A 1153433-nucleotide genomic window follows, 5' to 3' on the forward strand; every position below is an offset into this window, starting at 1 on the left:
ATTCGCCGTGCCGCCGCCTTGCTTCCTGCTTTACTCGCCATGATTGGCCACAGCAGAGGGCCAATTAGAAGACTCTGGGGACTGGGGGCATCATGGGAAATGTAGTTCCTTAAGAGTGGCGACCCCAGTGTGTCCACAGACACCATGCTAAATCCCCCAGCACGCAAGCACTCTGCTGGAGGGGGGGGTTACAAAAGGAAAAAACAGAATACTGGGCTCATGCTGGGGGAAGCCAGAGAGAGCCAGGCTGTACCCACACAACCAGAAAGCCACGCTGCACCCAAACCACCAGAGAGCCACGCTGTACCCACACCAACCAGAGAGTCACGCTGTACCCGCACCAATCAGAGAGCCACGCTGTACCCACACCAACCAGAGAGCCACGCTGTACCCGCACCAACCAGAGAGCCACGCTGTACCCGCACCAACCAGACAGCCACGCTGTACCCACACTAACCAGAGAGCCACGCTGTACCCACACAACCAGAGAGGGAGTCACACTGTACCCGCACCACCAGAGAGAGCCCCGCTGTACCGGCACCACCAGAGAGGGAGCCCCACTGTACCCGCACCACCAGAGAGGGAGCCCCACTGTACCCGCACCACCAGAGAAGGAGCCCCACTGTACCCGCACCACCAGAGAGGGAGCCCCACTGTACTTGCACCACCATAGAGGGAGCCCCGCTGTACCCGCACCACCAGAGAGGGAGAAAGACCAAGCCGCTGCCAGGGTACAGGCATGCTACACTACTGACTAGAGTCACCCCAGTGAACGTCCAGCCAGAGGGATCACTGTTGCGGTTTCACCAGGTCTGGTAGGAGGGCCTGTTGGCCATTATCCATTACTTATCCTAGGGACTGAGCCATTAGGAAGTGTCTAACCTGATAACCTCCCATCTATGCTGGCAGCAATTATTGCAGAAAATTACACCAAATGCTGAGAGTTTTGAGTGAGGAAACTGACACTAGTGCTGAGGTTCATTATTTCGTACACTGGTACAGATGCTGAAGTTTTTATTCTAGAAATCTGCACCGATGTGGGGGGTTATTATTGTTGCTACTGACACCAATGCTGGCGATTTTTATTGTGGAAACTGACAGCAAAGCTGGAGATTGTTATTGCAGAAACTGGCACTGATCCTGGGGGTTGTTATTTCCTTGGGGGGGGGGGACTTTCTTTTTTATATGATATTGTTATTCAAAGTTCCTAGTTGCTTGATAGTTGCATCAGGTTTCTCAAACCTTTGCATGCCTGCGCTTTAGGTGATAATGACTAAGCCCCTCCCCTTCATGACATTGTCAAAAAGGGACCGAATATGGATGACCTTAAAATGATGCCCCCCTGAAAAAAGTTCAGCGGACGCCCATTGTTGTGGGGCACATGGGGCTGTGAGCACAGACTTCAGAAGCTGTCACCAGACAAGCACCGGGTTTCAACTACCTATCTATGTAGAATGGCGGCAGGCGAATCACAGATGAATTTACTCCACAGCTGAAACTAGAGAAGCAGGATCATCAAATGTGTTAGCCTGCTCCCTACACTGCCAGCTTCAGCCTGCTTTTATTTAAAAATAATCCCAACTGGCTCTAAACTCTGCCTTGATAAGTGGCTGCTGGTGCTACATCAAGCTGTTAAAGGGTTCTTTCTTACACTAGCCAACACTAACCTACATGAAAAAAGAACAGATTTTTACGGACATAAAATTTCACTAAAGCCTCATACACACGCACGGTTTTCTCTTCAAAAAAAGCTGCTGGGAGAGCTTTTTTCCCGAGAAAACCGTGAGTGTGTATGGTTTCTCGTCGAGAAAACTGCCTGTAATCTCAACGAGAAAAATAGAGAACCTACTCTCTATTTTCTTGTCGTGATTCTCGGCAGTATTTTCCTGCCGAGAAACCCAAGCTTCTCTATACTTTCCTGCCTCCATGCTCGATGAGACTTTGGCGCATGCGCGGTAGTTTCCAAGGCATAGTGTAGGGTGTAGCAAGATAGAGGCGACGGCATCAAATGTGACGAGCGCATGCTCGTCGTAGTGGATGACATCACTGCTTTCTTGCCATTCAAAAGAACGGTGGTTCTTTTGAATGGCGCGTGTGTACACTCAGCAAGCAAGAAAGCTTGCCAGGAATCTCGTCAGGAAAAACTACGTTTTCTTCCTGACGAGATTCCAGGCCATGGGTACAGGGCTTAACATACATATACTGACAGCACAGATTACTGAAAGCACAGATTTTTACAAACTGTCAGTAAATTTACTGACGGTTGTAAAGCTGGATCACATGCATCTTGGAGCATCTACACCTTTGAATCCATTGGTTTTCAGAAAGGATGATACACATCAGGTTCCAGCTCATTATAACCCAAAGTTCTGACTGTGATATAAGGGTATTCTAGGCATAAACATGGCACCATTGGTTAAGCAGGCAACGGTGAAATCCTCACTTAATGACAGGTGAGCAGGGTGACTCCAATTGGAAGATGACTCATAGGAGTGGAAATGCTTGCACGGAGTGTAGGGAGGAAAATAAAAGGCACATAGCGTAACTCCGCAACAAAGGGGAAGTTTAATAATGGTAAAAAACACTTACAATTTTGTAGGCATTAAAGGACATCAATGTAGTATAGTGCATGGCAGCAGTAGAGTCCCGACGCGTTTCGCTACAACTAGCATCGTCTGGGGTAAGACTCTACTGTTGCTACCATGCTTTAAATAAGAAATATGACCTGTTTGGGAACACTCCCCTGGGGGATCACCCAACGAGAGTGCACTTCCGGGTCACCGCCTCACACACTGTTCACACACATTGCTGCATAGATAGAACATATAATGTGCGGAATCTGTAATACTTTATTTTAAAAGTTTATATTAAAAATAGGGCCAATAAAATGAACAAACCAGGTTATGCATAAGATAAATAAATAATGGCACCTGTTGCACGAGTTGAATCCATATCATAGTCTCGTGTGCGCCGGGGGCTAGTAACTAGGACCAATGAAAAAGGTCTACGTCACTACATGGCGCCATGGTGTGAATGGCCAGCCAATGAGCGACGTTGAAATCCCGGTCACATGACTGTATCTGGAGGACGCATAAACAAACTCTCCCCAGATGCGTCATTGGTCACATAGATGCGGCGTAACGCCGCATAGTGACGGTGATGATGGGCGTGTTCACGATGTTGTAAGGCAATCAACGCGTGCGTGCGTGTATACGCGCACACGCGTTGCGTTCCAGGGTGGATAAACGTGGAACGCTGCGTTCCACTGTGCGTTCCAAAAGGTCAAAAACAACATAGACGCCAAACGGCGGTAGCTGTTCACAACAGAAACCCAGGGAAAGATCGATGGAGCCAAACCACCCAACCTCCACTCAGTGGAAACACTAGATTCAAATAATTAAAATATATATAAGAGCATATCTGCTACATTATAACGCCAAAAGGGAACAACAAGTCTTTTGAGAGAAATGTTATATATCAAAATCCCTGAATATTGGACATTACACTTCCAATGAAGATACTTAAAATATAAAATATAAAAATAGATCAAAATTAAAAAAGGGGAAAAAAATTTCCAATCGATTATTAATTTCTAGAAGAACTATTGTTTATGCATATAGGGTACAATATGTGCAATAGTGTGTCCAGAAAGTGACTCTGCATGGACGAACCCCCAAGAAGGTTAGTACAATATATTAATAATACACACCATTACATATATTTACATGAGAGAAATAAAAAATTAAAAACACATTTGTAAGAAAGAAAAGAAATAGATCAGCTAACACAAATCCACATTGTGTGGACGACAAATATACCCAAGTATACCATAAATGGTACCAATAGGGTTCAATCTATGGAAAAAACTTTGAATAATGGTTGAGACATTATCAAAACATTTAACAGAATATTTAGGACTTGTTAATGAAAGAATTGATGTCCCACTCTACATTCAGGCCTGATGGTATGTGAGTACATAACTCATAAATCCAGAATGTCTCGAGTTGGGACACCCCACGAGTTTTTGGGCTACCTCTCCAGGGGGACACAAATTGGTCAATAATAAGGAATTGTGTGCCGTTGGGATTCTGGGCATGGTGTTTTTTATAATGCCTGGGTACAGTATGATGAATATCACCAGCTATAATAAGAGCTATATGCTCAGCAACTCTAACAGAGAATTTCCGAATGGTGCGACCAACATATTGTTGGCCGCACGGACAAGTGATAAGGTATACCACGTACTTGGTTGAACAGGTACAAAAGTGTTTTATGGGGTAAATCTTCCCAGTCACTGTGGAACGAAATTCAAGATTTTTACTTCTACTGGAGATGTTATATTTGCATACTGTACACTTTTTACAGGGATGATAACCAACTAGCTGGAAAAAGAAGGATGGGCGTGTTGGAGGGTTGATAATATTCGGGGCTATCTTGCTCTGAAGGGTTGGTGCCCCCCTGAATATCACCCTAGCCCGTTCAGGTAGAACCGTTGCAAGAACTCGGTCATTTCTTAATATGTTCCAATGCTTAGATAATATGGACTTGATCAATTTATGTTGTTTAGAAAAAGACGTCAAAAGGGCCCATTTATAACTCTCATCTTGTTCCCTTTTGGGTTTAACCTCCAAAAGAGAGCTTCTATCAACTTCAAAGGAGGTTTTGAGAGCAAGTTCAACGTTGGCAGGATCATATCCCTTATCAATAAATCTATGCTTGAGAATGTTAGCTTGCACAGAAAAGGTGTCCAAGTCAGTGCAGTTCCTTCTCAGCCTAAGGAACTGACTTCGCGGTATCGAATTCAGCCATGACGGATGATGACAGCTATCGATGGGGATAAAGCTATTCCGGTCCGTTTTTTTAAAAAATGTTTTGAATTGGAACCGATTGTCCACAATGCTAATCTCTAGATCCAAAAATTGAATTGTATCTGTACTGGCTGTGTAGGTAAGAGATATCCCCCTATCATTAATGTTCAGACAGTTTATAAAGGTCTCGAGAGATTCGAGACTGCCATCCCATAGGAGGAGGATGTCGTCTATGTACCTCGCCCAAAAGACCAATGAGGGGGTGTCATAGACATAAACGACATCCTCCTCCCACTTGGCCATGAACAAATTAGCGAGGCTTGGGGCGTATTTGGCCCCCATAGCGACTCCTCTCTGTTGTAAATAAAATTGATCATTAAACCAAAAATAGCTATGTTTTGTGGCAAATTTTAACAATTCCATTATATAATCTGTCTGAAATGAAGCTAATGTAAGATCTTTTTTTAAAAAATAATGTACGGCTTCAAAACCTATATCATGTGGGATACAGGTGTAAAGGGATGCCACATCGGCCGTTGCCATAATAAAATTACCCTTTAACTCGACATTTTCTAATTTATTTATGGTTGCCCTCGTATCCCTAAGATAAGACGGGGTACGTTGTACCAAGGGTTGTAAATAATTATCGATGTATCTACCAATTCTAGAAGTTACTGAGTCAATCCCACTCAAAATGGGTCGACCGGGTGGGTGTACAGGATCTTTATGAACCTTTGGCAAATAATATATTGTCGGTATCCTAGGGACCGTGGGAACTAAGTATTTCTTTTCTTTCAAGTTTAAAATCTCTCTTTCGAAGCCACTATTGACTAGTGTTTGTAACTCTGTTTTGAACCTGGATGTGGGGTTAGAGGCCAATTTGAGATAAGTATTAGGCTCATCAAGTAATCGTAACATCTCAGTTTCGTAGTCAGGTTTGTCAAGGATGACTATGCCGCCTCCTTTGTCCGCAGGGCGGATAATGATGTCCTTGTTCTGACATAAGGATTTCAAACCATTGCTGGATACAGGATGATGAGAATTGCGTCTCTCAGGTATCTCTGCTAGATCTTTCAAAACAAGATCTCTAAAAATATTAACTGCGGCCGCAGCAGGAACGGATGGATTAAACAATGAAGGATTCTTAAGACCTGAATGAACTGTACCGGAGGTGGCCGCTCTAGGTTCGTTTCTAATAGGATTAGTAATTAAGTACCGTTGTATATTAATCTTACGGATGTATTTTTGGACGTCAATAAACGTTCCAAATTTATCGAGCCGTTTTGGAGGGGCAAACTTGAGGCCTTTATCCAAAACCGATAATTCATCCTGCGTAAAGATTTTTGTACTCAAATTAAAAACTCCTTCTCCTTTTATGTGCGTCTTCTTTTTCCTCTTCTGAACTCTCTTCCCCCCTCGGGTCCCTCTCTTTGATCGGAACCCCTTACATTTGTGGCTTGGTCCACATGAAAATCCCGTTCAACATATGAATCTTGATGGACTGGGGTAAAACCCCTATTAGGTGGTTCATAGTGATCCCAGCTACGGTTATAGTAGCTATCATTACGAACTTCACCCAAAGGGGAGAACCTGTTGTGAACCGGGATTTGTTGAAAGCCATAATAGGGAGAGGGTTCTCTATAGGGACCTAATCTCTCTCTATGTCTTGCGGGGGAAGGTCCATACGATCTATCATCATAATTATATTGATGATAGGATGGATGGGAATTACCTCTGGATTGTCCTCTGCTTCCTCTATTGCCCCTGGATTTGCCCCTCCCTCGATGGGGCTGACCAGAGACATGAGGGGAAGAGTGTTGAGCCCTAGGTTGGGAGGAATATGTTTCACCTACCCGGGATACTTGCATTGATGGAACTCGTAGAGTGCTAGTAGTACCCTGGCTAGTGGAAGGGGCTTCGTTTAAATTAGAGGCATTACCAGAAGGAGATGCTGTGGCTGGAGTTGAATCCATGTCAACACCTGATGTAGTTGAGAAAAGTTTTTGCCAATGGAAAACAGTATGATTTCTATAATCACTTGCATCTCTGGCATACTTTTTATGTTTTTTTAACTTTTGATCTCTGTCTTCCTTCTCCAAGAAAGATTGGAGGCTGGTTGAAAGGGATATGTACTCAATAGATTTTTTATGAGATAACAATTTCTCCCTGAGCTCCTTTATCTCTTTATCAAGTACAGCCAACCTAGTCCTCTTTTTTGAGATCAAGACACCTAGAAAAGCCAGTCCAGCATCATTAAAATACTTGAACCAGGAATCTATTTCTAGATCCCCTTGTTGCGGTTGTACCTCCCACCTGAGACTCCGTGGTACCATTCGATCAGTGAGATACTGATCCAAGAATACAAGGTCCCATTGGAGGTGCAACTCGGATGACATCACATTCTTGAGTCTGGTGAAAAGACCCCCTATCTCCGAGTCATTTCCCGTAATGGTGAAGACGCCATCGGTGTCCACCTTACGTGAAGCTCTATAATCAAATACATCCATGTGAAAAGTGGACTCAGAGAAGTGATAGCAGCAAAAATTCAATCACAAAGAACCAAAATTTAAAAAATAAAAAATAAAAAATAAAAAATAAATCTGCGCTATCAAAGTGGTGGAGCAGCTGCATACAGTCCAGTGAAAAAAGGAAAGCAATACAAACAAAAAACAAACAAAGCAGCGCTGGGGGAATGAAAAAAAGAATAAACAATAATGTCTATATAAAACGCTTATATGTGTAAACATAAAATGTATAAGTCCATGAATTGGTGGAAATAATCTTAAACTGAAAAAAGGTCAATAAGTGTGTATGAAAAACACCTCAGACATATATTCCAATTCCTTGAAAAGACAAGTCCACAAAAATAAACGTGAAAGGTGAAAATAAGATGATCAGTCGAATAATAGTGACACAACACCCACGGTGATCCAAAATAAACTGTGATGAAAGTGATATCGCCCGCCACCGATAGCAATGGAGGCTTACCGGATGTGGTGGACCCAAATGAGCTTATGCCCAAAGGATCAGTAAAGCTTGTCGAGTTAAAGGGTAATTTTATTATGGCAACGGCCGATGTGGCATCCCTTTACACCTGTATCCCACATGATATAGGTTTTGAAGCCGTACATTATTTTTTAAAAAAAGATCTTACATTAGCTTCATTTCAGACAGATTATATAATGGAATTGTTAAAATTTGCCACAAAACATAGCTATTTTTGGTTTAATGATCAATTTTATTTACAACAGAGAGGAGTCGCTATGGGGGCCAAATACGCCCCAAGCCTCGCTAATTTGTTCATGGCCAAGTGGGAGGAGGATGTCGTTTATGTCTATGACACCCCCTCATTGGTCTTTTGGGCGAGGTACATAGACGACATCCTCCTCCTATGGGATGGCAGTCTCGAATCTCTCGAGACCTTTATAAACTGTCTGAACATTAATGATAGGGGGATATCTCTTACCTACACAGCCAGTACAGATACAATTCAATTTTTGGATCTAGAGATTAGCATTGTGGACAATCGGTTCCAATTCAAAACATTTTTTAAAAAAACGGACCGGAATAGCTTTATCCCCATCGATAGCTGTCATCATCCGTCATGGCTGAATTCGATACCGCGAAGTCAGTTCCTTAGGCTGAGAAGGAACTGCACTGACTTGGACACCTTTTCTGTGCAAGCTAACATTCTCAAGCATAGATTTATTGATAAGGGATATGATCCTGCCAACGTTGAACTTGCTCTCAAAACCTCCTTTGAAGTTGATAGAAGCTCTCTTTTGGAGGTTAAACCCAAAAGGGAACAAGATGAGAGTTATAAATGGGCCCTTTTGACGTCTTTTTCTAAACAACATAAATTGATCAAGTCCATATTATCTAAGCATTGGAACATATTAAGAAATGACCGAGTTCTTGCAACGGTTCTACCTGAACGGGCTAGGGTGATATTCAGGGGGGCACCAACCCTTCAGAGCAAGATAGCCCCGAATATTATCAACCCTCCAACACGCCCATCCTTCTTTTTCCAGCTAGTTGGTTATCATCCCTGTAAAAAGTGTACAGTATGCAAATATAACATCTCCAGTAGAAGTAAAAATCTTGAATTTCGTTCCACAGTGACTGGGAAGATTTACCCCATAAAACACTTTTGTACCTGTTCAACCAAGTACGTGGTATACCTTATCACTTGTCCGTGCGGCCAACAATATGTTGGTCGCACCATTCGGAAATTCTCTGTTAGAGTTGCTGAGCATATAGCTCTTATTATAGCTGGTGATATTCATCATACTGTACCCAGGCATTATAAAAAACACCATGCCCAGAATCCCAACGGCACACAATTCCTTATTATTGACCAATTTGTGTCCCCCTGGAGAGGTAGCCCAAAAACTCGTGGGGTGTCCCAACTCGAGACATTCTGGATTTATGAGTTATGTACTCACATACCATCAGGCCTGAATGTAGAGTGGGACATCAATTCTTTCATTAACAAGTCCTAAATATTCTGTTAAATGTTTTGATAATGTCTCAACCATTATTCAAAGTTTTTTCCATAGATTGAACCCTATTGGTACCATTTATGGTATACTTGGGTATATTTGTCGTCCACACAATGTGGATTTGTGTTAGCTGATCTATTTCTTTTCTTTCTTACAAATGTGTTTTTAATTTTTTATTTCTCTCATGTAAATATATGTAATGGTGTGTATTATTAATATATTGTACTAACCTTCTTGGGGGTTCGTCCATGCAGAGTCACTTTCTGGACACACTATTGCACATATTGTACCCTATATGCATAAACAATAGTTCTTCTAGAAATTAATAATCGATTGGAAATTTTTTTCCCCTTTTTTAATTTTGATCTATTTTTATATTTTATATTTTAAGTATCTTCATTGGAAGTGTAATGTCCAATATTCAGGGATTTTGATATATAACATTTCTCTCAAAAGACTTGTTGTTCCCTTTTGGCGTTATAATGTAGCAGATATGCTCTTATATATATTTTAATTATTTGAATCTAGTGTTTCCACTGAGTGGAGGTTGGGTGGTTTGGCTCCATCGATCTTTCCCTGGGTTTCTGTTGTGAACAGCTACCGCCGTTTGGCGTCTATGTTGTTTTTGACCTTTTGGAACGCACAGTGGAACGCAGCGTTCCACGTTTATCCACCCTGGAACGCAACGCGTGTGCGCGTATACACGCACGCACGCGTTGATTGCCTTACAACATCGTGAACACGCCCATCATCACCGTCACTATGCGGCGTTACGCCGCATCTATGTGACCAATGACGCATCTGGGGAGAGTTTGTTTATGCGTCCTCCAGATACAGTCATGTGACCGGGATTTCAACGTCGCTCATTGGCTGGCCATTCACACCATGGCGCCATGTAGTGACGTAGACCTTTTTCATTGGTCCTAGTTACTAGCCCCCGGCGCACACGAGACTATGATATGGATTCAACTCGTGCAACAGGTGCCATTATTTATTTATCTTATGCATAACCTGGTTTGTTCATTTTATTGGCCCTATTTTTAATATAAACTTTTAAAATAAAGTATTACAGATTCCGCACATTATATGTTCTATCTATGCAGCAATGTGTGTGAACAGTGTGTGAGGCGGTGACCCGGAAGTGCACTCTCGTTGGGTGATCCCCCAGGGGAGTGTTCCCAAACAGGTCATATTTCTTATTTAAAGCATGGTAGCAACAGTAGAGTCTTACCCCAGACGATGCTAGTTGTAGCGAAACGCGTCGGGACTCTACTGCTGCCATGCACTATACTACATTGATGTCCTTTAATGCCTACAAAATTGTAAGTGTTTTTTACCATTATTAAACTTCCCCTTTGTTGCGGAGTTACGCTATGTGCCTTTTATTTTCCTCCCTACACTCCGTGCAAGCATTTCCACTCCTATGAGTCATCTTCCAATTGGAGTCACCCTGCTCACCTGTCATTAAGTGAGGATTTCACCGTTGCCTGCTGATTGATCGTTTGGTGTGGTTCGGTCCACTTCCATACTCAATTGAGTTACAAGCTTTACTGATCCTTTGGGCATAAGCTCATTTGGGTCCACCACATCCGGTAAGCCTCCATTGCTATCGGTGGCGGGCGATATCACTTTCATCACAGTTTATTTTGGATCACCGTGGGTGTTGTGTCACTATTATTCGACTGATCATCTTATTTTCACCTTTCACGTTTATTTTTGTGGACTTGTCTTTTCAAGGAATTGGAATATATGTCTGAGGTGTTTTTCATACACACTTATTGACCTTTTTTCAGTTTAAGATTATTTCCACCAATTCATGGACTTATACATTTTATGTTTACACATATAAGCGTTTTATATAGACATTATTGTTTATTCTTTTTTTCATTCCCCCAGCGCTGCTTTGTTTGTTTTTTGTTTGTATTGCTTTCCTTTTTTCACTGGACTGTATGCAGCTGCTCCACCACTTTGATAGCGCAGATTTATTTTTTATTTTTTAAATTATGGCACCATTGGTTAACTTACAAAGTAGAAGGGACATGAGACAGACATGCCCAAAATCACTTGCTAGTGATTAGTCAGAAGCAGGTGGGGTCTTGGAGGTGCTGAAAACTTTATAGTTTAGGGAAGGGACTTTAGAAGTCTACATCTGAGACTTAAAACTACTGAGTAGACACTGCATGATCTGATATAACTATACTGACAATGTTTCTATTGACTAAAGTTGTCCTTTAAAGTGGTTGTAAACCCTTTACAACCACTTTATTCTACAGGTAAGCCTATATTAAGGCTTACTTGTAGCTACCCAGGATATCTCCTAAACCGTGCAGGTTTAGGTTATAAATATCCCCTGTCCCCTGCATGTGGCAATGTGATCGGCACATGCGCACTGGAGAAATCTGAAGCAATGGCACCTATGTGCCGTTGCTTCAGTCCGTGTGCCATTACTAGCGGCTCCCACGTGCATGCCAACCACAACGCCGGAGCCACGATACCAGTAGTAAGCCCCAGGAGAGATGACGGCGGCCAGAGGGGGATACGTGGATGGCTATGGGGGCTTCGATCTGAGGTAAGTAATACATAATTAGCTAGTATGTTTTTTTTTTGTTTTTTTTTAGGGTTTGTAACCACTTTAACATAGATGTAAGCCCCAACTGAATGACATGACATTTGACATTCTATGAAAGCACAGTTTATCATAAACATCAGCTTTACATGTACTTCAGTGATGACTGTATGTCATTTCACAGGACCGGTTTCCTGATGGTGACAACAGTGGTACATGCCTGCAGAAAAAAAAATGTTGAAACAGCCACTTGTAGTTTGCATAAAAAGCTTATATGACAGCATTACAACACAGGCGCAAATTGTGAGACAGGGACAGAGTGTTGTCACTCAGTAAAAAGTGCCAGAATAAGGACGTTCATTTCGCAAAAGACGTCCACAGCGCGGCTCTCAAGTGCTGAGTGGACGTCTTTGCACGTCTTTTTCTGTGCATTACCCGCGCGCACCACTGGGGGGCGCGCAGCGGGTAAACACTGTGCCGGCGCATCGCTGGGAAGCCGATGCGTGTACCTGGCGGCCGCGATGTCCGCCGTGTACACGCTATCGACGGTGATAGCAGGGACGTGGAGCTCTGTGTGTAAACACAGAGCTCCACGTCCTGTCAGGGAGAGAGGAGATCGATCTGTGTCTCTTGTACATAGGGACACAGCATCGGTCACCTCCCCCAGTCAGTCTCCTCCCCCCACACAGTTAGAACACACCCAGGATACACATTTAACCCCTTCCTCACCCCCTAGTGTTAACCCCTTCCCTGCCAGTCACATTTATACAGTAATTAGTGCATTTTTATAGCACTGCTCGCTGTATAAATTTAAATTGTCCCAAATTTGTGTCAAAAGTGTCCGATACGTCTGCCGCAATATCGCAGGCCTGACAGAAAAAAAAATCGCAGATCGTCGCCATTACTGGTAAAAAATAAAAAAATTAATCATAAATCTATCCCCTATTTTGAGGTGCTATAACTTTTGTGCAAACCGATCATATACGCTTATTGTGATTTTTTTTAACAAAAATTTGTAGAAGAATACGTATCGACCTAAACCGAGGAAAAAAATATTTAAAAAAAAAAAATTGGGATATTATTATAACAAAAAGTAAAAAATATTGTGTTTTTTTTCCAAATTTTCTGTCTTTTTTTGTTTATAGCTCAAAAATAAAAATCGCAGGGATGATAAAATACCACCAAAAGAAAGCTCTATTTGTGGGAAAAAAAATGATAAAAATATAATTTGGGTACAGTGTTGTATGACCGCGCAATTGTCATTCAAAATGCGTCAGCCCTGAAAGCTGAAAATTAGTCTGGGCACGAAGGGGGTTTAAGTGCCCAGTAATGAAGTGGTTAAAATAATGCTTTTGAAATGACATTAACCTTTTAACATGAGATTTTAATAAGTGGGTGTACATAAACTTTAACTACTTGCCTACCGTGCCAATTTTGACACTTCTCTCCTTGACATGTTTCACTACTTTTGGTAGCTTCTTCAGGAGATTTACATGTGTCGAGCACTAGCTACTGAAATATAAAAGAATATAATGAACAAACATAATACACAAATGATACTCAAGAAACAAAGAATCAAAACACAATATACAAAATAAATTCAGTCCCATAATGGCTGGATTCACAAGTTATTTGTTAGTTACATTTGTAACTAACAAATAGTAATTAGTAATGAGTAATGAGAGCCAGCAATTACCTGTATGTAGATGGATTTGGTTTAAAAATATAAAATAGACCAACAAGTCAAGAGGAAGCCCGGAGATAAGGATCAATTGGTGTGCCATAGAGGAAGGCATACAGAAAATGTGTGGGGAGTTTATAAGCCTCATGATAATATATGACATCATTTTAGGTCTTATGAAGTTTCAGTGAGAGGAAAAAAGAGGGTGTTTTTCTGAACAATCTCTTTATCCACCTTTTGTCAATTATGACAGTCTCTATATTTATATAACAATTATTAAAGCGGAAGTAAACCCATCTATTTGATAGTTTAAAAAAACAGTTAACATTCCCGGCATGCCGGAAATGCTAGATGTCACATTTGCTTGTGCTCTCAACCAAACTGTCAAACCATCCAATGGCTGGTTTTATAACTGATCACATGTGCAGCATCATTGTGGCAGTTGCAGATTAAACAGAGGCCAAGATGGCAGCTTCCTTGGCTGAAAATAATAGGAGGGTTTACTTCCACTTTAAATCACTCACTAAGCTATCTCCTTCCCAATCCAGGTGGATTCCAAATAACTCTCCAGTCCTTTGAGTATGTCTTTTCTGTATGCCTTCCTCTATGGCACACCAATTGATCCTTATCTCCGGGCTTCCTCCTGACTTTTTGGTCTATTTTATATTTTCAAACCAAATCCATCTACTGTACATACAGGTAATTGCTGGCTCTCATTACTAAGTTAGTTCTTGTGATTCCAGCCATTATGGGACTGAATTTATTTTGTATATTGTGTTTTGATTCTTTGTTTCTTGAGTATCATTTGTGTTTTATGTTTGTTCATTATATTCTTTAATCTTTCAGTAGCTAGTGCTTGACAAATGTAAATTTCCTGAAGAAGTTACCAAAAGTAGTGAATCATGTCCACTTGCACACTCTGAAATTGTATGCCTATGCATTAGATGGATGTTATTCTGTCAATTGTAACTTTTATAAAATAGTAATAAAAACATTTTTGATATATCTATGTGTATATGTTCGCACCTTTAAAGTCCCAAATCTCCTCTCTATATTTTGATTAAAGGCATAGTTCACCTTTACTAAATAACTGCCTATGCAAATATGGGGTGTCTGTAGATAAAAACAAACTTTGCAGCTTAGACTAAAGTTGAATAATGACCTTCCTATAGGTGTAGGCCAGTTATGTACCTCCTGAATGAAAAACAAATAGAGATCACATCATCCTGTCCCGCCTTGTTTCTAGGAGGTTGCTAAGACTCTTAGCTGTTACTCTTCACTCCACCATTACAGAAGTGACCTCATTCTAAACTTGGAGCAACTGCATCAGGGGAAAAAAGCGTATGTGAGGGGTTTGAATAAAAAAAAAGAGCTTGCTCCTGTGATGATGGGGGTGTGAACAATTTAACGGATCGCTGCTCCAGGTGAGTATGATAATCCACCAGAAAGGAAGGGCTGGGTGCTAGGTCCGTCTCACAACCGTGAACATGTAGACAAAATAAGAAAAATTTTCTTCACACCAACATCCATCCATCAGGTTTTTTAACCACTTAAGGACCGCCTAACGCCGATATACGTCGGCAGAATGGCACGGCTGGGCACAATCACGTACCTGTACGTGATTGTTAAATGCCCAGCGGCGGGTCGCGCACCAAGCCCGCGACATGGTCTGAAGCTCCGTGACCGTGTCCGCGGAACCCGCGGACCCGATCGCCGCCGGAGTCCCGCGATCGGTCACAGGAGCTGAAGAACGGGGAGAGGTGTGTGTAAACACACCTTCCCCGTTCTTCACAGTGGCGCTGTAATTGATCGTCTGTTTCCTGATATAGGGAAAGGCGATCAATGACGTCACATGTCCAGCCCCGCACCCCTACAGTTAGAAACACATATGATGTCACACTTAACCCCTTCAGCGCCCCCTAGTGGTTAACTCCCAAACTGCAATTGTCATTTTCACAGTAAACAATGCATTTTTATAGCACTTTTTTCTGTGAAAATGACAATGGTCCCAAAAATGTGTCAAAATTGTCCGACGTGTCTGCCATAATGTCGCAGTCACGAAAAAAAATCACTGATCGCCGCCATTAGTAGTAAAAAATTATTTTTTTATAAAAATGCAATAAAACTACCCCCTATTTTGTAAACGCTATAAATTTTGCGCAAACCAATCGATAAACGCTTATTGCGATTTTTTTTTACCAAAAATAGGTAGAAGAATATGTATCAGTCTAAACTGAGGAAAAAAATGTTATATATTTTCGGGGGATATTTATTGTCACTCTATTTTTGTTTATAGCGCAAAAAATAAAAACCGCAGAGGTGATCAAATACAACCAAAAGAAAGCTCTATTTGTGGGGAAAAAAGGACGCCAATTTTGTTTGGGAGCCACGTTGCACGACCGCGAAATTTTCAGTTAAAGCGGCGCAATGCCAAATCGCAAAAAGGGGCCTGGTCCTTTACCTGCATATTGGTGCGGGTCTTAAGTGGTTAAAAAAACTGTCACCAGGACTATGACAATGGACAATGGACCAAGGGGTGACAACGTTTTACGCATACATTGTGGGGGTTTGAAGAAGCACAATGTATGTGTGAAACTTCATCACTCCTTGGTCTGTTGCCATAGTCCTGGTGGCAGTTTTTCAATAAACATGTTGGATGGATGTTGGTATGCAGCAAATTTTTACTATTTTGTCACGATGGGGGTGAACAGTAATAGTGAGTCTCTTAACCTGCCTGGCGGTATTCCCGAGTCTGACTCAGGGTTAGATTTTTGTGCTAGGATCGGTAACCCCGAGTCAGACTCGGGCTTGCCTCGCTGGATCCACAGAGAGTGTTTACTTACCTTGTCCCTGGATCCAGCGATGCCACCGCGCTGTGCGAGCGAGGTCCCGGGACCTCGCTCGATTCACACAGTGCCTCTGTGTGACGCCGATCTCCGTTCCCTGCGACGTTACGACGCACGGGAGCGGAGAACGGCGCCAAATTCAAAAATGTAAACAAAAACATTACATACAATATACTGTAATCTTATAGATTACAGTACTGTATGTAAAAAATACACCCCCCCCCCCTTGTCCCTAGTGGTCTGCCCAGTGCCCTACATGTACTTTTATATAATAAAAACTTTTTTTTTCTGCCTGTAAACTGTAGATTGTCCATAGCAACCAAAAGTGTCCCTTTATGTCAAAAATAGTTTCAGAGCAGCTAAAAAACAGCGATAATAAATTATAATCACTTGCAGAATTGTGCGATAGCGATTTGTGGGGAAATTCGTTATAAAAAAAAAATAATAATGACAGCGACAATTCTGCAACTGAGCAAATTTCAGTGATTTTGATTTGATTACATTATTGAATCATTTTTATTATAATTATATTATTACTTGTTATAATTATTTATAATTATTTATTATATTATAATTTATAATTTTGTTTTTAAAAAAATGTCATACCCGGGATGCCTATTAGAATCTTGTTTGGTCAGATTTAAGTGAGTTATTTCTAAAAATTACAGGCCTACAGTATAAAACGCCAAATTTCCTTGCAAATAATGGTACCGCTTTTAGCACCTTTTTTCTGAAAGAATCATACCGCCAGGGAGGTTAATGACATCCTAGCAACAGTGAAGCACCAAATTAGGCCATATCTGGGAGTGTTTTAGGATATACAAATGTCCTACACCTATAGCAAGGGCACTTGCTGACCCACCACAGTAATTATATAGCAGAGCGCCCCTACAGTGACCTCTGTGTCCACCACACACAGCGGATTAAAGTTACTGGTAATCGGTAGCCAGGTATCATGTGGTCGCTATGATTGGTCATAGTGATCACATGATAACAATGTAAACAACTTTGAATGGATTTATGAATGGATTTATATTCATAAACAGCTTGCTCACTGTTGTGATCTGGGATTGGCCCACAGCAATAAAAGGGCACCTGGCTACTTGTACCATAGGATTAGCTGTAGCCAATCACAGATTGTAACAACAGTAATGTTTACTGTTCATCAATGACACTTTGCAAAAGAAGTATCTTAATTCTGATGGTTTTCTTTTTGCCATATGGTACTAACTATGCATCATCGCCTATGTACAGGTTTGCTGTAGATATCCTGCCAGACCAGTGTGTTAAAATTATATGAGGAAGTGGACTGACATCTAGATAGTGGGAGACCTGTGGATGGAATGTGGTGTATCTGGATTTTGAAAAAGCATTCAATACAGTTCCCCACAAATGCTTAATCTACAATCTGAGATCTGTAGGCATGGACCATAAGGTCTGTTCTTGGATAAAAAACTGATTACAAGGGTGTGTCCATAGGCTGGTGATAAATAAAGTGTACTCAGACTGGTCTATAGTGGTAAGTGGGGTACCCCATGGCTCTGTCTTGGGACCAATTCTGTTTAATTTATTCATAAATAATATAGGGGATGTAATAACTTAATCTCCCTTTTTGCGCACAACACACAAAGATATGTAGGGCAATAACTTCACAATAGGATATAGAAATTTTACAGAAGGACATGAACAAAATTATTGAGTGGGAAACAACATGGTAAATGAGGTTTAATGGGTGGAGAAATGTAAGGTCATGCACTTGGGGGCTAAAAACATAAATGCAATCTGGGGAGGAATCAAGGATGGGGAAAGATCTGGGGTTTCTAGTAGATAACAGACTGAGCAATAGCATGCAATGTCAAGTTGCGGCTACCAAAGTCGGCAGAATTTTAGCATGCATAAAAAATGGGATATACTCCAGAGCTAAAACTATAATCCTGCCTCTTTATAAAACTCTGGTTAGGCCACATCTGGAGTATTCTGTCAAGTCCTGGTCACCAGTCCTAAGAAGGGATGTGCTGGAGCAGGATAGAAGGAAAGGCAAAAAAAATTATAAGGGGACTTGAGGACCTCAAATACGAGGAACGACTACAGGCACTAAATTTGTTCTCGCTGGAGAAGCGACGCTTGTGAGGGGGCATGACAGTGATTTACAAATACAGGCTCTCCTCACTTAAGGACCAGGTTTTGTTCCAGAAACCAGGTCGTTGAACGAAGAGCCACAAGTAATCAATATTTTAAGCACTACTGTACTGTACTGTATTCTGAAAAAAAGGTCTAAACACAAAACTCCAACTCAATAACGTTGTTTTGATTTGCATAAGTACAGAACACAAAAATATAAACAACAAAAATTCTGTACTGTACAATACAATGATGTACAGTGCATCGCTCGGGTCAAGAGAGCTGGTCGTAAGTCTGAGCGGTCGTTAAACAGGTAGGTTGTTAAATAAGGAGTATCTGTACTTCAATGGTGATTCCAGCATAGGAAAAACAATATTCAGTCTCAGGGAGTGTAAGGCCTTGTATACACGGTCGATCCAAACCGATGAGAATGGTCCGACGGACCGTTTTCATCGGTTCACCGCTGAAGTGGCCTGACGGCCTGATATGCGTACACACCATCGTTCCAAAAACCGATTGGGTCAGAACGCAGTGACGTCAAACACACGACGTGCTGAATAAAACAAAGTTCAATGCTTCCAAGCATGCGTCGACTTGATTCTGAGCATGCGCAGGTTTTGAACCGATGCTTTCTGTACTAACCATCGGTTTGGACCGATCGGGCAGCGGTCCATCGGTTCGGTTTTGAAGCATGTTTTAAAATTTTGGACCGAAGGAAAACAGACCGATGGGCTATACACACGGTCTGGACCGATGAAACTGAACCTCGGTCCATTCTCATCGGTTTTGTCCAACCGTGTGTACGGGGCCTAAGAGGACACAGGGCCACACAATGAGATTGGAGGAGAAGCGGTTTAACCTCAAACTGTGCAGGTTTTTTTTTACTATCAGGGGTGATAAGGATGTAGAAGTCTCTACCACAATTAGTGGTGGCACTGGGAAGAATTGATATTTTTTAAAAGACTATTGGACGTGCATCTAAAAGAACATAATATACAGGGATAGGGGTAATAACTACTGGCACTAACACATGTACACCTACATAGGTTGAACTGGACTGTTGTCTTTATTCAACCTTACCTACTATGTAACTAGGTAACTATGGGCCAGATTCAGAGAAGAAGTACGCCGGAGTATCTGCTGATACTCCGGCGTACTTTCAAATTTGCCGGGTCGTATCTTTAGTTTGAATCCTCAAACCAAGATACGACGGCTTCTGGCTTCGATCCGACAGGCGTACGGCTTCGTACGCCTTCGGATCGTAGGTGTAATACTTTGGCGCCCGCTGGGTGGAGTTTGCGTCGTTTTCCGCGTCGAGTATGCTAATTAGCTGTTTACGGCGATTCACGAAGGTACGCGCGGCCGTCGCATTCTCTTACGTCGTCGATAGTCAGCTTTTCCCGGCGTATAGTTAGAGCTGCTATTTTGTGGCCTATATTTAGACCTGCCATGTTAAAGTATGGCCGTCGTTCCCGCATCGAATTTCACATTTTTTTTTTGCGTAAGTCGTCCGTGAATAGGAAAGGACGTAACTCACGTCGACGTTCAAAAAATGACGTCGATGCGACGTCATTTCGCGCAAAGCACGGCGGGAAATTTCAAAACGGAGCATGCACAGTACGTTCGGCGCGGGAACGCGCCTAATTTAAATGATACACGCCCCATTTGAATTAGGCGGGCTTGCGCCGGACAGATTTACGCTACGCCGCCGCAAGTTTACAGGCAAGTGCTTTGTGAATCAAGCACTTGCCCATAAAACTTGCGGCGGTGTAACGTAAATGCAATACGTTACGCCGCCGGAATTCTACGTGAATCTGGCCCTATATGTATAATCAATATGCTAGAATATATGCTTTGCAATTCCCTTTTGGCAGCAAAGTTTTCTTTCACAGGAAGCACAAATCTGATGAAACTAGAAAGGCAAGAGAAGATTAAATATACACATTTGATTATTCCAATGCCATACCCTATTTCAGTTGTTTTTGAGAGAAGTAGAGATGTGCTTTAGCTGTTCCTTTGAAGATTATATGGCGTTATCACTATTAGTGTTACTTTATTTTCTCCTGCAAGTACACAGAACAAATGTTGGCACATTGCAAATAATAGATAATGAAAAATAATTGTCAAAGCACTCATCTAGCACACATGCGGTCTATCTTTTAAAGTTGGTAATCAAGTTTAATAAATCTCACAAAGAAATTGACATAATTTTGAAATAGCTTTCTTAATTATTTGAAATAATTCTGGAAAACATTATGCGGTGCAACAAAAGATAATATGTGTTAATTATTTTTCAGGTACAATGCTGCCTGCCATCACTAATCCCTGTCAGAACATGCAAAACACTATTTTCTTTTTTAGCTCTACAGCTGTCATACCTACAAAGATATCAAACCTATTAAGCCCTGAAGCAATTATCGTTTTTCTTTTTAGAACATTTTTGCTTTTTACATTTTTAGACCAGTCTTTGTTGCATTTTCAAGAGAGTATATCTAATGAAAAACATTTTCTGAGATGCCGAAAAGGATCTGAAAGGTCAGATTTAAAACAGTTGATAATTCATTATTTAAAGATTTAAACACATGCACACACATAACCAAAACTTCTCAGCTATAACACTGGATTCAAAATGACATTCTTGTGGTTAAAGAGTGAGTATGCTACATTGGAAAGTGGCAATGGATAATTTAACACTTTGCTCCACATCAGGAACTCCAATGCTTTACTACAGATGGTAAGGAGTATTACAAAGGACTTTGATCATTCTTCTGATTTTAGCATACATTTGGACAAATTAAAAATGTTACCACTAGCTAATCCTTAGGGCTTAGCCTCAAAAATGTGAGTAGCTTTAGACAGTTATAGAATTACCAATACACAGCATACAGTATACATGAGTTTGTCCCTTGTATTGTATCAACACAGTAAAACAAAATAAACCTTATTAGCATGCCAATTGTTGGTATTTAACATCTTTCATAAGAGGGGTGTTTTCATATGTCTTGTAGTATCTAAATACTCTGAAACACAGGTTTTCGATTTATTTTTATTTATTTTTTTACATGTCGAACTCAATGGATTGTGTCTTTTTCACCCTGTTATGCATATGACTATGCTACTTAGGGATCCACTCTCTTTGTTTTCTTTATTTTGACCAACAAAAATATTAGGAATGTTTATATATTGTGTGAATATTGGAGGCTTTTTATGAGTAAGTGTCAACTAATGAATCAAATTCAGAAATGAGATTGATTACTACAGAGAGGTGTGCATAAGCTTTATGGCTATGAGACAGAAGGGTTTAGAACAATAAACACTTAGACAATTATTGTAACACCACATGGTTGGTACCCTAGGGTGCAAAAACATATCTTCAAAAAATGAAGGGATTTGGAGGGTAGGGGATTATAGCGGTGCCAGAATAGAAACCAGACATGTATTTTATTTAACAAAAATAAGAAATTTTATTAAATTTACAATAAGATAAAATCTGGTTCAAAAGACAATAGAACAAAACAGATCGTGGGAGCTGTACATAGAGATGAAGTTGCGGATCAAGTCTACCCTACTAGTTTCGCCAGTCACTGGCTTCGTCAGGGGATTTAAGACTAGATCATCTCAATAGAAGGCTCTAAAATAGAACAGAACAAATTTAACAATTTCATCAATTTCATGAATTACAATAAAGTCTATAGATTTTTACACACAATTGATTCAAAGCAAAATAGTTTGGCTAGGACAAGTGGCGAGGCATCAAAGAACGTGGTCCCATTGGAACTGGTGCAAAGAGTAGCCCGTTGATCCCCCTTTACCCAGGTACTGAACCACCCTTGGTAAAGCAGGTGGGCAGAGATATCCTTAGGGTAGATAGATGGAGGAACCTACCCTTTGCTCCCCATGCGGCCCGATAGGGTGACCCCTCGGAGTGGATGGTGAATCCTAACCCAAAAGTGGCAGCTAGGGTGGATAGTAAAAAAGAAAATTAAAATTGTATATGTATGAAAGTAAGGCCACATAATATACATAAAGCTAATATTCTAATAAATATGACGATAATTTTAGTCATAATGAAAAAAGGGGTATATATATGGCCACAGCCCACCTCAGGGAGTGATGATTAAAAGTCAAATAGAACAAGCAGAGAATAGATGCAGGGACACTGGACTGGCAGTAATCAATGTATGTCTAAAGAAAAATAAAGGATAAGGAATATATCCAGGTACTAGATAACAGAAAAATAACAAATAAAGAATAATGAGCAAGATCTGTCTATTTGCAAAAAATATTTAAGACAGAACTTACAGGGCGACTATGGACGGCCTGGTTGCAGGGTAGAGTTCAAGTTATAGCAATCGCATCAAAATAGCTCAGTATGGAGATCAGGGAATGATCCTTAAGGCCCCGTACACACGACCGAACATGTCTGCTGAAACTGGTCCGCAGACCAGTTTCAGCGGACATGTTCGGTCGTCTGTACGTCCGACCGGACAATTTCCCGGCAGATTGGACAGGTTTCCAGCGGACAAATGTTTCTTAGCATGCTAAGAAACATGTCCGCTGGAAGCCTGTCCGTCGGACATGTTCGGTCGTCTGTACAGACTCACCGGACATGTCCGCTCGGCTGAAAGCCCTCGCAAATGCGTCGAAGTGATTCGACGCATGCGTGGAAGCATTGAACTTCCAGGGCCGCACACGTCGCCGCGTCATCATCGCCACGACGGCGCGGCACATCACAGCGTATCGTGTACACGCGGATTTCTGTTTGATGGTGTGTACAACCATCAGACAGAAATCCGGCAGCGGACATGTCCGATGAAACCGGTCCGGCGGACCGTTTTCATCGGACAGTCCGTCCGTGTGTACGAGGCCTTAGAGAAAGACACAGAGGAGAGAGAAGGTAGGTTAGTTGAATGCTCCTTAGCAGAATGCCAGAGAGAGCCACAAGAAGAACCGTAGCATGATTCCAGTAACAAGGCTTACTGTTGATGAGATAAATCAGAGCGACAGTGTCCCTGCCAACAGCAGAGAGACTGAAACGAGCGAGGCCATTTATAGCCCCCTCTGTAAATGGCCCTGCTCGTTTCAGTCTCTCTGCTGTCGGCAGGGACACTGTCGCTCTGATTTATCTCATCAACGGTAAGCCTTGTTACTGGAATCATGCTACGGTTCTTCTTGTGGCTCTCTCTGGCATTCTGCTAAGGAGCATTCAACTAACCTACCTTCTCTCTCCTCTGTGTCTTTCTGTGAGTCTAAAGGATCATTCCCTGATCTCCATACTGAACTATTTTGATGTGATTGCTACAGTATAACTTGAACTCTGCCCTGCAACCAGGTTGTCCATAGTCGCCCTGTAAGTTCTGTCTTAAATATTTTTTGCAAATAGATAGATCTTGCTCGTTATTCTTTATTTGTTATTTTTCTGTTATCTAGTACCTGGATATATTCCTTATCCTTTATTTTTCTTAAGACATACATTGATTACTGCCAGTCCAGTGTCCCTGCATCTATTCTCTGCTTGTTCTATTTGACTTTTAATCATCACTCCCTGAGGTAGGCTGTGGCCATATATATACCCCTTTTTTCATTATGACTAAAATTATCGTCATATTTATTAGAATATTAGCTGTATGTATATTATGTGGCCTTACTTTCATACATATACAATTTTAATTTTCTTTTTTACTATCCACCCTAGCCGCCACTTTTGGGTTAGGATTCACCATCCACTCCGAGGGGTCACCATATCGGGCTGCATGGGGAGCAAAGGGTAGGTTCCTCCATCTATCTACCCTAAGGATATCTCTGCCCACCCGCTTTACCAAGGGTGGTTCAGTACCTGGGTAAAAGGGGATCAACGGGCTACTCTATGCACCAGTTCCAATGGGACCACGGTCTTTGATGCCTCGCCACTTGTCCTAGCCAAACTATTTTGCTTTGAATCAATTGTGTGTAAAAATCTATAGACTTTATTGTAATTCATGAAATTGATGAAATTGTTAAATGTGTTCTGTTCTATTTTAGAGCCTTCTATTGAGATGATCTAGTCTTAAATCCCCTGACGAGGCCAGTGACTGGCGAAACTAGTAGGGTAGACTTGATCCGCAACTTCATCTCTATGTACAGCTCCTACGATCTGTTTTGTTCTATTGTCTTTTGAACCAGATTTTATCTTATTGTAAATTTAATAAAATTTCTTATTTTTGATAAATAAAATACATGTCTGGTTTCTATTCTGGCATCGCGATAATCCCCTACCCTCCAAATCCCTTAATTTAACCAAACCAGGGATGAGGTGCCGTATCTTCATGAGGACCTTCGATCACTAGCCTCTCATCATATCTTCAATACTAAGGCGTTCTTTTGCAAAGTGCCAGTGTTGGACCCCAAAACACTGCAACTTCAGGTGTATGAGTGATAGAAGGTATGCCTTATTTGGCTAATGTAGAGCTGAGTGTCTCAGCTACCTATGGTATGAGAGTGGTGGTATTCCAAGCCTTTTGCAAATTCCTGTGCTTGGCAGTAGGATACTGGACTTTTGGTAAAATATTAATAACTTCTTAATACAATTCCTTTGCATGAGAGGACTAGGGAGATGACCCCTTTCATAAGCAGCAGGTGTAACAACTGTAACAAGGGCCTGGTATGTTTTTAGCTTGATTTAGATATGCCAGCACACCATATTATTTTCTTCTCTCATCCTCTACAATTTTTTTGGCATGCAGTTATACTGCAGTGGGCTTTAATTGCATTTTGCTAGAAAATGTACCAAAGAGGTAACAAGCAGAGCATCTTATGCTTGGAATGATCGCTCTTGTATTAAAACAAATTGTAAGTGTGCTGTCTCTCTTTAATTTGTAAAGCACTGCACAAACTGTTGGCGATATGTACATCTTGATAATAAAAACAATGACAATAATTAATAATAATAATACTCTTATACAATAAAATGCACAATCATACAGCTATTTCAGTTAACCTTACCCTAGCTTTGTGTGGGGGTTGTTTACTAAAATTATATGGTGCAAACTCTGGTGCAGCTCTGCAGAGAAACCAGTCACCTTCCCAGTTTTATTGTCAAAGCTTAATTGAACAAGCTAAAGTTAGAAATTGATTGGCTACCATGCAAAGTTGCACCAGATTCTGCGTGCACCCGTTTAGTAAGTCTCCCCCTATATTTCTATAAAACACTGCACCTGCATAGCCCCAAAACAAAGAGAAGTGAATGTAGCCTTGGTGAAAATGGGAATACTTTTTAAAATTATTTTTATTATTATTATTTTTATTATTACTATTATTTACTCTTACTCCTTTTTCCTTGATCTACAGTATGTGCATATCAACTACTGTAAGTTATTAATCGCAATGAATATTGTATTAGTACATGGTACAGCATACTTCGAATGTACCCCATGAATATTGGACTGAGTATATTTCCCTTTCTTTTTCCTTTCTGTTTCCCTTATGAAATTCTAATAAAAATATTTGACAAGAAAAGGGGAATACCTGGAGACTCTGTCAGGTCTCTGTAGATGTCTGAGTTCATGTTCAGGGGATATTTTAGTTCAGAAACAGATTTACCCAACTAGGTTCTGTTTCAATCCTCACTGTCATATTCAGCAAGCTTTTACTAGGCTTTTTAGTGGTCTTACCATATATAAACATTATATTTTGTATTATAATATTGTAGCGCTACCCCTGAAGGAGCCGCTGGTTGAATTTGGGGATCGGCCTATTAAGTTACCCTGGCGTTGTCTAGGGGTGTAATTGTAGAAACAAACAGTGAGCGAAGGTCCAGACAGTGAATAAAGGTTTTTTCCAATGCTTTATTTTCCAGGCCAACACGGCCAACATCAACATCAATTGAGAAGGACAAAGTTGATGAATAGAGAGAGATGAAGAACCTTGCAGTATCAGGCCTGGATATTAAATAGAGCAGTCAGTACTGCTCTGCGTAGTACCAATTTGTAACTCGTCGCCACTCCAACTGAGTGGGTAAAATGCCCCCGGATATACCCTTTTTTACAGGCCTGGCAGCCGAGATGTCACTTAGGATTTCTGGGAGGAACGGGCCCCTTGAGTAGATAGGCGGACGCCTGTATCCGTCACAGGCACTCCCGATGGTGTAAATGCACTGAAACCCCTCGGTGAAGTGGTTGGAGGCCTCAGCCTCGGAGCGGCAACGCCCGGCTGTCGGAAGGCAGACATCTTTTAGCAATGATCCGTCTTGCTCCAAGAAAAGGTGGGTCTGCTGATTTTGGCACGCTAGTAGGCGTTTCTCCTCCCCATTTGGCGCAAAATCACACTGCACGTCTCACGCAGGGGAGGGCGGCTCCGCCCACTTGGAAAAACTTGTCCGGACACGCTGCAGGCGCGTGCTAGGCCGCACGTATGCCCAAGCTTAGCGATGCAAGGTTAACCCCCTCGTTGCCGGACAGTTCTAGTACACAACACTGGACACACTTTTCGCTCCTTAAAAAATAATCACCCACTTGCTGGTTGCCAACAGTAACAGCCGAATCCCGAACGAGCCCCCACATTTAGCGCTACCCCCAAAGGAGCCGCTGGTTTAATTTGGGGTTATCTAGGGGTGTAATTGTAGAAACAAACAGTGAGAGAAGGTCCAGACAGTGAATAAAGGTTTTTTCCAATGCTTTATTTTCTAGGCCAACACGGCCAACATCAACATCAATTTGGAAGGAGAAAGTTGATGAATAGAGAGAGAGAAAAAGAACCTTGCAGTATCAGGCCTGGATATTAAATAGAGCAGTCAGTACTGCTCTGCATAGTACCAATTTGTAACTCGTCGCTACTCCAACTGAGTGGGTAAAATGCCCCCGGACAGACCCTTTTTTACAGGCCTGGCAGCCGAGATGTCACGTAGGATTTCTGGGAGGAACAGGCCTCTCTCACAGACCCGGCTCGGGCCTCTGCCACAGGCCAATTACAATAACTGAGCTAGATAGATAGATGGAGTGAATCCTCCCAGTAGATTTCTGCATCGGTCACCAGATGACAGCAAACATACCTGTCAGTACTCTGGTCACCGGATCCCCAATTGGTTTGTTTAGGCTCTGTTGGACGACCTGCCTCCGGGTCCTCCTCAAACCGACTCCCCAATTGTACGGCACCCAGCCTGGGATCCTTTCAATAGAACTGGGAACCCAGCCAGTCACTGGGGTCCCCTTGCACCTCCGGATGAGGTCCCAAGTAGTCTGCAATTATGGCCAGGTGGGCCACGCAAAGATTTTAGAAAACATGAAACCAGTCACAGATATACTCCTCTCCAGCACGCCCCGCGAGGGAAAAACTCCTCTGATTGGCTGCTGGAGAAACTTACTCTGCCAGAACCCCTCTGGCGCCAACTGCTGGCCAGGGATAACATTGCATCCCTGGACCACAGACTGACCCAGTGGACATTTCTGGAATGACAGAAGTCCCAAAATTTAAACAAATAGTGAATGGGAGCAAGGTAACTCTCCCATTTCCCACTAACTTTAGCGTAGTGCCAATACGTAAGTAAGGTGGCGCTACAAAATATAATATGCATGTTTTTATTGGTTGAACTAGATGGACTTTGTGTCTTCTTTAAACCAGACTAACTATGTAACTATATGTAGGTGGTTCACTCAAATGAGAGCTTCCTGCCCACTTTTCTTAAAAAAAAAAAAAAAAACGTTTACCTCCACAGGGGTTTTTAGCATCATAACAACAAAACATACATTTTACACTCTCCTGGCTATCCAGACTTCGTAGTCCTTGAGCCTGTCTCCGCATAGACCCACCACATTATCACATTCAGCAAACCCCAGACCAAAGCTATGTGGTTCTACTGGGAACAATTCCAACTGTCTAATAAATATTTGCAATTCTGTAAAGCCCCCTTCTGCCCACTCTGTGGAAAACTCCCTTTGGACATCCTCTCCTATTTTTTTCTTCCTACCCTGTGAACCGTTTATCCATGGCATTCCTCTTTCTACTTTTGCTAATCCCCCCCACACTTATTAAATTATAAAAAAATATGTGATCATCAGACTCTGTTGTGCACCTGAGGATATACCCTTTGTAGAGGCACAAGATGTGGATCTTGATGTCTAGTACAACAAATAGTAATGGGTATTGATCTATGTATATTCACAGGGCTATTGCAATGTGTTCCCTTTCCAATTGCAATGTGAACTTAATGCTATAACTTAATGTTATGTTGAATTTTGATGTGAACCTATAAATAAAGAATTGAAAAAAAACAGACATCCCTGAGCCCCTCAACCTGCTTAAAGGGAGAAGCCTGGATGACAACTAACCCTTCTGACACCACGACAAGGCACACCACTGTCACAAATAATACAATACTATACATTTCAAGACATACATTATGACTTTTAAATATCCTGGGACCGATTTATTAAAAATATGTTCGTTTCAAAGCGAAATTTTGCTTTGAAAAAATAATCTTTTCTTATAATAGTGAATTAGGTGACGTGCTAAATTCAGTCGTCCAATCCTGTATGAGCAAAAATCCTGTTTTCTTTTTTTAATTGTTCTTGCACATGATTGGTATTCTTTGCAAAGTAAATGTCCCGATTGTTTAACCAGATTTGCTAGGATCAGTGAAAATTCACTTTAAAAGTAAACATGGGGTGTCACTAAGTTCCATCATGTGGCAAAGATATAACATTTAGGATACTGTACACAATGACAAGCATAAAGAGTTTGGGGGGTTTATGACATCATATAATTGAGATTCATATGATTTATATATATATATATATATATATATATATATATATATATATATATATATATATATATATATATATGTAAATCTTTCAAAGTATCCCGTACCTATCTTCCATTTTATCACAGTATTACATATTCTATTAAAGATAACGAAGGACCTCCATTTATTTTTGCTGTGCAATACTTTATTCAAAGTGTTTGCTTACTTGTATGCTTCTTTTCTACCTGTACATGATTGCCCCATTATGCTACACACTTCTTACGGCAGTTGCATGATTGATCTCCTGGGTACTACAAAAGTATATGATTGCTCATGCTCCCTCTCTTCATCTTCGCCTTCTTTTGTAGAATTTTGTGCTGCTCCTTTCTTTGCCTTGCAAGTGGTGTCTGTTGGGGTTCCTGGATGAGTTCCAGAATTAATGTAACCTCCTCATCTATATTTACAGGCCGTTCTGTCTTTCTTACTTGATGCTGAAGCACTGGTTTATCGGAGGCTCTAATTTCCTCTGAGATTGCTGGAGCAGCTGGTGGTGGAAGTGACTGCTGGAACAGATGGTACATTGAACTTGTAAAAGAAAGGTAAGCATTGGTAAGTATCTTAAAATGTTTATTTGATGATGCTTCTAAAATACTGTAAAACTGGACCATAAAATAAGCTATTATTACTTTAAGTGAGAATCACAAAGGTGTGTATTACTTTACCTGCAGTGTCATCTACAGTTGAATGTCTTCTTTAAAGATTAGTAGATGTGTTTTGCAGAGATGGATAGATAGACAAATAGATAGAGTATATAGATTGATCTAGATCAATGCAAAGAAACATATGCTTGCATATCATTAATATATTTAAAGGGGTTGTAAAGGTTTGTCTTTTATTTTCTAAATTGGTTCCTTTAAGCTAGTGCATTGTTGGTTCACTTACCTTTTCCTTCGATTTCCCTTTGTTTGAATTTCTCACTTCCTGTTTCTCCTCAGTAAGCTTTCCACCATCATCCGAGCTGTGGAAAGTTATTTAGAACAGCTTACTGAACAGCTTGCTGAGGAGGAACAGGAAGTTAGAAATTCAGACAAAGAAAACAAAGAAAAAAAAACATTTAGAAGGGAAATTTAAGGAAAAGGTAAGTGAACCAACAATGCACTAGTTTAAAGTAACCTATTTAGAAAATAAAAAAATGAACCTTTACAACCCCTTTAAGACTTTTGATGTTGTTTGTAAATAGTGCAGCCATATGTATTCATTATTACATGTACAGATTATGGTCTCTACTTAGTAGTACTGCACAATGCTTTTGTTTTGCTGCTCCAATCTCTCAATGCAAGTCTATGGGTCATGTGTGATCTGACTGATTTCAGTTGGACAACTAAACTAATTTCAACAGCATGTGAATCAACAGTCATTAAACAGGAAAAAATAATCACATTCTCCAATATATAGATGACTGGGTGCTTACTAATCTGCAAATAAAAGAAAATAACAAACCAAGTGAGTAAGATACAAAGAATTTTCTTCCAACTGAATATTTAAATTATTAACTCAAAATCGTGCATATAATATTGTGGCACATTATTATTGTTGGAGAACAATCTAGTATAGTCTGAAAATTTCTACACATCTGGTTTTACAACGAAATGACACTTGCAATCCCATGGTTTTCTAGAAAGGCACAGAGAATTTTGGCCCCAGGCAAAGGCTACATAGCAGGGGGTCTGGCTCATGTGTGTGTATAGAACAATGAGATCTACAAGCAAGCTTGAAGACTGTCATAGAAGCTTCAAAGAGTTTGACTGTACATGGACTGCAATACCGCCCCCACAGGCCAAGTACGATTGGTCCAAAGGCATATGGGTTGGCAATGGGTGGAGTTTGAATGAGTAATGAGTGAGTTTTGTAAAAAGGGTTTGGAACACAGAGCTCAGTCTATTCTTTTTGATGCAAGCCTAACACGAGTCTGTGTCTATAATGTCATCCTGGGACTCTGACGGCCATATTGGGCCTAGCCATGTGGCCGAGGCCTGCGCTCTCTTTTACATCTGAGCACAGCTAGTGAGGGTTACAGAGAGGAGTGTTAAGTATCTTTCATTATTAATATTTTGATATAGACTGTATCTGATATCTGTTGTTAGGACATGTTTCCTATTTTTAAAGGAATAAATGTAATTTGTGCTAAGCAACTGTGTCAGTCTTTATAACTAGTATTATAGCATTTGGCCTAGCATATTCTCTGATAGGTTAAATTAACAACAAGGGATCACACATTAATACATTTATGCGATAGCTATATATTTTATAGGTTACATCAGAGGGTATATATATTATTATATCGCATTCTTCAATTATATACACATTTTTGGATGATTGCTATAATTGTAGTACTGGCTAGACAAGTACACACTGAAATATTTTGTTTCAGAATTTAGTTTTCGTCCGAAAAATACATTTATTTAGTTACTCCGGAAATTTGTTTTTATTTATTTTGTTTCGTTAAAAAATGCATTCGTCCGAAAATCCGAATAAATTAAGGTCAAATCTGTCATTGAAGGCTTATGGTGTCCGTCGAATGTTCTAAGAAGATTCAACGGAGCAGCATTTCCAGTCGAATGTTCCACCTACAAGGTATAGAAGAATTCGAATGTTGTATGACTAGTAATAATTATATTTATAAATGATTAATACTACTCAACCATTATTCAAATTCTTCTATAGCCTATGGGCCGAGCATTTGACCGGAAATGTACGATTGCGGTGTCGTACAGTTTAGCTGCCTGTTGAATCTCCTTAGAACTTTTGACAGACAGCATAAGCCTTTAATGACAGATTTGACGTTTGTATATTTTTCGCTGTTCATGTCGAATGGTCTACAGCAACACTGTCTCTATAATGTCGAATCTTTTCTCTCTATGTCAAATCTTTCCTCTCTATGTAGAATAATCTTGGACTTATAGAGTTAAGGTTAGGCACATTTGACCGCAGATTGACACGGATTGCTATTGTCAGCGTCATGTTGAATCTCCTATCTATATCGAACTGTTGTAGCAAAGAAAACGAAAATAAAGCATTTTTTTATGTCCGATCTTTCGGATTTCAGATTCTGTGTGTTAGTTTTCGTTTGTTAAAACGATAACGAAAATACCCGAAATTCGGACAAAAATGCATTCGGACGAAAACGAATGCACATGTCTAGTACTAGCATCCTATTTCTTTGGAGTTGAGACTGGCATAAAGTAATATTAAGAAAATAACTCAAAATTAGCATTTTTGGAGAAAAAAACACTATAGTTCCCTTTTAGAACATGTTTTGTATTTCTATATGACTACATCTGAGCAAAGAGTCTTACTGTTAAACAATTCTTTATTAAAGGGGAAAAAAATAAAGGCTCCAAACATTATAACTTACATATCTTAATAATAATAGCAATGTGTTCCTATCCTACAAGGTAGAACTAATTTACTCAGCAATATATATATATATATATATATATATATATATATATATATATATATATTATTTCGTATCAACATATTAATCTGGGTCTTTCTCCTTCTCGGTTATTAACTCTTAAACACACGTTGCCTAATCCCAGTTTCCTAATCTAGAGTTTTACCCCCTTCTATGTAGTAATAGGAATTCTGAGCCTTCTCCTCCCTTCCTATTTCTTTTTTTTTTTTTTTTTGGAAAGAAAAAAGAAGGAAAAGTAAAAAAGAAAAAAAAAAGCCCCACCCTCCTCCCCTTGACCCCACACTTACCACTTACCTAACCCTCAATCATGGTCCCTGTGGTTCCGGCCCCCCTGCAGTCTAGCGGTCTTGGGCAGTAGACTGTTCCTGTCCTGATCACACCCATAGACCTGCTCTAGATGTGAAGACATCAGGAATAGTCAACTGTTGGATGATGGGGGAGCGCTGTTTGTGGGTGGATCGGAGGATCGGGGGAGTGTACAGCTTTTTTCCTCACCCCTAGACAAAACAAGCAGTTGACACATTCAGTGCTTGCACAGCCCCACAGCATGGGGAAACTTTTTTTCGCAATGCGGTGGCTTTAACATTGTTTTAGCTTAATTTGGACTTCTATTTAGAACAAACGGGGTCTATTTAGAACAAAGGGATCTAACATTGCTTACAGTGCAGAATGAACGCAATATATGAAACGCTTCGTTTTCGTTTTTGAGAAAAGGCTATACTCAATGTTAAAATAACACAGGAGTTTCTTCTAATAATAAATGTTCTTCATAGTAAATAAAAGCAGTTCATCTCTCACAGTTGCAAATGTCTTTTGGGCATGATACTATAAAGAACCCATGATTTTTCTTGATCTTAGTCCAGGGAAAAGTTTGGATTTTATACTGTGAGATATTGACTCAATTTATTTACTTTTTATACAGTGCTAGAAGCAGTTCTGTAAAATGAGACCCCCACAGCAACAGAGAGAGCTTTTGCACGCAGCCAGCCTGTATAAACTTCAAATCACTATCAAACACTTCAAATCAACTAATATATAGCAAAGGCCTGACTTTTGGTACAATGCAGCTAATGTGAGCAGAGCAGTCTATTATGCAACCTGGAATTTGTAATGCTTATTTCATAGGTTTCATAGGAAATATAAACAGTTCATACATCAGAGGTGCAAATGTCTTTTGGGCATAACGCTATAAAATCATGAGTTCCCTTCATCTTAGTCTAGGGAGTTTCGAGTTATGACCATGAGATATTGATTCAATTTATTTCCTTTTTATACAAGGCTAAAAGCATTCTTTGTAAAATAAGAACCCCACAGCAAACAAATACTGTCAAAATTAAATTAAAAAGCAGTATAAAGTATTCACTATAGCTAAAGTATAACATTTTAGCTGCAGCAATCCAGTGCCAATAGAGCAGTCATCTCAAAACTAATGCTGAATTCAATGGTTCCCAAAATCATTCCACCCATCTCCTGTAAACCCAAGCTATAACAGAGGCACCCTCTAGGATTGCAGCATACCGGCCTGGACTCACATGACTATTGTGCTGAAATGCACTCACACATCATCACATGAACGTGCCATTCAGCGCAGAAGTAAGGATGGTCCACCAATGCCATCAGAGAGGAAGAAGAACCCCTGATACCATAGGACTGGCTAGATGACCCAAAATTGGAGATCTGCTTTACATTTTTGGTATCCTCTGTTACACGAGTTACATTTTTGTTAGTTGCTTGTAGACAGGTGAGTGACTGCGGCTGCCTGTGCACCCAAGGAACAGTGCAGAGCTAGAAGTATGTAGTGAGCTGGTGAGCTGACAGTGGTAAACCAAACAATCAGTCTGATCACTGTTTATTACTGGCACTAGGAAAGAGCCTGGCATAGAACTAATGTGCCCTCTGCCATTGACTCTGAGGGCTGTCTTTTGATGTCCACCTTGGACATATACTGTGTATATATAAATATATCTCTATAGATCTATTTCCATATACATCACAAAGAGGGGGAAGTTTAGACAGGGACAGGAATTCAACTGTTAGGAAGAGTTAAGCCCCATACACGGGGTAGGACTTCAAACAAACATTTTCATGGGTTTTTCTTTGAAGGCCGTTGGCCGGGAATACCCATAGCATACACACGGCAGGACTTTTTCTGAAAACTTTCCCAAAATCACGTGATTTTTCTGCTCTTTTCTGCCCTTTACCGCCACCCTTTGGTCAACTTCTGCTATTGTTGGCTGATTTTAACATTGGTTCTGGGCATACGTGTTTGTACTTTGGACTAAAGTCCGATAAATTTCTGTACACACAATAGGACTTTGCACCGTAGGACTTTTGTTGCCGAAAAGTTTGTCTGTTTGCAGAGCGAACTTTTGTCCGATGAAAACCGTAAAAGTTTGTCCGATGGAGCGTACACATGATCAGATTTTTTTGAAAACCTGCTCATTTTGAAGTTTGTCGTCAAAAAGTCAGATCGTGTGTATGGGGCTTTAGATGTACACAAAGAGACAGGTTTCTGATGAATAGGGACAACATGGGCATCAGACAGTTTATTCTGCAGAAGGGTCAGTGGAAGAAGGAAGGAGAGATTTCATACATCTAAAGCCTTGGATAGTGAGAGGAACAACACGTAGCAGATGGGCCCAGGAAAGCACTCTTCGCTAAGAGAGTCATCTGGAATGCAAGTTTGCCTGAAAAAAACACTTAAGCACTTCATAATTTGTCAAAATTACCATTGTACATGCTTTACTGTTTGCAGGTGAATAACAATTTGCAGAAGATTTACTCCCCTTCATGACTTGGACATGTTTTGCGATACGGCACTGTATTGCTTTAAATGACAATTGCGCTGTCAAACAATGCTGTACCCAAATACAATTTATGACAAATAGAGCTTTCTTTTGGTGGTATTTGATTACAATGCAGTTTTTATTTTTTGTTTATAAACAAAAAAGAACATTTTGAAAAAAAAATATATATATATATTATTATTTTTTTACATTCTGCTATACAACATATCCACTCTTCACGATTTGACCCAGCACTTCTCTCCCTCTAGTACGTCTCTGCTCCCCCCATCCCATGGACTCCTTTCATATTTTATTTCCCCTCTTATTCTTTTCCCTCCCGTTTTCTTCCTCCCTACTACATCTATTCTATTCTTCTTTCGGTTCTCCCTTCTCTTTTCTGCTTTTTCCTACTCTCTCCTTCTTTTTCTCTCTTTCTTTAAATTTTTCTGGCCCACGGTCTTGGTCCTGTCGGAAACGGACACATGCTCTATAGAATAATTTTTGTTTTTTTATTCTTCAACTACCGACAGATAATACACAAAAGACACACAAGCTCCTGCACACGGGTGGGTTGTCCGACAATTAGCCACTATTTTCACATGGGAACTTCCACAAAATCAAAACTGGTAACAAAGGCCTTGCTGCCCTTCAGGGACTGGGAACATCCTAGCAGAGAACAAAAAGAAGAAAAAGAAAGGCGCACCAGCCTAGTGTAATACCGTTTGACAGTTTAATAAATAGGTAAGATAAAATAAAACTATTCACAAACGAGATAGTAAAAAAGGCTTGTCAACAACGGTATGATGATAAATATCCCTCGAGCCGCAAACCCGGATAGGGGGGAAAGAGGTATGTCACTGCCGGCTGACAAGTTTCAAGGCAGCATAGGCCTCTTCATCAGAGCTCAGCAGTCGAATCATACCGTTGTTGACAAGCCTTTTTTACTATCTCGTTTGTGAGTAGTTTTATTTTATCTTACCTATTTATTAAACTGTCAAACGGTATTACACTAGGCTGGTGCACCTTTCTTTTTCTTCTTTTTGTTACCGACAGATAATACTTAACTTTATACATTCTCTGTGAGTTTTTTTTGGAATGTTACTGTTTGGTACTTCACTTTGTCATTTGTTGTTACCCTAGCCTAGCATGATTCTCTTTTAATTGTCTTGTGAACAGATGTCAACCTCCAGCTGACCACACGCGATTAAGCCCCAAGGGCTTCTTCGAACTTTGTGCCTTGGACTGATCTTTTCGTTTTTAGCAGTTTATTTTTATTTATTTTCCTTTTTTACAACTATGTTTTCTTCTGGGCTGTGTCCACAACCATTTTCGTATCATGCTGTTGTTCTATATTTTTTTCAATAAAACCCTTTGTACAAGAAAACATATCCAATAAAATAAAAAATAAAAATCAAATTTCTTTATCAATTTAGGCCAAAATGTATTCTGCTACATATTTTTGGTAAAAAAAAAAAAAAAAAAATCCTACAAGGGTAAATTGATTGTTTTGTGTAAAAGTTATGGTGTCTACAAACTATTGTATATATACTGGAACATTCTGATACTGACACTTCTGACAGTAACCAGTGTCACTAATACAGCGAACAGTGCTAAAAATATGCACTTTCACTGTACTAATGACACTGGCTGGGAAGGGGTTAAACATCTAGGGGCCATCAAAGGGTTAACTGTGTGCCTAGCCAGTGTTTTTGTGTACTGTGTTAGTTGCTCTTACTAAGGGAAGAGATGGATTTGTATTCCCTATTTGGCAGGGATACAAAATCTATCCTTTCCCCCCTGTTAGAATGGAGCTCTGCCTTGTTTATGCAGGCAGAACCCCATTCTGTGTCTCTGCCTGGTGGACATCCAGTGCCCAGTACCCGCAGATTGGCTTCTGCTGGGAATAATCCCAGCAGAAGCGGCCTGCCAGTGGTCCCCCTGTAGACAGAAGTGCAGAATAGTGTATATATCCTGTATGTATGTATGATCCTGCACAGTAAATCTGCTATGGGGCAGGCAGTCAGTAACTGGATAAGGAGAGAAATCCTGTGTTGTTGTAACTGCAGATTACTCTTAAGGAGTAACTCCTCTTTTGTTGAGAAAAAAACCTTTCCCTCTGGGTGATCTATGTATCTTGTAGGGATTTTAACAAACTTTGTTGCAGATTCCTAACGTTTGTTATTCTGAAGGAATCGCTGTTTGTTTGTCCACATGCAAAGTGAATCTGCATGGGAGTGATTTTATCACTATCAATCAGCTGCTGCACCTGCAGGGCTCTAATGAGTAAAGTGGCAAAGTTTGCATCCCTTTGGGAGCATCTCACCAGAAATAATTTTTTTGTTGAAGGGAATGATCAAAATCTGATTTGCATCTTAGAGTAAACTGGGAAAATCAGTAAGCCAATCACACAAGCAGGAAATTACATGTGTGGGGGTGTTCTGTACACCATTTGTGTACAGAATGCCTCCAGGTAGCCATATTTACGAAAAAAAAAAAATACAGAGCTGAAGATTGAAAAGGAAAGGTAATTTTTAATAACATTCAAATATAATATGACTTGTGTTGAAAATGTATATGCTATGTATATATTTTTCTTTTTTATTTGCTATTTTTTTCCCACGAAAAAGTGGAGTTACTCTTTAAATAAAACACCTAAAAGAAACCTGTTGCTTGTTTTCTCCTAACCTCTGCCACATGTTATGCACTCACTACAGACTTTTCTAGGGCCAGGTAATAATAAAAGCTGACCTTCTCATTTACAAATCGCTTTAACCCCCCTGGCGGTGTTCCCGAGTCTGACTCGGGGTTAGATTTTTTGGCTACGATCGGTATCCCCGAGTCAGACTCGGGCTCGCCTGGCTGAATCCACAGGCTTGGTTTACTTACCTTGTCCCTGGATCCAGCAATGCCTCCCCACTGTGTGAGCGAGCGGGACCTTGTTCGATTCACATAGTGTCCTCCTGTGCCACCGATCTCCGTTCCCTGTGACGTTACGACGCACGGGAGCGGAGAACAGCGCGAAATTCAAAAAGGTAAACAAACACAATACATACAGTATACTGTAATCTTATAGATTACAGTACTGTATGTAAAAAATACACACCCCCCTTGTCCCTAATGGTCTGCCCAGTGCCCTACATGTACTTTTATATAATAAAAACTGTTCTTTTTGCCTGCAAACTGTAGATTGTCCATAGCAACCAAAAGTGTCCCTTTATGTCAAAAATGGTTTTAGAGCAGCTAGAAAACAGCGACAATAAATTATAATCACTTGCAGAATTGTGCGATAGCGATTTGTGGGGAAATTCGTCATAAAAGAATAAAAGTAATGACAGCGACAATTCTGCAACTGAGCAAATTTCAGTGATTTTGAGTTGATTACATTATTGAATAATTTTTATTATAATTATATTATTATTTGTTATAATTATTTATAAATATTTATTATATTATAATTTATAATTTTGTTTTTAAAAAAAATTCATACCCGGGATGCCTACTAGACTCTTGTTTGGTCAGATTTAAATGAGTTATTCCTAAGAATTACAGACCTACAGTATAAAACGCCAAATTTCCTTGCAAATAATGGTACCGCTTTCAGCACCTTTTTTCTGAAATAGTCATACCACCAGGGAGGTTAATAAAGGAGAAAGTAAAACAAATGTTATTTTAAGAGTGAAAGGCATGCATCTTTAAAACCAATTTGCAATGTGCTTGAAGTACCAGTATATTCACCTAAAAAAAATATATACCGGTATACCGTATCTATTTATTTATTTTTGTCTACTGTCTGGTAAAGTTTAAATTTAAAAGATCTGATCATATATATGTATAGCTGAATTTGACAGTTGAACCGTCAAGTTCTGAGTCACCTTTCAGGTGATGTAAGAAGACAACAGAATCTGAAACTGAAATAACACTACATGACATACAATCAGTGAGTGTGGTCACCTTGCTGAGCAACCAGCTTATTCTGAAAAGTTAATCAATGAAATCATACCCTACATTCAAAATATATAATTACAGTTTTACTGAATCCTGACAGATGTTGCACTCAATAGCTAGAATAAAAAAAATATTGAGAGAGGTTCATCAAATCTTTCTTTTTTTTTTTTTCTCCATCACCATAGCTAAGGGACCTGTTTATAAACTGCAAACTGAATTGGGATCCTTGCTTCTTCTTTGATTGTCTTACCGAGTTAACGTACAAAAAAAAAAGCATAAGTATGCAGTATTGCAATACCATGTGTAATCTTAACCTGAGACAAAATAATATACAGTAGTACCTTGGATTACAAGCATAATTAATTCCAGAAGTATGCTTGTAATCCATAGCACTCATATATCAAAGCGAGTTTCCCCATAGGAATCAATGGAAACTCAGATTAATAATTCCAGTGTCACTGCTAGTGTATGCAGTATGCATGTGACCAGAGGTGGGAGGGGGCACCTGAGACACTCGGAAACACTCAGATACGCTCGGAGACCACTCAGAGATGCTCAGAGACACTTGGGAACCGAGTGTCTCTGGCACCCCCCACCTCTGGCCACATGTTGTACTGCAAATCGAGTCCGAATTAAAAAAAAAAACTGCTTGTATTATGAAACGCTCGTAAACCGCATTACTCTCATTCTAAAGGTTTTACTGTAATTGTTTTCTCCCCCATTGTTGTACTTCTAAGTCATCTCACATCTAATGTTCTCCTGAGGCCCCGTACACACGACCGAGTTTCTCGGCAGAATTCAGCCAGAAACTCGATCGGAGCTGGATTCTGCCGAGAAACTCGGTCGTGTGTACACTTTTCAGCGAGGAAGCCGACGAGGAACTCGTCGGGCCAAATAGAGAACATGTTCTCTATTTCCTCGTTGTTCAATGAGGAAAGTCGGCCCGCCAAGATCCTCGGCGGCTTCAACACTGAACTCGACGAGGAACTCGATGTGTTTGGCACGTCGAGTTCCTCGGACGTGTGTACGGGGCCTGATGGTCTCCAACAGTCTGCCAAAAGTTTAAATGGTTGAAGGGGGAAGTAAATAAATCAAGCAATCAGCCCCCTCTTTTTCTTCTGTTGCCTCTTTTGCTTTGTTTTACTGGTTTACATTGTTTGGGGGGGCACTTTCTCTATGCATGTGCTTTATAGGCTGTATTTGGAGCCAAATGACAGAAGAACCACATGAATGAGTGGAGGAGGTGAAGGCACAACTGCACAGTGAGATCTCATGAATATTTATCGCAAAAAGGAAAGCAATAGCAATCATAATGAGAAGGAACACAATGGGAAGATCCTCGGCAATATTGTTTCGGATCTCGTCCACTTCTCTTTGAGTATTTATAGCTCTGTAAACTGGGTTTAATAAGCTGAGAACTATAGATTAACAAAACTGAGAGTTTTTACTTCCCTGATTTTTTTTGTGGAAATCAGGGGATTTCAGTGGCACTACACCCTTTTGGCAAAATGCATTGGCGTCAAAAGGAAAGGTAAATTAACACGTGGTTTATTGTGTGAAACAGGCATCAAGAAATTCCGACAGCAAAAGTCAGATGGAGCATACACACGGTTGGAATTTCCGACCAAAAGCTCACATCAGACTTTTCTTTTTTGGAATTTCCGATCATGTGTATGGGGCATTACAGGTTGAAGCCAAACTCCAGCTCACACTTTATAAGTAGTAAGGACCAGTTCACACCATATGCATTTCCATGCAGTTCCTGAAAAAAACGCACAGAACTGCATTTGATGAGAACAGGCCATTAAAGCTTTTTTTTTTTAACAGTTTATTTTCTTTTGGATCAAGGCCCCGTTCACACTGCAGCAGTTTGCAGGCGCTATTGCGCTAAAAATAGCGCCTGCAAACCGACCTGAAACAGCGGCAGCTGTTTCTCCAGTGTGAAAGCCCAAGAGCTTTCACACTGGAGCGGAGAGCTAGCAGGAACACTCCAAAAGTTCTGCTTGCCGCATCTTTGGAGCGGTGAAAGAGAGATGTGTTTACCGCTCCTTCCCATTAAAGGTGCATTGCCAGCGGTATTAACCATTTTTTGTCTGCTAGCGTGGGCAAAACCGCACTGCTAGCGGCCGAATATCGCCGCAATTCCAATGGTAAAGCGCCACTAGAAATAGCCTAAATGTTTTACATAAATAGATTAAAGCTGTTAGTGGTAAATGGTTACAGGTCAGATCACTAAAAAGAAAACAAAAACAGGAAAATAAATGCAGTCACCACATCTAAGAATTGGTAAGCTGCAATATAATAAATATTTTCTTTTGGGTTTACTGCTTTAATTTAAGGTAAAACACAAAAAAATAAAACAAAACAGCACTATGGCATATTTTATCTGAAGTGTTTTTTTTTTTTTCTCAGATTCTTCCATTCACAAAAACAAGGTGGACAGAGGAATCCTCCTTCACTATAATATTGGATTTTGACAAGGGGACCCAGCAATGTCAGAATACACTGATCAGACAAAAGTTTTCCAACTTGTCTATTTGACTAAAGTTAATCTAATGCCGCGTACACACGACCGTTTTTCAGGTTGTAAAAAAGTATGTTTCTTTTTATGTAATTAAAAACTATCGTGTTTGGGCTCCAGAGCATTTTTCACGATGTAAAAAATGTCCATTAAAAATTTAGAACATGCTCTAATTTTTCACGACGTTATTAACGTTGTCGTTTTTAACGTCGTAAAAAATGGTCGTGTGTGGGCTTTAACGACTTGAAAAAAGCGTGCATGCTCAGAAGTAGGTTATGAGACTGGAGCACTCGTTCTGGTAAAACTAGCATTCGTAATGGAGATAGCACATTCATCACGCTGTAACAGACTGAAAAGCGTGAATCGTCTTTTACTAACACGAAATCAGCAAAAGCAGCCCCAAGGGTGGCGCCATCCGAATGGAACTTCCCCTTTATAGTGCCGTCGTACGTGTTGTACGTCACCGTGCTTTGCTAGAGCATTTTTTTTAGACCATTAAAAATTTAATTTTTTACAACCCGAAAAACGGTCGTGTGTACGCGGCATTACAAACAAGGATGACCACACACCAATTGAAATTCATCTGCTTCCTGTTGAACCAGCCACATTTTGACCCGTCTATGGCCAGCTCTGAGCTTTAAGTTTTAAGCCCCACATGATCCGAAAATCTTCCGAAAAATGCTGCTTTCGAAACGATCGTACGATAATCGGATCGTTAGTACAGAGCTTCCGAGAGCCGATCGGGACAGTACATCCGATTTCATTCTATCGGACATGCACGGAAATTTTTTTCGTACGATGCCCGATCGTACGATTTTCATTTAATCAGTACAGCTGTCGTTCGAAAATGCAATACAAATGCATTACAACACATGACATCACTTACGATTTTTTATTCTGCCGTACCAGAATTTTCATGACTTTAGTAAACTCATCAGATTCGACATGAGATTAGCATACAAAAAAAAACGGACGATCATTCGTCCAATAATCGGATCATGTGTACCGGGCAATACATTCAGTAATACAGTCATACAGTAATGTTTTTGATATTTTTTGTTTTTCCAAAATAATTGTTATCATAACTTACCTGGATCAACCACTTCATGGTTTTTCCCCCTTCATGGCCAGGCATTTTTTGCTTTTTGCCACTGTGCTATTTTAACTGTCAATTGCACGGTCATGCAACACTGTACACAAATTTAATTGTTGTCATTTGTTTTTCACACAAACAGAGCTTTCTTTTGGTGATATTTGACAAGCACATTTTTTTTTTTAAATATATAAACTAATAAAGACCAAAAAACACTGGACCAGATTCACAGAAGAGATACGACGGCGTATCTCCTCATACACCGTCGTATCTCTTGTCGTATCTATGCGGCTGATTCATAGAATCAGTTCCGCATAGATAGCCCTAAGATCCGACAGGTGTAATTGACTTACACCGTCGGATCTTAGGATGCAATACTTCGGCCGCCGCTGGGTGGAGTTTGCGTTGTTTTCCTGCGTCGGGTATGCTAATGAGCATTTACGGCGATCCACGACGGTTTTCGCGTTCGTTATGTCGTCGCTAGTAATTTTTTCCCGTCGCAAAGTTAGGCCTCGTTTTACATGCCTTAACTTTACACGAGCCATGTTAAAGTATGACCGTAGTTCCCGCTTCGAATTTCAATTTTTTTTGCGTAAGACGTCCGGGAATCCGAAAGTACATTACGCATGTCGCCGTTCAAAAAAATGATGTCACTTCGCGCAAAGCACGGCGGGAATTTCCTAACAGAGCATGTGCAGTACATCCGGCGCGGGAGCGCGCCTAATTTAAATGGTACCATTTGAATTGGGCGGGCTTGCACCGGATGTGTTTACGATACACCGCAAGTTTACAGGTAAGTGCTTTGTGAATCAGGCACTTACGCTGAAAACTTGCGGCGGTGTAACGTAAACGGGATACGTTATGCCGCCGCTAGTGTACGTGAATCTGGCCCACTATTTTCTACTCTCTTCTATAAAATATATTCAATAGAATCTAATTTATTCATGAATGTAGGCTAAATGTATTCTGTTACATGTCTTTGGTAAAAAAAAAAAATCCCAATAAGTGTATATGATTTGGTGTGTGTGTGAATGTTATAGAATCGACAAACTATGGTATATATTTTTGAAAATTGATCAATCCTCATGTATTGACGGACTAATTTTTTGAGGTGCTAAAATATCAGGACAGTACAATTACCACCCAAATTGCCCCGGTTTGAAAAGTAGACAGTCTGATGCATTTAGTAAGAGACATGGTGAGTTTTTTGAAGTTTTAGTTTTCTGTCAAATTTAATGGAAAATTTAAATGTTTTATGTTTTACTTTTTTAATTTTTTTTATATATATATATATATATATATATATATATATATATATATATATATATATATATATATATACTTTCACCGGTGCCGTATAGTGTTATCATATGACTGGTATGGCGGTGATCAGGGATACTGAATGATGACAGCACTTGTCATCATAGTGACACTGGTCTACTAGTACAGTGGGGTAATTTTTTTTTTTTTTGTACCATGTGATTGCTTTAGGCCAATCACAGATCCCAACAGTAAGCAAGCTTTTCATGAATGGAAAGCCATTCATGACAGGTTGTTTACATTGTGATCGTGTGATTGTTATGACCAATCGTAGCGATAACAGGATAGCCGGTTACCAGGTATTGGTAAAAGTGATCCGCTGTAATCAAAGGATGGTCACCCTGCATGCCCCAGTGGGCTTGCAGCTCATTCCTAAACAGGAGCAAGCTTAATCACTTATATATACGTGACTGAGACTGCCCGTGCTGCTCCACTGCAGTATATCTGCAGCGGCAGGGCGGCAAGTGATTAAAAAAAAGTAATGATATTGTATACCATAATAAACAGAAGCAACTTAATGTAAAACTAAGAAAACAGTATTAGAATGTGCATTTGACCATCTTGAACGATAATATATTAAGGTGACATAAAGTTAGTTATTAATGATTTCTTGACAGTCATATAAAAAGCGGTACTTGTCAATGGAATAAAAGTGTTGACAGATCTGTTTATGTACTAGACCTGGGGCATTGTTTGATGGCCTTCAAGTGACTATAAAGTTGTTCTAAAGTCATTACTTATGGTTTAATTTATTATGCTTACTCATGCCTGTCACTTTTTCAAATTACCTGCAGAAGAACAGCTGGTCTGGAGATTTAAATAAACCTATTTATGTTCCTTTTGCTTCCAAACTGTATCTGTCATAATGTGACAGACCTTCTTACCTCCAGTGTGAGTTTGTTTAAAATTTATATGTTGCGGATTGCTTTTCTCCAATAAAACATTAGGGACCTTCCCTCATTAATCCAAACTAGCAGAAATGCAGACTACCACAAAATACATCAACATTTTAAAAGTTTAATGAAGTCTTGTAAAATAAAATCTTATATAATAATTGCAAATGTCAAAGTTACTGACAGATATTTAGATAAACTGGTTTTGCAATATTCCTGCTATAACACAGACAGCATTTCTACATTGCATCTTTACATTCCCAAAGAGTTTTCAGGAAATTTAAGACACCCGGGCCGCCTAAGAGCACCATCCACCTGTAATATAGACAAAGTTTTGCTGCTCAAAAAACAACTTCAAAAAGTGGAAAACTAAAATTATAATCAAGTTCCTGTCTTAAGCATACCTTTTACAAAAATAGATTTATTTATAAAACAGTGAATGTGACATTCACCAATATTCAAAGGTGGTTAAACCCATATTCCAGGTATGCATATTTTGACATATTTGCATCTGTCCAACTAGGAACAATGTAAGTATGCATTGTCATTCCCATCCAATCCCTGTGGAAGCTGAACATCGCTATAGTAGGCACAAAATGAATTGGCCAGGTATGGCACATACATACTTACATTGGTCCAAGTTGGATATTGAAGTGGCTGGCAAAGAAGATTGGAAGAAGAAGAATGGGTGTGCTAATATAGGCACTCTGGACAAACTGTTGCGGGACCAATTCATAGGAGAAGTCAGTGCAGGCTCTGAAAGAATGGGTGAGGACCCAACTTTCTCTCACATTCAGTGAGGTGGTAGAGGAAACAGTGGCCCAAGAACAGGAGGAATGCGAAAGCCATCTTAGCCGTGACACGTGATTGAGTTGGTGTATCTTAGAAAAGAGGCCTTTGACTGCTGTCTTCAGTTTTGAAAGATTGTACAATTAGATTGCAGTATTTGAAATGAAACCTATTCGTTTTACAGTCAATGTTATGTCATATATTTTTTTTTTCTAAAAGTTTATAAATTGATATTGAGATTAAAAAAAAAGAAAAGAAGAGGCCTTGACTCCATTTCCTCGTTTGGCTATACAAACAGCCATATGAGAACATAGCCTCAACAAGAGATGAAAACAGTCGAGCAGGAATTACCTCCGTTCTCAAAAGGGGGTTATGACTAAGGCCTTAAGGTACTTAATTTGTACCTAGGAATTCTATTGCAGAGAATACCAACAGCAGACAGCGCGAGTGAATGTTGTCAGAACACCACCCAAGCAAAAGCTGTTTTTAAAGGGGCTGTAAAGGTTTGTCTTTTATTTTCTAAATAGGTTCCTTTAAGCTAGTGCATTGTTGGTTCACTTACCTTTTCCTTCGATTTCCCTACTAAATGTTTTTTTTTCTTTGTTTGAATTTCTCACTTCCTGTTTCTCCTCAGTAAGCTTTCCACCATCATCCGAGTGATGGGAAGTCATTAAGAATAGCTTACTGAACATCCTACTGAGGAGGAACAGGAAGTGAGAAATTCAGACAAGGAAAACAAAGAAAAAAACATTTAGAAGGGAAATGGAAGGAAAAGGTAAGTGAACCAAAAATGCACTAGCTTAAAGTAACCAATTTAGAAAATAAAATAAAAACCTTTACAACCCCTTTAACTTTACAGCAGAAAGGTTGCCTAGTCACTTACCGTCGGGGTCCATAAGAAGCTCCAAGGGGCCTCTGCTATGTTTGAACCACAAAGAGACATGGAGGTGGCTGGAGAATAGTTGACAGATTGAACCCTTTCCAAAGTTCATCAGGGTAGAATGCTGGTTCAGTTAATTAACCTGGGGACCACCCCCATTCTGCTGCCCAACCAGATGATCACAACAGACATGTAGAAGACATTGTGTGAACTTACAATTACAGAGTGCACTGGGCAACTGGATACACCCCTTTTTTCTGATGTTTGAATGTAGTGGGTGACTACCAGTAGAATTGCTGCTGGAGACAAAAGCCCCCCCCCCCCCCACAAGCCCAATGAATAGGTCCAAGTACAGTGGAAACAGCTGAAGAGGGCCAAACAGGTGGTTTTCAAGCGATACAAGAACATGGTGGAAGAGTTTTTAACCTTTTCAATTTTTATGCACTTTTGTAATAATTTTTTAGACTTAGAAAAAAACAGCACAAAAAATATCAACTTAGAAAATAAGAGACAGTAAGTAAGATACAAATTGTGCTAAGTGTAGTCCTTTAATAGTCATGTACTTCAAAGATATTAGTGGTCACCTTGGAATGCTTTACTTGTTCAGTGAGGCGTAAAACCACCTTCTGAATATTTAATTTCCTGAAAAGTAAGTCATCCACACATTTGTAATATCTACTGAAATAGACTTGTTTTTGTGTGCATATTAAAGACTGCTGAAATATTCGAATACATTGTGTTTCTCAGGCCCCGTACACACGACCGAGTTTCTCGGCAGAATTCAGCCAGAAACTCGATCGGAGCCGTATTCTGCCGAGAAACCCGGTGGTGTGTACACTTTTGGCCGAGGAAGCCGACGAGGAACTCGTCGAGCCAAATAGAGAACATGTTCTCTATTTCCTCGTTAGTTAATGGGGAAACTTGGCTCGCCGAGATCCTCGGCGGCTTCATAAGGAACTTGACGAGCAAAACGATGTGTTTTGCTCGTCGAGTTTCTCGGACGTGTGTACGGGGCCTCAGTACTACAGCGCATGAAAATAAAGCATTGCAAAACTAAGCAGGATTAAAATATATATATTTAGTAATATTAAAATGGTGGTTCTGAGATTTCCAGGGTGTTCCCAAAGCTAATCTAATCCTCTACATAAGAGAAAAAATGTTCTTTGTAAGCAAGACAGGGAATCAAAATAGTGCTTATTGTTGTAATAACAAGCTGAATATAAGATTCCAGCAGTAATGAAAAGACACACTCCCCAAAATATTCATACTGTACAATGTTTCTGTGTTTAATTCTAAACATGTAATGGGTATTTGTGACAAAACAAGGTACAGTATATATATATATATATATATATATATATATATATATATATATATATATATATATATATATATATATATATATATATCATAGTAAGATTGCCATTGCTATTAGTCTTCCATAGTCAGTACATGAAACAGAACCAGAAAGGTGTTTTCCTTGTTCTGCATGTATGAAAATCTGTCAGTAATAGTGGACGGAAGAACACAAGCACAAGAGTCAGGGTCCTTGCTAAGAATCATAATGTTCAAGACTAGGGATGAGCTGAACACCCCCCCCCCCCGCTCCCCCGTTTGGTTCGCAGCAGAACATGCGAACAGTCAAAAAATGTGTTCGAACACACGAACACCGCTAAAGTCTATGAGACACTGCATCGCTTTAACTGACAATTGCGCGGTCGTGCCACGTGGCTCCCAAACAAAATTGGCGTCCTTTTTTTTCCCACAAATAGAGCTTTCTTTTGGTGGTATTTGATCACCTCTGCGGTTTTTATTTTTTGCGCTATAAACAAAAATAGAGCGACAATTTTGAAAAAAATTCAATATTTTTTACTTTTTGCTATAATAAATACACCCCAAAAAATATATAAAAAAAAAATGTTTTCCTCAATTTAGGTCGATACGTATTTCTCTCCCTATTTTTGGTAAAAAAATCGCAATAAGCGTCTATCGATTGGTTTGCGCAAAATTTATAGCGTTTTCAAAATAGGGAATAGTTTTATTGCATTTTTATTTAAAAAAAATGTTTTACTACTAATGGCGGCGATCAGCAATTTTTTTCGTGACTGCGACATTATGGCGGACACTTCGGACAATTTTGACACATTTCTGGAACCATTGTCATTTTCACAGCAAAAAATGCATTAAAAATGCATTGTTTACTGTGAAAATGACAATTGCAGTTTGGGAGTTAACCACAAGGGGGCGCTGAAGGGGTTAAGTGTGACCTCATTTGTGTTTCTAACTGTAGGGGGCTGTGGCTGTAGATGTAACGTCATTGATTGTGTTTCCCTATAAAAGGGAACACACGATCAATGACGGCGCCACAGTGAAGAACGGGGAAGCTGTGTTTACACACAGCTCTCCCCGTTCCTCAGCTTTTGGGACCGATTGCGGGACTCCATCGGCGATCAGGTCCGCTGGTCGTGTGTACGCGGCATTAGATTTTGCCAGTAACAGTATTTCCAGGTGCAGACTGATGTTAAGCCACTTCCTCCGCAACACTGTCTACCTGCCGTGTGAGCTGCTTCATTTGGCTGTTTGGCCACCCATAAGTTCTGTGCATACCTCCTTTAGAGCTCATAGGCAGCCTGACAGCCAAATGAAGTGGCGAACAAAGCAGATTGACAACATTGCTGCTTATAGAGAGGCAGCAGCTTAGTGGTGTCAGCCTTTTGGGAGTGCTGTTACTGTCAGGATTCCCATAGAAGAAACTTTGCACCACATTCTAAAACAAAACATACTACATAAGGAGGCATAATGCCAAATATATTGAAAATACATTTTGAATTTATGTACACTTTAATGTATTGCAGCTCTACTAATCAAAATATATTTTACTTTTAATTTACTGTAAATACATACAGAAGATTCAGTGTAATTAATTCATGATCCGAGCCTTTTCATCTTTTTCTCAAACTAATGCCAGAATTCTGCATTTTAATTTAATATCGCCTTTGGTAACCAGATTTGATTGCTTGCTATAATCTCAACATAGCATATGCAAATCAAGCTATGTGACCAGATGTGCATGCCTTACATGTCTTACAGTGACTTGTCATCCACTTTGATGTTGCAAACATGTAAATATTATTTTCTACGGGGTTGAATATGAAGCAGCTGAGTGACTCTTTGTGAGCATTTAAAAATATGCTTGTCTTGTTGTACATTTCTGCCTGGAATGTAAAATGTCTTTTATTTGCTCTTTTTGTCATTCTGCTGTTCAGATCAGGAAAACCGCAGTAGTTGCAATGGAGTTAAAATGACGTATGAAAAGTCATACTGGGATTTCAAAGTCAACCTGCCCCAGAATAAATTAATTTTTTTTCTAGGCCAACTAATGAGTTTCAAATAAGGCATGATATTTAGTTCATTTGTGCTAAGGATATAAATGTATTCCAGATCACATATCTAATGATGCAAAATATATTGAAAAGTATAAAGCTAATGCATGCTGCAAAAAAAAAATATGTTGATAGTTTAAGACCAGGATAAATATATATTTTTTCTTTTTAAATGACATTTGTGACAATGTTTAGATTTTATTATTGTATATAATTATTATAACCACTTAACAGTGACTGGATTCAGTGATTTGCTTTAATAATAGAAATGACTATAAAACAGAATGTTCAAACAGATGAAAACCTAGATACAGCAATGAAAAACTTAAAGCAAATTAATGTATTACTAATTATATAAAAGAGAAGTGCGTTTTTAAAAAAAACAAACATACAATACTGACCTAGGTGGAAGCAGCATCTGTCCAATACAGTGAAAATACTAATGCGCAAACCAAAAAATAAATAATAAACTAAGTAGCTGCCAACATAGATGGTGTTCCCACACAGTGTAAATAATAAAATGAATAATGTGGCGCTTACTCAAAATGTGATTAGATATATCTTCAAATAAATACTAGGGCCCAGATTCACGTAGGAGGGCGTATCTTTGTGCGGGCATAGCGTATCCTAGATACGCTACGCCGCCGTAACTTAGAGAGGCGAGTACCGTATTCACAAAGAACTTGCGCCCTAAGTTACGGCGGCGTAGCGTAAATGGGCAGGCGTAAGCCCGCCTAATTCAAACTAGGCTGGTAGGGGGCGTGTTGTATGATAATGAATCGTGACCCCACGTAAATGACGCACCTAACGAACGGCGCATGCGTGCGCATGCTCAGTATAACGTTGAATTATATCCGTAAATTATGCCGGCTCAATGCTTAGTCGACGTTACGTAACCTACGCCCATCCCCATTCACGTACGACTTACGCAAACGACGTAAAATACGACGCTGTTCCGACGTTTCCGACGTCCATACCTAGCATGACTTACCCCTGCTTTATGAGGGGTAAAGTTACGCCGGTCGGATGCCTTACGTAAACAGCGTATTTTAATATGCCGGGCGCAAGTACGTTCGTGAATCGGCGTATCTAGCTCATTTGCATATTTGACGCAGAAATATACGGAAGCGACCCTAGCGGCCAGCGTAAATATGCACCCCAAGATACGACGGCGTAGGATACTTATGCCGCTCGTATCTTGGCAACCGTGAGGCGTATCTGATTCTAGGAATCAGGCGTGAAGATACGACGGCGCACATTCGGACTTACCACGGCGTACGTGGAGATACGCCGTTGTAAGTCCTTTGTGAATCCGGGCCTAGATGTGTAACTATACACAAGTAACGTGTTCTGCATATAAAGTACAGTGCAATTTCCAAAGTGACAAATGCAGTGAATAAATATCATATGCAATAAAGTGCAAAAATTCCAAAGTAACAATGTAGTAAATACATACAATAAACATGCCCAATCTCAAAGTTCATGATATAAAGTGCTTGTGCAGAAAAATGGAATCCAATCAATTTAAATGCTTCCACCATCTGTAGTGCGCCCAGGGCCGCTGATAGACCAGTACAACTGGCCCTGTTGTACTGGGCCCGGCCAGCAGGGGGGCCCGGGCAAGCTCCACAGAGAACTAATTAATGTAGAAAAAAAAACACCTCCACAGCCCTGACCGAACATCGTTATACCCCATCCGCAGCATCCCAACCCTGTGCTTTTTACGTTTTTTTTTTTCCCCTGATAGCCCAATACCTGCAGTGTTTGGTTCGTGTAGGTGGCAGCAGGAAGGGACTATTTTTTTGTATAGCTGTGACTCCAGGCAATGAGATCATTTCTCCAGGGCTACCCAGCCAGATAGATATTACGGCTTCCACTAGTAATGATAATCTCCTTACAGGTCCTTGCTTCCCATCATAAACAGTTTACATGTAACAAAGATAGGTCTCCATGGTGTAGTATTTCCATATAAATTTATTAAAACAAAGTAGCAACTTACAGTTAAAAAAGCACTGTTCAGCTTAACAAACAGATACCCTTGATGAAGTCACGTGAAATGTCTGGGTTGGCAGGGGGCAGGCCCCCTCAAATACCAAGGGTCAGCTAAGCTGGGGCAGTGAAGTTTAGGTCGAAGAAGTAGATGGAGTGTTAGGAGGTTGGCAGAGACCCTTGAAGGTAGCCCCCTAGTCTGGGGGGGGGGGGTGACCTCGGGTGCGGAAGGGACCCTTTTAGTGGCACTTTTCAGCCGTTAGCGGGTGGTTTTAACTTACACTCACATTTTTGCGGCACTTTCAAATCACTTTTAACTTCCTAGCGGTATTCCCGAGTCTGGCTCGGGGTGGAATTTCAGTCCATTAGCGGTATCACTGAGCCAGACTCTGGATCGCATCGCAGTATTCAGGCAAAGTAACTTACCTTGTCCCCTGGATCCTGCGATGTTTCCCTGCTGTGTGTGTGAGCCGTCATCTCGCTCGATTCACACAGTGCCCAAGTGCAACCGAGCTCTGTTCCCTGCGACGTTGCAACGCACTGGGCGGAGATAGGCGCCAAATTCAAAAACAGTAAAAACACACAATACATGCAGTATACTGTAATCTTACAGATTACAGTACTGTATAAAATAATTACAGTCCCTAGTGATCTGCCCAGTGTCCTGCATGCACTTTTATATAATAAAGAATTTTTTTTTCTGCCTGGAAACTGGAGATTGTCCATAGCAACCAAAAAGTGTCCCTTTATGTCAAAAGTGGTTTTAGAGCTAGAAAATAGCGATAATAAATTAGAATCACTTGCAGAATTGAGCGATAGTGATTTGTGGGGAAATTCGTCATCAAACACTGAATATAATGACAGCGACAATTCTGCAACTGAGCAAATTTCAGTGTTTTTGATTTGATTACATTATTGAATAATATTTATTATTATTATATTATTATTTGTTATAATTATTTATTATATTATAATTTATGATTTTGTGTTTCAAACGTTATCATACCCGGGATGTCTACAAGACTCTTGTTTGGACAGATTTAAGTGAGTTATTCCTAAGAATTACAGGCCTACAATATAAAACGCCTGATTTCCATGCAAAATTATGGTACCGCTTTCAGCACCTAAAATCTGACATAATCATACCGCCAGGGAGGTTAAGACGCTTTGAAAGCATTGCCCATTCATTGTAATGGACAGGGCCTTTTGGGAGCTCTAAATACAGCACTCCCAACCCACCCCAAAGATGCTGTTTGCAGGACTTCTGGTAACATCCCACAAGCGTACTGCCCGTGTGTGAAAAGTCACACTGCAGTGAATGGGAGGCGGTTTTGAGGCGTTTAGCAGAGGCTATTTCCATCGCTAAGGCGCTTGAAAACCGCCCCGTGTGAAAGGGGTGTTACACTTGCAACTCTCTTAGGAAGTGTGCTACACACATGGAGAGGGGCAAATAAAGAGCAATGTCTCCTTCTCCGTGTTGTTGTAGCTCGGCATTAGGCTACACCTGTAATTCTGATAATTATGACAATTACAACATTAAAAAAGTAATATTAAATGAAGAAATTAATAACAAGTGTAAGTATACAGTGATTGCTGACATTATCATACATGGGACTATATATTTTTGTCCTACTACAGCATGAAATATATTATAATTTTTAAGTGCAGCTATATAGCAATTGTTCACATAATCACACATGGGAATATATATTTTTTGTTCTACTACAGCCTGAATTATATTATAATTTTTAAGTGTAACTATATCACAATTGCTCACATAATCATACATTGGAATACATGTATTTTTTTGTTCAACTACAGCCTGACAGCCTAAATTACATTATCATTTTCAACACAATACCTTTGTGTAGATAGCCTACTTATGCGTAAGAGAGGCACCTAAAATGACTTTATAACTTGACCACCACCTACTAGTAAAGTACAGTTTGCCACTGTGATGTGATATAATTGAATCACAACCTTAATGTAACCATTGCTGTCATCTCAACATATAATAAGCATTAACAGCATGTCCATATACAATTTAAATCGTCATGTACTATAAAGTCCCCAAGAACAATGATATTAAGCACACCATGCCTGCCATTCTCAACGCAGAACAACACATTAACTAGGTTAGACTTCAGTAGGAGATCTGCAGCAAGAATAATGCTTAATACCAATCTTCCTAGCATACAGCCCTATTTCATCATGCACTATTGTCATACTCAGTTACAATGAAACTTAATTGGCTTTCCTACGTCTTTCTGCAATTACATTGTTAAAGGGTTTCATTTTAAAAGCATTCATTGGACAAATTACATGAAAAGTAATTGTGAACAAGTATTTTTAGGTATTTATTTTATACAAAAATGAACATGTTCATTATACATTCTAATTTATAGCATGTGACTTTATACTATATTCCCAGTATTTAGTTACAAAATCACAGGTCGATCTTCCAATAACTGATAATGTTTTTCCAAAACTAATTTTGCTAAATTAAAAAAGGTGATGGTGTCTGCGCTGTTTAACAGAGAAAAGGGGGGAGGGAGGGGGAAAAGGAGATAGATAATGTGACTATAATACACTCTATGGGGCAGATCCACATACCTTTACACCTGTTCCGCGTACCAGAGATACGCTACGCCGCCGTAACTTTTCCGGCTTTGGATTTGAATCCTGAAAGCTTGCGCGCCGAAAGTTACGGCGGGTAATTCAAATCGGCGGGTAGGGGGCGTGATTCATTTAAATGAAGCGCGTCCCCGCGCCGAATGTACTGCGCATGAGTTCCGAAATTTCCCGCCGTGCTTTGCGCGAAATGACGTCGCAACAACGTCATTTTTTTAACTTAGACGTGACTTACGTCCATCCCTATTCACGGACGACTTACGCAAAAAAAATTATTCAAATTTCGACGCGGGAACGATAGCCATACTTTAACATGGCAAGTCTATCTATACGCCGCAAAATAGCAGCTTTAACTATACGCTGGAAAAAGCCGACTAGAGACGACGTAAGAGAATGCGACGGCCGCGCGTACGTTTGTGGATCGTCGGAAAAAGCTCATTTGCATACCCGACGCGGAAAACAACGCGAACTCCACCCAGCGGATGCCGAAGTTTTGCATCTGCGATCCTAAGGCGTACGAAGCCGTACGCCTGTCGGATCGAACCCAGATGCCGTTGTATCTTGATTTGAGGATTCAAACTAAAGATACGACTCGGGAAATTTGAAAGTACGCCGGCGTATCAGTACATACGCCGGCGTTCTTGCTCTGTGGATCTGCCCCTATATGCATAAAAATTGTCTATATAGACAACCAAATATTTCAGATCTCTGCCTGGATCGATAAGTGAAACAAATATCTCAGAGAAACATGAATTACATAAATTACAATAAAGTGAGTGCCACACTATACACAAACAAATAAATAGTGCATATATATGTAGACTTAATATAATAAATAAAAGCCAAGCAAAGTCAGCATAGAATACGTGCAAAAAAATATTATATATAATAATATAATAAATAAATAAATATATATGGAAAGTCTCTGAGTGGTGGTCCCAAAAAAACAAGTGTTGAGAAATGAGGAGCTTCAGTGTGCAAAGGACACCTCTTGTGACTTCTTAGCAGCTTACCTCACAGCTGATGCTCTAAAGACCTGATAATTCTCAAGGGATACACATCCGATAATATAATCAGCCAGATGGTAGGAAACCCAAACCAGTGAGTATCTAATTTAACTCTTAGGCTGCATTCACACCTGAGCGTTTTGTAGCCTGAAGCCTGAAGCTATAAAACGCTAGAGGGGAAAAAATACATTATTCTCTATGGAGATGGTTCAGATCTCCACTCCAAAACGCCTGAAGCCGAACGCCTGAAGCTCAAACAAGTTCTGGACCCTTTTTTGTCACGCGAATCGGGCTGATTTGGGCGTTTTTGAACGTTTGTATTCCCATAGAAACTAATAGAAACGCTTGATTCAAGCGTCTAGCGTGACAACGAGCATTTCTACAGAAGTTTTGTTGCTTAAATCTGTTCTGTGAAATAGAATATTCACCCAGGAAGAAGATAAAAGTCTACAAACATAGCAAAAAATAATGAAAGAGATGAGCATTTTTCCTATCGGCTAAAATAAAAAACGTTGAAGTTCCAAAACGTCAGACAACGCTGTATGCAAATGCGCGAATACGTGTTAATACACGCGACAAAACGTGCGACAAAACATCTGAAAAAACGACAGAAAACGATACGCTTAGGTGTGAATGCGACCTTACACCAGCTAGACTAAATGCCCAGCAGATATAGAGAGATTCTCTGAGTGGTGAATCCAGGAAACCAGCACACGTGTTGGGGGTAAAAACTCTACAAGTGCACACACCTCCAGTGATGCCAAGCAGCTTACCTCAAAGCTGTTTTAATGACAGCTTATAGCACCTCATGTAACACAGCAGATACTGCGATGAGCTCATATGCGGTCAGGGGAATCACTCTCGGATGATACCATATGGAAAGAAAAGGGATGTATATAGTGTAACTCTGTTACCCCAAAGTAGATTCAGATGGTAAACACTTGTCCCCACGAGCGCCGGGCTCGCAAAAATCCTTATGTTCCTCTTAGATCTCTCCTACTCCCAGTGTACAGCAAAGCGTACTCGAAGGGTGGCAGTATGGTCAAGGAAAAAAGGAAAGGAAGCACATTGCGTAATCCCATAAAAAATGGTGCACATTTATTGGTAAAGAACGGTAAAAAACACTTACATATACTTCAGCGCCGTGACTCAAATGCCTGCCGTCAGAGTGCTGAGTCTAGTGCTCCAATCCCGACGCGTATCGTCACGTGACTTTATCAGGGGAGAATTTTGCTAAATGAATATCTCATATAATGAATTTGATAGCATAATTTTCACAAATCTAGAGCATTGCGGTCATCTGATGTTCACACTGCTTGCGGTATGTATTGCTGTCATTCTAATATAAACAATATTATTTAATCCAACCAAGTAGGCAAACATGAGTAGTAGAAGTCTAATAGCCATTACTATGGGTGGTGTAAAAATATATGTAGAAATAGTTAATAAGGTTTAAGGGCCCATTTACACTTTTGGAGTTTTTTTAGGGCACAAGTCACATGCATAGTAGAAACCTGGTGTGCAGATATTTATATAACATTTCATGTGAATGCTAACTTTGCACATTTATAATTACATAATTTTAGAATACCTCTGAGTACCTGACATAGATAACTGTAAAACATGTTGATTTAAAGAGTAACTACACTTTTGTTGGAAAAAAAACAAAACAATCCCCTTTGGGCGATCTATGTACATTACAAGGTTTTAAACAAACTTTGTTGCAGATTCCTACCGTTTGTTAATCTTGAGAAATCATTGTGTGTTTGTCTGTGCCCCTGTAGGAAAGTGAATCCAATGGGAGTGGTTTCATATTTATCAACCAGCTGCTGCACATGCAAGGCTCTAATGAGGAAAGCTGCTGGGCCTGCATCCATTTAGGCCTGTTCCTATTGGAAACATGATTAGACATGATTTCCTATAGGGAGTATCTCCCCAAAATTGAAATTATTGTTCCAGGGGATAAATGAAATCTGACATTTATCTTGGTGCAGACTTTTGGGAAAATCAATAAGCTTATCACGCAAACAGGAAATTATGTTTCTGGGGGGTGTTCTGTACACATTCTGTGTACAGAAAACCATATTGCATTATGTTTTCAGAAAATTACAGAGCTGCAGATTGAAAAGGAAAGGTATTTTTTAATAACATTCAATTACAATATGTCTTGTGTTGCAATTGTGTACACTATATTATTTTTTCTTTATTTGCTATTTTCTCCCCCCAGTTGGAGCTAACCTTTAAGCAGCTCCTACTCTGCTGCTCCAGTAAACATAGTTGCATGACCATATTTAACTCCTCTGTGACCACACTATAGCCAAATGATGCCAGGAAGCCATCATATGACGTCCTCCCATGCTCACGCTGCCTGCATGTCCCCTGCACGGTGCATCAGCAGTGATCTGTGATAGCTGTGCTCTTCGGACGCATCTGATCACAAATTAGGGTAAAGAGCCAATGACGTCAGGACTGTCCGGGAGCCCTAAAACCGAGCGAAATTTCAGTGGTCTTCCATCCCTCCTAAAGGGGCTAGCCCCAAAGCCTGTCTCGCAGGAAAACTGACAGAGTGAAATATAGAAATCTACCTGGGGGTGACCGCTGGTCCACCCGAGAGGCTCAACCCACACCATTCATTTGGGAACTCTATGTGAATATGCGCGGTGCCCACCGGGACCTTCGACCAACCCCTCCCTTGTGCTCGCCATTGGCCCTCTGGTAAAGGCTATAAAACCGGAGGCCACCAGAAAGATGATCACTTCAAAGCAGGGACATGCAGTCAGGGGAGACAGGTGAGGCAGAGCATAAAAAAAATCGAGCTTCGAGGGTCGTAGCTCGGCCACCTGGGGTCGCAGAGACCCGGAATTTGGGGGGTAGCTGAAGTCCTACCCCACCACTGGTCAAAATGGGGCTTCTGCCACCTATAGTTCTGTAGATACTATCCAGAGATAGCTTCTGGCAGACTGCTTCTTGTGCAGGCTGTGAGAAGCATAAATACAGAGCAGCCAGTTTAAATACTAGCTGTCACACTCTGTTTGCAGCAGACTGAGAAGATGACCTCACAGTGCCTCTCACTTATTGTCAGAAGCACTGAGCTTAATGGACAGCTTGGAGCCTTGGACCAATGGTAAAGCACCATTGGAACAAACTGTCCAATAAAAATGCTGCAGTGGAGGCTGTCCTCTCACTGCAGTGTCATGGAAGGGAGCATGTGTCTAAAAAACATATGCTGCCTTCCAGCCCAGCCTTCTTAACCTCCCTGGCGGTATGATTATTTCAGAAAAAAGATGCTGAAAGCGGTACCATTATTTGCAAGGAAATTTGGCGTTTTATAATGTAGGTCTGTAATTCTTAGGAATAACTCACTTAAATCTGACCAAACAAGAGACTAATAGGCATCCCGGGTATGACATTTTTTTAAAAACAAAATTATAGTACACAGTGGTGCAGTGAGTAGCACTTTCGCCTAGCAGCAAAAGGGTCGCTGGTTCGAATCCCGACCACGACACCATCTGCCTGAAGTTTGCATGTTCTCCCTGTGCATGCGTGGGTTTCCTCCCACACTCCAAAGACATGCTGGTAGGTAAATTGGATCTTGTCCAAATTGGCCCAGTATATATATGTATATCTGTGTGTATGACTGTGTGTCCCAAGCGTGTCATGATCCTACGGAGTAAAATGACCGCACCAGCCAAGCAGACTCTGGCTGGAAAAAGCGCCCAGAGGCGATTCAGTTCGCATGAATTGCGCTATACAAGTCATTCATTCATTTATAATATAATAAATAATTATAACAAATAATAATATAATTCTAATAAAAATTATTCAATAATGTAATCAACTCAAAATCACTGAAATGTGCTCAGTTGCAGAATTGTTGCTGTCATTATATTTTTTTTCTAGCTGATCTAAAACCATTTTTGACATAAAGGGACATTTTTGGTTGCTATGGACAATATACAGTTTGCAGGGAGAAAGAACCGTTTTTATTACCATATATAAAAGAACATGTAGGGCACTGGACAGACCACTAGGGACAAGGGGGGTGTGTATTTTTTACATACAGTACTGTAATCTATAAGATTACAGTATACTGTATGTATAGTGTTTGTTTACCTTTTTGTATTTGGCGCCGATCTCCGCCCCCGTGCATCGTAACGTCGCAGGGAACGGAGATCGACGGCACACAGGGACACTGTGTGAATCGAGCGAGGTCCTGCTCGCTCACACAGCGCGGTGGCATCGCTGGATCCAGGAACAAGGTAAGCCAGCACGCGCTGCAGGCTCTGCATAGCTACCCCGAGCGTGACTCAGGGATACCGATTTCAGCACAAAAAATCCACCCCGAGTCACACTCAGGAATACCGCCAGGAGGGTTAACTAGAAGGAAAAAGCATGGGTTTCTCACACAGTTGAGAGGGAGAATGACTATCTGCTGCCTGCTGAAAAGGTACTGTTTTAATCACGCTAAATCATATATTATTATGCTATATGTTATAACAATAATTTATTGTTTTTAGATTTACTTTGAAATTACTGGTTTGAAGTTATAACTTCAATCTTCAGTTATTTGTCTGTTAAGCCACCTGCTTTTTGATAATATAGTAAATTACCTTAAAAACAATATATAATAACTATTTGTATTTTACTTACTTATGGTAATTAACCACTTGCAATCCAGGCCAATTGTGACATTTCTCTCCTTTTTTTGCTAGAAAATTACTCCCAAAGATAATATAATTTTTTGTTTTAGCAGACACCCTAGGGAATAAAATGATGGTTGTTGCAAATTTTTATGTATTTGTCCGCAAATACAGAGATTGAACTGTTTACCCCATCCTCCAGGTCGTTTATGAACAAATTAAATAGGATTGGTCCCAGGACAGAACCCTGGGGGACCCCACTTTCCACCCCTGACCATCCCAAGTACTCCCATGTTATCACTACCCTCTGAACTCGCCCTTGTAGCCAGTTTTAAATCCATGTACTCTCCCTATGGTCCATGCCAACGGACCTTACTTTGTACAGTAAACGTTTATGGGAAACTGTGTCAAATGCTTTTGTAAAATCCAGATACACCAAATCTACTGGCCTTCTTTTATCTAGATGGCAGCTCACCTCCTCATAGAAGGTTAATAGATTGGTTTTAGGTAAGGTAAGTATTTCATAATGGTTATTATAAGTGTCACCGGTGCAAAATAAATATATTAAAACTGTGCGTGATCTGCTGCAATACTGTATAAACCCTCAATAGAGGGATTAGATGTGCATAAGAAGAAAAGTGTTACTGCGCTGATCTGACTCTCCAAAGAATACACTCTCTGGGGATGTGTTATATACTGTGAACTGTTTTAGTGCACAAACAACCATATATAAGAGAATATATTGTATCAGGTACAGCTATATACCCGATATACTATGTGGATAAACTTGTGTAAATCAATCACTCGTATACCAAAATGAATAAATGCAAATAAAATGTAAAATTCAATATATATATATATATAGCATAAATAGTGCAGTGAGCTCAATACTTAAAGTGTGCCCCAAAGTTTGATGTCAGTTTAAGCTTCAATACACCATAATATTCCTATATGGAAAAATGGCCCTTTATGAGGCTCAAGGCTGGCCCCAGTGAAAACGAAAAGGCAAAACAAAAATACAAACAAAAAAACAGGAAACAGAAGTGAAAAAGTCCCAAATATAAAATACAAAATGCACCGACTGCGCTGGAAAATCCAACCCTGAAACAACAGTCAATATTTATATTGCCCCATGTGGTCCAATAGGATATGTGGGTTCAAATGCTGGTAATACTGGTTACATATAGAAAGGTGCAACTGTCTCTTCCACCCGACAAAGATGTGCCACCATCACCAATGGTTGAACTCAACACTCACCAGACCCCGGATAATAAAAAGCCCCACAATGGTGTCTTTCTTATTCCGTCACTGGTATTTCTCCTTCTCCCTCTTACAAGATGTCCTTATTTCCTCAAAAACAAGGGGCTCATCATAGTGCAGTATGTAAAATTAATTTATTAAAATATTAAAAACAAATGCACTTACAGAAAAAGGTGCCTCTGACTGGCACTGAGTATCTTTGGCAGTGTCAACCGTTTTAGCCACTGACCAGCGTTTGTATGATGTCTCGGAAGGTGTACAAGCCCCGCTCCTGACCTTGTGTATTGCTACAAACGCCAGTTTAATTCCACTTTAACAATTTCTCAAAAATGCTTTGGATCACCTTGTTTTCCATGGACATATCAGTCATGGTATAAACTTAATTAATATGATAGCCATTAATTATAAATAATGGAATATAATTATTCTCTGTTTACTATGACAGGCAATTATCATTTGTCTCATTGATTTATTGTTTGCAAATATCCAAAGTCTAACACCTACTATGATGTTATGACCTAACCTATTCATTAGATGTTAAATGAAGGTGTAAACACTAAGGAAAGTTAGAACTCTCATGTCACATAATGAAAAATAACCATGATAAATGGCATTTTACTTAAAAGACAATTTGTTCTTATTAGCTGAAATTGAAAGGTGGTTCAAATTCAAGGGAAAGACATACTGGAAAAATATAGGTATTAAACAATGATAGTGAGGTTGCATTGATATACAGTTTAATTCAACAATACTCACCTTAAAATGTATACAGATCCCTAATAAACTAATAAACTGAAAAGTTAATAATGATGAAGAGTGTAAAACTTCTTCTAACATGATGAATATGTATGTATGATTTTCCCCTCTTGTCACAAATATGTATAGCATGGGCCTCTAACATAGTGGATACTTTAGAAAGAAGTACACAGTGACATCAATACTATTATGTGTAATGTGTTGCAGACAAGGTTATATTACGAGAGCAACATTCAATTTTACACTAACATGCAACATAAAGCATCACTAGTTGTGCAGCCAATTAAGATGACTGTTGGGTTAAAGAGTAATCACGTGAGAAACTTTCCAATGCGCTGCCTACAATCAACTGTGGGGCATTTGATGTGGCTTTTTTTTAAGTAAAATAGTCTTGTTGTACACAGGAGTTATTGTGTTGCCCCTTTATAGAAGGTTTCCTCTTTAAGTTCTCCCAGGACAGGGGATGGTTTGATTTCCTTCCTGGCAGGATCATATATAAGCTTGGGGTGGAGCTTAGTTAGCGGAATCCAGAGGGAGCCCAAGTTTGCTGAAGAGAAGAGCCAAGGGAGAGAGATGGTGTGAAGATGTATTTCTTTGCTATCCCTGAATGGGTGCAGAAGGCACACTTTCACAGATGGAGAAAATGCTTATGACTGACTTGCACAGATTTTTTTTTTTTAAATGGTTATGTACTACCTCAATAAAATTGAGTTTAACCCAGCTTGTGTATGCTTCAAATGTCTGGAGTTGATCCTTAGTACCCTCGCTGTGGTGAAGTTGAATAGTACCATGTTACACCTATGCTAGGCTAGTGCCTCTCATGAGGCCTGACACAAAAAGCATCCCCAGCTAGAAGAGTGTCATTGCTACACGTGACCAGGATCATGGTGATTGGGTTTACAGGCCACTCCATGTTTTTGATACACTACCTATAGGGTTTTGGACTGTGTAATAAGCCTTAGTCTATGTAAGGAAAAGAGAGATGACTGCACACCACAATGAGATGGATAATGCTCAATTATTCTTTTATTGTCACCATGCCAGATGAATGACAGAAACAAAAGTTTTTTAATGTGTTTCACATAACCTGTTTGTGCTTGTTCACACCAGCTTAGTGTACCTTTATTCAGGCGGGTCCCAGAGAGGAACATGTGGATGTGTCAGTCATAGATTCAGGGTCCGCCCACACTGTGATCAAGGGAAACCAATGCAAGTTAAAGCGGTGGTTCACCCTTCTTAACAACAGTGCAGCATTACATTCGGCATAGTAGAGCAAGCTACAGTATGCCTGTCTGTATTTTTTTATCTCCGTACTCACAGTGCTATTGTACATTCAAGATTCCGACTCCCGCGGGGAATGGGCGTGCCTATGGAGAGGGAGGATGATTGACGGCCGGCTCTGGCACGTCACGCTCCCCGAAGACAGCCGGAGTAGGTCTCGGCTCTTCACGGCGCCTGCGCACAGGCTATGCGCAGGCGCCGTGAAGAGCCAAGCCTATTTCGGCTATTTCCGGAGAAGCGTGACGTGCCAGGGCCGGCCGTCAATCACCTTCTCTCTCCATAGGAACGCCCATTCCCCGGAATCTTCAATGTACAATAGCACAGTGAGTACCGGGATAAAAAAAATACAGACAGGCATACTGTAGCTCACGCTACTATGCCGAATTTAATGCTAGAGGAAAAAAATAATGTTTTTTTTTATATAGGGTGAACCCCCGCTTTAAGATAGATATAAGTTACTGCATACAGGTGAACATGGCAAATGAACAAACAGGCAGATAAAGAAAATATGACCTCTAACTGACCAGAATTTATTTTTACCATACCTAGCAAATTTGTGGCTAAATATCTGAGAATTTAAAGTAGAAGAAATAAAGCGTTGACTTGTACACATGATCATCAGTGAAACTGCAATATTTGAAAAATTGCTTAATTGATGCATATCATTGTGTTAACACAATCTTGTCTATTAATGTCACCTTGTACTTGGTCATGGGCAAGTGCATTTATGCACACTAGGGGCCAGATTCACGTACAATTGCGCCGGGGACACGTAAGCCATTTAAGTTACACCACCGTAAGTTTTCAGGTTTAGTGCTCGATCCACAAAGCACTTACCTGGAAACTTGCGGCTGTGTATAGTAAATGCGTCCGGCGCAAGGCGGGCCAAATAGAATGGGGCGAGTACCATTTAAATTAGGCGCGCTCCCGCGCCGGACGTACTGCGCATGCTCCCGTCGCAAATTTCCCGACGTGCTTTGCGCAAAATTACGACGCGCCAACGTTTTGTGAATCGCGACATCAAAAAAGATTTACGCCGGGAAAAATAAAAGATTTAAAAAAAATTCAAAAGCGACGCGGGAAAGACAGGCATACTTTAACATGGTGGAGTACTTTTACACCATGTTAAAGGTGCCCTATCTTTGCGACGGAAATCTAACACTCGCGACGACGTAACGACGGGAAAAATCTTCGTGGATCGCCGTAACTCCTAATTTGCATACCCGACGCTGGTTTACGACGCAAACTCCCCCCAGCGGCGGCCGCGGTACTGCATCCTAAGATCCGACAGTGTAAGTCCATTACACCTGTCGGATCTTCTGCCTATCTATGCGTAACTGATTCTATGAATCAGTCGCATAGTTAGAAACAGAGATACGACGGCGTATCAGGAGTTACGCCGTCGTATCTCTTTTGTGAATCTGGCCCTAGGACACCAAAAAAACAATTTCAATCATTGCATTGGTTCTCTGTTTCCAGCTGATCCTATGATTCAAGTTTTGCCATGTCCTGATTCTCTGCCCTCCCATTTCTGACCCTGCTAGGACTATATTTAAATGTGTTGTTCCTGGCCCAGCTTTGTAACTGGACTGGACTAATCAGAACCCTTATCTGGTTTTCTTGACCTCGACCCTCTACTATGTGTTTTGGTTATTGATTTTCTCAATGGACCTGGCATAACTTCTTGGGTCCCCGTTGATTTAGTTCAGTGATAAAATTGCTAATTTGATATCCTGACTTATTTCCCTTCATACATGGGATGACTTGTGGTATAGGACAAAGACTGTTCTTCCTGGGGACTTTTTCTGTGAGTCAATTTCCTATTGAGCTCCTTGGTGACTCTCTTATTCATTGTCTAATCTGGACTTGGCATTGGAGCTGTATATATGACATTACTGACAGTTGGAATTCTTTGCTGGGACTGTTTATTGCACACCCTAGAAACTTCATTGTGCTATGAGACCATATTATTATTTTTTGGTGGCGTAATACTCTATTATAGACTGGTTCTATCTAACAGGTGTATTATAGACTGGCCCCACTAATTATTTAATTTGTTTGGTTTCCTTCCATCCAGTCTCCTTTGGATTTCACTCCAAAGTCAGCACCTCCTCATTGAGGAACTTTCTCTTATTATAAGAACTTAATTTAAGATTTTTATATTTGCATGTGGTTTATAGTTTGGTACATTTTCTTTGTTCAAGTTTGCCCCTTACATCCTGGTGCCATAACCATGACTATTTTATAACTTTACATTTATCATCATTAAACCTCATTTGCCACATAGGTGCCCAATTAAACAGTGCATTGAGGTCAGCTAGATGTTATTCCACTGCATAGCTTGGTGTCATCTGCAAAGACTGAAATGGTGCTCTTAATCACAGACTCTATATCATTTATAAATATATTAAAAGGAGGAGCCCAACACTGAACCTTGAGGTACACCACTAATTACCTTAGACCGTTTAGAGCAGTGGTTCTTAACCTGGGTTCGATTGAACCCCAGGGGTTCGGTGAGTCAGTCTCGCGGGTTCGGCGGAGGTCAAGACACACACCCGACTCATATGATTTGTGATGACACGCCCCGCTTGTCCATCATTGGCTGCAGGTGATCGCGCAACATCGCTTGGCCTATCTGTGCTGCAGGGAATTTGGGGAGCCCAGTAGTCGAATTGTAACTGTCGTGATGGTACGTCGTGTGATTTCTTTCTTAACCTGCCTAGCGGTATTCCCGAGTCTGACTCGGGGTTAGATTTCTGTGCTGCGAGCGGTAACCCCGAGTCAGACTCGGGCTCGCCTCGCTGGATCCACAGGGAGTGTTTACTTACCTTGTTCCTGGATCCAGCGATGCCACCGCGCTGTGTGAGCGAGCGGGACCTCGCTCGATTCACACAGCGTCCTCCTGTGCCGCCGATCACCATTCCCTGCGACGTTACGACGCACGGGAGCGGAGAACGGCGCCAAATTCAAAAACGTAAACAAACACATTACATACAGTATACTGTAATCTTATAGATTACAGTACTGTATGTAAAAAATACACACCCCCTTTGTCCCTAGTGGTCTGCCCAGTGTCCTACATGTACTTTTATATAATAAAAACTGTTCTTTCTGCCTGCAAACTGTAGATTGTCCATAGCAACCAAAAGTGTCCCTTTATGTCAAAAATAGTTTTAGAGCAGCTAAAAAACAGCGATAATAAATTATAATCACCTGCAGAATTGTGCGATAGCGATTTGTGGGGAAATTCGTCATAAAAAATAAAAAAAAATGACAGCAACAATTCTGCAACTGAGCAAATTTCAGTGATTTTGATTTGATTACATTATTGAATAATTTTTATTATAATTATATTATTATTTGTTATAATTATTTATTATATTATAATTTATAATTTTGTTTTTAAAAAAATGTCATACCCGGGATGCCTACTAGACTCTGTTTTGGTCAGATTTAAATGAGTTATTTCTAAAAATTACAGGCCTACAATATAAAACGCCAAATTTCCTTGCAAATAATGGTACCGCTTTCAGCACCTTTTTTCTGAAAGAATCATACCGCCAGGGAGGTTAATATTTTAATCCCTTCATACTAACTATGTCGAGCAAAAAAAGAACATGGTCGGACGAATATGTACAATATGAATTCACATGTATAACGCAACGTGATGGAATTCAGCGTCCTAACTGCATGATTTGCAATGCCAAGTTGAACAATTCTAGTCTAGCACCGGCAAAACTAAGAGAACACTTCCTTAAGCTGCATGGAGATGGAAAATACAAGAACACATGCTCGCTGAATTCAAGGTGTGGAGAGCCAGATTCGATGAAAAGGCTAGTCTGCCTGTTCTCGGCTTTGTACCCATCAACAAACCGATCCTCATAGCATCGTACGAAGTTGCTTACCTGATCGCAAAGCAGGGCAAACCACACACCATTGGTGATACACTCATAAAACCAGCTGTGTTGAAGATGGCAAATATCATGCTGGGAAAAGCGGCTGAAGTTAAGTTATCCCAAATTCCTCTTTCAAATGACACCATCAGCGACAGAATAGAGGACATGAGCAAAGACATCTTGGCTCAAGTAGTTGCAGATCCGATTTCAAGCCCGGCAAAATTCAGCCTTCAACTCGACGAGACCACAGACGTTTACAATCTAAGCCAGCTTGCAGTATTCGTGCGCTATGTGAAAGATGACGTGATAAAGGAAGTTTTTTTATTTTGTAAGCAACTAAGGCAGCCGATGTGAAGAAACTTGTGGATGACTTCTTCAAAGACAACAATCTTTCGTGGGATATGGTTTCTACAGTTTGTTCGGATGGAGCTCCAGCCATGCTGGGAAGAAAGTCTGGTTTTGGTGCGCTAGTGAAAGCCGATGCACCACACATCATTGTTACGCATTGTATTCTGCACAGGAATGTGTTGGCAACAAAAACCTTGCCTCCAAAACTGGCAGAAGTATTAAAAATTGTAGTGGAATGCGTGAACTATGTGTGAAATAGTGCTCTGAGGCACCGCATCTTCAGGGAGCTGTGTAAAGAAATGGGATCTGAATTCAAGGTACTTCTGTACCATTCTAACGTTTGGTGGTTATCCCGGGGACAGGTGCTGAATCGTGTTTTTGCAGTGTGTGTGGAATTAGCCCTGTTTTTGCAAGAGCACCAACATTGTCATGCAGATTGCTTCAAAAATTCTGAGTTCATTCTCATTTTAGCGTACATGACTGATATCTTCGCAGCTCTCAATCATCTCAATCAACAGATGCAGGGCGGTGGAGTCAACATCATCGAAGCGGAAGAAAACCTGAAGGCTTTTCAAAAAAAGCTACCGTTATGGAAACGACGAATAGAGAACGATAACTTCGCAAACTTTCCCCTGCTAGACGACTGTGTAAGTGAGATCGAAGATGTATCTGGAATCTGAGACATTTCTGCACCTGCGGAACTGAAGCAAGGAATTGCTATGCACTTAGATGAACTTGCAAAGTCTCTCGACGGATACTTCCCTACAAGAGAGTGATATCCAGCATGGGTGAGACAGCCATTCACGTTTAGTGTTGAGACAACAGATGTCAATGATGAATACCTCAATGAAATCATTGAACTTCAGCAGAGCCAGGTTCAACAGCAACTCTTCAGAACAACAACGCTCTTAACGTTTTGGGGTCAACAAATGGTAACGAATGAAAAAAGGACACAAGGGGATAGGGAAAGTGCTGCTCACCCCTAAAAAGATAATGAAGAAGGAAGGGCTCCCCAATGGGGTTTTTAGGCAGCAAAAAATATATAAGTAATTACAGAGACGTACCAATTTGTTGTATAAAAGTAGAAAAAATATATTTAATAAGTAGAAAAATTGAAAAGTTGTAAAACAATGAGCTCTGGTACAGTTTACATTGAGAACACATACATGTAAAAATATAGCACCAAAATTACATGACACTGATCAACATGAATGGCTGATCTTCGAGTCAAGTTGTTCCTGACGTGTTTCGACCCCCACATATGGGTCTTCTTCGGAGGAAAAGGTATATGGTGCAAACTATAATGGAAATAGATATATAATAGTAAAGTACATAATACATAGTACAGTTTAGGTGAGGACAAATACATTTAGAGTATATAGTTACCAACTCACAGGTTGTGTTTCTCAGTTCTATTTAGACCAGAGTAAGATTAGAATCCTGAGGATCCCTGGTTACTTGTCTCCATACGGGTGGTTGGCACCCCCAAAAAGGGCCTCAACGATGCTCCACATAAACGGCCTACAGGGACCCACAGTATAGCTGGGTAGGATCCAAAGGTCCAGCCAGGGAGTGCGGGCCGGACAGGTGGAGGGGGAGCCCAGCAAAGCACCTGCCAAAAGTGATGCCTGTTTGAGAATTCAAATATAAGGTAGTTTCAGTGTCTGAAAATCTATATTGTTAATTTGTTTATTATATAGGTAGATGGCGCTAGACATGCACATAAGGCCCATTATAATAATGTATATATGGGATAGAACTTAAGTGTGTCATGACAATTTTAAAGTTAGTTAAAAATATGCACAGAATATATTAAGTATTATATAAACTAATGAATTGAAATTAATAGTGCAATTTATAAAGAAGGGTATGTTGGCAGAGCAATAAGAATCTAAGACTAAATGTAAATTAGAGTGCCGAGGTGGATGAATATTGTGTGTGATAGTGACAAAATTACAAATAAATATGTGTGGTGTTGGGGGGGGGAGGGAAGGGAGGGGGGGTGAAGAGCAACCATCAGATTGTGAAGTGAAAGGGGAAAATGGTTAGGAAAAGAGAAAAGAGTTTAAATAAATGATGGGAAGATGAAGAGATAATAATAGTAATGAGATAATAAATAAAATAAAATAAAGCTAAAAAATTTAAAATAGATAAAAATAAAAAAAATGAATGAGGAAATAGTGAAGTGGAAAATAAGAAATGAATATAAAAAAAAGCCCTGTTTTTGCAAGAGCACCAACATTGTCATGCAGATTGCTTCAAAAACATGTTTTAATGGTTTTGTTCTTTGTTCTTAATGGTTTTGTTCTTTAATGGTTTTGTTTATTTTGTGCACCAATTTTAGCGTACATGACTGATATCTTCGCAGCTCTCAATCATCTCAATCAACAGATGCAGGGCGGTGGAGTCAACATCATCGAAGCGGAAGAAAACCTGAAGGCTTTTCAAAAAAAAGCTACCGTTATGGAAACGACGAATAGAGAACGATAACTTCGCAAACTTTCCCCTGCTAGACGACTGTGTAAGTGAGATCGAAGATGTATCTGGAATCGGAGACATTTCTGTACCTGCGGAACTGAAGCAAGGAATTGCAACGCACTTAGATGAGCTTGCAAAGTCTCTCGACGGATACTTCCCTACAAGAGAGTCATATCCAGCATGGGTGAGACAGCCATTCACGTTTAGTTTAGTGTTGAGACAACAGATGTCAATGATGAATACCTCAATGAAATCATTGAACTTCAGGAGAGCCAGGTTCAACAGCAACTCTTCAGAACAACAACGCTCTTAACGTTTTGGGGTCAACAAATGGTAACGTACCCTGTTATTTCTTGGGCCTAGTACACACGAGAGGATCGATCCACGGAAACGGTCCGGGGGACCGTTTCCGTGGATAAATCCTCTGGCGGATTTTGATCTCATGGTTGTACTAACCATGAGATCAAAATCCCTGCGGAATTCCCTCCGCGGTGACGTGTCGCGCCGTCGCCGCGATGATGACGCGCCGACGTGCGCGACGCTGTAATATAAGGACTTCCACGCATGCGTCGAATCATTACGACGCATGCGAGGGATGGATTCGGACGGATTGATCCGGTGAGTCTGTACAGACCATCGGATCAATCCGCTGGACTGGATTCCAGCGGATCGATTTCTTAGCATGTCAAGAAATTTTGATCCGCTGGAAATCCATTGGCCCGAAAAATATCCGCGGAAAAATATCCGCTGGATCGTACACACCAGGGGATCTATCCGCTGAAAACGGTCCGCAGATAAATTCCAGCGGATCGATCCTCTCGTGTGTACGGGGCCTAAGAAAGCTCTGGAGATTTTCATACCGTTTGTTACAACATATCTTTGCAAGCAATCCTTTTCGAGGATGCTGGACATAAAAACTAAGAAAAGGAACAGACTTTGTTGCGAAAATGACATGAGAGTGGCACTTGCCAAGGTAAAGCCGCGCATTTCTGAACTAGTCTCTGAAAGACAACAGCAGAAGTCACACTGATTTTCAGTAAATATTCATTATTATGTTTTTGTTTTTGTGTGAAAATCATGTTTTAATGGTTTTGTTCTTTGTTCTTAATGGTTTTGTTCTTTAATGGTTTTGTTTATTTTGTGCACCTATGTATAAATATATATCTAAATATATACCTATGTTTTGAATTTGAAAAAATCATATTTTATTTTTCCAATTAAGAAGGGTTCGGTGAATGCGCATATGAAACTTGTGGGGTTCAGTACCTCCAACAAGGTTAAGAACCACTGGTTTAGAGTAAGAATCATTATTAACCACTACTCTTTGAATACAGTCTTTTAGCCAGTTTTCTATCTATTTACAAACTGATTTTTCCAAGCCTGTAGACTTCACCTTACACATTAGCTGTGTGTGGGGAACTGTGTCAAAAAATTTTGCAAAATCCAAGTATACTATATCCACAGCCACTCCTTTGTCTGAGTTTTTGCTTACCTCCTCATAAAAAGATGTCAGATTTGTTTGGCAACTTCTGTCTTGAATCAATGTCTATTGCGAGCCGGAGCAGGCACCCGTGATATCATTAGGCTTCCTGTCTCACCTGGAGCAGCGAGTTTATTGTTTGGATAGGTTTTAGATATACTTGATGGGAAGTATATGAGAGGTCACCATCAACATAGCATTCTCCTATCACGATACAAGACAGTACTATAATACAAAATATACAAATATAAAATGACTTATGTAATTCCTCCTACAAATCGCTATATTAAATGTATTTTTGTGCATGTATATACCTAGCGCTGACATGATAGCATCTAGCAGCTAGAGGATCTGTTTCCTGCCTGCATCTGTCCGGGGGCTCCTCCGTCTCTCGCATTTGAGAGGCATTTTCTATGTCTGGAGCGCAGGACGTAATGCGTTCCAGCAGAGTATTTACAGGTTTTTGCGTCATCCTGGGGGTTGATTCCACTGTGATTCGCATCACCTGGTGACACACTTAACAGGGCGTGCTTGTGTGGTAGAGCCACACCTCTGATGACATCCACTCGGATGAAACAGGCTGGCTATGAGACACAAGCACGCTGAATGCCACAGGTGTTTTGTTTTATGATGATTGTTCTTATTGACTGTACATGTAAGTTGTTCCAATAAATCCTTTCACAAGTGAGACGGGCTTCACTGTATGCTGCTTTATTTCCATTTGGTGATATCCCCTTGATTGGGTGAGATGCCTACTGACTGCTGGAAGTTTTGTTGCTGCCTGGGACAAGTGAATGGATGCAAGATTTGCAGTGTATTTTAACCATCTGCATACCAGTGATTGAAGAGTTCAGATGCAATCCCTTGGGAAGTTATTAATCAATGCCTATAACTTGCTGATATCTGGTAAGCAGATTTGATTCTCATGTGGTGTGGTGTGCTTCCCTTTACACATTGAAAACTGGTGATGGGAATATCATCTTTCCTCTTTTAAAAAACTTCAAAGAATGTTTCTTTTTATTAGCCCTGCATGTGGACTTTTTATATTTTTATATTTGCTTATGAACAAATAGTGCTGGCTGCTTTCCTCTTCCAATATTAGTACCTTTTTCAGTAGCGCAGATACCTACCTGTTTTTATTTTTTTATAATACAAAATAGACTTGAAAGTGGTTAATAGTTAGGATATTTTTACATTTTAACTTTGTACAGAATGCACCAGGAAAGGCTTTGCACATTGCAATGTAGCTTAGATTTCCCAAAAGACTGTTCTGGGACTCCTAGAATCTACAAGTTATTCTGACTAGACTGTGGAGATGGTGTATGTTTAGCCTCCAGCATCACTAGTTTCTGCTTTATCAATGTGTATGAAGCTTCAATGAAAAATTGAAATTTACTTACGTGAAATACTCATTCTTAAGCTATATACAGGTATATCACTTCATACAATATTCATAAAAGAAAAAATAATAACATCAACAATATAACCAGAATATCAAATGGATATTTTATTATTTTCACCTTCAGATATAAAGCTGGGACACCTCTATAAATATGTAGAAGTGAGATTTCAATTGTTTGCGCTAAAATCTTATATATAAAAAAAAACTGAAAAGAAAATATTTCAATTTTACCATAAACGATATCAAATGAAATATATTATATATATTAAACTTATTAAAATAGCAATAGAAGAGACATTGGACGTAGCATTAGATCTTTATTCTTCTATGCAATAGATCTATAAAAGAGATAAAATCTTTGCTTGCTTTGATACATTTTTATGTTTCTTTTTTTTAAACTGTGTACTTACAGACTTCTCGAATTTTATTTTTCAAAGAAAAAAAAAACTTAGACAGAAAGCTAATGGAAAACCACAGACAGACAAAAAATAAATTAAAAAACCTTACAAAGACTCAAACACTTCCCAACTGCACCATACAGAGATGTACAGGTATTGCTGTTTTTGTTAATTTTCTATCGCTTCCTGTCTCAGCAATTAAGAGTCTTTAGAACTGGAAGAATAGGGAATTTTCACCAACACGCAAAATTTTGGATTAATCCTCTACATACTGCTTTATATGCCCTTGCAAACATCTAGCAAACTTTTAAACAAAAACAGGGACCCGGTATTGCAATATGTCTTTAAGCTGGCCAAATGTGTCCAATACCTACTCTACTTTCCAAATGCCAAATTCGTCCTTGAAGGAAGGGAGGTTACCGTTCCAGATGGATGCAATGAGCAATCAGTGTCCTCTCAGAAACTATGGGTGCTTGCAATGCACGAAGCAAAAATGGGGAGAAAAATGTATGGACAGCCACACTTCGGAAAAACCTTTTTGGTTGCCTTTATTGGTAAAAGGATAAAAAGCACTACAAATCACGGCAGACTGTGGGATGTACAGCTAACGCGTTTCACACTAAGATCTAGTGCTTAGTCATAGCTAAAACATAATAAAATATACACCAAATATATACTCTCATTCAAAAAATGACATGGTCCACAATAGCCAATGATGAACCGCTGCTAATCATATCAAAACAACCAGCAGCGGTGACCATCACACACAGGTGTGGACACGTGAAAAAAAACCAGTGAATTAAATAAAACCAATGCACATATACATAAAAAGACCATAATGCAAATCATCTGTGGTGAATCAAAGGATTATATATATGTGTATAATGAAACACATAAAATCCCATCATAAAGTCAGTGCGCATGATGTGTGTAAAATGAGGACATAAAATGAAATAAGAATACAAAAAAAAATGTATAAATGCAAAAATTGAGCAATCTAAGACAAGTCACGCAGACTTGTAGACATATTAGTGATCATGTGTGTGTGTGTGTGTGTGTGTAAACACCTATAAGTATGCTCAATGATAGGCTTTAATAATAATAATAATAAAAAAATAACAAATACAATTATTTTTCTGTGAAATCACAATATGTGAAAATATGAGAAAATGTGCATAAATGTGTGTCAAACTAAACGTAAATAAATGTGTATGAGACATAAATATGTGCATCAATCAGATGACATGGGTGAAAATAAAGATATATGAACACAAATGTGTATTGTGATGTGTGAAATTATCCCATGTTATCGATCTGGAAACAAAAGTGCCAAGAAAAATGGTGTGTAACAAAAATGACTACTTGATGCACCGGCATATACATGCACATGCATGCACTAAAATCCATCTGTTCATATATATTTAATTGTATACTATTAAAAAATCAGATCAACAGAGGACATTCACATTACGATCTGTTGATGGTGCGATGTAAAAAACACCAGTATCCAGACCGGTCTTGTATGTATAAAAACACGCCAATGCATAATCCGATCTCAAGAGGACCCCACTGTTGCTAAATAAACCCATAAAACATATAAATAAAATAGTTTCACATGTAAAAAAGCAATACATATTTTCTTGAGATGCATCCCAATAATGATACCAAGATAGAGTACAAAAGAACCATTAGAGCCGTCAAAAAATAGTCATTATGCTTCCAATTACACATGTTATCTAAAAACATAGGAAACAATTCCTGTACAACATAAAGCATAAACCTGCACTCATAGATGAATGGAGGTACATAGAGAAGACGTTTTTGGTCACATATATATATATATATATATATAGTCTCATAAATGTGTTTCAAGGGCTCAATGTGTAGCTAAACCTCGTTGAGTTATTGTCCCAATAGAAACAAACAAATAGAGTCCTTTCCTTATTCTGGTATCACAATTAATAGCCCTAAGATGAAGAAGGGGGGGAAAGGAAATAAAGACAAATGACCAATAAACGTCTTGTATTTTAGTAGAGCCCTTAAGGTGTATACACTGTTTGCATTTTTGTATCCCTTATGATTATGTATGTCAAAAGTATGACATATGTATTCATATGAACTGGAAGATCAACAATGTAACTAGCCAGGTGGTAAAAAGTATCGGAAGATCATAATAGACTAATTGACACACCATACTGGAAGACATATAATATATGTCTATATCTCAAATCTCAAAATGCCATTTGAAAAATGCCTTTTTAAGAGAGAAGGAAAGGAGATTAGATCTAGAAAGTGCTGCTGGAAGGAGGGACAGGAGGGCTCAAATGCAGGCGGGAGGTTCACCAAAATTAATCATAAAAATGGGAAACATCCCACTCAAAATGCAACCTCGTTGGTATTCTTGTGTGGAGAGAAAATATCCAATAGACCTGCATAACCTTCTAAATCTGTCACTTCCTCTTATTGGGGTGGTGATTTTCTCAATACCTTGAATAGATAAACTGGACACATCTTTAGAGTGTATGGTATTCCAATTGTTGGCCACATTGGTGTTATGATTCTTGTCGATATCACACAGATATACTTAATTTTTCGAATTGTGCGGCCCACATATTGAACTTGACATGTGTCACAATTAATAACATACACTATAAATTTAGGCCGCGTTCACCTGATCGGTTAAACCGAAGAGAACGGTCTGATGGACCGTTTTCATCGGTCCAAACTGATCATGTGTGGGCGCCATTGGTTATTTATCCATCGGTTAAAAAAAAGCCAACTTGTTTTAAATTTAACCGATGGATTCCTAATCGATAGAAAAAAAAACGATCGCTAGTAGGCACGCATGCTCAGACTAAATTAGGGGACGGGAGCGCTCGTTCTGGTAAAACTAGCATTCGTTATTGAGATGGCACATTCTACATTTTTTAAATTAGTGCCTTGTTTATTGCAGCACATTTTTTTCTTTGTTCCATTGCTAGAATAAAGACGTTGTTTTGCTGATGGTATTTAGACAGTTCTCCCATACTGACTTCTTTTATTTTTGGCTTGTGATCTCATGAATAATCCTTTTTTTAAAAAAAAAAAAAGCCAGATCTCCAAAATAATTTTTTGTACTCCACATCTTTTTTTTTTGTTTTAAGTTTCAATTTTTTTTTATCAAGTTATCACATTTTTTTTTAAATGTCACTTTTTTTTTCAAGTTATCACAACAAAATTGCCCCCCCCCCAAGGAGGTTGTGTCCTTTGTTAATGTTTTATGGCTATTCACCAGAAAAACACAATAGACAAGTATTTAACTTAAATTAAATCTCCATTTATTGTGGAACAAAAAATTTAACATGAAGGGCAACAATTGAGCAATCAGCCAAATATATCAACAAAATCAATAACATGAGGAGTCCCTCTAATTTGGGTCACAATGTGCTCTCCAAATCCCAGAAATCAGAAGCAGCAGCAGATGTCATACATGACCCCAAGCTGTGGTAATACAATAACCTCAATTTTCTGGCAGATCAGCTTGAAGCCAGGGAATCACTTTCTAGTCTTCCTTGCAGCCTTCCTTCCACGGCTCCCTGCAGTGTTCCTTCCACGGCCCCTTGCAGGTGGTGAGAATGTGGCAGCAGGAGGAGGAGGAGACTGGGCCGGGTCACTGAGTTGTGTGTTCAGTCAGCAGGCCCTTTCTTCCCCTCTGAATCACAGATACAAAAATATCCTCTGCCAGGGCCCGTTGTCGCTCATCCATTTTTTGCAGCTGGTCACTAAGGTGGGTGCTGTAGCCCTCAACAGGGTTAAGGGGGGCCCTCATGATGGAAGCTGCCTCCCTAATGACCTGCAGATACTCCTCCTCCAGCTGGGACATGCGCCTCTGTCTTTTTTTTTTAAGTAATATGGTCTGGCATAGCAATGGCCCCCCTACCCGTGAAGTACTCCACATATATATCACGGGACTCTCAAGCAGTTCGGGGGGGCAATCCAGTATGACCAGGCCAGTAAGGTTCTCTGATGATTGTCTGGCCTCAGGCCCAATGTTTGAATGGTAGGTCTCTGAATGCCTGCGCAAATCATTTTGAAAAATGCAGCAGGTAAAAATGACAGTGTTCAGTTTATATTCCGCCATGTGTATGGCTGTCTGGAACAGGCGGAATCGGCTGGCCATTATCCCGAAGGCATTCTCGACAACCCTCTGGGCTCTGGGCAGCCTTAAATTAAAAACCCCCCTCTCCGGGGTGAGGGTCCTCTGGGGAAACGGCCTCATGAGGTGTGGTCCAAGCCCAAAAGCTTTATCCGCGACAAACACAAAAGAGTCCCTCCACATTGTCTTCATCCCGTGGCAGGGCCAGGCCACCAGTCTGCAGACGTTGGGCAAACTCCGTCTGCGCAAATACTCCACCGTCGGACATCCGGACGTTCTTCCCCACGTCCACATACATAAATTCATACTGTGCCGACACCACCGCCATCAACACAATGCTATGAAAACCTTTGTAGTTAAAATAGTATGACCCCGAACGGGGTGGCAGCACTATGTGGACGTGTTTTCCATATATTGCCCCTCCGCAGTTAGGGAAGGGCCAATTGGGAAGCCACAGTCTGCCATTCCTGTGGCGTGGAAGGAAACTGTGGAGTCAAACAAAAAAAAATTAGTACTTTGGCACATAAACATTGCAATCGCAATACAAAAGACATTCTTGTCCAACATCAGTATAACATTTATTAGTGGAGTGATAATTTCATGCCAAAACTAAAATAGGCCCACTTATCAGACTCCATACCCCTCTGTTGGGCCAATAAACATTTTAGGGGGGGGGGGCAGAACTACAATGGAGCAGACAATAAACAAGTTGGAAACAGACTAGGCTAGGTGTGTTTGGGCCTAGGATAGCATGTTAGTGAAGGGAAATATGCATGTAGGCCAAAAATGGATCATTCAAAGCTTACAACATGCATGGGGACAAAGGGGACATTCACAGCATATTACAAACATGGTAATTAGAGAATGATGCAAAAAATACAAGACATTAGCATACATTAAAGACATAGATTGTGATGTGAAAGGAGACAACTTACCTTAATATAAACCTTCTGCATCACTTGTATGATGGCAGAACACTTAAAACAGAAAGCAATCAAGTACAGCAAGGCCTGTAAAGAACGAACTGCAAAACAGAAATCGAGCGGACAGGAACACACTGCAAAACAGATACGACCTGACTGCATGCACTGAAAGACAGATACGAACCCACAAGCACAAACTGAACCCGAGAAAATAATCTGCAAAGCACGGAGACTGAAAAGCGCAAATCGGCTCTAACCAAACTTTTACTAACACGCTGTAACGCGGAATCAGCAAAAGCAGCCCCAAGGGTGGCGCCATTGGATTTGACCTTCTCCTTTATAGTGCCGTCGTACGTGTTTTACGTGACCGCGTTCTGACACGATCGTTTTTTTAACCGATGGTGTGTAGACAAGACTGACCATCAGTCAGCTTCATCGGTTAACCGATGGAAAAATCCATCAGATTATTCTCATCGGTTTGACCGATCGTGTGTACAGGGCTTTAGTGTTACAGTTGATAAACTGTTTAATCTAAAAGCTTTTCTCTGTGGTGTAGGAGTGTTTGTGCTGACCTGTTTTGATATGGCAACAATAATTACAACCCTTTGTGCCACATTTAAAGGTCCCTTTAAATTGTAGCCAATTGGTTCCCACTGGCCTACTTTGGAACAGACTGGGAGAAAGTATGCCTCCTAGTGTGGGGGCCCTCCGAGATACTATTTTAACTCCTTTATTTAATATTTCTTGATAGACCCCATCATCATATAAAATCTGAAGATATTTATTAATATTCAATTTAAGGTGCTTTACTAATACAAAGCCAGTTCACCCTGAGAGAGCATGTGGCTGGGGATTCGGATTTTAGTGCCCCCTCCCCCATCCTTGCACCCAAGGGTGATTGACGCCAGCCCTGCCAGCCAGCATGGTCTGGAGTAGGGATGAGCTCCAGCGTGTTCCCACAGTCCACGTACAGAGCCCGCCAGGAAGTCTGCACGGCACTGAGCTAACCACAGGCAGGGAGACATTTCCCCATCTCTGCAGCCGAACATCGGGACAATGTCTCCCTGCCTGTGATTAGCGCAGCGCCGTGCAGACTTCCTGGCGAGCACTGCACGTGGACTGTGCGAACACGCCGGAGCTCATTCCTAGTCTGGAGATAGGTTTCCTGTCCCTAGGTAAAATGGGGTTCTGCCCTTAGGGGAGATGGGGTCCCCATTACTAGGTATATGGGGGCCCCATCCCCAGGGGTGATAGGGTCCCTGTTTCCAGGTAAGAAAGGGTCCCTGTCCCCAAAGGAGAAGGGGACAGGGACCCTTTCTTACCTGGAAACAGGGAATGCAGACATTAAAATGGTGGTGGCCTGCGGCCCGTGGTTTTGACAACCCCTGTCTTAAGGTTTGACGTATGTCTTCCTCTGCTTCTATACCTCCAAAACTGCCAGAATCCTCCTCCCTCTACTCTTGTGTGTTCTGTGGCGTTGCAAGAATGGTGTCTGTATATAGCAGGCCTTGAGAGGAAAGGAAGTCCTCCTCCTCCTCCTCCCTCTACTCTGCCTCGAGTTAAGTAGAATCTGTTTGTAATTTTGAACTGGTACTTTTTTAAAGTGTAGCTCTACCCATAAAATCTATTTTTAAGCTTTTCTAAAAACATAGAGAGGGGTTATCACCCCTGTAAACATTTGTTTTGATGTCTGTGTGCATCTGCTCAGAAGATTGCAATTCACTTTCTGTCCCAATGACAAATGATGTTTTGAAAATTTGGGTTTTTTAGTGAAACAAGGATTGGTGATAAAGCATCAGTGGACAGGAGACACCTCTTACAGAAGAGAATTTCCCTTCCTAGGGATCTCCTCTCACTTCCTGTTGTCTCCTTCCGTTTGCAAGTAGGAGTCGTTTGTAAGTTGGATGTTTGAAAGTAGGGGCCTGCCATATATACTCTGCAGAAATTTGGGCCCTAGGTGTTGGTGTTGCCACAACACTGTAAGCCCTCACAGTTAGTCTTGGTGGGCACTGGAACGCCCTTCTGTGTGAACTATTATATCAAGAATTGTAATTACATGCCATTGTTGAACAGTGGCAGAAAAATTGGGCCTTTGGTGCTGGCGCTGGTGCCACAACTCTGTAAGCCCTCACAGTTACTCTTGGTGGGCACAGGAATGGGCCCTGCTGTGAAATATTAGATCAAGAATTGTAATTACATGCCCCTGTTGAACAGGGGCTGAAAAATTGGGCCTTTGTTGGTGGTGGTGGTGGTGCTGGTGCCACAACACTGCAACCCCTCACAGACACTCTAGTTGGAGCGCAGGAATGAGCCCCCTGCAAAGTATTGCATCGAAAATTGTAATTACACGCCCCTGTTAAACAGGGGCAGAAAAATTGGGCCCTAGGCACTGGTGCTGGTGCCACAACACTGCAACCAGTCACAGATACTCTAGTTGGAGCGCAGGAATGAGCCCGCTGCAAAGTATTGCATCAAAAATTGAAATTACACATCCCTGTTAAACAGGGGCAGAAAAATTGGGTCTTAGGCACTGGTGCCACAACACTGCAACCCCTCACAGATACTCTAGTTGGAGCGCAGGAATGAGCCCGCTGCAAAGTATTGCATCAAAAATTGTAATTACACGCCCCTGTTAAACAGGGGCAGAAAAATTGGGTCTTAGGCACTGGTGCCACTGCTGCCACAACACTGCAACCCCTCACAGATACTCTAGTTGGAGCGCAGGAATGAGCCCGCTGCAAAGTATTGCATCAAAAATTGTAATTACACGCCCCTGTTAAACAGGGGCAGAAAAATTGGGTCTTAGGCACTGGTGCCACTGCTGCCACAACACTGCAACCCCTCACAGATACTCTAGTTGGAGCGCAGGAATGAGCCCGCTGCAAAGTATTGCATCAAAAATTGTAATTACACACCCCTGTTAAACAGGGGCAGAAAAATTGGGTCTTAGGCACTGGTGCCACTGCTGCCACAACACTGCAACCCCTCACAGATACTCTAGTTGGAGCGCAGGAATGAGCCCGCTGCAAAGTATTGCATCAAAAATTGTAATTACACACCCCTGTTAAACAGGGGCAGAAAAATTGGGCCTTAGGCACTGGTGCTGGTGCCACAACACTGCAACCCCTCACAGATACTCTAGTTGGAGCACAGGAATGAGCCCGCTGCAAAGTATTGCATCAAAAATTGTAATTACACGCCCCTGTTAAACAGGGGCAGAAAAATTGGGCCTTAGCCACTGGTGGCGGTGCCCAGAACCAACAATGTTCTTACAAGCTATCAGCAAGATCATTGAGGAGGAAAAGTATATTTTTTTTCCAGCACCCATCAGTATCTATTATCAAAGGTTGTCTGGATTCATAGATTATCAGATTATGGTGTAATCTAGGATGTGACATAGTAGTACACAGTATACAGTATGTATAGCGTCCAATCCCTGTAACAGGTACTTAAGTCATTTACCACTTCATGTGATTCATTTTGGCACTACTTAATCAGCTTGTCTCCTCAGAACAAGAGGAAACTGTCCCACCTAGAGGGATGTGAATATTAAAGTGGTTCAGACATCTAATAGAAACAAACCATATTCCAGTGTTTTATTCCTCTGCTATCAGCATGAATCACTTCTGACACATTTTGCTGATACCAAGAGAAAAAAGGTGACAAAGGAGGGTGATCCAGATGATTGACAGCCTCAGTTCTCACCCTGTGTGCTGTGAGGAGGAGGGGGGGGGGGGTGATCCTTCCCTCCAATCTGCCCTCAGAACTTTCTGCACTGATTTCTGTACATGTAATTTCAGCTCCCTGACCCCTTTTTTGTGACCTCTTAGACAAGCTTTATAAATTCTTGGAATTTGATGTAGAAAAGAGAAGACTGCAAATAAACAGGTATAACTTGTGTATGAGGATTTGTTTCATCCCTGTGTATCACATGAGGCCAGTCACTTTACTGGGTGTAAGTAAAGGTTTACAAACACTTCAAGCCAAGAGAGAATGGGGATGGGGAGAGAGGCGCCAAGCCGCCAAAGGTGTAGCAAGTTTTATTAGTAGAAAAAGTTAAAATACAAAGCATATGCACTCACAAACATCACTGGTGGTAAGCATTGAAAGAAGCTCCATGTAAAAGTCATCAATTCCAAATCCAGTCCACACCAGAGCAGCTGACAGGAGTGTTGCGAAGCCGAGGCAGGATTCCAAGCAAGCTGGCGGGGAGCCATAGCAGGAGACTTGATCTGCCAAGGAGCTGTCAGAAAGATGTCAACCATCCGGGGTGCTGTCAACCATCAGAACACATTTCGGAAGCCAAACCTCACCTACTTTATTAGCCTGACATTTACCCTAACCTCCAGGGATTATATACTCACTGCCATTAACCCTATTGTGCCCAAACAATTGTTAGCATTGACACATTAACCACTTGCCTACTGGACACTGGTACCCTCTTCTTGCCCAGGCCAATTTGAGCTGTTGCACTTTGAATGGCAATTGCGTGATCATGCTACACTGTACCATAGGAATTTTTTTGCATTTTTTTTTCCACACAAATAATGCTTTCTTTTGGTGGTATTTAATCACCACTAGATGTTTTAGTTTTTTGCTAAATAAATGAAAAAATACCAAACATTTTGAAACAAAATAATCTTTTTCATAGTTTGTTATAAGGTTTTCCAAACAGGTAATTTTTCTCCTTCACTGATGTGCAATAATGAGGCTTCACTGAAGGGTACTGATGAGGTGGCATTGGTGGGCACTGATAGGCTCTACTGATGGGCACTGATGAGGTGGCACTGGTGGGCACTGATGAGGAGGCACTGATGAGGCTGCACTGATAGGCAGCACTGATGAGCACTGATATGTGGCCCTGATGGGCACCGATCAATGGCACATATGGGCACTGATGGGCACTGGTAGGCAGCACTGATGGGCATTAAGTGGCACTGATGGATACTGATTGGCAGCACTGGTGGGCTCTGTTGGGGCTGCACTGATAATCAGGACATGTAAGGATGTAGGTGGGTGATGACAGACCTTCCTCCATGTTCCCTATTAACTTGTGCGCCACATAAGAGGACTACCCCTGGGGTACGTTTTTCTGGGCTACGTTAGCCAGGGTCACTCTCCTTACACATAAGGAAACTTTGCTTTTTCATCAATGCCCTGGCACAAGGATGAGACTGCCGTAGAGGTATACCCAACCTTAAGGCGGGCCTCTGCTTCCAGACATGAACGGGGAGAGGTAGTGGCAAATGCTGGACAGGTGGATTTAGACATAAGCTCAACGTGCCCCTCCTAAATGCAATCTACAATGAGAGGTGTACATTGACCTAATTGCCAGAAGAATTGGCATTTTTGATTTGACAGATTCAAATCATTGATTTCAAAGGGATTTGGGGTTGGCATCCAAACACCTTTGAAGTTTGCCGGAACCTTCTCAAAATGAAGCCAGGGCAGTTTGACTCATCCATAATCGTCGTATTAAATTTAGAGTATGGGCTCTCCTGCATAAGGCAGGGCCGCTATACTTTTATTGTAATATGTTCTGTATGCATTTGTAAAGCCCCATACACACCATCAGATTATCTGCAGATTTTTTTCTGCAGATTTACCAAAACCATCTAATAGGAGGTCAAACCTTAAGAGTTTCAATTTGTATGCAATCAGGCAGGCCCTTGTACTACATGGTTTTGGTAAATCTGAAGACAAAAATCTGCAGATAATCTGATGGTGTGTATGGGGCTTTAGATCCCTATTCAAAAGGGGACTCAAAATATTAAACACCTGATATTCTGCTAGTGTTATCAAATATTTGACTGTCACAGTAATTCCATAACATTATCCCATTTAACTCACATACAGTAAGTTCTGTATTCTCAACATTAAAACCAAACTCAAAATAATACAAGAAAACTCATAAGGGTCGATTTACTAAGAGCAGATAGGTTGTCCACTTTGCAAGGGAAGGTGTGTCTAAGCTCATGCCACTGTTTTTCTCAGCTTTGCAGGGCATCTGCTGTTGGATAATGACTACAAACATATACAGTATGTGTAGTCATTGCAGAACTGCTTTGCAAACACCCCCCTTTGCACACACAAACATATACACACATAACAAAGAATTTCGGCATGGTTGCCAAATTTGGACACACTTGGTTATTTTGAAAATTATTTTTGATTGAATCTTATTTTATTCTGCTATTAGTTTTTTTGTTACACATTGAAATTAATTTAGAGAGAGGATCTCCCAGAGCATCTTCTTTTACATACCTCCCAATTGTTCTGGAATCGCAGAGACTGTCCCGAAATTTCAAGTAAATCCCAGTGCCCTGTGACTCTGGGCTGAATCCCGCAGTAGAGCCCAGTGCCAGAACAAGGTATGTGCCACCCTGCATCTAGCAAATCTGAGACTGACACGCTCAGTGCCCAGCCAGCACAGTTCCCCCCATCTTCCCGCCCTCTTGCCCACCCACTCTACACCCTGTACGACCCCCTGTGTTTGCCCACAACCTCTGGCATGCAGCCAATGCTGTGCCTGTGAAAGGTTTGTGTAGGCGGGAATTTTAAAGCAGTGCTCCCCATGTCACTGCCTGAGCCTCTGGAGACCAGCCAGCTTGGTGTGACTGAACTCTGCCCTCTCTCTCTTCCTTCTATCTAATCCTTCCCTCCACATTATATATTGATCTTTCCTGCCGTCCATGTACAAGATCGATCCTTTCTTCCTGCCTTTCATTTACCATAGTGATCCTTCCTTTCTGCCTTCCATGTGCCATAGTGATATTTCCTCCCTGCCTTCCATATACCATAATGATCCTTCCTCTCTGCCTTTCATGTACGATAGTGATACTTCCTTTCTTTTATGTACCATAGAAAATAGTTTCTTCCTGCCTTCGATGTACCATAGTGATCCAACCTTTCTTTCTACCATGTACCAAGTAAAACTTCATTTCTTCCATGTACCACAGTGATTCTTTCTTCCTGGCTTTCATGTGCCATAGTGATCCTTCCTTTCCTCCATGTACCATAGTAATCCTTTGTTTCTTCCATTTACCATAGTGATCCTTTCTTCCTGTCGTCCATGTTACATAGTGATCCCTCCTTCCTTTCTTCCCTATCCTATAGTAATCCTTCACTCTCTCTCCCTAAGGATTGGTTCACACTGGAACACAGTGCAAAAAAGGAACATGTTCATTCCTAACACTGCATGTTTGCGGCCACCAAACCATATGATACTGCAATACTATGAAGATTGTTATGATTTAAAAACTAGTGCTTTGCAGAGCATCCCCATTTACTTGAGTGGGTAGCGGTCGGTGGCCAGTTGTTTCACCACTGTCCTTAAGACCCTCCCACTATCATGTATGTACACACACACTTTTTGCTGCCGCGTCACTATATCCCTTAAATGTCCCTCACTCTCAAGTTCAAAAGTTGGGAGGTATGCTTTTACTCTGCTATTACTATTATGTTACGCTATGGATACTTTGAGGTAAGTGTTCTATTCCACTATTGTCTGTATTAATCCCTTTGATGCCAGGTCCGTACGCCGCAAGCAGCAAGGTAAACAGTGGTCACGTCAGCACGCCGCTCCTCCCTGGGAGGAGCGGCGTGCTGACGTGACCACTGTTTACCTTGCTGCTATCCGGAAGGACGAGCGGTTAGTGAGAGCCGGCCGGCTTCAGCTAAACATACACGCGATTTTTTATTCCACAAGCATGTGAGTGCAATGTACTTTTAATATAAATAAATGTTTTTAGTGACGTTATCACACTATATTGGCGTTCTTTCATTTCATTGGATCACCCTGAATGGGAACTCTGACCGAGTGAACTAAGGTGGAACGTATAGAGGGACATTACACAGGAGGCTCCGGGAAACCTTACACAGGGCTGTTAGCCACACGCGCTATTGATCTCATTCATAGAGATCTATTTTAGCTGGTAAGCAGATGTGTAATAAGAGGTGGAGGTTTCATCTATTCTGCTCTTTGGCGAGGTTTCCTTCGGATCTGTCTGGCACTGCTTTTTAGACATTTTTGAATTCACAGAATTGGACTCTATGGACTAATTGTCATTCACTTATACCTTGATATCATACAGTCACAGTGTCATATTTGCACATTATTATATGTGAATTTAACATTTGTGTTTATTATTCTATCACTCGAATATTTGACAATCATGCAGCGCAGCTTTATTATTTTTTATTGTTTATGCTATTGATGTTTATATCTGACATTATTTTTGTTGCAGCAGCACGATTTGCACAATTGAATCAGTTTGTGATTCAATACCCTTTATTTAATTATTCACTTTTTTGAGACCTGCGCAGTATTTTTTCCACACATTTGCACATTACATTGGTAGCCACCAAATCCAGTGCCACCTCACTTGGTGTAAAAGTATCTAACTGTGTTTTGATATGTTTCTGTGTGCCCCCGCTTGTGTGTTAAATGTTTAGCTTATTAGCTAGGCACTCCTTTATTTTCCATGTGCTGTGTTAGCCTCAGCATTAACCTTGATTAGTTAAAAGCCTTTACAGAGTCAGGAGGCTTTAAAACTCTAGTCTCACATCTTAGCATTTTTATGGCCTGTGTTTCCACGGGCACGGCAGCTCATTCATTTCAATAGTTCCTGCAGGAAAGGGTGCATGCACTTTTTTTTAAACGGAGCCCGCAGGAAAATCACATGGTCATTTTGACCATGCTATTTACTTGTGTTTCCTGCACCCACATACGCACTGCAATTTTACATGTGATTTAGAATACATGATAGCCTCGCTCATCTTCTGAAAGTAGCGTGTTTTCACTGCGGGTGCGGATATCATAAAAAGATAGAAGAGTGACGGCAGAAAAAAGTCGAGTGAGTCTGTCCATTTTTAATATATTTTTTTGCCTTTTTTTTTTTTTTTTTAACTTTTTTGCCGGAGTATAGATCTGTTTGTCCCAAGCATGTTTGAAGCCATTTACTGTTAACTGGCTCACTACTGTACCTCTGCTGGATGTTTATTCCAAGCATCAACTACCTTTTCAGTAAAATAATACATTCTAAAATTTGTTTTGAATTTTCCTCCAGTTAGTTTGAGGTCATGTCATGTCTCGTGTTCTTGATTTTGGTTTCATGTTGAAAAAACTGTCCTCCTGATGTATTTAAAGGGTTCAATCATGTCTCCCCTTTCCCTTCTTTTCTCCAGACCATATATATTAAAGTGGTTGTAAACCCTAAAGCCTCGTACACACGATCAGTCCATTCGATGAGAACGGTCTGAACCTATGAAGCTGACTGATGGTCCGTCGTGCCTACACACCATCGGTTAAAAAAACGATTGTGTCAGAACGCGGTGACGTAAAACACAACGACGTGCTGAAAAATACGAAGTTCAATGCTTCCAAGCATGTGTTGACTTGATTCTGAGTATGCCTGGATTTTTAACCGATGGTTGTGCCTACTAACGATCATTTTTTTCCCATCGGTTAGGAATCCATAGGTTAAATTTAAAGCAAGTTGGCTTTTTTTTAACCTATGGTTAAATAACCTATGGGGCCCACACACGATCCGTTTGGACCGATGAAAACGGTCCATCAGACCGTTGTCCTCTGGTTAACCGATCGTGTGTATGAGGCCTTACAGACCACGTTTTACCTACAGGTAAGCCTAGATTAAGGCTTACATGCAGGTGCAAGAAATATATCCTAAGCCTACACGGATATTTACACTAGAGACTTGCGCATCGTGCTGTTTCTAAAGGAGTATGTGCCGTGAGTGGTGGCTCCCGCGTGCATGCGTCATCGCGGCTCCGGATTGCGCATGTGATTTGCTGGAGCCGCGATACCCGGAAGTGATGACGACGGAGGAGGGGAACGAGGACCGCTGGGGGGGCTTTGATCTCAGGTAAGTAATTCATAATGAGCTAGCATGCTATGTATACTTGCTCATTATGCCTTTGTCTTGCAGGTTTGTTTTTTTTTGCAGAGGGTTTACTTCCTCTTTAAGTTCCTGAAGTCTCTCTCGATATGTTTTATCCCCCAAACCTTTCACCATTTTTGTTACCCGTCTCTGGACATATCAATATCTTTTTGTAAGTGAGATCTCCAGAACGGAAAAACACTATTTTCAAGATCTATATAGGAGAATCAGAACCTACTTCCTCCTGCTGGTGACCAACTCGACCAACTCAAAGAACTTGGTCTGCAGCAACTGATAAAGACTTCAACACATGCGTCAGGTCACATTTTGGACCTCATCTTCAAACAAAACATGAATATCAACAAGCTGGACAACAGACCTTTACCTTGGATGGACTACCACGCCATCAAATTTATATTAACCATCGACACCATCCTTCAAAAGCCCAAACTCCCAACAACAATACACTGGGCAAGATCGCAGAAGAAACTACACTCTGAGCTCTTCAAAACCACACTAGCGACAAAAATAGAAGTACCAAATCTGAACCACTCAACGGATCAAACACTCAACGGCTTAAACAAAGCATTACTAAAAACAGCAGACACAGTCGCTCCAAAACGTAGAGCTCTCAGCCGAAAAAACAACTTGGGCTGGTTTAACGACACTCTCACTCTACTGAAACAAGAACGCAGAAGAGCTGAAAGAGCCTGGAGGAGAAACCCATCAAAAGAAAACCACACAAAGTACAAAACCCTCACCAAGAATTACCACAAAGTGATCTTTAAAGCTAAAAAAGAACATTTCGCAAACATCATCTCAAAAGCCCTAAACTGTCCACGGGAACTTTTCAAACTAGTCGCTAAGACGATGAACCCCTCCTGCTTGGAGCCCCCTGCAAGCGAGACACACGAATTCTGTAATGAACTATCTGACTTTTTTTTTTACAAAATCGAAAAGATTCGGGCTACGGTTCAACAGGAAAAAAACACCAACCCCATTCAGATAAAGCAAGAAGAAGTGATCAACATAAATAGTCCATGATCGACGAATTTCGAGCTGGTCCCAATTACCATCGACACCACTAAAAACATCATCGGAAGCCTCCGAGACAACACATCACCAAATGACATCATTCCTACAAAACTCTTGAAAGAATGAACTAAGAATGCACTAACATACCAATCGTTCAGAAAAGGGATTGTTCCGATCACCCTCAAGCAAGGCATAATAAAACCCCTCTTAAAGAAACCCAACCTCGACCCTAAAGACCCAAACCATCGCAGACCGGTAAAAAGCCTGAACACCATCTCCAAGATCATGGAGAAAGCAGTAGTACAACAGCTTCAGCCCCATCTGGATGACCACAAACTCCTAGATCCCCTACAATTGGGTTTTCGCCCTGGCCACGGCACAGAAACAGCTCTCCTCAAGATATGGGATGATGCCCTTGAAGCAGCAGATGATGGAGAATCATGTCTCCTAGTGGGACCTCAGTGCAGCCTTCGACACGGTAGACCACAACATATTGCTCACGCGACTCAAAGAAGTAGCCAGAGTCTCTGACTCGGCCCTACCGTGGTTTGCATCTTTCCTAGAAAATCGCACTCAGACCGTGAAACTAGGAGGCTTTACATCAGAAACACGGACCATTACATGCGGAGTCCCTCAAGGATCACCCCTGTCACCTGTACTCTTCAACATCTACATCCGCCTGCTCCTCAAAATCATCAGCAAACAGGACCTGCGCTACCACTCCTATGCTGACGACATGCAGCTTTACCTTCGAATCACCAACAAAAAAGACCAATATCATGAACTTGGAAAATGCCTTACACCGATCGACAATTGAATGACTGAACGCTCCCTCAAACTCAACGGATCCAAAACTGAACTACTCATCCTTCACACAAATCGGAAATCCATTTCTAGGACCACATGGACACCACCCACCATCCTCGCACAAACCATCGCACCAAGCAATAAAGTCAAAAGTCTCGGAGTCATCTTTGACTCAGACATGACGATGGATGCACAAATAGGATCAGTCGTCAGCGGTTCTCATCATCTGCTCCGCATGCTACGTAGACTCATCCCCTTCATCCCGGAAAAGGACACAGCAGTAGTGGTTGGAACTATCATCAACTCACGACTCGACTACGCAAACTCCCTCTACTTAGGACTACCGAAATACCAGATTTCACGTCTACAAGTCATCCAGAACACGGCAGCCAGACTGGTAACAGGTAAAAAGCTGTGGGAACCAATCTCTCCGATCTTGAGGTCCCTCCACTGGCTGCCCATACAGGACCGGGTGACATTCAAGACACTCTGCCTCACGTACAAATGTACACAGGGTAACGCTCCTCAATATTTAAGTGAGAAAATAAAACCCTACGTCACCAAGCGCGTGCTCCGGCCAACCAACCAAAACCTTCTCCAAATCCCTAAATCCCGCTACAAATCGAAGGGAGAACGTAGATTTGCAGTCCAAGGACCACGGCTCTGGAATGCTCTACCCACTACCATCCGCTTGGAAGAAAACCATCGGGCTTTTAGGAAAAAACTAAAGACCCACCTCTTCTGAAGGACCTGTACGACACTGGATACCAAGCGCCTTGAGGCGATTAAGTTCGCATTTGTTGCTCTATACAAGTGAGGGATACTCACTCACTCACTCACCCCTCTAGTGATGCATCCTAAAATTCTATTCTCTTTTCCCACTGCCTGGTCACACTGTTTGCTCATTTTGCAATCACATACAAAGTACCCCCAAATCTTTTTCCTCTGTTGTACTAGCTACCACTGTACCCCCCAATGCTGTACTCTCTCAAGGGATTATTTTTCCCTAGGTGCAATATTTTACATTTTGAAACATTGAACTGCAGTTTCCACTGCTTTGACCAATCTTCCAGCAATGCCAAATCATGTTTCATGTTATGAATCGCAACCACATGCATAGGTGTGAACCTACAGCAACAGCTCTTATGCCCTGTACACACGATAGGTTAGTCTGATGAAAACGGTCTGATGGATTTTTCCATCAGTTATCCGATGAAGCTGACTGATGATCAGTCGTGCCTACACACCATCAGTTAAAAAAAACGATTGTGTCAGAACGCGGTGACGTAAAACACAAAGACGTGCTGAAAAAAATGAAGTTCAATACTTCCAAGCATGCGTCGACTTGATTCTGAGCATGCATGGATTTTTAACCGATGGACGTACCTACAGACAATCGTTTTTTTCTATAGGTTTTTTATCCATCAGATAATTTTAAAACAAGTTCCTATTTTTTTAACCTATGGATATGTAACCGATGGGGCCCACACACGATCAGTTTGGTGTGATGAAAACGGTCCATCAGAGCGTTTTTATCAAACTAACCTATCGTGTGTACGCAGCATTAGTGTCAACTAGGTCTGAGGAGGTGTACTATTTGTATAAAGCAACATTTGAGTAGAACAGTGACAGCAATAGCTAACAATCATCTCTGACTCCACGTCCCTAATTAAATGATCTACCAATCTCTACTTTTTTGGATGTCAAGGATTTCAGCAATTTAAAGGACTCAGTACTTGGTTGAATTTGAGGGTTCTGTCCTAAAAGTAATTAGAATCATTATTTAATTGATAAGGTTTGCACAAGTGGTGTTTAAAAATGATTTAATAATAAGATCAGGAATGTCTATATTCAACTGATCTTTAACATTTATATGATTACAGAGTTGTAATTACTAGCTAAACATTTGGCATTACTGCTCAGGCTTCATGAAATAGTTTTGTTGCAGGTGAATTAAAACTATAAATCAAGTGACTAAAGTGACATTAAATGATATCATTATCCTCCAAATATAAACCATACATATCTGTTATATAATGGCCCTGTAATCTATTTTTAAATCAAATTGCTTCGTACTGTGAATTCTATTTGTATATGTAGTGATGAGGTTTATATGCTTTTTAATACAGTTTGCTTGTGAGTGCATTTTAATGGAATAAATATAGTTTTTTTTTTTTATGGAAACTGCTACACTATGGAACTGGTTTAATTATCTTTTACATGGGGGAGCCTGCATTCATGTATAAGTGGAAGGATTGAACAGGTGGTCTTGGGAAAAGCAGAGATCTAGTGATTCTTGGTTGGACATAAGGATTTTGTGTTTATTTTAAAAGGATTAAGGGATATGCACAGTTTGGCATGGTTTCTAATGTGAGTGTATATCACACTTGGAGAGAGTTATATTTCAAACCGTACTACACTATATTACAGTTTTTTTTTTTTTTTTTGGGCTTCAACCAATCCAATGTAGGGTATTTGAAGAAGCAATGCCCAGGAATGGATAATTTATATACCGTATTAATCGACTTTTTTCCCCTTAAAATCAGCGGAAAATCGTGGGTGCGTGTTATACGCCGATCCCTGCTGTCTGAGGGAAGAGGAGCGATCTCCTCTTCCCTCACGCACAGCCACACATCCTGGCCCCGCATTGGACTACTGTACTGTCTATCATATGAGCAGGGGCAGGAGGCGTGGCTGTGCGTGACGGAGCGCCGGATACACAGGATGGAGATCACAGCTCTATGTAATTCAGCAGCACTCGCATGAGTGATGGAGCGCCAGGTACACAGGAAGGAGATCACGGCTCTATGTAATTCAGTGGCGCTCGCGTGAGTGACGGAGCGCCAGGTACACAGAAAAGAGATTGCGGCTCTATGTAATTCAGTGGCGCTCTCGCTCCCCCTCTTCCCTCAGAGACAACAGAGATGATCTAACATTAAAAAGGTAAAAACTGCAGATTGGCACTGAACAGGCAGAGCATTTTGATAAATTTATAGGCTGCAGATGGGCACTAATCAAACTGCATTGAAGATCAATGCTACAGTTGAGCACAGATCAGGCTGCACTGAAGCTGCAGATGAGCACAAATCAGGCTGCACTGAAGCTGCAGATGGACACAGATCTGGCTGCATTGAGGCTGCAGATGGGCACAGATCAGGCTGCTCAGATACCATTATTTTGCTTCTAAGGCCCCGTACACACAGTCAGTTTGGTCCGATGAGAATGAACCGAAGTTCATTTTCATCGGACTAAACCGACTGTGTGTATAGGCTATCAGTCTGTTTTCCTTCGGTCCAAAATTTTAAAACATGCTTCAAAACCGAACCGATGGACCGCTGCCCCATCGGACTAAACCGATGGTTAGTACAGAAAAGCATCGGTTCAAAACCCGCGCATGCTCAGAATCAAGTCGACGCATGCTTGGAAGCATTGAACTTCGTTTTATTCAGCACGTCGTGTGTTTTACGTCACCGCGTTCTGACCCGATCGGATTTTGAACTGATGGTGTGTACACACATCAGGCCGTACGGCCACTTCAGAGGTGAACTGATGAAAACGGTCCGTCGGACCATTCTCATCGGTTTTGTCCGACCGTGTGTACGGGGCCTAAGTGTTTTTTTTTTATTTTTTTAAACATTTTTTTCCTGAAACTTCCCTCTTAATATGGGGTGCGTGTTATATGCCGGTGCGTGTTATACGCCGATAAGTGCGGTAGTTGAAGAAATTAAAAAATCTGGTAAGGTGTATGGAGTGAGAGTGGGGTGCACATTCACAGGCAGTGGAAATTTTAATTTTGCATATGGGTTACGCACTTTAATCTATACCTGAATGTGAGTAGTGAAATGTCTCAACATGTTTTGGATATTTAAAGAGATATTACACTATATTGGGCTTTTGGGTGTTTATTTTATAAATGTTTCATGCTCACTCTGAAGGGAAAAAGAGAAACATTCCCAGTAGGATACACAATTGGAAGAATACACCAAAAAGAAAAATCAAGAGGGTTACACGTAAAGCTTTCTTATGATGGTGGAGGGTAAGGCCTCGTACACACGATAGGTTAAACAGAGGACAACGGTCTGATGGACCGTTTTCATCGGTCAAAACCGATCGTGTGTGGGCCCCATAGGTTATTTAATCATTGGTTTAAAAAGAGCCAACTTGCTTTAAATTTAACCGATAGGAAAAAAAAACGATCGTTGGTAGGCACAACTATCGGTGAAAAATCAATGCATGCTCAGAATCAAGTCGACGCATGCTTGGAAGCATTGAACTTCATTTTTTTTCAGCACGTCGTTGTGTTTTACGTCACCGCGTTCTGACACAATCGTTTTTTTAACCGATGGTGTGTAGGCACGACTGACTATCAGTCAGCTTCATCGGTTAACCGATGAAAACGGTCCATCACACCATTTTCATCGGATGGACCGATCGTGTGTACAGGGCTTAAGAGTATATAGGAAGGGACCACATAAGTAAATTCTATAGTTACATACAGTAGTTAGTCAGGTTGAAAAAAGACACAAGTCCATCTAGTTCAACCAATAAAAGGGGAACAAAAATTATTTAATCCCATATACACAATCCTATACCCACAGTTGATGCAGAGGAAGGCAAAAAAAAAAAAACACCAAAGCATGATTTAATTTTCTCCAGCAGGTAAAAAAAATCCTTTGCTGATCCCCTGAGAGGCAATATTCTATGGATCAACATTACCTATAAATGTTATATTATGTACATTTAGCAAATAATCCAGGCCTTTCTTAAAGCGGGGGTTCACCCAAAATCAACTTTCTGCCATTAGATCCAGAATACTGCTGACATCTGCAGTATGCTGTTTTTTTTTTTTTGGTACTTATCATTTTATCAGCCGTTGTTATCCGGCTTCGAGCGGGGATTCCTTCCGGGTATAGGTGTTCCTAAGCCAAGCGGAGTTGATTGACGGGCTGCTAAAGCGCGTCACGCCTTTCGAAAATACCCGAAGTGACACTCGAGTGTTTACGGCGCCTGCACAGTCAGCTCTACACGGCAGGCGCTGTAAACACCCGAGTGTCACCTTAGGTATTTTTGGAAGGCGTGACGCTCTATAGCAGCCCGTCAATCAAATCCGCTTGGCTTAGGAACGCCTATTCCCCGCAGAAATCCCTGCTCGGAGCCGGATAACAACGACTGATAAAACGATAAGTACAAAAAAAGAACAGCATACTGCAAATGTCAGCAGTATGCTGGATCTAATGGCAGAAAGTTGATTTTTGGGTGAACCTCCGCTTTAATTGCTTGCTGACCAGCGCACGACGATATACATCGACAGCATGGCACGGACAGGCAGAAGGACGTATATATGCATCCCCTTTAAGAATTGGCATTGTGGACATGCGCCCGCTGTGAGGTCCGTGAGCCTGACTCTATGTCCATGGGCATACCTGCGATCATCTCAAGGAGAGGAAGAAAGGGGAGATGTTAGTGTAAACACAATATCTCCCCGTTCTGCCTAGTGAAACTGTCACTGATCGTGTTTCCTGTCATCGGGAACAGCGATCAGTGCCCCCTAACAGTTAGAAGCACTCCTCAAGTCACACTTAACCCCTTCAGCGCCCCCTACAGGTTAACCCCTTTACTGCCAGTGTCATTTTTACAGTAATCAGTGCATTTGTATAGCACTGATCGCTGTAAAAATGACCATGGTCCCAAAATGGTGTCAAAAGTGTCCGATGTGTCCGCCATAATGTCGCAGTCATGATAAAAATCGCTGATCGCCGCCATTACTAGTAAAGAAAAATATTAACAAAAATGCCATAAAACTATCCCCTATTATGTAGACACTATGGGCCGGATTCAGACAGCCCTTACGCTGACGTATCTTCTGATATGTGTCGTATCTCTGCGCCTGATTCTTGAAATAAGATACGCCTGAATTTTGGCTCCATCCGACCGAAGTAAGTCTCCTACGCCGTCATATCTTGGGTGCATATTTACGCTGGCCGCAAGGGGCGCTTCCATTGTTTTACGCGTCAAATATGCAAATGACCGAGATACGCCGATTCACGAACGTACTTGCACCCGTCGCTGTAATCTACGCCGTTTACGTAAGGCTTACGTCCGGCGTAAAGTTATTCCACCTATAGGAGGCGCATCCCATGCAAAGGTATGGACGACGGAACAGCCATCGTATTTTACGTTGTTTACGTAGGACTACGTGAAAAGGGCTGGGTGTAGGTTACGTTCAGTGATTCGGCGTATCTTAGGCGTTAGGTCCAACGTGATTCTGAGCATGCGCACTGGGAAGCGCCCAGGGGACGGCACATGCGCCGTTCGTTCGGCCATTCATTTGCATGGGGTCACGGTTCATTTAAATAGATTACGCCCACTTCCTTCCTACTTTGAATTAGGCAGGCTTACGCCGGCCAAATTACGTTACAACGTTGGGGGCAAGTGCTTTGTGAATACTGTTCTTGCCTCACTGATTTACGTTGGCGTAGCACATATGAGATGCGCTACGCCAGAACAAAGATGCGCCGATCTACCTGAATCTGGCCCTATAACTTTTGCGCAAACCAATCAATAAACACTTATTGCGATTTTTTTTACCAAAAATATGTAGAAGAAAACGTATTGGCCTAAACTGAGGAAAAAAACGTTTTTTTATATAATTTTGGAGGATATTTATTATAGGAAAAAGTAAAAAATATTGATTTTTTTTCAAAATTGTCGCTCTATTTTTGATTATAGCGCAAAAAATAAAAACCGCAGAGGTGATCAAATACCATCAAAAGAAAGCTCTATTTGTGGAAAAAAAAAGGACATCAATTTTGTTTGGGAGTCACGTTGCACAACCACAATTGTCAGTTAAAGCGACGCAGTGCCGAATGGCTGGGCAGCAAGGCACTTACCAGGGTCTGAGGGTCTTTTCCTCCCTCCTCCCGAGCATAGGCAGAATCTCGTTCTCAGCACCTTTGCCAATGGACAAAAGCAGCGATATCCCTACTGCGTTCAGCCACAGCCCTCCCCTGTTCTCCCAGGCTCTCCCATTCCATCTGGTCGGATTGGCAGTGCACAAAGAAGGAGGAACATCAGTTTCTCCCTCTCCTCTGTGAAAACTGAGGCCTTAAGTGATGAAGATTTCATCACTTCCAGTATTGGTTCTGCATTTACCTGGCCTTGGAGGGCAGAGGAGGGATCAGGGGTCTAATAAACCCTAGATTTCTCCATAAAGAGGATATGTCACTACCCAAGGTATCACAAGGGATGATAAATATCACTAGTTTTGTTAGCTGTTTTTTTTTGTTAAGGTTATCTGAAAGATGGGTTTCAAATGTTTCGACAGGGACGCAGTTTCAGTGCTTGCCATAGGCGCCATTTTCACTAAATACGCCTCTGCATCCACAGCCACCCCTCTGCCCAAGGTTTTATTTACCTCCTCATAAAAAGAAATCAGATTTGTTTGACAACTTCTGTCTTTTTATGAACCCATGCGGTCTGTTGCTTAAAATACTTTTTTTTCCCATCAAAAAACTATCAGTGTGGTTTTCTATTAAACTTTCCATTATCTTCACAGCTATAGAAATTAAACTAACAGGTCTATGATAAAGACTTTGATTATTTTTTAAATATAGGCACCACATTGGCCTTACGCCAATCCAGTGATACCATGCCAGTCATTAAAGAGTCCCTAAAAATTAGAAAGAATGGCTTTAAAAATGACAGAGTTCAATTTTTTTAAGATCCGTGGGTGTATGCCATTTGCTTCAGGTGCTTTATTCACCTTAATCTGTCTTAAGATATCTTGAACATATACATTTTGAGCCGTTGTGGATCATTCGGTACTGTGTCAATATTTCGGCAGATTTCTATGCGATGGAGTGTACTCACCATCGCATTGAAATCCGCGTGGAAATCCTCTGGCGATGACGTGTCGCGCCGTTGCCGCGATTATGACGCGGCGACGGGCGCGACGCTGTCATATAAGGAATTCCACGCATGCGTCAAATCATTACGACGCGTGCGGGGAATCCCTTTGGACGGATGGATCCGGTGAGTCTGTACAGACGAGCGGATCCATCCGTTGGGATGGATTCCAGCAGATGGATTTGTTCAGCATGTCAGCGAAAATCCATCTGCTGGAAATCCATCCCAGGGGAGATTTATCCGCGGATAAATATCCGCTGGCGTGTACACACCATAGGATCTATCCGCTGAAACCCATTTGATGGGATTTATCTGCGGATAGATTCTATGGTGTGTATGGGGCCTAAGTCTTGGAGAGTAGCCCTCATCCTTGGAAAATGTGCTCTTAAAGTTAGGTGTTTTTATATTTGCATATAGAATTTTTTTGACACCTAGGTATAATGTGAGCACATAGTATTATTTTAATGATAGATGTGTGAGCAAACACACTACACTATATAGTTTTCTTTTTTTTTTTTTGGAGATTGTCACGAAGATAAAGGCAAGATCATCATGCAAAACTGGTGTTCCATCATGTGAGATATAAAGAAATGTAAGAACTTGAACTGGCATTTATGCACTTTATTGGCACATAAGAGATGTTGCTTTACATTTTGGAGTACACTTTATGGACTTCTTTGGGAGTATTGTTGGCAAGTGCTGGTTTTGAATGTAGAGTACTGTGGTTTTCTACATGCAGTTGGACCATGGAGAATTAATGTACCCACTAGATCACAGCAACAAAAAAGGAACTTAGATATTTGGAAAAGGCTGAAAGCAATTGAAGATACATACTTAAATCGATTTTTTAAAACCAGAATGTGGTGTAGACAATGTCCTTCCATTGTTATTATATTAATATTAGTTATTAGAAGCCAAGGAGCAGGAAGAGTGCAACAGTTCTAAATTTAGAGGATTTTATTCATGGGAGTTAGCCCAGCGCAAACTGTAAATACAGACATTGTAATAGATACAGAATGATCAAATATTTATAGCTATTATGAGGAAGAAGTGATAGGAAATATGTTATTCTAACTGCAGCAAAACTAAATTACACCTATGAATTTATGTAAGAATAAAATGATTTTCTCCAGAGTGAAAAATCTCGTCAGTTATAACAAGAAAGTACTGTAACACATAGTATTATTCATGGAATAGGTTTTTTAAAACCAGCGTGTAAGCTGTCTCCATATTTTATAGACAAATGCCTGGCCCGTGACTCACAGACACTATCACCTTCATGAACTATATTGAACAGAGTAGTTATACGAGGTGGAAAGGAGAGAATTAAAGGTGAATTCTTCGGAGACATAACATGCTGACACAAGGCCAGGGCAATGCATTGCAGTTTTTTATATTCAATTGCTTGAAAAGCAGACTGTCAATGTAAATATGTTCCATAATTTAACAGCTAGTGTGCTTAATGTTCTTTTGAAGCTACTGCCCTTGTAAATCAGTTTATTTTTTGAAAAGAGCAAGAATAAATTGATAGACTGGCCACAAAGGGGAACTGATACACATATCCAGATAAAAGGGTAATATGTGCATTTGTTACCTTAGGCTGCTGCCAATTGCAAGCTCACTTTGCAGTTTATGGTAAACCTGTATCGGTCTCAACCATAAGTAATAAATTAAGACTGTAAAGGTGCTACTATAAGGTGCAACATCACACTTTTATTCTAAAAGCTCTTACATGAGTCCCTATGTAAATACAATTTTCCAAATGTTACTTGAAAAACATAGGCACCGTTCCATATAGTTGAACTTGGGACACTTATTTGTGGAAAGCAGGAAGGTGGTGTGTCTATTCTACTGATACCCAATTGTACCCAATTGTCTGGGGTTCTCACAGTGTTAAATAGGCTCTTTAGGCTTTGACTAGAAAATTATTTTTGTTATATATATTAAAAGAGTTGTACTGTATACTGTTGGGTTTGCTTTTTTGTATTTATTCAGCACTACAAGCTTTTCCTTAGTTCCTCAATTCTTGGTTTATTTTTGATGTTCTAAATGAAATCGACAACTACAACATGTCAAGGTCAGAAAAGGTGAGCTCTGGACCAAATTAAGAAATTGTAATTAAGATCTATGCCCACTTGACTAAGTTTGACATTGTAATCAAGATCAGGAAACTGATATACCAATTTATATTTGGAAGTCATATCATGAGGCAATAAGGTAATGGTCATAGGATGTATCAATGGTCAAATCATAATAAGTATAAGTGGCAAGAAAGTTAATATATTGAGTTCCATTGACCGTTGAAGCAGTCTAAGGTCTAAGCATGAATTTGAGCAAGGTCTACTGTCCTATTGGAAAACCAGAATGACCCCTTTTCAAAGCATCACTCAGGAAAGGGGAGCCTGCTTTGTGTTCTTTAGTATAGACATGTTGTATTACACTAGTGACCTATACACTATCACCAATTTAATTTTTGACCTTTTGACTTAGGTCTCAATTTCAGGGGAGCTGCTTATCATTTATTATTTATGTATTGTTTATCACATCTAAATCAAGATTGGGGCTAGGTAGTTGTTGGAAGATTTCTTCAATGTTAGTCTGCCGACTAAGCATGAAATTAAAGACATCCATGGCTGCGCAGATAAAAACTATAGAATAGCTTGTGATATGAGAAATGTAATATCTCGCGCCAATAAAATTATATATTAATGTGATAAACAACACATAAATAATAAATGATAAGCAGCTCCCCTGAAATTGAGACCTAAGTCAAAAGGTCAAAAATTAAATTGGTTATAGTGTATAGAGGGGGCGCTAAAACTAAATAAAAGTAAGCAAGTGATAACTATAACAATAATATAAGATGGTCCGTCTGAACCAACAATAGCATAAAAATAAACATTGGCAAAAAAAATGTCACAATTTAAAGTGAATGCAAAAAATAAATAAATAGTCCATTCATAAGTGTCCGTGTCAGATTAAACTGAAAAATACAGTGCTGGAAATTCGATGTGAGAGATGTCCACCTCCACCAAGAAGATCCCCCAAAAGTGCACTAATGGATGGCTTCTTACCACAAGGTGTTGACCTAATTGGTTAGAAAAGGTCAAATAAAGCATTGGTCACAAGCAAGTCAAAGGTGTCGCGATGGGGGCTTGTTATGCACCTAGTGTGGAAAATTTGGTTTTAAATAAATGGGAAGAGGAAACCATATTCAATGATAGTGAACATGCTTTGATATACTATAAAAGGTATATCGACGATATATTATTGATGTGGGAAGGTTCCAAACCTGCTTTAGATAAATTGATATTGAAAATGAATATTAACCAATATGGTCTGAGGTTTACTGTAGAGTTTAGCCTTGTTTGCATTAATTACCTGGACCTAACACTATATAAAAAAGGCGATCAGGTTGGCACTAAAACCTATTTCAAGCCTACGGACAGAAATGGGTTCGTGCCCACCTCTAGCTGCCATCATCCAAAATGGCTGGGAGCAACCCCCAAGGGCCAATATATGCGTATCAGAAGGAACTGTGACCTAATTACTGATTTTAACCAACAAGCAAATATACTTACAAAGCGTTTTGTTGAAAAAGGATACTCTCTACCTATGTTACAGGCCACTCAAAATGAGGTGTCCACTATGGACCGTCTAACCTTGCTTGAGTCTAAGGGGGGCACCCCGCGGGTTGATCAGGTGCCTTTTCTTTCTGGCTTTCATAGACAGTATAGGTATGTGGAAAATATTTTCAAAAAATTTTGGCCTATCTTATTGAAAGATACGGATTTGGCCAAAATATTACCAACTAAACCTACTTTCATATATAGGAGAGCTCTGGGCCTTAGAAATAAGATTGCGGCAAATGTTCCAGATCTACCAGAGAAGCCTTTAACCTTCTTATACGGATCTGCCTTTCACTATTGTACCCGATGCAGATCATGCAAAAATACTAACAGACAAGGAAAGAAAAAGAGTAAATTCACCTTCTTTGTCACCCAACAGGAGTTCACAATAAAGCCCCTCATTACCTGTCACTCTGAATTTGTAACTTATGTTTTAGAATGTCCTTGTAAGTTACAATACGTAGGACGCACAACCCGTGAGCTCAAAGTGCGAATCAACGAACATGTGGCGAATATAATGAAAGGGTTCCCCAACCACAAAAACTGACCTTTTATGGCTAGACAGGGTTACTAAACATTGAAGAGGCACTGATCTCAAAAAAACTGTCTCTCAAAACGAAACAGAGTGGATACATCGTTTAAGGACGATGCAGCCGTTAGGGTTAAACATTGAGTTGGATTTAAACAGTTTTTTAACTAATGAATAATATACATTTTTAATGAATTTTTATTGACCAATATTGGTTTTATATATAAAATAATCTTTTTGTATCGTTTTTTATGTAATTTTTATGTATTTCTAAATGCACTTCCTTTATAATTTATGTATTTTTTATAGCGTTTGAGTATGGAGGTTTTGAACGGGGTACATATGTGACCTCATTAATAGTTGCATGCCTACCATGCAATTTCCAATACTTACGTCTATATATTAAGGATTGTGTCGGATATAAGATGGGTTAATACTAACTGTTTGGACTGGGAACATAGGCTAATCCCGCCCATTTTAATAGAAAGACCAATTTCTATGGGTCTAGTACGTGGCCAGGTATGCTTCCTGATGACGTGTCAATCACGAACCGTACGTCGAGGCGCCTGGTTACGTACGCACAAACGACGCACTTCCGGTCCCGCTGGGTCTCTGGCTTGGAACGCACGCCAGCTTCCCAGCCAGGAACTCTCTCCACAACTCTATTTGCTACGCTGACTAGCCTCAGTGCCGGGTCCAAGGCACTACACAAGTAAGAGGCCATTTGGCGATGCTGTATTTATGTTACATTTTATTAAATAGTACTTCACTATGGTGGTTTCCCTCTCTCTTTGTTCAACATCATGAGAGTGCTTGAACTAAGGAAATGTAGAGTAGCGCAGCTGAATCTTGGAACTGGTTTAGTGACCAATTCTTTATTTGACCTTTTCTAACCAATTAGGTCAACACCTTGTGGTAAGAAGCCATCCATTAGAGCACTTTTGGGGGATCTTCTTGGTGGAGGTGGACATCTCTCACATCAAATTTCCAGCACTTTATTTTTCAGTTTAATCTGACACGGACATTTATGAATGGACTATTTATTTATTTATTTTTTGCATTCACTTTAAATTGTGAATTTTTTTATGCCAATGTTTATTTTTATGCTATTGTTGGTTCAGACGGACCATCTTATATTATTGTTATAGTTATCACTTGCTTACTTTTATTTAGTTTTAGCGCCCCCTCTATACACTATCACCAATTATGATTTTTGGGCACCAATTTTTTGGGTGAAATTGAGGGTGCACGCAATTTTAAGACATGGAATGTTTGGTATGTATTTACTTGGTGCAACTTCATCTTTAATTTTTTAACCAAAAATGAGTATTATATGGTGTATTTTGCACTAAAATTTATTTTATTATATTTGTTCCTGAAAATTTGCATTTAATAAACAGTTGCACGAATATAATGTGAAATAAAAATTTGAAGCTATCACCTTTTTATTCTACAGGGCATCTGCTTACAGAAAATATATAATGTTCTGGGGGTTTATGTCATTTTATTGCCAAAAATTATGATTTTTCATGTATGCAAAAAATTGCTCTGGAGCCAAACTGGTTAAACTGATTGTACTTTAATTTACACTATTTGTAAACTAACATATTTGTTGCACATTATAATTGTATTAGATGTGTATAGCACTTTTTGGATATTTTGGTGTTGATATTCAGTACAGTTTTCTATGTATTTATAGTATTGGTAAGTGTTTTGTTTTGTTTTGATTTAATTTAATTAGTGTCAGCTGGCAGCATTATTATTATTATTTATTTTTCCATATATTTGAGCAAAGGATTTGTGTGTATATTGTGGTTGCACTGATTTATTTTAGAGTAGTGGGCGTGGCTACACATTTTGAAGGCCCTCCTTTGTAAAGCCTCAAAGTGGCTTTTAGTTTGACAAAGAATGTCAGGAAAGGGTTCACCCACTAGTGGTGCTGTTGGTCCTGTGGACCAGTGTCCTCCAGGTGTTCTCTTGCAGCCAGGAGCTGTGATAAAGGATCTTACCTGCTGGTGACACTGTCTGATCCATGGGCTGCAGTATCGGTGTCCACCAGTGGGTGTATTCTGGCAGTGTGGGGCAGGCAGCACCTCCTGCGTGCAGGTGTTACCTGAGGACAATTATCACAAGCCCTCACATGCTTGCCTTGGTATCTCTCTTCATGACCTTGAGCCTGCAATCCTGACCCTGACCCTGACCCTGCACCTGACCTGACCTGACCTGATCCGATCCAATCCCTATCCTGAGCCCATCCTGGACCTGCCCCTCCTGTTACTTGGTTATCTTGGATCCCTCTCCTGCAGCCTGTCCATCCATCCTCTCCCTGTCCTGTTGTTTTCCCATCCATACCCATCTGCTGACATCCCCGTGTATGACCTTGATCTGGCTTTGTTTACGATTCCGGTATCTCCCCATTATTTGTATATACTATTTGTTGTTTGTGGTTGGGCACTTCTTTTTTTCACTTGCTTGTCACCTTTTTAAAGGGGTTGTAAAGGTAAAATTGTTTTCACCCTAATGCATCCTATGCAATAAGGTGAAAAAACATCCGACAGTACCGCATCCCCTAGCTCCCGTTTTACTTACCTGACCCCTCGAAAGTCCCACGCTCGTCCCCGTCATCCTCTTCGGTTCCCAGCCTGGCCGTTGATTGCTACACTGGATGGATTGTCCCATATTGTTGTTTTGGTCAAGGGTGATACATATTCTGACAATCCTCTATAAACAGCCGGTATCCATGGTGCCCCTGCCAAGTTCCTCTTCTGCCAGCGTTTTCTCCACTGATACCCATCCTTTACTATCTGTATCATGGCACCAGTTCATAATGCGAACCAGGGCCATGGCTCTATAGTAGATCCCCATATCCAGGAGGCCTACCCCTCCCTCCCCCTTTGGTCTCCTCAGCATCTCATATGCCAGTCTGGGGTGTTTATCTCCCCATACAAATTTTAAATAAAAAAACGGCATGGGTTCCCCCCCCAGGGGCATACCAGACCCTTAGGTCTGGGATGGATTGTAAGGAGAACCCCCTCCTGAGCCGTACCAGGCTGCATGCCCTCAACATGGGGGGCTTGGGTGCTCTGGGGCATGCGGCCTGGTACGGCTCAGGAGGGGGGGGGGGCGCTCGCTCGTCCCCACTTCTTTCCTGACCGGCTGGGTGGCGTGCTTGGATATGGGTCTGGTATGGATTGTGGGCGGTCCCCCGCTCCGTTTTTTCGGTGTAGGGGGTTCTCCTTACAATCCATCCCAGACCTAAGGGTCTGGTATGCCCCTGGGGGGGAACCATGCCGTTTTTTTATTTAAAATTTGGCGTGGAGTTCCCCCTCATGATTCATACCAAACACCGCGGCTAGAATTGGTGGGAATCCAAGTCGGATCCCCGTCGCTTATATGACGCGCTCGCTGGAATGTTCTTTTTCTATTCCAGCAAATGCGAGATGTCGGCATCATGTCGCAGAGAATCAGCACGACGCCGTTGTGCTAGAAACACATTCTCGGTGACAGGTATTGTACATGTATATAGGTAGAATAACCCCTGCTAGTTGTTACTTGGAATGTAAACTTGCTATCAGTTTTTTTTTCTACTGCAGGTTGCAGGAAAGAAATGTTCACAATTCCCCCATTAACACAGACAGTGCTGACAGGGGAATCCCTCATGCTGAGCAATTGTCTGCACCCAGCGGGGCGGGTGGGGGGAGGGGGCTGGTACAGGTGGTTGAAGCTGTCCCCACTGGGAGAAGACAGTGATTATTGTTAGCGGTTATAGCAGCCACTCGCGATAATCACAAGTGAATCCAGCAGGCTGGTTTTACCCAAGTTAATTGATCAATCAACATGGTACATTCAGCCTGCCCACACATGGTTTGAATCTAGGCCAGTTCCTGCTGAACTGGCCAAGATTGGAACCGTCTATGGCCGGCCTAAAGCCTCTTACACGCAATCAGATTTTCAGACGGGACTTGTGTGATGACAGCCTGTTGGTGGAAAATCCCACCGTTTGTACGCTCCATTGGACAATTGTTGTCGGATTTTCCCACGGACAAATGTTCGATGGCAGGATTTTAAATTTTCCATGGGCAATGGTCTGTTGTCAGATTTTCTGATCGTGTGTACAAAAGTCCAAAGTACAAACAAGCATGATCAGAATCAATGCTCACCAAACACATTAGCAGAAGGTGTCCAAAGGGTGGTGCTAAAGAGCTGAAAAATCACATAGTACATCCAGTACGTCACTACAGTCGTGTTAGTTGGCCAACAATTGTGTGCCGTTTGTATGCAAGGCAAAATTCAGGCACACACCCTTCGGACAAAAATCTGACGCTTTATCTGCGGAAAATCTGATTGTGTGTACAAGGCTTTAGAGTCCGTTTAAGATAGGAAGACAAATAAGACTGGTTGCCATACGGAATGCACTGGGAATGTTTGAACAGATTTGGGGGGGGGGGGCTTTTTAGAGAATCCAGGCTAGCAACTGTAAGTGTAGGTGATGCAGGTAGTTTCAAGTCTAGGCATGTGTGGACCACGTCAATAAGGACTGAAATGATATCCTCAGGTTTGGAGTTATGTCTGCAGACCATGGCTCCTCCTGTACCAACCCGTATATTCTAGTAGATATCTTAAATGTTTCACTGTCCAATAGGATTTACTGTGGAAACTATGCAGTTTAAATGTGTTAGTAAGCTCTTCTTAAAATGCTTGACATAAGGTGACAACTCATACGTCAAACTATTTGGTTTACAAGTTTACAGCTGTTTACACTTCTGCAGATTTAGGTGCAGTGACAGAAAAATGACAAAATACAATATGTTCTATCTCCCAAGAAAAGATGTGTTTGGAAACTGTTCTGTGATTAATAGGCGAGAATGGAAAATGCTGATTGCTTTCACTCCCAGCAGGGTTATCAACTTCCCATCACTTGTATATGTACTAAGGGGAGGCAGTCTGCAAATATACACAACTTGTAATGTCCTGCTCTAGGTTATCATGGTCACCAGCATCTCTTATCAGAAACTGTAATTCATTTCATGGGCCACCTTTTTTCTGTAACATAGAGATAATTACAAAAAAGTATATTGAAATTTTACATCCAAATAAATTAAGTTTAATGAGGAAATACTAACTTATACTAACAGGAAAATTCATTTTTTTGACAAATGTAAAGCAGAAAAATCAGTTTTGTTAAATGGTATCCAACATATTCTGATGTGTACTTGTAAGCTTTTGAAATATCCACTTGCTCAACCAGGATTTTTCTACTCAAAATTGATATTCACCTTACTTACTGGCAATGAGTTCATCAGACAAGAAAATTAGGAAAATCCCCACCAGGAATATAGACAGAAATACAACTGCCTTTTTAAAGTAAAGTAGGGGAAGGGTAGAACCCCTATCAGATTTATTGATGTCTGTCTACCTGCTGCAGATTTTCCCTCACTTTCTTTGTAGTAAAACCATTAACACCATGTACTGACAGTAAATCTTTCTAATGCTTCCATGCTCTATAGAAGACTAAAAACGTAGTCTGGGCTTACACTTTTGTTTAATTATGTGTTAGAGAATACAACAGTAGTTGAAACACACTAGCCTCATCACACACTCCAAGATTTTTTGGAACATAGCCAGGACCTGTCTTGAAACACCCAAACAGTGGCGAAGGGTATAGACTAGAGATGGGCCGAACACCCCGGTTCGCACCAGAACACGCGAACAGGCAAACAGTTCTAGCAAATATGAGAACCCTATTAAAGTCTATGGGACACTAGGTAAGCAGGTAGATACAATCTTATTATGAAATGTCAGGGGTTTGCATGATTCCAAAAAAAGGACTGCTTTATTTACTTTTTTTTTCGCAACAAAACCCCACTGTTATATGTTTACAGGAATCTCACCTTACGGATGATACTGCTCGATTGCTACGTATGTCTAAATATCCTGTGCAATATCATTCGTTCCATACTAGATACTCACTGCATTTATTGAACAAGCTGTGCATGTAGACTCTGAGGGCAGGTTTATTTTTTTAATGGGGAAATGGGAATCTCATATATGTGTCATTGCTAATATATATGTACCGCCACCCTTTACGTTGATGGTATTACAATGTCTAGCTAGGTTCCTGGTTAAACATCCCCAGCTCCCTGTATATGTCCTTGGGGACTTTAATAGTGCAATGGATATCTCCTTGGATATACTCAAAAAATTCTCTCTACAGGGCCCAAGGGTATATACCTCGCTAGCTAGATTTGTGACTGAGTTGTGATTGGTAGACCTGTGGAGATGTAAATCTCCTCTTCAGGCCCAGTTCTCCTGTCACTCCCTGACTCTACGCTGTCTCGTATAGATTTTGCTCTGGGCAATAACTTAACGCTTCCCTTTGACCCAGTGGTGACGTACTTGGCTAGGGGTCTGTCTGACCACTCCCCGGTGCAGGTTTCCTTGGACCGCCATAAAACATGTCTCCCTATGCATTGGAAGATGAACCCCCTATGGCTCCAACTATTTACTGATGTAGAGAGCAAGCGGATGTAGATCCAATACTTTTTGGATGATAATAAATCATCAGCTGCGCCTGGAGTGGTATGGTACGCGTTAAAAGCCTTTATTAGGGGGATGTACATAAAATAAATTAGTTTCATTAAAACGAGGAATAGGCAGTGGGCCAAGGATGCTGAAAGGGCGGTGGAGAAAGCAGAGGAGATATACTTGCTGGATCCCACTCCCGAATGGGGGAGGGAGTGGATAGATGCACAAAAACTTTACCGTACTATTCATCTACAACAAGCTGATAAAAAAAGATTTTTCACCTCCCAAAATTATTTTGAGGAGGGGGAAAAAAATGGCCATATGTTGGCAATGATAGCTAGGTCACAGCAGCCATCTCAAGTGGTCCACAGTATCACGACATCAACACAACTGACTGTCACAGACACGCCTTCTATATTGAAGGAATTTCACTACTTCTACCAAGACTTATACTCCTCTAAGGTGATATACCCAGTAGAGGATTTGATGCGTTTTTTGGAGTCTATTACACTCCCCCAACTTAAGGAGACGGATAGGGAGCATCTTAATGCACCCCTTACCCTTGAAGAACTCCAGACAGCGTTGGCCACTTTTCCAATCTCAAAAGCCCCGGGCAATGATGGATTACCAATTGAACTATATAAAAAGTTTGGTGGAGTGCTCCTACCGGAGCTACTCCATACGCTCAAAAATGCATTTGACTCAGATTCATTGCCTGGATCTATGTATGAAGCTGTAGTGGTAGTAATACTGAAACCAGGGAAGGAACCCAATAATCCTGATTCATATAGACCTATTTCATTGTTGAATACGGACTTGAAACTTCTTACCAAGGTAATTGGCATGCGACTTTCGGCGGTGGTGACTACACTAGTGCATCCGGATCAGTCCGGCTTCATACCAAACAGATCTACAAATACTCTCAGACGATTTTTTTTAAATATGCAGATCCCTATTGACAACCAGGGAAATAGAGCTATACTCTCATTGGCCTCTGCCAAGGCTTTTGATAGCGTGGAATGGGAATACCTGTGGAAAGTATTGGAGAAGTTAAATTTAGGTGAGGGAATAATTTCTTGGATTAAATTACTGTATAAAGCACCAAAAGCGTGCATGCGGATAAACAATACCCTCTCACCCTCATTTGATTTATATAGGGGAACGAGACAGGGCTGCCCCCTCTCTCCTCTGCTTTTCGCCCTGGCCATAGAGCCCCTGGCGGTTGCTATAAAGGGGAATCCAGATATACAGGGTTTTAGGCGGGGAGAATTAGAAGATAAACTGGCACTATATGCAGACGATGTGCTGCTGTTTTTGGGTGATACGTCTGTATCCCTGGTTCACCTCATGAAATTGGTTCACACCTTCGGAACATTTTCCGGTTTTAGAATTAATTGGGATAAGTCCATCCTCCTCCCACTGGACCCACTTCCGGGACCTTTGCCGCAGATTGCGGACCAGATTAAAGTTGTGGATACATTTAAATATTTAGGTATTATGGTTCACCCTAATTTAGAGCAATATATCAAGTTGAATGTGGAACCTGTCTTAAAAAAAATTCAGGAAAAAACAACTAGCTGGATCAAGCTGCCGTTGTCCGTGGTTTGGCGCTGCAACCTGATCAAAATGATTTGGAATCCTCAGTTACTTTATGTGCTCCACAGTGCCCCCATCTGGATCCCTGCCCATGTTTTTAAAAGATGTAATACCATATACCGGGCACTAATATGGAGGAAACAAGTCCCAAGAATCAAATTGGAAACTTTACAGGAGACGAAGGACTTGGGAGGTCTAGCAGTACCGAACCCATTTTTCTATTTTTTGGCGGCACAGCTACAACATTTGACAGGATGTCTATGTCCAGAGCCCTTGGATCCCATTAGAAATATAGTGTTTACCCAGGTAATGGGGAACAACCTGGTGGAATGTATAGAGGCGGGGGAATTGGGTGCTATGGACCAATACCCCACTTTTATACTTATAGATAAGGTATGGAACAAAACTAAACAGCATTTGCAATATATGGGATATACTAACTGGTCACGTATATGGAAGAATAGTAACTACCCAGAACTAAATAAACTACACAATTTTTCCAACTGGGAAAGACGGGGGATAAGGTATATTTCACAACTATACTGCAAAGTCATATTCTGGGACTTTCAGTCCCTGCATGCGGAATTTGACTTGCCTAACACGTCCTTTTTTCAATATCTACAACTGCGACACGCTATTTTAGCGCAGGCCACGACCTCCATATGGGAGCTCACCAGACCGGTAGTGCTTATGAAATTAACTATGGCGCCCTCCAGGAAACGACAAATCTCGTCCGTGTATGGTTCTCTTCTTGATCATGTCTCTGGGGCAATGACATTGAGATGTAGAGCTGGCTGGGGGGACGATATAGGACAAGTCTCTGATGAGGAGTGGAAAGTAATACTGGGCAATGTTCTCAAGGTATCATTGTCATCAACTCAGAAGCTTACCCAGCTTCTGCCCCCGCTGCCCCCCGTTCTGCCCCCGCTGTCTGGTGGACAACGGGACACTTGTGCATATGCTGTGGAGGTGCCCAAAGCTGCAGCACTATCAATAGCATATGGAACCTTCAATTGCCTATTGATCCTAAACTCTGTCTGTTGGGGTGGTTAGATGAAGAGAGGTATTGGCCACATACATCTACCGCTGTTCTTAGGGTTCTGTTTTTGGCCAGGAAACATATTGCTAGGAAATGGCTGTCCGTAGCGGCCCCCACACACATAGAATGGATTACATCGGTAAATGATTCTCTCCAGGGAACAACTTACGTATAAACACCGGGGTAGTCCGGGGAAGTTTGAGAACATATGGGATCCCTGGGTGGGTACCCAAGGCTTGGTACCATCGCGGCTTGTGCAAAGCAGGATCCATGGAGATAGAGCTGCAGCGGCTACTTTACTTAACTAGATGGTGGTATGGAATAAAGATTTAATCGGTAAAAGAGAAGGGGAGAGTCACTAATGCCTTTGAGTAGCTTATCAAGAGAGATATGATATATGGTGTTAGGCCCCTATGGAGATAGCTCCCCTAATATAATATAACATAAATGCTCTTGGACAGATTGAATACATTACATGTAGTGTTGAAGAGTATAAATGTGGCGTATTGTTTCTTTCTGTGTCCCTGATGATATTCGAAATTTGTTTTGTATTACATTCTGAAGGGCTTTTTTAAAGGGAAAAAAAGGGGGGGGGGGGGAATAGAGAAAAATGTTTGTATATGTCTTTTATATGTCTGTTTTGCAACTTCTCAATAAAAAAGTATCTGATTAAAAAAAAAAAAAAGTCTATGGGACACAAACATGAAAAATCAAAATTGCTCATTTTAAAGTGGGACATGTATCAATGTAAAAAAAAAGTTTTTAAAGCAATCATATTTTTAGGAACAGTGATTTTAATAATGCTTAAAGTGAAACAATAACAATGAAATATTCCTTTAAATATTGTGCCTGGGGATTCCCCTTGTCTACCTGTAAAGTGGCACATCTGTGCGATGTGCAGAATAGTGCCACAGCAATAATGACCTTTCTATAGGAAAACATGTCATTTAAACTTTCTTGCGGCTGTAATGTAGATGAAAAATCAAGGGAAAAAACAGAATAGGGTCCCCCCCCCCCCCCCCCAGTCCACACCAGGCCCTTTGAGTCTGGTATGGATATTAAGGGGAAATCAATGCCAAAATGTAAAAAAAAAATTGGCGTGGGGTCAAAATCCATACCAGACCCTTATCTGAGCACCCAACTTGGAGGTCAGGATGCAGGGGGCGAGCAATCGCCCCCCACCTGAACCATACCAGGCCACATGACCTGAACAAGAGTCTCTTCCTGACAACCCTGGCCATTGGTTGTTGGGGGTCTGCAGGCAGGGGGCTTATCAGAATCTGAAAGCCCCCTTTAACAAGGGGACCCCCAGATCCTGCCCCCATCTATGTGAATGGGTATCGGGTACATTGTACCCCTACCCATTCACCAAAAAAATGTCAAAAAGTAATGACTGTTTTTGACAATTCCTTTATTAAAAGAGAAAAAAAAAGTGTCTCATGATGTCCATCCATCTTCAATCACGCCGCCTGACAGACCCGAAAAATTGAAAAAACTCTGTCTCCAGGGGAGGCCCCCTGGCGACTACTGTCTTTTTGCTTTGACAGCTCTTTTATAGGCAAGGGTGGGGCCACCCATTGACTTAACTGGGTGACCCCATCCCTTCTGACGTCACATGATTTCATAAGGGGCGGGTCACTTGGTTATGTCACCGGGTGGCCCAGCCCTTGCCTATATAACAGATGTCAAAGTCAAGAGCCAGCAGTCACCGGGAGGCCTCCCATCGAGGCAAAGCTTTTGATTGTTTAATAAAAGAATTATCAAAAACTGTCTGTTGTGGTTTTTACTTTTTGACACTTTTTTTGTAAATGGGTATGGGTACCCGGTACCTATTCACAAAAGGGGGTGGGACCTGGGGGTCCCCTTGTTAACCCCTTCCATACAGGGCATTTTCACCCCCTTCCTGCCCAGACCAATTTTTAGTTTTCAGCGCTGTTGCACTTTGAATGACAATTGCGTGGTCATGCAACACTGTACCCAAACGAAATCTTTATGTTTCCCCCCCCCCCACAAATAGAGCTTTCGTTTGGTAGTATTTGATCATCTCTGCGGTTTTTATTTTTTGCGCTATAAACTAAAGAAGAGCGACAATTTTTTTTAAAAACACAATATTTTTTACTTTTTTATTTAATAAATATCACAATAAAAAAAAATAAAAAAAAAGATTTCCACGGTTTAGGCCGATACGTATTCTTCTACATATTTTTGGTAAAAAAAAATCGCAATAATCGTATATTTATTGGTTTGCGCAAAAGTTATAGCGTCTACAAAATAGGTGATAGATTTATGGCATTTTTATTTTACAATTTTTTTTCTAGTAATAGAGATGATCTGCGATTTTTTATTGTGACCGTGACATTGCGGCAAACACATCGGACACTTTTGACACGTTTTTGGGACCATTCACATTTATACAGCGATTAGTGCTATAAATATGCACTGATTACTGTGTAAATGTGACTGGCAGGGAAGGGGTTATCCACTAGGGGGCGCTGAAGGGGTTAAAATGTTCCCTAAAGTGTGTTCTAACTGTAGAGGGGAAGGGGACTCACAAGGGGAGGAGACCGATGTGTGTTCCTCTGTACTGGGAACACAGCATTGGTCTCTTTACCTCTGACAGGAGGTGGATCTGTGTGTTTACACACACAGATCCACACTCCTGCCGCGATCACCGGCAATCGCGGGTGCCCGGCAGAATTTGCGGCCGCCGGGCACGCGTGCCGGGTCACGAGCGGTGCCGCGGACGTGCGCGCCCTAGATCGCCGGGAACAAAAGACGTCATATGACGTCCACCCGGATCGAGGGAGGGTTCCTGCCGGCGTCATTTTACAATGTGCCGGTAAGGAAGGGGTTAAATGGGGTTTCGAGATTCCGATAAGCCCCCCACCCGCAGCCCCCGATAACCACCGGCCAGAGTTGTCGGGAAGAGGTTCTTGTCCTCATCAACATAGGGAGAAGGGGCATTGGGGGCAAACGACCTGGTATGGTTCAGGAGGGGGGGGGCGCTCGCTCACCCCCTCCCTTTTCTGGCCTGCCAGACTGAATGATAGATTTTCTGGCCTGCCAGACTGGGATAGGGGGATGGTTTGGATTTTGGGGGGATCCACACCAATTTTTTTATTTTTTTTTGGCGTGGAGTTCCCTGTAAAATCGATGCCAGACCCAAAGATCCTGGTATGGATTTTGGGGGGGATCCCATGCTGTTTTGTAAAAAAAAAAAAAAAATTGGCGTGGCGTTCCCCTTAAAATCTATACCAGACCCAAAGAGCCTGGTATGGATTTTGGGGAGGGATAGCCCATCATTTTATTTCTTAATTCTGTCATAGGGTTCCCCTTAAGCACTTCAAAACACAGTATTGTATACTTTGCACTGCACTATATACTCTGCACTGTATTATACTGTATATAGACTACACTAACTGCACTATATATTCTCCACTGTATTATATATACTACAGTTGTGGCCAAAAGTTTTGAGAATGACGCAAATATTAGTTTTCACAAAGTTTGCTGCTATACTGCTTTTAGATCTTTGTTTCAGTTGTTTCTGTGATGTAGTGAAATATAATTACACGCACTTCATACGTTTCAAAGGCTTTTATCAACAATTACATGACATTTATGCAAAGAGTCAGTATTTGCAGTGTTGGCCCTTCTTTTTCAGGACCTCTGCAATTCGACTGGGCATGCTCTCAATCAACGTCTGTGCCAATTCCTGACTGATAGCAACCCATTCTTTCATAATCACTTCTTGGAGTTTGTCAGAATTAGTGGGTTTTGTTTGTCCACCCGCCTCTTGAGGATTGACCACAAGTTCTCAAGTTCTCAATGCCTTATGGCACGGTGGTCCATCGTGCTGGAAAATGCATTGTTCTTCACCAAACTGTTGTTGGATTGTTGGAAGAAGTTGCTGTTGGAGGGTGTTTTGGTACCATTCTTTATTCATGGCTGTGTTTTTGGGCAAAATTGTGAGTGAGCCCACTCCCTTGGATGAGAAGCAACCCCACACATGAATGGTCTCAGGATGCTGTAAATTGTTGACATGACACACTACTGATGGTAGCGCGCACCTTTTTTTCTCCGGACAAGCCTTTTTCCTGACCCCAAACAATCGGAAAGAGGCTTCATTGAAGAATATGACTTTGCCCCAGTCCTCAGCAGTCCATTCACCATATTTTCTGCAGAAGATCAATCTGTCCCTGATGTTTTTTTTGGAGATAAGTGGCTTCTTTGCTGCCCTTCTTGACACCAGGCCATCTTCCAAAAGTCTTCGCCTCACTGTGCGTGCAGATGCGCTCACACCTGCCTGCTGCCATTCCTGAGCAAGCTCTGCACTGGTGGCACTCCGATCCCGCAGCTGAATCCTCTTTAGGAGACGGTCCTGGCACTTGCTGGAATTTCTTGGGCACCCTGAAGCCTTCTTCACAAATGCAGGGAAAATTTTTTTATGGGATTAAGTTAATTTTCATGGCAAAGAGGAACTTTGCAGTTAATTGCAATTTGTCTGATCACTCTTCATAACATTCTGGAGTATATGCAATTTCCCATCTCAAAAACTGAGGCAGCAGACTTTGTGAAAATTAGTATTTGTGTCATTCTCAAAACTTTTGAGAAGTATCAGATCAGTGTTGGCGGTGTGGAGAAGAGGAGGGTACTATGTTACATGTATTCTGGGCATGTTCAAAGTTGAAAGAATTTTGGAAAATGGTTACGGACACGGTAAAATAAATTACAGATGTGGAGCTAGGAGTAAATCCAGCTACCTATTTATTACTTGATTTCCCAATTTCCACGGCCAAGTTTAAAAAATCCCTGCTTAGACACCTACTGACCGCAGCAAGAGCATGCATTCCAATTTTGTGGAAAAGCACAGCTACTCCTACCAGACAACAATGGCTAAGTAGAGTAACAGAAATCTAACAGATGGAGAATCTGACCATGGGAATAAGAGAACAAGAGGAGAAGTATAGACAGATCTGGATCCCATATATAAGATATAGAGACTGGGATCTTTGAGGGGAGAGGAGGGGAGAGAAGAGAGGGGGACAACGGGGGAATTGTTCCCCTTCCCTTTTTTTTTTTGGGGGGGGGGAAGGGGTAGAGGGAGGTCAGGGAGGACAGGGAAGGGTTTTCTGGGGGTAAAGGGTGAACATAATGTTATAGCTATATGTGTGGATAGATAAGGGAATTGGAGATTTGGATAAGAGGAACAATGTTTGTTGAGAAAATGCTAAGACATTGTTAATCTATGTAACAGTATATATAATCTACATATATCTGTAAATGAAGTAACTAAGTATGGGGGAAAAAAATATATAAAATAAAGAGTTAAAAAAAAAAAAAAACTTTTGGCCATGGCTGTACACTGACTGCACTATATACTCTGAAATGTATTGTATAGTATATACTACACTGATGGCACTATATACTCTCCACTGTATTATATATACTACACTGACTGCACTATATACTCTATACTATCTTATATATAACATACAGACTGCACTATATACCCTGAACTGTATTATATATACTATACGGACTGCACTATATACTCTGAACGGTATTATATATACTACATGGACTGCACTATATACTCTGCACTGTATTATATATACTATATGGCAGGGCTCACATTTTCAAATCCTGAGCTACTAGCCAGACCTCAAGGGTTACTCGCCACCAGTTGCCCCGCCCAACCCCTACCTTGCCCCGCCCCTAAACACACCCTCATAAATTATCTCATGAAATGACACTTAAAGGTTTTATGCAGAATTAAGTTATAAAAATAAATATTAACAACTTTATCCGTGGCCAAAAATGCAGCCTGCCCGTGTCCACTAATGCAGCCATGTGTCCCCAATGCAGCCTTCTTTCCCCAATGCAGCCTTCTGTCCCCAGTTGTGTCCCCAATGCAGCCATGTATCCCCAATGCAGCCTGTGCTCACCAATGCAGCCGTATGTCCCCAATACAGTCTTATGTCCCCAATGCAGCCTTGTGTCCCCAAATGCAGCCTTGTGTCCCCAAATGCAGCCCTGTGTCCCCAAATTCAGCCCTGTGTCCCCAATGAAGCCTTGTGCCTCCAAATGCAGCCTTGTGTCCCCAAATGCAGCCATCTGTCCCCAATTGCAGCCACCTGTCCCTCTAAATGCAGCCTTGTCCCTCTAAATGCAGCCTTGTGCCTCTAAATGGGGCATTGTCCCTCTAAATGCAGCCTTGTGCCTCTAAATGCAGCCATATGTCCCCAATTGCAGCCATCTGTCCCTCTAAATGCAGCCTTGTGCCTCTAAATGCAGCATTGTGCCTCTAAATGCAGCCTTGTGTCCCCAAATGCAGCCTTGTGTAGGTCCCGATTGGAATACCTGTGTACTAGGGAAAGATAGAGCCATCACCGCCGCCACTGGGTTGATCAACGCGCGGGGAACATACCAGCTTTCATTTCAATAGCTGTGTGTTCCCTGCTGCGTGCCGTCATATACAGCCCCTCCCCCTTGTCCGGGAACTTTGATAGACAGATCACCCGTCCAATCCTGGGACGGGTGATCTGTCTATCAAAGTGTCCGGACGAGGGGGAGGGGCTTATATGTAGGCGCGCGGCAGAGAACACACAGCTATTGAAATGAAAGCTGATATGTTCCCCGCACGGTGATCAATGAGACGGCGGCGGTCTCCTCTCTCTTCCCCCACAATCACCCCCCCCCCCACTTCTAGGCAGCCCACACTAGCCAGCCCTCAAAAAAAAGAACAGGACCAAAACTTTATAAGCATCTCTTATAAGTCACCTCAGTCAAGATTCTCAGCTTGTTTTAATGTACACATTTAGCATTGGTGTTTAAAGGATACCGTATTTATCGGCGTATAATGTGCATCGGCGTATAACACGCACCCCAATTTTAGGAGGGAAGTTTAAGGAAAAAACATTTTACATAGACAGGAGTATTGGTAATATCTTGCTAACCTAAGTCATAATATTGCTTTAATCCAGGGGTCTCCAAACTCCCTCAGTTCAAGTTCGACTTCCCTCAGTAAACAAGTACCCCAGCAACTGACTTAAGCAGGCTGCAGAGATGAGTATTGAAACAATAGAAGAACCTAAAATACTTTAAAGCGGTGTTTCACCCTAAAAACAAATTTCTAGCATGCCATCAGGCATACTAGCGCGATCTACAGTACACCTTTCTTTTATTTTTTGGCGCCGTAATTACAGTTTACTGCCGTAGTGAAGTTTTAGACACCCCGCGGGGAATGGGCGTTCCTATGCACACGGAAGATGATTGACGGCCGGCTATGGCGCGTCACGCTCCCCGAAGATAGCCGAAATAGGACTTGCCTCTTCACGGGGGTATACGGCGCCTGCGCACAGACATCGGAGCTGATTGCGCAGGCGCCGTGAAGAGGCAAGTCCTATTTCGGCTATCTTCGGGGAGCGTGACGCGCCATAGCCGGCCGTCAATCATCTTCCCTGTGCATAGGAACGCCCATTCCCCGCGGGGAGTCTGAAACTTCATTACGGCAGTAAACAGTGAGTATGGCGCCAAAAAATAAAAGAAAGGTGTACTGTAGATCGCGCTAGTATGCTTGATGGCATGCTAGAAAAAAAAATGTTTTTTTTAGGGTGAACCCCCGCTTTAAATGATGGGGGGGGGGGGGGAATTCACTGCTTCACAATCCTGCAGAAGCCATTAACATTACCATATACCTAGAAATCAAGTGACATGGTTTCTGAGGAGGGAATCTTATTTTAACCTTACCTCCTTTCCATCGTATGTCAAGTTATGAATCGTTGCCGCTGAATTACAGAGCCGCGATCTTCTGTGTACCGGGCGCTCCATCACTCACAGCCACGCCTCCTGGCCCTGCTCATATGATAGACAGTTGCCCAATGTGGGGCCAGGAGGCGTGGCTGTGAGTGACGGAGCGCCCGATACACAGTAGATCGCAGCTCTGTAATTCTGCGGCACTCGTTCCTCCTCTTCCCTCGGAGACGGTAGGGATCGGCGTATAACGCGCACCTGTGATTTTCGCCCTATTTTCAGTGCGCGTTTTACACCGATAAATACGGTAATTAAACCCCCAAAAATGTTATGTACCTCAATTTACCTATCCTTTGATGGTAAGTTTTGGCAAGAATAGAAGATACTTGTTGATCTTGCCAGAATGCAGTGTCCATCTGTAACTTCCTGTGATCTAAAACTTGAAAGCATAAAGCAAAGTTATAAAACCCCTAATCTTCCTATCATCCATGTAATGGAGATAACCAAAGGTAGACATGTTTGAAGCAATGCTGCAAACTCTCCCTGCAACCTACTGCCAAACTTTTGTGGAGAAAGAGGAACAACGTTATGCGCTGACTGCTTTCAGAAAGTCTGGACAAACATGGGTTCAAACTAAACCCAAGCCGAACCCAAGCTCATCCCTATGAATCATCACCCATGTCCTAGAAGCTACAGTCCAAACTGCAAATGACAAAGGTGGGTTTCCAATGTGCACAACTTATTTAAGATAGATCTTTCCATAATTCTTTCTCAGAAAACTATTTGTCTGTGTAAGTCCATACTTAAAGGGGTTGTAAAGGTACACTTTTTTTTCCCTAAATAGCTTCCTTTACCTTAGTGCAGTCCTCCTTTACTTACCTCATCCTTCCATTTTGCTTTTAAATTTCCTTATTTCTTCTAAGAAATCCTCACTTCCTGTTCTTCTGCCTGTAACTCCACACAATAATGTGAGGCTTTCTCCCTGGTGTGGAGTGTTGTGCTCGCCCCTCCCTTGGATTACAGGAGAGTCAGGACGCTCTCTATGTTGCAGAAAGAGAAAGGAGCTGTGTGTTAGTGGGCATCCTGACTCTCCTGTAGTCCAAGGGAGGGGGCGAGCACAACACTCCACACCAGGGAGAAAGCCTTGCATTACTGTGTGTAGTTACAGACAGAAGAACAGGAAGTGAGGATTTCTCAGAAGAAATAAGGACATTTAAAAGCAAAATCGAAGGATGAGGTAAGTGAAGGAGGACTGCACAAAGGTAAAGGAAGCTATTTAGGGGGAAAAAAGTACCTTGACAACCCCTTTAAAGTGATTCTAAAGGCAGAAGTTCTTTTTTTTTATCTTAATGCATTCTATCTCAATCCAAAAGTGCCTCGGCCGTCCGGGACTCTCCCTCCTGATTGGCTGAGACACAGCAGCGGTGCAATTGGCTCCCACTGCTGTCAATCAAAGTCAGTAAGCCAATCAGGAGAGGGGGTGGGGCCGAACCACCGCACTGTGTCTGAATGGACACACAGAGATGTGGCTCGGCTCGGGTGTCCCATAGCAAGCTGCTAGCTGTTAGGTTACTCGACAGGAGGGAGGGCCCAGGAGCGCAGGCGAGGGAACTGAGACAAGGAGGATTTGGGCTGCTCTGTGCACAGAGTGGGTAAGGATAAGATGTTTGTTATTTTTAATGGAAAAAAAATATGAGACTTTAGTATCCCTTTTAAGAATTATCCAAAAGATTTTTCACATTCTCTGCATAATACTATTTTGTTTACAGATGTATTTCTTCTTTAACTTAAATATAATTTTCATATATTTTCTAGAGGAAAAAAAATGAATACTTTACTAATAGTGTCAACAATGATAATAGAATAGGCATGCTAGATCAGAGCACTTGAAATTTCTTACTGCAGCAAAGAGGAACACAGCTGAAGGAATCAAGGCTAACTATTTGGAGAGATACAGCAGAGACATGCATTATTAAGTGATTCAGCTCTTCACAATAGCATGATTAGATTAAGATTTTTTGAGAATGCTATTGATTTGCTTATATCCAGCCCACATACATTTATAAATGACAATGGAAAACAGCCTCATGCAAGTATTCTATCATAGTGTTGTCAAGATCTAAAAACAATGCAGGGTTCCATAAATCTATAACACTTTGCCCAAAGTTAAAACATATCACTGTGTAAAATACTATTTAATAAAAAGGAACAGCTCTGTGATTCATTAATTTCATGATTGTGGCAAATAATATAAAAAAGAGAAAAACAAAAGTTATATTTTTACATAGATAAATGGGTACACTTTCTGGGTTAGTATAGCCCTGCTACATGATACACTGGATACAAGTGGTTTTAAATGAAAGTGTAATCAGCCAAACTTGTTTTTTTAAAACAGAGAAGAGTGAGACCCTCTGTAAGGCCCCATACACACAGGAGGATTTATCCGCGGATACGGTCCAGCGGACCGTTTCCGCTGATAAATCCTCTCGAGGATTTCAGCAGATTTTAATGCGATGGAGTGTACTCACCATCGCATTGAAATCCGCGCCAAAATCCTCTGGCGATGACGTGTCGCGCCGTCGCCGCGATTATGACGCAGCGACGTGCGCGACGCTGTCATATAAGGAATTCCACGCATGCGTTGAATCATTACGACGCATGCGGGGGATCCCTTCGGACGGATGGATTCGGTGAGTCTGTACAGACCAGCGGATCCATCCGTTGGGATGGACTCCAGCAGATGGATATGTTGTGCATGTCAGCAAATATTCGATCTGCTGGAATCCATCCCAGGGGAGATATATCCGCGGAAAAAGATCCGCTGGCGTGTACACACCATAGGATCTATCCGCTGAAACCCATTTGCTGGGATTTATCTGCGGATGGATTCTATGGTGTGTACGGGGCCTAAGGCTTATCTTGATGTCCTCTCTGTCCCAATGATTAATGGTGATAAATGGTAATAAAGCCAGGGTAGGGTGCCCACGTGTCCCGGATTGCCCGGGACTGTCCCGCAATTGACATGTCTGTCCTGGGTCCCGGGCAACTTCATTCCGGGACAACCAAATGTCCCGGAATGAAACAGAGGACACAGCCACCCCTTACTAACCAATTACTACATTACTACCATGGAACTGGTTGCTAGGGCCAGCGCTGCCTGGCATCTTGCAACCAGTGACAATTTACTCTCAGACAGTGGGACCGGGAGCGAGGCCTGCGCCTAGTGCAGCACTGCTGTCTCTGCCCACCTTGGCACCTCCGCCTTCTCTAGCACCCAGCGGTAAGCCGCTGGGACTGGTGTGATCGTCACTCTACAGATAGTGACGCCACTCCTTTCCTTCTACTCATGTGGCTCATGCAGAGGAAGTGACAGCAGCACTGCATCTGGTGGTAGGCTATAGGTGGCAAGCGGCACTTCATCTGGTGGTAGGCTATGGGTGGCAAGCGGCACTGCATCTGGTGGCAGGCTATGGGTGGCAAGTGGCACTGCATCTGGTGGCAGGCTATGGGTGGCAAGCGGCACTGCATCTGGTGGCAGGCTATGGGTGGCAAGCGGCACTGCATCTGGTGGCAGGCTATGGGTGGCAAGCGGCACTACATCTGGTGGTAGGCTATGGGTGGCAAGCGGCACTGCATCTAGTGGCAGGCTATGGGTGGCAAGCGGCACTGCATCTGGTGGCAGGCTATGGGTGGCAAGCGGCACTGCATCTGGTGGCAGGCTATGGGTGGCAAGCGGCACTGCATCTGGTGGCAGGTGGCACAATCACCTGACAAATAACCCGCCGCCAAATTCCCCATCAACCCCCGAGACTACATCCCCCCCTCATCTTTTTTTGGGGAAGGTGAGAGAGGGGGTGTGTCCCTGAATGGCAGTTTGGAAATGTGGTCACCCTAAGCCAGGGTGAGTAATGCTAGACAAACCCAACCCTTTTACCACTTACAGGCCTGTATCCTCAATATCCTGCAATCAGTCTGGTGCCAAGGCCTTGGAGTTTGCTCTTCCACTACTGTAATCCACCATCCATATAATGGGCCACACACCAAAGGCATTCAACTTCAGGTTTATTGCAATGACAGCACACTGCTCACTCCCATCCAAAGCTATGCTCCCCATATGCATCACCCACAACAGGGCTTATTCATGGGGATAGTGGCTATTGAAGGGGAGCAAGTTTGGATGTGTAATGACAAGTAGACTCTGCCTTACTTATCAAAGGATATTGAATAAAATAGATAGCAACCCTAGGAGAAAAGTGTATCAGGGTAATCAGATAGCAAGAAAAGAGTGTGCATTGCTAATTTAATTAACCCCGGCAGAATGGCATGGCTGGGCCCAATCAAGTACAGGTACATTGCCCTTTAAGTCCCCAGCCAGGCCCGATCGCCACCGGTGTCCAGCGATCAGGTCACACAGCTGAAGAACGGGGAGAGGTAAGTGTAAACAAACCTCTCCCCGTGCTTCCTAGTGAGCCTGTCACTGATCGTCTGTTCCCTGTCATAGGGAACGACGATCAGTGACATCACACGCCTAGCCACGCCCCCCTACAGTAAGAATCACACACTAGGGCACACTTAACCCTCACAGCGCCCCCTAGAGGTTAACCCCTTCACTGCCAGTGTCATTTTCACAGTAACAGTGCATTTTTATAGCACTGATCGCTGTAAAAATGACAATGGTCCCAAAATAGTGTCAAAAGTGTCCGATGTGTCCGCCATAATGTCGCAGTCACGATAAAAATCGCTGATCGCCGCCATTACTAGTAAAAAAAAATATTAATAAAAATGGCATAAAACTATCCCCTATTTTGTAGACGCTATGGCCCGGATTCACAGACAGCGGTGCACATTTATGCCGCCGTAGCGTATCTCCTGTACGCTATGCTGACGCAGCGCAGAGAGGCAAGCATGGAATTCACAGAGCACTTGCTCCCAAAACTGTGCTGGGTTTCCTAGGCGTAAGCTGGCATAGGTGGAAGTGGTCGTGAGCCATGCAAATGAGGCGTGACCCCATGCAAATGATGGGCCGCGTGCCAGACAGATACGTATAATGAACGGCGCATGCACCGTCCTGTGCTCGCATCCCAGTGCGCATGCTCACAAACACGTCGGAACAACTGCCTAAGATACGCCGGATCACTGCCTACGGCGTGATTGTAACCTACGCCTAGTCATATTCACGTCCAATGTAAACTACGTAAAATACCCCGGCTTGAGTTCCCTGGTGCAGACCTTTGCATGTCTGCTGCTGAGTTACTCCTGCTTTATGGGGCTTAACTTTACGCCGGACGTACAACTTACGCGCACATCTCGTAGCCTGTGTCAGGCGCACTTAGGTTTGTGAATCGCCGTATTTCCCTCATTTGCATATTTAAATGGCTAAACAATGGGAGCGTCCAGCCTAAATGTGCGCCTACTCTACGCTGGGGTAGGCAAGTTACGTCGGCGGGTTAAAGCCAGTTTTTAGGCGTATCTTAGTTTGTGGCTCCGGCGCACAGATACGACGGCGCATATTTGCACTTACGCGGCGTATCTCGAGATACGTCGGCGCAAGTGCTTTGTGAAGCCGGGCCTATATCTTTTGCGCAAACCAATCAATAAACGCTTATTGCGATTTTTTTTTTACCAAAATGTAGAAGAATAAGTATCGGCTTAAACTGAGGAAAAAATACGTTTTTTATATATTTTTTGGGGATATTTATTATAGCAAAAAGTAAAAAATATAGAATTTTTTTAAAATTGTCGCTCTAATTTTGTTAATAGCGCAAAAAATAATTAAATACCACCAAAAGAAAGCTCTATTTGTGGGAAAAAACTACAGCGCAATTGTCAGTTAAAGCGACGCTGTCCCGAATCGCAAAAAGGGGCCTGGTCCTTTAGCTGCAAAATGGTCCAGGGCTTAAGTGGTTAAGGGTGGGGTTAATTTAAATAATAGTTGTGGTCATGGGCATCCGCAGAACATTTTTCAGGGGGGGCTCATTTTAAGGTCACCCATGCTCCTCCCCTTTTTGACAATGTCATGAAGGGGAGGGGCTTATTCATAATCACACAAAGCGCAGGCATGCAAAGCTTTGAGAAACCTGATGCAAGAGCTTAATAGAGGAACATTTTATACTTAACTGACAATAATTTTATTTTCCTGATGCAAGCATGACAGCATATACGTATGGGTAGGCTCCGCCCCCTGCCCTATCACAGGACCGGTTATACTATAAAAGTAGGTCTCCTCCCTGCCTTCAGAATTCTCATCACTTAGTATCTCTGCGAAGCCACGTTCTCGGGAGGGACCTATATGCTGTCATGCTTGCATCAGGAAAGGAAAATTACCATCAGGTAAGTATAATGCCGCGTACAGACGGTCGTTTTTTGTGATGAAATAAAACGACGTTTTAAATCATGAAATAAAACAACGTTTTTGAAACTTAATTTTCAAAAACTACGTTGCCTACACACCATCGTTTTCTCAAAATGCTCTAGAGCAAAGCGTGGTTACGTTCAGCACTCTTTTCCATTGAAGCTCGCTTCATAACTTGCTTCTGAGCATGCGCGGGTTTTAAACGTCGTTTTAGCTACACAAGGTGATTTTTTATGACACAAAAATGACTTTTTGAAAAACGACATAAAAAATTAAAGCATGCTTGACATTTTTTTTGTCGTTTTTCAGAAGACATAAAACAATGTTTTCCCCACACACACGGTCATTTTAAATGACGTTTTTAAAAATGACGTTTTATTTCATCACAAAAAACGACCGTCTGTACGCGGCATAACATTTTCCTCTTTCCTGACACAGCATGACAGCATATATGTATGGGATGTACCAAATCACCAGACAAGACGGATTCTTATGGAATGGTGTATTGACTTTAGGCCTGTAGTGTGGTAGTGTTCGTAATACTACTCTGTCTGCTAGGAGGGAAAGGTAGTACGGTGGCTTGCAGCCTAGGGCTTGTATGTCTGACACCCTCCTGCCTGAGGTGATTGCCGTAAGAAACACCGCTTTTGAAGAGATGTTCCATAATGGTCTTGACTGCCCTATGCTAAAGGGGGCTTGTGATAGTAAGTCCAAAACTATTTGGAGATCCCATGGTGGAACATATGATCGTTCTGCGGGACAAATTCTTGCACATGCCTTTAAGAACTGATAGATCAGACACTGTGATGCCCACTTCACTCCTGACAATGCTGTCAGGGCTGAGATTTGTGCCCTCAGTATGCTAACACTGAAGCCTTTCTCTAGACCCTGTAATGTTTGGGGGACCAGCTTGATCGCAGGACACAGGCTAGTTAAATCAAAACTATGGTTTATTAAACTTAAATGGCTTAGCAGCAGCAAAAACAAAAGAAATAACAGTCTCACCGACTTGTACAGCTCAGAACTGCTATCGCAGTTAAATAGTCCTTCCAGGTAAGTCCTTCAGTAGCAGGTTTTTAGGCAGGACACTGCCAAGTCCTTTCACAGCTTTTCATAGCTTTTCATAGCTTCCACAGCTTTCCTTGTCCACCATTCACCATGCATTGGACTCTCCTACACTCCTTCACTCTCACCTGCACTTCCTGTCTGCTTTAAACTACTTCCTTACACAGGTGCGTTAACCCTTTCCATTCCCTTAAAGGCACCACAGTCCAAACAGAGGGGAAATATAACGTCCTTCCAGGACCCAGCCATGGCGTCCTGTACATATCCCCCCCCTGTGCCCCAACGCCAAGGAGGTGGAGGCAACAGTGGAGCTCAAACAATGGACTCGGGAGAGGGCATCTGCATTTTGATGCAGTCTCCCGGGCCTATGCTCCACTACAAACTTAAATTCTTGGAGCGCCAGGAACCAACGTGTAATCCTGGCATTAGTCCCTTTACCCTGCCTCATCCATGTTAAAGGGGCATGATCAGAAATGAGCCTAAACTTCCTCCCCAAGAGGTAATACCTGAGGGAATCCAGAGCCCACTTAATGGCCAGACACTCTCTTTCAATAATAGCGTAGTTTTTCTCCGCTGGTGTCAACTTTCTACTGAGGAAGACTACTGGGTGTTCCTCACCACAAACAACCTGTGACAACACAGCTCCCAATCCTACATCGGAAGCATCAGTTTGGACAACAAACTCTTCTGAAAAATTGGGCGCTATCAAGACAGGGTGTTGGCACAGTGCTGACTTGAGCACCAAAAAAGCCTTCTCAGCGTCTGCATTCCACTCCACCATGACCGATTTCCGACCCTTAGTCAGATCGGTCAATGGAGCCGCCAATGTGGCAAAGTTGGGTACGAACCTCCTGTAGTATCCCACCATGCCCAGGAATGCACGTACCTGCTTTTTTGTGAGGGGGCGGGGCCAACTCTTTATAGCCTCTACCTTGCTGACCTGAGGTTTCACCACCCCTCTACCCACAATATAGCCCAGGTATTTCACCTCCTCCATTCCCAAAGCACATTTTTCAGGGTTTATTGTAAACCCCTCTTTCCAGAGAGAGTCCAGTACTGCCTGGACTTTGGGCAAGTGTGACTCCCAGTCTCTGCTAAAAATGACTATGTCGTCCAAGTACACTGAGGCATACTCCCGATGAGGTCGTAAAATCCTATCCATTGCTCGCTGGAACGTGGCTGGAGCAGTTTGCAGTCCAAAAGGCATTCTTTTGTACTGAAAACTCCCCTCTGGAGTAGAAAAAGCAGTTTTCTTTTTAGCAGCCTTAGTTAATGGGATTTGCCAATACCCCTTGGTAAGGTCTAATGTTGTGATATACCTAGCTGGACCTAGTCTCTCAATAAGTTCATCTACCCGGGGCATGGGGTAGGCATCAAACCGTGAAACTTCATTAAGCTTCCGGAAATCATTGCAGAATCGCAGAGTCCCGTTGGGCTTTGGTACCAACACAATCAGGCTCGACCACTCACTCTGCGATTCCTCAATGATCTCCAGGTCCAGCATCTTCTTTACTTCCTCTGAAACGGCCTTCCTTTGAGCCTCTGGGATGCGGTAGGGCCTGACAAAAACTTTGACTCCAGGTTCCGTGATAATATCATGCTCTATGATACTAGTTAGCCCCGGCAAGTCTGAAAACTTCTCTTTATTTCTCTGCAAGAACTCCTTTGCCTGCTGACTTTGGTATTTAGATAGGGTATTTGCTACTTGGACACTCTCCACCCCAACCTGTGGCTCAAGCCTTGCACTAGCCAGGGAGGTCACCGGTTCCCTGTCTGTCCAGGGCTTTAACAAGTTGACATGATATATCTGATACGGTTTCCTCTTGCCTGGCTGGTGGACTCTATAATTGACCTCTCCCACTTTTTCCACAACTTCAAAGGGTCCTTGCCACCTGGCTAAGAACTTACTTTCCACAGTGGGAATTAGCACCGCTACTCGATCCCCCACTTGGAAGTGCCTTATTTTAGCAGCCCTGTTATAGACCCGTCGTTGAGCCTCCTGGGCTTTTTGCAAATGCTCTTTGACTAGCGGCATCACGGTTTGGATCCTTTCCTGCATTTGGGAGACATATTCCAGGACACTCTTATGCTGAACAGGTTCACTTTCCCACTCCTCTTTAACCACGTCAAGAAGTCCGCGAGGTCTCCGCCCATATACCAACTCAAAGGGCGAAAAACCCGTGGAGGCCTGGGGCACTTCCCGGATAGCAAACAGGAGAGCTGGTAACAGGCAGTCCCAATCTTTCCCATCCCTTTGTACCACTTTCTTGAGCATAGATTTAAGGGTCTTATTAAAGCGTTCCACCAACCCGTCCGTTTGGGGATGGTAGACCGATGTGCGTAGCTGTTTAATCCGGAACAGCTTACACACATCGGCCATAACCCTTGACATAAACGGGGTACCCTGGTCTGTGAGTATTTCCTTTGAGGAGGTATTCCGCAGGGGTAGCGCCTCAGGATATCGGGTGGCATAGTCAAGAATCACCAATATGTAGGAGTGACCTCGAGCTGACTTTAGCAAGGGACCCACTATATCCATGGCTATCCTCTCGAATGGGACCTCAATTATGGGCAGAGGGACCAAAGGGCTCCGAAAATGAGTCACCGGAGCGGTCAACTGACAGGTCGGACAAGAGGTACAGTATCTCTTTACCTCTGCTTTCAGACCTGGCCAGTAAAACCGGTCGGTGATCCGTGCCTCCGTTTTTTCAACTCCCAGGTGTCCCCCTAACACATCGTTATGGGCCAGGTCCAGAACCTTTCGTCTATATTGTTGGGGTACCAACAATTGCTCTACCACATTTTCTCTCTCCTTGGTAACCCGATACAGCAATTCATTATATATTGCAAAGTGTGGCCACCTCTCATTCGCACCTGGCTCTTGGGGAACCCCATTTACTACTACCACTTGTTCCCGTGCATGGGCCAAAGTGGGGTCCTGCATCTGAGCAGTCCCAAATGCCCCATGGGGAACACCCAAATCCGGCAGCGCAGGGGTAGAGGCCACTTCCTCATCCTCTTCCCCCAGCATTACCTGAAGTGGGAAAGGCTCCTCCCCCTTAGTGTTTTGGTAGGTCTGTGGACCACATATCTTGACATCCTCAATAGTATCAACACTACTTTCATCACCATTAACCCAATCATTAGCATTTTCCCCATCTGGGTCCACATTAACGTTTGGCAGTTCAGGGTTATCCCTCTCAGCAGCAGGAACAGGGGGGCTAGTTTCTCCCCAGTCTCTGAACTGTTCTCCTTGTTGAGATGGTGGAACGATATACAGTGGTGGAGGACCTGCTCGGACCTACCAAGCGCATAGGGCCTAGTCTGCCACGGCCTGTTCGACCAACTGCTGCCCTTCGAAAGGATGTTCCAAGGAGCCCTGGGGCAAACACCCCGGAAGGCCAAGAGACACTCCCGGTACCTTTGCAGCGTTCTGTTCCTGTTCGGAGAGGAGGGGATGTACAATGTTGGCGATGTCATTCCTGGGGTCATACCCGGGCACACTGCCCATTGCAAGAGGAGCCCATGGAGTGCGGGGTTCTTCGGAGGGGGTCTTTTTGTGCCCGCATTCTCCACCAGTGTAATGTTTGGGGGACCAGCTTGATCGCAGGACACAGGCTAGTTAAATCAAAACTATGGTTTATTAAACTTAAATGGCTTAGCAGCAGCAAAAATACTCGCCTGTTGGTGGCCCAGTTAGCAGCCCAGCAAGCAGCCCAGCAAGGGGTTATGCAGGCTCAGGTGACTGCCTTAAAGGAAGCGGTGCAACAGCTGTCTCAGGTTCAGGAGCCAGCGGCTGTTGCCCCTGGCAACCAGGTGACTGTGAGGGCAAGCCATTTTCTACAGAAGTTGTCCCTGAGCGATGATGTAGAGGCATTTCTTGCTACGTTTGAGAGGACAGCGGAGAGAGAAGGATGGTCTCAGGACCAATGGGCCGGCCTCATTGCTCCTTTTCTCACTGGAGATCCTCAAAAAGCCTACTTTGACCTGCCACCAGATGATGCTAAAGACTATCAAAAGCTAAAGGCAGAAATTCTGGCTCGTCTGGGGGTGACTACGGCCGTTCGGGCCCAACGTGTACACCAATGGAAATATCGTCCAGATCGGCCACCCCGGTCTCAAATGCATGACCTGGTGCAACTAGTAAAAAAATGGCTGCAGCCTGAGGTGTTGTCTGGCCCCCAAATTGTGGAGCGGGTCGTGCTGGACCGATACCTGAGGTCCCTGCCAGATGACCTCCAACGGTGGGTCAGCCATGGAGACCCCAAAACAGCAAACCTCCTTGTTGAGATGGTGGAACGATATACAGTGGTGGAGGACCTGCTCGGACCTACCAAGCGCATAGGGCCTAGTCTGCCACGGCCTGTTCGACCAACTGCTGCCCTTCGAAAGGATGTTCCAAGGAGCCCTGGGACAAACACCCCGGAAGGCCAAGAGACACTCCCGGTACCTTCGCAGCGTTCTGTTCCTGTTCGGAGAGGAGGGGATGTACAATGTTGGCGATGTCATTCCTGGGGTCATACCCGGGCACACTGCCCATTGCAAGAGGAGCCCATGGAGTGCGGGGTTCTTCGGAGGGGGTCTTTTTGTGCCCGCATTCTCCACCAGTGTAATGTTTGGGGGACCAGCTTGATCGCAGGACACAGGCTAGTTAAATCAAAACTATGGTTTATTAAACTTAAATGGCTTAGCAGCAGCAAAAACAAAAGAAATAACAGTCTCACCGACTTGTACAGCTCAGAACTGCTATCGCAGTTAAATAGTCCTTCCAGGTAAGTCCTTCAGTAGCAGGTTTTTAGGCAGGACACTGCCAAGTCCTTTCACAGCTTTTCATAGCTTTTCATAGCTTCCACAGCTTTCCTTGTCCACCATTCACCATGCATTGGACTCTCCTACACTCCTTCACTCTCACCTGCACTTCCTGTCTGCTTTCCCGCATCCGCGCCAGACCAGGCCTTATTCGCGGCCGCCGCAATTAGGAAAGACCGCAGCTTCAGCCGCGGTCTAGCGGCGCACCGCAAAAAGGAGCACTGACAGCCTGGAAATTTTCCTGGAATTGTCAGGGATCATCCCCCTATCCCTGGAGGATCCCATCCTCCCCTGGATTAACAACCAGCTCATACCCACCAAGCCAAACAGCCCCCAAACCTGAGGCCTGTAGCCCGGTCGGCGGCCATCTTGGTACTCCTCAGCTACAGTGACACCCTTCTTCCCCCCCTCCCCCCCCCATTCCAAACAGTACTTGATCCAGGGTTTCGTCCGATCGCCTTTCAGGGATCAGGAAGGAATTTTTTTCCCTGCGGCAGCAAATTGGCTTAGCACTGCCAGGGTTTTTTTGCCTTCCTCTGGACCAAGGCCAAGCGAGAGGATTCAGCGAATCTTCCCTCTATTGCAATTAATCCCCCCCCCCCGGTGACTGGCAACAATGGTTAAACTGCGATACTCTGCAGAAACGATTTGGGGTCTGAGACAATTCGCAACAGTATTACCAGCCGTCACCAAAAAGGCCTTAAAAATAGACCAACTTTTGAGATTCGATCGACGATCGACCATCAAAAATTTCAACCATTTAACCCAGCTCAAGCACATATCATGTGCTTTGATCAACACAAGATCGGCAGTAAAACACCGATCAGAAATCCACGATTTCTTACTACAAAACGATCTAGACTGCCTCTTTATCACAGAAAGCTGGCTTTCAGACGACTGCAACACCATTCTTGGAGAATTGGTGCCAGAAAATTATCCAATTATAACGGAAAACAGAATAGGGCAAAGAGGAGGAGGCCTGGCGGTGATCCATAAGTTTCATATTGCAATCACTAAGCCGGTCCTTCAAAATCCTCTTCCATTTATGGAAACCCTTACTCTTCAACTTCAAACTTCCCACCAGGAGACTGTTCACATTCTCCTCTGCTATAGGCCACCTGGGCCAAAATCGCAGCTTCTACCATCTTTAACGGAGTTCATATCCACTTATACCCTTAACAGCAAACACCTTTTGCTGCTCGGGGACTTCAATCTGTGGGCCAACTCCTCACAGGATCCCATTGCGGATGCCTGCATCGATCACCTGGAAGGATTAGGACTACAGCAACTTATATGCAGACCCACGCATGCTTCAGGTCACACACTTGACCTAATTTTCAGACAAAATCTGAAAATAAACATTTTGGGAAATGAACCTTTGCCATGGACAGACCACCATGCAATTAGTTTCATAATTTCCAAAATTCCACCAGTTATAAAAGCACCCAAGCCGGTGACAATACACTGGGCTAGATCTCAGAAGAAGCTCCATTCGGAACTCTTCAAATCTACCTTGGGAAACCGAATCGAAACTATTCATCCTCAGTTAACAGCCTCAGATACACTGGATGCCATAAATGCAGCTCTGCTACAATCAGCCGACTTAGTAGCACCGAAACGCAAAGTCCGCATCCGGAAAAAAAAGTCCGGCTGGTTCAACAACCAGCTGTCCCTACTGAAGCAAGAGCGCAGAAGGGCGGAAGCCGCCTGGAAAAGAAGCCCTTCAGAAGATCACCTCATCATCTACAAAGCAATAACAACACAATATCATAAAGAAATCTTCAAAGCCAAGAAACATCATTTTTCTATGACGATTAACAGCGCCATGAACCGCCCCGAGAACTCTTCAAGATGGTCACCCAGACCATGAATCCGGGATGTCTTGAAGTCCCCAATTCAGACACCCAGATTTCTTCATCGACAAAATCGAAAGAATCCGGGTAAGTATTCTGCAAAATAATACCCCCCTCAGCCCCCTCTTCAATCAACTACAAAACACCAACAGAAACCTTCTACAATCAACTAAGTTCACTCTGGAACCCATCTCCATCGATACCACCAAAAATATCATTGGTGCGTTGCGGAACAGCACAGCACCCAATGACATCATTCCCACCAAGCTGCTGAAGGAATGCGCCGACATTCTGGCGCCTCCCATCACACAGCTTATAAATCAGTCATTTAAGGAAGGCATAGTGCCATCCCTGCTGAAAGAGGGCACAATCCAGCCCATCTTGAAAAAACCTAACTTGGATCCCAAGGACCCAACTCACCGCCGCCCCATAACAGGCCTAAATATTCTCTCCAAGATAATGGAGAAAATAGTGGTACAACAGCTGCAACAGCATCTGGATACCCACAATCTACTCGATCCATTTCAATCAGGTTTCCGTCCCGGACACGGGACAGAAACGGCCTTACTCAAAATATGGGACGATGCCCTCGAGGCCGCAGACGAGGGAGAATCCTGTCTCCTGGTTCTGCTAGACCTAAGCGCAGCCTTTGACACAGTAGACCACAAAATGTTACTGATGCGACTGGCCGAGGTAGCCAGAATCGCAGAAGGTGATTTACCATGGTTTTCCTCCTTTCTTGAAAACCGAGTCCCCCAAGGATCCCCCCTGTCACCGGTACTGTTCAACATCTATCTTCGCCCTCTCTTTGATATTATCAGTAGCCAAGAACTACTTTATCACTCTTATGCAGACGATACGCAATTGTATTTTCGCATCTGCAACAAAAAGGATCATCATCTCAGTTTAGAGAAATGTCTCTCTTCGATAGAAAACTGGATGACTAAGAGTTATCTTAAACTCAACAGTTCCAAAACAGAACTTCTTATGTTTTACGCCAGCCGAAAGAGTCAACTGGCAACAACCTGGACACCGCCGCCCATTCTGGGCCAAAGCATCACCCCTAGCTCCAAAGTCAAAAGTCTCGGGGTCATCTTCGACACCTTCATGACAATGGACGCACAAATAGGGTCAGTAGTCAGCGGATCGCACCATTTGTTGCGCCTACTACGCAGACTTATTCCATTTATCCCCAAAGAAGACGTAGCAGTCGTGGTGGGAACAATCGTGAATTCCAGACTGGACTATGCAAATGCCCTTTCCTCGGGCTCCCAAAGTACCAAATCGCTCGTCTGCAAGTCGTACAGAATACGGCCGCCAGACTGGTGACTGGGAAAAGGACATGGGAATCAATCTCACCTTCGCTGAGAACCCTTCACTGGTTGCCAGTAAAAGACAGAATTGTATTTAAAGCACTCTGCCTGACACATAAGTGCATCCATGGGAAGGCGCTGCAATATCTTTGCGACAAGATAGAACCTCACAATACTAATCGCGTTCTGCGATCCACTGACCAAAATCTGGTCAAGGTCCCAAAAACCAAATACAAGTCCAAAGGAGAAAGAAGGTTTGCTTTTCAAGGTCCGAGACTATGGAACGCTTTACCAACAAGCATTCGGTTGGAGGAAAACCACCTGACTTTCAGAAGACAGATTAAAACTCTGCTCTTTTGATGTCATGAGACACGAAACATCAAGCGCCCAGAGGCGATTCGGTTCGCATGTGCCGCGCTATATAAGTTTTTCATTCATTCGATCATTCATAACTGCTGCATCCACAAGAGGTGGTGTCTCCAGAGTGTGCATATCTTCTGTCTTAAATAGATACATGCAAGTAAACCTGTTGAATGGTGACACCTTTCTGTCCACCTTCTCCCATTCCTCCTGATTGATATCTTTTACCTCTTCTATGAGAGGAAATTACAGTCTTGTCTTCTTTAACTGGGGATAGTATTTTCTTGTTTTAGTGGGTTGAACTACTTCTTCCTCCCACCCGAGTGCCTCTCTAACTGTCTTCACTAGAGGTTGTACTGAGGAATATCTGAAACCTATGCTGCTGTACTCTTGCTGGGATTCTTCTCCAGAGCTGGACTCTGGGGATGTATCTCTTGCTCTTTGGGTCGCGGTTCGGCCCTCGCTATTCTCCTTAGGTTGACTAGTTGTGCCTGTTAAGTCCTGTATAGACTACTTGACCGTTTGCTTGATCATCCGGACCATTTCAGCTTGTTGCTGCTTCTAGTAGGCAAGCTTTACAAAGCATTTTCCCTGTAAGGGGCCTTAGCCCACATCCCACACAGAGATCACCTCTGGGTTCCTTTTCCTGATGTGTGTATTCTACTATGTGCTGGCTCTGTTGGCAGGCTTTAGAGTGTGTAGCCAACCTCTCAGAGCTTGAGCCATGTTGGTGTTGCATCTCCTTGCTCTTGGAGGGGTATTGCGGCTGATGAGGGCTAAAAACAAATTTACAGCCAATCAGTATGTGCACTCTTTTTTAGGATGTCATACAGACACATGTACCTACCTGCCCTCACCTTAGAATATGTGGCTGGTCTCTAGGAGAGCTCATCTTGACTCTGGAATTTGAATTAGGCGGGCTTACGCCGGCCGATTTACGCTACTTACGGAGCAAATGCTTTGAGAATACAGCACTTGCCTGTGTAAGTTGCGACGGCGTAATGTAAATCGGATACGTTACGCCGCCGCAGAGATACGCCGCTGGACGTGAATTTGGGCCTAAATGATTATCCTTAGAAAAATGAACAATTCTATTAAACCCTCTTTGACGTATTGTTTTGAATCTAGAGTCTTTGAGACCTGGCTGAAATGCCGGTGTTACTAGTATCGGGGTCATCGGGCTAGGGTATTTTGAGATGTTTTTTTTTTTTTATATTTTTTTAGTTACTAATAGAGTAGCACCTATTGTCGGGTGTGTTCTTACTTCTCTGGGTATCTCTTCTTCTGGTGTCCATACCAGGTCATCTAGTGGTATACTGTATCTATCTTTGTCTGCTCCATTCGTATCAACGGTTTCCCCCGTCCTGTCTCGCACCATTTTACTATTCTACCCAAATGGAGAGCTTCTTGATATCTCACTGGGTCCACCATTTTGAGAATGGGCAGCCCTCTGCACGTTTATTGGTGTTTTACTTGATAGCTCTCCTAGACCAGATACTTGCCCCCCTTTTCCTGGATCCTGAGGGGGGAGGTCTCCCCCATATAGGCATCTTGCTTCACCCGGAAGTAGTGCCACCAACATTTTTTTTTTTATAAACTCTTTGGGCTAGATTTAGCTATGAATTACGCCGGCGTATTTATAGATAGGCTGCGTAAATTCAAAGCTGCGCCGGCGTATATTTTTTCTGTATTCAGAAAGCAAGATACGCCAACATTAGCCTAAGATCCGACTGGCGTAAGTCTCTTATACCGTCGTATCTTAGGGTGCATATTTACGTTGGCCGCTAGGTGGCGCTTCCGTCGTTTTCAGCATAGAATATGCAAATGACCTAGATACGCCGATTCACAAATTTACGTACGCCGGCGATATTTTTTTACGTCATTTACGTTAGGCTTTTTGGGCGTAAGGTTACTCCTGCTATTAGGAGGCGCACGCAATGTTAAGTATGGCCGTCGTTCCCGCGTCGAAATTTAAATTTTTTACGTCGTTTGCGTAAGTCGTTCGCGAATAGGGCTGGACGTAATTTACGTTCACGTCGAAAACCAATACATCCTTGTGGCGTACTTTGAAGCAATGCACACTGGGATATGTACACGGACGGTGCATGCGCCGTTCGTAAAAAACATCAATCACGTCGGGTCACCAAGAATTAACATAAAACACGCCCCCTCATCCACATTTGAATTACACGCGCTTACGCCGGCCCCATTTACGCTACGCCGCCGTAACTTAGAAGGCAAGGGCTTTGTGAATACAGCACTTGCCTCTCTAACTTACGGCGGCGTAGTATAAATACGATACGCTACGCCGCCGTAACATTGCGCGCCCCTACCTGAATCTAGCCCTTTATTTTCTTAGGTTTCTCAACATTGTTTCAAATAATCATACATATCTTAATTCCACATTCTGTGTTGTGCTGGATTATGTTTAAAAATCCCCATGTGCATAACTATATAATATCCTATTAATTATAAATAGCAAGTTTACCCCACTGTTTTAATCTTTGATTACATTTTGGTCATTAGTTGAAAAAGTATGCTTGTATACATTACACAATGGCAAACAGGCTTGAGTAGCACATGAATCATTCAGGTGCATTTAGTACATTTTATCGTTGTGTACTGTGAACAGTCTCCCCAGCCAAAACAAAAGTCATTTTGCTCTAGGGTGACCAGATGTGATAGCACCAGTTAGCAGATCTCGCACATATTGAAAATAATCCTGATCTCCGGTGCGCTTGTATATACCTAGTTTGAGGTCTGCCAGCAAATATGTGTACAATTCAGAAATCCAATACACTTAAAGGGGTTGTAAAGGTTTGTCTTGTATTTTCTAAATTGGTTCCTTTAAGCTAGTGCATTGTTGGTTCACTTACCTTTTCCTTCGATTTCCCTTCTAAATGTTTTTTTTCTTTGTCTGAATTTCTCTCTTCCTGTTCTTCCTCAGTAAGCTTTCTACCATCATACGAGCGGTGGAAAGTAATTTAGAACAGCTTACTGAACACCTTACTGAGGAGGAACAGGAAGTGAGAAATTCAGACAAAGAAAACAAAGAAAAAAAACATTTAGGGCCAGATTCACAAAGGTTAGCGGATCTTTAGATCCGTGTAACCTATGTGTTTTAAGATCCGCCCTCGCAAGTTTGTGAGGAAAGTGTCAAATTCACAACACACTTACCTCCAAACTTGCGACGGCGGATCCTAACTCCCCCGGCGGAATTCTAATTCCGCGGCTGGGGGAGTGTACTATTTAAATCAGGCGCGCTCCCGCACCGATTTAAATACGCATGCGCCGCCTGGGGAATTTCCCGGCGTGCATTGCTCCCACTGACGTCAATAGGACGTCAGTGGTTGCGACGTGAGCGGGACTTGCGACGCGCGTGTTCGTGAATCGGCGTACGCAAACGACGTAGGAAATTTCAAAATCGACGCAGGAACGACGGCCATACTTAACAATACTTACCCCTGCTTTTAGCATGGGTAAGTATACGACGGGTACCGCGCTACGGAAACGACGTAAGAACACCGCGTCGGGTCCGCGTACGGTCGTGAATTTCGCGTATCTCGCTGATTTACATATTGTAAATCAGCGGGAACGCCCCCGGCGCCATTTTTAAATCCAAAAAAAGATCCGACAGTGTAACACAGTGTGACACTGTCGGATCTCAGCCCTATCTATGCGTATCTGATTCTATGAATCAGGTGCATAGATAGGACCAGTAAAAATCAGAGATACGATGGTGTATCTGAGATACTCCATCGTATCTCTTCTGTGAATCTGGCCCTTAGAAGGGAAATAGAAGGAAAAGGTAAGTGAACCAACAATGCACTAGCTTAAAGGAACCTATTTAGAAAATAAAAAACAAACCTTTACAACCCCTTTAAGGTAAACCTTTCCTAAGGAAAAATAATACATTTACATTACTAAATTAACCACTTGACCTCTGTAAGGTTTTACCCCTTAATGACCAGGGCACTATTTGCTATTCAGCATCGTGCTACTTTAACTGGAAATTGCTCAGTCATGCAACACTCTACCCAAATTACATTTATAGCATTTTGTTTCACACAAATAAATACTGAAAAGTTTGAAAAAAACATGTTTTTATTAGCTTCTGTTATAAAATTTTGCAAACAAATAATCTTTCTTCATAAATTTAGGCCAAAATGTAGTCCACTACATTTTGTTGGTAAAAAATAATCCACATCAGTGTATATTATTTAGTCTGTGTGAAAGCTATAATGTCTACAAACTATGGTATACATCTATTTGAAAATGGATCAATCCTTATGTACTGACTGCCTCATTTCTTAAAGTGGTTGTAAAGGTCCATGTTTTTTCACCTTGATGCATCCTATGCATTAAGGTGAAAAAATATCTTACAATTAGCGCCACCCCCGTTTTACTTGGCTGAGCCCTGGAAGTCCCGCGTCGTAAAGCGTGCTCTTCCTCGTCTTCTCCGCTCTTCATTGGATAGATTGATAGCAGCGCAGCCAAGGGCTCACGCTGCTGTCAATCAAATCCAATGATGCGGGCGCCGGGAGCAGGGCCGAGTCCTGCAATTAGCGGCTATGGCCAAATACAGGACTCGGGAGCGCGCCCGCAAGGGACATCGCTTCCCAGAGGGCGTTATCTGAGGCGGGAAGGAGCCGAGACAGCCACCGTGGGATGCCAGAAAACGAGGATCGGGGCCACTCTGTGCAAAACGAGCTGCACAATAGAGGTAAGTATGACATGTTTGTTATTTAAAAAAAAATAAAATGTGAACCTTTACAACCACTTTAAGGCCCTAAAACGACCAGGACAGCACAAATATCCTCCAAATGGCCCCTTTTTGGAAAGTACTGTAGACAATTCAAGGTATTTAGTAAGAGTTGTGTTTTTTGAATTGTATTTTTTACATAATGTCATCACAGTAGTTCAGTGCCACCATAGTGACACTGGGGTAGATTCAGGAACAATTTCCGCCAGTGTAGACTGAGATGCGCGGCGTAAATGCCAATTTGCGCCGGCGTATCTCCGCGCCGTATTCAGCAAACAATATTACGCCGTAACGTAGATTTTTTTTTTTCGTTTGGACCTTTCCACGCCGGTGCGGCGTGGGCGCCCATTTACGCTGGTCTGAACTAGCGCGGCCCTGGTTTTTCTATTTTAAATATGCAAATGAGGGAGTTGGTCCGATTCAGCAAATTACGAATTGCCGGCGCAGGCTACTCCCGGTGCGTGTAACTCTGGTTTGCAGCGGAAAGTTACCCTTTATAAAGCAGGGGTAACTTTACACCAAACTTGCAGAGGTCAGCTGGAGAGCAGCTAAAGCAGCAGCGTTACAAACGACCTGAGCAACAACACTTGCTGGACAACACATAGAGGCGGTCCCCATGTTGGGAGAGGCCCTCAATAATTACAGCCCTCTCCTCTGGGCTGAAATTGGTCATCCGCCCACCTGAGGATTCCTCATCAGCCATAACTGCCCCACCACAATGCAAACCACCTAGCTTGGAAAAAAAAAGCTTCAGTACATTTGCACCTGCAGGGCTGAAGTCTGGGCTGATTCATGGACTGGGCTTTGGTAGTGGGTCGGCGTAGCTCAGGGATCACGCCGGGGCGCAGTTCTGAGCATGTGCAGATTGGGGCATTTACCCCTGGATGTCACTGAGCATGTGCGGTCTAAGATGCGCCCCGGCGTGACCCCTGCGCCACGCTCCCCGCTTCATTAGCATAGGGAGCCACCCATTTTATTCTACCCCGCCTTACGCCGCGCTACGCCGCCGTACGCCGTGTAAAATCCGCCACGCCGGGGCAAGAGACAGGAAAAAAGTTTCCTGAATCACTAGCATGCCTCTCTGCGCTGCTCCGGCGCAGTGTAAAAAAGATGCACTGCGCCGGACCAAAGATCCGCTGATGTTCCTGAATCTGGCCCAGTGTTCTACTTTTTTTTACACCTTGATTGCTTGTTACAGTGATGATCATTGTAACAGCAATTGCTTGAACTGTCATGAATGGCTTGAATTCATGACTAATTGTTTATTATTGTGATGCTGTGATTGGCCCACAGCAATCACATGGTACAGGGTGCTGTGATTGGCCCAGGTACCATGTGATCACTGGTAACCACATATTACACACAGGAGTAAACAACAATGTCATGAATGCATTCCATGCAGGATTCTTGTTTAGTACGTGACAAGTAATTACATAGCGATCTGAGCCAGTCACAACATCCCGATACTGAGCACCGCAATCCTCTTTGTCCACCGGACACAGCCGTTGCAGAGTGTGCGGCTACACACCCCAGGGAAGGCGCTCAGTGTGCATGAGCAGGTATGTCACAGTGCCTGAGGGAGCCCCCTACCAGTAGTAAATGTACTGCTGTCGGTCGGCAAGTACATGCAAACAGCCAGAAAGTGTCAGCCTGTCATTGATTTATGTAGTCTTCCTGTCTGCAGCTGATCACAAACACCTGGCCACACTCACAGCAAGAAAACAGCTGATCTTGGCGGTGTACCACCTTGAACAGCCATGTGATTGAGGCCCTAAAAGTAGTTTTTAAATGCAAGCAGTGTAAATGCCTGAATATTATATAGATAGTACAGTGCTACTATTAAAAACAGACAACGTCTGACAAGATACATATATATATATATATATATATATATATATATATATATATATATATATATATAACAATTAAAGATAGACAGAGAAAGGGTCAAAGCAATCAGACAATCAGAGCTGGTCAGATAAGTCCATAAAGTCCTTAAGTGGAGACCAGTAGTTGCTGGTGCTCATAAAGATGTGACAAAGAGAACTTAACCCTCAAACAACATGGACAGCCTCTTACCGAATACATTTTACATTGTCTGTATTTTACTTGACATTAGCCTTTTACAGCCCACTTTACAAAGGAAGGAATAAAATCACAAGGAGCCATTCAGTAGCATTCCAGTGCAAGCAGTATGCTAATTGGAGAAGAGCACATAGTGATTGAGAGGTGAGTTCATCAGTTTGCTGCTTCTTCTTTCACTGTCCAGTTGCTGACTGTAGGAAAAGAGAAGACATTTAAGTGTTAGCGCAGCAGGATAAAATAATATCCCCTACCCTGCTACAGGGCCTTGGTGTAATCACCATGACTAAGCTCCGAGGGGCAGAGCGAAACGTGTTGGGGCGTGGCATGGTCAGAGTTCAGGCTGAGGTTGCCACTCCACTCATTTCTGTAGGACACCATAGATGTTCAGGGGTCACTCTTCTTCCTTAGAGCCACTGCAGGAGCCAGGACAGGCTCCATACCCTGCCAGCACTCCAAGCCAGTGGTAATCAACCCTGTCCTCAGGGTGATTGCAGTATTCTAGTCTGCATCTCCCCAAGGTAATACATAAAACCTGGCCTGTTAGTGGGCCCTGAGGACAGGGTTGATGACCATTGCCCTAAGAAGCAGGTTGCGGACGCATTGGTTTGCATACCCCTCTTCTACCAAGCCTGAGCAGAACACTAACCATTTACAGGTCACAGAGCCTTGGCGTTAGGGTGACCACATTTCCAAACTACCATTCGGGGACACCCTGCCTTCCCAAAAATCAGCTTGTGCTGTAACGAATCACAGCACAGTGATTGGACACAAGAGGCAGGATTTATGAATTCTCCAATCACAAGCAGGTGGCGGGGACTGTGCTCCTCGAGGCATTCCTGGCCAGGACAAGTACTGTCAGTGAGTAAAGCGGTGATGCGTCTGCCTTTTTTGGGGGCATCAGATTGGCTTGGGGGGTGGCTGTGTCCGTTTCATTCCGGGACACTGTATTGTCCTGGAGTGAATGTGCCCGGGGTAAGACCTGCAAAATGCGGGACTGTCCCGGGCAATTCGGGACACGTGGTCACCCTACTTGGCGTGTGTTGGAGCTGTGTAATTTAATGACTAGATGGACAGATATACAAATCTTTTGTCAGGCAAGTCAGCTGTTTACCTGGTATTCAGCTTTAAAGGAGTTGTAAAGGAAAAAATGTTTTGCCTAAAATTAATGTCTGCAAGGTAGACAGACAGAATAGTGTAATGATTCTGTTAAAATACGAGAAAATACCTATTAACCACTTAACGACCGCCGCATGTACATATACGTCGGCAGAATGGCACGGACAGGCAGAACAACGTGCCCGTACGTCCCTGCCTAGACGTGGGTCAGGGGCCCAATCGCGACCACCCCGGTACATACGGCGGTCGTTAATCGTGTGGGAGCGATCCGGAATGAGGGGGCGGCTATTTGTTTCTAGCCACCCCCTCGCGATCGCTCCCCGGAGCTGAAGAACTGGGAGAGCCGTATGTAAACACGGCTTCCCCGTTCTTCACTGTGGCTCCGTCATCGATCGTGTCATCCCTTTTATAGGGAGACACAATCGATGACGTCAGACCTACAGCCACACCCCCCTACAGTTGTAAACAGACACTAGGTGAAACATAACTCCTTCAGCGCCCCCTGTGGTTAACTCCCAAACTGCAACTGTAATTTTTACAATAAACAATGCAATTTAAATGCATTTTTTGCTGTGAAAATTACAATGGTCCCAAAAATGTGTCAAAATTGTCCAAAGTGTCCGCCATAATGTCGCAGTCACAAAAAAATCGCTGATCGCCGCCATTAGTAGTAAAAAAAAAAAAATTCATAAAAATGCAATAAAACTATCCCCTATTTTGTAAACGCTATAAATTTTGCGCAAACCAATCGATAAACGCTTATTGCGATTTTTTTTTCCAAAAATATGTAGAAGGATACGTATCGGCCTAAACTGAGGAAAAAATAATGTTTTTTTATATATTTTTGGGGGATATTTATTATAGAAAAAAGTAAATATTGCATTTTTTTCAAAATTGTCGCTCTAATTTTGTTTATAGCACAAAAAATAAAAACCGCAGAGGTGACCAAATACCACCAAAAGAAAGCTCTATTTGTGGGAAGAAAAGGACGGAAATTTTGTTTCGGTACAGCATTGCATGACCACGCAATTACCAGTTAAAGCAGTGCAGTGCCAAATTGTAAAAACACCTCTGGGCATTTAGCTGCATATTGGTCCGGGGTTTCTGTTCTCACATTCACCTGGTTTGCATCGTATGTTCATGGAAGAACTACATTTCCCAGTATGCATTGCGGCACGCCCAGTAATTCACACCTCCTTGAAGTCTAACACGTAGAGAGCATCCTCCTGCCGCACAGATGTAGTTCCCAGGAGGGGGCGAGCACGTCACTGACCACTGCAGTAAAGCCTCCCGTCACGGTGGTGAGTAATAATCAGACAAGCAGGAAGTGAACAGACCAGAGAAGAAATAGAGCAATTTCTGAGCAAAAACGAACAATGAGGACGTGAAAAGAGGAATGTCTGCAGGTAAAGGATGCTTATTATGAAAAAAAAAAAATTCCTTTACAACCCCTTTAACACCTATTGGATGTTGAAGAAAACATGGGTTTTCTATTCTGGAAACACTAAATAACCCATTAACTATTTGCAAAAAGAAACAGCTTTGCAGGTTTAATAATTTTCTATATTCTTTCATGGTTATAGTTATACTAGAATATACTAATGGACTTAAGACATCTTAATGGATAACTCATTTATCCTACATTTGCAAATCCCAAACTTTTATATATGCTGTACTTCAAATAATTACCACAGGGTGTCACTACACGCTGATTGTGCTTGGTTTATCGAAACTTGAAGAGAAAGCAGAGGCGATCAACAGTGAAGAGACGCAAAGTACATTTATTTCTTCATTGTCGTATCTGACCGCCATCAACCGGTTAACATTTATTTAACATGTGACTTGTTTAAACATACTGTTTTTATCGGTTTTCTGTCAATACATTCAGAGAATGTTTGTTTTTTTAAACATGATTAGTATTTAACCTGAAAAAGTGAAATCAAAGCTATAAATGAATATGTTTCATGTTGTGCAATGAACTGATGTAAATTCACACCATGGGGCTCATTCACACATTAACTGTCTGATTATGGAAATAACTGCAGGTTGCGATCTTAAACAATAATAAGGGAACTCTCCTAAAACACCATTGCTCTAGCTGGCATGCTGATCTAAATCACTGACCTGCCAGAGGATAAGCATGGCAGTGAGGCAGCAAGTTTTTTTTATGAACAGCAGCCTACATAGATCTTTCTAAAAAATATGTTAACCATAAATTACAGGTAAACTTAAAGGGTAATTCCTCTTTCCTGCTTGTGTGATTGGCTCACTGATATTCCCAGAAGTCTGAATTAAGATACAAGTCATATTTTAGGCATCCCTTGCAACAAAAATTTCATTTTTGGTGAGATACTCCCAATAGGAAATCATGTCTAATGGGGTGCAGACGCTGATATTTTCCTCATTAGTGCCCTGCAGGTGCAACAGCTGGTTGATAACTATGAAACTACTCCAGGGATGGACTGGCCATTGGGACTACAGGGAGTTTCCTGGTGGGCCGATTTCAGTGACAGCGGACTGTCACCCCCTCCGCTCCTCTGTCTCTCCCTCCCCGCAGCGCTCACCTGGGGGGAACAAAGAAGCAGGAGGAGGACCAGAAGAGCAGGGGGGGGCAACAGGGGAGCATGGGGGGAGGGGACAGACAGCTGACGCAACAGCTATGGCCTGGGAGTTTCTCACTTCTGTCTTATCTTGTCCCATAAGGGGGGGGCACCAAACTAATTCTTTGCCCCGGGTGAAATAATGTCTAGCTTCCCCACTGGTACTGCCTAAAAGACTTTGACAGGTCTCTCCCATGGGGGCCTGGTAACTCCCGCACCCCCCCTCCCCCGGCCACCCAAGCCCCCTCTCCCCCTTCACTAGCCACCAGCCGTTCTACTCTAATAAAGTAGAACGGCTAGTGGCTAGTGAAGGGGGAGAGGGGGCTTGGGTGGCCAGGGGAGGGGGGGTGCGGGAGTTGTCCGGCCCCCATGGGAGAGACCTATCAAAGTGGACCAGTCTGGATAAAGTCCAGGGCCAAATTTCTGTCCCAGTCCAGCCCTGAACTACTCCCATTAGATTCACTTTCCCACATGGACACAAACAAACACACAGGGACCTCTTCAGAGTAACAACAAAGTTTGTTAAAATCATTGTAATGTACATAGATCACCCAGAGGGGAATGTTTTTTTTTCCTATCAAAAGTGGAGTTACTCTTTAAGGAAAACTTATAACAAGACAAATAAGGAGACTTTGACTTGGAACAAGTGTGTAAACCATAGTCAGTCAGGAAAGTTAGAACTCTGGATCTGTATAATATTAAAAAAACATTAATGCCTTTGGATCAATATGACAGCCAGGCAAAAAGCAGTTTCAAAATGAGAGCTCTGCAATGCCAGCTTCTACATTTTCTCACCAAGGCCTTGTTCACACCTGGTGCTTTCAGGTGTGTTTTTTTTAACCCCCCTGACGGTAAACCCGAGCGTGACTCTGGGTAGGTTTCCAATGTTAGGATCGGTATCCCCGATCACGCTCGGGCTGGACGTGCAGAGTGTGCAGCGGCGCGGCTTACCTTTCGCTGGATCCACAGGCAAGTTACTCACCTTGTCCCTGGATCCTGCGATGCCTCCCCGCTGTGTGAGCGAGCGGGACCTCCTCGCTCGATTCACAGTCTCCCCGTGTGCCGCCGATCTCCGTTCCCTGCGACGTTACGACGCATGGGAGCGGAGAACGGCGCCAAATTCAAAAAAGTAAACAAACACTTTACATACAGTATACTGTAATCTTATAGATTACAGTACTGTATGTAAAAAATACACACCCCCTTGTCCCTAGTGGTCTGCCCAGTGCCCTACATGTACTTATATATAATAAAAACATTTCTTTCTGCCTAAAAACTGTAGATTGTCCAAAAGTGTCCCTTTATGTCAAAAATGGTTTTAGATCAGCTAGAAAACAGCGATAATAAATTATAATCACTTGCAGAAATGTGCGATAGCGATTTGCGGGGAAATTCGTCATAAAAAAAATAAAATAATGACAGCGACAATTCTGCAACTGCAAATTTCAGTGATTTTGAGTTGATTACATTATTGAATAATTTTTATTATAATTGTATTATTATTTGTTATAATTATTTATTATATTATAATTTATAATTTTGTTTTAAAAAAAAAAATCATACCCGGGATGCCTACAAGACTCTTGTTTGGTCAGATTTAAGTGAGTTATTCCTAAGAATTGCAGGCCTACAGTATAAAACTCCAAATTTCCTTGCAAAATAATTGTACCGCTTTTGGTACGTAATTCCAGACAGAATCATATCGCCAGGGAGGTTAAATGTATCCTAATTGCATGCAATGGAAAAATCATTGTTTTACCACTACTTTCACTGGGTTCGGTTCCAGTGCCATCAAGTAAAAAAGTACAGCAGCATGCATTTATTTTGCACCAGAACACACTGGAATGCACATTTTATTAAGTAAAAATGCATTCGAACGCAAAGCAAATGTACTACAAATGCATTAAAACTGCATTAAAAGCACTGTAAGGCTCCATGCACACTGGGCTTAAAAAAAACTCCAGTTTCCTTGGAAGAAATAAAACACTCATACAGAAAGTTTTTTGTACAAAGTTTAGATGAGTTTAGGAGAGTTTTGTGCTTTTTTTCTGCCAGAAAGCTCCAATCACAAACACAAATCAGAAAGGTTTTTCCTGTCTCTAATGCCGCATACACACGATCGGAATATCCGATGAAAAAAATCAGATGGACTTTTTTCATCGGAAATTCTGATCATGTGTGGGCCCCATCAGACTTTTTTCCATCGGTGTTTAGAAATAGAACATGTTTTATTTTTTTCCGATGAAAAAAAACGATCGAAAATTCCTATCGTCTGTGTGCAACTCTGACGGAGAAAAAAAACATGCATGCTCAGAATCAAGTCGACGCATGCTCAGAAGCATTGAACTTAATTTTTCTCGGCTCGTCGTAGTGTTTTACTTCACCGCATTTTGGACAGTCGGAATTTAGTCTGACAGTGTGTATGCAAGACTGATGGAAGTCAGCTTCATTGGATTTTATTCCATCAGAAATTCTAATGGTGTGTACACGGCATTAGACCACTTTCACACTAGGGCGTTTTAGAGCTGGAAATAGCCTCTGCTAAGCGCCTGAAAACTGTCTCCCATTTACTGCAGTGTGACTTTTCACACTCAGGCGGTGCGCTTGCGGGGTGTTCCGAAAAGTCATGCAAGCAGCATCTTCGGGGGGAGGTGGAAGCACTGTATTTAGCGCATCCAAATCGCCCTGCCCATTGTAATGAATGGGCAAAGCAACATGGGAGTTTTTAACACTTTCTTTGGGGTTAAAAGCACCCCGCTAGCAGCCGAAATGCAGCACTTAAACAGCAACTAAAAAGAGCAGCGCTTTACCGCAAACGCGGCCCCAGTGTGAAAGGGGTCTAAACTAAGGTGACCAGATTTTTAAAATGAAATCCGGGGACATTTTTTTTTTTTTACTAGTAATGGGGCCAATCAGCGACTCTCTGCCCATTGCCGCCGATGCCCGCCTTACAGCCTGTCAAGTCTCACTCTCCGGGCCCCCGGCTACTACTGGGTGGGGAACGGAGGAAGATCACTCCGGCAGGGAAGGCAAGGAGATAGGCAGGTGGCTGGCCGGGATTTGAGCCAAGGCAGAAGAACATGCGAGCGGAGCTGAATGGGCATGCCCCCGAAACTGAAGAAATATTCCCTCCGCTCCGGCCAGCACATGATCATAAGAAAGGGGCACAGATAATGGAAAAAATACACCCCCCTATGCTAGTAGGAGCGGCGGGTGGGTAATTTTTTTTTTTTTATTATTATTCTGTACTGACTGTCTTTGAAATTGCCCCAGCCCCTGTTCAAATCCAATCCGGGGACAAAACCGGGGACAGACTTGGTCCGGGGACAGTGTCCTCAATCCAGGGACTGTCCCCTGAAACCGGGGATGTCTGGTTACCCTAGTCTAAACGTTGAGCTCGAAATTTGCTTATAATCGTCCTAATATGCATGGATACATAGGATGACATTAGCAGCTTCTACAGGCAAAACACAAAACTCCTGTGAAAGCATCAATTTTTAAACCAGTGTGTATAGAGCCTAAACGTGCATAAGGAAACACAGTCCGAATGCAAGCTTTGTGTTTTTAACTAGCCGTAAAGATTTATTATACTGGATATGTACAGTATATGCTTATTTAGATGCACACAGTGTTTTAAAGATAGACCATGTTTTCTACAAAAAATATAGAATATTAAAAATATTTTTGGAAAACGGAAAACTAGGTACCGTATTTATCGGCGTATAACATGCACTTTTTTACCCTGAAAATAGAGGGTAAACCATGCCTGCGTGTTATACGCCGATATCTGTTTTTTTTTTTACCAACAGGGGGCGGGGACCGGGTCGGCCGCCCCGCCTCTCCTGGCCATGGGACGGCGCTGGCAGTAGGCTTTGAAGTTCAGAGAACATTGCTGACGGTCCTTTGTCATGTGCCGCTCCTCCTCTGTGAACTCTGAGTGTGGATCTAAGCCTCTGCATACCTTAATTGGCGCCGCTCGTTGTGGCTGCTCTCCTCCTCCCACTCCGCCTCCTCCTCGTGTGTAGCTTTTGATTAGAGGAGGAGAGCGGTCATGTGACCATCAATTAAGGAGACAGGAGCAGTCACATGACCGGGTCCACGAGAGAGAGCGGCATTGATGGAGGTATTTTTAGAACTTTGCTTTGCAGTGGGAGTGATGCAGGGGGTTTTCTCAGCTTTGGAGCGTGCTGGCAGCGATGCCCCTTTACCGGCGCTGGGAGTGCAGGGGGGGGGTCTTTAGAGTGAAAGGGGGCTGTGTTGTTGTACAGGGGGCTGTAGTGTTGTACAGGGGGCTGCAGTGTTTTACAGGGGGCTGCAGTGTTTTACAGGGGGCTGCAGTGTTGTACAGGGGGCTGCGGTGCTGGCTGTGATGTTGTACAGGGGACTGCAGTGTTGTACAGGGGGCTGCGGTGTTGTACAGGGGTGTATTATGCAAGGGGTCCATGTATTATGCAGGGGGTCCGTGTACTATGCCAGGGGGCTGTGTAAAGTTTTTTCCTGAATTTCCCTCCTAAAGTTAAGGTGCGTGTTATACGCCGGTGAGTGTTATACGCTGATAAATACGGTATTTCATTTGTGTCTATCTATCTATCTATCTATCTATCTATCTATCTATCTATCTATCTATCTTTTTTTGGACCTCTCTTCTAGGGGCCTTGTTGTCACATAATTTAAAATCTTGATTTCAGCGAAAACCTTGACGCTTAAAGTGTAGAATGAAAAGATTTCCCTGTAAAGAAAAGGTATTAAGGTAAGCTGTTTTTACAATGTACATCTCCACTGTCTTCAAGAGATGTGATACCTGAAGAATCCTCTTTATTAAATACACTTTCATAAGTGTTCCCCTGCTGAGTGCTGTGGTTCTTTCCTCTGGATCCCACATCATTACTGTGTCCTGCAGCACCATAGGGGTTGGTGAAAGGAACCACAGAGAATTGTCTGTGCACCTTCGTTCTTGAAAAGAGTGGAGATGTTTCCTGGAGTTCAACTTTAAGGGAAAATGTTAGATGTTACAACCTCTCATTAAAATGATACTCCACTTTTTAGGGGAAATAATTCATCTCCAGATAACTATATAAACTGTATAGATTCTGGCAAACAGCAGTGCAGATTTGCATCTTCTTCTACAATGTAGATAGAGTAGTATATTTAATTTTCTAACCTAAATTGGAACGGTATGGTGTTTATAAGTAAAATATGAACAACCCTGTCCATTTGTATATTTGGTATAAATTGACCTAGGTCAGGGGTGTCCAAACTTTTTTCAAAGAGGGCCAGATTTGATAAAGTGAACATGCGTGAGGGCCGACCATTTTGTCTGACATTTTTTGAGCCATTAAAATAAATGCAAATTAACTAATACACTGCCCAACAAGCATTCTCTTGCCTTTGTGGCTGTGTGTGGTGAAGAGTCTAATGCCCCGTACACCCGATCGGAAATTCCGACAGAAAAAGTCCGATGTGAGCTTTTGAACAGAAATTCCGACCGTGTGCATGCTGCATTGGACTCTTGCTGTCGGTATTTCCGCCAGCAAAAGATTGAGAGCCGGTTCTCATATTTTCCAACGGAAAAAAATCCAATCGGAAAATCCGATCGTCTGTAGCAATTCCGACGCACAAAACTCAGACGCAAAGTTATAGCGTCTACAAAATAGGGGATAGTTTTATGGCATTTTTAATATAATTTTTTTTTTTACTAGCAATGGCGGCGATCTGCTATTTTTATCGCGACTGCGACTTAATGGCAGACACATCGGACAATTTTGACACATTTTTGGAACCATTGTAATTTTTACAGCGATCAGTGCTATAAAAATGCACTGGTTACTGTGAAAATGACACTGGCAGTGAAGGGGTTAACCATTAGGTGGCGCTGAAGGGGTTAAGTGTGTCCTAGGTAGTGATTCTAACTGTTAGGGGGAGGAGCTGCCAGTGACACGTCACTGATCACTGTTTCCGATAACGGGGAACAGTAGATCAGTGACATGTCACAAGGCAGAACAGGGGAATGCCTTGTTTACAAAGGCATCCCCCTGTTCTGCCTTTGCCGACTGCAATCGCAATCGAGGTACACTGGTCGCTATGTGGTTAATAAAAATCTATTGACAATCAAAATACCTACCCACCTGCACAGCAAACCCAATGTCGTCCTGTTACAATACACTGTTCAGGTGACATAGACTGGGTCCCACTCCCAAGAAATCATGTTGGTCCTCTTCAGCTAGCTGCCTATTCTAGGTTTACAAATAGAGCTTTTTTTTGGTGATATTTAATCACAACTGGGTTTTTATTGTTTTCTATATACAGTTGTGCTCATAAGTTTACATACCTTCACAGAATTTATGATTTCTTGGCCATTTTTCAGAGAATATAAATGATAACAAGAAAACATTTCTTTCACTCATGGTTAGTGTTTGGCTGAAGCCATTTATTATCAATCAACCGTGTTTACTCTTTTTAAATCATAATGACAACAAAAACTGCCCAAATGACCCAGATCAAAAGTTTACATACCCCAGTTCTTAATACCGTGTATTGCCCCTTTTAACATCAACGGCAGCTTGAAGTCTATTGTGGTATTTGTGGATGAGGCTCTTTATCTTCTCAGATAATAAAGCTGCCCATTCCTCTTGGCAAAAAGCCTCCAGTTCCTGTAAATTCTTGGGCTGCACGTTTGAGATCTCCCCTGCGTTGCTCAATGATATTGAGGTCAATAGACTGAGATGGCCACTTATTCTGCTGTGACCAATGACAGGTTGATTTGGCCTTGGCCTTGTGTTATCATTCATATTCTCTGAAAAAATTCCCAAGAAATCATAAATTCTGCTAGGGTATGTAAACTTATGAGCACAACTGTAGATTGACCACATTGATGCACTGAAATTTTGCAGCCAAAAATGATCGCCCCAAAATAGGGTTATTAGAGTTGTGCCAAAAGAAAAAATAGTGCCGATAATAGCTGACGAAACCACCCACGATTTTTCCTTGCTTCTGGTGTGTTTTTCATTAGTCATGTGACCAGGGCCACCATCAGGAATTATGGGGCCCCTTACAGGCATGGGCCCCCTGGAGCAGAGAACCGAGGGGGGGGGGTGCTGCCGCCTGAAATTGAGAAGCGGGGGGGGGGGGGGCTGCAGTGAATTGAGAAGCGGGGGGGGCCATTTACAAAGAAAAGAAGAAACAAAGAAAAATATATATATAAAAAAAGGGGGGGGGGTAGCTCTGGGGACCTCTGAGCCCTTTAATAAAAAGAAAAAAATATATATATAAAAAATATATATTTTTTTTTTAAAAGGGGGGTTGCCACCTGGGGCCCTGGGGACCTCTGGGCCCTTTAATAAAAAAAATATATATATATATATATATATATATATATATATATGTGTGTATATATATATTATATATAAATATATTATATTAAAAAAAAATTATAAAAAGAAATTACAAAAAAAGGGGGGTTGCCATCCGGGACTTCTGGGCCCTTTAATAAAAATAAAAAAAATAAACCTCTGGGCCCTTTAATAAAAAATAAATAAAAAAAATATATAAAAGAATAAATAAAAATAAACATTTATTAAAAAAAAATAAAAAAGGGGGGGTTGCCATCCAGGGCCCTGGGGACCTCTGAGCCCTTTAATAAAAAAAAAAAAAAAAAAAATAGATAAATAAAAAAATAAACATTTATAAAAAAATATAAAAAAGGGGGCCCTGGGGACCTCTGAGCCCTTTAATAAATAAATATTTGTATATATATATATATATATATATATATATATATATATATATATATATATATATAAAAAAAATAAAAAAAAATAAAAAAATAAATAAAATAAGAAAAAAAGGGTGTTTGCCATCCGGGGCCCTGGGGACCTCTGGACCCTTTAATAATAATAATAATAATTATATATATATAAAAAAATATATATAAAAAAAAAGGGGGTTGTCATCCGGGCCTCTGACGATCTCCGTGCCCCTGGGGATATCCGGGCCCCTGGGGACCTCCGGACCCCTAAAAAAAAAAATTGGCCCTTTAATAAAAAAATATATTAAAAAATATATATATTTTTTTATAAAAAATAAATAAAAAAGGGGGGGTTGCCATCCTGGGCCCTGGGGACCTCCGGGCCCCTGGGGACCTCTAAAAAAAAAGTTGGCCCTTTAATAAAAAATAAAATAAAAATAGATTAAAAAAAATGTATAGAAAGAAAAGGGGGGGGGGATTTCAATCTGGGGCCCTGGGGACCTCCGGGCTCCTTACAGGTGTACTGCCTGTACCCCCCTGATGGCGGTCCTGCATGTGACTGAAAAGATTCATCAAAAACGCAACACTGGTGCATTTTGATGTGTTCATGCCGATCCCAGCCCCTCCACAGCTTAGAGCTCCAGTGAGTGTGGAGGAGCAGAGCAGGAGAGCTGCTGATTGTCAGCAACTCTCTGCTCGGGGAGCTGAGAGAACCGAGCCATTGATGGTGTTCGATGGCTCAAGTTTCAGTGCAGAGACAGCGGGGGACAGATGCAGCACCGGATCAATGCTGCATCCACCATACTTCTCTTTTTATGTCTAAACCACTGTCAACAAAAGTGAGTACATCAATAGGTGTCCAAATTGGACCCAATTAGCATTTTTCCCATGTGACTAGTTAGTGTTACAAGGTCTCAGGTGTGTTAAATTTGGTATTATCACTCTCACTCTCTCATACTGGTCACTGGACTTTCAACATGGCACCTCATGGCAAAGAACTCTCTGAGTATCTGAGTATCTGAAAAAGATATTAGAAAAATCATTATTGCTCTATATAAAGATGGCCTGCAGAAATGCGAGAAACTCTCGCCCTTCCTATCCAGGCACACACCTATTCAAGGGAATCCCTGTTTTCCCCCAGGATTGGACTGCCATGTGTATGATTTGTGGGCTAAGAATGGACTCAAACACTTTTTCTCCCTTTGTGATATGGACTCCGGTCAACCACTGGCCTTTTCAGCCATAGCCAGCAAATTTTCCTTACCGAATGCTCACTTATTTTACTTCTGGCAATGTACCAACTTTATACGTGCCTCTTGCAGGGAAGCAAGCATCAGATTTAAAGCATCCATCACCGACGGCCTGCTACAGTCAGGCTCTAACACTATCTTAGGTGTATCTATAAATCCTTGCTTCGCAAGATTACCCCCCCTCTAGCATCCTCTTCTGTTACACACTGGGGCAAAGACTTTCCATATCCGGAACTAACCGAAAAACTCTTACAAAGATACATCAAACTCACCAAACTGATACCCTGCGAACACTGGAGAGAAACCCAGATGAAAATTCTACATTGTGCATACATTCCTTTCCTCAAAGACAAAACTAACCCCCAGTCTACCCTTTTCCGCTTTGCAACCAGCCCAAACCTACTCTAACTCACCGCTTCTGGTCCTGTTCATTCATCTCTTCCTTCTGGCAGCCAGAGCTTTTTTTCTCAGAAAATAGGTGCAGGAACTCAACCACGACTCCGTTCATATTTCACAAACAGTAGAAGGGTCTTAAAGGGGCATTAAATACCAGGATTGCATTACATACAGAGTGCAGAGTTCAGGGGGGTTACACACAGAGTCCAGAGCTGTCACTTGTAAACACAGAAACCAGACTTCTGTGTTTACAAGTGATTGTGGTGAGCAGGCACCAAAGGGTCTGAGCCAGAGGTTGTGGAACTGAGTTCCCCCAAGTTCCCCCTGAAAAAAAGCCCTGCTGGCAGCAAGTCATTTTTCTCATCGAGGCAGTCACCCTGTTGCACCTCCCCAAAGACCCCCTACTTCTGATCTTCGGCTACTGGGACAAGCAATTTTTAACCTGGTCTTCCAACTCTGACCGGCGTCACAAAGAATGGATCCTCATTACCCTATTTGCAGCAAGGAGAGCAATTCTGAAACACTGGATTTCCCCTTCCTCCACCTACGATATCTCTCGTCAAACAAGAGCTCCACATGCAACTCCACAAGGAAAAAATCACGACAGATTTTAACCATCCGACAGCAAAGCAACATTTTTTTTTGAGATGGGGAGCATTCATGGCTGCAACAAATCAGTCTGACCCACACAAGTCCTTGCACAGCCTTTTTCGTCTATTACAAAACTCTCCTGACACATCCAGATGACGACTCATCAGCCTGAACTTCCTGGGTCTTTCCCCCTCACCCACACACCCTCCAGTTGTGGGTAGGCTTGTTTCACTCCTTCGGCATAGGCTCGCTATTTACGATCTATTTACGATCTTATTGATATGTGACCTCATGAACTGCTTATTATTGTATGCACAATGGAAAATGATGCAGGTTCCCCCTCCCTCCCCATGTTTACCTCCCCCCTTCTTTCCTCCCCCTTTTATTCTTTTATTTTCTCTAGTTATACCCAGCTAATTTAGGCCAAGACCATACAGTGGTTTACCGGGACAGGCTTTGCCATGGTCGACCAAAGAAGTTGAGGGCATGTGCTCAGCATCATATCCAGAGGTTGTCTTTGAGAAATAGATGTATGAGTGCTGCTAGCATTGCTTCAGGGGTTGAAGGGGTGGGGTCAGCCTGTCATTTCTCAGACCATATGCCACACGCTGCATCAAATTGGTCTGCATGGCTGTCATCCCAGAAGGAAGCCTCTTCTAAAGATGATGCAAAGTCCGCAAATAGTTTGCTGAAGACAAGCAGACTAAGGACATGAATTACTGGAACCATGTCTTGTGGTCTGATGAGACCAAGATAAACATATTTGGTTAAGATGGTGCCAAGCATGTGTGGTGGCAACCATGTGAGGCGTACAAAGACAAGTGTGTCTGCCTACAGTCAAGCATGGTGGTGGGAGTGTCATGGTCTGGGGCATGGTCTGGGGCTGCATGAGTGCTTCCGGGACTGGGGAGCTACAGTTCATTGAGGGAACCATGAATGCCAACATGTACTGTGACATACTAAAGCAGAGAATGATCTCCTCTCTTCGGAGACTGGGCTGCAGGGCAGTTTTCCAACATGATAACCACCCCAAACACATCTCCAAGATGACCACTGCCTTGCTAAAGAAGCTGAGGGTTAAGGGTTATGGACTGGCCAAGCAGGTCTGCAGACCTAAACCCTATTGAGCATCTGTGGGGCATCCTCAAATGGAAGGTGGAGAAATGCAATTTCTCAAAGATCCAGGAATGGAAGAGGACTCCAGCAACCTATGATGCTCTGGTGAACTCCATGCCCAAGAGGGCTAAAGCAGTGCATTGAAAATAATGGTGGCCACACAAAATATTGACATCAATTTGGACATTTTCACTTAGGGGTGTACTCACTTTTAGAAATTAATGGCTGTGTGTGGAGTTATTTTGAGTCTGCAAATGTACACTGTTATACAAGCTGTACACTTACTACTTTACATTGTAGCAAAGTGTAATTTCTTCAGTGTTGTCACATTACAAAAATAAATAATAAAAAAAAAATCAAAAATGTGAGGGGTGTACTCACTTTTGTGAGATACTGTATTTGAAAATTAATGACCCCTTTTTGGAAAGCAGACAGTCCAGGGTATCTAGTAAAAGGCGTGGAAAGTTTTTTCAAGCAAATGGGGAGGGACTCTGCGCACAGAGGGGGTGACCCTGAGGTTCAGTACAACTAGCCCCATTACTATATTGCCCTGACTTTGTGGGTGATAGGGATGGTCAGGTGTTGTGGAGATGGCGTATGCAGATAGTATAATCTCTATATACCACCTGTACAAGCCTCCGGCCAGATACACAGAGACACACACACAGCTTAATCGTCCTCAGGCACACAGAGCGGGACTGCCATGTCATGCACAGCAGTGTTTTTATTCCTCTTGTGAGTACCTGTCTTCTTTTGTAATAAACTGCATCCATACTACTGCACTTAGAGGCACTGAGCTTTTTCCCCTTATGGCAAGTTTTTTTTTTTTGTCACGATTTTTGGGAAAATTAAAAAATTAAATACATTTTGTTTCACAATTTTTTGTTTTTTGTTACATACTGTCACCAGTGCAGTACAGTGCACTGGTGTGACAGTGATCAGGGATACTGACTGGTAAACATATGTAAAAATAAAAATAAAAAATCTCATTTTTTAAACATTTATTAACCTTTTTACCTTTTCTTGTTTTTTTACATACTGTCATCATTGTGACACTGTACTACTCTTTTTTTCTTTTCCTTTACATAGTGATTGCTTGTCACAGTGATAATCACTGTAACAGCAATCATTTGAACTGTCATGAATGGCTTTATTTCATGACTCATTGTTTACTATTGTGATGTTGTGATTAACCTTCAGCTACCACATGGTACAGGGTGCTATGATTGGCACAGGTACCATGCGATCACCGGTGATCAGTCATAGATCACATAGTAGTAAACAATGATGTCATGAATGGATTCCGTTCATGACTCTTGTGTACTACATGACTTGATCACATAGCAATCATGTGGTCTCTCGACCTCTTAAGCCCTGTACACACGATCGAATATCTGATGGAATCTAATCCGATGGATTTTTCCGTCGGATATCTGATGAAGCTGACTTTCATCAGTCTTGCCTACACACCATCAGTCAAAAATCAGACCGTGTCCAACGCAGTGACGTAAAACACTACGACGTGCTGAGAAAAATGAAGTTCAATGCTTCTGAGCATGCGTAGACTTGATTCTGAGCATGTGTGGATTTTTGACCGATAGACTTCCACACAGACGATCGTTTTTTTTTTTTTGGTTTTCTATCGGACAATATTTCCCTTAAAGCGGATGTGCCACTAAAAAACTATATTAAAAGCAAGCAGCTACAAATACTGCAGCTGCTGACTTTTAATATAAGGACACTTACCTGTCCTGGAGTCCAGCGGTGATCGCAGCAGATGACGAGCCGATCGCTCGTCACCCTGCTGCTCCCCCCTCCATCCACGGTGAGGGAACCAGGAAGTGAAGCGCTCCGGCTTCACTGCCCGGTTCCCTACGGCGCATGCGCGAGTCGCGCTGCGCCCGCCGATTGGCTCCCGCTGTGTGCTGGGAGCCGAGTGTTCCCAGCATACAACGGGGGGGCGACGGGAAGCGGAGAAAAAACCCGTCCTTTGCCCGTATCGTAGGGCCGGAAGTGGGCGCAGATACCTGTCTGTAGACAGGTATCTGCACCCCCCTCCCTCCTGAAAGGTGTCAAATGTGACACCGGAGGGGGGGAGGGTGCCGATCAGCGGGACTCCACTTTAGAGTGGAGATCCGCTTTAATAATCGCTTGGAAGAATATAAAAACAGAGCTAGAAGGTCTAATCTGCGAATCCGTGGTGTACCAGAATCTATAACAGATCTCCTTCCCGCCATTACTACACTATTCCATGAACTAGCTCCTGCAATTCCTGAGGAACAATTCCTTGGAAATGGATAGGATCCACAGGTCACTAGCTCCCAGAAAAGAAGATGGCCCCCCAAGAGACATTATCATTAAACTTTATTATTTCAAAACTAAAGAACTACTTCAGGAAGCAGCCCGCTATAAAGATGCTTTGATCTTCCAGGGACACAGATATCAGGTGTTCCAAGACCTTTCACAGCAAACCCTAACCAAAAGAAAGATGATGAAACCACAAATACAAATCCTTCAATACAACCACATTTCTTACCGATGGGGCTTCCCCTTTGCTCTTCATTTTTCATATAAAGGCACCTACTATACCTGCAAATCTGCTGAAGACCTTAATTCCACAATTCATGAACTTCGTCTTTCCGTTCCTGAAAATACAACAGAAGGCTCCAAACGAAGAGCAGCCTCAGGATCTCCCTCAGAGCAACATGCCATTTCAACTCTTCAAACTCATCCCAGCACTCATAAGAGGAGCCGCTTAATTGCCCCCCCAGCAAGCTACTGCAGAACAAATGGACTAAGGCCCCGTACACACGATAGAATCCATCCGCAGATAAATCCCAGCAAATGGGTTTCTGCGGATAGATCCTATGGTGTGTACACGCCAGTGGATCTGTTTCCGCGGAGAAATCTCCTCTGGGATGGATTCCAGCAGATCGGATATTTGCTGTGATGCACAACAAATCCATCTGCTGGAATCCATTCCAACGGATGGATCCGCTCGTCTGTACAGACTTACCGGATCCATTCGTCCAAAGGGATTCCCCGCACGCGTCGTAATGATTTGACGCATGCGTGGAATTCCTTATATGACAGCGTCGCGCCCGTCGCCGCGTCATAATAGCGGCGACGGCGCGACACGTCATCGGCAGAGGATTTCAGCGCGGATTTCAATGCGATGGTGTGTACACGCCATCGCATAGAAATCCTCTGAAATCCTCGAGAGGATTTATCCGCGGATACGGTCCGCTGGATAAATCCTCTCGTGTGTATGGGGCCTTAATCTCATCTGATTGGTGATATAAATTGTATAATCATATATAACTGACTCTGTCTGTTATAAGGACGTCTGAGATAGAATATTTCTGTGTCTCAGTAGATCTCCTCATTAGTAGATTCCCTTAAAAGTTCTAGTTCTATACAAGATTAATCCCCTTAGACAAATTGTTATAAAAATTAACTTATAGTTATGCCGTACAGATTGATGAGTCTGGGCTCCATGTGGTACACAACTTTAGGGATCTTATGACTCTCTCTGTATTTTCTTCAAATGTATGACCTAACGCATGAGAGTCTGAGTTTTTTTTATAAATCCCCTATGTCATTATAAGGCCCCGTACACACGACCAAACATGTCTGCTGAAACTGGTCCGCGGGCCAGTTTCAGCAGACATGTTCGGTCGTGTGTAGGACCGAGCGGACAGAATTCCAGCAAACATTTGCCCGCCGGGCCTTTTCCCAGCGGACAAATATTCCTGGACTTGTTTTAAAACAGTCCGCTGGAATCCTGCCCGCTTGGACATGTTCGGTTGTCTGTACAGACCTACCGTACATGTCCGAGCGCCCGCCATCCCTCGCATGCGAATGACTTTGACGCATGCGTGGAAGCATTTAACTGGCAGGCCCGCCCACGTCGCCGCGTCATCGTCGCGGCGACACCGCGGACACGCCCCGCGTATTGTTTACGCGCGGATTTCTGTACGATGGTTAGTACAGCCATCGTACAGAAATCCCCGGGCAGACATGTACGGTGAAAACGGACCGTGTGTACACGGCCTAAGACTCCCATTAGTTCAACATGATTTGTACGTGTTATTTAAATAACCCTGACTCAGATGAGGCATAGTAACTTTCTAATATCCTATTGATCTTAAGGAATATATAAATACGTTATTGTTTCATTTACTTTTATCCCTTTAAAACTTGTTCAGTTCTATGTGTTTTTTACAAAGTTTTATAGGTTGCTAGGTTCTCATAGACAGTCCACTGCACCTCACACTCGATCCTTAAGTGCCTGGTATAATATACCAGACATCCTTTGGACGTCACAGTACCCATTGTGTGGTAATTGATACCACACATTGGATACTAGCTCCATTTCGGAGCAACATTTAATACTTTCTATATTAAAACTTCTCTCCTTCATAAAATGTAGGTTTTAATTTGTACCACCACCCCCTTGAATCTCTATTAGACCTATATTTAACCCTTACTCCCCGTCTCTCCCCCCCCTTTTTTTCATACTCATCTCCAGAGTATTTATATAATCTCCTAACATACTGTATATTCTCTTGTCCCACTTTGATTTTTGAACATGACCTCACTAAATGTACTTACACTTAATGTGCAGGGTCTCAACTCCCCCCCTCCCCCCAAAAGAACGAAAGCCTTTCAATTTTTCTCCTCTATTTCAGCACATGTTGTGTTCTTACAAGAGACCCATTTTACTACTCACTCCTCCCCTAAATGCTGCCACCGTTGATATCCCCAAATATGTAAAGCCTCAGCCTCTACAAAACAAAGAGGTGTCATTATAGCGTTCCATCACACTACTCCATTTACCCTTCATGCTGAGATAGCAGACCCAGAGGGTCGATACTTGCTACTTGAAGGTTTACTGCTGGATGCTGAAATAACCATTGTAACTTATTATGCACCAAACAAGAATCCTCTTTCTTTTCTTTCACATCTGTTTACTGTTGTAGACACACATAAAAAAGGGATGCTTATAATGTGTGGTGACTTAAATCAAGTGATTTATCCTTTCTTGGATAAATCCCCTACACCTTCTACAAACCTTCGTCCCACATACCAACACCTTCTCTACCAACATTCACTTTTAGATACTTGGCGTGAACAACACCCTAGGAAAAGACAATATACCCACTATTCTCACCCCCACAAACAATTCTCTCGAATTGATCATTTATTTACCAATATTAATTCCGCACAACTTATTCTTCACTCACTAATCACCCCATGCACCTGGTCAGACCATGATGCAATTATTACCACCTTCTCCTCCCTTGTCCCTAAACCCAACTATCGCACTTGGAATATAAATGACATCTTTTAGCTTCCTCTACCTATAGACAAACTATTGAAAATGCCATTCAAGATTATACTACAATCAATTCTCTGCCTGAAATAAACCCACTGACACTCTGGGAAGCCCACAAACCTACAATAAGAGGAATTTGCCTTGGCCAATCAACCTATCTCAAAAAAACAAAACAAAATTACCCAAACATAATTAGAAGAGACATTCTACAAAGCCTCGGAGGACTTTCAAAAATCCCCTTCCCTAAGTAACAAATTGACATATGACAAAGCTAAGTTGGAATTAGATGTCTTTTTAACGGATTCGGCAGAAAAAATCCTTAGGAAATCTAGACATACACTATACATGAAAGCGAACAAACCTACAACCTTTTTAGCCTTGACTCTACGTAAAGCAGATCACATCAGGAAACCAATTTGGTTACAAATTACAAAAAATAACTATTCTAGCAATATACTGAAAATAGTAAATGAGTTTCGTAGAAAACTTGCTGATTTATACAAAGACACCCATAAATGTGATCAAACTAAACTAACCTCCTTTTTATCCAATATCCAACTTCCCTCTCTCAACTCTCATCAACATGACTCTCTTAAAAAGTCCATTACAACAGAAGAAGTACTATTAGCTATAAAAACCTTGAAAATACATAAACACTCTGGCCCAGGTGGCTTTTCAGCCACTTATTACAAAAGATTCTCTACATTACTTTCCCCCCTTCTAACAGAAGCTTTTAACTCTCTCCTCTCAGGGCATTCGTTTAATCCAGAATCCCTGCTAGCTTCTATATCAATGATACCAAAGCCAAACTCTGATGACACATCCTGGTCCAATTATAGACCTATTTCTGTACTAAATTTAAACATTAAAATACTAGCTAAAGTTCTGTCAAATAGACTTAATCCAATAATAGGAAAACTAATAAATAAAGACCAAACAGGCTTTGTTCCTTCTAGACACACAGGAGATAATATAAGAAGAGCAACCCTCCTTGCACATATGGCACGTACCCGACGCATTCCTGCCTGTTTCATCTCTATCAATATAAAAAAGCATTTGACAGTCTATCTTGGGATTATCTAAAATCTATTCTCCAAAAATGGGGCTTTGGAACTATTTTTTTTACAATGGATATTATCACTATATGGTAATCCAAAAGTGTATGTTTTATATTCAGGATTCCGCTCTGAACCCTTAAAAATAGAAAGAGGAACCAGGCAGGGCTGCCCTTTATTCCCACTCCTTTTCGCCCAAGGGGTTCGGTTTTTTCTGATTTATCTTACCCTTTGCATGTTTAAAATTATACTATAATTTATAAGTACACAATTGGTACTTCTTAAATTATCTTATTTCATTATTATTCTATCTTATATATTATAGTTGTATATTTTGGACAAAAAGTTATTGTCTTATACTTGCTTTATATTTCCTTTTACACAATTGTAGAGAAGATAAAAGTTATACATATACAACTACTTAAAGGGTCACTAAAGGAAAAACTTTTTTTAGCTGAAATGACTGTTTACAGGGCATAGAGACATAATAGTTAACTGATTCCTTTTAAAAATGATTAAAAATTGATAAAAAAAACAATCATATAATGTGCCTGCAGTGTAGTTTCGTTTTTGCTGTTGTTTTCTGGTTCTCTGATGTACAGAGAGCCACTAGAGGGCAGTCAGCCAATAGAGAGCAGTGATACTTTGTCTAAAACTCCTCAGCACCAATCCAGTTTCGTTTTACACACAATAATCACATTAGTGACCACCGTGAGAAATCTCCCAGCACTGTGGTTATCAGGAAACAGGCAACCAGCAAGTGTCCAGAACAGAGAGGATTTACAGCAACATGAAAGCAAAAACGAACAATGAGGAAATGAAACCAGGACTGCAGTAAGGTAAAGGAAGCTATTTAGCTAAAAAAAAAAATTCCTTTAGTGACTCTTTAATTAAAAATGTGTATAACCAATATGTATTATATTGTGCAATCTTCAATAAAATATTTGAACCAGGAATGCAGTCTGAAAAATCAGAAACTCAACAAGGAGATAATATTACATTTACTAAAAAAAAAACCTTCATCTATTGCACAACAAAAAAATATAAAATACAGTTAGAATTCCTGTATAAAATATAGTACATTTAACACTATTAGCAATACACTTTACATTCACAAAGGCATTTAACCATCCTTCTATTTTTGTGTGTATCTACTTTTCAGCAGCTAGGTCAATATCAATAAAACTACATTACTTTTTTTTCTACCTTTCTCTCAACAGAGATTTCCGTATCTTCCACATAGCTTTTATTGTTAACATTTTCAAACAATGTAGGACAAGGTATGTTTGCCTAAAATTCTTCTTTATATATATTTTATATGCTTTTCAGAGAAATAAGAAATGAAATCTTGCACAAAAGGTTATTCTAAATCCTTGCTCTATATTAAAGCAGTCTTAGGAGACCATAGCTTATCATATTCCATAAAGTGAAAACAAACCATACGCTTGTGAAATTCATTTCAAAGCCATAAGTCATATCATGAAACTTGGATCTCATCATAAGAGTTTACTGATATTCAGAAAAGCAGGCCCAAGCAGTCCTGGTGTTGGGCTGCTAAGTCTGAGAGTATTAAAAGTACACTCATGAAAACTGATAACATTTTATCAGTCTGGTCTTGACAAAATTTGCTTTCCAGTGGAAGAGTTGGAATTTGATGGTTTTAGGGCTCCAGCAAGGTAGTGCTTGACATGGAACTTACCCTTTATTTGTTAAAATGTGGCCACATCCCTCTACCACCTTACATGACATACATATTTAAGCTATTTGGATGTGAGCACAGATTTTTCTCCAGTTCTGTTGTATAATATGGGTCAGACCTGAGCCTGCAACTCTCCTTCAACTGTGTCAGTTCAACATACATATGTCCGTTAAAGTATGCTATGAGCAAGTAAGTGTTTTCCACAGTAGAATAGAGACTAAAGGTGAGCTTGGGTGTCCTCTAAACTCATCTCTAGCCAAACTCTAAACTTCCGCTCTTTTTTTACTTCAATTAGTTGTTAGTTGGGTCATTCCCACACTACAGCTCATATAAAAAAAGAGGCGTGAATGGGAAAAAAAAGTTTGGGGTTCAGCTAAAGATGATTTTGGAGGACCCCCCAGCTCATCGCTAGTAGAGACTGGTCATCAAGGGATCACTTACTTAGCCAGCTTGGACATGTTTTATAGTGTATGGCAGGAGTCTCCAAACTCTAAATAAAGGGCCAGTTTAGTGTCCTTCAGACTTTAGGGGGACTAGACTGCGGCCATTGGGAATATACATTTTTTTGGGCATCAGTGGGAGCGAACAGTGACCCATCTTTGGTATTGGGAGAGGAATAGTGCCCCATTGTTGGTGTCAGTGGGAGAAATAGAAAGATTTGAAGATTTGTTTGTGTGGAAGAATGGGCCAAAATCACACCTGAGCAATACATGCCACTAGTTTCTCCATACAGGAGGCATCTTGAAGCTGTCATTTAAGTATTAAATATATTTCAGTTAGCGTATTTAATACCTTTTTCCCTGTGTCATTCCATTTTATTACACATGTAGCGCTACCCTTACAAGGGCCACTGATAGAATCTATACCCAACTGGTTGCCCCGACTCTGAAAATCCTTTGTCACCTCTGACACCCTGGGTTCAGTAATTTTTACCAACTGTCACCTATTGTAAGAAACTTACACAATACCAGTCAGACAGTTCAAAATAGTTTACTGTGGAAAAGGGGACACATAAAAGTGTAAAACATAACACTGTAAATCACAAAGTTGTTTTTGTCTGAACAATATAGTACTGTTTATAAACAAAATTTGTAATTGGTAACCTTTTGATAGTAAAGAGAAATGCAAATTATACAAAATTACCCAAATTGTGCCAGACCCTGTTTCTGTCACAGTAACCTATGTGAACAGGTTGGCAGAAGGATAGGGAACTGACACTTGATTTACTATGTCAGGTTCACTCCCCTCTGTTTCCTCAACCCACAGACCATTAACATCAGTACAACATGACAAACATTTTGCAAACTATTGTGTTTAAATTGGCTTTCTCCTTTAACTAGAGTTCCAGAGAAAGTGAGAGAAGACCCTTTACTAAAAAACAACTTTAGTCACTTGAGCAAATAAAGAGAGGATAAAGGGGTTAAAGTGTTACTCCTTGGAATCCAGAAATCTTCAGCTAGCCTAGAAGTGTTAAGAATAAGATAATCCTTGATTATAGAGTAAAGCAAATTTATCTGATCTGTGGTGTATTTTACTTCACACTCATCCTGCTGTATATGACTGGAATATTATTTTATCCAATAAGATAGCTGGTGTTAAAGATGTGAGCAGGATATAGATGTCTGAATACAGTGTTAGTTAGAGTATGTGAACTAACTTCCAGTGGCACCACAAGTACCAGAAAGCTGGATTGGATAAAGGATATCTATATGCAGTGTCTTAACAGAATCGAAATGGGCAAATGCCCGCTCTCCACACTAGTTACAGAAGCTGCTGGCAACAATGCAGGTGATGATGAAGACTCTTTTAGGAACTCCCTCTGAATCCTGGCTCTGAGAATGGCATCTGACCACATCACACCATGCCACGGCCTACCCAGATCTGAATTGCAGGTGTCGCTGGAGGATCTGGAACAGTCTCCAGGCCGCTGTAGGTGAGAAGCGATGCTGTTCGCAGAGGTCCAGCTGGATGCAGCTGTAGGACTGCCCACTATGCAAGCCACAACTAGGCAGCAGCTTACATTGACACAGAGCTTCTGCTGGCAGATCCAAGCCGGTGTCCTAAGAGAGCGATCTAGGCTGCAACCCTCCTCGTTATATCCTCTCCCAGAATTCTGTTCTCTTCTTCTCAGAAATCTGGTAGCGGTAGTTCAGGCCAGTCCTGCTACAATTAAAACTTCAGCATTCAGAACTATACATCCCACGATGCTTTGCTCTGCTCTAAGTTTTGTCTAAAAGGAAAATGACACAGGGAGTCCAAGCCAACACTAGAGGGAGACAACCTGTCAGAAACCATGAATCAGACCGAGACAGAAGTACAGTTAAACCACACTGGTTTAATAATAATAATAATAATAAAAAGATAAACAGAGTAAGCGTAGTCAAAACATAGCCATAGTTAGGAACTGGATCGGATACTTAGACAAGCCAAAGGTCAGGGAGCCAGTGATGAACGTAGTAGAACAGCAAGCACGATCAGGAGCCAGAAGAGATGTCATCCAAGCAAAGTCTTCAACAGGCGGAGAAAGTCTCTGTGATGTTGACCAAGGCGAAGGCAGAGAGCAAGTGAACTCAAAGGCTTAAGTAGGCAGGACTGACGAGCCAGATCAACAACAGGTGAGTCACTGTGGAGAGATAGGAGTTGGCAATTAGCCAACAGCTGAGCGGCCAGCTCAGAGAAGGAGGGGATGAACCCAGCCCTGACAGTACCCCCTCCTCAATGACCCCTCCCCCTTGGAGGACCACCGTGCTTGAGCAGAAAACGTCTTAAGTGGAATACAATGAGACATTTTCAAGAACCGGTAAACCACCATAAGAATAACTGTGTTACCCTGGGAGTTGGGTAACTCCACAATGAAATCCATAGACAGGTGGGTCCAGGGCCTCTCTCCATTGTGTATGGGTTGTAGGAGGTCCACTGGAAGGTGTCTAGGAGTCTTACCCTGAGCACACATGGAACAGGCAGCTACGAAGGCGGTTACATCAGCACGTAGACTAGGCCACCAGAATTGTTGGGAAATGGCCCAAAAGAGTTAATTCCTCCTAGGGTGGCCAGCAGCCTTGGGAGAATGGTAAGTCTGGAGCACGGCAGTATGGAGACACTCTGGGCAAAGCAGCGGTCACACAGCTTCTCAGGGGGAGCATCGACTTGAGCAGCAAGAATTTTGTCACCCAAAGGAGAAGTAACACTGGTGCGGACTGTAGCCAGAATACGATCAGGAGGGATCACAGGAACCGTAACCGACTCCATCTTGGAAGTGGAGGAAAATTGTTGTAAGAAAACGTCAGCCCCTACATTCTTAGTACCAAGTAAGAATGAGACAATGTAATTAAAACTTCACGCCCTTCTGGGAGAGAGGCGTTAAGCCTCAGACAAGAATGTGAGATTCTTATGGTCAGTAAGAATGAGAACCGGCACAGTGGTACCCTCAAGGAGATTGTGACGGTATTGGTATGATATCCCCGTCAACGTTCCCTTCTTCCCATAACGAAAATCACCCCAATATTCCACGAGGAGGGATATCCCTGGAATCGCTCAGAAAGCCACACATGCCAAGCTTACTGCTAGAACAAGACAGACTTTAATGGTTTTTCTTCTCAGCTTTTTATACAGTCCAAGACATTGAAGCAACAATGAAATCTCCACCCCCCCTAATCACACACTAAGGCTAATTACTAAAACATTCTAGACAGGTCGGCACCGACCGACAATTATCATGTCTAATCACTGCACATTCCTTAAACAACAAACCACCTTCACACACTGAGTTTCCTAAGCAGACGTTTCGTCTGCTTCCAGTTTGACACCTATTAACACCTCTGAGAATCACTAGGTTGTAGACAGCGTTGTCACACAATTAAAGGCCTTTCACAAGCTAGCCTTATTTAACATATGAACAGTGTTCACAGAGAGAGATGAATCACACATGAAACACCTGTTACCTGTAACCCACAGCATTAAATTAGCAGGGAGAGCATTAGACTGAAGCATATAGGCAATTGCATCACAATGGCCCCCCCTTTTCTCCCTGCTACGGCAAACCCGGTTGGACCTTCCCTGGTCCAGTAGGGTTGACGGGTTCAGAGCTTTTAGTCCGAGGTTAACTCCGTTTGGCGTAACTGACCTCCCTTGGCAACTGCTTCAGACTCAGGTATGCCACCGGGTCGTCAGATCACACGCCGTTCAGTCCCCAAGTCTTTGTGCGATCGGCAGAGTCACCAGAAGTCAGTGTGAAGACGGCGAATGGGTCTGTGCGCCGCCATCTAGGTGTCCCGCTATGGGAGGGGCAGGTTATGGCTCTGAAGTGACAATCACAGGAGATTCATAAAAATAAAAAGTTATATTTGTTGAAATGCTGTTGCACTGGTGCTCAGAGTCCGGGGGGGGGAGGGGACTCAGAGCCCCATAAGGTCAGCCACCCCCTGCTCCCTCCGCAGCCGCCGGTTCTCCTCTTTGAGCTTCTCCCGCTCCATCTCCAGTTCATGGAGCCTGGGGGGGTCAGCCCGCTGTGACCTCAGGTGGTTGTTCTCCTCCTCCATGCGGCTTATGCACTCCTCCAGCTCTATGTACTCACGGATCAGATCCTGCTTGCTCATGTCCTGCAGGCTTTCCACGTGGTCCTTCATCATCAGGAACTGGGTGGTGGTGTAAGGGGCCACCGGTGGGCCCTTGGCGAACATCTCGGCCCGCATCTGGGGCGCCCGCTGCGATTCCATCTCCTCCAGTCGCTTCTTCTCCTCCCAGGTCCGCTGGTTATACGGCTTCCAGGACCTCTTCTTCTTGAAGGGTGGCCGGCGGTGCCTCTTTCTGCCCAGCTCCCTCCAAGGCCCCTCCGGCTCATGGCTGTCGCCCATGACCAGCTGACAATGGTGTTCCCTGTTGTCCGTAATAACAGATTGTACCATGAGGGCTTCGTAAGGGGTGCCCAATGGTTCTTCCTGACCCAGCTCCTGGGGATCCCAAGCCGAGTCTACACAATGGGCTGCTGCTGGTGGGCGGTACCCAGGTTGAGACCAATTTGACCTGGTGTTGTCATTCATGGGGCAATTCTGCTTGAGGTGACCCAACTGTTTGCACCGGAAGCAGCGTTGTTCGTTGTCCTCCTGGCGTGGGTAGCGAGGGCTATATGTCATCGGTCTGTTAGGCGGTTGGTATCTAGCGGCTGGTGGGTGTGTGGGCGCCGTTGGTTGTGGGGGTTGTACCCGTGGTGTGACCTGGTTTGTCTTGCGAGTATCCGCATATTCATCCGCCAACTTCGCGGCCTCTGGTAGAGTCATGGGCCTGCGATCTCTCACCCAATCCTTGACGTCCGTCTGGATGTGATTGTAAAATTGCTCCAGGAGCATTATTTGCAAAATGTCCTCTGCGGTGGTGGCCTGGCTGCTGTTAGCCCAGTTAGAGGCCGACCGGGACAACTGGCATGCCCATTCCGCGTAAGAGTCTTTCGTGGTTTTGCGTGAGTCCCTGAACTTCTGTCGGTGGGACTCTGGGGTTACCGCATAACGAGCCAGGAGCACTTCTTTAACCCGGGCGTAGCTATGGATATCCTGATCTGGCACGGTCCGGAAAGCATCAGAAGCTTTGCCTGACAGTTTGCCTGACAATATTGCAACCCACTCTCTTCTAGCTATTCGGTGCAGGTTACATTGTCGCTCAAAATCCGCCAGGTAGTTATCAATCTCACAGTCCTTTTCATCAAAAGCTTTAAAAGCGCTAAACGGAATCTTCCTTGCGTCTGCTGTGCTGTACTCACTGTTCGGAGAAGGTGCGGCTGCTTGTTGGACTGCTGCCAGTTTTAACTGTAGTTCTGCGTCCCTTATTTGTTTATCCTTCTGTAGCTCTGCGTCTCTTATTTCTTTAGCCTCCTTCGCTAACAGGTCCATCACTCTCAGCACCACATCTGCCGTTGGGTTCGGGCCGAACCACGCTAGCTTCTCTCTCATTAGCTTGTTGGCTGGCGATTCCTCCTCCTGAATCACTGGTGTCTCCATCTCTTGTACTGCTGGCGTTGCTGCAATCCCGTCTTCCTGGTCTATCTCCATTGATTCTGCTATGATGACCCGCTTGGTTTTGTTGCTAGCAATCCTTCCACGAACTTCCAGTAGTTCTTCCAGTGTCTGCTTGGAATCCGGGTGTGAAGGGGAATAGAAGGGAAAAATCCCACTGCTGCCAACCAATTGTGACGGTATTGGTATGATATCCCCGTCAACGTTCCCTTCTTCCCATAACGAAAATCACCCCAATATTCCACGAGGAGGGATATCCCTGGAATCGCTCAGAAAGCCACACATGCCAAGCTTACTGCTAGAACAAGACAGACTTTAATGGTTTTTCTTCTCAGCTTTTTATACAGTCCAAGACATTGAAGCAACAATGAAATCTCCACCCCCCCTAATCACACACTAAGGCTAATTACTAAAACATTCTAGACAGGTCGGCACCGACCGACAATTATCATGTCTAATCACTGCACATTCCTTAAACAACAAACCACCTTCACACACTGAGTTTCCTAAGCAGACGTTTCGTCTGCTTCCAGTTTGACACCTATTAACACCTCTGAGAATCACTAGGTTGTAGACAGCGTTGTCACACAATTAAAGGCCTTTCACAAGCTAGCCTTATTTAACATATGAACAGTGTTCACAGAGAGAGATGAATCACACATGAAACACCTGTTACCTGTAACCCACAGCATTAAATTAGCAGGGAGAGCATTAGACTGAAGCATATAGGCAATTGCATCACAGAGATGTCTCCATTCCTTCTGGGCTAAAATGATCGCCAACAGCTCTCTGTAACCCAATCTCGTAATTGCACTCCACATCTGACAGTTTCTTGGAAAAGTAGCCACACGGATGCATAGCGCTCTCAGAGCCTGCAGTATTCTGACTATCAGTAATTAACAGAACTAAATTGCATTTACCTAGCAACAAAATATAAAGACAGTCTTAACTTCCTTTTTTTTTCTTTTTTTTTTTTTTTAACTGGGGAAAGGTTAGGACAGATTTGTACTGCTTTCGGGGAACCATTTTAGAGATTTCCCCTCATTTACGCTAGCTTTGTTTTTGGAGAGTATGGGAATATTAGAACTCATGACAAACTTTTGTTGCTGTCTGTGATCCTGTTACAAGTTTTTCCTTACTTCTTTTCTGGTGAAACTGTTGTCACCATGACAATAAGTGAAGGGATATCTGTACCTTAGCGGTTCGGCAGCGCTGCCCATTGATTTCAATGGGCAGGGGCGCTTTAGGAGTGATGTATTCACCGCTCCTAAAGAGCTGCAAAGAAGCTGCTTGCAGGACTTTTTTGACGTCCTGCCAGCGCAGCGCCCCAGTGTGAAAGCACTCAGGTTTTAACACTGGGATTGCAGCTGAGGCTTTTTTCAGGTGCTTTACAGGCGCTATTTTTAGCGCTAAAGCACCTGAAAACACCTCCAGCGTGGAAGGGGTCTAAAACATTGAGTTCAGCTTTAAAGGACATATAAAGACAATAATTTACATTTCCTGAGCTTTTTTAAAATCAAATTGAATAAATGAGCATCATATTACCTTTATGAAAATATGAGCACCGTATTTTCTCTACAAACATCAGGTACATATAAATATATATTTTATATATATATAAAAATACTTAAAAAATGCTGTAAAAAATGCCATGCTATGTTCTGAATGCTGCCTCTCTTTGATCGTCCTTTTCTCCTCTTTTCTGAACTTGGTGTATGCATTAATAGCAGTATTTCAGAGGCTTCATGTGAAGCATGCTTTACTTTGTGAAGATTACATTTCACAGAATATATTGTGGCTAGCACTGCTGGTATCATTTAGGGGGTGTTATCTGCAAGGACTGAACTCCAGATAGGAGAAGTGGAGTTCTCCTATGATTGAAACATAAGGGCTGCCAAGAAGGTGTGGTTAGAGATGACTGTAGTACAGTAAGTTATGGCATTGGTATGATTTGTAGATTTGGAAATATGTTTTGGGTGTACATAGAAATATAGTATATATCGCATATAGAAGCAAGGATTTCTGTAGCTGACATGTAAAGACACTTCCATAATATGCTAACTAGGTCTTTGCTATAAACTTCTTGAAAGTTTGGGCCTGTGATAAGGCTGTTTTCAGGTTTGCAAAGCATTGTCTGACTATACATTGTTGTGGAAAATTCTATAAATGTATGTTGTCAGATGTTCCCCCAGTGTCGATTTTTCTGTAATGCGCTTAAAGGGAGCGTATTCACGCATACAGACGTTGGTGGAAGGCCATTGGCGCAAACACCTTTTCATGGACACAGCAGATTTGCGAGCTCCTTTTAAGGATGTTCAATTATGCCTCAGCAAGGGACTGGCCACTTCTTGTTGACTGCATTAAATGACTCCGAGTGGACAGATCTGCGTACATGGAAACTGTAGCATAACTATACAAAAATTATGGTTATCTGATCCATGATTTAAGTATGGTTTGCAACATTGGCAACAGTGGTTTGGTTTGGTTTGCACACGGCTTTGTGCAGGGACCATGCTTTCTGATTCCTTTGTCTCTCACAGAGCATGGTCACTGCCCCCAGCCGTTTGCACACACCACTACTAGCATTGTTTGAATCACATGTCTGTGATTGGTTCTTTTGAAAGTATACAACCTGTCTGGCTGTTTTGTGAAGCCACACCTTTTGTTACTGATGTTGACCCTATATAATAAACAAACAGCAGGCTGCTCGAGGTCAGTGATGGCTGGGAGCTATGGATGAGAACATTTGGTGAGGTCTCTTGACTTGTATGAATGGCAGGGAATATATGGTGAGTGCATTTATTTAGCTTAAAGATGGATTATTTCATTAAGACTGAGTATGTGCTTTTAGCACAGGGCAAAATGGCAGTATGCTCTGCGTACAGCCGATTTTGCCATTACAACATATGGAAACAGCTGTTGCGAATTTTCTTTAAAAGATACATGTTTAGTTTATTGCACTGAAAGAGCATATACTTATTTGATAATATTCAATTGTGACATCAAATTTAGAAAGGGGACCTAAAGTGGTTGTAAAGCCACTGTGTCTTATTGCTAGAATCCACCGTGTTACACTAAGTTATGTGCCCCAGTGTGTGTACTTTATAACAAATATGACACTTTATACCTTATTTTATAGCGCCACTCTGCGCTCACGTGACTGCCTTCCACTCTCCTCCCCAACCTGATAACTACATCGGGAGGAGCTGATAATCTCCTGCTGACGCCAGCTGGGTGGAGGGGAGGAGAGAACAGTAGGAGAGTGACAGGCGATCACTTGAGCTCCGAGTAGCGATAACATGTAATATATATAGCAGCATATTTTTTATAAAACGTGTATACTTTCAGAGACCCCCTCTACATCTGTCCCATGACTTCCAGGCTAGGTCCCTAGGTACTCTGTGCCACAGGTCCGGCCCCAAACTACAGGGAGCTGGCTGCTAGTGAAGGAGATGAGCACCACAACCTTTCACTACTAGATTAACTGTCACTTACTCCAAGTCATCTATTCCCTGGCTGGTTGGGTGCCTTAAGCTATGATACATGTACTGTTGTCCCTAGCAACTGTAATATGGCCTACACTAGACATAAAACTACCTGCTGGACTAAAGTGCACCAGGCATTAAACCGTTAACAATACCGTTACTGAAGAAAGGCAACATATAGGTACAAATCTTATCAGGCCATTTCTCTCATAAATTCCTGGTGCTCTAGTTCCCATAAGGTAATCATACCTGAATAACAGCAGAGAGTCTTTAGTGTCCATTAGCAGCAGAGTCCATTATTGGAAAATAATCCACCTGAGGTAGCACAGAGTCCAAATGGTCCATATTTGGCAAAGATCCTTTAAAAGGCTGTGAGTCCAAGATTGGTAGTTAAGAGTCTTTAGGCTCTCAGTTCCTCAGGGAACCCTGAGTGCCCCCCCCCCCCCCCCTCAACTTGGGACGCGCTCTAGCGGCATAACAGCCTACATCTTGTCAGTATCCTCAGCAGCTCTTTCTGGGTCACTGAAGAACCCCTTTTATGTGGATCTGTGGAAAATTGGTGTTTAAAAAAAACAGCCAATCAATTCCAGAGATCTAACACACATCTACATTGTAACAGTTTCACAAGAAAGATTGCAGACTTGACCCAAATAACTGCAGAACATGGGTCCTTAGGGAAGTTGTTATCACTGGACTGATTAAAGGTAAAGTTTGAAACTTGACAAGCACTTTTCTTAAAACACCTAGGCTAGAAATCATAGAAATTCAATGACTTAATGATTAAACAGATTACTTTTATTTTTGATCACTTTTTGTTTTTTTAAGCTTCAGCTTGCAAAATAACTTACATGTTTTACTATAATAAAAAGACATGCTACATACTAAAAAAAATTTATACAAAAAGCTTTGAGGCTTTTTCCAGGTTCAGAGCAACATTTTTATATTTATAAAACTGCATTACAGCATGTTTTGGTACAGCCTACTGTGACAGGAAGTCAGGTAAATCTGTGGGTGTTGTCACAAACGGGACATACATTTCTGCCTTGCTTAGACAATATGCTAATCATTATTAGGCGTTGGCTGCGAGAAATAGCCAGACAAGGTCTAAGGGCGTTGAAAGACTCCAGCTGTTCACGATGCGGCAATTAAGGCCCCTATAAGTAGTCCAAATGATTACCACTAATGGGCTGCATCATTCCTAAGGCTTTGTGAGTAGGAGAGCAGCGTGCTGAAAGTCTCCTGAGAAGGTGAGGAGAGGATTGATTTTTCTGTGTGATAAAAATCAAAAGACTATTGTTTTGTGCTAAATGTCCAGCACTGTCTGCCCAGCGCTAGGCTGTGTTAGACTCCATAGATAGGTTCCTGTGTGGAAGGTAAACACCCAGAGTGGCTAGGGTTTATTTTATGTTTGATTTTGTTTATGCTGTTTGGATGCTTGCAATTGTTTTCCAGCAAGATGGAAAAATAAACTAAAAACTTTGTTTTCAACCATCTTCGACTGCCAGTCTGTATAAATTCAGTGTGTGGTGAACCCATCCAAGGGGTCACACACCCCGCTACCGAGTTAACCCCTCATACTACTCATAAATTGTGCTAAATCGGGTCCACTAACTAGTACAAGAAAACAGGCTAATACATTTTATGAAAGATCTGTCCTTTCATACGTTTTTGTCATATTACTGTAGCATACTGCATAAAACAGAATGCAATATATAATGTATGGTATTTTAAATCAGCAGGAATTTTAAGAAGAGAAATTAGTTTCATAACTGTGGTACCTATGGGATTTCATGGTTTATGAGTAGCTGAGATGACTGGATAGCCTCGGGAATAAAGGCAAGCTACCATGCCTTGAATGAGTAAGCGGTAATATACAGTATGATTCCAATATACATTTTATGTACGGTATGTGGTACATCTCGCTGGATCATAAACAGGTTTGAGACAGTAACAAAATATAAGCTTACAGACATTGGATAGAGAATCGCCATGCATGCATGGTGTGAAAGTCAATCTTTAGATGACAAGTTACAAATATGCACTTTGGCAAAGAAAAATGGCAGTTCACTTTGTAAACATCACCATCTTTAAGGTGTAAACAGCAGTGGTTGGCCAGAATGAATCCAACTCAGCAAATCAACTCTGCCCCAAGAAAAGATAGCAGGGCATGTTTAGAGAGGTTAAATAAAACATCCTCAAATGCTCAACCCCTGCCAAACAGACAGATCAGGCAATATGCATGAAGGTAGGAAACTTTCTGTTTAACAGGCTCCCACCGCCCTTCCCCATACTTACCCGAACCCCATCATGATCCAGTACTGTGCTGTAATGTGAGAGCGGTGGCTATCCTGGTTTGTCCCTCCTCCCTGGGCAGATCGATAGCAGTGGAAGACATTGGCTTCCACTCCTGTCAATCAACTCCAGTGATGAGGGAGCAGGGAGCGGGGACGAGTCCATTAGCACAGACACAGCAGCGAGACCCAACAGCGAGCCCACAGGAGTGCTCCCCAATGCTGGATGCAGGAACAAGATTCAAGTAGATCCTTCCTTTCACCAGCCTACCTGGAAGACTACCTGTGTTTACTTAAATAGTCAGCGCCGGCTAAAGCAAGTATAGACAACTTGCAATGGATACAGTGTGAACATAAAAAAAAGCTTCAGTCAAACCCTGCATAATAACCATATAATAAAATCAAGTGTAACCCGCAATCCTGCCAAGCTGGCAGGAACGATGTACACAGGCTTTCCAGCTAGAGTTAGGGAGAGCTGCCTGCTAGCAATTGTAAGGGAGATTTTTCACCCCCCCTCTTTCTTCCTGTTTTCACTGACTGAGATAATGTAATATGAGCTGACACACACAGAGATCTGTATTCAGTGGCCTCTCTTGTGCCCCTATTGGTCAGAAGAGGAAAACCAAATTAGGGCACAGTTACAACAGCTAATGGAAGAGATTGTACTGAACTGCAGGGAGAGCTGCAATGGATTCTGGGACATGCAGTTCCCACACAAAACAGCCCCATAGACTGGTATACAGGGAGAACTACAGACCACATGATGCTCTGCTGACAGGAAAGTAAAAGACTCCATTTTGTTTCCTGAGGTAAAGTTCAGTCAGCCATTAGGGCATCAACCTGTGGCCCTCCAGCTGTTGCAGAACTACAAATCCCATCATGCCTCTGCCTTTGGGAGTCATGCTTGTAACTGTCAGCCTTGCAAAGCCTTATGGAACTTGTAGTTCTGCAACATCTGGAGGGCCACAGGTTGAGCACCCATGCATTAGGGAGTGAGGACTCAGAAACCAGACCTGAGAGAGAGGTGCTGTCTCTCAGATGAACTCTCTGCACGATTCCGGCCTCTGCTGCCAGTTGGGGAGTCCAGCCTGAGAGAGGGGGATCCCAGGTGAATATTGAGGCAGATCTCCACCAACGGTAAACTGTTCCAGTGTGAACCATGAAAGCTTGTCTATTCCGGGACGTTCGTTTGGGTCCTGATCGCAGGCTTTGGTGAGAGGGCATTTCTGCCCATATGGAGGGAACAGAGACACTGCACTACAGAATAAGTTATTTGAACACTGTATACAAACATCATTGCCGGTAGTGATCTTGCTGACACTTGTCTTGATCTTGCTAGTCAGTCAGAGCCAGTCAGTGGTGGAGTAGGACGCTTCTTTACGAGTCTGCTCTCACCCAGGGCCTAGTCAGACAGCCAGCTAGGCAGGTTCTCCCAGCCAACTGCTGCAGCAGCATTCAGATCCCAGGCACCCAGGATTTTTCCTTCCCCTTTGGCCTCCGGCTTCCACCACCACACACAGCAACCTGCCACAGGTAAGGCCTAGTAAGATCTGGCCTTCACTTCTTCCCCCTACCCTGGGACGGTATGCGGCCATCCTTGTCAGGATAAGCCGCTGCTCTGGCCCAGGCTATGGCCCGACCCCCCCCTCGCGGCCTAACAGCCCCCTGCCTGCTCCCCTCCACCACCCACCCCACCCTTTAAACATCGGGGCACTAACTATCCACATCTGATATCGCGGCAGCCGCATCCAGTAAAGGCCGCGGCTTCAGCCGAGGCCTAGCGGCGTGTCCGCAATCTATTTTCAAGCCCCCTCTCAAACTCCTCCTAATACCCGGTCACCGAGGACGCCCCGCAGGCACCCCAGGATCCCCTCCTGCCTCCCCCCTCGGCTGCCCCAGTACTCCAGCCCCCGACTCGGGCCTAGTCCCGGTCGGCGGCCATCTTGCTACATCCAAGGTATAGTTCCACCACTATAGCTCACCCCCACCTCCCTTCTGCTGCCCAGGATTGCCTACCACATGTGATCACAGGCGGAACACACTTCACCCACCCATCAGCATTAATTGTTTACTCAGTATTGATCCAGGGTTTTGCCGATCGCCCTTGAGGGGTCAGGAAGGAATTTTTTCCCCGGACGGTGCATATTGGCCTGCACGCCTGTTTTTTTTTGCCTTCCTCTGGACCAATTGGGGAGGGAAGATCGATGAGTGGTGGCCCACTGGAAAATCTTTCTTCCCATCCACCCTGTAGCACTACAAGTGAGTGAGTGAGTGAGTGAGTGAAAAACTTATATAGCGCAGCACATGCGAACTAAATCGCCTCTGGGCGCTCGTTGTCCATTTATCCTGTGTCATCAAAAGAGATGGGTTTTGATCTTTCTTCTAAAAGCCAAGTGGTTCTCCTCCAACCGAATGCTGGTTGGTAAAGCGTTCCATAGTCTGGGACCTTGGACCGCAAATATTCTTTCTCCTTTGGACTTGAATCTGGCTTTGGGTATCTGGAGTAGATTTTGGTTGGTGGATCGCAGAACGCGATTGGGGTTGTGAGCTTTTAGTTTTTCGCATAGATATTGGGGGGCATTTCCTTGAATACACTTATGCGTCAGACAGAGTGCTTTAAAAGCAATTCTGTATTTTACTGGCAACCAATGAAGGCTTCTCAGTGAGGGTGAGATTGATTCCCAGGGTTTTATCCCAGTCACAAGTCTGGCGGCCGTATTTTGAACGACTTGCAGACAGGTGATTTGGTACTTTGGGAGTCCCAGATAGAGGGCATTTGCATAGTCCAGTCTGGAGTTGACAATTGTTCCCACCACGACTGCAATGTCTTCTTTGGGAATAAAAGGAATAAGTCTGCGTAGTAGGCGCAGCAGATGATGCGATCCGCTGACTACTGACCCTATTAGTGCATCCATTGTCATGTAGGTGTCAAAGATGACTCCGAGACTTTTGACTTTGGCGCTAGGGGTGATGGTTTCGACCATAATGGGTGGGGGTGTCCAAGTTGTTGCCAGTTGATTTTTTCGACTGGCGTGAAACAGGAGAAGTTCTGTTTTTGAACTGTTGAGTTTAAGATAACGCTTTGTCATCCAGTCTTCTATCACAGAGAGGGATTTCTCTAGACCGAGATAATGATCCTTTTTGTTGCAGATGCAAAAATACAGTTGTGTATCATCTGCATAAGAGTGGTAAAGTAACTCTTGGCTACTGATGATTTCAAAGAAAGGGCGGAGGTAGATGTTGAACAGCACCGGCGATAAAGGGGATCCTTGAGGGACTCCGCAGGACACAGTGCGTTTTTCAGAAGTGAAAGGCCCCAATTTCATTATTTGTGATCGGTTTTCCAAAAAAGAGGAAAACCAAGATAGATCACCTTCCGCGACTATGGCTACTTCAGCTAGCCGAGTCAGTAATAGTTTGTGGTCTACCGTGTCGAAAGCTGTGCTTAGGTCCAACAGTACTAGAAGGCAAGATTCTCCTTCGTCTGCGGCCTCGAGAGTGTCGTCCCATATTTTGAGTAGTGCTGTTTCTGTCCTGTGTCCGGGACGGAAACCTGATTGAAATGGATCGAGCAAATTATGGGTGTCTAAGTGATGTTGCAGCTGTTGTACCACTACTTTCTCCATTACCTTGGAGAGGACATTTAGGCCTGTTATCGGACGACAGTGTTTTGGGTCTTTGGGGTCGAGGGTGGGTTTCTTCAAGATAGGTCTGATTATGCCTTGTTTTAGGCAGGTAGGCACAATACCTTCCTTGAATGACTAGTTTATAAGCTGCGTGATCGGCGGTGCCAGGATATCGGCACATTCCTTCAGCATTTTGGTGGGGATGATATCATTCGGCGCTGTGCTGTTTTGCAGGGTATCGATGATGGTTTTTGTGGCCTTGATGGAAATAGGTTTTAAAGTGAACGTTGTTGATTGCGGCGACATTATCTGGGTATTGAGCGTATGATTGAGGGGGGAGTTAATGGGAGTTCTATTTTGCAGAATGCTTTCATGGATTCTTTCAATTTTTTTCATGAAATAATCCGCTAATTCATTGCAAAATTCTTGGGTGTCAGAATTGGGGGCTTCAAGACAGACTGGATTCATGGTCTGGGTGACTAGCTTGAAGAGTTTGCAGGGACGGTTGAGGGCATTAGTAATGATATTGGAGAAATAATATTTTTTGGCTTTAAAGATTTCTTTGTGGTATTTTTTTGTTATTTTCTTATAGATGGTATAGTTTTCCTCTGAAGAGCTTCTTTTCCAGGCTGCTTCCGTTCTTCTGCATGTGGAAGGTATGACAGTGAGCAGTATGTACAGGAGAAGAGTGTGGAAGGTATGACAGTGGGCAGTATGTACAGGAGAGGAATGTGGCAGGTATGACAGCATGCAGTATGTACAGGAGAGGAGTGTGGAGGGTATGACAGCCGGCACTATGTACAATAGAGGAGTTCATGAAAGTTGGCAGTATGTACAGGAGAGGAGTGTGGACGGTATGATAGTGAGCAGTATGTACATGAGATGAGTGTGGAGGGTAAGACAGTGAGCAGTATGTACAAAAGATGAGTGGGGAGGATATGTTAGTGGGCAGTATGTACAGGAGAGAAGTGTGGAGGGTATGACAGTGGGCACTACGTATAGGAGAGAAGTGTAGAGGGTATGGCAGTGGGCATTATGTACAGGAGAGAAGTGTGGAGAGTAGGACAGTGAGCAGTATGTACAGGAGAGGAGTGTGGAGCATATGATGGTGGGTAGTATGTACAGGAGAGGAATGTGGCGGGTATGACAGCGTGCAGTATGTACAGGAGAGGAGTGTGGAGCGTATGATGGTGGGCAGTATGTACAGGAGAGAAGCGTGGAGAGTAGGACAGTGAGAAATATGTACAGGAGAGGAGTTTGGAGGGTATAACGGTGGGCACTATGTACAGGAGAGAAGTGTGAAGGATATGACAGTGAGCAGTATGTACAGGAGAGGAGTGTGGAAGGTATGACGGTGGGCACTATATATAGGAGAGAAGTGTGGAGAGTATGACAGTGGGCATTATGTACAGGTGAAGAGGATGAAGGATCCTGGTAAGGAAAAATGTAAAGGTTTGTGGAAGGATGTTTAGGGACTGCGTAGTGGTTAAGTGGGCCATGCATGGATTGAAATTACGCCAATTAAGCAGAGACCAGCCATAGTCGATCTATGTATGGGCTAGCTGGTTTTACACAAGTCAATCTATTAACCAACTTGAGTACAACCAGCCTATTATGTTTTTACCAAAACAATCAGTGCTGCCAGCTATGGTTAGCAACACTGATCATTGTATTCAATGACAGAACACAATAACACTGCAGGAGTGATTCCCCCATCCACAGGTCACAGGTGAGAGGGTGTGTGGGGACAGGCTGGGCTGGGTGCTGGGTAGGCACTGGCTAGTATCAGAGCCAGATACACACAGGTTACATACACCACGATCATTAGAGCGAGAGCAATAATTATATCACTAGACCTCCTCTGTAACTCTAAACATGTAGCCTGTAAAAAAATGTAAAGCATCGCTTAGTATACAAAAAAAATCATGCCAACTATTTTTTTTATTTATGAATGAAACAGTTTCTTTAACCCCTTCCATACAGGGCATTTTCACCCCCTTCCTGCCCAGATCAATTTTTAGTTTTCAGCGCTGTTGCACTTTGAATGACAATTGTGTGGTCATGCAACACTGTACCCAAACTAAATCTTTATGTTTTTTTCCCCCCACAAATAGAGCTTTCATTTGGTGGTATTTGATCATCTCTGTGGTTTTTATTTTTTGCGCTATAAACAAAAGAAGAGCGTCAATTTAAAAAAAAAACACAATGTTTTTTACTTTTTTTTTTCAATAAATATCACAATTTAAAAAAAAAAAAAAATTTCCCTCAGTTTAGGCCGATACGTATTCTTCTACATATTTTTGGTAAAAAAAAAAAAAAACGCAATAATCGCATATTGATTGGTTTGCGCAAAAGTTATAGTGTCTACAAAATAGGTGATAGATTTATGGCATTTTTATTTTATTAATTTTTTTACGAGTATTGGCGGCGATTCGCGATTTTTTACTGTGACTGTGACATTGCGGCGAACGCATCGGAACACTTTTGACACGTTTTTGGGACCATTCGCATTTATACAGCGATTAATGCTATAAATATGCATTGATTACTGTGTAAATGTGACTGGCAGGGAAGGGGTTAACCACTAGGGGGCGCTGAAGGGGTTAAAGTGTTCCCAAAGGTGTGTTCTAACTGTAGGGGGGAGGGGACTCACAAGGAGAGGAGACCGATGTGTGTTCCTCTGTACTGGGAACACACATTGGTCTCCTCACCACTGACAGGAGGTGGATCTGTGTGTTTACACACACAGATCCACACTTCTGCCGTGATTACCGGCAATCGTGGGTGCCCAGCGGCAATCGCGGCTGCCGGGCACCCGCGCCGGGTCACGAGCGCTTCCGCGGCGCGTGCCCTAGAGCGCCGGGAACACAGGACGTCATATGACGTCCACCCGGATCGAGAGAGGGTCCCTGCCGGCGTCATTTTACAATGCTCCGGTAGGGAAGTGGTTAAAAAAAAATACGTTCAAAAGATTGCTGCTCAAATACCGTGTAACATAAAAAGTTGCAAAGACCAAAATGTTATTCCATAGGGTGTCTGCTAAAACAATATAATAATGTTTATGTGTTCTGGGTAATTTTCTAGCAAAAAAAAATGAAGATTTTTACATGTAGGAGAGAAGTGTCAGAATTGGCCTGGGTGGCAAGTGGTTAATTACTAGAAGTAATATATAAATAATTATTATAAGCACTGAGTTCATCCTCTCAGTCTGCTGCAGAGTGTGTCAGCTTGTATTTAAACTGGCCGCTCTGTATATAGCTTCTGACAGGCTGCGCAAGCAACCCGCATCTCCGGAACCATGACAGGAGCCCCATATTTTGACCAGTGGTGTGATAGGTCTTCAGCTACCTAGCCCTCTAGTCACCGAGCTACAACCCTTGAAGTTGATCTTTTTTTGGGGGGGATTTTTTTTTTTTGGGCAAGGGGGTCTGGAGCTGCAGCTCCAATAACCCCTATGTTAATTCAGCCCTGAGCACACTTCCAGTCAGCTCCTCCACATTGACACTTTCCTGTGTATGAACATGTGACATTATTATGTTTCTTTTAATTTGGTCATCAATAAAACAAGACTTTTTTTCCCAGGAGTTGCAAATTGATTGTGCACAAATAGAAAAGACTATCATTCGTTTTTTGTTGTTGAAGTGCCTTGGTATGTTGAAAAACACTGTTCTATTAGCATGGTAAAGCCATACCTCCCAACATTTTGAGATGGGAATGAGGGACACCTACTACCAAATGTATTTAGGCATATGACACGCCCCATGCCACAAAGGTTAATTAAATCCACAAGGGCTTTTTTTATTTTTTTTACTACTACTACTCCTTTATACTGGATTTATGCAGCAATTTAGAAATCAGATGAAAGGTTTAACACTGGGAAACACTTTTTGAAAGATAAAAAGTGCATTTTATATACAACTATATAGATCCAGGGCAGGTGCTACCACTAGGCAAACTAGGCAGCTGGTGAAGCTACATTTGATGGGCGCTGGTGAGGCTACATTTGATGGGCGCTGGTGAGGCTACATTTGATGGGCGCTGGTGAGGCTACATTTGATTTAACTGGTGAGGCTACATTTGATGGGCGCTGGTGAGGCTACATTTGATGGGCGCTGGTGAGACTGCATTTGATGAGCGCTGGTGAGGCTGCATTTGATGGGGGCTGGTGAGGTTGCATTTGATGCATACCTCCCAACTTTTTGAGATGAGAATGAGGGACACCTATCAGTATGTAGGCATAGGGCACACCCCTTGCCACGGCCTTAAAGGAGAATTGTACAAAAAACAAGATTGGTTAAACCCAGAAGTGCTTTTTTTACCACTACTATTCTTTTGTATTGGCTTTTGGAATTTACAAATGCAGCAATTTAGAAATCAGATGAAAGGTTTAGCACTGGAAAACACTTTTTGATAGATAAAAAGTGAATTTTATGTAGCATTACCCCCGAAGGAGCTGCTGGTTGTTTGGGTGGCACATTTACCTCATGGCTCCCCCGAATTCATAGGGGGTGAATGATGCGTATTGCATTTGGTAGAAGTAAAGGAATGTCCGCAACAGGTGTTCTTTGCTGTGCTCCTTATTACCCAGCCGGGTAAAAACAATAAACTTGTGGTGAGGAAAGTAAAGTTGAAGCAGAGGAGAAAACAGCAGATTCAGGCGTGATGATAGGGAAATAGTCCTGCTCCCAAGCGTAACACTTCTCTGCGCCACCCCTGCCTGAGTGGGTTTAGTGTACCCGGACAGGCCTCTCTCACTGACCTGGCAGCCGGAGTATCACTCGGACAATTGTAGGAAAAGTCTCTGCCACAGACCCTCCTTGGTGAGCTTTAGAAAGATACATCTGCCGCAGGCCCTCTCTGGATTGCATTCACGGAGATATCACTCCGTAGATGGGTTAGGCCTGGATCTCCTTCAACTTGTCGCCCAGGTACCGACTGACAGGTGTTCAATCCCTCAGTGTCCTGCTACCTTGATTCACGGTGGTTTGTCAAGGCCCTTTTGGATCGCCAGCCTCTCAATGGCTCTCCTCTGATGGACTCCCCACCGAACAGCAATACAGCTTGGGATCCTCAAAGGTGGGAACCCAGTCACTCACTGGGTCCCCGTCGCTGTTCAGATGCTCCGGGCCAACATGGTCCCGGAACCAGGAACACCGCGTGGCACGCACGCCCCGGCCAGGTAGGCCATAACGCCAGGGCGCCATGATGTGGTCACCCTAAAGGTAGGTGCCACACTCGGAGAAGAAGACCCAGAACCAATGGCGTCTGCCTCATAAATACCCCTCCCCAGCATGCACAGCAATGTCAAACCCTCCTGATTGGCTGCTGGGAAAGAGCACCCAAACCTTGACTCCACTGCTGCCACCTGCAGCACTGGGGTTGGAAGAACACCCCAGCGCAACAGAATAACCCACAGCACAGCCCAGCTGAGACAGAGACCCTGTTTTGCACTTAACAATCTGGATCAGAGTTTAACTACACTCTGATCTACCCTTAAATTTAACTAGCACCGGTACCAGGCGCTACACACTCCCCCCACTTGAATAGACACTGTCCTCAGTGTCTCAAGTAAAGGCATTCACTCCTGAATACTTGACCTGAATCTACATAACAATAGAAAAGGATAGTAAAAGGGAGAAAATAGAAACATTTTAAAACATTATCATGTATGCATTTATGTACAGTGATACAAAGAAAATTTTACACTCCTGACTATCTATTCTGCCTGTTCTCCGACAGTTGTTGATAGCTGGTGAAACCACCTGCAAAATGAAATTGGAAGAACCCAGAAAAACATATACATTAACTATTATACATTTTTGGTCCCTGAGCGGTGAACTGGAGCTGCACCTCTGCCAACTAAGGTGCAACCCCCTTTCCTTCCAGAGAGACACATCCAAACATCTGTACATATACAGTCACTAAGGTTGGAGTTGAAACTGCACCCTCTTGTCAGAATGCAAAATTTCCCTTCCTCCCAAAGTGACATTCAATAAGTGCTGAGATATAAAAACAACAATAATCACATTTATATTTTATTTTTATTTCTCTCTGCTGCAAGGCTAAGGAAGAAAACATGGCCACGTACAATCGTTTGTTTCTCTGGTGGTGCCAGCGGTCAGCACCAGGGCTGTGGAGTCGGTAGATAAATGTTCCGACTCCGACTCCTTAGTTTTATGTACTTCCGACTCCCCGACTCCGACACCTCTGTATTAATATGCGAATGTATTTTATACAATCCTTGAGGGAAAGGAACGCAACCTACCACAGGACTACTGGCTGGGAAGCCAACAGTCTACTGTATTGCACAGTTTAAGCAAAAGACAAACACAATGAAAACAAAGTTTTTTTTTTTTTTTTTTATTAATCAATCAAGTGGCTGGATAGTAGCAGCAGGCATAAACATCAGGAACAGGATCTTTACCAGTTCAAAAATACAAACCACATTATTTGGTTGTTTTAGAACAAAAACAAAGCTTATCTACAATGAACCAAAAACAAAGGCCCAGATTCAGGTAGATTTGCCCATTACTTACACATGAGCTGCTCAGCTGAATTTCTCTGCGCTGGAGCAATTTTGCCAAATTGCCACCTGATTCAGGAATCGTTTGTTCAGTTAATTTGCTCCTGTTTAAGGCAAAGCTGAGGGCGCAAGGCCGTGCAAGTCAAAGTGGGTGTGCCCCTATGTAAATGAGGAATTTTCGGCTCAGCAGAGGTTTGCGCCGGGCGCGCGCATGCGCAGTTAGAGCGCTGCCGTCTGCGCATGCGTCAAACTGCGCCTAGCCTAATTTCAGGGCAAATCCTGCTCAGCTGCTTGCACTGAGCAAATAAATAGGAGCAGACTTGCGCAGGTTCTTTGCTGAATTTCATCCTGCTTTTTCCAACCCCCCCTGAGCAAGGAAATTCAGCCCATTTGCAAGACATGGCACCTCCCAAAGGGACCAAAAAAAGGAAGGCCAACTTTGTGGCTGCGGAGATGGACATCCTAATTGCTGCACTCCAGCAGCATAAGGAAGTCCTATATGGTGCCCAGCGGGCAAACACCACCATTGCCCAAAGGAGGGCTATATATGAAGCCATTGCCCTGGACATCAATGCCCTGGGTAATGAAGTGCGTACCTGGGATGACATCCAGAAGAAATTAAACGATATGAGGCGCAGGGTCCGGGATAAACTGGCTCTTATCAGGAAACATACCGGTGGCACGGGAGGTGGGCCGCGATGTATGATCCGGCTCAATCAGGAGGAGCAGCTTATTGCCCAAATGTTCATGCAGGAGCACGTGGAGGGACTTGAAGGGTACGACTCCACTGTTGGGAACTTGGGGACTGGTAAGTTATTTTTCTTTCATCATGGGAGGGGGTACAAGTGAACATATTTGTGGGTAGAAGTGAAGATGTAAGTATTATTTTTCTTTCATATCTGCTGTGCATCATGGGAGGGGGTACAAGTGAACATATTTGTGGGTAGAAGTGAAGATGTAAGTATTATTTTTCTTTCATATCTGCTGTGCATCATGGGAGGGGGTACAAGTGAACATGTGAGAAGTGTGTTGCACCAGCAAAATATTTTGTTTTGGTGTCATCCACAGGTGGTGATGAGGAAGAAGAAGCTGGGCCGTCTTCGGCTGCGGCTCGACCCAGCCCATCCAGACCAGAGCCAGGGGTCCAGTCAGGCCCCATGGACATTCTGGCTATGCTGGTCCAGGAGGAGATCATACCGGGGACAAGTATGGAGGAGCAAGTTGTTTTGGAGGAGGATTCCTTTTTCCTCATCCAGGAGGACTCTGGCTCCCTCCAGGAGGATACCACCATCCCTGTGCAACCCACCACCCCCCCGCCCAGCACGTCATCCCCCTCCAGGGCAAGCCCCTCCCTCGTGGACCCCTCCCCTTCTCCCTCTGTCCGTGGCCGAGCCTCTCCTCCCAGGAAGGCTCTGTCCAAAACGAGGCATATACCCTCCAGCCTCCGTGACGGTCTGCTGGAGGAGCAGGCCCTGCAGACCCGCCATATAGGGGCCATGGTGGGAGAGGTGCGTCGTCTGGCGGACAGCATGGCATCCACCTCCACCTCTATGCAGCATGCCCTCACCCTGCATGCGGACCGGGACAAACATGTCGCACAGAGCATGGGGGAAATTAGTGGCAACTCTAAGGCCATAGTCACCTGCTTGGTGGCTCAGGAGACCACACCAGCTTTATTAAGCATGATGACAGCTGCGGTGGAGGCCAATACCGCTGCTGTGCAGGCCAACACCGCTGCAGTGCAGGAGGAGGCGAGAGTTACCCGCCGGCATCAGCGGGATACCACCACCCGCCAAATGCGGATGTTGGCCCAGACCAACACCATCCTTGCCCGCCTGGCCAACGCCATGGAGGGCATGCAGCCACCACCTGCAAGGAGTGTGGAAGTAGGGGTTGATGCTCCTCCCCCCTCCTCCCCCCCTCCATCCCCACCCCATGCCTCCTCCGCACCACGGAGATTGAGGAGCCGGAGCCGGGCCACAATCTGTAAAACCTAGAAATGGTTTATATTAATCTTGAAATGTAGTTATAGGCTTAGCAAATGCAAATCAATTCAATGTAGAGTTCTAAGGAAGAGAATTGCCTCTGCCAGATCCTCTTTCATAAAGGCTCTTAAGTCAGACTTTATTATTTTTAGGGCTGAAAATAATCTTTCGACACTGACTTGGGTGGGTGGCATTGCAGTAACTATTCTGGCCACATCACTAACGATCTCTGGATAAACAAGGATGGCTTTTTCAACAGTAAGTTTTGATGAGCGATCATACTTTTTAACTTCTTTTAGTGCTTTATAAAACTCCTGTTGGAATTTTTTCCACTCTCTAGTCCTGCAAAAAACATATTTATTTAATCCCTTATCAGTGAGAGGCTAGGTTACACATGGACGCTGCGTTCCCTGTAAAAGCAGAACACAACACTATGGAAAGTATAAGTATTGCAGCTCCTAATTGTGCGTTGCGTGCCATATAGTGAAGCACATGAAAAGCATGCTTCTTCACGGTCACTTAACGTGTTCGTTTTGCGGTTACGTGAGGCACTGCATGCATTGGTCTTTATTCTTACAGTAGAGAAGTCATTAATTATAACTTTTTGTGAATTGGGACATTTAAACTTGCTTTTTTTTTTATTCCAATCTAAATTTAGTAGGAGTCGGAGTCGGAGTCGGTGCATTGTTTTCCGACTCCGACTCCAGGTGCCCAAAATTTCCCCCGACTCCTCGACTCCGACTCCACAGCCCTGGTCAGCACGCTGGCACCACCAGAATAAGGCAGTCCACCGCTCATTTAGGACAATCAGTAGAAAAAGAGAGATGTAAAAAACTATTCCCTCCTCTTCTTTCTTTTTCCTGGTGCTGTGAAGAAGACGGCAAGACCATATCCTTACTAACTTATCAAACCCTCCGAAGTTTCGCACAAACAACAAAGTGTGGATCCGGTGGAATGAAAACAAAAACTGGAAAGGGGCAACAGTTCCCGTCGGTAACTTCTTTAAAGCAGCAAATAAAGGTGACAATGCAGGCATTGGGCCTACTTGTAGAACCTTGGATCACGCAGAGTAATAATGTCCCCTCGCTGATTTGTAGTGGTTACAGAGAAAACTTGATCCACTTTCCCGGGACATTTAAGAACCACTCTTTCGCTGAAAATGTACCGGACAGGTCTCCAGTCTCTCAAGCAATCTTCGAACTGTTGGCTGACACAATCAATCGCATGTGCAGAATAGCGGTCTGTTTTGAGTACTCCCAAGTATTCCCAAATGGCATCCTTGTACCAATCTTCTCAATCAAAGGCATGAGAACTGGAGGCACATAGGGATATTCCTACCCATAATCGATAGCCACGCTTTTCATGAGGATACATTGTAGGCGAGCCAATTCCGGCAAAGTATGTGGGTACCCAAATCCTTGTAGGACATTAGCGTCAGGAGCTCTCTTCAGTACGGGCAGGGGAGCAGGTGCACATACACGTCCTCCGACAAAGATACTGGCTGTATCATTCTTGCTCACAGGCAGGTCTCGACCACAGCCGTGGGAGGCCTGAGCGGGACCCATTTTAGCAATAGCATGCCACACAGAGACCACATTGGTTAGAGCTGTCTCCGGTACAGCATCTGCTTCCACACTGGGCACACACTCTTTATCATCCACATCTCTTACCTCCGGTGACACGGTTGGGGTAGCAGCCGATGGCAGGGTAAGCGTGCATGAGACGGTCACCACCTCTGGATCAGCGACTACTGTAGTTGGGGAGGGTTCCGGCCATGGGCCCTCTTCTTCGGCGGTCACAGTCCCAGTGATCCAGTCCACCTTGTACTCCTGGGGAGACTCAGGCAGTGGTTCCACTTAAAATAGGTAACTCCGGCATCTCTTGCATCTGGCAAAGGGCAAAAGACGGACGGCCAATTCCAAACAGCGGGGGCAGGACAGTCCGAGGGCCTCCACGCTACCGCTGGAGAATAGGACGAACTTCCCCTGGGTCCGCAATCGAATTCCGGTATCTGTCAGGGGGACTCCAGCAGTAGCAGACATTGCGTTGACTCCTGGCATTGGACATCGGGAGTCGCAGCTTTCCAAATGGCGTTGATGGCACAGACATGTTCGCACGATCTTCTCTCGTGGGCGGGCAATCACTCTGTCCTTTGGCGCAAAAATCAGTCTTCTTCTCACGCAGGGGTGGGTGACTCCTCCCACCTGAGTTCTTTTTTCACACGTGGCAGGCGCAGCTGGCTTCGCCGCACATGCTCCCAGCTTCAATGTCGACGTTAACTCCATTCCTTACCAGGCACAATTTAACACACGACAATTCCTTGAATTAATGGCAGATTAAACTTATGAATTTGGGTATTTGGAGGTAAACGCCTATCCCGGACGAGCCCCCACGTGTAGCACTACCCCCGGAGGAGCTGCTGGTTATTTTTGGGATCACGCTCTGTGATTAACCCCTTAAAGTTGCTCAAAACCCTCCCTTGACACACCTGGTAATATGAGAGTTCTGAGTCCCAGTAGCTTGTGCGGAAACACAATATCCCGTTACACTACAACAGATTATGTAAATAAAAGAGGTTACCTTAAGCGAAAGGGGTCTTGCAATATGAAGGATAGGCTGCACACAAACTTCAAGATAACCAAAGTAATGTTTTACTTAAAGAAGAAACAAAGGAACATGAATAAACAGTGACACTCTATTTTGCAGATCCCTGCAATATCAGTAACAATGTTAACGTTTAAGTGTGAGCTAAAATGCAATGTCAAATAGACCTGTGTGAGCTCACAGCAAGAGGGGCCTCATCAATAAAACATGTACATTAAAATGCCCTCTTACCAAACCTCACCCAGCTCTCTTCCCCTCTACAATACCATATAAAGTGATAGAACTGATTACTCGGTCAACAAGCAATGCAATGAATGTAGCGAATATTTAACTCTAAATAGATAACCCTTAGATACTATAACTATAACCAATCAGGATGGCCTGGCGTCCCAGGCCAAACTTCGATACAGTCTCCTGCTAACAGTTTGTGCACTTGTACGGTGGCATGCGGTGGCGCGCAAAGAACAATTTATAATCCAAAAGGGTAATAGTAAACTGCTAAAAGTCTCCTGGATAGTCAAACCACAAAGATGGATATCAACGATCCGCTCTTCTGCAAGACAATCAGTACTTTCAGGCAAGTGCCCCTCTTACCCAACCGGTTCAGGCCTTGTCCATCTACGGCACACCACCCGGTCGGTCAACAGTCTTCGGTCCTCAGACAGGTCGCAGGGTTACTGGGATCTCGTCCGATGACTCCGGCAGAAGCTCCGTCTCAAAGCCGTTCCTCCCGGGCGTATGTAGGCCTCAAATGCGGCCTACTCCCCGTGGAGACAGCCCTGACAGTGTCCTCCTGGGTTGAAGAGGCGGTCCAGAGAGAGAGCGCCAAACATGTCCTCTCCCTTAAATTACCTCCCTCAGCAGGCGGTGCGGACAGCTGCTCTCTGGATAATGTAGTTCATTACAGGCCAGGGCAAATGGAGTCTCTTCTCCTTCTGAACTCAATCCCCCAACATTCACTGCGGTACCAGAATAAAATGTAAACAACAAGTGGCACTAGCTCAACTCGGCCACAGGAGGGAGCTGAGATCCTTCACGATCAGCAGTGGTAGTCTTTTGTATCACATCAGAAAGGGCGCTACCCTGCTACATTTATATACAGCTATATAGATCAGACCAAAATGAGGGACAAATGAGGAGCAATGAGGGACAGAGGGACATTGCTCCAAATCAGGGACAGTCTCTTGAAATCAGGGACAGTTGGGAGCTATGTTTGATGGGCGCTGTGAGGCTGCATTTGATGGGCGCTGTGAGGCTGCATTTGATGAGCGCAGTTGGGCTGCATTTGATGGGCGCTGTGAGAAGTGTGGAGGATATGACGGTGGGCACTATGTATAGGAGAGGAGTGTGGAGGGTATGAGTGAGCAGACATTGCTCCAAATCAGGGACAGTCCCTCGAAATCAGAGACAGTTGGGAGCTATGTTTAATGGGCGCTGTGAGGCTGCATTTGATGGGCGCTGTGAGGCTGCATTTGAAGAGTGCTGGTGAGGCTGCATTAATGGGCGCTGGTGAGGCTGCATTTGATGGGCGCTGGTGAGGCTGCATTTGATGGGCGCTGGTGAGGCTGCATTTTATGGGCGCTGGTGGGGCTGCATTTGATGGGTGCTGGTGGGGCTGCATTTGATGAGCGCTGGTGAGGCTACATTTGATGGGTGCTGGTGGGGCTGCATTTGATGGGTGCTGGTGGGGCTGCATTTGATGAGCGCTGGTGGGGCTGCATTTGATGGGCACTGGTGAGACTACATTTGATGGGCGCTGGTGGGGCTGCATTTGATGGGCGCTGGTGGGGCTGCATTTGATGGGCGCTGGTGGGGCTGCATTTGATGGGCGCTTGTGAGGCTGCAGTGATGGGCACTTCATTAAAAAGGTGGGGTAAACTTGGGCAGGGAAAAGGGGGTGGAGTCAGGGGTGAAGCAAGGGGGGCATGAGAAAAATAAGGTTTCGCCTAGGGTGTCAATAATCCTAGCACCAGCCCTGTATAGATCAGATCAAAATTTGGGACACATGAGAAGAAAAGAGGGACATTGCTCCAAATCAGGGACAGTCCCTCTCAATCAAGGAAAAGTTGGGAGCTATGGATAAAGCCACAACAAAAATTCCATCAAATGTTGAGCAATAAAGATTACATTATTTCTGAAAAAAAATCAAGTATTCAAAAATTGTTGTCTAATTCTGATCTCCAGTGTATTTATATTATATATATTTCAAATCTTGTGAGAACAAACCTGAAGTAAAACCACCAATGCTGAGCGTAGCAAAAGAAACATAGAAACACATCATGAAAGTTGTAGCAGAGCGGATGTGCAGATGTATTAGGAGATTTACGGCGCGCAGTGATCTAGGTGACATACGGTACCAGGAAGTGAGTGCTGAGTGTGTGGACACTATCAGGAGAGAGGCTTCAGATCAGCACGAGGCAGTGCTGGGGACTAAGCAGTGCTCGGTGGGTGAGATAAAGTGTATTCACACAGTCACATAGAAGGCAACATAGACTGCTGGTCATTGTGATGCGGGGAAGTCTTGTGCTTACTATATAGTGATGTTGCATGGAGGACATGAATGGGAGCTGCCTGTAAGGACACAGGTTCCAGTCACACATGAGTGTATTGTAGCTCAAAGATCCGAAATTCTTCACTTCCCAAATCCCTAGAGCGCCTGTGCAGGTAAATATGACCCTCATGTGGGTGTACACTTCTGTACAAACATGTGAATGAGGCATTAGGGCTCATTACTACTAGTGGTGAGCAACACAGTGGCTAACTAATTGGTCAGCACTCCTGCCTGGCAGCATTGGAGTTGGCAGTTCAAATCCCAGCCATGGTACCACCGGCATGGAGTTTGCATGTTCTCCCTGTGCCTGCCCGCTCACTAAGGATGAGCTCCAGCGTGTTCCCATAGTACACATGCAGAGCCCGCCAGGAAGTCTGCACGGCGCTGTGCTAATCACAGCCAGGGAGACATTTCCCCATCTCTGCAGCCAAGCATCAGGAAATGTCTCCCTGGCTGTGATTAGCACCGCGCCGTGCAGACTTCCTGGCGGGCTCTGCGCGTGTACTATGCGAACACGCTGGAGCTCATCCTTACCGCTCACACTCCAAAGACTTGCTGGTAGGTTAAAGCAGAGTTCCAGCCTTTTTATGTTTATTAAAAGTCAGCAGTGATGTGGCCGCCCGGAGTGTCCCCCCCCCTCCGTCGGCACCTCCATGTACATTGTGGGCACCCGGCCGTGACAGCTTTCGGCTTCACGGCCAGGCATGCGTGAGTCACGCTGCGCTCTATGAGTGGACAGGCGATCTCCTGGGACCTGTCGCATGCTCCAGGAGATCGCCTAGAGGGAGGGGCCACCAAAGGCGAAAGGAGGAGTTGCCTAGTCGGCCTGTAGGTGGGACAGGAAGTCCCACTCCTACCGAAGCCCCCATCCCCCCTCTCCAGCCGTCGTTTTCATTCTTAGTGTGGCCACCCGGCCGGGCACTCACTGTGCATGCTCATGCGGCGCTGCGCACTGTGATTGGTCAGGCAATCGCCTGGGACCTGTCGCGTCTCCCAGGCTATCGCCTCCATGGAGGGGCCGCTGTAGGCGATATGACGTATCGCCTAAGCGGTCCCTAGGCGGAAGGAGGAAGTGGGATTGTGAGTTAGGGACCATAGATTGTAAGCTCCTCAAATGCAGGGACTAAAATGAATGTACAATATATGTATAAAGAACTACATACATTTCAGTGCCATATAAGTACCTTAAAGGGTTTGTAAAGGAATTTTTTTTTTTATCTTAATAGCTTCCTTTACCTTAATGCAGTGCTGTTTTCATGTCCTCATTGTTCGTTTTTGCTCTCAAGTTGCTGTAATTCTTCTCTGATCTCCACACTTCCTGGTTGTCTGTTTCCTGATAACCACAGTACTGGGAGCGTTCTCTCTGCGGTCACTAATCAAGGAGGTGTGATTACTGTGTGTCTAAAACCCCATAGCACCAATCAGTTTCGTTTTCCAAACCATCACTGCCCTGTATTGGCTCTGTACAGCACAGAAGCAGGAAACATGCAAAAACTAAACTAGAAACTGCAGGTACATTATATGATTGATTTTTATCTATTTTTAATAATTTTTAAAAGCAATCAGTTAAAGCGGGGGTTCACCCAAAAAACTTTTTTTAACATTACATTCAGCCGAGTTGTCAGAATGACAATCGGCTGTTTTTTTTTATTTTATCCCCGTACATACTGTATTTTCACCGCCGCTTCCGGGTATGTCTTCTGCGGGACTGGGCGTTCCTAATTGATTGACAGGTTTCCGACCGTCGCATACAGCGTGTCACCGAAAGAAGCCGGGCTGCGAGTCGGCTCTATATGGCGCCTGCGCACCGACTTTCGGCAACTCGTGACGCGCAGTATGCGACGGTCGGAAGCCTGTCAATCAATTAGGAACGCCCAGTCCCGCAGAAGACATACCCGGAAGCGGCGGTGAAAATAAGGTATGTACGGGGATAAAATAAAAAAAACAGCCGATTTTAACATTACATTCAGCCGAGAATGACACATTTTTTTTTTTTTTTTGGGTGAACCCCCCCCCCCCCCCCCCCCCCGCTTTTACTTAGTTGTGACATGACACTACTCTTATATCAAGACATTGCTTGTCTATCAAGGCAAAATGTATTAAAACATTTTGCTTGTCTTGCAAAACGCTCTCAAACCAAGGTTTTACTGTACATAACATTTTTGGGGGTTTAATTATCCTTTAAACACCAACGCTAACCAATTAAAGCGGGGGTTTACCCCAATTTTTTTTTTAAATTGCATCTAGCAGAGCCAGCATACTAAGGACATTACATTTCGGCAGGTCATTTTTTTTTCTTTTTCTCGGTACATACCTTTATATCCTGATGTTCTCCAGGGCTTCCGGGTTCCGATGACTGCAGGACTAGGCGTTCCTATCCTTCCGTTCGCAATTGACGTCTTGTGAAACAGGTGACCTGTCGCACAACGCGCGTCACCAGATATCTGGAAATAGCTGAGCTGCGAGTCGGCACTATACGGCGCCTGTGCAGTCAGCTCTACGCGGCAGGCGCCGTATAGTGCTGACTCGCAGCTCGGCTATTTCCGGAAATCTGGTGACGCGCGTTGTGCGACAGGTCACCTGTTTCACAAGACGTCAATCATCGAACGGAAGGATAGGACCGCACAGTCCCGCAGTCATCAGAACCCTGAGGCTGGGATAGGAACGCCCAGTCCCGAAGTCAACAGAACGCGAAAGCCCTGGACAAAATCCGGATATAAAGGTAAGTACAGAGAAAAAAAAAAACCTGCCAAAATGAAATGTCCTTACTATTAATGTAAAAAAAAAGTTTTTAGGGTGAACCTCCACTTTAAGGACCGCCGCATGTACATATACGTCGGCAGAATGGCACGGACAGGCACATCAATGTATCTGTACGTGCCTGCCTTCCCGTCCGTTAGCCTGTGGGAGCGATCCAGGATGAGGGGGCGGCTGTTCGTTTCTGGCCACCCCTTCGCGATCGCTCCCAGCGAATCACCTTCCGCCTCTGCCTGTGTAATGTAAACACAGGCAGAGGAAGTGATGTCATCTCTCCTCCTGGCAGTCTTTTCGTCCGGCGAGAGGAGAGGAGACATCACACGTGAGTTGCACCTAACAGTACACTGACACCAGTCACACATAGGCACACTTAACCCCCCCAGTCACCCCCAGATCATCCCCCCAGCCACATTGTCACTGATTGCAGTGATCATTTATTTACTGATCACTGCATTTAGTGTCATTTGTGACAGTAAAAAGTTGCAGGGCAGTTAGTCTTAGGCCCCTTTAGGTTCAGGGTAGCCCCCTACCCCCCCTAATAAAGGTTAACCCCTTGATCGCCCCCCAGTTAACCCTTTCACCCCCTATCGCCAGTGTCACTAAGCAATCGTTTTTCTGATTGCTGTATTAGTATCGCTGGTGCCGCTAGGTAGCCAGTTATTTTTTGAGGTTCGCCACCAGGTTTTTATAGCGTTGGGTACCCCCATACATTTTCTAAATAAAGGTTTTAACCCCTGATTGCCCCTAGAGTTAACCCTTTGCCCAGTGATCACTGTAAGTGTCACTGGTGACGCTGGTTAGCCAGTTAGTTATTTAGGTTCGCCGTCAGGTACCCCCATATATTACCTAACAAAGGTTTTAACCCCCTGATTGCCCCCTAGTTAACCCTTTCACCAGTGATCACCGTATAAGTGTTACGGTTGACGCTGGTTAGTTAGTTTGCTGTTTAAAGCATCAGGGCACCCGCGGTTTATAACCCAATAAAGGTTTAACCCCCTGATCGCCCCACGGGTGATATCAATTACATTTTAGTGTCAGTCAGGGCCTGCGTCACCCCAGGCAGCGTTAGGTAAGTGCCAGTAACGCTTAAACCCACGCGCAAAGCATGCACCCCCCCTAGTGGTATAGTATCTGAACGGATCGATACCTGATCTGATCAGATCTATACTAGCGTACCCAGCAGTTTAGGGTACCCAAAAACGCATTGTTAGCGGAATCAGCCCAGATACCCGCTTGCACCTGCGTTTTGCCCCTCCTCCCACCCCACCCAAGTGCAGTATCAATCGATCACTGTCCCTTACAAAACACAACACACATAACTGCAGTGTTCGCAGAGACAGGCCTGATCCCTGCGATCGCTAACAGATTTTTTTTTTAAGCGTTTTCTACAGTCGCTGACAGTCGGGTGCTTTTTTTTTCTGTGAATCATCACTAGTGTACCACTAAATTTAGAGCCCAAAATGGCAAAGCGAATGTACACTAGTCCAGAAGCCTACACGTTTCTGAGCATGACAGATAGTGAAGAGGAGGTCACGCATCTGTCAGATTCTGGCTCAGAATATAATCCTGTAGACGACAGCGGCTCCATGCCAGATAGCTCTGACGACAAAGTTGTGGTCCCTGCTAAGGCCAGGCGTACCCGACCCCGTTCTGATGTTGTTGAGCAGCAAGAACCGCAGGACCCTTGTATGGAGCAGAGAACCAGTACTAGCGCCGCTATTCCTTCTGGGGAACTGGCAAGCACCAGCGGCCTAGTACACCCTGGTCGTTCATCCAGCACTGCAGTATCACGTGGTGACGTGGCGAGTCCCATAAGTGCAGTTCAAGCTGGCGAGGTGGCAAGCACAAGTAGTGTCCCGCTGCCACCAATAAGAAGAAAAAGACAGGCCTGTCGTGCCCATAGTGCCCTTCTTGCAGAATTTGCCTATCCTGATTGGGTCCCCACCACTTCTGCAGAACCTGTACTTCCCCCATTCACTGGCCAACCCGGTATTTAGGTGGAAACAGCTGATTTTACGTCACTTGATTTTTATTTGCTGTTTTTCACGGAAGATCTCTACAGGGAGTGCAGAATTATTAGGCAAATGAGTATTTTGACCACATCATCCTCTTTATGCATGTTGTCTTACTCCAAGCTGTATAGGCTCGAAAGCCTACTACCGATTAAGCATATTAGGTGATGTGCATCTCTGTAATGAGAAGGGGTGTGGTCTAATGACATCAACACTCTATATCAGGTGTGCATAATTATTAGGCAACTTCCTTTCCTTTGGCAAAATGGGTGAAAAGAAGGACTTGACAGGCTCAGAAAAGTCAAAAATAGTGAGATATCTTGCAGAGGGATGCAGCACTCTTAAAATTGCAAAGCTTCTGAAGCGTGATCATCGAACAATCAAGCGTTTCATTCAAAATAGTCAACAGGGTCGCAAGAAGCGTGTGGAAAAACCAAGGCGCAAAATAACTGCCCATGAACTGAGAAAAGTCAAGCGTGCAGCTGCCAAGATGCCACCTGCCACCAGTTTGGCCATATTTCAGAGCTGCAACATCACTGGAGTGCCCAAAAGCACAAGGTGTGTAATACTCAGAGACATGGCCAAGGTAAGAAAGGCTGAAAGACGACCACCACTGAACAAGACACACAAGCTGAAACGTCAAGACTGGGCCAAGAAATATCTCAAGACTGATTTTTCTAAGGTTTTATGGACTGATGAAATGAGAGTGAGTCTTGATGGGCCAGATGGATGGGCCCGTGGCTGGATTGGTAAAGGGCAGGGAGCTCCAGTCCGACTCAGACGCCAGCAAGGTGGAGGTGGAGTACTGGTTTGGGCTGGTATCATCAAAGATGAGCTTGTGGGGCCTTTTCGGGTTGAGGATGGAGTCAAGCTCAACTCCCAGTCCTACTGCCAGTTTCTGGAAGACACCTTCTTCAAGCAGTGGTACAGGAAGAAGTCTGCATCCTTCAAGAAAAACATGATTTTCATGCAGGACAATGCTCCATCACACACGTCCAAGTACTCCACAGCGTGGCTGGCAAGAAAGGGTATAAAAGAAGAAAAACTAATGACATGGCCTCCTTGTTCACCTGATCTGAACCCCATTGAGAACCTGTGGTCCATCATCAAATGTGAGATTTACAAGGAGGGAAAACAGTACACCTCTCTGAACAGTGTCTGGGAGGCTGTGGTTGCTGCTGCACGCAATGTTGCTGGTGAACAGATCAAAACACTGACAGAATCCATGGATGGCAGGCTTTTGAGTGTCCTTGCAAAGAAAGGTGGCTATATTGGTCACTGATTTGTTTTTGTTTTGTTTTTGAATGTCAGAAATGTATATTTGTGAATGTTGAGATGTTATATTGGTTTCACTGGTAAAAATAAATAATTGAAATGGGTATATATTTGTTTTTTGTTAAGTTGCCTAATAATTATGCACAGTAATAGTCACCTGCACACACAGATATCCCCCTAAAATAGCTAAAACTAAAAACAAACTAAAAACTACTTCCAAAAATATTCAGCTTTGATATTAATGAGTTTTTGGGGTTCATTGAGAACATGGTTGTTGTTCAATAATACAATTAATCCTCAAAAATACAACTTGCCTAATAATTCTGCACTCCCTGTATAGATCTATTGTGGACCAGAGTAATTTATATGCTGGTACTTACATCGCCGCCAATCCCCAGTCCGTCCTTGCCAGAGAATGGAAACCACTTACGGTTTTCAAATTTAAAACCTTTCTGGACCTTTGCCTCAACATGGGCATACACCAATTTCCGAAGTTGCAGACTTATTGGTCCACAAGACCATATGCCCATATTCTCTGCTTCCATGGCCAGGAAACGATACGAGGAGATCCTGTGGTTCTTGCATTTCAATGACAATGAACTTTGTCGTCCACGTGGAGACCCTGAATACGACCGGCTCTACAAAATTCGGCCCCTCATAAACCACTTCAACAAACGTTTTGCAGCCTTGTATAATCCCCAGCAAGTTGTTTGCGTTGATGAGTGCCTAATTAAATTTTCTGGCCGCTTGTCTTTCAAGCAGTACCGTCCCAGCAAGCGTGCCAGATACGGGGTCAAGCTCTATAAGCTTTGTGACAGGGCAACAGGCTACACATGAAGCTTTATGGTTTATGAGGGCAAAGATAGTCGGGTAGAGCCGGAGGGCTGTCCAGATTACATAGGGAGCGCTGGCAAGATTGTGTGGGACTTGGTGTCACCCTTATTCGGAAAGTGGTACCATTTATAAGTGGACAATTATTACACCAGCGTGCCACTTTTTAGTCACTTGTTTGATCGTCAGATTGGAGCATGTGGCACCGTGCGACCTAATCGATCGCCGGGGCTTTCTCCAGCGGCTTGTAGATTCCCATCTTAGCCTGGGGACGAGAGCCTGCTGCAAGTGTAAAAATTTGCTCGCTGTGAAGTGGTGGGACAATAAGAATGTTTTCGTTTTTACCACCCTTCACGCAGACACGACAGTACAAATTCGTACGGCGGCTGATGTTGTGGAGAAACCTCTCTGTGTCCACCAATATAACCAAAATATGGGAGGGGTGGACCTCAACGACCAGTTGATGGCGCTGTATCATATTGCTTGTAAGGCGAGACGCTGCTACAAAAAAGTGTCTCTATTTATTTCAATTGGCTTTGCTGAACGCTCATGTCTTATACAGTGCTTCAGGACAGACTGGATCCTTCCTTCAATTCCAGGATGAGATCATCTTAGAACTCCTGTATCCAGGCGGTTCTACACCTCACCATCCCCTATCAAATGCAGTAAGCCGACTGCATGAGAGGCATTTTTCGTATGCCCTCAAGAGTACCCCTATCCAATGAGCCCCCCAAAGAAGATGTCGTGTCTGTACCAAGCGCGGATATAGGCGTGACACAAGTTATTTTTGTCCCCACTGTCCTGCCAATCCTGGTCTTTGTATTGGTGAATGTTTTGAACGCTTCCACACACGAGTGAAGTATTAATGTAGGGTAAAGCATTTCACAGGCTAGGCACACTTACACAGGGTCTCCCAAGATGCCATCTAATTTTGAGAGACCCAAACCTGGAACCGAAAAGTTGAACAGGTACAGTTGCAAAAAAAAGTGTTAAACAAAAAAAAAATTTAAAAAGGAAAAAATAAAAACACAAAAAAAATATATAAAAAAAAAAATAGTTGTCGTTTTATTGTTCTCTACCTCTCTATTCTCTCTCTATTGTTCTGCTCTTTTTTACTGTATTCTATTCTGTAAAGTTTTATTGTTATTATGTTTTATCATGCTTGCTTTTCAGGTATGTATTTTACTTTACTTTTTTCAGGTACGCCATTCAGCTGTTGCGTGGATTTATTTATCTTGACAGCAACAGCGTTTGCTCCCACGATTTATAAAGCCGTGACTCCAGTGCTGTAGGAGGTGATTTTACCACCACAGTTAAAAAAAGAGCATATATGCCGAAGCACGGGGGCAATAGGGGCGGAGGAGCGATTTTGCGCCTAATGCTGCGTACATACAGTCGACATTCCCAAGGAGGCTTTCCCGTGGAAAAGTCCGACCGTGTGTACTCGGTATAACTTTTTTTGCGGGAGGATGCCCCCATGCTTCGGCATATATCTATTTTAGGCACAGGTTGCGTTAAAAAATGTTTTCTTTTTTACTATGTTTTTTTTTTGGTATTTGCTTTGCAGGTATGGTATGGTCTTACTGATATACTGTAATGTTACTTTGTTTTAATGTTAACCATCATTTGCTTAGCAGGTACGCCATTCAGTTGCAGCGCGGATTTATTTATTTATTGACAGCAACATCGTTTGCTCCTACGATACATAAAGCCGTGACTCCAACGCTGTAGGAGGTGATTTCACCACCACAGTTAAAAAAAGAGCATATATGCCGAAGCATGGGGGCATTAGGGGCGGAGGAGCAATTTTGCTCCTAATGCCACGTACATACGGTCAAAATTCCGACGGAGGCTTGCCCGTGAAAAAGTCAGACCGTGTGTACGCGGCATACCTTTTTTGCGGGAGGATGCCCCCATGCTTCGGCATATATAAATGGTGCATGTATGCCCATCATTAGAAGTGGGTGGATGAAGGGAGGTATTCTAATGGTGGGCATACCCACCGATCAATCTTTTTTTCGTTCAGCCAACAGGCTGCATAAAAAAAGATTACAATACATGTCCAACAAGAACCATCAACGTATGGTATGTTGCTGGACTTTAAATGGTTATACCAGAATGATGCCTGCAGGTTTAGGCATCATCTTGGTATCATTCTTTTCAGTCAGCGGTCGGTTTTCATGTAAAAGCAATCCTAGCGGCTAATTACCCTCTAGACTGCTTTTACATTCAGTGGGAGGGAATGCCCCCCCCCCCCGGATATAAACAGCACCATTGAGAAAGCATTTTATCACACCGATCTTGGTGTGGTCAGATGCTTTGAGGGCAGAGGAAAGATCTAGAGTCTAATAGACCCCATTTTTTCCAAAAAAAGAGTACCTGTCACTAACTATTGCTATCATAGGGGATATTTACATGCCCTGAGATAACAATAAAAATGGTAAAAAAGAAATAAAATGGAAGGAACAGTTTACAAATAAAATAAAAAAAGCTAAATAAAAAAAAAGCATCCCTGTCCCCCCTTGCTCTTGCGCAAAGGCGAACGCAAGCGTCGGTCTGGAGTCTTTGTAAACAGCAAGTGAACCATGCATGTGAGGTATCACCGCGAAGGGCAGATCGAGGGCAGTAATTTTAGCATGTAAATCTAATGTGGTAACCTGTAAATGCTTTTAAAAATGCATGTAGTTTGTCGCCACTGTGCGTTTGTGCGCAATTTTAAAGTATGTCGTGTTTGGTATCCATGTACTCGGCCTAAGATCATCTTTTTTATTTCATCAATAATTTGGGCAATATAGTGTGTTTTAAAAAAAAAAAAGAGTATTTTTTCCCCAAAAAATGCGTTTGAAAAATCACTGCGCAAATACTGTGTGGGAAAAAAAAATGCAACACCCACCATTTTAATCTGTAGGGCCTTTGCTTTAAAAAAATATATAATGCTTCAACTTAACTTTCTTGCAAAAAAAAAAAAAAAATGTTTTTATGTAAACAAACAGTGTCAGAAAGGGCTTTGTCTTCAAGTGGTTAGAAGAGTGGGTGATGTATGACATAAGCTTCTAAATGTTGTGCATAAAATGCCAGGACAGTTCAACCCCCCCCCCCCCCCAAATGACCCCATTTTGGAAAGTAGACACCCCAAGCTATTTGAGTGGCATGTCGAGTCCATGGAATATTTTATATTTTGACACAAGTTGCAAGAATCTTTTTTTTTTATTTTTTTGCGCAAAAATGGTATATTGCTCAAACATGCCATGGGCATATGTGGAATTACACCCCAAAATACATTCTGCTGCTTCTCCTGAGTACGGGGATACCACATGTGTGAGACTTTTTGGGAGCCTAGCCGTGTACGGGACCCCAAAAACCAATCACCGACTTCAGGCTTTCGAAGGGTGTGAATTTTTGATTTCACTCCTCTCTACCTATCAGTTTCGGAGGCCATAGAATGCCCAGATGGCACAAAACCCCCCAAATGACCCCATTTTGGAAAGCTATTTGCTGAGAGGTATGGTGAGTATTTTGCAGATCTCGCTTTTTGTCACAAAGTTTTGAAAATTTAAAAAAGGAAAAAAAAAAACACTTTTATTTTCTTTCTTTATTTTCAAAAACAAATGCGAGCTGTAAAATACTCACTATGTCTCTCAGCAAATAGCTTGGGGTGTCTACTTTCCAAAATAGGGTCATTTGGGGGGGTTTTGTGCTATTTTGGCATTTTATGGCCTTCGAAACTGTGATAAGTAGTGAGGAGTGAAATCAAAAATTTATGCCCTTAGAAATCTTGAAGACGGTGCTTGGTTTTCGGGGTCCCTTATGCAGCTAGGCTCCCAAAAAGTCCCACACATGTGGTATCCCCGTACTCAGGAGGAGCAACAGAATGTATTTTGGGGTGCAATTCCACATATAACCATGGCATTTGTGAGCAATATATCATTTAGTGACAACTTTTTGTAAAAAAAAAAATGTTTTTGTCATTATTCAATCACTTGGGACACATTTTTTTTTCTCAATGGACTCAACATGCCTCTCAGCAATTTCCTTGGGGTGTCTACTTTCCAAAATGGGGTCATTTGGGGGGGGGGGGGGTTTGTACTACCTTGCCATTTTAGCACCTCAATAAATGATAGGCAGTCATAAATTAAAAGCTGTGTAAATTCCAGAAAATGTACCCTAGTTTGTAGACGCTATAACTTTTGCGAAAACCAATAAATATACGCTTATTGACTTTTTTTTTTTTTTTTTACTAAAGACGTGTGGCTGAATACATTTTGGCCTAAATGTTTGACTAAAATGTTGTTTATTCGATTTTTCTTTATAACAAAAAGTAGAAAATATAATTTTTTTTCAAAATTTTCGGTCTTTTTCAGAGGCAATCAATTGCCATCAAAAGAAAGCTCTATTTGTGGAAAGAAAAGGACGCCGATTTCGTTTCGGGAACAACATTGCATGACCGCGCAATTACCAGTTAAAGCAGCGCAGTGCCAAATTGTAAAAACACCTTGGGTCCTTTACCTGCCTAAAGGTCCGGGTCCTAAGTGGTTAAAACAAGCTGAGAATCTTGACTGAGGTGACTTATAAGAGATGCTTATAAAGTTTTGGTCCTGTTCTTTTTACTGTATAGAGGTGCAGAGGTCCTGTTTTGTGATGGGAGGAAATATACTTTTAAAGAATACTGAAGCTTATATTAACCGCTTGCTGTTTTACTGCGGCAGGTTGGCTCGGCTGCACAAAATCATGTAATATAACGTGATGTTGCGCTGCGCCACCTGTTTGCACCTGGTGCTGATGCGTTTGCCTGGCGGGCGCAACCACCGCCAGGCACCCGCGATCGCTCGTAACGCACAGCTCCCGGTTCTTTCGGGGGGAGAAATGACTGATCTATGTTCATACGATGTATGAACAGCGATCTGTCATTCCCCCTTGTCAGTCCCACCCCCCTTCAGTTAGAACACACTTTAGGGAACATAACCCCTTGATTGCCCCCTAGTGTTAACCCCTTCACTGCCAGTGACATTTTTTCAGTAATCAATGTGTTTTTATAGCACTGATCGCTATTAAAATGCCAATGGTTCCAAAAATGTGTCAAAAGTGTCCGATGTGTCTGCCATAAGGTCGCAGTACTGATAAAAATTGCAGATTGCCGTCATTAGTAAAAAAAAAATGAATAAAAAATGCCATAAAACTACCTCATATTTTGTAGACGCTATAACTTTTGCGCAAACCAATTTAGTAAACGCTTATTGCGATTTTTTTTTTTTTTTTTTTTTTTTTGGATTTTTTTTATAAAAAATATGTAGAAGAATACGTATCGGCCTGAACTGTGAATTTTTTATTTATTTTTTATATATTTTTGGGGGATATTTATTATAGCAAAAAGTAAAAAATATTCATTTTTTTTTTTCAAAATTGTCACTCTATTTTTGTTTATAGCGCAAAAAATAAAAACCACAGAGGTGATCAAATACCACCAAAAGAAAGCTCTATTTGTGGGAAAAAAGGACGTCAAATTTCTTTGGGAGCCACTTCGCATGACCGCGCAAATGTCAGTTAAACCGACGCAGTGCTGAATCGCAAAAAATGCCCGGTCTATGACCAGCAAAATGGTCCGGGCTGAAGTGGTTAAAGTGAAGAAAAATTGTAAAGGGACGCACTCACATTGCCACATCTGTGTGTGTGTGTGTGTGTGTGTGTATGTATATGTATATGTATATATATATATATATATATATATATATATATATATATATATATATATATATATATATATATATATATATTATGGAACGGAAAAGATTGGTGCTACAAGGGACACCAAAAAAGGTTGGACTTTGTAGGCATAAACAACAATGTGAAGGTTTTTAGAAAAAATATAAAACAATTTATTAGAAAAAGTAATACATGGTATAATCACATAAATGAACAATATGGTTAAAAATCATGTAGGATGATAAAGTATACATAATGACTCCTTTGCATATTGATGCGTTTCACCGTGAGGCTTCTTCAAGGATATGAGCAAGGTTCAAAGAAGAAAACAAGTCTCACTATCTGGGAGTGGACTTCTAATATATGAGGGTCCAATGGACAAAGTATTCCAAGATAGTGAGACTTGTTTTCTTCTTTGAACCTTGCTCATATCCTCGAAGAAGCCTCACAGTTAAACGCGTCGATATGCAACGGCTCACTATGTATACTTTATCATCCTACATGATTTTTAACCATATTGTACATTTATGTGATTATACCATGTATTACTTTTTCTAATAAATTGTTTTATATTTTTTCTAAAAACCTTCACATTGTTGTTTATGCCTTCAAAGTCTGACCTTTTTCTCAAGTCGTCTTCCAGGACGGCACAATGAGAGATGACTGGCTCCACCTGACAGGAAACACAATCAATCAAGAGGTTAAAAACCCCGCCCCTCACCGTGCTCCTCGGTTTTTGATTGTGTTTACCCACAGCGAAACCGTTTGTTTTTTTGTCCTGTTGTCATGGACATGCAATAATGTCTGGCAGCTTACCTTCTCCTCATGTGTCCATTAGAGGCCTGACCCTCTTCTGGCTGCCTTTTTATCATCTCTCCTTCCTATATGGCCCCACCCCAGGCCATCCCAGGAAGTCTATATTAACTGTTGCACTGCAGGTCTGCTTTGCTGTTCAACCTTGTTGTTAGCTTAAGTTCCTGTCTGCAGTGTGCTACATTTATCTTCCTGTGTACCGTTTTTGGCTCGTCCCTGACTTCTGTTTTCTTGTGACCCTGACCTTTTGCCTGTCCCTCGGTTACCCTTGTCTGCCTGTTGCCCTGACCTCGGCTTACCCATCACTATCGCTTGTCCTGGTTGCTGCTTCCCCTCTCTCCCTGCGGAGCGTGACCTAGGGGATCCCAGGGGTCGTGACCTGGATCTAGCTGCAGCGAAGGCCATCCTCACCACTAGAGGCTCTGGTGAACACAAAGCTGGGTCTTAGACTCCCCGCCCTGGGGTATCTTGGGCTCACGCTTCCTCTATGATTGCAGCAGTTGGCTATAGGGTTCAATACCCTGTGGTGCATCCCTGACCCGAACGGGGTGCACTTGTCACCTGGCCACAGGTGACCTGACACCTGCGGACCTGAAGGCCTAAGGCCGGAGGTTTCCCCCTGAGCACTGGAGGACCCTAGGTACAGTTTTGTTCCTAGTACTCCAGGGCTGTTCTTTCCTCTTTTCTCCCCTCTACCTGCTGGGTGTCCTGTCTGGAGGGGGGATTGGCGCTTCTGCAGTGGGAACCCGGGGCCGCCTGCCGGGTCTATTGCACGCTTTATTAAGCATTCTTGTGTATTTTTATTAGGGTTGTCCCGATACCACTTTTTTAGGACCGAGTACAAGTACCGATACTTTTTTTCATGTACTCGCCGATACCAATTACCGATACTTTTTTTATGTCCCCCCACAAATGCAGCCATGTCCCCCCATAAATGCATCCATGTCCCCCCCCCCATAAATGCAGCCATGTCCCCCCCCCCCATAAATGTCTCCACAGAAAAAGCCAAGCCCCTCCCCCCCGCCGCCTAATTAATCAGCGCAGGGAACATTACAGCTTTCATTTGAATAGCTGTGTGTTCCCCGCCGCGCCATGTATAGACGCTCCCCCTTGCTCGGATTGGACGGGTGATCTGTCTATCAAATTCCCAGAGCAAGGGGGAGTGTCTATACATGACGAGGCGCGGCGGGGAACACACAGCTATTCAAATGAAAGCTGTAATGTTCCCCGCCGCGCCTCGTCATGTATAGACACTCCCCCTTGCTCAGGCACTTTGATAGACAGATCTCCCGTCCAATCCGAGCAAGGGGGAGTGTCTATACATGGCGCGGCGGGGAACACACAGCTATTCAAATAAAAGCTGTAATGTTCCCCGCGCTGATCAACTAGGCGGCGGGGGGGCTTGGCTTTCTCTTTGAGGACTGCTCGGCTCCGCTCTCCACCCCCTCCCCACCCGCTCACTAGAAAAAAAAAAGTATCGGGTTTGGCATCGGGAGCATTTGCGCGAGTACAAGTACTCGTGCAAATGCTCAGTATCGGTACCGATCGGGACAACCCTAATTTTCTCCTACGCCTTCCAGGACGGCACACCAGAGAGATAAGGGCTCCTCCCACAGGAAACACAATCAATTGACAAGTTTGTTATAAGTTCCCACCCACCCCCTTGCTCCTCAGTATTTTGATTGTGTTTCTCCCGAACACAGCGGCACGTTTGTTGTTTTATATTACCTGGAGACGGTGAGGTCGAAGGGTACCCCTGTTGAGGCAGGTTCAGGGAGGCCGGGGAGAGCTGAACTAACCTGTTGGCTTCGGTCGCTCACAGGTCGCCACAAAGATATGCATGGGCGCTCTGAGCTGTGGTGAAAAAGCCATCGTCCCTCTGCAAAAAAGCCGCCACGATACTGCTCTCTCCTTCCTGGGGGGGTTGCCACTAAGGAGCATTGCGCTCCAAGCCTCTCTCTGAGAGAAACGGGAACCGCGCCACCGGAGCGTGGGCGTTTCCTTACAGGGCAACCCGGAAGTGACGCTTCGGCGTGGAGAGCAGCGTGGAGCGGTGGGGTCGGCGGCGGATAAACCCTAACACAGGTACCGGCAAGCCAAGGACCCAGCCAACCTCCTCATGGAACAGGAGGAGAGGAAGGCAAATGTGATTGCAGGCAGATCCAGGTCGGGGTGTGGTGAGTACTAATCCCCCTTGGAAAGGGAGGAGGAAAGGGAGTGAGAGCTCCTGGCTTTCAGGGGTCTGAGATCCCGGAGCCAGCCAGAACAGGCTGGAGTATATTTCTCAACACCTTTTCCCCTCCCCAGTACAAACCTGCAGTCCTAGGGGAGGACAGAGTAAAGTGTATATCTCTTGTCTTTAATCTCCCCAGCGGAGCCCAGGAGACCCAAATAAACAATCTCCTGCCGCTACAGGGCAAAGCTCCTCTAAAAATAAATGTGTGGGTACTGTAAGGATAAATTCCCACCCAAAGCCCTTTTGCTAAGAATTTTTTAAAAACTTTCCGTGTAACCACCAGGCAGCCAGTAACTTAAGGTCTGACATAGAGGAGCTTATCCCTAGAGAGGACACATCCTCCCAGGAAGGCCTTGTCTGAATGGGATCTAGTGCCCTTCCCCCCGCTTTCACAGTCATTCCCTCTAGTCCAGTAAAGGAAACTAAGGAAGACAGGGAGGTTAAGGGGGAGCCGAGCAGAATAGGACGCCCCATTCACCCTAGTGGATCTGGGGGGACTTCTGCAGGGAAAAATCGGCCTCTGAGGACCTTATAGAAGTCCCTAGAATAATCTCATATAAAGGCCTGAGCAAGGCTCAATCCAGGGTGGTGGTTTTTTATCCACTCCATTAATCCCTAAAGGATTAGAGCCAACTGCCATGAACCTGACAGCTTACAATGGTGCTGTTAGAGGTTTTTAGCCCCGCAAAAACCTACCTCCTAAACTCTTAAAGGGGGGTGGACAGGCACTCATAGGGGACATCTTAAATGTATATATATTACCCTTGAGGAGGTTGCTTATTAGTGGCAACATCTTCCCAAGTTCCAACAGGTGTCTGATTGCCTATCATCTCCTCCTTACACTGCTACTATATCTATCAGTGTATAAGAGTTAATCAATAAACCTCTGGTGGCTTAGGCAACAAAACCACCAGGGCTGTATGAGAAGCAGAAAATGTGAGCCTGAAACCCTTAATTAAGAGTTTTTTCTCTGCAAACCTCTGTGCTAAGGCTATGAAAATTAGCCTGTATTTAGTATGAAGCCCTACAGGTGTCTGATTGCCTCCAGCCTAAGATTGTGATCACCTCTGCATTAGAGATCTAATTGATCGCTGGGTCTGTGCTCGTTAAGACCTTAAAGGCCTGGACTCGCTCCCACCTGTGTGTATGGATCAGCTACAACTACTCAGACTTATGCATGGTAAAATAGCAGCTACCACTATTGTGGTATGATCACACACCTCAGACTTCCATTATTGGAACTACCATATTCCTCCACTGAGGGAAGGATTAGTATCTGGAGTTCAGGCTCTGCCTAGGATAGATTGTTGGCCTGACCGCATCAGAAATGCTATCCTATGGCTCACTAGAAATGCATAATGTTGATTATGTAATGGCACACAGTTGCTTACCAAAACGCATAACATTGATATGTTGGTAACACTTCTATTGTATAACCATACACCATTGCTATTCAGAAATGCTCAACATAGTTTACTGATAGTAATATTTCTGTGGGTTATGCGACTTTACAAGGTTGCTAGTCAGAAACGCACAACATTGGAAGTTTATCTTGTGTCTTTTCTGTTATATAAATATCCTATGGTTCATCAGAAATGCATAATATTGACTATGTAATGTTACACTACTGCTTATCAGAAACACATGTCTTTGAGTGACTGATAGCGACATTTCTGCTGGTTATATGACTGTACAATTTTGCTAATCAAGAAAACGCACAATATTGTAGTGGATATTTATGTAGGTTAAGTGACCGTACACGGTGGCTATTCAGATATGCACTGAATTAAGCTTTCAGTTGCTAGTGACATTTCTGTTGATTAGATGACCCTACAAGGTTGCATTAAGTAACACATTAAGTGGTCAGCAACATTCTGTTGGTCATATAACTGTACAAGTTTCTAATCAAAAAATGCATAACATTGTATTGCTGGGAATGACACTTCTGTGGGTTCAGTAACTGTATACTGTTGCTATTCAGAAACGCACAGCATTGGGCGTCTGGCTAGTGACTTTTCTGTTGAGTGGCCGACAACATTCTGTGGTATAGCTGTGCAGGTTCTCTAATCAAAAAATACACAGCATTACTGGCAGAAACGCACAGCATTGAGTTTTTACTAAGTGACATTTCTGCCGGGTATATGACGGGGTTGTCTTGTTAAACAGAAATGCACAATGTTATTGTTGGTAACGTTTCTGTCTTAGGTCCCATACCCTGTTAATGATTTGAAGTGTGTTGGTGCCACTCTCTGGTCATGACTGCAGGTGGTCTAGCACCAGCAATACACAGTTGGGGGGCACATATGTCTTTTTGTGTGGTCATACTGGCTATGCGACTGCTTTTTCGTGACCATCGAAAATACGCAAGAGGTGTTAGTAATTTTTCTGTTGGTTATAGGACCGTACTGCGGTCGGTATCAGGAATACACAACACTGAAGCTGTCCTTGTCTTCCTGTTTTTGAACTTATTACCTTAGTTTGCTGTACATCAGAAAAACACAGCATTGGAAGGTGCCCGTGTCTTCTGTGTTTAATTACTCAGAAAAACGCCATAATTGCTATTGTCCTTTCAGTTGGATGAAGGACCCTAACCTATTAAGCATCAGAAGCTCACATTGGAGCCTCTGTCCCTTCCCTTTGCTTAGGTTACATGGTATCTTATTACATATTAGAAATACACAACATTCTAAGTTTGATTTGTGTCTTCTATGTCCTACAGGTGACTGTATATCAGAAAATATAACAGTGAAGGCTGGGTGTGTCTTCCTGTTTTAATGTTCCATATTAAACCTAAGCTGGCTACCCTTCAGAAATTTTAAGATTTATGACCTGTATATCTGTGATATTAATTATATATCTGTCACTTTATTTCAGACCTTATTTTCCATACACATGGAAGGAACAGGATTTCTGATGGCAAAAGATTCAGTCCTTTACATCTAGGCATGCCCTAGACCGGAACCCAGTAGGGTTATAGGACACTAGAAGAAGGTCATAAAAATCACCTATCATGGTTATAAAAAAGAGGGGTTACGCTGTTAGAAATTGGTTGCTTGAGGATACAACATCAGAGCTTATCTGACTAGTTCACCCAATCCGATAAATTTACAGCTCGGTATGTATCCTTCAGGTCACCCCATTGGACGAACTGGATGTGACTAACCAATATTCGTTTCTTACTCCTACTATAGAACTAACCCTATGGTAGGGATCTGCTTAACTTGGCACTCTCTGGTGCCTGGAGTAGATTATGCACTCAGACGCCGTGTATTTACAAAATATTGTATTTTGTTGGCGTGCGGCACTCACGTAATTTGCCCTGAGAGTGTAGGGCGAATTGTGCCTGCGGGTTGTGCACAGGGGTGCGGTGGAGAGTTGCTTCCCCTGATACCTTTTGTTTTATATGCCAAAAAATGCAGTGGTTACTCGCAGTTCTTACCAGGCTCCTTCATGCATAGTTTAACGCATCTGCCAGCAGGACTATAAGGAGCTGGGGGATATAGAACAGCTTCACATCTGACATGTCAGCATTCAGATGGGAAGAGAACCAGAAGTTGGAAATGACCAGGGGGTGATTGGACTTACTTGCCAACAGGCTTGCATAGCAGCCGTTTTTGACCTGTCTAGCAGTGTGCGTTGGAGACAGGGGGTGGAGACAGGGGGTTGGTCGGCACAAGTGGGCGGGCGCAGGAGTGAGCCACGCCAAGACATCCTGTGGACCTGACACTGACCAGTAGGTGTCCTCTCTATAGAGGCACATGCATTCTGATGAATGGAGGGGGGCAGGTGAACTGAAGGGGAACCACCCCTCCTTGAAGGTGCAGGAACACACCAAATGCCCTACTTTGGTACATACCTGCCCAGTCATTTGAGTCCAGGGAATAAGCTTTCCATAATCTAGTATCCTTGAGTGGGTTGATTTCCTTGTTTCACCATGACTATGGCGGACAAGAAGGGGACCCACAAGGATTGTCCGTCAGGAGACCCTTTTTTTCTAAACCATTCTCCTGAACAGACCACTGGCTTGTAACCAGATGTTTTTTCTTGGTCGATCAGAGTAGTTCCTTGTGCCACAGAACAAATCTCTGATTAAACTTTTTGATGGTCCTATGCAGCAATTGCAGACATTATTGACCACGATGGCTAGAATATTGGCACAGCCAATCCTTCTATCTTAAATAATTCACAGGCTCTCAGATTTTTCTTTGAGAGCACATGCCACCTAGGTCCTGCATCCGAAATGGAGACAGGGACATAGGTGGAGCGGACCTGCAGGTCAATTACATGATCCAGCTAGGATACCTTCATCACACACTAGGTAGTGTAGGTGGTGAAACAAAGTCAGACTCTGACATTTAGCAGAAAGACCTTGCAGGCAAGGGTCCCACCCTAAAGTAGGCCTGAGTTCTTTTATATCCTCTCTGGTGTGCCGTCCTGGAAGGCGTAGGAGAAAACCTACGTTAGATCTACCGGTAACGGTATTTCTACGAGCCTTCCAGGACGGCAGGCCTACTACCCACCCTATGTAAAGAAAGGTAAGCTATATGCTAAATGGTAAGTACCGATGGGGTGCCCCTTGTGAACCAGTTCAAGATTACTTTATTAAATACTGAGGAGCAAGGGGGTGGGTGGGAACTTATAACAAACTTGTCAATTGATTGTGTTTCCTGTGGGAGGAGCCCTTATCTCTCTGGTGTGCCGTCCTGGAAGGCTCGTAGAAATACCGTTACCGGTAGATCTAACGTAGGTTTTTATGTTGCAGGAGAGGACGTCACTGCCCAGGGGGTTGCTAGTCGTTCCTCTAAGGCCTCGTACAGACGAACGCGGACCGTTTTCATCGGTTATGTCCGCTGGGATCATTTTGTCTGATGGCTGTACACACCATCAGACCAAATTCCCCGCCGACAGACGACGCTGTGACGCGGCGGCGGCGATGACCTGGAAGTTCAATGCTTCCACGCATGCGTCGAATCACTTCGACGCAATGCGCTGGTTCTCGGGCCAGCGGACATGTCCGATGAGTCATACTGACCATTGGACATGTCCGGCGGACATGGTTCCAGCGGACATGTTTCTTAGCAGGCTAAGAAACATTTGTCCGCTGGAAACCTGTCCGGTCGGCCGGAAAATTGTCCGGTCGGCCCTACACACGACTGAACATGTCCGGAAACTGGTCCGACGGACCAGTTTCAGCGGACATGTTCGGTCTTGTGTACGAGGCCTCAGGGTCCTGCCCGCTCTAAGAGATGCGGTTATTGTAATGGGAAATTGCCCTCTGATTACTCCAAGCCCTTCTGCTTTAGATGTATCCAGAAGCTAGCGGGAAAGGAGTCTTCTCAAGTTATGAGACTTCCTTTCTGTTTAGACCCAGATGCTTGCCACTCTTAAGGAATTTCAAGCATCGCTTAAAGCTAAGGAACCTGAACCCCAGACTTATAGGGAGGGCTCCTCTTCTCAGAAGGGTTCCTCATCAACCAGAATGGTTGATGAGGAACCATTCTTCACCCCCACCCCTGGCTTCTACGCTGCCTTCCGCTGGGGCCCCCGGGCTTCGCCGTTTTCTGCCGGGGGGTGGGCTGAAGTAGGGTGAAGTAGACTCGGAGATCCCTGACCAGGGTCTATCCGATGAGGGTCTGGTGGCTAGTCAGGCAGATGAGGAGGATTCCCGACCGGGAAAACATATATTTTCTCAGCCGATGACATGGAAGGTCTCCTCAGCTTCTGAGGAGATACAGCAGCCGGCAGAAAGACCATCCGCACAGGATAGAATGAATGATAGAATGTACCAAGGCCTAGCGAGACCCCAATCTAGAGCCATTCCGGTACACCAGTCACTCAAGGATATCATCCATGGAGAGTGGAAGGAACCTGAAAGGAAGCTTCTAAAGTATAAAACTTGGAAGCGTAGGTGCCCCTTTAAGGAGAAGGACGAAAATAAATTCTTTAAGATGCAAAGACTGGATGCCTGCAGGTGTCCAAACAGTCCGACCTCTCATTTGAGGATGCGGGTAACCTTAAGGATATGATGGATCGGCGTGCCGAGACCACCTTGCGTAGAGCTTGGAAAGGCCAATGCGGCAGCAATGAGCCCCGCGTTGGCTTCAGCTTGCAAAGCTAGAAACGCGGATGCATGGATTTCCAAGTTGATGGACCGTGTTTCTAAGTCTAAGGAGGTGCTAGACTCGCTACAGCACAGTGGCTTATCTAGTAGATGCTGCGGTTGAGACTGTGCGGACCACCGCAAAGACGGGAGCCCTCTTGAACTCAGCTAGAATAGCTGTATGGTTCAAGACGTGGGACGATGATAGTGCATCCAAGACCCCTCTATGTGGTCTCCCATTTGAGGGCTCCCTCCTTTTTGGTGCAGGGCTCGATCAGGCTCTGACGAGATCTACTGAAAAGGGCAAAAAATTCCCCACCAAACCTAAAAGGGAAAAAATATTTTTTCTTAAAAGGCCCCCAGGGTAGGAACCGTTTTCTAGACAAAAAGTCTACCGGTAATAAGCGGTGGGGCTTTGGAAAGGATAAACAAAAAGGAAGTATCCTCTTTTCCAACCAAACATCCAGTGATAAAGACTCTAAGTGACCGGAGAGCTGGGGAAGGCTTTCCCATTTTCTCTCCAGGTGGGAAAGTATAACTTAAAGCCCCCATATCCTCTGTATTGTAAGGGAGGGCTAAAAGCTGGAGTTTCTTCACTCCCCTCCCCCAAAATTCTTTCTAACACATTTACCCAGAGACCCCCTCAAAGCAGCAGGTCTTCTGCGGAATGTCACAGAGCTAGCAGAGCAGGGAGTCGTGCTGGTGCCTGCGGAGCAACAGGGACTGGGAGTCTATTCCCATATCTTCTTGTTCCAAAGCCATCAGGGAAATTTCCAGCTTATAATCAACCTGAAGCCCTTGAATACTTTCCTCCGTCACAAGAAGTTTCGAATGGAGAGTGTATACACCCTCAGGAAGCTCCTTCTGAGGGAGGTTTTTATGATAATGATCGACTTAAAGGATGCTTATCTACACGTCCCGATCTTCCCAGGGCACCAAAGATTTTTCAGGTTTGCAATCGCCTCTGCCCAGGGAATTCAGCATTGGCAGTTTGCTGCCCTCCCCTTTGGACTGGCTTCCAGTCCAAGGGTTTTCACAAAAGTCCTGGCGGAGGTGGTTGCTTTCCTGCACCTGCAAGGGATAGCGATAGTCCCCTATCTCGACGATCTGCTTCTTTACAACCAGAGTCGAGATCTTCTCCTTGCAGACCTGGCCAAGGTCGTGAGTACCTTTGGAATCCCTGGGGTGGATCATCAACAGGGAAAATACTTGCTGGTTCCGGACCAAAAGAAGGTTTACTTGGGGTTCCTGGTGGATTCCTTAGAAAGGAAACTTATTTTACCCCTGGACAAGGTTCAGGGTCTCATGACAGCGGTCAGGTCTATGTTGGAGGTAGGGGAATCCTCTTTCAGAGATATCATGAGGCTACTGGGTCCAATGATCTCTTGTATCCCAGCGGTGCCGTGGGCTCAGCTCCACTCCTGACCTCTCCAATATTTCCTCCTTTCCTCCTGGAACGGGAGAGACACTAGACGACAGAGTCTCCATCCCAGATGTAGTAAAGGACTCTGAGGTAATGGCTTCTTCTTTAGAGGTTACAGGGGGGTCGTTTGTGGAGTCAAACCGACCCCATCAGGATAACTACAGACGCAAGTGCTTGGGGGTGGGGGACTCACTTAGACAAGCTTCGAGCCCAGGGTTTCTGGAACCAGGATCAGAGGGGCGCTTCCTCAAACTTCCAAGAATTATTGGCTTTCGGAGAAGCCCTAAGGGCGTTCGAGGAGAGATTTCATGGCCGGGAGGTCCAGATTCTGTCCAACAACTCGACCCCTGTATCGTTCCTGAATCATCAAGGAGGCACCAGGTCTCGCGCCCTTCTGACCTTGTCTCTGGAGATCCTGAGCTGGGCAGAGCTGCGGATCTCCTCTCTCACGGCAGTCCACATAAAGGGGGTTCACAACTTAGAAGTGGACTATTTAAGTCGTCAACCAATTCAATGGGAGTTGAACCCAGAAGTGTTTAACCTGGTGTGCCAACAGTTCGGCAAGCCAGAGATAGATCTCTTCTCCCGCAAGGGAAACCGAAGAGTAAAAAGATTTTCCCTCTCTCGGGAGCGAGACTCAGAGGGAGTTGTCCCAGGTGTGGAACTTTCACCTGGCTTATGCCTTTCCCCCTCTAAGCCTAATTCCGAGAGTCTTACAAAAGCTGAATCTCACAGAGGGCAGATTTATTTTGATCGCCCCTTGGTGGCCCAAGAGGATCTGGTTCCCCACTCTGGAGAACTGGTCGGTAGCTCCTCCTCTCCTTCTACTAGTTCGGGCAGACCTTCTTCGTCGGGGTCCGGTCTATCATCCAGATCCCAGCTTCTTAAAGCTGATGGCCTGGTGCTTAAAAGGCAGAACCTGCGGGAGAAGGGCTGTTTTGAAAGAATAATTAACACCCTCCTTTCAAGTAGAAAGGAAGTTACCAGGCATATCTACGCCAAAGTCTGGGGGGGTCTTCTCACGCTGGTGCCAACAAGAAACTTCGGTCAACCTGGATTTTCTCCAGGATGGAGTTGATCTGGGGCTCACCACCAAGACACTGAAAGTTCAGGTGGCAGCCTTATCCTATTTTTTGGACAGAAGATTATCTCTGGACCCTCTGATTAAAAGGTTCCTGACGGCCAGAGATAGAATGTCCCCAGTGCAGGTCTCTAGAGTCCCACCCTGGAACCTTTCTTTAGTATTGGAACAGTTAACTAAGGCTCCGTTTGAGCCAATAGACCGTATTTCAGTTAAATTGCTCACATTTAAGTTTACCTTTCTTCTGGCGATTAAGACAGCCAAAAGAATAGGTCGATATGCAGGCTCTGTCGATTAAGGAGCCATTTTTTTATTTATTTGATGACAGGATTGTTCTTAGATAGGACCCCCTGTACCTTCCCAAAGTAGTATCTAAGTTCCACAGAACACAGGAAATAGTACTCCCATCCTTTTGGTCAAATCCTCAGAATGAAAGAGAGGCCTCCTTTCACTGTCTGGATGTCAGACGGTGTCTGTTATTTTATCTGGATAGAGTAAGCGAATTTAGGAAATCCAGCCACTTATTAATACATTTTTCAGGACAGAAAAAGGGCCAGCAGGCATCTAGAGCATCAATATCTAGTTGGATCAGGCAGACAATCTCCCTAACTTATGAACAGGCTGGTAACACAGCCCCAAAGGTTAAGGCACACTCCACTCGGTCCCTGGCAACCTCCTGGGCAGAAAGGGCCGGAGCTTTGGTTGAACAGATATGTAAAGCTGCGACTTGGTCAAGCCAGAATACATTCTTAAGGCATTAGAGTGGAGCTACTGCCACCTCAGGACTTGTCTTTCGGTATGAAGGTCCTGCAAGCAGTCGTCCCGCCCTAAGGTAGGCCTAAAGCTACTTGCTTCTCTCTCATTGTGCGGTCCAGGAAGACGACTTGAGAAAAGTAACCAGTTATACTTGCCTGTAACAGTGTTTCTGTTAAGTCTTACAGGATGGCAGGCCTACTTCCCACCCTCTTGGTAAGAATATTGGTTTGTATAAGAGTTGTCGGGTACATTTCTTTATCGTACATCACGGGACACAGAGCGGCATATTCATTACTATATGGGTTATATGGAGTACCTTCAGGTGTTGACACTGGCAATCTCAAACAGGAAATGCCCCTCCCTATATAACCCCCTCCCATAGGAGGAGTACCTCAGTTTTTACGCCAGTGTCTTAGGTGTTAGTCATGGTTTAGCTTGCCTCCGCATCCTTGGGATTAGGTGAGCTACCGGTTCTGTCCAAAAAAGCCTCAGCGCTAAAGTGGTCAGTAACCGGACCCCAAACCCTTGGGGTATAGCCCATAATGCTTTTCTTTTTAGAGAGCTGGACCCTGGGCCCAGAACTTAGAAACCTTTGGGTGCCTAATGTTTTCTGTTGCCAGGGTGCTATATGGGCCCAGGACAGTGGATCCTTCATAGGAACCCAGGGCCTGAAGGTCTAGACATCCCCACGGAGATGGTGGAAGATTGGGCCTCTTGCTTGGCAAAGTCCTGCGGCATGGAGCAGGTAAGTGAGGGGAAAACTTGCGGAACTTGGTTCTTAGCAGGTTTTTTTCTGGGGGGTCACAGGGGACATGCCTAAAGTTATGCACTGCATCTGGCAAACTAGTCACATATCATAAAGATAGGATGGCTCTATATGTATTATTCCCCATAAGATGTGACCTCCCTTGTAGTGTTGGAAAAGCATTGAGTGGGGCCTGTGTGATATAAAAGTATATGTGTGTGTCAGAGAGCTGTGCTTACCTGCAAGCCTCCAGGCGATGCTCCATTCAGTCTTCCTCCTCAGAGCCTGCAAAGCAGGCAAAACGCTGACCTCCTCGTGGTTCCAGGCTGCAGGCTGCAGTTTGCTGGAGCAGAGAGGTCCCTTCCTCCCAAACCCCCCCCCCCCCTGTCGGGAGGGGCATTTCCTGTTTGAGATTGCTGGGGGGGAAGGGCGGGTCAGTGGCTTAAGGAAGGGGCGGCCCTTCCTTGTTTGTTCCATTCAATACTTTGGAACTGGGGAAGAAAGACCAGAGCGGCAGCACGGGGCGCCGAGGACACACAGTGGCCAGAAAGGATATTGCAGTCTTCAGAAGACTGTTTTTTCAAGCCTAGAAATAGGCTGTTTCTTTTCCATCTCATAGCATTTCTTTGCAATACTACTCAGGGGGACAGAATGTTTTTTCTTTCCTGGATTTGAAACAAAAACCAAAAAAAAAAAAAAAAAAGTCATCTAGGGGAGAGGAAGCATTTTTTATCCCCCAAACAGGTGTTTGGGCAATTAACTTTTATAGTTCCAAATACCAATAGGTAGCAGGTGTACCTCGGTATTGTACCATGGCATCCGGGTCAGAGGGTACAAGAGGTGGGGATTCCCCCAGAGAGTCTGAGGTCTCGGACAAAGTTATGCCGCTGCTTTCCCCACAGGGAGCCTTGGGGCCATCGGGATCTGGGGCTGGAGCTGGCGCGGGTCAGTCCAACCCTAAGATGGTCACGGACAAGGTATTACTCACCTCTTTAAGAGAGATGGAGAAAAGAATGGGAAAAATGATAGCCACAGCTATGCGGGGCAGTAAACGGATTAGATCTCCGTCGCCCGAGCGCGGACCCTCAGAAGAGGAGGTCCTTTCCTCATGGGAATTGGACGACCTCTTGGACAAGGACCAAGTAGGTTCAGGGATCGAAGATCCGGATACAGAGGAGTCTGGAGCAGTCTCCCAAGGGGAGAGCTGGTGGATTCAAGCCTTAACGGACTTGGTCCATAATGCATTCAACTTGCCAGTACCAGATCTCCAGGTATCTACGGTTTCAGCTTTGGGCTCACTGAGGGCGCCTCAAAGCAATGCAGTATTTCCGATCCACCCTCTACTAGAGGGAGTTTTGTTCCAGGATTGGAACAAGCCAGATAAAATCTTCTTACCACCTAAAAGATTCTCTGCCCTATATCCTATGGAAGATAAATTTTCCAAGAAATGGGCTACTCCTACAGTGGACGCAGCCATCTCATGTATTAACAAATCATTAACATGCCCTGTAGAAAACATACAGGTATTCAAGGATCCAGTTGATAAACGCTTGGAAGCACTACTTAAGAACTCCTTCACTACTGCAGGGGCAGTAGTACAGCCAGCCGTGGCTGCGATTGGGGTTGCTCAAGCATTATCGGATCAAGTTAAGCAGATGCTTAAACTTATTCCTGCCCAGCAGGCAGAAGAATTTTCGGATGTCCCTAGGGCCATATGTTTTACAGTAGACGCAATTAAGGATTCTATCCAGCAAGCGTCACGTTTATCGTTATCCCTTATCCATATGAGAAGACTCTTATGGTTAAAAAGCTGGGAGGCCGAGCCCCCATGCAAGAAGCTCCTGGTAGGGTTCCCCTTCCATGGAGGACGACTCTTCGGAGAAGACCTAGATAAATACATTCAAACCATTTCAAATGGCAAAAGTACTCTCTTGCCAACTAAGAGGAAGTTTCAGGGGCCTGCGTTTAAACGACAGTACTCCCCTGGGCAGGGGCCCTCTAATGCCAAACAGTATCGACGGCCTCCTGCGAAAGCAAACTTCGGCTTCAACAGCAAATCACAAGGACAGGCTGCTAGAGGCAGAAAGCAGTGGGTTCGCAAACCAGCAAAACCAGCCCCCAAGCCGACCTTATGAAGGGACGCCCCCACCCACGAAGGTGGGGGGAAGGCTGCGACTCTTTTCAGAGGTTTGGGAAGCCAGCATTCCCGACGAGTGGGTACGGTCTTCCGTGGCCACGGGCTACAAATTAGATTTCCTAAGGTTTCCTCCTCTTCATTTCCAGGAGTCGAGGATTCCAAACGATCCGGAGAAAGGAGCCGCATTAATGTCGGCATTAAATCATCTACTTTCCCAGGAAGTAATAGTAGAGGTACCAGTCCTGGAACAGGGGCTAGGTTTCTACTCCAACCTATTCATCATCCCGAAGTCCAATGGAGATGTCAGGCCAATTTTGGACCTAAAGATGGTAAATACATACCTAAAGATCCGCTCATTTCGGATGGAATCCGTGCGGTCAGCAGCTACCACACTCCAAAAGGACGACTTCATGGCGTCCATAGACATAAAGGATGCCTACCTTCATCTTCCAATTTATCAGCCACATCAAAAATATCTACGCTTCATGGTGGCTTCGCGTCACTTCCAATTCGTGGCGCTTCCCTTCGGGTTGGCTACGGCCCCCCGGGTGTTCACGAAGGTCCTAGCTCCAATCCTAGCCAAACTAAGGATCCAAGGGGTCACGATCCTAGCATACCTGGACGACCTCCTAGTCATAGATCACTCGTCTCCCGGCTTGGAGCGAGCAGTGGCCCTCACGGTCCAATACCTCGAGAAGTTCGGCTGGGTCCTAAATCGAGAAAAGTCAGCTTTCCTGCCCACAAGGCAGTTGGAATATCTCGGCATGAGATTAGACACAGAACAACGAAGAGTGTTTCTACCTCTGAGGAAGGTCAAAGCCATCAAGGAATTAATCCTACTGGTTCTAAGCAAGAAGGAACCGACTATTCGCCTATGTATGAGGTTACTAGGCAAGATGGTGGCCACATTCGAGGCGGTACCATACGCCCAGAGCCACACTCGCATCCTGCAGGCAGCCATCCTGTCAGCATGGAGCAGAAGGCCACAGGCCTTGGATATCCCGTTGCCGCTCTCATCAAGAGTCCGACAAAGTCTGTGTTGGTGGTTAGACCCTCAGAATATACTGAAGGGGAAGTCTTTCAGCCCAGTGGCTTGGAAGATAGTGACCACAGACGCCAGCCTGACGGGCTGGGGAGCAATTTTGGATGGTTGCACTCGCCAAGGTACTTGGGCAACGCCAGAGAAGCAGTTGCCCATCAACATCTTGGAGCTCAGAGCTGCTCGACTAGCCCTCAGGGCTTGGATGTCAAAATTGCAGGGGTTCCCGGTGAGAATTCAATCAGACAATGCCACGGCCGTGGCATACATAAATCACCAAGGGGGAACCAGGAGTCAAGCCGCTCAGAGAGAGGTGAGCTTGATTCTCCTATGGGCAGAGGCTCATGTGCCCTGCATATCGGCAATATTCATTTCAGGAGTGGACAACTTTCAGGCGGACTTCTTAAGCCGCCAGACTCTTTTGCCGGGGGAATGGTCTCTGCATCCACAAATCTTTCAAGCACTCTGCCAAAGATGGGGAGTGCCGGACGTGGATATCATGGCATCGAGACTCAACAAGAAGCTAGACAGGTTCATGTCCCGCTCAAGGGATCCGATGGCCTGCGGAACCGATGCGTTGGTTTGCCCTTGGCATCGGTTCAAACTTCTTTATGCGTTTCCCCCGCTCCAGTTACTACCCCGCCTGCTGCGCAGGATCCGGGTGGAGCACATACCAGTCATCCTGGTAGCTCCAGCATGGCCCAGAAGGGCATGGTACTCACTAATCTTAAGGATGGTAGTGGGAGACCCTTGGACTCTTCCTCTACGGCCAGACCTGCTATCGCAAGGTCCGATCCTCCACCCTGCCTTACGGCATCTAAATTTGACGGCCTGGAAGCTGAATCCCTGATTCTCAGGGGTAGAGGTCTGTCTCAGAAAGTAATCTCTACCCTAATCAGAGCCAGGAAACCGGTCTCTAGGGTGATTTACTACAGGGTCTGGAAGGCCTATGTAGGCTGGTGTGAGTCCAAGCGATGGCTTTCTCGCAAATTTACCATCGATAGAGTATTAAGTTTTCTCCAGCTAGGAGTGGATAAAGGATTGGCATTAAGCACAATCAAAGGACAGATTTCTGCTCTGTCAGTGTGGTTTCAGCGGCCGCTGGCCACCCACTCGCTGGTTAAGACCTTCCTTCAAGGGGTCTTACGTATTAAACCTCCAGTTAAATCCCCGCTTTGCCCGTGGGATTTAAACCTTGTTCTGTCAAGTTTACAGAAACAACCGTTTGAGCCGTTGGCTGAAATTCCTTTGGTTTTACTGACAAGAAAGTTAGTATTTTTGGTCGCCATAGTTTCCGCAAGAAGAGTATCGGAACTGGCGGCCTTATCCTGTAAGGAACCATATCTTATTTTTCATAAGGACAGGGTCGTTCTCCGCCCTCATCCTTCCTTCCTTCCTTCCTACCGAAGGTTGTATCCAGTTTTCATTTGAACCAGGATTTGGTATTACCATCCTTCTTCCCTAAACCTACTTCCAGAAAGGAAGGGTTGCTGCATACCTTGGATATCGTCAGGGCCATGAAGGCCTATCTTAAAGCTACAAAGAAGATCCGGAAAACAGATGTGCTGTTCATATTACCGGATGGGCCCAAGAAGGGGCAGGCAGCTGCAAAGTCCACCATTTCTAGGTGGATTAAGCAATTAATCACTCAGGCCTACGGCTTGAAAGGGTTGCCTCCTCCAGTATCATTAAAGGCTCATTCTACTAGGGCCATGGGCGCCTCCTGGGCAGCACACCACCAGATCTCTATGGCTCAAGTTTGCAAGGCGGCAACCTGGTCTTCTGTCCACACGTTTACAAAATTCTACCAGTTGGACGTAAGAAGGAAGTCTGATACAGCCTTTGGGCAGGCAGTGCTGCAGGCTGCAGTTTGAGACCCTCGGATTCCGGGGGCTCCTCTTTTTTGAGTTAAATTTAAAATTTAAGATTATTTTTCTCAACTAAGTTGGATTTATTATGATTTGAGTATTTCTCTAAATTAAATCCTTTTGTCTTGGAGATGTTCTCCCTCCCCTCATTGTGAGCATTGCTTTGGGACATCCCATATAGTAATGAATATTCCGCTCTGTGTCCCGTGATGTACGATAAAGAAAAAGGGATTTTTAATACAGCTTACCTGTAAAATCCTTTTCTTGGAGTACATCACGGGACACAGAGCTCCCACCCCTCTTTTTGGGGACCATTTTGGGAGGCATACTGCTTGCTACAAAACTGAGGTACTCCTCCTATGGGAGGGGGTTATATAGGGAGGGGCATTTCCTGTTTGAGATTGCCAGTGTCAACACCTGAAGGTACTCCATATAACCCATATAGTAATGAATATGCCGCTCTGTGTCCCGTGATGTACTCCAAGAAAAGGATTTTACAGGTAAGCTGTATTAAAAATCCCTTTTTTCACTCCTGTGCACTGGTGTGGGTCTATACTTTGTCACAAACTGAGGAGCACGGTGAGGGGTGGGGCTTTTAACCTCTTGATTGATTGTGTTTCCTGTCAGGTGGAGCCAGTCATCTCTCATTGTGCCGTCCTGTAAGACTTCCCACAAACACCGTTACTGGTAAGTGTAACTGGTTACTTTTGTTGTCTTTTATATTAAAGTGGTTGTAAACCCATGGGAAAAAAAAAACTGCAAGACAAAGGCATAATGAGCTAGTATATAAATACTTACTTTAGCTCGAAGTCCCCGCAGCAGTCCTTGTACCCCGCTCTGGCCACCAACATGTCTCCCGGAGTTCCTTCCGAGTATTGCAGGCTCCGGCGCTGTATTTGGCCGAAACCGCTATGACGTTGGCACATGCAGATACAGGGGATATCCCCTAAACCAGGGATCCTCAAACTACGGCCCTCCAGCTGTTGCGGAACTACACTTCCCATGAGGCATTATAAAACTCTCACATTCAGACATAACTAGGCATGATGGAAATTGTAGTTCCTGAACACCTGGAGGGCCATAGTTTGAAGACCCCTGCCCTAAACCGTGCAGGTTTGGGAGGAATCTGGTGTAGCTACAGGTAAGCCTTATTAACTAAAAAAGAGCAACATTTTTTACTTTCTGATATAATACATACCCAAAAAAATATAAAAAGACAAATTTATTCATCAGTAGCGTATATAGATTGGTTTGTGCAAAAGTTATAGCATCTACAAAATAGGGGATAGATTTATGGCATTTTAATTTTTATTTTATTTTTTACTCGTAATGGCGACAATCAGTAATTTTTAGTGGTACAGCGACATTGCAGCGGACAGATCGGACCCCTGACCGACGGTTTTGAAACTTTTTGGGGAACCGGTGACATATTACAGTGATCAGTGCTAAAAATATGCACTGACATTGTACTAATGACACTGGCAGGGAAGGGGTTAACATCAGGGGCAATCAAAGGGTTAAATGTGTAACGTTTCCCAGTTTGTGTTTTCTGACTGTATGGGGGAATGTGTGACTGGGGGAATGTGTGACTGGGGAAACGCACAGATCTGTCTTCCTTCTTAACAGACAGATCTCCGTGTCATCTCCTGACAGAACGGACATCTGCCTTTACTTCAGCAGATCCCCGTTCTGTGTCTGTAACGAATGATCGAGGATGGCCAGTGGGCATCGAGTCCACTGGACCCACTGAATGGCTTCCCCCCTTGCTGCCCAATCGGAGTGCTTGCATGAAAGCTAGTGCACAAATCGCCGTACCGTGCTCCTCCCTCCGGGACAGCAAACGCAATCACCCAAATTGCTTTTTTTTTTTTTTTTGCATGCTAGTCTCATATCGAAAATTAAGAGGTTACTAAAGTTACGAAAAGTCTTGTAAGACAGACTACAACTTTTGGAAGTGCTATAATGTAATGTATTTTTCATTTCCGAGCATGCGTGGCTTGGTCTTCCAATTTTTTTTAATTTTTTTTTTTGGACGAATACTGTACTAATTGAAAAAATATTTCACTCTATCGTTCGATAATTTTTTATTTTTATTTTGTCCCTTTTGGATATTGTTGCATGAAATGTCGATCGGCTCTCGTAAGCTGTTTACTACGATCAGGTTATTGTACGATCGATCCATCTGATTTTCGTATCCTGTGTATTACGCATAAGATTCCCCCTCACTTCCTGCCCTGATGACCATTATGTGAGCCAAAATAAAGAGCAGTATAATCTGGCCGAGGTTCTCCACTTCATTTAATCTATCCAAGACAAGAAAATGTTGGGGTTGGAGGTCATGTTTGGAGCTGTAATTGTGCATCAGATGAATGTTTTTGCAGTTTTGGCTGCAGTTACACTACTGCATATGTGGAGTCCTTGGCAGGGGTGGACTGACCATTGAGTCACTCGGCACTGCCCGAGGGCCCCATGTCACTAGGGGCCCCATCAGGGTTGCCAGGCTCAGTAAAACCAGGGACAGTATGTAAAAAATCTATGTTTTTTTTTTTTTTACATCTGTCCCTGATATGTCTGAAACCAACAAGCTTCTGATGTGAAATTCCTGAGATTTTAGCTGCCCCGCCTCTGCACTGCCTCCTGGCTTGGAGGCCATCTGTAAACCCAGGGGCCCCATAGTCTTCTATTGCCCAGGGGCCCCATGAGTTGTCAGTCTGCCCCTGGTCCTTGGTTATCTCAAAATGTTAAATCCAATAAAATTATTAACTGATTTTTGCCTCTCCGTAAAGTATGTGAAGTGCTAATTGCTCTGTCATCAATTTCCACAGAGACTTCCTAGAACTACAATTCAGATTGAATTGAATGTTGGAATCAATTTAGTTGATATTTTTGACAAGTCGCACAAGCCATAAAGATGTACATCTAAATGACAGATATGGTACTGAGAATCAAGAACTTTGGGATATATGGAACGTATAATGTAATTTTCATTGATACCTCATGAATGTCTGATTTAATCAGGTTGTATACTGCAGTACATCTAGAAGAGAAGGACACATCCCTGTATTTTAAAGGGTAAATCCACTTTTGTGGAAAAAAATCTAGCAAAAAAAAGATAGATAGATAGATAGATAGATAGATATTATGCATTACTACTACACAAGCCATATTGTAAATGAATGTTATTAACCACTTGCCGACCGTCTCGCGTTGATATACATTGGCAAAGTGATTCATTGTCGCGAATCGCCATATGGGTACTTCGGTACCTTTTGACCACCTCGATACAGCCCAAGCCATTTTTCAGCTTTCAGCGCTATCACACTTTGAATGACAATTGCGCGGTCATGCTACACTGTAACCATGCACAGTTTTTGTCAGTAAATATTGCAAATAAGTATTTTTTCTCCTTCACTGATGGGCGCTGATGAGGCAGCACTGATAGGCTGCACTGATTAGGTGGCACTGATGAGGAAGCATGAATATGCCGCATAGATAAGCGGCACTGGTGGGCATAGATAGGTGGCACTGATGGGCATTCATGGGCAGCCGTGATGAGCATTGATGGGCAGCACTAATAGCCAGCACTGACTGGCATCACTTGTGGGCACTGGTTGCTGGCACTTTTGGGCACAGATTGGCAATTATGGGCACTGATTGCTGGCAGTGGTGGGCACTTAATTGTAATCAGGGCACTGATGATCAGTGCCCTGATTACGTACCTATCTGTCCTCTGTGAGGAGATGCCACTGATCGGCTCTTTTCCCACTCTGTCAGTGTGAGGCGAGGAGAGCCGATTACCGGCATCTCTGCGTTTACATGTGACCGGCTGTGATTGGTCACAGCCCATCACATGGTTAAAAATCCGCGGCTCTTTACACAGATCGGGGTTGCGCCTTGTCCTAGCAAAACGGCGGGGCACGCAAGAGCGGTCGTTCTGGGCGGCCTTCATGACGTCCACCCAGAACGAGAGCTGCACCGCCCAGCCGACGGTGGGTGGCAAGTGGTTAAGGGCGATAGCAGCCACGTGCTCGCTGCACAGAAGGCGTGATAGCTGCTGACCACCCGCAATCGCGCGCACGAGAGCAGGGATTTGTGTGTGTAAATACACAAATCCCTGTTCTGGCAGGGGATTGGAGACATATCGTTTGTTCCCAATAAGTAGGGACAACAAAATGTCTCCTCCCCCAGTCAATCCTATCCCCATACAGTTAAAAGCACTAACTACGGAACACATTTAACCCCTTGATCACCCCCTAGTGGTAACCCCTTTCCTGCCAGTGACATTTACACAGTAATCAGTGCATTTGTATAGCACTGATCGCTGTATAAATGTCATTGGTCCCAAAAAGTGTCCGATCTGTTCGTGGCAATTTCGCAGTACCGCTAAAAATCGTAGATCACCGCCATTACTAGTAAAAAAAAAATATATAATAAAAATGCCATAAATCTTTCCCATAGTATGAAAGGGGCCTAAGCAGTATTATGAAAAAGGGTATCCTTTGTCTTGAATTATACAGTGATGGTCCTGACTGCTAGTTTCATGGGATTTGTTGCGAGTTTGTGTAATGTCATTACGGTGTTATTCACTGTTCTATTCGTTGGGGGCTTCCTTAAAGGGAGAGATCTGCTGCAGGGAGTTCAGTTCCTCTTTTATAATTGTAGATATTTTCTATAGGCAAAAACGTTGGTCTTAAAGAGGTAGTAAAGTGCTGCCTTTTTTTCCCCTGACATGCAAAGTAAAGGCATAATGTGCTAGCATACGAGCAGAGTATGTGAAAATTGCCTGCAAACTAAGCCCTCGTCTTCCTTCTGGGTTCACAGACTCTGGCTGTGTGACTGACTGGAGCCACTTGACAGCACTCCCGCTAGGGGTGCGCATCTTCACTGGTCTCACGATTCGATTACGATTATCTGGTATTCAATTTGATTCCACGATATATCACGATTACTGCCAAGCTCCCACTTCCGCTTGTGCCGTCTAGGCAGCCCTTCCTCCCTGCAATCTTCTGGGACACATCACAGGTCCCAGAAGATTGCCCGGCTATGCAGGACAGCGCAGTGAGACATGCGTACCCGGCTGTGAAGCTGCAAGCTGTCACAGCCGGATGCCTACAGTAGTATTGTCAGCACTGTGGACAGGCGGGGGAGAGAATGGAGGGTTCGAGTGGCCACGTCGCTAAATTGTGGGATAGGTGAGTGTCTTTTTGCGCACACTCGTGGAATGGTGAGTGTCTTTTTGCGCACACTCGTGGAATGGTGACAAACTACGGTACCTAAAAAAAATATCCATAGGCGACGCTTTAAAAAAAAAAACGGTTACCAGGTTAGAGTTGCAGTGGAGGTTTAGTGCTAGAATTATTTCTCTCGCTCTTACGATCGCAGCGATACCTCACGTGTAATTTGAACGCCGTTTACATATGCGGGCGCAAGCTCACTGGGACAGGGGCTCTTTGAAGAAAAAAAAAACTTGGGGTATTAGGGTAGACCTTAGGGTATTATCCTCCTTTCTAGGAGATTGACTAGGCAGAAAAACCGCATGTTAAGTGTTAAACACTCCACACAGTATAGTACCTTCCAGGGGCAGTTCCCCCGGGTACATCCCTCATCCTCTGCTTTGCAGCTTCAGTTTTCAGCCTAGCAAAGGAGATGACATGGCATCCTCAGGGCCCATGTGCTCGGGGAATTTTTTTGCTATTTTCCTTTTGTTTTCCTGCATTTTTGGATCCTGTGATCTACAATCAACTGCCGACTGGGTGACAGGCTGGATCCTCGATCCTTGTAGTCCCCCCCAAGTTCGGCCATCGAGCGTGTGCCGGCCTTTAGCTACACGCTGGGCCGTCCACGACATGCCCCGTTGCTCCAGGGGTGGCCGGTGAGCTATACGCTCCAGGGCAAACATATGACCCGGCTCTATGTCTGTGTCAGTGTGCCGGGCCGACAGCCATGCCGTAACTGCGCGGACGTTGGTTCTGTCTGGGAAGCCGGTGGTCGCAGGACGGGTAAGTAGCAGTCCCCTTGCTTTGGCAGGGTGGTGCGGCTGGTGCATTTCTGGGGAGGTCGATTGGGGGTCCGCCCTGCTTTCCTCTCTCCCTTCCTCTCCCTCCTTTCCCCACATTCTGGGTGGCGGGCGGCCGTGCGGTGGAGGATCCGCCTGGGGGGCTCCATCCAGTGGCTGGGGGCTTTGTCTGTTTGGGGGTGCTGTTTTGCTGCCATGTTTGCGGGGAAGGCCTTCCCAGGGATCCCGGGTGTTTTTTTACTGTGTTCACTGTAGTGTGTATTTTTACTGTGCAATCCCGGCTGCCATTTTGGCGGCGCCGGGCGCCTTTATTAGAGTTCGGCGGCCATTTTCTTGAAGCCCACATGCTCTTTTTGCATGTCGGCAGCCATTTTGAAAGGGGTTTTTGCCTCTTGTGGCTAAAATAACGGCGCAAACAGCTCCAGCACACTTCCTGAGGGACGGCGCAGCACGGAGCAGCGCTCTGGGGCAGACAGCAGCAGTACAGGCCTGGTCGGGTGGTGAGTCCTCTGGGGGGTCCCCTGTTCTCTGCTGCGGCCGGGAGGGTGGCCTGTGGGTCTTGCCTTGCACTCCAAGGGTGGCAAAAGGGTGGGTTAGCATGGCGTCCGAACCGAATGCTTCTCCCCCAGACATGACAGAGTTAACCCTTAGTGCCCCTGTGGATGCTATGTCGGCAGTCCTAGAGGCATTTGTTGCCAGGATTGAAGCGGCGTGTGGCCAGAGGGGAGGTAAAAAGCACCCCCGCCTTCTTCTGGGGATGCCTCTGACACGGAATCGGGCCCAGCTACTGCTCCCGGCCCTGGTTCTGAGGTGTCAGAGGATGCAGGCCTAGTCCACACGGACAGTGAGGATGACTCTGCTTCAGGGTCAGCGCATGATAGGGCGCTAGTGGGAGCTCTTATCACTGCGGTGCGGGATACTCAGAAAATTGAGGATTCGGCTGAGACATCAGAGGTGTCGGTCCCTTTTGGGTTCCGCAAGCCGGCCCGCACTGCCAAAGTGTTTCCTTGTGTTCCTTATCTGGAAAAAAAATTGTACAAGGAATGGGATCGGCCGGAAAAGGTTTTTGCTGTTCCAAAATGCTTTGCGGTCCATTATCCTTTTGAGGAGGACTTCCTGAAAAAGTGGACCTCTCCTCCATCAGTGGACCCCCCTGTCCAGACTGAACAAGGTGACCACGTTGCCTGTGGAAGGTGCTCCCGCTTTCAAGGACCCCGCAGATAGGAGAGCTGAGGCTGTGGCCCGCTCCATGTTCACAGTGGTGGGGTCGGCGGTGAGACCGGTCTTGGCCGGGGCTCTAGTGTCAGACACTTACTGAACAGGCAAAGTTGTTGCTTCAGGAGTTGGAGGGGCATCAAGCCCCTCCGAACTGTGTGACGCTGGCCGACCAGTTGGTGCAGGGCCTAAAGTTTGTCTGTGAGTCAGCCCTGGATACGCTTCCCTTGCTCTCCAGGGCCTTGGCCTACGCGGTGGTGTTGCGCCACCTTGTCTGGCTGAAGTGTTGGTCTGCGAACCAGTCTTCTAAGAAGGTCTTGGTGGACAATCTGGTAAAGGTAAGGAGCCTCGCCGCAGACAGGGGCCCTCCTTTACCGCCCCCAAGCGTTTTTTTCGTCGGCCCGGTGCGGCAGGTAAACGTTCCCAGGGCGCTAAGGTGCCCGCTGAAGGGCAGGAGCGCCCCTGGTTCCGCAAGCCCAGCAAGCCTGCGGACAAACCTGCTTCCGCATGAAGGTCTGCCCCCGCCTGTCTCTCTGGTGGGGGGCCGGCTTCGCAAATTCGCGGCTCGTTGGATGTCACTTCTTTCCGACCGCCGGGTTTGCAAAGTATTTTCCTCAGGGTACAAGATAGTTTCAAGATCTGCTGGTCAGGGGGGTGATCGTGCTGGTTCCTTTACTAGAACGGTTTCAGGGGTTTTACTCCAATCTGTTTGTAGTCCCCAAGAAGGAAGGGGTCCGTCCAATCCTGGATCTCAAGGCCCTCAACTGTTTTGTCAGAGTGAAAAAGTTCAGGATGGAGTCGGTTCGCTCTGTAATAGCGGCACACCATCAAGGGGACTTTCTGGCGTCCTTGGATATCAAGGACGCGTATTTGCATATCCCCATATGTGCAAAGCACCAGAGATTTCTGCGCTTTACGGTCGGGGAGGACCACTTTCAATTTGTGGCCCTTCCTTTCAGCCTGGCTTCGGCGCCAAGGGTTTTTACCAAGGTGCTCACTCCGATTCTGGCCCTGCTGAGGCAGCGCGGGATCACTATTGTAGGATACCTGGACGACCTTCTCCTGAGAGCTTCTTCAAGCTCAGAGTAAGGCCCCTTTCACATTGAGGAGTTTTTCAGGCGGTAAAGCGCTAAAAATAGCGCTGCTATCCCGCTTGAAAAACTCCTGCACTGCAGACTCAATGTGAAAGCCCGAGGGCTTTCACACTGAGGCGATGCGCTGGCGGGAGACAAAAAAATCTCCTGTCAGCAGCATCTTTGGAGCGGTGAGAGGAGCGGCATGTATACCGCTCCTTCACCGCTCCTTCCCATTGAAAACAATGGGAACCGCGGCAATACCGCCCGCAATGCGCCTCTATAGAGGCGCATTGCGGGCGATATTAACTCTTTATCGGCCGCTAGCGGGGGTTAATACCGCACCGCTAGCGGCTGATACCCGCGGCAATTCCGGCGGTATAGCGCCACTATTTTTAGCGGCGTTATACCGCCACCGCAGCTCCCGCCCCAGTCTGAAAGGGGCCTTAGAGGTGGATGTGTCTATCACCTGCCAGACCCTCTGGGAATTTGGTTGACTGCTAAATGTTCAGAAGTCGGTGTTGGTACCGTCTCAGCGTCTGGAATACCTGGGGCTAGTCCTGGATTCCTCGGTGGCGAGAGTTTTTCTTCCCACGGAGAAATTACAAACACTGCAAACTGCGGTGAGGCGGTTGGCGACCCAGAAGTGGTCGTCGCTTCGCTTTTGCATGCGAGTTCTGGGTCTGATGGTGGCCTCCTTCGAGGCGGTTCCATATGCTCAATATCACACTTGTGTGTTACAGAGAGAAATTCTGTCACGTTGGGACGGCTCTGGATCACCAAGTCCGGGTGAGTCGCCTGGTCTGGTCCCCCCCAGTGTGGTGGCTGACGTCTCCGGTGCTTCGGGCCGGGAAGTCTTTCCTTCCATGCCGTCTCTCCGGCTGGGGGGGAATCTGGGGTGTTCAGTCAGCCCAGGGGCGCTGGGCTCGGGAAGAGTCCCGCCTGTCAATGTCCTGGAACTCCGGGCGATCAGGCTGTGCCTCTCCAAGTGGTCTCTGAGACTGCGGGGCCGCCCGGTCAGGATTCAGTCGGACAACGTCACGGCTGTGGTGTATGTCAATCATCAAGGGGGCACACAGAGTTCGGCTGCAGCCGCGGAAGTCGCTCAAATCCTCCGGTGGCCCGAAAAGAACGTTCCGGCACTTTCGGCTGTATACATTCCGGGCGTAAAGAACTGGCAGGCGGACTACCTAAGTCGCCAAACGCTAGACCGAGGAGAATAGTCGCTACACCTGGATGTGTTTCAGAGTCTCTGTCTGAAATGGGGCACTCCAGACGTGGATCTTCTGGCGTCCCGACTCAATCGGAAGGTGTCACGGTTCGTGACCTGGTCAAGAGACCCATGGGCGGACACGTCGGACGTGTTGGTGGCACCGTGGGGTCACTATCGCCTAATCTACGCCTTTCCTCCTCTGAAGCTTCTTCCTCGTCTGCTATGCAGAGTGGAAGCCGAGGAGATACCAACAATCCTAATTGCTCTGTATTGGCCTCGCCGTCCCTGGTAAGCAGATCTAGTGCATCTGGTGGCAGATGTTCCGTGGCGCCTGCCACTGCGAAAGGATCTTCTGTCGCAGGGTCCTATCTTTCATCCTGCTTTACAGTCGTTGGCTTTAACAGCGTGGCTATTGAGAGCCAGGTGCTGAGGGACCAGGGTCTGTCGGATTCGGTAATCTCTACCATGCTGCGGGCGCGGAAGTCTACTTCCCAGAAGATTTACCATTGTACGTGGAAGGCTTACATCTCTATGTGTGAGATGAATTGGCACCCCTGTGCGTACGTGATGTCCCGGATTCTGCTGTTCTTGCAGCGTGGGTTGGATCAGGCTCTCGCCTTAAGTACGATTAAGGGTCAGATTTCGGCCTTGGCGGTTTTCTTTTAGCGACCCTTGGCGGCGCACTCTCTGGTGCGTATGTTTGTGCAGGGGAATCGGCATGTGCCCCCGACTGTGCGTCCTCCACTGCCTCCGTGGGACTTCAATTTAGTCCTCTCGGTGCACCTGTCTGCTACGGCTCGGTTTCGAAAGTTCGATTCACAGTTCGTGTCGGTAACTGGTTCTAAGAAGGGTATGGCGGTCTCGTCGGCCACCATTTATAGGTGGATCAGGCAGGTCGTGCTTCAGGCCTATGCCCTAAAGGGGCAGGCGCCCCCCTTCCCGGATACGGCACATTCGACCAAGGCAATTGGGGCCTCTTGGGCTTTCCGCCATCAAGCGTTTGTTTTACAGGTGTGTAAACAGTGACCTGGTCGTCAATCCACACCTTCTCAAAGTTTTACAAGGTGGATGTGAGTGCATCTTCGGATGCCTCTTTCGGCCGCAAGGTCTTGCAGGCGGCTGTTTAACGTTGAAGTTCCTCCGTTGAGGAGCTCTGGTTTGTTTGGGGTGAAGTTGGTTTGCTGTGTTTTGCCACCCCTCGATTTTTTGACACTGCCCCTAAGGTCAATTGCTGCTGTGTCCGTCCATGAACGGAAGAGAAAATAGGATTTTTATACTCACTGTAAAATCCATTTCTCTGAGTTCATGGACGGACACAGCACCCACCCCTCCTTTGTTTGTACTGCTTGTTTACGAACTGAGGCTGCAGAGCAGAGGAGGAGGGATGTACCCGGGGGAACCGCCCCCTGTGAGGTACTATACTGTGTGGAGTGTTTAACACTTAACATGCTGTTTTTCTGCCTAGTCAATCTCCTAGATAGGAGGATAATACCCTAAGGTCAATTGCTGCTGTGTCCGTCCATGAACTCGGAGAAATGGATTTTACGGTGAGTACAAAAATCCTATTTTTTTTTTTTTTTTACATTGTGTTTTTTATTTTTTAAATGTTTGATCACTTTTATTGCTGTCACAAGGAATGTAAATATCCCTTGTGACAGTAATAGGTGATGACAGGTACTCTTTAAGGAGGGATCTGGACCCCAAATCCCTCCTTAGCACTTCAAGTATTCAGATGGGCAAAAACGGCGATTCTGAATACTGTCTTTTTTTTTTTAAACTGGCGCCATTGGCAGCTGAGTAAAACGGAAGTAATGTCGCTTCCGTGTTTACATACAGACTGGAACAAAGCCAACTCTTTGTTCCAGTCTGTCTTTAGCCGCCGGAAGTAGCGGCTCGTGGGACGGGAGGCTCGGTCAGGGTGGCGGGAGGGGGGGTGTCCCCTCCCGCTCCTCCGGGATAACAACCGTGTGGCTTTTAGCCGCATCGGTTGTTATCACTGGAAAGCCGACCGCCCGCTCTAAAAACTGTACTGGGATGATGCCTGCAGCTGCGTCGCTCCTATTAGAACGGTTCTGGTGAATAGAATGGGACGCGACTTGTCAGGCGGCTGAGTCTCCTGACGAGTCGCCCCAGTGTGAATCGGCTCTCAAGGAAGTGAGTAAATATGCAGATGACCTGATTTATCAAAGTGTGAAATATGTTGAAGGAGAAGTGTGGGTATCCCAAAAAACAAACAAACATACGTACTCCCCATTGTTGCAGCATAGGTCCAATGCTGCAGCTGTTCCCTGCACTGGGGACTGAGTGATCACATGACCATTGGTCTTCTCTGAGCAGAGTGTGGTGACGGTGGCTGGCTCAGGCTCTCAGTAGTGCATTGAGAGGCTAAGCCAGCTAGCAGTGAGGCCTGGAGTAGCTCTGACGCTCACTCTGAGCTGATTCTAGGTCACAGGAGTAAAAATAAGGACATTCCTGTGACTCAGAAAAGAAGTATGGCTAAAAAAAAGGTTTGATCATATTTCTCTTCTAAGGCTAAGTTCACCTATTTAAGGATAAAATAAAAAATGCACATATTTTTGTAGTTAAAAAAATATGCATTTATTTATTTATTTACTTTTCCCACAGGAGCCTGCCAAGAGTTGCATCCGCAATCAGTGGATCACAGGTGCAGTGTCATGCTCCTCCAGACATGTCCTCCAACTTTATTGTTCATACCTCTTTACTGGCTTTCTGTTAGTTGGCTAATGAGGGGAGGTGTTGGAGAATTTTACATGCTACACTACAAATACGGGTGTACCATGTTCCAATAATGAGCTTAAATTAAAGTTAATTCCACTGTATTTGATTGGGTGTTTGAATTGCATTCAGATGCAGTCACTTCAGCTCACTAAAAATCATATCCATAGAGGAATTAACACTCAAACAGAAAACAAGAACAAAATTGTTGGCAACAGAAACCAAGATTTTGCCTTTCATTTTTTTAAAAACAAACATAAAAAGATACAAGCATGATTGCTTACCATGGACAATAACTTCTCCAATTTTAGTGCATCATCCCCACAGTTAACGATTACAAATATGTTTTTAATAGGTGCAAGAAGGCCAACTAATCACAACTTTGTACCTTGGTGCTGTTAGACCAACCTTTCTCAACTGGGGTTCCTTGAGAAGTGCTGGATTGATCTCCAGCCCACACTGACCATCAAATTGTAAAGGGATGTTTTTTTTTTTCCTTTTTTTTTTTTTTTTTTACTGAGAGGCCACTACACTGATCAATAGTCTAAGGCAGGGTTTGACAAATTTGCTTGGAATCTAGGAGCCAGCTAAAAAAGTTAGGAGCCAGAAAACGCACCCCGTCCCGACGAGCTCGCGCGCAGAAGCGATCACATACGTGAGTAGCGCCGGCATATGTAAACGGTATTCAAACCACACGTGAGGTATCACCGCAATCGTTAGAGCGAGAGCAATAATTCTAGTTCTAAACCTCCTCTGTAACTCAAAACATGCAACCTGTAGAATTTTTAAAACGTCGCCTATGGAGATTTTAAAGGGTAAATGTTTGTCGCCATTCCATGAGCGGACACAATTTTGAAGCGTGACATGTTGGGTAGCAATTTACTCGGCGTAACATTATCTTTCACAACCTAAAAAAAAATTGGGCTAACTTTACTGTTGTCTTATATTTAAATTAAAAAAAAGTGCGCTTGTAAGGCCGCTGCGCAAATAAGGCATGACAAAGTATTGCAACGATCGCAATTTTATTCTCTAGGGTGTTGGAATAAAAAAAATATATAATGTTTGGGGGATCTAATTAGGGGGAAGGAGATGGCAGTGAAAAATTACATATATTCTAATATGTACCGGTAATCAGATTACTGATATTCTCCAGCTTCAGTCCTTCCTCTTCACAATTTCATGGAAGTTCCTCTTTAAGACACATGTATTGCCAAAGAAATTGTGCATGGATTTTTTTTTTTTTTAGCAATGCAGGACTGTGGTCTGAACCATCAATACAAACCTCGTTGACAAGTAAAACAGCAGTTCTATGCTGTTTTACTTGTAATGCCAACGGCCACCACCAAATGGCACAGGCCACAGAAGGAAGCTTAGCACTTCACAAGGCCGCAAAGCCGCGGCCTCAGTTTAACGGCCGTTGCGGGCCCGCCGATCGCACGGGGGGGGCGCACTGTGCCTCCGTGCGCCCGCGCCTGCGACTGGCCGTAACTGAGGCCTCGGCTTTGCAGCCTTGTAGGCCGCAAAGCGGCGGCCTCAATTACCGGCGGGCGCCAGGTCACAATTTCTTGTCGCAATTGCGACCTGGCGCCCGGATTTTGTCGAGCCCTGGTCTAAGGGGGCACTTTCTCTATCAACCAGTAGAGTAAGCATGCTTAAAGTGTTGTTAATAATTTATCTTATTCAGTTCTTCATTAGTTATCCCACACTGCAGGTGCGGCGCAGTGCACCTGTGACTTTTGTGTGGGTCAGCTGCACTTTGCCACAGACTTCCATTATATCCTGCAGGTGTGGCACACTTTCTGAAAGTGCACCAAATGCGCAAGTAATAACAGAAGTCTAAAATAAAGGGGAGAGGTGCCTCCAAGTGCAGGAGTACTAAAAAAATTTCAGTCATACAATTTAGCAACTCACATTTTAGAAGAATTAGAAAGGCACATCTGTAAGTAAAGTCCCGAGAGATAACGTCGGTGGGAAGTCAAGTTCCTCTGCTCCTGTCTCCGCAAGCACTCAGATTCCCGCTGGTCACCACTGTGATGGGAAGCTGGCCATATGGTGGAGGAGTCCAGAGTGAGGCTTGGTGCACAGGTGGCTGGGTGGTTTGTAGAGATGTCACTGGAGTATGCTCGGTGCATGTGTTGCAGCAGCCGTGCTCCTTTCAAGCAACACAAGTGGAATACAGGACTCTGGCATGGTGCAGCTAACCCTGTGGATCAGTTTTTAACCCCTTCCCTACCGAGTCATTGCAAAATTACGTTGGCGGTTCACCCTCCCTCCGGGTGGACGTTGTATGACGTCCTGGGCTTCCCAGGCGGCTAGGAGGCACGCGTGCGCACCCGCTGCATCGCTCGGGACCCGGTGCACGTGCCCCGTGGCCACGATGTCCGCCGGGCACCCGCAATTGCCCACAATTACGGCAGGACAATGGATCTGTGTGTGTAAACACACAGATCCATGTCCTTTCAAAAGGAGAGGAGACCGATGTGTGTTCCTCTGTACTGGAAACACACATTGGTCCCCTCCCCCTACAGTTAGAATCACTCACTAGGGAACATATTAACCCCTTGATCGCCCCCCTAGTATTAACCCTTTCCCTGCCAGTCACATTTACACAGTAATCGGTGCAGTTTTAAAGCACTAATCGCTGTATAAATGTAAATGGTTCCAAAAACGTTTCAAAAGTGTCCGATGTGTCTGTCGCAATGTCGCTGTCACAATAACAATCGCAGATCACCCCACTACTAGTAAAAAAATTAAAATGCCATTAATCTATCCCTTATTTTGTAGATGCTATAACTTTTGCGCAAACCAATCAATAAACGCTTTGTGATTTTTAGTTGTTTTTTTTTTGCCAAAAATATGTAGAAAAATACGTATTGGTCTAAACTGAGGAAAAAAATTGTTTAAAAAAAAAAATTGTGATATTTATTAAATCAAAAAGTAAAAAATATTGTGTTTTTTTTTTCAAAATTGTCGCTCTTCTTTTTGTTTAAAGAGCAACAAATTAAAACTGTAGAGGTGATCAAATACCACCAAACGAAAGCTCTATTTGTGGGGAAAAAAAACATTTGGGTACAGTGTTGCATGACCACGTAATTGTCATTCAAAGTGCGGCAGCACTGAAAACTAAAACTTTGTCTGGGCAGGAAGGGGGTGAATATGCCCTGTATTGAAACGGTTAAAAGCAGCCCAGTAACCACTGCAGAACAGATATGCCCATATGATTTTAGTTATAAACGTACCTTTAATAACATTCTTCCATTCAGGTATCGCCGACTGTTGCTGTCCCAGACAGAGTGCATTTGGTATCACTTCATCTATGACAGGAGCCCATGCTAATAGGAAGCATCGGTTTATGCGGCTCTGCTCTGTAGCCGATTGCTTCCTCTACTGCACCTCCATTCACAACACTGATGCTCTGGGATGGCGGGTCGGTAACCCATGATCTGGGCTTGCCAATTCAGAGCAGGAGGTCACAGGCCACATCAGAGGACACTGCGGGCCACTGGTTGGGCACCCTGCTCTAAAGGGTGCATGTGATTTCAAATACAGAACCTTGGCATTTATAAGAAATAAATATACTTTACAACACAAATGGGTATAAGTAATATAATGTTGTTGATTTGCCTAAAAATGTTCATTTTAAAGTATACCTGTCATATCTTGGAGCTTGTAAAATACCGACCGAAATCAAATACAGATACATACATACCTTTTAAGTGGGTGCAGGAGTCTCCTTCCATACTATCCTATTGACCATTCAAATGCTCATCTTGGTGGTGTGCTGATAGGAAGGGGTGGCAGACTGGTGGAGTGGGGCAAGCTCTCAACATTACCAGGAAGTGATGACATTTGCATATAATCACACTGGAGATGGCTTTGAAGGTAGGTCAAGACACTGTTAGCCAGACTCAAGAGATGGCCAGCCTTCTATGTTTCTAGTGGCACACCACCAAGATGGGGGGTCACTTTAATGGGACGTAGGAGCGTATAGAAGGCCTGAAAACTCTTAACACTACCAAGGAGAGTAAAAATTTGCATATTAGACTTTTACAGCCGTTTGGGTTGGAGCACCTTAAAGTGGATGTAAACCCACTCTCATCCTTTCTAAACTACTGCCATAGTGCTGATCTATAAGAATATAGATGCCTCCTGCATATATCCTTACCTGTCAAATGTCTCCCCTCTGTTATGAGACCTGAAAAACTGCAGATTCTGTGGGTGGGTCTGTTGTCCGGAGCTCGGTGGGTGAGTTGTGATGTCAGTAGACTCCCCGCCCTCCTCTACACTCCCCTTGTCAACATTCATTTTTTTGTGTATTCCTTACACTAAATTCTGCTATGATCACTAGCATCCAGTCAAAATCCAGAAAAGTAACCACATGACTTCAGAAAAGGAGTGAGGGTGGTAATTAAAAAAATAATGCCTGTCTCCAGGCTAGTGCATGAGATATGTAAATAACCGGTCATTCACAGCAAGGGGGAAGAACGGACAAAAGTTTTCTCCTGTTTGTCCGTTTATCTCACTGAAAAATAAAAAGAGGATTGCTCAGAGCTGGATTAACTCTTTGTGGCAAGACTGGGCACAGATGATAGGAAATCTTATACTATACGTTGTGACATCATAAAAAAAATTCACTTTAAGGTGCCCTTCATTTGATTGCTGCACACCTCTTACAAGCTTTCGAAAGTGCAAGTTGTACTCTTTTATATAGCAAGAGAACTGTGCAAAATGATTGACAAGAATAGATTTATTCAGATGGGAATAATATGATTTAATAGTATAAAATCTGAAATAAATGATGAAAAGGGATTAAAGACAGACACAACTTTGTATTTCAATGAGTGTGAACTATGTAATGCACTAGAACTGTAGTTATGTTACTGCTGAAGGCACACTATGTGATCCTTCAGAAGGTGATCTCAGTTCTCTGCTGGACATCCATCGTCTGGGGTGAGAGCTCATTTACAACTCTAGATAGAAAAGATATGTAGCTTCAAATTCCATTTTCACAGAGTTGTGTGTGAAAAATAGCACAGCTAAGCAAATTGAATAGCTGCAACCAGAATGTCACAAAGTTATCATAGAGCAAAGGCTTCAGTATGAGATTCCTTTTATTATTCCACACATCCTGGACAAGCTATAATTAAGTGACATAACCTATTTAAAGCTATGTTGTGATAAAGAAAAACTAATGGTTTGTAATTAAAACACATTATTTATACATGTATCTATCTCCAGGTGAAATTAATACACTAAGAATGGAAAGAGAGTTTACCCCCCTTAAGTGTCTCCAACCATCAGGTAAGAATTTCTTTCTGCTAAGCCAATGTGTAATGTAGAACCTTAGCAATCGGTTGCATTTCATTTGCATTTGCATTTCATTTTCTAGTTCTGCTATCTTTGAGAGCTTATCGTTTTAGTGGTTACATTTAAATTGATTTAGAATATCTATCGTTTTTCCAGTGTAATTATGACTGATGCAATTAGTCTCTGCATGTTACGTATTCTGCTTTCCCATATGAAAGGGACCAATAAGCTGGTTTATGTCAAAGGTATTTTAATAGGATTCATGGCCAAGGTTAGGTTCATATCTATGCAGGTTGCAGTTGATGCATTTTTCCGGTGTGTTTTGTGGTGCATTTTTGATGCGTTGTGCATTTTTTAGCTTTTTTTTATTAGCTAATGGGAAAATATGACCGTTCTATTCATGGAGTGCAACTTTCACGCAACTTTACACTCTGACACTCAAGTCGCATCAGTAGTGCAGGAATCTTTGTGTGTCCAATGTCGCATGTTAGGGTTAGGGCTTAGGGTTAGAGATAGTGGTAATTGTTAGGGTTAGAATTGGCCGTAATCATTCGGGTTAGAGTGAGCAGTAATGGTTGGGGCCCTTTCACACGGGCTGTCTGATCAGGTCCACCTGTCAATTTTTCATGTGGACCTGATTGGACACTCCATTGACCCCTATGGGGCAGCGGATGTCAGCGGTGACATGTCAGCTGACACCCGCTGCTATGCGATCCTGTCTGCCAAATCCAGACAGATGGTGGTCATATTTTCCATCCGTCTGGCGAAACGGATAGGCGGAACGTTTTCATCCAATCTCCCCATAGAGGAAAGCGGGATAGTGAGTGGAAACAGACTTGTCGTCCGCCTGCTTAGCAGGGATCAGCAAATCGATCTGCCTGTGTGAAAGGAGCCTTAGGGTTAGCGTTACCCGTAACCGCTGCGGTTAAAGTTAGCAGTAGTCGTTGGGGTTAGAGTTAGCGGTATTCATTAGAGTTAGAGTTGGCAGTAATTGTTTGGGTTAGCGTTCCAACCTTGACAATTACCACTAGCCCTAACAATTACCTCTAACTCAAACCCTAGAGCTTAAAGGAAATTTTTTTTTTGGCTAAAATGACTGTTAAAAGGGTATAGAGACATAATAGTTAACTGATTCCTTTTTAAAAATGATTAAAAATAGATACAAATCAATCATATAATGTGCCTGCAGTTTAGTTCTTGTTTTTAAACTAGTTTCATGTTTCTGTGAAGTACAGAGATACACAGAACAAAAACAAACAAACACAGGGCAGTATTTGTTTTTAAAATGAATCTGATTGGTTCTGAGGAGTTTTCGACACACAGTAATCACACCTTCTTGATCATGGACCACAGTGAGAAGCTCGCATGAGTTTTTTCATAAGAAGCCAGACAAGCAGGAAGTGTGGAGATCAGAGAAGGATTACAGTTACTTCAAAGCAAAAACGAACAATGAGGACATGAAAACAGGACTGCAGTAAGGTAAAGGAAGCTATTTAGCTAAAACATTTTTTTCCTTTAGTGACCCTTTAACCCTAACATGCGACTTTGGACACACAAATGTTCTTGCACTACTTTTGATGTAACTTTGATGGGACTTGAGTGCCAGAGTGTAGAGTTGCGCTGAAGTCGCATCATAGTCACTGTCTATGAACAGAACTGTTAGCATTACCTGCTGGTCAAAACAGCTTGGTCTCAGCATAGGAGAGAAGATGCGGATGGATCCAGCAGAATGGTAGGTAATCCGATCAGATATAAAAGAAACAACAGAAAACACGATCTCAGTGTAGACAGACTGTATTTTATTCCAGGGGGAAAAAAGTTCACTATACAGCAAAAATCCTGAACTGGACAATAGGCACAGGGAAATCCACTGGAGGACTACCGTCTGGTATAGCGAATGAGATAAAAATCATAAAAAAGCATGGCATGTAGCCGTGGTGTACAGCTGCAAACAGCAATGGAAAGGACGCGGGTGACGTCGCAAAGCTCCTCCCACTTGAGCACGTTATGTCCGATTGGACTTTGTCAGCGTTAGGTGGGGCCAAGGCGTCACCCGACTTCTAGATATACAGACGCGGTAACCATGGTGTGAGTCCCAAACATTTGCACAGGCCATGACATGGAAGCCTGAGTGAGAGGAAACTCGGCCATAACAGGAAGCCTAAGTAAGAGGAGACTGGGCACACCAGCCATAGCGTGACAACACCCATGGAAACTCGGCACACCAGCCATAAGGTGACAACACCCATGGATACACCGCGCCGACTTTTAACAGTATTAAATACACTCCCAATGAGGAGTATACACGGCCATTATATTAAAAATCATAAACTTACACCCGCGGTCTTTCCTATGTACACTAATACATCATAGATGTATATGACAACTATAAAACAATAATCTAAAAGTTCATATGTATAATGCATCACATTTTAACACACTGAGAAGAGATCATAAGGAAATGGCAAAAAGAGCATTGAATCAAACAGAAGAAATACATAATAATAAAATATCAAAGACCATATATACCGTATTTATCGGCGTATAACACGCACCGGCGTATAACGCACACCCTCATTTTAAGAGGGAAGTTTCAGGAAAAAAACTTTCAACAGCCCCTTTTATATTCCAAAGCCCCCCTGCACATTACACAGACCAAAGCCCCCCCCCCCCCCCCTGCACATTACACATAGATCTCAGCACATTACACATAGATCTCATCACATTACACATAGATCTCATCACATTACACATAGATCTCATCACATTACACATAGATCTCACCACATTACACATAGATCTCATCACATTACTCGTAGATCTCATCACATTACACATAGATCGCAGCACATTACACATAGATCGCAGCACATTACACATAGATCGCAGCACATTACACATAGATCGCAGCACATTACACATAGATCCCAGCACATTACACATAGATCGCAGCACATTACACATACACTACACAGCATTGTCTCCCTGCACAGTACAGCTCATTTACATTACACAGCCCCCTTGCACTCCCAGGAGACTGCCAACATATTGTAAAGTTTAAAAATAAAGCACTGCCAGTCCCTTCTACATACCGTAGCCTGTGTTCAAGCACTGACAGTTCCTTCTCATTCATACTGTGTTCCCCGGCTGGTCACATGATCGCTCTCCTCTCATGTGACCGCTCTCCTCCTCCAATCTGAAGCTACACTCGGAGGGGGAGGAGGAGCAAGAAGAGGAGAGAAGGGACGAGCGATTTTTAAGTACGCTGGCGTCCCAGGACCAGGAGAGGTAGGATGGCCGGCACGACACCCCCGCCCAATACCCGCTCCCCCCCATTGGTAAAAAAATGACATCGGTGTATAACGCGCACCCCCGATTTCCCCCTGATTTTAGGGGGGAAAAAGTGTGCGTTATACGCCGATAAATACGGTAATCATTTATTGGAGATGAAGCAGTTGAGATCAAACAACGTTCAACCCCCTCGGCACCAAAACTTGGCTCTCATGGATCCAAAATGACTCACACTGGCTGAGTTGGCGGATGAAGTTCCCCCCTCTCCAGTGTGGCTGGACCCTCTCTAGACCCCAAAACTTCAAACACCTTGGATCCTTATTATGAAAATATCGGAAGTGTTTAGATACATTATGGGTCCTTGGTCCTTTAATAATGTTGTTAACATGCTCTCCAATGCGCACATGGAGAGGTCTAGATGTCCTCCCAATGTACTGTAATCCGCAGTCACACTGGAGAACATACACAACCCCTACAAGTGATGACAAGTGATGAGGCTTTTGATAGGATAAGTGTTCCCTGTGGTATTGGCTACAAATTCCTTCCGTTTTTTAACGGTTTGTCTGCATTTCTTGCATGGTGGACACCTCCCACATGCATAGAAACCAGTTAGGAGTGGGAAAAACCCCCCACTTTTACCACAGGGGGGGGCTATGACATCCCTCAGTGTAGGTGCCCTACGGTAGATGAATCTGGGGCGTGGTGGTAAGATAGTACCCAACACCTGATCCTTCTGTAAGATGTTTCATCATTTATTTTTTCAATTTTTTTATGTTGAACATTGTAATCTAGAATGATCCGAAGTTGAGTACTGTCTGTTTTTGGTGGTGACCTAGGACACTGACCGGCTACCAAAGGTGCACGATTCATATCCCCAACCTTTTTGATTTCGCTAGCAATCTCATCCTTATTATATCCCTTTTGCAGGAAACGTTGCGCAAGGATGTCTGATTGTGCAAACAAATCTGACCCCAGGGTACAGTTACGTTGCAGGCGAATAAACTGGCCCCTGGGGATATTGCACAACCAAGATTTGTGATGGCAGCTGTCTAGGGGTATAAAAACGTTTCTGTCAGACTGTTTAAAGAAATTCCTGGTTTTGTAGCCAGAACCAGCTCTAAAAATCTCAAACGACAAACTGGAGGCATCGGAGCTCCAAGTTAGCCTGATGTATTTGTCATTGGCCCCACCCACCGCTGACTAAGTCCAATCGGACGTAACGTGCGTACGGGGGAGGAGCTTTGTGACGTCACCCGCGTCCTTTCCATTGCTGTTTGCAGCTGTACACCACGGCTACATGCCATGCTTTTTTATGATTTTAATCTCATTCGCTATACCAGACGGTAGTCCTCCAGTGGATTTCCCTGTGCCTATTGTCCAGTCCAGGATTTTTACTGTATAGTGAACTTTTTTTACCCTTGGAATAAAATACAAACAGTCTACACTGAGATCGTGTTTTCTGTTGTTTCTTTTATATCTGATCGGATTACCTACCATTCTGCTGGATCCATCCGCATCTTCTCTCCAATGCTGAGACCAAGCTGTTTTGACCAGTTGGTAATGCTAATAGCCCATCCCATCTGATCGGATTACTTACCACTTTGCTGGATCCATCCGTGTCTTCTCTCCTATGGTGAGACCAAGCTGTTTTGACCAGTTGTTAACGCAAATGGTCCATCCCATCTGGTAAGGAAGCATTTCTCTTGTTGGTGGCGGTTACATCACTTTCATTTGTAGAGTTTTCGCTGTATCACTGGGTGTCATCTTTAGTAACTTTTATATGGACTTTTATTGCACTGCACTTACATATTTTTTTCATTTGCTACATTTGAGGTCGTGATTACCCTTTATTTTGTGTTCAGCTTGCAATATTTTTAGTTTAACTGTATTATTTGTGCACTGATTATGCATTTATTATTTGATGCACACCTCAGATTTGATATGTCAACTCCTCATCGCCTGTTTTAACCACTAAAAGCCTGCAACACTGTGTCCTGAAAGTATAACTAAAGGCAAAGCTTTCTTTTTTTTTTTTTTTTGTTCTTATTAATAATGGTATAATCGATTTGCTTGGTGGTGAGGAGTTGGAACCACTGTCATATTTGTATTGCTGTTTTTGTCCCTATTAGGGAGGGAGGTTCACTCTTGCTAATTGTCCTGATCTTCAATGTCTCCGGAAATAAAAGTGAGGGTAAACCCAAAAATTTTAGTTGCCACCAGAAAAGGAATGGAGTGGAAACTTCCCTGTAGGAACACTTGTTCTGGTGATGAATGTTTAATTCTAGGCTAACACAGGCAGCAGTCTCTACTGGCCTCTGAAGGCTATTGCAGTGTAGATTGCTTTTCAGAGGGTGGTAGACGAGCAGGTTCTAGGAATTCAGAGAGAAGATACTGTTGCCTCCTAAAAGCCTGCAATATTGCGCTGCAGCTGTGAGCCAAGCATTTACGGCACGGTCTTATTGACTTAAAGGATAAGTTCACTTAATAAATGCACATTTATAGGTAAAAAAAAAAGGGCATTTTATAATTTTTTTTTAGTAGGAGCCTGTTGACAGCACCAGCAGATCGGTGTATCTGTGTCAGTGTATCTGTTTACCCATACATCCCGTACGGGTTACCGATACTCCCTGACAGGAGAACTTAATGAAATACCACAGCAGCGTGGTAGTTCATTGAGAACTACAAGCTGACAGCCGCTAAAGATGATGGGACTTGTAGCTCATTCAGACACACAGAGCTGTTTTCAAACCGTGACAGCTAGTATGGGGAACTTCTCCCCCATACTGCTGTCGCAGGGATGGGTGCAGCGGGCTGCAGCACTGGGAACATGTTGCATGTCCCACCCTAAAACTGGGGTGAGCATGCAACCTGTTCCCAAAGGTGCATTTATCCTTTTAAATGGGTGAGTTTGACAGGCAGTGCTACCTCCTAAACTTGGCAAGCCAAGGTAAATTTGCCACGGGCACAGAATATGCACCACCCCGCCCAGCTGCCTTGTAAGGCTTTTAGGGGGGCTGTAAAAATACGGCTGAACCGATCAATTTTACAAAAAAAAGAGTTCAGACGCTGGAGATTTCCACGTTTCAGACGCTAAACGCGGTACCCGCATTTAGCCTTTTTTTTTCGTTTATAGGCATTTTTCGTTCGCCCATTTAAAAAAAGAAAAAGCAAACGCGTCAAAACGCAGCTACACGCGGCAAAACAAACGTTTTAAACGTGGGTTACCATCTGTCAAGTTTAATCATTTAGGAGCAGTTGTAAAAACGTCATGTGTACATGGAGCCTTAAGCTTAACGCCAGGGCCAGCAAATATTGGCTAAATAAGGCCCCTTTCACACTGGGGCGGGAGCCGTCGGAATTGCCGCGGGATTCGGCCGCTAGCGGTGCGGTATTAACCCCCTCTAGCGGCCGATAAAGGGTTAATACTGCCCACAATGCGCCTCTGCAGAGGCGCATTGCAGGCGGTATTACCACGGTTTCCCATTGTTTTAAATGGGAAGGAGGGGTGAAGGAGCGGTATACATACCGCTCCAAAGATGCTGCTAGCAGGAGATTTTTTTTCTCTCCTGCCAGCGCATCGCTGTATGTAGTGGGAGGACCTGCTGGGTCCCTCCCACGGCTCTGCTCTCTGCATAGACTATATATAGCACAGTGATGATATCACTATTATGTGTAGATGGTAATAAGTGTTTAAAAAGGTATTTGCTACACACAAAGTGAATTTATATCCTTTATGGCCATGGAGAAATATACACTGCTCAAATAAAATTAAAGGAACACTTTTGAATCAAAACTCCTGGGATATTGATCTGGTCAGATAAGTAGCAGAGGGGGAGGGGTGTATACAGAAGGGGTTGTTGATCAGTTTTAGCTGCTTTGCTGTTAATTGAAATTAATAACAGGTGCACTAGATGGGCAACACTGAGACGACCTCCAAAACAGGAATGTTTTTTCAGGTGGAGGTGTCTGACATTTTTTTTCCTACTCATCTTTTCTGACTGTTTTTAATTAGTTTTGCATTTGGCTAGATGCAGTGTCACTACTGGTAGCACGAGGCAATACTTGGACCCTATAAAGGTTGCACAGGCAGTCCAACTCCTCCAGGATGGCACATCAATACGTGTCATTGCCAGAAGGTTTGCTGTTTCTCCCAGCACAGTCTCGAGAGCATGGAAGAGATTCCAGAAGACAGGCAGTTACTCTAGGAGAGCTGGACAAAGCCGTAGAATGTCCTTAACCCATCAGTAGGACCGGTATCTGCTGATGGAGGAACAGAATGAGCACTGCCAGATCCCTACAAAATGACCTCCAGCAGGCCACTGGTGTGAATGTCTCTGACCAAACAATCAGAAACAGACTTCATGGGGGTGGCCATGCATCCTCTAGCCTGCTCTGTGCTCACTGCCGGACACTGTGGAGCTCGATTGGCATTTTCCATTGAACACCAGAATTGGCAGGTCCGCCACTGGTGTCCCATGCTTTTCACAGATAAGAGCAGGTTCACCCATAGCATATGTGACAGACGCAAAAGGGTCTGGAGAAGCCGCGGAGAACTTTATGCTGCCTGTAACATCGTTCAGCATGACCGATTTGGTGGTGGGTCAGTGATGGTCTGGGGAGGCATATCCATGGAGGGACACACAGACCTCTACAAGCTACACAATGGCACCCTGACTGCCATTGGGTATCGGGATGGAAACCTTGGACCCATTGTCAGACCCTACCTACGCTGGTGCAGTGGGTCCTGGGTTTGTCCTGGTGCACGACAATGCCTGGCCTCATGTGGCGAAAGCATTCAGCCAGTTCCTGGAGGATGAAGAACTTGATACCATTGAATGGCCCCCACGCTCATCTGACCTAAATCCAAAAGAACACCTCTGGGACATTATGTTTCGGTCCATCCGGTGCCGTCAGGTTGCACCTCAGTCTGTTCAGGAGCTCAGTGATGCTCTGGTCCAGATCTGGGAGAAAATTCCCCAGGGCACCATCCGTTCGCCTCCTTAGGAGCATGCCATGATGTCAGGCATGCATACAAGCACTTGGGAGCTATACAAACTACTGAGGACCATTTGAGTTGTTAGAATGAAATTTCAGCAAAATGGACTAGCTTGCTGCATAATTTTTTTCACTTTGATTTTCGGGGTGTCTTTGAATTCAGCCCTCTGTAGGTGGATAATTTTTATTTCCATCAAATGATGTGCCATCCTTTCATTCCTAACACATTACCCAGTCCGTATCAGTATAGACAGCCCTCAAAATTTCCACTCGCCTACTAGCATTTGGCGAGTGGATTTAAGCTGGGGGCGAATGATGACTGTAAGGTTGATGGTGTTCCTCTGAACCCGGGTTGGACTCTTGGGTGTGTGGGAGAACCTTTGATGCGCATTGGATAATTAAAAGCCACTCTGTATTATGGTGGATTTCAACTAACACTGGTTTATTTGTCACACAGCATATTTATGCATTCATCATTAGGAAACCCCCCCCCCCCCCCCCTGCGGTGCAACCAATTACAGCAGGACACAATGTTTACACAATACAATAGCATGTTAGGTTTCAAACAACATGTATACTATTTTGCCTGCAGGTAATTCTATTGTCTTCAGTAATGATACACTAGCTTCAGATAATCAGGTATTTCCTGATAACAAACACATTCTTGTTATGTTTATGGTGCTAACTGCAGGCTAAAATCTTATCAATCTAAGTTAAATGCCATCTACACATTCTTCTGCGGTCTTCTCTATGTAGGCATACAAATAAATTATTTCAAATTTATTCTAGTTAAAAACATAAAGGGGTACTCTTTCAGAACCTTACAATGACAGGGCTGCATGACCAATCTCCCTCCAATCTGTGCCTACACTTAGAGTCCCGATGAGATTGGCGGCCGAAGAGGAAAGGTGCATGCTCGGGAAAAGTAGTCTGGTGAGCCGCGCACAGGCAGAGCAGTACACAGGTGCTCTCCTTACAATTCTCATTAAGCCATGGGACCTAACAGTATGACCTCTCTGAGCCTGCCCCCCTCCCCCGGGCCCGACCAATGTAGCTGGAGAGCAGAAAGTAATGAGTGAGGTGGAGGATTGCAAAAATTACCACTCCGGTGCAGCGCTCACTGAAAGTTGCCCTGACATGAGAGCGGCAGCCTTCTAGTTTGTGCAGTTTTCTTCTCCTTGTGCTCTATGTAAGTGTCCAACAGTTTAGCCTGAGCACTGTGAACAGACTGGTCTCAATGTGTGCTGTGCGCTGTGCTATGGTGTCAATGGCTGTGCAGTTGTGTGGATCTCAGTGCTGGATTGTGCTCCCTCCTGCTGTGCTGCAGCTCCTCTCTTCTCTGCCAGCCTGAATAAAAGGGGGAAGTGGGGACATGCAAACGTGGAGCCGCACACACAGGCTCCTGATGATGAGATGAATGGGAGAGAGAGAGAGAGAGAGGATGGATGGGAGTTGCAGAGGAGACAGCAAGATAATGGGGAAGAGACCCAGTTATAGTGCCCTGTCCCTCTGGTCTGCCCCCAGTGCCCTGTCCCTCTGGTCTGCCACCAGTGCCCTGTCCCTCTGGTCTGCCACCAGTGCCCTGTCCCTCTGGTCTGCCACCAGTGCCCTGTCCCTCTGGTCTGCCACCAGTGCCCTGTCCCTCTGGTCTGCCACCAGTGCCCTGTCCCTCTGGTCTGCCACCAGTGCCCTGTCCCATTTTTTAAAGTTGTTGTTGGTAATATTTAATTTCTCTTATAGTCCATGGACGGACACAGCTCCTTAAATCTTGACAAGTGGGTTATGTTCCCTGTTTACAGGAGAGGACTAGGCAGAAGCATGTTAAAAAGTTAAATACATGTTACATTAACAGAGTTGAACAGCCCCGCCCAGGGGGCGGTCCCTCCAGACATAACCCTCCTCACTGCAGCTTGCAGCCTCAGTTTCGTTCTGCCTAGCAAAGGAGAAGGACGTATGGCTCCCTTTGGGCCCAGCGCCCTGAGGAGAAATTTTATTTTATTTTACTTTTTCTTGAAGAATCTTCTTTCAACTGTCGGCTGAGAGACAGGCTGGATAATATAGATCCTTGTAGTCTACTCAGTCCGACCAGAAAGCGTGGGCACACCTTTGCAAAGAGGCTTGGTCTGCCACGCCATACCCCATGACTCCTGGGGTGGCCGGTGAGCTTTGCTCCGAGGTCCACATATGACTGAGCTGTGGTGTTGTCTCACTCACAGTGGACCGGGCCGACAGCTACCTCCATTTCGGTTGTAGTTCTGTCAGGAATGCGTCAGCGAGTCCTCGCTTGGACGGGTAAGTACAGTCCCTCCTGCTTCGGTGGGTTGGTACGGCTGGGCATTCCTGGGGTTCGGGGGTCCCTTCCCCTTACTTCCCTGCTCCTTTCCCTTGCTAACATTGCCGCTGTCAGGGGGGAGGGGGCCTTCCTCAGGGGACTGTGTTATCTGGCCTGTGTTTTTTCTTTTTTGTATTGGGCTTTCCTGTGAGGTAAAAAGCCCTGTGATGAGCACAGATGTTTATGATTATACTTCAGCAGACGCTGACTGATTGGTGACACCTGTAATGGTTTTGCTTTTAATGCTGTATCTGTGTCTTATCCTTAAATAAAACAGCCCTAGGAGGCTTTTCCTGTTTAAACACAGGTCCCTGCAAAAGTTACCTCACGGTTCTTTTCCTCTCGCAGGCAGCGCTGTGCAGTCTCCTCCTGAGGGAGTCCCCTGGTTACCCCTGGTCAGCGCAGCAAGTGGGTGAGAGGCCCTGAATAGGGCTCTAGGAGCTTTTGTCTATTTGTATGGACAGGTGTGCATATTATAATACACACTATATGTAAATATTGGAGTCAGTATCTGGGTCCTTCCCCACATGCTGGTGGTGGCAGCAGGTGTTAGCACCTGGGATTCCCACAGAGTTTTTATTGTTAGTCCTGGACACAGTTTGTGCCAGGGTGGGGTGGACTGCGGGCAGGTGGTAAAAGAGTGCCCCCTTCCCCCGCTATCCCCTGGGGAATGCTCTGTTATGAAGCCATGGACCAGGTACATAGTTAAAAAAAAAAAAAACAGAATAAGGCATTTATGGGTGCGCTTTTTACTGCTGCAAGGGACTCTCCTAAGCTGCATAGTGCAGCTGGGTTTCCGCTGAGTGCTCGGTCTTTTTTGGATCACACAAATCAGACCGCTGTGTAGGTTTTTCCCTTCTGTGCCCTTCTTTGATAATTTCTGAGATGCGGAATGAGAAAAGCCGCTGAGGGCTTTTGTAGTCCCTCACCGCCGGGCGGGAACCCCCGCTTGTATGGATCTGACTGATGGAAGATCCAAAGTACTGACCCGTTCCATGTTTACCATGCTGGGGTCTGGCTTGCGGCCTATTGTGACCACTACACTGGGGTCTCAGACGGCGCTGGCGCCATTTTTTGGGAGGTTTATCAATTACATTGAAAACTCCCGTTGGCGCCCATTTTGTCGTAGCCGCGCTATGGCGCAGCTTACATTGTGCCGGCCATTTTCCTGTGGCCGCGTTCTGAACGCTCGGTGGCCATCTTGGACTAGTCCTGACCCCTAGTGCTGTATACAACTCGCAGAGTGAGCATTTTGCACCAGACAGTGGAGGAGCACCGACTCTCTCCTGAGGTTATTAGGCTAGCGGACCAGCTGGTCCAGGGCCTCATATAGGTCTGTGATGCTTCATTGAATGCTGCGTCCTTGTTTTCCAGGGCGTCTGTTTCAGAATGGTTTTATGCACACGGTGGTGTAGTGCTTAACTCCATTACTTGGCAGCAAGAGAGTCATTGGTTCGTATCCTGACACTGACGTCAATCTGCCTGGAGCTTGCATTGTCGCTCCCTGTGTCTGCGTGGGTTTCCTCCCGGTACTCCGGTTTCCTCCAAAGGCATGTGTGCATACACCTACATAATATACATACACACTATGTGTGTGTATTATTTAGGGGCAACCCTCCCAGGCCGTCAAAGGCCCAGCTGGGGGTCTAATCCGTCCCTGGGTGCAAAAGCCAATCACGCCGGCACCCAAATCCTGCCAATGTAATTAGCCTTCCCTCCCTGTCTCTAGGTGGGAGGGGTGGCTTGCAGGTTCACAATTCGGTGAAACCTCCCTGCTCTCCGACCAGTGGGTCTGCGAGGTGGTCTCTTCGGAGTACTAGATAGGGTTTCCTCCTATCCACAGAACAAAGTTCTTTCCTTGTGTCTTCCTCTCCCGGCCTGTCGGTCTGCCTTGGGCAGTGTGGGATTTGCTAAGCTTCGGGGTAATTTTTACCTTTTCTGCAGGACGAGAGTTTTGCGGTTTTCTATGGGCCTCAGGCCTTAAATACCTTTGTGAATGTCGGGTAGTTCGCATGGAATCCATTTGTTCGGTGGTAGTTGCGCTCCATCCGGGGGATGTCCTAACGTCCTCGGACATCAGGGACGCATACATGCATGTCCCGTTTTGCGCATGTCAGTGTTTTTTTTTTTTTTTTTTTTTTTTTTTTTTTTCCATAAAGAATTTTATTGACATTTTTTTTCATATGACATACATTGGATCGGCTCCATGAGCCCAAACAAAAAAAAAGAGTCGTACAGGTAGATTTCAGCAAAACATAGATGCAATATAACTGAACAAGTTTGCACAATAACTAGGTTCCTGGGTGCAATGATTTGTTTGGGTGGGCATATCTTAGAAGGGTTGAGACAGAGAGAAAGAAAGAGGAAGAGAAGGGGAGAGGGAGATAGAAGGAGGGAGGAGAGAGCAGGGAGGGAGAGAGAGAGAAAGAAAAAAAAAAAAAAAAAAAAAGGAAAAAAAAAAAAAAAAAAAAAAAAAAGGGGGGGGACGTTAAGGAGAGGAGAGTGGTAGGTGGAGAGGGAGGGAGGGAGGGGATGCTTGGGTAGGGAGGAAATGAGGGGGGATGAGGCTTAATGAGGAGAGGGGGTACAAAAGTCACCAACTACCCTCTCCAGCATCCAGTGGTCAGAATGCTACTGTGCGTCAGGCCAGTAGTGTGAGGCTGAATCTGCGTCCAGGTTCAAGGGCAGTAATACCACAAAGTGATACTAATCTGCAGTATTAAGGAGATCTTTGTATGATTGAGAGTTTTTAAAGGTTGTCCATGCATTCCATATAGCAGTGAATTTAGAGATATTATCTGAGGCCGTGTAGATCAGTTCCTCCATCTCAGCGACACGGTTTATTCGAGATGCCCATTCAGCCATGGAGGGTGGGGATGTTGATCGCCAATGTACTGGTATGCACATCCTAGCAGCATTAATCATGTGCATTGCCACCGACTTGAAGTACCCCCCCTTGGAGATTTTAGAGAAATGTAAAAGGTATTGTGCTGGGCAAAATTCCAGAGGGAGTGAAGACACCATTTTTGTCACGTCATGTACTTTGTGCCAGAAGGGTTGGAGCGTTGGGCACTCCCACCAGATGTGAAGAAATGTGCCGCGTTCCTTGCCGCATCGCCAGCATTGGTCAGAGACCGACGGGGAGAACTTATGGAGCAGGTCTGGGGTTCTATACCAGCGGGTTTTCAACTTGTACCCATTTTCCTGGATAGAGACGTTCAAGGATCCTTTGTGAATGTACAAGTGTATACGGTCCCAGTTCTCCTCGTCTATCTCTGAGCCCAAGGCAGAGTTCCAGTATGAGCGTTCTGAGCTTAAGAGTGTGGAGGACTCCCCAAATAAAGAGGTGTAAAGCATGGATATGACATGATTTTGGGGTGTCGAGCGAGAATGTCAGTGTTTTTTTCTGTGCTTCGTGATGAGAGAAGGGTCTCTGTCAGCCTGTGGCCCTCCCTTTTTGATCTGGCGTCGGCACCATGGGTTTTCAGCTAGGAGCTTGCACTTATCCTAACTTTGTTGGGACACCGAGGCTTTGCCTCATTGGCTACTTGGACGACTTTCTTCTGAGAGCAGCTCCTGTCTCCGACCTAGTGGATCGGTTATTCCCATTCAGACCCTCCGAAGATTCGGGTGGGTGTTAAACGTTTAGGCCAGAAGGTGTAGCTCAGTGGCAGCAGACCTGCCCTCCATGTGTGCGACCCAGGGTTCAAATCCTGGGCATGCTAGGTTCCGACTCAGCGTTGGAGTATCTAGTGTTGATCCAGACTCCTCGGTGGCAAAGGTCCTTCTTCCCCTGGAGAAAATGCAGACTCTTCAGTCTGCGGTGAAGGTATTGGCATCACGCAATCGGTCTTCTCTCCGGGCGCCTGCTGGTTTGGGGCCTGTGGGTAGCCTCCTTCAAGGCAGTACTGTATGCCCAGTTCCACACCTTGGTTTTCCAGTTGTCCATTAGATTCCTGTGCTCCACCTAGTCAGAGTCTCTCTGAATGGTGACAGAGATCCCCGACTCTTCGGTCCGGGAAGTTGTTTCTTCCTTCCAGTGGTCGGTGTTTACGACGGATGCCAGCTCACGGGTTGGGAACCTGGGGGGTTTACAAAACTGGGGGGTCCAGTCGGCTCTGAGTCGCTGGACTTGGGTGGACCTACGGCCACACTTCCCTGAATGTGTCTGGTCTCGGTAGCTACCCAGGGTCGGGCCTGGCTAGTGTCTGGTGGAGAGACCGCCTCGGAATACCAGGTGTTGTCTACTGTTCATTGTCCTACTATTTTAGGCGATCAGGCTATGCTTCTCCTTGTGGTCGACCGATCTGGTTTCAGCCGGACAACGCCACGGCTTCGGTCTACCATCAGGTATGCCGGCAGGTGGACTACTGGAGTCGCCCGATGCTGGACCAGGGCGACTGGTCTTTGTGCTTGGGGTGTTTCGGCTCCCTTGCAGGAGGTGAGCCTCACATGGCATGGATCTCCTGGGCGCTCGTCTCCGCCGCAAGGGTGTCAAAGTTAGTGGCCAGGTCTAGTGATCTGGTACAGACGCATCAGTCGTGCTGGTTGCCCTGTGGGGTCTGTATTGGTGATTTTTTGCCGTTCCTCCATGGTAGTTGCTTCCTCGGCCCCTCCACAGAGTGGAGGCTGAGGAGATCCCAATGATTCTGATCGCTCCAGATTGACCTTGGCGTCCTTGGTACGCTGATATCGGGCGCCTGGTAGCGGAGGTACCCTGGCGGTTGCCAGGGCAGGAGGTTTCTCTGTCTCAAGGTCCCATACTTCCTCCTGTTGTACAGTCAATGACTTGCTCAACATGTTTATTGGAAGCCAGACTTCAGGTGACCGGGGTCTGTCTGACTCGGTCATCTCAACAGGGCACCGTAGTCTTCTCCCGCAGGATCTACCGTCACGCCTCTCTTGGTGCGAAGGGATGAAGTGACGTCCACGGACGTACTCGGTGTCCAGGGTCCTGCTGTTTTTTTTTTAAAGCTTGGAGTGGATCTAAAAATTGCTTAAAGCACCGTTTGGGGGCAGATTTCAGCCTTGGCTGTGTTCTTTCAGTGGCCTTTTTGCGGCCCGTTCCCTGGTGGGTCCCCTTTTTTTGTGTGCAGGGGGTTTGTCATATACTTTCCCCTCTTGGCCCATCTCTTCCCCCATGAGTTTTGACTCTGGTGCTCTCGGTTCTTCAGGAACCTTCCTTTTGGAAACATCAGAGAGATTTTCTCTTGACACTATCTCAGAAGGTGGCCCCTTTAGTGGCCTTTACCTCTGTTAGAGGGGTTTCTGAGTTGGCGGTCTTGTCTTGCAAGCCGCCATGCTTGATCCCCCATAAGGATTAGGTGATGGTGCGCCCACGACCTTCCCTTCTTCCGAAGGAGGTTTCGACCTTTCATATTTTAGGCGTGGTACGCGCTTTGCGGGTATACCAGCCTACTACGGCTCCGTTTCGGAGCTTCTGACTCTCTCTTTTGTGTCGGTGTCTGGTTCACAAAAGGGCCTGGCGGTCTCGTCGACCACCATTTCTCGGTGGATCAGGCAGGCCGTCATACAGGCCTATGTTCCTAAGGGGCGTGCCCCCCTTTTCGGTCACGGCACTTTCGACCAGGGCAATTGGTGCTTCCTGTTTTTTTTTTCCCGACATCATGCGTCGGTCTCACAGGTGTGCGAGGCGGCGATTTGCTCGTCCGTTCACGCTTTTTCCAGAATTTACATGGTTGCTGTGAGTGCATCTTATGATGTTTTTTTCAGCCGCTAGATTTTGCCGGCGGCTATTTAAAGTTGCACCTCCTCCATTGAGGAGCTCTGCTTGTTTTGGGGTGAAGTTAAACTTGGTTTTACTGATATATTTCCCACCCCTCGTTTTTTGACACTGCTTGGGGACGTCCCACTTGTCAAGATTTAAGGAGCTGTGTCCGTCCATGGACTATAAGAGAAAATAGGATTTTTTGTACTCACCGTAAAATCCTTTTCTCTGAAGTCCATGGACGGACACAGCTCCCACCCCTCCTTTTTAGGTTTGTACTGCTTGTTACGAACTGAGGCTGCAAGCTGCAGTGAGGAGGGTTATGTCTGGAGGGACCGCCCCCTGGGCGGGGCTGTTCAACTCTGTTAATGTAACATGTATTTAACTTTTTAACATGCTTCTGCCTAGTCCTCTCCTGTAAACAGGGAACATAACCCACTTGTCAAGATTTAAGGAGCTGTGTCCGTCCATGGACTTCAGAGAAAAGGATTTTACGGTGAGTACAAAAAATCCTATTTTTGTAACTTGATTCTGCATAAAACATTGTCATTCCATGAGATAATCTACGAGGGCGTGTTTACGGGTGCAATTAGGCACAGGGCAGTGTATGAATTAGGTGGGGCAACTGGTGGCGAGTAACTCTTGAGGCCTGGCTAGTAGCTCAGAACTTGAAATTTTGAGCCCTGAGTATAGATATCCAGCATGAGATTTTTGCCCGTTGAGATCTGATATGTTTTCAAAGTGTTCCTTTAATTTTTTTGAGCAGTATATTTCAACAAAAGCTTTTGTTCCAGTAGTTAATCTTTAAAGGGTAATTAAGGAGGTTTTCATGGTATAAAATTTAAGTACACTTGCTGTGACAGATGACTGGTAAACATCCAAAGACCCCCACCCCATTCTCGGCTTCACACTATCTCTAATCTGTATATATTTTATTAATCATCAAATCATAAAGAGCTCCTTGTGTTTCATCGCTCTCATTTACTGCAATAGAAAGTACTAATAACTTCTCAGTTTAGGCATTGTTTATTTGGGTTTTAAGTCTCTAAAAGAGTTTTTTTTCTTTGTTGGTTTTCAGCAGACACTCCAAAGATGCCTGCAGATACATTTTAGCTGCTTGTTAAACTATTATCAAGTTCCTCCAGGCTCCCTGAAGCCAGTACATAATCCCCAATGCACACTAATAATGCAAGAGTGAGCTGTGAAAAAGAAAAGCTTAATCTATGCATTCAGCCTCTTCTACCGTTCTTTTGTTGTCGGGGTACTGTGGGGTTGTTTAAAGTTTTTTTCCACTCAAATAAATATCTACGTGTTGTTTTGGCGCTAGCAAGATGAACTGTTTATTGGCTTCTTATATACTGTACATGTCTTGGACACCAGTGGTGAGATATTCCCACCAGAATTCCCAGTTCCATCCAGCTGAGTGCCCAATATAAAGCTAAATGATGGTGTTATGTTCCCATAGCAGATTCAGTCTGGTAGGATAAACAGATAAATAGTTAGTGATGCCGCAAGAGATTGACACCTTCATTATGGTTAGTGGGAGATCAAATCTACTATGGGGAAATTTCACCACTGGAGTCTCTGAGAGATAAGGGAACAGCAGGTGATTCAACACTCCTGAATTTATTATAATTTAGTACTGGTTGGGACCTGAATGCAGACAACCCCAGAGGTAACAGATTTCCTTACCAGTTAAAGGTTTCTGCAGTATGTGAGGGCTTTCTAGAACTGAACTACTAAACAAAAAATTGTAATGTTACGGTATATTTCTTGCTAGTTGCCTAGTTGTCTCTTGATTAACCACTTCAGCCCCGAAAGACTTACCCCCTCTTTCATGACCAGCTAATTTTTTGCGATACGGCACTACATTACTTTAACTGACAATTGTCTGGTGCGTGCGACGCTGTACCAAAAAAACTGATGTCCCTTTTTTTCCCACAAATAAAGCTTTCTTTTGATGGTATTTGATCACCTTTGCGGTTTTTATTCTTTGCACTAGAAACAAAATTTAAAAATATATATATTTCTTTATCGTACATCACGGGACACAGAGCGGCATATTCATTACTATATGGGTTATATGGAGTACCTTCAGGTGATGGACACTGGCAATCTCAAACAGGAAATGCCCCTCCCTATATAACCCCCTCCCATAGGAGGAGTACCTCAGTTTTTACGCCAGTGTCTTAGGTGTTGGTCATGGTTTAGCTTGCCTCCACATCCTTGGGATTAGGTGAGCTAACCGGTTCTGTCCAAAGGCCTCAGCGCTAAAGTGGTCAGTAACCGGACCCCAAACCCTTGGGGTATAGCCCATAATGCTTTTCTTTTTAGAGAGCTGGACCCTGGGCCCAGAACTTAGAAACCTTTGGGGGCCTAATGTTTCTGTTGCCAGAGTGCTATATGGGCCCAGGACAGTGGATCCTTCATAGGAACCCAGGGCCTGAAGGTCTAGACGACCCCACGGAGATGGGGGAAGATTGGGCCTCTTGCTTGGCAAAGTCCTGCGGCATGGAGCAGGTAAGTGAGGGGAAACTTGCGGAACTTGGTTCTTAGCAGGTTTTTCTGGGGGGTCACAGGGGACATGCCTAAAGTTATGCGCTGCATCTGGCAAAGTAAGTCACATATCTTAATGATAGGATGGCTCTATGTGTTATTTCCCCATAAGAGGTGACCTCCCTGGTAGTATTGAAAAGCATTGAGAGGCTGTGTGTGTGTGTTCAAGAGAGCTGTGCTTACCTGCAAGCCTCCAGGCGATGCTGCATCGGTTCTTCCTCCTAGCCTGGATGACAGGCAAACGCTGGCCTCCTCGTGGGCTCCCTTCCCCCCCCCCCCCCCCCCCCGTCGGCGGGCGCGCGCGTCCCCGTGTTATGGGCGCAATTTCGCGCCGTTAGCTGAGGGGGGAAGGGCGGGTCAGTTGGTTTAAGGAAGGGGCGGCCCTTCCTTTCGTTCCATCAGCTCAGTTTATGCTGGAACTGAGGAGGAAGAGACCAGAGCGGCAGCACGGGGCGCCGAGGACACACAGTGGCCAAAAAAGATATTACAGTCTTCATAAGACTGTCTTGAAGCCTAGAAATAGGCTGTTTTTTTCTATCTCAGCAGTTTTTTTTTGGCAATACTACTAAGGGGGACAGAATGTTTTTTCTCTCTTGGGTTTGAAAAAAAAAAAAAAAGATCCATTAAAGGGAGAGAACGCATTTTTTATCCCCCAAACGGGTTTTTGGGCAATAACTGTTTATAGTTCCAAACACCGATAAGCTAGCGGGCGTACCTCGGTATTGTACCATGGCATCCGGGTCAGAGGGTACAAGAGGTGGGGATTCCCCCAGAGAGTCTGAGGTCTCGGACAAAGTTATGCCGCTGCTTTCCCGAGAGGGAGCCTTGGGGCCATCGGGATCTGGGGCTAGAGCTGGCTCGGGTCAGTCCAACCCTAGGGTGGTCACGGACGAGGTATTGTCCACCTCTTTAAAGGAGATGGAAAAAAGAATGGAAAAAATGATAGCCATGGCTCTGCGGGGCAGACAACGGAATAGATCTCCGTCGCCCGAGCGTGGACCCTCTGAGGAGGAGGTCCTTTCCGCAGGGGATTTGGAAGACCTCTTGGACAAGGACCAAGCAGGTTCGGGGATCGAGGATCCGGATACAGGGGAGTCTGGGGCAGTCTCCCAAAGGGAGAGCTGGTGCGTTCAAGCCTTAACGGACTTGGTCCATAGTGCTTTCAACTTGCCAGTACCAGATCTTCAAGTATCGACTGTTTCAGCTTTGGGCTCACTAAGGGCGCCTCAAAACAACGCAGTTTTTCCGATCCATCCTCTGCTAGAGGAAGTTTTGTTCCAAGATTGGATCAAGCCAGATAGAATCTTTTTGCCACCTAAAAGATTCTCTGCCTTATATCCTATGGAAGATAAATTTTCCAAGAGATGGGCAACCCCTGCGGTGGACGCGGCCATCTCATGTGTTAACAAATCTTTAACATGCCCTGTAGAAAACATACAGGTGTTCAAGGATCCGGTTGATAAACGCTTGGAAGCACTACTTAAAAACTCCTTCACTACTGCAGGGGCAGTAGTGCAGCCAGCTGTGGCTGCGATTGGGGTTGCACAAGCATTATCGGATCAAACTAAGCAGATGCTTAAACTTATTCCTGCCCAGCAGGCAGAAGAATTTTCGGATGTCCCTAGGGCCATACGCTTTACGGTAGATGCGATTAAGGATTCTATCCAGCAAGCGTCACGTTTATCGTTATCCCTTATCCATATGAGAAGACTCTTATGGTTAAAGAGCTGGGAGGCCGAGCCCCCATGCAAGAAGCTCCTGGTAGGGTTCCCCTTCCATGGAGGACGACTCTTCGGAGAAGACCTGGATAAATACATTCAGACCATTTCAAGCGGCAAAAGTACTCTTTTGCCAACCAAGAAGAAGTTTCAGGGGCCTGCGTTTAAACGACAGCACTCCCCTGGGCAGGGGCCCTCTAATGCCAAACAGTATCGACGGCCTCCTGCAAGATCAAACTTTAACTTCAACAGCAGATCGCAGGGACAAGCTGCTAGAGGCAAGAAGCAGTGGTTTCGCAAACCAGCAAAACCAGCCCCCAAGCCGACCTTATGAAGGGGCGCCCCCACCCACGAAGGTGGGGGGAAGGCTGCGTCTCTTTTCAGAGGTTTGGGAAGCCAGCATTCCCGACAAGTGGGTACGGTCTTCCGTGGCCACGGGCTACAAATTAGACTTCCTAAGGTTTCCTCCTCCTCATTTCCAGGAGTCAAGGATTCCAAACGATCCGGAGAAGGGAGCCGCATTAATGACGGCATTAAATCACTCCAACCTATTCATCGTCCCAAAGTCCAATGGAGATGTCAGGCCAATTTTGGACCTAAAGATGGTAAATGCATACCTAAAGGTCCGCTCATTTCGGATGGAATCCGTGCGGTCAGCAGCTGCCACACTCCAAAAGGACGACTTCATGGCTTCCATAGACATAAAGGATGCCTACCTTCATGTTCCAATTTATCAGCCACATCAAAGATATCTACGCTTTATGGTGGCTTCGCGTCATTTCCAGTTCGTGGCGCTTCCCTTTGGGTTGGCTACGGCCCCCCGGGTGTTCACGAAGGTCCTAGCCCCAATCCTAGCCAAGCTAAAGATCCAAGGGGTCACGATCCTAGCGTACCTGGACGACCTCCTAGTCATAGATCACTCGTCTCCTGGCTTGGAACGAGCAGTGGCCCTCACGGTCCAATCCCTCGAGAGGTTCGGCTGGGTCCTAAATCGAGAAAAGTCAGCATTCCAGCCCACAAGGCAGTTGGAATATCTCGGCATGAGGTTAGACACAGAACAACAAAGGGTGTTTCTACCTCTGATAAAGGTCAAAGCCATCAAGGTTTTAATCCTACTGGTTCTAAGCAAGAAAGAACCGACTATTCGCCTATGTATGCGGTTACTAGGCAAGATGGTGGCCACATTCGAGGCGGTACCGTACGCCCAGAGCCACACTCGCATCCTGCAGGCAGCCATCCTGTCAGCATGGAGCAGGAGGCCACAGGCCTTAGATATCCCTTTGCCACTCTCATCAAGAGTCCGACATAGTCTGTGTTGGTGGTTAGACCCTCAGAATCTAGTGAAGGGCAAGTCTTTCAGCCCAGTGGCTTGGAAGATAGTAACCACGGACGCCAGCCTGACGGGCTGGGGAGCAATTTTGGATGGTTGCACTCGCCAGGGTACTTGGGCAAAGCCAGAGAGGCAGTTGCCCATCAACATCTTGGAGCTCAGAGCTGCTCGACTAGCCCTCAGGGCTTGGACGTCCAAATTGCAGGGGTTCCCGGTGAGAATTCAATCAGACAATGCCACGGCCGTGGCATACATAAATCACCAAGGGGGAACCAAGAGTCAAGCCACTCAGAGAGAGGTGAGCTTGATTCTCCTGTGGGCAGAGGCTCATGTGCCCTGCATATCGGCAATATTTATTCCATGAGTGGACAACCTTCAGGCGGACTTCTTAAGTCGCCAGACTCTGTTGCCGGGGGAATGGTCTCTACATCCACAAATCTTTCAAGCACTCTGCCAAAGATGGGGAGTGCCGGACGTGGATGTCATGGCATCGAGACTCAACAAGAAGCTAGACAGGTTCATATCCCGCTCAAGGGATCCGATGGCCTGCGGAACCGATGTGCTGGTTTGCCCTTGGCATCAGTTCAAACTTCTTTATGCTTTTCCCCCGCTCCAGTTACTACCCCGCCTGCTGCGCAGGATCAGGGTGGAGCACATACCAGTCATCCTGGTAGCTCCAGCATGGCCCAGAAGGGCATGGTATTCACTAATCCTAAAGATGGTAGTGGGAGACCCTTGGACTCTTCCTCTACGGCCAGACCTGCTATCGCAAGGTCCGATCCTCCACCCTGCCTTACGGCATCTAAATTTGACGGCCTGGAGGCTGAATCCCTGATTCTCAGGGGTAGAGGTCTGTCTCAAAGTAATCTCTACCCTAATCAGAGCCAGGAAACCGGTCTCTAGGGTGATTTACTACAGGGTCTGGAAGGCCTATGTAGGCTGGTGTGAGTCCAAGCGATGGCTTTCTCGCAAATTTACCATCGATAGAGTATTAAGTTTTCTCCAGCTCGGAGTGGATAAAGGACTGGCATTAAGCACAATCAAGGGACAGATTTCAGCTTTGTCAGTGTGGTTTCAGCGGCCGCTGGCCACCCACTCGCTAGTTAAGACCTTCATTCAAGGGGTCTTACGTATTAATCCTCCAGTTAAATCCCCGCTTTGTCCGTGGGATTTAAATCTTGTTCTGTCAAGTTTACAGAAACAATCTTTTGAGCCGTTGGCTGAAATTCCTTTGGTTCTACTGACAAGGAAGTTAGTATTTTTGGTCGCCATAGTTTCCGCCAGAAGAGTATCGGAACTGGCAGCCTTATCCTGTAAGGAACCATATCTTATTTTACATAAGGACAAGGTCGTTCTCCGCCCTCATCCTTCCTTCCTACCAAAGGTTATATCCAGTTTTCATCTAAACCAGGATTTGGTATTACCATCCTTCTTTCCTAAACCTACTTCCAGAAAGGAAGGGTTGCTGCATACCTTGGATATTGTCAGGGCCATGAAGGCCTATCTTAAAGCTACAGAGAAGATCCGGAAAACAGATGTGTTGTTCATTTTACCGGATGGGCCCAAGAAGGGGCAGGCAGCTGCAAAATCCACCATCTCAAGGTGGATTAAGCAGTTAATCACTCAGGCCTACGGCTTGAAAGGGTTGCCTCCTCCGTTATCATTAAAGGCTCATTCTACTAGGGCCATGGGCGCCTCCTGGGCAGCACACCACCAGATCTCTATGGCTCAAGTTTGCAAGGCGGCAAACTGGTCTTCTGTCCACACGTTTACAAAATTCTACCAGTTGGACGTAAGAAGGAATACTGATACAGCCTTTGGGCAGGCAGTGCTGCAGGCTGCAGTTTGAGACCCTCGGATTCCGGGGGCTCCCCTTTTAGAGTTAAATTTAAAATTATTTTTCTCAACTAAGTTGGATTTATTATGATTTGAGTATATCTCTAAATTAAATCATTTTGTCTTGGAGATGTTCTCCCTCCCCTCATTGTAAGCATTGCTTTGGGACATCCCATATAGTAATGAATATGCCGCTCTGTGTCCCGTGATGTACGATAAAGAAAAAGATTTTTAATACAGCTTACCTGTAAAATCTTTTTCTTGGAGTACATCACGGGACACAGAGCTCCCACCCCTCTTTTGGGGACCATTTTGGGAGGCATACTGCTTGCTACAAAACTGAGGTACTCCTCCTATGGGAGGGGGTTATATAGGGAGGGGCATTTCCTGTTTGAGATTGCCAGTGTCCATCACCTGAAGGTACTCCATATAACCCATATAGTAATGAATATGCCGCTCTGTGTCCCGTGATGTACTCCAAGAAAAAGATTTTACAGGTAAGCTGTATTAAAAATCTCTTTTTTTTTTTTATTTTATGCGATAAAACATATCCAATAAAAAAATGTAAAAAATCAAATTTCTTCAATTTATGCCAATATGCATTCTGCTACATATTTTTGGTAAAAAATCCCAATAAGCGTTTATTGATTGGTTTGCGCAAGTTTTTACTAGTAATGGCGGTGATTTTTTTTTTCAGTGGGACTGCAGCGGACAGATCTGACATAAAAAAATAAAAACAGTGGTGATCAACCACTTCAGCCCCTGAAGGATTTGCCGCCGTAATGACCAGGCCATTTTTTGTGAGACGGCACCGCGTTGATTTAACTGACAATTGCGCTGTCGGGTCACGTTGTACCCAAACAAAATTGATGAGCTTCCTTTTGGTGTTTGATCACCTCTGCGGTTTTTATTTCTCTTGTCGTTCATGGACGGACACAGCTCCTTAAATCTTGACATTTGGGTTATGTTTCTGTTTATAGGAGAGGACTTGGCAGAACATGTTTATCTTAAAACAAGTAACTTTAACAGAGTTGAACAGCCCTGCCCAGCATGTAGCTCAGTTTTTTCTGCCTAGCAGAGAAGAACGATGTGGCTCCCTTTGGGCCCAGAGTCCTAAAGAAATTTTAAATTGTATATTTTTTTTTTTTTGTGATTCTTCTATCAACTGCAGGCTGGGTGACAGGCTGGATATTATAGATCCTTGTAGTCTCCCCAGTCTGGCCATCGAGCGTGAGCAGTCCTTAGCTATGCACTGGGGCGGCCATGACATACCCCATGGCTCCAGGGGTGGCCGTTGAGCATATGCTCCGGGGTCCACATATGACTGGGCTGATGTTGTCTCACTCACAGTGGACCGGGTCGAAAACTACTCGGTACCATCGGCTGTGGATCGGTCAGGAACGCGCCAGCAAGTCCTCACAAGGACGTCTAAGTACGGTTCCTCCTGCCTCGGCAGGATGGAACAGCTGGACATTGCCGGGATTAAGGAGTTCTCCTGTCCTCCCTTTCCCTGCTCTGTCGCCCTTTCCCCTCCTGCCCCAGAGCCTGCTGCGACGAGGGTGTACCTGTGGGGGGGCTCCGGGTCCCTGTGGGGCGCCGGGGTCCGCTTTCTGTGAAGGAGGGGGGTGTGTCTCCTGGGGAGTCTCTGCACGACCTTCTTGTCCACATTCCAGGGCTCGGGTGCCATTTTTTGCAGCGCCTACGCCATTTTTAGTGTGCCTGCTTTCTCTATTGAAAATTTCCATTGGCGGCCATTTTTGTCGTGGCCACGCTGTGGCGCAGGTCGGTATTGCAGGCAGCCATTTTCTTGTGGTCCGCACCCTTTTATCTACACCGCAGTGTAGAGGCCGAGGGGATCCCAGTGATTCTAATCGCTCCGGATTGGCCCCCGGCATCCCTGGTACCCCGTCCTCATGCGCCTGGTAGCGGATGCACCCTGGCGGCTGCCAATGAGGGAGGACCTTCTGTCTTAAGGTCCCATACTTCATCCTTCTTTACAGTCGCTGACTTTAACGGCATGGCTATTGAAAGCCAGGTACTAAGAGACCGAGATCTGTCGGATTCGTTCATTTCAACCATGCCGAGGGCACGGAAGTCGTCTTTGCGGAAGATCTAACATCGCACTTGGAAGGCCTACATTTCCATGTGCGAGGAGATGGGAGTGGCGTCCACGGACGTATTTGGTTTCCAGGGTCCTGTTTTTACAGCGTGGAGTGGATCAGAAACTTGCCTTAAGCACCATTAAGGGATAGATTTCAGCCTTGGCTGTTTTCTTTCAACGACCCTTGGCGACCTACTAACTGGTAGGTACTTTTGTGCAGGGGGTTCGACATGTGCTTCCCCCGATTAGACCACTGCTTCCTCCATGGGATTTGAATCTGGTGCTCTCGGCTTTTCAGAAGCCCCCTTTTTGAGAACATTCCTCAGATATTCCTGTCTTGACGCTCTCTCAGAAAGTGGCTTTTCTAGTAGCCATTACATCTGTCAGACGTGTTTCTGAGTTGTCTTGCAATCTCCTTACTTGGTACAACACAAGGATAAAGCGGTGCTACGCCGCAGCCTTCCTTTCTTCCGAAGGTAGTTTCAGATTTTCACCTGAACGCGGACATTGTACTACTTCCGTCCTTGTGTTTATGCTTGCCCGCTCACACAGAGCGGCACCAAACCTACTCTTCTGAGGTCCCCCTGACAGTGCTTCTGGCTCCTCCTCCTCTGCCAAGTGCCCTAATAGAAAGCTGCTTTCTATTGGGGCATTTGTGGGCTTGCTCCCCAGCCTTGCTGTCTGCATCTGTTGACACAGACATCGGAATGTGGCCCTGCCTCCTCCTCGCTGGCTTTGATTGACAGCAGCCAATGGCTCCCACTGACTCAGCAAAGCCAACGAGACTCAGAGGTGAGGGGAGAGAGGAGCTGCAGATGGGCACAGCGCTAAGTCAAAGGGGGGGGGGGGGGGGATACTGGTGCCTAGACATTTTTTACCTTAATGCCAGAAATGTTTAGGTTTTAGAACCACTTTAAGCCTATATCTTCACATGTATGCTGATTTGAATAGGCTGCTGTACCTGTGGGAAATACATGGAGAAAGTCCCTGGTCCTTCTCTAAAACTGCAGCCATGCTTTGGCACCATGTGGTTCTCATTTCCACCCACAGGAAAATGCTCTATGTTGTCTGATGCAATGGGGTGCCAATGGGGGACCCCTTGCGCATCTGTCAAGCAGCAACATATTTTGTCTATGGGCCCCTACAGGTGTAGGAACACATGCGACTTACATGCACTCCTACACATGTTTGAACCTAGACTAAGGGCTTGTTCACACTGGAACGCGGTGCAAGTAAGGCGTGTTCTGTGGGTGTTTGCCTCTTTGCATGTGAACACGCTGCCCTTGCGAGACGCATGTGATTGCAAACCAAACACCACTCGCAATGTGTTTGAGGCCACCAAACTGCTCCGTACTCCAGTACAATGCAGTTTGGTTCACTGCGATTTGCAAAAGTAGCGCTTGCATTACTTTTTCAACGCATTTTGAAGCCCATTTAAATGGGTTGTCAAAACTGGAACGCAAGAGACCACATGGAAGCACACGCGTGCTTTGATTATAAAGTCTTATAACTAGCATTAAACAGATTGAAATGTAAGCTATTATCAATGTGATAACCTCTCATATGAAACAGTACGATGTGGCAAGGCTTCCTGTAACATTTTTTTTTATAAATTATGATAAATAATAAGCAAAATGTATATATATTAATTTGTGTTGGGAAGCTGAACTTTTTTTCCCATGTATTAAACTTTGAAAAATGACAATGTTTTAAACAAACATAATTTGTCCTCTAAAAAGAAAAACAAAGTTACTCATATTTCATTGTAACATGATTTGAAAACAAGTGGGTGGTGTAATATTTGATTGTCTCTTGCGTTTCTAATGCAGAATGAGTATGAAATGATCACTTCTGGGAAAATGTCACCCTTTGCGACTTCCTTCAGGAGGAGTTTACCGGACTCATAGCCTGTATTCTCTAAAGTCAGCATTTTCTTCCGTGATGAGATGTGACTCTCCCAATCACATTCAGGCAGATAATTCATCCGTTCAATCTTAAAAGCAGGTCAAAGTAATTTTACATTCGTCAAAGAAGAGTACAGAATTTGCCAAGCTGGACAAGACGAGATAGCTATTTATGTGCGAAAGTCCTCTTTCTTGTAGAAGCACATGCATTAAATATTGATTTCCCATGTGGTAACTTGCATGATTTGTTCTTGTAGAAGCATTTTGCCTTTGGGAAGTTGTCATGCCTACCAAGGAAGGCAATCAAAGACATGACTTTTCAGAAAATCGTCTGTCTTAATTCATGCACAAGAGCCCCTTGTTTTTTTTTAACTGCTGCAAATAATAGGCATTCCCTTGAAATGAAGAAAATGAAAAGATGTTCTTAAAAAAAAAAATTCCAGACGAGCCCAATATACCTTTAGAAACATTAGGAACAGTTAATTGCTTTCATTTAACAAATAAAACATAATCCGGTTGAAGTATCCTCATTATTTTTCTACTTTGCAGGAGAGAGAATGCCTTATGGAAAATTCATTTTTTTTAATGTGTAAAAGTAATGCAAATGTTATTAATGGAAGTTTATTTTATGTCTGAAATCTCTAATAGGTTATTTTTCTAAGTACAAGGAGATATAATAAAGCTGAAATTACTGCAGGATTATAGGTTTATTATCCTTGTGTTAAAGCACTTGGCAAATAAAGTACGAAGCTTTAAAAATATTGTAGGTTGTGACTATACAGGTTGCTGCATGGTAACTGAGAGACAGGAATGTATTATCAATTACAGTCTGTTCTTAAATGGTTTGTATTATTTCACACAGAATTTTTAAGATGTGGGCAGAGGCAGAAGATTTTTTATTTTATTTTTAAATAAGAAACCTAGTATACTTTGCAAGTATGAGGTAGCTGCTTTGGGCCCCACAACAATGACAGGGCCCAGGGCAGCTTCTCCTTTTGCCCTGCCTTAATGACATCCCTGCATGTCACCATTGGGCCATCTGCACTGCTGTTCTGCCTGAAGACCCAAACCTTTTAATCGTTGCAGCAGCAAAAGTTCAGAGACCGGAAGACAGTTTCCAGAAAAGTAGATCATGGAAGGAAGTGTGATTTACACGAGCTTTCCCAAACAGTGCTGGGTAACTCTCTTCCTGGAGTTCCCCTTATATTGATATATAATTAGCATACTACTGTATATTTAAATAATATGGAAATAATCTTATCCAAAATGCATGAAAAATAGCCACGTTCATTTTCTTTTCTTGTGATGCACGTTCTCTTTTGTTCTTCATATAGTTTTTATTGGACATTATTTCTTTTGAAGTTGTCGTATTTTTCATTTGTTGAAGCTGTATTGCCCTTGTTACAGCTGTAAAATTCACTGCTGCAGCTGACTTGCAGTTTTTATTCTTTATACATCATTTTGTTGTACAGTAGAGGCTGAATAAAATACTGCAAAGTTTCACTTGTGTGGTAATTTGTAAATAAAAAATCAAATTGCACAGGCTAGAATGTTTATTGCCACCTTCCCCATGAGCTGTATTCTTTTTCTGTAAATTCTGCCTTTTGATACAAAAGGAGATGCAAGGGCAAAGGTGCTTGCAGTAGATATGCGATAAAGAATGCACAAACAGTGCATCTGCGTGGCTTCCATAATAATGCAGCAACACACCGTTTAGACACATTGCAATAAGATACATTTGTGAGGACATGTAAGTGGTGCCCTATGAATAAAGTAGTTGCAAAGGCTGGATTTTTTTTCTCCAAAATGTGCCTTTTTTGTGCCGTGGTATTGTGCAGAGTGGTCACAAACCTCCTCTTCTGGGGTCCCCCGCCGGTGATCTTGCTTCCTCCTCGTCTGTCTCTTCCACTATAGCAAAATGCTTGCTTTAGGGGCAGACGTATGGGCTTGCTTCTGAGCTTGGCTGTGTGTATTTATAGACACACACAGTGTGCAGCTCTTCCCTGCCACCTGCTCCCTCCTCACAGGGTTTGATTGAAAGCAGCAGGAGACAATGGCTCCTGCTGCTGCCTCTGTGCCTGTGAGGAGAGAAAGAGAAGAAAGCACTGCTGCAGATTGGCAAATCGCTGGATCGAGACAAGACTTGTAAGTGTATAGGGGGGTGAAGGGGCGATACAAACACTGGTAAGGTTGCACCAATACCGGTATCAATGCCAATACTGAGTATTTTCACAAGTACTCGTACGCTTGAAAATGCTCCAATAAACAAAACCAAAATTAATGGGCTCAAATTGCACTGCAAACGATCGCATGCAAAACAAAACCAAAGAAAATTTCCAGCTCCACGTGCCCAGCCAATCTGCTACCAACTGAATTATCCTGTCTAACAGCGTTAAAAAACGGGGGTTAGTTAGCACACATTTGCAAATAGAGTGCATCCGGAAAGTATTCACAGCTCTTCACCTTTTCCACCTTTTGTTACGTTGCAGCCGTATTCCAAAATGGATTAAATTCATTATTTTGCTCAAACTTCTACAAACAATACCCCATAATGACAACATGAAAAAAGTTTGGTTGAAATCTTTTCAAATTTGTTAATTTGCAAACACAGAAATCCCATGTACATGGGATTCCCAGCCTTTGCACAATAATTTTGTTGAAACACCTTTGGCACCAATTACAGCCTCAAGTATTTTTGAGTATGATTCTGCAAGCTTGGCACTGTACATGCGTAAACTGCAGAGCCGTTCCAAGGCACCCCAATATTTCTGCAGTTCTAATGAGAGCCTCCATAGTAGAAGCACATGCATTCTAATGGCTATATAGAGGGTAGATGAGCCTGGAGGTAGCGCAAACAGACTTGTCATAATTTTGAGCCTGGGAAACTGCATGCAATTCAGACAGGAATCGCACCACGTTTCACTTCAAATCACATGCAATTCTTTGCAGTGCGATTTGAGCCCATTCATTTTGTATGGCCTCAAATCGCACCGCAAAGGTATCGGTACTCAGTATCAGCGAGTACTTGACCTAAATTTTCGATACTCGTAAAAATCTGGTATCGGTACAACCCTATATACTTGTTTTACCTTAATGCATGAAATGCATTAAGGTAAAAAATGTCTAGCCTTAAGAACCACTCTACTCTGCTCCTCAAACTCAAACATTGTATGTAAACAAAAGTTATTCTGTGCCTGTAATAAAAATAAAATTAAAAGTATCTTTGCTTACTGTCCCCCCTCAGACTCCTCAATCTGCAATCCAATATTGGTTGAATGATGGCCTCTGTCATTTAATCCACTTCCTCTGGGCATCAAGGACTCGCCACCTGTGGATGTGTCACCAGGCTACGGTGGACTCTCTCTGAAAAATGCTGCAGAGAGCGGCGCCATGTCATTTACTTTACGTTGATCTCCTCCTCATTCAACTCCTGCCTACTGTCAACAGAGGACCTGTGACTTGGCGCTCCAAGGGGTGCTCGTCAGGAAGGGGGTTTGGAGCTGGTGCTGGATTTTAATGTAGCTCCTCAGACTCACCATGCTCCCTGCTTCCTAAACTTGGTTGGACTCCTCAAAAGTGGAATTGTTGCTTTTAATAGCACTTTGGATTGATTAGATTTTGCTGTAGATATGCTGTGTGCAGAATTAAAATTGTATACATTCTCTTGCAGCTCACCGTGTAATTAATCTGAGGCTACATTTTTTATGAGGCGATACCAATCCCTAGCTCCTGCGTTCCATACCAGGACAAAGCCATACGAAAAAATGTATCCTGGGATGCAGGCCTACATATTTGACAGTCAGGGTTTTAATGACAGAAATGACCTTGATGGACATGTAAAGACCTCATAAAACTGCCAATAAAGATAGCTGCGCTACCCCTTATACTCTTAACCATATATGTAGTGCCACAATTCATAAGGAGCAGCATTAAAGTGCTAACAGTCCGAAAAAGTGCAAATTGCTTCAAATAAAGTGCTCTGATTCTTGGACAGAAAGTTACTGTGCTCCGTGCTTCAAAAGGAAAATGCCCCTTCCTGTCACTGCTCTCGTGCCCTTCTAGAACCGAACTCACCGCAAGTTGTTGACTTCCTAAATATACACTGAGGTGCGTTAACACCAAGTCTAAGTGACGTAATGCAATGCGTCTGTGCCCCTACATGTTTCATCATCAGGAGGCGTGCCGCAGAGTACTATGTCGCCTCCGCTTGGTGAAACGCACGCTGGCTCCGGCGTGCATCAGAGCATTGAAGCAATGGCATTCCAGTACATTAATACAAATAAATAATGGTGCGTGCTGTCACCTATACTAACTGTAATGTATGGCTGCTGCTATCACCAAATGTGTTCCTACATTAAAAGACAATAAAAGTGTAGTGTGTGATAGCGCTGCCTAAATAATTATAGTTAAAATATATATATATGCGTGTGGAGTATTAGTGTTGTGGATGGTGACTTGCCACAAGAGGCTGACCAGAGACATCAAGTGCAGTTTAACCAGTGACGGCTGGTGCTCCATTTTTTGGGGAGGCGGAAAACAAACCACCCCCCCCCCGTTCGAGTTGGTCAGTTATCAGATCCCTCTCCATGTGGGTGATACTCATGCGGTCATAATTTCATGGAGTGCTTCATCCTGTCCGGCTACCGGAGGCTGCATCTGACCGCCCCAGAGTGCCTTGCCTCCATCTTCCAGCCCACCAGTGAGACCCTGAATTTCTGGACACACTCCATCTTGCAGGAGTTCTTCCTGTCCAGTGAGCTACCGTTTACCAGCACGGTGCTGCTGCCGCTGTGGTGCTGCATCTCCGGAGTGCTGCTGACATTTGCCATGAGATGCACAGCCCATGTGTTCAGCTGCCACCTGCACACCGCCTTCTTCCTGGACTATGCATTCATCAGGCCTTGATTCCCCCCCCCCCGTGCATCCTCCGCGGTACCTGCCAATACTGTTGCTTCTCTTCTTGGCTAATCGGGTCTCATTACCTGATTCCTGATTGGCCAGGAGGAGAAGCAGGTAGACAATAGCGAATATTAATTCGATATTGTCAAACGACTAGGTGGGTTCAGGGCACAGAGCTCTGTGTCCTGAACCCATCCTTTTTTTTAAGCCAATTGGAGCCCTAGGATCTTATGTGCTTAAAAAAAAGAATAACCTTTGGAATCCATGCATCTGGCGCTCTGCATGTAGATTAGGGGCCGGACGCATGGATTAGGGGGGCCGCCCCTGTGCCCCTAATGGAGCTGCCGCTACTGAGTTTGACCTACTTCAGAGGTCAACAATTTGCGGTGAGTTTGGTCCTAGAAGGGCATGAGTGGTCACAGGAATGGGCATTTTCCTTTTTTCAGCACGGAGCACAGTCACCTTTTGTCCAAAAATTGGAGCACTTTATTTAAAGCTGTAGGTGTAGCGCAGCTATGTTCGTGGTTTTATAAGTAGGTTGTGGTTGCACAACGGAATTGGCAGCAGATTCCCAAATAATATTGGTTTATTCAATATTTTTTTTTGCACAGATTGATATTTGACATGGTTTGAGGTAGAACAGCTATTGCATAATCTCAAATATAAAGACCTCAGCACAATAATTTACAAATACAAAATCTTTGCGTCGTTCCTATTCGGGGCCCCAATAAACTGGACCATAAAATGTATTTGTTTTAGGTTTATAAATGTTTGCCCTTTATTCCAGGTAATTTCTGGGTAGTTAAAATACTCGATTATCATTGTCCCAGCCCTTGTAGCCCTTTCCATCTTTGCAAGGAGCTGAGTCTCTACCTCCTCATTAACTTTGGGAAGTCTACAACAAACTCCAATGATAACCTTTTGCTTCAGACTCCTCACACTCTCAACTAGGTCCTCTTTCACACGCGCTTTGAGATCACTTCTCACATAGACACAGACACCACCACCCCTCCATTTTACCCTGTCTTTCCGAAAGAGAGCATAGCCAAGACTATTAATAGCCCAGTCATGAGAAGAATGAAGCCAAGTTTCAGCAATACCAATTAAATCATAGTTCTCCTCGTGCACCAGAGCTTTCAACTCGCCTATTTTGCTCGGCAGACTTCTGGCATTGGTGAACAAACACTTTAATTCATTGTCAAATTTTGCAAACGCATGTTGCATTTTTTTTTTTTACAAATAGTACCATTTCCAATACACGATTCAAACCATTAGTGGGCAGTCTGGATCGATCAAACTTGGCTACAACCAGCCTGCCGGATAATCGCTGTCTTCTGCTTGCTTCCCCTGCCTGTCGCCCCCCAGGAGAATACCATTGCTCCACAGGAGGAATTCCACTGTCCACACTATCTGTATTGATTGGGGAATCGTGCAAATTTCTTTCCTGCAAAAAGAAATGTGCACGGCATGTGGCCTGCCTAAGGAAACATTTGAGATAACCTGGCAGATTTTCCAATTCTACTCACTCTATGCGAAACAGAAAAAAAAAAGTTGTAAGCTTAAAAGGATCCGTGCACTTTAAAACCAAGGGCATGTATCCCTTTTCCTGACCTATCCAAAACCACCCCCTCCACAGCTGCACACTAACTTTGATCTGACTGACGGTGTTCTGCCATTTGCTTATATCCAACAGTATAGTGTTCACTGCCCTGGCTGCAACTGATTTCTATGAAACTGTGTCCCAAGGCTATAGACGATGGGAAGCAGTCCTATAGAAGTCTATGAGGCTATAATGCCTGGACAGTGAAGACTTGTGGTGCTGGATGCAAACAGCAGAATTTTGGGGGGAGGTGGGTTAGGTCAGGGAAAGGCTTTGCACTTTGTTTAAGGGCCATTTTAAACTAGAATCGCACAGGAATGTGGTCGGCAATCCTGTGTGATTCCTGTGAAATCTTCTGTAGTGCAATTTGGCAGCTCATTGAATTGAATGGGACGCAAATTGCACCAGACCGCACAAAAAGTGGTGCATGCAGTACTTTGGCAAAATACGTCACACTTGATTGCATGACACTGCTATACCTTTCTAAAATGTACTGGCGATGTGGAAAACGTGCACGGAACATGCTTTTCCTGCACGAGTTCTGGTGTGAACCAGCCCTTAAAACACACTCATTCAGAAGAAGAGCAGAGATGGCCCATGGAATGCAGTAACTTTTATAGCTACAGTACTTTAAAAAATAAATAAAAAATAAGCTGTTCTTGGTGCAGGTCTTAATTGTGTTGCCTACTATGCCTTTAGCCCATCACCACTTGTCTTTAAACTGCCTTACTGAATAAGCCCCTTTTATATTTTATGCATCTTATTATGGATAAGCTAAAGATCAAAAACCATGCTGCACAAAGTACCTGCATGTTTTCATTTATCTTAAAGCGGGGGTTCACCCTATCGACGGGAAAAAAAAAAAAAAAAATTATTTTACCTTAAAATCAGGCATTGTAGCGCGAGCTACAGTATGCCTGTCCCGAATTTTTCCCCCCCATACTCACCTTGTAGTCGTCCATCGAAGATACCGGGGAATGGGCGTGCCTCTGGAGACGGAGGATGATTGACGGCCGGCTCTGGCGCGTCACGCTTCTCCGGAAATAGCCGAAATAGGCTTGGTCTTCACGACGCGTGCGCATAGCCTGTGCGCAGGCGCCGTGAAGAGCCGAGACCTACTCCGGCTGTCTTCGGGGAGAGTGACGTGCCAGGGCCGGCCGTCAATCATCCTCCCTCTCCATAGGCACGCCCATTCCCCGCGGGAGCCGAAATCTACGATGGACGACTACAAGGTGAGTACGGGGTTAAAAAAATCGGGACAGGCATACTGTAGCTCGCGCTACAATGCCTGTCTCGATGGTAAAATGTGTCGGGGGGGGGGGGGGGGGGTGAACTACCGCTTTAAGAAAAAAGTCTGCCGTTTCTTTTCATTAGCTGTACAAATTGAGCGCATTTTTATTTCTGTTTGCACTGTAACACAACTCCACAGGAGATGCTTGGATCTGTCCAACGCTGGAAAATGTTTGAAAATAAATTCATTGGTTTGTTGACACTATCTTGCACTCATTTGCATTTCTGCTTTCCTTGACTGAATTTGTGCAGAGCTTGCAGAGCTCTACGTCTAAAAATGTTGTTTTTTTTTTTTGCCAGCTGTAATTTAAAGTATACCTGTATTTAAGTAGTAAAGAAAAGCTATAAGGTTGAAGGTTACTAAAAGGCCGCACTGTACTAGGTTCTTCCAGTGATGCAGGCTTTAGTGTATTTTGGGAAGGGTCAGTAGATCTCCAAAAGACTGTACGGTTTGAGCCTCATGTACATTATTTTTTCTTCTTTCTTTTCTTTTTTTTAATTCGTCGTGTTGTGAAACCGGAAGTGACATCACCTGCTGGGTGCGGCTTTTGTCAGGAGGGGAGGTTTTTGATATTTAGCTTAATGCCCATTTTACAGGCATTTGAGAAAAAATCTGCCCTTAAATGCCCATCTGTTAGTCTAAGGGGTTGATTTACTAAAACTGGAGAGTGCAAAATCTTTTGCAGCTCTCCATAGAAACCAATCCGCTTCCATTTTTTTTTTTTTTTTTTTTTTATAGAAGCTGAAGTTAGAAGCTGATTGGCTACCTGGCACAACTGCACCAGATTATGCATGCTCCAGTTTTAGTAAATCAAGCCTTATGTGTTTATGCATACATAGGTATTTAGAGGCAGGAGCGTTTTCGGTGCCAAAATCTGCACGCTTTAAAATTGCATTCAGTAGAGGAGCAGTTGGGCAGAAAAAATAGCCAACACATGTAAACGTTCCTTAAAGCGGGGGTTCACCCTGTTAAAAAAAAAAAAAATGTTTTTTTTTATTATTCCATTACTTTCGGCATCGTAGCGCGAGCTACGGTATGCCGGTCCTAAATTTTTAATCCCCGTACTCACTGTGCTATCGTTGATTGAAGAATCCGGGGAATTGGGCGTTCCTATGGTGAGAGAAGGTGATTGACGGCCGGCCCTGGCACGTCACACTTCTCCGGAAATAGCCGAAATAGGCTTGGCTATTCACGGCGCCTGCGCATAGCCTGTGCGCAGGCGCTGTGAATAGCCGAGACCTACTCCGGCTGTCTTCGGGGAGCGTGACGTGCCAGAGCCGGCCGTCAATCATCCTCCCTCTCCATAGGCACGCCCATTCCCCGCGGGAGTCGGATTCTTCAATCAACAATAGCACAGTGAGTACGGGGATTAAAAATTTAAGACCGGCATACCGTAGCTCGCGCTACGATGCCGAAAGTAATGGAATAATGAGGTGAAGGAGGGTGAACTACCGCTTTAACATCATACACGTTTAACTCTTGAGCATGCATTAATTTCAATGGTCAGAACAAGGTAATATTCTGACCAGTGAAATGATTGAACACCAAATGCTTGATGCACCTGAATGTGTTGAAAAACATTTGAAAAATGCGACTTTAGGCGTGTTTTTAACACTGCTTTTCTCCTGTCAGATTAAAGGCATTCAGAAGAGCCTAGTGTGCATGATCCCTAATATCAGCAATGAGTATACTGCTACAGCAGGTTACTGCTGGTTTTATCACTTTTAAAGAGGAACTGCAGTCTGCTCACATAATCTATATATATATATATATATATATATATATAAAACTCAACGTGTGTATGTATGCATGTATGTATGTTCCAGCATCACGTCCAAACGGCTAAAGATATTAACATGAAACTTGGCACACATGTTACTTATATGTCAGCAACAAACATAGGATAGGTGGTTTAACCCTTACCCACCCCCATTTGCCATGGTCGGGGTTTTTCTTTAAAGTCCCATTCAACTCTATGGGAAATACATGTTACTTCATAACTTCCAAACGGCTGTACATATTTCCATAACACTTGGTCACATGTTACTTATATGTCCACTTAAACTATAGGATAGTTAATTTATCCCTTAACTACCCCCATTTGTGAGGGTCGGGGTTTTTGTTTAAAGTCTCATGCAAATCAATGGGAAATGTATGTTCCCACATAACTTCTGTACGCCTGGAGATATTTCAATAATACCTGGTACACATATTACTTATATGCCAAATAAAAATATATGACAGTTAAATTTACCCTTACCTACACCCTTATATAAAAGATGGGTATATTTATATTACTATGATTTTCCTCCCCAAAAGGTTAAGATAGGAAGACCGGGCAACGCCGGGTATTCAGCTAGTTTGTAATAAAAACATCTTTGCCATTATGAAGTTTCCCTCCAACCACTTTGCATATTTTATATATACTGTGATTCTGTACTTGCCAAATATGCTGCAGAAATCTTCCTCTGCTAAGTCTGGCTTCAGCCATTTTAACTGTGGGCAGCTGACGCTGCTGTCTGTTCACTTCCGGAATTTACAGAGATGCACACCTCCAGCTCTGCAGCTCTCGTTGGCCCTGAGAGAGAGAGCTGTGCATGATCTCATAAGCCTAGGCTTTTTACCAGATAAGAAAGAGGAAGCGCGCTGTATACGTATAAAATAAACCTTTTACTAGCCAAAGTTGAAACAACAAGGGCAGAAGATTTAATGGATGGAAAGTTGAAAAATTACTGAAGGTGTTTATCAAAATGTTTGATCAAATGATACAACCCTTCAACTCGCCTCAGATTATGTATAACCCTACTTGTCTGCATATTGAAGTACATCCACAGGAGTGCAAATGTCAATTACAAGATCCAGCAATGCGACCAACGTCTATAGTAAATTCACCTGTCTGCAAAGTGTGAGGTACATGAGAGATCTAGTTTTCCTGATACAGAACTCCTAATTTTAAGGGGCTTCTGATGAGGGACCTGCACTATCATGTTGCCAACAGCTACCAGAGGTTGCAAAACTTGTTGCAAGACTTGAGGGGAACAATCAAGGTTGTGGGTACATTATATTTATTTGATTATGATTAAGTTTAGAAAGGTTTATTTTTTTGTACAGTATATACATATGTTTTGCAAATTATAGCTGAATTAGGGGGAAAAATGATCATTGCAATTGGGCTCTACCTGCACTGCAGTATTTAACCCCTTCTATACAGGACATTTTCACTCCTATTCCTGCCCAGACCATTTTTTTTAGTTTTCAGCACTGTTGCACTTTGACAATTGCGCGGTCATGCAACACTGTACCCAAATTAAATATTTGTTTCCCCCCCCACAAATAGATCTTTCGTTTGTTGGTATTTGATCATCTCTGCAATTTTTATTTTTTGCACTATAAACGAAAGAAAAGCGTCATTTTTTTTTAAAAACTATAATTTTTTATTTAATAAATATCATTTTTTTTTTAAAAAACATTTTTTTCCCTCAGTTTAGGCCGATACATATTCTTCTACACATTTTTGGTAAAAAAATTGCAATAATCGTATATTGATTGGTTTGCGCAAAAGGTAAAGCGTCTACAAAATAGGTGATAGATTTATGGCATTTTTATTTTATTTATTTTTTACTAGTAATGGCGGCGATCTGCGATTTTTATTGTGACCGTGACATTGCGGCGGACACATCGGGCACTTTTGACACGTTTTTGGGACCATTCATATTTATACAGCGATTAGTGCTATAAAACTGCACTGATTACTGTGTAAATGTGACTGGCAGGGAAGGGGTTAACACTAGGGGGTGCTGAAGGGGTTAAAATGTTCCCTAAAGTGTGTTCTAACTGTAAGGGGGAGGGGACTCACAAGGGGAGGAGACCTATGTGTGTTCCTCTGTACTGGGAACACAGCATCAGTCTTCTCACCTCTGACAGGTGGTGAATCCACACTCCTGCCGTGATCACCGGCAATCGTGGGTGCCCGGTGGACATCGTGCCCGGGTCACGAGCGGTGCCGCGAACGCGAGGGAGGGTTCCTGCCGGCGTCATTTTATAATGGCCCGGTAAGGAAGAGGTTAAATGCTTACTTTGCCTAGAAGGAACATAAAAAGAAACTACATCTACCTTATTTTTTTGCTTCCACAGCCTTCCTTCCAACTACACAGTTGGCCCTCTGAAGCCACTTCTGTTGGTCGCAGGTATTCTAATGTTATCACATATAGCATAGTACTAGCAGTCCTGAATTGTAAATGAGAGCCCTGAGTGCCTGCCCCCAACTAGGAATGTCAAATAGAGGAGGGAGAGCACCTGCTGCCAGAGAAGCGAGGACTAAGGTAAGTATAGTTGCTTTTTCAGTTTCCTTTAGATATAAAGAGCCTTTAACTCTTGCAGTGCTGACGTGGAGCTTTCATTACATTCATGAAATAGGTCTCCTAGAACATTGGGTTATCTAATGAGTCAGTAAAGCAGTAACAGTAATGCCTAGTACACACAATCAGAAAATCGGATGACAAAAACTGTTCATTAGTACAAAGCTTTCGAGAACCGATCATGACAGTTCATCCAACAATATATGAAGGGACAGGTACAAAAATGTTTCTCATATGATGCCAGATCATATGATTTTTGTTTCATCGGTACAGTATTCGTCCACGCATTTTCGAAAACGAAAAAATACATTACAATACAACACATTACATCACTTCCCAAGTTGGATTCTGTCGTACAAGAATTTTCGTAACTTCTGTTTTGATACGAGACTAGCGTGCAACAAAAGACGGATGATCGTTAGTCCGATAATCTCATTGTGTGTGTGTGTGTGTGTGTGTGTATAAGGCATAATGTGTGTAAACGTCAGTTTGAGCTGTAAACAGACCTTTTACAGCAAAAATTTTATATGCAATTTTGCCTACCCAATTAAATTATTTTAGAAATTATTTGTTTGCGTAAGTCGCGAATAGGGCTTTGCGTAGAATGACGTTCACGTCGTAAGCATTGGCTTGTTGCGGGTTAATTTCGAGCACGCGCACTAGGATACCCCCACGGACGGCGCATGCGCCGTTCAGAAAAAACATCATTTACGTCGGGTCAAGATGTATTCGCATAAAAAACGCCCCCATCTCATCCATTTGAATTGCGCGCCCTTACGCCGACACAGATGCACTATGCCGCCGTAACTTACGGCGCAAATTCTTTGAGAATACGGGAAATACGATGTAAGTTACGGCGGCGTAGTGTATCTGAGATACACTACGCCGGCCGCAAAGAAGCGCCGCGCTTCGTGGATCTGGCCCTTTGATTCCAGAACAGAACCTCTTCTGAGAAAATACATTTTTTTCTCTGCATCAGCTTAAAACTCCAAAGCCCCTCACCATACTCTTGTGAGAAGCCTAGGTGACACATACAGACTGTCCCCAATCTTGCCCACCAGTGCCTTACAGTATACATAAAGGAAATATATTCAAACTGCTACTAATTTCCTTCAAATTACTTTGTACCAAACTAGGTTTTCACATACACTTGTTTTATAGCTGCATATTGCATTTATAATTTTGCTTGGTTTATTATATACTGCTGACATATTTCTGCCTGCTCAACACTTTGATTTAATTTATATATTTTAGTAACTTGTATAGATTATGTTGGTCTCCATGTGCTAGTCACAGCAGCAATCGTATTACGTTTTGCAGTATGTAACCTCTGCCATAGTTTCATTTAGCTTGGTTTTCATTTCATTTTAATTAGCTTCATTATTTTTTCTGGGCAAAATGTTTGGTTTATCTTCTCCATTGAGTAGTCTAATTGTATCTTACTTGCCTTAAGTAATATCTCGTTAACTTTAAAAAGCCATCTTTTCCAGGCCATCTACAGAATTAATTTCCTGTTTTTGCACTGATGTTAAGTCTTTATTGTACACCCCAAACTTTTAGATTACAATTTTTATAGTTCTTACCGTTTCCTTATAGAAAAAAAACTTATAATAGACCATATAAGCCACATAAATACCAAGCTTCAAGCTTTAAAAGATGACGATAGTTAAAAGTATAAAAAGGCTAATGCAGTTGTAAAATGAAGGCTAAAAGTTGAACAGTATATACAGTATATACCTTAGGCATGAGATGGCAAAACACAATCATTTCTTTTTAGCCATGTTGGCGATTACAGCTCCTTTAGTCATAATTTTGCACTCTAGGGATTAACAAACAAGCAACCAAAGTGCATGCAATCTGTTTTTAAAAATTTTAAAAAAATGCTAGAAAAGTTATGCCACCAAATATTTTCCACTTCTCCCATAGAATAGACAGAATTCTTGCCTTGAACACAGCCTGTGACAGATTGCGCTGCCCCGCGAGCGTTGCTTTCTGAGAGGATATCATATGAAGTCTAGTCAGGATGGGAAAGCCACCGCCTGCCCGTCATTCTGTGATAGGCCAGGTGGAAATGTGTTAATGCATCTGGTGTGAACAGACCCTTTGGGTAGGCCAATGCGTGTTAAAGATGTGTCAGTTTTAAAGTGCATCTCAAGTAAAACTGGAGGAGGCAGTTGAGCAGCAGTTTTCAGGCATTTAGGAGGTGATACTACACTACTGCTACACTGACTTAATTAGGCATGCACCTCCCCCTGCCAAACATGACATGCCAAGTTAAATTTGCCACAGTGCAAAGCATCACTGTCATTGCAATATGTGTGGCCCTGTGCGGCCATGTTGTTTCATAAGTAGGCAGTTGGAGAGGGGTGATTAAAACACAGATTGACCACCTGTTTTTACTGCTTGTGAGCTTAGAAGTTACATTTCCTTCCTGTTGCCTCTGGGACAGGAATTCAAGGCACATTTCTCTAATGATACACAGACTTCAAAAAACAAACCTCTTTGTTTTAACCCTTCCCTACTCTATCCAATATTAAAAGAAAAGTTGTGGCAATGCATGCACTTTAAACATGAGCTTAGAGTGTCTACTTAGCATTTCTATGAATTGCTTGTTATTACATCCAGAGATTGTCTGACATCTTATCTAGGGCAAATCTGCTTTCCCCCCATCTTTTAGTTGTAAAATTATTCACCACCCATGTTTGTTTAAGATGTCAAAATCGCAACAGGCTTGAGTGGTGCCCTGCCCTCCCTTCCTGCTGTTATTGCAAAACTTTTCACCTTTAAAGTGGTTAATTATGTAATAGTTTTTATTTTCACCTTAATGCATTCTCTGCATTAAGGTTCAAAAATACTTTTTATAGTAGCTCCCCTAAATACTCACCTGAGCACGATCTCAATCTATCGCTGTGCATGTCTGCAGCAGCTCTTCTAATCTCACAGGCTTTGCTGAGAGCAGTGGGATCCGTAGGTACAGGGCCAAGGTTCATTCTATGGTTTCCAGACCCTGAACACCCCATGTAGGGGGTATTTTTACCATGGTGACTGAAGCCTGGACCCTAATAGACTTAGCATCACGGATAAGGTAAGCCAGGGTTTGTTTTTCTGGACTTTTAATAAAGCTATCCACAGGCCTTAGGATGCTGTGCAGTTTTGAGGGTGAATGTTTGTGAGTTATTCACATTATTGTGGTAACCCAGGCCATTTTGTCATGAAGGCCCCATTCACATCTAGGCAACTCTCATTTCCGGATCATGCTAAAAAGGCGCCAAAATGGCCAACACACTTTTGGGTGTCATTCGTTGTTAATGGCACCCAAACGTGATAAAAAAACTGATGTTTTGTCTCAACAAAATGCTTGAAAGATACAGAAGTTGGCTTCTAAAAGGGTAAAGGAGCTTCTTTGGGGCACTTTGGGAGCAGAGGGCAGCCTATTTGTCAATTATTGGTAGTGCAAAAATGCACAAAACATGATGCTCCCACATTGACTTCCCAGCACAAGCAACTTTTAAAAATTGGCTTTCCAGAAGACATGTTTCCACCAAGAATGCATACAGTACATTGCTGCATTCCTGCATCCATCTTCTACAGAGACACTGCCACAGGAATTTGCTCAATGCCTGGGTTATAGCATCTCTCTGGACATGCAAAACTCCTTAGTTCCTGAACCATAAGTACACCTAAGGTACCATAAGGATCCCCTCACTGGCAATGATGGATCACAAGCGCAAGGTATCTTGCACTAAAGGCCAGAATAACATGCTTTCTTCTGATGTACTGCAGGAAACACAGAACACCCACCAGGGTCATAACTGTCTCCTTGTCCCAGAGTAATGTCCTATACTGACACCACTCTACTCGTCTGAATCTAGCTCCCTCTCAGGCATGCACTATGCAGCCTGTCTGACAAAAGTAGGTTTTTCTGCCACTATATCTGACTTAATATTAAATCGGTTGTATACCCGCAATACGTTTTTTTTTTTTTTTTTTTTACAAATGAAAGGCAAAAGGCATAATGAGCTACTATGCACCGCACACTAGCTCATTATGAAATGCTTACCTTGGAACGAGGTGTGGAGAACTTACCTGGTCCACACCGAGCGAGATGTCATCTTGCCTCGGTGTGTCTTCCGGGTATCGCCACTCCAGCGCTGTGATTGGCTGGAGCGGCGATGTCGTCACTCCCGCGCATGCGCATGGGAAACTTCATTCCGGCAAGGTTCGGCGGCTGCCGGGCCTTTAGCTGAGGATCCCCGCTGTGAATGCGCCGCTGCAATCAGCGGCACATTAAGAGGGGAATATCTCCTAAACCGTACAGGTTTAGGAGATATTCTTTATACCTACATGTAAGCCTTTATTATAGGCTTACCTGTAGGTAAAAGTGGTAGTAAAGAGTTCAGCACTTCGGTTTTCAGCACCTTTGGTTGCCAAAAGCGCTACCCATCATCCTTTCTCCCCAAACCTTTTTAAAATTAAAGATATGGAGGAACGTGTACATTTATTTTGTACCGCAGGCAATAGAAGAGTTTCCCTCCCCTGAAGCTTATGAGGTACAAATATGGCTTCATGCCAAATGCTCTCCACTTTGGCAGTGCATAATAGTCTTTGCCAAACAGCACCTGATTCTCTACAACTAAAACAGACCCCTGTGGGTACTAAGAGATTGGCTAAGTTTAAAAAGATTTTCTCATAAACATGCATAGATTGATTGTGCACTTTATGAGGACTGGAACAACCATGAAAAGGTTTATGCGGCTCCTAAACTTTTGCTGATGTTTATCCCGTGGAAAAGGAAATTAAAAAAAGTGGTCTGTTCTGGTAGTGGATCCTGCCATTTCAGTTCTCAACAAACATTTTACAGTTCCTATTGAGAATGTTCCCTCCATGAGGGATTCTCATGATAGGTGTTTTGAGACCTTTTTAAAAGTCTTATTTGCTCTTGCAGGTCCAGCCCCGCAGCTGGCAATTGCTGCTATGTCTATTCGCTAGGTTATCGCCAACTGGTCGAGAATCAGGAACACCCTGCTCTCTTAGAACAATGATGCTTTCATCCCTTTTGTTTTGTATTGATGCTGTCCTCAACATGAAGGGGTGTCCGACTCCTCTGCACTGTTTTTCTGGTGCTGGGAATCCGGTTTATCTTATACCTCCTGTCTGGTGATTACTGAACTTGGCCTGTTACTGATACTGAACTCTGCTATCTACTGCTCTGGGTTCCCTCATAACTACGCTTCTGCTTACCTCACCTGCTTACCTGACACCGGTGTCTTATCGATCTGGTTCCGCCATCAGGTTCCGTAACTGACTGCGCAGACTCCGCGCATGCGCAGTAACAGGCCACGAAAATAGCCGAACTCAACAGCTGATCGTCAGCTGTTAATGCGCTCGGCCATGTTTGCCAGACAACACAGGCAACCCACTGATGATTGGTCAAAAAGAAGGGGGCGCTATTTCCTAACCAATGAGCGGACTAGGAGGTGTGTCCTAAGGCTGAAAGTTACAGCACCCAGTGAGTGGTACTAAGCGGTTGTGAATGACGGTATGCCTCGGTGTGTGGAAGGAGGAGAATAGGATTAAGTCTCCGGGAAGACCTGAATGTGCATAGCCACTGTCTGTAGACTGCTAAGCTTGCGTTCCAGGCTGTGTATCATAAGGAATCGGGAGCGAGCGCATCTACAGCTCACGAACAGCTGTTCCCGCTCGGAGGTTTCCGTCGGCTCAGCTTATGCCTGCGCACTGCAAACGGAACCATATCGATAGCTTGAACCAGCTCGGCAGATCACCGGCACTCCAAAGTTAAAATCCACTGTGTCAAGCTTCCTGGCTACTGCCACCTTCCATTGCCTTAGCAGAAATTGTACAAGAGACTACCCTCATCGTCTCAGGCTCAGAACTGTAAACTAAAAATCCATTTGGATTGAAACTTTGCATTTTTATTGCGGTGCACATGAGGCCGTAGACTTGTGTGGGGAGAAAACTAGTTCTAATGCAAACAAAACATGGAACAAGGACCATCATAAATGGGAATTTATATGGCAACAGATAATATGACCTAAATTAATTGCATTTTAGGGTGTTTTGTTTAAATGTTTACTATTCATATCACAACAATAAAAAAAAATAAAAAAAACATGATACAGGTTTCTTACATTATGGAGTTGTTGGAATATGCTGCCACTCACAACTTTTTCTGGTACAATGGCCAGTTTTACAGGCAGGATAGGGGTGTCGCTATGGGGGCTAAAAATGCCCCCAGTTTGGCGAACCTCTTCATGGCCAAGTGGGAGGAGGATGTCGTCTGTGTCCAAGCTAGGCCCCAGATAGTTCTGTGGACTAGGTACAAAGACGACATCCTCCTCCTATTGGATGGCACAGAGGGTGACTTATCACTCTTCATGGAGTCCCTCAATTTGAATAACGGGGATCCATTTGAGCCGCGAGGCGCGTCAGGAGAAGATAAACTTCCTGGATTTGACCATTTCTGTCAGTAATGGTCGTTTTATTACATCAACGTTTTTTAAGGCCACTGACAGGAATGCGTTCATCCCTAAGGATAGTTGCCATCACGCCTCGTGGCTTAAGTCAGTGCCTAAAAGTCAGTACCTTCGGTTAAAGCGGAATTGTACTGAACATGCAACTTTTGTTGAACAGGCTGGGGTTCTGACACAAAGATTTTTAGAAAAAGGCTACAGAATTTTTATCTAATACTTTAGACTCGGTTCATGATGTGGATAGAACTGACTTATTGAAAGTTAAAACCGATAAAGAGATAAATAAATAAATAAAAACTTCTGGAGTCCCTTCATCATTAATTATTCTTGCCAGCATGCCAATGTTAAACATATAGTTAGTAAGCATTGGCACATTGGCACATCTTAACCAGTGACAACGTTCTCAGGGATTTATTGCCCAATAAGCCCCAGGTGGTTTTTCGGGGAGCGCCCTCCCTGAAGGATAAACTAGCCCCAAACATTTTGAACCCTCCTAGTATGGATTCAAGTTTTTTTTCAGGCCTAACAGGATATTATAAATGTGGCAGATGTCCGGTCTGCTCCTTGAATGGATGTGGATCCAGGAGAACCGCCACATTCGGTTCGACCTGTACTTCTAAAAATTATGCCATCAAGCCTTTTATTACGTGTATCTACCACGGGGTAGTATATATGCTCCAGTGCCCGTGCGGCCTGCAATATGTGGGCAGGACTAAACGCCCCTTGGAGGTTCGTCTAAACGAACACAATAATATTAGATTAGGCTACACCAAACATTCAGTGTCCAAACATTATCTAACTGCACATGATGGAGATCCTAAGAATACCATCTTTTTGGGGATCGATAAATTCAGCCCCCATTGGAGGGGGAGTAATTTGGTAAGAACTATATCCAAATTAGAAATGTCATGGGTGTATAAACTAAAATGCTATATTCCTTTTGGCCTGAACATAGATGTCGATATTAGTTGCTTTATTGACAATTCATAAATGTCAGATAATGGAAATTTTATTTTTTTGCCCTTTACAGTATTGTTTGTTACGTTCATGATTTTCCCCTTTATTGGGTTTTCTGATGCCACCCATAGGCTGAGGAGTGAATTTATGTAATAACTGCATAATCTGTTGCAAGCTCGATGTGGGTCCCATCCAGCTGCTTTTTATGTTAATCTTTATGTATTTTTCATTTTTTACTTTTTATTTTTAATTTGTTTTATATATGAATTATTATGTGGTTGGGGATTATTAGTTGCCTCGACCATGATGTTTTATTTTTGGAGGTGTACAGCTGAGCATCGGTGCCTTTTTTGCATCAACCATTTGGGTGTTTTTTCTTTGCTTTAGCTCCATCCAACATTTTGGGTGTCCAGTGATGACTAACTTTGTGTTTGTTGGCTTTGTTAGATCAGATTTGACACATAAAGTGTTAGCTGGATTTCCATACTTTCAGCTGATTTACTACCGTGTTTCTCCGAAAATAAGACCGGTCTTATATTAATTTTGGCTACAAAAAACACACTAGGGCTTATTTTCGGGGTAGGGCTTATTTATTTACTGTATTAATATTGTATACGTATAAAGTGTGCAATAAGTCTCAAGTCTGTCTGGCTGACAGTCTTAAAGTGGTTGTAACCCTTAAAATCCTGTTCCTTTTTTAAAAGCATGAACTAAATCAATAAAAAATCTTTATAAAAATGTCCTAGGTCTTCTCCTTCCCTGCCCCCCCCCTCCCCCCTCATTGTCATGTCAGGAGAAAGTATCTAAAGTACCTTATAACACCTTTGTAACAGCTCCCTCGTCTTCTCTGAGTCTGAGGAGAAAAGAGATGAGCCGAGAGTGTCGCTGACATCAGCCTGCTCCATGATCTGAAGAGGGAGGGGCGGGGCAACATCAGCATGGAGGAAATGGAAGAACCAAGATTCCCTCTGCCATCAGCGCGCTCCGTGAACTGAAGAGGGAGGGGTGGGCGACAGCAGGGAGGAAATAGAAGAGCTGAGATCCCCTCTGCCGTCAGCCCGCTCCGTGAACTGAAGAGGGAGGGGCGGCCGACGTCAGCGGGGAGGAGGGGGGGAAAGAGAAGAGCCGAGATCCCCGCTGACATGATCCTGCTCCGTGCACAGGAGCTGCAGGTGTCAGCCGGGAGGAGAGTCAGTGATGGGTGTAAACGGGAGATGTTCAATACAGTAACAATCGGAGACACTGCCACAGTTATACAAAACGGATTATAGGATTTTTAATGAAATTTACTAGGTTTTATTTTCGGGGTAGGGCTTATATTGCAGCCCACCCTGATAATCCAGCTAGGGCTTATTTTTGGGGTAGGGTGTATTTTCGGGGAAACACGGTATGTTTTTTTTATGACATTTATATAGGCTTACTTGCCAGTTTCCTTCTTTTTACCAATAAAGAATATTTTTCGATGATGCATTCGGCATATATCGTGCATAAAAAGGTACGATGATGCTTCGGGATTATAAACACAAGTGCGGTAAGATTAATTTCTTTCCCATTTTTTAACTTACTGCAGGGTAATTGGAGTCTAACATCTCTGCACATATTGTGTTTCCACTAGTTAAGATGGCGGAGGTGCGGCTGGGTGTGATTCACATCGAGGCTGTGCCATATGACCTGTGTATAAATGCGGTGACTCAGAACGCCGCCTGTATCCCGTGACCACGTCCCCTTCGCGACGAAACGTAGGGAGGTGACGTTCTGACGTCACCGCGCTTTGTGATCTGACCCAGAACATACGGACTGTTTGTTTTGAGAGCCGGCCGGCTTATTTTGCTGGATGCTTTATATCTGCTGAGTTGATGTAAGTGCAATTCCTTTTACTAGGTATTAAACTTGAGGATTTTACACTATGCGAGTCCCTTTATCCTTTCTATATACATCCTGTGTTGGCATACCGATTGAGACCATCCACCACTCTGATCATCCTGAGCTGGATACACCTTTCTAGGATTGTTCCGTGTATGCTGTATTTGATCTCCTATAATTTAGAGATCATTTAAATTCGGTAAGAGGCAGTGTGTGATCTTGGTGGAAGTGTCTTTCTCATCACCTTTTTTCCTGGGATGTTTCGTTGACCTTTTCACTTGGGAGACCATATATTATGAACTTTCTTTCCTTCGTGGTGGACTTTACATTGGATCACTGTTTATTTCGCGACTGTTTACTGATTATTTATATGTACACTTATGCATTCAATGTATCACATGACTTAAAATATTGACTAGTATATTCACTTATAGTCACTATTATTTTGTTTAATTTATTTTTTTGTCAGCTGTTTTCAGCACACAGCGCCAATTAAGTTATATTAGCGTGACCTTTTTTCTGTATATATTCGGACATATATATGTACTTCCCACTTTAAAGCACCACCCAAATTTTAATCTTTGTATGAATCAGTCCCTTGTTACAAGTATAACAATATTTGGCATAAAAAAAAAATAGTCTTCCTGTTTGTGGCTAGTCACTTGTTTGCCTTTCCCTTGAGCACTCATTTTACAAAGCCCTTGTTTAGGTGCAAAGAGTGGACTTGGCTTATAGTTTTATAAACTGCAGTGTGCTGAGTGATAACAACAAGACCAAACTTCCTAATACATCAAAAGGAGGCACTTGGCTAGGCAACACTTTTTTTTTTATTTTTTCAAAACAGATGAACTATTACTCTGGCTTACAGTGGTATAAATTTACACACAAGCTTTCGTTAGCAAAGAGGATAAGAGAAACCTGAAAAAACATGGTAAAAGTGAAATTTTCTATCTATCTATCTATCTATCTATCTATCTATCTATCTATCATATATATATATATATATATATATATATATATATATATATATATATATATATAGAGATATATAGAGAGATATATATAATCCCGACCATAACAAATAAAGAACATATGTACAAAACCACTATTTCCCGTAACAGGATAAAAAAAAAGCTAATCCTACAGAGTCTTGGAAGGGTCACCTTTTTGTTTCTATCACCAGGAGGTAGGGGACCATGCAACTAAATCATGGATACTCAAAGTTGTTTACCAATAGAAGTCAAATTTAAAAATATGCGAAATTAACTAGGGCACATTCTCCTTTTAAAGACACTATACAGAATATAAGAAAGATAGTGAATTGAAATACAATTTTACACTGGCTTACACAGATGTCTAACATTTATAAACCTCAATTATTCACTTGAGAGAAGTAAAAGATGTGAATCATTTTTAGACTAGGATGGTTCATTACACTTTTATTGCAGTCCGTAAGACTGTTATACTGGAAGTGGGCTTTTATTTTTCCATTTGAAGATGATTTTTTATATCCAAATGCAAGAAAAATCAAGAGGGACTCGTTTTTTTCAAAGTTTTGTGGCCATATAGGGGCCTCTTGGAACCTTTGTTTACAATGGTGTCTTTTATCTATGACAGATACTTTTTTATGGAAGAGATATAGAAACAATATATATTTTATTATTTGCTCAGGGAATCAATCACATGTCATATGTATCCGTTCCATTCCAGTAATTTTATGTGCAACTGGTGGCACAGAAAAGAACCCAACAAAAAGGTTCCATTAAAAGTTAAGTCCATCTCAGTGAATTATACTTGGGGTGTATAAGGGCATAAGAGACCCAAACTATTTATTTTGCAAATAAAACTACTATTCCCCCCCATCCATCTATTTCCATATTCATACCTTGGTAGAATGTATATAGTTCTCACCTGAATATAATCCATATTCAACCAAATGGCTAATTTTCTGTTGATACTGATGCCCAGCAACATCCCTCATGTAAAATGTAAATATATGTTTTTATTCATTCAGACCAAGCTTTAAAGCAAATCAGTGGTGAGAATATGTATTTAAATATCGGTCTATGAATGTTAGAGGACTTCAGGTGCCTGCTTGCAGCATCCTATCATCATGTGTCCGATGTGTCTGCCATAATGTTGCAGTCACGAAAAATTCACTGATCGACGCCATTACTAGTAAAAAAAATAATAATGAATCAAAATGCCATAAAGCTATCCACTATTTTGTAAACACTTTAACTTTTGCACATACCAATCATTTAACGCTTATTGCGATTTTTTTTCTTGTTTACCAAAAATATGTAGAATACATATCGGCCTAAACTGAGGAAGAAAAACATTTTTATATATTTTTTGGGGGATATTTATTATAGCAAAAACTAAAAATTTTTTATTTTTTTTTTTCAAAATTGTCGCTCTATTTTTGTTCATAGTGCAAAAAATAAAAACCGCAGAGGTGATCAAATACCACCAAAAGAAAGCTCTGTTTGTGGGAAAAAAAAGACGCCAATTTTGTTTGGGAGGCACGTCACACGACCGCGCAATTGTCAGTTAAAGCTGCAAAATGGTCCGGGGCTTAAGTGGTTAATATAAAAGTAAGAAACATAATACTAGTGCGATATTTTGCACTGTTTTTGATAAATGAATGCATTCATATCTGTCTGATGGATGTAGTAGAAATTCTCAGGTGCACATCAGATATTTTGGTTTACATTTTTTTCCTTCATGTGCTTCATCTGTGAAAATAGTTGATCACAAAAATAGGCGCTGCAGAAAACTGATGACTTAAATAACGCGATTGTGAAGTGTGGGAGATTTTTCTTTGAGAGGATAAAACGTATAAAAGTCCAGTCACATTTTTTTTGCCCGCATATGTCCGCTAAGTGCAATGCGTTTTTACAAAATAACCCCCCCTCCCAACATTTTTAAGTAAGTTTATGAAATTTGTGTTTGACCGCATTCATAGACGCAAGTCGCCTTCATCATATCATACCTTTTACCACTTCCCCTCCTCCTCCCTTTAGCTTGTAAGCTCCATGAGGGCCTGCTTATTCCTTCTGTATTGAGCTGTATGATAATTGTACTGTTCCCCCTCTACATTGTAAAATGCTGTGGCAACTGTTGGCGCTATAGAAATCCTGTATACTAATAATAGCCGTCTGTGTCCACAGGTGGTTGGCCCGTGGTCCCTTAGGTTGGACACCACACTTTAGCCTATAGCTTGAGCACAGCTGAACATCCTCAAATCTAGTACTAGCTTTTGAAAAAAAAAAGACTTATTTTCTAGAAACCTCTCCGCTCTAATGCAAATTCATTCATGTTTAATAATAAGTGGAATTGTTCAGATCCGGGATTCTACTGACGCTATTACCCTATCATGTAGCACTCTTCTAAAACCATCCTGCACATGAATTATTTTTCAAAACATATTTGCTGCATAAAGCTGCAAAGATTGTAAAAATAAGAGGATTTATTCTTCTGACTTATTTGAGATGGCAAGTTCTAGGTCAGTTCATATCGAGAGGAATAATTATGTGTCTGTGAAGAATGAGTCGTTTTTCCCTGGCTGCTAAATTAGACAGCTGCTATGGATTACATGTCATGCTTCTTTCACACACCAGTTTACTTCCCACTGCTAATCCTAGAGCTACTTAGAAATGTATGTAATTAACATCATCACCTCTACTTTATCATATATGAAACTCTGTCACATTGCTTTGTTTGCGCTTGCTTCAGTTCCAAATAGTTTTTCTGAGCGCATTTTCTTTTGGGCCTTGTATAACAAAGTTTATGATATGTATATTTAAGGGAACAAGCAACTCCACTAGGATTAGAAATGTTATATTGGAGAACTGCTACAACAAACATCAGGAAATATATATGCCTGAAGTATAGGATGGTGACTTTGTTTCAAAGCAAACAATAATAAAGGCACAAACTCGTAAAACTGTGATTCTTTGGAATTGTCTGGATTTCTGAATGGTGACTAGAATTTGATCTGTTCTTTGTAGCCATGAAAATAAAGGCAACACGGGCAAAGGCCTTCCTAAAGACTGATGAAGACGTTCACAGAAATTATTCATCATTCACTTTTTTTTTTTTTGAAGTTGAGGAACAAAAAGGCATATTAATTTTCTGTTTGTTTTCAGATGAATGTATGGTAAAATACCGTCTTATAAATTTAATTGTATGTATAGCCAAATCCATTCTTGTTTAGGTTTTGATTGATCAGGGAAGGGTTAAAGCCCCTTTTAAGTTTATTTTTCGTTGTCCCTGGAGATCCAGCCGAAAGTGGGAGAAAATGTATACAGAGTGAGGAGGAAAAACCCCCTCCATTCACACTTGTGTGACTTATCATGCTACTTCGGGTATCAAAGGCAATTGACAAGTAGTTCCCCATGTTTTTCAATGATAACCATTCATATATGTGCGACTGCAAAGTAATTCACTACATTGGTCCAACTTTTATGGGTCATAGACTTCAATTTTAACCTTCAAAACTTGCATGAAAGTCATATCTGAATGATATACAATGCAACAGTTATCCATTATTACTGGTCAGAGCCAAAGTTGCGGCAACTTTGGAGTCATATAAGTGTAAATGGAGCCTTAGGACCCTTTCACACTTATACGACTTTTCCCATGATTTGGGACTGCAAAGTCGCATGACAAGTCATTCTCCATGATTTTCAATGACTACCATTTATATTAGCACGACTTTAAAGTAGTTCCTGCACTACTTTTTTTCTGAAGTCGGATCCCTGTATTAACAGATCCAACTTTGGCATGCGACTTGTGCTCTGATGATCTTGAAGGGGATCTCCACGCCAATTCATAATTTTTTTTTAAAACCGGCATGGGTTCCCCCTTCAAGAGCATACTAGGCCCTTCGGTCTGGTATGGATTTTAAGGGGGTTCCTGCACGCCGAAAAAATACTAGACCCTTATCAGAGCACGCAGCCCAGCCGGTTAGGAAAGGGGGTGGGGACGAGCGAGAGCCCCCCTCTCCTGAACTGTACCAGGCCGCATGAGACTTCAAGTCGCAGGGCAAAGTCGGATCCACAGTCGTATACTGTTTTGTTAAAATAGCGGCTGGGAAATCGTGGCAAAATCCGCACAGACCCCCCTTACGTCGGAGTCCGCACAGACCCCCCTTACGTCGGAGTCCGCACAGACCCCCCTTACGTCGGAGTCCGCACAGACCCCCCTTACGTCGGAGTCCGCAGGGGAAATGCTGTAGACTCTGGTGTAAAGGGGAACTCTGATATAAGGGAGTCTCTGCTCACCAAAGCCCCCCTCTTGCATCAGAGTCCACATAGCACCCCTTAAATTTGTTTTATATATAAACTGGGAGGCAGGACAAAGGGGGAGCTTACTCACCCCAGGATGGAGGCTCAGGGGCTGGCTGCTTTCACATCTCCCCAGAGATGTGTGGGCGGTGCAGACACAGGGGGTGTGGGCGGGGAAGACGCAGGGGGTGTGGGTGGGGCAGATCGGAGTAGAGATTTGGCGGGGAGGAGGAGGAATTGTCCGAGCCGAGAAAGGAACTGTCAGTGTCGGCTCTGAGGCTGAGCTGTGTGTGAGAGACACACAGCTCAGCCAATCTGCCGCTAACATCACTGGTAGTTGCGCTGGAGCCGGAGATGACACAGGCATGGCCGCATAGCGTTAGGTGAGCGGTAACTGCGACCAGTGTGTACCCTGTCTAGGCCGCTACTTTCCTTTCCGCTGTGTGGCCTAATCATCAGCAGGCCAGGGAGCGGGCAGCCCACCTGGCAAATGCCCAGTTTGCCCTATTGCCTGTCCAGGCCTGCCTCACATCCAGTAATGAATCCAGTTTGGTCGGGGTGGATGGGGCATGAGGCATGAAATTTCATTTGATTCGTCAACATTTTTACCAGTATCTTAATTTTTGAGTTTAGTAAAGATATGGGAGATAACTTTGGGGGACAGTGGGATCTTTACCTTCCTTTGGTATCACAGAGATGTGCTCTAATAGCGCCTCTGGGGGAATTATGTTGCCATTTTCTAAGGAGTTAAAATACCTGCAAATGGAGTTAATCCGTAAAGATGTGAACGTTGCGTAATATGCTTTAGTGAATATGTCCGAGCCTGGGCTTTTCCCATTATGCAGCGATTTCACAGTAGAGTCAATCTCTGCTGTAGTGATTGTGGATTCTATATCTGACTGTTGGTTGTCAGGACGGAAGGCCAATCGTAGACAAATAGTTCCGAATCTCAGTCAACCTGGCAGCCTTAGCGCCAGGAGTCAATCTGGCATTTAAATTATACAGCTCTGCATAATACAGGAAACAAAGGTGATAACTGTGCTAACTATGTATTACTGTGTATTATACCACTTCTATTTCAACAGTAAATATTCAATATTATTAAAGTGCCATGATGTGCTTTAGAAAAATAAACAATTATATTGAATATTCCACACAGCCATGTGTTTTCAACATAGTGAAATATAAAGCAAAAATTTATGATGACAAAGACAAAATAAAAAAACTGAAAAATCGAAAAATGTAAATGTAAAAAGCGAGAAATACAGTCCCAGTGCTGCTCTTCAATGCTGATCAACTACTTGCCGTGTGCTCAATTCCTCATCCGTGACTGAACAAAGCTATTTATCCACCAAATTGTGAAGACACCACCACCTTCTGAAATGGTCACTTACCAGAAACAAGCTACATGTGTTTCCCATCGGTATACCAATATTTACTTCTTAAACATTCGTGCTGGCTTATCTCAGGATCTCATGTAAAAATAAATGGTCATAATTGTGCAATATATTTGCTATTTATTGATAACATAAGGTAAAACATATTCCAGTCACAGATTTCAGTTTCTGGAGGCCAGCACAGAGCCTTTCCAGCAGTGTATATGGGGCTGATATGTCGGTGTGTGCTCCCCTGTGGCTGGCGTGCAGTCCAAGCCTCGCTATCGTTCGTGTATAGGCAGGAAGTGATGTTGGCGTTACCCAGAAGCCTCTACGTGTTTCGCAATCAGTGTTGCATCTTCAGGAAGCCCCATATACACTGCTGGAAAGGCTCTGTGCCTGAAATTTGTGAGTGGAATATCCACATCTCTGGCAAACACATGTCCTAAAAGTGTTCGGCCACTGTCATGCAATATCTAGGGCCTTCTAAGCCAGCCCGTCCAGGACTGAAACCGAGTCAAGGCCCAAATTTGAGTCTCTGCTGTAAGGGCCAGGATTTCATCTGTGGCTGGAGTAATGAATATAACACAACATAACTGGGGTGAAGAAAAAGGATTATAAACTGGTCAGACACATCATTCTCTGGACCAGGGAAAACATTCAATCATATCTGTTTAAGAAGTGCTGTTTAGGACAGGCAGTGAGTTAAAAAGTATAATAAAATAAAAATTCAGCCACCACATCCAAGGACTGGTAAGCTGTAATGCTATCAATGTTTGTTCTTGGATTTAGATATGCTTTAAAGCGGTGTTTGGGGCCTGAAGAATGTGGAAGAGGGGAGACATTTTTGGCACGTGTAATGTGTTATGTCAATAGTCTCTCTTCTTCCAGGCGTTTCAATCCCAATATTCAAGACTTAGGCTTTCTTAAAAGGTACGAAGTTTTATTCTTCAAGATAGACAAGCAAAAGACAGTGCTTTCATAATTACAGCTGGTAACACATGGCAAGATGGTAATTCAGAAGGAGGAATTAGATGGTACATCTTTCTGCTGGATAGGGTCCCTTCCCCCGATACTTCCATAGTGAAGGCTTTTTGCAGGGTGGGCTTCCTACCCCCATCTCCCTGTAGGGTCGGGTGACCCCAGAGTTCCTTCACTAACTACTCAAACCACATGGATTCTTATACTATTGTTAAAGCCAAGCTAAGCATAATTTACATTCAGAATGGCTCCAAGAAAGGTGGTGATGCTCCTGTCACAAACGTAACACCCACTTGTGTATATTAAGTAACTTAACTCCACCCATTGTCTTGACGTAGAACTTCAAGAATAGATGTTACATACACAGCAAATGACCTTTTCTCTTCTCCTCAGCAACCTTCAAAATTGCCATGTTTAAATATTGATTCTCAGAAACTTTTATCACATAAAATAGTAATAAATTCAAAATCTAACAGGGTCGTTATCATGTTGGATAACTGTGGCCCAGTCTCTGAAGGGAGGGGATCATGCTCTGCTTCAGTATGTCACATTACATGTTGGAATTCATGGTTCCCTCAATGAACTGTAGCTCCCCAGTGTCGGCAGCACATATGCAGTCCCCAGACCATGACACTCCCACCACATGCTTGACTGTAAGCAAGACACACTTGTTTATGTACTCCTCACTAGAGGTCGACCGATATATCGGTTGGCCGATATATCGGCCGATATTTGGCGTTTTTAAATTAATCGGCATCGGCCGATTTGTGCTTTAAAAAAGCCGATTGATAAGTTCAGCAGCGCGACTTGCAAAAAGCTTCTGCAATACAAGTCAATGCAAGTGCTTCCCGTAGAAGATTTCTCTCTCTCTCTCTCTCTCCTGGGCAGACTGCCAAGTTTTAGAAAAGTTATACAATGTTGCTACTTATCAATTAACTGAACTCCGTGTAGGAGAATTCTCAGTTTAACCATTTAAAGGCTAAATCTTTTTTTACATTTGTTGCTTACAGGTAAAAATCCTGTATTTTCTGCTAGAAAATTACTTGGAACCCCCAAACATTATATATTTTTTTTTAGCAGAGACCCTAGGAAATAAAATAGCGATTGCTGCAATATTTAATGTTACACGGTATTTGCGCAGCGCTCTTTCAAACACATTTTTTGGGGAAAAAATATACTTTAACAAATAAAAAACCAAACAGTAAAGTTAGCCCATATTTATTTATTTTTCGACCAAAAGTTTTCATTACCTGTTTTTGTGTTACATTTTATATATATATATATATATATATATATATATATATATATATATATATATATATATATATATATATATATATATATATATATATATATATATATATATATATATAACATATTAGGCTGGCTTCACACTGAAGCGTCAGCCGCGGTGACGGTCTAGCCGCGCTATTTGTAGCGCGGCTATACCATCGTTTTTACCGCGATATTCGGGCGCTAGCGGTGAGGTTTTAACCCCCGCTAGCGGCCGAAAAAGGGTTAATACCGCCCGCGTTGCGGCGGTATTACAGCGGTATTACCGCGCTTTCCCATTGATTTCAATGGGAAGGCGCGGTATAGGAGTGGTGAACACATCGCTCCTATACCGCGGTAAAGAAGCGACTAGCAGGACTTTTCGAGCGTTCCTGCTAGTGCGCCGCTTCAGTGTGAAAGCCTTCGGGCTTTCACATTGAAGAGTACAGGGCATGATTTTTCATGCGGTATAGCAGCGCTATTTTTAGCGCTGTACCGCATGAAAAACGTCCCAATGTGAAAGGGGCCTTACACAAAAACAGGTAATGAAAACTTTTGGTTGAAAAAAAATAAATATGGGCTAACTTTACTGTTTAGCCCAAAAGCGCCCGAAAAATCGGCTTAACATATCGGCCCAAAAAAAATCGGCATCATAAATCGGCTATCGGCCGCCGTGATTTCTAAATATCGGCATCGGTATCGGCCAGAGAAAAACCCATATCGGTCTACCTCTACTCCTCACCTGGTTGCTGCCACACACGCTTGACGGCATCTGAACCAAATACGTTTATCTTGGTTTTCACTTTCATTTTCATTGTCACAGCAGTTTAGACATGAATGGCTGTGTGTTGAGTTACTTTGAGGGGGACAGCAAATTTACACTGTTATACAAGCTGTACACTCACTACTTTACATTGTAGCAAAGCAGTGTTGTCACATGAAAATATATAATAAAATACAAAAATGTGGGGGGAACTCACTTTTGTGAGATACTGTGTGTATATATATATATGTGTGTGTGTGTGTGTGTGTGTGTGTGTGTGTGTGTATATATGTGTATGTGTGTGTGTGTGTGTGTGTGTATATATATATACAATTTTACACTTCAGACTAAGGCGATTCTGCTGTGATTACTCACAACAGAAGCCGATCTGCGGGTGCTGGACCCCGGATGTCCACTGGCACCCGCCGATCATCGAGCAGAGACACAGAACAGAGTTCTGCCTATATAAACAAGGCAGAGCTCTGCTCTGACAGGGGAAAAGTGATGGATTTTGTGTCCCTGTAAAATCAATTACTTCCCTTATTAAAAGCAAAACACAGTTTACTCAAAAACACTGGTTAGGCACACAATTAACCCTTTAATTGTCCTAGATGTTTAACCCCTTCCCAGCCAGTGTCATTAGTACAGTGACCGTGCATATTTTTAGCACTGATCACTGTATTAGTGTCACTGGTTCCCACAAAGTGTAAAATGTGTCCAAATATCTGCCGCAATATCGTAGTCCCCCTATAAGTCGCCGATCGCTGCCATTACTAGTATGAAATAAATAACTAAATCAAAATTCCAGTATATATTTGATAGTTTGTAGATGCTATAACTTTGTGCAAACCAATCAATATACACTCATTGGGATTTTTTTACCAAAAATATTAAGCAGAATACATACTGGTTTAAATTATGAAGAAATTTGATGTTTTAAATGTTTTCATTAGATTTTATAGCAGATAAGTAATGCATTCTATTTTTTTATTTTTTTCAAATTTGACAGTCTTTTTTTGTTGTTTGCGCAATACCACCAAAATAAAACTGTATTTGTGGGCAAAAAATGACATACATTTTATTTGGAAAGAGCGTTGCATGACTGCGCAATTGTTAAAGTAACGCAGTGCCATGTCGCAAGAAATGGCCTGGTCATGAAGAGGGGTTAAATCTTCCAGAGGTCAAGTGGTTAAGGTTCCATCCTAATTCTTTCATCTATGGTTGTACATCTAGGGATGTCTGAAGTTTGTCAGCATCTACCATAGTTGAGAACAGCTTAGTCTGCACAGTACTGTATGTTGGTGTATTTGAAGTGACTGGGCAGAACTCCTGCTAATTGAGGAATGTTGTCATCACACAGTAATACACACTGTTTTTTAATTTCCATCACTTCATATTAAGCAGTGCCAGCTCATACACAGCAGTTGTTTTTCCCAATCACTTCTTCATATGTATAACTGTTTTACCATAACAAGTTATTTAACTATTAAAGAGAAGCTCCAGCCAAAAAATAAAATCTGTTTTCAACCAGCTGTAAAGCTACTGCCTAAAAGCAGAAGATTTGCTCAGTTGTTAGTGCTTTAACATTCTATATTTCCATTGCTACATTTAACAAAGCTTTTTATAGGGCCAATGGGCAGGAACACAGCCGTTTCACAGTCATTCTGTAGATCTTCCATCTTTTCAATATGAATCCTTTTTTGTGTTGCTTCCTGTGGAATTCTGTATTGGTTGACCAGCAACAAGAAAAGTTTGAGAGAGAATGGTTTTGAGGCTATTTGGACTTTAATGGTACCATACAGAGGCTATACATAACCAATATATTATAAAAATATTTTATTATACAAACATCTCTAAAACAGCATACAAAAACATCTAAAATAATATTCCAAAGGGCATATCTTGCACATTCAGTTCTATACAATTACAGATGAATTTAACAGCAGGCAATGATGATCACTCAAATCATGTCCCATCTATTAAATACATATTGATGCTCTACATGTTTTGCAGGAAACACCACCGCTTCTTCAGGTGCTTGTAGTACAGTATTTATAGAGCAAAAATCATATTTTTGGGGCTACAAATAGGAAAATGACAAAGTCAGGTAAAATGCCTGCAAGTACCTTTTGATACCCTTTAACCACTTCAGTCCCGGCTGCCCAATGACCAGGCCATTTTTTGAGATTCGGCACTGCGTCGCTTTAACTGACAATTGCGACGCTGTACCCACACGTCCTTTTTTTTTCTCACAAATTGAGCTTTCTTTTGGTGGTATTTGATCATCTCTGTGATTCAATTTTTTTTGCGCTATAAACAAAAAAATATGGTGACATATTGACTGGTGACGTGGCTTGGCGAGGAGGTGAAGATGCGATGAGGCAGCCCGGGTTCTGGAACAGCCGCTGTAACGTCAGGTGAAGGTGGTGGGCAGTAACGCGTTTCAGAGCATGCACGGCTCCGTCGTCAGACCCATCTGATGGAGGAGGGACTCTGCAGGCAGCTCTCTCTCTCCCCCAGACGAGGATTACAGTGATCTGCAGGAGGATCAATCATCATATGCACTATCTTGTAAGTGTTTTTAATGCCATTGTGCCTGTAATAAATCTATTAACCATTGCACTTAGAGGCGCCTTTCACTTTCCTTTTTGACCCTCCGGAGCTGCTTCTTCACTACATAGTGCTGCATTCAGTGCCATCTCTCCACTGCTACAATGGACTGGATACCCATCCTCAACAGAGCACCCTCACCTCTCCCTCTTTTCTGTAACTCAAATAACCACTCGTTGCAATCAAGGTATGCAGAATACCATGTCTGAACACACAACACCTCAAACCTTAAAGAAGATGGGTTACAGCAGCAGAAGAACACACTGGGTGGAATTCCTGTCAGCTAAGAACAGAAAACTACTAATTGAGGCTACAATTTACACAGGTTCACCAAAATTGTACTATAGAACAGGCCTCAAAATTTCAAGTCCTGAGCCACTAGCCAGGCCTCAAGAGTTACTTGCCACCAGTTGCCCCACCTAATTCATACACTGCCCTGCGCCTAATTGCACCCGTAAACACGCCCTCGTAGATTATCTCATGGAATGACAATGTTTTATGCAGAATCAAGTTACAAAATTAAATATTACCAACAACAACTTTAACAAAATGGGCACTGGGGGCAGACCAGAGGGACAGGGCACTGGGGGCAGACCAGAGGGACAGGGCACTGGGGGCAGACCAGAGGGACAGGGCACTAGAACTGGGTCTCTTCCCCATTCTTTTGCTGTCTCCTCTGCAACTCCCATCCATCCTCTCTCTCTCTCCCATTCATCTCATCATCAGGAGCCTGTGTGTGCGGCTCCACACTTGCATGTCCCCACTTCCCCCTTTTATTCAGGCTGGCAGAGAGGAGAGGAGCTGCAGCACAGCGGGAGGGAGTACAATCCAGCGCTGAGATCCACACAACTGCACAGCCATTGACACCATAGCACAGCGCACACTGACAGCGCACAGCACACATTGAGACCAGTCTGTTCACAGTGCTCAGGCTAAACTGTTGGACACTTACATAGAGCACAAAGAGAAGAAAACTGCACAAACTAGAAGGCTGCCGCTCTCATGTCAGGGCAACTTTCAGTGAGCGCTGCACCGGAGTGGTCATTTTTGCAATCCTCTACCTCACTCATTACTTTCTGCTCTCCAGCTACATTGGTCGGGGCCCGGGGGAGGGGGGCAGGCTCAGAGAGGTCATACTGTTAGGTCCCATGGCTTAATGAGAATTGTAAGGAGAGCACCTGTGTACTGCTCTGCCTGTGCGCAGCTCACCAGACTACTTTTCCCGAGCATGCACCTTTCCTCTTCGGCCGCCAATCTCATTGGGACTCTAAGTGTAGGCACAGATTGGAGGGAGATTGGTCATGCAGCCCTGTCATCACTCACCCCCAGCTTAAATCCACTCGCCAAATGCTAGTAGGCGAGTGGAAATTTTGAGGGCTGCTATAGAAGATTAGAAAAATGTTGCCTGGTCTGATGAGTCTTGATTTCACCTATGACGTTCAGATGGTAGGGTCAGAATTTAAAGTAAATTTGACAGCATGGATCCATCCTGCCTTGTATCAATGTTTCATGCTGGTGGTGGTGTACTTGTGTGAGGGATATTTTCTTGGCACACTTTGGGCCCCTTAGTACCAACGTTTAAACCCCATAGCCTACCTGGGTATTGTTGCTGACCATGTCCATCCCTTTATGACTACAGTATGCGCCTCCTCTGATGGCTACTTCCAGCATGATAATGCACCATGTCGCAAAGCTCAAATCATCTCAAACTGTTTTTTTGAACATGACAATGAGTTTCACTGTACTCCAATGGCCTCCACAGTCACCAGATCTCAATCCACTAGAGCACCTTTGGGATGTGGTGGAACAGGAAATTTGCACCATGGATGTGCAGCTGACAAATCTGCAGCAACTGTGTGGTACTATCTAGAGGTCGACCGATATATCGGCAGCCCGATATATCGGCCGATATTTGGCAGTTTTGGAGAAATCGGCATCGGCCGATTTTTATCCAAAATTAGGCCGATATTTAACATGGCTGCTAGCGATGCCACGGCTCCGGAGCTAGGCCGAAGCCACGGCCTTTCCTGATGCTGTGACCGCGGAGGCAATCCGCGTATTGCCGCCGCGGTCACAGCATCAGGAAAGGCCGCGGCTTCGTCCTAGCTCCGGAGTCGCGGCCATCTTGGTACACCCAGCGCGGCAGCCAACCTGTAACAGCCAATCGGCGGCCGCCGCTGCCGACATCCTCCACTGTAAAAAAAGCGTCCCCTGACGTGCTGTGCACCCTGCCTCTGCCTACAAACCCCAGAATGCAGCGCAGGCCGGTAACTCAGGGGACAGTTTTTTCAGAGTGGAGGATGTTGGCAGCGGCCGCCACCGATTGGCTGTTACAGGCCCGCTCTGCATTCTGGGGATTGTAGGCAGAGGCGGGACAGCACGTCAGGGCCAGGGACAATGGAGCTTTCTTGTGCTAGGAGATGCCTGGAGCGCTCTGCTGGTGGGCATTGATGAGGTGGCACTGTGGCAGTGAATGACATTGGGCTGTACTGGTGGGCACTGATGTGAGGCACTGATGAGGTGATGCACTGGTTGGGACTGATGAGGTGATGCCCTGGTTGGCACTGATGAGGTGATGCCCTGGTTGGCACTGATGTGGTGATGCACTGGTTGGCACTGATGTGGTGATGCACTGGTTGGCACTGATGTGGTGATGCACTGGTTGGCACTGATGTGGTGATGCACTGGTTCGCACTGATGTGGTGATGCACTGGTTGGCACTGATGAGGTGATGCTCTGGTGATATGCACTGGTGAGATGCGCTGGTGGGCAATGATGGGGTGCATTGGTGGGCATTGATGAGGTGGTACTGATGGGCTGCACTGATGAGGTGGCACTGATAGACACCAATGAGGTGGCACTGATAGGCTGCACTGGTGGGCACTAATGAGGTGGCACTGGTGGGCACTAATGGGCTGCACTGGTGGGCACTAATGAGGTGGCACTGGTGGGCACTGATGTGACACTGACAGGCTGCACCCCACCTCTCCACCCTAAACAATTATCCCCTCTCCACCCTAGGTTTTTTGAGGGGAAAAAAAATCGGCCGCAAAAATCGGCAACACATATCGGCCGCCCCAATTTCCAAATATCGGCATCGGCCAGAGACAAACCCATATCGGTCGACCTCTAGTACTATCATGTCAATATGGATCAAAATCTCTGAGGAAAATTTCCAACACCTTGCTAAATCTATGCCACAAAGAATTCAGGCAGTTTTGAAGGCAAAAGGGGGTCCAATCTGGTACTAGCAAGGTGTACCTAATAAAGTGACCGGTGAGTGTATATGACATGGAGTTCCTTTGAATTACAACAGTGCCAAAGACCCAACACCAAACCAACACTACTGTGTAATAAAACATAATAAAAATATGCATATGCAGTGTATCACTTTGTTTTCAGAGCCAATTCAGCCAAGTATACCTGTATTTACTTTATAAAAATAGTTCCTATTCAAATATGTCATCAGTTTTATTCATACATAAACTAAGGTTAAAATTATACGGTCTTTTGCACACAGGAGTAAACGCTGCCTTTTTTACTGTTTTGAAATGAGATGCATTGCTGTCTATGGAACAATGCACACACTGAGTAAAGATCAGTAATACAGCGATGAGTATAGAGCCATAAAACCAAAATAGAACCCGTTTTTTTTTTTTTTTTGTTTTGTTTTTTTTGAAAGGTGTTTATTTTTTGTTTTTTTTTTGGTTCAATAAGTTTTTATTGAGAATAAAAAAGAAGGAAAACAGTGTACCAACATACAATACAAGGTCAGAATAGGAAGGTACATCAACCATCAAGAAAAGTGCATGACAAGCAAGTATAGGAACATGGTGCAGTGAACATCCGTAAATACACTACAACAGACCATAAGGTACCTCACAGTGCATGCCAGCCAGTTAGACATTACAATCTGACAGTGAGGCCTACACACAGATTCCGATTCTCTCGGAAGATACATACCTCCATGCTGAAACATTTGGTAAAACGGTATGTATAAACAGAAGAGAGAAAGAGACAGGAGAAGAAAGATGAGAAAAGGACAGGGGGAAGCAGGGGGAGGGGGGTTTGACCAGCCACCGCAGGATGCCCACTAAAGCGGATATGTATTCCTACCATTCAAACACTAAGCAGTTTGTGCCATAACTTCCGCATATGTAGATGAAAACTTGAAGGCGAACCAGCAGGACCATATTTTATGGGCCAAATCGGATTTATTTCTTAGCGTTAGCGTACTACTTTCCATGTGGTAGATGTGATCGACCTCTAATAACCATTGGCGTAAGGTGGGAATCTTCTGTTGCTTCCAAAATTTAGGTATAAACACTTTGGCCGCATTGAAAGGTGTTTATAAGTTTTGCAGTTAAGCATAGAATTCACAGTATAATACAAAAAAGAATACTTGAAAAGAAAAGAAAAGGACGGGGGATAACAGGAGATCAACTATACATTGCCTAAGTACTGTATTTATCGGCGTATACCGCACACTTTTTTCCCCTTAAAATCCGGGGGAAATCGTGGGTACGTCATATACGCCGATACTGCTGTTCCCGGGTGCCGCCGAAATAGACCGAGCCGAGTGTACTGCGCACTTGGCTAGGCTACGCTCGGCTCCGCCCGCAGCCAGGCAGGAGGAGCTGAGCGCCGCACTCGGCTCGGCCACAGCCACGCGAGAGGAGCCGACCACACAGGAAATCCGGCTCCTCTCGGCTCGGCAAAGGCGCCAAATCCAAAAACGGACACTCACAGAGCTGGACGGACCCCGCGAGGAAGCTGCAGACGGATACCTCCAAGGCCGCAGACGGAAGCCGGACAAGGCCGCAGATGGACACAGGGAAAAATGTAAGGTTTTATTTTTTTCCTTAAACTACCTTTCTAGATTTGGGGTGCGCGTTATACGCCGGCGCGCGGTATACCCCGAAAAAATACAGTATATATTTTTTTATATATATATATATATATATAGGCCTAAGTGACCCAGTAAAATCACTGATATGACTTAATAGGCACATACACCATCCCAGAGCCCTGGGAAGGTATCTCCCTATTCCTCCCCCCAACAGGGGAGGATGGGTCAATGAGTTAGAATACAGTAGAAGGAAACCATAAAAAAAGCAACAGCAGACACACACACACACACACACACTCATTCACCCTGATGCACCTTAAATCTAATTAGGTCCCAGCTCACCTCGCACCTAAGTTCAATTGACACAAAAGTTTGATGGTACCCTCACCTCCGAAAGTGTAGGAGTGTCATACACTACAGACCAAACCAAGCTACGCCGTCTGAGACGACAGGACAGCACCCCAAAATGAATTAGTGACATCCAGCCACGGCTGACAAATTTTAGTGAATTTCTTTATACAAGCCCTACTCATATATTAGCTTGAGCTTGGGGAACGCACCGTTAATAATGCGATAAAGGGTTTGGGTTGCTGGAGGGTTCACATCCTTCCACTGCAACAATATAACCTTTCGGGCATAGTACAGAATCGTGCTGAATAAAATTCAAAGGGTGGGTTCTGTGTACAAAATCGTTAAATATACCTAAAAGTGTAACCTCCGGGGTATAGGAGGTGCAAGTTGATTCTCAAAAAGATCCCTCCAGTAGGAAGCCAGCCCCAGGCAATTCCAGAACATATGAAGCAAATCTGCCTCAGCTAAAGCACATCTAGGGCAAGCAACCAAAGTGATATGTCAATTGGAATGGAATCCTGAATTTGATGCGTTAAGATCCAGAGAGGGCTGAGTCTCCAGGTCCAAAACGCGGGTCTATGGCCCAAAGTCAAGGTTACCTGTACTAGTGGTCAGACACCGTCTGGAGGGATATAAGCTACAGACCGAATTAATGGAAGGAGACCCCTAGTGGTCAACGCGTAGTCCAGCCTGGAAAGGGTACAATAAGATTTAGATTTGCATGAGAAGGTTTTATCAGTAGGGTATTTCCAGCGCCAGAGATCTATCTACATATCCATAGGCTTCACGCCACTTGAGAAATAACTTAGATTCGGACACGGAGGGCCTGAGCCTATCCAGGGCGGGTTGCAATACTGAGTTAAAATCTCCAATAAGGAGTGTGGGATAAACTGGTAAGGAGAAGAGCTTTGTACTTAGATCTGTAAACACCGCAGCCGTGACCAGAGGAGGGACATAAACCGAGGCCAACAATATATGAACCCCATATACAGAGGCATGTAGGATAATAAATTGACCTTTGGGGTCTGTCACCACCTGATGACAGGTAAAAGGAAGCCCCTTATGAATCCAAATCGCCTCCCCCGGGCATAATTGGAATATGTGGAGTGATAATTATGGGAGACCCTGGGTTTCTTTAAAGCGGAGGATCGGCCAAATTTTTTTTTAAAAGCCAGCAGCTACAAATGCGGCAGCTGCTGACTTTTAAAAAATGGACACTTACCTGTCCAGCGCACCGCAAAGTCAGCAGCTGAGGCTGAACAATCTCTCGGTCTTGTGGCTTCACTGCCCAAATCCCTACTGCACATGCGCAAGGATCGCGGCGCGCCGTCACTGGTCCCCGCTCTCTTTCAGGAACAGTGTTTCCCAGAAGCCAGGGGGGGGGACTGATTGCCCGTGGGGATCCGAACCCGGAAGTGGTGCAAATACCTGTCTCAGATAGGTATCTGCACCCCCTCCCCCCTGAAATGTGTCAAATGTGACACCGGAGGGGGGAGGGATCCAAAAGGCGGAGGTTCACTTTTTGTGTGAACCTCCGCTTTAAGGCCAAGACTTTCGAGCCTGTCAGGTGGGTCTCTTGTAAACACAGGACATGAGGTTTTAATTGTTTAATCCATTCAAACACCAAGGCCCTTTTGAATTTTGAGTTCAGGCCCCTGACATTCCAGGGGCAAACAATCAAATCAGCCATAGTGTACTAGAAACATTTGGGGATGGATAGGGAAGGGGGAGGCAGAACCGTCCAGAATCCGGTCATGGCCACACATAGTAAGTGTAACATCAGCGGTGCATTTACATTCATCCATCCACACAGCACACACACAGCAACAAAACCAATATAGACTTAAGTATAGGCTGCCAAAAGGCAGCAACAACCCTGCCCAACTCCTGAAAAACAGAGCAGGCTTAGACCCTAAACTTGTACCACATGCGGGGCGCATGGCCTGTTTCAAGAAAACACCCCAAAAAAATCGAAAAAAGAAAAAAAAGGGAAAAATTTCAAGAACTAGAAAAAAATCAGTCAGTGTTCAACCAAGAGGAAAAACGGGGACCAACATCTTGTCCCTCATTGCAGCTCAAGCCAACATAGTCTAGGAAGGCTTGGGACTCTCCTGCAAGAAAAAACATGTTAATGAGTCAAGGCACACAGTAGAAAAATGGTCAAAGTGCCACAGTTCCTGTTAGGAGATATGTATACTGATGAGTTAAGTTCAATTTCCCTCGGGGGGGGGGAGCTGAGGAAGCCTTGGCAGCGATTCCCACAGAGTTCTCCTGCAGCTTCTGCTTGAATTGCTGAAATTGGGTTTGGTTGCGAACAGCCACGGAGTAATCTGTAAATAGCGAGACCGATGCATTGTTGATTCTGAGGCTCCCCTTCAGACGAGCAGCACGGAGAACAGAATGCCTGTTGCTGTAGTTTAGCATACGAATCCCCATGGTGCGGGGAGGATTTCCTGCTGGGACAGGCCTACCTGGGACCCTGTGGGCCAGTTCAATCACGAAACACGCGGATAGATGGATCGCGGCCAAACTCCTGTTCCAGCCAGCTCTCAAGAAAAGCCACCGGGTCAGACCCCTTCATCCATTTAGGGAGACCCACCAACCGCAGATTGTTCCGGGCAGTGATCTTACTGCCATATGTGTTAAACTTGGGCAATATGAGATTGACAGTGTCCTCTAGTTCACTAATGCGGCGTTCGGTCACAGTAACCCGAACGTATCTTTTGCACGTCTTGCTGCATAATGGCAAATTCAGTCTTAATTTCAGCCACCTTCCACATTAGATCTGCGTGGTTTACCTTGATGGTGTGAAGCACTTCAGATAGAGTAGACCTAGACGCGCCATCTGCGCCACCCCCCTCATGTTCAGCATTGTATAGTTGAGAGGATGTGTGTGGAGGGTCCGGGACACCCGAGGAGGACTGCGGAGAAGAATCCAGGGCTTCTTCGAAGAGATCATGGGTAGATGCAGGTGAGACATAGTGTGCTGCGGCGGCCATCTTGGCCGGAGCGGGTAGTGACACTCATCTTCGGCGGTGGTTGCTTCTTTCGGTTGCCCATCCACCAGGAATATATACCTCACAACGAAGCTGGGACTCTCAGCATCAGGGTAAGCTGTATGTTTCCTCAAATAGGCTGGTTACGGCCCAGGATGGCAAAGGATTTTAGCAGGAGAGACCGGAGCTGCTCGGAGATGCGTCCGCTCACATGCTCTGCTAGGCCATGCCCCCAAAATAAAATATTTTTACATCTGGGTGCAACAAATATGCACTGAAAAGTGCTTCGGAAGCACTGCAACACGGGCGCTTCTAACCCCTTGTTCAGCTGTTAGCAGGGGGGTTAAAAGCGCTGCTTAAACTACTAATTAGCTTTACTGCTATTAATTAGCTTTATGCCGATAAAGGTATGTATGTATGTGTGTGTGTATATATATATATATATCAAAACTGAAAATTTGGGGAAAAATTATTTTTTTTACTTTCTCCTATGAAACATATCCAATAAAAAAAAATGAAAAATCAAATTTCTTCATAAATTTAGGCCAAAATATATTCTGCTACATGTCTTTGGTAAAGAAAATCCCAATAATTGTATATTGATCGAAAGTTATAGCATCTACGATGAGATATATACTGGAGTTTTTGTTATTTATTTTTTTTATGCTAGTAATGGCGGTGATCAGTGACTTTTAGTGGGACTGCGTTAGTGCAGCGGGGAACTGTCTAACCGACACTGACATCACCAGTAAAACTAATAGTGATCAGTGCTGATAATATACACTGTCACTGTACTAATTAAACTGGCTGGGAAGGAGTTAACATTTGGGGGCAATCAAGAAGTTAACTGTGTGTCTACAATGTTTACTGTATATTGTTTTTACTGAGCGATGTGCTCAGTAACATGCAGTAGGCGGTCTGTAAGTGGATAGGCATGTTTGCGTGAGTATATTACAACACTGGCAATTACACACCTTTACACACCTGTACTCAACATTACTAAGGTCTTTACACACAGTTTTTTTTACTCAGGGACTTTCTGTCAACAAGTTCCAGAGTAAACATCATGCCGCCCATGTGCAAGGGGCTTACCAGTCCATAGGGCAAAAAAGTGCAACCTAACTTGTGCCACTTTTTTACATATACATAGGTATGCAGTAGGTAAGGTTAAATAAAGACAATAGTTCATCCAGTTCAACCTGTGTTGGTATACGTGTGTCAGTGTCGATAATGATTTCCCATATGCGTGTATGTTGTGTTCACTAAGATGCACATCCAAGAGTCTTTTAAAAATATTAAGACTCCCCGCTGACACCACCAATTGTGGAAGAGAATTGGACATGCTTTTTGCCCTGACAGTGAAAAACCCCCTGCCCCGCTTAAAGCGGTGGTTCTCCCTCAGTGACACGATTTTACCATCGAGACAGGCATTGTAGCGCGAGCTACAGTATGCCTGTCCCGATTTTTTTACCCACGTACTCACTGTGTACTCGTACATTATAGATTTCGGCTCCCGCGGGGAATGGGCGTGCCTATGGAGAGGGAGGATGATTGACGGCCGGCCCTGGCACGTCACTATCCCCGAAGACAGCCGGAGTAGGTCTAGGCTCTTCACGGCGCCTGCGCACAGGCTATGCGCAGGAGCCGTGAAGAGCCAAGCCTATTTCGGCTATTTCCGGAGAAGCGTGACGCGCCAGAGCCGGCCGTCAATCAACCTCCGTCTCCATAGGCACGCCCATTCCCCGAGGGGAGTCGGTATCTTCGATGTACGAGTACACTGTGAGTACGGGGATAAAAAAATCTGGACAGGCATACTGTAGCTCGCGCTACAATGCCTGATTTTATGGTAGAAGAATTTTTTTTTTTTTTTTTTGGGTTTATAGGGTGAACCCCCGCTTTAAGTTTAAATCACTTCTCCAATCTAATTGTGAACCCTTGTGTCCTCTTGCACTCCCTGAGGCTGAATCGTTTTTTTTCCTACCCTGGGATCACCATTGAGGTATTTGTATATTGCTATCATATCTCCTCACAAGTGTCTCTTCTCTTTTTATTGTTTATTTTTTATCCCCTGTGATTTTATTGGTATATACTGTATTCATCACAGTAATGCAGATAGCCTTGTAAGCGGCCTGTGGCTTATCCATATATTTTCAAATGTGTGCAACCAATCCTCTGCTTTTAACAAACAAAGTTAGACAGTTGAATTCGTCTTGCAATTTGGTTGCCTTTCATCCTGCCGGATCTTTGAGTATATCCTAAGTGGTATCTAGGCTGTCCGTGCTATGGCCTTGAGGTGAGCATTCTATACCACTAGAGGTGTGTGCACCGAAGCTTGCTCTTCCCTGAAACTATGGATTCTTTGGTTTTTCACCACACTTGTTTACAGCTATCGAGAACTGCACTTTTAAACACTTTATTTTGGATGTGAGACTTTCACTTGTATTTGACTTCACAGTTCTTACAGTACCAATCTTGGACATTTATTTTGAATACCGTGTGTACCCCATTTTATTCCTGTGTTTATCTATTTTTCCTGTATGGACTTTGTTGCACATTGTTAACCTTTCTCAGATCACCTACCTCCACAGTTCAGATTGGACACTGCTTGTAGGGACCACCCCGCCTTACTTGGTGGGATTTAATGATTACTGTTTCTTGTTTTTTGTTTTATCCCTCCACACCCACACAGCGCAGTCACTATTACTTATTTCAGATATTACCCATTATTGTATTGCCCAATAATTAGTTCTCCCCACCCATAATTGGGATTTCAGTCTTGTATGACCCTATAATTCAGGAAATATTGGCATAGAGAGCTGGGTTTCCCACTTGACCTATGACCTACACTATATTGCCAAAAGTATTGGGACACCTGCCTTTACACGCACATGAACTTCAATGGTATCCCAGTTTTCGTCCATAGGGTTTGATATTGAGTTGGCCCACCCTTTGCAGCTATAACAGCTTCAACTCTTCTGGGAATGCTGTCCACAAGGTTTAGAAGTGTGTTTATGGGAGTGTTTGACCATTCTTCCAGAAGCACATTTGTGAGGTCAGGCGCTGATATTGGATGAGAAGGCCTGGCTCGCAGTCTCCGCTCGACTTCACCCCAAAGGTGTTCTATCAGGTTGAGGTCAGAACGCTGTGCAGGCCAATCAAGTTCCTCCACCCCAAACTTGCTCATACATGTCTTCATGGACCTTGCTTTGTGCACTGGTCCAAATAATTTGTTGGAGGGGGGGATTAGGATGTGGGGTAATTTTTCAGGGGTTGGGCTTGGCCCCTTAGTTCCAGTGAAGGGAACTCTTAAGGAGTCAGCATACCAAGACATTTTAAACAATTTCCTGCTTTCAACTTTGTGGGAACAGTTTAGGGATGGCTCTTCTCTGTTCCACATTTTTGCGCACCAGTGCACAAAGCAAGGTCCATAAAGACCTGGATGAGCGACTTTGGAGTGGAAGAACTTGACTGGCCTTCAAAGTCATGACCTCAACCTTACAGAACAGCTTTGGGATGAAGTCAAGAGGAGACTGCGAGCCAGGAACTTGACTGGCCTGCACAGAGTGCTGATCTCAACCTGATAGAACATCTTTGGGATGCATTCAAGCGGAGGCTGTGAGCCAGGCCTTCTCGCCCAACATCACTGAATGACTTCACAAATGTGCTTCTGGAAGAATGGTGAAATATTCCCATAGACACACTCCTAAACATTGTGTACAGCCTTCCCAGAAGAGTTGAAGACTATGATGCCATTAAAGTTCATGTGCGTGTAAAGACAGGCACCCAAACACTTTTGACAATATAGTGTATTTCTAAAATAGTCAATAGATGTTTGTACCCGGTAATTTAATTATAAAAAATGTCTTGTGGGTGCTGCTATAATGCCAACAATTGTACAACGATCCTACGTTTTTTGCACCTAACTTTGACAGGAACAATTTAAATGCAATAACATTCACTGTCAAGTAAATCTAACTCACTTATTTGCATTTTTATGTTTTTTACTCCGCTTCTAAGTGTTTGAATCTTAAGGTTGAGGTTGATTGATTACCACATAGGGCTGTGCGCTTTCTGCAGATTTCTGAACATTTGATGTGTCCACTAAGATCGTAATGGTTTCTAACTGCAGAAAATATGCAATTGTAAAAATATCTTTAGGTTAATTTGAAGAAACTATGTTTCTCAATGACAAGGATCTGCCTGAACCAGTGGAACTGCATATATTAAACATTATTGTGCCATAGATTTCAGATATTAAAAGCCACATTTGGATAGACATTTAGCTGTCCTTGTTCTGTGAAACGGTTTTTTTTTTTTTTTTTCTTCGCTTTTTATCATTTTTGCTTTTAAATCATGCTATACTTGAAATGCACATCAATGCAAAAATATATTTCAAATTCAAAGTGCTTGTCTTATCTATTCAGCTGCTTCAAAAAGGAAGGGTTTAGCTATTATCATTTCTGAAATTACATGACCTACAATAGCATCCTATGAGGTAAGATATTTGACCAGTAATGGCTACTCACTGAAAATGCTAAATAATGGAAAAGTAAAAAAAACATATTTTTTTAATCATACAGTGCAGGACACAGGACCTTAGTCCCCATTCACATTTATGCGGTATGGGACAACCATTCATGTGAACTACTGTGGGTGTCAATGTTAAAGTGGAACTTTAGACAGGAAAAAAGTCCTGCTTAGATCACTTCAGGCTGGCCCTTTTTGCAGGTGTAGCTATGCAAAAACATTAAAAATAAGTGTATATATGGTTTAAAATCCAGTAATATACTGTCTCACCCTGCTGTGCACATACTTGCTCTCTAATTTTAGATACTGCTAAGTTTGTAGAGGCCAATCTGCTGACAGTCTTAAAGCGGAATTAAACGCTTCTATGCTTTACAGCCAATAAAGCTGCTTCTGTTTGATCTGAAACTGCCATGGTGCTGCACATGTGACTAGATATGACAACAGTTAGGTTGAGGACACAAGCAAAGGTGACAGTTAGCAATCCCAGCATTCCAGAAATGTAACAGTTTTTGACATCTTTTTGACTGTTTTTTACACTCGCAAAAAAAAATATTGATCTCATCAAAGTCGCATAGAAATCACTTCTTATTTTATAATGATGCAAATTCAATGGGGTTGAAATCGCAAGGGCTTTGCACTAAAGTAGTGCAGGAACCTGTTCCACAGTTGCACTGTGCCCAGTCACATTAAGCACTTAAGGACCGCCTTCTGCACATATACGTCGGGAGAATGGCACGGCTGGGCACATGTACGTACAGGTACGTCCTGTACTAGTATCCAGCCGCGGGCGCGCGCCCGCAACCTGGTCCGAAGCTCCAGGACCGCGGGTCCCGCGGACCCGATCGCCGCTGGAGTGCGGCGATCGGTCCCCGGAGCTGAAGAACGGGGAGAGCCGTGTGTAAACACGGCTTCCCCGTTCTTCACTGTGGCGGCTGCATCGATCGTGTGATCCCTTTTATAGGGAGACACGATCGATGACGTCAGACCTACAGCCACACCCCCTACAGTTGTAAACACACACTAGGTGAAACAAAACTCCTTCAGCGCCCCCTGTGGTTAACTCCCAAACTGCAACTGTCATTTTCACAATAAACAATGCAATTTAAATGCATTTTTTGCTGTGAAAATGACAATGGTCCCAAAAATGTGTCAAAATTGTCCAAAGTGTCCGCCATTATGTCGCAGTCACGAAAAAAATCGCTGATCGCCGCCATATGTAGTAAAAAATAAAAAATTATAAAAATGCAATAAAACTATCTCCTATTTTGGAAAACGCTATAAATTTTGCGCAAACCAACCGATAAACGCTTATTGCGATTTTTTTTTTTTACCCAAAATAGGTAGAAGAATACGTATCGGCCTAAACTGAGGAAAAAAAATGTTTTTTTATATATTTTTGGGGGATATTTATTATAGCAAAAAGTAAAAAATATTGCATTTTTTTCAAAATTGTCACTATTTTTGTTTATAGCGCAAAAAATAAAAAGCGCAGAGGTGATCAAATACCACCAAAAGAAAGCTCTATTTGTGGGAAAAAAAGGACGCCAATTTTGTTTGAGAGCCACGTCGCACGACCGCGCAATTGTCTGTTAAAGCGACACAGTTCCAAATCGCAAAAAGGGGCAAGGTCATTTAGCAGCATTTTGGTCCGGGTCTTAAGTGGTTAATTAGACCGGGGCATCATTGAAAACATTGTGATTTCCCTTGTCATGTGATCCTGTGTTGTATCAGAAGTTGCACTAATGTGAACCAGGGCGCAACGTTCTGTTAAAAATGTTATCCAAACAATTGCAGTTTTCAACTTTCAATGCTGCTTCCTTGAATTTCAGGTCTTCCCAGGTAAGCGTTAAAACAGTAGTTAACCCCTGAAAAAAAAAAACCTGCAAGACAATAGCATTAAATTCTACAATGCATCGCATGCTAGCACATTATGAAATACTTGCCTTAGAACGAAGCTCCTATAGCTCGCCTGGTCATCGCTGAGGGGGCTGACATGTTCCCTCTGCGGAGATATTCATTTTACCTACAGGTAAGCTCTATTATAGGCTTACCTGTAGGTAAAAATGACCAAGCGGGTATACAACCACTTTAACAGTGGACAATACAGTCTTCAGTCAGTCTGTTAGCGTGGAGAAGGGGGGAGTAGGTGAACTTCTTGTCATACTAGCCAACAGGGCTGTTTGTTTCTTTTGATTCACACAATGTAAGGAGACTCAACTCTAGTCCCTTCATGCAAGGGTAGCTCCATAGAACACTGCACAAGAAAGGAGCCACCCTAAAACAAGAAGCCTGGGGCACCAAACATGTCAACTGCTTAATCAGGAACATAGGCAAGGAATAAAAAATAAAGAAGTTGCTAGTGTCCTTATGTGATGGGAATCTTCTCTCTACTGAGAGAAGTTTACCTCTTTTAAAGTTATGACCTTTTCGCTTAAGATTTTTCTCTTAAGCTTCCTAGCTGCTGCATAACCACTGTGGTTCCCTCTCTCTGTGCAGATTTCCAGATTAGTTGACCCCTCAATAGGGCCTTGGTTCGGAACTGCACCCAGACACCACCTGGGAGAAGAATATGATTTAACCTTTTATCTTTAAGACCATACAATATAATAGGGGGTGTACCATCATCCTAGTTTAATGATATAGATTGAGGGGTCTCAAGGATTCCCCACAAACCCTGAAACTCCAGTGAAAAAATGTGGGCAGGGAGGACTATACCGGTACTTGGTGTATAGGTTCAGAAACCTGAATACTTCATATTGAGTAAATTTAAGAAAATATTTATTTACATATAAACATTAGGACAAGAAATAAAAATTACATTACATTAAAACATATACAAAAATACAAACTTGACCACAATCAGGTCACCGGATGTGCAATCCCCCATTTTATACAGACGGGGTAGGGTATCGGGGAACAAATTGGTATCATGAGACCAACAGTCTCTAGTCTCCACTAGTTTCGCTTTCGCTTCGTCAGGAGACGGTCTGAAGGCACAGAGTTCCTTGGCCCCAGAGAGAAGGGGGGTCCCAGTTGGACGGTGAGTGGGTAGGTCACTCGTGGACCAAGACCAAGTCTAATAGAACAGACCTATGTGCCCAGACGGGCATAAGTTGCTAAAAAGGGTAATGGGTCCCTGGACATAGGAATCCTGTATGCAGCGTGTGTGGATGCTTGCAGGAATGGCCCCAAAATGAGTGGCCAATGCAGAGGACTGGTAATCAATCAGTCACCAGTCCGAGAGAGTAACCAAAAAACAAGCTTTCTATATTTGATGATAGACTTATGTCCTGGGACCTGGCTCCGGTCCCAGGACATGTTTTAAAGCGGTGGTTCCCCCTTAAAAACAACTTTTTTTTATTCCACTGCCCCCCCACATTACAATCGAATTAAGGCTCTTATTATTTTTTTGCTGCTGTACATACCTTGATACAGCATCTTCACCCGTGCATCTGGGTTGCGAGTCCCGCGGGAGTGGGCGTTCCTCACATGCTGTTGATTGACGTTTTGCCCAAAAACGAGCTCTCCCCTGTCCCGTAAGCCGCGTCACGATTGGCGAAAGGAGCCGAACGGCGATGCGCATGCGCAGTATAGCGCCGACTCGCCGTTCGGTGCACATTCACACTCAGTGCTCCACCTCTCACCCATTGGCCAGCAGCGGCAATATGATCCAGTGCGGGCATTGGCATCCAAACTGCAGCTCAGCACATGATGCCCCCCCCCCCATAAACACACTACGTCCCAATAACTGTCCCTCCCTTGTCTCCGCCCTGAGTGCAGGAGCAGAGAGGGTTTTATGGGATCTGCCGGAAGAGGCGCTGTTCCACTTGTAAACATGGTCAGTAGATAGCAGTGCGCACAGGGCCAGTGCCACAGGTTCTACCACATTACAGCTGAAAAAAAGCCATGCACTTAAAGGGGAAGTAAACTTCCATCTTTGAATGTTAACCACTTGCCGCCCGCCCTATTACAAAATGACAGCGGCAAAGTGGTTTCAATATCCTGACCAGACGTCATATGACCTTCAGTCTGACACCCCGCAACACTGATCTAAGTAAAGAGTCTCTGACAGAGACTCTTTACCACGTGATCAGCCGTGTCCAATCAATGATCGTTCTTATAGGCGGCAGGAGGGGACACCCCCCCCTCCCGCCGCCATCAGATGCTTCTCCGAGCTCTCCCGTGCCATCGGGGGCCCGGAGAAAGAATCTCCCAGCGCCGGATAGGAAGCATAGAGATGACTAGTGACCAGTCTCTATGACCGTCGGAGGCCCAGGCGTGATGTGATGACATCACGCCTGGGTACCGGAATGTAAACAAAGCCGCAAATGCGGCTAGTAAGCATGAGATTGGTGAATTTTTTTTCATGATCTCATGCTTTCCAGCCTGGAGGAGAGATGTGGGGTCTTATTGACCCCGCATCTCTCCTTAAAGAGGACCTGTAACACACCTTTCCTATTACAAGGGATGTTTACATTCCTTGTAATAGGAATAAAAGTGATAAAAAAAAATGTAAAAAATGAAGTAAAAAAAAATATTTTTAAAATGCCCCTGTCCCTGGTAGCTCACGCTCAGAGGCAAACTCACACGTAAGTCCCGCCCACGTATGTAAACGTTGTTCAAACCACATATGTGAGGTATCGCCGCGTGCGTTAGAGCGTGTGTAACAATTCTAGCACTAGACCTCCTCTGTAACTCTAAACTGGTAACCTGTAAATTTTTTCAAAGCGTCGCCTATGGAGATTTTTAAGTAACGAAGTTTGGCACCATTTCATGAGTGTGCGCAATTTTAAAGTGTGACATGTTAGGTATCTATTTACTCGGCGTAACATCATCTTTCATATTTTACAAAAAAATTGTTCTAACTTTACTGTTTTATTATTTTTTAATTAATGAAAACATTTCCTTTTCCAAAAAAAAAGGCGTTCTAAAAATGATTGCGCAAATACCGTGCAAGATAAAAAGTTGCAATGACCACCATTTCATTCCCTAAGGTGTCTGCTAAAAAAATATATAATGTTTGGGGGTTTTGAGTAATTTTCTAGCAAAATAATGATATGTACATGTAGGAGAGAAGTGCCAGAATAGGCCCGGTATGGAGGTCGGTATAAAAGCCCTGTATTGAAGGGGTTAAACAACTGTTTAGGTAACATGTCCTTGATGAAACCAGTGCCTTCTTGTGTCAAAATATAATGTGACAATTCAACATATAGCTGCATGCTTTCATTATCCCTCTACAATTTTTTCATGATTGAAACTCTTCAGGTGAAATATAAAGCATCAAGCAGATAATAAGTGCTGTGGTTTCGCTTTCCTCCATTGAATTTTATTGTCTTGTTTTGTTTCCCAATGCATGCATTTGCTGTGTCTATTTGCACAACTGGTATCCAGTAGAGGATTAGCCTTAAGTACTATTGGTTTAATTAAAAATAGTTCTGTTCATGCTTAAGAGATTTTGCGATAAATGAGAAAATGTCAAGTACTTCCTGTTTTCATTTCATAGACTCCAAGCTATTAATTTTCAAATGGTGTTTATCTTGTGGTGCTTTTGAATCCATTTATTGCTAGCTGGGTCACGTGCAAACTTTAAACGGAAACAGTGTTTTTATTTTCTTGGAAAATCTTGCACATGTTCTGTATTCTTTAACATTATTGCAAATACCCAGCCCGGATTAAAGAAATTACAGCAAAATATAGGCAATGTACTTTCAAGTATATCTAGTTGAAACCTGTACTTTAATAAATATACTCTGGAAATCCTAATTGCCTGGCTTTTTTCGAATCACTGACCTGGAACAATTGCTGTATGTAAACCAGGAGTTTATTTGTGTTCGGAAAATGACATTGTTAAAAATTGTTTTGTTTCAAGTATATATAGGGGCAGATCCACAAAGAAATTACGCCGGCGTATCTATTGATACGCCGCGTAATTTCAAAGTTCCCGCGTCGTATCTTTGTTTTGTATCCACAAAACAAGATACGACGGAATGAGGGATCGATCCGACAGGCGTACGTCTTAGAACGCCGTCGGATCGTAGGTGCATTTTTCCGCCGGCCGCTAGGTGGCGTTTCCGTCGAATTCTGCGTCGAGTATGCAAATTAGCTAGATACGGCGATCCACAAACGTACGTCCGGCCGGCGCTTTTTTTTACGTCGTTTGCGTTCGGCTTTTTCCGACGTATAGTTATAGCTGCTATAATGAGGCGTACTCAATGTTAAGTATGGCCGTCATTCCCGTGTTCAATTTTGAATTTTTTACGTCGTTTGCGTAAGTCGTTCGCGAATAGGGATTTGCGTAGAATGACGTCACCGTCGTAAGCATTGGCTTGTTCTGGTTTAATTTCAAGCATGTGCACTGGAATACCCCCACGGACGGCACATGCGCAGTTAAAAAAAAATTCATTTACGTCGGGTCACAACGTATTTACATAAAACACGCCCCCATCACAACGATTTGAGTTGCGCGCCCTTACGCCGCCAAAGATACACTACGTCGCCGATTCTTTGAGGATTCGAAAAAAAAAGTAAGTTACGGCGGCGTAGTGTATCTTAGATACGCTACGCCCGGCGGAATAATGCGCCGCTGATTGTGGATCTTGCCCTTAGTATTTATGTATTATATATAATATATCATGGTATATTATAATAGTTCAAGTGGATGTAAAGGTAGAAGTGTCTTTATCATACATCACGGGACACAGAGTTGGGCTATTGTTCATTACTTACTGGGTTATATGCCATCTCTAGTTGAAAGCACACCTGTAGATCAAAGGTCTTAGACAGGAAGTTCGCCCCTATACAACCCCTCCCTTACAGGAAGTACTTCCGTTTTTTACCAGTGTCTGCAAGGTGGATGGACACGTTTGTTTGAGCTCTCTAGAGCTCCAGGTCTTGAGTCCTAAGAATGGTTCTTACAATGAATCAAGGGATTCACTGATCAGATCCATTTGAAGAAAAGCCTTGCAAAGAAGATGCATGGAGTCTGCAAGGTTTTGCCTGTAATGTGACCTTCGGGGAGCTGGACCCTGTGTAGTGGAATCCTGGACACTACAGAGCTAAGGCATTCCTGCAGGGTGCTGTACAGGTCCAAGGGAGTGGACCCTCAAACATGAAAAGGGTACCTAGTCCCTGAAGGTCCCCAAGTGACAGAACCCGCCATGATGGGTGAAGATTGGGCTCTTAGTTTCCAAGGCTACCCTACACCTAGATGAGTAAGTGGAACCCCCTTATTTACTTATTGTGGGGTGCCCCAGGGATTGTAACAATCTGTCAAACTAGCTAGACACTGTACACCTGGGTGGTGGTGACCATAGGGGGAGTTTTGGGCTAGCTGGTGTGTTTTGTGTAGAAGTACCTTGTCTTGTTGTCTCGGATGCTTACTTATGGATGAGTCCACGGACAGGGGTCTGCCATTGCGCATGAAGGTTCACCATGGCACGCAAGATTTCGCAGCTGTAATGGTGGCCATGGTGCATGTGGCTTCGCTGCGCAGAACTATATGCGCTGTAGCTCTATGGATACTTCATATTCTCATCGCAAAGTTTGGGTGCTGCAGCAACAACCAGCTGGATACTGGTTCAAGTCACAAAATAGATATTTGCCAGCACACCATGGATCGACAAAAAGTAGCATCTAAAAAGGTAGTTTATTGCATGATCACAACATAAGAGTGCAATGTTTCGAAGTCACGACCCCTTCGTCAGGCATGTGATTACATGATCTTATGTTGTGATCATGCAATAAACTAACTGTTTGGACGCTACTTTTTGTCGATCCATGGTGTGCTGGCAAATCTCTATTTTGTAGCTCTGTGGATGGCACGCTAAGATTTGTTTCATGCGCATACACAACTGCACATGTCCGCCGTGACCATGCACATGCTTGCACACACTTGCGCAGAACATACTGGCACACAGACAGCCTTTTTAAACTCAGGTGGCTGACATGCGGTGCTTCCAAGGGACAGATGTGGGATGCAGAACAGGCTCTAAACTAGTTCACTTCAGCAGTTCATTCCTTCTTACCCTGGTGACGAGAGTTCTCCAGGTGTTGGTTGGCAGGATTGTTGCATAGGGGCTTGGTGAGCTCTATTAAAGGGTCTCTGTTCTGGGGTAAATTTTAAACCCAGATACTCCCTTTTTGTGGCTTGCAATGTCTTTAAAAAAGAGTAGCGGGGCTAACACTACAGGGAAGGGCACATCTATGTCGTCAGTAGCTCCTGAGTGAGTGAGTGAGAAACTTATATAGCGCAACACATGCAAACTGAATTGTCTCTGGGCGCTTGGTATTCATTCCCTGGGCCCTCAGAAGAGATGGGTTTTGATCTTTCTCCTGAAGGCCAAGTGGTTCTCCTCCAACCGTATGCTGGTTGGGAGCGCGTTCCATAGTCTGGGTCCTTGGACCGCAAATCTTCGTTCTCCTTTGGACTTGTATCTGGTTTTGGGTATCTTGAGTAAATTTTGGTTGGTGGATCGCAGAACGCGATTGGGGTTGTGAGCTTTTAGTTTTTCGCATAGATATTGGGGGGCATTTCCCAGAATACACTTATGCGTTAGACAGAGTGCCTTGAAAGTGATTCTGTCTTTTACTGGCAACCAATGAAGGGATCTCCGTGAAGGTGAGATTGATTCCCATGAGGAATTGGCCCAGAGGTTGAAATCCCTGAGCAGCAGGAGGTGTTTGGTGTTTAGGGTATAGGTGGAGATGAACTCTGTCAATGACATGAGAAGGTGCGTTTTTGGACCCGGTGGTCTATAGCAGAGTAGAATGTGAACAGTGTTCTTGGGATTTGTTTGCAATTGCAGAGTGAGGGTTTCCATGAATGGAAGTGAGTTCTGAAGGTCTGGTTTAGTGATTGAGAGGTGAGTCTTATGGATCACTGCCAGGCCTCCTCCTCTTTGCCCCACTTTGTTTTCTGTTAGAATGCGATAATTCTCTGGCACCAATTCTCCTAGAATGGTGTTACAGTCGGCTGTGAGCCAGATTTCTGTGATAAAGAGGCAGTCTAAGTCATTTTGTAGGATGAAATCATGGATTTCTTGTCAGTGTTTTACTGCCGATCTTGTGTTGACCAAAGCGCATGATGTGCTTCGGCTGGGGTGGATGCGTGTAGTTTTTGACTGTTGATCGTTTCTTAACAGTTGTTTATTCCTTCGAGCTTTTTTGGTGACGGCTGGTAATATTGAGGCGAATGGCTTTAGACCCCAAATGGTTTCTGCAGAGTATCTCAGATTAGCCATAATCGCAGAAAACGCTGGGGAAGGTGATATCGTTCAGGGAAGGTATTTGATGATGATGGGAAGGAAGATTTTCAAGTCTCCTACTTGCTAAACTGTCCTTCCCCGTTTGATCCAGAGGAAGGCGAAAAAAATGCTAGCCGTGCAATGCCAATCTGCCACGACAGGGGAAAAAAAATTCCTTCCTGACCCCTCAAAGGCGATCGGGAGAGCCCTGGATTAATCACTAAAATGGCTGGGGGTGCAGGGGATAAAGAAACTGGCTGTTTCTCCACTATGTTGGGCCGCAGCCACGGCTTATCCTGAAAACGACGGCCGCACAATGTCCCAGGGGAGGTGGATGGGACCTTACCTTGATGATGCCTGTGGGAGAAAAGAGGGGGGCCAAAAGGGAAACAGAGGGGCGCTTACCTGGTCCGATGCGCCGGGGGGCGGGGGCCCTGCCTGTCTGGCGCTAGGAGCCACACGTCCTACTCCTAGGCACGTGTGCCGATTACTACTAGCACCAGTTCTAGCCCTTGGGGTGGGAGCAGACTCGGCTGTTGCTGGGTGCAGTAAGATGGTCCGCCGTTTCCAGAGGTACAGGCCGAGGGGGCACTGCAGGAAAGCTACCAGGTGGTCCAGGGGTCGAATCCACAGGAAAAACTGGACTCAGGGTATTCAGGGGGGAACCTGGATTGCTGGAGGCCGAAGCCGCAGACTTTCCTGGAGGATCCCGCGGGTGAACCGGTGTCAGGTACGGCGGCGATTCAGTGGTCCGATCAGCTCCGATGGAGGAGGAGGGCTGGATCCTTAATGTGGGGGATGGAGGTACCGAAGCTAGGACCGGAGGGGGGTGCCCGGCGGCGGCAGGTGACGGCCTCGGCGTCGGCGATCTGGGAGGGGTGGGGGGGTCTCCGGCTGGAATTGTGGGCGTTTCCCCCTCCGAGGTTTCTAAGATACAGCATTCCTTCATATACTCCAAAGAGAATCTTATTGTTTCAGGAACTAGATCATTTAGTGCATTAGGGAGTGATTATACAGGTCCCTGTACCTGAAAGGGTAGCAGGGTTTTATTCAAACTTATTTAGGGTTCAAAAACCAAATGGAGACACCAGGCATATCTTGGATCTAAGATCCCTGAGCCAACATCTATTAATCCAGTCCTTTCAGTCTGCCCGCTCAGTAGTAGCCTCGCTTCAGATGGGAGACTTTTTAGCCTCCATCGATATCAAGGACGCATATTTACACGCACCAATCTTTCAACCTCATCAGAGATTCTTGTGATTTGCAGTAGAGAAACTTAATTTCCAGTTTGTGGCTCTGCCCTCCGGGCTTGCCACAGAACCTCGGCTGTTTACAAGGGTCCTAGCACCAGTACTGGGTCTTTTAAGGGCCCAGGGAATCTTGATGCTCAAATACTTGGACGGCCTCCTGCTCAGAGACCACTCACTACAGGCCTTAGAACGAAGCTTAGCCTCCACAGTGTGGTATATATAAAACCTGGGCTGGGTCATAAATACCAAAAAAGTCAGCCTTGAGACCAACTCTGAGTCTGAAGTATTTAGGTCTGAGTTCAGATGAGTTGAGTGGCATCTTGATATAGTGCTATCATTTACACTGTAGGATGTCGACACGCTTGAGTGTATTGGGGTTTGATCCTAGATATCCCAGGGATAGAGAACTGCAAGGCAGATTATCTCAGCTGCCAGCAGATCTGTCCAGGGGATTGGTCCCTACACCCAGACGTGTTCTGGGAAGTTTTCCAGTGATGGGAATGACCAAATGTCGATCTCTTGGCATCCAGGTCCAACAAGCTACATCAGTTTGGGTCTCGAACAAGGGACTCCCTAGAAGTCGGAGAAGACACTCTGATAGTTCCATGGAGCCAGTTCTCTCTGGTTTATGCTTTCTCCGATCCCTCTCCTCCCACACTTGTGCAGGGGTTCCAGTCATCTTGGTGGCACCAGCCTGACCCAGAAGGCCATGGTTCACAGAGATCGTGAGATTGACAACAGATGGGCCATTGACGCTTCTGCGTCGCCCCTATCTACTGTCTCAAAGGCCAGTATTCCACCCCAATTTCTCTAAATTTTACGGCATGGCAATTGAAGCCAGGATATTAAAGGATCTTGGCATCTCGGGACCAGTGGTGTCTACTTTAGTGAATGCCAGAAAAGTGGTGTGATGGAGTTAATAAAATGATTATTTTGTGTTTGTTATTTTTCTCCTAAACCACTTGAATATTGCTTTTCTTTCTTATATTGTTTTATTTCTTGATCTATCTATCTATCTATCTATCTATCTATCTATCTATCTATCTATCTATCTATCTATCTATCTATCTATCTATCTATCTATCTATCTATCTATGTGTGGGTGTATACAATAGTGTTATCTTCCTTGAATAAAGTTATGACAGAGTTACAGTAAATCTCAGCCCGGAGTGAAGACAGGAGACAGATGGTTTAACTACTAATCCTAAACAGCGGTTACTTCTCACTCCTTCCGGCCCCCTCCATCGAGTGAAGAAAAGATGGCCCCTGTGAGTCTGAGTGAAAGACCTTGTGTCAAGAATAGACAACACAAGAAGAAAACCTTATATGGACTAAGCCAGGGGTGCCCAACCAGTGGCCCGGGGGCCACATTTGGCCCGCGGAGCCCTCTGATGTGGCCCGCGACCTCCTGCTTTGGGATAAAATAGAATACTGTTATTAAAGGTCAGTTTTATTAATAACATCACAGGTATATATGGGTATATCTGTTCTGCAGTGGATTCTGGGCTGCTTTCAAACTGATCCGCAGGTGCAGAGCAGTGCACCTGTGGGTTACCTGCACTGAGCCATAGACTTCTGTTACCTGCGAGGTTGGTGAGCTTTCTGAAAGTGCACCAAACCTCTAGACTATAATAGAAGTCTATTGCAAAGTGCAGTCTATTGCGTTGCACCAGCGGTGCGCGTAAACTGCAGCACATATGTGTGAAAGCAGCCTTGGGCCCCTTTCACACGGTCAGTCTGACCCAATTGAACCCTCTAATCACCTCTAAGGAGTAGAAGATGTAAACCGATTTGTGTCCTATCAGCCCGCTCCGCTCATTGTGGCCCACGACTGGTTACCAAGTCGCTTAAGTGGCCCTCGCTATTCAAAAGGTTGGGCACCCCTGGACTAAGCGAATCAGATGTGCTCATATGAATGATGTCATTCTGTCTATAAAGCTGTGATAATAAAAAAGGTTCTGCCTCTTTACGGTTGGACACTGAAGGAAGCAGACTGTCCCTCTCTTTCTGCATGCTTTCAAAATTTGGGTCAGAGGCAGTTTTAGGTTGCTCTGGAGTTGTGCCAGGGGACGTCCATTTCAATTTGATGCGCCAACGTGAGGCTTTGGCTTCTTGACCAGACGCAGTGGACCGAGATGTGGATGAAGTGAGCCTGTTCTGACAAGGAGACTGATCACCTCCGAGGCATATGGTAGGTGAAGTTTATTTTTTTACTCTTTCGCCTACTTTACCCCCTCGCAAGCGTCCACCCTAGTAGTTTCCCTCCCCTGAGCGGCAGCCCATGCCGTTCTACCGTCGGATTGCACAAATCCAAAGACATACTCGTCAGCATGGAGGGACTTAGCCAGCTTATGTAAAATTAAAGCAGGTGATGCATACTGGCCCATAATGAAGAAACATTTTAATAATGCCCGGTTGGAGAGCGAGGTCTCATATAACTCAGGCGTTGTATTTGTTACAGGAATGGGCTAGGGGTAAATTAGCAGATCAGGCAACTAGCATTCAGGATGTTACGCAAGACCCGGCGGAGTCAGTGTAACAATTTTACATGAGACTCACTCAGGTCTTTACTGATTTGGGATTCTCTTTACATACAAAAGCCCATTATCAAATGCTGTCAAGTGCTTTTGTAGCGGGCTTGAAAGAACCGATACGGAAGGGGCTGATAGTGGCTCGTCCAGAGTATAGGACATTACCCTTAGAAGCCCTATTGCCTGTCGCAAAACGTCTGGAAATACAACAACCACTCTAAGAGGTAACACCCTTAATGACTGTGACTCCCACCCAACCACTAACTGTGACTCTCACCGCGACAATGACTGTGACTCCCTCCCAACCACTAACTGTGACTCCCAACCCGTCACTGACTTTTGCTCCCAGCCCGCACGGAGACCCCCTGTTATTTTCTTTAATTGCGGAATTCTGGGTCACTACAAGAGGGACTGAAGGGCCCCCTGACAGTTCAAATGATGCCCCCCCAGTATGACCGCGGGTATGATCAGCACTCGAACTTCGGGTATGATCAGTACCCAAACTTCAGGTATGATCAGCGCCCGAATGCCAGGGCTTTCCCTCCTCCTCCCCGAGGGGAGCAACCACAACCCCTCGATTAGGGAACCGGCAAACCTGTGTCCTCTGCCTCCTCCCCTTCCCTACCAATAATGGCCATTTCAACCTTGTCAAGGGTGGGACCTCTAGCAAACATTTTAATTCCTATAGAGGGACACCCCACCCATTTCATCATGGACACAGGAGTTGCCCAGAGTGTTTTACGGGAGGCAGAAATCCCCAACCCCTTCTACTTATCCTCCATAGACGTGTCTTGTGTGGGAGTGGACAGACAGTCTAGTTCCAGCCCCCTCACAAGACCACTACAGGTGGGTACTACCCCCGCATTGTTAGCAAGATTTGTGGTCTCGAACACCTGTCCCCTCAATCTCCTGGGGGCGGATGTCCTTTCCAGGCTTCAGGCCTCCATCTTATATAATGCTGATGGGTCTATCTCCATATCCACTGCCCTGAGTGAGGGTGACACGTCAGCATTATGTTCCCTCCCTATCCTGATGGCCCTGCAGGTTTCACCAACCCCTATCCCAGATCATTTCCTTTATCAAATACCGTCCTGCCTTTGGTCCACTGGTCCGGAGGATGTAGGTAGGTTGTCGGTTCCCTCCTTCTAAAACCAGGAGCAGTTCTTCCCAGAAGGGCACAATACCCCCTCAAACCAGTCCAGACTCAGGCGATTACTGAGCAAATTGAAGTCTTGTTGGGGAATGGTGCCCTGATACCCTGTACTTCCCCTTCCAATACCCCTTTGTTTCCAGTTAAGAAAAAGACCCCCAAGGGCCATCCGGATAAGTTTCGGTTGGTACAGGATCTTAGAGCAGTGAACGAGGCTACCATTTTGGAGACACCACTTGTCCCCAATCCACACACTTTTCTGTCAGGGGTGCCCACGTTTGCAAAGTTTTTTTTACGGTCATTGATTTGTCGATTCTTTAGTGTGCCATTGGACCCCTCCTGCCAGTACTTATTCGCATTTTCCCACGCTGCAAAACAATATACTTGGGCAGTTATACCCCAGGGGGCACAGAACTCGCCCAACCGGTTTACCAATGCCATGTCCCTAATCCTCACCAACTGGGATAACCCCCACCCGGACCTGGTTGTGGTTCTGCAGTATGTGGATGACCTGCTCGTCTGTGCCCCCTCTCAGGAAACGGCGAAAAAATCATTTGTGAGCCTCCTGGTGTATCTAGCTCAACAAGGATGCAAGGCCTCCAAAGAAAAACTACAGTGGTGCGCTTCCCGTGTCGTCTTTCTGGGTCATTGTATTTCTCATGGCGCAAAGCACATTACGCAACAACGTGCTGAAGCCATCCAGGCCATTTTGCCCCCCGGTAACGCCAAGGCCCTACATGCATTTTTGGGACTGATCTCTTATTGCAGAGCCTGGATACCTGTGGCTTCCCTTCTCATGCAGCCATTGTATGACAACCTGCAATGTGACCCCTTTGCGCTGTCCGAAGAAGCGCTTACTAACTTTCACCTTTTGAAAAAGGAAATCGGCTCTGCTTCTGCACTCGGTCTCCCTGATTATGGAAAGCCCTTTCGCCTGTTTATTTCTGAGACCCAGGGCCACGCCTCGGGGGTGTTGACACAAAGTCATGGACTCCGTAACCGCCCCATTGGTTACTATTCAGCCTGCCTAGACCCAGTTGCCATGAGGCCCATCATGTCTCTGAGCTGTTTTTGCTGCCCAGGCCTTGTTGGGCAAAACTTCAGATATTGTCCTGGGTTATCCCCTACAGCTGCTAGCCCCTCACGATATCTCTGCCATTTTGAATCAGGTGCAACCCAAGCATATATCCTCTGCCCGCCACCTCCGGTTACAATGCACTCTACTCCTGCCTGACAATGTCACACTACTTCGATGCCAACAACTCAACCCTGCTACTCTTCTTCCTCTTGTCCAAGGGGGTATCATGACATGTTTTTGGACGAACAGGAAGAAGAGAATGATGCAGACCTACCTGCTTCTACCCTGGATGAACATGATTGTTTTGAACTCATGAAGGCGGAACCCACCTGTGACGGTATCGGTATGATATCCCCGTCAACGTTCCCTTCTTCCCATAACGAAAATCACCCCAATATTCCACAAGGAGGGATATCCCTGGAATCGCCCAGAAAGCCACACATGAGACCAGCTTACTGCTTGAACAACACAGCGTTTTAATCGTAAGAAACCAGAGCTTATATGTGGTTACAACTGTTACAATGACAAATCTCTGCCCCCCCTCACACAGTGGGGGGTCTTCAATACAGCTCCTTTGAAATAAAGATATTTCTTTGAACTACTCAGTATCTAGCCGGTTCGGCACCGCATATAGAGAGATAATTATCACAAGGAAGCAATCAGCATAATTAACATGAGCCACTTATCTAATCACAGTAACCAGTAAACACAGGGCTAGAACAATTAACATTTGAAACAGGGCTAGCTGCAGAAGAGTAACTACAATTAACAGCCTTAAAGCGGTAGTTCACCCTGACCCACATGATGTTACCATCGAGACAGGCATTGTAGCGCGAGCTACAGTATGCCTGTCCCGATTTTTTTAACCCCGTACTCACCTCGTAGTCGTCCATCGTAGATTTCGGCTCCCGCGGGGAATGGGCGTGCCTATGGAGAGGGAGGATGATTGACGGCCGGCCCTGGCACGTCACTCTCCCCGAAGACAGCCGGAGTAGGTCTCGGCTCTTCACGGCGCGTGCGCACAGGCTATGCGCACGCGTCGTGAAGACCAAGCCTATTTCGGCTATTTCCGGAGAAGCGTGACGCGCCAGAGCCGGCCGTCAATCATCCTCCGTCTCCAGAGGCACGCCCATTCCCCGGTATCTTCGATGGACGACTACAAGGTGAGTATGGGGGGAAAAAATTCGGGACAGGCATACTGTAGCTCGCGCTACAGTGCCTGATTTAAAGGTAAAAGAAAATTTTTTTTTTTTTTTCCTGTCGATAGGGTGAACCCCCGCTTTAAACAAGCAGGGAGGATTAAACTGAAGCATATAGGTAAAAAGTCCATCACAATGGCCCCCCTTCTTCTCCCTGCTCCGGAAAAGCCGGTTGGACCTTTCCTGGTCCAGTAGGGTTGACGGGTTCAGAGCTTTTAGTCCGAGGTTAACTCCGTTTGGCATGACTGACCTCCCTTGACAACTGCTCCCGACTCAGGTATGCCACCGGGTCGTCAGATCACACGCCGGTCAGTCCCCAAGTCTTTGTGCGATCTGCAGAGTCACCAGCAGTCAGTGTGAAGACGGCGAATGGGTCTGTGCGCCGCCATCTAGGTGTCCCGCTATGGGAGGGGCAGGTTATGGCTCTGAAGTGACAGTCACAGGAGATTCATAAAAAGAAAAAGTTATATTTGTTGAAATGCTGTAGCACTGGTGCTCAGAGTCCGGGGGGGGGGGAAGAGGGGACTCAGAGCCCCATAAGGTCAGCCACCCCCTGCTCCCTCCGCAGCCGCCGGTTCTCCTCTTTGAGCTTCTCCAGCTCCATCTCCAGTTCATGGAGCCTGGGGGGGTCAGCCCGCTGTGACCTCAGGTGGTTGTTCTCCTCATCCATGCGGCTTATGCACTCCTCCAGCTCTATGTACTCACGGATCAGATCCTGCTTGCTCATGTCCTGCAGGCTCTCCACGTGGTCCTTCATCATCAGGAACTGGGTGGTGGTGTAAGGGGCCACCGGTGGGCCCTTGGCGAACATCTCGGCCCGCATTTGGGGCGCCCGCTGCGATTCCATCTCCTCCAGTCGCTTCTTCTCCTCCCAGGTCCGCTGGTTATATGACTTCCAGGACCTCTTCTTCTTGGAGGGTAGCTGGCGGTGCCTCTTTCTGCCCAGCTCCCTCCAAGGCCCCTCCGGCTCATGGCGGTCGCCCATGACCAGCTGACAATGGTGTTCCCTGTTGTCCGTAATAACAGATTGTACCATGAGGGCTTCGTAAGGGGTGCCCAATGGTTCTTCCTGACCCAGCTCCTGGGGATCCCAAGCCGAGTCTACACAATGGGCTGCTGCTGGTGGGCGGTACCCAGGTTGAGACCAATTTGACCTGGTGTTGTCATTCATGGGGCAATTCTGCTTGAAGTGACCCAACTGTTTGCACCGGAAGCAGCGTTGTTTGTTGTCCTCCTGGCGTGGGTAGCGAGGGCTAGATGTCATCGGTCTGTTAGGCGGTTGGTATCTAGCGGCTGGTGGGTGTGAGGGCGCCGTTGGTTGTGGAGGTTGTACCCGTGGTGTGACCTGGTTTGTTTTGCGAGTACCCGCATATTCATCCGCCAACTTCGCGGCCTCTGGTAGAGTCATGGGCCTGCGATCTCTCACCCAATCTTTGACATCCGTCTGGATGTGATTGTAAAATTGCTCCAGGAGCATTAGTTGCAAAATGTCCTCTGCGGTGGTGGCCTGGCTGCTGTTAACCCAGTTAGAGGCCGACAGGGACAGCTGGCATGCCCATTCTGCGTAAGAGTCTTTCGTGGTTTTGCGTGAGTCCCTGAACTTCTGTCGGTGGGACTCTGGGGTTACTGCATAACGAGCCAGGAGCGCTTCTTTAACCCTGGCGTAGCTATGGATATCCTGATCTGGCACGGTCCGGAAAGCATCAGAAGCTTTGCCTGACAGTTTGCCTGACAATATTGCAACCCACTCTCTTCTAGCTATTCGGTGCAGGTTACATTGTCGCTCAAAATCCGCCAGGTAGTTATCAATCTCACAGTCCTTTTCATCAAAAGCTTTAAAAGCGCTAAACGGAATCTTCCTTGCGTCTGCTGTGCTGTACTCACTGTTCGTAGAAGGTGCGGCTGCTTGTTGGACTGCTGCCAGTTTTAACTGTAGCTCTGCGTCCCTTATTTGTTTATCCTTCTGTAGTTCTGCGTCCCTTATTTCTTTAGCCTCCTGTAGCTCTGCGTCTCTTATTTCTTTAGCCTCCTGTAGTTCTGCGTCCCTTATTTCTTTAGCCTCCTGTAGCTCTGCGTCTCTTATTTGTTTGGCCTCCTCCGCTAACAGGTCCATCACTTTCAGCACCACATCCGGCGTTGGGTTCGGGCCGAACCACGCTAGCTTCTCTCTCATTAGCTTGTTGGCTGGCGATTCCTCCTCCTGAATCACTGGTGTCTCCATCTCTTGTACTGCTGGCGTTGCTGCAATCCCGTTCTCCTGGTCTAGCTCCATTAATTCTGCTATGATGACCTGCTTGGTTTTGTTGCTAGCAATCCTTCCACGAACTTCCAGTAGTTCTTTCAGTGTATTTCTTTTAAGCAGGGTGTAGCAGCCTTCCATTCACTGTTCCCAGTGTCTGCTTGGAATCCGGGTGTAAAGGAGAGTAGAAGGGAAGATCCCGCTGCTGCCAACCAATTTGTGACGGTATCGGTATGATATCCCCGTCAACGTTCCCTTCTTCCCATAACGAAAATCACCCCAATATTCCACGAGGAGGGATATCCCTGGAATCGCCCAGAAAGCCACACATGAGACCAGCTTACTGCTTGAACAACACAGCGTTTTAATCGTAAGAAACCAGAGCTTATATGTGGTTACAACTGTTACAATGACAAATCTCCGCCCCCCCTCACACAGTGGGGGGTCTTCAATACAGCTCCTTTGAAATAAAGATATTTCTTTGAACTACTCAGTATCTAGCCGGTTCGGCACCGCATATAGAGAGATAATTATCACAAGGAAGCAATCAGCATAATTAACATGAGCCACTTATCTAATCACAGTAACCAGTAAACACAGGGCTAGAACAATTAACATTTGAAACAGGGCTAGCTGCAGAAGAGTAACTACAATTAACAGCCTTAAACAAGCAGGGAGGATTAAACTGAAGCATATAGGTAAAAAGTCCATCACACCACCCATCTACCCTCTGTCCTTGATGCCTCCTATCCCAGTGCCTCAACTCACCTTGTACTGTATGTTGATGGCTCCAGATTTACAGATTATTTTGGCAATTACCATACAGGATATGCGGTTACCACAGAGACTACAGTTATGAAAGCCGCCTCACTCCCAGCATCCATATCTGCTGAAGAGGCTGAGCTTCATGCCCTTACAGTAGCCTGCCAGCTTGCAGAAGGACGAACACACTGGGCGTGGCCCATGACTTTGGATTGATATGGAAGACACAAGGCTTCTTGACTACAGCCGGTACCCCAGTGAAGCATGGCATGGCAATAGGTGTGCTCCTGACAGCATTCCAACTCCCAGAACAAGTAGCAATACTCAAAATTAAAGCCCATGGGAAGATAACCACACCAGAAGCCAGAGGAAACCACCTGGCCGATGAAACAGAAAAACAAGCAGCCATGACCCCCTTAGGGGCTGAAACCACAGACTTTGTGGGGATATATCATCCACAGCCAGAAGCGGTAAATAAAGCCCTACTTAAGAAAACTCAAACAGACGCTGCAGACCAAGAGAAAACTACATGGAGCAAGATGGGAGCAGTACGGATGGATGAGCTTTTGACTGTAGGAACCCACCCATGTCTCCCCAGAGCTGTGGGGAGACATGGGCGCATGGTACCCAGCTGTGGTACAATGGGCCCATCTCTCAAAGACTTTGATGAACTCACTCATAAAAAAACATTATGTAGCTCCAGGATTTACTACTTTAACTAATCAGTACTGCAAGTCCTGCCACACCTGCCTAGCATGCAATCCCGGAAGGCTAGAGAAACCACCCCCGAAACATTAAGCCAGACCACTCTACCCCTTCAGGAGGATACAGATTGACCACATACAAATGCCAAAGAGTGGTAGATTTGAGTATGCCCTGGTGGTGGTAGACATGTTCTCAGGATGGCCAGAGGCTTATCCAGTCGCAAATCACACAGCGAAAACCACAGCTACAAAATTGCTTTTGGAGGTTGTTTGCAGATATGGGGTAACCAAGGTGATAGAGAGTGATCAAGGCCCTGCGTTCACTGCTACAGTTACAAAAGAAATATGGCAGACTCTAGGTACCACATTAGCATTTCACACACCTTACCACCCTTAGAGTAGTGGGAAAGTGGAAAGAATGAACCAGACACTTAAAACCTGAATGCTGAAAATAGCCAAGGACACAGGTATGTCCTGGCCAAAAAGTTTGCCAATAGCCTTATTCCGTGTACGGTACTCCCCAAGGGGGAAACATTCTTTATCCCCTTCTGAAATCTTGTTTGGGACAGCCCCTAGATTAGGTTGTTATTACCCACAACAGTTGCAATTACAGTCTAAAACTTTGGTAGATTCTGTGACCGCTCTTGCAAAAGAATTAACTAATATTCATGCACGAGTATTTTCTTCCATTCCAGATCCTGATTTAGATACCGGTACTCACAGTATACTTCCTGGTGATTGGGTGATGGTTAAGAAGTTCCTCCGAAAAAATTCTCTGGAGCCAAGATATGATGGTCCGTTCCAAGTGTTGCTGACAACAGCTACTTCAGTTAAGTTGGCCGGAAAGAACACTTGGATACACGCATCCCATTGCAAAAAGGCTCCAGTTCCTGAGGACTGTGCACCACCCGCATCAGAATGAAGTTTATATATCCTTTTTTTTTTACAATGACAACTGTGTACTGAGCATATCAGAGAAGCAGATCGTATGATGCAATTCTGGTATAATTCATCAAACATACATGTAGCTACCTTTTATATTTGATTACTGTGCTATATATGTCCCTTTACCTCCAATCGTATGGCAGTGTGATGTGTACCGACGGCCGTTTGTTGTCCCCGTAAACATATATCTATGTGACGCAGTTGAGGATTGTGACAATTGGGAATCTGTTGGTTGGAATACAGGTGATGACTGGGGACATAGGCCACAGAGTGCCCTGAACAAAAAAGACAAATATGGAGAGTCATTACTTAGCAGACTGACCTTATCAAAAACAGGCATATGGTCAGGTGGTGAGACGGAACATAGCACACAACTTACCCTAACCATAAGAAATCCCAGTCCTACGGATGCAGGCACATATGTTATAGGGGTACGGTATGGTGGAGGGGAGAAGGGACCACATGGACAGTTCCAACTTAAAGACATGTATAATTCATCTGAATGGCAGGCCCTTCAAAGAGCAAGTGATCCCCCTGAACCACATGTAAATATGCGCACCCTAGGAGATATAGTGGCCATAGCTGATCCCACATTTGAAGACACAATGGCAGCAGAGACTGGTTTCTCGGATGTCAACCTGTGGCTCGAATGGATGAGATATAATGCAGGGAAACCTAACCGGTCCAACTGTTATGTGTGTAGTGGAGCTAAACCCCATTTGGGAACAGTACCATTAAACATACCTCACACTCAAGAGGAGTGTTTTCTGAGCCTGTTTACCAATACTGCCACTGATTACTCCCAGTGTGAAACATGGAAAAGGGAATACCCAATAATAACTAAGACATCAAGTCCCGGGGAGGTTATCACTATATATCCCGGTAATTACACATATAATGGGAAATACCAGGGAGCAGGGAAGTTCTTGGGTAACTTCTCTTGGGGATACTGTGCCTCTTACAGCAGTGTATCCGCAGATCTGGTCAAAATCAAACTCAATCTTTGGGAGACGTGTATTGGATCTGTGGGGACATGAAGATTAGGACTAAGTTAACCAACAGATGGACAGGGGAATGTGCACTTGCTAAAGTCATAATGCCCCTGCACATCTTTTCTGGAGATGACCTAGTAGCAAAGGGGAAGCACTCCAACAGGGAGCGTAGAAGTGCTCCAGCTGGTAGTTTTGACCCTCATGTATATATAGATGCCATAGGGGTCCCAGGGGGGGGTCCCGGATAAGTTTAAAGCAAGAGACCAAGTAGCTGCAGGTTTTGAGTCCCTGATTCCCATAATCACTATAAATAAGAATGTAGATTGGATTAATTATATTTACTATAATCAACAGAGGTTAGTTAACTATACCAGGGATGCACTCCAGGGAATAACTGAACAACTAGAGGCCACATCACAAATGACTTTCCAAAATCGCATGGCCCTAGACATGATTTTAGCTGAGAAGGGTGGTGTATGTAAAATTTTACCTGAGACAAGTACATGTTGTACGTACATTCTGGACAATACAGGTCCGAATGGTTAGGTAACCTTGGCCATTAAGAAATTAGAGGATTTCTCAAAAGAGTTAAAAAGAAATTCAGGGCTGACAGATCCCTGGGACCAGTATTTTGGGTGGATGAGTGGGTGGCAACGCATTTGTACTCAGATAGGTATAGCAATTTTGTTTCTGCTTATATTGGTTACGATAATGTTTTGTTGTATTCTGCCCTGCATAAAGAAGCTGTTAGGAAAAGCAGCTGAAGAGGTAACTCCTACTTTTTTGAATTTAGGTGATATTGGAGATCCAATGAAGGAGGAAGAAGAGGGACCGTATCCTCCATTACAGTTCTTGCCTGTTAAAAACACACACATCATTCTTAAGTAAGGGAAAGAATAGTGTTTGACCGCCTCCTGATGTTTCGTGGGTAAGGACTACAGATAAGCCCTGTCTGGTCGCTATGCGAAACACAAAAAAGATGCTGATAGGGAGGCCAAACACAGGGACACAGAGAGCATAGGGACAGTACTGATAAAATAGTAATTTTAAGGGGGGACTGTGATGGAGTTAATAAAATGATTATTTTGTGTTTATGTTATTTTTCTTCTAAACCACTCGAATATTGCTTTTCTTTCTTGTATTGTTTTATTTATTGATATATATCTATGTGTGGGTGTATACAATAGTGTTATCTTCCTTGAATAAAGTTATGACAGAGTTACAGTAAATCTCAGCCCGGAGTGAAGACAGATGGTTTAACTACTAATCCTAAACAGCTGTTACTTCTCACTCCTTCCGGCCCCCTCCATCGAGTGAAGCAAAGATGGCCCCCATGAGTCTGAGTGAAAGACCTCATGTCAAGAATAGACAACACAAGAAGAAAACCTTATATGGACTAAGCGAATCAGATGTGCTCATATGAATGATGTCATTCTGTCTATAAAGCTGTGATAATAAAAAAGATTCCCCCTCTTTACAGTTGGACACTGAAGGAGGCAGACTGTCCCTCTCTTTCTGCATGCTTTCATAATTTGGGTCAGAGGCAGTTTTAGGTTGCTCTGGAGTGTGCCAGGGGACGTCCATTTCAGTGGTCCCTATGAAGAACTATTATAAGGTCTGGAAGACTTATATTGCTTGGTGTGAAGCCAGAAAAAGGCATCCTTGGAAATACATGATTGGGAGAATTCTCTCTTTTCTACAGTTAGCTGTGTAAATTAGATTGGCTTTGAGTACAATCAGGGGTCAGGTTTCAGCCCTGTCTGTATTCTTCCAAAAGTCTTGTTGGGATTAATGGGGTTAAAAGAATATATATAGGCCTTCATATTATATATTTCTTTCATACTAGGCTTTGAGCACACCTAAAGCCATCTTGTATAAAGTATTTTTTTAAGAGGTTAAACTAAGTTCACTGTCTTTAAAGAAGAGGTTTTTCAGTCTTACAAGTGTAAATCTGGTCTATACCACCTTCCCAGGTTATAAATTAAAAGGTTTAGACACTTAAAATAAACAAGATAAGAAAATGGTAAGAAGCTCTTGTTTCACATTTTGCATGAACGAAACAAGAGGGCTTATTCACAAATAGGCTATCGTATTGTGTATTTTAAATAATGTTTCTTTCATAATATCTTAGGTTTTATAATAACTAATACATTGCTATCAATGCATATATATATATTATTATGATGAAAGTTGCAAACATGATATTCTATTAATGAGACTGTCTATGAATAACTGCCATGCCGCGTACACACCATCACTTTGTGTGATGAAAAAAAAACGCCATTTTTAAAAACGTCAATTTAAATGACCGTGTGTGGTGGGAAAACGTTGTTTTATGTCAAATCGTGCTGCATTCCTGGCAATGGTGGGTGCATTCCTGGCAATGGTGGGTGCATTCCTGGCAATGGTGAGACTACATTCATGGCAATGGTGGGGCTGCAGATGGGCACTGACCCTTATTTTGCTTCACAGTTCTTTATTAAATGTATTTTTTTTTCCTGAAGCTTCGCTCTTAAAGTGAAGGTGTGTGTTGGACACCAATAAATACCGTATATCCAAATAATACGCCTGAGCTCATCTCTTTACTCACACACAGCCACAAAGGCAAGAGAATTCTTGTTGGGCAGTGTATTAGTACTTGGGTACACACTTAGACCAAATTTTAATGGTTCAAAGAATGTCAGGCAAAATGGTCAGCCCTCACGCATGTTCACTTCATCAAATCTGGCCCTCTTTGAAAAAAGTTTGGACACCCCTGTATTAAGGCGGCCATTACAGTATATTGGTCTTGGTACAATTTGATGATTTGTGTGATATACAAGATACAATGGCTGGTACATATTCAGTCCAAACAGTGAAAAAGTCTCTCACATGCTCTATCCCCATACTTGAGAGGAGTAGCAGAATGTGTTTTGAGTTGTAATTCTAAGTTTACCTATGGTGTGTATGAAAAATATTTTATTAAGTTGACAACTTTGTGTAGAAAAATGCATTTTAGTTTTCTTTCCACATTTTCCAAAAACTTATGGCAAAAAAAGATGTATTTAAAAGACCCACCATGCTTCTTAAAAAATATGTTAGGGTATTTATGCACCAAAATGTGGTCCAGGGCCTCCAAAAATGTCACTAAGACCTCTTCCACACAGGCGGACTCCGTCGCTACGGAGTCCGCCAGCTCCGGCCGGCTCAGCAGGAGATCTCTCCGCTGATCTCCGCTGAGCCAGCGGATGACAAATCCCTCTCTGCTCACTGCTCATCTCCTATGGGGAGATCTGATGAAAACGAACAGCATTTCCGTTTTCATCAGATCTCACCCGATCCGATCCGCCATGGACGGATAGGGACGTATTACCATCTATTCGATTTTAACGGATCGAGTCGGATGTCAGCGGACATGGCATGGAGCGGTCCATTTTTTTAAAGTTAGCAGCTGCTGTATTTGTAGCTGCTGGCTTTTAAGAAAAAAAAAATTCAGGTGAACCACCGCTTTAAGAAATGTGATAGGTAGTCAGGAAAAGGTGCCCCTTTGATTTCAGACCCCTCTATGTATCTAGGCTGTGCAAAAGTCTCACATGTGTGAGCAGAATGTGTATTGAGGTGTAATTTTAGATACGCCTATGCTAGCTATATACAGCCTATGTTGTGAGAAATAACTTGTTAAAGGTTCAACTGTGTGAAGAAGAATTTTTTTTTTTTAAAGTAATACTAAACCCACATCATTAAGATTAGTCTGTATATGCAGTAAAGCAGGGGTAGGCAACCTCAGCCCTCCAGCTGTTTTGAAACTACAAGTCCCATGAGACATTACAAGATCCTGACAATCACAGGCATAACTCCTAGAGGAAGAGGAATTTGTAATTTCACCACAGCTGGAGGGCCGAGGTTGCCTACCCCTGCAGTAAAGCATGCATGTTATACTTGCTGTAGAACCTGTAGGAGTTAATCCTCAATTTTTTATTTATTGTTTTCACTAGTAATGGCGGCGATCAACGATTTTTAGCGGGACTGCGTCATTGCGGTGGACAAATCTGACACTAAAGTGACACTTTTTGGGGACCAGTGACACCAATACAGTAATCAGTGCTAAAAAAATTGCACCGTCGCTTATAAATGACACTGGCAGAAAAGGGGTTAACATCAGGGGCGCTCAAAGGGTTAAGTGTGCTCCTAGGGAGTGTGTTATAACTGGGGGGGGGGTGCTGTGTGCTTAGCAGAAATACAAGATCTCCATTTTCCTCTCTCGCAGAACGGCGGTCTGCCTTGTTTACATAGGCAGAGTGCCGTTCTGCCTCTCCTGTAAACAATTGGCAGGGTTTAGCTAGCACGCATTTGCAAACACATTTGTAAGCTGCAAGGCCTCTTCACAGCACCCTGTGTAATACTTGCAGTCCTAACACTGGGCAGGAGCCATCGCTTTGTTACTGGTGTAATTTGGTCTGGGGACACACTGGGCACTTTTGCTGCCATCGTGCTATGTGCTGGGTGACCAGTGTGCCCTCTGTGCCTTTAAGAAGGACTGGGCTACCTCCAGTCCCACCTGCCCCTCATCTATCCATTAGAATGCATGTGCTCCCACTTTGGAGACGCTCATAAATTCAGTAGTGTTAGGACTGCAAGCAATACACAGGGTGCCGTGAAGAGGCCTTGCAGCTTACAAATGCGTTTTCAAATGTGTGCTAACTAAATACCCGTTTTTAACGCAGACTGTTGGACAGGTTAATTTGGTTGGTCAGCAGACTGGTTGGTGAGTTAGGCTGGGATTGCTCCCTGGTTTTGTCTAAAATAACTCACCATGCCTCTTACTAAATATCTTGGACTGTTCACTTTTCAAAAATGGGTCATTTGGGGGATATTTGTTCTGCCCTGGCATTTTAGGGCCTCACGGATTGAACTATGCAGTCATTACATCAGGATTCTTTAATATTAAAATATACAGTATATACCATAGTTTGTAAACTCTATAACTTTGACACAGACTAAATAATATACACTGATGTGGGTTATTTTTTACCAAAGAGATGCAGCAGACTACATTTTGCCCTACATTTATGAAGAAAAAATATTTATTTGCAAAATGTTATCACAACAACTAGGAAAACCTTATTTTTTTCAAAAAGTTTTTTTTTTCCTGTGGTGATTAAATAACAAAAAAAAAGGCATTGCAGACTTTCAAATGGTTTTGTTGTTTTATCTCGGTATAAGTGTAGTTATATTCCCTGTGTCATTTGTTTGTCTTACCTTGTAATGATGGGCAAACATGTTGTGGCTGCAGTTTGTAGTGTCGTGGCTGATGGACCATGCATTAATCCACCTAAGGTATCCCTATTCTCCAGGGGAACAAGCAACTTCTTGTCCCAGCTCACATAACATTCAGTGCATGCCTAGAATTTTCTCTGTTCCATCACACATGTGTAAGTGATAATGGATGGGGAAAAAAAAAATCTCTTCCAGCATGGTAAGCTCTGTTAATGGCTCTCACCTGAATAGCATTAGTCTGAGGGAGCCAGGGATTTTGAGATGTGTAGTTTTTTCACAGGAAATGTTGGTTCTTAGACTACAGACAGAGGTCATACATTAACCTGTGCAGTGACATGCCACATGTTTCAAACAGAAATGTCTGACTGAAATTTGATGATTTACTCTACTACTACATAGGCATGTGCATGCAGAGCAACAAATTACACCATGGAACTATATATTATCAGTGCATATCTTATGAATGTGACAACAGTTGGTGAAGGTATGAAGGTTTATAATGCCCTTAAAACATTATTAAAATCACTGCTCCCTGCCAAACTGAATTTGTTTAACACTTTTTGGCTTTGGTACATGTTGCCCAGTGCTGTACCCAGCCCCATAGGTAATTTGTTTGACAATCCCCTGCCTATTAGCCCAGACAATGGTTATTAGTAATTCTTTGACATTTTAACCGCTCCCATTGACTTCAGTGGGATACATATTTAGCACTCGAACTTTGGTAATGTGCGCAGAACTTCATCTCAAACTGAACCCAAGTACATTCAGCTTCTCCCTACTTGAGTAGAAAAACATTTTCATGAACATTGTCTTTTGAAAATTGCGTTTGAAAGACAGCTGCGCAAATACAGTGTGACATAAAATATTGCAACAACCACCATTTTATTTTCTGGGTCTCTGCTAAAAAAAATATAATATAATGTTTGGGGGTTTTAAGTAATTTTCTAGCAAAAAATACTGATTTTAACTTGTAAGCAACAAGTGTCAGAAAAGGGCATAGTTTTTAAGTAGTTAAACTGACCTCATTTACAGGCTGAAGTTTATTCCTTTGATCTAAAACAGGGTTCTCCAAACTAGGGCCCTCCAACTATTACGGAACTACACGTCCCATGAGACATTGTAAAACTCTGACATTCACAGACATGACTAGGCATGATGGGAATTGTAGTTCCTGAACTGGAGGGCCATCGTTTGGAGACCCCTGATCTAAAAGAACTAAATAATACTTTGTTTATAGTTATCACCCAGCACTGACAATATTGTTATTAAACTTTGCAGGCTGCCTGTTTTTTTTTTTTTTTGCAGCTGTCAGCTGTCAGCTGTGAGCAGAGAACTCAATGAATCAAGGAAATTTTGATCGTGAAGGGGTTGAATCGAGATCAATTTTTTTTTAACAATTAATCGTGCAGCTCTACTATAACTTATCGCCTCATCTTTATCTATACAGTATTATGCTTATGACAGTGTACCATATAATTTATGAAATATATTACTTCTCACATGAAATATAATAATTTAATAATCAAACATACAGTATGAAATACGAGTATAGAAAACTTTGTGTAACACATGCAATCGCTGATCTTTTATATGCTCTTAGGAGCCAAAGTCACCATAGCCAGGAACTGGAAAAGGCACTCGGTACCAATCACAGAAGTGCAACGCAAGATCTCCTGGATCATGGCCCAGGGGAAAATTGTCAGCAACCTGCTAGACAAAACTCACAAATTCAAATTAATCTGGAAGCCCTGGGCATACTATGTTGGTATACCATTCTATCCAGGCTCATAGATGACCTTGATTCCTTCGCTACTCTCTAGGTGACCTACCTTCCTGTTGACTCTTTACTCCTTACTGTCAATCTTTTATTTTTCCTCTTCTCTTTCCTTTTTCCTTCCTTTTTTTCCCCTGGAGACGAAGCATCTCCTTTTGGCTGACACTCTTGTAGGCGGATTTTGGCCGATGACACTCAGTCAGCGCCTTAAAAACTACAAAGGCCTCAGGCCATAACGTAAGGCACACAGAGTTGGATAAACAATACCATAAAGACCTGAATGTTTGGTTCCTTTGATCATACTACTCAACACATCCCCCACAATTAATTTGTGTACCCCCAAAGGGGGTGTGTTTCCTCAGTGGGACTTTTTGCTTGGGAGACTGGTTAATAAGTAGAGATAATAGACTGACTAGTCATCAATTTTAGTATCAAAAGAGTATCAAATTTTGTTAGGTATTGTTGTTGATAGACATCACATAGAAACTAGTATTACAACGTGGGGTAAAAGCATCCAAATGACCAAAAAGGAAGGAAAGTGCAGCCTGGGGCATACAATTTGTCAGAGGCGTTTAACATCAATGATAACAAAGCATAAGGAAAAGAAAAAATATATATATTATAGCGACAAAAATTTCAACGAAACCCTCAGACAACTGTCTAATGAGTACAGACAGATGTGCCAACGTTTCGAGGCTATGGAGAGTAATTCCTCTTCATCAGGGCAAGGGTGGTGCAGGACTGTCGCAGTACAATCTAAAGATGAAAAATAAAATAAATAAATATATATATAATAAATAAATACAAAGTACAGAGAACAATAATCAAATGGCACTCCCTCACCATGGCCCTCACTGTGTATGGAGTAGTGCCCAGAGACACACACATAGGCAAAAGGCCCCAAACATCACCAATAATAATTATTAATTAATTTCTGCTTACAACTTATAGTTTTAGTAATATAACAAGCTAGGAAAGTATGTACTAACCGGTTAATGTATATACAGTCTCTCTCGGGAGGAGATAGAAGCTGCTGTAATGCCGGTTGAAAAAGTATGTCCAAAGGCCATTCAAACAAGTTTATTCACACAATATCCTCGTATGGGAAAACATGTGGTCTAAAAAGTATAAAAAAAGCAAACAGAAAAGAAAAAATCATAATGTCATACATGGTCAAGGAGTGATAAACTGGTTAATAGTACCAGAGAAACTTGTATGCATTGCATACAGTGTGGTGTGTACTAAGTACACATGTTGGTTTCGGATATTAGGGTGTTAGAGGAAAATGACAACAGGGGGCGGCATTAATGTGCGCAAGGTGATAGGTCAAAATAAGTAAAAAAATTATTAAAATAATAATAAATATAAAAAGAGTTGCTGGGGAGTAAGATCGGGTGCATTTATTTCTAATAGGACATATCTGCGGAGTACCATAGAGAAAAAGAAAGACAAGAGGGGGATATATAGGGGGCCCCCCACCGTATCAAAGAAGTATATATGTTTATGTGTGTTTAATCACTAGTAATGACGGACAGGTAGATTGATAGTATACCTGCAGGTGCTGTCAGAGTAGAGACAACGTCATAGGGATTATTAAACCAATGAAGGTGGATCATGGTACATCATGTGATGACAAACTCAGGCAGACTGACACTTATATAGATTTATTTCAATCCTTAACATAAAAGGAAATACATATGAAACATAGAAATGCACAGTAATGCATATTGTTCTATGTGCAATCATATGTAAATATAACAATATAACATTATAGGCAAATCGTTGTAAACTTGCTGCCCCCTTTCGACTGACCATATTTACTGTCAGGAGTGGTTGTCCTGGACCGTCTTCTCCACAGTGAGTTCCCGTTGGGGTGGAGAGGCGGCCCATTATGAGCAATCAATCTCCTAGTTTATCACCTGTTACATTTTTGGTCAGCTGCACAGGGTCAACTTTACACAGCACAAGGACATTATGATTGAGTGCGTATGTCACCCTGATCTTGAGTTAGCCCCAGGTCCTACCCTCCCTTCGGCTGGGTCAATGTAATCCTACTTTACCTAGTGGTCAGTTATAAATGTTTGTTGTTGTTATATACCTGTTTGGGGTACTGTAATCTCATCTGAATGCCTTACCTGAAATTGAAAGTAAAATGTATTCTTGTATATTGTAAAACAGAGTTCGACAATTCCCAGGCGCCAGGTTGCAATTGCGACTATAATTAGCGACCTGGCGCCTCGGGTGAGCTGGGGTATCCTGCGTCTCCGTTTCCCCCCCGCCGCGCAATCGCGGAGCGCTGCTCCAGCCAGTAATGGAGGCCGTGGCCTACTGCAGGCCTATAAATTCTACTGTAGTCTGGCGCCATCTTGTGGTCGTCGCTGGTATCACAAGAGACAACCAGCAATACTAATTGGGATTTCTGCCTGTATTTACTGCCCGCCCATCTCCTTCCCAAAGTGGAGAAGAGCAGGAAGTGATTGTGGCCGTCATCTGGCGCCTTTTGCCTAATGGTGAGTGTGGGGGAGGGGGGCTGGTTTAAATAGCTTCATATAGTCTTTTTTTTAATAGCTTTTTTTTATTTCAAGTAAAAACTTTTTTTTTTTCTTAATTAAAATGATTTTATTATTTTTCATTTCCCTGCTTGGCCTCTTTCACCTCTTTTTATATATATTTTTTATTCTAACACCCTAGAGAATAAAATGGCGGTCGTTACAATACTTTCTGTCACACCGTATTTGCGCAGAGGTCTTACAAGTGCACTTTTTTTGGGAAAAAATACACTTTTTTTAATTAAAAAATAAGACAACAGTAAAGTTAGCCCATTTTTTTTATATTGTGAAAGATAATGTTATGCCGAGTAAATTGATGCCCAACATGTCACGCATCAAATTTTTACCCCTTAAAATCTCCATAGGCGACGTTTAAAAAATTCTACAGGTTGCATGTTTTGAGTTACAGAGGAGGTCTAGGGCTAGAATTATTGCTCTCGCTCTACCAATTGCGGCGATACCTCACGTGTGGTTTTAACATCGTTTACATATGCAGGCAAAACATTTGTGTATACATACATCATATTTATTTTATTTATTACAGGCACTTGTATAGCACTGTCAATGCAGGGCTTTACATATATATCGCAAGTTCCCATAAGTCCCTGCCCTTAAGGAGCTTACAATTATAAATGCACCGGTATATTTTTTTTAATAACCAATTTTTAATAGGAAAGCAGAGGGACTGTCAAGAACACAAGGGATTTCACACAAAGAAAGCGATACAAAGAGAACAGGATACATTTTCATACATGGTACAGCAGACACATATCAGGAATATGACATTTTTGGATGACCTAGTCTTTAACCACTTAAGATCCGGACCATTATGCAGGTTAAAGACCTGGCCCCTTTTTGCGATTCCACACTGCGTTGCTTTAACTGACAATTGCGCGGTTGTGCGATGTGGCTCCCAAACAAAATTGGCGTCCTTTTTTTTACCACAAATAGAGCTTTCTTTTGGTGGTATTTGATCACCTCTGCGGTTTTTATTTTTTGCGCTATAAACAAAAATAGAGCGACAATTTTGAAAAAAAAACAATATTTTTTTACTTTTTTGCTATAATAAATATCCCCCAAAAATATATACATAAAAAAATGTTTTCCTCACTTTAGGACGATACGTATTCTACTTATTTTTGGTAAAAAAAAGCGTTTATTGATTGGTTTGCGCAAAAGTTATAGCGTTTACAAGATAGGCATTTTTATTAATAATATTTTGGCGGTGATCAGCGATTTTTTTTTTTGTGACTGCAACATTTTGCCGGACACATCGAACACTTTTGACACATTTTTGGGACCATTGTCATTTTCACATCGAAAAGTGCTATAAAAATGCACTGATACTGTGAAAATGACAATGGCAGTGAAGGACTTAACCACTAGGGGGCGCTTAGGCGTTAAGTGTGTCCTAAGGGAGTGATTCTTACTGTAGGGGTGCGTGGCTGTAGGTGTGACGTCACTGATCGTCGTTCCCTATAACAGGGAACAAACGATCAGTGACACTGCCACAGAGAAGAACGGGGAAGGTGTGTTTACACACACTTCTCCCTGTTCTTCAGCTCCTGTGACCCGATCGCGGGACACCAGCAGCGGTCGGGTCCACAGGCGCAGTCACGGAGCTTCGGACTGGGTCTTGAGCGCGACCCAAGGCTGGGCTCTTAAAGCGACGTACAGGTACGTGCCTGTGCCCAGCCGTGCCATTCTGCCGACGTATATCGGCGTTAGGCGGTCCTTAAGTGGTTAATTTGAACTGTTAGCCTTTTCCAACTTTGAAAACTAAACATCGTGCTGCAGAGCAATACCAACGTTTCCTGCTATTGACTTAATTGGCCAGAAAAAGCTCTGTGTGAATTTATCATCTTGGCTTCTGTGGTAAACCCCACCCAACAGGCCCTCCCCGTGTTCAATAGGAGCACCACAGTGGCCATTAAGGACTCTCTTATTATATGGCTGGGAGGCAGATGGGTGTGACTGAACTCAGAATATGGTCAAGTAAGCCCCTAAAATATAGTGGTGTACTTACAGGCATATGAGGGAGCCTAGGCAGTCCTGTTCCCACAGCCTTATAACCTTACATCTACTGTACATGTAAGGCACTGCTGACTAATATGGTCTCAGGAGATTTGGAGTGAGGTTTACTGATGTCATTAATGTGCTGCTCTCTGTTCTTTATGCCAGAGATCTGTTTTCATGCCTTTTTATTTAAGGGGCTATAGCCCACTTATTTTATACTTTTTTTTTTTTTTGCTAAACATACAAAAAAAAGTCTTAAAACTTTGAGAAAAAAGTTATGCTTATTTTCCTTATTATATCTTGCAAATAATAATAAAAAAATTTGACGGACTCCGCTTGTTCAGCAGGGATCGATCCACTGATCCCCTCTAAACGGGCGGATGACAGGTCCATCTCCGCTCACTGTGCAGAGATGGACATGTCAGAGCCCTGATCTCCTCTATGGGGGATCGGATAAATATGGACTGCCGACTGTATCATGGGAGCGCGCCTGCAAGAACTAACCCATATGCAAGAGAGCTTGCATGAAGGGGGTTAGTTCTTGTGAGGAGGAGCCGAGACAGCCGCCGAGGGACCCCAGACCAGGTTTCAGGGCCACTCTGTGCAAAACGAGCTGCACAGTGGAGGTAAGTATAACATGTTTGTTATTTTAAAAAAATTGCCTTTACAACCCCTTTAATGAGCCTGTTGCACAAATCACTTTATTACACTTTATTTATGACATCTATGGCTGCTATGCATATTTATATAATCCATATTTAGCACTATAATTTTTAACTGGCTGCTTTCTTCTGCTTGGGCCTGGCACACACGCACAATCTCTTAAAGTCATCATCATGTGCGATTGTGCGTGTGTGCCAAGCAGAAGCAGCCAATCAAATATAGTGCTTAATATGGATCATATAAATATGCATAGCACTAGCAGCCGTAGCTATCATAAATAAAGTGTAATAAAGTGATTTGTGCATATATAATTCGAGATTTTCCTAGCTTGTGACGGAAAATATTGATTATATGAAGACAGGAGGCGAGTATCTTATGCATTATCTTTCTTTAATAATGCCCATAGCAGAAATACAGTAAACATTTATTGTAACTTAAAAGAAAAAATTCAAAGAACTACCCTTCCCAGCAGTCCCTGGGCCAGCGTAGCCCCTCCCAGACCATAATCTATATAAGGGACTGTCTGAGGTAACCTATTCCTCTTTCTTCATGCGAATTAGTGTAAACAGGAACCGAAAGTCCAATTAGACATCTCCGCGGCTGCCGGGACCTTCCGACCGGAACACAACATCTGAATCTGGAGGAAACGAAAGGACAAGGCCAACACGGACCAACTTCATCCCAACGGGGACTATAGGAAAACCAAAACCATTCGGAGCCGACCGGTCAGTCGTCTTCAGGAACATGGACCAACGGATTCAGTCAACGGCATCCCGACTCCGGATCTGGAACGTAGTAGGAGCCTCCATCTGCGGTGAACTAAACCCATGGATCGAAACGGAACAGCAATCCCGACGGGGTTAGTGAAAACGAACTCCCGGGGCGTACCAGCCTCCGACTTGCAGGGTGTGTGGTTCAACAGTCTAGAACGAGAGAGAGACAACCTCGTGACAGGGTTGGGTCGGGAGGGAAGATACTCGCCTCCTGTCTTCATATAATCAATATTTTCCGTCACAAGCTAGGAAAATCTCGAATTATACCTCAGACAGGAGGCTCATATCTTATGCCAGTTCAAAGCTATAACAATGCATATATAGATGATAACAAATTAAACAACTACAAAATTGATATAGATATGTGTTCCTCCGATCCAAGCAGAATTGGCAGAAAGCAATCGTGGTTACCAGTCCGCCGCTAGCCGTAAATCCTATAGGGAGCCGCCCGGGGTGATGACCTAGGAGCCACCGCTCCTCTGGAGGGGTGGGCGCCCAACGGGGTTACGTAAGACCCTGCCATTTCCATGATTGATCGTACCCCTCTGGCTAGCGTAGCTGAGGAAACCGGAAACTGAGGTTTAGCGTAGGAATGAGGAGTAGGAAGAGATGCGAAGATCGCAGTGGGACCGTGAAGGACTAAGAAATCCGTAGACAACGGAGTACGATGTGCGGGGAAGAACGGGTAGAAAAAACCGATGAAGTCCCGCCGCTGTCCTACGCACGACGGAAAAACCCAGACTCTCCGAGGCGGGATCCGACGCCTGGAATGGCCAACGTCGTGACACCCGATATGCGTCTGACGGAATCAGACACGAGGGGGCAGTAGCTCAAACGACAATAACCTCCGACAGAGTGAGATTGTCCCCCCAGTCCTGGCGTGTGGTCAGGACCACTGATCACCTCCCAAGAGCGTTGATACCCTGGGTGTGATGGGCGTTGAAACTTAACGCTTACTAAGTCGGTACACCATGGGTGTTATCCCACCGGTAGTAAGTCTACAAGGGAGCGGTAGTCCGAGTTCGCAGCGCGGAAGGCGCAGGGGAGCTATAGGACCTCCCGGACTCAAACAAGTCCACCAGGTAGTTGGTCATCTCAGACGAACGCCTTCATGAGGTTAACTTGTCGTTGATCACCAACTAACCCAGAGTCCTCCGGATGATCGAAATGTATATCTAGTCCCAAGGCCTAGATCAAGGCAAGTGGAACCCCCGTTATAAAAGAAAAGGTCGCTGTCCGTGACCGACACCCCGAAAACCCAACCATGCGAAGAGAAGTAGGACGTGCGTCGTGAATAGAGGGTGCAGATCCCTGTACAGACTGGGGAGAGAAAGGATCCCATAAGGGAGCAAGGGCCAGGAACACTGACCGGTGCAGTCGTCAGTCGATGGAATTGGGCGGGTAACGAGAATTCCAATCTAACACCATAGCGGAAGTGCCTGGGGTACATTTCGCAGCTGGAACGATGTCGCGTTCTAGGCAGAAATGTCAGAGATCTTGCTAGATCTCTAGGATTTTGGGTCAAGGACCCCCCAAGCAAAGGTCGTACTGGACCGCGGATACGGTGTCCATACGCAAGAACACACCGTAGGTGGACGTGTGTGGCATTAGAGTCCTGATGGCAAGACGGTCGTCAGGATTTTCACGTGTGAACGTGCAGCAGAGACTCCGTTGTGGGCCACGCCCCTCCTGTGGACGAGGGACCGCATCGAGTACCCCAACCGAGGTGGTTGGCAACCTATTCCAAGATGAATCCGTCGTGGAGTTGCAGGTGGACCTGCCGTGCCGTCTGTCGACCTGACGTAGCCACCACCGTAGTTCAATTATGGCTTCCGTGTCCAGAGTGACGACGTCTGCACAGTGAAGCCCCTGGCAAAAACGTAGGGACTGAGACTCTGAAGGTCTCGATAGTGAAAAGAAGCTGGACAAATGGCCTGGATTAACGCCGGAAACAGGCCGACCAGGCGAGCCAGTCCGCGTAAGGATACCCGTCGTTAGCCCAGCACGATACTGACCTCGTGCAAATGGCGGCCAAGTGGTCATGGGTAGCCGAAGGATCACTAGGTTGGTGTCCACCAAGAACCCTAAAACTCTACCTCCTGAGATGGGGAGAGGATAGATTCCCCGTGATCTATGGGGAACTGTCCCGGAGGCGTGTTCGTTCGCCAGGCGAGGGGTACGAGCCATTAAGAGTAGGTCGTCCAAGTAGATAATCAACCTCACCCTTTGTGTCGCAGAATGTCGTCACTGTATACAGTAATTACGAGAGATTTCTCAAGTTACTACCGGACGATAACCGCCCTCCTTTCCTGACCAGGAAGACGTTGTTGGGGAAACCCGGGGAGAGCGGGTCCGTCTCCACTATCGTTTGGGTGAACCAGAGGCCCTGCAATTCGTTGTCTATTAGGGCGGTGTTCAGGTCTGAAGACCGAGGAAAGAGGGACTAGGTCCATCTCCGGTCCTATAATCCTGATAGACCGGCACTGTACCGTGTTAGACTTTGATGACGTTTGGGCTCATCCGGGATGGAATAGAGCCCTACCGTCTTGGAATATCTTAATCAGCGTGATCCCGACTAGCCTGCCCTCGGTGGTCGGACCGGGGTCTGATTCGGCTAGGTGAGACAGCTGGGGAACAAGCCACGTTAAGATTCGAGCGGCGGTGTCCAGTCGGACCCGTAGTGTCCACGCATCCCAGGAGGCGACCGCCCGTTGGGCCCAGCCCCGATTTGGGACAGGTCAGTCGGCTGTTCAGCGGCGTGGCCTGCTCACTAAGGTGTGGGATGATGGTGATAGGTCCCAAAGATCCAAGGCCCTGGTCTGTATGATCCGAAGGACCTCTCTATTCCCAGCTTGGGGGATTTCCCGTGTATGGTGGGATACCCCCAGGGTATGGGGTTCACCTCGGGAGTGTGCACAGCCATAAATGGTAAAGGAAGGGGGTTACGCCATGAAAATGATTCGGTGAGTTTTTCGACCGATCTCCGGGTCCATTATGTGATATATTGGATCACCTCGGGCGGAGGTGCCCAGTCATCGGAGTGTGGATGGCATATCGCCCCTGGATCTATAATGGCGCTCTACGAGAATCCATAGAGTGTCACCCTGGGAACAGGGTTGGCGTCGTCATAGAGCGCCATGTGCCCACTGCCCTAACACTCATCATCATTCTCATCATCTACAACCTCAGACTCAAGGTGTTAGCCGCCTCAGACTCCGCGGACAACTCTGGAAGAGTCCACGAATGGGTCTGGCTTAGTCCGTCTAACGGATCGCTGCCTCTGCATGTGCATCTCCCCGAGGCTCGGGGGTCGGTCGGAGTCTGGGAGGGCAGTGGGTCGGCAGTCCGGGTAGGGTACTGCCTGGGACATATTATTTACTTCCCCTGTCGGGGAGTCAAGGGCCACAGAAACGTGGCAGCGTTTTGGAACGCCCAGCCCTTCTCAGGGGCGGTAGACCGTTGCCGGATGGTCGAGGCATATGGTGTGCAGGCGGGGGTAACCGACGCCATGGTCGTAAAGATTGGTCTACCGATCAGTTTTGGCAACTGTGTAACACTGTTGAGATTTGGCCTCCTAGGACTGTGTCCACCCTATCCGGGGTACCGGCATGAACAATGCCATGATATTCATTAAATTGTAGAATCTTTGTACAATTCAATACAATTTTTTATACATATTTGTATAATTTATTTATATAATGAATATATAATTTGTATAATCCATCTATAATTTATTATTTGTAAAATTGAATAATGGATTTAGTTATATATTATAAGTAATAATATATATTAATAATAATATCATTAATAATAAATGTATTTATTCATTCAATCCTTAGATAGTTATTTAATACATTATTTATTAGGAGTATGTTGTAGGGAATAAATTCCCCGGAGATAAACATGCTATAATTTCTTTATTTAATATATTGATTTATTGATCTATCTACATATTGATTATTTATTTATTAGGATAAATAAGGTATATGTTCTAGGGAATAAATTCCCCAGAAATATAATTTGAGTATATATTGAATTATTTATTGTAGATTCGGTTATTTAAATTATTTAATTTAATTAATTAATTTATTTATTTATTTATTTATTAGATATTGATTCATTGGAATGAAATATATATATTTATATATATATATATATCTGAAAGATGTACTGCCATCTAGTGGTTGAAAGCATGGTGAAACAGCAGCAGGTTCCTGGCTACGACACCGCTGGGAAGGACATCCTGCGGTGTGAGGGGAGCCTGACGAGATTCTAACTCCAGAGGCGAAGTCTCGCGAGACTACGGCCTCTGGAGTTCTTATTGGCCCGAGGTTGTGAGGGACGGAACGGTTGATGAGAACCGTTCTCCCCCGTCTCGCTCTCGATACCGAGAGAGGCACCGAAAGAGAGGAGAGGAGGAGAGGAGCGGCCGCGGCGGAGACCCCGCCCCCCACCTGAGCGCGCAAAGGGGAGCGTGGGGAGGGAGGGGGGGGGACAGTTGCCCAGGCATGGCGCCCGCCGAGGGAGCGAATGAAAAACAGCGCGGATCCCGCACGGACGCCGCAGCGCTCCGGCGTCAAAGAAAGGGAAAAAACCCGAGCAAAGAATCAAAGAATTGGAAACAAACAAACGTGGCCTCTCAAACATATCTGCCTGACACCGCTCCGGTGTCAGGCAGACAGAAATAAAGCGCAGAAACGGGGGATAGCAGGGTAAACCCCCAGTATTCCACATCTTCCAAAAACTACAGAACAATCAATTCCGACAAAATACCTGACACCGGGGATTTCGGTATCAGGGAGGAATTCCAGGGAAACTCCCCATGTTCCACAATACCTCAAACATATCAGTCAAGACTGAACAAAATCACTTGACACCGGGGCACTCGGTATCAGAGACCATATATACAATCAAACAATAAAGGTGCATGAAACACCTATCTTGTAAATAATAAAGATACAAGAAGTACCTATCCTGTAAATAATAAAGGTACATGAAATACCTATCTTGTAAATAATAAAGGTACATGAAATACTTATCTTGTGTGCTCTGCCATGAGCAGAAAGAAAGAGGAATAGGTTACCTCAGACAGTCCCTTATATAGATTATGGTCTGGGAGGGGCTACGCTGGCCCAGGGACTGCTGGGAAGGGTAGTTCTTTGAATTTTTTCTTTTAAGTTACAATAAATGTTTACTGTATTTCTGCTATGGGCATTATTAAAGAAAGATAATGCATAAGATATGAGCCTCCTGTCTGAGGTATAATCCATATTTAGCACTATAACATTTAACTGGCTGCTTGCTTCTGCTTGGGCCTGGCACAGTGACACACACACATGCACAACATGATGATCAATCATGGTCATCAATCATACCTGCTAGTGTGTGGTGGTGACGTCACAGTCTCAGACCCCCGCCTGGGGGAGATGCTGGCCGCTCAAAGAGGGTCTCTTACATCCTTACATCATGAGTCACGTCACTGGTCACAGAGAGCCTGGGGGAGAAGATGATGCCGTCCGCGCAGTCGGCGCAGAGGAGGGTAGGCGGAACATTACCTTTTTTCCCCTCCTTGCCAGGAAGTCATTGTGCGCCGCTGCTGCGCACGCCTGTCGCTCAAGGCCGCCTCCACACAGCCTAGCCCAGGGGTCCTCAAACTTTTTAAACAGGGGGCCAGTTCATGGTCCCTCAGACTGTTGGGGGGCCGGACTATAGTTTAAAAAAATATGAACAATAATTCCTACGCACACATCTTATTTGTAGTGCAAAAAAAAAAACAGGAAAACACTATTTAATATTAAAAAAATAATTATTTTAATCAACACAAACTTATCAGTATTTCACAGACTCCCCTCATCACAGATCCCCTCCCCATCACAGAACCCCCTCATCACAGAACCTCTTCATCACAGATTCCCCCTATCAAAAAGCCCCCATATAAGGTCATCCATCACAAAGCCCCCCATAAAAGATCATCACAGACTCATCTATTATTACAATGTAATATAATATTAAAGCGGTAGTTCACCCCCCCCCCCCCCGACACATTTTACCATCGAGACAGGCATTGTAGCGCGAGCTACAGTATGCCTGTCCCGATTTTTTTAACCCCGGACTCACCTTGTAATCCGACATCGTAGATTTCGGCTCCCGCGGGGAATGGGCGTGCCTATGGAGAGGGAGGATGATTGACGGCCGGCCCTGGCACGTCACTCTCCCCGAAGACAGCCGGAGTAGGTCTCGGCTCTTCACGGCGTCTGCGCACAGGCTATGCGCACGCGTCGTGAAGACCAAGCCTATTTCGGCTATTTCCGGAGAAGCGTGACGCGCCAGAGCCGGCCGTCAATCATCCTCCGTCTCCATAGGCACGCCCATTCCCCGGTATCTTCGATCTACGACTACAAGGTGAGTACGGGGGTAAAAAATTCGTAACAGGCATACTGTAGCTCACGCTACAATGCCTGATTTTAAGGTAAAAGAAAAAAAATTTTTTTTTTTTTGGTCGATAGGGTGAACCCCCGCTTTAAATAGTTAAACTCACCATAATGCAGAATGAGTGGGAGCCCTGATGTCACTGCCCCCAGCCAGCGGAGTGCTCTTTACATCTCAGGTGTCACTGTCCCCAGCCAGCGGAGTGCTCCTTACATCTCAGGTGTCACTGTCCCCAGCCAGCGGAGTGCTTCCTTACATCTCAGGTGTCACTGTCTCCAGCCAGCGGAGTGCTTCCTTACATCTCAGGTGTCCCCAGCGGAGTGCTTCCTTACATCTCAGCTGTCAATGTCCCCAGCCAGCGGAGTGCTCCTTACATCTCAGGTGTCACTGTCCCCAGCCAGCGGAGTGCTTCCTTACATCTCAGGTGCCCCCAGCGGAGTGCTTCCTTACATCTCAGCTGTCAATGTCCCCAGCCATAGGAGTGCTTCCTTACATCTCAGGTGTCACTGTCCCCAGCAGAGTGCTTCCTTACATCTCAGGTGTCACTGTCCCCAGCGGAGTGTTTCCTTACATCTCAGGTGTCACTGTCCCCAGCGGAGTGCTTCCTTACATTTCAGGTGTCACTGTCCCCAGCGGAGTGCTTCCTTACATCTCAGGTGTCACTGTCCCCAGCGGAGTGCTTCCTTACATCTCAGGTGTCACTGTCCCCAGCGGAGTGTTTCCTTACATCTCAGGTGTCACTGTCCCCAGCGGAGTGCTTCCTTACATCTCAGGTGTCACTGTCCCCAGCGGAGTGTTTCCTTACATCTCAGGTGTCACTGTCCCCAGCGGAGTGCTTCCTTACATCTCAGTTGTCACTGTCCTCAGCCAGCGGAGTGCTTCCTTACATCTCAGGTGTCACTGTCCCCAGCCAGCGGAGTGCTTCCTTACATCTCAGGTGCCCCCAGCGAAGTGCTTCCTTACATCTCAGGTGTCAATGTCCCCAGCCAGAGGAGTGCTTCCTTACATCTCAGGTGTCACTGTCCCCAGCGGAGTGCTTCCTTACATTTCAGGTGTCACTGTCCCCAGCGGAGTGCTCCTTACATCTCAGGTGTCACTGTCCCCAGCGGAGTGTTTCCTTACATTTCAGGTGTCACTGTCCCCAGCGGAGTGCTTCCTTACATCTCAGGTGTCAATGTCCCCAGCGGAGTGCTTCCTTACATCTCAGGTGTCAATGTCCCTAGCCAGCGGAGTGCTTCCTTACATCTCAGGTGTCACTGTCCTCAGCGGAGTGTTTCCTTACATCATAGGTATCACTGTCCCCAGCCAGCGGAGTGCTCCTTACATCTCAGGTGTCACTGTCCCCAGCCAGCGGAGTGCTTCCTTACATCTCAGGTGCCCCCAGCGAAGTGCTTCCTTACATCTCAGGTGTCAATGTCCCCAGCCAGAGGAGTGCTTCCTTACATCTCAGGTGTCACTGTCCCCAGCGGAGTGCTTCCTTACATTTCAGGTGTCACTGTCCCCAGCGGAGTGCTTCCTTACATCTCAGGTGTCAATGTCCCCAGCGGAGTGCTTCCTTTCATCTAAGGTGTCAATGTCCCTAGCCAGCGGAGTGCTTCCTTACATCTCAGGTGTCACTGTCCTCAGCGGAGTGTTTCCTTACATCATAGGTATCACTGTCCCCAGCCAGCGGAGTGCTTCCTTACATCTTAGTTGTCACTGTCCCCAGCCAGCGGAGTGCTTCCTTACATCTCAGGTGTCACTGTCCTCAGCGGAGTGTTTCCTTACATCATAGGTATCACTGTCCCCAGCCAGCGGAGTGCTTCCTTACATCTCAGGTGTCACTGTCCCCAGCGGAGTGTTTCCTTACATCTCAGGTGTCCCCCCCCCCCCATTAAAGCCCTTCTATATCCCAGCAGCAGTGTCTCCGCCGCCATTACTGAAGGCTGAGGGGGAACAAATTAGAGGCAACCATTTTCCAGAAGACCACAGACGAGTTATAAACAAGAAGGAAGCCTGCCGAGTGGCTACAATAGGAATTGAGTGGTGGCACAGCCCACCCGCTACCCCTTTCCACAACAGATAACAAATGACAGACAGACAGACCAGGGGCGGGGGGGGTGGACGGTGCCGCAGATACATTTCTATTGTAGCCACTCGTCAGGCTCCCTTCTCGTTTATAACTAGTCTGTGGTCTTCTGGAAAATGGCTGCCAGCAGAGACAGTATCTCTGTTGGCCGCGGACCTGCAGCGGCGAAAAATAGTACATTACAGTGCCGCCGCCTGCGGGGGGGGCTATGTTAATGCGGGGGGTGGCCGCCAAAGCAGAGAAGTCGCCGCAGGAGCGGCGCTGCCCCTTCACCCACTGCCACCCGAGGCCTGGCCTTGTGGGAAATCCGGCCCTGGGTGTACCTGATCTGTCCCCATGTGTGAAAGGGGCCTCACTGATGTGCGCTGATGCCGCGTACACACGGTCGTTTTTTGGCATGAAATAAAATTACATTGTTAAAAACGTCATTTAAAATGATCGTGTGTGGGCTTCACATCGTTTTCTGTCTTCTGAAAAAAATCCGAACATGCTTACATTTTTTATGTCGTTTTTGAAAATATCTTTTTTTGTGTTGTAAAAAATAATCGTGTGTGGGCTAAAACGACGTTTTAAACCCGCGCATGCTCAAAAGCAAGTTATGAGACGGGAGCGCTCGTTCTGGTAAAACTACCATTCATAATGGAGTAAGCACATTCATCACGCTGTAACAGACAGTAAAGCGCGAATCGTCTTTTACTAACACGGAATCAGCTAAAGCAGCCCAATTATAGTGCCGTCGTACGTGTTGTACGTCACCGCGCTTTGCTAGAGCATTTTTAAAAAACGATGGTGTGTGGGCAACGTAGTTTTTTATGATAAAGTTGGAAAAACTTCGTTTTTTTTTCATGATGAAAAACGTTGTTTTCTTTCATGACAAAAAGTGATCGTGTGTACGGGGCATGATGAGGCTGCACTCGTGGACACTGATAGTCACTGATAGGCTGCTGCACTGATGAGCACTAATGAGGAGGCGCTGATGAGGCTACGCTGATGGGCACTGAGGGGGGACACATATTAAAGTTTTTGTGCAATATACTGAGGTACATAGTTTAGTGTACAATATTTTAAACCCAATTAAAACACACAACACCTTCCATATGAACAGCAGAAAATATGAACTGGTATATAGTACTATCTACTGCTACAAAACTAGAGATACCAGACAATTTTATGATGGTATTTACCCTTGCCTTCATGATAAAAGCGTATTGATTAGCTTTTTATTCCCGAAAGCACACTCTGAAAGCCAAAAAAGTGCATACTGCATAACAGCTGCCTGCATTCATCTCCATATTTAGCAGGCATCTTCAGATTATCTCTCATTTATATTTGAATACATCAAGTACGTACCAGTAAGTTCTTTCAATTACTTTTATGCTCCATGGAAGACACCTCATAAAAGTCAAATGGTTGGAGCCATCTGCTGAAGTGATGCGAAGCTAGTTAATTGAATCAAACCGCACAATTGATTATCTCAGCAGCTTTCATTAAAATGTGTTGGTGAGCAGTCAATATAAATACCAGTCAAGGACTCACCAGTTCAGGTATTGACCATACAAGTGATGAATTTCGCTATCTTAATAGTTGCAGATGCCTGTCTCCATGGCTTTAAAGGTTGTTTAAATTATTTTGCACCTATGTATGTAACTTCCCACTTGTCAGCCATATGTCGTCTTCCAGTACTTTTAGATTTTCTTTGGAAGTCTCGCTGTTTGTTCCATCATTAATGAGCTGTAGATCAGTTGGCTCATTCTGTTGTAATGTTATGAAAAGTTTGTAACCACAGTGGACCATTGTACAGTTTATACAGCTAGTTGCAGCAATAACACTGGAGCAGTTGCACTATCTATAGTAAATGGTAGACAGAAAATAATTAGACTCTTTGCCAGAAGAAGAAAGTTCATGTCTCTATAGCTACCCTGCTAATATACAGAATAAAGAGAGAAACGGAGAAAGGAGCTGTGAACAGTGCTCAGTGTGAGTGCTGCACTGCTTTATAGTGCCTTCTGTTTTTTTTTTTTATTATTTATTTTTGAAAAACACAATGGATGATTCATGGGGCAGAAGAAGCAGATCGCAAGTACCTATGATCGTTTATTATTTTGATCTCTAGAAATACTCTGTTCATTCTGGTTTCTGTCATATATCATCCTCCTGGTTGGGTCTTTCTATGTATATAACAAAAATGCATTAGACCATATTATTTTATTTTGTCATATGTTCTGGAGCTTTTGTGGGCTGTGATTTTAGGATGTATGTTCTCCTTTAGGCTGAATTCACATCTAAGCCTGCATGTGGCTCACAGCAGGGGTCCGGTACGTCCCTGTTCACCGTTTCAGCACAATTTTTTGGGCTGAATTCAGACCTGAAATAGACCAAAAGACGCACAGGGCTCCTGTGCAAATTGAACCGGCTCCATAGAGAGCCAGTCACAATCTCTTGCTATTGAGCATTGGATGAACATACGTAACTGTTAACTATTAGGCTTCATTTCCATGGACGTTTTTACAGACACTTTTTTTAGCCTTTTTTACAGCTTAAAAACACCTGTCCATGTTTTTTTTTTTTTTTTTTTAGCTGGAGCTCAAAAACGCCACGGTAGCATTTTTGAGCGTTTTTTAACGTCTGGCGTTTTTACAGCTCTAACGCTGGAGCTTCAGAACACACTGGTCCTGGTTTTTTTTTGCAGCTTAAAAACGGCTCAGCCATCTACAGCTCAAAAACGTCTTGGTGGGCATGAGGCCATAGACTAACATGGAGAGCCGTTTTTAAGCTGCAAAAAACGCTCAGAAAAGTGGCTGTAAAAACGTCCATGGAAATGAAGCCTTACTCTAATATGCTGATTTGTTGGCTGCTCTACCTCCTTGTCCACCTCTGCCTTCATAGTGAACACAAATACATGTGGTACAGGAGAAATCAGTTGGGTAAAGATTGGGAGGGATTGGTTAAAACCCCTGTTGGGTTTTGCCACTCAGGAGTAACCCAGACACTGGGGGAGATTTACTAAAACTGGTACATTTACTCTTGTGCAGCTGTGTATAGTAACCAATCAGCTTATAAATTCAAGCAATATATAACACAGAACCATCAGGTAGTGTGTGAGTCAGCACTCACTGACAGCTATAAGGTGGACCATAAGGGATCAACAACAGGGAAGGGGGGGGGGGGCAACAAGATATACCCAAAACAAATTAATAAGAATTGGTCCATCCAGTCCATAGGAGAAGTCCACAGGACGGATGGATCCACAGGTGGATGGGGATTGGACACAGAGTCAGTGGCAGCTCCAGCTCCTAATGTATATGTGGATGTAAACCCACTCTCATCCTTTCTAAACTACTGTCATAGTGGCTATCAATAAGGATATACATACCTCCTGCATGTATCCTTACCTGTCAAATGTCTCCCCTCTGTCTGTTATGAGACCTGAAAAACTGAAGATTCTGTGGGTGGGTCTGTTGTCCGGAGTTTGGTGGGTGGAGTCGTGATGTCAGTAGACTCCCCGCCCTCCTCTACACTCCCCTTGTCAGCATATATTTTCTCCTGTGTATTTCTTACACTAAATTCTGCTATGATCATTAACATTCAGTCAAAACACAGAAAAGCAACCACATGACTTCAGCATGCCCAATCATGCTGAGGTGTGGAACAGCCAATCCTGTGGAGTGGGGGTGGGAATTAAAAAATAATGCCTGTCTCAGGCTCGTGCATGAGATATGTAAATCACCTGTCGCTCACAGCAGGGGGAAGAATAGACAGGGTTTTCTCAGTTTGTCTCACTGAAAAAAGATAAGATGATTGCTCAGAGCTGGATTAACTCTTTGTGGCAAGACAGGGCAAAGATGATCTGAAATTCTATACTATACATTGTGCCACCCCAAAAAAATAAAAAAAATAGGGTTTACATCCACTTTAAATAGAATGAAGGAAAATGGACATGATTATAGAAAATCTTTAAAAATGATAAAAAAAGTCATCAAGTGAACGGCTGCATAGTACATTTTATAATTTTTAAAGTTTTTCTTTTTATAATTGTGCCCATTTTCCTTTATTCTATTCAATATCCTTTTTAGCTCGTTGCCCGCTGTGCTATAGGCTCACTTGTGCCATGCTATAATAGCTACATGTTAGAGATTGGATAACAGCTAAAAAAGTTATAGCCATTATAGCCCTGTTGATTGGACGACTGGACACGCCCAGTCTCTGTACTAATTGGGTGTTTTTTTGTTTTATTCTGTCCCGACAGTATACATTTTTAAATAGTTTAGGCACTGATCATGTAAGAACTCTTCGGCCATTGGATCACATCCTCAGCAAGGTAGCAAATACCCCAAAAAACTTTTTCAAACTACACATGGCATGTGTAGGATGCTCTGTCCTTCTGCCATGCTGGTGCTTCTCCCCTCATTCTTGCCAGTAATTCCCATCAAATTAGGGCTTGTTTACACGTGACTGCATTTCTTACTCCTATAGTGTTAGTATAGGTGTTAGACTTGCATTAATGAGCTTTAGTATGGGCATTAGACTGGTATTTTACAAGCCTTAAAGTGCTCCCCAAATGCCCTATGTGCAGTTTTGAAGCATTTGAACTGACCACCGCACGAACATTGGCAGAATGGCACAGGCAGGCAAATGGGCGTACAGGTACGTCCCTTTGAATTTGCCGCCCCTGGCACGAGCTCCATGACTGTGCCCTATGGACTCGATGTCCGCCGGTATCCCGCGATCGTGTCATGGAACGGCAGAACGGGGGGATGCCTGTGTAAACAAGGCATCTGCCTGTTATGCCTAGTGACATGACACTGATCTACTGCTCCGTGTCATCGGGATCAGTGTCGTGTCACTGGTATCCTAGCCCCCACACCGTTAGAATCACTCCCTAGGACACACTTAACCCCTTCCTTGCCCCCTAGTGGTTAACCCCTTCCCATACTAGTGTCATTTACACAGTAATCAGTGCATTTTTATAGCACTGATCGCTATAAAAATGACAATCGTCCAAAGTTACTGCCATAATGTTGCAGTCATGATAAAAATAGCTGATTGCTAGCCATTACTAATAGAAAAAATGAACAATAAAAATGTCATAAAATTATCCCCTATTTTGTAGACACAATAACTTTTGCACAAACCAATGAATAATCACTTACTGCGATTTTTTTTTACCAAAATATGTAGAAGAATACATATCGGCCTAAACTGAGGAAAAACGTACGCTCATTTTTTTGTTCATAGCGCAAAAAATAAAAACCACAGAGGTAAACAAATACCACCAAAAGAAAGCTCTATTTGTGGGGGAAAAAAGGACACAAATGTTGTTTGGGAGCCACGTCGCACAGCCACACAATTGTCTGTTAAAGCGGCGCAGTGCCGAATCGTAAAAAGTGGCCCGGTCATTTGGCAGGAAAATCCTCCGGGGCTGAAGTGGTTAAGGTGCGTTAAAACCGCTCCACAAATGGGATTATAGAGGAAATTTATTTTAACACCCCACAACCGCACAGCAAACACCTGCCAAAGCATTTGGGAAGTGTTACCATAGACTTGAATGGGAGGCATTGAAAGGGTTCAAACGCCTCCTGACTCAAAATGAGGCTTCAATTTTGAAGTGAAGCAATGCTAACGCTTCTTGTTTTGATAATGTGAACAGCACTATATGCTGTCCATTGTATCATTTGCATAGGCATTCAAGGGGCATTAAAAACGCCTCCTTTAATGCCAGTGTGAACTTGAAGTTGCTGTATAAATATTTTGTTCGTATTTAAACCTTTTTTAGGCTGTGCTTCCCCATTCACTGTTTCAGGTCAGATTTCAGTCCAAATTTTTGGCTGAATTCCGATCTGAAATTGACCAAAAGACGCACAGGGCTCCTGAGCAAATTCGGACCGGAGAGATGTGAACCGGCTCCAGAGGCGGACTGGGCCAGGGGACAGGGATGCGTTTTCCCCCTGGGCTGCTGTGATATGCTCTGCAAAGGCTGCCTTGTCGCCAGCTGAGAACCGCACATGCACAGTCTTTGAGCTGGCCGAGTGTGGCAGCTATATCCAGCACTGTGAGCAGCGATGTCTTCTCTGTCTCACAGCCCACAGTCTGTGTTACAGAGCCCAGTCCCTCACACCCTCCTCCACACAATTGGCTGGCAGAGGCTGCTCTCTCTTTCCCCGCCCACACTATGGCCAGCCTGTGTGCTGACTGTGAAGAAGATGTGTGGGCGGGAAGTTCAATCCAGGCCTAAGGCTGCCAGCCCTCCCCTGACAGGCTCCATAGAGAGCCGGTCAAAATCTCCTGCTATTGCAATTTCCCACATCCAATTCACAATAGTGTGAACCCTGCCTTAAGCCTTAGTTTACCTTAAAGCGGTTGTAAACCGCATAAACTTTTATTTTTTTTTCAAACCTGCAAGGCAAAAGGCATAATCAGCTAGTATGCACCGCATAATAGCTGATTATGACATACTTACCTCGGAACGAGGTGAAGAACACTTACCTGGTCCACGTCGAGCGAGATGTCATCTTGCTCCGGTGTGTCTTACGAGTATCGCCGCTCCAGCGCTGTGATTGGCTGGAGCGGCGATGACGTCACTCCCGCGCGTGCGTGCGGGAGATTTAAAATCAGCAGGGTCCAGGGGATGCCGGTCCTTTCACCGTGGATTCCCCCCTGCGCATGCGCCGCTGCAATCAGCGGCGCATTGCGAGGGGAATATCTCCTAAACCGTACAGGTTTAGGAGATATTCTTTATACCTACAGGTAAGCCTTATTATAGGCTTACCTGTAGGTAAAAGTGAAAAATAAGGGTTTACAACCACTTTAATCAGTCCTAATTGGCTCATTTTTTCCTTCTTCCCCAAACTGTTTTTCCTGATGATTTGTTTGGGGTTTATTTCAGTTTTTTTATGAATAATATTTATATATTTTTTTTCTTATATTTTTTTTTTTAAGTGTCACAAAAAAATATATACTTTATTTCATTTCTAAATAGCTCGGTGCCAGAATCACAATTTTAGCTTAAAGGGGTTGTAAAGGTAATTTTTGTTTCCTAAATATCTTCCTTTACCATAGTGCAGTCCTCCTTCACTTACCTCATCCTTCCATTTTTCTTTTAAATGTCCTTATTTCTTTTGAGGAATCCTCACTTCCTGTTCTTCTGTTTGTAACTCCACACAGTAATGCAAGGCTTTCTCCCTGGTGTGGAGTGTCATGTTCGCCCCCTCCCTTGGACTACAGGAGAGTCAGGATGCTCTCTAAGTTGCAGATAGAGAAAGAAGCTGTGTTAGTGGTCGTCCTGACTCTCCTGTAGTCCAAGGGAGGGGGCGAGCACGACACTCCACACCAGGGAGAAAGCCTTGCATTACTGTGTGGAGTTACAGATAGAAGAACAGGAAGTGAGGATTTATAAGAAGAAATAAGGACATTTAAAAGCAAAATCGAAGTGAAGGAGGACTGCACTAAGGTAAAGAAGGCTATTTAGGATTTTTTTTTTTTACCCTTTACAGCCCCTTTAAATTTACACAGAATAAATGATAGAATAAAATGTATACTTTATCTACTGTGACAATATTTTTTTAAATGATTAGTGATCAAAGTAGAAACAATTTATTTTTTGTTACGTTTTTGTGTATTGATTGCATAAAAAGTGAAATAATTTTTGCAAGGCAATAAATCCAAAACAAAACCTTGTTTGTCCCAAAAACAACATACCGTATGTTCTATTATGTTAAGTATTAGCAAATTTGCTGTAGAATTAAAAGGCTCATAGCTGAAATGCATACAATTCTCTATTGCATGGGGGATTTACAGTATAGGTGTGAGAGGTTAAGTGTTTACAGGGACTATGACATGCAATCAGCCATTAACTGTACTTTTTTTTTTGTTTTGTTTTTTTAATCCTTCTCCACCTCAAATTTTTAATTACAGTGCAGATTTATAACAGTTTTTTTGCTTGTAGCAATAACTGAGAAACAGGCAGGGGCGGACTGACAACTCATGGGGCCCCCGGGCAATAGAACATTATGGGGCCCCCCGGCTTACAGATGGCTACCATGCCAGGAGGCAGTGCAGAGGCAGGGCAGCTAAAATCTCGGGATTTTCACATCAAAAGCATGTCGGTTTCGGACATATCAGGGACAGATGTAAGAAAAATACAGGTTTTTACATACTGTCCCTGGTTTTACTGAGCCTGGCAACCCTGATGGGGCCCCCTAGTGGCATGGGGCCCTCGGGCAGTGCCCTGGTGCCTCAATGGTCAGTCCGCCCTGGAAACAGGTGATACTTTTACTTTCTCATAATTTAATTAAATGCATTTTGTTAATCAGGTTGCTGCCCTATAGTCAGCGGATACAACTACAGATATAGCTTTATTTGTAGAATCTCAGCTTTATACCAACTCACAGATATATATTGTTTTGCCAGTTTTGTGTGCACCAAGCTATATTGGCCAAGCTATAACCTGTATATTCAAGTGGAAGTTAGGTGATGAAGCTTTTCCTTATCCCAAGGATGCTCCATAGGGATATACTGGATCTGTATGTCAGACAGGTGACAGTAGCAGCTTGGTAAAAAAGACAAGGTTAACTTACTACAGCCATACTGGGGGGCAGGTAGATCTTGTAGAGTACAAAAAAAAAGTGCCTTATGGGGGGGGGGGGTGTCAATGTTGCCTTAAAGTGGGAGTTCACCCGGAAAAAAAAAATTTAACCTTAGATTAATGCTCATTTTGTCAAGGGGAATCGGGTGTTCTTTTTTAAATCGAAGCAGTACTTACCGTTTTAGCGATAGATCTTCTCCGCCGCTTCCGGGTATGGTCTTCGGGACTGGGCGTTCCTATTTGATTGACAGGCTTCCGACGGTCGCATACATCGCGTCACGAGTAGCCGAAAGAAGCCGAACGTCGGTGTGGCTCTATACGGCGCCTGCGCAGCGACGTTCGGCTACTTTCGGAAAATCATGACGCGATGTATGCGATTGTCGGAAGCCTGACAATCAAATAGGAATGCCCAGTCCCGCAGACCATACCCCGAAGCCACGGAGAAGATCTATCTCTAAAACGGTAAGTACTGCTTCGATTTTAAAAAAAAACACCCGATTCCCCTTCACAAAACGAGCCTCAATCTAATGTTAAAAATTAACTTTTTAGGTGAACCTCCACTTTAAATGTGAAATGTCCACTCAATTATGAAAGAGTAACCTAGCCGCACATACTTCAAAATAAGCAAAACGATATAAAGTTTAAAGATGCCATGAGATGTAGTAGAGAATGCTCTTATCCTCCAGCATTTCCCTTTATTAACATTTCCTGTTTTTCTTAGTGCAAGAAGAAAACCGTGTGCATTCTAAACTAATATTTCAGAATAAGCCTGTTTAAAGTCACTAAATGAAGTTGGTACAGCGATTACAGCCAAAAAGCATTTTGAGGCATAAATGCACCAAAGTCAACCTTAAGTACCGTAATAAACCAGATATATAATCAAAATTATTTCATGACAAGAGCTTTTTTGTGTGGGAAAGTTATAAAGCCACTTAAAGCATAAAGTTTTATATCAAGAGCCTAAATTAGGTTTCACTAAGAGATATTGCTTCTTTAAAAAGAAATGTTCGCTAAGACGCCCAAGTTACTTTGGCGAAATGTAGATTTATAGGACTGAAACACTTATTCTCAATAATTCTTAATTAGGTCTGACAGCTTTAGTGTTAAGACTAAAGGAAATGGCTGAGAAGACAGGCTGAAAACAAGGCCAATTCCTTGTAGTCCCATAGCTAGTCTTTATTTACAGGTTTTGCTGTATTTCTTGGGGATAGGGAAGCAGTAGCTGTGTTTTAATTATACATGATGTGCAACACAGCTCATCATAACTAATAAATACAGATACTATGTGTATTGGCATCGTCGTTGCTTTGCAAAGTTAATTATGCCTGAGCCATAAAATGCCAGCTAACCTAACACAATACTTACATGATTGACATTCATCAGCTAGCATTTCTTGCAATCATGAATCTTTACCCTTTACTGAATGGCATTATACAGTGTTGCAGTGTAGGTTTTTTTTTTATCTAAATAAGTGAAAAATAAATTGCTTTGTGCTTTACTTCTATAACCCATGTTATAATGCTTTAATGACTTTATCGTTTATATTTTTTTCTTCATCCTAGTGTTTATTTAAAACCTTGTATTTGTAGTTATTTTAGATTAATCTTGTATTTGTAAACTTGTAAAACAACCCATTCAGTTTAAATTGAAATAAAAGGCAAAACGTGTGTATAGATATAAAAAAAAAACATTATAAATAAGTTATAAGTTATAAATAACTTTTTTAATTGTTGTTCCCTTTTTTTAAGTGATCACATTCCCTGTTATCAGCTGCATTAGAGCTGGGGAGAAGCAACAATACCCTGATATTCCCAGAAAATGGATTTGTGTCTGTGTGTGGGGGGGGGGGGATATGTGTCAGGACAAGTCTGATCTTTGGAGAAGAGCAGGCTGAGTTTCCAGCATAGCTAGGGAACTGACCATGTTGTGTTCTCCGGCTTAGTGTGGTCAGTTTTTATTGGGAGAGCAGAGGGACTGGCAGGAACACCAGGGATTACGCACAAAGGAAGCAATACAATTAGAACAGGATACTTTGTCATGCAAGTACATGGTACGGCAGGCATATATCAGGAATCTGAAATGTTGGGGGTAACAAACGCTTTAAGGAGCATATGCTGACATCCAGCTATAAACAGAGGCTCAAGTATAGTTGGATTATGTAGCAATAAAGTGTTCCATTGCACAAAAACTAGGAAAATTAAGCTTTGTGCTAGCCTTACCAAGGATGCTATAATGCACAGTAAGCTAATGATCCTCCTAAGTGACCAGAGACTACTGATAAATTATTACAGGAAGTTGCAGACAGTGAAATGTGAAGAAATGGGAAAAATACCTGCGCTAGAGCCCAAAAAGAAAAACAACAAAGCTCCTAGCACTCAAACAAACAAAGTCAAGCATACATAGTGAATAAATAGTGCAGCGCTAAAGGATCAAAAATATAAAGATACACACTGAAAATAACACAATGTGAATGGTGAACTGTGAATAAATTTATAATAAATAAGAACTAATAATAAAATAGTTTGAGGAGGCCAATAGGCTTAAAAAAAACAATATAAGAAGTCCATGTGAAACAAACACAATGAAGAAACATTCTTCCCATTGGATGGCACAGAGTACAAGAGAATCAAGATGTCTGATGTTACTATCAAACTCTTCACAGAATGAACAAATTGAGTACTCTTACCAAATCAGGTGGACTCATCTGTTATACAACAGTGGGTCATGCGAGTTTGTTATCCCAGATGGTCTGGATCAGTATTGGAAAGTGTCCTTGTGGTCCCAGGGAGCCTGAATCAATCCTGGACGTGATGGTCCGCCGGCAGACTAGGGTATGTAGTTCACACTCCTCCACTGTCAGATGGATATCAAGGTGGATCCATGCAAACTCCAAGAAATTGAGAAGGGAACAGAAAGAGATGCTCCCAATGGTGCAGGTCAAACCAGATATGGTTCATTTATAAAAAAATGTCATACAAAAATGACAGATAAAATGGTGATCACAGGTAAAACATGTAAAAAGCAATGTGGGGTGCAGTAATGCTCGCCCAACGCGTTTTGACTCAAACGGTCATCAACTGAGGCATGAAATGTGACCATACCAATTAAAGTAAATTTGTCTGAGCGAAACAAGAAGGGTACCATTGTTGACCTCTCTTGAAATGCTAGCTTGACTATCATGCTAACTGAATGCTTAGGATCCAAAATCTCACAAGACCATCCTGTACAAAGCTAGAGTGTGTTGTCACATACTCCATATGTTCCACGGGTCTGAATGGTAGAACAATGTTACCCTTTCCTGTGTGAAAGTCAGCCATGAATATATTTCCGTTTCTGCAGTTGTCACACGGCCGTACACACGGTCGGACATCCGACAAACTTTCCCTTGGATTTTTGTCTGAAGTGAGTTGTCCGGTCACACCCATAGCATACACACGCTCGGACATTTCTGCAAACTTTTCTAAAACTTTCCCAACATCACGTGGTTTTTCTGTTCTTTTCTGCTCTTTACCGCCACCCTTTGGTTAACTTCTGCTATTGTTGGTTGATTTTCACATTGGTTCTGAGCATGCGTATTTGCACTTTATACAAAAGTCTTTTTTAGACGTAAAGTTTGTCCGTTTGCAGACCAAACTTTTTGTCCGGTGAAACCCGAAAAGGTTGGTCCGATGGAGCGTACACACGATCGGACAAAATTGAAAACCTGCAGATTTTGACGTTTGTTGGCCGAAAGATGCCGCCAGTTGGAATAAAAAAAAAAGAAAATTGTTTTTCACTTATTGATCATACTTGCCTACAACATTGCTTTTTTAATATTTTTGTTGTGGGAACTGCCCAGCACCACTCAATTTCTGCCCAAAGTCTTCATAATTTTATAACATGACACCCCACACTACCTTCCATCTAAATGTATTACAAAGGTTATTCACGGTCTGTCAGGCTTCAGGTGCCTGTATATAGAATAAATGCAGCAATGCAGTGCCAGGAAGTCTGCACAGTAAAAATTGTGGAGGAAAGAGGTTGTAGGTAAGTATTTATACCAGTGTTTCTCAAGACGCCCCAACAGGTCATGTTTTCAGGCTTGCCATTATTTTGCACAGGTGATTTTATCAGTTTCACTGCCTTAGTAATTACCACAGTTGTTTCATCTGAAGGAAGTCCTAAAAACATGACCTGTTGGGGTGCCTTGTGGACTGAAGTATAGAAACACTGATCTATACTGAAAGCCCGGGCAGACAGGAGGAGGAAGAACAAAAAAGTGCAATTATCCGTAAAAAAAAAAATACAAGAATGCAGTATTTTAATTGTTCACGTAGTAAAGAATATATTTGCTTTCTAGTACAGCAGTGATGGTTGAAAAGCATTTAAAATGTTACCCTCAATTTTCTTACAAAAAAGGAAAACGGAATAGAAGATGTCCTTGCCCTATTTTTTGTTTTTATTTGTTCTTTTGTTTTTTCCTTTTTTGTAAAAATATATTTTTATTACTAAAGTACTTAAAAAGGATTTACCTTTTGTCCTGCCAGTTTTATACACACACACAACACAAACCATTGCCAAGTTAAACATATATACTCAGTGGAAACTAGAATCACGTGAATAATCTATTTTTTTTTGTTTAATGTGTTTTAAAATTAAAAGCAGTTTAACATATTTTGAAACATATTTTTTTAATTGTTTCACATTTCCAGTATTTCATATTTTTTTAATTGTTTCACATTTCCAGTATTCCATATATTACGATGCTGGCAAAAAATAATTGCTGGTTAAGTCTTCAGTTGCCATTCTTCAAAAGCTTTACAATCAGATGTTTAATTTTCTTCCTGGTGAAAATTGCTAATCAGCTTCTAATCATTTGAAATACCAGCGCATTAATTTAATTAAGTGAACATTTATCTTTCACTACAAGAAACAATAAATATTTATCTCGCAAGCAGAAGCTATTCTTTGCTGAAGTGTTTTTGTCGTAGAAGTGCAAATTGTTTAATTCAAAATCTATGCATGTCACAGCCATTCAATTTGACAAATAAAAATGCTGAAAATTAATCGTAACTTGTTCACAACTGTTAGAACAGCTTGTTATGTGCAGAGACATCTGTCCAGTGACTGTAGCATAAAAACTTGCTGCTATTTCTCATGTTAAAAATGGGTTCCAGGAAGATCATAAGACAGTAAAATAGATGTCCACTTAAAAAAAAAACATAAATTCCCCCCTGCCCTTTTTAGTAAAGCAGACCTTCAGTAAATTTGTCATCCTTCCATCTTGTTGTTTTAAATTTGGATAGTAATTTCTTTTTTCTGCCAGTAAATACTTTATACAGCGCGCTTCTTGTTTCTCGTCTGGTCATTAGCCTAGGCTTATGACATCATCGTGAGAGTTTGCCCAGAAGGGAGGGGACGAGTCATAAGAGGGACAATGAGAGCTGCAGAGCTGGTGGTGTGCCTCTGTGTGTCTGTGTAAATCCAGGAAGTGAACAGGCAGCAGCTTCAGCTGCCCACATTTTAAAATGGACGCAGCCAGACTCAGTGGAGGGAGATTTCTACAGCATATTTGGCAAGTACAGAATCACAGTATATATAAAATAATATGCAAAGTGGTTGGAAGGAAGCTTCAGAATGACAAAGATGTTTTTATTACAAACTATGTGAGCAGACTGCAGTTCCTCTTTAAAGACTGAAGTACACTTACTGCCATTGGCCATTCTATGCTGATATCATGTGCAACGCAGGCATGGTAATTGACATATCCTTACATTTAAGCCTTTTCTATTCCTAATGAGAAGGGCAACTATGTGTTCTAAAGGGCTTTATTTAAAAACACCCTCCATTTAAACTCACTTTTATATTCTTGGTCAATTCAGAGAGGTAATGGTCTTTTTATAGCACCACATTGCATTAGATTGGTTGGATGAAGGCTGCACTCTATATGCAAAGGATTGACATGGGAGAGGTGGCTGCATTCTTTTATTTGTGTAAAACAAATACATTTGCTCCACTGTTAGCATGAAGCCAAATCTTCTAGTCGGGTTCATAGGAGTACATCTGGATTGGACTTTTTAGACCGTTACAGGACAGAAGTTGGCATAAACACCAGTTGTCCAAATGTACATTATACCGAAAAGGTTATGTTGTGCACTTTTAGGCCTCGTACACATGATAGGTTAACCAGAGGACAACGGTCTGAAGGACTGTTTTCATCGGTCCAAACCGATCGTGTGTAGGCCCCATAGGTTATTTAACCTTAGGTTATAAAAATGGCAACTTGCTTTAAAATTTAACAGATGGATTGCTAACCGATAGGTCAAAACCGATCGTTAGTACGCACAACCATCGGTTAAAAATCCACGCATGCTCAGAATCAAGTCGACGCATGCGTGAAAGCATTGAACTTCGTTTTTTTCAGCACGTCGTTGTGTTTTACGTCACCGCGTTCTGACACGATCGTTTTTTTAACTGATGGTGTGTACGCACGACGGACCATCAGTCAGCTTCATAGGTTAACCTAGGACAACGGTCCTTCAGACCGTTGTCCTCTGGTTAACCTATCGTGTGTACAAGGCCTTAGTGGGAACCTGAATTTTTTTATCAATAGTTTTTTTTAATCCAGAAACTGGCTTTACAAAGAATGGTGTGAGTTTGTATGTTTTCCAATACACAAACAAGGATTTGAGTCCATGTAGCCCAACTCCAGCTTGGACAAACATTTTAAATGGAAAGTCCCCTGAAGCTGCTAATAGAAAAAGGGGTAGCTCAGGTTGCTATTTTTTTACCTGATTTTCAGTGCTGTCCTATGACTAATTCAACTATCCAGCACCGATCCTTTTTCAGGTTGCATGATGCCTAACCTTATTCACCTCACTTCCTTCTGAGCCCAGGGCAACACTACAAAGTTGCGGACCCCACCCAAGACATCTGCAGAATTTGCAGTCTTTTTGTAAAGGCTGGAGTGTTTATCCCAAGGCGTGTGTGGAGGAGGGAAGGGATTATTGTTAAAGGGTGGCAGAGATTGCAAGCCTGGAGTTGTGATTTATTTTGGGTTAAATATTGAATTCTAGCTTATAACATATTGCTGCTGTTATTGCTCTCAGCATAATCCCTAATAAAACGACTTGTCCTTTATGAACCAACAATACAGATTTATTGGTATCTCTAACATAACATCATAATCAGTAGAGTCTTTTTCTACTAAGCTCTCAGTATCGTAGCTAGAAGAGTGGGTGCGCTAGTTAAATTTTGAAGTATTTAATTGTTGGTAGATCACAAACCACAGGATTGACTGTTTGGCCTGGATTCACATACATCGGCGCATATTTATGCGGGCGTAACGTATCTAATATACGCTACGCTGATGCAGCACACAGAGGCAAGCACTGGATTCACCAAGCACTCGCTCCCACTCGCTCTTAAAGATACACTGGGTTTCCTCGGCGTAAGCCAGCGTAGGTGGAAGTGCGCATGAGCCATGCTAATGAGGCGTGACCGCATGCAAATAATGAGGCAAGCGTCATAGAAGTACTTAAAATGAACGGCGCATGCGCCGTCCCGTGGCCGCATCCCTGTGCGCATGCTCAGAATCACGTCGGAACTACTCCCTAAGATACGACGGATCACTGCCTACGACGCGAACGTAACCTACGCCCAGCCCTATTCACGTACTACGTAAACAACGTAAAAGACAACAGCTTGTGTTCCCTGGTCTATACCTTTGCATGAGTTGCGCCTCCTATATGGGGAATAGCTTTACGCCGGACATACGACTTACGCAAAAAAAAAAATAGATTTATTAACATGTATCCTATAAGAGTTGTTAAAAAAGAAAAAAGAGACAATACATAAAATAAAATTATAAAAGAAAACTACAGTAGCAGCTGCAGTGGCAACACATTAATCCAATAAAAGTCCAGAAAGGGTCATCACATCTCACAAGGGACGTGTATGACTGTAATATATAATAGGACGAAGATTAGCTCGACATGTTTCGCCGGGACCGCTTCTTCAGGAGCTAGTAATATCTCTAGAGAAAAACAGACTATTATTGGTTTGGTTTACATAACATTAAAAAAATGAAAATAAACAAACAATTAGGGCCCTTTCACACGGGCGGACGAACGGACCGTTTATTACAAGTCCGATTGCAGACGTTAGCGGATGATATAGAACTTAATTTAGTATACACGTGCATTACAGCACCATTAGAACCAGTCAGGACATGCGAGTGGAACAGGGAAGCACCAGAACCATCAACACAAAGGAACCACATGCATCAGGCCCAGCAAGGAGATGTGGGGACACACCCGGTAGAGTGAAATGGGAAATTATAGTGTTTCATAGAAAAAATATATATATGTGGATGTTTAATTGATTAAATACATCAATACAATATGGTATAACATCCACAGTTAACAATAGAAAAAAGAGAAGAAAGGGGGGGAAGGGATAACCAAGAGGGAAGTGTGCACTTGTGAAGGTATGTAACATCAACCACGCTAGTTAAATTATCCACTCATTCACAAATAAGAAAATGTAATCACTGGGGGAAGCTATATTACAGAAGAGGTATACCTTTAAAACTGCGTGCTAATGTGATCTACGAAAAACATTTTGAGACTTTGAAGGTACCAAAGAAAAGTCACACAATGTAATTTTTATTAATAAAAAAAATTAACAGTCATAACATTGTGCAAAATTCAGCACAATAAATAAGACTCACATGTAGCAAAACATCCTGAAAATCCATGCACTTGTTACCCATATTGCCTGTCCAATATTCTAAGTGATGAGAACACCATCTTCTAAAATTACATTGCCTACAGTATAATTGCAACAATATCGAAGAAAGAGATGTTTTACTGAATATTTCCAACTTCCTCAGGAGTTAATGGAAGTTAAACAATCTAAAGTGCATAAGAAATGTAAACAAAAAAGGGGTTCAACACATATTGGGGAAATTCTACAAGTAGAAAACTTTTAATTCATCCATCTTCATGATAATTGAATAAGTGTAATAAGTATGTTCTTGGGCCAGTTCACACCAGATGCAGTTTAATGCACATTTTTTCCACACTAAAAATGCATGCACCGTGTTTTCCATGAATTCCAATGGCTCTAGTTTACACTATGCAGTCAGTTTCCGGTGCAGAAACTGACCGAAATTTACTGTATTGGTTCAGAAAAAACGGAACTGCATGGAACTGCATCTGGTGTGAATTGGCCCTTTATTTAATATTATCCATTGTTCTTTATACCTAGGAAAAAATCTCATAAAGAAATGTGATTTGAATGATTAGGCAGTAATAAAAAAGTAAAGTAAAGGACTTTAATGCATTGATGAATTATCCCAAATCAAAACAGATACATTTGTTCATACGTTTGAGCATTTTTTAATAGATTAAATTAATTAAAAATATTTTTCTTCAATAAAATATCTTTGCAAATCTGTTTTGCAGTAATCCGTTATAAAGAGAACTATTTTCCTGCTTAAAACAATATAAAACCAATTAATTCTCCACGAATATAATGAAAATACAGCAGAACATCTAATGTTTAATAACTTACAACCCCAATTCCAAAAAAAGTTTAAAATCTATATAAATACAGAATGCAACTATTTACAAAGCTCATAAACTCATATTTTATTCTCAATAGAAAGTAGACACCTTAAATGTTTAAACTGAAAAATATGCACAAATACATATGCAAGATGCAGCTTTTAGCACATTTTATATGCCACGTTTCCTGCCAGCAGTTCTGGTGTTCAGAGGTTCTTTTTCAGATGCCCAGTATTCATGAGGCCTATTAGTGCTTGTTGTCAAACTAAAGTATTGTCCTTTGATCTGCACTTATGGCAGTTCAAGCAGACCTGCAATTGTAAAAGAAAGTAATAAAAATCATTAGTCAACTGTTTGTTCTTTTTTTTTTTTTATATATATATATATATATATATATATATATATATGTCAATGTTTTTTTTTATTTTTTGTCTATTTTGTTTGCTTTTTTAGCATTACAGTGTAAAAATACACAAAGTTTAAGGAGCCTATTAATTCATTGGTTAAAAAAAAACGTGTTAATGTACACTGATGTCACCTGTAGCAATTCAGAACAGTTGACAATTTTAGAATATTTTGTATTCTTTTTATATTCTTTTAAACATACATGTACATATCATTGCACATAGTGGTTTGAGTGAGTTATGCAAGGAGCTCCATAACATTTTAAGAATGACAATGTCATTGACCAATAATATGCTTTTTGTGTTTATACAATACATTAGTGCATTTCTATGTATGTTTTTGCCATGATTTTGACCTCACTGTAAATTCATAGACAATAAGAAGTCGGTTTATTTTAGTTATCTGTTGGTAGGATTCTATCACCGATGTCACACGTTGATCAAATTTTGTTTTTCATAATGATGTGTCTTGAGAGATTAGATAGAAGTGTGAAAATAAAGCGTTTTTTTTTTTTTTTTTTGCAAGGTTGCAATCTTATGTCTAAAGATTCCAGTGTAATCCACTTCTTTGACCTGAGGTCATTTTCTTTGCAGTGTGTGAATTGCATTTGGGTGTGGGTGGACCTTGCAATGAACTCTTATTTATTAGCTGGTGGAAATACTAATTATCGCAATTATGCTGAACAAGTGACATCAGTATGTCTATGATGGAATATTGGTGCCAGCAACTTATTTTTACAGTAGTCTAGAATTCTATAGATATTTTAACCACTTAAGACCCGTACCATTATGCAGGTTAAGGACCTTACCCCTTTTTGCGATTCGGCACTGCGTCGCTTTAACTGTCGTGCGATGTGGCTTCCAAACAAAATTGGCGTCCTTTTTTTCCCACAAATAGAGCTTTCTTTTGGTGGTATTTGATCACCTCTGCGGTTTTTATTTTTTGCGCTGTAAACAAAAATAGAGCGAAAACGTTGAAGAAATTGCAATATTTTTTACTTTTTGTTATAATAAATATCCCCAAAAAAGATATAAAAAAACATTTTTTTCTTCAGTTTAGGCCGATACGTATTCTTCTACCTATTTTTGGTAAAAAAAAAACGCAATAAGCGTTTATTGATTGGTTTGCGCAAAATGTATAGCGTTTACAAAATAGGGGATAGTTTTATGGCATTTTTAGTAATATTTTTTTTTTTACTACTAATGGCGGCGATCAGCATTTTTTTCATGACTACGACATTATGGTGGACACATCGGACAATTTTGACACATTTTTGAGACCATTGTCATTTTCACAGCGAAAAGTGCACTGATTACTGTGAAAATGGCAATGCAGTTTAGGAGTTAACCACTGGGGAGTGCTGTAGGGGTTAAGTGTGACCTCATATGTGTTTCTAACTGTAGGGGGTGGGGCTGGACGTGTGACATCAGTGATCATCTTTCCCTATATCAGGAAACAGACGATCACTGACATTGCCACAATGAAGAACGGGGAAGGTGTGTTTACATACACCTCTCCCCGTTCTTCAGCTCCTGTGACCAATCGCAGGACACCGGCGGCGATCGGGTCCTGCGGCCGAGGTCACGGAGCTTCGGACCGGGTCACGAGCCCTTCTGCCGACGTATATCGGCGTGAAGGGGTCCTTAAGTGGTTAAACCATACTATGCACTTTATATGCCTATGTGTGTATTTGTATGAGTTGGATGTTTTTATCGATTTTTTTTTTTTATAAGACCTCTTAACTTATTTCTCTCTTCTTGCAGAACATTTGAACTGTGGGCTTATTATTCTTAATCAACCCCTGAACAGCACTCTGTTGATTCAACTATGGCGTAAAGGTACTAGATGCACTGTTTACCAATGCAAACAATATCTTTGCTGTGTGTGATCATATAAATTCAAAATGGACTCTCAATTGCTAATTAAATTCTCAAGTTGATTTGCTTCAAGAATGATTACAATATTATACATCAAATTGCTATTATGAGAGCTCATCAACGGAAATAAACCAGGCAATATGTTATCTACTGCACACATTGAGGTGTCACTTCCCTTCGGTTTATAAAAAAATCCTGTCTGTTAGTGATATACATTGCAAGGATGATAGTAAACACCACTACAGAATTGTTTGTTCTGCTTGGCTAGAAATTCACACCTCTATTCCACTTACTTCCTTCGTCCTGTGTTCCCAGTGGGAGGGTCTGCGTCTCGTAGTGACATAATTGGTCCCAGTGTGCTAATAAGACACTCTGCTGAGAAAACCAGTGAACCAATCATGTTAACAAGAAATGACTTCTCTAGGAACATTGTGTACACACCTACAGTTGCAGTGCATACAAAAATGCAGCATTTTGTTTTTGGGAGCTTTAGAAAATGATAACTGGCTACAATTAAAATTAAATGATAGTTTTAATAAATTTAAATAACAAAATGGCTTCTATTGATATATGTTCTATACCACTTTCTCTTTGAAAGGATCATGCAGCCACACTTTTAATACAAAAGAAAATATGGGAGCCAATAGGTTCCCAACCGACACAAATCAATGACCAAAAAACAAATAAACTACAATTAAGAGCTGCGTGTTGTAAAGTGTAAAAAAATTAATAAAAAAAAGTGAAAAGAATTATAATTTTGAATTATAAAAAATACATAGGGCTAGATTCAGAGAGAGTTACGCCGGCGTATCAGTAGATACGCCGTCGTAACTCTGAATCTACGCCGTCGTAAATTTAAGCGTATTCTGGAAACCAGATACGCTTAAATTAGGCTAAGATACGAGCGGCGTAAGTCTCCTACGCCGTCGTATCTTAGGGTGCATATTTAAGCTGGCCGCTAGGTGGCGCTTCCGTTGATTTCGGCATAGAATATGCAAATGAGCTAGATACGCCGATTAACCTGCCTGGCGGTGTTCCCGAGACTGACTCGGGGTTAGATTTTCCTGCTACGATCGGTAACCCCGAGTCAGTCTCGGGCTTGCCTCGCTAGATCCACAGGCACTTTTTACTTACCTTGTCCCTGGATCCAGCGATGCCACCGCGCTGTGTGAGCGAGCGGAACCTCGCTCGATTCACATAGTGCCTCCATGTGACGCCGATCTCCGTTCCCTGCGACGTTACGACGCACGGGGACGGAGAACGGCGCCAAATTCAAAAACGTAAACAAACACCTTACATACAGTATACTGTAATCTTATAGATTACAGTACTGTATGTAAAAAAAACACACCCCCCCTGTCCCTAGTGGTCTGTCCTGTGTCATGCATGTCATTTTATATAATAAAAACCTTTCTTTCTCCCTGCAAACTGTAGATTGTCCATAGCAACCAAAAGTGTCCCTTTATGTCAAAAATAGTTTTAGATCAGCTAAAAAACAGCGATAATAAATTATAATCACTTGCAGAATTGTGCGATAGCGATTTGTGGGGAAATTCGTCATAAAAAAAAAAAAATAATGACAGCAACAATTCTGCAACTGAGCAAATTTCAGTGATTTTAATTTGATTACATTATTGAATAATTTTTATTATAATTATATTATTATTTGTTATAATTATTTATAATTATTTATTATATTATAATTTATAATTTTGTTTTTAAAAAAATGTCATACCCGGGATGCCTATTAGAATCTTGTTTGGTCAGATTTAAGTGAGTTATTTCTAAAAATTACAGACCTACAATATAAAACGCCAAATTTCCTTGCAAATAATGGTACCGCTTTCAGCATGTTTTTTCTGAAAGAATCATACTGCCAGGGAGGTTAAGAAACGTACGTCCGCCCGGCGCATTTTTTTACGTCGTTTACGTTAGGCTTTTTCCGGCGTAAGGTTAATCCTGCTATATGAGGCAAATCCAATGTTAAGTATGGACGTCGGGACAGCGTAGAATTTTGTGTTGTTTACGTCGTTTGCGTAAGTCGTTCGCGAATAGGGCTTTGCGTTAATTACGTTCACGTCGAAAGCATTGACTATTTGCAACGTAATTAGGAGATTGCACACTGGGATACGTTCACGGACGGCGCATGCGCCGTTCGTTGGAGATGTCATTTACGTGGGGTCATGTTTTATTTACACAAAACACGCCCACCTCTTCAGAATTTTAATTTGGCGCGCTTACGCCGGAAGATTTACACTACGCCGCCGTAACTTAGGGTGCAGGTTCTTTGTGAATCCAGCCCCAGCCTCACTAAGTTACGGCGGCGTAGCGTATCTGAGATACGCTACGCCCGCACAAACTTACGGCAGGCTATCTGAATCTAGCCCATAATGTATAAATCCCACATGTGAATAACATTCTCAGTGAGTATAGGAAAGGTTCCTCTCCACCCTCATGCAGACACACAATGCACTCGCCAGACTTTTAGGCCCAAGTCAGTTTTCCATCCCCATTGGGCCAAAGGCAAATTCACCCCCACCTTTTATGATGATGTTTATTCCGAAATGGTACAGCTTTGCAGTGGGGCCACACAGGACCACTAATCTTCCATGAACAAAAGGAAAGCAAAAAGAGGAGAGAGAAGCGCCAAGCCAATCCTTTAAACAGCTTAAGAATGTATTCAGTATATAAGTATAAAACAACACTAAAAACTTGCGTGAAAAATGTTGGAGCACTTGCAGAGTGCTAGAGCGGGTGGGAACTTCCACATGCAGTGTCACAGGAGCACAGGAGAGCCGCCGGAAAGTCTATAATTAGGGGTCCACGAGCATCGCACGTTAGCCGCAGCCCAAATAAGCCTCATGGAGATGTCGGCTGTGTGTCTCTGCCCTGGTTCACATTGATGCTACTTTGAAATCGCGCTACTTTACTTGAAGTATCGTGATTTCAAAGTAGCAAGGTCAGCGCGATTTCAGGTGCTACTTGATAGACATTTGTGTGGCTTCATGCACAGATGTCTATTGAAATCGCACCTCAAATCGGCAAAAGTAGTGCAGGAACTACTTTTGCAAATCGGTGCGGCACCGCAAAATCGGTATCGTACCGATTGGAACAATGCCATTGCCTCCAATATGCTACGACTTTGATCTCTCAAATCGCATTACAAATCGCTTCAATGTGAACCTAGGCTCTAGGTGGGAGTGGTCCAGGGCTGCAAACTGGGGAGCTGCCTACATGCTGTCTGGCCAATCAGAATGCTTCTCAAAGGCACAGTCTTGTCTTCTTCATCAGCGGATCCTCTAACAGTCACATCACATTTATATAGAAGATACAATTAACCCACTCTGAGCCACAATTAGGGTGTCAGCTGGGAAGATAATGATTTAAAAAGCTAAATACTATAATTGTTAAAAAGCAAGTGTACGATTTAGAGACATGATTTAAAATGTGTAATATATATATATTATATATATAATAATTATATGTGTGAAAAATGTGAGAATGATATATATATATATATATATATATATATATATATATATATATATATATATATACATACATACATACATACATACATACATACATACATACATACATAAAGATGAAAATGAGAAATAACGTTACCGGTCGGTTTGGATAAAAGGAACATTTGATGGAATAGGTCCTAGGTGGGTAAATGCCTGAGTGTGTACCTTGTTGTAAAAAAGGTAAAAAGGGTGCATAAAATGAACTAGATGCAACAGTGATACATGTGTATACATATAATTACACACACACACACACACACACACACACACACACACACACACACGTTGCCGCTGGGGGATAACTATACCAATAGGCAGAAGGTTACAGCAATGAGAATACATGAGTTGTGACTGTAATTCAAATAAAGGTTGGCTTGTTATTTGAATGGGAAGATAACTGTTTGGGGAATTCATAAGGGTCTGTAAGGTATATTGTAAATACAAAAGAAAAAATATTACCAGGAAGAGGGAAATACAAAAACAAAAACAAAAAAAAAAAGATTAATCTTCCATACCTTTTTGGAAGAGAAGAAACAATTGAACTCCTTAAAAAATAACGGCACAGTTAATATTAGACAGACTGACAAGGGGGGAGCCTTGTCATTCAGGATAGATATGATTATCTGACTGAAGCCTATAGACATCTTGAGGACACAAGCACTTATGAAAAGTTGGAGGGTGACCCGGTTGGCGCATATAAGGAAGCCCTTAAATCCATGTTAGATGAATCATACAAGGATGGGGACATATCTGAGCCTGAATGGCATTTCCTTTTCTACCCTTATTCTCTTAGGCCGTATTTACCGCGATATTCGGCTGCTTGCGGTGCGGTTTTGGGAAGGAGCCGTCCTGCTAGCACACCGCTTCAGTGTGAAAGCCTTTGAGCTTTCACACTGAAGAATGCAGGGCACAATTTTTAGGCGGTATAGCAGCGCTATTTTTAGAGCCTGAAAAACGTGTCAGTGTGAAAGGGACCTTGCAGTTTTTGTATCATATCCCCAAAATCCAAAAGGATGCACCCAATCCCCCAGGCAGACCAATTATATCTGGTATTGACAGCCTTACTAGCCCAATGGGAAACTACAGTATATTGATAATTTTCTCCAGGAACTGGTAGTGCAACTCCCTTGTTATGTCTGCAATTCAGGCCATATGCTAGAGATTTTAGCCCAATACCAATGGCAGACAGGATACTGTTGGCTATCACTGGATGTGGCCTCACTATATATGTCAATCCAGCACCAGTTTGGACTACAAGCTGTCCAATATTTTCTGGCACGTGAAAACCATATACATTCCAGGCAGGCCTCATTCATTGTACATAGCATTGCATACACCCTGACACACAATTACTTTGTTTTTCAGGATGTCTATTACAGACAGACAAAGGGCACAGTCATTGGGGACCAGGTTAGCCCATGGCTATGCCAATTTCTTCATGGGATATTGGGAGCAGTTTCAAATTTGGTCCAATAATCCCTTTGGGGCGAACTTGGTCCTGTATGCCTGCTACATGAATGATATTCTAATTAGCTGGGATGGTAGCGATAGACAGTTGGAATCCTTTTTGGCCTACTGCCAGAATAATCTATTCGGGATTGAGTTCACTCATGTGCTGAGTTCACTCATAAAAACCCCAAACACACCTCCAAGATGATCACTGCCTTGCTAAAGAAGCTGGGGGTAAAGGTGATGGACTGGCCAAGCATGTCTCCAGACCTAAACCCTATTGAGCATCTGTGGGGCACCCTGAAACGTAAGGTGGAGAAACACATGGGGCTAGATTCACGTACCTGGGCGCATCTTTTGGCTGGCGTAGCGCATCCCATTTGCACTACGCCGACGTAACATAGTGAGGCAAGGCCAGTATTCACAAAGCACTTGCTCACTAAGTTACGTTGGCGTAGCGAAAATGGGCTGGCGTAAGCCCGCCTAATTCAAATTAGGCAGGTAGTGGGAGTGTTACATGTAAAGTAACCGTGACCCCATGTAAATGAATGGCCGTTGGTACGGTGCATGCGTGCGCATGCTCAGAATCATGTCGCAAATACTCCCCACGATACGACGGCTCAATGCGTACGACGTGAATCTAACTTACGCACAGCCCCATTCACGTACGACTTACGTAAACGACGTAAAATCTGACGGCAGTTCCGACGTCCATACTTTGCATGGGAAGCGCCACCTAGAGAGGTGTTTTATCTTTACGTTGGCGTATGTCTTACGTAAATGGCGTAGCTTACTGCGACAGGCGTACGTACGTACGTTCGTGAATCGGCGTATCTTGCTTATTTACGTATTCGACGCGTAAATCAACTTAAACGCCCCTAGCGGCCAGCGTAAATCTGCAGCCAAGATACGACGGCGTAGGAGACTTATGTCGGTCATATCTTGGCCAAATCTGGTTTCCAGAATACGCTTAAAGATACGACGGCGCTCATTCGGACTTACAACGGCGTATCTACTGATACGCCGTCGTAAGTCTCTCTGAATCTAGCCTAAAGGCTCTAACATCCACCAGCTCTGTGATGTTGTCATGGAGGAGTGGAAGAGGACTCCAGTGGCAACCTATGATGCTCTGATGAACTCCACGCCCAAGAGAGTTAAGGCAGTGCTGAAAAAAATGGTGGCCACACAAAATATTGACACTGGGCCAAATTTAGACTTTTTCACTTAGGGGTGTACTCACTTTTGTTGCCAGCGGTTTAGACATTAATGGCTGTGCATTGAGTTATTTTGAGGAGACAGCAAATTTACACTGTTATACAAGCTGTGCACTTACTACTTTACATTGTAGCAAAGTGTTTCGTCAGTGTTGTCACATGAAAAGATTTTGCGCAAACCAATCAATATACGCTTAATACGCCTATTATTTTACCAAAAATATGGAGACCAATTGTATTTTTCATATGAAAACGTATGTCCTTTTCTGCCTCAATGTAGATTGGGACAGACATTAAAGCCAGAGATCAGCGTAGTCGGCAAATTTGCACTGTTATACAATTTCTTCAGTGTTGTCACATAAAAAGATATAATAAAATATTTACAAAAATGTGAGGGGTATACTCACTTTTGTGAGATAATATACCCCTTACAGAGGTAATATTCAAGGTGGGTGCCTGCACAGAGACTGGATCAGTAGCAGGGGCGGCCTGCAACACATGTTGTACCGAAATAGCCACAGTGGGAGGATCCAGGTGAGCAGTTAGCTATGACTAAGCAATTATTGATAGTACGAAACGCGTCAGTTGCTCATCCCTGTATCTTTTTGCTGTGATTTGTAGTGCATTTATCGTTTTAAAATAAAGACAACCATCAAGGTTTATTTGGAGTGCGGCTGTTCATACCTTCTTTTCCACTAATTGCCTTGTGCATAGCCTGCACCCTTGATCTTCTGAGAGGAAATAGATCAGTTAAACACATCCACCTGGAGCAGTAACCCTATACCTCTTAGAGAGGTAATATTCAAGGTGGGTGCCTGCACAGAGACTGGAGCAGTAGCAGGCACGGCCTGCAACACATCTTGTACCAAAATAGCCACAGTGGGAGGATCCAGATGAGCAGTGTGAATCGGGAGCATCTGTAATGCTATGGCAAACTGATCCATGCAGTGATCCTTCTCATTCAACCTGGAAAAAATATTATCACTAGATGGATTGCCTACATCTTTAGAATTCATGGCCTTCGCCTACTGTCAGGAACCATGAAACAGACAGAGACAGAAAATGCAGTAAAATCACACCTTTTAATAAAATGGTAAAAATGGTACAACTGGTAAACATAGTCAAAACATAGCATGAGTTCGGTAGCCAAATCGGGTAGTCAGAACAAGCCAGGAAATCAGGAAGCCAGAGATCTGTGTAGTCAGAGGCAGCAGACAGGATCAGGAACCAGAAGGGATGTCAGCCAGGCAAGTCTTCAACGGGAACACAGCAGAGAGTCTCTAGATATGTTGACCAAGGCGAAGACATTGAAGAAATGAACCAGGAAGTTTAAATAGCCAGAAGGGGCTGGCTGTGGGCTTGACTGATGTGCAGGAGATGATCAACAGGTAAGCCACTGGAACGATGAGTACTGGCAATTAACCGACAGCTGAGCAACCTGAGCACAGAGAAGAAAGGGATGAGAGCCCAGCCCTGACAAGCTGGTTATTTGCACTTTCTCGAGACTTTCCACCTTTGCATTGTGTATTTCCCTAGTAGGGGGCTTTTTTCAACCACCTTGGAGGAACTTGATGATTTATTACTTTTTTCCAAATGTAGATTCCAATGTTGTTATAAGACTATCCGAGTTTCCTTTTGAGAACCAGCTGTACATTGTTATCTACATCTCCATTTTTTCACTGTGAAACCATGTGTCTGTTATCTATGCATTATTTAATATGCTTAATAAACATTTATTGAAACATATTTTTTTTAAACAAAAGTAGAGTTACCCTTTAAAGTTAAATACAAATATTACCATGCTGTAGTTACCAGGACTCACAAATCACATTTCATAAAGCTTATAATAATCCACAGGCACTTTCTAAAATGTCAGATTTCTTATCTGCATCATGTACAAAATGTCAGTAAATACAAACAGATATTTTCATGGTTTCTCTGAGTGTATCCCTGAATTTAATTTAAAATGGTAAGAAAATCATGAATGTCTAAGAGACTATTTTCATTTTTCACTAATGGTGTTCTATGTGTGGGCTTTTTTTACTGTAACATTTGATATGGAAACACAACTAAGCAGCAATAATTAGCATAGGCATCTTACATGCGTGGATTAATGTCCCTTTTTCTTAGCTTTGGATATGGAGAAGGTCTAAACACTTGAGTTTTATTGTCTTTCTCTCTTTGGAGGTGCCCCACTTACCTGGTGTGCTGGCTGATTTCCAATATCGAAGTAATACAATTCTAGCATTAATAGTTTGCAGCCATTTTCTGTCTACATGCATAGACTCCAACAATGACTTCATGTTATATCTCAGGGTGGGTTTCTTGATGGTTTCAACGGTGGACAATATCTGTGCATGTTTGTAGAAATGGTCTCTTTTAGTCATGTGATTGGGCATGGGTTTTAAAGTGGACTTGAATTCAAAAAGTGAAGATTTTCTATGCTATAGCTTTTCTACATGTTTCCTAACTATGCTGAAGCAGTACCCTGAAAACGTACCTTTTTGTCTAGAATTCTTCCTGTACCTACATCCTCATCACTGTACAGTATATATGCATTGTAATATTAACCACTTAAGCCCCAGACCATTTTGCAGCTAAAGGACCAGGCCTATTTTTGCTATTCGGCACTGCGTCATTTTAACTGACAATTATTGACAGTAATGCGATGTGGCTCCCAAACAAAATTTACATCCTTTATTCCCACAAATAGAGCTTTCTTTTGGTGGTATTTTATTTTTATTTTTATATATTAAATATCCCCCAAAAATATATAAAAAAAACACTTTTTCTTTCCTCAGTTTAGGCCGATATGTATTCTTCTACATATTTTTGGTTTAAAAAATCGCAATAAGCGTTTATTGATTGGTTTGCACAAAAGTTATAGCATCTACAAAATAGGGGATAGTTTTATGGCATTGTTATTAATATTTTTTGTTTTACTACTAATGGCGGCGATCTGCGATTTTTATCGTGACTGTGACATTATGGTGGACAATTGACATATTTTTGGGACCATTGTCATTTTTACAGCGACCAGTGCTATAAAAATGCACTGATTACCATGAAAATGACAATGGCAGTGAAGGTGTTAATCTCTAGGGGGCGCTGTAGGGGTTAAGTGTGCCCCAGTGTGTGATTCCTACTGTAGGGGGGCGTGGCTGGGCATGTGACGTCACTGATCGTTGTTCCCTATGACAGGGAACAGACGATCACTGACAAGCCACTAGGAAGAACAGGGAAAGATTTGTTTACACTTACCTCTCCCCGTTCTTCAGCTCTGTGGCCCCATTGCGGGACACCGGCGGCGATCGGGTCCTGCGGGCGCGGTCATGGCGCTTCGGACCGGGTCACGAGCGTGCCCCTGGCTGGGTTCTTAAAGGGTAACTGTACGCCCTTGTGCCCAGCCGTGCAATTCTGTCTATGTATATCGTTGTGAGGCAGTCCTTAAGTGGTTAAGGCGCTGTGCCTCTAACCGCTAGTCTCAGAAGATATGGAATGAGGCTTGGTGATGCCATTCATTGTTATCCTTGCTGGAGGCTCTGAGTTGAGAAGGTAAATGCATGCCTCTATGAAAATGGCTGCCTCCATACAGAGACACATTGCAGAGCAAAGAATGGTAAGTTGATAATGGTAAAAGAGACAACAGGCAATATTGGTAACTAGTCCTAGTCCTTTGACCTACCATTTTGTAAACTTTAAGGCCTCGTACACACGACCGAGGAACTCAACGGGCGAAACACATCGTTTTCCTCGTCGAGTTCCTTGTTAGGCTTGTCGAGAAACTCGACAAGCTTGCTTTGCGTACACACTGTCAAGCCAAAATCACCTCGTTCTCAAACGCGGTGACATACAACACATACAACGGCAGGGGAAGTTCGATTCCACTGGCTAAACTCTTGGGGCTGCTTTTGCTATTTTCATGTGTTTGCGAGTTAAATAAAAGTTTGGTAAGAGACGATTTGCACTTTTCAGTCTGTTACAGCTTTAAAAATGTGTTATCTCCATTACAAATGCTACGTTTACTCCTGTCTCATACTTTAATCTGACCAAGCACGGGTTTCTTAGCATACAGACGTTCGAGTTTCTCGTCGAAAACCAGCCCGTCGAGGAAATAGAGAACTTGCTCTCTTTTTGGCTCGTCGAGTTTCTCGACAGTTTCCTCAACGAAAATGTACACGACCGATTTCCTCGGCAAAAAAAATATCTCCCAGCAAGGTTCTTGCTGGTTTTTGCAGAGAAACTCGGTCGTGTGTACGAGGCCTCAGAGTTCATTTCCACTTTAAAGGTTGTCCAACTTTAATTATAGAAGGTTATTTTTCTGGATGTGATGTAAACTTCAGTCAATAAAGATAAATACAGAAATTGTTTTCAATATGTGGAAGAAAATCTTTTGATACAGATTTGTTTTGGTAAGACAGACATGCTCTGCTGCAGGAGAGGACTTAAACCACCAAGCCATTTTTGCTTTAACTGACAATTGCGTGGTCGTGTGATATTGTGCCCAAACAAAATTGACGTCCTTTTTTTCCCACAAATAGAGCTTTCTTTTGGTGGTATTTGATCACCTCTGCAGTTTTTATTATTTGCGCGATAAACAAAAAAAGACAGACTATTTTGGAAAAAAAAGCAATATTTTTGACTGTTTGCTATAATAAATATCCCCCAAAAATATATAAAAAAAAAAATACGAACTTCTTCATCAATTTAGGCCAATATGTGTTGTACATATTTTTGTTAAAAAAAATTGCAATAAGCGTATATTGATTGGTTTGTGCCAAAGTTACAGCGTCTGCAAAATACAGGATAGGTTTATTTCATTTTTTTTATTATTATTTTTTTACTATTAATGGCGGTGGTCTGTGATTTTTTTTTTATTGGGACTGCAACATTGCGGTGGACAGATTGGACACTTTTTTGGGATCATTGACATTTATACAGCAAACAGAGCTATAAATAGCCATTGATTACTGTATAAATGTCATGGTAGGAAAGGGGTTAACACTAGGGGGAAATCAAGGGGTTAAATGTATGTTTTAGGGAGTGATTCTAGCTGTGGGGGATGTGACTGCCTGTGGGAGGAGACCGATTGTTGTTCCTAAGCAGTAGGAACAACAGATAGCTGACAAAATGGAGGTCTGTCTGTTTACATTGACAGCTCTCCGTTCTCTCCTACTCGGGTGCAATCGCTCCTGCATCACGTGCCGCGTGCGCCCTGTACTTTTTAAATTGCCCGCCGTACGGCTACGGCGATTTGTGCAGGAGTGCCATTATGCCGACGTCACTCGACTACGGTGGTTGGCAAGTGGTTAAGTGAACCTCTGCCCAGATCAAACACAAAAAAAAATTCATACTCGTAAACCCCTTTCACACTGAGGCGTATTTCAGGCGTTTTAGCAATAAAAATAGCGCATAAATAACGCCTGAAATACTCCTGCTCCAGCATTCTCAATGTGAAACCCTGAGGGCGATGCGCTGGCGGGAGAAAAAAAAATCTCCTGCAAGCAGCATCTTTGGAGCGGTGAGGAGCGGTGTGTATACCGTTCCTTCCCATTGAAAACAATGGGACACCGCGGTAATACCGCCAGCATTGCCGGCAGTATTAACCCTTTTTCGGCCGCCAGAGGGGGTTAATACCGCACTGCTAGCAGCCAAATACCGCCGCAATTCCGACGGTATAGCGCCGCTAAAAATAGCGCCGCTATACCGCCACCACACATCCTGCCCCAGTGTGAAAGGGGCCTTAACAAGCAATAAAAGCACCTTTAAAACATGAATGGTTTGCTTTAACACATTACAGGTTAATACATGGCATCGTACCAATGTCAATGGGCCCTTTGTATAGAAATAAAAAGGCTTGTGTCTAAATTTATTTATATTCAATTAATAAAATTGAATGTCTCCATTAAAATAGCATGTTTCTCTATCAGTCACCTCTGATCATCCCTGTGCTGAGGATCCAATGCCATGTTGATCAGTAAAAAGAGAAAAATGCAAGCTGAAATATATTTTTAATATACCTTAAAGAAGCATCACTGGAAGAAGATCTTTTCAGAATGTTAAAAATATATATTTTTTTCTATATAAATTGATGATTTAGATGTATGTTCTCTGAGCTATAGACACCTAAATTAGTATTAGTTTATTTTGGCTTTGAGCCCAGCAGTGTTATTTTTTTTTTTTTTTTATAATTGAATGCTAAAAACTAGTCACCACAGGTTGCTTCCATAATTCATTTTAATGGAGTGGAATGCTTTCGTTTTGAAATGTTGTAGCTCATCATTTATCTTATTAATGTTTGTTAGTTTTCATTTTTTAAGTTTGTTTGAAGAAGTGAGTTTATCTGATGAAATGAGTTTTAACTGCAAAATTAACAAGATATATTAGACTACAACTTTTTTCTTTTAGCTAAACCATAAAGCATCCAAATCACATGCAGTTAGTATAGTATGTATGATATATTTTTTCTTTTAGCAAAGTATCCTCCTATACAATTCAGATTTACAAATTGTCAGATATGGTACTGTCTTTTTTACAGCATAGCAAACACCATAGAAGTGTATTATTATTCAAAGTCTTAAAGGGGTTGTAAAGCTTTGCGTTTTTCCACCTGAATGCATCCTATGCATTAAGATGAAAAAACATTCGATGCTTACAAGCCCCCCCAGCCCCCCAGTTTACTTACCTGAGCCTTCGGAAATCCTGTGTCGTGAATGCGTTGGCTACTCGCCCCTGTCTTCAGGCTGTTCTTGGCTCTTCATTGGAGATTGATAGCTGCTGTCCATCTAATCAATGACCGGGTGGGGGGGGGGCTGAGTGATACAGTCGGCAGCTATAGCCGCCGGCTGTATCACGGGAGCGTGACCGCAAGCTAACCCCCTCAGTAGAGAGTTTCCCATGAAGGGGGTTAGATTTTGCGGGGAGGAGCCGAGACAGCTACCGAGGGACCCCAGAAGACCAGGATCGGGGCCACTCTGTGCAAAACGAGCTGCACAGTGGAGGTAAGTATGACATGTTTGTTATTATTTTTTTTATATTTGAACCTTTACAAGCCCTTTAACAATGACAACACCAGTCAGTACAGTTGGCCACATTTAAGTACTCAATCTGGTACTTTCACCTTCGCCATAACATATCTTATAATTTTTTTAACTTGTTTTTGGTCTCACCAGTTTAATAATATCCCAATGTCCACACTCACAAACTGTAAAGCCCTGTACACACGATCGGTTTGTGCAATGAAAACAGACCGATGGACTGTTTTCATCGGACAAACAATCCAGTGTGGGCCCCATCAGTTTGTTTTCCATCGGTGAAAAAAAATAGAACATGTTTTACATTTTTCCTATGGATAAAAAAATGATAGAAAAGTGGAAGTTCATTGGTCAAAAATCCATGCATGCTCAGAATCAAGTCGACGCATGCTTGGAAGGATTAAACTTCATTTTTCTTAGCACGTCGTAGTGTTTTACGTCACCGCGTTTTGGCACGGTCGGATTTTTGACTGATGGTGTGTAGGCAAGACTGATGAAAGTCGGCTTCATCATATAACCACTTTTGGGTGGAACTCCCCTTTAAGCCTCATTCTGTACCTAGGCAAAATTCTCTAAGATCTGTTGTTTAGATTTTGGGATTGAAGAGACATACCTCAGTGAGATTTTTTTATGGGAGTTTTGGGCCTCTTTTGAGTCCATCCCATTTGCTCAATTCCATTCAAAGCCCCAATGCCACATTGTGTTGGCCTAAGCCCTAGAAAAAAAAATGCACTCCTTTTTTTTAACCTCCATATGTACCTTTCTAAGCACCTCATCACATCTGGAGCATCTATGTAAACAAGATGTGTCTTGTTCTTCCAGCTGGACATCAAAGCTTCTATGGATGCTGATTTTTTTTGCAAGATTCTTGCAGCAACACTCTGCATTGGGTCCATTGACCCTTTTTATTGTTGGGCCTTTTGGCACAGTTCGTTTGCTTTGTTGTTGCCCACCCTTTTTAGTCATTGCTTGTCCAATCACCTAAAGGTAGCAGCCCACAGTCTATGAATACCCAACTTGTGTCCTGTATTGTTCTCCCAAGATATTGGAAGTCAAATTTCCTCTTTTTCTACCTTGGATCTCAGTGAAGGATTCTGAAAGCCAGACAAAACATCAGTATCAGCAGCAGTTTAGCATCCTGCATCGTGTAGTAGAATGTTTTTAATGGCGGGTATTGCATTTTAGTTCTCTTTGAACTAGAAGAGATATTTTTAAAAATCTAAAGAAAAGAACATGTAAAGAAATGTCCCATACAGACTAATTTGTCTTACCCTTTATTTTATGGGCAAATTCAACAAGGTGTCATCTGCTAGTATGGGAAACCGGTCTCTAAGTCGACCTGACATTTTGCAACAAAATACAATGTGAGTTGTCAGTCTCTAACTCCATGTGTCCCATATGAATTTTAAGATTTTCACCAGATGATTCCTTGTTGTGCCTGATCTGAACTTATGATTCACTTTTATTATTTCCGCACTTTTATTATTTCTGCACTGCTTTGTGCCTTTTCTTAACTCTCACAAGAAATTTACAGTAAAAATGTTGAGGAAAGTTGACAGATGAGCAAGGCCTTGCAGACTCTTTAATTGCAACTGTTATTTCTTAAACATAAACTTTTCAATCAACATTTTTGAAGTGACAAAGTCTTTCTACATACAAAAAAACACATTCCATTTCCCATTGGATTTCAAAGAAGTCCATAAGGATGCTAATGATAATTTGTTCAATTGTTCTTGGTCATTTACTCTCAACACATTTTTATCTATCTCAAAACTCCACTCTTTAATCCCATTTCTCCGTAGTCACATATTCATCAGAACTTCTATATAATCTAATGTTTCAGGTACCATATTAATTTGCATCTATTTAACTGGCTAAATTAGTACTGGGATTATTTTGTCTTCATTCCAGATATCTTTAAAAGTTGTCCCTAGAGAAATGAAAATGTGTCTTAAGAAAACCATTCTATAAATACTGCATGGAATAACAAATTAATTTTGCTTAATTAACTTGGATGAAAATGGCCATTTTGCATTGCAGTAGCAATAAGCTATTAACTTTGTGGACAGCAACATACTGAGTAAATCTAGAAGCTTTAGAGCATTACGTTTCTAAAATGGTTGAAGTTGCTACTTTTAATTATGTTTATTTGGTATTGCATTTGGGTATTTGTTTACAGCCTGCATTTTCATTAACAGATTGAATGTTACTGAAAATTACTCACTTAAATATGTGCATTCTCACTGTTTAAGCATTCAGGTTTCAGTAGAGTATAGCTTTTCTCCCTCAAGGTTTTTGAACTTTCTCCTGGAAAGAGGCACTCAACAATTTATAGCCTGCTGTTTATAAATATGAATATTTATGGATGTAGCTCCAGAATAGCTTTTAAATCACTTCAGATATCTTTAGTGCAGGATTTCCCATATCACGTAGCCCCTTTCACCATGGCAAGTTAAGCCTCGTACAACACGATAGGTTAAACAGAGGACACCGGTCTGATGGACCGTTTTCATTGGTCAAACCCGATCGTGTGTGGGCCCCATAGGTTATTTAACCATCGGTTAAAAAAAAGCCAACTTGCTTTAAATTTAACTGATGGATTCCTAACCGATAGGTCATAACCATCGGTTAAAAATCCACGCATGCTCAGAATCAAGTCGACGCATGCTTGGAAGCATTGAACTTCATTTTTTTCAGCACGTTGTTGTGTTTTACGTCACCGCGTTTTGACACGATCGGTTATTTAACCAATGGTGTGTGGGCGCGACGGACCATCAGTCAGCTTCATCAGATGGACTGATCGTGTGTACGCGGCTTTAGAGAGTCAGGCATGGTCCTCAGTTATATTGGCAGCAGATTTGATTTCCAAATAGAGATGTGCGTTAAAAGAATTGTACAAATATATAAAAAATTTAAAACAAAAGAAACAATGTATATGGAATATAGAAATTAAGGGAAAAATTTAAACCAAGAACAGTGTGCACTCCATAATAGTATTACTTTTACTAAATTACAAAGACCTGGTATTGCAAACACCTTGTGCATGAACATAAACTAGAGGGCCCCAGGATCCACAGACCCACATTTTAGCACTGATTTCAGCTAAAAAGGCAGTACTTGATCCCACTTTTCTACTGGTCCTTGTGATGCCAGTGCCTTAATAATTTTGTGTAGCACAATTTGGTGAAGCACACATTATGTGACATTATATATACTTGTATATTCATGTTGAAAATATGCACCTGTTAGTTTACTGTGTGACTGGAAGCTAAAGCAGGCCACTGGGAGCTCCTTGTATTTTGGCTGTAAGCCAAAATCTTTTCTTCGGGCTTTGCACATGATTCCTTCAGCTCCCGTAGTGTACCCATCAAACTAAGTTGACAGTTGTCAATTTTTTATTGTAACAGCCAATGGTTTTGCGGCTATGCAAACCACTTCTTACCACCACATAATTGATTTTGGGTATCGTGTAGATTAAAAGACTTGCTTTGGTAGGAATTGGCCCCCTCAAGATAAGTCTTCTCCCTCTCCTTTCCAAAAAAAAAGTGAAGAAGCTTGGAAGAGCTGAACTGTCATGTTTGTGCACCCGGTGGACAAAGCTGGTTCCCTAAAAAACAGTTGGAACAAGCATGCATGACTGTTCTTGATTGTCTATAGGCACCTGTATTATGTGTTGTGCAGAACAAATAACCATACTTACATTACACCCCTGAACGCAGCATGTTTTATTTATGTGCAGTAAATGTTCTGCACAACCGTCTGAACTGCACCAGAATTTACATTGGAGTTTAGCATGTAGGTGGAGTTGAAACATGAAACAAATCTAATTGCCTAATTTTGTAGTCGGTTTACATGGTATGGCACAATACATTAAAGAGGAAGTAAAACGCCCACCCCCCCCCCCCCCGAAAAACGGGGGAAAAAATAACCTGCAAGAGAAAGGCATAATGAGCTACTATGCATAGCATAGTAGCTCACTATGTGGCACTTACCTGAGATAGAAGCCCCCGAAGTCCTCCTCATTCCCCTCCACCGCCGCCGCCATGTCTCCTCGCATCTTCTTCCTGTTATCGCCGCTCCGGCGATGTGATTGGCCGGAGTGCGATGACGTCACTCCCGCGCATGCAGTTAATGCCATTGACAAAAACGTCACTTTCAGTGTGCCTGCGCCTTTGTCTACGGCGCGCATGCGCCGTAGACATCGGCGCCTGTCATTTCTGAAAATATCTCCTAAACCTTTTAGGTTTGGGAGATATTTGTTGCACCTACAGGTAAGCCTTAATCTAGGCTTACCTGTAGGTTAAAGGGGTTTACAACCACTTTAAGGAGCTTTGACTATCTCATCATTCAGAATTATTCTACATATGGAATGAAAGCACAATTCCAGTTTGTGCAGCTCCAGCTGCTATATCTCTGCTACTGCTGGTACTGTCCCCTGCAGACTCACCGATCCAGCCATGCACCATCATGACGCATACGGGTTTAATGTCATTCATTCAACTTTTTGAAAGCAAGATGGAAAAGGACACCCCACCCCCCTAACCTGTATTCAGAGGATAAAGCTGCTAAGAGCAAAGCCACATCATTGTATGGTGTTACTCTCTGCAGAATTTAGGATTTACCCATCCCTGGGATCAAAGAGGACCTGTGATAACCCTGGACTGGACTGAGGAAAGTGGAAACAGGATATTTATTTCTTTTTTAAAGGTGGTGGGAGTGTAATGTGAAATGGGGTGGGGGGGGGGGGGGGGGCAGGGGGGGGGGTATTAGGCTTTAAGATTGTATCTCAGACTACTGATTTCTTTGCCCTAAAAAAGTTTTTGCCTTGCCATTATGCCCTGCTGTAATATTGAGACCTTGTCATTGGAGACGTTTATAGCTGCAATTAAAGTCACATGAACTAATGTACAGTTGGAGAAAATTGAGCACTATTATTTAATTCTCTCAGAAATGTTTTCTACAGGGAAGAAAACAGGTTCAAAGTGTACAATTTTTCAAACGGAACTTTATTTTTCTAAGATGATTGAGACCTTTCTCTGAAACCACTCTTTCAATAATTAAATAGCACGCTTATAATAAAAGTTCTTTAAAAAATACTCAAGAGAAATTTTCTGCAAGAGAAAGCAGTCTTATTAAAGTCCTAATAGATAAAACTGAATTAATGTAAAGTAAATTAAAGACCACAAGCAAAAAGAATTTCTTCCTGTTCATTGTTGTTCAGAAGTAATTTATCAGTTCTGCGTTTACAATGTCTATAAGCCCTTCAGAAGTCATCTTAATTGCAGTTTTTGGTCTGTTGGAGATGCAGAATTGTTCTTCCTGTCTTTCCTTAGCTACATATAATATTGAAATGGCAAGTCTTATTTAGAGTACAGTTTAATATTTGTAGGTTGCAGGGGTCTTCTGTAAGTCATTTTATTATATTTGTTTAAGCCTAGGTTCACACTGCTGCGAATTCAAAAGCGCGGTAAAATGCGCAATTTTGCCGCGATTTTTCCCGCGATTTGCCGCGATTTCAGCCGCAATTTAATGTAAATCGCGGCCCGAAATCGCAAAAAGTAGTACAGGAACTACTTTTTGAAATCGCAGATGCGGCGTCGCACTGATTAGGACAGTGCCATTGCCGACAATTGCCACCGATTTGAGATGCGATTTGACATGTCAAATCGCATCTCAAATCGTTCCAAATCGTACCCAGTGTGAACCAGGGCTAAAAAGCAGTCCTACATAATCACTAGCATACATGAATTTTAATTCAAGCACTCTGTCATTCATTTCTCATATGTACCCAACATATTGCATAAGGAGAAATAAAATACAAACAAATCAACTCAAAATATTAAACTGTGACTATGTGAAAAATCAGAAATTACATATATGATGTCACCTGTCACCTGTCAGTAACAGTATTATCTGTTGATCCTGCCATTAGGTCCTTTCTTTTTTTTTATTTCACAGCACAGTTTCATTATGTTTAGATGAGATCAAAAAATTATCCTTTTTTTTAAAAATTGCTACTTTTTTCAGATTGGGCATGTACATTTGATCACAATTTTACCTATGCTTGTGGCTTTGGAGACGATAAAGATTTATTTATTAACCTGGGAGGAGTGTTTTGAGGCCAGTTCTAAAGTAGTTATCTCCTCTAGGGACAAGCTGATCCAAACAAAATTTCTGCATAGGGTGTACTTTACGCCTCAGAGGCTGCACAGAATTTACCCGCTCCGTTCTCCGAACTGCCCTCGATGTCAATCTCCTGAGAGCACCTTTTTACACATGTTCTGGACCTGCCCGAAGCTGGCGAGGTTCTGGGCTGCGGTGGGTGAGACTATTAATTTCCGCCTTCAACTTGAACTACCCTTGTCGGCGGAATTGGCCCTATTGGGTGTACAGGATAATGAGCTGCGGCCCAGATATACCAAGACGTTGATTTCTTTGCTGTTCTTCTATGCAAAAAAATTGATTTTGTTGAAATGGGTCTCCCCCTTGCCCCCCATTGTGGGCTCCTGGGAAAATGCGGTTAACGCAGTATTTCCATTGTATAAGTTGACGTACATAAGTAGAGGGTGTCCTATGAAGTATGAGAAGGTGTGGCGGCCTTGGACTGATCCCTCATATGTTGCTAACCCCTGAGTTGTGCGCAGATGAGCTATCCCTGGCACCATGGGCGGGCCTCCCCCCCCCCTCCTCCTCCTCCCCCCTCCCCCTTCTCCCCCCCTCTCCCCCCTCCCTGCTTCAAGGCGTTCGCTCTTGTGCCTGTGGTGTTGTTTATTGAGCAGTTGCCTGCTGTCTTATTTGCTTGGTATGACCTCCTTCTCTCAAAAAGTGTGCCTTATTATTTATTATCTTTTTTTTATTTTAAGCTGTATTGTGTCTTGTCAACCCGTGTGTTTTCTTTGTTTTTTCCTCGGTATGTAATCAATGTATTGTTCTGCTCTTACCCAGAATGATTTGTCATGTACCATTCTTGTGTTTTTCCCAATAAAGACCAACCTTGTTGTTAAAAAAAATAAAAACAAAAATAAAGATTTATTTATTATAGGCAAAAACACTGTTCACTTTGCAGTTGCATTTTTGAAGGGCCTTACCAGGGATTTTGTGAGTGTGGTGAAGTTTCACTTTGTAAAGAGAACCCAATCACATGCAAGGAAAATGCAATTAAAACAGTATTTTTGCTTCCACGTGATTTAATGTTGGAAGTCAGCAGAGCTTCCCCTCATTCACTGAACTCTGGAACAAATTCTCTTGCAGACTGAACCTATTTGACTATAGTAAATCAACTCCTATGGGTCCCTTGTGTGTCATAATGACTCAATTTATATACTAACATAACACTACTCCTGCACTTATAATACCTTAGACAACACAATTTGTGCCTTATAATATGAAGATCACACCTCAGTACAATTTTTCTTTTCCTTCCCATTAGCTTTTCCTTTGGCTTAATAGGGATTTAGAAAGTAAGATACATTTCTTGGTGAATAGTAACAGAACAGATCTCTGTGAATGCATTATGATATGTTGTAGGAAGTCTGTTCATATCAATTAAACATGCAAAAGAGATCCAGAGGAGCCACTAGTGAAGCAGGGATGACAAACAATCATTTTCTGTATTGTTATTTTGTTTGTACAACTCATCCCAGTCCACACACATAATAATAAAGCCATCTGTCTGAATTAAGTTTGTAATGTTTTGATTTTCCTTTCATAATGCCAAAATCAATTGTGATATTATCTTTATTTCCCATAGGCTCTTTTGTCTCATTTATTTCCCCTTAACAATACCGCCTAAAATTTTATATGAAATTACTTTTTATACAAAATAGATTTTGAAATCCAGCTGTATTAAAATCTCATATCTCAAAATGTTTAAGGGCAGGTTTGATGCTGCAAAATATACTTGAATAATTTTGTTTGCATTTTAATAATATTTAGTTTTTTTGACAGTCACAAGATTTTTATTTTTATCACTTTAAATATTATAATGAGAATTTGCATAGAATAATGCTTTTCTTTCTAGGTTTCTTTTTCTTATTTTCCTATTTCAAGTTACTGCATGCTTTGGTTTCAATGTCGGGTAACCACTGAATTTAAAATCCCTTTAAAGTAGGGTTGTCCTGATACCACTTTTTAGGACCGAGTACAATTACCGATACTTTTTATCAAGTATTCGCCGATACCGATTACCGATACTTTTTTTAAATCTCATGTGACAGTGGCACATGTGTCAGTAGTTTTTTTATTTTTTTACAATTTTTTTTATTTATTTATTTTATTACAATTTTTAGTTTTTACAATGCTTCCTTGTTTTAAGGGGGGGGGGGGGGATGGACAGTGTCAGTGTTGTTTTTTTTTTTTTTTTACAATAACATTTTTTTTTTTTATTTGCAATTCCTTTTTTTTTTTTTTTATCATCCCTGTTGGGGGCTTTGGTGAGATATCAGGGGTCTTAACAGATCTCTGACATCTCTCCTCTGAGACAGAGAAAGGGACTAGGGACACAGATTCCCCAGTCCCTTTCTCTGAAGCCTCAGCTGTACTGAAAATGAATGGAGAGAAGACAGCGGCTTCTCTTCATTCATAAACTGAAACATTGTAAACACAGTTTACGATGTTTCAGTTATGTGAATGTACAAAGTCATCACTCCATCCTGACAGATCGTCTCCATCCAGGACACGGCGGCAGCGCGGAGGGGCGACATGGCAGCAGGACACCGCGGCAGCACGGAGGGGGGACACGGCAGCAGCACAGAGGGGGGACACGGCGGCAGCACAGAGGGGGGACACAGCGGCAGCATGGAGGGGGGACACGGCGACAGCACGAAAAAAGAGACGGCAGCATGGAGGGACACGGCAGCAGCACGGAGGGGTCACCCGGCAGCAGCATGGATGGGAGCACACGGCAGCAGCACGGATGGGGGCACGCGGCAGCAGCACGGATGGGGGCACATGGCAGGAACATGGAAAAAGAGATGGCAGCACGGAGGGAGATGGCAGTATGGCGGGGGGCTGGAGGAGGATACAAGGACAGTCAGCGGTGATCAGTGCTTGTAACTCCCCCACCGCACTGATCACCCTGACTGTCCAGGTATCGGCTGAAGCATCAGAGCATTTGCCCGAGTACAAGTACTCGGGCAAATGCTCGGTATCGGTACCGATACTAGTATCGGTATCAGGACAACCCTACTTTAAAGTCATGTTACAACCAAAAACGTAAATTTATTTTATTGGCATTTTATGTGATAGGCAACACAAAGTGGCTAATAATTGAGAAGTAGAAAGAAAATGAAAAATCATTTTCAAAATCTTTTTACAAATAAATAGGTGAAAAGTGTGGTGTGTATTTGTATTCAGCCCCCTTAAGGCCTTGTACACACGATAGGTTAACCAGAGTACAACGGTCTGAAGGACCGTTTTAATCGGTCAAAACCGATCGTGTGTGTGGGCCCCATAGGTTATTTAACCATAGGTTAAAAAAAAGCCAGCTTGCTTTAAAATTAACCTATGGATTGCTAACCGATAGGTCAAAACCGATCGTTAGTAGGCACAACTATCGGTTAAAAACCTGCGCATGCTCAGAATCAAGTCGACGCATGCTTGGAAGCATTGAACTTCGTTTTTTTAGCACGTCGTGGTGTTTTACGTCACCGCGTTCTGACACGATTGGTTATTTAACCTATGGTGTGTAGGCGTGACCGTTGTCCTTAGGGGTGCAACGGATCACAGTTGATCCGTGATCCGAACGGGTCACCCCCTTCGGATCGGAACACACTGTGATCCGCGGATTGCCACGGCTCCGGAGCTAGGCCGAAGCCGCGGCCTTTCCTAATGTTACGGCGGCGGCTCCGGAGCTAGGCCGAAGCCGCAGCCTCTCCTAATGTTATGGCCGCGGCTTCGGCCTAGCTCCGGAGCCGCCGCCGTAACATTAGGAAAGGAGGGCCGCCGCCGGGTGTACCAAGATGGCCGCGGCTCCGGAGCTAGGCCGAAGCCGCGGCCATCTTGGTACACCCGGCGGCGGCCCTCCTCTGTTTACACCCACAGAGGAGGAGCCCGCACTCGTGGGACACACCGCTCGGGGAGTGTGTCGAGAGAAGGGGGGTCACTTCACTGTCCTAAAAGAAGGGGGGTCACTTCACTGTCCTGAGAGAAGGGGGGTCACTTCACTGTCCTGAGAGAAGGGGGGTCACTTCACTGTCCTGAGAGAAGGGGGGTCACTTCACTGTCCTGAGAGAAGGGGGGTCACTTCGCTGTCCTGAGAGAAGGGGGGTCACTTCGCTGTCCTGAGAGAAGGGGGGTCACTTCGCTGTCCTGAGAGAAGGGGGGGGGTCACTGTCCTGAGAGAAGGGGGGGGTCACTGTCCTGAGAGAAGGGGGCGGGTCACTGTCCTGAGAGAAGGGGGGGGTCACTGTCCTGAGAGAAGGGGGGGGTCACTGTCCTGAGAGAAGGGGGGGGGTCACTGTCCTGAGAGAAGGGGGGGTCACTGTCCTGAGAGAAGGGGGGGTCACTGTCCTGAGAGAAGGGGGGGTCACTGTCCTGAGAGAAGGGGGGGTCACTGTCCTAAGAGAAGGGGGGGGGGTCACTGTCCTGAGAGAAGGGGGGTCACTGTCCTGAGAGAAGGGGGGGTCACTGTCCTGAGAGAAGGGGGGGGTCACTGTCCTGAGAGAAGGGGGGGTCACTGTCCTGAGAGAAGGGGGGGGGTCACTGTCCTGAGAGAAGGGGGGGGTCACTGTCCTGAGAGAAGGGGGGGGGGTCACTGTCCTGAGAGAAGGGGGGGGTCACTGCACTGAGAGGAGGATGGGTCACTGTACTGAGAGGAGGGGGGGTCACTGTACTGAGAGAAGGGGGGGGTCACTGTCCTGAGAGAAGGGGGGGTCACTGTCCTGAGAGAAGGGGGGGGTCACTGTCCTGAAAGAAGGGGGGGGTCACTGTCCTGAGAGAAGGGGGGGTCACTGTCCTGAGAGAAGGGGGGGTCACTGTCCTGAGAGAAGGGGGGGTCACTGTCCTGAGAGAAGGGGGGGTCACTGTCCTGAGAGAAGGGGGGGTCACTGTCCTGAGAGAAGGGGGAGGGTCACTGTCCTGAGAGAAGGGGGGGGGGGTCACTGTCCTGAGAGAAGGGGGGGGGTCACTGTCCTGAGAGAAGGGGGGGTCACTGTCCTGAGAGAAGGGGGGGTCACTGTCCTGAGAGAAGGGGGGGGGGGTCACTGCACTGAGAGGAGGGGGGGGTCACTGTACTGAGAGGAGGGGGGGTCACTGTACTGAGAGGAGGGGGGGGTCACTGTACTGAGAGGAGGGGGGGTGTCTGCACCGAGGGGGTACTATAGTTGGTGGGGGGGAGATTTTTTTTTTTTTTTGCCGATCCGAAAAATGATCCGATCCGTGACTCCTGATCCGAGGAACGATCCGAACCGTGAGTTTTTTGGTCCGTTGCACCCCTAGTTGTCCTCTGGTTAACCTATCGTGTGTACAGGGCTTTACTCTGATAACCCTAACTAAAATCTAGTGGAACCAATTAGCTTCAGAAGTCACCTAATTAGTAAATAGAGTCCACCTGTAATTAAGTCTCAGTATCAATACAGATATATATATATATATATATAAAACTGCATGCAGGGCACTGGACAAAGCACTAGGGACAAAGGGGAGGTGAAATGATTTGATACAGTAATGTAAGATTAGAGTGTACTGTATGTGTTATGTTTTTTGTACTTGTTGAATTTGCCTCCGGCTCTGCCCCCATGTGTTGCGACACTCACAGGGAATGAAGCCCAGCACACAGAGCATCAGGCGGATGATCTGGCGGGGGACACAGCGGGGGGGGGGCATCACAGGATCCTGGTAAGTAACCTGAACCAGGATTCTGTAATGCAATCCTGAGTGTGTCTCTGGGTTACCACTAATGGTAATGAAATTGCACCCCGAACCATGCTCAGGATTACTACCAGGAGGGTTCAATACCACCAAACAAAATCTCTATCTGTGTTAAAAAATTATAAAAACATTTTGTATGGGTACAGTGTTGCATGACTACGCAATTGTCATTCAAAGTGTGACAGCACTGAAAGCTTAAAATTGGCATGAGCAGGAAAGTAGTAAACATTCCCAGTAGGAAAGTGGTTAATTATGTGTTTAAATGTAACATTTTATTGAGCAAGTAACCAATAAGGTAAAATTGGGAACAAAGCTAGAATAAACTCATACAGCTGAATTGACCATAATGACTCCTATTCACTGTTTCCATCTCTGTGTGACTTGACTAAAAAAGCATTAGACTTTCCATGAGGCCAACCAAGCTTATTTTAACAGCCATTAAGCAGGAGATGTAAATCATATTCCCTACTTTACAAATCTGTGTATGAAATGGAAAAAAAAGAAACTGCAAACAACGGTATGACTGTTAAATAAGTGCTTATTACACATTGATGTTGAAGATCAATGCAAATATGTTGCTGATAATACTTTATAGCTTCCTCTTAACTGTTCATCATGAATGCCTTACCAGACATAATCAATATCAATCTACGTATTCATTTATTATACATAGTAAGTTGATACCAAAGCAGAGTTATGCATCATAGTACAACAAAAAAAGTTAATTTTTTTTTAAAGCGGAAACGGGTTGTAAAGGTACATGTTTTTTCACCTTAATGCATTAGTGCCCCCCCCCCCCCCCCCCGAGCCCCTGTTTACGTACCTGACCCCTTTGAAAGTCCTGCGCCGTGAATACGCTGGCTTCTCGGCTCATTCATTGGTTGATTGAAAGCGGTGCAGCCATTGGCTCACGCTGCTGTCAATCATATCACTCTCTGCACAAATTTTTTTTATTTAAATATGCTCAAAAACCACAATGGATATAAATACACTTTCCCTGGAATGTAAAAGTGGCGCATTTTAGAACTACCTGGATTTGGTGCACTAGTGATTATCAAAACTAAAAATGTCACATATGCTTCATGAATTTGACACAATACAAGAAGGATTACCACCACCTTTATTGAATTCCCCCATTTGTGTGCACCAAATGCCTTTGCAAACTACTGTACTTTCACCTTGTTAAAGGAGAAGTCCAGCCTGGGCTTTTTCGGCTGGGCTTCTCCTCTGGGTCACAGCAGTGCAATTAGTTTTGCACTCCTGTGACCTGTTTTCAGCGGAGAGCGGTCTGAAGTCCGCTCTCTGCTGACGTCACTGCCATCAGTCGGGGCAGCGCGTCATTACGACTTCCCAAGTTGGGATCAGCCAGCTGCCCTGATTGATGGCAATCTCAGCGTATCAGTGAGCCGCTGAGACAACCTCTCCCCGCCCCTCCACTGCTCAGCGCTCCAATGAGCGTGAAGAAGCAGAGAGAAAAGAGGCTGACAGTCAGCCTCTTTCCTCTCAGGGATCTGTGAGAACCGAGCCAGTGGCAATGTTCGGTGGCTCGGTTCATAGTGCACATACAGCGGGGGACAGATGGAGCATCAGTCTGATGCTCTGTCCACCGAGGTAAGTATACATATGGGAAAAACTCAATTCCCATACTTCTCCTTTAGTAGAGGTGACATTATTATGCTGCACATTGCTTGTGCAGACAGCAGAGCTGTGGGTGGGACCCAACCAGTCCACTCACTACAGGCTGTCTGCAGAAAACTACAGGAGGGGTGGGCACAAGACAAATCGCCTTATATAAGGATAGAGAGCAGCAGTGGCTGTACTTTACTACAGGAATATGGAAAAAAATAAGGCTGGATGGCCGCACTCCTATGCAATCACCAGGTGTGAAACGCATTAGATGTTACTACCATTTGCTAAATGATGTACTGTTTTTACTACACGGAATAGAGGTGATTGCATTGAAGTGCGGCTGTCCAGCATTTATTTTGTTTCCATATTTCTAATGCAAGCAGGTCCGGCACCCACCTTTTGCGGAGACAGCTGAAGCCTCGTACACATGACTGAGGAACTCGATGGGCGAAACACATAGTTTTCCTCATCAAGTTCCTTGTTAGGCTGTCGAGGAACTCGACAAGGCAAGTTTCTCCATTCCCGTCGAGGAAAAAGAAGACATGCTCTCTTTTTGACTCGACGGGATCCTCGACAGTTTCCTCGTCGAAAAATGTACACACGACCGGTTTCCTTGGCAAAAAAAAAATCCCAGCAAGTTTTTTGCTGGTTTTTGCCGGGAAACTCGGTCGTGTGTACGAGGCCTGAGTAGTAGGAAAGGTAATTATCCTTTGAGCAGTGTTCTACTTGTCTTTACTACAAGAAGCTCCTGCACAGAGGCAGGGTTTTACACTGGATTACTGCACCGATCTGATGTCTTCTCTCTTGTCATTGACTTGTATTTGGTTCTATTCGACAAGTGATATAGATCGGGCAAAAACTACTGTAAAAAAAACTTTCATCAGTCTGCTAAAACACAGATCTGTGCATTTGTTTGCTTGGCTTCATTCTGTCAGGAATCAATTGATTATACTCCACTATTCAGTTCACACAAAATGAAGGAAAGAGAAAGCGATACAACCTTTTCCACGACAGGTTATATTTATGTTGACAGATTTATTAAAGTTGCGTTTCCAAGCAGCTTGGAATGTGGAAACATCTGAGATTTAAGTGCAAAATCAAATGCGGTGAACTTCTGGCAGTAGTATCAGTGTCCTATCTCTTGTAGTTTTATTTATATTTATATAAAGTGTGGTACAAATTGAAGGCACGAGGTAAGCCTGTAGTCAGACAGATAATAAACCCATATCATTCAGCATGTACTGTATGCAATCAGACAATCAATGAGAGACAATAAACCTTTACCGGAAATTGTCCTTACTGCAAACCAATGCACGAGTACTGTTCACGTAAACACAATAGTGTCATTCTTTGTCTATTTGTCTAATTATCTGTATTTGTTTTTGTTGTTTCATGCATTGATCCTGGATCTCTTTCTTTAAAGATTTTATCGTATGGAAAGGTGGTTCTAACGGAACCTAAAAGCCCACCATTTAAAGCATATTAAAGGGCAATATGTCTTCTTAAAACAGAAGGTATTCACATTTAAAAACAAAGTAAACTTCCTCTGCTGACATTTACCTATAGGTAAGCCTATAAAAAGGCTTACCTATAGGTAGTGTAAAAATCTCTTAAACGTATTTACAATACATGCAGCCAGTGACATCCCTGGCGCATGCGCTCTGAAGGAACGGCCACGCGCATGTGCTGGAGTGATGTCATCGCAGCCCTGGCCAGTCACAGAGACAGAGTCCACGGACCTCCAGGAGCAAGATGGATGAAAGTGGAAGTGGTTGCAGCGCTGACATTGTGGTGCTGGAACAGCTTTGTTTTAAGGTAAGTGTCACATAATGTGCTAGTATGCAATGCACATTATGACTTTACCTTAAAAGCGTTTAGCGGTATACAACTGCGTTAATCATTGTGACCACCTCATGCAAATTAACGTACCTGTACGTTCGGTACTTTGGCGTTAAATACCAGGCTAGCTATAGCTATAAATATGGCTAGCTGCCATAACCCTGGTATTTTCAGGAGTGGCATGTGGTTCTCTTTAAGACAAAAGTAGTCTCTGTGGTGGATTTGCCCCTTCCTCTCCCGCCACACTCTGGTCGTCCCCGCCGGTAGCGGCGGAGACAATCACGTCCACTCCCCTCTCTGCCTGGATGCCGAGTGAGGGAAAGATGGTCCCCACTCGGCTCCATAGCATTGGAGGGCGAACGCGACGTTGAATGTCACTTCCGCCCAATGCTCTTAAAGGGGATTTTTTTTTTTTATTACATTTAATTATTATTATTTTTTGTGTGTAAATATGAGATCTGAGTTTTTTTTGACCCCATATCTCATATTTAAGAGGTCCTGTCATGCTTTTTTTTCTATTACAAGGGATGTTTACATTCCTTGTAATAGGAATAAAAGTGACCCACTTTTTTTTTTTTTTAAAAGGACAGTTTAAAAATAAAAAGTAAAATAAATAAGAAAACATTTTATTTTTTAAAGCGCCCTGTTTTGCCGAGCTTGCGCGCAGAAGTGAACACCAACGGTGTTCAAACCACACATGTGAGGTATCGCTGCAGACGTTAGGTTGAGAGCAATTATTTTAGCACTAGACCTCTTCTAAGTCAAAACTGGAAACCTGTAGAAATTTTTAAACATCGCCAATGGAAATTTTTAAGTGCCAAAGTCTGTCACCATTTCACGAGGAGGCGCAATTTTGAACCGTGACATGTTGGGTATCAATTTACTTGGCATAACATTATCTTTCACATTATAGAAAAACATTGGGCTAACTTTACTGTTTTCTTATTTTTTAACTCAAAGTGTATTTTTTCTCCCAAAATTGTGCTTGTAAGGCTGCTGCACAAATACGGTGTGACATAAAGTATTGCAATGACCGCCATTTTATTCTCTAAGCAGTATACTCAATGTTTATCTGTCACTCCAAATGGAGTAACATTTAAGGGTTTAATCTGTGGCTGTAATAGTTGGATGGTGATGTATCCATAGGTTGCGTGGTTGGAAATAAAAAAGAGGTATTAAGGGTTAAAAAGGAAGGCAGCCATTCTTTAAAGTGTGTGCAGAACTCTGCAAGACATGTAAGGAAAAAACAGGGAGGGGGGAGGCACCGATCTGAGTGTAGTATTAAAATGATGACTTTAATAGGATACAATTAAAAACACTTACAAGATTACAGAAGATGCATGCTCGTCAAGGTAAAGTGTAGTCCTGGCATTCCACATGGCTTTGCGGTCCCACCGGTGTTCTGGATAGCTGGAAAGAATTAGGCAGCTGGCTAGAATCGATCACAGTGTTTCTCCAAAAGCAAGAAACCAGGAAGCTCCACACTGACCAGCATGGACCGTTGGAACAGGAAGTGATGTCACCGGTGTCTGATTGGACCAAGGCAGGGCTGGAATCCTGTCAATCAGGGCTGCAGTGGTGAAGGCTACGCACTTGGAGCTGGCTGCTCCTTCTATTTTGTGTCTTAAAAAAATATAATGTTTGGGGGTTCTAAGTAATTTTCTAGCAAAAAAATATATAATTTTACCTTGTAAACAACAAGTCTCAAAAAGAGGCTCAGTCTTTAAGTGGTTAAAAAAGAAAAAGTGATATGCACTCATTTTAGGATAGCGGGCATTACATAGCTCTTAGGGGTTGATTTACTAAAACTGGAGAGTGCAAAATCTTGTGCAGCTCTGCATAGAAACCAGTCAGCTTCTACGTTTTTTTTTTTTTTTGCCAAAACTTAATTAGCTGCTTGCCGACCAGCCGCCACAGTTTTACGGCAGCAGGTCGGCTCTGCTGGGCGAGAGCACGTAGCTATACGTTACCTCGCCCAACAGCCAATAGGGGCGAGCGGGCACCTGCGATTGCTTGTTACAGAGCTCCCGGTCCTGTCAGGGGAGAAATGCCTGACCGTCTGTTCATACAATGTATGAACAGCGATCAGTCATTTCCCCTAGTGAGGCCACCCCCCCTACAGTTAGAACACACCCAGGGAACATACTTAACCCCTTCCCCGCCCCCTAGTGTTAACCCCTTCCCTGCCAGTGGCATTTTTTTTGTAATCAATGCATTTTTATAGCACTGATCGCTATAAAAATGCCAATGGTCCCAAAAATGTGTCCGAAGTGTCCGCCATAATGTCGCAGTACCGGAAAAAAAAACGCTGATCACCGACATTAGTAGTAAAACAAAATATTAATAAAAATGCCATAAAACTACCCCCTATTTTGTAAACGCTATAACTTTTGCGCAAACCAATCAATAAATGCTTAGTGCAATTTTTTTTACGAAAAATATGTAGAAGAATACGTATCGGCCTAAACTGAGGAAAAAAATTGTTTTTTTATATATTTTTGGGGGATATTTATTATGGTAAAAAGTTAAAAATATTCTTTTTTTTTTTTAAATTGTAGCTCTATTTTTGTTTATAGCGCAAAAACTAAAAAACGCAGAGGTGATCAAATACCACCAAAAGAAAGCTCTATTTGTGGGAAAAAAAGGACGCCACTTTTGTTTGGGAGCCACGTTGCATGACCGCGCAATTGTCAGTTAAAGCGACGCAGTGCCGAATCGCAAAAAGTGCTCTGGTCTTTGACCAGCAATATGGTACGGGGCTGATGTGGTTAAGCAAGCTGACGTTAGAAACTGGCTACCTTGCACAGCTGCACTAGATTTGGCATGTTGGATTTTTTTAAAAAAATAAACGATTTTCTATTCTATTCAATGATAGGAGAATTGTGTGAGAAATATAATCGATAAAGAAATGAGCATGAGTGCAAGAAAAGAAAATTCCCTGAATGAAAAGGTTACCGACCACAATTTTTTTTTTCTGTAGCAGCACGAGGTGAAATTGAAGGCTTGGTTGTTCAGAGAAAATTTGTTCGGACTTTGACTCATGTATGACCTGCATTAGTGCATATGTTAAAATACAAATTTAATTCCGGAGAGAGGTTCCGGGCATAATTTTTTATTATCTAAAATTAATCACAATAAATATTCCCTAAAACATATTAATAGCTCCCCAATCGTTCCCGAAATCATTGCAAACACTTGCATTATATCCTCCAGCTCATGTTGTGGCTGTATCCATCATATGTGTGGGCATGTGAGCCCAGTTTTTTTTTCTTCCTGGTTTTCAGGGAGAGGTGCATGCTGGGCGATTTTTTTTTTAGGCACAGTAATGCTCATAGACTCCTGGGGAATGAGTGTCATCATTTCCCAGGATGCAATGGGGTCTTGGGACAGGAAGTTGAACCACCGCAGACCAGAAACTAGGCAGATTACGGATTATTATTTTTTATATTAAAGGCAATCTGTTAATAGAAAGTTCATTTTTAGGGTGGAACTCCGTTTTAAGTAAATTTCTTAGAATTGATGCTTTGGAAATAACTTCTGTTCTAAAGATGGCATACTGTACTTTGTATTTTGTGTTTTTTTTTTGTGCTATTGGGGAGTGGGGAGTATGGCAACATGGTAGCTCTCCCTTTCAAGGGAATGCCCTTACTCCTATGGGCAGAGGTCAGTGCCTTAATACAATTTCCGAGTCCTCAAAGACTCTGCTGCCTACAATCCAATTTGGCCTACACCCTTCATAGCCAGGGGAACGGCATACATGCCTAAAGCATAGTTTAGGTATTAGACCTTTGGTATGCCCGACTGTGCCCTACAATGAGTAGTGGAGCTGTAGTGTTGTTGCTTAACCACTTCCCGACCTCCTCATGTACATTTACGTCGGCAGAATCGCACGGACAGGCACAATCACGTACCTGTACGTCCTCTGCTAGACGTGGGTGGGGGGTCCGATCGGGACCCCCCCGGTACATGCGGAGGTCGGGTCCGCTCGGGATACGATACGGGACGACGGCGCGGCTATTTGTTTATAGCCGCTCCGTCGCGATCGCTCCCCGGAGCTGAAGAACGGGGAGAGCCGTGTGTAAACACGGCTTCCCCGTGCTTCACTGTGTCGGCGCATCGATCGCGTCATCCCCTTTATAGGGGAGACACGATCAATGACGTCATTCCTACAGCCACACACCCCTACACTAGTAAACACATACACAGTGATGCCTAACTCCTACAGCGCCCCCTGTGTTTAACTCCCAAACTGCAACTGTCATTTTCACAATAAACAATGCAATTTAAATGCATTTTTTGCTGTGAAAATGACAATTGTCCCAAAAATGTGTCAAAATTGTCCGAAGTGTCCGCCATAATGTCGCAGTCACGAAAAAAAATCGATGATCGCTGCCATTAGTAGTAAAAAAAAAAATAATAAATAAAAATGCAAAAAAACTATCCCCTATTTTGTAAACGCTATAAATTTTGCGCAAACCAACCGATAAACGATTATTGCGATTTTTTTTACCAAAAATAGGTAGAAGAATACGTATCGGCCTAAACTGAGGAAAAAAAAATGTTATATATGTTTTTGGGGGATTTTTATTACAGCAAAAAGTAAAAAATATTGCATTTTTTTCAAAATTGTCGCTCTATTTTTGTTTATAGCGCAAAAAATAAAAACCGCAGAGGTGATCAAATACCACCAAAAGAAAGCTCTATTTGTGGGGAAAAAAAGACTCCAATTTTGTTTGGGAGCCACGTCGCACGACCGCGCAATTGTCTGTTAAAGCGACGCAGTCCCGAACTGTAAAAAACCCTTGGGTCTTTAGGCAGCATTTTGGTCCGGGGCTTAAGTGGTTAATATTTATCTAAAAGGCACAGCAAGCAAATTCATAAATGAATTACACTGCAGGTTACACTATATTAGTCTTTAGGTAGTGGGTTCTTGACTATTTTGATGTATATCATTATAGATGCATATATAAAGCTCAATCCCAGCCAATATTTTAGTTCACATTAAGCAGATCAGAGTTAGATCCTTGGGTCAATGTTTCTATTATGGAGATGTCCCATCACTTCTTGTCAAGACAGGAAAATATGGAAAACCTCTGTTGGAGAGACAGAAAAAAAAAAACATTTTTATAGCAGAGTGTGGAAGGGTTAGAACGGCTTGAAATGTTTTATTTTTGTCTGTGCCTTCCTGTTAGTGATGCATGCACCTCCATTTTTTTGTGTGTGGGTGTCACATGGTCAAGAAGTGAGGAAAAATCTCCCCAATGGGGTCACAAACGGAAATAAAAGCCTGACAGGATATTTAAAGTTTTTACCCTATTCTAAAACCTTTCCAGTACACTTTGTTGTGGGAAAGAATGCATTAACGCACGCGTTACTGCAAAACATGGTAACTCATGTTATGTTTCCAGGGCTGTTCATTGTCAATGACACCTCAGCGTACTACAGTTTTTTCAGTTCCGTATTGGCAGTCCATTAATGCAACACACCAGAACAGACAGGAGTAAATAGACCCTTATGCCTTGTACACACGATCGGAATTTCAGATGAAAAAAGTCAGACAGAATATTCCGACCGTGTGTGGGCCCCATCAGACTTTTTTCCGTCGTAGTTTAGAAATGGAACATGTTTTAGTTTTTTTCCGATGTAAGAAAATCCGATCGGAAATTCCAATTGTCTGTGTGGAACTCCGACCGAGAAAAAAACATGCATGCTCAGAATCAAGTCGACGCATGCTCGGAAGCATTGAACTTCATTTTGCTCACTCTTCGTAGTCTTTTACGTCACAGCGTTTTGGACGGTTGGAATTTGGTCTGACAGTGTGTATGCAAGACAGCTTGAACGGAATTCAGATGGAAAATTCCATCAGATTTGATCCCATTGGAAATTCCGATCGGGTGTACAGGCATAAGAGGTTGATTTACCAAAGGCAAATATACGGGTCACTTTGCAAGGGAATATTCCCCAGAGTTTAGTGAATAAGGTGAAGCTCTGCTGATTTCCATCATGTGCAAGCAAAAAGCCTGTTTAGTTCCAAACTTTTTTCAAAGAGGGTCAGATTTGATGAAGTGAACAAGCGTGAGGGCCGACCATTTTGTTGACATTCTTTGAACCATTAAAATTCGATTTAAGTGTGTTTGTTCGAGCACTAATACACTGCCCAACAAAAATTCTCTTGCCTTTGTGGCTGTGTGTGGTGAACAGATGAGCTTGGGCGTGTTATTTGGATATGTCTATATATCTATCTCTATTTATAGATGCATATATATAATCTCTCTCTATTTATAGATGCATATATATATATAATCTCTCTCTATTTATATATATATATATATATATATATATATATATATATATATATATATATGTGTATGTATATATATATATATATATATATATATCTTTTGTGGTTCCCAACAAATCCCAGAGCGCGTCTGAGGACTAAGGATAAGCTTGGGCATGTTATTTGGATATATATATCTATTTATAGATATAGACAGGGCTTTTTTTCAGGGGGAACTTGGGGGAACTCGGTTCCACCACCTCTGGCTCAGACCCTTTGGTGCCTGTTCACCACAATCACTTGTAAACACAAAAGTCTGGTTTCTGTGTTTACAAGCAACAGCTCTGCACTCTGTGTGTATCCCCCTGAACTCTGCACTCTGTATGTAATGCAATCCTGGTATTTAATGCCCCTTTAAGACCCTTCTACTGTTTGTGAAATCTAAACGGGGTCGTGGTTGAGTTCCTGCACCTATTTTCTGAGAAAAAAAGCTCTGGATATAGATATATCTTTTGTGGTTCCCAACAAATCCCAGAGCGCATCTCAGGACTAAGGATGAGCATGGGTATCTTATTTGGATATACCGTATTTATTGGCGTATAACACACACACAGGCGCATAACAGACACATTCACTTTAAGAGGGAAGTTTCAGGATTTTTTTTTTATTTTAAATAAAGAACTGTAAAGCAAAATAAGGAACAGTGCCCATCAATGCAGCCTCACCATTGCCATGAATGCAGCCTCATTGCCATGAATGCAGCCTCGCCATTGCAATCAATGCAGCCTCACCATTGCCATGAATGCAACCTCGCTATTGCCATGAATGCAGCCTCGCCATTGCAATCAATGCAGCCTCGCCATTGCCATGAATGCAGCCTTACCATTGCCATGAATGCAGCCTCGTCATTGCAATCAATGCAGTCTTACTATTGCCATGAATGCAGCCTCACCATTGCCATGAATGCAGCCTCGCCTTTGCCATGAATGCAGCCTCGCCATTGCCATGAATGCCGCCTCGCCATTGCCATGAATGCAGCCTCGCCATTGCCATGAATGCAGCCTCGCCATTGCCATGAATGCAGCCTTACCATTGCCATGAATGCAGCCGTACCAGTGTAATCAATGCAGCCGTACCAGTGCAATCAATGCAGCCTTGCCAGTGCAATCAATGCAGCCTTGCCAGTGCAATCAATGCAGCCTTGCCAGTGCAATCAATACAGCCTTGCCAGTGCAATCAATGCAGCCTTACTATTGCCATGAATGCCGCCTTACCATTGCCATCAGTGCATTATGATCGATGCCCATCTGCAGCCTCAGAGGGGACAGGGAGGGGGCAGGACGAGTGCCAACAGATTGCATACAGTAGAATCTCCTGTTTACTTGGCTGCCCTGGGGGCCACAAAATATATATATATATATATATATATATATATATATATATATATATATATATATATATATATATATATATATATATATATATATATATCCAAATCACTAGCAGGGGCATATTAGTCTTTGTTTTAACTGCTAATTGTTGTACGACTTGACACGTGAAGTCACATGACAAGTCAAAATCCATGTATTTCAATGTTCCCCGTTCTAATTGGTGTGACTCAAGTCACAGCGACTCCAAAAAAGGTTTTTGTACTACTTTGTTCCGACTTCGGTGCAACTTAATCTGTAGTTGCCATTAGTAAGTCAACCCCTTATTCTGCGCACACACGATAGGTTAGTCTGATGAAAACGGTCTGATGGACTGTTTTCATCAGACCAAACCGATCGTGTGTGGGCCCCATCGGTTATTTATCCATAGGTTAAAAAAATAGGAACTTGTTTTAAAATGATCTGATGGATAAAAAACCTATAGAAAAAAATGATCGTCTGTGGGTACGTCCATCGGTAAAAAATCCACGCATGCTCAGAATCAAGTCGACACATGCTTGGAAGCATTGAACTTCGTTTTTTTCAGCACGTCGTTGTGTTTTACGTCACCGCGTTCTGACACGATCGGTTGTGTGTACAGGGCATTAGTGTTTAGTGTTCACCTGGAAATGCTACATCATTTAGAAATGAATATCATTGGGTTGAATCAGTCACTGGCTGTTTACATGTCTTCTAATCTTTTTATACAGTATACCTTATCTACTATTCTACCCACTACTATGGCTTTATGGAAGGTATCAGTGATTACTTCATAGTGCCAACATCCTAAACTAAAGACAAGAAAAAAAATCCCCTTGGATTTGGACTTTAAAGGCACTATTAAAGTAGAAAAATCTTTAATTACGCATTATTAAAATGAATAACATGGAGTGTACATAACAACAAACAACTGATAAAACACCAACTGTAGCATGGTAATGGTATAGAGAAGATATCCTACTACTTTTATACATTATCTATAATATGCTCTTTTGGACTCTACAAATTTGTATTATGTTGTTACTGTGGAGACACGCAACAATGAGTCCGATGTTTTTATTATTTTACCATTGTGATTATATTATGCTGATATGCCATTATGTTACTTTATTACTATGTACTATGTTATGGAATTAAGGTTTTCTTGTTTTAACTATATTATATTGCATGTATTCTGCTATTTTGCAAGATATATGGTCACTAATATGGTTTATCCACCAAACATCATCATTATTATGTTGTGTTGCCTCCCCTGGTGCATGCTTCACAGAAAGTTTCAGACCTTTTTTTCTCGTATATTCAAATGCCGGGGGTAAAGGTACATTTTGATGTCCTCATATAAAGTCCCAAACCGTTTCTTTTCATTGTCATAAAGAAGAGAAGGATCCAAGAAGCGGTTCAGGGCTGTATCAGCTATATACATGTTGACAATTATAATTTTTCAAAATAATAAATTTAAACGTATTTCTTTTTTTTTTTAGCTATTATCAAAGCCTGTGCTGATGGGGGTGCAAATCGTCTATATCATATCACAAATGGTCAGCAAGATGAGTAAGTTAATATTTTTTTTTTACCATAACAGAGTCCATACTTATGCTTTATACTGTATTTATCAGATCGCTAGCACATGTACACATATTGCATTAACAAACACAATAAAAAAATGTCGCTAGAGTAATGCAGTCAACTAAAAGTCATTAATAGAGAGTCCATAAAAGTCCAACATGGTACAAAGGATGAATGTGGCAGGTAGGTGATAAAGCTCAGCATCAGTGGCAGCACCCTTAGAAACAAAGCAAGATCTCTGCAGGCATGTAAAGGAAACACAAGAGGGGCACCAGACTAAGTGCAGAGTTTAGATCACCTTCATTTATTAAAATTGGCAATTCACATATTAGTATATAAAAGCAGGCATGTGGGAAATATCCATGGCTAGGCATAAGGATTCATGGCAGTGTCTGTTTCCAGGGTGGTGAGGTGGCAGGAGTCAAGACTGCAGGAGACGGCCAGCTGTGGTTGTAACCAGCGTGGAATGCAAGATGGTGCCAGGCCATAACTGACGTCAGCAGGGGGGGAGTGTGCTGCCGTGGACTGGGGCGGTAACGCATTTTGAAACTTTTGTTTCTTCTTCAGACCTCGTCTGACATCAATTTAGGCCAATGTGTATTCTGCTACATATTTTTGGTAAAAAAAAATCCCAATAAGCATATAATGATTGGATTTTCCAAAAGTTATAGCGTATACAAACTATGGGATATATTTTTGGAATTTTTATTAAATGTTTTATTTTTGACTAGGAATGCCGGCGATTATTGGCTTATATCAGATTGTGGCGGACAAATCAGACACCTAGCTGACAATTTTGACACTTTGTGGGGACCAGTGACACCAATACAGTGATCAGTGCTAAAAAAATATGCACTGTGACTGTACTAATGACACTGGCAGGGAAGGAGTTAACATCCATGGTGATCAAATGGTTAAATGTGTTCCTAGGGAGTGCTTGCTAACTGTGGGGAGTGTTTTCACTTTAGCAAGACAGTTCCTGCTTAGCAGGAAGACAGGATCACAGCATTCCCTTGTCTCAGAATGGCGATCTGTCTTAATTACATAGGCAGATTGCTGTTCTGCCTGTCTCCTGGCGAACATTGCATCCGCCAGTGAATAATGTGTGAAAAAACTCAATGCGCTACTGTGAGTATACAGTTATGATAATAAAGCGGTGATCATAAATAAAATATATCTGAGGCAGCTATATCTAAGAGTGTTCACATAACACAAAAATCAAAATATAAATAAACAAGTGATAAGCGCTTCAAATAGGTGACCGTGATCACAACAGAGGATAATTCCAATAATGAGTGCACAAATACAATAAATAACTGCACTGTGATAAGTGAAATAATTATCAACTGGGAAAGAACAACCCAAAAATAACACAAGGATGTGAACCTGGAATGGTAAAAATAAATGAATCTCTGTGCAATTGAAAGTGTCCAGAAATAATAAAGTGCAAATGCTGAAGCTTCAAAAAATGAATAAAAAGATCAGATATGACAGACAGTCTTTAAACCAGGTGAGTCTGAAGAGGTAAACTTCTAAATCTCTATTTTCTTCCCTCAAACGATTGGTGGACTATCCTCATAGGTAATGTAATGCCCTTACCTGCAGGGTGCTATATATAAGCATATAGTATGATCTCTACTATCGATGATCTTGCGTCCCCAGCTGTGGATCACTCCTGCTGTTCCGGCTGTTGGATATCTCCAGGCTCCGTGGTCCAGGGTAGGGGTGAGATGAGGGGGAGAGAGAGAAGAAAGAGTGCCTCCGATGGTGTAGTAGGTTTAAGCTTGAGCGCATTTATTGTGGCAAAAATATAAATGAACAGAACAGGGATGGGCGCATGCAGTAGTACTTTTAAATTTCCCGGGGACGCGGCGTTCTACGTACCGCCTGACGTCCGATGGCCTCCGGCTTGTGCGGGTGTGTATCTCGGTCTGACTCCCTACGGCGTTACGTCACGCACCTCGTGACTTCATCAGGGGAACCCTATTGGCTGTCAGGCCGTCAGTTAAATAGTGGCAAACCGGAAGTAAACAAGCTTCCATTTTCTTGTAGTCCATATCTATAGACATGGTAATAAAGGAAGCAAATGTTGTTGGACATCGCTGAACAATGCTAAGTTCTGTGGATATACAATCCAAACTACAAAGTAACAGAACTGCAGTTCATAAGGCAATAAAGAAAATACAAAAATAATTATGAGAGTACTTCTCATTATATATAAAATAAAATAAAATATACTGGCCATGTATATGTTTAAAAAGCGCAGAGCTCAGATGTGTACATTCTGTAAAATGTTAAAATGTGATAGATAGAGATTGATAAAAATAAATTAAAAATAGGAATAAAATAATAAGGTGAAGGCATTTATAGATTGTTAGGTACAGGCCTTGTACTGACAATTGATATGTCTAATGTTTGTGCAAATGCACAGATCAGTGTAAATGTCTTCTAGTTAATAGATCATAATTAGACCACATACTTAATCATTGTGTCAATATAATATTAAAATCATTCAGGTTGACTAAAATAAATATAGAATAGAGCCGACTTGAAAGGAATAGTAATAAAAATATATGTATAAAAATACAAGTGGAAAGGAGAATAGCAGTAGAGTGTAACTTCCTGCATACATGCATATGGTTATGTATCTATAGGGGTATGTACATGTCAAACTCTTATTAAAGTATTATTGAACGTGGTGTGATGGACAATGGGGATTCTCGTGAAAGAGAGTCTCCCACAGTTGAAGGTCCATGCGACAAAGGGCCAGGGTGTCCCGGGAGTTGAAATGTAATAGTACCATGGGTGGGTCCACCGACACCCCCACAAGCCCAAGGCCACCACACACATTATGACATACCCTATCAATGGACACTATACATGGGAAACGTGAATACTCCATATACTAGTGTTAATATTATACTGTATATAAATAGGATAGAGTATAATTAAAAGTTGTTTAAAAAACAATTGAGATCGAAATCCACATTCATACCCCCTGGAGTAAGTGTGTTGAGGGTATGTATCCAGCGGGATTCTTTCTGACTAATAACCCGTATCTTGTGGCTACCTCTCCAAGATGCCTTGTATTTTTCTATACCCCAAAATTGTACGAGGGAAGAGGACTTTAGGGAACAGGCCCAATTTATTGGAAAAAGGTTTGAAGAAAAGGGTTATGATAAATCCTGGATAAATGAACAAATACGGAATGTACAGGAACTGGACAGAAGACCTATGCTTGAAAATAAGACAATCGATAGAAAATCTCAAGCAAATTTGGCACCTTGTCTTATATTGGACTATAATGTCCAATATAGAGACATAAACAAACTCATCCAACGACATTGGCATGTGTTACTCAATGATAAGGATCTTAACACAATACTGCCCACTAAGCCTAAGATCATATACAAACGAGCTCCAACCCTTAAAGATATGTTAGTCAAATCTGTGATTGCCTCGCCCCCGAAACCAATGTTTTCTTTCTTTAATGGAAAGGGATTTTTTCCATGCAGGAACTGTTTTGCCTGTAGACACGCCAAATTATTTCAAGGCAAACGGCAAGATTTCATTGGTACCAACACAGGACACACACACCAAATAAGAGATTTCATTGGATGCCACACGGAGGGTGTTATATATGTGCTCCAATGTAGTTGCAACCTACAATATGTGGGCAGGACAAAAAGGAAACTCAAATTGCATCCGCCAGACCCGCTAATTGGCTCCTGCTGTGTCCGGTCACAGTGGGAGCGGGTGGCCCCAGGCCTGGAAGTGCAGAATCACATACAGGTATGTAATTCCGCCCAGAGAGGCAGCCCTGCCGCAGTAAATGTGTGTTGGTCGGTCAGCATCTGGTTAAGCAGAAGCCTTGGAGAAAAAAATGGATGTTGTTTTTGTTTTGTTATGTCGCATGAAATTTGCACAGCAATTTATCAAATGTAACTTTTCAGGAAAAAACACACTTTCTTTTTTTATGGAGAGATCAGGGTTCTTCTGGCCTCTTTAAATAAGCAAATCAAAACTGTAAGGCCCCATACACACGAGAGGATTTATCCGCAGATACGGTCCAGCGGACCGTTTCCACGGATAAATCCTCTCAAAGAAATCCGCTGATTTCGATGGGATGGAGTGTACACACCATCCCATTGAAATCCGCGCGGAAATCCTCTGCCGATGACGTGTCGCGCCGTCGCCGCGATTATGACGCGGCGACGGGCGCGACGCTGTCATATAAGGAATTCCACGCATGCGTCAAATCATTACGACGCGTGCGGGGAATCCCTTTGGACGAATGGATCCGGTAAGTCTGTACAGACGAGCGGATCCATCCGTTGGAATGGATTCCAGCAGATGGATATGTTGTGCAGCACAACAAATATTCGATCTGCTGGAATCCATCCCAGAGGAGATTTCTCCGCGGAAACAGATCCGCTGGCGTGTACACACCATAGGATCTATCCGCAGAAACCCATTTGCTGGGATTTATCTGCGGATAGATTCTATCGTGTGTACGGGGCCTTAGTGATAAAATCCTCATCTTTTGTGGTTTGTGATGTCACAGAAGGGGGAGGAGCAATATCAGTTCCTTACTCTGTGCAGTGCAGCCAAAGTCGCCAGTTGGAACAGTGTCGGGTTCTCTGGTCCCAAAAGCAAGGGGGGTCCCCCTTCTCCTGTCAGTACTGGGCTTTCCTGTCCCAAAGGCAAGGGGGTCTCCCTTCCAACGCCTACAAAAGTAATTGCGCCTCAACTATGATCCCAGTAATACCACCTTAATATGAGGCTATATATATATATATATATATATATATATATATATATATATATATATATATAGTGGTATTGAGGTGTTTAAAAAAATTATTAAAATCGAAAATACATTTTGGAGGCAAAAGTACAGAAAAATATGAAATGCATACATGCAGAATATTTGTTACCATTAATTATTTTATATTTAATTGCTATGTGCCCTTGAACGTGCTAGAAAATCTAACTACTCCATGACAAACAAATGGAGTCATCATGTGCGGTATGGGGTATACCATCCAGTGGAGGATCGACAGCGGTTTGGGATAACTTATTTATAGTAGACTGTGTATTATAAAAACCTTTTTAAGGTCAGGAGACGTATGAACCTATTCAAGTCCTTAAAGGAAAGGATTAGGTGGAACAGAAGGTGCAAGATTTAAGCCACGGCCAAGCAGCAAAATCTCATCAGCTGTAAGGGTATGTGTAGATAAGTTGAAGATCTTTACAGTACTGTACTCTCTTATTTCTGGGGTCTGAATTGGGATCGCCCACCTCTTCCCGACATCCTCTGCCCCTTATTTTCTTGTTTGTGGCTTGATCCAGGGGAAGTCTGGCACAAAAAAAATTCAGATGGGTCAATCTGGTGAGCTGTTGCGGGAGATGTTACCAGAGGGGAGTTTGGTCCAAAGGAGATGGATGAGCTGGATAATTAATTCTGTAAGGTGGTAGTAGGCATGGATGTGGTATTTGTAGCAACCGCATCAGTAAAATCAGAAGGAGATGATCGTGGCACCAAAGTAGTTGATGTAGATGCATGGGCAGATTTTGAGGGGGCTAGGCTCAAACTGAACCTGGGAGACCGAAGGTAATGGTAGTTTCTGCTTGTGTTTGAGATTTTTTTCTGTCTAGGTTTGGAGACTAGCATAGGTGATGGATTTGCAGTAGACCTCTTTTTTTAGGGTGTAGCCTGTCTTTGAGGCATTAGAGATGGTGGATGATGTGCCGATGAAGCCTGATGGGTAGTCACTGAGGGGGGCACATGAGTCAGTTTCCATGAGCGATGAAATGTGTTTTTTGATGGGGAGGACTGCCACTGCAGAGCTGTCTTTGTGATCTACCTGTCGGCTGCCCGCAGTCGAAGGGTAGATCACAACCAATGGCATGACAACCCAAGCTGTTCTGTCAGGTAAATGTGTCAGAAGTGACCCATGCAGAGAGAGGAGAGATCAGAGAGGAGCCACCCTTGGTGCTTTGGATTTAGGCTAGTACACGCTATAGTGAGATGTGCTTTGTTAATTTTTCATGTCTGAGATTTATAACCACATTAGATCCAGGTCCACTTTAATGTTATCAAATTGTGAACAATGCAGCTTGACATTTTAGTCTGCTGTTGCTTTATTTTTCAAAATATAATTTGCCCTTGTATATATAATTTGTAAATACATTTTGACCTTACTTACAAATGTAAAAGTTTACATGCTTTGATGCCAAGACCCCTTTCACACTGAAGATGCTTTTCAGGTGTTTTAGCGCAAAAAACAGCGCCTGTAAATCTCCTAAAAAGCACCACTGAAGCCTCCCCAGGAACAAAGCCTGAGTGCTTTAACACTGGGGCGGTGCGCTTGCAGGACTGGAAAAAAATTCCTGCAAGCAGCATCTTTGGGGTGGTATACACCGTTCCAAAACCGCCCTGCCATGTAAATCATTGGGCAGCGCTGCCGAAGCTCCTGCTAAGTGCTCCAGCAGCGACACTTTGCGTGCGGTTTTAACACTTTTCCTCGGCCGCTAGTGGGGTTAAAAGTGCACCACTAGTGGCTGAAAAGCGCCACTATAACAGTGGTAAAGCGCCACTAAAACTAGCACCGTTTTACCGCTAATGCGGATGCGCTAGCAGCGTAAAAGGGTTTTAAATGTCAGAAGTAAAGCATTTCCTTTGTCTTAGTTTTAAAACTTGCCTTTTCAATTTATACCCAGATATATTTCTTTCATGAAAAAGATCATTTAAATAGTTATTTCTGTTGTGTAGCTCTCCATATCCATTGCTACAATTTTCTTTGTATATTGTTCCCAAAAGTACAAAGTTCGAGAATACATCAGCCCTTTATAAATAATGAATAATTATATAGCTCAAATACACAGAAGTTATTAGATTTCCCATGACTTTACTACATAATTGGATAGCTGTACTGCAGCTCATATTTTCATAAATAAATGCCGAGCTACACAATGGCAACCTTTTATTGTAGCCATAAACTTTACAAAAACAGAAAACTGCAGTAAACTAACACTGTTGCACATTTGGCAAAGTCAAATAAATTTTATTTTGATGTAAAAAAAGTTTGTCTTAATGTTCTGGATTAGAGAGATTGTGGGTAATGATATGCTTAGAAGGTATTATGTAGATAAGAGCTGCCAAAGTAATTCCATGAATAAGGCTACATGTTGTTCAGACATGATTGGCTGAAATATGGTATCCTTATATTTTGCACTTGTTTACGGCTTTTCTCAGACATGACATGGCATGTCTTTTGGGATTAACAGCTTTGACTTTTTTTGCTATTACGCCACTTGAGTGCTTTTATTATTTTGACTATTGCCTGCTATGTTATTTTACAGTATATTGATAATACTTGCATGGGGTTTAATTAAATGGATGATGTTTTTGTCATCTAGGGGGCCTTTGTGCCACAAGCTATAATCTGTGTGGATAATCATTTGCTGCTTTTTGTCAGTGGTAGACAAAAGCTTACAAGAAAACTCTGTACTTAAAAGAATAATGCATTATGAGCTAATCACAGAAGGTTTGCTTCCTATTTTATGGATTAGAATATTGTAGATATGCATATCTTATACATAATCTTTGCAACCTAGTTTTCTTTTTCGTACATCATGGGACACAGAGCCACAATAATAACTAAATAGCTTATATTCCACCTTTAGGTAATTGGCACTTGACACTGACACACCCAAGACAGGAAGTTCCCCTCTATATAACCCCTCCCATACAGGGAGTTCCTCAGTTTTTTTGCCAGTGTCTAAGGGATTGGTCATGATGATCCCAAGCCTCCTTATGAAGGGGCGCCCCCGCTCGATCGAGTGGGAGGGAGGCTTCTGCGATTCTCAAGGGCTTGGCAGGAAGATATTCAGGACAGATAGGTCATCTCCACAGTATCTCTGGGTTACAAGCTGGAATTTAGGGAACTTCTGCCATCTCGTTTTTTAGGATCGAGCGTTCCAAAGGACTCGGTAAAAAGAAGGCCCTTATTTCTAGCTTTAGACCACTTGCTGTCCCAAGGGGTAATCATAGAGATTCCCTCACAGGAGCAGGTTGTGGGGTTCTGTTCAAACCTCTTTAAGGTTCCAAAACCCAACTGAGATGTCAGACTTATTCTAGATCTCAAGGATCTAAATCAATTCCTAAACATCCACTCTTTTCGCATGCAGTCAATACGCTCAGTGGGTTTCCACCCTACAAGGGGGAGAACTTCTAGCTTCAATAGACATCAAAGATGTGTATCTGCATGTGCCTATATTTTCCGCTCACCAAAAGTTCCTGCAGTTTTGTCATGGAAGGCGTTTCAGCAGTGTGACGATCAGCAACAATGGCAGTGGAATCCAGGTCCAGCGCGTGGGCTTCATACGCCCTTCCACATCTACCGCCGGAGCTGGAATATTCTTTGTAGAGAAGAAGGATCACTCCTTACGCCCCTGCATAGACTACTGGAATTTAAATAAAATTTAAATAGAGAACGGGTATCCTCTTCCTCTGGTTCCTGAACTATTCCAAAGACTTCGGGCTGCTTTCATCTTCACCAAGCTTGATCTCCGCAGGGCTTATAATCTAGTCCGCATTAGAGATGGCGACGAGTGAAAGACCGCGTTTCGCACCCGATTCGGGCATTTTGAATACCTGGTTATGCCCTTTGGCCTTTGTAATGCTCCCGCCACCTTTCAACATTTTGTGAACGACATATTCAGAGACTATCTTGACCTGTTTGTCATAATCTATCTGGATGACATTCTGATCTTCTCCTCCTCTCTATCCGATCATCGGGATCATGTCCGAAAAATATTAACCCGGCTTCGTCAGCATAGATTGTACGCCAAATCTGAAAAGTGTGAATTTGAGAGACAGAGCATTCAGTTTTTGGGATTAATCATCTCGGTAGAAGGTGTTAAAATGGATCCTCAGAAAGTTACTGCCATCACGGACTGGCCGGCTCCCATCGATAAAAAAACGATCCAGCGCTTTGTGGGATTCGCAAACTTTTATCAAAAATTCATAATGGGGTTCTCCACCATCATTGCCCCCATTACAAATTTAACTAGACAAGGCACCCGGTTCCAATGGTCCCCCGAAGCTCAGGTCACTTTTGCTACCCTAAAGGACCTGTTCGTCTCAGCCTCTATCCTGAAACACCCTGACCTACCCTATATCCTGGAGGTGGACGCCTCTGAAGTGGCAGTTGGAGCGGTGCTCTCTCAGAGACAGTGACCTAAGGCCCTACTTCATCCAGTTGCATTCTTCTCTCGAACATTGTCGGAAGCTGAGAGGAATTACGACATTGGAGACGGGGAACTCTTGGCAATTAAAGCTGCTCTCGAGGAATGACGCTACCTTTTGGAGGGTGCAGCACATCCTATCCTAATCTACACCGAACTTAGAGTATCTGAAGGTTGCTAAAAGACTGAAACCATGCCAGGCCAGGTGGGCACTCTTTTTTACCCGGTTCTCTTTCCACATCACCTACAGACCTGGGTCAAAAAATACCAAACCGGACGCACTCTCTCGGATGTTTAATGGGCCTGAGACCTCTTCATCTTCAGACACCATTCCAGCTCCTGGAAACTTCCTCATGTTACAAGGGGACCTCCTGTCTCAAATTAAGCGAGCCTCCTCAGAAGCTCCTCCACCATCAGATATTGTCTTACAGTTAAGGGATGGCCTGTTATAGAACAAGGGTAGGATTTTTGTGCCTCAGCAACTACGGGTAGCAGTCCTCAAATTCTGTCACAATTACGAATTGGCCGGCCACTTTGGCGTACACAAGACGTCCGAGCTTCTCCAGCGTACCTTCTGGTGGCCACAGCTGCTTCTGGACTGCTGAAGTTATGTTGAATCTTGCACCACCTGTATCCAAAACATGGGCAACAGAACCAGAGCTTGGGGGTTATTGAAGCCATTACCTGTTCCAGAGAAACCATGGAGGATGATATCCATAGATTTTATCGTCGAGCTATCCCCTTCAGAGGATTATACCGCCATCTTTGTGGTGGTAGATAGACTTACCAAGATGGCTCACTGTCTGCCTATGGTGGGAAAACCTTCTGCCTCTGAGATGGCAAAAATATTCATTAAGGAGATAGTGAGACTCCATGGCATACCCACAAATATTGTATCTGACCGTGGGGTGCAGTTTACGTCAAGATTTTGGAGAACACTATGTGGAGCCCTGAAAATTGATCTCTCCTTCTCGTCTGCATACCATCCGCAGACCAATGGCCAGACTGAACGCACCAACCAAACGCTTGAGCAATATTTGCGTTGTTTTTCACGTTTTTCTCAGGATGATTGGGCCTCTCTATTGCCCCTTGCAGAGTTTGCCTATAATAACTCTGTCCATTCCGCTACCAAGCAGTCTCCGTTTTTTGCTAACTACGGTTTTCACCCTCTGTTCCTATCGAACAACATTCCAGAATGCACAGTACCGGCTGCCCAAGAAACTCTGGACTTCTTTTCTGCTAACAATAAATTACTCCAGGAGACAATGGTGAAAACCCAAGAATATAACAAGAAGGTGTTTGACAGGAGGAGGAGAGGAGAACTTAATCTAGCGCCAGGGGATCAGGTCTGGCTGTCTACCCTGAACCTGAAATTAGCATGCCCATCCAAGAAATTGGGTCCAAAGTTTGTGGGTCCCTTCCAGATACTTAGAAAGACTAACGAAGTAGCCTACAAATTAAAGTTACTTGCCTCTTTCTGGATTCACCCAGTCTTCCATGTGGCACTACTCAAACCTACAGTCTCAGACTTCTTCACCAACCGGAATACCGGACCTCCTAAACCAGTACTTATCGATGGCGAAGAGGAATTCGAGGTGGAGTCCATCCTGTATTGCAGGAAGAGATGTAACCAGGTTCAATACCTGGTTAAGTGGAAGGGCTACTGTCCGGAGGATAATTCTTGGGAACCAGAGACCAACATCCATGCTGAAAGACTGATCCTGGCCTTTAAGAGAGCCTTAAAGCCCTACCCTTTGGATTGCGCTTTGGCTTCTGATCCGCCCGCCAGTGTTTGATCCGGTCTGCATCACCCTGTTTGTCTCCAGCTCCACGAGTGCCACACTACTGTCTGCTGTTTCTGGCTTGCTGTCTGCATCCTGCTAGGACTCCGGTGCACCTCCAGTATCTGCATCCAGCCTTCCACTCAGCTACCAACCAGGCGCTTGTGTCCCTCTGAACTCTTGACCCTTGTCTACTCTACCAGGGGCTCCTGAGTCAGAGGCTTACGAGAGCCTGCTCCCTGCACGTTGGGCTCCGCTACCAGGTACGTGACAGGTTTGCAGTAGAACGCCACTTTCAATTTGTGGCTCTATCCTTCGGTCTAACTAGCACACCCCAGGTATTTACAAAGGTTCTGGCCCTGCTCCTGGCAATGCTAAGGGCTCAGGGCATATCGGTAACAGCTTATCTGGACTACTTGCTACTGGTGGATCAGTTGGTGGCACGCTTGAACTAGAGTGTGCTCAGCACAGTCAAATATCTGGAACACCTGAGCTGGGTTCAACTTCTCAACCTAGATAAATCATCCTTGCAGCCAGTGCAAAGGCTGGAATACCTGGTTTTGGTCATAGACACAGCCCGAAAACAGAGTATTTCTTTCCCAATCAAAGGTCAACTCTATATGGGACCTGGTCCAGGTAGTCAAGGTAAAGAAAAATCCTTCTGTTCGCCTTTGCATGAGCTTATTAGGAAAGATGGTAGCCTCATTTGAGGCTGTTCCTTATGCCCAGTTTTATTCAAGGCCATTGCAAAACGGCATCATGTTTGCTTGGAACAAAAGGATCCAAGTCTTGGACTTGCCAATGTATCTGGCACCAGAGGTATGCCAGAGCCTCAGTTGGTGGTTAGTAACCAAAAATTTGCAGAAGGGATAATCCTTCATTCCAATTGCCTGGAAGGTTTTGACAACAGTTAGCAGCATTTTGGGCTGGGGAGCAGTCCTAGAAGAGGCTACAGTCCAGGGGAAATGATCCGAAACCAAAAAGACCTTGCCCATCAATATCCTAGAGATCCGGCAGTACGTTTGGCCCTGAGGGCCTGGACACACAGGTTACAGGATTGTCCTGTCAGAATACAATCCGACAATGCCACAGCAGTGGCCTATATCAATCACCAAGGGGGCACCAAGAGTCTCACCCCCCAGAGGGAGGTGAAGCATATTCTGCTTTGGGCAGAGAGGCATGTACCCTGCCTATCGGTAGAGTAGAGAATTGGCAGGCGGATTACTTAAGCCGCCAAAAGATGTTCCTAGGGGTACCCTGGATGTAGATCTATCGGCTCAAGGTTCAACAAGAAGTTAGACAGCTTTGTGTCAAGGACAAGGGACCCACTCGCATGCGGAATGGATGCGTTAGTAATCCTGTTTTCTCTGATCTATGCGCTCCCTCCGGTTCAGCTCCTACCGTGACTTTTTTACAGGATCAAAGAGGAAAGAAAACCAGTGGTCTTCGTAGCTCCAGTGTAGCCCAGGAGACCCTAGTATACAGAGAAGATGAGAATGGCAGTAGGGGACCCATGGGACCCAAGGCATATGTTTCCTGGTGTGAATCCAAGGGTTTGCACCCTAGAAAATATATCATTGGTAGAATCCTTGCCTTTCTACAGTTGGGGGTGGAAATGAAGCTGGCCTTGAGTACCATCAAGGATCAGGTCTGGTCCTTTGTGCACGTGGGATTTGAATTTAGTTTTGTCTGTATTACAAAGGCAGCCTTTTGAACCAATACGTCACATTCCCTTGGTCCTTTTGACAAGGAAATCATTTTTTATGGTTGCTATATCCTCTGCTGGAAGGGTATCAGAATTTGCAGCTTTTTCTTATAAGGAGCCATATTTAATTATCCACAGGGACAGAGTAGTGTTGCGTCCTCACCCAACCTTTCTGTCTAAAGTGGTGTCAGGGTTCCATCTGAACCAGGATGTTGCCCTGCCTTCCTTTTTTCTAGAACCACGTTCTGCGGAAGAAAAATTATTGCACTCTCTTGATGTAGTCAGAGCGATCCAGGTTCATCTGAAGACGATGGCTCAGATACGGAAAACTGATGTTTTGTTTGTGCTGCCAGGTCCCAAGAAGGGCCAGGCAGCGTTGAAATCTACTATCTCTAAGTGGAATTGACAAGTTATTGTTCGGGCTTATGGTTTGGAGAGGAAAGTTCCTCCTTTTCATGTGAGAGTGCACTCTACCAGAGCAGTAAGTGCTTTATGGGTGGTGCATCACTAGGCCTCCATAGCTCAGATCTGCAAGGCTGCAAATTGGTCTCCGGTCCATACATTCACTAGATTCTATCAGGTGGATGTGAGAGGACATGAGGATGCTGCTTTTGGGTGCAGTGTGCTGCAGGCAGTAATATAGGTCCTCACGTCTGATGGCGATCTGCCTTGATCTGTGTCTCCCTCCCCTCAAGTTAGCATTGCTCTGGGACATCCCATTTAGTTATTAATTTGGCTCTGTGTCCCGTAATGTACGATAAAGAAAATAGGATTTTTATAATAGCTTACCTGTAAAATCCTTTTCTCTGAGTACATCACGGGACACAGAGTTCCCTCCCCTCTTGGTGTGATACTTATTGCTTTACTACAAAAACTGAGGTACTCCCTGTATGGGAGGGGTTATATAGAGGGGAACTTCCTGTCTTGGGTGTGCCAGTGTCCAATCACCTGAAGGTTGAATGTAACCGATTTAGTTATTATGGCTCTGTGTCCCGTGATGTACTCCAAGAAAAAGATTTTACAGGTAAGCTGTTATAAAAATCCTATTATAAAGCTCCAGATAACTATTTTGTGATTTTTGTCATAGGGAATAGGAGTTTGCAATTCATAATATAACTTTGGATGCTGGTAAATTAATCTTATACTGGCCAATGAACAGTTTGTCGGCTGAGTTACCATAGATCTCACCATACACAATGGTGGACCTTTCAGGCAGGAATGAGCTTTTTTTTTTACCTTGATCCTGCTAGAAGTCTACTGTACTTGTGGTGTGATCAGCAGTCACCTGCAGCATGGTCCTCTATCTTTGGAGGGGCCGGGGTCAGGCACTTGCCTGGGAATAGGTTCTCCATGATGTACTGTTAATCTATTGCTTTTCTCACTTTTTCTCCTGCCCTTTTTACGTTCTTCTACTTTATTTCAGCTGATCACTCTTCTACAATTCAGGCTTTATTTTTATGCAAACACGTTTTCTGTTTTTAGGTGAGCTGTGTACATGTGCACATGAAAGGGGGAGCCCTCATAGGTCAATATTCTAATAAAAGAGCACCCAAATCGAAATATCTCTTTTCAAATGCGGTGTTCAGTTTGCTGATGCTGTTTATATGTGATCTTGGTTTTGTGTATTGTTGTTTTTGCCCGTTCTGTCCTCAGAGAGTTCCGTGTAAACACTGTAAATGTTTAGTTTTTGTTGCTGTCTTTTGTGTGATAGTCTTAATCTGGATAGACCCTTCTGTTGCAGATTTTTCACTGAATACACCTTCTCCTCCCTCAGCTTAGACTACTCTACAATTCCTAACCTGACTTAGCTGAAACGAACATTTCTGTCATGTGTTTATACTGCTCTACTATATTCCACCCTGTTTTCTGTTTCAATATTTTTATTAAAGGTTTTCACAAATAAAGTATATCCCAGTATTAACCTCTTCCGGACCACCCCACGTACATTTACTGGGGCAGGGTGGCCTGGGTGCACAAAATCACGTGCCTGTACATGATTTCGTACACATGGTTTAGGGGGGCGAGCTGCTTACGCTGTGATTGGACACAGCAGGAGCCAATCAGCAGTGTGCTGTTGTAAACAAAGCACACCTCTGATCTGTCAGGGAGGAAAAGTGAGAGGTCGTGTTTCGGCTAAGCTGAATCCCGATATCTCTTTTCCTCCAGTGTAACACTCCCCCCCCACAGTTAGAAACACCTCCCAGGGAACACATTTAACCCCTTGGATGCCCACTAGTGTTAACCTCTTCCCTCCCCCCCCCCACACACGGGTTTCCACCATGAACATAAATGACATTCAGCCTCCTGGCTCTCTGTAGTTGCACTGCTGCTGAGGCATTTTGCCTTGGTTCTCCACACCATCTAACACCGCACCTTAGGCTCAGCTCTCTTAGACCCTAATAGAACAACTTGATTGGTTATTGTGCACAGCTGCTCCAGATTATGTCTGCTCCAGTTTGAGTAAATTCCATAATACAGCCATAAAAAAAAACTGGGTATACAGCAATACACCAATAAAATGTAATATTTTTTCATAAAGTTCAAACAAAAAAAGGTCAATGCACCAGTAAAACAAGTAGTTACTTCTCATCAGATAGCTGGCAGGGAATAAGGCTTCATGTACACCGCTGCTGGTAAACGGACGTTTAGGAGCAGTTGAGCATTTCTTTTCAGCTGCCTGAACTCTCCTCTGTTATCTTACCAGTACATGTACACAAGGGTCATTTAAAGTTATTTCTAGGCAGTTGAGTTTTGGAAAGCAAAAAAAAAAAAAGCGCTCAGGACAGATGTTCAGAGGCACGCCAAACGCCTGTAACAGCTTGTAAGCACGTGTAAACGCGGTAAGTCACATTTAGCCGCAGTTCATTTATAGGCGTTTTACATTTTTGACTATTTGAAAAAAACAAACAAAAGAAACCTTCTAAATGTAAATGCGGCAAAATTGAAGTTTTTAAATGTCGGTTACTATCTGTCAAGTTATATCGTTCAGGAGAGATTGTAAAATGTCCCGTGTACATTAAGCCTAAAGGAAGAGTCGGAGAAAGGGCACACATTTGAAAAGATATTTTAGTGGCCTAAGTGACAATATCAGAATGGGTACCAGACAGTCACAAAAAACACTTTGAGGGTCTATGCATAAAATATTTATTGTACATGTGACAAAATCCACACAATTAGAACCCAAATTGTCATATTGTGCTAATATATGTTGTTTATATATGGTCATCTCCACTTAGTGGTCACAATGTGTTTTTTCCCCCAATTTAGGTATTTATGGTGAAATGTAAAAAATGCAATGGGGTATTAAACCTGACAAATGTATTAGGTATTCCCATTATACTGCAACCAAAAAACTGCAGATAACAATCTGTAAATAATAATAACAACTTTATATGTACTGGATATACACATGCACAAATAGCTTAATTTGATATAATTAGGGAATGAATCTCTTGTGTGTGTGATAAGTGGAGCTGCTGAAAAACAACAAATTCTCCATATAAAACTGTGTTTGACGTGTATATTATAATGGGATATAGATTATAGTAGATGAAAAGTGATGTCTATGAGATCCATAGTAAATAATGGTGATGTGTATGAAAATGTTATCTGGAATAAATGACCTAATGTGATGTGTGATAAAGTAAAATTAATAAGTAATGAATGTGTATCTAATAAAACTGGATGCAATACAACCTATATGAAATGTGATAAAATATAGTTAGTGTGTTAATAAAGCCACAGCTCTAACTTCATGTGGAACTTCACTTCTCACACTGAAGAGAAAAATATATATTATATAGCAAAATAAATATCCCAAACACCTTTTATCACATTCCATATAACAAAGTCACATGACATCTTTAAATCCCTCCCTGCTGCACTGTGAGATCTGGAGGAGGAGCAAGAAGGCATAACGATAAAGGTAGTAAAGAGTCTTTCGAGTTGGGCTTTTTGGCAGAGTGGCTAGAAGAAAGCCATTACTTTTAGCAAAAACAAAATGGCACATTTTGAGTTTGCGAAAAGGCATGTGGGAGATTCCCAAAATGTATGGAGGAAGGTGCTCTGGTCTGATGAGACCAAAATTGAACTTTTTGGCCATCAAAGAAGTCGCTATGTCTAGCGCAATACCAACACATCACATCACCCAAAGAACACCATCAGCATCATTTTGTGTGGATGTTTTTCAGCAGTCGGGACTGGGAAACTGGTCAGAGTTGAGGGAAAGATGGATGGTGCTGAATACAGGGATATTCTTGAGCAAAACCTGTACCACTCTGTGTGTGATTTGAGGCTAGGACGGAGGTTCACCTTCCAGCAGGACAATAACCCCAGACACACTGCTAAAGCTTGAGTGGTTTAAGGCCAAACATGTAAATGTGTTGGAATGGTGTAGTCAAAGCTCAGCCCTCAATCCAATAGAAAATCTGTGGTCAGACTTAAAGATTGCTGTTCACGAGCGCAAACCATCCAACTTATAGGCGCTGGAGCAGTTTTGCAAGGAGCAATGGGCAAAAATCCCAGTGGTAAGATGTGGCAAGCTCATAGAGACTGATCAAAGCGACTTGAAGCTGTGATAGCTGCAAAAGGTGGCTCTACCTTTTGAAAAGCAAGGGCCACTTAAGCAACTTGGTAACCGGAAGCGGGCCATACTGTAATGAGTGGAGTGGGTGGATGGCAGCCCACTCGGCTCTATAGAGCCCACTCTACTTTCAGCAAACCAAACTCGCAGGTAATAGAAGTCTATGGCTCAGTGCAGGTAACCCACAGGTGCACTTCTCTGTACCTGTGGATCAGTTTGAAAGAAGCCCAGTAACCACAGATATGCCCATATATACACACACACTGTGATTTTAGTAATAAAAACGTACCTTTAATAACAGTATTCTATTTTATTCCATCCCAGAGCAGGAGGTCGTGGGCCACATGTGGCTCCCAGGCCACTGGTTGGGCACACCTGCTCTACAAAGTATTGACTCTAATGCCGCGTACACACCATCACTTTATGTGATGAAAAAAAACGACACTTTCTGTGAAGTAAAAAATGACGTTTTTGAAACTTCAATTTTCAAAGACGAAGTTGCCTACACACCATCGTTTTCTCACAATGATCTTGCAAAGTAAGGTTGCGTTCCACCACGTTTTACCATTGAAGCTTGCTTCATAAGTAGCTTCTGGGCATGCGTGGATGAAAAAACGTCTTAGAAAACGACGTTTTTTGCTACACTCGGTCAATTTCTGTGAAGTAAAAAGTGCACTTTTGAAAAACGACACATAAAATTGAAGCATGCTTCAATTTTTTTTGGTCGTTTTTTACAAGACATAAAACAACGTTTTCCCCCACACACGGTCAATTAAAGTGACGTTTTTAAAAACGTCATTTTTTTTCATCACATAAAGTGATGGTGTGTACGCGGCATAAGGCGGTGAATAGTTATGCACATTGACATTTTCTGTTATTTTGTCCTATTTGTTGTTTGCTTCACAATAAAAAAAATGTTGTGGGCATGTTCTGTAAATTAAATGATGCAAATCCTCAAACAATCCATGTTAATTCCAGGTTGTGAGGCAACTAAACACAAAAAATGCCAAGGGGGCTGAATACTTTAGCAAGGCACTGTATAATACAGGGTATACATGTCTGTTTTCTTGTATTAGTTTTTTTTTTTTTCTAACTGATGCAGCAGACAGCATATGCTGGCTATACTGTCTACTGAACTCTCATTTTCTAACTGATGCAGCAGACAGCATATGCTGGCTATACTGTCTACTGAACTCTCATTTCCCCTGGTGCTGTTACTTATCCAAACTTGTACAGCTTCTCGGTTGTTAATTGTGCTTTATTTTCCATTTATCATTCACCCTTCATTAGTAAGATAATATTCTCTTGTGCAAATACTTTATCTTATTTTGCATCATAAATCAAACTTAAAAGAGCGCTATGGCTAAACGATAGCATTTTCTGCTGTGTCACTTTTATCTATAGGGATAATTACTAAAATAAATAAAAAATATCGGTCTCCTTTAAAAAGATAAAAATGCATGTGAATATTTTTGTAGTATATTGTCTGAAGCTTAAAATGTATCTTTCGCTTGACCCTTTTGGGACAAGCCAAGATGTTTTACCTCATACTGTAGCCTAGTCACTTTGTTATAGATACTGGCGGTTCTCACACTCCCCAGCTGCCCCATTCTCTTACTGGAGCACTTGGAAATACTGAATGCTTCTGGGTATACGAAATAGGTGACTGCCTTTCCATTTTTACACAGCCAATCACCAGGTCCAAACATTGTCGTGTGGGGGCAGGTTCTTAGTCAAAGTTGCAGGGGTTTTGATGGCTCTACACAGTGGCAGGGGAGAATAGGGAAGTAATGTCCAGAAGCCCAGAAGCGATTCAGTTCGCATGCGCCGCGCTTTATACGTTTTTCATTCATTCATTCATTCATTCAATGTATCAGTAGCAGAAGAGATGGGCTATAAAGAGAACCTGTTATTTTGCCTTGAATTTAAAAAGTGACAGCTTCAGTTTAATGAAAGCATAGAGAGCAAAACTGGAGGAATGGTCTGTGTTAATTAATTATACGTTTCTGTTTTTTTTCCTAACCCAATGGCATATGGTTAGTAGATATTGGCCACAATTAAAGCCTAACTTTGGGCATGGGAAAATTAGCTACCCGTATATACTCGAGTATAAGCCGACCCGAATATAAGCCAAGGCACCTATTGTACCACAAAAAATGGGAAAATGTATTGACTCGAGTATAAGCCTAGGGTGAGAATGCAGCAGCCACTGTAAGTAGAAAAGAGGGTCAACAATGCCAATTTGCCGCCTCACTGTGCCCATTTGCATGCTTTAGCCTCACTGTGTCCTCGCTGTGTCCATCTGCATGCCTCAGTCTCATGCCTCAGCCTCACTGTGTCCATCTGCATGCCTCGGCCTCATGCCACAAGTACCTTGATCGGCATTATCTCCTGGCGCTGTGCCCATGTAAAGAAGAGGCTGCAGGAGATTAGGAGCACAAATATGCAACAACGACCAGGTGAAAGAAAGTATTTTTATTTTTTAAATTGGCCATTTTAGTCTGCTTTAGCACCTTAAATGTCTGGCAAGAATACCTGGCACTTCCAGATATAAGGGAGCATTTGACCTTCTCCCCAGTGACCATGCCCAGGCTTAGCAGACAGTTGACCTAGGAAGTGACATTACTGTTACCCCCTGGGTTGCTAACACAGCTGATATTTGGTGGCAAATGCAGAGGATGAAGAAGCAACAAGCAAGCACAAGAAAGGGAGTATAAAGGTGTACAGGGGATTCGGTTTGCAAAGACAGTGTAAGCAAAACAAGTATCCAACACAACATTAATCTGCGAGACTTTCCTTTTATGTAACAACCTAAAAGTAATTTGTTAGGGCCAGTACTGTGCTGGAACACACACTTTATTAGCTCACCATATATATGCCCATCTGCAGTCTTCTTATCTCCCGCACTGTGATACATTCAGTGTCATCGGCGGCCATGCAGTGTAACCAAGCGCCGCCTCCTCCTCGTCCTCCTCCGTGATGGAGCACTGACTCGGTTTCCCAGCAGTGAGTCAGTGTTTAGCCTATTACGGACGAGGAGGAGGCAGCGCTTGGTTACACTGCATGGACGCCGATGATACTGAATGTATCACAGCGCCGAGGGATTAGGCTGCATTGGAGGATTCGAGTATAACGTGAGAGGGGGATTTTTAGCACAAAAAAAATTGCTGAAAAACTCGGCTTATACTCAAGTATATACAGTAATTTTGTTCCCCAACCCCTGCTGATAAACACATTGTGCTTGTTTTCTAGGGGATGATCTAATTCAGATGAATACTTACCCTAATCCATGGCCCCACAGTCTTCTTCTCTGTCAGTTTTGGTTGTGAAGACCATTCCCTCAAAGTCACTCTTTTTTCTGGTCTCCAACCAGTCTTATCCCCTTGTCCCTGCCCCAGTTGTCAACATCATCATGTACAATGCAGCACCGGTGGTCACCATAAGAGAGTGACCTAGGAATGTCAGACCACATTCTGATGCTGCAGGACAGTTGCTAGGTCAGTGCAAAGTGCTAAAATGTCTGCCACTGTCAGCCAGGCCAAGGTTGCCATCTTTGGTACATGCAAAACTGAACAGGATGAAGGAGTGTTGTGACTTACTTAAACCAATAGGTTCTGTTAACATTACAATTTTTTTCTTTAATCTTGTAAATATAGTAGCTTTTTGCTGTTTTGCGTCAAAAAATAATTATTTATCATACACATTACCAAAGTACATTGTAAAAATATTGTTATAATGCAGTTATCAACAAAGTTTGCAAATCATATAAGAAATGCTGGCATCTCTTCTCAAACAAACTGACAGCCGTCAAAGTAAACTTGAAGCCACTTTGCTCACTATTGTCCTGGTTGTTAAGCTGTGGGGTTTGGCTCCCATTTTGCCAGCCAGGTACAGTCAGGGCTGGACTGGGACAAAAATTTGGCCCTGGACTTCATCCAGACTGGCCCTCTTTGACAGGTCTCTCCCATGGCGGCTGGACAACTCCCGCACTCCCCGGGCCACCCAAGCCCCCTCTCCCCCTTCACTAGCCACTACTTTATTAGAGTAGAACGTCTGGTACTGGTACTTTTATAGGCAGTACCAGTGGGGAAGCTAGACATTATTTCACCAGGGGGAAAGGATCAGTTCGGTGCCCCCCCCCTTATGGGACAATATTAGGCAGAAGTGAGAAACTCCCAGGCCATAGCTGTTGAGTCGGCTGTCTGTCCCCTCCCCCATGCTCCTCTGGTCCTCCCCATGCTTCTCTGTTCCCCCCAGGGGAGTGCTGCAGGGGGGGGGGTAGGAGGTGAGCGCTGCGGGGAGGGAGAGGAGGTGAGCGCTGCGGGAAGGGAGAGACAGAGAAGCGGAGGGGGGTGGCGGTCCGCTGTCACTGAAGCCGGCCCACTGAGCCATCGGCCCACCGGGAAACTCCCTGTAGTCCCAATGGCCAGTCCATCCCTGGGTATAGTGGATTGTTTGAGTCCATGAACATGCATAAAACCTTAAGTTAATGCACAAGCGTAAATGTGAAAAAAAATACCTTGGGCTACTATCACACTGAAGCACTGGGTGCGTCGGCGCTTTACCGTAGCTTTTGCCGCGATTTTCGGACGCTAGCGTTGCGGTTTTAACCCCGCTAGCGGCTGACGGACCGTTTTCATCGGTCCACCGCTGAAGTGGCCTGATGGTCTGATGTGTGTACACACCATCAGTTCAAAATCCGATCGGGTCAGAACGGGGTGACATAAAACACAACGACGTGCTGAAAAAAACGAAGTTCAATGCTTCCAAGCATGCGTCGACTTGATTCTGAGCATGCGCGGGTTTTGAACCAATGCATTGGTGTACTAACCATCGGTTTGGACCGATCAGTTCGATTTTAAATCAAGTTTTAAAATTTTGGTCCAAGAGGACCAAAGACCGATGGGCCGTACACACGGTCGGTTTGCACCGATGAAACTGAACTTTGGTCCATTCTCATTGGTTTTGTCCGACCGTGTGTACGCGGCCTTAGACCAAGTTTACAGGGCAACATTGTTTCTGATAGTCCTCGGTGCTTGATAACGCTCAGAATAATTGTTGGAAAATCTCTGTACAACCTAGCACGTTTTTTACTCTTCGAAGTAGAAAGAGGGAACAGGGTGCTAACTGTGCATTTATCTCATCAGTGTCTTGGAAGTACCACAAGAAAGTTACACTTCAGTGAGCTGCAGATGGCAGGCAGATATTTATATACATTCACTTTGGAGACATCTGTCTTTCTATAGTTAGACTTTACAGCCTTATTACAATTATTGTTTTTCTCATACATATACAATACATCATCTATGAAAGAACTGCACAACTATAGAGCATACAGCAAGAGTTGGGTGGTGAGTGCATCAGCAGAGAAAGACACTGCAGAAGTAAAATTATTCCAGATTGGCTAGTGGGTTGTAGTCAAAGCTGTTATCAAAGACCTCTATGGGTTATTTTTTATGAAAATAAATAAAAAAGATAGTTTTCTTGCATTTATTCCTGCAAACAATCATTTTTTTTTATGTCATTAAAAACTATCGTGTGTGGGCTTCAGAGCATTTTTCACAATGTAAAAAATGGGCATTAAAATTTTCGAACATGCTCTAATTTTTCATGACGTTTTTAAAAATGGTCGTGTGTGGGCTTTAACGACGTGAAAAAAAACGTACATGCTCAGAAGCAAGTTATGAGACGGGAGCACTAGTTCTGGTAAAACTAGCGTTCGTAATGGAGATGGCACATTCATCACGCTTTAACAGACTGAAAAGCGTAAATCGTCTCTCACCAAACTTTTACTAACACAAAATCAGCAAAAGCAGCCCCAAGGGTGGCGCCATCCGCATGGAACTTCCCCTTTATAATGCCGTCGTACGTGTTGTACACGTCACTGTGCTTTGCTAGAGCATTTTTTTTCACGATCGTGTGTAGGCAAGGCCGTTTTAATGATCGGGTTGAAAAAAACTTTGTTTTTTCTAGACCATTAAAAATGTCATTTTTTTACAAACCGAAAAACGGTTGCCTGTATAACAATTTGATAGTTTTCCAGTTGTCTATGTAATACAGTACATTCCTTCTGTGTGTGCTATATTGCAGAGACCTTGTCTTTTCAATTCCTTTAACTTAATATGTACAACATAGATGCATGTCTTTGTCAGCTATTTGATGCCCATTTCAATACTTATAAAAACAAAAAAAGTTCCCTCTCTGAAATAGAGTGATTGAACATAGCCAACACTGGCTCTATTTCTTGTTCTATAAAACGTGTCTTTGGAGAGCTGGCCTTTCTTCTATACACATGTTTATTCAGAGTATTATGAAAGCACTGGGGTAAAAAGAGAAGGAAAAAAAGAAGAAATTTAATAGAATGGATAACATTTTTTACTAGCATATGTAAATAAATCCAGTCCTGATTGTGAGTTCAACTTTCTTTTATTTTTTTAATTTATAATACGAACTGGCTCCAGAGGAGAACAGAAAATACATTTATAGGGAATGTATAGTCTTTGCAATTATTTTTTTTTAAATTACTGTACATGTGTAAACAAGCACATTAAACATTATGGCCCGGATTCACATAGATTGGCATATATTTGTGCGGGCGTAGCGAATCTCATATGCGCTACGCCGATGTAACATTGAGAGGCAAGAACAGTATTCACAAAGCACTCTCTCCCAACGTTGCGCCGGCGTAATGTAAATTGTCCGGCGTAAGCCCGCCTAATTCAAAGTAGGAAGGAAGTGGGCGTGATCCATTTAAATGAAGCTTGACCCCATGCAAATGATGGGCCGAATGAACGGCGCATGCGCGTGCATGCTCACAATCACGTCAAATTTACTCCCTAAGATACGACGGCTCAATGCCTACGACGTGAACGTAACCTACGCCCAGCCCCATTCACGTACGACTTACGTAAACGACATAAAATAAGACGGCTGTTCCCTGGTCCATACCCTAACATGACTTACACCTGCTTTATGTGGAGTAACTTTACACCAGACGTACGTCTTACGTAAACGGCGTAGATTACAGCGACGGTCGCAAGTACGTTCGTGAATCGGCGTATCTCGGTCATTTGCATATTCGACGAGTAGATCAATGGAAGCGCCCCTTGCGGCCAGCGTAAATATGCGCCCAGGCTCCGACGGTGTAGGAAACTTACGTCGGTTGGATGAAGCCACAATTCAGGCGTATCTAGCTTTAAGAATCAGGCGCATAGATACGATGGCGTATCTGTGCACTTACGCGGTGTATATAAAGATACGTCGACGTAAGTGCTTTGTGAATCCGGGCCTATATGTATTAAAAATGTTGTATATACACTGAGGGCTAGATTCATATAGAAGTGTCGTATCTCAGATATGTTACGCCACCGTAATTTAGGGCGCAAGTTCTGTATTCAGAAAGAACTTGCGCCCTTAGTTACGGCGGCGTAACGTATCTGTGTCGGCGTAAGCCCGCTTAATTCAAATGTGGATGATGTTGCCGTGTTTTATGCATATTAACTGTGACCCCGCGTATCTGGCGTTTTTTGAAAAAATCCCAGTGCGCATGCTCGAAGATCCGCCGCAAAATGTCATTGCTTTCGACGTGAACGTAAATTACGTACATCCCTATTCGCGAACGACTTACGCAAACAACGTCAAATTTTCAAAACTCTACGCGGGAACAACGGCCATACTTAACATAGGATAGGCCTCATATAGCAGGGGTAACTATACGCCGAAAAAAGCCTAACGTAAACAACGTAAAAAAATGCACCGGCCGGACGTACGTTTCTGAATTGGCGTATCTAGTTAATTTGCATATACCTCGCTTAACTATATGGAAGCGCCACCTAGCGGCCAGCGTAAATATGCAGGCCGCTAGATACGACGGTGTAAAACACCTACGCCGGTCGTATCTTAGGGAAATCTATGCGTAACTGATTCTATGAATCAGGCGCATAGATACGACCAGCCGGACTCAGGGATACACCGGCGTATATCCTCTCTGAATCTAGCCCTATATTAATAAAATTATTGGGACGCCTGCCTTTACACACGCATGAATTTTAATGGCATCCCTGTCTTAGTTCGTAGGGTTTAATATTGAGTTGGCACACCCTTTGCAGCTATACCAGCTTCAACTCTTCTGGAAAGGCTGTCCACCATCTTTAGGAGTGAGTCTATAGGAATGTTTGACCATTCTTCCAGAAGTGCATTTGTGAGGTCAGGCACTGATGTGGACGAGAGAGACAGGCTCACAGTATCTGCTCTAATTCAACCCAAAGGTGTTCTGCCGGGTTGAGATCAGGACTCTGTTCAGGCCAGTTAAGTTCCTCCACCCCAAACTCGCTTATCCATGTCTTTATGGACCTTGTTTATGAACTGGTGTGCAGCCATGTTCGAACAGGAAGAGGCCATCCCCAAACTGTTCCCATGAAGTTGGGAGCATGAAATTGTCCAAAATGTCTTTGTATGCTGACGCCTTAAGAGTTCCCTTCACTGGAACTAAGGAGCTAAGCCTAACCCCTGAGAATCAACCCTGCACCATATTCCCCCTCCACTAAATTATTTTGACCAATGCGCAAAGCAAGGGCCATAAATGGATGAGCAAGTTTGGGGTGGAGGAACTTGACTGACCTGCACAGAATCCTGACCTCAACCCAATAGAACACCTTTGTGATGAATTAAAGTGGAGACTGCGATCCAGGCCTTCTTGTCCACATCAGTGCCTGACCTGGAGCTAAAAGGAGTATTTGTCCTTTTAGCTCCGCTTTAATGTATTTGTGAACACACAACTACAAGAAGACATTTTAAAGCCTCGTACACACAATCAGTCCATCCGATGAGAACGGTCCGATGAAGTTGACTGATTGTCCGTCGCGCCTACACACCATCGGTTAATTAACCGATCGTGTCAGAACGCGGTGACGTAAAACACAACGACGTGCTGCAAAAAAATAAGTTCAATGCTTCCAAGCTTGCGTCGACTTGATTCTGAGCATGCGCTGCTTTTTAACCGATGCTTTTGCATACTAACGATCAGTTTTGACCTATCAGTTAGGCGTCCATCGGTTCAATTTTAAAGCAAGTTCTCTATCGTGTGTACGAGGCCTTACACAGCTTACTATTATTTCTTTTCTTTCTTAAAAAAATAAATAAATGTTTACTACCTTTAGCCAAATGTTATATTCCACACAACCTCCAAGCTCTCCTTTCTTCTTAAAGCAGGGAGCATGTACGCGTAGTGGGCAGTATGTGACATCACACACAGCGGTGAAGTATGTTCACCATCTATGAGGTCTGCAGTTTTGACAGCAAGACTCCTGCTGGGAGCCATTATGAATCATTGTGTGTTGACATGAGACCCAAACAGACTACGGGAGAAACAGACATGGCATCCTGTATCTCCTGGGAGTAATTCCAGGGACGCAAACCGACCATGTTGCATGGATCTGCCTCTGTGCTTAGCATGCTCAGTTTGATAAGGGAACCAAAAGGTATTGGCAGGATCACCAGATATTTCGCAATAACAGATAAAATAAAACATTTAGGGGCTATATTGATTAGGAAGTAAATAAATAAGCCGACACATGCTGTATTTAAGGAATCCTTAGTTTGCTGATAGGAATAGTGTTTAACCAAAGAATCCACATCCGCAGTTCTTACCTTATACAGGGGCTGATTTACTAAAACTGGAGAGTGCACAATATGGTTTAGATGCAGAGATGCACCAATAAGCTTTGAGTTTTTGTATTTTTGTCAAAGCAAAATTGAACAAGCTGAAGTTAAAAGTTCATTGGCTACCAAGCACAGCTGTACCAGGTTTTGCACTCTCTAGTTTTAGTAAATTTACCCCACAGTTTTCCTAAGCAAATACCTGCTTGAGCCATTGAACTTTCTTAGCTGGTGATCCTGCAAGTAACAACATTTCCCATTTCAGGATGACCATTCTAAGCCACTGCATCACAACTAGCAGCAGCGTAATCAGCTTGCTGTGTGAGCTCACCTTATTGACTCATGGGCTGCCATCAGATAGATCAACTGAAGTAGCTTACACTACAGGCTGATTTGTAAGGCAGTTGCTCAGCCTGCAACTGTAAGCGCTGTTACCAGTACGATCTCCTGTAAAAAAAAATAAGTTGGAAACCAATTTAATCAAAAATCATTTGTTTATAAAATGTATACAGTGAATCATGATGTCAATCATAATGAAAAAATAGGCTTTGGATTTACATATACTTTAAGAAGTGGATTTATTATTATGTTGGTGATACTCAGCAGTTATAAGTAAAAAATACTACTACAGTTTATGCTGGTAAAGTATTTGACTGTTTTTGTATTCACTTGTTCTCCCCTTTTTATGTTTTGATTAAAAGAACAGATACTTTAAAGGCAGATACTTTTAGCAGCATGCATCTCTAGATCTACTGTTTTTTTGACATGAGGTTTTGCCTTAGTTACCTTTTCTAAAGTATTTTTTTTTTTTTTTTTATAATGTGCTCAGTTTGAATTGCTGTGGTTTGTGCCAGCTTTACTTTAAGCAGTTAATTTGTTAAGGCTCATGCCACCTAGTTCAGTACACCAAATTACTTGTGTATTCATTATATAACCATATAAGATAAAATGTTTCCTGACAGCCTAATATCATCTAAAATGTATATCGGCGCCCAAGGTCACTTAGTTCTCTTGGAAAGGTTAATTAAAACCAAAGGAAATGTATTATGATGTGATTAAATAGTAATGAATAGGAAGACATGAAGTGCTTGGCATAAGATACAGTACTGTTCTGATCGCTGCAAAATCAGAAGCAAATTATCTTTTTATTTTGCCGGATGCTGTAAATCTTCCAGTAATTTTTCTCTGTAATTTGTTTTACTGCATACTTCATTGGGAGAAACATAAAGCGGCTAGAACTGATCAGCATATATACCATTGTAATAGTCTCAAGAGACACATATCATGTTCAAATAATACCTCTGATACATAAAGATAATGTTAAGCATATGAGAAAAATCAATGTAAGGTGCCCCCTTCAGTGTTATGTATTATACTGTGCTGCAGAGAACACTGTTATTAAAATGTTACGTGCTGATCTTTCTTAATATCTCCAATGCCAAAGGGCTTGCAAGCTGTTTTCATATAATATATATATGCCTGTGCAGTAACAGACAGGGGTTAATCAACAAATCAATCTGATAGTTGTAAAAGCATGCCTGCATATTTAGTAGCAGCTTATGTTAAAAATAAAATCATCCTTGAGTTTTTTGATATGTGTCATTATTAGCCATAAGCACTATTTGAAAGTACGTGAAATACTGTAGAAGGCAGTCTAGATGTAATTTCTTAAAGAAACCCTGTCAGTCCCTCAGAAAATCCTACTTAAAGTTTCCTGTAAGAGAAAAGCTATTATACTCCGCTCTGAAAATCAGCATCTCCTGCCTTCTCTCCATTCCAGCTCTGTAGTCCCCAAAGGATTCTTCGTTATTCAGCAATGTTCGATACTCTGCATGCCCCACTGCATGCTGTGTGTAGTTATCCATTTAAAGACTCATTCCACCTTTAAGACCATGTTACATGTTATAAGAATATTTTGAGCAAAATATGGTGCCTAGCAGACCCCTCCACATACAAAATGCACCAAAATGTTTTATTTTGCACGATACTGTTTATCAATTGTGAGTTTTCAGGAAAAAAACACAATATAATACATTTTAGTGAAAACACAATATAATACCCATTTTTTGTTCAAATATTGTATTGAGTTGTGTTAAGTAATTGAATAATAATTGAAATTTGAGAACCAGCTCTCAATCTTTTGTTGGCGGAAATTACGACAGCAAAAGTCCGATGGAGCATACACACGGTTGGAATTTCCATTCAAAATCTCACATCGGACTTTTGCAGTCGGAATTTTCGATCGTGTGTACGGGACATTACACATTTTGTGGTGTTTTTTATTTAAGCAAACCTGTTATTCCACAGATCCCCACAACTAACTTCATGTAGAATAGGCTGCAGGGCTTCTCAGAAGACCAAAACCTGGGGAGTCATATTCACAAGCACCTTTTTTTAAAAAAAACAAATTTATTATGACAAAAAAGTGCATACATGTTATTGCATACATCCAAATTGTCAATGTTAACATGAGGGTGTACAGTAGTCAGAATACAGACAGTTCAAAACAGGTGTCATGAATAATAAACATAGGGGGAAAATAACAGAAAAAGAAAGAGAGCAATATCTGGCGCCGACCATGTAGGTCATCTAGACCTGTAACAATACGCCCAGCTAGGGGTAAGCCACCTATCTGGCAACACAGACCCAAGGCGCCCTACGTACAAGTATTGGAGTCTTGTAGCCAACGATCCAATATTTTGTTGTATTTGGTCAGGCATTCTCTGTTAATATACATAACCTTTTTATACAGTAAATTATTATTGACCTCCACCTTCCACTCCACCAACCTTGGGCATACGGGTCGAATCCAATTCCACAGGAGAACAAGGGCTCGTGCAGGAATGTCTTTGCTTATTTGTCTATTGTATCTGGAAGCACCCAAAGTAGGCATTGTTTTGGGTCTAACGTGACCGAAGAGCCCATGTAATCGTGCATAAAGGTTACAACTTTCTCCCACAGGCCTTGTATTTTGGGACATGACCATAGTAAGTGAAAGAACGTACCCACCTCCCTCCCACACATCTGACAAAGGGTAGATTGGGTGCTTCTATATCTGGCAACTCGATGGGGGGGGTGAGATATGCCTGATGGATAATATAAATTTGAGTCAATCAGTCGGAGAGCTTGGGTGAGACAGCCTTGCAAGATTCTAAAGCCTCTTCCCATTCCTCATCCTCCAAGGGGCCTATCACTCTCTCCCAGCGAGGTTTGAGTTCATACACCAATTTGGTGGAAACAGGGGTAGTGAGCATACCGTAGAAGACCGATATTAATTTGCGGGGGTCAGTACTTTTGATTATAGCCATAAATGGATTAAGGGCAGACTGCGGGGTGGACTCCGAAAACTGAGCCTGGGCCGTGTGTCTCACCTGCAAGAATCGAAAGAGCATGTATCTGGGGAGTGAAAATTATTCGCTAAGCGTGGTGAAAGTTTTGAGGGTACAGACGGTCTGCCTTTTTAAAAAAATGCTGGTATATGCACGACTGTGCAACAGTTTTATGCAGGTGTAAAAAAAATGCTGCAAATGAACAATGCTTTCATAAATAGAAGTGTTCATGTATATTTTTTATCATTTAACAAAATGAAAAGTAAATGAACAGGAGAGAAATCCAAATTAAATCCATATTTAGTGTGACCACCCTTTGCCTGCAAACCAGCATCAATTCTTCTATTCTATGTACACTTGCACTCAGTTTTTGAAGGAACTCGGCAGGTAGGTTATTTCAATCATCTTGGAGAACTAACCCCAGGTTATCTGTGGATGCAGACTGCCTCAAATCCTTCTGTCTCTTTATGTAATCTCAGACCGACTCGATAATGCTGAGATCTGGGCTCTGCAGGGGCAAACCCATCACTTCCAGGACTCCATGTTCTTCTTTACACTGAAAATAGTTCTTAATGACATTGGCTGTATATTTGGGGTTGTTGGCCTGTTGCGGAACACATTTTTGGGCCAATCACACGCCTCCAAATTTGTATGGCATGATGGATAGGTATCTGCCTGTATTTCTCAGTATTGAGAAGACCATTGATCCTGACCAAATCTCCAACTCCATTTGCAGAAGTGCCACCCCAAACATGCAAGGAACCTCTACCATTATTCACTGTTTCTTTCAGGCACTTGTTATTGTACCGCTCTCCAGCCCTTTGCGATTAAACTGCCATTTGCTAAAGCTAAATATTTCACATTTTGAGTCATCAGTACAAAGCACCTGCTGACATTTTTCTGCACCCCCGTTCTTATGTTTCCATGCGTAGTTGAGTCGCTTAGCTTTTATTTTCATGTGTCTGGCAAGTTCTTGGAGCTGAGACAAGCGCTAATTATCAAGTTGAATTATTGGATAGCCACTGGAGAAGGGGGGGGGGGGCATCCTGTCAATACTTGTAGCCTGGGGGACAGAATATTGAAAGTGATTGAAGTGAAAGTACACCTTTAACGTGTTTTAGATTTGTAGTAGAAAGGTAGCCAAACCTTTTGTGGGCTTGGAGGAGGGAACTTTTAAATGTGCTGGGGGCTGATCGGAGGGGCAAAAGATTGAAGACAATTGTCAGGACTGCAGCAATGACAAGGCATCGGCCACAATAGCTAAAAGTAATATGACAGGGCCGTACCTGCATGAACATGAAGGGTTTGGAAAGGGCCTCCGTGATAACGTCACAGGAAATAAAACTTGAATTACCGCCATATAGGAACGTGAAAGCGCCTATGCATGCATGGACACATAGCCCAACATAGTGGGGCATTTAGAGGCATTAAAAACAAAACCTCAAGACACATAAAATGGGTTTTTGTAGCTGCAGTGTGCATGAGGCCTAAGGCCCCGTACACACGTCCGAGGAACTCGACGTGCCAAACACATCGAGTTCCTCGTCGAGTTCTGTGTTGAAGCCGCCGAGGATCTCGGCGGGCCAACTTTCCTCATTGAACAATGAGGAAATAGAGAACATGTTCTCTATATGGCCCGACGAGTTCCTCGTCGGCTTCCTCGGTAAAAAGTGTACACACGACCAAGTTTCTCGGCAGAATGCAGCTCCGATCGAGTTTCTGGCTGAATTCTGCCGAGAAACTCGGTCGTGTGTACGGGCCTAACTGTTTTTTGTGGTTGGGGAGGGAAGTTTTAAAAAATATTTTCTTGGAATTCAGATTTTAAGTTGTTCTTTATTTGATTGAAACAATTTGTTTATCAATTTAAATGCATACGCATTTTTCTAGTCACCAAACAGGAAGTGAACAGCAATCTCCCTAGTGGGGTCAAAGCAATAAACAATATCTGAATAAAAAATGCTGAGGCACGCATCAACACTGACCAGTTCTGCTGTAGATTTCCTAGACAACAAAATGCTGGTCAGAAGACATATTTAGAACCCTGATGTAGCAGTGCCCCCATTTTATGCATAAACCTTTGTTTGCGCCATTAACCACTTAAGACCCGGACTAATATGCAGGTTAACCACTTGCCGACCGCGCCATAGGCATTTTACTGCTACGGCGCGGTCGAGTTGTTCTGACAGGACGTCCCTGGGACGTCCTCCCAGAATGCTCCACTCGCGCGCCCCCTGGGGCGCGCTCCTGGAATCATCCGTGAGCGCCGGGTCTAGAAGACCCGGCGCATCACGGATCGCGGTAAATAAATAATCTGCAATACCCTGCGCAATACTCTGCAATACCCCTATAATCTGCAATACCCTGCGCAATACTCTGCAATACCCCAATATTCTGCAATACCCTGCGCAATACTCTGCAATACCCCTATAATCTGCAATACCCTGCGCAATACTCTGCAATACCCCTATAATCTGCAATACCCTGCGCAATACTCTGCAATACCCCTATAATCTGCAATACCCTGCGCAATACTCTGCAATACCCCTATAATCTGCAATACCCTGCGCAATACTCTGCAATACCCCTATAATCTGCAATACCCTGCGCAATACTCTGCAATACCCCAATATTCTGCAATACCCTGCGCAATACTCTGCAATACCCCTATAATCTGCAATACCCTGCGCAATACCCCAATATTCTGCAATACCCTGCGCAATACTCTGCAATACCCCAATACTCTGCAATACCCTGCGCAATACCCCAATACTCTGCAATACCCTGCGCAATACTCTGCAATACCCCAATACTCTGCGCGATACTCTGCAATACCCCAATACTCTGCAATACCCTGCGCAATACTCTGCAATACCCCAATAATCTGCAACACCCTGCGCAATACTCTGCAATACCCCAATACTCTGCAATACCCTGCGCAATACTCTGCAATACCCCAATACTCTGCACGATACTCTGCAATACCCCAATACCCTGCGCAATACTCTGCAATACCCCAATACTCTGCAATACCCCAATACTCTGCAATACCCTGTGCGATACTCTGCAATACCCTGTGCGATACTCTACAATACCCCAATACCCTGCGCGATACTCTGCAGTCTTCCCAGCCTAGATGTGAGATGTGGGGTCTTATTGACCCCGTATCTCACTGTAAAGAGGACCTGTCATGCTATATTCCTATTACAAGGGATGTTTACATTCCTTATAATAGGAATAAAAGTGATCAAAAAATGTATTTTTGGGGAAAAAAGTGTCAAAATCAAGTAAATAAAGTAAAATGAACAATAATTTTTATTTATTTTTTTAAAGCGCCCCTGTCCCCGTGTGCTCGCATGCAGAAGCGAACAAATACGTAAGTCCCGCCCACATATGAAAACGGTGTTCAAGCTACACACGTGAGGTATCTCTGCGAACGTTAGAGCGAGAGCAATCATTTTGGCCCTAGACCTCCTCTGTAACTAAAAACATGTAACCAATAAAAGTAATTAAAGCGTCGCCTATGGGGATTTTTAAGTAGCGGAGTTTGGCGCCATTCCATGAGTGTGCGCAATTTTGAAGTGTGACATGTTAGGTATCTTTTTACTCGGCGTAACTTCATCTTTCACGTTATGAAAAAAAAATTGGGCTAACTTTACTGTTTTGTCTTTTTTTTAACCACTTGAATACCGGCCGCATGTAAAATGACGGCTTCACAGTGGCTCTGGAAACTCAACAGGACGTCAATTGACGTCCTGGATTCCTCCGGCCACTGGGGGGCGCGCGAGCGCGCCGGCGGCGGCGCGCGCGCCCGGCGCGTCCCCGAGATGCCGATGCGCGTGCCTGGCGGTCGCGATGTCCGCCAGGCACCCACGATCAGCAGTGACAGAGCAGGGACGTGGAGCTCTGTGTGTAAACACAGAGCTCCACGTCCTGTCAGGGGACAGAGGAGACCGATCTGTGTCTCTTGTACATAGGGACACAGATCGGTCACCTCCCCCAGTCACCCCCCTTCCCCCACAGTTAGAACACACCTAGGCTACACATTTAACCCCTTCCTCACCCCCTAGTGTTAACCCCTTCAATGCCAGTCACATTTATACAGTAATTAGTGCATATTTATAGCACTGATCGCAGTATAAATGTGAATGGCGCCAAAAATGTGTCAAAAGTGTCCGATGTGTCCGCCATAACGTCGCAGTCCCAATAAAAAAATCGCAGATCGCCGCCATTACTAGTAAAAAAATAAAAATAAAAAAAATAATAATAATAATAATTCTGTCCCATATTTTGTAAGCGCTTATTGCGATTTTTTATTTTTTTTTATTATTTTTTATTTTTTTACCAAAAATATTTAGAAGAATACGTATCGACCTAAACTGAGAAAAAAATTTTTGGAAAAAAAAATTTGGCTATTTATTATAGCAACAAGTAAAAAATATTGAATTTTTTTTCAAAATTGTTGCTTTTTTTGTTTTAAAGCGCAAAAAAAAAAAAACGCAGAGGTGATCAAATACCACCAAAAGAAAGCTCTATTTGTGGGGAAAAAAGGATGCCAATTTTGTTTGGGAGCGACGTCGCACAACCGCGCAATTGTCAGTTAAAGCGACGCAGTGCCGGAAGCTGAAATTTCACCTGGTCAGGAGGGGGGTATATGTGCCCGGTATGGAAGTGGTTAAGCACAAAACAGTTTTTTTTTAAAAACACGCGTTCAAAAAATTTCTGCGAGATAAAAAGTTGTAACGGCCGCCATTGTATTCTCTAGGGTCTTTGCTAAAGAAGCATATATAATGTTTTGGGGTTCTATGTAATTTTCTAGCAAATAAATTATGATTTTTACATGTAGGAGAGAAATGTCATAATTGTTCTCGGTGCTCCAGAACGCCTGATGGCGCTCCCTGCATGTTGTGCCTCTGTATGTGGCCACGCTGTGTAAAAGTCGCACACATGGGGTATCGTCATACTCGGGAGGAATAGCAGAATGTGTTTTGGGGTGTAATTAGTGGTATGCATATGCTGTGTGTGAGAAATAACCTGCTAATATGACAGAAACAAGTTTTTTATTTATTTTTTTACAGAATTTTCAGTCGTTTTTCTTCTATAGCGCAAAAAATAAAAAACCCAGAGGCGATCAAATACCACCAAAAGAAAGCTCTATTTGTGTGAAAAAAAGGACACAAATTTCAAATGGGTACAATGTTGTATGACTGAGTAATTGTCATTCAAATTGTGAGAGCACCGAAAGCTGAAAATTGGTCTGGTCAGGAAGGGGGTTTAAGTGCCCAGTGGTCAAGTGGTTAAGGACCTTGCCCCTTTTTACGTGGCGTCCTTTTTTTCCCACAAATATAGCGTTTTCTTTTGGTGGTATTTGATCACCTCTGCGGTTTTTATTTTTTGCGGTATAAACAAAAATAGAGCGTCAATTTTGAAAAAAATTCAATACTTTTTCACTTTTTTGCTATAATAAATATCCCCAAAAAAGATATAAAAAAAAACATTTTTTTTCCTCAGTTTAGGCCGATACGTATTCTTCTACCTATTCTTGGTAAAAAAAAATCGCAATAAGCGTTTAACGATTGGTTTGTGCAAAATTTATAGCGTTTTTAAAAATAGGGGATAGGTTTATGGCATTTTTATTAATATTTTTTTTTTTACTACTAATGGCGGCGATCAGCGATTTTTTTCATGACTGTGACATTATGGCGGACACATCGGACAATTTTGACACATTTTTGGGACCATTGTCATTTTCACAGCAAAAAGTGCTATAAAAATGCATTGATTACTGTGAAAATGGCAATTGCAGTTTAGGAGTTAACCACTAGGGGGTGCTGTAGGGGTTAAGTGTGACCTCATATGTGTTTCTAACTGTAGGGGGCGGAGCTGGACGTGTGACATCATTGATCGTCTTTCCCTATATCAGGGAACAGACGATCAATGACACTGTCACTGTGAAGAACGGGGAAGGTGTGTTTACACACACCTCTCCCCGTTCTTCAGCTCCTGTAACCGATCGCGGGACACCGGTGTCCCGCGGCCACGGTCACGGAGCTTCGGACCGGGTCGCGTGCGAGCGCGATCCACAGCTGGGCTTTTAAATGTGACGTACATGTACGTGCCTGTGCCCAGCAGTGCCATTCTGCCGACGTATATGTGCAGGAGGCGGTCCTTAAGTGGTTAAAGTACATTGTATAACAACCAGAACAAACATGTAAACTAACCATCAACCACTAATAATAATGCAATCAGGTTGTCTGCCTAGGGTTACCACCTTTTCTTCAAGCCAAACACAAACACTTTAGCAGCCTGGGACACCTTTTGGTGCTCCAAAGAGAGTAGTAATGCGGTGCACATTGCGTGCCACAGCAAAGTGTGGGTGTGGCCAAATTGCTCTTGCCGAATCTGCCCCCAGATAGCCGTCTGCAGCTCCCAGACGGCAACAGATTTATGTGTGACCATCTTGGTTACTTCGGGAGCCACAGCCTGGTCTAAATAATGTGTTCAGGTTTCAGTCCGCCTGAAACCCAGACAGATGATTTAAAACCTGGACTGTCCGGATGAATCCTGGACAGGTGGCAACCCTATGTCTGTTCTGATTGAGTGCAAACCAAATGTCTGCAATAATGAATTAAGGGATTTGTACCTGCAGGTTCCTTTTTAAACATATATGTGATGCTACAGTGGGTGACCACGAGATTGTATTTCCAGCGCAATCCCACAACGGGGGCGCGGAGGGTCAATATCGCCGATGCAGAGCCGCAATTAGACACAATATCGCAGTCACCTACTGTAGAGTTTTAAAATCATTCACATAATAAGCTGATCGTAAATAAATAAGTAATGAACGTAATATTTCTTTTTGATTACTGAAAATATTAGCCCTTTTCACATATGGGACTCAGACTTTTTTTTTTTTTACATTTCTTTTGAAAATATTTTTGCTGAAAGTAGGTCTTGTCAGTATCTGCCAGTTTCCTGCCTAATATTGACTGAGATACACTTTAAATCCTGGCTTCATAAAGACGTGTAAACACTGACAAGTGTGTCAAGCAATTTCATCTTCTCTAGCTGTGAGACTCTAAGGTGTTAGCAACTGATATTATGAACACACTTGCTCTATGCCAGTGGGTGACCTTGTGTACTCCAACCAAGCAATTAGGAACATCTTTGCTTCCTGGATTTTTGCTACCTAGATTTAATATTTCCTTGCAAAGTATGCTGCTTTTTATTTTCCTTGTACATACATAGTTTAGGAATATTACTTCTTGTTGCATTATATGAGGTATTTTAGCTATATTCAATTTCCTGTTCACTATATTTACAATAATAGCAGTCATCCTATAGTTTAAGGATGCTGCTAAAAAACAAAAACACCTCCTTTTAAAGAAAGTTATAGTATTGCAACTTCTCTTTTATTACATATACTGTAAGATAAGTTCAGCTTGAAGTAAGTAATCTAAGCAATTTGTGTTAAAATGGTTTTGTCGCTTATCCTAATATTGAAAAACAAGGCATGCCTGTAAATTGGATTGTAAGTTCATACCTCTCTATCTGCCCATGCTGTTAAAGGGACACTAAAGTAAAAAAAAAAAAAAAATTAATAACAAAAATGTCATACTTGCCTCCACTGTGCAGTTCGTTTTGCTCAGAGTGGCCCCGAACGTCCTCTTCTGGGGTCCCACGGCGGCTGTCTCGGCTCCTTGCCTCAAGAGCTATCCCCCTCTGGGAAGCTCTCTACCGAGGGGGTTACCTCGTGGGCACACTCCTGTGTTATACACTTGGCGTGCATAGCTACAGAGTGTATAACTCGGCCCTGCCCCCGGCGGCCACGTCACTGAATGTTATTGACAGCAGCGGGAGCCAATGGCTGCGCTGCTGTCAATATATCCAATGAGGAGCCTTTCAGACATTGACGCATGATCGTGCCCACGGAGATTTGGGGCTCAGGTAAGTAAAATGGGGGCTCGGGGGGGCCAGAGAGTGCAAGGTGTTTTTTCACTTTAATGCATAGGATGCATTAAGGTGAAAACACACAAAGCTTTATAACCCCTTTAAATACTGCTCTGTTCAAGACAAATCTTACCTTGAAATTTGTTCTAGAACTAATATCTTCAGAAGTGTGAATCTCCTGTGTTCTCCTGTGTTCAGACGGGTCTCCTCAATCCCCCTTGTTACCACCAGGCATAGCACGGGATCATTTACACTTGCTTTGACTTTAAACACATTAAAGCTCCTACTGCTTCAACATGATTTTTTTTTAGCTTTAACCACTTCAATACAGGGCACTTTCCCTTCCTTCCTGCCCAAGCCAATTTTCAGCTTTCGCTTTTTAAACGACAATTGCATGTAATGCTACATTGTACCCAAACAAAATTTTTAAAATTTTGTTCTCACAGGGGGGGCGAGGCTACCGGGCTTTCTGCATGGACGTGTAGGCAGAGAGCTCCGCGCCATTCGTAGGGGAATCAACTCACCGAGGCTCCATCTACGGCTCTATCCCCTCCAGATCGCTCCACCGGATCGCCCAGCATCCCGAGATGGCTCGCAAGAGAAAAACGGCTCCGCAGGTACAGAAGCTGTCCCACTTCTTCTCCCCGGCGTCCCGCAGCCTAGTCCAAGATGGCGCCGGCGGCGCCTCGCCGTCCTCCTCCAGTGGCTCCGGTTCGGCCCCTACGAGTCCTAACCCGCTCCCAGGTGAAGCACATAGGTCCCCCGAGGCCTCCTCACCCCTGGTGCGCAGCCCAGCAAAATCTAAGCCGCGGCTTTCCCCTGAATGCTCCGGTGGGAGGGTGGACATGTTGCAGGACTCACTAAATGACACCAGGGAGCTGGCGGCACCCATTAACTCTTTCCCCACTGCTGACAAGCCGCTCTCAGACACCATGTTGAAAGACATGCTGGTGTCCCTCCGCAGCTCCCTCCATGCGGATATGATGGAGTGCATGAGGGGTTTTAAAGCTGATGTGCAGGAGTTGGGGGGCAGAGTGGATCATGTGGAGCAGAAGATGGGGGAGTTTGCTTCATCTTTTAACTCACTGGTGGATGCCCATAACGACCAGGAGGATGAACTGGCTTGGCTTAAAACAAAGGTCTCGGACCTGGAGGACAGATCCAGGAGGAACAATGTTAAGATCCGTGGTGTCCCTGAATCTGTCCTCCCCCACCAACTGCAACAATATGCACAGGACCTTATGAAGTTGCTGGTCCCCGATCTGTCAGACGCTGATCTGGCAATTGACAGAATACACCGCCTGCCTAAGCCGTCCTACCTCCCCGAGAACATACCCAGAGACGTTTTAATGCGGGTACATTTCTTCCAAATAAAGGAGCGCTTCATGATGTCCTTCAGGAAGAACAAAAATCCGCTTCCCCAATATGATTCTGTTCAATTATTCGCCGACCTCTCACAATATACAATGCAAAGACGCAGGGCTCTTCTTCCGGTCACAAAAGCTCTACGCAACCATGACATCGTTTATAGATGGGGCTATCCGGCCAAACTCACCGTCACGAGAGACAACCACTCATCCGTGGTCAACAACCTCACAGAGGGCTTGGCCCTCCTACGTTCTTGGGATATTGTGCCGGCGCAGATTGATGGAGACCAGCCCTCTGCCTCAAAGGTTTCTACCCAGGACTCATGGCACAAGGTGACCCACAAGAAGAAGAACAAGAAACGTCTCTCTTAAGTGCCTCGGTTACTTCAACAGTTTGATACTACATGTTACCCTACTAACTTTGTTATTTTCCCCCCCGTGTTAAATGAGCAGACCCCCTGCTCCCAGATTCTCAAAAGGATCTCCCTTTTTATCGTTCGACTTGGTTCTGATCGAACTACTTTGCTGTTTAAAGACCACTAACCCATGTGGCATTGTTTTGTTTTTCTTTTCTTTTTTCTTTTTTGTTCTTCCTCACCCCCTACCTAGAGATGGACTTCACCCCATGGACCAGGACTTGACGAGATCCTCGCCTCCGGAAACAACACCTTGGCTTTCATCCCTGCTACGCCAGCTTCTTCAACCTGAGGTACTGTTACATCTTCACCCCACGTTGCTATGGTTCTTAACGTAATTTCCTTTAATGTGCATGGGCTGAACCACCCTGCTAAAAGAACTGCTCTGTGGAAAGAGGCTCAGAAATTACAGGCGGACATCTTGTGCATACAGGAATCCCACTTTTTATCCTCTAACCCCCCTTGCCTCAAACACAAAAACTTTCCCCATGTGTTTTGCGCCTCAGCCCCCAATAAGAAACATAGAGGGGTCGTCACGGCCATAAGAGACTCTGTTTCGTTTAAACTAGGGGAGGTGGTCTCCGACCCAGCGGGCCGGTTTGTGATTCTTGTGGGGGAGTTTAACAATCATATGTACACTATTGCTAACCTTTACGCCCCCAATGCCAATCAGGTCAGGTTTGTCAACAAAGTCTTTAAGAAAATACTTGATGTTAAAAAGGGTAATGTTATTATATGTGGTGACTATAACATGACGGTTGACTACAGTGTTGACACTACATCTAAATCCAAACGCCCCTTCCCCTCCCTACACCCTGCTCTTCTCAGAGAGGACTACTACGATGTTTGGAGGTGTCAGCACTCTAGTGAACGGGACTACTCCTTCCACTCGACCAGACACAATACCTACTCCCGTATTGACATGGTGCTTGTCGACAAGGCTCTTCTCAGGGCGGTCACCTCCTCCGCCATCCACGACATCTCGTGGTCTGACCACGCACCTGTCTCCATTTCGCTGGCGGAGGGGATGACCCCTAGTCCTGCTTACATCTGGAGAGCAAATGCAGGGGTATTCCAAACTCAGGCCCAGGTGAACGCTATCACCAAGCAACTGAAAGAATTCTTTGAGTTGAATGAAGGTTCAGTATCTGACCCGTCAGTCTTGTGGTGCGCCCACAAGGCCTTCATTAGAGGGATTCTCCTCCAAATCAGCGCTAGACTAAAACGCCAGAGAACTCTGAAGATAGACCTTCTTTTGAAGGAAATCAGATCTTTGGAGGTGCAAAATAAGGCCTCGCCAACTCTATCCCTGTCAAACAAATTGGTTGGCCTTAGGTGCGACCTTCGGCGATTATTCCTAGAATCACATAATAAATTTGTTAACGCCCTGAAGCTAACGTACTACTCCTCTGGGAATAAGGCTGGCAAATTTTTGGCACGGCGCCTGAAGGACCAGAGAACTCGTACGAAAATTCCTTTCCTCCGCAGCCCACTTAACAATAGCAAACTGTATGACCCGAGAGATATTGCCAACTCTTTCGCAGACTACTATTCCGCCCTGTATAACATTAAAAAGGATAGCTCCACCCCACAACCCTCAGATCAAGACATACAGAACTTTCTAGCCGACATATCCCTCCCTGCCCTGTCACCTACACAACTCAATGCACTCAATGCTCCCATCACATCTGCAGAGATCCAGAAAATTATATCTAAGATGCCCCTAGGCAAATCCCCTGGCCCTGATGGCCTACCTAATGACTACTATAGAACGTTTGGTGAGATCCTTGCACCCTCACTGTGTTCAGTTTTTTCACAAGCCATGGTTTCTGCTAGTCTCCCTCCTGAGATGATTTCCGCCTATATTGTCACAATCCCCAAACCTGGTAAACCTCCCGATGTTCCCTCAAACTTCCGCCCCATTTCATTATTGAACACAGACGTTAAGTTATATGCCAAGATTCTAGCCCAGAGACTTCTGACTGTCATTCCTTCCCTAGTTAATCCTGACCAGTCTGGCTTCACTGCGGGAAGACAGGCTTCAGATGCCACCCGCAGGATCATAGGGGTTGTGCAATGTGCTTGGACCTCTCGGATGCCTTCTCTGCTCCTCTCTCTGGATGCGGAGAAGGCGTTCGACAGGGTCCATTGGAACTATATGTCCCATACCCTAACTAAATTCGGGTTCCAAGGCCCCATTATGTCTGCTATTCTGGCCCTCTACTCGCACCCCTCAGCCCAGGTTTTCACATCCAATTGTCTCTCAAGACCCTTCCACATATCCAACGGGACGCGTCAGGGATGCCCTCTCTCTCCCTCCATTTTCAACCTCCTAATTGAACCTTTGGCAGAAAAGATTAGGGCCCATCCCCATATCACTGGGTTCTCTATCCAAGGTATATCCCATAAAATTAATTTGTTTGCTGATGATATCATCCTGTCCCTAACATCTCCGTCATCATCACTCCCCCATGTTCAGGAGGTTTTGCACTCCTTCAGCAATATTTCTTACTATAAAGTGAACGCCTCCAAATCAACTATCCTACCTATGCACCTACCAACCCCCGCCCAAGCGTATCTAGAAAAAACCTTCCCCTACTCGTGGGCCAAGAAAAGCATATCATACCTAGGTCTTCAGATCACAGCAGACCCTCACGGACTGGCGGATGCTAACTACCCAGCGCTAATAGCGAAACTCAGTAGGGAGTCGATGCGCCTTTCCAAAATAGAACTCTCCTGGGTTGGGCGTCTTGCCTCCTTTAAGATGTTGCTACTTCCCCAGATCCTGTACATATTTCGCACACTCCCTATTCCCTTAAAAGCCCCCCATCTCCGTTCATTAAACTCTATCCTTAGGTCCCATGTTTGGGGTTCACGCAAGCCCAGATGCTCTAAGACACTCTTAACCAGACACAGGTCAGTCGGGGGTATGGGCCTAACGGACATAAGAGACTACTACCGTGCCTCCCTTCTAAACCAGCTCAAAGTGTGGTTCACAAACCCCCAGGCGTCCCCCTGGTGCAGTATTGAGAGATCCTTGAGTCCCACCAAGGACTTGGTCTCCTTGCTGTACCTGGACAGGTGGAAACCTTTTCCTCTACATTGGTTGCCCTTGTCTCTTCGGGCCTCACTGGAGGCCTGGAGGGACCTTGGGAACAGGACCGATCCCCGCGACGCGTTGGTGGAGGTACCGGTCCCTATTGACGTCTTAGAAAGCGCAATCCCCAATGTTAGTCTTAGAAGTTGGAAAGACAAGGGCATCACACAGATATCTCACCTCTTCAGTGCTAACCGCATTTCCACTTTTCAGTCCCTTCAGGCTACATACCACCTCACTCAATCAGATCTGTACAGGTTTTGCCAAGTATCACATTTCCTTAGCTCTGTCAGTGAACACAGAATACTCCTCCCAGACCAGGTTTGGAGGTTCTACGTATCCACATCCCCCTCCACCAAGGGGATTCCCCTCTTCTACAATCTTCTCCAGCACAGGCGCTCCTTTGTCAAGTCCCCCCCATTCCTGAAATGGGAGGAAGACTTGGGCACTGTCTTCACAGACCTTCAATGGCGAGTGGCCCTCAACTCGGTATATAAAGCATCCAAATGCACTAACCACTGGGAACTTGCCCAAAAAATTGCCCTAAGGTGGTACCTTACGCCATACAGAATGTCTAAGTTCTCCCAAGACAACTCCCCCTTGTGCTGGAGGGATTGTGGAGAGGTGGGTAATATTATGCATGTCTTTTGGAAATGTAAACATTTAACAAGCTTCTGGAGGAGTCTGTTCAAATGTATATCCTCTATTACTGGGGTTCTCACCCGACCAGGCCCTGCGCTGGCCCTACTTGGTCTGAACATTGACTCCTTCCCCCCTCAGTTCCGTACTATAGTGACACATCTGTTACTAGCTGCGAGATCGTTGATTACCCGGAACTGGAAGTCCTCCACAGTCCCAAATCTCTCAGATGTCATCACCTTCACTCGTAACAACTATATATATGAATCTCAAATAGCCTCTAGAATGGGCCAGAGGAGAAGCTTTGACAAAAATTGGCAGATCTGGAGAGAAGTGTTTGGTGAGTGATCTTACCTCTGGTACACGGCTTTCTTGATGATAATGTAAAGCGAGCGGTGGCTCTTGTCACGTCCTGGTACGACTACTTCTCCTTATCGTAACCAGATCTTGTGATCCATCTCACCCCTGTTCATGTCCTCCCCCCATTTCATTTCGTTTCATTTTATTTTATGTTTACTATTCATATAATTATATTCACCTTACTCGACTACATACCATTCCAGTACTTAGTCCCTCCTCTCCCCCTCCCGCGGGTGGTCTTCTGACATTGGTCCCTTTCCTGACCTCTCGGGGAGGGAGTATGCAGGGCTGTTAATTGTTAGTGGTTGCACTTTCCCAGTCTGTATAATATGTCTCTCAGATGTAACAGTTCCTGCCTGTACTGTAGTGGAAATGTGCTCCTATGATTATGATATTTGCCTTTATTGCGTCCCTGTTCTCACTGTGGTCCAATGTCTCGTGACTTCTTGACGCATTTGTTTATATGTTTGTAAAACTGAAAACTTTTCAATAAAAATTTAATTGGAAAAAAAAATTTTGTTCTCACAAATAGAGCTTTCTTTTGGTGGTATTTGATCACCTCTGGGATTTTTATTTTCTGCAAAACAAAAAAAAAAAAAGACAGACAATTTAGAAAAACAAAACAAATATATATTTTTTTGTTTCTATTACAAAACTTTGTAAATAAGTAAGTCTTCTCCTTCACTGATGGGCACTGATGAGGCAGTACTGAGGGGCACTGATGCACCGATAGGCGATACTGATGGGCATTGAAAGGTGGCACTGATGGGCATCACTGATTGGCAGGCACTGGCAGGCATTAGTGATGGGCACTGATTGGCATCAGGTGTGGCCACTGATTATCATCAATTGTGGGCACTGAGTGGCATCCCTGGTGGCCATGGGTGGCATAGCTGGTGGTCACAAGTGGTGGGCGTCCCTGGTGGTCTCCATCAGAGAATATTTTCCTAGATCGGAGTTGCACCCCCAATTGCTGCTCGCCGGCTCATTATCCTGATCACGTCATATGACGTCAAATCAGGATAATTAAACCACTTTGCCGACATAATTTTGCTATATGGTGGGCCGCAAGTGTTTAATGAAGCTTAGCAAATGCCCTGTGTGTGTTGATTTTTGATTTGTTTGAAAGGGGCCCAGTAGAACCCCCAGCTCAGTAGTACCTCCACTCAGCAGATTCCCAGCTCAGTAGTAACGCTGCAAAGCAGATTCCTGGGCTCATTGGTACCCTTGCTCAGCAAATCACCAGCTTTTGGTACACTCATTCAGATTCCCTGCTCAGTACCAGTTCTGCTGATTCCCCACTCAGTAGTAACCACCAGCTCTGCTGATCCCCCTCTCAATAATAAACTCACACTCAGTAGTAAGTCCCAGCTCTGCTGATTCCCCACTCGGTAGTAAACCCCAGCTCTAGTGAATCTCTGGTTTGCTGACCCTCCCCTCCCTGGTCCCCACTTACCTCCTACTATATTGCTCCCACGCTGTGTGACCTTGCTAGATTCTCTTCCTCTGGTCCCCCAGCTCTACTGATCCTTCATCGCTCAGTCCTCTCTCTTTGGTCTCTGCTAACATTCCTCTAAAGCATTCCTATGCTGCACACCATGTGGGCCGTCTGCTAGTTGCTCTGCTACAGTCCAGACCCTGCTCGCCTTCCTACTGTTCTACACTGAACACCAGATGTGATGTATGCACATGCACCGGAAGTGACTGCTGATGTCTTTCTGACTTGCTTGTTGGTCTACCAGTGCATTACTGGTAGACCTGCAATACCTGCAATACCTCCAAAACAAAGCAAGGCTACGACTTAATAAAAGCCTCTCAAAACCTGCAGGTGCTGTAAACAAGCTTTGTCAAAGACTTCTATGGAAGCTTTAAAGATGCTTTGAAGCACCATGGAAGTGACATGGGGTATAGTTTTTTGAGGAAAAGCAAACACAATGTGTAAAAAGAACTCAACGGTCAATCCTCTTTGACCGGTTTCCACTCGCTTTGCACTCTAGCGTACCCATTTTGCACACCCTTAGGGATCGTTTACACTTTCTTCAGAATATGGCATTGGTCATGCTTTTTCAAAGCACTCTGAATGTCAATCAAAGCCCCTGTTCCTAAATAAAATGGTTAGCTTACAGTCCTGTTTACACGTTGTGTTTGCTTTGCTTCAAAACTATACCCCATGTCACTTTCATGGTGCTTCAAAGCATCTTCAAAGCCTCTATAAAGGTCTATGACAAAGCTCACTTACAGCACTTGCAGCTTTTGAGAGGCTTTTATTAAGCCTTAACCTCACTTTGTTTTGGAGGTATTGCAGTTACGAGATATCCCAGAATGCACTGGTAGACCACCAAGCAAACCAGAAAGGCCTCATCAGCAGTTACTTCCCTTGCATTAGAATATATTTTAAAAGTGTCTGGTGTAGACATCACATCTGGTGTGCAGTGTGGAACTGTAGGAATGTGAGCGGAGTCTGGACTGGAGCGGAGCAACTAGCAGACGGCACACATTGTGTGCAACATGGGAATGCTACAGCAAAAGGTGAGCGGGTATCAGAGAGTGAGGACTGAGCGATGAAGGATCCACAGAGCTGGCAGACCAGAGCAGGGGAAACTAGCAATGTCACATGTGGTGCACAGCATTGAAGCAATATAGTGTGAGGTGAGCAGTGACCAGAGAGCGAGAACGAGTAGCAAACCAGAGGATGAGCAGATCTGGGGGTTACTATTGATTGGGGGATCAGCAGAGCTGGGGGTTACTATTGAGTGGGGATCAGCAGGGCCGGGGGTTACTACTGAGTGGGGATCAGCAAAGCTGGGGGTACTACTGAGTGGGGCTTCAACACAGCTGGGGTACCAATAAGCTGGGGGATCTGCTGAACAAGGGTAACAATGCTGAACAAGGGTACTAAGGAGCTAGGGATAAGCTGAACGAGGGTACTACTGAGTCAAGGTTCTACTGCGCCTTAACATACACAGAGGGCATCTGGCAAGCTTTATTAAATCTTCAAAAGAGCATCAAAGAAATTACAAAAACACATTAAAAAAAGCATGTTGAAGCGGTAGGCGCTTTGATGTGTATTGATGTCGAAGCAAGTGTAAATGAGCCCTAATAATGCCTAATGCCCCGTACACACGACCTGATTTTGCATCAGAAAAACCTTGGATGGTTTTCCCGATGGAATTCTGCTCAAGCTTAGCTTGCATACACACGGTCACACAAATGTTCTCGGAACTTTAGTGCGTCAAGAACGCGGTGACATACAACACTACGACGAGCCGAGAAAATTAAGTTCAATGCTTCCGAGCATGCGACGAATTGTTACAAAAGATAGGAAATTTTTCCGTCTGAAAATTTGAGAACCTGCTCTCAATCTTTTGCTGGTGGAAATTCCAACAGCAAAAGTCAGATGGAGCATACACATGGTCGGAATTTTCGTTCAAAAGCTCACATCGGACTTTTGCTGGCGGAATTTCTGATCGTGTGTATGGGGCATTAGTCTTGTGTGCTGACAACACACAGAATGTATGCAGACTGAATAATGTCAGCCCTCTCAGTTGTCTTTTACTAAACAACTCAACCACTCCCAGATCTATACAGCATGCCAGCTACTCCTTTTAAAGTCCAAGATAAGAACTAGGAGGACTGTTTGAGATATTTCAGTCAACAGGTATTTTTTACCTCTCAAACAGATCTATGATTGCTTCCAATTGTATATTTAACAGACCATAAGGGAGCAAATAAGAGAAGTTCATAGTTATGGTTTACAATGCAGTATGGCTACTTTCATACTGCTAGCAGCAAAGGGTTAACAGCGCCCATTTCGGCAGTGGTGCCCATTTATTTTAATGGCAGGGGCGCACCGCCCGAAAGACCCTGAAAGTCTTGCAAGCGCACCACCCGATTATGAAAGCACTCGGGCTCTCACACAGGCTGCAGGGGAGGCGTTTTTCAGGCACTTCACAGGTGCTATTTTTAGCCCAAAAGTGCCTGAAAAACGCCTCAGTGTGAAAGGGCTCTATATGTTCTTTCTAATCTACTGCAAACAGGGTCCATAGAAGGGCAGAAGGACTGTGATTCCTTAAGCCTGTGCTGAATAATTCACTCTCTGCTTTCTGCATCATCAATCTCATTCATACTTCCAAAGCTGTTTGATTGAGTCTGATTGGCGTCATGTGATAAACTTCTTGGTATTGTAAGCAGGTTATAAGAGAAAAAGGAGGGCGCTAGAAAGTGATTATAAAAACACTCATAAATATTAAATATACTAAAGTGAGAAAAATACAAATCATAAAATTCTCCCAAGTGGATAAACCAGTGATATACAATTAGTGGTAATAAATCTTTAAAATAAATCACCAAAAATTATTGCACACATAATATAAGTCCATAAAGAAAATGTTTGACTCTTTCTAAGGAAAAATATACAAAGCAAAAAAGATAAAACATTGTCCCAATTAAAAAATAAAAAATAAAAAATTGATTAATTTCCAAAATCCATCCACCAACAAAAAACAAAATCTTGCTGTAAATGGATTATTGTCCAGACAGTGCAAACTTGTTCCTTCACCATACGCAAGGATAAGACACCCAACGTGCACAGATGGGGAATGTGCTTACCAGACTCAATGGATCTTTTTGATTAGAAAAAGATCTCATGCGCTTAGCAGGAGCGTGCCTGCACACTTGGCCATAAACGGGGGATGTGGGTATTGGCTCAAGACCTCCATTGCAGATATGGAACATGAAATGAAAAAGCCAAAACTTCCATAGTGCAAACCATTTAATAAAATAATAAAATGACAGAACAAAAAAGGCCGAATGCCCGCTTACATTAAAAGGTGCCCAACCCGGCACTGGGGCTGCAGACTCGTAAGGAAAAGCACTTGTGGTTCCTCCACTTCCTCGACTGTGTGCGTTTCACCAGTCGGAAGCTCAAGCCAGATTGCCGGATGTGACTTAGGGAGTACACGTGACCAGGCTGCGCCACGACGTACGTTTCGTAAAATTAAAGTCTTCAAGCAGGCGTCTTCAACCACGCCACGCTTTCTATCCCTGCAATGGAGGTCTTGAGCCAATACCCACATCTCGCGTTTATGGCCAAGTGTGCAGGTACGCTCCTGTTTAGCGCATGAGAACTTTTTCTAATCAAAAAGATCTATTGAGTCTGGTAAGCACATTCCCCTTCTGTGCACTTTGGGTGTCTTATCCTTGCGTATGGTGAAGGAACAAGTTTGCACTGTCTGAACAATAATTCTTTTACAGTGGGTGACCGCGATATTGTGTCAATCTCGCTCCCTTTCTTGGCGAGATTGACCACCTACGAGCCCCACGTGGGTAGGTACCAGAGCATGATGGGACTGTGACATCATAAGAGAGGCCTATATAAATCGGATGCAAACCGCGCACCCGGCATAACAGCTGGAAGAAGCGTCGTGTCAACATCGGAAGAAAAGAAGAAGACGTCACAGAAGAGCGGGCTTGCGCCGCCGCTAGTAATTGAGCTAACACACGAAGATAGCGGCGGCCAACCCTGAAGAAGAAGGCACCGGAGAGCGAGCGGGAGAAGAACCGGGGAGCGCCGAGATGATAGCAGAGAAGATGGGAGAAGACCCCCGGAGAGCGCAGAAGACCCCCGGAGAGCGGAAGAAGGCCCCCCCTGGTAAAAGAGCTAAAGAAGAGAGGGGGCCCTCCGGAGCTGACTAATAAATTACTTTAAAAACCCTGTGTTGTGTGTTTATTTTCTTTTACACTTTGCCTACAGGTGAATGGGTAGGGGTACGATGTACCCCATATTCATTCACCTAGGGTGGGGGGCTGGTATCTGGGGGCTCCCAGATTCCGATAAGCCCCCCGCCCGCAGACCCCGACAACCAACGGCCAGGGTTGTCGGGAAGAGGCCCTGTCCTTATCAACATGGGGACAGGGTACCCCCTGCCCCAGAGCACCCAACCCCCCCATGTTGAGGGCATGCGGCCTGGTATGGCTCAGGAGGGGGGGCGCTCGCTCGTCCCCACTCCTTTCCTGACCAGCAGGGCAGCGTGCCTTGGATACGGGTCTGGTATGGATTGTGGGGGACCCCCACGCCGTTTTTTCGGCGTAGGGGGGTCTCCTTACAAACCCTACCAGACCTAAGGGCCTGGTATGCGCCTGGGGGGGAACCCATGCCGTTTTTTAATTTAAAATTTGGCGTGGAGTTCCCCTCAGGATTCATACCAAACGCCGCAGCTAGAATTGGCAGGAATCCAAGTCGGATCCCCGTCGCTTCTATAACGCGCTCGCTGGAATGTGCTTTCTCTATTCCAGCGAGTGCGAGATGTCGGCACCCTGTCGCCGAGAATCAGCACGATGCTGTCGTGCTGGAAACACATTCTCGGCAACAGGTACAGTACAGCAAGATTTTATTTTTTGTTGGTGGATGGATTTTGGAAATTAATCACATTTTTTTTTTTTTTTCAATTGGGACAATTTTTTATCTTTTTTGCTTTGTATATTTTTCCTTAGAAAGAGTCAAACACTTTCTTTATGGACTTATATTATGTGTGCAATACTTTTTGGTGTTTTATTTTAAAATTTTATTACCACTAATTGTATATCACTGGTTTATCCACTTGGGATAATTTTATAATTTGTATTTTTCTCACTTTAGTATATTTAATATTTGAGTGTTTTTTATAATCACTCTCTAGTGCCCTCCTTTTTCACTTATCACTTCGTAGTAAGAATTCTATTTTTTACTATTAGAGGAGCAGCTTAAAAATTGAATTTAATTAATCACTTTTAGATAATTGGTGCGGATTTATTCTTTTTAAATTGTAAGCAGGTTGGCTTTGCTCCTTATTTGTATCACAAGCATTTCTCCTCAGTTTTGTACTTTTAAAATCCCACCATCTGAAATTAAAAGAAATTTGTGAGGACAGCTATATGTGGCAACCATTGCTGGCTTTTGCAGCTGCACAGCTGACATCCTTAACCACTTAAGACCCTGACCAATATGCAGGTTAAGGACCTTGCCCTTTTTTGCGATTCGCCACTGCGTTGCTTTAACTGACAATTGCGCGGTCGTGCGATGTGGCTTCCAAACAAAATTGGTGTCCTTTTTTTCCCCACAAATAGAGCTTTCTTTTGGTCATATTTGATCACTTCTGCGGTTTTTATTTTTTGCGCCATAAACAAAAATAGAGCGACAATTTTGAAAAAAATGCAATATTTTTTCCTTTTTGCTATAATTAATATCCCCAAAAAAGATATAATTTTTTTTCCCTCAGTTTAGGCCGATACATATTCTTCTACCTATTTTTGGTAAAAAAAATCGCAATAAAGTTTATCGATTTGTTTGCGCAAAATTTACAGCGTTTACAAAATAGGGGATAGTTTTATGGCATTTTTATTAATCATTTTTTTTTACTACCAATGGCGGCGATCAGCGATTGTTTTTGTGACTGCGACATTATGGCGGACACTTTTGACACATTTTTGGGACCATTGTCGATTTCACAGCGAAAAGTGCTATAAAAATGCACTGATTATTGTGAAAATGACAATGGCAGTGAAGGGGTTAACCACTAGGTGGCGCTAAGGGGTTAAGTGTGCCCTAAGGGAGTGATTCTTACTGTAGGGGGCGTGGCTGTAGTCGTGATGTCACTGATCGTCGTTCCCTATATGAGGGAACAGACGATCAGTGTCACTGCCACACAGAAGAATGGGGAAGGTGTGTTTACACACACCTCTCCCCGTTCTAAAGCTCCTGTGACCGATCGCGGGACACAGGCGGCGATCGGGTCGGCAGGTGCTGCGGTCACGGAGCTTCGGAACGGGTCACAGCTCCTTTCTCTGTATGCAACATAGAGAGCGTCCTGACTCTCCTGTAGACCAAGGGAGGGGGCGAGCACGACACTCCACACCAGGGAGAAAGCCTCCCATTACTGTGTGGAGTTAAAGACAGAAGAACAGGAAGTGAGGATTTCTCACAAGAAATAACGACATTTAAAAGCAAAATCGAAGGATGAGGTAAGTGAAGGAGGACTTCACTAAGGTAAAGGAAGCTATTTAGGAAAAAAAAATAGTACCTTTACAACCCCTTTAAAACAGCACTGCACCTGGGGAGGATTCTCACAAACTGGCAGCCTGATCCCACAGTTACAGAAGTTTGCCATTGTAGATGATGTTGCTAGTTGGATAGAAAAATGTCCGTGGTCACAGGTTATGGCCCTCATTTTCAGTGGAACTGTGAACAAATTTATTGGGAGCAGGCTACACATACTGTCCCGGGAGCAGGCAACTATTCCACCCCCCTTCCCCGTGGACTGGGCCCCAAGGCTATGCCCCCCCCCCCCAATATGTTCTGATTACCTGAAGAATGTGCATCCATGTCCTACATATTGAATGGGGTTTTTATACACGCCAAAGCAAACCAGCGCTGAACTGGTTAATGTGAAAGAAGCAAATGTTATTTCTTAAAAGTAGATGGTATTTGAGAACATTACAGTTAATAGTTCCCAAATGAAAATGTGTAGAGAGAAAATTAATGCATCAGTATTCTAAAGGACATTGGTAGATAGCCCATTATGCTCTCTGCAGGTTAATAAGGATTACATCTTATTTATGTAAACACTGTAGGCTTTGAAATGCTTTCCCATTCTAATTAAACGTATGGCTTGTTGTCTTTTAATTGAAACTCCCCTGATAGTATTTTTGCTATTCACAGCAATTACCCATTTTTTTCATCCCCCAAGTGTAACTTGTAACAAATGTTTATCTTAAATTATTTCATGATTATGCCTTCTCTTATTCTGAATCCTGAATGAAATATACTTTTAAGTCTGCTGAAGATGAAAATAGAAGGTGACATTCCATACTTAATGTGTTTGTTGTAATGTTTTATAACTTTTCTGTTTCTCAATAATAAAGAAGAGAAGGACGGGCTTGCACTAGCCTTAATGGTGTTTTTTTTTTAATATTTATCAAAGTTTTCCACCCTAATGCTATATTTTCCCCTGAAATAAACTCTAATGCCCTGTACACACGATCGGATCATCCGATGAAAACGGAAAGAAAAGTGTAGCTAACCCTGCGCTGCCAATGTGAGGTGAAGCTGCTAACACGGCTGTTTTGAAAAAAGCAAAAACAAAGTGGAAAAATATGTGTAGCGCTTATACAATGTGAATCATAAAAATAAACACTGAAAATGTAATGTGATAATTAAATATAACATATGATTATATAAAAAAAGTTGAAATGTACAACTAGAAGTTGGGTAAAAAAAAATATGAAAAATAAAACAAAGTCCATATGTGATGAGATTCCACCAAGTGAATGAGTGAAGGGTTGTCAAAACATAAATTAGTGACTTCTTTCTTGTATGGTGATGACCCGCCACCAGTAGAAATGAAGGCTTACCGGAACAAATGGACTTAGGGGGACATATGCCTCCAAAAGTCAAAACGACGCGTGTCACAACACTTCGTCTTCGTGTCACCAGACGAAGTGTTGTGATACGAAACGCGTCGGAAACGACTCCACTGCCGCCTCACTTGTATATCCAAAAACGTGTGATACTTCAGCCTACATGTAAGTGTAACAGCTGTAATAAATCTTTTTATTGATTTAAACAAGATTACGCTATGTGGCCACTTTTCTCTCCTATCTCTTTATATTATTGACATCATTTGAGAGACAAGCTCTGGGATTTCATTTTCCATCGCATGACCTGGTTGCATTTGAATCACCATTCATCAGAGGTCACGATGTGCATAATAGCATGATCCTTCCATCTACTGTTGGCAACCATACTTAATATAAGCTCATTTTGACTTTATAGGCATATGTCCCCCATAGTCCATTTGTTCCGGTAAGCCTTCATTTCTACTGGTGGCGGGTCATCACCATACACGTAAGAAGTCACTAATTTATGTTTTGACAACCCTTCACTCATTCACTTGGTGGAATCTCATCACATATGGACTTTGTTTTATTTTTCATATTTTTTTTACCCAACTTCTAGTTGTTGTACATTTCAACTTTTTTATATAATCATATGTTATATTTAATTATCACATTGCATTTTCAGTCTTTATTGTTATGATTCACATTGTATAAGCGCTATTTTTCCATCCGATGAAAATGGTCATGTGGATTTTTTCATCAGATATCCGATGAAGCTGACTTTCATCAGTCTTGCCTACACACCATCAGTTAAAAAAAACGATCGTGTCAGAACGCGGTGACGTACTGTAAAACACAACGACGTGCTGAGAAAAATGAAGTTCAATGGTTCCGAGCATGCGTCGACTTGATTCTGAGCATGCGTTGATTTTTAACCAATGGATTTCCCCACAGATGATCGTTTTTTTCTATCGGTTTTTTAACCATCAGATAATTTTAAAACAGGTTCTACATTTTTTCACCGATGGGAAAAAACTGATGGGGCCCACACACGGTCGGTTCGTCTGATGACGGTTCATCAGACCGTTTTCATCAGACGAAAAGATTGTGTGTATGCGGCATAACCGCACATTTATAAATACTGACTAAACCTAATCATATTCCTTAATTTAAGTTAAAAAGTATACCTACCTCTCATGGATCTCACAACCAGCTCATCTACCACAGGTAACATAGTGCCTCTCTGCTGCGTTCTGGGAAGGCTTCATCATCAGTGGCTTCAGGTTCCTGGACTTCATAATTGTCTCAAGAGTACAGCATTTTATTAATCTCTGTGTATGAATTACCCACATCTCACATGATCCATAAAGTCCCATGAGATCTTGGTAATTATTTCATAGCTTTATGTTTCTTGCTTCTAGTGTAGTCTTCTTCAGTGGGCTCACTCTGAGACTTTGGAACCAGAAGCTGTCTACAGATGCAAAAAATAAGAAGTCGGAAGTCTTCTCTTTTGCTAAGCTTGAATCTATCCATTTCCATATAGGTGGGTGGCGTGAGAGAGGGGGCGGAACCCGGGCACCCCTAATGGACAGGTCACACTGGTGTGGACTATACTAATGTACTCAGTCTAGAGAAATTAACTTTCCCCGGCAGTCTGTGATTGCAAACAAGTAATGGTCACAAGGGATTCTACGTCATTATGACGGAAATAACTAAAATCCAATGAAAGAAATGGCAGATCAGAATAAGTAAGACTGGGGAGGAAAGAGGTTGATGATGCTGGACATGGGCAGGATCTGACATGCTACAGCTTTTAATGCTCTTTATTCAAAACTCACAGCATTCAGTTCAACTGTGCACAACTGAAGGTAAGACTAGAGTTGAGTTTTAAAGTGTATCTAAACTCAAAAGCAAATATTGATAGTTTTGTGGCCTACCAGGTCTTGTTTGTGATGGCTTCATTTGTTTCCTTTTTTCACACTTCTTTTTTCTTTTTCTTTTCACCTGGTAATCCTGCCGTTAAAACAAAAAAAAACACAACTAGCAGGTTAAATGAAAGAAAATGTATTCAATTCCCCCATCCACACAGGAGGTGGATGAAGAAATCCCTCCTGGGGCGCTATTGTATTTTGACAGCAGGGAGGCTTTCCTGCTATCATCGTACACTCATCAGCACTGCTCGCTATAGCTGGCGGCACTGATCAAGTTTAAATCTTCCAACAGGCTTGTTGTACAGAAGTGGATCGAGATATCGACTTCTGGACTACCAGCCAGGCCAATTAGTGAATGCAAATTTGGCTAATCCCTGCTGAAGCAGTGTTGTCACCCTTGGAGAGGAAGTGTTTTAGGACTATATAACACTGTGTCAGTTATACAAAAAAATCCCACTGGTAGCGCTACACCATGCGACAGTGATACACAGTGTTCTGTGTTATGGAAAAAAGTACAAAAAACCTTCTGTGCAGCTGTCAACCACTAGGAGACATGGGCAATAGAACAGAAAAACAAAAGATACAGCGCACAGTGGTTTAGTAGATATCACTTTATAGTCTTTAAAATATTGAAAAACGAAAACATGAACATGAACTGATAAAATAGCAGCAAAAATAGCATAGAGTTAAATGAATGGATAACATCTGATTACAGTCCACAGTGCATGCACAGAAGTGGTATATTGATGGTAAAGTTGAAACCAAAAAATCACTATGGGGAGATGGCAAAAAGTACTTCCAAACAGTGAGCACACTGTAGTGTGGGGAGATGGTACGATACCTCAGCAGCAGCTCTCACGCCTCCAAGCAGGAAGATGGGACAGGCAGTAGAGGGATAGTATCCACGCCCGGAGCAATCGATGGTGCAGCTCTAATGCAGGGAGGGGTATTGCAAGTCACCCGGATGTTAGAGAGGGGCCGATGGGAGCGGGATCCCCCTCACAGCTGAGGTGTGGAGCGGCGGGGAAAGCCTTGAATAGACGCAGCCAAGCCGAGCCAATGACGCCGCCGCGTCAGTCAGAGCGAGGAGGGGCGGGATCTCCACAGCATCACATAGAAGAGGGAAGGAAGCGGTGTCCGGACGCCGTCCTTCAAAGATCATGTGACACCAGGGGCCAATCGAGAGGGCAGAACCCAGGCAATAGGGAGACAAGCGCTGGCGTCGCTGTAGGAATTCCCAAAATGTCAGTGTGCAATAATAAAGCACTTAGAGGCTTCTGTGAGCATCAGAGGGCATCAGAAATGGTGGGAATGAGCCGTGACTGACATGTTTCGCGTCCCAGACGCTTTGTCAGGGCTACATAACACCTCCTTCTCTACTCTATAACAGAGGGAGGTGTTTTGTGCTCCACAGAGATAGCAGCAAACAATACTAACTGATAGCAGACTAGAGACAGAGAGCACAGGAGGTTACCAGCTCACAACATTTCTGGCTAAATTTACAGTTTTTCTTCTTTTTTTTTTTGCACTTGTTGAACCTATATAACAAAATGCGTTCAATTATATATTTAACAGACTAAAATGGAGCAAATAGAATAAATCTATTGTTAGAGTTTACATATACTTTAACTGTATACTATAATACATTGAAAAGGTTTTGGAAATAGAGCTTTTAAGTATAAGAAAAAGCTCAAATGTTTAAGAAGAATGTTTTAGGTTTGATAAAGCAGAAAATTAAAGCATATAAATTGATGCATGCACAATTTTAAATGTTTGGTATCTATTTACTCGACACAACATCGGCTTTTGTCTTTGTAATAAAAGGTCCAACACTGCTTGAGTGCTTTCGTCACATACCGATTCCTCCCAGTCTGAATATAGGTATCAGATATTCCAACCGCTGAGAACCACAATCAAGGCAATACTCGTTTGGTTGCTCAACATGAACTGATTTATTTGCGATGACACACAAAACCTAATTAACATGAGCTAGTTGTCTAATCATTTACCCAGACTTGATGACTTGGAGATATGACCTTTCAGGGTAGACTTGCCGTCTTCTCACTCACAACTTACAATACACATTGTAATAGAATGTATAAATAACTGACTCCATTTTATTTAAGTAGAAATTAACTTTTCAATACGTGTTTTGACATAATTAGCTTAACTAACAGTTTGCATAGAAACCCACCCTGCAAGTCATTGCGGTTAAAGCTGATTAATCGAGCAGCCTGTTGTGTAAGAAAAATCATCAACTAGTTCTTGTTAAACTAAAATTCAGCAGTTTTGATCATGATAAGAAAATACTGAGTTTGTATAACTTTTCCGATGATTCTAATCGCTCCAGGTTGGCCTCGGCATCCTTGGTACGCCAATATCGGGCGCCTGGTAGCGGAGGTACCCTGGCGGTTGCCAGGGCGGGAGGTCCTTCTGTCCCGAGGTCCCATACTTCCTCCTGTTGTACAGTCACTGACTTTCTCAACATGGCTATTGGAAGCCAGACTTTAAGAGACCGGGGTTTGTCCGACTCGGTCATCTTAACCATGCTGAGGGCACCGTAGCCTTCTTCCGGAGGATCTACCGTAGCACCTGGAAGGCCTACATTTCTTGGTGCGAAGAGATGGAGTGATGTCCACGGACGTACTCGGTGTCCAGGGTCCTGCTGTTTTTAGAGCTTGGAGTGGATCTAGACATTGCTTAAAGCACTGTTTGGGGGGCAGATTTCAGCCTTGGCTGTGTTCTTTCAGTGGCTTTTTGTGGCCCGTTCCCTGGTGGGTACCTTTTTGTGCAGGGGGTTTGTCATATACTTTCCACTCTTGGCCCACCTCTTCCCCCATGAGTTTTGACTCTGGTGCTCTCGGTTCTTCAGAAACCTTCCTTTTGGAAATATCAGAGAGATTTTTCTCTTGACACTATCTCAGAAGGTGGCCTCTTTAGTGGCCTTTACCTCTGTTAGAAGGGTTTCTGAGTTGGCGGTCTTGTCTTGCAAGCCGCCATGCTTGATCCTCCATAAGGATTAGGTGGTGGTGCACCTGCGACCTTCCCTTCTTCCTTTCAGGTGGTTTCGTTCATTTCACCTTAACGAGGACATTGTACTTCCATCCTTGTGGCCTCGGCCGGCGCATCCTAAGGAGGTTGCGCTACATACTTTGGATGTGGTACGCGCCTTGCGGGTGTACCTGCCTACTACGGCTCAGTTTCGGAGATCTGACTCTCTTTTGTGTCGGTGTCTAGTCCACAAAAGGGCCTGGCGGTCTCGTCGACCACCATTTCTCGTGGATCAGGCAGATCGTCATACAGGCCTATGCTCTTAGGGGGCGGGTTCCCCCCTTTCCAGTCACGCCACTTTCGACCAGGGCAATTGGTGCTTCCTGTTTTTTTTCCGACATCATGCGTCGGTCTCACAGGTGTGCAAGGCGGCGACTTGGTCGTCGACTTGGTCGTCCGTTCACGCTTTTTATAGAATGTACATGGTTGCTGTGAGTGCACCTTCTGATGCTTCTTTTCAGCCGCTAGGTTTTGCAGGCGTCTGTTTAAAGTTGCACCTCCTCCGTTGAGGAGCTCTGCTTGTTTCGGGGTGAAGTTACAATTGGTTTTACTGATGCTGTTCCCACCCCTCGTTTTTTGACACTGCTTGGGGACGTCCCACTTGTCAAGATTTAAGAAGCTGTGTCCGTCCATGGACGATAAGTGAAAATAGGATTTTTGTACTCACTGTAAAATCCATGGACGGACACAGCTCCTTAAATCTTGACAAGTGGGCGGTCCCTCCAGACATATCCCTCCTCCCTGCAGTATGCAGCCTCAGTTTGTAACAAGCAGTACAAACCTAAAAGGAGGGGTGGGTGCTGTGTCGTCCATGGACTCAGAGAAAAGGATTTTACGGTGAGTACAAAAAATCCTATTTTTTTTCCTTTAGAAATGTCATTTTTCGCAGGGACTCTTCTAAACACCAGGAAAAATGCCCCACTTTACAGGCATACTGTAGATACCCCCCAGGTATGAAATTTAAAAGAATATTCTACTTGTATTGTTTCACTTTAAGCATTATTAAAATCACTGCTCCCAAAAAAACTTCTGTTTTTAAAACTTTTTTTTTTATGCATTGATACACGTCCCCTGGGGCAGGGCCCAGGTCCCCAAACACTTTTTATGACAATAACTTGCTAAATAACCTTTAAAATTAGCACTTTTGATTTTCCACGTTCGTGTCCCATAGACTTTAAGGCCGGGTACTAACGAGCAAACATGTACGATGAAACCGGTCCGTCGGACCGTTTTCACCGTACATGTCTGCCCGAGGGCTTCTGTACGATGGCTGTACTAACCATCGTACAGAAGTCCGCGCGTAAAAAATACGTGGGGCGTGGCCGCGTTGTCGCCGCGACGATGACTCGGCGATGACACGGCGACGTGGGCGGGCCTGCCATTTAAATGCTTCCACGCATGCGTCAAACTCATTCGACGCATGCGAAGGACGGCGGGTGCTCGGACATGTACGGTAGGTCTGTACTGACGACCATACATGTCCGAGCGGGCAGGATTCCAGCAGACGGTTTTAAAACACGTCCAGGAATATTTGTCTGCTGGGAAAAGGCCCGGCGGGCAAATGTTTGCTGGAAATCTGCCCGCTCGTGCCTACACACGACCAAACATGTATGCTGAAACTGGTCCGCGGACCAGTTTCAGCATACATGTTTGGTCGTGTGTACGGGGCCTAACAGTGCTCGCGTGTTCGAACCGGGGGATGTTCTGCTGCGAACCAAACCAGGTGGTGTTCGGCTCACCCCTACTCATCGGCTCTCCTTTCCTCACACAGTGCCATGTGACAGCATGTGAGGAAAGGAGTGCTGATAACCAGCAAGCTTGTTTACTTATAATCAGCTGTGATTTGACAAAGCAGATCACATAGTAAGGGGCAGCTGTGTCCAAATAACACAGCGATCACAGAGCACGCTCAATGCATGCCCCAAGGGAGGTGTGTTCTGGGAGGATGTCAATGGACTCCCTCCCAGAACAAGAGAGCTTTAGCCATCTTTCGGCTATGATTTGGTAATAAAGTGGTTAAATACAAAAGGCATAGTCCTACGTGAATCCTGGTATTCTTTGTTCATTTTTTCTTAGATCTGTTCATTAACCCATCAAAGAACAAATCCTGCACTTTGCTCTATGCAGAAGTTTTCTGTATTAACCACTTCCCGCCCGGCCTATGGCCGATTTACGTCCGGGAAGTGGTTATGAAATCCTGACAGGACGTTCTAGAACGTCCTGCAGGATTTCATGCCGCGCGCGCCCGTGGGGGCGCGCATCGAGGCGATCGGTGATGCGGGGTGTCAGTCTGACACCCTGCATCTCCGATCTCGGTAAAGAGCCTCCGGCGGAGACTCTTTACCACGTGATCAGCCGTGTCCAACCACGGCTGATCACGATGTAAACAGGAAGAGCCGCCGATGGCTCTTCCTCACTCGCGTCTGACAGACGCGAGTAGAGGATAGCCGATCGGCGGCTCTCCTGACAGGGGGGGTTAGCGCTGATTGTTTATCAGCGCAGCCCCCCCTCGGATCGCCACACTGGACCACCAGGGTGCCCACCCTGGAGCACCAGGGTGGGCAAAAAAAAAAAAAAGCTAAAAAAAAAAAAAGTCTAAAATAAAAATAAAAAATAAAACATAAAGAAAAAAGATGCCAGTCAGTGCCCACAAATGGGCACTGACTGGCAACAATCAGTGCTGCCACCCCAGTGTCCATCAGCGCCACCCCAGTGTCCATCAGCGCCACCCCAGTGTCCATCAGCGCCACCCCAGTGTCCATCAGTGCCACCCCACAGTGCCCATTCATGCCCAGTGCCCACCTAGCAGTGCCCATCTGTGCCACCCATGAGTGCCCATCTGTGCCGCCCATGAGTGCCCATCTGTGCCGCCTATGAGTGCCCAGTGCCGCCCATGAGTGCCCATCAGTGCCGCCTATGTGTGCCCATCAGTGCCGCCTATGTGTGCCCATCAGTGCCGCCTATGTGTGCCCATCAGTGCCGCCTATGTGTGCCCATCAGTGCCGCCTATGTGTGCCCATCAGTGTCGCATACCAGCGCCGCCAATCAGTGCCACCTCATCTGTGCCCGTCAGTACTACCTCATCGATGTCCATCAGTGCCATCTCATCGGTGCCCATTAGTGCCGCCATATCAGTGCCCGTAATTGAAAGAGAAAACTTATTTACAAAAAAATTAACAGAAAAAAATAAAAACTTAATTTTTTTTCCAAATTTTCAGCCTTTTTTTAGTTGTTGCGCAAAAAAAAAAAATCGCAGAGGTGATCAAATACCACCAAAAGAAAGCTCTATTTGTGGGGAAAAAAGGACGCCAATTTTGTTTGGGTACAGTGTAGCATGACCGCGCAATTGCCATTCAAAATGCGACAGTGCTGAAAGCTGAAAATTGGCTTGGGCGGGAAGCTGCGTAAGTACCTGGTATGGAAGTGGTTAAGGACCAGTCGCTTCTACTTTCTCTCCTTGTGCGGGGTGACTGGTCTTGTATCCACCCCCTTGCAGTTTCTGCAGGAAGCTTATTGTAGGTGACCTTGCTGGATCCCCACACATGACACTGTTCTCTGTACAAGTTATGTACATCACAGTGAGGATCTCACTGCAGTTTTTACAAGGTAATATGTGGATTTAAAAGAACATAAAGTATGATTTATTCATAGAGAATGTGACTTAGCAGATATCCTTGCAGCACTGGGATTTCAGTTTCAGATCCTGGTCAAAACACTATCAATATGGAAATATATATACAGTATATATACAAATCCACGCTTAGGATAATTGAACTGCTGCCTTCCTATATAAAAATTTCACCTAGGTGAAATCCAGTGAATGAATTAGAAGAAGAAAGTGAAAAATGGTGCTGTTTAGTGGACAAATACCTCAGGGGGGGGGGGGGGGGGGGGGGGGGGGGGGGGGGGGGCGGGGGGCTGTATGTGCAAATGAAGTGTTATTCCAATACGTCTATAATTAAAATATCAGGTAGGTAGATGTCACTACCAGATACAGTATATGAGTTACAGTGCTTTAAAAATATTCTAAAGAAAAAATCTATATAAATACTCATTATTGTATGCTCTTCAATAAATAAATAATGTGAATTAACTGTGCAAATGTTCACAAAATAATAATAATTCAAAGTGACATGTTTCCTCCAAATTAGTGACAATATGTGCAAACTTGATTCATGTATTAATGCTTCAACTTATTTATATATACTCTTAGTAAACCAAAAAATTTAAAATAATAAATCAACTATAAAAAAGTCCACAAGAGAATCCAAAGTGACATGTGCTTCATCCAAATTTCGTGACAGTCTGTGCAAAATTCATTTGTGACAAAAAATTGCTTGTGGTGACTGTTCGCCTTCGCGAAGCGATAAACAGCACTACCGGTTTTCGATACACCATCCGTGGAACGCACGCTCAATACATAGCAAGCGCGGCTTCCTTGTTTGTACCATCTAGCTGAGCATTGGAGCTCTTTGATTTTAAAATATTTTTTTTAATTAAACCTAGCTTGTTGCAATATCACACTTATATTAATTTCTATGTGGATACCTGGCCGGAGCTTGCACCACAGAGAAGGATTCAGTAGGATTTTTTTTTCTCTTCCTTACCTGTGGATGGATCTTCTTACCTGGATGTGAGGAGGATACCGTGCACGTGGGATTTTTCGGTTTGGAGTGGATTCCTGCTTAATGCTTTTTACCCCTGCAGGGGTGTTTCCTCCTTTATTTCAAAGACATGCTGGTTGGTTAATTGGTATAGTATAGTATTTGTGTGTATGTATGCCAAATAGGAACCATAGATTGTAAGCTTCTTGGGCACAGGGGCAGATGTGAATGTATAGTGTGTAAATCACTGCATACATTGCCAGCACTATATAAATATATATATATATATATATATATATATATATATATATATATATATATATATATATATATATACGCACTTTGTGACTATTGCAAAATGTATATAAATGATATTTTCCTGTTTGGCATTCAGCTATAAAAAAACAAGTTACATTTGGAACAGATTTATTTTTTCTTCTATTTCCATATTTTTCAAAGGTAATCTATTACTGGCCTAGTGTGTAAGACCAGTGAAAAAGACATCATGTGGAGATTCGAGTTTAATCTTCTAAAACTTAGATCTGAATACATACATTCCACTCTAAATCAGCACAGGAAGTCTGTGCTTTGTGCATCCTCAGTCCATTTACATTGAGTAATTGCTGTCACCTTTGTGTGAAACATCTATAAAACAATAACTTGAAATGAGCTTGTTGTTTAATGGATTCACTAATCAAAATATGTAGCTCATCTGACAATTCTCTGTAATTGAAAGATGCAAAACCTGTAATTTTCTGTCATAAAAATCAGGCAAGCTCACCACGGTAGTCATCCGATAATTGAAGCCAGGTCTTTTAGTCTGTGCGCACAATACGGCCCATTATACACTCGTTGCTCTTATCGTATCCTTATAACAAAGCGATGTGACATGAGTGTTGTTTGTGATTCTAAATGGCTGATATTTTGGCTACCACATGTATTCTTTTTTTTTTTTTTTTCAAAATTGATTAGCTGAATGAGAAGTTGGAACATACGTAGAATACATGAGGCTACAATGCTGTTCCCCTAGTTGTAATCTTCCCTCAGCAATAAATGAATTAAACATTACCTCCCAGCTTCATCTCTGAAGAACTGCATTGAGGAATCAGAATACAGCAACTTTTCCTCTGAAAATTACTGCCTGGAGATTTATGTGTTACCTAATATGAATAGTACACTATGCTAATCTGAAACCAGGAATGGGTATGTTATACAGAGTTAGATTAGTTTAGCTTGGACCAATGTATATACTATATGTACTGTATAAACCATAGCTGGCTGATCCCTGTAAGCTGTAAATCACTTCCATACAGTAGACACCGCTACTCCGCTGGTTTCCACTTGCTTGTGGGCCCCGTGATGGGCAGCCAGCCTGCTATATTGCGGATACAGGAGGTTGGCTAATTGGCATGGGAGCCATTTATAACATGTTTTTGTGTTTTCTGATTGGACAAAACTAACAGGCGGCGCAGTGACATCACTCTCTCTCTACCTCATCCAATCAGATAACACTTTGCATTGATCTAGAAAATGCAAAACACTCTCTGAATGGCACCTACAGTATGCCAAGCGGATGACGACCTGTGTTTAGAATGCCACTCGGCACAGGACCCAGCAGCAAGTGGAGATCAATGGAGTAGCAGTGTCTACTTCAGTGATTTCCAGCTTCCTGGAGGATCGGCCAGGTATGAATATATATGGTTACATTGGTCCAAGATGGACCAATGTAACTGTGTATAAAATATACATACATTAATTGATCTTTAAGGATACCTTCTTCCGAACATATTTTCACATATGGTATGTCCAAAACTAGACTTTATTTCTCCTGCGTACTTGGTCATAATCAAACCATACAAGAAAGGGACACCCTTGTCCCAGCCAATCATATTTAAGTAATTAGGTTATACAAGTAATATTCGTCACAATTATACACCGTGCATAAAATATAACAATCTTCTTTGTGCCCTGCAGATATCTAATTTCTACTGCAGCTTATCTAATGTTTATCATTTTTTGCCTAGTACACAATAACAATGGCAATGTTTCTAGCTTTTCCTAGAAGCTCAAGGATACATAATCATACAAGCATTAATCACTAAGGGGGAACTCTAACCGCCTTATAATGCATTATTAGTATAGGGGAACTATAGCCTATCAATGCATTGATATCTATGGAGGAACTCTAACCGCCTTTTACCTCGCACAAAAGAGCTCTCAGAAGACCTACGATTAAGAATTGTTGACTTGCATAAAGCTGGAAAGGGTTATAAAAGTATCTCCAAAAGCCTCATCAGTCCATGGTAAAACAAATTGTCTATAAATGGAGAAAGTTCAGCACTGCTGCTACTCTCCCTAGGAGTGGCTGTCCTGTAAAGGTGACTTCAAGAGCACAGCGCAGACTGCTCAATGAGGTGAAGAAGAATCCTAGATTGTCAGCTAAAGACTTACAACAGTCTCTGGCATATGCTAACATCCCTGTTAGCGAATCTACGATACGTAAAACACTAAACAAGAAAAGATTTCATGGGAGGATACCACAGAGGAAGCCACTGCTGTCCAAAAAAAAACATTGCTGCACGTTTACAGTTTGCACAAGAGCACCTGGATGTTCCAGAGCAGTACTGGCAAAATATTCTGTGGACAGATGAAACCAAAGTTGAGTTGTTTGGAAGAAACACACAATACTATGTGTGGAGAAAAAGAAGCACAGCACACCAACATCAAAACCTTATCCCAACTGTGAAGTATGGTGGTGGGGGCATCATGGTTTGGGGCTGCTTTGCTGCATCAGGGACTGGACGGATTGCTATAATTGAAGAAACAAATAATTCCCAAGTTTATCAAGACATTTTGCAGGAGAACTTATGGCCATCTGTCCACCAGCTGAAGGTCAACAGAGAATTGGTGTTGCAACATGACAACGACCCAAGGCATAGAAGTAAACAACAACAGAATGGCTTAAACAGAAGAAAATACGCCTTCTGGAGTGGCCCAGTCAGAGTCTTGACCTCAACCTGATTGAGATGCTGTGGAATGACCTCAAGAAAGCAATTCACACCAGACATTCCAAGAATATTGCTGAACTGAAACAGTTTTGTAAAGAGGAATGGTCAAAAATTACTCCTGACCATTGTGCACGTCTGATCTGCAACTACAGGAAACGTTTGGTTGAAGTTATTGCAGCCAAAGGAGGTTCAACCAGTTATTAAATCCACAGGTTCACATACTTTTTCCATCTGCACTGTGTGTTCAATAAAAAAACATAGTAACATTTAATTCTTTGTGTGTTATTAGTTTAAGCAGACTGTGATTGTCTATTGTTGTGACTTAGATGAAGATCAGATCACATTTTATGACCAATTTGTGCAGAAATCCATATCATTCCAAAAGGGTTAACATATTTTTTCTTGCAACTGTATTTATGTTTATTACATTCAGCATGGATGGACAAATCTACCACTATTGTGTCTATTGTATTAGTAGTATATGGCCAGCTTTAGATCCTTTTTTTTCCTGTGTGTACCCACTGAACATATGCACCCTCATTTACTGTTTCAGTGACACCTGGTGTATTTTTTAAGAGTTGAATGTTCTTGTTATTCCATTGCTGGGGTACATTCTCCATTTATTCCTATGGGGACTACACTAGGAAGCAAGTAAAACTGTCACTTGTTCCTTACTGCATTCTGTAGAGAAAGGAACCAGAAACAGGAGCTCTGTGTGTGCCTTTGGTGTCACTGATGCAGAAGGTAAGGGGAAATCTCTCCAAGTCGATTGCAATAGTAATAAATACACAACAGCTTATCTAACCCCTCCCACATTTTCCAAAAGTGAGAAATAAATATTTGTATTGATTTTAGCTGTAAAGTGAATATGAGCTTTCCCTATATATACATCTACTGTATCTTTACTTCATTTAACTCTATCCTCTATTGTTTTGCCTTTTGGTGCAGTGTTAATTTTGACGTCAAATTAAAAAAAAAATTGTCATAGTCTTTTAACTAAAATGCCATTTTAGTTTTAGTCATATTTTAGTCATCTGAATTGTTTTAGTCATATTTTAGTAGACTAAAGTGGTATTTATTTAGTAGACAATTTTTTTTTTTGTTGACAGAATTAACACTGGTAATAGGTTCACTTTAATGCTGGCCTTTGTATTAGCTAATACTCGCCTTTGTACACCCACTCTCTGCACTTCATCCCTCATGACCATTCTTGCACTTGGCAATTGGCTGCTTAAGTAACAACGCCATCAGATGGGGGTTGGAAGAGAGTCTTCAGTCTTGTGTAAGCTTAAAATTGAATTTACATGGAGCTTGCAGGAAGTTTGGTCTTGTTATTGAAATAAAGAATGGTAAAATTTGCTGTGGTGGCAGGCTTTCAAGTGAACCTGCTGCTTTGCCCGGTCTTGGCAAATCACAGGATAACGTTAAATTAAATTTAAAAGACCCCTTTCTGTATAAACACCATGCCCAGCAGCTTACATTGGTTAACCACTTGACCCCCAGGCCTTTTGTATTTTTACACTATCCCTTTAAAAAAATTGGGCCCCATTGTTGGTTTAATTGGGAGAAATAGTTCCTCGTCGTTGGTGTCATTGGAGGGAATTGTGCCCTATCATTGGTGTCATTGGGAGGAATAGTGCTCCATGGTTGTTATCATTAGAAGGAATTGTGTCCCTTCATTGGTGTCAGGGGTGTTAATTAAGCCCTGTTGTTGGTATCAGTGGATAAAACAGTGCCCCATAAGCTGGATAAAAGCAAACAAAGGGCCGCATCTGGCCCCTGAGCCAGATGTTTGGAATCGCTGCTCCAAAGGATGCCATAGATAAGATTCCAAACTTGCCTTTATGCAGTTCTGCATTTATAATGTAATTGAAGGAACAGCTTTGGCTGCAGCATTATATTTATAAGTGTAATGCAGACAATATTGGCATAAGGGAGTTCAGAATGACCTTGTATCTCTTTTTAAACTTGGTGGTGGATATGATTTGAGGCTTGCAGATCTAGATGGGGAGGAAGGCGCCACCAAGGGAAGCACAAAGAGAGCAGCCTTAGAGGAAGACTTCTGCTGGGAATTATATCTGTATGTCTAACCACAATCTGAGCATTGCAGATATTTACTTTTTTACAGTAGGGAGATTCTGAAGAACAGACCACATACACATCTTTACTTCATTTAACTCTTTCCGTTTCTATTGTTTTGCCTTTTGGTGGTACCTTTTTTGCTTTGTTATTAAGAAAATACATGATAGTTTTTTTTGTGTTACACCATGACACATTTTGCTTATTTTAAAATAAAATGTTTAATTTCTATAACTGATAGGTCTTGATAAGCATCAGTATTCTTGTTATGCCTAAAAACTGAATATATAAACTACGCTTTCTTAATAATTTAGACTTAGTTTAAAAAAAAAATACTGAAACAGTAATGCATAATTTATCCCTCTTTTTAAGATATTTGCCAGATTTCATCAGTGGTGACTTTGATTCTCTACAGCCGTTGGTGAAGGAATTCTATACTGAAAAGGTACTGTGTGTTCCCGCAATGTATCTGCTTTCACAAAACAGTCCAAAGCAATCATTTAGCAAAGCCACATTTGTCATAGTTCTCTGGTATATTTGAGAGATACGGTATGCTTAGATCTTTTTTCACAGTTATGTTCTTCTTTAACCATTTTAATACGGGACACTTCCACCCCTTTCCTGTCCAGACCAATTTACAGCTTTCAGCGTTGTCACACTTTGAATGCCAATTACTCAGTCATGCAATAACGTGCCCAACTAAAAATGTATTTAATTTTGTCAGACAGATAGAACTTTGTTTTGATATAAAATAGTTGCTATATATAAATGAAAAAAAAAAGAAAACATGTGTAGCACTACCCCCGTAGGAGCTGCTGGTTAGATTTGGGCCTGCACGTTACCTTAACATTCGTCATCTAGGTGAAGAAAGTCTAAAAGAATTCCAATGTCCACACAAGATGTAAAACCTCCAACTGTCAGGTTTTATTATTTTGCTGAAAAACTTGTGAAGAAGGTTGAAGGGGAAGGTTTAGGTACACGGTACAGATCACTGGGGAAAAACCCCTTAAACTCCGATGTCATTCACCACTCCACTCTTGAGTGGGTATTGCTCACCCGGATTGACCCCTGTCACCTGGCCTAGCAGCCGGAATGATGCACGAACCAGTTCGAAAACAGTCTCTGCCACAGACTCATTAAGAACAAATTTTAACAGTCTGGAATCCTCTGCCACAGGATGTAATACCCGAACTTCCAGCCTTACAGTTAAAGTGCCTTTAAGCCGACCCGGCGAACTGTAGGACAACTTGAGTTGTAGATCCTTCCTTAATAAGGTTACCAGGCCTATCCCGAGACATAAGCTTTTTGCTTGGTCTCCTCCAGGGCAGGTTCTCCCCTGGTTTCCTTCATTAAGTGTAGCTTCCTTCACTTAGATGGACAGCTTAGGATCCCTCTTGATTCGTAGCCCCCAGCCAGCATAACTGGGCCTACTGGTAGAGATGCAGCCTCGGGCCAACGTGGTCCCAGATCTGAAAATCATACAACACATACCTCGTGCAAGGAGGGCCACAAGGCGAAGGACCCCAAAATATGGCGTCTGCCCTTTAAGTATCCCTTCCCGGCATGCACAGCGGGGTACCACTCACACATGGGCTGTTCCCGAGGAAAGACACTCAATGACCTATGACTTGCCCTTATTCCAACACTGGCCTGTGGGGGTATCGCCACCTGCAGGCATCAGTGGGAAAATGCTATCAGGCACAGCCACTGCCAGAACAGAGGCCAATTTAGAATAAATCATACAGTCTGAGCCACACTATTGGCTCAGACACCCACTAAATTTAGCATAGCGCCCAGTCATTTGGGAGCAGGGCGCTACACATGTTTTTTTTTTTTCATTTCTGTTATAATCATTTGCAAATAAATAATCTTTCTTCATATACTTGGGCCAAAATATGTTCTGCTACATTTCTTTAGTAAACATAACCCAAATCAGTGTATATTATCTGTGTGAAAGTTATAGAGTCTACAAACTATTGTATAAATATTTGAAAATATTATCTCGCAATTAATAATTTATTTTATAAAAATAAAAAAATACATGCTGTGACCAGAGCAATACAGTGTCACTATAGTGACACTGTACTGCTCTGGGGAGGTGATAGTTTTTCCCCTACTATGATTGCTTATTACAGTGATTATCTAATCACTATCAGCTATAAGAAATCATTTTTGTGAATGTCATCCATTCATGTGCCATTGTATACTATTGTGATGACCAATCACAGAGATTGCAATAGTACACATTAATGGCGATGAATGACAAGGCATTGTGTATTATTGTCATGTGATCGATGTGATTGGTCACAGCTATGATATGGTACAGGAGCCAGCCCAGTACAACAATCAGTCTTCAGGTAACAGATCATGCCACTGTACGTCCCCTAGGGCATGCATGAGGTATGTGAGTGGGAGGCTGTCATATGATGTCCTTCCAGGAAAATAGCGCTCCTACCCAGCCATCATTTTACGAAAGTCCGGGCAGGAGGTGGTAAATACATTCAAAAACAAAAAAAATAATACATTGATTCTCAACGGCCCCTAGATGTGGCTGCATTAAGTTTTCTTTATTATGATTTTTTTCTTTTATTTTCACCTGGTGATTCAGTCACTAAGTCACCTCCTGTTTTAGGGTGGCTATGCTCACTCCCCCACTCTGTAGAGGAGCAACATGACTACCCTTGAAAAGCCTTTATGCACAAGTCATGTTTTTCAGTGATCAACTATCAACTATCAGCAAATGATAGTTTGAGTCACATTAAACACTGTTTAGATGAGGACTGTCAATATGGAACCTTCAGAAGAATATTTGTTTGTAAAAATCTAAATTAGATGTAAAATATATAACAAGACAGCATTGAAAATGTATTGTTAACAATAAAAAAAAAGTTTGCAGTAAAAAATAAAAAATAAAAAAACTTTGAGACAGCTTATTCTGGGAGGGCATCCATGGACGTCCTCCCAGAATCTTGCTCCATACTCTGCAATACCTCATCCATACTCTGCAATACCTCATCTATACGTTGCAATACCTCATCCATACTCTGCAATACCTCATCCATACTCTGCAATACCTCATCCATACTCTGCAATGCTCATCCATCCATACATACTTTGCAATACTCATCCATCCATACCCAGCTATACTCGGCCATACCCAGCTATACTCGGCCATACTCAGCCATCACCATCCACGGCTCATCCATGCCACATCAATTTGCATCCATGCCACTACAGTGCCTCAAAGCGTAAAAGTCAAACTGAACTAGACTTGGGGGTTATTTGTACTTTCTTGGCATGTTAGGGTCTCAAGAAATGAGATAGGCCGACAGTACTTTAGGTGTGATCAATTTTCCGAGATTGGCACCATAGTTGTGGACTCTATAACTTTCACAAAGACCAAATAATATACACCAATTTGGGTTATTTTTACCAAACATATGTAGCAGTATAAATTGTGGCCAAAATATATGAAGAAAAATTACTAATTTTCAAAATGTTATCAATTAAGAAAAATTATTATTATTTTCAAAATTTTCGGTCTGTTTTCATTCATAGCGCAAAAAAATGGTAAATATGGCCCTGTCCAACTTTTTTGAGACGTGTTGCTGCCATCAATTTCACAATTACCTTATATTTTCCCAAAATGGTACACTTTTTTTAAACATTTGATATGTTTTTTATTTTCTTGTAAAATAGTAAAATTTGGGTTTGAGATTTGCAAATTGTTGCATTCAGTTTTTATGTAGTTGTTTACATAGCGTCCCAACTTTTTTGGAATTGGGGTTCTATAAATGAATCTGTTAGGCTTCATATATACTAGCAACTTTTTTTTGCCAAAGATATTTAACTTTATAAAAGCATATGTGCCAATGTACACATAGGGCCAGATTCTCAAAGGCGTTACGACGGCGCAACACCATTAGCGCCGTCGTAACACCTCATCTGGCCCCGGGTATCTATGCGACTGATTCTCAGAATCAGTTTCGCATAGGTACCCATTAGATCTGACAAGCGTAAGGCTGTTACGCTGTCAGATCTTAAAAGTAATTTTTTTTCCCGCCACTAGGTGTCGCATCGTCGCTTTTCCCCGTCGTCTATGCAAATGAGGTAAGTACGGCGATTCCCGAACATACGCGAGGTCGACGCAGCAAATTAACGTCGTTTGCGTAGCGTACCCGACGCGTAAGGTTGCCCCTGCTAATTAGCAGGCGCAACCAATGTTAACTATGGCCGTCGTTCCCGCGTCGAATTGAATAAAAATTACGTTGTTTGCGTAAGACGTCCGTGAATGGCGCTGGACGCCATTTACGTATACATCTAGGCAAATGACGTCGGGGCGACGTCATTTAGCGCAATGCACGTCGGGTAATTTACCCGACGGAGCATGCGCAGTACGCTCAGCGCGGGAGCGCGCCTAATTTAAATGGTGCCCGCCCCATTTGAATTGGGCGGGCTTGCGCCGAGCAATCTAACGCTACACCACCGCAAATATCTCTGTGTAGCCTACAGCAAACAGTCACATTTTAGCTTTCATGTTTGTAGCGCATGAGGCCATTGTAACTGGCTTCTACCCATACTGGAATTATCTTCGCTACAAGATTATTCACACTTTACCCGACGTGCTGCATCAGCCAGAGATTAAAAGGTCCCAGAGCAGAACAGAATAAATAACTGGCTGAATGGACTACAAAAGATAATTGGTTTAGCAATTTCAATTCAATGATCACTATTAATAAGCATCTCTGTCAGCGGTGATATTCTCTTGGTACATCATATGCATATATTACCTCACTGTGTTGATCATTTCTGAACATTAACCACTAATTTGATTCTAAGATTTCATAATATACATGTCCATTAGGAAAATACATAGCGTATCTAAATTTATGTATACATATTAAAGAGTTAATACTTGTATAGTACATTGTTTTGTGATTTTGTACGTATAATTGACTGTCAGTGTTTTATTCTTGTATTTTTTATTTTATTTTTATGTTTTAATATATTCTGTTCACAATCTATTTAGACTTGGAAAAGAAAATATTAGCCTAAAAAAAAAAAAAAATCACCGCTTCACAGTCGAAGCGGCACTGTGGCCGGGCGTGACAACATAACATCGCACCCGGCCGGAAATCTCTGTGATCATCATCTGGGGCCAGCGGATCCTGTCACAGACTCACCGATCACAGCAGTGAGTTGGGAGAAGCTGCCCGTAAGAACGATCAAGCAGCGGAACAGCCACTATGATCGTTCCTTTGGTGCAGGGAACCGCCGGCTGAAACCGGCAAAATATAAATGATGCCTGTAGCTGCAGGCATAATTCAGATATACCACCATAAAGCCCAGGACGTCATATGACGTACCCTGGGCGCCAAGTGGTTAAAGTGATTGTAAAGCTTTTTTTTTATTTTATTTTTTAAATAACAAACATGTCATACTTGCCTCCACTGTGCAGTTCGTTTTGCACAGAGTGGCCCCGAACACCAGATTCTGGGGTCCCCCGGCGGCTCTCGCGGCTCCTCCCCGCATCGTAACCCCCTAGGAGAAGCGCTCTCCCGGGGGGGGGGGTTACCTTGTAGACGCGCTCCCGAGTCCATCATACAACGTCCATAGACTCCGAATGTTAGGACTCGGCCCCGCCCCCAGCGCCCGTGTAATTTGATTGACAGCAGTGGGAGCCAATGGCTGTGCTACTATCAATCTATTCAATCAAGAGCCGAGAACCTCAGGCAGAGGGACAGCGTTTCCCTGCCGTGCAAAATTCCAGGGCTTAGGTAAGTAAAACGGGGGGTGGCTGGGGGCCCGGTTACTGGCAGGTGTTTTTTCACCTTAATCCATAGGATGCATTAAGGTGAAAAAAAATGAGAGTTTACAACCCCTTTAATCTGAGAACACACAAACAATTCTAATTTATTTTCTCTTTATTGAATACACTCATTAACCACTTGCCCTCTGGAAGATTTACCCCCCTTCATGACCAGGCCATTTTTTGTGATATGGCACTGCGTTACTTTAACTGACAATTGCTCGGTCGTGTGACGCTGTACCCAAACAAAATGTATGTCCGTTTTTTCCACAAATATAGCTTTCTTTTGGATGTATTTGATCTCCACTGCGTGTTTTTTTTTTGCACTATAAAAATAAAATACTGATAATTATGAAAAAAATAAAAATATTTTTTACTTTCTGCTATAAACATGTCTTTTCCTGTTTACACTGTAATCAGCTGTTATTGGAGGCTCTTTACTTTGATTGGAGATGCAATGTATCAGACTGACACACCACCAATCACTGCATTGCGCGCCCCTGCAGGTGTGCAATCATGGTATATCCTGCTGGACATCATATGACGCTCAGTCAGAATAACTGAACCACTTCCCGGCCATCATGTTCAAAAAAATAAATGCATGTTTATTTATACCAGGCTCCTGCAGACTCTCACTAAAGGGGTCTGCTTGTACCTCCCATACAAGCAGAATGTTGCTGAAGAGCAGGAAGATCAGTGAACTACGAGAGCGCTGATCAGCACCCTCTCAGTTCATTGAGAACTACAAGCCATCTGCCACAATGGCAGACGGTAGTTGTGGTTCATTCACAGAAATTTGGTTTTAAATTGTGACAGTGGGTGCGAGGGAAGGATCCCCCACCCACTGTCAAAGCCTAGGATCAGGGAGGAGGGCACTTCTGGAGCATGTTACACTCTAAACATGGGTGTAAAGTGTAACATGCTGCCAAAAGCCTTTAAGATTGCTGATCATAAGTAAAATCAGCAGATATGAACCCTGCCTCACAGAAAGGAACTCTCTGAAGATATATGATATATAAAAGTAGTTGAGCTTCATAAGGCTGGAAATGAATAGAATGCAGTCTTAGGGCCGGATTCAGAGAGATCGGCGTATCTTTAGAGCGGCGTAGCGCATCTGATATGCGCTACGGCGACGTAACATAGAGAGGCTCGTACTGTATTCACAAAGCACTTGCTCCCTTTCTTGCGCCGGCATAACGTAAAATGGCCGGAGCAAGCCTGCCTAATTCAAAGTAGCAAGGCAGTGGGCGTGTAGTATTATAAAGAAGCGTGACTCCATGTAAATGCATGTACGAACGAACAGCGCATGTGCGCGCATGCTCAGAATCACGTCACAAATACTCCCTAAGATACAACGGCTCAATGCGTACGACGTGAACGTAACTTACGCCCAGCTCTATTCACGTATGACTTACGTAAACGACGTAAAATCCGACGGCAGTTCCGACGTCCATACTCTAAACGACTTAGACCAGCTTTTTGGTGGTTTAACTTTACGCCGGAAAAATGCCTTATGTAAACGACGTAGATTACAGCGACGGGCGCAAGTATGTTCGTGAATCGGCGTATCTTGCTCATTTACATATTTGACGTGGAATTTCAAAGGAAGCGCCCCTAGCGGCCAGCGTAAATATGCCCCCAAGATACGACGCCGTAGGGGACTTACGTTGGTCGTATCTTGGCAAAATTCAGGCGTATCTCATTTAAAGAATCAGCGCATAGATACAATGGCGCTTATTTGGACTTACTACGGCATATCAGTAGATACGTCGGCGTGAGACCTGGTTCACACTGGGGCGACTCGTCAGGCGACGCAGCCGCCTGACAAGTCGCGTCCCATTCTAGTGAATGGAACCGTTCTAATAGGAGCGACGCAAGTCTCTCCGACTTAGAAAAAGGTTCCTGTACGACTTTGGGGGCGACTCGGGGCGATTTGCATTGACTTCTATACAGAAGTCATTTTGCAAGTCGCCTTGGAAGTCGTCTTCAGGTCGCCTGGCCGAGTCGCCCCCGAAGTCGTGCCGCCCCTGTGTGAACCGGCTCTAAGTCTTAGTGTTTAGGAATTCATTAGTCACTAGTTAGACAAGTTGTTTATAAATGGAGACAGTTTAGTACTAGTAGAGTGGCTACTCTTATAAGAAGTAGGTGCTCAGCCAAGATGACTGCCAAGGCACAACACAGAATCCTTAGTGAGGTAAAGGAGAACCCACAAGTAACAGCTAAAGACTTGAGGACATCACTGGAACTGGAAAACATCCCTATTTATCCGTCACAAGTCTTTGAACAGACAGGGTGTCCATGGACTCTGCTCTCTTAACAAAAAAACAAAAAAAAGGTTGCCAAAGAGCAGGTTAACAAACCACAAAACTACTGAGAAAAAGGTTAGTGGACTGATTAACTCCTTACCCGACCAGCCGCCACACTTATACTGTGGCAGAATGGCTCCCCTGCGCGAGCCGTCATATCTGTACGTTGGCTCTTTAAGACGCTGTAGCTCGCTCGTGACAGAGGTCTGGGCTTTGACTAGGCCATTCCAACACATTTACATGTTTCCCCTTAAACCACTCAAGTGTTGCTTTAGCAGTGTTTTTGGGGTCTTTGTCCTGCTGGAAGATGAAGATCCATCCTAGCCTCAAATTACACACAGAGTGGTACAGGTTTTGCTAAGAATATCCCTGTATTTAGCACCATCCATCTTTCCCTCAACTCTGACCAGTTTCCCAGTCATGACTGATGGTGTTCTTTGGGTGATGTGATGTGTTGGATTTGGGCCAGACATAACGTTTTCTTTGATGGCCAAAAAGTTAAATTTCAGTCTCATCAGACCAGGGCACCTTCCTCCATACATTTTGGGAGTCTCTCACATGCTTTTTCGCAAACTCAGAATGTGCCATTTTTTTTTTTTTTTGCTGAAAGTAATGGCTTTCTTCTGGCCACTCTGCCATAAAGCCCAACTCTATGGAGCATATGAATAATTGACATCCTATGTACTCCAGTCTCTGCTGTGGAACTCTGCAGCTCCTCCAGGGTTACCTTAGGTCTCTGTGCTGCCTCTCTGATTAATCCCCACCTTTGCTGGTCCGTGAGTTTTGGTGTGCAGCTGTCTCTTGGCAGGTTTGCTGTTGTGTCATGTTGTTTCCATTTGGTTATGGTAGATTTGATGGTGCTCCTAGAGATCATCAACGATCTGGATATTTTTTTTATAACCTAACCCTGACTTGTACTTCTCAACAACATTATCCCTTAATTGTTTGGAGAGTTCCTTGGTCTTCATGGCAGTGTTTGGATAGTGGTGCCTCTTGCTTAGGTGTTGCAGCCTCTGGGGCCTTTCAAAGGTGTGTATACTATATGTAATGACAGATCATGTGACACTTAGATTGCACACAGTTGGACATAATTTTACTAATTATGTGACTTCTGAAGGTAATTGTTTGCACCGGAGCTTTTTATGGACTTCATAACAAAGGGGGTGAATAGAAACGCACATACCAATTATAATTTTATTTTATTTCTGAAAAATAGTTTAATGTATATATGTTTCTAATTTTACTTGACCAACTTAGACTATTGTGTTCTGACCCATCACATATAATTCAGATAAAAAAAAAAATATTGAACTAAAGGCTGTAATGTAAAAAGTCAAGGGGGTGAATACTTTTACAAGGCAATGTATATGTTTTATAGCAGAAAGTAAAACATATATATATTTTTTTTTAAATGTCGGCTTTTTTTGTCTATAGCAAAAAAAAGAAAAAAACGCAGTGGTGATTTATTTGGGCACAGTGTTGCACAACCACGCAATTGTCAGTTAAAGTAACCCAGTGCCATATCACAAAAAATGGCCTGGTCATGAAGGGGGGTAAATCTCCCAAAGGCCAAGTGGTTAACCATTTGCTTACTGGGCACCTAAACCCCCTTCCTGCCAAGGCCAATTTTCAGCCTTCAGCACTGTCACTTTTTTTTTTTTAACAATTTTTATTTGCCAAATGTACATACAGGACATGAGAAGTTGTATACAAGGTATAGTCATAAGCATGTAAAACATCAAGGTATGTCAATAGAGAACTCTTTCCCCTTTCTAATTCTGGGTTCAGTATATTTTTTAGTACAAATAGACGTTTTTTTGTTTTTGTTTTTTAAATAAAAACCAAAGTATCAGGCACCTCATGTGCTCATATAAAAGAAACATAATAATTTAAACTTCATATAACAACGGAGGTTAAGTCCTCCAAACCTTCTTGTGCTTTGTGCTGTTATTCATTCAATCCCAAACTTTCACATTCCCCTCTCCCATGTCATAGCAATTACCTATCAGATAATAGCAAAGAAATGAAATCCTCTCAGTTGTCAGTTTATACCGTATCCTTAGAATCAATCCATCTTCCCCAAACTTTATTACATTTCTTAGGACAGCCCCTTGATTCATACGTCATTTTATACAGTGTGACATTGGCATTGACAAGGCCTTTCCAGGCAGCTAATGTGAGATACTCTCTCTTAATCCAGTTGAGAGCAATAAATTTCTGACAGTTAAACAGCAGTCTCAGTAGTGTTTGTGTATTATTACTCATTACCTCATCCTCTATGATGCCAAGGAGTCCCAACAGTGGACTACAGATATTCGGCAGATCAAATGTGTCAGCAATAAACTGGGTCACTTGCGACCATAGGGGCCGTATCCTATTACAATCCTAGACCATGTGTATAAAGGATCCCTCTGCCATTAAACATTTATGACAGGTGGGGTTATCCTTCCTTCCCATTTTATACAGCCTTAACGGATTATAGTACATTTGATGCAAATATCTAAGTTGTATCACTTTGTCTCTAGCAGAGATAACGGTGGGCGTATAAGAGGTCAACACCTCCCCCCACTGTTCCTCTGCAAGTTCTGGTATAATATTGATCCACCTCTCTCTAAGTTTCTTTTCTCTTGGGTTTATTCTATCCATGAGTGAACTATAGTAGGTAGAGATCAATTTATTGTGCTCAGGAGCAACAAGGAGCTTTTCCAGTTTAGAGTTTTCAAGTGGTACTCGTTCTGTCCCAAACTAAGCATGAGCAGCATGCTTCAGTCTGGTGAACTGAAATGCCCAGGAGTCGGGTATGTCTAATTCCCTACGTAGTTGTGCAAACATTTTTAGTTCCCCATTATATAGTTGGTGGAGATATGTGAGTCCAAACTTTGCCCCCCTATACCCATCCTCCAGATGAAAAAACTCCCTCAAACAGGGATTAAACCACAGCGGGGCATTAGGTAAAAGGTGCAGAGGGGCGTCGGCTATATGTTTTATACACATCCCCAGTATATGTTTAGCAGAGCCAAGCATCTCCCTGCCCCCCACCGTAGGTACCTCTCCCCTAAAGAAGAAGTTCAATAAAGTTTCGTTGCCACAGCTGCTTCAACCGCAATAGCAGCATTGTTCAGCTGTGGAAACATGTGCCAGTGTATGTGTACTAGTTGCGAAGGCCAGGTTGTAGAAGTGCAGCTCAGGCGCCGCCAAACCTCCTCTCCCCACCGGTAGTTGTAAAAGTTCCAGGGAAACTCTAGCTGCCCTAACGCCCCACAGGAAGGACGATAGCAGGGAGTTAATGTAGCGAAACGTTTTTTTAGGGATATACAGTAGGTATTTGTGATATTGTGTTTTTAGCACGACAGCATCGCGCTGATTCTCGGCGACATGGTGCCGACATCTCGCCGACATCTCGCCCTCACTGGAATAGTGACAGCACATCCCAGCAAGCGCGTCATAGAAGCGACGGGAGATCCGACTTGGATTCCCGCCAATTCTACACGTGTGCGGCGTTTGTTATGAATCCTGAGGGGGAAGTCCCCGCCGGATTTTAAATAAAAATTCGGCATGGGTTCCCCCCTCAGGAGCATACCGGGCCCTTAGGTCTGTTATGGGTTGTAAGGAGAGCCCCCCCTACGCCGAAAAAACGGCGTAGGGGGTCCCCCTACAATCCATACCAGACCCGTATCCAAAGCACGCTACCCGGCCGGCCAGGAAGGGAGTGGGGACGAGCGAGCGCCCCCCCCCCTCCTGAGCCGTACCAGGCTGCATGCCCTCAACATGGGGGGGTTGGGTGCTCTGGGGCAGGGGGGCGCACTGCGGCCCCCCCACCTCAGAGCACCCTGTCCCCATGTTGATGAGGACAGGGCCCCTTCCCGACAACCCTGGCCGTTGGTTGTCCGGGTATGCGGGCGGGAGGCTTATCGGAATCTGGGAGCCCCCTTTAATAAGGGGGCCCCCAGATACCGGCCCCCCACCCTAAGTGAATGGATATGGGGTACATCGTACCCCTACCCATTCACCTGGAGGAAAAGTGGTAAAAACACAAATAAAAAACACAGGGTATTAAAATATTTTATTAGTCTGCTCCGGAGGCTCCCCCTGTCTTCTTTAGCTCTTTTACCAGGGGAAGCTTCTTCCGATTTCCGGGGGTCTTCTCCTGCTCTCCGGGGTCTTCACCGCTCTTCTGTGACGTCTTCTCCGCTCCGGGGGGTCTTCTTCTATGTTCGCCGCTCTCCGCTCTTGACTCGGCGCACCCCGGTTCTTCCTCCCGCTGTCCGGTGCCTTCTCCTTCTTCCGCTGTTCTGTGACGTCTTCTCCTCTTCTTCCGCTGTTCTGTGACGTCTTCTACTTCTCCCTTCAGGCCGCTGTGCTGTGACGTCTTCTCTTCTTCTCTTCTCCCGATGTTGACACGCCGGCTCTTCTCGCTGCAATGACGGGTGCGCGGCTTGCATCGGATTTATATAGACCTCACAATCCCATCATGCTCTGGTACCTACCCATGTGATACCTACCCACGTGGGTAGGTATCACATGGGTAGGTACAGAGCATGATGGGACTGTGAGGCCTATATAGGTCCGATGCAAGGCGCGCATCCGTCATTTCAGCGAGAAGAGCCGGCGTATCAACATCGGGAGAAGAGAAGAAGATGACGTCACAGCCCGGAAGAAGAAGAATACTTCACAACACGGAAGAAGAAGATAGACGTTCAGCGCTGAAGGAGAAGGCACCGGACAGCTGGAGGAAGAACCGGGGTGCGCCGAGTCAACAGCGGAGAGCGGCGAACATAGAAGGAGACCCCCGGAGAGTTGAGAAGACCCCCCGGATAGCGGAGAAGACCCGTCGGGATAGCGGAAGAATAAGCCCCCCCGCCGAAGACGCCGGAGGAAACCCGCTGGGGGGTGGGGGCTTTTTTAAAAGCGACCCCCCCCGGCGGTGGAAGAGAACCAGACGGCGGCCCCCACCCACCCGAAGACGTCAAAGAAGAAGCCCCCCCCTGGTAAACAGAGCTAATAAAGAAGACAGGGGGGCCTCCGGAGCAGAAAAATAAATTATTTTAAAAACCCTTGTGTGGTGTGTTTATTAACTTTGACATTTTTCCTCCAGGTGAATGGGTAGGGGTACGATGTACCCCATATCCATTCACTTAGGGTGGGGGGCCGGTATCTGGGGGCCACCTTATTAAAGGGGGCTCCCAGATTCCGATAAGCCTCCCGCCCGCATACCCCGACAACCAACGGCCAGGGTTGTCGGGAAGGGGCCCTGTCCTCATCAACATGGGGACAGGGTGCTCTGAGGTGGGGGGGGCCGCAGTGCGCCCCCCTGCCCCAGAGCACCCAACCCCCCCATGTTGAGGGCATGCAGCCTGGTACGGCTCAGGAGGGGGGGGCGCTCGCTCGTCCCCACTCCCTTCCTGGCCGGCCGGGTAGCGTGCTTTGGATACGGGTCTGGTATGGATTGTAGGGGGACCCCCTACGCCGTTTTTTCGGCGTAGGGGGGGCTCTCCTTACAACCCATAACAGACCTAAGGGCCCGGTATGCTACTGAGGGGGGAACCCATGCCGAATTTTTATTTAAAATCCGGCGGGGACTTCCCCCTCAGGATTCATAACAAACGCCGCACACGTGTAGAATTGGCGGGAATCCAAGTCGGATCTCCCGTCGCTTCTATGACAGCTCTGTCTCCATCGCCTTCAAGCCAGCTCAGCGCTGGCTCCCGCGATGGGGCTCGTAGGTGGTCAATCTCGCCGAGAAAGGGAGCGAGATTGACACAATATCGGGTTCATCTACTGTAGATCGGGGCATTAGAGAGCACATATAGGAATTTTGGCAAAAAAAATATTTTAAATAGATTAGCCCTACCCAGTAATGAGTCATGAGCCCTAAGTGTAGCCGCCAGTGGCTCAATAGCCAGGGCAAACAGGAGAGGAGACAGAGGGCACCCCTGCCTCGTCCCCCTGTGGATCTGAAAAGTGTTTGATATAAGGCCATTTACTCGAATACTAGCTCAGGGTTCTTTGTACAATAGCTTAACACAGGAGACAAATTTCGGCCCAAAGCCCAGCTTAACAAGAAGGGAGAAGAGATAGTCCCATTCCACCGAGTCAAACGCTTTTTTAGTGTCTAATGATGCTATCACTCTCTTGCCTGTATTCTCATGTTGAATCTGTAAGTTAACATATAGCCTTCTAAGGTTCATTTGGGTATATCGGCCGGGTATAAATCCCACCTTGTCTGAGTTAATTAATTTGAGAATCACCGATTGCAATCTACCGGCCAAAATTTTGGCCAGCATTTTGACATCAGAATTGATCAGGGAAATTGACCTATAAGATTTACATTCTTGCAGATCCTTCCCTGGCTTTGGAATCACCTCAATCAGGGCTTCACGCATAGATTCTGGGAGTATACCCTCCTTTTCTGCTGCTGCAAGGACCCTTTGTAAATGTGGCGCCAAGTTCTCCCTGTGCAATCGGTACCAGTCGGCCGGAAAACCATCAAGTCCAGGCGACTTACCAGGCTTGAAAGAGGAAATGGCGCCACATATTTCTTCCTGTGTTATAGAGTGCTCCAGGTTAGCACTATCTTCTGAACTTAATTTATCTAGATAGGAAGACAGCTCCAAGTCTGTATGTCGGGGTCTGGGACTGATAAAGGGTCTCGTAGAACTCCAGAAATGTGTCCAGAATACCATGAGAATCTCGCACCACCTCCCCATTGGATTGTCTGAGTTGTAGGACAGTGATTGGAGTATAAAGCGGTTTTGCCAAGAATGCTAGCAGACGACCACTCTTATCCCCAAATTCAAAAAAGGATCTGGTCTGACGTAATTGCTGTTTTGTAGTTCGTTCAGTCAAAAGCAATCTGTACTGTCTCATCTGGTCCTGCCAAAGTTGATAAGTATCAGGAGTTGGTTTCTGAATATACTTCTGTTCAGCCCTAGTCACATTAAATCCTGCATTTCGTATATCCGAATTTAAAGCTTTAGAGAAATCACTTGTTTCTTCAGTAAACATCCCTCTCATAGTCGCTTTAAAAGCCTCCCACTGATTATGAATCGATGTGTCCGCCCCGTTCTCCCTCCAGTAGTGGTCAATATCGGTCTTACATGACAGGGTAATAAATTCTTCCTGCAGCCATCCTACATTCATACCCCAGTGCCTCCTCCCTTTTGGAGCACCTAGGTCCAAAATGACCTCCATCGGGGAGTGATCCGATAAGGCTCTAGGGAGATATCGGACGCTAGATATGATCGGAAGCCCATCTGTAGGGGACAGCAGTAAGTCTATTCTAGACAGTGTCTTATGAGTCTCTGAGTGACAGGAGTATTCTCTGACTCCAGGGATTTTTGACGCCACACATCCGTGAGAGCGTAGCTCTCCAACCATGTGGAAAGAGTATGATGTGAGGCAGAGATACATCCATGCCTGTCGAGATCTACATCCGACACTGCGTTAAAATTCCCAAGCAATAACAGTGGTCCCTGTGCAATCATCACAGCCTCCCTTAAAATACCCTCTATTACCTGAGAGGAGAAAGGGGGTGGAATATACACGCAGACCAATGTTAGGAAAAAACAGTAGGACAATACCTGAGCAACCGATAAACCGTGCACCCATTCTGAAGAGACCAAAACAAAGAATATCAACAGCACACAGCACAATTAAATAAAACAAGTTAACCCTTCCCTTCCCACCCTGCACACAACCCCAACATGTCGTGCGCCTACATCCCATAACTAGAAAAGCAGGTGACCTCGGGGGGGTCACAGGTCAGTAGCAGTAGAATAGTAGCCACATAACAGTATGCAGCTTGTCTTGAAGGAGCTAAGTAGCGTCCATGACAATATCTAACATATCCCTTAGGGTCCCTCCGGTCTAAAGGGATAAATCAACCAGTGTAGCTGAAAGAAAAAACACAGGAAAAATAGTTTGTAGTGAAAATAGTAACTGTAAAGACAGTCCATCTAGGAACCAAAAAGGGGTCCCAAAAGAAAACAAAAAGAGCGATTAGGTGAATCACAAGGACTATTTCACAGTCAGTCAGCTTGAAAAACTGCGCAGGAAATCGCACAGGAGAAACATAGTGTCTGAAAATAAACATAGGGCCACCCCGCTAGGGAACAGGAAAGTGAGTGCAGGCCATGCATCACAAGTGTAAAGCAACATCAAACTGTCAGTGGTGCGCAGCAGGGCTAGAGCGCCCCCTGGCGTCCAGTCAGCTTGAAGCCTCAGTTGGAGCGTTTAAAAAGAAAACCTTGCCTCTGTCTACCACTCTCAATTTTGCTGGGTATAGCATACTGTATGCCAATTGCAGCTCCCGCAGCCTTTTTTTCACATGAACAAAGCTGGCTCTTTGCCTCTGTGTAGCTGCCGAAAAATCCGGGTATATCGAGATGCGATTCCCATTAAATTGCAGGTCTCCCAAAGTGAAAGCTTCACGGAGGATACTTTCCCGGTCTCTAAAAAGCAGGATCTTTGCTATCACCGGGCAAAGATGGGAGCCAGAAGGGGGAGGTTTAGATGGAATTCTGTGTGCTCTTTCTATAGCGAATAGACGGGAGAACGTGGTGTCAGCCATATTTTCTTTAAGCCACAGTTCTAGGAAATCCTCAGGTGGTTTTCCCTCTGCCTTTTCAGGGAAACCTACAAAACAAAGATTATTCCTCCTCTGACGGTCTTCCAATTCTCCCAGCTTGTCAGTGTGGGCAGTCACCTCCCTTTGCACAGCTTGCACCTTGCCTTCTAAGGGGCGAACTACATCTTCCAGGTCACTAATTCTTTGCTCAGCACTCCGTGGCCCTCTCCCTGATATTCTGCACATTTTGCTTAAGGAATGACATTTCTGCCCTCATGCCATCAATGTGCTCTGTTAGGGTGGATTGGCAGGTGTATATTGCTTCCATGATCTGTTTCAGGGAGGGCTCTCCAGCATCACCTGCCTGCTAAGTTTCCCCCTGATAGGTGGCACTGATGAGGCAGCACTGGTGGGCACTGATAGGTGGCACTGATAGGCAGCACTGATGATGAAGCACTGGTGGGCACTGATAGGTGGCAATGGTGGGCACTGCTTAGCAGCAGTGGGTCTGGAGTGTGTGGGACCGATGTCCCATTTACTCCAGATGGTAATCTGCTTTTTTTTCTCACCCTGTCAGCATGAGGGGGGGGAAAAGCAGATTACCGGCTCTGTTTACATTGCGTAATCAGCTGTCATTGTCTGACACCTGATCACGTGGTAAGGGGTCGGGATCAGCCCCTTACTCCGATCTGTGATCAGCTGAGTCTCATGGACTCGCTGATCACAGAGCGAGCCACATGCCCGCAGGCATTGCATGCACAGGAGGCATAGGCATGCGCACAGGGTGTGCCAGGTGTGCCCAGGCACAGCCTAATCACCCTGTGCAGAACAGATTCTCCCTACTGACCTGGCTCCCCCTCCTTCCCCCTACAGCACTGCCGGCTTTCCCCCCTCTCCCACCGTTTGTTGCTGTGGATGTTTTAGGATGAGTGGGTGAAGGGGCCAGTAAATATGCCATATGCCGGCCCCTTCCCTTTCTGAAAGAACATCGTGAGTGATCAGTAGAGTGTGTTTGAGCTTTGGGGTGCACACCCTAATGCCAAAGGCTGCGCACACCTGTGACAGGAGGACATACATGGACACCCTCCTGCCAATTTAGGCATGCGGTGTAGCCATCTTTAGGCCATAGCGCGGGCGGCAAGAGGTTAATGTCACTTTAAACTGGTCTTGGTATTTGCAAAAGTCAGACACTGGGGATAGAATTTATCAGAACAGGAGCAGACAGGATCTGGAGCAGCTGTGCATGGAAACCAAACAGCTTCTGTCTTCTGCTTGTTCAAGCAAGCTTCGAAAATGAAAGATAGAAGCTGATTAGTTGCCATGCACAGCTGCCCCAGTTCTGATAAATTCCCCTATGAATTTGCATCTTTAATGAGCAGAGAAATGCAATAGGGTGCTGATAGCAGCAAGGGGAAAAAATGTTTTACTAGGTGATGGATGTTTGGATATCATCCAGAATTACAGTGATAGAGTAAAAGTTTTGAATGGAGAGACTTTTCCAGTCTCACAACTCTGGTAAATGACAAATGTTTTTACAACTGCATTTGGAAAATCTTATCTCCCAGTTTTTTGAAGTGTGACACAGTATGAGAACAGATTTAAATGGACATGCTTGTGCAGCTTAGGAATTTACATCAACGGTTTAAATCAATTCAGTGGAAGGAAGCTAAAGTATGAAACATACCGTAGATGTATTTAAGTTTGTGAATAAGATAACACAGAAGCCATTCCAAATGATGACTGTTGAACTGAGCCTTAGAAACATGTCAAACACTTTAAAAGAAGAATTGGCCAATATATCATTCCATCCTGGCATGATTAGTTTATAATTTCATGTTTGTTTATGATCAACTCTGAAAGAAAGGCTCCATGATTATTCTCTTTCGATGTATATCAGTGGTGTCCAAACTCGCAGGCCGAATTAGGCCTTTTTCTAGCCTTTTTCTGGCCCTTGGGCACTATTCATCCCACTGATACCAACAATGAGGCAATATTCCTCCTACTGATACACAACATTTACATTATTCCTTCTCCCAATACCAGTAATGATACATTATTTTTCCTCCTATTGACCAGGAAATGTCAGGTCTCACACTAGACACATGCATTACCCCAGCGTTTCACAACCTTTTTTCAGTCAATGCACCCTTTAAAATTTTGGTCAATCTCGAGGCACCCTTTAAAACAATGGACCGTCCTGAGGCATATCCATCCTAAAATTAAAAACGGTTCTAATAGTGGTGCAAGCTGGTACTGACTAGTATTCCAATGTTTCTCTTTTTCCTCAGTTTTTCTCCATCACTCAGTTAATGTGATCCCAAAACTGATGGAGAGAGGCAGGGGAGGGTCAAAAAATTTTAAACAAACATTACAGGATCTTAAAGTTAGAACAGAGATTAGCTCCCTCAAGTTACATTTAGGAGGGCGCGTACATTGAAGAACATTCTAGCCCCCAGCAAATTATCTACGACAAATAGAAAACCCCATTATGACATTAGATTTTTTTTTGATAATAAAGTAGGGATTTTTCAATGTAGGAAGAGGGGGTTGTCTCGCATGCCAACTTGTCCCCCTTGGTCAGGCTGAAATGAGTAATAATACTGTTAAAATATCAAACAATTCATCACATGCTCCACCAAGTTTGTTAGTTATGTTCTGCGGTGCCCCTTCGGCCTACTTTATGTAGGAAGCACCTTGCGCAAGTACATAGGTGAGCACTGAAGATTCATACATAAGCACTGTGATAAGCATAGTGTCCCTTGCCATTTCCTCCAGGCACACAGCAAAAACTTCAGTTGCATGGAGGTAATGGCGATCAAAGCCAAATGAGTTCCCTTACAGACAACGAAAGGTTTTCATACCTTTGCAGGAGAGAAGCATTTTGGATTTATTGTTTGTGTTCATTGTCACACAATGGGGGTTACTTACGAAAGGAAAATCCACTTTGCACTACTAGTGCACTGAAAGTGCACTTTTAAGTGCAGTCGCTGTAAATCTGAAGGGGACATGCAAGGAAAATAATAAACAGCATTTTAGCTTGCACATGATTGGATGATAAAATCAGCAGAGCTTCCCCTCATTTTAGAGCTTCCCCTCATTTTATAGCTTCCCCCAGATCTACAGCAACTGCACTTACAAGTGCACTTGTAGTGCAAAGTGGATTTTCCTTTAGTAAATCAACCCCATTGGGTTGAATGAGGACCTAGAACTACACAATGTCCTATGATGATAGTGTATTTTTGCATTGTGTATGTTACACATGTGTGGAGATGCATAGACAACTTACCGTATATATACTCGAGTATAAGCTGAGTTTTTCAGCACATTTTTTTGTGCTGAAAATGCCACCCTCGGCTTATACTTGAGTCACCTTTTTGCGCCTGATCTCCCGGATTTTAGGACCTGGTGCCAGCCGGCCGTAGGTTCCCTGGACCACAACCATGGCACACATGTAGCCCCACTCCTCTATAAGTGTACAAAGTTTGTTGTCCGGGGGACCTATGGCCGGGGAGCACCGATTTTTCGATGCCGGGCACCCCTATAGACTCCCATGTTAAACTGTAATTTTTCCGGTGACTTTGGGGACCCGGTACCGGCCAGGCTTAGGTCCCATGGACCCCAAACTTTGCGCACATGTAGCCCCATTTCTCCGTTACAAGTGTGCAACGTTTGTTGTCTGGAGGACCTACGGCTCGGGAGCACAGATTTTTCAAACCTAGGCACTAATAAAGACTAATTTTCAAACAGTCCTGTTCACTGATGAGTGCCATGCAACCCTGGATTGTCCAGATAGATGGAATAGTGGATGGTTGGTTCCAACATGGCTGCAACGTCAGTTGGTGGTGGTGGAGTCATGTTTTGGGCCGAAATCATCGGAAGAAAGCTGGTCGGCCCCTTTAGGGTCTCTGAAGGTGTAAAGATGACCTCTGCAAAGTATATGGAGTTCCTGACTGACTACTTCCTTCACTGGTACAGAAGGAAGAATGGTGCTTTCCGTAATAAAATCATCTTCATGCATGACAATGCACCATCTCATGCTGCAAAGAATATCTCTGCATCAATGGCTGCTATGGGAATAATAGAAGAGAAAGTCATGGTGTGGCCTCCATCCTCCCCTGACCTCAATCCTATTGAGAACCTTTTGAGCATCTTCAAGCAAAAGATCTATGAGTATGGGAGGCAGTTTACATCCAAACAGCAGCTCTGGGAAGCTATTCTGACATTGTGCAAACAAATTCAAGCAGAAACTGTCCAAAAACTCACAAGTCCAATGGATGCAAGACTTATGAAGCTGCTATCAAATAAGGGGTCCTATGTTAAAATGTAACATGGCCTGTTAAAATGTTTAAAAAATGTAAATGATGTTCAAAATTTGATTGAAATAGCTTTTGATTTCAGTAAATATGCCGCAAACACAAAAAAAGAAAATGTTCAGTTCTTTACAATCTATAAAGTGTTTTGAAACTAAAGCCACGTACACACGGTCGGACCTTTGTCCGACCAAAATCAAATTGGAATTCCGATGGAGTAAAAGAGAACATGTTCTCGATCTAAACTCGGACTCATCGGAATTTCCGATGGAAATAATCAGATGGGGCATACACGCGGTCGGAATTTCCGATGGAAAAAGTCTGTCTGAGCGTAATAATTTATAACAGTGCGCTGTAAGTTTTTTATTTTTAAAAAACTGTTATCATTAGGAGGTTTGTTCAGTAAAATTTGAATTGTACTCTTATGCCGCGTAAACAAGATCAGAATTTTCGACAAGAAAACCGCAGATTTTTTTTCCGACGGAATGTTGACTCAAACTTGTGTTGCATACACACGGTCCCACAAATAATGTCGGAAATTCCGAACGTCAAGAACGCGGTGACGTACAACACTATGATGAGCCGGGAAAAATGAAGGTCAATGATTCCGAGCATGCGTAGGATTTTTGTGCGTCGGAATTGCATAACTTTTCCCGTGTGAACCAGCTCTCAAACTTTTGCTGTTGGAAATTCCAACAGAAAATGTCCAATGGGGCCTACACACGGTTGGAATTTCCGACCGAAAGCTCACATTCAAACTTTTCCTGTCGGAAATTCCGATTGCGTGTACGCAGCATTAATAGTTGATAACATGAGAATTATGCTGACTGTTGTTTTAATTATTTAGGTAAATTAGAAAAATATCATTGGCATAATAATTTGGAACAGGGTGTAAGCCAAGATAATTTTTTAAAGTCTGCTCAGTCCCACCTCCACAGTGGGCTTATAAACCTTTGTTTGCCTCTATTCCCGTGACTTGATAAAGCTCATGTGCGTGAAACCGATAGTCACGGCAACAGGGGGCACTTGCGTTCCACGCTAGCCACGGCTGCTTCCCATCTTGGACATGTCAGTTATGTCCAGGAGTCCAGCGAAACCCTCTGCCACACCCATCATGGCCATTTCTGGTCATGTGGACAATGCTGCCTAGTCCACAGTCGCAGTGACGTTATCCATCCAAGCCAGCGGCTCTGGCTCACCACACACACTGCAGGTTGTTATACATTGCAGCATCCATGGTCGGCACCCCTGTCTGGATTTCCTGGACTGTCATAGTGATCCATCATTAACGTTGCCAATTTTAACTTTGTACTGTGTATTACTTTTATTTAACTGTTTCTTTTGAAGAAACATGTGGTTTATTGCAGCCACCATTCAATACTTCCCAGTCCAGCTTCTGAGCGCTGTCAGCCCCATTATCTTCAAGGATGCTATGCAGAAGACTGACATCCACTGAGAAATGTCATTGGTCGTAAGAAGGTTGGTAGCTAGAAGGTCATAGTCATGCATACACATGTACGGATCCTCACGGGATCCATACATGTGAAAGGGGCCTTAGGCTTTGACAATGAAATCTGGAAGCTGATTAGTTACTAAATTCTGTGCGCACCAATTTTAGTAAATCATCATAATAGATAGTATACCTACAGTTTTGAAAATCTCTTATTACTTTTCTTTTTCTTGTAGGGATGTGAACTAATTAACACACCAGATCAAGACCATACTGACTTTACAAAGTGCCTTTCAATCCTACAAGATAAAATTATTCAAAACAAGCTTCAGGTAATTACAAAATATTTTTCCTGCCTGCTTAATTGACTGCAAAATTTGGCAAATGAGCAATACTTCCCCCCCCCCCCCACAGTTTATACGTCACCCCTTGGGAGGGTCGTGGTATAATGACATCACTTTTAACAATACAATTTGCAAACTTGATTCCATGGTACATGAATATTTGATACATTAAATTTTAACATATTTACATGAAATGTAGGTCATAATGAGAGTAACTAGAAGAGATGGCAAAAGAAAGCCAACAGTGAGGGTCCAGAAAGCGGCCAACAAACACATGTCTATAGTTGTCTACTGCCAGTGAAAAGATAAATGTGCTATTGTGTTACAAAGACATTTACATAGTGTAATAGCATGCATGTCTTTAGAAAAAGACATACGATGAAATAAAGGTATCTAGCTTGTTACAGTGTTTCTTGCCGTCAACGACACTGATACAGAGTATCTTATTAACATATTATGATTCATTATATGTTTCTTTCTGTAGCAGTCTTAATTACAGAGAAATGACTATGCATGCAGTCACAGTGAAAATAGTGTATTACATTTATGAAACAATGCATCATTTCTCTTTGAATTGACTGATGTATGTTTATTGCACCACCTTCAACAAAGTTAAATATTTGGCTAATGCACAACTAATCAATATATAAATGCTAATGCAGTGGCACATATGTTCAGGGCGTATGCATTTCCCTCTCATATTAAACACTTGATCTCTGGAAGGTTTTACACCCCTTCATGACCAGAGAATTTGTTTGCTATTCAGCACTGTGCTACTTTAGCTGGAAATTGTGTGGTACGCAAATTAAATTTATGTTGTTATTTTTTTTTCACACAAATAGTTTTCTTTTGGTGGTATTTGATCATCACTGTTTTTTTTATTTATTTTTTGTGATATAAACAAAAAAATGTTAAAGACCAAACATGTTTAAAAAAACAAAAACAATGTTTTATCATTTCTGTTATTAAATATAGCCAATAAAATCAAATTTCTTCTTAGATTTTGGTAAAAATGTATTCTGCTACATGTTTTTGGTGGAAAAAAAATCCTAATAAATCTATAATAATTGGTTTGCATTAAAGTTATAGCATCTACAAAATATATATTTGAACATTGATCAATCCTGATGTACTGATGGCTAGTGATGTCGCGAACCAAATATTTCGAGTTTGCGAACAGCGAACGTGAACTTCCGCAAATGTTCGCGAACGGGCGAACCGGGCGAACCGCCATAGACTTCAATGGGCAGGTGAATTTAAAAACCCACAGGGACTCTTTCTGGCCACAATAGTGATGGAACATTTGTTTCAAGGGGACTAACACCTGGACTGTGGCATGCCGGAGGGGGATCCATGGCAAAACTCCCATGGAAAATTACGTAGTTGTCGCAGAGTCCGTTTTTAATCCTTAAAGGGCATAAATCACCTAACATTCATAAATTGTTTGGAATAACGTGCTTTAAAACATCAGGTATGATGTTGTATCGATCAGGTAGTGTAAGGGTTAGGGTTAGGGTTACAGACAGGCTTAGGGTTCACAGTGACAGACCAAACTCTGACAGACCAAACTCCCTGTTTAACGCACCGCAAACAGTCCATTTGCACAACCGCAAACTCCCCATTTACACAAGGTTGGATACCAAGCTAGCCATGTCCCGTTCCTTGTCCTCACTGAAGTCATTGAATGTCTCTTCCTTCACCCAGCCACGTACAACACCAAGGGTCCCTGAAAGGTGACAACAAGCCCCCTGGGACGCCTGCTGTGGTTGGTCTTCCACCTCCTCAAAGCCACCTTGCTCCTCTGACTCCTCTTCTTCAGACTCCTCTCTCTGTGTTGCCCCTTTACATTACACAGCCCCCTGCACCTCTGGACCCCTTTACATTACACAGCACCGTGCACCACTGGACTCCTTTATATTACACAGCACCGTTCACCTCTGGACCACTTTACATTACACAGCACCATGCACCTCTGGGTCCCTTTTTATTACACAGCACCCTGCACCACTGGACCCCTTTATATTACACAGCACCCTGCACCACTGGGCCCCTTTACATTACACAGCACTGCACCACTGGACCCCTTTATATTACACAGCACCCTGCACCTCTGGGCCCCTGTACACTACACAGCCCCCTGCACCACTGGGCCCCTTACATTACACAGCCCCTTGCACCTCTGGACCCCTTTACATTGAACAGTACCCTGCACCTCTGGACCCCTTTACACTACACAGCACTGCACCTCTGGACCCCATTACATTACACAGCACTGCACCACTGGACCCCTTTATATTACACAGCAGCTTGCACCACTGGGCCCCTTTATATTACACAGCAGCTTGCACCACTGGGCCCTTACATTACACAGCACCCCACAGCTCTGGACCCCTTTACATAGCACCCTGCATCACTGGGCCCCTTTATATTACACAGCAGCTTGCACCACTGGGCCCTTACATTACACTGCACCCCACAGCTCTGGACCCCTTTACATAGCACCCTGCACCACTGGACCCCTTTATATTACACAGCAGCTTGCACCACTGGGCCCCTTACATTACACAGCACCCCACAGCTCTGGGCCCCTCTACATAGCACCCAGAACCACTGGACCCCTTTATATTACACAGCAGCTTGCACCACTGGGCCCCTTTATATTACACAGCAGCTTGCACCACTGGGCCCCTTACATTACACAGCAACCCACAGCTCTGGGCCCCTCTACATAGCACCCAGCACCACTGGACCCCTTTATATTACACAGCAGCTTGCACCACTGGGCCCCTTTGTATTACCCAGCAGCTTGCACCACTGGGCCCCTTACATTACACAGCACCCCACAGCTCTGGGCCCCTTTACATAGCACCCTGCACCACTGGACCCCTTTATATTACACAGCACCCTGCACCTCTAATCTAACTAAACTATACAGTGTATAAATATATGTACAACTCCTGGGATGCAGGTTCAGAATAAATCTAAAGTGGATGCTGCCCTAGAGGTGGGAGGGTCAGGGAGGGAGGGTATGCTGCTGACTGGCTGGAATGTGTCTGCTGACTGTGAGGTAGAGGGTCAAAGTTTGCTCAATGTTAATTAATAGGAGGCGGGTCGAACATCACATATGTTCGCCGGCGAACGTGAACAATCGATGTTCGCCGGGAACTATTCGCCAGCGAACAGTTCTGTACATCACTATTGATGGCCTGTCTGATTTATTAGGCCAATAAAATGCCAGGACAGTACAAGGTAAGAGACATGGCAAGATTTTTGTCCCAATTTTTTTGAAAATTAAGAAATTAAATAAAATGTTTTTTTTTTCCCACATGGTGTCACCAGTGCAATACAGAATCATCATATGACTGGTGTGGCAGTGAGTGATCAGGGATACTGACTGGTGACAGTATGTAAAAAAAAAAAGTAAATTTTTGTTTGAAATTGATACCAAAATCTTTTTTTTGTTTTTAAAAATAACAAACATGTCATACTTACCTGCTCTCTGCAGTGGTTTTGCACAGAGCAGCCCAGATCCTTCTCTGGTCCCTCTTCAGTGCTTCTGGCCCCTCCCACCTGTCGAGTGCCCCCACAACAAGCATCTTGCTATGGGGTACCTGAGCCAAGATGTTGTTCTGTGTGTCCACTCCGACACAGAGCTGCGGTTTGGCCCCAGCACCTTTCCGTCATGATTGGCTGACTGACTTTGATTGACAGCAATCAGGAGGGAGAGTCCTTCATGGCTGAGACACTTGTGCACATCGCTGGATAGAGATGGAACTTGGGTAAGTATTAGGATGGTGCTGCTGCAAACAGAAGGTTTTTTATCTTAATGCGTAGAATGCATTAAGATAAAAAAAAAAAAAAAACTTCTGCCTTTACAACCACTTGAATTATAATTTAAATTTTTTTCCTTTTTTTTAGCATTTTATTTTTGACATGCAGTGATTGGCTACAGCTAATCACATGGTACAGGGTAATCATCATGTAATCGCAAAAGAGGCCAGGGACCGCAATCCGCTGTGTCCGGTTGACAAGCAACATGTGCCCTCCTACAGTAAAAGTTCTGTCTTAGGTCTTAAGTTGGTTAACCAAACAGTGCCTTGAAAAACTATTCATAACCCTTGAAATTTTCCAAATTTTGTCATGTTACAACCAAAAACGTAATGTATTTTATGCGATAGACCAAAACAAAGTGGTACATAATTGTGAAGTGGAAGGAAAATATTAAATGTTTAACATTTTTTTACAAATAAATATGTGAAAAAGTGTGCCGTGTATTTGTATTCAGCCCCCCGGAGTCAATACTTTGTACTTTCGCTGCAATTACAGCTGCAAGTCTTTTTGGGGATTTGTCTACCAGCTTTGTACATCTAGAAAAAAAGCTCAAGCTCTGTCAGATTGGATGGAGAGTGTCTGTAAACAGCAATTTTCAAGTCTTGCCACAGATTCTCAATTGGATTTAGGTCTGGACTTTGTCTGGGCCATTCTAACACATGAATATGCTTTGATATAAACCATTCCATTATAGCTCTGGCTGAATGTTTAGGGTCTTTGACCTGCTAGAAGGTGAACCTCAGCCCCAGTCTCAAGTCTTTTGCAGATTCTAACAGGTTTTCTTCTAAGATTGCCCTCCATCCATCTTTCCATCAACTCTGACCAGCTTCCCTTTCCCTGCTAAAGAAAAGAAACCCCACAACATGATGCTACCACCACCATGTGTCCGCAGTGTTAGTTTTCCGCTACATTTTGCTTTTAGGCCAAAAATTTGAATTTTTCTTCTCATCTGACCAGAGAACCTTCCACATGTTTGCTGTGTCCCCACATGGCTTCTCACAAACTGCAAACAAGACTTCTTATGGTTTTCTTGAAACAATGGCTTTCTTCAGTGCCACTCTTCCATAAAGGCCAGATTTGTGGAGTGAATGACTATTACTTGTCCGACATATTCTCCCACCTGAGCTGTGGATCTCTGCAGCTCCTCCAGAGTTACCATGGACCTTTTGGCTGCTTCTCTGATTAATGCTCTCCTTGCCCAGCCTGTCAGTTTAGGTGGACGACCATGTCTTTGCCATACTCTTCATTTTCGGATAATGGAGTGAAAAGCTTGTTTTTTTTTTTTTTTTTATAACCTAACCCTGCTTTGAACTTCTCCACAACTTTATCCCTGACATGTCTGTTGTGTTCCTTGGCCTTCATGATGTTCTCTAACAAACCTCTGAGGGCTTCACAGAACAGCTGTATTTATATTGAGATTCAATTACGCACAGGTGGACTATATTTATTAAAAAGGGAACTTCTAAAGGAATTTTGTTCTACTAGATTTTAGTTAGGGGTATCAGAATAAAGGTGACTGAATACAAATGCATGCCACACTTTTCAAATATTTATATGTAAACAATTTTGAAAATAATTTATTATTTTCCTTCCACTTCACAATTATCTGCCACTTTGTGTTCATTACATAGTTAGTCAGGTTGAAAAAGTCCATAAAGTTCAACCATAAGAAATAAAATAATAATATCGTACAATCACATATACCCAATTCTATACCCACAGTTGATCCAGAGGAAGCAAAAAAAAAACAGCAAAGCATGATCCAATTTACTACAGCAGGGGAAAAAAATTCCTTCCTGATCCCCCATGAGGGAATTAGGATATTCCCCAGATCAACTTTACCTATAAATCTTAGTACCCAGTTATATTATGTACATTTAGGAAAGTATCCAGGCATTTCTTAAAGAACTTTACTGAGCTGGCCAAAACCACATCTGGAGGGAGTCTATTCCACATTTTCACAGCTCTTACTGTGAAGAAACCTTTCCGTATTTGTAGATGAAATCTCTTTTCCTCTAGACGTAAAGAGTGCCCCCTTGTCCTCAGTGTTGACCGTAAAGTGAATAACTCAACACCAAGTTCACTATATGGACCCCCTTATATATTTGTACATGTTGATCATATCTCCCCTTAATCTCCTCTTCTCAAGAGTGAATTCAGTTCCTCTAATCTTTCTTCATAGCTGAGCTCCTCCATGCCTCTTATCAGTTTGGTTGCTCTTCTCTGCACTTTCTCCAGTTCCCCGATATCCTTTTTGAGAACTGGTGCCCAAAACTGAACTGCATATTCCAGATGAAGTCTTACTAATGATTTGTACAGGGGAAAAATTATATCTCTGTCTCTGGAGTCCATACCTCTCTTAATACAAGAAAGGACTTTGCTCGCTTTGGAAACCGCAGCTTGGCATTGCATGCCATTATTAAGCTTATGATCAACTAAAACCCCCAGATCCTTCTCCACTACGGAACCCCCCAGTTCTACTCCTCCTAGTATGTATGATGCATGCATATTCTTAGCCCCCAAGTGCATAACTTTACATTTATCACCATTAAACCTCATCTGCCACTTAGTCGCCCAATTAGACAGAGCATTGAGGTCGGCTTGTAAATTGGCGACATCCTGTAAAGACGTTATTCCACTGCATAGCTTGGTGTCATCTGCAAAGACAGAAATGTTACTTTTGATCACAGACCCAATATCATTTATAAAGATTTTTTAAAAGTAAGGGTCCCAACACTGAACCTTGGGGTACACCACTGATAACATTGGACCATTCAGAGTAAGAAACATTAACCACGACTCTCTGAATTCTATCTTTTAGCCAGTTTTCTATCCATTTACACACTGATATTTCCAATCCTGTAGACCAGGGATATGCAATTAGTGGACCTCCAGCTGTTGCAGAACTGCAAGTCCCATGAGGCACTGCAAGATTCTGACAGCCACAAGCAGGACATCCAGAGGCAGAGGCATGATGGGACTTTTTTTACAACAGCTGTAGGTCCGTTAATTGCATATGCCTGCTGTAGACTTTACCTTACACACGAGCCGTGTGTGCGGTACTGTATCGAACACTTTTGCTTTTGTGTTGGTCCATTACATAAAATCCCAATAAAACATATTTACATTTTGGTTGTAACATGACAAAATGTGAAAAATGTCAAGGGGTATGAATACTTTTTCAAGGCACTACGATATCAACAGAGCATAACCTAATTCGTAAGAAGCTAAGGGAAAAATCCCTTGCAAAGTAACAATTATTCAACATCCTATTTGCCTTTAGTAAATCATCCCAATAATGTTAACAGGGGCCCTTAAAAATAAACAGTGTTGTGGGTACCAAATAAGGACAACAGATTGTAAATGAGAAAAGCGAAGCATTTGGGAAGAAATATTACATGGAAAAAACAGCTATGAAGAGTGAAAAATCAGTTGTTCCGAAACAAGAAATATTGCACGACTGTTGGAATCTATTTTAACTGCACAAAGACTGTCTCAGAGACTTCTCAGAATTGTAAGCAGTGGTGTTATAGAATATGTTTGGCTTGTGTTAAATGCTAAAAGATAGAGTAAACAGATTCTTTAAGCCAACAACTATAATCTTTGCAAAAACTGACCCTTGTAAATCACCACCAACAAATACAAAGGGAGTGAATTTGCTCATAAACAAAATTTAGGAAATTTAGATTTGCCTTTAGTAATTCAAACCCACGTTCGACATGCATTTTTAGTTGGCGATAACATGCTGTCTATATAACGGTGGGTGAATAAATCCATTATATTTAATTGAGCAACATTGGTTGTTTGCTACTTTAATTGTTATTTTTTTTTGTTATTGACTAAAAACTGTTGGTAGTCTTTTATATCTGTGACTTGGCTGAGAGTTATGCCACGTACAGACGGTCGTTTTTTGTGATAGAAAAAAACAACGTTTTATGTGATGAAAAAAACAACATTTTTCAAACTTCATTTTCAAAAACGATGTAGCATACACACCATAGTTTTTTCCAAAAGCTCTGGCAAAGCGCGGTTACATTCAGCACGTACGACGGCACTCTGTTCCATTCAAACTCGAGTCCTAACTTGCTTCTGAGCATGCGCGGGTTTAAAAACGTTGTTTTAAACGTCTTTTTAGCCTACACACGGTCATTTTGTATGACACAAAAAACAACGTTTTGAAAAATGACACGAAAAATTTAAGCATGCTCGATTTTTTTTTGTCGTTTTTCAGAAGACATAAAACAAAGTTTTCCCCACACACGGTCATTTTAAATGACTTTTTAAAAACATAGTTTTTTTTCATCACATAAAGCGACTGTGTGTACGCGGCATTAGAGTAGAGAGTAGTTAAGTGGAGTCATCTCATCTCAGCCAAAGAATGGTCGATCAGATAACATTGTTATGTCTAAGGCCCCTTTCACACTGGGGTGGCAGGCACGGTGGCAGTATAGCGCCGCTAAAAATAGAGGCGCTATACCGTCGTAATTGCCGTGGGATTTGGCCGCTAGCGGTGCGGTATTTACCCCCGCTAGCGGCCGTAAAAGGGTTAATACTGCCCGCAATGCGCCTCTGCAGAGGTGCATTGTGGGCGGTATTACCACGGTTTCCCATTGTTTTAAATGGGAAGGAACGGTGAAGGAGCGGTATACATACTGCTCCTCTCACCGCTCCAAAGATGCTGCTTGCAGGAGATTTTTTTCTCTCCTGCCAGCGCATCGCCTCAGTGTGAAAGCCTTCGGGCTTTCACATTGAGAAGGCTGGGCAGGAGTTTTTCAGTCGGTATTTAGGCGCTATTTTTAGCGCTGTACCACCTGAAAAACTCCTCAGTGCGAAAGGGGCTTAAGGCTGGATTCGCACCTGAGCAAATTGCATGCAGATTTCCCTGCATCCAATTCTCTCCCTTTGGAGCCTGTTCACATATCTCTGTGGCAGTTCCGGAGCCACTTGGACAGGAGTCCTGTGCATCTTTGGCCCTGTTTCAGGGCTGAATTCAGACACAAATTTGGCCCTGATTCATCTCTGAAACCAAGGTAAGAACCCAGACTAAAGCCCAATACACACTATTAGATTTTCTGCAGATTTTTGTCTTCAGATTTACCAAAACCATATAATATGAGGTCAAACCTTAATGCCGCATACACACGCTCTGAATTTCTGACAACAAATGTTTGATGGGAGATTGTTGTCGGAAATTCTGACCGTGTGTAGGCTCCATCGGACATTTGCTGTCTGAATTTCCAACACAAATTTGAGAACTGGATCTCAAATTTTCCAACGACAAAATCTGTTCTCGTAAAATCCGAGCGTGTATAGTCATTGTATAGACATGTATAGACATTCTGACACACAAAATTCCACGCATGCGCTGAATCAAGTACGAGACAAAACCGCTCGGTCTGGTAAAACTAGCTTTCGTAATGGAGATAGTACATTCGTCACGCTGCAATTTTTTTAATCTTTTAATGCAGTGCATTCTCCTCTTCTTTCTGACAAACTGATTTCTTTATTTCTCGTAGTCTCCTGAATAATCTTTTTATTTTTTTTAAGCCAGATCTCCATAATAATGTTTAGAATTTATTTCTATAGTGATCTCCTTTTTTTTTTATCAATATCTCCTGCCCCTTCACTAATCAGTGCCTCCTCATCAGTACCCCCTCATCAGTGCCCATTAGTACTGCCTATCAGTGCCCAATAGTGCTGCCCATCAGTGCCCCCTATCAGTGCCCATAAGTGCAGCCTCATCAGTGCACATCAGTGAAGGAGGAAAATTAGTTTACATAATTTTATAACAGAAACTAAGATTTTTTTTTTTTTAACTTTCTGGTCTTTTTTTAATTTGTTTAGCAAAAAATATAAAACCCATTTGTGGTTAAATACCACCGAACAAAAGCTCTATCTGTTTTAAATTATAAAAATGTTTTTTGGGTACAGTGTTGCATGACCGTGCAGTTGTCATTCAAAGTGTGACAGCACTGAAAGCTGAAAATTGGCCTGGACAGGAAGGGGGTGAACGTGCCCAGTATTGAAGTGGTTATTGATAGCTTCACCTCCCTCTTATTTTAAGACACAGACTGGAGGGGCGTGACACAGCCTTGAAATCAAAATAATAAAGATTTGATTTCAAATATATATTTATATGACAATGAAAAGTGGAACCTCCGCTTTAAGCATTCCTTGCCCCCTTACATGCCACCTTTTGGCATGTCATTTTTTTGGGGGGAGGGAGGGAGGGGGGGTGGGTTCTTAGTTTTGAGTGGGACTTCCTGTCCCTCTTCCTGCTTCTGACTATGGGCTGCCTAGGCAACTCATTCTTTCCCCTATAGGGTGACCCCTCCCTCTGGGCAATCTTCTGGGACAGGTCCCAGAAGATTGCCTGTCCACTTTGAGAGCGCAGCATGACTCACGCATGTGCAGTGCGTGCCCAGCAGTGAAGCTGCAGGCTGTCACAGCCGGTTGCCCACAGTTTCAATGGAGGCACCGCAGAGAGGAGGGGGAGAGGAGCAAGGCTCCGTGTGGATCACTGGACCATGGGACAGATAAGTGTTTTGTAGCTGCTGATTTTTAATAAACAACAAAAAAGCCCCCACTTTAAAAACAGTGTATTGTTATTATTATTTTTTTTTACTCTGTATTCCAAAGGCTGTTTTTTTTTATTTAGCACATGTGAACAGCAGCAGGGGACTAGAAGCTCCTCCTGCTTATGTTTTCTTGCAGACAGGCTGGGAAAGAGCTGGGTCATGTAATATCTGTATATCGATTAGGAAAAAGGTACTGGAATTTTTTTTTCATTAAAATAATTGCAATGCGATCATTCATATACAGACAGAAGGGACAATGTAAATTAAACAATGTGTTTAGTACCACTTTAAGGGCTTTCTCGCTGCACTTTGTACAGTATGTTGACATATTTTCTTCTTGCATAAGATATAAAAAATTCAGGCAAAAGCCTGATTATGAGATCTGAAACTTTCATACATGATGTCCCAAATGGCTTCTAATGCCACGTACACGGGTTGTAAAAAATGAAAAAAAAAATGTATGTCATTAAAAATGATCGTGTGTGGGCTCCAGAGCATTTTTCACGATTAAAAAGAACATGCTCTAATTTTTCTCTACGTTTTTAATGTTGTAGTTTTTAACGTCGTAAAAAATGGTCGTGTGTGGGCTTTAACAACGTGAAAAAAAAACTGCGCATGCTCAGAAGCAAGGTATGAGACGGGAGCGCTCGTTCTGGTAAAACTAGCGTTCATAATGGAGTAACACGAAATCAGCAAAAGCAGCCCAAAGGGTGCCGCCATCCAAATGGAACTTTCCTTTAAGGCCTCGTACACACGACGGGACATGTCCGATGAAAATGGTCCACGGACCGTTTTCATCGGACATGTCCGCTGGCGGATTTTGGTCTGATGGCTGTACACACCATCAGACCAAATTTCCCGCGGACAGCGAACGCGGTGATGTGGCCGCGCCGTCGCTGCGACGATGACGCAGCGACGTGCGCGACCCTGGAAGGCCAATGCTTCCACGCATGCGTCGAATCACTTTGACGCATGTGAGGGCTTTTGCCGAGCGGACATGTCCGGTGAGTCGTACAGACGACCAAACATGTCTGACGGACAGGCTTCCAGCGGACATGTTTCTTAGCATGCTAAGAAATTTTTGTCCGCTGGAAACCTATCCGATCCGCCGGAAAATTGTCCGGTCAGCCGTACACACGACCGAACATGTCCGCGGAAACTGGTCCGCAGACCAGTTTCAGCGGACATGTTCGGTCGTGTGTGCGAGGCCTTATAATTCCATCATACGTGTTGTACGCCACCGCGCTTTGCTAGAGCATTTCTTTTCACGATCGTGTAGGCAAGGCCGTTTTAATGATCGGGTTGAAAAAAACGTTGTTTTTTCTAGACCATTAAAAATTTCAGTTTTTACAACCCGAAAAATGGTTGTGTGTACACGGCATTAGTCTTTGGTATCATGAGTTAAACATATATTATTGTAGTAAAGTATTTAATCTAAAATACAGTCCTATACAAACTTGTATGATTTTGTTTATTTAAAATGGTATTGAGCTCTAAATTTGCTTAGCTTGATGATCGTTTATATTCTAGTTTGTTCCTTTTTGTTTTTTTTCCAACCAGCTGTATATATTTATTCAATTAGTCTATAATTTTTCCCATGGTCATTTCTTTGTTATATATTCATTTCAGCATCTCTGTGAGAAGCTGTAAAATGTGATTTATTGTTTCAGAGGATTGTCTTTTTGTATTTTAATCCTGGCATGTGCTATCTGTATAAATTGAGGGAAAAAAAAGTCCTTTTTTTGTTTTACGTGATTCAAAAGTAAAGGTGATTCAAAAGTAAAAATAAAGCTATCGTAAACACAAAAGTGAATGTACCAATCTGTGTTCTTTTTTTCTCTAATTTATAAAGATATTTCAGATCTGTTTCCTTGGCAATATTATTTCTCATTAGAGGCATTGTGCCTTTTTTTTGGCCAATAAAATTACGTTTTTTGTTTTTTTGCTTGCACAACATCAATTGTACAGTCTTTAACCACCTCCCACCTAGACAATTGCTGGGTGCAAGGTGGCTTTCTTGTTCTAGGACGACGTCATATGATGTCATCCCACTTGCGTGCATCTCCGATCTCCGTAAAGACCTGATCACAGTTTAAATAGGAAATACCAGTTATCGGCTTTCCTCTCCTTACATTGGCAGCGTGTGAGGAGAGGAGAGCCGATCAACAGCATTTCCTCACAGGGGAAACCTGCATAGATAATCGTGATGCCAATCAGTGCTACCTTTCAGTGCCCATTAATAATGCCTATCCGTGCAGCCTATCAGTGCTGCATATTAGTGCCTCTTCATCAGTGCCCATTAGTGATGCCTCATCAGCGTGCATCAGTGAAGGAGAAAAATACTTATTCACAACATTTTCTAACAGAAGCTAAGAAAACTTTTTTTATTATTTAAAAATATTCTGTCTTTTAAAAAAAATAACAAAAAGTAAAAACCCAGTGGTGATTAAATACCACAAAAAGAAATCTCTATCCGTCTAAAAAAAAATGATAATTATTTAATTTGGGTACAGTGTTGCATGAACACGCAATTTTCATTCAAAATGTGACAGTGCTGAACGCAAAAAAAATGGCCTGCGCAGAAAAGGGGTGAAAGTGCCCAGTATTGAAGCAGTTAAAGTGGTTCTAAAGCTCAGTTTTTTACCTTCATGCATGAAGGTAAAAAAAACTTCTCTGTGCTTCAGCACCCCTAAAGCATACCTGAGCCCCATTGTGATCCAGCGCATGAGAACCTTGGTTCTCCAGGGACACTTCCTCCTTATTGGCTGAGACTTCATCAGGAGCCATTGGCTCCCGCTGCTGTCAATCACAGCCAGTGAGTCAATGAGGAGAGAGAGAGTGGGCGCTGAGTGGCGGCTATATGTTTAAATGGCCACGCAGAGCCAAGGCTCATGAACGTGCCTGCTTGGGTGCTAAGAGCGCAGACGAAGGACCCGAGAAGAGGAGGATGCAATGTGCAAAACAACTGCACAGAGCAAGTAAGTATAACATATCTTTTTTTTTTTTTTTTTAAGGAAAGCCTTTAATATCACTTTAAGAGAAAAGAACTCACTTAACCTAATAAAAAGTGAAGGTAGAATTAAAGCGGTTCTCCATCCTAAAGTGAAGTCCCGCTGATCAGAACCCTCCCCCCTCCGGTGTCTCATTTGACACCTTTCAGGGGGAGGGGGGTGCAGATACCTGTCTAAAGACAGGTATTTGCACCCACTTCCGGCCCGGCATTCACGGGCAAAAGACGGGCATTCCGTCACATCTCGCCCCCCCCCCCCGTTGTGTGCTGGGAACACTCGGCTCCCAGCACACAGCGGGAGCCAATCGGCGGGCGCGGCGCGACTCGCGCATGCGCCATAGGGAACCGGGCAGTGAAGCCGCAGCGCTTCACTTCCTGGTTCCCTCAGCATGGATGGCGGGGGGAGCAGCAGGGTGACGAGCGATCGCTCGTGCTCTGTTGCGGACGGCGCTGGACTCCAGGACAGGTAAGTGTCCTTATATTAAAAGTCAGCAGCTGCAGTATTTGTAGCTGCTGGCTTTTAATATTTTTTTGGGGTGGAACATCCGCTTTAAGTAAATAATATAAATATTATTATTTAGTAGGTGAAAAAATATATTCAAACAGAGAATGGTGCTGCTGCTCATGAAAGCCTAAATACTTACGCCGGCGTATCCCTTTTGTGGATCAGGCCCTATCTACTGATACGCCGTTGTATCCCTGTTTCTATCTATGGAACTGATCCACAGAATCAGTTTCTCATAGATAGGCAGAAAATCCGACATGTGTAAGGGACTTACACTGTCGGACCTTAGGATGCAGTACCGCAGCCACCGCTGGGGGCATTTCTCGTCGAAATCCAGCGTTGGGTATGCAAATTAGCACTTACGGAGATTCACAAAGCTTTTACGCTTCGTTTTTTCTCCGTAAGTATTAGTTTGCCGTCGCAAAATTAGGGCTGCTTTTACAAAGTGTAAAGTTAGTACACCATGTAAAAGTAGACCCTTCTTTCCCGCGACACTGTCAAATTTTTCTTTAAATTTTTTTTTTCCCGACGCAACTTTTTTGACCCGGCACGATTCACAAAACTCGGCGTAACGTAATTTCGCGCAATGCACGTCGGGAAAATAACATCGGGAGCATGCGCAGTACGTCCGGCACGGGAGCGCGCCTAATTTAAATGGGACTCGCCCCATTAGATTAGGAACGCCTTGCGCCGGACGTATTTAAGTTACACCGCTCAAAATTTCTAGGTAAGTGCTTTGTGGATCGGGCACTTAGGTAGAGATTTTGCGGCGGTGTAACTTAAATGGGAAAAATTAAGTTACGCCGGCTTTTTGTGGATCAGGCCCTTAAAGCCCAAAGAGACATACAAATAATAAGCGTGCAACCAAAACAAATGATTAAGTGAGATTGACTAACTCAATATGTTTGTGCATATACAATGCAAAAAATAAAACCGTGAATAAAATGTTACCAAAGTAACTATGTATGTTTGTGCATATAAATGCACAAATAAACCAGTGAACAAGATGTTATCAAAGTAACTATGTGTTAAATAACCACTGTGTAAAAAAATGAATAAAAACAAAGTCCCAAACATAAAGTGAGGAAATTGTTAGCAGTAGGACACTTCTGGGGATTAATCCAATAATCACTGTAATATTCAATGGCATATCTAGAAGAAGCCTGGATCTTATTTTCAGCCAAATGAGTGTGATATTACTGCCGCTTACCAGACTGGAAGGATCTTAGGTTAAGGAGATCTATAGAGCGTGTGCATCAGCCTGCCGGCTACGGTAACAGACCACTTTGATCAGGGAGGGATGCTTCCGTCTTGCTAGGCACTGGATCTCAGAATGGTAAATCAGCAGGAAAAAAGCAATAGAGTAGACATTTGTGTATCTAGAGGCATTCGAATGGCAGTAATATCACACTCTTTTGGCTGAAAATAAGATCCAGGCTTCTTCTAGATATTCCATTGAATATTACAGCGATTATTGGATTAATCCCTAGAAGTGTCCTACTGCTATCAATTTCCTCACTTTATGTTTGGGACTTTGTTTTTATTCATTTTTTTACACAGTGGTTATTTAACACATAGTTACTTTGGTAACATCTTGTTCACTGGTTTATTTGTGCATTTATATGCACAAACATACATAGTTACTTTGGTAACATTTTGTTCACTGTTTTATTTTTTGCATTGTATATGCACAAACATATTGAGTTAGTCAATCTCACTTAATCATTTGTTTTGGTTGCACGCTTATTATTTGTATGTCTCTTTGGGCTTTAAGCATTCTCTGTTTGAATATATTTTTTCACCTACTATATAATAATATTTATATTATTTACTTAGTTTTACCTTCACTTTTTATTATACATTGTATAAGCACAAACATACTGAGTTCGTCAATCTCACTTAATCATTTTTTTTGGTTGCGCGCTTATTAGTTGTATATTTAATATCTCTTTAAAGTGTAAATTCTCATATTTTTTTTCTTATAAAAATAACATACATACACACCTGCTCTGTTGCAGTGGATTTTCACAGAGCAGCCCAGATCCTCCTCTTCTCATGTCCCTCTTCTGTTCTCCTGGCCCCTCCCCCCTGTTCAGTGCCCCCACAGCAAGCGGCTTGCTATGGGAGCACCCGAGTAGAGTCACAACTCCACACACGGACCCCCGGCCCGGCCCTGCCTCACCCCCCTTTCTCCCCTGATTGGCTAGCTGACTTTGATTGACAGCAGTGGCAGCCAATGGTGCAGCTGCTGTGTCTCAGCTTATCAGAAGGGAGAATCTAGGATGGCTGAGACACTTGTGGACATTGCTGGACAGAGAGATACCTCAGGTAAGCGTTAGGAGGGCTAAGGGGGGCTGCTTCATACAGAAGGCTTTTTATCTTAATGCATAAAATGCATTGAGATAAAAAAAAAAAAACACTTTAAGGCTTGAAAAGGGCAACATTATGTTCTCTGTGAATATTTTGAATCAAATAAATATTTTCTGTCATAAAACCATAATGTAAATACACATCATCAGTTCATTGTCTTTTTTGAAAAACATTTTTTTTTTCCTTTTTAAATGGAGAGCTGCAGATAGACTCAAATCAAAGCTGTTAATGAATATTAGATGGTGGCTGTCATGCATGCATAACCTAGCCTTTAAACAATATTTCTGCAGACATGCCAGTGGGGGGGGGGGGGATGCGGGGAAGGTGTGTATAAGTGGGTGGGCAGGTTGTTCTTACAAGTGATCCTGTCACTTTTTCCTTCTTGGGGAAAGTTATTTTAAGAAGACTCTAGTAGTAGTATTACATAGAAAAAACTACATTGAACAGCGCTTGATCCAAAACATGGTGTAGCAGTGACCTAAAATATGTATATATAAATGTGTGTATCACCAAACAAAATAAATTAAGTATTTTTTAGCCACAGTCACCTTTGGTACGTGCTGATGATCTATGTATCATTTGAAAACATCTGCCTTTAACTCAGGAATACAGGCAGGAGGGTGTGCTTAGCTGAGAAACCCCTCCCCCTCTGAAAGAAAAAAATGCCCATGAGGACTCCTGGAGAATCATGTATGACATCATTTTAGGCTAGGCCAGAAACCAGCATTCTAATACTGCCTCAGATTATGTTCCTTGTAGGACCCTACCAGTCCTTATACCTCCTAAATGCTTATGCTCTCTGAACTCCCTGTACAAACATATTTTTTGTGGAATCACAAGAGAGCTTAAGGTACACATGTATTAAACATAGATAATTTATGGGGTGTGGGTTTTATAGATATTGCTGACTAACTCATCTCAGGCTGCCTAGATCAACTCAAACACTGGTTTTAACCAGTGAAAAACCTCTATCATTGCCTGTTGGTAGATCTTTGGCAACCATTATGCCTAAAACCCTTCCCACCTTCGATACAATCCTTTACATATAGCCTGGAGATCCTTGGGCTCTACTTCCCAGCACCATTCCTCTGTATCCTCACTGAAAACTCTAGTGTCTTTATTAGATATGTTTATGTTTATACCTTATTTTTCTACCAACTCCTGGAGCCACAAAGACATTTCTGTATATTTTGTTGGCTGTGCTGTTATCTGGTAGTGTTAATTTAGTCAACTAAAATATTTTCGCCAACTAAATTACTACTATTTTAGTCAACTAAAATACGACTAAAACAATTTGGATGACTAAAATACAACAAAATAAAAATGCATGTTAGTCAAAAGACTATGATTGAAACAAAATCAAAATTTGACATCAAAATTAACATTGTTTTGGATTTTCTTTATTGTCATTATTATTGTGTACCCTAAAATATAAATGTAATAATAAAAAAATAAAAAAATAAAAAGATTTACCATGGCACTCCGGAAGGCTTATTTTGTCTGGTGTGAAGACAGATGGATAAACCCTAGGAAATAATCATTTATTTTACTTTCTGCAGTCTGTTCTTGACCAGTGTCTGACCATCATCTGGCCCTTATTACCCTCAATAGAGGTTTCTACCTTATCCATTATCTTCTAGAAGCCTCTTACTTTACAAGACTTTTCTTTAAAGTGTTGCCCACATAAATTCCCCAATCCATCCTTCTGCGTCTCTTTACAGACCCTTGCCCTCATGGTCTCCATTGGGTCTATTAGGCATGTTTTCAGTTGCCAGTCCTTTTTCTAAAGAGCCTTTTCCTGTTTTGCAGGGGGCAAGATGGCTTTCAGAACAAAAACTTCCTGTTCAAGCTTATGAAGCTTATGCTAAGCTGCCACCACTGTGCAGGCCTTTTTTTTTTGGGGGGGGGGGGGGGTTGGCAGTTCTATTTGATGTGTTGTCCACCTCCAGGGTGATGTGGGGACATCCCATTGTCTATGAATACAAGTCCTGTACTGCACGATTAGGATAATGGGAATTTTGACTTACTGTATTTGCTGGCGTATAAGACTACATTTTACACTTAAAAAAACTGGCCAAAAAGCAGGGGTCGTCTTATACACCCGGTGAGCTGCTTGGATGCCTGCTGGATGTGCGGTAATACTGTATGTAGCTTTGGCTACATACTGTATATACCGTTTAGCCAATCCCGGTGAGCGATTTATTCATATAAATACAGAGCCTGATTTGATTGAAGTAACAACCTCTGCCAATCCGAGCAGCCTACATACAGTAGCCTGCTCGGATTGGCTTTGAGAGTCAGAGAGGCGTGGGCTGATGATGTGTAAGCCTCTGCCAATCTAAGCAGGCTTTGTATTCATTAATAAAATACATCGCTCTGTATGAAAATAATTTCCTGTCAGAATTGAGAAGTATACAGCAGGATCTACGCAGGTGGGAGGCCCCCACCATCTCCTGGTTTGGTCGGGCTTCAATCTTAAAGATGACAGTGCTCCCCCGCCTATTGTACAAACTCCAGACTATCCCGATTCGTTTGCCGCCCTCCTTTTTTAAAGCTTACAAGCATATGTGCAGAGCCTTTATTTGGGGCTCTAAAGTGGCGCGAGTGAGGTGGGCAAAGTTAGTACTACCAAAGTCGAAAGGTGGAATTGGGCTACCAGATTTGCAGAGGTACTACTGGGCAGTACACCTGGCCCGGGTAGTAGACTGGAGGCTCCATACTAATTATAAGGGCTGGGTGTTGCTAGAAAAATTGATTTCGGGTACTGAACTCCACTCCCTCCCCTGGTTCTCGAAGAAACACTTTCCGGCTGCTGTCAATTCCCACCCGCTGGTTGGAGCGACTCTACATGCCTTTGATAGGGCGTGCAAAATTCACTCTCTTTCCTCCACATGCTGTGCGATCACACCTCTCAGGGGCAACCCAGATTTTCCTCCTGGCATGGAAGGGCCCTTTCTAGCAGCGGAATGGCCTTACACAGAGATGCAGGCCAAACACTTCTTTTCCAGAGGACGGTTTCTCCGACAGGGCGAACTAGCTTCATTGTCCACCACAAAGTCGTTCCCCCTTTGGGCCTATTTCCAATTGAGACATTTCCTAGACAGTCCTACAAATAGGGAAAGCTTCGCAAAATCTCCTACTGTTCTGGAATCACTGTGCGCTAGCTCCTCTCCCCAGAGTCATTTAATTTCGGGACTTTATCCCGCAATGTTCGGGGAACCTTATGCTTCTCTGAAATCGGAGCCTGCCTTTTGGGAGGCTGAGCTGGACACAGTAATAGATGATGCTGCTTGGGATCGAGTGCATCTTTATATTCATAAGGGCTCCTTAAATGTCCACACGCAGGAGAACGCTTACAAAATCAAAACAAGGTGGTACAGGACTCCGGAAATACTGCATAAATTTATCCCGACAGTCTCAAACCAGTGCTGGAGATGTGAGCAGGATCTGGGCTCTCTCCTCCACATCTGGTGGACATGCCCACTGATTCAGTCGTACTGGAGAAAAGTCCATGAAGTGGCAACTGAAATAACTTCACTTCCTCTGGAATTCACGCCAGCGCAATACCTCCTACACCTATCCAAGATCTCCAGTAAAAAATATTATAGATCATTAGCTATGCATTTGATCAATGCCGCCAGGCTGTGTCTACCTGCACACTGGAAGTCTAAGTCACCCCCCTCCATAAAAGAATGGCTGGTGCGGGTTGACCAGATAGCAATGATGGAGGAGCTGATTTGCACCAAGCAGGACAGAATAGCTTGCTTTTCGGCGACATGGACGCCCTGGCTTGACTACCGGAAATCGCAAAGTTACCAGGACTTGACCCGAGACAACCCTTGATGAATACGTGATAGGTTGCTATACCTTTCATGAGGCCTACACTCTACTGGAGAGGGCAGTTGGTGGTGTTCCCACCCCCTCTCCACATCCTCCGCTTACAGTGCCCCCATCATCTGCTCCATCCCCCTCCCCCTCCCTCAACCACACTCCATCTTTCCTTTTTCTTTTTTCTCTTTTCTTCTCTCTCCGCTCTTTGACCATTGTCTATCCTGTCTTTCTTTTTTCTTCTCCCTTTTCACTTTTGTTTTCTGATTTCTCTTTTTTTTTATTTTTTTTTTTATTTTTAAATTTTTTTTTTTTTATTTTTTTTTTATTTTAGTCTTTTAGTTCTAGTTTTCACACGAACCCTGGAAGTGTGGACTGACATAGAGGTCGGTCACATCCAATAATCCTTCTTTAGCTCATAGTACCTTTAGAAGCGACTTTAAATATTATGTTTCTTCTATGGTTCCCCTCACAACGTAACTCAGGCAGGCCTGTTATACACTGCCACATATTTTTTTAACAATACTACCCCAGACGTTGATACGTGTATGTGAGGCCACCTGATAACCACCACATGGAGACGGCGTTCATTGGATCTACTCCTCTTTTGTCTTTTTTTGTTTTCTTATGAATGCAAAACTCTGTGTATATTGCTAACTGGAATCTTTTGCCTAGCACTTGGTTATATGTATGCTGGCACTACTTGTATTACCTTTGAAAACTTTCAATAAAAATTTATTTGTGGAAAAAAAAAAAAAAATACATCGTTTGCCGTGATTGGCTCCAGCAAGAATGAAGAAGAATATGGCTTCAGAAGGAAGAAATATGAAGCGTCGGAAGCCTCGGAAGGGGAGTCTTATACGGTGAGTACAGGCAAAAAATCTTAAAAAGCTGTAAAATTAGGGGGTCGTCTTATACGCCCGGTCGCCTTATACATCGGCAAATACGGTACCTGTAAATTCCTTGCCTTGATTAATCGGAATGTCTGTGAGCAAGTTTAGGAGTTGTCACTAGCAGCAGCCCTATCAAGTTATTTTGCCAGTATCCAATCATCTGAATTTAGGGTCTGTGTATACAAGTTGTTTCCTGTACTGTACTCCAAGATATGGAACTTACGGGTAAGTCAAAATTCCTATGTTTGTACAACTTGGCAAAAGAGGCTCTTTCTCTTCAGCAAATCCAAAGCAGTGTTGTCAGACCTACCATAGAGATGTTCTGTAGTACACCAGCAAAGAAATCAGGCATGGCTGATAACACTGCTTGAAATGTTATTAACAATCACATTTGTCAGCCCCTTCAGGAAGTGTATTGCACTGCATTTTTATTTATTTTTTTGCCAAGAAAAAGCACCTTCTATCAACTTAACACAGTTTTTTTGCAGAATGACCTGTAGTGACACTGAATATTGCACAGCCATTGTTTTAAAGTAAATAAGAGTGTTTGGCCTTATATATTTGATAAAGCCAGCGCATAAAACAATTTGGTTTGCACAAGCAGCTTTAAATTGCTTTTTTTCTTTTTATAGGGGAGTTACTTTACTTAATTGTAAAGCTTTCAAGCCCATACTGGTAGCCCCTTTTAGTTATAGAGGGTTTTAGACCCCTTTCACACTGGGGCCATGGCCGCGTTGTCCGGTAAAGTGACACTCATTTTAGCAGTGCTTTGTGCCACTTTTAATCCCAAAAGAGTGTTGCGGCACTTCTGAAGCACTGCCCATTCATTACAATTGGCAGGGGCGTTTTGGGAGCATTGTATACAGTGCTCCCTACCTGCCCCAAAGAGGCTGCTTGCAGGACTTTTACGAATGTCCCGCAAGCACACCACCTTGGGTGTGAAAGCACCCATTGCAGAGAATGGGAGGCAGTTTTCAGGTGCTTTACAAGCGCTATTTCTAGCACTAGGACACCTGAAAACTGCCTCAGTGTGAAAGAGGTTTTAGTGTGTTTTCAGAGACTATAGTTTGTATGCACCTTACAATGCTTCTGTAATGAATTAGAATGTGGAAAAACTAGATATTACATAAAATTATGTTTTGTGAGGCCCCATTCACACTTGCCAATTTGTAATTCCAAATTGTGCCAAGACGGGCGATGCACCATTGGGTGTTGTTATTCTTAGATTCAATAAGTTTTTATTGGTAACATTTTCACAGATATGTGTGCATTGAACAACATAAGTTGAGAGCAATATAACATAAAAAGGCAAGAAGGCAAAAAGGAGAAAGAATTTTCCACATAGTGCTGGCACATATCGGACGATACTACTATAATTTTTCACAAAATAGTCATAAAATAGTCACAAAATAGTCATAAAATAGTCATAATGCATAACTCTATCTATGAATCCCCCGTGGAGCCCATCGCCCGGAAGGCCAGGCGGACAACGCCGGGCGGCGACCCCCGGCGGACCCCCCAATGGGATCCAGCTGTGTCCACCGAGGGCCCCCCCGGCCCAGCCCGCCCCGCCCCCCACACCAGGCCCCAGAGCCCCCCACATCCAACAATAATAGATGCGTCAGGGCCCCCCATAGAATGCATGTAGAGGGTTGTCCTCCAGGGGAGCCGTGAGAGTCGGTGGAGGAGAAAGAAGAGGAACGCAGAAGGGAGGGGGAAAGAAAAAAGGAAAAAGACAAAAAGGGAGAAGAATGGAAAAGGAAAAGAGTAAGGGTAAACCTTAAGTACTGAACTTTTGAAATGTGGATCCGCAATCAGCCCTAGTATCTTGCATTTATTAAGACTTATGGTTAGAACTTAAACAATATCAACCTTATATCTCGGAGAACCACTCAGTCCACGCTCTCCATCGCCCGTGAGCTTCCATAGCCCTGCCTTGGGATGCTGCGAACATCCGTTCGTAATCAATATGTGTACTGGTAGTTGTGATTATCTCCCGCATTGTGGGAGCTGTGTGATCCCTCCAGTGGCGAGTGATTGCTAATCTAGTACTCATTAGAATATGGGATACAACTGCTCTATTAGTTTTTGGGATGAAGTCTAATCCCAGTGAAAGGACCGCTAGTCCCGGGGACAGCGGCACCTCCTCCCCCGTCACCTGGGCAGCCAGGAAGAAGACCTCCTCCCAAACTGGACGAATGACGGGGCATTCCCACAATATATGGAACAGAGTTCCCACCAGCCCACATCCTCTCCAGCATAGAGGAGAAGCCTGTGGACTGAATTTAGATATCCTATACGGGGTCAAGTACCATCTTAACACTATTTTCTGATGTAGCTCTCAAAGATTGATGCTCCTGGTGGAGGAGTTGGAGATACGGATAGCTCTCTGCCATTGATCTGATGTATATGAGGCTCCCATGTCTCCCTCCCACGCTACTATATTGGAAGATTTTACAAATACTAGTTTGTTGTTCAAAACATTGTAAAATAGGGATATTCCTTTAATCTTAGTGAATTGTTTGGACAAATAAAGTACGATTTTCCATGGGAGTTGGATCGAGAGAGACGGACCAGTCCTAAAGAAATGGTTCAAACGTAAGAAAGTGAAGTAGTCAGCCTCTCCCAAGCCAAACTCCACCTGGAGTGATCTAAACGTTTTCCCGCTTGGGCCTATCATTAGGTCAGATATATTGACTATTCCCTTATTGGGCCAATGGGCAATGTTTAAGTCTGGTATGATGCCAGTAAGGCATGTTACCGGTATTGGGAGAGACGTTTTGGTGTATTGCGAGTGGGAGACCTTCAGAAGTGCCTCCCAGGCCTTCAGAGAGGCCACCATTGTAGGGGATAGCCCGTCAGTGGGTACGGCTCTAATTGCACGTGCCATTAGGAGGTCATGTAGACTTCCGTGTGGATATTGAACTTCCTCCAATTCCCGCCATCTCGTGGAAGGCGGGTCCGGGAACCAAGTCCTCAGCTGTGCCAACACAGCCGCTGTATGATAGTCCTTCACTACTACATTACCAACCCCTCCAGCTCCTTTAGACGTAATCGAGTTCCTAAATGCACACCTTGCTTTTTTACCCGTCCACAGAAATCGGTTGATAAGTGCCTGGATTTTGGTAAAGAATGAGTTAGGGGCAGGAATAGGGAGGGTCCTAAATAAGTAAATAAGCTGTGGGAGGACCATCATCTTGAAGGCTGCTAAGCGGCCTGACCACAGCATCTCGGACTTAGCTAGCTCCTGTAGTTTACCCGGGAGAGAGGCCAAGAACGGGGTGTAATTATTTGCAAATACTTCCTTTGCCTTGGCTGGTAGTACAATTCCAAGATACTTAATGCCCCTAGTGCTCCAGGCGTATGGAAACCGCGAACCGAGCGTCCTCCGTACAGTATCATTGATACCCATCCCCAAAATAAAGGATTTATTCTGGTTGACCTTATAATACGAGATCGTCCCAAATAATTGAAGTGCCTCATGTACCGAAGCCAGGGAAGTGACAGGATTTGAGAGCATCAAAATGATGTCGTCAGCAAAAAGACTGATAGTATGTACAGTATTAGAGGAAGGGAAGCCGCTAATGTCTCTATGTGACCGTATATAAGATGCGAGGGGTTCTAGAATCAGATTGAAAATTAAAGGGGATAATGGGCACCCCTGGCGGGTACCGTTGGTAATAGCAAAAGGTTTGGAGAGTGTCCCAGAGGTGAACACTCTAGCTGAGGGTGCTGAATAAAGAGCTAGTATTGCCGCACAAATGGGGCCCATGAAACCAAATTTCCTGAGGACCATCTCTAGATACCCCCAATGGACCCTATCAAAGGCCTTCTCCGCATCCAAAGCGAGGAGCAGAGAAGGCCTTTGCTGAACCCCCGCGAGATGAACGATATTGACCAATCGTCTCGTAGCGTCCGAGGCCTGTCGCCCTTTGGTGAATCCCACCTGATCCGGATGGATCAGTGTGGGCAGTATGTCCACCAATCGACCCGCAATAAGCTTGGCATATAATTTAAGATCATTGTTCAACAGTGATATAGGCCTGAAGTTGGCTGGGGTGTCAGGAGTCTTCCCTGGCTTGGGCAAGGTCACAATCAGTGCCTCCAGCATTTCTGGGGGGAAGGACGAAGAGGCGGCAGCTTTGTCGAACACCTTTAATATGTAAGGTGTCAGGGTGGATTTAAACAGCTGGTAATATTCTCCCACAAATCCATCAGGTCCCGGGGATTTGTTGGTCGGCAGGGAGTCAATGGTTTTGTGTATTTCTTCTACCGTAAATGGGGAGTTTAGAAAATTTAGTTGTGATGGGGAAAGTTGTGGTAGGGAGACTTTATTAAGAAAGTCATTTATCGAAGAGATAGTGGGTTGGGGCGTATTTTTGTCGTCCTTCAGGTTATAAAGGGCGCCATAATATTGACTGAAGGCATCTGCCATATCTTGGGGGTGGAGTAGTTTTGCTTTGTGCTCGGGGTGTAATATATGAGGGATTCTGGCTTTAATCCTACGTCCCTTAATTCTATTGGCCAGCATCCTACCAGCTCTATTGCCCTGTGCATAATAAGTCATTCTCAACCTCTTGGAATGCCTCTCAAAGTCCTCCAGTAGGAGAAGCCTGAGATCGCTCCTGAGTTGCATTAGTTTAGTAGAGATTGTGTGAGTGGGTGCCTGTTTGTTTTCCCGATCCATCCTTGCGATTTCATCGGTGAGGGTTTTTATTTTTAAATGCTTCTGCCTCTTTGCCCTGGCCCCCAATTGAATAAGTATACCCCTTAAATAGGCTTTGTGAGCAGACCACAAGGAGAATGGGTCTTGATCAGGTACATCATTTATAAGAAAAAATTCCTTCAGGTGATTTTCAATAAGTAGTCTGTTGGCGGGTTGTTGTAACAAAAAGGTGTTGGCCCTCCATACAGGGGATGGATTGGCAATGGAGCCATCTCTAAGAGTCAAAGAAATTGAGGCGTGGTCTGACCAAGATATGTCGTTTATAGATGATGAGATGGATCTGGTTAGGGTAGGGTAATCCGTCAAAAACAGATCTATTCTCGTGTACGTGCGATGCGGGGCCGAGAAGAAGGTGAAGTCTCTTTCACCTGAATGGTGACATCTCCACACATCAAATAGTTCTGCCTGATGGATCGCATCCTGTAGCGTCACTCCTGCTCTAAGTGCCTTGGACGTGGTGTCCATGTTTATGTCGGGCACAGCATTAAAGTCCCCGGATAGTAGAAGGAGGCCCCTTTTGACGGGTTGTATTTTTCTTAATAGCTTATTGAAAAATTGAACCTGGTGAGCGTTTGGAGCATAGACGTTCACAATGGTGTAGGCAACTGAGTTGATATCGCAGATCAGAATCAGGTATCTACCACCAGGATCAGCTATTTCCTTGTGCAGGGTAAAGGTGACCGTGTCCCGAATGGCAATTAGGACTCCCTTAGTTTTGGTGTCCGCATTCGCGGTAAATACATTGGGGAAATTTCTGTGGGAGCACTGAGGCGCTAAATCTCTACTGAAATGCGTTTCTTGAGCGCATATAATGTCACTTTTGTGTATTATAGCTTCCCTCCACAGGGACTTTCTTTTTACAGGGTGATTCATACCTCTAGTGTTGATAGACAAAACCTTAATCACCATTAGTAGTAACGGGAGGTGATGTTTTGTGTGGCAAAGTCACATTTGGGAGACCTGAGGTCCCTCTGGGTGGTCTAGACATCAGTAGATGAGTGTGTCTGGCGTAAAGGTTACTCACTGTGGTCCCTGGTCGGTAAATTCTCTCAGAGGTCTGTGGAGGTATTTGAGTTTTGCATGTTGGAGAGCGGGTGGAGCTTCCGAGCAGATTCCATCTCAAGTGGTCAAGTGTGGCTGTGTAGATCCAAAAACAAGAAGGAAAAGAAAGGAACGAAAAAACAAAACATGAAGTTAGGCGAAACATCAGCAAACAACTAGCCATTACCATGGCAACAGAAGAACGCTCGTGAGGGCTATGCCCGGGTGCAGCTAGACGCTGCTCAGGTGTTAGCGGGGATAAGTTCATGCCCAGGAACCATTCAGGGTCCCACGAGTTTTCGATAAATCCAGGATTAGATCATCATCACACTTGTAGGAGAACGTAGGTAAAGCTTAAAAGGAAAGCACCAAACTTAAAAGAAAAAAAAAAAAAAAAAAAGAACTCATTTGTGTGATCTTGCATTTCTATGTGTAACTTGCTTCCAGACAGGGGTGACTGCATTGTTATGCAAGGTTGGTTTGTCTTCCTCTCTAGGGGCTGGCAGAATTTCCCAGGTTTTTAGTAAGGCAATACCTCTGTCGACTGAATCTACATTGAATGACTTTTCTCTATAAGTGATGATGAGTTTGGTGGGGAAGCCCCACTTGTAGGAGATATCATGGTTTCTCAGAGCTTTGGTAATTGTACCTAGATTCCTCCTTTTTTGCAGAGTATGTTGAGAGAGGTCAGGGTAAAATTGTAAGTTTTGAAACCTGGAGGGGATTTTTTCATTCCTGCGCATCGCCTGCATGAGCTGTTCTTTTACATGGAAAAAAGTCATGCGCAGGATCACATCCCTAGGGATGGCAGCAGGGAGGAAGGATGGTTTTGGGAGCCTGTGGATCCTATCGATAGTGAAGTCCACGTTGTTAAGGTCAGGGAGGAGAGACGAGAACAGATCGATCGCATACGATCGCAGGTCTGGGGGTTGCACTGACTCGGGGACCCCCCTTATTTTCATGTTGTTCCTCCTGGATCTGTCTTCGAGGTCTGCTAACTTATTCCTGATCCATTCATCATTCTCCTCCTGCGCTTCACTTGCATCCACCAGACTGTTAATGGTGGAGGCATATTCCCCCATCTTGGATTCTATGTGTTCCACTCTGCCCTCCACTTCCCTCAGTTCACCACTCACTCTGTGTATACAATTCACCATGTCTGCCTGTAGTGAACTACGTAGTGTCACTAGCATGTCTCTGAGGACTGTGTCCATCACAGGCTGGTTAGAGGTAGGGAAAGTTGCAATAGAGTCATGTAACTCACGTGTGTCCTCCCCAGAATCCGTGGCAGGGCTCGTTGCAGGGCCGCATCCAGCGTCATCCAGCCTCATCCGAGTCTTTGCTGGGCTGGCTGATGGTGAGGGTGAAGAGGTATGGGCGTCGGGAGAAGCCCTCTGTTCCCCACCCGAATATCGAGGCCCTCCGCTGCCTTTGGCCTGGTGTGTAGGCGCGGGAGTTGAGGTCGCATCGGCGCCATCTTGCCTGCCCCCGTCACGCGGTACTGTGAACATGTCCATCAGACGCTGGGGTTTCACGGAGCCTTTCCGTTTGTTGGTCATCCTCCCAGTGTGTGCCCGGTTCGGATCGCACCCTTTTGGGGTCAGTTTTGTGCCCTGGATCGGTCGTTTAGTGCCGCTTCGTTCTCGTGGGTGGAGGAGCTCGCTCACCACGCTACCATCCGGTCCCGCTCGGGTGTTGTTATTCTTAATGGTACCTCAAACATGGCGCAATTTTGCCACGATTGTCGAGCGTTTACAAATCATGCAAGGCTTGTCGCCCAAAAAAGTAGCAGGAGCTTCTTTAGGGTGACACTAAAGGGGAGAGAATTCAAGCTGAAGAAAAGACAATATGAGGAAATCATTTCTACAAGTCAACATTTTTGTCAACATTTTTGTGTGGCTCGTAACTTATGACTAATTATTTTGTGGGTCAGCCTAACCTAAAGCAGTGATGGTAACATGCATGATGAAGGCAAACACAGTATAGTGAAAGAGTCAATATCAGTACCTGATTTTCCTCATTAATATATTGTATAACTTTTTCAAAAATGCACAGAAGGTATATGCCTTGAATTACCATAATTTATGTTTAATTCTGAAATGTTATGCCTGCTAAAGGATTATTATATAATAAGCATCTACAGAATGTGATTTTTCTTATGCTAACCTCTAGTGCCATTATGCAATGGTACCCATATGTATTATGGAAATGCTTAGATGAGAAAATTTCTATATGATAAATTGTCATTCTTTATGTTATCACCTTAGCTATAAGTATGTTAATGCTGGAGATGCTTTAATTAATTAGCTTTTTAGTAAGTAGAAAGGCTGTGTGCTTCATTAAATCAGATAACTCCTGCTGCCATAATCTCTTGACTGATTCCCTAGCCATTTTTAAATTTAGAATAGACCTCCTTGAGTAGGGTCTCATAAATCTTGTGGTCAGGACATTAGTTGTTACCTAGCAAAGTGACACACCCAGAATGCATCTTTTGCCTTTGAAAATCCTCAATGTGCATTCAAAGAAAATAATTTAAAAGAGGTCATATTACTCAAAAGCATTTTCGCACAGTTAATATAGTATAATATAATATACCAGTAGTTATCAGTTTTGCCAAATGCTCAGAAATAGTTTGAAAGCTTATAAGTGTGAAAAAATTATAAATAAAGTTGTCTGTAAAAGTGATATCCATTTGACTAGGAGCAAGTCCTAATGACCTTGTTATGTGTTAATCTGATGCAAGCTAACTTGTTTAATAGTCCGTTGACTCCAAATGACAGGAGCTATTTGTATTACATAAACTCTGCAGGTCTGAAGCCAACCTGCCTTAGCAGTGCTTTCTGTTTGACCGTTACTGTAATCCAGATAAGCCTATTAGACAGTGTCGTTTTTTATATAATATTTTTCTTCTCCACAGTTAAAGCCCAACTTTGGGCATATTTTAAATGAGCCCTCAGAAGGTGTTTAAAAATACAACAGCTCTAGCTGCAATACTCCCCTTCTTTACAGTGCTGCTTCCCATTGTAATTGATATCCACCACTAGATGTGGAAATGCGGTGAGTGCAGGGTGTCATGTATCTACCCCTTGAGGGGAAATCAGCGCTGCACCCTGCACTCATAGTGTGATAATATAGAGAATAACGCTAACATCATTACATCAGCACTGCTTTCTGCATGGATGAGGACTGGTCAGCCCTGGGGAAGAGGCAACAGAGAGGAAAAAGACCCCAGCATTTCTTGTGACCATCCTAAAGACATCTGAAAAATATGAAAACATTTTCATAAAATGCAGCTGAGGAGCACCCAGTGGGCAAAGGGATGGAACTGGCAGGAAAGGGGGAAGGCCAGAGTTGGGTACTAGCACAGAAAAAAAAAAAGTACCAACTGTTTACTTGCAGTGTGTTTTGGTTCCATTAATATATATTGTTTTTATTCACTTGCAACATACCTGGAAATTTGCTAGAAATATTGACTACTCCAGGAAGGGTGAAATCCCTTGCACAACCCCCTCCTTCCCTCTTTGTATGTCATTGTGCTCTCCGCTACTGTGTATAATTACTGTCAGTGCTTGCCTAGCTCCTTTGCCCCTCTCATCACCTTAGTTTATCTTGCTTCTTTATCTATTATGGATCTGCCAAGGAAGAAGCAAAGGGGAATATAAAGTGTAATTTGAGCTCTGGGTCTGCTGATATTACATCCAAGATGGTGGCATCCAGCAGAAGTCTCTGAGCTTATGGATTCTACACAAGGAGGGCATTTACATGTAAAACACATTCTTAAATTATGTAAAAGGCACATACATATGATTTTATGGGAAGATTTTTTATTAAAATCAATAGTCTGGTGACAGGGTCTTGTTAAAGCTGAACTGTGTGTAGTTATGAAAAGACAAAATTATTGCAGTTACAGGTATGTGTTTGTTAAAAACATCTTTTAAAGTGTTTCTAAAGCCAAACATTTGTGTATTGCAGCTTGCTAGTCCTCAGATGTAGCGGTTGTCTCTTTTCATCAAATAATCCTGCAAATAACACACTTAAAGTAGTTGTAAACTCTCTACATTCACTTTTTCTCTTTATGATATACAGTGCTAATTGCTGCCTGTAAAATTCCACTTACAGGTACAGTGTCTTTATAATCCATCCTGCAATTTTTATTGATGTCACCGATTCTTCATTTGTTTAGGCTAAAATGTATTCTGCTACAAGCTTTCGGTGGAAAAAATCCCAATAAGTCTATATTGGCCTGTGCGGAAGTTATAACATCTACAAACTATAGTATATAGTATATGTACTTGAATTTATGCAATTGTAGACGCTATACTGTAATGGTAATGATCAGCAACTTATAGTCGGAGTGTGATGGGTTGGAGGGCAATTTGGGGCTAACAGACGCTGGCTGGGAGGGTCACTAACTGACACTAACGTCGCTAGTCACACTAATACAATGATCAGTGATACTCTACACTGGCACTGTACTAATGGCACTGGCTGGGAAGGAGGTAACATCTACAACAGGTGAAATGTGTACAGCTTTTACTTACTAATCTGGCTGTTTTTACTCTGTTTTTCAGAGAGAAGAGACAGCCAGATTACTGTTCTCATGTACACAGACTTCTGTGTATTTATAAACACAGAATTTTGTGTGTGATTGGATGCGGCCAATCAGCAGGTTTCAGCCAAACTCATTGGCTGAAATCTGCTGCCAAACTCGTGCTGTGCCCAAAAAACCTGGAAGAAAGCCGATCATGTACTGTACATGTACGTAACTGTGCCTGTACCTGCCAGGCACTCACAGTAAATATAAAAGGTGGTTAAATGTATGTTTAAAGCTGAATTTCAGGTAAGTTTGGACCAATGTATGTATGCATATTCAACTTATAGTCTCCTTTGGAAGCAGAGAATCACTGTAGAAGCCACCACTACTACAGTGATCTAAGCTGTCGACCGGATCCTGTGCCAAGCAGTTGCCCTGCTGTATAGTAGCCAGAGAGGTTATCTCAGCATGGAAACCATTCAGAGAACACCTTGCATTGGAGGGGCAGGGCAGTGATGTTTTGATCAATCAAAGAATACTTTTCATTAATGGAAAAAAAAAAGCAAAAGTGTTATCCGAATGATGGCTGTGCTGAGAGAGCGACCTCCTGTAGTTACTGTGCAGCAGGACAGCCGCTTGGTACAGGACTCAAAATACAGCAAGGTTACTACAGTGATTCTTTCACTTCCATGGTGATCAACCAGGTATGGAATATGTATACTTACATTGGTTCAAGCTGGAGTTTGTCTTGCTATTAACCTCATGTGGATTCCCATTATAGGAGAATTTAGACTTTGGTTTGGAATGGCAACTTTAGCAGACAGTCAGATGTGCTGACAAGAGGACAAAGTAGAGTGAGCAGAGAGATAACCTTGTCTGGTGCTTCTGCTCCTTCATTGTTTAGTCACAGGTTGGAGGGAGGAAATTGACTAAGTTGCATTGCACAACTGCAGTAGAAAAGAGCCTGATCACTAGCTTAGCAATGCCTTCTGACAGGACTGTGTAAGATAACTGGATTAAATGGCTTGTTTTTGTATCTGAAATATCAACAGTGATGTGGGAATTCATGAGGATGGTGATTTTTTTTTTTTTTTTTTAGATATTACTAGTTTTAATGTTTTATCCCCTTACTGGCAGCCCACTGTCATATGATCGGATGGTCATAACCTATTGTGAAGTAGTAAAAGTGTAACTCTACTTTTGTTAAGTAAAAAACATTCCCCCCTGGGTGATCTATGTACAATCATTGCTAGGATTTTTAGCAAACTTTGTTGCAGAGTCCTACCTTTTGTTATTCCAAAGATATAGCTATGTGTTTCTCTGTGTCCATGTGCAAATGTGAATGGGACTGGTTTTATAATTATCAATCAGCTCATGCACTTACAGGGTTCTAATGAGGAAAGTTTCCATCCCTTTGGGAAATTATATTTTTGTTACAGGTAATGCTTAACATCCTATTTGTATCTTAGTGCAGACTTCTGGAAAAATCATTGAACCAATCACACAAACAGGAAATGACATATCTGGGAGGCGTTCTGTACATTATCTGTGTACAGAACTCCTCCAGGTAGCCATATTGCTTTGCATTTTAGAGAAAATTACAGCGCTACAGATTGAAAGAGAAAATTCATTTTTAACAACATTCAATTAAAATATGACGTGTGTTGAAGTTGTATATGATATAGGTTTTTTTTTTTTATTTGCTAATATTTTCCCCACAAAAATGTACACTGCTTGTGGTAAACGGACGTTTAGGAGCAGTTGAGCCTTTTTTTCAACTGCTCCTGAACTCTCCTCTATGTTATCTTATCATTACATGTACACTGGGTCGTTTATGCCTTGTACACACGGTCGGACTTTTGACCATGCAAAAATCCGCCATGAGTCTGACAGAAGTCCGACGGAAAGAAAGAAAACAGGTTCTCTATCTAAGGCCGTCGGACTTTCGAAAAAAAAAGTCCGATGGAGGCTACACACGGCCAGACTTTCCTAGAAAAAAAGCTTGTCTGACTTTTTTTCTGGGAAAATCCAGCCGAGTGTACGAGGCATTACAGTCATTTCTAGGCAGTTGAGTTAGAGGTTTTGGAACGCAAAAAAATGGTTTCAGAAGCTGTGTTTAGAGGCATTTCACAGCTAAACACATTAACTCGCTTTTAGCCGCATTTCGTTTATAAGGCATTTTCCATTTTTAGATGTTTTGAAAAAAAAAAAATATATATATATATATAGAAACGCAAACGCGGCATGTAAACAGATGTTTTGAATGTGAGTTACTATGTGTCAAGTTAAATCGTTCAGGAGAGGTTGTAAAAACGGCCCATGTACATGAAGCCTTATGCCGCCTACACACTTTTTTTCTGGGAAAATCCAGCCGAGTGTACGATATGAAATTAAAACATTTTGGTTAGGACAGTGGCCTAGTCCTCTCCCTTTAGTTTCTGGGCATACCCCCTTTTTACCCGCGTACAGCAGGATCCCATTAGGGGTGTGTGGGATGAAATGGGGGGGTCCATAGACAGAGTTTCTCAGAACTGTTTTGTCTATCCTCCGGTTCACTCAACTACATTGAGTCTGTTTTGTACATATTGGAGATTACTTTTTTTTTGTAACACCTACTCACATACTCTCTGGTCACTATTCTACAATTTTTATATCTTTTTTGTACCAGTTGATCATATGTGCTGTCTCCATTTCTGTACAATTGTTAAAAAAAAAATTTTCTCTCTGAATAAATTATTTTAAAACGTACGCAAAATGCACAATAAAATGCATTGCAGTGTGCATGAAAATGCACATCAATTAACTTAATTTTCAGTGCATTACAGGGAGTTTTTATGTGCAGTATTCTGTGAAAAAACCCTCATACTGCTATTGTTTATTTGATATTTATGTGTTGGAAAACATTGTAGTAACTTGCATCAGCAGCCTACCTTACCCCGTGTGACACTACAGTAATTATTTGATGTGATATGTCATTCATCACCTACAAATTGCATGGTATGAGTCTTCTCAAGTGCATTATTCATCTCTGTCACTCACTCTAAAACATTTTGATAGCAGTAAATCTACCATTACATATACACCTCAAGTTCTAATGAGTATGACTTGTTTTAAAGAGAAGTTGCCAACTTCACTGGACAAAGAAATTGTTACAATTTGTGGCCAAAGTTTTCCTTTATTGTATGTCAATCAAACAGTAATTGCTTTGCCCCTGAAGCCCTGTCTGCCATCCCCTATTATGTCATTATTGTCTATGGTTCTAGTTGTCTTCCAGCAGAATTTCTACACTCTGCCACTGTATATCGCATTTACAACATTTTTCTTAGTTGTATATTTATACTGCAACATTTTTTCCTTATTGCTGCTAAATAAATGTTTGTTAAAATGGAACGTTAGCCCAACCTGTTAAATTACATTTCTGATAGCGTGGACAAGTGTTTTTAAGGTTTGTCCAGTTTATATTGCTGCATGTCCACATTGGGGAGAGATTTCCCCCACTTCCAAGACTCATGCCGCGTACACACGATCATTTTTCGGCATGAAAAAAAAAACGTTGTTTTTCAAAAATGTCATTTAAAAGTATCGTGTGTGTGGGCTTCACATCATTTTTCAGGTTCTGAAAAATGACGAAAAAAAAAAATTCGAACATGCTGCATTTTTTAACGTTGTTTTAAACGATGTCGTTTTTCGGGTTGTAAAAAATTATCGTGTGTGGGCTAAAAGGACATAAAAAAACCTGCGCATGCTCAGAAGCAAGTTATGAGACGGGAGCGCTCGTTCTGGTAAAACTACCATTCATAATGGAGTAAGCACATTCATCACGCTGTAACAGACAAAAAAGCGCAAATCGTCTTTTACTAACACGGAATCAGCTAAAGCAGCCCAAAGGCGAATGGAACTTCCCCTTTATAGTGCCGTCGTACGTGTTGTACGTCACCGCGCTTTGCTAGATCATTTTTTAAAAACGATGGTGTGTAGGCAACATCGTTTTAATGATGAAGTTGGGAAAACATTGTTTTTTTTTTTCATGCTGAAAAATGATCGTGTGTACGCGGCATTAGTCTACATCCAGAGTTGTATGTCTATGCGCAAGTTTATGCAAGTAAATCCTCATATAGCGTTCAGCCAATCACTGCAGTTGGAGGCTGACCAATGCACCTGTGGCTCCCCTAAACAACTATTTACGCTCCATGCATACCGAAAACCCACTTGCAACCATGTGCATAAAGCATAATAAACATTTGTTTTAAAGCTGAGTTCCAGCCACAATTTCACTTTTTAAATATAAATACCCCTGTAATACACAAGCTTAATGTATTCTAGTAAAGTTAGTCTGTAAACTAAGTTCCGTTTTGTAAGGTTGTTACAGCATTTAGACACTTTATAAAATAGAAATTGACTGGGGCCATCTTAAGTGTGGGCATCATGAAGCCAAACTGTATGACTTCCTGGATTTCAGCCTTGCAGATCTCGCACATGCTCAGTGCTGCACAAGCAGTGTAATAGGATTCAGATCAGGTTTCAGCACCTGTGCTGTCCAAGTCACATGATTCTTCGAGACTGGGGAGTGCACAGACTCCTGGAAAGTTACACCCACTACATTCCCAGGAGTCTTTGCAGTGTAGGTTAGGAAGCTTAAGCACCTAGGTGCAGAAAGAGGGAAGATTAACTATTCTGCCTAGCAACAACACTTTGAAGGCATCTAAAAAAAAAAAAAAAATCTTAAAGGACTAATGACATTTTTTTAAAACTTCTGATGTAATGTTATATTTATGGGTGAAACTCCACTTTAAGTTCTAGTCATTCCAAAGTCTCCTGAAATAAAAGAGAAGAATGATGATAGAAATATATGGTTTGGAGTCATACGCCTGTATTTCTTAATTGTACTTGAATGTTATTTGTGTACTGTCACTTAAAAGTTAAACTAAAGACAAACAGCTAAATATACAGGTAATGGATTTATATTTCTGTCTGTTTCTGGGATGGTGCTGTGCTTTATGAATGCCTAAGCAAGGGGAGGGAGCTGAACACAACACCAGGATTGGTGTCAGTATTAGACCCAGTTCCTCTGCAGCTGCTGAGAGTTCATATCCCACTGTACTTCTGGCAGAACTTTTTGGAGCTAATAGGAAAGAATCATTGAAAGTAAGACTATTCTAGTTAGAAAACGTAATACTTGTCTAAATATGAGGTTTTAGTTGCATTAAAAGTTTACAGTGAACCTAGCCTTTCTATGCAACATCTGTATATAGAGGCTTTCGGACACTGAAAAATACTCTGTCTCACATGACACTGCTCTCTCGCAATCCCTGGCAATGGAGACCATGGCAATATTTTATAACCACTGATAGTTACTGATCGGAAATTTGTATTTAACAAAATATTAAAAAAAAAATACAATTTAGTCCACCTTTGTAACACTGTAAGACCTATAAATCAGTTTGACATACTCCTCATTCCCTCATCACCCTTCCCCAGGAAGTGACATTCTCTCCTTGTACCATAAACTTTTTTTTTACCCCCTCATTTCAATACTATTAAGAAGCAGCATCATTCCATTTCTGTTCTCTGCCGCCTGTATACCTAGCGCTGAGGGATCAGCCACCTTCAGCCACCAGCTCTTTGCCCTACCCCTCCAGGGCGGGCTGTGCAGGGGATGGGAGCAGCTGACTCAGTCTGCCATCAGAGCGCTGAAAGGCTGAGCCAGCTGCCGGTACAGGCACCTGGGCAGATCTTATCATTACATTTGGGATTTCTCCAGAGCCTTGACCAGCTGAGCATTTGTTGATCAGAAAAGCATTTGATATAGTTCCACATAATGATCTAATAAAAAAGTTGTACAAGCCAGGACTCATTCATTAGATTGTTCAGTAGATATGCAGTTGGTAAAATGATAGACATCAGAGTGTAGTTGTAAATGGGGTTAATTTGGAATATAGACCAGTCACTAGTAGCGTGCAACCACGCTTTGTACCAGATCCTGTTCTTTTTATTGTGTGTGTAAGAGATATAACTAAAGGGTTGGTGTGTGAGGTATGTCTTTTTGCTGATGACACAAAGCTGTGCAGTAGGGTTGAGGTGTCTATAACATTGACATGATTTGGCATTGCTGGAAGATTGGTCAAATCAGTTAAATCCTCTAAACATAATAATGTACGAAGGGACAAATCATCCCTTGATAGTATGGGATGAGTGTAATATTATGGGTGTAGTTTGGCCAGCACTACAGAGGAAAAAGGTTTGGGGGATATTTATTTCATATAATTGCAAAATGAGCATAGTGTGGTCAGGCAGTGGGATCACCAACAGGAGACTAGATGTCCTGATTTCCCTATATAGATCTTTATTTATCACCAAAGGGGACACCAGCAGACAAAAGGAGGTCCTGATTTCACTATATAGAACTTTAGTTAGAGCTCATTTAGAATAATGTGTCCAGTTCCGGAGACCTCAGTTACAAAAATATATCGATAAGAGTCCAGATACGGACAACAACAATAGTGATAGGTCTGATGGATGTAACATATTAGAAGAGACTTCAGAAACGTAATATGTACAGTTTGTAGAAAAGTTCAGTTCAGTTGGACAGTATTTTCAATGTAAAGCTAATAACAAGAACAAAAGGACTTGGTCCCAGGATAGCAAGAAGAAAGAAACCGTAAGTGGATTCAAACATGCTAGGGACAAACCTAGACGTATACTCTTAGGCCCCGTACACACGAGAGGATCTATCCGCTGGAATTTATCCGCGGATCACTTTCAGCGGATAGATCCGCTGGTGTGTACAACCCAGCGGATATTTATCGGGCCGATGGTTTTCCAGCGGATCAAAATTTCTTAGCATGCTAAGAAATCGATCCTCTGGAATCCAGTCCAGCGGATTGATCCGATGGTCTGTACAGACTCACCGGATCAACCCGTCCGATTCCCTCCCTCGCATGCGTCGTAATGATTCGACGCATGCGTGGAAGTCCTTATATTACAGCGTCGCGCACGTCACCGCGGAGGGAATTCCGCGCGGATTTTGATCTGATGGTTAGTACAACCATCAGATCAAAATCCGCCAGAGGATTTATCCGCGGAAACGGTCCTCCGGACCGTTTCCGCGGATAAATCCTCTCGTGTGTACTAGGCCTTAGTCGTATTTCTATGAAATATTCCAAATACTTTTTGGACTGTGAAATTAACACATTTATGTTTGTGTTCTGTTCAAAAATCAATCATTAAAGCGGAGCTCCACCCAAAAGGGGAAGCTCTGCAAGTTTGCCTCCCCCTTTCTGCTGTCACATTTGGCACCTTTCGGAGGGCGTGGGTACCCTTGTTTTGGCAAGTACCCACTCCAACTTCCGGCTGATCTTGCCACGACAAAATCGCAGTAGGGAACCGGCTGTGAAGCTGCTAGGCTTCTCTGCCAGTTTCCTTTACAAGAAATGGTGGTGGCAGTACCCGAGAGTGCCAATTGAAAAATTGGCTGGGATGAAAACACCCCTGGATTCGTGGACAGGCAAGTGTCCTAATAATAAAAGTTAGCAGCTACAGTATTTGTAGCTGCTGACTTTTATTTTTTTCTGAAGGAGCCTGGAGCTCCTCTTTAATATTAGCTAAGTGTCATGGTTCCTCTCTTGTCAGAAAACAAAGGTTATTATTATACATAGCATGCTGAGTTTCATTTAGATATGATTTATTAGTCATTTATTGAAATATAACAGGTTTTAGCACTGAGAATCCCAACAGGATATTTTATGCAGGCTGTCAAACTTTAGGCATATTCTTTGTTTTTCCCTTCCTTCGTTACTGCAAGGAAAATATATAAAACTTTAGAATTCTATTCTCCAACTGCTCATTGTACTTTTCTCTATTCACTTGGGTTACATTTAACTGCCTTATTAAAATGTACTTCTCTATTATTGCTTTTGTCAGATCATTTGTTTTTAATTAGATTTGATTATTTTTTTTTTTCCTCTGTAGCCTGAGAACGCCCTTTTTTTCCTTTGCATTAAAAGCATCAAACTGGCAGAGCACAGAAATTCATTGTTCAAAGCCAACCATGAAGCATTTTAATCATTCTTTCTATGGCCTCCTCCTAGTCGTCTTACTTTGTATGTATGTTACCAGCATACATAACATCACAGTTGTATTGTATCAGGCTTTATGTTGCTAACAAAAGATGTCTTTATCAGTGCTTTTGGACTTACACCTTTTACTTTTGTGGCTGAAGGAAATCATTACACTCTCCATTTGTGTTAAAGAATAAAAAAAGTATCTTTATATAAAGTTTTTTTTAATTATTTAAAGGCATGTCTTTTCACCCTTCTTCGAGTGTCCATGTCACTCCCTGGAAGATGTGAACAGTTCCTATTGGCTGTCCTTTCAAAGTCCTGTCAGGCTTTATAATAATTCAGCCATGGGATCAGGGCCATGCTGTCAATGAGGCCAAATTATGTACTTGTGGAGACACAGTTGAGTGGAGGGGGTCACTACTGAGACTTGAGTATCCATACTGGCCCCAGTGCATACCAAGTCCTGTTTGTTGTTCAGCCTCCGGGCTGTCAATCGCTGTTGGCTGTTATGTTGTTGTAACACTTCTAACTCACTAAATCATATAACACATTATGTATATTGTTTAATGTAGTAAGTTAGAAGTATTATATGTGCAATGTATACCTGTAGAAACATATTACAAACTCTTCACTGGGTCATGTAACTGTCAGAAATACTTTGCACAGGAGAAGAGCTGACCCTAATCTGAGTTTTTGAAATGTAAAACTAAAAAGATCTAATAAAGTGTGTCATAGAAGTTATTGTATGGCAATAATCTATCACTGGAACTGGTTAAGAATCTCAAAGTGCTGAAGAAATCTTAATAGACTTAACTGACACATTACTTGTGTCCATGTCAACAATATGCAAATGCATTCCCTGGGCAAACCTGATAACCCAAATAATTACTTGTTGGCATATGAGTTACGGCTTCTGTCTGGGGAGATGTAAAAAGAAAGTCATGTCAATTTCAGCAAACCCAGCATCTATGTTATGACCTTTTTCCTATTGGTGCTGCAGATTGTATACATGCACCATCTAGTGGCTGAAGAGTAGTGGCACAAAGGATGTTAGGTTTCATTTATCTTCATCATCACGCTATCATTCAATAGAACAACATTAAGTAGTTGCTGGATTTTTCCATACCAATAACTTATTCAAAAAACTCGAAGAGCTTTTTGCATTAAGGGTCAATCACTTGGATGCGATCTCTGCATGAGCGATTACTTGCAAATAGCCATAATTAGTTGTAGGGGCCAGCAGATTCCCATTGCTTTCAATGGGGCTGCCTCCCACAGCTAATCATGGGAACCCCATACTGGGATTCTCACATCTAATCGGAGGCAGGGTACGTTAGCAGGTGTACCAAAATCGCACATACAGTGTAGCGCAACTGAAAAAAATCGTGGCAATCCTCGGGGTATATAATGTACCAAATACGTGTGTAAAAAGTATTATATTCCAATTAAATAATTAAAGTATATCAGTGTCCAAATAACATAACAAAAATGGCAATAATATAAAACAAAAACAGTCCTTGGAAAATATTTAAAAATCTACCATAGATTTAACTGTGCAGCTTCAATGTCACCCTACTGATGAAGTCCACACCCCTGGATGTAACTTGTAGAGGGGGGCGAACTTTGGAGCCATCGTGTGGCCTTCTCTTAGAGACTGTTTACTGTTTGCTGTTTTCTGCTGGCACAGCTTAAGTGTCAAGTATTGTAAGTGGATTCTTTTATCCTTCTTAATTTATACTCAGAGAGCAGTAGATTGGATATCTTCTATGTTCACATTTACACCAGTGAGTGTTGAAGCTGATCACTTGACGTAGGAAACTAGGAGAAGTGAGGACATTTGATTATATCCTTGCCGAGAAAACCGTTCAGGTGTACGAGGCTTTCAGGTTTCTCGTCTGGAAATCTGGCCAGAATCTCGACAAGAAAAAAAGTGAACTTGCCCTCTTTTTACTTGTCGAGATTCTTGTCGGCCTGTTTCCCGACGAGAAACCCGAGAGTGTGTATACTTACCTGTCGCCGTGGAAACCCGCGCATGCTCAAAATGACTTTGACGCATAGGTAGGGTGAATCAAGATGGTGGCGACGGCATCGAATGTGACGAGCGCATGCTCGTCGTACGCGATGATGTCACCGTGTTCTTGCCTTTAAAGAGAACCGCGGTCAGTGTGTACACTCGGGCGGCAAGAGATTCTTGCCAAGAATTCTTGCCCCTGTCCAATAAAAATGCCCTTATTGGATTACGCAAAATTTTAAATTACATATATTATGCTGTCTATCACTAGCATTAACCCAACAGATTTATTACCTGTTGATCTTGGACACCCCTGTCCTATTGACACCCCCCTCACCATGCTTTCCATGCTCTGCTGTCCCAAATATGGGCCCAGGACCAGTATGACAGGTGTTACTGGTTTGGAGAGGAGGGAGACCAGCAAACATCCATTTGCTGATATTCCCTAGCTAGAATGAACCTAAAAGTGATGTGTAAAAGGACACTTTCAGTTTCTGGTGTCATTAGCTTTAATGGAGGGCAGGTGAGACTTTAGATCTCATCTGATGTCTCAATAAAGAGAACCTTAAAAATATTATGTCACATAGGGGACCTTTTGTCCCCATGGGGCATTAACATAGTTTTAGTGAAAGCAAAAAACAGTAAAGTTTAGCTCGCCCCGCCCCCTTGTACATGCACACACAAATTTAAACACCTGTCGGGAGAACCTATGTATGAAATTGTCACTTGCAATACACTGTTACAGATCACTGTGCACACTGGAGGTAGAGCAATACTTTTAAGCATGTGATTCATGGTTAATTCTAAACTGATGACTTGTAGGGGATTTTAAAGTGTTGCCTATGGAAAATTTAGAGTACCGAAGTTCATTGTCGTTTTGTAAGTACAGTACATGCAAATTTAGAGAGTGGCATGCTGAGTATTTATTCAGCACAAACAAATATTTTATTTTTTTTATATATATTTTACCAAACAATTGGGTAATATATTTTGTGTTTGTGTGTCTTAAAATACCTTTAGTGTATTTTTTACTGAAATGTTGCATCTGTTAGAACAGTTGAACAAATAGTGTGTGATAAATTAAATTGGAACTATCACCATTTTTATTTTCTAGGGTCTCTGTTTTAAAAAGATATATAATGTTGTGGGATTTAACTAATCTTCAGGCCTAAAATTATTTAACCACTTGCCGACTATTGGCGTCTTCCCAGAGCACTGTGCTTACTGCGGCGCTCTGTGATCTCTGCGTTCTTTGGATTGGGTAATCGCAGTGGCTCTTTACCAGGCGATCAGCTGTGTCCAATCACAGCTGATCATGATGTAAACACACTTGCCAGTTATCGGAAGGGGATATTTACACTGGTAATCAGTGCAGCCCACATAGTGCTCATCAGTACTGCCTATCAGTGCCACCTCAGTACCCGCGAGTCGCGCCTCATCAGTGCAGCCTATCAGTGCCCATTAGTGCTGCCTGTTAGTGCACATGAGTGCCGCCAATCTATGCAGCCTCATTAGTGCATCCTCACCAGTGCCGCCTCATCAGTGCCCATCAGTACACTCTATCAGTATACCTGTTTGCTAAATTTTATAGTAGAAACTAAGGAAAAAAAAAACTGTGGTGATTAAATACCACCAAAAGAAAGCTCTAATTGTGTGAAAAAATTGTAAAATTTCCATATGGGTACAGTCCTGCATGACCGCAGAATTGTTATTCAAAGTGCGACAATGCTGAAAGCTAAAAAAGGGCCTGAGCAGGAAGGGGGTGAAAATACCCAGTAGGCAAGTGGTTAACCTTTGTGCCAAAGCATCAAGATGCATGTTGCTGGACCTAAGTACAGATCATTTTGTTTCCCTTATATTCAAATTTTATTTAAAATATACCAAATACCATACATTAATAGCCTCAATGCTTTAATTCTATCAGTTGTAATAGTAGAGAATATTTTAATTGGAATTCAGCATCTGCAAGTTTTGTTTTCCCATCTCCCCAAAACAAATTTATTTTAAGCTAGTATAAAAAATATGAACTTTTTTGTTAACCACGTACCTGATTGGTAAATTCCCTTAAAAGTAGCTGCAGTGAAATTACTGTGCAACATTAAGTGAAAATTACATGAGTTACTACCATGTGTGTCCTTATTACATAAGATTCTACATTGATATTGCACATTAGGAAAGATTAAATATTATGCTGCAGGAGCGAAGTGCTTCTCTGAGGACTTCATTACTTTGTTAGTAGCAGTACAATGAATGTGTTCAATATGTACTTTATTTCTATTTAACATAAATCTAATAAATTGTACTAGGATTTTCAGAATCTATAATAAATTGCACAGAAATAAATAAATGTAAGTTTACTTTAGAATAAAAAGGCACACTGGAGTAGGTAATTTCATACACAAAGTATAACAATTCTATGCACTATATACAGTATAGCAGCTCACAAATACAGACAACTCTGGAGTATGGCCACTTAGGCAGTACACAGGTGAATACTAAAACTGTCTTTTGTTTAAAAAAAACTAGCCAACCATTCGACACTACAATGTAATCCGTGTATGTGCATCTGGCTTCTTTGCTCTTGCAATGCGACAATATAAATAAAGAATGATAAAAACAAGAAAAGAACTCCCCACTGATGTCACAAACTTTTTCTATCATGTGAAAATATAACCTACAATACAGTGCATTGGTTTTACCAATTCTCTGGCTAACAATATACTGTGGCGCAAGCCAAGGCTGCTGGCTACCCTGGGGACCCTCAGAATTTACATTTGGTGCTGTACCAGTAGTTGATGTGTTTGATAACAAAAGAGTATGATTAAGCACAGAGGCCGCGATTCAGATACATTGTCGTATCTTTGAGCGGGCGTAACGCATCTTCCATGCACTACGCCAACGTAACATTGAGAGGCAAGTACTGTATTCAGAAAGCACTTGCTCCCAAAGTTACGTAGGCGTATCGTAAATGGGCCGGCGTAAGCCCGCGTAATTCAAAGTAGCAAGGCAGTGGGCGTGTTGTATTGTAATGAAGCGTGACCCCATGTAAATGCATGTCCGATCGAACGGCACACACGCGCGCATGCTCATAATCACGTCGCAAATACTCCCTAAGATACGTCGGCTCAATGCTTTGTCGACGTGAACGTAACTTACGCCCAGCCCCATTCACGTACGACTTACGCAAACGACATAAAATACGACGCTGTTCCGACGTCCATACCTTAACATGACTTACCCCTGCTTTGTGAGGGATAAACTTACGCCGGACATACGCCTTACGTAAACAGCGTAGATAAATCCGACAGGCGCAAGTACGTTTCTGAATTGGCGTATCTAGGTCATTTGCATATTTGATGTGTAAATCTACGGAAGCGCCCCTAGCGGCCAGCGTAAATATGCACCCACGATACGACGGCGTAAGAGACTTACGTCAGTCGTATCTTGGCCAAATTCAGATGTAACTGCCTTTATGAATCAGCGCATAGATACGACGGCGCTCATTTGGACTTACGACGGCGTATCTGGAGATACGCTGTCGTAAGTCCTTTCTGAATCCGGGCCAGAATATTTACTTTCAATAATTGTTATTGGTTTTAAAACAAGAGTATAAACAATCAATACACGAGAAAAGGCATTGGTTGCCACAGGTAAGATAACTATACAAAAACATTGAGCTATCAAGGGAGAATAACCCTAGAAAAAAAAAGTAGGGGGGAACATACGATAGCATTGCTGTGAGTATAACGTACCAAGTAGTGCTGTGATCCTGAAGTCTCTAGAGGAATAACCCTGGGTATATCATTTTGTAAATGAGGCTTTGCATTGTCACCAGAGGCACAATTTAGAAATGATCCCCTTAAACAGTAAAACATTATAACATATTATTTGTATTCTCTATATTGAGGGTGTGTTCAGAGAATAAGCATGAATGGAAAATGTTACCCCACTGTTCAGAATGTTGTGGATTGAAAGTACCATAAGGTCAGGAGGCCTGCCCCCCTGAGCTGGGATCTTGTAAGCAAATAGTCATACCACCCCATCAGCGGTGACAACTTACTGAGCAACCAGAGAGTCCGGTAAAGGTGGTAAAAATCTGGAACCATTGTGTAAAAGGAGGAGTTCAGGGAGAGATGGAAGGATAGATAGAAAAGGAAAGGGAAAACAGAAGATTACAAAAGAATTGAGAGATGCCTGTGCGGGAGGTCAGAAGTCATTAGCTTGATAAAAATGGTGAAGAAATTAAAATAAGAAATCAAGAATTAAAAATAGAAAATAGATGCTGGATTAGAGGGTAACGCTCATAGAGGTAGCCCAGGGTTCCCAGGTCAGCTAATAAATTTTAACAGAATTTTGAAGGATACTTGTCATTTTCTCTTGTGACATTAACCAAGAGATTTTCCGTTTTGCCTTGAGAAATTAGATGCTACTGCTCTTCCAGGCCCGGGCGATCATGATTTTAATCCCAAGTAGGATAAACCTAATCAGGTTTTGAGTAAATTTAGAGGTTTTAGCTATTTGTTGATTGAGAAGAGCTGGCCTGGGGTCCTGAGGTACGAGGCCTCAGTGAGTGGAAAATTGTGTTCCAGAACACTCTGATTCTGGGGCACTGCCAAAAGATATGCAGTAGTGAACCCATATGCCCACAATCTCTAAAGCATAGGGGGGATACAGTTGGATACATTTTTGCAAGGCAAGCGGGTACCAGGTACCAACGGAGCACAAAATATTTAATACTGGACAGGACCAGATTTATTCTGCCTGAGTCTGAAGGCCAACTATCTTATGCATCCCACTTTTACTCTGATCGACTAGTTAGTCTTGGCATGAAACTTACATAATCAGACACGCACAAGACATGCTTACACAAGAGGCAGAGAGAATATTACTGATGAGTATGGCAAAGACTCATTATACTCTGTTAGGCAATTTGGTTCTAGCGATGTAGACCCAGCAAAGCCAGGAAGATGAGGACAGGAGGAGCAGTTGCCCTAGCAATGGGGTTTATGTGATTTCATGGCGCGGCAATGCATGACGAGCTGTACCCACCAGCAGAGCAGTGGTGGGATGCTTTGTGCTTTCCAGCACTCAGCAGTAAAATAGACTACACTGTCAGGAAAAGTAAGCTTTACCTGACAATGCAAGTAAAGCTCCAGCCTTTTTGAGAGAGAGCAACGGGAGCAGGTAATTAACCCCTAAGGGCTTAAATTTTATTCTTACTTGCCACCAATCTGTGATTTAAGTAGCACCACAATTGAGCACCAGTGCAGGAGGATGAGTGGTTAACAACACTGACTACTAATGTGGGGGGATTAATAATAATGCCTCTGACACCAATGGGAGTTAGTATTGTGGTCACAGATACCATTTAGGGGTCTATTGCTATGGTCTCCAGGACTCCAGCAAATATGAGTGGGTTACTATTGCAGCCACTGGTGCTGATGCTGTTGGGCCTGCATCCCTAAAGGCTGAATTCACACCTATGCATTTTTTGTGATTTTTCTCCCTGGTGTGGAGTGTCATGCTCGCCCCCTGCCTTGGACTACAGGAGAGGGCGAGCACGACACTCCACACCAGGGAGAAAGCCTTGCATTACTGTGTGGAGTTACAGACAGAAGAACAGGAAGTGAGGATTTCTCAGAAGAAATAAGGACATAAAAGCAAAATCGAAGTATGAGGTAAGTGAAGGAGGACTGCACTATGGTAAATGAAGCTATTTAGGGGAAAAACATTGTATCTTTACAACCCCTTTAAGTCTAAATATGCTCTAACAATCATATTGTTGGAGTATATGTACAAACAAAGCCTGCATCAGTGTTCACATGCTTTGTTTTATTATAGAAGCTATTGCCAGGGCTGCTCCAACACCAACTGGGATGGTCCCAGCAAATTCAGACAATTTAGAAGCCGTGCTGGAACAATGGGGCATACCATGTACGGTATACCCAAAGTACTTTTGTTGAAAACAAAGTGTATCCCTCCAAAATGATTTATTTATTTTCCCTGAACTTTTCTTTAGCAACTAATATATATCTTATTTATGTGTAATACTAAGATATTAATAACTATTAGTATATGAAGCACAATACACTTACACTGGTAAAAACTATTACTTTTTTATGTCAAATTGGTTTATTTCCTTTCTTCCTACTGTGCATCCTATGTAAACAACATGTTCTCTCTTTATGCTTTCTTGAATAAGTCATCAAATAAACAAATGTCAAGCTGTGATGCTTGTTTCTGATATGTTCTCGGTTATTTCCAAATGTATCTTTGTCTTGTGTATTTACACACTTTTATATTCTTTATTAAGGTGGATGTCATTGTTGTTCTGGGTGGACTTGGGGGACGTTTTGACCAGATTATGGCTTCAGTGGAGACACTCTATCATGCTGTCAAAATCACCTCCATCCCTGTATTAGTGATTCAGGATTCATCTCTTATCTATCTTCTGCAGCCTGTAAGTACAAAACTGTCAGCTCTCCTGACAATCATTGTTATAAGTTTATTTGCCATACAGTGGATATGTGATGATTTATATGACATTCATGTCTTATTCCTGTCATGGAAGGATCATTAACTATTTCATGCGCAACCGTCAAAAAGTTTTATGTTGAAAAAAAGCTAATGCAACAGAACAAGAAACATTATGAAGTACTCACCAAAGTGTTTATGAAATAATTTTAAAGCCTGCAAGATATTCACAAACCAAATATATGCAGGCTGGCACAGGCTCAGTTGGTTGAGTAGTTGATAGTTCTGACCAGCTATTGATTTGGAACAAACTGGAAATGTTGGAGGTCAGGGGAAAATAGTTCTTTCATTGCCCATAACTCTCTTATGCCAAAATGATAATAGCGAGATCCACATAGACCGTGATTGTGTCTTATTAAAGCTGTAGTAAACCGCTGCAGTTAAACAAAACAAAAACAAATGTAAGGCATCCCATGCTAGCAGATTATGAAATACTTACCTTAGAACAAAGCCCACCAGTGGCACGCTGTCACTGCTGACAGGGCTTCCATCTTCCCTTGGTCTTTCTTCTGGGTTCACGGGCTCTGGCTGTATGAGTGTCCGGAACTGGCTGCATCCACAGTGAATATATTCTAAACAGTGCACATTTAGGAGATATTTATTTTACCTACATGTAAGCCTTATTATAGGCTTATATTGGCAAAAACAATTATTTGATCCCCTGGAGATTGTGTAAGTTTGCTCACTAACACAGTAATGAAGGGTCTATAATTGTTTTCAATCGGTGCAGTTTTTAATGATAGAGACAGAATATCAACCAAAAATCCAGAAAAAAACACATGATACAAATGTTATAAATTGAGTTGCAGCTCAGTGAGAAAAAATAAGTATTTGATCCCCTACCAACCAACAATAATTTTGGCTCTTACAGACTGACTGCAGTATGTGTTCATGTGGTACAAATATTAGTCCTTTTAATTTGTTAAAGGTGCTCCTAGCGACAACTTGTGTGTGTATAAAAGACACCTGTACACAGAATTTCTTTCTTCCATTCAAACCTCACCATCACGGGCAAGACCCAAGAGCTGTCAAAGGATGTCAGGGACAAGATTGTAGACCTGTACAAGGCTGGAATGGGTTACAAGACCATCAGCAAGAAGCTTGGAGAGAAGAATACAACTGTTGGAAGAAACACAAAATAACCATAAATCATCCTCGGTCTGACGCTCCATGCAAGATTTCACCTCATGGGGTAAGGATGACTGTGAGAAAAGTGAGGGATCAGCCCAGAACTACATGGGAAGAGGTTGTGAATGATCTCAAGGCAGTTGGGACCACATTCACCAAACAAACCATTGGTAACACAATACACTGCCATGGATTGAAATCCTGCAGCACCCGCAAGGTCCCCCTCCTCAAGAAGGTACATGTGCAGGCCCATCTGAAGTTTGCCACCGAACATCTAAATGATTCAGAGAAAGATTTGGGAGAAATTGCTGTGGTCAGATGAGGCCAAAATTGAGCTCTTTGGCATTAACTCGACTCACCATGTTTGTAGGAAGAGAAATTACCCTAAGAACACAGGCCCGGATTCACAACAGAGTTACGACGGCGTATCTCCGGATACGCCGTGGTAACTCTGAGTTGCGTGGTCGTATCTATGAGCCTGATTCAAAGAATCAGTTACGCATAGATTTCTATTGGATCCGACCGGCGTAAGTCTCTTACGCTGTCGGATCTTACCTGCGTATTTACGCTGGCCGCTAGGGGCGTGTACACCGATTCACGCCTAGAAATATGTAAATCAGCTAGATACGCGAATTCCCGAACGTACGCCCAGCCGACGCAGTGCAGATACGCCGTTTATGTTAGGCTTTTCCCAGCGTAAAGTTACCCCTGCTATATGGTGGCGTACATGCGGCGTATCAATGTTAAGTATGGACGTTGTTCACGCGTCAAATTTTGAATATTTTACGTCGTTTGCGTAAGTCGTCCGTGAATGGGGCTGGACGTCATTTACGTTCACATCGAAACCAATACTTCCTTGCGGCGTACTTTGGAGCAATGCACACTGGGATATTCCACGGATGGAGCATGCGCCGTTCGTGAAAAACGTCAATCACGTCGGGTCACAAGTTATTTACAAAAACACGCCCCCCTGTTCCAAATTTGAATTAGGCGGGCTTATGGCGGCCTATTTACGCTACGCCGCCGCAACTTACGGAGCAAGTGCTTTGAGAATACAGCACTTGCCTATAACGTAAATAGGATACGTTACGCCCGCACAAAATTACGCCGATCTACGAGAATCTGGCCCACAATCCCTACAGTCAAGCATGGAGGGGAAACATTATGCTTTGGGGCTGTTTCTCTGTTAAAGGTACATGTTGACTTACCCGCATTGAGGGGCCATCTTCCCTGAGCCGGAATACTGAAGATGGGTCGTGGGTGGGTCTTCCAGCATGACAATGACCCAAAACATACCACCAAGGCAACAAGGGGAGTGGCTCAAGAAGATGCACATTAAGGTCATGGAGTGACCTAGCCAGACCCTAATACTATAGAAAATGTATAGAGTTGCCAAGTTGCCAAGTGACAGCAAAGAAACCTTATGGATTTAGAGACGATTTGTAAAGAAGAGTGGACCAAAATCCCTTCTGAGATGTGTGCAAACCTGGTACCAACTACAAGAAACATTTTACCTCTGTGCTTACCATCAAGGGTTTCTAAATACAAATTCATGTTCTGATAATGGGCATATTTCTGAGCTCCCATTAGGAGACAGGTTTGCGATTTCGAGGAGACGGGGGGGGATGCTCCCCCAAACACAAGGAGGTCTTGGTCAAGGAGACAGTAGGGCTTCATACAGGTGCTATTGAGAGACCAGGACATGGGCTTGTGCAGTAGGATGCCGTAACTAAAGGCTGAGAGCCTTAGCTGCACAGTTACAGCACCTGATTGGTGCCATGTCCCCGGCCCCGGCTGGCTCCTCGGCCAGGCTCTTGCTGCTTGGCTCAGGGGCTGCGTCGATACCAGAGGGACTTGAGGCCCAGCGATTTCAGAAACCTAACAAAAGAATGCCCACTTTTGCACTTATCCAGAAGGTTTGGAATAAGGCGAGGCAGCTCCAGGGGGTCACAGGGTTCACTGAATTTAGTCTGATCTGGGAGAACAATACATATACTGAACTGGCCAAACTAGATCAGGGCCCTAGATGGCGCCTTCAGGGCATAACACTTCTCAAACAGGTTTTTCGCGGTGGTGCACTGCTCCCATTTAAAACGCTACAATCCAGGTTTGCACTTCCCCAAACCATGTTTTTTTACTACTTACAGCTGCAACATGCAATTAGAGCCCAAGGGGGTGCGGTGGAGTGGGCTCAGTCCCCCACTCCGGTTTTCCGCATCCTAAGAGCCGCATCTGAGACTAAAGGTATTATTTCACATTGTTACAACATGTTGCTTGACTCATTTTTGGAGGTGCACCCCATGAAAGTGGCAGATCAGTGGGAGGCAAATGTCGGACCAAGAACAGGGGAAATGTGGGAGGAGGCGCTGCAGGCAGTCAACAGCTGTTCGCTCAACGTAGCACAGAAGGTATCTCAGTTGTACATTCTACTCAGGGTCCATTATACCCCGGTAAAACTCTTTAAAATGGGTGGGGTCCCCGACCCGATGTGTAACAGGTGCAAGGTAATGTCTGGTGATCTGATTCACCTGCTCTGGCGCTGCCCCAAGCTCCATAGGTTCTGGAAGGGGGTACTGGATATGCTTAATTCTGTGTTCCAGACCTCCGTTCCCCTGGAACAGGTATATTGTCTGCTTGGAGTATTGGAGGGAGTGGTAACGGAGGAGTTGACTCGAATGGCATTCAACAGAGCATTGTTCCAGGCCAGGAGGGCCATTCTCCTGAAATGGAAACTGGAGGCACCCCCCACACTCAAATTTTGGTTGACACACATGGGCAGGATGCTTATTATGGAGAAGTACATATATCAGCACAGGGGAAATGCGGGCAAATTTGACAGGATTTGGGATGCATGGCTTGCCACACCTGGCTTGAGCCCTATGGAACTTGTTCAGATGAGGCTGCTGGGTGGTAATTAGACTTGCCTGTTACGGGCAGGTGGGATTGGAGGGCATGCTACTGGGTATGATTATTACCTGCTAGGTTCTTAAAGGAGAGACTCATGTGTAGTGCACTATATATGTTATGTCTGATATGTCATATTGTTTTTTCCCCGTATGTTTTGTGAGCAATGAAAACTTTTCTGATTTAAAAAAAAGGCTGAGAGCCAGGATAACCCAGGGAGTCAAAGCTGGTTGAGACAGTCTGAGGGACCAATTAAAAGCCAAAGGCCAAGGTTTGGTGCCTGATCAGTGTCGCTGCTGAAGAGAGATCCAGGTGTCTCGGTATTATTTTGACTATGTGTGTTTTTAGCCTAGGTTCACACTGCTGCGAATTCAAAATCGCTGTAAAATGCGTGATTTTACCGCGATTTCGCGGCCGCGATTTTGCCGCGATTTCGGCCGCAATTTAATGTAAATCGCGGCCCGAAATCGCAAAAAGTAGTACAGGAACTACTTTTTGAAATCGCAGATGCGGCGTCGCACTGATTAGGACAGTGCCATTGCCGACAATTGCCGCCGATTTGAGATGCGATTTGACATGTCAAATCGCATCTCAAATCGTTCCAAATCGTACCCAGTGTGAACCAGGGCTAAAAGGTGAAGACCCCTGCATGGAAAACCCTGATGTAAATACTTTCCTTTCTTTTTAAATATGAGTGTGCTGGCAAGCCTTAAAACCACAGTTTGGACTTGCATGGCTCACTAAAATTGCCAGAGCTGAATATGTGACGCTTAAAGTGGATGTAAACCATATTCATGAAATTTGAGCTGGGCACATATATCTGCAGTATTATGTTATATCTCTTTAAAGCCCTATGGTTCCGTAGCTTTGTCCTGCTCCGTTCCTATGTTATCAACCTGATAACTTTTGACAAGCTCTCTGAGACAGGAGCCTGAAGTGTGTGTCCGGGGATGTTGCTATAAATAGAATAGAACAAAGCTAAACTAGTCACAGGCACGCTCTGTATGTGTGTGGAGGGGGTGTGTGCCTTTCCTCCAATTAGCTGTCTGTCTCTCTGTGTATAGCAAGTATCCACGCCCACAGGGGAACCAGGAAGAGAAAATTCTAACAGGACATGAACTTTCTAAACAGTATATAAAGCTGAGGACAGAAGATGTACATGTAAAACTTATGTAGGGAAACTTCATAACTGTGTATCATCTAAGGCTGTTCACTTCACTGGGTATATGTGAGGGTTTACATCCACTTTAAAAGTTACATTGATTCCAAATTTAAATATTTGGGACTATCTTGGTGCCAGATACAGATCCAGTCAATTTCAATGAGAAAACAACAACTTGTATCACAAAAAGTATGTCACAAATTGTTAGATATACTGTACATCGAAAGATAAAATCATATAGGCTATATGTTGCAAAATGCACAGAGAAACGTAAAAAAAAACGCTTCATCCTAAGCCTACAGTCCCTCCTTTAATCATACTTGACTGTTCAATTCAGCATACATCATAATAAGACTGTGTTTTCTATATGTGTTTTGTGGCATTCATTCACTTCCTCAGCAGAGTGTGGATGAAATGTATATATAATAATAGATTGGTATCATCTCAAATACATATATATTATATCCATCGAACATTGATAAGAGATGTTTACTGACATTCATGTTACACATTACAAAAACCCTATGATAAAAAGATTTTTTTTTTTTAGTATAGTCCTTTTTCTGTGTAACATAAATGCATATTTATGCAATTTCTGACATAACTGTGCACAGCCATTGATTTGTATGAGCAAACGTACGCAGCACCTGTGGCTTCCCGGCTAAAAAATACACCCAAATATTTACATAAGGTCCCAGGCACCCTTAGCTGGTACCAACAAGCTGAGCTGAATACTAAAGTTCACTTTCAAACCTCAAAGGGATTCTATCTCTTGCCAGTTACAATATATGTGCAATCCACCAAATATGGAAAACCCTCTGTGGGCAGTAGAGCAAATCATGAAATATGTCCTTCATTATAAATACACCTCAAGTGTTCAAAAGTGCAGATATTGGTTTAGCCTGTGTTTGGGGATGTTAGCACTCAGACCATGGAGATTAGCTAAAAAAAAAAAAAAAAAACACCAATGCAATACAAATGGTAAATACATAAATACGTACACACACATACACCCACACAGGTTAAGTGGTGTTTTATTCAGCCATACCCACTATGCGCACTTAGGGCCAGATTCAGGTAGAGCGGCATATGTTTAAGCGGGCGTAGCGCAGCTCATATGCGCTACGCCAACGTAAAATAGAGAGGCAAGTACAGTATTCACAAAGCACTTGCTGCCTAAGTTACGTCGGCGTAGCGTAAATGGGCCGGCGTAAGGCCGCCTAATTCAAAATAGCAAGGCAGTGGGCGTGTAGTATTATAATGAAGCGTGACCCCATGTGAATGCATGGCCGAACGAATGGCGCATGCGTGCGCATGCTCAGAATCACGTCGCAAATACTCCCTAAGATACGTTGGCTCAATGCTTTCGACGTGAACGTAACCTACGCCCAGCCCCATTCACGTACGACTTACGTAAACAACGTAAAATCCGACGGCAGTTCCGACGTCCATACCCTAAACGACTTAGACCAGCTTTTTGGTGGTTTAACTTTGCACCGGAAAAACGCCTTACGTAAACTGCATAGATTACAGCGTGAATCGGCGTATCTCGCTCATTTACATATTTGACGCGTAAATCAACGCAAGCGCCCCTAGCAGCCAGCATAAATATGCACCCAAGATACAATGGCGTAGGAGACTTACGTCGGTCGTATCTTGGCAAAATTCAGGTGTGTCTCATTTAAAGAATCAGCGCATAGATACGACGGCTCTCATTTGGACTTACGACGGCGAGAGAGAGAGAGAGAGACTTGTAAAGCGCAACACATGCGAACTGAATCGCCTCTGGGCGCTGTATCCATTTCATGGGTAAGGAATCCCTTGACCTCAGAAGAGATGGGTTTTAATCTTTCTCCTGAAGGCCAAGTGGTCCGACTCCAGTCGGATGGTGGTTGGTAGTGCATTCCACAGGCGAGGTCCCTGGACTGCAAATCTTCGATCTCCTTTGGACTTGTATCTGGCCTTGGGTATCTGGAGGAGGTTTTGATTGGTGGATCGCAGAATGCGATTGGGGTTATGGGCTTTTATTTTTTCGCATAGATATTGGGGGCGTTGCCTTGAATACACTTATGTATTAGGCAGAGTGCCTTGAAAGTGATTCTGTATTTTACTGGCAACCAATGAAGGGATCTCAGTAAAGGTGAGATTGAATCCCATGGTTTTTTCCCAGTCACTAGTCGAGCGGCCGTATTTTGAACGACTTGCAGGCGAGTGATTTGGTATTTGGGGAGTCCTAGATAGAGGGCATTTGCGTAGTCGAGTCTGGAATTGATGATTGTTCCCACCACGACTGCAATGTTCTCTTTCGGGATAAAGGGCGTGAGTCTGCGTAGTAGGCGCAGCAGATGGTGGGATCCGCTGACTACTGACCCTATTTGTGCATCCATTGTCATGTAGGTATCAAAAATGACTCAGAGACTTTTGACTTTGGTGCTAGGGGTGATAGTTTTACCCAGAATGGGTGGGGGAGTCCATGTTGACGCGTGGTGATTTTTCCGGTTAGCGTGAAACAGGAGAAGTTCTGTTTTCGAACCATTGAGTTTAAGATAACTGTTTGTCATCCAGTTATCTATTAGAGTGAGGCATTTCTCTAGTCCAAGAGAATGATCCTTTTTGTTGCAGATGCGGAAATACAGTTGTGTGTCGTCTGCATAGGAGTGGTAAAGTAACTTCTGGTTACTGATGATTTCAAAGAGAGGGCGAAGATAGATATTAAACAATACGGGCGATAAGGGAGATCCCTGAGGGACTCCGCATGACACCGTACGTTTTTCAGAAGTGAAAGACCCCAGTTTCACTATTTGTGATCGGTTTTCCAAGAAGGAGGAGAACCAGGGTAAAACACATTCAGCGACTCCGGCTACTTCAGCTAGCTTAGCCAGTAGTAGTCCGTGGTCTACAGTGTCAAAAGCCGCGCTTAGGTCCAGCAATATCAGGAGACAAGATTCTCCTTCGTCCCTCTAGAGCGTCATCCCATATTTTGAGCAGCGCCGTTTCTGTTCCGTGACCCGGACGGAAGCCTGATTGAAACGGATCAAGTAATTTATGGGTGTCTAAATGCAGTTGCAGCTGTTGTACAACTACTTTCTCCATTACCTTGGAGAAGACATTTAGAGCTGTTATGGGCCTCCGGTTGTTTGAGTCTTTGGGGTCGAGGGTAGTTTTTTTTAGAATTGGTTTTATTGTACCTTGTTTTAGCAAGGTGGGCACCATGCCCTCCTTGAATGATTGGTTAATGAGCTGCGTGATAGCTGGTGCCAGTATATCGGCACTTTCTTTCAGCAGTTTAGTGGGGATGATATCATTGGGTGCTGTGCTATTACGCAGAGTCCCGATGATGTTTTTAGTGGCATCGATGGAAATGGTTTTTAGAGTGAATTTTGGTGGTTGCGATGGATTTATGTGGGTATTAGGTTTGTGATTTGGGGGGGAGTTGGTGACGGTTCCATTTTGCTGAATACTTTCACCGATTTTTTCAATTTTATTAATGAAATAATCTGATAATTTGTTGCAAAATTCTTGTGAATCAGAATTGGGGGCCTCTAAACAAGCTGGATTCATAGTCTGAGTGACCAGCTTGAAGAGTTCTCGGGGGGCGGTTAAGGGCATTTGCGATGATGTTGGAGAAATTATTTTTTTTGGCCGTGAAGATTTCTTTGTGATATTTCTTTGTTATTATCTTGTAAATGGTGTGGTTTTTATCTGAAGAGCACCTTTTCCACGCAGCTTCTGCTCTTCTACGCTCTTGCTTTAGCAACGTCAGCTGGTCATTAAACCAGCTGGAGTTGTTTTTCCGGATGCAAGTTTTGCGTCTTGGTGCTACTAAGTCAGCTGACTGTAGTAGTGCCTTGTTGATGGCGTCAAGTGTTTCTGTGGCTGTTTGTTTTTGTTGGGTTGTTTTTATTTTGTTCCCTAGTGTTGTTTTGAAGATTTCCGAGTGGAGCTTCTTCTGAGATCTAGTCCAGTGTGTTGTCACCGGTTTTGTCGTTTTTTTTGGGCTGGCATTTTTGGTGATTGTGAATTTGATGGCATGGTGATCGGTCCATGGTTGCGGCTCATTTCCCAGGACGTCAATTTCCAAATCTTGTTTGAAAATGAGATCGAGCGTATGGCCTGAGGCATGAGTGGGGCCTTATATTAGTTGCTGCAGACCTAATCCTTCCAGATGGTCGATGCAGGCGTCGGCTACGGGGTCCAGGGAGGAGTTTGCCCAGAGGTTGAAATCCCCAAGCACCAAAAGGTGTTTGATGTTTAGGGTATATGTGGAGATGAATTCAGTCAATGACGTGAGAAGGTGCGTTTTTGGGCCTGGTGGTCTATAGCAAAGTAGCATATGGACCGTATCTTGGGGATTTGTTTGCAGCTGCAGAGTGAGGGTTTCCATGAATGGAAGCGAGTTTTGAAGGACTGGTTTGGTGATCGAGAGGTGAGTCTTGTGGATCACCGCTAGGCCCCCCCCTCTTTGCCCCACTCTGTTTTGCATTTGAATGCGATAATTTGCTGGCACCAATTCTGCTAGAATGGTGTTGCAGTCGGCTGTCAGCCAGCTTTCTGTGATGAAGAGGCAGTCTAGATCGTGTTGAAGGATGAAATCATAGATTTCTTGTCGGTGTTTTACTGCCGATCTTGTGTTGACCAAATCGCATATTATGCGCTTGGGCTGGGGTACCTGCGCGTAGTTTTTGACTGTTGATCGTCGATTGATTCTCAACAGTCGCTCATTCCTTAGAGCTTTTTTGGTGACAACTGGGAGTATAGAGGCGAATTGTTTTAGTTCCCGGATGGTTTCTGCAGAGTATTTTAGGTAACCTATGGTCGCAGAAAAAAACGCAGGAAAGTAATGTTGATGGGGGGGTCTTATATGGTGATGGGTGGAAGACTGTCCAAGTGAGCCGTCACTCGTTGAGTCTTCTCTCCCCGATTGGTCCAGAGGAAGGCGAAAAACCCCAGGCGTGCTGTGCCAATCTGCAGCGATCGGGGGAAAAAATTCCTTCCTGACCCCTTAATGGCGATCGGTGCAACCCTGGATCAATTGGCTAGGGGGTGTGGGGGGGGGTGTGGGAGTCCTGTTTTTTTGTGCTGTGTCTGCAGCAGCCGAGAGCTGGGAGGACCCTGCCTGGCTGCACTATCCCTGGGGAGAGCCGACTCATTTGAGAGCGTCCTGCTCTCATTATCCCTGGGGTGAGCAGACTAAGATGAGAGCGTCTGCTGCACCGCTGAATCTATATATCAAGAGTTCCAAATTTATTAGCTGCAAGCTTGTTCTGGATCAGTGATTGAAAAAAATAATGAAGACTCCTGTCTTACCTCCTGTTTCAAACTCCTGGTTTTTAACTCAGGCACTTTTGGTCAAAGAATGCACTTCTGGTTAGAGAGTCCACATGTGAAGCCACCATCAACTAGGAGCCAGCTCCTCTGGGAGCTTGTACAGCCACTTTATACTCACCTGTGAAGACCTGTGAACAAACACACACCTGTGAACAATTAAACCCTCCCCTTAATTAGCAGAAAGGAAAAAGAAAAAAGCTGTTTAAAAAGTGTCAGAAAAAGAGGGGGAAAAAATCTGCAAGCAGAAGCAGATGATAGCAAACTCCTGGTTTTTAACTCAGGCACTTTTGGTCAAAGAATGCACTTCTGGTCAGAGAGTCCACATGTGAAGCCACCATCAACTGGGAGCCAGCTCCTCTGGGAGCCTGTACAGCCACTTTATACTCACCTGTGAAGACCTGTGAACAAACACACACCTGTGAACAATTAAACCCTCCCCTTAATTAGCAGAAAGGAAAAAGAAAAAAGCTGTTTAAAAAGTGTCAGAGAAAAAGAGGGGAAAAAAATCTGCAAGCAGAAGCAGATGATAGCAAACTCCTGTTTTTTAACTCAGGCACTTTTGGTCAAATCAGTAGATACGTCGGCTTAAGTCTCTGTGAATCCGGGCCATAGTAGTTTGTAGGCTGCAGGGGCCCAGGTGGTAGGCACAGTACACACAGGGTGAAGTTGCAGAAATTGTAATATCAAAATATTCCAACATACAGCAACAAAGTCTATGCAGAGCTTAGAACTGGCAGCAACACTCGCAGAAGCTTATACAGTACTTGCAAAGAGCGATGCACTACAACCTGCAGCCCTGGCAACATTCCTTACGCTGCCACTCCTCTTCTGGAACCTCTCCCTACGCTAGGCACGCTCTCCTTGTCAAGCAGATTCCTGTCCCTAACCTAGCCACACACAAAATATGTGCCGAATGCAGTGGGACAGTGCTTTTTATAAGCAATGCCACAGGGGTCACCAGGGTGGCAGCATCCAATCGGACAGCAGTCCACCCAATGACACATTCCAAGGGGAATGTCCATTCCTTCTTCCTCCACTCTGTCTGCCAGGCAACTGCAACAGCACCACTTGTGCAGGGCGTCATACTGCACCTGCCTACAAGTTACTATGTAACCACTATGTGTGCACTGACGTGTTTCACTGCTGGTCATGGTGCAAGGGGTACCTGGTATGAAGCAGACACACAAGCTTTGTATTGGTTTAAATTGGCAGTCTATTTATACTGCTCAAACTTTTTTTTTTTAGGTTTTGGATATCATTTGAAAGCAAATGCCAAGCTTGTTCTTGATCTCTGTGACCTCCCTGGAGAGATTTACCGTCTTTATTTATACTGGTAATCACTGTCTCTGGTATAGAAAGTTAACGTAAATGAAATATTTTAATGTTTTCACAGAAGCAGGAGGTAAGGGAAATCTTCCAAGGGGGACATTAAAAAAATCCTGACAGATGCTTTAACCCTACCCTATCCAAAATAATAAAAAAAAATTGTCAGTTAAGCCATGTTTGTTGAACCCACCCCGTTCCCCTCCCTCCTTCTTCTCTGTTCTGTTCACTTCCTGCTTGTCTGATTGTTACTCACCACCATGAAGGGAGGCTTTACTGCGGTGGTCAGTAACGTGCTCGCCCCCTCCTGAGAACTACATCTGTGTGGCAGGACGCTCTCTACGTGTTAGAGAATTCAAGGAGGTGTGAATTACTGGGCATGCCACAATGCATACTGGGAAATGTAGTTCTTACATGAACAAGCGCCGCAAACTAGGAAGTGAATGAGAGAACAGAAACTAGAATGCGGGAGGTGATAATGATGAAGGAATTTAATAGATATTTACTCGTTTTTTAACAGAATCATTACACTATTCTGCCTGTCTACCTTGCAGACATTAATTTTAGGCAAAAAAATGTTTTCCTTTACAACTCCTTTAACATTAAAAAGTCTCTGTACCAGTATTTTATCCTATGTAGAAATGTGTAAATACAGTAGCTCTTGAACATTATAGCTGCTTACCTTAATAGCATACCCTTGTGATGAAAGGTGAAGTAAAAGTCTCATGCCTTTGTAAGTCCTGACTGACTTCTAGGTTGGTTCTTTTAGGACAGTGAAGAGCAGACTAAATATTAAATATACATGTTAATTATAATAATTCAGAAATGTATAAAGTTTCCAAAAAGTAATTTCTGACAGTGCTCAGAATTCATCCATAGAAAGACATCTTTAGATGGAAAACATCTGAGAACTCAGAATATATCCCATTATAGTAGCTTGTTTATTTCATGGAAGCTTAGTTTTGTAAACCGAGTCTGTGGACAATATTTGTGAGATGTAAATATTTTTCTGGGAGCACTCAGCTAGAATGTATAAAGATTAAACTGCTATAACACAAAAACACACATTTGGATATGGATGACTATATGCTCAAAACAAATATGCAACTTAAAATGCAAATTTTAGCTTTTCTATTACCACCAAGAGCTGTTAAGAAAATGCAACATTTACAATAATGTGTACTGTAAAATGTTTTGTGAAAAAGTATTTAAAAAGGAGAGCGCTAAGAGACAATCAACTAGTCCGCAGATTAAAGAGAAGTTAGTAAAGCCCAAGGGATTTTACAGTATGTGGGATTTATTCCCGTAAGACGGCAGCTTGGTAAAATCTTTCAGCTGTAATTGTACTAGAAATACTGTAGGCTTATATTTAGAGGTAATGAGACAAGTATGGTGTGACATTATTACTACTGGCTCTGCAGGGTAGCTAATTTATACCCCAGTAGGTAGGCAATACACATGTAGATCTCTCACAGAGAATGACAGTCGGTGAGACATCTTTCTATAATTGATTGTGCTATTCTGTCAGGACCTGCTGTAATGTTAATCTTGCATAGAGACGTGCATATGTGTAAAGCATTAATTTCTGGTAGCTTTTCACTCTCTTTAATTTTTTGCTGCCCACATAACACATATATGCACCCTCAAAGAAGCTGGGCTATAAGACCCACACGCCGCACATCTGGGGGAGCTTTCTATGCTGAGGGGCAGATCCTCATACATTTGCATGGGCGCAGCGTATGTGAGATACGCTACGCCGCTGTAACTTACCTTGCAAATGTTTGAATCCTGAAAAAAATTGCGCCGTAAGTTACGGCGGCGTAGTGTATTTCTCGCGGCGTAAGGGCGCAGAATTCAAATGCGGTGAGTAAGGGGCGTGTTTCATTTCAATGAAGCGCGTCCCCGCGCCGAACGAACTGCGCATGCCCCGTCCGTCAAAACTCCCAGGGTGCATTGCTCCAAATGACGTCGCAAAGACGTCATTGTTTTCATCGTGAACGTAAATGGCATCCAGCCCCATTCACGGACGACTTACGCAAACAACGTAAAATTTTCAAAATTATACGTGGGAACGACGGCCATACTTAACATTGAGTACGCCACCAGATAGCAGCTTTAACTATACGCCGGAAAAAGCCGAACGGAAACGACGTAAAAGAATGCGACGGCCGCTCGTACGTTCATGGATCGTCGGAAAAAGCTAATTTGCATACTCAACGCGGATTACGACGTGAACGCCACCCAGCGGCCACCGGAAAATTACGTCTTAGATCCGACGGCGTACTAAGGCGTACGCCTGTCGGATCTAACACAGATGCCGTCGTATCTTGTTTGATGAATACCAAAACAAAGATACGACGCGCAAAATTTGAAATTACGTATCTGTTGATACGCCTGCGTCATTTCTTTGAGGATCTGCCCCCATATGTTCACTCTCAGCACAATGAGAGGTAGCTCTCCGTCTCTGCTAATGACTGGTAGCCAGTGGAACTGGCTTGCACTCATGTGACCGCTGTAACAGTCACAGTGGTCACATGGTCAGCTGATCCTTCCCTCCCTTGATGTAAAGACCCTTTTAAAGATATGCCAAGGCTGCATGGAAATGGGGTCAAGTTATGTTGAGAGAGTTGTTTTTTTAACATTGATACCTAATGATACTACCAGTAAGGGACTTTTTCCATTAGACCCCTTTCACACTGAAGCGTTTTTACAGTGTTTTAGCGTTAAAAATAGCGCTATTAAAACGCTCATAAAATGCTCCCCATGCATCTCAATGGACCCTTTCACACTAAGTCCTGCAAGCAGCATCTTTGATTCAGCTTTTGGGCACTGAAAAAAACACTCCAAAAACGCCCCTCTCTATTGAAATGAATTAAAAAGCGCTGTAAAAACGTCTTACCCTTTCACATTGAGGCACTGCAAAAAAAACTAAAACGTTTTGGGCGCTGGCAGTGTGAAAGGGCTCGGAAAGCACTCAGGCTTTCACATTGGGATTGCAGATGAGGCTTCACTCGAATAACGCTCCAATAACGATTGAAAAATGCCCCAGTGTGAAAGGGGCCTAAAGGTGACAACACATACATTTTATTTGCCTTTGCAGTAGCAGCAATGTCAGCCTAGGCTATGCTGTCCTGTTTATTGCGAGTTACAATGCAGACACACAGCATGCCTGCACGCTAAACCATAACCTTACTTCAGGACCCCTATGCATGCCTGCCTTCTACAGAAGCAACACAAGGTATTATGGGGCATGTAGTGCTGGGAAGACTGACTATGTCACTGCCAAGGGGTTTGCACCTGAGGCTAAGACATTGGTGCACATACCAGAAGTAGCACAGATTTCAATGCATGAAAAAGTAAGTGGCGTTATTAGTATTATTAGTATTTAATCCGTAAAGTGTTATTAAAGCCTCCATTTTATTTTTTAATCAAGTTCAGCTGCTGATCAGTAGGCTTACCTGGTATGCCTCCTTTTCCTATGTCAAATGTTGCCTTTCCTACAGTTCCTGCTAATTGCTGGCCTTACTCTCCTTTCCCTTACAGTACCTTATGGAGCCATCCTTTCATGCACAATCCTGGGATTAGGACTACTAATGTGATAACACTGTCTGCCCCAACATGGACAGGTAGTCCAAGCTTTAACCCCCTTAGCGGTATCCCCGAGCGTGACTCGGGGTTGTTTTTCCATGCTAGGATCGGTATCCCCGAGTCATGCTCAGGGTAGATGTGCAGAGCGTGCAGCGGCGCGGCGCGGCTTACCTTTCGCAGCATCCACAGACAAGTTACTTACCTTGTCCCTGGATCCTGCAATGCATCCCCGCTGTGTGAGCGAGCGGCGTCCTCGCTCGATTCACAGTGTCCCCGTGTGCCGCCGATCTCCGTTCCCTGCGACGTTACGACGCACAGGGGCGGAGAACGGCGCCAAATTCAAAAAAGTAAACAAACACATTACATACAGTATACTGTAATCTTATAGATTACAGTACTGTATGTAAAAAATACACACCCCCCTTGTATAATTTTTATTATAATTATATTATTATTTGTTATAATTATTTATAATTATGTATTATATTATAATTTATAATTTTGTTTTTAAAAAAAATTCATACCCGGGATGCCTACTAGACTCTTGTTTGGTCAGATTTAAATGAGTTATTCCTAAGAATTGCAGGCCTACAGTATAAAACGCCAAATTTCCTTGCAAAATAATTGTTCCGCTTTTGGTACGTAATTCCAGACAGAATCATACCGCCAGGGAGGTTAAATGGTCAAAAGAACCACCTCTGATCCTCCTCCCAGTGCGATGATGGACAGTGACTCCCAAGGCAGTGCACATCAGTTTAATCAGATTATTAAGGGACACACACATTTACTAGTGCAATGTCTTTTTGACAAGGTGCAAAGATCATGTCACGTCTGATGATCTTTACTCAGCGCATGCCCTGCTGCACAGAGGGTACTGCTGTAAACAGCTCCTATAGTAAGTGCCTTTACAGTACTGTTTGGAATGACATGTTTTAGTACACTTAAATTCCTGCAAACAAAAATAATTTTAATTGGATTTTATTTTATTTTAACTATCAAATTTTTGTAAATCACCTGGAGAATTAACAAAGCTTCTTGCACCATGTTAATGTCAGGAATTTCATGCAGCAGATTAACACAGCAGACAGACCTGTTGCAGTACTATATGTGTCACCCGCACCTTTCTGTTTGAGAGTGAAATAGAAACTAGTGCAGGTCTGACAGAGGGAACACAGCAGTTTCACATATAGTAAATTGCTGCAGATTTCCTGCCAGGTCTGACCTGTCATTTGGGATATGAGCTGTCAGTAGACGGCCAGCTCTCATCCCTCTCTCTGCTCATGCAGTGATTACACTACTAGATGAACAGTGCCGAATGGATTAACATTCATCCTCCCTCCTCCTCTCTCCCACTCTGAGCTGAGCAGAGGGCAGGGCCAGGCAGAAGGATCACAGAATGCTGTTTCAGCTCTCCATGCCCTGTTCCTCATATCACAGACATGGAGAAACATAGAGCTGATCACTCCTAATTAACAAAGGGGCTTGTGCCACTTTTGATAATTAAGAGCAGCATCTGCTTCATTTGTTATCCTTAGATGAGTGGTGCAAGCTTGCGCTTGCACCACTCATCTAAGGATTGCACTTGCACCACTCTGTTAAAGGAGTTGTAAAGGAAAATGTTTTTTCGCCTAAGACCCCTTTCACACTGAGGAGTTTTTCAGGCGGTACAGCGCTAAAAATAGCGCTGCTATACCGCCTGAAAAACTCCTGCCCAGCAACCTCAATGTGAAAGCCGAAGGGTGAGGCGCTGGCAGGAGAGAAAAAAATCACCTGCTAGCAGCATCTTTGGAGCGGTGAGAGGAGCGGTATGTATACCGCTCTTTCACCGCTCCTTCCCATTTAAAACAATGGGAAACCGCGGCAATACCGCCCGCAATGCGCTTCTGCAGAGGCGCATTGCGGGCGGTATTAACCCTTTATTGACCGCTAGCTGGGGTTAATATCGCAGCGACCGAATCCCGTGGCAAATCCGACGGTATAGCGTTTTATTTAGGTTCGCTTTTGTTTTCTTCATAATTGTGTCTATTAACAAGGGCACATTAAATTCTGATAACAATCTTGACATTTAAAAGGGCACAAGGCATTTGCCAAGCATCTGAAAAGAAACCAATGCGACCAACAATAATAAATCTTCAATGCAGAAAGCTATTTCTTTGAAAGTTAACCTTGTACCTTGGGCTGAGGAAGTAATGAGCCATAGATACCTAAGGCTGGTATACTGGCACCACCATTCAGCAGTTTGCACACAGACATCATGATCGATGAGAACTGTAGACACCAAGAATTTTAGACTCATTATTTATATGAAATGCAACACAGTGATTTCACGACTACTTTAATATAATAAATGATTGATATACAATGAAAATCCCAGCCACTTAACAGTGAATTGGGTGTAGAGAACTCAAGTTATGAAATGAAATGTAGGATGAAATTTAGTATTCTTTTTCCATGGTTGTAAGTGTGTCTTCAGAGTTGAATCCTGACTTAGTAAGCTCAGATACTGTTTTTTATTTGGTGATTTATGTGACATCATATTGCGTGCCACATATAATAGTCTGAGTTATAGGCCAAGACTTAGCCAGAAAGTGCCTAGTCAACCACAATATAGATATGTGCTACAGTGCATTCAGACACGGCCAAGACCACACTTGTAGCTGGAAGGATGATATAATAAAATGTAATGTTTAGAGTTAGATTCTAATATTGGAGGAAATAAGTGAGTTTAGGTATGTAAGATATATACAGTACCTTGAAAAAGTATTCATACCCCTTGAAATTGTTCATGTTACAATGAAATACATAAATGGATTTTATGTGATAGACCAACACAAATTGGCACATTATTGTGAAGTTAAAGGAAAATGATAAATGGTTTTCAAAATGTTTTACAAATAAATATCTGAAAAGTTTTTAGTTGTAACTTTACAAATTGTGGAAAATGTCAAGGGGTATGAATGCTTTTTTGCTGTTTCAAGGTAGTGTGTGTGTGTGTATATATATGTATGTGTGTACAGTGGGGATCGAAAGTTTGGGCACCCCAGGTAAAAATTTGTATTAATGTGCATAACGAAGCCAAGGAAAGATGGAAAAATCTCCAAAAGGCATCAAATTACAGATTAGACATTCTTATATGTCAAAAAAAGTTAGATTTTATTTCCATCATTTACACTTTAAAAATTACAGAAAACAAAAAAATGGTGTCTGTTTGGGCACCCTGCAGAGTTAATATCTTGTACCCTTTGGCAAGTATCACAGCTTGTAAACGCTTTTTGTAGCCAGCCAAGAGTCTTTCAATTCTTGTTTGAGGTATCTTTGCCCATTCTTCCTTACAAAAGTCTTCCAGTTCTTTGAGATTTCTGGGCTGTCTGTCATGCACTGCTCTTTTAAGGTCTATCCATAGATTTTCAATTATGTTGAGGTCAGGAGATTGTGAAGGCCATGGCAAAACCTTCAGTTTACGCCTCTTGATGTAATCCCCCGTGGATTTTGAGGTGTGTTTAGGATCATTATCCATTTGTAGAAGCCATTCTCTCTTTAACTTCAGCTTTTTCACAGATGGCATCAAGTTACCATCCAAAATTTGCTGAAATTTTTATTCTGTTCCTGATGACTGCCATTTCTTAATTACATTCCTAACAGAGGATATTGACATCTGAAAACGCTTTGCTTACTTCTCATAGCCTTCTCCAGCTTTGTGAGCGTCAACTATTTTCAGTTTCAGTTTTCTAGACAACTGCTTAGAAGAACCCATGGTGCCGATTGTTTGGGCAAGGTCAGATGAGTCTGGGCATTTAAAACCTTTGAGATTGACATCACCAGGTCTTCCCAGATGATGATTGAGAACAATCCATGACACTGGCAGGTCTCAGCTTTGCAAAGGGAGCAGTGCATGCTATAAATTCTGCAGGGTGCCCAAACTTTTGCAGACGCCATTTTTTTGTTTTCTTTAATTTTGAAAGTGTAAATGATGGAAATATAATCTAACTTTTTTGACATATTATAAGAATGTCTAATCTGTAATGTGATGCCTTTGGGAGATGTTTCCATCTTTCCTTGGCTTCGTTATGCACATTAATACAAATTTTTACCTGGGGTGCCCAAACTTTCGATCCCCACTGTATTTATATATATAATGTATATACACACAGTATCTCAGAAAAGTGAGTAGACCCCTCATATTTTTGTAAATATTATATTACAGTGAAACCTTGGATTGCGAGTAACACGGCTAACGAGCGTTTCGCAATACGAGCCGTTCTAAACTGTTTAGAAATGCTTGGAAAAACTCGTAAATACTCCAATCCGAAGCCTTTCCGAGTTCAGCTGAGCTGTCCCCCGGGCCTTTCCGAGTGTTTCTGAGGTTCTCTGGTGCCCCCCTCTGGCCACATGCGGTATTGCATGCCATAGGAGTCAGTTCAAAACAAATTATTTTCATTTCCGTTTACTTCTATGGGGAAACTCGCTTTGATATGCGAGTGCTTTGGAACGAATTATGCTCATAATCCAAGGTTCCACTGTATATCTTTTCATGTGACAATACTAAATAAATTACACTTTGCTACAATGTAAAGTAGTGAGTGTACAGCTTGTATAACAGTGTCAATTTTCTGTCCCCTCAAAATAACTCAACACATAGCCATTAATGTCTAAACCACTAGAAACAAATGTGAGTACACCCCTAAGTGAAAATGTCCAAATTGGGCCCAATTAGCCATTTTCCCTCCCTGGTTTCATGTGACTTGTTAGTGTTACAAGGTCTCAGTTGTGAATGGGGAGCAGGTGTGGTAAATTTGGAATTATCGCTCTTACTCATACTTGGTCACTGGAAGTTCAACATGGCACCTGATGGCCAAAGGACTCTCTGAGGATCTGAAAAAATAGTTTCTCTACATAAAGATGGCCTAGGCTATAAGAAGATTACCAAGACCTTGAAACTGAGCTGCAGCACAGTGGTCAAAACTATACAGCGGTTTAACAGGACAGGTTTCATTCTGAACAGGCCTCGCCATGGTCGACCAAATAAGTTTAGTGCATGTGCTCAGCATCAAATCCAGAGGTTGTCTGAGAGGAATTGACATATGAGTGCTGCCAGCATTGCTGCAGAGTTTGAAGGGGTGGGGTGCAAGTCTGTCAGTGCGCAGACCATACACCACACACTGCATCAATTTGGTCTGCATGGCTGTCATCCCAGAAAGAAGCATCTTCTAAAGATGATGCACAAGGAAGCCCCTCAAACAGTTTTCTGAAGAGAAGCAGAATAAGGACATGAATTACTGGAACCATGTCTTGTGGTCTGATGAGACCAAGATAAACTTATTTGGTTCAGATGGTGTCAAATGTGTGTGGCGGCAACCAGGGGAGAAGTACAAAGGCAGGTGTGTCTTGCCTACAGTCAAGCATGGTGGTGGGAGTGTCATGGTCTGGGGCTGCATGAGTGCTGCTGGCACTGGGGAGCTACAGTTCATTGAGAGAACCATGAATGCCAACATACTGTGACATACTGCAGCCATGCATGATCCCCTTCCTTCAGAGACTGGGCCGCAGGGCAGTAATCCAACATAACGGCCCCAAAGACACCTCCAAGAAGACCACTGCCTTGCTAAACTAGCTGAGGGTAAAGGTGATGGACTGGCCAAGCATGTCTCCAGATCTAAACCCTATTGAGCATCTGTTGGGCATCCTCAAATGGAAGGTGAAGGATCGCAATATCACATCCACGATGACATCACTAGCTCTGTGATGTCATCATGGAGGAGTGGAAGAGGACTCCAGTGGCAACCTGTGAAGCTCTGGTAAACTCCATGCCTGAGAGGGTTAAGGCAGTGCTGAAAAATAATAGTGGCCATACAAAATTGCTTTGTGCACTTGGTGGAGGGGAGATTATGGTGTGGGGTGTGGGGCTTGGCCCATTTGTTCCAGTGAAGGGAACTCTTAAGGAGTCAGCATACCAAGACATTTTGGACAATTTCATGCTCCCAACTTTGTGGGAACAGTTTGGAGATGGCCCCTTCCTGTTCCAATATGACTGCACACCAGTGAAGAAAGCATGGTGCATAAAGACACGGATGAGCGAGTTTGGGGTGGAGGAACTTGATTGGCCTGCACAGTCCTAACCTTAACCCAACAGAACACCTTTGGGTTGAATTAGAGTGGAGACTGTGAGCCATGCCTTCTCATCCTACATCAGTGCCTGACCGAACCAATGCATTTCTGGTCAAACATTCTCATAGAAACACTCCTAAAGCTTGTTATTGAGGCTGTTATAGCTGCAAAAGGTGGGGCAACTTGATATTGAACCCTGTGGACTAAAACTGAGATGCCATTAAAGTTCATGTGTGTGTAAAGGCAGGCCTCTCAATACTTTTGGCAATAGAGTGTATATCTAAATAGAGAAATTGTGTCCAGCAATGAATTCAGGAGTAGAAATAAGCTGGTATTTGTATTACTGTTTGTCCATATTGCAGGAGAGCTGGAAGAGGGCACAGCTCACACCTATTTCCGGTTCTCTCCTCCTCTACTTAGCAAGTAGATCTGCTAGGCTGGAAAGTTGGCAAGCAATTTCCAATGTTCTCTATTGACTAAGGGTAAGATAAACCTAAAATGGGCGTATTCTTTGACAGAGCATTTGTCAGGTCCTAATGGATATACTTTTCAGATGAATAAATGATCTTTGGGGATGTGATTGTTCCTGAAGAAACAGTCAAAAGCCCTTTTCTGTAAGCACTTTTAAATCAAATTCTACTGAACATTTTTCAAGTTGCGTAGTCATTGGATTAGTACCAATGTTCATTGTAGACAAGGCAGTTAACCATCTATAAAAAAAGAAAAAATGTAGCAATGTGGAGTTTAGACAGTAGGGATTCAAAAAACAGTAATGTCCTGTACACACGATCGGTCAATCTGATGAGAACGGTCTGATGGATTTTTCCATTAGTTAACCGATGAAGCTGACTGATGGTCAGTCGTGCCTACACACCATCAGTTTAAAAAAACGATCGTGTCAGAACGCGGTGACGTAAAACACAACGACGTGCTGAAAAAAACTAAGTTCAATGCTTCCAAGCATGCGTCGGCTTGATTCTGAGCATGCGTGGATTTTTAACCGATGGACATGCCTACAAACGATTTTTTTTTTTTTTATCGGTTAGGTATCCATCGGTTAATTTTAAAACAAGTTTCAAATTTTTAAACTGATCATAAATAACCGATGGGGCCCACACACGATCGGTTTGGTCTGATGAAAACGGTTCATTGGCCGATCGTGTGTACGCGGCATAAGAGACTGTAGGAAATGGTTATCTCCTCTGCCAGATGGACCAGTAGCTGATATAATAAAGTATAATAAGCATCTGTAAAATAAATGTTTACAATTGTATAGAGTGATGCTGGCATCTTCAATAGAGATGGATACACATTTTATAGCTACAAGTTATCTTACATCTTTATAATAGAACAATGTTAAGTAGAAATGAGAGGTGTCGACACCATGGTTGGATACTACTTTGGGCATTGATGTCTGAGATTCGCTACTTGGGTTTTGTTCCCTAGTGGGGACTCTTGGTCAGTGTTGGTTCGCTCTTCTCCATTTTTATGGGAACGTCTGAATATCAATCGGCTATTTCCTTTTGATTTGGTTTGCTTCCTGGGCTCCAGAGATTTCTGGTATTCTGGGGCCTGGTGAGTGAACCCTTTAAACGGGGGGGAATTTAGTGAGGAGAAACACTTAGTTGACCTCAGACATATGTGTTCCCAGTTGGGGTGTCTGGTTCGACGATTATTTTTTTTCCTGTTCTCCTCAGAGGTATCCCTCAATGCGATTTGATAATACAGTTTAAGACCGAGGAAGTTCTTAGGGCCATATCCACAAAAGAGATACTCCGGCGTAAGCCGTCGTATCTCTGGTTCTAACTTTGGAACTGATCCTCAGAAGCAGTTTTCCTAAGTTAGGCAGAAGATCCGACATCTGTAAGGGACTTACACTGCCGGATCTTAGGATGCAGTACCGCATCCGCCACTGGGGGCATTTCGAGTCGAAATGCCTCTGTTAGTATGCAAATTAGCACTTAGGGCGATCCTCAAAGCTTTTGTACCTAGTTTTTACGCCGTAAGTGTTAGTTTGCCTGGTGTAAAACTAGGGCTGCTTTTACAAGGTGTAAAGTTAGTCACACCTTGTAAAGGCCCATTCAAGCGACGGCATTTGGTATGCATTCCCGAGGGAGAACTCCATGCCAATTTTCAATGAAAAAAACGGCATGGGTTCCCCCTCAGGAGCATACCAGGCCCTTAGGTCTGGTATGGGTTGTAAGGAGACCCCCCTCCGCCGCAAAATTGACGTAGGGGGTCCCCCTACAATCCATACCAGACCCGTATCCAAAGCACGCTACCCGGCCAGCCAGGAAGGGAGTGGGGACGAGCGAGCGCCCCCCCCCCCTCCTGAGCCGTGCCAGGCCGCATGCCCTCAACATGGGGGGGTTGGGTGCTCTGGGGCAGGGGGGCGCACTGCGGGCCCCCCCACCCCAGAGCACCCTGTCCCCATGTTGATGAGGACAGGACCTCTTCCCGACAACCCTTGCCATTGGTTGTCGGGGTCTGCGGGCGGAGGCTTATCGGAATCTGGGAGTCCCCTTTAATAAGGGGGCCCCCAGATACCGGCCCCCCACCCTAAGTGAATGGATATGGGGTACATCGTACCCCTATCCATTCACCTGGAGGCAAAAAGTAAAAGTTAATAAACACACAACACAAGGCTTTTTAAAATATTTTATTATTCTGCTCCGGACGCCCCCCCTGTCTTCGTTATTAGCTCAATTACCAGGGGGGGCTTCTTCTTCCACTCTCCGGGGGTCTTCTCCGCTCTCCGGGGGTGTTCCGCTCTCCGGGGGGGGCTTCTCCGGACTCCGGGGGGCTTCTTCCATCTTCTCCCCTCTTCCGCTCTTGACTCGGCGAACCCCGGTTCTTCTGCAGCTCTCCGGTGCCTTCTTCTTCAGCGCTGGCTGCCTGCTATGTTTGTGTGTTAGCTCGATTTCAAACAGGCAGCCGGCGCGGTCTTCTGTGATGTCAGGGTCTTCTGGTCTTCTGTTCTTCCTATGTTGCCTCGTCGCCTGTTGTCGCTGTAATGATGGAAGCGCGCCTTGCATCACATTTATATAGGCATCGCCGTCCCATCATGCTCCGGTAGGTACCCACGTGGTGGGTGCCTACCCACGTGCACCCACCACGTGGGTACCTACCGGAGCATGATGGGACGGCGATGCCTATATAAATGTGATGCAAGGCGCGCTTCCATCATTACAGCGACAACAGGCGACGAGGCAACATAGGAAGAACAGAAGACCAGAAGACCCTGACATCACAGAAGACCGCGCCGGCTGCCTGTTTGAAATCGAGCTAACACACAAACATAGCAGGCAGCCAGCGCTGAAGAAGAAGGCACCGGAGAGCTGCAGAAGAACCGGGGTTCGCCGAGTCAAGAGCGGAAGAGGGGAGAAGATGGAAGAAGCCCCCCGGAGTCCGGAGAAGCCCCCCCCGGAGAGCGGAACACCCCCGGAGAGCGGAGAAGACCCCCGGAGAGTGGAAGAAGAAGCCCCCCCTGGTAATTGAGCTAATAACGAAGACAGGGGGGGCGTCCGGAGCAGAATAATAAAATATTTTAAAAAGCCTTGTGTTGTGTGTTTATTAACTTTTACTTTTTGCCTCCAGGTGAATGGATAGGGGTACGATGTACCCCATATCCATTCACTTAGGGTGGGGGGCCGGTATCTGGGGGCCCCCTTATTAAAGGGGACTCCCAGATTCCGATAAGCCTCCGCCCGCAGACCCCGACAACCAATGGCAAGGGTTGTCGGGAAGAGGTCCTGTCCTCATCAACATGGGGACAGGGTGCTCTGGGGTGGGGGGGCCCGCAGGGCGCCCCCCTGCCCCAGAGCACCCAACCCCCCCATGTTGAGGGCATGCGGCCTGGCACGGCTCAGGAGGGGGGGGGGGGCGCTCGCTCGTCCCCACTCCCTTCCTGGCTGGCCGGGTAGCGTGCTTTGGATACGGGTCTGGTATGGATTGTAGGGGGACCCCCTACGTCAATTTTGCGGCGGAGGGGGGTCTCCTTACAACCCATACCAGACCTAAGGGCCTGGTATGCTCCTGAGGGGGAACCCATGCCGTTTTTTTCATTGAAAATTGGCATGGAGTTCTCCCTCAGGAATGCATGCCGAGCGACGCTGTCATTTTTTTTTAAAATTATTTGTTTTCCCGGCGCGTCTTTTTTTCACCCGTCGTAACTTTAGTGTCCCGTCGCAATCCACAAAGCCGCCCGGCGTCAATTACGTTCGCGCGATGCACGTCGGGAAAATGACGTCACGCGCATGCGCAGTACGGCCGGCGCGGGAGCGCGCCTCATTTAAATTGTAAACGCCCCCCGGAGAGGAGGAACGCCTTACGACGGCGGCACTTAACTTACACTGCTTGAAATTTTTACGTAAGTGCTTTGAGGATCAGGCACTTAGGTAAAAACTTTAAGTCAGTGTAACTTAACTGCTGAAAGTTAAGTTACGCCGCCTGGCTGAGGATTTGGCCCTTAGTAACCGGTCACATCTTCATATTAAGAAACGTTCAGTTTCTTTTTTTTTTTTTTCATAACATGGCATCTTACTTTGTTTTCTTTTATCATTTATTTTGATGTATTTTGCTCATTCACTTATTTGCATTTGTCAATTTATGCAATGTAATGTACCCCAGAGTGAAATGGGGAATTTTTGCTGTATTGTACTGCCTTTCAATAAATTCCTCTTTAAAAAAAAAAAAAAAGAAAAGAAATGAGAGGTGTCTTTCAAAAGCAGATTATTCCTAATAGCACTACGCAGTTTAAACAGTTGCTGTGGAGAATAGCAGGTTAAAGGGAGGTGTAGTTGCAGAGTAACTTGCATAATTAGAGTATTTTGAGGAATCTAAGCTCCAATCCATTGCATGTCTCATTAAACTGGTTAACATTAGACAAGTTAAAGCCACCCACGTTCTTCCATTGGTAAAGTTTTGTTATAGAAATACTGTATGTTGGCATTTATTTTACCATGGAAAGTGAATCACAGCCTTAGTCAGAAATTTGACATCTTTTTGTTTCAGAAGATATGGTATGGATTGTAGCAGATACAGTAAGTGAGCAAAGCTTGTTATTTTGATGAGGGGAAGGTCTTCCTATGCCTTCAGCTCCCTCAATATCTTGTTTATTAAAGAAGGATTGTTGAGATTATACACCAAGATCGATTTTTTTATTTAACTTTACCCCTAAATATCATATAAAATATTTGGATATGGTAGAATTGGTACACTATACCCAGGACCTATCTTGAATATGTGTAAGTGGTAGAATTGATCCATAAACCCCAATTATTAATTGTTTTTCATTCCATTAATATGTTGTGGATTTCTGGTATATCTTGGGATGGGTGGGAGGTAAATATTGTCAGCAAAAAGTGATATTTAATTTTTTTTTTTTCCATACTGAAACCTCTGCAGAATAGTTCCAATAGCAAATTAAGAGAAGAGGGGAGGGAGGCTATTTGTTCCATGTACCTTTTACATAGTTACATAGTTATTCAGGTTGAAAAACGGCACAAGTCCATCCAGTTCAACCAAAAAAATACAATCCTATACCCACAATTGATCCAGAGGAAGGTGAAAAACCCCAGCAAAGCATGATCATATTTGTTACAGCAGGGGAAAAAATTCCTTCCTGATTCCCGGAGAGACAATCAGATTTTCTCTGGATCAACTTTTTTTCCCAAAAAATCCAAGTTTATTAAAATGTATAAACAGGCACATAAGTATTTGTAACAATGGGTCAACATTCCCCATACATTCTTTGGCAAAAAAAAAAACAATTATGGTTATCCAAATTCGCTCCATTCCCTTCAACAGGTGTATCCCCCGGCATTAGCATACAGAGATAAACCTTCCGACCCTGTACATCAAAGAAAACAAAAAAGAAAAAAAGCAAGAAAAAAACACAAAAGGACCTTCTGTATGGATCATACATCTGCTAGGTCCCAAATGGCTTCCCCCCCGTCCTTCCCCTCTCATTCACACCCCATGCTTTGACTCCTCTGTACTCAAACTGTGCATGTTTCACCATCTTCCAGCCACCTGTCCCATACTTGAGAAAATTTTTGCGGTCTCCCTCTATGTGTATAAATCATTTTCCTGTAAGGGAGAATAGCATTTACATCCTTTTTCCAATCCCTCAGCGTCGGCGCCTCCGTTTGCATCCATACCTTGGCCACTGCCTTCCTAGCCAGGAATAACGTTTCATTCATAAAGATTGCTTGGTACTTTTCTATATCCACATCGGGCAACAGTCCCAACAAACACAATTTTGGGTCCATTCCCACCGGGGATCCCATGTTATCATGTAGAAATTGAGTCACCTGCAGCCAGTATGCTTGTACATCCGAACAGTGCCACATCATATGGTAGAAGGACCCCTCCTCAACCGCGCACATGGGACACCTAGGGCTCCTATTGGTCCGAAACTTCGCCACTCTCTGTGGCGTGATATATGCCTGGTGTAGTATATACAGTTGACTTAACCTGTCTGACAGCTTAGGGGACGCAGCTTTAACCCCCTCCAGCACCTCTTCCCATTCCGTGTCCTCTATGGGGCCTATGTCTCTCTCCCACTTTAATTTGGCTGTCTGCGCTATCTTGCTAGTCCTACGTCTCCTAATGACATAGTAACAGTTGGATGTGAGCCCAGTGGATTCCCTCCCAAAAATCACATCCAACACCTGTGGGGCACTCACTTCTATACCGGTTGGGCCCAGCTGGGCTCTAAGTGCGTGCCTGAGTTGCAAGTATCTAAAGTGGAGTTGCGGCGGAAGGGAAAATTCCTCCCTGAGTCTATTGTATGGCTTTGGGCCCGTGTCCAACATAACCTGGGAGAGATACAGTATCCCATACGCAGCCCACACCCCTGAATCTGGGACCGTGTCTAACTCTGGCAAGGAACTATTTTTCCACAGCGGGGTATGTGTATGTATGTGACTCTCTCCTTGTTTTTTAAGGCCTACATCCCATACCTTTTGATGGTGCGCTAGCATTTCCGCCCCAAATCTAGTGGTCCTGCATCCTCCATGACCTCTTCTAAAGATTGCCTGTATAGGAGTATGTAGAGGGCTATCCGGCTTATTACAGACTAGGGACCTATACCTCTGCGACTCTGACGTGTTAAAGTAGTAGAAATGCGACAATTGCGACGCTATGTAATAATCCTGCAAATCAGGGAGTGAACACCCTCCTTCTGTATTCGGATTTTGCAGTATACTCCATGCCAGCTTATGCCTGCCTGCTCCCCACACAAAAGAATTTAAGATAGCTTCCAGTTGTTTAAACGTCTTAAGGGGTATATAAAGGGGAGCATGCCATACCATGTATAGGATTTTGGGTAGTAGGATCATCTTGATCAAGTTTATTCGTCCCATCACCCCTAGTGGTAGTTTCGCCCATGCCTGTGTTCTAGCTTTAACCACTGCAAATAGCGGTTCCACATTCAGAGGGACATAATCTCTAAGATTCCTTGTGACCATTACCCCTAGGTATTTCACTTCAGCCACTCTCTGTAGTGGTAAGTCATGCGACACTGCAGGGGGGGGGAACTGATCCAGAGGGAGAATTTTGGATTTATCCCAATTAATCCGTAAGCCTGAGAATCTCCCTACCTCTTCTATAATATTCAGTGCTGCTCTTAATGAGGGGCCCTGGTCCTCTAGATATAGAATTGTGTCATCCGCATATAGGCCGATCTTTTCCCAGGTGTCTCCCTTCCTGAGTCCCACCACCTCCGAGCTATGTCTGATGGCAATCGCCAACGGCTCTGCTGCCAGCGCGTATAACAGCGGAGACAGGGGGCATCCCTGTCTCGTACCTCTCTCCAGGGAAATCTGTTCTGATAGCCACCCATTCACGAACACCCTTGCCTTGGGGGTCTGGTAGAGTAATTGCACCCATTTAATGAATCGCGGGCCAAATCCATAGCATTTCAGACATTCCCACAGGTATAGCCACTCGACTGAATCGAATGCCTTGGCTGTATCCAAAGCAACTACCACCCGTGTTCCTACATTGTCATGCTGCGCTTGAATGTTCATAAATAGCCTCCTGATGTTCATTGCTGTGTTCTTTCCTGGCATAAACCCCGTTTGGTCCCCATGAATCAGTGATAGTATCACCGAATTCAATCTAGATGCCAGTATCTTAGCTAAGATTTTAATGTCCACCGGAAGCAAAGATATTGGCCTATAAGATTCCGGGTAGTGATGATCCTTGCCCAGTTTAGGAAGAACAATTATCTGTGCTTCCTGCATGGAGGAGGGGAGGGTTCCCGATTCAAATATAGAAAGGTATAATGCCCTCAATCTGGGGATTAGTGTTTCTGAGTACGTAGTATAAAATTCTAACGGGAGGCCGTCTAGACCAGGAGCCTTGGACTTGGCCAATTGCGATAACGCCGTGGCTATATCCTGGGTGGTAATTGGGGCTTCCATCATCTGCACTTGTACCCGGCTCAACTTTGAAAATTGTAGTGTGTGCAGATAGGCTTGTATTTCCTGTGGCGTGTGTGTACATTGAGATCTGTATAGTTCCTCATAAAAATGTCTGAACCTATCAGCCACCACTGGGGGGTCCGCAATGATCGAGCCATCCGGCTCTCTCAGTGAGACCACCACTGGCGGCCTATCCTCTAGGTGTGCCAAATACGCCAACATCTTCCCTGCTTTCTCCCCATGCTCATAAATTCTTGCCTTACTGAAAAATATACGCTGTTTGGCCTTCTCCATATGTAGCTGCGTTACCATCCTGGTCTGCATTTTAACCTTGGTCAAATTCTCTATAGTGGGCTGATTATTAAAAGCAGTCTCAAGATCCTGCAACGCGCCTTCTGCACTATTCATAACTACTTTGGAGGTCTGTTTAAGCCTACGTATCCTGATGTCTAGTACTTTACTCGCCTGCGTCTTGAACGTATCCCATCGGGAATTAATATCTGTGTAACCCTGGCCCTCCGGAAGTAAAAACTGTAATTCCCTCTCTATGCTCTCATGTTCAGTCAGGGCTGTCAACCAAAAGGGGTTGAGCCTCCACCCCCTCACAGGGGCCCTGTCTGGCAATGATACCTGTACCCAACATGGCGAGTGGTCGGACAGAGCCCTAGGAGCAAACCCGGCCCCCCCCACCCTCGGCAGCAGAGTTGCCGAGACCAACACGTAATCAATGCGAGACATAGTAGCATGGCTGGTTGAATGGCATGTATAGGCCCTACTCTTGGGGTTTCTTTGTCTCCACACATCCACAACCGCAAATTCTTTCATCAGACGTCCCATTCTGGTCAGACCGGGGGGCCCCACATGTCCTCCCGGCATTTCTGGTCTATCCAGGCTAGGGTCCATGACCATATTGAAATCCCCCATCCACACAGCCGGCACCGTCGGGTACTTAGCCATAAATGCCAACCCCAGTGTGACGACTTCCGAGCTGTATGGAGGGGGGATATAACATGCTATCAGCACCATATGCATTCCCCCTATACGTACATATAAGAATAAATACTTCCCCTGCTGATCCGACTCCAGTGTAAGTAATTCAAAAGGGGTGGCCTTTGACACCAGCAATGAGACTCCCCTGGAGAAACTGGAATGGGTACTATGATAGGCCCATCCAATCCACGGGCGCTTCAGTGCAGACTGTAGATGACCGGTAACGTGCGTTTCTGTTAAGGCAATAATGTTCGCTTTTTGCGCTTTAAGATATGCTAGGGCCGCCGTACGCTTAATTTTGTTTCTCACCCCCCTCACATTCCACGTTAGAAATTTAATAGAGGTCATGGTACCATAAAAATTAGCTTTCGGGGTCGGATCTGCAGCACTACAATCTCATACACCTGTGAATCTTTCATGCATCTTTGGATATCCCATTTTCCTGTTTTAACATATGTACTTTGCCATATCCCAACTATAAACCACATACTCCAATACAACAACCGTTCAGGGACCAAACAGTGGCCCTGGTCTTTCAAAACTCCCCACCCCCCACCCAGCCCAGCACCTCCCCAACATGGTGTGAGCATACATTCCCCAACCAACAGGACCCATGTGAAAAAGAAAAAGAATACTTCTTCCAGCAGATAAATCTGTCTGGAGGCACGGTTCTTAGGTCCTGTGTGTATCATGGCTAGACCATTATACACTCGTCTAACGGGACGATTATTCACTGAGCAATGCGTGGATTCGATACTGGGAAAACATAACATCTCCCAGATTGTATTGTTCATTTGCTCCTCTGGCTCTCCAGAACCTGTGCTCTGTACCGTCCCCACCGCTTTAGTGTGCTGTTGCAGGATCCTTGTCTTGTCCACTGCGGCATAAAAACATGTCTGAAAAGGGGCTTCCAGCCCCCCCTCCCCCCGGATCCCCGGAGGGGTTCAACACCAAATCTCAGGCCATCCCCGATGCAGTCCCACACTATTCCCCGGGCCCCATGTCCAAGATCCCATAAAACAAAACCATTTTAACACCCCCTCCCCCCGAAATGGGGGATGAGGGACAGTCTAAAAGCAATGTCCCAGTCTATGAGCCACTTATTATTCAGCAGCAAGTTCCATTTGCAAACCTTTATACAGGATAGGGGGGGGGGTTTTGCCTTCCTCCTCACCACGTGCAGTCTATCCCCGTCCCCCCCGTGTGTTACTCACAAATTTTCCATAGCAGGCCTCACTCCTGTCTCCCTTTCCGATCCAACCATTCAGCTGCTGCTGCTGGGGTTTCAAAAAATAGTACACGTCCATCTTCCTCCACTCGCAGTTTGGCTGGAAATAGCATGGCATATTTTAAATGCAACACACGCAGGCGACGTTTCACATCTTGAAATTGAGACCTCTTCTTCTGCACTTCAGTAGAGAAGTCCGGGAACACTGCTACCTGGACATTCTCCACCCGCATATTCCCCTTCTCCCGGGACAGTCTCATGATTTTATCCCTGTCACGGAAATTCAGGAACTTAGCAATAAATGTGCGGGGAGGGGCCCCTTCCGGAGGTGGTTTCGCTGGGATCCTGTGTGCCCTCTCCACCGCAAACATGGCGGAGAACTCCTCTCTCCCATATATTTTAATTAGCAATTGTTCCAAGTAGTCTGCTGGGTCTCTGCCTTCTGTGCGCTCCGGTATCCCAATAAAGCGCAAGTTACAGCGGCGGAGTCTGTTCTCCATTTCGTCTTGGTGCGCGTGTAGTTGTTGAAGTTGGCGCTGCACCCCCTCCGCCGCCCGTTGCATGGGATACAGCACATCCTCCGCAGCTCCAATACGTTCCTCTGTCTCTTTGACCCGATCCCGGACCGCAGACAAATCTTGTCTCATAAGTGAAATATCTATTTTCACTTCATCAATCTTGGTTGTCAATGTCCCTTGCAGTACCGCTATGGCCTCCAGCACTTTAGCCGTCTCCGCCGCGTGGCGATCCGCTCCCGGAGGTTGGTCAGCGCCATCTTTGGCCTGCTCCTCTCCCCCATCGTGGCGGTATTTAGCCAGTTTGTCCGCCGCAGCAGCTGCTTTCTTAGGTGGGGACATGCCTCCCTCCTATCCCTATGTTTCCAGGTAGTGTTCAGGGAGTTTTGCAGCAAAATTAGTCAGCCAGGATACTTTGCAGGATTGTCAGCCAGAGGAGCTCCTTCCACCCACGTCCTACTCCATCGCTTGCCAGGCCACGCCCCTCTCTGGATCAACTTTAACTATAAATGTCAGTACCCAGTTATATTATTTACATTTAGGAAAGAATCCATGCCTTTGTTAAAGCAATCTACTGAGCTTGCCAGAACCACCACATTTTCACAGTTCTTACTGTGAAGAAACCTTTCCCGTATTTGGATTCTGTATTTTAGAGTTTAATGGGATCAGACAGGTGACATGGGGTGTTAACTTTTTCTGCTGGGAATTTGTACATATTTTGGCGGAATTTAGTTATATTTTTTTTTAACAAGAGAGTTACATGACCTTTAAATTTGATTGTATTCCTTACTTTGAATAGCCACTTAAAATGTACATTATCAAACATCTTTTTGACATCAAGAGTAATAACTTCCAGATCTTCCTTGGGGTGTAATTTTGAATACCTTAAAACAAAAATACCCTGGAAATATTTGAGACTGCTGAGACCTTTTATAAAACCTGTCTGTGTTGGGTAAATTATGTCTGGAAATATGTTAGGTAGTCAGCCTGCAATTAAGTTTTAGAGAATTTTAGTGTTGACATGTACATGTGATATTGGTCTGTATGAGCTTGGTTGGGATAGACCTTTTTTTTTTTTTTAAGTAGTTTGATATGCTTCTCCATACCAGTAGGCAGATATGCACTCTCTCCAGTCCTGTGTTAAACAGTTTAGTTAAAAGTTATTTGCTAGAGTGTTACCATAAGTACCTTTTTCAAGCAATAAAGCTTTTTTTATCATCTGTCAGCCTTCATCACAACAGCCTTTGAACCTTGCAGCGCTCTTGCTGTAGACTCACCACTGCAACTTTGCTCTCGCTAGAGACTTGCTATGCAAATTTGAAAAAAATTGGAAAAGTTTCAACTAGAACTTGTGCTTCAATTGCTCTGCAAGTGTACAACTTGCCAGTGAAAATGTGCAGCAAGTTGCCACAAACTTTTGGCAAGTTATCCTTGCAATGTGGGATATAAATGGCTAAATCCTTCTTGAGTGAGTGAGAGACTTGTAAAAGCACAACACAAATGCGAACTGAATCACCTCTGGGCGCTGTATCCATTTCATGGGTAAGGAACCCCTTGACCTCAGAAGAGATGAGTTTTAATCTTTCTCCTGAAGGCCAAGTGGTCCGACTCCAGTCGGATGGTGGTTGGTAGTGCATTCCACAGGCGGGGTCCTTGGACTGCAAATCTTCGATCTCCTTTGGACTTGTATCTGGCTTTGGGTATCTGGAGGAGGTTTTGATTGGTGGATCGCAGAATGCGATTGGGGTTATGGGCTTTTATTTTTTCTTGATGATTACTTCTTCACATTAAATGTGTTGTAATAAAAGTTCCTTATTTTATCCACCCATGCAAAATGCTTGGATTTAGGAAAATAGACATTGATTTTTAATAGGGCCCATTCTCAACCTATGCATCATATTGCAGTGCAATCGAAAATGTTTTTGAATTGGTGGACTCATTTTGACTTTAAAATAAATTTAAATTAAATATTTTAAAAACATAATGCATCAGAAACAAATGTCAATGCAATGTGCATGAATGAATGTGAGCTGTGACTCTTCCATTTGACTCTCATTTAAAAAACAATAAGGAAATTGGGAAAGTCTTTGCATTATCTGCCACACAGAAGAGGACAAGATTCTGCAATAAAGATTAATTTCAAATATTTGTAGCTGACATTTTGACTGCTGTGGCATGTTATTGTGTTTGCCCCTGTTGCCTACTAAATCTGAATCTTAAGAGATGTATTTGCCATTTTATTAATGAACCCTTTCTATACTTTGTTACTATGGGATTAGCTTTATAACACTTGTTTCTAATTGAAACAACTAGATAGCATCTTGTAAACCAGCGTGTTTTCCCAGCTATGTTTATCAGGCTACACATGCTTGGTATAAATAGCTTCAGGTCTCGCATACATACTTTCTCATTTTCTGGTACTCTGCTTCTCAGAAGTGTAGAAACATTAGCTTCTGTACACTGAGCATAAATTATATTTTATCTCTGATTTTTATGGCAGTTTGTAATACAAGGTAATAGGATTTATGACCAAGAAATGAGAAGATGTCCAGAAGGTAATGAGGCTTGTCTTTTACATTATACTGAACTGAATATAGCTTTCCCCAACGCAGGGCTCTAACACAGAGAAGTGGGAGTTGACTTTACTACAGTTGTACTTAAACTACAAGCTTTTTAACATTTTGGAAGGAAAGACAGCTACTTAATTTCTTTAAAAAAGCCTGGGGTGTTAGGAAAATTATGAATATTAGAATGGGATAGAAGTGTGTAAAACTGCATTTAATTTGGTATAAAAATTAATAACTTTCTGAACCCCAGATTTTAAATTATTTGCTGTAAGGACAGAGCTCATATGGGAACTGACCTCGCTCAAAGCCAAGAATCTAATTGTTTTTTTTAGCATTAGATTTCAGACATTTTCCAAATGAAGATGTCAATTACAAGGCAGGCATTTCTTCCCTGGGTTGCTATAATGAATAAAATCCTCTCTTAACTGTCCATTATGTTGATTATTTATTATGGGCCACAGAAATGAGTAGGTAAACAAGAATAAAATTGCTTATTTTATTATATTTAGGGCAACAATAAATTCAAGCTGGCTATACACTTGTAGAATTTTGTTACATTTTTTTTTTAAGAACATTCCTTTGAGTTTCGAATCATTAATGGGGTAAAATTGACAGTTGATTTTGACCGTGGTGACAAGAAATTTCAAAAGATTACGATAGAATTTTTTTAATCAAATATCAAACACATTTCTAACAGTGTATGTGGTTTTCGGTAAAGTCCATAATTTTCCAAATCAAATGTTAAAAGTACTTTCCAATGACTTTTGTCAAGCCATTGAATTTTTGTGTGATTTTTCATGCAAATGTTTATTTGAAAACCTACTAGTGTATGGGCAGCTTTAGATCAGTAGGTGCAGATGTACCGGCCCAGCTTTGGGTGAGTGGGTGCAGATGTACTGGCCCAGCTTTAGATCAGTAGGTGCAGATGTACTGACCCAGCTTTAGATCAGTAGGTGCAGATGTACTGGCCCAGCTTTAGATCAGTAGGTGCAGATGTACTGGCTCAGCTTTAGATTTGTGGGTGCAGTTGTACTGGCCCAGCTTTAGATCAGTAGGTGTAGATGTACTGGCCCAGCTTTAGAACAGTGGGTACAGATGTACTGGCCCAGCTTTGGGTGAGTGGGTGCAGATGTAGTAACCCAGCTTTAGATCAGTAGGTGTAGATGTACTGGCCCAGCTTTAGATCAGTAGGTGCAGATGTACTGGCCCAGCTTTAGATCAGTAGGTGCAGATGTACTGGCCCAGCTTTGGATCAGTTGGTGTAGATGTACTGGCTCAGCTTTAGCTATGTAGGTGCAGATGTACTGGCCCAGCTTTAGATTAGTGGGTGCAGTTGTACTGGCCCAACTTTAGATCAGTAGGTGCAGATGTACTGGCCCAGCTTTATATTAGTGGGTGCAGATGTACTGGCCCAGTTTTAGATCAATAGGTACAGATGTACTGGCCTAGCCTTAGATCTGTAGGTGCAGATGGTGCAGATGAACCAGCCCAGCTTTAGATTAGTGAGTGCAGTTGTACTGGCCCAGCTTTAGATCAGTGGGTGCAGATGTACTGGCCCAGCTTTAGATCAGTAGGTGCAGATGTACTGACCCAGCTTTAGATCAGTAGGTGCCGATGTACTGGCCCAGCTTTAGATCTGTAGGTGCAGATGTACCGGCCCAGCTTTAGATTAGTGGGTGCAGTTGTACTGGTCCAACTTTAGATCCATAGGTGCAGATGTACTGGCCCAGCTTTAGATCAGTGGGTGCAGATGTACTGACCCAGCTTTAGATCAGTAGGTGCAGATGTACTGGCCCAGCTTTAGATCGGTAGGTACAGATGTACTGGCCCAGCTTTAAATGAGTGGGTGCAGATGTACTGCCTATTGAGCTTGTGTCCTGCATATAGAACAAAAGGCATTGGGAGATTATCTTGGGTAAACCTAATCTAGAGATAACAGCAGCTGTTTGTAAAGAAAGGGGTCTATATTTTATTGCTGACCGTTGGACTCTGGCAAGCTGCCACTGAAAATATGGATATACAAATACATGGAGCAGAAATAATGAGCATAAAGGAATGGGATGAGTAAATCATTTTTTCCCCCCCAAATAAACTTTTTTGGGCCACTTGCCATTTATTTCTGGTGGCTAATTAAGGCTGATCCTCCTGTCAGGATGTAACTTCTACTACCTGGTTTTAAAGTGGTCATAAACTCTTACGTATACCCTTACATATACCCGTGTAGTGACTAGGCTCAGGTGATACACAGAGATTAAACAAATCCTTTCACATAAGTTGTACTTGTTTATTTGCAGTCTTGTATTTTCTATATCCTTTCAAAGTACTGAGTATTAATGCTTTTCTGAGAGGTCATAAAAAAAGGAGCGGAGAGCTGAAGTTACACTCATGCAGAGCTCAGATAGCTGATTGGAGGGGTGTGTGTCCCTTCCCTCCAAACAACACACTTAAACAGTGTGATGGCTGTCAATCTGCTGGAGATCCCTCTGCTTTCACCATTTTTCTTTTGGTGTAAGAAAAACTTGTCAGAAGTGACTCATGCAGATAGCAGAGGAATGAAGCAGTAGACATAAATGACAGTGCTCTGGATAACTGTTAAAGCTTTTAAGTTCAATACATTGTGATAGTGACAAGCTAGATTTTGCTTACAAAGGGGACAGAGCCCTGAAACATGTAAAGGCCCCGCCCATCCTCGACATCACAGGCCTGTTTTGACAGCTGTATCTCTTCTCATTGTGGTCATGCACACTGCCGGTTTGCCTGCTGAGCCCCAGCTGGGCTGGATATCCATACTGTGCATAATGCTGCATGTGTGGCTTGGCTACATCCATATGTTATCTACTTGATGCCTGCCATTCTGCCTGGGCTCTTGTATGCTGTTCATCTATATTTTACCATGTAACTGTACTATATACCAAAAAGTGTTGCTTTTGCTGTTTAGCTCCAGTGCCCTCTGCTTGCTCTTTTCCCACACACTGGATTTGCTCCTGGTGTTTGGGTGCAGGCAAATGTGAACCCACCTTAAGCAGTATTAACTTGTATTGTAATACATGCAGGCCAGCTTTGTTGAAGTGATTCCTTTTTTGGCCAATCTCTGCTGTACTTTTCAAAATGTTAAATAGTTAATACTGGACATTAAAGCATGCCATGAGCAATGCATTTTGCACATTTGAAAAGGGATTGACTTTTGGAGTTCTACTTCAATGGTGTCAGTTAACCCCATATTGGCACTATGCGGCCCAAGTATGCCAGGAGCAAGTAATCATTTGGTAGGTTGCAAAGTACAGGAACTGGCCAGAGAGGGATCTATTTGACACAGTCGGCCTGCTTGAACATGCATTGCAATATATGCAAAACAAGAATTCATGTTTTTTATGCAAACATTCACCAGCAGTAGGTAAGGGTCTATAGCAGTGTGCAGACAGTTCATTAAAACTGTTGTGTGTTAACATTTAGTCATACCCCTTTAGCACAGCCTATAAGATTATGTAAACTTGCCATTTATTTTCTTTGGTTAAGAGTTTCCTATACATGCACCAAGGGTAACAGATCAGTTCCTGTTAAATTCCAATGACAACATTTTGTGGATAGGGGATATGTTTGGTGTTATGCCGCATACAGACAATTGGACATTCTGACAACAAAACCGTGGATACATTTCCAACAGATGTGGGCTCAAATTTGTCTTGCATACACACGGTCACACAAATGTTGTCGGAAATTCTGAACGTCAAGAACGCGGTGAGGTACAACACGTACAACGGCACTAGAAAAGGGAAGTTCATTACCAGTCGTGTTAGCAGAAGTTTGGTGAGAGACGATTCGTATTTTTCAGCCTCATGCTTTTCAGTCCGTTACAGCGTGACGAATGTGCTATCTCCATTACAAACGCTAGTTTTACCAGACCGAGCGCTTCCGTCTCGTACTTGATTCAGAGCATGCATAGAATTTTGTGTGTCGGAATTGTCCACACAAGATCGGAATTTACGAGAACGGATTTTGTAGTCGGAAAATTTGAGAACCAGCTCTCAAATTTTTGTTGGAAGTTTCGACAACAAATGTCCGATGGGACCTACACACGGTCGGAATTTCCGACCAAAAGCTCCCATCGAACATTTGTTGTTGGAAATTCAGAGCGTGTGTACACGGCATATGGGTACTAATGTAGATCTACATGTATTTAGTACACTGGTCCAGAGTGGAATGAACTGAGAGTTCTGGTCTAAGTGTGCACGTACTGATAGTTCTGTACTGTGCACATGCTGAAAGTACAAGAGTAAACATTCATACATACTGAGGGTATTGGTTCAGAGGTGCACATACTAGATAGTGGTCTAGATATTCATGTAGTGAGTGCATTGGTCTAGAGCTGCATGTATGAAGAATTCTGGTCTGGATATGCACTTACTAAAATTACTGGTCAGAATGTTAAAAAGGGAGTTAAACCTGTGGATTTAACGGTTTCCCAAATAGTTACATTCAAGGCATCCTGTGAATGATAACTGTCTCAATCATGTTTTCTCAACAGAACTGTCAAGCCATCAAATGGCTAGTGTCATAGCTAATCACATGTGCAGCTCCATGACAACTGTATATCAAACATAAGTTAAGATGCCATCTTCCTTGGCTATATACGACAGATTGGTTTAGTTCTGCTTTAACCACTTCCGGACTGCCAACCGCACATTTACTGCGGCAGTGCAGCCCGGCTGCACGATCCAATGTACCTATACCTCAGTCCATCTATTAGATACAGTAGGTGCACGCATGCCCGCAGCAAGAGTGTGCCCGCAGCTCAGGTGGACTCAATGTCCGCTGGCCACTCGCGATCGTGGTACATGTAAACAAGGTGGATCCCTGTTTTGATAGGAGACAGCACTGAGATTGAGTGTTCCTAGTAATCAGGAACAGCGATCTCTGTGTTGGCCCAGTTTTTTTTTTCAAAATTGACGCTCTTTTTTTGTTTATTGCGCAAAAAATAAAAACCACACACTACTAAGGGGCCCCAGTGACTTACTGGGTCCCCCATCTACTAAGGAGATCCCAGGCTGTATGCCGCTCGGTGGGGGGTCAGCTTGAGGAGAACCCGGAGGCAGGTTGTGCAATAGGGCTTGAACGAACCATCGGGGATCTGGTGACCGGGACATTGACAGGTAAACTTCAACTGTCACCCGGTGACCCTAACTCAATTTACTGGGAGGATTCGCTCAATCCATTTAGCTCATTGAAGTACTAGGCCTGTGGCAGAGGTCCCTAGAGCCGGGTCTGTGGCAGAGGCCTGTTTCTCCCAGCAACCTAAAGTGACACTTCGGCTGCCAAACTCATGGCAGGAGTTTGTCCGGGGGCCCCTTCACCCACTCTGGCTAGAGTGGCGACGAACTGTGTTTATTACTACTGAGAGCAGGATTGCTCACTTCCCATCCAGGCCTGATACTGCAAAGTTCTCTATCACTTCATCAACCTTTCCTCTCTACCTCATGTTGATGTTGGTCATGTTGGGCCGAGAATAAAGCATTCAGAAAACCTTTATTCATTGTCTGGACATTCACTCACTATTATACTCATCAACTTCACCCCTAGAAACGGTAAGAGGTAACTTAATATGCCGATCCCAAAAAACAACCAGCGGCTCCTGCGGGGGTAGCGCTACATCAGTTAAAGTGACGCAGTGCCATATCGCAAAAAAAATGGCCTGGTCTTCCGGGGGTTGAAGTGGTTATATTCAAATTTGAAAAAATCCAAGGGTATTGAACTTCAGGCATTAAAGTTAGTAAAAAAAAATCCTCAATTTCAATGATTTCTATATTTGTGGGACAAGAATATTTTTAGGAAGTTGGCTCCCGCTGCTGTCAATCATATCCAATGACGTAGGGGGCGGGGTCGAGTCCTGCATTCGGCAGCTATGGATGCCGATTGCAGGACTCAGGAGTGTGCCTGCAAGGTAACCCCCTTAAAGTGGTTGTAAACCCACATTTTTGACTTTTGCCTACAGGTAAGCCTATAATAAGGCTTACCTGTAGGTATAAAGAATATCTCCTAAACCTGTACGGTTTAGGAGATATTCCCCTCGCAATGCGCCGCTGATTGCAGCGGCGCATGCGCAGGGGGATCCTCGGCTGAAGGTTCGGCACGCCGGAATGAAATCTCCCGCACGCATGTGCGGGAGTGACGTCATCGCTGCTCCAGCCAATCACAGCGCTGGAGCGGTGATACCCGGAAGACACGCTCGGCTCTGCATGGACCAGGTAAGTTCCCTACACCTCGTTCCGAGGTAAGTATTTCATAATGAGCTAATATGCGGTGCATACTAGCTCATTATGGCTTTTGCCTTGCAGGTGTAAAAAAAAAAAATGTATATGCGGGTTTACAACTGCTTTAAAAGAGCGCTTCCCAGATGGGGTTATCTGATGCGGGGAGGAGCTGAGAGAGCCGCCGGGGGACCCCAGAGAAACGGTGTTCGGGGGTTCCCTGTGAAAAATGTGGTGCACAGTGGAGGTAAGTATAACATGTTTGTTATTTAAAAAAAATAAAAAACAAACCTATAGTGTCACTTTAATGTCTCATGATCATCAAATATATTTGTTTAAATTCAAGTAGTGTGTGTAGTACCTGAATTTGATATAAGCGCTGTGCTAAGGAGTCAATCAGTTGTGCTGTAGTGCTTATGTGTTAACATGGGTTCTAAAGGCAGAAGGGGCCAGATCCACAAAAACCTGACGTAACTTAAAAAATCCCATTTAAGTTACACTGCCTTAAAGTTTCTACCTAAGTGCCTGATCCACAAAGCACTTATCTAGAAATTTCAGGCTGTGTAACTAAAATTCCGCCGGCGCAAGGCGTTCCTATTCAAATGGGGCGAGTCCCATTTAAATGAGGCGCGCTCCCGCGCCGGCCGTACTGCGCATGCGCGAAGTTACGTTACGCCGAGTTTTGAGGATCGCGACGGCTTAAAAAAGTTGCGTCGGGGAAAAAAAAAAAAATGACAGCGGCATGCATTCCTGAGGGAGAACTCCATGCCAATTTTCAAAGAAAAAACCGGCATGGGTTCCCCCCCCAGGAGCATACCAGGCCCTTAGGTCTGGCATGGGTTGTAAGGAGACCCCCCCACGCCGAAAAATTGACGTAGGGGGTCCCCCTACAATCCATACCAGACCCGTATCCAAAGCACGCTACCCGGCCGGCCAGGAAAGGAGTGGGGACGAGCGAGCGCCCCCCCCCTCCTGAGCCGTGCCAGGCCGCATGCCCTCAACATGGGGGGGTTGGGTGCTCTGGGGCAGGGGGGCGCACTGCGGGCCCCCCCACCCCAGAGCATCCTGTCCCCATGTTGATGAGGACAGGACCTCTTCCCGACAACCCTTGCCATTGGTTGTCGGGGTCTGCGGGCGGAGGCTTATCGGAATCTGGGAGTCCCCTTTAATAAGGGGGCCCCCAGATACCGGCCCCCCACCCTAAGTGAATGGATATGGGGTACATCGTACCCCTATCCATTCACCTGTAGGCAAAAAGTAAAAGTTAATAAACACACAACACAAGGCTTTTTAAAATATTTTATTATTCTGCTCCGGATGCCCCCCCTGTCTTCGTTATTAGCTCAATTAGCAGGGGGGGCTTCTTCTTCCGCTCTCCGGGGGTCTTCCACTCTCCGGGGGTCTTCCGCTCTCCGGGGGGGCTTCTCCGGACTCCGGGGGGCTTCTTCCATCTTCTCCCCTCTTCCGCTCTTGACTCGGCGAACCCCGGTTCTTCTGCAGCTCTCCGGTGCCTTCTTCTTCAGCGCTGGCTGCCTGCTATGTTTGTGTGTTAGCTCGATTTCAAACAGGCAGCCGGCGCGGTCTTCTGTGACGTCAGGGTCTTGTCTTCTGTTCTTCCGATGTTGCCTCGTCGCCTGTTGTCGCTGTAATGATGGAAGCGCGCCTTGCATCCCATTTATATAGGCATCACCGTCCCATCATGCTCCGGCAGGTACCCACGTGGTGGGTGCACGTGGGTAGGCACCCACCACGTGGGTACCTACCGGAGCATGATGGGACGGTGATGCCTATATAAATGGGATGCAAGGCGCGCTTCCATCATTACAGCGACAACAGGCGACGAGGCAACATCGGAAGAACAGAAGACAAGACCCTGACGCCACAGAAGACCGCGCCGGCTGCCTGTTTGAAATCGAGCTAACACACAAACATAGCAGGCAGCCAGCGCTGAAGAAGAAGGCACCGGAGAGCTGCAGAAGAACCGGGGTTCGCCGAGTCAACAGCGGAAGAGGGGAGAAGATGGAAGAAGCCCCCCGGAGTCCGGAGAAGCCCCCCCCGGAGAGCGGAGAAGACCCCCGGAGAGCGGAAGACCCCCGGAGAGTGGAAGACCCCCGGAGAGCGGAAGAAGAAGCCCCCCCTGCTAATTGAGCTAATAACGAAGACAGGGGGGGCATCCGGAGCAGAATAATAAAATATTTTAAAAAGCCTTGTGTTGTGTGTTTATTAACTTTTACTTTTTGCCTACAGGTGAATGGATAGGGGTACGATGTACCCCATATCCATTCACTTAGGGTGAGGGGCCGGTATCTGGGGGCCCCCTTATTAAAGGGGACTCCCAGATTCCGATAAGCCTCCGCCCGCAGACCCCGACAACCAATGGCAAGGGTTGTCGGGAAGAGGTCCTGTCCTCATCAACATGGGGACAGGATGCTCTGGGGTGGGGGGGCCCGTAGTGCGCCCCCCTGCCCCAGAGCACCCAACCCCCCCATGTTGAGGGCATGCGGCCTGGCACGGCTCAGGAGGGGGGGGGGGGCGCTCGCTCGTCCCCACTCCCTTCCTGACCGGCCGGGTAGCGTGCTTTGGATACGGGTCTGGTATGGATTGTAGGGGGACCCCCTACGTCGATTTTTCGGCGTAGGGGGGTCCCCTTACAACCCATACCAGACCTAAGGGCCTGGTATGCTCCTGGGGGGGAACCCATGCCGGTTTTGTTTTTACAAATTGCCGTGGAGTTCTCCCTCGGGAAAGCATACCAAATGCCGTCGCTGGAATGGGCTTTTACAAGGTGTGACTAGTTTACACTTTGTAGAACCAGCCCTAATTTTACACTTGCAAAATAACACTTACGGCGCAAAAAGGAAGCTGGAAAGCTTTGTGGATCGCCTTAAGTGCTAATTTGCATACTAGCAACGGCATTTCGACTCGAAATGCCCCCAGCGGCGGATGCGGTACTGCATCCTAAGATTCGGCAGTGTAATTCAATTACACATGCCTGATCTTCTGCCTAACTTTGGAAAAAGCCTTTTGAGGATCGTTTCCAAAGTTACACACAGACTGAACAGCAGTTAAGTCGGAGTATCTCTTTTGTGGATCTGGCCCAAGGTTTTTACCTGAATGCATTCTAGTACAGCTCCCTCACCCCAGACCCTCTTTATACTTACTAGAGCCACATCTTAATCCAGCAATGAGCATTATTAATAATAATAATAATAATAATAATAATAATAATAATAATATATTTTATATATATATATATAATAATATATATATAAAAAATAAAAGAAATAAAGAAATATATAAAAAAAATTTTTTTTATAAAAAAGGGGAGTTGTCATCCGGGGCCCTGGGGAACTACGGGCCCCTGGGGACCCCCAGACCTCTAAAAAAAAATTGTCCCTTTAATAAAAAATAAAATAAAAATATATTAAAAAAATATATTTTTTTTATTTAAAAATAAATAAAAAAAGGGGGGTTGCCATCTGGGGCCTCTGGGCCCCTGGGGACCCCTAAAATTGTCCCTTTAATAAAAAAATTGTCCCTTTAATAAAAAATAAAATAAAAATATATTAAAAAAATATTTTTTTTATTGAAAAATAAATAAAAAAAGGGGGGTTGCCATCTGGGGTCCTGGGGGCCACCGGACCCCTGGGTACCTCCGGACCCCTATTTTTTTTTTTAAAGGGGGGTTGCTTTGGGCCCCCAACAGTGACAGGGCCCTGGGCAGCTGCCCCATTTGCCCTGTGGTAAAGACGGCCCTGGTCTCATCAAATATATTTGTTTAAATTCAAGTAGTGTGTGTAGTACCTGAATTTGATATAAGCGCTGTGCTAAGGAGTCAATCAGTTGTGCTGTAGTGCTTATGTGTTAACATGGGTTCTAAAGGCAGAAGGTTTTTACCTGAATGCATTCTAGTACAGCTCCCTCACCCCAGACCCTCTTTATACTTACTAGAGCCACATCTTAATCTAGCAATGAGCAGCGGCTTTCCCAAGTCCCTCTCTCCTCATTGGCTCACACAGCAGCAGAGACATTGGCTCCTGCTGTTGTCAATCACAGCCAGTGAGCCAATGAGGAGCAAGTGATAATGTCCATTCACAGGCAGGAGCATGGCTTGTAATGGAGCCTGCTCGAGGGCCCCCATAGCTTTAATAGGAGTTGAGATCAAGTGAAGGGAAATGAGCTCATTAGTCTGCTGCTTCTTACTTCCCTCTCTAATTAAAGGGTGGGAGAAGGAAGAATACATTGCAATAGGTATTTCCTGCAGCAGAGAAACATATGGCATTCTTCCCTGCCACACAGGGCTGTGTTGTTTGGGAAAGCTGTGCAAATCTCAGGACAGGATTAACAAAAATATAAATCCTGTGACAAGTTAGCTAACTATTTGCCTAGAATTCAACTTTAAAACAAGAGACTGAATACAAGGAGAAACATTAGTCCAGGAAGTGGATAGTTCCAGAACATTTTCCATTGGTAAAAGCAGAAACTTCTGTACTAGCAGGCATTTTTATCAGATGCTTAGTATATAGAAGTGGAGTGTAGTACATGAGCCATCGATAAAAAATGGAATGTAAGCTTTTTAAAGTTAAGCCTTTTCACTAGATACGCGACTGTTGGCAAAGAAATTGCATTTATTTTGAAAGCCTGCTTTTTTTAGATATTTGAATTACATATTAAATGTTATGACTTTAACAACAACCTTTTTACTTTCTATATAGAAAATATGCATAGAGTATAGAGTTTGGGCATTGCAGAAGCTTTTTATTTTTCACTCCTATGTAAATCAGGAACTATGTGTATATAGACTTATTTATTTGCACAGTTTCAGTAGTTTACTTTTTTTTTTTTTTATAAATTAGGGAAAAAAAGAAATATGAATAGGATTTAAACTAGAAATGAACAGACCAGTATTGTCTCTAATACACTGAGAAAATACTGCTTCTTCCTGCCCATTATGCAGACAACTGTTCACCAAAGCTTTAAATTACTTTGTGTAAGCTGATGGAAATTTGCATGAAGATGCAGACATCTGATGGACTTTGGGAAAGCTTTACATCTTCACTGACAGCATCTCTTCTCTGTTCTGTCATATTCTATGACACGCAGCAAAGGAAGACACAGCTAATGTAGCTTCATGTATAATTCCCCACTGTTCAGCAGTTACATTCATTACAAGATGTTATGGTGGGTGCCATTTTAATAAGACCCTCTCCATTGTCTGCAGACACATTAGCCCATCAGTGAGCCTTCATAAAGTGCCATAATAAAGAAAAGATGCAGAGAGCTGCCTGTGACTAGAGCTGCAGGATACGTTAAATATTTAACTTCAAAGTTCTGTTGGGGAAGAAATGTTCTTTTCATTTGAATGCGTTCCTTAGCGTGTATGCAGTAGTCTGCATTTAAAGGGAATGTATAGTCTTTACAATTTTTTTTTTTTATTTTCATGTAAAAGAGCTGATGTTATTTTTTTTTTTTTTTTAATCCAAAAAACAAGTTTATTGATCATAAATTTGTCACTTACAGTCCAAAGTACCGTAATCATAAACAATAGAGCCGATACATACATGGCCATGTACAAAACATTCACAAGTGTAAGTATAAAACAACATTCTGACAGGTCCCATGGGCCGCATCCCGCCCTCACACCTCAACCCATCTCTCTAGCCCAAGATTCTGTCCATGACCAGGTCGTTCGGGGCTAGCCCCGGCGTTCCCAGCCACGAATCCCAGAACCGTTCAAATTTTCCGGAGCAACCCCTATGCTGGTATATGACCTTTTCCATCCTTAACGTGCTACCGAGTGCAGTTATCCATTCCCTAACCGTGGGAGGCTCCTCGGATATCCAGTGCCGCATAATTAGTTTCCTGGCCATGAACAGGGCCCTGGTGATGGCCTCTCTAGAGTGGGGTTCCCACTCCAGCTCATCCAGAAGATTCAGGATACACTGCTTAGGGTCTAATGGGATTGAGACCTGGAACACCGCGTTTAGCGTGTCTATCACACCCGCCCAGTAGGTGTGCAACTTGGGGCAGCGCCAGAGCATGTGTATCAAATCCCCATGGTCTCTTTTACATCTTGCGCATGTCGGTGTGGGCCGCACCCCCATAAGATGCAATCTGTGGGGCGTATAGTATACTCTTAGGAGTATATACAGTTGTGTGAGTCGCTGTGTCACATTTAGGGAGCAGCTGTTAACTGACTGCAGGGCCTCCTCCCACTGCTCCTCCTCCAGGGGGCCTACATCCGCTTCCCACTTCTTCCTAACTGTCAGAGGGTGTTTTTTAAGGTACCTGCAAAGCAGTACACTATAGCTCTGGGATATAAACCCTTTAGACGTTTCTGCGCTCTTGAGCTGGGAGAGGATTGGAAGGGATTCCACATGCCACTCTGAGGCCCTGGATTGGGCGACAAATGCGTGCCTAAGCTGCATGTAGTAGAAGAACATGCTCGCTGGCAACTGGTATGTCTCCCTCAGCGTCTCAAAAGGCAACAGACCACCACCACCCAGAATCTGTGATAAATAACGGATCCCATATCTCTTCCACCTTTCCCCTTGTTGCAGTTTGGCCAGTTCAGGATACGATTCATTTGCCCAGATAGGGCTAAATTCGGTGACCCCCGAGGCCCCTTGTAAATACTTGGCTTTGTTCCATATCTTCTGTATTAGGCTATAGGTGGGGAAGTTTTTATGGGATCTTTCAAAGGCCAAGGACTCCAGTGCTGTCGGGATCGACTCTCCTCCCACCGTCCTGAGCATAATATGCTCAGAGGCGCTGGGGACCCTGTCTGACTGCCCCCCCTCTAGTACCATGGTACCTATTAAGTGCTGCAGTTGCGACGCCAGATAGTACAGCCAAGGATTCGGGAGGGCCAGCCCCCCCTCCTCCTTGGGGCGCTGCAGGTGCTCTAATTTTATCCTGGGTGGGCGGTTCTTCCATATCAATTCTCGAAAGATGGTGTTAACTATCCTAAAGGTCTTTAGGGGGATAACCACCGGGGAATTGTGCAGCATGTAGAGCAGTTGGGGCATTAGAATCATCTTAATCAGATTCACTTTGCCCGCAACTGACATACACAAAGCATTCCACGTCTTAGCCCGGGAGCGAAATCTAGCCAGCAGCGGGGAGATGTTCAACGAGCCATATTCCCCAATACGCGGCGTCACCTGTATTCCTAAGTATTTAAAGGTAGTGGCTACAGGGATACCACCCACACTGTCTCCGTGTTGCAGCTGGGTGTCATCCAGAGGCATCAAGGCAGACTTAGACCAGTTTATTTTAAGGCCCAAAAACTCCCCAAATTTGACTACCGTTTCCATTGTCCTGCTCAGGGATTGCTCCGTATCACCTAACAGGATCATCGTGTCATCTGCGTACAGCATCCCCTTCTCCTGTCTATCTCCATAGCAGAAGCCGGTGATACCCCTATGGTCCCTAATCTGACTCGCCAGTGGCTCTATTGCTAGGGCAAACAGCAGGGGGGACAGTGGACACCCCTGCCGCGTACCCCGGCCCAGAGCAAAAGACACAGACACTCTCCCAGCCTCTCTGATAGCCGCTTGGGGGAGATGGTACAGCAACCGCACCCAGGAGATAAACACCTCACCGAATCCGAATCGCCGCAGCACCCCCCAGAGATACGGCCACTCCACGCTATCAAAAGCCTTCATAGCGTCAAGCGACAGCAGAGCTCTCCTCCCCAAATTATCTGCCCTGGACTGCATGTTAAGAAATAGCCTTCTGAGGTTTATGGCTGTAGATTTGTTGGGCATAAATCCCGCCTGATCCGGGTGTATGACTGAGGTAATTACTTTATTTAACCTGAGGGCCAGCACTTTCGCAAGGAGTTTGATATCAGACTGGAGTAGTGAGATCGGCCTGTATGAGGCCGGATCCACTGGGTCCTTGCCCGGTTTAAGGATTAGTACAATGTGTGCCTTAGCCATGGAGGATGGGAGGGCACTAATCTCCCTTGCAGCATTAAATACCCTCAGTAGTCTGGGCAATAGGATCTCTGAGTATTGTTTCTAGATCTCCATGGGTATTCCATCACCCCCTGGAGCTTTACAGTTGGGGAAGGTCGCCACTGCCTCATGTAGTTCTTTTAGGGTCAAGGGAGAGTCCAGCTCCGAGCTCTGGGAAAGGGATAGACACTGAAATGCTATGCCGTCCAAATAGGCGGACAGCTCCTCAGTGCTACAGGTCGAAGCCGGGCGATACAGCTGTTCGTAAAAATCCGCTAGTGTCTGTATGATTAGGTCGGGAGTATGAACCAATCGCCCAGCTACGGTCCGCAGTCCCCCAATAGCTGGGGACTTCTGTTCAGAGTTCGCTATCCTAGCCAGGAGACGACCCGTCGTCTCTCCCTCCTCAAAAAATGCAGTTTTGGTGAAAAAACTTTTTTTTTCGGCCGCGGAGACGAGCAGGTGCTCATACGCAGATTGAGCAGACTGCCACGCCCCTCTACCTGTCTCAGTGGGGTCCTGGACATACTTAGTCTCTAATGTGTGGACCTGCATCTCCAAAGCCTCCCTGAGAGCCTCCGAACGCCTCTTAACCTTATTGACCTCCCCACTGAGCAGACGTTTAAGGTACAATTTGAAAGATTCCCATTCAGTAAGGATAGATTCTGGGCTGGGCTGGTCCGTAAAAAACCTCCGGATGCTTCCCTCTAGTTCTTCCGGGGCAGTAAATAACTGAAGCCAAAAGGCATTGAACTTCCAGGGTGCTCTGGGAAGAGCAGATGGATGAGACACCGTAAGTGTTATTACCATGTACGAGTGGTCCGAAATACATCTAGGTCTGTAAGCCACATCAGAAACCGAGGGGAGCATCGCGGAATTACCCACCGCCATGTCTATCCTAGATAGCGACCCGTGAGCCTTCGTAAAACATGAGAATTGTCTAGCTGTGGGGTTTCGGTGTCGCCACACATCCAGCCAACCCACCTCCCGTAACAACCTTGCCAACGGGGTGGCCCTGTGTGGGTCCGCCCCGGGTGCCGGGTGTTTATCCAGCCCCGGGTCCAACCAGCTATTGAAGTCCCCCACAAGAAGCATCGGGAGATCAGGCCTACCCTCCAGGAATTCCAAGAGGAGCCTCAACACCCGAGCATCAAATGGGGGAGGAATGTAAACACACGCCAAAATACAGTTCAAAATTCCCATCCGACAATGTAAAAACACAAACCTCCCCTCTGAGTCAACTTTAGAGGCATATTCCTGGTAATCCAGGGATCTGTGTACCAGTACACTCACACCCCGAGAAAAGGAGGTGTGAGTGGAATGGTAAGCCCTACCCACCCATGAGTATTTCAAACAACTTGTGGTATCATGTGTCAAATGCGTTTCCTGAAAACATAAGATAGCAGGGTAAAACTTCTTCATACATGTAAACATCATTGTGCGTTTCAGGGGGGAGTTCATGCCCCTAACATTCCAGGAGATCAGGGGGGTGTCCTCCATTGCAGAAGCAAAAGTAGTACTCGGGCATGAGGGGCGATGCGGGTAGTCTTACACGGTAGCAAATTATCAGATGGCCAAAATAAAAGAAATAAAAAAGAAAGAAACGGTAGGTACAACAATATTCCCTTGGACTGTAGGACAATGAGTACTTCAAAATATAACCAGGCACAACGGTGCCCCCAAACATTAGTGCAATGGTGCTTAGGCAGGCCCCATTCGGGCAAGCCATCCCAATTCCCGGGAGGGCCCAGAAGGAGCCCAAACATGGTCAGGCAAAATGCCAACAGGGCAAGAACAGGCACTCTAACCCAGCTCAAACGTGAGCCCACTATTCCCCTCAACATCTCAGCTGAAGTCTTATTCAGTTGCATGATACAGTCACAGTTTGTTTCCTAGCGCTTTGGAAAAGTGAAGATATTTCCCCGGCATCTGGTACAAAAGAGAGAACCGGACCTGCAAGCAGGATAATTCAAAAGTCAGAGCCGCAGTTCAACAATATGAGGAAAGTAACATGCCCATTGCAGAAGCACAGTCAGTGTGTCACGGATCAAGCCATGGTCAGTCTCCTCCCGCGTCAGCCCTGCGGTGGCGCAGGGCCTGTTCATTATGATCCAGCCAAGCCATAGCCTCCCTGGGGGACTCAAAAAATTGTGCATGCCCCTCTGCGGTTACCCGCAACTTGGCCGGGTAGAGCATGGCATATGGTAGCTGTAGGGCCCTCAGGCGTTTTTTGACATCAACAAATCTTGCTCTGCTCCTCTGCACTTCGGCCGAGAAGTCCGGGTAAAACGACACTCTGACCCCATTAAAGGTTACATTTCCTCGCTCCCGTGCGCAGCGGAGAACCGCCTCTCTGTCGCGGTAGTGCAAGAGCTTGGCCAGCATCGACCGGGGGGGGCCCCTTGTGGGAGGGGTCGGCCCGGTACTCTATGGGCTCTCTCCACAGTGAAAAATGGCGAGAATACTTCCCTCCCGAACACTTCTATAAGCCAGTTCTCCACAAACATGGTAGGGTCTCTGCCCTCTGTCTTCTCCGGGAGGCCAACAATGCGTATATTATTTCTGCGTAAACGGTTCTCTGTGTCCTCGGCTCTGCTTAGCGTATCCTGGGCCATACGATGTGCCGCTCTGACTTCATTCGCTATATGTGGGAGCTTATCTTCCAGGTCACTTACTCTGCTCTCAACCGCGGTTGCTCTCTCCCTGACTTTTTGGAGATCCTGTCTCAGAAGGGACACCTCCTCTCTCAGGCCCCCAAACTGCTCCTTCATGTCAGCATTGCCCACCTGCACCGCCTTTAGTATGTCTGCCAGCGTCGGTTGCCCCACATTGTCTTGTGTATCATCCGAAGGGGGGGAGCATCAGCGTCTGCCTCTGCCCTGGAGCTATGGGGTGTTTCCTCCGCCTCATGTCCCCACTCTAGCTGCGCTGCACGGCCTCCACCTCCTCCGCCATCTGCCGATCCCCCCGCCCCAGTGCTAGCAGGGCCCTTGAGCTTTTGGGCAAAAAAGAGCATGTCCCTCGGCTGCTCCTTACCCTGAGTCTTTGGTGGTTTCCTTGCGGTGCCTTCCTTAGGCTTGTCAGCTCGTGGTGTGCGCTGTGAGAGGGCCGCGGCGGCGCCATCTTGGATGTCCGGTCCCGTCATCTCCGCCGTTCCGCAGCGGGTCTTTCCCCTAGTACAGAGGGCCGGGGGTGGGTCCGGGCGGTGCAGGGACTTGGTAGCCAGCTGATGGGTCGAAGGGAGCCGGATCAGAGACGCCGGGGAAGGATCGGTATACGGATCAGGCAGGAGCTGTGAGAAGTGCGTCCTCTCACATGCCGGTCTTGGCCACGCCCCCGATGTTATTTTTTTTTATTATTATTATTATTTTATAACAGCAAATGGGTTCATGGGTAGGTGTGGCTTTTGGTGTATGGGTGATTCATAACACACTAATACGATTGCTGGGATAAGTTTGTAATGTCAAGAAAAGTGATCAGTCTGGGGGGGGGGGGGGGTTAGGTGAACAAGTAGGAACAAACCATAGACCATCAGGCCCCCAGCACACAGGGATCCTAATTAAAGGATAAGTTCACTTTAAAAATAAATAAATTATAAAAGCACATTTTTGTTGTAGGTAAAAAAAAAATTGCATTTATTATTTTTGGTTGCCGGGGTCTAGAAAGCATTGCACCAGCGATCAGGAGATCGCTGATGCCATGCAGGCCTTTTGCACACTGCCAGTGTACGGGCTTACCTATACACCCCATACGGGTAAGCCAATACTCCCTGACAGGAAGACTCAAGGAACTACCACAACGCTCCACAGCGCTGTTATAGTTCATTGAGAACTACAAGCCGACAGCCACTAAGTATGTCAGGGCTTGTAGGTCATTCGGACACATGGAGCTGTGTATCTGAATGACATGGATGTGTGGGCAGAGCTCCACAAAGCCTTGCTGTTTTTTAAACAGTGACAGCTGGTACAGGGATCTCCTCCCCATACTGCTGCCGCAGGCAAGGGGACCAGTGGGTGGTGGCTGCAGCACTGGGTACACGTAACAAGTCCCACCTTAAAATCAGGTGAAACATGTAACATGTTCCCAAAGGTGAACTTATCCTTTAACTGTTGTTTTCTCAGGAACTTGTTGACAGAAAGTCCCTGAGTAAGACAAACTGTGTGCAAAGACCTAAGTAATGTTGAGGTGTGTAAATGTGCGTAAGCATATAGCCTTTTTTTTCCCAGTGTCGTAATATACTTATTTATATTCGCGTGAACGTGTATGCTAAATTACTGCACTCAAGCGTAAAAATTTAAAATTTTTGTCCCTCGTCGCTGTATTACTGATCTTTACTCAGCTGTGTGCATGATACCATCAACAACAATGCATCCCAATCAAATCAGTAAAAAATAAAAAATAAACTCCTATGTGCAAGAGGTTTAACAGATGGAAGAGGAGGCAGAAGGGTGGTTTAAACCTGAAAAATAGCCTCATCTTGTACAGTTGTACTGGTTCATTCCCCTTACTGAAATAGCTTACTCTGATTTAACTGCACACTGCCTGCCATCCCCTTCCACCAGACAAGATCTGCATGCCATGCACATAAACCCAAGGATGAATACTGGGTTAAGAATGTGATGAAAATGGAAATGTTTATTTTTATTTGTTTAACAACAACATTACCATGTTTAAGCAGATTAAACTTCAGCTTTAATGTAGTTTTAATGTAAATTGATGAGGTTGGAGGGCAATAGTGGTAACAGAATGACTTATTGATTGAGGTCTTTAGGGGTACAGAGAAGGAAGGCTGGGTTGAAGTTGTTGATTGCAAGGAGGGAAGGACAGGGGACAGCTAACCATGGAACATTGTGAGAGGCACGGAGGGTAAAACAGGAGCTGATTGGGGACAAATGTGGGAGAGGAGGAAGGGTGAAGATGATCACAAACAATTTTTTTGCGCATAGAGGAAGATGAACAAGATCAAATCTTGGACCACTGGGAAGATAGGTAAAATAGGGCTGGGTGCTGCCAAAGGGTGTGTGTGGGGGGTGTGGAAGGTCAGCTGATTATGTTCTACTATAGAACAGAGGATCTAGTCTTCTACTGGGAGGTGAAAGGGAACAGGGCCGAGTCATGCTGTCTGTGTCAATGGATGCAGCAGCGGAGCTCGGGAATGAACACACACGAGTGCCCCCATGTGAATTGGCTTCTCGTGGGGGCACTGAACAGAGAGACGGGAGCAGTGGTGGGGGACCTGAGAAGAGGAGGTTTGGGGCTGCTCTGTGCTATTCCATTGCACAGAGCAAGTAAGTGAAGAGAGGTTTGTTGTTAAAAACAAATTCCTTTACAATCACTTAAGTGTCAGTATGTCTGTTTTAGAACTAGACGTATCAGACTGACATTCTGTACCCCAATAGATTATACAGTATCTGACAAAAGTGAGTAAACCCCATTTTTGTAAATATTTTATTATACCTTTTCATGGTGACAACACTGAAGAAATGACACTTTGCTACAATGTAAAGTAGTGAGTGTACAGCTTGTATAACAGTATACATTTGCGTTCCCCTCAAAATAACTCAACACACAGCCATTAATGTCTAAACTGCTGGCAATATTTTGTGTGGCTACCATTATTTTCCAGCACTGCCTTAACCCTCTAGTGCATGGAGTTTACCAGAGCTTCACAGGTTGCCACTGGAGTCCTCTTCCACTCCTCCATTGTGACATCACAGAGCTGGTGGATGTCACAGTACATGTTGGCCATCATGGTTCCCTCAATGAACTGTAGATCCCCAGTGCCGTCAGCACACATGCAGCCCCAGACCATGACACTCCCACCACCATGCTTGACTGTAGGCAAGACACACTTGTCTTTGTACTTCTCACCTGGTTGCCGCCACACACGCTTGACACCATCTGAACCAAATACGTTTATCTTGGTCTCATCAGACCACAGGACATGGTTCCAGTAATCTATGTCCTTAGTCTGCTTGTCTTCAGCAAACTGTTTGTGTTCTTTTTTGTTCATCATATTTTTTTGGATTAAAAACAAAAGTTTATTGAGTTATTCAACTTTTGTACAGGGAAAAAAAAAGGAAAGTTATGCAGGGAAATTGTACATTGTAATGTATATAATGAGTATAATCTTACAGCTCAATAAACTACATATAGTGCATCATTTTTAGAAGAGGCTTCCTTCTTGGATGACAGCCATGGAGACCAATTTGATGCAGTGTGCGTTGCATGGTCTGAGCACTGGCAGGCTGACCCCCCCCCCACCCCTTCAACCTCTGCAGCAATGGCTGGCAGCACTCATACATCTAGTTCCCAAAGACAACCTCTGGATATGACGCTGAGCACGTGCACTCAACGTCTTTGTTCGACCATGACGGGGCCTGTTCTGAGTGGAACATGTCCTGTTAAATTGCTGTATGGTCGTGGCCACCATGGTGCAGCTCAGTTTGAGGGTCTTGGAAATCTTCTCATAGCCTAGGAAATCTTTATGTAGAGCAACCATATTTTTTTTCAGGTCCTTAGAGAATTCTTTGAAATGAGGTGCCATGTTGAACTTCCAGTGACCAGTATGAGAGTGTGAGAGCGATAACACCAAATTTAACACACCTGCTCCCCATTCACATCTGAGACCTTGTAACACTAATGAGTCACATGACATTGGGGAGGGAAAATTTGGACATTTTCACTTAGGGGTGTACTCACTTTTACAGCAGTTTAGACATTAATGGCTGTGTGTTGTGTTATTTTGAAGGGACAGCAAATTTACACTGTTATACAAGCTGTACACTCACTACTTTACATCGTAGCAGAGTGTCATTTCTTCAGTGTTGTCACATGAAAAGATATAATAAAATATTTACAAAAATGTGAAGGGTGTAATCACTTTTGTGAGATACTGTAGCTTCCAGACTACACTCTAAAGGAACTAGTACACCTCTGAGGCAAAAGATTTTCATTTGTAAAAATTGTAAGACTTCTTGAAGTTAACGATGCGCATATTGTATATTAATGAGCAACTTTAGGCAAATGGCCATTAATCACACTGTACCAACGACAAACTCTTTGACTGTGGCTTTGACTCATTTTTGTGCTTTATCAAAAAATATATTAACGGATATTTTTCTTGTATCCAGTTATTATAAATTACCCTTTTTAACAGAAGTATTATCTTCTCCAGCCTAAGAAAGTGAGACTTTTTCATCTGCAAAAAAGAAAAATACATTTTGCAATTTTGGTGATGCTTTGCTCATTTAGAGGAAATGCTCTCAGTGGAGCTATTATGTGAAGAAGTACGATGACACTCATTGCTCTTGACCTTCATAAAACCTTGCTGATGTGAGCTGGAAATGGGGAGCTAGGACAAAAGCCTTAGGTGCTTTCTGACTGATTCCTGTTCATAGACATGTGAAATATCAAATTCAATTTTAAAGACTATAAAAATTATGTGAACAGTGACCTTTTTTCTCGTTCATGTGTGATAAAAGCCCTTTTCTGTAACGTCATCAACACACAGTGTGCACTGTAGGCAAAAACTATTCAATTGAAATGAATACACATTACCTGTAATGCTGGCCATCAGAGGCAGAAATCAGTAAATAGACCTCAGTAATACTTGAAAACTTTTCCGCTTTTTTTTCAAAGCAGGGATGATTTAAGGAACTTTGTGCAATGGGAAATACAGAGGTTTCCATATCTGATCTACTTCTGAAAATGTTAGTCTCTGGCCTCAATACTTTCTGAGTCACTGGCCTCAAACAGTCAGTGACTCGGTGACAGTCTAGAAAAGTCACAATTCATTCTGGGTCAGTGACTCCGAAAGTATCAAAGCCTTTTGATCAGTATAACAGTCAGGCAACTTGTATCCTTAGAATGAGTGTTAAGCAAAGGGAAGCATACATATTATCTCAACAAAGGATTCAATTGACCCTGCTACAGAATTATAAATTAGAAGAAAGGTTGTGCTGTAAAAAAATATATACTTATCTGTTCTGTCATTAGTGCTGCAGGTCTTTGCTCTGTTTGTGAGCAATGATGCTTGGCGTATCCTCTATATTCAACACCATTCCTAAATTGTTTGATTTCTTGTCCCCTGCTAAGCGAAGCTGTTTCTTCTGTCGGCCCCTTATTACTGTGTCTATACAGTGATGTAGAGGCTGGTGGAGGGAAGACCAGCAGACGAGGAATCCGACCTTCCCAGGAGTGTGTTGGGTGAAGGGGATTCTTCAGACGCTGTAGCTCTTAAATCATTCACACAGGTGGTGAGACCGGTAAGAATAATGTCTCTTATTAACACATTTATTTTCTGTTGGGTTCACTTAAAATTATGTCTAACCACAGGGATGCAGATTCACAGTGAATCAAATTAGAATTAAGATAGGTTTGCTTATCCTTGCTGTTACTAAACATTGCACTACCTAAGGAAACTATTAACCCTTTTTTCATATCTTGAATATGTAGTAAAGGGATTATTCTTTAAACTGTTTTCTGAGCTAACCGCTGAACCCCTTTGAAAAAGTTAGTTGCTTGGTTACTGTGACAGATCCATCCAGCACCCCGCCTGGGTGCTTCCTTCTCGATATACAGTCTTCCCCCAGTCTGGACCCAGGAACCAGGCATTTTAGCTGAGCACACAAGACTAGGTGACACCAGTTCAGATGCAAACTGGAACTCACTTTATTCAAACTCAGACACTACCCCCCCCCCCAGGAGGACATTTCCCTCTTGTGAATATTAGCATGACAATGTAAACTGTAATTATCAGCCAACATAAACATTATGCTAATTCAGATATATTGTATAGTAGGTAGTGCTGCACTGCTGGAGTGTGTGTGTGAAAACACTATGGCCCGGATTCACAGACACTGGCGCATATTTATGCCGCCGTAGCATATCTCCTTTACGCTACGCTGACGCAGCGCAGAGAGGCAAGCACTGAATTCACAAAGCACTTCCTCCCAAATCTGCGCTGGGTTTCTCAGGCGTAAGTCTGCGTGGGCGTGAGCCATGCTAATGAGGCGTGACCCCATGCAAATGACCCCTCCACAAAGTAGCATTGGTTGCTAAGATGCTGTCAGCTGTGCAGCCGCCAGCATCTTAACAAACAATGACCTAATTCCAGTCCCATTCAGCTGCCAGATGGGAGATTCCTCTCTTTGTCTAAATATGGCAATTTCCATATTTGGGTATTTATATCGCCAGCATCCTCACCTCTTTGTTTACATTCAGCTGGCGCTAGAGGAATCTTTAAGCCAGCAACTGAATGTAGCCAAAATGAGTCAGTGACTGCTAGGATGCCTGCAGCTACCAACTTCATAACAACCTAGGATACCTGTCTGAGAATCTTTCAGTCATAAAAGTTTCCCAGCATACATGTCCCACTCTGAATACTGGTATTTCTCTGTATGCCAGCTTGGAATTGGGCTTAATTACTGACAGTGTTCTTTTCTGTGAACTTTCACTGCCATAGCTACAGGTTTATAAGTAGTGGAAATAAGAATTGTAAAGATAACTCGCACTGCCTATGTAAGAAGAGCGAGTACTGGAGTGTGGCTTTTACCTTTACAATTCTTTGATGGGGAGCGATGTCGGGCTACAGGAGCCAGACTCCAGATTGTACATGCAAGGACAGGAAGAGCGGGTCTTGGAGCAGTGCTGTAGAATGGATATGTTTTTTTCTAGTGCAAATGGGAACTATCCAAATTTGATGCATATGTTGGAAACTGTTACAAGGCTTCTCTGAATTAGGCGCAGGCCAAGTTAAAGGGGCCATACCGCCATAAAAGTGTTGTAATTGCCTTATTGAATTTTATCCTTGGTGAGCTGAAGGGGTTGGAGAAGCTCACGGCGCCAATCAGATTTGTTGCAGTGCCTATTGACAGAATGATAGAGTAAAGTAACAGATATATGAGCTCACCTATGTGCTGCTTATGGTTTTGTGATCCATTGAGAGGGTGGGGGTGAGGAAGATACCTGTAAGTAAAAAAGAAACTGCAACAGAGAGAGACGAGCTCCCCTCCTGTCAGGCAATGTGTTGCAGAACTGTCAATTTCAGAAATGAATAGACAAAAATATAACCCTTGTGGCAGGTAAAACACACTCACATACAATATGCGCATTTCATTTGTGTATTTAAGCCGTTTGCCCAGATCTCAGCCTTAATCCAATAATGTTTGTTAAAAAAATACTGTATATTGTATGTTAATGATCACATTTGCTCCTAATTGAGTTATTTGTTACTGAACAGTCACTGTTGGAATTTGTCATAAAAATTGGTTTAGCCAATTTAGGAAACTGATTGAAATCTGAACAGCATTTTTAAAATAGGACAAAAGATCAGTACATATTAAACAGAGAAAGAGAAACAAACATACAAATAGAATGGTTCATGAAACAAATATTGATTGAACTAATAGAAGTAAACAATCTGTAAGAATTCTATTTTGCCACTGGCTGCAAGTAATAAATCACAATGTGAAAACCTGCCATGGTACTGGAATCCAAGCAGTAGTTATTTAGCAGCAAGATCACGTCAATGGAGAATATGGGATGCATGGATTATTAATACATGCTAGATTAGGGAATTCACATGTGCAGAACAACTGTTCATTTTTTTTTATTATTAACTTTTGCTATAAATTACTATTTCCCTGAAGTGTGCTCAGGTGAGTTTACCATTTTAATTATTTCAATTGACAACTATTAGGTAGATTCAGTAAGAGTTAGGCCGACTTATCAGTAGATAAGTCGACTTAACTCAGAATCTACGCCGACCTATGTTTAAGTGTATGCTCAAACAGAGATACGCTTAAACATATCTAAGATAGGACGGCTTGCGCCATCCTATCTTAGGTTGCAATATTTTGGATGGCCGCTAGGTGGCGCTTTCATTGCGGCCGGCGTAGAATATGTAAATTAGTTTATACACCGATTCACGAACGTACGCCAGGCCGCCGCAGTCGATTTACACCGTTTCCGTAGCGCATTACAGGCCTAAAGTTATTCCATCTATTAGGTGGAATAACAATGTTAAAGTATGGCCGCCGTTCCCGCCGCGAGATTCAAATTTTTTACGTTGTTTGCGTAAGTCGTCCGCGAATCGGGATTTACGTAGTTTACGTCCACGTCGAAATCAATAGGCCCGTGCGGCGTACGTAACCGCAATGCACACTGAGAAATGTAGTCGCCCGGCGCATGCGCAGTGAAAAAAAAACGTCAAAAACGTGAGGTCAAGCCTCATTGCCATCAAACACGCCCCCCTCCAAGTCATTTGAACTTGGCGCCCTTACGCCCGCCCGCTTTAGGCTACGCCGCAGTATATTAGCAGGCAAGTATATTGAGAATAATTACTAGCCTAGCTAATTTACGGCGGCGTAGCCTAAACAGGCTAAGCTACGCCGCCGCAAAGTTAAGCCCATCTCTTTGAATCTACCTATATGTGTTCAATGTGTATGTAATTGAAAGCAGAAGTAAATGATTTGATGTTTAAATGTAATCACTAAAATTGCAGGATTAAAATAGTGCATGCAAACTTACTAAACTTTGCATCTATTGGCTGTTCCAGAAGGTCTCCCAGCTGCTGGCACAGTGTAGAATTCTCTGCCACCTCTTGGTTTCAGCTCTTTTAGCTGTACAGCTCAGAGGTGATATGTTTTCCACACTCCCCTCTTAGTAAGTCATTATGCGCTTACATGTGCATAGAAAACAGAGACTGTCACCGCGCAGATCAATGCGGACCATCCTAGTCCTGCCCTGTATTCTCCCTTCTCATTTGCATGACAGCTACACTTAGTGACAAAAGTAGCTGACAAAAGAGGCTGATAAAAGAGCAGAAGAAAGGAAAAAATTAGGGAAGGATCAAACCTCCCTATTACAGGCCTGATTCTTAGCAAATATTGAAGATATTTTTTTTTTCCTCAGAAAACTTTCATCAGATGGTAGTACCACCTTCATCACCTAATTCTGAGGAAGAGACTATTCAGGATGGCTTATGGATGATATAATATATAAATAATACAAAATGTAACATGGGTTATGACCCAGGGCACAGTGCAGTTGAGGTTTAGGACTTGTCCTAGCCTTTGATCGGACAAAGAATGGGCAGAAGATCAGAAAACTGTACACACTTGAGGGTATGTTCACACTAGCCGCTGCATTACAAAGCAATGGTTGGTGTGCAGTGCAATCTGGCCAAGATCAGCACGTTGATGATGCACAGATCCTGAAGCATTGCACTTCCTTTCCTTTTTTAAACAAACTTTATTGAGATGTCACACAGACATCTCGTAAAAGTCAATTCAGTGGACTGCCTCATGCTGTGCTTAAAAAAAGGACTGCACCACACACTGCCTACCCACCACTGTAATGCAGTGGTGTAAACTAGGAGGATAGGGAGACAAGACATTTGCCTTGTCATTTGTAGGACTGCACTGGAATAGGCGCTCGACACAGTCCTACTATGTGGTGGAAACACAACCGGACAGATGATTAAAGTATACGTGCAGCACTTTGTGTACTGCCATTCAGCAATAATTGACCTTAATTCAACCATAGGCCACATTGTGAATGCCCCGAGCACTCTTTTATGGTAATAAGATTCCAGGCAAATCAAGCCCATGTGTGTTTTCCTTCCTCAGTCACTTTAATGAGCTCAAACAGACACAGGTTTAAATGATGGAGAGGTGGGTGGTGACGGCATGCCCTCTACCTCGTCCAATCAAGGAATACTTTGCAAACATTCATAAAATGCTAAATATTCTATGAATGGTGCTCATGCTGGGTGACTGTCTCCTGTGTCCAGAATGCATCAGGCTGGCCAATCAGCATGGGACCCAGAAGCAAGTGGAGATTAGTGGTGTCTACTTCAGTGATTTCCAGCTTCCAGGGACATCAGAAACAAATAAGTACACTGCATGGAGATGCCAATCAGTTTCAATACTTTATTCTATCATGAAAGACAATAGGTTAGCACCGTGGACATACACCATTGACGCATACATACAAAAGCATGATTATTCATAACAAGAGGATGCTGGGGGTTTTACTGCTTAAATGCTCAGGTGCACTCTCACAGCATTAACCTCTGCTTGACATGAAACCCACTTTTGCCGGGTACACATGATCGGATTTTCCATCGGAAAAACCTTGGATGTTTTTTTGATGGAATTCCGCTCAAGCTTGGCTTGCATACACACGGTCACACAGAAGTTCTCTGTACTTTCGTCCGTCAAGAACGCGGTGAGGTACAACACTATGACGAGCCGAGAAAATTAGGTTCAATGCTTCCGAGCATGTGTCAAATTGTTTCCGAGCATGCGTTGTAATTTTGCGCGTCGGAATTGCTACAGACGATCAGATTTTCCGATAGGACTTTTTTCCATTGGAAAATTTGAGAACCAGCTCTCGATCTTTTGTTGGTGGAAATTTCAACAGCAAAAGTCTGATGAAGCATATACACGGTCGGAATTTCCGTTCATAAGCTCACATCGGACTTATGCTGTTGGAATTTCCGATCGTGTGTACAGGGCATTAGATTGTAAGCTATAATGAGCAGGGACCTCAGATTCCTCTTGTACCAAATTGTATTGTAACTGCCTTCATTTTGTATAGTGTTGCGCAAACTGTTGGCACTATATAAATCCTGTATAATAATAATAAAAATAAAAAAAATCATTGCACTTAATCCTTTACATATGTGGAAACCAAAATAAAATAAATGGAATAGAATTATAAAAAATCTAAATAAACATATAAACTCCTACATCTGTGGTGGTCATGTCCGGTTATCTAACTTTTTTGGAAAGAAGTTCACCCATTTATACCTAGCATTACAACATTTTCCCCAGACTATACCCCTGCCCAATTTCTCATTCACCATACATCTTTATCACATACTTCATACCTCTGACAGTTCACTTAATCAATGCAGCAAAAATGTGTATACCTCTACACTGGCATAACACAACCCCCCGCCCGACCATAGCTGACTGGTTCAGATGTGTTAAGAAAATCGCTAAAATGGAGGATCTTGTCCATCAGTCTAAGGAGCCTCCTTTGAATATTTAGGAAAACTGTTTCCTCAATGGAATTTACCTAGATAATGAATTACAGCCATAATACACTGTAATCTCTAACTGTAATCTCTAACCCTGTTGGTGGAGAAGGGAGGGCTATTCCTTAAATCCTTAATTATTTTACTTTTCATTTATCTACACCTCTACCCCTTCTCACTACCCCCCCCCCCCCCAATTCCTCCAGTAATTCATTTTCACCTATGTGTTCTTAATATCTCCCTTAAACAGCACTCTTCTATAATCTTCTTAGTCGCTTCCCTTACCCCCGTAACCACCCCCCAGCCCTTTCCCTTTAGCCTTCCCCCACCCCCTCCCCCTCTTTTGTCAGGTAGATACTCTAGCCAGACCTGGTTTACTCAACCGATGCTCGGGTTATCCAATATACATTTAAAACTGAAAAACTAAATAAGAATGTATGTTTTGATACAGGTTATGTTTTCATGTTTTCTTCTCGTTTCTTCCTGAGTTGTCATTACTGCCTTCCCTTTTCTGGATTGTGATTTTTTTGCTTATATACACTGATGTTGTATATGTCTCTCCCCTGTTTTTGTGTCTGTACTCCCCAAAACTCAAATAAAATTATTGGAAAGAAATAAAACATAAAAAATATACATGAAAAAAACTAACATAGCTAGTAAAGAAAACAAACACATCATTAAAAACCATAGCTCCATCTCAGTGTGATTCCAGTGATAAAAAACAAGAGGAGGGTGATGCAGGATCCCATGCAGAAAAGAGGTTAAAAAAAGAAAAGAAAAGGACGTAAGTAATTCATAAAAATGTGTCACGTCCCATTCAAAATTGAACCCGTCTGATGTGTGGGTTTTCAGATGAAATATCCAAAAAACTTCTCTTATGCATAGGAGGTGAAAAGCATTCCCACCTCTCTTAGGGGCACACACTTTTTCTACCACCCATACTGTAACAGCCAAAATATCTCCTGCATGAGAGACATTGAAGTGCCGAGCCACATTCGTAGCAAAATTATTTTCTAAACTATATAAATGTTTTTGAATGTGGTCCCTAAGATGTCTTATTTTCCTTCTGACTTACTGAACATGACATATCTTGCATTTGATCATATACATATATACCCGAGTATAAGCCGACGCGAATTTAAGCCGAGACACCTAATTTTACCGCAAAAAAATTGGAAAACGCATTGACCTTGAGTATAAGCCTAGGGTGTCCATCTGCATGCCTCACTGTGCCTCACTTTGCCTCACTGTGTCCATGTGCATGCCTCATTGTGTCTATGCCTCACTGTGCCCATGCCTCACTGCGCCCATGCCTCACTGCGCCCATGCCTCACTGCACCCATGCCTCACTGCACCCATGCCTCACTGTGTCCATGACTAGACTGACGTTTAACATGGGAGTCTATGGAAGGGGTGCCCGGATTTGAAAAATCGATGCTCCCCAGCCGTAGGTCCCCCACACAACAAACTTTGCACACTTGTAGAGGAGAAATGGGGCTACATGTGTGCCAAGTTTGGGGTCCAGGGGACCTACAATAGGCCAGTACAGGGTCCCCAAATTCACTGGAGAAATTACCGTTTAACATAGGAGTCTATGGAAGGGGTGCCCGGCTTTGAATAATCGGTGCTCCCTGGCCGTAGGTCCCCAGGACAACAAACTTTGCACACGTGTAGAGGAAGAGTGGGGCTACATGTGTGCCTGCCGGTACCGGGTCCCCAAAGTCCGGGAGATAAGGCGCAAAAAGGTGACTCGAGTATAAGCCGATGGGGGCATTTTCAGCACAAAAAAAATGGGCTGGAAAACTCAGCTTATACTCGAGTATATACGGTATACCACATGGTTAGTATTACAGTTAAAAAGGAACCCATTCCAAAATTCTTGCTATATGCTGGTAACTTATACATAGGCATCTAACTGGGATATGAATATTGGACTCAATGCTTCTTTGGTACTTTGCCAAAAGGTTTGTCATCCTGAGTTTTAATTCCATTTGGCATGTTAGTTGACTGTATTCTTGACATGTTATTGGCTATATTATCTCTGTATGTTTGATATTATTGTTTATAATCATTACTATGTTTGATTTTATGACTGAAATAAAAGACATGTCACATATTTTGTTGTCAGCAACAATCACTGGCCTGTCAAATCTTAACATGATTATTCTATTAATTGTATAATGACTTGCTGTGAATAATCACAGACATTTTACATCTCGATGATATCAACAGCATTCTTAGTCTTTTTGACTTGGAAATGGAAAAACATGTTCTTGATAGGAATTTTTAACATAGCTGTCAACATTGTAATAATTGCCGGGGGACACTACTGCACAGCTGACATATTCTAAGCTTTTCAAGAACCGTACGTCAAAGAACGATAGAACACCGTAAGATCCATACGCACATATATGGCATGTTTAGTATATAGACATACAAACACTTTTTATGCATTTCAAACAAACTTCTTTTATGAAATGTACTGTATCTTAAGATTTTGGAGAACATTAATAGATAATAAGATTTAAGTCTGACATGCATTTTTTTTCTTTTTTTTATAAATTAAGATACAGTTTTCACCATTATGTACACATTATGTTTCAAGGTGATCACATTTACAGTGCTAGTATAAAAACTGTGACTGGGCGTTAATATGCAATGCAATGTCAAGCTTTCAGTGCTTTTAATCCTTTCCTTCTGTATTGGAGCTTCTGACTTTCAATCAGCAGCTCTCCTCTCTGCTCCTCCATGCTCACTAGAGTGCTGAGCTGTGGAGGGGCATGGATCGGCCGTCTCAGTCTCTCAGCAGCTCGCTGTGAGGCTGAGACAGGCATCAATCCAGGCACCTGGCAGGTCCAGATTTCATTGTCGTGCTCACTGCTGAAATCAAGTCAAAGGATTGCAAAACGAATTGCACTCCTGTGACCTTTAGGAGATGTGCAGACAAACGAGTTTAGGCTGAACTTCTCGTTTAACCACTCACTGACCAGCCGTACGGTGGTCGGGACAGTCACACAAATCGCTGTAGGTGCCGTAGCAGGCCGCTGTACGGCAGAGGACCCGTTGCGAGAGCCAGAACGGGCATCTGTCAATGTAAACTGACAGATCCTCGTTCTAACAGGGGAGTTAGAGAGCGATCTGCTGTTCCTAGTGATTAGGAAGAGGGATCTTCAAACTACGGCCCTCCAGCTGTGGCGGAACTACAAGTCCCATGAGGCATTGTAAAACTCTGACATTCACAGACATGACTGGGCATGATGGGAATTGTAGTTCCTGAACAACTGGAGGGCCGTAATTTGAGGATCCCTGTGCTAAGACATGTATGGAATAATCCATTAACCTGCATTGAGGAGGAGGAGTGTCAGTGATGTTTTGAAATCCCTTTACATGAAAGAGGAATGGATTCTGAATTTCTTTGATGCATATTGATTCTAGGAATGAGGTGAGAGTTCTGTGAGCCTGTTGTTTTAGGATATCATTGAAGTATAGTCAAAGCTACCAAAATAGTTAATATGCAAATACAGTGATACCTATTATAAATAAGGTGCCAAATGTGATATTAAACCGCTCAAAAAAATAAGTGAAAATGTAAATCAACAAATATAATATTGGTACAGTGACATAGTGAAAAATAAATAAATAATCCACCCTCTAAGTGAGTCAATATATAAGTGTCCAAAAATCCGTGCAAAAATCGCATCAAAAAATACCAGGTTGGCAAATAAAGTCCATGAACTGTCTAAGTGAACAAAAAAATATATATAAATAGTTCATAAATGGAGAACAAAGGAAAAGAAAAAATCCTTCCCGATCTTCAATAAGTGCTTTCACCACACCACAGTGACTGCGTGCTTCCACCACCCATCAGAAATGCAAACTCACCGCAACAAATGGCCTGACACTTTCGTGTTTAGGCACACAGGCTTGTTAACTGACCCCCTCAGTTTAGTTGATAGAACTCCTTCTTTTCATATAGAGTGGAGCATTCAGTTAAACAGATGGAGATCCGAAGCAAAAAGAAAACTCCAAGATAACAGCCATATGCAAATAAGAAAAAGAGAGCACAATAGTGTGATACTGTAACACAACTTTTAATAACACACTACAAATCTCCCAAAGAATGCACTCACAAAGGTAACTCTTGTTACAAGCAGTGTATAAATCCAAAAACTGACACGGTGTAAAACAAAAAATAAAGATATCCTCCAGGTGAACTAGTGGTCACAGCGGACCAACGAATAGCCCAAGTGTTACTCACAGCCCTTGTGCAGGTGTACTGGAGCTGCTGCTTAGGTAATTGAGCTGGTGGCAGATTAGACCATTCCACATTCAAGCTTAGAAAGTTAAGGTGTGCGGTTGTGACTTCAGTAATCACTCCCCGACATGTTTCATCAAAATGATTTCTTCATGGGGTACTCTCTTTTTTACACCACTACTCCAAGAGAACGTTCATTTACAGCTATACTGGTGGAGCTGATTATAGACACTTTTTTTCCTTTTTATTTATCACTTTTTTTAGCTATATCGGACTACTATTTTTCACAGATCATTTATAGCTTCTTATTATTATTTTTTTTCACTTTTAGATCACCTTGCTTTCACGTTGTGGTTGCAGTTTGTTTATTACTGTTTATACACTTTTTGAATATTGCGCAAAATCACCTTTATATTTATAGATGGCTGATATCAAAGACAAATACAGGTGGTTTTACTGGATGCACTTAAAAATAAATATGTTTAGTGATCTGTAATGTAAACATAACTACAATTATTGCCAATTTTCATATCTGCTTGGAGTTCAACTTTAATCATTTTTTTCCTATTTTTTAATTTGTCACAGTCGATTATTTCAATAATGCCATTATATTTTTGACATTACAGTTACAATTACAGTCTCTGTTTGAGAGACCAATTCATTTTTTCATATAATATTATTACTTGATATTAGATTTAAGCCTAGATCTGATCCCAGAAAGGTTTTTCTTTTTTTTTTTTTAATAACAGTGAAGCACTTTTTCAAGTATTATTGTAATTTTATTCACCTTAATTGGGTATACTCAATGTGGTGAAAGCTGTGATGTTGCAAGGCACCATAAGCATCTGTTTGATGCCGCGTTGTTTTTAAAAAACGTAATTTAAAATGATTGTGTGTGGGCTGCACATCGTTTTTCAGGTTCTGAAAAAGACAACATTTGTTTTCGAACATGCTGCATTTTTTAACGTCGTTTTAAACGATGTCGTTTTTCGGGTTGTAAAAAATTATCGCGTGTGGGCAAAAATGTTGTAAAATACCAGCGCATGCTCAGAAGCAAGTTATGAGACGGGAGCGCTTGTTTGGGTAAAACTACCGTTCATAATGAAGTAAGCACATTTATCATGCTGTAACAGACAAAAAAGCGTGAATCGTCTTTTATTAACATGGAATCGGCTAAAGCAGCCCCAAGGCAAATGGAACTTCCCCTTTATAGTGCCGTCGTACGTGTTGTACGTCACCACGCTTTGCTAGATAATTTTTTAAAAACGATGGTGTGTAGGCAACATCGTTTTAATGATGAAGTTGGGAAAACGTCGTTTTTTAGACATGCTGAAAAATGACCGTGTGTACGCGGCATGAGTGTCCTGTTTCTTATGTCAGGAGCCACACGTAGCAAAGTGCAGGATCACCAATGCCTCTATTTTAAAGGAGTGCAATGAGAAATAAGGATAGCCATCAAGGAGGGGAAAGGCAACAAAGAATAGAGAAGAGGGGAGATGGGAATCAACAGACAAACTCATCCAGTTTTTGCCATGATATGCTACAGCTCCACAACATTTTATGATGGTCTTTTGGATATTAGCAATGCTTTCTGCTCAGAGACCTGTGGTTTTACCCTTTAACCCTTTCATAACTGTTCATCCGTAAGCCTTACATGCTCAGATCAGAAGCATTGGACAATAAGGCCCGGATTCACAAAGCACTTACGCCGACGTATCTCGACATATGCCGCGTAAGTGTAACTATGCGCCGTCGTATCTGTGCGCCAAGCCCACAATCTGAGATACGCCTGAAAATAGGCTTCATCCGACGGACGTAACTTTCCTACGCCGGCATATCGTGGGCGCATATTTACGCTGGCCGCAAGTGGCGCTCCCATTGATTTTCTATGCACATATGCAAATGAGGGAGATACGCCGATTCACGAACGTAGTTGCGCCCGGCGCAATAATATACACAGTTTGCGTAAGTCGTATGTCCGGCGTAAAGGTATTCCCCATATAGGAGGCGCAACTCATGCAAAGGTATGGACCAGGGAACACAGCCGTCGTATTTTACGTAGTTTACGTAGTATGTGAATATGGCTAGGCATAAGTTACGTTCACGTCGTAGGCAGTGATTCGATGTATCTTAGGCAGTTGTTTCGACATGATTCTGGGCATGCGCACTGGGATGCGGCCACGGGACGGCGCATGCGCCGTTCGTTTTAAGTACCCAGAAGCATACTTTTTGACTCTCTAAAATAGTAAAGAAGAACACTTTATCATTATGTAGGCAACGGACACTCCTATAGCATACTGTACATAGGGGGCTGGTTTACTAAAGACAAATAGGCTGTTCACCTTTCCCTTAGCTAAGTGCATGAAGTAAAGCTTTGCTGATATTTTTATTTCTTGCAGGAGATTGGGTATTCTTTGCAAAGTTCATTTTCACAAAGGGAAAAAGGGAACCACCTTTTCCTTTAATATATCGCCCCTATAGCCTTTCATGAGTGGTTGCAAAGATTTTGAGTGTCAAGAATAGAGTGTCAATCTACAGTTACAGCTTGCATCTGCCATTACTGTATAGACTTGTTTGAGTGCTCAATACAGAGAATAGTCGTGGGAATTATGGGCCAGATCCTCAAAAGAGATACGGCGGAGTAACTGCTGTTACTCCGTCGTATCCCTTGTCCTAACTATGGAACTGATCCACAGACTCAGTTTCCCATAGTTAGGACGAAGATCCGACATGTGTAATTGAATTACACTGTCGGATCTTAAGGATGCAATTCTAGGCCGGCCGCTAGGTGGCGAGGCCATTCCGGCCGGCGTAGAATATGCAAATGACCAGTTACGGCGATCCACGAACGTTCCGACGGGCCCGTCGCTCTAAATCTACGTCGTTTACGTCGAGTTCCGCCGCGTAAAACTAGGGCTAAGCCCTAGTTGTCTTAAGCCATGTTAAGTATGGCCGTCGTTCCCGCGTCGAATTTTAAATTCTACGTCGTTTGCGTAAGACGTCCGTGAATGGCGCTGGACGCCATTTACGTTAACGTCTAAGCAAATGACGTCGGAGCGACGTCAGTTAGCGCACTGCACGTCGGGTAATTTACCCGACGGAGCATGCGCAGTACGTCCGGCGCGGGAGCGCGCCTAATTTAAATGGGACTCGCCCATTTGAATAGGAACGCCTTGCGCCGGACGGATTTAAGTTACAGCGCCGCAAAATTCCAGGTAAGTGCTTTGTGGATCGGCACCTAACTTTAGAATTTTGCGGCGGAGTAACTTAAATCCGAAAAGTTACGTTGCGCCGCGGCTTTGTGGATAACCCCCTATAAGCCTGAATAGAATAGTCACATTAAGAGACCAAGTCATAGTAGTCTGAAAGTGCCTAGAGAAGAATCCTGACCTTGGGTGCCTGAAAAGTTGGCTTTTCATAATATTATTTGGGATAAATAAAAAGACCATTTTTTACCACTGCACTGCTGTACTTGTTTTCAAAGTCATAGGAGATATATCCTTTTTTTAACACAGAGCAATGTTCTCGTTGGCAGGCAGATTAATTGTTTTCATATTGTTGTAGGAAAATAGTCCAAATTAAAAACAAAATATACTCTGTGTTCCAAAAATATGACTATAATAAAAAAAAAAAAACTTGTCAAAAAATGTTTGCATTTATTTATCAGACGTTTATTAGCTTTTTTATTATGCTTTTATATATATATATATATATATATATATATATATATATATATATATATATATATATATATATGTGTGTGTGTAAAAATATATGGATGCTAAATTTGTTAGATGTACTGTATTCCCATTATAACATACAATCAAAGAGAAGAACATCAACAATATGGATTTTTAAAAGTACAATCGTGTGTGTGTGTGTGTGTATATATATATATATATATATATATATATATATATATATATATATATATATATATATATATTATTTTCTCAATGCAAATACTGTTGGAATGTTCCATTTTGTTAATAGCCAATGCACACAGGGGCTTTTTGAAAATCTCTTCTCCTAGCAGGAGAAAAGCAGTTTAAAAAACTCACCTAAACTGCGTCTTTGCAAACGTGTTTAGGCAAGTTACGCATACGTGCGTTTATTTCCTTGACCGGAATATTAATTTATTCTGGCCAATTAAATAAAACACCCGCACGCGCTAAACAAGCCTAGTGATTAGGCGTGTTTTGACTTTTTTGTATGCCAAAATGCTCCTCCCATGAATGCGCAAGTGATTTTTTTTTCCTGCCTCTAAATTTCTGTAAACACCTATGGTGTGCTTGAACACATAGGGTAACATGAAGGGAGTTTAATGTGGTTGTAAAGGCTGCATTCTATGCATATAATGTAAAAAACCTTCAGTGTGCAGCTCCCCCCTCAACCCCCCCAATACTTACCAAAGCATGATCTTTATCCAGCGATGTGCAGGAGACCTCTGATTGGCTGAGATGCAGGAGCCATTGGCTCCCACTTCTATCAATCACAGTCAGTGAGACAGGAGCAAGGGGCCGTAATGAGTCATGCTCTCTGTGTCTTATGGACTTGGAACGAGCATGCACAAGTGCTCCCACAGCAAAAGGCTTGGTATGGGGGCACTTGGCAAGAGGGAGGGGCCCAGAGCACCAGCGGGGGACTCGAGAAGAGGAGGATTGGGACTGCTCTGTGCAAAACCACTGCGCAGAGCAGGTAAGTATGATATATTTGTTATTTTATTAAAATAAAAATTCTTTACAATCACTTTGTAGTAAAATATTGTTAACAATAAAGCCCAACTCCAGGATATTAACGTTTCCTCCCATCCTTCTCTAACTAACCGCTGGTATGAAAAAAACTGCCTATTTTTCTTACCTGAAGCCACATTCACATGATGATCCTTCTCTCTTTGTTGCTTTACTACCTGTGGTATTTCTTTACTGCCTGCGTGATGTGACCACCTCCTGTTGATGGAGGCAACACTTCAGCACCCATGTCCTCTCTCATAAGCTCCAGAGGCAGGAGAAGATAACAAGCAGGGAAAAATGTCTGGTCCCCAGGGCAGCATAATACCTTTGCTCCTAGAGATGACTATGATTTTGATCCATTACAATGCAGGATAGCTTAGGAAGAGGTGTTTGGAATCAAGGCTAAGGAGTAAGGTAATTGATGCACAATGCTCTATTTAAATAAAAATGTTGCCTGGGGTTGTGTTTTAAATATTTATTGACACCTCAACCTGCTACACATCATTAATATCTTCTGCTACATCATTATCAGTTATAATTATGCATTAAAGATATCCACACATATCAAGCTGTGACGAGGAGGCAGTTAAAATTCTTGATGCATTTTGTTCACTTCTTTAGGACAAAGTTGAGCATGTTTAAAATGTTATCAAGACCCGGATACCAATTAAAAAACCTTAAAAATCACATGTGTGCAACCCATCAATGTCTTCTGAGTGGGATTGGAATGGGGGCGGGGGGACCCAAGAAAAATTCTAATGAGAGAGGAGCATGCCCACCCCACTTGAGCCTTAAAGTGATTGTGAACGTAAATAAAATAACATCAAACATGTCCATACATAGGTTCAAGAAAGGAAGAGTAACCCCTGGGAGTCGCACATCCTAGTGTCCTACTGCAATGAATAGAGTGGCAACCTCAGCCTAGACTCCATTCCCCATGACTAAATTCTGGAGGGCAGAGTGAAACGCATTGAGGGCATGTCCTGTTCGGAGTCCAGGCCGAGGTTGCCACTTCATTCATTGCAGTAGGACACAATAGATGTGCGACTTCCAAGGGTTACCCTTTCTTTCTTGAACCTTTTCAGGAGCCAGGCCAGGCTCCATCCCCTGTCAGCAATCTAGCAGCAGCTGCAGATGCACTGTCCACATACCCCTCCCACCTATTGAGCCTAAACAGCCCACATACTTTTCCCATATCTATACTTATCTGCTCTGTGCACAAACCTCCTCTATTCAGGTCCCCCACTGGCACTCCTGGCCCCTCCTCTTTGTCCAGTGGGAAGCAGCCTCACAGACAGCGGGACTTGGTGCCAGCCTCGCCTTCGTCACTGTCTTTGATTGACAACACCGGGAGCCAACGGCTCCTGATGCCCCAGCAAAGCCAGCGAGACCTGAAAGTGAGGGGAGAGAAGAGCTGCAGACCTACACAGCGCTGAATCGAATGAGGACTTAGGTAATTAAAGGGGGGGGGGGCTTCTGACACCTAAACATTTTTTACCTTTGATGCAAAATGTTTAAGCTTTACAACCACTTCAAGTAAAAGTGGTGTATCTGATGGTTGCTTGCTCAATAAAAAGAGTTCAATGCTTTTTTTCAATTCCACAAAAAGAAGTTCTACCTAAAGGAGACCTATTGTATGAAGAATATACAGACTGCCGTAATTGAACTTCTGAAAATGCTAGATGTCTGGCTGTCATGATGATCCAAAGGTTTCAATTCTCACTGAATCACTTACTCTACACAAAGATGTAGCAAACAAAATCAGAACTAGTGATCTCTATGACTATGTATTTCCACATATATGCAGGAATATTAGTAACCTGAATCTGTCATTCACAGAGACCCAAAAAAAAAAGAAAATTACAATGGGAGTGTTTTGGTTAGCTTTACAATACATATAGTCTATTAACATTAAGGCGGGCCAGTTTCAGCATACATGTTCGGTCGTGTGTAGGCGCGAGCGGGCCGAATTCCAGCAAACATTTGCCCGCCGGGCCTTTTCCCAGCAGACAAATATTCCTGGACGTGTTTTAAAACCGTCCGCTGGAATCCTGCCCGCTCGGACATGTACGGTCGTCAGTACAGACCTACCGTACATGTCCGAGCGCCCGCCGTCCCTCGCATGCGTCAAATGACTTTGACGCATGCGTGGAAGCCTTTAAATGGCAGGCCCGCCCACGTCACCGCGTCATCGCGCGTCATCATCGCGGCGACGACGTGGACACGCCCCGCGTAATGTTTACGCGCGGACTTCTGTACGATGGTTAGTACAACCATCGTACAGAAGCCCTCTGGCAGGCATGTACGGTGAAAACGGTCCGACGGACCGGTTTCACCGTACATGTTTGCTCGTTAGTACACGGCCTAATATGAAAATATATATATAGTACAGTAATTGGATTAAAATGTCAAACATTATAGTAGGAGTTTCTTTGAAAGTATAACCCTTGTTTATTATAGGCTGACAAATGTATACGCATATTAAAAATTACATTTTTCCCATTATATAATTAATCTATTTTGATTATTATTTTAAATACTGCAATATAGATACAACATTAAACCTAAAGCTCTACAGATGGACACTGTAGCCTGAAGGTGTCAGTGTTCATCTGGAGGCTGAAGGCTTTTGTTTTTCTGACGAAGCCTGCATCTTGCATGCAAGCAATATGTCATAGCTCATATGGTGGTTACATAATAACGGAGAAGTATAGCCAAAGATATTTTGGATGTATTCATTCTCCTATGAATCAGAGAAGTGCAGTTTGTTCTGCACTCCTGTGACCTCTTTATAGCTGACAGTAGGCTAAAGTCTGCTGTTAGCTGAGGTCACAGAGCCACGCCATGCTCTGAAAAGATCCCGACCATATGGTTGGGATCCACCCAGATGCCTGGACCGGCAGATGACTCAGCCTCTTAGCATGCCGCTGAGAGCCTGAGCCAGCCGCTTCCGCCCCCTGCACAGCCCAGCACTCCAGTGACTACTGGAAGGACAGAGCAGTAAGCCAGTGACTGACAGTCTGCATACTGAAAACAGAGAACTTGGCAATCAACAGTGTTTGATAACTCAGTTCTCCGTCCGCCGGACATGTCTGCTGCGTCCGCTGCCGGATTTCTGTCTGATGGTTGTATACACCATCAGACAGAAATCCGCGCGGACACGATACGCGGTGACGTGGCTGCGCCGTCGCCGCGACGATGACGCATCGACGTGCGCGGCCCTGGAAGGTCAATGCTTCCAAGCATGCGTCGAATCACTTCGACGCATGCAAGGGCTTTCGGCCGATCGGACATGTCCGGTGAGTCTGTACAGACGACCGAACATGTCCGACGGACAGGCTTCCAGCGGACACCATCTTTGTTTCTATTGCTTCATAAGGTCATAGCTTGATGGAAAGCAACATTTTGAAATTGATGGTAAATTTGCAGGAGACTTGCCACCACAACTGTATGGGATGATAAGCTTTCTTAACACTACTTTTCTGTGAGTGTTTCTAACCACTTTTTTCAATAAAAAACTGGCGTTACTACATTTACAACCCCTTCTCTTCTTCTAAACTGAGTATTATATTGCAGCACAGGTTCTTCAGGAGCTCATGTTTAAAACAAGGAAGTCTCAAGTAGACATAACCTAACGTTGTATGATTGACAATTCTGCCCTGCTAGGGTTCCCCTTTTAAATAAGCAAATTCAGTACCATGTTTTAATGCTTTTCATTTTGTGGGACAATAAAAAAGAATCTTTGTGGACTTGAATGACAGGTAGTCCAGATCCTTTGTCACTAAAGCTGACCGGATCTTTTAGAAATAAAAAACTATATGTCCACGGGGAAGACATTGGATCTTTTAGGAGAACACATATCTCTGTTCTCTAAATATCATAACAGTGATGTAATTTGACATGACAGTCCCAGGGTGTGAAGTAGCATTTGAAAGAATATTCTAGATAATGAATGGTGCATTTTCAGAGGTCAAATGCTGCACTTCAAGGGATTTAATGAAGACAGACACTTCTACCTCCTTGTCTGACAGTTGCTGTAAGTAGTATTAACGATGCTTGGCATGAATGTCACTACAACATGTGTTCACCAAACAGACATCAAACCTTAAACCACTCAAAAGCACAGGAAGAATAAGATTCTGCAAACTAAATAATCACTGCTGTGTAAAAGATGGCAGCTAGTCCTTGATTTACATTGTATTTTATGCTGCTCTGTTTTACTGTTCTTGTTTATTCCTGTTAAAAGCATATCTAAAGCCAGGCACACAAATGTTATATATTACAGTATTAGTCTTTAGATGTTGGGGCTTCATTAGTTTTATATGCTTTTTCATTACTTTTCACCTGGAGATTCGGCCAGTAGGGGATTCCTGTCTAGATGCATTCAGCAACAGAGCAACATAGCCACCCTAGGCCAGAAGCATTATCAACCTGTGGAGAGGGTAGTGTTAAGCTGGCCATACACTATACGATTGTCTTATTAAATTTTCTTTAGATTATTAAATTTTCTTTAGATTTGCCTTCAACTATGTAGTTAAAGACCTGCCTGATTGCATACAAATTTAAAGTGTTTAGATTTGACCTCATATTATATGGTTTTGGTAAATTTAAAGGAAAGTTATACAAGAAAATGGTATAATGTATGGCCAGACTAAGAGGGACTAGTAGATTTAGCCTAAGGCTAAAACCTTTAACCACTTGCCAACAGCTGGCAGTCATTATTCAGATATCAGCTTTTTCAGCCGGCGATTCTCTGCACCATAAGAATGATCATAGGCAAACCCCCCTCCCGCCACCCTTCGGTGCTTCTACCGACTCACCGCTGTGATCAGTGAGATGGAAAACAGATCCGCCGGCCCTGGATGTTCACCATAGAGATTTCCAGTGGACCAGATGGTCGCCGGAGTCTCTGATTGTCGGAGGCTGGGCGTGATGTTATGACGTCACGCCCAGCCTCTGCATTTAAAAGAACTGTGCCGCCTCAGCTGGAAAGCCGTGATCATTTTTTTGATTCAGGCTTCCCAGCCTAGAGGTGAGACATGGGGTCTTATTGACCCCATATCTCACTGTAAAGAGGTCCGATCATGGCATATTCCTATTACAAGGAATGTTTACTTTTTTTTTAAAGTGTCAGACTAAAAAGTAGAAAGTAGAATTAACAATAAAAAAAATGAAAACGGTGTTCAAACCACACATGTGAGGTGTTGCTGCGAACATTAGAGCGAGAGAAATTATTTTAGTCCTAGACCCCCTTGTAACTCAAAACATGTAACCAGTAAAACCAATTAAAGCCTCGCCTGTGGGGATCTTTAAGTACCGAAGTTTGGCACCATTCCACAAGAGTGTGCAATTTTGAAGCATGATATGTTGGGTATCTATTTACTCAGTGTAACTTTATCTTTCACATTATGCAAAAACATTGGGCTAACTTTACTGTTTTTTTTTTTTTTCCAAAAAAAATGCATTTGAAAAATTGCTACACAAATACCATGTGAGATAATTACTGCGATTACTGGCATTGTATTCTCTATGGTCTCTGCTAAAAAATCATATATAATGTTTGGGGGTTCTATGTAATTTTCTAGCAAAGAAATATGATTTTTACATGTAGGAGAGAAATGTCAGAATTGGCCTGGTTTGTAAAAAAAAAAAAAAAACAGCACATAAAGAAAAAAAATAATATAGCGTGTACAATTATGATACAATTATAATACAAGGCTACATGGCATTGTTCTGTACACAGAATGTGTACTGACCACTCTCCAGAAACATAATTTCCTGCTTGTGTGATTGGATCACCAATTTTCCCAGAAGTCACAAGTCAGATTTCAGACATCCCCTGTAACAAAATTTTTATTTTTGGTGAGCTATTTCCAATAGGAACACATCTCAAGGGATGCAGACCCAGCAAATTTCCTTATTAGTGCTCTTAAGCTGCCACAACTTACTGATAATTATGAAACCACTCCTATTAGACCTACATCTGAACAGAGGGACAGACAAACACACAGGGATTTCATCAGAATTACAAACGGTAGGAATCTGCAACAAAGGTTGTTATAACCCTTGCAATGTACATAGATCACCCAGAGGGTAATGTTTTTTTCTCAACAACAGTGGAGTTGTGCTTTAACAACTTTACAACCAAAGCCATTTTTTAAAAAAAAATTCCACGTGTTAAAATGCATATTTTAGGCCTGAAGATATGTTAACCCCCCAAACAATATACATTTTCTGAAAGCAATGGTGGCAGTTGCCATTGTTTGTCACGTGATATTAGCACACATGTTTATCAAATACAATTTGTCATAATTTTTTGGTAAAATATAAAAGATGAGATTGCAATGGGTAAAGAAAAAAAACAACAACATGTCAAGCAACTTACGTTGGTAACCAAATCGTCCACTAAAAGATCTTACAGGTCATCATTTTGGAGTTAAGCATGAATGATGGGCCATGTAACATGTGTACAGTGCCCTGAAAAAATATCCATACCCCTTAAAATTGTCCATATTTTGTTATGTTACAACCAAAAACATGAATGTTTTTTTGGGGATTTTATGTGCTAGACCAGTGAACTTCAAACTGCGGCCCGTGGGCCGAATGCAGCCCTTTGCTTGCCTTTATCTGGCCCTTGGGGCACTATTCTCCCACTGATACATTTGTATTCAGCCCCCTTTACTCTGATACCCCTGGTAGAAAAGTGGTTATGCAGTTACAGCAGCCTTTTTTTTTTTCTTTTGGGATATGAGAAAAAACATCCTCCCATAGTTTTTTACCCTCCTGGATTGTAAGGTCTAACGATGGATTCCTCCTGTATTGAATTGTACTGACTGCCCTAACATTGTAAAGCACTGAGCGCTATATAGACCCTGTATTATAATAATCAGTGTAAAATAGTTTGTCTCCAACCCTTATACTGCCAATAACAGATCTACTGGCAAAATCAATAGGTAATATCAGGGGGGGGGGACTAAAAAAAAAACATACTGTGGCTTTATATTGTGCCAAGAGTGCATTTATGGAGACATGTAAAGTTACAAATAATTCTATTTAATTAGCTTTCATTTTTAATTTTGATATTTTGATGCTGTCAGTATGTGTCATACAGTATATTGTAACTACTCAGAAGACTAAAGTTACTTTTTTATAATTGTACTTCATTAAAAATGCAATAAGGAAGCTTAAACTGTGAAAATTATAGCAGTAATTTGCATGACATGTAGCTGTGATTATAATTCAGGTTTTTGTACTTCATGTATGCATGCCTATTATTAAAATGTTCAAGTTACCCTTTTCATTATGTAAGATTTAAATGGTGTGATTTCTATGGCTATTATTTATGCTTGAATAATTTTATTTTATTTTGACCATCGTTTATTTAATCTTTTATTTTGCACATTAAATCAAGAACAATGTAACACCTGTATATATTAGTGATATATTTTTTCATTTGAAAATAATAATTCATTATCATTAAATGTTTCTTATGACTATGTACCAATTCTAATCTAATTGTCATTATAATGTAATTTTACGACACAGTATATGTCTTTACTTTTGTATAAACGGTGTTTGAACAGTTAAGTTTGTTCCCATATTCACACTCTTCTTTTCTCTCACTCTTCTTTTGTTTGATTACTATTTTGACTTGTTTTGGATACGACTTGAAATGAATAAAAGGGCCAAATAGAAAAAAAATCAAAAGTTGTTCATACACACATCATGTGAAAGCAATAGAAAATAAATGGTCATATTTTTAATGTTTGTCAGATCTACTTACTTGGCACATGGCTCCCTGCTTCAGTAAGCTTCCTCAATTCATGTGACCAGTTTGCCACATCCTCCTGCTACAGGATTAATACAAGGTTATTAGCCCTGCACTGTCCATGTTGACACAGAGGTTCTGCCCAAAGACCAGAGCTTCGAGCAGTGGAGCCTGCTGAATCAAGGGTTAGGTAAATAATACACCCTCTTCTGCAACCCCTACTGCAAGTTTTTTTTATGTGCCTTGATTTGGACTTTAACTGCCAGCAACACTTTTTTTATGGCTTTTGGCTCTCTTTTATACTTACCAGCTTTGTGCAATGGATTTGCACAGAGCAGCCATGATCCTTCTCTTGTAGAGTCCCTTGCCAGTGCTGGTAGCTCCTCCTCTTCTTCTTCATAGTGTGCCCACTTAGGAAGCTGCTTCCTATTGTGACACACCGGTAGGCTCGATCACGAGCCATTCTACTTGAGCCGATGGCTTCCACTGCATATCAATCTGCCCTGTGAAAAGGGAGAGTGCAGAGAGAGGGAGGCTGCTCTCAGGCACAGCACTGGATTGAGATCGGCTCAGGTAAGTATAAGGAGGGCTGGCGAAACTTCGAGCGTGCGCAGTAGGGAACTGGCTATAAAGCCGAAAGTCTTCACTGCCAGGTTCCCTTACCAGGAATGGTGGCGGCTGCACCAGACACCCAATCCGAAGAGGGGCTGGGGTGCCGACATTGTGGGTTCCTTGGACAGGTAAGTGTCCATATATTTAAAGTCAGCAGCTGAAGCATTTGTAGCTGCTGACTTTAATTTTTTTTGTGGGGGAGGGGGGGGGGAACCTCTGCTTTAAATTAAAAATAAACTTTTTATTTTCTTACATTTTTGTGTATTATTTTAGTGTACCAATTAAGAACCTTATACAGTATGGGCTAGATTCATAAAGGAGTTACATCAGCGTAACTCCAGATACGCCATCGTAACTCCGAATGCGGGCCGTCGCATCTCGGCGCCTGATTCATAGAATCAGATACGCCTCAATGTTGCTACGCCGCTGTAACTTACTTTTTGAAGCTTCGAATCCACAAAGAATTTGCGCCGTAAGTTACGGCAGCGTCGACTATCTCTCGTGGTGTAATGGCGCGCAATTCAAATGCGGCGAGTAGGGGGCGTGTTTCATTTAAATGAAGCGCGTCCCCGCGCCAAACGAACTGCGTATGCTCCGTCCCTAAATTTCCCACCGTGCATTGCGCTAAATGACGTCGCAAGGACGTAATTGTTTTGACGTGGACGTAAATTACGTCCAGCCCGATTCACGGACGACTTACGCAAATGAATTAACATTTTTTAAATTATACGCGGGAACGACGGCCATGCTTAACATTGTGTACGCCACCAAATAGCAGCTTTAAGTATACGCTGAAAAAAGCCGACTAGAGACGATGTAAAAGAATGCGACCACCGCTCGTACGTTTGAAGACGCTATAACTTTTGCTCAAACCAATCAATATACGCTTTTTATTATTTTACCAAAAATATGTAGAATACATAGCCTAAACTGAGGATTTTTTTTTTTTTTTATGTGGGATATATTTTATAGCAAAAAGTAAAAGATATTGAGCCAGATTCAGCAAACACTTACGCTGGCGTATCTACAGATACGCAGCGTAAGTGAACAGATGTGCCGTCGTATCTATGCGCCTTATTCTCAGGACTAGATACGCCTGAATTCTGGCCTCATCCGACCGACAAAAGTCTCCTAAGCCGTCGGATCTTGGGCGCATATTTACCCTGGCCGCTAGGGGCGCTTCCATAGATTTACGCGTTGAATATGTAAATGAACTACATACGCCGATTCACGAACGTACTTGCGCCCGTCGCAGTAAGCTACGCCATTTACGTAAGTCGTAAGTCCGGCGTACAGTTATCCCTCATAAAGCAGGGGTAAGTCATGTTAGGGTATGGACGTCGGAACAGCCGTCGGATTTTACGTCGTTTACGTAAGTCGTACGTGAATGGGGCTGGCCGTAGGTTACGTTCACGTCGTTTGCATTGAGCCGTCGTATCTTAGGGAGTATATGCAATGTTATTCTGAGCATGCGCGCATGTGCCGTTCGACCAGCCCTTCATTTACATGGGGTCACGGTTCATTTAAATGTAGCACGCCCACTACCTGCCTACTTTGAATTAGGCGGGCTTACGTCCAACCAAATTACGCTACGCCGGCGCAACGTACGGGGCGAGTGCTTTGTGAATACTGCTCTTGCCTCTCAGAGTTACGTCGGCGTAGCGCATATGAGATGCGCTACGCCGGAACAAAGATGCGCCGAGCTACCTGAATCTAGCTCATTGTGTTTTTTTTTTTTTCAAAATTCTCGCTCTTTCTTTGTTTATAGCGGAAAAATTAAAATTTTGTTTGGGTACAGCATCACACAGCCGTGCAATTGTCTGTTAAAGCGACCCAGTCCCGTATCGCAAAAAAAATTGCCTAGTCATTGAGCAGCTAATTCTTCCAGGGCTGAAGTGTTTAAGATGATGATCTGACTTTAATCCGACTTCAATGATATTTAATGGGCTGAAGTAGGACCAAAGTAGTGCACAAACCATTTTCAAAGTCGGACCGACTTGTGTCGGACCAGTCAAGACGGCTCTCATAGGGAAACCCTGATTTATACATGTTCTCCTAAAGTCAGAGCATATGTCATACCATTGTGAACTAGAGCTGCACAATTAATCGTTAAAAAATTGCGATCTTGATTCAACCCCCCTGACGATCTCCAATGCAGAGTTTGCCGATTCTTTCATATGACATGTGGAGAGACTTTATCTGCTCACTGAGCTGTCAAAAGAAAATATCCGGGCAGTCTGCCAAGTTCTTAACAGGAAACATTGTAACTAATGCTTCCTTCTTACAGCAAAGGGATATACTTATTTGTGTAAAGAAAAAATCCAACATAAAACATTGTAACTAACTTCCTTCTTAGAGCAAACCTGTGTAAATGCAGGAAGTTTAACCACTTAAAGTCCAAGGCCCAGATTCAGAAAGAATGGCGTAACTTTCAGCGGGCGTAGCGCATCTCATATATGCTACGCCGCCGTAACTTAGAGAGGCAAGTACCGTATTCAGAAAGAACTTGCGCCCTAAGTTACGGCGGCGTAGCGTAAATGGGCCGACGTAAGCCCGCCTAATTCAAATTATCAAGGCAGTGGGCGTGTTGTATTACAATGAGCCATGACCCCCTATAAATGAGGGGCTGAACGAACGGCGCATGCTCAAAATCACGTCGGCTAGAATGCCTAAGATACGTCGAACACTGCCTATGATGTAAACGTAACTTACGCACAGCCCTATTCACGTACGACTTACGTAAACAACGTAAATTTCGACGGTCGTTCTGACGTCCATACCTTAACATGACTTACCCCTGCTTTATGAGGGGTAAAGTTACGCCGGTCGTACGCCTTACGTAAACAGCGTATATTAATACACCCCGCGCAAGTACGTTCGTGAATCGGCGTATCTAGGTCATTTGCATATTTATAATGGGAACGCCGAATGCGTCCAGCGTAACTATGCGCCCACGATACGCCGGCGTAGGCAAGTTATGTCGGACGGCTGAAGCCATGTTTTTGGACGTATCTCGCTTTGTGAATCAACGCAAAGATGCGATGGCGCACATTTGAAATTACGGCGGCGTATCTGGAGATACGCCGACATAAATGCTTTCTGAATCTGGCCCCAAATCTTTTTTTAACACTTGTTATGTCACACTGTATTTGCAAAGTGGGATTTCAAATGCAATTTGTTGTGGAAAAAATACACTTTAATTAATAAAAAACAAAAATGAAACAGTAAAGTTAGCCCATTTTTTTTTTTTTTTATGTGAAAGATGATGTTACACCGCAAGAATCGTGATCTATCTTCTAAGCAAAAAAATTGTGATTCTCATTTTAGCCAGAATCGTTCAGCTCTACTGTAAACTGTGTCTTAAGGACTGTTAGATGCAAAAAAAAATTATTTGAAAAAATGTAACTGAACTGATGACGCGAACGGTCTGCATGCGTGAAAGGGGCCTAACTCAGTCGTAATTATTTAGAGGCCTATGTCCTGTGCTATATTCTAAAACTGATTTTACCAGTAAGTTAAAAATCTTGTTTGCTAAGACATTGCTTCAGCCCAAAAAAGTCAACTTCCAAAAGTATATTCACTTTTTTATTCTTGTACAGAAAGCATGTCTGTTACTTACAGTATTCACACAGCTCCCAACATTTTTAAAGTTGGCCTGCCCAAACAGAAAATTCTAACTCGTGGCAGAACTGATCCAACTAAATATTACAATACTTGCCTTTATTATTCCGTTATAAGGCAATAGATTATTGTGACCATTTTAATTTTCTATAGATAGATTGCCATGTAATATGCTGTGGTACCTAACTACATAATATACACGTGTAATTCTTCTAAATATAAAGCAGCACTTTTAATTTTGGTCTGACAAATACAAGAAACAAGTAGCTATGGTATGTTTTTTTCCTTACGTTTTTCTAAGAAATTTTATATCAGTGTCTGAAGCCTCTTTCTTGATGACACTAACGGATGCTTGTCCCTTGGGAGTGGAACCCTCTCAACTGTTATCATTTCTGACATCTAACCAATCATTGTCTAATCTTGACAGCAGAGGACACACAATCTAGTATGAAAGACACAAAAGTTATCTAGCCTTTCCCTTGGGGAAACAATGTAAAGAAACAACAGACTTTCTTATTTTTCGGTGCAATGTAGAGATCAACGTTGTTGTGTGATTGATGATCTGCAAGAGTACAGTGTACAGTACATACAAAAACATTAACATATAATGAAACAATTTACTTTGTTTATAATATGACATTGATAAGCTGCTCTGATGTGTCAGCTTTGGTGGTTCAGGTCATTAATTTATCTCCATCCTGAATTGCACTGCCTTTGAACACTATGGGGGAGATTTACTAAAATTGGTGCACACAGAATCTGGTGCAGCTGTGCATAGTAACCAATCAGCTTCTAACTCCAGCTTGTTCAATTAAGCTTTGGCAATAAAACCTAGAAGCTGATTGGTTACTTTGCAAAGTTTCACTGGATTCTGCGTACACCAGTTTTAACAAATCTCCCCTATATGTTTAAAGTAGAACTATAGGCAAAACTTTTTTTTTTTGTTCATTTTTGATAGCGTAAGAGAGGGTTAAAACCTGTAAAATATTTTGATATTTGTGTTCCATGGTGGGAGATTTATCTTAATTTTCTGACCCATAGCCTAAACAGGAAGTCCCCAAACATGGGAGTCCTGCTAATAGCACTAATCAGTGGGGTACTTACCTAGCTGTACTAGGGGGTATTGTCTGAAAACACTATCAAGAAAACTACAAAAACAAAAAATTTGAAAAACAAAACACGCAAAATAAAAGTTACCTACAAAAGATTTGGGCCCCCAGGTCTGCAGAACTAGCATTGGAAGATTTCCCCTCTATTACTTGTTTTGGGGACAACCCAAAATTTGGGATTTTCTTCTACTTTCACCTTTGATGGTAGCAGTAAACAGGATGAATAGAGAGGGTGAATCTCCCTAACAGGGGACTTAGACAGCAGTAAAAACTTGACAGGTGTTCTAAACCACCTCTACTAAAAAAAAAGAAAAACCTTTTGCCTTTAGTTATACTTTAAGTTATAGTGAACAAAAACTGTGAACAGAGGTGGGCATTATCTGCATCTCTGTTGGTCCTTTAACATGAGATAAAGTGGTCAGTTGCAGAAGGGTATTGGTCAACCGTTGACTTTGTAAAAATAAGATTTTCTTTTGTAAAAAATGACAAATGACAGAGGCCAGGTGTGCTGTTGATGTCAATAAAGGAATGTTCAGGCACCCTGCTTTAAATTCCTGAGGCTGGTTTAAAGAAGAACTTCAGCCTATCCCTTCCCCCTTAATATTTGTTTCCCCTTGCTTTCCTAATACTGTGTTCTGCACGGTAAGGATAATCACCTCGCCAGTGGATCCAGCATTGAGCTGCTGGGATCTCTTCCACCTCCCCACTGCTGACTCCTCCAGGTGCAGGTGTGCTAGGCCCACCTCCTCCTTCTTTCTAAATAAGGACTGCATGTTATGCATCCCAGGAGGCACTGGGGCAACTGCACCATTTGCCTAGGCAAATGATGGAAGATGGGGAGCGGGCCAAGGCTTTTGGCAAGAAAAAAAGGTAAATAAATGGAAAAAAAACTGGCATCTGTGCTGCAGATGGAGGAGAGGAGAGAAGGAGAGTGCTGTGGGAGAGAGAGAATGAGAGTGGTGTGGGATGGAGAGAAGGAGAGTGCTGTGGGAGGGTAAATGTCCGCTTTTAGGAGACAGATTTACCTATGTTTTTTGAAAGCGATGACAAACATTTCCAATCTAAAAATGGATGCTGATGCCACTAACTAGCCAATGGTAGGTGAAACAAGCAATCCAAGCAACCATGATTATTTTCTAGAATCTAGGGAAGATTGGCATGTAATAATACCACATCCAACAAGGCTTGGAGTTAATCTGACTGTTTTAAATGTTACATAAAACTTTATTGAGATGCGAAATGGATGTGGGCAGTCTCAAACATATTTGGTGGGACTGCCCGGCAATAAGTGAATTCTGGGATAGAGTGAGAGAATATGTGAAGCTCATAACGGAGACTAGAATTGTCCTAGACGCTGCCTGCTGCTTGCTTCATATCACTAATTTCTCTCTCAAGAGATACAAGAAATCGCTGACCAAACATTTGTTGAATGCTGCCAACTCCCTTATTCCGCTCGCATGGAAAAGCTCCAGGGTGCCGTCTATTAAAGAGTGGCTCAGAAAGGTGAATGACACATGTTATATGGAAGACTCCGTTGCCCAATCTTCAGGTAGAGTGGAACAATTTCACGATACCTGGTCCCCGTGGTTTGTTTTCAAAACTTCTCAGGCTTACCTGGGGGCTTTACCTCCTTGAAGTTATTACAATTGAACCTATAATCTAACAGATCTCTGGTCCTAATGTCACAAGATCCCTGGTCACCCCTCCCCCCCCTTCCTTCCCTCTTCCCTCTCATCTTTAGTGTCTGTCCACACTCTTTTGCTCCCCTCTTCTCTCTTTGCATGGTTTACATCGACAAAAGTGATGATTGCAGACAATTTAACACATATCACGTTTTGAACTCCAGATGAACAATGTTGGTCCCCAACTTTTTTTTTTATTATTCTTTTGGTTGTTCTACTAAAATAGTTATGGGACTGATCCTCCCAACGTCACTCTCCATCCAATTATCTTGATTCTAGTATCTATGTATGTTACGTTGTAGTTTGGTCCAGGCCTAGTCATACGATACTGATGTAATCTTTGTCAACTAATTTGGATTTCACTGTCTTTATACATTGTAAAGCGTTATAACATACTTCCAATAAACTTGAATGTTTAAAAAAAAAAAAAAAACTTTATTGAATCTGCCATTATGGCCTTTTTAGATGCTCAAATTAATATTGATTGGCTGAAAAATTAATATTGATTGGCAGTAAACTACTTGCAAATACATTGTAGCATACCTCCACAATCCATGGGTCTCACAGTCCAATGTTTGTGCAGGTGAGAGCTAAACAGTAGTAATTAGATCTAACACTGACACAAAAAGGCAGAGCATTCACAAACACAGAAAACGCATGGGGGAATGGCAAGGCATGCATTGGACAGGTAGTTGTCTTGTCCCCTAAGCACATTGGGACAGGCTAGCTGAATCAATACATGGACATACATGAACGTGATCAGCAATGACACTACAAACTTTAATCACAACATGTGAGCCCATATGACAAGGTAAAGCAAGTAAAAAAAAGCCAGGGAAAATTAAAATACTATTGCCTATTTAAAACAATGAAAATGTTTCAAAGTGCACAATGCCTTTAAAATGATGTCCATTTGTAATAAGACAAATGTAGTATATGTAATCTTAATGTAATAAGAAAAAAGTTATTTTAGCAGCAATAAACCATGTTAATGTTAGTGGAAAAGAAAAATATGTTGAAGATTCCAAAGATTATTTTATAGTAGTAGACAAAATAGATGTGTTAAAAAAAATATATATATTTAAAAAATGCATGCAGGGATAAAGTAAAGCAGCACATACTGAGCCTGAAGCTTACAACTCAAGCAAGAAACAGAAAGGACAGTTTTAACTGGTGGCCCAATTTGCCATTCCTTTCCTATACTGTTTTCTCTTTTTGTGTGTGGCTTAAAGCTGCTGTGAGACAGTGATAGGTTGCATTGTTATACCTGAACTAGGGTTTTAGTTTTAGTTTTAGTTTTAGAACTAATGATGCCAATCTCACATGGAGACAAAAGTACTCAGCCACTGTGAAGAATTTCCCATGCTATGATTTGTCTCCACCTGTCACTTTGTGAATGCTCACCTAGGTCCATCCACTAAATCTCATCTGCAGCTGCTTATACCCTCAAAGGTTGGCATGACAGTTCAGGCCATAGATTGTGTACAGCTTGAAAAGTGTTTTTTGACATAAACCTGAACAGGTGACAATAGCAGCTTAAACAACTGTGTTCAGCAACATAATAATGTTCTTCTGCCTCGTGTCCTGACAACTCATATGACATTAAACAGTACTAAATTGGTTATGAACACAAAAAGCTTAAATGTGTCCGGAAAGTCAAAAGTGGGCCATGTAAGGTACAAAAAATAGACTTTTTAAACAGTGAATATAGTGCTGTATATTGTTTAGCTAGCAAGTAATACTTTATGATATGTGCGATGCATGTAAGTAAGAACTGTTCATCTCTCCTACCTTTTATACCCCTTAGACTAGAGTGATTTTTACTTTTAATGCTATGAGTTATTTATTTGTGGATAACTTGAGATAACAAAGTAATGCATACACTGTTTTGGAGAGCATTTTAAACTTTCTTTTGGCAATATTGTCTTGCAATTTTTTGTACTTTCTTTGCAATTTATAGACCAAGAGATGAAAACAAAAAAAAAGGGCTTGTTTTTTATGTTGAGCAGTGTTATTTTTAAATTAGGTAATTTCTGCAAAAAAAAAAAAAAATTGTAATGCAAAAATTAAACAACATTAATGAAAATAAGGGAAAACCATGAGGAAATAGCAGAAGGAGAGGCATGAGATAATTAGGGCTAAATATGGGTTAGAAATGGGGGTAAAAAGGAACACATTTTATTTTTACTTGGAAGAGTTTATTTGTCATATGCATACCTTCATCTAAATTGGAATTAAACTGAGTAAATATAATGTAACAAAACATTGAGGTTGATTTACTAAAGGCAAATATGCTGTGTACTTCAAGTGCATTTGCTCTAGCTCTGAGGGGAAGCTCTGCTGGTTTCTAGTATTCAATCATGTGCAAGCCAAAATTGTGTTTTTTATTTTCCTTTCATGTAATTGAGTATTCTTTGCAAAGTGAAACTTTACCTCATTTACTAAGCTCTGGAGGAAGTGCACTTGGAGTCAGAGCCGGCCCTACCATTGGTCCCAGTGGGTCCATGGGACTCAGGCAACAAGTTGAGAGGGGCAACAGCACAGATTCGGTGAAAGTGTTGCGGCCTGCTTTACACAGCGCTGTCCTGCACAGCCACGGCACTCTAACTGAGTCTGCACCCGATATTTCAGTGACAGCCAGAGATCAGTGTGAGAGTGAATCTCCTCTTTGCTCCGCCCATATGATAGAGGTTGTAGGACATTTCTCACACAAGCTCCTGAGCAGGGTTGGCGCCAGGTGAGTGCAGGTCATGGAGAAGGAGAGGGGGAAGTGTAGAGAATTGAGAGTCGGCATACTGATCGGCCGATCACAGAGCTTCCATCCCCCAATCCAGCACCAAGATCCCTCAATCTTCCACTGACACCCCATTACTGAACAGAGTGATCCAGAGGGGTGACAGGGACAGCCAAGGCTGAAGGAGGAGAGGGAGGAACCATGCACAGCACAAGGAAGCTCTGCATATACTACCCTAGCCTGTCGATATGCCCTAGTAGTCTGTCTATACTACCCTAGCCTGTCTATATACTACCCTAACCTGTTTATATACTACACTAGCCTGTCTATTTACTACCCTAGCCTGTCTATTTAATACACAAGCACTTGACCGAGCTTCACACTTATGTGTTTAGTGCAAAACATTCCTGATAAATTTATCTTTAGTTTTAATTATCATAATATAAAATAATGGATGGGTGGGCCTTTTGGTGGGTGTGTTTTTTTTGGGGGGGGGCAGCATTTTATTCTTGGACCCAGGCAGCACTATGTCTTGGGCCAGCCTTGCTTGCAGTTCACAGTAGATTTTTCTTTAGTAAATGAACCCCATTGTATTTCTCAATAACACTTCTGCAAGCGACATACAGAGCAAGTCCCAACTCTCATTTTGATAGTTGGGATTTGCTGGCAATAGTGACCAGGTAGCCACGTCAGGGGACAATGTATGATATACTGTGATAATGAGGCCTGAGCACCATCTGTGTGGGTAAACTCAGATGGCTTCCTGCTCAATTTGGCACATGCACATTGCCGCCCCATTGCAATGTCCTAAGAAATATGTTTACTTTGGTTTCACAGCAAACTTCAAGGGAGCAAGCATTCACTCAAATAAGTTATAAATTATATTTTTTTCTGAATTAGGGATATAAACAGTGCCAATTACAGAGAGTTAAAGTGAAAGTAAACCCATTGATCTAACAGTTTCAAAAAAATGTTGCATTTCTGGCACGTGCCAGAATGTAACTGCCACATTGGTTGTGCTCTCAACCAAACTGTCAAACCATTCAATAGATGGTGTCATACCTAATCATGTGTGCAGCATCACGGCAATTGAAGATTAAACAGAGGCCAATATGGCAGCTTCCTTGGCTAAAAACGATAGGAGAGTTTACTTCCTCTTTAAATTGTGTAATATGTACAATGAGGAAACCGTGAATTCCATTAATTTGTAGTCAACCCTAAACTATACTTTACCCTGATTTTAAAGTGGTATTAAACCTAAACATAAAATTCAATATATTGCAGCTTACTATTTAATAGATGTGGCGGCTGCATTTGTTTCCTTTTTGTTTTAGGCTTTTTTTCCCTCTGTTTTCACCTGACAGAGTACACAGCTCGGTTGCTCCTTTTTCCCCATCCTATCTTGCATGATCAAGTCTTTCCTCACTTTGTGTTAACAGGACTGGGGCAAGAAAGGATAGAGGGCAGGAGGTGAAGTGGGGTGGGGTTCTTTCTCCTCACAGGATCAATTTCTGGCAAGCTAATTAGTATTGGGAAGCTCTGGTACTTTGTACCCAAATGATATGACAGACCTGGAGTGTGACTGAAGCTTGGAATGTGTGCAGGAATCTGCAAGTGAAAGCAAGAGAATAGTGTGCAGCCCATTTAACATGTATGTAGCTGGAACACCATCTAGGTGAATGGTAGTCGTGGCCATGCAGGTAAGATTTGTCAGATAAGACCTAAGGTGAGAGGCTGTGCAGAGAGGCAGAGGGGTTCTGGAGTTGTCGCTTCATCTATTCAATGTCACAGACTCCTCCCCAATTTCTCCTCACATGATCAATACCTTTCCAGCTAATCAATATCAGGAAGCTCTGGTACTATGTCAAGAAAGGAACACATGTCAGGAGGGCTGAAGAAGCTCTGGTACTATGTGCTCTAATGATATGACATAACAGACCTGCAGGGTAACTGAAGCATTGCATGTGCACAGGAGTGTACAGATGAAAGTAAGAGGATAATGTTTGACCGGCTCAACTTACTTACAACTAGAACACCATCCAACAACTTGTTCAAAATGATAACACCAAAGACACCAACATCTTGTGCTTAATTATAGGGGCTGTGCACAAGTGACCTGTCAGATGAGCCCTTAGGTGAGAGGCTGTTTGTGGAGAGGTGCTGGAGTGGTGACCTCCTCTATTTAATGACACAGACTCCTCCCCCCACCCTGAAAATAAATGGTGCCTTCTGCAGCTGTAAAATTGCTACTACTGGGGATTAGGGGAGAGGGAGCGCGTAACCAGATGCCTGAATGGTCCATGTATATGTGAAATCTGTTTATCCATGTATGAAGAATGTATATGTGCATTCTATGGACAATGTATAAATGTGATGAAGCATATGGTTGTCAGCAACAAGTCTGGTAAATGCCTACTTGTGGTCAGGCAATGGGGCATATGCACTCATCCTTTAAGTGGGGCCAGGATGCTTTGTGACCTCTTAACTCTGCGTTATTTGAATGATTAATTACATCAGTGATATTGATTATTTAATCGATTAATGCATGACAGTGCCTTCAACATGCAAATAAATAATTAAATATAATTAAGACTAATTAATTGTTCCCTGGAAATTTTGACTATGCAGATATTCTTTTAAGTACAATAAAATTGTGTGAAAGTATGGACTACAAAACTAGAAGAATAAATGAAAATGTATTTTACAATTAAATTATTGACAATCGCTCATAGGATTAATAGTATGACACAGACACAGCAACTCTATATTCCACCAAAAAATCCACAGTTTATATGGTCAAAGTATATATGGTCAAAGTATATATGCTAGGGATCTAGATTGGGTAAAATAATTTTTCCCTCTTAGACTCATAACCCAATATCACTAAACCTAGCAGACCATTAAATCTGTGTTGAACAGACTATACCTGTTATTCCCCGACAGTAGGAGGAAGGGGCTGAGTCTTACTAGATGTTGTGCCAATACAGCCAAAATTGTATTATCTAATCCCTAGGGGTTTGATACCATGAGCGGAATATCAAATTAAACAAGCAAAATCTATTGCAAGTAGAACATTACATTTAAGAAAGAAAATTTGAGAGCATGCTATCCCACATTTGTTGTCGGAAATTCCAACAAGAATTGTCCGATGGAGCATATAAACGGTCGGATTATCCAACAAAAACCCTGCCATCACACAATTGGTGTCGGAAAACCTGATCGTGTGTACGGGCCTTAAGAAATCCCTATATTGTGTTTTCTGAGAAGTAAGTGGATTTATTTGATTCAACCTTTAGAGGATAAACTAATTGTAACCTTAGAATAATCTTAATGTCCTAATTTACTTAGAGGGTATATAATCATATCCCTTCAGGGTGTTTTTGGCATTTATGAATTTTTATTTTTTGTATAATAGCATCTTATAGTGGAACTTTACTCTCCCAATCAACATTTTTAATCTGGCTGATGTCAATAAATAGCATACAATATTGAAAAGTTAAATTCACTTCTCTTTTAATTTTAAGACACTTACAGAGATTCCAGAATGTTGTTATTTGGTTAATGGTTTAGGACTTCTTAAGGGGAAACAGTAAAGTGCAGGAGGGTTATGCCGCGTACACACGATTGATCAAACCGATGAGAACGGTCTGATGGACAGTTTTCATCAGACCAAACCGATCGTGTGTAGGCCCCATTGGTTATTTATCCATCGGTTAAAAAAATTCAATCTTGTTTTAAATTTAACCGATGGATACCTAATCGATATAAAAAAACGATCGTTTGTAGGCACGTCCATCGGTTAAAAATCCACGCATGCTCAGAATGAAGTTGACGCATGTTTAGAAGCATTGAACTTCATTTTTTTCAGCACGTCTTTGTGCTTTACGTCACCGCATTATGACACGATCGTTTTTCTAGCTGATGGTGTGTAGGCACGACTGACCATCAGTCAGCTTCATCGGTTAACTGATGGAAAAATCCATCAGACCGTTTTCATCGGATGGACCAATCATGTGTACGCAGCATTACAGGGACTCTAGGTCAGCTGGGTACATACTCTGTCTCTTCACAATAGTAACATTTCTGGTTTATAAATACCTTGTAAACATAGAATAGGTGTTTTAGAGGAGAGTGTGTTTTCCTTAATAATAAAACTGGCAAGTTTGTTAATGCCTTTCAAACATAAGACAGTTTCTTCTTATTCAGGTGTTGTCTGAGAATAAAAGTATCCCATTGTCCCAGATTGACTGTGTCTTTGCAAGTAATTGTTGAACAATTCTTCAGGTTTGTGTCGCTCTTGAGATAGGTAAACATTCATATGACACATTCGATTATTGGCCTATCCAGTTTTCTGACCCCTAAACTCTGCGCGTTACTTACTCCTGTCTCCTGAGCTCTGTGTAATACTTAATCCTTACCTCTGAACTCTGTGCACTGCTTAATCCCTGACCCCTGAACTCTGTGTGTTATTTACTGTATATACTCAAGTATAAGTGGACCCGAATATAAGCCGAGGCACCTCATTTTACCACAAAAACTGTGAACAATTATTGACTCGAGTATAAGCCTAGGGTGTCCATCTGCATGCCTCACTGTGTCCATGCCTCACTGTGCCCATGCCTCACTGTGCCCATGCCTCACTGTGTCCATGACTAGACTTACGTTTAACATGGGAGTATATAGAAGGGGTGCCCGGCTTTGAAAAATCGGTGCTCCCCGGCCGTAGGTCCCTGATACAGCAAACTTTGCACACTTGTAGAGGAAGAATGGGGCTACATGTGTGCCAAGTTTTGGTACCGGGTCCCCAAAGTTACCAGATAAATTACAGTTTAACATGGGAGTCTATAGAAGAGGTGCCCGACTTTGAAAAATCGGTGCTCCCCGGCCTTAGGTCCCCCAGACAACAAACTTTGCATAGTGGGGCTATATGTGTACCTACGGCCGGCCAGTACCAGTACCAGTACCAGGTCTCCAAAGTCCGTCCAGGAGATCAGGCGCAAAAATGTGACTCGAGTATAAGCCGAGGGGGGCATATTCAGCACCAAAAAATGTGCTGAAAAACTTGGTTAATACTTGAGTATATACAGTAATCCTGGCCTCTTACTCCTGAAATCTGTATGCTACTTTATTCTGACCCTAACACCCTATATTTTACACTCTCTTGGCCCATAACAGCATAAATTCAGTTTTTTTTTTAGCTATGCCATATGAAACCCCACCCACAGTTTGGCCATACCTACAATTTGCCATTACTGACTACACATGCCACATCATTCCCCTTCTTACAATGCCCAAGGTATTTTGTCTTTATACCTTCAAAGCCAATTTAGGGCAATGTAAAAAATAGGGGTGTAGTTTTGTGGGATGTGGCTATCTATGAGGGTGTGGTTTTGTGGGAGGGGTTAGTAGGGTGCCCCCGAATCTCATTTTGAAAATCAGGTGACCTTAACCCATAAGCATAATTGGTTCCCAATCTTTCAGTAAGTTAAGCTTTAGTCGGGAACTTTAATATCAAACTACAGAGGATATTGGATGTGCATGCATTTGTATAACAAACATATTGCTGACCAGCTGAAGTAGTGTACAGCCTACAGCTTTTCTTTATTGGAAGTCTGATATACCCTTTCTGTAGAGGGGAGGATTTTACACCTTCATTAATTGGTCCCACTTTAACAGTTAACTGTTTTAGTGTAGGTTAAAAAAAAGTGCACTTCAATACCAATAAATCCTTAGATGAACCGCTAGCAAATGAATTTTAAAATGTGTGTTATTCATTCCAGAAGATAGAGCATCTTAGCACAGTGGGGTCAACTACATTTGAACTCTGTTGCCTAATTTATTAGATGAGTACAGAGTTCACTCTGCAGTGATACAGTACTTTGTCTTATGGATTTATTATAGAACACAATTTCCATTGCTCCATTTTTTGCCTGAGCCTATTGGCACTATGCCTAAGTTCATTATTGTGATCTTTCTGAAGCTGGCTTAGATCTATCCTCATTTAGAGGAACACCAGAACAGATTTATATGTATTTTTTATAGGTATGTCTGTTTCAGATATTAAAACAAATATTAATAGGGGACATATTGCACTTTTCATCAAAATGAGTTCCTAAATAACTACCGTATATGATTATAGTGCTTAATAAATGGAAACAAAAGTGTATTTTAGGTGAGTGCTTATTTATTTTAGTAAGTATTATAGCATTCTCCTTGGAGTAATTCGAACAGCTCTTTATATAAGGGATTTTAATTATCACCTTTAACCATAGGGTTCCTGCAAACATGACTTCATGCTGCTCAGACATGAATTGACTGTCCTCTGGGGCACTTTATTTTTCAATTGCAAAATCAATGTTAAGCCTAAGATAAAAGAAGGAAGAGGAGAGTGATTCAGTCAGACACTGCTGGGGCTACCTATATCAATAGTTCTCTAACTTATTGCTGCCCCAAAAAGTGGTTGTCTGTTGGTGGTCTACCTGACCACATAAACATGAGATTGACACCTAATCTTGTCAAAAAACAATGCACTTGGCAATTGCCATCTAATGTGCATGGGCCTTCTGATCAAGAGGGTCAGTAAATTATTGTCACTGTGCCGTACAGCTAAACAGAAAGCACAACCGACCTACAGGTATATTCAACAAATATGGCTCTCCAAATATACAAATGTAATTTCAAACTACAGTATATAGAGAAACACATATTCTTTTTTTTGTTCACTACACGGTACAGAATTCAGTGGATTTGGGTTATACTGCTGCCTTCAGGAGAATTTGGACACTGGAAAACAAGAAAACAGCAATTTTTAGAGATTGTCTGTCATCTTTAATCAAGACTTTATCCACATCCTGATCTCGTTATGCAGCTATCAGGATCCTCCTATCCTCAGCAATAACTTTTGAGGCCATACCCAGACCCAATGAACCGAAAATCATGGGGCCAGTCTGGAATGGTGATCTTTGGCAACTGAGCTTTACTTGTGATGTTTTCTAGACCTCTATGTACCGTGCTAGTTGTAGATCACTTTCCAGGTCCAGAGCCATGGCACAGCTTCTGGTGTGACACAGTTTCGAAGTAGGCTGTTTGGGCTGAGCATCAGGGGCTATTTTATTTATTGGACCCATTGAGCTGCATTATGATGCCTGTTTTTTTCCATTGCCCCCAAGGTAATGGTTAAAATGCTGAGGAATTAAGTGCTGCATCATTAGGTTCACTTTGTTCTTGCCTTCAGCGGGATGTAGAATATTTTATTTGCTGCACCTATATGCAGGAGATGTGCAGTTCCACCCCAGTTAGTCAATGCCTTGCCTTTGCGGCTTGTAGTTCCTAATGAACTACCAATATGCTGATGAGCACTTTAATAGCTCATTGATTCTTCCTGTCATTCAGTAACTGCCTGCCCATACAAAGTATGGGCAGACAGCTACTACACAGACAGTCCACAGGAGCCTGAGATTGCACCTGTGATCTGATGATTACCGAAGGCTTTACAGGCTCCAGAAAAAAACAAAAACATTTTGTTTTACCTTTTTTTGTTTAGAAAGGTGAACTTATCCTTAAGATGAGCGGTCCTGCTGAATCAAGTCTCCCAGACTGTCAATCAATTAACAGTTCCAGGGTAGCCTGCAGTGTTCCCTCTTAAGGACCTGCACTGAGAACCTGCAATGTCTTCCCTGCTTAAAGTAGAAGCAAAGGCATTGGTGCTCTTGTATCTCTTGTATCTCTGTGTGATCAGTGCAACTTGATCTATACCTTTCATCCCCTAAAACTTAGTCTCCCTCTGCTACACAGAATCAAGATAAGTGGCATTCTGGTGACACTCGTAGCTCTCAACTGACCCAGGTTGGAGTAGGGTTCTGACCTGATTGGCAGAGGTGAACCCATTCACAGAACACAAAGCTTTCTGTGAATGAACAGCGGAGGGGAGGGGCAGGCAGAGATGCCAGGTATGAGAAGACAGTGTCTTTCCTCTCAGAGAACCGGGAGTATAGTGATAGCTGTAGTGCTTATGCTCCATAAAACTGTAATTTGTAAATAAAAAAGTCCATGAGGCATGCGCCTTATTGGACTTAATTCATAGTAAGCTAGTACATTTCTGGAGTTCAGCTTTAAAGCACTGATCATTCTTGGTAGGGATGAGCTCAGGTGTGTTTGAATCCTCATCTGAACCTGCCCCATTATCTGATCTGTAGCCACACATATACAAGGGGCTTCTGATTGGTGTAATGGTGTGTATTTCATCATCCTCTGCTAAAAATATGTCCTTGCAGTGCCCCTTCACAGCTACTGAATACTGTCCTGAACAGCTGTCTTCTGGCGCACCTAACTGTAGCTGCTGCTACTGAGAAATGTTGGCCCACTCATCCGCCTGCTCCTGCTCCTCTGCCATTTATAGAACTTGTATTGCTACACTCCCACAATGCAGTGTGTTCTGTAAATGGGCGGAGAAGTACTTGAATGTCAGGATTTCACTGCCCATTCACAAAATGTAATTGCAGGACTGTATGCATCGTAGGACTATAGTTAATGATTAACCTCTTAGATAAAGGATACATTTAGTTAGTTTAAATATAGTACCATCGTCCTGAGAAATATTGAGTAGAGGTAGGGCTTACAGGAGCCCAATACCCGAAAGACCAAAGAAAAAAAGGTGCCAGTAGGACTATTGCGGTACAAAGTTGAGTAGGTGAACTCACACAGAGTAGATAGAATACAAGTTTATAAATTTATTATCATGGTATCAAACAAGATAAAAAACAACAAAACAACATGGACAATAAAATTGAAAAGTATTGTGATAACCATACAGGTCACCGAATGTGGAACTGTAGTGATACAAATTCTGTGAAGTGCAGAAGGGATAGGCAGTAGGTGTGACTTTATGGGTAGCAGCAAGGGTAGCATACAGTGTAAGTACCTGAATGTGACCTGGTATCTTCTTTTAATCCTTGTACAACAGGCCTTGAGTAAGAGGTACAGTATAAGCATTACAAAGAGCTAGTCAGTTCATGTGCTGACAAAAAAAGTATGTTGATGAGAAGAGAAGCCAAAGTAATATAGAGCAGAGCTTATCATTGTGCTGCATCTCCTTCACTTCCATTTACAAGGTGAGGTGGGTTCAGAGAAATTGGGTGGAATTGTGCTGGTCACCTGTGTATTGCATATATGAGTACATTGAGTAATAGAAAAAAGTACTGCATGGGGAAATCTCTAAATTTCAGGCAATTTTTCAGCAAAAAAAAATAGTTTTGCTATTTTATTGTTTGATAGGATTAATTTTTATCCTAATTTTGGCTGGAGTTCTGCTTTAAACTTAACATAATGTTTAATAGTCATTTAATACTGCTAAAGGCTAAAATCAAAATTACCAATGTCTTAAAACTTTGAAGGGACTGTTTTATTTGTTCTTCTAAAGTAGATTCTTAAGAATTATTTTGGAAGTACAGAACAAAGTAGTATTTAAGCCACATGCTTACTTTACCACTCTGAGCGACAGACCTATTCAAAATCAGTCCTGTATACAAAAGGAAAAATCAGGACACATCAGCAGTTTGTTATAGAAGGCAAGCTTTAAATTATTATTACTGAAAGACTTGAATTATTTGGTAATGGTACTGGGAAATCTTTTCATCAATCAAATTTAGATTCGCCCCAGTTGTACAGCACCATGACTTTTATAAATAATCCCCCTTGTGCTTTGGAATCAGTTCTATTGCACTGGTTTGTACAAGTTGAATTTAAAAGCATGGGCATGTTGGAAATTGCCTATTCAAATAGCAATTTCCCTGGGCAAGAGCCAGTGCAGTTTTTAAATGTGACTCTTTGATTCCACATCTGAGACTAATGCTGTGTGAGAGATTGTTGACTCAACAGGTTAGTATGGAAACAAGAAACAATGTATTTCTAGATTATTAATGTAAAACCTCAGGTTGATATGGAACTGTGTTTTTCAAACAATTCATGAACTGCAAATTTTCAGCCTAAATATATCGAGAGCACAAATGGCAAGTGACAGCTTTTTATACTGATTATAATTTTAAATGTGGACACTTTTTACAAGCCCATGCTGTGGACTTTTACAAATGGGAAAAACAAAAAAGGAGACTCGAAAAATGGTTAGGCAGGTGAAAAGAAGCCATATTAAATTTGTTCTTCTGTTTTATATTTTTCACTGCTTCTATTTACAGTCAGCTTTGATTGTCAAAATCACCTTCTTCATGAAAAAGCAATCTGGGGGGAGCATGCTCCTATTATTTGGCACTTTACTGGTTGTGGCAGTTAGATTAAAACTGAAATTTTAGAGTTGTCATCTCATTGCTAGAGTGAGCGAGAAAATTAAAATATATGTAAACCCTGATGCCCCGTACACACGACCGGTTTTCCCATCTGAAAAAGTCTGATGAGAGCTTTTGGCTGGGAATCCCGACCGTGTGTATGCTCCATCGGACTTTTTCCAACAGGAAAACTGCCACAAAAAAAAGAGAGCAGGATCTCCTTTTTCCCGTCAAGAAAAAATCCTAGCAGGAAAACCGTTTCTCTGTATGCAATTTCAACGCGCAAAAAAATGTGCATGCTCAGAATCAAGTCGACTCATGCTCGCAATCATTGAACTTTTTCTTGGCTTGTCGTAGTGTTTTATGTCACCGCGTTTTTGACTGTCGGAATTTGGTGTGACCGCGTGTACGCAAGGCAAGCTTGAGCGTAATTCTGTCAGGAAAATCATTGTTTATTTTTTCCGACGGGAAAACCGCTCGTGTGTACGGGGTATGACACACTTCTCCTATTTGGTCCCTTTTTAAAGCATTTTGCTATTTCTAATAAGTTTACAAAAAATAAAAATTACCAGTTGATCTTGACAGAAATCTTGTAAGCCAATAACTTCCTGAGCTATATGTTTAAGCTGATTTATCAATTACATTGATATAAAATTTAACAAGTAGTGGCACCAACCAAAATTATTGCTAAAATCCAGATAAAGCTGCCCCCTTTTTGAGTGAACTAACCACTCATATACATGTGAAACAAAATAAACATAAAAGGACGGCACTAATTCATCATACCAAAAATCAAAACCGATAAGAATTCAAGGAAAAGAAAAAGTCCACATATCCAAAAAGAAGGTGTTCAATAATGTGAGATAGGTAATTTTTTAAGTGTCCGTGCTCCACCAACACTCGTGTGAGAGAAAGAACCGCCGCTCCAGATGATGTACCTTAGTGATAAATAAAATAGCCCAAAATCCAGTGGGTGCAGGCAATGCACGGAGCATAAATGGGAGGAAAGAAATTTTGGACAGCCGCACTCCAATAAAAGGTAAAAAGGTGTTGCCTTTTATTTTGGTAAAAAATACTACAAAAGCAAGAAAAAAACAGCAAACAGTGGGGTAATAGAGCTAACTAGTTTCACATTGATAACCAATGCTTAGTCATAGCATTGGTTATCAATGTTTCCTATGCTTTTTCTATTCCTTTGGGCTCCGTTCGCATATGCCATGGCTCACAGCATGGGTTCGGTGCATCCCTGTTCACTGATTCAGTCGTGAATCAGGTCCGAATTTTTGCCTGAATTTTCACCTGAATTGGACCAGAAGATGGACAGAACCCTTCTTCAATGCAGACTGTGGCCGTCCCAGAGCTGTGTGAACCAGCTCCATTGAGAGCCCGTTACACTCTCCTGTCATATGAATTTGCATGTATGTGAACCCGGCCTAAAGCTTGCTGCTTCCTAAAATAAATTGGAATTTTGCAAGCAGTTGATATAGTGCTTGCAATTATTGTTCAGCAGCACACAGGGATTTTCTTTTACTACTGTTTAATGAATGAAGTTCTAATTAGCAATGCTGAATAATAACTACAGTGGGAATACTACTCAGTTTACTGGAAATTTATGTATTTAGACCCTTTGTGTGCTGATTGGGTGATTGATTGGCTTGGACAAACCAAATAATAGTGGGAAATTTCCCTTTGGTAAAACACATAGGAGCTGTTTTATGAACACTAGAGTTACGCCCCATGCACACTATACAGCTTTTGTTGTCCAATTTCCTTTAGATTTAGAAAAGCCATGTAGTGCAAGGGCCTGCCTGATTGAATACAAATTGAAACGCTTAAGGTTTGACTTCATATTATATGGTTTTGGTAAATCAAAAGGAGAAAATCGACAAAAAATTGTATAGTGTGTATCCAGCTTAAGTAAAAATGGCACAAACATGGAAGTGTTTGTAATAAAACCAGTTTCTTGCCTTCATTTAAAAGATGAAAATTGACAGGTCGCAATGGGAAACTGCTCCAGTTTTCTTTGTCTGATTGCCTATAAGTCAGTTCCCTAATTTGACAGGTTGAAAACTGTCAGTCATTTCACTTTCTGTCACTGTATTGCATGTTCCATTGATATGCACTGTAATATTGTTATATAAGACATGGGAGAAAAAGCAAATTTGTAAGTGTAATATTTTCTTTATCATTTGATGTCTGCCACAGGGAAAACACAAATTGAACGTAGCAACAGGAAGAGAAGGGAAATGGTGTGGCCTCATTCCTGTAGGATCTCCATGTCGTTCTGTGACTACAACTGGCTTAAAGTGGAATCTCAGTGAGTAAACTTAGAATTTTATTTCCTATTGTCTAAATATCATTTCAATTAAATAAATAGTAATTAATGTTACTTTGAGGTAGCAGCAGAGGTTGCTACGATAATGTTAATTTGAGGTAGCAACCCTGTAGTTAAATGAACTACAGGGTAGTCAATTCCCCTAAGAGCACTTTCACATCTATGTGTTTCAGTAACACGTTACTATGGCCAACAGAAGCTCAAATACAGGTGTCATTCTGCCTGGCTGGATTTTTCATGAAGTTGGTTGAATAAATGGTTGATAAGCCTTGTAAGACTTTACTCCCAACCTCATGTGGCTCCTGAGACATCAAGCACTGCATCATGTGAGAAAGGTTGCATGCTTTCTGATATACAGAAATTGTTGGCTATTCTGAGGCCTTGTACTCACGACCGGATCTGTGCGCTGGAAACTGTCTGCCCGACAGTTTCCGGCGTACAAGGCTGATTTGTGTTTTGTTCCGCTGGCGTGTACACACCAGCGGACCAAATTCCCGTCGTACCGGAACGCGTGCACGTAAACTACGTACGACGTCACTATAAAGGGGAAGACCAAAGTTAATGGCGCCGCCCTCTGTTCCTCTTTTGCTAGTTACGTGTTTGCTCGTGTTAGTGAAGGTTTGGTTAGAGCTGATTCGCGCTTCTCGGTCTCCAGGCTTTGACAGCGTGTATTCACGGGTTCAGTGCGTGTGCTTGCGGTAACGTAGTTGTCATTCGGCTATAGGCAAGCAGGTTGTTTCTGCTTTAGCAGTTGCATCCTGTGCGCTCGTATCTGTTTGTCACGCGTTTGTCGCAGGTAGTGCTGGATTTGCGAGTGCTTTCTGTTTCAGTGTGTTCTTGACTGACCAGCCGGCCGGTTTGAAGCCATGATGGAGCAGCAGCGTCAATTTTCGCGAGTTGGTGCTGTTTATGGGATGGCTGCTGGATATGTTCATTTGTCCAGTACTTTGGCCAGAAACAGGGGGCGGAGGCGTTTCTGGACCAAGAATTGGTTGCGCCAGCGTGACCAGTTCTCACATATGCCTCTGCTTAGGGAACTCCAGGAGAATAATCCTAATGACTTTAGGAATTTTCTCCGCATGACGGACCCCGTATTCAACCGTCTGCTGGATCTTCTGTCCCCCTATATCACGAGGCAGGACACTGTGATGCGCCAAGCCATCACGGCCGAGCAGAGGCTTATTGCCACGTTGCGGTACCTGGCGACTGGGAGGAGCCTGCAGGACCTCAAGTTCTCGACAGGCATCTCTCCGCAGGCGCTTGGGGTCATCATACCGGACACGTGTGCTGCCATCATCAAAGTTATGCATGAGGAGTATATTAAGGTAAGTTTCCTGGCTCTAATAATGTGGCCAACTAACTTTCTTTTTATTTTCCCAGATATGCTGTGTGTTTAACTAACGTTACCTTTTCTCCCTATGCATGTTGATATCAGCTTTACATGTTTTATTCTTGGCCTACCTGCATATTTGTCCCTTACCCAATATTAACCTGTCCAGCATGCTATCCTAGGGACAAACCCACCTTGCCATTTTTTCAAACAGGACTTTTTGGTTTTTGTGCCCCCCCCCCCCCCCTTCAAACTTTTATTGTCCCCATCAGAGGGCTGTGGAGTCTCTTAATGAAGTGGCCCTATATATTTCATTTCCCAAATTCTCCATGCACATTTTTCTAATGCAATTTTAATACTGTGAACTGTCACAAGGATGCTTGTAGGATGTATTTGTTACAAAGTACTAAATCTCTAATTTTGTTTGTCCCCACAGCTACCCTCCACACCACAGGAATGGCAGTCTGTGGCTTCCCAATTTGCCCAGCGGTGTGATTTTCCAAACTGCGGTGGAGCAATAGATGGGAAACACGTCCGCATTGTGCCCCCACCCCGCTCGGGGTCGTACTATTATAATTACAAGGGTTATCATAGTATTGTGTTGATGGCGGTGGTGTCGGCACAGTATGAGTTTCTATATGTGGACGTGGGGAAGAACGGCCGGATGTCTGATGGGGGAGTGTTCGCACGGACTGATTTCTATGATCGTCTCCAAGCTGGTGGTCTGGCATTGCCACCAGATGAAGATAATGTGGAAGGACTTCCGTTTGTGTTCCTAGCGGACGAGGCTTTTGGGCTTGGTCCTCACCTCATGCGGCCTTTTCCCCAGAGGACCCTCACCTCAGAGAGGAGTGTGTTTAATTTTCGGTTGGCCAGGGCTCGGAGGGTAGTCGAGAATGCCTTTGGGATACTCACCAACCGGTTCCGCCTGTTCAGGACATCGATACATCTGGCGGAATATAAATTGGACACCGTTGTATTTGCCTGCTGCATTTTGCACAACTTTTTACGCAGGCACTCCCAGACGTACCTACCCGACATCGGTTCTGAGGCAAGACTACCCTCAGATCCCCTTCCCGGGCTGGACACTGGTCGCGCTGGCTTGGCCCCCCAATCAGCTCGTGAGGTACGCGACAAATATGTTGAGTACTTCATGGGTCGGGGGGCCATTGCTATGCCAGATCATATTTCTTTCTAATTCGGCCCCCAAAGAAAGGAATATTCTAAAAAATAATAAATAATTAGACCATTGGACTTTATACAGTTGTTTGTCATTAATGCTTTTTCTCTTTTTCTGTCTTCCTGGTTCTCTAACTAACTTCTTCAATTGTAATGCATAATTGATTTCTCCACTTTTAGTAACTAACCACATATTGCACAGTATTCACTCATCTACAAACAGGGTATTGAGTCTAGAAATAAGAAGCAACTCCATTTGTAAATGTTGAGGTCAATTTTTTTTTATTTTTGCTTGTTCATGACCCCAAAAATAATTTTATATTTTTTTCATTACTCCCTGCTTTTGTACTTAGGAGTCTTCAAAATTTTTTTAAAATTTTATTTTTTTTTTCAGGTAATTCAACCAAAAATATTATGCAGATTATACATTTATTAACAAGTTCACTTTTTTTTTCATCAAATATAGTTAGATTTATTGTTTACATATATATATATATCTAGATTATATTTGGTGGGGTGTTTACCGCCTTAATTTTTTTTTTGGCCATATTTTTTAGGCACAAAAAACAATAATTTTTTAACCATTTTTTTTTTTTTTGGTGTGTTTTTCTAAAAGAAAATTTTTAGGTGAGAATTTGGAGTCAAATCTCTACTTCACTAAATTCAGTGATTAGAGAGATTTATAATTCTATATATATATTAAAAAAAATTTTTGGCGTTGTTTATTCTTTATGGTCTAAACTTTATAGTATCCCAAAATGTTCAACATGGTCAAAAAGTAACAAAATCCAATTCAAAAAATATAAAAACTCACAACAGCAGTCAGTCATGGTGTGCTTTCACACTGGAACACGCCAAAATTGGAAGATACACACATTCAGTGCAAACTCGCCAAATGTCATTGGTTCAACAGACAAATGGCCACATGTGCTATCTGACATCATGGGTGATCAATGTCTGTGTTTTGTGGGAGCAAACCCTTCCTCTCAACTACTTGAGGATGGAGGAGGGGGTTGGACCCACAAAGCACAGACATTAGATATTCTGTGATGGCAGATAGCACATGTTGGCACACTGTGTGTGTATATTCAAATTTTGGCGTATTCATTATTCAAACTGTAAAAATGTTTGTGGGGGCGGGGGATGGGCGGGGGGTGTTTCAGTCTTTGACACGGCCCATCATGTCAATAATGTTCTTAAAATTAGATTCGATCACCATCATTCTTTGCCGCATATTGTCCATTTCCGTGCTGCATTCCAAAAGGACATTTGTTACATTCTGTTCCATGAGAAACATCCTTTCACGCATATTGTGCATTTCAGTGCTGCACTCCATTACCTGCTGAATAATTATAGCAGCACTTGCACGTGAAAATATTGGCACACCATCCTCCTCCCCTAAAACAACAAAAAAAAATGGCATTTACAATATTATTTTTCAATGAGGCCTATCTACATATGTTTTTTGGAATCAAGCTAGGGTGACACTGACCTGATGGGCTTCTCCTTTCCACCTCTTCGACATCTTCTATCACTCCTCCTTCTTCCACCACCTCCCCATCATCTTCTATCACTCCTCCTTCTTCCACCACTTCCCCATCATCTTGGACTCCTCCTTCATCCATCAATCCACCTTCTTTCAATTCGCCAAATTGTTCTTCCGCCACTTGCCCTTCATCTGCTATGACTTCTAAGTCCAAAATTACTTCTTCCTCCTCTCTTCCTTCCTCCTTTCTTCCTTCCTCCTCTCCTTCCACATCCTCCTCTCCTTCCACATCCTCCTCTCCTTCCACATCCTCTTCTCCTTCCACATTCTCCTCTCCTTCCACATCCTCTTCTCCTTCCACATCCTCCTCCTCCTCCACATGTTGAGATGGCAGATTTTGGCCTTGTCTGGCCCTCTCTGCCTCCTCCAAATGCTGGCGACTTCTTTCCCCTGAAATAAACCAAAAAAAATGTAGACTCATCAGCACACAGATATTGGAGAGCATAAATCGCACACATTGCTTAGAAGATGCTTTCATTTAGTTACTTTTATCTTTCACCAAACCTACATTTTGCAATTACTTCTATATGGCAAGCTCTGATCCTGCCCCTTTTTAGCAAAGTGACACACATGGATGTCCCCCCTAAACTGTATTTCTGGGAGACCCTACCAAAACCCATTTTTGATTTGGGGAGACACAGGTGCTCTGCATTGCAGATGTGAAAACATCTGCTTTATTACCACTGTTTTTAGAATGAATCCTGTTTGCCTTTCCCATTCTCATACTTTTTTTTTCTAGAACTAGCTTTTACACAATGTTTACAAACAAAGTTTTTGGCCAGTGAGCCATGTCCAGGTGTGTTGTTCCTGGAATAACCGAGCCTTTCTGATAAACTATGTGATGTTACGTTGTTTACTAAGAACACTGTTTGTAAATATGTAGTTATTTATGTTCTAAAAAATAAATAACAACATGTCTTTAAAATTACAAGCTGGCCAAGGAGGCAGATGGTGAAATATACATGGCAACACATTATTGCAGACAATCACCACCCCCCCCCCCCCCCCAACCCCAATATATATTTACTTACTTTTACGCAGAATTTTAAGTATTTTCTTCATCTGATGTGGCTCCCTCAATTTTAAGTCTGACCATCGTTTCCTCAGCTGTTCCTTGGACCTGGTGATCCCAAACATCCTCTGCATTCTCCTCGCCACCTTGTCCATAATATGTGCCTTTCGGCGGTTAGGGGTCTTGTATGGCCCTAATTCCCCATCATAGTCCTTCTTTCGCATGATGTAAACTAACTCCACCATTTCCTGGAACCGCATATTAGTGGCTTTATATCTTCTTTTCCTTGATCGGGACGTCCCTGCCTCTGTCCCTTCACTTGTGGCATGAGAGCATCGTGCCCGCTCGTGTGACATCGCCATCTTTCCTTTCCCACAGAGATTATGGGCGTGGAAAAGATGAATTCTTACGCCATGGGCGGAGAAGAGGGCGGCGTTTAATACATACGCGGAGTGTAGAGAATGCAAACAACGTGTTTACGTCCGTTACGCGGAGAATCTTCGAGCGCATCCAGAACATACACAGTTAACGCCATATTTCCTAAACTCATTGATTAGGGGCCTCGCAAAGGTGACGAGGGCGGGGTTTCATAAATACGCGGAGTGTTTAAAAGGTTTACGCCGTGATTACGCATCTTACGCGGTAATTAGGCGAGCGTGAGAAACGAGGAGCGAGAGACAGGAAGGTAAGGAAATTAAAAATGTGATCAGCAGAGGCCTTGAAAATGTAGACACATGGGATGGGGGTTTGGGCTGTTGGTTGCACCCTTTTTAAGCTATTCTGTCTATGGGGTACCACAATGTTATTTTGGTATCCAAATGCTTTTGGACACCTCACAAAATAGAGATGTGAACAATGCTGTACCTCATTGACAAGTTTTTGAATGGTGTATTCAGATCAGGCAAAGTATTGTTCAAGTGTTGGTTGTACAGAGGTCATTAGGAAGTGTCTTTTATGTCATCCATTGTCAGGGGCATGAGATTTACACATGAAAGAGTGCCTAGATGAATACTGTCATTTGTAAGCATTGTTTATTTTTCTATATTAAAAATATTTACTGCAATGTTAACAATGGCTCTGCATCTAGCAAATCAATGTTTGGTACAACCAATGCGGCCGAGCTGCCAATCATTGTTTAAACAAGAGAGACTGTGTTTGTAATTAGATATAGGTAATAAATTTAAAGACACATATTATATCAAGGTCAACGCTGATCCTTTTGAATATTTATTTTTCTTTGCTTTATGTTTTTTGAATCTAGACTCAAAAAAAAATATCATATTTCAAAAAGTAAAATGGACCAACTACAAACCAAGGAAGCTATAGAGGCCTTACTACAAAAATATCAGGACACGCCCATCCTGTGGAATTCAAAACACGCATTATATTGTAATAAAGATGTACGAGCGGCAGCACTAGAAGAGCTAGCAAACTATATGCAAACATGGGTGCCAGGATGCACTGCCAACATGGTGAAGGATAAACTTGCCAACCTCAGAAGCACATACAGGAGAGCATACAAAGCTAATAAAATCAAAAAATCGGGAGCAGCAGCAAGACAAGCAAAGGAACCCAAACTGTGGTATTATAAACAGATGGCTTTTTTGCGGGACGAAATGGAAGGCAGGAAAACGATGTCCAGTCTTTCTTCCAACCTTTCCTCCATGCTACCTTCCAGCGGACCTTCCCCAGATGACCACAGCCCTGCAGAGTCGGAGGAAGAGGGCCTGGCTGACAGAGATGCAGATCTGCCACCCTTCGATGAGGAGGTATAGTAGTTTCCTCTATATTTATGGCGTAAATAATTCTTGGTGGATTAATGATTAGATATTGTAAAAATAAAACCAAGCTGGAAAAAAGCAAACAAAAAGGTGTACAGACAAATAGGTGTCAGGGATGACAACTGCAGGGGTCAGAAGTAGAGTGTATTCAAGTAATAATGAACAGAAAATACTGAACGAAAAACATGAAAATGAGTGTGGTTTTTTTTAGCGAAATTGTAAAAAAATTCTTTTTTTTTCCACACAGGAAGAAGAGATCAGCCAGGAGGTGGCAGATCCTCAGGTGTCTGTCAGCCAGGAGGAGGCCGGGGTCAGTGGCAGCCAGGAGGAGGCCGGGGTCAGTGGCAGCCAGGAGGAGGCCGGGGTCAGTGGCAGCCAGGAGGAGGCCGGGGTCAGTGGCAGCCAGGAGGAGGCTGGGCCCAGTGGCCTGCAGCAGGTCCACCCGGCCAGGAGAACCACCACCAGCCAGTCTTCTCCCCCCCAGGTGAGGCCATCAGGCCGAAGGAGGCAGTTGAGGCCTGTGGAGGAGGCAAGCCTCCGCATGATCCAGGAGGCAAGCGCCATCATGAGGGCCCCCCTCAACCCCACAGAGGCCTTCAGTGCCTCATTGGCCCATGATTTAAATGAAGGGGAGGAGGACCAGAGAAGACTGGCAAAGGCCCTGATGAACCAGGTCCTTTGGTGGATGCAGAGGGGCCTGCTGACCCCAGACACTGGGCTATGTGACCCGGCCCGGCTTGCGGAACACCATCCTCCTGCTGCCACATCAACCCCACCTGCAAGACCCCGTGTTCGATCCGCTGGAAGGCTGCCTGGAGGGAAGGCTGGAAAGAGGAGGAAACGTTGATTTTCTGCCTTCCATTTCCTTCCACATAAAGGACATCGTGTTTGTACTACCACAGTTTGGGTTCCTTTGTTTGTGTGCTGCTGCTTCATATTTTTGTGTTTGGCTCCTGAGGCTTGGAAGTTTATCCTTCACCATGTTGGAAATGCAAGTTTGCATATAGTTTGCTATCTATTCTAGTGCTGCCGTTCTTTTGATTTTTTTGTGATGACATTTGCCTGAATAAAAGGCCTTTTGCTTTCATTTGAAAACATGTCTATTGTTTGATATACTGTGGGGATTATTAGGCAGCAAACCTTTAATAAATATACAATGGGTAATTTACAAAGGACACACTCCTTGGGGGGGGGGGGGACATTTGGTGTGCCAACATGGTTTAATATTCTCTAATGAAACACCAAAAAAAAAAATAAATTTTCAAAAAACATGTAAAAAAAAAATAGTTTAAATGGTGACATAACTAGAAACAAAAAAAAAAATTAAAAAAAAATGAACATTCCTTTACAAAAATGACTACTCTAAATTATGGAGGACCACCAACCAAAACACACGTCTGGCATAGAAAACATTATTAAAGGATTACATCACAAGCAAGAAATGTGACATTTCAGTATGGGACAACTCTATTGAAATTGCATCAGCAAGAGAACGGGGTTATTCTAGCAAGAGAAGAATTAATAAAACGAGGCTTTAAAATGTGGTTTAGTGCGCCTTTTTAAGACATTGTTCTCTTGCTAGAATAAAAGGTTTCTAATGACGAATGTGCCATATCCCAAAGAAACGCGAGTTTTACCTGAACGAGCGCTCCCGTCTCCTCATTTGGACTGAGCATGCGCGGGGTTTTTGTACGCTGCTTTTGTGTACAGACGACCGAACATGTCTGACGGACACGATTCCAGCAGACTGTTTTAAAGCAAGACCAGGAAACAGTTGTTCGTTGGAAAACGGTCTGGCCGACGATTGTTTGCTGGAATTCTGTACGTTACTGCCTACACACGAACGAACATGTCCGCTGAAACTGGTCCGCGGACCAGTTTCAGCAGACATGTTTGGTCGTGAGTACGAGGCCTGAGAGATCCAGTAGGCAAATGGAGCAGTGAATGTTATGCCTTGTACACACGATCAGTCCAAACTGATGAAAACGGACTGAAGTCCAGTTTCATCAGTCCAAACCTACCGTGTGTATGCCCCATCGGACTTTTGTCCTTCAGACCAAAGTTTTAAAACTTGCTTTAAAATCGGACTGATGGACGCCTGACCGTCGGTCAAAACCGATGGTTAGTACACAAAAGCATCGGTTTAAAACCCACGCATGCTCAGAATCAAGTCGACGCATGCTTGGAAGCATTGAACTTCGTTTTTTTCAGCACGTCGTTGTGTTTTACGTCACCGCGTTGGACTCGATCGGATTTTGAACTGATGGTGTGTAGGCACATCAGGCCATCAGACCATTAGACTTCAGCCTTCAATCCATTTTCATTGGATGGACTGATCGTGTGTACAGGGCCTAAGGGTTAGTGGGAGGGAAATAGGGGTCTTATCATGGGAATTTATCACTATTCTCTAAATGATCAAAGGGACAGGTTTAGGCGGCCATACATGGTCCGAATCTCCACCAGTTCAGCAGGAACCGGGCGAGGTTTGAACCGTTAATGGCAGGCTGAATGTACCAAGTTGATCAATTTATCAAACTTGGGTACAACCAGCCTGCCCTGCCAGATTCTCAGGAAATAAATGTGCACAGTGTATGGCTGACCTTACTTTAAGGTGGTTGTTAGCTTCTGACATGAAAAATGAACAAAGCATATCCTTCTATGTACTTGTCTCAATCCAAAGCACTGAGTGTGATTTGTCTGCTGGTTCCACCTGTATGAGTCATTTCTGACAGGCTGTGGGGGGGAGGGGGCATCCAACACACAGCCTATGATTGACAGCCTCAACTGTGCATAGTTCCCTATTAGGCTGTGTAGAGGGGGGTGTCCCTTCCTTTCACTAATTCCTCAGATTACTCTAAATTCTCCTCTCTGAGCTGCCCCTGAAAGCTCAGAAAAACTGTGTAAATGTTGTACTTTAAATTGCTGCAGATAAACATGTAAAACTTACAGTATGTAGTATGTAATCTCTGTGTATCACCTGAGGCTAGTCACTTCAGTCGATGTATGGTAAGATTTTACAACCACTTTAAGCTCATTATGAAGAACATAAAATGTGAATTATTATAGAGTATTTTCATACTGTCATTGACACTTATTAACAATTCCTTACTTTTCACAGTAATATTTTAGTACATTGGCATGCACTACATGATCCTTTGTTCTGTTACAATTAGAAAAGGCAAATAATCCCCTTGTTACTATTTAGACATGAGTTTTTACTCCCAAATAATTTTATCATCATGTTAGTTTAGATGAAGGAGAGAATTTCTACTTATTTTGTCTATCTGCATTTTAAGTATTCATTCCTGGCTGAACCATTGTATAGTGTTTTAGTTTTCTATTGTGTTTGTTCAGCAGGGTGACAGAAGGAAGCTGCGTGTTAACACTAGACAGGAGGATTGCTATCCATTCATTAATGAGCCCTTTTTTTAAATAATAAAATGAGGTCAGATGTGTATCCAGGGCTGGTGGTAAAGAACATGTAGCTATAATACCCTTTGACTAAAGCTACAGTCTGTTTTTTTTGTTAAAAAAAAATTTAAACACAATTTTCTCATTGCAAAGTACAGAATGTACAGTATATGTTTTGTTTCCTAAGCGTGTATAGTGATACCTAGCTGAGTTACATTTTTTTTTTTTTAATATTCTTTTTGATACAGGAACTTTTTGGACTACTGTGTATTTATTGTTACAGTGCGTTGATCATGAAGCTACTGGTGTTCCTCTAGTATATGTCTTGATATTACTTCCTGGATATGAAACTAGGGACTTGCACCTGATCCCTAATTACCTTCTATACCACTTTTATTGAATTTCTTTCTTTCAGGTCTTGTTCAAATATCCAAAGCTTGGAGCCAAATGTAATAACAAAAGTATCTTCTATGTTTCCCAATTGTCTTAAAGCAAACCATAGTCTTGTTGTTGTTTTTTTATATATACATGTAAAATTGATGAGCTCGAATCCAGTGTTTCTCAACCTTTTTCCAGGCAGGGCGCACTTTAAAAGTATTTTCAGTCTCAAGGCACCCCAGTCAAAGGCTTGGTTCACATTACTGCATGTCGAGGAATGCATGTAAAATCTTTAGCGGACATGCAGGAGTGTCATTAATATTTAATGGTACCCTGTGCATTTTCAGTGTGGCACAAAAAAGGGGGGGGGGGGGGTCTGGGACTTCTTTTCCTTTGTTTCTATGAGATAGGGCAGCAGAAGTGGCAACAGCCAGATGCATACACCTGCTGTGGCCGTGGCTGGACGTATACCCCCAGGTAAATGTGGCTGCACTGCAACTGCCCAGTGATACTGCATTTTAGGGGTTAAAAAAGGCAGTGAGCAGACAGCATATTGCCTCTTTACCATCTGTCAATTGCCACCTGAAAAACATTCTGAGCATGGATCACGTTTCAGAGTCCTTTCTGCTATTAGCGAGTCCTGAAAAGGCATACGTACAGACACACACACATATATGTATGCAGTCATGACCAAAAATATTGGCACCCCTGCATTTCTGTAAGATAATGCACCACTTCACTCAGAAAATTGTTGCAATTACAAATGTTTAGGCATTCTCATGTGTATTGCTTTCATTTGTATTGGTATAACACAAAAAAGTGGAGAAGCCGAAAGCCAAATCAGACATGTTCCTCACAAAACTCCAAAAATGTACTGGACAAAATTATTGACACCCTCAATTTAACCACTTCAATAGCGCACACCGTCATATGACGTCCACAAAGGGGATCTCCCATCCGGCGGCGATCCTGTGCACCAAAAGAACGTTCATAGCGGCGGTTCTGCCGCTTGATCGTTCTTATAGGCGGCGGGAGGGGACATCCCCCCTCCCGCCGCCATCCAGTGCTTCTCCGGGCTCCCCCGTGCCATCGGGGGCCCGGAGAAAGGATCGCCCTGCGCCGGATAGGAAGCATAGAGATGACTGGTGACCAGATGGTCACCAGTCATCTCTATGACCGTCGGAGGCCCGGGCGCGATGTGATGACGTCACGCCTGGGTACACGTAAGTAAACAAAGCCGCAATTGTGGCTAGTAAGCATGAGATCTGTGAGTTTTATTTCACGATCTCATGATTTCCAGCCTGGAGGAGAGATGGGGGGTCTTCTTGACCCCGCATCTCTCCTTAAAGAGGACCTGTCACACACTATTCCTATTACAAGGGATGTTTACATTCCTTGTAATAGGAATAAAAGCCATTAATAAAAAAAAATGTAAATAAAAGTGTAAAAAATAAATAAGTAAAATAAAAAGTAAATAAATAAAAATAAATTAAAATGCCCCTGTTCCCGGTAGCTCACGCTCTGAAGCGAATGCACACGTAAGTCCCACCCACGTATGTAAACGTCATTTAAACCACACATGTGAGGTATCGCCACATTTGTTAGAGCATGTGCAACAATTCTAGCACTAGACCACCTCTGTAACTCTAAACTGGTAACCTGTAAACATTTTCAAAGCGTCACCTATGGAGATTTTCAAGTAACGAAGTTTGGCGCCATTCCATGAGTGTGCGCAATTTTCAAGCATGACATGTTAGGTATCTATTTACTCAGCGTAACATCATCTTTCATATTTTACAAAAAAATTGGGCTAACTTTACAGTTTTGTTATTTTTTAATTCATGAAACTATTTTTTTCCCAAAAAAAGGCGTTTGAAAAATGATTGCAAAAATATTGTGCAAGATAAAAAGTTGCAATGACCGCCATTTTATTCCATAGAGTGTCTGCTAAAAAATATATATAATGTTTGGGGGTTCTGAGTAATTTTCTAGCAAAAGAATGATGATTTGTACAGGAGAGAAGTGCCAGAATAGGCCCGGTATGGAGGTGGGTATAAAAGCCCTGTATTGAAGTGGTTAATATTTGGTAGCACACCTCTGAAATAGCTGAAACAAAGCTATTTTTGTAATCATGAATGAGTTTCTTACACCTCTCTACTGGAATTTTGGACCACTGTTTTGTTGCCAAGTGCTCTCAGATTAAAAGGGTTACTTTTCTCAACTGTTAGATCTTGCCAGTTCATTACTCTCCAGCACTTTGTCTTAAACCATTTCTCTGTGCTATTTGACGTGTGTTTTGAGTCATTGTCCTGTTGTAAGGCCCATGACCTTTCTGACACTGGGCCCTGCAGACCCCAGAATTCTTTGTAGTGTTCAGATTTCATAATGCTATGCACACAGTCAAAACATCTAGTGCCTGAAGCAGCAAAGCAACCCCAAAACATCAGTGAATCTCCACCATGTTTGACTGTAGGGACTGTTTTCTTTTCTTTAAAGGCCTCATTTCTTTTTTTGGAAACAGCAGAATTATGGGGTTTACCTAAAAGTTGTAATTTTGTTTCGTCTGTCCACAGCACATTCTCCCAAAAGGAATTTGGCTTCCTCAGGTAGGTTTTGGCAAACTGTAGTCTGGCTTTTTTATGTTTCTGTGTCAGTAGTGGGGTCCTCCTGGGTCTCCTACCATAGCATTCCTTTTCATTTAGATGCCCCAGCAATGCCACATCTGTGCCCCAGCAGTGCCACATCTGTGCCCCAGCAGTGCCACATCTATGCCCAAGCAGTGTTACATCTGTGCCCCATCAGTGCACATCTGTGCCACAACAGTGCTCTACAGTGTCCCATCAATTTACATCTGTGCTCCATCAGTGCCCAGCAATGCCCCATCAGGGCACATCTGTATATGCTTCTTCTTCTTCTTCTTCTTTTTTCTGCCTATTCTATAAGTTTACTGCTGTTGCTCCATTCTTTTATGTCATCTTCCAGCCTTATTTTTGAGAGGACTTGACTCTGACACTCTGCATCTGATGTTACTACTGTGGACTGTGTGACCCCTTGATGTGGGGTCCCCATATTCGCCACGACAGACTTGTACTATATGGGTCCGCGCACATGACTTTGTCCTGGAATTAATAGTGATATTATAAAAAAACTCCTGAAGAAGCAGGTGTTTATCCGTGAAACATGTCGAGTGTCCAATACACAGATGGTATATGCTAAGTTGACCATGGTTATTTCCTAGTGTCACTCCATCTGTGATTTTATAAAGTTTAATGTTTAGGACACTTTTTTTTTCTTTTTTAGATGCATGTATGTTTAAACTTACTTTTGGAATAAAATTAATATTTTATATTTACCTTGTGCATGTCAAGCCTTTGTACCATGAAAGTTCATAATAGCCTCAGCCCACCATTTTCTCTATATTGGAGAAAGATGGTTGTTGCCTACAATTTTTTTTATCATATTCTGTAGTCAGTGATTGCTGTTATGGGTAAGCAACTTGAATCCTGACATGTTGGGAGCACATGTCCAGGCCTGTCTGACCTACATAGACAGGCCGCTGAGCCAAACTGACATGTTGGTGAAGTTGACGAAATTGGAGATTGTGAAGGGAAAGTAATATAGGGTGTCAGAACAGACTGCTGTGTTAAACAAATAGCAGTCTATATGTGAGCAGACAACAGGTCCAGTCTGGTGATTGAATGATCTAGCTAAGCAGAGAGAGTGATACTGGGGCAGCTCTCTCCAAAGGAGCAATAGCCAGAGCTTTGTTACAAAATAGCCAGGAGACTGAAATACTTTGGAGTTTGTTGTTATGCTAAATTACTCCTGCACGAGCAGAACACTGTATTACTTTGACATTTGGATGAAGAAAAGTGGGCAAAAAAACATAAATGCCTTCTGCTGAGAGGACTTGTAAAACTCTCCATTTGAAGCAAAATCTCACAGTATATAATATTGATGTTGGCTGTAAGCTGTAGGTCACTGAATTCTTCCCTTCTGTGAGTAAGTGGAAAAAGTTTAACTAAGAACCCATCCTAATTATAGTGACATTATATAAAACTACTGTATTTAGGTGTGCTTAGCATTCTGTGCCACTACAACCACATGTTTTTTATGTGTAAAGTGTAATATAATTTGAGGTAACTGTGTCTGTACAGCAGAGAGTCCAATTTACAGTCTGGGCTAAAAGCTGACAAGTGCTTCTCACTCGTAGTTGACTAAGTGGAGGTCATTTAAACTGTTTGGCAAGATGCAGGGTGGAATACGTTTGCCGCTTTATGCCATTTCTGTGCTGAACAGGTTTACAGCTCTTAAAATAAAAAAATAAAAGCAAAAAGCTATTTTAAGGTGTATGTTAAAGTGGAGTTCCACCCATAAATATAACATAACATCAGTAGTTTTAAAAAAATGTCATTAGTCCTTTACGAATTTTTTTTTTTTTTTTAGATGCCTTCAAAGTGTTGTTGCTAGGCAGAATAGTTAATCTTCCCACTTCCTGCACCTAGGTGCTTAATGCTTCCTAACCTACACCGCACAGACTCCTGGGAATGTAGTGGGTGTAACTTTCCAGGAGTCTGTGCACTCCCCAGTCTCAAAGAATCATGTGACTTGGACAGCACAGGTGCTGAAACCTGATCTGACACTGCTTGTGCAGCACTGAGCATGTGCTAGATCTGCAAGGCTGAAATCCAGGAAGTCATACAGTCTGGCTTCATGATGCCCACACTTAAGATGGCCCCAGTCAATTTCTATTTTATAAAGTGTCTAAATGATGTAACAACCTAACAAAACGGACCTTAGTTTACAGACTAACTTTACTAGAATACATTAAGCGTGTGTATTACAGGGGTATTTATATTTAAAAAGTGGTCGGAACTCCGCTTTAAGCCAAACTTTATTTTGGATACTGCTGACAGATTCACATTGTTGTCGTTGTCCCCACTGGAGAGTTTTAAACTCTTTATAAAACACTGAATACATGCATACATTCTGTCTTCTAATCTTCCAGGTCCATATGTTTTTAAATGACAGTGATTGATTCTCCACCACAGAATGTTTAGTGAAAATCACATTCGCTGCTTTAAAAATAGATCTCTAATGCCGCGTACACACGATCATTTTTCAGCATGTCAAAAAAACGAAGTTTTCCCAACTTCATCATTAACTACTTGCCGACCGCCCACCGCCGTTATACGTCATCACTTTAGAGATGAATATCTCGGTAACGGTAGCAGCTGCTGCCACAATCGAGATATTCATCTCTTCTGTGGGCGGCCGTGTTAACGATAATGGCGGTCTCCGCGGCGAATCCGCCGCGAGATCGCCGTTATCGGTGGCGGGAGAGGGGCCTCCCGCCGCTGTTCCGCACCCTCCGCCGCTTACCGGAGCCGTCGGTAGCGGCGGAGGAGATCGCGACCATCCGGCAGCTGAGCGGGGACGAGACTGAAGGAAAAATCTCCTTCGCCCGTCCCCATAGCTCCGCTGGGCGGAAGTGACGTCAAAACGTCAGTCCCGCCCAGCGTCTTAAAGAAACATTTTTTTTTTGTCATTTGAAAAAATGACATTTCCAAATTTTTTTTTTTTTTTTGCATTTAAGCCTAAATATGAGATCAGAGGGCTTTTTGACCCCAGATCCCATATTTAAGAGGACCTGTCATGCTTTTTTCTATTACAAGGGATGTTTACATTCCTTGTAATAGGAATAAAAGTGATAATATTTTTTTTTTTTTTTTCAGTGTTAAAAATTGTAAAATAAATAAAAATAAATGCGAAAAGCAAAAAAAAAATTTTTTAAAGCGCCCCGTCCCGACGAGCTCGCGCGTAGAAGCGAACGTATACGCGAGTAGCGCCGACATATGAAAACGTTATTCAAACCACACAAGTGAGGTATCGCCGCGATCGTTAGAGCGAGAGCATTAATTTTAGCCCTAGGCCTACTCTGTAACTCAAAAAATGCAACCTGTAGAATTTTTGAAACGTCGCCTATCAAGATTTTTAAGGGTAAAAGTTTGACGCCATGCCACGAGCGGGCGAAATTTTTAAGCGTGACATGTTGGGTATCATTTTACTCGGCGTAACATTATCTTTCACAATATATAAAAAAATTGGGCCAAATTTATTGTTGTCTTATTTTTTCATTTAAAAAAGTGAATTTTTTCCAAAAAAAGTGCGCTTGTAAGACCGCTGCGCAAATACGGTGTGACAAAAAGTATTGCAATGACTTCCATTTTATTCTCTAGGGTGTTAGAAAAAAAAATATATAATGTTTGGGGGTTTTAAGTAATTTTCTAGCAAAAAAAAATGGTTTTGTCTCGTAAACACCGACTCTGAAAAACAGGCCCGGGGCTAAAGTGGTTAAAACGATGTTGCCTACACACTATTGGGCCAAATTCTCAAAAGAGATACGCAGACTTAACTGCTGTTCAGCCTGCGTATCTCTGTGCCTAACTTTGGAAACGATTCTCAAAAGGCTTTTTCCAAAGTTAGGCAGAAAATCTGACATGTGTAAGACACTTACACGGTCAGATTTTAGGATGCAGTACCGCATCCGCCACTGGGGGCATTTCTCATTGAAATCCAGCTTTGCGTATGCAAATGAGGACTTAAGTAGATTTTCAAAGCATTTCAGCACTTTGATTTCTGCCTAAGTTCCGAATTTGCCGGCGCAAAATTAGGGCTGGTTTTACAATGTGGAAAGTTAGCCAAACCTTGTAAAGGCCCATTCCAGCGACGGCATTTGGTATGCATTCCTGAGGGAGAACTCCACGGCAATTTTTAAATTCAAAACCGGCATGGGTTCCCCCCCAGGAGCATACCAGGCCCTTAGGTCTGGTATGGGTTGTAAGGAGACCCCCCCACGCCGAAAAATTGACGTAGGAGGTCCCCCTACAATCCATACCAGACCCGTATCCAAAGCACGCTACCCGGCCGGCCAGGAATGGGAGTGGGGACGAGCGAGCGCCCCCTCCCCCTCCTGAGCCGTGCCAGGCCGCATGCCCTCAACATGGGGGGGTTGGGTGCTCTGGGGCAGGGGGGCGCACTGCGGGCCCCCCCACCCCAGAGCACCCTGTCCCCATGTCGATGAGGACAGGACCTCTTCCCGACAACCCTTGCCATTGGTTGTCGGGGTCTGCGGGCGGAGGCTTATCGGAATCTGGGAGTCCCCTCAAATAAGGGGGCCCCCAGATACCGGCCCCCCACCCTAAGTGAATGGATATGGGGTACATCGTACCCCTATCCATTCACCTGTAGGCAAAAAGTAAAATGTAGTAAACACACAACACAAGGCTTTTTAAAATATTTTATTATTCTGCTCCGGAGGCACCCCCTGTCTTCGTTATTAGCTCAATTACCAGGGGGGGCTTCTTCTTCCACTCTCCGGGGGTCTTCTCCGCTCTCCGGGGGTCTTCTCCGCTCTCCGGGGGTCTTCTCCGCTCTCCGGGGGGGCTTCTCCGGACTCCGGGGGGCTTCTTCCATCTTCTCCCCTCTTCCGCTCTTGACTCGGCGAACCCCGGTTCTTCTGCAGCTCTCCGGTGCCTTCTTCTTCAGCGCTGGCTGCCTGCTATGTTTGTGTTTTAGCTCGATTTCAAACAGGCAGCCGGCGCGGTCTTCTGTGACGCCAGGGTCTTCTGGTCTTCTGTTCTTCCGATGTTGCCTCGTCGCCTGTTGTCGCTGTAATGATGGAAGCGCGCCTTGCATCACATTTATATAGGCATCACCGTCCCATCATGCTCCGGTAGGTACCCACGTGGTGGGTGCCTACCCACGTGCACCCACCACGTGGGTACCTACCGGAGCATGATGGGACGGTGATGCCTATATAAATGTGATGCAAGGCGCGCTTCCATCATTACAGCGACAACAGGCGACGAGGCAACATCGGAAGAACAGAAGACCAGAAGACCCTGGCGTCACAGAAGACCGCGCCGGCTGCCTGTTTGAAATCGAGCTAACACACAAACATAGCAGGCAGCCAGCGCTGAAGAAGAAGGCACCGGAGAGCTGCAGAAGAACCGGGGTTCGCCGAGTCAAGAGCGGAAGAGGGGAGAAGATGGAAGAAGCCCCCCGGAGTCCGGAGAAGCCCCCCCGGAGAGCGGAGAAGACCCCCGGAGAGCGGAGAAGACCCCCGGAGAGTGGAAGAAGAAGCCCCCCCTGGTAATTGAGCTAATAACGAAGACAGGGGGGTGCCTCCGGAGCAGAATAATAAAATATTTTAAAAAGCCTTGTGTTGTGTGTTTACTACATTTTACTTTTTGCCTACAGGTGAATGGATAGGGGTACGATGTACCCCATATCCATTCACTTAGGGTGGGGGGCCGGTATCTGGGGGCCCCCTTATTTGAGGGGACTCCCAGATTCCGATAAGCCTCCGCCCGCAGACCCCGACAACCAATGGCAAGGGTTGTCGGGAAGAGGTCCTGTCCTCATCGACATGGGGACAGGGTGCTCTGGGGTGGGGGGGCCCGCAGTGCGCCCCCCTGCCCCAGAGCACCCAACCCCCCCATGTTGAGGGCATGCGGCCTGGCACGGCTCAGGAGGGGGGGGGGGCGCTCGCTCGTCCCCGCTCCCATTCCTGGCCGGCCGGGTAGCGTGCTTTGGATACGGGTCTGGTATGGATTGTAGGGGGACCCCCTACGTCAATTTTTCGGCGTGGGGGGGTCTCCTTACAACCCATACCAGACCTAAGGGCCTGGTATGCTCCTGGGGGGGAACCCATGCCGTTTTTTTCTTTGAAAATTGGCATGGAGTTCTCCCTCTCAGGAATGCATGCTGAGCGACGCTGTCATTTTTTTTTATAATTATTTGTTTTCCCGGCGCGTCTTTTTTTTCACCCGTCGCAACTTTAGTGTCCCGTCGAAATTCTCAAAGCCGACCGGCGTTAATTACGTTCGCGCGCTGCACGTCGGGAAAATGACGTCACACGCATGCGCAGTACGGCCGGCGCGGGAGCGCGCCTCATTTAAATTTTAAACGCCCCCAGGAGAGGAGGACCGCCTTACGACGGCGGCACTTAAGTTACACAGCGTGTAATTTCTACCTAAGTGCTTTGACGATCAGGCACTTAGGTAGAAATTTTAAGTCAGTGTAACTTAACTGCTGAAATTTAAGTTACGCAGAGTTTTTGAGAATTTGGCCCCATTGTTTTTAAAAATGATCTAGCAAAGCGCGGTGACGTACAACACGTACGACGGCACTATAAAGGGGAAGTTCCATTCGCCTTTGGGCTGCTTTAGCTGATTCCGTGTTAGTAAAAGACGATTTGCGCTTTTTTGTCTGTTACAGCGTGATGAATGTGCTTACTCCATTATGAACGGTAGTTTTAACAGAACGAGCGCTCCCATCTCATAACTTGCTTCTGAGCATGCGCAGGTTTTTTACGTCGTTTTAGCCCACATGCGATCATTTTTTACAACCCGAAAAACGACATTGTTTAAAACGACGTTAAAAAATGCAGCATGTTCGAATTATTTTTTTTGTCGTTTTTCAGAACCTGAACAATTATGTGAAGCCCACACACGATCATTTTAAATTATATTTTTGAAAAACTACTTTTTTTTCATGCTGAAAAATGATCGTGTGTACGCGGCATAAAATTCCAAAAAATATATATTTTGAAAATCCGAAATTTTGTGCGTTTTGTGATCCGATGGTGCCACCATTGACCAATTTGACCAATCAAGCCTTCAATTTCACCTCATGATACAGAAAAAAAGATTTGATTTTTTTTTTTTCATTTCTTTTTCGATTATATTTTTCACGCGATTCTCCCATCATTGATTAAAAAATAAATAGTTTTTAAAAAAAATTCCAACATGTCCATTCACCCAAATTCAATGGCTGCAAGAAAATTCTTAGATAAGATTTTCTAAGAATTTCTTAAGTCAGGCCAAATTCTGAAATAATTTTCTTTCTTATTTTCGCACCATTTGTGGGCTGTAGCAAAGGCTGATTTTCATGCGGCCATCAAATTTGAGTGATCGTGTATGTTGGATTTCTAATCAATGATGGGAGAATCGTGCGAGAAATATAATAGAAAAATAAAGGCGAATAAGCTGTGACCTGGAAAGAAACAAAGGTTCCCAACACTTCTGGTCGAATTTAGAAATCAATAGTGGCACCATGGAAATAAAAAACGCACAAAATTTCTGATTTTCGACAGAATGTTCGTTAAGAATTTGATCCATGTATGGCCGGCTTTAGCCCCCATTCACATGCTTGTGACTTGTCATGCGATTTGACAGTTCCAATTTGCATAAAAAGTCGTACCCCATTGCCGGCAATGGAACTATTCATTATGCCGCAAACCCATGTCGCAGCGATTATGGAAAATGTCCCTGCACTATTTTTCACCGTTTTCTTTGCAACTTGCATAGATTTCTGTTAAATGAAGTCACAAGCAGCAATGAAATCAGGGGTGGAAATGGCACTGATGCGCGGCTCTAAAACAGTGCTGAAGTAGTCGCAATTTCAAAGCCGCACCGGTGTGAACCAGGGCTTAGAGTCCCGGAGTCCTGGTGACCATTGTTTGTAGAGTTGAAAGTGAGGGGAAAAAAAGACCAGTGAGACATGTCAAGGTGTTGTCTGGCATATTGTAATCAGGATTTTTTTTGTGGCATTGGTGCAGTAGAAGCTTCTTTCTGACAATTAGACCAAATCATTTTTGTATTGTGCTCCTTAAAAACAATCACAATTTTTTCCAAAGCAATCTGCATTTCTCCTGAGGTTATCTGTGGGTTTTTATCTGTATCCCGAACAATTCCTCTGGCATTTGTGGCTGAAATCCTTCTTGATCTACCTGACCTTGGCTTGGTATAAAGAGATCCCTTGAATTTTCCACTTCTTAATAAATTCAACAGTACTTACTGCCAGATTTAAGGCTTTGGAAATCTTTGAATATCCTTCTCCATCTTTATAATGTTTCATTACCTTGTTTTGCAGGTCTTTTGACAGTTCTTTTTTGCTCCCCCTGGCTCAGCATCTAGTCTGATCAGTGCATTCAAACTCATTGACAATTTATACACAGACACTAATTGCAATGTAAAAAGCCACAGATGTAGGAAATTAACCTTTAACGTTTTAACCTGTGTGCCTTTTGTGTCTGCAACAAGGCCAAACATTCCAGGGGATGGAAACTTTTGATCAGGGCTCTGTGGGTGATTTCTGTTATGATTTACAAGGGCGCCAAACAACTATGTGATAATAGATGGCTTCATATGATCACTATCCTTAACAATTTCAATACTGGGCATTTTTACCCCCTTCCTGCCAAAGCCAATTTTCAGCTTTCTGCGCAGTCACTTTTTGAATGACAATTGTGCGGTCATGCAACACTGTACCCAAACTAATTTTTTATCATTTTGTTCACACAACTAGAGATTTCATTTGGTGGTATTTTATCACCACCAGGTTTTAATTTTTTTGCTAAATAAATGAAGAAATACAGAAAATTTTGCAAATGTTTATTTGTTGCTGTTAAATTTTGCAAATAAAAAATTGTTCTTCATAAATTTAGGGCAAAATGTATTCTGCCACATTTCCTTGGTGAAAATTACCCAAATCAGTGCATATTATTTAGTCTGTAGGAAAGTTGAGTCCACAATGTATGGTATATATCTAAAAATGTATCAATCCTGATATACTGACGGCCTATCTCGTCTTTGCCAGGACAAATACCCCATAAATTACGCCTTTTTGGAAAGTAGACAGTCCATGGTATTTAGTATGAGGCATGGCGTTTTTTTTTTTTTTTACATATTGTCACCAGTGCAGTACAGTGTCATCATATAACTGGTGTGGCAGTGATCAGGGACACTGACTGGCGACAGTGTCCCTGATTTTTTTGTTCTTTATTACTTTTTTTTTTACAATTTTTTTTATTTTCACAGTGTGGCCAGAGCAATATAATGTTACCATAGTGTCAGATACCAGGTGCTGGAAGACAAGGGGAAGGGGAGGAAGGGCTTCCTTTGCAGCTAAGTTCTAGATTCATCTGAAGGTGAGACAGGAAGAGTCAGGCACAAAGCAGCACAGGTCGCCTGCAAAGTTGCTTGCCGAAGGACTCAGAGATACTGCTGATGTAATGACTGGAGGCTGCAGGCAGGTAGCGCTTGTGAGAAGTGACAGGTCTGCGGGAACGCTGAGACAAAGGAATAGTCAGTTCAAGCCATAGGCTGGTAGGGGGCGTGTTGTATGCAAATTAATCGTGACCCCACGCAATTGACGCTCCTAACAAACGGCACATGCGCCGTCCGTGAAAGTATTCCAGTGTGCATGCTCCAAATTACGCCGTAAATAGTCAATGCTTTAGACGTGAAAGTAACTTACGCACACCAAAAGCCTTAAGTAAACGACGTAAATCAATGCGCCGGGCACACGTATGTTTCTGAATCGGCGTATCTAGCTCATTTGCATATTATATGCGTAAATCGACGGAAGCGCCCCCTAGCGGCCAGCGTAAATATGCACTCCAAGATACGACGGCGTAGGAAACTTACGCCGCTCGTATCTAGGCAACAGTGAGGTGTATCTGATTCTTTGAATCAGCCGCAGAGATGCGACGCCTCACACTCAGAGTTACGATGGCGTATCTGGAGATACGCCGACGTAACTCCTTTCTGAATCCGGGCTAGGATCTGGAACCAGGTGGATAACAGTGCAGGCTAAGTCAGGTGGGAAGCCGAAGTCAAAACACAGAAAGGCAAGCAAAGACAATTCATAAGACAAGCCAAGGTCAATGAGGCAGGCAGGAAATAAGTCAGGAACAGCCGGGTCGGTAACAAAGAATCACTGAAGCAATGAAACACAGCAAGCTGAAACTCAATCAAGCAACTTCAACCACTGACCGACTTTATTATTAAGGCCCATGTGAAGTGCTGGTGGAAAAACTGGGTCCTAGAGTCCTTCTCGTGCTGTTGGTGCCTTGACACATAGTAACATTGTAATACCCTGGGGAAGTGATTTTACGCTATAATATAGCAGTGAATTACATTGCTATAAGCAAGCATTGTACTGAATGAAACTGAATAATTTTGTTTGTTTTGTTGTGATTAGCTGTGATTGGTCAAAGCTAATCACATGGTACAGATGGCCTGTGATTGGCCCTGTCTGTCCCATGGGATCACATTGACCAATTACTGCTAGCAACACAATTGTACAGAGTAGATGACATTAAAGGAAGCCATTCATTGTTTACAACTGTCATGTGACCTGCTGTGATTGGTCACATAGTACTGACAGCGAACCGATACACTATCAGTCACTGGTTGTGTCCGCTGGACGCAGGTGGTGACAGATCATGCAGGTGCGTAGCCCCTTCTGAGAGGATGTCATATGACATCCACTCAGAACGGTAAAGCCACCGGCCAGCTATCATTCTGCTATAGGCTGGGTTGAAAGGTGTTAAATAAAAGAGTTTTTTGGCATGATCAGTCATATTTTCAATATTGATGCCAAAATTTCACGATTTCCGCTAGGATATGCAAACTTTTCAGCACAATTGTACTTAAACTTTGAAGCCCATTGATCTGTATAGGGTCATGTGTGCTAAATGGCATGACTGGCATAATAACTTATACAGTTTATTTTGTTACTCCCATTAGATTTGGTCAGAACAGGGGCACAGACAGAGTTTTTTTTCAGAATAACAAAAGGTAGGAATCTGCAACAAAGTTTGTTAGAATCTTTGTAATGTACATAGATCCTTGTAATGTACATGATCTATGTACATCCTTGTAATGTACATAGATCACCCAGCGGGGAATATTTTGTTTCTCAACAAAAGTGGAGTTACGCTTTAACTGCTTGCCAACCAGCCACTGTCGCTATATGGTGGCAGGTTGGCACGGGATGATCTGTCAGTGTAAAAGTTAGAAACACCACCCTGGGGAACGCTTGATCCCTATTGTTAACCCCTTCCCTGCTAGTGACATTTATACAGTAATCAGTGGCTATCTTTAGCTCTGATCACTGTATAAATGTCAATGGTCCCAAAAAAGTGTCCAATCTGTCCGCCGCAATGTCGCAGTGCTGCTAAAATCACTGATGACCGCAATTGCTAGTAAAAAAAAAAATGATAACATTTTTTTTTTAACAACAAATATGTAGAATAATACATATGGGTCTAAACTGATGAAGAATGATTTTGTTTATGGGGGGGGGGATATTTATTATAACAAACAGTAAAAAATAGTGTTTCGTTTTTTTTTTCAAAATTGTCACTCTTTTTTTGTTTACAGCGCAAAAAATAGAAACCTCAGGTGATCAAAAGCCACCAAAAGAAAGAGCTATTTTATCTTTTCTACATTAAAGTTAGTTACTTCTCTGTCCATCCTTGTACAGTGAGCTGCACGTGCAATGCTGAAACAATGCCACACATGCACTGGTGTCAGCAGACTCTTAACCCCCAGCCCTGGTGTCAGTGGACACACTATTAACCCACAGTATTTTTGTAAGCTCAAGCACTATTAACACCCAGCATTGGTGTAAGCGAAAACACTATTAACTCTCAGCATTGTCAGCGACACATTATTAACCCCAATTATTGGTGTCAGCAGACGCACTATTAACCCCCAGCATTGATGTCAGCAGACGCACTAATAACCCCCAGTATTTGTGTCAGTAGATGCACTATTAACCCCAACATTGATGTCAGCGGATGCACTATTACCTCCAGCATTGGTGTTGGCAGACGCACGATTATCCTCAGTGTTTGTGTCAGCGGACGCACTATTTACCACTGGCATTGGTGTCAGCGGATGCACTATTAATCCCTAGTATTGGTGTCAGCAGATGCACGATTACCCCCCAGCATTGGTGTCAGCGGATGCACTATTAACCCCCAGTATTGGTGTCAGCGGAGGCACTGTTAACCTCCAGCATTGGTGTCAGTGGACACACTATTAACCCCTAGTATTGATGTCAGCAGATGCACTATTAACCCCCAGCATTGGTGTCAGCGGGCACACTATTAACTCCCCAGCAGTGGTGTTAGCAGACGCCTTATTAAACCCCCAGGTATGGTGTCAGCGGCACACTATTAGCCCCCAACATTGGTGACAGTGGACGCACTATTAACCCCCAGCAATTGGTGTTAGCAGACGCACTATTAACCATCAGTACTGGTGTCAGCGGACACACTATTTACCCCCAGTATTGTTGTCAGTGATGCACTATTAGCCCCCACAATTGGTGTCAGCGGACGCACTATTACCCCCTTGTCTATGTCCCTGTCACAAATTTTCCCCCACTCTCTATAAATACCCCCCACTCTCCACAATTACCCCTCACACTCTCCAAAAAATACCCCCTCTTCATAAATTTCAACTCCAGTCACCCCACTAAGGACTTTTCCCCCGCCTCGGTGTGATGGCTTACTCTCCTCCTGGTAGTCAGCTGGCCTGATCTTCTGCATCCTGAGTCCTCTCCTCCTGTCAAATCCTTCAACACAGCCTAGGGCACCCCGAGAATGGCCAACTCCACTCCAAACCACAATCTCCCACCCTGATCAGAAGCCAGATGGGTGACAACAGGAGCCTGGTTCTGGGGCCAGACACAGCCTCCGAGGGAGCTCAGCTCTGGTCCTTCGATCAGTGTCTAGGTGGGTGGGGTGATGGACAGATCTTCCTCTACTCTGTGCTCTCCGCTTGCCTGTGTCTGTGTCCTGTGCTGTGTGCGCCGGGCTGCAGTAGCATGCAGGGGAAATGAGAGCGAAATCTCCCACTATGTGAGTGCCACTGCCGCATATGACCCCTTGGCCCACAGGGGGGGCACAAGGGGGTGGCAAGGAATAACCCCCCCCCCCCCCAGCGACGCCACTGCATTCAAGGCATGCAGTGAATGATAATGTTAGTTACTTATGCTCCCAACCCATCTCTCAAACCATCAAATGACTGGTGTCATAACTGCATACTTGATCACGTGTGTAGTAGCACCATGCAAACTGCAGTTTAAAGGCTAAAATGGTAGCTTTTATGGCTGTAAAAGATAAGAGGGTTCTGTTCCCCTAGAAGCTGTTACAGTAACAGTTTGTATTCTCTTTTAGAAAAAAGGTTTAAACTATATGACTAAAATTTGTTGTAAGCACCCTTGTAAGAACTATATGATTTGTCTCGGCAACTCTAAGTGCCAACTATTGCCAGGCAGTTTGACCTGTTAAGTAAGTGGAAAAATAAAAGATCTATGTAATTTTCTTTATTTTGCTCATAGTTACACTTTAGGTATTCTGAAACACTTCAAAAATATCTAGAACTGAAGAGCCCCTAGTATTGAAACCTCGTGATTTTAAAGACGATCGCTATTTTGTGCAATCATTGTCCAGTTTTCTAAGGGGCTAGCAAGAGTCTATTAAGCATGGTACTATTGACTGACTAGCACCAACTTTGAAATAACAGAGTCACTAAATAATAAGTAAAAAAAGAGGGTGATGGCAATAGCTAGTGTCTAGCTATGTTGTTGGCAACATTGTTTGCGGAATGCACAAATCAGTGTTAGTAAACCACTTTATTTTTGTCAGGGTTGTTGCAGTACGGAATTTTTTCATTCTCTCTTACTATTTGAATTTCTGAATAACAGCTGCAGGGTCTTTGGTGTTCTTTCAAGATGTTTCTGTGAAACTAGAGCTTATTTGATGCTCCTTTTCTATTATCTGTATTACTTTTTTAGGACAGAAGAAAAAAATCATAATGTATTTTCAATAGAGATGTGGTTAAAATAATGACCTATTTTCTATATTCTTCTGGCACAAGTCTAGCATTACTTGTGATTGATCATTCAGACACACAATTTGGAAGTTCTCATTGTGACAGATTTAACTATGAATTTTATAAACTCACTAGCCGCTGGCCTGGCATATTGTTAATGGGTTAGTCAAAATAAAATATGTCTTTACCATCTAGTATGGGAACTATAGTGATTACATTTATATACAGAATTGTATGCAACAGAAAAAAGATTATCTTTGCAATTCAGAAATATATCAGCTTAAAACTCTTTGGGCTCATCATGGATTACATTTTATTGCAAGATTTCCCATCATGCCATTCATTTCCCTGCATTGTGCAAGGGCTTTCTTTTTTGTGACCTGCATTGCATCAGAAGTTTAACCTACCAATTTTATACTGTAGTGCTACCCCCATAGAATCTACTAGATAGCTCTTTGCCTCGACCTGCTCCAGAATGTCAGCCCCTCTGACACACCAGGTTGTGTGTACAAACATACAATATTGCTGATTGTAATACTTAGTACCCAATAGTAGTGCTATATCAAAGAAAACAGGCACCAAACCAGGTAGTAAAGGCAAATTTAATAGATAGGCAAGCATAATATGGATTAACAATGGTAATAACGTGCTAATAGCTTGATTCAGATAGCTTTACGCCGGCGCCGTCCTAAATTTAAGCGTATTCTGGAAACCAGATACGCTTAAATTAGGCTAAGATACGAGCGGCGTAAGTCTCCTACGCCGTTGTATCTTAGGGTGCATATTTACGCTGGACGCTATGTGGCGCTTCCGTTGAGTTTGGCGTAGAATATGTAAATGACTAGATACGCCGATTCAGAAACGTACGGGCACCGGGCGCATTTTTTTCCGTCGTTTACGTACGGCGTAAAGTTAGTCGAACAAATAGCTGGCCTAGTCAATGTTAAGTATGGCCGTCGTTCCCGCGTCGAAATTTGAAAATTTTACGTTGTTTACTTAAGTCATCCGTGAATGGGGCTGGACGTAATTTACGTTCACGTCGAAACCAATACGTCCTTGCGGCGTACTTTGGAGCAATGCACACTGGGATATGTCCACGGATGGCGCATGCATAAAACACGCCCCCCTCATCCTCATTTGAATTAGGCGCGCTTACGCCGGCCCATTCCCTCCGCTCTGACCAGCACATGATCATCAGAAAGGGGCACAGATAATAAATAAAATACACCCTCCTAAGCTAGTAGTAGCAGCAGAGCGGGGGTGTGTAAATCAGATTTTTTTTTATTCTGCACTGACTGTCTTTGAAATTGCCCCAGCCCCTGCCAATCCTGGACAAAAAAACGGGGACAGTGTCCTCAATCTGGGGACTGTCCCCAGAAACCGGGGATGTCTGGTCACCCTAGTTTAAGTGCCAAGTAAGTAAGTGGTTAAGCAGCTTGGCCCTTTCGCTACTGTTTGTAAATCAGCCTCAATGATTTGTCATCTGGTCATAGACGGTTCGAATCTCGGCTGGTTCAGCAGGGTACAACCAGCTTCCCAGGTTTAGTGGCTGTAGCCACTAGAAATAATCACTGGGCCGGATTCAGATAGGTTAGCCGATCTTTAGATCCGCGTAACCTATCTTATTTACGTTACGCCGCAGCAAGTTTTTGAGGCAAGTGCTTTATTCAGAAAGCACTTGCCTGTAAAGTTGCGGCGGCGTAGTGTAAATCACCTGGCCGAATTCAAATACGGCGGGTAGGGGGCGTGTAATATTTAAATCAGGCGTGTCCCGGCGCCGAACGAACTGTGCATGCGCAGTCCTCAAAATTTCCCAGCGTGCATTGCTCCAAATGACGTTGCAAGGACGTCATTGGTTTCGATGTTAACGTAAATTACGTCCAGCCGTATTCGTGAACGACTTACGCAAACAGCGTAAAAATTTCAAAACTCGGCGCAGGAACGACGGCCATACTTAACATAGGATACGACGCACATACCCCTCATATAGCAGGGGTAACTTTCCGCCGGAAAAAGCCGAACGCAAACGACGTAAAAAAAAATGTGCCCGGCGGTCGTTCGTTTCTGAATCCGCGTAACTCCTCATTTGCATATTCAACGCGTAAAAGATACGGAAGCACCACCTAGCGGCCGGCCTGGAATTGCAGCCTAAGATCCGACGGTGTAACACAGTAACACCTGTCGGATCTTGGGGATATCTATGCGTAACTGATTCTCTGAATCAGTCGCATAGATACGACCGGCCGGCCTTAGAGATACGACGGTGTATCAGGAGATACGCCGTCGTATCTCCTATCTGAATCTGGCCCACTGTGTTCTCTCGGACAGCTTTTACCGCCGGGAGAATACAATGTCTTGGTAGTAGGGATTTCCCTGTCAACACTGTCTGTGTTGATCGTGGAATTGTGCAAATTTCTTTCCTGCTATCTGTGGTCTTTGGCCTGCCTTAGGCAATAAATATATTTTTTGGTGCTAAAACATATCATAGCCAGTAAAAGTCAGAACATGCCATCAAAATCAATAAAGAACCTAGTTAGCAATCCTATGTGTTTTGTAATATGCCATATATCACAGAGGAGTGTAACGGAGCATGCCATCTGTCACTAAATCCTCCATCATAAAGAACCATCACCTCTTCAGTGGTCTGTGCCTTGGGGTTTTCTTAAGAGCATCATCTAAATAGCTTCTGAATAATGTAAGATGCAATTACATGTTTCTACATGTTCTTGTCCTAGCTAAGCCTTTTTTCTTACATATAGAAATACATTTACTTCCACTTAATTATTTAGTGCTTGTAAATTCCACAGTACTACAGTTATCTGCAATCATGTTGAGAAAGGAGCTAAAGCTAGTACTTTCTTTCTTTTTACTGCCCACCTTTGAACCAGCCGTGTGGGTCCAGGGTCAGGAAGGATTGTAAGTACCTCAGTACTTTCTTAGTTAATATCCCTGTACAAGTATACAGATCAGCAGTTTTGACTTTATTTTTATTTCACTAATCGTGTATTTAATATGGGTCAGTGACTTAAAAAAGCTGGATAGTCCTTTTGTGATATGAATGTTTCATCATGGACTGGAACTGATGTTTTTTTTATGGAAAGCTGTAATATAAGGATTTGTTTATGAGTATAATTTACATGTAAACAGGACATGAATACAATAAATACTAATATGTAAATGTGCAAATATTGACATAAAAAAATATACCCAATTAGGTGCATATAAATTATATATCAGCACCAAGGCTGCGTGAAAAGGTAATAAAGTGCATGGGTGCTAAAAAAATATAATACATCTACTAGTAGCTACAATGGACATAGGTGTCTATTTATGAAACTGTGAACAGCGGTGATCCTGAGGATCGCCATTGATCACAGTCTATAAACGGTTTATGAAACTGAGATAATCGGGAGAGAACATGTTTGAACTTGTTCTCTCGCCCATGATCTCCGCACATTGAGAATCCTCATTGACTGACACAGAAACGGCCAGTTTATGAAGCTGCGATATCAGCGCTTCACTGGTGATCTGTGTCACAATTCACCCTCCCTGATACGCCAGCTCAGAGGTGGAGAATCGGGAGTGAAGAGAGGATCTGGGGGGTTCTGAGGGGGAAGAAGGAAGACTAGCTCTGAGGAAGGGGGTGCTCCCCCGAAATGCGTTAGCTGTACCCCGTGTTCTGTGCATGTCCATGCACTGTGTTTATGGCCTTTTGTTAGTTGCATTTTGTGAGTACCCACTTTTATATATTTTTATTATTATTAAATTATCTCTGGTAATGCACTAGGTGTGCGCGTCTTCCATTTCTGTTTTTCTCGAAGAAGGAAGATTATTAACTTTTTTCACTGCTTCATAAATGGACACTTAAGTGATCAAAGGCAGAATGCAATGAGAAAGAACAAGTCCAAAAACATCCATGTTGGAATGAACTCACAACCCACTAATTGTGTGAGGGAGTAAGTTGATAGTCTATGCGAATAAGGATGATGGTGGGCAACCGTCAGTCGAAGAAACACCCAGGACTGTGCATCCACAAACCAAGGAAAGGGGGAGGCACTTCTTACCAGAAGATGTGGACACACGCCATCGGCGGTGAGTCAGACAAGCTTGGAATGGAAACGGGATCTTAAACCACGGAAAATCCAAAAAACACCAACGAGTCTTGCATCCGTGAGATGGTAGGAAGTTGGGTCATAAAAAAGGGTCATAAAAAAGGAAAAAGAAGGCTTCCATGTGGCATAAATCAAAAATATATGGATTTATTTAAAAAGTACTGGCATCATAACGATGTGTACAATAAAATCGGTGTGATCACAACATAATATGAACAAGCGCAATGTGCAGAGCTGGCAAGCAGTAATCTGATGTGTTTCGTCCTAAAGAAATTCAACTGGGGTGTAGTCCTTTAGGATGAAACATGTGGGATTACTGCTTGCCAGCTCTGCACATTGTGCTTGTTCATATTATCTAGTGATCACACCAATTTTATTGTACACATCGTTGTTATAAAATAAAGACTAACTAGCTACTATAAAATTGCTTTCTTATGCCCCGTACACACAATCGGAATTTCCGAAGGAAAAAGTCTGATGGACATTTTCCCTCTGATTTTCCGATCATGTGTAGCCCCATCTGAGATTTTACATCGGAAATTCCGATGAATTCCATCAAAGTTTAGATATAGAATATGTTCCTTTTTTTTTTCGATGGAATTCCAATGTGATTTGGCCGGGCAAAAGCCTGATCGTGTGTATGCGGCATTATGCCGCGTACAGACGGTCGTTTTTTGGGATGAAAAAAAACGACGTTTTAAAAAACGTCATTTAAAATGATCGTGTGTGGGCAAAACGTCGTTTTATGTCTTCAAAAAAACGACCAAAAAAAAATTCGAACATGCTCGAATTTTTTGTGTCGTTTTTCAAAACGTCGTTTTTTGTTTCACAGAAATTGACCGTGTGTACCAAAAAACGACGTTTAAAACGACATTTTTAAACCCGCGCATGCCCAGAAGCTAGTTATGAAGTGAGCTTCAATGGAAAAAAGTGGTGAAACGTAACCTCGTTTTGCTAGAGCATTGTGAAAAAACGATGGTGTGTAGGCAACGTCGTTTTTGAAAATGATGTTTCAAAAACGTCGTTTTATTTCATGATTTAAAACATCGTTTTTTTTCATCACAAAAAACGACCGTCTGTATGCGGCATCAGAGTACTTGTGCTATAAGCCCCTTCTTTTGTATGCTGTCAATGGTTTTGATCTAATTTGCCAATTGTGTATAGAGTTGCCCAATTTTCTTACAACTTTTAAAAGCCACTATACAATTTTTCTAGTTCACTAGTCTGAAGTTCACAGTTTAATAAATACATGGGCATAAGGTCAGCAAAGTCTATGAGAAAACCAGCAAACCACAAAGTTGTGAACCTGGGTCTTTTTATAAGAGACTGCTACTAATATGGAATACTAAATTAAAGTACGTTTTAGCAAACTCCGCAAAGGCATTCAGGCAATACCAATACGTGACATGGCCCATTTATGGCTTTCTTTACAATACTTCGAGAGCTAGAACAACAGCTATGACGGTCTTTATCTGTAAACACATTTGCAGTTCTATATGGAGAACAAATATGTCTCATCTTGCTCATAACAGTGTACATCAAAGAATACTATTCATTTTAGAAGCATAATTATTTCCTATCACAGAACCTTACTGGATGAAAACTGTTAAATCAGCTTATTTTGACAAGTAGGGAGGCAGACAGAAAATATAGAAATGATTCTGACATAGCTAAAGCAAATGAATAATTGACCTCTCTATATGTACTCATTTGTCATTTCTGCCATAAATATAGTTTAATTGTTTTCCGTTCCTATTGTCCAGAAACAGCCATAATAAATGTGATATGTCAGGATGCTAAAGCATTTTCAGGACCCCAGAAGAGGGGGAGCTTGTAGTAGTAGAGTGAGTTATTGCTTCTTGAGTCAACACCAAGATGATAATCAAACTAGTTCATGGGAGGAGAAATCTTATATTTATTATGTCTTTCCCATATCCTTTAGATGGATTTATTAAGCTCAAACAGAATCAAGCACAGAATGTTGTTTGCAAAACTATATGTGCACTTAGAAAAAGGGCACTGAGAAAAATAAAGAGGGTTAATGACCTTTTTAAAATGGAAGTTGCCTGGCTACCTCCCACATCAGTATTTTAAGTCAATGTCCCAGGCTATGCATGCAGAAGGTAAATGCTGAGTTAAATCAGGAGACTTGATCTGCATACCTTTTCTAGGTTATGGAAGCCATAAAACAAGCTTGACAGGCCAGCGACCTTTAACGGCTTCCGTGCTGCCTACCACATATATACTGCAGCAGGGTGGCCCGACTGCGCGTAATCACATACCTGTACATGGTCTGGGGCGCACGCTACCTCTGTGATTGGACACAGCGGGAGCCAATCAGCAGGTCTGGTGGACACAATGTCCACCAGGAAGCCAGCAATCGTTAGTAGAGAGGCAGAACGGCTGTCTGCCTATGTAAACAAAGCAGATCGCCATTCTGTGAGAGGGATAGGGAGAGAGATCTTGTGTTACTGCTAAGCAGAAACTCTGATCTCTTTCTGTCCCTAGTTAAAGCACTCCCCCCACAGTTAGAAAGCACCCCATAGGGACACACTTAACCCGTTGTTAGCCCCTGATGTTCACCCCTTCCCTGCCAGTGTCATTAATACAGTGACAGTATATATTTTTTAGCACTGATCACTGTATTTGTGTCACTGATCCCCAAAAAAGTGTCAGGTGTCTGATCTGTCTGCTGCAATGTTGTAGTCCCACTAAAAATCGCTGATCGCCACCATTCCATAAAACGATCCCATCGTTTTCTAGACGCTATAACGTTTGCGCAACCAATATACACTTAATGGAATTGTTTTAACAAAAATATGTAGCAGAATACATATTGACCTAAACTGATAAAGACATTTTTTTTTTTATTTATTGGATATGTTTTATAACAGAAAGTAAAAAATATTGCAGGGAAAGGTATAAAACCAGACACCACATCTGCATGAGTAGGAACGCTGTTTCCTATGGCAACAGTCTTGTAATGCCTAGTACACACAATCATTTTTCCCGTCTGGAAAATTGCCATGTTTTCCTTTGGCCAGGAAAACCGGACATGTGTATGCACCTTAGTAGTTTTCCTGACAGGAAAACTGCGGTTAAAAAAATTAGCACATGTTCTCCTATGGGAAACACTGCGAGGGAGCATTCACACGGCCGGTTTTCCCTACCAAAGTTCTTCTGGCAGTTTTCCTGTTGGGAAAACCGGCCGTGTGTACAGGGGAAAGGGGACCGAGCCGGTTCCCGGTTTTCCCCTCGGTTTTCCTGGTGGTCTTTTGACCGTCGGGAAAACCGATCATGTGTACTAGGCATAACAGTTTCTAACAAAGGTTGCAATGAATTCTTTCACTTCTTCTACAGTCTCCTATTGTAGAACTTCACTTCACTGAGCTCTCAGCCTTTCGCTAGACTTACTGATCCACTGCCACTGGATCCCCTGAGCTCTTCCAATCTAGCACTCAGTATCTTCCTCAAGCATCACCCCTGCTTCACCACTGGGTCACTGGCTTGGCACTCACAGATACTGCTCAAGCTTCACCCTTGCTGACACGTCAGGTCCCTGGCTTGGCACTCTACAAGCGTCACCTCTGCTGTTCCACTGGGTCCCTGACTTGGCACTTGCTGATACTTTGCCACTTTTTCACTGTCCCCAGTTGGCGAGAAGTCTGCTCTGGTACTGGCCTCAGCTTACTCACAGTGGTCTCCAGTAACAAGGTGGATGGCCCCTTAGTGGCGACAGCTTCCCTTCTACCTCCGACCATGACTGGTTCCCCCGGTCAGTGAAACCGTTACTTCTGGTTGGACTACAAGACTGCAGTCCCAACCCTGCACTGCTTCTGGATAGGCCCGCAGATAGCCTAGCAGCCAGATGTCCATGGGATAGGCCTTAGGTTTCTGGCCTAGCAGCCCAGGGCAGTACAACACACGTTCATCGAGACTGTTGTCCAGGTGGCACAGAACCCTGATCACCTGACTCCACCCAAATAAATAGTCTCTCCCAGCTGGCCAAGGGACCCAAGAAAATCCCTGCCCATTGGCTGAGACACCCCATTCATTCCTAATCTGTCCTTGCAATGCCCTTGTTTTATCTAATGTCACCGGATACCCGGCCATCTAGTGACAAAAGAAAGAAGTACAGCAATTCCAGAATTGGGGTGAAATCAATTGACCTCCTTACAACTGGCCAAGGCAACTATCACTTGGCAAATAAATGTAATAGCAACCCTGCCTAAACATCAGGGTGCTACATCCACAACATGCAAAAGCAATTTTGCCTTAAAGGAAAAAATCAAACTGATCATGAAGTTGTGGTGGCTGCATTCATTTTCCTTTTCCTTTTCCTAGTGATTTGGCCAATCACATAGCTCCTGTATTACAGTGCCCCACTGTGGATCAATGGGCACAGCGAGCATCTTTGGACAGCAGCATCGAAAGTCTGGTGGGAAGGGATGTGTTAGTCCTCATGTACACTGCTGCTGGTAAACAAACTTTTAGAAGCAGTTGGGCATTTTTTCAGCTCCCCCTGAACTCTCCTCTGTTATTTTATCAGTACATGTACACAGAGTAGTTTATAGACGTTTCTAGGCAGTTGAGTTTAGAAGCATTTTTTGGAGCACAAAAAAATTGGTTCAGATGGATGTTCAGAAGCATTTTAATCGCCAAATGCCTGTAACAGCGAATAAATGATACTAAATGCAGTAACTCGATTATCATTTTAACAAACAAAATAAAAAAAATGGTTTTCCTTTTACAAACGCTTGTAGACGCAAACAAAGCTAAATGTGGCATGTAAATGCAGCTAAACAAATGTTTTTAGGTGTCAGTTTTTAGCTGTAAAGTTAAATAGTTCAAGAGAGGTTAAAAAACGTCCCATATACATAAAGTCTAAGATGTACTAGCAGATTGGAATAGACTAAGACCCCTTTCACACTGGGGCGGGAGGTGCGCTGACGGTATAGCGTTGCTATTTTTAGCGGCCCTATACCGTCGGAATTGCAGCAGTATTCAGCCGCCTCTGCAGAGGCGCATTGCCGGCGTTATAGCCGCGGTGTCCCATTGTTTTCAATGGGAAGGAGCGGTAAACACACTGCTCCTTCACCGATCCAAAAGATGCGGCTAGCAGGACTTTTGGAGCGGTCCTGCTAGCACACCGCTTTCACACTGAGACTGCAGGGCAAGAGTTTTTCAAGCAGTATTTAGGCGCTATTTTTAGCGCTAAACCGCCTGAAAAACTCCTCAGTGAGAAAAGGGGCCTAAGAAATTGAAGCCAAACCTCCAGCTAATACTAGCAGTTACAGCAGACAGGTCTTTTTTCCTTTAGGGATAAAGGTTTTTCAGAAATAAATAAAAGCTGATCATTGCAAGCATCCTTGTCAGTGCTGAATAGTTTGTCTCATCTCTATAACTGAAACATTCTGCAGGAGAGCTTGTACTTTTATAAAACAACTGACTTACAGGCTGGATAACCAGATAATAGAGGAAAGAAAGCCTAAACAAGAAAATGAATGCAGGCGACACATCTAAGAAATGGAAAAGGGCCATATAATAAATGTTGGCTTTTGGGTTTAATACTACTTTAAGATGTTTTATGACAGCTGATGTGTGTTTTAGTGGTTGCTTGCAAATATTTAACATTCCTTTTGGATTTGTGGTGTGTTCTCCCTGGACAACATGCTTTTAGTTTAAATCTTCTCACTTGCCTGACAATATTCAAACTGAACCTCAGGAGCCAAAAGCAATCTCAGGACTGGAAGGGCCTTGGAAATAAGCTGATGAAACAAATGTGCACTGTGGCCAGATATGTTATTGCAAGGTCATGAATGACACAAAAATAAAAGCTGATAACAGCGCACACTGGCAGCCACCACATTTGTCTAGTAGATGCGGGCATGTGCTGTTGTTGGCTTTTCTTGTTTTGTGAATGATTGGTGCTGTTTCCCATCTGCTGTCATTTACAAAACACTAACCTCCAGCTTCTACTGTATCCATCTCCTCTGACCAAGCTAATGGCTGCTAGAGAAGGTGGGCTTAGTCTTGGCTGCAGAACGAAGAGGGGGCCGTGGGAGGTCGCAGGCTCTGCTTTTTCTTTGTACATATGTAGCAGAGGGGGTACAGGGATATTTGTTTCCAAACCACAGCAATGATTTTAGCAGGGATAACAAGTGTCATGTGCAGATGGCACCTTGGGGTGTTAAAAAATACTTTCTGACTTCCGGTGAGAGTTCTTCTTTAAGTGCCTTTTGTGTGCTTTTAGCAACAACAACAACAACAACAACAACAAAAAACTGTGGAGATTAAATACCACCAAAAAAAGGCAAAATCTGTCCCAAAAAAAAAAATTAACATTTTATTTGAGTACAGTGTTGCATAAAGGAGTAATTGTCATTCAAAGTCTGAGAGCACTGAAAGCGGACAAATGGCTTCTGCAGGAAGAGGCTGAAAGTGTACTGTCTTGAGGTGGTTACGTTTTGGCTTAATGCACTAGAGATAATTTTAACATTTTTAAAATATTGTTTAAAACTTAAGCCCCGGACCATTTGGCTGACCAAAGTCCAGGCCACTTTTCGGCACGATTCGGCACTGCATCGCTTTGACAATTGCGTGGTCGTGCGACGTGGCTCCCAAACAAAATTGACATCCTTTTTTTCCCACAAATAGAGCTTTCTTTTGGTGGTATTTGATCACCTCTGCGGTTTTTATTTTTAATAATATAAACAAAAATAGAACAACAATTTAGAAAAATTCAATATTTTTTACTTTTTGCTATAATAAATATGCCCAAAAAATATATAAATTATTATTTTTTTCTCAGTTTAGGCCGATACTTATTCTTCTACATATTTTTGGTAAAAAAAATCACAATAAGTGTTTGAATGATTTGCGCAAAAGTTATAGAATCTACAAAATAGGGGATAGTTTTATGGCATTTTTATTGATAATTTTTTTTACTAGTAATGGCGGTGATCAGCGATTTTTATTGTGACTGCGACATTATGGCGAATACATCGGATACTTTTGACACCATTTTGGGACCATTGTCATTTTTACACTGATCAGTACGATAAAAATGCACTAATTACTGTAAAAATTACACTGAAAGTGAAGAGGTTAACCTGTAGGGGGCGCTGAAGGGGTTAAAGGGGTTGTAAAGGTAAAAAAAATCACTAAATAGCTTCCTTTTCCTTTTTCACTTACCTCATCCTTCGATTTTGCTTTAAATGTCCTTATTTCTAATCCTCACTTCCTGTTCTTCTGTCTGTAATTCCACACAGTAATGCAAGGCTTTCTCCCTGGTGTGGAGAAAGCCTCTTGAGGGGGGAGGGGGCGAGCAGGCAAGTCAGGACACTCTCTACTTTGCAGATAGAGAAGGAGCTGTGTGTTAGTGGGAGTTCTGACACTCCTGCTCGCCCTTCCCCCCTCAGGAGGCTTTCTCCACACCAGAGAGAAAGCCTTGCATTACTGTGTGTAGTTACAGACAGAAGAACAGGAAGTGAGGATTTCTCAGAAGATTTAAGGACATTTAAAAGCAAAATCGAAGCATGAGGTAAGTGAAGGAGGACTGCACTAAGGTAAAGCAACCTATTTAGGGATTTTTTTTACTTTAACAACCCCTTTAAGTGTGTCCTAGGGAGTGATTCTAACTGTTAGGGGGCATGGCTACGAGTGACACATCACTGATCGCTGTTCCTGACATGTCACTAGGCAGAACGGGGAGATGTTGTGTTTACACTGACATCTCACTGTTCTTCAGCTCTGTGACACTATCGTGGGACGCCGGTGGCGCGTGCGCGACCACACGGCGGCAAATTATAGGGGAAGTACCTGTATGCTCATTTGCCCAGCCTTTCTATTCTGTCGAAGTAAATGATTGTGCAGCGGTCCTTAAGCGGTTAATGTTAGGAAAGGTAAAACAATGCAAAAACATTTACAGAAAAATATATTACAAAGAATAAGAGACAATAATACAACAGAAAAATAAAACCAGATCAAGAATACAAATCTGTAACACCAAGTCCTGGTTTCCTTGCATTTCAGGCATAAATTAAATCAGCATCTTGGCTCTAATGAAAAAGACTCTTGGCTAATACTGTTCATTTGATGGTAAAGAAGGACTCCAGACTGCTGATGCGGCCTCTTATTTTTGGTGTTTGAGAAGGGTTTTAACCGGTATGATCGAACTACTTAGGCGGTCTGAGGAGTGGCCACAGGGATGTCTAAATGCTATAATATCTTTGGATGCCTACAGGTTTCATTTTGATAACCACTATATTATTTTCCAGAATGTGGGTTTTGGATGCCTATATCAACTAGGACAGGTGGTTCTTAACCCTGTCCTCAAGTACCCCCAACAGGCAATGTTTTGGGAATTTCTCTTAGGCCCCGTACACACGTCCGAGGAACTCGACGTGCCAAACACATCGAGTTCCTCGTCGAGTTCTGTTGAAGCCGCCGAGGATCTCGGCAGGCCAACTTTCCTCATTGAACAATGAGGAAATAGAGAACATGTTCTCTATTTGGCCCAACGAGTTCCTCGTCGGCTTCCTCGGTGAAAAGTGTACACACGACCGAGTTTCTCGGCAGAATCCAGCTCCGATCGAGTTTCTGGCTGAATTCTGCCGAGAAACTCGGTCGTGTGTATGGGGCCTCTAGATAAAATAGCTGTCCAAAATACCAAGTCTTTGATTTAAAGCACCTGTGTGAGAAAAACCTGCAAACATGGCCTATTGGGGGTAATTGAGGACAGGGTTGAAAACCACTGAGCTAGGAGATGAATTGTCTCCTAATATAGGTGTATTTGTTCTTAAAGCGGTAGTTAACCGCTGAAAAAAAAAACCTGCCTGACAATGGCATATTGTACTAATATGCTTCGCATACTAGCACATTATGAAATATTCACCTTAGAACAAAAGCTCTTCCAGTGGTGTCTGCTCACCACTATGAGGGCTGACATCTTCTTCCTTCCTTTCTTCTGGGATCACAGGCTTTGGCGCTGTGAATGGCCAAAGCTGAGATGACATCACTCCTGCCCGTGTGCATGGGAGCCCTTGGTTCTGGCAAAAAGCTCTGAAGGTCCGGCACAGACCATTAGAGCACATGTGCCTCTTACGTCAGCAGTAGGGATGTCCTCATTGTCCCGATGCTCGTCTGCAGAGATCGGGAAATGTCTCCCTGCCTGTGGTTAGCACAGCGCTGTGCAGACTTCCTGGCGGGCTCTGCATGTGGACTGTGCGAACACTCCGGAGCTCATCCTTAATCAGCAGCTGCATGCAGAGTGAATATCTCCTAAATGTTGCACGTTTAGGAGATATTAATTCTACCTACAGGTAAGCCTTATTATAGGCTTACCTGTAGGTAAAAATAACAAGCAGGGTTTGCAACCACTTTTAGATGCTGGTAATTAATTAAAACGTGAATATTAGATATATTTATGTATGTTAACTCAGGAGTTAGAAAACACAACTAAACTTTGACACTACGTTGAGAGCTAGTCAGCCAGGAATGTGTATTCTGTTTTCTGCAGGCGAAACTATTTTATGATGGGACAAAAATCTGGCCTAATGCTGTTAGCCTGTGTGGATGTCTGCTGCCTCGAAACTGGAATGTTCTATGATGGCTATTAAAACACCGGGCTTCAGATACTTAATTGCTGCTAAAGTAGACACAACCCCTATGAGGTCATTAGGTCCTAATATTGGGATTTCTAATAGGCTCAATTAATGGGATATCTGTTTTGATATCTGTTAGTTAAGATGCTAATGCAATTTTCAGAGGCTCTGCAGCACTGATAATATTTTTTTGGAATGTTGTGAAAAGGTTTTTTTATTATAGGTGAAGCATTTCTGGTGTACTCTCTTTGGATTGGGAGGGGGTGAATGGATCTATTCTATGTTGCCTCTACAGACAGAATCAAATTTGAATCTGACCTTTGTCGCAGCCTGGGGGATTTTAAGAGAATAAGGGTATACCAATGTAGGAAAATGTTTGAAGCTTACAGATGTAACATCACATTTGAAAATCAAAGTTCTTCCCCTTTCCCCCAAGGGACAAAGTACTTGCAAAAACAAACGCCAGAGGGGTGTGGCCTGGCGAGCAATGGAGTAAGACGCGAGTAGAAGGAGCTCCTCTTGCCACATATCTTGTTTACCAGCCTGAACGTTTATCCGGGTCTAATATTACCCACAAACCTGCCTAGGGACTCCGGGACCGGAGTGGCTCATGTCACCATCAAAGAAGCCATTCGCTGTGGTGGAAAAGCTGGCCAAGTATCGGCATGAGAGGGACAAGGAGCAGGCCAAAGATGGCGCCGATGACAATCCGGGGGAGGATTACCATGCTGCGGAGACGGCGAAAGTGTTGGAGGCAATAGCTGCTTCCAGGGCACCCTAAAGGCAAAAATAGACGAATTGAAGATTGATATCTCACTCCTGCGGCAGGACCTGTCTATGGTGCGGGATATGGTCACTGAGACAGAGACCCGTATCAGCGCGGCGGAGGACATGTTGCACCCCTTGCAACACGCCACTGAGGACATGCAGCGCCAAATTCACATGCTACACTCCCACCAGGACGACATGGAGAACAGGCTCCGCCACTGTAACCTTCGGTTTATTGGATTGCCAGAGCGGGCGGAGGTCAAAGACCCGGCTGAGTACCTGGAAAATCTCCTTATCACCACGTATGGGCGGGAGGCATTTTCGGTTATGTTCGCGGTGGAGAGAGCACACCGCATACCAGCGAAGCCCCCGCCTGCAGGAGTACCTTTATTGCCAAATTTCTGAATTTTAGAGACAGGGATAAAATTATGCGTCTCTTCAGAGAGAAGGGAAACATACAGGTGGGGAATGGCCACGTGGCGGTGTTCCCAGATTTTTCAAATGAAGTTCAGAGGAAGAGATCCCAATTTAAGGATGTAAAGCGTCGCCTCAGAGTGCTGCACCTCAAGTATGCGATGTTGTTCCCGGCCAGAGTGGAAGAAGACGATCGGGTGCAATTTTTTGACACCCCTGCTGCGGCTGCGGCCTGGTTGGATCGCAAGGGGAGGCCAGGGTAGTAACAACCCCGGGTGATTGTGAGTACTGTTCCCTGAGAGTATGGTGGTATTTATCTCTAGCCCCCTCTGCTCCCTGCCTGAGGCCCGGATGTTAGGATCACAAATAAGTTCTAAGGATCTTCTCTTTTGGGGGCTCCCTTGAGGTGGAAGCTGCTCCCTCCGGGCTTGGGGGGGAGGAATCAGACTCCCCTTTGCCGTATCTATGTGCCACAGCGGACGTGTTTGAGATCCGCTGGTAATATTGCTGGAACTTTGTCGTGGGAATCGAGAACAGTATACTTGACAGCAGGAGGAGTGAAGACCTGACTCTTTTGAGTGTACTGTTTATCCCCCGCTTTCATACCACGCATTGTTCAGTGAACAATCGCCCCCATGGGAATGACTGGTTTTGTGATAACATGCCAAACACCGGAATCAAGATATGTGCCTCCAGTCAGAGTTTGCTACTGGACGTTTCTTACTTTGTTTTTCTTTTTTGGGTATCGGATGCTCTCACCAGGTTGGGGAGGTGTTGAGCTGGGTGGGAGGGAAGTTGCCTGTTGGCAGGGCCATCGTTGTGACCCTAAATGTTTAGAAAATGGTTTATTCTGCTTTGGAGATGTGATAAGGCTATTATTAGTTGTTGATGCAAGTACCGATGACCTTGGTATACAAGGGATAATATTATTGCCCTATAATATAGCGACCCTTCTTGGTCCGACTCATTAATTCTCACCTGTTGATAACATGACCTCAATCAAATTTTTGACACAGAATGTTCGGGGTGTGAGAGACAAAATTAAGCGCACTGCAGCTCTAACATATCTAAAATCACAGAGGGCAAATGTAATAGCATTGACCGAGACGCACGTTACTGGTCACTTGCAGTCCGCTCTGAAGCACCCTTGGATAGGCTGGGCATATCATAGCACGCACACCAGCTTCTCTAGGGCAGTTTCGTTATTCGTAACTAAGGCCACCCCATTTCAGCTGATATCTTTGGAGTCTGACCAGCAAGGTAAATACTTGTTTATACATGCCTCTATAGGTGGAATACCTGTTTTGTTGATTGTCTGCTACATCCCCCCCCCATACAGGTTGGAGGTCGTCACTGCGGGCCTGGCATTTATGGCTAGGCACCCGACGGTTTCTGCTGTGTGGATGGGGGATTTCAATATGACTATGGATCCTTTTATGGATCGCCCGGCACAGGCTGCTGGGGTGGCTGGAGAGTCCAGACAGACCAGACTGAGCCGCTTGCTGAAGGAATTTGCCCTGATAGATATATGGCGACTCAGGAACCCCACAGTTAGGGCGTACACGTGTCACTCAGCTAGCCACGCCACTATGTCTCGCATGGACTACATTATCGTTTCTAAATCACTCCTGCCAAGAGTGGTTGAGGCTGGCTTTGTGCCTAGGGCCCTGACGGATCACTCGCCATGCTGGTTGCAGCTGTTCCTCCTGGGAAAGGCCCCTCAATGAGTGTGGAGGCTTAATCCATACTGGTTGACTGCTTTGACGGATCATGACAATACTGAGTGAGAACTGAAGTTTTTCTTTCCTGACGGCCAGGGTTCTACTTCACTTAATTCCCAATGGGATGCGCTTAAACTTCATGCGCGTAGGGTGCTGGACACTAAGATAAATAGACTTAAAACGTCTTCCAAGGTTGTGGTGAGCATGCCTGAGGATACACTACAGAATTTAGAGGAGGCATATAATGCTTAGCCCACCCCCGAGAACCTCACTAGGGTGAAGGTACAGACCAGGGTAGTTTCACAGCTACATATGGAAAAGGCCAAACAGCGCATGTTCTTTTGTAAAACACGGGTCTATGAACATGGGGAGAAGGCAGGGAAGATGCTGGCCTATTTGGCGCATTTAGAGGATAGGCCGCCGGTGATGGTATCTCTGGCTGAGCCGGATGGCTTGGTTATCACAGGTTCCCCTGCAGGTAGCTGATAGATTTATAAAGTTCTATGGAGATCTATATAGCTCCCAATGCCAACACACGCCACAGGAGATCCAGGCATACCTGCACACATTCCAATTCTCACGGTTGAATTTGGAATAGGTCCAGGCACTGGAGGCTTCTATCACCACACAGGATATTGCCACAGCACTATCACAACTGACCAAATCCAAGGCTCTGGGGCTGGATGGCCTGCCCTTCGAGTTCTACTCTACGTATTCCGAGACGCTTGTCCCTAAGCTAAAGGCCCTATTTGACTCCATATTTGAACTGGGTACACTCCCCTCTTCAATGCAGGAGGCTCAGATAATAGTCCTTCCTATGCCGGGTAAAGACCCACAGCATCCAGAATCATATAGACCTATATCTCTGTGGCCAGTGGATATTAAGATCTTGGCCAAAATACTATCCTCTAGATTGAACACAGTAATTCTCTCCTTGATCCACTCAGATGAGACTGGGTTTATGCCAGGAAAGAACACAGCAATGAATATTAGAAGGCTGTTTATGAACATTCAAGCCCAGCATGATAATGTGGGGACTAGGGTGGTGGTTGCCCTGGATACGTCCAAGGCGTTCGACTCGGTCGATTGGCTGTATCTGTGGGAATGCCTGAGATGCTATGGGTTCGGTCCGAATTTTATTAAGTGGGTACAGCTTCTCTACCAGACCCCCAAAGCTAGGATTTTTGTTAATGGGCGTCTTTCTGATCAGATTTCCCTGGAACAGGGCACGAGGCAGGGCTGCCCCCTGTCGCTGCTGTTATATGCCCTGGCAGCTGAACCATTGGCCATTGCCATTAGAATGAGCCCAGAGGTGTTGGCCTTAGGAAAAGATAGGACTATATGCAGATGATACGGTCCTGTATCTGGCGGATCAGGGTCCTTCGCTGCAGGCAGCATTAACCATCATAGAGAAGGTCGGCAGGTTTTCAGGCTTGAGGATCAATTGGGACAAATCTCGGATTCTCCCTCTGGATCAGTTCCCCCCACCGGTGATGTCCCCAGAGTTACCCTTGCAGAGAGTGGCAGAGGTTAAATACCTGGGGGTGAGAGTTACAAGGAACCTTAGGGACTATGTTACCCTTAACGTAGAACCTTTGTTTGGCACTCCCCTTTGTACATTCCTTTAAAAGTATTTAAACAGATGGAAGCAATTCTAAATTCTTTTGTGTGGGGTTCGGGTCGGCATAAATTAGCTTGGCATACACTTAAGAACCCCACCCTTGAGGGTGGATGCTCCTGGATGTTCAGGAATACTATATAGCGTCGAAACTTTACCACTTGTATTATTTTAACACGTCTGAGTCACAGAGATATAGGTCGTTAGTATGTAACAAACTGGGCAGCCCTTTTCACACTCCAATTCAGGCAGTATTCCGGAGGGGACACAGAGGCTGCAAGTCATCCCACTTCAATATAGAGAAAATTCTTGTGCGCTAGCCAAATAAATTTAAAGGAAATCTACAATAGGGGGGGAAGTAGTGTAAAAAGTGTGTGAAATTGCTGCTCAAATCTACAAGTGTACAAATCACTAAATAAGAAATAATATAAAAAATTATGAGCGCAGTATCAAAACCACCTACTGCGCATAAGTGATACTAGCTAAACAAGCAGTATATATACCTAGTGACGTGTCATCCACAATATTAAAGTGCAAATGCAAAAGATGTGCCAAACAAATTGCTCCAAACAACAAGTATTGTTGTGTGTAAACAAAGAAAAATAACCAAAAACAAGGCTAGTCAATACATGAGTGCGGTAGCTTTAAATGATGATACAGCAGCTTCCTGAGCAGACAATAACATCCATACGTGTCTCCAGATACTGTCAGATGATTAGGAGGTCTTCAGGAAAATGGAGGCTCACAGTGGGGACAGATATTCATCAGGCAGATATAACCAGAAAGAAAAAAGCTCCCATAGTGAAGTAAGCAAGACTGACTATTTTAATAAAAATAGATGATCCTCTGATGAAGCCATGTGACGTGACAACACGCGTTAGGAAATATATACGTGACCGGAAGTGACATAGGAGTCCGTCCGTCCGTACATGCCGTCTTTATCCTCGTTTGGTGTTTTTTAAGCAGTGTAAGCATTTATATTTTTATTAAAATACTCAGTCTTGCTTACTTCACTATGGGAGCTTTTTTCTTTCTGGTTACCGTATTTATCGCGGTATAGCGCGCTCCCACGTATACCGCGCACCCCTAAAGTTGCCCCTGAAATTCCTGTAAAAAAAAAATGTTATATGATTTTATTACTTACAGTTTTGGTGTCTTCCCAGCGTCCATCGTCCGGTCCGGCGTCCGTCTGCGGCCTCGGTGGTGTCCTCCCGGCTTCTCCAGCGCGCGCCTCAAGTCGAGTCCCCGCTTCCCGCGCTCAGTTCGAACGCCTCCGCCGACATATACCGAGTGCAGTACACTCGCGTACATTCGGCAAGGCTCACGCTCTGTGACGTTTATGCGTGAGCACGAGCGAAGCCGAGCCTAGCCGAATGTACCTGAGTGTACTGCACTCGGTATATGTCGGCGCAGGATTGCAAACTGAGTGCGGGAAGCGGCTATCGGCGTATATCGCGCACCCACGATTTTCCCCTTATTTTAAGGGGAAAAAAGTGCGCGATATACGCCGATAAATACGGTATATCTGCCTGATGAATATCTGTCCCCACTGTGAGCCTTCATTTTCCTGAAGACCTCCTAATCATCTGACAGTATCTGGAGACACGTATGGATGTTATTGTCTGCTCAGGAAGCTGCTGTATCATCATTTAAAGCTACCACACTCATGTATTGAGGTAAGCGCTCTGTGAGCCCATATAACAAGAAGATCTACAGTTGAAGCATTTATATTCATGGATGGAAGCATTTGAAGAGTTTTATTGATTTCACTCACTAGACTGGACTCATTACAGCCTTGTTGTTGGTTATTTTTCTTTGTTTACACACAATACTTGTTGTTTGGAGCAGTTTGGCACATCTTTTGCATTTGCACTTTAATATTGTGGATGACACGTCACTAGGTATATATACTGCTTGTTTATCTAGCATTACTTATGCACAGTAGGTGGTTTTGATACTGCGCTCATCATTTTTTATATCATCCCACTTCAATGCAGACATGCTGTTGCACCACCAAAAAATATGGAATATAGCCCTCAAAAAACAGGACAGGTCACATGTTCATTCCCACACTCCGCTGTGGGTTAATGGATGCCTGCCCGAGTTGAGTACAGTGCCTGATCCACAACTCTGGGCGTCATATGGGGTACCTGTCTCAGATCCTGACGGAGTCCGGACTTAAGTCCTTTTCAGTACTCAAGGAAGAATTTTCACTTCCACCACATTTACTGTTTCGATATCTGCAGCTTAGGCATGCGATCAGAACATAGTTGGCCTCTATTACTGTTGATCTAAATACTCCACCGGTGCTTAATACTATCTTCGGAGTGGAATCAACCAAGCTCATATCCAATACAGGCATACCCCGCTTTAAGTACACTCATTTTACATACACTCGCGAGTAAGGACATAACCGTGAGTGTATGTAAAGTGCCTTACAAGCACTGTACAGACATTTTGCAGCCGCAGTAGAAGGAGCTGAAGCTCAGAGAGCATAGCCCGCCCTGTTCCAGTGTGCCCCTGACACCCCCACTACAGCCCCTGAGACCTTAACTACAGCTCCTAACACCCCCTGATCCCCCACTACACCCTATAAGTGATAAAAGGTATTGTTTCACTTTAAGTACATTTTCGTTTTACATACGTGCTCTGGTCCCATTGTGTACTTAAAAGTGGGGTATGCCTGTATATACTACACTATCCGAATGCGTAGGATTATTAAGGTATCACAGAGAGCTAAGGTAATGTGGGAACAGGACGTGGGACCTATTGAAGACGCAGATTAGGGTGAAATTCTGGAGGGGGTTAAAACTGCATCCCCCAAACTATCGGATAGATTGACACAATTATATATTCTTCACCATGCTTATCTTACACCCCTGAGACTGGCGAAGTTTCAATCCACAAGAAGCCCCTTGTGCCCCATGTGTGCACTGACTGCAGGCACATTTTACTATCTGATAGGCCTTGTACAGACGAGCGAACATGGCCGATGAAAATGGTCCGCGGACCGTTTTCATTGGACATGTCTGCTGGGAGGGTTTGATCTGATGTGTGTACACACCATCAGACCAAAATCCCCGCGGACAGAGAACGTGGTGACGTAGACGACACCGACGTTCTCTGACACGGAAGGTCAATGCTTCCACGCATGCGTCGAATCAATTCGACGCATGCGCGGGATTTCTGGCTAGCGGACATGTCCGATGAGTTGTACTAACCATCGGACATGTCCGACGGACAGGCTTCCAGCGGACAAGTTTCTTAGCATGCTAAGAAACTTTTGTCCGCTGGAAACCTGTCCGCTAGGCCGGAAAACTGTCCGGTAGGCTCTACACACGGTCGGACATGTCCGCAGGAAACTGGTCCGACGGACCAGTTTCAGCGGACATGTTCGGTCGTGTGTACAAGGCCATATGGCACTGTCCTGATGTACAGACTTACTGGCTGCAAGTGACACAATTTCTTCATGGGGTCTCTGGTGGGCATGGACCCAAAGTTATGTCTTCTGAGTCTATTGCCAGACATCGAGGTAGATAAATACCAGGCTATCTTTATATATGAGGCGTTGTTCCTGGCTAGGAAAGTAGTGGCCAAGGCCTGGATGCAGGCGGTAGCCCCATCATTGAGGCACTGGAAGAAATAAATAAATACTACCCTTCCGTATAGGAAAATGATTTACACCCATAGGGGGCTACCACAGAAGTTTTCCAGCTTTTGGGATAGGTGGCTGGAGGACGGTGAAACCTGTACTGTATGATCCAAATTATTTTTGGGGTTTGGATGTAGAGAGAAGATGTCCCATTTAGGAAAGTATGACAGAACTGTTTATTTTTGATCCCTATTTGGTTGTGGTTTATTCTTTTTTATCACTATTGTTTCTGATATGCCCAATAATACATGGAACTGTCTGTGGTCTACTGTTGGATTAACATAAGACGTAAAGCTGTAAAAAAAAAAAAAAACGCCAGAGATGCCGGTGTGTTAGTGTGGGTTGGGGGTAATGAAAATTGTTTTAATTTCTCTAAACATAAACTGCTGGACTTTGGGGGAAGGTGGGCATGTGTTTTTTTTTCAGCTAGGTTTACCAAATTACTTTGTAACAGGTGATTACCATAGCTTATAGGTGTTCCATCACAATGTTTTGCAAAGGTAACTTTACTTTTTCATGAGTGTTATCTTAGTGTAGTAGGATATAGGATCTACGATTGTTGGCACCAAGAAAAATCTACTGTGAATTTAGTTGCCCTTTGTTGCTTGCATAAATTCAAATGATTCTGTGGGGGGAAGTGAATTTATAGGAACACAAATAACAAGAATGGTGGCTAAAAGCCCTTGAGGAACATTAAGACAGAGCAGATTCAGAGCAGCAAAGTTTTCTGTAAATCTCAGGAAACAAGCATTTCCAAGCTACGGTGTTTTTTTTTTTCTTTGTCTGCAATGTAGCCTTGGGAAATCTGTTCTTTTTGCTAGCTACCTTTAGTGATCTGGTGTTTACTTTTAGACAATTACTTAATATATAATAGCACTCCAGAGAGAACACTAATAAAAGATGCTTTCATGGCCAAAGCAACTAGTTACAGGTTTGAAATATATCATCATATAATTTGTGATGCACTGAAAAGCAGAAAGCTATAGAAGTAAATTTGGAGATTAAAAGTTGCTTCATTAATTTTGTCTTTATTGGCAAGATAGATTCTCAGTTTAAGCATTATTGGAACACTACTGTTGTCCAGATTAATAGTAGCTGTTCTAAAGCAACAAAAGGCATGTTGGTAGTGTTGGGTTCTTCTGATATACCGTACAGTAAGATTTACTCTATTTATAACACGGTTGCATAGGTTGAAATGAAGAAATGTGCACTTTGAGTTTAATAAAATAAATAAATAAATTAAAACATAAATGGCACAATCTTCAGCACCTCTGACCAGCATCTTCTTACTCCTAACAGATTTTCCACAGACTTTTATGGGGCCATTTCCCAATGCAGCAGTCACTTGGGAGGCAGTCCCACAAACCTCTAAAGCATTCTATTGCACATTTGCAGCCAGAAGAATAAATAATTGTGGTCAGAGGCAATAAAGAGTCTTGTGGGCTGGATACCTCTCATTTAGGTAAATATACATCTAGGGTGGGTGGTTGGCTTAGGTCATGTGGGTGAGGTTCAGGGGAGAATTCAAAGTGATCAAAAACATCCCTAGCATTGGTTCAGACCACAATAAAAAAATTATATATTTTATTCCTTTTTATGCTAAGGAAAATAAGATGTGACAGGAGTTGATCTTTAAGGCCGGGTACTCACGACCAAACATGTATGGTGAAAGCGGTCCGTCGGACCGTTTTCACCATACATGTCTGCCAGAGGGCTTCTGTACGATGGTTGTACACACCATCGTACAGAAGTCCGCGCGTAAACAATACGCAGGGCGTGTCCGCGGTGTCGCCGCGTCGATGACGCGGTGTCGCCGCGACAATGACGCAGCGACGTGGGCGGCCCGCCTTTAAAATGCTTCCACGCATGCGTCAAAGTCATTCGACGCATGCGAGGGACGGCGGGCGCCTGGACATGTACGGTAGGTCTGTACTGACGACCGTACATGTCCGAGCGGGCAGGATTCCAGCGGACTGTTTTAAAACAAGTCCAGGAATATTTGTCCGCTGGGAAAAGGCCCGGCGGGCAAATGTTTGCTGGAATTCGGCCCGCTCGCGCCCACACACGACCAAACATGTCTGCTGAAACTGGCCTGCGGACCAGTTTCAGCAGACATGTTTGGTCGTGAGTACGGGGCCTAAGGCTCCATCCACACTGGGCTTAAAAAAATGTCTGTTCTCTTGGGAGTAAAACATGCTCATATATAGCATTTTTTGTACAAAGTCTAGACGAGTTTAGAAGAGTTTTACGTTTTTTATGCCAGTAAGCTTCAATCAGGAACGCAAACTAAACGTTGAGCTCAAAATATGCCTCTAAATGTCCTAATGTGCATTGACACATAGGATAACATTTAGCTGGTTCTACAGGCAGAACACAAAACTCCTGTAGAAGCAACATTTTTTTTAAACCAGCGTGCATAGAGCATTAGTGTAATTTTAGGGGGTAAGTGTTTGAAGCTAATTTTCAGTCTTAGGGTGTGGCTAAAATGGTAGGTTGGAAGTTAAAGTTATTGTAAACGATCATCTTGGAAATAACCCATTCCGTTCATAGAAATAGAAATGTAAGGCAAAACGTGTATAGATCTAAAAAAATATATGAATACCTGTTTTTCCCTTTGTTATAAGTTATCACATTCCCTCACCTGCATAAGAGCTGGTGAAGGAGAAGCAGCAGCACACTAAGATTCCCAGTGAATGGTTGTGCAGCTGGGGCATTTCAGGACATGTCTGATCATTGGAGCAGAGCAGGCAGAGTTCCAGGCAAAGCTAGAGAAGTGATGATGTTGTGCTCTCCTGCTTAAAGGCTAAGTTCACCTTTGTTCACCCTTTTTTTCTAAATTCCAACTCCCCTATGTACCAATATAGCATTAATGTACTTCTTTTGCAAAAATAAAACAGCTTTCTTTTTACCCATACTTACCTCACTCTCTTCATGTATGTTTAAAAACCTTGCTCCATTACTTCTGCCTTACTTCCTGGACAGACTTTAGGTCATGACACAGGGAGAAGTTGACCAGCTGATCTCATAAGCACACACCCTGCATCATCTCCCCTCAGCTGGTCAACTCCTTCCTGTGTCATGATCCAACGTCTGTTCAGGAAGTAGGGAAAAAGTAATAGAACAGGGTTTTTTCTTTTCAAAAGAAATACATTAACCACTTAACCCCCGGACCATATTGGTGTTTAAAGACCAGGCCACTTTTTGCGATTCGGGACAACCTTGCTTTAACTGACAATTGCGCGGTCATGCGACATGGCTCCCATACAAAATTGGCATCCTTTTTTTCCAACAAATAGAGCTTTCTTTTGCTGGTATTTGATCACCTCTGCGGTTTTTAGTTTTTGCGCTATAAACAAATTTTGAAAAAAATTTATATTTTTTACTTTTTTCTATAATAAATATCCCCCAAAAATATATAAAAACACAAGTTGTTTCCTCAGTTTAGGCCGATAAGTATTCGTCTACATATTTTTCGTAAAAAAAAATTGCAATAAGCGTTTATTGGTTTGCGCAAAAGTTATAGCGTTAACAAAATAGGGGATAGTTTTATGACATTTTTCTTAATATTTATTTTTTACTAGTAATGGCGGCGATCAGTGATTTTTTTCGGTACTGCAACATTATGGCGGACACTTCGGACACATTTTTGGGACCATTAGCATTTTTATAGCGATCAGTGCAGGGAAGGGGTTAACACTAGGGGGCGAGAAAGGGGTTGAGTATGTTCCCTGGGTGTGTTCTAACTGAAGGGGGGGTGGACTGACTGGGGGAAATGACTGATCGCTGTTCATACATTGTATGAACAGACGGTCAGGCATTTCTCCCCTGACAGGACCGGGAGCTGTGTGTTTACAAACACAGCTCCCGGTTCTCGCCCTGTAACAAGCGATCGCAGGGTTCCCGGCGGCGATCTCGCCCACCGCGCCGGGATCAGGGACGAGCGGGGGCGTGCGCACGCCCCTATTGGCTTAAGCGACTTGGTAACTGCAGAGCGGACACGAACACAGCCCACTATACTTTTTTTTTTGCGGATTGAATTGGAGGTAGGACACAAGTTGGTCTATGTCTGCCTCTACTTAGATGTGAATGGAGGGTCCAATTGGTCGGACTGTCGGACTGACCGCAGTGTACCTTTTGGCTTTCCTGCACTTTGCAATAGACTTAGACTATTATATTCTGCAGGTTTGGTGCACTTTCAGAAAGCTCAGGGATAGAATTATGAAATGTTTTTCAATTTTTTTTTTACTAGTAATATCGGTTATCTGCGATTTTTATCAGGACTGCGATATTACGGCGGACCCATCGGACACTTTTGACACATTTTTGGGACCATTCACATTTATACAGCGAACAGTGCTATAAATATACACTGATTACTGTATAAATGTGACTGGCAGGGAAGGGGTTAACACTAGGGGCGATCAAGGGGTTAAATGTGTTCCCTGGGAGTGAATCTTACTGTGGGGGGAGGGGACTAACTGGGGGAGGTGACCGATGGTTGTCCCTATGTACAAGGGACACAGCATCAGTCTCCTCTCCCTGACAGGACATGAACATCGCGGCCGCCAGGCACGCGCATCGGCACCTGAGTGACGCGGCAGGTGCATGCGTGCGCGCACCCCCCAATGGCGGGAGGCCCGAGGCCGTCAATAGACGGCCTCCCGGCATTGTAGAGCCACCTTGTGGCTGTCAAACTACAATGGCCCGGATACGAAGTGGTTAATACCAATGTGTTTTTGCTATGTTGACAATTTTTATTAAAGAACCCTTTTAACAAATGATCTCTTTAAATACTAGTAATTTGCTGTGAAAAAAACCCACTGGGGGAATTTTCCCATATTGTTACCAGAAGTAGTGTACCCTTCTCTCCTTTGCAAGATTTCCCCTCTATTTCTGTTCTGGTGACAACCCAACCCATAGACAACTATAAAAAAATAACAGGTGTTCTAATCCTTCTTCATATATCCCAAACTAAAAAATTTTGATTTTAATTAAACTTTATGGGCCGGATTCACAAAGAGTTACACCGGCGTATCAGTAGATACGCCGACGTAACTCGAAATCTAAGCCCGTTGTAAGTTTAAGTGTATGCTCAAACTGAGATACACTTAAACCTAGCTAAAATACGACGGCCTGCGCCGTCGTATCTTAGGGTGCAATTTTCCCGCTGGCCGCTAGGTGGCGCTTCCGTTGATTTTGGCGTAGAATATGTAAATTACTAGATACGCTGATTCACGAACGTACGCTTGCCCGTCGCAGTAAAGATACGCCGTTTCCATAAGAGATACGCCGCGTAAAGATAAACCTGCCCCCTAGGTGGCGTAGCCAATGTTAAGTATGGCCATCGTTCCCGCGGCGAAATTTGAAAATTTTACGTTGTTTGCGTAACTCGTCCGTGAATGGGGCTGGACGTAATTTACTTTGACGTCGAAACCAATGCCGTCCTTGCGGCGTACTTTGGAGCAATGCACACTGGGAAATTCCATGGACGGCGCATGCGCCGTTCGGGAAAAACGTCAATCACGTCAGGTCACCAATAATTAACATAAAACACGCCCCCTCATCCTCATTTGAATTACGCGTGCTTACGCCGGCCCCATTTACGATACGCCGCCGTAACTTAGGAGGCAAGTGCTTTGTGAATACAGCACTTGCCTCTCTGACTTACGGCGGCGTAGCGTAAATACGATACGCTGCGCCGCCGTAACAATGCGCGCCCCTACCTGAATCCGGCCCTATGACTTTAGAGTTTAGGTTAAGGATGGGAGAAGAATAGGGTTAGGTATTTGTGGGAGGTTAACTTATAGGAATATTATTTAGGTTGGGGTTTTCGGGTGGTGATAGTGTAGTTAACTTTTTTGCATTGAAGGTCCTGAAGCACAAAAATGTACTGACGCTTGACTAAAAAAATAGGTTGGTGAAAAATCTATTGAAGAAATGTGATGGTGATGGAAGTTTGAAACAAACTGATGGCATTTTGAACCCCTTGGTGTCGGTGTCTCCCGACCCTTTAACAGGTTTAGGATGCCAGGAGGTGGGGCGGGGTTTAGACCCCTTTCACACGGAGGTGTTTTTCAGGCGGTTTAGTGCTAAAAAAAAGTGCCTAAATACCGCCTGAAAAACTCCTGCCCTGCAGTCTCAATGTGAAAGCCAGAGGGGCCTAATGATTATGTGATTACTGTGATTGGCTGTCAAGATGGTCACATGATCGGAAAGCGGAGCGCTCTCATCACAGCTGATTTTGCAATATTGCACCAAGGCCCACCCCCCGAGAGGCCGCATATTTGTGTGCGGCCAGCGCCAAGAGGTTAATATCAACCTAACTCCCAGGCTAGTTCCAAAAACTGAATTCTTTCTACATTGGAACAATGTATATTTTATTATAAAAAGTATAAGCCATTTTCTAACTGGTGGTCATTTGTTACTATGATTTTCAGTAATTTGTTATATTGCCTTTAACTATGAATGTACTGTCACTTTTAAACATGTCTGGGAAGAACGGTTTTTACTACTGATTCTAATGAAGAATAATTATGAAGCCAACGAAAAATATTTTGGCTATAGTATATATAAATACTAATTTTTTTGATATTTTTTTCCCAGTTTAGAACAAAATATTGTGCTAGTTAGAAGCTATCGGCTCTCTAAAGCGTTCCTTACTATGAATGTCAGTCTGCTCTAGTGCTAATCATTGTTAGCAGTGTTCTCTTTTGTAAGCTCTGAACCTCTTGGCATACACTGAGCATAAATATTTGTTGCTGCTCGTTGATGAATAATTATAGCACAGTTTTTGTTATTAAAAGATATGAAACAGCAGCAGGGGTAACAAATAATAATTCTTTGATTTAGTGTGTTTATTGGTAATGTTTATTTTATTCAGTCACCAGTTGACGGCTGTTATTTTTATTTATGAAATAAGCAGTTCTGAAATTGCATTTGTATGCTGTGCCCAGACTTGGCAGCTAGTTAAGTCATCATTCACATAAAGTGTAGCATTTCTATGGCCATTGCTGCACTTTAAATGGTTCCTGGCCACCACTGCCTATGATCAGACCTGCAGTTCCCAGTTATGGCTGGTATTGATAGCACAATTACTGGAAAGATAAAGGTTATGCATCCATGATTTTTATTTATTTTTCTCCAGAACCTATTCTAGAAAGTGAAATAATGGAGACCATAAAGCAAGGTGAGAACCTTGTTTAGTGCCATGCCTAGTGGGTGCTTCTGACACTATATTCTCATTGCATCCCTCAATGGGAATGGCCTGATTACATGCATACAGTGTGATTAGTACACAATAAGGTTTGCCCATAGGTATTCATTTTAATTTATTTGTATTTCTACAGCATTTTTTGTCCTGGGGACTCTAAAGCTTAGTTTACACTTGAGGTTGAGTGGCGGTAAAAACAAGTTGAAAGCTGCAAGCCCCTGCAAGCTACAAAGGCAGTCATACAGGTGCATAAACATAAACAGGTTGCACTCACAATGTTTTCCTCACTTTGCTGCAGGCTTTTAGGGCTTAATACAGGCAGTCAAATGCCTTTCTAAAAGCGATTCAGTGCAGATAATTTTTCAGAGGACAATGCTTGTGTAAACAAGCCCATAGCGCTTAATAATACAATATTGGAGTTCTAGAGCAGGTAACATCTCTAATGTTTAAAGTGGTTGTAAACCCTTACATACACCCAGTGAAGTAACTATCCACAGGTGATACACAAAAATTCAATAAATCCTCTGACATCTGCAGTCTTCTCTTCTCTACATCCTTTCAAAGTGCTGAATTTTAAAGCTTAGGTTTAAAGGTAAGCTGCCATAGGGGAAAATTGTTACAAGAGTACCTGAGTCCTAGATATTTCAGAAAAGGGGCATATAATTATATAAGAAAAAAGGCAAAAAAACTGCGCTGATTACAAAGATCAAATAAAATTAAATTAAAAATAAAAGGCAGCAACTAGCGTGCGATACACAGACAAAACTATAAAGGAAAAAAAAGCTGCACCAATACATTATAAGTGATACTAATGCCAGGTCTCCTAGGCTCCGTTGTATATAAATAAATAAACAAAAAAGTCCCGGTAGCCACTTGGCATATAAGAACACAAACGATCCTGAAGACAACACCTCCGTGAAATCTAAACTGTTGCACACTGAAGTGAGGACCCACCACCGAGATATAAAGCCGCTTACCAAAGGGCAAGCTTGATTAGCAGTCGGCTATAGCCCAGCCGCGGCCTTTACTTTAGTGGACTCTCAGGATCACAGGTTTCCAGGAAAAACAAGAGCATCCAGCACGATCACAAGCTCATCCAGATGGCATAGATGGAGAGAATACACACCATAGTGTAATTCCATAAAACTAGTTTTTATTTTAAAGATAAAATGTACTTACAAGACAGCAGATAAAATCATGCAGTATAAAAACACAGATGCCGGCCGGCAACAAACGGAGCCCTTCCTCCTTAGCGTGGTGACGTCACTGCGTGTCCTTCCAGACGCGTTTTGTCATTCCGTAGACGTTTTCAATTGGATAGGGCGCAGCAGTAACTCACCTCATATATACCGTATACCCAAGCCTCGTTGTGAAGTCCGGATCGATAGCAGCACAAGCGTCATTTTAGCTATGGGGAAAACTGCCAGCACCATACGCTGAATTACAACGCATTATGCGCTCGCAGTCAAATATAACAGAAAATCACTAAAATACCATCTCCATAGTTCGGGCAGTCCAACCCCTCATGCTAGCTCATTGTATACACCCAAAAAAATGCTCAGCCTATTCAGCCATGGCAAACTTAGGGTCGTAATACAACCATGGGGTCAATTCAATTTAAATTACTGTAGTGTTTTTATCCACTGCATCATTCTAGGTCCTATTCTCATGCTTTCTAATGTATTCATCATAAATCTTTTGAACGGCAAGAACGAGGTGACATCATCAACACAACGAGAATGCGCTTGTCACATTCGATGCCGTCGCCACCATCTTGCTTCACCCTACACTACCCTTGTAAGCTACCATAAGTTTGCAGTGTGAGCACACTGGCTTACTGTCACCTCCGCTGCTCCTGGTCCGCGCTGTCAGCCTCGATTTCCCTACGGCGTTACGTCACAGTTCACGTGACTTCTTCAGGGGACCCTGCAAACTTACCCTGCCTTCTTTGTTTTTATTTGTGTAAGAGTCCAATTTTTACTGTTATCAATAAACTCCCTACCGAGATTACTACACTATTGTGGCTCTTTCTCCTCCTTTTGGGCTCGGGTTGGAGTGATCCCCCGCCGCCCCCCTTCCCCCATTTCAGCTACTTTTAACACCAGATTGAGCGGTACAGTGGATCAGTCGTTTGGACATCCAATAAAACTGAGGAGACAACCACTTGATTTATGTGCCTAATTATAACATCTGGGAGGTGAGAGTTTTGGGAGACAGGTGGAGGAGCACATACATGGTTCAATAATACAACTTAACCAGGGGAGGATCTGAGATTTGGACTATCAGGAGGACTGAGAACCTCCCATTCATGGGAACTAATATATTACCTTTCCTTTAATTTTTTGCACTATTGAACCATTGTCATCACGGACATTTATGGTCTATACACCACGGATTGCACTTTATTATAGAACAGCTGTTTCCAAAACAGTTCACGTTTTAGCACTTTAGTACAGAGTGGTTCTATATGCATTTCCATTTCAGCAGCTGTGCACATTCATAGTTTCAGTCACTGTTTGTCACAGGATTGTTTATATGTCACTTTATTTTAATTTATATATATCTGATTTTGCACGTTTGTAGTATACCGCTTGCCATTTTGTATGGACAGTATGATACATGGTGTCAACACTATTTAAATGTATGTTTGAACTTTAGCGCTAATCATTTATTTACTTATGCGACATTATGGCGGACACTTGGGACACTTTTGACATATTTTTGGGACCACTGTCATTTTTATAGCAATCAGTGCTATAAAAATGCATTGGATTACTATAAAAATGCCACTGGCAGTGAAGGGGTTAACACTAGGGGGCGGGGAAGGGATTAAGTATGTTCCCTGGGTGTGTTCTAACTGTAGGGGGGTGGGACTGACATGGGGAAATGACTGATCTTCTGTTCATACATTGTATGAACAGAAGATCAGCATTTCTTTCCCTGACAGGACCGGGAGCTGTGTGTACACACACAGCTCCCGGTCCTCGCTCTGTAACAAGCGAACGCGTGTGCCCGGCGGCGATTGCGCCCGCCGGGTACACGCCCCTAGTGGCCTACGCGAGAGCCGACGTATAGCTACGAGCTCTCGCGCAGGGGAGCCGACCTGCCGCCGTAAAACGCTGTTGGCTTTAGGTTCATACCTAAATTATTATTTCTTTTTTTAGACCAGAAGTTAGTGTCAGTGTAATTATTCAATTAATAAGCACACTGGCAGATTCAGCTACACATATCATCTATTTGGGAAACTGCTTTGTGCCCATGTTTTCCTCTGTTGGTGACGGATTGTTTTGAAGCAAGCTAAAGTTGTGATATATAGTTAACTAGCATCTGAGACCATGATAGCCCATGACTTGAATAGACAAAAAGAAGAATGCAATGGAATCAAACTGAATGGTTACAATGTTTTTTCGATGTTCCTGCATAAACAAACACACAAATCTTACGTGGATGCCATCCTGTTTGTGCATTGTTTGAATAATACTTCATAAGGACAATGCAAACTCTCTAAGCCCGCTGCCTAATACGATGCTAAATTCCTAAATAAATGTAAGCACCTGAAAGTTACCAGCAGCGACCTCATTAAGAGGAGTGCAATAAATAGATATGCGGCATTTGTGCAACATAGAGAACAGAGTAATTAAATTGCAAATTAAATGTACTCTCTGGTGCAGTGTTAAAAGATTAGTACTGCAGGGTAAACTCTAATTTAAATAAAAGAGCTGATTTCTTTAAGTGTGGTGGACATGTATACTGCATATTACCTTTGCAGAGAACAGGAAAGACTATTGACTGGCAGCACCACCTACTGTTTGAATTCAGTGCAGTGTGTTGTTAAGATTTTACTTTATGTTCCGCAAGCTGATAAGTGATTTATGTTGGTAATACTTATTCACATATTTTAAGGGAAATCTATAATAAGAGAAATATGTCCCATGCCAGTGGCGTAGGCTCTTTCTGGATAAATGACCTAGAACAGGTAAGCAAATCAAGAGCTATGACTTCACTAGCCGCATAATTGTTTAGGTAAAGTGACACAGAAATTGTATAATAACCCCTTTGTACCAGCCCTTGCATCCCTTTAAACAGTTTGCAACATGGGGGGGGGGGGCAGAAAGGATCGGTGACCACTGTCACAGTGGTCACATGGTCAGAAACTGTATGTGACAGCTTGGTCTCAGCACGCTCTCAGCATATAGACAACAGGCTCTGAGGAAGTTAGCGTTGAAACGCGTCAGTGTGGCATCATCACGCACGTGACGTCTCTGGCTGGATCACAGCTAGCAGGCTTGTATAGAGAGGGAGGTGGCTGTGACATACAGCATTGAGTGGGAGGGGAGACCAACCAATGCCGGCTTTCAGTGGATCTGAGCGGAGCTGCATGATTGAACATATCCATACGGAATGGGAGTTTGACATGTGCTTTAGGCGGTGAGACTGTTTATAGATTCCACCTTTTCGCATTCATCCACAATTGGGACTCTATCCCTGAAGGCCCACTTGATATCAGCTCACCCACCTTACACAGAAGCAATAGTCTCTTTACCTTCCTCTGGAAGAGCAATTTATTGTTGCTGGACTACCCGTACTCCTCATTATTTTACCCAGGGAGGATTCCTGACGGCTCCTCTCGCCGTCTTGTCTAAAGCCTTGTACACACGATCAGTCCATCCGATGAGAACGGTCTGATGGACCGTTGTCATCGGTTAACCGATGAACCTGACTGATGGTCCGTCGCGCCTACACACCATCGGTTAAAAAAACGATCGTGTCAGAACGCGGTGACGTAAAACACAACGACGTGCTGAAAAAACCGAAGTTCAATGCTTCCAAGCATGTGTCGACTTGATTCTGAGCATGCATGGATTTTTAATCAATGGTTGTGCCTACTAACGATCGTTTTTTTCCCATCGGTTAGGAATCCATCGGTTAAATTTAAAGCAAGTTGGCTTTTTTTTAACCAAAGGTTAATTAACCTATGGGGCCCACACACGATTGGTTTTGACCGATGAAAACGGTCCATCAGACCTTTGTCCTCTGGTTAACCTATCGTTTGTACGAGGCCTCACAGTCACATTATGTGCTCTCTAGAGTATGTGTACCTTACCTCAGTGATCTTCAAACTATGGCCCTCCAGTTGTTCAGGAACTACAATTCCCATCATGCCTAGTCATGTCTGTGAATGTCAGAGGTTTACAATGCCTCATGGGATGTGTAGTTCCGCAACAGCTGAAGGGCCGTAGTTTGAGGATCCCTGCCTTACCTGGTAATGGCAAACTTGGCTTTATCCTGGATACCTTGGCTGAGGTAATGCAAATTCCATCTGCTGAACTGAGTTTATATGAATATTACACAGGAGTGATTGGCTGTTTGCGCAGCTGCGTATCCTGTCTTTAGACAACATTGTCTTTATTTTAATTGTGGTAGGTGAAGGATTTAATGGTTGCTATATTTTTTATACTGTGCTCATTTTTCAATTAAAGCTGTGTTTTTTTTACTCAACCAGAGTGTCCCATTGTGACTGTTTTGGTAGTTGTTGTCTTCCTTTTTTGTACTGTTTGTTTCTGTCACGTGGACTGCACCGGTTACAACCTATGTATCGTGAGGTGACAAAACACTCAGGTGTGAACAGGGGACATTTAAAATTAATGGGATTGTGCTTCTTGGGCATTTTTTGGGCATTTTTCTCTGGCGTTTTACGAGCTGAAAACACTCAGGTGTAAATGCAAACTTACAGGTGTTTTTCTCCTTTTTACATTGGTGACCTTTTGACCTGTAAAACATTGCAGGAAAAAATACAGTAAAAATGCTCAGGTGTGAATGCAGCCTAAGGCTGCATTCAAACCTCAGCGTTTCATTTTTAGGCAGAAAGTCGCGTGTTTTTGCTTTGCTTTTACCGCCTTTTTTGCCACGATTTTGCACAGGTCTAAAGGTCACCAATGTAAAAAGCAGAAAAACACCTGTAACTTGCCCAAAAAGAAGCTTATGTACTTTTTTGAGCTTCAGGTGACAAAACACTAAGATGTGAACAGGTGCCATTGAAATTAATGGGATTTTTGCATGTTGGTAGTTTTTCGGACGTTTTACTAGCTGAAAAAAGCTCAGGGGTCAATGCAGGCTAAAGCTTAAATCTCTGTGCAGACAAAAAAAAAGTCACGCATTTATAGATTACATTATTAAATAATAGTTGCAAGCTGGGTAAGTACCTGAACTTGACCTAATATCAGCCTTTTTCAGTCCTTGTACAGTAGCACTTTAAAGTGGTTGTTAAGCTAATCTAACCTGTTTGCACCATCAGCACTGCCTCCTATTCTAGTGTCCCCTTCTAAGTAGGTTTTTTTTAAATAAGTGCTGCAAATACCTCATTTCAGAGTGGAGATCCCCATCACATGACCAGCCAGATTTCTCCCTTTGTCCTCTGACAGATGCAGCGGGTGGGGCCTGAGATTACTCCACTGATGTCAGGAGGGGAGGAGAGATCCGGCCGGTCATGTGATCGCGATCTCCGCTCTGAAATAAGGTATTTGCAGCATTTACTTTTATAAATTATACACAGAGGGGGACACTACAATATGAGGCAGCACAGTGGGTGTATACAGGTTAGTGTTATTTAAGCAGTGGAGGGGGGGGGGGCAGCACTGTCGCAAGTTGACAGGCAGGGAGGGAGGATGGAGAGAGCACAGAGGAGACAGATAGCAGGCTGCCGATGACATTGGCACATAAACTAACCATGGTGTCAGGGCTCAGCAGCCATGATACACTGTGGTCAGTTTACATAGGGGAGGGCAGAACTGGCAGGATCAGCCAGGTTTTTTAGGTTTTACAGGGGGCCAAATGACACAGGACACGCACTGTTTCATTTAACATGCTTTAATGGAGCAGGGTCCATTTTTTGGGGGGGTTAACAAACACTTTAACTGGGGGAGGAAGAAGCACTAAAAGAAGCCAATCAGTTCATATGCTAATATAGAGCCTAGAAAGCAAAGTGACAGAGAGATGAGCTCCAGTGCCGCTACTTCTGAGACTGGGGGTGTGTCCATGACAGCCTGGGCTCCGAGGAAGCAGATCGAATAATATTGACCATCATTCAATCTGGAAGGCAGAGAACATCTAGTGGTGGTAAAAAATAAATAAAAAAATGGGGTGCAAGCCTGGATTGCATATACATAAAATGGCAAAGGCTGTTTAATCTTTTTATTGGCTACATTTTTTTTACTGGAGTTCTGCTTTAAATCAGCATGACAGCCAGCTAACTATTTAAGGCACATTTTTTCTCCCACATAGAAGGCAGATGCCATACTTGGTTCATGCTTCATACAGGGTCAGCATCCACCAATAAAGATGACTCAGTGATGTTGTCCCAATAGGTGATGGCGAGGGTATGGTTAGACTTATGACAACATGCACATAAGATCCTTCTCGTTTATCATATTGTTACAGTATATTGTAAGTCGTTGATCGCCGATTACTAGTATAAAAAATAAATAAATGAAAATTCCAGAAATATATTCTATAGAATAATATATTTGTAAATGTTATAACGTTTCTGTAAACCAATATACGCTTATATTTATATATTATTTTTGTTTTACCAAATACATGTAGCAGAATACGAATTTGGCCGAAATTTATGAAGACATTTTTATTGGATATGTCTTATAGCAGAAAGTAAAAAATATTTGTTTGTTTGTTTTTTTCAAAATTGTTGGACTTTTTTGTTTATAGCACAAGTAATAAAAATCACTAAAAGAAAGCTCTATTTGTGGGGAAAGAAATTACATAAATGTGTTTTTGGGTACAGCATTGCCTAACCATGCAAATGTCAGGTAAAGTAACACAGGGGGTAAAATCATCTGGAGGTCAAGTGGTTAATGTGAATGTTTATCTAAAATATATGCCAATTTATAAACTTTTTTTTTTATGTATAAAAACCTGTTTTGATTGGACAAATTATTTTAAACTGCTGAAATGACCTAGAACTATTGCCATCTGTTCAATGTTCATCTGCTGAATCAGCCACCTATTGCTGCCAGGTGTCCAAACTAAACTATACAGCTGATTTTAGGCTGCAGCTGCATGAGATTTAAATTACTTGCTAGTAAAAAATAAAAATAAAAAATTACTCTTGTGCTGTTGAGTTAACTGTCGAGAAGAATTTAAGGGCCTGATCCACAAAAACCCGGCGGAACGTAATTTTTCCTATTTAAGTTACACCGCCGCAAAATCTCTACCTAAGTGCCCGATCCACAAAGCACTTACCTAGAAATTTTGAGCGGTGTAACTTAAATCCGTCCGGCGCAAGGCGTTCCTAATTTAATGGGGCAAGTCCCATTTAAATTAGGCGCGCTCCCGCGCCGGACGTACTGCGCATGCTCCTGACGTCATTTTCCCGATGTGCTTTGCGCGGTTTTACTTTGCGCCGGGTTTTGAGAATCGCGACGGGCGTAAAAAAAAAAAAAAACGAGTTGCGGCGGGAAAAAAAAAATTAAAAAAGAAAATGACAGCGACGCGGGGTAGAAGGGTCTACTTTTACAAGGTGTAAACAGTTTAGGCCTTGTAAAAGCAGCCCTAATTTTGCGACAGCAAACTAATACTTACGGAGAAAATACGAAGCGTAAAAGCTTTGTGGATCTCCGTAAGTGCTAATTTGCATACCCGAAGCGGCATTTCGACGAGAAATGCCCCCAGCGGCGGCTGCGGTACTGCATCCTAAGATCCGACAGTGTAAGTCCCTTACACATGTCGGATCTTCTGCCTATCTATGTGAAACTGATTCTGTGGATCAGTTCCATAGATAGAAACAGGGATACGACGGCGTATCAGTAGATACGCCGGCGTATCCCTTTTGAGGATCAGGCCCAAGATTCTTGTTTAAATCTCACTTTGCAGCCACTGCTTAAAGTGGTTGTAAAGGCAGAAGGTTTTTAACCTTCTGTGTGCAATAGCCCCACTCAGCCCCCTAATACTTACCCGAGCCTATCTACAGTAGATCCAGCGATGTTGCAGGAGTGTCTCGGCTGCCTGGGACTCCCCTCCTAATTGGTTGAGACAGCAGTGCAGCGCCATTGGTTCCCACTGCTGTCAATCAAAATCAGTCAGTCAATGAGGAGATATTTTTGGTAAATAAAGTCACAATAAGCGTTTATTGATCAGTTTGCACAAAAATTATAACATCTACAAAATAGGGGATAGTTTTATGGCATTTTTATTAATAATTTTTGTTTACTAGTAATGGCGGTGATCAGCGATTTTTATCGGGACTGCGACATTATGGCGGACACTTTTGACACATTTTTGGGACCATTGTAATTTTTACAGCGATCAGTGCTATACAAATGCACTGATTACTGTGAAAATTACACTGGCAAAGAAGGGGTTAACCATTGGTGGCGCTGTAGGGGTTAAGTGTGCCCTAGTGAGTGTTTCTTACTGTAGGTGGGATGGGCTGTGTGTGACAAGAAGGTGATCACCGCTTCCGATTACGATTACTTGTTTACATCAGCATCTCCCCGTTCTTCCTCACTGTGAGACAATCGCGCGTCCACAATGTCACGATCTTAAAAGGGGACGTATATATACCTCCTTCTGCCTGTCTGCCTGTCCGTGCCATGCTGTCGACGTATATAGTCTCCTTAAAATTATTTGGAAAAAAGTTTGCATTGCAACCAAGTTTGCCTGAAAAGAAAAACAAATGAACAAGCAAATCATGACAAGGTGAATGCTGTAACCTGTATTGAGAGGTAATAATAGCTATAAGTGTTACACCTATAGATTTCTTAGCATGAAAAAATATTAAGTTTTCCTTAGTAGATTTGCCTGAAAAGTACCAATAAGCATAGAAGGGCAGTTGACCATGAATGTAGGCATGATCCAACCATCATGTTTTCTGTCAGACTACCCTACAAGCAGCCAAGTCTCCTGTCATGTCAAAAAAAAAAGGGGCATTTTCTGTTTGTCCTAGATGTTCCCCCTATGAGCGATCAGCAGGAAGGTGTCTTCCTGGACACAAAGACATAAGATACTCACCTAGTTTGGTAGGCTTGAATGGACAGCGAGCTGAACAGTCCTTGCATATTTGGAACCTGTGACCCATAGATGATCCAGAGGAAAGCAAAAAAAATCTGGTGCAAATTTGCTGTAACATGGAAAAGAATCCTTAGACCAGGGGTCTCCAAACTGCGGCCCGAGGGCCAGATGTTAAGTGTGCCCTAGTGAGTGTTTGCTAGCCATTACCTGGCCCTTGGAGCACTATTCCTCCCACTGACACCAACAATGGGACAATATCTCTCACCGATACTAATGATGGGATACTATTCCTCTTACTATTATGGGCACTACTCCTCCTATTGACCACCAACCCCAAGGCCATTCTTATTCTAACTGATGCTGGGCCCAGGACATTTTCTGCCCCCCCCCCCCCCCCGCTGGCCACAATCTGGCCCTCTTAAAGTCTGAAGGACAATAAACTGGCTCTTTCTTTATAAAGTTTGGAGAACCCAAAGGATATGTATCTGCTTCCCTCCTGGACAGCAGGAAAGACCTAGCCTGAGGTCAAACTCTGCTAAACAAAGTAACTAATTTTTACTGGTGTTCATCTTTAAATAAGTGATATTTTAACAATACTTTTAAATATTCTAGTTAGGATTATAGGTTATATAAGATCTTGCCATGAGCATACTTATACTTAACTTTACACAGTCTTTACTGGTATGGGTGCTGAGTTACAGACTCTTAGTTTCATTTCTGATTCAGTTGATTATGATTCTCGCTGTCTCATTTTAATCCATAAGTGTTTTGAGGCAGTAACTACAGCTGGGATTGGCATTCGATAAATGGATGCTAATTGTAATTGATGAGCAACTGATGACACATTCCTTGAGTTTATCATTATGAGCTTTCACATTCTGCATCAGCCCAGCCAAGAATCCATCTTTTCGACAGGTATTACTCTGTAATGTGTGAAAGATACAAATGATAAGGGACTTCACCTCTATATTCTTGAAAAATATCAGCTCGTTTGTCTTGTTAGACCTATACCACTGTGGCGTGTTTAAGAAGCTGTGGTTATAGATTGTTATGAGATGAAATAGGAGTGTACATCAGCATATAAGGAAATACATTAATATGTTGTAACAATAATGGCAGCCTTGCTTCCCTTGCCTCTTTGGGAACACAGGACCAACTGGATGGATTTCTATAAAAAAGGAGAATCTACACAGCAATTAAAACTGAGCTTCAGGCAAATGATTAAAACAGTATAATTTCATGCAAGTGTATTATATGTATAAGGCCCCGTACACACGTCCGAGAAACTCGACGGGCAAAACACATCGTTTTGCTCGTCGAGTTCCTTGTGAAGCCGCCGAGGATCTCGGCGAGCCAAGTTTCCCCATTGACTAACGAGGAAATAGAGAACATGTTCTCTATTTGGCTCGACGAGTTCCTCGTCGGTTTCCTCGGCCAAAAGTGTACACACGACCGGGTTTCTCGGCAGAATACGGCTCCCATCGAGTTTCTGGCTGAATTCTGCCGAGAAACTTGGTCGTGTGTACGGGGCCTCAGTGTATTAAATGTATTCTTGTGTACAACTAGTACAAAACTTTGTGGACACCTGACAATTACATCTACTATATGGCCGAATGTATAAGGAAATTATGGGTTCTGGTCATTCCAATAATTGGTATAGTTAAAACTACAGTATGCAAAGACATTTTACACAATTGTGTGTTTCCAACCTTGTTGCAACAGTTCAGGGAAAGCCCTTTTATGTTCCAGTATGACCGCGCCTCTATACTAGGGTGACCAGACATCCCCAGTTTCAGGGGACAGTCCCCTGATTGAGGACACTGTCCCCGAACCAAGTCCCTGGTTTTGTCCCCAGATTGGATTTAATAGGGGGCATTGGCAATTTCAAAGACAATCAGTGCAGAATTAAAATAAAAAAATTTGAATTACACCCCCCCCCCCCGCTCCGCCGTGCCTACTAGCATAGGGGGGTTGTATTTTTCCCATTATCTGTGCCCCTTTCTGATGATCATGTGCTGGTCGGAGCGGAGGGAATATTTCTTCCGTTTAGGGCGCATACCCATTCAGCTTCGCTTGCATGTTCTTCTGCCTTGGCTCAAATCCTGGCCAGCCACCTGCTTATCTCCTTGCTTTCCCTGGAGGAGTGATCTTCCTCCACTCCCCATCCAGTAGTAGCCGGGTCCCGAAGAGTAAGACTTTCAGAGGCTGTGAGGCGGGCGGCGACAGGCAGAGAGTCGCTGATTGTTGCCATTACTAGTAAAGAAAAAATATGTCCCCGGATTTAATTTTAAACATCTGGTCACCTTACTCTATACACAAAGCTATGTTCATAATGACATGGTTTATAGAGCTTGCTGCAGAGGAACTCCAATGGCCTGCATAATAAGAATGCTAATCTCAACCCCCTACTGAACACTTCTGGGATGAAATAAAATGCCTAGAACCAGGTCTTGTCAGCCAGCATCAATACCCAACCACACAAATGCTCTGGGCCAGTGAGCTAGGGTCATAATACACATTAACATCAGTAATAACAGTCATAGTACACACTGACACCAATGAGAGGGTCAGGGTATGATGGAAAGTCTTCAGAAATGAAGATCTCATTACAGAAGGCTAGGAGATGGAGTAACTGAAAGGAGTATGTGGGAGTGCGTGAAGCTGGCAGAATTAGGCAGAAGTGTTCTAGGTGAGACTAGATGACAGGGAGGAATGTGTAGTGTGAAGAAGCGAGAGGAATACTGTGCAACATTGTGAATTTGAGCCTGTGAAACCATAATAATGTAGGAAAGAGATTCAGGCAAGACAGAGATACAGTAAAATGTAACAAAATTAATAATTTAAATGAGAAGCAGCGAGAGTAGTCGTAGGAAAGGATCAGCTCAGTGTTCAGTCTGATGTAAGTTTGGATCGAACACTGGCTGTTCAGACGTTCACATGAATGCCAGATGTTTAAGGTGTTCGGCATGGGTGAACGTGACAGCTTCCAGGTGTCAATGGTTGCTAAAGCTCTTTATATAGCTGATGACAGCTGTCATTCGGATTTGTGTAGCATCAGAAACAGTCACATGTGGCCGGTTGTTTGGGTTCTTGTACTTCTTTTGGGTGACAGTCATCAATTTTGTTTGCGTGGTTTTACTGTGATTTGTCAGGCGACAATTGCAGTGAAATCGCACCGCGATCAGGGTGCCATTCGAAGAGACAGGGATCGTGATTTCCCACTTTTTTGAACCACAGGCAGAATCGCAGCAATTCCCCCCGCATTTTAAATTGCTTAGATGTGAATGGAGCCTGATGCCCCGTACACACGATCACTTTTTGTGATGAAAAAAAAATGTCATTTTTTATCATGAAAAAAAATGACATTTTTCCAACTTCATCATTAAAAATAATGTTGCCCACACACCATCGTTTTTGAAAAATGACGAACAAAGTGACGGCACTCTAAAGGGGAAGTTCTATTCGCCTTGAGGTTGCTTTTAGCTGGTTACTTGTTAGTAAAAGACGATTCGTGCTTTTTTGTCTGTTACAGCGTGATGAATGTGCTTACTCCATTATGAATGGTAGTTTTACCTCCCGTCTCAAAACTTGCTTCTGGGCATGTGCGGGTTTAAAACGTCATTTTTGCCCACACACGATCATTTTTTATGACACAAAAAATGACATTTTAAAAAATGACATAAAAAATTCAAGCATGTTCGAATTTTTTTTTTGGCATTTTTCAGAAGACATAAAATGACATTTTGCCCACACACGATCATTTTAAATGACATTTTTAAAAATGTAATTTTATTTCATCACAAAAAGTGATTGTGTGTACAGGGCTGGTATGGATTCTTAGGAAGAACTTTACACATCAAACTCAAGGGGTCTGGTATGCATTTTGGGAAGCAGGTATTTTTTTTATTCTTTCTGTGATTCTGCCCATGATTCGAAATTGCAGCAAAACAAAACAAAGATTTGGAACAGAAATCAGTCTCCTCCTCCAGGCAATCCCATCCGGATTCAGAAAGCACTTACGCCGACGTATCTTCTGATACGCCGCGTAAGTGCACTGATGTGCCGTCGTATCTATGCGCCTGATGCTTAAAATAAGATATGCCACGGGGGCGTGGCCTGCGGCGGAGCTGAATGGCGGCTTAGAACCGGAGCTCCGCATCCAGCTGAGATCTAACGGCTAATATCGACCCTCCGGACCCGATTTTCGGCTGCTACACCTGGCGTTCCAGCTCTGGAGACCTCCGGGAGCATGTCTAGAAAGAGGAAGGAGCAGAGGAAACCCCAGCGGCTAACGGACTTCTTCTCCCCTAATCAGCGTGGAGGTAGGCAAGATGGCGCCGCAGCAGCGTCCACACCAGATCACACAACACGTGCAGGCAGATCTGAGTTATCCTGCGGAGCCCAGGACAAGTCCCCTCCTGGCACCATGCAAACTCCCTCTCCCTCCTCAGCGTCGGGCAGCCCAGCCAAAGCCAGACCCAGGTTAGACAGAGAGGGATCCATGCTGGCAACTAGCCCTATGCCTGAATCAGGAGATGACACCCGGGAGCTGCCAGACTCCATTGAGTCCTTCCCCACCGCCCACCAACCTGTAATAGACACTGTAATGAAGGATATGTTATTATCCCTGAGAAGTTCACTGCAATCAGACATGATGCAGTGTATGCACAGATTCCATTCAGATTTGCAGGCTGTGGAGACCAGGGTGGAACATATTGAGCACAAGATGGGGGAGTACGCCGTCACTATCAACGACTTGGTTGACTCACATGAGGAGAGGGAGGGGGACACAGAATGGATCAAAGCCAAGCTCGCAGACATCGAAGATAGAAACAGACGCAATAACATGAAGGTAAGGGGGGTCCCCGAGTCTGTTTTGCAATCCGATCTGCGCTCTTTTGCCTCCTCCCTATTCAAGGAACTTCTCCCAGACCTTTCTGACCTAGAGCTTACAGTGGACAGGATACATAGACTGCCCAAACCAGCCTTCTTGCCTGAACAGGTCCCCAGGGACATTATCCTGAGATTCCATTTCTTCCATGCTAAAGAGCAGTTAATGGCGGTTATGCGCAAAAAAGAGAAGATCCCCTCGCAGTATCAGAATCTGCAGTTTTTTGCAGACCTATCCCAGTATACTCTGCAAAAGAGGAGAAATTTAAACACCATCACCAAAGCCCTCAGAAATCATAAAATCATCTACAGATGGGGTTACCCTGCTAAATTATCCGTCACCAGAGAGGGCCACACGCACAATGTGGACACCCTGGAAAAAGGCATATCTCTGCTGGAGGAGTGGGGAATTCTCCCGGAAGAAGCGGATGCTCCAACACCCCCCTCTAGATCCAAGGCACGGTCTGATCCCACATGGAAAACTGTTACTAACAGGAACGCCAGATCACACAACTGAATCCGGATGGGGTACCTACCTACATGTTCTCTCCTGGTAGGAGTCTCGGAGAGCCCTTAGGCCTGAACTTACCCCCACTTAATTTGTGCAGCTTGTTGCTGCTCTCAGGTATCCCTTCTAGGGATCATAGGGTTCATACCCAGCTCATGTTGGCTACACGCCAATTGTTTGACTGTTTTTGTTATTTTTTTGTTTTCTTGTTCATCCTTTTTCCTTTTGTGTTCCTCCTTTTTTCTACACACCACCCTCAAGTGTTGCTTCAACGTTACAATCACCACCTACGGCTGAAAAGATTCCCCCCACATGGAGACAGTGAGGATCCGGGACTCTTCTACTTACCTGCCATCGTACGGAACACCTTTCCCTTATCAACTAAACGTGAGTGTTCTCTTGACCTCTTCTTGGTTCAAATAATTTCTCACTTGCCTTACTTAGAATGGCCACTGGAGGGAGACCTTCTCCTAGTAATGAATCCCCGCAATAATTCACCACCAACCATCCTACTGCTATTACAATGGGGGTAAAATTTCTATCGATTAACTCTAATGGCCTAAATCACCCTGTTAAGAGGAGGTCCATGTGGAAAGAAGCCACTTCTAACCGGGCAGACATTTTATGTGTGCAAGAAACACACTTTTCCTCACTGTCTCCCCCTCAGTGTTCACATGGTCGCTTTCCACATATCTTTAAAGCCAATTCGCCTAACAAAACGAGAGGAGTCCTCATTGCCATAAGAGACACGGTTGCTTTTACATTACATGAGGCTATCCTTGATCCGGGGGCCGCTACATCGTTTTGATATGTGACATTAACACCATCACGTTCACCATTGTGAATGTCTACTCCCCAAATAAGCACCAAGTTCGTTTCTTCAATAGAGTAATGGCCAAGGTAGTGAAACACTGAAAGGGGAAGCTGGTCATATGTGGAAATTTTAATGCAACCCCAGACCCGAGTATCGACTCATCCTCAGGAGCCAAGCGCTCGAGCCCGTCCTTGACAACCTCAATACACAATCATGACTTATTTGACGCTTGGAGGTGCCTTCACGCTGGACAACGGGATTTCACGTTTTTTTTATCGCCCCATGGGGCTTACTCCAGAATTGATCTCTTTTTAGTCGACCAGCTCACCCTCTCTAAAGTGTCAGACACTGCCATTAATTCGATCACGTGGTCGGACCACGCATCCATTACCCTCACCCTTGATGATGGCATAGCTGACAGTGCACCGTCTCTGTGGAGGGTCAACTCATTCTTGCTGCAGCAGGTTGAGGCTAGGAACCACATCGAAAGACACTTGCATGATTTTTTTAGTACCAATGTTGGTTCTGTTCAGGATCATTTTGTATTATGGAACGCCCATAAGGCGTATATCAGAGGCATTCTCATTCAATTGGGGGCGAGGGCTAAAAGGCAGCGGCAGCAGAAATTAACAGACCTAACTAATCAAATATTCATGCTTGAAACATCTAACAAACAAAATCCTTCCCCGGTACTCTCCCAAAAACTAACCTTACTGAGACATGACCTCAGGCTCCTGCTACTGGAATCATTCGAAAAATCGTCACGTAGACTGAAAATGACGTACTATGCAAACGGTAACAAGGCAGGCAAATTATTGGCCCACAAAGTAAAAGGGGTGAGACACAAATCCAAAATACCCTATATTATCCATCCCGTTAGCAAATGTAAACTCCACCATCCTCAGGATGTGGCAGAGGCTTTCAGCCACTACTATAGCTCCCTGTACAACTTAAGAAATGATGAAGATACCTTCCAACCTGATCCAGAAGCCATTGGCAAATTCTTGCAGGGCTTGAATATCCCATCTATATCTCCTGATCAACTACGATCTCTAAATCTGCCCTTTAGCATAGAGGAAATCCGTAAGGTTATCGAGTCCCTCCCTAAAATAAGATATGCCTGAATTTCGGCTCCATCCGACCGACGTAAGTCTCCTACGCCGTCGTATCTTGGGTGCATATTTACGCTGGCCGCAAGGGGCGCTTCCATTGATTTACGCGTAGAATATGCAAATGACCAAGATACGCCGATTCACGAACGTACTTGCGCCCATCGCATGAGTATACGCCGTTTACGTAAGGCGTACGTCCGGCGTATAGTTATTCCACCTAAAGCAGGTGTAAGTCATGTTAGGGTATGGACGACGGAACAGTCGGCGTATTTTTACGTCGTTTACGTAAGTGGTACGTGAATGGGGCTGGGTGTAGGTTACGTTCACGTCGTTGCAATTGAGCCAGCGTATCTTAGGGCGTAAATTTGACGTGATTCTGAGCATGCGCGCGAATGCGCCGTTCGTTCGGCCCTTCATTTACATGGGGTCACGCTTCATTTTAATAGATCACGCCCACTACTTCCCTACTTTGAATTAGGCAGGCTTACGCCGGCCAATTTACGTTACGCCGGCACAAGTTTGGGAGCGAGTGCTTTGTGAATACTGCTCTTGCCTCTCAGAGTTATGTCGGGGTAGCGCATATGAGATGCGCTACGCCGGCACAAAGATGCGCCTATCTACGTGAATCCGGGCCTATAACTTTTGCACAAACCAATCAATATACGCTTATTGTGACTTTGTTTTACCAAAAATATGTAGAAGAATATATATCACCCTAAACTGATGAAGAAATCAGTTGTATTTTTTTGGGGGGGATATTTATTATAGAAAAAAGTAAAAAATCTTTTTTTTTTTTTCAAAATTGTCGCTCTTTTTTGGTTTATAGCACACTGATAGACCGAGTTGGAGAGGTGGTGTGATAAACTTTGCATAACATGCTGTCCACTCCCTCCTCCCAGCACCCTCTTAGGCCCCGTACACACAGTTTCCGCGGACATGTCCGACCATGTGTACGGCCTAGCGGACAGGTTTCCAGCGGACAAAAGTTTCTGATGGTTAGTACACCTAATCGGACACGCTGGTTATGATGTGTAACCAGCGTCCCGAAATCCCGTGCATGCGTCAAATTGATTCGACGCATGCGTGGAAGCATTGCACTTCCGTGTTTGAGAACGTCGGTGTCTTCTACGTCACCGCGTTCTCTGTCCGCGGGGATTTTGGTCTGATGGTGTGTACACACATCAGACCAAAAGCTCCCAGGAGACATGTCCGATGAAAACGGTCCACGGACCGTTTTCATCGGACATGTCCCCTCGTGTGTACGGGGCCTTACACACTTGCAGAAAAAAAGAATGGAAAACTGTAAATACTTTTTTTTTTGTATTGTTTCACTTCTTTGCTTTCTAAAATCCTTGCCTAGGTGTCTGGACTTTAGGGATTATTAAGTATGTTTCTTTTCTTTTTCAAGCAAGGATAATTGAGAGAAATTTTAAAATTATATGTAGGACACCTAGGGGAGAATTCATCTTTAACTAACAAAGAAAATTGTGGAATTGGCCTGTTCTGTGTTCCTTAATAATCGGCCCTTTCTTATATGCAATTTGCTGATTATTAGTTACTTGATCAAATTTCACTTGCCATTTTTTCTTCTTCAACTGTTACAGAAAAAAAAATGTCTTAGTATATTATTATGGTTTACGAAATTGCTGTAATTTAGCTGTTTTCAAAGATGTAAATGCATTGCTCGTTTTTAGAAAAAGTGAAAGAAAGGTAGATCCAATTCCTTTTTAAGTTAAAATTATATTTTTTAATTAAATCTACTCCGTTGTATGCCGATATAACCTTATTTATTGAAATGACAGTTAAGCATCTGACCTATTTTCCAATCAAATCCTGGTTGCTTGCAGTTTGTTTCTTGTAAGTTTGTAAGGTGAACTTAGCCTCAGTGCTAATTTATTGCAATTGATTCTCTGTTTAAGCTTAATGGCATTTAGGCATTAAGTGAATGAAACAACTGATTTACACATTTGTTAAATTGCTTTATCATCAGCAAACTGTAGGCATGGTATAGATTATACAGACATATGTAAAACTAAAAAGATTTGTGTAGGACTTTATCGCGTGCAGCACTTTACAGTGATTTGTAAGAACTTGTGTAAAGCAATTTTACTTTGGGATAAATGCAGACATTTCCCAGAAAATACTTGCCAACAGTCTTGATTACTCTGTATGTGACACAACTTCAAAAACAGGGAAGTAAAGCTTCCCTAAAGATTTAAAGCATAATTCGGCCCCTTTCACACAGGCTGTCCGATCAGTTCCAACTATCAGTTTTTCAGGCAGACCTGATCGGACCCTCCACTCTCGGCTATGGTGCGGTGGATGTCAATGGACATATGTCCACTGTCAGCCACCCCCATCCGATCCTGTCTGCCAAAAACGGGTGCATGGTGGTTCTATTTACCATCCATCTGGCAGATCGGGTCAGGCAATCCGATTTGATGGAAACCAGGCAATCTGTTTCCATCCAATTGCCCCATAGGGAAGAGCGGGACTGTGTCTGTATCTGCTCTGCATAGCTAAGTGGACATGAACCTATAATTTGCCTGCTCAACGGGGATCAGTGGAGAGATCCCCTACTGAGCAAGCGGATTCCACTTAGCGGTGGCACCCGTGTGAAAGGGGAGTTACTCTTTTAATCAACATTAACTATTTTTAACCGACTCCTGTACATATATGGTGGCAGGATGGATCTTCTGCGCTAATCACCGTATATATATATGGCCGCTCCTTTAGGAGCCATAGCAAGCACGTGCGCGAGCCCGCAGCACAGTGGGGGGCCCTATGCGCGTGGCAGGCGCAATTGCCTCTGGCCACCTACGATCGCGGGTATGAGAGCCAGAGCAAGGATTTGTGTGTGTAAAGGAAGGAGATTGTGGGTTATGGATCTGGTTGGAGGTGTGGGGGGCGGCGAGGTATGATTGGTTGCATGTATGTGTGTATATGTATGGGTGTGTTTGTAGTGGGCTGGTATCTCTACTGCCTATTGTACTATGACTTACTGTAGTGGGGCCCTATGTGGTCCACTTTGAGTACTCTGTTTTATCTGTTGTTTTAGTTTTCCTCCGTTGAGAAACTAGGGTTCAAAAAATATTCTAATAATACCATATAGCCCTGATTTGTTATAGTTTCTGTACACTGATTTATACATCTGATGTGACCGTTTATGAATATGTTGGATAATTGTATTTGTAGAAAATCAATAAAAAAACTAGGAAGAACTCTCTGGCTCCTCCTCTAGTCAGTCACACCTCCTCACAGTTACAAACACACCTAGGGAACACAGTTAACCCCTTGATCGCCCCCTAGTGTAAACCCCTTCCCTGCCAGTGACATTTATACAGTAATCAGTGGCTATTTTTAACGCTGATCGCTGTATAAATGTCAATGGTCCCAAAAAAGTGTCAAAAGTGTCCGATCTGTCCGTCGCAATGTCACAGTCCTTGATAAAAATCTCAGATCGCCGCCACTAGTGAAAAATCTTAGATCGCCGCCACTAGTGAAAAAAAATATTAATAAAAATGCCATAAATCTATATCTTATTTTGTAGACACTATGGGCCAGATTGATGTAGATTTGCGGCGGCGTATCGTATCCCGTTTACGTTATGCCGCCGCAAGTTTTCCAGCGTAAGTGCTTGATTCACAAAGCACTTGCGTGTAAACTTTCGGCGGCGTAGCGTAAAACCGTCCGGCGCAAGCCCGCCTAATTTAAATGGGGCGTGTACCATTTAAATTAGGCGCGTTGCCGCGCCGAACGTTCTGTGCATGCTCCGTTTGGAAATTTCCCGCCGTGCTTTGCGCGAAATTACGGCGCCCCGACGTGTTTTTTGAACGGCGACGTGCGTAACGTACTTTCATATTCCCGAACGTCTTACGCAAAAAAATTATTATTTAAAATTCCACGCGGGAACGGCGGCCATACTTTAACATGGATGGTCTAAATCTAAGCCATGAAATAGCAGGCTTAAGTTTGCGACGGGAAAAACCGAATAGCGTCGACGTAAGAGAATGCGATGAACGCGCGTACCTTCGTGGATCGCCGTAAACAGATAATTTGCATACCCGACGCCGGAAAACGACGCAAGCTCCACCCAGCGGCCGCCGGAGAATTACACCTACGATCCGAAGGTGTACGAAGCCTGTCGGATCTATGCCAAAAGCCGTCGTATCTTGGTTTGAGGATTCCAAATCAAGATACGACGCGGCAAATTTGAAAATACGCCGGCGTATCAGTACATACGCTGGCGTATTTCTGCTGTGAATCTGGCCATATAACTTTTGCGCAAACCAATCAATATACGTTTATTGCGATTTTTTTACCATAACTATGTAGAAGAATACACTCTTCTTTTGTTTATAGCTTTTCCTGTTTTTTGGCCTACGCCAAAATGATATGTAGCGCCCCCCTTTTTTTTAGTTAGTGGGGCGCTACGCTAAAGTTAGTGGAGTGGGAGATGTAAGTTGCTCCCAACTCACAGATGTTTAGTTTGTGCTGTTGCCAGTTTGGGACTGCCTCCTAGGTCAGTCTGCGTGCCAGGGGTGTGTTGTCACCCCTGGACGACAGTTGGCGCTAGAGGGGTTCTGATGGACCTATCTTTCCACAGCAGCCAATCAGAAGAGTTTTTCACTCTTTTGGGCATGCTGGCGGGGGGTATATCTGTGGCAGCCATCATAAGTAGATGTGCTATGCGGGGCCCGAGTCCAGGTGCGGATCCACCTTCAGGGTGCGCGCTTCCATGGGCCCCGCCATCGAGGCTTGCCTGACCGGAGCTGCATACCAGGCAGAGTCTCACCTTGATGCTGAGAGGGACCCCAGCGGCTTGCTGGGTTCCAGATCCTAAGCTGGGAGCTGTACGATGAGGAGTCTGCTCGGAAGAACCTAAATACAGAGGTTGTCTGCGAGGCTGGGACGTACCATCGGGGATCCGGTCACCACGCCACACGACAGGTACATTGCAACTGTCCATGGGGGACCCTAAATTGTGCTTACTGGGAGGATTCATCAGTCCTAATCTTTAACCATTTTCAAATACCTATTAGGCCTGTCCAGAGGCCCTGTTTCCTCCCAGTGACTTTATTTGCAAGTGACCCACCGGCTGCCAGGCTAAAGTTAACTACCTGTCCGGGGACACTTTACCCACTCCGGCGGGAGTGGCGACGTTTGAGCTATTTGTACTGACAGCAGGCTTGCTCTCCATGCTTTGATATCCAAGGCCTGATACCACAGTTCCCTCTTGCTCATTAACCCTTTCTCTACTGTGTGCTATGTTGATGTTGGCTATGTTAGCCTTGGAATAAAGCATTGGAAAATCCACGCTGTTGTCTGGACATTTGCTCCTTATCCACACTCACAAGTTATACCCCTAGACAAGAGAACTTGGTAACTTAATACGCCGATCCCAAACTATTCGGCGGCTCCTTCGGGGGTGAGCGCTACAGATATCATACATTATAGGAGTCTTCATGGACAATTTATTACTTTTATCTGAAGGAGGGCTTTCTCAGTTAAGCACACCCTCCACTCTGCATGCCTGAGCCAAGGGCAGATGGATTCCAGGAAGTTAATGCTACACAAATCATCTGCCCTTACTCAAGATGGCTGCTGCTAGAAGTGCCAGGGGGTGTTTTTTAAAGTGATTTCTTAACAAAATAAAGCATGGGGGCATGGATAGATAGGTGAGTTTTCTTTGAATATGAAAACTAAATTAAATCTTGTTTTGTGTTTGTCATGCACAGATACAGTCAAGTTCTACTTTGAGGCCCCGTACACACGACCGAGTTTCTCGGCAGAATTTAGCCAGAAACTCGGTCGTGTGTACACTTTTCAGCGAGGAACCCATCGGGCCGAAAAGAGAACATGTTCTCTATTTCCTCGTTGTTCAATGAGGAAAGTCGGCCCGGCGAGCTCCTCGGCAGGCTTCCACACTGAACTCGCCGAGGAACTCGATGTGTTTGGCACGTCGAGTTCCTCGGTCGTGTGTACGGGGCCTAACACCCATTTATTTTATAGTCAGTAAGATAAAATAGAGTAATAACTTAATCCAGGATTCCACTGTTTTCCTCCCCTTTCTGGCTTTGATGACCAGTTCCCCGAACCTGCTTTCCTTACCGGCCAACAACTGGTCTTGTAGCCAACCCTCTCATCTACAGAATGTCAATACATACGAGGGCAGTACCAGCAATGTAGCTTTTTCCCACATTTGAGTGCTGGAGATAAAAGGATCCTGCTGTCCGAGGACCCTGGATTATGATAAATAAACCTCTATGATCTCATCCCCTAGACAAAACAATCATTAAATCCTTTATTAGCTTGAGAAGGGGGTTGGGTTAATAGTTATCTGAGAATGCCCAGATTTTAGCATTCAAATCTTACAGTCTTTTTAATAGCCCTATAATCAGATATATTTTTCATGTTAAGCTCATGCATTCTAAGCAATGTCTTTGTAAAATGTACACGTTTTTAACCTGTTGCTGCCTGCATAACGTAGTATGTGTGGTGACAAAAGGGTGGGCTTTAACGCTCACACACCTCACCTATGTGTTGCTGGACAGACAATCTTTCTGTGCCGAGAACTCACTTGCTGCTTGCTCCCAGCACCCGATCTTGTGACAGCCAATCACAGCAATTGCGTTATTGCTGATGCCTCCCACCCCCAGGCGTGCAGACTTATTATAGGGCCAGGGCTGGGTAAGGAGGGGTTGGTACCGTCGTATCTTGTTTTGAGGATTCAAAACAAAGATACGACGCAGGAAATTTGAAAGTACGCCGGCTTATCACTAGATACGCCGGCGTACTCTTTGTGGATCTGCCCCATAGCGTCTACAAAATAAGGTATAGATTTATGTCATTTTTTTTTTTTTTTTACTAGTAATGGTGATCTGTGGTTTTTATTGTGACCGTGACATTGCGACGGACATATCGGACACTTTTGACATGTTTTTGGGACCATTCACATTTTTACAGCGATTAGTGCTATGAAACTGCACTGATTACTGTGTAAATGTGACTGGCAGGGGAGGGGTTAACACTAGGGGGAGATCAAGGGGTTAATATGTTCCCTAGTGAGGGAACTGTAGGGGGCGGGGACTCACAAGGGGGGGGACCGATGTGTGTTCCTCTGTACTGGGAACACACATCAGTCTCCTCTCCTCTGACAGGACATGGATCCATGGTCCTGCCGTGATTGCGGGCAATCGCGAGTGCCCGGCGGACATTGCGGCCACCAGGCACACGCACCGGGTCCTGAGCGATTCGGCGGGCACGTGCCCCCTAGCCGCCCAGGAAGCTCAGGACGTCATATGACATCCACCCAGAGGGAGGGAGGGTTCCCGCCGACGTCATTTTACAATGACTCAGTAGGGAAGAGTGTAAAAAAGCCAGCTGTTGCAGTATGTGTATGCTGTCTTTTATTTATTTAATTTTTTCGGGCAGAACACCGCTATAAGCTTTGTTATACCATACTTGGTTGTTGATACATTTCTTGTTTTAGAGAATACAATCACTTTCATTAATGTGAAGAGAATATAAATGTCTTCATGTTCTATATATTACCATCCAGCTAATGAACGTTTCTTTGGAGCAACAGTATTTTGAGACAAATCCAATATATTGGGAAACATCTGTGTGACTATAACATCAAACTAATGTCTCACTTAATGAAATAAGTTTTCCAATTATGGCTTTGCTGTCACCAAATTACGATCATTACTTTATCTAATCTCTTTACCTTTGGCAAACAAGCAACTTAAGAATATATGGGAATTGTTATTGTTCAAAGCTTTTGCTCTCCTTATTAATATATTTAGCAATTGAACAGCTATTTAGGATGGGGCTGCTTGTGTTTTTAATAAGATCAACAAGAAAACACTGTAGAGAGATGCATTAAATTGGAAAGCTTCAGATATTGCTAAACCATGAGAAACGGAAAACTTGTGCCGTAAAGATGTGAAGATTCCATATATGGCACAAACTTTATTAGCAAAAACATCCCTGGTGGACTTTGGATTGACGATCACACTAATGGGCTTTGTAACTTCAGCATTTCAAAGAGAAAGGCTGATTTTTGCAGTAATAACCTTTTCAAAAGGAACTCCTTCTCCCGGAGAGTGATGGACGATTTCACACTGTTCCTCACAGCAGGCATTTAAATGTGTTAAATTGAAATGCAGACGTCCAAGAACAGGACTTGATGTCTGTGGACTGCGCTGGAAGCACTTTTGCATTTTTTTTTCTTTGTACACAACTTTCATGGTGTGAAATGACTTGTTCTTTTTAATTGCTTAAATGTTTTCTTTACATTACCAGGAGATTAATGATCCGCTTTCCGAAACTTGTGTCTGTATTGTAGGACTCAATCAGAAGACTCATGCAGTGCAGTGATCCCACTTCCCATCCTGTCCCGTATAGTTTGTGAAGTGTGAGAGGAAGGGCTGGTTACATTCGGCTAAGGTGGTCTAGTTTCCTTGTGTTAAACATCGGAAGAAAACAGAGTTTGTAGAAGGCATGATGTGTTTTTGGATCAGTAAAGCAACTTTTGTCAATCCTCAAGTAACATAGTTTGCAGCTTTCCCCTGACCAAGCCTGAATTTGCCTCTCAACATTGTTGCTTTGCTATCCTTGTTTTTCAATGTGAATGCCAATGCTGTATCCTGGCCTAGGCGAACAAGGCCCACTCCTAGGGCAGCACGGAAAGAGAACCCGCCGGCTTGCTCTACACTGTTAGGCCCCGTACACACGACCGAACATGTCTGCTGAAACTGGTCCGCGGACCAGTTTCAGCAGACATGTTCGGTCGTGTGTAGGCCCGAGCGGACAGGATTCCAGCATACATTTGCCCGCCGGGCCTTTTCCCAGCGGGCAAATATTTCCGGACTTGTTTTAAAACAGCCCGCTGGAATCCTGTCCCCTCGGACATGTTCGGTCGTCTGTACAGACCTACCGTACATGTCCGAGCGCCCGCCATCCCTCGCATGTGTCGAATGACTTCGACGCATGCGTGGAAGCATTGAACTGGCAGGGCCGCCCACGTCGCCGCGTCATCGTCGCGGCGACGGCGCGGACACGCCCCGCGTATTGTTTACGCGCGGATTTCTGTATGATGGTGAGTACAGCCACCATACAGAAATCCCCGGGCATACATGTACGGTGAAAACGGTCCGGCGGACTGGTTTCATCGTACATGTATGCTCGTCTGTACACGGCCTAAGTGTAATGCAAGCTGCTTCTAATTTTGACTGTCCTATCTTCCTGGACCACAAACCTTCCTCATTGTGCTATATGTTTTCTGCTGCACCATTGGCATGGTTATATCGTCTTAGTCCTCTTCATAAAATTATCAGAAATTTGTGCTTAAAGTCGATCTATAGGCAACACTTTTTTTTTTTCATTTTGGATAGAGTAAGGGAGGGTTATAGCCCCTGTCAGTTTATCTTATACCATCCCTGTCCCACTGCAGAGATTTCCCTTCACTTCCTGCTCCATAGCCAAACAGGAAGTGAGAGGAGATCTATGCAAATTAAGGGCATCCAATGCCCCCAGGCCCTAAGAACTAGTCTCCCCACTCCAAAATTTCAGGGTGGGTCTTAAACATAAAGGGGTGTGGCCTTGACAGGAAGGGGTGGGTCGTATTTAAATTAGGGGGTGCACAAGTTTAGTCAGGCCTAGGGCAGCACAAAACCTAAATACACTACTGGTGAATGCCACTATATTGTTTTTAATCCAGGTAACAGGGTTGGGTAAGGAAAGCTGCCAATCACTTTTCTTCCTGACTTCCCAGAGTTTGCACTGTTTGTCATCAAAGAGCAGTCACATGAAAAATATAACGCATAGTGATGGGCAGGGCTGCAGAAACACATCACCAAAGGAGGGTCACTTGAGCTCAAGAAGTGACACTCATTGACAATTTCTGTATACAATTTTTAGCACCAATATCTGTGGGTAGAAGGAGCACTCTGCTGATTTAGACTCCTCTAGCAGTACATCATTAGGTTTGGTAGGCTGTAGGTAAAGTGGGGGAGTGGGCACCAATTTATTTTTCCATGGCAAACATGAGTTGTTTTTTATTTATCCAACATAAAAGCGTGGTTTGTTAATGATGTCACATGCACTATTGATTCAAGTGTGAATTTTGATTGTAATGTTTTTAGCTACAGAAAACATAACAATATAATAAAGAGTGAGGGTCATGCTGGATGGGCAATTTATTTTTCAGTTACTACCATTCTTTTTTTTTTCTCGGCGACAAGCTCAATATCGGCAACCACTCTGTGTTCATCTATATGGCTTAACCACCATTTTCTGAAAAAGAATGATTTGTAGCAGTGAATGCTAACATAATGATAAAATGGGGGATGTGGTGGCGCTTGCAACAAAAATCACTAAAATAATGTATATAATAAATATATAAGAGATATAACAAAATAGACTCCGCCTCCTGGTATTGATTAAAAGTGTATCACTCTAAACCGGAATACCATCCAACAAAAATAACCATAAAGTGGAGGATATTGAGAGTGAAAAAATAATGAAATATGTGTGACCAATGTGCCAATGACAGCACAATAGTCTAAATAAAATAGCAAACTTCAATCTGTGCATACAACATTTCCTTCAAATATAATTATGATAGTCCAAACAGTGCTTCATCCATAAATCGTGCAATGTGCAACTATGCAAATAAATAAATAAATATCCAATGACCAACTGTCCACAAAATATTGCAAATAAATAAATGTGAATAAATCCGATGATAAAAAACAATCCAAAAAGTGCTAAAAGTGAAAAAAATATATATATAAAGTCCACACAAGAGTCCCTGTGTAAAAAAGGTCCCAATAAAACTATAAAATAGGAATCAATGTCCAGTGCACAAATCGTGCAAAAGTGAAAAATAAAAATCCAGTGGCTAATAAATATAATGAGTTTCTAAAGTGCATCTGTGCTCAGGTTGCTGTGACATGCAGAGTAATTGTGATTGCAGTCAGCCCGATTCTCCACGGTGACCAGGAATATAAGTGCTAGCCCCTTACCTCAGGGAGGCTAATAAATATATATATATATTTTTTTCACTTTTAGCACTTTTTGGATTGTTTTTTATCATCGGATTTATTCACATTTATTTATTTGCAATATTTTGTGGACAGTTGGTCATTGGATATTTATTTATTTATTTGCATAGTTGCACATTGCACGATTTATGGATGAAGCACTGTTTGGACTATCATAATTATATTTGAAGGAAATGTTGTATGCACAGATTGAAGTTTGCTATTTTATTTAGACTATTGTGCTGTCATTGGCACATTGGTCACACATATTTCATTATTTTTTCACTCTCAATATCCTCCACTTTATGGTTATTTTTGTTGGATGGTATTCCGGTTTAGAGTGATACACTTTTAATCAATACCAGGAGGCGGAGTCTATTTTGTTATATCTCTTATATATTTATTATATACATTATTTTAGTGATTTTTGTTGCAAGCGCCACCACATCCCCCATTTTATCATTTACTGTCAGTGTGTGAGCACTATTAGTGGTGGCTGCTGCATATTTATTTATTCTATATTTATTCTGTTCTTGATTAGGTTGGTTTGCGCATTAGTTCCCCCCTTATTTCAATGCTAACATAATGATGTAGCACAAGTCTGACCTGTAGCTTTTACAAAAGGCTTTTTAGCAACAAATCATCATCAACTTTAGATATTACTTCGCTAGCTACAAATGTATGTTAATTGTTGGCAATAGTGATTTGGAGAATAGTTCTTTTTGAGTTTAGTTGTATGTTTGGGGTCATTGTCCTTCTGCATTGTTCATGTATGTAATGATATTTATTTAATTATCATAAGCCTACATGCTGGATAAATATCTGCCTACACTTTTTAGCATTGAGGAAACAATCAGTTCTGACCAAATCCCCAAATCCATGTGCAGAAATGCACCCCAAACCTCTGCCATGCCTCACTGTTACCTGTAGACACTAAGGGCCAGATCCACATAGATCGGCACTGGCGCAGCGTATCTAAGATACGCTACACCGTCGTAACTTATTTGGCTTTGTTTCAAATCCACAACAAATTCGCGCCGTAAGTTACGGCGGCGTAGTGTATCTGTGGCGGTGAAATTCAAATCGGCGATTAGGGGGCGTGATTCATTTAAATAGACGTGACTTGCGTCCATCCCGATTCACGGACGACTTACGCAAAAAAAAAAAAAAATCTAATTTCGACGTGGGAACAACGGCCATACTTAACATGGCAAGTCTATCTATACGCCGCAAAATACCAGATTTAACTGTACGCCGGAAAAAGCCGTCTAGAGACGACGTAAGAGAATGCGACGGCCGCGCGTACGTTTGTGGATCGGCGGAAAAAGCTAATTTGCATACCCGACGCGGAAAACGACACGAACTCCACCCAGCGGACGCAGAAGTATTGCATCTACGATCCGAAGGCGTACGAAGCCGTACGCCTATCGGATCAAACCCAGATGCCGTCGTATCTTGGTTTGAGGAAAGTACGCTGGCGTATCAGTAGATACGCCGGCGTACTCTCACTGTGGATCTGGCCCTAAGGCTGGGTTTACACTTATGCCAATTGAATGCAGGTTTCTCCGCATCCAATTCGCATGACAGTAGAGTGTGACCGGCTCTCATTAAAGCCAGTTTACACACTTCCGGGGCGGCCACAGGCTGGACAGGGTCCTTTTGCTCTTAATCTGGTGTAAATTCAGGCAATCAGTGGACATGGACGCACCAGACCCTCTGCTGTGAGCCACAGCCACAGCAAGTGTGAACCCAGCCTTATTCTTGTACTCCTCTCCATGCTCCCCTTCTGTTACAGCCAGATATTTCTAATTTAAACTCAGAGCACCTGCTGCCATTTTTCAGCACACAAAGATGTTTTCTCGCATAGGCGAGTCACTTGTCATTGTTTTCACATTGGAGGCATCGATTTTCAAACATTAGTCTTTAATCAACACCAGAATAGATTTCTCCAGACTATAGATGGGTGAACTAGGATCACATTGGTTTCTGCCATGTCTGAGCAAGCTTGTTGTAAAATCCAATGATTGTGGAGGGGAAGACCACTTTCTGATATCCCAGTTTTGCTAACTGTGGGCTTCCTTCTCCCTTATTCTGATATGGTGATCACATGGGAATAAACACAGAAACTAGCAGAAGCTGTGTAATTAAATTGTTGTCAGAAAGCCCAACACCTGTGGCGATAGGTTGCCATTGTGTGACCCATTGTGGCTTGCCTAATTTTTACTGTCTTTAATGTTTTTTAGAGTAGGGTCAGGGTGTGCAGGAAAGTGGCAACAACAGAATGTATAAAGTCCAGATTCAATTTTATTCAGACTTTTATTTCGAATGCCTTAGAGGCTTAACTGGCATCTGTGGCAATCATACTTATTACCACCAATTCAATACAAACTTTGTCCAATGGTGCAAAACCCTGATGAAGGGGGATCCATTGAACCCCTGAAATGCATTTGGTTTTTATGACTTAAGAGTCTGAATAAAATTTAAACTGGCTTATTTACAGTAGGTTCTGTTTTTGTCTTTGTTCACCTTGCACATCCATAACTGGCGCAAAGTACCTTAGGCTATTCCTCTTGAGAGAGCACCCAAAGGAGAATCATTCCCTCTACACTACTCAGGCCCTGACTGAGAAGACCTACTTCTGTTAGAACGCCCCATTCCTTTCTTCGATGTCACTGATTTCTACATCAGCTTCTACTGCTGCTCAAGGTAATCTGGCAATTAACATCCACTTTCCAAACACAGGAGGGGTGCTAGCCCAGCTCGCAGCTGTTAATGTACCATAAAAAAAAACAGGAAGGCTGCTAATACTTCAGAGAAACACTTTATTTATTCAAAAACATTCCATAAAAGCAGCTCAATGGTACAAACATACTCATTCTGGAAGAAGCACAGCAAATGTGAAACATGCATTTCCTGCCTCTGTAACAGCTCTGGTGAACGGGAGTAAACCACAACTGCGGCTAGCAGGGATTTCAATGCACGCCTCTATGTGAGATTTCAGTACTAGGCCCCAGGCATCACTCCAATCAGAGATCAGGAGTTTGGGGGGTCACTACATCATCTCTCTCACATATATGAATGCGTTGAACTTCTAAGGGGGGAGGTATTACAACATGCGTCCAACCCCTAGCGTTAAAAGATTAAAATGCATGTGAAGATTCCAATGCACATCTGTATGCAAGTGATTATCAAGATCGGACCCCAGGCGTCACTCCAATCAGAGAACAGGAGTTAGGGGGTTCTCTACATCATATCACCTTTAACATACAGAAAAGCATTAGGCCACTAAGGGTGTTGGTATGAAATATATCAACCCTTAGCATAGAAAAGATAAGGTGAACATGTTCAGTAACTTAGGGCATGAGCCCATAAATAAGTAAGAACTTATGTCAAGCATGTAGTAAATGGGAATTATGAAGGCAACTAATAGTTGCGTAAGAGAGGCAAATATAGCTCAGCTAAGTTGAGTATGTATGTCAGTTTAAGATACTCTACAGCGGACAGCTGGAGACACACTAAGTAATCCTAGGCAGCAAAATAGTATTCAATAATCCAAATTTAAATACAGTACTTCATAAGGGCAATAAGTGAAACAGGTAATTCCAAAGAGTGGTTGTTACTTATCCATTTTGCAGGGATTAGTGTTTTTCAAGAGTATTGCAGCAGCAATGGGATTCTTCTATGGAGGGTGTCAGCAAGGAAGAACTCTTAGGTTGTCCGCAGCGACTCTTAACGAGGTTAGCAAGGGAGCTCCAGGATTCAGTAGTGCAGGATGGTCTCCAGCTCAGGGATGGATGGTAGCTGTAGTTTGGTAGCAGCCAAGCCGGCTACAGCCGACAATAATAGAACAGTGTGCAGTCTGCACACTGTTCTCTTTATAGGCAGGTAACAGGTGCCTTGCAACCAGTTGTGATCCATAGTTTAAATGGGCTGAGTGTTGATGCTGATTGCGTAACCCAGTCATTCCAGCAGCAAGAATCTGCAGATTCTTGTTGCAGGAATGCAGTGGCTGCAACAAATTGGCCGTGTGAAAGGGGCCTGAGGGTTTTAGTTGGACCCCTGGGCATGCATTGGGTCTAGTCGCTTGCCTAGTTTACCTTATAGATGATCCAGCTCCATTCTGTGTCATTGTGTTGGTCAAACTATTTCTGGGTCAAGGACTGATAGTATTGATAACATTTTCCTCGTGGGGTCCTAAATCTTATGGCGCGTACACACGACCGTTTTTCATGTCCTAGAAAAAACAAAGTTTTTCTCGACGCAATTCTTGTCAAGCCTGCCTTGCATACACAAGATCGTGAAAAAAAAATGCTGGAGAAAAGCGCGGTGACGTACGACGGCACTATAAAGGGGAAGTTCCGTTCAGATGGCGTCCACCCTTTGGGCTGCTTTTGCTTATTTCGTGTTAGTAAAAGTTTGGTGAGAGACGATTCGTGCTTTTCAGTCTTCGTGCTTTTCAGTCTGTTACAGCGTGACGAATGTGCTATCTTTGCGCTAGTTTTACCAGAACGAGTGCTCCCATCTCATAACTTGCTTCTGAGCATGCATGTTTTTTTCCCGTCGTTAAAGCCTACACAGGATCATTTTTCACGACGTGAAAAACTACGCAAAAATTTAGAGCATGTTATAAATTTTTAATCGACCATTTGTCATGTCGAGAAAAATGCTCTTGAGCCTACACACAATCGTTTTTAATAACATTTAAAAAAAATGTGTTTTTCTTGTCATGAAAAACGGTCATGTGTACGCGGCATTAGACGGCGGCAGCTAGAACCTAAACCCACCATGGTTGCCCAAAAACTAAATATCCAAGTTATTAAAGTGATTGTAAAGGATTATTTTTTTTAATATTAAACATGCCATACTTCCTGCTCAATAGTTTTTCAAACATGGGCTCCAAACCTAGTCTTCTGAGGTCACCAACCAGTCTTGGCTCCTCCTCTTTTATGAGTGCCCCCACAGCAAGCTGCTTGCTTTGGGGGCACTTGTGCAAGCTCGATCCTGAGCTGGGCTGTGTGCACCTATTGATGCACACAGTGTGGCTCGGCTCCCCCCTCCTCACATGATTTGATTGACAGTAGCAGGAGCCAATGGTCCCCGCTCTTCCTTTGAGTCCTGTGAGAAGAGAGAACAGCTCTGGATTGAGATCATGCTTTAATTTGCACATTTCTACCAAAATGTCCTAGTTACGTCTTCTCTCTTTTTTTCGGTTTTGTATAGTAAATAGAAATTGTAGCAACATACAATGGTAATTACCGGGATCAGCAAAATCATCATGCCATGTTTATAGTTAATTGTACCCTTACAACCTCATAATTGTACTCGCATTATGTTCCAGGATTCATGGGGTTTTTGTTTTATTTTGTCAAACTATAAATCAAATAAACACCAATAATACTAATGTATGTTTTGGCATCAACATGGTAATTTTACTATAACAGGCTTACAATGGATATTGTTTTTTCATTGTCTGTGTTATTAATTTCTTATTTCAATATGCAAATAACTTTTAACTTAATCTTTTTACATAGTAATCATATGTTTAAACATTTCCTGACAGTTATTGCTAAAAACCTAATTACTTGGTAATGACTTGTATAATTCGACATTAGTTGCAGTGCAGATGCATATGTTTTAATAATTGGTAAAGTAATTTAATCAAATGTCTCCATTTTCATTTTAACTGGGCTGGGTATGGTTGATTTGTTTATTTTTTACTTGACTAGTACGGTTCAAAATGTATATTTCAACATAAGTCTCCTCAAAGCTAGTGTTTTATATTTTAGTAAATCTTACTGTATAAGATATAGTAATATACAGTATATTACTGTATTAAATGTTGTGTGCAAAAGTTTCAGCTTTACTAAGGGCTTCCTGTTATTTCCTTGTACGTTGCCTGTGTCTGTCATTATTATGTGTCAGGAAATCTTTTGACAGAACTTGATTTGTTATATATGTATTTTTGCTGCCTTTATTTATATAGCTCTGACATATAAGACATTGCTTTATGAAGTACATGGGGCCATACACATGTCCCCATCTCCCAAATCAGCTCCCAATTTAATCAATTTATAGACATAAATCGATGCCATTACACTAGACTGCTGTGTATTTATGTATCTCAGTCACCTTGAGAGTCGGTTCACACTAGGGCGACACGACTTCCAGCGCGACTTTCAGAGGCGACTCCGTCACGACTTGAACATGAACCACAGGGCGATCTGGGGTGATTTACAACACAACTTGAAGTCGTCTCCAGGACAGGAGACTTTCCAGTGGCCAATAAAACAACAATCAGCTCTGGGAGAGGGAGGGGGAGGGAGGGGGGCAGGAGAGGTTTGCCTGAGAAATGTATGTTATCTTCCTGGAAAGTAGCTTCAGATAAGACAGTGATCCGACTTCTGAGGCGACTTCCATTGAAATCAATGGGTACAAATCGCCTACAAGTCGGATTGAAGTAGTACAGGAACCTTTTCTGAAGTCGGATCGCCTTGAGTCGTGTGTATTAACACCGCTCCCATTCACTTCCATTGTTTTTCTCTACAGCGCGACTTGGGACGACTTGAGGCGACATGAAGTCGGATCGCAAGTCGCCCCAGTGTGAACCGGCTCTTATGCTGCAATGTTTAAAGTTACTCTTTAAAAAAAATCAACAAAAATGTCCTTGTAGAAGATCATAGTTAATACTCACCTGCCCCCACGCCACCAATATTCATTAGATACTGTGGCTAAAGAATCTTTTTAATCGGACTCACTTTTGGGTGTATGGGAAGACTGCACTGTGCACTGTGCTTTCCTCAACTAGTCCCTGAAGTGATGAGCATTTGTCAGACAGTGAAGAGGTGTTGTATCGCCTCCCGACCACTTGTTTTATCTCCTGCTGGATTTTGCTTCTAATCCCCTTGTTACGCGGCCTGGTCACATTGCTATAATCTTTTTATATAGACTATAAACTAAAGGACTCATGAATAAATAGTTTCAGAACGAATCATCTGAGTTTCCATTATTTCTTATGGGGAAATTTGCTTTGATATACAAGTGCTTTGGATTACAAGCATGTTTCCGGAATGAATTATGCTCGCAATCCAAGGTTTTACTGTATAAGTAAAGCATAAGTAATAATTGGTACTTACTACATATTTTCACTGTGTAACAATATGCAGCAGGTATCTAGTATTTTTTTTTAAATAAAATAAATTGGGCTAACTTCCCAAAGACCTGCTCAGGTTACACAGTATGGTTGGCTATTATCCAGTCTTAGGTCTCATTCATATGTCTTATATGACCATGGAAAATAAAGTATAACATGAATACCTACATCTGGCATCCCAGGTGTTCCAGTCTTAGTTGAACAGCCTGAATGATGGGCTGAAAAGAACCAAGGCTGTCCACTGCTGTTAACATGTATCCACGTGAATCTGCACATCCTTTGGGTTTCCTAGCTCCTGCTTTCCCTCGTATTACTTGTATTCTGTGACTGACTTCCAATGTACTGACCTTGGCTTTATGTAGCATGTTTGCCTGCCTGCCGAGTGGCCTGACTTCATATAATTTCCTGGATAATTTTCTGTCTCCTGACATCTGTACTCTGCACATGCGAGTGGTCTCTGCATCTTCAGCTGGGTGTACCTGGGTGCCACGACTTGGTTCTAGCCTGCTGGTAGTCCATCTCCATCATCAGGGGCCCTAATGAAGAAGCAGACTGGGGCTTAGACTCCACGCCCTGTGGAACCCCAATGTTGGCCTTCTACAAAGGCTCACTACCATAGGAACCTGACATGCCCAATCACTGCCCCCCCATGTGACAGACTTGGCGTCTTCTGAATATCCCAATGTTGACACATAGGGGGAGAAAGGTGCCCTAGCTCTGTGTAAGCTTTAATATTCAGTTTGAAAATTATACAGGGTTATTTTCTGTGTACTAGGACCGAACAGATGGAAGCAAGAAAATGTGAGTATGGGTGAATTGAATGACCCTTTTACTGTACCCTGCATGGGCAAAGCAAAAAGTAATTTTAAAGTGGACCTGTGCTCTGCCAATAATTGTCAATGCATCAATTGTGCTTTATTGCCAGGTTCCACTTGCAACTTATACATACTTTACCCTACCATTCTGTTTGGTATATAATTCTCGGGGACTTTTAAGCAGAACTAAACTCTTGCAATCAACTATTTTTAATCCTTGCATTTGTAAATAGATAGGAATGTATATTATATTATATTTGCGTGTTTTAAACTTTTTTTTTTTTTTACATTTTTTTAGTTTCCTCCTGGTTTCTAGCCTAGGCCAAAATGATGCCATACATCCCAGGAGTCTACATGGTAATTTTTCCTTTCATATGGAGATGGGGAAGATAGTCTTTTTCAGCTAAGCACGCCCTCCTGCATGCATGCCTGAGTTGAGGGCAGGTGAATTTTAGGAAGTAAATGCTACACAGATCATTTGCCGTTGTCCTCCTCCTCCTGAGACTCTGTGGGCAGTGAGTTCAGTATAGTACACAGGTAGGGAATTCAGTGCTAAACTGCTGTGCGATCCAGTGCAATGGTCCCAATGTGAGATTTAATCCCTCATTATTTAATCATATCATTAGTGAGTGAATTGATGTGGTTTAACCACCTCCCGCCCGAATAATAGACAAATGACTGCGGGCAGGATACTCTCTTGTTCTGGGCCGATGTCATATGATACAGTGCGATCTCAGTAAAAAGCCAATGATGCCGCTTTTTACCCATGTGATCAGCTGTGCCCAATCACAGCCGATCACATGTAAACAAGGAAGTGCCGTTTATTGGCTCTCCTCGCCTCACACTGATAGAGTTTGAGGAGAGGAGAGCCGATCAGCAGCATCTCCTCACAGGGGATACCTGTACAGATAATCAGGGCACTGATTATCAGTGTATCCCCAATAGTGCCCAGCAGTGACCCAATCTGTGCTCATCAGTGAGGCCATTCTCTGCCCCATCAGTGCTGCTTTTCAGTGATTGGTCATCAGTGCCACCCATAAATGCCCATTAGTGCCATCCATTAGTGCCACCTATCAGTGCCACCTATCATTGCTCATCAGTGCAGCATATCGGTGCCTCCTCATCAGTGCCGCCTCATCTGTACCCATCAGCGCAGCCTATCAGTGCAGCATCAGTGAAGGAGAAAAATTACTTATTTACAACATTTTCTGACAGGAACTAAAACATTTTTTTTTTTTCAAAATTTTTTGCCTTTTCCCTTTTTTTTTGCAAAAAAAATAAAACTAAGCAGTGCTTAAAGGATCACTAAAGGATTTTTTTTTTTAGCTAAATAGCTTCCTTTACCTTACTGCAGTCCTGGTTTCATGTCCTCATTGTTCGTTTTTGCTTTGAAGTTGCTGTAATTCTGCTCTGATCTCCACACTTCCTGGTTGTCTGGCTCCTTATGAAAAATCTCATGGCAGCTTTTCGCTGTGGTCCAAGCTGTGTGTCTAAAACTCCTCAGAACCAATCAGATTCATTTTAAAAACAAAACACTGCCCTGGATGTGTTTGTTTTTGTTCTGTGGGTCTCTTTACTTCACAGAAACATGAAACCAGTTTAAAAAAAAGTGAAACTACAGGTACATTATATGATTGAATTTTACCTATTTTACATCACTTTTAAATGGAATCAGTTAACTTTTATGTGTCTATACCCTGTAAACAGTCATTTCAGCAAAAACATTTTTTTCCTTTAGTGACCCTTTAAATGCCACCAAAAGAAAGCTCTATTTGTGGGACACAAAAATGAATCTGCGTACAGCGTTGTATGACCTCGCAATTGTCATTCAAAGTGTGACAGCGTTCAAAGCTGAAATTTGACCTGGCAGAAAGGGGGTAAAATTGCCCAGTAGGCAAGTGGTTAAAGGATAGGTTCACCTTTGGGAACATGTTAAATGTCCCACATGTTTTTAGGGTGGAACATGTAACATGTTTCCAATGCTGTGGTCGCTGCCCGCTACCCCCCTCCCTGTGACAGAAGTACAGAAAGAAGTACACATGGCCGCGTCATTCATTCACACAGCTGTGTGAATGAACTACAAGCCCCAACATCCTTAGCGGCTGTCGGCTTGTAGTTGTCAATGAAATACGAGCCGACAGTAGGGGTTTGATTTCTTCCTGTCAGTGTATCTGCCTGCCCGTAGGGAGTGTATGGCACACAGCTATACTGACAGATCTGAAGGAGACCTGCATGGCACCAGCGATCTTCTGATAATAAATGCACATTTTTACCTGCAAAAAAATGGGCATTTATTTTTATTTTTTCTAAAAGGTGCACTTATCCTTTAATGATCTAAAAACCAAGAATTTATCTTATATAAATAAACCATAGTTATTTTGTTGTTTTTCAGATCTGAGTTATACAACGTATTGGGAAAGTAAACTATGACAAGCCTTTGTAATAACATACAAATGTATAATATTTTCTCTTCCTATTTTATTGCACTATGGTAAAAGTTTGTTCTTACATTACTGCATTGTATCCTAGCAGAGCTGACACTTATTGGCATTTCATATTTCATCTGGTGGCTTTGCCCAGTAATAACCATGTGTTGCGTTGATTGTATAGCCCTGAGGAATAAAAGATAACAGCGTTTCATCTCTTTTCGCCGTTTCGTCTATATCATGATCTTTTACTGCAATCTGTTTTGACATTTTCAATACTGTATTCCTCTTTCATACAAAAACAGGATTTTACGAGTAAGGATATAAATAAAATCCCTAATTGTCAAGCTTCACCTATTGCCTACTTTTTCGCTGCTATTGTTTCCTTTACGAAAAGCATAACTGCTGTGTCCTTATCAAGCCCATTCATATCAAATCTGATCTGTCGTATTGCTGTCTTTCAAAATTCACAGCTGCTTTCTGTGTTTAGTCCAGGAGTGTGGATGGATGTCTTATTTGACTTGCTTATGAATACAGTTAAAGAAACTTCCAGCCTTGCAAACTTTTTCAGCGTGGAAATTAATGGATTTTTTTCGGAATGGCGATACTAGCAAATATATGGTGTTGCCGTGCTATTTTATCATTGTATAAAGTAGACATTGGGTGATCTCTGAAAAGAATAATACAATGCTACTCTGCTACGGAATGAATTATTTTCTGTCAAAAAAAAGTACAGAGCTGAGTTATTCAGTGAGAATATTACAGTGTCCCCAGCTGCTTTTTATATAATAGAATGTCTGATTTTATTTAAGGTGGGCACTAAAGAAGATGTAATGTGGTATTAATGCAACAGGATTGGAGCTGTTAGACTCAATTGTCCTTGCAGTTTAGCAGTTAAAGTATATGTAAACTCAATCACTAAAATCTCATATAAGCTTTCACATGTTAATGTAATTTTAAAAGTCAAATTCAACTTCTATATCAAAATGGAAACGTGAGTTCCTGCCGTGAATGTCCTTGTTCGGCACTTCAGTTATAATCTGATAATACTCTGTCCCTGTTTCCCAATTGTGCTCAAGCATTGTCCTTTCATGCTGACTTTGGAGATTACAAGTTGCCATTTTGATGAACATTAAACAGGCATGGTTCACTGTTGTCACCATCGGGAAACCCACCTAGAGAAAAACAATGAGGTCATTGCTGGAGCGCTTGTATGTAGATAGGATGTGGCGGCAAATAGGCTGCAACAGATGAGCAGCACTGGGATGCAACAAAGGGTAAAAAAAGTAGAAAAAGCATCAGTTGTTTGTGATAAACAGTGCTTTAGCAAACTAAATGTCAACTATTTGGTGTATAGTTTAATAAAAATGTAACTGCACAAGAGTTGATAGCATAGGCATGTGCAGGGGGTGTGCCTGGGCACGCCCTAAGCCTGGGGTGCGCAACCAGTGGCCCGCGGAGCACTCTGATGTGGCCTGCGACCTCCTGCTCTGGGATGGCTGGTTGGCAAGCCCAGATTGCAGGTTGCCGACCTGCCAGCCGAGAGCATCAGTGTTGTAAATGAAGCCGGTGGTAGCAGAAGCAAGTGACTTTTCAGAAAGTGCACCACACCTGCAGGATATAATAGACGTCTATGGCAAAATGTAGCTAACCGGCGGGAAAACCACAGGTACACTGCGCTGCAATAGACCGCAGACCATCAGTGTAAAAGCAGCCTTAGGCCCCTTTCACATGATCGGTCCAGCCCAATCGGATCCTCCATTCACCTCTATGGAGCGGCAGATGTAAACTAACTTTTGTCCATTAACACCTGCCTACCTCCAATCCGATCTGCTAAAAAAAAGAAAAACAGAAGTGGATCTGCCCCTTCTATCTGATTGGATCGGAGGGCCCATAGAGTAGATTGGGCTGTGTCTGTGTCTGCTTTGCATATGCAGACTGGACACAGACCTGTCATCTGCCCACTGCCCTCATTGTGGCCCACGACTGGTTACTAAGTCACTTAAGTGGCCCTTGGCTTTCAAAAGGTTGGGCACCTCTGCCCTAAGTGCAGTGCCAATTTGTCCTACTGCCCGGGCTTTCCTCCGGTGTTGTGTCCCCCCTCCCCCTGCAGTGCTGCTGGCTTCCCTCCTCTCCCCCTGACTGCTGTGGGGGGTGTTTCAGGACGGAGAGCGGAAGGCACTAGTCAATATATCATTTACCAGCCCCTTCCTTTTCTAAATGAATACAGAGAACACACTCACTGCGTTCATTCATAACTGAAGCATAGTAAAAATTGAAGCATAGTTTACTATGCTTCAATTTGTGAATGAACAGAAAGCCACTCAGCACAGACCACTTTCCATTCATTCACTGTTCAGTGCAGCTGAGGCTGCAGAGAAAGCCATGTGTGTTTGAGCTTTGGGGTGCACATCCTAATGCAAGTATGCTTTTATTAATCTGTGGCAAGTATCTGTGTTCAGTTCAGTCTTTGTGTTCTTGTTAAACTCTTTCATCCTATGTCCTGGATGTACACAGAGCCTTGAATTCTGCTCAAGTTCAAAATAAGTCCCTCCCCTTCAAATGCTAATCTACGCCCCTTATAATTCAATGTTCAAATGTTGGAGTAGCTGCTGCCTACTTAAATTTTAGCAATTTTATAGCTAATTAAGAGTTAGAGCTTAGTCCGAACTTGAGCTGAAGTTGAGGCCCCACTTAGAGCCCGGGCCAAGGACTTTAATTGATTCACAAAGACACATAGATTTATTTAAAGACTAAAATAAAGTGCCTGGGGGTTAATAATGTTGTTAATGTAGAATAGTTTTGGGGCAGGTCAGTTTGAGTTTAATGCAAATAAAGATTGTAGGACAGTCACGTGCTTCCTGATGTGCTTGGAGGGAATGGTAGATGGTACTTTTTTGATTGACAGTTAACATCTCAGATGCATATAAACTTCAATAGTTTAAGTTGCTACCAGCACTTGTTGTACATATGAGATTTTTTAGGACCCTAAGTTGGAAAACTATCCTGGTATCTTAAAATTGTGGCCACAAATAACAGACTATATAGATTAATAGGATACAATCATATACAGTGCCTTGAAAAAAGTATTCATACTCCTTGAAATTTTCCACATTTTGTCACGTTACAACCAAAAACTTAAAATGTATTTTATTGGGATTTTATGTGATAGACCAATACAAAGTGGCACATAATTGTGAAGTGAAAGGAAAATTATAAATGGTTTTCACATTTTTTTGGAAATAAATATCTGAAAAGTGTGGCGTGCATTTGTATTCAGACCTCTTTACCCCTAACTAAAATCTAGTGAAACCAATTGCCTTTATAAGCCACCTAATTAGTAAATAGAGTCCACCTGTGTGTAATTTAATCTCAGTATACAGTAAATACTGCTTTTCTGTGAAGCCCTCAGAGGTTTGTTAGAGAACCTTAGTTAACAAACGGCTTCATGAAGGCCAAGGAACACATGAGACAGGTCAGGGATAAAGTTGTGGAGAAGTTTAAAGCAGGGTTAGGTTATGAAAAATATCTCAAGCTTTGAACATCTCATAAAGCACTGTTCAATCCATCATCCAAAAATGGAAAGGGTTTGGCACAACTGCAAACCTACCAAGACATGGCCTTCCACTTTAAATAACATATCATCTCAAACACCTGAAGAGCTCAAACCCACCTTTGAACAACAGTGGGAAATCATTTTTAGACTGTAGAATAATTTGATTGATGGTGTTATGAGTTAATGGAGGGATGTTTGTAACAAGTTGTTGTTTAAGGGCTCTTTCACATTGAGCTTCCGTACAGGTCCGCCTATCAGTTTTTTTTGCGGACCTGTACGGGAGCTCCGTGCTCCTCTATAGAGCCGCGGATGTCAGCGGTGACATGCCCGCTGACAACCGACCCGCTCCGATCTGCCAAAGTGTGACGGAGGAAAAACCTACTTTTCCATCTGTATGCCTGATCGGGTGAACACAAACATACGGTCCGTGTTCATCCGATCCCCCCCATAGGGGGGAGCGGAGAAAAGACAGGGGATCAACGGAGGCCTAAGGGTCATGTCAGCCTCCTATGATGTTTATGTGTAAGTTTTATAGTTCTTAGAAAATTATGATTTTATAGACACATAATTGACCTTCATTTTTAGTACCTAAAAAAAATCACAAACAGTTGAATCCTACTTTTTTGTGTGTCTGGTATAAAGTGATAACAGGACTCCCCTAGTTAGGGGTTATTACCCTGTCATCTTTATTTGTTTTTTAAGTGGAGGGCCATCTGGTCTCCTCGTAGCAGTAAGACTGTGGGCTAGATTCAGGCAAGGGGTGCGCATTGTTACGGCGGCGCAGCGTATCGTATTTACGCTACGCCGCCGTAAGTTAGAGAGGCAAGTGCTGTATTCACAAAGCACTTGCCTCCTAAGTTATGGTGGCGTAGCGTAAATGGGGCCGGCGTAAGCGCGCGTAATTCAAATGAGGATGGGGGGGTGTGTTTTATGTTAATTCTTGGTGACCCGGAGTGATTGACGTTTTTCCCCGAACAGCGCATGCGCCGTCCATGGAATTTGCCAGTGTGCATTGCTCCAAAGTACGCCGCAAGGACGTCATTGGTTTCGACGTGAACATAAATTACATCCAGCCCTATTCGCGAACGACTTATGCAAACGACGTAAAAAATTCAAAATTTGATGCGGGAACGACTTCCATACTTAACATTGCGTACGCCTCATAATAGCAGGAGCAACCTTACGCCGAAAAAGCCTAACATAAACGACGTAAAAAATAGCGCCGGGCGTACGTAAATTTGTGAATCGGCGTATCTAGGTCATTTGCATATTCTACGCCGAAAACGACAGAAGCGCCACCTATTGGCCAGCGTAAATATGCACCCTAAGATACGACGGTGTAAGAGACTCACGCCAGTCGGTTCTTAGGCTAATGTCGGCGTATCTTGCTTTCTGAATACAGAAAGAAGATACGCCGGCGCAGCTTTGAATTTACGCGGCGTATCTATAGATACGCCAGAGTAATTCAATGCTGAATCTAGCCCTGTGTGTTTATTTTGTTAAAGAATAAAATACAATTATAGTGGTCTTTCTCTTTTTTAGCTTTGATCCACATTCAGCTTTAAGTGCTCATTTGGGTTGATTTTAGAAGCATATTGTGTAAAATATCTCCAGATGCTCTCCCATGATTTCTAAGGGTCTGCTCAGCCTGGTTGCCTCCAGCAGACTACCAATATATAAAGTAAGAAGGGATATGTACTGTACATAGTGGCAGCTATGGGATTTGTGTGTTGGTATTTTACTCTTGTGTCAGCTGCTAATGGGTTTCTTGGGTTGATTTTAGAGGCATTTAGTGTAAACTACCTCCAGAAGATTTGGAAGGATCTGCTTAGCTCAGTAGCCTCCAGCAGACCACCAGTACGTAAAGCAAGAGGAGAGGTGCACATAGTGGCAGCTTAGGAATGTGGGAGGAGTTGGTATTTTTTAGTTGTTTATTCTGAAGGAGGGGATCATTGCAATGGTGATGTATACATCTAGATGCTTGGGATGGGTGATAAACCACATTTTCTGTACAGCCTTACGCCAGTACTGGTCAGGTTTCTTGATATCAGGGGCTTCAGGTGCAGCCCCTGACATCCCCAAAGGACCCCACATAATATCCAGTAAATTCAATGCTACAGAAAGCTGTTGCAGACTTACTGAAGGAGTCATTGGAGACTGGGGACAGGCTTCAGGAGACAGCCATAGCCTGCAGAGTTGCAGACACTTTCTAATTCAATGCTTTCACATTTGTCCTCCCTTCATCCTCTATAAAAATCACTTGTGCCACATTTGATATTTCTCTCAGCAAGATTCATTATAGAAAATCAGTGAAAAAATTTGTAAAAAGAGAGAAGGAATACACCTCAAAAAGTAATGTGCTGGGAAAGAATTTAACATTTTCTATTAGAACCCAGTCTAGAGAATATTGGTTGGGTACAGGAGGTCTCTACAATATTTACATGTGTCTGAAAACATACCCTCCTTAAATAAACGTGCTATTTTGCAGGGAAAAATGTGTTTATTACATTATGAATACTAACATTTTTGATGGTGCTCAACCTATATATTAATCTAGACAAACAACACAGAAACAGCTCTAATGTTCCTTTCACTGATATCAGCCAACATGACATGAACTGGTGCAGATCGTATAAAACAGTTTGTCAGGCTACAATATGCTACAGAAAAATGACAACCGATTGCAGAAAGGATGCTTACTCACTGTGACCAAATCTAAACCAGGTAATGTAACATGGCTTCAGCTCTGCTCACCACCTGCAAGGGTGAGGGACCTCTCCTGTGGGTGGATAGCAGAATTGAAGCCATCTTACATTACCTAGTTTAAGCCGGCCATACACAGTTCGAATTTCAAAAGAATTTTCTTTTAAAAATCATATCAAAGAATTTTCGTATGAATTGCGCACCATTAGTGGGCTGCAGCAACAGCCAATTTTCGTGCGGCAATCAAATTTGAGGAATCGGACATGTTTGACATTTTTTGAAAAACAAACGATTTTCTAATCAATCATGGGAGAATCGTGCAAGAAATGAAATAGAAAAAAAAATGCGCATGTGCAAGAAAAGAAAATTCCCGGAGAGAAAAGAATATTCCCGTCCACAAAAATTATTTTCTGTAGCAACATGAAGGCTTGGTCGGCCAAATTTCGAAAATCAATGGTGGCATCATCGGATCACAAAAAAATACGAAATTTCTGATATTGAAAAGAAAATTAGTTCGAAATTAGACCATGTATGGCCTGGTTATAGTGAATCGGAGTCCTGTGTGCGATCGGTTTCCACTTTTCTTTACTATAAATTATTGTGTCGCAAATTTTTGGGCAAATTTATTATGTAAAATACTGTTATTTCTCTAGCGGCCAGTAAAGTGTTGCTTTATTTTTAATATAAAGAAACTGCATTGACTTTGGTTGCATCAGTCATCGCCACTATTGTTAACACTATTTTTAAAACTTAACACCAGGATATTTATAGTGAATTGGTGTTTGCGTAGTATCTATTTTTGCTAACTATTCCAAGTGTTTTTAAAGCATTATTATGTGTCTTTGGAATATAAAGTATTAGTTGTCTGATATGTAAGCTTTCGCTAACAGGAACCCAGTTGTAGTCCTTGGTGCCAAAAGTGGTTCTCCATGATAAGGTCCCTTGACACTAATAAACACATTTACCCACCTTTGAATTTGACACTAACCCTAATGCCGCGTACACACAGCCGTTTTTCTTGTCCTAGGAAAAAACAACGTTTTTCTCGACGTGATTCTTGTCAAGCCTGCCTTGTCTACACACGATCATGAAAAAAAAAAAATGCTGAAGTAAAGCGTGGTGACATACAACACGTACGAAGGCACTATAACTATCCATACTCCAGGAATATATACATCTGCCCCCATAATGTTACCACACACAGGATGGTTGTCCTCTCTTACCTGACTATACATCAGGCAGGCAGACCCGTCCGCAGAGTAGCTGATGGACACGTGTGCAAGGGAAGATGATACAAGCAGGCGGGCGGGTGATGATGACATCAGCGAGCCCCTACTCGGCTGCCGCCGGGTGGACCAAGATGGTTGTGGCTCTGGAGCTAGGCTGAAGCCGCAGTCTTTCCTATGGCCGAGACCACGGAGCTCACTCCGCAGATCGTCCTCGATCAAAATTATTTTAATCGATCAAAGAAATTAACGATTAATCGAGCAATTAATCGTTAATTTCCGCAGCCCTAAAAAATTCTAATTATTACCAGAAAATAATAAGTAAAAAAAGAAAGAAAATGGAAGGAGAGAAGAATGGAATGGAAGGGGTCGGCGAGGTCAGGCCGAGAGCCTCCACCACAACTAGAGAGAGATGTATTTGTTCCTATTGTTCTAGTCACCATGGCAAGAGTACCGTATTATCAAAAGATGATGGCATAGCATATGCGATCCAGGGTTTCCACATTTTCTCAAACTGAGGGATCATGTCCGTATCTATAGCTAGCATCTTGGCATGGGTCATAGTGTTGTTCATTTTAGTCACCGCTTCATTTACCACTAACTTTGAAGATCTCCATTCTTTTGCCAAAGTCTGTTTAGCTGCTGTGAAAAGCTGCAATAGCAATTTAAATTGAGAATACAAAATACCTTCTGGTTTCAAGTAGAGAAGTGCCGTGGCAGGATCTAAAGGAATATTCTTTCCACTTAGTATTGATGCAATCTTGAATATCCCTATCCAAAATATCTGAGCTTTCGGAACACACGATCGTTTTTAATGACATTAAAAAAAAGAAATTTTTCACATCATGAAAAACGGTCGTGTTACTCAAAGCCTTACTCCAGGTTTCTTGTGACTTGAAATAGTTTGTTTTGACCAAGCTGGCCCAAATGGACTAGATACTTCATTAACAGATGTTCCCGCTGGGATGACTGTATAAACTATGGCCCGGATTCACAAAGACTTACGCCGACGTATCTAATGCGCCTAATTCACAGTACAAGATACGCCTGAATTTTGACTTCCTACGACCGACGTAAGTCTCCTACGCCGTCGTATCTTGGGTGCATATTTACGCTGGCCGCTAGGGGCGCTTCCATTGATTTACACGTCGAATATGTAAATGAGCAAGATACGCCGATTCACGTACTTACGCCCGTCGTTTATGTAAGGCGTACGTCCGGCGTAAGTTTACCCCTCATAAAGGAGGGGTAAGTCATGTTAAGGTATGGACGTCGGAAACGTCGGAACAGCCGTCGTATTTTACGTCGTTTATGTAAGTCGTACGTGAATGGGGCTGGGCGTAAGTTACGTTCACGTCGTACGCATTGAGCCGTCGTATCTTAGGGAGTATATGCAACGTGATTCTGAGCATGCGCGCGCATGCGCCGTTCCATCGGTCATTCATTTACATGGGGTCACGGTTAATTTCAATACATCACGCCCACTACCTGCCTACTTTGAATTAGGTGGACTTACACCGGCGCAACTATGGGAGCGAGTGCTTTGTGAATACTCAGCTTGCCTCTCAATGTTACGTTGACGTAACGCCTATGAGATGCGCTACGCCGGCACAAAGATACGCCAATGTACCTGAATCTGGCCCTATATGTAGCTGATTCTATAAGGTGGTGATTTCTATCCCACTCTCCGAACAAAATTGAGTCGGACAGAGTGCTGCTCAACCTTTCACACGAAGCCTTGTATTTCATCAGTAAACACAAGACTTCTTCTGATTGTGACTCCCACCTGCCTACCTCATCCAGTCAGAGAAAGCCCTGTATTCATTGTTGAAAAACAAAGCTTCCTATAAATAATTGAGCAGCGCTCAGCCCAGCTCAATTTTTTTCTGAGAGGCAGATGCCTATAAAGCGCTGATGGGGGGGCACATCTGTTAGTGAAGCAAATACTTTTTTTGGACCAACTATTTAAAGCCACAAGAAGTCTTGGCTTTAAATCCTAGCACACTCCCTTTAACCCTAATATTAACCCTTCTTGTACCCCCAACACTCACCTTTAAGCCTATGCCGCGTACACACCATCACTTTATGTGATAAAATAAAAATGACGTTTGAAAAACATCAATTAAAATGACCGTGTGGGGAAAAACGTTGTTTTATATCTTGTAAAAAACGACAACATTTTTTTAAGCATGCTTCAATTTTTTGTGTCGTTTTTCAAAACGTCATTTTTTGTGTCAATTAAAATGATAGTGTGTGGACAAAACGACGTTTAAAACAATGTTTTTAAACCCGCGCATGCTCAGAAGCAAGTTATGAAGCTAGCTTCAATGGAAAAGAGTGCTGAACGTAACCACGCTTTGCTAGAGCATTTTGAAAAAACGATGGTGTGTGGGCAACGTCGTTTTTGAAAATGAAGTTTCAAAAACGTCGTTTTATTTCATGATTTAAAACGTCGTTTTTTTTTCATCACATAAAGTGATGGTGTGTACGCGGCATAAAACCATTGTTCTCATTATTCCTAACAACCGTTTACTCCTTTACATTAAAATTGACAGTAGTATGATTTTGACAAGTGTTTTTCTCCATAAAATCTTGGAACTAAAGGTCATCCTGCCTTCTTCTCCTAGGGCTGGAAAATCATCATGAGAAAGTTGTGAACAAATCAAATCTATAAAATACCTTTAAAAACAAGTCGTGTGTTTGAGTTGATATACCCAGCTCTTGTGCACATTGCTTATAAAATATGCCCGCTTTATGCATTCAGTGCTCTCAGTCACAAATCTATGCTTCTTTCTTGCTGTGACAGAAGCTGTTGTGATGAAGAGTAACTGGAACTTATTTATGGAACTTGCAGTCTAGCATAGATACAGCTGCCAGTTCATTTTCATCTGTTCACATTTTCTTGGGGATAAGATAAATATTTTACTGAAGCTACTGAAATCTTTTCTGTTTCAGGGCTTGCTGTAACCCATACAGAATAATGGTAAAGAGAAAAAAAATCCTTAAAAAACTGTCTTTTTCTTTGATACATGACCTTGGATTGTTTTTTATTAATGTGATGAATCATCTCAGATTTTCTTTTCCATATCATTAATTTTGCGAATTAACGCAGACCCCCTCCGGCACAGAAAGAACAGAATGAAATGAAGGGTTCATTGTATTAAGTAAAAAAAGAACAGTTTCATTTTCAGTGTTCCCAGGAAAATATGCTTAAGGACAGGTGTACACTAATAGCTTTTTTCTTGAAGGAAAAACTCCCCCTTGCCACATGATTTTCACTTTGTCCACTTCAAAACACAAGGTCATCTCCTCTTGTAGCTCTCTTGTTCCAGTTTGTTAAGATCACTCAGAAAACCAAAGTTTGTACGGCTAATAGAATATTAGCATTCCTTTTAAAAAACAATATGAAGTCAAGGGGCCCCTTGACATTTTTCTGCTGCAAGGGTTAAGTGCTTGTTTAGGTCTAGGGGACACAGAAAATATCTACTTACCCGATCATCTGCTCCTCTGCACCACTAGACTGTTCCCTGCTCCATCTTCTCTCCATACTCCAGCAGTCTAAGGTGTTGGCATACTCAAGATCAATGCAGGGCCCAAAACCATTAGACATATGGGGCCATATTCAGGTAGGGGCGCGCATTGTTACGGCGGCGCAGCGTATCATATTTATGCTACGCCGCCGTAAGTCAGAGAGGCAAGTGCTGTATTCACAAAGCACTTGCCTCCTAAGTTTCGGCAGCGTATCGTAAATGGGGCCGGCGTAAGCGTGCGTAATTCAAATGAGGATGAGGGGGCGTGTTTTATGTTAATTATTGGTGACCCGACATGATTGACATTTTTTCCGAACGGCACATGCGCCGTCCGTGGAATTTCCCAGTGTCCATTGCTCCAAAGTACGCCGCAAGGACGTCATTGGTTTCGACGTGAACGTAAATTACGTCCAGCCCCATTCACGGACGAGTTACGCAAACGACGTAAAATTTTCAAATTTCGACGCGGGAACGACGGCCATACTTAACATTGGCTACGCCACCTAGGGGGCAGGTTTATCTTTACGCGGCGTATCTCTTACGGAAACGGCGTATCTTTACTGCGACGGGCAAGCGTACGTTCCTGAATCGGCGTATCTAGTAATTTACATATTCTACGCCGAAATCAATGGAAGCGCCACCTAGCGGCCAGCGGGAAAATTGCACCCTAAGATACGGCGCAGGCCGTCGTATCTTAGCTCGGTTTAAGTGTATCTCAGTTTGAGAATACACTTAAACTTACGACGGGCTTGGATTCCGAGTTACGTCGGCGTATCTACTGATACGCCGGCGTAACTCTTTGTGAATCCGGCCCAATGACTCCAAAGGATAGTCCACTCTCCACTGCCAGAGTGCAGAGGTGCACCATCTGCCAGGGGTGAGTAGGATCAAGTAAGGTACAGTGCCTTTACTCCTCTGTAGTGTAAAGAAGCAGTTAACCCATACAGTGCAGTCTTTAAAATAATGCAGCTTAGTTCACATGACCTACCTCAGCACTGCCACAACAGGGGTTCGGGAGAGTTCCCTGCGCATATGTTGGATTCTGAACAAAGGTGATCGTTCATTCCTGCTGTGCTGTAGGTGCAGTCAATGGTCAGAGCATCTCAGCTTCCCTGCCAGGTTTGGATGGATTTGTCAGGACGGTAGTTTTCTTTTGGACAGGCTTAGGGAAGGCTGAGACCAGGCTATAATTTATGTTATGTAGACTAAACAGTTTTTTTTAAGCTGGACAAAGCTTTTTACACTACTTAGTCCCCTTGACATCACAGTAATATTTTTGTTTTAAGGTGAACTTGGCCATTAACCATCTCCTTCAACTTGAATTTATATATTAACCTCTTCACACCAACTGAATGCACATATGCAGCCTCTCGACATGTGGGCCATCATGCCGAGTGGCTGCATATATGCGGCCCTGTGTAAACTACATACCGCGCTGAGAGTGTGCTCTCAACGCGGTAGCTGATGGCTACCGGTAAGCTCCCAATGCTTACTAGCGATCGGGAGCTTTCTGATCATGTAACTACTGTGACTGCAAATCACAGTGGTCACATTGCAGTGGCGGTGCGTCCGTAGGGACGCAGGAGCGCCGCCCCCTCTGGCTCGCTCACAGCCAGTAAAATATACAGATTCATACACTGTATGAATCTGTATATTTTCGCCGCTGCCGCCCACTATTCAGCTGGCCGGATGTTGAGCGCCAGTCAGCTGAATAACGGCAGCTGACTGGCTGTGTGGAAGTGCCTATCAGGGCCAGCGGCCCTGATAGGCTGTCCGAGTACAGCCCTGAGGCTGTAGTCGGCTTCCGGAAGCTCATCCTCAGGACGTACCGGCCGTACGCCCGAGGATAAGACTAACAGGCGTCTCAGCCAATCAGGTAACTTGATTGGCTGAAGCGTCATCGAGGGCGGGACGAGGGACATCGAGGGACGTAGAAGCCATAAAGGTAAGTGCCAGGGGGGGGGGGTACTGGGCATGGTGGCTACAAGTGGGGGCACAGTGGCAACAATTGGGGGCACAGTGGCTACAATTGGGGGCACAGTGGTGACAATTGGGGGCACAGTGGTGACAATTGGGGGCACAGTGGTGACAATTGGGGGCACAGTGGCAACAATTGGGGGCACAGTGGCGACAATTGGGGGCACAGTGGTGACAATTGGGGGCACAGTGGCTGTGTTTGATGGCATAGTGGTGACAATTGATGGCACAGTAGCTGCGTTTGATGGTATGGCACAGTGGCTGTGTTTTGATGGCATGGCACAGTGGCTGCGTTTTAAAGCATTGGCACAGTGGCTGCGTTTTGATGGCATGGCACAGTGGCTGCGTTTTGATGGCACGGTGGCTGCGTTTTGATGGCATGGCACAGTGGCTGCGTTTTGATGGCACAGTGGCTGCGTTTTGATGGCACGGTGGCTGCGTTTTGATGGCATGGCACAGTGGCTGCGTTTTGATGGCACGGTGGCTGCGTTTTGATGGCATGGCACAGTGGCTGCGTTTTGATGGCACAGTGGCTGCGTTTTGATGGCACGGTGGCTGCGTTTTGATGGCATGGCACAGTGGCTGCGTTTTGATGGCACAGTGGTTGCGTTTTGATGGCACAGTGACTGCATTTGATGGCATGGCACAGTGGTGACAATTGATAGGTACAGTGAGGCTGCAATTGTTTTTTTTTTTTTTTCGTTTGCGCCCCCCCAAAAATTTTAAGCACCAGCCGTCACTGGGTCACATGACCCAAAAGCCTGCCTCCGCCTTCCGGCGTTTAGAACCCATTAAAGGGTCGGGAGGCAGCTGGCGGGAAGGGGTTAAAGGTGGAACTTTATATTGATGGGCAGATCCCTTGCGAATGTGCATGCATAGGAAACACGTCAGGAGGGGCCTACATGCTGACGTCATCTACGCTGTGTCCTTGTGGTAGGATTGTGGGCCACCTTTAGCATAATTTGGGCTCCTGTTGGTGAGATTTTTTTGCAGAGAGTCTGTCCTTATTGGAGTCTACCAAACCACCTTACAGATCTGAACAGGATGTCACCATGCTCCGCAATAACAGTTGAAGGCATTTCTACTTTTGCCATCTGGTGAGTGTATATATTGATGGAGGGACTTCATGGTTAAAGGGCACCTGGTAGCACTTCTGGTCTAAGTGTGTATGTCTATATGCTGGAAATGATCTACTCTGATGCGGTTTAGGCAAAGATTTTGGATTCAAAGAACATTTTTTTGGTCATGTTACAATCTTATTCATGGGACTATATATGTTTTCAAAATTAATGGACATTTATTTTACCGTTTTTCATTAGAAAGCGCTGCATTATATTTGACTTTCTATGATTATTTGAAGGTTGTATATTTACCTTTTATGTGCCAGCTGCTACACATTTGATTTGGTGCTCGCTTTTATTTCAAAGATGGAACTTGACTTGCTTCTTTTCTTGTATAGCAGCTGGTCAAAAAAACGTAGTACCTGCGGAAGGTGACAGGTCCTCTGGTAGCGAGGGTGTTCTGGCTCCCTCCTTAGTGGTCGGTTCTCCCAAAGGATCAGGGCCCGCACCCGCGTTAAGGAGACTGCGTGCACCTAGTGAAGGAGATAAGTAAGTGCACGCATGAGGTAAGTGCACGCATGAGGTCTGCGCTAGGTGCACGGCGGGACCCCATTCTGTCACTAGGATGTAGGTAGCAGAGTTGCTCTGGACTGGTGAAAAGGGCATAGGCTTAGCACTGTCCCTCCTAAATGCAACATGCATCGAACAAGGTGTATTGTAAAATGACATGGAACTCTGTATATTTAACTGCTGCACACAGCGAATTGCTTATCTCTAAGGATTATCTCTATTTATTTATTTTTTTGCCTTTGTCCAGGGAATCGGGACTGTTTTTTGCACTATGAAAACTTGGCCGCCGCCGATCCTTCCGGCTAGCAGGTCTCTTTCCCCGTGTGTTCAGTGGAGAGGGGAGGCGCCTCCGTTTTTTGCAGCTAATCAGCTTCTCTCTTTAGTGTACAAGTAGACAATTTGCTTGTACACTGAAGCCAGATAGCTGCACGAATCAGAGGCCCCTCTCCTCTCCACAGAACACATGGGAAAAAGACCTGCCAAGCTCGGCCTCCAAAACGAGAAACGGGTCTTAGGTGGTGGAGATCAAATCATACAAGAGGGACTGGTGGGGCACCTGTGATGTAAGGAGGGACTGGTTGGGGCACCTGTGATGTAAAGGACTGCTGGGGGCACCAGGGACTGCTGGGGGCACGTGTGCTGTGAGGAGGGACTGCAGGGGGGGGACCTGTGGTGTAAGGAAGGACTCTGCTGGGAGCACCTAATGGCATCTGGCGGCAAGTGACAAGCTCAGGGCTTCCACTGATTCTGCATTATGGTGAGTTGAACTATTTTATTTTATATTACAATGTAATAATACAAATAATGCACTTCAATCATCCTGACATCATACCAACCATGGTGACGTGATGATTAAATTGATAACACAAGGTGTTTGGAATATCTTTGCCTGATGATGGTTAAATTGTTAAACTCTCTGCAATACACATATTTCTATTATGGTGTAGGATCTAGGCCTGCTGTCCCTCCATCACTCTTTCTTTATTGCCCTCTTTTTCTCTCTCTCTCTCTCTCTCTCTCTCTCTCTCACCCCCTCTCTCTTTCTCCCTCTCTCTCGTTAATCTCAAAAACCTGTCCCTATACATTTTTATACAATATTGGCAACTATAAAAGTGGTTATAAACCCTAAAATACACATAGATAAAATTTCCCAAGTTGTGGGGACCCCTAACAGTAAGATTATTTTTGTAGCGTGGGTTGTTAGCACCCAAGGCAAGACAAGTAATTTGCACCCTTAACCCATAGACATTTAGTGCTCCCTGAGTCCCTTCCACTCGTACAGTATTAAAACCCCTTCTGGTAAATTTTAGGATGTACCACTTTTTCCCTTGGTTCTCCTTTCTATCCCTTTTATCTCTCTCTATCCTAATTTCTTTTTTTTCCCACATCCCTCTCTCTAGCCGTCTTTCTTATGCTTTCTCTTATTCTTTCCCTCACTTTTTATTTGTTCCTCACCCTCTTTTCCTCTCCCTTCCATGTATTCTGAATTTTTATTCCTTCTCTCACTCCTTGGTGGGGGGAATGGGATGAGTGGCAGTGCTGGGTGGAGTTTTGATTAGCCAACTTAGGTGCTCGTGATTAAGATCATCTGCTGGTCCGAAAACTGTAGTGAGGACATTTAATGGCAACTATAATCACAAGTAGTGTTACTCACTGTGTCTCCGACTTTGTGGTGTCTCGCAGCAGTGACACCTATGCCAAAATCAGGAGATAGGGTCTCCTCCAGCCCCTCCCACTTCACATTCCTCACCTGTCAGCTGACCTCTAGTCTCTGCCCCCCAGCCATGATGTGAACTGAATGGGCAGCTGCGAAGAGGCTGAGTGGGCGGCCGCGGGCTCCAGGAACAGCCCAGGATTTGGTGACCCCTGGCAAATTGTCATTCGACCCCTGAGGGGGTCCCGACCCCCAGGTTGAGAACCACTGCTATAGAGGGATATGCTCTATTCAAATGTCATGTCTGAGGTTTACAACCACTTTAAATGAACAAATAAATATAACGTATTTATCGGCGTATAACACGCAAAAACTTTAAGAGGGAAGTTTCAGGGAAAAAAAATTTCACAGCCCCCTGCGTATATCACACAGGCACAGTTTACACTCTATTTTCAGTGTAAAAAGTGAGTGTTATACGCCAATAAATACAGTAAATAACATTTTAGTTGTGTAGTCGGTGATGCATCAAAAGCCATAGTGCCCAGTCCTCCTTCAACTCCCCCAAACTATTCCACCAGGTGCCCAGTATTATCTTAAAACAGATTGAAGGCTCACCAGTATATACTGACCCCTTATAAAAGTAGGTTACAGGGTTAGCGAAACAAAATGCTCTAATACAGCATCTAATTTTCCATTTTTTGTAGGGTGTTGCTGGTAACAATGTTTTTACAGTGTGATTTCTAATACAGAAACAAATATAGAATATTAGAACTAGTATAGAAAAGGGTTGTGGGTCCCACCAGGGACATTTTCTGGTTCAGGAGCTTGGCAGCCAGCTTAGGAAAAGAACAGCTATATCTCCACTGCTCACCAGACCAATCTGGGGCACCCGTATTTGCAGCAATGGATGGATGGCGCCACCACGTTCAGCAGAGAAAATATACTGCCCGCAAACCACAGTCTTCTTGAAATAAAACCACCTTTGTCGGGCATGTCACAAAAAGTTGCAACATTTTGCAACCTACAGAGGAGGGTGCCTTTGTTGATGATTAACATAATTTTGCCCGATGAAGGGACCCTCTGGAGGTTGTGAAACGTTGCACCTTTATGTGACATGCCTGATTTATGCTAATAAAGACAATTATATTTTTAGAAGACTGTGGTTTACTCACAGTATGGGCCAGATTCACGTAGAATTCCGGCGGCGTAACGTATTGCATTTACGTTACACCGCCTCAAGTTTTATGGGCAAGTGCTTGATTCACAAAGCACTTGCCTGTAAACTTGCGGCGGCATAGCGTAAATCCGTCCGGCGCAAGCCCGCCTAATTCAAATGGGGCGTGTATCATTTAAATTAGGAGCGTTCCCGCGCCGAACAAACTGCCCATGCTCCGTTTTGAAATTTCCCGCCGTGCTTTGCGCGAAATGACGTCGCACCGACGTCATTTTTTGAACGTCGACGTGAGTTACGTCCTTTCCTATTCACGGACGACTTACGCAAAAAATTGAAATTCGACGCGGGAGCGACGGCCATACTTTAACATGGCAAGTCTAAAGATAGGCCACGAAATACCAGCTTTAACTATACGCCGGAAAAAGCCGACTAGCGACGACGTAAGAGAATGCGACGGCCGCTCGTACCTTTGTGAATTGCCGTAAATAGCTAATTAGCATACCCGACGCAGAAAACAACGCAAACTCCACCCAGCGGGCGCCAAAGTTTTACACCTACGATCCGAAGGCGTACGAAGCCGTATGCCTGTCGGATCGAAGCCAGAAGCCGTTGTATCTTGGTTTGAGGATTCAAACTAAAGATACGACGCAGCAAATTTGAAAGTACGCCGGAGTATCAGCAGATACTCCGGCGTACTTCTTCTCTGAATCTGGCCCTATATTTCTTTGGACAACACCAAAATTACTTTTTCAATTAAAGACAAGAAATTTGTGAATAATATGTATTTGTGGATTTGCCTAGTGTTTACACACAGACCTGGACAATAAGGTAGCACAAAGAAATAATTTTAGGTTTAGCATGCTCATAGACACCTACAGTACTGTATTAAATTAATCTTTCACTAATTTGATTACAGGAACATATAACTTGATTATGATCTTAAACAAAATCAGCATTCTTTGCAATGACATATGGAATAAACTGGATAGATTCTACACAACATAATGAATCATTCTGGTAAAACGACAGCTTGGATACCTCTAATTGTTCTCAGATATGGGTTAGGTTATAAATCGGCCCCCTTTTTAAATGAAGTATGTTGACATGCATGAGTAAACACTGAAGTTAGTGTGAAACGTGTCAGCTGTCCTAGGTTCCGTTCCTGTACTTGTAGTGCCTGTTTCCAGTTTTTTACATTAAAGTTACGTTGGATTGGAGTGCGGCTGTCCTGATCATCTTTTGTTCTTATGTTGACATGCATATTTGGAAGTGGGATGGTTGTATTGTTCCTGCGCATATACCAACTAAGGCCAATGTCAGGTTAATGAAAGAGCATGAAATAGCTGTAATCCTTATCAGGCTTTCCTGCGTCCTAGTAAGTGACCTTATCCAATGCTAGCAAGTAGATTTTCTTCTATGAATCACCTAATAACATTTACAGACAATTTTAACTCTGTGTGTTTTGTTCCTATTTTGGCGTTTATCTATGCAAAACATGCAGTTGGTTGTTTTATTTATTTATTGTTAAGTTTATGGTCTTTCTGTATATATATAAAACTGATTTCAGCTACTGCTTTAACGCCACCTAGTGACAGATATTTAAACTGTTTTGGAGAATATTTTTACAAGTAAAAATGGCTATCAAGCGCAGGGTAAAACAGTAGCATTTCTATTAAAGGATCTTTGTCTTAAAAAATATATAAATATATTCTAAAACTTTTTACAGCTAATATATCTAAATGAAAGTTTGTGTTTTATAGAGATTTTTTTCCACACTTGCATTCAGACCAAGCTTATTGACAGTGACAGTGACAGGGGGTTTAGACAAACTATAATGCCCCGTACACATAGGGGCAGATCCACGTACATCGGCGCATTTTTGCGTTGGGCGTAGCGTATCTAAGATTCACTACGCCGCTGTAACTTACTTTTTTTTTTTTTAATCCTCAAAGAATTTGCGCCGTAAGTTACGGCGGCGTAGTGTATCTTTGGCGGCGTAAGGGCGCACAATTCAAATGGATGTGATGGGGGCGTGTTTTATGTAAATGCGTCGTGACCCGACGTAAACAACGTTTTTTTTGAACGGCGCATGCGCCGTCTGTGGGGGTATCCCAGTGCCCATGCTCGAAATTAAACCGGAACAAGCCAATGTTTACGACAGTGACGTCATTCTACGCAAATCCCTATTCCCGAACGACTTACGCAAACGACGTAAAAAATTCAAAATTCTACGCGGAAACCACAGCCATACTTAACATTGAGTACGCCTCATAATAGCAGGGGTAACTATACGCCGGAAAAAGCCGAACGCAAACGACGTAAAAAAATGCGCCGGCCGGACGTACGTTCGTGGATCGCCGTAACTAGCTAATTTGCATACTCGACGCGGAATTCTACGGAAACGCCACCTAGCGGCCGGCGGTAAAAAGGCACCTAAGATCCGACGGCGTACTAAGACGTACGCCTGTCGGATCGATCCCAGATGCAGTGGTATCTTGTTTTGTAGATACAAAACAAAGATACGACGCGGGAATTTTTAAATTACGCGTAATTCTTTTGTGGATCTGCCCCATAATCGGAATTTCCAATGGGATAAAATCCGATGGAATTTTCTGTCGGAATTCTGTTCAAGCTGTCTTGCATACACACTGTCAGACCAAATTCCAACCGTCCAAAACGCGGTGACGTAAAACACTACCACAAGCTGAGAAAAACGAAGTTCAATGCTTCCGAACATGCGTCGACTTGATTCTGAGCATGCGTGTGTTTTTTTTCCGTCGGAGTTCCACACAAATGATCGGAATTTCACAACAACAGGTATTTCTAAACTCTGACGGAAAGAGGTCCGATGGGGCCCACACGCAATCGGAATATCCGATGAAAAAATTCCATCTGACTTTTTTCATCGGAAATTCCGATCATGTGTACAAGGCATAACACTGAGTTCTGAGGGTTCACAAGCAGTTGTACACACCCCTGTGAGTGTTATAGTTTGTGCCAACCCCTGTAAATTTTTGCAGGTCAACTTGGTTTCAGTGTAAATGTAGAGACAAATAGAAATGAATGTACTCAATACTGTTATATGTATTATCTGCATAGCTATCAGCCATGTAAGGATTTTAATACAGTAAAGTGGATCTCTGCAAGAATGTATTTCCAACAATAGTTAGAAATGTGTGGATATAGTTTAGAATTAAAGCATATCTAAACCCAAGTAATCTATTTTAGCTTTCAGTTCTGTAGATGTGATGGTGTTTTTTTCCAAGCTTTGGGGTAGATTCAGATAGATCAGCAGATCTTTAGACCCGCGTAATCTATCTGATTTACGATCCGCCGGCGCAAGTTTTAGAGGCTAGTGCTGCATTCAGAAAGCACTTACCTGAAAACTTGCGGCGGCGTATCGTAAATCCCCCGGCGGAATTCAAATTCCGTGGCTAGGGGGAGTGTACTATTTAAATCAGGCACGTCCCCGCGCCGATTTAACTGCGCATGCACCGCCGGCTAAATTTCCCAGCGTGCATTGCTCCAAATGACGTCGCTAGGTTTCGGCGTGAGCGTAACTTGGGTCCGGCCGTATTCTGAATCAACTTATGCAAACGACGTGAAAATTCAAAACTCGGCGCAGGAACGACGGCCATACTTAACATAGGATACGCCGCATATATCAGGGGTAACTATCCGCCGGAAAAAGCCGAATGCAAACGACGTAAAAAAAAAGCGACGGACGGGCGTTCGTTTCTGAATCGGCGGATCTCCTCATTTGCATATTTGTCGCGTATACAAATGGAAGCGCCACCTAGCGGCCAGCGGGAGATTGCAGCCTAAGATCCGACGGTGTAAGTCACTTACACCTGTCGGATCTTAGGGAGATCTATGCGAAACCTGATTCTATGAATCAGCCGCATAGATCCGACCGTCGGATCTCAGAGATACGACTGCGTATCAGGAGATACGCCATCGTATCTCTATCTGAATCTGCCCCTTTGTTTTTTTTTATTTGGTGATCCTGCCAATATTACACTTCATGGGGGGTAACAACACTCACACAGTGTACTCTATGGAGAAGTAGCCATGTCACCCTAGGCCACACTCCTAACAAACTATAAATGCCTCCCCCTCTCCTCTTCCCCATAGATGTTCTGTAGTTAAAAATAAAAAGATAGCTCATAAATCTGATTAGGGTTTGAAGCTTCAGTTCAGTACATAGGAAGTAACAAGGACATTGGAATTTTAGAAGAATCAACAGAAATGTTCTGTAAAAAAAGGAAACTAATACAGCCACCACATCTAATGACTGGTAAGCTTCAAAATAAAAAAAATGCTGCTGGTTTTAGATATTCTTTAACCACTTGAGCCCCGGAAGGATCTACCCCCTTAATGACCAAGGCATTTTTTTTTTATACAGCACTGCGTCGCTTTAACCACTTCTATACCGGGCCTATTTTGGCACTTCTCTCCTACATGCAAAAATCATAATTTTTTTGCTAGAAAATTACTCAGAACCACCAAACACTATATATGTTTTTTTAGAAGACACCCTAGGGAATAAAATGGCAGTCATTGCAACTTTTTATCTTGCACGGTATTTGCACAATAATTTTTCAAACACCTTTTTTTGGGGGGAAAAAAACGGTTTCATGAATTAAAAAAATAACAAAACAGTAAAGTTAACCCAATTTTTTTGTATAATGTGAAAGATTAAGCTACGCCGAGTAAATAGATACCTAAGTGCCTGAAAAAAGAACACTGTGGCAGGAATAACAGATAGTATTAAAAGGTACAGATTTTAAAATACTGAAAATTACTTTTGAAATCACATAAACATGCTACAAATTTTGACATTTTAGTGAACTACTTTGCATGATCTCTAAACCCGCCCAAAAAAGTTAATATGCAGTATTGCATCATACTTGTCCTTTGAAGTGTTGGCTGTATTACGTTTTATTTTTTGGAAAGGTCATGTCCTTGTAATTTAAACTTAAACTACAATCTTATCTTCCTTTAGTAAACTACTAATTCCCCCACCCTTATGTAATGTAGAATGTAGAAGAAGATAGGAAGACATGTTTGAAGTCCAGCCTGGATGACAACCATAGGTACATTGAAATTGATAAGACTAGCTATCCTAGGGGATTACATATGTGAGTAATGTGCTCTGAGCTCAATGGCTGTAATTCAGCTTACTAACCTAATATATTAGTTAATCATTCTTTCATAGCAAAGCTTAGAACGTTTCTTGCTGTGTACAAACTTTCCCTGTGACCAATCAGAGTGATCTCCTGCACTTCATTGCAAAGAACATTTTAATTAATGGCCTCCCAGTAGGGGGACCTTGCCCTGGAGGATTTTTATTTACAGTAGGTCATTTGGGAATTTGTAAGAGCCTTCTTAAATTGTACCATAATTCACTGGCAGAGTTATATCTGCTAAAGTCTTCAATATTTCAAGGACCTAAATATTAATTATTTATATTATGCACCTTTATTGTGTATTTTTTTTCCCATACATCATGGAACACAGAGTCAGGCTAATATTCATTACCTGCTGGTAGGGATGAGCTTCGCGTTCGACTCGAACATTGGCTGTTCGATTGTTCGTCGAAATTCTAACAAAACGGGTCGTTCACGCCAAATTCGAGTGACGCGTCACGGCCCATAATTCACTGCGGCATTGCGCGCTGATGATTGGCCAAGCATGCACTATGACCCGCAAAAAATGGAGAGCCATAATTGGCCAAAGCCAGGGTGGCTTTGGCCAATTATGGCTCAGGGCTTTAGCACACGCCCCACATTATAAAAGGCCGCCTACAAGGCGGCCTGGTGTAGTGTGTTGCGGCATTGTTAATGAGAAGATCAGTCCCATAGAGAGAGAGAAAGACAGTGTATTTTTTACTAGATAGATAGATAGAGCAGGCAGGCTAGTCAGTATAGTTAAGTTTACAGTGTGTAGAGAATATATACATCCCAGGTGTTGTACATATATTTATACACTGTATAGTTTAGCTAGATCAGCTATTTCTATTTGTCAGGCAGTTGATTGTGCTAGCTGCAGTGTTCTAATGTGTTGTATTGCCCGTGTGCTGTATAGTTTGCACCTAAACGTATTTGGTGTTTACTGCACTTGTGCTGTATAGTTTGCACCTAAACGTATTTGGTATTTACTGCACTTGTGCTGTATAGTTTGCACCTGAACATACTTGGTGTTTAATGCACTTGTGCTGTATAGTTTGCACCTAAACGTACTTGGTGTTTACTGCACTTGTGCTGTATAGTTTGCACCTAAACGTATTTGGTGTTTATTGCACTTGTGCAGTATAGTTTGCACCTAAACGTATTTGGTGTTTACTGCACTTGTGCTGTATAGTTTGCACCTAAACGTATTTGGTGTTTACTGCACTTGTGCTGTATAGTTTGCACCTAAACGTATTTGGTGTTTACTGCACTTGTGCTGTATAGTTTGCACCTAAACTTATTTGGTGTTTACTGCACTTGTGCTGTATAGTTTGCACCTAAACGTATTTGGTGTTTATTGCACTTGTGCAGTATAGTTTGCACCTAAACGTATTTGGTGTTTACTGCACTTGTGCTGTATAGTTTGCACCTAAACGTATTTGGTGTTTACTGCACTTGTGCTGTATAGTTTGCACCTAAACGTATTTGGTGTTTACTGCACTTGTGCTGTATAGTTTGCACCTAAACTTATTTGGTGTTTACTGCACTTGTGCTGTATAGTTTGCACCTAAACGTATTTGGTGTTTACTGCAAGTGTGCTCTGTAGTTTGCACCTAAACCTACTTGGTGTATACTGCAAGTGTGCTCATTAGTTTGCATCTAAAGCTACGAGGTGTGTGTACTGATTTTGTCCTCTTCAGGCTATTATAATATCTGGAAGGACAACAAAGAGGGGCAGAGAGTCACGAGGGCAAGCAGGCTCTGCATCTAGAGGCAACAGTGGTGGTGGTGGACACGGTGCATCCTCTTCAGCACGTGGCCGTTGCACACGCTCGTTCTTCTTTTCAGGAGCTGGCCGTGTTGAGCCTCAACATGCAGACAAATTGGTAGAGTGGATGACCAAGCCATCCTCATCCTCTCTCACCCAGGCTCAGGGTGCTTTGTCTGGCAAATTAGCTGCCAAGGCGTCCTCTTCCCTCTGCTCAATGGCATCACTTACTCCTTCCCTAGTCCCACCATGTCCTCCTGAGGAGTCCCCCGAACTGTTTCAACACAGTGTTGGGTACATGCTGCATGAAGATGCGCAGCGTTTTGAAGGCTCCGATGATGGAACACAGATAGAGGAAGGCAGTAATGTGAGCCCAGAGAGAGGGGGTGCTCGAGAGGGACAGCAATCTGGCAGTCATGTTCCTCCAGCTGCAGCATACTGCTAGGTTTTCAACATTTATGAGGAGGGAGGGGATGATGAGGTCACTGACTCTACGTGGGTGCCTGATAGGAGAGAGGAGGAGGAGGAGGACAACGTGTTGCCGAGGCTTCGGTGTCCAGGGAGCTGTCCAGAATCCCAGGTGGCTAAACAAAATACATCACCAGACACAGCACAGGTTCAGACTTGGGTCCTGACACTGTGTTAAATATAAGTAATTATTTTCTTTTATATAAATGATATATAAGAAAATATATTTGTCATATCTTATCATGGTCCCATATTCATTTTGTCCTTTACTGATCAAATTCTTTATTTTCTTTTTCTAGTTCTGGCTAGAAAATGCAAGGCAAAATCTGATTGTTATGACTGCTGCTTCTAAACATGTGAAACATATTATTTGCCCAATAGGACCAAGCCATATTAATTTCACTCAGCAGCTTATTGATTTATTTACCAAAAATACATAGTTATTTATATACTCTATGTGCTGTATGTGTATCCTAAGTTCTGTACCTGAATCTCCCCCTTTCTTTGCAATTTTTGCAGAAATCTGCATATATAATTTATATTTTAAAGAGTGAAAAAGTTATCCATCTAAGTGCCATTTTTACCTTTCCCAATATAAATAATTCTTTGACAGCTGTTCAAATGTATAAAGCTAATGCGGACCAGGTTTTTACAGCTAAATATTTGAAAATACAGCCTTTTCAATCTTTTATTGAAAGCAATGTTTTAAAGGCAATTATGCTATCAATTTATTTTTTCTTGCCACAGTAAGAACAGTTCTAATTCTGGTTCCTGTTAGAAAATAAAAGGCAAATACCGATTGTTTGTTATGATTACTGAAGTTTTCATTCTAAACACTTTAAACTTTACAACATAATGATATTTGCCCAATTTGGTCACGTCATATTAATTTCACTTAGCAGTAATCTGTTATATATATTTTTCTTTATAGCACATTTACCATCTCTGTGACGCTATTACCTTTCCAAATATAAAGGACTCATTGACAGTCAATCAAATATATAAAGCAAATGTAGGTCACGTTTTTATAGCTAAATAATTGAAAATACAGCCCTTTCGTTCTTTTATTTAAGTAATGTTTTCCAAGCAATTGAGCTATCAAGTTTGGCTTGCCATAGTGAGAACAATTCTAAAAGCTTGAATACCTTTGAATAAGATTAAAGGCCTTTTGTAAGACAATGAAAAGGAGCTGTCTAATTCACACTGGCATTATATCCCAATACCCAACTGTAGATCAATTAAGAGTGTGAAAAAATATGTCAGATGCATTGAGTACGATTAATGACTAGGATTTATGTCCTTCATAAAGTGCACGTTACATTCCTTTATCGGCATTACAGAGACAGCATCAATTCTTAATTAAAAAAGAAAACAGGAAATAAGAGAAGCAGGCTTTATCCAAAAATGTGTGTTTCCTTTGTAATCTGTCAAATGAAGAGATAGGTGTTGGAGATTAAAAGTAATTTTGCTTTGTGATTTATTTATTTTTATTCTCTTTCTAACTTGCCTTTGTGCATGAACTATTGATGGTAATAAAACAATACTTTTTATGCATATTTTATATGTTTACATGGCTGAAAACATAGACCCAAGGATTATTTTTCACTGGTGATGTTTGTAAATGTATTCACTAATGGTGATAAAACCTGGGTGTACAGATCCCACAAATACAGATCGGAAACCCTGACCTAAGACTGAACTAAAACATGACTAGTTTCTTTTTTTTCCCCACAGTAAAAGATTTATTAGGAAGGAAAGTGTAACAAAAATACAGATTATGGATCATTAGGGAAGTACAAGCAATCCATGGCATAGGAGACATCACGGAGCATGAAATTGTAATATTAAGTAAAAAGAAGACATTTATTAGATATCGAATTGAATGAATCACTTTAGGCCCCATGCACACGAGAAGCTGGTAAACGCTGGTAATCGCGTGTTCAGAGGCAGTTGGACAACTTTTTCAACTGCCCCTGAACACATTCAATGTTATCCTATTCACACAGTCTCGTTTATTGTCGTTTTTAGGCAGTTGCGTTTAACCTCGTTTTTCCAGAAGCAAAAAAATGGGTTCAGACGCAAAAGTTTTCCACGTTTCAGATGCCAAACGCGGCAAAACGCGGTACCGACGTTTTGCCACGATTTCGTTTATAGGCGTTTTTTAAAGGTGACCTATTTTTTTACATTCGAAATCTCAAAAATTATGGCAAATGATGAAAAACCATTAAAAAAACTGTAATTGCTTGCATTGCATTGTGGACAATCCACAACTTGTGACAGGTGACGTGGCCAGGTGACGTGGCCAGGTGACGTGGCCAGTGGACAATCCACAACTTGTGGCAGGTGACATGGCCAGGTGACGTGGCAGGTGAAACTGGCCAGGTCATGTGGCAAGTGGACAATCCACAACTTGTGGCAGGTGATGTGGCCAGGTGACGTGGCCTGGTGACGTGGCCACTGGACAATCCACAACTTGTGGCAGGTGATGTGGCAAGTAACATGGCCAGATGATGTGGCAAGGTAAAACTGGCCAGGTCATGTGGCAAGTGGACAATCCACAACTTGTGGCAGGTGATGTGGCCTGGTGACATGGCCAGGTGACAATCCACAACTTGTGGCCAGGTGACTTGCCAGGTGATGTGAACAGATGATATGGCAGGTGACAAGGCCAGGTGACGTGGCAAGTGGACAATCCGCAACTTGTGGCATGTGACGTAGAAAGTGGTCAATCCGCCAGTTATGGCAGGTGACGTGGTAAGTGGACAATCCACAACTTGTGGCAGGTGACATGGCCAGGTGATTTGGCAAGTGGATAATCCACAACTTGTGGCAGGTGACATGGCCAGGTGACGTGGCAAGTGGACAATCCACAACTTGTGGCAGGTGTCGTGGTCAGGTGACATGGCAAGTGGACAATCCACAACTGGTGGCAGGTGACGTGGCCAGTTGATGTGGCAGGTGACGTGGCCAGTGGACAATCCACAACTTGCGGCAGGTGACGTGGCCAGGTGACATAACAGGTGATGTGGCCAGGTGACGTGGCAGGTGATGTGGCCAGGTGACATGGCAAGTGGACAATCCACAACTTGTGGCAGGTGACGTGGCCAGGTGACATGGCAGGTGACGTGGCCAGGTGACGTGGCCAGTGGACAATCCACAACTTGTGGCAGGTGGCGTGGCCAGGTGACGTGGGAAATGGACAATTCACAACTTGTGGCAGGTGACGTGGCAAGTGGACAATCCGCAGCTTGTGGCAGGTGATGTGGCAAGTGACACGCTAAATACAAGTACACTGCTGCTCTCTCAGCTGCTACTCACTCTGGTCTCACAAAATGACTGAAATGGTTAAACAATACTGTTTTTTAAACTGCCTAATTTTCACCGGTTTCGTTATTTACAATTTCACCATGCATACAATTTTCATTTTGGTACTGCTGCACTCACACTACAAGAGGGTGGTCTGGAGTCTGTTTCAGAACGACTCTTTAGACAAGGTTTTGTCAAATATTTAAAAGCAGCTGTTTATGGATGTCAACAGGGTCATTTGACCTTGAAGAGTAGCATGGAGGGGGGGGGGTTTCCTCAGTTAGACGGGGGTGACTGGGATGATCTTTAGGAAATTATGTTTTCCAGATTGGCATCAATTAGAGACCATCTCATCCAATCTACATCAAATATACCTCAATCCAGCCAGATTGGCTAGTATCTTTCCCTCCCAGTTGCCCTGTTCCTGGCAGTGTTAATTTTGTTGACTAAAACATTTTAGTCAACTAAATAAATATTATTTTAGTTGAATAGAATATGACTAAAACAATTGAGAAGACTAAAATACGACTAAAACTAAAATGGCATTTTAGTCAAAAGACTAAAATGGGACTAAAACTAAAATGCCATTTTAGTCAAAAGACTAAGACTAAGAACTAAATTTAAATTTGACTTCAAAATTAACACTGGTCTGTAGTGCATGTTCATACCTCAATACCATAAATAAGAACATAAAGAAGAATCAATTTTTCACTCTAGCAGTAAATAATGAGTTTCAAAATTGTAGAGAAATGTTAACTAATGCATTACAATTTAATTACACCCATTAGATTTTAGACAACTAAAATGAGTTTTAGTCGACTAAAATGTCCTGGAGATTTAGTCAACTAAAATCTACTGGAGATTTACTTGACTAAATACAACTAAAACACTTGCAGAAGGCTAAAATGGGACTAAAACTAAAATGCAATTTTAGTCCTAAGACTCATGCCGTGTACACGTTTTTCGGGTTGTAAAAAAATATGTTTTTAATGGTCTAGAAAAAACGACGTTTTTTTCAACCCGATCAATAAAACGGCCTTGCCTACACACGATCGTGAAAAAAAAATGCTCTAGCAAAGCGAGGTGACGTACAACACGTACGACGGCACTATAAAGGGGAAGTTCCATTCGGATGACACCACCCTTAGGGCTGCTTTTGCTGATTTCGTGTTAGTAAAAGACGATTTGCGCTTTTCAGTCTGTTACAGCGTGATGAATGTGCTTACTCCATTACGAACGCTAGTTTTACCATAACGAGCGCTCCCGTCTCATAACTTGCTTCTGAGCATGCGCGTTTTTTTCACGTCATTAAAGCCCACAGACGACCATTTTTTACAACGTTAAAAACGTCTTGAAAAGTGAGAGCATGTTCAAAATTTTTAATGCAGATTTTTTACATCGTGAAAAATGCTCTGGAATCCACACACGATCGTTTTTAATGACATTAAAAAAAAATACGTAATTTTTTACAACCTGAAAAACGGTTGTGTGTACGCGGCATAAGACTAAAACTAAATAGAATTTTGCTGCCAAAATGAACACTGGTTGCTGGTGGTGTACCTCACCCAGGGTGGACTTTATACATATGTTTTGGGACTGTGCGGCTATACAGAGGTTTTGGCTGGAGGTTACTGAATGTATAAAGGAAGTTACTACACTCTATGTTATACCAGCTGTTGAAGAGTGTCTCCTAGGACTAGTTGATGCCCTGGCCTCTGAGGCTGCATTCACACCTGAACGCGGCGTATTGTACGGCGATTTGCCGCGACAAATTGCGGCGTTTTGTCCCGCGATTTGCCCCGACAAAACGCGGCGTTTTTTAGCCTAAAATACGCCGGAGGGGTGATTAAACATTGTCGGCTATGCCGAACACCGAAGCCGCCTGAAAAAAAGGGTCCGGGACTTGTTTTGAGCTTCAGGCGTACGGCGTTTCGGCGTTCGGCGTGGAGATGTGAACCATCTCCATAGCCAACAATGTTAAATCACCCCTCCAGCGTATTTCAGGCTGCAATGGCGTTGGGCTTCGGGCGTAAAAACGCCAAGGTGTGAATGGAGCCTAAGAGAGTAACACGTAACCTTTTGACATTACTATTCTATTATGCTAGAAAGATAATGGTTCCCTCTTGGATAAAGCCTGCACCTTCTGCTGCTCCGGCCTGTAAGGCACTTATTAATAAAGCCCTTCCTTTCTATAAAGCAGCGTATACTAGTAGGGGAATGCCCAATAAATTTGATAAGTTGTGAGGTGGGTGGATGAATAGTGTATTTACAGTGTCTGCATAAGTTGGTATGTTATTAAAGCGGGGGTTCACCCTATTAATAAATAAAATAAATAAAAAATACAATTTCTTCTAGCATAACATGATGCATAGTAGCGCGAGCTACAGTATGCCTGTCTTTATTTTTTTAGTCCGGTACTCACAGTGTAATCGTAGCGACAAGATTCCGACCCCCCTCGGGGAATGGGCGTTCCTATGGAGAGGCAGCATGATTGACGGCCGGCTCTGGCACGTCACGCTTCTCCGGAAATACCCGAAATAGGACTTGGCGCTTCACGGCGCCTGCGCATAGTCTGTGCGCAGGCGCCGTATAGCGCCGTGAAGAGCCGAGACCTGTTCCGGCTGTCTTCGGGGAGCGTGACGTGCCAGAGCCGGCCGTAAATCACCTTCCCTCTCCATAGGAACGCCCATTCCCCGCGGGGAGTCGAAATCTTGTCTCTACGATTGCACAGTGAGTACGGGGCTAAAAAAATAAAGACAGGCATACTGTAGCTCGCGCTACTATGCCGAATTTTATGCTAAAAACATGTTAATAAGGGTGAACCACCGCTTTAAGCTTCTGGTTTTTGCAATATTGTATATATGTGGAATTTGGTATTGATATTTTAGAATTATGTACAGAGTTTCCCTTAATATAGGGTGGGTATTTCTGCACTGTATGAAGAGTATGTTTTTTTTTTCCTCTAGACCAATACACTGTTATTAGAATTATGAGCCAGTAAAAGTGACATCATAAAAATTTTATTTTGAGTTAAATGTGCAGTGGAATTACTGTTATCACATATGTATATTAGCCTTGGAGCTATGTTGTTGGCCTTGTGCTGAGGCCTCGTTTGTTAAGTGTGTCGCCTGGTTGTCAGGCTGTCCTTAAATGTTTGTGTTTCTTCTTTTTTGTATTGTTATGAAAATACCAATAAAAATGATTTTCCAAATAATAAAATAGGAACATAAATCATGCCGTCCAGGTTTTATGATATTTGGATATGGAGTCATGCGCAATAGCTATTGACCTTTCCATATCATAGATGTCATCTGTTCTTTGAAGCCTGTCCTTAATAGTCAGAACAGAGGTAAATTTCAATTGCTGGGGTATAGGTGACTTGACTGCATTTAGCAAATGTTTAAAAAGAGAGCGTTTGTATTTTTTCTGTGAAAGTGAATTAATATGTAGAAGGCAACATTCTGGGGTATGGTAGATATTTGTTTCCATGATGCGGTTAATCGGGTGAAAAATGTGTTGCCAATATTGGGTGATCAGAGGACAATCCCACCAGATGTGCAACATCTTACCCTGAGCTTGCCCACATCTCTAGCAGTTATCGAAGGCCTGGGGGAACCATCGTTTATGTTTATCAGGGGTCGCATACCACTTGGCAAGAGTCCTCGTGCCAAGTGAATACTTACAGTAGGTGATATTGTAGTTCTATCACGAGCCCATCACGCTGGTGCTCGGCGCTGCAGCTTGTACTTGTCGCGCTTGCTGTCCTCGAGACCATCCGCAATGGGCTTGCGATGCATTCTCAAACTGTTGTTGCTACATGTAACCACGGGGTGGCGCTGGACAAAAACCATTGTGCGCATGTCGGCTTTTGTTCAGTCCTCCTCTGAGACCCCGGTTCGATCCCAGCCAAATCCAATAGTTCAGGCGGCGCGGGACATACATACTGATGTCTTATTGCATTATGCATTATGATGGCAGTGTCTGAGGGATGAGTGCAGCCAGTACAGGGACAACTACTGTACAATTCCGCTTTACCTGATACAGTGGCACCAATCAGTTGCAGTAATACTACAGGACTAAACTGTGATTGATTGGTGAAAATCAAATTTACTGCTTTACATATACTGTATGCCCTTCTGTGTCATCAAGTAAAACTGCTGGTGGTCCATCAGCAGCGTGTGAGGCCCCATACACACCATAGAATCTATCCGCAGATAAATCCCATCAAATGGGTTTCTGCGGATAGATCCTATGGTGTGTACACGCCAACGGATATTTATCCGCGGATAAATCTCCCCTGGGATGGATTTCCAGCAGATGGATATTTGCTGACATGCTCAACAAATCCATCTGCTGGAATCCATTCCAACGGATGGATCCGCTCGTCTGTACAGACTTACCGGATCCATCCGTCTAAAGGGATTCCCCGCACGCGTCGTAATGATTTGACGCATGCGTGGAATTCCTTATATGACAGCGTCGCGCCCGTCGCCGCGTCATAATAGCGGCAACGGCGCGACACGTCATCGGCAGAGGATTTCAGCGCGGATTTCAATGCGATGGTGTATACACGCCATCGCATAGAAATCCTCTGAAATCCTCGAGAGGATTTATCCGCGGATACGGTCCGCTGGACCGTATCTGCGGATAAATCCTCTCGTGTGTATGGGGCCTCAGCCTTGTAACACCTAGTGTCCAGAGTTCGATTCCCCAGTTAACTTTTTTATTTTTTTTTGTGTCTTTACTTAATAGAGTACAGTCCTGTATATTCGAGTACAGTCTGTACAGTACCTATACTCCTGCAGCCTTCACTATTATGGAAAAAATCTTTGCAAAATCACTGGAAATCTCCTCTGCTTGCGCAAATGTGCCAAAGGACACTTCCTGGTATTTTGGGGGCGTGGTGGAGTCATTTGGTACATCTTCCCTCACATTATGATGGCAGTGTCTGAGGGATGGGTGCAGCCAGTACAGGGACAACTACTGTACAATTCCGCTTCACCTGATACAGTGGCACCAATCAGTTGCAGTAATACTACAGGACTAAACTGTGATTGATTGGTGAAAATCAAATTTACTGCTTTACATATACTGTGTGCCCTTCTGTGTCATCAAGTAAAACTGCTGGTGGTCCAGCAGCAGCGTGTCAGCCTTGTAACACCTAGTGTCCAGAGTTCGATTCCCCAGTTAACTTTTTTTTTTTCCCGCTCTCTAACACTGAGCACTGTGCAGGCATTGTTCTATTGCTCATCTGTGTGTCCTTGGAAGACAGTTCAAGACCCCAAACAGATTTTAACACCGGTATCTGTCCCTGTTTGGCTTTCTTTCTTGTTTTTTCTTTTCCTTAACTAAGCATACATTGTAATACATTGTAATTATGGTTACTTTGGTTTCAACAGCAGCTAGTGGTTAATATACTCCATTTCGCTCTAGCAGGCAGGATCAGGCAGTAGCTCTATAGTCTACTGTACAGTAGATCATAGTGACCATTCTTTCAATGGGGATACCTACTGTACAGCACAGTACTGTTTTCCAGGGTTAACTATTTATGATGGATTTCCCTCCACTTTGGACAGATTGCTTTATTTACGGACTGGAGAAGGTCTACTGTAACAGAGTGGATAATGGAAGTCGCTGCGGCTTTTGTCCATGTCCTCTGCTGCCTGTACAGTTTTTATATTATCATGCATATTCTGTGCTCTTTAGACTACTGTACTGTACTTGGAGGCAAAGCAGTGACGTAGCTACAGTACAGTACAGGACTCTTGCAGGTGACTTTTAAATACTGGATTTGCTTTTATTTTATTTGTTCGCGCACTTTGTTGGGAGGGGAGAGGGTGGTCTATGGCCATGTGTGCGACAAGACAAACTGTTATCGATAGACTGAAAGGTACAGTACAGTACTGTACTGTACAGTACTCTACTCTACTGTTCAGGGTTTTGTTAAACTTTGCCCATTTACTGTATTCTTACCCTTTTTTTTTTTTTTTAAGAAACCATTCAGCCTGTTGACCAGCATGTTTATTTAGATTTTTTTTGCGGTGGTGGTGGTGTGTGAATTTGTCACTTTTGTTTTCTAATTAAATTTGTTATTAGGCAGATATCTTTATGGACTGATTTTTTGTATATTAATTGTATAATTTTGTATTCTCCCAAAAAAAGCTAATAAAAGCTACATTTTAAAGATACCTATACCTTTGAGTATTTGTGTGTTTTTTTTTATTTATGTTTAATGTGTACAGTTTTATTTTGTATTCTCCCAAAAAAAGCTAATAAAAGCTACATTTTAAAGATACCTATACCTTTGAGTATTTGTGTGTTTTTTTTTTGAGTATTTGTGTGTTTTTTTTTTATTTATGTTTAATGTGTACAGTTTTATTTTGTATTCTCCCAAAAAAAGCTAATACAAGCTACATTTTAAAGATACCTGTACCTTTGAGTATTTGTGTGTTTTTTTTATTTATGTTTAATGTGTACAGTTTTATTTTGTATTCTCCACAAAAAGCTAATAACATATAGTATTGTAATGTTGAATTACAATAGAATGACACGTGTGCATTATAATGTACAGTACTGTAGGCACAGTACTGTAGCTTACAATAGTACTCTAACACCCCCCCCCCCCCCCAACAACTCTGCCAGTTGGGGTTTGGGGCTAGTTTACAGGCACCCCCCATGGTGCCAATTCTCTTCCCTCTTTGGCTCTCAAGGTTGCAATGTGAATAGAGTGGGGGGAGGGGGACTGTAATTTAAGCTTGCTGATCGAGCCAGAGCTGTGAGAAAAAGGAAAACAAATTCTGTTACAGTACTGTAGGCAGGCCACAACTGTAGCACTGAAAGGTGTCCCTCCTCTCACCCACACCATCCAACAGCACAGAAAAATGGTACAGTGCTGTACAGTACAGATCAGTGCACAATATTCTACTTTACTGAAGTTCAAACATACACAAAAGGCACTAGTTTTTTTCACATATAATGTATAGTTTATTTCTGCAGTGTTCACAGCACATTAACTACTGTACAGTACAGGAATTCATTAACTTTACATATTGGTTGCTGCACCATTCCTCTCAATCACCACCGGGAAAACTTTCTTTATGTGGTCAATTGTGTCACAGCAGATTTGAACGGTCAGAATGTCTCTCCAAAACTTTAGAATTCCATCAATCAGCTCTGCCTTGTTTGTCGGTTTGTGTACCCTTTTGAGGTACCCCTTCAGATGTGCCCACACCATCTCAATGGGGTTCATATCCGGTGATCTGTAAACACAGTGAACATACAGTACTATAGTTAAGTATCCCTTGCTACTGTACTGTACACAGTACTGTATGTTTTTTGTACAGTATGTAATTCTGATCAATAAGTATTTGTAATAAATATTGGTTAAATAATTAAAACTGGAAAATGAAACACAGAGACTAAATGTTCAAAATGTCATAACAAATGGACTAAAACTAATGTGAAAATTATGTAAAAAAAAATTACTGTAGAAAATAAAATCTTACTCTGGGGGTGTCCGCAAGCAGTTAACCCCATTACTGGCCATAAATGGTGCAGCACAAGAATGTTTCGTTATTACACGGCATCCGTCTGGGTATACTTGCTTTAAGTATGGAATCAGCGCGTTGGTGACTATATGTTCTTTGAAAAATGCGGTGTCCATAATACCTGTAAGAACAGAAGATGCACGACATTAAAGCAATCAAATAAAAAGACTAAGGTAGTTGTACAGCGATCAGGTTGTGGCAGCTGTACAGTACTGTACCTTCAAATAGCACCAATGGTCCAGGTCCAAACTTTGAGATGCCACCCCACACATGGATTTTAATGGGATGTTTTGGCTGCGGCTTATTAGACAGGTGTCGTTTTTTGTGGAAAGCCATTGTATTGAATCTCAAAAGAGAAATTGTGGATTCATCGGTGAAAAGCATATGATGGAAATTTTCGCCTGTCTCCAACCAGAGCTTGGCGTGCGCCACCCGTTTCTGCTTATTGATTTCTCTCATCATAGGTGAAAACCTATGGTAACAATGTACAGTACAGTAAATACGGATGAGTGATTGTCATATTTTTTAAAATCACTAGTAAATATCTACTGCACAGAACAGTAAGTGGGGTAACAGATTATACATTAGTTATAATAAATATTAAACTATTCATACTTAGCTCCACGCCACTGCCAACCTAAAGCCCGACGGACTTTGAGAACAAGTCCTTTACAAACGCTAATCCCATGTTCAGACAGCAGCAACCTCTGTACTTGTGCAGCAGTCCGTTCATTATCCTCACGCATCAATGTGTCAATATGCATAGACAGAACTCTGCAAAAAAAAGAGGGGTGGTCAGGCTGATTTTCTTAAAATCATGTTTTTTGTTAAACAAAAGAACAAAGGAACGCTCAGCCGCAGTGCCCACACTCCCTGCATAGGCAGAGGAAACAGAAAAATTCAGTGCCTGACAGTGCGCTATGGATTCTAATACTTGTGGTTAGAAAAAAAATTACAGACAGATTAGTACAGTACTGTACTTACTTATCCAGATGTTTGATGGCACGTTTTGTTGGATGTGCCTTGCCACTGGCGTGATATTGCACGACTCTTAGAGATGCTTGTATATCCCACGTCAGAAGCCATGACTGGATCTGTTTCATGCTATGCCCGGCAAGACGCCTCTCCCGCATTCGTCTGCTTATGTCCTGGGAAATCATTTTGGATTCACAACTAAAATCAGTACAGTACTGTATGCACAAATCCGGGAAGATACTGTAGACGATACTGTAGAGCAATGGGAACTGTTAAAATACAGTAGGATGCTGAGTCTGCACAGTACAGGTACAGTACACTACTATATATAAGGGAAATGTTTTCATGATGGCAGACACGCCAGACATGATGGCACCAGGACTGTAGATGAACAATGGCTGTTGGGGACAAGATTCACACCTTTTCCTAATTGATGATTGCAATTGTAGGTGCACCTCCCTGACACCTGGCCCCAGACACCTGGTCCCAGACACCTGGCCCCAGACACCTGGCCCCAGACACCTGGCCCCCAGACACCTGGCCCCCAGACACCTGGCCCCCAGACACCTGGCCCCAGACACCTGTCTCCCAACAAGCCATGATTATTTTAAAAGCCAGAAGGTTTCAGATATTGATTCAAACCCTTGCTTACAGTATCTGCAGGTTGTACAGTACACTACTGTACATCATGTGTACTGTACAGTGTATTGGGATGCAAGCTGCGAATTTCTACGGGAAAAGAGATACAGTTATGGGGCAGAGGCGTACCGTCCCTTCAGCTGTTGATCGGCCTGTCTTGGGCAGACTATTTCCAGTCAAAAGCAACAGGAAGGTTGCAGAGAAAAAAAAGGAAAATGTAAATCCGGTCCCTCAGCCCAAGAAACCGAGACGAGAGAAAAAGAAGAATTCAGTTATTGGTGAGTTACTGAACAGTTCATACAGTAATACCTTTGCTGAGTGAAAATGCATGTACATTAAATGTATTGTACTGCAATCTAATGTACCTATAATTGAACTTTCTATAGAGATACAGTACAGTATTCAGGTATATTTTGTAATCTGGTAATCTTTACTTTGTTCCTCCCTTCATAATTGCTGAATTGAATGAACTGACCGCAATACTGTATTTATAATCAACAGTTTCTGAAGAGGGACTGGCTATCGCAGAACGGCTGAGGAAGGGAGAAGAGCTTACATTCTGCCCAACACCTAAATTCCATGGACTCCAAGCTGCACCTAAAATCCATGCACTGTTCGTTCCATCAGAAGCGCCTGCAAGTAATGTAACCCCTGCACAGCCAGTGACACTTGAAGTGGACAACTCGCCTGCGCTTTCTGCAGCACCTGCATCCGGAGTGCCTGTGCGCACTGTAGTCCCTGCACAGACAGCAACACTTGATGCTAGTCCTGTAGTATTACTGCAACTGATTGGTGCCACTGTATCAGGTAAAGCGGAATTGTACAGTAGTTGTCCCTGTACTGGCTGCACCCATCCCTCAGACACTGCCATCATAATGTGAGGGAAGATGTACCAAATGACTCCACCATGCCCCCAAAATACCAGGAAGAGTCCTTCGGCACATTTGCGCAAGCAGAGGAGATTTCCAGTGATTTTGCAAAGATTTTTTCCATAATAGTGAGGGCCGCAGGAGTATAGGTACTGTACAGACTGTACTCGAATATACAGGACTGTACTCTATTAAGTAAAGACACAAAAAAAAAAAAAAAAAAAAAGTTAACTGGGGAATCAAACTCTGGACACTAGGGGGGCTGATTTACCAAGCCTTTACTCCATGACTCATGGAGTAAAAGCAGGAGTAGCAGCCGTTTGGCCATTTACTAAAGAAATACGCTGCTAGTGCAGTGTATATCCCTAGTTACTAATGTGCTCCGTGCGCCCAGGAGAGGGTGCATTGTGCACCAGTACAGACCTGGCGCACGGCACATTGAACTGTAAATTGCGGGGGTTTGGGCGGGAGTTTATTAGGGGGGGAGGTGGGGGGATGCAGGGGAAGTGAAGTGACATGTGTTTTGAAGTGTTTGGCGGGCCGAATTGAAAGGGAAAGTGTTTTTTGAAAACAGATCCCCGTACGCTTGCACAGTGCGCCTGAGGCATACTGGGCATGCGCAGAGAGATGCCGCTCCTGGGACCCGCCCCCCTCTGACGCCACAAGTAAACTCATATGAAAGTCCGCGTGTGGCATATGTGCGTCAGAGGGGGGCGGGGTCACATGAGTGTGACACGGCGGGAACTTCAATTGGAAGCTGCGTCATCTTCTTCTCCGGGCGGCGCGATTGAAATTGAATTCCCCCGCTGTGTGACGCTCTGTGACCCCGCCCCCCTTTGACGCACATGACCTTCTAAGGAGTTTACTTGTGGCGTCAGAGGGGGGCGGGTCCCAGGAGCGGGAACACGGCGGCCAAATCAAATTCAAACGCTGAGTCCGGGGAAGAAAAAGATGGGGACGAGAAGGCTGGCGGACCGAGAAGAAGACCGGAGAAGACACAAGATGCGGACGAGGAGGCTGGCGGACGGACGGAGAAGAAGACGTCGGGCAAGATGCGGGACCAGAAGGCTGAAGGACGGACGGAGAAGATAGAAGAAGACGTCGGGCAAGATGTGGACGAGAAGACCCAAGAAAGAAGCAGCGGAAGAAACCCGAAGGAAAGAAGAAAAGAAGATTTTATTAAAAGATTTGTCAAAAACCGGCTACTGTCATTTTTAACACTTTGACATTTTTTTTGGGGTGAAATGGTAGAGGTACAATGTACCCCATTACCATTTCACATAGGGGGGGGCCAGGATCTGGGGGTCCCCTTTGTTAAAGGGGTCTTCCAGATTCTGATAAGCCCCCCGCCCGCAGACCCCCACAACCACCGGGCAAGGGTTGTGGGGATGAGGCCCTTGTCCCCATCAACATGGGGACATCCTCCCCATGTTGAGGGCATGTGGCCTGGTGCGGTTCAGGAGAGGGGGGGGGGCCGCACTCTGTCCCCCCCTCTTTTCTGCGACCGGCCAGGTCAACTTGCTCGGATAAGATTTTTTTTTCAATTTGGGGTGGAGTTCCCCTTAAAATCCACACCAGACCTGAAGGGCCTGGAATGGATATTTTCCGGGAACCGCACGTCTTTTTTTTTTTTGGTTTTTACGGCGGGGTTCCCCTTAATATCCATTCCAGACCTGAAGGGCCTGGTAATTTAATTTGGGGGAACCCCTACACATTTTTTTGTTTGTTTTATGAATGAATCCCTTTAGAATTGTCAGAGCCGACAATTCATTATAGCCGCGTGTGAATTTTTAAATGACTTTTTTCCTTCTGAATGTCATTTTGTGCAGGGGCAGTTCTAAGTGCGGGAAAAATGCGCTATTTCACATGCTGACATTACACCCCCCCTAGGTACGAAATTTAAAGGAATATTTCACTTTTATTGTTTCACTTTAAGAATTATTAATTTCACTGCTCCCGAAAAAACGGCCGTTTTAAAAAATAAAAAAAACATTGATACATGTCCCCTGGGGCAGGACTGAGGTCCCCAAACACTTTTTAGGACAAAACTAGCAGATTAGCCTTTAAAATGAACACTTTTGATTTCTCCCATAGACTTCTATAGGGAGTTTGGCGCGGCTTTACATATTACTTTCAATGCGCCGGCTGCTACGCTGGTTCATGCGCCCAATTAAGCCTCCACCCGGAGTACTAATTAACGCATGAACCAGCGCAGCGCACAGAGCATAGTAAATCAGGCCCTAGGTGTTACAAGGCTGACACGCTGCTGCTGGACCACCAGCAGTTTTACTTGTTCAAGCGCCCAAGAAATTCACACACTCTTCTGCAGCCACAGTAGTACTGTAGTGTGACGACAAATAGAAAACAAAGCGCGCATGACACCTAGCGGTGAAAGTGATTTAGGCAGGAATCCAGAGGGGGAAAAAAAATGAATGAGCGACACAGCTCGGTGCTGTCTCACGTGACAGGGCTCACAGAGGGTCAATATCGCCGATGCAAACCCAGTTTTATGCACATCTCGCGGTCACCTACTGTATGTGCCAAAACACAGGCTTCCAGCCATTGCTGTTTTAGAATATCAATGTGCAAAGCAGATTCCCATAGGGCCCTGAACTTATCTGGGTTTTCCATCCATTACCTGTTGCAACCAAGAGTATGAGTATGAGTTGCCTTTAAGACATAGTAATTAAAACGCTGTTAGAGGTCTGGTAAAAAGCTTTTTATTCTGTTGATTGGTGAAATAACTGCGTATTTGAGAGCATGTCCAATGTGGGAGTATTTCAGTGTGGAAATCCACTAGTTCTGGTCTCGCTTTGAAACAGTGTTACGCTAGAAGGGGAGCGCCAGACGCTCTAGTAAGGATCACTCTATTACACACCCCAGGAGAAAAGTCTGGGTTATTTGCCTGAGGAGTGAGTGGAGATAATGAAATATCGCCTTTTAAGGTGATTTGGTGGAAGGCCTGTAATGTGCCACCCATTAGTGGGGGACATAAGAGGGTTTAGGGTACTGTGACTGTGGAATCCAAGGAGGGTAATCAAGTGGAGTTTGTGAAAAGGAACGTTCTAGGTTAACCCAATCCTTAGGCCCGGATTCAGAAAGAATGGCGTAACTTTCTGCGGGCGTAGCGCATCTGAGTGAGTGAGTGAGTTAAAAACTTATATAGCGCTGCACATGCGAACTGAATCGCCTCTGGGCGCTTGTTTGTCCATTTCTCCTTTGACCTCAAAAGAGATGGGTTTTGATCTTTCTCCTAAAGGCCAAGTGGTTCAAAGTCGAGGGCCTTGGACAGCAAATCTTCTTTCTCCTTTGGACTTGTATCTGGTTTTGGGTATTTGGAGTAGATTTTGGTTGGAGGATCGCAGAACGCGTTTGGGGTTGTAAGCTTTTAGTTTTTCGCAAAGATATTGGGGGGCATTTCCCAGAATACATTTATGTGTCAGACAGAGTGCTTTGAAAGTAATTCTGGGCCAAATCCTCAAAAATCCTGCCTAACTTAACTTTTCCCATTTAAGTTACACTGACTTAAAATTTCTACCTGAATTTCAGGCCGTGTAACTTAAATGTCTCCGGCGCAAGGCGGTCCTCTTCTGCAGGGGGCGATGACAATTTAAATGAGGCGCTCTCCCGCGCCGGCCGTACTGCGCATTCTCGTGACGTCATTTTCCCGACGGGCAGCGCGCGAAATTACGTTACTTCGGGCTTTGTGGATTGCGACGGGACAATAAAGTTGCGGTTAATCGGGTGAAAAATTTGTTGCCAATATTGGGTGATCAGAGGACAATCCCACCAGATGTGCAACATCTTACCCTGAGCTTGCCCACATCTCTAGCAGTTATCGAAGGCCTGGGGGAACCATTGTTTATGTTTATCAGGGGTCGCATACCACTTGGCAAGAGTCCTCGTGCCAAGTGAATACTTACAGTAGGTGATCCCGATATTGTAGTTCTATCACGAGCCCATCACGCTGGTGCTCGGCGCTGCAGCTTGTACTTGTCGCGCTTGCTGTCCTCGAGACCATCCGCAATGGGCTTGCGATGCATTCTCAAACTGTTGTTGCTACATGTAACCACGGGGTGGCGCTGGACAAAAACCATTGTGCGCATGTCGGCTTTTGTTCAGTCCTCCTCTGAGACCCCGGTTCGATCCCAGCCAAATCCAATAGTTCAGCCGGCGCGGGACATACATACTGATGTATTATTGCATTATGCATTATGATGGCAGTGTCTGAGGGATGGGTGCAGCCAGTACAGGGACAACTACTGTACAATTCCGCTTTACCTGATACAGTGGCACCAATCAGTTGCAGTAATACTACAGGACTAAACTGTGATTGATTGGTGAAAATCAAATTTACTGCTTTACATATACTGTATGCCCTTCTGTGTCATCAAGTAAAACTGCTGGTGGTCCATCAGCAGCGTGTCAGCCTTGTAACACCTAGTGTCCAGAGTTCGATTCCCCAGTTAACTTTTTTTTTTTTTGTGTCTTTACTTAATAGAGTACAGTCCTGTATATTCGAGTACAGTCTGTACAGTACCTATACTCCTGCAGCCCTCACTATTATGGAAAAAATCTTTGCAAAATCACTGGAAATCTCTTCTGCTTGCGCAAATGTGCCGAAGGACTCTTCCTGGTATTTTGGGGGCGTGGTGGAGTCATTTGGTACATCTTCCCTCACATTATGATGGCAGTGTCTGAGGGATGGGTGCAGCCAGTACAGGGACAACTACTGTACAATTCCGCTTCACCTGATACAGTGGCACCAATCAGTTGCAGTAATACTACAGGACTAAACTGTGATTGATTGGTGAAAATCAAATTTACTGCTTTACATATACTATGTGCCCTTCTGTGTCATCAAGTAAAACTGCTGGTGGTCCAGCAGCAGCGTGTCAGCCTTGTAACACCTAGTGTCCAGAGTTCGATTCCCCAGTTAACTTTTTTTTTTTCCCGCTCTCTAACACTGAGCACTGTGCAGGCATTGTTCTATTGCTCATCTGTGTGTCCTTGGAAGACAGTTCAAGACCCCAAACAGATTTTAACACCGGTATCTGTCCCTGTTTGGCTTTCTTTCTTGTTTTTTCTTTTCCTTAACTAAGCATACATTGTAATACATTGTAATTATGGTTACTTTGGTTTCAACAGCAGCTAGTGGTTAATATACTCCATTTCGCTCTAGCAGGCAGGATCAGGCAGTAGCTCTATAGTCTACTGTACAGTAGATCATAGTGACCATTCTTTCAATGGGGATACCTACTGTACAGCACAGTACTGTTTTCCAGGGTTAACTATTTATGATGGATTTCCCTCCACTTTGGACAGATTGCTTTATTTACTACTGTACTGTACTTGGAGGCAAAGCAGTGACGTAGCTACAGTACAGTACAGGACTCTTGCAGGTGACTTTTAAATACTGGATTTGCTTTTATTTTATTTGTTCGCGCACTTTGTTGGGAGGGGAGAGGGTGGTCTATGGCCATGTGTGCGACAAGACAAACTGTTATCGATAGGCTGGAAGGTACAGTACAGTACTGTACTGTACAGTACTCTACTCTACTGTTCAGGGTTTTGTTAAACTTTGCCCATTTACTGTATTCTTACCCTTTTTTTTTTTTCAGAAACCATTCAGCCTGTTGACCAGCATGTTTATTTAGATTTTTTTTGCGGTGGTGCTGGTGTGTGAATTTCTCACTTTTGTTTTCTAATGAAATTTGTTATTAGGCAGATATCTTTATGGACTGATTTTTTGTATAATAATTGTATAATTTTGTATTCTGTTTTTTTTAATTTATGTTTAATGTGTACAGTTTTATTTTGTATTCTCCACAAAAAGCTAATAAAAGCTACATTTTAAAGATACCTATACCTTTGAGTATTTGTGTGGTTTTTTTTTTATTTATGTTTAATGTGTACAGTTTTATTTTGTATTCTCCCCAAAAAAAAGCTAATAAAAGCTACATTTTAAAGATACCTATACCTTTGAGTATTTGTGTGTTTTTTTTTATTTATGTTTAATGTGTACAGTTTTATTTTGTATTCTCCACAAAAAGCTAATAACATATAGTATTGTAATGTTGAATTACAATATAATGACACGTGTGCATTATAATGTACAGTACTGTAGGCACACTACTGTAGCTTACAATAGTACTCTAACACCCCCCCCCCCCCCAACAACTCTGCCAGTTGGGGTTTGGGGCTAGTTTACAGGCACCCCCCATGGTGCCAATTCTCTTCCCTCCTCGGCTCTCAAGGTTGCAATGTGAATAGAGTGGGGGGAGGGGGACTGTAATTTAAGCTTGCTGATCGAGCCAGAGCTGTGAGAAAAAGGAAAACAAATTCTGTTACAGTACTGTAGGCAGGCCACAACTGTAGCACTGAAAGGTGTCCCTCCTCTCACCCACACCATCCAACAGCACAGAAAAATGGTACAGTGCTGTACAGTACAGATCAGTGCACAATATTCTACTTTACTGAAGTTCGAACAAACACAAAAGGCACTAGTTTTTTTCACATATAATGTATAGTTTATTTCTGCAGTGTTCACAGCACATTAACTACTGTACAGTACAGGAATTCATTAACTTTACATATTGGTTGCTGCACCATTCCTCTCAATCACCACCGGGAAAACTTTCTTTATGTGGTCAATTGTGTCACAGCAGATTTGAACGGTCAGAATGTCTCTCCAAAACTTTAGAATTCCATCAATCAGCTCTGCCTTGTTTGTCGGTTTGTGTACCCTTTTGAGGTACCCCTTCAGATGTGCCCACACCATCTCAATGGGGTTCATATCCGGCGATCTGTAAACACAGTGAACATACAGTACTATAGTTAAGTATCCCTTGCTACTGTACTGTACACAGTACTGTATGTTTTTTGTACAGTATGTAATTCTGATCAATAAGTATTTGTAATAAATATTGGTTAAATAATTAAAACTGGAAAATGAAACACAGAGACTAAATGTTCAAAATGTCATAACAAATGGACTAAAACTAATGTGAAAATTATGTAAAAAAAAATTACTGTAGAAAATAAAATCTTACTCTGGGGGTGTCCGCAAGCAGTTAACCCCATTACTGGCCATAAATGGTGCAGCACAAGAATGTTTCGTTATTACACGGCATCCGTCTGGGTATACTTGCTTTAAGTATGGAATCAGCGCGTTGGTGACTATATGTTCTTTGAAAAATGCGGTGTCCATAATACCTGTAAGAACAGAAGATGCACGACATTAAAGCAAAAGGTAGTTGTACAGTGATCAGGTTGTGGCAGCTGTACAGTACTGTACCTTCAAATAGCACCAATGGTCCAGGTCCAAACTTTGAGATGCCACCCCACACATGGATTTTAATGGGATGTTTTGGCTGCGGCTTATTCGACAGGTGTCCTCTTTTGTGGAAAGCCATTGTATTGAATCTCAAAAGAGAAATTGTGGATTCATCGGTGAAAAGCATATGATGGAAATTTTCGCCTGTCTCCAACCAGAGCTTGGCGTGCGCCACCCGTTTCTGCTTATTGATTTCTCTCGTCATAGGTGAAAACCTATGGTAACAATGTACAGTACAGTAAATACGGATGAGTGATTGTCATATTTTTTAAAATCACTAGTAAATATCTACTGCACAGAACAGTAAGTGGGGTAACAGATTATACATTAGTTATAATAAATATTAAACTATTCATACTTAGCTCCACGCCACTTCCAACCTAAAGCCCGACGGACTTTGAGAACAAGTCCTTTACAAACGCTAATCCCATGTTCAGACAGCAGCAACCTCTGTACTTGTGCAGCAGTCCGTTCATCATCCTCACGCATCAATGTGTCAATATGCATAGACAGAACTCTGCAAAAAAAAGAGGGGTGGTCAGGCTGATTTTCTTAAAATCATGTTTTTTGTTAAACAAAAGAACAAAGGAACGCTCAGCCGCAGTGCCCACACTCCCTGCATAGGCAGAGGAAACAGAAAAATTCAGTGCCTGACAGTGCGCTATGGATTCTAATACTTGTGGTTAGAAAAAAAATTACAGACAGATTAGTACAGTACTGTACTTACTTATCCAGATGTTTGATGGCACGTTTTGTTGGATGTGCCTTGCCACTGGCGTGATATTGCACGACTCTTAGAGATGCTTGTATATCCCACGTCAGAAGCCATGACTGGATCTGTTTCATGCTATGCCCGGCAAGACGCCTCTCCCGCATTCGTCTGCTCATGTCCTGGGAAATCATTTCGGATTCACAACTAAAATCAGTACAGTACTGTATGCACAAATCCGGGAAGATACTGTAGACGATACTGTAGAGCAATGGGAACTGTTAAAATACAGTAGGATGCTGAGTCTGCACAGTACAGGTACAGTACTATATATAAGGGAAATGTTTTCATGATGGCAGACACGCCAGACATGATGGCACCAGGACTGTAGATGAACAATGGCTGTTGGGGACAAGATTCACACCTTTTCCTAATTGATGATTGCAATTGTAGGTGCACCTCCCTGACACCTGGCCCCAGACACCTGGCCCCCAGACACCTGGCCCCCAGACACCTGGCCACAGACACCTGGCCACAGACACCTGGCCCCAGACACCTGTCTCCCAACAAGCCATGATTATTTTAAAAGCCAGAAGATTTCAGATATTGATTCAAACCCTTGCTTACAGTATCTGCAGGTTGTACAGTACACTACTGTACATCACGTGTACTGTACAGTGTATTGGGATGCAAGCTGCGAATTTCTATGGGAAAAGAGATACAGTTATGGGGCAGAGGCGTACCGTCCCTTCAGCTGTTGATCGGCCTGTCTTGGGCAGACTATTTCCAGTCAAAAGCAACAGGAAGGTTGCAGAGAAAAAAAAGGAAAATGTAAATCCGGTCCCTCAGCCCAAGAAACCGAGACGAGAGAAAAAGAAGAATTCAGTTATTGCTACAGTTATTGGTGAGTTACTGAACAGTTCATACAGTAATACCTTTGCTGAGTGAAAATGCATGTACATTAAATGTATTGTACTGCAATCTAATGTACCTATAATTGAACTTTCTATAGAGATACAGTACAGTATTCAGGTATATTTTGTAATCTGGTAATCTTTACTTTGTTCCTCCCTTCATAATTGCTGAATTGAATGAACTGACCGCAATACTGTATTTATAATCAACAGTTTCTGAAGAGGGACTGGCTATCGCAGAACGGCTGAGGAAGGGAGAAGAGCTTACATTCTGCCCAACACCTAAATTCCATGGACTCCAAGCTGCACCTAAAATCCATGCACTGTTCGTTCCATCAGAAGCGCCTGCAAGTAATGTAACCCCTGCACAGCCAGTGACACTTGAAGTGGACAACTCGCCTGCGCTTTCTGCAGCACCTGCATCCGGAGTGCCTGTGCGCACTGTAGTACCTGCACAGGCAGCAACACTTGATGTTAGTCCTGTAGTATTACTGCAACTGATTGGTGCCACTGTATCAGGTAAAGCGGAATTGTACAGTAGTTGTCCCTGTACTGGCTGCACCCATCCCTCAGACACTGCCATCATAATGTGAGGGAAGATGTACCAAAGGACTCCACCACGCCCCCAAAATACCAGGAAGAGTCCTTCGGCACATTTGCGCAAGCAGAGGAGATTTCCAGTGATTTTGCAAAGATTTTTTCCATAATAGTGAGGGCTGCAGGAGTATAGGTACTGTACAGACTGTACTCGAATATACAGGACTCTACTCTATTAAGTAAAGACACAAAAAAAAAAAAAAGTTAACTGGGGAATCAAACTCTGGACACTAGGTGTTACAAGGCTGACACGCTGCTGCTGGACCACCAGCAGTTTTACTTGTTCAAACGCCCAAGAAATTGACACACTCTTGTCCACAGTAGTACTGTAGTGTGACGACAAATAGAAAACAAAGCGTGCATGACACCTAGCGGTGAAAGTGATTTAGGCAGGAATCCAGAGGGAAAAAAAATGAATGAGCGACACAGCTCGGTGCTGTCTCACGCGACAGGGCTCACAGAGGGTCAATATCGCCGATGCAAACCCAGTTTTATGCACAATCTCGCGGTCACCTACTGTATGTGCCAAAACACAGGCTTCCAGCCATTGCTGTTTTATAATATCAATGTGCAAAGCAGATTCCCATAGGGCCCTGAACTTATCTGGGTTTTCTATCCATTACCTGTTGCAACCAAGAGTATGAGTATGAGTTGCCTTTAAGACATAGTAATTAAAACGCTGTTAGAGGTCTGGTAAAAAGCTTTTTATTCTGTTGATTGGTGAAATAACTGCGTATTTGAGAGAATGTCCAATGTGGGAGTATTTCAGTTCTGGTCTCGCTTTGAAACAGTGTTACGCTAGAAGGGGAGCGCCAGACGCTCTAGTAAGGATCACTCTATTACACACCCCAGGAGAAAAGTCTGGGTTATTTGCCAGAGGAGTGAGTGGAGATAATGAAATATCGCCTTTTAAGGTGATTTGGTGGAAGGCCTGTAATGTGCCATCCATTAGTGGGGGACATAAGAGGGTTTAGGGTACTGTGACTGTGGAATCCAAGGAGGGTATTCAAGTGGAGTTTGTGAAAAGGAACATTCTAGGTTAACCCAATCCTTAGGCCCGGATTCAGAAAGAATAGCGTAACTTTCTGCGGGCGTAGCGCATCTGAGTGAGTGAGTTAAAAACTTATATAGCGCTGCACATGCGAACTGAATCGCCTCTGGGCGCTTGTTTGTCCATTGGGTTTTGATCTTTCTCCTAAAGGCCAAGTGGTTCTCCTCCAACCGAATGGAGGTTGGTAAAGCGCTTCAAAGTCGAGGGCCTTGGACAGCAAATCTTCTTTCTCCTTTGGACTTGTATCTGGTTTTGGGTATTTGGAGTAGATTTTGGTTGGAGGATCGCAGAACGCGTTTGGGGTTGTAAGCTTTTAGTTTTTCGCATAGATATTGGGGGACATTTCCCAGAATACATTTATGTGTCAGACAGAGTGCTTTGAAAGTAATTATGTCTTTTACTGGCAGCCAGTGAAGGCTTCTCAGTGAGGGTGAGATTGATTCCCATGGTTTTTTCCCAGTCACAAGTCGCGCGGCCGTATTCTGAACGGCTTGCAGACGAGTGATTTGGTACTTTGGGAGTCCGAGGTAAAGGGCATTTGCATAGTCAAGTCTGGAGTTAACAATTGTTCCCACCACGACTGCTATGTCTTCTTTAGAAATAAATGGAATAAGTCTGCGTAGTAGGCGCTTTATGAGGGGTAAAGTTACGCCGGACCGCCGCATTACGTAAACGGCGTAGCTAAATCCGACGGGCGCAAGTACGTTTCTGAATCAGCGTATCTAGCTAATTTGCATATTTTACGAGTAAAACTACGGAAGCGCCCCTAGCGGCCAGAGTAAATATGCACCCAAGATACGATGGCGTAAGAGACTTGCGTCAGTCGTATCTTGGACAAATTCTGGCATATCTGATTCTTTGAATCAGGCGCCGAGATACGACGCCTCACATTCGGACTTACGACGGCGTATCTGGAGATACGCCATCGTAAATCCTTTGTGAATCTGGCCCACAGTATCTACATGGCAGTTCCATTCGACAATTCTAGCAATGTGGATGGCGTGATAGTACTGTTTAAAATCTGGGAGGTCCATGTCTCCTTTTTGTTGTTTTCTTTATGTGCCCAAACAAAATGAGTTTGAATCATCTTCAAAGGTTTAACTTCTTGAGGCCCACGCTATAGCCGAATGACGGCTACAGCGCGGACCTGAAAATCCAAGTGGACGTCAATTGACGTCCGCCCCTTTGCTCGTTCCCCGTGCGTGCTCCCGAGCGTGCAGCGGGGAAACTCTGTGCTGGCCGTGTCCCTTGGACACAGCCAATCACAGATCGCCGTGAACGGCCAATCGGATTGGCCGTTCGGTAGGCGATCTGTGCGGCCAATGAGAGATGATCTCATATGTAAACATATGAGATCATTTCTCATTGCCGGCTCTCACAGACAGCGTCCTGTCAGGGAGAGGAGACCGATCTGTGTCTCTTGTACATAGGGACACAGATCGGTCACCTCCCCAGTCACCCCCCTTCCCCCACAGTTAGAACACTAAGCAGTATACACATTTAACCCCTTCCTCACCCCCTAGTGTTAACCCCTTCAATGCCAGTCACATTTATACAGTAATTAGTGCATATTTATAGCACTGATCGCAGTATAAATGTGAATGGTGCCAAAAATGTGTCAAAAGTGTCCGATGTACCGCCATAATGTCGCCGTCCCAATAAAAATCGCAGATCGCCGCCATTACTAGTAAAAAAAAAATAATAAAAAATAATAATTCTGTCCCCTATTTTGTAGGCGCTATAATTTTTCGCAAACCAGTCGCTTATTGCGATTTTTTTTTTAGTTTTTTTACCAAAAATATGTAGAAGAATACGTATCGGCCTAGACTGAAAAAAACTTTTTTTAAAAAAAAAATTGGGATATTTATTATAGCAACAAGTAAAAAATATTGTATTTTTTTTCAACATTGTCATACTTTTTTGTTTATAGCGCAAAAAATAAAAACCGCAGAGGTGATCAAATACCACCAAAAGAAAGCTCTACTTGTGGGGAAAAAAGGACGTCAATTTTGTTTGGGGACCACGTTGCACGACCGCGCAATTGTCAGTTAAAGCGACGCAGTGCCGGAAGCTGAAATTTCACCTGGGCAGGAGGGGGGTATATGTGCCCAGTAAGCAAGTGGTTAAAGAGGTTGATGGGATACCAAGGCGGAGTGCATGCATGAAATAAAGCAATCTCGGCAAGATTGTCACTTTGGTTATAACTGCTCTACCAAACCATGAGAAGTTTTTAGCCATTCAATTTTTAAGATCTCCGTTGGCCAAAAGTAGTGAAGGGAAGTTGTGTGCAAACAATTTGCTTGGGTTAGAACTAGTAAGCCATACTCCCAAATATTTTAGGGCAGTAGATTCCATTTTTTTTTATTATTATTATTCTTATTCATTTTAAATAGTTTACAAATAAATACATTACAAAAGATAATATAAAAAGAGCAATTGAACCACATACACACCACAATAAATAATAAGACCATAACATAAATATTAAACATATAGACAGATGTTTTCCTAAAACCCCTTACATTTATCTTAGCAGCAGTAATCATTCCCTAATACGGAGGATATGGACCTCAGGAGAGGGGTGGTCGCCTCAAATCTGAGTGTATATGATTCAACCAATCTTCACCAAGAAAATTTAGTGGTTACCAGGTCTTTACACCTTTACCTCGCCTTTCTCATCCTCACCCCCTTTTCCTTCTCCTGCCCGCCCGCCTGCCCCAACTTTATGTGTTATGATGTGGAGAAAAAGAAAAAAAATCCAATAGTGATATTGGGGAAGAAAAAAACGGAGAATAACTTTCATCCTTTTCCATAATACCAAAGATAAAGGGCATTTGACAGGATGGATTGGGATTATATGCTCATAACTTTACAGCATTTAGATTTAAGCCCACATATGTATAGATGGAGAGAAGCATTATATGCTAAACCATCTGCTCAAGTTCAAGTGACTGGAACTCTGTTCCACTTTTTTATTTGTTTATATATATATATATATATATATATATATATATATATATATATATATATATACAATAGAAATGCGGCAGGGATGCCCTTTATCTCCTTTACTTTTTGTATTATCCCTGAAACCCCTCTTAGCGACGATCTGGGCCAATCAAGTGATACAGGGCATTGAAATAGATGGTAAGGAACTTAAGGTTTCTGCATTTGCAGATGATTTTATGCTCTTTGTATCTAACCCAAGACAAACACGGCCTACTATCCTAGCATAAATAGATATGGGGAGATTTCAAATCTAAAGGTCAATGTAGAGAAGTCTGAAATATTAAATGTCTTAGTTATCCAAAGGGAGTTTAGGGCTCTTAGACCTATGTACCCATTTGAATGGAAACTGAGAGGCTTGAATTACTTGGGTATAAAATTGTCTCCCTTAGTGAAGGATTTGTATCAAGATAATTATTATATTCCTCTTCTAATTAGAAATAAACATGATTTGAATGGTTACCCTACCAGCGGGCTATCCTGGATGGGCAGGATTAACCTGATAAAAATGCTGGTTCTCTCGAGAGCTCTCTATGTATTCCAGACTCTTCTGATAAATATACAGAGGGCCTCGTTGGATCTTGTTAGATCTAAAACAAATGGAGGACTAGCTCGCCCTGATTTTGAGACCTATCATAAAGGCATCAGTCCTGGCGAGAATAGTTGACTGGTTACATAGCACCTCCTTTACAGTAGAACCTATTAAAGCCTGGGATAATCTACATAAAAGCATGAAATGACAGTACAATAGTCATCTAATGCCACTCTCAAGTACAAACTATTTACAGCCCGGGAAAGAGAAATTGGACAACCTCAGACTGTCTGAGATTAAAGGACGTATTGAAGAGGAATGCCCTTTGTTCATTAAGAGCCAGATATGGCACTTCACCATGGAATGTTTGGAGAGTTAAGCAACTTCAGCATTTTGTGGGTTCATTGCCAAGACCCCTCCGCTCTATTTGTGAGTTTAACACATCGAACAGGGAGGGCCAACTAAACACAGTGGCTCGGATTCTCAGAGGACTTACGCCGGCGTAGCGCCATGTACGCCGTCGTAAGTCTAAATCAGAGCCGTCGTATCTATGCGCCTGATTCCTAGAATCAGTTATGCATAGATTTCTATTACATCCGACTGGTGTAAGTCTCTTACGCCATCGGAGCCTAACTGCATTTTTACGCTGGCCGCTAGGGGCGTGTAAGCTGATTTATGCGGCGAAATATGTAAATTAGCTAGATACGCGAATTTCTGAACGTACACGCGGCCGACGCAGAAAAGATACGCCGTTTACGTTAGGCTTTTTCTGGCGTAATGTTGCCCCAGCTATATGAGGCATAACTGCGGCGTACCAATGTTAAGTATGGCCGTCGTTCCCACGTTGAAATTTGAAAAAGTTACGTTGTTTGCGTAAGTCGTCCGTGAATAGGGCTGGACGTCATTTACGTTCACATCGAAACCAATGACGTCCTTGCGGCGTACTTTGGAGCAATGCACACTGGGAAATTCCACGGACGGCGCATGCGCCGTTCGGGAAAAACGTCAATCACATCGGGTCATAGTACATTTACATAAAACACGCCCCCCTGATCCAAATTTGAATTAGGCGGGCTTACGCCGGCCGATTTACGCTACGCCGCCGCAACTTATGGAGCAAGTGCTTTGAGAATACAGCACTTGCCCGTCTAAGTTGCGGCGGCGTAACGTAAATCGGATACGTTACGCCGCCGCAGAGATATGCCGCTAGACGAGAATCTGGCCCAGTATCTCTAACATGTCTGGACCCAGGGGTTTCAAGTCCTGTGAGTGAATGGGAGCTTAAAGTAGATATATGTACTGCCAAAAATTGTGTTCGTTTTCGTTTTTCATTCGTTTGTTTTTGTTTTTTGTTTTCTTTTTGTTTTTCGGGTCACTCGTTATGATCGAAATGTGTTATTTTGAATAAATTAGTAACTTTGAAAAAAAATTAATTTGTTATGTTCCATTCGTTTAGATGCAGTATTCATAAATTCGTAAATCTGAAAATTTGGAAATCCAAAGGTTTGAAAATTTGGAAATCCAAAAATGCGAAAATCCTAAATAATAACTAATATTAACTAACTATTAAATAATAGGTATTATCATTTCCTTTCAAATTTGGCTTTTTATGAACATGACGAATACAAATTTATCCGAAGTTACAAATTATCCAAAATAACAAATGCTGCATCTAAATGAATGGAAGAATGAATAATAATAATAGAACATTTTTACTCTTCTTATTATTATAATGTAAATATCTTTATAATAGAAGAAAAGCAATACAGGATCTCTTAAATATGATATCTGGGGTCAAAAAGACCCGATAAAAGTGTTCTTGCTGCGAATCTGCCATAGAGACCACTTTTATCTGAAACTGGGCCGCTCACTGAAGAAGAGGATACTGAGGTTAGGGCAGCTAGCTGTTGCCATAACAACGATATTCCTCTTTAAAATACCGACGTATATTGTGAGCCGCCCTGGAAGTGGTTAAATTGGTTTTCGTTAATTTGAATATTTCTGAATTAACGAATTTGTTGAATTTCATCAAAAAACTAATTCGGAATGAAACTAATTGCAAATGTCTAGCTTCAACTAGATCAATCCATCTCAGAAGAGCTAAAGTGTAAAGCCATAGATTATGCACACTCCACCTCAATAGATATGAAAATAAAATAAATTAATTCTAAATTGTTGACTAGGTGGTATTATGTTCCATCAAAATTACATAAGATCAACTCAGGGCAGCCATTGGAATGTTAGAGGGAATGTGGTGGTGTGGGAACGCATTCCCATATATGGTGGTATTGTTCAATTATTCAGTAATACTGGAAAAAAATTTAAGATGATAAGTAATTCTGAAATTGGGCGAGATCCCTGGCAATGTTTATTTCACACCACTAGCGAGTCAAGGGGGGAAAAAAATGTCTATACCATTTTGGTTGAAAACAGCAAAGGTAATATTATTATTATTATGATACAGGATTTATATAGCGCCAACAGTTTACAATGCGCTTTACAATATAAAAAGGGAGACAATGCAGTTATAATACAATAAAATACAAGAGGATTAATTGGGCCCTGCTCAGAAGAGCTTACAATCTAATAGGGTGGGGCAGGTGGTACAAAAGGTTGTAACTGTGGTATTAATCCCAAAATACTGGAAATCAAAGAAAATGGCAACTATGTTGGAGTGGTTTAGAGAAGTAGATAGAACCAGATTAATGAAAGAGTTGGTACAAAATGATTCCTATACAAGGTTTCATGAAATCTGGGGAAGTTGGATTGAGTTCAGTCTTTGGTTTATATAATACTTGTAGGTAATTTAAATGCAATGGAGGAGGGGAGAGAAGAAGAGGTGGTGGAATCCCCATAATATGGCAAGGAGATAGTGGGCATGAAAGTGGAAAGAGGTGGCTTGGGGATGAAAATGCATTTAAGCAACACAGTAGGCTTGCTTAATATTTCCTCTCAGTGGGGAGCACACCCTCTCCTCCATACTATCCTCTCTGTCATGGTGTGGGGTAAAGGGGAACTTCATTAAGGATAGACAAAATATATATTAATAGTAATATGGAATGGAGGTTTATTTATTGACTGCCAACATAATGCCTATTATGGGCCAGAATTGGTGTCAGGGAGGGAGGGAGGGAGTGTGCAGGGGATGGAAGGGTGTGATTATAAAGTAAGGGATGGGAAAGGGGAAGGAGTAGATTCCCATTTAAATGGGCAAAGTTGTTGTATGTCCAACAGCTTGCCTGTGTCAAGGGACATAACTGAAATTCTGAAAGGCTGTCGATAGATTAGGCACTGAGGTGTGGGGCTGTGTAAAAAAAAAAAAGAAGTTCCTTAACCTAGGCCGTGGATTTAAACTGTTTGCCATGTACCGTTAAGCCTCGAATAGAAGTATTGAGATTCACAGTGCAAAGGATCCCAGGGTTCAAATAAATAATAATGGTGACAATCGGCAGCCATGTCTCGTTCCATAGTCTATCAATAAAAACATAACTATTTTCTATGGGTTACAGATTTTAAACATCATTTCTTTATATTTATATTGCTGTATTACAAAAAGTAGTTTGCATGGTTAGCCATATCTTGAATGTTTTTTAGCAGGATTGGGCCAAATGGTTCTAAGTTTAGTTTCTATAAAACTGCAAACTTCAAATGATGCTGACTATAGTCTATGAGACTGAATCTAGTAGTATGAGACTCGTTTTGTCTGTCTGCTTTTGTGTAATCTGTCTACCCTATAATAAAGTGATCCTGCTGAACCTAATCTCTCCTATAAGGGACTCAATAAAAACTAACAAACCAGGGTTGGCAGAGAGGAATGACTCTGTATGTCATTACGACATACCAATGTAGTTTGTCGAATAAACTAAGAATGAGGAGCTGTGTTCATTGAATACCAACTAACAGATTAATCCCACATTAGCTAGAACTTTATATCTAGCTATTGCACAGCAAAAACATTCCACTGCAGTGATCACACTGCAAAGTGTTAGTAGTCCAGAAAGACAGATTTAAACGTTGCTTTATTTTCCCATTGACAGCTTTTTTTACATGCAGCCATAAGAGGGTTCAGCAGCAACTCTTGTTTGGAGGCAACTGCATCACTGCTGTTAGTTTCCTAGAGGGGGTGACATTGTTGCAAATGCAGAAATTTAAAATATGCTGAATATGAAATTCTGCTGCTGGGAACTCATTTATAACATGGGGCATTCCCCAAGAACTACACCCCCAAGAACCCTTTGCCTACATATAGTATTTGGGCAGGCTCATGGGAGACAACGCAGAAACATTTTTTTGATGAAAAATAAACCAATTTGTACATGTGAAGTAGGACAGAGAAGGGTGAGAGATAGGTGGAATTCAGGATTGCCAAATCCTGATGACTTTTTTACTGACATATTGCCTTGTTTACTGACAACCTCAAATATGACAAACTCCTATTATTTGTTTAATTATTTTTTATTGAAAAATAGAACATTCAAAAAACACAGAACAGAGAGACGTAAGCAAAACGGGACAATCAGATCTTACCAGCTAGTCACACAATAGTAATCTTAGGAAGAAGCACAGTGCGGAGATGTCAGTATTCTCTCCGTAATGTCCTTTACACACATCAAAAAACATTGAGAAAAACAAGAGAAGAAAAGAAAAGGAAGAAAAGAGAAGGGGGAGAAGAGGGGAAGGAAAAAAAGGGGGGATGAAGTGGAAGGAAAGGGGGGGATTATTCGCCTCGGTCCATTCTCTCCCATAACATATGATCAACAAACATCACATTACTTAGTCTGAGACATAATTTCCGCGTAAGCGGGGGTATATTTTAAGGCAAACCAGCAGGACCATATTTTCTTTGCCAAATCAGACTTGTTTCTAAGGGAGTGCGTAAGGTCGTCCATATAGTAAAGTGATGGTGAACCTTGGCACCCCAGAATGCTCAACTACACTGCAGAGTGCATGAGCATCATGGGAAATGTAGTTCCAAAACATCTGGGGTGCCAAGGTTCTCCATCACTGATATGGTACATAGGGTCAACTTCTATTAGCCATTGGCGCAACGTAGGTATGGTCGTTTGTTTCCAGTAAAGGGAAATAAGTGCTTTTGCTGCGTTAAGCAGGTGAGGCGTCATAGATTTTTTATATGTTTCCACTGGTTTGCCTGTACAATGTAGTAACACTAACCATGGGTCGTTGGAAATCTCGAAACCCAGGATCTCTTTCGCATAATGTAGAATGCAGTACCACCAAACGTGAGCATGTGTTGCTTGCTCGCCGCATCCCCTCCAACACAGATGCGACGTTTGTGGGAAGGATTTATGGAGCACCACTGGGGTGTAATGCCACCTGGTCAACAGCTTGTAATTCACTTCTGCAGTTTTGGAAGCCATGGAGGAGGTATGAGTCATTAAGAGAATAGTAGATCGTTGGATTTCTTAGAGCTCTTTGTAGAAATCCTTCTCCCAATTATTGAGGAAGGAGGGGTCCCTTGTGGAAGTTAATGTTTGCAAGGCTTAATAAAAGTACGAGATGGGCTACTCCACTGGTTGGTCTTCCACAAAAGCGGATTCTACAGGAGTCAATTCCGAGATGGACCGCAAAGGCTTTGGAAGTGAGCAAACAAAAGCTGCAAGTTGACAGTAACGCCAGTGGTCCATGATCTTTTCCGTAGAACTAGGCATTAGTGTTGATAGGGGCACAAGACAAACTCCTATTATAACCTAAGAAACCCAATATTGTCTCTTTGACCCCTTGAATATTTTCTGATTTTTTTTAGTAAGCCCTCCTTATATTAATGGTCAGCGTGTCCCCTTTCAAAAGGTTTATTAGCATATCAATCTCTTGTTGTGTAAATCCACACAAAATTAAGGGATTTAATCTGGGTCTTCCTCAAAAAACACAAATTCTATCCCAAAGTCATCTGCTAACCATGACCTAATAGGCACAGTAAAAAGAATTTATGACACTGACCACAAGAGAAGTGTGGTAGGACTACTAGGCCCTTTAGAACTTTTGTAAAATAGGTCTGAGAGAATGCAGGAAAGTCTAAATCAAATTATTTTTGTGACACCTGAGAACAGCACTGGTTCATAGGAGAAGCTGATTAGAGGAGAGCATTGTATTTTTTTAGGGAAAGAAAATCTGACAGCAGTGGCAAGGAAGTGTGGACCACCTTTTTAGGTAGTGCCACCTTGACTGGTACCTGTCAGGAGTGTCTTTCTTTAGTGTACTGCCATTCTCATTCCCTTGCATCTCATTAATCAGGTTAAGAGAATATGGCTTCTTTCAGATCCTGAAGTGGGATACGAAGCTGGTGGAGATGAATGATTTTTTTTTTGTAAATGTCGGGGTTTAAGGGTACAGTTGTGGAGCTCAATATGTCTGCTTTATGTTACTAACAAGGCTTGCCAGGATCTGGGGCCCCCTTGTTAAAGGGACATTCCAGATTCCGATAAGCCCCCTACCCATAAACCCCCACAAACACCGCCCATGGTTGTCGGGAAGAGACCCTTGTCCCCATCTACATTTTCATATACAGTATTTCACAGACCTTATTTATGAACCTTTAGTCATAAAAGTGATAAATTGGAGGTCCTTTGACGCAAGATTGTATGTCAATGGCATCTCTATTTTTTTTATTGCTGGTGCTCTTTTTTTTTTTACCAAATTATTTACCCTATCTGTATTTCAAAAACAAACATTTTCTAAAATTTTAAGAAAGTGATGTATTTACTTTTTGTTTTAATGTGTTTCACAATATTTCCAATAGAGTGATGTTTTGTTTCCCTTTGGGTTATTTCTGGTTATAATATATAGTATGTGTAATGAATGTACAATGCTTTTTTTTTACTTGTTATCAAGTCCATGTGATTTTTATTATGGATTTTATATTTGATTTTATTACAAAATATCAAGCTAATACATTTAGAAATATGTTTTCCTCAATGTGTTTTGACATTGAATATTTGTTTGCTTTATGATGTATCCAGGCCTTAATTAGTTCTGACAGCATGCCAAAGGTCTGAGTTGTCCAATAATAGGTAGAGCCTTTGAGATTAATATTTATGGTACAAAACTCTGAAAAAAAAAATATATATATACAGTATCAGAGAGAGAGATGTATATATATGCTATGGGCTAGATTCATATAGCCCGCCGTAAGTTTGTGTGGGCGTAGCGTATCTCAGATACACTACGCCGCCGTAACTTAGTGAGGCTGGGGCTGGATTCACAAAGAACCTGCGCCCTCAGTTACGGCGGCGTAGCGTAAATCTGCCGGCGTAAGCGCACCGAATTCAAATTGAGAAGAGGTGGGCGTGTTTTATGTAAATAAAACATGACCCCACGTAAATGACGTCTAAAACGAACGGCGCATGCGCCGTCTGTGAACGTATCCCAGTGCGCATGCTCCTAATCACGTCGCAAATAGTCAATGCTTTTGACGTGAACGTAATTTACGCTATTCACGAACGACTTACGCAAACAACGCAAATTTCGACGCTGGCCCGACGTCCATACTTAACATTGGCTATGCCTCATATAGCAGGAGTAACGTTACGCCGGAAAAAGCCTTACGCAAACAACGTAAAAAAAATCCGCCGGGCGCACGTACGTTTCTGAATCGGCGTATCCAGCTCATTTGCATATTCTACGCTGAAATCGACGGAAGCGCCACCTAGCGGCCAGCGTAAATATGCACCCTAAAATACGACGGCGTAGGAGACTTACGCCGCTCGTATCTTAGCCTAATTTAAGCGTATCTGGTTTCCAGAATACGCTTAAATTTATCTACTGATACGCGGGCGTAAATCTCTATGAATCTAGCCCAGTATATATACTGTGTATGTATGTTATATATATACTTTTCTACTTTTTAGCACTTTGTTCCTCTGTTTATTTATAGATAGGAAGATATATAAAATTGACAGGATTCCACCCTTGGGTAGATACATTTAATACAAGCCATCAAAAGATGATCTTTGAAAATGAACGCTGTTCTTTAAATACAAATTGCTGCTATTAATTAAAAGTTCTTTTTTTCTGGGCACCTCAGTCATTTAATAATAATGACTCCAGGTTTCCTCTCCTTTCCCATTAGTAATTAGTGTTTCGTAAGTCAGTTGCTAACAGCTGATGTGATAATCACCAGCAGGCCTTCATCAATTTTTCTCTTCCTTTAATTTCTCTTCAACCTTTACATCAGCCTTTTTAATGACTTTTTTATGCAGATTTATTTCAAAATGGCTCTTATATGCAATAATGCCGTAGACGGTCTGACATTAAAAGATCTAATTGTTTGCCCAGGGTTTGGCGAAAATGGAGTTTGGTGTAGTAATTATATATCTAATATGACATGTTAGGCATACTATTGTATATAAGTAAATGAGTAATGTTGGCAAAAAAATATAAATAAACTGTACAGTCGCGCTCCCATGGACAACAAATGCACAGTTTAGCAGCACATCAGGCAGCTAGCTATTTAGATAACAGTTTTAAATATTACAACAGTTATTATTTAACCTCACTCCGGCGAGAGCCTGCTGCAGCAGTAAACCTCTATGTGGGAAGCATAACAGTTATTTGAGTATAAGGGCTCTTTCACACGTCCGTTCCGTTCGTCCGTTTTTTGGACGTCCGTTAACGGACCTCAATGCTTCCCTATGGGCTAGCGTCCGTTAGCGGATGAGCATCCGCTAACGTCCGTTAGCATCCGTCTGCGTTAAGGTCCGTTTTTTTGGACGGAAGAAAACCCTATTTTTCTTCCGTCAAAAAAACTGACCGGACGAAAAACGGACGTTAACGGATGATCCGTTTATCATCCGTTCCGCTAACGTCCGTTTTTCAACAAAATATGTAAAAAATACAAATTCACCAAACTTTAATATGTATGCAATATGCATACATAACAATAACCTTTCACCCAGGTAGTGTTTTTATTCCCAAGTCACATGTTCCCAGCACATGCTGCCCAGTTCCTGGACATTAGAGCAATTCCCTGTGTGTGATTGTCCTCCTTAAATTAATAAAATGGCAAAGGATGTTAGCCCAGAAGAGCTAATACACCTGGTACAGGATCGCCCTGCAATATGGGATAAGAGGTGTGGAGACTATAGCAACCGATATGTCTCTAACAACAAATGGGAGGAAGTCTTTCAGGCGGTGACACCGAACTGGCAGACACTAAAAAAAAATGAAAAATTTGAACGTGGTAAGTAGTTTGTGGGTTATGGGGGGGTGGGTTGTTATCTTGTAGTCCATCCATATGTCAACATCCATATCCACCGGCCACGTCACCTGCCACAAGTTGTGAATTGGCCACTGGCCACGTCACCTGCCACAAGTTGAGAATTGGCCACTGAACACGCCACCTGCCACGTCACCTGCCACAAGTTGTGAATTGGCCACTGAACACGCCACCTGCCACGTCACCTGCCACAAGTTGTGAATTGGCCACTGGCCACGTCACCTGCCACAAGTTGAGAATTGGCCACTGAACACGCCACCTGCCACGTCACCTGCCACAAGTTGTGAATTGGCCACTGAACACGCCACCTGCCACGTCACCTGCCACAAGTTGTGAATTGGCCACTGGCCACGCCACCTGCCACGTCACCTGCCACAAGTTGAGAATTGGCCACCTGCCACGCCACCTGCCACAAGTTGTGAATTGGCCACCTGCCACGCCACCTGCCACGCCACCTATGGGTGTATTTTATTTTCTGTTTCTTCATAGGAGAGAGTATCGTCACCCGCTGGCGCTCATTGAGAGACCGTTATAGGAGAGATTTGAAGGAGGAGACAATGTCCCGCAGTGGAGCTGGAGCCTCCAAGTACAAAAAGGGTGCATTTTTTGAAATGCTGGATTTCCTGCGTAACGTGATGAGCCTAAGAAGGTACCTAGCCACTTTATAACATTATTTGACCAAGTAAACTACAAATAATAAACTTGATCCACACATATAAATATCTGAATTAACAGAAATGCATAATGACCTAGTATGCATATCATAGTAGCTCATTATTAATGAATTGATTCCCTGAGATGAAAGTCCCCGTATAGGTCTTCTTTCCCCTCTTACTTTGCTGCCATCACTCCTTGAGTGTCTGGTAGGTATTGGGGGTCATTTACTAATGGCAAATTAACTTTGCACTGCAAGAGCACTTGTAAGTACCGTCACTGTAGATCTAAGTGGAAGATCTGAAATGAGGGGAAGCACTGTTGATTTTATCATCCAATCACGTGGACGTTAAAATACTCTTTTTTACTTTCCTTGCATGTCCCTCTCAGATCTACAGCGACTGGACTTCCAAATGCTCTGATAGTGCACTGGTAGTGCAAAGTGGATTTCCCTTTAGTAAATAACCCCGACTGTGTTTCAGGGGGTGTTGATAGGTAACAGTCAGACAACTTTGTCTATTTTTTATATGCAAATATGTTCAAACTAAGTATTCCAAAAGTGGTATGTAGGGTTGACCACAGCAGTATACACACACATGGATCTATGTATTGTTGAAACAAGTCTGAATTGACCTTTAACCCATCTACCAACCAATATTTTACAGTACAGCCACTAACATCAGTGAAACGGAGGAGGAAACAGATACTGAATTTTCGCAGCAAGATCCCATGGGAGAAACTGGAGTGACAGAAAGTGAGGCAGCTGAAGATGCCACTAGAGCTGCAAGACCGATTCCACCAACCACAAGTGTGCCTGTAAGTATCGAACATAAAATGCCTACTTTTTTAAATATTGTCAAAAGATAATGTGCTAATAGATATGTGTTCCACCCCTCAGATTCGTTCAGTTGGTTCAACTGTGAGAAAGCGTCCACAAAAAAACAAATTAGATAACGCCATGCTGAGCTTCATGGAGGAGATGAAAGCAAGAAGACCTGACTCCAACGATCCTTTTTTGGACCCTAACAACGAGGACGCTTTATTCCTAAGAAGCCAGTACCACCTGCTACAAAAAATGAATCCGGATCGAAAACTTGATATGCGCCTGGCAATTGGCCAGTATATCGGTACTTGTCTGAAGGCTTCTATGTCAGGAGACCCTGTGCCCCAAGTTATCTCCCCTTCCCAACGCCAATTCTACCCCGATCACCCACCACCAGCTCCCTACACTCACCGATTCCAACCCAGCCCTATACCCCATCATTACCGTGCCCCTGCCTCCACTGCCCAAAATTTTCCAGTCCCACCCCAGGCACCCAACTATGATCCCTCTCCTTCCCAGGGGACTTCACGATCTGATTCCTCCCTTTTCCCCACCCCTTATTATCAAGATCTATAATTTTATTTTTTTTGGAAATTTTTGATACGATACTTTAATAAATTGATTTTTGCCCCTTTTTGTGATGTGTATTTCATTTTTTTTTATCTTTTACTATAAGTTACAATCTACATGTTGCGTTCATAAAGTTCAAAGAAAAATAGTAGACTGCATGAAAATGATTTTTTTTTGGTATTTTATGTGAAAAGAAACAAACTGATATATCATAGGGACATAATGACAATTGAAGCATGAAAGCATACACTTGTAGAAATCTTAAATGTAGAAATTAACTGGCGTTTTCACTATGACAAGAAAGACCATGCAAATTAACTAAAAGGGGCGAAACATGTTACTAGAAAGGTGCAAATGATAAAGTTCCTCGTGACTGTTTTTACACATATTGATACTGCCACGGAACCTCTCCTTCTGGGGACATAAAAAAATTAGTAAAATTGTCACGCATGGTAATGGCTGAATTGTTGGGTCGCAGTCCGGAAAAGCGCACAGATGGTAGGTCTACCTCGTCCTCTTCCTCAACAGAAATCCCTTCCTTCTCGCGGATGACATTGTGGAGGACACAGCAGGCTTGGATTGCCAGTTGGGCATTCTCCACGCTAAGTTGTATAGCGCTATGAAATATGCGCCATTTGCCGCTCAAAATGCCAAAGGTGCATTCAATAAGGCGCCTTGCACGACTCAAGCGGTAGTTAAAAATTTTCTTTGGGGTCGTTAAATTCTGCCTGGCATAAGGCCTTAAAAGATGATGAGAAAGTCCAAATGCCTCATCAGCAACTAGAACATGTGGCAAATCTGGTCCTACAGTTGATGGTAGTGGTTGATCTGCTGGGAAATTAAAGTGTCCCTCCAGTATTCTTCTCCCCATTACTGATGATGAAAATATTCTTGCGTCGGCATTCGATCCATAGGCTCCTATATCAACGGCAATAAATTTGTAGTTACTGTCGCAAATTGCCATTAGCACTAGTGAAAAATATTTTTTATAATTGAAAAATTGCGAGCCAGATCCTGGTGGCATCTGGATTCTGACATGTTTCCCATCCAGAGCTCCAACACAATTGGGGAATTGAGTTTTTTTCCAAAAGCCAGTCGCAATTTCCTGCCACATGGTAGCATCAGGAACCGGCATTGCAGAAGAACGAAGCTCCTCCCATATTGCTTCGCAGGTCTCATGCACTATCACTGATATGGTCGATATTCCCAATAAAAAAAAATGGCTTAGTGACGTATAAGACACTCCAGATGCAAGAAACCTAGGAAGAGTAGAAGAGTAGAAGAAATTACGAAAGGAATCCAACATTACACTGGACATAATCAAGCTAAATGGCTGGCTGGCTGGCTTACCTGAGGGTAATGAGAAGTCGCTCCTCTGGAGGCACAGCAAGTCGCATGTCTGTGTTTGTACGGTATAGTCTGGGATGTAAATTTTCAAGTAAATAATCAAACGTTGGGATCGTCATTCTAGTGAAATTAAAAAATTTAGGAGGGTAACGTCGCAAATCTGCATATTGCAGCGCAAAGAAACCCTCACTTGGCCTTTTGAGGAGCATGGGATGTGCCCAGTACCTGCGTCCCCTAGCAGACATCTTCCTGGTCAAGCTTTTTTTTCTCCACACAAAGTACATCATGACAAATGATGTCACATTCTGATAATAATTCCCCAAATCCATCGTAATCAACAAGTACAGTGAAATACAGCAATGGATCAGGAACAAAACAGCCGGCTGTTAACATACAGGAAGAGGAAAGCACACTGGGGGAAACAAAGAATCATGGGAAAATTCTTGAAAAGATGATTAATAAAGTTCTAAAACCAAAAAAATAAAAAAAACGGATCAAAAAACGGATCGAAAAAACGGATGAAAAACGGACCAAAAACGGACGTCAACGGACGGAAAACGGAACGGAAACGGATGTAAACGGATGGAAAACGGACGAAAAACTGATGAAAAAACGGATCAACTGAAGGGAAAAAAAATAATGTAAAAACTGAACGGACGTGTGAAAGAGCCCTAAGCCTGCCAAAGGTGTGTAGCTGACATTATAAGGTCAAACCAAAGTGTAAAAAAAAACTACAAGGTAAGGTAAACACATAGCAGGCAGTAATGTGTTGTCTAGTATAGTCAGCCTTTTGTACTAGTCTGTAAAACCAGAACGTGACAGCTACTCAAATCTGTTTATATCTAGCACAGGAAAGGTGTACACAGATGAAGCAAGTTGTATCATTCGTCTACTACTAGACAGATGCTCAAGACATGTGGATGGCAGGTCAGAAAGTGGCATAAATGTTAAAGTGAAAATAAACACTTACATAAGCCCACTGAAGTGACTATCTTCAGGTGACACCCAGTGATAAATGAAATCCTCCTGCATAAGCTGCACCTGTTTATCTGCAGTTTTCTCTACTTCAAGCCTTCTGAGGCCGGGTTCACACTTGTCCGACAAATGCTCTGACACTGGGAGCTCATGTCGCATGACTTGTGAAAAATCAATGTTTCCCTATGAGAGCCGTCTTAACTGGTCCGACACATGTTGGTCCGACTTTGAAAATGCTCCCTGTACTACTTTGGTCTGACATTGATCCTACTTCAGCCCATTGAATATCACTGAAGTTGAATCAAAGTAGGATCCTTGTCCTTACCATCCGACTTTTGACATCCGACATGGTGATTACAGCAGCAGTAAAAGGAATTTATCTCACACTGGATTGTTTTGATTGGTCAAAGAACAAGTCAGACTATCACAAAGTCGGATCAAAGTAGTATCCTGTTCATGAAAGTAGGATGGATGTCGGACCAATGTCGGATCAATGTAGGACTGATGTCACAGAGCAAAGTAGGATGAAAGTCGTACTGCTGTCGTGTAGTATAGTGTGAACCCAGACTAAAGCAGTGGTCATCAACCCTGTCCTCAGGACCCACTAACAGGCCAGGTTTTACCTATTACCTTGGGGAGATGCAGACTAGAATACTGAAATCACTGAGCAGCAAATGATATCACCTCCTAAAGGAGCGCATTCGGCGCAGTACAAATCCCAAATCAAATCAAAAACCTGTAATGTATTTCAGTTATGTTGCAAACCCGGCTGGTTAGTGGGCCCTGAGGACAGGGTTTATGACCACTGTTCTAAAGTACACAGTTTAGATCCTTAGAGCTTCCAGCAGGCAGGGGGCGGGGATATGATGTCACACACAGCACAGAGTTGAGTGTATTCTGAGACCTGAGTGGAAGAAGGAGCACAACCTCATCTACAAAGTCTCACATCTGTCAATCACCTGCTGTGTACTAAGGGTGGGGGTGTCTGTTAAGACTCAGAAGTGACTCCTGCATGTAGCAGAGGAAGGAGAGAGCAGACAGACCCACACTTGCACAAGTGCATTGAACTGAGGCAAGTACACACTAAATGAGAATATGCTTTGTTCATTTTTTATCTCAGAGTTTTCCAACCACTTGCAGCCCACCTGCCGTCAGACAGAGGAACGGTGCGGCTCTCGCTCTGGGTGGACGTCATATGACGGTGCACCAGAACGGCCGCTGTTGCATGCCCGCGGGGCCACGCAGTGTGACAATTGTGGCCGCATAGTGTTGCTAGGACACAGCACGACCCCCTTCTCTGCAAAGAGCCAATCACAGCTGGTCACATGTAAATAGGAAAGTGCCATGAATCGGCTCTCCTCGCCTCACATTGACAGAGTCAGCAGCATCTCCACGCAGGGGAGACCTGGGAAGATAATCATGGCATTGAAGGTAATCATGGCATTGATCATCAGTGCCCTGATTGCAGGAAAGCCCCAGCAGTGACCATAATTGATGCAAGTCAGTGCAGCTCTTTAGTGCCCATCAGTGCTGCCCATCAGTGCTGCCTATCTGTGCTGCCCATCAGGGCCCACCACTTCTGCCTATAAGTGCCACCTATCAGTGCTCAACAGTGCCACCTAATCAGTGCCCATCAGTGCAGTATATTAGTGCCACCTAATCAGTGCCGACCAGTGCTGCCCATCAGTGCCCACCACTGCTGCCTATCAGTGCCCACCAGTCCTGCTTATCAGTGCCACCTATCAGTGTGGCATATTAGTGCCTCCTCATCAGTGCGACCTAATCAGTGCCCATAATTGCCACCTCATCAGTGCAGCCTATCAGTGCCCATTAGTGCAGCCTCATCAGCGCACATTAGTGAAGGAGAAAAATGACTTAGTTACAAAATGTACTGACAGAAAAAACAAGAAAAACTTTTTTTTCCCAAATTTTTGGTCTTTTTTGTAAAAAATAAAAATGTCAGCGTTGATTAAATACCACCAAAATAAAGCTCTATTTGTGTGAAGAAAAAAGGTAAAAATGTATTTGGGTACAGTGTTGCATGACCACACAATTGTCATTCAAAATGCGACAGCGGTGAAAGCAGAAAAATGGCCTGGGCAGGAAGGGGCTGAAAGTGACCTGTGTTGAGGTCAAGAACGCGGTGACGTACAACACTACGACGAGCCGGAAAAAATTAAGTTCAATGCTTAGCGTCGACTTTTGAGAAATTGAGAACATGTTCTCTATCTAATTCCGTTGGAATTTCCGACAGGAAAAGTCTGATGGGGCATACACACGGACGGAATATCCGATGAAAAGCTTCCATCTGACTTTTTCCGTCACGAATTCCGCTTGTGTGTACAAGGCTTAAAGCGGAGGTTCACCCGAAATTTTGACTTTGGCTCAAGTAAACTAGCAGGCAGAGACAATAATTAATCCATTGTTTTTTTTTTTTAATGATGATCCTTACCTTAGTCCTGCAGCAGTTTCTCCCATGTCACTCAATATTCCCCGCGTCACAAGTTTTGCCGAAAGAAGCCGAACGTCAGTGCGGCGCTATACGGCGCATGCGTACCGACGTTTGGATTCTTTCGGCAACTCGTGACGCGTAGTATGCGCCGGTCAGAAGCACGTCGATCACAGCCTGTGATTAGGAACGCCCACTCCAGAGGGAAAGCCGGGGGTGAAAATAGCGCTATACCGGTATGTAGGAAAAAAATAAAAAAAAACAACAGCATACTGTTGGTCTCCTAGGTCGGCTCCATGTATTGTTAGAATTTTTTTTTAGGGTGAACCCCCGCTTTAAAAAGAACTCTGTACATGCTCAGTTTGGTGTGTATTGCTAGAGAATTTTTTTTTTGTTTTTGCGAGGGTGCATGTTATCAGTACAGGGAAAATCAGCACTGCCCAGACAGAGGGTCAGGAGTCATGCAGCCTCATAGGATAGTCAGAAGAGAATGAAAACTCCTCTTACAAGCTTTAACCAATGCTTGGCTATAAACAAAACTGCTATATACTGCTGATGAGAAAAGGTATTTAGCAGTTTATATTTACTAAAATAATTGCATTTCCATGTTCTGTGTACTGTGAGAGACCAGATATAATAAATGCAGGGTCCGGGGGTTTAGTAACACTTTAACTACTTGCCGACCAGCCGCCGTCATTCTACGGCGGCAGGTCGGCTCTCCTGGGCGAGAGCCCGTAGCTATACGGCGGCTCTTTGAGCGGCCACTAGGGGCGCGTGCGCGCCCCCCGCTCGCCCCCGACTCCCGTGCGTGTGCCCAGCAGGCTCGATTGCCGCCGGGCACCCGCGATTGCTCGTTACAGAGCGGGGACCGGGAGCTGTGTGTGTAAACACACAGCTCCCGATCCTGTCAGGGGGGGAAATGCTGATCTTCTGTTCATACAATGTATGAACAGAGGATCAGTGTTTCCCCTAGTGAGGCCACCCCCCCCACAGTAAGAACACACCCAGGGACATACTTAACCCCTTCCCCGCCCCCTAGTGTTAACCCCTTCACTGCCAGTGGCATTTTTATAGTAATTCAATGCATTTTTATAGCACCGATCGCTATAAAAATGCCAATGGTCCCAAAAATGTGTCAAAAGTGTCCGAAGTGTCTGCCATAATGTCGCAGTACCGAAAAAAAATCGCTGATCGCCGCCATTACTAGTAAAAAAAATATATTAATAAAAATGCCATAAAAATACCCCCTATTTTGTAAACGCTATAACTTTTGTGCAAACCAATCAACGCTTATTGCGATTTTTTTTACGAAAAATATGTATCGTCCTAAACTGAGGGAAAAAAATGTTTTTTTATATATTTTTTGGGGGATATTTATTATAGCAAAAAGTAAAAAATATGAATTTTTTTCAAAATTGTCGCTCTATTTTTGTTTATAGCGCAAAAAATAAAAACCGCAGAGGTGATCAAATACCACCAAAAGAAAGCTCTATTTGTGGGAAAAAAAGGACGCCAGTGCCGGTCCTTCAGCCGTGGATTCCCCCCTGCGCATGCGCCGCCCGCATTGCGGGGGGGAATATCTCCTAAACCGTGCAGGTTTAGGAGATATTCTCCTTACCTACAGGTAAGCCTTATTATAGGCTTACCTGTAGGTAAAAGTCCAAATAGTGGGTTTACAACCACTTTAATGGAGAAATGTCCCCAAAGGGAAAAATGGATACCGCAGACATAAACTGGAAGTGTCCAAAAGTTCAATTCCTAGATCAAATTGTGTGATGTTAGCAGGCCGACCGAATTCACATAATTTTAATTCTTAAAGGAGCTCATTTGGCTGTACTTCTCCTATGGATCACAGGAGTGCAGGTAGTTTTGCACTCCTAAGACCCGTTTTCAGAAGACATCCGGCTGGAGTCACGGAGCCTGTCCAGGCTTGGGAAAGATTGCAACCATATGGTCGGGATCCACCCACATGCCTGGATCGGTTGCTGCTCCGCCCCCTCCACAGAGCAGACAGCAATGACTGACAGTCACCAGCTCTCTGCTCAGGGGCCCTGAGAACCGAGCAATCAGAGGTGTTGGATTGCTCGGTTCTCAGTGTTAGGCCCCGTACACACGTCCGAGGAACTCGACGGGCAAAACTCATCGTTTTGCTCATCGAGTTCTGTGTGAAGCCGCCAAGGATCTCGGCGAGCCAACTTTCCTCATTGAACAACGAGGAAATAGAGAACATGTTCTCTATTCGACTCGACGAGGAACTCGTCGGCTTCCTTGGCCGAAAGTGTACACATGGCCGGGTTTCTCGGCAGAATTCAGCTCCGCTCGAGTTTCTGGCTGAATTCTGCCGAGAAACTCGGTCGTGTGTACGGGGCCTAAGAGCCGGCAAGGGACAGATGCAGCATTGGACCAAACCTGCATTTACATAGGTAAATATGATTTAAAAAAAAAAGAGGACATCCCAGACTTCTCTTTTACAGTATGAGGGGTGTTCAAGTCAAATCACGATTTTTAATTTTACAGGTATAAAAACAGACACTAGTGTGGCGGTACTACATGCAGTAGTAAGTGGCAAGTGTGACCTATTACTGATAGGCGGTGCAAATGTTGTGGGTCAGTCCAGAGACCATTAATCAAGATGGAACACAACAGTGGCCAGAGAGCTGTCATTTATGCTCCATTCACATTTGTGGGAATCATAAAAGTTGCATGACAAGTCTTTCCCCATGTTTTCCAATGATAAGCATTTATATATGTGCGACTTAAACTTGCAGCAATATCAAAGTAGTTCATGCACTACTTTGGTCTTACTTTCATGCAACTTGAGGACCATAGACTTCAATGTTAACCCACAAAAGCTGCATGAAAGTCATACTTCAATGATATACAATGCAACAGCTGTCCATTATCACTGGTCAAAGCCAAAGTTGCAGAACAAACTGCACTCCTGTGATCCACAGAAGTACAGCTAAACGAGCTTTGGCTGTACTTCTTCTTTAATGCTTAATATTTCTTATTTTATGGTGCTGTCATGTCTTTCATGTTCAAGAACCTTTTCTTTCTAAAAATGTTGTACATGTCGGGTATAGGGGAACATTTCCCTCTTCAAGAAGAGATAATCATTGAAGAAGCCAGTAGCCAATTTCTTGAGTTTTCTGTTGTCAGATGACAAGAGCTCTTCAACTAAGAGCAGTAATTTATGTTGAGAAATTGTGGCTGTCAGTGTGTCCAGAATGCTTTATGAAATGCATTTCCAGGCGCCTATATGCTGTGTGCTCCGTCACACATTTCCTCTTTGGAAAAAAAAACACATACGCTTTGTGTACTACACGGTGCTCGAGCAGTCTTCAGCATTGATTAATATTTTAAAGGGACTTATAACAAAATATGACTTGAAAAGCTATGGATTCTATAGAGCTAAATCCAATGTATTCATGAAAAGGTAGAAACAGATGAGGTAGTCACCTTATTGTATTTACTCTTATGCCGCGTACACACGATAATTTTTCGGCATGAAGAAAACGTTGTTTTTCAAAAACGTCATTTAAAATGGTCGAACATGCTGCATTTTTAAACGTCGTTTTAAACGATGTCGTTTTTCGGGTTGTAAAAAATTATCGTGTGTGGGCAAAAATTACGTAAAATACCCGCGCATGCTCAGAAGCAATTTATGTGACGCTCGTTCTGGTAAAACTACCGTTATAATGGAGTAAGCACATTCATCACGCTGTAACAGCCAGAAAAGTGCAAATCGTCTTTTACTAACACGAAATCAGCTAAAGCAGCCCAAAGGCAAATGGAACTTCCCCTTTATAGTGCCGTTGTGCGTGTTGTAAGTCACCGCGCTTTGCTAAATCATTTTTTAAAAACGATGGTTTGTAGGCAACGTTGTTTTAATGATGAAGTTGGGAAAACTTTGTTTTTTGGACATGCTGAAAAATGATCGTGTGTACGCGGCATTAGGCCCCTTTCACACTGGGGCGGTGGCGATATAGCGCCGCTAAAATAGCTGCGCTATACCGTCAGAAATCCCGCGGGATTCGGATGCTAGCGGTGCGGTATTAACCCCCGCTAGCGGCCAATAAAGGGTTAATACATATGCAGCATCGGTACAATGCTGCATATGTCCCCCGCCATGTATAAGACCACTCAAAGATTGCTGATCGCTCAGTTCTCAGGGCTCCCTGTGACTGTCAGTCACCGCTGTCTCCTCTGCTCCCCCCCCTCCCACCATACCCATGCTGGGCTGTGGAGAGGGCGGTAGCGGCTGGCTCAGACTCCCTGGGGATTGCTGAGAGGCTGAGCCAGGTGCCGGTCCACGCTCCTGGGTGGCTCCTGACCATATAATCGCAAACTCTGTGATGTCAGCCGACAGCAGGCTTCAGTGCGCTGTCTGCTAAAAATGGGTCACAGGAGTGCAGAACGAACTGCACTCCTGCGAGCCACAGAAGAAGTACAGCCAAACAAGATTTGGCTGTACTTCACCTTTAACATGATGGACAGCTTCAATGATCAATATGGAGGTTAGGGGGGGGGGGATAAGAGGGTTTGGCAGTGCTTGGTTTTCTATATCTCTGAGTTCTCTGAACATGTTGACATGGTTTTCACTAACATGACCTTTGCTTATGCAATTTTTTTTTGTTTTTGTGAACTTTAGCTGCCCACTGTAACTATTTAGATATCAGCCCACTCCCCTAGGGATTGCTCCAGTTGCTGCATTGCCTTGCTCCAGATACACATACAAAAACTAAGTGTAGCTTTAGCGACCAACCTTTTGTTCTATTTTATATTACCTTTATCAAATTTTGAATCTGGATAATAAGGTGGATGTCCAATACAACATTTCGATACAAGATGGGTTCATTTGTTTAATAATAGCTTAAGAGGCACAGACAGTCATCATTATGTATTCTCCTGTGGCTTTAACATGTGACTTCCCCATCCAAAACACAATAAGCACCCTGTGACCCGTTAATAAACCTACAATTATGCAAATAAGCAGTGTGGACCAATTTTATTTTTGGACATTGGTACCAGGCAAGGTCAATGAAATATGATCTGCAACTGCCAAGGTGAATGGTATATGTGCATCTCTCTTGCATCAGGCAAGGCTTATCCACTAGTAATATTAAAGCTTGTGTCATTCATTATCAGTAGAGGTGGGCCAAACACCCCCGGTTTGGTTTGTGCTAGAACTCTTGAACATCGCAAAAGTTCAGACCCGAACCTCGAAACCTATAAAAGTCTATGGGACCCGAACCTGAAAAATTATAGGTGTCAATTTTAAAAGTTTATATGCAAGTTATTGACCATAAAACGAGTTAAGAGGCCTGGGTACTGACCTGGGGGACATGTATCAATGCAATTTTTTTTTTTTAAAGATCCTTTTTACAGGAGCAGTGATTTTAATGATGCTTAAAGTGAAACAATAAAAATGAAAAATTCCCCCACCCCAAAGCACCCTGTCCCCTTGTTGATGGGGGCAATGGTTTCTTCCCAACAACCCTGGGTGGGGGTCTGTGGGCATGGGGGCTTTTTAGAATCTGGAAGCCACCCTTAACAAGGGGGCCACCAGATCCTGACCCCCTCCCTATGTGAATTGTACCCCTACTCATTCACAAAAAAAGTGTAAAGAATAAATAAAGACAGGAGGCAGTTTTTGACAATTCCATTTTTTTTAAAAGATGTCCCCTGATGTAGATCCATTGTCAATCATGACGCCCATTGGACATCGACCAGTGCAAGCTCGGAAGTTTGCCTTTATTCCAGTTGGATCGTTTTGTTCTTTTTCTGGCGGTGCGGCGAGCATCGTGATTGACAATGGATCTACATTAGGGGACATAAAGGAATGGTCAAAAACTGCCTTGTCTATTTGTTTACACTTTTGACACTTTTTTGGGGTGAATGAGTAGGGGTACAATGTACTCCTACTCATTCACATGGGGTGGGGACTGGGATCTGGGGGCCCCAATGGTTAAAGGGGGCTTCCAGATTCTGATAAGCCCCCTGCCCACAGACCCCCACAACCACCGCCCAGGGTTGTCGGGAAGAGGCCCTTGTCCCCATCAACATGTAGCAGACTACATTTGTGACTTAATTTATGAAGAAAGATTGTCTTATTGCAAAATTGTATAATAGAAACTAAGTGTTTTTTTTTCAAAATTTCAACCAGAGAAACATTTTATTCTGTATTTTTCTTTAGTAAAATAAAAAAAATAAAAACAGTGGTGATTAAATGGCACCAAAAGAAAGCTCAAAATATTATACAAATTACATTTGTGTACAGTGTTGCATGCCCGAGGACTATCCAGTTAAAGTAGAAAAGTGCTGAATAGCAAAAAATGCTCTGGTCACGTGTAAACCCTTCTGGAGGTCAAGTGGTTAATAGTGGTTATGGAGCCTTGGGCAGTTTTCTGTACTGTCACAAGAGGAGACATTCTATACCAAGCTGATTAATCACTTGCCAACTGCACTATAGCCATATAACGTCCACCCGTGTTCACGCCTGTGGCGCAGTCTCTGATCGCTGTGTCCTCTGGACACAGCTGATTACAGATTGGGGTAAGGAGCCAATCAGCAGCTATTTACCATGTGATCATGTAAACACAAGCGGGTTATCAGAATTTCTTTCCTCATCCTGACAGCATAAGGAGAGGAGAGCTGATAACTGGCTTGTGTTTAAGGGACATCTACACTGATCATCAAGGTACTGATTATCAGTGTCCTGATTATCAGTGCAGTCCCCAACAGTGCTGCCAATCAGTGCTTATCAGTGGTGTCAATCAGTGCCCATTAGTGCAGCCCCTTCAGCACACATCAGTGAAGGAGCAATAAATGTACAACATTTGTTTTTTAAAATGTTTGGGTCTTTTGTCATGTATTTTAGCAAAAAATATAAAACCCAGTGGTGGTTAAAAACCACCAAAAGAAAGCTCCATTTGTGTGAAAAAAATGATAGTTTCATATGCATACAGTGTTGCATGGCTGCGCAATTGTCATTCAAAGTGTGACAGCCCTGAAAATTGGTCTGGGCAGAAAGGGGGTATAGCGGACAGTTGCTAACATCCACCATATCACCCCGCTGCCAGACTTCCATATATCACTCTCAGAGACAATGAACAGTCATTTGTGTTTTTGTTTTTGTTTATTGGGGGATATAACTTGGTTGGGGGAAGGGATTATGGGATGCTCATAGAACAAATTACAAATAAGCAGCTTGCGTTAGTTGATGGACTACTGATCCCAGCTAGCCCAACTTACAAATCCTGCACCCGCAGGCCACACCGATTTGACAAAAAACCCCAGTGTCTCTCCTCCTCCGCCTTGCACCCAGCTCCCCTGGCATGCCTCTTCCATAAATCCACACTCACCGACCTTCTCCTGCCCTCAGTCCATGATGGAGAACTTAACTGGACATGCGTTCCAATAGCTTCTCCAGCCCCTCTGTTCCAGGACACCTCCTCCGTGACTGTGTAAGGATGAGGCTCCCTCCCAGCTCTCCCAGCCTCCTCCGCTGAGGGCGCACCCCCCCTCCCCCCCACAGGTAGGGATAGCCTCCTGCTGCTATCTAGCACTCCATTCTCCACGTCTCTCAGCCGAGAACACCCTTCCAGTGGGCTGGACCTGAGCTTATATGGGAGGCCTGCCAATTCCAGTTGGGGATTGGTCAGGGCTCCTCACATGAGCTCCCTGTCACTCCAGTCCTCAGCCCTGCCCCTCTTCTAGAACATTCTCCCTGGAAGCAGGAGAGGCGCTCAAGAACTGAAGCACAGGAGGTCACACCGACTGCTACACTAACCACTCCCCGCCCCCAGATCAAAACAAACAGGCCTAGCCTGAAGCATAGGCCTGCCTAAATGTACCTGCTCTGAAAGCTTACCACACAAAAATCCTCACTCTAGCACCTACCTATGGTAGAGGGTTCTACAGGGGTAAAGGTGTCCAATAGGCAAGTAGTTATTATGCTCTTAGCATTGATACAGTATTTACAGTATGTCCATATTCCCCCTAAATCTTTTTCTATGTCACAATATCAATGAAAATGACCTTTATTACTTAAGTAAAAAACATCTAATTAATGCTTAAGTGAAAACCCTGATTAGTGCATTAATTTAAAGTAAATATACTTATGATTACCGTAGTGAAATTGGCATAGGGAAAATTCCTATCTCTCATCGATGTCACAGTGTCAAGTTGCTGAGCATTCGAATATGCTTGTATTTTTCAGCTTAGAAACTATTTCAGTAATACTTGGTGTCTGTACATCACTTAACAAACGTCTTTGGTATTAGAGACTTGGGGCTTAGCAATTATAGATGATATACTAAAGTAAAGGCAAAACAATATCTAAAGCATTTCATTGTGCATCGTGTGGGAAGATAGAAAAGGCAATGTTTCCATTACGGATTCAGCTCAGAAATTATTTCAGAGCTGCTTGGATATAAAATTCCCAGTTACCTCAGCCTTCTTTAGATATGTGCTGGATTTAATTTTCATAAAAGCACTTGCTAAAATCTATATATATAAATTCTATAGTAGATATACTGTCTGTGCCTGTATATATATATATATATATATATATATATATATATATATATATATATATATATATATATATTATTCCAGCTTCTTATATAGCACCATCAATTTATGCAGTGCTTTACATACTATTCACTGACATCACCCCCCAGTCCTCAAGGAGCTTTCAATCTAAGGTCCCTTTCTCACATGCACACAGATATACATACACAGATGCACACAGATACTAGTGCAACCTTAGATTGTAAGCTCCTTGAGGGCAGGGACTGATGTGAATGCGCAATATACATAAAGTATAAAAAAAAGGGCTGCAAAAGTGATGGTTCTATAAGTACCTGAAATAAATAAAAATAAATGAAAGTGAAGTAGCCAAGTAACCAATTAATCTGTATGTCGTTTGAGTGTGAGAGGAAATCGGAGTACTAATGCCGCGTACACACGATAATTTTTCGGCATGAAAAAGAACGACGTTTTTCAGCATTAAAACGACGTTGCCCACAAACCATCATTTTTTAAAAATGCTCTAGCAAAGCGCGGTGATGTACAACACGTACGACGGCACTATAAAGGGAAAGTTCCATTCGCCTTTGGGCTGCTTTTGCTGATTCCGTGTTAGTAAAAGACGTTTTGCGCTTTTCTGTCTGTTACAGCGTGATGAATGTGCTTACTCTATTATGAATGGTAGTTTTACCAAAACGAGCGCTCCCGTCTCATAACTTGCTTCTGAGCACCTTCTCTGCTTTGTTGGGAATAAAACCTGTTCACAGAATTAAAGCGGGAGTTCAACCATTTCTTTTTTTTTTTTTTTTTTTTTCCTTAGCTTCCTGCTCGTTCGGTCTAGGGGAATCGGCTATTTGTATTAAAATATGATCCGTACTTACCCGTTTTCGAGATGCATCTTCTTCCGTCGCTTCCGGGTATGGGTCTTCGGGAGCGGGCGTTCCTTCTTGATTGACAGTCTTCCGAGAGGCTTCCGACGGTCGCATCCATCGCGTCACTCGTAGCCGAAAGAAACCGAACGTCGGTGCGGCTCTATACTGCGCCTGCGCACCGACGTTCGGCTTCTTTCAGAAAATCGTGACGCGATGGATGCGACCGTCGGAAGCCTCTCGGAAGACTGTCAATCAAGAAGGAACGCCCATTCCCGAAGCCCATACCCGGAAGTGGCGGAAGAAGATGCATCTCGAAAACGGGTAAGTACGGATCATATTATTATTATTATTATACAGGATTTATATAGCGCCAACAGTTTACGCAGCGCTTTACAACATCAGGGAAGACATTATAGTTACAGTACAATTTAATACAGGAATGATCAGAGGGCCCTGCTCGTTAGAGCTTACAATCTAGAAGGGAGGGTGAAGTGGAACAGAGGGTAGTAGATGTGGGGGGTGATCAGGTGGGCAAAGTTAAAATACAGTTGTTAGATGTGGGTAGGATAGGCTTCTCTGAAGAGGAGGGTTTTCAGGGATCCTCGAAAAGCTGAAAGAGAAGGAGATAGACGGATAGTTTGGGGTAAGGAGTTCCATAGGCTTGGAGAGGCTCTGGAAAAGTCCTGTAGACGAGCATGGGAAGAGGTGATGAGAGAGCTAGAGAGCAGGAGGTCTTGAGAAGAACGAAGAGAGCGATTAGGTTGGTATTTGGAGACAAGGTCAGTGATGTAGCAGGGGGCAGAATTGTGGATGGCTTTGTAGGTTGTAGTTAGTATTTTGAATTTAATTCGTTGGGCGAGCGGAAGCCAGTGGAGGGATTGACAGAGAGGAGTAGCAGAGACAGAGCGGTTGGTAAGGTGGATAAGTCTGGCCGCAGCATTCATGATGGATTGAAGGGGGGTTAGAGTATGCAGCGGTAAGCCAATGAGAAGGGAATTGCAGTATTTTAATACAAATAGCCGATTCCCCTAGACAAAACGAGCATAAAGCGAAAGGGAAAATGTGTAGGTTATGGGTGAACCTCCGCTTTAAATAGCTATAGCTCAGTTCATACACACAGCTGAAGGAGTCATGCTTCTCTTCCCAGCTATGTACCACTCAGAGTTTAAACTGGTGAAATACAGTTTGAAAAGTAAAAGTTACCGCTGTGCACTTCCTTGCAAAAACCAATAATGCCCAGTAAGGGCACTTATGATAGTGATGCTTTTTCTATGGCTACGTGCAAGGTTTAAGTTAGGGAAAGAACTAATTCAAGATGGCTGTCTCAGGAGTGCAATGTATTCAACTGTACGTAAACAATAACAATGATTTCTTCTTACTTTCTCAAATTTTGTCTGTTGAGTATTTGAAAAATAAGGGGTATTGTTATATCGTTTAATTGCCAAAAAATACCTGTTGATCAAACCACAAATCAAGTGAGCTTAAAAATGTTCAAGTTTTCTGGCTGACCTATACAGTTGGCAGTTAGCAATGTTCCCATTTCTCTCTGTAGACTGCAGAATACCTCCCTGTGTGTTTTCTAGATGAAGAGAGTGTGTATAGTCTTAACACACTTCCTGTCCTAGGGTGGCAAAGATGCTTATTTATGGATAAATTGGACTGAGTGAGTGTTGTCACCTTAGAATAGGAAGTGTGTTACTGACAGAATCTCCAAAAAATAATGGGGGAAAAAAAGCCTCAAAAACAAAACGAATGCAGCTACCATACCTAAGGACTGTTAATCTGCACTAAATATTTTTTTTGTTCTTGGGTTTACACTTAACATGTTGATTTGTAAAACAACCATTTTATTCACATAGCAAAACATAACAAAGTATACAAAGTCAAAAACCTAAAAATATTAAAAATAAAATCAGGTCCAAGTGACAGTTTCACTTTAGTCTAATACTTGAGACCTAATTGACATACTGTATGTGCCCAAACATATACCATGACTGGGCTCAATTAAGATACAGTTTTAGCTATAGGTATTGATCGATGATGGTTGATAAAGCACCTCAAGTTTTACTACCCCTTAACTGCATTAAATTGTACATGTTTTTTTAATAAAGTTTTTTTGTGCAATATATCAATATACTAAAGATCTAAAATGTGAGTGTGTTAATGCATGGTGGAAACATTCACACATACTTTTATAAGCGGAAAGTACAAACATTTTGGAGTTTTTTCTATGACAAAAAAAGTACCCTGCAGCATTTTTTTTTTTTTAGATTTGCTGTTTATTAACATATAATTGATATTAAAATACATGAAAAAAACGACACTCTCATTTTCTTTAAATATTTCATTTCTTAACTGTATGTTGATGTCCCAATAATTTCTACAGAATGTTCCATGATCTTTTATTCTCTCATTGTACTAAACGGTTGGCTTCAATGCCCTTGAAACTGTGAGTGGGTTAAAATACATTAGATGCAGAGAGTAAAAGCTTATTTTTCATCTGAGCTACAGAACCCAAAATGATTGCAATTTAGACTTCATGCACCTTCAGCTGTTGACTTTTCTGAGTAGAAATGACTTGACACTAATAACCTGAGCTGTGTAGCAGATGAAGACCACAAGCTTAAGTGTCAAGCTACTAGCTAAACAACATTTATTTTCGGACAAGACCTAGTTTTAAATGGATTAAGAAAAAAAGAGGCATTTGACCCAAAAGTTATTTATGGCAATATTAAGGCTTTTAAAGTAAATACTATAAGGTACACAATAAGTTTATCTTCAATAATAATAACCACTATCATCTAAATATGTTTTTATAATATAATAAGAATAGTAGACTTTTAATTGTAACTGATACATAGAAAAATATGTAAATGTAACAGTAGGTTTACGCAATGAAAAATAATCCAAACATTTATCTATTTCGATATTAGATACTAATGTTTACATTGTTACAGTGTTTTTCTAATGAAACAATGGCTTGATGTGGTTTTGCTCTTCTGCACCTTCTCAGCTTTACATATTGTAACCAGCCACAAGGTACTTTTTCATTTAAATAAATGTGTTACTCTAAGGCCGCGTACAGACGAGCATACATGTACGATGAAACCGGTCCGCCGGACCGTTTTCACCGTACATGTATGCCCGGGGATTTCTGTATGGTGGCTGTACTCACCATCATACAGAAATCTGTGCGTAAACAATACGCGGGGCGTGGCCACGACGATGACGTGGACGGCCCTGCCAGTTCAATGCTTCCACGCATGCGTCGAAGTCATTCGACGCATGCGAGGGATGGCGGGCACTCGGACATGTACGGTAGGTCTGTACAGACGACCGAACATGTCCGAGGGGACAGGATTCCAGCGGGCTGTTTTAAAACAAGCCCGGAAATATTTGCCCGCTGGGAAAAGGCCCGGCGGGCAAATGTATGCTGGAATCCTGTCCGCTCGGGCCTACACACGACCGAACATGTCTGCTGAAACTGGTCCGCGGACCAGTTTCAGCAGACATGTTCGGTCGTGTGTACGGGGCATAAGAGGGCCTAAGACGTTTCAATTCAATTGCAGTACTGTTAGACCCGGTTCACACTGGGGCGACACGACAGGCGGCTCAGCCGCCTGACGTGTCGCGTCCCATTCACTGCAATGGAACCGTTCTAAGTCGGAGCGACGCAAGTCGCTCCGACTTAGAAAAAAGGTTCCTGTAGTATTTCGGGGGCGGCTCGGGGCCATCTGCATTGACTTCTATACAGAAGTCGTTTTGCAAATCGCCTCTGAAGTCGTCCTCAGGACGACTTGCAGAGTCGCCCCCGAAGTCGTGCCGCCACAGTGTGAACCGACTCTTATTCACTTAAAGGGATACTAAAGCTTTGTGTTTATTTAAAAAATATATATATATACTTACCTGCTCTGTGCAATGGTTTTGCATGGAACAGCCCTGATCCTCTTCTTGGGTCCCCCACTGGTGCTATTGGCTCCTCCCACTCGAGCAGTGCCCCCCAGAGAAAGCCGCTTGCCCTGGGGGCACCGCTGCTTGCGCGCTCCCAAGCTGCTGTTCTATGCATCCAAGACACATAGAGCTACGGCCCCGCCACTCTCTCCTCATTGGTTGACTGGCTGTGATTATGAGCTGGTGTCTCAGCCAAGGCTATTGTGAACAACGCTGGATCGGAGAGGACTCATGTAAGGATTTGGGGGGCTAGGGCGCTGCACAAAGAAGGTTTTATTTTACCTTCATGCATAGAATGCATGAAGGTAAAAAACCTTCAGCCTTTGGAACCACTTTTAAATATCTCATTAGCACTATAATAATACACCAAATTATTAGTTTTATTTTGCAAGAAAAACTTTTTTAAACCCCAATTTTTAAAAGCCATCCAAAAGAACCTATGAAATTTACATAGCCTTCTGTGATCAAATACAGGGCTGTCTTCACTGTCCTCCTGGCAACCCTGCTCCCGCGCTGGTACTTCCTTTATGTGGCACGTGTAATTGCGCACAGTGTGACGGACGTGACACAGCTTTGAAAATTTGGGCTGTGCTGAACTGCCATTAAATGGAAGTTAACTTCCCCTCACTGGCTCCAGGCAGCTGGTAGGTGAGGCAAATTAAATCTTCCAAATTGCACCTGGTAGGAGAGAGGGCACCTGAGTGACGCGGCGGGCGGGAGGCCAGAGGCCGTATATTGACGGCCTCCTGTCAATTATCGATGGCAGGATGGGAAGTGGTTAAAGGAAATCTGGCCCAAACTAGTAAAAAAAATGATAATTATAAAAAGCTGTATATTTATTGCTATTACCATAACCTTCCACCAAAGAACAACCCAACATAAATTATCCTGCTCCTGGTAATCTCAGTGATACCACATATGTATTTGTTGTTTATACCCATACTAGGGCCCAGTATCCTAACTAAAAGGCATTGACACTAATACTAATTAAAAAAAATGCTTTTTTGATAAATCCTACCCAAAATATATTGACCCTGAACTTGGACCCCAACCTTTGACCCTCACCTTGGCAACTGCCCTCTGAAAAGTCTGATCTACTGCAGAGTGCTCTTCAAAGGGCAACATTTGTATAAAAGGTGCCAAGTAAGGTGGCAATGACCTTATTGATATGAATGAAAGGGTCTCAAGGAAATGTATGTGTGGCATTGTAACAAACCATTAAATGATTGCACATGTTACAAAGTGAAAACTGAAGGATAAACGATGAGGCACTTATCCCAGTAGACTATACACATTGTCACTGATTACTAGCGCAATGGTGCTGCTTGAAGCAGCCATGGGTGATTGCTGTCACACTGTGAAAACAAAAGAGAAAAGACAAACACAACCTCCATAGTGAACAATATTTATTAATGATTAAAAACACTCCCAAAAAGCAGAGCTTGTGCAAAGGTGTAAAAGTCAAAGCGGCTTCCTCTGGAGTCGCTGTGGAATTCCCCTGCTTTGGCTGTGAGGGGGGGGGCACAGGCAGGAGAGAGCCGCTGCTGAAGGAAGCCCCTAGGCTGAAGAAGAAGCAACATGCTTTGAAACATGTTCCTATGTCCTAGTGCACTCCTAGCGGTGTCAGGCATCCTCTCCATCCCGGCTCCGGCTTCCATCCCTGGCTGGGTTGTCTCCCTGCAGCAGTGGCTCCCTACTGATCTGTGCTCTTCTCCATCTGCCTGTGCTCTTCTCCCCCTGCTCATGCTCTTCTCCCCCTGCTTGCGGCCTAAGCAGGTGAATTCCACACAGCTTCGGGCTCCAGAGGCAGCAGCTTTGACTTTTACCGCTTTGCACAAGCCCTTTTTTTAATGTGTTTTGAATCATTATTAAATATTGTTCACTTTGTTTACTATGGAGGTTGCACTTGTTTTTTTCCTTTTGTTCTAACTTCAGCTTGTTCATTTAAGTTTTGACAATACAACCTGGAATCTGATTGGTTTCTGTGCAGAGCTTCTCATAAAGAGCTAATATTTTTCTTCATTTAGTCCCCTGGGTCTTGTAAAGAAAAGAGCCTCTCAGCCTGGAGTTGGACAATAAGAAGCTTCTATATTATTGATATTTTACATTCCCTGATTCGTGCTCAAACTACAATCTTTAAGACGTGTCAAATCCATCTCTTCTTATACTTGTTCAGACAGAAAACATATCTCACTGCTGATACTATTGCTACAATACTGTAAATAATAAAATAAGAGATTTATACCACTATAGTCATTGACAAGTTCTACAAACGTATCTTGGATCCAGTACCTTTCCGTATCCATTCTACAATTTTAGCACCAGTCTGGAGATATTATTCTTTCAGTCCTGCGTATAGAATGTCCTGCTTCTGTTATGTTTTCGGTGTATCTTGCTTGATTACCAAGGCTTCAGGTTACTTTTCAGCATGTAAATGGGAATGACATCAATACTTGGTCATTCTAAAAGAGTTTGGACTGCTATGTAGAAGGCTTAGGGTCCTTTCACACGAGCGGACCGTTCGTCCGTTCATTACAAGTCCGTTAACGGACTTGTAATGAATCCCTATGGGAACGCGTCCGTTAGCCGTTAGCGGATGGAGCATCCGCTAGCGTCCGCGTCAGTCGGGATCCGCTTTTCCGAACGGAAGAAACCCTATTTGTCTTCCGTTCGGCGGAACGGACCGGATGCAGACGGACAGACGGTCCTTCTGCATCCGGTCCCCCATAGGGGACAGCGGAGCAGAGACAGGGCGGTCCCTGCACTGTGTGCGGGGACCGTCCTATCCGCCGACAGCTCAGCGGGGATCCCCGCTGAGCTTTGGCAGACACACGGAGCGGACCCAGAAACGGTCCGCTCCGTGTGAAAGAGCCCTTACTTATTCCTGGATCATTCCATAAGCCGATGTTTTGAGTTAAAGATTGTTCTAGTTACCAACATTCAGCAACAAAGCAGCTCCACAATATTATATTCCCTGTAATATGCTTTACGGGTTTAGTCAGGTTTTTGTGTTGATATGCAATGTTTTATGTCTTGAAACTTTAAGGGGTTGTAAAGGTACAATTTTCCCCCCCTAAATAGCTTCCTTTACCTTAGTGCAGTCCTCCTTCCTGAGAGTCAGGACGCCCTCTACGTTGCAGATAGAGAAAGGAGCTGTGTGTTAGTGGGTGTCCTGACTCTCCTGTAGTCCAAGTATGAGGTAAGTGAAGGAGGACTGCACTAAGGTAAAGGAAGCTATTTAGGGGGGAAAATGTACCTTTACAACCCCTTTAATAATGTTTAAAGTAATACTAAAGTCTCGCTTTTTTAAGTTAAAAATAACAAACAAATATGTTATACTTACCTACTTTGTGGAGTGGTTTTGCACAAAGCAGCCTGGATCCTCCTTTTCTCTGGGTCCTTCGGTTCTCCTAGCCCCTCCCTCTTGTTGAGTGCCCCCACAGCAAGCAGCTTTCTTGGGGGGCACCTGAGCCAAGCCACAGTTCCCTGTGTCCATTAAGACACATAGCCATGGCCCAGCCCTATCCCCTTTCTTTCCTCATTGGCTGACTGACTTTGATTGCAATTGGCTCCCGCTGCTGTCTTAGCTAATGTTAGTGTGAAACGCGTCAGCTGTCCTAGGTTCCTGTTGCTGTGACTTGCCTGTTTACAGTTTTTTACATTAAAGTTACGTTGGATTGGAGTGCGGCTAATCATCTTTTGTTCTTAATTGCCATGTGCATTGCCAGCACCCTCGGTTCCTGAGAGGAAGATTTTTACCAAATAAGACCTGCCTGGAGTGGCAATTTCTGTCTCTTAATGAGGAGTGGATTCCTGGGCAGCCGAGACATTCCTGCAACATCGCTGAATCTAGATGGACATTAGGTAAGTATAAGAGGGGCTGAGGGGGGGTGCAGAAGGCTTTTTCTATCTTAATGCATAGAATGCATTAAGATAGAAAAACATTCTGCCTTTACAACCTCTTTAAGTTTACCAGGAGATCCATGTCTAGTAGTGCAGGACCTCTTGTGTGAGATGGAGAGAATTTATTATTTTATTTATTTATTTTGTTTGTATAATTTATTCCAGTCTTATGAGCTTCATGATTTAGAAACACTGGGCCAGATTCACAAAAGAGATACGACGGCGTATCTCCTGATACTCCGTCGTATCTATGCATCTGATTCATAGAATCAGTTACGCATAGATAGCCCTAAGATCCGACAGGTGTAATTGACTTACACCGTCGGATCTTAGGCTGCAATTCCAAGCCGGCCGCTAGGTGGCGATTCCATTGCGGTCGGCGTAGAATATGCAAATGACTAGTTACGCCGATTCACGAACGTCCGCTTTGCCCGTCGCTCTAAATTTACGTAGTTTCCGTAGAGATACGCGGCGTAAAACTAAGGGTGCCCTCTAGGTGGCCTAGCCAATGTTAAGTATGGCCGTCGTTCCCGCGTCGAAATTTAAAATTTCACGTCGTTTGCGTAAGTCATCCGTGAATGGCGCTGGACGCCATTTACGTTAACGTCGAAAACCAATGACGTCCTTACGACGTCATTTAGCGCAATGCATGTCGGGAAATGTTAGGGATGGAGCATGCGCAGTACGTTCGGCGCGGGAACGCGCCTAATTTAAATGGTGCCCGCCCCATTTGAATTAGGCAGGCTTGCGCCAAGCTGATTTACGCTACGCCACCGCAAGTTTACAGGTAAGTGCTTTGTGAATCAGGCACTTACGCAGTAAACCTGCGGCGGTGTAACGTAAATGGGATACGTTACGGCGCCGCAGCGTAACAGATTTCTACGTGAATCTGCCCCACTGTTCCTCAGAGGTCTTCAGAAATATTTTGATTGAGTCATATTACGCTTCCACAGAATTCTGTTTTTTTAGACAACAGGATTGTAAAGACAAACTTGCTGATTAGAATACCTGACTGAGTCTCTTTCCAAGATATCATTATCCTAGCGGTCCACAACCTATTTTCTGGAGGACTTCTTGTCATTACTGATGACAGACATGACATACATTTAGCTATAACTACAATACTAACATGAAAACCTAGGGTTTCAATTTTTTTCTGCACACGCCAGTTATGCTATAGATTACTAAATAATATCCCTTACTGTTTTGCCATTCTCTCCAAGTGTTGATGACCTAGCCATATTCCTATAAAAATAGTATACCCATTATGGAGTTATACTGGCAAAAATTCAACGTTTTTACGGCCATTTCTATTCTTTTTGCTTGTCTGCAAACAGGATTTTAATGCCAACCAACAGTTGCCTGCCAACACTCACCTCTAGCTTGTAATTTGTAGTTTTATGGACGTTTTGGGATATATTTTCCATATGCATGTACACTCTATAAACCTGAGGGGTTTAGTCGTAATGAACACATTATTCTTGTTGTTAACAATTGTGTTGCATTGTTGGTTAAGGCTGACATAACCTTGCCAAAGCGTAATTGAAGGAAGAGTAACTTTTTGTCATTGTTTGACTTTTAAAATATCAATAAAAGACTTGTGTCATAGCCTTTGTTTCCATAATGTCTCTATTCCTGCTTCTCTGTGCTGTACTTGTAAGTGTACCTCCTCTCAATAATTAATAGAAGGTGGAGCTGTTGGAACAGAGTTAAAGAACAGCAACCTAAATGTGGCATTATCACTTGGGCATTGATGGGCATTTTAAATGTAGTATATGTAATCTTTGTGGCACTAAACAGCATTTTATATGGTATTTCTAGGCACTCTGAATGCAGTTTATTCACTGTCATATTAATAGGCACTCTCTGGCACCTTCAAAGTGGCACTGACGAAAACGATTATCCATTTATTGGCAGTGTGGAGAGGTTTTTTTTCCTCATACATGACCATTGCATATACAATTTTTCCTGCAATGGCAAACATTTTAAATTTCCATGATGTAAACCCCTTTTTATTGCCTCTTCATTTTGTCGTGTGCATCCATAATCACTTTAATTTAGCTGCATGTGAAATAATTGTACCTAATAAATAAAGTGATTCTTAACTCCTAAAACAAAATCAGAATTTCTATCATTTTAACCACTTAAGGACCTTGCCTAACACACTAAGACATTTTCTAACACCCTGGAGAATAAAATGGCGGTCATTGCAATACTTTTTGTCACACCGTATTTGCGCAGCGGTCTTACAAGCGCACTTTTTTTGGAAACAATTCACTTTTTTGAATTAAAAAATCAGACAACAGTAAAGTTAGCCCATTTTTGTTTATGTTGTGAAAGATAATGTTACACCGAGTAAAATGATACCCAACATGTCACGCTTCAAAATTGCACCCACTCGTGGAATGGCGTCAAACTTTTACCCTTAAAAATCTCCATGGGCAACGTTTAAAAAATTCTATAGGTTGCATCTTTTGAGTTAGAAAGGAGGTCTACGGCTAGAACTATTGCTCTCGCTGTAACAATTGTGGCGATACCTCACTTGTGCGGATTGAACACCATTTTCATATGCGGGTGCTACTCACGTATTCGTTCGCTTCTGAGCGCGAGCTCGTCGGGGTGCTTTAAAAAAAAAATGTGTTTTCTTATTTATCTTAATTGATTTAAAAAAAAATTAACACTTGTAGCGCCCCCTTTACTTTCAGTAAGGGCACTACGCTAAAGTTAGTAGGAGAATGAGAGAGGTAAGTTGCTCTCATTCTAAATTTTGTTAAATTTGGCTGTCGCCAAATCCTGGATTGTCCTGTGGGTCAGTCTGTGCATCCAGAGATATGGTCTCATCTCTGGAGGGCAGATGGCGCCAGAGGGATCCAGGCGGAGCCACTTCTTCCCAGCAGCCAATGAGAGGAGTTGAGCCTCGCTGTGCATGCTGGGAATGGGTATTTCTGTGGCGGAGGCCGTTGTTCTGGATTCTTCCCGGGTTCCTGGTTCCAGGTGCGGCACCCACCTTCAGGGTGTGCGCACATCGCGGGCCCCACCACTATGGCCTACCTGGCATGGGGTCGCGCGCAACGCAGAGTTCCTGACTCTGGGCCCTCCTGGCCTGGAGCAACTGATGCCACAAAGGGGCCCCAGTGACTTACTGGGTCCCCAATTCTACTGAGGAGATCCCAGGCTGTATGCCATTCGGTGGGGGATCGGCTTGAGGAAAACCCGGAGGCAGGTTATCCAAAAGGGCTTGAACGAACCATCGGGGATCTGGTGACCGGACATTGACAGGTACACTTGCACTGTCAGCCGGTGACCCTGACGTGATCTATTAGGAAGATTCGCTCTGCTGTTCATATTGTCAGCATTTAGCCTGTGGCAGAGGTTTCATCTGGCATCCTAATCTAATCAGAGCCAAGTCGGTGGCAGAGACTTGTTCTTCCCAGCAATCTAAAGTGACATCCCAGCTGCCAGGCCTGTGGCAGAGGTCTGTCCGGGGGCACTTCACCCACTCTGGCTAGAGTGGCGACGTTTGTTACAGCTGTAGAGAAGCAGGACTGCTTTTCCTTATCCAAAGCCTGATACTGCAGAGTTTCCTTTATTTCATCAACCTTTCCTGTCTACTTCAAGTTGATGTTGGTCGTGTTGGACCAAAAAATAAAGCATTCAGAAAACTTCATCTGCAGACTGGACATTCAATTACTGCTCTACTCACTACCTTCACCCCTAGACAACACATGGAGGTAACTTAATACGCCGATCCCAAAACAATCGGCGGCTCCTGAGGGGGTAGCGCTACACGTGGGGGCTCGTCCGGGATTCGGCTGTTACCTCTGGCAACGGAGATTGTACAAGATTTACTAAAGAGCGAAGAGTGTCGTGTTTTGAACTGTCCGGTAACGAGGGAGTTAACCTCGCACAGCTAAGCTTGGGCATACGTGCAGCACAGCACTCGCCTGAAACGTGTCCGGACAAGTTGTTCAAGTGGGAGGAGTCACCCACCCCTGCGTGAGACGTATAACAGAGTTTTTGCGCCATTTCAGCAGAACACCACCCACCAGCAAGAGAGAAGGAGAAACCACGTGGCAATGTCTGTTTTCCTGCAACCGAGTGTGGTTGCCCAGCGATTGAGGCCCCCTGCTACTTCACCGGGGGTATTCAATATGTTTGCCCTGCCTGGAGTGCCAGTGACGGACACAGGGATCCGTATGTCCACCGAAGGACAGTTTGCGCTCCTGTCGAGCGGAGGATCGGCAAAGCTGGGACTGTCCTGACCTCGTTGCGAGGAGCTGTCTGTAAAGATCCAGCCGTTCGCCCGGTGCCAGAAGTGCCGGGCCTACCTGTTTGTTGCTAAGTCGCCGCTAAAACTCCTAGGGAGTATAGGGTGGACTATATTACAGGAATCGTCACCGCGGAGGAGGAAGCCACATGGCCAGAACCATCCCTGTCGGTGGAAATTGTGGAGCCGGAGCCTTCCAACGTTGAGGTCATCTCGGTCTCATCAGCCCTGACCCTTCGAACGGCTACCCCGCCATCCTACTCACCGGAGGTAAGCCCGATGACCGAGAAAGACAAAGAAGGTGACCCGACCAGTGTAACTGATGTGACCACTGCCCAGGCCAAGACCACATCGGAGGCCGGGACCTCTACAGCGATCTCTTTGTGGTGTGCCTCTATAGGAGCAGGGCCTGCTCCAGCCTCCCGCAGCCGCGGTCGAGGCCTACCTCCGCAACGTTCCTTGCCATACAACCGCAGGGACCCTATAGCCAAACCCTGCGGTTATTTGCCAGCGGAGGAACTACACTCATCGGACTTTGACTCGCTCTCCGACGATGGAGATCTCCATAATGAAATGTTCGAGCCGATGTTTCCTGAGTCGCAGGGCTTCGGAGGATCCCGTGCCCTCTACGGTACTCGGAGGAGGAAGAAACGCTCCGGCCGGAGCGCAACGCGTGGGTTCCAACAGCTGTCCATGGACGTTCCGCAGCTGACCTGGGGAGTCGGTGAGTTCAATCCTGTTCCTGTTGTTTCACTCACCACCCCCGTGCCCCTTGTTGCTCCCATTTTGAAAAGGGCACCGGACGCTATAGTGCGGCCGGGACACGGAGACCCACGTACTCAAAGTTTGGCCAGGCTGCAGCGCCTGGTAATCCAAAGGGTTGCTGCCAGTCACGGGTATGAGTACCCATATGTGCCACCTTCCCTTTTTTTTTTTTTTATTGTTTATTTGTAAACAGGGACAAGGCCGCGCAGGCCGACATGGTACAACCATACACACAGCACACGTAATAGATTAGGTATACAACAACGAAAAGTAACACCTGTGCCAATTTATAGCAAAGTATCCGGATCACACGACCGGTCCCCATATTTTCTCTTTATTTCAAGAAAGACCCCCTAAAAGGGGTGTGTACTATTCCAGAGGGTAGAAAGTCGGAGCTAAGGACAGAGAGAAAGAGAAGGAAAGATGGAGCGGTCAAGGGTAGCAGAGGGGGAATGGGGGGGCAGGGGGGGCTCCGGGGGTTGAACTCCCTGAGCACAGGCTCCCCAGGGGGGGGAGGGTTCCCTTACTTTGTGGTCTCCCTTACCGTTGTAGCAATGGTCTGAGGCATGCAGATAGATGCTGGGAAGTATACGTTCACACATCAGCTGCGGGCTCCCTCAGTGCTTGGCCCTCAGCTGAGTATATGAAGATATTCCACAGTTGCCAGGTATCAGTGAATTTTTCCTGTCTGTTTTGCGCTGTGAGGATAAGATCCTCCATGAGTTTTATCTCTTCCACCTTCGCGATCCACTGGGGGATCGTCAGCGGCAGTGTGGCCTTCCAATGGAGAGGAATGCAGGCCTTGGCTGCATCCAAAAGGTGCCTAACCACGGATTTCTTGTATACTTTCTCCGGGATGTTAGATGCATGCAGGAGAAAAAACGCGGGGTCCTCTGGAACACTGCGGTCTGCAAATCTCTGAACTACCTCACGAACCACTCGCCAGAAGCGGCTCAGAACCGGGCACGACCAGAAAATGTGCAGGAGTGTCCCCTTGTCGGCCCGGCAAGGCCAACAAAGGTCAGACGTCGCCGGGAAGAACTTGTGAAGGAGCTCTGGGGTTCTATACCATCGTGACAAGATTTTATAGCTGGTCTCCTGGGCTTTGGCGCAGATGGAAGACTTGTGCATAAACCTCAGGATGCGCTGTCGTTTGGCCGAATCGAAATTATAGTGTAGTTCCTCCTCCCATTTAAGTATACCCGGGGGTACAAAATCCGGGCGCGGTGTGTTTAAAAGGCCATAGGCCAGGGAGAGCGTATGTGACGTGGTACCTGGGGTGTTGCAAAGTTCCTCTAGTGTTGTAAGAGGTTGGGAATTGGAAGCCGGAGGCCTTAGTGAGCGAAGAAAATGACCCAGCTGATGGGATCTCAGGAAGTCCAAGTGAAACAGGCCTGCGGGATCAGAGAGCTCCGCAACGTGCCACCTTCCCTTTTGAAGCAGATTGACCAAGAACGGAAGCTTGGGGCCAGGAAGCTATTTGGTCCCACCTGAAGATACCCCGCATTTTGGAGGGTGCGGATTTGGGCCTGTCCTACCTAAATACCAAGTTTGAACACTGTCACCGCGACTGGAGCTGGGGTCGACATATTTACAGCGACCGGGTCGTGCTGAAATCTCCTCGGAAAGAGGACCAGGTGTTTTTTCGGCTACTACGACCACTGCAGATGGTGACATCATTATTTTGCCGGACCCGTGCTTCTATAAGTGAGCTGAATGTCTGCTTTGTCTGGCATATGTACTTTTAAGAAGTTCTGGACAAGGGTTCTCACCCCCACTCAAGTTGTTTTTCTCCCCTTTTCCCTTTCCCCCCTGGCCTCTCCGGATCCACATTGCGGCCTATGTGAAGAACTTTGGAGGGGTTGGGTTCAGTCAGTTAGAGGGGGGTCCTTGCCAACTTCTCCACAGCACAAGAGGAAAATTCAGCGAGAAAATAAATGTTTTATCTTTTTACTTCCCTTTTGCTGCTATTTCTTTGCTCTTGAGCTTGGACTGCCGTAGTACCAGTGCACTGATCGCTAGGGGCAGTGTTCTGCAACGTTCTAAATGCAGAACTGTAATGTGTATATATTGTTTCTTTTCATATTTCTTGCCACAGGGTAAAAGTAAATTATGCTCAGCACCTAGATAGCTCCCTGGGAGGAAGGGAGATTCCATGCTTGGGCCCGAGTGTGCAGTCTCACTTCTGACCTTGGAGACTTGTATATAGTAGATATTCATAATATATCAGGATGTATGTTTTCTGTGTATGTTCTCTTATATTTTTTATGCAGGTTATTTGGACCCACCTACTATCAACACTGCGGAGAACGGGCAGCATAGATAGATAGGGCTGTGTATGTTGTGTAATGTCATGTCATGTTTTAAAAGTACTAAGATTTGTAATCCAATGTTTTACATTTATGTTTCTCTCTTTTCCCTACTTGACTTTACTGTTTAGCAGGTATCAGGCTGGCATTCAGGCTTGAATGCCTTAGGACACTGGGGACAGTGTCATTTCAAGGGGGGGGGGTATGTAGTGCCCCCTTTACTTTCAGTAAGGGCACTACGCTAAAGTTAGTGGGAGAATGAGATAGGTAAGTTGCTCTCATTCTAAATTTTGTTAAATTTGGCTGTGGCCAAATCCTGGATTGTCCTGTGGATTTATAAAAAGGATGGGACCCATGTAATTTTGTGCACAGAGTAAGGCTCTTTTGACATCTGGGTGGCAAGCACAAGAGATTGTACAGCATACTGTATATACAAATTGAAAAAATATACACAGTAGAAAAACAACCTTCCTACCTTTCTCAAACTTGTATTACACATTATGGACCTCAGAGACAGAATGCACAGCTCTGGGTATCTACCCCATTGTTTTTTTTTCAGCTGAATATGCCCAATTTCAGCATTTCAGGGGTCATCTGTTTGGCCATAAAGATAAGATTGTTTAATATTTCAGTTGTTTCACTGAAAGAATCATATTTCATAAAGCAATTGCTCTAAATGATCAGTTCAAATAATAAATGATTATTTTCTTCAAAAAGTAAAAAAATCAATGATGGTAGAACATCCAAACAAATTCAGTCTAATCAATAGTTTTCTTTGTTGTGTCAACCAACAGTCAAATTTATGATTGGTCAATTGTTTATTGTTGCATGTATGGCGCATATAAAATGCTCAGACAACCAGAAATTAAATCTTTAAATTCAGGGAAAACAACAGCTCTATTACTAGTTTATATAGAGATTTGTTAAAGCTGGGTTCCACCCATATTTTTTTTTTTTTTTTAATGTATTCCGTTCTATGAAACTATTTAAACACTAATAATCAATTTTATTACCGAAATTGCCTCTTAATTCCTGTTTCTTTTTCTTATAGTAATTTTTATTTATACTCTTTAGAGCGCTTCTATCTCTAGTGTGGGCATGTGAGGACCACTGGCATTCTCTTTCTGGATATGGTGATGCTGGATACCCAGCATGCACCCCCCGTTCTCGTGCATGCGCCGTTTACACAGGCGCAGGGAAAGGATTATTATCTTGTTGCCATAACAATGGCAGACGTAGGAGGAAGTGCCCACCCCATTGTTATGGTTTCATGGCGTCATTTCCAGTTTCTAAATAGAACCCCTGCCTGCTGTTATGGGGAAGGAGGGTGAGGGGGTGTGCTGGAACACAATACAAGTGTAACATATAACATGTTCTAAAGGCAAACTTGGCTTTAATATAAACATTCACTCCCATTTCCAAGGAACAGTCCCAGTTTTGAGGTGTCTGTCCCTGGGAAACAAATGTCCCTGGTGACAATCAATGCAGAGCAATTTGGGTCCTTTCAACTGAACATTACAATCGGACCCCCCTGTCAGTTTATCAGGCAAATGCAGGGCCGATCCGCCCTATAGGCTCACTATGCAAGCCGCTTAGGGCCCCGCAAAGCTGCGGAGGGCCCCCAAATTACTAGAGGCTCCGCCTGGTGAGAAGTCATTTTCGGCCCCTCACCCTGCTTATCAACTCGCTGGCTGCATGGGAGAAGAGGTACGTGCTTCTCACTTTAATGTAAGATGTCATTTCCTACAGCAGAACACCCCCTCTCCCACTTCTCAACTTTAATGTGACATGTCATTTTCCACAGTAAGCCCCCCCACCCCCCCCGCTTCTCAACTTTAATGTGACATGTCATTTTCGTCAGTAAGGTGCTACTGGCAGGATCACTAAGTCAAAATTAAGTGGAAGAAGAAAATTAATGCAGCCTGTAGATTTTCTTCTTGAGTTTAGATTCACTTTAACTCCTCTTCCAACTCTTAGTTTTCCTCTGGCTGACTGTACTTTCTATGAATGACCCATCAGCTATATAATCAGTATACTGTCCTGGCTGCACAGCCAAATATTATTCTATGACCTTGTTTACAAGGAAAATACACATCCATGGTATTACTGTTAGTATTCACTATGGATTTAAATCCTGTATATCCTATATCCTATATTTTTTTCACTGCATTATCATGACTGTAGCATTATGCTTTCAGTTTCTCCCAAACTGAAGTCACTGCATTTCAGCTTTAGCTGTTGTTTTTTACTAAATCATTTAGCATAGAAGTACTTCTTGCTTCTTGTAGAATCTGTTAGAAATATGTCTTGCTTGGTTATTGTTTGATTGGCGGCTGTCAAGAACCATTTTAGAGGTTCTCTTACTAACAGTTTTATTGAGTCCTATTTGTTCATGGTTTTTAAGAAATTCTGTCTGTGGGCAGTTATTATTTATAGTATACCTACCTAATAATACTTAATACATACCGTAATTGCATAGTCTAGCTATTTAGTGTCCAATTTTTATTTTACTCGTCCTATCTCTTCTAAGAGTGCAATAGATTGAGGTGCACAAGTAGTATAGTTTTATTTGTATTTACTTATTTGTGTTTAATTAATGGGACTTTCCATTTTTACATGGAAATTCTTGTCTACCTTCAACTTTTGAGTTTTCAGGACTAGGGGCCAGATCCTCAAAAGAGATACGGCGGAGTAACTGCTGTTACTCCATCGTATCCCTTGTCCTAACTTTGGAACTGATCCACAGAAGCAGTTTTCCAAAGTTAGGCAGAAGATCCAGGCATGTGTAATTGAATTACACTGCCGAATCTTAGGATGCAGTACCGCATCCGCCGCTGGGGGCATTTATATAGGCATCCCATTTATATAGGCATCACCGTCCCATCATGCTCCGGCAGGTACCCACGTGGTGGGTGCCTACCCACGTGCACCCACCACGTGGGTACCTACCGGAGCATGATGGGACGGTGATGCCTATATAAATGGGATGCAAGGCGTGCTTCCATCATTACAGCGACAAGAGGCGACGAGGCAACATCGGAAGAGGGGAGAAGAACAGAAGAGAAGACCCTGACGTCACAGAAGACTGCGCCGGCTGCCTGTTAGAAATTGAGCTAACACACAAAGATAGCAGGCAGCCAGCGCTGAAGAAGAAGGCACCGGACATCTGCAGAAGAACCGGGGTTCGCCGAGTCAAGAGCGGAAGAGGGGAGAAGATGGAAGAAGACCCCCGGAGAGCGGAGAAGCCCCCCCCCGGAGAGCGGAAGAAGAAACCCCCCCCCCGGAGAGTGGAAGAAGACCCCCGGAGAGTGGAAGAAGAAGCCCCCCCTGCTAATAGAGCTAATAAAGAAGACAGGGGGGGCATCCGGAGCAGAATAATAAATTAGTTTAAAAACCCTTGTGTTGTGTGTTTACTAACTTTAACTTTTTGCCTACAGGTGAATGGATAGGGGTACAATGTACCCCATATCCATTCACTTAGGGTGGGGGGCCGGTATCTGGGGGCCCCCTTATTTGAGGGGACTCCCAGATTCCTATAAGCCCCCGCCCGCAGACCCCGACAACCAACGGCAAGGGTTGTCGGGAAGAGGTCCTGTCCTCATCAACATGGGGACAGGGTGTTCTGAGGTGGGGGGGCCCGCAGTGCGCCCCCCTGCCCCAGAGCACCCAACCCCCCCCATGTTGAGGGCATGCGGCCTGGCACGGCTCAGGAGGGGGGGGACGCTAGCTCGTCCCCACTCCTTTCCTGACCGGCCGGGTAGCGTGATTTGGATACGGGTCTGGTATGGATTGTAGGGGGACCCCCTACGTCGATTTTTTGGCGTAGGGGGGTCTCCTTACAACCCATACCAGACCTAAGGGCCTGGTATGCTCCTGGGGGGTGAACCCATGCCGGTTTTTTCTTTGAAAATTGGCATGGAGTTCTCCCTCAGGAATGCATGCCGAGCGACGCTGTCATTTTTTTTTTTTTTTTTCCCGACGCAACTTTTTTAAGCCGGCGCGATCCTCAAAACTCGGCGTAACGTAACTTCGCGCATGCGCAGTACGGCCGGCGCAGGGGCGCGCCTCATTTAAATGGGACTCGCCCCATTTGAATAGGAACGCCTTGCGCTGGCAGGATTTTAGTTACACGGCCTGAAATTTCTAGATAAGTGCTTTGTGGATCGGGCACTTAGGTAGAAATTTTAAGGCAGTGTAACTTAAATGGGATTTTTTAAGTTACGCCAGGTTTTTGTGGATCTGGCCCTAGGATTTTGCAGGTGAGATCTGCTGTTTTTATGACCATGTACAATTCAACTGGAAGACTATATTTCAGAAAGCCAGGTTCTGGTCCCCCAATTAATGTAAACAAGCACTAATATATTCTAAAGTGTTATTATAAATGACACAAAAACTTTTATAAATGCACCCACCTATGAAAAATGTGTAAACTTGTTCCACTCTTTGCTTTTTGCATTCTACTTCTGAAGGTAGCTGCTCTAATCTGATGCCTAAATTACTGGTTCAGTTAAACATTAATTTGTGGGTTTTTTAGCTTGCACATGATTGGATGATAAAATCAGCAGAGCTTCCCCTCATTTCAGATCTTCCCCTCAGATTTTCAGCGACTGCACTTTTAAGTGCACTGGAAGTGCAAAGTGGATTTGCCTTTCGGAAATAACCCCCATAGTGAGTTAAGTGAGAGGGCTCTTTAATATCTGACAGTAGAGGATGTCAGTTGGGCACCTTTTTAATCTGGTTTCTTTTCCCCCAGAACCAGGTATGCAGCGAGCACATGCTGTGGGAGTATGCATTTGCATAACCCTGGCTCCCAATTGAGAATGTGTAAAGAAGAAAAAATCTCCGCTAAATCCCTTTATAAATCAATATACAATGACAGTATGAAATGTATGCTAAATCCCACTTAATAAATCAATATACAATGATTGTATGAATTATAAATAAAAAACAATTCGAAACAATGTGAAAGTTGCTTGATGAGAAAAACACCCTTGAAAAAATGTGAACAAACAAGAAAGAATGGTGCTGCAACTAAAAAACCTTAAATCTCCAGTCCATGCAAAATGTATATAAAAAAAATCAGTTGCGCTACCACCTAAACATAGAAGTCCATGGCTGGGGGGTGGTTGGGGTGTGTGGGCGGATAGTCAGGGCAGTTGCTTGGATGTGTGTGTGTGAGTGTGGTCAGTCTGAATGTACTACAACTGATAGGTCTTTCTACTGTTTACTAGTAATGTTATAAGATGTGGGGCCCAGTGCGGTCCATGGAGAATACCCTGGATCACTTGTTGTTATGGTTCCTCCGTATAGGAACCGGGGTAATTACTCTCGGGAAAAAGTCGATGTCTGTTAAGATACTATTGAATCTGCGTTAATCTATGCAAGAGCTGTAAACGTTACTGTGCCTATTTGATGATTGTATTTGCAGAAAACAAATAAACAAAGTTTAAAAAAAAAGCCCATATAAGTCCATAAAAATAAAAATTAATAGACTAAATAAAGTGTTCGATCAACCAATTAATAAAAAAATGGAAATAAAAAACAAACAAAAAAATTTATATATTATCAAAATATGGACCGTATTTATCGGCGTATACCGCGCACTTTTTTGCCCTGAAAATCAGGGCAAAATCGTGGGTGCGCGGTATACGCCAATACCCGCTTTCCCGCGCCGAGTTTGAATACTGCGCCGACATATACCGAGCGCAGTACAGTCGTGTATTGTCGGGCAGTCTCGGGTCCTCTCGCGCTGACGTCCTGGACGTACAGGATGTGAGCACGAGAGTTGCTGAGCCTGCCCGACGATACACGAGTGTACTGCACTCTGTATATGTCGGCGCAGTATTCAAACTCGGCGCGGGAAACGAGCGGGGAGGACGCGAGGACGCCGCAGAAGGACGCCGGACCTGACGAAGAGGACACCCGAAGCCGCAGACGGACGCCGGACCCGACGAGGCCGACGATGGACGCCGCGCAAGACACCAAAACTTTTTTCCACAGGAATTCGGGGCAACTTTAGGGGTGCGCGCTATACGCGGGAGCGCGCTATACCCAGATAAATACGGTAAGTCTTTATCAAAGAAGGAAACCATTGATCCGAACAAACCCTCTGTATCATAAAAATGAGATAAAGGAAGGGGAAAACGGCTTGACCACAGATAACTCAAATCACATCACAGATGTTCTGTTCATCAGAGTAAGGAAAGGCGATCATTGCCGCTTACCAGATTGCAGATCATATGAAGCATATCAGGAAACCCACAGCCGGCCACAGATCACCATTCAAGGGTTCCTCCTATGGAATATTCTGCTGGTGTTGCACTAAGTTCCTGCTTCAGTAAATTCCTCCACACATGAAAGATACTATCCCCAGATCAGTGTGTGGTTACATAGGGCAGAGAAGAAAAGAAGGCTTCATGGTGCAGCTTCGTTTCAGGGGTTTATTTAAAAAACACACCAAAATGCTGTACACATTAAAGGCAGGCAAAATTTAAAAAACGCACAGCCACGGCATGTAACCAGACCGGCTCGTGCGTAGTGACGTAAGGGATACTGACTCCACCCGATGCATTTCCCCATAACAGGATTCTTCTGGGAAAGGAGAATGTCAGGCCTGCCAGTAAGTCCCCTAAGTCCTAGACTTTGTAATATAATGTACTGTAATTGCATGGGAGTGTGTGTGTGTGGGAGAGGGGTGTCTAGTTTCCTCCAAGCAGAAGTAGAGAGATTTCAGGGCATCTCGGGACAGTGATCTGTTAATTATACCATTCAAAAGATACTGTAGTAGTCCGTTAGTCCAAAAAATACCTGTTGTGCCTGCTAGTACCTTCCCATTTATTGTGCTTCCTGTAGCTGGGTGACCATGCATCCACAGACTGCTAATCTTGTAGTTGGGTTGTTGGCATGCTTCAAGGCTGAAACTATAGGACACCATGCCAATGCAACCATGCCTTCAGTCCCATTGTCAACCTTTGACATGATAGACCCATGAATAAGTCACATGACCAGTGATGCAACACGTGGGGAAGGAGCTTGAGTGACGGGACGCACGGATGTGCCAAATGAGGAATCCGAGGAACTGAGCTGCATACACATGGTTTTAAATCCTAGGATTCGTGAGTGATATCACTGCAAATTGCCTGGTTTCCTTTGCATATGCAGTATTATGCTATGTCGTTTTTCCTCTCTTTTATTACATATGCCTTGTGAACATCTGAATGTTGGTGGAGTGGTCGCACTGGTCTGATCTCTGACAGTTTATATCAGCACACTAAGTGATTATCAGCACAATCACCCAAGACACAGTGACTGTGTGGTGGTGGAGAGTATCGCTGTTTGGATCTCTGATAGCAGTGTATTTAGGACTGGCGATCATTAACATGAACTGTTAACCCTTTGATTTACCATCAGGATTTCCATCCCCACATAATACTGATGCAATTTATCACGTAATTAGTTGATTTTAGCGCAACATATATTTATTTACTGTCACTTTTGGTTTGGTTCACTTTTTTCTTGCTGCAGCTTTATCATTTGTTTATTAATTGTGTATTATAATTATTGATTAGTAGTAGCGCTGTAGTACATATTTAAACTTTATTTACAACCTTTGACATCACCGGCATCTACATCTTCTTGCCTGTCTTGAAGCAGAAATCAATATCGCTATGAGACTCTATGAAATAGCTTCAAATGGAATGAAACACATTATGCCTCGTACACACGATCGGAATTTCCGATGGAAAAAGTCTGACTTTTTCCATTGGAAATTCTGACCGTGTGTATGCCCATCTGAGTTTTTCCATCAGATATTTCCGAGGAATTCCGTTGGAGTTTACATAGAGAACATGTTCTCTTTTCCTCCGATGGAATTCCTTCGAAATTCCGATGTGAGTTTGGTCGGGCTAAATCCCAATCGTGTGTACAGGGCATTAGGGCTTTCTTTAATGGAGATCGGCTTCTTTTTTTTTTTTGTTGTTTGGAAGTGTACTCTATGGAGCGGCCAGCAAACGCTGAAAATCCACTCCCAATGTTGAAGAAGTGAAGGGGTTGATACCTGTAACTGAACACTTTGCTGCATATGCATAAAAAAGCTCAAGGTCTTGTACCGGGAAACTATTATATAGGTAAATATCAAATATCAAGTAGTTCATGTAAGATTTTTTATTTAACTGCAGTTCTGCTTTAATTTCAAAATTAGGTTAAAATCGAAAACTGCCCAACTCTTTCAAAAGTACCTGTAAAACTTCGGGCTGGTGCAAGAAAATAGTGCATGATTAACATATACAGGCATATCCAACTTTTGTTCCAAGATAAGCTTGGATGGTTCAAGGCCTATGGGGAGATCATATGTCACACACTGTATCATGTATTTCCATGTTAGGTGTAGAAGCAGCTTTGAGGGCCTGATCATTTCCAAATGAGCAGTCAGAGGCTTTTGCGTTTAAATTGCTTTAGGCAGCAGACATAACATGTTATATACTTGACATTCCCTCTTGTATTAATAAATGTTAAAAGAGTGGCCAAAGCACTGAAGACTTGGAAAAGGGTAGCCTCCTGAAGCCAAAACTACAATTTGATAATGTTTATATACATATTGTTGACAGGAGTTCAAAACACTGTCAGAATTTGATCAGCTGTCATCTTGTGAGAAGGATTTTCACCTCCTGAGCTGTCAAATGAACAGCCATGTTTCTTATAATAAACCACTTGCCAGCAAACTCTGTTCTGATAAGACATTTTTTCATCAATAATAGCTTGCATGACCAAAGTGAAAAAATACAGCAGCATTCTCTTATCTTATTCCAGTTTAAAGCAAAGGCTGTATTTCTGTTGGCACCATAAAAATGGCTTTTACTTTTAAGACCTACATAATGGAGCTTGTTTGTTATGTTTGATTAGAGCTTACCCCATCTAATTTTGGGATTATGCTGCAACCACTTATCATACTCTGGCTAGCCAAGTTTTCCCTTCTGCTGCAGAGACCAAAAGGGGAAGGTGCTGTTGTTTTGCAAAAGTGGCTTGCCGAGAAACATAACTGCAGCTCATAATATTCTAGCTATGATCTGAAATTGTATGCCATTATTAAAATAGCTTTAAGATGAAGCCTGTTTCCTATTATTGAGGAAGAAAATAAAGATCACACTGTAATATTATTTATTTCCTTTTATTCTGGTAAACAAATTGCATAATCATGTTTTGGATCAGCTACCTGACACATAGTTTAAGTTTTAATAATTCTGACTTAAAGGATCACTAAAGGAATTTTTTTTTTTAGCTAAATAGCTTCCTTTACCTTACTGCAGTACTTGTTTCATGTCCTCATTGTTCGTTTTTGCTTTGAAGTAGCTGTAATTCTGCTGTGATCTCCACACTTCCTGCTTGTCTGGCTCCTTATGAAAAAACTCATGGGAGCTTCTCACTGTGGTCTAAGCTGTGTGTCTAAAACTCCTCAGAACCAATCAGATTCATTTTAAAAACAAAACACTGCCCTGGATTTGTTTGTTTTTGTTCTGTGGATCTCTTTGCTTCACATAAACATGAAACCATTTTAAAACCGAAAGTGAAACTAGAGGCACATTATATGATAGAATTTAATCTATTTTTAATCATTTTTAAAAGGAATCAGTTAACTTGTATGTCTCTATACCCTGTAAACAGTCATTTCATCAAAAACATTTTTTTCCTTTAGTGACCCTTTAAAGTGACCAAATCCTCTGCACATTTATGGAAAAGTAAAAGGACACTTGGCTCCCCCTTCCTCAGTAGCACATATTTACCTGTTTGAACTCCCATTGCTGCTCCATTAGGCTGCCTGTAGCAAAGAAAAATACCCAGCACTTCAGGGTATAGATTAGCATGTGACTTCCCCTTGTGATAGTACTAAATGCATAGCGATTGGTCTATTGAGGCTGGGGAAGTAATCCATAGCTCTGTGTGTGCTCCAACACCTTGTCTTATTGCCAGGGCCACCATCAGGAATGTTGGGACCCCTTACACAGCTTCAGGCATGGGTCCCCTGGAGCAGAGAACCGGGGGGGGTGCCGCCACCACAAATTTAACAGCGGGGGGGTGCCGCGAAATTGAGAAGCGAGGGGGCTTTGGGTGCTGACAAAAAAAAGAATGGAGGATGCATGTACAAAATAATAAGAAAAAAAGGGGGATGCCATTCGAGCCCCTGGGGTCCTCCGGGCTCCTTACAGGTCGGGGGGGCTTTGGGTGCTGATGAACAAAAAAATGGGGGATGTCACCCGGGCCCCTGGTGACCACCCTTACAGGTGTACTGCCTGTACCCCCCTGATGGCGGCCCTGCTTATTGCTCCCTTTACCCAGGCCTGGCTGCCGAGCAGTGTGTCACCAGAGTGAAAAAAGGCAAGTACGTACTATTAGAGAAGGTGCGGGGGACAAATCGGTGAGTATGTACCACATGGTCCGTGGGAAGTTACATTGAGGGAGGGATAGAAAATAGGATTCATGCATGCATAAATAACTGGAAAAAAAAGAACCATTCTCTCTGCTTCTGGAGTGTGATGTTTTCAGAAGCGAGATGTTTTGTGATTGATTTTACAAACATAACCTTAGTTAGATCATGTTACTTTTGTGTTCCTCCATCACAATTCACGTAAAGAGAAACCCATGATAATAGTTTTGTTCACTCATGAAATTGCAAGATCTGTCTGGTGCTTTGAAAGGGGTACTAGGATAAAAGGTTAGGAGCCACTTGTAAAGTGGTTTATGATTGGCCGACCGTTTGTGCCAAATTGCCCAATCCCCAGCATCACTTCCTCTTGGATAGAACAACAACCCACTGCTAGGCATCCCTGGACATTAGCCTTTATATTCATGAGAACGGTCCACACAAGAAATATTTTTTCTGCACTTTCTGCTTAACTGATGTTCTTCAGAGATGGCAGTGACACGTCACATCACATAGACATGGTGACAGGTGTCTTTGGCATACATTGCCATGCCTAAAAGTGGACAAACTGTAGCAGTTTTTTTGTGAAAGCTGAACATCACTCATAAGCCATCTTCCCTTAGCATCTCCTCTCCTTGGTTTCCATCTCCCTGTATACTAGATTCTATAGCAGCCCTCAAAATTTCCACTCGCCTACTAGCATTTGGCGAGTGGATTTAAGCTGGGGGCGAGTGATGACAGGGCTACATGACCAATCTCCCTCCAATCTGTGCCTACACTTAGAGTCCCGATGAGATTGGCGGTCGAAGAGGAAAGGTGCATGCTCGGGAAAAGTAGTCTGGTGAGCTGCGCACAGGCAGAGCAGTACACAGGTGCTCTACTTACAATTCTCATTAAGCCATGGGACCTAACAGTATGACCTCTCTGAGCCTGCCCCCCTCCCCCGGGCCCCGACCAATGTAGCTGGAGAGCAGAAAGTAATGAGTGAGGTGGAGGATTGCAAAAATGACCACTCCGGTGCAGCGCTCACTGAAAGTTGCCCTGACATGAGAGCGGCAGCCTTCTAGTTTGTGCAGTTTTCTTCTCCTTGTGCTCTATGTAAGTGTCCAACAGTTTAGCCTGAGCACTGTGAACAGACTGGTCTCAATGTGTGCTGTGTGCTGTGCGCTGTCAGTGTGCGCTGTGCTATGGTGTCAATGGCTGTGCAGTTGTGTGGTTCTCAGCGCTGGATTGTACTCCCTCCCGCTGTGCTGCAGCTCCTCTCCTCTCTGCATGCCTGAATAAAAGGGGGAGGTGGGGACATGCAAGCGTGGAGCCGCGCACACAGGCTCCTGATAATGAGATGAATGGGAGAGAGAGCATGGATGGGAGTTACAGAGGAGACAGCAAGAGAATGGGGAAGAGACCCAGTTCTAGTGCCCTGTCCCTCTGGTCTGCCCCCAGCGCCCTGTCCCTCTGGTCTGCCCACAGTGCCCTGTCCCTCTGGTCTGCCCACAGTGCCCTGTCCCTCTGGTCTGCCCACAGTGCCCTGTCCCTCTGGTCTGCCCACAGTGCCCTGTCCCATTTTGTTAAAGTTGTTGTTGGTAATATTTAATTTTGTAACTTGATTCTGCATAAAACATTGCCATTCCTTGAGATAATCTACGAGGGCGTGTTTACGGGTGCAATTAGGCGCAGGGCAGTGTATGAATTAGGTGGGGCAACTGGTGGCGAGTAACTCTTGAGGCCTGGCTAGTAGCTCAGGACTTGAAATTTTGAGCCCTGTTCTATAGCATTCTGCTCTATTCAAACTGAGATTTAAAAGGTGAAGCATCCTGCTCTTTTAGTCGAGATTAATAAGGCGTCTTTTGTACTGTAATGGTCTCTCTTTCTATGTTCCACTCCATAGCTCTACCCAGCCGGGTACACTCCCAGATGTCACTGTTAGTCCCAATCCAAGAACACTTTTGCAGACAAGTTTGCCTTGCAGAGAAGACTTTTTGCATCTCGCTCCCAGTCCACCTAAACTATTCTCTAAGTCCACTTAGACCATGTTTCGAGTAAGAGTGACTACAGCTGATTTTTCTAAGTGTTATGCCTCGTTTCCACTGAGCGGATCGGTTCGGTTCGGTTCGGTACGGTACGGTACGCTTTTTTGGGTGTTTCCATTATGAAAGCGTGCCATAAAAGCGAACCGTACCGGACCATTCTGGGTCCTGCTTCAGATGTGGGGCCATAGAGAATGGAACGGTTCCATTAGGGCGGACCTACAAATACATCTCACTGATTGGTGGATGTGCTAGGCTTTTTTTCTAAACCTTGCATGGTCCGATTTGCAGTGGAAATGCTCTGCAGAATAGACCGGTCCCATTCTAACCGCTCCATTCTTACTGACCCGAACCGATCCGTGCAGTGGAAACAAGGCATTAGACTATCTCACCTGGGCCTTCTGCCCTATGCAGGACCTTACTACCAACACAGCTCTGGGCTGTTTGGCTCCCATCCCCCATCTAAGGCTCCTCCCCTCCTGGCCTTTATATGGGCACCATCTCTACCCATTACATCACTGTAGGAAGGCTTTGTCTAAAAGGGGACCTAAAACCCACTTACATAATGCCCTACACTAATTTGGGACAGAGAAGCCTAGTGGCAGAATAGCTAACTGCATTTGCTTATACTCTGCACCATGTATTATTGGTATTTTGTAACTACAATAATTGCATAATATAATCCTGTGTTAGAAAAACTACAAATATTTGTTTGGGGAGAAAATAAATCACACAATGACCCAATTGCTTTGCCTCATGAGTAGATTTTTGGGCACTTTCACATCCTACATTGTAAGCTCTAACGAGCAGGGCTCTCTGATTTTTCCTGTATTGAATTGTATTGTAATTGTACTGTCTGCCCTTATGTTGTAAAGCACTGTGTAAACTGTTGGTGCTATATAAATCCTATATAATAATAATAATAACATATGTGCATGCATTTCTTTTTCATATATCATGGGACACAGAGTCAGACTAATCATTACCTGCTGGGGTATACTCCATCTCCAGGTAAATGGACACTGGTAGACCAAAGTCTTTAGACAGAAAGGGATCCCCTATATAATAACCCCTCCCATACAGGAAGCACATCAGTTTTTTACCAGTGTCTGCAAGGTGGATGGCACAATGTGTTGCGCTCTCTGAGCTCCAGATCTCTATTCCCACAAACGGTTCCAAAAATGAATCAAGGGATTGACCGATCGGATCCATTTGACACAGGCTTTTATGGTTAGATAAATGGTACCCGAGCCTTGCAAAGAAGACTCGAGATCCTGCAAGGTTTTGCCTCTAAGCGACCTCTGGAGCGATGGACCCTACCGAGTTGAAATCCTGGACACTACTGCACTAAGGCATTTCCTGTAGTGTGCTGTACAGGTCCAAGGGAGTGGACTTTAAACATGAAAGGGTACCCAGTCCTTGAAGGTCCAAGTGACAGGAACCCGCCGTGAAGGGTGAAGATTAAGCCCTTAGTTTCTAAGTGGCCCTGCACCTGGACAGGGAAGTGATAATGAAGATATTTTTCAGCACACCGTGGATCGACATAAAATAGCGTCCAAATGGATAGTTTATTGCATGATCACAACACAAGGAGAGTGCAACGTTTCAGAGTTACGCAGGACCCCTTCGTCAGGTAAGTGGCCCTGCGCCTGGACGGGTAAGTAAAACCCCTTTATTATATTATTGTGGGGTGTCCCAGTGATTGTAACAATCAGTCAAGCTGGATAAATGCTGGACACATGTGTGCGGTTATCATACGAAGGAGTCTTGGGCTAGTTGTGGGTGTTTGCAAAGTGTACCTTTTTTGCTTGTGTCTGGCTATTTTTTACCTGTATGATAGCACGTGCATTTTCAAGATTGCCGCAGTGCTCAGCAGTTGCTGTTTGGTGGCCGTTATGCATGTGCATTTGCAAAAGTGCAGCTGGACTTAGAAGTTTAGCCTTTATCTGGGCGCACGAAGATTTGCGTTGTACGCGAATACAGTTACGCCCGTCCGCCGGGACCATGCACGTGTGTGCGCGCAAACATTCCAGCGCACACCCAGCTTATTTAAGCTGTATAGGCCAAGCATGCGGTGCTTTTAGAAGGCAGCTGTGGGACACAGAGCAGGCTCTGAGCAGACACTTATAGCGGTCACGTGAGTCACCAAGTGTTGCTTGCCAGGCTGTGGTGCTTAGCCAGATTGTTGCATAGGGGCTTGGTGAGCCCTTTTAAAGGGTCTCCTTTCTGAGGTGTTTAATCTACACCCAACTACTCTTTGTGGCTATTAAATGTCTTTTGAAAAGAGGAGCGGGACTAACACTACAGGGAAGGGCACATCTATGTCATCAGTAGTTCCTGATAAACCGAGCCGTATCCCTGGTGTTGTATCCCCTGAAGGACAAGAGGCTTCCGGGCAATCTGCGCCGCTGCGCCTATCTGGTATTCAATGCTGCTGCTTCACCCTTTTTTTTACCAAGAATGAACTGTCCTCAGTCCTAGTTGGGTTAGAGCACAGGATTGCTGGCATGATTGCCTCCATCCCACAGAGTGGAAAGAAGCGTGACAGATCCCCCTCCCTGGAGTCTCCTAGTTTGGAGCAGGAATGGGTTGAGAATGGGGAGAGCTAAATAGCTCAGGATTCAGTGGAGTGCCCAGCAGATGAGTCTGATTGTGAGCAATCTGGACAAAGGGAGATTCAGTTGATGTCCGCCTCTCAGTTGCAGAGGCTTTCATCCCAGCTCTGACTGAAATGGTTAATTTTGCCTTTAAGTTGCCTCTTAAAAAAGCAGAGGTGACTGAGCCCCCCTGGTCCTCTTGGGATCCCTGAGGCCTCTTCAGGCCACACAGGCTTTCCCCCTACACCCCCTGCTGGAACAGGCGGTGTATGCTGATTGGGAATATCCTGACAGGATTTTGTTCCTCTTATGAGGTTTTCCCTTTTTACATCCCATGGATCAAAGGTTCGTTAAGAAATGGAGCCATAGATGCCACTGTCTCTTTCTTAAACAAGAACTTAACTTATCACAGGGCTTGAAGGACCCTGTTGACAAGAAATTGGAGTCATTATTAAAACCGTCCTTTTCTTTGGCCAGTTCAGTAATTCAGCAAGCTTGTTCAGCAATTCTAATCTGCCAGTCCATAAAGGATCAGGTCAGATGGCCTGATAGGCCCAACCAGGAGGATGATCTGCCTGAAAGTAAGACAGAAATTCCTCGAGCGCTGTGTTTTGCTGTTGATGCCTTAAAAAGGGATTTAATACAGCAGGTTTTTCGTTTGGCTCTCTTGTCTGTACATATGCACAGACTTTTGTGGCTTAGGAACTGGTCAGCTGAGCTTCCTTATAAGCTATTGGCAGGTTTTCCTTTTCAGGGGGAACATTTATTGGTGATCATTTGGACAAATATATCCAAAAGGATTTCCGGAGGTAAGAGTTCTCTTCTTCCTATGAAGAAAAGCAAGCCGCAAGGCCAGGGCCAGAAAAAGCCCTGGGTCCAAGATTCTTTTAAATCCAGCACCAAGCCCTCCTTTTGAGGAGACACCTCAAGTGTATACTATACTGCTAGTGTATTACCAACTTGTTGTCTGTTGTCATCCAAATGAGACGTCAAAGCATGTTGGTTACAGGTGAATTATTCACTAGTACAGACCTTTAGATGAAATGGCAACAATAAGTGTCCATGGAAATCGCATATTGGTAGCAAGTGGCAGCAAATCCAGGTTGTGTATTCCATGCATCAGACGGTATCCTTGTGTGCTTGCAATTCCGCTTGTACTGTTCCGCTCGTACTGCTCAGCTCTTCACGGCTCCTTCACCGCAATTCATCCCTGTCCCTCACACACGGAGGTAACGTAACTTGACGGCGCCGGGTGATGACGTCAACGTGTTTCGCCGTACTCAATGGTGTAGCTTCATCTCGGATGTTAATTGTGAGTCCTGTTTGTTATACTTGTTTATGGAAATTCATTTCTTTTAAATGGTTACATTTTTCCATATAATTCGTCAATGACTATACTTTTTATACTTATTTGATACCACAATAAATCCTTTTGTATCAGAATATCATTTAGATCATTATTTGTTGCTATCAGTAACCCCTTACAGGCCTTCCTTTAGGCCATTCTCTTCCCCCTGTTCCCCCTTTTTTTAGTTCTAGGGAGGATGGTATCCTTCTTCGAGGTGGTGTCCTATACCAAGTTCCATTCCAAGCCTCTACAACAAGACATCTTGTTGGCTTAGAACAGGGGAGGACAAGCCCTGAATTATCTCCTCGGGCACGTTTAAGCCTAAACTGGGGGTTGCAGGATCAGAACCTGCGAAAGGGAATTTTTTTTCTCCTGGTCACTTGATGAGTACTTACTACAGATGCCAGTCTCTCAGGCTGGGGAGTGACTCTAGAGGGGCTCAAGGAAAATAGTCAAGGACAGAACAGATCCTGCCCATTAACATCCTGGAATTACGGGCAGTATGACTGGCCCTACGGTCCTGGGTGGTGGAGCTTTAGGACTACCCTATCAGGGTTCAGTCTGACAATGCCACTGCAGTGGCCCATATAAACCACCAAGGACGTGAACTAAATACTAGCCTGGGCAGAGGGACAGGTGCCGATCCTAACGGCAGTCTATATACCAGGACTGGCGAACTGGAAGGGTAAATAATAAATACAAATTAGCCTTTTGTGTTTTGCCATGATGTGTGCCCAGTAATTTTTCTACATATTAGTGTGAGGTGTCAATGTTCTGTTCCTTAACAAAGAACTCTTAATCGCATATGAGTGATAATGCTTCTGCTTCCCTTTCTGATTGGCTGCTCACAGCTCTGATCTGTGAAGTGTGTGATTAATCAATATAATGCAATGCAAATAATAGGCGTAGATGTTTGTCTAAAGGGCCTCTTAAACATAAGAACTGCTAATGTGCATTTTAAGTTCTCTCTTTTTTTAAAGAGCATAAATAATTATGTTAATTTGCTACATTTGATTTCACAGAAACTACTATGCAGCTTCCTAGTACCTTCAAATTAGACACAAAGGCTAACCAAAAATGTCCAGTGTAATTAAAAAGCAGGAGATTTTATGTATATTTGTATAGAATTAGTAATACATATTAATTTCTTTGGATTGTAACTAGAGAGGAGATTTGGGTTTAGGACTAACGTTGGTCTAAGGCAAATCCAGCTTGTTCACAGTTTGCAGACGTGGCTAACTACTGCATCATCTTGCCGATGACCAAATACTAATGATGCCCTTTCTGGCTTTTGAAAGTTAGATGGCTGAAGCCGCGTACACATGACCATTTTTAATGTCCTAGAAAAAACTATGTTTTTTTCAACGTGATTCTTGTCAAGCCTGCCTTGCATACACACGATCGTGGGAAAAAAAATGCTCAAGCAAAGCGCGGTGACGTACAACACGTACGACGGCACTATAAAGGGGAAGTTCCATTCAGATGGCGCCACCCTTTGGGCTGCTTTTGCTGATTTTCGTGTTAGTAAAAGTTTGGTGAGAGACAATTCACGCTTTTCAGTCTTCGTGCTTTTCAGTCTGTTACAGCGTGACGAATGTGCTATCTCCATTTCAAACGCTAGTTTTACTCCCGTCTCAAAACTTGCTTCTGAGGATGCGCGTTTTTTCACGTCGTTGAAGCCTACACACGACCGTTTTTCACGATGTGAAAAACAACAACGTGAAAAACGATGAGAAAATTTAGAGCATGTTCTAATTTTTTAATGGCCATTTTTCACGTCGAGAAAATTGCTCTGCATACACACGATCGTTTTTAATGACCATTTAAAAAAATTGCATTTTCACGTCATGAAAAACGGTCGTGTGTATGCGGCATGAGAGGGGCTAATAAGGGGATATTTGAATAAGCCAGCCCCCTCATTATAAAAGGTTGGATTCCCAGCAGCCATATTGACAATATACTGAGCTGTGATTAGGAAAGCATAAGAAGGGCTGCTGATACAGTACATAGAAACAGATTTGTCTAGAGGTTGTAGGCCCCACCCCAAAACACAGTGCCCAAACAAGCACCTTTATATTAGTATTACCAGCTAATAAAGGTGATTAAAGATTTTGTGTGGCTGGGTTTATATCTACTATAATTCTCTGTCATTAAAAACACCCTGCTGCTGGTCAATTGTAAATTAAAGCCTAGCTTTGCAAATTAAAATGCTCCTACTGTGGGCCATTGTTACACTTCTGTGTTATCTGCAGTCCCTTGACTTGTTTTGTAAAATACCTGCCTGTATTCTTTGTACATTTCTGACAGTTCTCCATCATCAAAAATCTTCTGCTGCTGGCCAACTGTACATAGCTGCATCCTCTGTGTTATTTTAAAGTGGATCTTCAATGAATCTGAGCACCACAAACCTAAAACACTTTTAACTAACCCACTATACGGGCTATACAGATTTTTCCGATCTTGCATATTACTTTGGTTGTATCCCCTCTTACCTATTACATGCACTGAATGATACTTTGTACTCAAGGGGTTGGCTACCCCATATTATTTGTAACACTGTTGTTTTGCTCCTCCCTGAAGATTTGTTTATATTTTTGGTTTTGTTACATTAAAAAAAAAAAAACTATTAAAACTTTGTGAAACCATTGTGTCACTGGCCATGGCTTTAGCTTTATTTTTCTTTCAAAGAAAACTTTCATATAGCTTTTGGATCTGTTTTGGCTGTTTCCAGCACAGACCTTTTACCGCTGAATAAAAAAGGCAGGTGTTGCAGCAAATACTACTATCAACCCAACTTTTGCCAAGCTGTAAAGAGTTAGAAAGGGGTGCTGTTGCTATAATTAATCCAAGCAATGATGTAAAAGGTAAAAAAAAACATTACATTGGAGTATACTGTAATATTTGTGGTGGAGCAGTATATCGTAATATGTGATGGCAGAATATGGTAACGCTCACATTGCCTGTGAAAATTATACAGTTTCCTAACATTGCACAAAGCGTATTGGCATCCCCCAAGCATGTAATTTAATGGATTGGTGTTTTTTCAGTGTTGCCCTAAAAGTAACATTAAAAGATGGACCCTGTTCCTGCTGTACAGTTTTTCAAAAAATTGTTACAGTATAGCATTGGTACATGTCCCGAATGGCAGTGCAATTCCCCGTGTCCTTTTTTGACAACACCTATTAACCTATAAAATGGCCATAATTTTGGATCAAGAGTTGTCACTTCTGGTCTGTGAATCCAAAGTGTGTCAATTCTTCAAAGGCCCCCAAGCAACACATGTTGACAGATATGTGTATTTTGTCATTCCCAAGGCAGGCGAATAATTTTTGAATCTTAAATGACGGTAATGTTCCATTATGCATGTTGAAAGACGCCTCTGGCCAGTTCTACAGATATTTAATCAGAAATGCTTGTTGAACATCATTCATTACCTAGATATGGAAAGATTATAGTAAGAGATACATAAATCTTTATCGGATTGTTGAAAAATGTCCCTGGGCCAGCATATAAGCAGCTCCAAAGCAAGCATGAAGCTAATTGCCTTCTCCTCTCCCTGACATGCTGTACACAGAGGGAGATTTACGAAAACTGGTGCACACAAAATCTGCTGCAGCGCCACATAGAAACTAATCAGCTTCCAGGTTTTATTGTCAAAGCTTAAAGTGGATGTAAACACCATTCATTAAATTTGAGCTGGGCACATATATCTGCAGTGTTTTCTTATCTCTTTTCAAAGCCATTAGTCCCGTTGCTTACTCCTGCTCCACTCCTCTGTTATCAGCATGATCACTTCTGACAAGTTCTCTGACACAGGAGATAAAACCAGCCTGAAATTTGTGTCAGAGTGAGTGCTATAAATAGATTAGCAGAGAGCTGGCCCACACAGCCATTACTTTGAGCACTGCTGTACTGCAGGGGTGGACTGACCTATCGGCACTGTGGGGCCCCGTGACAGCTGCAACACTAGCACTAGAAGCAGCTGCAATAGGACCTCTCACAGCGTGCTGTTCCCTGCCGGCCCATCCTTCACTCCCGTCCACCCTAGGTGCTTGTACATGACATCATTCAGGATGGACCAGAAGAGCGGAGGGGCCCGGCAGAGAGCAGCGCACCATGAGAGGTCTTATTACAGGCATCGGGTGAGGCTGTGTATTATCGCCATCACTGGGGAGGGGGAACAGAGGCAGCCAGTACAGATGTAGGGGGCCCTAACAGGATCACAGGAGGCCCCATAATACTCTTCTGTTCCCCCCCACGCTGTCCCCCTCTGTCCTCCAGCCCCCACGCTGTCCCCCTCTGTCCTCCAGCCCCAATGCTGTCCCCCCCTCACCCCCACGATGTCCCCCTCTGTCCTCCACCCCTCACGCTGTCCCCCTCTGTCCTCCACCCCCACGCTGTCCCACTGTGTCCTCCACCCCCCATGCTGTCCCCCTCTGTTCTCCACCCCCCATGCTGTCCCCCTCTGTCCTCCACCCCCCATGCTGTCCCCCTCTATCCTCCACCCCCCACGGTATCCCCCTCTGTTCTCCACCCCCCATGCTGTCCCCCTCTGTCCTGCACTCCCCACGGTGTCCCCCTCTGTCCTCCACCGCCCACGCTGTCCCCCACTGTGTCCTCCAGCCCCCACTCTGTCCTCCACCAACCACTGTGTCCTCCAGCCCCCATGCTGTCTCCCTCTGTCCTCCAGCCTCCACGCTGTCCCCCTCTGTCCTCCACCCCCCAACAGTATATATACTGTTTTTGTGCGTGTTTGCATGTTTTGCGTGTTTGCAAAATTAAAGTGGGCCGGTCTGGATGATGTCCAGGGTCAAATTTTTGTCCCAGTCCAGCCCTGATCATAAGTACAGTAAACTCCAAACAACACAAGTCAGAATGGTTTGATAAATGACTTTATTTAGCAGGCATTAAATATGCTAATGCATGGTCTTTTGCTGTGAATGATCACATCATAAAATGTCTTGTCATCACTGTGAAATAAACACAAGCATATTTCTTTAACTTCTTTATTACAAGTGACATTCGTGCTATGTTTATAGACCAATTTTTTTGTAACGTTTTATTTTTTATTTTTATGCTTGATGATTAGTTGTGGTTTGATAATTAAAGTATATCTATAGCCAAACTTTATTTTTTGTTTTGGATGGAATAGGGACAGTTTAAAACTCTGTCTGCACTGAGGAGATTTTCCTGCAGAAGACACAACATGTAGTGATACAAATTCTTTCAAAAGGAGGTCAAGTATGAAGACACTCGGGAGTGTCAGCTAACCCGTGAAAGTGACATTTTGTTATTTTGTCTTCTGTTACATGTTTGATTCAGCCCTGGTTCACATCAGAGTGGCTTTAAAATCGTGCTTCTTCAGCAAAACTTGAAAGGCGCAGAACAGTGTGATTTGGATCTCAGAAATCAATGCAAGTCGCAAAGAAATTGCAGAAAAGTAGTGCAGCAACCTTTTTCAGAGTCACAGGGCCAGATTCAGGTAGATCCGCGCAATATTTGCGTGGGCAAAGGGCAACGATTTTTGCTCTGCGCCCACGCAAATATTTTGATATGCCCGCGATTCACGGAGCAGTAGCTCCGTAAATTCCGCGGGCGCTATGCTAAATAGCCCGGCGTAAGGGCGCCTAATGTAAATGATCCCGCCGGGGGCGGGAATCATTTAAATTAGGCGCGCTCCCGCGCCGAGCGAACAGCGCATGCTCCGTCGGGAAACTTTCCCGACGTGCATTGCGGCAAATGACGTCGCAAGGACGTCATTTGCTTCTAAGTGAACGTGAATGGCGTCCAGCGCCATTCACGAATCACTTACGTAAACGACGTGAAATTTAAATTTCACGAGCGGGAAGGGCGGCTATACTTTAGCATTGGCTGCCCCTGCTATAGCAGGAGCAACCTTGCGCTAAAGTCGCCGTACGGAAACTCCGTACCTTGCGTGCGCAGGGCCCGCGCAACTTTTGTGAATCGGTGGTAGTATGCAATTTGCATACTATACGCCGATCACAATGGCCGCGCCCCCTAGCGGACAACGCAAGAATGCAGCCTGAGATATGAAGGCATAAGGAGGCTTATGCCTGTCATATCCTAGGCTGCAGTCCGCGTAGCGATGTTCCTGAATCAGGGGCATTCGCTACGCGGGAGCAAAACAGCTATTGCGCCGCGCAACCTATGGTTGCGCGGGCGCAATAGCTTCTTGAATCTGTGCCATAATGTTTTGAAGAGTTTCATTGCTGAAAATAGGGTGCAACTTGTCAAATTGTATTGGTGTGAACGAGGGCTTAAAGCAGAACTCTGAGGAAGGTAAAAATCTTCCCATCCAGTAGGTATGCCCCATGCAAGGGTTAAATGCTTGTTTACATCTAGGGGACTGGAAAAAACTGATTTACTTACCTAATGCTCCACTCCAGCCAACGTCTCCATATTGCATGGCTTGTCCCTGTAGTCTCTCTTTCTCTATGCTCCAACGGTTGGATACCCTCTAACATCATCAGATTGATGCAGGGCTCAAAGACCTGCATTGGATGTAAGGATGCTGAGAAACAGTTCACTGCTGGAAAGTAGGGGAGCACTGTCTGCTGGGGGAGTGGAGGATCGAGTAGGTAAGACTGCTTTTCCTGTTCCCTAGACCTTTCAAACTCTTAACCCTTGCAGTGCTGGGGCAACCCCACTGCAAAGGAGGATAGTTCCTTTCTCTGGAGATAGGCTTTAACCACTTGCCAACTGCCTCCTGTATGAGTATGGTGGCAGAGTGGTACTCATACCTTGTATGTGATCCAACACTTCTGGGTAGAGGCGCACCGGCTGTGCTGTGATTAGTCATAGCACAAGCTGCCCAATGGATGACCCGCTGATCAACGAGAAGGAAGACGGGACAGTGCTCCGTGTATGTAAACAATACAGAGCTCTGTCCTGTCAGTGGGGATGTGCTGGTTCTTGTTTCCCTGGCAGGGAATAAAAATCAGCACATTCCTCAGTAAAAGAACCTCCCAGTAAACACACATGTTAGGCACACATTTAACCCTTTGATCGTCCTAGATGTTAACCCCTTCCCAGCCAGTGTCATTAGTACAGTGACAGAGCATGATTTTAGCACTGATCATTGTATTAGTGTCACTGGTTACCACAAAGTGTCAGTTAGTGTCAGACTTTCCGCCATACTATCCCAGTCCAACTATAAGTTGCTGATCGCTGACATTACTCGTATAAATAATAAATAAATAAAAGTTCCAAAATACCATAGTTTGTAAATGCTTTGCATAAACCAATCAATATACGCTTACTGAGACTTGTGTTACCAATATATTTAGCAGAATACATATTGGCCTAAATTTATCAAGAAATTTGATTTTTTTAATTGGTTATTTTTTATAGTAAAAGGTAAAAAATATTGTTTTTGTTTTTTTTTTCAAAATTTTCTGTATTTTTTTTTTGTTTATAGCACAAAAATAAAACACAATGGTGATCAAATACCACCAAAAGAAAGCTCTATTTGTGGGAAAAATTATATAAATTTCATTTGTGCACAGTGTTGCATGACTACGCAATTTTCAGTTAAAGCAGTGTTTCTCAATTCCAGTCCTCAGGCCCCCCCAACAGGTCAGGTTTTCAGGATTTCCATTATTTTGCACAGGTGATTTGATCAGTTTCACTGCCTTAGTAATCACCACAGCCTTTTCATCTGAGGGAAATCCTGAAAACCTGACCTGTTGGGGGGGCCTGAGGACTGGAATTGAGAAACACTGAGTTAAAGTAACACAGTGCCGAAAAAGCAAAATTCGTGTTTTCCCACAAATTCCTTTATTTTTGAAAATCTGAAACTAAAATAGTGATTCATGTAAGTAGTCCAGTGTGGATAACAGTAGTATTCCGCTGTAGACAAACAACATAACTAGCAGACAAAATTGAACAATTCCTATTAACCACTTGCTGATATACTGCGGCACAATGGCTGTCCTGAGCGTAATCCCGTAAGAGTACGTTCTACCCATTTTTGGCCACCAGAGGGCACGCGCCTGCTGCACAGAGGGGGACCCAATGCGCTGGCAGGCGGACACGATTGCCGCCGGCCATGCGCGATCGCGTGCATGAGTGCCAGCATGGGGGTTTCTGTGTGTAAACATACAAATCCCTGTGCTATCAGAGGAGAGGAGCCATATCGTTTCTTTGTACGAAGTAGGAAAAACAATATGGCTTCTCTCCTAGTCACACACATCCCCACACAGTTAGAACATTCTGAGGGAACACTACCCTCTAGCGTTAACCCCTTTGTTGCCAATGACATTTACACAGTAATCAGTGCATTTTTATAACACTGATCACTGTATAAATGACAATGGTCCCAAAAAAGTGTCAAAAGTCTCCGATCTGACCGTCGCATTGTCACAGTACCGCTAAAAATCGCAGATCACCATCATTACTAGTAAAATATCAATAAATAATAAAAAAAATGTTTTACCAATTAATGTAGAAGAATATATATTGGCCTAAACTGAGGAAAAAATTTGTTTAAAAAAAAAAAAAAATTGGGGATATTTATTATAGAAAAAAGTAAAAAAAATATATTTTTTTCAAAATTGTCCCTTTTTTTTGTAGCAGAAAAATAAAAACCGCAGAGGTGATAAAATACCACCAAAATAAAGCTCTATTTGTGGGAAAAAGGACACGAATTCCGTTTGGGTACAGCGTCGAACGACCGCGCAATTGTCATTTAAAGCGACGCAGTGCCAAATTGTAACAAGTGCTCTGGTCAGGAAGGGGGTAAAATCTTCCGGGGCTGAAGCAGTTAAACTAAACTGATGCTTCAAAAAACTTTTACAGGAATTATGGCTAAAGATATGCAGCAAATACTGAATTTACTACCATCCCTTATAGTATCAAATGTGTCATAAAAAAGTGGAGTCACACATTGGATTTCAATGGCCTGAAAATTAATAAATTAATTTAAAACTCCAGCATACCATCTGGAATATAAGCCACAGGGAATTGGTAGAGGTTTCCGGTATCCAGCTCCCACAGTTCATTGCCCTTACATATATTCTTAGTATTACCATTTCAGCCAGCATAATGTTTAATGGAGCTTTGCCCTGCAGTTTTGTAGCACGCAGCTTGCACCTGGATAATATTTGATAAAACATCTTCATAGACTGCTATTGCTGACTGTGCAGACCTTAGGATAATAAATTAGGCCACAAGATGGATTTATCTAAACAGTAAAGAGTCTTCTGTGCTGAATCCGCATATTTAAAACATTAATCCACTTTGTACGGCCTTAATGAGGCCCGAGGATCACCATAAAGATATGTTTTCGTGTACTGCGTATGTTCAAAGCCAGGGGTGAAGCATCATAGAGCGTACTTTCATAATTAGTGCTTTTCAGTGCTACAGAGTTAATTGGTTAAAGAATAGGTAAATGTTATTCAAACATAGCATAGAATGTACACAAAATAAGGAGTATTATAATTATAGCAATACTATGGTTCATTATGTTTTTCAATTGTTCACAGGGAAAAATAAACATACATTTTAAAATGAACTATGCTTAATGGGAATGCATAGTGGTTTTGTTTAATTTTCAGCCAGGCATTCAAATAATTTTTTTCTCCATATCTGGTAGTTAAAGGATATTGCATACAAATATTGCGTTCTTCTTTTTAGTCAGTAGGTGGAGCTCTAGTCTCCTTTTCACTTATTCCATTATTTTAGCTTTCAGTTGTGCTAAAATAAGCAAAAAAAAACAAAAAACTGATCCAACACAGGATTGAATCATGTCTTACCACACAGCTTAGTCTTCAGTTATACAAACTACCAATTGTTAGGATGCAGCTCAAAACCTATTAAAGTGAACCTAACCTAACATGTTGGCATTGTCAAATCACATTATTATTTTGAATAGAAATATACCCTTTTCTTGCCCAAAAAAAAAAATATTGGTATTCATGAACTCACAGCCTAGATTGCCTGGCTCTAACCTACTAATATTAATGCATTAAGTCTATCTAAGTTTGCAATCGGAAAAAGGCAGAAAGGCTGCACCCACGTAAAGACATAATCACAACTTATACACAAAAAAACGTTTTTAATAGATTAACATAGGTTGACAAGAATTGTTAACATTAAGTTGATCTAGAGACGACGTAAGAGAATGCGACAGCCGCGCGTATGTTCGTGGATCGTCGGAAAAAGCGAATTTGCATACCCGACGCGGAAAACAACGCAAACTCCACCCAGCGGACGCCGAAGTATTGCATCTACGATCCGAAGGCGTACGAAGCTGTACGCCTGTCGGATCTAACCCAGATGCCATCGTATCTTTGTTTGAGGATTCAAACTAAAGATACAACGCGGGTAATTTGAAAGTACGCCGGCGTATCAGTAGATACGCCGGCGTACTCTCTCTCTGGATCTGGCCCATGGTGTTACATTAATCAGCTAATAAACTCAAAACACCTGTAAATGTTTCCTGAGTCTTTAAATGGTCTCTGTCTGGTTCAGTATGCCCCGAGGGCTTTCATACTGGAGCGGTGCGCTAGCAGGACGGTAAAAAAAGTCCTGCTAGCTGCATCTTTGGAGCGGTGAAGGAGCGGTGTGTATACCGCTCCTCCACCACTCCTGCCCATTGAAATCAATGGGACACCGTGGCTATACCGCCGGCAATGTGCCTCTGCAGAGGTGCTTTGCAGTGATTTTTAACCCTTTCTGAGCCGCTAGCGGGGGGTAAAACGGCCAAATAGTGCTGCGAAATTGGTGGTAAAGCACTGCTAAAAATATCGGCGCTTTACCGCCAATGCTGCTCCCGCCCAAGTGTGAAAGGGGACTTGTGTTGTAATCTAATTTCCCGAGATGCTGAATTTGGGGTTTTCACGAGCTGTAAGCCATAATCATCAAAATGAAAATAAAGAAATGCTTGAAATATATCACCCTGCGTGTAAAAATTCATGTTTTGAATTGAATTACTGAGATAAATAAACTTTTTGATGACATTTTTTTTTTTTTTAGCTGCACCTGTGTATGTGTATGTGTGTGTGTGTATATATATATATATATATATATATATATATATATATATATATATATATATATATATATATATATATATATAATATCAGTGAGGACAATTTTTATCCCTTTGTTGTGCATGGAGAAAATAGTAATGGCTTTATTTAACACTGTGTACAGTCAATGCAATTCTTGAAATACAGTCTAGCATGGGGCATAATAAGAAACATGGGTAGTAAGATATATTAGGAGACTGTTCCATATATAGAATTGTCATATGAGTTATGTTTTTTCCTTTTTTTTTTGCTGTGACTTTCAGTACTTTTGTCATTGTGTATAAGTAGGTTCTTTTTTCCCTGATCACCTTTTGATGCTTGAAATATGACCTTTATCTTATTTTACTTTTCTGTGCTATGCACTTATTTTTTTTCTAAATGAAAAGACTACAGTTTTTCCTTCTGCACTTTATGAAAAAACATGCTGTGAGAATACAGAAAAGATAGGAATTTATCAAGGCATATTCTCTGTTATCAGTCTTAGAATAGACAGCGATATCATAGATCAGTGTACTCATAAAAGGTTCCATACAGTACAATCGCAAGGAGACTTTGGGAAATCTTGGACTCCGTTGTCTGCTCCAATGTTCTGGTTAAGTATTTATTTTATAAGCCGTAAGGTTCACAAAAATAGGTGAATTTTGCCACCTAGTGACCAAAATACACAACTGCTGTAAAAAGTTGTCTCTTCAGCCTGTTAAACTTCCAATCTGTTTGGTAATCATAGCTAATTTATTATAATTTCTCAGCATGCAATGATTTTTAGATTATATATTATTGGATTTTTGGCTGAAAATATTACCATTCTAAAAAAATCGGAGAATATTGAGATAAATTAGACTGCAAAGTCATCATCTGCTTGCCAAGTTATCACTATTCCATCTCACAGTACATACCTGTATGTATACAGCCTACTAGTCTGGATGAATGATGCCGCGTACAAACGACCATTTTTCATGACAAGAAAAATGCCATTTTTTAAATTGGTCATTAACCAGTTCCCGACCCCCGCATGTACATATACGTCCACAATATGGCACGTACAGGCACATGGGCGTACACGTACGTCCTCGCCTATTAGCGGGTGGGGGGTCCGATCGGGACCCCCCCCGCTACATGCGGGGGTCGGGTCCGCTCGGGGAGCGATCCGGGACCACGGCGCGGCTATTTGTTTATAGCCGCTCCGTCACGATCGCTCCCCGGAGCTGAAGAACGGGGAGAGCCGTGTGTAAACACGGCTTCCCCGTCCTTCACTATGGCGGCGCATCGATCGCGTCATTCCCTTTATAGGGAAGACACGATCGATGACGTCATTCCTACAGCCACACCCCCAAACAGTTGTAAACACATACTAGGTGCACCCTAACTCCTACAGCGCCACCTGTGGTTAACTCCCAAACTGCAACTGTCATTTTCACAATAAAGAATGCAATTTAAATGCATTTTTTGCTGTGAAAATGACAATGGTCCCAAAAATGTGTCAAAATTGTCCGAAGTGTCCGCCATAATGTCGCAGTCACGAAAAAAATTGCTGATCGCCGCCATTAGTAGTAAAAAAAAAATAAAAAAAAAAAATGCAATAAAACTATCCCCTATTTTGTAAACACTATAAATTTTGCGCAAACCAATCGATAAACGCTTATTGCGATTTTTTTTACTAAAAATAGGCAGAAGAATACGTATCGGCCTAAACTGAGGAAAAAAAATGTTTTTATATATGTTTTTGGGGGATATTTATTACAGCAAAAAGTAAAAAATATTGCTTTTTTTTCAAAATTGTCGCTCTATTTTTGTTTATAGCGCAAAAACTAAAAACCGCAGATGTGATAAAATACCACCAAAAGAAAGCTCTATTTGTGGGGAAAAAAGGACGCCAATTTTGTTTGGGAGCCACGTCGCACGACCGCGCAATTGTCTGTTAAAGCGACGCAGTCCCGAACTGTAAAAACACCTTGGGTCTTTAGGCTGCATATTGGTCCGGGGCTTAAGTGGTTAAAAACGACCGTGTGTAGGCTCCAGAGCAGGGGTGGGCAATTATTTTTTCGATGGGGCCACATGAGAAACTAAAAATATTTTGGAGGGCCGGGCCAAAAGGCTAAACTCAATACTGCATAAAATCAATTGTATTTCTTTATAAAAAGCAGTAAATATCATTGTTGGACAACTGGTACGAGTACTTGTTATAGACATGGCACAGGAGGGGGACAGAGGCTGGGGACATGACACAGGAGGGGGACAGAGGCTGGGGACATGACACAGGAGGGGGACAGAGGCTGGGGACATGACACAGGAGGGGGACAGAGGCTGGGGACATGACACAGGAGGGGGACAGAGGCTGGGGACATGACACAGGAGGGGGACAGAGGCTGGGGACATGACACAGGAGGGGGACAGAGGCTGGGGACATGACACAGGAGGGGGACAGAGGCTGGGGACATGACACAGGAGGGGGACAGAGGCTGGGGACATGACACAGGAGGGGGACAGAGGCTGGGGACATGGCACAGGAGGGGGACAGACGCTGGGGACATGACACAGGAGGGGGACAGACGCTGGGGACAGGCAGCCACTGTTTAATCAATAACAATTGATTAAACAGTGGCTGCATGTGATGGCACAGTGGCTGCATGTGATGGCACAGTGGCTGCATGTGATGGGCACAGTGGCAACAATTGATGGCACAGTGACTGCGTGTGTTGGCACAGTGGCTGCATGTGATGGCACAGTGGCTGCGTTTGATGGGCACAGTGGCTGCGTGTGATTGGCACAGTGGCTGCGTGTGATTGGCACAGTGGCTGCGTGTGATTGGCACAGTGGCTGCGTGTTATTGGCACAGTGGCTGCATTTGATAGGCACAGTGGCTGCGTGTGATTGGCACAGTGGCTGCGTGTGATTGGCACAGTGGCTGCATGTGATTGGCACAGTGGCTGCGTGTGATTGGCACAGTGGCTGCGTTTGGGAACAGTGGCGACAATTGATTGCACAGTGGCTGCGTGTGATTGGCACAGTGGCTGCGTTTGATGGGCACAGTGGCTGCGTGTGATTGGCACAGTGGCTGCGTGTGATTGGCACAGTGGCTGCGTGTGATTGGCACATTGGCTGCGTTTGGGAACAGTGGCAACAATTGATTGCACAGTGGCTGCGTGTGATTGGCACAGTGGCTGCGTTTTGGAACAGTGGCAACAATTGATTGCACAGTGGCTGCGTGTGATTGGCACAGTGGCTGCGTTTGATGGGAACAGTGGCTGCGTGTGATTGGCACAGTGGCTGCGTGTGATGGGCACAGTGGCGACAATTTATGGTGGCACAGTGGCTGCGTGTGTTGGCACAAGTGGCTGCCCTGCCTACCATGGGCATCTGCAGAACTTTTTTCAGAGGGGGGCAACATTTTAAGGTCTGGTCGTGTGATCTTACCTTTGTCAGTCAACAGCGGCTACATGGGAGAAAGTGCTTGGCGATGGCTGATAAAGCCTGATGAGCAGATGTCACCCATCGATTCCCATGTCACAGTTGTTATTGGTGCTCGCTCCTCTCCCCTGCATACGCTGCTGGATCACACAGGTGAGATAACATGACCAGATTGGAACAGTCTGAAAATAGGTTAGTCTGCATAGGTGTTAGGGGTAAGGGGGCGGGGGAAGTTTTTAAGGCTAGCGTAAGCTGGAATTCTACTTTCAATCTACCCTCCTTATTGGTGGCTTGTGGCAGTTTTAAAGCAGAGCTCGGCCCAAAAGGGGAAACTCCACTTGTTTGCACCCTCCTCCCTTCCTCTGCCACATTTGGCACTTTTTGGGGAGAGAGTGTACCTGGATTTGCTGTAGCGATCTGAGCCACATGCAGAACCATGAAAAATATGCTGCGAGCGACCACAGCAAGTAAAGGTATAAATAAACATGCAATTAAGCAATCAATCCATTACAAAAAAAACTACACCCGCATGGTGCAGCATTGGCTCAAGCCAGTGGAGATTTTAAAATCTATATGGACACAAAAGCATTGTTATGCTGTTATGCCCATATAGCTGCTTTAGTGCCCATATAGATTCTGGTGTGCCTCTATATGGGTGCAACATCATCTATATTAGGCACAATAGCAGTTATATGGGCACAATGGCATAAAGATGATATTCTGTCCATATAACTCTTTGTGGCCATACAAATGCTATTGTCTCCTATTGTGCCCAGTGACACTGACCTTGCAATGCTGCCAGTGCCGGGACAAGGTTATCTGGTGACCAGGGTGAAGATGCCAAACTGTGCTAAATTTTGAGTGTCTTCAGTTAGCCTAAAATACAGATTTCTTGTAAAAAATTAACAGCTACATACAGAATGCCCAAAATGATTTATACTGAGCAAGAGAGATTTTTAGACATTTGTAACTGACCTTAAATAATTTGTAACTGATCACATGCTTGGTCAGACATGAATTTTTGCAGATGCTCACCTCCTTTCCAATCAAAACATCTAGCCTTAAAAATGTCCATTACAGATTTGTAATGAGCCTGGGAAGTAGTAGAATTGTCCTGGTCTGGGGTCTTATCAGAGTTGCTGGATACTGATAATTAAACAGTAATCTGCAAACACTGATTACAGACAGACCATGGCACAGAAACAAGCTGACACTAACCTAACTTGTTCTACAAATATAAGTTGGCATTTCACCTGGCAGCTTCCAAGGCTTGATTAAGGAACTTCTTAGCTGGCCTGGGGTGAGTTCTGGTGACTGCTGGGCTGGACAGGGGCTGCTGAGAGAACGTTATCTTCTTGCTCCGCCCACCCTCACTGCTGCTCTGACTGATCACTCTTACTTGGACAGCAGCCAAACCTGGGGGGATCGTCCTTCTCCTGTCTAGTACGGCTGCAGCTACAGAGGAGGCACTCAGTTCAGTGTGCGGGCTGTATAAGAGTTCAGAACACGGGGTAGTGTGACAGCTGGGCAAGATAAGATGCTGAAGAGCTTCTCCTGAGTGTTCTGAGCATAGTGCAGCTCGCATCTGGTGCCCCCCTCTCCTCCCCACCGTGCCTGCAAGGACTGCTCAGGAATCTCACTGTCTGTGTGCAGACACCTTGCCGATTCCAGGCATGCTGCCTACTGTTATCACCACGGCAGGGAACATTACAGACAGCGTTCGTTTGAACAGCTGTTTTCCCCGCTGCGCATAGACACTCCCCTCTCCCACTCTGTCCAATCGCGAGCAAGGGGGAGTGTCTATGTGACTCCCCCTTGCTCGCGATTGGACAGATCCGTCCAAGGGGGAGTGTCTATGCGCGGCGGGGAAAACAGCTGTTCAAACGAACGCTGTCTGTAATGTTCCCCGCCGCAGTGATTAACGTGGCAGCGGCGGCGATTTCGGCGGTGGGGGCCGGATTAAAAGGTCCGCCGGGCCGTATACGGCCCGCGGGCCGTAGTTTGCCCAGGTCTGCTCCAGAGCATTTTTCTCGACGTGAAAAATGGGCATTAAAAATGTAGAACATGCTCTAATTTTTCTCATCGTTTTTGACGTCGTCGTTTTTTAACGTCATGAAAAACGGTCGCGTAGGCTTTAACGATGGGAAAAAACGTGCATGCTCAGAAGAAAGTTATGAGACGGGAGCACTCATTCTGGTAAAACTAGCGTTCATAATGGAGCACATTCGTCACGCTGTAACAGACTGAAAAGCACGAAGACTGAAAAGCGAGAATCTTCTCTCACCAAACTTTTACTAACACGAAATGAGCAAAAGCAGCCCCAAGGGTGGCGCCATCCGAATGGAACTTCCCCTTTTATAGTGCCGTTGTACGTGTTGTACGTCACCGTGCTTTGCTCTGGCATTTTTTTTCACGATCGTGTGTATGCAGGGCAGGCTTGACAAGAATCACGCCGAGAAAAACGTTGTTTTTTCCATGAAAAAACAACATTAAAAAACTTTGGTGTGTACGCGGCATGAGAACCCTCAGAGATAAAGAGTTTACAATAACATCTATGCATATGTGCTGTTAGATGAGATATGATGTCTTACATGAACAATTGTGCTATGAAGAAAACATTTCTGTTATGTTCAGAATTCCAGGTAGTAACCGTTTTTTAACTCTTTCTTTTCAGCTGCTGGAGTGCTGGCATTTGGAACTTTGGTCAGCACCTCAAATACCTACGATGGCAGTGGCATTGTTACAGTGGAAACCGATAGTCCTCTAATATGGACCATGGGAATTAAGTCCTCCATCAATGAATGAAAAGACTCTAAAAAAGCAGCTTCTAGAGAATTCAACTGTAACAACTGTAATGTTCAAATGATTATCCTCATGGGAAACAAACTTTTCGAAAGCCAAACTTTATTGCTATGTGAAATACTGTTTATATTCTGATATTTTATACACTTGCTAAGACGTAGGTAAAATTTTACATTCCACACTGTTTTCATATTGCCAGCATTTTCTTTATTTTTCAAATGTATATCAAGAAAGGTTTGCCAAACTGGGTGTTCTTCTAACTATAAGCATGATTGCATATAATATGGGCAGGAACTTCACTCAAAGTGAAGTACTGCTTATTCTTTTCCTCCCCCCTCCTGTAATAGAGTTGCAGAGGCATTGCAAGAAGGCTATTGCTTGTTCCTCCCCGCCCGCAGCCTTTTGGGACACATCACAAATCCCAGGAGGCTGCAGGGCCAGTCTCCTGCACCAGGCAATCTTGCACATGATTAGTGTGGAGCCAGCCATGATTCATCAGAAAGTCACAGCCAAATCCAACATGGCGGCACTGAGGACCAGCAGCAATGAGAAGAATCATCTAAATTAAGACAGTAGTTACAATATTTATAACCACTGACTTTGAATGTTTATAAAATGTGATGAAGTTCCTCTTTAAGTTTAGTTGTTTTTTTTTAATCGACACCAGGTAGAATACATTGAATGAATTTTAATTTGTCTGATTCCCCAGGTTAATGCAACCTGCTGTATCTTTCACGGGTACTCATCAGAAGTGCAAACCATGCCCGCCCTGCTTTATTTATAAGAGAAGTAATACCTCTTCCTGCAATGAATAGCACTCTAATTAATGTAGGGCAGGTGGATGAATCGAAGGTCCTCCTACTCCATTCATAGAGCACTTTTCAATGCGGGAAGCAATAGTACATCTTTAAGGAATGGAGATGAGGGGGCAGAAAGGACGGGCAAAGTCAGCAGTTTTGACAAAAGCCTTTGACCGGTCCTGAGGCTCATATTAACACTGGAATAACACAAATGCAGGGGTATCCAGGGAAGCAGAGGAATTCAATTTTCAACAAACATAGCAATAACCAGCACAAGGGACACTTTATGTTCAATGTAAGTTCCTCCTTTGTGCCAATTATTTAAAGCAACTGATTTGATCACTTACATAGATTGCAAATTCTTTATCTTGTATTCCTTGTGTGTTTTCCAATTTAAGCTGGTGCTAAGACCGCTTCTGCCCCAGTTTTCCTGTTTCAGGGTGGCTCCTTTCTCTTGCCGTATACTATGGAGCCGCCCCTGCATGCAGGGACTGGAGTTGTGCCTTCATACACTGTGTGCATCAATAGAGACACACAACCCTATAGCCTAAGATGACAAGGCACTCCCCTGCTCCTCCTTTCTCCCCCCTCCCTTCACCAAGTTAACAGTTTGCCTAGAGAATGCACTGTCCACGGTAAACTTTTTCCTGTGCGTGTTTAATACTATTTTAAGCTTTAAAATTCTGCTCAATTGTTGATAGAGTTATGAAAAGTGTTAGTTTTTATCCTATATTATGTTATCATGCAGTGCATGCTTAGTTATTGGGCCATTATTTAACTACTGCCTTAAAATGTTTTCCTTTATGGATTTGCTCCTTGATGTGTTTGTCCAGTCCAAACTTTTTTGTTTTTTATAGAGTGGGGAAGGATTAGAACCACTGTTGGGTTTCTACTGCTAACTGGGCCTCCATTACAGAGATTATCCCTCGCTTACAGTTATGGTGATAAAGGTTTCACCAGACAAGAAATTTGGGTAAATCTCCATCAGCAATATAGAAAACGGAAAATTTATTATCAAATACTTACCGTGGCAGCATACGTGTGGGTTGGCCCCACCTCCATAACTACCCAATTGGACCCCTCCCTATAAATTTCAGCTATGGGCTCTCAGCCATGTTCCGTAACTAGCCTACTCCAAGCATTGGGAGGAACTCCTGCTGCCATGGAGCATATCAGGAAAGGAAAATTACGGTAAGTATTTGATAATACATTTTCCGTTTTTCTGACATGCTCCATGGCAGCATACGTGTGGGAAATAACTCGCCAAACACACCAGGGCGGGCAAAATGCTGAGGCAAGAAAATAAATTAATTTAACACTGTCAACTGACAGCACTTGTAAATTAAAATTTAGTGAAGATAAAGCAGCCGGTTCAACACAATATTGGGAAACAAAACGTATTAATAGATGACCACAAAGCCGCTCTGCATATAACTTCAGGTGCGACATGACGTAAGGCTGCCCAAGAAGTCGAAATGCTCCAGTTTGAGTGCACAGACATTGCCTCTGGAGGAGCCAAGCCCTTGGCTTTGTATGCCCTCTGGATGGTCTGAACTATCCAAGCTGCAATGGATCTGATTGAGGCCCGTTTTCCTTTGTTCTTTCCATGAAGAAAAATGAAAAGAAAATCTGATTCTGTCATTTCCAGATATTGACTTAATGTACTTAATGTAAATGCCAGCCGGCATGCAGGAGCCCTCCTCCCGAGCGTGGTGACGTCACTGGCGTAGCCTCCCAAACGCGTTTCGTCTGCTTGTGACGAAACGCGTTTGGGAGGCTACGCCAGTGACGTCACCACGCTCGGGAGGAGGGCTCCTGCATGCCGGCCGGCATTTACATTTTAAACACACGCTGTTTTTATCCCTACTTGCTGTAAGTACATTACTTTTTAATAAAACTTGTTACCCAGCGGTATTACGCGTCCTTTCTTTTATATAATCCCTGCATTGGAGCGATTGAATCAATAACGGTCGTGACGCTGTTGGTTGTTGTCCTGTGATCCCTGGGGAACCCAAAGGCCGTGGCTGGGCTATAGCCAACTGCTCTGGTTACTTGCCATCTGGTAAGAGGCTCATTATTCTCGGTGGAGGGATCTCACGACTTGTATACATGTCACCGGGTGATTGAAAGATCCATTATTTCAGCAATAGCCACTTTCTATGGAATTATTGTCTTTGAACATTACATCAGTAGCTTTTGCCTATGTGCATAAGGACTCTTTTTTTGGACTTTCTGTTAATCTCCGTTTCAAGGAGAGGTTTTATCATTTTTATTAGCTTGGCGCAGCTTTTTGTTTGTTTTTATGTTTACTGTGTACTTCGCACGATAGCTGCTGCCTTGAGAACATTGTGTTGCAGCGCAGTTTTCTTGTGTTTTTAAGTCCAAACCTGTTTGTAAAAAAACTGAGTATATCTTGTACCTCTGGAGAACTGCAAGGGTTAGTTCTGGAAGACAAATGATCTGTAAATTTTGACCAGATACGCTCGTAAACTTTGTAGTGCTATTTCTTCTAGCATTAAGAAGAGTTGAAATGGCTACTTCTGGACATCCTAATGCTTCAAGCTTTCCCCTCTAAAGAACCACACCCTGAGGTGCAGATGAGCCAGACATGGGTGCAACGTTGTGCCCTGAGAGACAATATCCGATCTGAGAGGAAGAGGGATTGAGTCCCGGTAACTGAGAAGCGTTAGGAGGGAAAACCATGGCCTGTTGGGCCAAAATGGAATCACTAGGATTTCTACATCCTCTGATCTTAGTAGGCAAAGAAACTGAAGAATTACAGGTATTGGTGGAAAGGCATATGCGATGCTGAATTTCCATCGATCTGTGAGAGCATCTATCCCATAGGCTTGGGGATCCCCGGAACCTCTAATAATACTTGATCAACTTGTGGTTGTATGGGGACCAGTGGCGGCCCGTTCATAGGGACGCACGGGCGCCGCCCCCCCTCCCACAGTCACAAAAAAAAAAAAAAAACGGGCCCTTTAAGAACTTTTATTCGGCTAAAATGTCATTTTGACATTTTAGCCGCAGTTCTGGCGGCCGTCTATAGAGGGCGCTGCAGCGCCACCCCCTCTCGCAAATAACACACATTTGTGCATAAATGCACAAATGTATGTTATTGTTGGTTGCCAGCGCAGCCTGGTCTATTCAGATAACCGGATGTGGGACGCCGGTTACCCGAATAGCGGCAGCTGGTTGGCTGAGGGGAACTGCCTATCAAAGCCAGCGGCTCTGATAGGCTTTTCTCCGGCTCTCAGCTGTCTATACTCTGAGCGCAGGCAATCTGCGCTCATTGTACAAGACAAATGGCCGTTTCAGCCAATCAGGTTCCCGGATTCTGGTTATCAGGAACCTGATTGGCTGAAGCTTCACCACAGCGGCAGAAGACATCGAGGGAGCACATGGAATCCTCAGGTAAGTGCTTTTTACAGGGAAAGGGGCATAGTGACATCATGGGGCACAGTGGTGACAAAGGGCACAGAGGTGACAATTGGCACAGTGGCATCATGGGGCACAGTGGTGACAAAGGGCACAGAGGTGACAATGGGCACAGTGGCATCATGGGGCACAGTGGTGAGTGACAATGGGCACAGTGGCATCATGGGGCACAGTGGTGAGTGACAATGGGCACAGTGGCATCATGGGGCACAGTGGTGACAATGGGCACAGTGGCATCATGGGGCACAGTGGTGACAATGGGCACAGTGGCATCATGGGGCACAGTGGTGACAATTAAAGGGCACAGTGGTGACAATTGGCACAGTGGCAACAGTTGAGGGGCACAGTGGCTGCGTTTGATGGCATGGCACAGTGGTGACAATTGATGGCACAGTGACTGCGTTTGATGGTATGGCACAGTGGTGACAATTGATGGCACAGTGGCTGCGTTTGATGGCATGGCACAGTGGTGACAATTGATGGCACAGTTGCTGTGTTGCATGGCACAGTGGTGACAATTGATGGCACAGTGGCTGCGTTTGATGGCATGGCACAGTGGTGACAATTGATGGCACAGTGGTTGCGTTTGATGGCATGGCACAGTGGTGACAATTGATGGCACAGTGGCTGCGTTTGATGGCATGGCACAGTGGTGACAATTGATGGCACAGTGGCTGCGTTTGATGGCATGGCACAGTGGTGACAATTGATGGCACAGTTGCTGTTTGATGGCATGGCACAGTGGTGACAATTGATGGCACAGTGGCTGCATTTGGTGGCATGGCACAGTGGCTGCGTTTGATGGCACAGTGGCTGCGTTTGATGGGCACAGTGAGGCTGCAATTTTTTTTTTTTTCGTTTGCGCCCCCCCAAAAATTTTGAGCACCAGCCGCCACTGATGGGGACCCAAACAGATCCACTTCTGGGGACACTCCCAGTGTTAGAAGCCAATTGAACACTTCTATGTGCAGAGGCCATTCGTTGTTGTTCAATTGGATTTGTGATAGAAAGTCCGCTTGAACATTCTGGACCCCCAGAATGTACACTGCCGAGATGTTGGCTACGTTCTTCTGGGCTCAATTCATAATTAGCTCCACCTTTCGGAGTAAGAACCAGCTGCGGGTTCCACCCTGCTTCCTTATGTAAGCAACAGCGGTTGTGTTGTCCAGCCTGAGCATCACAGAGGAATCCATTAATAGATAGCGGAAGCATATGAGCACCTGAAAGGCAGCTCGCAGCTCCAGTATGTTGGATACAGTTCCTTGAGAAGGTGTGCTCCATCTGCCTTGGGCTATTTCTGTCAGGCAATGAATGCCCCAGCCTTGATTGCTGGCATCTGAGGTTATTGTAACCCAAGTGATGGGACGGATCGAATGACAGTTGCAGAGATTCTTCCCCTGAAGCCACCACAGAAGAGATTTTCTCATGGGTTGAGTGAGCATGATGCGTTGACTCTTGCTGGGGAAGTCCCATTGCTGGAGAAACCCTTTTGGAATGGGTGAGTGTGTCACTGAGCCCACTTCACCATAGGAATGGTGGCTGCCACGGTGCCAATCACTTTCAAAACATTGAAGAGCAGATAGGTGAGGAGCAGCAAGTGTTGCGCGTATCCTGTCCCGGATTGTTGCAATTTTCTCTTCAGGCAATGAAATGGTGCCTTCTATTGTGTTGAAGAGGGCACCTAGAAATATCAGAGATTGTGTTGGAACAAGATGACTCTTCTCCAAATTCAATAGCCATCCGAATCCTTGGAAAGTGGCAATTACTAGGTCCCTGTGTTCCAGGAGTTGACTTCTGTCTTGAGTTAGAAGTAAGAGATCGTCTAGGTAGTGATGAAGGCGAACTGCTTTCACTCGGAGGAGAGCCACAATGGCTAACAGAACTTTGGAGAGCACCTGAGGTGACGTTGTGAGACCAAATGGTAGGCAGGTGAACTGTTGATTGCCTACCGCAAAGCGGAGATACTTTTGATAGTCTGCCGCCACTGGAACGTGGAAGTATGCATCTTTCAGGTCTATTGACACTAACCAATCTCCTGGATGGACTGACTGGATTGTCAATAGTGATTCCATCTTGAATTTCTTTCCGAATAAATCGATTGAGACGAGTCAAGTCTATTACTGGTCTCCAGGTACTCCAGGTACTGTTCTTTTTCTGTACCATGAACAAAGGGGAGTACATGCCTTTGCCTCGTTCGCCCTCTGGAAAGACGTGCCCTTAGTCATAGCTTTGGTAGCTATGACTAAGCATTGATATCCAATGCGAAACGCGTCAGCTGTTTTTCCCACTGTGTGCTGATACTTGTAGTGCATTTTTCCTTTACCCAATAAAGAGCATGTCTTTTTAAGAAATTGAAGTGCGGCTGTCCATATCTCTCTTCTTTTGCATATCCTGTGCATTGCCGGCACCTATTGGTTCCTGAGTGGACATTGATTGTTCTAGTGTGCTCACCTGGAGCGGCAGCCTTCCTACCAGTACTCTTAGTTTGCTTCTTGAAAGAAGACTGTCTGGATTTCCAGGGCCTTGAAGATTCACGACCAGGCCTGTAGCTGCGTGCTTCCCTTGCACGGTCTGTATTCTGTGCTCTAAAAAAAAGTGCGTTTCTGATTTTGTACACGCCTGTACTGAGGGAGGGACCCTGACTTACCACCTGTGGCCCGGGAAATGGCACTATCGAGTTTATTGCCAAAGCGAGAAGAGCCCTCAAAAGGGAATGCGGCACCAAGCTTGCTTTGAAGCTGGATCCGCCGACCAGGGACAAAGCCATAAGGCATGGCGGGCAGTAACCGCTGACAACATTACTCAAGTCACTAGGCTAATAACATCAATAGAGGCCTCCCCCAGAAAGGCTGATGCTAGCCTGATTTCTTGAATGGGAGAGCTCTTGGCCATTTCTTCAGAGATACTTCTGAGGGAATCATTCACGTTGTCTGACCATGCCTCTAAGGCTTTTGAGACAGCTGCTAAAGCCAGAATTGGTTTACAGACTGATCCTGCTGTCAGGTAGATTCTCTTCAGGTCTGAATCAATCCGTCTCTCTAGATGATCTTTGAAAGAAACCGTATCCTCCAGGGGAAGGGTTACGTATCTCACCAAACGCATCAAAGCTGCATCAACTAATGGAGTAGAGTCAAGATGTTTCATGTCTTCCTCTTTAAAAGGATATAATTTTGCAATTTTTGACTGCATAGAGCCTTTTTTTATCAGGTTTACCCCATTCTGAGATAATGGCACCTATTTCCGTGACAAACGTAAAATGTAATTTATACAACCAGGGATGAAGGTGGTTTACTAACCACCTCATTTAAAGTCCCAAATTTAACCCCCCCCCCCTTTTTCCAAAATTATGAGGGATGGAAGCATGTGAGCTGTGGGACTCGATTGTTTAAAACAGGTGTCTGCATTGATTTTATCCATTGCTGCAGTTTTTTTATTTTATTTTTTATTTTTATTTCTTACCAGGCATAGGTGTAGGCGGGGACACACCCCCAGTCTCCTGTCCTTCATCTACCCATCAGTTTGCACATGCCTCCAATAAGGAGACTTAAAAGGTTTAGTTAGGACTGCAGAATCGCAGGGAGCCTTGGCGACGGCTTTGCAGCTTAAAACATGTATTTGCAAATGCGTGCAACTAATCCTCTGCTTTTAACATACTTAGTTAGACTGTTGAACTTGGCTTGCTGTTTGGGTGGTAAGGATGAACCTGGTTAGCAATGTTTATTGTTTCACCTGTATTACAGTTTGTCTAAAAAGGCATTTTTTTATAGCCCCAAAAAAAAAAAAAAAATTCTGTATCAAATACCCCAGTTTTTTCTGTCAAGTATATATGTTTACCAAATTTCTTTAATAATGCAATATATTCATGGACGGTGCATTATTTGAACGTTTTAAAATTAATAACTTATAACTTATTCCAGATTTATTATTTTCCCCCGATCCATTGTAATCTGATCCCTGCACATGCTTCATTTAAAGTCCTGCTCTCTCTCTCTCTCTCTCTCTCTTTATTAATGTCGCTCCTTATTGAGCTGTTTAAAAAGTTTTCTTTGTTTGGGAGGAGAGATAATTGGATCTTCCAAATTCAAAACTTCCTTGACTGCTTTCACTAAAGCAGGAACTAAGGCATAATCAAAGCCTAACCCTGTATCATCCACTTCTGAACCACTCTCTGAGGGGGGAGCTGAGGGATGGGTGGTTTGAGCGACTTCAAAAGTCTCATGCATTTGTCCCTAATCCAACAAGGGAATCATTGGGTCTGGAGGAGAATCATGCTGCACTCTGGCATCTCTCTCCTGTAGCGACTTTTCCACGACCCGCTTAACCAATGCTTCTAGGTGTTTGTCTGCACCTTCCCTTTCATTGGCTGCCTTTGAAAAACAACGGTCGCAAAGGGACTTGCTAGCAGAAACCGGAGCCTTGCACCCCCAACAAAATCTCTCTGAACTCTTGCCGTGAGATGAGGGGGGGGGGGGGGTGAGGAGTATCTCTACTGGGATGTCCAGATTTAGAAGAATTATGGTGTCTAGAAGATGAGTGCCGGTGGTGCAATTTAGAGGACCCGCCGCGTCTGCGGGACTCTCTGTGATGTTGGTCAGACCTAGAAGGGCTGAAAAAATAAGAAGAATAGAGAGAGAGACAAGCATAGTCATGACAATGCCCTATACTCCACTCTCTTCCCCCCCAACAGGAAATGAAAAACTTAGGGCTAGATTCAGATAGAATGGTCTATCTATCCATCCGGCGTAACGTATCTTAGATACGTTACGCCGCCGTAATTTAGGGCGCAAGTTCTGTATTCAGAAACAACTTGCACCCTTAGTTACGATGGTGTAACGTACCTGTATCGGCGTAGGCCCGCCTAATTCAAATGTGGATGATGTGGGCGTGTTTTATGTATATTAACTGTGACCCCGCGTATTTGAAGTTTTTTACGAACGGCGCATAGGCCGTTCGTGAAAAAATCCCAGTGCGCATGCTCGAAATTCCGCCACAAATCGTCATTGCTTTCGACGTGAACGTAAATTACGTCCAGCCCTATTCGCGAACGACTTGTGCAAACGACGTAAAATGTTCAAAACTCGACGCGGGAACGACGGCCATACTTAACATAGGATACGCCTCATATAGCAGGGGTAACTATATGCCAAAAAAAGCCTAACGTAAATGACGTAAAAAAAAATACGCCGGCCGGACGTACGTTTCTGAATCGGCGTATCTAGCTCATTTGCATATTCCTCGCGTAAATATATACGGAAGCGCCACCTAAATATGCAGCCTAAGATACGACGGTGTAAGACACTTACGCCGGTCGGATCTTAGGGAAATCTATGCGTAACTGATTCTATGAATCAGGCGCATAGATACGACCCCGCACACTCAGAGATACGACGGCGTATCTGGAGATACGCCGTCGTAGCTTCTCTCTGAATCTACCCCTTTGTTTTCCAATCTTACCTGCTGAGAGAGGGCTGGCTACTAGGGGCAATGAAGCATCCATAGTAGAACAGACACATTGCAGGTGAGAGAGTCAAACACCAGATCTCAAGCGACTAAAACACATGTTAAAAACGAACATTCTGAATGAGCACTTACCTGGGGTAGTCTCTGTAAATGCAGCGGGAAGCTGTCGTTTCGAACGATTGTTTCCGAGCTTCACAGATTTCCCCCGACTTTTTTTAAAAAGGACGGCGATACTTGCGCTCATGCGCGAACCAAACCTCGCTTTCATTCCCGGGTCCGTCCGTTCGTAGAACGCAGACGGAAACCCGGAAGTAAGAGGGAGCAGTGGCTGGAACGCACGGGAACCAGCCGCTCACTGGGCATGATGCAATCATGAAAAAACAGCATATGGAAAAACAGAGAAACAATACAACAAACATAAACACCGCTGCCATGAAGGCGATACCGCTTACCACCACCTACGATTGATTCGGTCAGGGACACCGCATCCATACACACACCGGGCTTTCAGCAGATAATGGCCACCTGCACATTGCTAGGTATTCAGGCCTGTGCGCGCTCGTCTCTCCAGTGGAAGACATAATCCAGCTCTTCAGCGCTACTCTGCAATACACTCCATACCCTGCTTAACAGTCAAGGCTTATCGGAGGGATGAGACACCATATCATCGGCCTATTTTGATTGTAGGAACAATCGTCTTCAGGTAGGAGAACCAAAAACACATGATCCTACAGAGGAGGAAAAAAAAGAACACGGCTGAGAGCCCACAGCTGAAATTTATAGAGGGTTCCTATTGGTTAGTTATGGAGGCTGGGCCAACCCACACGTATGCTGCCATGGAGCATGTCAGGAAATATTTTTTTTGGGGGGGGGGGGGTTTAGAAGCTTTTTATTGCTGTCTGTGTCCCTGTAACAGAGCAGTAAATAAACAGAGGTTCTAATCATTCACCACGCTTTTCAAAACTGAAATATAGTTTTGGCTGGACTTCACATTAAGGTTTGGTTCACATACTGTATATGCGAATTGGATGCTTTTTGAACTGCATCCAATTCGCATGACATGTGAAAAACAATGATTTCCATTAAAGCTGTTCACATGTATGCAATGCATCCACAGTGCACAATTTAAAAGAGTCCAGCGCATTTTCTGAGCACTGCGGTGCGAATTCCAAGCTCATTGAGTTCTATGGGAACGCTTCTGAATCGCAGGATGTTCAGGATTCAATTCAGGATTCTGTTCAGGATTCAGTTCAGGAGATCAGCACAGATTGCTCTTCTACTAGAGGAGTTGACACCCTTTATCTTCTATGTATTGGCAAGCACTAAAAAGGCAGCTGTGCCAAAAATCCTGTGCTGAGCCTTGCAAATTCACGTCACAACTGCATCAAAAACGCACCTGAACAGCAAAACAAATGTTTTTTTTTTTATTTGCAGTGAAAACGTTGTTACCACAAACTTTTTCTATTGTGCCGGGTCCACACATGTGCGGTGCGAATTTCTGGTAAATTTTCACTGCAAAAAGTAGCTGTTCAGCTGCAATTTCAGATACGGTTTGCATTCGAATATTCAGAACCAACGGCTACCAGCATCTTTACCAATAGCTGTTTGTTAAGGAGCTGGCCGGAAAGCCAGCCACTGAGTCCTTAACAATCGATGACTCATCAGGGAACCCTCTGACAGCTAAATGCAAACCCAAGAATTTCCAGCAATAAAATTTGAGAAAAAAGCATTGTAGTAAAAATCCACACCAGGCCCTTTGGGTTTGAGGAAAGGGGACTTCCAGTTTTGGAAAAGCCTCCACCTAGGAAGAGAGGGTCTTGCCCCCATCAAAATGGGGACAAGGCGCTTTGGGGTGGGAAGGGAACCCAACCCCCACCCCAAAGCACCCCACCATGTGAGGGCATGTGGCCTGGTATGAATTGGAGGGACGCCGCTTGTCCCCCCTTTCCTGGCCTGCCAGGCTGCATGCTCGAATAAGGGTCTGGTATAGCTTTTGGGGGGGCCCCCATGCTGTTTTTTTTATTTTATTTTGGCATGGGGTTTACCTTAAAATACATAACCGAAGGGCCTGGTATGGATTTTGGGAGGGGGGGGGGAGACCCCACGCTTTTTTTCTTTCTCAATTCATGTTCAAAACTGATGACGTGTGATTCAGAAACATTCCCATAGAAGGCAATGAGCCTGGACTTTGCATCTAAACCGCACTGCGGTGCTCAGAAAATGCACAGGACTCTTTTTAAATTTGCACTGAATTCGCACTGCAGATATGTGAACCAGCTCCATAGAAAGCCCGTTTGGTTTACATGCCATGCGAATCGGATGCAGTTCAAAACGGAGCCTTAATGTTTATTACACGATTTACATAAATTGTATGTGTGTATCAAAAATAATATACTATATAATGGTATTGAAGGTTATCAGATATGCAGTTTAAGTTATGTCATATGAAAATCACTGGTTTGAAGATTGCAACTGGTAGTGGTCTCAGCTGCTACAGTGATAAAAAAAAGCCCTTTTTCCTACTGCTTTGCAACATCTGTGCAGTGTTAAACCCTACCTCCCAACTTTCTGAGATGGGAATGAGGGACACCTATCAGCAAAAGTATGCAGGCATAGGACACACCCCTTGCCACGCCCCCTTAAAGGAGAATTGTACAAAAAAAATAAGATTGGTTAAACCCACAAGTGCTTTTTTTTACCACTACTATTTCTTTATATTGGCTTTTGGAATTTTCAAATGCAGCAATTTAGAAATCAGATGAAAGTTTAGTGCTGGGAAACACTTTTTGATAGATAAAAAGTGCATTTTATATACATCTATATAGATCAGACCAAAATGAGGGACAAATGAGGAGAATGAGGGACAGAGGGACATTGCTCCAAATCAGGGACAGTCCCTCAAAATCAGGGACAGTTGGGAGGTATGGTTAAACTTAAGTAAATTGTATCAATAGTTTTATATATTACTTTGAAAACAATAATGCCTAACACTGCATATATACAGTATACAGTTTATATAATATAAACAAATATTGTCATTTTGAATAAGTGCCTCAAAAGGGAGTAGCATTTTTGGGTGTATCTTCTTTCTTTAAGCAAATATATATTTCTATATAAATAAAATACATTTCAAAAACAATCTTTATATGTGTTTTCTTATGTTATTTTTGTTTTATTTAGCTATAGTGCTAAAGCCATGGTAAGGTACTCTAAAGAGGGAAGAGACTTGAACATTGTGTTTAGAGCAGCATATGTATTATAATGGTCTGCCCTGTGTGTGAAAAATGCAGAAAAGTGCATGGTGCATGAGGTGCTAAAGAAAAATTGAATTGTTGCGCGTCTGCAAAAGGGTTGCACATTTTTGTTTGTTGCAATTCACAAGCGTGAACCTAGACTTAATATAACATAGATCCAGCTGTTAATCTGTGGTGCCAATTGCTTTGGATGCGTTTAGTCAAAACTCTTTCTCTTATCGTCCATGGACGGAAACAGCCAGTCATGTTCCTGTTCAGAAGACTAGGCAGAAACATGTTAGATATTTAAACACATGTTACTTAAAGGGGTTTTCCACCTTTTTTTTAAGTTTATTAAAAGTCAGCAGCTACAAAAAGTGTAGCTGCTGGCTTTTAATAAACAGACACTTACCTGCTCCAGCGACGCCGGCCGGCGTCTTCATTCTTAGTGTGGGCACCCGGCAGTGACCGCTTTCGGCTTCACGGCTGGGCACCCACTGCGCATGCGCGAGCGGCAGTGCGCCGTCCAATTGGACAGGCGCTCGCTTACAGGGAGGGGCTGTGAAAAGGCGATTAAGCTAATCGCCTTTCTAGCCCCTCGGCGGGAGGGAAGTCCCCTTCTCCTGAAGCCCCCACTCCCCCCCCCCAAAAAATACATGCCAAATGTGGCATGTAAGGGGGCGAGGAGTGGGTTAAGCGGAAGTTCCATTTTTAGGTGGAACTCCGCTTTAAACAGAGTTGAACAGCCCCGCCCAGAGGGCGGTCCCTCCAGACATAACCCTCCTCCCTGCAGCATGCAGCCTCAGTTTTTTTCTGCCTAGCAAGGAGAAGGGCGTATGGTTCCCCTTGGGGCCCAGCGCCCTGAGGAAATTTTTATTTTATTTTCTTGAAGAATCTTCTATCAACTGTCGGCTGAGAGACAGGCTGGATATATAGATCCTTGTAGTCTCCTCAGTCCGGCCAGCGAGCGTGAGCACACCTTTGCAAAGAGGCTGGGTCTGCCATGACATACCGCATGACTCCTGGGGTGGCCAGTGAGCTTTGGCTCCAGGGTCCACATATGACTGGGCTGTGGTATTGTCTCACACACAGTGGACCGGGCCGACAGCTACCTCCAACGCAGTTGTATGCCTGTCAGGATTGTGTCAGTGGGTCCTCGTATGGACAGGTAAGTACTGTCCCTCTTGCCTTGGCTTGTTGATATGGCTGAGCATTCCTGGGGTTCGGGGGTCCTCCTATCAACCCTTCCCTGCTGCCATTTTGGTGGCGCGGCGCCATTTTCTGGTAGTTTTTCGTTTATATTGCTTTTTTCCATAGGCAGCCATTTTGTTGTGGCCGCGCTATGGCACAGCTTGCTATTGCGGTCGGCCATTTAACTGTGGCTGCGCCCTGGGCGTAAGGGGGGTAAGGGGGGTAAAAAGTGCCCCTTCCCCTGCCATCCCCTCGGGAATGCTCTGACTCGGACCAGGACCTGGAAGCTGCTCAGGTCCCTGGTTCTGTTTTGTCTGAGGATGTGGACCAGGACCTTCCTTGTGAGAAAGACACCTCACTTAGGTCAGTACAGGACATGGCACTTGTCAGTGCGCTCATCAGTGCTGTAAGGGACTCTCTTAAGCTAGGGTGACCAGACATCCCCGGTTTCCGGGGAAAGTTCTCGGATTGAGGACACTGTCCCAGACCAAGTCTGTCCCCGGATTGGATTTGAACAGGGGCTGGGGCAATTTCAAAGACAGTCAGTGCAGAATAAAAAAAATTAGAATTATTTTTCCATTATCTGTGCCCCTTTCTGATGATCATGTGCTATCCGGAGCAGAGGGAATATTTCTTCAGTTTCGGGTGCATGCCGTTCAGCTCCGCTCGCATGTTCTTCTGCCTTGGCTCAAGTCCCGGCCAGCCGCTTGCCTGCTTATCTCCTTGCCTTCCCTGGAAGAGTGATCTTCCTCCGCTCCCCACCCGGTAGTAGCCGGGGCCTGGAGTTTGAGACTTCACAGGCTGTGAGGCGCGGAGCGGTGGCGACGTGCAGAGAGTTTGCCGCCATTACTAGTAAAAAAAATATGTCCCAGGATTTCATTTTAAAAATCTGGTCGCCTTACCTTAAGCTGGATAGTGCAGCTGAAACATCCTCTGAGGGCTTGGTCTTTTTTGGGTCACACAAATCAGACCGTTCTGTGAAGGTTTTTCCTTATGTGCCTTTCTTTGACAATTTCATTGATACAGAATGGGAAAAGCCGCAGAAGGCTTTTGTGGTTTTTCACCGCCTGGCGGTTCGGTACCCCTTTGAGGAGAGCTTTTTAAAAAGTGGGCCTCTCCTCCGGTAGTGGATCCTCCTATTGCCCGGTTAAATAAAGTGACCACTCTCCCTATTGAAGGGACCCCTGCCTTTAAGGACCAGACTGATTGGAGGTTCGAAGCACTGACCCGCTCCATGTTTACCATGCTTTACGGCCTATTACGGCCTATTGTGGCCACCACACTGGTGTCTCAGACACTCACTGAATGGGCAAAGACTTTGCACCAGTCTGTGGAGGAGCACCAACTTCCTCCAGAGGTTATTAGGCTGGCAGACCAGCTGGTCCAGGGCCTTGTATATGTCTGTGGTGCTTCTCTGGATGCAGCCCCCTTGATATCCAGAGCTTCTGTTTTGGCGGTGGTTTTGCGCCACCTCATTTGGCTGAAATGCTGGTCTGCTGACCAAGCTTCCAAAAAAGCCCTGGCAGATTTACCCTTCAAAGGTGGGAGGCTTTTTGGTTCCTCGCTGGATGACATTATCAAGGATGTCACTGGGGGTAAGAGCACTCTCCTCCCTGAGTCCACCAAGGGGAAGGAGCCCCGCCGCAAGCCGGGTCCTTCTTTTCCCACGCAGAAGCAGTATTTTCGTTAGTGAGGGCCCGCGGGTAAACCCTCCCAGGCCGACAAGGGCTCAGCTGGGGGACAAAAGCGTCCCTGGGTGCGTAAGCCGAACAATCCGGTATCCAAGCCCGCCACTGCATGAGGTCTTGCCCCCGCCCGACTCATGGGTGGGGGGACGGCTTCCCAGGTTCACAACTCGGTGGACCTCCCTGCTCTCTGACCAGTGGGTCTGCGAGGTGGTCTCTTCGGGGTACAAGATAGAGTTTCTTTCCTACCCACCGAACAGAATTTTTCTCTCAAGTCTCCCTCTTCTTCCGGCTCGTCGGTCTGCTCTGTTAGGGGCAGTGAAGGACTTGCTGAGTTGCGGGGTGATTTTACCCATCCCGCAGGACGAGAGGTTTCAGGGTTTTTATTTGTTTGTGTCCCCAAAGAAGGACAGGGTCCGTCCGATCCTGGACCTCAAGGCCCTAAATGCCTTCGTGAGGGTAAGGAAGTTCCGCATGAAATCCATTAGTTCGGTGGTGGCTGCGCTCCATCCGGGGGACTTTCTGGCATCCTTGGGCATCAAAGACGCATACTTGCATGTCCCAATTTGCGCAAGTCACCAGAGGTTTCTGCGCTTTGTGATCGGGGAGGACCACTATCAGTTTGTGGCCCTTCCTTTTGGTCCAGCGTCTGCACCAAAAGTTTTCACCAAGGTGCTCGCACCGATCCTAGCTTTGCTGAGACAGCGAGGCATTGCCATTGTGGGCTACTTAGACGATCTTCTTCTGAGAGCAGCTTCTGGCTCAGAATTAGAGGAGGATGTGTCTATAGCCAGCCAGACCCTCTGAGAATTCGAGTGGGTGTTGAACATTCAGAAGTTGGTCCTGGTTTCGACTCAGCGCTTGGAGTACCTGGGGTTGATTCTGGACTCCTCAGAAGCGAGGGTCTTTCTACCCCTGGAGAAATTGCAGACTCTTCAGTCTGCAGTGCAGGTGTTGGCATCCCGCAAATGGTCGTCTCTCCGCTTTGCAAGTCCTGAGCTTGATGGTAGCCTCCTTCGAGGCAGTACCGTATGCCCAATTCCACACTTGAGTGTTGCAGAAGGAGATCCTGTCCAAATGGAACAAATCTCCATTGTCCCTGGATTGTCAGATTCAGGTCAGTCACCCGGTCAGGATCTCTTTGACTTGGTGGCTGAGATCCCCGGCTCTTCGGTCCGGGAAGTCGTTTCTTCCCTTTCAGTGGATGGTGATTACGACAGACGCCAGCCTCATGGGTTGGGGGGCGTCTGGGGGGTCCAGTCGGCCCAGGGTCGCTGCACTCTGCAGGAATCCCGTCTGCCGATCAATGTCCTGGAACTTTGGGTTATCAGGCTATGACTCTCCTTGTGGTCGAGGAGGTTGCAATCAGGATTCAGTCAGACAACGCCACGGCGGTGGCGTATGTCAACCATCAGGGGGGAACGTGGAGCTCGGCGGCAGCGTCCGAGGTCGCTCACATCCTAAGGTGGGCGGAAAGAAGCGTTTCGGCTCTGCCGGCCATTTACATTCTGGGCGTGGAAAAATGGCAGGCAGACTACCTGAGTCGCCAGATGCTGGACCAGGGAGAATGGTCATTGCATCCGGAGGTGTTTCAACGCCTTTGCAGGAGGTGGGGCACACCGGATGTGAACCTCCTGGCCTCTCGCCTCAACCGCAAAGTGTCAAGGTTCGTGGCCAGGTCCAGAGATCCTTGGGCAGACGCGTCAGACGCGTTGGTGGCCCCGTAGGGTCAGTATCGGCTAATATATGCCCTTCCCCCATTGAAGTTGCTTCCTCGGCTTCTCCACAGAGTGGAGGCCGAGGGGATCCCAATAATTCTAATCACTTCGGATTGGCCCCGGCGTCCTTGGTACGCCAATATCGTGCACCTGATGGCGGATGCCGTTGCAGGAGGACCTTCTAACTCAAGGTCCCATACTGCATCCTGCTTTACAGTCGCTGGCTTTAACGGCATGGCTATTGAAAGCCAGATGTTAAGGGACCAGGGTCTTTCCGACTCGGTCATTTCAACCATGCTGAGGGCACTGATCTACCATCACACCTGCAAGGCCTACATCTCTTTGTGTTAAGAGATGGGGTGGCATCCACGGACGTACTCGGTGTCCAGGATCCTGCTGTTTTTACAGCGTGGAATGGATCAAAAACTTGCCTTAGGCACTATCAAGGGACAAATTTCAGCCTTGGCTGTGTTCTTTCAGCAGCCTTTGGCGGCCCATTCTCTGGTGGGTACCTTTGTGAAGGGGGTTCGTCATATACTTTCCCCTCTTAAACCCCCTCTTCCCCCATGGGATTTGAACTTGGTGCTCTCGTTTCTTCAGAACCCTCCCTTTGAAAACATCAGAGAGATTCCTCTCTTGACACTATCTCAGAAGGTGGCCTTTTTTGGTGGCCATTACGTCTGTCAGACGGGTTTCTGAGTTGGTGGCCTTGTCCTGCAGGTTGCCATACTTGGTCTTCCATAAGGATAAGGCGGCTGCGCCCGCAACCTTCCTTTCTTCCGAAGGTGGTTTCGGCTTTTCATCTTAACGAGGACATTGTACTTCCTTCCTTGTGTCCTCAGCCGACGCGGGTGTGCCTGTCGGCTACGGCTCTGTTTCGGAGGTGTGACTCACTTTTTTGTCGGTATCCGGTCCACAAAAGGGCCTGGCGGTCTCATCGGCCACCATTTCTCGGTGGATCAGGCAGACCGTCATACAGGCCAATGCTCTGAGGGGGCGGGCTCCCCCCTTTCAAGTCACGGCACATTCGACCAGGGCAATTGGTGCTTCCTGGGCTTTCTGACATCAAGCGTATGTCTCACAGGTGTGTAAGGCGGCGACTTGGTCCACTGTTCACACTTTTTCCAAATTTTACAAGGTTGATGTGAGTGCATCTTCTGATGCTTTCTTCGGCCGAAAGGTTTTGCAGGCGGCTGTTTAAGGTTGCAACTCCTCCATTGAGGAGCTCTGCTTGTTTGGGGTGAAGTTGTGTGTTTTTACTGATACTGTTCCCACCCCTCGTTTTTTGACACTGCTTGGGGACGTCCCAATTGTCAAGACTTGAGAAGGCTGTGTCCGTCCATGGACGATAAGAGGAAATAGGATTTTTTTTGTACTCACCATTAAATTGCTTTTCTCTGTCGTCCATGGACGGACACAGCATCCCTTTTAGGTCTGTACTGCTTGTTACGAACTGAGGCTGCATGCTGCAGGGAGGAGGGTTATGTCCGGAGGGACCGTCCCCTGGGCGGGGCTGTTCAACTCTGTTTAAGTAACATGTTTTTAAATATCTAACATGTTTCTCCCTAGTCCTCTCCTGTGAACAGGAACATAACCCACTTGTCAAGACTTGACAAGGCTGTGTCCGTCCATGGACGACAGAGAAAAGGATTTTACGGTGAGTACAAAAAATCCTAGTTTTTCTTTCTTGGAGTGAATTAGAACCCTGATTTAGGTTTTGGGTTCCTAGGGATCCATTAGAGAGATTACCCCTTCCTCTTACTTTCTGTCCTGCTTATATTTTACCATACATAAATTGAGAGAAACTCTCCAACAGCAACATGGACAGAAACATGCTTTATTTTAATATAGTAAGAGAAGGCCAACACCTCTGTTAAATTTTTACTTCTGTGTCCCCGCTGCAAATCTTTCCTCATATCCTGTCTTGAGAAACCCTTATCAGTAGGACAAGAAGTGAGGGGAAATTTCCCTAATGCAGCAGCTAAAACCCAGCACGAGTCCTAATCCTTAATCACTGTATCGAAACTAGAAAAAAAGGTTTTGACTTGACATACAGGCCCAGATTCTTGAAACACTTACGCCGACGTATCTACAGATACGCGGCGTAAGTGTAAATGTGCGCCGTGTATCTCTGCGCCGTACCCATAGAACCAGATACGCCTGAAATTAGGCTTCATCCGACTGACGTAAGTTTCCTACGCCGTCGTATCTTGGGTGCATATTTACGCTGTCCGCAAGGGGCGCTCCCATTGATTTATGCGTCGAATATGCAAATGACTGAGATACGCCGATTCACGAACGTACTTGCGCCCGTCGCAGTAATATACGCCGTTTACGTAAGGCGTACGTCCAGTGTAAAGTTATTCCACCTATAGGAGGCGCATTCCATGCAAAGGTATGGACGACGTAACAGCCGTCGTATTTTACGTCGTTTACGTAGTACTACGTGAATAAGGCTGGGCGTAGGTTACGTTCAGTGATTCGACGTATCTTAGGCGTTCGTTCCGACGTGATTCTGGGCATGCGCACTGGGAAGCTTCCACGGGACAGCGCATGCGCCGTTTGTTCAGCCCATCATTTGCATGGGGTCACGGTTCATTTAAATGGATCACGCCCACCGTCCACCTACTTTGAATTAGGCGGGCTTACGCCGCATAATTTACGTTACGCTGTTGCAACGTAGGGAGCAAGTGCTTTGTGAATACTCTGCTTGCCTCTCTGTGTTACGTTGGCGTAGCGCATATGAGATGCGCTACGCCGGCAGAAAGATGCGCCAATCTACCTGAATCCGGCCCACACTGTATAAACTGAAATGGTTTTCTGCACACAGAATGAAGTGAACGTTTGAGCCTGAGGCCCCGTACACACGACAGAGGAACTCGACGTGCTTGGCACGTCGAGTTCCTCGTCGAGTTTTGGGATGAAGCCGCCGAGGAGCTCGGCGGGCCGGCTTCTCCCATAGAAGAACGAGGACAACGAGAAAATAGAGAACATGTTCTCTATTTTCTCGTCGAGTTCCTCGGCGGCTCCATCGAGCCAAAACTGTACAGACGACAGAGATTCTCGGCAGAATCCGGGTTTTGACCGAGTTTCTCGGCGAATTCTGCCGAGAATCTCTGTCGTGTGTACGAGGCCTTAAAGAAGAATTTCAGGCTGCCACTACGAATAGCTGATTGGATCCACAATAATAAAGGTAAACATTGGGTTGAGAGAGTGTGCACAATGTAAAGTAGATTTAGGTAGGATGGTTTGGATTCCGTGATTTTATCAAGCAAAACGCATAAATCCACTGACAAGAAATATCTTTAAAATATGGGATAGCCTTTGTAGGCATTATAACTGGGAGTACAATATATACATTTCATATGGGTACATGACTGAGAAATTGCCAGTTAAAGCAGCACAGGGCTGAATAGCAAAAAATGCCCTGGTCACAAAAGGAGTAAAACCTTCCAGAGATAATGGCCCGGATTCACATACATCGGCGCATATTTATGCCGCCGTAGCGTTTCTCCTTTACGCTACGCCGACGCAGCGCAGAGAGACAAGCATGGAATTCAGGAAGCCAGTGCTCCCAAAGCTGCATCGGCGTGGCGTCGATTTCGAAGGCGCAGGCCGACGTAGGTGGAAGTGGGTGTGACCCCATGCAAATGATGGTCCGAGCGTGGTGCAATGCTTTACGCCCGGCGTTTCATGAACGGCGCATGAGCCGTGATGCTGACGTATGCCCAGCACCCCTATGCGCATGCTCAGAATTACGCTGGCGCAACTTCCTAAGATACGCCGGCCCACCGGCTTACGCCAAGCACATAAATACGCCCAGCCATACGCCCGTCCCGTGCCAAAGTACACCAGCTTGCGTTTCTTACCCCTGGAGCACAGTACTTTTGTGAAGCCATGTCAGTTGCTAAGGTGGACAGGGAGAGGAGGAAGAGAAATTTCTCATCAGAAGAGAGGGCGATCCTGACCTCAGCAATAGGCCAGTATGTGTACCTCCATGGCGCACAGAGTGCCAGGACCAGCAAGGCACAGAAGAAGGAGATCTACGAAAAGATCACCCTGGAGTTCAATGCTCTTGGGCATGAGACCAGGACCTCCGACGACATACAAAAAAAAATATGAGACGGCGGGTCAGGGAGAAGCTGGCCAAGATGAGGAGGCACCTCAGGGGCACGGGAGGTGGACCAGCTCCATCTCTGAAGTTGACTGATGAGGAGGAGGTCATCACCAGCTGTCTGGAGCGGGAGCAGGTGGAGGGCATGGAGGGCTTTGACTCCAGTGACCAGGACTTGAGGAGAGGTGAGTGTGTTTTATCCCCCATTCGGTGTGTAGCATGTGAGGGGGTGGAAGGGAACATGTGACAAGTGTGTGGGTCCACCAACATGTGAATGCTTTGTGTCATCCACAGATGTGCTGGAGGGAGCTGGGCCATCTGCTGCCGGTGTCCGACCCACGCCACCCCCGGAACATCTGCCTCAGCCTGACCCCCTGGGAATCCTCGTAAGATCGGTAGAGGGGAGTGCCCACACCTCTCCTCTAGATGTAGTTGAGGAGGAGCCGGTGGATCTCCACCAGGAGGAATGCCTCTATTTTAAGGAGGCTTCCACCTTCCTCGAAACCTCAGAGACCTCCCCGCCCATCAGGGGAACCCGCTCCCGGGCTACCCCATCCAGGGGAACCCCCTCCCGGGCTACCCCATCCAGGGGAACCCCCTCACGGGCTACCCCGTCCAGATGGACACTAGCCTCTCCATCTCCCAGGAAGGCATTGAGGAAGACCAGGGGTGTACCCTGGTCCCTCCAAGAAGGGCTTGAGAGGGAGCAGGCAAGGCAGACACGCCACATGGGTGATCTAGCCTGTGACCTGCGCCATGTGGCTGACAGCCTGGCCTCCTCAGCAATGCAGCAGTGCCTCACCCAGCAGGCTGAGCATACCAGCTCGATCTCGGACTGCCTACAGGAGGTAAGCGCAAACTGCGCTGACATGGTCACATGTCTGGGTGACCAAGCCGAGACCCTGGAGGCCATGCGTCACCACATGGTGGCAGGGGGTCCCTCACCATCTGGTGACCAGGGCTCGGATGTGCAGGCCATCCTGGAGCGTCATACCATGGCGTTTGGGGAGCTCCAGGCCACAGCAGCAGGCCTCGTGGCGGAGGTGAAGAGCCTGGGAGTGGCGGTACAGGCCAACACTGCTGCCATCGAGACGGAGGGACGGCAGAACAGGCGCCTCCAGCGCCAGACCAACGCCAGGCAGCTGCGGATGCAGGCTGAGTCCAACAGTGTGCTAACCCGCATTGCTGTAGCGTTGGAGGGCATGCAGGCAACATCTGCCAGGAGTGACAGCCCAGGGGATGCACCTCCTCCTGATGCCCCACCCCAGTCTTCGCCAAGACTCTTGAGGAGCCAAACCCGCGGCACAAGGCCTGGCCCACGAGAGGGCAAATGACTCTCCTCAGGATTTATGCCGCTCAGACTATGAGCTTTTTTTTTTTTTTGGAGAGACGTGCACAGATGGATGTGCCGTCCTCCTATAAGGGCATGCCATGTCAGCCAATGGCATGATCCCTTTTTTTTTGTCACTGCACACGGTCAGTAGGGCAGGCTACAGTGTGACTGGTGTGTGAATGTGTGGGTGACATTCCTGCCAGCAAGGCGTGTCACCTTGGGTCGTCAGGGGGAGAGGCGTTGCTGCTCCCAAGTCACGCGCAGTGGACTTGGGCTAAACCAATGTGAGGTGGATGTGGTATGTGTGAGCTAGGGACCACAGTGGTGTGCATGCATGCATTGTCCGTGTGCCATGATGAATTTGTGTGTTTAATGTGCAAAGATGCGTTCCACGAGGCAACTCCTGACTGCTGTTCCTTCAGCAGACGGGGTAGCCTCGGACAGGGGGGGACTGTCTGGTTCGGGGCTCAGGTCATCACATATGTCAATCTCCAGGCCCTTTCTCATGGCATAGTTGTGCAGCACGCAACATGCACTGATGATCTGGCACACAAAGTTTGGAGAATACAACAGGGTCCCCCCGGACTTATCCAGGCATCGGAAAGGGGACTTCAGGATGCCAAATGTGGTATGGAGTCAGGAGATGGGGCCCAAGTGTATATGCAGAGTCACCTGGAAGGGAAAAGACAGGAGGATGTTAGCTGTGAATGTGCCCCTCATGATGTCTGCATAATGAGGTCGGACAGTCATGCCTGACACCCATGTCACTCACCAACCAGCCAGCTGTCCCTATACACGTTCTGTTCGAATTCTGTTGGGATGTTGCTTTGACGGTATATGTAGCTGTCGTGGCTGGCCCCTGGGTGTTTGGCACGGACATGCCATATGAGGCATTGGGCATCGGCTATCACCTGTACGTTGATGGAATGCCACTGCTTACGATTGCGGTATATGTGCTCTGTGGCACGGGGGGGCCGTAGTGCCACATGTGTGCAATCAATGGCCCCCACGGTGTGTGGGAATCTGGCAATTCTGTAGAAATCCTGCATTGCCTTCTGCCGCAGATGCTCCTGGTTGGGTTTGATGATGTGGTGGGACATGCATGTGAGGATTGCGGGGACAACCTGGTGCACGCATCTGCTCATGGTGGATTGTGACATCCCAGACACGACTCCACTTGTACGTTGGAAAGATCCACTGGCGAGGAAATGGAGTGTTGCCAGTACCTTGACCAGTGGCTGCACTGCATGTGAGCGTTGTGTCTTGCTGGTGATGTCATCATGCAGGGCTGTGGCTAATTCTAGGATGGCATCAGGGCTGAATCTGAAGATGCGATACACCTCCGATTCCCCCATGCCAAAGACGTTCATGCGCGTTCGGTATATCCTCTCCCGTGCCCTCCTCCGTGCCTGTGGACGCAGTAGTGCTAAGACCATGGCTGCCCCTGGCATGTTGGCATACATATGTGTTGTCCTTGAAGTGTGGTTGCTCAGCTTGTCCGTAGCGGTGCTGCTGCAGCTGCTCTCCAGCTGACCTGTGCACATCTGTTGCTGAGTTACACCTCCTTTGTGGGGAATAACTTTAGGCCGGACATACAACTTACGCGCACTGCGCGTAGCCTGCGCCGGGCACATGTACGTTCGTGTATTGCTGTATCTCCCTCCTTTGCATATTTGAATAGAAAATCAATGGGAGCGCTACATGAGTTCATGGTAAATATGCGCCCACGATACGCCGGCGTAGGCAAGTTACGTCGGTCGGATGAAGCCTATTTTTAGGCGTATCTTAGTTTCTGAGTCCGGCGCATAGATACGACGGCGCATATTTGCACATACGTCGGCGTAAGTGCTTTGTGAATCCGGGCCCAAGTGTTTAATGAAATATCCATTTATCCATTTATCATTGTAAACTAACACTTTCATTTTTTTTTATGTATTAAAACATGTGATTAGTCCCTTAGTGACTGAGGGTAAAACAAATGTTAAGGCCTGAAAAACAATTTTGCAACTTTGACATGCATTAGTAAAACTCCAAATATCATCGTAACTACTTTGTGTGTCCAGGTGGATTATACCTTGTTTTTTCAGGACAAATTGGGCTTTCATTTGGTGGTAAATTGTAATGGATATCTACGAATTTTTTTTTAATTATCAAAGGAAAACTGGCCCGACATAGTAAAAAAAAAAAAGGGGGGGCCCCAGGATCTCCTATTGCTAGCTATTTTACTTCTATATTTTTAAATTTTTGTAATTATTTTTTTTTACACGTTTGTTTACATCTTTTTCTCCTGCAAGGAGAGAAAGATACAATGCATCTTTCTCTTCATTCAGGAGATAAAGAAAACACAGGGGTGGGCTATTCAGTGACTGATCACTGTGATAGCCAATCAGAGGTTATCACAGCAATCGGGTGACCTGGACCAGGAGTGATTATTAGTATGAGACCTGGTAAGAGCCTGGTCTCTGTGCTGGGATCACCCTGCACAGGGTGCTCCCAGCACAAAGAAGAAATAATGCTAATATACACCGGGGGACAGATTCAGATAGGTTAGCAGATCTTTACGATCCGCCGGCGCAAGTTTTTGAGGCAAGTGCTGTATTCAGAAAGCACTTGCCTCTAAAGTTGCGCCGGCGGATCGTAAATCCCCCGGCGGAATTCAGGCTAGGGGGAGTGTACTATTTAAATCTGGCGCGTCCCCGCGCCGAACGAACTGCGCATGCGCCGTCCCCTAAATTTCCCAGCGTGCATTGCTCCAAATGATGTCGCTAGGACGTCATTGGTTTCGACGTGAACGTAAATTACGTCCATTCGCGACCGACTTACGCAAACGACGTAAAAAATTCAAAATTCGACCCGGGAACGACGGCCATACTTAAAGTGGAGGTTCACCCTAAAACTTTTTTTTTTAACATTAGATTCATGCTCATTTTGTCAAGGGGAATCGGTATTTTTTTTTAAATCAAAGCCGTACTTACCGTTTTAGAGATACATCTTCTCCGCCGCTTCCGGGTATGGGCTGCGGGACTGGGTGTTCCTATTTGATTGACAATCTTCCGACAGGCTTCCGACGGTCGCATCTATTGCGTCACGATTTTCCGAAAGTAGCCGAACATCGGTGCGCAGGCGCCGTATAGAGCCGCACCGACGTTCGGCTTCTTTCGGCTACTCGTGACGCGATGTTTGCAACCGTCGGAAGCCTGTCGGAAGACTGTCAATCAAATAGGAACGCCCAGTCCCGAAGACCCATACCCGGAAGCGGCGGAGAAGATCGCTCTCTAAAATGGTAAGTACGGCTTCATTTTTAAAAAAAATATCTGATTCCCCTTCACAAAATGAGCATGAATCTAATGTTAAAAAAAAAAGTTTTAGGGTGAACCTCCACTTTAAGTATGGCCGTCGTTCCCGGGTCGAATTTTGACATAGGATACGCCGCATATAGCAGGGGTAACTATCCGCCGGAAAAAGCCGAACGCAAACGATGTAAAAAAAAAGCGCCGGTCGGGCTTTTCGTTTCTGAATCGGCGGAAATCCTCATTTGCATATTGGTCACGTGAAAAAACAAAACGCCACCTAGCGGCCGGCCTGGAATTGCAGCCTAAGATCCGACGGGGTAAGTCACTTACACCTGTCGGATCTTAGGGAGATCTATGCGGAACCTGATTCTATGAATCAGGAGCATAGATCCGACCGACGGAACTCAGATATACGACGGCGTATCAGGAGATACGCCGTCGTATCTCTATCTGAATCCGGGCCCGGGTGATTAGGGTGTACCCAGGCACACCAGCACACCCCAATTGCAGGCCTCTGGATGGGCCTCTTTAATGGGGACGTAGAAGTATCAATCTGAAGATCAATCTGAAGATCTAACCCATAAATACAAGGAGAATATACAAACTCTGTTCAGAATGACTTCACAACCCTAAGTGCAACTTTTTGCCCAGTGAAAAGCACTATGCCATATGAAACATGATAGTATATTGTGTTTCTTTGATAAAAGATAGTGGCACTTTAAGAAAGGTTGAGAAATACATAAAGAAATAGGGCACAATGGCATCATTCATTCAAAAACTGAAGAATCAAACAGACCCACCACTGTTCTTCACAATTTATGCATTTCTTGTGGTTCTGCACCATTTGTCAAAGCAATTATTCCAGCAGGGTTTGTTGATATGTGTACAATATTACAGCGTGTTATTTTCCCATTGTGTGCGGCTTCTGTTTATAGTATTTAGACATTAGATTTCTTTTACTAGCTTCACAGTTTGCTACAGCATTCCCTTGGTTTGTATGCTCACTTCTCAGCCTGTCTGATGTGCAGTCAATTGTACACTCACATAATGCAGGATTTCAGGAGGCCATTTACTTTGATTTCTAGGTCTTACAAAACACGTCCTAAATCCACTTTCATTCATAACCTCATGGAAAGCCAAAGAAACTAAACAACAAATGAGTAAAAATAAATTGATAAGAGTAGCATGTGCCACCTTTCATCGTTCACAAAACTGGTAAAATGTTTGTACTGCATAGGAAACATCAATGTACAAATAACTGTCTTTGTATTTCAGAGGTGGTTTGTAGGTACTTTGAATTTTGGCGCTCGGCTTTGAAAACAAATGTAATGAAGAAACAGCTCTCTACAGGGGCGAACTGACAACTCATGGGGCCCCCGGGCAATAGGAGATCCTGGGGCCCCCTGTTTTCCCCCACTGATCACCAATGTAAGGAACATTCTTCTCACTGATCACCAATGTAAGGAACATTCTTCCCACTGATCAACAATGTAAGGGACATCCTTCCAACTGATCACCAATGTAAGGGACATTCTTCCCACTGATCACCAATGTAAGGAACATTCTTCCCACTGACCACCAATGTAAGGAGCATTCTTCTCACTGATCACCAATGTAAGGGATATTCTTCCCACTGATCACCAATGTAAGGGACATTCTTCTCACTGATCACCAATGTAAGGGACATTCTTCTCACTGATCACCAACGTAAGGAACATTCTTCCCACTGATCACCAATGTAAGGGATATTCTTCCCACTGATCACCAATGTAAGGGACATTCTTCCTACTGATCACCAACGTAAGGAACATTCTTCTCACCGATCACCAACGTAAGGGACATTCTTCCCACTGATCACCAATGTAAGGAACATTCTTCTCACTGATCACCAACGTAAGGGACATTCTTCCCACTGATCACCAACGTAAGGGACATTCTTCCCACTGATCACCAATGTAAGGGACATTCTTCTCACTGATCACCAACGTAAAGAACATTCTTCCCACTGATCACCAATGTAAGGGACATTCTTCCCACTGATCACCAATGTAAGGAACATTCTTCTCACTGGTCACCAGCGTAAGGAACATTCTTCTCACTGATCACCAATGTAAGGGACATTCTTCTCACTGATCACCAACGTAAGGGACATTCTTCCCACTGATCACCAACGTAAGGGACATTCTTCCCACTGATCACCAATGTAAGGGACATTCTTCTCACTGATCACCAACGTAAAGAACATTCTTCCCACTGATCACCAATGTAAGGGACATTCTTCCCACTGATCACCAATGTAAGGAACATTCTTCTCACTGATCACCAGCGTAAGGAACATTCTTCTCACTGATCACCAATGTAAGGGACATTCTTCTCACTGATCACCAACGTAAGGGACATTCTTCCCACTGATCACCAACGTACGGGACATTCTTCCCACTGATCACCAATGTAGGACATTCTTCTCACTGATCACCAACGTAAGGGACATTCTTCCCACTGATCACCAATGTAAGGAACATTCTTCCCACTGATCACCAATGTAAGGAAAATTCTTCCCACTGATCACCAATGTAAGGGACATTCTTCCCACTGATCACCAACGTAAGGGACATTCTTCCCACTGATCACCAATGTAAGGGACATTCTTCTCACTGATCACCAACGTAAAGAACATTCTTCCCACTGATCACCAATGTAAGGGACATTCTTCCCACTGATCACCAATGTAAGGAACATTCTTCTCACTGATCACCAGCGTAAGGAACATTCTTCTCACTGATCACCAATGTAAGGGACATTCTTCTCACTGATCACCAACGTAAGGGACATTCTTCCCACTGATCACCAACGTACGGGACATTCTTCCCACTGATCACCAATGTAGGACATTCTTCTCACTGATCACCAACGTAAGGGACATTCTTCCCACTGATCACCAATGTAAGGAACATTCTTCCCACTGATCACCAATGTAAGGAAAATTCTTCCCACTGATCACCAATGTAAGGGACATCCTTCCAACTGACCACCAATGTAAGGAACATTCTTCCCACTGATCACCAATGTAAAGAACATTCTTCCCACTGATCACCAATGTAAAGAACATTCTTCCCACTGACCACCAATGTAAGGATCATTCTTCCCACTGATCACCAATGTAAGGAGCATTCTTCCCACTGACCACCAATGTAAGGGACATTATTCCCACTGATCACCAATGTAAGGAACATTCTTCCCACTGATCACCAATGTAAGGAACATTCTTTCCACAGACCACCAATGTAAGGAACATTCTTCTCACTGATCACCAATGTAAGGAACATTCTTCCCACTGACCACCAATGTAAGGGACATTCTTCCCACTGATCACCAATGTAAAGAACATTCTTCCCACTGATCACCAATGTAAAGAACATTCTTCCCAATTTTGTTTATTAAAAGTCTTGCAAACAAAAAGCATAAAATCACTATAAGATATACATAAATATACACATATTTACATAAATGAAAATAAATATAGCAAATCTGCTCTCAAACAAAAGACTTTACAGCAAAGCAAAAATCATGTAATCACCAGGAAAGTAAATCTTAATACAAACTCACACCACTACACCAGACAAACCTGCAAGGTCAAGAAACAAACCCGCACCCAATATGCATGCAGCCCTTCTAAGAAACGTCCAACACCATGCATCCACCTATTTCTACCTCAATTACCCGCCGGCGCGTTACCATATCGGTTTCAAAAAGTACCGCAACTCCGCTGCAGGGCTCAGCCGCAAGAGACCAAAAGGAGGGACCGCATCTCTACTCCCTTTTTGCCAGGTGGACATCGGCCAAAGTATGGAGCCAGGTCTCTTGCAAAAATAAAATCTCAGCATCAAAACCGCTGAGCAAAAATAAGGCCATATCACGAGCTCTTGCAGATTTAATGCTGGCGACATTAATGGTCGCCACCTTTATCGGAGGGGGAACTGCCATCAGGATGATTGGGGTAGTCGTTTCTTGACCTTCACCACACTCTCATCACCAGAAACCGCTCTCTTCAAACAACGTGACTCATCCATAGATGAAAAAGAAGAAGACAAAGACATCTTTTCACCTGACAACACATTAAAGGTGTTACCAAGGGGAACCCCTCCTGGATCCGACTCTGAGGAAGAGACGACCGGTTTTGTTGTCTTTCTCTTCATCTTTTTCCTCCTCCTAATCTTCTCCCACCCCTCCTCATCCGAATCCCCATCAATGGAATGTGAAACATGGGGTACGGACACCCTTCCATCAGCCCCACCCCCATCCAGCACCCCCACATTCCCCTGACCACGCTTGCGCTGCCGAGGGGCAGGGACTGGAGGCTGAGTGGGAAGATCCGCTAAACCTGCCCCCCCAGCAGCCTCCGCCAGTCTGGAGGATCTACGAATAGATGGATTAGGGACAGGAGGGACAGATTTAGGGACCACATCTCTAGGGGGAACAGAAACAGATGCCACAGACACAGAAGGGACAGACTCAGGGACCACATCACTAAGGGGAACAGAAACAGATGTCACAGACACAGGAGGGACAGACTCAGGGACCACATCACTAGGGGGAACAGAAACAGATGTCACAGACACAGGAGGGACAACAAGAGTTTCAGTGGCCTCATCCTCCTTATCCAGCCTCTGCAGCTCAGCCTCCAACCCTGGCAGGTTATGTAATGCCTCCGGGCATTGACTGTACGGGTGACCAAGTTTTTGGCACAAATTGCACCGAATGTCAGTACAGTCTTTAGCCAAATGGCCAAGCTCCTGGCACAAAGAACATTTCTTGCGGGTGCAGGTGGAGGCAAAATGGCCCTTGTCACCACATTTATTGCACACCTTAGGCTGACCCTGGTAAAAAATGGTCAGCCTGTCCCTCCCCAGAAAGGCTGAACAGGGCAGATGTTGAACAACATTTCCCTGCACCCCCAATTTTAGTGACACTGTCCAGGCCCCTGTCCATATCCCATGCTGATCAAGGACCTTCCGCAGTGGAGCGAGGACTTCACCATAGCGGCGTAACCATACTACCAAATCAGCCTCTGGGATGGATTCGTTACGCACAAGGATCGTCACTGATTTTATTAGAGGCTGCCTGGAAACCACCTTTGGCATCCAACCATTCCACTGCGGAAGGTCCCTGCGCCCCCTAAAACGTTCCCAAAATAAATCCAGACCCTCAGGCTTTACAAAGGACAAATCAAATTCCCAACTCCCAACGGGACAAATCAAAGCAAAAATGTCTGCGACTTTGAACCCCATTTCCAGGATCAACTCTGCCACCCTCCCCCTTACTGGTGGGGTCCCCTCCCCCTCCCACTTCAACTGGACCACATTTCTCCGCTTATACCCACCAACCATCCCACCACTAAACCCCCCCAAATTGTGACCACCAACATTTGCACCATTCCCCCCACCCTCCCTGGTGCGATTCCCCAAAACCGACGCGTAGCTCCCAGCAGATAAACCATTGGTTTGTTTTGAACCATCTGACACATTTGCAGCAGATATCGATTGCACAGATTTGGTCTGAACAATCGGTGAGTCTTTCCTCTGCTGAGCACGGGGAGGAATGTCATTTTGATTATTCCCAGCAGTATTAACCCCTTCACCACCCACCACATCCATTGTTTTATCATTACTGTCATTCTTAGAACTTGCTGGAATATTCACAGTTCCTGCAGTCTTCCCAGCAGTGTCAGTTCCCACTGCTGTGCTTGTAGAAGCTTCAGCTGGTCGGTTCTCTTCTGTCAGGACAGGGTTGTCATCAGGGGATAGTGCAGGCTGGTCTGACACTGCAACAGGTGAAACCTCCATTGCTTCTTCCACTGCACATGGTGCAATATGCTGATCCCATCCCCCACCACAGGGAGGCTCAGGTGAGGCAATCTCATTGCTAGTAACAGGCATACCTTGTACAGAGGAACTACAGGTCCCAGCAGAAACTCCAGGCAGCGCTCTGCACAAGGCCTTCACTTTCTGCTCCTTAGTCAGGACACCGTCCACCACAGCAGGTTGGGCAGACATGTTGGAAGACAGTGAGGTGTGCTGACATTTCTCCACCTGTACTGGCTTGGCTTCAGGGACTTCTGTATTAGCAGGCTTGTTTGCTCTCAGGGGTGACTCCATCTCCTGGATACATTTCAGGGTGCCATGCCCACTCTCAACCCCCTGGCTGGTTGCCATCGGCGATTCCAAGCCCTGACATGGAGGAAGAGGTGCAGAGGCAGATGGGCCCGCGTCATCCATTATCTGAGGCTCTCGCTGGTCCCTGGAAACTGCTGTCTGGCTGGCAAATCTCCTCTCATTATCAAACTTTTCTCCACTTTTATCTTTCAGCTTTTCCAATAATAAAGATTGTTCCTTTACCTTTTCCTCCAATTCCTGCAACTCAGGCTTCATGGCCAAACGATTTTTACTCCAGGCCTGGAAGTACTTGATTTTGAAGGATTTGTGTTCAGCCTTCAAAATTTTAAGTTTTTCTTCAGCTCTTCCAATCGCCCTAAAACGATCAATGCTCTTCTGACTGAAGACATTTGCATCCACAGCAGGGCCTGGACCTACAGACAGATCCTCCACCTCCTCCTCACTAGGCCCCGTATCATCAGGGGGATCCGTCCCGGGGCCTTCCCCAGGATCAGGCATTATTCCTGGGCCAAGCTAGCAGGCAAGGCCCAGGCTTGAAAAGGGTTGGTTCTCTCAGAGAGCTCCTAGGGTGTGTCCTCCTCCTTCTTCCCACTGACCACCAATGTAAGGAACATTCTTCTTACTGATCACCAATGTAAGGAGAATTCTTCCCACTGATCACCAATGTAAGGAGCATTCTTCCCACTGATCACCAATGTAAGGAGCATTCTTCCCACTGACCACCAATGTAAGGAGCATTCTTCCCACTGACCACCAATGTAAGGAGCATTCTTCCCACTGACCACCAATGTAAGGGACATTCTTCCCACTGATCACCAATGTAAGGAGCATTCTTCCCACTGACCACCAATGTAAGGGACATTCTTCCCACTGATCACCAATGTAAGGAACATTCTTCCCACTGATCACCAATGTAAGGAACATTCTTTCCACTGACCACCAATGTAAGGAACATTCTTCTCACTGATCACCAATGTAAGGAACATTCTTCCCACTGACCACCAATGTAAGGGACATTCTTCCCACTGATCACCAATGTAAGGAACATTCTTTCCACTGACCACCAATGTAAGGAACATTCTTCTCACTGATCACCAATGTAAGGAACATTCTTCCCACTGATCACCAATGTAAGGAACATTCTTCCCACTGACCACCAATGTAAAGAACATTCTTCTCACTGACCACCAATGTTAGGAACATTCTTGGTGTACAGATTACAGTGTTAGGGAAAACACTCAGTGTATACAGTTCAGTGAGATATATATATAGAATAAACTCACTTAGCCTATGTTCACACTGACAGAGGGAATGAAAGCTTGCGAGTTCAGCTAAACTCGCACGATTTCATACCCGCATGTCAGTGCGAGTTTGGCAGCAATTTCAGAGACATCTGTGCGGGTTGCTGCACAGATGTCTATGAAAATTGCACCCAGAAGTCGCCAAAAGTTGTACAGAAACTACTTTTGGGAGTCAGTACGGCGCCACAAATGCGGCATTGCACTGATTCGGGTAGTGCCGTTGCCGGTAATTGCTGCTGATTTGACATGTCAAATCGCATGACAAATTGCTCCAATGTGAACCAGGGCTAAGTGCTATTCCCTATATATAACATTGATATCAATACACTGAGACCCCTTTCACACTGGGGCACTTTGCAGGCACTATTTCACTAAAAATAGCGCCTGCAAAGTGCCCTGAAACAGCCGCTGCTGTCTCTTCAGTGTAAAACCCCTGAAGGCTTTCACACTGGAGCGGTGCGCTAGCAGGACGGTAAAAAAAGTCCTGCTAGCAACATCTTTGGAGTGGTGAAGGAGCAGTGTGTATACCGCTCCTGCCCATTGAAATCAACGGGGCACCGCAGCTAAACCGCCGGAAAATCGCATCTACATAGGCGCTTTGCAGTGGATTTAACCCTTTCTCGGCTGCTAGCGGGGGGTAAAAGCACCCTGATAGCTGACACGCCCACCACACCAGTGTGAAAGGGGCTGGAGTGTTCCACTGTGTGGCATTTAATGTACCAGATGTCAGTGTGCACTAGTGAATAGCACCTGCCACCTGGTAAATAGGCACAGCACATGGCAAGAGGAAACACTCAGCAGCATGGCTCGTTTTTCTCCTTACAACACATACACTAACTGCTGTATTTGTATCACACTGACCTGCTGCACACAATGCAGGTCAGTGTGGGTGTCATTGGGAAAGGGAGATGAACTGAAGATGACCCCGCTCAGGCTCTGCGTACCGTGCACTCTGCAGACTCCAGCTCCTTTACAAAACACATGCTGTCCTCCGCAGCAGGGACAAATGTCCCCGCCCCTCTGCTAAATTCCCCAGGGAGAGAGATGGCTGGAGCGCCTGTCACTAAAATCATCCCTGCACATATGACGGCTCACCTCTCACTGATCTATCCCGGCCAGCTCTCATACAGCCACATCAACCGGGATTGAACGGGTTTTACTGCTTCCTCAGGGGTATCATTTTTCAGATTATTATTTTTTCTGCATATTAAGCTGCGGGTACCTCCAGGGGCGGACTAAGCAGGCCCGGGCCCTCCCACTACGGGGCCCTCGGGCAGTGCCCGACTGGTCAGTCCGCCCCTGGCTCTCTATTACCACTGACCTCACTAACCATGGCTGACCGTATTGCTTAGCCTTCCCCTTACATAAGCCTTAAACCCCAACTGGATGATTTCACTGACTGGTTCACTACAGAGCTCTGTATCTTGAACAATTGCCATTTTTTTTTAATATTCTCACAGTTCTTTCTTTTATCTTTGTGTTGCTGACCCCCCTCTTCCCAGCATTGTTCAGCCATGTTCTGTTTACATGCACTTGGTACAGCATCAGCTGCATATCATTGTTCTGGCTAGCTTCCCAACAGGGACAAAAATGAACAATGCCTGGCTTGCACTTGAAGTCTTCATTAGATGTTAACCTCTTCATATCCCTAACACTTAAAGCCCAGCTACAAACCCCCCCCCCCCCCTGGGGTGGAAAAGAACAACGGCATGTAATGTAAAATGACAATACTGTATGCATTATACCTTTCTATGCAGCGGGTGGCGCTATATTATTATAGTGTATAGTTCATGTTTTCAATGATATAACAGGATGTATTGTCTATCTCAGTGCATTTACTTGTATATTCCTGATTCCTGTTCCTATTTCTCCATGTTGTAAGACGTGTAATATATTTCTCCATGAATGTAAAGCCGTATTACTGCATCCAAGAAGCTTCCAGTGCTTATTGCAATACTCTGCACATTAGGTTATGGGTCCCAGGCACCCAGAGGCACTGGAAATAATACTCAGTGAGTACAGAGAAGTCTGTGAGTACTGTATGCAAGCTACTGAAGGATGGCAAGCAGCTCAGATGTGAAGTTTGCAATTGCAAAGCTGAACAATGCCAATTGCCAGCTGTGGAAGTTTAAACTGGAAGTGTTTCTCACCAAGGATGTCTTGTGGCAAGTGCTGAATACAGACAGAGAGACGGAGGACTGGGATAGGAAGGACAGACAGTAAAAAGCAAGTATATGCTTACTAGTGGAAGATGACCAGCTTATCCACATAAGAACAGAGAAAACAGCCAAAGGTATGTGGACTTCATTACAAAAGCTGCATGAGCATTCAAGCTAAACAGAAAAATGTTTTTGTAAGAAAGTTGTATAAGATGAGACTACAAAAAGGCCAGCAAATGTGTAACCATGTGAATGCTATGCTAGAGATCATAGAGCAGCTGCGTTCAATCGGAGAGGACATCAAAGATAATCATATTGTTACTCTGCTCCTCTGTAGCCTTCCAGAGACGTATACTGCTCACATTAGCACTTTAGAAACCAGACCGAGCAGGAGCAGACACTGGAATATGTCAAAGGGAAATTAATTGATGAATATGACAGAAGGAAAGAAAATATGCACCATGATGACAAAGCTCTTAAGATGTACGAAGGCATAAAGCACAATAAAAAAAGCAGAGCCTGTTTTCGCTGCAAGAAGACTGTCCACTTAAGAGAGGACTGTTCTATCTGGAAACCCGAGCAGCGAAAGCTAGAGCTATTCACAAAAGAAAGAGTCAAAGCAATCACAAAGGAAACTGCAGACACATAATGGAGTGACACCTTTAAAGTGAAACAGAGTGGCTGGTGCATAGACTCAGGTGCGACAAGCCACATGACTAGCAATGAGACCTTCACAAACAGGAATTACAGTGCAAAAGACAATGTTACCCAAGCAAACGGGAAAAGCATCACTGCCAACGGTAAAGGCCAGGGTTTCCTGAACTGCAGTGCACCACAAGTCAAGCAGAGTATCCTTGTAAAAAAAAGTGCTGTGTGTTCCAGAACTAGAAGGCAGCCTTCTATCAGTGAAAAGTCTTGCAAACAACGGTCTAACAATTAAGTTCCAGAGTGATGAATGCACAATTCAATATAATAAGCAATTCCTCGCAAATGGAAAAAACTGGATGATCACCTATGCAGTGTAGTGTGTGGATTGCGCTACCCTGGTGGTTAATCTAAATCCACCTGCTTCTGGGTGCTATTTACAATTATTAGCCCCAATACATATCACCTCTATTGACAATCCACCGAATATATGTGTATATATAAATGTGTACCAAGTGCTCATATACAAATATTCTTCTCAGAAAAATGCAAAAAACACTTACATATCTGTGCCATATATGTATTGAATGGTGCTCTTAAAAAAACGTGCATTCCCCAATATCAAATTTAGGGTATCCTTACCACAGAAACAAACAACCTTTGCAATAACCACAAAAAAATAATAAATTGTATATGTGAAAAAAATGACAATTATGTAGAGGATTTCTAGATTGATCCTCTTCCCTTTCAAGTCCCAATATGATGACCAGGTGCTCATAAAACGATTAATGCTTCTCCTGTGAAACGTTAAAACACAACGTTAACGTTTCACAGGAGAAGCATTAATCGTTTTATGAGCATGGCAGCTACTTCAAACAAAGGGAAAAATAAGGGGAGCTTTGATGCACACCACTTTTGAGAACAAGTATGCGGTGGAATGCTGCCACCAAAAGGGCAGGTGCAGCAAAGGTCCCATCAGGAAAGTGCTGGCCATAGCACAGCTGATGCTTTAGGACAGATGCAAATGCGCGATCCCCCAAGTGCCCATCATGCCAGGCACACGAATATTTGCACACACCAATACCATTGCCACCATATATAAGTGCAGCAGTTGCACTAGTACTTTGCTGGCTGATCTGCAGCTATACCTGTGTTCCTAAACCACCTGATCCTGTTGATTTCTGTATTTGACCCAGCTTGCCTCTGACTCTATTGAACCTCTCCTACCTTGACCCTGGCCTATATCTGGACTTTGCTTTTTGACTCTTATCTGCCTCAACTTATGTTGCCAACCCTAACCATCCTTTGCCTGCCATCTATACCTGCATCTGAGTCACTTTAGCTCTGCATGCACCTGCATGGCTCTTACTGCCTGTTGCCACCAGCCCGGAGTCTGCTGGCATGCCAAACGCCTGCTGTCTAGATTTCTGGTCCACACTCTTCGCTCTTTAGTAAATCTTGTACTCACAATTTCCGTTGCGAGAGGTAACAGCCGAAATCCCGGGCGAGCCCCCACGTGTAGCGCTACCCTGTCAGGAGCCGCTGGTTGTTTGGGATCGGCGTATTAAGTTACCTCTAATCGTTGTCTAGGGATGATAGTAGTGAGTAGAGCAGTAAACGAATGTCCAATCAGCGGAATAGGTTTTCTGAATGCTTTATTTCATGGCCCAACACGACCAACATCAACATGAGGTAGGACAGGAAAGGTTGATGAAGTAAAGAACTTTGCGGTATCAGGCTTGGATGAGAAGAGAGCAGTCCTGCTCTCAGTAGTAGTAGATACAGTTCGTCGCCACTCCAGCCGGAGTGGGTGAAGTGCCCCCGGACAGACTCCTGCCACGAGCCTGGCAGCCGAAGTGTCACTTTAAAGTTGCTGGGGAGAACAAGTCACTGCCACTGACTTGGCTCTGAATTTAAATAGGATGCCAGATGAGGCCTCTGCCACAGGCTCAATGCTGACAATGGTGAACAGCAGAGCAAATCTTCCCAGTCTTTCTCTTTGGGGTCACCGACTGACAGTGCTAAGGTTATCTGTCAGTCTTCGACAGCCAATTTTAACACAATCAAGAATGAGAGCAACTTACCTCTCTCATTCTCCCACTAACTTTAGCGTAGTGCCTTAACTGAAAGAAAGGGGGCGCTACATTTGGTTTGGTTTCCCCTTTTTAGGAAACAGTTCTTGCATACTCAAATCTGTCCACTAGATGTCCCCCTGTGCTATTTACTATCTTGATAAGGTCACACATGGGGTGTTTGTGTTTTACAAGTGTATACTTTATTGTATTGAAAAGTTTTTTATGGATCCTTATTTGTATAGTTTTTATGCTCAGAATGTAGATGGTATTGGGATTGATGCGTTCCACTTTCATAAGAAAAGGTCCTGTAAACAAGCTGTGTTTATTTTGGTAATCTTTTTCTTTTTCATTTTTTGCTAATTTTATTGTCCTCAATCATACTTTAAATGTATTAAACCATTTTAAATTTGCTATGAAATGGGACTCCCTAGCAGCTGTGGAAGTCAGTTGATCGCATTAGCAAACATTAAATTTTTTAAATATATCTGCCTTCCCTGGTTCTTTTTGGTGGAGCTTGCCTTGCAGATGTGGGTGATTGGAGCAGAGGATAGATACTAAGGATTTGATCTGGCTGTTCCTGGGCTCATTCAACCTAGTTCACCACACGTGAACGATCGTTTGGGAGGAGATCGTTGAATGCCAATAACCATACACCACCAGCAATAAACATGAGAATGCCTGAAAATGCCTGAAAATCAAAACTAGAGCAGGGGGCTGATGGGAAGGGTGTCAAGTCCTGGGGAAAAAAGTGTGGGAACTCCCACCCAAGATCCACTCCCCCACCAAAAAAAAAAATGATACGCTCATATGCATAATTACTAAACCGAATGTTTTTTTTTTTTTCGAACAGTTCTTTCTAAATCCCTTGATAACTCGCGGCAGACCTCCGCAATGTCTCCTGGGAACAATGACAAAAGCTCCCAGGAGACATTGCGGCATCGAGGAAGTGACGGAATACCCGCACACTACCCAATGAGTCCATATACAGAAAGCGGCCAGTAACAAAGGATTACTAAGGTTCGCCTGCCCCTGACAGTGACTCGAGCTGGGCATCGCCGCTTAGTGAAGGATTGGCTCGGGCAAATCGGCTGCTCTAGTCCTGCAAAGGAAACTGCGTTCCTGCTGTGAAAAAAGTGCAGGAACTCCGTTCCCACACATTCCCGCAGGACTTGAGCCCTGGTGAAAACAAAACTGGGGTCCAAACAATGCTGCATGATACTGAATGCAGGGTAAGGACAAGATCAAGAGAAAATGGCTACTGAATCAGGCAGCAGCACACCAAACAGGCAAGGAGCAGTAGCAAAGCTGGAACCTTAAAGCAGGAGTTCACCCGAAAAACATTTTTTAACATTAGATTGAGGCTCATTTTGTGAAGGGGAATCAGGTGTTTTTTTTTTAAATCGAAGCAGTACTTACCGTTTTAGAGATAGATCTTCTCCGCCGCTTCCGGGTATGGTCTTCGGGACTGGGCGTTCCTATTTGATTGACAGGCTTCCGACAGGCTTCCGACGGTCGCATACATCGCGTCACGAGTAGCCGAAAGAAGCCGAACGTCGGTGCGGCTCTATACGGCGCCTGCGCACCGACGTTCAGCTACTTTCGGAAAATCGTGACGCGATGAATACGACCGTCGGAAGCCTGTCAATCAAAAAAGGAACGCCCAGTCCCGCAGCCCATACCCGGAAGCGGCGGAGAAGATCTCTCTCTAAAACGGTAAGTACTGCTTCGATTTAAAAAAAAAACACCTGATTCCCCTTGACAAAATGAGCCTTAATCTAATGTTAAAAATTAAGTTTTTGGGTGAACCTCCACTTTTAGTACACTCCCAGCAGTTGCGGCCAGGTGAAGCTGATCGCTGGAACCTGCTTTCTGCTGGGAGACACCTACTGGTGGATGCTAATACTGCAGCTTTCTGCCCAGAGCACCAGCTTGCTGTGTCTCCAGTCTCTCTTTAGTCTATCCATTCTCGGGGGCCGCCGGAAACCTGACGGATGGGAACAGCAAGCACATGAAGAGGGAGCACTCTCTTATCAAACCTTACCAAGTTTATGACCCACAGATCGGTATGGATATGGATCTGAGTCTCCACATTCTGATGACAACCCTACTGTGGCTCTGTTATACCTTGGTTTCATTCGCTGTTGGATTATCATACATCGCTGTTTTTTATCTGCAATCTGGTAAGCTGCTCTCCATGTGGTGGTGTTTCCACGGATGTCAAGTGCACCTGAGTGCTGTTCGTCCTGATTTTCACTATCTGAGGCGTCCATTCAAAATTCAATATTCATTTGGGCTTTGTTCATACTGTCAAATTTATACCAGCCTTGCTTGCCGAGTATATGTATTAGTTGGCACAGTTTTTTCTTTTTTCTATTTGTGTTTGTACCACGTAATTGCAGCCTTCTGGTTTTTACACTTGATTATACATTTTTCTGGTTAGCGCAGTTTTTTCTTGTATTATTACAAAACGTGATAATCATGCAAAAGTCTCGCTATCTATGTGAATATGAATAAGTGTTTGTAAGCTCAATGTACTATTAAGGTATAAATTTGTCCTGTTTACCAATTCACTATTATTGAAAGAAAATCCAAAATTTTGGGTTGTCCCCAGAAAAGTAATAGAGGGGAAATGTTCCAATGGGATCACGCATTCTGCTCACTTGTCAGGCCCCAAAAGCAGAGGCGTATCTAGTGAAAATGACGCCCATGGAAAACACTGAAACTGCGCCCCTGTCAAAATATTTGATATATATATATATGGGTAGACATTGGTAGGGGGATACCTGCTTTTCCATGCTCTCCTTGCCCCCGCTGCCCACTATGGGTGGGGGGGGGGGGGATCATCTCGCAGCTGGCACCCTCCAGCATGTAGAGTCCGGAGGGTCAGGTGCTCTGCTCTCCCTTGAAGCAGAAGAGGGCAAACCACTTGTGCTAACTGTTGGTCTTGGCCGCTCTTGGTGCCCCTTTTGCAGGCCAGGAGAGCCAGGTACAAAGCATAACCCTCATTATAGTGCACACTCTTCTGCATGATACCGAGCCACAGGACATAGCGATACTCGAGCAGCGGTATGATCAGTGCCCGACACCCCGCACCATCTGTCCCCGCTGATCACTCCGGGATATCGATGTGCCACCGATCGCTGCACAAGTGGCCCCTGAATCTCCTGTTGTTGCGCTGCCACTCAGTCTTCTTTGCAACAGTGGTATCGCTAGCTTTTATATTTAGGGGGGCACATGGGGGGACAGGAACAAAAGTAGGGGGCCCAATTATGAAAAAATATATATACATATACACACACACAGTGCCTTAAAAAAGTATTCATACCCCTTGAAATGTTCCACCTTTTGTCATGTTACAACCAAAAATGTATTTTATTGGGATTTTAGGTGATAGACCAACACAATGTGCCAGGTTAGGCTGGCATAGTGCCAGGTTAGGTGATATACAGTAGTGCCAGTGGTAGAGTGCCAGGCTAGGATGGTAGTGTTAGGGTGGTAGAGTGCCAGGTTAGGGTGGTTAGGGTGGTATAGTGTCAGGTTAGGGTGGTATAGTGCAAGAATAGGGTGGTAGTGCCAGGTTAGGGTGGTAGAGTGTTAGGTTAGGGTGGTAGAGTGCCAAGTTAGGTTGGTAGTGTGCCAGGTTAGGGTGGTAGTGCCAGGTTAGGGTGGTAGAGTGTTAGGTAAGGGTGGTAGCGTGCCAGAGTAAATATATGACAACATGAATAGATAAAAGAATACTGGTCCTGTTCCCCTCTTCCTCCATCACCTGCTTTAAAAGCACAAATCTATCACTGTCTGCAGAACCTCCCTGAAGTAAACATAAATAAAAAAAACTCACATGGCTGCTGGCACACTATAAGCCGTCTTCAAAGGCGTTTTAGAGAATTTGGCAGTGCATTCAACCGGCCTCACAACTGCAGACCATGTGTAGCCACACCAGTCCAGGACCTCCACATCCAGCATCTTCACCTCCAAGATCGTCTGAGACCAGCCCCCCGAACAGCTTGTGCAACAATCGGTTTGCATAACCAAAGAATTTCTGCACAAACTGTCAGAAACCATCTCAGGGAAGCTCATTTGCATGCGCGTTGTCCTCATCAGGGTCTCAACCTGACTGCAATTTGTCATCGTAACTGACTTAAATGGGCAAATGCTCACATTCAATGACAATTTGAAGAGGTGTTTTCTTCACGGATGGATCCCACTTTTCACTGTACAGGGCAGACAGCATGTATGGTGCCATGTGGGTGAGCAGTTTGCTGATGTCAACATTGTGGATCTAGCGGCCCATGGTGGCAGTGGCGTTATCGTATGGGCAGGTGTATGCTATGGAAAACAAACACAGGTGCATTTTATTGATGTCATTTTGAATGCACAGATATATCGTAACGTGATCCTGAGGCCCATTGTTGTGCCATTCATTTTCGACCATCACCTCATGTTGCAGCATGATAATGCACAGCCCCATGTTGCAAGGATCTTTACACAATTCCTGGAAGCTAAAAACATCCCAGTTATGTCATGGCCAGCATACTCACCGTACATGTCACCCATTGAGCCTGTTTGGGATGCTCTGGAATGGTGTCCAGGTGAAACTCGAAAAATTTGAATATCGTGCAAAAGTTCATTTATTTCACTAATGCAACTTAAAAGGTGAAACTAATATATGAGATAGACTCATTACATGATAGATAGCAAGATAGTTCAAGCCGTGATTTGTCATAATTGTAATAATTATGGCTTACAGCTCATGAAAACCCCAAATTTATAATCTCAGAAAATTAGAATATTGTGAAAAGGTGCAATATTCTAGGCTCAAAGTGTCCCACTCTAATCAGCTAATTCAGCCATAACACCTTGGCTGCCATGATTAAGCACTAGCAAGAGTGCGAAACTAGTCGGCTGTCCTGGTTTATGATTGTGGTGATAATGCATGTTCCTGCTTGAAAATAAAAGACAACTTTTTTGAAAAGTTATTTCGGAGTGCGGCTGTCCATCTCCTTCCTCCTATTGCTACTGCTACGTGCATTGCCAGCACCTTGGTAATCCAACCGTCCCTCATTGTCTATAGGACTCACCTGGAGCAGTGAAAATCTTCACCTGCAAAGGGTTCCTGAGCCTCTTGTCAAGCCACTCCTGAACAACAAACAACGTCAGAAGCGTCTTTCATCAGCTAAAGAAAAACAGACCTGGTCTGTTGCTCAGTTAGAATGAGCTCCGGCGTGTTCGCACAGTCCACGTGCAGAGCCCGCCAGGAAGTTGGCACCGCGCTGCGCTAATCACAGGCAGTGAGACATTTCCTGATCTCTGCAGCCGAGCATCAGGACAATGTCTCCCTGCCCATGATTAGCGCAGAGCGGTGCCGATTTCCTGGCGGGCTCTCCACGTGGACTGTACGAACACGCCGGAGCTAGGGTTGCCACCTCATCCCTTTAAAACAGAACACATATGAATTACACAGGTTCTGAGGCTAATTAATTTAATTTAGATAAGGCTCCACTTGAGTTCAATTACCACCTTAATCAGCCACAGAACCTGTGTAATTCATATGTGTTCTGTTTTAAAGGGATGAGGTGGCAACCCTAGCCGGAGCTCATCCTTATTGCTCAGTGGTCCAAAGTTTTCTTTTCTGATGAGAGCAAATTTTGTATCTCATTTGGAAACCAAGGAGCCAGAGTATGGAGAAAGAATGGAGAGGCATACACTGCAAGATGCTTGAAGTCCAGTGTGAAGTTTCCAGGTGGTGTAATTGTGTGCAGAAATTGATTGGTGTGGTGCATCACATTTATTTGGACTTTTACCCTTCTCCTCTCCTCTCCCCAGAAGACAACGCAGGGAAGAAGACCTGCTGTGGTATGGGAAGAGGCAGATTAGGAACATCTGCCATTTTTGGTAAAGTAAAAAAAAAGGGGGTCTCCATACTTTTCAAGCAAAGGGCCCTGAGACTTCAGGGAGGCCGGATTCTGACCAATGGGGGTAGAAAATGCCCCAGGGCCGAGCATCAGTGAGAATAAACATGGCCCCAATGTTGGTGGGCAGTAGGAGGAGAAATAGTGCTCCATCATTGCTATTAGTGGAAGAAATAGAGCCCCATTGTTGGTGTCATTGGGAGGAATAGTGCCTCATATTGTTGGGAGCAATACTGCCCCAAGGGCCGGGTAAAGTATAGCAAAGGGCCACAGTTTGGAGACCCCTGCTCTAGAGCCCTGACCTTGGGTTCCTGCAGTCAATAGATGGAGCGCCAATGTTAAAAGGGTCCTTAATTTTAGTCAAATCTAGTGCTTTAATGCAACCTATCCCTAGTATCTGATGGCCTAATATAGTATGACTTCAGTCTCTAACCACATCACTAAAACTATTTCTGACCTTTTCCATTAGTAAGTCTTCAGTTTGTAACAGTGTTCTGGAACAATACATTTCATATGCAGCCCCTTTTACCTTGCAAGTTGACAATGAATCTACATTCTCACCAAGCCTTCCATATGAGGGGAAATGGAGTAATAATTAGCTCCTAATTAGAGTTTTCCTGATGATGCAAGTATTACGAAACGCGTAGAAGCTGATTGGATAGATACAAAGGGGGAGTGCACCAGTGCGTCGGAACCATCTGTAGACATACAGGAGCGAGGGACGCACACCCCTCGAGGAACAACACAAACGCTGGTCAGCGGCTATAACGCTCGACACTGCCAGAGATACTCATTCCCGGTCAGAGGCACTTTTCTTGTAAGTGCACTGTTTTTATTAAATACGTTTTTTTTTTAAATACTACACTATGATGAGCCCCTTATTTTTGAGGCAATAAGGAAATCCTTGAAAGAGGGAGAAGGAGGATATACCCAGTGGCGGTCAGAAAAGAAACCATTTTGTGGCCTTTACTATTTGGGGTCTGGTGAGTGTTCAGTCTAGCCGTTGGTGATGGTGGCACATTTGTCGGGTGGAAGAGACAGCTGCACCTTTAATTATTCACTTTATGCAATAAGCACTACCAGCATTGAACTCCTCCCTACTTACCACATTGGAATCCATCGCTCAATTGCAAAATTGTTTGCTGTTCCATTATTGAACTTTTTTAGTGTCGTTTGCACATTTACTAGCTATTTATGGGACTTTGAAATATAATATATGTATATTTTTTTTCTGGTCTTTATTTCACATAAGGAGCACTATCGGCGGTAATAGTTCCAGCACAGGAACACAACGTGCAGTGATTTTGTCCCTAATGTTCCATGTTGACAATTAACCACTGTTTTTTCATTTTTTGCACATTTGTTTTTTCATTTATTGCACATTTTTTATAACATCCATTTATATATTTATTACTTTTTGGTATAGCGTGATATACTATATGAATAAACATACGTGAGTATCAATTATGTCGTTGTACTTGATATAGCACTTTATCTATGGTTGTTTGTGCACTAATTTAGTTCACAGCTTAATAGCACTTTATGAAATTGCACTTTCTGGATAATTATATCAGCGCAGTAAAAAAAAATCCATATGTAATAATTGCCGTATTTGTCAGCGTATACCGCGCATTTTTTTGCCCTGAAATTCAGGGCAAAATCGTGGGTGCGCGATATACGCCGATACCCGCGCTTTGTTCGAACCACTGCGCCGACATATACCGAGTGAGGCAGGCTCGGCTCCTCTCGCGGTCACGTCGTGTGCGTCCTGTACGTCGTTTACTCGAGAGGAGCCGACTCCACCCGAGTGTACTCCGCTCGGTATAGGTCAGCGCAGTGGTTCGAACACAGCGTGGGGAGCGGGGATGGCCGCTGGACGAAGGGCATCCAAACTAAGTATTTTTTTTTTTGCAGGAATCTTCCTTCAAGTTCAGGGGTGCGCGCTATACGCCGGGGCGCGTTATAGCCCAATAAATACAGTAACTTAACAATAGCCATTTGCTGATTGATGAATGACAAGATACATAACCAAAATGTTGCAACCTAAAGTGCTGTATAGCCAACTATGTAATAGATCTGTTTTTCAATGTTCTGCTATATCAGGCATCACACAATATTGTGATTTAGTGGTACTGTTCTTTATAGGTCCATCCCTTTTATATGTATGCCATCAGTATCCTCATTTCTGCCACCGATAGTACACCTTAGTTAAGCACTACTCTCACACTTAGTACCCCCCTTTACATTATTGTACTAATGTAACGCTATTACATATTGAACAGCACCACAACATACCAAAAAAATAAAAATGCTGCGAGTTGTACAATGAATAAATGTGAACCCTTGCCAAGTGTTTGCTACTGTGAGGGCGCATTTCATGACCGCATAAACAATGTATATAATGTACTTTTACAAAACATCTTCACTAGCCCAGACCAACTTTCAATATTATGGAGAAAGGGGTATTTTACAGGTTTTATTACATGAATTAAGCCAAATAAAAAATATACATTAGAACAAAACACTAGAACTTGTTCGTTAACACAATGGTGAAGTTTAAAGTCCTTGAGGTTGCCTGAGTCGAGAAGTCTAGCTGCCACTGAAAATTCAGAAAAAAAAAAATTGTTAAGTTTATTGAAGCAGAAGCCCAGTTTTCAAAAAATAAAAACATCTCCCTCTCCCACCCCACTTTATAATTGTCCAATTACATCACAGATCCTTCCTTTTCTCCAGCCCCATTCAGCACATTAATACTCTATACCCAGGCTGCAAGATGATGGGTTTACAACAGTCTTGGGCTTAGAGGAAGTGGGTTGATTGGTGCTGGCCATCATTTGACCCAAAGACTGAGGACATCAAGTGGGGGAATGGAATTACTGCTTGTGACAGTTCCAGGTTGAAGGAGAATACTGTAGCAAAAGCCACTTCTTATAAATGTCCTAGTCCTTGACCATTACCTTTGTCATACACAGAATTGGAGCTTTAAGCTAGAAAAAAAAAAATTATACACACAAACAAAATAACACTAGACAAATGTTCCACCATGTTGCAGTTCTTAGGCTAAGAGTCAAGAACGCTGCATGCCTCCCACAGTCCACCGCAGACATCAGCCAGGTCCATCCATTCCTGTATTTACACCAGTCTGTGTCCACAGGCATTACAGGCAGCCTGTTAGTTAGCTGAGGGGGGAGCAGACAGGCGAGTGCCGCTGTAGGCTGGCAGTAAGGGAGTTTCAGTTGGGGGGAGGGGGGCGCACACACACCCACTCAGGGTAGCGGTGTGAAGAATATGTGGAAATTCAGAGCAGCCTGCTGGAGTGGTGCCGACTTCTCTTCATACACATTTCTTTCTTACATTTGCTGCCTCCATTTACAATCTGCTTTCTTCAGCCGATGCACATGACGTGCTCCTCTGGCTTCCTCCGCTCAATCCCAGACTCCCCTGATGAATGTACCCCACACTTTACAGCGAGGGGGGGGGACTATTTGATCCCCTGCTGATTTTGTACATTAGCCCACTGACAAATGATCAGTCTATAATTTCAATGGAAAGTTTCGTTTAACAGTTAAAGATAGAACAAAAAAAATCATCCAGAAAAAAAATGCATTTCAAAAGTTATTTCACTCATTAAAATGCAAACCAATTTATAAGTATTGATCCCCTATCAAGATTTTTGGCTTCCAGGTGTCTTCTATACATGCAACGAGCTGATATTAGGCACCCTCCAAAGGTTAGTGCTCCTAATCTCAGCTTGTTACCTGTATAAAGAACACCTGTCTACAGAAGCCAATCAGATTCCAAACTCTTCACCATTGCAAAGAGCTGTCCAAGGATGTCAGGGAAAAGATTGTAGACCTACACAAGGCTGGAATGGAATACAAGACCATCGCCAACTAGCTTGATGACAGGGTGACAACAGTTGGTGTGATTATTCACAAATAGAAGAAACACAAAATAACTGTCAATCTCCCTCGATCTCACATTGTGGAGTTTCAATGAGAACGGTGAGGAATCCGCCCAGAACTACATGGGAGAATCTTGTCAGCTATCTCAAGGCTGCTGGGACCATAGTCACCAAGAAAACAATTGGTAACACACTAAGCCGTTAAAGACTGAATTGCTGCAGTGCCCGCCATGTTTCCCCCCCCGCTCTAGAAAGCGCATGTACAGGCCTGTCTGAAGTTTGCTAATAAACATCTGAATGATTCAGAGGATAACTTTGTGATGGTTTTGTGGGCAGAGAAGACCAAAATCCAGCTCTATGACAACAACTTGCCATGTTTGGAGGAGGAATGCTGCCTATGACCCCAAGTTTCTGCCAAGGGGACAGGACAACTTCACTACATCAGAGGGACAATTGACGGGGCCCATGTACTGTCAAATTTTGGGTGAGAACCTCCTTCCCTCAGCCAGGGCATTGAAACATGGGTCGTTTTAAAACACAACTTAAAATTTCTGAACTTATTCATATGCAAGGATTGCATGGGTTGTTACCGACATGCGTTGAAAGTTTTATGTCAACAGCACAGTTAGAAATATATTTACCTAGAAAAAAATGGCAATGTGTTCAATACTTTACCAGCTAAAGTAGAGCAGTGCTAAATAGTAAAAATGGCCTGGTCATGAAGGGGTTAAAATCTTCCAGCGCCAAAGTGGTTAAATCAACAGCTTTCCATCCAGGCTTAGATTACCATGCAGTTAGGACATTACAGACCAGGACATAATGAATACAGAATGTGTTGGTGATCATTTGGTTTGTGGCAGAAAATTCCAATCCTAATAAAATAAGTAATTTGATTTTCACTTACACAATAATATTATTGATGGGGATGTGAATTAGTTTTACAAAGAATCCAATAAATCCCATAATTGCAAATCCAATTGCAGTTGCCATTGCGATCTTCTGGAATTCTGCAAATAAAATGATACATTTATTAGCCACATCACATGATAAGCAAAAGTGAAATCAGAGCGGATTCTTGCCCAGTTTTCCTTTAGATTCACCAAAGCAAATTGGGTCAGACGGTCCTTCTTGAGGTACTTTATTTTTTAAAGTTAAGCCTAAAACTAAAATCTGTAAACTTAAGGCTGGCTATACATTATACAATTTTCTTCAATAGATTTCATTTGGATTTATCAAAACCATATAATATGACGGTCAAATCTAAGCACTTTCAATGTGTGTGTAATCAGGCAGGCCTTTGTACTACACAGTTGAAGGTAAATCTAAGAGAAATTGAAAAAGAAAATTGTATGGTGTATGGCCAGCTTAACCCATCTAAGCCCTGTAAAGCAAAAATCGCTATACACACACACACACACACACACACACACACACACACACACCTTTTCTGAAAGCAATGTGGTCTGGTCTCCAGTGGCAGATGCTGTCTGCAAGAGATAGCTGACAAATGCCAGGAAAGCGACATCACCCATAGGAGTTACTATGGGGCTTCCATTGTCGGCTGCCTCAGAGATAATGTGATATGACGACAGCATGTGAATTAAGCTCCATGCACACTGGCATTTATTAGCGCAAAAAGGCTGATTATAGGGCTTTTGTCGGTTTCAGGAGCGATTCGTTTTTTTTTACAGAAAAAAAAAAAAAAACCCAAACAAGCTAGACAAAAAGCAGTTGGCTTTTAGCGTTTTTTTTTCCTGTCAGAAAATGTTCAAATAATTTTTCTCTGCTCCTAGACGCTGAAGCTCAAACACCACCAATAGCCTAGTAGTGCGAGTAGACACAGGATAACACTGTTTAGCTTCTAGGCACTTTAAAAACACTAGTGAGCATGGAGCCCAGGGTGAAGAAAGAAGGGGGGGGGGGGGAGATTTAAATTTGGATTTTTTTTTTTTTTTAATAAAATGCTTTTAGAGCATTAAAGATAGTTATCCATTAATAATTTAGTTTATTCACCATGAAATGGAGCTTGGGTTTGTAGCATGAGGCTGTATATTCTGCAATATTTGGCTCTGCAAGCTGCGATGCACTGCATTGATGTCACATTAACTAGGAGATAAAGCAAAGTTCAGGAATATGCTTTTATCCAGTTTTGCAAATCTATCCACTCACCATCTGCCACCATGTTTTTCATTGTTTTCACTGCCGCCTCACCAGCCGTCCCATTAAAGTGAATTGGACTGTTGGCGAGTCAGCAGCAGGTCAGAGAAAAAGCCACTTGCAGGACAGAGATGAAAGTTGCTCCAAAAAAAAAAAAAAAAAAATGTACTCGATTTAAATCAAATCCACCCTGATGGAGCCTAATGCTATGTGAAAATATGTGCCATTGATTGGTGTCCAATTGCAGTGTAAACAGAATTTGCCAGTTATCGGCAGTCCTCTCCTCATGCTGACATCCTGAGGATGGGAGAGCCAGTAAGCAGCAATCCACACAGGAGACATTACACTGATCATCAGTGTAATAATGATCAGTGCACATCAGTGAAGGAGAAAAATTACTTATTCTAAAGATTTTATAACAAAAATATCTTCCAAATTTTTGGTTTATTTGGCAAAAATTAAAAACCAAGTGGTAAGTAAATACAACAGCTGCACGATTCTGCAATAAAAAAAAAAAAAAAATAAGGAGATAGGCCGCAAGAATTCTGAGAATCGTTCTCTAACATCTTTCACATTAAAACGACAACACTCCCTGCATGCAGCAAAGTGCAAACACAGCAGACAACTTAGAGGAGATTATATATATATATATATATATATATATATATATATATATATATATATATATATATATATATATATATATATATATATATATATATATATATATATATATATATATATATATATATATATATATATATATATATATATATATATATATATATATCTCTAAGGAGATGGTCAGAGACTGCAGACGTAATAAAGGAAATGATCAGAGACTGCAGATGAAATACAGGAGATGGTCAGAGACTGCAGACATGATGCACCATGTAGCCAGCATTGGGTCCTAAAGAATAACTGCGGAGCAGCGGTGGGAAACAAGAAACGTGAGTTTAGCACAGCAGTGCTATTACACTTTTAAATAGCCCATAAACAAAAAGTTGATTTTGCGTGGGAGATCCGCTTTAATGCACTGCTGCTGCCATGGAGACAGAGACCAGTGATGTCAATAGTGTCAAGACAGCAACCCTGGTTGTTCGCCCACTGGTCTATTGTCGCAGGATTCCCTCCATCCACCTGGAATGTGCAGATGTGGGAATTAGATGATATTTTTTATTCCAGTGTAATGACCAAAAAAAAAAGAATTTTTGTACTCACTGTAAAATCCATTTCTCCGAGTTCATAGACGGACACAGCATCCTTTGACCTTAGGGTTATGCTTCTTCCTACCAGGAGATTTAGGCAGAATTCTTACAGCACTTAAGGTGTTAAAAAAACTTTCCTTCATGCCGCTCCTCCCAGGGGGCGTGGCTCCCCCAGGCATAACCCACACCCTGCTCCAGCAGCTTCAGTTCGTAACAAGCAGTACAAACCAAGGAGGGGTGGGTGCTGTGTCCGTCTATGAACTCAGAGAAATGGATTTTACGGTGAGTACAAAAATCCTTTTTTCTCTTTCGTTCATAGACGGACACAGCATCCTTTGACCTTAGGGACGTCCCCAAGCAGTGTCAAAAAAAAAACGAGGGGTGGGAAAGATAACACAGCAAACAACAGGTTACACCCCAAACAAAACCGGAGTTACTCAACGGAGGAACTTCAACCTTAAACTGCCGCCTGTAACACCCTGCGGCCGAATGAGGCATCAGAAGATGCACCCACATCCACCTTATAAAACTTTGAAAAAGTGTGGACCGACGACCAGGTCGCAGCCTTACACACCTGTAACACAGAGGCTTGGTGTCGGAAAGCCCAGGAGGCTCCAATCGCCCTGGTCGAATGCGCCGTGACCCGAAAGGGAGGCGCCCGCCCCTTCAGGGCGTAGGCCTGAAGCACAACCTGTCGGATCCACCTGGAAATGGTGGCCGACGAGACTGCCAGGCCCTTACTGGGACCGGACACAGACACGAACAGCGAGTCCGACTTCCGGAACGGAGCTGTCGCCGACAAGTAAACTCGAAGGGCCCGAACCACATCCAGAGAATGTAAAACGGCTTCCTTCGGGTTCTTCGGCTGAGGACATAATGATGGAACAATGTCCTCGTTAATGTGAAAGGCCGAAACGACCTTCCGAAGAAAAGAAGGTCGCGGGTGCAGCACCGCCTTATCCTGATGGATGACCAAGTAGGGGGCCTTGCAAGACAGGGCCGCCAGTTCAGACACTCGTCTGATAGAGGTAATAGCTACCAGAAAGACCACCTTCTGCGACAAAGTCAGCAAGGGGATCTCCCGAATGTCCTCAAAGGGGGCACGCTGAAGCGCCGAGAGGACCAAGTTCAAGTCCCAAGAAGGTAGCGGAGGGCGCACCGGGGGGGCCACATGCCGGACCCCCTGCACAAATGTGCGAACCAAAGAGTGCGCTGCCACGGGACGCTGAAAATAAACAGCCAGAGCAGAAATCCGACTCTTGATCGTGCTCAAGGCAAGAGCCTGGTCCACTCCCCGCTGTAGGAACAGCAGGATCCAGGACACCACGTAAGTACGGGGGTGCCACTTCATCTCCTCACACATAGAGATGTATGCTTTCCATGTACGATGATAAATTTTTCGAGAAGTGGACTTCCGTGCACGCATCATGGTAGAGATTACCGGGCCCGACAGGCCCCGGTCCTTCAGTACCTGGTTCTCAACAGCCACGCCGTTAAAGCCAGTGACCGTAAAGCAGGATGGAAGATCGGGCCCTGAGACAGGAGATCTTCCCTCAGAGGCAGGCGCCAGGGGGCGTCTGCCACCAGACGTACCAGGTCCGCGTACCAAGAGCGACGCGGCCAATCTGGGGCGATCAGGATCGTTGGAATCCCTTCAGCTTCCACCCTGCGCAGCAGGCGGGGTAGGAGCCTTAGAGGAGGGAAGGCGTAAATCAGGTGATAGTGACCCCAGGGAGCCACCAGCGCGTCTGCCCACGGGTCCCTTGACCTGGCCACAAACCGTGGTACCTTCCGATTGAGACGGGACGCCAGAAGGTCCACGTCTGGAGTGCCCCATTTTTGGCACAGGATCTGAAACACCTCCGGGTGGAGAGACCACTCCCCTTGATCCAGAGTCGTGCGACTTAGGAAGTCGGCTTGCCAATTCAGAACTCCCGGAATGTATACCGCTGACAGGGCCGGAACGGACCTTTCGGCCCACCGAAGTATGTGAGCGACCTCCGTCGCCGCGGCCGAGCTCCTTGTGCCGCCCTGATGATTGACGTACGCCACGGCCGTGGCGTTGTCGGACTGGATCCTGACAGGACGGCCCTGCAGCTCCAGGGACCACCTGACAAGGCACAGCTTGATCGCTCGGAGCTACAGGATATTGATCGGCAGGCGGGACTCCTCCTGAGTCCAGCGCCCCTGGGCTGACTGGGTGCCCCAGACGCCCCCCCAGCCGAAGAGGCTGGCATCCGTCGTGACCACTGTCCAGCGGCATGGAAGAAAAGACTTCCCGGACCGAAGCACCGGAGACGTCAGCCACCATGCCAGGGAAGACTTGGCCAGATGGCTCAACCGAATCTGGCGATCCAGAGAAGATGGGACCCTGTCCCATCGTGACAGAATCTCCTTCTGTAGTACCCTGGTGTGAAATTGGGCATACGGAACCGCCTCGAAGGAGGCCACCATCAGACCCAGAACCCGCATGCAGAAGCGAAGAGACGACCACTTCTGGGTCGACAACTGTCTCACTGCAGATTGCAGGGTCCGCAGTTTTTCCGATGGGAGGAACACTTTTGCCTCCCCCGAATCCAAAACCATCCCCAGGTGTTCCAGCCTCTGGGACGGAACCAACACTGATTTTTTGAGATTCAGAAGCCAGCCGAACTCCTGCAGAGTCCGACACGTGATGGACACGTCCTCCTCTAACTCTGAGCTTGAAGAAGCTCTCAGGAGAAGGTCGTCCAGGTATCCCACGATAGCAATCCCTCGCTGCCTTAGCAAGGCCAGGATCGGGGCGAGCACCTTGGTGAACACCCGTGGTGCCGACGCCAGCCCGAACGGGAGGGCCACGAATTGATAGTGGTCCTCCCCGATCGCAAAACGCAGATACCTTTGGTGGCTTGTGCAAACGGGGACATGCAGGTATGCATCCATGATGTCCAAGGACGCCATGAAGTCCCCCTGGTGGAGGGCCGCTATGATAGAACGGACCGACTCCATCCTGAATCGCTGCACCTTGACAAAGGAGTTGAGGGCCTTTAGGTCCAGGACAGGGCGAACCCCTCCCTTCTTGGGAACCACGAACAGATTGGAGTAGAAACCCCGAAACCGCTCCAGCGAGGGAACCGGCACAACCACCCCCCTGTCCAGAAGATCCTGGACAGCCCCGGACAGGGCTAGCCGACGATCCGGAGGAAGCTGGAGGTTGGATGGAAAAAATCTGTTTGGGGGACAAGAGAGGAACTCTATCTTGTACCCCGAGGCGACCACCTCGCAAACCCAACGGTCGGTCAGAAGAGAATTCCACCGATCCGCAAAGTCGTGAAGCCGTCCCCCCACCCGAGACCCGGGCGGGGGCAGACCTTCATGCGGAAGCAGGCTTGTCCGCAGGCTTGTTTGGTTTGTTAAACCAGGGGCGCTTACGCCCGGCAGCAGGGGCTTTTGCCCCTTTGCGGACCTTTTCCAGCCGCGCTGGGCGCACAAAAAAAAAACGCTTAGGGGTAGTAAAAGTAGGACCTTGCTTGCGGCAAGGTTCCTTACCCTTCCCCGACTGAGGGAGCAAGGTGCTCTTACCTCCAGTGGCATCCTTAATGATGTCATCCAGGGATGCCCCAAAGAGCCGTCCGCCCTTAAAGGGCAAATCCGCCAAGGCCTTTTTCGAGGACTGGTCAGCCGACCAGCACTTCAGCCATATAAGGCGGCGCAGAACCACTGCGTAGACAGAAGCCCTGGAAAGCAAAGGAATCGAATCCATAGCCGCCTCACAGAGAAACTTCTGACCCTGAATCAACTGCTCAGCCAGGTCCCTAGAGGACTCGGAAGCACCCTGGACCTCCAGATCCTGCAGCAGGAGCTTCGCCCTTTCAGTTAGCGTCTGAGCAACCAGGGCTCCAGCCAGAGCCGGCCTTACCGCCGAACCCACCACCGAGAACAGGGAGCGGGCCACGGCCTCCACTCACCTATCAGCGGGGTCCTTGAAAGCAGGAGCCCCCTCCACAGGCAACGTAGTAGCCTTACTCAGTCTGGACACAGGAGGGTCCACCGACGGAGGAGTGACCCACTTTTTTAAAAAGTCCTCCTCCAGGGGGTAACGGGTAGCAAAGCAGTAAAAGCCTTTTGCGGTGTATCCCATTCCTTATACAACAAATTGTCCAAATAAGGAACACAAGGGAATACCTTAGCGGTACGCGGTGGTTTGCGGAATCCAAAAGGGACTGACACCGCTGGTGTCTCCGCCACATCCTCTAAATGAAGAGTCTCACGTACCGCAGTAATAAGAGCTCCAACAAATTCCTTGTCAGCAGACTCCGCAGCAGAGTCATCCTCGCTGTCCATGTGGGTTAAGCCCGCATCCTCTGACATGACAGAACCAGAAGCAGCAACAGCGTTATCAGATTCTGCGTCAGAGATATCCCCAGAAACAGCCTCCGGGGGGGGGGGGGGGGGGCTTTTTACCCCCCAACCGAGCACTGGCAGCTTCAAACCTGGTGAGAAAAGACTCCAGGACAGCCGACACCGACTCAACAGATGTGGCAGGGGAAGGGGCGCTAAGGGTTAATTCCGGCATTGTGAGGAATGAGGGGCCTGATTCAGGCTCCATATTGCAGCTGCCGTGTCACCCCCACTGCCAATGGCAGGAAAAAATTCCCCCACAGGTCACCTCCCGGCCGCTAGAGCACAGTATGGGGCCCCCTGAGACTCACCACCCCCCTGGTACAGCGCGGTCTGTGAAGGACAAGCGTGTGCTGAGGAGAAGCTGCAGCGCTGCGTCTGTCCCCTCAGAGGATTCGCGGTCTTTTTTTCCCCGCCGAAACGGCCACTAGAGGCCGAACTAGTGCTGAAAACGGCGCCGGCCACAAGAAAATGGCCGCCGAATAATACAAGTGCGGCTCTGGCAAAATGGCCGCCATTGCGCAGTTTTAAAAAGACAGTGTACCCAAAAAAGACAGTACACCAAAACAGCACACACAAAAATGCCCAGAATGACCACCACAGTCCCCTGCAGCGACACAGAACAGCCCCAGCCATACACGAGTGAAAAATATGAGCCCCAGGGAAAAAAAAACCCTGCCTGCACAGCCGTCACCCAAAGGGGGAAGGAGGGAGAGGAATAAGGGAGAGAGGAAAGCAGGGAAAAACCCTCAGTCGACCTCCCAAGGGAAAACATTCCAGCCAGACCACTTACCCGAGTAAGAGGCCACTACTTACCTGTCCTGCGACTACCCGGCTGGAGATATCCCAGACAGACCAACGTCCGCGAACGGCATGGTTGTCAGCCAGACACACTGTGACAAGGCCATAGAGACCGGTCATATGTGTGCCCTAGAACCAAAGTTCCCCGGCCGCCCCTGGAGCAATGGGGCCTGTCGTGGACGTCCCAAAGCGGAGCTGAGGGCCGGCACACGCTCGAAGGCCGAACCTGGGGGGACTACAAGGGTCGAGGACCCAGCCTGTCACCCAGTCGGCTGTTGATAGAAGAATCGCAGGATTCAAAAATAAAATAGCGAGGAAAAAAACTCGCAAGATGCAAAAAAATTCGCAAGAAAAAAACTCCAGAGTCCAGGACTCCAGAGAGAGCCTGACTCTCCTGACGGTTAGGCAGAAACAAACTGAAGCTGCTGGAGCAGGGTGTGGGTTATGCCTGGGGGAGCCACGCCCCCTGGGAGGAGCAGCATGAAGGAAAGTTTTAACACCTTAAGTGCTGTAAGAATTCTGCCTAAATCTCCTGGTAGGAAGAAGCATAACCCTAAGGTCAAAGGATGCCGTGTCCGTCTATGAACGAAAGAGAAAAACTATCAATATATGGACTGCATAAGTGGCTTAGTGTTAAATGGATCTTGAAAGAACAGAGCAAGGGAGACAGATAGGGGAGAAAGGGACAGTTCAGTGACCAATGTGTAATTAAAAAATGCAGTGCTCACTCAATTCAGAGATGAGGCATTGAAGTTCACACAGCTTGGATTCTGTGTATCTGGCTGCTGACTGTTCTTCATATCTCCCACACAAATCCCCCTTTCCTTCATAGCTGTACATCGGCATAGGAGAGTGGGCAGGCCGGGCAGACACAGAGGGAGGGAGGAGGGGCAGCTGTATGCAATACATCGTTCCGTTCATCTGGGAGGGGAGAGTGAACTTTGGTGGGCTGTGTGTGAGATGAGTGTCAGAAGACACTCCAATCAGCTGCAGCCACCTGCCCCTAAATGCGCAGACTGATTCTCCTGTCCCACAGACAGGAGAAATCAGTCTGTTTTCTCAAACTGTCACCGCATGGCCCCCCCCACAGTGTAGGATCTCAGGGAACTTCGGCAACCCTGATTGTTCTGCCACTCCCACGGATGTGATGACAGCCAGTGATCCGTCTCACAGCTCTGCACTCGCCAATCAGGGAGATGAGAGGGGTCACTGTCCAGTGTCCACAGGTACAAATCACGAGGAAGGGGAGAGCCTGGGTGGGGGCAGTATGCTGAAACTACAGCATCCATTGATGGGGAACGGCGCCTTGATAAGTCAGCCAATCGGTGCAAAGACACAGCTCTGCGGAGGGAGGAGCCGGAATGACGTCATGAATAATCGATTATGCCGGCTGCCGCATCGATGCCGAATCGGGAAGAGCAAAATCGTGACCATCGATGCGGCAATCATTTTAAACACCCCTAATAATATATATTTTTTTTATTATGTTTGGGGGTTCCAAGTAATTTTTAGCAAAAAAATGTTGATTCTTTGTCTAAATGTCTAAATCTTTTTCTGACACTTTAAGTTAATTAAAGTGTCAGAAAAAGATTTAGACTTTAAATGGTTAAACTTCCTGCATTTACACACAGAAGTTTATCCCTTTGATCTAAGAAGGAAGTGTTCGTTACAATGTTTCATGTTAAAAACTTGTAGAGATGGGGGGGGGGGGGTGAATCGAGATCACAATTGTTTTTTTTTTTTTTTTTACGATTAATTGTGCAGCTCTAATAAATACTACCAAAAGCAAGCATTGTCTCAAACTTTTGTTTGGGTACAGTGTTACATGACCGCGTAATTGCCATTCAAAGTGCGACAGCACTAAGGAGCCAAAGACTGGCCTGGGCAGGAAGCCAGATCTTTACTTGGATTTCTACTTTAATCACTTGACTAAAACATTTCAAGTCTGTCCCCCCATCACATAACCAATCCCCCCCAATCTACAGCTTAAATTGTAGTGTGTGCCACACTAATACTACAGAACTCATGTCTAGGCTTTTGTTCTTTTAGACCCCTTTCACCCTGGGGTGTTTTTTCAGGCGCTTTAGCTTAAAAAAAAAAAAAAAAAAAAAAGCGCCTGAAAGAAGCTGCATCTGCAATCCCAATGTGAAAGCCCGAGTGCTCTGGCAGGGCGTCAAAAAAAAAAAAAAAAGTCCTGCAAGCAGCTTCTTTGCAGCGCTTTAGGAGCGTACACTGCTCATAAAGCCCCCTTCCCATCGAAGCACTTTTTTTTTATTATTTTTTTTAACGCCAAAGCGCCTGAAAAACGCCCCATTGTGAAAGGGGTCTTAGCGGCACATTACCAGCATTTTTCTGGTGCTGGCAGTGTGAAAGGGCTCCTGAAAAACGCCCCAGTGTGAAAGGGGCCTTACAGATAGCCATATATATGGTAATAACTAGCTCTTAAAAGCATGATTCCTCACCTTTTCTGTCTGGCTTAGTACACCTCTTGACAAGTCTGATGGAATCTTTCACAAATTGGCGGCTGGGCTCAACAAACTGCATTACCTGATCCATGGTGCCTAAAAGGAAGGGAAAGAAAAAAAAGTTGAAACAATATAGAATAAATAAATATGCAATATATATATATATATATATATATATATATATATATATATATATATATATATATATATATATATATATATATATATATATATATATATATATATATATACACATATACATATACACACACACACACACACACACACACACACACACACACACACACACCTCAGATTGAGAGTAACGTGGTTAAAGAGCATTTCACAATACGAGCACTGTATTTCCATAAATCCCAACTCCTAACTCGCAAAACGAGCAGGATTCAGGCCAAAGTGGTGTGCAGTACCACGTTTGGCCTGAGGTGAAGGGGGTGCCGGAGCCATTGGGAAACAGCCGGAAAGGCCCGAGGACAGTTCAGCTGACCTCGGAAAGGCGTGTTAACCGAGTCTTTCTGCGGTTTGCCGAGGTCAGCCGAACTGTACTCTGGCCTTTTAGGCCGTTTCTGAGGCTCCCCTGGCCACATGCGGTATTGCATGCCATTGAAGTCAATGTGGGACTAATTATTTTCCTTTACATTGACTTCAATGGGGAAACTCGCTTTGATATGCGAGTACTTTGGAATACGAGCATTCTCCTGGAACGGATTATGCGAGTAATACAAGGTTCCACTGTATATGGATTAAACACACAGCGCGCTTCGATTGCATACATTTAAAAATGCAGTTATGTGCAGTGTCTGTAAATAGGCCCTTACAGCGCTGTCCCTTTTATATCAAAGTGCAGTCTACATTACATTGACTTAAAGCGGGACTGCACTGCTAAGTGGGGCTGTGATGTGAAGGGGAACAGAGCACACTGTGGCACAGCTGTGAAGCGAATTTGCCATGTAAATGAGGGAGGTTTAACAATTTTAACCGCTTGCCGCCCGCCAAATGACGGCTGGGTGGTGCGGCTATTGTTCTGGCGTCCTCGGCCCTCTAGGGGGCATGCGGCCCCTGTCGCATCACCCGGGCACAGATGCGCGATGTCCGCTGGGCACCCGCGATTGCCTAGAACACAGCAGGACCTTGGATCTGTGGACCACAGATCCACATCCAGTCAGGAGAGGAGACCGATTGTGTGTCCCCAGTACAGAAGAACACTGATCGGTATCCTGCCCTTGCGAGTCCCCTTCCCCTACAGTTAGAATCACTCACTAAGAATCACTCACTAGGTAACACATTTAACCCCTTGATTGCCCCCCCTAGTGTTAACCGCATTCCCTGCCAGTTACATTTATACAGTAATCAATGGTTATTTTTAGTTCTGATCGCTGTATAAATGTGAATGGTCCCAAAACAGCATCAAAAGTGTCCGATATGTCCGCTTCAATATCGCATATCGGGGGAAAAAAAAAAAAAAAAAAAAAAAAGAAGATTGCCACCATTACTAGTTAAGAAAAAAAAATAATCCTTAAAGCAGAGTTCCAACCACAATTAGCATGTTTTAAATGTATGTCCTTTCATCCTGCGTTTTTATAATATAAATCCGGTCACTTACTATTTTACAATCCGCCGCCGATCCGCATAGATATTCAAAAACGATAGTTTATAAAACTATATCTACACCGTTGTCATTTTGCTTGTGGGCAATGTGAAGCCTACAGTCACTTACTTCCTGGAAGTCTTGGATGGGGAGTGATAATTGGGTAGCGCACTGCATCCTGGGAAATGATGACACACATTACCCAGGAGCATTAGAGGGAGATGATGTCAGAATCCTAGGTGGATTCAAAGGCAGATTTCGTGGGACCACATAGTAACAGGCATTTCCAGACGAGTAAAAAAAAAAAAAAAATTTATTTTTTAGTCGTAAGCTAGAGTTTAAAGCAAAATTGTTTTTTGATGGAACCTCCACTTTAATTCTATCCCCTATTTTGTAGATGCTATAACTTGTGCAAACCAATCAATATACGCTTATTGCGTTTTTTTCTCAAAAAATTTGCAGAAGAATATGTATCGGCCTAAACTGAAGAAAGAAAATGGGGGGAGGGGGCAAGAGAAAGGGTACAGCTGCTGCACTGAATGGTGTATCAAACCAGGAACAAATGAAGAATAAAGGGGTAGTGCTGCGCTGCGAATAGGAAATGGGGGTAATTTGCAGAGGAAGTATGGCAAATCCTTATATATGGAAAAATATAATCTGGCTACTAATCATAAATAGCAATAGTAAAGGATGATACTGGTATACCATAACAAATAGATATCATCAAAATAAACAGGCTACCGTGCAGCCAAAGCTAGCTGACAGAATGTGAAATAGTACAGAGTGACAGTGCTGGTGTCATATAGTTAAATATCAGTACATTTGGTACTACTGTATTTCACTATATGACACCAGCACTGTCACTCTGTACTATTTCACATTCTGTCAGCTAGCTTTGGCTGCACGGTAGCCTGTTTATTTTGATGATATCTATTTGTTATGGTATACCAGTATCATCCTTTACTATTGCTATTTATGATTAGTAGCCAGATTATATTTTTCCATATATAAGGATTTGCCATACTTCCTCTGCACATTACCCCATTTCCTATTCACAGCGCAGCACTACCCCTCTATGACCGTGTATTGTCATTTAAAGTGCCACAGCGCTGAAAAAAGGCTTGGGCAGGAGGGTTTAATTGCCCTGTATTGAGGTGGTTAAAGACCAAACCTTTTCTGGCATTTGTTGCTTACAAGTAAAAAAAAAAAAAAAAAATATTATTTTCTTCTAGATTACTTGGAACACCCAAACATGAGATTATATATATATATATTATATATATATATATATTTTTTAGCAGGCATTCTCTCTCAAAAAAATAGCTGCCACTAAACCAGTCCCTAGTGCCTAAAAAGGTTAGGGACTCCTGCTTTACACCAGCATGCTGAACACACTGCACTGAACACATCACAAATGCCTGTAAAAAAATTAAAAACCCACACAGATTACAAACGTCCCTCATTGTTTACAGTTTTTTGCCTCTGAGCTCCTGTACCTTTCCTTTTCCTCCTCCCCTTCTGTTTGGACTGAGAAATGTACATTAGTTGTGGTCATATACAGTACACCACACACCCCCCCCCCCCCCCCCCCCATAGTCCATCTTGGGAGAGATCAGGAAAGGGTGACTACATTCCTACATACAGTGGGACATAGAGAATGAACGTAGTCACCCTGTAACAGGAAGTCAGATCACAGCAGAAAAGGGAAGGACTGTGGAGATTTGGAGGAGGCTAAGAGAAATAGGAAGTCTCCCCTGATATAAGAAAACACACATAAATAGAACTTTTCCTAACCCAAGTTTAGTGTCCCTTAAACATCCAACTGTAACCTCTTCATAGGAAACACACGGATGTATAATGGAGAGCTGGCACTGACTCCCCGTATAGAATAATCTCGGCTCACTGAGCTGTGCCCTCAGACCGTATGAGAAGTCCATACCCCCAAGTCCCAGCTATACGTACCGTGTGTAAAATGGAGTAGCTGCTCAGACACTGTCTTCTCTCCGGCCTCTGATCACTGGGACACGTAGCACTGCTCACACACCGACTTCTATATCAAACACGTCACCGGATGTCTGCCCCGCCTGCGCCTATCACATAACACTTCGTCTACGTTTACCAGCCCACAGGAAATACTACGGTGGACGCTCTATCCCCGCTCTCTGGATCTCTATGGTCTGGTGGGCGGAGAGTTGGAGCTGGATCGTATACGCTGAGCTGGCGCTTTTTTTTTTTCCTTTTTCGTGAAACTTTATTGTTCCCGTTAAGACCTTGAGTTTCTTACAGAAAAAAGCTCTGAGTAATCAAGTAAAGGCGCTGGGCCAGATTCACAAAAGAGATACGACGGTGTATCTCAGATACACCATCGTATCTCGGATTTTTTCTGGTCCTATCTATGCACCTGATTCATAGAATCAGATACGCATAGATAGGGCTAAGATCCGACAGTGTCACACTGTGTTACACTGTCGGATCTTTTTTTTTATTTAAAAATGGCGCCGGGGGCGTCCCCGCTGATTTACACTGAATAATATGTAAATCAGCGAGATACGCGAAATTCACGACCGTACGCGGACCCGACGCGGTGTTCTTACGTCGTTTCCGTAGCGCGGTACCCGTCGTATACTTACCCATGCTAAAAGCAGGGGTAAGTATTGTTAAGTATGGTCGTCGTTCCCGCGTCGATTTTGAAATTTCCTACGTCGTTTGCGTACGCCGATTCACGAACACGCGCGTCGCAAGTCCCGCTCACGTCGCAACCACTGACGTCCTATTGACGTCAGTGGGAGCAATGCACGCCGGGAAATTCCCCGGACGACGCATGCGTATTTAAATCGGCGCGGGAGCGCGCCTGATTTAAATATGACACTCCCCTAGCCGCGGAATTTGAATTCCGCTGGGGGAGTTAGGATCCGCCGTCGCAAGTTTGGAGGTAAGTGTTTTGTGAATTTGACACTTTCCTCACAAACTTGCGAGGGCGGATCTTAAAACACATAGGTTACACGGATCTAAAGATCCGCTAACCTTTGTGAATCTGGCCCGTTACCTCTATAAATGGTATAATTTAACGACTATACCTGTTTTACTGCATTAACCTTTCATTCGTCGTAAAAATGACTGCATGTGAAAAGCCAATATAAATGTAAAGTCATGGTGGAAAAAAGAGACACTAATGGGTTTAACCACTTGACCTCCAGAAGGTTTAACCCCGTTCATGACCAGGCCATTTTTTTCTATTCAGCACTGCACTACTGTAACTACTTCCCGACATGCTATAGCAGACATCTCAAGTCTCCCGTTTTCCTGCTGCGGCTCCCTGACACAAGTGCCACGCGATATCCCAGCTGGCTGCAGGGCTGATCCTGGGTGGGTATACCGCGTAGGGTTGCCACCTCCTCCCTTTAAAACCGAACACATATTGGCCCCGGATTCAGATAGAGATACGACGGCATATCTCCTGATACGGCGTCGTATCTCTGAGTTCCGTCGGTCGGATCTATGCGCCTGATTCATAGAATCAGGTTCCGCATAGATCTCCCTAAGATCCGACAGGTGTAAGTGACTTACACCGTCGGATCTTAGGCTGCATTCTCCCGCTGGCCGCTAGGTGGCGTTTCGTTTTTTGTATGTGACGAATATGCAAATGAGTATTTCCGCCGATTCAGAAACAAACGCCCGTCGTTTTTTTTTTACGTCGCTTGCGTTCGGCTTTTTCCGGCGTATAGTTACCCCTGCTATGTGAGGGGTAACCTATGTTAAAGGGGTTTTCCACCCATTTTTTAAGTTTATTAAGTCAGCAGCTACAAAAAGTGTAGCTACTGGCTTTTAATAAACTGACACTTACCTGCTCCAGCGTCGCGCCATTGTCACTGTGGGCACCCGGCCGTGACAGCTTTCGGCTTCACGGCCGGGCACCCACTGCGCATGCGCGAGCGGCACTGCGCATGCGCACGCGGCCCGGCGCTGCGTTGTTTGATTGGACAGGCGATCGCCTGGGACCTGTCACGTGTTCCAGGCGATCGCCTACAGGGAGGGGCTGCCAAAAGGCGATATGACGTATCGCCTTTGCAGCCCCTCGGCGGAAGGAGGAAGTGGGACAGGAAGTCCCCTTCTCCTGAAGCCCCCACTCCCCCCCTTCAAAAAAATTACATGCCAAATGTGGCATGTAAGGGGGAGAGGAGTGGGTTAAGAGGAAGTTCCATTTTTGGGTGGAACTCCTCTTTAAGTATGGCCGTTGTTCCCGGCCGAGTTTTGAATTTTTACTTCGTTTGCGTAAGTCGATTCAGAATACGGCCGGACGCAAGTTACGCTCACGCCGAAACCAATGACGTCCTAGCGACGTCATTTGGAGCAATGCACCGGGGGATTTATGATACGCCGCCGCAAGTTTTTAGGTAAGTGCTTTCTGAATACAGCACTAGCCTCAAAAACTTGCGCCGGCGGATCGTAAATCAGATAGATTACGCGGATCTAAAGATCCGCTAATCTATCTGAATCTACCCCACAAATTATACAGGTTCTGTAACGAATTAGGGTGGTAATTAAACTCACTTGGTGCTTATCTGCATTAAATTAGAATAAGAACCTGCGTAATTCATATGCGTTCTGTTTAAAGGGATGAGGTGGCAACCATAGTACCGCGCCCGGGTGCCGAAGCTTAAGTGGAGTCCTCCCCTCTCTCCCTTCTCATGTGTGGCACACACAGCAGCGATCTCCTGCTGTCTCATGGAGCTAGGGAGTCTGAATTGTTCGGCAGTGCTGTAAGAAAGTCCCGCCTCCTAGACCGGCTTCTGTAATAAATATCAATGTAAAGTGTGTCATAGGAGGCAGAACTTTTTTTACAGCAGCCGCCAATTCAAATCCAGGCTCAGCTGGAGATCGTGATCCAGGTACTGATAGGCTGCTTTTGGTGGGCACTGCACTGGTAGGCTGCATTCGGTGGGCACTGCACTGGTAGGCTGCATTTGGTGGGCACTGGTAGGCTGCATTTGATGGGCACTGGAAGGTTGCATTTGGTGGGCACTGCACTGGTAGGCTGAATTTGATGGGCACTGGAAGGTTGCATTTGGTGGCCACTGATGAGGCTGCATTTCATGGGCATGGGTAGGCTGTATTTGGTGGGCCCTGATAAGGCTGCATTTGGTGGGTACTGATAAGGCTGCATTTGGTGGGCACTGCACTGGTAGGCTGCATTTGATGGGCCCTGGAAGGTTGCATTTGGTGAGCACTGATGAGGCTGCATTTGGTGGGCACTGATGAGGCTGCATTTCATGGGCATGGGAAGGCTGTATTTGATGGGCACTGATGAGGCTGCATTTCTCTTGGACTAGAGAAATGCCTTACTTTAATAGAAAACTGGATGACAAAGAGTTCTCTTAAGCTCAACGGTTCGAAAACAGAACTTCTCCTGTTTCACACCAACCAAAATAATCATCCCGCGACAACATGGACACCCCCGCCTATTCTGGGTAAAACCATCACCCCTAGTCTCGGAGTAATTTTCGACACCAACATGACAATGGATGCACAAATAGGGTCAGTAGTCAGCGGATCGCACCATCTGCTACGCCTACTACGTAGACTCACTCCCTTTATCCCAAAAGAAGACATTGCAGTCGTGGTGGGAACAATCATCAATTCCAGACTTGACTATTCAAATGCCCTCTATCTCGGACTCCCCAAATACCAAATCACTCGTCTGCAAGTCGTTCAAAACACGGCCGCTCGATTAGTGACTGGCAAAAAAACATGGGAATCAATCTCACCTTCACTGAGATCCCTTCATTGGTTGCCAGTAAAAGACAGAATCACTTTCAAGGCACTCTGCCTAATACATAAGTGTATTCAAGGAAACGCCCCCCAATATCTATGCGAAAAAATAAAAGCTCACAACCCCATTCACGTTCTGCGATCCACCAATCAAAATCTATTCCAGAAACCCAAAGCCAGATACAAGTCCAAAGGAGATCGAAGATTTGCAGTCCAGGGACCTCGACTGTGGAACACTCTACCAACCACCAACCCGATTGGAGTTGGACCACTTGGCCTTCAGAAGAAGGATTAAAACCCATCTCTTCTAGGGCAAAAGTGGTTTTACTCATGGAGGGAATACAGCGCCCAGAGGCGATTCAGTTCGCATGTGTTGCGCTATATACGTTTTTCACTCACTCACTCATTTGGTGTGCCCTGCACTGGTAGGCTGCATTTCATTAGCACTGGTAGGCTGCATTTGGTGGGCACTAATGAGGTTGCATTTGGTGGGCACTGCACTGGTAGGCTGTATTTGGAGGGCACTGATGAGGCTGCATTTGGAGGCCACTGATGAGGCTGCATTTCATGGGCATGGGTAGGCTGCTTTTGGTGGGCACTGATAAGGCTGCATTTGGTGGGTACTGATCAGGCTTCAATGGTGGGCACTGATTAGGCTGCATTTTGTGGGCACTGATGAGGCTAAATTTGATGAGCACCGATGAGGTGGGCACTGTCACCCTCCTCTCTCAGCCCCTCCTTTCTCTGTCAGTCTCTCCTCTCTCTCAGCCCCTATCTTTGAGCCCCCCTCTCTTTCAGCCCCCCCTTTTCTCTCTCTGCCACCCTCTCTCACAACCACCCTCTCTCAGCCCCCCTTCCTCTCTCTCTCTAAACCACCCTCTCTGTCAGCCCCTCTCTCTCTCAGCCCCCCTCTCTCAGCCAGGGGCGTCCCTAGGGGGGGGCAGAGGGGGCCCTGACCCCCCCAACATCATGCTGTGCCCCACCATGTGCCCCCCCCAAAAAAAAAATTATTTTTTTTTTTTTTTGCAATTTTTGTATTTTGCTCCCCGAGAGGGAGAGCGTCCCCAGTAAGCTCTAAGGGGAATTCCTCCCCCTCCCTGTGCTCGTCGACACTGCATAATGTGAGCGCTCACACAACCAGATATTCTAGCCTGGGCCGTGTTTAAGTGTGTGCACTTCAGACTGCAGTACACTGTAATCACTGAACTACATTATCTCCATCCCTTCTGTCCCCCCGATCTGTCTCCCTCCCCCTCTCCTGTTCTTTCAAAACATTCACAATTTACTTTCACTTTCAGTTAGGCAGATAATATATGGTGCACATTTCTTTCCTGCATCCACAGATTGCAGGAAAGAAACTTGCATGATTCCCCCATCAACAGACAGTGGTGACAGGGGAATATCCCTCCTGCCCAGCAATTATATTCTCCCGACAAACAGTGATTATCACCAGTGGCTATACAGCAACCACTAGTGATAATTATAAGAGAATCTGCTCATTAATGGTTCAAATCTCAGCCAGTTTCTGCTGAACCAGCTGAGATTTAAACTGTCTATGGCTGGTCTTAGCTCTTAGGCAGCCCATACATTGATTAGCACTGTGGAGTGTCGGCTTCCTGGCGGGATTGGGCATGTAGGATTTCAAACACACCCGAGCCCATCTCTATTGGTTGTAGACAGTTGAGCTCCCTGCAGGTTGCTTAGCAGCAGTGGACCCTTCTCTGACATGCTGATCGGGATGCAATCCAGGTGATGCTCTTAGTCAAATCCTAGTCATAAATATCAGTGATTTTATTGATCAAAGCCCACACTTTACAGGCATAGAGCCCACATGGCTGCTTATCATACGGTTGATTATATTTATGTGGTTGTACTCTTGATGCTAATAAATACTGTGTTTATTAGATCTGATTGGGAGCATCACCTGGATCACATGCCGATCAGCATGTCAACAGAGAAGGTTATACAGCATTACTGCTGCTAGGTGACCAACTGGGGGCTCGGCTCACTATAACCAATAGTGCCAGCCTTCCCCTGCATGCACCCATAATGTCACCAGCACTAGATCCTAATAGACTGCTGCCACTGCCAAGGAGACAGACGCCAGACCAGCTCTGTAAATAGCAGGGACAGGACAGCTGGGGAACCCTAGAGTGGCAGAACACCAGGGCCCGGTGGCAAGACAACCTTTGCAATGTGTTCTGTATTTTTATATGTTGGTTCTATGAGCGCATCGAGGCCTGCTGGTAATGACTGCGCTCCCAATAAGCATTTTAAATAAATAAATAAATAAATAAACCCTGATAGTTCTCCCACTGCTTTGGACCCTTATATTTTCTTAGTGTGCTGGTGACATATATCTCTTGTTTTACTGGGGCCCCAGTATAGTAGGAAGGGAGCTCACAGCAGAACATGTGAAAGGGCCCATAGTGGGATCGTAGTAAAGGGCCCCAGGATATATATATATATATATATATATATATATATATAATTGCATTTTATAGTTGGCCCCCCTACTTTTGTCCCTGTCCCCCCATGTGCCCCCCCTAAATATGAAAGCTGGAGACGCCACTGCTCTTAGCCCCCCTCTCTCTCAACCACCCTCTCTCAGCCCCCCTCCCTCTCTCTCTCTCTAAACCACCCTCTCTGTCAGCCCCTCTCACTCTCAGATACCCTCTCTCAGCCCCCCTCTCTCTCAACCACCCTCTCTCAGCCCCCTCCCTCTCTCTTAGCCACCCTCTCTCTCTCTCAACCACCCTCTCTCAGCCCCTCCCTCTCTCTTAGCCACCCCCTCTCTCTCTCAGCCCCCTCTCTGTGCCCCTCTCTCTCAGCCCCCCATGTCTGTTTGCCCCCCCCCTCTCGGCCCCACTTCTTTCTCTCTTTTCACCCCCCTACCCGTTTTAAGCAGGAACACTGCACATACTGACTGCTACCACCATGACCAATTTAAATCACTGAAGTGGTCAGAGTGTTCCTTTATTATCTCTCAGAAGAAGTGAACATCTCTATACTGCTGATTCCATTTATTTTGATCATTCTCTAGTTGTGTTCAATTAGTGGGGGGGGGGGGGGTTGCGGAGCTCTACCTCCCTGAATTGAGTTTGCCACCTCCCTGAAATTTGTTTTTGCAGGTTGGGATGTCTGCTATAGCCTAAAGATGTCTACAGCGGGGTCAACCTATTCTGGGAGGGCATTCATGGATCTTCACTTCCTGTGTCCCCACTGGCGTGCATATCAGTCACACTACGTGAAAGCTGTATCCATTGGACACCCAGAACGCGGTAAAGAGCCAATCACAGCGGCCCTTTACAATGTGATCAGCTGGTTATTAGCAGTCCTTTCCTCACATGATGTGTCTGTGTGAGGAAAACATTGCCAACAACTGGCAAGGCTGTCAGCACACTGTTTACACTAATAATCAGGGCAGTAATCATCAATGCAGCTTATCAGCGCCTCCTCATCAGCGCAGCCGCATCAATACACATAAGTGAATAGGAAAAATTACTTATCTGCAAAAGTTTATAACAGAAACGAAGAAAAACTTATATTTTCAAAAATTTGGTGATTATTTAGCAAAAAAATTAAAACTCAGTGGTGAATAAATACCACCAAAAGAAAGCTCTAGCTGTCTCACAAATAAATGCTAAAAATGTCATATGGGTACAGCGTTGTTTGACTGAGTAATTGTCATTCAAAGTGCGATAGCACTGAAAGATGAAAATTTACCTGGGCAGAAAGGGGGTGAAAGTACCCGGTATTGAAGTGGTTAAATGGCAATTACTCGGTCATGCAACACTGTAAGCAAATACATTTATATAATTTTTTCACACAAATTTAGCACCACTGTTTTTTTTGTTCTTTTCTTTATTATATAAACAAAAAAATACTGTACTGAGTTTTGAAGAAAAAAAAAACACCATATTTTCTGCTTTTTATTATAAAACATATCCAATAAAATCAAATGTTCTTATACATTTAGTCCAAATATATTATGCTACGTCTTTGGTAAATAAAAAATCCTAATAAGTGTATATTACTTGGTTTGTGTGAAAGTTATAGCACCTACAAGCTATGATATACATACTGGAATTTACACAGCTATAGCATACTAATAATGGCGGTGATCAGTGACATAAAGGGGTTGAGTTACTTTAGCCCTATATACACGGGCGAGAATCCCCTCGACGGGATTCCTGGTAATATTTTCTTGCCAAGTCCTGTGTACAGACGCACATTCAAAAGAACCGCCGTTCTTTTGAATGGCAAGAACGCTGTGACGTCATCGACTAAGACGAGAATGCGCTCGTCACATTCGATGCTGTCACTGCCATCTTGCTTCACCCTACCTATGCCTTGGAAGCTACCACGCATGCGTCGAAAGTCTCATCGAGCATGCGCGGGTTTCCATGGAGGCAGATAAGTATACAGACGTTTGGGTTTCTCGGCAATCCCGACGAGAAAATAGAGAGCAGGTTTATTTTTCTCGTCGAGATTCCCGGCAGTTTTCTCGACGAAAAACCATACACACGAACGGTTTTCTCTGCAAAAAGATCTGCCAGCAGTTTTCTTGCCTGTTTCTTGCTGAGAAAACCGGTCGTGTGTACGAGGCTAAAGCCTGGAGAGTGCAAAATATGGTGCTGTTTTGCATAGGAACCAATCAGCTTCCAGGTTTTATTGTCAAAGCCTAATTTAACAAGCTGAATTTAAAAGCTGATTGGCTACCATGTACAGCTGTACCAGATTTTACACTCTCCGGTTTTATTAAATCTCTCCCATAGTGTGACTGTGATAGTGTGGCGGAAAAACTGGTGCAAACAGACACTGGCTGGAAGGGACACTAACTAATGTCATTAGTGACACTAATACAGTGATCAGATATAATACTGTATACTGTACTAATAACATTGGTTGGGAAGGGGATAGGGTGACCAGACATCCCGGTTTCCGGGGACAGTCCCCGGATTGAGAACACTGTCCCCGGACCAAGTCTGTCCCCGGTTTTGTCCCTGGATTGGATTTGATAGAAAAAGTACCACTCCAAGCCCCCAAACACCTGTAGATCGCTCCCGCCCTGTTACACCAATCGGTGCTGGCTCTGCGCTAATCCATGGAGAAAATGAAACATCCTGGACTGCCGCACTCTGATTAAGCGAATTCATTTCAAAATAGCAAAGGATAAAATCCAAAAAATGCGAAATAATCCAAAAATCATGCAAACATGGTCAAAGCAAAACGTGGAAATTCAGGGTCTAAATGGCTGTTCTAAATTTATACACACTTTGATTCCTACACACCTCAGCTATGAGTAAGCATCGTATTATGATGTGAAACGCGTCAGCCATTTTGTCTCTGCATGTCCACTTTTCGCTTTGACCATGTTTGCATAATTTTTGGATTATTTAGCATTTTTTGGATTTTATCCTTTGCTATTTTGAAATAAATTTGCTTAATCAGAGTGCGGCAGTCCAGGATGTTTCCTTTTCTCCATGGATTGGATTTGATCAAGGGCTGGGGCAATTTCAAAGACAGTCAGTGCAGAATTAAATAAAAAAAAATCTGAATTACACAGCTTAGGGGGGTGTATTTTTTTCCATTATCTGTGCCCCTTTCTGATGATCATGTGCTGGTCGTAGCGGAGGGAATTTTTCTTCAGTTTCGGGTGCATGCCCATCCAGCTCCGCCCGCATGTTCTTCTGCCTTGGCTCAAGTCCCCGCCAGCCGCCTGCCTGCTTATCTCCTTGCCTTTCCTGGCGGAGTGATCTTCCTCCGCTCCCCACCCAGTAATAGCCGGGGCCCAGAGAGTGAGGGGCAGAAAGGCAGGCGGCGGTAATGGGCAGAGAGTCGCTGATTGCCGCCATTACTAGTAAAATAAAAAAATATGTCCCCAGATTTCATTTAAAAAAATCTGGTCGCCTTATACTAGACTAGTTATAGTATTATTGATGACATTGCAGTTTGTGCTTATATGCACTGTTTATTGGTGACTTGGCTGATTCCTGAGCTAATGCCAGGCAGTGATACAAAACTCTATTTTAATTACCTTGATTACCTTAATTTCCTGGTGCTAATTCACAGCTGAGTTAAAGGTATCGATACTCGTGTCCTTTTAAGTGCTTGCAGCAACTTTCATTCCAGTAGGTGTGTCATAGGGTCTGAGGGTCTTGTTGGAATCGAAAGGCAGAACAGAGAACCCACATTTCCAAGAAGCTCCTGTGGGCACTACATTATCACTATTCTACAAAATCACCACACTCCTCCACTAAGCTGCCAGCACCTGGTACAATTGCACTATATTGTCAAAAGTATTGGGACGCCTGCCTTTACATGAACTATAATGGCATCCCAGTCTTGGTCTGTAGGGTTCAATATTGAGTTGGCCAACCCTTTGCAGCAATAACAGCTTCAAGTCTTCAGAAAAGGCTGTCCACAAGCTTCAGGAGTGTGTCTATGGGAATGTTTTACCATTCTTCCAGAAGCACATTTGTGAAGTCAGGCATTGATGTTGGCAAATTCCACTGCCGGCAAGTTCCTCCACCCCAAACTCGCTCATCCATGTCTTTATGGACCTTGCTTTAGTGCACTGGTGCGCAGTCATGTTGGAACAGGAAGGGGTCGTCCCCAAACTGTTCCCACAAAGTTGGGAGTATGAATTTGTCTAAAATGTATTGGTATGCTGACGCCTTAAGAGTTCCCTTCATTGAAACTAAGGGGTCAAACCCAACCACCTGGAAAAACAACCCCACACTGTAATCTCCCTGCCACCAAAAGATTTGGACCAGTGCACAAAGCAAGGTCCATAAAGACATGGACACAGAGTCCTGACCTCAACCCGATAGAACACCTTTGGGATGAATCTGAGCGGAGACTGTGAGCCAGTCCTTCTCGTCCAACATCAGTGCCTGACCTCACAAATGCCCTTTTGGAAGAATGGTCAAATATTTCCATAGACACACTCCTAAACCATAAATTACATTTTTTCCTTTAGAATTGTCATTTTGCTGTGGCACTGTTATAAACATGAGAAAGATGTGCTACTTTTGAACTCCAGTCCAGTTTTTTTTCAATCCACTCCGTGTTTTTTTTTCAACTCCAGCTCAGTTTTTTTTTAAAACCAGTCCGGGTTTTTTTTTTTCAACTCCAGTCCATTTTTTTTTTAAATCCAGTCAGGGTTTTTTTTCAACTCCAATCCAGTTTTTTTTTAAAATCCAGTCCGGGTTTTTTTTTCAACTCCAGTCCGGGTTTTTTTTCCCCAACTCCTGTGCAGTTTTTTTTTTAAATCCAGTCCGGGGTTTTTTTTTCCAACTCCAGTCCGGTTTCTTTTTTAAATCCAGTCTGGGTTTTTTTTCCAACTCCAGTCCATTTTTTTTTTTTAAATCCAGTCCGGGTTTTTTTTTCCAACTCCAGTCCGATTTTTTTTAAATCCAGTCCATGTTTTTTTTTTCCAACTCCAGTCCAGTTATTTTTTTTAAATCCAGTCAAAATCCATCATCTCCATCCTCATCATAATCCCCCTGTGCCTGGCATCCTACCACCCCACCCCCTGTCATCAACATTCCCATCAACCCCACTGTACTTCACCTCTAGCATCCAACCAACCCCAACCCCACATCATCATCCTTCTTTTTATCCCCTCTGTACCCCGCTGCCAGCTTCCTACAACCCCACCCACTGTCATCATCATCCCCCTCTGCTGACATCCCACCATGCCTCCTGTCATTATCATCCTTTTTTCCAACTCCAGTCCAGTTTTTTTTAAATCCAGTCCGGGTTTTGTTTTCCCAACTCCAGTCCAGTCTTTTTTTAAACTCAGGCCGGGTTTTTTTTCCAAATCCAGTCCAGTTTTTTTTTAATTAAGTCCAGGTTTTTTTTCAATTCCAGTCCAGTTTTTTTTAAAATTCAATCAGGGTTTTCTTTTTTCCAACTCCAGTCCAGTTTTTTTAAACCCAGTCCGGGTTTTCTTTTTTCAACTCCAGTCCAGTTTTTTTTAAATCCAGTCCCGTTTTTTTTTACCAACTCCAGTCCAGTTTTTTTTGTTAATCCAGTCCGGGTTTTTGCCACTCTGCTTGTGCCCTTTAACCACTTAAGCCCCGGACCAATATGCTGCTAAATGCCCAAAGGCGTTTTTACAATTCGGCACTGCGTCGCTTTAACAGACAATTGCACGGTCGTGCGACGTGGCTCCCAAACAAAATTGGCGTCCCACAAATAGAGCTTTCTTTTGGTGGTATTTGATCACCTCTGCGGTTTTTATTTTTTGCGCTATAAACAAAAATAGAGCGACAATTTTGAAAAAAATGCAATATTTTTTACTTTTTGCTATAATAAATATCCCCCAAAAACATATATAAAAACATTTTTTTTCCTCAGTTTAGGCCGATACGTATTCTTCTACCTATTTTTGGTAAAAAAAAATCGCAATAAGTGTTTATCGATTGGTTTGCACAAAATTTATAGCGTTTACAAAATAGGGGATAGTTTTTTTGCATTTTTATTATTTTTTTTTTTTTTACTACTATTGGCGGCGATCAGCGACATTATGGCGGACACTTCGGACAATTTTGACACATTTTTGGGACCATTGTCATTTTCACAGCAAAAAATGCATTTAAATTGCATTGTTTATTGTGAAAATGACAGTTGCAGTTTGGGAGTTAACCACAGGGGGTGCTGTAGGAGTTAGGGTTCACCTAGTGTGTGTTTACAACTGTAGGGGGGTGTGGCTGTAGGACTGACGTCATCGATCGAGTCTCCCTATTAAAAGCGATCACTCGATCGATACGCCGCCACAGTGAAGCACGGGGAAGCCGTGTTTACATACGGCTGTCCCCGTTCTTCAGCTCCGGGGAGCGATCGCGACGGAGCGGCTATAAACGAGTAGCCGCGCCGTCGTCCCGGATCGATCCCCGTGGGAATCCGCCCGCTGCACGCAGCGCGGGGGGGGGTCACGATCGGACCCCCCTCCGTGCCATTTTGCGGACGTAAATAGTCGTGCGGCGGGCATTAAGTGGTTAAATAATAAAAAAAGCAAGCAAGAAAAAGAAGGTAAAAGTGAGTATGCTAACCAGGGGTGTCCATAACATTACACTAATCCAAGCACATACCAATCCTCCCCTCTGAGGACTGATGCAGTGTCTGACAGTTTTTTTTTAATCTTAATGCATTCTATGCATTAATATAAAAAACCTTCTGTGTAAAGCAGCTCCCCTCAGTCCTCCTAATACTTACCTGAGCCCCATCTCGATCCAGTGATGTTGCACGAGAGACTCGGCTGTCCCGGACTCCCTTCCTCATGTGCTCTCGCTGCTGTCAATCAAAGTCAGTAAGCCAATGATGGGGGGGAGGGGGCGGGCCACAGCTCCATGTCTGAATGGACACACAGAGCTTTGGCTTGGGTGCCCCCATAACAAGCTGCTTTTTGTAGGGGCAATCAACAGGATTGAGGGACCAGGAGCACCAAAGAGGGACCTGAAAAGAGGAGGATCTGGGCTGCTCTGTGCAAGAGATGATTTTTTTTTTAAATAACAGACTAGTATCACTGTAAGTCTGGGCTCTGTCTAGGCCATGCAAGGACATTCACATTTTCTCCTTCAACCACTGTGTGGTTTTTCTGTGTGCTTTGGGTCATTGTCATATTAGAAGGTAAACCTTCTTCTCATTGACAACTTTCTGGCAGATTTTCTTCAAGAATTTGGCCGTATTTTGTCCCATCCATTTTTCCTTCTATTCTGACAAGTGCTCCAGTCCCTGCTGCAGAGAAACACCCCCAAAACAGGATATTACCCCCTCCACGCTTTACTCTAGGAATAGTGTTATTGGGACAGTGAGCTGTTTTGGATTTCCTCCAGACATGTCAACCCCACATCATCATCCTTCTTTTGTCCCCTCTGTACCCCCTCTGTACCCCACTGCCAGCTTCCTACAACCCCACCCACTGTCATCATCATCCCCCTCTGCTGACATCCCACCATGCCTCCTGTCATTATCATCCTTTTTTCCAACTCCAGTCCAATTTTCTTTTTAAATCCAGACCGGTTTTATTTTCAACTCCAGTCCAGTGTCTTTTAAATCCAGTCCGGGTTTTGTTTTCCCAACTCCAGTCCATTTTTTTTTTAAATCCAGTCCGGGTTTTTTTCAACTCCAGTCAATTTTTTTTAATCCAGTCCGGGTTTTTTTTCAACTCCAGTCCATTTATTTTAAATCCAGTCCGGGTTTTTTTTTCAACTCCAGTCCAGTTTTTTTTATAAATCCAGTCCGGGTTTTTTTTCCAACTCCAGTCCAGTTTTTTTTAAATCCAGCCCGGGTTTTTTTTACCAACTCCAGTCCAGTTTTTTTTTAAATCCAGCCCGGGTTTTTTTTTTAAATCCGGTCCGGGTTTTTTTTCCAACTCCAGTCCAGTTTTTTTTTAAATCCAGTCCGGGTTTTTTCCCCAAATCCAGTCCAGTTTTTTTTTTAAATCCAGTCCGGGTTTTTTCCCCAACTCCAGTCCAGTTTTTTTAAATCCAGTCCGTTTTTTTTAAATCCAGTCAAAATACATAATCTCCATCCTCATCATAATCCCCCTGTGCCCGGCATCCTACCACCCCACCCCCTGTCATCAACATTCCCATCAACCCCCTGTACTCCACCTCTAGCATCCAACCACCCTACCCCACATCATCATCCTTCTTTTTATCCCCTCTGTACACCACTGCCAGCTTCCTACAACCCCACCCACTGTCATCATCATCCCCCTCTGCTGACACCCCACCACCCCACTCATTGTCATCAAATGATGATGATGATGGGGATCATCATCCCTCTCTACCCCACCTCTGACATCCTACCACCATGCCTCCTGTCATTATCATTGTCCAAATCCAGTCCAGTTTTTTTTATAAATCCAGTCCGGGTTTTTTTTCCAACTCCAGTCCAGTTTTTTTTTAAATACAGTCCCGTTTTTTTTTCAACTCCAGTCCAGTTTTTTTTATAAATCCAGTCCGGGTTTTTTTTCCAACTCCAGTCCAGTTTTTTTTAAATCCAGCCCGGGTTTTTTTTACCAACTCCAGTCCAGTTTTTTTTTAAATCCAGCCCGGGTTTTTTTTTTAAATCCGGTCCGGGTTTTTTTTCCAACTCCAGTCCAGTTTTTTTTTAAATCCAGTCCGGGTTTTTTCCCCAAATCCAGTCCAGTTTTTTTTTTAAATCCAGTCCGGGTTTTTTCCCCAACTCCAGTCCAGTTTTTTTAAATCCAGTCCGTTTTTTTTAAATCCAGTCAAAATACATAATCTCCATCCTCATCATAATCCCCCTGTGCCCGGCATCCTACCACCCCACCCCCTGTCATCAACATTCCCATCAACCCCCTGTACTCCACCTCTAGCATCCAACCACCCTACCCCACATCATCATCCTTCTTTTTATCCCCTCTGTACACCACTGCCAGCTTCCTACAACCCCACCCACTGTCATCATCATCCCCCTCTGCTGACACCCCACCACCCCACTCATTGTCATCAAATGATGATGATGATGGGGATCATCATCCCTCTCTACCCCACCTCTGACATCCTACCACCATGCCTCCTGTCATTATCATTGTCCAAATCCAGTCCAGTTTTTTTTATAAATCCAGTCCGGGTTTTTTTTCCAACTCCAGTCCAGTTTTTTTTTAAATACAGTCCCGTTTTTTTTTCAACTCCAGTCCAGTTTTTTTTTAAATCCAGTCCGGGTTTTTTTTCAACTCCAGTCCAGTTGTTTTTTAAATCCAGTCTGTTTTTTTTTTCAACTCCAGTCCAGTTTTTTTTAAATCCAGTCCGGGTTTTTTTTTCAACTCCAGTCCAGTTTTTTTTTAAATCCGGTCCAGGTTTTTTTTTTCAACTCCAGTCCAGATTTTTTTTTAAATCCAGTCCGGGTTTTTTTTCAACTCCAGTCCAGTTTTTTTTAAAATCCAGTCCGTGTTTTTTTTTCAACTCCAGTCCAGTTTTTTTTTAAATCCAGTCCGGGTTTTTTTTTTCAACTCCAGTCCAGTTTTTTTTTAAATCCGGTCCGGGTTTTTTTTTCCAAACTCCAGTCCATTTTTTTTTTAATCCAGTCCAGGTTTTCTTTTTCCAACTCCAGTCCAGTTTTTTTAAAATCCAGTCCGGGTTTTTTTTTTACCAACTCCGGTCCAGTTTTTTTTTAAATCCAGTCCGGGTTTTTTTTTTCAAAAAGAAAACCTGGACTGGATTAAAAAAAACCTGGACTGGAGTTGGAAAAAAACCCGTACCGGATTTAAAAAAAAACTGGACTGGAGTTGAAAAAAAACCCAAACTGGATTTAAAAAAAAACTGGACTGGAGTTGAAAAAAAAATCCGGACTGGATTTAAAAAAAAAAATTGACTTTTTTTTTAAATCCAGTCCGGGTTTTTTTCCCAACTCCAGTGCAGTTTTTTTTAAATCCAGTCTGGTTTTTTTTTTCAACTCCAGTCCAGTTTTTTTTTAAATCCGGTATGGATAAAAGTGAGTAAAAGTGAGTATGCTAACCAGGGGTGTCCATAACATTACACTAATCCAAGCACATACTAATCCTCCCCTCTGAGGACTGATGCAGTGTCTGACAGTTTTTTTTTTTTAATCTTAATGCATTCTATGCATTAAAATAAAAAACCTGTGTAAAGCAGCCAGGGTTGGACTGGGACAAAAATTTGGCCCTGGACTTCATTCCTGACCGGCCCAATTTAATTCAATAAAATACTGCCCCCACCCCCCCGAAAAATCACGCCCACCAAAAGGCCCCTACATCCATTATTGTATATCATGAGAGGGTGAGAGAGAGGGGAATGAGAGAGAGAGAGAGAGAGGGAGGGAGGGTTGAGGGAAAGGGGGTGGGTGAGAGAGGGGGGTGAGTGTAAGAAAAAGAGAGCGAGTGTAAAAGAGAGGGGGTGAGTGTAGGACCCCTTTTTACACTGAGGCGCTTTTGGGCGCCTGTAAAGCGACTGAAAAACACTTCCGCTGCAGTCCCAGTGTCAAATCCTGAGTGCTTTCACACTGGGGCGCTGCCAGGGCGTTAAAAAAAGTCCTCCGAGCAGCATCTCTGTTTTAAAAAACGGCCCACTGAGCCATCGGCCCACCGGGAAACTCCCTGTAGTCCCTATGGCCAGTCCATCCCTGAAAGCAGCTCCCCTCAGTCCTCCTAATACTTACCTGAGCCCCATCTCGATCCAGTTATGTTGCACGAGAGACCTCATGTGCTCCCGCTGCTGTCAATCAAAGTCAGTGAGCCAATGATGGGGGGGGGGGGCGGGCCACAGCTCCATGTCTGAATGGACACACAGAGCTTTGGCTCGGGTGCCCCCATAACAAGCTGCTTTTTGTAGGGGCAATCAACAGGATTGAGGGACCAGGAGCACCAAAGAGGGACCCGAAAAGAGGAGGATCTGGGCTGCTCTGTGCAAGAGATGATTTTTTTTTTTTTTTTAAATAACAGACTAGTATCACTGTAAGTCTGGGCTCTGTCTAGGCCATGCAAGGACATTCACATTTTCTCCTTCAACCACTGTGTGGTTTTTCTGTGTGCTTTGGGTCATTGTCATATTAGAAGGTAAACCTTCTTCTCATTGACAACTTTCTGGCAGATTTTCTTCAAGAATTTGGCCGTATTTTGTCCCATCCATTTTTCCTTCTATTCTGACAAGTGCTCCAGTCCCTGCTGCAGAGAAACACCCCCAAAACAGGATATTACCCCCTCCACGCTTTACTGTAGGAATGGTGTTATTGGGATAGTGAGATGTTTTGGATTTCCTCCAGACATGTCGTTTGGTGTTGAGTCCAGTAGTGCCCACCCTGATGGGTCTGCCCAGCTGCCAGTCCCCCCTGCTTACCAAGGCAACCAGTTTTATGGACATATTTATCCACTCCTACCCCCACAAGTAACCCAACATTTCAGCATTGGGCCTAGGGCTGATGCAGTAACCCTTAGTGAGCCTCACACTGATCCCCGGACACAGCAACTTTAAAAAATAAATCTGACTCGGTTTGCGAGTGACTCGCAAGACGAGCAGAATTCAAGCTAAATAGGCCTGCAGTACCTCATTTGGCCTGAGGTACGGGGGCGCAGAAGCCGAGCAGAGCCGAAAATAGGCCTGCAGTACCTCATTTGGCCTGAGGTATGGGGGGCGCAGAAGCCGAGCACAGCCAAAAATAGGCCTGCAGTATCTCATTTGGCCTGAGGTACGGGGCCGCAGAAGTCAAGCAGAGCCAAAAATGGGCCTACAGTACCTCATTTGGCCTGAGGTACAGGGGCGCAGGAGCCAAAAAAAGCTGAACATTGGCCTGCAGTACCTCATTTGGCCTGAGGTACGGGGGCGCAGAAGTGAAGCAGAGCCGAAAATAGGCCTGCAGTACCTCACTTGGCCTGAGGTATGGGGGGCACAGAAGCTGAGCAGAGCCGAAAATGGGCCTGCAGTACCTCATTTGGCCTGAGGGAAAAAATGGGAAAACTTGCTTTGATATGTGAGTTCTTTGGATTACGAGCATACTCCTGGAACGGATTATGCTTGTAATCCGAGGTTCAACTGTAATGCTAAAGGTGCAGTTGGATAAGTAGGAGCGATGAGCACATTCACTGAGACCAAAGGCGTGGAGTTTTTTCAGGAGAAGGGGGTAAACTACTGTGTCAAGGACAGAAGAGAGGTGCAGGAGTAGGACAGAATCATTTCCATTGGGTTTAGCTGTTAGCAGATCATTTGTGAGTTTTAGGAGAGCAGTTTCCGTGGAGTGTTGAGGACGGAATCCAGACTGAAGGGGATCAAGAAGGTTATTCTCTTTTTTAATATTTAATATTTTTATTTTGTACTTTTCCTTTCCAATATACAGTATATTGCAAAAATCCTCACATCCATACAAATGATACATGTTGCGTACAACCGAAAAAACAGTTATTGTGCTGTATATATACAATACCTTATCCTATCTCCCCCCCCCCCCCCAGCCCACCACCCCCCCCCCCCCCCCCCCCAGGTATCTCATATGCCATCTTGACCAGAAACAAGAAAAAATAAAAGAAAGAAAAAAAAAGAAGGAAAAGGAGAGTCAGTCGATGTGGAAGAGGAAGCCGTCTTCTGTGCAAATCTGGTTTATAGTCGCTTTTTAGGGAGGAACCCAGATCAAGTACGGCTTATTTTAGTTTTTAATTGTTGAGAGATTACTGTCTTCCATGGATGGGGAGAGTTTCCAGTGGTACCAATTATTTTCCTCTACGAAGGGAAACCTATACTTCTCAACCAAGGTCCCCACACTTTTTCAAGCCTTTTGTGGTTTCCTTGTTTGATAAAAGCCACTCTCTCACTCTCTATCAGCCTATTTATTGTTCCAATCCAGTTCCTGACTGATGGAGGGTCCTGAGCCTGCCATCGCTGAGCGATTAATTTACGTGCCTGAAACAGACCTCTCAACACACCCTCCAGTGTACCCGGAGGGATTCTATCATCTTCCATGTCTCCCAGGAGACAGGTTCTAGTCTCTAGCTCTAAAGAGGTCCCAAAAATGTTGTTAAGCTTATTAATGACCTCTGTCCAATATATAAAGAGTTTGGGACACCTCCAGAACATATGGACAAGGTGGCCTGTGGCATTACATCTGGGGCATTGATCGCTCATTTTCCAACCAAATTGAAACATTTTTTATGGGGTGTAATAAACCCTATGCAGCAAATAGAGGTGAGACAGTCTCTGCGCTGGGGCAATAGATACTAAAACCCCTCTGCTCAGAATCCTGCTCCACCTCTCCTGTGTTATCGGTCCCAAATCCCGCTCCCATCTTTCTCTGCTCCTGAGAATACCCTTTTGGTTTATGGCCCTGTCCCCCAAATTTTTATATAACTCTGAAATAAACCCTTTTGTTGAGTCTTTTTGGGCTATTTTGTTGAGAACAGGGGTCTGAACCCTGGTTAGTAGATGGGACTTAAACTGAGTCTGAATGGCATGCCTGATCTGGAGGTATTTAAAAAAGTATTATTTGGGATGTTAAACTCTTGTCTTAAATCTGAGAACGACTTCATAGTATTTCCCTCGTACAAATGGACCAAACGTGTGATTCCCTGTCTCTCCCAGATGTTACATTTTCCCACCCCCTCAACCTCTGGGAGGTTTTTATTGTTCCAAAGGGGAGCAAATTCAGATATTCCAAGATATCCCAGCAATACCTTTGTTGTCCTCCACACCTTATTAAGTAGGTTTATAGTCGGGCACTTATGGGCAAATTAATTTGCCTCCAAGCTTTTTACTAACGTTCTATGTGGGGCCCCTGCTAACATTATTCTGAAACAGTCTTTTCTAAGGTCTAAGCTCCCGCAACCTGCAATATGCTGAAGCTGAGACGCCAGAAAATAAAATCTTGGGTGTGGAACCGCCATCCCTCCCCCCCCCCCCGACCGGGAGCTGCATAGTCTGCAACCCAATTCTGGCCTGTCCACCCTTCCACATTAATTCACGAAATAACGTTTCCAATCTTTTAAACCACACTTGGTTAATCCAGATTGGAGAATTGTGGAGAATGTATAATATCTGGGGGAGCCAGATCATTTTGATTAAACTGCATCTCCCGGCCGTCGAGAGAGGGAGGCGGCCCCAAATGTATTTTTTTGCTTTAGCTTTAATAATAAGGGGGCTAGTGAATTATTGACATCCCCAATAAAGAAAAGGATGTTGTCCGCGAACAGCGATATCCTATCTTCGTCTAGACCCCTTTTGAATCCCAGAATGTCTTCCTTACATCTAGTTTTTATAGCTAAGGGTTCCATGGCCAATGCGAATAGAAGTGGGGACAAAGGACACCCTTGTCTCATTCCCCTCTCCAACTCAAACAGATCTGATGTTTCACCATTAATCTTAACTTTTGCGCAAGGTTTATTATATAGGAGCTTGACCCACCTGATAAAGGACGGGCCAAACCCGAAGCCTTCTAGTACACGCCATAGGTATGTCCACTCCAGGCTGTCGAAGGCCTTGGCAGCATCTAGAGCCAGCAGTGCCCTAGGGCCCTCGTTATCAGTGGGAACCTGGATGTTTAAAAAAAAACGTCTTATGTTAACGCTTGTTGACCTGTTAGGAATAAATCCTGACTGGTCAGGGTGAATAAGGCGCTCAATGCACCCTTTTAATCTTGTTGCAAGCACCTTTGCGAGGATTTTTACGTCTGTGCAGAGTAGTGAAATTGGACGATATGAAGCAGGATCGAGTTGGTCTTTTCCCTCTTTATGAATTATGATGATTGTTGCCTCCATCATAGAGGGAGGAAGGTGTCCTTTGGAGAAAGCCTGATTCAAAGTGTGCAATAACTCAGGTAATAATATATCTCCATATTGTTTGAAAATTTCTGTTGGGAGCCCATCGGGACCTGGTGATCTATGGTTAGCCATCTCTGACACGGCACATCGCAGTTCTTCCAGCGTAATTGGGGATTCTAGTTTTTTTTTCTCGTTGTCTAGCAAGGTTGGAAGCAGTAGTCCCTGAAAAAAAGCCTCCATATTCTCATTCCCTCCCCTTGATTTATATAGGGTTTTATAAAATTTGTGGAACGTACATCTTATCCCCCTGCCTTCTGTTACAATTTCGCCTATTGAATTTCTAATAGCCCCAATATTAGAGGATGGGGTATTGGTCTGTATCAGGAGCGACAGCACCCGCCCCGCCTTCTCCCGTTCACCAAATTGGAGTTGTTTTTGGAAGATTTGGCGATTCGCAGCCTTTCTCCTAATTACCATTTTATAAGCCTGTTGTTTTTCAAGCCATTCCCCTTGTCTACTTGGGGAGGGATCTACTATATAGCGTTGCTCGGCTAGCATCACTGCGTTCCTCACCTCTTCTTCCCATTTTCTAGATTCCTGTTGTAGTCTTGCAACTTTTTGTATTAGCAGGCCCCTTAAATATGCCTTCAGGGAGTCCCAGACCATGTCAGCTTCTGCCGTACCAGTGTTAATCTGGGTATATTCCCTCAGACGGTCCGACAGTTCTTGTGATTTCCCAATCAATTCAAGCCAGTAAGGGCTGATTTTCCACTCCCTTGGAGTTGGTCTCTCTTTTTTTCTGATTGCTATATCTGATGGTGAATGGTCTGAGACCCCTCTCGGGCCATATTCTATTTCCTTCACCCTATTTGTTGACATTGCATTGCCCAAAGCCAAATCAATTCTGGACAATGTGCTATGGGAACTGGAAAAGCAGGAGTAAAGAAGGTTATTCTCAGTGAGGTTGTCGCTCAGTCCATTGTAGACCAGATGTTTAAGGAGTTTGGATAAAAAGGGTAGCAAGATGATGTAGCTCTTAGTGACTGGAAAGCACTTCTGTTTTGTGAGTCAATTGTGCTCCAAAAGAGTAGACAAAGTAAAAGGGGGATAAACAGTTATGATAGAGATCCTTCTAAAAGCAGTACAGTATTCAATTGTATGTGTAGCGGCTTGCTCTTTTTGAGCCAATGCTGTTGTAATTTTAGAGGGAAGTCTGAGAGTTAGTTTACTTAGACATATGTGATTTGTGCAAATTTGGCTTCTGTTCCAGCCATGGCTGTGCTGTGAGTGACCACTATTGTTCGCCTGGGGTGTAGTTGTTACTCCAGGCCAAGAGTGGCAGCAGCTAGGTCAGGGTGATTTGAGTATTCTCCCTCGGCATCCAATCAGTGGGGTTGATCGTCCCGCTGTGCATGCTGTAGAGGGGTACTTAAGGGACAGATGTCACTGGACTGGGGTTTGTCGATCCTGAGTCTGTCGTCCCACCACCCCCGTGTGTGGCCCTCCTGGCCGGGGGTGCGTGTTCCTGTAATCCTGGCTCCGGGACCATGTTGGTACGGGGTTGTGATCTTTCGAGTAAGCCCAGTAGGCAGATTGGGTCTATGCATTGGAAGGTGATCCTGTGCTGTCCGTTCTAAGGGATGAGTCCCGAGTGTAAATTGGGAAGTTGTGCTTGATGCAGGTGTTGTTACTGGAGGGAAGATTGTGCCTCCAACCATGACACCTATCCTGAACAGAACTCCGGAGGCCTGCGTGATGCCAGGACTGGGGCACTCCCGTACTTTGCCAAAACTTGCTAGACTGCAGAGGATTCTCATGAAAAAGGTAGCCCTTGATTATGGGTGGGAGTTCCCTTATGTGCCTGAGGCCACTATGAAGGAGATTGAGGAGAACCGTGAAAAATGGTATCAGGAAGCTATTTGGGATTACCTTAAAGTGGATGTACACCCACATTTTTTTTATGTCACAATGTAGAGAATAAGATTTCCTATCATCTGTGCCCAGTCTTGCCACACAGAGTTAATTCAGCTCTGAGCTATCCACTTTTATTGTTCAGTGAAAACTAACAGACTTCCAGATAAAAACCTGTCTAAATAAAAAGTCGTTTCCGTCCCCTTGCTTCGAGTGACAGGGTTTTTACATATCTCGTGCACTAGCTTGGACACATGCACATTCCTGGATGTTTATCATAATATAGGGGGTGATCCACAGTTCATTGTGAGAGGTAATGTATGTCCTCGCCCCCTCCCCCCTCAAGATGCTTTCTCCACACCAGGGAGAAAGCCTTGCATTACTGCGTGTAGTTACAGACAGAAGAACAGGAAGTGAGGATTTCTCAGAAGAAATAAGGACATTTAAAAGCAAAATCGAAGGATGAGGTAAGTGAAGGAGGACTGCACTTAGGTAAAGGAAGCTATTTAGGGGAAAAAATTACCTTTACAACCCCTTTAAGTTGAATGCTCTATAGGAGGGAAAGGGAAGCTCCACATTTACAGAAGGTGCAGTTTCACTCTGCCTTAGATGTGTACATAATTTAGGTACAGAATTGTGTGTGTTTTCTTTTCTGTTTGTTTTTCAGGTCCAGTTGATCTCCTATCAAGACTGTCGGAGAATGGGGCAGACTAGATAGATAGGAATAATAATGTACATTTTGTACAATATTTTGTGGTGTGACAATATTTGTTATATTTCTATTTTTTTCTCTCTTTCTCTTTTCCCCCATTTATTGTTCATATGGGTTCAGGTGTGGGCGCTCAGGCTTAAGACACCATGGTTCTTGACACTGGGGACAGTGTTTATTTTAGTGGGGGAAGTATGTAGCAGCTTGCTCTTTTTGAGCCAGCGCTGTTGTAAATTTAGAGGGAAGTCTTAGGCCCCGTACACACGACTCGGCAGAATTCAGCCAGAAACTCGATCGGAGCTGGATTCTGCCGAGAAACTCGGTCGTGTGTACACTTTTCAGCGAGGAAGCCGACGAGGAACTCGTCGGGCCAAATAGAGAACATGTTCTCTATTTCCTCGTTGTTCAATGAGGAAAGTCGGCCCGCCGAGATCCTCGGCGGCTTCAACACTGAACTCGACGAGGAACTCGATGTGTTTGGCACGTCGAGTTCCTCGGACGTGTGTACAGGGCCTGAGAGTTAGATTACTCAGACATATGTGCTTTGTGCAAATTTGGCTTCTGTTCCTGTGCTGTGAGTGACCACTATTGTTCGCCTGGGGTGTAGTTATAACTCCAGGCCAAGGGTGGCAGCAGCTAGGTCAGGGTGATTTGAGTATTCTCCCTCGGCAGCCAATCAGTGGGGTTGATCGTCCCTCTGTGCATGATGGGGAGGGGTACTTAAGGGACAGATGTCACTGGACTGGGGTTGTCGATCCTGAGTCTGTCGTCCCACCACCCCCCGTGTGTGGCCCTTCTGGCTGAGGGTGCATGTTCCTGTAATCCTGGCTCCGGGACCACGTTGGTCCGGCGTTGTGATCTTCCAAATAGGCCCAGTAGGCAGATTGGGTCTACGCATTGGAAGGTGATCCTGTGCTGTCGGTCCTGAGGGAGGAAGCCGCTTGATGAAGGACCTATCTTGGAGAGGACCGAGCACGAGGCTGGTGTCTCAAGAGAGGCCTTGAACAGCATCGAAGGATGCACCGTTTACTGAAAGGCTGGATGGTGATCGCCTGTCAGTTTCAAGTTCTACAAGAAGTTACTCTGGAGAGATCCGGGTGCTGAATCCTGTACGGTGAGGATTCTGGCCCGAAAAGTGTCTCCATCTGTGGGAAGGTCTGTGGCAGAGACTGTACCATTTTTTCTGTGTGTCACCCTGGCTGCTAGGCTAGTGAGAGAGGCCTATCCGGGTGCGCAAAACCCACTCTGGCTAGAGTGGCGACGAAAGCTGTGTCGCTGGAAGCAGGAGTGTTTCCGGATTGAAACTACGCACCTGAACCTATTTACCTGTTACCCTTCCACCTCTTCATTCACTTCTTTTATCTTCCTATCAAGTTCAGCAAATAAATCTTAGAAAAAGAAGTGCAAGGTGTGGACATTGAACTTTTTCCACTCTCATCTAAAAGCCTGGACGGTGAGGAAATAGAGGTAACATGCCGCCCGAAAATATCCAGCAGCTCCTTCGGGGGTAGTGCTAAATATGTATATAGGAAGTATAGCAAAAAGTGTATACTCATGTTTATAAGTGTAGCAAAATCCCTGGGCCCCTGAAGCCCAATGGTGATCTCCAGAGTTGAGGACAGCTGACATGTTGGGTGTAATGCAAGATGAACAGGTGAGCGCCAGACACTTTTTGAATACAAAGAGATTTTTTGTCTCTTAACTCAGCCCCGGATTATTTTGGTGGTCAAAGACCAGGCCCCTTTTTTGCGATTCTGCACTGGGGCGCTTTAACTAACAATTGCGCGGTCGTGCGACGTGGCTCCCAAACAAAATTTACGTCCTTTCCCCCCCCACAAATAGAGCGTTCTTTTGGTGGTAGTTTGTCACCTCTGTAAATTATTTTTAATTTTTTGCGCTATAAACAAAAAAAGAGCAGCAATTTAAAAAAAAATTCAATATTTTTTACTTTTTGCTCTAATAAATATCCCCCAAAAATATATAATTTTATTTTTTTCCCACAGTTTAGGCCGATACGTATGCTACATATTTTTGGTAAAAAAAAAAAAATCGCATTAAGCGTTTATTGATTGGTTTGCGCAAAAGTTATAGCGGACACATCAGACACTTTTGACACCATTTTGGGTCCATTGTCATTTTTACAGCGATCAGTGCTATAAAAATGCACTGATTACTGTAAAAATTACACTGGCAATGAAGGGGTTAACCACTAGAAGGCGCTGCAGGGATTAAGTGTACCCTAGGAAGTGATTCTTACTGTTAGGGGGCGTGGCTACACGATCACAGGGAACGGTCATCAGTGACAGTGTCACTAAGCAGAATAGGGGAATGCCTTGTTTACAAAGGCATTCCCCTGTTCTGCTCTTGCTGACCGCAATAGTGGGACTCACGCGCCGGGTGTGTGCCCGCTGTGCCGCAGATTTAAAGGGACATACCTGGACGCCAATCTGCCTGCCCGTGCCATGTTGTCGACGTAAATAGTCGTGCGGCGGTCGGCAAGTGGTTAAACAGAACTGTGGGAGAGAGAATTAGGTTCAGGACACCCTTGGGTAGATGCAATGGTAAGTGGCAGACTCAGACTTCTATAGGTAGACAGCTATACAGGTGAAGGTCTCCAGCCGGACACCACTTCTGTATAGGTAGGACTGCTGTCTCCTATGGCAACAATCTTGTAGCTGTTACTAACGGTAAAGGTATTCAACTATCTGCAACACAAACAGTTCTCTTTACCTCACACTCACTCACTGAGGGTCTGAGTGAGGGAGTTATACAAACTCCCAGTCTCTCTCACTAGACTTCAGATCCACTAGCCACTGGACCCTGTGAGCTCTTTCACTGTAGCACTCGTTATCTTCCTCAAGTACCACCCCCGCTTCACTGCTGGGTCCCTGGCTTGGCACTCAGATACTCCTCAAGATTCACCCCCTGCTGACATGTTAGGTCCCTGGCTTGGCACTCCACAAGCATCACCTCTGCTGTCCCGCTGGGTCCCTGACTTGGCAATTACTGATGGTTTCCCACTTCTTCACCTCCCCCCAGTTGGGGAGAAGTGTGCTCTGGTACTGGCCTCGGCTTACTCACAGTGGTCTCCGGTAGCAGGGTGGATGGTCCCTTTGTGGCGACAGCTTCCTGTCTACCTCCGACGATACTTCTGGTTGGACTACAAGGTGCAGTTCCAACCCTGAACTACTTTTGGATAGGCTCTCAGATAGCCTAGTATAAGGTGACCAGATTTTTAATATGAAATCCGGGAACATTTTATTTTTTTACTACTAATGGCGGCAATCAGCGTCTCCTAGCTGGACTGCGATATTGTGGTGGACAAATCGGACACAAATTGATACTTTGTGGGAACCAGTGACACTTATACAGTGATCAGTGCTAAAAATATGCACTGTCACTGTAGTAATGACACTGGTTGGGAAAAGGATAACATCTAGGGCAATAAAAGGGTTAAATGTGTGCCTAACAAGTGTTTTCCTTACTGTAGGGGAGATGCCTTTACTAAAGGAAGGCATAGATCCCTGTACCTGCTTTGCATACTGACAGAACAGCAATCTGCCTTGTTTACATAGCCAGATGACCGTTCTGCCTGTGTACATAACAATCAGCGTGTACCGATGGACATCAAGTCCGCCGGAGCCGATGATTGACTCCAATACCCATAAATGCAGGATCACTGCAGCCCCTGTTCAAATCAAATCCGGGGACAAAACCGGGGACAGACTTGGCCTGGAGACATTGTCCTCAATCCGGGGACTGTCTCCGGAAACCGGGGACGTCTGGTCACCCTAGCCTAGTAGCCAGATGTCCCCGGGATAGGCCTTAGGTTTATGGCCTAGCATCCGGGGCAATATGACACCCGTCCACCCAGAGAGCCATCCAGGTGGCACAGAAACCCAATTACCTGACTCCACCCAAATAAATAGGTTCTCCCAGCAGGCCAAGGGACCCAAGAAAATCCCTGCCTATGGGCTGAGACACCCCATTCATTTCTAATCTGTCTTTGCAGTGCCCTTGTCTTATCTAATGTCACCAGATACCCGGCCATCTAGTGACAGAAGAGAGAAGTGCAGAAATTCCAGAATTGGGGAGAAATCAATTAAGCTCATAACAATTGGCCAAGGCAACTATCACTTGGCAAATAAGTGTAATAGCAACCCTGCCTAAACATCAGGGTGCTACATCAGGTTGATGGATAGCCATCCTGGACATGTAAACTACATTTCACTGTTTTGCACATTGTTGCAATAAGCCAGGGCTCAAAATTTCAAGTCCTGAGCTACTAGCCAGGCCTCAAGAGTTACTCGCCACCAGTTGCCCCACCTAATTCATACACTGCCCTGCGCCTAATTGCACCCGTAAACACGCCCTCGTAGATTATCTTATGGAATGACAATGTTTTATGCAGAATCAAGTTACAAAATTAAATATTACCAACAACAACTTTAACAAAATGGGACAGGGCACTGGGGGCAGACCAGAGGGACAGGGCACTGGGGGCAGACCAGAGGGACAGGGCACTAGAACTGGGTCTCTTCCCCATTCTCTTGCTGTCTCCTCTGCAACTCCCATCCATCCTCTCTCTCTCTCCCATTCATCTCATCATCAGGAGCCTCTGTGTGCGGCTCCACGCTTGCATGTCCCCACTTCCCCCTTTTATTCAGGCTGGCAGAGAGGAGAGGAGCTGCAGCACAGCGGGAGAGAGTACAATCCAGCGCTGAGATCCACACAACTGCACAGCCATTGACACCATAGCACAGCGCACACTGACACCGCACAGCACACATTGAGACCAGTCTGTTCACAGTGCTCAGGCTAAACTTACATAGAGCACAAGGAGAAGAAAACTGCACAAACTAGAAGGCTGCCGTTCTCATGTCAGGGCAACTTTCAGTGAGCGCTGCACCGGAGTGGTAAATTTTTGCAATCCTCCACCTCACTCATTACTTTAGGCTCTCCAGCTACATTGGTCGGGGCCCGGGGGAGGGGGGCAGGCTCAGAGAGGTCATACTGTTAGGTCCCATGGCTTAATGAGAATTGTAAGGAGAGCACCTGTGTACTGCTCTGCCCGTGTGCGGCTCAACAGACTACTTTTTCCGAGCATGCACCTTTCCTCTTCGGCCGCCAATCTCATCTGGACTCTAAGGCCCCGTACACACGGCCGAGGAACTCGACGTGCCAAACACGTCGAGTTCCTCGTCGAGTTCTGGGATGAAGCCGCCGAGGAGCTCGGCGGGCCGCCTTCTCCCATAGAACAACGAGAAAATAGAGAACATGTTCTCTATTTTCTCGACGAGTTCCTCGGCGGCTCCATCGAGCCAAAAGTGTACAGACGACAGAGTTTCTCGGCAGAATCCGGGTTTTGACCGAGTTTCTCTGTGAATTCTGCCGAGAAACTCTGTCGTGTGTACGAGGCCTTAGTGTAGGCACAGATTGGAGGGAGATTGGTCATGCAGCCCTGTCATCACTCGCCCCCAGCTTAAATCCACTCGCCAAATGCTAGTAGGCGAGTGGAAATTTTGAGGGCTGCAATAAGCAATTGAAGTATATACAGATTATATATAAGTAGTCAGCATATTTGTACAGAATTTAACTACTTGTCGACCAGCCACCATCGTTATACGGTGGCAGGTTGGCTCCCCTGCGTGAAACGCCGTAGCTGTACGGCGGCTGCTTTAAGGGGTATAGGGGGGCGCTCGCTGCGTGACGCCGGAGCCAATGCGCATGGCCAGCGGCCACGATGTCCACCGGCCACCTGCGATTGCTCCTGAGAGAAAGAGAGAGAGAACGGGGATCTGTCATGGTAAACAGACAGATTCCCATTCTGTCAGGGGAGTAAAGTGATCAGGAACAGCGATCTCTCTACAGCCTGTCAGTACACAGTTAGAAACACCTCACAGGGAACACAGTTAACCCCTTGATTGTCCCTAGTGTTAACCCCTTCCCTGCCAGTGACATTTATACAGTAATCAGTGGCTATTTTTAGTCCCAAAAGTGTCAGATCTGTCTGCTGCAATGTCGCTGTCCTGCTAAAAATCGTGTGGTCTAGCTTGATATGTCACTTCCATAGTGGAACACAGGTGGAGCGCAACTTGGCGTCCCTGCTTCTACTTTTATTTCTGTATTCAATTGGATTTTATGGAATTTTAAAGCTTTTTTTTTTTTTTTTAAGTAAATGTACATACTTCACTATGGAAGACAGTTTTTTTTTTCCCTTTACTGATGCCTGGAGAAATCGGTAATGGTTTGACCGAATCTGCCATTGGAGATTCTTTTACCAAATAGTTGAGATGAAGTTTGGGAGTCTCTGTATTAACCTGCTGTATATGACTTCTGTTATGAGGGTTTTATAAATCCGAGTAGGCTGTGTGATCGTTGGTGGAGGAAGATCCTAGTCACTATGGCCCAGATTCTCAAACGACATACGACGTTAGAATCAGTTACGCATAGATTTCCCTTAGATTTGACAGGCGTAAGTCTCTTACGCCGTCGGATCGTAACTGCATATTTACGCTGGCCGCTAGGGGCGTGTGCTCTGATTTACGTGTTGAAATATGTAAATCCGCTAGATACGCGAATTCACGAACGTACGCCCAGCTGACGCAGTACAGTTACGCTGTTTACGTTAGGCTTTTCCTGGCGTAAAGTTACCCCTGCTATATGAGGCGTAAGTGCGGCGTACCAATTTTAAGTATGGCCGTTGTTCCCACGACGAAATTTGAAAATTTTACGTTGTTTGCGTAACTCGTCCGTGAATGGGGCTGGACGTAATCTACGTTTACGTCAAAACCAATAAGTCCTTGTGGCCTATTAGGAGCAATGCACACTGGGAGATTTCCACGGACGGCGCATGCGCTGTTCGTGAAAAACATCAATCACGTCTGGTCACATAACATTAACATAAAACACGCCCCCCTGTTCCACATTTGAATTAGGCGGGCTTACGCCGGCCGATTTACGCTACGCTGCCGCAACTTACGGAGCAAGTGCTTTGAGAATACAGCACTTGCCCGTCTAAGTTGCAGAGGCGTAACGTAAATCGGATACGTTCTGCCGCTGCAAAGATACGCCGCTGTACGAGAATCTGGCCCTATGTTGTTTGATATATGGAATCACATGCACTTTTGGATATCATTTGATAGGAATTGAATGGACTTCGCTGTTCACTTATTATCATTTACTTTTGGACATTGCACTATAAGTTTATAAAAAAGTTTACAAAAGTATATTGTCAAACACTGGAGAGATCTGGTGGTCACCATATGAAATTGAGATTTTATATATATATATATATATATATATATATATATATATATATATATATATATATATATATATATATATATATATATATATATATATTTTGCACTGTCACTTTATGGTTAGCAACCTGCTGGGGACACCTAGTGGTTGCTTCATATATTGTATTAATTTGCATGTATGATGTATATGTTCAGTTAGTGAGTTGCGTGGTTCACTATTTTCTTCCAAAAAAATGTTTTTTATTTTTTTTATTTGTTGGTCTTTTTTTTAGTTTATAGCGCAAAAGATAAAAAATGCAGAGGTGATCAAATACCACCGAAAGAAAGCTCTATTTGTGGGGGGAAAAAAAGGACATTTTGTTTACAACGTCGCATGACGGCGCAATTGTCAGTTCAAGCCGTATCACAAAAAATGGCAAATAGCAAATCTTCCGGTCCTTAAGTGGTTAATATGCTTGCACAGTTTTGCTACTTTTTGCACAAATTTATGACATTTGCATACATGCGAGAGGTTTTATTCAGGATTGATTTATTTTTATTTATATATACAAGGAGCAGTTTTTAATGATATATCTTTTTTTTTTTTCTGTTTTCACATTTTTGCTATTACTACAGCTTCTAGTGATGTAGGCATTTTTATTTTAGCATGAATAAATATGTCTTCAATAATGTCTCATGACACTATAATTAATATCATAATAAGGATGCAACTTTATTAACCTATATACAACATATTTTTAAGCCACTGCAAAATAACAAGTTCCAAAAGTTTTGCCATATGGAGACCATGTGAATATACAGACTTGGTTTGCTAATCATTGATGAGCTAAATAAAGCCATAGAACATTTATATTAGAGTTTTTATACTTCTCACCACTAGAGGTCACTACTTGATTTAGAATTATACAACAATAGACACTACTGAGTTGATTGAAGCTATATCATCTGTTTTCTATTTGTTTTATGTAGCTAATAGAAGAAAGAAAGTCACCGCTCCAGGTGGGTCTACTATACGGTCACACACTGTTACAGGATTCCAAGGGTGCTGGCGGTGCACTAGGCAAGCATAAAAGATAGATGAAGGATGGATAGCCGCACTCCGAAAACCGTACAGGTTGTCTTTTATTAAATGAACAGCAGATGCATCACCAAATCAAAACAACAGGAACAGGGGAACAGCCGACGTTTCGCACAAAATCAGTGCTTATTCGAGGCTAATTCAGGGTTTTATGTAGCTACCGCCATAGGGGCCACTGGTAAGGTTAATTCCTCTATTCCTCACCTTGAAATCCTTAAAGCGGAGTTCCAGCCTTTTAATGTTTATTAATTACTATCGGGGCAAAACATTTGGTACTTTTTAAAAAAAATATATATTATTTTTTTAGATATGCTATGCGTTTTCTGCTGATGAGTGGCGACTGGCCATGAAACGCGTTGTCATCATGTACCCAACACATAGCTTGACCTCAACTGTGATTGATTTGTATCTTATAACCACTTTGTTTCCATTAATCTATAAGCATTTGGCTTTTTATACTAGGCACTTCCATGGGGTACTATGCAATTTCAGGTGTGTGTGTGTAATAAATATATATATATATATATATATATATATATATATATATATATATATATATATATATATATATATATATATATATATATATTATGTTTTGTATGCCATCGCTTTGTAAAAAATACTCATGTTCAATCATGTATGTTTATGAGGTATGCTTTGTTTATATATCAATTAAACTATTTTACAATTTCTCCTACCACGTGTCTTGTGCCTCACTCAAAGTCCCACAAGCCCCTTTCTTTTCTTTCTTTTTTTCAAAAGTAACTCAGTCCCTGCTAGCAGTGTGAAGAATGGGCAGTGCCCTCTCACCAGTCCATGTGCTGTAGCTATGATCTCTCGCTGTAGAAATGTGGGGGGGGGGACCTCAGTTTCAGGCCTCCAGAGATTCAGCCGTAAGATTGGAGGGTCTGGTCTCCCTGCGACAATGGTGCAGATGCAATCTGTGCTGCGCTGCCCTGGGTGTCTCTGCTGGTCCGGCCTACCTGCAGATGTGCTCTCATTGGTTCCCTCTGCGCCAAGAGAGAGAGTCTAACTGAACAGTCTCAGAAAAGCATCAAGACCCCCCCCCCCTTCCTGTACACCTTGGGAATTATAGTGAAAATGGTCCACAAGCCCCACATTATGAATTACTTCCTGGACTTCACATCCAACAATTCTCAGCGTTCAGCATAGGAATCCATAGACTTTTCTGGCTATAGTTCTCCCTCTGCTGACTGAAGAGGACAGACCGTGCAACACAACATTCTCCATAACAGCAGAAAGTGATTGTAAAGAGGGAAATGCATCATTCTCCATGCACATGTAGCGGTACCAACATAGGTGCTGCTGAAAGTTTTGGTCCTCCTGCCACCCTGCCCTGCCCGGCATTCACTTCCCAGTCACTCTTGGAACAATGAACAGTCCATATTTTTCAAAAGGGAAAAAAAAGTGCGCTTATCTAGTGCAATATACAGCTGCAAACTCAAAATGTTTATACAAACAAAAATTAACATAGAAAAAGGTGGAGTTGCGCTAACTAATATGTGATAAAATATGTCTTATCCAATCATAAGGGACAGAAATACATATAAAAAAGTCCAATGATGAAAACAATGAAGAAAGTTCATATAAAAAATGTGGTATAACAGATAATGTGATCAGTTCTGTGAAAAATCAAATTCAAAAACAGCTATTCAAAAGTAAAAGGAAATCTGGATCAGAGGATAAACCACGGACATGGATCACAACTTCCTGGTATTACTGACTCTTACCAGATAGAACGATCCAAATGGATCAAGCCAAGCAAGTAGCCATACACCTGGGCTGCACAGGGAATCAGAATCTTGAAAACGATCTTCCCAATGGTCCTCCAGCAGAGTATCCAGGAAAAAGCAAATAAACTAAAATAGTGTGATACTGTATGGAGCACTTGCATATATCATCCCCCAGTGACTGGTAAACGAACTGTTCGTTTACCAGTCACTCCATACAGTATCACACTATTTTAGTTTATTTGCTTTTTCCTGAATACTCTGCTGGAGGACCATTGGGAAGATCGTTTTCAAGATTCTGATTCCCTGTGCAGCCCAGGTGTATGGCTACTTGCTTGGCTTGATCCATTTGGATCGTTCTATCTGGTAAGGGTCAGTAATACCAGGAAGTTGTGATCCATGTCCTTGGTTTATCCTCTGATCCAGATTTCCTTTTACTTTTGGATAGCTGTTTTTGAATTAGATTTTTCACAGAACTGATCACATTATCTGTTATACCACATTTTTTATATGAACTTTCTTCATTGTTTTCATCATTGGACTTTTTTATATGTATTTCTGTCCCTTATGATTGGATAAGACATATTTTATCACATATTAGTTAGCGCAACTCCACCTTTTTCTAAGTCCATATTTTTCGTTTGTATTTTATTAAGGGATTTTGAACTTGGATAGGGTAAGGGAAATTTTAGGATGCCTAAAGTCAATAGTAGAATCGATTGAATGATTAGTTGGAACCTCTATTTACACTTCCAAATCTCCAGCACAACGCTTATTTGTAGACTGTTTTTCTCTCTCATGTACAATACTTGGTTCCTGGTACAGCTAGCACTTGGTAGGCCCAACTCTAACTCTGTCAGGCCTTATTGACTGCCATTTGCAGGCAGGGATCGTAGGCTCCTTTAGTGTAGCAACAAATTTAAGAAAGTCTTTAGTGCTAGCCGACCTTTTGGTGGACTACTGTTCCCAGTCAGTCCTCTTCAGGCTCTGCCAGCCCTCCTGGCTGCAGCTGCCCGACCTCACTGCCCATGACATCAGTCTCACCCGCTGGCTCTACATCCATCTCGGACTGCACTCTCCCAGTCTGCTCTGGCATGCCTCCCCAGCTCTCCCAACTGTGCCTGTCACTCACCAGCCTTCCTGGCTGCACTCCGGTGGATCCCTCCTGCAACACTAGCTCCCATTGTCCTTGTCGGTCCCCCTCTGTGCCTCCTGTCCAGATCCTTTTTGTTACTCAGAGCATCTCCAACCTGCACCCGAACCCCACAGGCCCAAGATCACCCCCCCCCAGAGTGGGGGATACCTCAAAGGCCCCAACAACCTAGTGCTCCATGTCCAGCTTCTTCTACCTGACAACGCCTCCCTAGCTGGGATGACCATAGGCATTTAATGAGGCCTGCCCCCTGCCAATCCAAGTTGGGGATTGGTCAGGGCTCCTTAGAACACCCCAGGCAGCTCCACCTCTCTTTCTCTTCTTCCTTCTTGAATCCTCTAGAAGCCAGAGGGAGGTAACCGAGAAGTGTTTTTGTGATACGGCACTGTGTCGGTTTAACTGACAATTGCGCGGTTGTGCGATGCTTTACCCAAACAAAATGTATGTCCTTTTTTTCCCCACAAATAGAGGGCTATTTTGGTGGTATTTTATCACCTCTATGGTTCTTATTTTTTGCGCTATAAACAAAGTGCGATTCTTTTGAAAACAAAAACACAATGTTTTTTTTATTTCCTGCTATAATAGATATCCCCAAAAAAGTTTCTTCATCAGTTTAGGCCAATATATATTCATCTACATATTTTTGGTAAAAAAATTGCAATAAGTGAATATTGATTGATTTGCACAAAAGTTGTAGCGCCTACAAAATAGGGCATAGATTTATGGCATTTAATTTTTTTATACTAGTAATGGCGGCAATCTGCAATTTTTATCGGGACTGCAACATTGCAGCGGACAGATCGGATACTTTTTTGGGACCATTGACATTTATACAGTGATCATAGCTAAAAATAGCCACTGATTACTGGGCAATCAAGGGGTTAAATGTGTTCCCTCAGTGTGTGTTCTAACTGTGGGGGATGGGACTGACTGGGGGTGGAGACCGATCGATGTTTCTAAATACTAGGAACAGACGATCACTCTCTACTCCCCTGACAGAACAGAGATCTGTCTGTTTACATTGACAGATCTCCGCTCTGTTCCTCTCAGTAGAGATTGAAAGGTAGAAAAAAAGGGAGGGTGGGTAGGGGAGCAGGTTAGAAGATACAAAAGGAAGGCTGAAGATATCCCAGAGGTGAGTCCAGATGACAGAGCTGATACTGCCCAGTGAGGGGAAAGGTTACACTCAGGCCCCATACACACGAGAGGATCCATCCGCTGAAAAATCTCAGCGGATCGGTTTCAGCGGATAGATCCGCTGGTGTGTACGTTCCAGCGGATATTTATCCGTGGATATTTCCGAATTAAAAATGTCTACAAATCTATCCGCTGGAATCGGCACCAGCGGATCGATCCGGTGGTCTGTACAGACTCCGTCCGAACCCATCCCTCGCATGCGTCGTAATGATTCGACGCATGCGTGGATATCCTTATATGACAGCGCCGCGCACGTCGCCGCGTCATCATCGCGGTGACGGCGCGACACATCACTGCGATGGGAATTCGGCGCGGATTTCAATCCGATGGTGTGTACACTCCATCGGATTAAAATCCGCAGAGGATTTATCCGCGGATACAGTCCGGCGGACCGTATCCGCGGATAAATCCTATCGTGTGTACCAGGCCTCATTGACCAGCTGTTTTCCTGCCAAAATATTTGTCACCAATCCTGCTGACTGTAGACCCGCCTGTAACTAAAGTAAATCTTTACAGCAACAGTAGGCTGCTTGTAACCCGAAACACAACCCCTAGTTTACAGTGCTGCTCTATCTGGCAGCAAATATTGGGCTATTACTGTTGCTGGCTCCTATTTCCTCAATCCTCCCACCCCCAAGCTGTTAAGAACCATATGCAAAGACAGAGAGAACAGGAGGAAAGCCCCACCCACCACCAGGGATCACAGAGAGGAAGAGAAAACTGAGCTGCTGTGGACTATGGGAAGGGCAGAGCCTGCTGGGTGCAATTATGACTTGTGGGAGATGTAGTCTGTATACAGACTGAACCTATATTACAGAATGACATTGGAACTACACATAACATGACTCGGGCTCTGTAGAGAGAAAATAAAATTGTGAGGACATTGGGGGAGACAGACTGTGCTGCAGGTTGTTAGCATAACACTTCACCACAGCATCAGGGAGGCTTTTTTTTTTTCCTTAACTGTATTTCTTCATCGCAATTTGTTGGTGACATAATCTCTATAAGTAGACACCCGGGGTCTAAAAGACCCTGGATTTCTCCCCTGTGCTCCACTGAATGTAATGCAATGCACGTCATACTTTATTACATTATTTTCCCAGCATTGATGGCCAATGAAAAATGTCAATGGGGACCCAGGACTGACGACATACACATAACTTCCGGGTCAGGAAAAAGAAGGGGAGGAGAACGGACGTATGTTCGCACTCCCCTCTACCCTGTAGCACCCGATATGCTGGTACTGGGCACGGAGATGGGCAAGCAAAGTCTGGGATACATAGCAGGGAGCCACGTGCGTGGCTAGAGCACTTTACAGGGGTCTGTGGAATTATTTGGGCGGCAGCGCAGCTGCCCAAATGCTTCCTGTGATACATTTGCCTATATGTCTCAGTTTACTGCTCCCTGCTTGCCCTGTGTGTTAGAGGTAGAAAGGAATTTCATGTGTGATTCATTCCTCTGACCGGTTATTGACGTGCTAATGTCCCCTCACTATTCTAAAGGTTAATTGATCTATTGTGTTGTGTGAGGAAGATCTGTGTTTACCCTTAAAAGATGTGTATTGTATCATCAGGCTAAATGATTAGAGAAGTAGTATGTTAATTATTCTGATTGCTTCAGTGTATTAATTAACTCCCCTGATGTCTTTATCTAAAGAAACGTGTCTGCATGGTCGGCTCCGACTTGTCTCCTATAATCTGTATGGGAAACCCCACTGTGTGAGGGGGGCGTTCCTAACAGGCTGTAACCACATATAAGCTGAGTTTTTGTGTCAATAAACAGTCTTGGTTCCAGCATCCAGTCTTGACTCATGTGTGGGGAATCCTGTGATGTTCTTGTATGGAGAGGAGGGAATGCTTGACGGGGATATCATACCGATACCGTCACACTTCCATCCGACAAGTAAAACCCTGCTGCATGCCCCAAGCAAAGCTAATGTTAAAGTGGTTGTAAACCCTTTCATACCACTTTCACCTACAGGTAAGCCTAGATTAAGGCTTAACTGTAGGTGCTGGAAATATCTCCTAAACCTACACAGTTTAGGAGATATTTACAAATCGCCGTGCAGCGATTTCTTCTGCGCATGTGCCGGAGATAGAAAGGGCACGCATGCTTGGGAGCAGTGGCGGCCGGTGCTCAAAATTTTTGGGAGGCGCAAACAAACGAAAAAAAAAAAATCAATTGCAGCCTCACTGTGCCCATCAAACTCCACCACTGTGCCCATCAAACGCAGCCACTGTGCTATAAAATTGTCGCCACTGTGCCATAAAATTGTCGCCACTGTGCCATAAAATTGTCGCCACTGTGCCATGCCATCAAACGCAGCCACTATGCCCATCAATTGTCGCCACTGTGCCATGCCATCAAACACAGCCACTGTGCCACCAATTGTCACCACTGTGCCCATCAATTGTCACCACGGTGCCATGCCAATTTTCGCCACTGTGCTACTGTATGCCATTGTCGCCACTGTGCCCATCAATTGTCGCCACTATGCCATGCCATTGTTGCCACTGTGCCCATCAATTGTCACCACTCTGCCATGCCAAATGCAGCCACTGTGCCATGCCACTGTGCCCATCAATTGTCGCCACTGTGCCATGCCAAACGCAGCCACTGTGCCCATCAATTGCTACCAGTTTGTTCCTAAAATTCCGCCAGATTCCCCCCCCCCCGCCTGGCACTTACCTTACTCAATCAGCCATCTTTGGATCCCCCTCCACGATCCTTCGATGTAGTCCCGCCCTCGATGTCGTTACAGCCAATCAGGTTACTGGTAACCAGATCCGGTGAACCTGATTGGCTGAGATGCGTGTCAGTGTTAACCAAGGAATGCACACCCCGCGCGTCCCTTGGTTAACTATTTGGAAGCCGATTACAGCCCTCAGGCCGCTGGCTCTGATAGACACTTCCACAGCCAACCAGATTCCGTTATTCAGATGGCCGGCGCTCGCCAGGGGGGCGGCCATCTGAATAGTGGGCGGCAGCGGCAGCAGCGACAATACGTAGATTCATGCAATGCATGAATCTATGTATTGTTTTTCAGTGGCGGTGCAGGAGCGAGATGGGGCGGCGCTCCTGCGCCCTCTATGGACGCACCCCCACTGCTCGGGAGTGACGTCACGTGACTCCGGCCAATCACAGAGCTGGAGTTCGCGGCCCCGGAAAGGAAGAGGGGTGAAGAATGGACGCTCGCTGCTAGCGAGCAAGACGGGGACATCACAAGCTTCTCCTGCAGGTAAGTGTCACATAATGGGTAACTATGCGATGCACAAGCCAACATTAGTTTGACATGCCTAGTTCTGTCCCTTTAATCCTGGAGCCTTGTGGAATTGGGCTTTAATTGCATAATTGAAACAAATACAGCAACACCCTCAGTAAAAAAAACTGTAGGATTTGGATTTTCACAGGCTTGGAGCAGTAGAGAATTTAGTTTTACCTTATCGAAAGTCAGCATGATCTCCTTGGGTCACATTAGACCAGGAGTAGGCAACCTTTTAAGCACAGTGTTCCCGAAAAATGTTTTCAAAGAGATTGAGCATGCTGATTTTATGACAATTTAAAAAAAAAAATACTTTAGTATTGAGAAATATATATCCTGCACTCTCACGCCTCAGATCAGCCCCAACTCATGCACCTTCACACCTCAGATCACTGCCCCCCTGAAAATCTGTTTTACCACTGTACCCCCCTGCTCATCTGCCCCACCACTGTACATCTTCCTCACCCTTGTACTACCCTGCACATCTGCCCCACCACTGTACCCTCCTGCTCATCTGCCCCACCAATGTACCCCCCCGCTCATCTGCTCCACCACTGTAACCCCTCTGCTCATCTGCCCCACCACTGTAACCCCCTATACATCTGCCCCACCACTGTACCACCCTGCTCATCTGCCTCACCAAAGTACCCCCTTTCTTATCTGCCTCACCAATTTACCCACTTTTTCATCTGTCCCACCACTGTAGTCCCCTGCACATCTGCCCCACCACTTTAACCTCCTGCACATCTGCCCACCACTGTAACCCCCTGTACATCTACCCCACCACTGTACCACCGTGCTCTTCTGTCCCACCACTGTAACCCCCTGCTCATCTGCCCCACCAATGTTCCCCCTTTCTCATCTGCCCAACCACTGTACCTCCATGCACATCTGCTCCACCACTGAACCATCTTCTCATCTGTCCTAACACTGAACTTATCTTCTCATTTGCCCGACCACTGTAACCCCCTTTCTCATCTGCCCCACGACTTTACCTCCTGCACATCTGTCCCATCTGCTCATGTGTTCCACCGATGTACCTCCTTTCTCCTCTGCACCCCTCTGCACATCTGTCCCACCTCTGTACCCCCTGATCCTCTGCCCCACCGCTGTAACCCCCTGCTCATCTGTCCCACCTCTGTACCCCCTGCTTTTCTGCCCCACCTCTGTTCTCCCTGCTCTCCTGCCTCACCACTGTAACCCCCTGCTTATCTTCCCCACCAACAGTGGCGGTGCTTCTATAGAGGGCGCCGGAGCTCTCGCACTGCCACCGATTACAATAACATAGATTCATGCATTGCATGAATCTATGTTATTGTTGCCGCTGCTGCCGACTATTTAGATGGCCGGATGGTGAGCGCCGGCCACCTGAATAACGGCAGCTGGTTGGCTGTGTGGAAGTGCCTATCAGAGCCAGCGGCATTTTACAGGGCACAGTGGCGACAATGGGCACAGTGGCGACAATGGGCACAGTGGCATCAATGGGCACAGTGGCGACAATGGGCACAGTGGCGACAATTAAAGGGCACAGTGGTGACAAAGGGCACAGTGGTGACAATTGGCACAGTGGCTGCGTTTGATGGCATGGCACAGTGGCTGCGTTTGAGGGCATGGCACAGTGGTGACAATTGATGGCACAGTGGCTGCGTTTGATGGCATGGCACAGTGGTGACAATTGATGGCATGGCACAGTGGTGACAATTGATGGCACAGTGGCTGTGTTTGATGGCATTGCACAGTGACTGCGTTTGATGGCATGGCACAGTGGCTGCGTCTGATGGCATGGCACAGTGGTGACAATTGATGGCACAGTGGCTGCGTTTAATGGCATGGCACAGTGGTGACAATTGATGGCACAGTGGCTGCGTTTGATGGCATGGCACAGTGGTGACATTGATGGCACAGTGGCTGTGTTTGATGGCATTGCACAGTGACTGCGTTTGATGGCATGGCACAGTGGCTGCATTTGATGGCATGGCACAGTGGTGACAATTGATGGCACAGTGGCTGCATTTGATGGCATGGCACAGTGACTGCATTTGATGGCATGGCACAGTGGTGACAATTGATGGCACAGTGGCTGCGTTTGATGGCAAGGCACAGTGGTGACAATTGATGGCACAGTGGCTGCGTTTGATGGCATGGCACAGTGGCTGCGTTTGATGGCATGGCACAGTGGTGACAATTGATGGCACAGTGGCTGCATTTGATGGGCCCAGTGGCTACATTTGATGGGCACAGTGGCTGCATTTGATGGGCACAGTGAGGCTGCAATTGTTTTTTTTTTAATTTGCACCCCCCCAAAAATGTTGAGCACCAGCCGCCACTGCCCACCAATACACCTCCTTTCACATATGCCCCACTGCTCTACCCCCCTGCTTTTCTGCCCCAACACTGAACACCCTGTTCATCTGGCCCATCACTGTACCCCCCTGCTCTTCTGTCCCACTGCTGAACTTCCTTCTCATCTACCCCACCACTGTTCCACCTCTGAATCCCTCCTACTTATTTTCCCCACCGCTGTACCCTCCTGCTTATCTGCTCCACCACCGTACCCTTTTCTCATCTATAATATCTGTGTGTAGCACTACCCCTGAAGGAGCTGCTGGTTTGTTTTGGGTGGCACGTTACCTCTGTATCTCCACCGTCTAGGGTACTTGATGAGAGTTGAAATAAATAGAATGTCCTTGTGCTTTTATTACCCAGCCGGGTAAAAACGGATAAACAGTAGAAAGGTGAGGGATAGCAAATAGAAGACAGTAGATCCAGGTATAACTGAACACGGCAAACAGTCCTGCTTCCTTAAACACTTTACTTCGCCACTCCAGTCGGAATGAGTATAGCGCACCTGGACAGGCCTCTCTCACAAGCCTGGCAGCCAGAATGTCACTCGAATTTAGGATTAGGCCTCTGCCACAGACACTCCCATAAGATTGGAGACAATTATGGTCCAGAATCCTTTCTTAGTAGATTCAGCACCCGGATCTCCTTCAGGTAGTTTTGTACAGTCAGTAGCTACCAGGCGACCAACACCCAGCCTGTCAGAACTCAGGTGGTCCCAGATTAATAAACAGGCCCCTCCTGGAACACCAGCCTTGTGCTAGGTATCTCCCGGACAGACTCCTCACCGGTCAGCTTCCTCCAATCGGACGGAGAGCTTGGGACTCCTTCCAGATTGGGGACCCAGTCAGCCACTGGGTCCACACAGCGGATCAATCGCTCCGGGCCAACGTGGTCCCGGAACCAGGAACACTGCTGCCCACGCACACCCCGGCCAGGAGGGCCATATGCAGGGGTGTCGTGGAATGGCTAGCCCAATGGTGGGCGCCACACGAGAAAGAACCTTGAGGTAATGGTGTCTGCCCCCTTTATACCCCTCCCCAGCATGCACAGCAGAAATATCAACTCCACTGGCCGCTAAGGGCACTTAGCACTTGACCACACTGCTGCCACCTGCCGTCCGGGGGTGACGGGAGTCCCTGAACAGGAAGGTCAGCCCACAGCACAGCCAAGCTGGAGCAGAAACCCTAAATTTAAACAGTCAAACCAATTCAGAGCCAACTACTTCTCTGAATTCTCCCCTAAATTGAACATAGCACCGGTCCTGAAAGTGACCCGACGCTACACGTGATATGCAGAGTGGTTAAAGGAAGCAGAGATGAGACACATCTACCTGTCCTGGCACACTCATCCTGCTGATCCACCTCTTGCATTCAACACACGTGCTTGTATGGTATGCGTATGTCACATACAGGCATTTGGAATGGATGCACAATGATGAGCTCAGGTCAGGGGCATTTTCTGAAAGCAGTGGGCCTGTGTGCAGAATCATAAGTTGGGCCCCCCCGCAGCTGAGAAAAAGTGGTTGTGTGTGATTGTCATTGTGCTGAATACTGGCTATGGCTTAAAGGGACACAGGGTGCAGGGGTTCAGTAGTAACGCTTTTTTAACGATTAATTGCGCAGTTCTAGCACGGTATTTGCGCAGCAATTTTTCAAACGTGTTTTTTTGGAAATAAACTGTTTCATTCATAAAAAAAACCCACTAAAGTTAGCATGATTTTTTTTGGTATCCTAAGCGATGCTTTACATTTGTTTTAGGTTACATGTTTAGAGTTACAGAGGAGGTCTAGTACTAGAATTATTGTTCTCGCTCTAACGATCGTGGCATATGTAACCTGTGTGTATCTGGCTCTGATACTAGCCAGGGCCTACCCAGCCACTGACAGGTATCTCTCCCCAGCTTGTCCCCACACACCCTCTCACCTGCTGACCTGTGGACGGGGGAATCACTCCTGCAGTGTTATTGTGTTCTGCCAGTGAGTACATTAATCAGTGTTGCTAAATATAAATATTTTTAAAATGTTGGCAACTATGCACTTAGGCACTGCCCAAGGGCCACCGCCCACCGGGTCAGTAAGGGGCTCCTGGGATCCTGTGATATTAAAGCGGTAGTAAACTTTCCTGACATTACTACTTTTTAGAGGCCCTGGGGTAGGTTATGCCACAACGTACAAATATACACAGCATATTAGCACATTAGGGTACACTTAAATTTTCAGACTGAGCCCTCCAGTGCTGCGCTGTGGTGAATCCGGCGGGGCCCGGACGCTTCCATCTTCACCCGGTCTTCCTTCTGGGTTCTGTGCCTTTGGTCACTTGCCTTGGCCGGGCTGCGTTGATGTCATTCCCACGCATTTATTTATTATTTATAAAAGGCCCCACCAAAATCCTCAGCACCAGGCCCATGATGTTCTTAATCTGGCCCTGCCCTCAGTGCAGGTGTGGTGTGGGGAATTCTGAAATTGGAATCCATTAGTGTCTCACTGACACTTCCTGTGCTGATCTGCTGATGGGGAGGGAGTCAAGTGCGGGCAAAAAAAGGCTTTGCGTGCCGGGGGTTGCCTACCCCTGCAATAGACTATGTACTTTGCAAGAGCAGCGGCTCCAGAGCTTAGTAAATGAGAGGAAACTTTGTTGACTTTCATCATCCAATCATGTGCAAGCAAAAATGCTGTTTATTTTATTTTTCTTTGCTTATAATTGGGTATTCTTTGTAAAGTGAAGTTTTCGCTCATTTACTTACCATTGTCACTAATACAGGGCATTTTGTGACTTTTAAAAGGCAAGTTGATTTATCATCAATGCTGATACAACTTTCTTAAGAATACAGAAGGGCCATTAATCAATTTTGATGCAGAGCATGGCAATGGAAAAGGGTAGTGAGACTGATTTACTATTTGAAAGCAGATTGGTTCATAAATTCCCCCATCTGCTGCTTAGAAGTGTGACTTCAATATAAAACATGTCCTTGACCACGTCTGATACCACGTACACACGATCATTTTTCGGCATGAAAAAAACTAAGTTTTAAAAAAATGTCATTTAAGATCGTGTGTGGGCTTCACATGATTTTTCGGGTTCTGAAAAACGACAATTTGTTTCCCCGAACATGCTGCATTTTTTAACGACGTTTTAAACAATGTCATGTTGTAAAAAATGATCGTGTGTGGGCTAAAACGACGTAAAAAACCTGCGCATGCTCAGAAGCAAGTTATGAGACGTGAGCACTCGTTCTAGTAAAACTACCGTTCGTAATGGAGTAAGCACATTCATCACGCTGTAACAGACAGAAAAGCGCGAATCGTCTTTTACTAACACAAAATCAGCTAAAGCAGTCCCAAGGGTGGCGTCATCCGCATGGAACTGCCCCTTTATAGTGCCGTCGTACGTGTTGTATGTCACCGCGCTTTGCTAGAGCATTTTTTAAAAACGATCGTGTGTGTGCAATGTCGTTTTAACGATGAAGTTGGAAAAAACTATGTTTTTTCGAGATGCTGAAAAACTTTTTTTTTTCAATGCCGAAAAATGATCGTGTGTACGCGGCATACAAGTTTGTGTGTGTTTTGAATAAAATGTTACAACATTTTATTTTATGCTTGTAGGATATACAGTTGTAGCCAGATGCTCTGCCGACTAAAGGAGAGCTCATGGCTGTGTGTCTGTGCCTGCTGCATCAAAAGTAATAGAGAGGAAAGAGGATTTGCTGATGCAGAGCTAATCTTTTCTCCATCATGGATGATGCAACCAGACAGGGCACTGGAAAATGTAGTCCGGAAAGAAAGCTGCACTGTGAAAGTGAATGGGGCTGTGAACTTCAAGCGTCAAGGACTTTGCAGATACTAGGTTAGTTTGCTCAGTACCACGTTAATCTACATAAACCACCAGAGTATAGCCAAGTATTCTCATCTGCTAGTTTACTTTATTTAAACTAACTCCTTTACTTGTTCATTGATTTCAGAGTATTAACATTTTTTTTTTTGCTTAGTTATAATATCCTTTTTTGTATTTACCACTACATAGCCTGGTGTCTATTTTCTATATTATGATACAATTGGGGGTAGTATACTAATGACTGAGTCCGTATGTTTTTGCAGCATCCCACTAACCAACCAGTTGTGTCAGAGGGGCCAAATTATTTCCCAGAATTGTGGCAAAGAACAGAGAACCTATCATACCAAGCAGTTCCTCTGGGGGGTAAGTGCCACACGTGGGGCTCATCTGGGATCCTTCTTTCCTGTGTGCAAACAACCAAGACAATGAGGCGAGCTAGAGACAGTCAACATAATCCTGCTGCTGCAACCCAGGGGTGTGAAGAGCAAAATGGCCACTGGGAGTCAAGCATGGTGGCTGATATCCCTGAAGACACCTGGATGGAAGAACAGATCCAACTTGCATTTACAGAAACTAGTTCTTGACTAGCCAGTGTTCACACATGGAAATGGATAAATTCACCTTTTACACTTACACATTTCTAGAATGAAGAAGGGGGATTTCTACCTGCTTTCAGGGGGCTGGTATGCGGTATGGCAATGAAGACCACTTGGTTCAGCTGAGACTGCCAAATGCCAATCCAGAGAATGTCTCGCTACACCCACCAAATGAGTTCCTATGCCAGCAACCTCAGTTATCTTAGGGGAAGACTTCTTTAACGCCCTGGGAAACTTTTTTTGGGAGGAACTGTTGCAGAGTCCATCCGAAATGTCAAGTTCGGTCAAAAGGCCTGCTCGGGTTATGATTACATTGTCCTGCAAAAATCTCTGACAAGCTAATAGGGCCTTCTCCCATTGTATCAGTTCAAGTAGAAGACATCTTCTCAAAGGCCCTTTAAACACGGGAGCATAGGTGAATCTGCTGTACGGAGACTTCTACGGCAGGTATGTTAAGCACTTACCTATAAAGAAGTTGGAAGAGCTGGAAATTTGGGGTCTTGGAACCCAGAATTTTCCCTATGATGGCTAACTGCCAATGAAGTTGGCTTCAGATTCTTCGATGGTTGGGCAATTAGAGACATTCGATACATTAACCATTGTGTGCCCTTGTCCACCTGGGTCCAACAAGAGTTCCCTGATAGTATGAACAGACACTGATCTTGTTAGGAGACTATTCACTTTCCTCATCTCATACATGACATACTGTGAGTGTACACCCCATGCTAAAAGTTTATCAGCACATAGTACAGGAACAGAAAGCCCCAGCAGAAGGAGTGGGGAAGTTGTGGCGAATAGACAGAGTTGAAAAGATACTCAAGAGAGGTGGCATAACTCTCCAGTAAAGTTAGGGGCCCAAATGCTAATAGGACATGTGAATCAAGCTACCCCGGTGTCATCATCTGATCTGGTGAAGAAAACTGAAGATGAGATTCTAGTAGAGAGGTTCTACCTGCAGAGTACCCCAATTTCACCTGAAAGGAGTGAGAAAGTAAAGGACAAACCATTCAGGAAGAAACTCCAAAAGATTCCATTGGGTGATCTGGAAGATCTCCATGGGCAATTGGCAGCGTTAGAGAGGATGAGCATATTCGAGAATCACAGAGTCCTTATGTCTCCCCTATAGTGGTGGTGAAGAAAAAGAATGGTTCTTTGAAAATGTGCATTGACTATCGCACACTCAACAGAACTATTCCTGACCTGTACAACACCTCCTGGAAAGAAGATGCTCTATAATGCCTGTCAATGCAAGGTGGTTCAGCAAATTGAACCCAAAGAGTGGACACTATCAGATTTCCATGCACCCAGAAGATAGAGGGAATATAGCCCTCATCCAGGGTTCTACAAGTTTGACAGAATGCTGCAAGGCCCGTCAGGAGCTCCAGCAACTGATGGAGAAGACAATAGGAGACATGAACCTGATCGAAGTACATCATCGTCCTTGGCAGAACCCTTGAAAGCGCCTCTGAGATGGTCCTAAAGAGACTTCATGATAAGGACTTGAAATTTCCCCTGAAGTGTCAGTTCACTTAGCCTTCTGTCACTTATTTCAGACACATCATCTCCGCTAAAGGAGTGGTTACTGACCCCAAGAAGTTAGAAGCCATTACCTCATGCCCAAGACCAATGAAAGTGACTGAACTGAGGTTAATTCTAGAGTTCTGCTGCTACTACCGAAGATTCATAGAGGGATTTGTCTAGATAACTCGAACCCTCAAAGAATTCCCGAGGAGTGAGGATGAGGAGGATGACTCAGAATTACCAAGATCATTCAGTCAAACCAAGGGGTCCAGGAAGCCTCGAGAGTCGATCCAAAGCCAATGGACTGACCAATGTAAACAGGCCTTGCATCTGTTGAAAGGGAGTTTAACCACTTCATTACTGGGTACTTAAAGTGGAGTTCCACCCATAAATATAACATTACATCAGTAGTTTTAAAAAAATGTCATTAGTCCTTTACCAATTTTTTTTTTTTTTTTAGATGCCTTCAAAGTGTTGTTGCTAGGCAGAATAGTTAATCTTCCCACTTCCTGCACCTAGGTGCTTAATGCTTCCTAACCTACACCGCACAGACTCCTGGGAATGTAGTGGGTGTAACTTTCCAGGAGTCTGTGCACTCCCCAGTCTCAAAGAATCATGTGACTTGGACAGCACAGGTGCTGAAACCTGATCGGACACTGCTTGTGCAGCACTGAGCATGTGCGAGGTCTGCAAGGCTGAAATCCAGGAAGTCATACAGTCTGGCTTCATGATTCCCACACTTAAGATGGCCCCTGTCAATTTCTATTTTATAAAGTGTCTAAATGCTGTAACAACCTAACAAAACCTAACAAAACGGACCTTAGTTTACAGACTAAATTTACTAGAATACATTAAGATTGTGTATTACAGTGGTATTTATATTTAAAAAGTGAAATTGTGGCCGGAACCCCGCTTTAAACCCCCTTCGTGCCCAGACCAATTTTCAGCTTTTAGCGCTGACGCATTTTGAATGACAATTGCACGGTCATACAATTTTTTGCGCTATAAACAAAAAAAGACAGAAAATTTTGAAAAAACACACAATGGGCCAGATCCACAAAAACCTGGCGTAACTTAAAAAATCCCATTTAAGTTACACTGCCTTAAAGTTTCTACCTAAGTGCCTGATCCACAAAGCACTTATCTAGAAATTTCAGGCTGTGTAACTAAAATTCCGCCGGCGCAAGGCGTTCCTATTCAAATGGGGCGAGTCCCATTTAAATGAGGCGCGCTCCCGCGCCGGCCGTACTGCGCATGCGCGAAGTTACGTTACGCCGAGTTTTGAGGATCGCGACGGCTTAAAAAAGTTGCGTCGGGGAAAAAAATAAATAAAATTACAGCGTCGCTCGGCATGCATTCCTGAGAGGGAGAACTCCATGCCAATTTTCAAAGAAAAAACCGGCATGGGTTCACCCCCCAGGAGCATACCAGGCCCTTAGGTCTGGTATGGGTTGTAAGGAGACCCCCCCACGCCGAAAAATCGACGTAGGGGGTCCCCCTACAATCCATACCAGACCCGTATCCAAAGCACGCTACCCGGCCGGTCAGGAATGGGAGTGGGGACGAGCGAGCGCCCCCCCCTCCTGAGCCGTGCCAGGCCGCATGCCCTCAACATGGGGGGGTTGGGTGCTCTGGGGCAGGGGGGCGCACTACGGGCCCCCCCACCCCAGAGCACCCTGTCCCCATGTTGATGAGGACAGGACCTCTTCCCGACAACCCTTGCCATTGGTTGTCGGGGTCTGCGGGCGGAGGCTTATCGGAATCTGGGAGTCCCCTTTAATAAGGGGGCCCCCAGATACCGGCCCCCCACCCTAAGTGAATGGATATGGGGTACATCGTACCCCTATCCATTCACCTGTAGGCAAAAAGTAAAAGTTAATAAACACACAACACAAGGCTTTTTAAAATATTTTATTATTCTGCTCCGGATGCCCCCCCTGTCTTCGTTATTAGCTCAATTAGCAGGGGGGGCTTCTTCTTCCGCTCTCCGGGGGTCTTCTCCGCTCTCCGGGGGTCTTCTCCGCTCTCCGGGGGGGCTTCTCCGGACTCCGGGGGGCTTCTTCCATCTTCTCCCCTCTTCCGCTCTTGACTCGGCGAACCCCGGTTCTTCTGCAGATGTCCGGTGCCTTCTTCTTCAGCGCTGGCTGCCTGCTATGTTTGTGTGTTAGCTCAATTTCTAACAGGCAGCCGGCGCGGTCTTCTGTGGCGTCAGGGTCTTCTCTTCCTTTCTTCCGATGTTGCCTCGTCGCCTCTTGTCGCTGTAATGATGGAAGCGCGCCTTGCATCACATTTATATAGGCATCACCGTCCCATCATGCTCCGGTAGGTACCCACGTGGTGGGTGCACGTGGGTAGGCACCCACCACGTGGGTATCTGCCGGAGCATGATGGGACGGTGATGCCTATATAAATGGGATGCAAGGCGCGCTTCCATCATTACAGCGACAAGAGGCGACGAGGCAACATCGGAAGAAAGGAAGAGAAGACCCTGACGCCACAGAAGACCGCGCCGGCTGCCTGTTAGAAATTGAGCTAACACACAAACATAGCAGGCAGTCAGCGCTGAAGAAGAAGGCACCGGACATCTGCAGAAGAACCGGGGTTCGCCGAGTCAAGAGCGGAAGAGGGGAGAAGATGGAAGAAGCCCCCCGGAGTCCGGAGAAGCCCCCCCGGAGAGCGGAGAAGACCCCCGGAGAGCGGAGAAGACCCCCGGAGAGCGGAAGAAGAAGCCCCCCCTGCTAATTGAGCTAATAACGAAGACAGGGGGGGCATCCGGAGCAGAATAATAAAATATTTTAAAAAGCCTTGTGTTGTGTGTTTATTAACTTTTACTTTTTGCCTACAGGTGAATGGATAGGGGTACGATGTACCCCATATCCATTCACTTAGGGTGGGGGGCCGGTATCTGGGGGCCCCCTTATTAAAGGGGACTCCCAGATTCCGATAAGCCTCCGCCCGCAGACCCCGACAACCAATGGCAAGGGTTGTCGGGAAGAGGTCCTGTCCTCATCAACATGGGGACAGGCTGCTCTGGGGTGGGGGGGCCCGTAGTGCGCCCCCCTGCCCCAGAGCACCCAACCCCCCCATGTTGAGGGCATGCGGCCTGGCACGGCTCAGGAGGGGGGGGGGCGCTCGCTCGTCCCCACTCCCATTCCTGACCGGCCGGGTAGCGTGCTTTGGATACGGGTCTGGTATGGATTGTAGGGGGACCCCCTACGTCGATTTTTCGGCGTAGGGGGGTCCCCTTACAACCCATACCAGACCTAAGGGCCTGGTATGCTCCTGGGGGGGAACCCATGCCGGTTTTGTTTTTACAAATTGCCGTGGAGTTCTCCCTCGGGAAAGCATACCAAATGCCGTCGCTGGAATGGGCTTTTACAAGGTGTGACTAGTTTACACTTTGTAGAACCAGCCCTAATTTTACACTTGCAAAATAACACTTACGGCGCAAAAAGGAAGCTGGAAAGCTTTGTGGATCGCCTTAAGTGCTAATTTGCATACTAGAAACGGCATTTCGACTCGAAATGCCCCCAGCGGCGGATGCGGTACTGCATCCTAAGATTCGGCAGTGTAATTCAATTACACATGCCGGATCTTCTGCCTAACTTTGGAAAAAGCCTTTTGAGGATCGTTTCCAAAGTTACACACAGACTGAACAGCACTTAAGTCGGAGTATCTCTTTTGTGGATCTGGCCCAATATTTCTTACTTTTTGTTATAATAATTTCCCATTTAAAAAAAAAAATTTCCCTCGGTTTAGGCCGATACGTATTCTTCTACATATTTTTGTTAAAAAAAAATGGCAATAAGCGTATATTGATTGGTTTGCGCAAAAGTTATAGCGCCTACAAAATAGGGGATAGATTTATGATTTTTTTTGTTTTTTACTAGTAATGGCGGCGATCTGCGATTTTTTTGTCAGGCCTGCGATATTGCGGCGGACGTTTTGGACACTTTTGACACTTTTTGGGACCATTCACATTTATACAGCGATCAGTGCTATAAAAATTCACTAATTACTGTATAAATGTGACTGGCAGTGAAGGGGTTAACACTAGGGGGTGAGGAAGGGGTTAAATGTGTATCCTGGGTGTGTTCTGTGTGGGGGGAGGGGACTGACTGGGGGAGGTGACCGATGCTGTGTCCCTATGTACAAGGGACACAGATCGGTCTCCTCTCTCCCTGACAGGACGTGAAGCTCTGTGTTTACACACAGAGCTCCACGTCCCTGCTGTCACCGCCGATCGCGGGCACCTGGCGGACATCGCGGCCACCAGACACACGAATCGGCTTCCTAGCGATGCGCCGGACACAGTGTTTCCCAGCGGCGCGCACAGGGAATGTAAACAACAGGACGTCCAACCGGCACTTGAAAGCCGCGCTGTGGACGTCTTTTGTCTAAAGCGCGGATCTCAAGTGGTTAAAGTAAAGTTTCAGGCTAAAATTTAACTAGGTCTTGAACACAATTTTTTTGTACCTTTTTATTTTCTTTTGCAGCTTGACTTCCGTCCTATCTTGCCGTGTCAAGGTACATCACTTCCGCATTTGGATCGGCCCCTCCTCTTTTTCCCCACTGCATTCTGGGACCTGTCTGTGGCCCAGTGGCAGAAGCCGACTGGACCAATCGGAAAAGCGCAGTGCGTCTCGCTCTTACGCAGTAGGAAGTCGACTGTGAAGCTTGCAGGCTTCACTGTCAGGCCTCGTACACACGACCGAACATGTCTGCTGAAACTGGTCCGCGGACCAGTTTCTGCGGACATGTTCGGTCGTCTGTGCTGCCGACCGGACAATTTTCCGGCGGATCGGACAGGTTTCCAGCGGACAAATGTTTCTTAGCATGCTAAGAAACATGTCCGCTGGAAGCCTGTCCGTCGGACATGTTCGGTCGTCTGTACGACTCACCGGACATGTCCGCTCAGCCGAAAGCCCTCGCATGCGTCGAAGTGATTTGACGCATGCGTGGAAGCATTGACCTTCCAGGGTCGCGCACATCGCCGCGGCGACGGCGCGGCCACGTCACCGCGTTCGCTGTCCGCGGGAAACTTGGTCTGATGGTGTGTACAGCCATCAGACCAAAATCCGCCATCGGACATGTTCCGTCGTGTGTACGAGGCCTTAGTTTCCCATCCTTTACAAAAAAAAATAGTGCAACGCAAATATGACATAATACTAAAATTCATGTATAGATTTCATAAAATTCAATCTAAAAGACAATAGTCCAAAATCAGAGAGATAAGTCCATGCATCAATAAAGAAATGAAAAACAGGAACAGGTTGTAAAAAGGAAGAAATCCTCAGCTGTGATCACTGTGCTTGAAAAGGCTTCTTAGCTGCGTATATTCGTGATAAGACCTCCACCATAGGCAATATAAGCTTCTCACCACACTAAGTGGACCTTCTGAATCAACAGACAGGTCAAACAAACCTTCTCCCAATAGGGGTTAAAAGATGATTGGTTCCTCTGCAGAGATTCCACAGCTACAGGACTCCACCGCTCCAAATTGCCAGTCAGATCTCGCAATCAACGGGGGTCAGATAAACTCGTTGTACCATGTAAAATTAATGAGACATGAATATTGCTCTCTGTATAGTTCAGTGAATTTTATTATATATACAGTAAAAAAGTTTACTCACAAGTAAAGCACTTTTAGCCTAGTACTAGGCATATATGCATTTCAGTTATACATCTCAGCGAGACAGTGAGCGGAAGGTGGCTGTGGCTGATGTGATCGGGTCCTCCCGCATGCGTATCGTCCCAGTGGGCAGGACTTTCTCAGTGATATCCCTTACTTGCAATGCTGACACCTGCACCCAAGCCAGGTGGAGGAATCGGCTTGGGGTGCTGACATCATGGGACCCTGGACAGGTAAGTGTCCTTATATTAAAAGTCAGCAGCTACAGTATTTGTAGCTGGTGACGTTTAATCAGGCTGGAACTGTGCTTTAAAGCTGCAAATTGTTTATTTTTTTAAAGTCAGCAGCTACTAACATTGTAGCTGCTGACTTTTAATAAGGACAAGCAAATAAATGAATGAGGCACAGATACTCAAATCAATGAACACCACATCCCGGTATAAACAGAGAGAAAATAAATTCGGGAGCGGGTAACAAACCCTGGGATTTTAACGGTGTTGATGGTAGAAAATCAATCCAAAACAGTAAGATAAATACAAAAATAATAATTTATTCATACATAAATTTTACATATAACAAAATACAAGACAAGACATGGATGGTCTCATTGATGGTAATAGCGACTAAAAAGTCGCAGAGGAACCTGTTGGAAGGGGCCCGACATGTTTCGCTCGTTGAGCTTTATCAAGGGCAATACAACAAGCTATAAAATAAAGAAAAAGAAAAACAACAAGAATAAGGCATTGTATATATTGCCAGAAATAACATTTTGAAAAACAACAAACCGCTGCTGTTAAAATACAAAATACATAATGTATATTCAAACAAGATAAACAAGGGTCAAATATTTGTAATACACGTAGTTCATGAGAATACAAGGGTCACATAAAAATGTTGTACAATGAAAGGACCGTGAGCAGACTTACCTTTTATCCAAAGTCCAAGATCATCCAATTGCATTAAAATCAGCTGTGTACCATTAAGTAAAACTGTAAAAGAAAATTCCACAGTATTGAGTGCCTCCTTCCGCATGCATCCCAAAAACCGCATCCACCAGTCAGTCCGAATGAGGTATTCACAGTACTATAGTAAATAAAGGTAAGGAACAATGAATACTGGGAGAAAGAGACCCCCAAAAGGAATTCTGGGGGGACAATCTCTGAAAATGACACTAAAAAGATATGTGCAAAATATAATTGAAAAAGATAATAGTTGTATATAGATATGAGTACCTTCACTAGGCAGTTGGATCGGATCCAATGAGGCTGGCGAAATGACTGACCTCATTACCCAAAAACAACAATCGGTGGGTCCGCTAGGGTGATCCCTCTCTTTCTGTTGATGCCCTCTGACGTCTGTGCTAAACGCCCGGGGTGACAATTCTGCCACCCTTGTTGTTTTTGGGTAATGAGGTCAGTCATCTTGCCCCTTTAAGAGCAACAACCATCATGGATTTTTCCAATGGGGTTGTTTGTCTCTCCTTTCATTCAGCCTGCCCACCTGCCGCCTCTTTTCCCCCTTGGCTGGCACTATTTGGAGTGGGTTATCCGCCCTGTCAGTCCGTTTTTCAGTCTGCCAGGTTGTGTTCCCACATCCAAGATGGCGTATTAGAGCATCGTCATCCTAGGGCGGGACTGTTGTGGATGGGGCTGTCCATCATTCTGATCTCCCCAATCCAGCCCACCTGTCATCAGGCCCTGTCAGATTATGGCCCACCCCCAGCAGCTTTGCATCATGCTGGGCTGGGGGGTATTTAAAGGCTAATTGTGTTTGCCTTTTTCATGGCTCTGAGATATCAGAGTCTCCAGGCTGTTTGTGCCTTACCACTTCTCTGGCACTTTACCTCAACGTTTTCAAACAGGTTTGTTTGCCTTTTTTGGTCTTCCTATACAGCTTTTGCCTATGGTATTTTATTAAACATGGCTTTGGGTGTTTTTATTGACACCATTATTGATTTTCCTTTCTTTATATATATCTTTTTTCAGCAACCAGCTTTGCTTTGAGATTTTTGTCTACCATTGACCAGTGCATATTGGTTTGTTTAACCCCTGTTTTGCTGGACGCAGTTTCGCCAGCCTCATTGGATCCGATCCAACTGCCTAGTGAAGGTACTCATATCTATATACAACTATTATCTTTTTCAATTATATTTTGCACATATCTTTTTAGTGTCATTTTCAGAGATTGTCCCCCCAGAATTCCTTTTGGGGGTCTCTTTCTCCCAGTATTCATGATTCCTTACCTTTATTTAGTATAGTACTGTGAATACCTCATTCGGACTGCCTGGTGGATGCGGTTTTTGGGATGCATGCGGAAGGAGGCACTCAATACTGTGGAATTTTCTTTCACAGTTTTACTTAATGGTACACGGCTGATTTTAATGCAATTGGATGATCTTGGACTTTGGATAAAAGGTAAGTCTGCTCACGGTCCTTTCATTGTACAAAATGTTTATGTGACCCTTGTATTCTCATGAACTACGTGTATTACAAATATTTGACCCTTGTTTATCTTGTTTGAATATACATTATGTATTTTGTATTTTAACAGCACCGGTTTGTTGTTTTTCAAACTGTTGTTATTTCTGGCAATATATACAATGCCTTATTCTTGTTTTTCTTTTTCTTTATTTTATAGCTTGTTGTATTGCCCTTGATGAAGCTCAACGAGCGAAACATGTCGGGCCCCTTCCAACAGGTTCCTCTGCGACTTTTTAGTCGCTATTACCATCAATGAGACCATCCATGTCTTGTCTTGTATTTTGTTATATGTAAAATTTATGTATGAATAAATTATTATTTTTGTATTTATCTTACTGTTTTGGATTGATTTTCTACCATCAACATCGTTAAAATCCCAGGGTTTGTTACCCGCTCCCGAATTTATTTTCTCTCTTTTAATAAGGACACTTACCTGTCTAAGGGAAACAGGCAGTGAAGCCTTACGACTTCACTGCCCGTTTCCTACTGCGCATGCGCGACTCGCACAGCGCTTTGTGAATGGGCGGCTGCCTCCTGGTATACACACAGTTCCCAGAAGGCAGCGCATCCCATTCACCAGAAGACACCATGAGAAAGGATGAAGAAGAAGAGGACCGCGGTGGGGGAAGAGGCAGAAGAGCTACTTCCGCATAGCAACAGCCCTTTCTGGTAAGATGAACTACATGTTCAAGATTGTTTTAACTCTGCCATGGCCGATCCCAAGCCCGGCTGCGAAAAGAGGAGGGTTGGGCGCTGGGACAAGCAAACAAGCCCTGTAAAAACTATTTTAGGCTTTGTATAGGTGGAAAGGACAAAATATTAACTATTTTCGGATATTTGCTTGTGTATGAATAAGCCGTTTTGAATCTAATCTGGCTTGGTTTAGTTGTCAGATTTTGTTTATTTATGTCAGCTGTATACTGTTTGTTTGTAGAACATTGCAAAAATTATTAATGTCTGAAATTTCAAGCCAGGCTGACGGGGTGCAAGTGCAGGAGAAAAATGGGTTAACATTTATGTTTTTGTTTAGAGCAGCACAAGTGATACTACATTTTTTTTAAATAATATAACAAAATAATTGAATTTACCATCTTGGAAGTTATAAAAAGACTTAAAACAATCTTAAACTTAAGTTATTATGAACCTTTAGGCTGGTGCCTATACTAGCAATTCAGTTTATGGACGCCTGAGAGATATAACTACTTGTTTACTATAATTTCATTAGTAACATATTTATTCCAATGTAATGTAAATTAGATGACTGACAAAATTGTGTTAATTCTTCCAGTAATAGAAATGAGTTGGCAACGTAGCCCCTGCCTTATAATAACCACAAAATAAATTGCAGTATTTCCTTTCAGCACTAGATGGCAATACTGTTTCAAAAAAGATTACAGAACAGTCAAACTGTACAACTTTGGTGATCCCATCTATCTGTTGGTTTCTCTTTTCTTCTCTAAACCGGGTGAAAAAAAAGATAGGCTTTTGTTGCTGTGTGATTTGTCTATATTGCATGTATTTATATTAGGAACATTTTTAGTATATTTGATCTCAAAGGTGGCTTTCCTAATGTGTTGGGATGTGCTGGGCAACAGTAACCTGTTCAGTATTAGGAAACGTTTAAAATGGGTAATTACTTTTATATTTTGCCATTAAACACCTCAGATCCCACAATTTTTATATTATTTTGGACTAGTGCATATTTTACAATTTTGTTATGGGTCTATTAATTCAGAAAAAAAGGCCCCTATAAAACAACACTACATATATGTTTATGGTTTAAATGAAATTGAAGGCATTTGCAAATCAAATAACTTCATTTTGTAATGTGTACAGGCATACCCCACTTTTAAGTACACAATGGGACCAGAGCATGTATGATGTATGTAAAACGAAAATGTACTTAAAGTGAAACAATACCTTTTTTCACTTCTAGGGTGTAGTGGGGGTGTCAGGAGCTGTAGTGGGGGGTGTCAGGAGCTGTAGTGGGGGGTGTCAGGAGCTGTAGTGGGGGGTGTCAGGAGCTGTAGTGGGGGGTGTCAGGAGCTGTAGTGGGGGTGTCAGGGGCACACTGGAACAGGGTGGGGTATACTCTTGGAACTTCAGCTCCTTCTACTGCGGCTGCAAAATGTCTGTAAAGTACTTGTAAGGCACTTTACATTTACTCGCAGGTATGTCCTTACTCGCGAGTGTATGTAAAGTGAGTGTACTTAAAGCGGGGTATGCCTGTATTTTTAAGTGCGGCAAAACAAAAAAAAAATACGTTTGCATATTATTGGCTAAAAGAAATAGCAAAATAAATTAGCTAAAGAGAGAATGGTGGGAGAAGCTTATAATTTAGGCATGTTTGGATTAACTAAGTGTTATAGGTAAGTGTAATAAGGCAATAAATTAGAATAAATAAATATACAGGAGTGAATTAATTATTTATAAAAATGTGTCAGAGCTATTGGTCTTGCAAGACGTGTACATTCATTTTGCACAAATGCAGGCAAAATCAAATGTTAATAGTTTTCTCTTCAGGTTTCGATGTTCTTCATTCACAAGAATAGCGTGAATCGAGAAAATTCTGCATCATAGTAAATAAGTATTAATTATAATCATTGCCTCCATCTAGTGGCCATAATGCACAATTTTCCTGATCATCACTAATCTTATGAATGAGGAACATCCAGCCTGGAGAGAAATTGAATGTTTTCCTAATCGACATTCACCTTCATTGTCTGCCTCAAAATATATAGGAGCAGATTGGGATATGTAGTATAATATATTATAGAAAACATGAATATCATTCTCCTAAACAAAAGCAGAGTATGGGCCAGATTCTCATATATCCTGCGGCGGCGTCGCGTAAGCTATTTACACTACGCCGTATTCCCCAAACACTTGATCCGTAATTTGCGGCAGCGTAGTGTAAATGGCCCAGCGTATGGCCGCGTAATTCAATGTGGGGGGGGCTTCTATTCAAATTAAGCGCGCCCCGCGCCGATTGAACTGCGCATGCGCCGGGCTGAAAAATAGTCCAGTGCGCATGCTCCAGCTCACGACGGAAAACGTCAATGACGCCGACTCAGGAACGACTTAGGAAAACGACGTAACCGACGGAAAAAGACGACGCGGACCTGACGCCATACTTAACATGGCATACGGCGGACTGGCGTAAGGTTACCCCTCATATAGCAGGGGTAACCTTACTCTTACGGAAACGACGTAAGCGACGGCTACGCGACGCAAATTCGTTCGGGAATCGGCGTATCAGGCTCATTTGCATAGTCAAATGAGACCTGAACGTAAACGCCACCTATCTAAGTGCCGACGGTGTAAGTGCCGACGGTGTAAGTGCCTTACACCTGTCGGATCTGGGCCGTATCTATGCGAAAATGATTCTAGGAATCACTCGCATAGATACCCGGGCTCAGAAACAGAGATACAACGGTGTTTCCTGAGATACACCGTCGTAACTCTTCTGAGAATCTGGCCCTTTGACTTTAAGATGCAGGCTTATCACCTCCCAGAGCCTTCAAATGAGCAACATCAGGACATCACATTCGTTTAATATATTTATCTTCTCTAAAACCATGATTGTTAAAATTTTCTAAGATAATCCTGTTTTATAGACAATAACATTTGGTTATGGCATATAAACGTAGTGTTTATAGATTAAATAGAAAACATGTATGATTCTATGCTCAGTGTTTTTATACTTAAACCTGCAAGATTTGGGTTATCTTTAGGTATCCTTCGGGCCTTCCTCTTATGATTCATCACATACCTATGCTAGATTTTTAAATCTGGCATTAGGTTCTATATTGATATTTTCAGGGCGTCAGTGGCTGTTAGAGAAAGACTGTCCAATTTTGGAAAAGGGGAAGTGGAAGAGTGAGCTGACATGATTCACAGTTAATAAAAAAAAGGCAGCATATTTTTATCTTCTTTTTCCCCACATTTTTGACAAACAGTAGGGCAAGGTGAGAACATCTACAGGACATTGACAACCTTATGTCTAAATCTTAACTTTTAAAGTGACCCTTTCCTGGGCCTCTCCTGGCTGTGGCACCGCGGTATGAATCTTAAGGGGGAACTCCATGCCAAATTTTTAATCTGGTGTGGTATGGATTTTAAGGGGAACACCCTATGCCGAAAAAACGGAGTGGGGTACCCCCAATATCCATACCAGACCCTTATCCGAGCATGCAGCCTGTCCAGTAAGGAAAGGGGGTGGGGACGAGCGAGCTCCCCCTCCTGAACAGTACCAGGCCACATGCCCTCAACCTGGGGGAGGGGTGGGTGCTTTAGGGCAGGGGGCTCCCTGCCCTAAAGCGGAGGAGAAGAGCCTCTTCCCATCAACCCTGCCCGTTGGTTGTCTGGGTCTGTGGGCGGGGGGCTTATCGGGATCTGGGAGTCCCCTTTAATAAGGGGGCCCCCAGCTCCCGGCCCCCCACCCTATGTGCATGAGTTTCGGGTACATAGTACCCCTACCCATTCACCTGGGTAAAAAAGTGTCAATAAAAAAAACACAGTACAAAGGTTTTAAAGTAATTTATTAGGCAGCTCCGGGGGTCTCTTCCAACTTCTCTGCTCTCTCCAGCCTCTTCTCCGCACTCTCTGGACATCTTAAGGGGTGGGATCACCGGGTGACATCACCCGGTGACCACGCACCATGCCAATATAAGTCATGGCAAGGCTGTAAACTCCTTAAAAAGTCAAAAGTGTGCATGGACACATTGGCTAACATGGAGGGGAGTTTCCAGGCAGGAAAAATAAGAGCTAAAAAATACTCAAAAGCCTGTAGGAGCTGTTTCTTTGAAACCTCTGCACCTATTGCAGTGTCACATTATTATTCTCCAGAGGATAAACCCTTAGACCCCTTTCACACTGAGGGTGTTTTTCAGGTGCTATAGCATTAAAAATAGCGCCGGCAAAGCGCCCTAAAACAGCTGCTCCATTCACTCCAGTGTGAAAGCCTGAGGGCTTTTAGGCCCCGTACACACGTCCGAGGAACTCGACGTGCCAAACACATCGAGTTCCTCGTCGAGTTCAGTGTTGAAGCCGCCGAGGATCTCGGCGGGCCGACTTTCCTCATTGAACAACAAGGAAATAGAGAACATGTTCTCTATTCGGCCCGACGAGTTCCTCGTCAGCTTCCTCGCTGAAAAGTGTACACACGACCGAGTTTCTCGGCAGAATCCAGCTCCGACCGAGTTTCTGGCTGAATTCTGCCGAGAAACTCGGTCATGTGTATGGGGCCTGACACTGGAGCGGTGCACTGGCAGGGCATCAAAAAAAGTCCTGCCAGCAGCTTCTTTGGAGCACATTAAGAGCGGCCATACCACTGGCAAAACGCCGCTGTAGCGACGCATTGCGGGCGGTTTTAACCCTTTTTCGGCCCTTTTTCTGACAAGAAAAGTCCAATGTGAGCTTTTGGTCGAAAATTCCGACCGTGTGTATGCTCAATTGGACTTTTGCTGTCGGAATTTCCGCCAACCAAAAATTGAGAGCTGGTTCTCTATTTTTCCGACGGAAAAAGTTCCTATCGGAAAATATGCTCGTCTATATGCAATTCCAATGCGCAAAAAAACACGCATACTCAGAATCAAGCAGAAGAGCCGAACTGCCTATTGAACTTCATTGATCTCGGTTCGTCGTACGTCTTATACGTCACCGCGTTCTTGACGGTCGGAATTTCCGACAAGATTTGGGTGACCATGTGTATGCAACATTCCGTCAGAATTTCTTGTCGGAATTTCCGATGGTGTGTACACGGCATTAGGCTTGATTCACATCTATGCATGTTGCTTTTGAGCGTTTCTGCAGACAAACAGATTTAAATCTCTAGATATCCATGTAAACGTATAAATTTGACAAAAGAAAACAGTCCAGTTTAACCACTTTAGCCCCAAAGGATTTGCCCCCTTAACGACTAGGTCAGGTAAGTATATTAAAAAAGACATATGGTGGAGGGAAGGGGTCTCCAGGGAGATTGAGTGAGCACTGGGGTCGGGGACCTGAGCTCGGAGTTGGGCTTTAATAAAATTTAACCTATGCAGTTTGACAGTGCGCTTTTAAAATTTAGCACACAGCAGTATGTGTGCATTTTACTTACTGCACACAGCGCACTTTAAAATGTAGATGTGGTATGTGTAGGATATGTAATATAGCTCAGCATGGAGAAAGGAAAGGGAAGGAACATGTGTCAGATTGCCCATCTGGCATTAACTAAGAATGGACCCAGTAGGCCTCCTGGAAAGAAAACATATCATGCATATTCAGAAACAGACCAGCGTGTGGCCTCCTTCACCAAAGAAAATCCAGATACAGTCTACAGTAAGCCCTTACTATTCACCGGTCTCTTCAACTGCATGTTAAACGGCAAAAGAAATGTTCTAGTAAGAGTAAAAAAATAAAAATATTTCTAGAAAGTGCACACCCATTCCAGCTTTTGGAGTAAAGGAAAGACAAAGAGGAAAGAGGGGGAGTATTTGATTTAAACCAGCTGCAAGTAATTCAGTAAGCTACAGAGCAGGAACACAAAAAAGGGGTTTGTTACACTGCTTCATAAGGTGAATTACCAGGAGTGCTGACCAGCTATAAATTATTTGTTTAATGACAGAACGTGGGCAGACTCAAACACATTTATTCAGCTGGGAGAAGGAAAGCAGTTTGATTTTTTTTCTTTACAGTACTTTTTGTTTTTGCAGTCAAAGGTATGGGGAACATAATGATTAGCAGGCTGTTTAATTTTATTGAAAAAAATAAAAAATTTGGGGGTAAATCACAAAACCTGAAAATATGACTAATAACTCTGACCCGTCCCTTTCACACCCAATACAAAACAGTGCTTACTGACAATTTCTAGTATATAGTCCAAATTTTTGTTAAAGGCTTTTTTTACTTTCCTTGTTTCACTGCAGTTTATTGCTAATTGAGATTGTTTGTGATTGAGTAATTCATATAGGAAATTATAGGTTGTGAAATATGTTGTGACTTTAATACTGAAATCATCACTCATAAAATTAGTTTCAGGCGGAATTTACAGTTTTAAATAATGTTTTTCTTTTATTATGTGAACTATTATATAGTGATATTTTAAATATTTATTTCCAGGCAGCTGGCTCTCTGCACTCCATTTCACATATTTACCAGGACAATTGTAGCCACGTTTGTTGAAAAAAGCATGTGGTTTACATAGCTCAGTAGCTCAAACTTGCACACATCTTAATCAATCACCTTTTTCTCTCCCTTTTGCTCTCTTCTGTCCATAAAGACTGTAAAAAGATGAAAATACAGAACAACACTATTAAAGCAAACCACTTCTGCTACTCAATAGTAGGAATGAGCTTCGAGTTCGAGTCAAACTCATGTTCGACTCCAACATTGCCTGTTCGCCTGTTCGGCGAAACAACGAAGAATTTGGGGTGTTCGCGGCAAATTCGAAAAGCCGCGGAACACCCTGTTAAAGTCTATGGGAGAAATCTAAAGTGCTAATTTTAAAGGCTAATGTGCAAGTTATTGTCCTAAAAAGTGTTTGGGGACCTGGGTCCTGCACCAGGGGACATGTATCAATGCAAAAAAAAGTTTTAAAAACATTCGTTTTTTTGGGAGCAGTGAATTTAATAATGCTTAAAGTGAAACAATAAAAGTGAAATATTCCTTTAAATTTCGTACCTGGGGGGGGGGTGTAAAGTAAGCATGTGAAATAGCACATGTTTCCCGTACTTAGAACTGTCTCTGCACAAAGTGTCATTTCTGAAGGAAAAAAAGTAATTTAAAACCGACTCGCGGCTATAATGAATTGTCGGCTCCCAGCAATTCAGAGAGAATTCATTCATAAAAAAAAGAAAAAGCGTGGGGTCCCCCCCAAATTCAATTACCAGGCCCTTCAGGTCTGGTATGGATATTATGGAACCCCGCCGTCAATTAAAAAAAAATGGGGAACTCCACCCCAAATGTAAAAAAAAATGGCGTGGAGTTCCCCCAAAAATCCACACCAGACCCCTTATCCGAGCACGTAACCTGGCCGGCCGCAGAAAAGAGGGGGGGACAGAGTGAGCCCCCCCCTCCTGAACCGTACCAGGCCACATGCCCTCAACATGGGAAAGATGTCCCCATGTTAATGGGGACAAGGGCCTCATCCCCACAACTCTTGCCCGGTGGTTGTGGGGGTCTGCGGGCGGGGGGCTTATCAGAATCTGTAAGACCCCTTTAACAAAGGGGACCCCCAGATCCTGGCCCCCTCTATGTGAATTGGTAATGGGGTACATTGTACCCCTACCATTTCATGAAGGAAGTGTAAATAGTTGTAAAAAAACACACACACCGTGGAAAAAAGTCCTTTATTAAAAAAATAAATAAAAAATCCAGTGGTGGTAATCCACTCTTGGTTCCGGCTCCCCGCTCCAACGTTGTCGGTATCCAGCGACAGGTGATCTCCTCTCCGGTCCAGCGCCTCTGACACACCCTCTGCTACGTCACTGGGGAAGCCCAGGCTTCCCCCTTGCGTCAGAGAGGGCGGGGGCACGTGATGGGTGGCCCCGCCTCACCAATATAAGAAATGTCACTTGCTTCAGCAGCATAATTTGCCGGGCTGCGCTCTGGATCTCAGACGATCTTCTCATCGCTGGACCGGAGAGGAGATCACACGTTGCTGGATACCGTCAACGTTGGAGCGGGGAGCCGGGACCGAGAGTGGATTACCACTGCTGGATTTTTTATTTTATTTTTTAATAATGGACTTTTTTCCACGGTGTGTGTGTGTTTTTTTACAACTATTTACACTTCCTTCGTGAAATTGTACCCCATTATCAATTCACATAGGGGGGGCAGGATCTGGGGGTCCCCTTTGTTAAAGGGGTCTTCCAAATTCTGATAAGCTCCCCGTCCGCAGACCCCCACAACCGGGCAAGGGTTGTGGGGATGAGGCCCTTGTCCCCATCAACATGGGAACATCCTCCCCAAGTTGAGGGCATGTGGCCTGGTATGGTTCAGGAGGGGGGGCCGCTCTCTGTCCTCCCCTCTTTTCTGTGGTCGGCCAGGTTACGTGCTCGGATAAGGGGTCTGGTGTGGATTTTTGGGGGAACTCCACGCCATTTTTTTTTTAATTTGGGGTGGAGTTCCCCTTAAAATCCACACCAGACCTGAAGGGTCTGGAATGGATATTTGGGGGGAACCCCTGAAGGGTCTGGTGATTGGATTTGGGTGGACCCCACACTTTTTTTTATTTTTTATGAATGAATTCTCTCTGAATTGCCGGGAGCCGACAATTCATTATAGCCGCAAGTCGGTTTTAAGTGACTTTTTTTCTTTCAGAAATGACAGAGACAGTTCTAAGTACGGGAAACATGTGCTATTTCACAGGCTTACTTTACACCCCCCCAGGTACGAAATTTAAAGTAATATTTCACTTTTATTGTTTCACTTCAAGCATTATTAAATTCGAAAAAACTTCAGTTTTTAAAACTTTTTTTTGCATTGTGTGACAGGAAGTCAGGTAAATTTGGGGGTGTTGTCACAGACGGGAGATACATTTCTGCCTTGTTTCGAAAATTCACCAATTACTATCAGGTGTCGGCTGCAGAGGTAGCCAGAAAGGTTTAAGGACGTTGGATAGCTTCAGCTGTTCAGAATGAGAAAATTAAGGCCTCTATAAGTTGTCCAGAGGATTACTACTGAATTCTGCATCCTGAGGCTTGTTGAGTTAAGGAGAGCAGTGAGCTGAGGAAGACTTCTGAAGAAGAAGTGGTTGTTGATATTTTTGCTGTGTGATAAGAAAATCTACTGGAAGACTAGCAGTGTCTGCCCAGCAGCAGGCTGTGCCAGACTCCATAGGTAGGTTCCTGTGTTGTGAAGGTAGACGGCCCAAGTGTCCAGGGTTTATTTTATGTTTTGTTTTGTTTATGCTGTTTGGATGCTTGCACTTGTTTCCAGCAATATGGAAGAATAAACCATAACCCTTGTTTTTTCAACCACCCACGGCTGCTTCTCTGTATAATTCAGTGTGTAGTGAACCCACTCAGGAGGTCAACCCACTCAGGAGGTCACAAGCTAACCCCTTACAATTGATACATGTCCCCTGGGGCAGGACACAGGTCCCCCAACAACTTTTTTGGTCAATAACTTGCATATTAGCCTTTAAAATTATCACTTTAGATTTCAAACGTTCGAGTCCCATAGACTTTAACAGGGTTCTAAAGTTCACACAAACGTTTGGTGTGTTCGCAGGTTCTGGTGCGAACCGAACAGGGGGGTGTTCGGCTCATCCCTATTCAATAGTTACTCAGAAAGACCCTAATGTTCTATAACATCAGTGTCATGTAGCTGCTCTGCATGAACATTTTATTTTCAAAATAAAGGTTTAATAGAATACATTTTTTTAAGAGAGATTAGAATACTGTATATGATCTTAAAATTTTAATAAAATTGACTTCAATCATTATTTTCGTGCGATAAACGCTAATTATGTTGGGCATCCTACCACATTATTTTATTTATATTTAAGGTTGTTTTCTAACTTTAATTGTGAAGTCCAGTGGTGGATTCCTCCCTGTATCCGGTCATACAAGAGTCTAATTTTCAGGGTCAGATTTACAACCTTAATAGTCTCAGTAAAAGGGGTTACTGAGAAAAGGGGTAATGCGACATTTTTTCAGTACTAGGTCGTTGAAGAAGGTGACCTATGACAAGGCCATTTCTGTTTAGGAGCCAAGAGCAGTAGGACTGCTCAGCTTGTAAAACCAGCAACCCAATGATCCAAGCTTGACCTTAATACTGTGTGGGAGGCCATATCAAAACTCAGGGCACAGTCTGATGGTTGTATGCCTGGGAGACTTCTGTAGAAAGGGGGGCCATGTAATGGAGCTAGTCAATGCATAGTGAGAAAAAATGTTTACTTTAAAAGGGGAAACAGGGCAAACCAGTTACGTCATCACGCCTGACGCCGCATTCCAGCCTTCAACACCGAGTACCAGCAACCAGCCAAGCCTCGTTTTCAATCACCCTCGTCTGCCGAGATCCTGCAGGTCAGGACACTCTTCCTTACAGACAGGAGAGGAAGCGGTATGAACGCTGCTGTGTGGGGATTGATGGATGGACATGTGTGGATGGACATGTGCCCTCTTCCCTAATTTTCATGTAAGTGGATATTGCACCTTTTTTAAAATAAAATGTTACAGTCCTAATTTAGAGGCACCTGTTCTTCTCTGATAACAATTAAGCCTCCTTATTGAAATGTGTGTGCGACATTTCATTCCTTTCTATACACCACATCTCAGCTGTGGTATATAGAAACTTAGAGAGAAAAGAAACCATGGGTGAGCTACGATGTGGGACAGAAAAATGTAGACATGTTGCAGATATCTGTGCTGCATCACGGCTCATCTGAAGGCTGCATTCAAGTGTAAATAGGACACATAGAAAACAAATGTTTTCTGTGCTCCCTTGCAGAAAACTGTGGGCCAGATTCATAGTGAGAGTACGCCGGCTTATCTACTGATATGCCGGCGTACTTTCAAATTTGCCGCGTCGTATCTTTAGTTTGAATCCTCAAACCAAGATACGACGGCTTCTGGCTTCAATCCGACAGGCGTACGACTTCTTACGCCTTCGGATCGTAGGTGCAATACTTCGCTCCCGCTGGGTGGAGTTTGCGTCGTTTTCCGCGTTGGGTATGCTAATTAGCTTTTTCCGTCGATCCACAAAGGTACGCGCGGCCGTCGCATTCTCTTACGTCGTCGCTAGTCGGCTTTTCCCGGCGTAAAGATAAAGCTGCTATTTTGAGGCGTATAGATAGACTTGCCATGTTAAAGTATGGCCGTCGTTCCCGCGTCAATTTTTTTTTTTTTTTTTTTGCGTAAGTCGTCCGTGAATAGGAATGGGCGTAACTCACGTCGAAGTTTAAAAAATGACGTCGGTGCGACGTCATTTCGCGCAAAGCACGGCGGGAAATTTCGAAACGGAGCATGCGCAGTTCAATCGGCGCGGGGACGCGCTTCATTTAAATGAATCACGCCCCCTACCTGCCGATTTGAATTACGCGCCGAGAGATACACTACGCCGCCGTAACTTACGGCGCAAAATCTTCCTGGATTAGACTTAGAGCCAGGTAAGATATGGCGGCGTAGCGTATCTCTGATACGCTGCACCTGGGCAATTCTATGTGAATCTAGCCCTGTGTTTTTCTAGTGCAGAAAACTGCTGATCTCTGCACAAGTGTGAACAAACCTTTATGCTATATATGCTGATGTCGTGTATCATTTGTATGTAATATATTTCACAGTTATGTTTAAATATTTATTTTACCAAATGCTTTATCTCTTTTTATTGTAGTAAAAACTGACATACTATCCTTAAACACTGGAAAGATCATTAGGAAACGGAATTACTTATTGGAGTTATGGCTTCAAAAGAAGACTGTAATGTGTTTAACAGAACTTAACCTAACTTAGCAGTGCTAATGATTCAGGGAAGATCCAATTCTGTAAACTAAACTAAGCTATAACCTAAAGTAATACGGTATGCGTTATCCAAGACATTGATGATACAAACTAATGGCAAGTTAGACATTGATATTTGATAGTGGTCAGATGTGCAGGTGCAATTAAACTGATACAATAGTTTTCTAAAAGGCCAATTGAACTTCAAGGTTTAGGTCCAACAGTCATATCTGAGCATAATGGAAACGGAGGCAGGAATGCACGTTTCTGCTCACATTTCCGCAAATGCATGAAAGATGCACTAAGGCCGGAATCACACTAGTGCGTTGCGTTTTGGAGCTGCGTTCTCGTTGCGAATTTCTCTAGAGGGTGTTCTGCGGATCAACTGCGGTTTAGCTGCGGATCGGGTGCGATTTAGAAGAAATAATTTTCTGAGCTGCGTTTTTGGTGAGGGCCAATCATTGTTAGCTGTGTGATGATGTAGGTAATAAAAGGGAGTGACCTTTCTTGGACTCTTCCTTTTTCACGAGCATTCAGTATTGTGTGGAATTGGATTTGGATTTCTGAAGAAATGTGTGCTGCCCTGCCCATGATCATGCCTACAGTTGTTGCTGCAACAGCAGCAATCTTGCTTGAAGTTGAGAGGAGGAGAAGGAGGAGGAGAAGAAGAAGATACTGGGTTCATCCTATCATTGCAAATAGGGATGAAAGAGGGCAGTTCATGATATTTTATGAAGATCTCCGTGGGCATGAAGACAAGTTTTTTAATTATACACGCATGTCAATAACCAGGTGATTTTTTTTTTCATTTTGCTAAACATTTTCTTTCTCCATTGTTCCATAGTAAATATTTATTTAAATTTTTTTTTTTTTTTCAAGTTTTGATGAATTGTTAGGACTAACGTACCCTAGTTTGGAGCGACAGAACACATGCTTCAGAGCAAGCATCCAGCCTGCACAAAGATTATTAATCACATTAAGGTACTTTTCCACACCTATGTGCATTTTAAATTTTATGTTGAAGCATGTAATCTTTTTTGGGTTCAACTATCCAACATCTGTAATTAGAAATGAACAACCAGACATAAGATGCCCAAAAATATATTTATTTTTTACTTTTCTCCCAAAAATAAAGAAATAGACAACATATATTTTCTTGTAATAATATAAAAAATAAAAACTTTGCCTTCAAGTTTACCTCAGGACTAAACGTTGATACAAAATATGCACACATGCTTGTTTACTGTGGGCATAACGTAAACTTTAGAGATGTTGATATGTTTTGGTAAATAATGGTGTGTCTGAGGAGTATTGACTTGCTGAAGTAGTTTCATCAATCTCGGTGCTTGAAGCATGGCTAGACTCGCCATGTGTCTGAGGCCCATGTTGCTGTGGCACATGGTGCTGTGGCACATGGTGCTGTGACACATGGTGCTGTGGGCCATGGTGCTGTGGCACATGTGTCTGAGGGCCATGTGTCTGAGGGCCATGGTGCTGTGGCACATGTGTCTGAGGGCCATGTGTCTGAGGGCCATGGTGCTGTGGCACATGTGTCTGAGGGCCATGTGTCTGAGGGCCATGGTGCTGTGGCACATGTGTCTGAGGCCCATGTTGCTGTGGGCCATGGTGCTGTGGCACATGTGTCTGAGGCCCATGTTGCTGTGGCCAATGTTGCTGTGGCACATACATCCCCTGCATTTGTGTTTGGGGCCTAATTGAAGGGATTGGGGATGGGATGGGATATGGAGTTCGCCTCTGTTGTACCTCATATATTGAAGTTGGCTCCTGAAAGCTGGAAGTGTAGGATGGAGGAACATAGGGGTAAGGTTGGTTTCCTGGGTCCGGGTACTGGCCTGACATTGGTAAGTGTATGTGTGTTGTTTCTTTTGTTACATATGGCCTTTCCAATGTTGGTTGCTCGCTTGGCACTGTAAATGACTGCAGAACGTGTTCTACTGTGGTTCGCATTTCTAAATATCTCTCAGGTAGAACTTTTTTGATCAATGGTACAAAATTAAGCGCCAGTATTGTAGCTGGACATAAGAAAGCATCCACCTTTCCAGCCATTTGTTGTAACATCTCTAGAAGACGCTTGCTTATGTCCATCTGCGATACTGGCGTTCGCTTACGTGCCACTTTGGCAGGCCGAGCAATGGTTGCCGGAGCAGAGGAGGGTCCAGGCATAGGCTCAGGCAATCCAGACTCATTCTCTGGGTTTGTGACCCATAGATTTGACCCAAGTTGCATTTCTGGTATTTCCTCATTTGGATCAATGCAAACTGCTGCCACCGATTGGGCCTCAGAATGGCTCTCTGGTTGATCCTCCAAGACATCCTGTTCGTCCCAACTTGCTTCGGTCCTGTTTTTACAAAAAAATAAAAACATTAATAATGCTAAATATATAGTCACGATACATAGATGATGTAGAGGATAACTTACTCTCTCATCTCTATGAGTGGTTTCAAGAAGGCAAGGTCCTCTGCATACATATAGGGGACTCTAGCTGGTGCCCCCGAGCCACTCCTCACTTCTCTTAGATGTTTGTTGTATTTCTTGAAGGCATCACGCATGCTTCGCCACCTATTCTTGATGTATACCACTGAAAAAAAGATAAGATAATAATTATTTAATATTTCTTATTTGTTGAAGGTACCTAGCTACCGGAAATTCATTTGGAAGTCTCCACTATGAGTTCAAGGTTGGAAAATCAACAATATCTGGCATTGTACATGAAACATGCATTGTTTTATGGAATGTACTAAAACCATTGGTCTTCAAAAAGCCTACAAAAGAAGATTGGTTGAAGATATCGGAGGAATTCTGGGAGAGATGTAATTTTCCAAACTGTGTGGGAGCCATCGATGGGAAGCACATACGCATCCTGAGGCCATTTGATAGTGGGAGTCAGTTTTTTAATTATAAAAAATATTTTTCTTTTGTATTAATGGCAGTGGTAGATGCCAAATATAATTTCATTTATATTGATGTGGGTGCTTATGGCAGCAGCTCTGATTCTGGTGTATTTAGTCATTCCACATTTGGGAGAATGCTAAGGGAGAATAGTCTGGATTTACCTAACGATTCGTCCTTGCCCGGAACAAATGAGCCAGCCCTCCCATTTGTTTTTGTAGGGGACGAAGCGTTTGCCCTTGGGAAAAATCTTCTTCGACCATTCTCAAGTAGAGCGCTGAGCAATGATAAAAGAATATTTAATTATCGGCTCACTAGGGCACGTCGAGTAGTAGAGTGTGCATTTGGAATTCTTTCCAATTAATGGAGAATATTGCACACCGCCATCAATCTCAGTCTGGAGCATGCTGTCTCTGCTGTCAAAACTGCGTGTGCACTGCACAACTATGTGCGAGAACGTGATGGAATTGATTTTGAGGATTTCATGATGCATAACATGGAGGCGGCACAGTGGAGTTTGACTAGGGGCACTACCAGTGGGAAATTGATTAGAGATCAATTTCTAAATTACTTTATATCGCCATCTGGCGAGTTACCTTGGCAGATGCAGGCAATTTAAAAAAAATAAAATATGTGGTGTTGGCATCAAAATATATGGCCCTTTAAATATTAAAACATAACATACTGAGCTAAAAATGTCACTATGTGTAATTTGAATGCAGCTTGAAAAAAAAAAAAAAATATTTTTTTTGGAAAATATTAAGGACTCCGAAGTTATTCTCTACCTGAAATTGTAAAAAAAAAAAAAAAAAAACGTGGCTTTGTGACACTGTTATGTGTGTTCTGCTGGGTGTCATTGTACAGAAGATGATGTCTTTGTAAGACCAGCATGGCCAATAACGTCAAAATAGGATGACAAATACAGATAGTCACTCCCCCAAGGATCTGCAAACATACTTGGTAAAGTGAGTTTACATATTTTGGTGATAGACACACACGCAGACTCATACAAACAATGACCAAGGGTGTGGGAATGAGTCCCTTGCCACCAGCAACACGGGGACAGGGTGCATTAGGATTTTGCTAAAACACCATGCCAAGATAGAAAACATGTGGCATGGTATGGGTTAGCACACTTTACATGCCCTGACAGAATGCATGCTTGGATAAAGGCCTGCTCTGGATTTGTGGGGGGGTACGCACTGTAGTTATTGGGGTCTACTTAGAAATATAATTTTAGAAGTTAGGGAATGAAAAAATAAATCAAACTTACCTTTGTCAGCTTGAACTTGGGATGAGCAAAAGGCTTTTGGTAATTTCAACCCAGGTAGTTTTTTTCAAAACATTGTCCTTATATTTAGTATGGGTTCTCCCTGACAAGGCGGATAAGCTCCTCGGAATCCACACAGTCCTTCACCTTAGCAGTGACTTTTTTGCTCCGTCTTTTGGACATGGCTACTCACCTCAGCAGCATGAAACAGACAGAGGAGGAACTAGGAAAAGGGGGAGGTGGTGGAGGAGGAGAAAAAACTTCCGTTCAAACCGCAACACATCTGCGAATTAGATGCGTACCCATAGAAGATAATGGGACTGAATTCGCACCTGAGCCGCACCGCAAGACATAAAAACCGCACACGGTTTGGAGGCAATGCGCAGTGCGGATGCATCGCACATATGTGAACCAGCCTCATTGAAAACAATGTATTTTGAAATGTCCTGCGATTTGGATGCGGTTGAAACCGCACTCAATTCGCATAGGTGTGAACCTGGCCTTAAACACATGATGTGCTTGCGTTGCCATTATTTCTTAATGCCACTCCAAATGTGGGTAGCAGTCATGAGCTTTCTGTGTGACAAAATGTGCGAAACTTGTGTCGCCAAATGCAAAGTTTGGTTCTTTAGCTTCTTTAGTGTGTTTTTTTTTTTTTGCGTGACAGGCAACCTATTGAAGTCAATGGGCTGGCATGTGAATAAACTCAAAACACAATACATTGCTATGCTCAGATGTGAATGTAGCCTCATTCAGTTGCAGTACTGGCCATAAAATGCTATGGGAGAGATATTTTTTTCCATGCCATGATGCAAAGTGCCATGGTACATGTTCACCCCTGTCCACTGCCTTTGTAGCTTACGGATGCTCTCACACTGCTCCACTGAAAAAAAAAAAAAGAATAATGCATATACATTTGCAACACATTTTCTATGCATTTCCGGTGCATTTTTTGGTTGGCATGCACCTGTAAAACATGGATACATGACTGGAAAAAAATGCACCAAAAATGCGTCTTTGACATATTTTCCATTCAATTTAACTGGGGACTGCGTTTTTTGGTGTGGTTTTAAAAAGCGCACCAAAGATGCATCATGAAGGACTTTTAAAAACACTCCGTGGCCACAGCACAGCAGTGTGAAAAGTCCCATAGGGTTTAAAGGGAAATATTTGTATTGCATTTTTCTTGCGTCTTTAGCAAGGTAAAAGTGCATTAGTGTGAAAGGGACCTAAAAGTAGGCGGTTGAGGGGCAAAAAAAAAGCAAATTCTTACCGAATAATATATCTCTTGGTGTGGATGGTTTGTCAGGGGAATATTATAAACACAACACTGACATATTGATCCCACATCTAACTAAATTATACAACTTTGTGGCAAAAACAAGTACCTTTCCAATTGAAATTCTGCAAGCTATAATTATAACCCTCCCTAAGCCAGAAAAGGACATCACTCAACCCCAAAATTTAAAGGCCCATTTCCCTTTAAATTCTGACCTCAAAATATATGCAAAAATATTAGCAACTTGCCTTTTGGATATAATATGCTACTTTATAGCTCCTGATCATGTAGGTTTTGTCAGAGGGAGACAAGCTCCAGACAGCACTAGAAGAGTGCTTCATTTGATTCAATATGTGAAAACCAATTGCATTGCATTCAATGCAGAGGAGGCATTCAATAGAATGTATTGGGAATTCTAAGATAAAAGGTATAAAAATAGGAATAAAAGAACATAATATTGGATTGTTTGCAGATGACGCAATTTTATCTTTATTGAATCCTGTGATCCCGCTATCAAATCTTCAGAAACATATTGAGTTGTTAAGTAATATCCTATTACAAAATCAACCAGAACAAATGCTGTTTTTTCAATGGGGATTCCATGGGGATCCATGCCTCAACCCTAAATGCCGATCATTTTTTGGCATGAAAAAAAAGTTTAAAAAAAATGTAATTTAAAATGATCGCGTGTGGGCTTCTCATCATTTTTGGGGTTCTGAAAAACGACAAAAAAAAAGTTCGAACATGCTGCATTTTTTAACGATGTTTTAAACAATGTCGTTTTTCGGGTTGTAAAAAATGATCGTGTGTGGGCTAAAACGATGTTAAAAACCCGCGCATGCTCAGAAGCAAGTTATGAGACGGAAGCACTCTTTCTGGTAAAACTACTGTTCGTGATGGAGTAAGCACATTCATCACGCTGTAACAGACAGAAAAGCACAGATCGTCTTTTACTAACACAAAATCAGCTAAAGCAGCCCCAAGGGTGGCGTCATCCGCATGGAACTTCCCCTTTATAGTGCCGTCGGACGTGTTGTACGTCACCGCGCTTTGCTAGAGCATTTTATTAAAAACGATCTTGTGTGGGCAACGTCGTTTTAGTGATTATCGTGTGTATGCGGCATTAGATCTCTACGAAACAAATACCCCTATAACTGGGATGATCCTTACATTTGCTATTTATGAATACGTCTCACTTACCCAGCTAGTAAAATGTATGAGGTTAATTTTATCTATATGAGAGATCAAACTGTTAAATACATTCAATATATCAGTATATAAGTTCAACTGTCATGGATTGGAAAAATTTCTGCTTTTAAAATGCAAATCTTAGCTAAACTTCTGTATCTGTTTAGATCCTTGCCCATCCAAATCCCACTAAAATTCTATTCACAATTAAACTCAAAGATAAAACAATTCATTTGGCAGTGGAAAAAAACTAGAATCGCCTTGTGATGGACTGCTTGGCACTCCTCTTGGGTGCTTCTGTCAGTATACAGCTTCCTCCAGTCTGGAACCAGGAACCAGGTATTATAGCAGAATATTGCACCCAAGAACTAGACGACACTAGCTTAAGTGCAAACTGGAACTGAGCGTATTGTAAATTCACATAGAATATATACCATGCGAGATCAGGTAGGAGCTTGATCACATTATCCTAGACAATTAGCACATCTAAGGAACAGCCCACACAAACATATAGAGTACGCTAATTAACAACAAGCCTCGATTAGTCAGGGAGTGCCCAGACAACCCAGAAACAAGCCCACAAGCCTGGATACACAAAGTACATTACACATTATTATAAACATGAACACAGAAAACATCCCACAATGGTTTGATAACAAGGTAAAGTAGATACAAGATTAATCCCATAATGTAGAACCTCCAGGAGGATTAGCCAACAGACAGAAGCAATGGGTGACTCAATTAACAATAGGAATTCACACCTGGAAGGCACACATTGGGGAAATTATACCATGGGAGAAAAACACCTTAGTACACAGATTATAGCAGGAGATCCCAGCATCGGGTTGTTTTGAGCTACGTATATTAACCTCTGCTTTGAGTCCCACAGTCTAGGAGGGATGGAGCAGTCATTGCTAATTTGGGCACAAAGGCCCCTAATTTGTATCCAGGTTCTAAGTTCTCAAGGTCTGTGGGTTTTTGGGAGACACGGACCTGAATCTAAAGCAAGACCACTCCAAGGGTCCCCCAGGCTCCCCCCCAATGATAGAGTCCTCTCAAAAGCTAGGGCCCATAGTCAGTAGGCAAGAGGCTACCCTTCAGTCCCCTTCAAAAGCCCCTGTTCCAGCTATGCCTAGATCTAAGGAAGGCATGCCCTTTGATCGTAGCGTATTATTACGCTACAATTTTAGATCAATTGAGATACTGGTTTTCGATCCCAGAAGACACATTATGGATTGTTATAGAACAGGAGGCCACAAAGGGACACAATCTCTCTGAATTTATAAGATTTGTCTTCCTTCATTTTACTCTATTTTTAGTTCACTATTAGCCTAGAAATTCTTACTGGTTAAGATGAGAGCTAGAGTTATTGAAGATAGGGGCATACCTAAAACAATTGCCACCAAGGGCAGATCCTATATCTGCCACCCCCCCCCCCCCACCTTTAAAATGTAAAAACACTCACAAAAGTTTGTTATTTTTTCAAGAATATTTATTGCACATATTTCATAAAGCCCCATCACAGTGCCCCTTGCAGTCTGGGCTAGAGGGCTGTTGCAAGAATTTTTTTTTTCTACACAGATAAAAAGGAAATTTGCATTACAGTTGTTCCACAAATATTACAATATACCGCTCCACCACATTTATTACAGTATACTCCACCACAAATATTACAGTATACTCCACCACAACTATTACAGTTTACTCCACAATAAATATTATAGTATGCTCCACCCCAAATATTGCAGTATACTGCTCCACCACAAAAATTACAGTGTACCGCGCCACAGTATACTTCACCACATTTATTACAGTTTACTCCACCACAAATATTACAGTTTACTCCACCACAAATATTACAGTTTACTCCACCACGAATATTACAGTATGCTCCATTACAAATATTACAGTATACCGCTCCACCACATTTAATACAGTATGCTCCACCACAAATATTACAGTGTACTGCTCCACCACAAATATTAGTTTAGGCCACCACAAATATTATAGTATACTCCACCACAAACATTACAGTATACTCCATCACAAATATTACAGTATACGTCTCCACCCCAAATATCACAGTATACTCCACCACAAATACCGGTATATCAGTATACCACTCCACCACAAATATTACTGTATACTCCACCACAAATATTACAGTATACCACTCCACCAGAAACATTACAGTATGCTCCACCACATATATTACAGTATACTCCAAGGGCCGATCCTATATCTGGCACCCCCCTACAACTTGTTATGTGTAAAAAATACACCTGTCTACAGAATCTCTTTCTTCCATTCAAACCTCACCATCATGGGCAAGAACAAAGAACTGTCAGAGGACGTTAGGGACAAGATTGTAGACCTGCACAAGGCTGGAATGGGCTACAAGACCATCAACAAGAAGCTTGGTGAAAAGTAGACAACTGTTGGACTGTTTATTTTGCAAATGGAAACAATACAAAATTACCATTAGTCACCCTCGGTCTGGAGCTCCATGCAAGATTTTGTCTCATGGGGTAAGGATGATCATGAGAAAAGTGAGGGATCAGCCCAGAACTACACAAGAGGAGGTTGTGAATTATCTCAAGGTAGTTGGGACCACAGTCACCAAACCATTGGTAACACAATACGCCGCCATGGATTGAAATCCTGCAGTACCCGCAAGGTCCCCTCCTTAAGAAGGCACCAATAAACATCTAAATGCTTCAGAGAAGGATTGGAAGAAAGCACTGTGTTCAGATGAGACAAAAATTTAGCTCTTTGGCATCAACTCGACTCGTCGTGTTTGAAGGGAGAAAAATGCTGACTATGAATCTAAGAGCACCATCCCTACAGTCAAGCACGGAGGTGGAAACATTATGCTTTGGGCAGGGGCATATCATGATATCAGTGGGGCCGTGTGCAAGATCCGAAGTGGGTCCCCCTATGCAGTGTGAAAAGAAAAGCTGTCGTCGAAAAAAGTGGACGTGGTATGAGTTGCACTAAATATTGGGCGTGACTTAAAGGGGTGTGGTTAAATAGAGTCTCAGGTGACTTGCATAGTTCAGAATGTGGTAATGTTAAATAGGAGTACCTGGGTCCTGGCCCTGCTGAGTGACTCCAATTATCACGATCAGGACCCAGGTACTCCCACTGCCACTCTATACACCTGGGTTCGGGAGGGTCTCTCTTACCAAAGAAATGTGTGTGTGTGCCACTCCACTCAGCAGAGCCACCAGGTACTCACGAGTCTGCTGTTCCCGGCCACCACAGTCACCAGTCGCCAATCCAGTCCTCACATCAGCACTCAGTTCTCTCTCTACACAGATTCACCCTTGCAATTTATAGTGTGCCAATGCCAAAATCATCCAGTGCCCAGGGCAAACTCCTTACCCCCATATGCCCCCGTTCTAGCACAAATCCCTCCTCTCAGCACAAACCCTCACTCCCCATATCACCCTTACAACATAAATCCCCCTAAAACCCCTCAATTCACAAATTCTCTTACCCTCAATCCCCCTCTCATCAAAATCCCCCTCTCACCATAGACCCCCCACCTCCATCTCTCCCCTAGCAGCTAAAATCCCCTCTTTAAGCACAAATCCTCACCCTCATATAACCCCTTCCAGTACAAATCCCCTCTCTCAGCACAGACCCTTGTCTTCACCTCCGCTTTCCCAGCACAAATCCTCCCTCATCCCTCCCTTCCAGCATAAATCCCCCCTCTCAGCACAAATTATCCCTCATCCCTCCCTTCCAACATAAATCCCCCCTCTCAGCACAAATCCTCTCCCATCTCCCCCTCCTAGCACAAATCCCCCGTTAGCACAAATCCTCCCCCATCTCCCCCTCCTAGTATACACGCCCCCTCTTAGCGAAAATCCTCTCCCATCTCCCCCTCCCAGCATAAATCCCCCGTCTTAGCAAAAATCATCCCCATCTTCCCCTCCCAGCAAAAATTCCCCCTCTTTTTTTTTTTTTATTATTTTTTATTATTATTTTATAAATAAAAAAAATTCCCCCTCTTAGCATAAATGCTCCTCCCTCTCAGCATAAATCCCTCCTCTTATCAAAAATCCTCTCCCATATCCCCCTCCCTGCATAAATCCCCCTTTTAGGGACAAATATATATTCAGTAAAAGGGACAAGTATATAATCAGTACAAGGGACAAGTACTTATTCAGTACAAGGGACAAGTATATAGTCAGTACAACGGGGAAGTACTTAGTCAATACAAGGGACAAGTATATAGGAAGTACAAGGGACAATTATATAGTCAGTACCAAGGGCAAGTACTTAGTCAATACAAGGGACAAGTATATAGGAAGTACAAGGGACAAGTATATAGTCAGTACAAGAGACAAGTATACAGTCAGTACAAGGTTCAAGTACCGGTATATAGTCAGTACAAGGGACAAGCATGTAGTCAGTACAAGCTACAAGTAAATAGTCAGTACAAGGGACAAGTATATAGTCAGTACAAGGGACAAGTACCTAGTCAGTACAAGGGACACGTACTGTATACAGTATGGTCAGTACAAGTGACAAGTACATAGTAAGTATAAGGGACAAGTATATAGTCATTACAAGGGACAAGTATATAGTCAGTACAAGGGACATGTATATAGTCAGTACAACGGACAAGTACTTAGTACAAGTGACAAGTATATAGTTAGTACAAGGGACATGTACATAGTCCCTTGTACTTGTCCCTAGGGACAAGTATATAGACCAGTACTCAGTACAATGGACAAGTATTTTTCCAGTACAAGGGTCAAGTCTTCACTCAGTACAAGGGACAAGTACATAGTCAGCACAAGGGACAAGTACTTAGTCAGTACAAAGAACAAGTACTCACTCAGTACAAGGGACAAGTACCTAGTCAGTACAAGGGACACGCACTGTATATGGTCAGCACAAGGGACAAGTACATAGTCAGTACAAGCTACAAGTACTTATAGTCAGTACACGTGCAAGTACTCACTCAGTACAAGGGACAAGTAACTAGTTAGTACAAGGGGCAAGTACTTAGTCAGTACATGTGACAAGTACATAGTAAGTACAAGGTACACGTATATGGTCAGTACAAGGGACATGTATATAGTCAGTAAAAGGAACAAGTACATAGTCAATACAAGGGACAAGTATATAGTCAGTACAAGGAACAAGTACATAGTCAGTATAAGGGACAGGTACATAGTACAAGTGACAAGTATATACTCAGTACAAGGGACAAGTATATAGTCAGTACAAGTGACAAGTTAATAGTCAGTATAACGGACAAGTATATAGTCTGTACATGGGACCAGTACTCAGTACAAGGGACAAGTATATAGTCAGCACAGGGGACAGATGCTGTGGATAGAAGTTGTCAGGGAACTGCAGCAGTGCTGAGATTTACTTTAACTTTACAGTTTACTAGCCTATCCACAGAAGTGCCCCAGTATTTTTCACAATTATTATATAACCCTAATACAAACTTTGTGATAGATCTGAGCAGTTTGTTTCGTTCCAAACTGAAATTCGGATGAATTTTAGTTTTTTTGAATTTCCGAATTACAATAGTATTGAATTTAATACGAATCCAAAATAATGAAAAGAAAATTCAGATGAAATCCGAGTTCGAATCAGTTCAAATAGTTTTTGGATCCATTTCAAATAGTTTTTGAATCAATTCTGAATAGTTTTCGAAATTCGAAAAGTTTTTGAATTTGAATCGTTTTGCAATTTTCTAAGAGAATAAAATGAAAATAAAGGAATAGAATAGAAAAGAATAGAATAGAAAATAATATAGCAGACAATAAAAGAATATAACATAATAGAGTAAAACAAAACAAAATAGAAAATAAAAGAAAGAAATAGAAAATAATAGAATAGAAACAAATATAATAGAATAAAACAATAATAGAATAAAATAGAAAGAACATAAACATCTTCTGATATTCGAAACAATGAAAATCAAAATATAAGCCGGCTTTAACTCTGAAAGAAAAAATGGTGTTATCTTTCTTTCTGGTTTGGAGAAAAAATACTTTTTGGCTAGTAATACTACACATGTGTTTTTATTAGCTGCTTGCCTGAAGTTTTAACTTTAAACATGGTTGAGAGTCTTAACCAAACACCAATCTGCCGGTTGTTAACAAAGCTCCTCGAAATCCCTTCAGTGTGGCTGAAGTCTCATGATTTGCTTTGTCTCAGCTTGTCACTATTTGTGTTCAGCATGAGTAGATCTCATGAATACTATAGGAAATGCTCATTTTCTAGAGGTTGCAGTGCTTTGTACAGCTGCACTTATGTAATCGCTCAATTCCAGAATTACAGGGCCCACACAGAAAAGCATCGTCTCTAGCCTAGATTGTACATTTGAACAATGTAAACATGCTTTTTTTAGACCTCTAGCTCACCCTTGAATCAACCAGCTGTGTTTTTTTACAACACTATTTCATTTATAAACATGTGGTGCAGCTAAAATAAAATGTGCCACGTTGAGGTAAACACTGGTTAAAGGTGTACTCCATGTAAGTTCAAGCAAATTTCTGGAAAAGAGAACCAGAATATACTTCCAAGACTACTCTTTGGAATTGTCTGAGAACCTCTTAGAAATTAGGTTCAGTACCCACAGATCTAAAGAAAAATTCAAAACATTTGTTGTAAAGATAAGGAACAAGTCTAATCAGCTGCACTGACAGACCATCAATCATGTAATACATAATTTTATTTAAACAAATTCCAACATTCATTCTTAAGTTAATTAACCTGGAACCCAGAAAGGCTTGGTTTACACTTACAGTTTCCAGATTCTTCACCATCCCTGTCTGGTGAGATTGTTTCTCCCGTACTTGCTTCAGTTACTCACTGTGGTCCCGGGTATTAAGGTGGATAGTCCCTTACTGGCGACAGCTTCCCCTCTACCTCCGACCACGACAGGTTCTCTGGCCAAAAGAACTGTCACTTTTGGTTGGACTGCAAGCCGCAATCCCAACCCGGCACTGCTCTCTTGCTTCTGGATAGGCCCCCAGACAGCCTAGCAGCCAGATGTGCTTGGGATAGGCCCAATTTCCAGCATAGCAGCCCGGTCAATACGACAGCCATCCAGGTGGCACAGAACCTAGATCACCTGACTCCATCCAAATATATAGGCTCTCCCAGCAGGCCAAGGGATTTAAGAAAACCCCTGTCCATTGGCTGAGACACCCCACATACCCATAGCCTGACACTGGGTTGCCCTTCTCATATCTAGTACCACCAAGTAACCAACCACCTAGTGGTAGAAAAGAAAAGAGCAGCAAGTGGCCTTAAGGAGAAATCAATAGATCTCTATCAATCAACCATCCCCGCGGGGAGAAGTCCCAAGGGAGGGGGCAAGCACGCTGACTAACCCCCAGCCAGAACAGCTCGGATGATGGGGGCAAGCTTACTGAGGAGGAACAGGAAGTGAGATATTCAGACAAAGAAAAAAAACATTTAGAAGGAAAATCTAAGGAAAAGGTAAGTGAACCAGCAATGCCATAGCTTAAAGGAACCTATTTAGAAAATAAAAAATAAACCTTTACAACCCCCCTTTAAACCTCATTTGCCACGTGTTGCCCAATGAAATAGTGCATTGAGGTCAACTTGTAAGTTGGACACAGTTTTTTTTCTTTTTTACATATATAAATTTATTTATTTCAACCAAACAAAAAAATACATCAGCAAAAGAAAAAAGGAAGGTAAGTCTCAAGACATCTTCCGTACATCATTGTACTAACATAATTACATCATTGGCCTATTCCTCCATCCAAACAGAGTTTACTTCATGGTTACATCATTTTATTCCTATTTAACATAATTCCCTTATTCATTAATTTCTCCCGGTATCCGTTTCCCTTTGGTCATACATCTGTAGGCTCAATCTATTGCGGTGTTCTTAATATGGTGTCTGTCTCTATCCCTCCTTCTGAGTTACCCCCCGCCTCGTCAGACACATAACAAGACAAATCCACAGAACACATACATAACCCAATAACAACAACCTCACAAGAAACCAACAAACAACAACAAGAACCAAACAAACAATGAAGGGGGAAAAAAAATCCCCCCTCTCCTCCCACCCCACTGTGTCTCCCCCCTCTTCCCCAGACCCCCTAGCAATATATTACAACTCTATACTGCTCCCAAAAGTGTACTCCCATCCTTTGAGTTAATAAAAAGATTCCATACGGACCATGTTTTCCGATATGTCTCTTTTTTCTGTCGAGCTGTCCATATCAGTTCTTCCATTTGATTTATCTCCTCTACTTTAAATGGAAGGATCGTGCTTTGAATTATCTGGGAACAATGATCGCAACTGATCTTATAAAAACCTTCGATCTGAATTTCCCTCCACTCTTACAAAGGGTTCGTAGTCTCCTGGATAGATGGCATAAGGGATCCCATTCTTGGCTTGGAGGAGGAAATATACTCAAAATGAACATTTTGCCAACATTTTTATATCTATTTCAAGCACTACCCATTTCCATCCCTAGGCAATACTTTAAACAGATCAAGATACTTTTTTCTATTTTTTTTTTGAGCACAGAAACATCCAAGGATCAGAAGATCCTTGTTAACTCTCTCCAAACAATATGGTGGACTAGCTGTACCCGACGTATATAAACACTACCAAGCAGCCATATTGAGTCGAAATAATTGACTGGTGCCAACATAGAGACTTAAAGATGTGGACGAATTTGGAACAAGCACAGAGTAGGGCCTTACTTTCTAGAGCACCCTGGTGCTATAAAGATCTTCCATCCACAGTTAAGACACACCCATTAATAGGCCCGTGGGATAAAAATGTGTTATAGACTAATCTCTAAGGCCCCGTACACACCATAGAATCCATCCGCGGATAAATCCGAGCAAATGGGTTTCAGCGGATAGATCCTATGGTGTGTACACGCCAGCGGATCTGTTTCTGCGGATATTTCTCCCCTGGGATGGATTCCAGCAGATCGAATATTCGCTGACATGCAGAACAAATCCATCTGCTGGAGTCCATCCCAACGGATGGATCCGCTGGTCTGTATAGACTCACCGGATCCATCCGTCCGAAGGGATCCCCCGCATGCGTCGTAATGATTCGACGCATGCGTGGAATTCCTTATATGACAGCGTCGCGCACGTCGCCGCGTCATAATCGCGGCGATGGCGCGACACGTCATCGCCAGAGGATTTCGGCGCGGATTTCAATGCGATGGTGTGTACACTCCATCGCATGAAAATCTGCGGAAATCTTCGAGAGGATTTATCCGCGGAAACGGTCCGCTGGACCGTATTCGCGGATAAATTCTATCGTGTGTATGGGGCCTTAGGGAAAGCTGTCAACATTGGAATCCCCATTATACCCTATCTTGGGAAAGCCACAATTTGTATTAGGACCGAGGAAGGAATTCTTTGAGGTATTACTGGAGAGGGGGTTATATCAGGCCTCTCATTTCCTAGAATGAATACTGACATCCAGTTCCAACTGATACCAATTAGACTTTTGGCGCACGGTACAATTGAGGCATTTCTTAACCTCCCTGGCGGTATGATTATGTCTGGAATTTTGTACCAAATGCGGTATAATTATTTTGCATGGAAATTTGTCGTTTTACATTGTAGGCCTGTAATTCTTAGGAATAACTCACTTAAATCTGTCCAAACAAGAGTCTAGTAAACATCCCGGGTATGATAAAGTTTGAAACACAAACTGCATAGCTTGGTGTCATCTGCAAAAAATTAAATGGTACTTTTAATTCCAGACCCTATATCATTTATAGAGATGTTAAAAAGTAAGGATCCCTACACTGACTGAGCCCCTAGCGGTCAAGTGGGACTCCATGGCACAGTACAAAGGGATTCTGCTCTCTTCCCCCCTCCCCTCTTCTATTATAAGTTAATCCTGGAAACAGCAGAATGGAGAACTGCATAGCAGCACCATACCTTAAAAACTTTTTTTAGATGGGAAAGAGTGACACCTATTAGCAAAAGTCTGTCTGTAGGCATGAGACACACACTCTTAAAGGAGAATTATAAAAATAACAATTAGTAAAACTCACAAGTGTTGTTTTTTTTTTACTACTACTATTCCTTTATACTGGATTTTAGAATTTACAAATGCAACAATTTAGAAATTGAATGAAAGGTTTAACACTGGGAAACACTTTTTGAAAGATAAAACGGCATTTTATATACAACAATATAGATCAGACCAAAATGAGGGACAAATCAGGAGGAAAGCAGGACAGAGGGACATTTCTCCAAATCAGGGACAGTTGGGAGTAATGCAACACTGTCACTATTGGCTAATTTGGGCGGGCTGAAGCCGCACTCAGCGTATAAAAGCAGCGTTTTTTTCACTCTGGCAGCCACCTGAGGAGAGCATTTCTACAGGATGAAGCACTGCTGCTGCTAACACCCACCCACTCTCTCTTTTAATTTTATTCCGTCAAGGCGTTTGTTAGTGGGGGTTTGTCATCCAGTTCAGTTCTGGGTGGACAATGTGATTTTTTTTATTAATACAGTAAATAACATGAGTTATGGTTATGTGATTTTAAGCTTAAAATATATTGCCCCTTAATAAACAGTGTGGCCATTTTAGCCCATGAAAATTAAGTTGGTGTTGGTCTTTTTATTTATGTTTTTCTTACTAATCCTTTGAGCTGTCCCATGTCAATATGTGCAGCAACTGCCATAATATATAATTAAACAATAATAAATGTTAAATAAAACCTATTGTAGGATCACATGCAATCCAACATAGTTTTAGAACAAAATCTAGAATAAAGTCTCTTCAACAAGTGGAGAAAAAGTGACATCATTTAATTTAGAGAAACTAGTTAGGAAATTGCCCTTATAAATGCATCTCAAAACACCCACATACATGATATGTCTTTGTAACTTAAAGTGTATGCAAAGCCTTTTTTTTTTCAGTATGATTGAGAATTGTGAACATGTGGAAAAGATTTCTACTCCTGAAATCCTGCCAGCATTAGCATTTCCTGTTATAGTTTGACAATGCTAAACCACTGCCTTGAATTTGCAACAGTGCTGTCAGCCTGCCACAATATGATTATGTCCATTATGTGATACACTTTCTACACAAGTGAGCATTATAATCCTTCCTGATGGGGGATACTGAGACAAGCAAACTGAAACTATAAATTCTCTTTCTATCAGAGCCGTAGCATTTCTCCTTTTTCCATCCATCCTCCCCTGCTTATTTCTGTAGTTAACAAAATGTTCCAGTTTGGGTCCATGGGGCTTTATAATCAAAACTTTGTTCTTCAGAGAATGCTGGCTCATAGGATTGTTTTCCTTACAGTTTGTATGCATGTGTTTTAGCATGTGTTGTCGCAATGCACAAGTGTGAATGGAGTTGGACCCTCTAAGTGCAAGTCTGATATTGATTGGTAACTGGTAAGTAAAGGCCATCTGCAATTTTTGGTAAAAATATGTTGATGCAAAAGGATCTTTTACCAGTTCAGATAATTCACCTATATACCTGGTATGGCGATAACTTTGTCATTATTAAAGGATAAGTTCACTTTAAAAAAACGTCATTTACGTTGGGTCAAGTAAAATTAACATAAAACACGCCCACATCTTTAACATTTGAATTCCGCGCCCTTACGCTGGCAGATTTACGCTACGCCGCCTTAACTTTAGAGGCACGTGCTTTGTGAATACAGCAATTGCCTCTCAAAGTTGCGGCGGCGTAGCGTTAATACGATACGCTACGCCGGACTAAAATTACGATCCGCTACGTGGATCTGGCTCTGACTGTTTTTTCCGATGGATGCGTGCTTTTTTCTCTGTCGGAGTTCCATACAGACGAATGGAATTTCCGATACAGACATGTTCTCTTTCTAACTTTGTTGGAATTTTCGACGGAAAAAGTCAGATGGGGCATACACACGGTCGGAATATCCGATGAAAAAATTCCATCTGACTTTTTCCATCGGAAATTCCGATCGTGTGTAGGAGGCATTAGTGTAAGCTGTCTGCCAGGCAATTTCACCCTAACAGGAAGACTCAATGAACTATCATAGCACTCAGAGGCACAACTAGAACCTTCAGGGCCCCACATCCCCACCCTTATATTGCCGTCCGCAGTGTTCCCCTTTATATAGCAATCTGCAGTGTTCCCCTTTACATCAGAGCTCTCCCTTACATCCTGGTCTGTAGTATTCCCCTTTTCGTCAAAGTTCCCCTTTACATCAGGGTCTGCAGACTTCCCCTTTGCATCAGATTCCATAATTCCCCTTTACGTTGCAGTCCACAAAGTTTTCCCTTCCATCAGAGTCCACAGGGTTCCTCCTTACAGTGTACCCTAATGAAGAGGAGAGCTCTGTGGATCCTGATGTAAAAGGGAACTCTGATGTAAAGGAAACTGTGGCGAACCATGATGTAAAAGAGAACACTGTAGACTCTGATGTAAGGAGGGCTCTGGTGACCATGGTCCCCCTTACATCATGGTCTGCAGCATTCCCCTTTACATTAGAGTTCCCCTTTACACCAGAGTCCGCAGGGTTCCCCCGTACAGTGTAAGGTAGAACTCTGCGGACCATGATGTAAGGGGAAATGCTGCGAAACATGATGTAAGGGGAAATGCTGTGGACCATGATGTAAGGGGGAATGCTGCGAAACATGATGTAAGGGGAAATGCTGTGGACCATGATGTAAGGGGGAATGCTGCGGACCATGATGTAAGGGGAAATGCTGCGGACCATGATGTAAGGAGGAATGCTGCAAACTCAAGTGTAAATGGAAACTCTGATGTAAGGTGGCCCCTCCCGTTACATCAGAGCCTACAGCGTTCCCCTTTGCATCATGGTTCACAGCATTCTCTTTTACATCAAAGTTCCCCTTCACATCAGAGTTCCTCTTTGCATCAGGGTCCGCAGAGTTCTCCCCTTGCACTGGGGGGAATCCTTCAGACTTTAATGTAAAGGGTATGATGTGGAGGGGGGGCTCTGGTGACCACAGTGACCCCCCATAGACTCTGTGTGGCCTGGATGGAGCTGTCAAACTGACCTCACCTCCTCAATTACTTGGGTGCAGGATAGGCTCAGGCAGACCTTGGCTTTGATCTTTGATCCCGGCTCTCCCACTCCCCCTCTTCATATCACCCGCCCGTTCAGTGTGGTTTATCTCATTCACAAATAACATTTGTCCCATAGTTGTGGTTTTGGGTGCCATTTTGTTGAAGACCAACTTCCCTCTGTGTATATAGGCAGACATAAACAAAATGGCGCCAGCAATGGAGACATTAGCTTGGCAGGGGGCAGGTTCCAGCTAATGAAGAGCTGAGGGGGAGATGCCCCGCCCAGGCCAGCCAGAGTGTGGCTGCATTATTGGTGTGTGCTGACCTATCCTCCTCCTAGAAACGTCACCATGCGGCCATCCTGCCGCCGAGTCTGTCAAAACTCAAACACTATTTGACTATCCTGTGGCCACTCAACAGTGGCAGAACGGCAGGGCCCAGTTACGGGGCAACTGCTGCGACCTTGCTAGTTCCGCCACTGATAGCAGTCAATAGACAGCCACAAAGCATACACAGAGCTCGGTAAAAGAATGGCACATCTGTGTGGGTGGAGCAGTGCTGTTTTAATAAAGTGACAACTAATATGGGGAACTTCTCCCCTTACTGCTTTCACGGGAACCAAGAGCAGCGGGCAGCGGCTGCAACAGTGGGAACATGTTACATGTCCTACCCTAAAAATGGGTGGAACATATAACATGTTCCCAAAACGTGAACTTACCCTTTAGGATGAAAAAGGAATGCAGATACTTTTTTTTGAGACAAAGAAGGTTTTCTTTTGGTGATGTTGTGTTGCAAAAAATCTTAACATTTTTATGCACACAATAAAGAGTAAAAAAACTAAAAGCAAAACAAAAAACACACTTTTTTTCTACTTGGTTCACTGATTGTTTTAACAATGTTATTGATGTAGATAAAAAAGGATCCAGTTTATTTTATAATCTGTCATGTTTCTAGTGCAACTAAATTTCTGGTAAAAAGAATTACAAACATATTTAAACAACTTCCGCATAACCCAAAGGCAATATACTGTGGCCGGGAGGCCCATATAGGCAAACAGACATACTAGTACATTGCTGTCTGTTTCTGGGTTTGGGGTGCGTGCATGTGCACCCCCGTGCTGAGATTTCTTCACAGCAGGATTTTGTCATCAGGTCTCGGCCATTGATTCATTGCTGTGTCCATTCACAGCCTAAAGCCCTGTGTTGACAATCATCACAGGGCTCTGTAATGAGGGAACAATCCCTGTGTTTCTTATCCCTGCTTTGGCAGGAGGAATTTGGGGGCAGCAGGGGGTAAAATTGGTTCTAGGAGGGGAAATTCGGGTGTGTGCTAGGAGTGGTGATTCAGGGGATTTGTGTTGGGAGGGGTATAGGAGAAGGGAATTTGTGCAGTGCGAAGGATTTGGTGATTCTTTGCGGCAGGGCCTTTGTGCTGGAGAGGATTTGGGGGAAGGAAGGGGCAGAGATTTGTCCAAGGAGGGAGATTTCAGCCAGGGGGATTTATGCTTAGGGGGCATTCATGCAGATCGGTGCCCAATTTTTTTTTGGGGGGGGGGGGGGAGGATTTTTGCTGTCACTTAATGCTCATATATCTTGAGGGGGGCGGGGGAGTTTGGCATGTTTGCACTGGGCTCTAGTTGACCTTGGCCCGTCACTGGATGCAGGCATCTGAGATATCTGGAAGCATTGTATATGAAGATACAGTATTTGCTCTCTTGCTGTTACCTGCCACAGTCAAGGTTCTTACACAAAGCTAGTGGCTGTCACTGTCCTATTCTGAGGAGCAGTGCTGGATCTGGCTCTGGCTCATCACAGCCATACATTTTTAAAGATTTTATAGAATTTATACACTCACAATTAGCTCTATTAGGTTGTCTGTGGAGAAATACATTTAAGCATCATAGTTTATGTTTGATCTTTAAAAATGGATCTACCATACAAAGTATAAAGGTTTACCGTTACAAATGGAACCCGTTTAGCACTATTCCTGTCTAAAATGGACAGATTTCATGACCACATTATAATTTTAGAAAGCTGCGAAAGTGACTTCCTTTTTTTGTGGTGAACTGATGCCTATAACTGTGTGTGTGGTCCTTTCATAAAATCTTTCAATGCCCTAAAATGCCTGTTTATGAACTCCAAACAAAGTTTTATTGCAGAGAACAGTGGCAGATTAGTTACTATGACCATCCCTGAAATCCTGCTCTTCCTGTTGCACTTGTAAACTATTAAAGCCTAGTACACACGATCCAAAAATCATACAAAAAATACTGCTTTCAAAGCGATCGTATGATAATCTGATTGTTAGTATACAGCCGATCAGGACAGGTTGTGCAAAATTATCCGAAGGGACAAGTACAAAAATGTTCTCGTATGATACCACATCATACGATTTTCATTTGATTTTCATTTAATCAGAAAAGTTTCTTCCAAAAACATAATAAAAATACAATACAATGCGTTCCATCACTTTCTAATTTTTATTCTGCCGTACAAAAATGTTCATAACCTAATTTTTGATATGGGGATAAGCATGTAAAAACAAAACCTACTATCATTCATCCGATAATCTCATTGTGTGTACCAGGCTTAATGGTCTACTAGGTGTTGCAGAGATGGTGACATTTAACCGCAAAGAAAATGTATAGCCAGATTCAGAGAGGTTTACGCCGGCGTATCAGTAGATACGCCGTCGTAACTCTGAATCTGCGCCGTCGTACATTTAAGTGTATTCTCAAATTGAGATACACTTAAATGTAGCTAAGATACGACGACCTGCGCCGTCGTATCTTAGCTGTCTATTTCCGCCGGCCGCTAAGGGCGTGAACGCTGATTTATGCCTAAAATGCGTAAATCAGCGAGATACGCCTATTAACGAACGTACGCTTGCCCGTCGCAGTAAAGATACGCCGTTTACTTAAGCAGTTTTCAGGCGTAAAGTTATTCCACCAAAAAGCTGGCCTAGCCAATGTTAAGTATGGGCGTCGTTCCCGCGTCAAATTTTGAAAATTTTACATTGTTTGCGTAAGTCGTCCGTGAATGGGGCTGGACGTAATTTACGTTCACGCCGAAACCAAAAAAGTCCTTGCGGCGTACTTTGGAGCAATGCACACTGGGATATGTCCACGGACGGCGCATGCGCCGTTCGTTAAAAATGTCAATCACGTCGGGTCACGATTCATTAACATAAAACACGCCCCCCTGTTCCTCATTTGAATTAGGCGCGCTTACGCCGGCCCATTTACGCTACGCCGCCGTAACTTAGGAGGCAAGTGCTTTGTGAATACAGCACTTGCCTCTCTGACTTACGGCGGCATAGCGTAAATACGATACGCTACGCCGGCTGAAACGTATGCCGCCCTACGTCAATCCAGCTAGTAGTGTTTTAGAATGTTACAGCACTTTGCTCAGTGTCAGCTGTGCTGGTAATCAGAATTTGTCAGGAACGTAAATGCAAGAAAATGTATACAGTAAAACCGTGGTTTGAGAGTAACTTGGTTTGAGAGCGTTTTGCAAGACAAGTGTAGCAGTACCCCCGAAGGAGCTGCTGGATATTTTTGGGTGGCATATTACCTCTATTTCCTCACCGTCCAGGGTACTAGATGAGAGCTTAAAAAGTTGTTGTCCACACCTTGCACTTCTTTTTCTAAGATTTATTTGCTGAACTTGGTAAAATAATAACATAAGTGAATGAAGAGGTGGAAGGGTAACAGGTAGATAGGTTCAGGTGCATAGTTTCAATCCGGAAACACTCCTGCTTCCAGTGGCACAGCTTTCGTCACTACTCTAGCCTCACTAGCCTAGCAGCCAGGGTGACACACGGAAAAAATGGTTCAGTCTCTGCCACAGACCTTCCCACAGATGGAGACACTTTTCGGTCCAGAATCCTCACCGTACAGGATTCAGCACCCGGATCTCCTCCAGAGTAACTTCTTGTAGAAATTGAAACTGACAGGCGATCACCATCCAGCCTTTCAGTAAATGGTGCATCCTTCGATGAAGTTCAAGGCCTCTCTTGAGACACCAGCCTCGTGCTCGGTGCTCTCCAAGATAGGTTCTTCATCAAGTGGCTTCCTCCCTCAGGACGGACAGCACAGGATCACCTTCCAATGCGTAGACCCAATCTGCCTACTGGCTTTCTCAGAAGATCACAACCCCCGGACCAACGTGGTCTCGGAGCCAGGATTACAGGAACACACACCCCCAGCCAGGAGGGTCACACACCAGGGGGTGGTGGGACGACAAACTCGACGACCCCAGTCCAGTGACGTCTGTCCTTTAAGTACCCCTCCCCAGCATGCACAGTGGGACGATCAACCCCACTGATTGGCTGCCAAGGGAAAATACTCGAATCACCTTGACCTAGCTGCTGCCACCCTTGGCCTGGAGTAACAACTACACCCCAGGCTAACAATAGTGGCCACTCACAGCACAGCCATGGCTGGAACAGAGGCCAAATTTGCTCAAAATCACACATGTCTAAGTAAACTAACTCTCATGCCGCGTACACACGATCGTTTTTCGGCATGAAAAAAAACATCATTTTTCAGCATGTCCAAAAAACAATGGGCCTGATCCACAAAGAGCGGCCGTAACTTAAATTTTCCTATTTAAGTTACACCGCCGCAAAATCTCTACCTAAGTGCCCGATCCACAAAGCACTTACCTAGAAATTTTGAGCGGTGTAACTTAAATCCGTCCGGCGCAAGGCGTTCCTAATCTAATGGGGCGAGTCCCATTTAAATTAGGCGCGCTCCTGCGCCGGACGTACTGCGCATGCTCCCGACGCGATTTTCCCAACGTGCATTGCGCGAAATTACGTTACGCCGAGTTTTGTGAATCGCGCCGGGGAAAAAAAGAGATGCGGCGGAAAGAAGGGTCTACTTTTACATGGTGTACTAACTTTACACCTTGTAAAAGCAGCCCTAATTTTGCGACGGCAAACTAATACTTACAGAGAAAAAACGAAGCTTAAAAGCTTTGTGGATCTCCCTAAGTGCTAATTTGCATACCCGGCGCTGGATTTCGACGAGAAATGCCCCCAGCGGCGGCTGTGGTACTGCATCCTAAGATCCGGCAGTGTAAGTCCCTTACACATGTCGGATCTTCTGCTTATCTATGAGAAACTGATTCTGTGGATCAGTTCCATAGATAGAAACAGGGATACGACGGCGTATCAGTAGATACGCCGGCGTATCCCTTTTGTGGATCAGGCCCAATGGTTTTCCAACTTCATCATTAAAAACGATGTTGCCCACACTCCATCGTTTTAGAAAAATGATGAACAAAGCGCGGTGACGTACAATACGTACGACGGCACTCTAAAGGGGAAGTTCTATTCGCCTTTGGGCTGCTTTTAGCTGACTCCTTGTTAGTAAAAGACGATTCACGCTTTTCTGTCTGTTACAGCGTGATGAATGTGCTTACTCCATTATGAATGGTAGTTTTACCTGAACGAGCGCTCCCATCTCATAACTTGCTTCTGGGCATGCGTGGGTTTAAAACGTCGTTTTTGCCCACACACGATCATTTTTTACAACCCGAAAAACTACATTTTTTAAAACGACGTTAGAAAATGCAGCATGTTCGAATTTTTTTTTGTCGTTTTTCAGAAGTCGAAAAATGATGTGAAGCCCACACACGATCATTTTAAATGACGTTTTTAAAAACGTCGTTTTTTTTTCATGCCGAAAAAAGATCTTGTGTACGCGACATCAGACTTCCCTCTAAATTTACAGCAGCGCTGGCTCAAAAAGGAGCAAGCCGCTACACAAGCAAAATGTTTTAATACATTTTGCCTTGATATACAAGCGATGTCTTGATATAAGAGTAGCGACATGTCACAACTGAGTATAAAAAAGAAGAGAGGAGCCTCTAAGTGTAGCAATATGGTTACATTTAATGAAGGTACAACATTTAGCAATTTATTGCTACACTTCAAGGTGCCTCTCTTCTCTTTTATGCCCTATAAAATAAAATAAATCACCAAATTCTATGCAAACCACTGCAGCCAGATTTCAGACAGCTGCCCCATTATGGGATAGCTTGATTTTCTTCCTGATTTTCCTAATATAGATACTGTGTAAATTCATATCTTTTTTTTTGACGCCCATTCCCAATCCATTCTCAATAAACATTACCCCACAACCCTCTTTCAAAAACTAAGCTAAATACCCCAAATACTTACCTACATCTGTGGTCATGTGGCCTACCATGTCCTGAATCTCCTTTCTTTTGTACTGAAGAGTGAACTGGTCCTTCTTTCAGTGTCTACATTGCTTCCTGGTGAAATGGACACTTTTCATTGGGTTCTCACAGGGCCCTGGTTTGTACCCGGGTTTGGTTTGAGGCATATTTCGCAACCATTACTAAAATTTGAGTGCTCAATCCAAACTCCACTCAAGTCAATGGGAGCTGAATGTTAAAAAAATCAGTTCTAGATTTTGGGGATGGGCACTGCCTTGGGGCACATGTACAAAAGCAAAAAAAAAAATGCCACTAGGGGGCCCCATCAAGGTTGCCAGCCTCAGTAAAACCAGGGACAGTATGTAAAAATCTGTGTTTTTTTACATCTGTCCCTGAAATGTCCCTTACCGACATCCTTTTGGTCTAAAAATCCCAAGATTACTTCTGCCCTGCCTCTCCAGTACCTTCTCAGTGTGTATATGTATGCTGTGTGTGTGTACTGTGTGTCTGTATGTGTATTATGTGTGTATGTATACTGTGTGTGTATATTGTGTGTCTGTGTGGGTATACTGTATGTGTGTGTATACTGTGTGGCCACATAATCTATTGCCTGGGGCCCCATAATCTCCTATTGCCTGGGGGCCCCATAATCTCCTATTGCCTGGGGGCCCCATAATCTCCTATTGCCTGGGGGCCCCATAATGTTCGGCTCCCACTAAACGGGTACATTTTTGGGTGTTTGCCCACATGCCCACATAGGCAAGGTTCAGTTCAAGCTTGTTTTCGAACTGAGACTTAAAGTGTTCCACCTGGAACAATACTGTAGCTGCTGACTTTTAAAATATAGACACTTACCTGTCCAGGGAGCCCACGATGTCGGCACTACAGACGATTTTTGGATCGGCTGTCAGGTGCTGCTGCCGCTGCCATTCGGGAAGCCTTTCACAGCCAGTTCCCTATTGCGCATGCACGAAGCACGCTGCACTTTCTAATTGGCCCCGCTGCGGGGGAAGGAGAAGGGGGTCAAACTTCTGAGGGACGGTGCCAGGGCGCCATCCCCCGAAAGTGGGGAAGGGTTCCTGCCAAAAACAGGTACCTGTTCACCCCTCCCCCTGAAAGGTTCCAAATGTGGCACCAGAGGGGGGGAGCAGATCAGCGAAAGTTCCACTTTTGGGTGGAACTCCCCTTTAAGCTCATCCATTGTCTTAAAGTCTCCCGCTTTGGTGTGATGATGTGGGGGAAATAAAGGAGACTTTTCAGTAATAGTCCTGGACTGCCATGGTGTGCAGAAGAGGTGCCACGGAGGGTTGCAATATAGCAAGTATTTTTTTTTAAATAATTTGTAAATGATGGGAGCAAGTGGTGGTGGTATTTAGTTAGTAAGGTGGAGTTTAAGGTATCACTAATAAGGTTCAGACTCCCAAGGCTGCTAATGTTTTTTTTTCCTAAATAGCTTCCTTTACCTCAGCGCAGTCCTCCTTCACTTACCTCATCCTTCGATTTTGCTTTTAAATGTCCTTATTTCTTCTGAGAAATCCTCACTTCCTGTTCTTCTGTCTGTAACTCCACACAGTAATGCGAGGCTTTCTCCCTGGTGTGGAGTGTCATGCTCGCCCCCTCCCTTGGACTACCGGAGAGTCAGGACGCCCACTAATACACAGCTCCTTTCTCGATCTGCATCGTAGTGTGTGTCTTGGCTCTCCTGTAGTCCAAGGGAGGGGCGAGCACGACACTCCACACCAGGGAGAGAAAGCCTTGCATTACTGTGTGGAGTTACAGAAGAACAGGAAGTGAGGATTTCTCAGAAGAAATAAGGACATTTAAAAGCAAAATGGAAGGATGAGGTAAGTGAAGGAGGACTGCACTAAGGTAAAGGACGCTATTTAGGAAAAAAAAAATTGTACCTTTACAACCCCTTTAACATCATGTGGGTGATAATAAAAGCGGAACAGTGTATTGTAGAGCAACCTGTCTTGTATCAATCAATGTGTCCCCTATGCATAGAGATATATGTTTGGATATGAAGCAACGGAATTGGCCGACGGTAAGGTAATTCTAATTAAATAATAAGATGATAGTCAGAACTAGTAAACTAGTAATTAATGGTGTAATTGCACCTTTCAGGGTGTACTCACTTTTGTGAGATACTGTATATTGTCACACCTCATTATATATATATATATATATATATATATATATATATATATATATATATATATATAGGCCCGGATTCACATACATTGGCGCATATTTATCGAATATACGCTACGCCGACGTAGCGCAGAGAGGCAAGCACTGAATTCACAAAGCACTTGCCTCCCAAACTGCACTGGGTTCCCTCGGCGTAAACCGTCATAGGTGGAAGTGGGCGTGAGCCATGCTAATGAGGTGTGACCCCATGCTAATGATGGGCCGAGTGCCATACAAGTACTTAAAACGAACGGCGCATGCCGTCCCGTGGACGTATCCCAGTGCGCATGCTCAGAATCACGTCGGAACTACCCCCTAAGATACGACGGATCACTGCCTACGACGTGAACGTAACCTACGCCTAGCCCTATTCACGTACTACGTAAACGACGTAAAATACGACGGCTGTATTCCCTGGTCCATACCTTAGCATTAGCTGCGCCTCATATATGAGGAATAACTTTACGTCGGACATACGACTTACGCAAACCGCGTATATTATGCGCCGGGCGCAAGTACGTTCGTGAATCGGCGTATCTCCCTCATTTGCATATGTGCATAGAAAATCAATGGGAGCGGCAAATGCGCCCAGCGTAAATATGCGCCCACGATACGACGGCGTAGGCAAGTTACGTAGGTCGCAGGAAGCCTATTTTTAGGCGTATCTTAGTATGTGGGTCGGCGCATAGATACGACGGCGCACATTTGTACTTACGTTGGCGTATCTTGAGATACGTCGGCGTAAGTGCTTTGTGAATCCGGGCCATACTGTATATATATATATATATATATATATATATATATATATATATACATACAGTAGGCATAGAAAAGAAACACCCCCCTTTTTGTGTTATCCAGCTGTATTTACTAGTGATGCAGCACTTTCTGTACATCACAGAGATGTGCCCCTTCACAGGCCGGATTAGGGCACCTCACAATTCATATTCGTTTTTTTTTTAATGTTCTACTTAAACATTTTAACCGCTTGCTGACCAGCCGCCGTCATTATACAGCGGCAGGTCGGCGCGTTCCTGTGGGCCGACGTAGCTGTACGTCGGCCCTTTAAGCGGGGATAGCAAGGGCACGCGCTCCTGCGGCACTGCGACACAGTAGGGTGTGTTAAAGCTAGGAAGAACACATCAGTCTGCATGATGAAAGTGGGAAATCTGCAACAATTCTTCAAAACTGTGAACAAATTTGCATTTTAATCAGCCATTCAGAATAAGGAAATAGGCTACTTAAATATGTAAAAATTGTTCCAGAGGACATTTAATACTTTCATAAAACATGAAACTTGTATTCATTTCAACAGACCACCCAGAAAGGACGCAGACCTCCTCCATTCTAGTATGTTATTTTCAATATTTGCTGTACAGTTTAGACTTTTTTTCTAAAAAGCTTTAGCAGTTTGTTTGCCAAAGGTTAAACCTCTGGATAATAACTTAATAGGAGAGAACTGGCTTGATGAACACAAAGTTTAACATTGCAGATGTTGATAGAGCAGTGCAAGGTTTCAGTAAAGAAGGAACATTTCTTTCACTTGTAATATCCATTTATTTTACTTTTATTTTGCTAGCAAAGCCAGAGGTGTTATTAACATGTGCAGACTTTCAGTGTTTATAAATGTGGCTATACAATGTAGTTGGCTGGGAACTGGGTTCCTGTGTTGTGATGGCATATTGGATAGGGCTGATGGTGTAGTGACAGCTATGTAACCAATACACATTGAAAAGAAAAAGATCTCTTGAGCAGAGTGTACATCAGTAAGAGCCTGTTTTTAATTTAGTGAAATGTTGAAGTGGGAAACTTTGTATACTGTCCATCTTTATAAATGTTGGTTTATACAGTTGATTTAGTATTAATGGTTATACTAAATAAGCCTGTTAGTCCAAAACTTCTACACTGCCTCCCCAAATAAAATGAAGAAACCTAGGGGTGCCTGCATGCATTGTCACTGAAAATACAGACACTGAAATCCCATGGCCCTCAAATGCCAAAGTCAGTTTCTGAAGCTTGGCACTGGCCCATTGCCTCCCATCTCCTGTTCCTCAGGAGACTTGTCATAGTTATGGATCAATTGTAATGTGTAGGAGGTGGTGGGCTATAGCTCAACTTCAATACACAATGTCGGTCCTTGTATAACAAAGTGCAGCCAGTTTTGGGGCCGTTTCTTTTTCATTCCCCTTGCTTTATTTATAAAAATGCACAGATATTTGACTTTCCCAGAATTCAATTACTTTTCTTAACTAACGTCCCAGATATTGTTTTTAAAAAGTGCTGGGGTTTTACCAGTGTTGTTTCATATATATATATATATATATATATATATATATATATATATATATATATATATATATATACTGTATATATGTCCACTGCATCCAGTGTAGCTAGAGCAATGAGGCAGGATGCCCTCCAGGAGGCAGCTTAAGGGCAGCCATCCTATTGCATCACACCGCAGAGCTAAGCATGTGCAGGGCACTGTTGACCCTCGCGTATTTTGAAAAGTTCTTTGGTGTGGGCCTTTTTTGACACGTGTGCAGCAGATCGCACCGTTGCTGTTTGCAACATATGTCTAAAGAGTATCAAGCGTGGCCAAAACAGCAGCCACTTGGGCACCACATGCTTGACCAGACATATGTCGACCTCCCATGCAGTCCATTGGCAACAGCAGTTAAAAGAACCACATCAAAGTGCATCATGGTTGATTTACTAAAACTGGAGAGTGCAAAATCTGGTGCAGCTCTGCAAAGAAACCAATCGGCTTTCTTTTGGCAGGCTTCTCTGGGTTCAGTCCACTGGTTCCGTGTGAGAACACAATGTTTAACCACTTAAGACCCGGACCTTTACGCAGCTAAAAGACCCAGACAGTTTTTGCGATTCGGCACTGCGTCGCTTTAACTGAAAATTGCGCGGCCGTGCGACGTGCCTACCAAACAAAATTGGCGTCCTTTTTTTTCCACAAATAGAGCTTTCTTTTGGTGGTATTTGATCACCTCTGCGTTTTTTTTTTGCGCTATAAACAAAAATAGAGCGACAATTTTGAAAAAAATTCGATATTTTTTAATTTTTGCTATAATAAATATCCCCCAAAAAATATATAAAAAAATGTGCCATCTGTTATCAGTGTCACCAGTGCCACGTATCAGTGTCATCAGTGTCATGTGTCATCAGTGCCATATATCAGTGTCACGTGTCATTAGTGCCACTTAGTGTCATCTGTCATCAGTGTCACGTGTAATCAGTGCCATCTGTAATCAGTCTCACTGACAGCCTCAGAGTCCGCCCACCAGACAAAGGCAGTCTGGTGAGAAGGCAGTGCCAGTGGCAGTCCCTATTCCCTCCAGAATCCCTTGTGGCTTCCTCCTAATTCAGGAGAAGCTAATATTCCCCCTTTCGCTGCCCAGCCAGGAGTCCAGGTGGACACAGAATTTTTGTTTCCCGATAGACTTTTTCCATTAAATTTTTACTAAAAACATGCTTGCATCAATTGTGGCCCAGTGCAACCTGTCTGCACAACAATTCAAAGCAAATAACCGTGGTCCTCCTGGCTCGCTCATCCCAAATGTACTGTCAACATCTGAAACTCTCTCTACATCGCAACCCCCTCCCACTTCCGACTCTCCATCTTTAGTTCTTTTTTTTTTTTTTTTTTTCTCTTTACTCTCTACCTACCTCCACTCCTTTATGCGGCTAAAATGCCTACCTAGCTGGTGCCCCTCTACCTCCCCCCTCCCCCCCCCCCTGTCTGGAGATTACATTGGGTGCATACGAAGCTGGACTTATCTCGGGTTGGTTTGAAATGCCTGACGGCTTATGTTTAGTCTTGCTTATGTTTCATCTCTCCTGTTCAGTGTACTCCAGTCGGAACATCTGTTGTGTTGCAACGAATGTATCTATTGTTCACTTGTTGAAAATATTAATAAAGACTGATTTAAATTAAAAACAAATGTAAAGGAATGCCATTGAAAAATAAAATAGCGTTGGTGGCAAAGCAAATAACCGAACGTCCTCTTATGCCTGTCCTTACGAGTGGAGAGCCCTAACAGTGGAGGAGTTTAAAACATTTTGGGGCCTCACATTCTGTATGGGACTAAACAGAAAAAATTAATTACGTTCAAATTGGTCATCCCGCCCCATCTACCACATGCCCATCTTTTCCTCAGTAGTGCCCAAAACCAGATAGCTTATGATTATGAGATTCCTACACTATAATGATAATACCCAGTGCCCTCCCCGAAATTACCCACATTTTGATAAGCTTTATAAAATTCGGCCGCTACTAAATTCTTTTTCTGAAATCTTCCCCCAGTTGTTTACCCCAGACCAACACATATGCGGGGATGAGTCCCTTATCAAATTTTCTGGCAGGCTGGGCTTAAAACAATTTATTCCCACCAAAAGGGCCCGCTATGGGGTGAAGCTTTATAAATTGTGCAACCGAGCCACAGGGTACACATATGCCTTCATGGTATATGAAGGGAAGGACACCCAGCTACATCCCCCTAATTGCCCAGACTACATGGATCAAGCGGGAAAGTCGTTTGGGAACTCATAAACCCACTCCTGGAGAAAGGCTACAATTTGTACGTGGACAACTTTTATACAAGTTTGCCCCTGTTCCGCAACCTTTTTAGAAAGGTCCACAACAATACATTAGTTGAGATTACCAGGAGGAATGGCCCAATTCAAAAGCTAACATGTATCCACAAAAACAATATGTTCATGGGGGGTGTCGACTTCAAAGACCAAATGCTCGAACATTACCTTTCCACAGGACAAACACACCAGTGGTATACAAAAGTTTCAATTTATTTGTTTAATTTAGCCATATACAACACCTATGTAATCTATCATAACTCCACCGAAAGACCCAAACCCTTCCTTGGCTACCAGGAGGAAATCACCTCGGAGGCTTCAAAGAGATTTGAGTGGGAGAAGCCTCTATCCCTGTCCCCATTCTGTCTTGAATGAGGCCCTACTTCTGCCTGCTGCCGGTAGGACCTATGCCATCATGCCTCTACCTGTCGCATGAACTGACCACACCACATGGACCCGCCTAATATCAGGACCAATATTTTGACACTGCTGACAATCTCTGCCTGCACCGACCCTGGACTGTATATGGACAGTAACCCTGCCTGCTGCCTGTACTGACTATGGACAGTATTCCTGCTTGTTGTCTGGACAATTGTGTTTGCTTTTGCTGACCAAGTCCCTGCGTGCTGCCTGGACCAATGCTATCCTCCTGTGGACAACTGCGCTACTAAAACCACAGGTAATCTTTTGTTTACCCTTTGCTCAGCAGAATGTATTTTGGGGTGTAATTCTTGCTATTTACATGCTATGTGTTGGAAATATCTTATAAATGGACAACTTTGTGTAAAAAAAAATGTGTTTTAATTTTTTTTCCACATTTTCCAAAAAAATTAATTGTTCAAAAGACTCACAATGCCCCATAGATTATATGTTGGAATGTTAGCTTTCCAAAATGGGGTCACTTTGTGGGTGTTTACATTGTCCTGGTGCTCCAGGGCCTTCAAAAGTGAAATAGGTGGTTGAGAAATGAGATGTGTAATTTATGCTCCTAGAATGCCTGAAGGTGCTATTTCAATATTGGGCCTCTGTATTAGGCCAGGCTGTGTAAAAGTCTCACACATTTGGTATCGTCATACTCAGGAGGAGTAGCAGAATGTATTTTGGGATGTCATTTTTGCTCTGTTCATGCTATGTGTTGGAAATATCCTATAAATGGACAACTTTGTGTAAAAAAAAAATGCGTTTTAATTTTTTTCCCCACATTTTCCAAAAACTTCTGGAAAAAAAATGAATCGTTCAAAAGACTCATTATGCCTCATAGATTATATGTTCTTGTGTTAGCTTTCCAAAATGGGGTCACTTTGTAGGCGTTTCCATTGTCCTGGTGCTCCAGGGCCTTCAAAAGTGTAATAGGTAGTCAACAAGTTAGATCTGAATTTATGCTCCTAGAACACCTGATGGTGCTCCCTGCATATTGGGCCTCTCTATGTGGCCAGGCTGTGAAAAGGTCCCACACATGTGGTAGCAGAATGTATTTTGGGGCGTCATTTGGGGTATACACCTGCCATGTGAGAGAAATAACCTATTACAATGACAATTTTGTGGAAAAAAAAATCTTTATTTTGCAAAGAATTGTGGGAAAAAATGACAACATCAAAAACCTCACCATGCATCTTACTAAATACCTTGGAATGTCTACTTTCAAAAAAGGGGTCATTTGGGGGGTATTTGTACTTTCCAGGCTTGTTCGGGTCGCAAGAAATGAGATAGGCCACCAGAACATCAGGTGTGATCAATTTTTTATGATTTGCACTACAGCTTGTAGACTCTCTAACTTTCACACAGACCAAATAATATCCACTAATTTGGTTTATTTTTACCAAAGATATGTAGCAGTATAAATTGTGGCCAAAATTTATGAAGAAAAATTAATAATTGTCTAAATGTTATCACAATACCTACGATTTATTTTTTTCAAAATAATCCTTATTTTTTTTCATTTATAGCGCAAAAAATAAAAAACCCAGAGGTGATCAAATACCACCCAAAGAAAGCTCTATTTGTATGAAAAAAGGACAAAATTTCATTTGGGTACAGTATTACATGACTGGGTAATTGTCATTCAAAGTGTGAGAGCACTGAAAGCTGAAAATTGATCAGGGCAGGAGGGGGGTTTAAGTGCCCAGTAGGCAAGTGGTTAAATATACTGTTGAAATGTTTTGTTATTGGTTTGGTAAATGCAAAAACTATCTGTTGATCCCACTAGATTATCTTAATAATTTTCTTTGCTCTCTGTCTCTTTTGACTTGTCAATTAGCATTGTTCCCAGCAATCTCTGTGAACTACAGAACACAAGAAGAAGGGGAGGAGGAGTTCTGTATTTCTAACACACATCCTGTCCTATAGTGACAGGGCTACTTCTCCATAGATTGACAGTGAACGAGCATTGTCACCCAATGACAGGAAGTGTGTTATTGGTAGGATCACCTATAGAAAAAAAAGAAATTAAATCCACCCCATTTACAGAAAGGTAAGCTGCAATATATTATTTTTTTTATTCTTGGGTTTAGATAGTCTGTCTTATTTTACACAGTTGTGATAGGTGGCATGGGATAGGTCTGGACTTTGACTGGGCCATTCTAGCACATGAGTATGCTTTGATTGAAACCATTAGCTCTGGCTGTATGTTTAGGGTTGTTGTCCTGCTGGAAGGTGAACCTCTGCCCCAGTCCCAAGTCTTTCAGACTATAAAGCCCCATACACACTATCAGTTTTCCTGATGGTTTTCTCTTCAGGTTTACCAAAACCATCTAATATGAGGTCAAACCTTAAGCATTTAAATTTGAATGCAATCAGGCAGGCCCTTCTACTACATGGTTTTGGTAAACCTGAAGAGAAAACCAGCAGGAAAACTGATAGTGTGTATGGGGCTTAACAGGTTTTCTTCTAAGATTTTCCTGTATTTGGCTCCATCTTCCCATCAACTCTGACCAGCTTCCCTGTCCCTGCTGAAGAAAAGCATCCCGGAAACATGATGCTGCCACCACCATGTTTCACAGCAGGGATAGTGTGTTCAGGGTGATGTGTAGTGTTAGTTTTCTGCCACACAACGCGTTTTGCTTTCAGGCCAAATAATTAAATTTTGGTCTCATCTGATTAGACCACCTTCTTCCACATGTTTGTTTTGTCCCCTACATGGCTTCTCACAAACAGCAAACAGGACTTCTTATGGCTTTCTTTCAACAATGGCTTTCTTCTTGCCACACTTCCATAAAGGCCAGATTTGTGGAGTGCAGGACTAATAGTTGTCCTGTGCAGCTCCTTCAGAGTTACCATGGGCCTCTTGGCTGCTTCTCTGATGAATGCTCTCCTTGCCTGGCCTATCTGTTTAGGTGGACGGCCAGGTATTGGTACGTTTGCTGTTGTGCCATACTCTTTCCATTTTCAAATGATGGATTGCACAGTGCTCTGTGAGATGTTCAAAGCTTGAGACATTTTTTTTTATAACCTAACCCTGCTTAAACCTGCTCCACAACTTTATCCCTGACCTGTCTGTTGTGTTCTCTGGCCTTCATGATGCTGCTTGTCTACTAAGATTCTCTAATAAACCTCTGAGGGCTTCACAGTATAGCTGTATATATACTGAGATTAAATTACACACGGGTAGACTCTATTTACTATTTAGGTGACTTCTGAAGGCAATTGGTTCCACTAGATTTTAGTTTAGGGGTATCAGAGTATAGGGGGCTGAATACAAATGCATGCCACACAAAAAAATAAATAATTGAAAACCATTTATCATTTTCCTTCTACTTCACAATTATGTGCCACTTTGTGTCTACCACATAAAATCCCAATAAAATACATTTAGGTTTTTGGTTGTAACATAACAAAATGTGGAACATTTCAAGGGGTATGAATAAGTTTTCAAGGTACTGTATAACTATATATATATACAGTGGAACCTCAGATTACGAGCATAATCCGTTCCAGGAGAATACTCGTAATCCAAAGTACTCGCATATCAAAGCGAGTCTCCCCATTGAAATCAATGGAAACAAAAATAATTTGTTCCGCATTGACTTCAATGGCATGCAATACCGCATGTGGCCAGAGGTGGGGGCGCAGGAAAGCCTCGGAAACGCACGGAAAGGCCCAAGGACAGCTCGGCTGACCTTGGCAAACCTCAGAAAGGCTCAGGAATGGAGTCTTTTGGAGAACTTCCGAATGGCTCCAAGCGACGCCGATTGACTCCGATCGGCTCCGCTCAGCTCTGGCGCCCCCCGCCCCAGGCCAAATGCAGTACTGCATACCACGTTGGCTTGAATACTGCTCGTTTTGCAAGACAACAGCGCAAACCGAGTTAGGATTTTTTAAAATACAGTGCTCGTATTACGAAACGTTTGTTGATCGCGTTACTCGCAATCCAAGGATCCACTGTATAGCTAAATAGCTTTGAGAGCTGAACAAATATTATAGCATTGTCTTACCTTTTAAAGACTGATAACTGGTTTAGCTGATCCACTTTAAACCAAACCAAAATTCTACCTTTCTTCCTATAATTAGCTAAATTGTAGCTAAATTATAGCTTACTCGTGCCAGGATTTCCTCCACAAGTTTTATCTAGCTGCTGTATTGTTTTTGTTTTACTGTGGTAAAAAAGGATTTATTATAAATATACCATTTTATGCTATTTTATTTCTGTAACCAGTTTTTCACTAAAATAGCCCTCCTACAAACAAAAATACTTGTGGTCATCCAACTGAGATTAGCATTATGTTGAAAAATATATTGCCTCATAAATGCAATTTTGATGATCTGTGCAAATACCTAAAAATGTAAGAATTAATTTGATTTAATTCCTAGATCTGGACAAATTCCACAAAGAACTAAGTAAACTTTTTTATTATTGAAATGCAATCAAGTTTTAAAGGTACATTGTATGGCAGACTCTCTTTCTGAGCAATGTTGATTAGAAGATCTAGACTGTGATTTGTTTGAGAAAAGCTGAAGGCATCTCCAGTGTGTTGTCAGCACTTAAAGCTTTATTAAAGGCTGCAGCACTAATTCATAAAAACAAAGGAAAAAGGTTTGATCACTGAGTTGGTTATTGTGTATGCAAAGGAAAATAGTTACTAGGGGGATAATGCACATACACAAAAAACTGGTCTCTAATAGTAATGGAATAATGCACAAACTAGTTACTAGTCACCTCCTCCCATGCTTACCTCCAAGACTTCTCCCGAGCCTCTCCCATCCTTTGGAATTCCCTACCCCAATCTGTCCTACTAAGTCCAACTCCCTGAAAATGTTTCTCTTCAGAGAAGCCTACCCTGCCTCCACCTAACAACTGTACTTTTTTTTCTTCATCAACTTATCCTCCACAGTTATTAACTTTTGTATTACTTGACCCTCCCTTTTAGATTGTAAGCTCTAATGAGCAGGGCCCTTTGATTCCACCTGTATTGAATTGTATTTTAACTGTACTGTTTGCTCTAATGTTGTAAAGCACTGTTGGTGCTATATAAATCCAGTATAATAATAATAATAATAATAATAATAATAATAATATTACTAGTCTCTAAAGTGTTAATGCACATATGCTGCAGCTCAGTTACCGGGTCAATGCACACACCCTCTTGACTGGACATTTGAGGCTTAATGAGCATATTCTCACTATCAATGAAGGGTAATGTTTTTACACTTCTGGTGTGAATACAGATTTGTGCATTCTATATACCAATATATCTATATCAAACTCAATTTCATCCTGAACCGCATCAGCATTATGGTTGCCCTCAAAGGCTGTTTTTATCTGTAAGACTATATAAATGTATCTACTCTTTATCATATTAAATAACTGTCTCTGTATTCAAGTATTAGTGGTTATAGTAATAACTTAAAGCGGGGGTTCACCCTAAAACTACTTTCTAGTATTACAATGTCCCGACACATTACAATACAATTATGCCTATTTTTTTTTTTATGCTGTACATACCTCGGTACAGCTAATTCACCCGCGGCTTCCGGGTTGCGAATCCCGCGGGAGTGGGCGTTCCTAACATGCTGGTGATTGACGTGATGACCAAAAACTAGCTCCCCCCGTCGCATAAGCTGCGTCACGATTGCCGAAAGAAGTCGAGCGAGTCGGCGCTATACTGCGTCTGCGCACCGCCGTTCGGCTCCTTTCGGCAATCGTGACGCGGCTTACGCGACAGGGGGAGTTTGTTTTTGGTCATCACGTCAATCACCAGCAAGTTAGGAACGCCCACTCCCGCGGGATTCACAACCCGGAACCCGCTGGTGAATTAGCTGTACCGAGGTATGTACAGCATTAAAAAAAAACAAAATAGGCATAATTGTATTGTAATGTGTCGGGACATTGTAATACTAGAAAGTAGTTTTAGGGTGAACCCCCGCTTTAAGAAAGTGGTTGTAAAGGCAGAAGTTTTTTTATCTTAATGCATTCTATGCATTAAGATAAAAAGCCTTCTGTGTGCAGCAGCTCCCCTCTGCCCCCCTAATACTTACCTGAGGTCCCTCTCTGTCCAGCGATGTCCACAAGTGTCTCAGCCCTCCAAGCTTCTCCCTCCTGATTGGCTTAGACACAGCAGTGGCACCATTGGCTCCTGCTCCTGTCAATTAAAGTCAGTTAGCCATTTAGGGAAGAGAGGGGGTGGGGTCGGGTTGGGGCTCTGTGTCTGAATGGACACAGGGAGGCGTTACTCGGCTTGGGTGCCCCCAGAGCATGGAAGACACCCTCAGAATCTTTTGGTCGACTCAAACACAAAATATTGTGGATCATGGTTCATGAAAAAAATGCTAGTATTATTAATGACTGAAGCAATCTGTTTGAATAAACCTGGGATTGCCAGACTAGATCAGTTTGGGGGCTGTTTGTAGTTTTTCCTCTTTAAAAAATGAACCTTTTCATGAGCAGAGTATATTGGAGGTAAACCCTCCAGCAGTGAAGAAGGAACTTGCATACCATTATTTCCCTTTTTAATGCTATATTTGATTAGGCTTCAGACATTGAGGTATCAAATGTGTATGTTTATTGTACAACCCATAGGCGATTTAGTCTTGACCCAAATTTGACTGACCTATATATGTTTGCATTGTTCAGGGATTGCCCATAGACTTATAATCATTTTCCAATACATCTATTATTAACTGGTCTGGGCAATATCAATTTACATGTAGAGGTGTCCTAAATATGAACAACAAACAAAATAAAAGAGTTATTTTCATGCTCTTAAAAATGGGCACATTGACCTTCATTTGATCAATTAAAAAAAAAACATTTTGCCTAGGTTCACATTGGAGCGATTTGTCATGTGATTTGTTCCAGTCGGTGCTCCACCGATTTTGAGGCACCGCACCGATTTGCAAAAGGAGTTCCTACACTGCTTTTGCCGATTTGTGCGACTTCAAAAGACATCTGTGCATGAAGCCACACAGATGTCTATCAAGTAGCATCTGAAATCGCGCTGACCTTGCTACTTTGAAACTGCGCTACTTCAAGCGAAGTAGCGCAATTTCAAAGTAGCATCAATGTGAACTGGGGCTAAAAGCAAAAAAGAAAGTAGTACTACTTTCAAAATATAATCTGCATTTATCCTTGCAGTAGTGAAAAAGTAGCATCTGAACCAGCTGTGGTTTATTTTTTAACTAATGTTAACTCTTTTGGTTTGGAATTCTAGGCATGGAGCCAGAACTCTGAAACAAATCCAGTGTTATACTAATTACATTTTATTTTAACAAAAAACATAACCCTTGAATCATATGAACAGCTTTTCATGTGAACTTATAAAACATCTGCTATAGTTTGTAGGCCATTAAACCTCAATCAGTTTAGGTACAATTTTGAATTCCTTGGCAGTGTCCATAGTTTCCAACTAAACAACCAGTAAATAAAAACATAGAAAATAGGTGTATTTAAGGGATTTTAAGTCAATATGAGCATATCATTTTATTGAGGCCCCTTCACTACTAGAACCATTTTATCTTTTTGATAATTAGGTATAGTCACACATGTCTTCATGACATTTTTAGGGACTTTTTATTAGTTTTACTTTAAGACTTTACATACTTATTGTAGCTAGGAAGCCCATACCAAATTAAACATTTTAAGTATGCATCAGATAATTTTAGTTAGGTAAAGATAAAATATTGCAAATATTTCACATTTGTAATTTTTAGCTAGCAGGTTGAGCTCTAGGCCTTACTGACCTTTGTAGCTGCATGTACTGTGGGGCAATTCATTCTTAAAGCCCAATTCTAGGAACTTTTTAAAAAATTCACCCTTGCAATGCACCCCCCTCAACACTGCAAGGGATAAATAATTGTCTAGTGGTGCAGGAATAAAGTGTAAATATTTACCTAATCCTCAGTACAGTAGGGTCCCCCCAGTGCAACACTGCCTCTGCTCTGTAAATAGTGATCGGCTTTGGTAAAGTACAGGGCTAATGTCCCTATAATGTACATAATGATGCTGAGGTTCCACCCACAATCTGTAGCTTTGGGCAGAGGAGGAGAGCAACAGAGCCTGCTGATGAAAGAGTTTAAAGTATGTCATGATGTCTGGACTTTAACCCCTAGACATAACAACCATATAATCATTGCAATGTGTAGTGTCTGTGTGTGTGTGTGTGTGTGTGTGGGGGGGGGGGGGGTTCCTGGTTCACCATTTCAGGTCCGATATCATCCCAAATTCTTGTCTGAATTTAAACCTGAAATGGACCAAAAGACACACAGGGCTCCTGTGCAAATTCACATCGGAGCCACAGTGGAGATATGAATATATTTAAAAATGTCCTGCTATTGTGATTTTTGGATGCAGGGGAAATTTTAGAGAGGAAAACACTTTCAGAAGCTCAGCTCACCAACATCCCAACCATGATCTGGCAAACCTGATAGCATTTTAATCACCAATGTAAATGTAAAGAGTAAGTGCACATGAAGAGGGCATAGCAGAGTGTTAAGAACAGACTTCACAGAAAACTTTGAGGATGAATTGCTCCACAGTGTCCGAAGCTACAAAGGTCCATGAGAGAATGTTTAAAAACATATATACTGACTGTTAGGCATATGCTAATACTTGAATTTCCCATATCATGGCCACAGTTGTGCTTTAACTGTTTTGCTGGAAAAAAAGCCTGTTGATTAAAGAGCTGGATAGACGAAGCTCAAATTATATACATATACCTAAATTTGTCAGAAGAGTGACTCTTTCCTTTTCCCTCACGTCTGTGTATATTTATATAATGTTTCCATTTTAGAGAGAGAGTCTAAAAGGAAAAAAAGCTTTTGCTGTACTCTCTGTTTAGCAAACCCATATTGCTCCCTAAGACTTATGTCATAAATGCACTCTGTACTTATAAACTTGAAAGCTGTGTTAAAAATGAAAACAAAAATGCCCAAAAACCGTTGAAGTATCCCTCTATTAGTTAAGAATGACAATGATTATTATAAAAAATGAATCATACTTAAAATGTAATAATGGAAAAAAAAATCAACTAGAAATAGGCTAGATACATTAAAGCAGAGTTCCACCCTATTTTAGATGTTCGGCCCCCTGGCGTAGCTAATCACAGTCTCATTAATGTTCAAATTTTTTCTTGTAAAACATATAACCTTTTTTGGTCAGTAAATATCTCCACTACCACTGTACCTAGCTGTGGCGAGGTATACCATATCCGGCCGCCCTTTGGCTCCTATGATATGTGTCATGCGCAAGATTGGGAGGTACATTTTGGGTAGCTAGCTAGCCACACCATTTCCCAGAAGAAGCTACAAGTGTGCTTCAGATGCCCGCACTGAAGATGCAAGCGTCCTCATTACAGAGGTTACTGTGAGTACATTTCATAATTATATAACAAAAAAAGACTACATTTACAACATGCCTGAATTGGGCTTTACATATTATATTATTGCATAACAATAAACAAAACTACACTTAATGGCAAAGGACTCTAACAGTTACTTTATCTACATTTCCTGTCAAAAAATTGTGCACTTAGTATGTGGCATTAAGAAGTCCTGGAAAGGATCTTCGTGGCAAAAATATTTAGATCCAGCACAATTTTGCTTTGAGACCTATTTTACAAACCAACCATCAACCAATTTTTCAAATGTATGCTTAATTATGTGCACTGCCAATGGTACCTATAACAGTAATTTTGTATCCAATGGTTTAAATCTTCTCAAAATGTATGGAAACCCAATCAATGCATTTCTCTCCTGGCCTTGGCCATATATGGTCAATGAGGTTTGCCATACATTTTTTGTTCGAAGAAGATTAGCAATAATAGCGGATGTGTCGACAATTTGGCTTGTTTTTTCTTTGGCGAGTTGGTCGGCGTTGTTCTTCATGATTGATGAAGCTCTGCATCTTTGGAAGGTATGATTTTTATTAATATGTTTACTGAACATCATGGGACATTTTATGGGATTTTTCCTCAGAAAACCGCCTTGAATGTTTTCAATTTCTGGCTTTCTATGTAGATCAGGCAAAAAAAACAGCCAGGAGGGAAAATTCTCCAAAAATAAAACTTTAATCCATGATATGTCCTGTTTAGATTGTTTCCAACAATAGTGTTGTGCTATCACTTAAATCATAAGTTCATAAATCATAATATTATCAAATTAGAGTTCAATGTAAAATTCCACCGTGAATACAAACTCTTCACACCAAATGTGCACCAGCCACCTTATACAAATAAAGCAACTTACCATAGACCCCACATCTCAAGAGGTCTAACAGTGCTTTAGAATGATAGATCCCGCCTGGGTGGATGGATGGCTCCAGCTCCCTCAATCATAGTTGGATGTGCGTCAAGCCTGCCACACTTCAGAATGGCATGCCCCTTCAGCCACTGAATCACTTCACATTAACTTGCCTCAGGAACATTACCACATAGCCAGAAAGAAGCAAGAAAAACCCATATTCAAATCGATTTATTAAAAAAAAAGTGATGGGTACTCACAAGCAAAACAATATCAAAAGAGCATATCGCACAGCCGCCAGCTCTTTGGACGGACATGCTGACGTCACAGCTGAGCTCTGACTTACGTATGTTTCATCCGACAGGTTGTCTTCCAGGGGGCAACAGAGTGGTCATATTTAGAACCCAGTTTAGTCAGATCAAAGTTAGTGACATGGCAACAGAAGTTTTGCAAACTGGAGCACCCTGGCTGAAGTTGATATTGTTCAACTTAAGTTTACGTAAACTTACTTCATAGTTTCAAAAAAATTATGCAGTTCTAGGTCTTCAGAATAAACCTCTTTCTTATACAACTTAGGCTGGATTCACACTGGTATGACACGACAGTCATACAACTGTGGATCCAACTTTTTCCTGCCAGTTGCCATGTATTTTGAAGTTGTTAGGTCAGGGACAGGAACCCGCTGGACAGGGAGAGTGCGGCTAGCATAGGTAGAGGTTTTAGAGCAGGGAAAGGATAGGGACTGCTCACTTGTACTGCTTTGGGGAACCCTTTCCACTACTAGTCCTTTGCTGCTTACTGCCTACCATCCGTCTCCTGTGCCAGATGCTTTTGGTTTCCAAGCATTGCTCCCCACAAGTCTCGCCGCCACTTCTAAGCCATTGCACAGACTCTGTAATTACTTTTTTCACATAGGGCCAGGCAGGTTTGAAAAGATTTTTTCCCTTAATAAATGAAATATTAATTTAAAAACTGCATCTTGGATTTACTAGGGTTATCTTTGTGTAATATTAACATTTTGTTTGATGATCTGAATCATTTAAGTGTGAGAAATATGCAAAAAAAAATAAAAAAACAGGAAGGGGGCAAATACTATTTAAGAGCACTGTACATGAGGTGATCACTGATTTTGTAGATCAACTTTAGGCAGAAATAATTATTCATAGAAAGAGTTTAGAATTGTGGGTTAGCGATAGCGTGTCTGTAAGCTAATACATTTGTGGCACAACTTTAGTATGCAGCTGGAATTGTTTACAGCTTTTATTTCAAGTTTTACTAAGTCTGTTGTAGATTCTAGTGTGGTCACCTATTTATTCCTACTGTAATTCAGTCTAATTTAGGTCAAATGTAAAATTTTACCTATGTACCTTTTTCCATATTGAGATTTATTTATTTGTTCAGTGCCCGAATTTGAAGCAGTTCAATTGTGAGAGTTCTTAGGGAACAGTAGATGTCACTAGCGTACCTTCATAGTGACAACAGTGTGAGATTACATACACTGTGCAGTCAAGCTAAGAACCCTATGGCCTTTTCATTTTTGTCTTTCTTCCTGCAGTAAAAGACATGTGTTTTACTGCAAGGAGTTCAGAGGTGAATGTAGGGTCAATAGTGTGTCTGTCAGATTGAATAGGAGTGTGTGTCTATTGTGTTAGGTCAAAAGATGGCATTTGTTTGAGGTGTTCAAACTTAGCCTAGGCGTTAGCATTAACAGAGATGTTGAAGTCACCTAGAATGATAGTGGCTGATAAATCACAGTAATCCTGAGAGAAACTGGAAAAAGCCAGGTTTCAGTAACAGCAAGTAGGCTAAGGGAGATGGAGATAAAAGGCATTGACAGAGGTGAGCTTGCTCTAGACAGAGCAGGCATTCTAGAGGGCACATGAGAAAGGGAGGGATGTGGGGGGGGGGGTATGGTTCTTGGAACTTGGTAGACAAATTTGGTTCTTATCGCTCTGCTTTAATAGGCAGTGCATCATGTGATTGCCTTGGTCTGCTCTGGGCTCTGCAGATTGCAAGTTTGAAGGCTTCCTCCTGCATGCTGGAGACTTCTAGAATATAGTGGGTGGGAGAATCAAATGAGCAGCCAGAATATTTATGCATCTCCAACCATACATGGGGGAAGATGCCCAGATGGTGGCTGGGAGAGTGTATAAATAGTCTGAAGCCTGAGAGAGCAATGTTCTTCCCCAGGAGGAGAGTTGGAGGAGAGAAGACGGTACTGCGAAAAAGAGAGGTGAAATAAGCATATTACAAGGTGAAGAGAGTAGTTGTTGAAGGAAAAGCTGGAAGGGAAGTATAAATTCACCTGCAGTCTGTTAGCAGCACAGTTTGTGGATGCTTCATTGTTTGTGCCTTAGTTAAGTACCATTTAAAATGGCAGGACATTTATCTTGACACTGAATAAAAATTTACATTGCAAGAGTGCCTACCCCCAAAGGCTGATATAAATATATAGGAATATGAGGTACAGGTTTGTTTATCAATTATTTTATAAGGCACTGACTACGGACAGATGGGTGCAAGTGCAAATTTTTCACACAAGGCAGGCCAAGACCATATGTAATATATCCCTATAACATAGATAACTAGGACACGTTTCACACAGACAACAGTAAATCAGAGGTTAATTCAGTTTACCAATGTAGGAAGTGATGCACATAGGATGAGTTTCACAAAGAGAACTTGTAGAGCAGAGGTCAATTCAGTGTACCTGTAAGGAAGCAGAGAGGAGATAACTAAATTAGAAGATTAATTCATGATTTGCAGCCATGTTTAAAGCGTTTATTATTTATTGAGTTAGTCAGTATAATATAGAATCTAATTGTTGCCTTTGGGTTAATGGTTGAGTACCAGCTGCAGGAGCATCATATAAAGGGATTTTTTCCCCCCAATCTGCATTGCCTGAAGATCAAGAAAGCATCAGGCAGGGATCTATTCAGAATATTGTTGTCGCTATAAAAAAAGCATTGTTGACCTATTTGTATTATGATATGGAGCTTTAAAAAGGTTATACAAATGTAATATAATAAAAGACACACTCAACACACACACACACATTTTAATTTGCATATACCAAAATCATTTTAGCCTATTTTCTTTTCTTTTTTTCTGAAAATATAGACTTCATAAGCATTTTTGAAGACATTAAGCAACATAGAACATCAGGACTATCATACAGATCTGCTTTTGAAAAAAAACAAAAAAAACACACATATATATATATATATATATATATATATATATATATATATATATATATATATATTGGATGGTAAGGATCATTTAATACAGGGGTCAAGTCCTGGGGAAATAAGTGTGGGAACTCCCACCCAAGATCCACTCCCCCACTAAGGATGAGCCGAACACCCCCCTGTTCGGTTCGCATCAGAACTTGCGAACACACCAAATGAACTTTAGAACCCTGTTAAAGTCTATGGGAAATCTAAAGTGTTAATTTTAAAGGCTAATATGCAAGTTATTGTCCTAAAAAGTGTTTGGGGACCTGGGTCCTGTCCCAGGAAACATGTATCAATGCAAAAAAAGTTTTAAAAACTGACGTTTTTTCAGGAGCAGTGAATTTAATAATGCTAAAAGTGAAACAATAAAAGTGTAATATTACTTTAAATTTCGTACCTAGGGGGGGTGTAAAGTCAGCATGTGAAAAAGCACATGTTTCCCATACATAGAACTGTCTCTGCACAAAGTGTAATTTCTGAAAGAAAAAAAGGCATTTAAAACCGGCTTTGCGGCTCTAATGAATTGTCGGCTCTGGCAATTCAGAGATGATTCATTCATAAAATAAAAAAAAACGTGGGGGTCCCCCAAATTCCATTAACAGGCCCTTCAGGTCTGATATGGATATTAAGGGGAACCCCGCCGTCAATTTAAAAAAAAATATGTGGGGTTCCCCCCAAATATCCATACCAGACCCTTCAGGTCTGGTGTGGATTTTAAGGGGAACTCCACCCCAAATTTTTAAAAAAATGGCGTGGAGTTCCCCCAAAAATCCACACCAGACCCTTATCCAAGCACGTTAACCTGGCCGGCCGCAGAAAAGAGGGGGGGGACAGAGTGCGGCCCCCCTCTCTCCTGAACCGCACCAGGCCACATGCCCTCAACATGGGGAGGATGTCCCCATGATGATGGGGACAAGGGCCTCATCCCCACAACCCTTGCCCGGTGGTTGTGGGGGTCTGTGGGCGGGGGGCTTATCAGAATCTGGAAGACCCCTTTAACAAAGGGGACCCCCAGATCCTGCCCCCCCATGTGAATTGGTAATGGGGTACACTGTACCTCTACCATTTCACGAAGGAAGTGTAAATAGTAAAAAAAAAACTCACAGACACCGTAGAAAAAATTCCTTTATTAATAAAAAAAAATCCAGCGATGCGGCTCCCTGCTCCAACGTTGTCTTCTATCCAGCGACGGATGATCTCTCCAGCGATGGGTGATCAGCGGTCCGGTCCAGCGATGAGAAGATCCATCCGTCCAGAGCGCAGCAGGCGAGCTCCTCTCTCCGCTGGACACAGCCCAGCGGAATGACGCGCTGGAGCTTTGACATTTCTTATATAGGGGAAGCGGCCACCCGTCGCGTGACCCCGCCCCCTCTGACGCACCCTCGTACGTCACTGGGAAAGACCGGTCTTTCTGACGCACCCTCGTACGTCACTAGGAAATACCGGACTAGGTACGAAATTTAAAGTAATATTACACTTTTATTGTTTCACTTTTAGTATTATTAAATTCACTGCATTGATACATGTTTCCTGGGACAGGACCCAGGTCCCCAAACACTTTTTAGGACAATAACTTGCATATTAGCCTTTAAACTTAACACTTTAGATTTCTCCCATAGACTTTAACAGGGTGTTCCGCGGCTTTTCGAATTTGCCGCGAACACCCCTAATTGTTCGTTGTTTGCAGAACAGGCGAACAGGCAATGTTTGAGTCGAACATGAGTTCGACTCGAACTCGAAGCTCATTCCTATCCCCCACCAAAAAAAAATAAAAAAAATGATACGCTCATATGCATAGTTACTAAACCGCATGTTTTTTCTGTTTTTTTTTTGATCCACTGTACCTTAGTAATGCTTTATGTTACTGGGCACTTCCTGTATATGGATTCATCCGGTAGTGCCGATGCCGCAATGTCTCCTGGGAGCTTTTGTCATTGTTCCCAGGAGACATTGCGGAGGTCTGCCGTGAGTTATCGCGGGATTTAGAAAGAAGCAAGTTCCTTCTAAATCCCGCGATAACTCAAGCTGGGCATCGCCGCTTAGTGAAGAATTGGCTCGGGCGGCTCGACTGCTCTCAGCTGTTCTAGTCCTGCAAAGGGAACTGAGTTCCTGCTGTGGAAAAAGTGCAGGAACTCCGTTCCCACGCATTCCCGCAGGACTTGAGCCCTGATTTAATAACATTTTATCTCCAAAATGTGCATATTAGCATTGACATAAAAATGGTAAAATATGTCTGACAGTAGCAGAGTTAAATGCTGTTTTGTAGCCATAATGCAAGATCCAAATGCTATTTCTTCTAAGCTGGCCATAGATGGGTATCATTTTAATTGAAAATTCTTGGGAAAAGAAGGTTCTAAGAACCTTTGTTCTTTTGTTTAGTGGGTCAAATCAATGTTTGTTTTCGACTGCAGTGACAAGAAAATTCGAAGGAGCAGGTTGGAAAACTTTTCTCAAACGAATGAATTTCTAAAATAATACATTGTATGCAGTTTTAATTAGATAAAGCCCATTTATTCCCAAATCAAATGTTAAAAGCAAACAAAATCTTTCGAATGGCAAACAAATGTTCTGAGAATTTTCGTACAAATTTTCCTAAGACTTTTCCTAAGAATTTGCATTTAACATTCTATCCATCTGTACTACACACCAGACAGACTGGCAAAGATCTACCCCATTGCTTCACCTAAATGTTGGAGAGGTTTCGACAATATTGGATCTTTACAACACATCTGGTGGGACTGTCCACCCATCAAAGTCTACTGAAAAAAAGTAGTGGTTTAATTTCCTCTCAGTGTGACATATCCATCCCAATGTCTCCACTGGACTTACTCCTGGGACTGTCACTTCCTTCTTGGCATATACACCTACAAACGTTAGTGACACACATTCTGATAGCACCATCCAGTCTTAAAATACACTATTCGTTTGCTCAACATGCATTTCCAGATGGAATTCTCTACAAATTCCTTCGCCACAGCCAGGGAAAAATGGATCACTGACCAGAGAAATGTGTGCCCTTGTCTTAAAAAATACTGGTTGGACCAACCCTCATCTATTATCAAAAGTTGAAGTATTGTTTCCCCATCAGCTTTACAATTAGGACTAACTTCTCACCCTTTCCCATTCAGTTTGCTTAACTAAAACTAGCTCCTCTAACCCAACTATCCTTACAAAGACCTCACATGGTACTCTCCAAATGTCTCATTATAACAACAAGTCTCTCGATTGTTACCATCTGAAGACCTCCAGTTATTGTTAACCGGTCAAGAGAGTGCTTTACTTTATATTTCGATGTATACTTAATTTATCTTGTTATGGTATTTCAGTTGCTTAAGAAAGCTTGAAGTTCAATATATGAAAATAATAAAAAATGTAAGCACAAAATCCTATCCATCTATGGCCAGCTTTAGAGTAGCTAAACCCTTACATTTCATGTTTCCAATATTAGAGGTTATTACAAAACTGTGACATGATGGTCTTGCCTAGTGAACAATTATGGGTACTTTTTAACAAACCAGTTTTTATCACATAAAGACGTTCCAACATAGTGGAAAATGTATGTGTAACAGCTGCTGATCCTTAACTTTTGTATGGAGAAAATTGAAGAAAAGTGCTAAATGTGTTGCACTTTTATTTGTTGGACAAGTTGCATGGTACGCCTCAGTAATCAGTTCCATCATGATCACAAATCAAACCATAGTACAATGCTGACAGTTTTATTTATTTTATTTATTTTTTTTATTTAGAGATGCACAATGTGAATTCAATAAAGATTACGAAAAATCTGAAAAAATTGAATCTAATAATGAATCAGATTGGTCGATGCCCAGCCGTGACAAAGTGCATCAAATTTTTTTTAAAGGAAAGAGTAGTAGGGAAAAAATGGGGGGGGGGGGTAAGGGGAGAGGATGTGGACATGGCTGGGATGCATTCTCTAGCTGCATTAAGGGGGTTGTAAAGGTTTGTTTTTTATTTTCTAAATAGGTTCCTTTAAGCTAGTGCATTGTTGGTTCACTATGGTTTGGTTCACTAACCTTTTCCTTCGATTTCCGTCATGATGTTTCACTTTAACAATGCTTACGTTACTGGGACAACAACTGAGTGAAGAGGTTGGCCGATAGGGAGAGCAGTGGTGTAGGCACACTTGCAGACTGTCAGAAAGTTCTTTGTTCCAGCTGTAAAGTCCCAGCATAGTGGAGCCCGCAGCGCTATCCAGTCTTTCCAGGAGCTCTTCCTGTTGGGTCTGAAAGAGTGACCCTCCCGAGGGCGAGAACTGTCCCAGTAGTAATCGGCGCACGTACCTACCAGTAGGACGTTGTGGCTCCTGGGCTCCAGACAGGCAGGGTTTTTCCACCTTCCAGCCGTAGCTCCAGGACCATCCATGACCATCCACCTTCTACCTGGCCGCCTCTCCCCCTCCGCAGGCTTCACCCCCGGGAGGCTCACAAGGTAGGCTCCTACTCAGAGCTATCCACACCTCCCCGGGGCCCGTAAGCGGCCGTCCTTTTCAGGACAAGCCGCGGCGGCGGCCTAAGCTTTTACCATCGGGGAAACGGCCCCCCTCCTTCTCACCTCCCATCTCCGGACCCCCGACCACCAATCGGAACCTGAGGTACCCCCCCTCGGCCTCCGACAGCCAGCAAACCGGATCCTGGCCCTCGCGCCACCTCGTGGAACAATTCGCGGCAGCCGCATTTAGGAAAGACCGCGGCTTCATCCGCGGCTCGCCGCACCAAAACAGCCAGCATCCGTCCTCAATCTATAGTAAGCCCCCTCTTACCCCAGGAGGACTCCCCCCCTCATTAGACACCCCTCTGTCTTTCTCTCCCCCCCCCCGCTCGAGCTAACCATCCAGCGGCAGGCCATCCAGACTAGGACCCCTGATCAGGGGCTATCTGAACTCTCTCCCCCCCCCAACCCAATAACCACAAGCTGCTCCTACTGGACATATTCAGGAGATAGTATATTCCCCCCCCCCATGCATTAGGCCCTAACAACCATAGCTTTCTCACATTTTTTTTGATACAGGGCACGTCCGATCGCCTCTGAGGGGTCAGAAAGTAATTTTTTCCCCTATCCTCAGCATATTGGCACAGCACGGGTAGGGTTTTTTTGCCTTCCTCTGGATCAAAAAAAAAATATAGGAAGGAAGGATTCAGTGAATCCTCCTGAAATACCCCCCATCCCAAATAGACATCATTCCCCCACGCCTCGTGGCGACAATGGCCAAGCTGAAATACTCCGCAGAAACTATACGGAGATTACAGCCATTTGCCTCAGGATTATTAGCCGCCACCAAAAAAGCTCTAAGGACTGAGCATATTTTTAGAATCGATCGACGATCGACACAGTGAAATTACATCCACTTACCGCAGCCCAAGCGAATATCATGCGCTTTGGTTAACACAAGATCAGCAGTAAGACACCGATTGGAAATCCATGATTTCATCCTCTCTTATTACAGAAAGCTGGCTCACAGCTGACTGTAACACCATTCTAGGTGAACTGGTGCCAGAAAATTATCGCATTATAACAGAAAACAGAGTGGGGCAAAGAGGAGGAGGCCTGGCAGTGATCCATAAGACTAACCTCGCGATCACTAAACCAGCCCTTCAGTACTCACTTCCATTCATGGAAACCCTCACTCTGCAACTACAAACAAACCCCCAGGAGACCGTTCATATTTTTCTCTGCTATAGACCACCGGGTCCAAAATCGCAGTTTCTCTCACCCTGGACAGAATTCATGTCCACTTTCACCCTAAATAGCAAACACCTTTTGCTACTCGGGGATTTCAACCTCTGGGCAAACTCCTCACAGGATCCCGTGGCCGACGCCTGCATTGACCATCTGGAAGGACTAGGTCTGCAGCAACTAGTATGTGGGCCCACACATACCTCCGGTCACACGCTCGACCTGATTTTCAGACAAGATCTGGAAATAAACATTTTGGAAAATGAACCGTTGCCATGGACGGATCACCATGCAATTAAATTCATAGTTTCCATAATTCCACCATTAATAAAAATACCTAAGCCGGTGATAACACACTGGACTAGATCTCAGAAGAAGCTCCACTCGGAACTCTTCAAATCTACCTTAGGTAATAAAATAAAAATAATCCAACCACCTCAAACAGCCTCTGAAACACTGGATGCCATAAATACAGCCCTATTACAGTCAGCCGACTTAATAGCGCCGAAACGCAAGACCTGCATCCGGAAAAACAACTCCGGCTGGTTTAACAACCAGCTGTCGTTACTGAAGCAAGAGCGCAGAAGGGCGGAAGCCGCCTGGAAAAGAAACGCTTCAGAGGAGAACCTCACCATCTACAAGGCAATAACAAGAAAATACCATAAAGAGATCTTCAAAGCCAAAAAATATCACTTTTCCAATGCCATCACTAACGCCATAAACCGCCCTCGCAAACTCTTCAAACTGGTCACTCAGACCATGAATCCAGGATGTCTTGAACCCCCCAGTTCAGACACCCAGGAATTCTGTAATGAATTATCGGATTTCTTCATCAATAAAATCGAAAGAATCCGGGAAAGCATTCAGCAAATCAATACCCCCCTCAACCCCCCCCCTCAATCATTCACACAACACCCATAGAAATTTGGTAGAATCTACAAAGTTCACTCTGAAACCCATCTCCATCGATGCCGTTAAAAATATCATCAGTACTTTGCGAAACAGCACAGCGCCTAATGATATTATCCCCGCTAAATTGCTGAAGGAATGTGCCGATATCCTGGCGCCGCCTATCACGCAGCTTATAAATCAGTCATTCAAGGAAGGCATAGTGCCCTCACAGCTGAAAGAGGGCACAATTCAGCCCATCTTGAAAAAACCCACCCTAGACCCCAAGGACCCAATTCACCGCCGTCCGATAACAGGCCAAACCGCCCTCTCCAAGGTATTGGAAAAAGTAGTGGTACAACAGCTGCAACAGCATCTGGACACCCATAATCTACTTGATCCATTTCAATCGGGTTTCCGTCCCGGACACGGGACGGAAACAGCATTGCTCAAAATTTGGGATGACGCCCTCGAGGCCGCAGACGAAGATGAATCCTGTCTCCTGGTTCTGTTGGACCTAAGCGCAGCTTTCGACACGGTAGACCACAAACTGTTACTGACTCGGCTAGCTGAAGTAGCCAGAGTCACAGAAGGTGATTTAGCATGGTTTTCCTCCTTTCTGGAAAACCGATCACAAACAGTGAAATTGGGACCTTTCACTTCTGAAAAACGCACGGTTTCATGCGGAGTCCCCCAGGGATCCCCTCTGTCACCGGTGCTGTTCAATATATACCTTTGCCCTCTCTTTGAAATCATCAGTAGCCAAAAACTACTTTATCACTCATATGCAGATGACACGCAACTGTATTTTCGCATCCGTAACAAAAAGGATCATCATCCAAATCTAGAGACATGCCTCTCTTTGATAGAAAACTGGATGACTAAGAGTTATCTTAAACTCAACAGTTCCAAAACAGAACTTCTTATGTTTCACGCCAGCCGAAAGAGTCAACTAGCAACTACCTGGACCCCCCCGCCCATTCTGGGCCAAATCATCACCCCTAGCTCCAAAGTCAAAAGTCTCGGGGTCATCTTCGACACCTACATGACAATGGACGCACAAATAGGGTCAGTAGTCAGCGGATCCCACCATCTGCTGCGCCTACTACGCAGACTTATTCCATTTATCCCCAAAGAGGACAAAGAGGACAGTCGTGGTGGGAACAATTGTGAACTCCAGATTGGACTATGCAAATGCCCTTTACCTCGGACTTCCAAAGTACCAAATCGCTCGCCTGCAAGTCGTACAAAATACGGCCGCCAGACTTGTGACTGGGAAAAAAACATGGGAATCAATCTCACCTTCGCTGAGAACCCTTCTCTGGCTGCCAGTAAAGGACAGCATTGCTTTTAAAGCACTCTGCCTGACACATAAGTGCATCCATGGGAAGGCTCCGCAATATCTTTGCGACAAGATAAAAGGTCACAACGCCAATCGCATTCTGCGATCCACCAACCAAAATCTGCTTCAGATACCCAAAGCCAAATTCAAGTCCAAAGGAGAAAGAAGATTTGCGCTCCAAGGTCCCAGACTATGGAACGCTTTACCAACCAGCATTCGGTTGGAGGAAAACCACCTGACCTTCAGAAGAAAGATCAAAACTCATCTCTTTTGATATCAAGAGAGACAGGAACAACGAGCGCCCAGAGGCGATTTAGTTCGCATGTGCTGCGCTATATAAGTTTTTCATTCATTCATTCATTCATTATCCTGTTTTGTCCCTTCTCATCAGGAACCTCTTCATAGCTCTAAAGGCATTGTATCTAACCAGTGGGAATCCTATCCTTACTCTACCCACTTCGCAAACGTGTGCCAACTGTAATGGGGCAGCGCTATTTATTATGTTATCAACTTTTAAGATGCAATTTAAAAGGAACTAAAAGGAGCCCTTACTCTTGAGCACTGCAAAAAACAGATAGGCCCAGATTCTCAAAGGGCTTACGACGGCGCAAGTCCTAATCTGGGCCGTCGTATCTATGCGACTGATTCTTAGAATCAGTTACGCATAGATATCCATTAGATCCGACAGGCGTAAGGCAATTTTTTTTTGCTGCTAGTATGCAAATTAGCAAAATACGCGAATTCCCGAACGTATGCACGGTAGACAGAGTGAAGTTACGTTGTTTACGTTAGATTTGCGACGTGTAAAGTTGCCCCTGCTATATGAGGGGCAACCAATGTTAAGTATGGCCGTCGTTCCCACGTTGAAATTTAAAAATTTACGTTGTTTGTGTAAGTCGTCCGTGAATGGGGCTGGACGCCATTTACGTTCACGTCGAAACCAATGACGTCCTTGCGACGTCATTTAGCGCAATGCACGTCGGGAAATTTTAGGGACGGCGCAATGAGCATTACATTCGGCACGGGAATGCACAGTGGTGCAGTGAGTAGCACTTTCGCCTAGCAGCAAAAGGTTCGCTGGTTCGAATCCCAACCACGACACCATCTGCCTGGAGTTTGCATGTTCTCCCTGTGTCTGCGTGAGTTTCCTCCGGGTACTCCGGTTTCCTCCCACACTCCAAAGACATGCTGGTAGGTAAATTGGATCTCGTCCAAATTGGCCCAGTATATATGTATATATGTGTGTATGACTGTGTGTCCCTAGCGTGTCATGATCCTATGGGGTAAGCAGATACTGTCTGTCTGGAAAAAGTGCCCAGAGGCGATTCAGTTTGCATGCGTTGCGCTATACAAGTCATTTATTCATTCATTCATTCAATGCGCTTAATTTAAATGCTATACGCCCCCCTACTTGCCTAATTTGAATTAGGCGGGGTTGCGCCGGGTGATTTACGCTACGCCGCCGCAACTTTACAGGCAAGTGCTTTGTGAATAAAGCACTTGCCTGTAAAACTTGCGGCGGCGTAACATAAATGACATACGTTACGCCGCCGCAGTTTTACACCCATCTACGAGAATCTGGGCCATAGTATTTACATAATTACCACATTTTATGGTGAAAATAGTGGGTGTGGCTCATGCAAATCATTTACATTTTGAGAATAGTGGGTGGAACCATAAACATCATACCTTGCCCCTGTGGTTTTTCTGAAAATTCAGACCCCCTGGCAGAGTTGGCTCTGAGCTTTGTGAGGCCTTAAGCAAAACGTAGACACGGGGGCCCCACGTGCCCATAATGGGTAAAAAAATTCAAGCAAATAAAAATGTTTGCAGAAAGTTGCACGGATCCATCACACAGTGATTGAGCAGAGGCAAATTAGGCAGCCACGAGGCCCCTGTGAGTGTGAGGCCTTAGGTGACTGCCTAATTTGCCTAATTAAAGACCCGCCTCTGCCCCCTGGTCTATAGCACATAGGTGACCCAAAATTAAACTTGCACACAGCTATTAGAATCAGTGGCAGACATTATTCCAAATGCTAATTTCTCCTCCATCCTTGGTGTAGCACTACCCCAAAGGAGCTGCTGGTTTAGATTTTGACCTGCCGTTACCTTACTGTTCACCATGCTTGTCCTAGGGGTGCTTCTTGAGTTACAAATGTCCACACCAACACTTTGTTTCTTTTTTCTTCAAGGGTTTTATTAAATAAGTCCCATTAGAGGTGTGAAGGTGTAGGGAGGATTTGGGTACCTTGCTTTGCAGATCACGGGTATGATCTTGGATCCAGAGAATAAATCGCTTCCACACTGGATTCAGCAACCACTGGATAGGCCTCTCTCACTGACCTAGCAGCCATTGCGAAGCTCGTTCAAAAGTCTCTGCCACAGACTTGATGAGTGCCGTTGAGTCATTTTGCGGTCCTCTGCCACAGGACCACGTAACCACACACACACTTTGCAAAGTTCAAAAGAAATTACACAGCTCATGTTACCAGAATCTTTCAGCCAAGCCAGCCGCACAGTGAGGTAAATTGGCCTGGATGCGTTCTTCAATTGGATCCCCAATTGTTTGGCTTCTTCCCTCAGGCAAGACAGCACGGGACCACCCCTGGACCAGGAGGCCCCCAGAAACTCCTGGGCCTACTCTCAGTAGCGAAGCCTCAGGCCAGCAGGCCCCGAGTCCAAAAGGCTGCTAGCACATTCCTGAGGCCAGGAGGCCCATCAGGTCAGGATCGAAAGACCCCGCCAGAACGGTATCTGTCCCTTAAGTACCCCTCCCCAGAATGCACAGCGGCGGGGACCACGCCACTGAGTGGGTTCTGTTCAAGAGGCACCCAATACACCCACCCCATTGCAGTTCCAACCTTGACCCCTGGTGACAGTGACACCCACAGTCAGGTGAAAGATGCGCAACGCAGTCGCGCTGGAACAGAGACCCATAATTTGGCATAAAATTCGGAGCTAAACTACAGCTCAGATAACTAAATTTACAAATAGCGCCTACTCAACAGGAGCAGGGCGCTACATTGGCTACATTGGGAGCCCACCCAGAAGTGCATCTCTACTCGGCAAATAATTTGTCAAGAATAATAAGGGGCTCCCCATCGCTATGACTAAGCTAAGTGTGAAACACGGTGAAATGGGGTTTATCACAGGCAGAATGTTAGGCACAGTTACGTCATCGACGTGTGGTCCCTTTTTCTTTTTGACACATGGTTTGCCCACAGCTTTGTTGAGCTTTTGATCCAAAATATCCGTAATATAAAACTACTGGAACAGCATTTCATTTTCAAACTACTAACAAAACTGTAGATTGATGAGATATTACTAAAGATAACAGCCTCATGCTCACTGAGCTGAGTAAAAATGTACCAGGAGGCTAGAAACAGCACCTGGACATAGAAAAAAAGAAATGTTAGCTGAGCTAATGCCACTGAAACAGAGGATAAAAGTTATCCCAACATGCTTCAACAGGAATCGCAATGTATGACTGGTATTGTCATGACTCAATTCCTTTGAGCAGGACAGACTGGCAGCTAATCGTCATCCAGCTATTCTTTTATAGTAAAATAACAGCAACGGTTTTCCTGTTGATTGGACAGGAGAAATGTATGAGAATGGGTTCCAAGGTTGGGATTATATTCTCTTCTTTCTTCACATAATGGAATATGATATTAGGGATCCAAATGAAACCACTGATGTAAATAAGGATGAAATCTGAATTTGCTGCAAATTATGGGTTTGAGACAGACTCTGCTTCTCTGACATGAACACCCAGGGCCAGATCCACGTAGGGCGGCGTATTTTTAGGCAGGCGTAGCGTATCGTAGTTATGCTACGCCGCCGTTACTTTGAGAGGCAAGTGCTGTATTCACAAAGCACTTGCCTCTAAAGTTACGGCGGTGTAGCCTAAATCTCCCGGGATAAGGGCGCGGAATTCAAATGATGAACAGGGGGGCGTGTTTTATGTAAAACAAGCTTGAGCCCACGTAAATGACGCCTTTTACGTACGGCGCATGCGCGCGCATGCTCAGTATCACGTCGGATTTTAAAATTAAATTACGCCCGCTCAATGCCTAGACGACGTGAACGTAATTTACGCAAAGCCCTATTCGCAAACGTTTTACGCAAACGACGGAAAATTCTATGCTGGACCGACGTCCATACTTAAAATTGCGTACGCCTCATAGAGCAGGGGTAACGCTACGCCGAAAAAAGCCTTACGTAAACTACGTAAAAAAAAGCGCCGGGCGGACGTACATTTGTGAATTGGCGTATCTAGCTAATTTGCATACTCGACGCGGAAATCGACGGAAGCGCCACCTAGCGGCCAGCATAAATATGCACCTAAGATTCGACAGCGTACTAAGACGTACGCCAGTCAGATCGAGCCCACATTCAGTCGTATCTTGTTTTGTGGATACAAAACAAAGATACGATGGGGCATCTTAGAAATTACGCGGCGTATCAATAGATACACCGGCGTAATTTCTTTGTGGATCTGGGCCTCAATGTGGGGAGAAGCCAGGAGCGTCGCTGAGGGACCCCAGAAGAGGAGGATCGGGGCCACTCTGTGCAAAACGAACTGCACAGTAGAGATAAGTATGACATGTTTGTTATTAAAAAAAAACTAAGCCTTACAATCACTTTAAGTGAAAAAAATAAGTATAAGAAAAATGTGCACCTAAACCACTTCACAATTTATCAATTACATTCAACTATTCAACTGAAACTCACCTCCCTATGCCCATAGATACAATAAAGGTTAGGCATACACTAGTCAGGTCTAATATCCCAGATTAAAACAGTTTTGGCCATTTTTACACTGCAGTTTCCTCTGCTGTATCTTAATTAATTCAGTAAAGCCACAGACTGTGCTCTTTGTTTTTAATAAATTTGGTCCTAGCCAGTAGTGTATTTAGGTTTTGTGTTGCCCTAGGCCTGACTAAACTCGTGCACCCCATAATTAAAATATGACCCACCCCTTCTTGTCAAGGCCACACCCCTTTCTGTTTAAGACCCGCCCATTTTTTTGAGTGGGGACACTAGTTCTGAGGGCCTGGGGGGGGGGGGGCAATGGATTCCCTTAATTTGCATAGATTTCCTCTCACTTCCTGTTCGGCTATGGGGCAGGAAGTGAAGGGAAATCATTGTAAAAAATAAATAACAGGGGCTCTAACCCTTCCTTACTCTATCCAAAATGAAAAAAAAAGTGTTGCCTATAGTTCTACTTTAATTACAAATTTCTGATAATTTCATGGAGAGGACTAAGAAGATACAACCATACAGCAGAAAACATATAGCACAATGAGGAAGGTTTGTGGTCCAGGATGATTGGACAGTCAAAATTAAAAGCAGTCCCCTCCCACAGTTGCGGAATGCCAGCCGCCCGCATACCGGAAGCAATGTGGCGGCTTTATGGGGGCACTAGACTAATTTGCCTCTCAGCTCAGCTCAGATAAGACTAGGGCTACACTAACGGTGTAGTGAAAGCCGCCGGGGACTCTTTCCATGCTGCCCCCCTGCAAAGTGCTGCCCTAGCCTGGGCCTTGTTGGCCTAGGCCAGGATACAGCGTTGGTCCTAGCCTTGTTCATCAAAATGGTTTTGCTGCTGGCTAATTTTACACTGTTGTGTAATCCGTGGTCCCTTAAAGTGATCATTACGGAATAAAAAACAAACAAAACAAACATCTCTATACTTACCTTCTCTGTACAATGGAATTGCATAGAGCGGCCCTGGACCTCCTCTTTTCTGGTCCCCCGCTGGTGCTACTGGCTCCTCCTCTCTGTCCAGTGCCCCCATGGAATACTACTTCCCATTGGGACACTTGTGCATGCCCTCTCCTGCGCCCCACTGCTGCACCCATTGAGACAGACAGCAGGACACAGCTCAGCCACCTGGGTCACTGGCTTTGAGGGGTCAAAACTGATGCCTAACATTTTTTTACCTTAATGCAATTAATGCATTAAAGTGGTTGTAAAGGTTTGCATTTTTTCACCTTAATACATCTATGCATTAAGGTGAAATTACACCTGGCAATGACAGCCCCCCCCCCATTTACTTACCTGTGCCCGTTCACCTGCTGTGCGCATCCCCCACGGCGTCCTCTTCTCCACTGCTTCTTGGTGTTGATTGGATAGATTGATAACAGCGCAGCCATTGCCTCCCGCTGCTGGCAATCAAATCCAATGACGCGACCGCCGGGGGCGGGACCGAGACATACACTCTGTGTCTATGGACGCAGCGTGTATGAGACGGGAGCATGCCCGTAAGCTAACCACCTCGGGGGAAATCTTCCCAAGGGGGTTAGCTATTGCGGGAAGGACCAGAGACAGCCGCAGAGGGCCCCCAGAAGACGAGAATCTGGGCCACTCTGTGCAAAACGAACTGCACAGTGGAGGTAAGTATGATATGTTTGTTATTTAGAATTGTTTTGTTTTTAGACCCTTACAACCCCTTTAAGGTAAGAAATGTTTAGGCTTTAGAACCATGTTAATTCTTGTAGTAAATCACCTGCCAATACTGTGTGGTATTTTTTTTACATTTTGTTTGCAACTACATTTTTCGCGTGTGCTAGGTTCCCAATGTTTTTAGGCATGACAGTGGTTTTCCTATTAGCCCTAAAAATGGGCAGAATATCAAGATTCTGCAATCTTTCTGTGGTGCTAATTTAATCGACAAAATTAGGACAACTAAAATATGACTAAAACGAAAACAATTCAGATGACTAAAATGCAACTAAAACAAAAATTACTTTTTAGTTAAAAGACTATGGGGCAGATCCACATACAATTAGATGGGCGCAGCGTATGTGAGATACGCTACGCCGCTGTAACTTACTTTTGGCAGCTTTGAATCCACAAAGAATTCGCACCGTAAGTTACAGCGGCGTAGTGTATCTCTCGCGGAGTAACGGCGCCTAATTCAAATCGGCGAGTAGGGGGGCGTGTTTCATTTAAATGAAGCGCGTCCCCGCGCCGAACGAACTGCGCATGCGCCATCCCTAAGTTTCCTGCCGTGCATTGCGCGAAATGACGTCGCAAGAATGTCATTGGTTTTGACCTGGACGTAAATTACGTCCATCCCAATTCACGAACGACTTACGCAAAAAAAAAAAAATTTAATTGTACGTGGGAACGACGGCCATACTTAACATTGAGTACGCCACGAAATAGCAGCTTTAACTATACGCCGAAAAAAGCCGACTAGAGACGACGTAAAGGAATGCGCCGGCCGCTCGTACGTTCGTGGATCGTCGGAAATAGCTAATTTGCATACTCGACGCAGAAAACGAAGGGAAAGCCACCCAGCGGACGCCGAAGAATTGCATCTTAGATCCAAAGGCGTACGAAGACGTACGCCTGTCGGATCTAACCCAGATACTGTCGTATCTTGTTTTGAGGATTCAAAACAACGATACGACGTGGGAAATTCGAAAGTACGCCGGCGTATCAGTAGATACGCCGGCGTACTCTCTCTGTGGATCTGCCCCTATGACTAAAACTAAATTGAAATTTGATGTCAAAATTAAAACTGGTTATATATCACAATGGCTAAATCTGTTATTACATTTTTACTCCAGGAGTATATAATGAGTTTGAAAAATAGGAAATTGGGAGGAAGGCCTCAATGAGAGACCCTTATTTGGTAGACCATGTAGGTCTGGTACCTCATTCTAATTAATGATATACAAAATAATGGACCCTAACAAACTAAATATAAGGACTATAACAGTGCCCAATTTCTATAAAAAGTATCAAAAAATATTTATTACATGAAAAAAATTGCACATGTATACATGTAGCGCTACCCCCGAAGGAGCCGCTGTTTGATTTGGGATCGGCCTATTAAGTTACCCTGGCGTTGTCTAGGGGTGCAATTGTAGAGACAAACAGTGAGCGAAGGTCCAGACAGTGAATAAAGGTTTTTTTCCAATGCTTTATTTTCCAGGCCAACACGGCCAACATCAACATCAATTGGGAAGAAGAAAGTTGATGAATAGCGAGAGAGGAAGAACCTTGCAGTATCAGGCCTGGATATTAAATAGAGCAGTCAGTACTGCTCTGCGTAGTACCAATTTGTAACTCGTCGCCACTCCAACTGAGTGGGTAAAGTGCCTTTTTTTACAGGCCTGGCAGCCGAGATGTCACTTAGGATTTCTGGGAGGAACAGGCCTCTCTCACAGACCCGGCTCGGGCCTCTGCCACAGGCCAATTACAATAACTGAGCTAGATAGATAGATGGAGCGAATCCTCCCAGTAGATTTCTGCATCGGTCACCAGATGACAGCAAACTTACCTGTCGATACTCTGGTCACCGGATCCCCAATTGGTTCGTTCAGGCTCTGTTGGACGACCTGCCTCCGGGTCCTCCTCAAACCAACTCCCCATTCAAATGGCACCCAGCCTGGGATCCTTTCAATAGAACCGGGAACCCAGCCAGTCACTGGGGTCCCATTGTACCTCCGGATGAGGTTCCAAGCGGTCTGCAACTATGGCCAGGTGGGCCACGCCGGCGGGGTCCATGGATGCGCGCACCCTGAAGGTGGATGCTGCACCTGGAACGGGGACCCCGCAAAGATTTTAGAACACATGATACCTGTTACAGATATACTCCTCTCCAGCACGCCCCCCGAGGGAAAAACTCCGCTGATTGGCTGCTGGAGAAACTTACTCTGCCAGAACCCCTCTGGCGCCAACTGCTGGCCAGGGATTCCCCACTAACTTTAGCGTAGTGCCCATACTGAAAGTAAGGGGGCGCTACATACATATCAAGAAACAACTCACTGTGCTCCACTATAGGGGAGCCACCAAGAACCCGTATTCAAGGAGTACTAGGTGGTTTTGGTTATGTTCTATGTGAGGTTTTTGTGTGTTTTGTATGTTTCTTGATATGTATACATGTGCAATTTTTACCAAATATTATAAATATATTTTAATACTTATTATATAAATTGGGTTTTAGGTATAGTCCTTATATTTAGTTTGTTAGGGTCCATTAGTTTTGTATATAATGTGTTTGGAAGTTCTAAAGAAAGGCTTAAAAAATGCATTACAATTTAACCACTTGTCGACTGCTGCACGCAGATGTACGTCGACACAATGCCGCCCAGTTTGCGCGCCCACCACGTGCCTGCCCACCGCGTGCCTTGTGAGTGCGCTCGCGGGTCCCGGGAACTCGATGTTCCCGGGCGGCCCACGATTTTGGTTGGTAAATAAGGCATTCCGCTATTCTGCCTAGTGACACTGTCACCGATGGCTGTTCCCCGTGATCGGGAAGGTCATCGGTGACGTGTCACATGTAGCCACGTCCCCTAACAGTAAGAATCGCTCCCTAGTACTGACTTAACCACTGCAGCACCACCTAGTGATTGACCCCTTCACTGCCAGTGTCATTTTTACAGTAATCAGTGCATTTTTATAGCACTGATCGCTGATCGTTAAAATGACACTGGTCCCAAAAATGTGTCAAAAGTGTCCGATATGTCTGCCATAAAGTCGCAGTCACAATAAAAATCTCTGATTGCCGCCATTACTAGTAAAAAAAAAAAATATTAATAAAAATGCCATAAAAAAACTTTCCCCTTATTTGTAGATGCTATAACTTTTGCGCAAACCAATCAATAAACGTTTTTTTTTAGGCCTAAACCGAGGGAAGAAAATGTTTTTTTTTATTATATATTTTTGGGGGATATTTATTATAGCAAAAAGTAAATTTTTTTTGAATTTTTTCAAAATGTTAGCTCTATTTTTGTTTATAGCACAACAAATAAAAACCGTGTGATCAAATACCACCAAAAGAAAGCTCTAATTGTGGGGGAAAAAATGACATCAATTTTGTTTGGGAGCCACGTCGCATGACCGCGCAATTGTCAGTTAAAGCGACGCAGTGCCGAATCGCAAAAAGTGGCCTGGTCTTTGACCAGCAAAATGGTCCAGGGCTGAAGCGGTTAACTAAATCCATTAGATTTTAGTCAACTAAAATTATTCTATTCTACAAAAATTATTTTAGTTGACTAAAATGTACTGAAGATTTTAGTAGACTAAAATACGATTACAACTAAAACAATTCAGATGACTAAAATACAACTAAAACTAAAATGGTATTTTAGTCAAAAGACAACATTTTTCCCACCCCTGGATGTGCATGCATGCAAGCAAGGGTGGCATCAGTCATGCTTTTTACAGGCTTCCTGGCACTGAAAAACAATACATAGATTCATGCATTGCATGAATCTTTGTATTGTCGCCACTGCCCACTATTCAGATGGCCGGCACCCTGGCGAGCGCCAGCCATCTGAATGGCAGCTGGTTGGCTGTGGAAGTTTCTATCAGAGACAGCGGCTCTGAGGGCTGTAATCGGCTTCCAAATAGTTAACCAGGGGACACACGGGGGGTGCGTTCCTTGGTTAACACTGACACGCATCTCAGCCAATTAGGTTCACCGGATCTGGTTACCGGTAATCTGATTGGCTGAAGCGACATTGAGAGTGGGACTACTTCGAGGGATTGTGGAGGAGGATCCAAGGATTACTGACCGAGAAAGGTAAGGGGCGGGGGGGGGGGGGGGGGGGGGGACTTCAATCTGGCGGCATTTTAGGGGCAAACTGGCAGCAATTGATGGGCACAGTGGCGACAATGGCATGGCACAGTGGCTGTGTTTGGCATGGCAAAGGGACGACAATTGATGGGCACAGTGGCGACAATGGCATGGCTCAGTGGCTGCGTTTGGCATGGCACAGTGGCGACAATTGATGACACAGTGGCTGCGTTTGGCATGGTACAGTGGTGACAATTGATGGGCACAGTGGCGACAATCGCATGGCACAGTGGCAACAATGGATGGCACAGTGGCTGTGTTTGGCGGCATGGCACAGTGGCGACAATTGATGGGCACAGTGGATGCGTTTGATGGCATGGCACAGTGGCTGCGTTTGATGGCATGGCACAGTGGTGACAATTTTATGGCACAGTGGCTGCGTATAATGGGCACAGTGGTGGCAATTGATGGGCACAGTGGTGGCAATTGATGGGCACAGTGAGACTGCAATTGATGTTGTTTTTTTTCATTTTTTTGCGCCTCCCCCCAAATATTTTGAGCACCAGCCGCCACTGCTTCCTGGTAGCCGCTATTTGCATACACTTGTGATCCCAGCCACAATAATCCACTGATTCATACACATCTATTGTTTTTTGATTATTATTTATGGTATTATCATCTTAGTATTGCTAATATGCTTTTATTGTGCTGAAACTAGGAGTGAGCAGAGTGATGATATCACCAGTGTATTTCTGCTCACTTATTGTCCAATTGTAGACTTTTAGATATTTAAGACAAGTAAGCTGACTAAATTGCATATTTAGACCTATATTACAGTGGAAAGGGTGAGGTCACTAATCTGGCAAGTCTGACTAAATGGAATAACATACCACTGAGCAGCTATGACAGCTCACATATATGAACTGTGTATTTAGCTTTTCTCCTTGAGTTAGATTTGTAAAAGCCTTTTGACCTTTCATCTGGACAATATTCTGTAAGGTACTCCGTGGGTGTAAATTACAGTAAAAAGGAAATTTGGATTAGAATGCAGATGAGTCAGATTTTAATTACACTAAAGAATGCAATAGGTATCTTGCACTTTCCACTGGAGAATAAATATTCCCTATAGAGTGTACGTATCTGGAGTTCTTTAGTTTGTCTGTGCTTTTTAGTAATCTCTCTTCCCGCATGTAATACAAATCTCCATGTCCTGGTTTACCCACTGACTCAGTGAGAAGTAGAAATAAAAAAAGGAAATATAATAGTACAACAAATGAATCAGTTAGATAGACTTTCGCTTGAGTAAATCAACTGTGGATCAAGTTTACAAAACACAAGTACGGCTTTCCTCAATTCCATGTACTTGCACACCACGCACCGACTTTCACCGCAGGGATGTTTTTAGTTGCTAGGTAAACATTGTGAATCATTCAATCTTTTGAAAGAGAACATGGGGTGAGCAAAATTACATTCTTTCCTATTTTCACCATGACTTTGTGAATCACTGGTTATTCTCTGTGAATGAACTAAGAGAGAGAAAGGATTCACTTTTTTAAATTCATGTTGCCATTGTAGCAAGAGGTGGAAAATGAAAAGTTTTCAAATCTCTGATTATGTAGCAGAAAGCTTTGTAGAATCAAGATCTCTCAACACTGTTTAGTGACTGGATTTAACGATGATAGGCCTCATTCGCATGAATGCTTATACTGGTAGTCAATGAATGGGCCATGTCTTTAAGTGGCTGGAGCCCCCAGGTGCTGCATGCATGTAGACCATTCATGCCTATGGGAGCAGAGCAGTTGCAGGGATACAACCCCTTTCCCTACACTGTCTACATTCAGGGCCACTCATCCAACCTCCTCATTCCTGTCAAACTGGGATGCACAGCGCCCATAGGTCATTCCCATAGACGTGAATAGGCAGTAGACATGTACATGACGAAATTTTTTTTTTTTTGTTTCGTTTAGTTAACCTAGTTATTTAGTTTAGTTAAATTCGGTTTATTCATTCAATGCGTATTTAGGATTCGTATTCGGAATTCAAATTCATATTCGGAATTCGTATTTGGAATTTTTCGAATTTTCTTAAACTGTAGAGATTATTTTTCGATGGGAAACGTTCGAATTGATAAATTTGCAATTAGTCGAATCAAAAACTTTTTTTTTTTTCAATTTGAATGTGGTACAGTGAACAAACAAAAGAAAAATCTTCATCAAATGATTACAATGACTCTTTAAATCACCTTTGGCTTAACCAATACAGCTTTGTTTCGAAATGGTACTCTATTAACACACAAAGTCTTTGATTTCAGCAATATAAATACCAACCTAATCGTTCTCTTTGTTCTTCTCAAGACCTTCTGCTCTGTAGCTCCCTCATCACCTTCTACCATACTCGCCTCTAGGACTTTTCCAGAGCCTCTCCAATCTTATGTAACTCCTTACCCCAATCTGTCCAAGTATCTCCTACTACTGTATATCAGCTTTTGAGGCAATCACTGAAAACTCTTCTCTTCAGAGAAGCCTATCCTACCCACACCTAACAACTGTGTTTTCATTTTCTCCATCTGATCATCCCCCACAGTTATTACCTTTTGTTCCACTTGACCCTCCCTTCTAGATTGTAAGCTCTAATGAGCAGGGCCTTCTGATTCCTCCTGTATTGATTTGTATTGTAACTGTACTGTCTGCCCCCATGTTGTAAAGCGCTGTGCAAACTGTTGGTGCTATATAAATCCTATATAATAATAATAATAATGTGTACAGTTAGAATTCGACTGGAGTTCAATGTAAAATTTGATTTGAATTTAAGTCAGATTTTCTGAAATTCAGATGGATTTCGTTTTGTTATTCGGAGCATTCTGTAAAATTAGTTTTTATTGTAATTTGGATTGATCCAAATCTATGAATAATGAAAAAAATGTCCAAATATTAATTTAGAACTAAACAAAGCCCATGTCTAATAGGCAGCCAGCACACAGCACCTGGCAGCTTCTGCCTCTTAAAGACATGGGCCATTCATAAACTATAAGTGTAAGCATTTGTGTGAATGAGGCCCAAAGTGAAAATAGATCCTCAGTTTTTTTAAGCACTTTCAGCAGCTGATTTGATTACTTAGTCATCAGAGTAAGCAGTGTTTTTATCCTAGCTGTGAAAATTTTAAATCCCCAAAATTAAATCACCAAAAAAGTTTCCCACATGCTGGAAATTAACTATACCAACTTCAATAAATGTATGAATACATTTCCTATGTGTTAAACATTACAATACTGCATATACATTGGTATAAATTTTGAAGTGAAATGTAGCTGATGGTTGCCTACATCACTGAATTGCTAATACGTGAAACATAAATCCTCATAAATGGGACTTTGAATGGCAACAGTACTATTGCATAATGGATTGTAATTCAGAGTATATTATATAAAAATATATAAAAAATCTTTATTATGTCACAAAATATAAAAACATGCTATTAAAACCTGAAAAGACTTTTCAACGTACATTACAGTAAAGCCCTGTACAGACGATCGGATATCTGATGGAATCTAATCCGATGGAATTTTTCGTCGGATATCCGATGAAGCTGACTTTCATCAGTCTTGCCTACACACCATCGGTCAAAAATCCGACCGTGTCCAACGCACTGACGTGCTGAGAAAAATTAAGTTCAATGCTTCCGAGCATTCGTCGACTTGATTCTGAGCATGCGTGGATTTTTGACCGATGGACTTCCACACAGACGATCGTTTTTTTTTATCCATAGGAAAATTTTAAAACATGTTTTATTTTTTTTCACCGATGAAAAACAAACCGATGGGGCCCACACACGATCGGTTTGTCCAAAGAAAACGGTCCATCGGTCTGTTTTCATCAGACAAACCGATCGTGTGTACAGGGCTTAATACATCCCAAAATTTCCATTTGAGAATGTCAAGCACAGAGCTCCAGATATTGCACACCCTTGCACACCCAACGTGTTTCAAAAATTGCTTTCTTAAAGCGGTAGTTCACCCTCCTTAAGAACAATGCAGCATAAAATCCGGCATAGTAGCGCGAGCTACACTATGCCGGTCTTAATTTTTTTATCCCGGTACTCACGGTTATATCGTGCATTGACGATTCCGTCTGCCGCAGGGAATGGGCGTTCCTAGCAAGAGGGAGGGTGATTGACGGCCGGCTCTGGCACGTCACGCTCCCCGAAGACAGCCGAAGTAGGTCTCGGCTCTTCACGGCGCCTGCGCACAGGCTATGCGCAGGCGCCGTGAAGAGCCAAGCCTATTTCGGCTATTTCCGGAGAAGCGTGACGTGCCACGGCCGGCCGTCAATCACCTTCCCTGTCCATAGGAACGCCCATTCCCCGGAATCTTCTATGTACGCTATAACAGTGAGTACGGGGAAAAAAAAATTAAGACCGGCATAGTGTAGCTCGCGCTACTATGCCGGATTTAATGCTAGAGGGAATTTTTTTTTTTTTTTATATAGGGTGAACCCCCGCTTTAATCTTCTTCAGGGGTGTATAGAATGTAGAGAACATGGAGCTATAGTCTATAATGGAAACATAACATTAAGAATACAGCATATCAATTAGCAAAAAATATAAATATTTTTATTTTTTATCATCAATACCTGTTTGAAGGTGATTAAAGTAGAAAGAATAGCCAGGATTAAAAACAACAACAATGAATAACAATTCATTATGCAATAGTACTGTTGCCATTCAAAGTCCTATTAATAAGGGTTTATTTTCCATGTACTATACATTGGTATAAAACTCCATAAATAGTGCATTACAAAATAATTCTCAATGTATCATGAAATATCCATACATATGTAACTATAAAGAATTAATGTGCAAAAAGCATTAACAATCAAGTCAAAATCCAGTTCTCATAGAAAATTACTCTGGTGCTGTAAACTTATAGTATATCCATCCAAATGTTCTGCCTCATAAAATCTCTTTTATAGGTCTAACTTTCGCTTTCCCCTTTAGGGGGTCTCAAAACATTGGCTCCTTCCTCAAATCCTCCTTCCGTTCTTATGCTCCTTTATTTGGTAATGGTACACTCTTTCGTATTAAATGGTAATAGCTCCTACTTTCATCAACCAAAGATCCACCAGACTCAGCCCTAAATCACTGCTACAGTCTGTTGGCATTTAGCAGCATATACAACTTGGTAGGCTTGGGCAAGTTGGGGTAATGACAAGGGGGTTGAGGATTCATATAAGGTGTAGACATCCATTTAATATTTTGATAACAACTGCTATAGGAGGAGGTTGCACATGTACATTTTTAATTGTGAAAATGCGTGGTAGATGGAAGATTCATCCAAAACATTAGCCTTTAATGAATATAATTATAATAAATTACCCTTACTGTTAGCGCTGTCTTGCAAAGCAGCATGCATTCAACTACAGTTCAGAGCTTTGGCACGTTCACAAATTCACAGAGTATGTTTAGGTCTGCATTTTGGTGACCAATGGGTAGAATAAACAGTTGTGACAACATAAGTTCACTTTATGGCATCTATTAAAGCAGGGGTATCAAACTCAATCTTATCATGGGCCACATCAGCAGTATGGTTGCCCTCAAAGGGCCAGTTGTATCTGGGGTGCTCTACGTACAGAGTGCAAAGTTAAGGAATGCGCTACATACAGTTCGGTCCATAAATATTGGGACATCAACACAATTCTAATATTTTTACACCACCACAATGGATTTGAACTGAAACAAACAAGATGTGCTTTAACTGCTCAACTTTAATTTGAGGGTATTTACATCCAAATCAGGTGAACGGTGTAGGTAGGAATTGCCTTCAGCATTGTTCCTGTTTCTTCTTGCTGGAGGCTGCCATTTTGCTGAAGCCCAGAGACCCTCAGCAGCTAGTAGAACTTAAGTTGTCAGCAGACGGATCTCTACTAATTTGGCAAAGTGCTTAAAAATAGAGAGCAACTGAGCATGTGCAGAGCAGGGCGAGGCAGCGTATTACTGCATATTAAACAATATATGCACTTATTTTTAATGTTTTACATACCTATATCTGCAAACAGTGACGGCTGGTGCTCAAAATTTTTGGGGGGGCGCAAACAAACTAAAAAAAAAACATCAATTGCAGCCACTGTGCCATCAAACACAGCCACTGTGCCATCAAACGCAGCTACTGTGCCACCAAACGCAGCTATTGTGCCATCAAATGCAGCCACTGTGCTTATCAAACGCTGCCACTGTGTCATCAAATGCAGCCACTGTGCCATCAGACGCAGCCACTGTGCCATCAAACGCAGCCACTGTGCCATCAAACGCAGCCACTGTGCCCATCAAGCGCTGTCATTGTGCCATCAACTGCAGCCACTGTGCCATTAAACGCAGCAACTGTGCCATTAAATGCAGCCATTGTACCCATAAATTGCCACCACTGCCAGTGTGCCCATCCATTGCTGCTACTGTGCCCCATCAGATACTGCCAGTGTGTCCATAAATTGCCGCTACTGTGCCTCATCAGATGCTGCCAGTGTGCCTATCAATTGCCGCTACTGTGCCCCATCAGATACTGCCAGTGTGCCCCATCAGATGCCGCCAGTGTGCCCCATCAGATGCTGTCTGCACTTACCTGTCTGGAAGCGGGTCAGCGGCAGTCTCCTGCACATCCTCCATGTCTTCTTTGGGCCTCTCTCAGGCGTCCAATCACACCGCCTGACATTTCAGTCAATCAGGTGACCGGTAACAGACCTGCCAACCTGATTGGCTGAGAGGCGGATTCAGTGTAAGCAAAGTGAATTCCTTCGCTTTGCTAACACACAGCTGAGTGAACAGCGAACGCCCAGCATGGTGCCCACTGTTCACTGTTTTGGGCGCCTATTAGAGCCTACGGCTCTACTCAGGCACTTCCAAAAAACACGCTGCCGCTGTAATTCAGGTGCCCAAAAAGGGGTCGGACACCTGAATAGGGGGTGTCAGCAGTGACCATAGATAGATTCATGCAATACATGAATATATCTATGGTGATTAGAGCAGTGCAGGAGAGAGGGGGCGGCGCTCCTGTGCCCTTCATGGACACGCTGCCACTGTCTGCAAAAGGGGCCAGCCTAAAGTGACCTAGCAAGACTATATTTTCTGACTAAAGCTCCACTTTAAGGAAGGAATAGTACAGATGTTCTAGTCCCAGTTCTTTTCAATTTTTTTAACCTCCTAACCGATACAAAGAGAAAAATTAAAACCTGGCAGAAGTTAGTGGCAGCTGGTGGTTTTTTTTTGGGGGGGGGGGGGGGGCGGAAAACAACAACCCACCCCCCCCCCCCGCCCCCAAGCCAATTGGGCCACCACTGTTAAAACCTGCTTCCTGATTGGCCCGGGAGGAGGATCAGTGTTACAACAGTGAATATTTATTCACTGTTGTAACACAACAGGCTGAGATTGGAGCCCACTCTCTGTGACCGGAGCCCACCCTATATTGAAGCCTATTGGAGCGTCTGGCTCTTTGAGAAAAACAGCCCCTCCGCAATGGAATCCATGCGCCGGTGTCCTGAAAGGGGCAGGATGCATGGATAAGGAATGGACCCTTAATGGACAGGCCGCACCTGATTCTAACCTTTCTCTACTAGGTCCAAATTAAAATAAATGTATTGGCTGGATTCGGCCATTAGCCACATTATTTGGCCTTTTACACTAATAATTGCTTATGAATGTTTGCATTAAAAAATTGATACAAGATGCATAGTGGGCACATTACAGTTTTAATGTTTCCTAGTATAAAAAGTTACTTTTTACTTAGAAGGTCCTCTGCATAAACAGCACACAAGAACAGGGTATAAAGACCTCTGATTAGAAAAGGCAATATTACAAGATTCAGAGTGATGAAATACACATAGTGCACCTATGATGACCTCCCTCCGGGGCCCTGAATAAGGTAGATGCACTAGCCTGTTACATCTGTAAAAGCTATGACGGTCAAATTGTTACAATTATGGAAAAAAGGTTTGTATGACATCGTGTGTGACATATTTTTTTTTTCCCAGTTAAACCTTATCTAAGTTCCTTAGATTGCATCACTTCAAAGTACACAGTGTGATTAATTATAAACAGAATGCTTTTCCTGCAATATACTAGTTTTATTGCATCAAAACTGCTTTTTTTTTTTTTTGGATAAGATAAGATGTCAATTAAGTTCACTACATTAGATGTATGCATATGCTATTCATTGTTTGTAGTAATGTATAATAATATAAAACAGAGTACTGCCATTGTAAACCCAGCCTTACACAGCCTTAAAAAACACATACGCCCATAAAGTTTAAAGTAGTATTAATTTTTTTCTCTTAAATCAGATAAAAATAACAAAGCTGACATATATTTATTTTTTATTCAAGCCAATCCCAAACACTTTAGTGGCACAGAGAAAATATAATTTTTTTAATGTATCACTGGTTTAATTTGGGTGGCACGTTACCTCTATCTTCCCGCCGTCTAGGGTATTGGATGAGAGCTGTAATAAAGTCAAAAAATGTCCTTTCTGTGCTTTTATTACCCAACGGGGTAAAAATGGTAAATAGTAGAAAAGGTGAAGGGATAGAAGAAATGGAAGGTAACAGTTTCAGGTGTAACTGGTTCCTGGAAACAATCCTGCTTCCAACGACAACTTTTCTTCACCACTCTAGCCAGAGTGGGCACAGTGCATCCGGATAGGCCTCTCTCACCAGCCTAGCAGCCAGAGTGTCACTCAGAAACTTTAGGGTGAAGTCTCTGCCACAGACCCTCCTAAAGGTGGAGATAGTTTCGGTCCAAAATCCTTCTCAACTGGATTCAGCACCCGGATCTCCTTCAAACAGCTTAGTTATGTCAAGAACTGATAGGCGACCATCGTCCAGCCTCTCAGAAACAAAGTGTCCTTCGATGAGCAAGTAGGCCTCTCCTAAGACACCAGCCTTGTGCTCGGTATCCCCCAGACAGGTTCTCCATCGATCGGCTTCCTCCTACGGGACGGACAGCCCAGGACCACTTGCAAATTGCAGACCCAGTCTACCTACTGAGGCTACGAGGTAGATCAATGCTCCAGACCAACGTGGTCCCGGAGCCAGGAACACTGCAACACACACACCCCGGCCAGGAGGGCCACACACAGGGGTAGTGGGACGACTGCCCAGGTGGATGGTGGCAAGGCGACGACCCTAACCAATGGCGTCTGCCCCCTAAATGCCTCTCCCCAGCATGCACAGCGAGGCGATCAACCCTCCTGATTGGTTGCCGAGGAGAAGCATCCACACGACCCTGACTCCACTGATGCCACCTGCTGTCTGGAGGTGCCTGAAAGTCCCCAGACAGTAAGCATGGGCACACAGCACAGCCAGATCTGGAACAGAGGCCTTAAATTTAGCCAAATAAACATGATCAGAGGCAACTAACCCTCTGACCCCCTCTAAATTTACAGCAGCACCTGCTATGAAAGTAGCCAGGAGCTACATTAGCATACACTATAGGATTGTAACAGACCTCGGACACCTTTGGGCACTCCAAAGAGAATACTAATGTGACGTGCATAGTGCCCCTTTACCCTCCTATCAGGCCCTGTTTTGAGCCACATTCCTGTCTGAATTTTGTGTCATGTGTCCAGGCGGACTGAAACCCGGACACATGATTCAAAACCTGAACTGTCCGGGTAAATCCAGGTGGCAACCCTACTTCAGAGTTTGATTTATTAATTGTCCCTTGACCACACTGCTTGATGTCCACTCTCTCTGTGCCCCCTACGCTGCCAGGATCTGTGGAGTCGTGTATGAGTCTTTGTTATGACTCTGGGTCTATGTGCAGCCACACACAGCCAGTATGAGATGGAATCACAGCGGAAAAGCCACTCCTCTCCTCCTACACACTGGGGGCCACTGTCACAATTTAAACAGGTAGAGGGGAATCAAAGGCTGATACAGAGGAAGGTAAAACATTTTTAAAATATATCTTAACCCAAAAACAAAATTCAGTATATTGTATATACAAGAGAAAGAAAACCGCCGCTCCAGACAAATGCACTTCAGCGGTGAGTATGGTTCAAAACCCGATGGGTGCAGGCAATGCACAAAGCATAAATAAGAGGGAGGAGATGATGGACAGCCACACTCCAATAAAGTGTAAAAAATGGTGCCTTTTATTCCAGTAAAACGAAAACTACAACAGCAAAAAAAACTTAGCTTAGCTCTGTTACCCCACTGTTTGGAGTTTTTTTTGCTGTTGTAGTTTTCGTTTTACTGGAATAAAAGGCACCATTTTTTACACTTTATTGGAGTGCGGCTGTCCAGCATCTCCTCCCCCTTATTTATATATTGTATATACAAGCTCTTGGTGGGGGTTGCATTAGTCTTGTTTCTTCGGGCTAAGTACATTTTCTGCAAGTACAGAAGCTACCTGTTGATCCTGATAAAAATCCACTGCCTTTGTAACTTCCTGTGAACTACACAAGCTCTTCTTCTTATGTAATGGAGATGAGGAGAGGAGGGAGGTGTTAACAGTCCAAATTAAGAAAACAGCCTAGGGCCATAATGCTGTTAGTTCATCGAAACAGCATGAGCAAGCATTTTCACTCTAGGACAAAAACTATCTATTTTGAAAGACTGTTTGTAAGACTGGGTTCACACTGCCGTACGGAGTGGCTCACAGCAGGGGTCCGGTGCGTCCCTGTTCACCATTTCAGGCCCTATTTCGGTCTGCATTTCTGGCTGAATTCGAACTTGAAATGGACCACAAGATGCGCAGGACTCCTATGCAATTTGCTCCAGAGCCGATCTGGAGATGTGTGAGCCGTCTCCATTGAGAGCCGGTCACAATCTTTTGACATGCGAATTGGAAGCGGGAAAACCAGCCTAAGTGCATATATATATATATATATATATATATATATACACTCTGTATATATATATACTCTGTATTTTCAATATTCTAACAAATTAATTACTTTTCATGGCATATACACTCTGTATATATATATATATATATATATATATATATATATATATACATATATACTCTGTGTGTATATATATATATATATATATATATATATATATATATATATATATATGCCATGAAAAGTAATTAATTTGTTAGAATATTGAAAATCAGCAGCTGAATCATTTATTAAAATGTTTAATCAAAGTAAAATACTATTTGACTGACTGCAATATCTTACACTACTTGTAATGATCAAATCAGAATAAATTGTTTCCACTGAGACCTGCAATTAGCAAAAGTGTTAGAACCTTTTTTTTTTTTTTTCTATTACATAATGAGTAGAACTGCTAATCTTCAAGAACATAGAGATATTTAGCTAGACATGTTCCTTTCACTCTAACCAACGTCGAACGTGTACACATTTTACAGTATGCAATTAGACATTTCCCACATTAAAATATTTTAATTTGGAGATTTGTTTCCGTTACTGAGATAAAGAAATAAACATGTTTCAAGGATGTGCGGTTTGTTCTCATCGGTCTGAAATGAAAGTGTTGTGTTGCTTAGGGATCCACAATTCTCAGACCAGTAGACTTGCTGGCTGCTGCAGTTTCTTCTCCCACCCCTCAGCTTTCAAGGATAAATGAAGTGGATTAGTATGGGAACAGATCATTTGTTTCAAAAATCCTGTTTACATATTTAATTGCATTGATTCCAAATAAGTGAAAGCCCAATGCCCTGGATGGATAGGGGTAGGATTAAAAATAGTTTTATGAAGTATTGCGCTTTAGATAGAATATACTGCATAGACTGTACATTGTAATGGTCATTCTCCCATGTAGAGCTTGCAGAGAGACAGTTCAGAGATCAAAAGTGCATTTAATCACTTAGGCCCCGTACACACGACAGAGTTTCTCGGCAGAATTCACCGAGAAACTCGGTCAAAACCCGGATTCTGCCGAGAAACTCTGTCGTCTGTACAGTTTTGGCTCGATGGAGCCGCCGAGGAGCTCGGCGAGAAAATAGAGAACATGTTCTCTATTTTCTCGTTGTTCTATGGGAGAAGGCGTCCCGCCGAGCTCCTCGGCGGCTTAATCCCAGAACTCGACGAGGAACTCGACGTGCCAAGCACGTCGAGTTCCTCGGCCGTGTGTACGGGGCCTTAAAGTGGAGGTTCCATCAAAAAAATAATTTAGCTTTAAACTGTAGATTACACCTAAAAAATATTTTTTTTTTTTTTACCCACCTTGAAATGCCTGTTGCTATGCGGTCCCACGAAATCTGCCTTCCTATCCACCTAGGATCTTGACGTCAGCTACCTCAGCACCTAACAGCACTAATGCTCCTGGGAAATGATGAGTCATTTAGCCGTGCACCTCCCCTGTACGAGAATCTCGTTATTGCTAGGCAGGAAGTGATCTCGACGCTATTTCCAAACCTGGCAGAGCCCCTTGTTTATTCACCCGGAGAAGGAGCGAAGAGACTGCATTTTCATTCACTCCATCGTGGCTTACATCTACAGCATTTGGGACTCCTTAGCAAAACTGTCTATGCTGTACGGTCCCGGCTTGTTGTTGATCTGTTGCCATCACAACGGCTTACACTTGGCAACCCAAGTCATTGACGGCGAGATTGGGGCGGGACGGCTCTTTCGTTTGGACGCGTCATTGCGTCACCCCAACTAATCCAGGAAGCAACTGCTTGTGGGTTTCACATTGCCCACAAGCAAAATGGGAAATCGCAGGAACGCTGAGGAGAACTAAATATAAGGTATTTATTTAATATAACTCGGCGGAACGGCGGGACTTTTAGACGTAGTAAGCGCTAATGTATAGATTGAAAGAAAGCAAAATGAAAGGTCATATTTATAAAAATTGAAAAACGGAATGGAAACCCCGCTTTAAGGACCTTGGCTGTTTTTCAGATTTGGCGTTTACAAGACTAAAACAGTTTTTTTTGCTAGAAAATTACTTAAAACCCCCAAACATTATATATTTTTTTTCTAACACCCTAGAGAATAAAATGGCGGTCATTGCAATACTTTTTGTCACACCGTATTTGCGCAGCGGTCTTACAAGCGCACTTTTTTTGGAGAAAATTCACTTTTCTAAATGAAAAAATAAGACAACAGTAAAGTTAGCCCAATTTGTTTATATATTGTGAAAAATAATGTTACGCCGAGTAAAATGATACCCAACATGTCACGCTTTAAAATTGCGCCCGCTCGTGGAATGGCGTCAAACTTTAACCCTTAAAAATCTCCATAGGCGACGTTTAAACAATTCTATAGTTTGCATCTTTTGAGCTACAGAGGAGGTCTAGGGTTAGAATTATTGCTATCGCTCTAACGATCGCGGTGATACCTCACTTGTGTGATTTGAACACCGTTTTCATATGCGGGCGCTACTCACGTATGCGTTCGCTTCTGCGCGTGAGCTCGTCGGGACGGGGCGCTTTAAAAAAAAATTGTTTTTGTTTTCTTATTTATTTTTATTTATTTTATTAATTTTTACACTGAAAAAAAAATGGATCACTTTTATTCCTATTACAAGGAATGTAAACATCCCTTGTAATAGAAAAAAGCATGTCAGGTCCTCTTAAATATGAGATCTGGGGTCAAAAAGACCTCAGATCTCATATTTAGGCTTAAATGCAAAAAATAAATAACAATTTTGTCATTTGAAAAAATGACAACAAGAAAATATTGCTTTAAGAAGCGTTTTGACGTCCCTTCGGCCCTGCTATGCTATGGGGACGGGTGGGGGCCCGACCGCAGCGGCGGAGGGCGTGGGAAAGAGGTGGGAGGGGGCCCCTCTCCCGCCGCTGATAACGGTGATCTCGCGGCGAATCCGCCGCGGAGACCACCGTTATCGTTTACAGGACCGCTCAAGGAAAAGATGGATATCTCGGTTGTGGCAGCAGCTGCTGCCGTTACCGAGATATCCATCTTTAAAAACAGGACGTATATAGTCGTGAGCGGGTCCTTAAGGCCTTGTACACACGGGCAAACATGTATGCTGAAAACGGTCCGCCGGACCGTTTTCAGCGTACATGTCTGCCCGGGGATTTCTGTATGATGGCTGTACTCACCATCATACAGAAATCCGCGCGTACTCGATACGCGGCGACGAGGCCGTGCCGTCGCCGCGACAATGACGAGGCGACGTGCGCGGCCCTGCCAGTTCAATGCTTCCACGCATGCGTCAAAGTCAATCGACGCATGCGAGGGATGGCGGTCGTTCGGACATGTACGGTAGGTCTGTACAGACGACCGAACATGTCTGACGGACAGGATTCCAGCGGGCTGTTTCTAAACAAGTTTGGAAATAGGAGCCATTGGCTCATACTACTGTCAATTCCAGCAAGTGATCCAATGAGGAGAGAGCGGGGGCAATTGGGGCATTGTCAATGGATATTGTGCCATAGTTCAAACAGGAAATCAGAGGAAATCGTTTGAAAGTGAATGAATCCCTAGTTGTCACCAGGGTCACCAGAACTAGTGTCTACATTGGAAGGTTTTCCTTCAATTCCTGTTCTGGTGTCAACCCAAAATTTGCGGTTTTCTTTTACTTTCATTTTGGTGCTAACAATAAACAGGACAAATAGAATAGTGAATCTTAGAAATGGGGACACACCTGACAGGTTTTCTAATACTTCCCACTCTATTCTACATGAAAAAAAGGCCTGGCAGATGATGGACCAGGTCAATCCCTGCTGCTGCCTTTGCGCTGGGAGGAGCTCCTCTGTGTCCCTCTCGTTGAACTTTGTTCCAATGAGCGGGGAACCCTCTCCCACCGTCGACACGGCAATGCGTGATGACGTCATGCCCCTCGGGTCTAAAAGGCGTCTCAGATTCCGCAGTCAGCTGTGTGTACTCACATCCATGTGGATGCAATTTGATTGACTCTGTTCAAACTAAACCTGGTATGTAAGGCCCCTTTCAGACTGGGGCGGGAGCTACGGTGGCGGTATATTGCCGCTAAAAATATTGGCGCTATACCGCCAGGTTTGTCGCGGCATTCGGCCGCTAGCGGTGCAGTATTAACCCCCGCTAGCGGCCGATAAAGGGTTAATACCGCCCGCAATGCGCCTCTATAGAGAAGCATTGCGGGTGGTATTGCCGCGGTTTCCCATTATTTTCAATGGGAAGAAGCGGTGAAGGAGCGGTATACACGCCGCTCCTCTCACCGCTCCAAAGATGCCACTGACAGGAGATTTTTTTTCTCTCCCGCCAGCGCATCGCCTCAGTGTGAAAGCCTTCAGGCTTTCACATTGAGTAGTCAGTGAAGGAGTTTTACAGGCGGTATAGCAGCGCTATTTTTAGCGCTGTACCGCCTGAAAAACTCCTCAGTGTGAAAGGGGTCTTAATGATGATGCTTGATCGGTCTGTGTCAGTCTTCTGGCCGCACTCCTGCTGTCAGCACCTTTCAAAGCTCCTGTTTAAAGGTAACTACCTTAATTGCAAACCGGCTAAGCATGGATATCTTCCTGCTTAATATTCATCCCTAACACTATACACCTATGCATACGCACCTTATTTAGAAGAGGGATTCATATTTCCTTCTCTTGTAATGGTTCCCACAGTGCCCTGTTGCTGTGCTATAGACCAGGCGCCTTTTGTGGATACGTTATTTAAAATTAGCCTGCCTTCTCTCACGCAGTCCGAGTGTCACAAACATCTAGGACAGGTATTCCCTGTCCTAACAGTCCAGTCCTTGCCAGTTTGGGATGCAGACTCCCCTCAGGCATCCATGACTGGCTTAACATCGTATCCTACCTTGAATATTGGCACCCTTGGCTTGCGTTTTGTAGGGGGTGAGGCTATGCGCCCTGCCAGCACGCTGCGCTTTTGTACCTCAGCTCCCGGGACAGGCAAACCTTTGGTCTAGGCTCTTTACCTGTCACACCCCACTGCAGTTTTTTCCATACATCTCTGATTATCTGCCCCTGATGAGTGGTTTACACGAAACGCGTCGGGCATTTTAAGATACAGACATGTGATAATATCACAACAACAACGCAGAATTACTGTACCTACCTATCATGGTTTCACTGTCCCATATTTTTCTCCACTGCATGTGCTGTCTCATTTTGCTATTTTTATAACTTATGTACATACAACAATCCATGTAAATGTATATATGTATACACTGTGACTACTACGTGGCGCTAGGTTGCCATTTTATTGATGCACCCTTGCTGCCGATTTTTGCATACGCACACATACATGTGGTTGCAAATCTTATGAAATTATATTTATCACGATGTTTTTTCTACCAGTAGTTCTTGTCATTGATATGTGCTATATACCCTACTATGATTAATAAATATGTAATTTTTACCTCATACCCCCACCTTGTCCATGGCCTCATTTAAAGTCCCATACTCCCTTTATTTTTTGTTATTTAAAATTATTTCCGAAACATGTCGGGTATATGTATGTGACCCCCTTTGACTGATCTCAATTTTGTTTTGAGCAGTATTCTGGATCAATAGTTTTGGGCTATTATAACATGTTTTATGATTCATTGGTGCACTGTTCTAATATGTATTCGTGTTTTTTACACAGTATACTTTTTACCTTTTCTACAATAATAAAGTTGGCACTTTTGTGCCTTTTTTATATACTTTGATTTCTACTATTAGGCCCCTTTCACACTGACACGTTTTTCAGGCTTCAATGTGAAAGACCGAAGGCTAACTAACTTCACTTCTCCTCCACCACACTACTTTGGGGCATTTGCTTAGTGATCCAAAGTAGCGTGCTGGAGGAGAAGTGAAGTTAGTGATCCAAAGTAGTGTGCTGGAGGAGAAGTGAAGTTAGTGATCCAAAGTAGTGTGCTGGAGGAGAAGTGAAGTTAGTGATCCAAAGTAGTGTGCTGGAGGAGAAGTGAAGTTAGTGATCCAAAGTAGTGTGCTGGAGGAGAAGTGATAGTTAGTGATCCAAAGTAGCGTGCTGGAGGAGAAGTGAAGTTAGTGATCCAAAGTAGCGTGCTGGAGGAGACGTGAAGTTAGTAATCCAAAGTAGCGTGCTGGAGGAGACGTGAAGTTAGTAATCCAAAGTAGCGTGCTGGAGGAGAAGTGAAGTTAGTGATCCAAAGTAGTGTGCTGGAGGAGAAGTGAAGTTAGTGATCCAAAGTAGTGTGCTGGAGGAGAAGTGAAGTTAGTGATCCAAAGTAGTGTGCTGGAGGAGATGTGCTGAGGAGGAGACTGTCAAGTTTAGAGTCAACCATCTTTTATTCTACTAAGAAGTATACACGCAATTACTGTTATTCTACTAAGAAGTGTTGACGTAATTACTTTTATTCTACTAAGAATTATTCATCCTATGGGGATCCCATGTCCCCTTTCCCCAACCAAGTTTAATCTCCTAATAAAAACAACAAAAACAAACAAGAGACTGTTCATTGTCTGAGGAAGCATGCTTACAATGAATGTCTGACCAGCAGGGTGAAATGTGCGGATGCTGTAACACGTAGAAACCCCACGGGGCCATCGCTACAATTTATATATTACTAACTCTTATATGATTCTTTTTCAAATGTATTCCTTTAAAATGGACTAGGCAGTCACATACAGCATAAGCCATAAATAGTTTCCAAGGTAACATAATTAATTTGGACTAAAAGATACAACCATCTGTGTCTGCCTGAACCTTTTGGGCCTCTGCATATGTCGATGTTTAAAGTAATATAATACACAGAGATATCAGTATGAAAATCATGCATTCTAAAGAATATCTGAATATAGAATTATTGTACTTTACATTTTAAAGCTGTGTCTTAATTATACTTGAGTCAAAGTATTAGTTAAAATAAATTATACATATGTGGATTATGGAATATTGCTTATCTTCTGTAAAGAATTTATAAATATCAGTTATAAATAATGTTGTCCCAAGTGATTGATGGTGTTACTAGTTTCAGATGAATGCAAATGATCAAGCAGAGTGGCCTAGCAGCGGGGAAAGCGAATTAAATTCTGGGGTGCATCAATATATCTTTGATTAAACCTCATTTAAAATACTGTATTCAGGTCAAGAGACCTTACTTAGGCCCCGTACACACGACCAAGTTTCTCGGCAGAATTCAGCCAGAAACTGGATCGGAGCCGTATTCTGCCGAGAAGCCCGGTCGTCTGTACACTTTTGGCCGAGGAAACCAACGAGGATCTTGTCGGGCCAAATAGAGAACATGTTCTCTATTTCCTCGTTAGTCAATGAGGAAACTTGGCTCGCCGCGATCCTTGGCGGCTTCACAAGGAACTCGACGAGCAAAACGATGTGTTTTGCCCGTCGAGTTTCTCGGACGTGTGTACGGGGCCTAACAAACAATATTGATAGAACAGAACGAGTACAGAGATGGGCAGCAAAAATAGTTGAAGGTCTGGTAGAGGAATGAAGACATTAACCACTTTGGCCCCCGGAGGATTTGGCTGCCCAATGACCGGGCCATTTTTTGCAATTCGGCACTGCGTCGGTTTAACTGACAATTGCGCGGCTGTGTGACATTGCACACAAACAAAATTGACGTTTTTTTTTTCCCACAAATAGAGCTTTCTTTGGGTAGTATTTGACCACCACTGCAGTTTTTATTTTTTGCGCTATAAACAAAAAAACAGACAATTTTGAAAAAAAAGCAATATTTTTTTCATTTTGCTATAATAAATATCCCGAAAAAATATGTAATTTATATTTTTTTCCTCAGTTTAGGCCGATATGTATTCTTCTACATATTTTTGGTAAATAAAAAAACAGCATTAAGCGTATATTGTTTGGTTTTCGCAAAAGTTATATCGTCTACAAAATAAGGCATAGATGTATGGCATTTTTATAAATATTTTTTTTTCTAGTAATGGCTGCGATCTGCGATTTTTATCATGACTGCAACATTATGGCAGACACATCGGACACCTTTGACACATTTTTGGGACCATTCTCATTAATACAGTGATCAGTGCTATAAAAATGCACTGATTACTGTGTAAATGACACTGGCAGGGAAGGGGTTAAATACTAGGGGGCGAATAAGGTGTTAAGTGTGTCCTAGGGAGTGATTCTAACTGTGGGGGGGCTGGGCTACAAGTGACATGACAATGATCACTGCTCCTGATGACAGAGAGCAGTAGATCACTGTCCTGTCACTAGACAGAACAGGATAATGCCTTGTTTACACAGGCATCTCCCCATTCTGCAGCTCCGTGAGAAGATCGTGGGACACTGGCTTCCCTTTGTGCAGCCGTGCCATTCTGCCAACGTAAATGTCAGCAAGTGGTTAAATATGAGCAAAGAATGTCCTTCTATAGTGTGTACTTGTCTAAATTAAGATCACTAATGCCTTGTACACACGATCGGAATTTTCGAAGAAAAAAGTCAGACAGAATTTTTTTATCGGATATTCCGACTGTGTGTGGGCCCCATCTGACTATTTTCCGTCGGAGTTTAGAAATAGGAAATTCCGATCGTCTGTGTAGAACTCCGACGGAGAAAAAAAACATGCATGCTCAGAATCAAGTCGACGCATGCTCGGAAGCATTGAACTTCATTTTTCTCGGCTCGTCGTAGTGTTTTACGTCACCGTGTTTTGAACGGAATTTGGTCTGACTGTGTGTATGCAAGACAGCTTGAACGGAATTCCGAAAATTCCATCGGATTTTATCCCATCGGAAATTCTAATCGTGTGTACAGGGCCTAAGGGGTTGATTTACTAAAAGAAAATAGGCTATGCACTTTGCAAAGTGCAGCTGCTCTAGAGATTAGTAAATGAGCAGAAGCTCTTCTGACTTCCGTCATCCAATCATGTGCCAGCAAAAATGCTGTTTTATTTCCTTGCACGTGATTGGGTACTCTTTGCAAAGTGAAGCTTTACCTTATTTACTAAGTTCTGGAGCAACTGCACTTTGCAAAATGCACAGTCTATTTACTTTTAGTAAATCAACCCCTAAGGCTGCATTCACACCTAAGCGACAGCCGCGTTCGCGTGTAGCGGCAGATTTGCCGCGATTACAAATGTTTCATTTTTTTTTTTTTTTCCTAAAGTATTCCCATTGCTGTCTATGGTAAAACGCGCCTGTCGCGTGAAAAAAAGGGTCCGGGACTTTTTTTCAGGCGACAGGCGTTGCACGTCTATGAGATGTGAACCATCTCCATAGACGGCAATGGGAATTCTCCCCTCTAGCGACAGAAGCGTCCCGCGTCGGGGGTTTTGTCGCTTAGGTGTGAATGGGGTCTAAGTGTTATTTCTGTCTGCTGCTTTATTCCTCTGCTATCTGAATGAATTTTTTCTGACAAGTTTTTCTGACGCCAAAAAAAAAAAAGGGACATCTCAGACAAGTTTATCAATTCTGGGCCAGTCACTGGGTATATGTAAGGGTTACAACCACTTTAAAAATAAATTTAGGGTGTGAGTAATATTAGTAAGGTTTATATGGGTAGTATTTAATGGGTGAGGATGAGTGAGGATCCTCTGAGATACCAGTGAACATATGTATGGGAAGGTCTGAGTGTAATAAGTGGCTGGTCTTTAAAAACAGGATCCCTTAAAAGGAATATAGACTGGACTATGTGATACTTCACAGGGAACTAAGTAATATATAAGAAGTAGAGATGGGCTGAACACCCCCCTGGTCAGTTTTCAGCAGAACTTCCGAACAGCGGAAATGTTCTAACCCGAACAGCGAACCCTGTTGAAGTCTATGGGAGATTAACAGGAGAAATCAAAAGAGCCCATTTTGAAGGCTTATATGCAAGTAATTGGGCATACAAAAAGGTATGGGGGTCTGGGTACTGCCTTGGGGGACATGTAAAAATGCAAAATGTTTTTTTTTTAATTATTGTTTTTTCAGGAGCAGTGATTTTAATGATGCTTAAAGTGCAACAATAAAACTAAAAAAATCATTTAAATATAGAGCCTGGGGGGGGGGGGGGCTTGGTCTGCCTGTAAAGGAGCGTATCTGTAGCATGCATAGAACATGCTGCAGCAAAAATGTTATTTCTAAAGAAAAAAAAAATAGTCAGATCCCATTTAAAATGACGTGCAGTTGCAATTGCCGACACCAGGCTATTAAAACTTAAAAGAAGAAAAACGGCATTGAGTCTCCCACCCGGTGAACCCCACGCCAACATATTTTAAAAAACGGCATATGACCCCACAAAATCCATACCAGATCCTTATCTGGGCATGAAGCCTGGTAGGTCAGGGAAGGAGGGGGATGAGCCAACGCCCCCCTCCTGAACCATACCAGGCCACATGCCCTTAACATGGGGGGGGTGCTTTGTTAATGGGGGCAAGAGTCGCTTCCTAAAAACCCTGGGCTGTGCTTTTCAGAGTCTGCAGACAGGGGGCATATTGGAATCTGGAAGCCCCCTTTAACAAGAGGGCCCTCAGATCCTGCCACCCCCATGTGATTTGGTATCGGGTACGTGGTACCCCTACCCATTCACCAAAAAAGTGTACAAGACAAAAAGCAAGAGATAAGTCTTTGATAAATCATTAATTTAAAACATAAAAAGAGTGTCCCTTGAAGTAAATCCATCATCAATCGTGCCGCAAATGAGCGAGTGCCCCCCCTCCTGAACCATGCCAGGCCATTTGCCCCCCACCTTGTCCCCATGTTGATGCCTGGCAGAGCAGGTATACTGCGGTCAGCCTTCCTCAAGGGTGGAGATTTATTTGTTTATTTTTTAGGGTGCACCGGGCGTTGTGATTGATCATGGATATACATCTGGGGACATTGATTTTAAAAAAAAATATATATATGTTTTTTAGCGTGGGGTCCCCTTAAAATCCATACCCGACTCTTCAATATGGACTTGGAGGGGACCGCAAGCCTTTTTTTTTCTTTTTTACTTTTTTTATTCAGCTCTTAGTGGGGAAGCCCAAAGAAACTGGTGGGTGCAAAATCTGGTGTAGCTGTGCATGGTAGCCAATCAGCTTCTAATGCCCCATACACACGATCAGATTTTCTGTCGGAAAAACCTTGGATGGTTTTTCCAACGGAATTCCACTCAAACTTGGCTTGCATACACACGGTCACACAAAAGTTCTCTGAACTTTCGACCGTCAAGAACGCGGTGACATACAACACCACGACAAGCCGAGAAAATGAAGTTCAAGGGTTCTGAGCATGAGTCAAATTGTTTCTGAGCATGCGTCGGAATTTTGCGCGTCGAAATTGCCACAATTTCCGATCGGAATTTTTTCTGTCTGAAAATTGAGAACCAGCTCTCAATCTTTTGTTGGCAGAAATTCCGACAGAAAAAGATGGAGCATACACACGGTCAGAATTTCCGTTCAAAAGCTCACATCGGACTTTTGCTGGCTGAAAATCATATCGTGTGTACGGGCCAGAACTTCAGCTTGTTCAATTAAGCTTTGACAAAAAAAAATTAAAATACCTAGATTGATTGGTTTATATGCATAGCTGCACCAGATTTTGTAGTTTTAGTAAATCAACACCATTATGTCTACAGTAAATAGGTTTGCATGGGAAGTCAAGTGTAAAGATCTCTCATTAGTGGTCTTGAAGATGTAATAAAAGCCACTGGCTTTGAGTCTACAAAAACAATAAAAATTAAATATCGTTTTGCTGAACTTTTTTACAGTTACGAGCAAAGTACCCACTGTGATTCAGACTGTATGTTTTCCAAATAATTAGTGAGCTAGCTAAAGATATTTCATATTCTAAAAATCTGTATCTATGTCTGTGATTTCATACATAAGACATTTCCCACCTTTCTCATCTTACAAATCTACATTAAATGAGCACACAGATCAGAAAGTGAGAATAAACTTTTACCATACTTTTCACAATAACTGTCACCATACAGCAGTCATCACAGTGATTAATTGGCTGGAAACATTTAATTATTACTTTATTAACAATGGCAAAGATTATTGGTTTGGCTAGCCATCACTTAGTATAAACTTTACTACAGATTCCAACTAATTATACATAAAACATATCAATGAGATCCATCTGTGGGAAAAGTAGAAATATTATGCTGGCTAGAATATGATGCTGGCTCTAAATGTATTATTGAAATGTTATAATAGTGCAAAACCCAATCCCAAGGTTTACTTGATTATATTACTTACTGTATATATTCTATCCGTTAGCCTGGATGTCCCACATGAGCTCAGAAAAAAAAAATGTATTGTAAGAAAAGTTGCTGTTACATTTACCAAAACAAAAAAACATGCAAGCAGGGAGGGTTTTAATTGCAAATAAAAGCTTCTTGACTTCCTGTTTGCAAACTTCTTTAGAATTTGCAGTGGGGATTGCATGACTGTTGTATAACAGATGCATCTCATTACTCCCCCTTTTACCTTACCCCCCCAACTATTAACCTTAGGCCTCGTACACACAACCGTTTTCCTCGACAGAATCCATCAAGAAACTTGGTGGCAGAGCTTTTTTGCCGAGGAAAACGGTCGTGTGTATGTTTTTCATCGAGAAAACTGTCGTGGAACTCGACGAGAAAAAAAGAGAACAAGTTCTCTTTTTCCTCGACAGGAGTCTCAATTTCCTCGTCGTGTTTCTCGTCGGGCTGGTTTACAACTAGAAACACGTTCGTGTGTATGCTTAGAAAGCCGCGCATGCTCAGAATAAAGTATGAGACGGAAACACATCTTCGGTAAAAGTAGCGTTCGTAATGGAGATAGCACATTAGTCACGCTGTAACAGACTGAAAAGCGCAAATCGTCTCATACCAAACTTTTACTTAACACGCAGTAACATGAGATTAGCAAAAGCAGCCCCAAGGGTTGTGCCAGTGTAATCGAACTTCCCCTTTATAGTGCCGTTATATGTGTTGAACGTCACCGCGTTTGAGAACGACAAGATTTTGTCTTGACAGTGTGTATGCAAAGAAAGCTTGACAAGATTCTCGACAAGCCTAACAATGAACTCGTCAAGGAAAACGACGTTTCATTTACGACGAGTTCCTCGGTCGTGTGTATGAGGTCTTACCCTCAGTAATTGAGACCACACCAATTTTATGGGGTAAAAAGGCCATAGCAAGTATGTGCCCAACCGTACCTTAAGGTCGGCTAATTTGGAAACTTTGGTGATTCCTAAATTTCGTAAGAAAAAATGCGGAGGGAGGACGAGTGCGGTTCAGGGAGCACAGTTTTGGAACTCCCTGCCTCTAAAATTAAGGCTTGAGAATGATCTTTTTAAGTTCAGGAAGCTTTTAAAAACTGAGCTTTTCAGTCTAGCCTATGGAATTACATAGGTTTTTATAGTTCTTTGATCTGCTAACTATTTTAAATTTCATCTGTTCCGCTGCCTGTGTGTGTTTTTTTGGTTGTTGCTGTATTGTTGTTCTCGGCGCATCGAGGCCTACGGGTAACTGACTGCGTTTTGTACTTTTTTTTGTACTTTTAAGAATTTTAATAAATAAATAAATAGCAGCCTAATTTATTTCAACAAATATAAATATATAAAGTATTACATAAACAACCCAAACATCTGTTAATTAACCTATAAATCCACTTAGCATTGGTCTTTGCAGGAACTCATACCCATGTGGGAAAACATATATGCACTGCGGTACCTTCCCAGTGTATTGATAGGCCTCCAGCCGACAAGCTGGCTCAGAGACAGCCACTGACCGCAGTGCCCCATTACCACTTCCCAGCTAACCTCCGTTAGCTTGAAACCACCATCAGGACCCATACCAACGCTATTTCCCAACAAAACTCTTCCTTCTGCCATATCTTCCTTCCCCTGCAAAGACCATCACCCGCCACAGCACCCAAGGGAAACAACCTTTCCCTTGGGAGCCCCTCCACACCCGAAGCACCCTCTGAATTCCCTCCTGCAATCCCAGAGCCCACAAGTCTATACCCACCTCATACAAGTGCACCCCGTCAGACTTCAGGTACCTCCAAGTCTCCCACTCCAACTCCAAATGCCTAATTGCCAAACCCCCCTTCCTAACCATGAACCTGCTCACATTACAGTTAATCTTTTTCCTAGCCCTGTTCACCCCATCCACTGACCTGGCCATCCTCCAAGTCGTACGTGAACACCATGTCCGACCAAACAATGACCATTTTAGGGAAGTCCCGCATTAGCCGCTCGACTTCACTCTTGATGTCTCGCGTAATGTCAGTCATAGACCTAACCCCCAGGTCATTGCCGCCCACGTGCAAAAATAAAAAGTCAGGAGGCCTATCCCTTTGCGCATAATGAAGCACTTCAGGGACTACCCCACAACATCCCAGGAATCCCCAGCCACCTAATGCAAGCCTCACCTCTAGAAAAACCTAACTACCTGCCTTCCCGTCTAACATCACCTCTCTGAGCCCTCCAGAGTACATAGGAGTGGCCCATTATCCAGACCAATGCCGCCACCGAACCTGAAATAGAAGAGGACAAACAGCATACCATGACCACCCATACAAAAACAACCACACCCACAAACTGCAGCCCCCACTCTTTGCCTTACAATCCCACCACAAGATGAGGCCTGATGTATAACTGAAACCTCCTGGACTCCCACCGCCCAATACGTTTTACTGCCTCCCCATCCATGCCACATCTGGCTGCCTCCGTCGCCGCCCCAATCCAGAAAGAGTGAGATGAAAACTCCGTCCCATCCAACACCAATCCCCGCAAGCATTTCCTAAAACAGCAATAAACTGAAAACGCGACAAAGGAGAACCGTCCCGATGAACCAAAAAGGATCCTGGGATCTGCGGGCGCAGGACTAAAAACCCCTGAATGGCCCCCACCGGACACAATGGAGAACCCGGGATGGCAAACACCTGCACCGACCTCCCCCGCCCCAACTGATCCGTTTTTGACCTCCGGAAAAATAAAGTAAAAAAACAGCCCCACAAACCCCGCCCTGCACCCTCTTGGAAGGGCTAACCAACTCCCCAATCCTAAACGCCCCAAAAAAAGCTAACAAAAACGCCACTTTAAACAACGCAGCCTCATACTCCGATGAACACACACCACCCAGCAGAGCCACAATGCCACCTATGATTTTGAACGTGACCGGCCTCCTGGCATCCCTGTGAACCACCGCCTGCCTTACCCAAAAATCCTTTGTAAAATCAATCTGCCCCTGTAATTTAAACCAAAATGCCAACCCGCCAACTTTTTATTCACACCAGAAGCAGACACCCCCTCCTCCATCTGTCTCGCCAGATAGTACAGCACCAGTACCCAAACAGTCTCTCCATCAGGTACCTCCCCAGCCTCCCGTACAAACGCCAACCAATCACACCATACCTTGTTATAGGCTGACCTCCTGATCCATCGAGCGATGATGTCAATGCTATCCCCCACAACCATTCGGGACAAGACACCCCCAGCTGCTCCGCATCCGGCGCCAACTCTCGGAACCTGTCCCACTGAGAGACAACGCATCAGCAATCAGATTGTCAACCCCCGGGAGATGCACCGCATGAATGAACACATTGAGCTGCAAGCACCGAAGAACCAGGTGTTGAAGCAACCTGATAACCGGCGGGGATGATGCCGACACCCTGTTGATCACCTGCACCACCCCCAGATTGTCCCCATGAAAGCGCACCTTCAGATCCCACCGGGGGGACCCAGGTAGATGCCGGGCCCGCCGCAACCCCCTCAGCAGTCTCAAACTTGTGCACCAACTCCTTAATCCCAGCCAAAAAACCCAAGAACCCAGCCCCACCACCGCACACCCCCGCCACTGACTCCACCGGGCCCCATCATGACTCGCTGGACCTAACCCCTTTAGATAAAAGTAAAGGCGACTTACCGGGCTGCACAGGCGCTGACCCATCAGCCGACCGTCTGTTCTCCACCGATGCTGTCCGTCTGGCAAGGGGGACCGCCTCCTCTTCCGACCCCGACAGTTCACCAACCGATCTCTGATCCCCGTCCACCTCCTCCTCTTCCTCCGATGAAAGCCCGCCCTGCGCATCTGCCACAGGAACTCCAGACATCCGTCCCCTCCTCCGCGCAGCATACCCACTCACCGACTTCTGGACAGCCTTCCTAGGACCAGCGCACGGAGTCTCAGTCCCAGCAGCCTCCACTCCCTTGAATCCACCATCCAACTGTCCCTCACCGCTCTATCTTCCGTCCCCAGCCACAGATCCAGGAGGCCTGGGAACATCCCTCTCCTTTATTAAATGCATTTTGGTGGACAATTCCCGTAGAATGTAACCCAAAAGTGGCATAGGTCTGGTTAGTGAAAATTCTACTTTCCAGAGGTGTGGCATTCAAGTGATCTCTGTCTATGTTATTAATGTTTGATTTACTGTATGACATATCGCGGCATGACGAAGGACTAGCTGGCATTCTTGCTTTGTGTCTTTTAATGTTTCTAATGTTTTTTTTTTTTAAATGGTGTTGCCTTAGAAGGGGGGTAGTCTTATATGGCAAGTATAGTCCATGTTTTCACTGGAAAAATAGGGGGACGTCTTATACACCCAGTCGCCTTATACACCGGTAAATATGGTATATCCAGCCTGCAAAAAGGGGATCATACTTGTGCAGAGCTGAACAATATACACACACATATATGTATATATGCGTGCCTGCATGTGTGTACATAAATATCCACACACACACATGCGCACGTGAACACCCGACATACGGATAAATTGAAAAATCAAAAATTAAAAACATATAGAGTACAACTATAATAACAGCCATATGGGCCTTAAGGGTACTGTACTTACTATGGTTGTGAGTAGGGATGAGCTCTGGCGTGTTCGCACAGTCCACGTGCAGAGCCCACCAGGAAGTCTGCACGGCGCTGCGCTAATCACAGGCAGGGAGACATTGTCCCGATGCTTGGCTTCAGAGATCGGAAAATGTCTCCCTGCCTGTGGTTAGGGCTCTGCACGTGGACTGAGAATACGCCGGAGCTCATCCCTAGTTGTGAGTCATGTGGATGAGATGGGTTGGCTATAAAAGAAGAAATTGGGATGTTAATCGAGTGGATATATACATACTCATATAGGTGTAAAAGTATATATCTTTATAGATTATAAAGAGGGTCTCATGGGGCAAGCGAGGCTCACAACACAATGTGTACCTCAATGTCTTCATTCAACCCCCCCCCCCCCAGTGTCAAAGTACCAGACGTTTCTGACAGAAATTCCAATCGTCTGTGGCAATTCTGACGCGCAAAATTCCAACACATGCTCGGAAACAATTTGACGCATGCTCAGAAGTATTGAACTTAATTTTCTCGGCTTGTCGTAGTGTTGTACATCACCACGTTCTTGACGGTCGAAAGTTCAGAGAACTTTTGTGTGACCGTGTGTACCATGTACCCGATACCCAATCACATGGGGGGCAGGATCTGAAATCCAAAACATTTTGTTCGGCTGCAAAAAACGACCCCGGGATAGACTCAAGGACCCACACCCTTTTATCCCATTTGTCAGCTAACAGTAATTCTATGCTTAGCTGCAGGAAATCAGCAAGCATGGCATAGAGGTGCCTGTAACCTAATCTGTGATATACTACTAGCTGAGTTTACTTCCAGACACACTTGCTTGCCTCACTCTGCTAAGCTCACTGTAACACCACCCTCTTCAAGGCAGGCGCAATCTCAGAGATCGGGTACATCCCCATCCTGCCCACTCAAACAGTAGTGGCCAGGAGGCTCCACCTCAGGGATTTTCCTTAGTCCTGCAAGAGAGCAGCTGGAAAACTGCTGGGGGAGCAAGGTAGTCCCGAGGTAGTCCCGATGTGCATGCAGTAGACAGCAATCCCTGATACTGAGATAGTGGTGATCTGTACCATGTGGATATGTAGTAATGAGAGAAATGGCAGTCAGCTGTCCCGACCACGGCTCCATGAGGCAGATCTGCAGTGGAAGCAGTGCAGCCTGTTTACGGGGCCTCAGAGTGACCTGGCAATTGCCCCAACTCCCAGTCCGCCCCTGGTACCCAGTCCGCCCCTGGTACCATCCAAATTACTATGTGTACCCAAACCATCTACTGAGGGTGGATGACAGTACAATTCTGCATCTGCGTAGAGATCCCATCTACATTACTACCCGTGTACCCAAACCAGCTACTAAAGGAAAGTGACAGTACAGTGTTGTGTGTGTACACATCTACATTACATTACTACCACCTGTATACCTAAACCACCTCTTCTGAGGTCAAGGGGTTTCCCTTACCCATGAAATGGCTACAGCGCCCAGAGGCGATTCAGTTTGCATGTGTTGCGCTTTACAAGTTTCTCACTCACTCACCTGCAATCTATACCTTATGCTCAATCTGGCCATGCCCATTGTTGGCAGAACTTGTTTCTGGATTCTGTGCCAAGGTGCCCCTGGTCTTTTATAATTCTAGAAATGCTCACATTTTATCACAATGTCTTGACTTTTTAACTGTAAAGCCAGGCAGATTACCCTATGGCTATTGTTAATATTCACATATAGTTTAAATATTGAGGGGTGTGGAAAGTGGGCACGGTCAGTAGGGTGTCTCTGGAGTTCACTTTGAAAATCTGAAATCTGGTCACCTTAGCTTACTGCACAGGTGTGGTCAATGTTGAAAATAGCTATCATGATGAGATAAGGGAGGTGTTCTAGGTCAGTTTAGGTTAGGAGGCTAAGTAAGGTTGACTAATGTAGCTTTTACTAAAATTAGACTTATCCTTTAACAAACATTGCAACCTGGAGGACTTTAACACATTCAGGTAACCTATAGCTGTCAGTTTACAGTTGTCGTTTTTTCCATTGCAGGTAAAGAAAGAATCCAACTGCTAATGGCAACACAAACACTGGGGTAGATTCAACAAGCAATTGCGTCTGCGTAACCATAGTTACGCAGCGCAATTGCTTAGTTGCGCCGGCGTATCGACTGCTCCTGATTCAGGAAGCTCGATACGCCGACTGCAGCCTAAGATATGACTAGCATAAGGCTCTTATGCCAGTCATATCGTAGGCTGCATTCTTACGATGGCCGCTAGGGGGCGTTCCCGTAGTGGTCAGCGTATAGTATGCAAATTGCATACTAACTCCAATTCACAACCCTACGCAAGCGCTGCGTACGCAGTTTACGTTGTTTCCGTTCGTCGGGTTCCGCGTAAGGCTGCTCCTGTTATTAGCAGGGGCAGCCAATGCTACGTATACCCGTCGTTCCTGCGTCGCAAACTTAAAATTTAACGTCGTTTGCGTAAGTGAATCGTGAATGGCGCTGGACGCCATTTACGTTCACTTTGAAGCAAATGACGTCCTTGCGACGTCATTTGCCGCAATGCACGTCGGGAAAGTTTCTAATATATAATGGTGGTGATCTGGAATTTAACCCAAAATATACCTTCACTAAAATAGTCACTGATATTCTATGCACTACATGACAAAAATGATTTAAAAAACTTATTATGAGTGAGAGTTTTTAAGTTTCAGGGTCTTTAATATATGAATATTTAAATGCTATTTCTAGGAATCTAGGACATGCATGTATGATAAAATACAAGGGACCGCAGAAGCACATTGACATTTACATATCAATGTATTTGAACACCTTCATTATCTAGTTTACCTAGAGAATGAGAGATGTAATATTTAAAGGATAATGGGGGCCATGACAGAATGTGAAGTCACGTGATCTAGTGACGTAACGCATAGGGAGGAGCTGATGAGATCACATCACAACCGGCAGTGAGAGGAACACCAGATTAGAGAGTGTACTAAGATATTTCCCTCATGGATGGCTGAGGATGAAGATGGATTGGATTTTCAGGAGTTGGTGAAATAGAGACCAGCCGTAGTTAATAGACTCCCTTTAAAGGGGAAGGCTCATTAGAATGAAATAAGTTTGGCACAAAACAAGAAGATGAGAGCATTGGATTGGTGGTGATGGGATTGCATGGTACAGTATATGGTGCGAAGGAGGCACAGAATCGTATGTGAAGATGAAAACACAGGCATTATTTGTGGTAAATAGACATATACATATCATTTTTACATTTTGTAGAACATTTGAGTAATATACACTGCACAGTAGACTTTAAAGATATTGCAAAGCATTGTTTTATATGTATTTGTATTTTTTGGTGTGTAATTTCATATATTAATATTATTGATTATCGGTGGGTATATTTGCGCTGGAGTTTTTTTTTCTGTTAATTTTAATAAAATTCCGCATTGTTTAAAAATAAGGAGCTTTTAAAGTGAACAATTATAACCAATATGCGCTCTTACCTACTTCCCTTGCAATAGGAGAGCAATTAAAGCAGGGCTCAAGTCTTGCGGGAACGCATTGGGCAGCATTCCTGTACTTTTTGCACAGCAGAAATGCCGTTCCTGTTAGCAGCAGGGTACGGTAGGCTGCCTGCCCTAGAGCTGCTTTGCACTGTGGCTGCAGCGGTGCCCAGGGCAGATCCTGGGAGGCTCAGGTGCAGAGTCCTTTCCCTCCCTCCCTCCTTCCTCTTGAGTACCTCACTGCAATGTTTGGCAGGGGCCACTGTAACAAAGTCCTGTCTCCTAGACCGGCTTCTGTGATAGGCGGAACACTGATTAAACACGGATCAGTGTTCCGCCTATCACAGGAGCCACCACCGGTCTAGGAGGTGGAACTTTGTTACAGTGGCCGGCTGCCAAACATTGCAGACCCAAGCTCCGTGACACAGCGAGAGATGCCCGCTGTGTATAATCCAGGCACAGGTGATTTTGCAATGATGAGCACAGGTGAGTCTGCAATGATTTACACAGGTTAGGTTACACAGTGAGGCTGCATTGATGGGCATAGTGAATCTGTATGCATGGGCACAATTGGGCTGCAATGATGGGCAGAGTGAGTCTGAATTGATGGGCACAGTGAGGCTGCATTGATGGGCACAGTGTGTCTGCAATGATGGGCACAGTGTGTCTGCAATGATGGGCACAGTGTGTCTGCAATGATGGGCACAGTGAGGCTGCAATAATGGGCACAGTGAGGCTGCAATAATGGGCACAGTGAGGCTGCAATAATGGGCACAGTGTGGCTGCATTGATGGGCACAGTGTGTCTGCAATGATGGACACAGTGAGGCTGCATTGATGGGCACAGGTGAGGCTGCATTGATGGGCACAGGTGAATCTGCAATAATGGGCACAGTGAGGCTGCATTGATGGGCACAGTGAGGCTGCATTGATGGGCACAGTGAGGCTGCATTGATGGGCACAGTGAGGCTGCAATGATCGGCACAGTGAGGCTGCATTGTTGGGTACAGTGAGTCTGCATTGTTGGGCACAGTGAGCCTGCATTTATGGGCACAGTGAATCTGTATTAAAGGGCACAGATGAGTCTGCAATGATGGGCACAGTGAGGCTGAAATGATTGGCTCATTGTGTCTGCAATGATGGGCACAGTGAGTCTGAAAAGATAGGCACAATGAGGCTGTAATGATGGGTACAGTGAGGCTGCATTGATGGGCACAGGTGAGTCTGCATTGATGGGCATAGTGAGGCTGCATTAATGGGCCTAGTGAATCTGCATTGATGGGCACAATTGGGCTGCAATGATGGGCAGAGCGAGTCTGCATTGATGGGCACAGTGAGGCTGCAATGATGGGCAAAGTGAGTCTGCATTTATGGGCACAGTGACGCTGCATTGATGGACACAGTGAATCTGCATTTATGGGCACAGTGAGGCTGCAATGATGGGCACAGTGAGTCTGTGTTCATGGACACACTGGGGCTGATTTACCAAGCCTTTGCTCCATGATTCATGGAGCAAAGGCTGGAGCAAAAGCCGTTTTGACATTTACTAAAGGAATGCGCTGCCAAAGCAGCACAATTCCTTATTTACTATAATGCCGAGTGCGCCCAGGAGGGGGCGCATGGTGCGCCTCTATGGACCTGGCGCACGGCATTTAGAAATGTATAAAGAAAGTGTTTGGGAGTGAGTTTATTAGGGGGGGTTGTGGGGTGATGTGGGGAAGTGTAGTTACATGTGTTTGTTTAACATTTACGGGCCGAATTGAGAGTGAAAGTGATTTTTGTGAAAACGAGCCGCTACGCCGGCAAGTACATTTAAACCTGCGGGAGGTTTATTTCTGTAGTGCGCATGCACGAGCGGGAATTTCGGGCAAGTACGCACGCCGCTTCAGTACGCCGGCAAATTATTGGTAAATATCAAGCGGCGTAGCTGCCTTTGCGAGGCTTGAAGCGGCACACGTGAATGCCCGAATCGTTTTCAGCTTACGCTGATCATGAAGGGGAACTCCGCGCCAAATAAAAAAAAAGGCGTGGGTTCCCCTTCAGTAGCATATCAGGCCCTTAGGTTTGGTATGTATCGTAAGGGGTGAAAACCTACGCCGAAAAAACGGCGTTGGGGTTCCCCCAAGATCGATACGGAACCCTTTTCCGAGCACGCCACCTGGCCGGACAGGAATGGGTGTGGGGACGAGCGAGCGCCCCCTCCTGAGCCAAACCAGACCGCATACCCTCAACATGGGAGAGTGTGTGCTTTGGGGCAGGGGGGGGCACTGCGCCCCCCACCCCAAAAAACTCTTGTCCCCATGTCGATGGGGACAAGGGCCTCTTCCCGACAACCCTGGCCGTTGGTTGTCGGGGGCTTGCGGGCGGGGGCTTATCGGAATCTGGGAGCACCCTTTAATAAGGTGGCCCCCAGATGCCGGCCCCCCACCCTATGTGAATGAGTATGGGGTACATCGTTCCCCTACCCATTCACCTGGGGGAAAAATGTAAAGTAAAAAAAAACACACTACACAGATTTTTGAAGTAATTTATTAGTCAGCTGGGGGGGTTTTCTGCCGCGCCCCCTTTCTTCTTTAAGCTCTTTTACAAGGGGGGTAGGCCCGGACTTCACCGCTGTGTTCCCTCTTCTGCCGGGGGGCCCGGACTTCACCGCTGCCTTCTGCCGGGCCCCTCCCCCCTTTAAGCTCTTTTACATGGGGGGTAGGTCCGGTCTTCTCCGCCGTTTTCTGCTGGGGGGACGAGACTCAACGCTGTCATCTGCTGGGGCCCCCTCCCCCTTTCTTCTTTAAGCTCTTTTACAAAGGGGGGGTAGGCCCGGTCTTCTCCGCTGTCTTCGGCGGGGGGGGCGTGGTCTTCTCTCTTCCCTCTTCTGCCGGGCCCGGTCTTCTCCGCTGTCTTCTCTCTTCCCTCTTCTGCTGGGCTCCACCGCGGGGGCCGGGTCTTCTCCGCTGTCTTGTTCCGTCTTCTCTTCCAGCGATGTTGACACAACATGCGCTCCCGCTGTAATGCCGTCTGAGCGTTGCGCAACGACTTATATAGGCATGGGGCGTGGTCAACTGGTGATGTCAGCCGGTGACCCCACCCTTTGTTATATCACATTCCTGGAGCATGATGGGAAAGGTAGGGGTAGCCGGTTGGCGTCACCCGGTTGGCGTTATTTTCTGCGGCCGGCCAGGTTACGTGCTCGGATAAGGGGTCTGGTGTGGATTTTTGGGGGAACTCCATGCCATTTTTTTTTACATTTGAGGTGGAGGTCCCCTTAAAATCCATACCAGACCTGAAGGGCCTGGTATGGATATTTGGGGGGAACCCCACATCATTTCTTATTTATTTGACGGCGGGGTTCCCCTTAATATCCATACCAGACCTGAAGGGCCTGGTAATGGAATTTGGGGGGACCCCACGCTTTTTTTAATAATTTTTTTTTATGAATGAATTTGCTCTGAATTGTCAAGAGCCGACATATCATTATAGCCGCAAGCGATTTTAAATGACTTTTTTTCCATCAAAATGTAATTTTGTGCAGAGACAGTTCTAACCACGGGAAACACGCACTCATTTACATGCATATTATACACCCCCCATAGGTACGAAAATTAAAAGGAATATTTCACTTTTATTGTTGCACTTTAAGCATTATTAAATTCACTGCTCCCAAAAAACAGAGGTTTTAAAAAAATAAAAAATGCATTGATACATGTCCCCTGGGGCAGGACTCAGGTCCCCAAACACTTTTTAGGACAACAATTTGCATATTAACCTTAAAAATGAACACTTTGGATTTTTCCCATAGACTTCTAAAGGGAGTTTGGCGGCTTTACATATTTATTATTGCATTGCGCCGGCTGCTGCGCCGTATCATGCGCCTAATTAAGGATTCATCCGGCGTGCCAATTAAGCCATGAACCGGCGCAGCGCATTGCTTTTAGTAAATCAGCCCCAATGAGTCAATGTTTTTTGTTAGTATAGCATACAGGTTAAAATATTTTGTTGTTACATCTGTTCTATATTTATTTGTTTAATGCATGTGAGTTTTGGAGGTATCCTCGTAAACTGAGACTTTACAATAAATGTTGCATTTTATTTGTTAAAAAAGGAGTACATATTTCATATACGTAGCACTACCCCCGGAGGAGCTGCTGGTTTGTTTTGGGTGGCACATTTACCTCGTGGCTCTTCCGAATTCCTAGGGGTGAATGGTGAATAGAGCAATAGTAAAGGAATGTCCGCAACAAGTGCCTTTTCTGTGCTCTTTATTACCCAGCCGGGTAAAAACAATGAACCGGTGATGAAAGGATAGAGTTTGGAAGAAAAAGTAGAACTGCAGATTCAGGCGTAGTATTTGGAACAATCCTGCTCCCATACGTAACACTTTCCGTACCACTCCTGCCTGAGTGGGCTTAGCGTACCCGGACAGGCCTCTCTCACGGACCTGGCAGCCGGAGTATCACCCAAACCTTTTGAGGAAAAGTCTCTGTCACAGACCCTCCTTGGAATGAACTTGGATTTGAGGAACAGTCTCTGCCCAGACCCTCCTGGAATGAACTTCAGGGAGACACCTCTGCCACAGGCCTTCTCTGATTGCAGTTACGGAGGCAATCCTCCTGGGAAGAATTACTCCAGGATCTCCTTCTTAACGTCACCCAGGTACCGACTGACATGTGATCAATCCTTCAGTGTCCGGCTACCTTGATCCCCGGTGGTTTGACGAAACCCTCTTGGAACGCAGGCCTTTCATTGGCGCTCTTTAGACAGACTCCCCACCGAACAGCTCTACCGCTTGGGATCTTCAAAAGTGGGAACCCAGTCGATCACTGGGTCCCCGCCGTTGCTCAAACGTTCCGGACTAACATGGTCCCGGAACCAGGAACACCGCGTGGCACACCCTCCCTGGCCAGGTAGGCCATAACGCCGGGGTGCCGTGATGTGGTCACCCTAAAGGTGGGTGCCACACTGGAAGAAGAACCCAGACTCAATGGCATCTGTTCTATAAGTACCTTCTCCCAGCATGCCCAGTGAGGACACTCCCTCCTGATTGGCTGCTGGAAAAGAACACCCAAGTCTCGACTCTGCTGCTGCCACTTGTCGCCCTGTGGTGGGATAGCAACCCAGTAACAACAGAATGAGCCCACAGCCAAGCTGAAACAGAGACCCTATTTGTACATTGTAATTTGGATCGCCCTCTAAATTTCAATAGCACTGGTACTTGGAAGTAACTAGGCGCTACATATATATATATTACATGATATGTAGAAACATGCAAACAGGCAGGCTTTTTATTGTGGATGAGTCTGTCTGTTCTACAATAAAGGATTCTTAGCTGCCTGTTCGTAATTTTCCTGAAAATTTAACCTGGCATGTACAACTCAATGTTCAACTATGGCATCTGCTGGTATAAATGAATTCCCACACAGGCATGGGAGATGTGTCATACCGACACAGAGCTTCAAGATCCTAAACACTTAAGAAGACTGGGTAAAGATGACAGTACCTATGCAATCCGATTCATGTCCGAACTGTCAGTTCGCAGTGCGCTATGTAAGCTGAAATGGGGGTGTCGTTAAAATTGTATGACACTCCCCAGCAGTTTGCATATGGCAGGTTGAACTGCCGTGAGAGTTCCAGTGGTTTTGCAGGGTTTCCGCTTCGCACCAGTGTGAACCAGCCCTAATTTACAGAAAAATAAATAAGAGAATATAATTGCGACACAAGCAATTTAGTGTTAAAAAACAGCGAGCCTATATGTTTTAAAAAAAACATTTAAATATGGTTTTCATGTTATTATATACACTGCTCGTAAACAGAACTCAATGTTATTGTTTGGTCGTGTGATTGAGCCACTGCTGTTTCCAGTGTTGGAAGAACAACAGTATGTAATGTAAAGTACTGTGAACTATATACTGTATGCATTATACTTCTCTATGCAGCAGGTGGTGCTGTAGTATTATAGTGTATAGTTCATGCATTCTATGATATGACAGGATGTACCTTCTATCTAAGTTCAGTGCACTTGTTTGTGGTTAGTTCCTGTTTCATGTTTCTCATTCTGTAAGGCATGATCTAATATCCTCCATGAAAGTCAAGTATTCTCTGCATCCAAGAAGCTTCCAGAGCATAATTTCAATACTCAGCTAACATCTAGCATCTCTTAGGACGACGACCATAGACAGAGCAAATATTTTTCCTGTAATCACGGGTGTTGACTGGGGAATCCCTCCCACGGAGCCAATGGGCCAGATTCTCAAAGGCATTACGACGGCGCAACACCATTAGCGCCGTCGTAACTCCTCATCTGGCCCCGGGTATCTATGCGACTGATTCTTAGAATCAGTTGCGCATAGATACCCATTAGATCTGACATGCGTAAGGCTGTTACGCTGTCAGATCTTAAAAGTATTTTTTTTCCCGCCGCTAGGTGTCGCATCGTCGTTTTCCCCGTCGTCTATGCAAATGAGGTAAGTACGCGAGATTCCCGAACCTACGCGCGTCCGACGCTGAGAATTTACGTAGTTTCCGTAGCGTACGCGACGCGTAAGGTTGCCCCTGCTATTAGCAGGGGCAACCAATGTTAACTATTGCCGTCGTTCCCGCGCCGAAGTTTAAAAAAAATACGTCGTTTGCGTAAGACGTCCGTGAATGGCGCTGGGCGCCATTTACGTAAATGTCTAAGCAAATGACGTCGGGGCGACGTCATTTAGCGCAATGCACGTCGGGTAATTTACCCGACGGAGCATGCGCAGTACACTCGGCGCGGGAGCGCGCCTAATTTAAATGGTGCCCGCCCCATTTGAAAGTTTACAGGTAAGTGTTCTGAGAATCAGGATGTAAACCTGTAAACCTGTGGCGGTGTAGCGTACAGCACATACATTACGTTGCCCAGGAGCATGTTTTCCCAGCAGGGGGGCTGCTGAGAGAACACAAGGCCAGATTCTCGTAGTTTTGCGTAACTTTGTGCGGGCGTAACGTAACCTATTTACGTTATGCCTCTGCAACTTAGACGGGCAAGTGCTGTATTCTCAAAGCACTTGCTCCGTAAGTTGCGGAGGCGTAGCGTAAATAGGCCGGCGTAAGCCCGCCTAATTTAAATTTGGAACAGGGGGGCGTGTTTTATGTAAATGTTCTGTGACCCAACGTGATTGACGTTTTTCACGAATGGCGCATGCGCCGTCCGTGGAAATCTCCCAGTGTGCATTGCTCCTAATACGCCGCAAGGACGTATTGGTTTTGACGTGGACGTAAATTACGTCCAGCCCTGTTCACGGACGAGTTACGCAAACAGCGTAAAATTTTCAAATTTTGACGCGGGAACGACGGCCATACTTAACATTTGTACGCCGCACTTACGCCACCATATAGCAGGTGTAACTTTATGCCGGGAAAAGCCTAACGTAAACGGCGTATCTGTACTGCGTCGGCCGGGCATACGGCATACTAGCTGATTTACATATTTTGCTGCGTAAATCAGCGTACACGCCCCTAGCGGCCAGCATAAACATGCAGTTACGATCCGACTGCGTAAGAGACTTACGCTGGTCGGATCTAATAAAAATCTATACGTAACTGATTCTATGAATCAGGCGCATAGATACTACCGGCCGGACTCAGAGATACGACAGCGTATCTGGAGATACGCCGTCGTATCTCCTCTGAGAATCTGGCCCACAGTGATTATTGCTAGCGGCTATAACATCTGCTAACAATAATCGCATGTAAAATCCAGCAGGGTGGCTCTATCCAAGTTGATCGATCGATCAACTTGGGTACATTAAGCCTGTCCATACTTGGTTCGAATATCATCTGGTTCCTTTTATGGCACAGAAAGAGGAGAGCCAATGTAAGCAACCTTCCATGTACATGCAAACAAAGCACTAGTGTGGATTAAGTGTTCTGCACATGTGCAAGATGTTCATGTGAACCATCGGAGTTAGGGTGGATAAATTAACCGCAGTAAATGCATAGCTGAAGCTTCTGCCCTTGAGGCATGAGTTTAAATTGAATATAAAAATTGATTTAACCACTAGAGGGCCGCGCTATAGACGAAAGACGTCCACAGCGCGGCTCTCAAGTGCTGAGTGGACGTCTTTAGACATCCTATTGTTGTCATTCCCTGTGCGCGCCGCTGGGGGCGCGCAGCGGGGAAACAACGTGCCCGGCGCATCGCTCGGGAACCGATGCGAGTGCCTGGCGGCCGAGATGTCCGCCAGACACCCGCGATCGTCGGTGACACAGCAGGACGTGGAGCTCTTTGTGTAAACGCAGAACTCCACGTGCTGTCAGGGAGAGAGGAGACCGATCTGTGTCCCTTTACATAGTGACACAGCATCGGTCACCTCCCCCAGTCAGTCCCCTCCCCCCACACAGTAAGAACACACCCAGGGAATACATTTAACCCATTCCTCACCCCCTAGTGTAAACCCCTTCACTGCCAGTCACATTTATACTGTAATTAGTGCATTTTTATAGCACTGATCGCTGTATAAATGTGAATGGTCCCAAAATTGTGTCAAAAGTGTCTGATACGTCCGCCGCAATATCGCGGGCCTGACAAAAAAATCGCAGCCATTACTAGAAAAAAAAAAAAAAAAAAAAAATCATAAATCTATCCCCTATTTTGTAGGCGCTATAACTTTTGCGCAAACCAATCAATATACGCTTATTGCGATTTTTTTTAACAAAAATATGTAGAAGAATACGTATCGGCCTAAACTGAAGGAATTTTTTTTTTTTTTAAATTGGGATATTATTATAACAAAAAGTAAAAAATATTGTGTTTTTTTTCAAAATTTTCAGTTTTTTTATGTTTATAGCGCAAAAAATAAAAATCGCAGAGGTGATCAAATACCACCAAAAGAAAGCTCTATTTGTGGGAAAAAAATGATAAAAATATAATTTGGGTACAGTGTTGTATTGTATTGTCATTCAAAATGCGTCAGCGATGAAAGCTGAAAATTGGTCTGGGCACGAAGGGGGTTTAAGTGCCCAGTAATGAAGTGGTTAAAGACGCTTTAGGTTTATTGTGGTCAGATTTTGTTTATGCTTTAAGCTAAGCGTACAAGATTCAATTTCTTTCTGGTTTAGCCCGATTTGCCCACCCATGAGAAAATAGGTGGAGGAATCCCCAGTACTTGCTATTGTTTTCAGCAGGCGTGGCACCCAGAGCTGCATGAATGCTGTGCTGCTGCCAAACAGTAGCTGCATCTGATGGGCTATGCCTAGGCATACAGGTACAGGCAGGGCCGGGACAAGGGGTGGGCAGGATGGGCGGCTGCCCCTGGCGCAATGGTTTATTGCAGGGATGACCCTAACCCTAAGGGAAAGAGGGTAGCAGTTTGCCATCTTTGCCCTGGGCAGTGGGCACTGGATGACCTTGTCCCGGCACTGGGTACAGGTCCATTTTAAAGCAACCCTTCTTCAATCCCTGAACAATATCAATGAATTAATTTCATGCCTTCCTCTTTCCAGTTCAATCTTCCTCAATTCAAAATCAAGTTTCCATAGTAACAAGACAGTTAAAAAATATTTGATTGTAGGAAAGCTGTAGAAGTAAACGAATGTGCTGTAGCTCTTCTTCGAAACTATTATAAACCATACATTCTTTGTAATAATCACAACGCAGAAAAAACTGGGAAGAAGATCAAGCAGAAAGATTTCACGCTAGAAGGATGATTGTTGACAAGCCAGGCTGTGAGATGCCTTTTGAAGTGGTAGCTTTGTCTAAGAAGCAATCATAACTATGGTGTGACTATAGTGAGCAAACTGGTATGGAATTTGCATTTGTAATTAAAGCAATAATTATTTATATAAACTTTGATAAATGGGTAAGACTCTTGAAAGACATATTTTACATACATGGTAGGAGAAGTACCGATTTAAAACATTTTTGTATAATCTCCCAGGCAATTTTTTTCTGCTTATCCATATTATATACTAGCAAATTTGTATCTTCTCCTTATGTATCGTTAATGCCACGTACACACAAGCGTTTTTCCCGTCGGGAAAAAAAACAATGTTTTTCCCGACGGAATTCTGCTCAAGCTTGTCTTGCGTACACACGGTCACACCAAATTCCAACAGTCAAAAACGCAGTGACGTACAACACTACGACAGTTCAATGCTTCCGAGCATGCGTCGACTTGATTCTGAGCATGCACGTTTTTTTGCGTGTTGAAATTGCATATAGCCGTACGGTTTTCCCACTAAGATTTTTCCTGATGGGAAAAAGAGATCCTGCTCTCTTTTTTTTTTCTGGCAGTTTTCCTGTTGGAAAAAGTCCGATGGAGCATACACATGGTTGGGATTCCCGGCCAGAAGCTCTCATTGGACTTTTTCCAACGGGAAAACTGGTCGTGTGTACGGGGCATTTCAAGAGGCAGCTGGTAATAGTTGGTTGTTCCCTTATAGTACAGAGGCCTTCAAGCACCAGCTCATTAATACAGGCTCCAATTAACACAGTCTAGGAGATGTCTTTTTAAGGTTTATTGCTTGAAGAAACTTTAACCACTTGACCTCAGGGTTTTACCCCCTTCATGACCAGGCCATTATTTGCTATTCAGCACTGTGCTATTTTAGCTGTATGTAAATGAAATTGTTATAATTTTCTTTACAAAATTAGAGCTTTCTTTTGGGTGTATTTGATCACCACTTGGTGACCCCACCTCCTTGTGCCATCACCAACCAGTGCATGCTGGGTGGGTGACATCACATGGGGCGGGGTCACCCACTGACATCATTGGGTGACTCCACTTCTTAGCGGGCAGACTGTGGTTAGCCTTTGTCACGGATGGAGCTTTTATTTTCTCATTTTTTGGGGGTCTGGTGGTGGCGGTGGGCAGCGTGATTGACGATAGATCTACATCAAGGAACATTGTTTTTTATTTTTTAATAAAGGCATTGTCAAAAACCCATGTTGTGCGTTTATTCATTTTTTACACTTTTTTAGCGAATGGGTAGGGGTACTATGTGCCCCATATTCATTCATATGGGGAGACTGGGATCTGGGGGACTCATCGGTTGTTAAAGCGGAGGACCCCTCTAATTTTTTTTTTAAAAGCCAGCAGCTACAAATACTGCAGCTGCTGACTTTTAAAAAATGAACACTTACCTGTCCAGCACGCCCGCGAAGTCGGCAGACGAGGACGAGCAATTGCTCGGTCCTCGGATGCTACCGCCACCATGCTCGGTGAGGGAATCAGGAAGTGAAGCCTTGTGGCTTCACTGCTCGGTTCCCTACTGCGCATGCGCGAGTGCACGGCGCTCTCTCCTGGGAGCACTGTATTTCCCAAAAGACAGCGGAGGGCGACGCGAAGGGGCGTCAATACCCAGAAGTGGTGCAAAAATGTTTTATACAGGTATCGGCACCCCCCTCCCCCTGAAAGGTGTCAAATGTGATACCGAAGGGGGGAGGGTTCCGAAAAGCGGAAGTTCCACTTTTGGGTGGAACTCCGCTTTAAGATTGTGACAGCTGGCTTCCCAGTCCACTGCTTAACAACCAGCTATTCTTCGCACAAAATTCGAATCGGTCGTTCATATTTCGACCCATCCGAATTGTACATCTCTACCTCTATTTCCTCTGCCTCTCCCTGAAGCTGTAAAACACTTGTAAAAAGGCTGCAAAAAAATGCCTGAAAAACACCAGTAAATCGCTATGCTCATGGGTGAATGGAGCCTTATCAATCTCTCCCAGCTACGTGCCACCCCTTCCTTTTCTGGAATCAGAAGACCACTCTACAGTATGCTTGGTTCTACATTTTTTCACTTGTGTCAAAGCCACATTGAGCTGGTTCTTGTGTCAACTGGTTCATCAATAATGTGGTATGTGACTGGATTCTGTTAACATTATTCAATAAATTTTAAACCTGGTCAGGTTTTTTTTAGGGGTTTTCAGAAAACGAGTCAGGCCACGTTATGTAATATTGATGCAACCTTGTCACATAGGCCAAGTATGCATCATATCCTACCAGCACTGAGCAGCTAACAGGCCAGATGAAGACAAATGTTTTCACATTTTCCGAAATAAATAAAACAAAATAATTTTAAATGATTTTTGTCTTTTCTTTTTTTATTTTTGCAACAGCTATCATCATTTCTCCCCTATCTGTAGACATCCTAAAAATAGATGTTGACGCATATTTTAGGTATTTATTTATGAAATTTGGGAAATTTAAATCATTAAACATAACTGTCATGAGATAGGATATTTCCTTTGATGGAAATGTTAAACAGGAGCTATGAACCATAAACCCGTTTATGGCCAAGCTAATCTGGCTGAAGCTGTCGCACTTTCGCAAAGGAACAGAGACATGAACTACACAAAGATGGTGCTCCACCATTTTTCAGGTTATAAAACAAGACTGGAAAATGATTCAGAAATCCCGACATAGTCTCCTCCAGATACATAGTTGGGAAATAGTTATTACAACAGCCTGAATTTTGTATGCATTCTACTTTCTATGCATACACAAAATTAGTCAGACACTGGTCTTATGGGAAAACGTTATCTGCTTCTTTTTGCTGTAAGCTATTTCAAACAGTGACATTCTTGAAAGAACGCCAGTTTTTATGTGCTAAGTAGAAAGAAAAAAGAAAACAGGCAGAAAACTTTTTCTGCCAAAAGCAGTTATGAAAACGGATGGCTTCTTAGCTGTTGAGTTTCAGCCTCCTTTCTTTTCATATGAATTGTGTATACACAGTATTTATATATAGTAGTATATGTGGTTTTTATATTGCAATTCATTATCTTGTATAAGTGCTCAAGTGGAGTTACATGAACCCCTGGGTTACCTTGAGTTGTACAGAGGCTGTATTTCAGGGGCTCCATTAAATATGGCCAAACACCAATCCTCACCCCATGTCTGAACTGATAAATTAGCATTACAAACCTACTTATAACTAGTGTTGAGCAGAATATGCCATATTCGATTTCGCGATATATCTCGAATATATATTCGAATATTCGAGATATATTCGCTAAATTCGAATATTCGTGATATTTTATCGAAATTAAATGATTGCGATTTTTCGCTATTGCGAATGCGAAAATAATTGCGATTTTTTGATAACTGCGGTAGGAGCACTCTGATTGGCTCAGAATATTTGTGATATTTTATCGAAATATCGCAACATGCGAATGCGATATTTATTGCGCAATTTCGAGAAATGCTGGAGGAGCGCTCTGATTGGCTCAGAATATTCGTGATATTTTATCGAAATATCGCAACATGCGAATGCGATATTTATTGCGCAATTTCGACAAATGCTGTAGGAGCACTCTGATTGGCTCAGAATATTCGTGATATTTTACAATACAAAATAATTGCGAATATTCGGCAAATGCGGAAGGAGCACTCTGATTGGCTCAGAATATTCTTGATATTTTACAATACAAAATAATTGCGAATATTCGGCAAATGCGGAAGGAGCACTCTGATTGGCTCAGAATATTCTTGATATTTTACAATACAAAATAATTGCGAATATTCGGCAAATGCGGAAGGAGCACTCTGATTGGCTCAGAATATTCGTGATATTTTACAATAGAAAATAAAAAGTGTTTTGCATTGGTGGTGATTCTTTACTCTATCCATCTGTCACAGCCATTTGTCAATCAAACACCTTGAAGATTGAACACGTTCATGCTGCATGCTTTGGACTTTTTTTCACTTCACATATCAAAGACATTTTTATGAAAGATTATTTTTCTATTATTGGGACTATATTTCTTTATATATTTGTTTCACTGTGTATTTCACAAGTTATTTGCGCTTGCTTATTTTATAATTTGCCCACATGTCTTGTCACTAGACATATTTTTTATTCTTGTAGAGCGACTCCATTTTCTGTCTTGTATTAAATTATGTTGTATAACATTTTTGAGTTGCTGCTGTATTCTCCCCTTTTTTTAAGGTATGCGCAATTTTTTCCTTCTTACAAAAAATAATAATATCAAACATACAAATATTCATAACAGAAACATACACAAAGCCCCCCCCTTTTGCATCAGAGACAATCAGAGTTCTCCTACCACAGTTATCGAAAATTCGCAATCATTTTCGCATTCGCAATAGCGAAAAATCGCAATTTTTTTTTTTTCAATTTGGCAACATAAAAGGATCGCCTCAGCTTAGCTACTCGGCCCAGGGTCTCTAATCATACCAGCAATGCTTTTAGACGTCGATAGGATGTGATCTGTTTTAAAAATCAAATTGAAAAAATGCGAATATTCGGAATTGCGAATATTCACCGCGAAATTCGAAATATAGCACGATTTCTCGAATATGCTATATTCGAGTCGAATATTCGCAATGCGAATATTCGTGAGCAACACTACTTATAACATCACAAATCTGCCTCTGGAGCCAGTACTCCCATGCAAGACTTTTCTACATCCCTCTCTGACCTCCAGAGGTGGGAATTCATTGCAAGGAATTGTCATGAATATTACTCCTTTAAAAATCTATATATAGCAATATAATATATACTGTATATATATATATGCAGCCAGTGCTGGCTATTATGCCTATAACTTAGAGAAATTTTCTGTGTTGTTAATGTAGGGTTGGCTCCCTCTAGTGTTTGCTGGACTCTATGTGTTACGGTAATTTCCTTTTTCCTGTGTGAGGGTGTAGAGCAAAGCATCATGGGATGTGTAGTTCGGAATGCTAAAGTGACTTTGCCAGCAGGACTGATCTGAACTACAAAGAACAGAATGCTGAGTGAACAGAACAGATGGGAAAGGATATAAAAGGGGCTGGTGCGGCCTAGATCAGCCTCTCTGGATGCCGTTTTGACTCTGCCAGCAGGAGGTCTGTGTGACAGTGAGTTGCTGATGATTTGTGGCCTATGCAGCGGGGCGCCGGACAGCTATACCCAGAGGGATCTCTGCAGGCAGCATAGCTTCTTCATTGCAGTGAACCGGAGGGTGTTCCAGGTCATCCAGAGGCACCTGTAATTCAGATTCCCATGGGCTGCAGTGTGGTGTGGCGGACGCCATTATCCAGAGCCAAGATACAGAATGAGAGTTATGGCTGGAGTCTTCTCATCATCTGCATCGTTGCCAAATCCATCTGAGTTCCAGAGTGGTGAGCGGGCATAGCCCATGTTATAGTTAAGGACACTGCAGTTAAACATCACTCACATCTGCTGTTAGTACTTGTAGTACCACAGAAGTTAAATCCTATGCTATAACAGACACAGCAAGCAGATGCCTATGCTCAGTCCACCTTATTGATTCCAGTAGCCATATCGACCAAAAATATGTATTGGAATACATATCGGTCTAAACGGAGGAAAAAATGTGTTTGTTTTTTTAAAAATGTAGGATATTAATTATAGCAAAAAGTAAGGCTCCATGCACACTGGAGCTCATAAACGGTCGTTTTTTAGAGTTTGGGCGTTTTTTTTTTTTTTTTAAAGCTAATGAACTCCACTCTATGTTATCCTGTGTAGCACACATGGACGTTTTTGGACGTTTATCAGCAGTGGAGTTTATGGGCTGTTTTCTGATCGCCATAAAATTGCGTTCAGGAGTCGTTTTTCTGACCACAAAAAACACCAACTCTCATAAATGCTCATAAATGCTGATAAACATCAATAAACGTTAAAAAACGTGGCTCATCAGCGGTTTTTAACAATTTTGATCCACTGAAAAAAAGAATATGAAAAAAAACTAAAAAACACTGACGCGGAAAAATTCTAATCGAAAAACGCTAATAGACGCTATTGCAAAAACGTTAAAAAACATTAAAGACTCACTGCAAAGCTACTGCCCTTTTTAAAACATTATTTTATTGTCCAGTGTGCATGCATGGAGCTTTAAAGATATTGGCCCGGATACACAGACACTGGTGCATATTTATGCCGCCGTAGCGTATCTCCTTTACGCTACGCGGACGCAGCGCAGAGAGGCAAGCACTGAATACACAAAGCACTTCCTCCCAAATCTGCGCTGGGTTTCTCAGGCGTAAGCCGGCGTAGGTGGAAGTGGGCGTGAGCCATGCTAATGAGGTGTGACCCCATGCAAATGATGGGCCGAGCGCCAGACAGATACATATCGCCAAATACGTCGGAACAACTGCCTAAGATACGCCGGATCACTGCCGGATCACTGCCTACGGCGTGAACATAATCTACGCCTAGTCATATTCACGTCCAACGTAAAATATGCGGGCTTGTGTTCCCTGGTGCAGCCCTTTGCATGGATGCTGCTGAGTTACACCTCCTTTATGGGGCTTAACTTTACTCCATACGTACAACTTACGCGTACCAGTCGTAGCCTGCGTCGGGCGCAAGTACGATCGTGAATCGGCGTATCTCCCTCATTTGCATATTTGAATAGAAAATCAATGGGAGCGCCACATGCGTCCAGTGTAAATATGCGCCCACTCTACGCCGGCGTAGGCAAGTTACGTCGGTGGAATAAAGCCTGTTTTTAGGCGTATCTCGAGATACGTCGGCGCAAGTGCTTTGTGAATCGGGGCCATTGTGTTTTTTTCAAAATTGACGCTTTTTCTTTTGTTTATAGTGTAAAAAATGAAAACCGCAGAGGTGATCAAATACCACCAAAAGAAAGCTCTATTTGTAGGAAAAAAAGAATGTAAATTTTGTTTGGGTACAGCGTCGCACGACCGCACAATTGTCAGTTAAAGCCACACAGTGCCGTATCGCAAAAATGGACTGATCATTAAGCAGCCAAATTTTCCGGGGCTGAAGTGGTTAAGGAAACTTTGCACCAATATATTGTGTTCATTTGATATGTATTAGATAAAATAGCGGTGTGTGCAGTAGTGTTTTCCATAACTGAGAAAGTTGATCTATATATCTAACTTTTTTTTAATACAGTAAACATATTTGAACTGTTTCTTTAATACTGTGCAAGTCTCGATTTACTACCACAGCTGGTGAGATGACGGCACCCAGGGTGTCAAAGGTAAGGGAGGATTTGCAGATTTGAAGTAATTAGTTGGGTACAGAGTTTATTAGCAGCCCTTGCAGGGGTTCTGCTACACTGTATCTACAGTACCTCACATTTTTGTAAATATTTTTCATGTGACAACACTGAAGAAATTACACTTGCTACAATGTAAAGTAGTGAGTATACAGCTTGTATAACAGTGTAAATTTGCTGTCCCCTCAAAATAACTCAATGCACAGCCATTAATGTCTAAACCACTGGCAACAAAGGTGAGTACACCCCTAAGTGAAAATTTCCAAATTGGGTCCAATTAGCAATTTTCCCTCCCGGTATCATGTGACTCGTTAGTGTTAGAAGGTCTCAGGTGTGAATGGGGTGCAGGTGTGATACATTTGTTGTTATCGCTCTCACTCTCTCATACTGGTCACTGGAAGTTCGACATGGCATTTCATGGCAAAGAACTCTCTGAGGATCTGAAAAAAAGAAATGTTGCTCTACATAAAGATGCAAGATTGTTTGGTGATAATCACTCCTAGATTTGCCACATCCCTAAATCTATTGGAAAGAGAATGAACCCCTGGGGTTGGACTTATAAGGCACACAAACCGTATATATAAAAAAAAAAATAACAGAGCACACTGGAAAATGCAATTATACAGAATGATACTGTCAATGATGTCCTCAACCCCGAAATGTGGACTTTCACGTTTTTGACAATTTGTTATATATACGGTTTGAGTGCCTTAAAAGTCCAATCCCAGGGGTTCATTCTCTTTCCTCTACATAAAGATGGCCTAGGCTATAAGAAAATTGCCAAGACCCTGAAACTGAGCTGCAGCACGTGGCCCAGACCATACAGTGGTTTAACAGGACAGGTTACACTCAGAACAGGCATCGCCATTGTCGACCAAAGAAGTTGAGTGCACATGCTCAGCGTCATATTAACCACTTAACGACCGCCGCACGACGATATACGTCGGCAGAATGGCACGGCTGGGCAGATCGACGTACCAGTACATCCTTTACATCTACCCAGCCGTGGGTCGCGGGCGCGGCGCGCACCCGTGACCCGGTCCGAAGCTCCGGGACCGCGAGACCCGCGGACCTGATAGCCGCTGGGGTCCCGCGATCGGTCCCCGAAACTGAAGAACTGGGAGAGCCGCGTGTAAACACAGCTTCCCCGTGCTTCACTGTGGGGGCTGCATCGATCATGTCATCCCCTTTATAGGGAGACACAATCGATGACGTCACTCCTACAGCCACACCCCCCTACAGTTGTAAACACACACTAGGTGAAACATAACCCCTTCAGCGCCCCCTGTGGTTAGCTCCCAAACTGCAACTGTCATTTCCACAATAAAGAATGCATTTTAAATGCATTTTTTGCTGTGAAAATGACAATGGTCCCAAAAATGTGTCAAAATTGTGCGAAGTGTCCGCCATAATGTCGCAGTCACGAAAAAAATAACACTTTTTGTAAAGGCAACACACAGTAGTGCAATGCCCCGAGTTTCATTACAAAAAAAGGCCATGTCCAATTAAATGTAAATGGACCCTAAAGATATTGTACTGTTTTTTTTTTTTTTTTTTTTTAATGCAGTATGTGCATACTTTTTTTTTTCATTTAAAATAACGGTGAACCGTTTCTGTGTGTTTAGTGAATCATTTCAACTGCTTACTTATTGAATTATTCATCTGAATTCCCAATAACAATAAGCTAAAACAATACAAATGTGTTCATGTGTCTTGTGAAAGCAAAGTTGCAATATCAATGATGATTAATGCCTTTCTAGAAAGTGCTAAAAATTCCTACTAGCCGGCTGTCCACTTTACAGTAAATTTTGGGGAGTGACACGCATTCACCAACATGCTGATGTATTAAAAAGGACACATAAAATGTAGTGTTTCCTGTATTGCTTACAACAACCATATTTTCATGCTCCTGAATGAGAATGAATTGTATTAAATAAAAGTAATAGCGAAGTGAGAGCCCGTTCACACTGGGGCGACTCGTCAGGCGACTCAGCCGCCTGACAAGTCGCTTCCCATTCTATTCAATAGAACCGTTCTAATAGTAGCGACGCAAAGGTTCTTGTACGACTTCGGGGGCGACTCGAGGCGACTTGCATTGACTTCTATACAGAAGTCATTTTGCAAGTCGCCTCTGAAGTCGTCTTCAGAACGCCTTGCTGAGTCGACCCCGAAGTCGTGCCGCCCCTGTGTGAACCGGCTCTGGGTGCCTGCAATACCTTGTTAGCCTGAAAGTGTATCCAGTGTGCCCCTCTGAACTGGGTTTCACTTTGGTTCTAATGGTTCCTCTGACCTTGTGAATTAGCCCTGCTTTTAGGGCCGATTCCCACCCATCTGCCATAGCGATAACTATATTTATTGTGAATTTCGGTGTTCTAACTAGACAGTGGGTGTAGTACAAAGACGTTTACTGCCAAGACGTTAGTACTTGCCTTCTGTAGTCTGGCTCTTCATATAATGTTCATACTGGTGTTTTAGAAAAACACAACTTTAAAGATGTCCCATAGTTAAAGTACAACTCAAGCTTTTCCCTTTCACCCTTTCTACATCCCCTACCTGCAACAACATTTTATTAAATCAAAGCATGCATACATTATTTCTGAGTATATTACATGCAGTCACTTGACAAGCACTTGTCTTCTTCTTCTTCATCTCCATCTGGGATGTGGATGGACTTTAATAGCTTTCACTTGTCACAACTTAGTGGTACGTCAGCACTGATCCGTGCATTTACACACTGTTAGCCTAGGCTGCATGATGCGACCACAAGGTGTGTTTATGACAGCTTGGGTTTACAGAAAGGGTTTTCAACACAGAAGTAGGTTGGCAAACACTTTCAGGAGATGTAGAGAGCAGGTATTTAGTGTGGAGAAAGTAATTACAATGGAACCTTGGATTGTGAGTAACATGCTCTTCGCAATACGAGCACTGTTTTTTTTTAAAACCTGACTTGGTTTGCGAGTGTTGTCTCGCAAAATGAGCAGGATTCAAGCCAAAGCAGTGTGCAGTACCGCATTTGGCCTGAGGTGGGGGGGGGCAGGAGCCGAGCGGAGCCATTTGGAAATGCTTAGAAAACCTTGGAAATACTCAGTTCCCGAGCCTTTCCAAGGTTTTCCGAGTTCAGCTGAGCTGTCCTCAGGCATTTCCGGATGTTTCCGAGGCTCTCCGCCACCTCCCTACCTCTGGCCACATGTGGTATTGCATGCCATTGAAGTCAATGCAGAACAAATTATTTTAGTTCCCATTGATTTCTATGGGGAAACTCGCTTTGATATGCGAGTACTTTGGGTTACGAGCATTCTCCTAGAACGGATTATGCTCGTAATACGAGGTTCCACTGTATTGCCTTTACAACTTTAAAAAATAACTTCTGGTTATATGTGAACGTCCCTTCCGGTTGCCGTACAGCCACGCCCGACGCGTTTCATCATATCGACTTCATCCTGGGACGAAGTGACTTTGGTGCATAACCTTGGTCCACTGTGACTTGTTATATCTGGCATCTTACAATATACCAATGCAAGATTTTATTGCCTGTTTATTAGTGCATTACCATTAGGCTGGATGTTTTAATACATGTATATTTCTTGACAATACAGTGCTTTGCAAAAGTATTCACCCGTCTTGGCTTTTTACCTATTTTGTTACATTACAGCCTTTAGTTCAATGTTTTTTTAATCTGAATTATATGTGATGGATCAGAACACAATAGTCTAAATTGGTAAATTAAAATTTGAAAAATATATACATTAAACGATATTTTAGAAATAAAAAAATTATAATTGGTATGTGCGTATGTATTCACCCCTTTTTTGTTATGAAGCCCATAAAAAACTCTGGTGCAACCAATTACCTTGAGGAGTCACATAATTAGTGAAATGATGTCCAACTGTGTGCCTTCTAAATGTCACATGATCTGTCATTACATATACACACCATAAACCAAACACTGCAATGAAGACCAAGGAACTCTCCAAACAAGTAAGGGACAATGTTGTTGAGAAGTACAAGTTAGGGTTATGTTATAAAAAAATATCCAAATCTTTGATGATACCTAGGAGCATCTTAAAGCCGAGGTTTACCCAAATAACATGTATATAAGATCATATTCTTTATACTTCCAACATGTACAGTATGCCCCCTTTTTTTTTGGCTCTACATACCTTATTATGGCTATTTTCCACCCGGCTTCTGGGTACTCACTCCCGCAGGAGTAGGCGTTTCTATGCAGAGGCGCAATGTCACCTGGGACTTCGCCCAGATGATTGACGTCCCTGAGAAAAAGTTCTCCCCCCGCACCCCCCTTATATAAACGTTATTTGGGTGAACCTCCGCTTTAAAATCTATCATAACCAAATGGAAAGAACATGGCCCAACAGAAAACCTGCCAAAAGACGGTGGCACACCAAAACTCACGGACCGGGCAAGGAGAGCATTAAACAGAGAGGCAGCACAGATACCTAAGGTAACCCTGGAGGAGCTGCAGAATTTCACAGCCGACACTGGAGTATCTGTTCATAGGACGACAATAATCCATACGCTCCATAGAGTTGGGCTTTATGGCAAAGTGGCCAGAAGAAAGCCATTACTTTCAGCAAAAAACAAAATGGCATGTTTTGAGTTTGCGAAAAGGCATGTGGGAGACTCACAAAATGTATAAGGTGCTCTGGTCTGATGAGACTAAAATTAAACCTTTTGGCCATCAAAGAAAATGCTATGTCTGGCGCAAACCCAACACATCACATCACCCAAGGAACACCATCCCCACAGTGAAACATGGTGATGGCAGCATCATGCTGTGGGGATGTTTTTCAGCAGTTGGGACTGGGAAACTGGTCAGAGTTGAGGGTGCTAAATACCGGGATATTGTAAGAGAACTGTCAACGTGCTCCAGGGGGCATGCGCGCACGCACATAAGCAGATGTGACAATGCGCATGAACAGAGGAGCACGCACGTCCACGGGAGCACGTCCACGCGTTCCCTTGGCACCAGACGGCCTATTTAAGGGGCATACTGATCCCAGTCTAGTGCTGATGGATCTCAGCTGTGCCGGTACCTGTGTCCTGTGTTTACCTGCCTGTCACCTGTTACTGAACCTTGGCTTTCCCTGACCCTGCTACTGGATTTTGCTACACTTCTGATTATCGGTTCCTGAACTCGGCTCCCTACTCTGACCTTGCTTCTGCCTGATGAATTTGCACCTTGCTGCCCATCTGTTACTGAACCTGGCTATCCGTGTGACTATGCTCCTGTCTCCTGTTTGACTCTACTCTGCATCCTGGGTATTTGCAACTCCATGCCTGCGACCTGCTGCGACTTGCTGCCTTCCAAGAATCACATCATCTGATTCAGGGTTCCAGAGCTTCATCTGCATGTATTCGTGTCCCTCCGGGCCCTTGGTTTCTTCTGTCTCCACTCTCAGCGGGATCAGGGCCGGAGATTCAAGAGAGGCTGACCTCGTCACTTCAGACTCCGTCCAGGTACGTGACAGATATTCTTGAGCAAAACCTGTACCACTCTGTGTGTGATTTGAGGCTAGGACAGAGGTTCACCTTCCAGCAGGACAATGACCCCAAACACATTTGAGTGGTTTAAGTGGAAACATGTAAATGTGTTGGAATGGCCTTGTCAAAGCCCAGACCTCAATCCAATAGAAAATCTGTGGTCAGACTTAAAGATTGCTGTTCACAAGCGCAAACCATGCAACTTGAAGGAGCTGGAGCAGTTTTGCAAGGAGGAATGGGCAAAAATCCCAGTGGTAAGATGTGGCAAGCTCATAGAGACTTATCCAAAGCGACTTGGAGCTGTGATAGCCGCAAAAGGTGTCTCTACAAAGTATTGATTTTAGGGGGGTGAATAGTTATGCACATTGACTTTTTCTGTTATTTTGTCCTATTTGTTGTTTGCTTCACAATAAATAATAAAAAAAAATATCTTCAAAGTTGTGGATTCTGTAAATTAATTGATGCAAATCCTCAAACAATCCATGTTAATTTCAGGTTGTGAGGCAACAAAACACGAAAAATGCCAAGGGGATGAATACTTCTGCAAGGCACTATATCACACTATTTGGATATATCATTTTCTTCACATACTGTGTTACTTTGGAACATTGTCTGATTGGATGTCCCTAAACCCTGAGGGGTTCACTGCTGTTTATGCCAAAACACGAAAGTGTGAGGCAATTCGTGCTGGTGAGTGTACATTGAATTGGAGAAGCGAGAGTCACATTTGCTTACGTGGTGTGGTGTCAGATCAACCTAGCTACTGAATCTCCTTTCACAGAATACCGCTCTCTATTATCATTATTACTATTTTTGGACTATAAGTGATTTAAGTTCTGCACTTTAACACTACTTTGGTGTGCTTTATATCTGTTTGTATCATTACTTTCTCCAGCGCCAATGTTTACCTCTAATTGTATCCTGGTAGACATTGTATTTAATAACTCATGGTTTGCCTTCAGTTTTTCCTAGAATTTAGCTTTCAGCATTAAGCATCAGAATTAGCTTATTTTGTGTTTGTTTTTGGCATGAGCAGAACAGCATTTAGTATTAGCACATTGTCACATTTTGTTCTGTACAGCCCAATCTTACATAAATTCTCATGGAACAAACTGTTAGTTACAGCAATACAGCCTTGATGAGCAGAATTGTTAATAAGACAAGTGCTTAAAGAAAATTAACTAAAATATTTTCTCAAGTCATCATATCAATTATAATTATAGATAATTACATAGTGTTAAGCCAAGCCAAATTTACAATGTCAATGGCATTGTTTTATGGGGTAAATTTTGCACTGTCAAATAATAACAGTTGGATTTTTGAGATGGCCATAAAACTGCATTGCCGAGGGTGTTGTTTCAGAGGATGGCAGAAGACCAATATAAGTGGTGATAGATCACTGCCGGCAGTAGATAGGTGTAATACAATAAAGTATACTGCTGTTTCCATTTTCTTGCACTTAAAGCCCAACTCCAGGAAATTTGAAAATCCTCCTCTGCAGTGGGGCTGTGCCTGCGCTACAAGGGTTACCAGCTTGTTTAGTCTAGGGGGGAGTAAAAACACTTTAACTTACTGTAGAACTACCCCCGTAGGAGCTGCTGGTTTAGATTTTGGGTTTTGCACGTTACCTCTAAGTTCGTTGTCTAGCGAAGGAAGTCTGTAGAAATTGTAATGTCCACACAAGATGTAAACATTTTTGCTGCATAAAAGTTGTGAAGGAATTAGAGAGTATAGAGAGAAGGGGAATGTTCAGGTACGCGGTACAGAATGCACAAAAAGTATTCAAAGTTTCATTATTCACCACTCACTCCTGAGTGGGTATTGCTCACCCGGATAGACCCCTCTCACATGGTCTAGCAGCCGGAATGATGCACAGACAGTATAGAAACAGTCTCTGCCACAGACCGTCTGGGAACACAGGATGGATAGTCAGGAATCCTCTGCCACAGGATTTCAGTCCCAAACTTCCTGCTTTACAGCAAAAGAGCCTTTAAGCCAATCCGGGGCTGTAAGACAAATTGCATAGTGGATACCTTTCCTTAATGAGGTCACCAGGCCTATCCCGAGACATCAACTTGCCTTGCTTGTCTCCAAGAAGCTTCCCCTGCTTGGACGGACAGCTTAGAATCCTTTGTAGAACCATAGGCCCCAGCCAGAAAAGCGGGGCCTACCTGATAGGAATACAGCCTCAGACCAACATGGTCCCGGGGCTTGAATAACGCACACTCACCTCGCGCCAGGAGGGCCACGAGGCAAAGGACATTCCCACTGGGTTGCTGCCAAGAAGGGTCACTTAACACACCATGGTTCGCCCGAGTTCCAACAGGGCCTGAGATGGTAACGCCACCCACAGGCAACAAGGGAAAACTTCTACCGAGCACAACCACAGCCGAGAATAGAGGCAAATGTACATAGAATTAGCAGAGTCTGAGCCCAACTATGGCTTAGACGCCCCCTAAATTTATAGTAGCGCCCTTGTCATTGGGAGCCCGGCGCTACATTACCTTATCCTCTGCTCCCCTGGCAGATGCCACTCTCCCATGCTCCAGCAGTGGACTGTCTCTTAATATCATCACGTCCTATGTAGGGCTATGGACTGGTCTATGGCTGGACCTATGGTTGGGCCTGTGGCTTGTTGAATTCAGGATGCCAGATCCCTGGGGCATGGGGGAGAACATGCTGCATGGACCAGTCTGGCAGTGCACAGTGGTGAAGGACTGAGTAAGGAAATCCAATTTTCAATGTCCCCTGAACCTGAACAAGCAATTAAGCCCTGCAGTGATAGTTCAGCCCACTGCTAATATATATTTTTAAAGCTTTCTACAATTTAGGCCTTTATGCAGAGCTAAACTGTATCTACACACCAAATGTAATTAATTTTTATTATTCAAAGTAAGCTCACCTACTGTATCCATCCATGTATATTGATATACTAGCATTTCTAGCTGCAGCCAGTAAAATGTAATCCAGAAAAAAAAAGAGACAATAGTGACATGGAGGTCAGTGGAAGGAACCATGAAGCATAGTGGGAGGCTATAAGATTGACAATCATGGAAGTGTGAACTCTGCCAGAGACTTTGGTCTATGATCTGTCTGCACTGGAGCAGTGTTTAATGGCATGAGCAGCTGGAGAAGTATGTATATACTTTCTCACAAAAAATTCTCCATTATCCCTTTGCACACACATATATATTCTCTTAAATAATTCCAGAAAACTTTTGAAAAAACACAGAAATTTTTAGTTCACATACATTGAAATACATGTTCAAGTTCTCCCACTTTGTCAAAGTTTTCCCCCTTGAGCAAACTCCCACTCTGCTCTGCAAAATTCCATATTGTTTATAGCATACTTTAGAGTACGGATCTTCAAACTATGGTCCTCCAGCTGTTGCAGAACTACACGTGGCATAAGGCATTGAAAAACTCTGACATTCAAAGACATGACTAGGCATGATGGGAATTGTAGTTTCTGAACAACTAGAGGGCCATAGTTTGGAGACCCCTGCTGTAGAGGACACATTGGGAGAGATTTACTAAAACTGGAGCACTCAGAATTTGGCGCAGCTGTGCATGCTAGGCAATCTGCTTCTAACTTCAGCTTGTTCAATTAAGATTTCACCATAAAACCTGGAAGCTGATGCAGAACTGCACCAGATTTAGCATTTTCCAGTTTATTAAATCTCCCCCACAGTGCCAATGTGGGGCAGACAGACACTGTTGGAGGAGAGCTACAGACTCAGGTGGGGTCAGACATGTATTATGCAATAAGAAAGAAGAGATGCCTCTGCTCAGATCCAAATAGTTTACCTTGTATATAACTTATCAGGCACTAAAAGAGTGTGGCTGCATGTTAATATGTTAAAAATTCTGAATTAACACGTTGCACACTGCTGTATATACTCTAAAGCCTTATACACACGATCAGTCCATCCGATGAGAACGGACTGATGGACCGTTTTCATCGGTTAACCGATGAAGCTGACTGATGGTCCGTCGCGGCTACACACCATCGGTTAAAAAAACAATCGTGTTAGAACGCGGTGACGTAAAACACAACGACGTGCTGAAAAAACGAAGTTCAATGCTACCAAGCATGCGTCAACTTGATTCTGAGCATGCATGGATTTTTAACCGATGGTTGTGCCTACTAACGATCGTTTTTTCCCCATCGGTTAGGAATCCATCGGTTAAATTTAAAGCAAGTTGTCCTCTGGTTAACCTATCATGTGTACGAGGCCTAACATATTTGTGGTAAACTTTTGCCTAAAAATTGTGTTTTTGGCTCACATATTTTGCAATACATGTTCGAGCTAAGTAACTCTTTGGTCTGCGGTGTAGTGTTTGATGGGATAGGCATCAGGAGAGATAAGTATTATCTAACATGTTGGGTCACGTACATTTTTTAACTTATACCTGTACATCTTATTATGGTTGGTATTGCAATAAGTATGTCTGTTATTGCACTAACCACAATATACTACACTATTTATACTTGGTACTTTTCAGATAGTGATAGTTCTTTTATAAGAGATTTTAATTGTTTTTGATCAATACATATATCTTTTGTAATCCCGAATACCTATTCATGTATCTTTGTTTTTGGTTCTAAACATACTGTGTCACAACATCATGTTTTTTTAAATAGTTTTTATTTTTAAGTCATAATATACTGGCCATTAATTAAAATTACCTCTGGATTGGGTATCTATATAAAATTCCCAGAGTGACCCCATTAGAATGGAAGTGGGAACCAACTTCTGGTTCCAGGAAATATGGCGGTTACACACATGGCCGACTGGGTCACTTTCGGGTCTTCGGTAAGATTCCTGCTTTATCATTTCTGGTGGCGAGGACACAATTATGAATCACATACAACTGAAAATCGGTACAACAATTTTTATAAATATGTAGAGACATCAAGACCAGATGACCCCTTAATAACATCCTATTGGACGAAACGCATTGGGATGGATATTCTGGTGCTAACCTCACGCCATTGTCCTGTATAGTGAGTAAACTTACTACACTTTGAGACATTCCTTTGGGTTCTTGGCGAGCTTTATTTATCCTCAGCTGGATTATACCAGAAGGTATTTCTGGGGGCGAGTTGCCACACCTCTTGGATTTTATATGTACTCAGACATTTATGCTGCTGTAATGGTAGCCATTGATTCTGGTGAGTTTTGATTTTGCACGATGTGTGTGATTGGTCACTTGGGCATCGGTTGATCTTGTTTTTGATACAGACTGACATGCTTCTGTAGTGGTAGCCTCTTAATCTGGTGACTGGTCACTTGAACACTGTTTTGGATATACAGCCCTGAACATTATTGTTACTGGAACAAGCTTTTCTTTGTCTTACTTCTTACCTAGCACACTGTTGGACTTTATGTTTGTCACAATTGGACTTTTAATTACTCCATTTTATTCATTTTTCTTATCAGTTATCATATGTTACTATATATCTGTACATATTATATACTGGCGCTACACTATTGTTTTACTTTTTTGTCTGCATGGAACTCTGTTGTTTGAATTTTCATTTTAGTGACATAGTCACTTTTACATAAAAAAACATTGGTTCAACTGTATTACATGATATATTTCAGAAGGCTATAGTTTTTCTTAAACATATTTCTCATGTAACACCTTTATTGTCCGTTCTCAGAACAACCAACAAAACTATGCTTTGGAAATATACCGCTTTAATACATTTACATACTGTATCTTAGATTAATTTTCAGATTATCCCATCTTCAACCTTATATTCCTCCTTTGTTTAGACATATTGCTTTATCAGTTTTAGCAAAGATGAAATTTGCATGCCCCCTTGGGAATTACCTCAGTGTGTGGTCTGACTCCAGTAGCCTTAGAGAATATCTTCAAAAACACAGGAAGTTATGATAATTGATTTGCACACTAGAGAGTTAGAAGAATCCTGAATTATTAAATACAAAAAATGTACATTAAAACAGGAATATCATGTAAAATGATGACAAACCATGAATCCACTTGAAAGTGAAATTTCATATTTGTATAGTTTTTAAGCATATATTTCTCAAAAATGTTCAGCTTCAAATACATTTTTGAAGGTTTTTTGCTTTTATTGCCTACATTTTTAATACAACTAAAGAAAAAGTATGGGTGCATTCATAGTACGAAAAGAGAACTAGTAAGACATGTACAGTGCTGTTATAAAATAGTAACTTTTATTCTGACAATCTAAAAGTTGTACAAAATTGAGTCAATTTAGGACAAGGCTGACACATAAAAATACATTTAAAAACATTATACTACTTTGCTCAAATACTTCATGTAGTCTGTCTAAGATTTTGATTGTTCATACAAAACAATCATTAAGTACAGTGTTTACAGTATAATTGCAACAACAATGAAGGATGAAGTGAGGAACTGACTTTGTTTCAGTGAAATATTTCTAATTTGCGATTTTTGGGTAAGGAATCTAAGGTACATAAAGAACAATCGCTATATAAAACATGACAGAAAAATATAATAAAATCTGAAAAATCACACGTCAGGAAGAAGAAATTATTTCATAAAGTTCCTTTTGCTGTTCTGATCTAAAAAGTTTTATTTCATTTTTGTATTATTACTACTAAATAAAGTAAATCATTAAAACTGAATTGCAGCTTAGACTTAACTAGCTTTAAAACTGTTCCTTCCCCTCTCCTAGCACGCAAGCTAAATAACTTGTGTAAGATAGGTGTGTATACTAACCTATGTTCAGGCTGCTCCAGTCTGGTCAAGTAATATGGCTTCCATGTGTCAGTCAGCCAATATGGCATCAGGAAGAAAAGGTAATGCCAACAATGGATGGGCCATTAAAACCTATGGGTGACATCACGGCTCCAAGCTTTACTAGCCATTGTAGAGTTCTCTCATCTATAGCCACTGCTGGCTGACACCGGGGAGCAGGATAAAAATAGGCAAGTATATTCTTCTTTCTTACACAGGTTAGTTAGCGTAGGTGTTGGAGGGCAGTTTTAAAGTGGTTGTAAAGTCTAAACATTTTTTACCTTGAAACATTCCTTGCATTAAGTTAAACATTTTTTTTAGGTGTCATCATTGCCCCCTCAGCCCCCCTTTACTTGCCTGAGACCTCATTTGATCCATCACATCTGCAGATCTTTTCTCCCCCTCACTTCTGGGTCTTGCTTGCTTTGCTGGGGCACTGGGAGCATTGTCTCCCAATGCTGTCAATCAAAGCCAGTAACGAGGGAGCAGGGGGCGGGACCGAGTACCCCTGTCTGTGTCAATGGACGCAGCAGAGGGACTTGAGTGCGAGCATGCACGAGTGCCCCCATGGGAAGTAGATTTCCATGGGGGCACTGGCCAGAGAGGAGGAGCACTGGTGGGGGACCCAGAAAGAGGAGGTTCCTGGCCTTTACAACCACTTCAAGGCTAGTTAGGGGTATACCCAGAATTCCACTTTAGCCCAATTGACATGAATGTTTATTAGTTAATTATTGTAAATTTTCCCCTACCAGTCAACTCCACATGGTCCCATGCATCATAGGTTCGAAGATAATGAATATACTGACTAATTAAAAATAGTTCCATATATTCAAAGATTTTTTTCCCCACTAATGATTTCAGTATATATATTTCGAAGGGGCATAAGAATTACATCTACCAGGTAAGTAGTTAAAGCCCAACTTCAGGAAGTAAAAAAAAATTATCCTGCACTGCAAGGGTTAAATGCTCATTATTTCTAGGGGTATACAGAAAGGGGGTCAATACTTGGGTCCCTCCAGTGCTGCCATTGGTTTCCTTGCTCTTTAAGCTGCTCCGGACTCCGGTTGCACTCCAGCTTTCTCAGTGTACAGGGTTAATGCTTATGTATTGTATGTGATGATACTGAGGTTTCCCCCACTGACCAGACTTTTGGGTGGAGGTGGAGGGCATTGTAGCCGTCTAGAGTGGGCTATAAGGTAAGTAAAAGAGCCTCTTTAACTCTTCCATAGACATAATGAGCATTTTACCCCCCCCCCCCACCCACCCCAAACTGCAAGGGTTAAATGCTCATTATGTCTATTGAAAAGTTCAAGAGTTTTAATTACTGGAGTCAGGCTTTCAATATCCAGAATCATCAGACACACAAACAGAGGGATGAAGGTAGACAGGACTCAGTGAATGTCAGGGCCTGCCAGAGTCCTCCCACAGCTCAGAGTGTATACAACATACAGTAAGTAGAATCAATATCAAAACTGGTAAAGTGCAGTCCCATATATTAAAACCCATACCTCTCTAATATTCACTTCTTTATTTTGTTCATGTTGACCCCCATGCTAAAAAAAATCATCAGACACAAGGACAGAGTGGGAGAAGTTTGAAAGTGACTTTTTAGATGTTATAATCTATTAGAGTCCTTCAGCAGAGTCAATGAGTTTTGGTTCTTTAATTGGCATTCGGGTGCAGGCGCTGGCATCATAAATAAGGGAAACAGGCAGTGAAGCATTGCGGCTTCACAGCCAGTTTCCTACTGTGCATGCACGACTCTCACTGCACTTTGTGAATAGTCCCACAGTCTTCTAGGACCTGTGATGTGTCCCAGACAGCTGCAGGGGAAGGAGGGAGCTGAATTTCTGGCTTAGATCGCCGCGGCACATGTGACCGGAAGTGGGAGTGAGTATCTGTCAAAACCCCACAAAAAGTGCCAAAATGTGACAGAGGAGGGGGGAGGATGCAAACAAGTGGAACTTCCCCATTTGGGTGAAGTTCTACTTTAAGAAAAGAGGGAGATACCAGTTTTACAATTTTCCTAAATTATATGTAAAAGTATTTAAAATTATTTATTTAAATTATTATATGTAAAAATAGCACTGTTAAATTAGGTGATAAGATCTTGGCTGACGTTTCACATACGAAAACAAAATTCGCTGCGCATAGCATTAGGAATTGCTCCATCTGTACCAATACGTCAAAATAGACTGACGTTCACTACAAGTTGTCTATAAATATGGTTTGTGTCCAGCCTGTGAAAAATAAACTGAAAGGAAGAGATCCTTTATTAATAGAATGGAAGGTTACATGTGTCGCCATGCCCCTGTAGGGGTTGCTAAATATTGTGGCACACCTGTCTCGGATACCCAATCCCCACCGCTGCTCCTCGACTGCCTGATCCCCACCGCCGCTCCTCAGATGCCCAATCCTCACCCCTGCTCCTTGGATGCCAATCCCCACCGCTGCTCCTCGGCTGCCCGCCGATGCCCTCTGCCTAGATTGCGTAAGTGCTGGTGGACCGACCGGCAGACAGTGGGGAGGTTTGAGTTGCCACGGGGTGTTCTGTTGTTTGCCGCCGCCCCCCAAACAAAAACCCACCATTGGCCACTAATTATTACAACAATAGTATTAGCACTGATCACTGTATTAGTGTCACTATTGATGTCAGTGTCAGTTAGTCAGGTAGTGTACCCCCCAAGCAGCATCAGCTAGTGCAGTGGCATCACTAGGGTTAGTGTCACCCGGTGCGGAATAAATTGGTGTTGCCCCCCTTCACCAACTATAGTCCCCCCTCAGTACAGACCCCCTCCGCTAAATACAGATCCCCTCTCTCAGTATAGACCCCCACTAAGTATAGACCCTCTCACTAAGTACAGACCCCCCTCCATCAGTATAGCCCTCCTCAGTGCAGACCCCCCATCTATCAGTATAGAGCCCCCTTAGTGCAAACCCTATCCATCAGTATAGACCCCCTCAATGCAGACCCCCATCCATCAGTATAGACACCCCCTCAGTATAGACCCCCTTCAGTGCAGACCCTTTCTATCTGTATAGACTCCCCATCCATCAGTGCAGACCCCCCTCCTACATCAGTGCAAACCCCCTCCTCCATCAGTGTAGACCCCCTCAGTGCAGACTCCCCTCCTCCATCAGTGCAGACCCCCACCCCTCCTCCATCAGTGCAGACCCCCCTCCTATATCAGTGCAGACCCCCCCACACCCCTCCCTCATCAGTGCAGTGCTTATTAGCAAAAAATGGCCTGGTCATGAAAGGGGTAAAACCTTCCAGAGGGCAAATAGTTAAAGGTCCCACTGCTGTCAGACTTTATATAGGTTTTTCCACTGGCCAGTGGTGTCAATAGAGATTAAGAACTATAAGACAGGCCACCATTTCTTAATGTCCTTATATTTGTGGTGATTTTACTGCAGCTATTGCAGTATTCAGTTGATAGGCCTCGTACACACGTCCGAGAATCTCGTCAGGAAAAACCCGTCGTTTTCCCTGACGAGATTCTTGGCAAGTAACTCTTGCCCCTGAAGTGTAACTGACTTTCATTTAAAAAAAAATGCGGTTCTCTTGAAAGGAAAGAACGCTGTGACGTCATCGCGTATGACAAGCATGCGCTCGTCACATTCGATGCCGTCGCCGCCATCTTGCTTCACCCTACCTATGCCGTGGAAGCTACCGCGCATGCGTCAAAGTCATGTCGAGCTTGCGCGGGTTTCCACGGCGACAGGTAAGTATACACACGCTCGGGTTTCTCATCGGGAAACAGGCCGACAAGAATCTTAACGAGAAAAAAGAGAGCAGGTTCTCTTTTTTTCTCGTTGAGATTCTGTCCAGATTTCCAGACGAGAAACTTGAATGCCTCGTACACACGAACGGGAATCTCGGCAAGAAGCAGTTTTCTTGCTGGTTTTTGCCGAGAAACCCAGTCGTGTACGAGGCCATAGAGTTTTTCCCTTTTTAGCCTAGTGTGTTCTGGCAAGGGCCTTTACAGGAACTTTAAGGGGACAAGTATTATTTGTACTACTGTGCTGCTCATTACCTTGACATTCTACAACATGTCAGCTCTACTGGGATAAGATCTGTGTTCCCATTATTCTTTTTGCAGGGCTTGTCCTATCCCTAATAAAATCCGTTTACATTGCTACTGCTATGTTGGTGAGTTGTTGGGTCAAGTTAAAGGTGGGTGACCCATGGGAAGGATTGGAAAACCCAATCAGACCAGCAGTTACAGCAGCTTTATTACAATATTTTATGTAACCACTAGTATTTTTGTGTTTTACAGTGACTGTTATGTGGACATTAAAAAAACGGAAAATTGTATCATACTTACCAGTAATTTTCCTTTCCTGGTGCCTATCCATGGCAGCATACTTGTGATAGAGCTCCGCCTCGACTCCTCCTTCAGGGCTAGTGAATAGAATAAATTAAAGGCATAGCCCCTCCCCCAACATTCTCCGTAATATAGAATACCGAGGGTGGGAGCGTATGCTGCCATGGATAGGCACCAGGAAAGGAAAATTACTGGTAAGTATGATACAATTTTCCGTTTTCCTGGTGCCTCCATGGCAGCATACTTGTGATAAATAACTAGCTTGACACGGGTGGGATAATGCTTAACAATAAACGTTTAATTAGAAGAAGACATAGCAGCCTGAACTGCCCTTCTTCCAAACTCAACAGTCGTGAGAGCTCCTAGACCAATATGGTAGTGTCTGAGGAACGTATGGTGAGAAGACCAGGTGGCGGCCCTGCACACCGTCTTCAACAAAACATTAGCCCTTGCTGCCCAGGAAGCCGAGACTGCCCTTGTAGAATGAGCATTTACTCAGGATGGAGAATATTCTTTACCCTGTAGGCCTTCTGGATTAACTTTACAACCCAAGATGCCAGAGTTCTGATGGAAGCATCTTTGCCCCTGTATTTACTGAACAGTACAATAAAAAGTCTCTCAGAGTTTTTGAAGGGGTCGTGGCTGCTAGGTAGGCCCTGAGCACTCTGGATACATCCAGCTCACGACAAGACTCTGAACCTGTGTCTGTAAACACTGCTAGTGCCCAGGTTCCAACAGGTGGCTTGGAGTAGCGACCTTAGGTGTGAACCCTCGAAGGGGCGAAGTTCTACCCTGTTCGGGAAGAAGGAGATGTGGTCGTCACCCATCCCTAAGGTGTGAAGTTCCGAGATCCTTCTGCCAGATGTAATGGCTAGCAGGAAAGCCGTCTTTAGTGTCAGGTTCCATCTTGCTACTTGTTGCACTGGAGCAAAGGGATGGTCAGATAGAATTTCAAGGACCAGGGACAATCCCACTTAGGAAATGATCGTCTGACAGGTGTCGCCGAATCTTCAATACTCCTCTGAGGAAAGTGACTACCAAGAGATCCTCCACCCATCTCTTACTTGTTGCGGCAGAGACTGCTTCTACCTGCACTTTGAGGGAGCTCAGACCAAGCCCCAGATCAAGTCCTGTCTGAATGAAACCTAAAATATTGGACGTAGAGGGAAGGATTGGATCAAATCCATTTCCGGTAGCAGATGACAAGAACTTGTCCCAGATTTTTGATTATATGGCATTAGTTGCCGGTTTTTCTGGCTTTTAGAAGGGTTGTTATGACTCCTGGGGAACACCCTAGGGACTCGAACCCTCGCCTCTCAACCTCCAGATTCGAAGATTCAACTTCTGGAGGGTTTGGATGAACTAGACTGCCCTGTGACAGAAGTTGAGGGAAAGGAGGGATCCTGATTGGAGAGCTCACACTGAGGCGCAGGGCTAGAGGGAACCAGGGTCTCTTCAGCCAATACGGAAGTACTGCCACCACCTGGACTGACTCCCTGAGGAGCCTCAGGAGGAAAGGCATATGCTGTGGTGAACCTTCAGGGGCATGACAGGGCATCCACTGCCTCGGCTTGTGGATGCTGCATTCGAGAGAAGAATCTGTCCAGCTTGGTATTCTTTGGGGAGACGAACAGGTCTACCTGAGGGGGATCCCACATGCTGGCAATCTGATGGAAGACGAGGGGGTGGAAAGCCCATTCGTTGTTGTCCAGGAAGTTTCTGGGCAACGTGTCTGCTTCCGTGTTCAACCTGCCCGGCAGATACATTGCTCTGGGGTCCAGGAGGTTCTTCTCTGCCCAGAGTGTGATCAGCATCACCACCTTGAGGAACGACCTGCTGCGAGTGCCTCCTTGCTTCTGCAGATAAGCGACAGCTGCCATGTTGTCTAGATGTAGAAATATTCTCTGGCCTCTGATTTGGGACGCCAAAGTTAGTGCTAAGAAGGCTGTCCTCATCTCCAAGATGTTGGATACCACTCCCTGGGTAGAACATGACCATCTACCCTGTATTCTGGTTTCCCCGGAATGGGCTCCCCAGCCCTGTCCGCTTGCATCGGACATAATTGTGATCCAAGGATGGGGGACCAGGTGACTAGGTTTGGAGAGGTTTTCTGGAACTGTCCACCAGTGAAGATCCCTGTGCATTACTCCCATCAGCAGTATCGTCTGGGATAGTCGTCGTTTCTTCCACTGCGCTAAGAAACCTGTCTGGAACTACCTTAAGTGCCAATGGGCCCAAGGAACCATGGGTATACAAGGAGACACTGTGCAAATGAGGCTCAGACATTGTGAAGCTGTCAGATACGGGCTCCGGATGACCTTGATCATTCTCTGGGTGACAATCCTTGCCTTTGGCGGTGGTAATGACACTGTCCCCTCCTGAGTGTTGAACATTGCACCCAGGTAGATTATCTGCTGTGTGGGTGCTAGTTGACTCCTTTCGGAATTTATTAGCCACCCTAGCTCTTTTAGGGACTGTAGAAGAATTTCCCGGTGACATACCAACTGATCCGGATTGCTTGCTAGGAGGAGGATGTCATCCAAGTAGTGGAATATCCTCAAGCCCCTTTCCCGCAGGGGAACCAAAGCGGATATTAGTATCTTGGTGAACACCCTGGGAGAGGTGCACAGACCGAAAGGCAGGGCTTGAAACTGTAGGTGGGTCCATCCCAGACATTTTTGAAATGCAGACAGAATTAGAACGTGTAGGTACGCATCCTGCAGAAATCATCCAATCTTATGGCTGGACTGCCTGAATAATCCTCTGCAGGGACTCCATTTTGAAGCTTTTGGGGCAGATATACCGGCTGAGCCTCTGAAGGCCTGTCACAGGCCTCCACCCACCTGTCCTCTTGGGATCAGAAATAGGGTGGAGTAGACGCCTGCAAAGCGCTCTGCCAAGGGAACCAGAACAGCCGCCCCCTGAGGCTGAAGTGACGTTAGGAAGTTTTACAGAGCTTGAGCCCTTGGCGGAGAGGATGGAATCTCTGTTCCTTTGAAAGAATCCCGAGGTGGGGGATGAGAGAAATTCCAAAGGTGCCCCAATTGAATTGTAGACAGAACCCAGGGGTCCTGACAGCATGTGGTCCAGACTGGGACAAGAACTTTAGCCTGGCTCCCACCGGGAGTGCCTGGGCTACTCTGGCGTCAAAAAGACTGCTTCTGCTCCTGTGGAGCCGGAAAGGTCATTCATCTTCCTGTTCAAAAAGAATGTCTGAGTACCTTTCCAAGGTCTTTTGTTGTCTCTGGGCTGTCTTGACTGCCTAAAATCTATTGGATTTGTCTGGCGGAATCTAGAGGACCTGCCTCTGAATCTTCGCATCCTTCTGTCCTGGGGAAGCACACCGGACTTCCCTCCTGACAGCCTGGAGATAGCTTTAACCGTTTTGTCTCTGAATAGTGCTTTTCCACTGAATGGGATTTTGCACCAATTTTGTTTGGAGAATAAGTCAGCCAGCCAATCTTCCAGCCAGAAGACCCTCTTCACCATTACTGAATGCAACATGGATCTTGCAGAGCATCTGATCGTGTCAATGGCCGCCACCCTGACAAAGTCTGCTGACAACCGAAGTTCTTCCAAGGCTTTAATTATATCCTCCTTGGGGACATCCTGACGCAAAGCCGTCTCAATATTATATGTCCAAGATCTTATGGCATTTGATACCGATGTGAGGGCGATAGCTGGCTTACATGCTGCTCCCACGGCTAAATAGCTCCTCTTCGGGTCCAGGTTGGTTCGCATGCCTAGCGGTTCTTTTGAAGGAAGCGGAATCCTCCATTGGTAAAGCGCGTTCCTTTTTTTTTTTTTTTTTTTCGAGTCGCACCACCGATGCGTCTACCACTGGCATGGATTCTGTTAATGGGTATAGTTTATTGAACCAGCCCCATGAAAGTTTTCTATCAGTCTTTGCCCATTCATTCTGAATGACCTGGCTAATGTCGCCTCAACAAGAAGACTCTTGGGGAGGCTCTTCTGCGTCTTCTCAGGTGACTGCAGTTTTGACTGCCTGGAAGAACAGCTTTACCAAGGAGAGACTGAAGCCAGAAGGTTGACTCCTCTGAAGAGTCTACAGGTGGTGAATCTCTAGCTGGTCAGCCTGACAGTGGCAGAGGTGTACTGACTGCTGCAGGACCAGGGAGATTAGGTTCTGTATCCTGAACCTGGGACAACTGCTGAAGTGGTTGAGCGGGGACCCAAGTCGCAAGCTTGGAGAAGGAGTCCTTCATTGTTCACTTGAGCAGGTCTACAGCGTGCTGATTTTCTAGCTCGCAGCCGGACTCATAGTCCATAAAACAGTCCTTACAGACCACTCTGTCTGGTAGTGGTGTGGCCCCACCTGTCCAGCATTTCTTCTTTGTATAGGTCCTAGGAGAGGGGGAAGGATCTTGTCCTCTGGATCTTGATCTCTCTGATCTATGACGTGAAGAATGAGACCTGCGGTCTGATCTGTCGTCATCACGGTGTCTTGAAGATTTTCTGGACCTCTTGGAGTGGGCAGGGCCACGGTGTAAGGAACTCACATTAGACAGTGAGCGCACTTTTTTTTTTTTTCAATACTCACATATAGTTGGTCACATACCTAATAGGGGTGTGAGGATCTTTGTTTGCAAGATAAATGACTAATTGCAGAGTTAGGCAAAAGGATCAGCTGTGGAAATTTAGAAAGAAAGGGAAAAAAGAAGGAACTATGGAGTTTTTTTTTTTTTTTTTTTAAATAACACACATTTATTTTAATTATTTTATGTAGCACCATTTTTTTTTTTTTTTTTTTTGAGAATAAACACAAAAAGGTAGCTACCACAGAGCAGCATCAGTGAAACCTAGCAGGGCACAGCTGAGGAGACTCTGACGGCTAACCCTGAATCTGAACTTAACTAGGCTCAGGTGGATGGGCTAATAATCCCATAAACCACCATTGCAAAGTGACTCTGGAAGAAAAAGGGCAAATCTGGCCCCTCTTCCAGAATCCAAGATGGCCGCAGTGATGTCGAGTGATATACAAAACAAAACAAAAACTGTAGCCCACCGCTGATTTCGGGGGAAACAATCAACAACTGCAAGCCTGTCAGGATAAAAGGCACCTGCCCCATCAAACTGACCGGACTTTAAAGGGAGCATCACAAAAAATAAAACAACAAGCACACCTTTTTTTTTTTTTTTTAAAGGAGACCTAACAGGCAAGTTAAAGGAAGGAAGGGATGGGAGAGGGGAGAGACAAAAAACAATATATGCCTAAAAATAAAATGGAAACCACCAGCCTGGAAAGATGTGAGCTGATCCTTTTGCGACTCCACTGCATTCATCATGGATGCGATAGCAGACTTCGTTCCTAAACGGAAACTCTGCGAAATGACCCCAACAGATCCACAGAGGGGTCTCCCAGCTTATTAGCGCTAATAGCGGCCCAAGAACAGGGACTGCGCCCGGGAAAGGCTAAACCCGGCGGACGCTGCCGATTGCAGAGGTATGGACATACATCTACTCTTCACCAGCACAAGAAGGTATGAGGGAAAAAAGGAGAATGTTGGGGGAGGGGCTATGCCTTTAATTTATTCTATTCACTAGCCCTGAAGGAGGAGTCGAGGCGGAGCTCTATCACAAGTATGCTGCCATGGAGGCACCAGGAAAAGGATTTGCCTGAAAACGAAAATGCTTAATACATACCTTCATTCTCCTCAAGGGCTACACCACTAAAATAATCTTCAGAATGCAACAGAGCACAGCAGGGGTGCAAGCATTCAATAAGACCTAGAAATGTAAACCTGTACACGTCATTGGGTAACCCTGGGCTTTCTCATTGCGTCATAGAGGGGGTGGGGTCATCTGTGCATGTGACGGGTGGCCCTGCCCTCAGCCATAAAAGAACTGTCACACCGAGAGCGCACCATTCGCCTGGGCTCATCCTATGAGGCAGTATCATTCCTAGGGTCATCCTCCCCATGTTGAGGGCATGTGGCCTGGTACGGGTTCAGGAGGGGGGGGCGCTCTCTCACCCCCCCCCCTCTTTTACTGCCAGGTTGCATGCTCGGATAAGGGTCTGGTTTGGTATGTATTTTTGGGGGAACCCCACACCATTTTTTTTTTTTTTGTGCGGGGTTCCCCTTAAAATCCATACCAGACCTGAAGTCTGTTTTTGATGAGTTAAAATTTCACACTAAATAACTCTAAACCCAGACAGTAAAATCAGTCTGTACAGTATATGTGGTAAAGAACGCTTGCTATACTCACTGTGGAACCTAAGAGGTTAATCCTCTGCATCTACTGATAGTGCAGAGCCTCGGGGGAAAGCTGCACATGCTCAGTTTGGTGTATTGCTATAGAGCACAGGGACAATCAGCACTGTCCAGGCAGGGGGTCAGGGGTCCTGAAGCTTCATAGGACAATCAGGGGAGAATGAAAACTCCTCCTACATGCCTTAACCAGACAAGAATGCTTTACTATATACTGCTGATGAGAAAGGGTATTTAGCAGTTTTTATTTACTAACATAATTGCATTTCCATGTGTTGTGTACTGTGGTAGACCAGATATAGTGAATGCAGGGTCTGGGGTTTAGTAACACTTTAAAAAAGAAATATACAATTTTATTACATTTTTTAAATAATGCTTACCTAGGTGGTTGTAGCATCAGTCCAATGCTGCATCTGTCCCCCGTCAGTTCTAAGGCTGAGAAATGAGCGATCAAACACTGATTGTTCAGTTCTCCCTGCCTTTCTGAGCAGAGAGCCGGTGACTGTCAGACAGTCACCTCTGTCTGCTCTGCCCCCTTCCCCAGCACTCATTGGAGTTCTGGGCTGTGAAAGGGGTGGAAGTGCCTGGCTCAGCCTCTCAGCAGCTTGCTGAGAGGCTGAGCTAGGTGCTGGTCCAGGCTCCTGGGTGAATCCCCACCATACGGTCACGATCTTTTCCAGCCTGGACCACCGGCTCTATAATATTAGTTGACAGCGGGTCACAGTAGTGCAGAACAAATTGCATTCCTGTGATCCACAGGAGAAGTACAGCAAAACAAACGTTGACTGTACTTCTCCATTAATGTCCTGTTTAGCATACTTTTATATGTTGTTTTTTGCCATACATTATAAATGTTTATGTAGCGCCCCCTTACTTTCAGTATGTGCACTACGCTAAAGTTAGTGAGGAATGGGAGAGTTATTTTGCTCCCATTCCCAATTTGCTAAATTGTGGGCTGCTGTCATTCCTGAACTGTCCTGTAGGTCAGTCTGCGCTCCAGGGGTGTTGTTTCCACCCCTGGGCGACAGGTGGCGCTAGAGGGGTTCTGGCAGAGCCACTTTTCTCCAGCAGCCAATTAGAGGAGTTTTCCCTCGTGGTGCATGCTGGGGGAGAGTATATCTGTGGCAGACACCATCTTTATTGGTTCTTCCCGCGGGTTTCAGGTTCCAGGTGCGGCATCCACCTTTAGGGTGCGCGCATCCAACGGAACCTGGTGATGGCCTTCCAGGGCGGGGTCGCATGCTATGCAGAGCTCCATATTGCAGAGAGGGGCCCCAGTGACTTACTGGGTCCCCCGCTTTACTAAGAAGATCCCAGGCTGGGTGCCGCTCTGGGGAATCGGCTTGAGGAGAACCCGGAGGGAGGTTATCCAACAGGGCTTGAACGAACCATCGGGGATCTGGTGACCGGGACATTGGCAGGTACATTCCAACTGTCACCCGGTGACCCTAACTTGATCTACTGGGAGGATCAGCTCAATTCATTCAGCTCATTTAAGTGTTAGGCCTGTGGCAGAGGCCTGTTCCTCCCAGCAACATAAGTGACACTTCGGCTGCCAGGCTTGTGGCAGAAGTCTGTCCGGGGGCACTTCACCCATTCTGTCTAGAGTGGCGACGAACAGTGACTACTATTATTGTGCTGCTGAGAGCAGGATTGCTTTCTCTATATCCAGGCCTGATACTGCAAAGTTCTCTTATCGCTTCATCAACCTTTTACTTCCTACTACCTGTTGATGTTGGGCCTGAAATAAAGCATTCCAAAACCTTCCTTCATGTACTGGACATTCGCTCACTACTTTATTCATCAGTTATACCCCTAGACAACACTGAGGTAACTTAATATGCCGATCCCAACAACAAACCAGCGGCTCCTTCTGGGGTAGCGCTACATTTATTAGAGAGATTATTGTTGGGATCTAGGACTGAGCACGTTCTTGGTGTCTTCATATTTCTGTTGTTTTTTTAAAGCATGGCAGGGTTTGGTTTGCTCCCCAAAATATATTTGTCCACTCTAAAGCAGAACAGTTCATTTACTTCCATTGTATTCAGAATTGTGTTTTGTTATGTATGAAATGTGGTGTGATCTACGTTTTCCAGGGCATTAGAAATGAACAGAGTTGGAAGGGACAGATTGCTGTTGAATCCCAGTAGACAATATTACTGCTGCTCATCATTCTACATGCAGCCCTTGAGGATTTATTTTGGGAGATATTCTCTTTTGGATGAAAACAAATAGATCTTGAAATGTAAATCCGTGAAAAGACATTTACAGTTTGGTTTTAGCTAAATAAGTTACTACAATGAAAAATTTCCATTGACTAATTTCCAATTGTCTTCCGCTCAGGAACCAGCGTGACTTAGCTGAATGTTTGTCAGGGGAATAGGAGAAACTAGTTTTCTAGTACACAGCTAAATCAACAACACTGTTTAAAATGAAATGCATTTTCTTTATAAAATATATTTGTTTCACAGATCAATGCGTGATTTAAATTAGGGCTTCCTCTAACCTGTCCTGATTATAACCTATTGCAATGCTAGTTTTTTTTTTCTTCTTGTTATATGACTAAATGAAAATGTGCATATAGGTTTTTTTTTTTATTATTATAAATTCAGATTAACCAAAGATCCCAGATACATTCCCCAACTAATGATTTCCCTCATTTATAAAGCTTATTTTCTATCATTATTAAACTTTAACTACGAAAGAGATTTCCCAGCTTCTTTATTTGTTCTTGTTTTCATGTTACCCCACACAATGGGCCAAATCCTCAAAGATCGTGCCTAACTTATCTTTTCCCATTTAAGTTACACTGCCTTAAAATTTCTACCTAAGTGCCCGATCCACAAAGCACTTACCTAGAAATTTCAGGCCATGTAACTTAAATGTCTCCGGCGCAAGGCGGTCCTCTTCTGCAGGGGGCGATGACAATTTAAATGAGGCGCGCTCCCGCGCCGGCCGTACTGCGCATGCTCGTGACGTCATTTTCCCGACGGGCAGCACGCGAAATTACGTTACGCCGGGCTTTGTGGATTGCGACGGGACAATAAAGTTGTGTCGGGTAAAAAAAAAGTTACGCGCCGAAAAATAAAATTCAAAATTTTAAAAAAATCGCGGTGATCGAAAAAAAGGTCTGTTTTTACAAGGTGTAACTAGTTTACACTTTGTAAAAGCAGAACTAATTTTACGTATGCAAACATAAACTTACGCAGAAAACACAAAGCTGAAAAGCTTTGTGGATCTCCGTAAGTCCTCATTTGCATACGCAAAGCGGCATTTCGACACAAAATGCCCCCAGCGGCGGATGCGGTACTGCATCCTAAGATCCGACAGTGTAAGTCTCTTACAGATGTCGGATCTTCTGCCTATCTTTGGAAAACTGCTTCTGAGGATCAGTTCCAAAGATAGGCACAGGGATATGCAGGCTGAACAGCAGTTCCGCCTGCGTATCCCTTTTGCGGATTTGGCCCCTTATTTCCAGGCCAATTCTGACACATACATGTAAAAATCAGCATGTTTTGCTAGACATTTAGTTAAAACCCCTAAGCATTACATATTTTTTGAAAGCAGAGACCCTGGAGATTAAAATGATGGTTGTAGCAATATTTATGTTTCACAATATTTGTGCAGCTAATTTTTAAAGTGTAACTCCACTTTTGTTGTGAAAATAACATTTCAATCTAGGTCAGTGGTCATCAACCCTGTCCTCAGGGCCCACTAACAGGCCAGGTTTGCAAGATAACTGAAATATATCACAGGTAGGGATGAGCTCCGGCGTGTTCGCAGTCCAGGTGCAGAGCCTGCCAGGAAGTCGGCACCGCACTGCGCTTATCACAGGCAGAGAGACATTTTGCGATCTCTGCAGCCGGGCATCGAGACAAAGTGGGTCTAATGGGAGGGGTTTCATAATTATCCAGCAGCTGCAGGGCACTAATGAGTAAATCTGCTGGGACTGCATCCCTTTAGACGTGATTTCCTATTGGAACTGTGACGGTATTAGAATGATATCCCCGTCAAGCATTCCCTTCTCCCCATACAAGAACATCCCCTCCTGGAATCGCCATAATAAGCCACACATGCCAAGGCTCAATGCTGGAACAAGAGACTTTAATGACACAAAAACTCAGCTTATATGTGGTTACAACCTGTTAGGAACGCCCCCCCTCACACAGTGGGGTTTCCCATACAGATTATAGGAGACAAGTCGGAGCCGACCATGCAGACACATT

At 43.5% G+C, this 1153433-nt stretch overlaps 3 protein-coding genes and 1 long non-coding RNA gene across 7 annotated transcripts; 3 read left to right on the top strand and 1 right to left on the bottom strand.

Moving 5' to 3' along the window:
* The first annotated feature begins 193986 nt into the window (after positions 1–193986).
* Positions 193987–883222, top strand: TPK1 (thiamin pyrophosphokinase 1). Of its 4 annotated transcripts, XM_040353161.1 has the most exons (11): positions 193989–194139; positions 205483–205682; positions 225647–225706; positions 242511–242573; positions 380763–380837; positions 418628–418697; positions 487262–487334; positions 509567–509662; positions 557375–557521; positions 660112–660223; positions 881972–883222. In XM_040353161.1, exons 4-11 carry the CDS (start codon positions 242531–242533, stop codon positions 882100–882102), a joined length of 747 nt encoding a protein of 248 aa, XP_040209095.1. In that variant the 5' UTR covers positions 193989–194139; positions 205483–205682; positions 225647–225706; positions 242511–242530; the 3' UTR covers positions 882103–883222. The 4 variants fall into 4 exon arrangements, with proteins under 4 accessions (XP_040209097.1, XP_040209095.1, XP_040209096.1 ...); XM_040353160.1 differs by lacking the exon at positions 225647–225706 and having other exon boundaries at positions 193990–194139; XM_040353163.1 differs by lacking the exons at positions 225647–225706; positions 509567–509662 and having other exon boundaries at positions 193987–194139.
* Positions 817471–819145, top strand: LOC120940362. Its single transcript, XM_040353164.1, has 3 exons — positions 817471–817681; positions 818352–818502; positions 818585–819145. Exons 1-3 carry the CDS (start codon positions 817590–817592, stop codon positions 819083–819085), a joined length of 744 nt encoding a protein of 247 aa, XP_040209098.1. The 5' UTR covers positions 817471–817589; the 3' UTR covers positions 819086–819145.
* Positions 883223–929091: 45869 nt separating the features above from the next.
* Positions 929092–945233, bottom strand: SEC61G (SEC61 translocon subunit gamma). The gene is made up of 4 exons (XM_040353166.1): positions 945113–945233; positions 941542–941640; positions 931438–931540; positions 929092–929228 (listed from the first exon to the last, which is right to left on the bottom strand). The coding sequence occupies exons 2-4, from the start codon at positions 941633–941635 to the stop codon at positions 929219–929221; spliced, it is 207 nt and encodes a 68-aa protein (XP_040209100.1). The 5' UTR covers positions 941636–941640; positions 945113–945233; the 3' UTR covers positions 929092–929218.
* Positions 945234–1000172: 54939 nt separating this feature from the next.
* LOC120939589 lies at positions 1000173–1001216 on the top strand. The gene is made up of 4 exons (XR_005749283.1): positions 1000173–1000267; positions 1000392–1000514; positions 1000664–1000820; positions 1001044–1001216. It is a non-coding gene; the product is annotated as an uncharacterized LOC120939589 (long non-coding RNA).
* Positions 1001217–1153433: the final 152217 nt, after the last annotated feature.

The sequence above is a fragment of the Rana temporaria genome, chromosome 5 (assembly GCF_905171775.1).
Source record: "Rana temporaria chromosome 5, aRanTem1.1, whole genome shotgun sequence".
NCBI classification, from domain to species: Eukaryota; Metazoa; Chordata; class Amphibia; order Anura; family Ranidae; genus Rana; species Rana temporaria.

What these genes read in the sequence shown, in the direction of transcription:
- TPK1 (XM_040353161.1), top strand. Translation starts at nt 242,531, where the DNA reads ATGGAAAGAGAGTTTACCCCCCTTAAGTGTCTCCAACCATCAG. An exon ending in AGGAATTCTATACTGAAAAG is followed by an intron (nt 487,335 to 509,566) that starts GTACTGTGTGTT and finishes TTTTTCTTGTAG; the next exon opens with GGATGTGAACTAATTAACAC. An exon ending in TGGCTTAAAGTGGAATCTCA is followed by an intron (nt 660,224 to 881,971) that starts GTGAGTAAACTT and finishes CTTTCTTTTCAG; the next exon opens with CTGCTGGAGTGCTGGCATTT.
- LOC120940362 (XM_040353164.1), top strand. Translation starts at nt 817,590, where the DNA reads ATGTCCCGCAGTGGAGCTGGAGCCTCCAAGTACAAAAAGGGTGCATTT. An exon ending in AACGTGATGAGCCTAAGAAG is followed by an intron (nt 817,682 to 818,351) that starts GTACCTAGCCAC and finishes AATATTTTACAG; the next exon opens with TACAGCCACTAACATCAGTG. An exon ending in CACCAACCACAAGTGTGCCT is followed by an intron (nt 818,503 to 818,584) that starts GTAAGTATCGAA and finishes TCCACCCCTCAG; the next exon opens with ATTCGTTCAGTTGGTTCAAC.
- SEC61G (XM_040353166.1), bottom strand. Translation starts at nt 941,635, where the DNA reads ATGGATCAGGTAATGCAGTTTGTTGAGCCCAGCCGCCAATTTGTGAAA. An exon ending in TACTAAGCCAGACAGAAAAG is followed by an intron (nt 931,541 to 941,541) that starts GTGAGGAATCAT and finishes TTTTATTTGCAG; the next exon opens with AATTCCAGAAGATCGCAATG.